Source organism: Gymnogyps californianus, chromosome 12 (genome assembly GCF_018139145.2).
Source record: "Gymnogyps californianus isolate 813 chromosome 12, ASM1813914v2, whole genome shotgun sequence".
NCBI classification, from domain to species: Eukaryota; Metazoa; Chordata; class Aves; order Accipitriformes; family Cathartidae; genus Gymnogyps; species Gymnogyps californianus.
The window spans coordinates 4,336,795-5,381,051 of record NC_059482.1 but is presented as its reverse complement, the minus strand read 5'-3'; the positions used below and the strand labels follow the sequence as shown (position 1 = coordinate 5,381,051).

General features: G+C 39.2%; 8 protein-coding genes and 2 long non-coding RNA genes across 15 annotated transcripts; 6 read left to right on the top strand and 4 right to left on the bottom strand.

Moving 5' to 3' along the window:
* The first annotated feature begins 37,852 nt into the window (after positions 1-37,852).
* PLCG2 (phospholipase C gamma 2) lies at positions 37,853-95,631 on the top strand. The gene is made up of 32 exons (XM_050903942.1): positions 37,853-38,081; positions 53,803-53,943; positions 56,607-56,700; positions 58,215-58,262; positions 62,547-62,631; positions 63,403-63,486; positions 64,954-64,997; positions 66,158-66,230; positions 67,263-67,364; positions 67,538-67,656; positions 67,749-67,834; positions 68,803-68,923; positions 70,429-70,597; positions 72,468-72,572; positions 72,783-72,872; positions 73,897-74,075; positions 74,920-75,120; positions 76,400-76,519; positions 77,833-78,013; positions 79,355-79,423; positions 80,675-80,784; positions 81,570-81,666; positions 82,575-82,641; positions 82,900-83,057; positions 85,699-85,801; positions 86,774-86,983; positions 87,585-87,730; positions 88,744-88,858; positions 90,145-90,312; positions 90,943-91,031; positions 94,476-94,660; positions 95,464-95,631. Exons 1-32 carry the CDS (start codon positions 37,886-37,888, stop codon positions 95,504-95,506), a joined length of 3,798 nt encoding a protein of 1,265 aa, XP_050759899.1. The 5' UTR covers positions 37,853-37,885; the 3' UTR covers positions 95,507-95,631.
* Positions 95,632-102,415: 6,784 nt separating this feature from the next.
* SDR42E1 (short chain dehydrogenase/reductase family 42E, member 1) lies at positions 102,416-105,983 on the bottom strand. Its single transcript, XM_050904066.1, has 3 exons — positions 105,961-105,983; positions 105,404-105,505; positions 102,416-104,030 (listed from the first exon to the last, which is right to left on the bottom strand). The coding sequence occupies exons 2-3, from the start codon at positions 105,469-105,471 to the stop codon at positions 102,908-102,910; spliced, it is 1,191 nt and encodes a 396-aa protein (XP_050760023.1). The 5' UTR covers positions 105,472-105,505; positions 105,961-105,983; the 3' UTR covers positions 102,416-102,907.
* A 21,194-nt stretch (positions 105,984-127,177) lies between these two features.
* Positions 127,178-138,722, top strand: HSD17B2 (hydroxysteroid 17-beta dehydrogenase 2). The gene is made up of 5 exons (XM_050904077.1): positions 127,178-127,454; positions 132,028-132,240; positions 132,561-132,746; positions 135,878-136,015; positions 137,592-138,722. Exons 1-5 carry the CDS (start codon positions 127,178-127,180, stop codon positions 137,948-137,950), a joined length of 1,173 nt encoding a protein of 390 aa, XP_050760034.1. The 3' UTR covers positions 137,951-138,722.
* Positions 138,723-175,833: 37,111 nt separating this feature from the next.
* LOC127021161 (arylamine N-acetyltransferase, pineal gland isozyme NAT-3) lies at positions 175,834-178,779 on the top strand. The gene is made up of 2 exons (XM_050904098.1): positions 175,834-175,867; positions 177,791-178,779. Exon 2 carries the CDS (start codon positions 177,798-177,800, stop codon positions 178,668-178,670), a length of 873 nt encoding a protein of 290 aa, XP_050760055.1. The 5' UTR covers positions 175,834-175,867; positions 177,791-177,797; the 3' UTR covers positions 178,671-178,779.
* Positions 178,780-181,413: 2,634 nt separating this feature from the next.
* Positions 181,414-185,438, top strand: LOC127021288 (arylamine N-acetyltransferase, liver isozyme-like). The gene is given in 2 exon segments (XM_050904264.1): positions 181,414-181,630; positions 184,546-185,438. Coding segments are annotated over 2 exon segments (1,110 nt in total).
* A 4,394-nt stretch (positions 185,439-189,832) lies between these two features.
* LOC127021236 (arylamine N-acetyltransferase, pineal gland isozyme NAT-10) lies at positions 189,833-190,705 on the top strand. Its single transcript, XM_050904212.1, has one exon. It carries the CDS (start codon positions 189,833-189,835, stop codon positions 190,703-190,705), a length of 873 nt encoding a protein of 290 aa, XP_050760169.1.
* A 5,472-nt stretch (positions 190,706-196,177) lies between these two features.
* MPHOSPH6 (M-phase phosphoprotein 6) lies at positions 196,178-204,587 on the bottom strand. The gene is made up of 5 exons (XM_050904266.1): positions 204,507-204,587; positions 200,382-200,494; positions 198,711-198,801; positions 197,581-197,678; positions 196,178-197,128 (listed from the first exon to the last, which is right to left on the bottom strand). The coding sequence occupies exons 1-5, from the start codon at positions 204,555-204,557 to the stop codon at positions 196,978-196,980; spliced, it is 504 nt and encodes a 167-aa protein (XP_050760223.1). The 5' UTR covers positions 204,558-204,587; the 3' UTR covers positions 196,178-196,977.
* A 5,752-nt stretch (positions 204,588-210,339) lies between these two features.
* LOC127021339 (uncharacterized) lies at positions 210,340-218,098 on the bottom strand. Of its 2 annotated transcripts, none has more exons than XR_007767193.1 (3): positions 218,036-218,098; positions 211,433-211,513; positions 210,340-210,566 (listed from the first exon to the last, which is right to left on the bottom strand). It is a non-coding gene; the product is annotated as an uncharacterized LOC127021339 (long non-coding RNA). The 2 variants fall into 2 exon arrangements; XR_007767194.1 differs by lacking the exon at positions 218,036-218,098 and adding an exon at positions 213,222-213,272.
* A 162,921-nt stretch (positions 218,099-381,019) lies between these two features.
* On the top strand, positions 381,020-902,372 carry CDH13 (cadherin 13). 5 transcript variants are annotated; one of them, XM_050904351.1, is made up of 14 exons: positions 381,020-381,097; positions 477,465-477,576; positions 556,635-556,843; positions 589,915-590,031; positions 626,601-626,753; positions 679,625-679,769; positions 741,804-741,982; positions 801,782-801,922; positions 835,157-835,339; positions 836,329-836,582; positions 864,188-864,330; positions 877,518-877,751; positions 879,069-879,284; positions 896,642-902,372. In XM_050904351.1, the coding sequence occupies exons 1-14, from the start codon at positions 381,053-381,055 to the stop codon at positions 896,647-896,649; spliced, it is 2,139 nt and encodes a 712-aa protein (XP_050760308.1). In that variant the 5' UTR covers positions 381,020-381,052; the 3' UTR covers positions 896,650-902,372. The 5 variants fall into 5 exon arrangements, with proteins under 5 accessions (XP_050760308.1, XP_050760309.1, XP_050760310.1 ...); XM_050904352.1 differs by lacking the exons at positions 835,157-835,339; positions 836,329-836,582; positions 864,188-864,330; ... (1 more) ...; positions 879,069-879,284; positions 896,642-902,372 and adding an exon at positions 806,260-806,893; XM_050904353.1 differs by lacking the exons at positions 801,782-801,922; positions 835,157-835,339; positions 836,329-836,582; ... (2 more) ...; positions 879,069-879,284; positions 896,642-902,372 and adding an exon at positions 786,934-786,995.
* Positions 902,373-919,807: 17,435 nt separating this feature from the next.
* On the bottom strand, positions 919,808-987,396 carry LOC127021203 (uncharacterized). The gene is made up of 4 exons (XR_007767174.1): positions 987,294-987,396; positions 929,496-929,568; positions 920,960-921,078; positions 919,808-919,900 (listed from the first exon to the last, which is right to left on the bottom strand). It is a non-coding gene; the product is annotated as an uncharacterized LOC127021203 (long non-coding RNA).
* Between the last annotated feature and the right edge of the window lie 56,861 nt (positions 987,397-1,044,257).

Here is a 1,044,257-nt window from a genome sequence, read left to right as displayed (position 1 = left end):
GTTTGCCACCGGTCACCAGGTTTTGAGGCACCGTCACCTAGAAGGGACGAGGAGGAGGAGGAGGAGGACAGCTGAGTCTCTGCGTGTCCAGTTCTTGCATCCCTCCCTGAGACCGTTTATCTCTGCACCGTTCCTAGTCCTTCACGTGCTCAAGGAGTTCTTGCACTGGCCATCAAAAGAGTTGCATTGGTGGGTTTTTTTTTTGCACTGGTTGCCTGAAGTAGGCAGTACTGGGAACGCTGGGGCATTTCCAGACTCGAGAGGGATTTCTGTATATTAAGGTGCGTTTCAGGGCAGCTTCCAAATGGAGGGATCTGCTGCATTTGCGTTCTGCTCACTGTCCTTGATAAAGCACGCCGGTGTGTGGGCTGGACGCCAGCAGAAAATCCAGCTGGAGCTTCACAACTGTGCTTCGATCGTCTAGACAATTACTAAACTTCTCTAGCTTTTAAACAAATGGGCCCCACTTGAAACCAATTCCCGCAGATGTTCTGAGAGCCACCTTCATCACCGTGTTGCCTGGCTCCTATACTCTCATTTTTATCTGTGTTTCTGTCCTATTCCACAGAACAGACTTTAGGACTTGGAGAAACACAAGCGTTTGTACTGTGTTTCCAGCCAAGGCAAGAAGTGCTCACAGGATGGCCCTTGATAAAGAGAATAAAACGTGCCTTTATTTTTTTCCCTGCTGAAACGAGACAGCTGTAGCTGAGGCTCTCAGGCTTTTTGAGTCTTTCCCCTTGAGCAGTCACTGCTGCGTATGGGCTGGCCTCCCCTGGCAACAGCGGGGACGTCACAAAGCCTTCCTGGACCCTGAATAGCCAGAAATATTCCTGTGATGTTGCACGAGGGACTGAGAAATTGCCCAAGGAAGGAGAGGTTTAGGCCTTGGTGAAATGCCGGCACACGTTGGACACAGCTTCTCTTCCTCCTGCGGGCAATGACCCCCTCCCCTGCTGCCCCCCAGGCTCTGCCTTCCGGGGAATCGGCGACAGCGGTTGGGTTCTGCAACCTCAGCTGGCTCAGCGGCAGTGGAAGAAGGCTGAACATCCACGGAGCGCTGGTTCCGCTGTAATGCCACGCGGGTGACTTGGAGCGAGCAGGGACAGGGTGTCCATGGGATCCCCCTTCCACACCTGCCCTGCTCCTGCCTTCCGCGACAACCTCCAACAAATCGCTCCTTTGTGCTTCGTTCCCTCTCCCGAACCAGCAAATATTCGTCCCTGCGATGGCAGCAGGCTAAACAAAATCAGAGTGAGCTCGAAGATGATCAATACATTGTTAAATAAAATGGTACTTGTGGTCTGTCTCACCTTGCGGGAGTCATCTGTGTGCCAGGGCAGGTGCCTTCGGCCTCCAGCCCGCGGCAGTTACAGAGCGGCATTGTTAGAAGCTTCTAAGGATTGCGTCAACCCGGGGATTCTCGTATCGGTTACAAAAGGGGAGGATTAGACATGGTGTAATAAGAGTTGCCGTATCTCAGCTTGTGCTCGGAAAGGTTTTTCCTGAGTTTTTTCTACTACGGCACTGGGGCTTGTAGAGGGCCCCGGTGGTTTCACCTGGATAATGATGCCTTTCTGCCTGCCTTTCAGCTGCTGCTTGCTGATAATACGAGCCATTAAAAAGCTGCCCAATTTCATTTGGGAGGTTACTGCAGCCCATCTTCCCAGGGACTGTGAATACCAGGGGTTTGTCTAACCTACAGCTTTTGGCTTTCAACCCGAACTAGTGCGATAGCTTTGATGCAAGTCCAAAGAGCACAAAGCCGCAGCGCTGCCTTGTTTCAGGAGCAATTTTCTCATGTCCTCGTTAAAAGCCTGCGGTTGTCCTACCTTCCTATTTCTTCTTCCACTGCTCACAGCTACATTTTGAGTTTCAGAAGACCAAAGGCAGAGATGAATCTCTCAAAGTACCAGTTGCCTCCAGTTTCCTAGCTGGGTGGGTACAGCTTGTTCGTTGCTCAGAGAGTAAAATATATGCCTAAAATCCTGACAATTCAGCGTGGATTTGCTTGGAGGGGAGTGCTGAAACAGCTGCTGATCTGAAGCGTTGTCTGGTCATATTTTTACCAGGTAAGAGCTTGGTATATCATGTTCTTATGGTCCTTTCACACAAGGTGGAGCCTGGGTTATCTACAAGTCCTCTCTGCGAGGACCTGAGGCTATCTGCCTAACGCTGGTTGTGGGACCTCGTGGGGAGATGTGGTAGATGGTGGCACCAGGGCGGGCGGGGAGCTTCTGGGCTGTCCTCAGGGCAGATCTGCGGGTTACTCAGTGCCCTCTCGAGGTCTGTGGGTATCCCGATCTCCTGAGAGCCGGCTGCATGTCCCCAGAGAGGGCAAGCCTTGTCAACGGGCTTTGAGCAGGCCGTGTCCCCATGTCAGGGCTGCCTCTGCCAAGCAGGGGAGAGGCTCCATCTCTGAGCCTCAGCACTGAGCACAAAAAGTGTCTCTGATATTCTTCACTCCTTACACTTCCCAGAGAGCATCAAGCCTCTCTTCAGGGAAAGTCCTCTTGGAAATACAGCGGGAAGGTCTTCGGAGTGAGCAGAAAGACCTTGTTGGTAGATCGGTGTAGGGCCTGGACTCCGGACTAGCAATCCCTAAATGCAGTAAAGGTATGAAATAGTAATGATGGGCTCAAAAGCCAAGCACGGATGCCAACTCTGCCCAAGACTGCTGTCTTCTGGACAACAGCGGGAGCTGGGGCCGTTCCCATCTTTGGGATTTCCACTCCCCTGATGGCTGGGAGCAGGAGTAACCTCCTGTCTCATAAGTACGAGGATTTCTAATCTGGAAAAGAGCTCCTTGAAACTTTCTGCACGTCTATAAGCAGTAAGATCGTAGTGCTACCATCATTCTCACGCTAAAGGCAACGCTGACCTCTCCCAGCCTCTGTAAAGCCAACCAGCTGTACCTATTAGAACACATCAGTCAACTATATTGCTGTGTTGTGAATTTTTAATGATTTTTTCCAACTAAATAGAGTACATGTATCAAAATATTTGTTTTAAGCGGATGTTACCATGCAGTTTTTTTCCATTTTCTTTTCTATTGACTGGGGAACATCTTAAGTAAATATTTGAGATAAGCCATTTTTACTAATAGCAGATCTTGGAATATCCTTTTTGCCAGTAATACTAAACATGCAGGTATTTTTCCTGGTACCTGCTTTTTTTTTTTTTTTTTTTTTTTTTTTTAGGCGATCTCACTTTCGTGGTTTTCACCAGCCAGCTAGAACAAGTATTGTAATATATTTGTAATTTTAAAATAGGCCCTATCAGATTTTAAATACATATGTACACAAACCTCACAGAGATCCACGGGCCATGAATGAACTTTGTTGATACAGCACTGCCGATGTAAATATGTGTCCTTTTCCTACCAATCTCTACAAAGATCAAAACAAAGGTCTGTATATCAGAATATAGCTCACAGCTCGTTCAGTTCATTACTAGCATTGAATTGGTCTCAACACCTGAATTAACCAGTTTGCTTCACAGATCTGGCAGTTGATATAGTAACTAGCTTCTTATTAATTTTTCTTCCAGCTGGGATATAATATCAAACATTAATCCTTTAATTTTAACGCAGCATACATTTGAAGTTGAATTGTTCACAGTAGCTAACTGAGATACTTTTAAATCTTAGCAGTCTCTCCCACCCAGAATCTCCCGTTTTTACATATGCTTTTACTATAAAATCAGTGCCTTTGTATTAATTACATGAAGTTCTTTTAAAAAGAAAAGTTTGCTTTGAATATGGGGCCAGAGACCTGCTGACTGTCTCACTTTTTAATAAAAGTGTTGCTAGTGTCTTTGGTATGCAGTATACCTCGTTACATTTAAAATACAGAAACCTTGGCTTAGGGATACTTTTCTCTCCATATTTTATCAATTATGATGACATTAAGGATAACTAATGTTACTGACTCATTTGCCAGGTGCTTTGAGATCTTGGAGCTAGGTTTTGTTATTTACTGCTGCACTGAGAGGCAGGGTTGTGAACCTTGAAGGTTGCAGAAACACATTTATCAGGAATGCTTTGAATTGCAGTTTAAGCACCATAATGTTAGAAAGATGCAAGTTTTAGTTGATTGTTGTTTCTAAAAGAGAAAAAGTATTGTAAAACTAGTCTATTGACTAGGATTTTATGTCATTCTCTGATCCTATTTTACCAGCCATCTCCCTTCCACGTGGTGCTTTCTCCAGCCCTGACAGATGGGATGAGCAGTGGCGGGGCCGGGTGAGCATCCCCATGCCTGCATGCCCGGAGCCGGGCAGATGAGGCCCATCAAGATCTCCGTCCTGGTAAGGAACAGAGCAGATCCTGATCTGCATGATGAGCTAGTGTAGAAGCAGGATTTGTGTAACAAAAAAAAAAGAATCAGACCTTTATAAAAATCCCAGCTACAGCTAAAACAAAAATTCCCCGTGACTCAAGGAGAAGGGCTGAGAGGGGTAGCCAGGAAAGCCAAGCTCAGCTGTAACGTTAGTCCTGCTCTGTCAACTGGGTGAAATGCTTGTTTCAACATCGCAGTGCACTGGGTAACATGTAGAATATTTTTGGCTGGAACAGCCTGACCCAGACTTCTGCAATGGTCCACTGTTAACAGCAGTAGCCCTGATATGTGGAAGTTAAAGGAGGCTCCAGGGGAATCGAAGATTTGTCTAATGGGATTATATCCATCCCTGGAACTGGGGCCGGCAGAGGTCTGAGTGTCCTTGCTCGAGCCTGGTGAAGCAGCCAGGTCCCACTCCCTCGTGAATCTTTTCTTCAAAAAACGTGCTGGGTGTCATTTGAAGAGGGATTTTTATTTTAGTGCAGGGGAGACACTGAGCTAGCACACGTGGGGAGCTCGCCCAAGTGCCAAGGGCAGAGCTTGGCCTCCGCGCAGCCGGAGCCATGAGCGGCCATCGGATGCTCACGTCAGGCATTACATCCCTCGCAGAGATGTGGGATTTCCACCTTGGTGGGTCCATCTGACTCCTCCTGATGGGAAAGCGAGTGCTGGCGGCTCTGCCGTAACGCAGTGTGATGGTGAGCTTGTTGTGTTCCTGCATGGTGAGAGCCGCAAGCGCCGTCTGGAGCAGGTCCACCAGCGTGAGGCATCTCCTTGGGTGTGAAGCCTCTCCCCAGGTCACCTCCTTCATGTTTCGGGAGCTTCCAAACCATCTTCCTTGGAAATACCGTTGGTTTCCAAGCACACGGGAAACGGGTCAGCGTGCGTGGGGCAGAGCGCGGTCCTGACGGCTCGGTTTCCGAAATACAGCCCCATCCCACCGCTACCAGTGACGGGGCTCCCTGCCACCCCCAAGTGATGTGAGGAGGGGTCTGGGTCTGGTGGACATCCATGGATGCTGCTGCAGGCCCCAGCAGCGGGATCACCTCCTGAGAGAAATGAACACATAAATAAACAAAAACCCCAAACGGGGAAGGGGGGGGGTGGGAAAGAAAAAAAAGTTGCACTTGAGGTTAACGCCGCTCTCCGCTGCAGAGCCGATGACATCAATGTTGCCATGGCAACAAAATCTTCACTTAGGTATGGTGAGCGCCCTGAGCTTGCGGCTGCCAAGGAAACTCGCCCGAGCTCCGGCACACAGCCACCATGCGGCCCTGGGGCCTTCCTCCTCCTCCTCCTCCTTCTCCTCCTTGCCCTGCCCCACCCCGCTGCTGAGGGGCTCTGGGCCGCACCCTGCTCCGTGTCCCTCATGGAATTTACTTGGTGAAATCTTCCCTTTTTTGTCCCTGCTGCTGTCCCAGCAGCTCCAGCACGTCCCGGGAATGACGAGGGAGAACTGCCATCAGCAGAGACACGGGGACACGGCGGCTCTGTGACTGGCCGTTGCCGGCACCACGAGTCGCCTCCTGTCCATTGATGGACTCCAATGTCTTCACGGAGGCCCAAACAAAGCTGTTGGCCTCCACCTGCTCATGAGTGAATTTACTCTAGTTTTTGGGGCCCAGTTTGGACCGACACCGGGCTCAGGGGCCACAGGGAGCCCGGCCTGGTGTGGGGCCCTTTCCTTTCCCGGAGGAGCACCAGCCACAAGGCGCAGTGTGGTGTGGCCCTGTCCCCGGGGCAGCGAGCGGCTGGAGGGGTGACCCATGGAGGAGCAGGCGGGTGGGACGTTTCACATTCCCCCATGGCTTGAAATGCAGCACAAAGCAAACCCATCTGCGGCCGTTTCTTTGCTGGGACGCCGTGCCAGCACAGCACGGGCTGGTTCTGTGTCATTTTTTTTCCTGTGATTCAGGTTAAAAGCCTGTGAGTGTCGTTAGCATCGGGGACCACCCCCCAAGGAGAATCAGGGGAATTCATGAGATGAAGCAACAGTGTTTATCCTCCCCCACCACCACGTTTTCCCCCCTTTTTATCAGTGCAAATGAGAAACTCCTCCTAAAGTTTGGTTATTCCCTTGAAATCCACTGATTTCAGACAAGAGCAGTCATTAGTCACCAGGGTGAACCCGTGGGCTAACGAGCAGTGAGTGAAGTGAGGAAAAATAGTTGGCGAGAAGTTTGGGTCTGAATAAAGCCCCGATTTCAGTGCTACGCTCAGCTGAAGCCATGCTGTAGCCTGGCCAAGCATGAGCATCCTGACCAGTGCTCCCACAGCAGCTTTGACAGCCCAAAAGGATCCCAAAGGCCTCTCCAGCATCGTGGAAGGTCATCTGGTGGCTGCTGGCCGAGGGGTCTGTCCTGCCATGAATTCACTTCCAATGAAAAAGTATAATGCAAATCCCAAGAAAGTTGATGGAAAAGGCTCTTTTTTAGCGTATTTTAAGGCAAGCCTGAGTGATTATTAAGCAGTCTGGGGATTTTTGTTTGGTTTTGTTTTTTTAAGTGGATATTGCGTACAGGCTTAAAGGCTCCAGTGATTTGTCGTGGCAAATGATGCCACTGCATCACTTCAAACGCGGCAGCAGCCGGCCCTGTGCGACCCCAGCGGAGACCCTCTGGTTGCCTGTCCGCACACTGAGGTACTGCTCTAGCTTTTATTTTAGAAGTTGCGGGTTTGGATCTTGGTCAAGCTGTTGTTATTTCAGAAAAAGAAAAAAGGGGGGGGGGGGGGAGAAGAACAAATCCATCTAGAAGAGAAACATCTGCTGGCACGCGAGACACTGCTGGCTTTCAGGCTTCGGGGTCTGCGATTAATCAGGCTCCGAGTCACGCTGCTGCCGACAGTGCGGCCGAGTTGAGCCAGTTGCTGGAAAGGAAAGGAAAAGCTCGGCAGTGGCACGGCATGGCAGAGCCATCAAATCCCGCACGGCACGCAGGAGCCGGCCTGCCGGCGGCCGGTAACCCCCACCAAGGGCGTGCTGCAGCGGCTGCAGAGTGGGTGCCTGAGGGTGAGCATTGCCTCACGCCATTTTTATTTTGGGGGGAAAAAGACACAGTTTACCAGGAGGCAGAACTACTGTTCAAGGAAAGCCCAACTCGCTGCTTGAACTCTAAAAGACACTTTAAAAAAAATCCAACAGTTTTGCAATAAAATTACTCAGTTTTATTACACAGCTGTGGCAGGAGCAAAGGCGATTAACTAATAGCAAATCTCTGGAGAAAATGAAGGATTTTTTTAGGCCTGAATTTTCAAGGCTAATTATCGAATTATTGATATCCTTTCAAAATAATTACGAATTTTACACAGTACCAGATCTCCACTACCCGATTTCTGGTCACAAGAGAGGAGGAGTGTAGTCAAGGGGAAGTGACTCACGGCTGTGAGTTGTGGTTGAAATGAATGATACTTATCTGGAAATATTCCTGTCAGTGGCTTTCCTTTGTAGTCCGAGTTGGAACAATATCATGGAAATCATTGCTGAGGACAGCGGTGCCCTTGCTGTGGTGGTTGCAGGGACTGGAGGATCAGCTCTGGTAGGTGTAGGATCGGATGAGTGATGGGTTTTAAGGCCAAAAAAGCCCATTCTGAATGTTCAGGCTGACTTGCTGCAGAACACAGCCCGGTTTGCTCCCTAATTCCCGCGATAACCTCACAAGCGGTATTTACTGGGGAAAGAAGGGAGAAAGGAGATAATGAGGAAATCAGAAATCAGCTGTGGGACCTTAGGATGGGACTTCTTTTTTTTTATTTTTTTTTTTGCACATGCCACAGAAAGCACTTTCACATCCTACATTATCTTCCCTGTAAGCAAGAGCTCTTACAGGAGAACCCGGCTTTAAATACATGTGGAAGAGAAATCCTTCCCCTGCCTGTGCCTGGAGTTACCCAGCCTGTCACCTTCCAGGAGAGAAACAGCAGTGACTGTGCAAGCAGAAAGCTGTGTTTTCTGGACTGCTTCAAAGCCCTGCCCTGCCAGGCAGATTATTGATCAAGAGGAAACGTCGGCATTTCAGAAGCTTCCCCAAAAAGGCAGGGAGCCTGCTTGGCTCCCGTGCGTCACTGGGGCTGTTTTTATCCACGGATTTTCCGGCGCGTTTAGCAGAGCCGGGTCACCCAGGAGAGACCCTGGCAGAATCTCCCCGCTGAGTGACTCGCGTTCGCACATCATGGGAATGCAGGCTGGCTTCAACGTACTGCACTTTTCAACTCTGATTCATGCCATCCCAGGAGAGTAAATAAGGCAACTCCACACGCATCTCGGCTGTGACGAGTTGCCTTCCCACTGAAAAGGTGTCGGGGCAAATGACAGTGCCAGTGAATAGTGTCACCTGTAACTTAGCCAGCAATTTCCTAAATAGGGCAAAATGTCTCTTTGCACGTATGCCATGAGTCTCGTTGCAGCCCAGGATACCTGCCGTCTTGCACGTTGCAGGAGGTCTTTACGAAACCAAAGACGCTGGGCTAATTTCAGTGAGCTTTGTAGCAGGTTTGCTAAAGCCTGGGGACATTTATTAGCAATCTGAGGTTGTCACTTTTCAGGCAGATCATTTCTGCGCAGATCACTTCAGAAGAGTGATTCAAAAAAGCAAAGAGCCTCATTTGTCTGGATGATTCCCAAAAGCAGGGTAAGCCAGGTCACTGCTGCAGAAGGCGTTACTTGATATTGATGTGTTTAGCACCATAGAGACAAAAATCAGGAGCAGATTTTTTTAATGGGATCTAAATGAATTACATATCTGAAATCAGTTGTTTGGGGAAAAACTCCAGCTGTCCTTACTGGTACCTGAATGGTGGTGAGTCACCAAATTACATCCTTGGGTCGGGAAAATGGGTAGCCGGATAACTAGATGTCTAGTTGCCTGTTAAGCCAGTGAAGCAATTCAGCTAAAAAGCCTCGTGTACAGGTCAGATGATTTCTTCGGTACAATTTCACTCCAATCCTGGCTTGCAGCTTTGGCCAAGAAAGCCCAAGGAAAGCACCCGGGTGCTCCTTCCATCTCCCGGCCAGCCTCCGCAGCTGGCGATGGCAGGCAGCAGCAGCGGGCAGCCCCTGCCCTGGGTTAGCTCTCGCAGCTCCCGCTAGCACATGACACTGCAAACCCAGTGACTCAGCAGGAATATCTCTGCAGAAATCATCAAAAGAAGGAAGCCTTAGACATTTCCTGATAGCAGATTGTGAATTTGTGCTTTTTATTTAGCCTGATCTGTCATTAAGAAGACCATGTAGGTATCGGTCTGTTCCTGGAGGAAGTTGGATTACAGGTGATTTTTCTGATTGCAGGTTGCTGATGTGAGAGCGCTGAATGTGTTCTTATGCAGGTTAGCTAAACGGAGGGGCAAAAGCGATTGAATAAGCATTAAATGAATTGGGTGCTTAATTCCCAATGAATGCCAGCTCCTCCTGTTCTTTGCTCCCTTGGGCTTCAATAAAAATCTCAGTCTTATCCTCAAACCTGCAAGAGAGAAATATCCACGGCAGCATAATTAGCGCATGCTATGCCACCTCTTATATTGCTGTAATACTGTCTTTCTTTCAAAAGAAAGAAAGAAAGAGTCCCCCCTCATTTGATTACGTGTTCTGTTCTTTCCTTCAGGCTTGTCAACATGAAGCACAGAGATTGCCTAATCTGTTCTTGTTATTTAATTACGTGCCTATGGTACGCTGCTCTGGCTTCTGTCCATAACCCATCACAAGTGGCACCGCATTCCTGCCCAGCCTCCAAGTACTTCAAACGCCGGTGGGTAAGGGAAGCGTGTCCTCACATCTCTGCCTGTCGGGTGCTGCGAGTGGTTAGCGAACACCGGAGTAAGGACACGACTTGCATCCAGCTGAGGGCTCGGTGAGCGAAGTGCTGGGTCCCCAGCATCCAGGCCTGCGGTCCCAGGGGGACTTCAGCCAAGCCCTTGAGGAGGAGGCAGGAGGAGGCGTTGGGTGTCCACACCCTCCTCAGCATGCGCGCTCCCTGGGTGCGCAAGCTGGGATTTGCACGCTGGCGTCCTCGTTGTGCTCCCGGTAATCCTCCCGGCCCCGGGGTGCGGGACGAGCCAGGCTACGCAGCGCACCGGGGCTGGGTCCCTCTGCGGGGTGCTGGCAGCTCCTGGTGGGAGCCGAGCTCCAGACCAGCTGACTTCTGGTGCCGTCAGGGCAGAGCTGCAGCCTGCGTGTGTTTGGGGGCGGCATCTTAATCCAGCCACTTAAAAAAAAATAAAGTCCTCCTTCTGCTAAAATGCTGTTCAAGGAAGGACAGAGAAGCCCAGCTGTATGGCTCAACGACATGAATGAGAGTTGAGCTTCAGTGATGTTATATCAGATGAATTTATCCTCTCAGCCTTAGTCAAACTGTCTGCATACCTGGTCCCTCAATCATTGTCTACATTGTCTTGCTATTTATTCTGTCTCCCTCACAGAGCTGTTAAAGCTCTGGGCCTAAGAACATAAAATGTCTCGCCAAGACAGAGTCCATGCCCTCTGCTGTTGACAGTTTCCCCACGTGTGGCCCTCAGCAGCGTAGCTGTGTATGCCAGAGAAGGAAACAAGGAGGAGAACTTGGTACCCACTGGCTTAAGCCTTGAGACACAAGGTGCTTGTCTTCCTCTGCCACTCGCAAGGAAATGGGTTGCCATCAAGACGGCAAGCAGCCTAAAAATAAGGTCTTCTGCATGAGGTTGTTGTAGGTCTTGGAAATGGTCCCTAGCAGTAGGCTGGAGGTGTGACGGGGCTTAGAAAGAGCCACCTGGCTCAATAGCTTTGCACAAGCACTTCGGTCCTTTACAATTTTCATTAGGCAAACACCAGCAGAGGCAGAGAGAGATGTATTTTTCTCTGAGGCAGTCCTATTTGCTTGTATCTAAGCAGCTTTGCCTTCAGGGTAACATGGACCTTGTGGGGCTCCTGCACTGAGGCTGACTTCTTCCAGCACCAGGACCGTAACAGGCACGTGGGAGAGCTTTGAAAAAGAAGGGATTTCAGCTGGAATTTGGTGCTTGTGTTTCTTAGGCTTTGGGCATCCCCACCTAAATTTGCGGGGTGGTGAAGGATGAAACGCCTGTTTTCCTCTGCTTTCATTTCATTTCGCTTGCTTCATTCGGGCCCCACCATAGCGGTTCTTGGGCCCAGGCCCAGCACTTAGCAGCAGTAGCACAGGAATTGATTTCAGCAGAAGCAGACAATTCCCTAAATTATTAATGTTAAAAGTGGACAAACCACAGGACACAAGCAAAAATATAAAGAAGAAAGAGCTGAAGAAAAGCAAGAGGATAGCAGCCAGAACCATCGGGGTGATGAGAGACAGAACTGGGATAGCGAGAGCTGTCCCAGGTGACTGGGACCAAGACAGAGCACAAGCAAAGAAGGTTCTGGGCAAATCCGAAAGCAAAGAAGTGCACCCCTTGGAGATGTTCCCAAATGCTATGGGTACATGCGCTGTTACCTATCAGGGTTTTATAACCAGCAGCAAGCAGCTCCCGTGCAGAAATTTCTACATGGTGAAAGACCTGTACCCCATGCCTCTATTAAAAACCTGCTGGGGGGGCAGGGGACATTACTGTGTTGTCCCCACCCCCTGCGTGGAGGTGGCCCTTGAGGTTGCCCGGTTCGTATGACACTGGGTGGCTTGTTGGCAGCCTGCCTGGCGCGTCCTAGTTGTGTTTCTCAGAACCCCTCTGTGTTTTCAGCTGATTTGCTTTGACATCAGCAGCTGGCAAGAAGTTCTCTGTGTCGGGGTGCGTGGGAGTGCTATGTGACACCTTAATCATGCTAAACAGGAACACACATTCAGATTTCCTCGGCGTTTCAAAGAAATGTGATTTCCTTTGTGCTGCAAAGAAAGAGTTGACTTGATTGCGACTCTCTGCGGAGATCAGCTCTGGTGCCTGTGAATTAGGGTGCCAGGATCTCATTCTGGGGAAAAAAGGGAGACAAAACATACTGGGCTTTTGAGCTGCAACCATCAGGGTTAAGTTTCTTGCTGGTAACTGGGGGTCGTTTTGAGGAGAGCTGTTTAATTTAATTGGCTAATGTATCAAGAAATCAGACTTTGTTCAAAAATAAAAATAAATATCTGTACAGAGTCAAAGTATCAGCAAATATCATACTAAATCCCAACTTCTGAAACAGTTGTTAGTCATTTAGCACAGGCATTAGAAACTAGTTCAAAGTCCAAAAGAGTGATTCACTTGTTAATTTATTTCTCCTCCTCGTATGGGTGACAAACATTTAAAATCTCAGTGAAAACTCAACTAGCGATGGTTCAGTATAGATTTAGCTGAGCATTCGCTGGCCCAGATGAGATGACATAATGGCAGGGAAGAGTCATGAGAGACCTGCTAGCACAGGGCCAGGCGAAGAGTGATACGTGACATAGGGTGGGATTTTATAGCTGGTGTGATTTTTGATATACGGCAAGGCCGTTGGAAAAGCTGGATTTGCCGGTGTGCTCATCTTGCTGACAGCCTCCCTTGCTCAGTCCCCAGAGGCACAGGACTGCTCGGATGCTCAGCATGAAAATACCTTTCATTCTTTTTATCATTTATGAGATAACATTAAAAACTCTACATTTGGTAAATCACCATGCATAGTAATAAGAAAAAATCCTGTTGGATCTGATAAACAAATTTGAATGATTATGCTCAATTTCGAAAATGGCTGTGTTCCTGCTAGATATGTACCCAAAACATAGGTCTGAAATGGGGTATTGTCCACTAACCACTGTCACGGGGCAGTAAGGTTTTCCATGGGGCTCACCAGACACGTGATAATTGTTGCTGCCCAACAGTTTCAGTTTTCAGCACCGAATTAACTATTGCCTAACCCTATTCACATAGCGTGCAAAAAAGTAGGTCACTCAAGACAGCAGGTATGGCTCGGCTTGGAAATCCACTTCTGCATGTTCACAGTTCAGCAGCTCCTCTGGAGGAAGGATTACATCCATTGCCACCAGGGTCCTACCCGAGCTGCCTCTTCAAAAGAGCAGAAACACGCCTTCTCCCCAGTGCAACGTGAGGGTGCTTTTCCTTTTCCAAGTGGACTGCTCCGAGACAGGGAATGTCCCCTTCCATCTTCAGTGCCAATGATCTTCCTGTTTTAATTGAGAGCTAACGACAAGCTCGCCTCGCTCTCTGAATTGGGATCTGGACTTCCAGTCTCAGAGTGGGAAATGACATCTCTGCTCCAAGGGGAAGCTGAACGAAGGGTGACTTTCTCCTCCCCTGCCTTGGTCCGCTGTTCCTCTGCGATGTTGCAAAGCCAGGTGCTGCCCAGGAGCGGGATGAACCCTGCTCCCTGCGGCTGCCGAGGGCCACCGGGGTGCACGGTGGTGTCCAGGGCCCAGGGACAACAGGATGGTCCCCACGGAGATGGCCCAGGAGCTGGCTGCCGGTAAAGCAGGACAGTATGGACCGGCACAAGCAGGGTGGGCTTGTCCTGTGAGCCTCTTCAGAGGAGTTCAGCATTAGATTGACAACGTTGGATGTTTATCCACGATGAGCTGCTCTTTCCCACGGTGCTCAGGCGTTCTCCTTTGCCTTGCTCAGGGGGATTAAGGCAGTTTGCATGATCAGTTCTTGGCACCCAACCTACCCAACGTTTTGTGCTCTGAATCCTGCCGGCTGGGCTGGGGTTAACGAGCCTGGTCATCTGCAGGAAAGCAGACCCAGGCAGGAGCTTTCCACAGCTCCCTTGTTGCTACCCAGTCCCACACCCAAACGGGCTTTCTGTCACCTCCTGCTCTTGCCTTATTTAAGCTCTCCAAGTTGCCTGCCCGGCTGCTGGCCTGTATGGCAGGAAGCAGACCTGTGATGGCACGTTTCAGCGCAATTGCAACCGGCAAAGGGTTTTTACTCCCTCAGCTAAAATACATCTACTTGCATCGTTATATGGATTGAAGAGCAGCACTGGCATCAGGCCAGCGTCCATCACTGCTCTTTCTGACTGGGTAGAGCAAGGGGCTCTCCCGCTATACATTTGTCAGAGCTTGGGGATCGATGTCATTTTAGAGCTGTGGTTAAGCAGTCACACAAAATTACCTGTGTAAAAATACAGTGCAGGGAATATTAGCTAAGCTTCACTTAGATCACTGCAGATGTGTTATTTTGGGAGAGCATTCATACTGTGCAGTCCTTATTCAGACAAAACTGCAATTGACGTAATTTTTTCCATAATGTTGCTTTTATTTGAAATCATATCTATACATCTTGTACAAATCAGACTAATAATAAGCATTTCCATGACAGACTCTACTTATGGATTAATTTTGGAATTTAGTTTATAGACATGATTTGACTTCAGTGGGATTTATGTCCCTAAAAGGACTGCAGCAACAGGGGACAAATGGTAGAAAGTGGCTTTTTGTTTATAATTCAACATATTTGTTTGTGGTACCCTGAACAATGTTCTAATCTTCCATCTGAAAACTGCCTTGTCACCTTTTGATTTACAGCGTTTTCCTTTGCCTTTCCTCTCTACGACTCAGTTGGTATTTCTTACAAGGCAGGTATTGTCAAATCTCTTTCTTCAAACATATAATAACCACCTTTTGTATTGAACAGGCGTATAAATTACTCAGCTTATATGACAGAACAGAAAATAAAGAGTTGAGTATCTGGCAGAAATGCCAAAGAGTGATGTTATTATAACCTTACTGTGAAAGATTTGCCAACAGAAAGTTACATATCAGTGAGGTAACCGATGACAATATTTCCTTTATTACACCAAATATTAGAAGACATCATTGTATGATGTATTTCCAGACAAATCGCACCTCCCTTATCAGGATGTTCAGTAGCCATCCTTGTGCATAACAGATGGGATTTATAGCTTAAGTAATAGACCCCAGGCATTGAAAGACATACAATCACAGGGTTTACGCCTGTCAGTATTACAGCCTTATTATTCAGACTTCCTTGGGAATTTTTCCAAGACATTTGTTTTTAAGTGGGAAATAGTATTCCTGCAAAATTAAAATCTTGCAGGTTTTCAATTTTCCTTCATGAAAATTATACCAGGAATAGAACAGCTATTTCAAGGTGGAGCGGTCCAAATGAAACCAAATCACAGTGCTTGGCTTGGAGCAGTTTCAAACATCCACCCATCCTTGCCCGTGCTGCCATCAGATGTATGGGGTTTATGTTCAGATGCTTTGTCCCACCAGTTTCTGCGAACAGGCTTGGCTTCCCAAGGCACCTGCAGTCATCTTCTGGGTGGAGCAATGCAATCCACCCTGGCAGCCAGCAAACACACTGTCCCTTGGGCACAGAGGGAAAAGGAAGCACACTGTAGCCTTGTAGGAAACGCTGAAGATTTCAGTTTATAAGGGACAAGAAGATTACAGGGTCGAGAGGCAGCTTAGAGAAAAGCACCTGTAGCTGCCTCTCCATGTTGGGGTTTATCCACTCAAACTTGTACGGCCCTCTTTAAGCCTCAGAATAAAGTGGCCTTTCCAAGGGTAATCAGGACAGCACAACACAGCCACTGAAACAGAAACCCAAAACATTATCTCATCAGTCCGTTCCGGCTGGCTGACTGCATCCCGAGGCAACCCCGTTACCTAGTGACTGGTGGGAACGGCTAACCCTCCCCTGAACATCACCTGTAGCACCCGATCAATAACGAGCAGCATTATCATCAGCGCTTTCTGCTTGATTTAGCGGGGCTTGTAAGCAATCAGGTGACTTTGGATGGAGGCTTAGGATCAACCTGGCTGAAGCCGAAAAAAAAAAGCTACAAGCTCTTGGTAGCCGTTTACTTGCGGTTGGGATTTGGTGCACGGCTCCACCTCATGGCAACTGCACAAATATGCAAGGAAAGAATTAGAGCTGCGGTTTGGCCTCTTGGGGTGATGAATGACACCGTTTCCTTCTTCATAAAATAATCACCGAGTGTCACCAAGTCAAACAGACTTAACCGAGACTCTGGAAATCAGGGTCAGGTGCAGCCGAAATCTCGGCGGTGAGCTTTTTCTACTCAAGGCACGAAAGCTGCACGCAGGCTTTGGCTGCTCCGTATTGTTTCCCCCCTCTGCGTTATAGATGGGGTGAATAGTGCTGCCCACCGTAAAGGCCGTCCAATACTTCCCATTACCCTACTCTGTTTTCATGTATTTATAAGGATTTGTTTGTTTACAAATTTTTGGGAGGCTGAAAATTTGCAAGCCTAGTGTCTGCTTTGGAGAAACTTGCTGCTAAAGTAAACTAGTTGTTCGTGGACGCAGGATGAGAGGGATGTGAACGTGCATCTGTTCTAAAACAGGCTTTCAAACTTTATTATTTTCCTTTTCAAATGCTTTTGTGCTAATGTTTCAGCTCGGGAACGTGACATTTGCCAGCTTGAGGCAGAGCCGCGCTTTGTGCATGCTTCTTGCTGTTCCCGTCAGAACTAAATCAAAAACATTAAAAGTTTAAAATGTTGTGGCCTCAGTAGAGACTTATTTATCGCCTGATTCCCTGGACGCCGGCTCTGGTTCCTCACGGCCTCCGCATCCCGTGAGATGTCCAGCACAGATTGCAGGAGTCCCTGCAGCTTGTCCCCAGCAGCCAGGAAGGCAGCCAAGGCAGGAGCCGGGGTGGCCGGGGACACCCTCCCGGGCAGTGCCACCCCTGTCCCCGCAGAGCCCCGGCACAGCAGCTCCCCGTTTCACAATCTCTGCTGCCCTCGCATGGCACGTCTAGGAAAGAAGATGAGCCTGGTTTGGGCAAATTCAAAGGCTTGGTTTGAATACGGTATCCTTCATTTGTGAACGCTAACGCAGGCTCGCAGGCAGTTTTGCAAGTGCTGATGTAACCCTTCCCGCAGTAATAATACTGAAAATTGATCATCCCTGGACTTCGGCATATTCAAAGCCATGTTCAGTGACAAATCTGAGCTTCTGTAAGAAAGGTCTTGAAATAATACTTAACAAACCAACCTATCAATCTGCACTTGTCCAGACGAGGGAGTCCTCGTCTGCTCTTTGCTAAGCATTTTTTTTCTTTATAATGTCATTTTGCTATTCACTAATGCTCCCCATCCAAGGTTATCAGGAAGCTAATCAGCTAGACCTCCCAAGAGCAAATCATTACCTAGGAAAATATTACTCATCCTGGAGACCAAACGCAGCCTCAAGCCCTGCTTTGAATAGCTATAAAAGAAGGATGTTCCAACCTGATGGTAACAGTAAAAATTTTGTTTGCATTAGGGTCTTCTTCCTGCTGTTACTAGTAAACATTGTATTTTATAAAAGTATCAAATTATAGATCTAACTATCAAGAAAGTTTGAATTCAGTTTGCTTCTCAGCTATGAGAAACTCTGGTACTCTGAATGTGGTCAGTACAGTATCCCGCATCCATTTCTAGTATAACTCAGTAGACCTTTGCTTTCATTTTATTTAAGCTGAATTTTAGTACAAGGTTGTTCTTACTGTTCACCTCCCTGTTGTTAAATCCCAAGATAACATTTGCAATATGATGCACAACTCTGTGTGTGCTCTTGTAGCAATTACTAAACCAAAGAAAGCTCGTTGTACAATGGCTAGTAGCGTATCGCATGCGAAGGACTAAAACCGCCGTATCATGGGATATGTGCCATATGCAAATATAGGTCACATGTGCAAGAGCAGATCTGAGAAGATAAGCTGCTAAACTGGCCTATCTCTGGGAGAAAGTCAAGCTGGCAGACTAAAAGAGCTGAGCTAATAGCTAAGTTGATCTTTAATCCATCTTTGTTGTAAACTATATAGAAAGAGATTGCTAGGCACTAAGTAGCCTGCGTGGATGAGTCAAATAATAAAACCTGAGAAAAATCACTGAGAAACTGAGAAAGTAAAGATTTTGAAGCCTAAAAACTACTGTAATGGCATAATTGTATAAAGCGCAAGGCAGAAGAAAGGCAGCCCTCTTTTCTTGGTGCCAGGCAAACAAAACACGGCTGGTGTTACTCTGGATTAGTTCCTTGATCTGGTTTACCATGTGTCTGTGCAAACGCAGCACCCTTGGGAAGAGCAGATGTAACTGGTGAAGGTGGGATCAAAGTGTTTGGTCATGTTGTGCAATTTCATTTCTATGGATGGATGAAGGGCTGTGGCACAGACAGAAAGAGAGCGTCTTTTCTGGTTGTTGTAAGGTTTTATTGCTGTCAGAGGGCTGGAGTAGGCCTTGCGCTGGTGCCTGTTGGGGGGTCTGGAGGTGACTTTGCTGATGCAGTTAGATTTAGCTGCTCAATTATGTTTCCCCTTTGAAAAAGACTAGTCAAAAAAATCCAGTGGGTGCTCAGCATGAAGAAAGGCACTTAGAAGCCAAGCCAGGAACTTGTACGCTTCTGCTGAGGTAGCAACATTTCTACTAAATGAATCCCGAGCAGGAAGTCTGCTAATACTGGATGTAGGCAGTGAGTGGCATCGTGGTATCACAGAAGAAGCAGCAGAGCAAAAAAATGAGATGATTAGACACAGCAGAGAGACAGATGAGAGGCTGAGGAGGGGTTATTCTCAGGATGGGGATCCTACCTGTATTTCAGTGTCCTGTTCGTATGCCTAAGCATGATAACCTGTATACACTGCAGCTTATGGAAATAAAGTCATTTGCCAGTAGAGCTTGTGTTGCTCCTTCCTCTCTGCCCTGCAGTCCCCAGTGATAAGAAAAGCAGTCATGTCTCTCCTCTCCTGTGGACCGATGTGCCTTCTTCATGGCTCATAGAAATGCACGGCATAAATAGCAGATCTTGATGATGGCAACACCTGGTACGTTTGGATTCATTGAGCCATTACTAGTTTATCATTAAAAGGGAGGATGGCATAGATGGTACAAGAAGAGAGAGCATGAATCCTGGTATGCGTAACAAAACAAGTGTCAGAGTGCTCACAAATAGCGTCGATGATATTTTCACCTCCTGGGAGAGGAGAACTTCAGGGATCTGAATAACGCCAAGATGCTCACTGGTGTTTCTGGGTCACTGGCTTGAAACCACGGCAGCCAGGAGCTCATGGAAGGCTTGCTGATTTATCATAACTGAGAGCTCGAAGCAGGAGGAGTGGAACTGGAGCTGCAGCAAGTTTGCTGACTGAGGCTTAGAGTTCACACACCATAGCCTTCCAGCTTCAGGAAACGCAACAGAAGGGACATATAAATGTAATGGGACATATATGAATAGAAATATTACTTTGGCAGTCTCCTCCGTGTTCTGTTCTCAGTGGCAGCACCTATAAATCATCTGCTCTGTTATGTTTTATTGTCTGTAAGTACATGATAGGGCCAGTATTGTTTTAAAATTCAATTTATCACGCTAATTTCAAACCTCAGTGCTGTAATATTGACTTTCTTTTTATTACATAATCTTTTGCCTTCAGGAAACCAGTATAGAAGATGTTAAAGTTGCCATAAACAACTGATGTTTTTAAATATATTTCTTTTTTTTGCCAACATAATTCTATCATATGGTGGCTGAGAAAACAGAAATAAGGTAAGTATAGTTGGCATATTGGCCTCAGAATTACGAATTGTTTTTTCAGAGCTACACTCACACAGATTTAGTTTCTAAATATAGCAACATAATTTTTGTTAGCATAGATTCCATTCCAGTAGTAAAATAACAGCAATGTTAATAGTAATGATAATGCTAGCAGTAGCGGTGTTGCCTTGCTGATTAAATACTGTATTCACAAATACTGTCTCCTGCACTCCTGAAGCAAGAAGATCTCAGCAGAGAGAAGTATCCTCTTCCCCATTTTACAGCTGAGGAAACTGAGGCAGAGAGTGCCTTGCCCAAAGTCACCGAGGAGCAGTTGTAGAGCTGGGGAGAGAAGAGTGCAGCTGCGGCTGCGATCCCAGGAGGAAGTCTGCCCCGACATGCAAAACCTGTGCTGTGCAGGCTGTCTGCACCCAGGCAGGGGCTCTGGCGAGGGGACTGGGAAGACCACGTTGCAATGAGATGTTTTAAGTCCCTTGAAAAAGGCTCACAGTCTTTTTGAGTGCTGCTGTTGTCTGAGGATGCCTATGCAGCGCTTTCTGCAGAAAGCTGTCCCTGTCCTCTTCGCTGTATTGACCTCCATCATATTTGCTGTCCAAACAATTTGAGGTCAAATAAGGAAAGAAAATGAACAGCCAGGTGCTTTCCTTAGAGTTCACTGGTTTCTCCTGGATGCTTTGCAAGTGTTTTGTTTAGCCCTACTCTGACTTCCGCCCGTAGCGATATGAACAAGCAAATGAGCCACCACCGTTCTCGTGCGAATATAAACGGCCTGACAGTGGTCACACAATGGCAGCACATCAGATGGTGGTGTCTGAAATGTGACCTGATGCTACAAAACCACAGCACAGCCTCAGTTATGTCCTTTGTTTTATTATTACGCTCTTTGTTCTCAAGGCCTGTAGCAAACCCTACAGAAATAAAGAGTGCCTGCGGTTGGGATTTTAGGGTATTTTTTTTAACAAGTTGTTGCAAATCAGCTGCTAAAAACGTGTCTGTAATTTCTTAAAAAAAACACTTCCTGTAAAATCAACTAGGATTGTCACTTTGCCTGGGCTTTCTTCTCCTTCTGCAGTAACCCGGCACTTCTGTACAAGAAATATGGCCGTTTTTTCCTTGTCTTTTGTCAACTAAAACACATCCAGAAAGACTGCTGGTCTTCTCCACTTTGAGGGAAGACTAATTGGAAAACATCTTCATTATGCTGGTAGAACCAGCCTATCCCCAAAACATTCATCTTTCCTTTGAACAGTAAAAATGAAAAGAAGGTAGGGTTAAACCAGCATGATGGAGGAGCTCCGCACACACTGAGCAGCAATTGCAGCTTGTTTTATCTTCAGCTGATCCAAATTTTTCTGCAGAGCCTGATTTTTGATAGAATGATTAAACACCATTTTTGAACAGGCCTGGGAAGGCAGCAAATTTGTTCTCAGCACACACATAAATAAAGCCATGATGTCTGAAGGTCTAAAAAAATTTGTAAAAGGTATGTCAGTAAGAAATAGCATTTTGAAGGCAGCTCTACTCTCAATTTTTCTGCTTGAATATTTCAACAGAAATTATTACTGTGGATTTTGTTTTAGTCATCATGGAGGTTTTCACAAAACTTGGTGATTCTTTTTCTGTTTGCAAAATGCTCTTGTTTTTTAGTGTATCATTGACAAATTGCTTACTCTATTTTCTTTTTTTTTTTGCAAATCAACTCTGATATGTCTTAATGTATTTTAATGTATTCATAGATGTCTTGGCACAATAGATTTTTCCTTTCTCTTTGTCATCACAAGAATCAGTCGTTTGCTGGCTGGGTGGATTTTTCATTAACAAATCTCAAAACACACAATGCTTTGCTTAATTACAGAGTCACTTTTTTCAGCTTCCTCGTCCGAAGGCAGATGTAACTAACCGTGTAACATGCAGATCGAATTCCAGGTATTTCAGCCAACTATGTTGTTCAAGGACTATTGTTGTGAGCTTCTGAGTAGTTTTGTTGCACTAATTTTTCATGAACATTGACAGCAGTAAAGATTATCGGCTAGTTTACTGCTAATAAGTAATGATCATGAAAGGCCAAATTAAAAGCTGTTTTGTAATTTAAAGAGACATACCTCCAGCTGATTCTCTCCTTTCCATTACTTGCCATATTCACAATGTCAGTTTTGGATTTGTGTTTTCAGATGCCTTAGCCCTCTTCTTTCTTATCTACATGGGCCAAGTCAGGGTAGAGACAGCAAGAGGCAGACAAGGACGGCAGGAGGAGGGACTGCCTTTTTTCATTATAAGTGCTGGATGAAGATGTACGTCAAACTTCAGCTTTAAACCAGTTATGCCTCAACTCTTAACCTGTGGGAACAGAGTTAATAATCTCTCATTGTTTTCCTGCCTTCTGCTATTATCTGTGCTGCGATCCAAAGGAGCACTGGTGTTAGCTATAATAACTGCATTTCTATAAGAATTGCAGCCGCAGATGCAACGTATTCCACTTGAAGTGGCATTCTTCAGTGTGAAACACGATGTCCATTGATAACTTAGCTAACTATAGGTGAACTTGAACTTTGCATTTTTCAGCTAACAAGTTTTCTTGTATGCTTTTGTTCTCTGAGAGAAACATGAAACAAAAATATCTGTCTTTTAAATACCCAGCCCCACACTTCCTGACTGACCCAGTATGAACCACTGCTGCTCTGCACACATTATTTCCTCTCTTTGAAAAAAAAAAATTAAAAAATTAGCCACAGTCTGGCAATACCTTGCTTTCCCATTGACCTTATCTCTCATCTTCTGGGGTTAGCAAGATGCTCTTCACAAGGTAAGCTAAAGACAGAGCAGAGCACATGCCTGATGCACAATGAGGGTTTGAGACATCCGCTTCTCCAGCCTTGGTCTTTTCCGATTCTGTTGACTTGCCCCCTCCCTGACATCAAAGCACCTCGCTGATGTACGCTGTAGGAGGAGGCTGAAAACCTTTTGGTTTTTCTTGTTCTGTATTAGCAAGGATTTTCTTTTGCTGCTTTTTTAGTTTGGCTATTTTCTTAGCAAAATATATCCTTTCTGCAACAATACTGCTATTGCAATGCCAAGTGCTAAAGCCTGGCTATTGCTAGACTACAGAAATCATCAAAAAGCAACTTTAGCTCTTGTCTTTGCTTTGTAACTGAGGCTTTCCTTCCACAGGAGTAGCCAAGGTCTCCTCTTCCCGCTGAAGACTTCTGTCATCAAGTCAGCAGCTCTGCATGTTACCTCCATCTGTGCTGCCAGACCAGTGGAAGCTGGTGCCTGTCACACACAGGGAGCAGGTTTTTCTTGCTTTTCTCTAGAGGTCCTATAAGGAACCACGTCTCCAGTTATATTTCTGCATGATTTTTTGGGTTTTTTTGAATTTTTTATGTTTTCTTTTTGGTCAAATGGTGTCATGTTTTGTTTTGTTTTCATAAAATACCTCAAAAAATGAACTCTGTTTTGCCATATTTGAACACTGTTTTGATATAAATATTTGGATTTTGTTTTAATCTGTTTAAAATGATATTTATTTATAAATAGATTTATCTATAGATCTATTTATGAATTATTATTATTATTTGAGTATAAATCAATAGAAAACTGGTATTATGCAGCTTCAAAATTTTCATTATTTTTAAAATAAAAATTAAAATTGGTGCAAATTAGCAGTTGTTGAGAAAGGGAACCTTCTTTTAATCTATTTCTCTCTGGGGTAATAAACCAGGAGTTGTCTTCTGGTCTAACTTTTAAATCCTTGCTTCCACGTGCAAGCCGTTTTTGTCCTGACAGCACGTGGCTGAACACAGGCTGCATATATACATTATAAATGCATATCTTGAAACAGAAATGAGTGTTTTCAATTCTCATGGTTTTTTTTTCCTAAGGATTAAAGATATTAGACATTTTCCTTACAGCCCAGCTGCTGGAATTGGCAGCGTCCGTGAGACTGTTAGTGTTTGTTAAAAAAGTAAATTATGAACTCCTTTGGTTACAGAGAAAACTTAAAAACAGGAAGAGAGGGCATCCCAAAGGTTTAGAAACCAGAAAGCAAAGAATTCAAAATTTGCCTAAGACAAACCAGAAACTGTAACAATTGTTGCGTTGATCTCAGGCGGGGGCATTATTAATGCATTACTGCATTATTAATGCATGATGCAAGTGACACAGCATGAAAAGACCTCAGCCCATGAAGATGGTAGAAGAGGAGACAGTCTTGCTGGTTGGAAGTGACATATTTCAGAATTAGTGTTCCACTTTCTTTCTTATGACTTCCTCCCCCCCCCCCGTTAGCAACAGCCATAACAAAATCTGTCCTTGTGAAGGAGAAGAGAGTGTCATCAAAGGTGACAGCTTTTTTTTAAATTTTAAATTAACTAAAAGGCCCAGGCTGCTGAAAACTTGACTAGAGATTTTGTATGCTTAAAGGGTCTTAACAGTGTGCTTTTACTCAGGTGGAATCAGAGTACAAAGAGGAAGAAACCTCCGTTTGACACTGTCTCGCTAATCTCAGCAGTATATCATTCATTATTCGGCACAGGATTAAAGGTAAACTCTGTATTGCTGCCTTTGAGACTCAGCAGGGCAGCTATCCTTTGCAGAAATGGGGTTAAATAATTCCTGATGTGTGGCAGAAAGGTTCTGGAGAGAAGACAACTGGGTTTAAATTACCTGGCAGAGCCTTCTGTGTTCTAGCTTTTGTCTTCTCTCCTGTAAAATAAAGTATCCTGTAGCTTAGCTCCAGAATAAAAGGACTTTCTTAATCATAACGGAAATCTAAAAAGCATTTTCTTTGAAAGAGGGGATGGTATCTTAAAATTACTAGTCCAGTCTAAGAAAAAAAAGTGGAGGAAACAATTTTTGTGTGTGTGTGTGAAATTTTTAATATCATTACAAACACACACAAATAAGTCCTGGATGCTCAGCTGAAGATAACCGAGCTATTTTTAATTCATTCCAACTTGGAGATCAGGCTAAATAAGCATGTGCAAATTCACATTGCTAGGTTCTTTATTCTAGACATTGTCTCCTGTTAAATGAGAGACATGTTAGAAAATTTCCATTGAAAGAAGGTTGGTTGTTTTTTCATGTTTTTCTCTCTGTTGGTAAAGTTCAGATTTAGTGTTTGTTTTTAAAACAGCTCATACAGTGTATACGTTCAGATTTTCAGTCAAATGTTACTGATTGAGAAGATGTTGGTAGCTGGTACTTACAAACATATTGCGAACTTTCTGAATTTTGTAGCACAAATAAAATCTGTTGGGAGACGCGAAAGGCTTCTTATATTTGGTTTTTAATATGATAAGAGAAACAATATGACTCTACCTATACGTGAACACCTATATTTGAGAAAGAGAGCATGTCACATGGTGGTTGATATCTGCCTGAATTTCTGAAAAATGGTCCTTTGCCAACAGAGGCTCTTCTGAAGCTGTAAAGTTAAATTTGTCCCACACGGTACTCAGAAGACCACGGGCCTCAGCAAATTTGCACAGGTTGCAGTATCATGTCTTCTTCACCCACCAGCCCCAAAGCAGAGTACCCAGCAGACTCTAACACAGCTACTCTGATTTGTTCTGCAAGCTAGAAGGCAGTTTGAGTGACTAGAAAACTTAAGCAGCCTATCCTGAATATCTAATTTATTCAGGATTTTAGTCATTAGTAGATATATTATCTAAATTTTCTCCCCCTTCATTTATTCGCTCTTTGAAATTGTTAACAAATACGTTAATAAGGTTGGGTCCCTATGCCAGGGTCTGTCGTCCCTCACCCAATACCAACTCCTACTTCGGTCTGTTGACGCACAGGATCTCTAACACTGTATGTTGAAAAGATGCATATCATAAAAAGTAGAACAGAAGGTTTTGACCCTTTAGTGATGTGAGTCATTCAGTTATGACTACAGTGCATAAAGATAACAGCAGTTGCAATAACAATTTGCATTCTGTACAAATATGCTGATCCTAGAGATACACCAGATGGACGCTCTTCCAAGGCAAGGCATCTGCAATGCGTATCCCAGAAGAGTATCTCTCATTCTATCCCTATTCAGAAATTACCACTCAAGTACATCATTAATTTTTCAATCATATTTTGATTTTAGTGAGATTTTGACATGTGTTTTTATGTGATTACATGCTTGTCTGTGTTAGGACCAGTGCGCTCTCTCCATCCCCAGATAATTTTAGTGCTTTGATTAGCTAGAGGGCTTTTCTAAACTTTTCTGATGTAGCATGGGTTGGATTAAAGCTGATCTTTGCATGAGTGAGCAAGGAACTTCTCCTCCCGTCCTATGCGCCCTGAGGGAAGGCCTTAGACGATAATAAATCCCTGCAATCAGCCATGTAAAGACCTGTGCTATGTCTGTTTAATGGTCCCAGAAGAGCTTCCACCAGCAGTAGCAAAGTCAACGTTAGGAAGACTTCAGCAGAATGGGAGGCAAATGGGAAATGACTGGCGAGAGAGCACATTGCGGCAGCGCTTGGTGCGTTCTTCCTGTCAGTGCAGCACACCGTAAGATCCCACTGTGATTTGTTCAGAGCAGTGGCTAAATGCTCTAGTTCAGCCTTGCTCATCGCTGTGCCCAGCCTGCCTTAAGTTACCCTTCTTTATGCCTCTCAGAGCTTACAGGGATAATGAGTGAGAGTGGGACGCTAAAGCAGATGATAACAGAGCACTTTTCTCTCCTAAACTACCCACGGTGCTACTCTGTAGTGGGAAAGAAATGAAAGGCTGAAAGGTAACTAGGGGGAAGATCTGGACTTTTTCTTGCTGAGTTGCAACTCACTTCATTCAAAACTATTGTCAAATGCTGGTTTTTTTCAGTGCTTCCCACTTGCAATCACATTGTTTTTATGAAAGATTTTCATTTTATTGGCTTAAAAAGCACAGGAGAAGAGTTTTCCTGGTTCCCTGCAGAGCCTCCTGCAGTTTTCCTGTTCTGCTGAGGCCTCGGTAACTTTGAATTTCTCACTGTTGATAGTACTGGTAACGAGCTGCTGGCATTTTATCACTGTGGATGCAGTGGCTGTAGTATGTTACATTTCATCTGAAGGTGTGATGGGCAGGCCCTTTAAATATAATGGTGTTCTGTGCAGCCAGCAAAACCAGCTCAAGACACTGAGTAAATAGCTAGTTAGTATGTGTTTAAAAAAACCCACATTGATACTTAGTTCAAATGTTCTGGCATGTATTTTTAGGTTTTTATTGGTCTTCCCAAATCACACAGCAGAGTTTCTGCTCAACTGAAACTTTAAAAAAAAATAATTCTGACAAATGAAAGGTTTTCTTCTGGCATAGCTAGCTTTGCTCTGAGGAAATACCATTCCTAAGTCAGGACACTAGTATAAAACCTGGAAGCCATGTTCTGCCCAAGGCGTGCTACTGCTGTGAGATCTCTGGCAAACCTCCTCACTCTCTGGGCCTGATGCCTTTGAAAATGTGAAATAATGATTTCCATTCTTTTTTAAAATTGTTTTGACATCTACAAATGAAAATTGTTACAGAAATTGTAAGGGATAGTACTGTATTTTGTGTATGAGGACAGAGGGCAGTAACTCCTCAGAAGTTTTTTTAAACACAATGCTTGCAAGTAACAAGGGACAGGGTGATTGAACTGAGGAGTAGCTGAACATTTTAGGACTCAGACAAACATTGCAGCAGGCAACAGGCCAGCCACTTAAAAGTACCGCCTCCCTTCCTTCATGTCAGCTTTTCCGCTAGCGACTTAAGTAGTTTACTTTAAATCAATATTTACTTTAAATATTGTAAGTAAGTGACAAGATTACCAAGATTAAAATGAAACTCTGATAAGAATGGAGCCAAGCATACACTAGAACTCTTTTTACAAGAAATACCTCTTGCAAGGAGCCTGAACTCCGTTATGCTGAGCAGATGTGCTGAGGGTGTTGGACCTGTCACACGGTATGGTCGTGTTTGAAGGTGGGTCCCCTGTAAAGTTACTTACTTGAGTTGTGCTGCTACAGCTGGACGATATTCTCAAAGGTCAGCTTCATGCTACGAAGGCCCTTTGAGACATTAAAGGTGATCATTAAAACCCGATCAAGGCTTCCCAGCGTAGCTAAAGCTATTGCCATGAGAAGCTGGGATGGTACAGGACTGCTCTGCCAGTGGCAGCAGTCACTGGAAGGGACGTCCTTCCCCTCCTCCCTCCAGTTGCTGCCATCTCAACTCTGGAACAGGGCAGCTGGGCAATGGCTGCTGGGCTACCGCAAGCAACCTCAAGTCTAGGACTAGTTTTGATTACTACGTCCTGTACATAAGCAATTTCATTTATTTTGGCAAAGGAAAAACTTCGACAAAATAAATGAGTTTTTGAATAAAAGCTACAAAAAAGCAACATGTCCTTTGCATTCACTGGCCCCTAGAATCCCAGCAGCCAAACAGTTCAGGTGGATGTGTGTGTGAGTGCCCTCTCATAAATCCATCCAAGAAGCAGTAAACAGTTCTGCAGAGGTAATACTGCTCCACTTACAGGAACTGCCTTCAGCTAGTCCTGAATGATCACAGACTTCTCCCTCACAAATTGGCACTTGCTTTCTGATAGGAAACTGGATTGACACCTAATCCTGAGATGCTGGTATGCAAGTTCTCTTGATAACGAGTGTAAAATCTGCTTCAGAGTCCTGCAGATGAAAAGTTCGTAAAAGAAAAGCTTGAAAATGAAGTTTTCTCTATGAAACTTCTGCTTATAGGTTTTGCAGCTCTAACCAGAAAAGCTAGTGTACATCCTGCTAACGAGTGTAAATACTATGATGCTGTGTAAATACTTAGGCTAGATAATCTGTCAGTGACAGTCTCTAAAATATTCGTTCCTCCTGCCTAATGACTCTAACATTCCTTACAATTGATGGGATAAAGCTATTCAACTTCTATCTTCTACACAAAAGCTGTATTTTCTTTGTAGCTCCTGTGAGGAAGTGGCACCGGTTTTGTGACCATTATTTATCATATCCATGAGGCCGCCTAGCCAGTACTGTGATTCTCTTTCATGCCTTGCTTTATTCTTCAGGGGAGGTAATCAACACTTCATTACCAAATACGACAATAAGACAGGGTTGAAGTTTCCAATGCTGTAATTAAGAAAGTGTCAGTGTCAACACTATAAATTCCCTTTTTGAGGGATTTATGACTGAAATGTAAAAATGTACTCCCAGCTGAAAAACTCTCTTTTCAGATCTTATAGCATGAATTGTGATTACATTTTTTAACAATTCAAGGCCCCTTTTAAAATTATAAGAAGAAAGTTAAACTGAAAAAAAAAGAAAAAAAAGAAAAAAGGAAGGAAGATTTTATTCTAGTGGCTAACCTTCTTCTCCTCTTTAAACACACAGGCTTTGCTGAGGCCAGATTCTTCAACTCAGAGGACTAATTCTCCCACACCTCTCCTCAGCGCACGTATACAGGCTTTTTTGCTACAAAAAAGAAGGACTGAACGTGTCACCTGATAATTATCTGTGACTCTTAGGTCCATACTCTTCACAGGGAATTCTGTTGTCTGCCTGGAAGGTCCCGCTTTCGATGTTTGAAAGTTGGATGGCAGGAGTTGCTGATTCTGACAGTAACTTTGAATCTTCTATTGTGATTGCGAGGGTGTCTGAGTACTCTTACTTCTGGTGCAGTGGATGTGCTGAGTAACAGCTGGTGTTTCTAGAAGTTACTATTTAATTGGTTTGTTTATAAGGACTGCTTACTCCATCTATATGGCTGAGATTTTGTTACATCCAGCAATTTACGGAATTCAATGTTATGATCCCCACTGGAGCTATGATTTTCTTCCACGTACATATTTTCTTTGACTATATAATGACTCTTCAGCTTTAAGAGAGTTTTATCAGGTAAGCCTAAGGTTGTGCAAGAAATGTTGGGAGTTGGTAGGTTTTAGTCTTCCTTCCAGGACACCACTGAGGCACAACCACACTGAAGTACGTCTAAACCCAAGTCAGGTATACTTTGCAGCAGTGCTTAACTTCTGCAGCAAAGTCTCTGAGTATCATAAAGATGGTCAACTCCGTGCCTGTGCGGCTTGCGGGTTGTTCAAGGGTGGTTCCTGTGCTGAAGCTATGCCGTATGACTGGTGAGGAGCCTCTTGGTACCTGGCCTAGTGAAGCAGAACCAGGAGGGGCTGCTGAGGCTGGTATTTGCTGGAAGTTAGATTTCACTGTCAACATACCCAGATGAATTCTGGATCTGGCAGCTGGGATTTAGAGAATACTGTTATCTCCTGCTTGGAAAATGCCTGGGATCACCTGCACCCTTCAGCTCTCTGTGGTGTATGGTGTGTGCCTTGTGGCTTCCACCATATGAATGTTTTGGTATTAGCTTTTGCAGCTGGGGAAGTTGGCCGCTTGGCGCTAGCATTCTGTCACCGTTCACACAATTTCAAAGGCAGCTTCAACATGAAACGTTGAAGGTTTTAATGATGAAGAGCTAAAAATAAAGTATGGGAGAGACACTTTGGTGTGATTGATACATATTCTGCTATTCTCGTTCTTTTGTTATCATGTCTCCTGTAAGATGTTGTTCTGTGAATTTGTAACTGTGTCACACAATACAAAGAGGGAAACTTTTCCCAGGTTTGGCATCTGGAAAAACATGAAGAGTCTTTAGCAAGACGGTTCATGAAATAGTGAACAATGACGAGATTGTAATTGTCATCTTTTTATTTTGCATTTAAAATGATCCACACCTTTCACAGGTATTGGGGTTTAGGCTCTTTTCCTTTTGTGGTGGTGTATTTTGAATGCACTCTTCAGTTCTGTTCCTGATAAGTCATACTCATTTGAAACCCTCTGATGCTTTTAACTATGATAAAGGGTTATTAGTTTGCTTTTGGGAAGAGTTTCCCAAATTGCTCCTACAACTTTTGCTGGATATGATGGACATTTTCTTCTCTTTCTGACCTAAGCATCTAGGTAGTATTGCTGTTGGTGTTTGTTGCAGAACTTGTCGCTACCCCATTCTAGATATCATTTTGTTTCAGTAGTTTCTGCATGTATAGGGTGCAAGTATTAATCAAAAATAATGTTTGACCACTGTTCAACCATTTATAAAGCTGACTGAAATTACAGAAAACTTTTTTTCCTCTCAATAGATTATAGTCTGTTAAAAGACACACCCTTTTCATTCCTTTGTGCCAGTTACCAGTGTGGAAAGGAGAGGAGATGAAGAGCTATCTCTGCCAGACTTAACCTCAGGGTTTGGGAACGAGCATTTAGAACATGGGTTCTGCTGTTGTAACGTGGAGTGGCCGCTGCAGAAATGGTCAAGAGCTTCCTCTGCATGGGGAAATCTGTTCCTTGCAAGCTTTGGTTTCTAGGCATTTGTTTTGTAGTCTTCTGAACTGGCATGACTTGTTCCCTGGGATGACTTTGATATTCTGCCTATGGATGTAGGAATTTTCCCCAGCTTCATCAAATAGGTCTGGGACAAGACCAGTATCTCAAATTTCATGGCAGTATCTGGGCTTGACCTGAAAACAGCATGTCATGTCCTATCACTACTCTTCTGAATCCCAAACTGGGAAATATTTTTAGTATTTCAGATCGTAAGCTGAGGTGGTTGTGATATAACGCACTTTGTAGTGGATCCCATAAAGTGACTCAATTTTAACTTGAAAACGTAGTCCAGTGACAGTAAAGTTTTAAAGCCTTTTCCTAAACTCACCCTCTCAAGGTACTGTTCAATCGTTTAGCGATTCTCAGCCGAGCTAGTGAAATTTCCTCTTCAGATGAGCAGAACATCCAAACCTCAAACGGCTGGACAGCAGCCGCACAGCCCGCCCTGGCAAGAGGGGGCACACCGCGCCTCTCCTTCCCGCCTCAGGGGGTGGCTCTGGGGGACGGGGGAACGTGGCCGCGCCCGGGGCCCTGAGGGGACAGTGGCAGCAGGGAGCTCGCCTCGACACCACTCCGGGGTGGGGAGTGGAGGGACGGGGGCGAGGAGTCCCGAGGAGTCCCGGCCCGGCTTCCCCGCTCAGGGAGGCAGGGAAGGGCAGGGCAGACCCCCGGGGCGGGCGACCGGCCGCGGGCTGACGGACGCCCGCGCCACCAACCTCCGCCCCGGCCCGTCCGGCCCCGCGCGCCAGTAGGTGGCCGCGGGGGGTCACGTGACCCCGCCCCTTCCCGGTTACGGCAGAAGCAGAAGTGGGAGCCCCGGAGAGGCGCGGCGGGGCGCGGCGCGGCGAGCTGAGGTACCGGCACCGCTACCGCTACCAGCAGTCGCAGCCGCCGGCACGGCGTCGCGGCGGGAGTGCAGCTCCCCGCCGCTGCGCAGGTGAGGGCGTCCCTGGGGGCGCGGGGTGGCCCGGCGGCGGGACGCCCCCCGCGGCGGTGAGGGGCGGCCGCGGCCCCGGCCCGCCGGCTCTGCTGGGGGCCCAGCGGGCAGCAGGTGCCGCGGGGCTGAGGCAGGGCAGCCGTGTCCCGCGGGGTTTTGACCTGGCGGGGCGTGAGGGAGGGTCTTGTGAGGGCTGTCGGCATGAGCGGGCTCGGTGAGAGGGCTGGGCAGCAGGCGGGGAGCTGCGGGGTGTGAGGGAGGGCCGTGCCAGGGGGTGGAGGGCACCTGGCCTGAAGGGGACAAGGGGGGCTGGGGGCTCTCTGAGGGGGCCCTGCCACCCCGCACCTTGTGGCTGGCCATTCTCCGCCGCAGGCCAGCCTGCCGAAGAAGAAGGAAGGAAACCTTCACAGTGTCAGCGTGTGCCTGACAGCAGCCCCGCGCCGTCCACGGCTCTGCCCAGGAGTGAGGGCCCCAGCCTGGGGCCAGGGCTTCAGTCCCTGCCAGGCCGTGGCAGGTGGGCAACCGTCTTGCTGCGGTTCCCCTCCCCTGCTTTTCGCCAGACCGCAGGGCTCCAAGGGCAGCAGCTGTGTAGCAAAGCTCTGCGCAAAGAACCATGCATTGATTGTTATTAATTATTAGCGCTGTGGTACTGAACTGGTGTTGCTGGTGGATAGCCATACTGGCGGTGCTGTGCTGAGGCAGTGCCTACTTGGGTGCGGTGATGTCCTAAATGCATCCAAAGGCAGAGCTAGGGGCAGAGGATGCAACAACCAGAGCACATGGAAAAACTTAGAAATTGACTGGAGTAAAACTTTGCATTGCACTTCTTGGTTGACCTTGTGTGCCTGGAAAGCACCTGCTATGTCATATGAGTGAAGTTATAACAGAGTATGGATTCATCAGTGCTTATCTGAGATGTTCTTTGCTAGCATGTACATTTGTAGTTTGCCTTTACTACAAGTTTTTCCTCTCTCTCTTTGTATTATCGCAAAGAGAGTTAAGAGTTGTAGACCAGTCTTCAGAGTTTCAGAAACAAACCCTTCTTATCTGAAGTACTGTAATGAAATAAAACTAAATATACAGGTTTTGGATAGATTAAGTAGGGGTTTTTTTCCGCATCCATGTTCACTTGGTTGCTTGCAGTGAGTCTTTCTGACTTTTTAGTCCGAATCAGTCAGGCTTTTCAATAAAAAACAGTATCAAAACTACTCTTACACGAACACTAACAAATGGTCCCAATTCTGCATGTGGTACAGGACACCATCAAAGTTTAGCTCCTGTAGTGCCTACAGTCGAAGGGAAAGAGTCACGTATTGGTGTCTGTGTCTACACTAGAGCTTGTGATGTGTTTCTGTGATTATTAGCTCACTTGTTGAATCGTGTAAGTGATGCTGGACCTTTCTACTTTAGGCTTCAATAACTCTTTGGTAAAGAGCAGTACTGTTTCTATTGCGCGTAAGGGTGTCTTGTAGCTCACACCCTGCTGGTTGAGAGGTATCCAGATAATGGGGTGATGAGGGTCATTATGGAGTTCTGCTGCGTGAATGGGTAGAAATACTGTTGATTCAAATAGTTGTGCAGTGATGGGTGTAAGAAGGCTGAGGGGCACCTGTGGGTGAGTGTAAGAAGACTCTTAATATTTAAAAGATTAGGTCTAATATCAAGGGCTTCCATTAGTTCTTTTGGGAGACCTAATGTGTTTTACTGTTAGGAAGCTCTCTGTGACATTATTCTTAAACTGGAGCAGGTAGCCAAAACAGTATAGAAGTGGTCAGTTAGATTGATCAAATAGTACGATATGCTTTCCACCTTTTCTGCTGAAGTAGAGATCCTCAGCTACAGTATTGTTTCACAGTAAGTTAAAAACTTGGCTTATGATTTAGGATTTAAGTTAGACTAAAAGCACCATTCGCTCTGTTTTTGGAAGAAAGAGCTACTTTAAAAGGGGAAGTCCAGTATATTATATTCAGCGGAAACTGTTTGAGAAGCCACCTCTGAGAGGCAGTTCCTTTGTACTAAGGGACTAATCTCTCAAAAAAAGTGCTGCATGGCCTTTTATTAAATAGCTATATTTAGAAATTCCTTTTCTTGTTCTAAGTTATGTTTCATTTTACAACTACACCTTGTACTGTAAAAGGCAGAGCAGATGTATATTTGTTAAGGTCTCCTGAAAAACTATACTCATTTAAAAGTTGAGGTTTTTATTATTGTAATGAAGTGTTACTAAAATAGTTAAACCTTGTTCTAAATCATGGCATATTTGTTTTATTACAGTTCTTAATGAAAAGAGCAAAGTGAGAAGACAGGGTTTCTTTTTTTTGTCAGAAAACCAGACACTGTACAGAGATTTTAATTTAATTTTTTATTTTCCCCTCCTTTCATTTCTGTTGTTACAAGTCATTGTAGCAAGACAAGATGACTATGGCTGTCTTGTTAGATGCAAGCCTGTGATAATTTAAATGATTATCTGATTAGTTCCAGGGAGTCAAAAAGGATCAGTTACATTCTGGCTAAAGTCTGCCATTGCTTACCACCCTTAAGAGTTGACTGCTCCCTCTCAGTAGTAGGATTGGGGTATATATTTTTTTTCCAGTATTATAAGGAAAGAGTCCTCCATTTTCTTATTACAATAACAAGCTTATAGATATTAAACACCAAATAAGCTGTATAACGTTTTGCAAAACATGGAGTGAGACATCGTTCCTGCTGTAGAGCACTTCAGGTTCACTGTGGGCAATGCAGTAGGGGCCACCCTGCAGGTAAGAAGGGACTGTTGTTGCTTCTCTGTGAGCTTACCAAAAAAAAAAAAAAAAAAAAAAAAAGCGTTTATTGAAGTAGTAGAATTTAAAAAGGGATTGGAAAGATTTCACCGGACAGCTTCAAAGTCAGACAGATTGCACTGAAAGCAGCTAGTGACATGATGTTGAAAGACAGTTTTGTGGTATTAATGAGAACGAGCAGAAAAGAGCGCTCTTTAGTGAAGAGCAGGTCAGGAGATAGTGACATGGGGTGAGGGGGAGGAGGGTTGGAAGAAGTTACGAAGGGGAAGCGAGAAGTGGCATGGTCGAATTAGCTATCAACACGGAAACTGAAACTGCTTGTGATGGAGAGTAGTGGACTGAGGAGAGAGGAAGAGAACCAGAGAAGATGCTGTGGCTGGTGGCTGCACGCGCACAGAGATTCTTTAAACCTGTCCTGCTCAGCGATGTAGTTAAGGGGGTCGGGAACTGTGTGGCAGCAGCTCCTGCTACTTGTGTGAAAATGGTACACTTCCTTCTTTGTGCATGGATGAAAGAGCAGGTTCCAGGGCATCCTGTTTGTAAGTAATCTTGCTGAGGAATAATCAGGCTTGTAATTAGCTGTTTGATGCAATGATGTGTGGGAGACCAAAGCACAGAAACTTGCTAATATTTATGAGAGCTGCTGTGTACGCATCTCTCTTTCGGCTATTTTGTGCCAAGATGTGTCCCATGTGTATGCACACAAATGCCTGCCACCTGACATGTGAGTAAGGAAAAGTAGACTGTGTAGGAGAAACACAGCCATGAAGTTTTAAAAGTGCATAAACTGAGACTTTTTAGACATAGCCAACATTTGTTTCAGTATTTGTATTTACTCATATTTTCCCCTCATTTTCTTTACAGCTCTCAGAAAGACAGTTAGCTGGTTTAAATTCTCATAAAGGTCTCATACAAGTTTAAATTCTCATATAATGCAAGAGTTTACGCAAGCTGATGTCATTATTTCTTGTGTTATCTTGTCATGAGAGTGCTAGGCTTCAATCATCAGCACTTCTTCGCTTCTCGTGATGTAATATCAAGAAGACAGCAACACTGGCTGCAGAGCCTGTGAGGCTTCTCAGATTTCAGAGGTCTCTTCAGGCAGCAAACTGATGCTTCTTTAGTAATACAGGGCAAGAAGCAGAACAAACCTCTAGTTCACCATGGGGACAGCATTTTGGTTATCTGAAGATAGCACTGGAAATATAAAAAAAAAAAAAAATCCTGGGAGAGTAGAAAGATTTTGAGTATGATTCAATTCTGTTGCAAATATCTCTTTTTTTGTGTTGATATCTAGATTGTCAATACTTTGGACAAAAGGGATTTCCAGATGTTTCTTACAGTAGTGGAAATGAAATTATCCTCAGTTTCAAGAATGAAGAGTTTAACTTCCAGCTCACATAGAACTCATGACGTTTTTATGGAACATAATTCTACAAATACCCTAAAACAGTAGAGAAATTCCGGTAGGAATGGTGATTTCTGATAAGAGCTACTTCTGTCTCTATGTCAGTTAGAGAAAATCTCCATGAGCAAAGGTATCTCACTCTGTATAAAATAAATAAAAACAGATCTGATGCTTGAAAGAAATTTGCTAGGGTCGAAGTGCACATTTTTTGATGTCTTAGAAGACTCTTGAAGTCATCAAATCAAGATAAATATAGTCAGGGTTGGAACTTTGTTTGAGGAAGTCTATCGTACTTTGGACCTACTAATAACAGTTGCCATTTTCTGGGGAAAAACCAGTATTGCTATTTGAAGGCTTCAGAGGTGCATTCTTACTTCTTAGTGCTATGAGGTGCTGTTTTGGTAAAAGGGCATTTGGACAGAATACGTGGTGTGTTCTGCTTACATTTTACATTTGAGGTGCATGTATAATTTGTAAGTGATATACTTACTATAGAAAACGTGCTAGATATTACAGAAGAGGATTCTATTCATAATTGTATTGGGTACCATTTTTGGCTATCTAATAAAGAGTTGCTTGTGTAACCGTCCCAGGAAGTAATCCTTCCTTGGCTGCCAGTTGTACTGGCAAAAAAGTTGGAGGCTTGGTAAGTGAAATGAACTGCCATGGTCAAAGCAATTTGTGCAGTATAATTGCATTTACACTATTTTTTGGTTAGGAGAGAGTGTAGAAAATGTGGCAGAAAATGCTACAGATACCAAATGTTGCTCCTTTAGAAGAGGTTTTTAACATAGTTCTGCTTTAGTTTGAACAATTTTTTTTTTTTTTTTTTTTTTTTTTGGTGTGTGTTTCTGATGTGTCCTTTAGTTTTGTTTAGGCTTAAATGCTTTCTTTGTTGTGACCTAGCTATTATTTTCTCTGGCATTCCAATGATTTGCATTCTTTGTGTTTTGCTCTTTTGTCCTTATTACTCAGATATACTTACATTTGGTATTTCTTCTAGGTTTTCTTTCCTGGGTTTTTTTTTTTTTCTGCTTTTTTTCTGTTATAATGCTGAGACTTATATGCTGAGAGATGTAAATCTGTATTTGTAGTGATGGGGGTGTACATGCAGTTGAAGACATGCATGCATAAAAGCGTACGGAGAGTTATGCCCTTTAATGTGATTTTTATGTATTTGGGCTAAACAGACCTTGGCTTACTTTATTTTGGTCTGGAACACTGTGTACTTCTGTGTTGGAAGACTGAGGAAGCAGTTAGTGGTATGGTGCAGCTAGAAGAGAGGCACTGGTCTTGCTGAGAAATTTAGATCACAATTCATTGGAGTAGCTGCTCCACCCAGCTCTTTGTTTTTAATAGATTTTGCAGCAGCGCGTCTACCAAAGTGTCACTGGTACCGCCGTCTGTGAAGACTGTTCGTACTTTCTTTCAGGATAAAACGGCATGGATGCTGTTAATGTTAGCTATATATCTGCTCTGTATTTGAATGGGCAGGAGTCTCTATTAGGTAGCTTTAACTTACACAAATGTAATTTTTAAAGAAATAAAAATGCTGTTTTAAATATTGAATTTTCTCTTTTTTCTTTTCAGGACACTGAAAACCATACAAGTTTGATTAAAAAAAAAAAAAAAATGCCCAGAAAGAGTGTAGACTATGGAGTGCTGCCGGAGTATGAGAAAAGCCAGATCAAAAGGACCTTGGAGTTGGGAACTGTTATGACAGTATTCAGTCTTAAGAAGAGTAGTCCAGAAAGGAGGACTATTCAAGTCATAATGGAAACCAGGCAGGTAGCATGGAGCAAGACAGCTGACAAGATTGAAGGTTTCTGTGAGTATTTGCAAAGTGTACCTGAACTTGGAGTTACTAATAAATTGATGTAATCATCAGATATTGGTTTAATGAGCCTTTGTTAACATAATGAAGTTTTTGGCTGAAAAGAGTTTGGTAATTTGCTGAGAATATTCTGAATTGTTGCAATGTAGGTGAAGAATCTTCCGCAGCTCATTATTCAGGTATCTAACACTACTTAAATATGATTAATGTGCTTTTACCCTAAGCCCTGTTCTCAAAGTTTTCATCTTTGAATATGATGGTGCTTGTGTTCTCTGAATTGAGTTACTGAGTGACAACTGTTTTCCATCATTAAGCATCAAGATATCTTGTAAATTCAAGCGAGTAGTACTTCTTTACCCCTTCTCTCTCCGAAAAGAAAAAACTCCATAGACAAGGAAACTGAATTCAAATTTCTCTTTTCTTAGGGAATTTGCTGTTTCAGGATAGACATCATTATTTAGGACCATTATTGGAAAGTACCAATAACTGAGGAGGATGAAGCTGTGAGATGTAAGAGATGGTTTCAAGGTCCTGAGTTGATATGGTCTCTTTAGTTGATATTTGAACTGACTAAACCCACTATTTATAACAAGGTCAGGAAATAGAAGGGGAATGTAAAGCTACATAGGACTGCAAAAGCTACGGTAGAAGAGTAAAGTGAGACTAATCTTCAGTTCTTACTGAACATGGCTGATGTCAGCCAAGCTCAGTCTGTGCTTTCTGGGATTTGTACAGCTCCTGTTAGTATACTGTAATTACAGTGCTTGCATATGACTATATGGTAACTTTTTTTATTATGGTCATGATTTTATTGTGCAACTGCTAAATGGTGTTTGTCTTCAATAAAGGAATTGAATTGTTTGCCTGAATTGCCAGAATCATTTATTGGTCAGCCTCAGCTAATATGAGAATCTTGGAGTTGAGGAACTGGAGCTATTTGGGAAAAGAAATTGTGTTAAGAAGTTGGAGTTTGGAGCTGGAGAGCTGGGAAGGCTGAGCAGGTGTATTGGAGTGAGAGAATAAATACAGCATGGAGAATCTACAGAGATGAGAATTGAACTTACTCAGCAGAGACAGGGATTTCAGTGAGAAACAAGTTAATCAAGGCCTGAGCGGAGAAAAAGTGTTTATGAATGCGAGAAAGAAACTGAGGCGTAATTAAGGAGGAAAAAAACCCAAACCCATAGATATGGAGAATAAAGCAGCTGTTTCTCCCTATAGCATCTTACTGTTTTGGGGACTTGACTACACATGTGTGAATTCCAGTGGGAAAAAATCTACATGGTACTGTTTCAGTGCTACCCCATACCCAGAGCGACTGTGACTGGCACCAGTTACTCCAGTAGTGCAACAGACAGGAGCCATGCTCCCTGGTTGTGAGTACACACTAATGTGAGAGAAACCGGGAAGGAGGAGAGTGGAGTTTGTCTGAGTTGTGGATTTTTAGAACTTCTTTTTGTAAATACACAGTAAGTTAAAAATGCATTGATCTGTAAGGTTGCAAAGACAGGCACTGAGAAGTTGCATGATTTTTGGATTGTCTGTGCAGCTTCCCTTCACGCTCCTTACTTGCAAGTATTAAATCTGTTTGCTACTGTTTCCATTGGTTCCTGTCTCATTCCTTGTGCAGACTGGACCTGCAACTGGAAATGTAATGTAGTGGAATGAAAGACTGGTTGTCTGGAGGATTGGTAATATGCGGTGTTCTGGGAAAAAGCAAACAGGTCTGGACACCCTAATGAACAGGTACTCTGGATCATAGTCTTGCAGTACCCCAGTTTCTCATGTGGAAAATGAGGGTAATTATCTCTTCCTATAATGATGCGTGTGAATGCAAGTACATTACTGGTTCTGATATGCCCAGATCCCGAAGTGAGGTATGCCAAAAAAAAAAAGTCCTGAAAGGAGATGAATAATTCAGTTATGAGAGCATGGCTTTAATATGCTTAGCAAATAAAGCCTGGGGTTACACACAGAGCAATAAGATTAAAACAAAATAGAAAATTACCACTTAGTGGGTGAACGAGGCATTAGAGTCCTCTGGCAAAAACAGTATGTGATCAAGTAGTTGAAGACTTATCATAGCCATTTGCACAGAGGGGCCGAATTTAAAGCTGTACAGGCTGTGCATTCCAGATTTTGGGGTCAACTTTTTCAGTGCTTGACTTGTAATCTTCTTTTATCAAAGCTTCCTGGGGGTGCTGTGTGTTTGTGGTAATACGCCCTGATAATTAAATAGTTTGCTCTATGCATAGTTTTTAACACTTTTAAAAGAAGGTGAATATGGTAATTTGACTCTTACACCTGGATAATCCAGCAGTGTAATGACTTCCTTCTAGTTACACAGGCAGTCATGACTAGAACAGGGAATATAGCTCCAGACCTGTGACTTACCCAAAGGCCATCTGCGTCTCTCCCTGAAAATTGTAGTACAGTAGCAGTTTTTTTAATTGAGCAACATTTAAGTGACCTTTATAACGATGGAAACTTTAGGTCGTACTCTAAAGCACAAATATGCAAAATATTATTTTGTTGTCTTAAAAAGCAATGAATCTGCCAAAAACCAAGATGTATTTTGCAGGCATTGTTTCAGAATATGATATGAACAGTTGTTACAATTTACCACGAACTGTATCTGATCTACTTGAAATGAAAGTCACTTTAAACCCAGCTTTAACTTGCTGACAGTGTTGTTGCTGAAGAGGAAGGAAATATTTAATTTATTTATTTAGTTATTTAAATGTTGCTATGGCTTCTTTTGACTGAGACTCGGGCTTTCTTTTTGCTTGAATAGTGGAAAAATTATGGATTTGAAGCTTTCATATTTGATAATTGAATGGATGGGCTTCTTGAATACCGATGACGGGGAATTAAAATTTTTTATTTCTCTGGAGCTGTACGGAGGAGGTGGTACCAACTTTGTGGTAGGAGAAAAGTTGTTTTGCCTTGTATATATGAATGACCCCAAGTATTCACTGGTGGATTGTGTTGACTTTGTGAAAAATAAAAACAACATTTTTGGTTGTGTGGTTTTTTTTTTTTTTTGTAGTGGCTGAGGGCATAGAATTATCATCTCAAGTGTTATATTGTTTAATATGCTTGTGCTGTACAAGAAATAATATTCGTATGTGACCTTAATGGTTGCTATTTGCATGTGCTACGGTCCAATAAGAATTAATATTCTGTATGGGTAGGAAAGTTAAGATGGCTTCCTGTTGTGTGTATGCCATTTTAACTCAAATTTGGCAACTACTCTTTACAGAAGGCAGAAAACTGAATGTTTGCATCTGCTATGAGGTTTGTGTTTCTAAATCAGATAGTGAGGAGAGTTCTTAAGCTTTGGGACACAAAAATAGGCTGCTAATAGATAGAGAAGATGGAGACCAACTTTTATACTTTATTTTAATACTGTTCCCTTGGAAATTAAGAAAAAAAGGTTTTTTTTCCTCTCTTTAACTGATCTGTATAGTGTTGGGAATTTTGGATGTCATAGTGCCGATTTTCTTGCTGGTGAACTGTAAATGTGTGAAGGACACTCAAATTCCCCTAAGCCAGAGTTGCTTATAATTATTACAAGGGCCTTTTTCAAATTTGGTTAATATTATTTTGGAAGTGGTTTAAGTTAAGTCTCAAAAGAACAAAAAGGCAGCTACTCTTATTCTGGCATAAATTGATCCATGCAAGGGAGATGTAGGATTAGCTATACTCATATAAATGTTTAGACAACCCCATGGCCCCGAATGTGGCAATACTGTGTATTTTAAATTGCATTACTCTTGAAAGGGTCCCTTTCATTGAAAACCTGTCAGCATTTCTGTTTAGAATAGAGTGAAAGAGTAGCTAAAATTATGGCTGTTTCCTGCTCAGTGCAGATGTGTTTCTCTGGATGAGTAAGTAAAATGGAGATACCTTTCTTTAGAAAACTCTTTCTAGACCCAGGCCTTTGGTGTGGTAAGAAATGAGGCTATACAAAGGCTAGGAAATCTGGTTTAAACAGCCTCTGTCTTCATTGTGCGGCTCAGACCACACAATGTCTAAGTGCTGGAGATTTTACACTGACCTTCTGAAAGACTGGAGTTGCCATATGCAAAAGGAATTTTCTAACAAAAATGAACTGGGTAGAAACCTCTGTATTTTCCTCTAAATGAAAGAATACAGGTTGGTTATGTCCTTTTGGGAAGGATATGCTATTTCAACAGTAGATCAAAAGGCCAAGTTTTATGCTGATACGTATCAAGTAAGTCCCCTCAGTTAATAGAACAACTGAGGTTTTTGGTCACTTTTTTTTAGCTTGGGAGTTACTGTGGTGCTGAGAATGGTGCTACACAATTTCTTAATTCTTCAAATACAGGGTTTTATTTTAGCTTCTGGTAAGTTCTAGCTTTACAATTCAAAGAGGGAGCATTATGTACCAGCTCTTCTACTAGTGCTAGTCCTCGCTGCCCACCTGCAAGAGAGGGGAAGGAGCAACCATCAGTGTCTGCCCACACCCTTCCTGAGTTGTCCTAACGGTGTTGGTAACCTGTGGGTGAACAGTCTTTCTTTCCTGTAGAGCTGTGCAGCCAGGAGTTGTTCAAGTCAAGTGAGTTCTTGGATGGTATTTCAATTTCCATGAGGTCAAGCTGGCTGTTGAGCTTGTCCAAGCTAATCAGACTTGATGAAGACAGTAGATTTTGCTGTTTGTAAGGAAACTCTGATCTTCTTGTACAATCTGCGTTTCTTGGGTTTACTGTGATTCTGCTGTTGTAAAATGTAATGCTTTGTAGGCCCAGACAAAGATTAAGTGACTGTGGGGTGTCTTTCTTTTTAGCCTGTAAAGTTAGGAGAGACTGGGAAATGAGCATCTCTCAAGAAAAGTTAAATAAAATTTGTCCATGTTTTCCATTTTGTGGGAGCTTCAAGTTTCCTTCTAGATGAAAGGGGAAAGATTAACAATGGAAAGAGAGGGGCTGCCCGTCCTGGAGTGTTTTTCAGGTTTAGTGGAGGCTGGGAAGGTTTTTAGTGCTGCTGCTCTTTTAGCCACCTGCTGAGACTACAGAGTACCTTATGTATGCCTTTCCTACGTCAGCTGGGTCCAACACAACCCATTGTCAAAACCAAAATGGATAGAAGGGAGCAGTGCACCTTTGAGAAATGTTTTTATCGCGGATGTTTGGCATGCAGGGTTTCACTAGTGTATTAAAATGAATGCCAGCAACATGTGCTTCCTTATGTGGGCCTGCAGAGAGCTATGCAAATAGCTGAAGGAAGCAGGTCTGAGCTAGATGTGACTGTGTTCACCCATGCTTGGGCTTCTTTTAGTCATCTTGCTATTGTTCTATACATAGAGACATTTTAGATGCCCTAATAGCTCTAAGATCATCTGAGGGAAATACTTGTAGACGCTGGCTACAAAATGTCGGAGCTTTTTCTTCTACCTCTTACTTATTAATGGCATTTCTTTGTATTCTGCATTGTTCGCATTTTAAACTGTTAAAGATAACCTAAAGTTTGCTAGGTGGGCTATGGGACGGCTCATGGGGCTCAGAATCTCAGTGCTGTTGATCCTAAGTTACCTAGGTCATCAGTGCCAAAAGATTGGTTTAACTTCTGATGACAGATATTTTTCCCTTGAGGAGCTGTGTGGTGTTCCTCCCCCCCGCCCCGTTGTGCTGTGTATGTTGCAGTGTGATATTAATACTTCATCAGATCACCCATGCTTTGAAGCCATTGTGGGATTTTTTCCCTCATTTATATTTCTTAGTATGCACACTAATGCTCTTTCAGTGGAGCCCCTGTCATTGATTTCAGTAGGAGAAAATTGCTTCGTTTCTTGGATGAGCAGTAAGTTTTGGTGAGTGTTGCAATAGTACTGCCCCATGGATAGACTGACCCGGCGAAAGGTTAGTGACCCTGATGCAGAATGCATCAGAGGTCTTGGGGAGTGAGGCTTATAAATAGGAATGGTATTTCTGACTGTGTGTGACATAACTTTGAGGTGATATTTTCACAGCCTAATATTAAGCAGATAACTTACAAGGCTAGTCTCACCTGTCTGCCCAGATAGTCAGTTGAGAGTATGAAAGGCTCCTCCAGAGCAAAGTTTAGTTCCTGCTCTGAATTACTGTCCGCTGGAGTCTTGCTCTGGCCATTGAATGTATAAAAAGCATAATAACACCAGCTTCCTAACTCTGAGGCAGCGTGGGGTTTTTGTGCTTTGTTTCTTTCATCTATACAGTGGGTTTAAGTATGGGAGTTCTGTTGCAAAGCATCGTAAATGTAAAAATGTAATTTGAACTTTGAGAGGAATTTTGAGTGTAAAAGACAGCACAGAAATAAAGGAGCAGTTTTTGCAGGACCATGGGTCTAAAACCCATGGCACTAGATTTGCAGCTGGTATCAGATACCATTGCCAGGAAAAATAAGCAAATCTCTTACAAGTCTAGGGTGGACCACAGTCTTCCCCCACCACTTTTCCTTGCTGTAGCACAGCCTGACTTAGAAGCTGCCTGGTGCTAGGGAAGGCATTTGGCAACCTTGATTATGTAGCAGGGGAAAGTGTGTGGTGGAAGAATGTGTTTTTCATCGAGTTATAGCTTGTGCAAGTGGGACCCAGTATGACTTGGCTATGGATCGTTTACCCATAGGTTTTATTGACCATTGTATGTTCATGGGTTTGCGATTTAAGAACTACAGATCTTGGTAACTATAGTAAAGCTAAACTAACTTTTGCTTTACCAACACATCAGAGAAGGAAGCTTCAGTTTCCTTGTACAGAGGGAATTGATTTGCTTGTTTAATTTGTAATGGGCCCTTTTCTTGCAGAAACTAATTTATGCATACTAGATACATGACTGTGAAGCTGTGACATACCAGCATGATTTATTGCAGTGTGTTGCTTAGCGTGTCACTTCCTTATGGTTCTGCTGTGTATTTTTATTGTTTATGTTTACCCTTTACAACTACGCATGGGTCCGCATGGTGGCCCTGGGGTCACACACACCCTGTGCTGTTTCTCTGCGCTTCACACTGTCACAGGCTGGCCACACAATGGATGTGTGTTGTACATCCCTTGGTATCTGGGGGTCACTTCTGCCTCCACGTCAGCTACTCTGCTGTGCTGTTTCTTTGCTAGGATACCAAATGGCCCACAAACAAGTGTACTGTCATAGCTGAGATAGCGGTGGAGGGAAATACTGGACTGCAGTGAATGGCAGAGGGGAAGGAAGGGGTGGCCAAGAGTGAGAAGTGCTCGTCAGTGCTCTGCTAAGAGACATGTCTGTGCGACTGGCACCGGGGGCTTGCTGACTGAGAGTACATTTCAGTACTACCAAAGAAGGCCTCCCAAATCTCCTCATATTGTGGTATACACATTTATATGCACGTGAATGAATTAGGGCTCAATGAGGTTACGGTATTTAAGCTTGTGGAGCAAGTAGGTGGCAAGGTGTAGATCTCCACGAAGCTGATCCATCATGGATATTTTATTCTTTATCGCATGCAAAGTGCTTTAAGGACAATTATAAAGGGAAAGTTTGTGGTGACTAGAGTTTGATTAGTCACTGGAAAATATGTGAGTTTCTGCATACTCTTCCATGAATCCTTGTGTTAAGTGATGATTCACAGCCAGGAGAATTTATGCTCTGAGAAATCTGTGGTGCCTTCCTCGAATGTGTAAGTGTGTGTTTCTCTGTAATACAAGCATGCACATTTCAAGGAAGATTCTGTTGAGGACATAAGATGATTTCTCTTTTTTTTGATCAGCTAGGTTTTTTTTTTTCATGTGAAGAGGTCACCTGCTTTTGTAAAATGATTAAAACGTGGTTTAAATCCCTTAGTCTTTGGAAAAGAAAGATGACCTATCTTTTTTGATGTTCTTGATTTATTGCAAAATACTCAAGAAAAACATCTAGTGACCATTTAGTTATGCAAGCGCACAACAAGAAGTAGGTTTAAAGCATTGGAGGGCCATGTTTAGGAAAAGGTCATATAATATATCAGCTGTTAAAATGCTCTTTCTGTATGTAGACCAAGGGGTTAGGGTATAGGTAATCTTGAAAGAGAAGAGGCAGTAAATGTGTTAGTATTAATTTATTCTGAAAAATTTCTGTTTCTCAGAGGATGAAATACCTGTGTTTGGGAACGGCAGAGATGCAGACCTCTTGGCAATGTAATTGCAAAATTATGAAGCAGAGGAATAAAGGCTACTTAAATTGAGGCTTTTAATGCTAATGATGTGCCTCAGTATAACACATAGTAACCATTTCTTTTTTCTTCGGTCCAGACCTTTATTAATGCAGTAGGGCTATCTTACACCTTTTTTCATTTTTAATAGAAAAGTATGACTGACAATGCATAACACTTTATTTTAGGATTAACATGGTCTGATAATTTCACATAGTCTCTCTTCTCCTATTTTTTCTGTAATATTTTTCCAGAGTTTGTAGAACAAAATGACTGTGGCCCACTTTTTGAATACATTTGCCATCTCAAATTAGTGTTACTGATCTTTCATCTAACCTATGAAAAAGAATTATCAAAGATTGTTAATTCACTTGAGATTTTCTTCCTGCTGAAAAGAGGATATTTTACAGAATTTGTCCTCTAGAATATGATTTAAAAAAACCCCCATGAAACCAAGTTGAATTTGCATGTTTCACGAGTATATTAAGAAAAGGGGTGAATGGAAACAAAGAACTAACTTAGTAAATTCACATTATGTGTAGAATTAGAACCTGTGGGAGCTGCTCTGTTTTTTCTCGATCTGCAAGATTGCAGTGTGTTTGTGTTTTCAGATTGTGTTACATTGCCAAGCAGAAATCACTAGTTTCTGCAAAATGTTGCACCTGGATATTTAATGATCAAAGCTCATTGGAGAAGCAGTGCATCTATAATATAGTCATGTAGATAACAGGACCAGATCAGGCCACATACAATTTACAGGGTGAGGTGAAATGCAGGGATGCATAATTTAATGTAATGTCAGTCTTATGTATGTTGCCACAGGTGGTGCTGTTCTAGGTAACAAGGATTGGGTTTTTTTTTAATCTTTATTGTTGTATTTTGTGAATTTTATCCTGTAGCATGTTTTCCCTGAAATTAAATTTTGCTAATTTTGCTTTTAAAATCTTTGCTAAAATGACCTGCCAAAGAGAGCAAATTTTGGTTCCGTGCATCCTTTTGGCAGTCAGATACATTGGGAGACTTAAAAAACTAACACCTAAGAGACTATTTATGCAAGTGGCTTACATTCTTAAACATAGATGGGGGATTTTTTTTTTCTTTCCCATAGGTTAAACAGCTAAGTCATTTAATTAGTAGAATTATTAATACCAATGTGAACTTCCTCTGTGGTGGAAAACTTTTTTTTTTTTTTCCTTTGGAGAAGATGGTATAAACATTTACAGCATCTGTACCTTTCTGGGAGAAGTGATGAGTATCTGCATATTCTGCTGAGGAGTGTGAAACAAGTGCTTTTGGCTTGAATGTTAGACTTGACCTTGCTAGTTTCTAGTAGTGACTTTTTTTTTTTTTACTGCTAGCAGAATTTGTTTCTGTCTGAATTTCCTTACTGTTTCAGACATAAAGTAATAAATAAACTTAACTCACACTGAAAACTCCAAGTCCATATTCTGTAACTTTCTTTCTGTATTCTGAATACTGTTAAAAACCAATGTCATTGCAAAAGTGAATCCACTTCTTGCTCTTTGTGGAGTATCTTTTCAAAGGAACATTAAAATTCACCTTTTTTCTGTGTTGAAATTGCTGTGTTTCAGTTGTTACCCAGGGGATCTTTGTGTAAGTCTTCAGCTGAGTATTTAGAGCTTGGTTTCTGTGGTCAAATGAAAAAATGAACGTGTGTAGCCTTTAGCTGTTTTCAAATCATTTCTTCCCTTTAGCAGCTCAGTTCTGCAATGTTTAATGCTAACTTACAACGACCAGACTTCCTGTCATGGCCAGCCAGCGAAACGGGGATGGAATGAACTTCATAGACCTGAGCACCCCTAATGTGATTGATCAAAGTGAGTGCGAGATGTAGGTACTCCAGTACACCTTCCCCAAAGTCAGAGTTTTACATGGCAACATTTTTGTTTTGTTTTGTTGCATGGAGTAGAATGTGAACTTTTATGGGCGCATATGTAAATTTTTACCCTATTCTTATCTCATTTTATGAAGGTGTCTTTTAATTTTTAATATGAAACCAATAGCCATTTGAGATGTATGGCCCCTTGAATTCAGAGGTCAAACTGGGAAGGGCTGTCATGTGTTGTTGCTCTACTGAGCAGTCCAGTGAGAAATTATTAATTTAATGGTAACTTGTTACTGTACGTGACAGCTCTGTGTGACCTGATTACTTAAAAACCTATGGCTTTAAAAGGTGCACTTCTTTAAAGCTTACGTCAGTCACACAGCTAAATCCCCAGAGGACCCCTTGGAAAGGTAGTCATGTGTGCTTTCTCAAGATGCACTGCACTGTTTCTCATGTTCCATCCTTGTAACTGTGTTTTCAGATAATTTTGTGGTTTACCTGTAACGCCTTCCTTGGGCCACTGAATGTCACACTAAATTCCACTGTTTGTATGAGCTGAATTAATTTCCATGCCACATCTGTACTGTCATGCTGCAGGAGATTTCTGCTTTCATGTGACTTTGTCCTTCTCTCAGAGAAGCCTCACCTTGTTCCCTTTAGAGTTGCACAAGATCCGTATTTCATTGCTGCTCTGAATAAAACAGGCTGTTAAGACACACCTTGTATAGTTAATCTTTAATTCTGCAGAAGTGAGAACAAAGCCATTGTCCTCGCTAACCACCGTGAAGTACATTTGCAAAAGGATACTAAAGGCTTTCTTCATTCACTGGGCACTCATTTGCACATAGCCGATGTTGCAGGGGGCAGTTTCTGCCTTTCCGAAATGAAAGCTTCTTTGGAATATTTTGTAATGCAAATTGTTGAAAAAAAAAATATGGATTCTGAAAACTGGTTCTTAAGTGCAGAATGTTGTGCTATATATATACACATGAAAATGCGAATATATTCATATAGAGAATGCCTACCCCATGTCTCGGTCCACAGCACTTAGGTGATTTGAGTCCCTTATTTTCCTCTCCGAAACATTGCCAGTAGTTTCCCTTTAGCCTTCTTGAGACTTACTGAAAATACCTGCTGAAGTAAATAGTGCTCATGGCCTGATTTTTGACTCTCTAAGCCTCCTTTGAATCTCTCTGTAGGCTTTTTCTTCTCCTTCATTAAGTACATAACTGAGCTCTGATCCAGGCATCATTTGTGGCCACAGACACTGAAAGACTCCTGGGGACTTCGAACTTCGAGTCAGGAGCCGTCTCTTACAAGACTCTGTAGTCCGTAATTCCAGTCTCAGTTGAACTTTTTCGCTATTTATCAAGACTTTTCTGTCAAGGATACCTCGCTAGATTGACAGCCTCTAAGGTTTTTTGACTTACCCCATTTATATACAATCTGCCTGACTTTCCAGCCTAAAATTACCTGACTTGACCGAAGCTGGTCTTTACAAACATGCCTTCCTACAGTGAACTTACATGGGCACCTCCAGCTAACAGAAGGTGTTCTGCTGTTGGCATTGGCTGGTTTTAAGCGGGGTCCATTCCCTAACTCAGTTGTCTGTTTGGGTGCTGAACAGTTGCACTCCCAACTAGAGCTGGGTGTTGTGTGAGTGCGGGGGTGGACAGAGGCAGAATTTCTCCCTTTGAATAGCAGTGCTGGTTTGTTCTCTTCTTCTGGAGTGAGAAGCACAGTGTTGTGTACAATGTAATGTTTTTTGCAGTTCTCCTGTTCACATCATTGTCTACCTGTGCTTACCTTATGTCTTGTCTTCTACTCAGCTTGCACAGCACCTGCTGTAGTGGAATCCAAGTTCTGTTTTACCGTCTGCCTTTAGGTGTAACTGAAGGAAAGGTAACAGCAATTCATACCTATAAGTGTGTGACTAAATGTGATCACTACTGCCAGGTTATTTGAATGGAGATCAGTGGAGATGTCGAGGATCAAGTTTATTGTTAAGTTTATGGCAGTAAAGAGCTCTAGCAGGTGCTCTGGAAGGCACTGAGCAATTAATCTGTGTAGTCTTTGGAAAGTAGTGATGTAGTAGTGTAATGATCCATTGAATTAACTGATTTGCCGAACAACACACAACAGCAGGAGCTGAAGTTTAGCAGCTTCAGGCTCTGAACTGCCACAAGTACTGCATGTCCAGATCAGAGCCTGAAACAGGATGGTAATTGAAGGTGCCTTGGAGTCCGGTCTCGTTAAAGAGCCACTTGAGGGAGTTGTCAGAATCAATAGGTGACTGATGAGGCTGCCAAGGAGATCCTTTTAACCTGTGGAAATAACCACATAAACGAATGGATGAAATGTAAACTAGTATTGTGGGGTTTTTAGAGTGGCACTAGACTTCTAAACTGTTTGGCTGGGGACTGAATGCATTGGGAGTGTCCTCCTTGTCTTGCTGGATGTGAGTCAACTTCTCTACAGGGCATACTTTGATTTATGTTTCCTTGGGAAATGCATTAATCTTCTTGCACTATTTTATGGAAATCGCACCTGCAAGTATATTGAATTTGATCTGACACTGCAAGATGCATATGTCCAGGTCTGTGCTTTTTTCAGGTGTATCAGGCCCCAGGAATACCTGTCTGTGAAGCCAGGTCAGGATAAGGCTCTGCAATTTGTGCGTGGGATTGAGAAAGAGGAAGGCTCCAGTACTTCAAGGCAGTAAGAAGATAAGAGTGTCCGAGGCGCTGTGCTTGTAGTTCTGGCACAGGCATGAAGTTACATTTTAATTGTTCAGTGACAAATTGTGCTGTAAAAAGTTCACAGTAACCGCGTAACAGCGAAGTTGGTACAGTTGACTTACTAATCTGAGTCTGAAACACGTTGCAGCTTTTCCTGGCCTGTTCCTTTCTCAGTTCAGTTGGAATCAGCCATTCTGGACTTAGTGGGCATCGTGTGGAGGGTGCCAGGCAGCTCCGGGCTACCTGGGGAGACAGCAGAGCTTAGCGCAAGACCAAAATTTATGCTTGCTGTGCATGTCTCTCTTTTTCCCCTCTGATTTTCTGCCTTGGCTTTTCTTTCAATAATATAGAATAATACATCCGAAATGACGCTATAAAATGTCATTAAAATATATGCAGGTAGTTTCTACTCATTTTCTGAAACTATAACATATAATATATCTTTCTTTCTGTGAAAATCTAAAGCATGTTTAATAAAACTTGTGTTTTGTACATCTGTTTCATGTATTATTTAAGTAAATGTAATGATATCTTGCCAGAATTTTGTAGGACGTATATAATATGTTGCCTGAAAAGTACAAGAATGTAAAATTCTGAATTTGAGGGGTTTTTATGCAAATATTTTCTCTCCCCCCCCCCCCTTTTGTTCTCTTGCTGAACCATTCCTCTGTTTACTGAATGTTTAGCAATTAGGGTAATCGCTTTTTCAAAGACCAGTCAGAGAAACAATAATATGGTTACCAGTGTGAAACCTGTGCATACAAAAATCCTCGTGCCTATATGCATATACACATACGTTCACGCAGGAGAATGGGATGGTAGGGTTGAAAGGTTGTAATGCAGGGAAAAGAACTGTAGTGAGTATATGTAACTGAGGGGAGACATTGAGTAAGTTTGTGTGTTTGTTTCAGAGGTCAGAATGAGGTAAGAGCCACTTGAAATGACAACAGCAATACAGGTTGTGAAATCTGTTTTATCGCTGCTTGTAGTTATTCTTTGTGGGGGTCTTTGTGGTATGATGTTCATATGTGTGGATTTATAGGAGTCTGAAATGGAAGGTGTGCTTCACTTTGAAGTTAAAACTGTGTTTTTCAGCAGGGGTTTGTTGGGTGAAGGGAAAGCAGAAGAGGTGACTGGGGTTGCTCTTGCCCATGATTAGAATGAGCCAGCATGGTGCGCAGTCCCATGCTGTTTATTGCAGCCATGCAACCTCCTTCCCTCTCCATTTGGGTACTTTCTATCTCTGCATCCTGATTCTTCTCTGCTGATATTAACATGAATTAGTGTGCTTAGATCATCTTTTTCAGATGGTCGCATTTTGGGATGGAAGTTTGGATACAGCGCTAGGGATCTAAGTGAGACTCTGGATGATAAGGGGATCAGAGTCATCAGTAGGAGCTTTTGGTTGCTGGTCATTTATGGTCATGTCATGAATTTATTTTAGAAGTTTGCGTCTAAATTTAGGGCCCCTAGCTAATCAGATATGCAGATCTTAGGAGATGTTTTCATGGTTTGAGAGGGTGGCTGAGACACGGAGGTTGAGACATTAAAAGCTCTATGTTGAAGATAATTACACTTGGAAAAATTAGTTTAAGAAAGATGCTTGTGTCCTATGATTAGTTCAGGTTAACCTTTGAGGTCCCATTTTCCCAAGGCAAGTTGTTTGATGACTGGGAGAAAGGAGTGTCTGATGGAAAGTTTGGCCTGGCATACTTTGCAGAGAATAAGAAATTCCAAGATGAATTAATGTTTCATTATCAGGATTTTATTGATGAACTTCCTTGCTTGTCTCTCCCTCCTTTCCCTGTTGGCATGATAGAAACCCAGTGTTACACAGGCCAAAGCTTTAACCAGTGTTCAGCTCCCCCTCCATTGGCAGCAGAGTTGCTTTTTCATTATGTTATTATCTGTTTTCTGTTACTGATGAGGTGCTCATTTAAAACAGGGGTTTTTATATTGTGACGTTCTTAAATGCATGGACAGAAACCCTCAGCTCTTTTCCTTGGATCTTGCTAGGTCTGATAAACACATTTCAAGAGCAGCCATGAAATGTTTTTCTTCAGTCTTCATCCTGTAGCTTGTAAGTCAAGACTGTCCAGAAGTGGGAAGAGCTGTTTATTTGTCTGGTCCACAGGCAGAACAAAACCACTTCCTCAGTTTTCTAATAAGTATCTTATCTTGAGAGTGCACATATTTCTATTTCAGTGCTGTCTCACTACTGTTATGCAGGCCACGTAACAAGGGTTTGATAAAAAGGGAGCTGACTTGCGAAAATGTGTGCTTGTGCAGTGTTCCTGTTCTGCTATACTCTAATACATACCTGTGTTCTGTAGAAAGCAGCAAGTTGAAGGTGATACAACAGGTTGTTAAATGACAGAGATCTCTCTGGAGTTGACCAGGAAAAAACTCACAAACGTTTTAATTATTAGGCTGGATTTTCTCTTTATATTCCTGCTTTAAATATTTTTCTTACATGTGCCAGTGACTATACTAGCTCACTAGCTGACAAGGGTAGCTGACTGACTAAGATCTGATGCATAATTTTTAGGTGGGTAAGTTAGAAGTTGTATCTTTTCTTTTTTGTTTCTGAACAGTTGTCATGGCAATTGGGAATTTCTTGCTTAGAGTAAATGCCATTTGTGAAATCATGTCTTCTGTAACCCAAAGGGGCTATGTGTATACACTTTGTCCGTGGATAATCAGTGATAGTGAAATGATAAAAATATGACAAGTTACTTTTCTTCTTCTTTTGGTCCTTTTCTACTGTTGTCTGTTAGTGAGTAATGTATTTAGTCGTGGATTCGTGGATTGCAAGCTGGTGCAACTTGCATTTCTTGCCCAATAAAGATCTGTAAGTTTATATAGATATTTTATATATGTATGCATGCTTTGAGTTGTTCATCTTATTGTTTCAGGCTGTGCTGGAACATAAGTGCAGTTGTACTGACTGAATGTTGTTTCCTTTCAGTGGATCTGATGGAAATAAAAGAAATTCGCCCAGGAAAGAATTCAAAGGACTTTGAGCGTTGCAAAGCAAAGCAAAGAGAAGAACACTGCTTTACTATTTTTTATGGTACCCAGTTTGTCCTCAACACCTTAAGCTTAGCAGGTACTTTTTTCTTCTTTGTTTCTCCTTTAAACCTACCAGTTGAACAAATCAAATACATTGATGGAACAGTAATGCAAAGAATACTGTGGTTTTGACTTCTGCAGTTCAGGAGTGCACCAGATGTTTAAAATCTGGAGATAGACCTTTTACTCGGCCCTTCATATCTATGAACTGCTGCATTTGTAATGTTTTGCTTTCAAATAGTGTATCGTGTGAGTGTAGTTTCTGATTTGCTCAATCATTTCTAGCAAGGTAGACTTTGGCTGGTTAAATATCTCTAGTAAGGTTTTCAACACTGAAGAGTGGAGGTGACATTGTCTTCTTCAAAGTCGGCAAAGGATTTGCTATTGTCTTCAGTGTGGCCAGAATATTGCCCTGGCATTTTTAGTCTGGCCAAAACGATTCTGGAAACAATAGCCATGAAGAGTTAGACTACAGCTGTATCACAGAAACTTTCCTATCACCTGTAAGCAATTGCAGACTAATTTGGAAGAATGAAGTTCTAGTTTGGGTTACATGTGTGCATGTCACCTGATAATACTGAACCTCTTCTAAAGAAGTACTAGGGGACCATAAATAAAATTGGAAGGCGATAAATTGAAAATGAAGAGATCCATGTGAAACAGAGGGAAGTTGTATCCTGTATCTGTGGAAAGAGTTGGGGCACTTCTTATTTCAGGTGAGATTATCCAGGGTCGCAAAACCAAAGATTTTGAAATGAAAAGGGATATAAATTCTTATAGTGCAGGCTGAATACAGTTTCTGACTAGTGGAGTTTACGAAGTGATTTCCGTTCTAAAAAGTTTGAGATGGATCCTTGGTTTAGAATCATACAGACGATTTATTTGGAGTGGTAGTGCGCTCTGTCCTGTGCAGGAACACGCTTGTCCATTTAAATCATTAAATTCATTGCAAAATCTTAATGGGAGAAGAGGGGAGCGCTTTGTAAGCATTTTAATGCGAACTAGCTTTTTTTAAAATGGAATTAATTGTTTATAGATTGCAGTACTAGAAGACAGTTTTGTGCAGTCTGATGCACTGGAAATTAAAGACTGCTTGTGACTAATCTATTGTAGGCTTTTAACTTTAAATAAGTTTTACCATTGTTGACTGAAGTCTATGAAAATTTTGAGTAAGTGGCTGTACTTAAGTGTGCTTAAGTGTGCCAGGTACTTCAGATTGATTTCCTTCAACAACCCCCCGGTCCCTGTTCCATGGTGGTTCTCAAAACCAGGCCTCTGCCAATACTTTGAAAAAACTTGGTACCATGAGATATGTTGCCATAATGCTGAACTGCAGAACAAGATGATACAACTTTCAATTAAGGGGGAAATCCTTTTCCTTGTTACAGTGCTTTGTCGTGGTTTCTTAAAACAATATAAAAAAATTGTTACTTAAAGGGAATGGTAGCTGTCATAAACGGCAGATTTGTCTTGGGAGAATTGGTTTGGCAGTAGTAGTGGGTGTTCTTTCCGAAATTGTAACTAATTGAAAAACATTTCCATGGGGAGCTGAGGCTGGACTCTAGCTTCATCCTTGGGGGATAAAGCATTGTTTGAAAGTATGTTTAAAAAAAATGTAATCTTCATCTTTTGAGAAACTGTTTTGCTTTGAAGGCAGTTAAAAGAATTTGCACACATTTACAGCTCCTGTGTGAAAATAATTTTTCAGAACTCATTTAATTGAAGAATGCCTTCATGAAATTTCAGAACCGGCATGCTAAAGCAAATGGACTTTGCCCAACTGAAGGCTGTAATGGTAGCATCTCATCCAAGGCCCAAAAAATTGGTTTCAGCTTAACTGGTATTCCCTAGGAAAGGCTATACCCAGCACGCAGTTCATCATCTTGCTTCAGCTGGGTTGAAGCATTACCAAATGCGATCACATTAAATGATGTGGAGGACTCTGCTGGTTTGGGAAATGGAAAGGCAAACTACATTTAAAACAAAACAAGACAGTGATAAGCCAATTTGTAAGGTTGGGAGTGAAGGTGTACCTGGCTTCTAGTGTTAAGCTGTGTAAGGAATTTTAGACCATTTTTTAACTAGTATTAAAATGTGTTCTGTATAAGCTACACCAGTTTTGTACATTGCTCCCTTCCTGTTCCTCTTGCCTAAGTCCAGTCTGGAACAATCTGTGTTTAGAGGCATGGTTAGGACAGACAGGAGGTGGTTATGTCCATCAAAAGCCAGTACTTTACAATTTTCTTGGAGGTTGCTTGGAATATAATGAACTAGCTTTATGCTATAACACACTGAGTTCTTTTGTCTATGCCCTTCAAGTTGGTCTAGATCTAGGTCCCTGGGCTTTTGCCACTTTGAAGGTAGAAGATAAAATGAATTTTGATTGTATTACTACAAGAGCTCAGCAGTAGTTCCATAGTCTTTCTGCTGAGATATTGAAACTTGCCTGCCCTGATAAGCAGACTTCTAAAAGGAGGTATTTTTTGACAGAGCTTCCAGAATTAACCCTCCCACCCTCAAATTTTCGCTGTTTTTTATTAGTTTTATTATTAGTAACATGAAGCTATGCAATGAGATTTATCAAAGAGAAGGGTTAATCAGCAGCTTTGTATACTAGGGTTTATCTAAACGTCACAAGTTATGTCTTGGTTTTGTGTTGATTTTGTTTTGATGTTTCTCATAGCGTATTATTTTTTTCAGCTGACTCTAAAGATGACGCTGATAAATGGTTGTGTGGCTTGAATATCTTGTATCAAGAGGTCATGAGTGCTCCCACACCTGCGATCACAGAGAGGTATGTGGACATATTTTCACTTTGTGAGACTTGACGTTTCTTTGGAATTGAAAGTGGAAAATCTGAAAGAAATTTTTAAGGTGCATCAAGTGGTGCCTGCGAGTTACCTTAAGAACAACTACTCTCCAGTTAGTGTATCATACAGAAAGCTCATATGGAAATTCTCCATGTCTGTTTTGCTGTATACATGTTCTGGAATCGTACTCTGCCGCATCCATTAATGTGAACTTGCAATTTACCTTGTTCTGTATACCCAAACCAAACCAAAAATCTCTTAATGAGATCACAAGAACATCTGGTATAAGTGTGCATTGACTTCTTGGAAAATTCGGATGTCTTATGCAATCACAGTAGGCTTGCTCTAGTAGATGTCCATGTGTCCTGTGTCCCAATAATTCGAAGGTGTGCTTTTGTGGTTTCTTCTTTTTATTGGACCGATGGCATTGTATGGCAATGTGATCAGCTGACTCAGAAAGCCAGGCTGAAAATGAACATTTTTAAGGATTACTTTTTAGCAGCCAGCCATATGATGGTGAAACTGCGCCCTTAATGCTTCTGAGGATGTTGCACGCGAAACTACCTGTGCTCAGAACGCCAGTTTTGTTGACAAGCTTTTAATGCTGTCTCCGTACCCGATTGCTTTTCGTCACTGCTGACATTTTTGTTTGTGGTCACTGCTGTTACCTGTTGTGAGGATATACCCTGTCCTCGCTTACTACCTGACCAAATTGTGGCTTTGACATTGATGTTGTCTTTACCTACTTGCCGTTCCAGTTGGGCAGAAAGTATTCTTATCTATTCTTATCTATTGTATGGTATTGCAGCGAGCTGCTGTACAAAGTGCTACTGGGTTCCAGGCTATGTTTATGCAGCAGAGTGATTCCCATAGAGACTGAGAATAAGCTTAATAATGACATGCTGTGTCCATCCTTTAGATCAAAATCGTGTGTGTGTGTGCGCGTGTGTGTGTATTTACTATTAATGCTGCTAATAGTATTTTGCTGGGCACCTAAAACTGACATGCAGTCTAATGAGGATTTTCTTTAAAATTCTCTAAACCTCTCTCCCTCCCCCCTAATTTTTAATTTTTATGCATCTAACAGATCTTTGAGCCAGCAGCCTCAGCTGGCATAAATCATTGACTTGATGGAGTTACTCTAGTTTAGATTAGCTGAAGTTTTGGCTCGCTTTATCCACTTATATTTTTACAGCTTCTGGTTGCTTATTCTTTTCTGTCCTGCCCACCCTTCCCCTTCCTGTGTTGTTTATGTGGCTTTAAAATGCAGTATTAAGCAGCAGAAAAGTATATATTTACACATACGGTTATAAAACTGGCTGAATCCTTAGATGCTGCACTGGAAATGTTTTTGCTTTATTAAAAGACATGTATCTTACGACTTTTAAATATTTCTATTGAATTTCATCTGTGGATTTTGATATTTCATTGGCTGTGTTTTCTTTATAATTCTTAGATTAAACCTTTTTTTTTTTTCTTTTTCCCTCTTTTCCACAAGCTGGCTGAGAAAGCAGATCTATTCTGTTGATCAAACTAGAAGAAATAGGTAAGAAGCTCTCTCTTTGTTCAGTTTGTTTTTAGTGAACTTTTATTGCAGATTCTAACATGGAATGAAAAGAAATAAATAATTCTTCGTCCAAGATGTGAAATGAGACCCCTGAAAATGGCATTTGCTCTTGCTTTAACAACTTGATTTTTGCCTTTTGCTAAACACAAAGTGTTCGTAGCACTCTCTCATGTTCATGTACGTGGTATAATGAGGAAGCAAATGATGAAAAATAAATAATTTTGCTTTTAGCCTAGAATTACCCTGCCAGAATGAGGAAAGGGGGTTGTCTTCCTCCAGTCTTACTGTAGAGATTCAGCTCAGCTGTGCAGGTATGTTAGGTTGCTTGCTTTATTAGAAGTCTTTGCCCTTTCAGAGCCAAGTTGGAGCCCAGCAGCTTGGACTGTATAACCTGCTGTGAGCTTTCCTGTGCAGCTATGCCACCAGTTCTTCCTTCATTGCTGAAGCGTGTTTGCATTGGAGTGACTACACTCTAATGTAGGCAGACCAGAACCAGCTTTTAAAAGCTTGTTTGGGCATTTGTAACAATGAAGCTGCATAAGTAGAGTTCAACGTGGGCTGCTAAAGATCCAGGGCAGATGTTTAAGTGATTAGCCTTCCCTTGTTTCAATCCTGATGGGGCCTGAACATGGCTAGCATGTGTGGTATCTACTTTGAAACTAGTCATAGCAGCAGTGTCAGATATATCCAGAGACAGGGTTGCCCAGCAATAACATGAATTCTTTCCAGCAGGAGTCAGAGCTGTGAGGAGAACAGAACAGAATATTAAGAGGAAGAGGAGATAACAGAGATACCTGAGGGTATTAGGGGAGAGGAGGAGGAGGACTACTGGTATGACAGGGTAGCGCTGTGTGAAAGAGTTACTTTAACAGTGGGAAACAGAAGATACTCTTAAGGATAGATGTAGAAGGAAGCCAAATTAATGGTTTGGAATAAGGGCAAAATCTTTTTTTTTTTTTTGTTTTTTTTTTTTTTTTTTGTGTTTAATTAGCAATTGGCCTGGCTACATGGGCTTGTCTCTTTGCCACATATTTGAATAGACCAAAGCCAAAGAATCACCTCTGACCTGGTGCTTCTCATGTGAAAGAAGTCCCATAGGTTGTAGCTCCCAGTGTGCTGTGTAGCTTTGTATGTTTGAGTTTCAGTAGTTCATTTCAGGTCCATGTGTGATGTGGCTTTGTAGCTGTTGCACAGCAAAGGAGACTGGTTTGTTTGTTTTTTTTTTTTAAATGAATTCAACTGCATACCTCTCCTTAGAGTTGCCAGAAATCATGCGACACTGAGGGCAATGTTAACCCCTCCTCCCCCATGTCTGTTACTTTACCATGATTTTGCTCTTTGTCTGGAACATGCATTTTATTCTAAGGTGTAGTTCAGTGTAGAAAAGTACATGCGTTTCCTCTCATTTAGGCCTTTTCCTAAAAGCAAAATAAAGTGTGGTGTTTCATTGTGTGAATGAGACTGTTATTGCAGGAAATAACACCATTCTGCAGACAGTCTGTGGCATTGTGCAGCTGGCTTCAGTGTGAGCCGAGACGCCATTTCAAAACGGTGTTTCCTAAGCTGGCCAGAGTGGTGAAGGGGAAAGTACCATCTTTTACTGGGTATTGGCTTGTACCTCCTGATGTATTTTGAAAAACTAGCCCTGCAATGGGGATATGTTGGCAGGAATCATGAAGCAAAAGCAAATGTTAGGATAGAGAAGCTGTGGCTGACAGTATGTCTGCTGAAGAGGTTTCATTTCTTGCTTTAGGATTGTTTCATCACTACAGGGCAGTCTGGTTAGGATTAAGGGGACTTGCACTGTGGAGAGGGCAGTTTTTCGTTCTCTTGATAGATGATTCATGCTTTTAGAAAAATTCAGGAAAGGAGTTTGTACTGAGTTTCATTGTGTTTAGTGTTGCAGTTTCTAGGGAGGTTAATTGTAAAGGTTAGGCTTCCAGGCAAGTCCTGTTTCACAGGTTGAGTTTTTTCCAGTGGTAATGAAGTCCCAGCTCTTTGTTTTGGCTTGCACTTGTCTGGCCAGAGGAAATTGCTTGTGCTTGGTGTTTAGGGTACAAATGGAGTGCTCATTCTTGCTCTTAAAAGTAGTGTTTTTTTCCAGAGGTCTGGCGACAAGGCGGAAAGCCAGGAATTTCCTGAGTTCTAATCTGGCTTTGGCATGGACTTTGGCTAAGTTCCTTCTTGCTTTGCCTCTTTCCCTCTCTACACGATGGAGATGAGAATATCTGACAGGGTACCTGCTTGTATGGACACTGTAGAAGTGTTACTTTCGTCTAGGTGCTAATTGTTTTTGTTGCTTTCAAGTGACTCTGTTCTGACCCTGTGTTTGCAGAGTTAATGGCTTATGAATTGCACTGTAGGTCAAGACAGAGTACCTTAGCCTTGTTTTCTCGGGTACTGTTGGTATTGCATTAATGTTTTGTGGGCATTGGCAGTAGGACCCATGGATCTTGTGCCTGTGTTCTCTTGACTCTTCCCCGCTTCCTTTTGCTGCCATGGATTCCCCTCATCTTCCACTCTAGGTCTTATCCCTGTGCCCTTCACGTGCCCCACTGTAAAGCTGGGTCTTTCTTGTTGAGACCTCATATCGGTGCCTACCCAGTATACCCAGAGTTTGAGACTCTGTCCTAGAACATGCGAGCTGATTTCCGTACTTTGCTATGCAAAGACAAGTTGAATAGCAGGTGACTGAAATGGGGCTACAGGAGACAGCTGAGTTGGTGTACCAGCTCGGTGCTGCTGTATGGATGAACTCTCACTCTTTCCTTTTCCTCTACCATCTCTACATGCTGCTAATCAGGTACTCCAGCCCCTTTTCTTATTCGTGAGGTGAGCTGGGTGACCTCATGAAGCCAGTGGAAAACTTGTTCTATCTCTCTCTCGGCCACATAGTTTTTTTGCTCGCCTAGCAAGTTGAATCAGATTAGCAGAAGGTTGAATGAGCATCACAGCTGGCCTATGGAAGCAGTGGGACCATAGCAACAAGAGAATGGAGTGGGGCACAAGGAGAGGAGTTGGGGTTGCTTCTTGTAACAACAGTGAGCTGTTAGATTGGCTCACCTGTACCTATGGCACATTTAAAGCATTTAGACACTCAGTTCCTTTAGAAATCAACCCTCTCTCTCTCTGTTCATACAGGAGTTATAGTAGCATTCCCCTACCTCCTGTTTCCATTTTGATGATAAGTATAGTAAATATTGTGAGCTGCTCTGAGCTTGTAGTGAAGGATGCTATGGCAGCGGCACCTAGGACACTGGAATAAAATCTGAGGTTGATGAGGAAACTGGAAGATGTGAAGGAAATTGAGGTTTTCGAAATAAGCTATTCACAGGTTTATTTCTAATACAAAGTCTTCCTTCAACAAAAGAAGTTTGATGTATACATCATACATGATTTGATATATGTCCAGAAAGTATGTGTGGCCAGAAAGTGTTGCAGCAATTAATAAATTTAGCTTTGTATGTAAGTATTGCTTAAATACTTGGTGTATGTAAGCACTGTGTTGCTTAAAATCTGAAATAAGTATGTCTTATTTGAAAGGTCTTGCTGTTATCTAGAAAACTTTGTTTTTTGAAGTGTTGCTGGTATATCACTGGACATTCTGAAACTCTGTAAAAAGGGTCAGCAGGTCTGTGTAAATAGACCTGGAAGGCAATTCTCTCTGGGAAGACTTGGTTGTGAGAGGAGGATGAGGTCATGTTCAGATGTTGCAGAAGGGGAGAGTCTTGGTGCTGCGAATCAATTTTACCATCCAAGTGAATAACAGCTGGAGAAAAAGGTTACAATGGTACTGAAAACTGGAGCTTTTTATTTTCTGGTTTTGGTCATCTGTTTGGTATATCCTTTGTATAATGTTTTCTGTGTCTGTATTCCAGTTTCAGTGGGACTACAACAATGGAAGAAAGGCTGCAGTTCATCTGACCATGTGTAAACATTTACATTTAAGCTGATCATCTAGATCTGATTAATTGTTGATGGAGAGAAATGGGTGTCTCTTCAGCATGGTTCTTTTCATCCTAATATGGATGCCCAAATTAATTGAAATGTCTGTTTCTCCCCACTAACTAGAAAACATGTCTAGCTTGCTCACATGTAGGTGTTATGTTTATAGAAGTTTACAGTTATGTGAGATGAGCCCTTCCCAAAACGTTTCAATAGTCACATTTTTGTTTTGATAGAAAATATATTAGTAGCTGACTAGATAACACCAGAACTGTGGAGTTTTTGCTATCTTTTTTTTTTTCTTCTTTTTTTTCCCAGTATCAGTCTTAGAGAGCTGAAAACTGTCCTTCCCCAAGTAAACTTCAAAGTGAGCAGCATGAAGTTCTTGAAGGATAAATTTGTGGTAATTACCTTACTTATATCTGTTCGGTATTATCTGATAGGTGTTGTTATTTCTTTTCAGAATACTGCCTATATTTTTGCTTCTTACCATGTACAGTTAAATAAATTATATCAGTTAATTTCTTGGCTTGGCTTTGCCTATATCTAAGGCTATAAGAAAACATAGACATAAATGTTCCTTCTTTTCATTGTATGATTGGTCAAAGCCAACATTGGGTTTTGAGCTCTGATGCTGATACTGTGCAAGTGCATAGGAAACTGTTTTATGTTTAAGATAAAATTCATATATAAGAAAAAAACTTTTTTTTGCAATATGATCAAGTAGTAACCTCTTCACTCCAACTTGTGCTAACATTTTTAACTTCTGAAGGTCGTTTCCATTCCTACAGGAATTTTAAATATCCCCACCTTTTCCTGCTTTCCAACCCTCCACCCTTAAAGCATACATTCTTGCTTCTGTTGCTCCAGCTAACAATAACTAAACGAGGCACTACTTCACTCTCAGTAACATAGTGGAAATGGAGTCAGGGTACAAAATGCAAGGCCAAAGATGTGGGCTAGGAGTACTGTGTCACAAACTAAGAATCTGTTTACTTGTTTGTATTCTTAAAAAAAAAATATATATTTTAAAAATCCCAAGAGGTTAAAACAAATGAAGTTGGAGTAGAACAGAATGTGTGAGAGGGTGGCAGCTGGAGTAAGAGTAACTTGTTTGCTGTGCAAATGCAGTTTGGGGAATTCTAAATTTACTGCATGCTACTTTCTATTGTAGGAAATAGGCGCTCACAAGGAAGAGCTTAGTTTTGAACAATTTCATTTGTTCTACAAGAAAATCATGTTTGAACAACAGAAATTGGTAAGCTTTTTCATAAGTAGTATTCATACTGTTAAACTGCTTGATCAGAATAGTGAATGCTGATTTTTTTGTTTGTTTGTTTGTTTCTGTTACTAATTTTCTTTTTTCCCCGTTCTTGTAACAGAACAAGGGTATAGTACTATACTTGATGTGTAGATAACAGTCACCATCAGCAATTGGCTTTAGAAGATGAAGTAGTCATTCATATTGCTTCTTGTGTATTGGTAGTAGAGATATGCACAGATATAATGGGGTTCCTAGGAAGGACTTTTCTAGTGAGTTTGTTCAGGATGTAGAATGTCTTTTCATTAGGCTTGGCTGATCTCTTTACTGATAGGGGCAAGGTTTTTCCATATTTGTATTAAGCTTTTATCGCTAAGAACATTCTGTAAATCACGGGGATGTATCCTGAACATCAAATAACAGCTATTGTTCTCATCGTCTCTCATGCTTGGAGATTACCAGTGGTGAGTCCGTTACAAGACATGCATCAGACAGTGCTTGGGAGGCATGAATGCAGTGGAATTACATTATAGCAAATTTATATGGGCAACTGCCTCACTACTTTCCAGGTGTTCATTGCAGACTCATGAAGCTGGTGGAAACTGCATCCATTTAATGACTCTGAAAGTTAGGAACACTTTAAAACTGTGTGAAAACACGTAATTTGAAATTGCTTGCATAAATGTCTTTGTTGATGACATGCTTATTGTTGATTCAACTTGCAGTTGCTAAAATAGAAGCTTCGACAGTCAAAGTCAGTGCTGTTTCTTTTGGCAATAGAGCTTTCTTGTGCTGTTTAAAAGTGATGCTGAGATTATTGTGAAGTAATAAAGAATCTCCATTTACTGACAGGGTTTTAGTTTTGCCCATGAAAGTCTAGTTAATTAGCTTGAGCAAAAAGTTGAAGAGTAAAACACAGAATGAGGAGGCTATCTGACTTCCTTAAACTCTTGTTATCACCCCTTGTGGATCATTTCAAAGAAACTCCTCAGTTTACTCAACAGCTGCTTTGGGTCAGTTGATAAGTTTCCTGCGATCTGTAACTATGCTGTGCCAAGCTGGAAGCAATTTAGGGTTTATATTCACATGAATAAATGTAATGGATGATATGTAATTCCAGTTTTTCTGGGATATCAAACAATAAAAGTTCCCCAGAAACTTGACTGATTGTGTGTATAAGGTGCCTTATCAATAGCAAGTTTTTGCCTGAGAATTGCATGTGTTCACACTGAAAGGCCTGAAGTGCAGTTGCCAGCCTTGGCAGTATGATTTTTCTTATGTGTTTAATTAAAAATGTGTATTGCCAACTTGTATGCAGCTTCTCTAGAGCAGACAGGCATATATTTCCCCTTCCCAACCAATGGACATTATTAGATGGAATTAGATAGAAAATTGCATATTCTTTTATTATTTATCTTTTCCCCCTTTTTTTGTTTTTGTTTGTTTGTTTTGTTTTGTTTTAAGATTCTTGATGAATTCAAAAAGGATTCCTCTGTGTTCATTCTTGGGTGAGACTCTTCATTTGTATTATTTTCACACATTTCCATATGGTTGTAGTGCTGCGGGGTTGTTTTTTAATTGCATCACTGTTTTTTTGTTCTGATGCTTTAAGTGAAAAGAAATGATACATCTTTTTGCATTCAGAAAGGTGAACTTATCATGGAAATAAGTCCTGAATATAATTTGATAAGTGTTTTTTACTTTCTGACTACAAAAATGGCACGGACTTGAACAAGCGAATTTGCCTGTCCTCTGATTTTACTAAGAGCTGAGCAGAACTATGGAAGAACAATTTGATGGAGAAATTTTAACTTCAGTCTGGATAGTGGTGTGGTGCACAGGTTTTGCCTAGACTTGAGCAGAATGCTGATCTTTCACTTGGTGGACTTGAAAATTTAAGTAAGAAGTGTACAGCATGAAAAAGGAGGTCACAGGCATCGCTAACGTTTTGACTGTGAATTAAACCAGTTTATCTTGGTTTTGAATATTACACTAACAGATTAAGGAAGTTACTTAAAAAGTTTGCTCTGAGTGTGCTGCGTATTTCCTTAGCCCTTGGTCATGTCATATGAATTAAACTGTGTGAAACTGCTTAAAAGCACAGATTTATCAAAGATAGGTAGGTTATAAATACCTTATTGGTACCAGATGATGCGGCTTGTGTCCTACAAAAGGGAAAGCAGTTGTGCCACTTTTTCTTGGTGCAGCTGCATCTCACCTCCTTTTTCAGGAGGTTTTGATCTATCACAGTAGATCATCTGAATAATACATGGAAGGAGTTATTTGTGGAAGTGTGGCTCTATGATAATTTAAAAGAACAGTGTCTCTGTATGCCTCAACTAACCAACACCCCTGTCAAGTGAATGCTGCTCATTTGCTACAAAGCCGTGAGCACAGATTTGGTACTTTTCCCAATGAATCACTATCAAAAGTACGTCAGGAATCCAGGAGGCTTTATTTAAAGGCTCAAAATACAGTAGTTAGATAATACAATATTACAAGCCTAATCTAAATTCCATTGAAGTTATAAAAAGTTTCTTGGTAGTGGCAGCACATTGATACTGTAAATCCAAGATAGAAATCCATGTCATTTTCTGCTATAACATCTGATGAGACTTCCTCTCTTATTTCTTTAGCTTCACTTTCCCTTTTTTTTTTTTTTTTAAAGAAATACTGACCGTCCAGATGCTTCAGCAGTTCATCTCCATGACTTTCAGAGATTCCTGCTACATGAGCAGCAGGTGGGAAGGTTGCAGAAATTCTGAGTTCTTTTTCTTGAGGTGGTCTTACAGAATTCTATGCTCATTAAAAAGAAATGTGATGTGTCATAAAATATGATTGGTGTCAGCTGTGATACTAGGCCTTGGAAAGATTTCTCCTTCGTTGTTGCCATTGAAGTTCACAAGAACTATTCTATATAAAGACTCTGAAGGTGCACCAGAGGATGAGAGGGAAGACAAAGTAAATAAGGTTTTAACAGGTCTCCATTTAGTCATGTAGATAAACAGACAAGGTTAGAAATAAACACTGGATGTATGTCAAAGATGATAGCCTGGCGTAGTTACGGCTGTCATCATAGGTACGTCTGGGGTAATGCCTTGGCCATGGCCCCATTTTAGCAGCTGTTACATAAAAAGCTGAGCTGACTGCCTGCATTCGAGTCAAAGGTAATTTTCTGTTGAATGGAGCCAGTTTGATGTCCCATACCAGCAAGCAGATAAGGATGGAGGCAGGGATTGGAACCGTGTCTTCATGGTCTTCTATAATGTTATTTAGCACAGACACCACGGGGAAAAAATTGTGTGATATTTCCTAGGCACTGCTATCTCCAGGTTTGCAAATATGATTGAAAAGTGGGACCTACACTTCCTGTATAAGCTTGCTACTTTCTTTTCCTCCTTATTTCACTCTGTTAAAAGGACGTTCAGATTGCACTTAGAAATGAGAGAGACTATAGTTAAGGCATATCCTTCAAGGAGGCCAGCTTTTTTCTGTGTGTGTGCATGCATATGCTTGTATATGTAGTATGTATCTTGTGGGCCTCCAATCTATATGAAGGTACTTAGATGGAGATCTTCTTTTTCCCCCTTAGACATCATAGAGGAAATTCTTAAGATGTGTGGGTACAATAAAATATATTGGGAGTAAACTAGCCAGGTGAGAGAGAAGTAAATCACATCTGTAGGTGTCTCTGTTCCTTATTTGTTTTTATATAGAATAACACCACTTCTAAAGTTTTTTTCCTACTGTATTATTATTATTATTATTTGAAGGAATCTTGGGCACAAGATCTCAGTAAAGTCCGAGAACGAATGACAAAGTTTATTGATGACACTATGAGAGAAACTGCTGAACCCTTCCTCTTTGTTGATGAGGTAAGATAATGATACTTTCTAATAGTTCCTTGTGGACTTTTTTCTTTCACTGCTAGTTCCTAGTTTGTTAATTGGATGGCAGATCCTCTAGGCTTCTCTTGCTACATTGCTGGGTTTCTTTTAGTCTTGTACGGTAAAAACATTTAAATTCAGTCTCTCTCTTTGTATTGTAGTTCCTCACTTACCTTTTTGCAAAAGAAAACAGTATTTGGGATGAGAAATATGATTCAATAGATGCACAGGACATGAATAATCCTTTGTCCCACTACTGGATTTCTTCCTCTCATAACACGTAAGTTACCAAAGTCCTATTGTCTATCCCTGTTCAAACAGACCTAGCACGTGTTAGGAGTATGTCTTCTACAATTTCCTTTTACTCCTTAGATATCTGACAGGAGACCAGCTTCGAAGTGAATCCTCCACAGAAGCTTACATCAGGTGCCTTAGAATGGGATGTCGATGTATTGAGTGTGAGTAAAGAGTTTGTGGAGTGGTTTGTAACATGCTGTCCATATAAGTAGAGTTTCCCCTGTTTACCAAGAAAGAAAAAAGAACTGAAATCAAGAACTAGTTTGTTTTCTGAAGTTGAAGTTAGTCATATAAAAAACACTGATTCCCTAAATTGTTTTTCTTATGCATCACTATTGCCCCATTCACTTGCTCTGATTCTTGTTCCCTTGGAGTTTTAAGAAAGTCTTTCTAAATCTCATCTCACTGTACACCAAAAATTCAATCTTGGATCTACTATATGTAAGCATAGGGTTTAAACTGGAATTACTTGTGTAGCATGGATAGATAGTATATTTGCCTTCACTGTAGTACAGACAAGCCTAAGGCACAGAGCTTTTTGTAATTTGGTGCCATTTGTCATCCTGCTTACCTTGCTTGTAAATCAGTTGATGTCTTTGTGGATTTGTTTTCCACTAACTGTGTATGCATTTTCATCCCAGTGCTTGTGTACCTTATTGAAAAGTTTGACTTTAATTTCATGTTATTTCACCAGTTGCTTTATAAAACTATTTGCTACTGCCTGTTCCATTTGGCTAATGCAAAATGTATCTCAAATTAGAGTTTCAGGGTTAAAATCAACAAAAGAGATAAGCTGTCAACTTGCCACTTGTTGGAGTGTGTTTATCCCTGGAAAATTGTTGTAAACTAGTAGACTGACAATATAGCTGCCTGAATTCCTTACTTCCAGATTCCCACATGACAATGCTTTGGGAAAATTTTATATTGTACTTTATTTGTATTGCTCTTACTTAAGTGAGCTTAATTTCCTCTTTGAGAGATATAAATTCATCTAATAGAATATTCTATTAGAACATTGAAGTCTATGACTCAGTATGTGGAACACTGAAGATTTGGATGTATTCCTTCTACTAGAGTTATTTAGGTAACTGCTTGGTCTCTTCCTTTTTCCACTGCTTGTCTTTCCTAGTGGATTGCTGGGATGGTCCTGATGGGAAACCCATCATTTACCACGGATGGACACGGACAACGAAGATCAAATTTGATGACGTAGTACAGGCAATCAAAGACCATGCCTTTGTTACATCTGAGTAAGCTTTGATTTATTTTCCTTAAGCCTGTTTTCATATGCTTAGACCTTCCTGAACTTATTTTCTCTGTAATCTAGAGCAAAAAGTAATAGGAGAATAATGACATTCCAGTAGTCTTCATTATTGCTAAATGTGGCTTTTTAATAGATTCAGTTTTGAGGAAAAGTCCCGTTACATAACTATTTGCTGCTAAGGCAGATAGCGAGTACCTTAAAGTGGTTCGCATCTCCTTGCTTGGGTCTTCTTTTATTAAATGGAAGTGTGAAACTTCAAATGCTGAATAGTATGTCTTAATTTAAAACAAACAAACAAAAAAACCCCTACAAGTGACAAGCAGTATGTCTATCAGATGATTTTCACGTTGTAGGGGAGGTCTTAGCTGAGAAGATGTAGAATTCATAGCATGCCTCCTGAACTGATAACATGGGTTTAAATCTGTGTCTCTGCTCTGCCCTTCTATAACTTGTGCTGAGATGTCCTTAACATGAAAAATACTGCGCAAAAATTGGGAAGGAGATAGGGCTGTCAGAGTCCTGTTTTTCCACTTTACCAGCTGGACATAGAGAAGCTTTATTTTCTCATGTGGGACAGTATCTGCACAGGCATATTTTGTTAATGACAACCGTAATACGTGATCATTATGGTTTCAGACCATCAGTACCGTGAATGCAGTGTGATGCTTTCCCTACTTGCATTAAAAGATAGGCTACCCAGAAGGAATATTGAAGTATTTCCTGGATATGCAGGGACAAAATTAGAAAACCCAAAGCTCGTCTGGAGAGAAATTGCTGAGGGATGTGAAGGACGGCAAGAAAGACTTCTACAGATACAATTGCAACAAAAGGAAGATTAAGAAAAATGTGAGCCTGCTGCTGAATTGGACAGGAAACTTAGTGACTGGAGAAGGCTGAAGTACTCAATGCTTTCTCTGCCTCAGTTCTCAATATTGGGGCTGGAGCACGTGATACCCAAGGAGAAGCTCGCAGAACTAAGTTTGTTTAGCTTCAGGAGGTTAATGAGGGAGTCTGGTTGCTGTCTTCCACAACCTAGTGGACAATTACAGAGAAGATGGAGCCAGACTCTTCTCAGAGTGCATGTGAAGGAAAACAGACACAATTTTGAGGAGAGGAGAAACAAATTTTCACATAACAGTGCTTTAGCACTGAAACTATGCCCAAAGAGCTTGGAAAGAATCTTTGTCCTTCCAGATATTCAAATCTTGGTTGGACAAAGCTCTGAGCAACCTGATCTAGCCTAGGAATTGGGCCTTCCCAAAGAAGAGGTTTGGACTAGATGGCCTCCAGAGGTCCCTTCTGACATTAATGATTCTATGATTGCACATCTGTTATTATCTATTGTGTGTCTATCTCTATTCCTTTTGTCTTCTTGTTTGCTTTAAATATTTTCTTTGATCTGGGGGTGTGAGGGAGGGTGCTGTTTTCCTTGCCTTGCCAGTTGTAGCAAATAGAAATTGTCTTCATTCACCTTTGTTTTCTCCACCGAAGATACCCAGTCATTCTGTCAATTGAAGAGCACTGTAGTGTGGAGCAGCAGCGACACATGGCCAAAGTGTTCAAGGAGGTATTTGGGGATCAGCTTTTAATGAAGCCTATTGAAGCCAGTGCAGATCAGCTGCCATCACCAACCCAGCTGAAAGAAAAAATCATCATCAAGGTAGGCTTGCTTTGTGTGCTGGTAGATAAAATAGGAAAACAAGAGCAGGAGCCAGAAATACTATTTCTGGCTTCACAGCTTAGCTGTTATTTTCTGTTGAGAGACAAGAAACCCCATGCTTGAAGTGCGTACTAGTAACATTTTGCTGTATCTTAATATGTAGTTTTGCAGAACTCTGTAAAGTGCTTGCTGTTGGTTTTATTTGCAATAAGTGTTGCTAGTTCAAGTGCCAGATTGAATGTCAGCTCTTTTCTAAAGGTCTTCCAGCTCCTGAAATGTCACTGCTACATTTCAGCAAGGGTTCACTGCTGCAGATGTTCATCATAGACTTCTTATACAATGTGGCCTGCTTAAAAATGATAAAAGTATGTTCTTGAACTGAAAGTTAGTGTTATTAACTTTTTTTCCAAAGAATGCCTCTCATTCAAGTGAAACCCAAAGCACTCGCAGGCTGCACACTTAAGTTGTCAGGATTGCTTGCAAACTTCAAAAATTGATGGGTGTTTACTAACTCAGTGTGATTTAAATATGCAATTTAGTGAGCCACTTGTGAAACACAGAGGTGCTCCTATTAGAAGGCAGTCACTGAGTGTCTTATGTTCTGGGCAATACAGATGCTTTACTCAGTACTGTTGTGCAACAACATGAGGCAGATAACCAAAAGAAGACTTCTCAGACTGGAACTGCAGTAGAACTTTTTGAAAGGCAAAATTAGGTGGGAGAATCTGAGGGCTGCTCATGATCTCTTTAGTGAAATAATGATTACTTTTATCCATGCTTCAGTTTTCCAGCTCTTGTAACAGTACTGCATCCTATATATTAAACTTCTGAATAGAAGAAATAAGGGTAGGTAGATATAAGTATACAGCTCTTGAATATAAGACTGGAAATAATAGCACCCCACTGTAAGGTGCAAAAGTTCTGTGCTTAAGTTTTTGGGGTTTTTTTTCCCTCCAAACTGTCTGTTGTTACCTTGCAGAGCATAGAGGGGAGTTGCATAGGCTCATGAATTATAACATGACAGACCTGATTTAAGGGGAATTACAAACTACTATGAGTCTGCACAAGAGAACATCCGTATCACTCTGTCTTGTCTAAGAGCACATTAAAGAGTCTTTAAATAGATCAGCACCTGCCAGTGAGCTAGTTGTGTTATTTGGCTTTTGTTTGGAAAATGTTGTCAGTAAACAGTCAGAGGCAACTCCTACTTTAGGGCCCTGTGGGATTTTTCAGATAAGCCTGTCAAACTGAAATCTGTCTACAGTAGGCTGTGCAGAACTGAATGTAGTTGAGAGCTACTATGAGACAATTAATCCCATCATTAACTGCAGTTAAGTATTTGATATTGCCCTTAGCCCCTTGAGCCACTGTTTTTTGTGAGCACTCTCAAGAAAGTAGAACTTATCCCCTCCTTTCTTGAAAGATTTCCCTTCTGCTCATTTTTCTTGTAAAGAGTAAATTCCCCATTCATTTTAATTCCTTATCTTTTTGTTTTGATTTGGTTTTTGTTCCTTATATCCTGCTCTCTGCAGAGAGATTCTTGTTTTATCCTTATTTCTTGGTATGTGTCACTTCATATTTTCTGGCCTCTAAAGAACGGTGAGCTGTTATCAAACTAGTTGTTTCTTCATTGCTTGAATGATACCTCTACTGAATTTTTAACCTTTATTATGAGATTTAAATTTTAAAGAAAGGAATTCCTGTTGCATAAAGCCTTGTGGAACAGCTGTTGTTATGGTAATGACAGAAGAAGGCTGTGCAATGGAGGGAAATATTTCCAGTAATACTGAGTATGCTGAAATATTATGACCAATTTTATATACGATTCTATGTGAGTGTATGAATGTGGTGGGGTTTTTTTGTTTTTAAGCACAAAAAGCTGGGGCCAAAGGGAGATATTGATGTGAACTTGGAAGACAAGAAGGAAGAAAAAAAGCAACAAGGAGAACTTTACATGTGGGACACAATAGAACAGGTATCATTTATGTGACATTTGCTACAGTTTGTTACTAGGTTGTGTAATTTACATGAATTTTCTCACTATTTGTTTAAGTAATATTGTCAGTTGAACAGATGTGAATGAGGGGAAGAGGGTATTTTGTTTATTGTTACACCTTGTTTTGAAATTGTGGTTAGTGAGTTTCCCTCTGTCTTGTTAATGGTTTTAATATCTCTCAACTTTTAGAAATGGACTCGGCACTACTGTGCTATTGCTGATGAAAAGCTTTCATTCAGTGATGATATAGAACAGAATGCTGATGAAGATTCATCAAAGGTGATGGCTGTGTTTTGTTGTTTAAGCATGTTCTTTTTATTTTCTCAGATTATTTCAGTGTCTACAGATGCGTATTTTTTATGCTGATGTTGAAATTGTAGAGGATCCATGTCAGATAACAAATGTATCTGGAGATAAAAAATTTTAATAAGGGTCTTTGCCAAGGTACTCCAGTTAACCCTATTTTTAATAAAATAACTTTTTCCCTTGGCTAATTGAGGACTTGCAAAGAGGAGTACAAAGACAATGAAATATATTTTTGGTACTTAAATGCTAATGCTGATGCGTGCACTGACAATCAAAGTCGTTATATGCCTTTGGCTAAGTATTATTGCTATTCTCAAACTAGACAGTGTGATGAACTAAGGTTTGTTGTGTTAGTAATACAGCACACTTCTTACACAGTGCATGTTCATTTTACATTTGCAAAGTGTTTGTTACAGGTGAGCATGTATTACTTGGCTGTTGTGCACGGTAAAGCAGAAATATGAGGCTCAGTAAGGGTTGCAATAGCAGTGACGTTCAGCATGGTTTCTTGTTCTGACCTTTCAGGTTTCCATGCACGGTCTTTCATTGCTAACATGTATGTGCATGGTTCAGAGATCTCTCTGCACATGCAGAACATTTTACCCATTCACCTAGATGTTAATGTCGGTAAAACAATTAATGTGTAAGGAAGAACACAGATGAATCCTGGAAAAAGCTGATTAGAAACAGTGAATTAGCAGTAGGGTGTTTTGCCTTGAAAATATAAATTGGTGTTTGCATTGCTGCATTCTTTCACTTTCTGTTGATTACATATTTGAATAAGGCTGAAGCTGATCATTGCTCCAAAGAAATGGCTTGACTGGGGAGGAGAGTCAAGGGTGACTATAAAGGTGATTGGCTTGTTTGTGGAAGGAGAGTTCAAGGCTAGGAAGAGCTGAAATCCTGAAATAGTAGATTGTTATATCAATAACAAGTACTTTGTTTCAAAATCATAAAATTAGAAATACACTATAAAAATTGTTATTTTCTGGTCTAGGAGGTGAAACGTACTGAACTGCACTTAAGAGAGAAATGGTTCCATGGGAAAATGAAAGAAGGGAGAACAACTGCTGAGAAACTGCTCCAGGAATATTGTGCTGAAATGGGTGGCAAGGATGGGACATTCCTAGTTAGGGAAAGTGAGGCTTTCCCTAATGATTGCACCTTGTCATTCTGGTATGGTGATTGTCATCAAAATTTTATGTGGGTTTTGTTTGGTTCATGGCATTGCACAAAAATGTGTGTATTTTTCAAGTATGCATTTATAGCTGAGAGGAAATAGGAGTAAGGAGTTGCTGTAATTACTAGAATGTTATTGATGGGATTGTGAAAGACTACTTTCTAAATTAAACTTTGGTGTAGCATAGTGCATTTTGGCAGAGTAGGCTTTATTTGAAGTGTTACAGTTGTCAAGAGAGGACTGACTGGTTTGATTGCCCCCCCCCCCCCCCCCCCCCCCCCCCCAACTTTTCTAGTGCTCTGGCAGGATATAGGATTTGTTATTTCCTCAATGAGTGGGCCAAAATGTGATCTTTTAATTTAGGGATAAATTACTGGTTTCTACACTGAAAAGGTAGTCTCATGAGTGTACCTTTATTAGCAGAGATTGATCTTTTCAATGTAAGGATCCTCTAGAGGGAAAATAGTAAAGAATTTGGGGGGGGTGGTGTTTTTTTGGTAGTCTGGGGTTTTTTTTCTTCTGAATGGGACATTATGAGGAATAGTGTATCAGATGGATTTCTGACCCAGAGAGCTGTCAGAGCGAGTTTTGCAGGGAGTAAGCGTATGCCAGATTTTAAACCATTGTGGGTTGAAAACTATTATTTTCAGTCCTGTAATCTTACTTGTCAGGATTTTGGTTGCTGTTCTTACTTTGGTTGTTTTATGAGATGATACAGATTTCTTGCCTCTTCGCAAGCTCACCAAGCAGTTGACCAGGAACGGGTGAGGAAACACTTCAAAAGAAGAAAACCTGTTATAAAAATCTTTCTTTTCCTTATGCCACTCTTCATTTCTTCAGGAGGTCAGGTAGAGTCCAGCACTGCCGGATCCGTTCTTCAAGTGATGGGGACGCTGTGAAATACTACCTGACAGACAACCTCACTTTTGATAGCATCTATGATCTCATTCAACACTACAAGGAGGCCCACTTGCGATGTGCTGAATTTGAGCTGCGTCTGACTGATGCTGTGCCTAATCCCAGCCCTCATGAAACTAAAGAGTACGTACAGCAGAAGGCAAGCGCTAGGGTTGTTATGTCAGTGTCCTTTGCATTGTTTTAGATGGTCCTGGATTTTTGCATAGAAAATTCCCTGGATTCAGGAGCACACCTGAGTGTTGCTTGTCCGCAGTTGTCAGAGGAATAGGCTTCACTGAAAGATGCTGAGTAAGATCACTGACTTTGAGAACCTGGTACAAGAGAGAGCAGTCACTAGGAGAGCAATTTACTAGCAGCAACTAGGAAAATCAGTGAGAACTGTAATGCTGTGGAAGTGTGCCAATTCCTTCCTTCTCTGCTCAGTGTTTTACAACACCCAGTGGGTTGGATTAGATATTTAGTAGTTGGCTGTGGTCTGGCAACTAAGTGGTCGTGGTCTGTGCCATCTGGAAACTCTATTACTGGGGCAGTGAGCCCAAACAGTTACATTTTCCTAATCCCGCCCTCCACCTCACCCCTGTCAGAGTTGGTTAGGCTGACTTCACCCCATGCTAATAGGAAGTAGTGTAGCTTGGTGTTTATTTCCAGCTGGTATTTGCCTGATGTAGATCCTGGGCAGAGCTTGCTGTTGTTTGCTGGCAGAACACTGTAATCACTACCCTTTGTTCTGTTTACTTTTTCTCACTACAAAGAAAATCTCCTTTGCATGTGAAATATTGATCTGTGACTTTAAACTTCTTTTTTCACCCCCTCCCTGGGATCTGGGAGTCACTGACCACCTGTAGATAACTGGAAGCCAGTGAAAGGTGAGAGCAGAGTTTAAGGGTTAGACTTTCCTGCCTTTCTGTATAAGGTGGAGATGTACTACCAGTATAAGTGGCCACAGCTTCACTGAAGGCACGTTAGATCCAAGATAGGTCCATCTCTACAGTGAAAGATGAAATCAAGCTCTGAAGAAAAGAATTCAAATGCCTGGTGTTCTTCTTTTTTCTGTGTTTGGGCTTTTCCTAAATCTGCTATGCTAAAACTGAATAAACTACTGAAAACTGAATGGCAGACTAAAAGCCTTTGTTTCAGGAAGAAATGCAGATTTATGTTTTATGATTTCAGACAGACAAGGTGTTCTGTTATATTTTTGATGCTTTCATCCAAAATAAGCTGCTGTGTTACAATGTTTTGTAATAAGCTGCTGTCATAGGTGGCAAGATGGGGAAAATCTAATGCATAATTTTTCTTGTAATGTTTGAAACTCTGTTGTTAATAACGCTGCCTGTTATTCTGACTGAATGACATTTGACAAGCTTTGTAATCCTTTGTCCACTTTGATTTTTAACTGTTGTAGTTGGTACTATAGCAACTTGAGTCGGGGAGAGGCAGAAGACATGCTGATGCGAATTCCTCGAGATGGAGCCTTTCTGATTAGAAAGAGAGATGAGCCTGATTCATTTGCCATGACTTTCAGGTAAGAAAAGACAGATCTGACTACCTAGTAGCCCAACAATGTTCTGTTTTTTCTTATTTAAAAAATACTGTGGTCTTTTTAAAGTCATAAAATTCTTGCTTTCAAACTTTGAGTAATTAGCATGGTTGATTTGTGCAGCAGGTCCATGTATGAGAATGTGTACAAGAGTTAATTTGTGACTGGAATAAACCTTTATGCTTTTATAAAGAATATTTGGGCACCGACTGTCCCTTTCTTCCCACACAGAACTGTGCATGGCCCTTCTTCACTTCCTTGACACTCTTTACTACAGGGTGTTATTTTGGAGTTTTCTTTGGTGCTGGTTCAGCAGTGATTCTAGGTCCTTATCCCCTGGAAATCCTGCCCTGTCATATAACTGACCAAAATGAAATGTCAAAATGAAATTGTCAGCTTTTCTGGCCAGGGAAAATATTTTTGAAACTGTGGTTCTTGCAATGACATTAATAAATGTACAGAATTGTGGTGTTCTCCATTGTGCCTTCAAATCAAATTGCATTTCTCTGAAAATGCATATTTCTGCAACATATAAAATTGCTTTGGAAAAACAAATGCTTGTTTTCCTCTTATTTACATGCCTTACTGTGTATTGAAGACGTCCAGAATTCCCCAGTCCCCTGTGTACTTTGGTTTCAAGCTTTCTGCTGTTACCAAGGTGGATATTGAAGTAACTTGAGCTGCAGCATCTCAATAAAACCATTTCACAGTGGGGAAAACAAGAAGTACCAAAAATTCAGCAGCTTGAAAAGGATGCAGGGGTCTTCTGTGGGTGGGATGGTTGTCAGTGGATGGTCTTACTGTTATCAATGCAAGCACAAACCTTGTGTTCAAGCACAAGAGATTTTTTTTTTTTTTTCCTTTCAAAATTGATTCCTGTAGCTATCAAAATGATTATCGGGAAGAGACAGCTAGTCATTTTGAGGGGAGTGTGTCTGTCGCTTAGGGACAGTGGCAGATCTGCAGCAGCGGATTCCAGGGGGACTCTCAGTCTGATCAGAGACATTTGTGTTAGTATGAAGGTGACAGAATACCTATCTGTAGGGGAAAAAAAATAGGGAAATTTAAGCAAAACCATGGATTTGTCCCAAGGCCCTGTACATTGTAGAAAAGTGAGAATGTCTTTTTTTGAATTTAATTAGGCAACTGGAATTCAATTTGAATAAAAGAGGCTTTGGAAGAGGGAGAAATTATTTCACATGATTAAGATGCACAAAGCAGTTTTGGTCCAGTTTACAGCACTGGTGCTCTCGCTGCAAGTACCAATACCTTTTACAGCACCTGCACTTGTTTCACAGAGCGGAGGGAAAGGTGAAGCACTTCCGAATTCAGCAAGAAGGTCGCCATTTTGTGCTTGGAACCTCGGCCTATTTTGAGAGTTTAGTGGAGCTGGTAACGTACTATGAGAAGCATCCGCTGTACAGGAAAATGAAATTGCGTTACCCGGTGACTGAGGAGCTGCTGGAGCGCTACAGCACGGTAAGTGATGGTTTTTGTATGAATGCCAGTTGCTGTAGTGGACGGAGTCCCAGATCTAGACCTGGGGGTGCTGGGTTTGATTCTGGCTGTGGTGAATGACCTTTTGGGGAAGGTTAAGCAGGTAGTTTTCTTATCTGTGAAACTGAGATGGTTATACTGACTTCTCGTACAAAGATTTTGAGATATGTGAAGGAAAGAGCTTCATCTTTGATTACAGGTCAACTCTTGCCTTCCTCATGATTTGATTAGAAAAACTGCTCTGTGAAGTGGGGAATCGTCGCTCTGCTAAGAGGAGTTTTTGATAATAGCCTCGCCTGCAGTTGGCCCTGTCTTCTATTGGTGGAGTGGGCAGAGATCTTAAAATGATCATGCAGATGCCAATTGCTAAGCATTTCAGAAAAAATGAAACATTCTGCTGTGCCTCTCACTCCGGACGGGCAGTGGCATTTGCTTCACCGCACTGGAGCCATCTCAGGGATGGTGTCCAACTTCCTTCTGTGGTAAAAAGAAGGTACCTCTGAAGGCTCACTCTTTGAGATAAGCATGAGGAAATCTCCCCAAGAGATACCTGTCTCTGTCCATTGACTAAACTAGGAGCCTGGATAATTAGCTTAGGATAGAGGCCTACTTTCTGGATGGATGTGTTTCATGACGAGAGAGCTTGCCGAGGTAACTGGCTTTTGAAAAGCCTGAGATGCTGTCTTCTGTTTTCAAATACATGTCTGTTAGAAGCTGCAGGAAAAACACGTTTGGCATGTCTGAGGAAATCAAAGTCTAGGTTTTTTGTTTCTTCTGAGGAGACTAAAAGGGACTGAAAAGATTTTAGACCTCAGGATTTATTATAATGTTGCTTATAGCTAAGGTTCTGTATCCTAGGACCGGGTCCAAATGGGAAAACAAGGAGAGAATAAAATGAAAAATATGACTGTGTATATTGTTTTAGAATTTTTATCTAATAGTGAAACCAATACTGGAACTAAAGTACTGTAACACAGAAATCCTAAGTGTAGGTATTGTCTTCCCTGGTTGCCCATAGAAGGGGACTCACAATCTCAAAGCTATTTGACTGATTAAGAGATGCCTTTGTGAGGTATTGCTGTTTCATTGTGTTTTACTGTTCGTTAAACTGAGGCATAGACAGGTTAAATAACAAACTCATGTTCAGCTATGTTCAACTATAGGAATGAGCATAACGTAGGTGTCTGGCTTCCCTCCTCTTCTGTTTGCCTATGTATTGTCAGAAAGGTGGTTTCAGCAATGAATGTTCTATAAACATTAAGTACTTTTATAATTTTTGATTCCTGTAACTTCATTATTTTTTTTCCTTCTTCCGGTTTTTAGGAAAAAGATATTAACTCCCTCTATGATGTCAAGATGTATGTGGAACCCAGTGAAATCACCCCTACAGTGGTACGGTTAAAGAGACATGTTCACACTTACTGTAGACTTCTGAAAATTATGAGACTTGTTTGTTGATTTCCTGTTAACAGTAATGAAAAGGATAATTGAAAGCGTTAGGCTGCTTGATTTATGGGGGACTGGACAGCAGAAATTTAAAGGATGTGACTTTTTTCTAGCATCTCTTTAAAATTTATACCCACACGTTTTCTTGTGTGCAAATCCTGTATTGACTCATCCATACTGGGAATTTGGGCACTTTTTGCTATTGAGTCTTTGGAGGCAATTTGATTTGGCATGCATGCTTATGCAGGTATGCCCCCAAATTAAATAACCTATGCGAAGGTTCAATTTGAGAAGGTCAAATCTTCATGGAAAGAAAGTACAACACGTGAACCCCAGGTGTGCGTGTCTGTGCATGTGTGTATGTCTGTGTGTTTATGAGCACTGTTATTTGTCTGTGCACCAAATTATCGCAGTTCCATTAGCAGACGTGGCCTGCATGCACAAATAGGTGCAGAGTTTGTTTATGTGCTTTCTATATAAAAACGCTGTCTTTGGTTTATTAATGAGTTATTAAAGTTTGTCTTCTTTTAAGATATATATATATAATGTTTTAGAAACAAGTGGCAGAGCAAACGTCTACTTATCTCTAATTCTTGTTAGGGCATGCCTACTTATAAATTGTTGTAAAAGTTCACCTGCTTGTAAATTTTGTGGCTGTAGTTTTTTTAGTCTTTTTGGCCAATGAATTTGCATTGCTGCTGAAGAATTTGGGTAGTAGTAAATTCAAGAAAAAGAAATTGCTTGTCCTGCTAAAACTGGATTTCTTCCTAAAGGAAATGTGACCGGGAGGATAGCTGATGTGGTTTTGAAGTGGAGTCTTTGTAGGTATCTATGCCTACAAACTCCAACCGCATATGAATACATGTAATGAAGACAGAGGATTGATATTTCACTGTGTGTTTTTCTCTCTCCCCCCACTCCCCCCCAGTAATTATGTTGCAGCACCCATAAAAGAAAGATTCTTTTTTTTCTTTTTCTTTTTTTCCAAGCTGATACTTGAAGAATAGCAGTTAAGTAGCATCACTTGCTTCCACCAATAGATGTCACTCTGGAACTTTAGTATTATGTTTTCTAAGCTTCATAACAAAAATAAAGGGATTCAATCCCCCCTCTTTTTTCCTTTTTTTTAAGATTGCATTATTGATTATTTTATGACCTGTCCCCCTAGATGACCTCTTTGCTCTGTTTCTCTTAAAGCCTCAGAGAACAGTGAAAGCCTTGTATGACTACAGAGCCAAAAGAAGTGATGAATTGAGCTTCTCTCGAGGAGCTTTAATTCATAATGTCACAAAGGAAACTGGAGGCTGGTAAGGACAAAGATTCCTCATAGGAGAACTTCTGGTGACTTACTAGATGGAGGAAAAAATTGAGCTTTGGGTAGCAGTTTTAAAAAACTTTGCTTGTTGTCTGATTGCTGCTTATTAACTGTGGCCTTATAAATCTTAATGCCAGTGTATTTAAAAAAAAGCCCCAAACCGCCTCATCTGCAAGTCTCCTTTCATGTCTTTTCCATTTTTCTATCCTAGAGCAATAACCTCAGCCTGCAGAACCTCCATAGCCCAGCATACCCAGTATTTTTTCTTTACTACATTCATCCTTCCCAAACACTTGTGTATTCTGGGAAGTCATGCATCTATTACCATTGTCATCATTTCTTTCCTTGCTCTGCTAAGTACTTCTCAGGAATCAAACCCACCTTTTTTAGTTATCTGTACAGTCTCCTTTTGTAAGAGGTTTTCTTTCTTAGCTGGCTTGTAAATTGCTTGGAAAGCTTGGGAATCTAATGTTTCCCTGTAGTTTCTGCAGGGTAATCAACCACATAATAGTATTTTTAGTACTGGAGGGGGAAAAAGCCTCTTAAGTCATTAATTGCAGTTTACAGTAACTGCAATCCCTCTGAAATCATCTGTTACTACAGTTAATGATCACTTTGTTAGAGCTTTTAGCTACTTCATCACTTATATTTTGGTGATAGCCAGCTAGACAAGCTAGTATGACCAATTTCTTGAGGATTATTGCTTCATTAATGGCCTACTGAAGGTCTTTAACTATTTTTTTTTTTTGCTATATATACTGTTCTTTTTAAATTCAGGTGGAAGGGGGATTATGGAGAAAAAGTCCAACACTATTTTCCATCTAATTATGTTGAAGACCTGTCATCTGATAACTCTGCTGAGCTTGAAAGCCAGGTGAGGGTTAAGGTTTGTCCGCTACATTTCCCTAGAAGATGCTACCTACTGGAAGTGGAAGTCTGGTTTATAGAATTATGACTCTGCATGCTATGTTTGAGAGAACACAGAATAGAGAAATGAATGCATTCTTCACTGTTCTCTGCTGCTGAATATTTTTGTCAGGACATCTCTCGTAGAAAACTACTTAAGGATATAGCTGATTTGGTGGGGTTTTAGGAGATTATAATGGTTTCCTTCTAATGAAAATCATACCAGTTTAGATTTTTCAGATAGTTTGGCTAAACCATAATGTGCCTGAAACTTTTAACTAGTTTGCCTGTATAATTACTGCCTTAATATTTGCAAGTAAGAAAACTATGTGTCCAAACACATCTTACTAACCATTTCACACTCCATTATTAAGTTTTTATGCATAACTAACCCTATACTGTTTGTCAAAAGTGTCTAAAAATCTAGTCCAGAGTCTTGGACAAAGGTCTCTTCAACAAAAGAAAACAAAACTCCATAGTAAGCAGTTTTGACATTTTGGAGTTTTAAAAATAAAATGTTGAATTCTTTTGTTGTTCTGAAGCACTTCCAATGATTTTCCAGGAGTCTTTGGAGGAAAACACATGTATTAGATTTCCCCCTCCCCAGTCATTGCAGCCTTAAGCAGACTTGAAAACTGAGCAGTTGTGTCAGGACAGAAGCTGCACTCTTCATTTTGACTGCTCTCACTATAGAGATTCTCATGTGTTTCTCAAAAGGAGAAATTCTTGACATGGAAACAGGCTCTTAAACATTATAGTGGGCATGCTTTCAGTGAAACTGTGGTTACGTTCAATGGTGCATGTTTATTATTTGTTAATGTCCTGTGGATATTCACTCGAGAAGATTTAGGGTCAGATTTAACTCATGTTTTTCAGATTATCGAGGACAATCCATTAGGCTCTCTGTGTCGTGGCATACTGGTACTCAATACGTACAACGTTGGTATGTATTTTCTGATGCTTACACGTGGACTCCTGAGCTTTCTGTGTTGAGTAGACTCTTTTATGTTTAGCAGGAACGATTTTTTTAAAAAAAACAAAACAAAAAAACCCCAAAACACCTGCTTGTATTAATATAGCTAATACAATTAATATAATGAAACTTTATGATACTAACTGTTGCAATAAATCAACAATGACAGCTTAGAAGAAGAACTGTTGGATTTGAGTATAAATTTCTTGCTACTGTGTTGCCTAACAGTGAAAATGCCACAAGGGAAACACACAAAGCCTTTTGTCTTCATTCTGGAACCTAAGAATCTAGAAGATCCATGTGTTGAGTTTGCAACTGATAAAGTAGAAGAACTCTTTGAATGGTACCAAAGTATCCGTGAAATCACTTGGAAAACTACAGAAGAGGTATTGATAAAAATCTGTCTGTTGTTGTTTTTTATAATGTACTGCTATAAATTTACAATAGGATTTGTCTTTAGCTGCCATACACTGCTAAACCTTGCTAACACGTGGTCCTTCACTCTCTTGCATATTGCTGTTTGTCTGTTCATTTTATTGATGCTGCGAATCTTGTTCCCTAAACTCTTTTGGGAATGGTATGTAAATTTATGTTAACAGGAGTTTTTCAGCAGAGTACTGTCTGTGTTGCACCCAGCACCTTAATGAAGTGTGCTTAGTAGTACAAAGTAAATACCGTTACGATTTTACATCTGGTTACACTGGTTCAATCCTAGTGTTAAGCAGAAGAAACTCAGATATCAGACTGTTCTGTTCAGAGTTATGAATCCACTGGTGAGTGTATGTGAAATTTGAGCTGCCTTTGCCTAAACTCTTCTTAATCCTGTTTATTAACTCTGCTTTCCAGTGAATGCAGTGGCACTGATAGGGAATTGTTTGGCTAATACTGAATTTATTTGTAACTAATAGGCACATTCTGGATTTACCAGATCTTCAATAGTAGTATTTCCAAATCCTTGCCTAAATATTAAAGGATTCTGCCTAAGTTTAGCTTCTATGTCCTTCTACGAGTACTGCTGCTTAAAGACATTCTTCAGGACTTGCTTTTCCTGTTCTGATGTATTAGTTTACCTCCCTGTCATCTTTTCTAGTATTTAAGAAGTCTTCGACATGACCAAAAAGCCCTTACAATGACTATGCTTAAGTATACTCTTACATTTGTTGCTTTTATTCACTTTTTATTGTTAAGTGGGTGATATGAGCGATGGAAAATGTGTTTCAGTATCATGTTGGCTCATGCTGTTTATCTGTCATCTGGAGTGGTAATGCTCTGAGGGTCATCATAATCCTATTTATAGCAGGCAAGTTGGTGTCTCAAGCTGCAGACTGCAAATTCAGCAAGGGAAGAAGCAACAGGAGCTGTTGACCTATTGTTGGGGGAGGAGAGATACGGTTCTTATGCCAGCCTTTCATTTAGAAATAAAAATGAGAAAAAGAGAAACATGACCTAGAAGAAGTGTCTCTAAATGGAATGTTTTCTATGGTACATCAGTGGCTTTTCAGGAGCTTGGCAGCTTTTTCTCCCTCTGTACAGTTAGAGAAGTATTAAACACTGTATGTTCAAAGATGCTTTAAAACTCATTTCTGTCAGTCAGGAGGCTTTTCTCACAGTGTGGCCTCTAGAAGGTTCACATGATAGACTGCTGCATTGCGAGGGGAAAAAGATGAGGAAAGGCCCTTTTTGCCAGTACAGTTAACAGGCTGAATTTTGGGGAAGGAAAAAGCATAGTGAGTCAACACTATGCTGCAATACGATACAGGTTTTTTATGAATTCATTTTTGGGCTGTGTCCATTATACGCAGAAAGTAAAACTAAGCTTCACATATCTTGTCATCTCTGTTTAATGCTGACACTTGCCGTGCTCCTAGGAATGGTTGTTCATTGCTAGCTCTCCTGCTTGGTTATCACTAGAGGGTTATGTCTCAAGATGAGCTTATGGCATCTAGAAGTGGTCCTTTGCTATTTGGAACTCTGATTACTGTTGAGCAATGTCTGGGAAACTGTGGTGGATCACTGAGTACAATGAGGTTTGTGCAGCTTTTTCCCAAGGTTATTTTCAAGTCTAAACACTGTATTCCTCTTTGCTTTTCTTAGACTTCAATATATAATCTCTGGTTCAGTGAAACATTCTGGAAACCATGGCTCCCTAGCTATGATTTTCATTCCTCTTCAGTTTGTCTTGTTGAGGGAATTCTTTTGGAAGACTTCCTAATTGCTGCTGCTTCATAACCTCTTGTACCAAAGCTAATCGCTGTTCAGTATGGGACTCTTCTAACATGTTTTATCCTGTAATTGCTTCTTATGTCTGAAAAGCCTCCAGCCCAAATGTCTCCACTCAGGACAAATCTTGCTGATTTCAGTAGTTCCCAATCTATGGTTGCAGGGACTGTTGCTCAGCTTCCACAGAGCAGGTGCTTGCAAACATGGAAGTAGATAGTGGGTTTATTACTGATGGTGACAACAAGATTGCACATGATTTTCCATACATAACATTATTGGTTTGGTGTGCAAATAGCAAACTACAGGAACGATGCTCATAGGGTTTGAATTTAGCTGTTTGGGAGTTATTAACAAGACTTAAGTCCTGTTCAGGATTGTAAATAAATAGAGAGACACTTCACTACCCTTGGCATTTTTTCTGCATACATTTGCATTTATATGAGGTATAGAATTGAGAATGTAACTAAAATTGAGTAGAGCCACATTAAAAGAAAAAAAAAAATATTGTTGCCAGGATTCTGAGTAGGACTGATCAGGGAAGCACTGAAACACTTGCTTAAAAAAAACCCAACACAACAAACCCCTCCCAAAATGCACCCACAACTAAAACCCAAACCCACTTGGTTAGCTTGTTCTCTGAATTGGGTCTTAAAGTACCTTACATCTGTGCAAATGTCTAAAGTATCAGATAGGAATCTGGGCAACAAAGAATGCATAAACTTTGTCATTTCATTAGAGTATACCCTGGAGTTACTGTACCATAATACTCAGTGTATCTGTAATCTAAAACTTTGTTGTGTTTTACAGGAGAACAGGAGGAAATACTGGGAAAAGAATCAATTGATTGCTATTGAATTATCTGATCTGGTAATCTACTGCAAGCCAACAAGCAAAACCAAGGACAATTTAGGTATTTCCTTTAATATTACATCTGAATTTTGCCCTTTATACTATCTGTACAGATGTTAGTTGAAATTTTAGAACTGAAGATAAAATCTATCCTTTCTCTACTGGAAAACAAAGTTCTGCCTCACCCATGCAGTTTTCAGTGGCACTTTGAAATTGTACGCTAGGGAACTTGATGCTATTCAACTGTCACAAAAAAACTGTCACACATTTCTAACTGATTAACTAGAGACACCCTCTCGTAGGTGTCTTTCATGGGGAAGCTCACTAGTTATGTGTCACTTGACTTTTTTGAGGTTAAAAACTCTGGCTGAACACTTGTGATTTGTTTGTAAAAACCTTCAAAATGGATTTGCTGTGCATTATATAATTTTGCTGTAAGAACCTGTTTGCCATTTATGTAAGCTATTGGAATGGTATATGGTTTCATAATATAAATGAGAACTGGGGTCTGTGTAAGTGCGAGTGTGGAATCTGACACTGAAATATGTACTTCTTACGCCAGTTTTTTGTCACTGCTGCTAGAGAAGCCCACAAATGTGCCCTTTTTCTTTAAGTTTCTTTGCAAACGTTTTTAATAAGCTGTCAGTATGGTTAAGACATTATAATTATAGTCATTGTTTGAGGCATTGGCTAACCCTGGCTCACCCTTTCTTCTCCCCATTTAAACACAGGAAAAGATGTCTCATTTAAATATGTGTTATAGTGGTCAGAAGTACATTATTAGCAATGATGAGATGAGAACATGACTATAGACTCTTATCTGCCCTGCTGCAAAGCATGTGGCAAGCAGGCAATTTTAACTTTCAGACTTGATGCTCAACCAATTTGCCATGTCTGCATGAAAACTGTGCCAATTATTGCATTAAAGGACAAAGCAAAACAAAGTAAAACAAAGCGTTAGTAGAAATGCAGCATAAATGTCAACTTCTTTCTTCCTTTAGTAACCACTCTTTTTCCTCCCTACCCTGTGTAGAAAATCCTGATTTCAAAGAAATCCGTTCTTTTGTGGAAACCAAGGCAGAGAGCATTGTTAAGCAAAAGCCAGTTGAGTTGTTGAAATACAACCTGAAGGGACTGACACGTGTCTATCCTAAAGGACAGAGGGTCGACTCATCCAACTACGACCCGTTTCGCCTCTGGCTTTGTGGCTCCCAGATGGTGGCTCTTAACTTCCAAACTCCAGGTAATACTCTGTTTAAAAAAGGATCTATTCCAGCTTCCATTTCGAGCCCCTTTCTGGCCCCTCTGTCATTCTGCTTACTGTGGCTGTCCTATTTATGTGTACTTCCCTGCAAGAAGGGATGTGCAAGAACTAAAGTTTGGTTTTGAGTGTGTGGATCACCTGATAGAGCTGGTCTCCAAAAATCAATCTCCAAAAGCCCTGTCTCTGAGCCTAACTAGCCCCAAACTCTAAAAGGTTTGTTTCACCTTGATCTCTTTGTGATAAGCAAGCAGAGATGTTTACAGTAAGTTTCAGGCAGATGAACAGTTGTTCAGCCTCAGGGAAGGCTGTACTCCACTTCCTGGTAAGGGCCAGCTAGCTTATGACACATTGATAGGAAACTAATTGTGAATGGAGATGGGTTTATTGGGATTAAAATTGGTGAGAAATGGCCTGTCAGGTTCAGTTACTGAAGGGAACTGAGTCTTCCAACTTCCCTTTCCAGCTCTTTCTGATAAAGTGGTGACCAGAAAGAATTACAGAGAGGAGCCATTAGTCTGATACTTCCTTAGCTTTATTCAAATGGGGATCTTCTGTTATGACTGTTTAACTCTCTCCCTAGATAAATACATGCAATTGAACCATGCCTTGTTTTCACTTAATGGACGCACTGGCTATGTTCTGCAGCCAGAAAGCATGCGAAATGAAGAATATGACCCAATGCCAAATGACTCGAAGAGGAAATTGCAGATGATTATGACAGTGAGGGTAAATCTCTTTTGTAAATTATGTTTTTTACAAGTCATAAATATCTATAAAACTAAAAATAAAGCTATTATGTTTCAGAGCAAGATCTGACAGATTGTCAAAATACTGTTTTTAAATGTCAGTGTGTTTGAGAATAAAACTAATTCCACTGGCTCCTGAAAAGAAATATATATCTTTATCATGCTAATGAAGCACATGTTATAGGACTGCAAACACAATCCTGGGATACTTTTATATAATTGGTAATAAAAATTCTAAATGAACCAACTTGCATTTTCAATCTAATGACTTCTCAATAGAAGGGTCCTATTGGAGATTGGTTAGCAGCAGACTAACTAGTTCAGAGATTTCCAGTGTGGAAGAAAGATATTTATAATGAAATATAGAAACTAGGCGGAAAAAATAATAAGCTGATCCCCCTCTTCACCATATTTAGTACACTGTGACTTAATCAGAATGTCATTCTCATTTTTCATGGAGAGATGGGTTTATCATTTGGAAATTATGCCATGTTATGTTCTGGTGCCAATCAGGAATTTAACTTGTTTCTGTTCTCAGTTGCTATATAGTAAGAGATGTCCTTTAAAAATATGTTTTCTGAGAAAGAAGAAACACATTAACTGCTTTTCACTACAGTTTAGAGAAGAGATAAACAGGGGCTGTGAATGTAAAGCAGGAATGTCTTAAAATAGATACGCAATACAGACTGAGGAAAGATAACAAAACTTATGTTACAGGCCTGGTCTGGAACTGCATACTGTGGGTAAGGAATGTCAGCTACAGTATCTTACAATGAAAATCGTTGGGTTACCCAAACAACGGAAGATATTATTATTGCTGGCACAGATAGTATGTTTAATACACACAAACATATTCAAGAGAGGGAGTGTGTGGTTTTGCATGTTCTTCTGGATTCCCCCCCCCCGCTCTAGTTCTGTAGGCTACCTTCTGTACAGAAATAATGGTGCCAAGTTTCCTTTGGAGGTGGTTATAATTTACAGTTGCTTTTGCAGGTTTTAGGTGCTCGTCATCTCCCTAAACCTGGTAGAAGCATCGCTTGTCCCTTTGTAGAGGTAGAAATTTGTGGGGCTGAATACGATAACAACAAATTCAAGACAACAGTTGTGAGTGAGTATCTGCGGTTTTCTGTGTTGCAGGGATATGGTTATACTTCCAGTGTGCTTAAATAAAGTGAGTAGAGGATGACCATGAATTTATGTTGTCTGTAATTGGCCAGCAACCTATATAGGGAGGAATAAGTTAACTGTTGCTCTAGAGCAACAATATTATTAATATTAATAATACAATATTATTCTCTTGCTTGCCTCAGGGCCGATTAATTTGAGAAACTTCAATGTATATCAAATTTAGGAAAAAAAGTACTGTTGCAGTTTGTTTAAAAAAAAAAAAAAGTCGCGATTCTGTTATGTTTTTGCCTATGCATAAGTTTGTGTATTTGCATATTTTAAAAAATTGCTGTCTTGAAAGTGCCTCCAACAGTGCTAGTCAGTTCCCAGAAGTCTGGCCCAAATGGGGAGTTACTACTGTGAGATCCAGACTGTTTATTTAAACTCGGGTTCTAAGACTGGCATCCCCTTGGAGACAGCTTGGATATATAGGGCTGTAAAGTAGTGTAACTTGCAATGCAATAGAAATTTGATCAAAGCTCACTCCTGGTGAGTTCTCGATAAGGGGTATGTGTTTGTGTTTGTGTGCGTGTGTGTTTGTGTGTACACGAGCTTCATTTAAGTGCACTGAAATGGGGCAACATCTCAGCCACTTAATATTTCACCATTTAATATTTCTGGATGCAGCAGTGTTCTTGTCTAGTAGACAAGAGGCTTTGGTTCTAATTATTCAAACCACTGATACCAGTGGAAAATAAACACAGAATCAGGAGCAGAATTTGCATTGTGGCTCTTCAATACTTCAGAGAAGAGGATTATGATTTTAACTTTTTTGGGGAAGTGACCAAGACTTGAGAGAGCAAACTTCCTGGCTGCGTCACACATACCAAATTACTTGGTGTTCTATAAATGACTATAAGAATTGGGCCATCGTACATTAGTCTTCCCAGTGCTTTTCATGCTTTTACTCTGATACGGAGCATGAGGCTCATGAATATTAGCAATTAATTAGTTTTTTTTTTTTTTACAAATACATGTCCAAGGAGGTTTTATATGTTTAAATACAAATAGCTTTTCTTCATGGATTTCCATACCTGCCAAGTTTCCTCCTATGTCCCCCCCAAATAAACAAATACAAACCTTCTGAAGCAAGGTTACAACAGGAGACAGATGGTAGATAGGATTTTTGGGCCTTTGTATCCCCAGAAAATGTCCTGGGATACATACCCATATGTGAATGAAGTGAAATTATTGCTTCATACTGCAAATGTTTCCTTTTCGTTACAGATGACAATGGCCTTAATCCAGTTTGGGCACCCTGTCCAGAGCAAGTGAAATTTGAAATTTATGATCCAAATCTAGCGTTTCTGCGCTTTGTTGTTTATGAGGAGGATATGTTCAGTGATCCCAATTTCTTAGCACACGCCACTTTTCCCATCAAAGGAATCAAATCAGGTAAGATCAGTGGGTATGATAAGGGGCTAAGTCAGAAAGATGCTGTTCAGCATTGTTATACTGTGACTTTGCTCTCAGTAGCAGCTACAATGTGCCAAAGGACAAGTGCTCTTTTGATCGGAGTTCCTTTAATCCGGTGTTTATTATGATACTGGGTGTGTAGCGTATAAGTATTTCGAATAATCCTCTCACCCTCTTGAAATTCCTTTTTTTTTAATTGAGATAGAAAAGCATTAGGTAGAATAATTTGCACTGTCTACCACATACTCCATTTCAGCAACAGAGTTATGTGCTCTGAGTAAAATCTGGGAAGATTCTTTTTCTGTTTTGGTGTCAGTGCATTTGTTTTCTTAATTGCCTTAGATGTGGACGTATGTAGAGTAAGTTTTCTGCTTTCCTCTGCTTCTGGCTTTAGTTTTCAAGAGCATGTGAAATCATGTGTTTCTCAATTTTGCCATTCTTGCCTTTTGCTTCCCTGTAACTGTCATAGCAAAGCCCACTCTCAGCAGCGGAGCATTTGAGCAATGAAGAATCTGTTAGCCCTCAGGACTGTATGCACCATTTTTGTGACTGCAGATAACCCTTTGCCTTGACTCTAATTGTTCTTTGTATATGTTCCCCCCACCCCAGGTTTTAGATCAGTTCCTCTCAAGAATGGCTATAGTGAAGATATAGAGCTGGCCTCACTTCTGGTTCACTGTGAAATGCAACAAGTTCTGGTGAGAACCACTGGGGTTTTTTTGTGCACTTAGAGTGTATGTTATCAGTTCTTTGTGGAAACCAGGCAATGAAGATTTAGTTTTCTGTTCTGTGTCTGATGTGCTATTGTCAGGCATTTCTTCTGCAGGTACTGGGGAAGACCAAATTGAGTTACTCTCCCTCTGGGTGGACAGATTACGTAGTTGTTAAAAGAAATAATGCACTAACAAAACCTCATTACCTCCACTAGTTTTTGCTGTAACAGCATGGTCATTGTCTTCCCCTGTTAACTAACTGATGCCATGCAAAGCTAGCTAAATTCAGCTTTGACTTCACAGAACAATCTTTTTTTAAAGGTCCGACATAAAAATAAATCACTTGAGGAAGAAAAGATAGTAATTTCTCCCAGTATTAAAATAAACAACTCATCAGGTGGAAGACATATTCTGGTTCCTACAGAAGTGCTAATCTGCTTCTTTTAAGCCTCTCTAAAACACCTAATTGAAGTACTAGTATTTTTACATATACAGGGGAAAAAATAATGATGCATCCTTGCTCATGAAGCCAGGCATTAAAGTTGCTGATCTGTGAACAGCGTTTGTTGGTGTTCCAAAGGTGCTGCTATATATGTTGATTTGAAGCAGGATTATTCTCAGACTCTCTCTATCTCAATAATATTTTATGTAATTTAAATACACTGGTGTAGAGGCCATGTGATGAAAGTTTAAAGATACTTCTACAAAGTGGGTATTTCAGGGTGCTTTGCAGTACCATTCAGATTCAGAGAAAAAAAAAGTCCAACTTCTTATTTGTAGTCTTTTACAACCATTTAGACTTATGCTGCAGTTCACACCGGCGTACATTATTTTTCTTGATTAAAACACCAACTTCTGCTAACTGTAAGTCATTATGTCTCTGGAGGGATTTGCGCCTGCAGTTGCATACACTCAAATGGAAATTACTTATTTCAGTCACATTCTTCTTCATAAAGGAGTGGCAGCCTTTTTCAAATATCCTTTGTCAAGGTTTTTACAAAGCCACCTTATAACACATGATGTAAAATGGCTGTGTGTAATGACAGTATTTGGCAGCCATGGTAGGTTCCTTCTGTTGGCTAGCAAAGAGTCATGAGAGCAGGAGAGGGCTAGAAGCTGAGACCAAGTGTGTGTGTGTCTGTGTGTGTGTGTAAACAAGAGAGACCTCTGTCCTTTGAAGATAATGTTTAAAATGTTCATATTTCATGGACACAAGTCTGATAGAGGAGGCCTGATAAACTGCTATTTTTTGGCTTGCTGCCTTTGAGAAAACTGGCAGCAGCTCACCATTGCCTAATATGTTGAGCATGGACATCACTTGTAGATATATTGCAAATTCCTCCTGCCGTAGTTTCTCTTCAGAAATTCAGATCATTATTTGCCTGGGGCAGGAGTAGCTCTTAAAGTGTTGTTCATAGCAGCAGTATGTCTCCCAATCTGTCAGCACTGAGTCCTTTGACAGTAGCACATTTCGCACTCTTGAAGCCCCTTCTGCTTGTTAAGCCAAATGAAGATGCAGCACAGCTCTGTATTTTCACAATGTCTGATGTCTCTGGGTGGTAATGCAGTGGCAGGAGAACTTTCAAAAATTTTCCCCTTCGTTTGGCAGCCTGCAACAAACCAAGACTTGCTGTAGTTAATCAACTTCTAGAACTTTTGCCAGATCATTCAAGAAGCATCAGAAAAGATCAAGGCTGTCTCCATCTGTTCTTCTGCCCTTTTTTTAAATGATGACCCTCCATAAAATTATATAATTTAATAACAGGCCTGTTTATATACAGAGCCCATCTGCATACTCTTGGAGATGAAATACAAAATTATAAAGGGGAATTACAGATGGCTGTGGAATTTCTCAGGAATAGAGAAGCAATAATATGGTAGACGTAAGCATGCACATTTGTGAATTATTACATGGGGCCTTGTGTAGTTTCTGTTGAAGTTAACCGGTTTTCTTGACACTATAGAAATTGTGCTATACTGAGGTTGTTGTTACATTTAGAAGCTTGTCTTATTTGCTTGAAAATTGATTTACTTGCTTCAGAAAGTGTGTGTATCTCTTCAGCATTTTCTGATTACAATCAGCTTTGATGGTGTGTATGTTTTCAACATAAAGATTGAAGTGAACATTCTTAAATGGGGTTTTAAAGTCTAGCTTTGTGGATACATTTATTTACAAGAACAAATAGTAGTACATATGCGTCTTGATGATTACACCTGCAAATTGGTAATCGGCAAACTGCTTTTCCCTTTGTGATTTGGGAATACAAAGTTTCTTCCCCTTTAAAAAAAAAAAAATTAAAAAAATTTACTTTTTAAATCTTGATCAGTAGCATAGCACTGAGGCTGTTTCAGTTGCTTCAATCCATAGCTGGGTAGGAATGTGTTTTGGAAGGAAAAAGAAGGTTTAGGAAAGGATCTTGTTGCCCTAACTGAAACCCCTTGGGTGTGTTGCTAACCTATCAATTTTCCTAGATCTGGACTGAGTGCAGAAAGAGGCATTCTTATTAGTATGCTGCCGCTGAAAATGTTTGGATTTATTACATTTATTGATTGCATGTCATTTCTTGTAGGATGAGTATCTTGTTTTGCTGCTGATGTGAAAATTAAGACTTCAGTCTTGCCAGTACTATTGCCCACTAGTAACTCTATAAAGGAGACAGCTTTTGCATCCAAAGTTCTGAAGTATTAAAATAATTTAAAGTCATAAAGGGAATCATGATGATTATTTTATGCTTGTGGAATATTTTGAGACCTTATACTGTGGGCCGCATACAACAACAGAAACTCAGACTGCTGCAAATTATTGTTCAAATACTTAGTTCCTCTGCAAGTATTGAATTGCCATAGCTACATAGAAGCACAGGATCTGTCCTTCTTTCTTAATCATCTGAGTACTTGCTGCTATTAGGGGTCCTATTTACTAGTCAGTATTTTGACCTTTAGTCTAGATTTCAACAGGAAAGCACCAGAATTGGTAGTATGTCGCATAATACACAAATATGATGGAAAAGTCAAAAATTAAACTTTTAAAAAAGTATTTTAAAAACTGTTATAATTTGATAACCCATCATGGTGCACCATTTGCTGTCCTTTCCTCAACAGACTGAAATGCTTTATTAGGGAAAAATATTCCAATAGAAGTGTTTAGATATACACATTTCATGACTTGTGCTGGAATGTCCCCAATACCCCCACTAGAGGGTATGGCTGGTCATACTGTGGGGCTGAGGGTTTTTTTTAGTGCTTTCTTAGTTAGTTTGTTTCTGTAAGCATTCCAGAAACATCTTACAAAACTAATTTTATAAAACATTCTATAAAGCTAGTGGAATGTGTTTAGGAAAACAAAATAATCCCCCAAACTATGTTGATTCTGTGTCATTCTGGGTTTGTGTCTTACAAGTTACATTGATTTCCGATATTCTTTTGAAGGAAAGTGAAGAAGAGCTTTATTCCTCATGTCGGCAACTTCGGAAGCGCCAGGAGGAGCTTAATAACCAGCTGTTCCTTTATGACACCCATATGAATTTAAGGAATCCTAACAGAGATGCTATATTAAAAGAATTCAGTGTGAATGAGCACAAACTACAGATATATCAAGAGACATGCAACCGCAGGTGGGTTAATAATCATTCTCCTTTCCAAGGCAGCTCTATCTAGACATGATTTATGGTAAGGAAATCTCAGATTTATCAAAACGAGCGTCTAAAGAGTAGTGAGGATAGAATGAGCATATCTGAAGCAAGGAAGGGCTGCAGTGAAGCAAGGCTGGGCTGCAAGCCGCTAGAGGCCAGCAGATGCTGTGAAACGTCTGCTCAGTGAAATCTCAGTTTCAGTGATCACAGTGAAATATGTAATCTTGTGAGTTTATATTCCTTTCTTCTCCTGCTTTCCAGGAGGAAAGCCTAGAAGTATATGCAGCCAAATAAATAAACCACCTCAATCCTTCTACACTATCAAAGTTATGTCCCTGGAAATGTCGTTAGCGTATTAGATATGTGGGAACAGAAGACGCTTCCAGATACACAAACCACAGAAGATAAAAACAGTATTGAGCTGTAACAGCATAGAATTGTCAGTTAAGTGTCAGTACATTATCCAAAGCTTAGGGGAGGGCTGCTACCTTTGGGCTGGGTGTGAGGGAGGCAGACAGAGGCTTCATGTACCAGGAGGAAGTCTTGAGTAGGTCTCAAGATGGGATGGGAGGAAGACTTTTCTTTAAATACTTTTACCCTTTTTTATGGGTGCTGAACAGCTGCATGAATCACTGGTTTACTCCCATTTACTGAGGAAAAAAATTGCAATGCTTGTTGCTCATACATTACTTGCTGTTCATATCTAAGTAAATTGAACTTGGTAGACTGTTTTCCTCTGAGAAATTCCTAGTAGACTTGACTTTTTCCTTTTCTTTTCCCTTAAGATTAAAGGAGAAGAAAGTCAGTAACAGCAAATTCTACTCTTAAAGCAATCATTCTTTGATGCGTGCTTTATGGTGTAATTCAGGAAGAGATATTAATTTATCTTGGCCATCCTACTCAATGACGGTCTCATCAGACTGAATGACTGGAAGAAGAGGAGGAGGAGGAAAGATGGGTTTCCTTAGTAATTTCTTGTTTTAAGAAAAACTGTTTTAATTCCTAGTAATTTATATTCTGTACAAAGCATACCCTCTGTGCGGGCCAGACCTTCTGTGTATTCAAGATTTTTAAAATTTGAGGGCATGTAGTTGGATAGACCTCACTTCTCATTATCAATACCTGAAGTAGAAGTATAAATCATCTCCTATATTTGTGTATGCAGGCTATAGATAAGACATTCACAACAATTTGCATGCATGGAATCACACCACTTTAACAACCTGGCTCCTTAAGATTAACTGGTAGTGAGTTTTTAATTTATTAAATGCTGTAAAAGCACTTCTACACCAGCATTGTCACATCATGTATGTTAGTGCCCAAGGCAGCAGATTGTACTTCTGATACTGTATAAAATATTTTGGGCAGCTGATAGCTCATACTGTATTATCTCTTGTTAAAAGTTTTCTGTTACATTTTTGAGAACTAGATAATATGTTACTTTTGTTGAAACCAAATATCCTCTGCGACTGTAGTTGTGTTTTTCCTGTCAAACTCTTTGTAAAGGTTTAAGAAAGGAACGATGTGTGAACCTGTATTCATAGCCCCTGTGAACCTCTGTTCACAACCTCAAGGCACTGGAAGGAAAAGTTTTAAGATATGTAGTAGGAAATGTCTGTTTGTTTGTGGAAAGGAAGGGTATTTCAAGTTCTGAAAAGCATTTACTTTTGGTATCATTTTGCAAATCGTTTCAGCTGCTAATGTGCTTAGAAATGAATTTTTTAATGAACTGTCCATTTTTAATCTTGCAATCCTACTTAGACGATAGCATCAAATGATAGTGTTCTGTAAATGTAGACCGTTTTCCCAAAATGTATCTAATCCAAGAATGATAGTGTGCACAAATATAGAGGTACATCGTTCTTACGGCTTTAATCAAATGAAGAAGATGGAGCTACAGATGAGAAAACTTGTTAGATTAGCAATTGTGTTTTCCTGCCAGAGCAGAACCAAAGTCCTTCGATGGCATATTAACACCAGTTGTCATAATTTGTGTATGTGGTGGTTCTTTGTGCTAGCACTATGTTATTACTATCAAATTCCTAGTTGCTTTATCTCTACATGGGTGGAGTTTTGCTATCTGTATGCTTGACTTTAACGTTCAAATATGTGCGGAGGAGTTAAGTTTTTCTGTCTAAGTGACTGCCTGAGGCATAAAATGCTGCATACATAGTGCTGTATTTCTGATCACAGAAAACTTGCATGGATTTGAGATTCATGGCCTGATGAAGCTGCCTCAGCAATTTTCAGTTTCTCTTGCTCCCCACGCTATGAATTCTGTTGTTTCAAGAGGCACTTAATTGATGCCATTGTGCATTCACGGATGATGGTTTGAGGAACCCCCTTGAGGTTTTAGTTATTCTGTAAAGACAGTCTTGTCTTGAAGATGAAAGTGCTATAATAGTGTGTCCCACAATGGGGTGGCTTCTGAAAATTTTTGATTATAAAGAAATTAATTACTAATGACGCAACTGGAAAAGAGAAGAGAGCAAAGTTAAAGGCAATTCTCTGCTTTTCTTTCTCCTGCCTGAAATCTCTTCAGTACCCAGTACCTGTTCAAGGATTAGATGGGTCCAAACCTCCCTCAAACAAAGAAAAAAATGACATCAACTGTGGGTTTGGGAGGTGGAGCTGTAACCTAGACTGCTGTATAAAGCTGGGCTTATCTGCAGTATCCAGGTGTAATGGGATGATCCAGTTGCTGTTCCTCTTCCTCGAGTGGGGGGACCTTTGGTGTGCATGCATTTTGTAGCATGTTCCAGGACGTGGTTAGTTTGTCATATGATCAGTCCCTGTGCTATATATTTCATTCATCAGCCTCCATGATTCCCATTTAATGTTGTGAGAATGCTGTATTGTCAGTGTTGATCAGACAAGGTGGCCCAAAGCCTTGTCTGGAAGGTCCTGAGGTTGTTGCTACAGGTGGGACAGGATTTATAGGCAGCTGAGTACCAGCTAGGTTTGGACTGATCACAAAAAATAGGAGACTACAAGATGCTAGGGCTTAGGGAGATCAAACCCTAGAGCTCGAGGCTGTTGCTGTGGTGGGTTTTTTGTTTCGTTTTTGGGGGGATTTTTTTTTTTTTAAGCTCAGTTCCAGAGCAGACATAACCAAATTGTCCATTTGTCCTGGCTTCTTTTGTTGGTATGTATATTCCTGACACAGGACAGCCATTGTGTGATGAACACAGGAGTTCCTTGTGCTGCTACTGTGCAAATATTTAAGAATTAGCACGTCTTATAGTCCTTTGAGAAGTCCTGTGCCCATTCTCCACACGTGATGTCAAAAGTTATGAGGCACTCCCTCAGTATTTATGAAAATGCATTTCATTTTACAGTAAGACTTTTCCCCAGAGTATAACGTTACGCTGTGTTAAGAAGGAAAATACTGCATTGACTGTTTTGTTGACTTGCAAGTGATGGGCAAGGCCATGTACTAACTCTTCTGTTGTTTCTTGCATTCTGTGTTTTAACTCCAAAACCTCACCTCTCAATTCTTTGTCAGGGCAGACTCTGTAGCAACTTTTTCATAGTTGCAACTCTTTAATAAGAAAGTAGGTTTGAATGTGCGTGCTAATTTTATGATCTAGGAGGAAAAACATTTATAAATTTTTTGAAGTTAACAATATCTGTTAAATTGTTATATTCTTATAGAAACTGTTTTAAATCCTTAAAATAACTTATTTTTAATAAATAATTTTTGATATCTCAGCAGTGATGTGAATGATGCCAGATGCTTCTTTGTTTAAGCATTGCTCATTGAATTTCATGAATTTTGCCAGTCATTTGAGGCAGTATGAGTGAATTCTTATTGAAAAGTGGTCTGCTAGTGTGTTATGGTGTGTTCTGCTAGAGGTTGGAAGAAGGGCATTTCTGTGTGTTTAAGACGAACTGACTTATTGTTTCCATAGACATGGTTATTGTTGCACTTCATCTGGCTGCAAACAAGCGGGGCAGAAGGAAGAGGTCAAAGATGGTGTTTAACTTGCAACTCCTAACCAACCTTTTTCAGCGATAGGTAGATATAAACTTCAGCCCTCTGGAGCATCAGATTTGGATCAACTCAAAGTCTGAACCAAGCAAAGATGAGTATATAGTAATTTGGAAGCACAGTAATCTTGACGTTCAGCATAAAATTGTATCAGCATTATTTCTGCCCATAAGGCCGCCTTAACTGCATGGGCAGAAGTGCTGCTGGGTGAATGCACGCTGTCTTTATGTTGTGACTTTTTTCATTGTTGGGAGTCTTGGGAACAAAATTTTTCTCAGTCTTTTGATAAAAATTATATACATATTGAGCAGGAATCAATATGAGGTATCTGCAGCCTAGGTCTTCTAGGAGGTCATTAGATGAGCCAAAATGGTCTTTATCACCTTTTGATTTGTGAATATTGCTATGCATGAGTTCTGAAGTCCAAAAATTTGCTTCATTCAGGTGTTTTGTTGCCTATGTTCTCACTTTTTTCCACCTCAATGCTCCTAGAAGTTTCTCTGTTGCAAACATGTTTTTAGTTTTGCAGTTCTCAAACTAACCTTCTAGATGGTGAGATGGCATTAGCTATGTACCAAAGATTAGCTTTGAATTCTCCAAACTAGTTGTAAAAATCTGAATGCGGCGTGGAAGCTGAAGTACAGTTGTTGAATTCTGCTATAGTCTTGTGTCAGCATTTCCAAGTGCAGTCCAACTAGTTGACTTTGTTCCAGACTGAAATTCCATTTGTATCTTTAGAAATAGAAGTTACATATAATGAAAATTAACCTTCGGAATCAGTTGGGAGCCAAATTTATTTTCTGATCCATAACAGTATTTATAAACATGCCCAGCTATTAGTTGTAAAAGAATTTAAAGTGCAGTTTCATTCATTGCTAGTCTACATTCTTAGGTGTTACTCCATCAAAACAGGGAATCGTGAGCTTGACTAAAATACAGCAGTAGTTCTCTTAACACTTGTGTACTCCTGAATTGCGATTTAATCCCCAGATCTTTTACAATATGTGTAAAAATATTAGTGTTCAGGACACTTTTCTGTGAAGATGACATCACAAATTATTAAATCTGCCACTATATTGTTGAAAATATGTGGAAATTAGTAATAAATAGTAATGAAAGAAAATTTTGGTTGGGTCACTTAGGAGAAGACTATAAAAATCTGGTCTACTTTAAGGGTGACTGATATTTAAACTTCTAAAATTAATATATTTATGTACGTATTAGAAGTATAAGTTGTTCGTGTATGTCTGGCAAAGTTTTACCTTGACATGCTATGTATGCGAGGTTAAGCAGCTGACCAAAGATTCTAAACTATTCACTTAAAACATCATTCTTTATAGTGAGGCACCTATCAATTGTTAAATAATTTTGAGGACTAGGAAAAACTGAACCTGTGCTGTATTTTCAGTTCTGCTTTTCCAGTTTTTAGATGCATTTCTGGTAATTCACTTTCAGGAAAACAGGTAATAGACTAAAATTTGGAAACAGATAGAACACTTGAATTAATTACCTTAATTTACTCAGCTATTCATGCAAGAGTAGTAATAACAAATAAAAAACAGGAAGAAGGAGAGAGAATTCTCATTGTAAAATACTTAAAATAGAGCAGCTGTGACTGGCTTTATACATCTGTAATTTTCAAGCAATTTTAAAGTATCTCCTTAAGCCGCAGATTTCCTGTTTTCATTTTGGAAAGAGGAAAAGTATCCTTCACCTCTTCTGTAGTCAGGACTTTGCTTTTTTTACTAGATGGAGCTGAATGACAGGGAATTAATGAATATACCGACACTGTTGATGTGGTCTGGGGTAGCCATTGCCAAGCCGCTGCCTATTTCTCCGAAGAAGTACCTGATTTAGTACCCTGTGCTCAAGCAGAAGTCCTGGGCCGTTAGGACAAAATAATGCCTCCTGTTCTGTTATCAGTGACAAGTTCTGTCCTTGACTCCAGACAAATGAAAAGGTTCATGTGTTGAGCTCAGCTTCTGCAGGAGTTTCGGTATTTGTGGGGTTTTTTATCTTCTCAGGAGCTTCCTTTTCTGTTGTACCTAAAAAACTATCCGGGGCTTTAACTTCAGCTGGTATTAACAGCGTGGGTTTAGCCTTCATGAGTTTAGGCCCCTTTCCTAGATTTTTCCACCAACCCCACCATTGAGATAATTATGAATGGCAGTAGCTGAGTTATGCTAATAAAAAGATCATGAATAGCAGAAGAATTCCTCTGGGGCACAGGAGTTACGTTCCATATCTTAAAAAGATCTTTTTACAAGACTTAGCATGAAATACCGATGCTATGGTTCTGTGCAACAGGCTTGTGCAATTTCTTGTACATTTTGGTTTTGTCTATTGCTTCTGCTGGCATTAAAGTTTCTTAATCTCAATCTATTTCTGATAACATTGTGTCAAAACCAGAGAACTTAAAGGGGAAAATAATCAAGTGGTTTTCACTTGAAAAAACAGGGCCTGTTGGAAAGAGAACAGCGGTCCAGTGCTTTCGTGAGGTCACAACTTTCTTTTTTCTGTTTTATTAAAAAGGAGCTTTCTTCTTTCTGCAGACTATGATGATGTATATTAATGACTTCTGGAAAGTGGCCCTTCTGCCATCAGCACTCTGTTGGAGGCACATAAGTTCTTATAAAGGAGTGCAACGCTCCTGCTACATAAACACTGCTGCCCCAGGCCCCCTCAATTTATTTGCTATTATAGGGGGAAAAAAAAAAAAGTTGCGTTCTCTCTTGAGCTGTCCCTTAAGCTAAGTATTAGTGTCTTTCATGGTGTACACACTGGTAGGGGAATGAAGGAGGAGGAAAGTCAGATTTCAAGCAAAACAAAACATAGTTATCAATAGTGATTTTTTTTTTTTTTTAAAGGTAAACTTGTCAGGAAAAGAACTCAACATTCAAAAAATAATGCTGTCTTCAGTCATCATTAACTACAAAAACCTCCATCTTCTAAACACAGGTGGCAGTGGACTTTTAGCTTGGTTTCTCTATTTAGGCATTTTTATTTTCTGAGAATCCTTTAACAATGCAGTAGAACTACTGTCTCTCTTCACTTCCCCATTTAACTCACAGTAGAATTTAACAGAACTGAAGTAACTGGAACTTACACAAAATTTATTTAAGATCAGTGTAGTTTCAGCTATTAAAATGGAAAGACTAAAGTTTAAAGAGAAGTGTGAACTTCTTGAAGGACTCTCTTTTTATCAAGAAGTACTGAAACTGTAACGCTCATGGGTTAAGGGAAAACAACTTTGTGATTTAACATTTTGATGTGAAGTTTCTCAGTATCTCTTCCTATATTAAACTGACAAAGATGAGGGAGTTGCTAGAGACAGTAGTGACCTGTACTTAACAAATTCTTACTTTCTGTTCTTAAAACTCCACAAAATTATGAGTTTATCATCCTACTACAAAGGTGAGGTTCTATTCAAATGGTGTCAGGTGTTAAAGAAATATTATTAAAGGCTAAAAATGTTTTATAAACAGTGGAACATGAATGTAATCACTTACTGAATGTCTTTGGATTATTTGTTTAACCATTCAATAATGCTGGGAAAAATCATAGGTCTGATTTATGAATGCACTTTAGCGAGCTTATTCATTTTAAACAGGCATATTTTACTGTTAGAAAAATCTACAAATCTGTGCTGCTTCAAGCACTTTGCTGTAACGCAGATTAACCATTGTGCATTTTCCAGAAATGTCATTAGATATCACAGAGTTAACTCAGAAAAGCATACCAGAATGTATTCATTTAAAAAAAAGCATTTATTTATTGTCTAGCAGTTTATCAGTTAATCTTGGTTAGGCATATATACATCCAAGCTGGAAAGCAGAATTTGGTTTTGGAATGTGATCAAAGAATAAGTTTATTCTCCTCTGGATCATGTAGCACAAACTTTTTAGGAATAAAGGGCAGGGATCAAGAGTATAATCCCATCAGGGAGGAAGAAGGGTCAGTCTAAGGACACTTGTTCCATTCCCTGTAGTGTGCTGTTGTACCTGAAAATAAAATGCTGTTTGCAGTAATACTGAGCTTCATCTTGTTAGTGATATGATCAATTTTACTTTGAAGAGGAACTATGTATAAAAATTACACCTTTTTACTCAGCAGTTCCGTTCCTTGGGGATAAAACTGTTAAAGATATTTACCTGAATGACACAAATGTGTATTTTCTTGGGTTTTTTTATTTTTTTTATTACCTGTCTGTCAAAACCAAGAGTACTCTGAGAACATAACTAAATTCTGTCCTCCATACTCAACGTTTCATCTTTCAGAGTGAAAACGTAACTGCAGATGGAAACCAGCAGCAAAAGCAGTCCCCCATCCCTAACAAGATGCATAATGTTATACTTTCTTGGCTTTGGTCCACATCCCTGAGATCTAAACCACTCAACCACTTCATTCAGGCTATATTGCTGAGGCTTATACCCCAGCTCTTTTCTGGCCTTCTCCATACTAAAATAATGTGTGACACCAGTTTTGTAAACCTCTGTGCGAGTGAGGAGAGGCTGAAAATTATAAACGTGACCTACAAGACAATGAACTAGTTCAGTAAGGAATGCAAAGAAATAGACAAGGGAGAGAGGAAGACGACAGGTTGGGAACTTGTAACCCAAACCTTCCACTAACGGTCGGAAAAATTCAAAGTTATTTACAGGCTTGCCATCTGAAATAAAATAGGCTTGGCCTGCAGCTATGTGCTTTCTGTTGGCTTTGAGGGCCTCAGAGGCAAGGATATGAGCCTGAACTAGATTGTCTACATGTACAAATTCTACTAAACTAAGAGGATCTCCATACACAAATTTAAACAGTCCCCTTTCAATGTAACTAACTATTCTTGGAAGATGTCTTTGTTCTCCAGGCCCATAGATGCCTGCTGGTCGGAGAGCACAAGTCCTTAATACACCTTTCCCATTTCCAAGCTCAGCACCATTTGCCTGGAGCACCTTCATTTCAGCTAAAGATTTGGTCCGGGAGTAGTGATCTGGATGAAGGTGAAGAGGTAGATAAGGCAGAGATTCGTCCCCGTTTTCTATAATCTGGCCTCCAAATACCACATTATATGTACTTGTATAAACCAGACTCGACACTCCTGTGCTCTTGCAGGCTTGGATGACATTTTCTGTTCCTTTCACATTAACATCTTCTATAAGTTTTCGGTTCAGCTGCTCCCTGCCAGACATTCCATAGGAAGCGATATGGAAAATGCAGATTACATCTCTAAGAGCCTCTTCCACTTCAGACAGGCAACAGACATCCCCTTGCATGAACTTTATTCCCTCTGGCACGGTTTGAAGTGGCTTCACAACATCAAAGAGAATCACATCAACTCCCTTTTGGTATATCGCACAACCTAAACTAAAAAATGATAGAACCCGTATGTTAGTATACATAGCATAATGATGCATGAAACATTTCACTTGGAGGTAAGAGAAGACTATTAACTATTTTAATACAGGTTTTTTTTCCTTTTTTTCCCGATGGGAGTCTTTTAAATATTCAGCCATCTACTATGGGGAAGATTCAACTGTGATACTTTAGGTACTGAACTAATTTCTTAGGCTCCATCAATACTTTGGAGAAAAAAAGTTGAAAAAAAAAAAAAAGGCAGAACTGCTGTAAAGGAAAATTCAGAACAGAAATAGCTGAAGTGCTTTCAGCAGCCTTTTGGAAGAAACCAGCTATTTCTCTGCTTCTGTCCCCTACAGATCAGCAATAGCAAACCTTTCAGATGTAAACCTGTAGCCAAATAAAAAAAAAAAAAAAAAATCTTGTTGGTTTTATCTTCTTGCTTTTGTGCCATTCCAGTTCTATCAGGACAATAGGTTGGTCTTTGCCATTGTGTTTGAAATTTATGGAGAAGAGGAATGAGTGAGACGCTTCTAAGCTGAATACTTTGCCACATGCTTACATTTTACTCCAAGTCACAGATAAAAACACAAGTATTAACACAAAGTATAAATCTGGTATTCCTCTCCCCCTTTCCTGTAACTGTTGTATTTCTATAGTGCTTAAAGGGGGAGACAGTGGAGGAAAAAAACAAACAGAAGTCAGATAAGTATCTTCTGAGATTTTTTTTCCCCATTTGAAATTTACTTTTTGGTCATGACTGTAATCTCTCTCACCTATGTAAGCAGTTATAACTCTGAAGGTACTCTAGGAGATAGTCTAGGGCTCAAAATAGGACTTTTTCTTTACATGGTTTAGCCTGCAGAGCCACCTACAGTAAGGGGAAATGGATTTCACTGAAATATGTACCTTATTAACAGCTCTAATCCTAAAACATCAATGTCCATAAAAATAAATATATTCTTGAGAGTAGAGAGCAGCTGGAGTATTTAATCTTTATAGCTAAGCACATGTGTAACTATTCGCAGTCCATGGCCTACTGTCAAAAAGAAAGATCTGCATACAAGTGTAGGCTTGCTCTTGGGAGTAGGCTGAAAGATGATGATCTAAATCCCTATTACAAAGGGGACCAGACAGGTAAATGTCTGCAAGCCAGCCGACGCCTGACATTTGGAAACACAATAACGTATTTGCTTAAAACATTTAGAAACAGAGTAACATGTTTGTTTAAAACTGAGACCCAAGATAAATCAGAAGATGGGGTGAACTGGATCAGGCGTCTCAGGCCCACAGTTTTCTCTTTTACAGACAGATTTTATTGCCTCACCAGCAGCAATCTATTACATTTATTCTCATATGTAATAACTATTTAATGCACTAACCGGAAGCCAAAATAACCACCTCCTCCAGTAATGAGGACTGTTTCCTTGGCAGTATTTTCTGGTTCCATCCTCTTTCCTTTGGCACTATTTAAGGAAATTGACCTATAAAACACATTGTAAAAATACACATTAAAACCAATCTGAGTTTTAATATTACCACACATTCAGTTATTCACAGATCTGTTCCATGTTTTAATTGAAGCCTTTCATTTCACCAGCTGCTAGGCGAGGCAGAACCACATTCTGCCCTGGTATTCCTCAAAAGAGAGGCTACAGTCAGAGAAAAGATGACTGCTATGAAAAAAGCAAATCTATAGCTGCCGTTATGAAAAGCTAGGGAAGTCTTCAGCTTCCCTCCCCGAGCCTTGTTCTGCGGCTGTTCTGTGTACACCGACTGCAGGTGGAGCAGTACGGGCGGGATCGGGCCCCCTCGGCACGGCCGGGGCCCCCTCAGAAATGACCTGCAGGGAGCTCAGGCCGCGCTGAGGAGCCCCCGCGGGCGGGAAGGGTGCTCGGCGGAACCCCCCGCCCGAGGCCCGGCGGGCTCCCGCCCGTACCTGCTCTGCCGGCCGCTGCCACCGCCTTCTCGGAGCGCCGCGCTGCCGCTGTGACGGCGCCCCTGGGCTTCACGGGAAATGGAGTTTCGCGGGGGCGGTGGGGCGGGTGCCGAGCGACAAGATGGCGGCGGGGCGGTTTGGGCGGGAAGCGCGGGGAGGGCGGTCTGGTGAGAAGTCACTCGGTAGATGTTGAATTTTGTCCTAGTGAACGTCGGTTAGTTGGAGCTTGCCGTGCTGTGTCAATGTGTGCCCGGGAGATGCTGCTTTTCCCCTTCCCCAGCAACACTCGACCAGAGCTTGGCTCACAGTGCGAGGCACTTTAAAATGGTGAATCTCCTGTTGTCTTTTGAGTCCTTTCCAGCTGTGTCACATCCTGATGTTTGTACTTTGCCCTCAGTGAGGGCCTGCAAGTATCAGCCCAGGGACATGAGGCTCCGCAGAGACCTGGGATGTTTGAGAGAGGGTCCTTGTGGCTGAAGAGCCCTTTAGTCTCGGGTGTTTTGGGTGGATGGGAGTTTCTGGCCTCACCGCTAAACACGCTGGTATGAAGACACCGCAGCCGCCTTCGAATAACCCCCCATGTGTGGGAGAGCTGTGTCCTCGCAGCATGTCGGGGCCATGAATGTGGCTGTCCCACATCCTGGTGCATCTGTCGCAAGCCTGTACCGCATAACACGCTAACAGAAGTCTGCTGCGCCTCGTGCAGAGGCTGAAATGTTTTTGGCAGTGGGAAAACAACGCACAGTGCTGACTGACTGCCGCAGAATTGCTCCCGATTTAAGTGTCAGCAATCCACTGCAAGCTGTCTGTGAGAGCCGTAACAGGAAACAACACAGAATTACACTATCAAAGTCTGTTTTGTGGTATTTTCCCCTTTTCTTTTGCAGAAGTGTGAGTCACTTGGGGAATGTTAGAAAGAACTCAAACAGTGGATTCAGTGTCAAAACTACTTAAAACACGCAAGTTTCTGTTGCGCAAAACCTTGACAGAAGTAGATGCAGTATGCTGTGTTTTTATTTTGATTGACGGCTGGCAAGAATTAAAACTAAGCAGATTCTAAAAAGAATTCTGTAAGCATTAAAGAATTTTTTTAGTAATTATTTCTTGCTGGTGAACTTCTGTGACTCTTAAATAGCAATCATCTCAAGCTTTGAGCTTGTGCTGTACAACCTGACTATGCAGAGCTGCTGCATCTATGTACCCATGCAGAGCGTCTGGTTTGGAGGGCATCCTTCAATCACAGCTGGTTTCCCTGTCTGTATGGGCAGAAGTGTGGGTTTGAGACAGCCTTGAAGCATCCTTTAAAATGCCCTACAGACATATAATCATCAGTGGTGTGTTCACAGAGGTGTGAGAATTCTAGCTCGGAAGCAGAAAAATCACTTACGTATCCCTAAATACTAAATATAAGAATTCTGTAGCTGTGCGTGTACTTTCTGGATTTATGTATAATACCTCAATCTACTTGATGAAGATTTCTAGAAAAATTTCCCAAGTGTTTAATCTCCTGGAAAGTACAAAAGAGTTCTGAATTTTCCCTGATATCTGCTAACACAAAGTGTTTTATCTTTTAGGAGTCTCACAGTAGATTATGACAGTTGATGTCTGTCTTCTGATCAAACGGATTGCGTTTGAATGGAATATCGCAGAATTGCAAAATAGTTGAGGTTGGAAGGAAATGCTAGATATTGCCCAGGTGAACCCCCTGCACAAAGCAGGTTCAGCCAGAGAGGTTACTTGGGACTGTGTTGGTATTGAGCGTCTCCAAGAATGGAAACTTCACATGTTCAGCCACTTTCTCCGGATAGCTTATAGAGCTTTGTCCTATCTGAACGGTATTTCTGACCTCGCACTCCATGTTGTGTAGGTAAATCCTTGTATTTGAATAGGCAGCTGCTAGCCTCATGATGATATTTTGTCCTCTGGGCTTTGTGATATGTCCATGCAGGACAGTTTGCAGGATTGAGACCTCTCTCTCTTCCTACGTTCTACTTTTTCTTGCTTTCTGCCGGTATGTTATCTACAGTGAGTGAAGTGTGTCAGATTATCTCATAATTAGAGTAAATATTATGAATATAATAAAGCTGTAGTTAAGATACTGTAAATCTTCTGCTCTTAAACCACTATCATCAGTTTTATTTCTCATTATAGTAAATAGTCCTTTTTGGCTTCAAAGAATAGTAAGGAACATTCATTCCTTCAAAATGGTGACATCTGTGAAAGCTGTGGGTAAATATTGTGCTCATTTTACATTGACAGATTTGATGTTAAGACTTGACACTATCAGATCTCATCGTTTTGCACAACCCATTTGTTCATGCTTTTTCATTTCCTATGAGACCCTGCTTTTCCTAAGAGTTCATGGACTTTCTGAATGTATCATAAATTCTGTATTGCTATCAAATAAATGGACTTGTAGTTTTACTTTATATATAATGGAATGTTTGTCCTGGGATTGTTTCTTTGTTTTTTAAAACATGTAAACCCGTTCTCCACTACCAATTTTCGCTTTAAAGAACCAGGCATTTCGGAGCATGCCTTGCATATATGCCAGCATGCAGAGAATCAGACTATGTTACAATCATTTGAAGAGTTCTTATGATACACGGAATTGCATGCTAGGGCAAGATGTGTCAGGATAGAAGCATTTGCAGTGTAAACGGGGGGTTATCTGCCACAACCTGAGTTGCAATGAGCCTGAAATAGGCTGCAAAGAAATCCTTAAATCAGCAACTGAACAGAGCTAAATAAGCAGCTGTAGTGAACAATGCAAGTTAGAAAGAATGAGCAATGAAATAATTAATTATTCTTTTATAGTATGTTAGTTCATCTGGTTCCCTTTGCAATTTAAAATACTTAGCTAGTAAAATTATTTTTGTCATCAAAATACAAAGCGTGCCAACAGCACTGTCTCAGGAAGCAGGGCAATATTTCATCTGGGGAAATAAACCTTAGTCTGCTGTTTTTGTATTATTTGATTGATTTCTTTTTGGTATTACTTAATTGTGCTTTTTTTCATTGAACAATGGGATGAGAGAAGAGAACAAAACTTAAAACTAGGTCAAAACCAACCACATCATTAATGGTCTCACTAAAACATATAAAACCAATTGGTCAGAATAGTACTGAAAAGGTGAAAACAGCATCTGTGTTGTGAATGGAAGTAGAGGGAGTTGTAATGTTCAAAATTAGAATCAAACATTCAATCTAGATTAGACTGGAATATTTTTAAAGGAGGACAGGGTTATGGATAAAAACACTAGTCAGTTTTATTCTTGGCTCTGACAGGGGTTTCCTGAGTGACCTTCAGAAAATCGATTTCTCTTCTGTAACAAAGGTGGCATTGCACTTCTTCACTGCCCGAGGTTGCGGCGGTGCTTGTTTCAGTTGTGTTTCTGAAGCTCCAATTGGAGGTGCTGTACAAATATTAATAAACCAGGAAATCAATTGTATGGGGCTTAAAGAGTTTAGGCAAGTATGCAAGTTAGACCCTCTGAAAATGTTAATATTGACTTCTTCTTAGGAGACCTGTTGGCTGTACAGTATTGCTTAAGGAAAGTGTCATACGTTTGGTGATGTGGAGATGACAAACCAAAGTACTTATAGTTTCTTTTTGCTGTGAGTTCCAGTAATGGAAAAACTTAGCCTCTCTCTCCCACATTGAGAAAGGAAAAGGATTTCAACATTAATTTTATTCACTGTTTAGTGAACACCATTCACTAAGGCTGATTAAAATTGTTCATCCGAACAGTTGCTTTATATCATTTTCCTAATCTAATTCTTCTGTGTTCTCTCATTTTAGGAGATATGACTTTATAAACATTTCTAGTCCTGACTAGAAGGAGGTGCGGGGAGTAGTGGATTCCTTATCAAAATAGGAATTCACAAAATGGAAGGTAGTTTCTACTCAGCAGAGCTCTTGCAAAGGTTCAGACTGTTTGCAGAGTATTTTGAGATCCTTGGGTGAAGGAAGAAGTCTGGTATATGTTGCACTGAAGATGTATGGACTTTGTTATATAATTCTTCCTATGCTGCCAAAAAAATAATCTCCATTTTATTTTAGTTTTGGGATCGTCTTGAATGTGGATGCAGATTTCGGGGTGAAGGTTAACCTGTAGCTAGCAAGTTCCTTTTCAAACACATCCAGAAGCAAGATCCAACAAAGGACCCACAGAGGGACGCAGACGTGGTGTTGGCAGCAGCAGCGCAGGGCCCTGCTCGCAGGTTTCTGTCCTGCCTTGTTCGGTCAAGGCACCTCTGCCCAAAGGTGCGCACAGTCAGGACCCTTTCATAGCCTCCTTTCACCAGGCGATGGCAGCAGCTCTGGCCTGTGATGTTGGGTGTAGGAGGGTGCAGTCAGCTCTTCAGAAGGTACAAGCTGCTCAAACTGTGGCTGTTTTCACCCCAAAAGATCAGGCTGGGTGGAAATATCGAGCAGTTGCCAGTTGAACCACCTTCTTAAAGTCTCTGGACGATCCCTTTTGCAGTTGCGTATTCCTCAGTGTGACCTGAGAGAGGGTGCTGTTGTACCATAGTGCTGATGTAGCACAGATCCCTGACATCATTAATATCAGCGTTATATTTGATGTCATGGTACCAGATCTTACGGCTTAGTTACCAACTAGGTATTTCATGCAACATGTGTGCACTGTGTCTTGTAAACAACAGGATGACACAAGTCAGCTTTCTTGCCAGATGGCTGTTCGCAGATTGGAACCGGCTGACTATCTTGAAGCTTGGTAGTCATTAATTTTATGGGTGGGTTTCACTGTGGTCATCTTTAGTGCATTAGTTATGAAAAAACATTACTATAAAAGACACTGAAAATGGTTTGAATTATTTTTGCAAGGATTCCTAAAGAACAAGCTTGATTCTGAGGTGTCTGTTCAGCAATACAAAGTGATGCATGCATTCTGTGAAGTCATCAGAAATGAACTTCTTTTCCATTCTGTAATGCTTCAAAAACGTGGATTATCATATTTTCAAAAGTAACATTTATTTATTTATCCTAAAAGGAAGGGAAGAAAGACAGTTTACATATTTTAGTGTAAGAAAGAGAAAGGTTAGAGCACAGGACTGAGAATAACCTGTGTTCTCCATTTTTACTTTGCTAACAAATAGCTGTTTATGGTCTGTGTGTCTCTTTGGGTACCTTGCACAGCTCATTGATAACCCAGTTTTCAGAATGAGTGGATGTTGATCTTCATAACTTCCATGGAGCTAAACAGAGTCTCAAGGGACTCTTAACAGCCACTCCTAAGCATTTCAGTCTAGGTGTCTGAAGTAAGTGGTTGCTCTAACGATATTGATCTTAAGCTCCCTTAAGCCTAGCAGGTTTTTTTAAGTTGTAATTTGACCTGATGTATTACGTGATGTTCTGAGGTGCTAATATCTGTTTGCAAAATATGTTGCAAACGTATTAGTACTTAACAGTATAAAAGGATGTTATCCTATATAATTACAGCAATTTAGAGGTAAAAAGCCAAATTTTAGCCCATCCTGTAACTTCATGAATAATTTCAATAATGCAGAGGAGGCACACAGGACTGCAAGGGCTAAAGGACTGAGCCTCTTTGTGCCTGAAAGGATTATATGCTTTAAAAGTTAGTACATTAAGAAACATCTTATGAAAAGACCTGCAAAATATTCTTGAAAAGACTTTCACAGATGTTTTTGCTCTCAAAGTGAGGGAGGACAGGTTTTGGAATGCAATGCTGAATATCTTTGATTCACTTACTCAAAGCGAGTCTTCTCGTAAGTTTGAATAGGCAACTATTTCAGAAGGTAATTATATACTTACGTTTCAGTAATTGTCTGATTCGGTTTCAAGTGTGATTGATGTGCATCCAGCTGCCCTTATTTACCACACTAATAACGAGGAATGGCTCCCCTGTTGTAGTAATTTATAATTTAATTCAGCTCTCCATTGGTTTACAGAAATCTTACCCTCTTAGCTAGCAAAAACAAGATGAGGTTGGTCTGCTATGAATCGTTGATGCTAATAACTGAACATCCAGTTGATGGTTGGAGACGTACTACTTTGATCTTTTGGAAGGATCTACAGGATCTTTCGGCTTCACAGGCAGCTATTCATGTGCTATACCATATGTAGAACAAACTCGAGGCAAAATGTGTTCTTTAATCTATATTTTGTACTGTGTTAATTTTCTGTCTGTGAATAAGAAGTCTGCAGGTACTGGTGGAGAGGATGAGAAGAGATGTGTCAGCAAGAACACCAAAGCCTGAATTTGTTGTAGCATTTCTGTGGGTTTCTCAGTGGAAGCTGTATTTGCTGAGGGCGAAAAGAAATATATTTACTGAGGAAATGTTATCCATCTTCACACTTACTTCTGGTGCTTTCATATTCATGATACTGTGTTCAAGGTCCAGAGAGTGGTCTCCCATTTTCAGGCACTTAGAACAGCAAGAATACAGAACAGACACTGGCTTAAAAATGGTACTACCCATTTTAGTTCTGTAATTACCTTGAAAACATTGCAAAAATTACATAATTTTGTAGAGGAAGGATTAAGTAAGAGTTCAAACACGTAAGTAGGGGAAAACAACCTCAAAAGGATGCAATCTCTTTCTTGCTTCAGCTGTGTTTAAATTAGATAACCTCTATAAGGCTTACTTAATGGCATCTGGGTATTTACAACAGCGCAGCATTCTTATGTATCTGTGATGCTATTTATTCTGTTCCACGAAACTAATGACTCTAGAATTCAGAATTCATAAGCATTTTATCATGGCCTGACGTGTGACTTAATTCTGAGCTATTTCAAATCAAGTGGTTCTGGCACAAACCTGAGTTTTCCTTTGAAATGGATTTGTTCAGAACCAAAAATTTTGAAGGCTGAAGGCACTTGGTCAAAACAAAATAAATCCCCTAACTCTACAATGGGGCAAAGTTACTAAAGCGACAAAGGTGAGATAGTAATATGTGCTGGTTTTGGCTGGGGTAGAGTTAATTTTCTTCACAGTAGGTAGTATGGGGCTATGTTTTGGATTTGTGCTGAAAACAGTGTTGATAACCCAGGGATGTTTTCGTTACTGCTCAGCAGTGCTTACACAGAGTCAAGGCCTCTTCTGCTTCTCACCCCACCCACCAGCAAATAGACTGGGGGTGCACAAGATGTTGGGAGGGGACACAGCCGGGACAGCTGAACCCAGCTGCCCAAAGGGATATTCCATACCATATGATGTTGTGCTCAGCATATAAAGCTGGGGGAAGAAGAAGGAGGTGGGGGGGACGTTCGGAGTGATGGCGTTTGTCTTCCCCAGTAACCATTACGCATGATGGAGCCCTGCTTTCCTGGAGATGGCTGAACACCTGCCTGCCCATGGGAAGTGGTGATTAGTTCTTTGTTTTGCTTTGCTTGTGTGCGTGGCTTTTGCTTTGCCTAGTAAACTGTCTTTATCTCAACCCATGAGTTTTCTCACTTTACCCTTCTGATTCTCTCCTGCATCCCAACTGGGGGGGGAGTGAGCGAGTGGCTGTGGGGTGCTTAGTTGCCGGCTGGGCTTAAACTACAACATTATAACATGCATTTATCTTCTGTTCAAAGGCCTTATTTGGACATGTTTTGTCCTGGAATGGTAACACGAAGAACATGTTCAAAGTGGGAGCTATTCAACCGGGAGTGTGAGTAACTTACTTACTTAAAGTAATTTGCTGCAAGGTGTTCTTGCTCTTAATTTTCATCCCACTTAACAGAAGTTGTGGGCGCAGCATCTGGTTATAACTAATTTTGAATTTTTGCTACTTTTGAGGGAGAAGCAAGATCTGAATAACTGGGGGATTCAAGTATATGATTTTTTGTTTGATTCTTGCAGTGAAAGAATTCTGACTGAGCTTTGCATTTAAAGTGCTGCTGCTTTATCTTTCAGAGAGTATCCAGCCCATTGAAACAGAATTTGTGCCAGTTGAAAATGCTGGATTAATTCCAGGACATACATCAGCTTAATTCTTTGTTCATCCTAGGAACATGGAAGAATCAAACATCAAATGCATTATGGACAAGCTGTATAAACTGAAACGTTCTTCTAAATGACTTAGAAGAACAACATGTTCTAGTAACTGGATTTCTTGTATAATGAATGTTTCTCAAGTCTAACATGTAATCTTCAAGTTACAAAAAGAAATAAATTATACCTACGGAGTTCTTTATACACTAGCTGAATAAAATGATACAGAGGACAATTACTTGCTTAATCAATTTAGATATTCAGCTTTAAGAATTTATAATAGTAGTGATTGTTATTATTATCACAAGAATGCCTGTTTTAGCAGTTGTCATTTTAACACTTTCCAAGAGAAAGCATTATCTAGTACAATTCCTTCCCCAAGTCTGTCACTGACATTGCCTGAGCTCCTTTGCCCTTTTAAAAGATACTCTGGGAAAGCCTGGGAAAGCAGTTTGAGTGGCCTGTGAGAATCCCTTGAGTGCCATATTGTTAATAGTAAAGCCAAACAGACTTCACCATTTGTGTTTCTCATGTAGTTTTGGTCCTGGCTCCTTTCCCTACCGTCATAAATAAAGGTAATGTCTGCTAGGAACAGGCATCAATTAAAGCAGGCAGTTAATCGCACTTAAGCAACATGCACATTATTAGCTTATCAGGCAGAATCATCCCACCTCCCATGATGTTTTATCTGTTTATGAAGAAAATGCCTTCCATAATTGTAATTGGCAAACCAAAATGACTCACAGTTTGTGTTAATGAGAATACATTATGCAGCCAAAGTCTCCTTGTGTCTCGTTTGCAAAGGGGTCACACTGCTTTTGCCTTTTCAGTAAGCTTTTTGTCAGTGATGGACTTCTCATCAAGTCCTGAAGTTTATTAACTTGAAGAGAATTTCAAAGTTGGAATGACCCTTGTGAGGATAGGCTACAAGTATTCCTCCCATTTAAGTAGGAAACCTATTCCCCTTATTATCTCTGGTAAGAAATGAAGCAGTCCAACCAGGACGGAGTAAGGAGGCAGGCCTTCAAGTCCTGTAGATTATCCTTTAAGAAGGGGTCTCAGTTAACATCTACTGCCACTGAATCCAGCTTTTATAGGTAATCTTGGTGCAATATTACATCATTAATGTGTTCCATTATTTAGAGTTCTTAGAATTATTAGGTTATTTGAGGTATTAAATTTCTTTAACAAGTTGACCACTGGGTGCTTCTGGCCATAATAGCTGAAGTTAATATCATGGCCTGATATCTTGGGATGAAGGTGCTGTGGGTTATGAACTTTTAATTTAATTTCTCCTTTTATGGAATAAAAAGAGGAATATTTAGTACAAAAATTAAGGCTAAACTAAACATATGTATGTAAATACTACAGAATATACTTCACGCAGAGTGGCTATAGCTTGTTTAGTGCATCATGCTGGCGGGCTGCACAACAGCACTCTAATAAAGGTTGTCAGAGTAATTTTTTTTTTCCTCTGGTGCATGTGTTCTGTGGCTGCATTTTCAGCCTTTGAGTTATGACTGTCGTATTTCAGTTGCACTTTCTGAAGTTTCTGGGTGATGGAGCTGTCCAATTTTGACTCTTAGTAGTTGAACTGTACTCTTGCAGGTGAGGTACCAAATGTAAACCTTTAATACCATTCAGCTAAGTCTTCATGTCCCTTTACTGTAAGTACTGATTTTATAAAGCCTTACATGTTCTCAGGCATTTTAGAGACTTTAGAGATTACAAAGAAACTTCTTTATAACAGCACAACATGCAAGTATGTAGTGGCATTCAAAAGAATGGATGAAAATGATTGTTGCCATTTCTCACCTTTTCATTAGAAGTCTTTGTGTTTTCCTCTTAATATTCTGGCTTGCTTTACTGTAAACTTGAACTTTCATTTTAATGGATAATTTGTTGAATGTATCCCCATTTGTGCAGGTGTGTTACCGTACAATGCTGGGCTATGGTTTAGCCTCATGAAGTTGCAGTAGCTGTTTAACATGCTGACAAAGTTTCACAGAGTCTAAAGTTCAGGTTTTAAAGATTCCAGTATTACTAATTTCTGTCATGTATCCTATGATCTTAAGGGTCTTTTCCAACCTAAATGATTCTATGATTCTTAGCCCTTAAAGATACTATCTGCCTGAGGTGAGGCTCAGCTTTGTACTTTTTCCGTTCTGTGAGATAGATACCTCCTCTCTGACCTCTGTTGGTTAAATCCAAAGAGTTTTGCATGGAGCATCCTTTCTCAAAAGGGACACAGTGGGTGGCAAGAGTCCCACTCAGCTTCTTCTAACTGGAATTAGATTCAAGGAAGATGTATGAAAGATGAATAGCAACAATAAGAGTGGGGTGCAAATAATTCCTGCCAGAATTATGAAACTGAGGCAGTGCTCAGGACTGAGCCTGTAGCAGTTCTGCAAACCAGCATCCTGTAAAGAACCTTACCTGGCTTAGCATCTCACTGGTACTTTTCCCACAAATTTTAGCTGAACGTGGCTCTGCTGCAATGTAGATACCGTTTGTGCCTGAGTGCAGATCTGGGATTTGAGACTTGTTCTGCTGGCAAGTTGGTTCAAGTCTGAACATGCTGTGCCTTCAAAACCAAAAGAGTAAGTAGTAGGAAGAGCCTCACATTTAGAATTTTTAGATTCCTGCCATTTTAAAAATTTAATTTACTTATTAAAGTAATACTTATTAAAGTATTTAATTTACTTATTTTTAGTAATTATGCTTGGATTTAGCAGTGTTGAAATTTAGTTTATGATAACAGACGTGAACCAAGTGGGGATGATAACATCAGAAAAAGTAAATAGGAGAAGAGGAATATCTTGTGTGTAGAAAACCCTTCTGTGAATCACACCAGTGAGGCCAGGTGTGTCATAGTTAGCAATTGCCCATGGGCAATATCTTTGTACAATAACATTTTTTATTCAGGCTTTTAGCATAATTCCCTTGGATTAGTAATATCTTTTTTCCTTGGCCTTCTTTGTAAAAGCAATTTTTTTTTCACTTCTGTCTGTCCATTTACATATGTATGTCTTTATCTTCTACACCTACCTCTGATTCAGCAGAGAGATGCTAACACCCTTTTCTGATAAGCCCACAATTCCAGTCTCCACTGCCCACTTCTTATTTTTTCAGCTAGGCATCTTCCTACTTTTTCTCATGTTTCTCTCATTCTCCAGAGGAATTCTGTATAAGCATCTACGGTGTGATTCTCTGCTGGCCTTTAAACTGTGTTACGATGTCTATAAAACATTATTTGATGGTCTTTAGCTTGCTTGTACTCAAAGAGCACTTCCTGTCAAGTTGATCGCTACCGACAGCGTATTCAAGCAGCAGGGTCCAGGACTGCGTGCCATGATACGGGAGTTTTCATCTATGATTTTTTGACTAATTAGAAGATGACCTCTCTTTGCTTCAGTTCATTCATGTGTACTGTGGGAACAGTAATTCTGTCTTGCCTCTTAGAGCATTTATGATAGCTAAGTGTTTAAATATTCCTGAGGGAAAGGAGCACCATTTAAAGAGAGATCATACCAGCATAGTTTTTCTTCAAAATACCTCTTTCCTCTCTATTTTCTGCTGTAAAGTCCAATATCTAGAGGTACTAAGGCTACTTAATTCTTGCCCACTTTTCCAAGTATAGTTGGGTGCCTCATTTCCATTTGCCATTTTGAATATATCTGTGGGGATAGAAGACTAATAGATGAACTGCTTATCAGCAATTGAACATATGGAGGCAAAATTATACTCCTACGTATAAAACAGATTCCATGTTTTAGACTCCTGTAATTTTTAAAATTTCATTTGAATTCGACTCGTGAAGTTTGGTTGGTATCTGCTGATTTCTATCGGTACTTCCTGTGGTCCAGTTTTCATGACTACTATGAAGGCCCACCGCCTGTCTCTTTTCTAGAGTCATTGAACAGCTTTCTCCGGGACAGTCTCTCATTTTCAAATGCAAAACTCATTGTTTAATCAAAAGTAATAGTAATCTACTCTTCTTTGTAACCAGTTATAAAGGTAAGAACTTTTAAACTTTTATATGACATTGAAATTCTAATTTTAACAGCACAAAGATATATTTGACATGAACTTTTACTTTATTTAAAAATAAAATAAAAACCCAGTTTAAAGGAAGCAAAAATTGCTCCTAGGCTGGTACTTTTAAATCCTAGTTTCAGTCCATAAATTTGATTGTAGAGTTAAATTGAAAAAACAGAATATTTAACAAGAAACATAAAATCCTGAAGAACTGGAGATGCTCTCTGCTTTAAAATGTTAGAACTCAGAAAAACGGAAATTGAAAACACATATGAGCTCATTATTAATAGTAATCGAGATCTAAAAGCCTCTTTGGATACTTGTGTATATCCTTTTAAAGTTAGTAGAAACCATATCATATATCTGATAACTTTCCTAAAAACACGTGTCTGGAATAGTAGTTAGGCATGAAATATCTAATTATATTCCAGCTTGTTAGAATGTAACTCCTATAACTTGGAACATCTTTAGATTGATTCAGAACACTGTCAATGAGTTTACAAAAATTTTTGCCCTTCAGTTACTAGTAAAAATGAGGTTCAGCAGTGAGTAAAAGTAGCTGCCTTCTGGTGCCCATTTGCATTCCGTGCTTCAGTTCAGTTCCCAGAGACATTTGTTCACTGTGGAGGTGATATCCTGACTTGAATCCCTAACAGAGAGAGAAAAAAAATACCGTATCATAGAGAATGGGTTCTCCTAACACTGCTGTCATTGTGATGGGTTAAGAGCGTGGGCTATAGATAGCTGTTAGTTTTAATAATTGTGTCCTGAATCTGCCCATATATATATGTATATATATAAAAATATAAATAAGTATAAAAATCCCAGAAATCCCAGGGACAAGACACAGAACCTGTATGCCATCTGACATTTTTGACAAGCTCTCCAGAATTAATCAGTCTAGGAGCTACTATGCTCAGCTTAATTATGGAAAGGCTGCATCTGTGTTCAAAGCTGTTGAGAGAGAAAGAAGAAAGTAAAAATGTCCACTAGGTTTGATTAACTGCTTTCAGCCTGATGAATAAAGACAGATGGTTACTAGTTATTTTTCCTTAATGGATTTTGGAGCTCCATTTGGTGGATGAATTAAAGTTATAGGTCCCAAATCTGCCTTTGAAGCTACGCCTGCATAGCCCTTAGTGATTCTAGCAAAGTTTGCGTGCATCCAAGAGAGAGGTTTGCCCTAAGGCTGTCATATATGTTGTTAAAAAGCAGTTTTGAAATGAAAACTAAAAGTCAAGTGATAGTTTACAGTATTAATAAAAAAAGTTACAAACTATGCACAGCTCAGGAAGGAATCCCTGCAAGGGAATATTAGTATGAAGCGCCTGTGCAGACTTATCCCCGTAGAATCTGTGCCTGCTCGGGTATGACCTCCACCTGGGGCTTGACAATATTTTAATACTGACTTTAAAACTTGGAGAAATTCATTAAAGTTGCACTTGATAGTTGTGTCACCTGGAAAGCGAAATAAAGAGTTTTATGGTGTAGGTTCATTTGCATGAATCTATGAGCATGTCTCAAATCCAGGTGGAGGAGATCTTTAAGACAGGGTCTAATTCTGCAGGTGTGCACTCGTTTAAATACATGGGTATGAATATTTCTGTCCTTTACTTGTGTATGAATATCTGTGTTTATTTTTAAGAATGTACGTAAGTGTCTGTGGGTTTGGGCTCTCAGGGAACATTTAGACCTAATGGGTATTGGGACCGTCATTCAGCAACCTGTTAAATCATCTGTCTAGTTTTATGTGTGGATAGTCATAGTGATTTTAATGGGATTAGATATGCTTACATCTAAACAATTTTTGAGTCAGAGGTTAATGTTTCTGCATGATATAAAAAGTCTAAGATGGACAATATAATAAAGGGAAACAAAACAACAAAAAATGACACTGAGTATACAGATTTTTCCATAGTTGGTGGATTGCCTAAAGAAAAAATACTATTTAACTAAAATGCTACCTGCCATAGAACCATCAAAACTCCCCACAGATCCTGAAAGGGACCTTGAGAGGCCATCTAGTTTGTCCCCCTGCTCCACGGCAGGATCATCTATCACTAAGTCATTCCTGACTCACTGACAACATTCGAACGCGATTGCAGCAGTTTACAAGGAGCACAAACATCACTGAACAGCAACGGGAATGCCCTTCAGAGCAGCAGCATTAAAGGAGAAATCGGTGACATTCGGTATGTAGCAAACACACATTCCATCAAAATAATAATGTAAGTCATTGATTACGCACAGAGTGAGGTCACGATTCCTCAACAGGAAAAATACATAGCTTCACCATTCGGAAGCGAGGGACTTGTCCTTCAAGTGACAGAAAACAGAATGCGTTTAGGGCAGGTGACACTTTGTCATGGTTGATCGTTTAATGCTTTTTGAATCATCACTCATTTTTCATCTCATTTTGCTCTGGCTTTCATTGCAAAGACTAGCTGATGTAACTGTGAGGAAAATCTAAAAATAAGTTAATTCCGTTTATAAGAGGCAGAGATGTTTGTAAGAGTTTGCAGATGGGAGGGAAGGCATGCCGCAGATGTGCATAGTTAATAACCCAAGTGACAACGACGAGATGCTACCACCCATTTTCTTTCATCCCCTTTGCAGAATCCATGCTCAAAGCTCAGAAACATGTTCTGGGGCTCCAAGTTGTATGTGATTTATTTTTAATGTTGTCACTATCTACCATGAATGACAAGTCATGTTGGTGATAAATCCCCCCACTTTGAAGGGACTCTTTTCTCGGAGCAAAAGGGAGAAGTGCAGACAGACTTGGAGTCGAGGATTTTTTTGTCAAAATCTTGCTTCGGACAATATTGGTCCATGTCTAGATTGCACTTAAAGGTCTGATTAAAGGTATGTGTTTATGCTAGCTGCAAGTTAGCGCTACTTGGTTAAACATTCATAAGGGTGCTATAGGGCCCAGATTTCAATGGGAACTGATAATCTACCACGTGTACCTGGAGTCCCTGGTGAGCTGGGAGTGCTGAAGCTGGCATCTCCATCACTACTGTTACCTGTCTTAGCTACTCAGTTTGTCTACTGATGCTTTAATTAGGCTTTTGATTACCATGTATGCCTAATTTCCTGTTTCCCTCCATATTCGCATTGCTATTTATGAATTTAACTACGATAAAAAGTATGTGACTTTTGCATAGATAATACCTAAATATTTGAAAACGTTTTGTGGTCTACTATTAACATGTGTGGAAAAGGTCGGATCTAAAACAGATGTTTCTCCAACCTCCCATTGTTTGGAGACATGCAGGAGGAAAAGTTACAGAAAGAAGATGCAGAAATGTTTCTTTTTTCTGATGTAGATACGGTCTATATGACTTGCGGTTAGGAGAAACCATCTAGAAGTAAGGCAGGCAAAATTGCAGTTGCATTTCAGGAAGCACCTGCAAAGAAACGAGCAGACTGTGGGCCAGGAAAATGTGGAACTCCTTTGTGTTCTGGGCACATAGATGCTACCATTAACTTCAGAGAGGCAAAGCTGTAGGAAAGGGAAGGGAATAGAGAGATATAATAAAAATCTAGTTGGAAAACCAAACTAATCTTCCAGTCCAGAGTATAGCTTACATCTTTATTTCTCATGTATTGAGGCACCACTATGCTGTGCTCTGTCCTAGGCAGGGCTGGAATTTTACTCTGAATGTACCAAAGGAAATTTTAGGGAAGAGTCTGTTGCTGTCAGAGAAGCGGACTAAGATAAACTGATATCTTTTCTTCTCTAGCACTGATGGTTCTGTGAAAGCCATTTCATGTTATCAGATGACAGAAGAAAGGCAGGCAAGTGTAATTTCTCATGAGGATAACCTAGAGATGATTCCTGGCTAACTTCCTAAAGAGTACCTAATTGCCTTTAGGTTTTCTGATTCTATCCTCTTTTTGGAAAATAATGACAACTGGGATGATAAAAAATGACTTATTTTGGAAAGAGTGCAATCCACTTTTAGCTGTTCCTGAAAGCCTAGAGATCCATAGATGTCTGGAGAGTTAGAGAAGAAAACCTCCCTTGCAAATACAAAGGAGTGCTCATAATCTTAATGATTTTTCTGATTTAAGATGTTTTGTCTATTGCAGAAAATTTACAAAGGGTGATTAGAGTTCATGTAAATACCAAGGCAGAACTTACAGCCCATGGCTTCATTTCATATGGCATGTTATTACAAGACCTACTGCTTCAAAGCAAAGCTAGAGCTGCTGCAGGCATTGGATTCACATGGGAAATGCAGGCTGCAATTATTTCTTTTGAAGATTGTATAATGCTAAGGTGTGTGTTGCATGGGTACCTGCCAAAAGGATTTACAGGTCCAGTTTGGCCATCAGTACAGAAGTTCGTCACTCTGAGGTTCTTACACTTGAGAAAGTAACAGGAGATTTAGCTGAAGAAGTAATTATTATTGTTATTATTATTAGCTTTTGTTAGAATTGAGTACTGAGAAATGGTGAGCTACAGCTGTTTCTTTACTGCCAAGTGATCTTCAGGAATTACTGTCTATCTCTGAATTTACAATCTTTCCAATTACTATATTTCTAAAAACAACATCTCCAGTAACTTAGAGCTGAAATATATTTCTTACTTTTCTTTAATGGATACACACTTTATTTGACAGAAATTATTTTCCCTAAGGGTCTATTAAAGAAATAGTTTGAAGACAAAGAAGGGGTTACACAGCCTTGTCTTCAGTTGCACGTAATCTTTTTTTGCCCTTATTCAGTACATGCCTGTGAGTTCAGAGATCTTAATTCACAAACGTACTTGGCTACATTCCTAGCTTTAGGCAGACTAATAGTTTTGTTGTCTTTACTGGGGCAATTCATGTGCTTCAAGTTGAGCGCAGGAATAGCTAACTGGCTGAAGGCAGCGGATTATCTCAACCTTTGTATAGGAGCGCAGTAGTATTTGTAAGGGCAAAGTCTCTTTGCCCAAATGAATTTTGTGTATGCAAGTTCAATAGCTTCTGCATCCAGGACTTACAGCCTGTCAAGTCCTTGTGTAGCCATTAAGTCCAACAAAATCCAAATGTATGAAGGTGTTTATGTACTCTCAGAAGCTGTAGTCAATCAAAGTAAATAATTTTATATTTTTTCTGCTCATATATGTATTTACTCATGAGAATCATTTTTCTATCATCTTGGTTACTGACTCCTTTGGTGAAACAGATTCCAACCTATTTTCTGCTGAAATTGTTTTCCAGGAAAAGTCTTGTAGCCAAGAACCTCCCTACAGAAGTTGAAATGCAGATCCCCTAGCCAAGCCACAAAAGCACACAAAGCACACGGAGCAGGGGCTCTCAGGAGCGACAGTCATTGTGTTGCGCAGCTGAAACAGCCTGAATCAGCAAACAAAATAGAGCAAAATGGAAAACTCAAGTGTTCTATAAGAAATTCTAGCCTGAACTGAAAAACAAATCTGTGACTTGCAGAGGCAGAGGAAGCTGAGATAGAGATTGGATATGTAGAAAAAATGGTTCATGCTTCTAGACAATGTAATTCATGTTGCAGCTGGGACCGAAGAATATCAACAGACAGCAATGTTGGATATGGCACGTGGTACGTCTGGACGAAGGGAAAGTGCTGAAAAGAAAAATATTGACTAGTAAATTACTGAAAAGTGCAAAGAAAGCACATGAGAAATGTGGCCAAAGAAGTTAAAAATGATGCAGGGAAAGGTAACAGAGACACGCTGAAGGCCTCGTGGTTGAACTGGAAGTTTCTACTATGCTGGAAAGTTACAGAGGCTTTAAAAAAATAAACAGCAGGAAAACTTCTGAACCAGAAAAGTAGCCACGAAAAGCAAAGACAGAAGAGTGCTTATTACCAAGGTAGAACAGAAAAAGAGCTCGGTGGTGCATTTCAACGAAGTCGTGAACAGGCTCAGCTTCACCACATTCCAAAGGAACAGGGGAACCTGAACATTTTGCCCTTTTTGTGTTACAAACAGAAATTGAAAGGACAGGCTGCGGCCATCATGAAAATATAGAGCCAGCAAACGATGCCAGGAGAAGAGCTTAAAGAAACAGGAAGGAAGTAAATTAGTATCTGGGAAGAAGTGATTGTGCCTAAAGAATGAGAACGTGGAGTCAGTGAGTAGATGCCTATGATGGAGATCCCACATGTTGGAGAGGTGTCCCTGCTTTGTCCTGGGGAAAGTCTTCTGCAGTGATACTACACAGGGTGAAAGATGCTGCAACTGTAGAATTCGGAGAAAAACAAGCTGGATTTGGACTCAAGAGATTCTGTAGACGCTGGCTGTTCATGTTGCAGATTACCATGGAAGGATTGTTCTCCACGAAAGGCATCTTCTTTTGCCATTGCTTTAATTGACCTTCAAAAGTTATCCCTTAGCATGAAGAGACTTACATGGTGGGGCACACTTGAGATCTGCAAAATCCCAGTTAGAGATCTCAGAAACATGCACAGAGGTCAAAGTGCTCAGTGAGGGTAAGTAGTTGCACAACAGAACGGTTCAGCCAGGAGGCTGGTCTGAATCGTTTCTCTCCTCCTGTTTGGCATTGGCGTGGGCTGGCTGTGGAAGCAGTGTTCAGGCTTCAGTATAGAATATGTAGATTGCCAGGGCATAAAGGGACAGGGCACTGAGTTATTGTGCGATGGCTCTGAAAAGCTGGGAAGAAAGACAAATGTCCTGGCAAAGGTAGGTCAAGCTTAGCTCAAAATCAATTAGCTCAAATCCATCCGCCTTGTAACACAGATGTCATGTTAATGCAACAACCTGATAATTTGGAGGAGCCACATCTTTTCCAGCAAAACTATCAAGAAGGAGGTGAGATAAGGATGTATATTCATAGCATGAGTAGGCATGGCATAGAGAAATAGGAAATAATGCAAACTCAATTGCAGTCTTGTGTTAATGTACAGCTGTGAGAACTGGAGACATACCAAAGTGGCAGAGAGGAAAGGGGATGCTTTCTTAAGATGGGCAGTGGGCATGAGATGATAAAACTTACCTTGTTGCAAAATTGTGCTGGAAAACCCTCAAGCAGCAATCTGTCTCTGCTGGTGTTGGAGAAAGTGCAGAGGGTTCATGAGGTGGGTACTCCAAGTTAACGTTTCTCAGCCAGTTTTAGGTCATACCTTCCTTTCTGATAGCAACCTGTCTCATGGTGTGTGTGATATATGCACTTACGTATAATTTTATTCACACACCAGGGTGAACACATGGTCAGCTTCTCATTAAAAGAAGCCTTCAGTGGTTATGTTTTATATTAAAAATATAAATTCAACATTAATTCAGACAGAGGTCAGTCCCCACCAGCCCTTCCCACAGTCGTTCTGCAGCGTCGCGGGTGCAGACGGGTGTTGTGTCAGCGCGCAGCAGCAGGCGTGTGTACAATGCATGCATAAGGCATCCCCAGCAGTCCATATATCCCCCCACCCTCCGATTCAGTGTGTGAGGGAGAGGACGTGCACGTGCACATATGCATTTCAGTGGGGGACGTGGCAGGGGAGCATGGAGCAGAGGGGAAGACTCAGATGGAGATTGCTCTGCAGGGACCACGCATGGTGGCCACCATGACTTGGCCCCTCGCCCACCTTTATCCCCTCCCCACAGGCTGAGGGGAGCCAGGGCGGACATCAGGCTGGAGGTGGTCACTTCTGCCCCTCATCCCACTATGCAAAAACTCCAGCTCGCTGTATCCTCAAGTGTGAGAGTGGATGCTTTAAATGCCAGCACATTTGTGATCATCTAAATCATGCGATAAAGACCAATTACGGAGAGAAAGCAAAATTCTCCAAGTAAATCTTTAAGAAGATGCCTTAATGGAGGGCAAAGTATAATTGACCTCGAGACCAGTGTGCTACTAAAAGCAGAAACAGCAAATGGCAAAGAGAAATGAAAATAGTTTACACTTTGTGCACTAGCGGGAGGATGGATGAATGAGTGTTCACAACAGTAATGAATGACAAGCAGACCTCGAGGGTAATGTTCCTTTAAGAAAGTGACCTCATCTCTAATGTAAACTACCTATAGAAGTATGTAAACATTTTCACTGGCTGTAAAAATTTGTATTCAACAGATTTGTCATCCCATAAAACCCCAAAGCAATAATGGAATGGAAATGTGCTTGTGTCTCATGTTAGGTTTGCAGCCTGCACTTCAATCTTCTGGTGTCTGTCTAAAATAAAATAGGTCAGCACTACATTTGCTTTTGGAAAACCAGTTACATCATGTTAGCTGGTTGTGTGATAACCCAGGCTTGTCTCTCAAACCAATTAGCAGAGATTTTTAAACAGGGTTAAATATGCCTAAGTTGTATTTCAATCCATTTAGCTGGATGGATTTTAAAATTTTCTTATTGTTTAAATAACTTTCAGAGTACACCACAGCAGGTGTTAAATCTCTCAAATATATTTGATTACATTTTTTTTCCCCCAACTTGCTGTGGGTATTGAACCAGTGATTCCTGTCAAAACTAAGGTGAATGTCATCACTGGAGGTCGACGGAAGACTCAATCTCAGGTGTGTTACATGGGTTCACTTAACACAGTGCCCTTAACGGCAAACCAGCAATCACCCCTTCCCAGCCTCCCAGACCCCCTTGAATGTCCATTAACCGTAGGTATTCGCTGAATGTGGAGTAGGTAAATAGCCAAAGGTGTGCACTAAAGTAGGGAAGGTCATTGTGGGCTTTTTGTTGAACGAGGAGGGTGGCCCATGTGTGATAAAGCCCAATGCTAACCACAGAGTTTGCACTACTGAGAGTAAATAACCCTGTCCTGACTCACTTTTGTCACTGCCCATCAAAAATCAGTTCCACTGAAACTACACTCTTAAGTTTTTAGGCAGGAAATTCCAACTATTTCCCATAAAGGAAACTGTTCTTTTTTCACTGTCTAGGAAAATGTACTTTAAACATATCAAACATATAGCAGTTAATTTTTTCCTGAAGCCAGTGCTTGCTACATCATGTCCATTCCCAGCGCTGTCAATCATGATCCAGCCAGCATATTGTTCAGAAGGTGGAGCTGTCAGGCAGAATGAATAAAAGGTAAGAAAAGGAAGGCTTCTGCTTCTTGCTGATGCCAAGGGTAAGTGAGATTATGTCAAACCTTTAAACGGAGTCCCCTTTCTCTGCCCCACCCCCTGCTCCTATATAACATGCGCTGCATTTAGCAATACCTGCTCTTACCCAGCCGGTGGTGGGGTGTGTGTGCCTGTCTCTCACCCCTGCCGATGGATGCTCTTGCCGGCAGCCCCCTTGGATGGCTCTGCGCGGGCGTCACCATGCTTTTTGGGGCGACCGTGCTGTGCACGGCCAAGAGGAGCCCAGCAGAGAAAGCAAACGTGCTGGTCTGGAGGCTCCTGCCTGCCTTGCTGGGGCTGCTGTGCGTGGCCACGCTGGGCGCGGGCGGGGGGCTGCTGGTGTTTTGCACCGCGTGCCTCGTCTCCTCCGTGTACCTGGGCAGCAGGGCGCTGCTGCCCGTGGGCGACAAAGCCGTGCTCATCACGGGTAAGGTGCTGCAGACGCGCTCTGGGAAGCAAAAACTGGCTTTTCTCACAAGTGGGCTGGAAAACTTTGTGTCCTTGGGTTAGATATCTATGAAATGCATGCTCGCAAGGTTTCCTTTTATTTTTTTTGCTCATTTTATTTGCTTTGCCAGAGATGTTTTTTTCCAGGTAAATAAGTGTTCTGAAATTAAGTAGAAAAGCATCTTAATAGACGCTATTATTTTTTACTGTGTCCTTTAATCTTTACAAGTAGCTTTTTAGACATACTTGTGAAATTAACTGGTGCAAAAAGCATAAGAATACTTACGATGGTCTAATTTTTTAGGAGAGACGTTAATTTCTGGAAGCCCTGAGAACACTACATTCATACATTACTTCTGTTTACTTGAATTTATTGCACTGGTTACGGATGTATGGTTATCTTTGGTGTGCGTGTTTACACAGTGCCCAGTGTGTATATCATGCATATATTTCAAGACACTGGTTTGGTGCCATCTCTTTGAAAAGATGTATGAAATCATTTGGGAGTGAGTAATTTCCTTCACTAGCAATGAAAGTTTAGAGCTAATGAATTCAGTCTCTATTAACACTGATCTACTCAAACCCTACTTTTAGTTTGCAGGGATGGCATTTTTGTAGTTTTATGGCTTTTCTTCTGTTTCTTCTAAAACTTTAAATGTTGTTTATTTGCATTAATCAAACCTTTAAACCGGAGTGCCTGCCAACTGCTTCTTGCACTGTTAACTTGCTCTTTTTTGTTTTATTTTCTAGTTTTCCCCTGTGGAAAGCTGAATTAAGTTGCTTTAGTTTATATAGCTATTTCTTGCAGAATTTCATTTTGTTTTATAGGGACACCTGGAAATAATTTAGATTTGCCTAGCAAGCATTAATATGGGGGTTAAATACAAAAGTTAAGGGAGGACAACATGAGCAGCAAGTTCTCCCCTCATGGTTTATCTGCCAGCTGGGTTTCTCCCTGCAGGTGTATCAGATGAAGATGGATATCAGGCACGGGGGAACAGGGAGCACTCCTTTCCCACCCCTGCAGACACAGGGGTTGCGCTTGCATTTGTGCATCTCCTTGCTTTTTGTAAGAGTGCCGTTCTTCAGGAAAAAGCACTCTCTCAGAGCTTACCTGCTCTAGAGAATTTGAATTAGGGCAATATAGGGGAGTGAAGAACGTTTGGGTATATTCCAGCAAGTGAATGTGCTCTCTTTGTACCTGTGCCGCAACTGTCCTGAAGGAGTGCAAGTTTGGACACCTCTGACAGCTGATGCATCTGAGGAGGCTCTTTTTGGTCTTTATTTGAATCCCAACTGGTATGCAATCAATCAAACCCTCCATCAACTGAAACAAAAGTTTTACTCAACACATTTCTTGGTTAAATTGCTCTGAGTGTAGTACTCTTCCCCATACCAGCTGTAGGATGTGTGTCTGTGTGCAGGTGCAAGGTGCCTTTAAATCAATTTTGGTGTCATTTTCTCCAATGTAGACAAGACCTGAGGCAGGCACTTCATGGGATAAGGTGATTTCCCGCTCCCCCTGCCCCCCCGCCTCTTTCAGCCCCGCAGGGTTGAGGAATGCTGCTGTGCTCTGGGCAGCTGCCACATATCACTGGTGAGACAGCTGCTTTTGGCCAAAGGATGGAGTAATCTCTGTGTCTCTTTCCCTGGGTTTTGTCAAATATTGTTCTGGTCCTCTTTGGATGTCCCTTGTATGGGTGCTGCTCTGCATTATTTATTTAAGCCGGCAGTTCACCGGAGTACCACGACAGGAGAAAACTGCCCCGTTGTCAAAATGCTTTTTCACATTAATAACTGTGGACATGTGAGCAGTCTTAAAGTCATTGGTGAAACGTTTCTGTTGAACCTCTTGCTGGGAGTGAGTGCTTCAGTGTCCTTAAACAGAAGCTTCTGGGCATGTGAACACTTTAGTGTAGTTTGGTAGATCCAATAGCCAGCTTCTCTAAAAATTAAATTACCATGAAGATCCAAAGTAGCAGGAATGGCAAAATTCTTGCCTCGGTTATTCCGTGTGCAGGGGTATGAATTTCTCCAGTTAACTTGGTCTTTTCATTCTTGATGTGTGACTGGGCGTTTCTGATACTCAGTGTGAGTCGATGACAAATTCTCAGTAACGATTCAGTTACAGTCAGTAGTGACTGCCTTTCTTATAATAGATCTTCTAATCATTCACAAATTGTTTGGGTTTTTTTTGGTTTTTTTTTTAATAGAAGCAAGGGGCAGGGCCCGGATTCTCTATTTCTTCCCTATAGAGACTTAACTACTGTTTGAATCTTATGAGTTGAAGGGCAAAGTTTCTCTGGACTTCAATAACATGTCTGAAACTCAAATCAGAATTGTTTTGATAAAAGCTGGGGACAAACCTAGTCGCAGGCATAGATAAACACTGCTTTTTATTTCCTTCTCAGGGTTGCTACGCCCATCCCTAGTTGTTGAGCAGTCTGCCCCTTCCCGAGTTAAAGCTGCATTGTAAAACTTAAGTAATATGTAGCTCTGTGGCTGTGTACTTGCTGGGAAGGATGAAAGGGGAAGGATTTGATCCAGAAATAGGGTTTTTCACTAAAAGACAAAGAAAGAAAGACACCCCACCCCCAAACCCAGAAATCTGTCATGTCTTTGGGATATTTGCAGGCCTCTTCATGTCTCTTTAGGGAATTCCAAGAATGCAGGTTTGTTCTTCTCTTTTGGGTCAGGGCTGTGAGAAGCTAAGTGTGATATATGTGGTGCTCTGGTGCATCTTCAACGAACTGCAGACTTCGAAAATGCCAAAAAGCCTTTTTTTTTTTTTTTTTTTTTTTAAAAGAATTAAGTAGAGCCTGAGTAATTCTTTTCAACATCTTGCACTGATTGATCCAGGCATTTAGTACGTGTTTCTTTCAAGTCACCTGGAGTTAGTTTTTTTCACCTTTCAGGACTAAAGCCCCAGTTAAAAGACAGAACCCAGAAATGAAGATCTAGCATGATTAGGATGAGTCTCTTTGGCAGTCAAATTCTATTGACTATGGATTTTGAGTGCAGGAGCAGGCCTGTGAATAACTATGATAACATCCGCCTCGGTGTGCTAAAATCACAGATTAACCCTTATAAGTTTCGGGTGGGTTTAAGTAGGGAGGATTGCAGCTCTTTCACAAATGAGGAAATAGTAAAAAACTGGCAGGAGTCCCAGCCATTTGTCCCGCATTTGGGTTTCCAGCCGTGCAGGTGGGTTTGGAAGCTGAGCATTTATGTATTAAATTGTTATTGCAGGAGATAGCCGAGCCCCGGGATAGCTCCACGGATCTCGGTGCCCATCGGCATCCAGGAGCTTTCTTTGCCGCAGTCACAGTGGAGGGTGCAGTGCAGTATCGTGGGACATGCTGATGTATCTCTGCTTTACAGTGTAAAAACTGCATTAATTTCTTAAACTCCTCATTTTCCTCCTGATATTGTCCTTTGCAGAACTCCTGCAGCACAGTCCCTATAAACTCCTTCTCTGTCTCTAGCAGAGCCCTGTGTCGCTTCATTGGGAGTCTTGGTGGGCAGACGGGTGAGATGTTTCCCCCACTGCTAAGAAGTTTCTCTGTAGATGGGAAAAAAGGAAACTGGAATTAAAAAAGACACCAGGAGCAAAAACACTTAACAGTATCTTAAGATAGCAGCAGCAGCAAAATACTGTGTCAAAGGGAGAGACTTGTGAATCGATCGAATTATTTGTTAAATATTCATCATTGTTACCTGGTGAGAGGAATTGCACAATCGTGATTGCAGAGATCGTTGTTGTGTGTTTGCTCTAATAGTGCTTCCTGCATTTGGTAGTTCATTGCTTTATATGGACAAAGTTTGGGAATAAGTTTGGAGGAGGACAGAGAGGATAAGAGAAATTCTGATGCAAGTTTGAATGAATTAAATAGCTGGTGCTATTTGGCGTAGCCTAAAAATGCCATTCTGGAGCTTCCTTAGGGTTTGAAAGCATTGAACTCCTTTGCAGGTAAAGAAACAGCTGCTTAGCTTTGGCTTGGTTGCAGCCTGTGACAAAAAAGTGTTTATCAGAAGGATCTGGATGGTAGATGTTTGAATAAAATAATGCTACTTCTTTGAATTAAGCAATAGAACCCAACAATTTGAATTCCAGTGCCCTATGATTGCTTTGTCCATCTGAGATTGAAAATTAAAATATTTGTGGTTTTTTTCTTGGTTGGTTTTTTTTTCCGAGATACTTTTATTATCAGGTTTCAGTCTGAATATTTGTATAAACCCAATCTAGGGTTTTATTTCCTCTGTATGTATGATGTAAGTCTCAGAATCTGTCAGTGGTAGAGCATGAGCTGATGCCATCAGCTCTGAGCCAAGAGGACGTGATCTGTTAATCTTTGTGGAACATGCAAAGGTCCAGCTCCTCAAACCTTCAGATCTGAACCTTTCTTCCTACTGTCATATGTATTTCAGTGACTCTATTTCATCATCTTTTTGGTTATGTTTGCATGTATTTCCAATGCGTGCCTTTTTTTTTTTTATTTAAAATGATAGTTCAGGACAGACCCACTTTTCAAGTGTCTTTTTGATGCTTTCAGGAAGCGACACTGGGATTGGACACGCACTGGCTAAATACCTGGATAACTTAGGTTTTGTTGTGTTTGCTGGGGTTTTGAATAAGGACGGACCTGGAGCTGAGGAACTGAGACGGACCTGTTCTCGGAGACTCTCTCTCCTGCAGCTGGATATAACCAATGCCACCCAAGTGAAGGAAGCCTATCTAAAAGTCTCAGAGAAGGTGCAAAATACAGGTACAGCTTTTTTTCCATTATAATGGGAGTACTAATGTAGCTGCTTACAAGGTGCATCTCTTAACTGTTGGCTGCATCACGGCTTCTGTCTGTAGGTCATTTCCACGCCACAGTCTGTGGGCAGTCAGGGTATTTATGTTGATGACTCCTGCTTTCTGGGACATGTGAAAAATGATGATGACTGTTCATGGAGTGGGTACTGTGTGTCTGTAGCTGCAGATTATCTCTGCTTTGATCTGGAGGCACCATCCAGCTTATCAGTTTAATCCTTATGGATGTGATTTCCTGCTGTATAGCAGCCCTGTGCTTTCTCTTCCCAGGACTCTGGGGAGTCGTGAATAACGCAGGCATCCTGGGCTTCTCCGCTGATGGTGAGCTGCTCCCCATGAGCACGTACAGGCAGTGCATGGAGGTGAATTTCTTTGGGGCTGTAGAGGTGTCCAAGACCTTCTTACCGTTACTTCGGAAATCCCAGGGGAGGCTGGTTAACATGTCCAGCATGGCAGGTGAGCTGAACTAAAGCACCAAATAAGTTTCTAGTGCAACAGAAAAAAACAACTAACTTCCTTGGCGAAAATGCTGAGGAAGGTGTCGGTTGGTCTTGCTCGTCAATACACCTAAGGAATTAATATCTAGGTAATAAGTGCAGGTTTTTCTTTTGTTTGGGAGACTATTTCCAGAAAACAACCCTTAAAGAAGAAGAGTTTAATATGGCTAAAAATACGCTGTTATATAAAAGACAATAAAATTCAGATCTTGTGTTATAGATGCTATGAGTGATAGCTTTGTGTGCTTCCAGAAAGATGGGTGGTAAATCGCAGATATTTCTATAACACGTTCCAACAGAAGTCTGTGACCGCTTCAGTTTGTGTGTCATTGAACCACACTGTGGAAATGCCCAAAAGCTCTCTGCCTTTTGCAGAGACAGGCTTTCTTCCATTTGGGCTGGTTACACCTAAAGTTTAAATCTTTTTTTTTAATACTTTGGGTTAAAATAGGAGCATAAATATCTCTTAGGTAAGTTCATGACATTTGCCATTTGTAACAGTCTATAATAAATGTTAGGTATTTCACTTGGGCAGCTCCACCTCTCCACCTTTGTAGGGCTCAAGTACTATAGTTAGAGTGAGAAAGCACAATGATAAAACACCTGCTGAAGAGAAACATTTAATTCTTCAAGAGCAGAAGCCAGTTTTATTTTTTGTTGCATCCTACTGTTCTTTCCAGAGTGCACAGTCCTAGAGCATGGTCTGCTAATAACCTGGGACCTGAAGAAAGTGTGTGTTTATATTTCTTTAAAAATATTTTTGATATCTTCTTAAAAATACTTTAGCTTAACTTATTAGCAAAATGGTATTTTTTAATGAATAAAATAACTTTTTAAAAATTATTAACAGCATGTAATATGCTTTCCAGTTTTGTCCCATAAATTGGATCCTGTGCTTACTATATATATCTATGCCTTTATAACATGACCTTCTAGTCTAGGAAGACAGCTGAGATGCTAAGATGTAGGAACTGAAGTAATACAGTATCTGGTAGCCAACAGCTGAGGAGCAAGAATGCTCCTTTGAAAATGAGACCTGCTAGAAGCAGGATGTCATGATGCCGGAAAGTATTTTGGGTTTAGGCCTCTTAAGGATTTACCATATCGTTTGCTTCCCAAATTTTCCTTTGCCCTGTCTGCTTGGACCCTTACTTCCGTGCAGTTGGTGTCTACCTGAATCCTGCTGTATTGTCGGGGTGGCTTGTGAAGGTGTGACCTTGTGCTCATGGCTTACGCTGAGGATGTGGCCTCAGCCTAGCTCTGACACTGTCGTCTTCTGTTTTCTTTTTGTAATCCCCAGTATGTTTTGTATCTGCACACCTGTGTTTGTGGTTCGTTGCTGACACTTGAAGAAATCAGGATTGAATTATCAGAAGGACCTCTCTGGTGCTGCTCTGCCCACCAGCCCTTGCAAGCACAGAGACAGAGGACAGACATCTGATTTCTCTGAGCACCCAAGTGAAGCTTGCGCTTTTGGTGTTTTGGGGCAGATATCTTAATTCTTAACACGAATCCCCGAGCTGCCTTGCAGGGGTAAATGGAGAGCTTCCCTGTGTTGAGTAATTTGCCCTTACAGGAGCTGATAATGACCCTGCTTAAACTATAGCTGTTTGCACAGATGTTCTTGCATGCAGGCCGGTTTGGGTAAATAGCTTCCTTTTAATGCAGGGTCTGAGGGTCCTTTGGTAAAACATTAGCAGAAAAGTTAGCGAGGTCTCATTGTGCTGAATCTATTCCTGTCTGTGTAGAGCTAATTTAACTGGACTTGAGGTTAGCCTGACCTCAGAGGGAAAAAGTATGTGATTCAATTGGCTCAATCCAATTGAAACGCAAACTTATTCAGATGCATACAGAAGAATAATTAACATATAATTGGCCTGACTTCTTCAAAGGAATGACTCTGTGTAAGAAGCTCCCATGATACCTTGGTCATTGCGGTACAAAACCCAGTAAATGGCACCAGTGGCTTACCTGAAAGTTTTCCTGTATCGAAGTATTTTCTTTTAAAAGATTCAAATAAGTTGAGATAAATGTGTAATGTTTGAAATGGAGGCTGTACCAGAGGATGTGCTCAACTACCCATGCAGGCAGGAGAAGGAGTGACGTGCCTCAAGGAGAAGGGTTGCCCATTCTGTTCCCTCCTCCCTGCTGTGCCAACACAGCCCATGGTGGCTGCGATGACCCCTAAATCTGACAGTGATTCTCTGTGTGGTGATAACGCCAACCTTGTGGAGAAAGTGGGGAGGCTGAAGAAGAAGGGGAAGATGCTCAAATCAAAGTGTCTTTGGCTTTTTCTAAAGCTGAAGAAATGACAGTCTGCCAGTTTTTGGAACAGAGGAAATCTCTGTATTTGGAAGGTATTATTTTCTGGAAGCTTTTCTTTTGTAAACATATAGATTTATTATAAATTAACCTAAAATACTAGCTGTTTTCTATCTTTTCCATCTGAACAAATGCTGCTGGGATTGGAGAAGATGGGATATAACTATAGGCAGGGGATCTGCTTCTGTGATGGGCCTCGGGGAGTACTGTCACCTGTGGGCTGTGATTCCAGCTTTGGTTTATCCACAGAGGCTTTCCCCACTCTTGCACAGTTGTCTCTGGTCTTTCTGAAACTAGCTGGAAAGAACTGGAAGATAAGTTGGCTTTATAAAGCTAAAATTGAGATTATGTACCTTGTTGTAACTGTGGTTTGTAGTAGGAGCTTGAAATTTGTGTTACAGTGACAAGAACAGCGGCATTAAACTAGTGCTTCACTATTTATGTGAACTAAAACATTATCTGTGTTTCTGAAACCAGCAATCATAATGTTCAGCAGTTTTTACCCTTAAATGCAATACAGTTTATTTTGTCTGCCATACAAGGTGTCTGATCAGGTGTTACTGAACATAACTGCTATAAGCAACTGCTAATTTACAACTTTCACTTTTTTTTAACCTCTAGAAAGAAATGATTCCCTCACTGACTTGTCTTTAACCTCAGTGAGAGCCGCATAATTTTGGTTGCGCTATAATCTTCCTGCTAAATCACGAAAATAAAGGCTGGAAGGAGCCACCATCGAGCTTTATCATGTTTATATTGCTCCTGCAGGAGGCATTCCACTACCGAGGTACGCTGCATACGGTGCATCAAAAGCAGCTCTGTCCATGTTTTCTGGAGTAATGAGGCAAGAGCTTTCCAAATGGGGAATTAAAGTTGCTGCAATTCATCCGTCAGGCTTCCGAACAGGTTGGTATTTGACATTTCGGGTTGTTCTTTCTGCCTCGCCTCTTTCCCTATAGTCCAGCATCCTCAAACAGAGCCCTGAGTGATTCTCAGCAGTCAGACTTTTTTCCCCGTTTTTCCCGTTGGTTATGGAAATTAAGATCTGCATTTTGTGTGAGAGATGTTCCCTCCAGTTCTGCACGCTGCCTGCCTCTGCCTTGCAAGCGTAGCCTTTCTCTTGGGCAGAGCTCTCTTTGCTTTGAGACAGGGCAGGGTTCAGGCAATTGGTGCCTTCCGTTTGCTCTAGCTTTGTTGAAGTTAACGAACCGAGCATCACGATGTGTTTGATTTGAGTGTTACAGCTTGCTTGTCTTGCATGAGAGCTTCAGGACTCACTGTCAGTCCTACCTTTCTCAATATCAGAGCTCTCTTTATTGAGCTGCTCAGTCTTGTATTGACGTATCTGCAACAATACCTGTCATCCTGCTTACTTGCTGTCAATATTCCTCTATATGGTCTCTGATCTTTCCTCTCCACTCCTTCCCTCCGCTGCACGCCTGCTGCTTTCTGTTCCAAATCCTCCTCCTCCTCCTTCCACTGCTCTGAGCACTTTCTGCAGAGCCCGTCCAGGTTACAGACTCACCTCCCGCTGCGCGCACCCTTGCTGCACCCCGCGCCCACCTGGGAGCAGGGTGGGTGGCACACAGGTCCCCGCTCTGTGGACATGCCTGGCAGCTACCTGAGGACAACATCAAATCCCACTGCTGCCTATTCAGCGAGTCCTGGTGACTTAATGGAGACAATTTTTATGCCGATGAAAAGCAAAATGGTCTTCTTCATAAAACTCCGCTCCCTTGAATGCCTTCCCTCCTGGGGAGGGGCCCTGCGGGGCGCTGGGCTCTGACAGCGCCTATGTGGTCAGCGGTACCTGCCTGAGGTTTTACCTTCAGGGCCTTGCTTAGCTGTTGTCAGACTTCTGGATGAAAACTTCATGCATCAAAACAAGCCCTGGCATTTGAGATTTAAATATTTAAAGATTTTTCTTTATTCGCAATGCTTAATTCATGATAGTTAGGCAATAAATGCGTTAGAAAAGCCACTGCTTTCATTCATGTTGGTATTTCAATAACTATGACATGTTATTGAAATTAATGTCACTCATGAAAGAGGAGCTTAGCACTTGGCCAACCCAAGTGAATCCTGTTCATCTTTGCCTGTCTTTCCTCAGTCACTCACATCTGTTAAATACTGATTAGAAACACCCACAAAATGAATAAGGACAGAATGGCAAGGGGGGAAAAAAAAAGGGGGGGGGGGGAAATGCTGACTTGACTGAGAGCACCTTTTTAGGTAGAGCTGGTAACCAAATGGTGCATGAACCCCATGCTTTTTGTGTAGTCTGTTCTTCATGCTTTCCCTTCTTTTCCAGGTAGAAGCACTCGCAGCTAACCAGCTGTTTTGTCCGTTCTTCACTGACCCAGTTTAGAACAACTGTGAATCAGGGTGGTGGTGGAGAACAACTTACTGACTTATTAATTATAGATGAATTTTTTAATTCAGCCCCAAACCCACTTGCTATCCTGTGATGTTGCTATTGCAGGTATACAAGGCACATCTGACCTGTGGGATAAGCAAGAAAAGGAGCTGATGGAGAACCTCCCAGCAGACACAAGGCAAGACTACGGCGAGGACTACCTCCTGGGGCTGAAGAGCTACCTGCTGCGCATGCCCGCGTACTGCGACGCCGACCTCTCCCCCGTGCTGAGCGCTATCCTGCACGCTTTGCTGGCCAAGAGACCACACGGCTTGTACACCCCTGGCAAAGGGGCTTACATGCCCCTCTGCATCTTCTGCTACTTTCCTCTCTGGTTCTACGACTTTTTCATTAGTAAGATGCTGAGTACTGAGTCTGTCCCAAGGGCACTGAGAACATCAGAAGCGGAAAGAAAGAATCTCTGAGGTATCCATCAGCATTTGTCTTACTTGATTAGATAACTGGGAAAAACTCTATCTTAAGACACTGCCATTTATTGTACTGTCTTTGTTAAATTGCATTTATACTGCCTTGCAAACAGAAGTAAATCTTTGTGTTAAGAGTAATGTTCAGGAAAAGCAGTGGATAAACAGAAATAGAAAGCTGTCCCCAGATGGGGCATTTAGGGAGGAATTTCAATGTTTTCCTGATGTCTTTGTATCCTGCTTTCTGTGTAAGGTATCTCATGAGGTTATATAGTTCCTGTCTGCTTCAAAAGGCACCACCAACACACAGACAGATGTATAACCTGTTTTTTAAAACAACAACAAAAATCCTTGAGAGTCAACAACCTTCTTAAACATTATAAGGAGTTGCATATATTCCTATCATTGGAGAGATTTAGAAATGTCTAATGCAAATCTTTCTCGCTGCAGCTTCAGCCTAATATGGGGTTTTTTTGGTTCTGTTGCTGTTGGACCTGAGAAATGATTGACCTTTTTTCCCCCAAGTTTTGTGAAGGATAGTTGTGATGTTTATAATGTGTCCTCTTTGCTAGACTAAGCAACATAAATTAGTTGGGGGAAAAATGAACAAAGATCAAGACCTTCACGAAGAAGCAAACAATCTCCTTCCTACAGTATTAGAAAATGTAATAGTAAGTATATCAGCTGCTAATTTGATATGACTGTCTTGGTCATTCTGTGCATTGCCTGTATATGCTTGTGCTTAATTATTAGTAAACTCTGATCTCACTTCTGCTTTTTGTACAATTCCTTACTTGGTTCTGGGTTTATGAAGAACTCATGTTTTTACCTATTTCTCCTGACACCTTCCTGTGTCTCCCTCTGCTTTGGGGAGAGTTTGTGGTCACTCCTCTAAGATCAGTCAGTCTTCAGGTTGTCTTTACTGGAGTCCAGTGTCCACCTTCTGATAGATTTTGGTCACTCCCCTTCCCTAAATTCATTCTAGGAGCATCAGGTGCCCTCCCTGCTGCTGGTTGTCCCTGCACCCTGTACCATAAAGTCCTCACCAATGCCAAGAGGTTGGGCAGCTCGACTATATTTTTCCTACCCCGCTCCCTTTTTGCATTGCCTGTCACATCCTTGGGCTTTGAAAGGCTGTGATATTTTGAAAGAAAGCCTCATCCCTCTCCCTGGTTTGGCCATCTGTCCTGTGCCTTGCTCTGACACGATGCATTTCTTTATGATGATGAAAAATTAAGTCATTGCATTCTGGGCTTTAAATGTAGACACACTTTTTTCCTTTCCTTTCTGAGGAACTTCTAGTCTTCTGTCATAATCCTACTCGTGTGATGTACTCTTGCAGTCAACTGAACAAAATCACAATTTAATTTGCATCTGTATTATTCCTTCAATCTCCTTCCTGCATCTTTTACATCAATGCAAGACTCCTGTAAAGACACACAGGATGCTCAGCAAACCTGGCCCACCATTTTAATTTGTGCCCCAGGGTGGAAATCCTCCTGTTGTGTGCATTTTGTCATGATTACTGCTTTTGCTACCGAGGCTTACCTCCTTGTGGGTTTATATCAGTCCCCTGATTACAGACTTTGGCTTTTCTTTGAGAAAGTGTGACCAAAACTGTTTTTCATTCAGAAAATCTGGGACTATTTCTATCTCTCTGCCCATTTCTTCCTTTACCTGTTTCCCAAATTTTTTATTTGTCAGCAGAAGTGCATAATAAAAAAATAATATTTAGTAACTGGATTGTTGTGACACTCTTTCTGTCTCACGTGACCCTTTGTGCTTTTGGGGACTAGTGCTACAGCTCCTCCCTTCCCGGGCTGCCCTTGTTCCCACAGTAGGAGAGCACCAAGGAGGAAGGTGGCGGGGGACCTTCTCCAGGGAAAAGGGACAAAATGGCAGTTGGTGCCTTGTTTTGGGCAGGACACAATCCCAAATGGCTCAAAGGCAGTTTATGAGCTGGAAGGAAAAGCGGGTGCAATGGGGTGCAGAGCTGGGGGCATGCTGGGCGGCAACCTCTGAATTTTCCCTCTCTTCACTGTGAGGGAAAGGAGATGGTTGTTTTTCACTTAACACTCAATTTAGGTGTAATTTAGGTGGGCTGGAATTTTGCCCTTAGGCATATTATACAACCAAAATTCCTCTTAGCAGCCAGTTAGCTGTTTTGCATAGCAAACTTCATAACAATCTTTAATTGTTGCTTTGTTATTGGGCTGTGGTTATCAACCGTAATTTTTTTTTTCTCCCCTTCACTTTCTTAATAGGAATATTATCTTGCACATTGCAGACATATTAAACTAGGCATCTACATGGAAGATTTGATTTCATTTTATTTTTTTCACTTTTATTTCACAGGAAATTTGTGTTCTAAATAGTAATTTTACATCTCTTCACCTAACTACAAAGATATTTTAGCAAGTCTCAAATAATTGTGGTATCAAAAATTGTCATTGTTTTGTTCCTACAGGGATCTTTGTGTTTTAAGGATAATTCTGTTGTAACACATTATTGAATTACGTGTCATTTAATGGGCTGTAGTATTAGAGGTAAATTTCTTTTCCTAATGGCTTGTGTTGCAAATAATCCAAACTGTGAGGCTGGGAGAACTGCAGAACAAATTGTGGATGTTTGTGGCCAACACGCCCATGTGGATGTTAATGCTGATACTAGCTCGTGCTCTCAAGGACCAGTCACTAGGCGTTATGCTCCTTTGGCTACTAAAAAGGCTGATCTAATACAAAGCTATTTTAGGGGTGGGGAGAGAGGATGTTTAGTTCTAGCAGTGGAAACTGATGTATTAAAAACCCAAACTAACCACCATGATTTGGGCCTATTTTCAAAGGCAACATTTCTAACAAAAAGCATATGGCATGAAGAAAAGCATCTGAAAAACTGAAGAAATTGGCTGTAGCCCTAGAAAAGGGCTGATAAATCATACACTAAAATGTCACTTAATGCCCCACACTAATCAAGTGTGTATATATTAAAAACACACGTGTATAGTTTAAAAGGGGTTATATGCTGCAGAAATCATGATTAAAGAGTAGGTTTTATACACATCCCTCTGATCCAGCCTCTGGAATGCAGGTTGTGACCAAGAAGTAAATGCTGTTGGATGCTTTTTACCAAGCAAATCCCTGGCTGGTGTCCTGGGGCTCCCACTCTCCTACTCTGTGTTTATTGCTCTGGCTGACATCTGTTCTTACTTCATGTGAACAATTGATTTTAAGATATGTAGCTTTGGTGAGACAAAAAGTGAGTTATAAAGTCATTTGTTTTTATAATTTTTTTTTAATTCTGGATCCATTTGCCCTCTTTGCAGGGCCCCTGATGACAACCGTATCTAATGCATGCTTCTAGCACTGCAAGCTGGGGAAGAGAGGTAAAATACCGGGCGTTTTTGTGATTATGTCGCTGGCTGTGGCAGAAAGCCATGGTGGGGAAGTTTGAGTGGCCACCTGCCCAAGGACCATCTCTGCTTTTCAAGAAGTGTTAGTGTGTGGGACTCTCCATGTGGCTGGAGATAAGGAAAAGGGCTGTGAAAGTTTAAAGTGTGTTCAAATGAGAGCTCTGACAGTGAGTTTTGGGTTGGATGAAATTGATGGTGTAGGAGAGTGGGGAGCTCTGGGTCACTGAGGGTTACGGACTCATGTGGGGACAGGGATTAATCCTAAAACTACTTTCAAGCTCTGTAGGAGGTTGAGCTGCCCCTCCTGCATCGGGCCATTTTATGCTGGCTGCCTCGGTAATGTTTATGCACAACTTTGTTGTTCAAGCCAAAGCCATCAATATAGCATCAAACACATACAGTAATCTTAAAGCCCATTTTTCACTAGTAGAGGCCAAAACCAGAGATGAGGAGAAAGGGAATAGTCACTTTTTCTAATTATTTAATGAGCGTGAACAGAAGCTTAGTTATTTCTAAACTAAAGTATTTAAAGTTTGACTATGTGACTGTTAAAAATGACTTCTTACTGTTAAGATATACATGAATATTAGAGAATCTCCAGATTTTGCCAGTTTGAGTCCCTGCTATCCTGAGAAGAGAGGGAATAACTTCCATCTTCCTACAAGTGCGTGCCCTGGCGTGTATGAGGGGATTTTTTTTGTTTATAGTCATATAAGAAAAGTCATCGTAATTTTTGTATGTATTCTTCGTATCAAGATAGTGCTTCCAGGGAACTTTCAGATCTCGGTGATGTCAAAACACACTGGTTTTGCTGTAAATTAACTAGTCTGGGTGCAGCATTGCACAGATACAACTAAAGTGGGTCACATTTCATTTGCTTGAATCAGAGATTCCACATCTGGCCATCAGCACCCATCTGTGCATCAATAATATTTACAGCAAGTTTGGGACAAATACATGAGTTTCGTCATTTTTCCTAAAGAGACTGGTTCTGGGATCCTTTCTGGGACAAAACATTGCCTGGTGTGCTGGTTTTGGCTGGGATAGAGATAATTTTCTTCATAGTAGCTAGTATGGGGCTATGTTTTGGATTTGTGCTGGAAACAGTATTGATAACACAGGGATGTTTTTGTTACTGCTCAGCAGTGCTTACACAGCGTCAAGGCCTTTTCTGCTCCTCACCCCACCCCAACAGCGAGTAGGCTGGGGGTGCACAAGTTGTTGGGAGGGGACACAGCCGGGACAGCTGACCCCAACTGCCCAAAGGGATATTCCATACCATAGGACATCATGCTCAGCATATAAAGCTGGGGGAAGGAGAAGGAGGTGGGGGGGACGTTCGGAGTTCCAGCATTTGTCTTCCCAAGTAACTGTTATGCGTGATGGAGCCCTGCTTTCCTGGAGATGGCTGAACACCTGCCTGCCCATGGGAAGGTGAATGAATTCCGTGTTTCGCTTTGCTTGTGTGTGCGGCTTTTGCTTTATTTATTAAACTGTCCTTATCTCAACCCACAAGTTTTCTCACTTTCACCCTTCCGATTCTCTCCTGCATCCCAACTGGGGGGGGAGTGAGCGAGTGGCTGTGGGGTGCTTAGTTGCTGGATAGGGTTAAAACACAACACCTGGTTTAACCTTTTTATGGCTGTGTTTTGGAAACCAGCTGGATTGCCAAAATGATGCAACACCCAAGCATATTGTGCGTGATGGCGTCATCATATTTCTAGGAATGCTCAAAGAAAATTCCTTTGAAATAACATTCATGCAGGCTTCAGAGGAAAAACATTCAAACAAAAGAACTTGGCTCTTGCAAGGAAATTAACAGGAGAGTGGTTTTTTTGTTTTGTTTTGTTTCTTAAATAGTTAGCCTACATAAATGGAAAGTATTGCCACTGCCAGGAAACACCCAGCACATTGGATCCTGAAACGCCTGAGGTGCAATTGTTCCTGCTGAAACTTGTCAGCTCATGTAGTGCTCCCTTGTATGCAGACACCATCGTAGGCAGTATTTCACTAGCCAATGCTTTTGTCATCCAAGCTGAACACTAGAGCTGTTGCTGTTCAATTATAGACGTATTGTGGCAACCTTGAGGCAGTGGGCTTTTACCATAGTAAGAGAGGTAATTGCTTTTATTTTTAAAGCATGACTAAATCATAAATCAAGAATTACTGACATCTCATGAAAGAAGATGAGTTTTAAATCTCTTTAATAAGATAAATGGGTTTTAAGCACATTGTATAGGTCATTGTAACCTAAGCTAATGAATCTGGCTTTAACAACATGTATGAAAGTAATTACAGTGATATAAACAGTCTCCACAGGTTTAATGCCTGGAATATATAGGTTAAACAATCCAGGTTTATATCCCTGTTCATCTTGTTGCCTTTAGCTTTGGAAAGAGCACTGAACAAGCAGGAAACTAACCCTATGAGCTAAGAATTTGGATCTTGCCAACTGCCATGAGTGAGAAAAGTAAGGACGGCTGAGTGGTCAAAGGCTGGCTCTCAAATCCTAGTGGAGCCAGCTCAGCCTTTGCTACTAATCTGATAAAGCAGGAGAGCTCTGGGAGGTGCAGAGTGTGTAGCTCTTTCTACAGAGCCTTTCAGAAGTGACCTCTTAATTAGACTATTTTTCTTCTGAGAGTTTCACATTCCGGCCGTGTTTCCACCCAGCCCAGCTGGATTTGGGACTTTCCCCTTGTGGTATAAGAGGACACGTTTCAAACTTCAAAATAAGAGCTGAAAGATGAAGCAAAGATCAAGGGGTGTGAGAATGAAAGATCTAAAGAAAACAAAACAACATTGGTATAAATGGCAGATGGCGAAGGAAGGAAGGAAGCACGGTGATGCTCAGGAAATGGGTTTGAGCAGGTTCAGCTCTGTTGGCATGTCGCGCTCTCGGTCATGTTAACCTACCCACTGTCTTCCACTCCTCCTCCACCGCCTCCTTCAACAGCTGACTTTAAAAAGTGCTATTTAAGAGACTCTGAACTGTGAGAAAATTACTTGCTTTGAAACCTTACTCACGTTACTTGTTTTTGTAGCATCCTGTCCCACAAAACACTGGGATGGGGGCGACCTGTTCTGACATGAGGTGTTGCAGTGAGGACAGGAGTGGATTCTCCAAGCTTGACCTGCTCTCAGTGGCTTTGGGTGGTAAAGGGAGAAGCAGGTCTTTTATTCCCACATCCCTGGGAAAGGCGAGAAGATGTTGGCAGTGGGACAATGCACATCAGCACTCCCACGCTAAGCCTGCACAAGTCTGGCAGTGCTGACTTCTTTGCTCTCTGTCTTTGGGGGAAAGAATATCACAGCGTACTTTGTTTCATAATGGAAAAAAAAAATAATTTTTGCCCTTTAGCCATAGTAATTTCCATAGCAGCAATCTGTAAGAGTAGGCAGCGTTGTCTGTCCCGGGTTTCCTGTGGGCATGCACTGTCAGCAACAAGCGCTGACACCAATCCACCAGCGTATGTGGAAATCTCTGATGCGTGTATGACACAGTGAACAAAGCAAACAAGATGAAGATGTGCATCTGAGAATGGCCCGAAGGTGATTTATTCCCCTGCTGTGTGGGTGAATCCTACCTTTTCAGAAAAAGAGTTAGAAATCACTGTTATGGCTTCTGCATATCTCAGAAAGCATCTTAATGCCTTTAATTTGTCAAACAAACTCAATTCACTGCCTGAAGGACAAAATCCTAAAGGGCTAATTTAATTAAAAAGATGAATGGGGGAAAACAGAGTAAACATGATATAATTATTGTGTTTTAATGTATATACAGCAATGTAATCATGTTGCATGCTTGGCATAGATGAATTAAGGGAATAAGAGGCTTAAAAACTTAGCATTTTTGAAACTGTTTTATCATGTAGAATTATGTTAAAAGTTCATGTTGGGAGCTGGCTGTTTCAGAGTCTCATTTGAATTACATGTTCATGGAATAATATAGTGTTGTTTATATCCCTTCACCCCAAATATTGCCATTATGATTGCAAATGTGTTGCCTTAGATATTAGAGTGGGAAGCACTGTTCTTAAAAGAAAAAAAAACACCACAAAGACATCTGCAAAAGGGCAACCATTCACCAGCAGTGACCCGAAAACATGACTTTGGGCCGTGCCATTGCTCCTCCGCATTTTTCAAGTGTTCTTAAGGATAGGAAAAGGCTAATAGTAATAATAAAAAAGGATAGATGTTAAAAACAAGAAGATAAATGATTCTGCTCAGCCTACTGGTTTAACATATGGTGTGGAGAAGCAAATGGGACATAGTGACAGACCCACGTGCACTGTAACGGATGGCTGTGTCCAAGGGGTAGTGGCACAGCAGCCCAACTCCAGTGGTGTCAGCTGAATTCGAGTGTCAGGCAGCAAAGGGTGCCTAAGCATGAACGAGGGCAACGTGATGGATGTGCCACGCATCAGGTAGAGCTTAAAGCTAAAATCTAGCAAACTGGCTTTGTGCAATGGAGATAAAAGGAGCTCCTGGTCTAGGAGAGGTTGTGTCGTTGCCGGCGCTGAGGTGCAGCAGTGGGGAGTGCTGCATCGAGGGGCTGTCTGAAGTGGATTTTTTTGTTTTGTTTGTTTGTTTGGTTAGTTGGTTTGAAGTCTCTTGAAAGCATTGCTAAGCATCAGAGATTTCCTCTGTGAGGAAGGGAGGAAATAAAGTTATCTGAGACTTTTGATCGTAATATGCGGTGTCTGCACCCCACTGTCTGTCTTTTAGGGGATTAATGACTTAAGAGGTGAGTCCTGTCTATGAGGAAAAGATTATGGGGATGTTCCCTGACTGTGTGAGCTGAGAGGCAGCTCTTGCGACCTTTCGTGCATCTTTAATGCAATAAAAATACCCAGTGCCTGCAGAAAATATTCAGTCCCAGCCATTTTGAGGGAATTGGCTTAGAAGTGCCAGATGCCTCTAGAAGAGTTAATCTTCCATGTAAACATTTGCACAACCTCCTGGTATCTGCTGAAAGTAGGCATTGCATTTGGTTTTCTCTTCTTACTCCAGAGTGCTTCTTCAGCTCAAGAGGACACTCTGTTCTGGCAGTGTGTGTATCTAGGTAAGGAGGGAAAACAGGTCTGAAGAAATAGGGTTTGCCTGTGGTTGCCCCTCTATTGAGGTCTGATGGTCTCATATTCCCAGGGTCACATATGCCACCATGGAAACTGGTTCCTCAGAGCCTCTGCTTGGTCTTGTTTTGGGCTGGTCTTGAAAAGTCCTTGCTTCTTTACTATTTGACGTGCAGCAATACATCTAGTGGAAGCAGTATTGCTATGGCTAACATGAAGGGACAGCCACTCTAAGACTGATCCTGGCTCTGCTACAGCTTCTGGCAGCTGTGAGGTACCTGGCAGAGTCCTACCTGAAGGTGTGATATACCTACACAGGCCTTTTTCTTTCTAGAGGGACATTACTACTGTTTGCTCAAGCAGGACATCACTTGCACATCAGAGCTATGTTACAGCTGCCTCCCTCTGACAGCCCCTGAGCGTATTTATCTCTAGGAGTGGAGTCACTGGGAGTGAAAATAAATGTTGGCTCTCCTACGAGGAATGGGCAGTTAGATTATGGCCGTCAGTATGTCACTGGCATGCATGCAGCTTGGCAGGAACGCTGCCAGAGCACCAGTAATGCCTGCGGGGTCCCTGGGCATCTGTACCAGGATGGCCGAGGGCAGCACCCAATGCATGCTGCTATTGCAGGAACCCTAGAGATAAAGCAATACTTCCATAGAGAAATGAAAGCTCTTCAGGCTTGGTTTCTTTAACCTTTTGAAGCCCTCTTGTAACCTGGGTTGTTCCTGGTTCTTAATGGATGTTTCTACATGTAGCAAATTCCTGGTGCAGTAATTAGGTTTTCAATACTGAAGCATTTAAGTCAAGTGTCTTAATTTTTACACTAATGAACTGAGATTCCCCATGGGTTGTCTCACAAGCTGTTTCAGCATCACAGAAATCTCTCTGTGCCAAATATCGCTGGTATCTTTTGGGAAGCAGTAGTGACAGCAGTTTGTTTCTCTTGTGACCCCTCCATGCCATCAAGCTGTTTGCTCTCCGCTTGTGTCAAGGGTGACTTCGACAATCCAATTCCCTTTAGGCAGCGGAGCTGCTTGCTGATTTTTCCCACGAGCGGCTTTCTACCCACTTCCAACCTAAACTAGCTGAAGCTCCTCTTTCACCCTGATCTGATTTATTCAGAGACTGCAGTATGACTTGGGACCAGCGGTAAAAGCGAAAAGGAGGTGTTGCTAGGGCAAAACCCGTCTCCTGTGTGGACTATATGGAGGAATGTTGCTGGCACCTCTGTGCTGCTGCTCACAGGGACCTGGGGGTAGGACCTTGCTGGCCAACACTCATTGGTAAAAATCTCCCTTCAGATAGCAAAACATGCTGCTGCCTGCTCGGCTGTGACCTCTCAGATAACTCTGTTTAGACAGCAATCAGAGCCAGCAGCTCTTTGCCAGCCTATTAACTAGACAATTTACTACACTTTGCTAAATATTTATAGCATATTTACATGTGAATTTTAGCAACAAATCCTCTCGCATACAGAGATGCTTTGGGCTGTGAGGAAAGATGCAAGATACTGAAAAAAAATAATCCCAAGCATCCCTAAAAGTCACGCTAGTTTTACCCAACATAAACATCTCCTCTGCAGCTGAGCTATGGTCTCTTTAACTCCAATAATCTAATTGTTGTAAGATTTAACAGGGAGACAAGCAGATGATTTAGCTGTTTTTCTGTTGTAGTGGTAGATGAAGAGGAAAATTAGGCTGGAGTGGAGTGGAGGTAACCACCTGGAGAACGTGAAGAAAAGCAGGGATTTCCATGGCTGAGCTGCATCTGGGGAGACTGGGGTTTTGAGGACGCGTCACCTCGATGTGCGCTGCCCAGAGGGACAGGTGAAAAGGTTCCCATGTCCGAATGACAGAGGTCAAAATGATGAGAAGCAAGGGAACGCGTCCTGGTGTGCTGCAAGGAGTCGGCAGGAGCGAGCTGATGAGGCATCCCAAAGACCAGGCGCAGTAAATTCAGAGTTAGCTGCAGGACGTCTCCCATCAAACCTAACGCTGCCTTTCCAAGGTGCCAGGGGATGGCCTTGGCCCTGTGAGCGTGACCCATCTGGGCAGGGGGTACCAAAGGCTTGACTTGGTAATACTGAACTGCACCCAGCCCCCAGACCAGACTAGTTCTTACTGGTGCAATAATCTTACAGCTCTAGAAAGCAGAGGAAGGTCTCTGACTTGGCAGCTCCGAGGTCATGCATTTTGTAGAAAGATTTTGCTATTTTTATAAAACCAGCATCATTGCCCTCATATGCATTTTTGGGACTGGACATGTTGCTGATATTACAGCGTTAGACCTGCAGCAGGTAATTCTCACTGTCTGCATGGGTCTATAGGAAGCTGTTTGCAATGAGCAAGTCTGGGCTTCTTTTTCTTTTCAAAAAAATTTATGTTTGTGCACTCTGTGAACGTAAACCTAGTGATAAAAACAGTGGGAGCCAATCTGAATGAATTAGGGAGGTGGTTTGCACTCAGGTGCCCGGTACACACTGTCCCAACTTAAAGCCTTAATTAGTTTGAACAGAAATTAACTCTGTAAATTTTCTATCTGGGCTAAGGAAAGAGAGAAGTGCCAACCATTCAACCTCTTTACAGTCACACAGCCTCCCCTCCTTTAGCTAAACTCACTGAGCTGAAGCAACTGATATTCTCATCCTGACTAAATGCTTACTGCCAGAAATACTTAGAATGGGATTCACAGGATGTTCTGATTAAAATCTGGATCCTTGCAAACAACAAAAGCCAAGGGAAAAAAAATACAGGGCTTGAATTTGCAAATGGAATCATATTTCATGCACAATTCAGAAGAAATTGTGAAATCTTCCCAGGCATGAGAACCACTGCAGTTTCATGCGCATGCAGCTGGCTGTCCAGAGTCTTGCCAGGGCTCCTCGTTTGTTTATTCTAAGCAAAAAACATTTTAAGGGGAGGAAGCCAAGCCCCAACACCAGCAGCCTCTTTTCTTGTGGTCATCTAATGTTCACCTGGGAAGCACAAAAGGTTCAAAGCCCATCAACACCTCGGCAGGACTTAACTCTTTGTTCATAATGTCTGAATAGATAACATAGGTAAGAATTAAACAAAACCAAAACAAAACATGAAGAAATTAGAAAAACTGTCTCAGCTTACTGACACTAAGGTTAAACTGGAGAGAGCTCTCTCCTCCTTCTCACCTAATCCTTTCCTGACAGTGGGCTCTTGGTTTCTTTCTTTGTGCCCATAATACCCCTCAGGCTGTATCTGGGTAGATGTCCCCATCAGGCAGCATTAATTAAAGTGCATCTCTCTCTCTGGAGCCCTTACACCCCTCTCTTAGGTCCATCTAGGCAGATTCGATTTTTCACCTTGAAACTTCTTTTGCTGCTTCTTTATCTACGTGACTGCCTGGCCGTGCTTCTTAATTAGATGACTGACTTTTATTCTTTCAAATCTTATCCAGAAATACAATTTTTATCAATTCTGCAGAGATTCAGAGAAACATGAATGACAGCCCCTTAATATTCCATGATTTTGCAGCAGCTGCCACTGAGGCCTTGTACGGTGATGGAGTTTATGCAGCCAGAAGGGCAAGTTGTTCTGCAGTTAAGTGGGAGATGCTATAGTTGTGTCACAATCTGCCATCTGTCATGAAAATACAGCTGAAAAGGCAGAAAGGGTGGAATTTACAGCGTGATTGCATCCTTGCAGTGCCTGGTGTCCTCTTCGTCCTGCAGAAATACCACTTGGCTTCAAGAAGGTAAAATTGTGGTTGGCCAAAAGTGATGGATGTCTGTGAAGATGGCCATATGGTGGTCAGCGATGGATCGTTGGCCATCTGCGTGCTAATGAACAACACGAGCTCTTCCTGCAGTTCCTCCCCTGATGGCAGCGGGAGAGGCTCAGCCTTTCTGTGTCTGGAGGTACATGATCCTGTCATGGATCAAATGGGCAGGGTGCGAAGGAAAGGGAGAACTGAAGATAGCACCAAGATAACCTTATCAGACATAGTAATTCCTACAAAGCCAGCCTAGCCACTAGTTTGAGGAAGTGTCTTGGACTTCAGAGCAAAGTAATCTTTGCTTTATCTCATACAGAGACCCTCAGCTGGATCAGGAGAGTGAATTAGGTGTAAATTTTGGGTGCCAACAGACACCGCGGAAACACCTGCTTAGAAAAACCAGAAATAGGAAAGCTCCTAGAAGTCCTGGCAGAGCTAAGCTATGTCCCCTATCCTGGCTGTGAGATTCAGAAAAGTGAATAGCAGCTCCAGTGTTTTCCCTGCAAGGTGCCAAGAGTGGGATTTATTTTCTTTCTGGGACTTCGAATCCCAGGCAGCTGAAGGGATGATCTGACCATGCCACAGACATCAAGGCTTCGTGGCGTGCACTGTTTGCACCGGAGCACACCGGGCTCTTTCTACCTGATCTTCTAACATGGTCTTCTAATTAAATTTAAGATCCAATTAATTTAAAGGTCTGTAGATGCCAAAATTTTGAAATACGTTAATGCGACTTGGGAGCCTGCAATTCAGCGCCTCAGAGCGGCAAAAGCCCGGTTCCTGCCCACGAGTCCCAAGGGTGCTGATCGGCATCATCAGCCACGTGACTGCTGCTAAAAGTTTGGCTGTACAAGATGTACCCGAGCTCACATAAGACGCCTGTCATGCGAGCTGGAACTGGGTGCACTTCTTCAAAGTCCCATGCTAATGCCTCTACCACCAGACTGTTTTCACCTCCGGCATAGCAATAACACTGTTCTTTTAGCAGTCAGGCTTGCCTGTATTTTCAAGCATGAAGCCAGAAGGAAGCTGGATAATGTAGTCAGTTTAAATGGACTGGTTCACTTAAAAAGCCCTCTGCTAATTCCTGCTGTTTTCCAAGATGCTAAAAAAATTAAGACGACAATAATTTATGCCATTGTAGACAAGTAAAATAGCATAATTAATTGCATTTTAATTTTTTAACATCTTTCATCTTGCAAAATTGCAAGAAGGTTTAAAACTAGATGGAAGGATGTGAAAGAGAATAATTAAGAATAATAAGAGGTAGGATTTGCCTCAGAACAGGTTTATTATTTTAGTGGCACGTATCAGACATCGCCATGTAGGAACATATATACCATTTTCTTTTTGCTTGTCTAGGATCTGTTGAAAGGGAAGGCCACTCAGCAAAGAGAGGGTAAGAAAACAAAGTTATTCTCAGCTGTACAATTTATTCTGCTCAGGGCTGTTACAGCTTTTGCCAGCTGGGAATTGAATTTACCATCCCAGAAAGGCATGAGAAGTTCCTCCTGCTCCTGCAAACCATGACGTGAGCTCCAGGAAATGAGACGGCACCTTCTCAAAGGAGCACACTTGCCATCTCCATCCCTTCAATAAGGTGTTCTTCAAATGAATAGTGTTGCCTGCTTTTGGCCGTGTGGGCTGCAGCTCCAGCAGAATGCAGCTGGAGAAGAGGGCTGCAACCTGTTTCTTGTGTTTGCACTCTTTCTTACCTCCAGCTGTACAGTTGTTTGTATAAAATGCAAACGATCCCAACTCAGAAGGACGGGGGTGCTTACAGAGAGTGAGCCAATCTCGCACAAATGCATTTTGCTGCTGGGCTTGGGATCCCTGCGAGGTAGGGGAGCTGCTGACGGTCTTTGGGACTGGATTTGTACAAGAGTGCATGCAGCCAAATGTCTCTCTGGTACAATCCGGTGCTGCATTTATACCAGACATGAACAAGTCACTTAAATTCTGTCACTTTTTGTAATTTTCTATAAATCCATAGATACTTAAGCTTGCTACAGATCACTAAATAGTGTAATGCGTCCTGCTGGCAGCAGCATTCATCGGTTGTTACTTTTTGTTGAGCCAAACGATTTGTGTGTGACTAAAACCTACTCACCACTCCTGATGTGATGTCCAGAGACAGAGCCTACTCTGCTGCAAGCTGCAGCCCGAGCTGTCCCCCAGCCTGCGTGTCCCCCCCCGTGCCTGAGCCTTTGCCTCCAGGTACAGCACTGGGGCAGTACCTGTGCTTTGTACAAGCCAGCTCCAGCCATGATGTACAGGGAAAAGGAAAATATTGTTTCACCTGGCCATGGCTGCCCCAGTAAATCTGTTTATGGGATGTAACTGGAAATCTGACGATGCACTTTAACTATTCAGCTAATTGGGAGATGAGCTAATTTTTGTGTCAAGCCGTGCAAACTAGTCAATGGGTTTAGAATCATCCAAGCCCAACACCAGTCTGTTTGACATGCTTCTGATATAGCCTTTTCCTTTTCATTTTTCCTCTACACTAACAGAGATGTTAACATTATTTGTTCTTTCCAGAAAGAAAAAACAATATCAAGTGTTCTAAAAGCTGTGACCTGAAGGCTTTCATTGTATTATGCAGTCAAGGACAAGGCTTGTATTCAGAATTGCGGAGAGGTAAACGACAACGTGGATCAACATAATAAAAATTATTCAGCTGAAAGAAAAAGAAAAAAAACTACACCAAAAACCTGGAGACCAAATATTTGCTGGTAAATGCAGTGAAACAGGTGTAAAGAGGTGGTTGTGTTCAGAGTTGTACAGACCAAATCACCTTCCCAGCAAAAGGGCCGCTAAGTGAGGTTTCCATCCCACCAGCAGCTGCTTCCTGCTGACGTCGGTGGCTTTTCTGTGAAATAATGGGGCAATTATGCCTTGTTGACCTCAGGAGTGTTTGTGGGGAACAAGAGGAGAAGCACGAGTCGGTCAGGGCACGCTGCCACGGCAGCAGAGCATCAGCCGCCGGCAGGACCTCCAGGGTGTCTCTAGGACAGGAAACCTGAATTTTATTTTTATTTTTTCCTTGCAAATGACGCCCCCGGCCGCTCTGACTCTGGCTGTCGAAACATGCTCAGTCCTACACAATGGCTTTGACCCATGCAAACACATGAGTAGGTCCTCAGGCTGAACTGGGGTGGATGGAGGCAGTTGTTGTCCTCTCCCTGTGCTGCGGGGCTGAGTGCTGCCAAATCTCCCTTTCCCGCTGCGAAGGGCAGCGTAATGCGGGAGGGCTGCGGCCGCGCAGATGGGCTGAGCTGCAGAAGGTAACAGAGCACTTCCCCAGATTTTCTCTCCAGTGCCTTAGCTTCTAAGGCTAATGAAGCTTTGAGGGATAATGTGAATTGCTGCATAAATTGATATCCTTTGCTAATTGCATCAGCATTTTGCTTTGATGAAAGCCTAGTATAAGGTGCCAAGAAACTAATAACACACAACATCAATAGCTACTTTACAAAAAACAAAAGCCGATGATTGATTGAACGTGTGATGATTCATGGAGCCATGAGTCAGCTCACCAGGAGATATTTTTTAAGGGTTCAGTGGAAGACTATTTCAACATGGTAAAGGATCATCCCTTAAAAAAAACCCCAAACGTTGTCAGAACATCATTCAGGCTACTAAGACGAAGGTCACCTTGTTCTGCTCGCTGAGACAAGACTCATCACCACCCATAAGTTGCTTCAATCCTCTCTAGCTTTTTCCCCTCCTTGACTGCCAGCCAGTCATCTTATCCCATTTGCAGAAAACCAGGTGGCCAGAAACACTATTGAAGGTCTTCAGAGCCAAATCGCTCACAGGCCAGGGCTGCTGTGAATGCCTCACAAGCATTTTTGTGGCCAAATTAGATTGAGGCAGATATTGTCTTTTTTTAGCTTGGGGTCTGACAGAAGGAAAAGCCCTGGTATTCTTGTACAGCACTGCCAAGCACCTCTGTGTCAGATGGTTGGTAGTAAACAAATTGTTATTACCTGGCAGTTGGTTGGAAATGGAAACTCATTCACTCAAGTTTTCTAAGGACGTAAAAAAGCCCTGTGAAGCGGTGCCATTCACAGAGAGCCAGGGGCCTCATCCTGCATGGCCATGACTGTTCCTGCTGGCTGCAGCAGCCTCCCTTGCTGCTTGCTGCCAGCTTGTTACACCTATTTTGGACACTTTTATCTTGACCTTGTGGCAACCTCCTGTTACTGCTGCGGTGTTGACTAATGCATTTCATATCTACAGCTTCTGTGCTCCAGCAAGACCCTTCTCCATCACTGCTATGTGAACCAGAGATGTTTGCACGGGCAGCAGGGTCACGCGGTGTTGCAATGGAGACATGAAAGCCAAGAGCTGATTTTGCTTCCCCACTGAGGGGAAGCCCAATAAGGATTCAACACATTCATTTTCTTAGGCATAATTTGTTATAAAAACTTTGTGGTGGCCATAAGGAAACAGTTGGTTGTCCGCCGGCACAGGAGGCAGCGTGGGTGCTCGCTCAGCCAGCAACTCCGGAACAAAAACAAACACCCTGACAGATGCTGCAAATGCGTAACTCCCTATTAACCGCAGCCAAAATCACTGCTGCCTCGTGTAAATATTTAGCGACACCAATGAAGCGTGAGAAGTTTGAACGAGCAGAGTAGAAAAGAGCCCAAAGGTGGAGCACCGCGGGATGGCGTTTCAGGGATGTGCATGCACCCACCTGCCTGTTGGAGCCAAAGGTTAAAACACATGTCAGTGCTCTAGAAAAATACACCCAAGGTGCGTAAAAGCATCGCTCATGTCTGAATGAAGCAAGAACTGCAGAATGCCATTGAAACCACATAGGGAACCACGGAGGGTTGTCCACTATGTTTTCCCCACCCTTCAGCTCCCGGCTCCACCGGTTCACCTGCATGACTTTTATTCCCGTGTATTCCTTCTTTCTCTCTCATCGGTACCAAGCATGTTACTGGAAAGCCTTATTGAACAATATATAAATGTCTACAGGAAAATACATTACTAAACAGATTTCTGAGAACAAATAATTTCAAGCCAATCTAATTTATTTCTAAGATGGAGCAGCAGTATGTGTTGATCTGTCTTTATCTTCATAGGGCTTTTAATGCTGTGCCTGTGACATTCCTTTAAACCAGTAGAGGAAATACAGGCTAAAAAAATTTGCAACAAGGTGGATGTATTTAAACTGAAAGACTGTTTACAAAGAGCAGCAAGTAATGGTCCAAGCACTGCAGTGATTTAGAGGCAAGGATGCGTCCAGTTTTGTTGCACATCACGAAGGAGGGGGTGCACTGAGGGGGAGAAAAGACCCCAGAGGAAAAACAACAAAAATAATTCGAGCTTTCTAAAAAAATCCCTTATCAGAAGCTGTGGCTAGAACAGGGTTTGTTTAGTCCACGAGGGAGACAGCTGAGGAGGGATAACAAACTTTTTTGTCTGAGGTGACTGGAGGCGAGCGGTGAGCCGACGGGGAGCAGGAGGGAGCTGGCGCGGTGGTGGCTGGGGCTGCCGGGGAGGGAGGTACGGGGTGAGGCGGCTCATCGGCCCCTCCTGCCAAACCTGGGATTTGGCGTTGCAGTGCGAAGGATTTCTTTAATTCTTCTCCCGCACGCTGCAGGGGTAGTCCACTTGAATCTGCCCTGGTGCAGGGGGTGGGACCCCAGCAGCTCTTGCTGTCCCTTCACATCCTGCATCCCTGGGACTCTCATAATCTCAGACCTGAATCTCTGAAAACCATCCGAGGCAAACTTCTGGATGTTTTGTCCAGGTGCTCAGACCATGATTGTACTGGAAGAAGTCAGTTCTTGCTTGCATAAAGTATAAGCTGATTAAACTAAGTCAATTTGAAGTTTCTGTGATCCTGGGCAGTAGTGTCTAAATCACACTGAGAATTGCCTTTAAGTCCTGTCAACATGAAGAATCTGCACTTGCTTAACCTGACTCCACTTTCCACATTAATTTAGTTAAATGAATGCAAGTTGCAGTGTATTGAAAGAGTGGCTTATTTTAATTAATCTTAAACCAGTTCCAGATCAAATGCAATAACTAGGAACAAGTCACCAAAGCTGATATAAGTATGTCTGTATAGGGGTTTCCCTGTTTAACTAAATGGGTTTTAAGTCATGCTTTTATTTAAAATGATGCAAATTTTATGTGAAAAGGCTTGGATCATTTAACCAATCTTAAAAATTTTACTCTAAAACCTTACGAATTAAAAAAATAATCATAGAAGCCAGCAGAAAAAGCATATGAGAGAGATCCAGGATGTTATTTTCATTATTCAGTTGGTTTAATCATCGGGTTTCTCTGTCCCTGTCAGCCCTGCAAGCTGGGGCACTGCAGAGTTGCGCAAGGGAGGTGCAAAGGAGCTGAAATCTGGTCTTCAGCTTCTCTTTTCCTCCATGTGTCTGAAACATAATGGGTTTCTTCTTGCTTTTTAAAACAGCGTGATGAAAGCAGTAGCATTGCATGCACTTGTGCGGTCTGAATTTGGTCCAACTGGGAGGATGATACTGAGGTAAGTACGTAACATTGATGTACCATTTGCTGATAAAGCGCGGGTGCTTAGTGCCACAACGGTGCAATTCCCAAAAGTGTGGATCCCAGCCCTTGTTCCCCCATGGCTAATTATACAGCTTTTATTGATTTTATGTGTTTTTTTAAAATCCGACCCAAAGGAGGTATGTATGTATGGATGATAACTGATAACAGCATCATTCATAACTCTTCTACGGCTTCCTTCATCTTCCAGTTTATGCCTCAACACTTGATGTTACCCATTATGCAGAGCAATGTGTCAAAATGAGGTAGATTTTTAATGAAGACAATTCTGCTTCTGAGTTTGAAAAAAAAAGTGAGATATTTTCCCTGAGTTAATCAAAGGACTTCAAAGGGAGTTTAAATCTTTCAATTTTCTTTGGCTCATGGAGAAGATGAAAAGTGTTTGACCTCCAGTAAACCAACTGAATTCATATGGTGGCTCTGTAGATAAATAAAATGTCCACCCAGATGCAATATTGATTACTTAGGTACTATTTGCTGAATCACAAATAGGACCATCAAAAGCAACAGCAAGAAAGTATCGTAAAATATATCAGGGCGTCCAAAGTGTTGGGCTTAATGCAAATAGACAAGTTAAATAAGTGGTATTAAACTAACAAGGCTGAGAAATAGTAAGATGCCCTTGCTCCATTGCATTATTCACGGCAGCAGTAGGTCCTCTACACCAGCTACCCCCCCAGCATCTGTCACTCACTTTGGCACTTGCTTTAGGGGGAACAAACTGTCAAAGGGACTGGGGCTGTCAGGGAAAGTTTGGCCCCCAATTGCTTTTATCATCGGCCTGGCACTAAGACACTAGGCTTTTGACTGGATGATTTACTAGAGAGGGAATTACCTATCTGTGGCCATTGCAGTTGTATTTTTTTGAAGTGTTGGTTGTGAATTAGAGTTCATAGCAGATTGCAGAGGTGACCATCTCCTGGGGCTTCTGGTGGTGCTGGCAGCGTCACTGCTTGAGGCAGAGGTTACCCTAATGGTGGCCACTCTCACCCGATGGTGTGATCAAAATATAGGGAGGATCCATCACCTCTTGTTGGTGATAAGGAAAAAAAATGGTAGTTTTTTCCACCTCTTAAGAAACCATAGCCCTGGAAAAATATATCTGCCTGGTCAAAAAAAAAAAAAAAAAAGGCAAATCTCAGTGCCCAAATCTGGGGATTTTGAGCAACGTCTGATTTCTGAGCAGAGACCTTGTGACTCTGTTTCTGCAAGAGGTTATCACAGGTGGGAGCTGTGTCTCTGGGTGGGCAGGCACAGGGTATGGGATCGCCTTCCCTGCCTGTCAGGTGAATCTTCTGTACGTTGAGCAGGGTGGCATGGGAAGCAAGAAAAGAGAAGAGAGGATTATGGGAAATGAGGCATGAAAGATAGATATGCACTTCTTTTTGTCTTTCATATGGAAGCGAGATCTGGCCAGTCCCACTGGGTATTATATATGTTTTACTATCAGAGCGAACTGAAAATATTTTTTCAAAAAAGGTAATTTGAAATTTAAATGAATTCTTAATCCTAAAAGGGTGATACTTACTTCCTAAGGAAAACTGTGAAATGGAAGATAACCTACATCAACTTCGTAACAAGTAGCAGGGTACAAAGTGACAAAGTTAAAGATATACTTGCATGAAAGAAATTAAAATAAGCAACCTTTACTCTTTTTATATTTGTGCAAGAAGTAGTGATAAAATGCATACTCTGTTTCACCTTCTTCCCTACAGAAAGTACACAAGCTGCAATTAATTCCAAGTGTAACAGCACTGCTGGAAGAAGTGATCCTAAACCAAACCTAAGATTAATAACCTGGGTAGTAATATTTCTAAGTTGAGATAATTTTGGACTTGTCATCTTTGGCTGAAGTTCTAAGCCAGGCATATTTTCTTTTGTATTAAATATATTATGTGTCATGAAGCAAAAATGAAAATAACCCCAGACTTAATTTAAAAAGCTGTCTTCAGACAGAGCTGTAAAGTCTGTTTTGTTTGACTTTTCTTGGAAGACAGCGGATTTCAGATTGAAAGAGTATGTGCCGTAGGAGACCCAGAATGATCCTTTAAGCAGACATAGGCATCTCCAGTAGTTATTGCTGTGGGGTACATACCTTTAGCTCTGAGCAGAGAAATGGGATGTAACTGGGGCTGGCGGGGGACGGACACTTTCATCCTGCTAAGGGTTGAATATGGAAATCTTGAAGGAAATGTATTCAGAAAGGGACCCCTATTTACAGTAATTTATGCCATTCAGGGCTTATCCAAAGCCAAACAGTCTCACAGGGATCTGCTGAATTACTGCATGATTTAGGAAATGAGGTATTGACCTTTTGAAGGACTTTTATGTTGCTGGGCTTTTGTGTAAGTGAAGGGGATGAACTTGCAGAAATGTCTTCTCGCACGAAAAGAAGCAGAACAACAGAACAAGGATGGTCTGATTCAAGAGATGAGCTGGATGGAGAATTTAACAGCAGAAGAGGAACAGGCAGGCATTAGGGCTTGTGCGAGTATTAGGCCAGTGGGGTAGGACTATGAAAATAGCTGTGTTAAAAAAACCCAACAGTTGGAGACCAGAAATTTTAAGAAAAAGTGAAGAATTCTGCTCAATGCAGTACCTAAATATCTTAAAAGCCAGACATTAAGCTCAATGTCTAATGGACAGACACATGAACTAGCACCAGTTCCTTAGTGTTAGAGAGAGAGAGAATCACCAAAAGCAAAGATCGATTTTTAGGCTTCGGCATGGCTACGGCATGGGCTGTGCCACCGCCACGGGAAGCTTCAGCACGTACCCGGTAGGATTTGCACATACAACTTGCTTTGTGCATCATGTATTTAAGCACATATCTGGGGAGGTTTCCTGCATTTTACGCTGGCACAGGTGTAGAAGTTGGGACACTGCGCTCGGGCTCCAGCGCCCACCGAGCCTGCGGTGGGTGGGCTGCCGAAATCCTACCTCTGCCTGGGGCTGCGTTTACATGACTTGGTGCCTGTGAGGTGAGAGATAAAGTGGAGCCTCATGGGATTATGAACACAATTTCTAATCTTTATCCTCCAGATTATGAATGGCATGGTTACAGGTTAATAATTAACCAGTGAAGGTTAACGAAAATGAAAGTGTCAGCTGCACTGATCACTGGAGCCCTTTGTTTTCAGCTTCCCGCATTTTGGAGGCAGAGGTATTCCCAGAAATGTCTTTGCTGATTTGTTTGCATGTGGAGCCATTTGGTTCATCTCATCCCCAAATCTTTCGTTGTCCGCTTCACTGCCCAGGTGATGCTGGTCTCCATTAGCTGCTTCTCTCCAGGGCAGGATTACCAAGTCAGGGGGGATAACTTTAAAGCTAGCAAGGTTGGAGAATTAAATAGGGGTCTGATAAATGCATTACCAAAAGTAAGTTTTAGCCTGGTGCCTAGCTGGAGAAACTCAATCATTATGATATCAAACTATCCTCCTGCCATCAAGAGACAAATTAAAAGTCGTATCCATGTGTACAGGTGCTCTGTCTAAATACTCTCAGAGATGGCACACACAAAAGCAGGAGTCTGGGTCACTTTTCCCCCTTCTTTGAGCTCTGTGTTCATTGTAATAGGTGAATAATTTTTCATTATTAATGATTAATTATTTTCCTGTGTTCTTATGGTCCCCGGTTTGGTACAGACTAGAAAGCAAGTAAAATCGTGGTGACATCTAGTGGCTGCTGGGAATTGGCAGTGATATTAGAGGTGAGAATACCGTCGCTCTGGGTGTTTAAGCATGCTGTGCACAAAACAGAGATGGAAATATTGAGCCTTTCAAGACCAACAGACTTACACAACCTGAATTTAGAGACCTCCTCATCTTGCTCAAGGACAATATTGCTGGAATTTCTTTGGATAGCGCAGCTGTCCAAGCAGTCCCGTCACGCTCCCCTGCCCTCCCCATGTTCCTGGTCATACACAGCACCTGGCATGCTTTGGAGAGATCAAAAATAGGTAACGTCACCAAAGCGGCCTTTTGTCCCCCAAATCCTGCTTTCCTTTAGGATAGCCTCCTGTGTCCCGCCGCCCCACTCCCCGTGGGCGATGCACTCACCAGCATCCACGGACTGGCTGTTTGCTGAAACGTAACACAGGAAGATTAGTTTGCAGCTGTCTAGTGAGAGAAATTTAGGCCAATTACAGAAATATTTTGAAAAGCCAACTGCAAGGAAAGTAATATAGCATTCTGTGTTAATTAGCAAATACAAAAAGAAATATTCTGTGAAGCTGGAAGGTTTGGTGTGGGGTGCTAGAAGATAGACTGATTTCGTGTCAAGTAGAACTGGTACTTAGACAAGAAACATCAATGATGTGATTTGACTTTAAGCACAGGTTATGCAGCCTGTAAGAACAGGCTACTGCCAATATATATCAGAGGTACATAGATAAGTATGGCCAAGGAAATGTCTGAAAAAAACAAATGGAGAAAGGAAGCAACATCTGTGTATTGGAGGGCTCTTTGCAGCTGTTTCCCCCGGGGCAGGCTCAGGGAAGAGTTACCCACACTGTAAGGCAGACCACAGATGCCAGGTTGGTCTTTCCGCATTGCTCTCCGCTCTGTGCCTTGAATGGGGAAACATACTTTGATTTTTGTAGTGATGAATGAGTGAAATTGTATTTGGGTTCTGCTCAAACAAATGAGCGATAATTTCAGAGTGACTAATCTGGGGAGAAGACTGGCACGTGTGGCAGCACTGTATTTCTGACGATGTGCTCTCCATACTTCAGCATGCAACCGTAGCCTTTCGTTAACTGGGCACTGCCTCACCCAGCCAGTATTTCTCAGATTAAAACATAGAATAAGCACACACACACAAAAGAGCTAGCATCAATTAAATGTGGTGAAATAAACAGATATCAGAGGTGTATTTACAGGCAGGTCATTCCTCCCCACGCACCATCTGCCTCTGCAGTCACACATCTCCACGTGCTCCCGTGGCCATCCAGCCAGCTTGGCTGCGGGTCGCTGGCAGCGGGTCAGCAGCTCGTGCGCATCCTGCGCTCACAATTTGCTGGGGCAATTTGAAAGTGAGAACATTTGGGAAATTGTAAGGGAAACTGAGGCTTGCGATGATGCGGTTGGCAGGTTTCAGCATGGCCAGTCAATGCAACATGTGGTCCAGCTGGTAAGGTGGGTGGCCCATTACATATAAATCATAAGGAAATGAGAGTTGCATTTATTATGTGTTTGCACAGCAATATGCCTGTAATTACTGGATATATTTACACCCATTACAGCTCAGTACAGAGAGAAGTGAACCCCTTCCCCCTTTCTGGCTGGGGCACAGTGCTCACAGCCGCTGCACACATCCTCCAGCAAGTCAGGACTCAGACCACCAGCACCTTTCTAGGAGGAAAAAGCAAGCTGCCTACTTTTTAACAAGAACCCAGGTTAAAAGTGATGATTAGGTACCATCCAGGTAGCAGCTAGGCTGCGTGGGAATACAAGAAGCCTACAAATCAAGAGGAGGAAAGAAAAATCCCTGAAAAGAGGCAGGCTGCAGCCATGGGAATGCAGCACATCCAAGGCACCAGCAGAAGATGCGGCTGGAGAAGGCTGTCGCCTGCCTTCCCCCGGCTCCGCACTGCGTGGCAGGGATGGCACCTCCCGACAGGAACTTCTCTCCTTCCTCTGCTGCAAAGCATGTGAAAATTGAAACTGCTGGAGGTGAGCGATATGCCCTCCCGTGCCCAGCATTAGCCTAGTCCGTGCAAAACACTTTGATAAGTGAGATGCTGTTTATGGGGAGTAGCATTTCATTCAGGGCCGCTTGCATAAAGTGCTAGTCAGAGTGAATTAAGGAGGCAAGATCTGACCATGAAAAAAGGTTTTAAGACTGGGGATTCACTTTCATTTATAAGTAGCTAATGTTATTTTTGCATTTAAGTCCAATTTTCAAAATAGAATTGAGAGAAAGGAAAGCAGCAGCTCCCTGAAAGCCCTAACCTCAGGGCTTGTCTGCATGAGGAACTTTACCAGCATTTCTCCTGTAGTCAAAGTATAAGTGAATTAAAATAAATCCAATTATGGCCACATTTTCTCTGACGGAGCGCATCGACACAGGCTCGCCATCTGCTTTAACTAATCTCTGCTATGAATTCATAGCCCTGTATTGTTCAAGTTAGTCTTCTGGGGTATTTCTGGGTAAACAAAGATTAAATCTGTTTAAAAATATGATTTACAGTAATGTTTATGTAAGGGTGTTCTGCATAACTTTAGTCTTGTTTTGAACTGTTTTCCATGTAATATTAATCTGTTTTTCAACCGATGAAATGAAATGTGTCCTAACTCTTAATATGCAATCCCTCACTTTGGATTGACAATGGTTTATGTTGGGTTTTGTTGAAAGGGTTCCTGATTGAGTTGAATTATGATGAAATAAGTCAAGGACCTGGAGAAGATTCTATGTATAGGGAGTTGCTCATTTTTAAATGGGGCTTAAAGTTGTCATACCTGTAATTGAACTGTTCCAACACTTTTCACGTATGCACAATCAGGCCTCTAGGTAATTTATAACCTTTCAAAACAAATAAGAAAATTCATGCAATTCCTTAAGAAAAGTCTGCTATATATACAAAAATAGATCCAGGATGTCATTTTCATTAGTTAGGCTCTTTAGTCCTTTGATTTCTCTGTCCCTCCTTACCTTTTTTACCTTTTATCTTGATGAAAGACCTTTCAGCGCTGTTCCTGGCAGAGGAACCCAGCGAGAGAGCTGGTGTGAATCCAAGTGTCCATCATGGACATTGGCCCTCGGGGCCCCGAGCTTGACAAGTGGGTGCATGCAAAGCTGGGGTGCTGCACCCAACACACCCCAGACCCACTCCTCCTGCCCCAGGCAAAGCACCGGTGACTCTGTCTTAGCTTTAACCCAGGACTAATGGGTCTCCAATTAACAAGGAGATGCTTCTGTCTACTGGCCACTAATCTAACATAGATGTGGTTGTACTAACAAGGTTGCCAGTCATTTTTTAGGATTAACAGCATAGCCCTAACATTTGTCTAAATTCAGTGGCAAAACTTTGAAAAGTCTCTTTATCCTCTGATTTGTGTGTTGCTCTTACTCATTAGGCAAAATGCGGTGTGTCCTGTTGGGCGAGATGTGGAGGAGAGTTTCTAAAGAGAGGACTGTGTCGCTTCAACTAATCAACAGAATTCAAAGGAAATTTAGGACTTTTTAGGCCGTGGCTGGCACAGAAGATGAAAGGCATTTGACCTCATGGGAACAAACAAAGCTCCCCTGGTGGCTCCACAGAAAAATAAAATGCTTGTCCAGAAGCATTATTGCTCATTTACACTCTTTTTAATGAATCCTGAATAGAAAGGCTCATCAAAAGCGAGATAGTGTCAATACCAGAATGTAATGTATTAGAGCAGCCAAGATGTTGGGATTAATGGAGGTAGACAGCCTATATAATTTGGGTGAAAGTAGCAAGCCAGAAGGTGCCTTTCATTTGTGGTGTTACCCCCTGCCCAGATAGCCCGCCTCTTGCTACCGCTTGCAGGAGCGGCGGCACCCATGAGCCTTTAAAAACCTGCTGCCGCCAGACTAGACCATTACAAAGTCAATGTGGACTAGTTCAAAGGGAGAAGTGTTGCTGCAGACACTGCAATTAGCTTCTACCCAGCGCATATCCCCCCAGCATCCCTTGTACCGTCGTGGCTCCGTGGAAGTGCTTCAGAGCAGATCTTATTTTCCCCGGCTGCGAAGCTCCCTTGGACGTGGCCAGGCTCTGCCATCCATCCCTTGCCACTGCGGGGAATGGAGACAGCCATGGCCCTTGGTCCTTTCTCCTTGCTCACCAAAAGATGCCAGCACAGAGCTTTGGTTCCTTGGGCTCAGCTGCCAGCGCTGCTTAGGAGCCTCTGCGCTGCACACCCGATAACTGATTTTTCTTGAAAGACCTGCTTTTGGCATATTCCCCAGTGGGACCCGGAGTACAGAGTGAAGGCATATTCTGCTGATCTGGATAATGTCATTGAATGGAGAAAAACGATTTTTAAACAGGTGTTTCCTCTAATTTCAGTGGTGAATTTTTTCCAATTAAAAAAAAAAAAAATCCCATGTGTGCCTATGCAGGAGTGTGGTCTGTAATATTTAAATTGTCATATCCCAAAGGCTGAGTACAATGGAGAAATCAACAATTCAGGAAATAGGGAGTGTGGATTTGAGTTGGCCTTGAAGAAATATATTCTGGAAAATCTTTTAAGGCAAGTGAAAGAGGCAAGCTACTTCTTTAGAGATTTCTGAGTCCTAAAACCTGTGTGAGTAACTGAAGTTACAGTAGGAATGGGATGACTGGATGAAAAGGAAGGAGATGGGAGTGCTCAGGTGACGGTGAAGGAATTTAGGCTGTGTGTTTGGGAGAGAAGTGGGGGCATTATTAAAGAACAACAACAAAAGTTTAAGGGCATTTGGTCATTAAAGCTACAGGGCAATCTGCAGTCAAACAGTGGCCTTATAGATGTGCCAGCCCCTGTGAACCGCACACAGCCCAGGGCGCTGCGTGTCTGCACACACATTTTGCTGCATGCACGCACCAGAGGGATTTAATAACGCAACATAAAATTAACAGGACTTTCATGTGTTGAGCAGAAACCTGTGTGTGCAGCCATGCATGATATGTATATACACACACATGTGTGAGCGCTTGGCTCCAAAGTTGCACGGTTTTGCATTATTCACGCTGCCACAGCCTAACAACTGCCCATAAAAACTCAGCCAAAGCCTGGAGTGAGGCTGGTTCTCCCTTCCCACCCCAGGAAACCCTCCATCAGGATAGCAGCTGGGTATTTTTCTGATCACTAATAAATTCTTCAAAAGGATTTTAAAGCAAGCTCACTGGAGCCCAGGAATCACGTTGGTTCAGTGGGGCTGGAGACAGAGTAAAATTACAGTGACATCTAGTGATCATAAATATTTCACAAAGGTGCTACCAGTGAAAAAAATAAAACATTTCTTGTTAGACAGTGCTTTAAACACATAACACACAAAATCAGATCATTAACCGAGGCCAGGGAATGACGTGGGTTACAAATGAGGGTAGATTATGTGAATTAAAGTGCTGAGGGGATGATGCAGAGAGAAATGCTGGTGCTGGGGAAGGGCTGCGGATGGGTTTCAGCAGGAATCTTTGCTAGGTCTGTATTTCTCACTGTTTCAGCGGAGTTTGCTGATGGTACTAAATTGCAGCACATTCATATAAAAGAAGCTCGGTGTTTTGGAGACTGGGAATAGAACTAATAAAATTATGTGCAGCTTCAAAAAGTACGTGCTAGTCCCCAGGGAGAGAAAAGCAAAATGAGCCCTATTCTGTGGTAGGAATATGTGGTGCTGCAGCAGCTCTGCCTGAGCGCTAGACCAACACTGAAGGAAAAAACGAATAAAGAGAGAATACCAATTGGGCATCAAAGCTACAATTCAGGTTTGCATCTTGAATCAAAGCAGGATTTGGGTTTGCATTTGGCAGCAGTAGGAACTCACTGGTTTTGTGATGTTTAGGTTGATTGAGTGTTTTCTACTCCAGGTTACTGATTGACCAATGACATCGTTTTAAAAAAAAAGTTTTTTTCTTCTGGCTTTGAATATCAGATGGGCAGTCTGACCACAGTCATGCCCACTTGGTCAGGCTGGACTTAAATTCTGCTGTCCTGCTGAAGTATCCTGCTGTAGCTGAAGCCTTAGGTATGAGCCAATGGTATGTTACTGAGCAAATGATTAAGAGAAACTCTTTCTCTGGCGAGGATGGGGCAGGGCATTGCCTATTCACGCCTTCATTGTGCAAAGCAATGAAAACCAAATCAGCTGGGTTAGCTGGAGTAAAAAGAGAGAGGTAACTGATGCAGTTGGTGAATCGATTTTGTGGTTTTAGACAGGGTATCTTTGTGGCCATATAAATATGCAGTCAAATTTTCTTATGATGAAACATTCAGGAGCTGCTTCCATAAAAGTTGAGAAGGAAGCTCCCAGCCAATTTCCAAGCCCTTCCCTTGAGTCCCTAGCAGCCAGCCAAGTTTAGTCTCTCAATTATTAGCTGAAAGCAGAATATACATTCCCACTGCCTGATTTCAGATGCCGCTGGAGAATATACCTCCGATACATGCATAAGGGAGAGACAGATTCAGGCACGTCAGATGCTATGGCTGCCTCTGACTGTTGTGAGCAATAACAACAGAACGGGAGTTTATTAAAAATGGTAGCCCAAATTAACTACTGGGTTTCTATGATTAGGTAAGTGATTTTCTAGAAGGAAGAAATGTGTAGTGGGACTTCAGGTGCTGCATTTCAGTAAAGCTTTCGATACAACACTATTTGGAAAATTATTAGCTATGCTGGCATAGGCAGGAATTAGAAGAATAATTGCAAAGTGGGTAAGGACCTGGCAAAAGGCAGTTGAGAGAGGACCGGCAATTGCTTTTGGTGGCGTTGCTTAGTGCTTTCATGGGTGATGAAGGGGACGGGGTTCGCTCGCTGAAGGTTTACAGACCTGCTCACCCCATCTTCCCTGCAGGGCTAAGGAGCACCTCGTGCCTCTCATGAGAGCTGGAAATTGGAGTAAAAAGGGCATTGCAGCCACTTTGCTTGCCCGGCTGGCCGCTGAGTCCTGCTGCATCTCAGAAATTTCCCAAAGGCTTTGCACAGCTCTGGTATTTTAGCAGAAAACTATCCTGAGTTGAAGGCACTTTCCTCCATCGCCTGCCAGGGTTCAGGGTCCCGGTCTCCAGCCCCAGTGACAACACTCTATTTGTCAACATTACATTTGTCTCCGTTTGCTCTGGCCTGGGGGGATCGTGAGCTGTGCTGGGTTGGAGCTGCGATGAAACACGAGGTGCAGTGCCCGGCGCTAGGCGGGCTCTGAGCACAACTGCTGAGAAAGCAATTAAAAATAACATTAGTGTGAATTGACAAATTTAGCATTGGGTTTGGTCTCAGTGGGACTTCACGGTGTGCGCCTGAACCGTAGGCTTTTCTCCATGACACGTCTATTTATTTTAAATAGGGAACAGCAGAGATGTGCCTCCAGCTGCTTAAAAAGCAGGTGGTTACTTTTCAAGGACTATTTCACCAGAATTTCATACCACAGCTCCTATTAAATAAAGATTTGGAAAGGCAGACGACAATCTTCCAGCATGACGGCATCCTCAGCATCTGCCTGAGAGTAAACACTGACCTGGATGTAGCATCAATTTGCAACACTGTGACGAGGAAAAGAAAGTACCATCCCCATTGCATGGAAATTAGTTGCCTTTTACCTTATGGGATAAAAATGCACAGGGTCGATGTCACTTTAACCAGGTTCATCATCCCACAGCAAAGGCCATTTACCAGTTCAGATGATCAAGGATCAAACTGGTCCTTGCTGGAAAAAAAATAATAATATTGTGGGTATCAGCCCTAGGGCAGCACAGGAGGCATGGAGCTGGTTTTTGGGAAAGGGCTGCTTCTTGGCATAGCTTGATTCCTGGAAGATGATTAGATTCAGCAACTTGAAATATTTTTTTATAAGATTCACTCAGTTCCCAGCTGAGCAATGCAGAAGTGGATGTGGTTTTAGATCCCACCAGCTATGACAATTTACCTTGTCAATAGTGAATATCTTTCCCCACTCTGCTCTCCAGAATACGACTGTGCATGCTGACCATATCTAAAATCTGCTTCCCAGCTTTCAGTCCCTCCCAAACCCCCGGAGGGCTACATTCCTTCTTCCATCCCTCCTGGGTACAGCAGCCTGCAGGGTGCCAGCTGGCAAAACCACGGCAATTTCTCCAGTTCCATTTGCTCTCCTCCTGCTCCAGGCGTGAATACTTTTTCTCTCTTCTTTTCCATACACCTATATGTGGTGCACATTACATTGTCCTGTATACACCAGCTGTGGGTGCATGGGGAGGCAGAAAAAACATGTGAAAAGGGTCTTTACGTGTCCACGAGTCCCTGCAGTGCCTTAGAAGTCACACCAGTGTCCCCCATGAGTGCACAGCAGGGAGGAAAGCCAAGAGCTCCAGAGTCCGGGTTGCCACAGTAACCCTCGCTCTACCACCTTTGGCTTTTACACCGGGAAAAACCTTTCAGTCTGTAAACACCCAGCTCCATGGACATGCCGGACACTGATAATATTTGTGGTGGGGCTATTTATTGCCAAGAATCAATGAAGAGCCCTGCACAACCATCTTCTTGCTTCTGAATCTTCCCACAACTTCCAGACTCTCCTCGACACAGCCAAAAAAAACCCCAATAAAGGTAAGTCTGGGGGAGCATTTTGAATTCAGAGCATCTTTCCTTTCTTTTCCCCAGTTGCACTCCTAATTCAGCAACGGGGTGGAGGGAATACGTTGTTATCACAAACATATATTATTTCTGTGATGAGTGTTAGTGCCTTGTAATAAATATGTGTTTTCCAAAGGCACAGTTGTTTTTTTTCCTTTGCTGTCACTGTAACTCTCTGTTTCCTACTCCTCACTGAAATAAAAGGTTTCCCTCCCACCTACCTCAAAAAAAAAAAAAAAAAAAAAAAAAATCTGAGTAATGGGAATGACAGAACCAGTGTAATTGTTCCCGCTTTGCATGTTTCCGGGCTGATTGCCTGAATTAGGGCTGATCCAAATTCCCACTGAAGCCCATGAGAGCCTTTTCACTGAAACAACAATTTGGTTTGGGAGGAGCTTTTTGGAGGAACAGGCTCAAAGCCAGATGAGTGCAAGTAGCATTGCTCCGTGGCTTTGGTGGAATAAGGACAATTTAACCCTGCTGAGGATGGGGCTTGGTAGTTTCACTGCTCATAAATGGTGACTGCTGCTGCATTTAGGCACATGTACAAAGTTGGGTTTTTTTCAGAGCTAATATATATGTGTATAAATAGAAATATATAAATTGTTCAGTGATATAAATTATATGACTATATGGAGAACATATGAATTATAAAGCCAAGATATTTTCCATTTAGGAAAATTAATGAATATTTCCCTTTGAGATGTTCTTTCTGTTGCTTCATATCCCAGTCGCAGAAATATTGCAAGTGTTTCGTCAGTACCTCTCTGCTATCCCAAATATGAGCTCACCAAAGGAATTTCAGAGGGCTGAGTGAACTCTCATTTCCCCCCCTCCCCGTATTCATACATACATATAACTCTCCTTTAGTCAGTGCACCTGTTGATTAGCCGGGAATATTTTCCTCTTAAAATATCTTGCAACAATATTTTTTTGCATATGGTACACAGGTTTGAATACTCAGCCATTTATGTGCCTGATGATAAAGACAGAGACTGTCGACTTGCGAATCTTCTTCGTGCAGGCAGGTCATACCTAAATGGGTGGAATTACGTGTGCCCAGATCACAGGCTATTTTATGTATTTGTTTAGCAACTGTACAGAATATTTGCAGATGATCAGCTAATTAATTTTAACGGGATGTCTTATGTTGACTTTTGGACTAGACCAACACAACATCTTTATCTTCAAATGAGGCCTTTCTGTCCCTGCACAGGAAAATGCATTGCCCTGCAACTACCGAGCAGCTACTGATAATGGTGAAAATGTGGTGAAATTAAAGAGAATTATAAACTGGTCTTTAGCAACTGAGTATTTCCCCATAGACCATCTGCTTTGTTTGCGGGCTCTGTCATGGATGCCCATTTTGCCCAGCTGCACCTCTGTAACAGCACTTGAGCCGCAAATTTTTCCAAATTTCCAAATCTTCCCATTTGGAAAATGTCCAAAGTAGGCTTTTGACAGCATGATGGACAGCCCTCGTTAGAAAGCGTGAAATGAAACTGTCTCAGGGTCCAGCCAGCAATGCTGATGCCCCATTACATATTACACTGTCATACTTCCCTTTGGCAATGACAGCTTAACATGATGGCAATTATTAACTGGTTAATCATGGGAGCATTTATCTGCACAAAAAGCCAGTAAAACAGAATATCCAATTTCTAGGTAGGACATTGAAATGAAGAGAGAAAGATTAATGTCCTGGGTTTCCAAAGGCGCTCTGGGTGCATATTACATATTGATTTGGGAATGTTTTTGCGGCAGTGTGTGCAATGGTCGGGTGCAGAGACAGGGAGGGAGGTCATGCACTTCTTGTAAAGTTAAGTTGCAGAAGTAAAATCTCAGGCACAAGCAAATGCTGGCTGTCCGAGCTCCCTGGGAGGCTGCTGAGAGGCAATCCCTACCTCCTCAATTACTTTGGGAGGGAGCCAAAGCCCTGTGCCCCGTGGCGGGACAGACCTGCTCTGCCAAGCGTTGCAGGAAGCAGTGGCGCTTCGTGATAACGTGGTGGTTTGAACTTTCAGGAAGGGCGAAAAAAACCCCGCCATTTACTGACATTCATGGTGGGGAGGAATCATGCAGCCACCTCCTGCTCGCCAGGAGAGTGCCCGGACCGGGGGCAGCCCCACGGCTGCTGGGGGGCAGCTGCAGCCAGAGGTACCTGGGGCCAGGGTGGGAGCCGCTGGCTCTGCCCCCGGGCCCTGGCAAGGAGAGTTGGTTTCTGATCCTGTTCCTGCCGAGCTGAATTTCTTGTTTGAAACCACTGACATGTGACCCTGCTGGTGCTGTCTTACCTCCGGTCCGGTAAGGAGCATTTTGGGCAGCACTTGTGGGAGCTGAGGAGGGGGAAAATCAGACGCGGAAGAAAGGAGCGCAAACTGCAGCTGCGTCTTCCAGATGTGCATTGCTCCAAACACTCAGCATGGAAAGGGCTGGGGTCTGCCGACCCTTTGCATGAGCTCCCTTCCCTGCCCAGGACGGGGGACCCCCCTCCTTGCCCGCCCATACAAACTGACCTCCCAGTGCTGCCTTATCGGCACGTCCGAGTGCTGCATGAGAAAAATGCGTCGGAGTGTGGCAGAGTGATTTTTGGTTTATTTTGCTTCCAGGATCAGTACCTGCACACGCCAGACCCCAGAGGAGAGCACTGCTAACTGCTGATCAGCTTGTCTTGAACCGGACCCTTCAGAAGGAAAAACCAGAGGAGTCTGTGGCCATGCGGATTGTGGATGTACCAGGTGGGCAACAGGAAACGTATGTGAGCCCAGGTAGGACAGCATTTCTCTCATGAAGGAGCTAGTGGGGATGGGGTGAAGCTGGCCAAAGAGCTGCTGCGAAAGCCTGAGTTACCCAAAATGTTTGGTAAAGAGTTCACTGGCCCCAGCAGCCCTGGTCAAGGCGGGCAATTGGATACAGAAAGCTCCCAGGCTGTTAACCAGGCTGCTGGCTTCTCCTCCAGCCGCTTCTCCAGCTACCAGGACAAGCAGCGTTCGTGCATACACACCATCTTGCTCTCCTTGTCTTCTTCATCCTCCTCTTAAGTGCTCTCCAGTACTCCCCATCTCCAGATGCCAGCAAAGCCACTGCTACCATGGCTCGGAGCCTCCCCAGCCACTCGCCAGCCCTCGCAGACCCAGCTACCAGCATGTTCAGAGAAACCAGCACGACTCTCTGCTTTCCAATCTGCAGGACTTTCTCCTCAACATTTTCATAGTTTGACAACACTGCTGGCATCTCCAGGAGAGGTGGCCCACGAGACGGAGACAGTAACAGCACATTGAGGGTGTGATTATTGCTTGTGAAATGGAAGACAACTTCTCCTTCCTAATATGCACCCCGGAGCCTTGCACTGAGGTGGCAGAAGCAGCTATAGGGTGTCCCCATGGCGCTGTGACCACACTTCAATGAGGATCGCACCCCAACATGTCCCACCGCAGCTGTCATGATTCGTGGGAAAACAACAGCCAGATGTATGGGCATGTTTTTCTTCAAAGCAGTTACTTAAAATGGTTTTTTTTGCTTCAAACTGTCTGTGAGATAAAGCCATTCATGTAGAAAAGCCAATTGTTCCCCTTGTAATGGAATTTAACTGAATTACGACCACTTACATGTAAGAGATTTATGCCGAAAACCTCAGGACTGGAAGGCCCTACAGACCAACGTGGTCTCCTCGGTCTGCATTAACAACCTTGGAGTTGGCTTGTGTGAAAAACCTCATATTGGCAGGGTAAAGATAAGCAGGGGAGATAATGTTTGACACTCACCAGCCCTCAGAAAGATGCCGCAGATAGTGGAAACACTAAAATTGAGATTTGGTCTCTTCCTCACTGATAAAAAGCCAAGCAATGATGTCCAGCACAGCTACTCCCTTCTGTAGTCCCACAGGCAAAAGTTGCTGCCGTAGTTGCAGGCTCATCCTTTGGCCGGTGGGATGGACACCACCAAAACTGCATGTGACGGATGCTGGAGATATAAATCCAGAAAGATATGTAGCCACAGCTATCTGATATCTATAATTACATAAGGAAGGCAATGAATATAAAGCATGAGGGAGTTCTGCCATTATGAATATGTTTATAGGCTGTGAATATTATTTACCAGTCTTGTATTAGGGCAGCCTACATCTATTGAATTCCCTTTGGAAATGAAAGGCTAGAGCCAGCCACTCAGCTCAGGGTGTGCAGCATTTCCTTTTCCAGTAACTCAGAGCTCAGCAGGATGGGAGAATCTGACCTTGTGAAAGAATTTATGATTTTATAGTAATTCCATTTAAAACACCTTGATTGTTTTATTACTTTAAAAGTGTTTCTTCTCTCCTCCCACCAAAACCAGATAGTTAAGTAGAATGCCACATAGTTTGTATATGAAGCATCCATATAATATAATATAATATAATATCATATCATATCATATCATATCATATCATATACCTTGCTTTGTTATACAGCCCATGACAGAGGTCATTATAGAGGGGAGCTGTTTAACAGTGAGCAGACACTGGACTATTACCCCAAACAGGGCACCCTATGCTTTTATTTCCCCAGGCAAATATTGCAGCATATAATACTCTGTTAAAGCAGGGAGGGAGAGATATTTGATGCAGCCTCTCAGGAGAGTTAGGATGAGAGAAGGATTTCAGTAATAAATTAAATGCTGTCGGCAGTTTAAATTTATAAATAAATAAAAGTGAGTGCAATTACATTGAGAGTCTTCTGGAAAAAGCTCAACCAGCTTCAGCTCCTGCCAAGGTTGGGAAACTGCGTTACAGCGTCCAGGTGGACAGCAATATCCTTTCCAAGGACATTCCCGTTTGCACCTTCACCATGGTCATGCTCCCCGCAACACAGTCGGCCCAAGCTGGGCTTTGCCCTTTGCTGCTTTCGGGGACGGGTGCAGCCAGGTCGTGGCTGCATTACCCAGCAGCTCTGATTGCAGTTTATTGCCCCGCCAAGCCTGAAATTAGTGCCAATGATCTGGCACAGAGATGAAATGCAAACAGACTCTGGCAAGGCTCCCGGGTCAAGATCAGCCTCTTCTTACCGTTAGTGCTCATTGAGTGAGCTTTGCCCTCTGATGGCCTTGGGCACGCCTGGGGAGAATGAGAGCTCATGGTCTTAATGGCTTGAGGAGCAAAATGTGCAGGATGGGAAGAAAAAGGAGAGTGATGCAGGAATGACGGCATAGGATAGTGAGTTAGGATGAGAATTTGAAAGACACAGGAAGAAAATCTTCAATATCAGAGCTATGTTATAGGGAGAGGAGTTGAGAAAAGCTGAGTATCAAAGTACCAGGGGAAATGGGTTTTGCTCCTACTTGGTTAGAAAACACTTGTGTCTTAAGGGGACCCCAAAGTTAGCTGGAACAGATCCCCAACCACTTCACACATTTGCCCGAGGGAGCACGGCAAGCGTCCACTTCTGGCACCGTCTGTGGTCCCAAATGACTCTGGGCAAGGAGCACGGCTGGGTCTGCCCGCACATTGCACAGTGATGAATCCACGGGCTTCTTTTCAGTACAGTTCCCACCAGGACTGCAGGTCTGCCTGCTCGGCTTTTGGTTTCTCTTTGTCAAGATGAGGGGCTCTTAGCCTGTGGGAAGAGAAGGGATTATTCCATGTACAGCAAGATCCACCCAGGAATATGAACTTTCTCTTTGTACCAAATTGGATCTGCCCAGAGGAGCCCGACAAGGGCAGGTAATCCTTTCCCTTCAGTGCCTCTCGGCTTGGGCATCGGTTCTCGCTTGTGGGGTCAAACACTAGCCACTGACGGGATGATAAAGAGCCAAATTTTGATATGGGAGTGGAGCTGTGTAATGGGTTACCACAGACATCTCTGTTTGGTCTGATTTATTATCTCTGCTAATTATTCCAATAAATCAGTGTTTGAATGAAACTTGCTGTTGATACTAAATGTGAAGGACTGGAACTACTCTTGGGGAACTAACAGGAAAGAATCCAGCTGTATATATAATAGAGAATTAATAAGACTTAGCTTGGCAAAATGCAGGCAAAATTTGTAGATGCAAAAGCAGTATGAAACACACCGATAGGATGGAGTTCCCCATGTGTTAGCACTCCATAGTCATCACTTTGCCAAGAGCATCTTCACCACCATCACATCCTCAGGTGCTACTTGTGGGCAAACCCCAAAGAAGACACACTGCGGTCCCAGTGCTTTCTTACATTCTCTGAAATTTACTGTAATAAAAAAACGCACGTAAATCATAGAAAGCAAATTAAGCAAAGGCAGCACTGAAGTTCTTGTGCGTACTGACTGGAGCAAGGGGGTTGCAGGTGCAAATTACTGTGCTGAAATCTTGCTGCTTTTCAGAAACAGTGCAAAAACCTTCTCAGATTGAATGCATGCAAGATTTCCTCCCCACGTTTCCAAACAAATAGTAATCTAATACCTGGGAAAAAATATATATATACTACCCGAGTGCATTCAGCTAGCTACTGAAACAAAAAAATACCCTTTTCGTCACAGCCCAAGCTAGCCCCTGCAGAAAGCATGAAACTAGTGACAATGCGAAGCAGCCTCTGCTCTAATAACAACCAGGTTTTGCGTGCGTGTTGAGTCAGTGCTGTTGGTTTTGCTTCCTCACTACAGCTCTTGCGCTCCACCCTTCTTTTTTTTTTCTTTTTTTTTTTTTTTCAGCTTTTGCAATCTGACGGAGGCGGGTGAAAGCAAGTTGAGGGAAAAGACATTCCCCTGAAGAGGAGCTGGAGAACAGTGCTCAAGCCCTGTCTGCGCTAGGTAAAGGACAGCCAGCCACGCCACTTGCTTTAGCCTAAAACCATCCCTGCCAAACCCCAGAGATACACTGGCAGTTGAACTGATTTTCCAGGTAAGCCTTTTTTTTAAACCCCGAATCTTGGTAGCTGAGCGCTCCCTAACCAGGAAGTTAAATCTGTTTGAAGACAAAACACAGCAGAAAATGGTGTAACAGCAGAGCGGGGAATGCTCAGTCGCTCGGTATAATACATACGCTGGTTTATTTACTCAATTATCAGCCTCAAGCAGACCAGGCATTCATGCCATCTGACTTATTTCAGATACCACAGTTGAATATATACCTGCAATAGATGGACAGACAGACAGAAAAACCCCACACCAACATTTTCCCTTTAAGTAAAAGTTACTATATGTGTTTTGCCTGCTGTGGCAAAGTGAAAGAAAGGGAGAAAGGAAGGGGAAACCAGCTCATTGCTGGTGATGCTGGTTTAAAGTTCACACGGCAAGAACTAAGTTTCTGCCACATTTTCAAAAATGAATAGAGTTGTAGGTCTGGGGCTTTGGGGAAAAGCTTGGGAACGAGCCAAAAGCTGAACAAAGAGAATCCCCCGAAAAATCATCTGATGCTCTTAACCCGATGGTGGATCATTCAGGCTTGTTTGTTGGATGTCGGAGACATGGCGGTGGCCATGATGCAATAGTTACAGATTCCTGTAATGCTTCTATCCTAAAGGTTAGGAAATGTGGGTAGCCAAACTGGGGCACCCTCTGCTTCTGCCAGGATATTATGCCAAATGGAAATTTTACATTTTCATTGCTTTGTTTATATACTGAAAGTATCTTTCCAAAATCCCCATACAATTTGGGGTGTGCCATTTTTCATCAGATATTGAGAATTTAATCTGGTTGGAACAGTTGGACTTTTTCTTACCATTTTACCTTAAGAATCGTATACAGGAACTTGAGAACATTTTGGGACCTCTCAGGTCAATAATCTGAATAACATCGCTCCGTACTCAGAGATGTCTGAAATTTAGCTGTTTTGGGGAGTACTTGGCTACATCAAAATCCCTTTCTTGTTTCCTTACCATCAAGGGCTGGGAGGGCTTGAGCTGCTTTCCAGCCCTATGCTCGTGAAACACAGCCTCCCGCTGAGCCCTTCTGCCGTGCTGGAGAGGGCGATGCCTGGTCCCTTACCCATGGGCAGCCACCCACCACTGGGGAGACTATGAGTTGAAGGAGCAAATGCATCCCAAAAAATGATGTCAGAAAATATGAGGCCCCTTGAAACTTGTAGTTTTGGCCCAAACCTTGGTTTCCTCCTGCTGCTGGCACAGGGCTGTGATTAGCAGAGCTGGGGAGCTAAGCCGTGCTGTGGGGAGGCAGCTCACAGCAGATGCAGCAAAAACCCTCCCACAGCCTTTTCTGCCCTAAAAAAAACCCTTCTGTGCTCCAGGTCATGTCTGCTACTGCCAGCATGGAAAGCAGGAGCAAGTGAGACCAGCTTGTGCCAGGCTGCCTAAATAATGAAGGAAATACCATGGCAGGGCAGATTTATTTCAGATTTGGTTGCAGAGGAGGCTCTGGATTGCTCTGCAAGAGTGGGAGGGTTTGTTCCCTGCTTCTGCTTTGCTGAGTCAAACCACGAGTAAAGCAGTTCAGATCTGGAGAGTCTCAGTTCCTATAATTTCTAGTGGGGAAACAATGCTGCTACTGTTTTTGTTCCTTCCTACAGAGATTTGTAGCTTTGCTGGGTAGGAACTCTCTACTGAAATGTGCTTAGCACAGCTGGAGCCTCTCATCACAGCTGTAAAAGAAACAATTAAAAATAACAGTTGTGCTCATCAGCAGTGTCCCATTGGCTTCCCTCGGTGCTAATACTCACACTCAGCTGCCTTTGATAGGGCCATTATTCAAATCCCGCTCCTCTTCCGAGCAGGCTGCCCATACTGATGAGCACCCCGTTATAAGGGATGTGGAAGATCCTTCCGTCACTTCTGACACAACCTATTATTTTTTTCCACCCTTCTCTCAGGGGCAGCATGGACATCAAGGAGTATTTCGCCAGAATCTCTTACCAGGGCTCCTACGATAAGCCGGACCTGGCTACCTTGACGGATATATTCCAGCACCACATCCGAGCGGTCCCTTTTGAAAACCTCAGCATCCACTGTGGGGAAAGCATTGAGCTGGACGTGGAAGCGACTTACAACAAGATAGTGAGGAAGAAACGTGGGGGCTGGTGCATGGAAAACAACCATCTTTTATCCTGGGTCCTGAAAACCCTCGGCTACGACGTCACCCTTCTGGGATCAAAAGTTTATGTCCCTGAGTATGATGCGTATGCAGATGAAATCGATCATCTGCTGCTAAAAGTGGAGCTTGACGACAAATCCTACATTGTGGACGCCGGGTTTGGGTTGGCCTACCAGATGTGGCAGCCAATGGAGCTGATTTCGGGGACAGACCAGCCACAGACTCCTGGGGTCTTTCGCTTCCTGGAGGAGAGTGGGGTCTGGTACCTCGAGAAGGTGAAAAGGAAGCAGTGGGTTCCCAACCAAAGCATCTCCGCTTCCCATAACGTGGAAGAAGAAGTTTGCCGTCGAGTTTATCTCTTTACCCTTCAGCCACGAGACATTGAAGAGTTCAGACCCCGCAATGCCCACCTGCAGACAGCGCCAGACTCACTGTTTGTGACAAAGTCTATCTGCAGCCTGCAGACCGCCGATGGCATCCGGGCTCTGGTGGGGTGGAAACTCACTGAGATAAAGTACAATTATAAGGATAATATGGATCTGGTGGAAATCAGAATCCTTGCAGACGAAGAAATGGAGAAAACACTGAAAGAGAAATTCAATATAACACTAGACAAGAAATTTGTACCCATCAATACAAGCAGGTTGTGTCTGTTTTAACTCACTGCCTGAATTATAATTCAATCCAGTGGCATTACATGCAATCCTTCCCCCTATTTCTGACAAGCATCTAAAGGTTAAGCTTTCTTTTTCCATCTACACCAGTATAAGGCAGAACATACTAGCGTGAATCTGGAAAAGAAATTGATTTTCACAACTGCTCCTGCATCTCTTTTTGGTTTGGGTACAAATAATTTCTTCCTGGCTCAATCAAATCACTCCCCTTCTGTTTGTGCTTAGCTGGAAGCAGACTCTGCCCATTCCCTACTCCTTTCATCTCTTAAAAGCTTTTCTAAATACACCCAGCGTAGCAGGGCAGAGAGATGGAGCTGTATGTCTCTTTCTTTATTACTTTGCGCTGCCACCTGGGGAAAATCATACCCACCTCTTAAATGAATACTATATTATTTTTGGAATTTAATAGCCAGAAAAACAAAGACATCCAGTGCTGAGTTTGCTACAGTTAAGCCATAAGCCTATCCTTTTTGCTCACGCATTCACAACACCCTCTCACGCGGCAGTCGGACAGTCCCACGCCTGTGCCGCACTGTGCGAATACTTACAGACAGGCTACTTATGGCCTAAAACTGATGATGAGAAATATTAGCGGACAATTCTGTCTTGTTTCAGACTGTACACGGCTCCTGTTCTCTCAGTGACATAACCAAAAAGCGGTATTTCTTTGAACTGAAAGCATCTCCCATGCATTTTGTTTGCTACCACCCCGCAGCAGACTGCTGGGAATACATGCTCCCCTTGTAAGACTCTACTCTGAGTGTTATTGCACATTAATTATCGTGGCTGAACTCAAACACATGCACAGAATTATTTTTCTGAACCATATCTGTTCTACTGAGGATGTGTTTGCAGTGATACTAATTATATTGATATAGGGAAAAACGATGAATCTTAATCACATACCTAAAGGCTAAGATTTTTAGTATGAGAAATTACTCAAATGTGATCACTTTGCCCTTTGAGAAGATGCTTGATGTTCCTTTATGTACAAATCTTGGAAGCATTACAACTATGCACTTATAATTAAGTAAATTATATAAGTGAATTACAATTAAATAAAAAAATTAAGAATTGTGAAGTAGAACTATTCAGCTGTTTTTTCCTCAAATTACAATGTGTATCCCCAAAGTAAAAAATTTCATAAATCACTGCAGCTGTCTTGATTATTTGTATGTCCTAATATTTTGCAGCTAAGGCTTTTAAAAATACAATAACTCACTGGCCCTTTTTTATTTGTTATGCAATATGTGCAGCTTTCTATAACTAGCAATTTATAGTTAATAAAAGCTATTCTGCATGTTCACAACATATTTCATAGAGACACAGTGAATTCCCCAAATCCCCGTCTTCCCTGAGTCAAACGCATCCGTATGTGCTTGGCTGCATGTGTGCAATAGTCCCTTACAGCCCATGAGGCTTCCCCATCCTATAGGGAAATGAAATGTTAATGACTGACCCTGTAGTGGACTGCAGAAGAAAAAGGGGCTTCTCATAGTGTGGACCAGCAGCTTGCAACATAGATGGTCAGAAGAAACTGTCCCAGGATCTGGCTTGTTTGCAAGCTCTATCCTTTGGTCCCCACGTTAGTGGAAGAGCTAAAGGAGCTAAACTTGGTGGGTTTATCCTTGCAGCAGCCTGGCAGCTGGGGCAGAGCATCGGGACGGAGATAAAAGCCCGACCAGGTCTTGCAGAGGTGTGGGGCAGGAGAAGATCCACGCAGAGCCAAGAAACTCCATCATTTGTGGGAACAGACATGGGAAACATCTAGAAAGGGCTGTGCCCGTTCCTCTCCCTGTGCCTGGGTGTTTCTTGTGCTTTGGGCTGTTTCGTAGGCTCGGGGGAAGGAGCAGGGCGTTATGTCCATTGCCCCAGAGATTCAGCATGTGAAGGGCAAACAATAATAGGAAAACCTGCTTTCCTTTCAGCTGACTCATCTCGAGTGTGTGCCCCGTCTGCTGCTCTGGCTGCTGCCTGCTTCGTGGCACAGCTCAGTGCTTCTGGACCTTCTGCTCAGCACGCTCACGGAAGCAGATTTTATTGCTGAGCAATTGAATGAAGGTCTCTGTTGGAAGGGAAAAAAAAAGAGGCTCTTCATGTCAGATTGCACTAGTTTGCTTTTTCCTTATCACTAACTTTGGAGGCAAATCCTTGAAGGCATAGCAGGCTCAGGGTGCACAGTGCTCTCCAGGAGCAGCATCCTCACTGCCGAAGGACAGGGCTTCTCTTTGAACCTAAGTGGATTTAGACACCTAAATGACTTGGCAAATCTGACCTTGTCGCTTTGGGGGTCTGGTATCAGGCACAAAGAATAGCTCAGTGTGGTGTGATTAATTCAACAGTTGCCATCCCCCAGCAATCAATCAGTGACTTTTTGGCTTGGATTACTATCTCTCTATCATAAGTTGTTTCCTACAGGGATCCAGGCCACATGAGTGTCAACAATGTAAAATCTGTATCAAAATTTGCACTATTGCTTTGCTTCTTCAGCATGGGTGCAACCATCAAGGTGCCTCAGGGACTGAAGGGCCTGGGTGACCTGTGGGGCTGAGGACGGGGTTATAACCACTTACAAAAGTTGCTTGCGATATCCATACTGTATTTCTCTTTTGCATTCCTGGAGGGCTTCATTTCTCAGTCAGTCATGTGGGAGGTTAAAATCTACTCAATATTGTAAGCAATTTGGGGACTGGATCATTTTCAGGCTTTCTGTACAGCACCTAACATAATGAATTGCATCACAGGGCTTTCTACGCATATGTCAATACAAATAAACCAATAAAACCATCAGAATATAAAATATTATAAAAGAAGAAACTCTCTCCCCTCTTTTCCTGTTCTGCTGGAGGACAACACTGTCCCTGCCAGACAGTAAAGGCAGCCTGGACCTTTAAGAGCAGCAGTTCCCAGTACGACTCTTCCTGGGAACTTTGGAGCAAACCAGGGTGGAAAGCCTGAGCTCGCTGGCTGAGAGGTAAGCGCTCGAGTGTTTGATCTTTAACTTCATCCTGCAGCTGCGGGTCAGCCTGTTTGGAAAAGCCCACCCCTGCGGGTCTGCGTACCATGTGCTTAGTACTGTAGGCATATTAGCAAAGTATAAATTACAGCAGCCCCAGGGCCGACAGCACGCATTGGCGTTGCAAAGGCATTGTCCGAGTACAAAGATCAAGTGCTGGAGACTTAAACTAACCCCTTTGTGCTGAGCCAGAGTGTATGAAAAACCCAGCTGCTGTCTCGCAGTGTAGGTTAAAATCAAACAAATGGTATAGGCATGTGCAAGAGGATCCAACCTTGGAAGCCTCTCATGAATTTTAGCAGAGAAGAACTGTTCCTAATATTCAGTCTAATTATGTAAGGACACAGTGATCCCCAGGGACGCTTGCAGACAGGCAGAACTAATGTCTGAATCTCGCTGCCCACCAAGCTGCACGAATGCTGAACAAAGCTCGGCTGCTGCAGGAGCAAAAGTAAACAAGACTGAGATCTGGACCGAGGCTTAAGCTATTTGGCAATGCAGTTTTAGAATGCAAACTGTCCCCTGGGTGAGGGCTTGCTCGCTGCTGCAGCCCTGTCACTAGCGCGGTGGGAACGGTTGTGCCAAGAAGAAAAGATGCTTCTGGGGAGGCAAGGCAGTAAACACTGGTTTACGTGAATGCTCCCTAATGCCAATGATTTTGTACTGCAGCTTTATTATACTTAAACCTCTTTAAGTATTCATTGAGACCAGAGCCCATTTTGTCAGCCACCATGAGGCTGTCTGTACTATACAGACTTTACATTGATGAGGCCAGAGAGGGGGCAGCTGGGGAAACTGAGGCACGGGCTGCAAGTTTCTCAAAATATGTTTTCCTGAAGCCTCATTGCCAGCACCCCGTGGAGGCTCTCGTTGGGGAGGTTGCTCATGGCTGGAAGAGGGGAGCTGGTTATATGCTGCACTCTCGCCATAGCGATGGGGACCCCCAGACCCAGGGGACAGGTTACAGGGAGGGCATCAGGTCTGCTGCTGCTGGCCCAGAGCAGGGACAGATCAGTTTTTGCTTGAAAGCAAATTTCAAGCTTTTCAGACCCACCAGGCTAACGGACTTGCTTGGGCCCCTCACAGAGATTCAGCTTGACACCGTCACAGGGAAACGATGTTTCTATCTGGCTACACAAAATGGCTAAAAGTGGGAATAGAAAGAAAAATGAGGCAGAGGACCACAAGATGAGCTTGCCAGCATACACATGCGCTGTGTCTTGGGGAGGGAATGGCTTTCTACAGCCAGCGTTTCCAAGGAGATCCTGCCAGAGATGAGTGCCCTTGTCCTAAAAAAGGGATGGAAAAAACCCATAAAATGCAGTATCAAAGACACATTACTGTTTTTTCGTGTAGCCTCTTTGGGTCTTTTTGAAGTGGAAATGTTTATTTCTTATTCCCTTATTGTGATAGTCCTCTATTTTATTACATTTTCCTGTGTTTTTGCATCAGGCAGTCTGAATCCTGGTACCAGTGCAGATCAGGAGCAATACAACTAAGTCAAGTGAGTTGTGCTGCTGGCATCAAAGTTGGGGTTAAAGTCTAGAGATTAGGTCATCTGATGTGCTCACCTGCTGGGGCAGGGGTATTTCCACCTATGTATTTGAGGTGGGATTTTCAAAAGCTCCCAGCACTCACTTGAGTGCTGGCATGGACATCGGGTCAAACTGCTGGTCGCTCCTAGGGGAGCAGTTGGACCAAAGCTGAGAATAGTTGCTGGAAGGTAATCTCTCCCATCTCATCTAGATCAAATGATTTTTGGAAAATCCTCCCAGGGACCGTGCGACCAATTTCAAGGAGCAAGAAATCCTCAGACATTTTGGAAATTAATACAGTGCTTAGCAGATCGTGAATTGTTCTGGAAACCAATATCCTTGCATGGAAAAAAGCCAAATTAATTCTAAATTAAAGGCGAAAGAAATCCTTGCAGATACCAGATGAGTCAGTGGATTAGAAGCGTTATGGGGAACCTTTTGTATCTTGGCCACACAGCCAGTACCAATGACAGTCTCTTTCTGCTAATGAAAGGAAAAGAGATCAGAGACATGAAGACACAAAATATATCCAATAATTTGAGCTGAAACTAAGGCCTTTGGTTTGTAAAAGATGGTAAAAGAAACCAAAAGCCACTGAATATGCCTTGAATGTATTCTTAGTAATTATCAATTCCTCTGACCCTTAGGTTAGAAAAATTAACAGTTCCTTCCTTTCAACAGCCAGGGTCAAACCTCTGTCTGAACTCCACAGGGAAACTGAAGAGATTAAGAAAACAACAATCTACTTCACATGGATGCTTGTCTAAAATGGTGACACACTGAGATGTTAATCCCAGTTAGCTAAAGCCATGAATGTAAAACCTTCCAGTTAAATTACGTGTGGGATAAATAAAGAATTGCTTACCTGTTATGGTAAAAGAAACAGTAAGAAATTGCTGTGCATTTTATGCCAGTATGGTGTAGCACCTTTTCTGCAAACCTGTTGTTTGTCAGTTTTATAAATTTTTTGTCAGGTGGGACCCTCAGCCAGGGCCAGAGACTCTGTTGTGCCACGTGCCGTGTCTTCCCATGGGAAAGACATCCACTTGGCTTGAAGGCAACATCTGAGAGAGAGAAAGCAAAAGCATTATTGTTGCCTGCTCCTAACCTCATGTCTTTTTTAAGAAATACAGATGACACAGGCAGGTCTAGCCTGCATTCATCTCCTATCAAGGGCACAGGTTTCTTTCAAATCCTCAATAAAATGGCCTAGGCTAGATTTGCAGGCTGGTTAACCTGTGCGACAGAAATAGGAGTAAACCCCTTGAGAGGTGCACAACAGTAACTGGCTATTTTTCTGCTCACACAGGCAAAATGAACATTCAAGAGTATTTCGCAAGAATTTCTTACAATGAGTCCCATAAGGATACAGACTTGCAAACCTTAACACTCATCTTCCAGCATCACATCCAGGCAATTCCTTTTGAAAACCTCAGCATGCATTGCGGGGAGACCATCGAACTGGATTTACAATCTACTTACAATAAGATTGTGAGAAAGAAACGTGGTGGATGGTGCCTGGAAAGCAACCACCTTTTATTTTGGGCCTTGCAAGAATTAGGGTATGACATCTGTATTCTTGGAGGAAATAGTTATGACCCTGCCAAGAAGGCATACGCTGCTGAGATAAATCACATCCTACTGAAGGTGGTGATCAAGGGAAAGTCCTACATAGTAGATGTCGGTTTTGGTGGTGCCTACCAGGCGTGGCAGCCACTGATGTTGATTTCTGGGAAGGATCAACCCCAGATCCCTGGCATCTTCCGCTTCATGGAAGACAATGGCACCTGGTACTTCGAGAAAGTGAAAAGGAAGCATTATATTCCTGAGCAAAGTGTCCCTTTCACTGATACTCCAGAACTGGGGAATATCAGAAAAATATATACATTCACTCTCAAGCCACGACATATAAATGACTTCCAGGAGCTGAACGCATACCTACAAGTGTCTCAAGATAACATACTTCACAAGAAGTCAATCTGCAGTCTCCAGACCACTGAAGGGCTTTATGCCTTAGTTGGATGGACCTTCACTGAGATAAAGTATAACTACATGGAGGACGTGGACCTAGTGCAGATCACAACTCTTACAGATGAAGAGGTTGAGAAGACACTGAAAGACAAATTCAATATAGTGCTGGAGAACAAACTCGTACCAATAAATGTTCGTGGCTTGCCACCTAATATAGTGGATACAATCTAATTCTAACGCTGTGCTAGATGGGTCTTTAAATATCCAATATAAAAAGTTCTAAAATTAACATTAATAACATTAATCTGATTCTAAAGTTGAGCTAGTCAGATGAACACAAAGCTTGGTAAATTTAAGTACATTGCTAATTAATTGCATATACTGATTGCCTATTTTTTCTTGAGCTTCTCCTCTAGAAACTGAGACATCTTACTACCTCTAATTTGCTCGTATGGAAATTGCTTTTTGACTCCATAACGTTATGTTCCACCTCTCTGGATCTCATTTTATTTCAGATATATTTTGTGGCAAAGGAGACCAAAACAATACAGAAGAAAGTGTGTTACCATTTTACATAAAAGACCTCTAACCGTTTTAGATATTATTTCCAATCTTCTTCTCAACAGAATTTTACAGATTATTCACTTCCTTTAACAGTCTGAAATAGAAAGTTGAGCTGAATTTGGCTTTCAAAGACCTCATAAAAAAAAGCAAGGTTAAGACTTTCTCAAAACAAGCCACTATTAGGTGCTGATTAGCTTACGATGAAATAAGTTGAAAGACTTGAGTCCTATTCCCTTACCACAAATTGACTTAAAGTGAGCTATTTATGCAAGGGCACTTAAAAGACCCCCAAAGCTCTCTAATTTTGAGTGACCAATTTTTCTGAGTCTGATTTTTCTGTGTCTCTGAAATCGAAACAAAATCAATAGAAGCTGAGACAATTCAACAGTTCTTAAATCAGGTTTAGGTATCAAAAATGGAAACAAAGTTAGATCAACCTTTGCAAAAACTTTTGGGGCGTAACCTTCCTGCGACGTCAAGAGGGCATGACAATATTATAGATAAAACTCTTTGTGTTTATTACAAACGGTATTCTGCACAAAAGCTACCTTAAATAAGTAATACCGCAGATGCGAAAGAAAACACGGGGAAGTCAGGACATGCCACCGGTGTGGTTTCACAGCATGTTATATGTAGCCTTTTCACTTTATGATACCTGTGACAGGTACTGTACAGGATGTGTCATGAAAGAGGGCGACAGAAGAGCATCTGTCCTCAGCCAAGGAAAAGACTTTGACACTTGTGTTGGTCAATCACAGACTCACGGGGCACCTGATGTGCCTAGAACTCATGTGCTTTCCCGATACAGTCTAATGGCTCTTTGCCTTCTCAAAAGGGACCTCCAACTTTCCACCTCTGTCAAATGAAGAGGAGACATGCTTGACAGGGAGAGAATTAAATAAACAGCCCTGCAACACTTTGAAGATGCAGAAGGGCAAGTTTTAGAGAGGAAATGCATTACTTTTTGTTCTCACACACAACAGTGTGCAAATAAGTATTTGTCATGCTATTCGTTAGGTGTGGGAGCTCCAAAATAACTACCTGCTGCAGGTGAAGATTTGAACAGAATGAAAAAGTTCCTTTGTGGGCAAAGAAGGGTCATTTTGTGCATCCGCGGAGTGTGGGAACACGCAGCCTGCAATACCTTGGCAATTCAGTGCACCCACAAGGAAGCAGATGACCATCCTCCACCACAAAGTGCTGGCTTGCAAAATAATGATAATTTAATTTTAAAAAGTTACGGAGCTGTTTGCAACTGTCTGCTGTAATTATTTTACATGGAAAACAAGTTCAGTCTGGTCTTAACCAGGGGAAAACATAAACATCTACTAATAGAGAAGAAACAAAGTTTAATTTGCTCATGGATCAGTGAAGTCCAAAAATGTGCATTCATTTTGGGTGGACTCTGCCCTCTCTTGGCATTTAAGATTCAGGAGTGACGGCCAGCAGAGCTTAGAGAGGAAGACAATCCTCACAATTTGTATCCACTCTGGCTTTACTGACTGCTGCCCCAGTAATAAATAACCCAGAAGCTGAACACATCGATAAATAAATAAGGCTATCTTAAGAGGTAAGTTTATTTTCTTAAAAAACCCTCCAAACAAAGAAACAAAAAACCTGGTTTCTTTATGATGGTAAAGGTCATGGGCAATAACATAAGCAATATTCTCTTTAGGAAAAATGTGATAAAAATTTGTGGATATAGAGCTAAAATATTGCCTGCTGAACGTGGGCTCTTAAAGAGGGCAAAACAATGATAATGCAATTTCAGTTCTTCTCTCTTGCTCTTCAGGAGGAGATTCACTTGACTATGAGAGAGATTCTTTTGTTTAGATACAATAGTAGATATAAATTTAGAACTCCAACCTCTTGTTGGAAGTTATTCCTTTAGATTTTTAACTTTATTTAAAAATATTACAAATGCAAAGGAAGCAGAAGAGCAATCTAATAATCAATAGATTCTGCTTTATGGGAATAAAATTACAGTCCTTTAGAAACAACTTAAAAAAAAAGAAATTACAAACTGTGGTTTGTGTACCCCAGAAAGTCCATGTGCTGATGTATTAGGATAAAGGTAGACAGATAACGAATTTTAGCAGTGGAATTGCTGATAGTGTGTATAGTCCTAGTAAGGAATATTTTTGTATGAACACCTTCATTTGCACATTCAGAAATAGTTCTTTAAAGTTCTTCTGCTGATGTTTTTCTCTGCATAAATCATAGCCACATTTTTGGGACTACCTTTTCAGTATCTAGCTTTTCATCTGATCTGCTCACAATTCAAAAGAATGGTAGCTTTCATCTCCTACGGTCAAGATCTAATGCTGATCAATCGTATTAAGGAGCTGCAGAGCGAAATTACAAATAATATAAACTCGAGAACCAGCTTTATGCTGGTGTGATCTATTTAGCATTCACAATTTGAGCGAGTAGGATCAGATAGACTTGGATTCTGCAAATCAAAAGAAAAAGGTGGCATAAGTCTTATGTTATCCTTAACAAATATTGCATTGAGAATATCCTCCAACAATACACTTAAATATCACTGGAAGCTAAATTCCTTTCTGTAGAAGATAACATGCAGTTTTTGATAGGGCTCGCCATTCACTTTGGACAGCTGCTTCTATACCATGCATATGCACATCATGTATCTATCAATCACTGAAAATCATCTTCAGAAATTCTAGTTTGCAGTAAACATTCAACAGTTCACCACTGAATTCATCTGAATACAATAGTCTTCCTGAGTCACTAATACTAAGTGTCTAAACCTCAGCTTACTGTATGCACAAAAGATTTCCAAGTAGCTTTGTGGGTTGTCAAGAAGCTAAATATTTGCAGTAACTCTAGACTGCTGAAACGCTTAGTGCTTTCCTTCCAAAGGTTCAAGCCTTCAAAACATTTTGTGCCCAGCTCCATACCTAAGCAAGCAATCTACAGTGTATTTTACAAACAGTGTCTATCAGACACCTACAGAGCATCCAGCTCATAACGATAGCCAGCAGACTGTGAGGGGCCGTTCCGAAAGCCAGATGACTGTGCATGACTTCCCACGGTATTAGAAGGCAGAAAATAAGTTGAGTAGTTCCTCATCCAGCAGTCTTGTTCATGAGGAGTCCTACCAAGGCAGGCCAGAAGGTGGGCACTGCTGGAGGCAGGACAGACCAGGAATGCACTGTGTGAGGCTTCGGTAATTCTGTTACGCCTCCTCTGGAAGGAATAAAGTGAGTTTTGAGAAAGGCCAGGACTAGAGAGATGTAAAGCAGCCCCTGTCCATTTTCAGGGCACCCTGCAAGACGCGGGGCCCAGCGGGGAATAGAGATGTGCTCTTTGTCTTTTAGGTCGCTTGCCTCCATTCAGATTCATTATTCCAACACCAAAATTAGTTTGTGCAACACTCAGAGCAGACAAGAGACTCAGTGGTCTGCGACTCTTGCAAAGGTCAGAGGTTTTTTTCAGTTATAATTATCTGAATAAAACTTGACACTTTACAAAATGTACAGGGAATATCATTTTCACCTTTTGTAAATGATGAAAGAGCGACGTGTACCGAACAAGCAATTCATTTACCGTCACATAGATCAGTGGCAGACTCATGAAAAGAACATGCGAATCCTGGCTCAAATTATCCTCCCTCCAGCTGGCAGACGACCCTGCTTCCCCCACTGACACTCCTTTCACTGAACAGTGGATTTAGACCGGTTTTCATGAACCCTCCTGAACACTCCCTAGCGTGATCTTACATTTCTTCTTAACCCCACTGTTACAATGCAAATACAGCAAATCCCCGTTTCGCAGCCAGCGCATATCAAGCTGAAATTGCATCAGCTGTTTGCCATAGGGATGACTCTAAGACAAAAAGCAAACCGTCACGTGCACTGCTCTTCTTTGCTCAGGGAACCATTTGATATGAATACTTGTTACCTTTAAAAACTGCTCTGATGAGGTTCAGTAGATTAAAGCATCTTTGCTGGCAGCAGCCTGGGCAGTTTTTCACAGCATCATAAATCATTGATGTAAAGAAACAAAACCAAAATGCAATTCCTTCCTTTACAGGTGACATGAACCTTGAAGAGTATTTTGCGAGAACTGGCTATAAAGGTTCCCTTGAAAAACAAGATTTGGAAACCTTAACCGATATATTCCAGCACCACATCCGTGCTGTTCCCTTCGAAAACCTCAGCATCCATTGCGGGGAGAAAATTACTTTGGAGTTGGAGCCCGTTTATAACAAAATCGTGCAGAGGAAGCGGGGTGGTTGGTGCATGGAAAACAACCAGCTGTTGGGCTGGGTCCTGAAACGCCTGGGGTACGACGCCAGCTTTCTGGGAGCATATGTGTTCAATCCACACCAAAACGCATATGCCACCATCATGACCCATCTCCTTGTAAAGGTAGTTATTGATGGCAAAGCCTATATTGTTGACGGAGGCTTTGGTGTGTCCTATCAGATGTGGCAACCGATGGAGCTTGTGTCGGGGAAAGACCAGCCCCAGGCTCCTGGTGTCTTTCGCTTCACGGAAAAAAATGCCATCTGGTACCTTGAGAAAATGAGACGAAAACAATACGTCCCCAATCAAAATTTCTCTAATTCTGATCTTCTGGAGAAAAAAGAGTGTCGGAAAGTTTATATGTTCAGCCTTGAGCCACGGACAGTGGAAGATTTCCGTTTCCAATGCACATACCTTCAGACGTCTCCAGATTCCCTCTTTACAAAGAAGTCCATCTGCACCCTCCAGACCACTGACGGCTTTCGAGCGCTAATTGGGTGGACACTCACTGAGACCACATACAACTACAAGGAAAATATGGATCTGGTGGAATTCATAACTCTTGAAGATGAAGAGGTGGAAAAAACACTCAAAGAGAAATTCAACATAACCCTAGATAGAAAACTTGTCCCAATTAACGTCAAAGGATTTTACACAATCTAGATGACCAGAAAAACCTACAATAATGCTACGTATGTACAGTACCTTCCACTCTCTGCGCAATCACTACTGTAAGATGATGGGATTCTTTTGCAGGCAATTGAAGGAAAAAGACATTAATACCAGATTAAAGTGAATTTCATTCTGGGAAAAATCAGGAATTTAAGACTCTTCTGTCAGGTAGAATTATTTGCTGTGAGATGACTGCAGTTCAATTTTTGGCACAAATGTAGGATCTGATTTGAATCTGGTTATAAACTTGGGTAATAAATATGTCTGGGGAATTTTGGAGTGCCTATAGCACATAAGTAGGAGTATGGATTATTAATTGTGATATGCTGCCAACACATTTTCTGTGGTTATTATAGGGAGAAGAGTCATCTGTGAGCATTTAGACAATGAAGTACACATTTAGAACTTCATTTTTCACAAGATCTAACCACTCGCAGCTCATCTCATTTCTCTACCTTTAATATAAGTAAAACAATGTCATCTTTGAAAGGAGCATTAGGAGGCATAATTCTTTCACCATCATCCTTAGACAAAACATAGTACAAAATGAAAATTATCATCATGTGCATCCCTTTTGTCATTGCTGCAGTAAACTGCCCAAAGTAATTTTTGGTATGTACATATTTTCTGGCGAGGCAAATTGTATATATTGCAGCATTACTGTGGCTGATGGCCTCTAAGGAGATACCTACAAGCTTTGCTTCTGATAAGTAATCATCCTAATAAAGGGTGAATGGTGCCTAAACATCACAACTGGCTTAGATTTACTTCTATCCCAAAAGGGGTGGAAATTTTGTATTTTTAGCATTGCAAGTTATTTGTATAACAAAGGTCGGACAATGAAGCTAACCCTACTATACCCTTAATTTTGCCCTCTGTGTGTATAGCAAATATGGGAGTCCATACGGCTATCCTGAATGAGTACTGCTTAGCACAGGAGCTTTAGTGTCACAAGGGAGTTCATTCATCTGTATCAAAGTGAAAAAATCCAGGAGCCAACCAAATCTAAAGGAATCCCTTTCCTTATAATTATTTCACAATCACATTTCCCCATTTTTTAATTTTTTTTTTCCCAAAAACCCCAAACAAGGAAACCACTGAGAAAGGGGAAACAATCTCAAATGCATCAAAAACATAGCAGTAACACTGAAAAACACCCTTTCTCCCCAATCTGTGATAATCCTGAGTATTGGTCAAATGTTGATTCCTCCCACTGATAGTGTGTCTTTTTGCTCAAAGACATCATCTGATCATAAATCTCACAAATGCTATAAGCATATACCTGAAAATAAATAAAGGAAAATAAAACTATAAAGAGTTGCTGTAAATACAGCCCCCCCACACAACTGCATGACTCCTGCACACACCGTTTGTGAAGTAAACGCGGTCTGTTCGATCATGCTATTGATCTGCTGGCCAGATCTCCCCACCACAAACTTTTTGAACCAAACAGGCCAATATTGAACAAATTTGACAGCAGTGTTGGAGATGGTAAGTTCCTACAGGTTCCTGGAAAAAGAGCTTGTAGGCTGAGGAAGATGACGATCACTGAAGAGGAGGCCCAGTAGTCACCTCCTCTGCTGGGCTCAGCAGCCAACAGCTCTGGGCTGGCCACGGTGCGTGCCAGCTCTTCCCTGCTGACCAGCCGTGGTGGCAGCTGATGGCCTGGGTGCACAGGTACCTGCATGGGGACGAGGAACCAAGGGCCAAGCAGGAGGTGATAGGGGACACTGAAGGATCTTACTGAGGTGGGAACACATTTTTTCTATAAATAATGGAACTAAGGACTTGGTTCCCTAATTTGTGTTCATATTATTCTCGCATACCAAGGTCCCATTAAGGGTTTTTAGCCCTTTTTAAATGATTGATCAAACCGAGGTGTTCCCTGAGACCCCAAGGAACCTTACAAGCTTCAAAACACTCACCACCTCCATTCTAGCTGACAGAAATTCCCATCTGCATTCACCCAGGTCACCAAACCATATTGCTCTCTGCAACGAACTACAGTTGTTTTCTGGTGCTGCTGCCTCTCGTCTTGAGGACAGCCATTATCAGACTGGTTATTTTGCCTCCATACTTCTCTAGAGATGCTCCTGCTGTTGCTCCCAGGTAATAGCTCAGGTTATGCTGTGCAAGGGTTTCTTGGGCAGAAGTCTACAGACTCATACTGCCATTTTTAACTGTGCCTGCAATGATGGGACTCAACCCAGACACCCCCTTTGACTATTCAGTTCTTACTAAAGATCTACGGGGCTGCCGGTGACTGAAGCTTCAACCTTCTCTCTGACTCCATCTGTTGATAACCACTCTCTGAGTGGGATTTTTCCTCTCGATGTCACAATTATAACCAGGTCCTCACTGTGCAACATCAGATCACACGAAGAAATGTCAACATGTACAGCTGAGGAACAGTTTCACAGTTTAACTAAAGCTCCCCAAAAGCTGACGAAAGCAGGTTATTGAGGTGTGAATGCCAGACCCAAAATGTCTCAAAGGTTTGAGATGAGAATGGTGTAAAAACAAACAAAACCAAACAAATCCAGAGGCCTCATGCTGGGGTTCCATTAGCAAGGCATTATTGTAAAGGCAGATGCTCTCCCAGACTCAAAAGAAACAACCAAGTCCTTAAAGCATCAGCTCTCAGAGAAACATGCATTCACATGCAGAAGGGAAACACGAGATGTTTGACATCCTTCACCACCACTATGCTTTATTAACACTCTCTGAGAAAGGTTTAATGAGAGCCTAAGCTATTGTGCAGTTTTAGTTGTTGACTGTTGTTGAAATGAAGCAGAACAAATGCTTATAACCCTCCACCCAGGACTCGTCTAATTCCAAATACAATTTAAAAGTATGGTATTCCAATTAACAGAAAGACGAGACAATTTCTTTTTAAGTCTGAATGCTGGATTAAGTCCCAGAATCCCAGCCCAGCTGCCCGTTACACACACATGCAATGCCCAATGGCAATGACAGCCATCCGTGATTGTAGAATTGTATAATGGAGTGTCTTATTAGAAAACAAGACACATAACAGAAGAAACACAGTTCAAACTCCATGGCACCACTGCACATCCTCCCCCCTCCCCAGAGAATCAAAGTTTAATCAGCTCATGCATTACTAAAGGGAGGATACAGGATGGTTCACTTCAGTTGGACTCTGGTCCTGGACTTTTTAAGATCCAATACTAAGCAGAATAAAAGTAACAAAATGAGAAACATCAGCAAGAAAGATGAAGTTGTTCAATACTTACATGTTTCCAACATCAGCAGTTATTACAGAAATAAACACTGTCAGCCTGTCAAAGGGGGAGACAAAACTTCACCTGACAAGAGACTTGCTTAAACTTAACACTGAGCTGTCAGTGAGCACAAACTACAACGCACACTTTGCTTTGTTCGCTTTAATAGGTACCTTAGTGTAACAGGCACAAACACTTCTGGTGTCTGATAACTCTTTACCAATTAAATTTTGCAAGTAGCCATTTTCTTTAACAAAAATGCTTACTGCCTATCCCAACTTGCTTTTGTTCTCAAAGAAGAAACGCTTTTCATTTAGAAACACGACTATGTGGGAAAGTACTACAGCTTAGGAAGTTGCACATGAAAGTGCAGCTGCTTTTGAGACTGTGTCGGAGCCAAGGAAGTTTGAATTAATGTAGGTTTGCATTATGAATATTTCACCGCTACACTTACATCTCTGTCAAGAGTAGTTCAAGCAGATTTTATACAGCAGAACATTTCTACCCTGGCTAGGAAGCTACATATATCTATATATATGTATCTATCAGGTTGGAAACATAGATGGGTATTTCAGAAGATCCCATCATAAAATGCCTGCTTGTAACTTTGGGCACTTAAAGTACATTTAAAAAGTCACATAGGGCTGATATTTAGTTTTGTCTTGCTCATAATAATGCACTATGAATGGTGCTTTTAAAGGTGAATTTTACAAACTCCCCATGAATAAGAGATTGTGCTAAAAATTAGTAGTTGGTCTTACTGTAGCATTTCAATAGCTCACCTAGCCACCAGCTAAACATGAATAGCAGAGCACCCAGATTTGAAGACAACAAACCAAAATCTATCATTTCCTCACAGTTGGTGTTGGGCATGTTTAGGAAACAGAACTACCACCCCTTCCCCCTCCCAAATTCCAAAATCATGGGATTTCTAGGAAGCTGTTTAGAGTTCACCCATGCTCTTACCCATGCACCATCCCACTCACGTTTCCAGCCGTGCCTCAGGAAATGACATGAAATTGAGGACCAACGTATGGCAGAATGCCCTTTAACTGCACAAAATTACCCCCCCTTGGACTGACCAATGCAAGAGAGCTCTGTGCATAGAGCCTTGACAAAGAAAGACTTCACACAGAGTTCATCTGAGCCACTAATTGTTATCAAAATTGCCCAAAAGCTCCTTTACATGACACCACCGGAACCTTCTCCAATCCACTGTCTCTCAGGGTGTGCAATTGCAGTGACATCTCCCGGTTGCTGGCAGTTCACTAGAACACACTTGCCCCCCGCAACTATCCAGCATAGCTATGCAGAAATTCTCTCTCCATGGAAGAAATGTGTTCAGACAGAGGGGAATCATTTTCCTACTAATAAGCAAGAAAGAATAATGGGATATATTCTGAGTTTTTCTTGTGATGACCAACAATGAATCATTTCTTAGCTCAGGTCACATCTTCCATGGGAAGAAAAATGTCTTGCCATCATTAACTTCTTTTCAGCTAGCAATAATATATGATCAGGTTTTAAGTAATTGAACCAGTAGCATTTAATTAGCTCTGAAAAACTATCTCAGATCATGAATCACAGACTTTCCACCTGTACGAGGTCCCCTTACTAGGTTAAAAGTGTATTTCTCTTTCCATGTGTAATCCATCTTGAATATCTAATGAGGTGCTCTTGATATATGGATTATAGTTCATATATCACAGCAAAATACAGCAGACACGCAGTCTCTTTATATATTGAGCTTCATGTCTTGCTTCACTGAGTTGTTAAAAAAAAAAAAAAAAAAAAAAAGAAAAAAAAGCCTCTTGTGTCCATGACAGAATGGCCACTACTTGCTTCAATTTAACAAATTCCTCTTTCTCCAGAGTCAGCATTAAGGATGAGTAACTTAGACATTTAGCTGGGGAAATGAAGTAATAGAAAGAAATATTTCTTGTTGAAAGGCAGGATAGAGAACTGCTATGATTTTAGACAAGACCACACTGACATTTTTCAATAGGCCCAGAGCACTGACTGACCAAAGAGCACGATGTTTCTGTCCTAACATTATTTCAGGCGGCTTCATTGCATGCTAAACAGAGAAAGTCAGTGCAGACAACTAATCCTTGGGGACATCTGTGGCCAGCACAAAACAGGATCACTTCTTATATCAGATTGTATTAAGCACCATTTTTTACATTAAATTAGCTAAACCACAATCATTAACCACACACAAAAAAAAAAAAATCAGTTTTTATTCAGCTTTCAAATATGTTTCTGAAGCCGTTATTATGCTTTTACGACAAGACCTAGATAATTATAAGATTGGATTTTTTTTTTGCTGAAAAAGAAGCAAGATTAGCAAACTTCTTTTGGAAGACAGAAATTAAGACTCACAATCTGCTCAAGTGTCAAACTGTAAACATTGCCCAATATTTGGCTTGTTCTATTAAAAAAAAAGTTTTACTACAAACCCCTCTATTTTTAAATAAGCTTTATAAAAAATAAAATTCAACAAAATGGATTTTATCTCTCTGTTCTTTTCCCATCTTATTTTTAGCACAGTAAAAAAACAGATACATGTTTCTGCTGACTTTTTTCAATTTGAAGACAGCAAAGGTTTTCACTTTCATAATAAAGCAGTGAAAGCTGAACTGCCTTACTGGATTGGACAAAGCTCATCTTTACTGTCTTTACTCCAAATTTCTTTCAGATGCTACCATAAATTGTAAATAACGTTGCTCTCAATTGCATGTGACACTCAATCTAGTTACGCACAACATTTAAAAAGACTGATGGGATTAGTGCCCCACACATTAAAAGCTGCTGAGAGAGGAAAGGATGTATGACATCCATTATATACACATCCACTTTGAAAAATGTTTGTCATGTGGATGGTAGAAATTTCTATGAGAACAGACTCAGATTTACAAATCTATCCTTTACATTAAATAGCAAAAACTCCAAACAATGTCTAGTTTGTGGTACTATATTTGGTAGATAACATTTCTATTAGCTCCAGTTGTGCAGTTGACATTAATCCTGAGGTTTTAAGAACTTTTTCTTAGCTTTTTTGCTAGGTCTTGTGTTACTATTCCCATCTTCATCTTCTTCTTCATCCTGGAGTACACGCTGGTCTCTTTTTCTCAAGAATTTCTTCCCTATTGTTCCTACTAATGTTTCATATCTGTAAAAATAATAATAAATTTACAGCTTTTACTAAAAATCAGAGAAAACTTCAACGGAGCAAATCATAAATCTAATCAACAATTTAAGCAGTGTAAAAAAGCTGGTCATCAGAAGCTTAAGAAGCACAAGCACTACATGATCACTTATTACATTATTATTCATTCTGATAGTTGGGGTTTGTTAGCAATATGGAACAAGGAGGGAATTAGCATGGAATACCTGGATATCAAAGGGCAGAAGACCCCTACAAGGTATTTTACCCCCAAAAGTGATGGAGATTCCAGTGAATACACACCAGAAGTCCTGGAAAATCAGTTCTGTAAAGTACCATATCTGTTGGTTGGGTTTTTTATTTTGTTTGTTTGCTTTTTGGGTTTATTTTCCCACACATAATGCAGTAACGTACCATATTGCTAGCTAATATTGATGATGTCATAAAATATAACTTACCTTCTGGCCATTTCTTCATCTGACACATCAGCCTCCATTTTATCATCCACTTCAATTTCTTCCTCCTTGCACCCAGAGTTCATTTGGATCATTAACTTCTGAAAACGAAGTAAGAAATAGCTTAAACATGTAACCCCAACACAATGGCAACCATGCTGAAATTCACTGGTAGGAGAAACACATAAAAGGTAAGAATCAAATTTAATAATTATTTGCTGTTCCTGGTCAGGCTAGAGCATACTGTTACGAAAACTCATGAAGAAAAGGCAACATGCCTGCCTGTTGCTAAGCTGAGCTTAGAGTTTGCCTTTGGGAAAAGAGGCAACACAGAGACAGGGTTTTCAGTGAATCGTACTATTCAAACACCCTCAAGGGCACGCCAGACATCTTCAGGAGACCAGAGAATTAGATCATAATTAATTTTTCATTGTGATGTTAGCACATAGTCCTTGAAATTGTTTTGTTAAGAAGGAAAAATATCTGCAAGGATTTACAATAAACTACTAGCAAAAACCATGAAGCAATAATATGCCAGTCACAATCAGAGCAAGTTCAAAATAACTAAAAAAATCTCCTAGTAAATCACCTTGCATAGCCTTTTGCATACCTCTTAGTCTTTACACCTTCATCCTCTTGCTTCAGTTCAGCTGTAACATTTTTATTACTATCTTAGTGTAGTTCTATCAGCATGAATCATGCCAGAAAGAAATTAAAGACTCTCTTGCCCAGAATTTTTAGTTTGGAACTTTAAGCCCTTACTTACACACGTAAGTGTTGAATAAATAGGACTGAATGTTTCTAAGACTGGACTCTAAATTAAATGGCAGGAGGAAATGTGAGCTATTGTTTTGGTGAGCAGCATGTGGGACTGCTTCCTCACGTCAGGGAGGGAAAATCTGCAGGACTCATGCAATTACTGACCATCAACACAAGGAGATAAAAAGCTTCTATTTACCAGATGCTGCATTGATCAACATTTTGGTTTGAATCATGGACTTGCTGTACATGGGAGGATTTATGGAAGATGCTGCAAAGGCAAAACAGCATGCAGTGTGAACATTCAAATCCCCATCCCCAAGGGCTTCAATCCTAATGCGAGACCACCTCAAAACAGAACATTTAAATGGTACCTCAATTTCTGGATTGAATCCTTTGAAGGACATTCTGCCATAAAGTAGATCCTCACACGGCATAAAGCTCCTCTCTTCTATTATAAAGCTCCTGCAGGAAACCCCAAACCCAGCATTTTGTCAAATGGTGCGCTTTAAAATAATCAAATTAAACAAATCCAAAAATCATTTGCTGTCTTCCCCCCGCACAAATAAACAAAACCACAGTGTATTTTAAACCATCAACTACTTTCTGAAGCTTAATTGCTCTGATAAATCTTTCAATACAAGGAGCTTGGAGTGCAAAGGAATACTTTTTGCCAGTAAAGCTGTGCCAGTTCCACAAGCAAAATTAACTCTCCTGACAAAAAGCACTCTTTGCTGATATGATTCCACCTACATTAATGCTTTTGCCAGAATAAAAATACCATATAAATATCACTCTCCAGGTGGCATTACTATACCAGCAAAAGCTTCTAATTAATTTTTCATTGTGATGTTAGACCTGGCATTAGTTGAGTCTGTCAGGATATAAAACACTGTGTAATTCTCTGTTCAGCAGAGAAAGATTTCCCCTTTCTCCCTCCTTTTTTCGTCTTTTAATGGGCATGGAGCAAGAAAAGAAACATGACCCTGAGGCGTTCATAATACATGTGTTAGATAAAAGTACTTCCGTGAATTGTTCCATCCTTCTTTTCCTTGCACACATATGCATCTCTTCCCTCATCCTCTTCATCTCCCATGTAAAACGAAGTTCTACGATCATAGGAAGCTGGCTGAAGACATCAAGCTCATTCTCCTACCTCAAGGTAGGATCAGTTAAACATGTACCACGAACAGCAGAGGTCCATCTAACCTGTCCTCAAAAGACTTCCAATGATGAAGAATCCCGTGACTCCTCAGGCAATCTATTCCAGTGCTTCAATAGCCTTATTGTTAGAAAAATTCTGTCAATGTCCAGCTTGAACCTTCCTTGCTGCAACTGAAGCTCAAGTACCTTTTTGTCATATCCACCAACACTAATGGAAAATAGTTTATCAATGACCTTATTCAACTACAGTTAATTCCGTGGATCCTAGCTTTTTAAAAATTATGTATGTTCTCCCTCAATGGAATTTTTGTCCTCTTTTGAAAGGACAAAAATCAAGCAATTTTAAAAGTAGTTCTCTTGCTATTTAAAGCACCTTTCTAAATTACAGGAATGGACATATTCTTTCTTATTAGCTAAGGCTTCTGTTATTTTTGCCATTATCTCTCCTATTTCAAAAACAGGATTTGAAGTGAGCTGGACTCAAGAAGACAGAACTGTCCTGAATGGACCTAACTGTGTGACTGGAGCTGAATTTACCAACACAACATTTCAAACTTGTTTTTTTCAAATGAAGGGAAAAAGCAGCAATGAATGAATTGGTCCCTGCCTGAAAGAAACTAATTACATGCATCTAGAAGAATGTGTGAGTGAAAGAAAACAACACACACAAGAAATGAAAGTAGGTCAAACTGCACTAGGCAACCTTGAGAACGTCCCTGAAAATAAGTAATAAAAAAAGCTGTAATGCCAGTCTGTCACTATTTTTGCTTCTGTTAATTGGCTATTAATAATCCTTCTTTTATAGGAAAAAATATGTATATTCTATTCCCATTCCACAACAATCCAATGATGATAAGAAGTACAAAAGGGTACAAGCTTACTCTTTTTCCTTTAGGTCTGGTAAATCAAGATACCAGTGTTCTTCACTAATTATCTTCTTTTCTTCCTCTTCTAGTTGTTTTTTAGTTTGTGAATCCAAACCTCTTTGCATGAACTAAAAAGAAAGACACATAAACACACAGCTTCAGTTTTTTGCATCATGAGTACGTTCTGAACATGCAATAATTACATGACGACAATTATCCATTACATAATATTTAGCAGTTGATAAGAAGTAAATGCTTTTTGTGATTTTTCTCTGGGTTTGGTCTAAGTTTCGGCAAACAGGCAACGGAAAAGTAAACAACTGCTGATCACAGCTAGCTACTGGAAGTCAATAGTCAGCCACACCTGTACTTACATACAAAGAAACAGACCTTTCCTGATTAGTTTTGATGGATCTGAGTTGTTACAACTCCATAACTTTGCTAAGATTTTTCTAACGTTTCAACAAAGGCCAGAGAGAACGTAGTGGTGTTAAAGTTATTGCTGCATATCAGAAACCAACACCACCCATACAAACAGCATTGGAGCTCAGAGCTAGAGGTAGGTCATGCCAGGTTGGCCATTTTTTGAAACCTCTATACTTTCAACCATTCTCTTCTTTTCTCAGATTTAATTTAATGAACTGGCTTGCGTTTGTAGCTCTGAAGGCTGGAACCCGCCTTTGGAAGCGGAAAAAAGTAACCCAGGCTACAAAAAGAATTCTTCTGTATCCAGCTGTGCTAAAGGAAGATGTTACCAGCTCTCAACTTCTCACTGATGACCCACCAAAGTACCAGTCAAGCAGTATGTGTAAGCAACTGTTAACTCACTGCAGGAACAGTCTGCCAAATTAGCTGAGACCAATAATTTAGTTAAGACTGCTATTTTTGCCTAATACAAGGACAGTCCTGTAAATTGCTTCCTCGGTGATAACCTTTGGCAGAGGACGGGAACAGGCAGATAGGACCAGTAACGTCTCTCACAGCTAGCAGCAAAAGAGGACATCTGTCACGGCCGATGAAAAATTACTGAGCGCGCAAAACTACAGACCTGATATATGTGAAACATCCCTTTTATCTCCATTTGTCTCAAGTCAGGTGCCTAAACTGAGTGACAATTTAAGTATCAACAATGTTAACCAAACATGCTGAAAAACCAGAACTCTTCACAATTTTATGGCAATAATCCTTATATTCTCACATTCCTAGGAGCTGGGACCTCCCTTAGGGTCTACAGAAAGTGTTTGAATAACTGTATCTGTCAGAGGTGTACATTTATACCAATGTAATTCCCAGCTAGAGGCAAGTCTACCAGTACAGTTTATATGCACTCCTGTACAAAAATTGCTTTGTGGCTATCAAAGCATACCTGTATGCGCAACACTGCAGAGGAATTTTATATCAACTAATTTTACCCCTCTCATTTAGAGCAGCATCATTTTTGTGTTTAGATAAGCTTGCAGGCTGACAGGTAATGTGCCAGTGGGGAACACTAGACTTGGACATAGTTTAGGTCCCACCTAAAATGGGCTTGGTTGGGGACAAAGCCAAAAAAGGCATCACAAAACACCTCCCTCCCAGAAAAAAACTGCATTACTGAGCTTATTTAAAATATATAGGTAATATAGATGTGTAATATATGTATTATATACACCCCACACACCTTTTCAGTCTTTACAAAATGCCCAAGCAAACAAAACCAAACTCCAAAGTAAAAGCCAATCTAGTGCTAGTGTCTCATTTTCCATTTATATTTCTATTTGCATCCATTGTACAAGATCTTTAATGAAAGAAAAATTGACTTTTGTTTTCTGAGTCGATCCAAAATACGTCAAAGCTTTCCAATTAAAATTACAGTATCTTCTTGAGGAAAATAAGTGAATCTATCATGTGGAAAACCATATTGCTCAAGGAAATTGGTTAGCCAGGCAGAAATCTCAACAGGAGAAATTCTGCTACAAGCACCCAATTAAATAATCATTTCACATTACATTTAAAGATTATGTTCCTAAAGATTACTACAGGAATAACTAGATAAAAAAATATGTGATCACATTTACCTAAAATGTAAACACACATGGATGAATTAAAAATACACCCATTGTCGTAGACACAGAGTATGTAAGTCAGTAACTGAGTGGTTATTTGGATTTGTTTCCCCAAGCAATGGTACCTGGGTCAAATGGTGCAAGATCTAAAAGCACGAGCCATCCTCCGACATCAAGCGGGGGGCACACGTGGCCCACTACCTAGCGCAAATGGTCTTCTCAACACTACTACTGATCACAGGTCACCTTTGGGTGCCACTTCACCCGCCTGCTGAATTGTGATAATACATCTTATCAGTACCTGTGGAGGCAGCTGCTAAAGGATTAATTAAAACATTTGTAAACAAGAGGATCTGCAGAAGGAAAGCGCTAACTACAAGGTCTGTGTATGACCTTTTCAAAACCTACTCATCTCTTCAAAGCTGGTTACTACTGCCTGGACTGTAAACCTGCAAATGTCATGGCAGCACATTCACAGGCTGGTTCTCCACAGCCTTCCAAGGAAGAAAATCTAAAAACTGGCTTTTGAAATCTCCAGGGGGTTAATAAACTGGCAAACAACAGGAGCAGAAATTTAAAAGAGAGTATTACATAAAAATAAGAAAAAATAACGATGCTGCAATCCAGGTTATGGGTGTCTTACTCCATCATACACTGCTGGCTAACTAAGCTCAACATCTACTCCCTTTTGAGAGCAAGGCAAGATGTATTCCGCTCCCTCTGTGCACGAGTTTTAGTCTTTCATTAGCAGCATCTGTTAATTGGGGTAAATATTCCACCATCTTACTGTAGCAGAGTACACTTTATGCGAAAGATTGAACTGAAGGCAGCTAAACTCCTTTCAGCCAGTGTCTGAAATATAAATATGTAGGGAAAAAAATGGTTAAATAAAACACCACAAGCAAGAAGCCACAAAGGCCCCGTCATATTCAGTTATAAAAATTTAATGGATATTAACATTTTAAAAAAAAATAATGGCAACTCAACTTCTACTGGTTGTTTTCCAGCAATAAAGAACCATCAATCACAGAAGAATGTACTCTACTGAATTAGGTGTTGTAGTACACGACGTGAAGCAGAATCCATTAGCCAGTAAGCGGAGACTAATTTCACATTGGTCTTGACATGAGATTCACAATTCCAAGGGTAAGAGGCACGTCACGATGTTACTAACAGCCCTTGCATTTATGAGTTGGGAAAGGCGGTTAACACTGCCATTCAGGTTGGGTATTTTATTAGCCATCAATGTAAACAGACAAAAAAATGGACACAACAAAAAAAAAAGGAAACTTTTTTTTCCCCCACGATTAAAAGCCCCCCCAAGTAAGGCAAGCAACATTTTAATTTCAACCTGTGTGTGTGGGGGGGGGAAGAAGTCTTACAATTTTTATTCACGATAAGTAACCTAACTGCAGAGAAACCATGAAAAGACTCCCAAGTGGTGCCCAAAAGTTGGCTCTTGCTAGGGTGAGACTTTTGCTGCCATCATGAAGTTGCTTTCCTGGATCAAACCCTCCAGCACCCTAGTTTATAACCCCCCTGCGACCTCTCGCCAGTGCTTAAAGCAGCCCGGCGTTCGGTGACAGCTCTCTGAAATCGCCTCTTGCCGGCGCAGTTGGAAGGGAGCAGCCCAGAAAGCTGCAGGCCTGAGTGAAAGAGCAAGCGAAGCTGAAGATAAATAGATACGTATTTTAAAACGTGCGTTACGGGAGGTAGGAGACAGTCATGCCTGCGTGTCAGACCACGACAAACGCTGCGTGGCCAGGTGTAGACACGGAAAATGCCCCAAACCAGGCAAGGGGCTCCCGAGACGGCCTGGTTTATCCGGGAGACATCCCCCCCCCCCGCCCTTCACAGCACGGCTCGGCCCCTCACGGCCTGCTGCACACACGTCGGGTGCCGGCGCGGCCCAGGCCCGCCTCACGGCTCCGGGCCTGCGGCGGGCAGCTCCCCGGCAGCAGCGGGGGGCCGCTCCCAGCGCCCCCACAGCCGGGCCCGGCCGCCCCCTCCTCACCCCACCGCGGACTGGGCCTCAGGCACCCCCCCCCCCCCCCCCGTCCCGCTCCCGGGGCCCCGCCGCCGCCCCCCGCCTCACCTTCATGCGCAGCAGGTTCTTGGACAGCTTTGTCTTCACCTCCCCGGCCATGGCGGCTGGCACTGCCCGCAGGCCGCACTGGATCCCCGCGCTCGCGTAGCAGCGAGGCCGCGCAAGCCGGAAGAAGAGCGGGAGCCGGCGGCGGCGCGGCTCCGCCCTCCGCGTCCGGGGCGCGGCTGCAGGGACAGGCCCCTGCCCACACCCCGGAGTAGCGGCGGGGCGGGCAGGGGCCGGGGGGAGTGCACGGTTGGTGCAAAAACAACATTAAAAAAGGCAACTTTCCTGTACAGAGCCGGTTATGTGGGGTGAGGGAGATCGGGTGTGTGAGCAGCAGATAAATCTGACTCGGTATGAAATGTTAAATTAGTAGGGGAACCTGAGATTTCTTATCAACGCTTGTGCATTCTGTAGGGCTGCCAGCTTACGGTTTCATCCATAATTTTCTGATATTTCAAAGAGAGCAGGAAAGAGAGTATAAAATCTATCATATTGGCATTTGGGGACTGCTTGACTTGTTGAGCTTTCATTTTTTAAAATCGGCATTGACTTCTGCTTGCAAAAGAAAAAATCACAAAATGGTCAAATGTGATTAAAACCGGAAAGCACATAAATTCAAAGATATTACAAAAAGCTTCAAAGCTTTGTTAGTCCTGAATCATGATCTTTGAATTCAATCTTGGCAGTGCTGTCTTTGGGCTGCCAGGCTGGGCCCTGGTAGCTGAGGAGGAAATCCTGATAGGAAATTGCCAGCTGACTCCCAGTCACAAGCAGGTACCACAATTTCTGTATATATCCTCATAAATCAGATTTCTGATGCCTGTTTTGACATTCGGCACATAAACCAGGCGATAAAGCAATAAGAGTGAGGGTTCAGTGTTCAAAACTTTAATGAACTGGTGTGCTCCAAAAGACAATCTAGGGAGAAAAGTTCCCGTATATGCAAGATGTAGGTCAAAGCTTGAAGAACTCTGTAAAGATTTATGCTCTAATAGAGGCCACAAAAACGTATAATGAAGGGCAAAACCAGATTGCAGTGGGAAAGGAGGAGGAAGAATTATCCACATCCAGGCATCCTTATTACACAGTTAAGCTCAGTGGTTTAAAATGGCCACAAACGTGAATGAAACACGGAGCCACAACCGCTTCAAGGCAAAGTCATAACACTGCATGGAAATATTTAATTTTCATACAGGCAAGGCACCTTCATTTCCAAGCTCCATAAATGAATTGAAGCTGCTCTGAAATTGAAGGCCCCAGCAAGAAAATCTCTTTGTGAGTGTGGGAGCTATTCCACTTCGTTTGGCCCCACTGTGTTTAGCTCCTTCTCTGTTCGCTTTCTCATTAACTGCTATCAACCCTTCCCAGCAAAAGAAGGCTGGGAAGAAATTTGCAGTTTTATGAATACAAATGTGCATCAAAGGATGAATATGTTTGAATCTTAGTGAACAATAGGGGAAAGCTGTTAATACAACACACCATAATCTCACCATTTTTAGTGTTATTTTCTATTTGCCGTGCATTCTAATAATGTATTTGCTTTTTGTTGATCATTGCAAATCAGAGCCCTGCATTTAATTGCACGGCCTTCAATGTCACTCAGGGCTTTTTCTGAGCAGTTTCAGTTAATTTACAGTCCAGGAACGTACTTTGAATGATTCCTTCTAAATACATTACTGCGCACCCATCAGCACTTCTCTAGCCGCTGAGCTATGGCAGTGCCTGTCTTTGCTTGGTGCCCTTTGTGAGAGCTGTTCCCATCTTCCCTGTCCTGCCCGTGGAGCAACCTGGCTCATCGATTCCTGCAGCCCCCTTCTTCAGCAGACTCTGCTTGCAGCCTTTTTTGGATGCAGCCACTGCACATATCAGCTGCCTGACACCTCTGATGTAAAGGTGCATGATGCCACCAACCCTTTAATCTTTGGGAGCTGAGTCTAGTAATTTACAACGCCATGCGGTGTCTAACTGGGAGGGGGACAGTGCAAGGGATTTTCGACTCATCTAACCACGAGGATTATTCCCAGTGCTCCCTGGTGAGCGAGAGCTCGGGATCCACAGCCTGAGCCCCATTGCACCCCGTGTCTTGGTGCTGCACCACGGGCTTGCACGGAGATGCTCCCACTGTTTGTCCTGTGTGTCGGCACATCAGCTAACAGGCCGCCTCGACACAGGCAGGGAGAAGTGTTTTGCAGTAAAGGCAGTACAGGCTGTGTGATGTTTATTTAGAAAAGTGGAGATTGTAAAAAGGCTGCCACAGAATTTGATCTATTTTGGCAGTAAAAAAGTCCGAAGGAAATTTTTGGATTACATCTGCCATCACTTGAATTGGATGGGGAGGTTATAGATAACAATCAGCTGTCTCGTGGACCAGATTATACTGTCTGGTAAATCTGAAGACACTCCATTGATTATAGGAGAAATTTTTATGATTTACTGGTGGTGGTGGAGGTAACTCAGAGAAGAATCCAGCCCTGTAAATACGCCTGCTTGTGAGGCGGAGCAAGGGTGAGGAGACGAGGTAGGAGAGAGATGCTCTGTTTAGAGAAGAATCGAGGGTCATTGTAAATGACAATTAGACACCTCTCCCACAGCTCTGACAGCTGCACAGCAGCTCTGCTTTCAGCCTGGAAATCCATTTCTTTTTCAAAACAAAAATGCTCAGGGAAATAACTCAGGGGAAAGGAGCTCCATCTCATCAAAGATTGTACATTAAACAAGCAGATAAAAGATTTTTCTTCCTAGGAAATGCGGTCCCTTCTCCCTCTAGTAATTACAGAAGTCAAATCAAAGTTGTCATTAACATTATTTAAGAAGTAATCTCTCTCGGAGCAACACAAGTGACAGCTGTGAAGTAATTTCATGCCAATGGGATCTAATTTGAGGGAACTCGTGGGTTACTTTTTCCGCAACCTTTTATTTATTCATATTCTTGCAGTATTGTGATTTTAGTGCAAAACAGGTATCTCAAACCTTACACCAACCTATCTGTTGACTTGATTTTTTATGAGCTGGCTTTAAATTCTGAAGCAGCTTTTTACATCTCTCAGAATACTTGAAGCCTTTTTTTTCCCCTGCAAATATCAAAATTCTTATAGTATGACAGGTGAGTCATTAATTTGTGTCAAACTCCTCCACTATGTTTTAAGTAAGGGTATTATGTGTTTTTGTCTATGAATGAGGAGAAGAAAAAGAGAAGTAGAGCTGCCAGAGGTCTGTTTGCAAACCTGAAAGGAAGGTGTGAAGTGCTGTGTACGACTGGGTGGGATCAGAAAGGCACTTTTGTACCTTATGCTCCATACAGAAATAGTGTGAAATTCTCCAAGTGGTAGAGAGGCGCAGTTTTGAAATGGAGGACTCGGTTTTTATCTCTCTTGCTCCCACCAAGCTCTGAGCCGCTAATGCATGCAGCGTATTGACAACTGCTAAGGTCCTAGGTGACTGGGGATTTGTTACAATATTCATTACCCTTTGATGCATGCATGTATAACCCGCTGGCCCGCGTGCGTTGCTCAGCCCGCTTTGTACCTAATCCACGGAGGCTATGGGTTAGCTACAGCTCTCGGCTTCAGCGTGCGGTGTGTCAGCTCACGCTGCACTGACTCATCCTCTTAGCTTTTGAAGCCCCCTTTTCTGCTGTTAGCACCGGTTTAGGTGACAGCTGACACACGCAGAGTGTTTTAAATCCCTGCCCTGTGTTCCTCGGTTGACCCCAAGGTTTCCTGTGGATGGGGAACGATATGGAAAGAATGAAGCAGAAGCCAAACTCCTATAATTTGGGTAACACAGATCCGTAAGCACAGTTCATGTTGCTGATGCTTTCCTTTTAATAGCTTTATGTGATTCACAATTTATGCAGCGTGAAAAGGTGCACCTTAAAAATGTGCTTGTAGCAAAATAGAGTTACAAAATCTCCAGAACAACCAAGATGTGTCTTTGGAGAAAGTGCCTGTTGTCAGTTTGGGAGAAGACAATTCATTCCGAGTGCTTTTGGCTCTCCTGGTGGCAGGGTGACCTTTATGTGAATAAATACAGTAATTCCTTTTTGATTACAGGAAGAAGCAGCTTCATAATGGTAGCTCCCTATCTTCTGCCATCACCTAAAGTGGCGAGGGGAACACACACCAGTCTGTCATTCTGCTGGCATGAGGACAAGCCTAAAAATTTGATCCTGTGTTGCAATGATCTGATATATCCCAGTGCTACGAGTCAGAGCAGAGAGAATGATTGAAGAACGGTGTGGAGCGTCCTTCTCTTTGCTTTCCTTTAAAATTTGAGAGGCTTTTAACTTTTTGGATTTGATGGAATCACAATTAAAAAAGAAAAGGAAAATATCACCTTCCGTTTGTTAACTATAAAAATGCAATCCAGCAGTGCTGCTGGTGCTTTGCTATTTCCCAGGTCAATAAATGGCTCCCCTGACTTTAATAAACATTGATGCTGCAGGCTTGTTCTACAGTGATTGAACCTTTTTATAGTTTCAACCACGCACATTGCATGAAAGCTTGAAGATTTTTTTTTTCCTTTTTTTTTTCTTTTTCGGGAGGGTTGGTTCTGATTGATTAAATTGTCATTTTCTGAGTTAGTTGCTGAATTATAACTTGGCATTCTTAACCGTGTGATTTGTTTAAAGAGACAGCTTTTTGATATAGCAAACCAACTGAGAATTTTTAAGCAGTAAAAGGAAATTTTACTCACTTTGTTCTCAGCCTTTCATCACTGCCTGACAAAAATGCTCCTGAAAACAATGTAGAGGCTACGATATGAGGAGAAGGTACTTAGATTCATGCTTACTTCTCCTTTATTCCATCATGGAGCTGATCTGTGCAGTATTATATTGCTTTCGATTAGTATCAGACACCTCGTTGTTGTTAACATGTTTATCTTTCCAAGGAGAAGGGAAGGGAGGGGGAATTAGAGACGTAAATGTGAGTACTACCCAAGGTGATATTAGAGTAAGTGGCAGAACTGTACTTTGGAGCGACAGATTTACCCCTTAATAGGCACAATGGATTTCTTTGCACCAAAATGAGGGGCTCTGAACCCACCTAAGTCAAATAACTGCAAGATTTTCACCTAAATCCAGACTGGGCCTGGTTCAAAGGGACAAAGACCTTGTAATTCTTTAGAAACTGAGAAAATCACATCCGTGTGATGATGCATTCATTTTTTTATTCAACCAGCTGCCACATTCCTTCTCTGTGGATGCCTGCTTGGTTTCAAGGTCTGGTTTTTTTTTCTTCGCTTCTCTTCCCCCAGTTTAAATCTGTATTCGAGACAGTAAAGCTGAAGTGAATGAGACTCACATAAAAAACATGTGTGTTCAGAATGTGTTTGGAAAGAAAGGCCAAGAAAACTGTCTTGTAGCACATAACAGGGTGTCTTTTGCTTTTGATTTACAGCGGCTGCAGGGGAAATGGAATAATCTAATGGTCTGAATATGGGAGATCTTACATTTGTTCACTGCAGTGTTACCCTGGTCAGACTCTGAAACAGTGCTTAGCAGTGGAAGTCTCAGGGTATCAATATGAAATACTGAAGTCCAATTATACTTCTGCTTGTACACTTTCCCCTCTCTGCTCATTTCAGCTTCTGCTCTGAAATAATAACTTAGGACAGTGCAAAGCTGAATTTCAGCAGTGAATTATATCCCTGGCCTCTAAATTTAATTGCATGATACTGCAACTAACCCACTATCCATCTTGGTCCCTTGAATTCTTTTTGCCTCTTTTCCTCTGTTTCTATACCATTCATTCAAGACCTTTAAAAAGTGCAAAATAGGTGCCCAGGAAGAAGGCGAATTGTGAAACAAACATTTAAACTTCTTACCCACCGCCAATTCCTGAAGGTCTTTCACTGAAAAGTCGGGGATAGAGGTGACCAGCGTTGGGGTCAGGATGAAGTGCTGCAGGCTCTGGCTGCTTTCTTGCAGTGCTGCTAGTGCTGGTTACCTGAAAGAGGGGTCAGGAGAACCCTTTGCAAGCACCAGTTTGGATACGATCCAGCCGGCCAGATGCTTTACAGGATGTCCGTTTTCCCCCCGTAGTGCCAAACGAAAGGTGACTGCTGGGAACAGAGCCAGGGTAGATGACAGATTAGTGCTCTGATTCAGCATGGCAAATCTGGTGTTCCTAACACCTCTGTTTTAATCAGCTGAAGATTTCACAGCAAGATGTTGATGCATGAGCAAACTTTTAATGACAAAAGCAAAAAGTAAGGTATTCTTCTGCAATTATCATAAATACAATATGGTAACATTTTTAGGAGAGTTGCTCATGTTCATTTCAAAATCATCTTGAGGCCATTTTATGGGGTGGGAAATAAGCTGTAACATGAAAAAGAGTAAAATATTCATTAAAGCTGTAATGATTTATATCATAACATTATGAGGTAGCACACTACCTCAGTACAGTTCCTCCACGAATGTTTTTCTAATTTCCATAAGTAATTGACCTCTCATTAGCAACTCATTAGAAAAATTGAGGTGATGTGACAAACGCAAACCCACTGCGACAGAGACTCCGCATGTGAATAAATTATTGAAAACACTAATGAATTCAAAATGAAGGACCACAAGAACCTTGCTTTCTCTGACTGGAAAAGTATTTCGTTTACATCTGTAAAGTGAAACACTTTTCTCTGAATATATATAGCTGCACACTCAACAGTCCTTAAATCCATACTTTGACTCATGGCTGATTTTCAAACACAGTGAACATTCACTTCTTCTTCTTGCAAGTAACTGCATAGGAATAAGAATTAGCCAAATAATTCAGACACATATGTAAGACCCTGGTGTGACTATAGACACCAAAGTTGGAAAAACTGAGTACAAATTTTGGCACGTGGACTAAGTACATGGCTTAATTTTTGAAGGAACTAAACATCAACTGATGCTTCTCAGTGACTCCAGCCTAGATGCGGATACTTACCAGAAAAGGCATAGTGCTGAATTCTTGTCCATAAGCAGTTGTTTCGGAAGGGAGGTGTCTGCCTTGTCCTTTTTATAGCCACTGTTAACCAACGCATGAATGTTAACAAGCTCAAATAATAGATTTTGCACATATTGAAGTGTTAACTTTAATAACCTTATATATCTGTCTTTTTGGGGGTCAATAAATCAATTTCGAGTTAGTTCTTCGTCACTGCAATATTGTGAAAAGTAAGGCTGATATTTAACGTAAAATTTTATGAGTCCTGGATGCTTCTGGACAAACCCAGAAAAAAAACCCATTTCTTTTTTTAGTATGTCCCTTAAAGTCCCGATGCCTATCTGAAACTTATTTGAAAGTAACTGGATTTATGGGTTCCAAGTTAGCGTTTCATTACAAAGCTACAGGAGGATGAGAAGGGAAAAAAATCCCTGTCTGAAAGTCTTGTACAACAGAGAAGAGATGAACTGATGAACCTCCCTGGCCTTTTGCAATACCAGCTAAGAAACTGCAGGATCTAAAAGGAGGATAAAAGCAATGGAGTTATAATGTAAAACAATTGGAAAAGCTACTGGCTTAGGGCTGCCCTGGGAAAAAGGCCAGTGAGAATCTCACTTTTCCTCATTTGGGAAGTGTATCTGTTATCTGGTTACCCTTCTCACAAGTTGTTTTTTTAATTTTCTTCCTGAATTCTCCTGCAATGGTCCATTGCATAGCACTGTTTTAATATAGGTGAATATCTGTTTTGTTTTGCCAGCTAAACTGTGGAAGAAAGGAAGCACAGAAGTGATCATGAGGATTTTCCTATTATGGAAGAAAAATGTATTTTTAAAAGCTTGCTCAGAAAGATCAAACTGCTTAGCTTTCCATGACATTTAAAAATAAAAGTTGAAAAGGTGATAGATAAACAGTGAAGTTTCATGGTATATCGATTGCATCATGCCAAGTGAATAGTTTTGTGACATCATTGCTCCTGTGTCTTTTTTTCTGCATGGTTGCAGAAACCATGGTTGCATGGTTAAGCCCTGATGTTTTCAGTTCAAATTTAGAGTAGAATCTGCTCTCTAATGGCTTTTAGCACCAGAGAGCACCTCTTCCTAGAGCCACGACTGAACTGAGTTGCAGGGCTAGTTAGGAAACCAAACACAGTATAAAACCAGAAAGCTGAGACTATATTATCCAAACATCCGTCTTACGTTCAACATCTCCTCTAGGATTTTCAGGACTGTGATAGAAACAAAGCTTTTAAAGTCCTGGACAACCATTAGATTGGTGTAAGCCATCATAACCAAGTTTATCACCAAGTCTCTTTGCATAGCGCTATGTGCTCTTCATTAGAGCCCACCCTTTCCCACGCAGTTTCGCACTCCTACACTGCCCTACCAGGATGACTCACGGGCAGAGTTTCTTTAGGATTTAGGAATACGTTTGGATTTCAGCCAGTTGTGGAAAATACACATACTTCCTCTTATACCCACGCACATACTCAATATATTTCTTTACATATGGGATCTGAATCAGTAATACTAAAAGCCTGAAGTTGAAGGAAGAACAAGATGCATTTATAACCATGTTGCTTGATAAGGTATTTTTAATCATTTATTTAATCATTTTGTGAGAGTGAAATACCTGATGCATTGCAAGGTGGAAATACACTCAAAAAGAAGCAATTCTCCTTATGTAGGTCGACTTTAAAAAAGTCATAGTGCTAGGTACAAAATTAATAATTTAACTGAAGTAATAAAAACCACTTCCCCTCCTTCCCTCGAAATGGAAGAAAGAAACTCACCTCTGGCAAATATGTGTTCTTGCAAGACTTTGAGGGTACACCTGGACTGCCCGTTAGTGGGCCCTAAGGTTACCCTAAGAGTAGTTACGTCTTGCTTCTTTATGCTGAAAGCAGCTAATGGGAAAATCAGAGTGTTACGATTATGAGTCCAAACACAATTTCCAAACCTGCAATATCATATCAGTATCCCATGGGGCTAGCAAAACTGTAGGTATTCAGGAACCCACCAAAATAGCTGGGAAGGGCATCCTTGATGACACCAACAAACGAAAACAGCTAGTTTTTTGTTGCAGCATGCTTTTGGTTGTTATATGCTAAATGGTTTAATACCACCTTAATCCCAGCTTGCCATGTGAAGAATGACCCTGTCAATTTGATACAGAAGTAGAATATTGAGAAGTAGAACATTTTGTCTAATAGAGAAGAGCTGACAAAGACAGACTGAATAATGCTTAATTGGATAAAACTGACTTGATTGTGAATTCCAAACAAAATAAAAATATTGCACTAAGTTTTACAGGGTTTGTTTTCTGACTTTTTTTCTGTCTATGTGTGTTGGGCTTTGCTTGTGTCATCAATATTTCAGTTTAGAAGCAGCATTATTTTCTTTATTGATAAAAGCCAAAGGCTAAATATTACGAGACGTTTGGCAATGCTGATATAAATGGGAACTCTCAGTTGTGTGCAGTCCAGTTATTGTTGTTTTTATTAGCAATCCTTATAAGGGCACATTCTGTCTTCCTTCTCACTGCCATAATGTGGAAATGGGGAAAATGGGAAAAGGCCTGTTGCATTTAGCTAACTGGAAGACAGTTTTAACTGAACGTATCTCTGTCCTGCAACTAGCCACAAGCATAACGTAAATATGTTTGAGCACAGTGGCAGGGTGTCTCAGCAATGTGGCTTTTTGCATCTTTGCCCATCGGTGGCTCTTCTCCTGGCTATGGGGATGGAGCAGACTAATCTTCATTGAAGCAGCCTCAATGAACAAAATTTGATGTAGGAACTACCATCCCTTATTTCTCCAGCTGCTTAAAATAGCTCTCCAGTTCAAGTATATGAACCACAACCCCGCTGAGTTCCTGCAATATGTATTGTCATATCTACTCAGGGCAAGGCTTGTGTGTGAGGACACTATAGGGAAATTCTTTGAGAAAATTATTTTCTTAGAATTTTCAGTAGCCACTGTAAAAAGTCTGAACTTTTATCTGTGTTATTTTTATTCCTGCTCTGCTTTATAAACAAACATGACACTTTATTCTACAAAGTGATTTCTTTCTGAGTTATAGAACCACAGAAAAAGCATATAAAACCCACAAACCTTATTATTTTTGGATTCTTGAAACTCAAAATTGATTTAAACCAAGTTCAGCCAGCAATATTTCCTCCCCGTCTGAGAACTATATCCTGAGTTTCAGAGTAAAGTAAATTTTTATAGGCATTTTGTAATTATAAACCCTTGAGAAACGGATTTTGTAACGGGGACACTGGCACAAAGCTTCACTGTAGTTACTCTGCCGAGCGCTGATGCGAAGAGTCTGAAAATCCATTCTCCCAAGAAGGAGCTTATTAAAAGACTGCAGTAGTTTTAATGACATTTCTTGTGACATCAAAATTATTTCAACTGGAATCACAGAGCATCTCTGCTTGTGCATTTTTGAAGGTCCAAGGAGAAAATACTGCTGCAGCCTCACAGCTATGAGCAGTGACTGAGGGAAGCAATCCAGAGAGAAAAATCTGCACTGGTACTTGTATCTTCTTATGATGGGAGATGTAAATTAATCTGTTTAATTAGAGCAGCATATAATAATCATCACCAGGAAGGCAGGAGAAGTGTTTGGAAATACCATACAGGTTTTGCAAATGATATGGGTTCAGCTTTTCCTCCTAAATTGATGAATAATAGCTGAAATGTCAGCGATAACTGAACTCAAGATGAGGAGGTTTGGCTCACGTCAGATGTATTTGGTGACTTATGTTCTTATTCAGTTCTCTAGAGATCCTGGATTGATTTTCTTGCAATATTTCAAGCCAAATGAGTATTTTCAAGCAATATCCATTTCTGATTGGACTGATCTTTGTACTATTTATCTCGTGTCATTTGTACACATGGATGCAAATTAATTGATGGCAAGGTGCTTGGCCCAGATATATCGCACCGTAAGAGATTAAGTCCTGCTCACTTGATCAGCCTTAAATTACACTTCTCAGCTATACAGGTATGCAGATACTTTACAAAGACGGATAAACAGCTTTATCGTCATTTTAGAGGTGTTCAAAGACAACAGTTACCCCCAAAGCACGCACCAGCTCAGAGGCAGTGGTCTGAACTGCAGCCTTCCTCCACCATAATGTATAGCCTCATCCTACATCCACTGAAGCCAACAGCAAAATTTTCACCTACGTCAAAGCAGAATATCCAGCCTCTGGCAGCAAGTTTGCTTGGCTTTCTTCTGATCTCCCTGGGTTTACTCACAGGAGGAAGGGGCTAAAATCTTACACGGTCTCAAATGAGATGTATAAGACAAGTGGTGGCAACAGCATACAGGGAAGGGAGGAGAGTTTGGTAAAGCAGACAGACTGTTGCAGGCTGTTGAATGTGAAATGGCACAGTTTGTATTACAGCCCTTGATTTTTTAGGGATTTTTGGCATTGGTTATTTAATCAGTCAGACAATGATGTGGGAAATGGAAAACCACAGAAAACTCAACCTCTCCCGCAGGGCGTGTGGATAGACAAAAATAGCTGCACGAATTGAATAGTGGGGCTGGGGAAGTTTTCCAAAGTTTTTCAGAATCTCTGAGGAATTTTTGGCCCATATTCTGAGAGAAAAATCATGTTAGTCTCCCTTTCTCTGTGCCAGTTCACTCATACATGCACAGCTAACACAGGCGCCTGGGACTGAACCCAGCTCCTGAAGTCAATGACGAAGCTCCTACTAGGTTCAGTGGAGGCAGGATTCATCCCTTTGTAAGACAATCATATTTATATTCAATACCCTGCAACTTAAAGTGAGGATTAGCAGAATTAAACTCTCCTAATTTGTATATCTCAGACTGCCAAACTGCAATTAACTTTTGTGCGTTTGAATTAACAGGGAAAATTATTAACCACCCTTCCCTCATGCAATTATCATTTTACACTTTTGGAAAATTTCTCCTAAATATGAAAAGTAGCCCGTACCCCTGTGAACCTATCCCTCTTAATATCCTTTAGTTATTAGAGCAGGAAACAATTTTTCACCCCATTGCTTCCGTATGCAAGTGATGCTTGCCCAACACCACTGCTGTGCTGTGCACTGCGCCGATTCGCTTTGCTTTGTATTGGCCTAAGGCTGGCCGCTTTGCACAGGGGGACGGGACTCAAAGCTTTAAATTCACCCAAGGATAACACCTATGTGTGTAGCGCTTGGGAAATATTACAACTAGCTGCTATTTTGTGCTCTTCTTAACCATGCAACGTGCAGGCTCAAAGTTCTCCCCTTTCCTTCTCCCGTGCCAATCTGAGGGGGACATTCCAGTTTTCCCTGAGCACAGAGCTACAGGTTGGTATGGCAGAATAAAGGCAGCATAAAGCAATCAGGGTTTCCGCTTTATTTTCTGCTCTTCTCTTGCATGTGCTGGCCAGACTCTGCCCTTGCATAGGGCTAGCGAGGGTCCAGTCGGTGCCGAAAGCTTGCAGAGCATCTGTTTTCCCATGGCAATGTGTTGTAACACACCCTCTCCACTGTATGAAGAGTGATGGTCATTTTTTCTTAAAACTTTAGTTTCCTGGGAAAAGTACAATCTTAAGCTTTTTTTTTTTTCATTGGGGGTGGGAGGAGATATGTAAGAACAGACAGCTTTTGATTTATGTATCACCCTTTTATAATAAATACGTTTGTAACAACATAATGAAATTGTTGAACAAAAGTTCTTTTCCAGAAGAATAATCTTTAACGGATGCAAAGTGCCTCACTGGGATTTTGTCAGGTCTTAATTTCAGTTTGAATAAATAGTGTGAGACACCAGGCTGGGGAAGATAAAGGTGAATTTCATCTGCTTCCAGCTTGTCATAATGGAAATAATAACTACTTTAGCCAAAAACAAGTTTCCAATTAGTTTCTCTAAAATAATATTATCCCCTTTTTTTTTATAGATAATGCAGCTCATTTGGAACCTAATTTTGATAATATATAAACATTTCTAAAACAGCTATTCCCACCAAAAGAATGACAAGTACAGACTTTGGCAGCACATGTTGGGAGCCTGTCTGTACTGAAAAGCAGTCTTTGCTTTTCTTGAACTGAATCTTGAACAATGAAAAATAGAAAAATAATTTAAAATCTTCGTTAGGATGAAGACATCTTTCCTGAAAGACTTTATTTTAAATGGCTAGATAATGATCATTAAACAAGACATTCTGAAATTATAAAATCCATTTCTTCTGGAAAACAGATAGCCTTTTTTTTTTTTTATTTTAAGAAAAATTAGTGTGCTTTATGGGGGGCTTCAAGACACAGGAAAAGTGAAATAGTGCTGGCTCTTAAATGCAGCTGAAATTGGCTGATTTATATATCACATTAAATTCAGAAACCAAGACTAATGTGGTTTAGAAATAAATAATCTCAAGACTAGGTTAATGTGTTTGAAGGGATCCTTTGAAAGGATGTAACAAGACTATATTCTGTTCAGTCCCACCCAGTGATCTCTTCTATGACAATTGTCATCTAATATGCCTGTACAGTGTAAAAGAATGGACTTTTGCTATTTAGGAAGATGCTTTTTTACACAAAAAGCCAAGCTCTAGTATCCTATACAATATACTATACTCACTGAAATAATGTTCATCCAATGGCACAATTTGTTTCAGGTCCGATCTGGCACTCTCTCCAAGCCCCCCTGGAGCCTCCAGCTGGTAAGTTAGCTGGTCAGACACGTCCCTGCAAAGGCCACGTTGGTGCTGAGCAAAGCTCCCGGGTTTGTCCTGGATCTTACCTGGCTGGACATTTTCCCCCAAACATCCTCTGCCTCTGACCTGCTGCCCCTGCACTGCGACTGCACTTCATTGGAGCAAAGCTCAACAGTAAGACAAGTTTTGAAAAACCCTGAAAAGAACAGCAGTTTGGTCAAAAGCACAGCAGCTGTGGGGCTCACCAAGGGCTTTCAGCTGCTTAAAGCCATGGGGCCTGAGGCACATGCCATGGCATTAGCTATTTAAATGAGCATAGCATTACTTTGTTAGCTGTTCTGACTAATGCAAAGTCAGTGTGGTCGTTTCTGCCCCCACAGTGGTTAATAATGGCAACAGCACTTACGGTATCACGAGCATGGCTTGAGCTCTGACCCTATGTCAAGGAAGCCAAGATGTGTGGCCCTGTTGCTTTATCCATCCCTGCCTAAGCAAAGAAAAAAGGGATAATATTACACAGGATGTCAAAGACTCAGTGCAGCAAGACAGCATGAAGTGAAACATGTTAAAACCCACACATTTAATTTAAAAACTATATTTCATACTGTAAAAACCTCTCATCATCACACGTACATGCGTGTGCAAAACTATGGGGGAACAAATCTTTCTGGGAGACACTGATAGTTCCAGTGATGTTTTTCTAAATTTTGACATTTTACAGTGTACTCTAGCTGTAATTATGGAGCTACATGTAGAGAATAATGGCAAATTATCTCATGATGAAAGACTGGACAAATAGCTGGTATCTATTTTTTATGAATGTGGATCATGTTGGCTGTCATACTGGCTTGGATGTGGGGTCCTTCTAATCCAGTATGTTGTCTCTGCCAGCAGCCAACATGAAATACTGCAGATGAAAGTGTAAAGATCATGCAGGAAGCAATTGTAAAATAATTCACCCTTCACACTAGGTCTCAGCCTTCCTTTTTTTTTGAAAATTCTTGTTACCCAAGTTTTAGACGAATAAATGATTACAGCAAGTAAACCCCAGGCTTCTGGTGTGACATGGTGTTAACAAGAGACTCTTTCAACTTTTGTGATGATAGAAAAAAAGTCTGTCATAAACTGCCACAAAAGAGCTGCTTGTCAACAACCAGGCTGGCGTTTGCCCGTAAAACCATTCAAACAAATCTGAAATAAAACATTTGCAAACATCATGTGCTGTTTGCAGATGTAGATCTCTGAAAAAAACCTCACCACCACACAAATTACAATAAATAATTAGACCAGCGCAGGTGGTTTTTCAGGAGAAGAGAATAAGAAAACAATAGCAGAGCAGGGCAGAAGTTGGAAGCAGCAGTTACTCTTTGTATAACGTGCAAAGTGTACCAGTTAACCTAGAGCAAAAGACACATTTGCATTTGCTTCATCCTCTGTTGTAAAAGGACAAGATATTATACGTGTGATTTACAGAAGTATGGTTTTACACAAATGAAAATACAGCACTAATTTGGCAAACCTAAGCATGATAAATTTTGCAATAAAGAAGAAAAGGTGGAGAAGACCATACTTACAGTGCATAAGATTTTGTGAAACCTCCTCTGCAATGCCCAATCATTCATAGTTAAGCCAGACGTTGACCTTATTGTAGCTGTTTGGATTTTTACTACCTGAGTAAATGGACATTATAAGGGAATTATATAATGCAGTTAGCAGAAGCTGATGTAAAGTGGTGTTGCAAGGGACATGCAGGAGGACTGTATGGAGGCTTTTGACACCTAATCAGCTCTTTAATCACAGACCTGAACTTCTTCCCTGGAAATACAATGGGACCAAACTCAGCAAGAGCAGCAGCATTCCTCAGATGGGATTAGCTCATAGGTGTGGTATGTTGAAATCTCACCTTGCCCAGCAGAAAAAGAAGGTATTTTTTTACAGACCTGTGTATTGCTTAGTGGAAGGTAAAAGGAATCCTTTACTCGAGAGCTGGAGTATGAAGTTTATATTCCATGAAAACTGTCTCATGAAACTGTGCATTAAATGGGTTCTTAGAAATGTGCAGCCCAATAAATAAAACTGGTAATTCTACCCATACAATAAGGAAACGAGTCAGTGACGGTGTGAAAAACTAAACGAATGACAGGGAAGCTTCATCACGGATATGCTGAGGGTCTTCCCCACTTTGAGCAGGAAGGGGACCTGTCATTTTGTCAAGCTTGCAAGTGGAAGTCGTTGGCTGGAGAAACAGTAAAACTTACGCTTGATGAAATGGAAACTTAAAACCAGCATAAACAGAGCCACTCAAAAATAATGAAATGAAGTTTTAAAAGGCTTTATTGCATTCCAGGTTCAGCACCAGCAGCTGAATTTACATACCGCAGAAAAGCAGCCACAGAGGTGGAAACTAAGAAAATGGTGTTAGAGATGGGAGTGCAGAGCCAAAGGGTTCCCAGGAGAGTGATAGCAAATTCAGAGTTGCTGAATGTTTCAGGATAATCCTTGAGGACTTCGAGTTTCTCTCAGTCCCTTCCATGCAGAAAGAAAAGAGTTAATAAATATTGTTAGTGCTTGGGGAATTGTTCGCAAGGGATCTTTTGGAAGAGTAATCTTCGTATTTAGAAATATTTTCTCATTATGGGTAATAGGATGATGAACTGAGAAATGATCTCAGCCACTTATGATTCTAAAAGCCCCTAGCCTGAATAATCTATGCTGATTTAGAGATAATAGCATCAACGACATAACTCCTTTAGCACAATGTCCATTTACTTGGTCTGAAGACTTTTACTATCCTGCACCTATTTTATAGACACTTATAAAAAGTTGATAATGATATAAAAAGAATAACATAATAAAAAAAAATGACAAGTGTGCAGTGAGAACTACTCTGTCCAGGACTGTACTACAGACATATCAAGCCTGCTCCTAATGAAGTGCAATACAAATGCTAAGAGAGAGAAAAAAACAGAGAGCACTCCCATTGTGGTGGGTTGACCCTGGCTGGGTGCCAGGCACCCACCAAAGCCGCTCTATCACTCCCCTCCTCAGCTGGACAGGGGAGAGAAAATATAACGAAAGGCTCGTGGGTGGAGATAAGGACAGGGAGATCACTCAGCAATTACTGTCACGGGCAAAACAGACTCCACTTGGGGAAATTAGCTTAATTTATGAACAATCAAATCAGAGTAGGATAATGAGAAATAAAAACTAAATCTTAAACCACCTTCCCCCCACCCCTCCCTTCTTCCTGGGCTTAACTTTACTCCCGAATTCTCCACCTCCTCCTCCCCAGTGGCGCAGGGGGACGGGGAATGGGAGTTGCGGTCAGTTCATCACACGTTGTTTCTGCCGCTCCTTCCTCCTCAGGGGGAGGACTCCTCACACTCTTCCCCTGCTCCAGCGTGGGGTCCCTCCCATGGGGGTCAGTCCTTCACGAACTTCTCCAACGTGAGTCCTTCCCATGGGCTACAGTTCTTCACAAACTGCTGCAGCGTGGGTCCCTTCCACGGGGTGCAGTCCTTCAGGAACAGACTGCTCCAGCGTGGGTCCCCTGCGGGGTCACAAGCCCTGCCAGCAAACCTGCTCCAGCGTGGGCCCCTGTCTCCATGGGTCCACAGGTCCTGCCAGGAGCCTGCTCCAGCACGGGCTTCCCACGGGATCACAGCCTCCTTCGGGCATCCCCCTGCTCCGGCGTGGGGTCCTCCATGGGCTGCAGGTGGAGATCTGCTCCACCGTGGACCTCCATGGGCTGCAGGGGGACAGCCTGCCTCACCATGGTCTTCCCCACGGGCTGCAGGGGAATCTCTGCTCCGGCACCTGGAGCACCTCCTGCCCCTCCTTCTTCACTGACCTTGGTGTCTGCAGAGTTGTTTCTCTCACATATTCTCACTCCTCTCTCTGGCTGCAATTGCTGCTGCCCAGTAACTTTTCTTTCCTTTTTTAAACATGTTACCACAGAGGCACTACCACCGTCGCTGATGGGCTCGGCCTTGGCCAGCGGCGGGTCCATCTTGGAGCTGGCTGGCATTGGCTCCATCGGACATAGGGGAAGCTTCTAGCAGCTTCTCACAGAAGCCACCCCTGTAGCCCCCCCGCTACCAAAACCTTGCCACACAAACCCAATACACCCATTCTGCACTCATTAAAGTAAAACAAACTGACAGAGAGGATGGTTTTGTGTGCAAAACGCTGCAGCAGCACTTAGAAGATGAGAGTTGCACACTCCCTGTGCCAACGAGAGTGCTTGCTGCTTCACTGCTGGGTTTCTCTTTAGCAAGGAAGCAATGCTAAGCCTTGATTTCACTGCTGCACCTGCTTAGACTCTACGCTTTTGGAGGCAGAAGTCATCTTTTATCACATCTCTGTGCAGGGTCCAGAAGAACTGCATCTCTGCTGTGGGCTCTACATTCTCCTACAACACACGTGCTAGCACACTAGCAGAGGCAGCTGTCCCTAATTGCTCAGGATCACAGCCAACAGTTTCCCCATTTTGCTTCCAAGTCCTCATGACTGGAACATCTTATTTTCAGCGAAAGTGTTTTCCCACGCATGGGACAACAAATGTCAGGCTGACCTGAGGAGCACTCTTTTCCTACATTTCCCTTGGGTTCTCTCCTCTTCAAAAGGTGATGATGAGCTCTTTCAAATGCCAATTAAATCATCATAAATCATCTTTCACTTTTTTTTCACATCATAGAGATTGTGCTTCCATGTGTCCCATTGATTTTAGGCTGTTTTTGTATCTCCTGAGATGATCACTGCAAGGGTTACTCATAAACTGTGTCATCCTGGGTGACTTGGGTTCAGGCATATGGACGATGGAGTCAACACTTGCGGCATTGCAGTAACAAAGGACAAGTGTTTGACAAGTGTTTGACTTAAGACAGGAGGATATTAAGAAAGGAGACTGTGATTTATGTCTCTCTGCATTTTTAGGACAGAGCTGATGATACAGCTGAGCCAATACAATGCTGGTTGCCTCTCAAAAGGGGCAGTCCTCATCCCTTCTCTTCTCTGCTCCCAAATGCACACTCCCAGTGGAAATACTGAATTTTGACATCATGCTTGAAAAAAGTCAGTCTCCCTTCTAACTGATTCTTTCAGTGTGGATTTTTGGCATATTTCTTTCCTCTAACCAACTCTTCTGTCTTATGAACACAGCCTTACCCTCACAGATCAGAGGTGAAGAGCAGGCTGGTGGTGCGATATGTGTACGAGCAACTGTCCATCTCCCCCTCACTTAATACCCGAGGTTTTGCATTCTTCCACTTCATTTTTTCCTGCGCTGTTTCCTCCTGTGCTGAGGCCTTCTGCAGTTAGATTCCTGTTTGGTTATGTAATAAACCCATGAATTATTAACAGTATGTAAAATATTGAAAAACTATTCTCTGAGATAGAACAGCTTTAAAGTATTGATTATAAATCCAGAGAATTATAATTAGTTTCTGCATAAGAGATAATTAAGTTATTATTGTTTCTCTTTCTTCTAATATGGTGATGGATAGAAGGTATTTATACCGAACTCTATGAAATCTTATTAAAATTAAGGCAATAGGTTTATGAGCACTCAAGATAATGGGAAAATAAGGCATGATGGGGAAATGTTTGCATTTTCAAAGAGCTCAGCTGGCAACATCCCCTTGTTGTGGAAAGAAATCATTTCAGGTTTGCTCTGAGGAAACTCCTGGGCACAGAGACGTGATCGACTTCAGCACAGTCAGAATCTCATTTCAGTTTGGTTTTACCAGAAATCAAACGAACAGCACTGTGCTTTGTGTACTTGTGCACATTTTGAACCTAGGGGCTGACCAGTCAAATTTGGCTGGGGGGGACATTCTTAGAGATATTTAGTTTTTACAGGTTTTATGCAAGCTTGCTGGCAAAACCATTGCAGTGTTAGTTTAGCTCTCATTAGGCATCAGAAAATTCACACCAAGGCTCAATTTCAAGACAGGATGACACTAGTAACCAGTTTTTATGGGTTCTGCTGCTCCAAAGTGATTTGTGCATCCTTAAAGTTAGATGTTTTTGCCATGAGGCTATGCTTTATAAAAACCTAATTTTATTCAGTGGAACTTACAGTATGGGCAGAGTGTTCCCAGGCAGAACTGGGCAGCAGGGGCTCATCCTGCCTGACTTAGTGTGTCTTCCAGTGCTCTGCCACGGAACCCTCGGCTATACTCCCTCCACAGTAAACAGGGAGAAGGGTTTTCTTCTAAGGTATAATTCATCTGAGCAAGTTTGGGAAGAGACAAATCACTGTAGTCATTTAAAGTTAGGCAAGGTGAATCCCATCCTTGGAGTGCAGTGTTGCAGTGGAGCTAAATAAATGTTGGGTATGAGAAGCAGCGGGCTCTGCCGGAGGAGTGTCTGCCTCTCAATCGATCCAGTTCTGCTCACCTGCCTGCTTCTACTCTCTCTGCCTTTCTCTCTGCTGTTTGTAAGGAAAGAACAAGCTCCAATAATGTGCAGTAGGGCAAGTACAAGAATTGGATGAGAAGAAATATAAACAGTTCCTGGGACATATTCTCTTTATTGAGGAACTCCTGGTGCTCTTTAAATACCTATTACCTATTCCTGGGAAGTCCCCTCTCAGGCTGGTTCATGGTTGGCCACAGAGAGAAAATAAGGTAGAAAGAGAATTCAAGATCCTGCACCAGGGCACGATCAGCGATGCCAAAAACCTTCCTCATTAGACTAGTTGTTCCTGAGCCACTCAGAGATGCAGGTTCCCCAGCCTCCCCTAAATCATGAATTTCATGAGTTATCCTTATGGTTACGTTTCCTAATGTATAACCTTTTACAGCCAGGAACCTGAAGCAAAGAGAAATTAAGGACAAGTTAAATTCACAGGGTGAATTAGTGCTACAATTTATCTTGTGAGGAAACACGGAGGATTGTATAACATACCGGGATACTTGCCGCTTCACTTGGGACAACATTTGGAAATTCTGGAACTTTTGTACATTTTCAGTTGCTTTTCATCATTTGAGGTTATGAGCTAGTTGGCATTTCTATATTTTGCATAACACAGTTGGACCATTCCCATCACCCAAGAAGGCCTAAAGGCAGAGCTGAAGTGACTTCCTTCAAGGCACACCGTTTTCTCCAGAAAAAAGAAAGAAATCTCAGACAACAGGCAGAGAGCGCTGTCCTGACCCTGGCACGGCGCTGGGTGCAGAGACTGGAACTGGGGCTTGCTTTCGCTGAACGGCCGCTTTCCAGTGTCTCTCACCCCACCAGCCCTTCCAGGTCCCTCCAGCAGCTGCCTGACCTTCTCCCCTGCTGGGTTGGAGCTCTGAACCATGCCCAAATAGCTGCTTTTAACAGTTCCTCATCTTCAAGCCTTTCCTCATGGCATCTGGTGGGGGTAAATTGCTTTATTAGACCTCTGTGATCCAGAAGGAGATGCACTGCCAAAGCGACGTGAGTGACAAAGCCCATAGTATATCCCAACAAACCGTTCAACCACAGTGTCCGTGGACATCTCGTGGTGGAAATTTAATCCAAAGAAATACTGTATTAAAGAAACTGTGAATGGAAGCGCATAAGGAATACATTTGCAGGTCTCAAGAGCTGTCTTCAACAACTCAGAAAATACATAAAGTCTATGAGGGAACATACTATTAGGAGTTCCACCAAGTTTGTAAGAACAGACTCTTAAATCCCACCCTCTAGGCCAAATCCACTCTAAATCTCTGAAAAATACCTGCTAATGGCGAACAGGCCTCAGATTCAGCTCTTGCTAATGTAAGAGGAGTCCAGGGGAATGGCTGAGCCATGCACGCGATGAACATCTCCCGTATTGTGAAATGAAGTTGAAAGTGCAGCTAGCTGTCAGTGAAGAGGATGCGATGGTGCTCCGTCAGCCGTTAATAGGCATATGTGGCTGCTTTCATTGTTTAACATTTGTTTGAAAGTACCTCTCTCTTTCTCTTTCGTGCGGAGATATGAGCATCCTTGCAGAAGGCACTGGTCCTGCGCAATCACTGTCTGCCTACACAACAGTTCACATTAAAATGTCTCCCCACCCCCGTGAACAAAATAGGACACCTAATTGAAAGCCACACTACGAGTGCTTCTCCATCCCCCTCCCTCCCCAGCACTACATCTTCATTGCATCTTTTGTTTCCTCTACATCAGATGCGCCTTTCTTTCTTGCTCTGAATAAAAACAATCCCTGCTTCCCCGCAGCGAGCATGAAAACCTCTTCACAGAGCATGAGCACTAAACGAGAGCCGTGCTCGCTCTGTGTACTTTGGAAGGCAGGAATATTTCGAGGGACTAAATTAATCCCTCACATTTTCAAAGTGCATGGTGCAGACTTGAACTTCAGCTCCCACAGCGGTTAAAGCAAGGGAGAGGAGATGGGGTCCCCTGGGTTTAATTCCCACCGAGCCCCGTTGCGATGCGCGGCACAGCTCGGCTCTGCTGTGTTCAGCGCCGCGGGCAGGGGGTGGCAGATGGCCATCCTGCGGGATCCATCCTCCTGCTATCGCTTTGGGGAAAGCTTTTTTCCAGTCTCCCAACTGCAAATGTCCAAGCTGTTGTGAAAAAGGATTACAGGGGGAAAAAAATCTGCACAGTGCGATGTTTTGGGAGTGCACACTGCCTCTCGCTCCTCCAAAATGTGTCGCGTGGGCAAAGAGTGCAGCTGTGCTGGGTTGAAATTTGCCTCTCGGTGCTCTTGCCTTTGAGCCAGCGGCGTTTATGGGCTCAAAGGACCGAAGAGGCAGGGTCTGCCATGGCTCTGCGAGAGTGGCAGCCAAGGCAGTGACTGCAAAAAGCAGCTGTGTCCCAGCTTTGCCAAGCGGTAGGTGCCCTTGCGTAGGACGGGAGCGAGCTGGAAAGCCACCGATTCAGCGGAGCAGGGCTTGCCAGGCTGCCTCTTACGCAGGCACCGTTTGCAGGTATGCCAGCCTGGCTCCCACCCTCCCGGCCACGAGCAGAGCCAGCAGCCCTCACCCACGGTTCGGTGCCATCTGGGTCTGCAGGGTGACCGATTGCAGTGCCCGGCTCGAACACGCAGCCCCAAGGAGAACCTGCGTTTAGAGTTTCTCCCTGGCTTTGCTTTCTCTGGCAACTTTTTCTTACATGATATTCCCTGCCCCTTCTTTCACAGCAGAGAAATGTCAAACCTCTGGCCACGTAATTAGACCGAGAAATTCCAGCTCCCCACTCCCAAACCGGTTGATGGTAATGAATCCATTGAAAATCAATGCTCCCTATCAGCAGCAAAATTGTTGTTGCAGGTAGACAGTCACTCACAGCTGCTGGGTTTGATGAGTCCCTCTTTCCTGGCCGTTCACCTGCGGGGCTCAGCTTCTCACTAGGGGGGAACGGTTTTATCCGACATGGAGGTGAGAGCACAAAGTGACGGTTCAGAGAAGGTTACCTTGAAAAAGAGAGGGAGAACCTTCTTCTCCAAAGACGAAGAGGGAGTTTTTGATCCGATGCAGACTTCTCCCTGGGCTGTCACAACAAGCTGCTTCTAATCGAGGTTGCCCTCGCAGAGCGCAATGTCTCTTGATAGCAAAAAGGCAGAGAGACGCGCTGCTTCAGAACAGCTGTTATTTGAAGGCAACAAGTAACTACATGTCTTGCTGCATTTTTCCCAGTTTGGATACAGGTACAGTATCTTCTGCATCTATAGGCAGAGGACACACTTGAACAGAAAACCTTGCATCCCACAGTGCTGCACGATACACTTTACATCATTATTAAGCCCCTCAGCTCTCATACTAATTGCAATTGTCTGTCTGAGTGTTAATGATGAAGATGGGATCAGGAAACATATACATCCATAGTATTTTCGGAAGGCTACAATGTGCAATTAGGGGGGTACACGTACTCACTTTAATTTCAGAATTGAAATTCCAGTGTGCCACTCGCCCCTTGGACCAGAAAAAATAGTGTCCCTGTTGTGGAGGGGGTGGACTTTGCTACATTGGTATAAACAAGGTTTTGGCCACACTTCTTTCAGACACATTATGGAAATTAATTTCTTCCTGTCTTCCCCTTCCATCTCAAAGATACACAGATGCATTTGTCTTGATGCTGTAACGCCAAAGCTCAGTTAATCATTGTGCCTAACTTATAATGCATTTTTGATGGGCTGATTTTTATTAGATTACTCATCTTGTAGAGCTTCACCATGTCTAAATTCTTAAAAAATCCCTCCTGTACTCTTCCTTAAAGCAGGATTCAACAGCAACAGTTGCCACCTGCTTTTTACCATGCGGTCTTTTTCCTCTCTTCTTTTCAATTGCTTGGCACAACTGGGCAGAGTCGACTTTCCATTTTCTCCATGTGTGACATTGCTCAGTGGCAGCTGCTAAAAGAAAAGCCCCATCATAATCAGTGTGTTTTGCCTGTAGCATAAGGCATTTCAGAAACATTGAAAAGCTGAAAGGAAATAGAAGATAAGTTGGAAATCATGAGCTGAAATGTGCACTTCCATTTTAGAGATTAAATTAGAAAAATATATTATTGTGAATTTAAAACAGTATCATCAGCCAGCTTGACAGCTCATCTGGGCTCATGCTGGGCTGTTATTGAGAGAAGTTGGGCTAGCGTCCAGCCTTAGGATCCTCATATCTCTGATGTTCAAAGGCTGGATCAAGCTTTGGGGCAGTGCTGCTGAGTAAGGAGCAGAAGAGGTTTCTGCTGGAGCAACCTGCTGACTGCAGCACTTTGTAAACTCGGTGACAGGCCAGCATTACCATGTTAAAGTGCTGCTGACCCATCAAGAGCAAGGAGGAAAAGGAACATAATGGTGAAAAATTTGCACAGCTGGAATAACTGGGATCAAATAAAACAGGCCCATGGAGAATGTAACAGGCAGGTAGGTGTAAATGAACAACCATTTCCTGGTCATCAGGAGCACTTCAGTCCCATTGCATAGGTGACACAGCTGCAGTTCCGTGGTTTTAGATGACATTCAGACAATCCCCAAGTGACAACATACAGGAAGAAAACTGGAGGGTATCTTAGATACCTCAGCCGCTGTATCCTCAGAATTAAACCAGGGATCAAACCCAAGACTCCCTGGGGAACACGTGCACTCCTGCTGTGGGTTTGGACCTCTCTGATCTGTGGCTCCTACCTTTGTTCCTTCGGTGGCCCCATGGAAGGCAGGGACTCTCAAAACACCTTGGCAGAAAAGGTAATAAAATTTGGGAAACTTTCTGTGTTCCGTCCTGCTAGTGGTAAAGATGAGGAGTGAATCAGTTTCTTTTTGTCACTGTAGGCTATTCCGCTGCCCGTGCTAGAGCAGGAATTCCTCCATGGATTATCTTTTCTACGTTTTCCCCCTTTTGACCATTTTCTCCATGTAGACAATGGAATAGGTGAATAGACTGCTGTATGATACTAAGCTCAACCGCTCTTTTTGGTGAAAGCAGGAGAAAACGGAAGCAGAACGTCTCTTTTATGAGCCAGGTTAGGGAGATGTCTTCATTTCATCATCTCTAAAATGTGGAAAAGAGCCTGACCTTGACTGATAGGGTGTCTCATCTATGCATAGCTGTTTCACCGGACCTTTCAAGATGCCGGGTGTTGATGTGGAGAGCTGAAAGTCATCAGGAAAAGTTCACTTATACATTGATGAAACAATCAAGCTGCAAGGCTGTGGAAAGAAGGAAGACTGCACCTTCAAAGGCAGTTGAAGCACTAGATTGAGAGGTTAGAAACACAATCAATTTACCATGGCTCAACAGGTTGCTACTGTGCACCAGCAGAAAGGGCTGGGCCAACCATACTCTTTGGCTACTATATGTGTAAGGTAAAATATGTAAGCTTAAACCTCTTCATTTCTCAGAGTCTTTTCCTGTGACTAGAGAATTAGCGCATGCAGGATACATAAATAACTTCTAGAAGTTGAGCCAGAGCAAAGAAGTGTTACCCAGGGAAGAGGCTGCTTCACAGCTTTCTTGGAATGAGACAGATGCTGTTCAAGATGGTCTAATGAAGAGAAAACAAGAGAGATGTCAGCAGGCTGTGCATATTGAATGGGGTTAGTTGTCTTGAGAAAAATTAAAAATAGGTAGCTTATTGTGCAAATTTTCCTGGCTTCTATCATAAGTGGTCTCAATATCTAGCTAGGAAACCACTGGGAAGATACCCAAACCAGAGGAGCAAAGCAGCACAAAATGTACAAACAGGATGACTGAGTGAAGGCCATACGGAAGGCCATACTGGAGATCTGACCTTCTGACTACTGGTAGGGACCAGAGCCTGGTCAGGGAACAGCCAGGGCTCAGACTTTATTTCTTTCTTCAAACATAGCTGAAGGAAAGAAATCCTTTCTCCTTTAGTAATATGACTTTCGGCACTGGGCTCCACGGTACAGAACCATGAGAGAGTTGTTCCTGTCTCAGCAGGACTGCAGGGGTGGTGGTGCCCTGGGCCAGCATTCTCGGGGACGGTGACATGTCACAGGGGGAGCTTGGCATCTGCAGCTTGCACAGTGCTGAAACAGGTACCAATGCTGAAGTGAGGTGGTCCGCGTGCAGGATGTGGGCTCAGATACCAGCTCCTGGATAATAAATTGAGGTTCAGCTCTCACAGAAGAAGCAAGTGAGAATGTGAGATTCATCTGTCGTGTGAAGAAAGAGATGCTTCTGCCTGAATGGCAATCTGCAGTGCTATAAGGGCATTGCCATAGCCAGGGAGGGAAATGCATTCGTACAGACTTACCCTTTGAGAATTCATTCTATTTTTATTTTTATTGAGCCCACCAAAAACAGTGTCAAGGTTTTCTATGATCACAGTTGCAAAAGAAGTTGTGATGCCATATTAGCACAAACAGCTGAATTTTGGCTTTTCACAACCAGTAAGAAACGTCACTGAAGATCTTTCCTCATCAAGAAAAAACATGGAAAGTCCAGAGAACATTCAATCAGTAGCAAGACGCACAGAAAGAAACCCCTAAGAGAAGACTCTGAGGTTGCCAGCCTTTCAGTCGAGAGTCTGTGTTGACTGGCTCCATCACTAAATGTGATGACAGACTGCTGGGCATCATGAGTTTACATCTGGAAAATATCACCAATTCTTGCCCATTTGCACTCTGTCTGGGACACATGCTTTTGGGCACAGTTAGAATCAAGATGAGGGGGGAAGTGGAGCTTAGATGAACTTTCCTCCTATGCCAGAATAAAGACACAGTTTGCATTAATATGTACTGATCTCTGCATGTCTCCATTATATGGTTGTATACATCTGTAATTATTTCCTATATAAATGAATGAAGGGACATTTATTTCAGAATTACATATTGCTTACCATCAAGATGAGTGTGGCTGGAACCACCCACAGAGCCCAGAAACAAAGCGTTTTCTCCTGTCAGCTGTCTCCTAAGTAAAACCAAAACAACGTCTTTGGATGTACTGATCCAAGTTGGGGGTCTGTCATTCAAAAGAGAAAAGATTAAAGCAGGGGATTGGCTATAGGCTGGATTTCACCAATTCTATTCCTCTAAAACAAGGAAGCTGGTCCCTGCGGTCCTCTCTGATGGGCTGCTGAGCAAGGCAGCACGAGGAGAGCAAGCAGAGCTGGCACCAGCTCAGTACTGTGTACACCAAGCGTACAGCACGGTCCTTCTTGCGAGGAGCTCATGTGGTCTAATTACAGCTTTCATCTGATTGATTTTTTCTTTGTCCATTTCATATTTTTCCAGTAGTGCTTTTAATATTATAAACCCCCCTGGCTCTTCAACTTTCCCATTTCAGATGCATCCTGGGCTCCATTCAAAATTGTGATACAATCCCCAAACTTTGAACGTAAGCCAGGCTCTCTCTTTCCCAAACTGGCAGGCTGCATGGGAAGCAATGAACATATTTTTCACAGTTATGCATCTTGCATCTGACTCAGGTTGTTGTTATTATGCAGTAAGTGTTTCAGTCTGAACATTAAAGAAAAGAAAAAATGTTCAAGTCCTAAGGGGGGAATAAAATCCACTAATCCAACATAGGCTTTATTTGCTTGTTGACTACCAACTGGTGTTGAGAATGGCGGGACTCCCAGAGCTTCAAACAAGATTAGAGAGTAGGAAACAGGACATTTATTTCAACTCAGATTCTTATTTAAGTCTTCATTCTAGCTACACAGCTAGGTATTTGGACATCTGCCGAAAACTCTTGGCCATACACAGGGTCTGAAAATGTTGTTAATCTTTAAAATCAATATTGCATTTAGGAAATTGCTCACCTACCTGGATGTTTGTGACTGCTAATTCATCTATATGCCATTTCATGAGTCATTAACTACATAGGAAAAGGCATTACTTTCTCTTTATCACTCTTGGACAACTTATACCACCCCTATATTCATTAATGTATAAAATACATTATTACTATTTACTCATATCAACTGGAAGATTGAAAAAAAGTTTTGTAAGTGGTTTCCGTAACTAGGAACCAAGTGCTGATTAAAAAGTACTTGAACACACCTAACTGATCATATGAGAGTATGCTGGGCATCGAGAAGTTGCAGTGTAGTCCCTCTGACTTCAAAAGACCAGTTGTCTCGCCCACGATCAATGCTCTGAATCTCATACTGTTAAAAGACTAAGCTGAATCTTGCTTTGCTTAAGAATCAGAAGGCTTGAAATAGAGACTGTGGAAGTCAAACAATGGGGCGGTTGCTGTAATTTACTGAAGCTGCTGTATTTCATTTGCCTTTAACTCAGTTAAGTATCTTGGCAAACCTTTAATTTGAAATCTGTAGAGGCTGAGCATCACACCCTGCTAGGCCTATCAACAGATGGAGGAATTACTAGAGGCAAAATGTATATCTTTATGCTACTTTTTTTTTTTTTTTTTAAATCATTATACTGATCATGCATTGAAATTATTAGTAACCTCGGAGACTGACAGATTTATTTGCAGCGGAGGGTGCCCCTGGAAAAGCGTGGGACTAACAGACACAGGTGGTAGGGGTTTTCCCAGCATGGGCTGACTTTTGGTGTGGGAAACTTAAAAGCTGATGGTAAACAAGGAAATCAGGTTTGCATCCCAGAGAGCAGAGAGTTTGGAAAATATGAAGGGTTTTGGATTGCGAATGTGCAGTTGTGCATGCAGTGCGAGGTGCGACCCGAGGTCTCCCCTGTCTCTTGAGTTCAGTCAAGAGCAGTCAGCCCCACGTGCTGGGTGTGAAAGATTAGGCATGGAAGTTGCAGGGATGTCATGCACAGTCCATGCCCTTTCTGGAGGAGATGAAGCCTGTCATTATCCTCGTGATGCTCTGACACTGAGCCCTCCAAGCCTGGACCACTGTGGCAGCCCTTCTCATTCACACTATTGCACTTAGTTCTTAAAGGAGAGCCTGAATACACCAGGTTCAATTCAAGGTCTGGCAAAGCCAAAGGAAAAAAAACCCTTAAATTCAGTCTGCTTGCCTCCAGTGTGCATATACTGCCCAAATGAACCAGAAGGAAATTAAATAAAGAAGTCCATGCATTTTCTCTTTACTTAGCTTGTTAACCTTTTCTTCATTAATCATTAATCTTGGAGCTAACCAAGTTAATGTGGGAGTGAGCTTGTATTGTTTTCTTCCCCCCAAATAATGCTGTTTTGTGCAGGTGCCCACACATTGCTGGAGTATCCAGTGATGGCACTAGCTGAGGTTCACTCCTGCACCCTCAGGTAAGCTGTCAGGATTGCAGACCGCTTACATCCCACAGCAAACTTCTCTGGCTTCCCTCCCGCATAGTGCGTTTCATCCATCCTCCCCAAAAAGACAATTCTCTTTACAAGCAAAGCCCTTTAACAGGAGGCACATCCCAAAGAACTATTTGCTCCAGTTACCCTCTGTGCTGATACTGTTTTATTTTAAAAAACCCAAAACTTTCCAAAATAGTCTGTGGACTAAAAAAAACCTAAATAAGTGCAGGTGAACCTTAATATACAATATAGATGTGAAATTAAATTCAATCATGCAGAAAGTGCCAATGACTTATTATAGATGAATGGGATAGGAAGTACATTTTGCCTAATCCCAAGACATTTTAAAATAACTATTCAGCATCTTCTCACCTGAAATGTATCATCTTATTGATTTTGAGCTGACTTTTGCAGATTGACTCCGTCTGCCTATTTGGCTTTCATGCTTTTGAGTCCTCAACTGCCCGGAAAATGGTGCCACTGCCATTCTCGAAGATGTTTTTAGTGTAACTAGTTTAAGGTGAACTAGAAAAATAACCCGGAATGAGAACAGCCGAATAATAATGCCAGCCAGATGGGAATAATGAGCGCACAGCTACAGCTGAGCTCTTCTGCTATGGGATGGAAGATCTGGGTCTTTTTAAGGATTAACCAGCTACACAACCAGGAGAAAATATTTTCAATTGGAACAGGATTTTGTCAATTTTCACTGTGCAACATGGTCAAACACGAAAGAAATGTCAGGTCACTTCTTATTACAACGATTTATCTGCCAGCTAAATTGTTCGTCCTCAGGCCTTCTGGCAATATTCAAGACTTCCTGAGATATCTTTCAGACTGCCCCCAGATTTTCTTTTATCAGGTATATAATTCTTTGCAATGAAGAACAAGCCCCATCAGGACAAAACACCAGGGCAGAAAAAGAGAAAAAAATAAAGAAGTAAAACTCTGCAGATATGGGAGTAAAATGAGAGCATATCTCACTTTCAGGACTGGAATTGCATTTCAGGATTGGTTCACTGAATCATGAACTTGGGCTGAAAGGGTTCCTTGTCTGTGCACTTAGCAAGTCCATTCGAGCGTGCATGGGGGAGGGAAGGCTGGCTGCATGATTTCCCTGTGTGAGTTTATGTTTAATATAATCTTCAGTCCTGACAAATTTATGCAGCGTGAGAACATTTCAAACATAGCAAACTCGAATGCTATCCAAATACCTCGCTGTTCGACAAACATCATGGACAGAGTTCAAATCTATCTTGGAGAAACATAGACGTTTGAGCATCACAGACACCTGAGCTTGTACCCCGGGTCCCTGGTGCATGCCTGCACCGGCGTGGGAAGCTTCTGCGACTGCCTGGAGCGTCCAAGTACAATGAAAACATGGTTGAAGAGCAGGATGCAGAAGCTCACGCTCCTTCCAGCAACCCCCTTTGCTGAGGCACTTACTGGGGTACCTGCGTGCCTGAGGGAAAGCACTCTCAGCAAAAGGCCAGATTTTACATTCAGTCTGAAAGGTGCAAATTGACCCGAAATGCTTGCTGATCTGGAAATATCCAGAGCAGGATTGAACTCTCATAAAGCTAGGTTAGAGGAAGGTCTCTACCAAATTCAGTGTATCTGGGATTAGAATTGATATTCCAGCCTTATTGGCCAATTGTGCATTAGATATGCAAGGGGTTCAGATTTGTGACCCCAATATGCTGCAAATGCTTGGGCATAAAGACACAAGAAATGGCAGTTCAGGTTTGTAAAAAAGTGCTGACCGGCCCCCTGGTTGTTTTGTAAGAATTATTTTTCTAATTAGGCAAAAAACCATCCAAAGATCTGTACAATTTTCCCTCCACTCAGTAAACGATTTCTGAATTTCCAGGGGGACATTACAAACTGCAGGTACGTGGGCTGGATGGAGGACACTTCTCAGCATAGCTGATTGCAGGAGTTTCAAAGCTGAATGAAGGACTCAACATCCAGCTGCTATGGTTTGGGGTGTTTTTAGTTATTTCTTCTACTCTTATTCTAGAAGTCATTATACCAGTGGAAATTCCTTGTGCTGCTGTGCTATTGCACTCATCTATTTCTGTGGCGTGTGCTCGTGACCCGCACAGAGGGTGCGAATGGAGCCCCTTGCTCCGGGCAAGACCTGTGTCAGCCCTCAGCCACTCATCTGCTCAACGGCTTGATGGGTAGAGGGAAAAAAGATGGGTTCAGCAGCCTGTTAGGACAGGTCGGGGCTCGGGGTGACCGTGTGGGTAAACTGATTTTGGCTGATCTGGCCGTTCCCTCTCATCTGTAAGCTCTCAGCAAATACCTTCACAATAGAGGATGAGGCAGAAATGATTCTAGTGCCTGGCAAAACGAAGCGGGTGACTGAGAGCTTCAGCGATGAAATCTCAAGCACAGATTCCCCAATTCTAGCTCGCCCAATACTTCCTTTCATCTCTGTTGGGAGAGGATCCAGCACTGCCCAGCAGCTCCTGTAGCTCAGCAAAACGAGCAGAACAGCATGCCAGTAATTCTGACATAACAAGAATGACACATTAATCTCACAGCTGGGCATAACTAGCAATGGCCAAAACTCTGCGCAGACAGAAATCAAAGGAGCATTGCACCGTTTATAGGTTGTGCCATTCACGGGAACCCAGGGTACCAGTCCCCCCCAAAGGGGACCGGTGGTTTTGAACACAACATGGTTCATGTGATGCAGAGATAAAAAATGGAGCATTTCTTTAGTCTAAACTGTAGCTTTGGTTTTTGAAAATTAATCACAGCAGGTTAGAGGGCCCAACACATTTCCGGAAAGATACAAAAGCATGGTAATCTTTCAAAAAAAAAAAAGAAAATAGCATGTGGTAACAGTAACACTGCCAGCATTACATCTAATGTGGAACAACAGGGGCTCTGCTAAGCAGGCATCACTTCACCTTAAGTATTAATCTAATTCCCCCGTACCATCAGGAGACAGCTTTCCTGTCAATCACTTCTGGGTGCATGACAGCTTATGGCTTAACTGCTCCTATCTTGTATCATTTAACCAGATAGTATCTGTTTTGACATTCATGACTGAGATACTTGGCTTGTAATTGGGAATGAGTACAACAGAGCAGAACAGAGTGATTTCCTTTCCCAAGGATGGTTGTTAGGGTGACGTGGCACTCCAGTGCTTAACTCACTGCTTGAGAGAAACCCTCCTAGTAATGCTGCAGAATAGGGCAAACGAAGACTCGTGTGTGATTGTAAACTCCTTGGAAAAAAGGGACATGCCCTGGAGGTACACAAGCAAGGTAACACTGCCCAGGTACCAGTGGCCTCATCCATACTCGTGCGTTGGGCTCTGCATCAGCAGGATCCAGAAATTTGCGTGGCCCTTGCACAAAGCCGGGGAACACATGGCTGCTGTGGGGCAGGCAGGGTGCCCTGCGGCAGAGATAAAGCCCTAAGCATCAGCACACTGTGGGCCTGAGCTGCATTCTCTGCTTGAACAGTGTGTTATTTGGTTTTGTTTTATAATATTTAGGAGAATTTCTGGCTTATGAAAGTATGTTATCTCCTGCCTTGACTGTTATTTGACCTCCTCCATTTACTTAATAGAGGGTAACGTGCGGACACCATGATGAAATCTGCTGCGGTGGTTTCTGCTTTCATCTGAAGGGGAAAAGTGGCTGGTGTCCGAACAAGGTGAGCCAACACTGCCTTATTTCACACCAACCAGACCTCTGGATTTTTCCATAATTCAAACAAGCCAACACAAAAACTAATGCTGAATATTTGATTATCACTTAGATCAGAACCAAGATGCAGAAAGAAAGGATTTTATACTTGCATGTCAGAACAACACTATTATTCTTCCTGAATATGTGTGATGTAAGAAAACTGATAAAGCTATTGACAGCACAAACCAGAAAGAATTATGAGACCAGAGGAGGAGATTGAGTTTCTTGAGCTGTTTGATGTAACCATTACTGTCAGGTGAGCATCCTAATTAATGCAGGTATCTCATTCTAATTGCATGGATCAGGCCGCTTTGTCTTTTCAATAATCTATAAAGCTGTACCTGGCATTAATCTTATTAATGGAACTATTACACTGCTTACAAATTAATTTCCAGCATGAGATTATCTACTGGATGTGCTTGTGTGCAGAGGGATTTCTTTCCTCTGAACTGTAAGAATGGGAATCCCCCCAAAGTCCTCCACATTTGAAGATTTATGCTTTCAAAGTTGACCCCTGATGTTGAGGCTTTGAATGTAGATTTTGAATGTCCAGATACAGGAATTGTAGTCTTTCGTTTCTGCTCTTTAAAACGGTGCTGCTGCTTGTATCACACAGCATGTTGTATTGGGAGCAATCCTCTTGATTACAGCATGATTATTTCAGATTAAATGAAATGGTGCTGCTTCGTGGAAAGGTTTTGTAACCAAGTGCCTCTGAGAAGGGGAAAACAGCCTGTGGGACCATTCATTGAAGCCCAAAACAAGTTTTGGTTTTTAGTCCAAGAAAAGGGAGTCCAAATGGGAGCAAAAAGTTAGGCTTCCACCCCCAATTTAGCCACCTCCATAAATGGGCTGCTTTGTAGGTCTCCATGAAATCCTTGGTTGTCAAAATTGTTGTCCTTGATGAAGTTTCCCCCCTTCTCAAAAGGAGACTCTTGCAGTGTGAGTTGTAAGTGACTCCACCAAGGTGCCAGGAAGCAGAAGGAGAAACTGCTCTGGAGCTGAATGTCACAGCCAGGAAGAAAAGGACACATGAAAATGAAATGAAGAGTATGAAGGAAAGCTCAGTAAATGACTGATGATGCCTCCTTAGCATGTTTGGATGCATGCACCCAGTTAATCTTCTTTTAAAAAACAAACAAAAAAAGAGTAAATTGAGTTCTACTATGCATTATTATTGAAAAAGAAAAAAAAACCCTGCAGCTGTCATGTACATTCCTGTATTTTTGCAAGTATGTGTTTAGATAGGCCATATCTTTTTTCAAGATTTATTAAAAATTTTCCATATGAATGTCATATGGAAGAAATTATTTTTCTGGAGGTGATTACACTTCAGATGCTGGTTTTCTCTGTAGATACATGTGTGTCTTGCACACTTGGTGGCACCCTGTTCCCGCAGAAGTGAAGCAGCCCAGGCAACCACAAGGTTGTCACCTCCATCTCCCCACTGCCTGGAAATAAAGACTGCAATGGGCTCTCTTCCATGTAACTTGGGGGGTTAAGTTTAAGAAGCGCCTTTTCTTATAGATTCTGTACTCACAAGCCTGCAAGACGAATAACAAAGCAGACATTAGGATGTAAACTCACTCAGAGGCATGCTTACAGCTTAGCCTTGCTGACAGCAGTGGTCTTGGCTGGGATGTGCAAGGGCACACAGCTACAGTGCTGCCACAAGCTGAGTATTCACCCCTAAACAAGATAATAATCCATCCTTCCCTTTCTGGAGATAATCTGCCCTTTGAATGGGAGGCCCCTCTCACCCAGGGAGAGAAAAATAAAGTCGTATAACCCAACAGTTGAAAGAAAATCCCCTGTCGAAAAACACCATTTCCAGAGTGCTAGACCTTAATATAGGCAGTTGTATTTTTTTCTGCCTCACATTGATGGAGCATAAAAGTTAAACACCTAATCATTTAGATTTCTATTAGAAACACAAGCAAAAATTGAAGTGACAGTGATATAATAGTCCTATGTTTCAGCCACCGTTGCCACCGATGTCTGAAGCTTGGAGCTGTCAGGAAGTCTAATAAAATGAAATTGAAGTGACAAAAAGAAACAATTGCTTGTTAAAGCTTTAATTTCTGTACACCTCCTTGGCTGTAGCTGCTGTGTGTCAAAATGAGTGGAGATGGGGAATAAATACACCGTCCCAGCTGTGCTGAGACCCTTGCGCTTGGGGCAACTCCTGCCTCTACTTGACCGAAAGATATTGAGCCTGGCTGCAGTACAACCCTCAGAGCAAACCCATATGTCTTTATGCCATGAAGCAGAGGTGGACACAACCTGAGTAAGTGAAGGCACTTAATTTCAGCCTGAAAGTCACTGTGCGTTTAAGACATGTATTGATTTCCGTACTGTGCTAGTACTTTATGAGTGATTTCTTATGTAAGTGTCAGGTAAGAGACATGAATGGAGACCTAATTAAAGTGTATACAAAGTACATGCAGTAAATCTCTTTGGCAATGTCAGCCTGCTTTAGAGCAGCCCAGGAGAGCAAACAAGATGGCATAAATGAAAGATAAAGAAATACTAATAGTCTGCGACGTTCCCAGAACAACAGCTTAGCTTGTGAGACACTAACGTGAAGCGGCTGGGGATACTGAAGGAGAAAAAGTGCTATTCCTGGGACACGTTCTACAGCCCTGAAACACAAAACAATGGGAATTTTGCTCTTAACTTAAATAACAGCCCTGTGTTTCTCCCCGTGTCATAGCCATTATTCCATCACTGTTTTAAATTAATGCTGTCTCTCCATCTGCAATCCATCCCAGTAGATTTTTATACCCGCAAGAACATCGCAGAGACAAAGAGAGTGCAGAAAATACTAGGGAAGCAAAAAAAAAAATATTATTTTAGTATTAGAGATCCATCAGTATTAGGACAATGAGCTATTGTTTGTTTTATGACAGTCCCCAGCAAAGCCAGTGCTACCGTCCTTTGAGGAGGAGCAGACCCTGCTCACAATGAGCTGGGTAAGACACCAGGATCCTCACATTTGGCTTTTGGATGGGTTGAAAGGCTCATGGCTACAATGAATTAACAGCTTTACGGCAACATTTTCAAAAGCAAAATGATTTTGGATGTGTCTATCAGGATGGATGAAAACAGATACAAGTTTTCTCTGCTTTCAGTCCCAGCTATTTGGAAATTGTGGTGTGGAAGTTTTACATAGCTGCTTTCTGATTTTGAGAAATACCACGGCCAAGGTAATAAATACTAGTGGAAATAAATACCACAGTATATTGGCTTGGGCATAGCACTGCACTAACTTATCTCTACAGCTTTTTGGACTGGAGCCGGCTTGTGCTTCTGCACAAAGGAGCTAAGGTCCATGTCAAGGTATTAAACACCTGACTCCCCCAAATGACTATCCAGAGCTGAATTACAGTGGGTTTTGGGTTGCTGTTTTCCTTAGCTTCTCCTGAAGAGGGGACACGGGAGCTTTTCAAAATGGTACCACTTCTCTCTTATAAAAGACTGTTCCAGGATCTGCACTATATTCCCTCTAAACTCCCGCAGTGCTCCTTGGACAAGGAGAAAGCTATTCCCAACCTTTTATCTTGGCTGTGTGGCCTGGGACCTATTTAAATTTTAAGCATCCATTATCTTCATTAAGTCTACATTGGGGTGAAAGTCTTCTCTTTTAACCTCTGGGTTTCCTTACATGGTGCCTGTGTCTCTCCTGGATAATGTGATGGAGCGGTGCACGCTAAGAAAATCTGCTCATTTGTAAAGCCAGTCATTAATAAGAAGCAAGATGGTTTTACCACAGGGATGCCAGCATTACTTGGCTGACAATGTCCCTTACGATCCTGGAGAGATTTTAATGGATTGAACAGGTTGACGTTGTCATTTTCAATTTGCCAAACCATCTGACAGTGTTCCCAACAATTAGCATGTACAAAATATGGAAATATGTTACCTTTTACATTAAAAAAAGAATATGGGAAGCTGCCTGGTCTCTGGAGTTGTATAACAACTTGTTATTCTGAAGTGCTTGCTTTGACTTTAAATAGATTTCAGTACAGCAGAGTCACCCTAACCTTGGGATAAATTTAGCTGTCGCCTGAGTCAGTAGAGGGGTTTGGGATCATTAAAAGCTGATCAGGAATTAGCACGTGCCTCCTGCAGTCAGGGCTGCGGGATGTGGCAGTTGCACTCGTGCAGCCCAGTGGTGGGCAGCGCTGGCAGACACGAGGGGACGGGGAGGCATGGGGGGATCGCTGCAGAGACCCCCGTGCACAGGGCCCATCACTTCACCTCCTCCACCTCTGCGACTCCCACCCCACTGTTACACAGCAAAGCACGGGAGGGAGCAAAGTGACTCACCCAAGGTCACACAGAGGGACGGACCCAAGCTCCGGTCACCTTGTCCCCCGGCTCCTGCAGTATAGCTGAGAGAGAAGAGGAAAACCAGGACAAATTAACACTCATGAATCAGGAGGTGCTGCAAGAGAGGTCATTCACCCTGGCTTGCTGGGATTAAAAGGTTGCTTTTGTTTCTGGAGTGGTCATGAGACCATGAAATGCAGCTGTCAGCGAAGGAGAGACTGAAAGGAACATCTAATGTCAAAAACCTGAAGGCAGCAGACATATATTTTTTAATGCAATGGCAGCTGCAGTCATTTTAGACCCTCCACATCTTATATTAAAAAGAAATACATCTTCTGGCTCCTGACAGTGGGGCGGTTGCTTGCACTGCCTGTGACATGGGATGACCTTCTCTGAGAGAGGGGCGGGTTGAGGAGGCATCCCAGCTCTCCGGCAAGCCAAGGGTTTCGCATTGAATTTCTAGTGCCAAGTGGTAGGAGGTTCCACTTACGAGAGGCAGGGTTCAGCCCCAGGTTTTTCCTTCCTGACCCTCCGTGAGCATCTTGTGCAGCCGTGCGTTGGGATGCGCCTGTGATTTCGGGCACATCCTCTCCTTCTACCCTGCTTTTTTCTTTGCCACACCAGCTGAGGAGGAGAAGGGATTTGGGGAGCGACAGGAGACTCATTCAGAGTGCATGTGGCTTTTGTGGGAACTGCAGACTGAAACCTTCCTTTAAATAAAGCAGCCAGGCCGGGCTCGGTGACGTGTCCCCACCTAGGATGAGGGCAGGAGTAAGACCTTCTCTCGCAAACCCCTGTCAGCAGGGAAGTGACCCCTATTTTTCACTGTATAGCAACAGATGATGAATATTGGCTCAGGTTTTGCTACCTGTGGTAAGGCAGGTCCTGTAACCTGGGAGGTCGAAGCTGTGCTTGGCAGGCTGCATCCATCTCGGCACTGAGAGCAGCACTCAGAAACCACCAGCCAAATACCTCTCCTCCTGGATATGCATAGCCAGCCTGGCTTGCAACCAGGAGAGGGGGACAGAAAGGGCAGAGAGGAGCCCCAAAACTGGTACCTGAGGTACACGGGCAGATTCAGCCATGCTCTGGTGGCTGCAGCTTTCCATGCTTCAAATTTCTGTATTTTTAACCTCTGGGGACTCCTGCAGGACTTTGGTGCAACCACCCATTGCTCATAGGAAGAGACAAGCATAGCCAGAAGGCTGCGTTGCGGCAGCCAAACATTTGAGCCTTTCAGCATCAGCCTCATGTGCGTGTAGGAAATAAAAGTCTCCTCTTCAAGCATCCAAACCCCGAGCCAGAAGTGTAGGAAGTTTTTGTTTCTTTGCAAGTTTTCATGCTGCTTTTCCTAGAGACAGTTTTGAGAAAGACTGTCAGAATATCTTCAACAAAATACTAAAGAAACACACTGGGAACTGTGAAAGCTCAGATTTGAATATAAATATGAACTGACAAGCTGCTTCATGTGGTATCATTAAACTTCACAGTTAGACTTTTTTTGAAAACCAAATTATCATGTAAAAATATGCCTGTAATGTTAAACTTGAGATGAAAACTGCTTATTTTTGTGTTTAGTGTAATAACTAGTAGAAGGAAAAGTTTCTGTGATCTAATGCTTAATAGGGTTTTGATTTATTTTTACATTTACAGCAGCTTAATTATGAATAATATTAATGATGCTGCAAACACATGGGGGTTATAAAACTGAGGAAAACCAGGATGATTTTAAGATTATTTTAAACTCTGAGGTTTGAAACAAAGGTTGAAGGCGCACTCTGACGTAGCTGCCAGTCAGGAGGCAGCTGAGCTTGCGTTAGGGCATCCCGAGCAAGAGGGAATGGCTTGCACCCAGGTCAGCTACTGCTGATGCACAAATATCCCTACATTTCAGTAAGAAAAGGGACTTTGCGAGTTTTCCCGGTCAGGCCGATGTCGGAGGGACCTCGGTGACCGCTGGATGTCACTGTTAAGTCACACAAACGCCCCGGGGAGCCCCGAGCAGTGCCCCTGTGCCTGGGCTCTCTGCTCCCCTCGCCCCCCAGGCTGCCGGGGGGCTCAGCCTGCGCGGGCTCAGCAGCAGCAGCAAGGACTGCCCCTGGTTTGGGGCCAAGAAAACGGCTCTTTTGTTGTTGTTGTTTTCTCATTATTTTTAAGACTTATGCAAAGATCAAAGTGCTGAGGCAAAGCTATTGAAAGGCGGGGTGAAATTTAGGACAGCAGGAAAACGAAGCGAGATTTGGCTTTATCCTTTCTTTCAAACAAATCTCCGTACCCAAATCACCGTAGCAGAGCAATGCCGAGGACGTGGGTTTGTTTGGATACACAAGGTGTGGGGATTTGTAGGCGGCTTGATTTTGCTGCTCTTAATGCCACAGGAGTGAAAAAGAAAAGCGCCGTAATTCATTGGCACAAACAAACGGGCTTAATACTAAATCAGAGCAATGAATCCTGCTGCGACCGGGGTGCAGTTCTCAGGACTTTTCTTCCCCAGTGCATGGATATGTGGATAAGTTCCTTCCATATCTTAAACACACACTCAATATTAAGCAGATGTTTAGGTAGTGTTCTCCTAAAGGAGGATAGAAATGCCTTTCTCCAGGTGTCTCCTATTTCTCTTCATTCACAGCTTTGACACCAAGTCTATTTTCTGCGCAAACTTTGGACAGTGTGCATTTCTCTGTATTTCTAATGCCAAAGCCATGGAAAATGGGCTCGTATTATCAAAGCCTCACTCAGGAGCAGGCCTGTTTGCTGGCCATTTTTACTAGAAAGTGGCCTGTTTTTTCTTAATATGCCATCACAGAAATCTCCTTTGAAAGAAGGCCTGTTCTTGAATTCACAATGGGCCGTGACAAACAGTGAATTTCAAACAGTTCCACATTTTGTTGCAAAAATTTCTTGCCTTTTTTCACATGAGCAAGTCAGCGTAGATGTTTGCTCCAGCCCCATTATAACTCCCCGTCGGCGCTGTGTGGCCGGTTGCTGTGCCGTTCCCACCGATGCCAACCCAGGGGAGCTCCCCTGATGGCAAGGGCTTCACCGCCATATAACCAAGTTCAGCCTCCAACCCATCACATCTTGCTTTAAAATTCTCCTGCTCGGTGACACCTTGATGGCTGAGGACTGGTGTGTCATGACCCTGTTCTGGCTATCCATCGAGGCCAATCACTGATGCCTTGTAATATTTCCCGCTTGCTTAATGCCCCACGAGGATATTCAGAGGTAATTCAGAGCGGTAGGGGCTGGGATCGGAGCTGCTGAAAGGACAGGGGTTTCTCTTATCTTTGGATACCATCTTTGTGACAGCTCTCTGTCATAGTATACAAGTTAGTACAGGGGGGTAATGACTCGCTGTGGACCATAGGTGCCACCTCAGAACAAACATACAATAATTTAATCCTTTTGGGACCAGACTCATAAGTGTTCAATCTTTTATGATGGACAAGGTCACGGTTTCTTTTTTTCCCCCCCCCCTTAACACCAGTTTCCCATGACCTTGGCTGTGTCATGAAATCCCAGGAATGGAGACGGTACCAAGCACTCACCCTGCCACAACAGCTTTGCAGAGGCTGCGGAATCCCTTGTAAAACAGCCCATTCCTCCCAAAGCACAAGGTGTTGATAAGATAAAACTTTTCCTGGGACTTACTTACCCCTTCCTTTGAACTGTGAGTCCAAATTCACTTCACTTATTCCCTTCGTTTCATGGATCCCAAATCAAAATTCTCACTTTTGTCTATTTGCCTTGATTGGTGTCAGCTGTAATAAAACATCGCTGTGCTTCAATCTAAGGAGAACTTAGCAAGGTGTTTGAGGCTAACCAAAGTGTTTCATTCTCCCCAACGGCTGTCAGCTAAAGTAATGACAAAATAGATCTCCAGAAAGGAGAAAACACTCTCAAGTCCTGAAATATGTTTTGAGTGTATGTATAAAAACACAAGGTATGAGGAGGGCTTAGATCGCAGCTCATCTTGCTGTCATCTCACCAATTTCTTTTATCGCCAAGGCTCCTTCCCACTGCCCCAGCTCTGCTCCCCTGGTCGTTTCAGCCTTCTCCTTCTCCCTCTGATCTCTGACATTGCCATGAATAATTCAGTCCATCATGCTGAGGAAAAAAATAAAATCATCTTGTGCTATTCAGGCATTGAAAGCAGCAGAGTTACTAACATACTGAGAAATGGCTCATTTTAAGTGTAGGGTACAAGTATCTGATCCAGTACGTTTTCCAGATTTGTGTGAGAAACTAGGGAGACATCAGCTGCAGTAATTGTTTCTTTCTTCATCTGAATTTCACTCCATTAAACCAAACTGATTGTGAGATGAACTAGGGAGTGAGCTGAGTTAATTGCACTGGCTGGGCTGCCTTGAAAACCAGGATGAGGTGGGAAAGCACGGCAGTTTGCTGGAAAGACACCAGGCAGGGAGCAGGCAAAGCCCCATACTCCATGGGGCCAGAGGAGCGGGCAGTCACACCAGGAGAGCCAAGTGGAAGGAGCAGTTTCCTGGTAAAAGAGTAGGCGTACATGGTAAGCAAGGGTGTCAGAGCTTCCCAACAGATGAAGAGGAGATGGAGAACAGAAATAGCACCGTGTTTGTAAATGACTGGAAGCTGCATCGTGATGAGAAAGGAGAAGACGTAAGTAGTGTGGTCACTAGCAGGAGACATTGAAGGGGAAGGCCAGGTGCCCCCATATAGACAAAGTAATGGAAGAATAGAAAAGCACCATCAATGGGAACCAGGCACAGAACAAAAGATAGTCAGAATAGCCCAGTGATGGTGAAACATAAGTGAATCAAACTGAGAAAGGGTAGAAACACAAAAGTGGGAGAGATCAGAGCAATCATCCAGTCCAGCTTGCCACCACTGCAGATGACTGTGAGCTCAATGTTCGATTCAGAGGAGTCCATGCGACATATACCCTGTACCTCCAGCTGTGAATTCCCCCTTACTACGTAACAAATGCAGACTTGCAGTGAAAGATGAAAAGACACAACTGTAAAGTACCACAGACAGGGCAGGAAAGGTCACTTGTCTGGATGCTACGACCATGCACCATCAGAAAGAGATTGCACAATTTTATTAAGGAGTAGGCAAGAAAATAAATCAGAACAAAATCCTGCCACCCTGGGGGGCAACTTTCCTCTTGGCTCCAAATCTAGCACTCAGCTTGCTCCTGAGTGCCCAAAGACACACCAGCCAGGGACCAGCTCGCCCATCACCAGTACTGAATGCAAACACTAAGAAAGATAAAGATATTCTTTAAGGGAGGATTTCATAGACTGGTACAATTCAAAGTAAAAGGGCTACAGAGCTGACTCTGGGCTGCCAAGATGAAAGTTGCTGAGAGTATTAGAAGCATTCAGCATGGGAATAATATCGTGAAAGACAATCTAATAGTCGTAATTTTTATGAATATCACAGATTAACAGTGGAGAGGAAGTCAGATGCGGGAGTCTGCTTAGATGGAGACTGTTCTGAGGTCATGCTGCTGCTGTAAAGGTTTGAGGAGGGACCTGCTGCAAGGTAGGTTTGTGCATATTACCCCTGGGGAGTGGGGAGAAAAGCTGTGGATCCTTTAAGCACTCAAATGCTTTCAGCCATATAATGTTTGGATTAGGATCCACTTGAAGGTGCAGAGTGCACACTTGCTGAGTTCAAAACCGGCAGAGATTTGCTGGTGCTTATTATAAGGTAAGAAGGAAAGAGGGAATGTCCTTATTGCTCAATCAGTTACGCACAGGTAGAAGAAAAGAGGTGATTCTGAATGGGGAAATGAAAATTATTATTATCTGGACAAAGCCATTCCTCCCAAAATGATACTAATGGGGATAAGATATGTAGGGCTGCCAGCAGGAGGAAAACAGACCTTGATTTTGCATTAGGAGGGGGCAGGGGGGCAGCAAATGGAGAACATGACACCCCGGGGTTGGGTGTTAAGGGTCCCTCCTGGCACGACGCTGTGCCACCCGCGAGGCTCCCGGCACTTGGTCCTGCTCGTTAGCGGCACGCAGACTGGAGGGAGCTCCCAGCAGAGCTGCTGCACTGCGCTGATTAGGGGGCAGGAGAGACTGATTTATGATGAATGAATAAATAGGTAAGATTAAAGCGTGGCTAAATGGCAAGGAAGGGGGAAGAGTCTATAAGTATTTGAAAGGTGTCAACAGAGAGAAGGGATAAATTAAGGCGGAACAAGGGGTTTTAGCTATGAGCAACAGGATGAAATTAAAAGGGAATACTGATTTTATATACGTGGGCTTACCTAAATAAGGGGGCAGCCCAGAATAGCTGCTCCTCACTCACTCCCCAGAGGATACCTTGTGCTGCACAAAGACTGCTTTAAGCACTCTGGATGTGACGCTAGCCATGTGAAATAAGAGGCATTTCTACAGAATTGACAGTGCCCTTCACACTCACTTCAGTTTATTCCTCACTAGCCTCCCCGTGTAGACAACAAGTATTTATCAGTGTAACTTTCTTTTTTCAGTAGTGAGATTTAAGCCTGCGAAATAATCCCCTCATTGGACATGCAGAAGGAGCCACAATACTTGGCAGATGTGAAAACAAGTTGGGTGACAGAGAAAGGGGTTTAAGCAAGAGATCCTAAGGAAGGTCGCTCCTGGGGTGGCAGCCCCAGATTTAGCACCCCGGAGCGGACCATCCCCCAAAGCAGCCTCGTGCCTGGACACGTGTGGGCACTGCCGACACAACTGCCCACCAGGCTGGGCAGCTGCCCCAGGAGAAGTTCGTGGCATTTCCCCCAGCATTTTTCCACCCTGGTGAGGTCTTCCCTTGAGAGGACAATACACTTTTACAGGAGTCGCAGAGAACGATCTTGTTATGAATACATGGACTTAACTCCAACTCATCCATCTTAATAGGACTTACATCATTTTCCTTGATGGTTCTGATTTTCTATCCCATTAATAATAAAAAAGCTTCTCTGCTTATATATAATGCAATTCAACAATAAGTCTCAAAGGAGGATCAAGATCACTTTGGCTCTTCATCAGTTTGATACTGATGCCTCTCCAGTTAAATAACTCGAGTGCGAGAACAGTGAATGGGACCAGAGATTCCTCCTGGTGCACGCAGCTTTGAACCTGAATTTCTCTGAAGACAACAGGAACCTTCCAACCGATGTTGGTAGACTTTGCATCACCTCCTGAAGGGCATATCAGGGAGATTAAAGCCTCCGTTTTCACCCGATGTAAATCAGGATGCCACACTGACTTTGGTGGAGCAAGGCTGACCTCGACTACCTGAGAATTGGGCCCAGAATATACCACGTGAAGGGTCTGCGATCATTTTTCTGACGCACGCGTTTCAAATTGGTGTCTGGAAAAGGGCTTGTTAGTCAGTGTTTGCCGAATGGAATACTTCATGACAGCGCTAATTAAAATAAATGAAACTTGACTTTTCAAGATGATGGTTTTTTATAGCAAAGTACAGTAGTTTGGAAACATCTTTAATTTAATTGCAAAATACTTTCTCTGGTTATTTACTTAAAATTGTCTCCCATTGCAGAGCCGCGCCCGTATTTCCGGATGCACACTCTTGATTTCGACATTTTACATTACATTATCAAGTTAATCTGCCCAAATCATTAACCCCCAGCAGGAAAGATTTTTAATTATGTAGATTCACCAAGTGTTTTTCAAGAACTGTTTTATTTCTATGAGTTCAACCATAACATACTGTGGGGAGAGGGAGGGCACCGTCCTACACTTGATTTCATGAACCAGCATCTTGAAAGAGGCCTCCGAACATGCAGCAAGTTTCAGCAAATATATCTTATCCACAACAGAAAACAGCTAATGCCCTGGAGTATCTCTGCCCTCCTGGAAAGGAGTACTGATGGGCACTTCAGCAAGCAGGAGGGCAATTTATACCAAACTGAGCCTGTTTTTTTTCCTCTAACATAAGCCATTTTTATTCCAGTGTATCTCAGTTCTGATTTACATCTCAGGATGTGTTATCTGAATCAGGCTGAAGCTAACAAAAAAGTGGTCATGAGCTTATAGTCATGGTTAGTCCTGCTCTTATGTAGGTTGGAAAACACATCAAAATTGAAAACAACATCAAATCCCATTTCTTAACATCATGGGGAAACCAAAGCTTTGGGAAGAGGGTAGAGCGAGGACACTGCATTAGCTTTTAATAATTAGCACTATTAATAAGTGTTGCTTTGAGCCCTTACCCCATGCCTTACCTCTCTTGTACGGCCCCCCATGGTGGGCACGGCAGGGTGGGGAGCCTTGCTCAGAGTGTCAGCAGGGACTCAGCTGCTCTTTCCAGGGTTGGAGTGATGCTGGGAAAGGCTTCTCGCTGGGGGACAAAAACATCGGTATCGTAAGTGCTGGAAAAATCACTGAGTCACAACGGGCAGAACTCCATAAAATTGTGCTGATTTACTCATCCGAATCACTATCAAAAGCTGAGCAGCAGTTGAGAGGAAACAATTGCACAAAAGTGTGGTGTTCTCTCTATTAATGTGTCGTGGTTTAACCCCAGCTGGCAACTAAGCACCACACAGCCACTCGCTCACTCCCCCCCGGTGGGATGGGGAAGAGAATCAGAAGGGTAAAAGTGAGAAAACTCGTGGGTTGAGATAAAGACAGTTTAATACGTAAAACAGAAGCTGTGCACGCAAGCAAAGTAAAACAAGGAATTCATTCACCACCTCCCATGGGCAGGCAGGTGTTCAGCCATCTCCAGGAAAGCAGGGCTCCATCATGTGTAATGGTTACTTGGGAAGACAAACGCTGTCACTCCGAATGTCCCCCGCTTCCTTCTTCTTCCCCCAGCTTTATATGCTGAGCATGACATCATATGGTATGGAATATCCCTTTGGGCAGTTGGGGTCAGCTGTCCCGGCTGTGTCCCCTCCCAGCTTTTTGTGCACCCCCAGTCTACTGGCTGGTGGGTGGGTGAGGAGCAGAAAAGGCCTTGACTCTGTGTAAGCACTGCTCAGCAATAAGGAAAACATCCCTGTATTATCAACACTGTTTTCAGCATAAATCCAAAATGTTGTCCCATACTAGCTACTATGAAGAAAATTAACTCTATCCCAGCCAAAACCAGCACGTAATGTCATTGGTGGGGTCAGAAGCAAGGATTCATACCATCAAATGTACTGCATATACAGGATGATAAATGATGACAATAATCCTACAGGAAGGGAAACATTTGAAGTGCCAGGGTTTGTCTTCCAAAAAAGATGATACCAAATTCTTCTGACTTGTGCAGCCAAGCCCCAAACACAAAAGAGCAATGAAGCGCTTTAGAAAGCTGAGTGCATTTTAACTGAATCTGGGAGACATGTCCTGTTCCTGGGGGCTCAGAACGATGAAGACATCAAAGCACAACTTGGAGGAGCAAAGCATTTTGTGGGCGACTGACTTTACAACTTTGAGAGTGCCAGAGTACTGAAGTGATTCCCTCTACAGGAGATCATGATGTGGAAGTCCCAAAAATGTATTGGCAGGCGTCTTAGTATTTTATACAGTGTAATATGTCATGGAAGCTTGTGCAAACACTCCTCTAGTTTTCTGGTACCTGCCTCACCATGTCTCTCCCCCTTCTGTCCTTGCAGAGAGGCACTCTTTGGGAAGGGAGATGAGGAAGGACTGAACAACTGATAGTTCAGAACTGAATAACAAGTCTGATAGTTCAGAACTGAATTAACAAGTCTGACTCTTTTTGCAGGTACGTATGGCCAGTATGGTACAATATAGATCACAAGCTGTGTCTCTGAATGCAATGAGTCAGTGCAAAACCAACAATTAGGCACTTTCCCTCTGAAAAAGCTTGCATGCTCTATATTCTGTAGTGTTCCAGATCCATAAAACCCCCAGTTTCTCAAAAGTTTATAGAAGAACTACAGCTCAGTTGCTACAGTTCATATTTCTACATTGAAGTACTGGGTGCAGTCACCAGTGGGAACCACATAGTGATTTTACAGGTGTTTGGAAGCCTCTTCCATGGCTACTTTTATCAAAGAAAGTTCATTTCAAGTTTTATTTTCTTTATTCTTGTACCTGAAGCCTATGAAATCTCTAATCTGTCAGCCTGTGTGATGTTTCACCCAGTGTTTCACATTGCTGTATCAAAGTTAGTAACAGCATCTCTATCTACTGCTACAGACATCATTATTTATTTGCCCTGTGCTGCACTCAGAAGTCCCAGGTGCAATCAGAGTTATCGCCGAGTCTGTACCTAATTTAAACGTCAGCCTAATATCAGACAAGCCACAGTACTGCCAGTATAAATATGTGCTCTCTGATCACGGGAATGGACTTGCAACCAGCAGCCCTTCAACACATTTCTTTCTTGGTTCACATCTTTCTTGCATTTCAAATTGGCCAGGATCTTACCAAAGACAAATCTGACACCACCAAGAAGAAACATGCGGTCTCTGTCCTCTTCACTTTCGTTACCTGCCTGTTGCTATCCCCAGAGCTGTGGATGCTGGCTACTACCAGCAGACGTATGACTATTGAACATAGGAATGAAAGAAGGGAGAGAGAAGAACAAAACACAACTACTTCATTGCAGGACCTGATAAGTGCAATGGCCGAGGACATGTTGTCTCTGTTGGGTTGTGGCACAGACGTGCTGAAGCATCCATAAGCTTTCCTCCTGGGAGATCTCCGGAGACAGCATAGTCTAGCCATGGCAATATGTCATCGTATGTCTGCATATGGGAAGACAACATCTAATTTAGAGAACACAAAAAAAAGCAATGTATGTAGTGGTACAAGGCAACTTTCCCTAATAGTTTGGCCTGATCCTCCTGAGGGCCTTTAGGGAAATCGGTGGATGTTTTCAGGAGCTGCTGGGTGTGTGAGCTTTATAACAGGGTCAGCAGGAATGGAGAAGGATCAAAACCTCAGGAAAAAAGCAGTTACTTGGATGTACTTTGACGTAAATGAGGTAAAGAGCGTGGATCTAATGGCAAAACAAAAAAAAAAAAGAAAAAAAGCTTGAACCCATTATCCTTTTGAACTGGCATAAATCAGGAATAGCTTGGAAATCAGCAGCCCAAATCTTCAGATATTATCAGTCTTCCTGGGGTTTAAATAAAGTGGAAAGAGCTCTGCCAGTTTACAGGAGCTGAGGATACGGCCTGATGGAATTACACAAGCATGAATATACTGTAAGCCAAAAGAGAATTAGACCTATTATTTTTTAAAAAGCAAAGCTTAATTAAGGATGTTCAGTATAGGTTTAGAAAAAAGAGCACTGTCACGCCTCACTAACTTCGCTGTTCTGTTGAAACATGACTACCCGGGAGATATTACAAGGCACTGGGATTTTCTAAAAAACCAATCAAGGAAGTACGGTTTCAGGGAGTGGGGGGAACAGCACTTTTGTCAGTGCTAATTGCAGGCGTTAATAGGAGTCCTAGCACAGCTAACTGTCTCGTACTCTGCGGAAGTTGGAAGCACAAGTGCACTTCACTTTATGGGTGCAGACATACAGAGATAATTTCACTTGCAGAGTGAAGAGGCAGGATCTGAGCTCGAGAGGAGACGTGCTGATCACTCCCGACATGATCAGTCAGAGGTTCAAGAGCTGCAATGAATTGAGGCGGGAGTTTAGAAGGCATTTCTTAAGATTTAAACATAATTAATGCAGATGCCTTCGAGGCTTGGTTCTAATGTTTGTGAAATACAGAGCAAGAGCTTTACTATTTTTAAATGTATTGGATAAAACACAAAGACTAAGTTCTCAGCAGAGGTGCATCAGCAGATATTTAACAGTAAAACCCGATGTTGGCATTGCAAATTGGGCATGCGTTGGGAAAAAGCTGGGTCTGGCCCCATAAAAAAACCACATTAAAAACTATGGCAGACGGCAGCCTGCTGAGACTTGGGTCTGAACCTCACAGCAGCCATCACTACCAGATACATGCAGGGACTCTTACAGGAGAGTCACTGGGATGGGCTGGATCAGATAAATTCAGTGAACGTTCACTGTCAGCACTTCTGTCACTATCAGAGAGGAGGTACCAAACATGTCCTACACCAGCCCGTTACTTCAAAAGTCTTTGAGTTATTTTCTTAGTCATATCCTGCATCAGAGAGCTTCACAGATCAACTTCACACCGTCCAAAGTACCGTTGTGTTATCAGGGATATTTAAGCAGTTGAAGTGGATTCCTTTTTTTGTTTCTTTGGGTTTTTTGGTCTTTTTGTTTGAGTGAAAGTTCCCACATAAAATATTGGACAAATAAGACCAGTGTAGAATTTGACCACTGACATTACCAGGATCTCTATTTCAATTCCCTTTTTTTAGAAGCATAGCGCAAACAGATCAAACAGTCTTTTAGATATGGTATTTTACGTTACTTACCACATCTCCTCTTATTCTTGTTTCTATCAAATCATCTTTAATATTGAAAGATTCTCCTACAATGGAAAAGTTTATTAGAGGCCAATGCCTCATTGCACCCTTGCATCCACCTTTCCCTCCGCTGACGCAGCTCCTCCGGGTACTACGTGCTCTGTCTCTCTTCATCATTTCTAGATATTGAAAACACAGTCAGAATATCACAGATCCCCGTCTCGGGGAAGTCAAGCACTGCAGCTGCCAGGGATTTCAGCTAACACCGCGGAGCTCCCGAAAAGTCAAGTGTCTTCAGGAGGGGCAGACATCTTCTGCCATCCCTACTGCAACGGCCCCATATTTTTTCCCTCTGTTCAGATTAACTGTCTCTGTCCCTCTGCACAACTTGTTTGCTAGAAAGAAAGCCAGGACTTAAAGGTGTTTATACTTTCCCATTCTTTCAAAAGGGGGAAAAAAAAAAAGGCTTAATATAGCCTGAGAAACAAAGACAACAGCATGGGTAAGTAAGAAAGCACAGGTGTAATTTCTGGGCACAGTAAGAAGTCTTTTAAAAGCTCTTAAATGAGTAGTGTGTACATGTTTACCGCTACTGCAGCTGACATATAACCACAGGAGCGCTGCACTACAGGGATAAAATGAGAACTTGTGGAGGGCTATTGAACACCGGGAATTTTCACAGTGAGGCAGAACAAAATTATTTAGCACTAGGGGGTTCTCTAATTTTGGTACACTGGGAAAATAAAGCATTGCCTTTGTCCAGGACTAATATTTACTCACCAATGGCCAAACCCATCCGCTGCCTTTCTCAGATGTGACCTGGGATATGAAGGATAGCATTTGTCATGTGGGCTGTTCAAGAAAATATGCAGAGATATCCACCCAAGGCTTACTAAAGGCCTTTTTTCATTCTATTTTTGTTGCTTTGCCTACCTGACTTCTCTTAATTGTCCCAGGGCTTACACTTTGGCATATATTTAAAAATGTAAACAGAATTTCAAGGCTAGCTTTGAGCCTCAGGGAGTCTCCAGTATTACAAACAACTGAGCTGGTGAAACACTTGAAATGTTTGCTGTGAGAGCAGATGAAAACCCTCCTGAGATGCGAGCAGCTTTGGCCATGATAGCAAGGCCATCATGCCTTGCAGCCGGGTTTCACTGTGCTTGCTTATAAAAGGTGATCATACAACGACTTTGCAGACAGGCACAGATTTCGTGGAGGACAAAGCCCCAGTCACTCATCCAAGTTGTCCATCTGGCTAAAAGTTACAGACCCACCACGTGCATTTTGCAGTGGGTTAGGACTTTTGCCCAACGCCTTGTAGGGCTTCACCCTGCTACCGCTGAGGCTGCTGCCAGCAGTACCATTGATTTGAAAGGCCGCAGCAAGATGCCTCACAAGATGATCCTATTTTTATGGCTGAAATTACACTATCTACAGCCATTAAGTACCTTTTTCTCCTCATTAAATTTTGATCGTTTTCTCTGATAAAATATGGCTTTGGAAGATTGCTGTTCCAGGTTCCAGCTTTTGCCTTGCTCCTGAGGCTACGGTTTTAAAGGTGTGATCCTGCAAATTACTCCCCGAGTAAGAATTTTTATGCAAATAGTCCTGTTAACTTTACACAAGAAAGAGTTTGCTGGATCACGCCATTATCCCTAGGCTTACAATGGAAACACAACTGACCTTTAGCTGTAATGAGCACCAGTAAAAAAATAAGCGTGACAAAATTGCCTGGATCTTTGCAAGCTGATACAAGCTGTGCGGTGTGCTGGTAGGGGATAGATCTCCAAACAGGCTGAAGGAGTTAAGTCATTTCATGGTGTTAGATAACAGCTAATTGACAGCAGATATAATGCATGTTGATAACCAAATGTAATTCGGCAGCTAAGAATGAAAGAGCCCAAATATCTGCTAAACCAAGCTGTATGGGAGTTATTATAGGAATGTTCCCAAAGCATTTGCAGCTGCAGCAAAAAAAAAAAAAAAAAGAAAGAATGCGACACTGCGATGTAATACAAAAGAAAGAGGAATCAAAACAGATGGTGCAGTTGGTATGTAAGGCGCCAGTGCGATTGCACCTAAAGTGTGGCATGTTGAGTGCTGTGATCGCTGCGCAATGTCAATATGCAGCAGGCTATGAGACATGCAGCTGAGCACAAGCGTTATGACAGTCTGCTTATGAGATTATCGGCAGGATGAACTACCTGGGTGAACTTGTGTATGAAAACAGGGCAGGAAGATCTCTGATATTATATCAAATTAAATTCAGCTATCCAGAGGTGAAGGGCAGTGAGCTAAATGTCCTCTGGCAGGTGGGCAGGTTACCAGTACCAAAGGAAAAAGTGCAGTCTATAGGTGGGTTGTCAGACCAATGGGTCTTAGCCCAGACCTTGGCATCGTTTACCTCTTAGTGCTTTCCCTCCCCTTTTAGTCCAAGGAGGCTGTGAAAAAGGCTCAGCATAGCTCAATCCATAGCACTGATCAAACGGCGTCCCTGACACCAGCTAGCCATGGCTCCCTCTCCCCTCGGGTAACCAAGCATTAGCATTATTAACGCAAACACTTGCCATCACTCTGCAGCTAAAAGAAAAACAGGTCAGCAGCGTCACCACCACTCCACAATTCCCTTTGCTTCATTTCCACTCCATTTCTCCTCCCTGCTTGTGCCTGCCCATGACTCTGCTCCATCATTCACTAAGTGCCTCTTCTTCATTTTTCTTGCACTGCTCTTGCTCTGCCTTCCCTTCATCTCCTCTTTGTCCTTTGCCACCCCATTATACAAGCGGCTTTTTTTCTTCATTTCCTTGCTTTTACTTTTTCTCCCTGTCTTCTTTCTTCCTTTCCACTCTCTGACGGTATTTTTGATGCCTTCCCCTTGCCTCTCTTTTTATTGCCCAGCTGCATTGTCTATTGTATTACTTGTCATTATCTCCAAATATATTTTGATATATTTTCCCCCTTTTTCCAGTCCAGTGTTTTGTTCCCTTTAAGGCACCAGAAAGTACTAAAGGTTAGAGGGAAACTGAAAAGCATTCCAGTAGTTTTCCATCAGCCTGTGTATAAAGCACTTCTTTTTCCACTTGATGAGAAAGCAGTAATCAGTTTCCCCCTGCATCAAGCTCTTTTACACAAAAAGATTGCTGCAAAAAGAAACCAAATAGATTTCTAACTGGCCTCCCCCTTATCTCTGCCTCGGAGCCCAGTGAACCCGCAGCCTTTTCGTTTGCTGTGGCTGCCGCCGCCACGTGAAGCAGACACAAGGTTAAGGGGGATGAGCAGCATCACGGCTCGTCAGTGCGGGTGCCCAGCTGAACTTGGCAGAGCTTGTGGATTGGGCACTGCAATTTATTTCCCACCTGGAAAACTTAAAGCCTTGGTGCAATAGCAGGGAAAGGAGATCTCTAACTTTGCAACACCTGAAATGGTGGCAAAATAGAAGGTAAGCGAGGAAATGCTTCAGTACTAAAATTAAGCTTTGATCTTCAGACTAAACATCACCCAGTCCCGTAGGTACCCACCCTCCTACCTGTAACCATGGGGGTCCAAAAATGGCAATATGTGTGCAGAGAATGGGTCCACTTTAAGGCAGTATGGACTGAAATGCAGTTTTCAATCTGTTAAATACAATGTGCTCCCCTCCTCAGCGTTGCCTCTACCAAAAGAAATCAGAGCACCACCTGGAGACCACTTGCTGCTCCTAACATGCGTGCTATCAGCTCCTTTACCCTTCTGCACCAGCAGCCACGGACCCAGCCGGGCCAAATTGCCCCCAGCAGAGCCCTTCCCTGCACTACAGAGCCCCTGATTTGGGGGCCTGGGTCTGTCAGAGCCCACCAGATTTGCCCCAGACCAGCATATCCCACAGGTGAGGGGCCAGGACCAGAGACAGCCCTGGTATGGATCTACCTACACCCTATAATAAACGGGTCAGAGCCCCAGGGCTGGCCAGTCCATCTTTCCCCTTCACCACAAGCCATCCCACGCGGTGAGGAGGGAGTGGGCTGCCGTGGTCCCCAGCGAGCCGGGCATGGCATCAGTGCCCTAAGCATTTCTGGAAGTTTAGGAAGAGATGAAACAAAATGCAATCCTGAAATTACGCCTAATAAGGCGAAGGGAAAATGAGAACATACAGCCAGAAGGTGAAAGCCCCATTATGAAAAATTTGGTCTCCTGTTTTTCTTTAAAATATAATTTCAGTCAAATGGATCTTATTTGCACAGTTGCATTTGTCATTCTGTCTCTTTTCTGCAACCACACAATACTTTTATCTCTGATGAGGAAATATTGTAACTGCCTTTGTCTCATTCTCTGCCTTTGCTACGGTTCTCTGCTTTCTTCCCCAGCACCAAAAAAAAAAAGAAATAAATATGAGTCCCTCATCTAAGGCACAGTACCAGAGGTTTAATGTTGACAGTGTGCTTTGTCACTTTGGCTCTGGAAAAGGCTTACAAAAGCTTTATTAACAGGCTCATTAGCACGGCCTGATTTACTTCTGCAGACTTTACTCTTTTACTAGTTTCCAGGAGCATCAGCATCAGTTGCAGGGCTAATGAATTCACTCAGATTTGCATGCTAATGAAGCTCCCATGACTCTCTGTGCTCTCTACTTCAAATCGATCTTTGCTGTTGCTTGAGGAATATTAATAGAAATAAAAGTAAAGGGGAGCACCAGGCATTTCAGTTGGACTTGCTGTAATCCAAGGCTGCTGTGCAATTCATATTTCATACATTACACTGTTTCAGATCTTATTTCTTTCATGCCTTATTGACTCTAACTGTACAGGAGACATCACCTTTAGGAAATTCGTAGTATAGCGGTTGACCAGAGACTCAAGGGACTACTTACCTAAAATCGTACTTGAGCTCTCAATAAATAGGTCAGTCACCTAAAAGTGCTTCCATGCACCAGTGCAGTTCCAGGTATTTTTCCCCAAACATATGAATTTCATTTCCCTTTGACAGAAGCAGAAAACCTTTTGACTTCGGTTGCCTACGCTGCCTGGCTGTGCAGTGCAGCACACAAAAACGAGGTGAGGAAGCTCCCCTTAACTAGACTTTAAACTCAGCCGGGGTGAGGGATCCAATCCAGGGGGGCTCTCTGGCTCCAGACAGGGGCTGCAGCCATGCAGGGAACAGAGACATCTCTGGGGAGCTAACGACAGGCTTCCCTGCTTGAAGCAATGAGGGTGCCAGTACCAAGCTTATTCCTCAGCTTCTGGAAACCATTGGGAACCATCTTCCCTGAGCTATCAATTCATTGCACTGCAGCTGCCAATACATAAATTAATATATTTATATCATCCTGGAGCATAACGATTGCCATTTCATAGGCTGAAAAGTCAGTTTATGCCTGAATGCCTTTTTAACAGGGACTGCTTTGTTTTGGGCTGTTGTAAGAAAAGCAAAAGGAATTTGGAAGTGCAAGGAAGGATTCAGAGCCCCAAATCCTCTGCTCTGGTAGGTCTGTAGGATGCCTACCCCATAGGATCAAACTAACAGACCCAACCAAAACAAACAGGTAAGTGATGCACCTCTGTTAATTGGAGATGTTACTCTTTCACCCCCGCTTTAATTTTAGCAACGATGAATGCTGGTAGATGACTGAAGCCCTACAAAGAAATCCCATTGTGCAATCGTGTTTTTACAAGAATATTTTTGGCTTCTGAAAGTGCACTTAACTCATCCAAATTAATGGAAAAGAGGATTCTTCACTGAGCAGCCTCCTGTGCCTGCTCTTCTTAATTTGATACAATAGCAGAGCATACATTGAGATTAAAATGCTCTTTTGGATGCTCAATTGCAAGAAATCATTCAGCAAAAAACAGGGCACCATTTTCATGATATCTCTTGCGAGTGAGGATAATCAAACAGCTCCATTTTGCTTGCTGCAAAAATCACACAATTCCCACATACTTTTTGTTTTTTCCTTTTTTTTTTTTCAAACAGAAGTAAAGAAAATTAAATAAAATGAAAAGCAAGCTGTGGACTAATTATCCTTTTCTAAATGACTTCATATTGTAAAATAGCCTATTGAATGCGTAATGAACATCATTACCACCAACTGCTTGCAAGTGGAGGAAAGCAGAGCGGTCATCCCATCATTATCGGCACTTGTTTTGCGAGTGACGCAGAGTGCCAAGGTGAAGCGGATGCTTCGTGCCCCGGCCGCCAAAAAGGCAAGCCAAGCTGACAGCCTCGAACTTCTGTTTACATTCAGTAGCACCTCACCCTGCCTCCAACTCCAATCCCTTGCTGTCCTCTAATGAGCTTTGAGGGCCTCAGATGCTGGTTGCAGTATGGACACGTGTTTTGGGGATTGGCAGCTCTTCCACCAGCTTCCCAGCTGGAAACGAAGGGCTGGGCTCTATCTTCTGCTGTGGGAGATTTGAAGGGGAAATGTGCATTAGGGCACTCACCAGGGTGGAGGTGAGGGTTCCCACCCATGACCCGGTGAGCATTTTTTAGTATTTATAGCGGCGTTCCTGCAAAGTGGAATGATTTCCCAGGAGAAGCTGGAGGAGCTGAGCCTAAAGTGCCTTTCTCCTCCCAAGCCCCAAACCAGTCAGGTCCCACAGGCTGCGAGTGACCGTCACCACTTTCAGTGAGAGCCCTCTCTGCCCGACACGCACGCGCTGCTGCCCTGACCTCGCTGCAGACCTGGAAGGTGCTGCAGACAAAATTCCCATTTCCCCTCCCTTCCCATCTTTCCAGTCAAATGGAAACGAATGTCAAGCACGAAGTGCGTGGATTACACTTTCACAGAGATGAAAATACTCAGGGAGATTAAAATACTCCTCCTAAGTTAGGAATGTTCCTAAATTGCATGCGCTGGATAGTTTCCCTACTTTCAAGCATTTGCAAGTCCCGGTTGCACTGCCCTCGCAGGTGCTGTGCAACAGAGGTGCATGGCCACGAGAGACAGCCGCTCCCGTTGTCTTCCTTCCAGTTTCACCCTCGATTTAGCAAATCTGTTTTATGCTCTAAGGCTAAGAGGTCATTTGTAACAGTTTGGCCTGGATCATCCTGAATGAAAACATCCAATCAAGCCCTAATTGTGACAAATTATATTAGTCTGTATTTGTGCAACTTGCATTGCAGCAACTTAATTCAGGCTGTGCTTCGGTCGTGCGAACCAGGTGAGGCTAAAGAGGTCCCTTCCACACAGAGGGAGGTGCGCATAGGAGACCTGAGCTTCCCTGCTGGCTCCATCCTGCTCCACCTTCCGGACTCGACCATGAGCATGCTCTCATCCCAAAGCGCTTAGGTACTGTCATCTAGACACTGCCTAAGGTTTTTGAAAAATTAAGCAGGTTAGTCCCACTCCATGTTCAATGCTGGCTGAAAGTCCTGAGAAGAAAGAACCCCTGGCCTGTGATACCGAAAATGTTAAAATGAGGTGCAAGAAAGAGGAACGTGATGGGATTGTGTATCATTGCCCCACTATTCCCTGTCCCTACGAGGAAGGTTCACTGGACGTTCAAATGCTTCTCTCTAGCCCAAGATGTGACAGTGAAGCTAAAAAAAAAAAAAAAAAAGGGAAGAAATCCTGAAATTAATTTTCCTACATGACATATTTTAAAGGGCACTGTCAATTGGCTTTATAATTACATTTCTAAATCACTGGAAGATTACACTGAAGGGTGAACTTTACAAAACCTGAATATTTTTATTTTTTTTAAATTGAAAACCTTTTTTGGGATTTAAATACAATCCTTCGGTACTGTAACCCCATGTAACAGCAACAGCAAGGAAACGGCTAGAATATGCTACCCTTGTTCCTGCTCATTCGTACCTCTGATTTCCCACTGAGGCCACTAAACCTCGTGGGATTCAGCAGCTCCTTCTCTAGGGATGAGCACAGCATGGTTAATCACAAGTGCTCAGGTCTCCCAAAAATTATGACACCCCCCTCATTCCTCAGGATCGTAAGAAAAGGCTTGAAGTGTTAATATTTGAGGCAAGAGGTTTATTTTGCTATCCAGCTTTTGAGCCTCCCAGATATCCCCACTTCGTGCCTTCAGGCTTTTCTCTGCAATGAGGAAAGCTCGAAGTATCTTAACTGAGAGCTGAGCTTCTCACCTTATCTAATTGCTCCAGGTCTGAGAGAGAAACCGGGTGTCAAGAGACTGAGCAGAGATATCTCCAGGTCTGCCTTTGGGGAAAAATTTGTTCTGGAAACATTGAAATGAGCCGAAGGGATGAGATCCTGCATGGGTGGGCACCTTCCTAGTGCCCCCAGACTAAATTCCACCTCGTTTCCCATGCCTTGTGAAAATAGAGCAAATCTTGGCTAAATTTGTGCCCTAGCTATTCAGGGGACACTCAGGAAAGGTATCTGGGTTAAGAAGAGATGTAATTTAAAAGCGCCCTGGCTAAACCACATTAAATTTTAACATCACTGCTCTACATTGAAATCAGGCTGCTTTCACTTGAGCTCCCTTCGCTGCGAGATGAAATCCAATTTAAATAGTTAACTTTTCCGTGTGAGCAAATGCACTGCCTAGTCTTAACAAGGCAGAAAAATAAAAGCACAAAGCAGCTTGACTTTGTAGTGGTCGGGCTTGCCAAATGCACGTAGGAAATGATGGAGCTCCCCGTGCTCACCCACTACAGGAATCTATATTAGGTTTTTCAAAGTCTTACAAGCACAATAAGCTAATGCAGTCTCTCAGCACAGGTAAGATTTATTTCTCTCCTTCTCTAATATATATGGATCCAGATTCTCTGCTTGTATAATCCGTTGGCTTACATGGATTTACACCAGATATTGGCATTTGATCTATGACTGGTCTTGGTCTTTTGGCTCTAGTGTGAGTGAAAGAATAAAGTTCAGAGGACAATTAATAGAGAAAAACTAGTTTTGCGTGTATTGAAGACAACAAAATTGCAGTCTGGTATCAAATAGTCATCTAAATAAATAACCTTGAGAAAACCAATTACTTACATACGAGGAAGCTATTGGCAGAGGTGTGAGTATGCTCCTGCCACATCAGACCAAAAAGCCAATATTTATGTATAAAATGGATATCTGGTTACTGAAACAGTATTGCAATTCACCGATTGTAATTAAAAAAATAACAATCAAAACTCAGGATAATCCTTCAGGTTATCAAAAGTTGCATCAGTAGCAAGTCCTAGTAACGAGCTGTGGTTTTGCTGGATGGCTACCAAAGGTAACACAAAGCTCTGAGCGCTGAAGATGGGAGGTGACAGTGTGATGACTGACAGGGTAGCTCCTTAGCCTAAAGGAGCATGAGGTAATAACCTGGAGAATTTGCAGAGAAAAAAAAGCAACCCTCCACCTACAACAGAGCACCTCACATAAACTGTGCAAATATATATGTGTATACAGCACATTTAAATGAACTTACAGGTTACATTGAAAATTTAGGTTTCATGGCTCTGAACAGGCAAAGAGCATCAAATGATTTTGCTTCTAATATGAGCACGTTGGTGATTTTAACAGCATTTGGTCTACTGAAACAAGATAGGGCCTGGAATAATAAGCAGCGGTTCAAAGATTTATCTAAATATGTTTGGCAGTTCCCCCACCCTTTGCCTCGCAATATGTACGTACCACAATTGAGACTATACCCTGTAAATTACCACCCTCCATGGGGTTCTCATGTTAAATTATTTCAAATAAGCAAGGCCAAATGCTCTCAACTTAGCCAGAAATAATCAACTAATGTAAAGCAATTTCCAACAGTTATATTTTTCTGCTTCAGGCTCTTAAAAAAAAAACCAAACACACACAGAAAATTGGGGTGGAAAGAAACAAGAAATGTCATCTAATGCTTCCCGTTGCTGGACCAGCTATCGTGTATTCCTAAATATTAAAGTTAGCAGTGCTGGATACCAAGCCCAAGCCATCCTCTGTAATTCAACAGCAGCAAGATGGGGCTCAAAGTCCACCTGTACTTGACACCACTATGGAAAAATGAAAATATGAACTTAGGTTTTCATTTCAAGTGAAATGAAATATGTGGATGAGATCTTTTTCGTTAGTCGGGCGATCCATCTCCTAGTATAAAGCTGCAGGAATGAGTTTCACTTCCAGGGCTTTTTAATTATACTTAAATATAGGTGCACCAGTCAGACAAAGAAGTTGTATTACCTCCGAAATTTCAGATCATGACACTCTCTCCTTAAGGCATTATGTTTGCTGTTTTCATTGACTTTCAATTTACAGTAGCCATTTCTTGTTGTAGCATAACACAACAAATTTCACTGTACATTCAGAAAGTCAATGCAATATGGGTGAAATTTCATAATTTACATAATCAAGTTCTGAGCTGAAAGTTCTGATTTTAGACATATCCCTAAAATAGAACAGGGCTTTCTTTTTGCTTGTGTTTTGTAATATATGACCCATCATTTTTTAAATAATTGTGTAATTCTGCCTTGCTGTTGCCAGTATGCCCCATTATCAGTCAAACTAATAGGCCTGGAGAATGAAACCCCCAAAAGAAATCCTCCAAATTAGTGAAATAAATACAGTTAATGATGATAATTAAGTCACTGGGGATAATTGAGAGATTATCCAATTACTATCTATAATTCTTTGGCTTGCAAATAAGATCAGAGTGTGCAGAGCTAATCCGTTCTAATAATAATAATAATAATAAAAAGAAAAACTAGGGGAAAAAAAGCACAAAAAGCCCCCAACCCAGGGATTATTAGATTTCTTCACAACTGGAGGTATTTTGCCAGTTTAATTGCCTAATTTGAGGTTTTTCTAGTCTGGAATAATTTTTTAGGCAGCTGTTGCAACACTGGGCTCTTGAGGAGGTAGACATATTCTAGGTCAGGACTGAATTCTCTGCTGCAGGTCCTGAGGAAACTCTGCTGTCCCCTGGACCCAGACTAAGATGGGTGCATGTACTCCTAGCAGAGGTGTTAGAGTAACTACAGGTGAACTACTCAAAAATAAGAAGAGATGGGTTCAATCTAGAGTTCCTGAATTCTGATAATAAATTTAGGGCAAGATTTTAACAGGCATACCAGACAGAAGCATTACGCCAGCAGGCTCTGCTGTATGAAAAGACCCCCAAATCCCTCCGAATCCCCTCGTGACACTTTTTTTGTGGTTGATTTTGCAGACATTCACTGCCATGTGGTCACGTTGTCACTGTGTTAAGGAGAGGTGGTTGACCTCCCGTGACCAGGCCAGGTGCTAAGGGAAGGTTTTGGTCCCAAATATTTCTCAGTCTGAGACAGCCTATGTCACAGTGGCTAGAGTTTTCTAATTTAGCAAGTGGATTAGCGACATGAGCCAAACCCCAGGAAGACACAACGATGCATTAAGTTTGTATGTTCAGGGATAGGCACCATTTTTGGGGAGGTCACTACATTTTTGTTCTCACTTTTGTTGTAAGTATCTGTAGGGCCCTGTTTGGCACAGGTGATTTAAGAAGATCTAAATATGATCCCCAGCAAGTCAATTAAGGATGTGTTTAATTTTAACATGTGCATAGTTCCTTTGGATCTCATCCATGGAAATCAATGGCAAGGCTGCTGATGGTTTGATTGGCTTCGGATCAGAGCCAGCAATTTTGATTGTAGAGATCGAATGCTTAAAATTAATTATATGACTAATGCTTCACTGGATTAGGGAACCAATTAATGGAAGTGGGGTGCTTGTTATAAGATTTTCATTAACTTTCATGCAGATTTTTTTCCTAAACACAAACTGCATATTCATCGCACTTGAATGCATCTAGGTAACTTGGAAAAAAAATAAGAGGGTTGATATAACCAGAATCTTCTAATGAAGCTATTGCAAGGAGTATGTGATTCTGTACAGGAAATTAAATCCTTGCATTGAAAGACCTCATGCCAAGACCTCATACCAAAAAGGTAAGTACCAGAAAGCTGTTCCAATCCTATTTATGCCAAAAGCTCTTCAGAGCAATCTGGGATTGACAGAGCTGGAAGGCGATCGCCTTCACAAGCAAATCAAAAGGATCAGAAATGATGTAGCAAAGTGCAACCCCTTCTCTGCACATCTTTTCTCATCCTTGAGTAGCTGCTGGAGAGGAAAGCATCCTTCAGCAGTTCAACTCCTCCTTAACACATGCCTCTACAAGAGCATCCCTGCTCCCACCCCCGTTCAGTCCCAGCAGCCCAGTAAAACTCCATTTCATGCTCAAGGCTCCCTATGCACTCAGAAAAAATCCCCGAAAGCAGGTGCTGGCAGGGGTAAACACCCTCTGCTGAAGCCCAGAAGCTGCTGTAGGAAGGGATGGCTCCTAGGGAAGGTCTCAGCCTACCCAGCTAGCACAGGCTTTGATGGGTTGCACTTTATAGCAGTATGTTTTTATTCCTTGGCCACAAAGGGAGCCCCGGGCAGCCAGCTCAGCTCTGGAGAAATTCCACTCCTAATGTTCCCCAGATACCAGCCTTGAGCTGTGGAAGGGGAGCTGCCTTTGGCCAACAGAGCTGGTGCGCGTGTCCGTACACGTGCAGACGGCTGTAATGTCACAGCAACATATTAAGCTACAAAATGTTTCTGTAAATATTGTTTCACACTTGGGTGAACAAAGCATGCTTTTATCTGAGAGACAGCACAGGGTGTAAATTACATTTTAATTGAGAAATTGCAAATGCCAGCTTTTGCTTTTTTTTGTTTTTATTTTGTTACTAGAAAGGCCTGATTGTTAGTGGGGATAGCTCTGAGTGAAGCTCCCTGCAATGAGCCCACTCTCATTTTTGCAGACACTCCCTCCTTCCTTCTGGTTTTGCTTGCCTGGATTCTCCTCCTCCTTCCTAATAAAGATGTCTCCAGGCTCGCGAGCATTCCCGAGCCTTGCTCGCTCACAGCTTGGCAATCTTCCCCTGCAACATTTCCCAGCTGAGAGCGGGTGGTCTGGCTCTCCCTTTGCCCTGCTGCCCCTTCCCTCCTTGCCATTAGGCAGGTACAAGTGAGGCTGACAGTCCGCTGAGACCCAGCCTTGTCACCTGGGGGTGGAAATCAGAAAAAAAGGCTCTGTTGAGAGCCTCAGCATGAAGTGTTTTTTGCTGTGCAATCTGTGAGCATGATTTCCCCCTCCCCAGAGCAGCTGGCAGCGTTGCATCCATCGAGGGGCTCACAGGAACACCTCTCAGGTTCGACACCCGACCGCTGCCATCCGTTTGGGCCATGGTGTGGTGCAGATGTTCTTTCTCCCCCACCCTAAAATACCACACCTGGAAAGCTGCAGTTGCAGCTGGGAGCACAAGGAACATCTTAAGACTTTGTGCATCTTCGGAGGTCTTTGCATTATCCTCATTTCTCACATGTCACCATTGTACCCCAAAGGACCACCATTCATCTAAGACTTGGCAGGAGTGTGAGATCCTGTAGGATCTCTCTTTTTACTGCTGATGGAAAAAGCCAATAGTTTGTAGCCCAAGCAGAAAGCATCCTGATTTCTGGAGTCTCAGACGTCCCTGCTTGCTGGGAAACTTTCCTTTAGGAAGGGGAGTGGAGGACAACCTCATTCCTTGGGGCAGTTGATGAGCCGTCAAGCGCAGGAGTTGGACGTGGCCGGACAGGAGGTGAGGGCAGGAAAGGGAGAGGAGGATGGAGCCAGCTGTGCTAAATCACTGCTTCTCGTGGGCAGCTTTTGCTGGCAGGGCTCCGAGAGAGCCCAGGCTGGAGGCGCAGAGCTGTGCCCCCCCACTGCAAGATGCAATGGGAGCATGAAGCACTTCCAGCTGGGAACTCAAAACTGCAATTGCAAATTGCACCCTCGGTGCTCAGGGGGGTGAGTCAAGCCCATTAGCCAACTAATCCTCACAACAGGCTTTTGTGAGGCTACTATTTTGTTCTGGGGAAATGTATGATCTACTGATTACACAGTATCCCAACATGCCAAATGTATGCTTGAAACCAGTAAACAATAAATATTTAATTAGCTGGTCATTTTGACAATAACAACAGGCAACAATTAAACTGGCTTTTCATTTCCTGTTCATTTAGTTGTCAGTCTTGTATAGTTACAGTTAAAAGCCAGCTCCTGCCTTGACTGCAACCTTTATTAAGATTGTGAAGAGAATATTTAGGTTTGATCTGAGCTTTTGATCTGTGTCTCTGATTTCTCCTGCCTTTGCACAGATTGTGGGCATGACTTAAATAACCATTAATATAATGTGGGTTGAATTTGAAACTTAGAAGCTTATTCTTTTTAGTCTAACAGTGCTAACGAAGATTTCAGAGAGCAGTCACGCTTGGCAATACAGTTATGATTCAACCTGAAACTGCTGATCTACTCCATTCCCATCAGGACTTTGCTCACCTCAGCTGTCCGTGTACGCTCTACTTTTCCACATTGACCCCTTCTTCCCTCCTCACCCCTCTGCGTATCCCTCTTTAGTCCTCCACTTCTGTTTGTCCACAGCCCTTCTGCTGAATCCCAAAGATGCTTGCCAATGGGGTGTCAAATTTCTAAATGGAAAAGGGAAGAAGAAAGCCATTTTGAAGCACCAAACTGAATTTCCATGCCACCTATGTTTGCATCTACAGCCTCTCTATCCCAATTCATCTCTCCATTCTTTGTCTTTGTGTGGATCACCAAACTTTGCAGGTGGACTGCCTTCTTGGCAGGTTTATTGGAGAAGCCTAGGGCTGTAAACCAAACTATTCTTACATATCAAACCTACCTCCTCCCATGTTAAACATCTAGCTCCAGAGCAGACGCTTAGCGGTGTGGGAGGCAGGATTAAGTGGGACCTTCTCCCACTGCAGATGAAGTCCCTCCTGCCACTGACAATGATGCATCTACTCTTACAAATTAAGCAGGGCTTCTCTTACACAGCTGTCAGCCAGGGCATGCAGGTATGATAAGGAAAAGAATGGGGATTTCAGCTGGTTGAATTCAGAGCACCAGACTGTAAATGAGGAGACGTGGTTGTAATCACAGTTCTCCTGCTGAATGGCTGTCTGACTGCAGACAAGTCGTTTCGCATCTGTTTGCCTTTCCATCCTTTTCTGTGTTGTTTATGAATGTGAGATCTTTACAGCACATTAATGTCTCCCTGATGTACCCAAATGGCATTTAGCACTGTGCAGCCATGACACTGTTTGAGACATATAAGCACTATTGTAATGGATGACATATATATTAGACATGCATTCACTTATAAATATTGCCCCTTTTTATATATTTCCCTTTCCCTATAAATATCTCCCTTTCACTACCACAATGCCACATCCTGCCCAAAGTCTTCATATAATGGCAAACTTTTAATTCAACAGTTTTACCAACTCTTGTTAGATTTCAGTGAATGTCAAAGTTGGTTCCAGTTTAATTTTGCCCTTGATGAGAAATGAAAATGGAGCCCTGAGTCCCCCCATACAATAGAGGTAACGTCCTGCAAAATAAATGGAATTAATTGTAAAAGTCAGCTTTGAATCAAGTCTGCTGTGTTTAGACCTACTAATCAGAAAGCATTCACAGAGTCACGAGGAGCTGATAAAACATGTACACAGTTTTAAATATCCCATTGTAATGCATTGTAAACCTTAATTTAAAACAAGACAGCTTAAAAGCTTTATGGATTTGATTGATGATATACCCTCTATATTGATGGCTGAACCTAGCATACTGTTATTTCTGCTTTGTCTTGCTAACAACAAAGTTCAGAATGATAATATATTTTATAAAAAGCTTTACTATTACGCTGTTGCAAAAGTGACATTAAATAATGATAATAGGCCTGAGCCACAACTTCACGTAGAAACGGTTCTGGAGACGACAAATTTACATACCGCAGGCACAGAAGCTGCTGGCAGCACAGGGATAATGCTCCAGCTCTCCAAAATATTAGCATGAGAACATCCCACAAAGCAAAGGATGAAAGAAGGGCAAATTTTGGAAGCTGAGCGGTTCAAACTCTCCTGCTCCAGCAGTGCTGGCGAGGAGCTCGGTGGTTCGTGGCTCTCCAGCCGCGCTGGCAGAGGTCACATCCCAAGAGACTGAACAGCCCGCGGGGGACCTCCAAAAACCCTGCTAGAAATGCTAAGCCTTCTCCCCATGAAGAAGTCCACTTCTACAGGGGGAAGAGCAAACCCAGCAGTTTGCTTTAATAACGCAACATTAGTACTTCATTTTCCTCCGCTGATCCCGGCTTTGTGCTGCGGATGTAACAGAGCCAACACCCGGCAGAGCAGAGCCGCAGCTTATCCACATGAGCTGCACGAGGTGCTACATTGCCCGGCCATGCGAAGGGAGCAGGGGCCTGATAAAGCACCTTTGGAGCCTTTGTTCCTTCTTCTCTCAGACTCATACTTGTGGCGTCAGACGAGTGTGATTTGGCTGAACTTGGAGCTGGCACTTAAGAAGTCTGAGTAGCACAACGGTAGTGCCGGCGTGGGGACGGGGAGCCGCACTTTGCCGCCATGGTGCATTAATTCCTGCATACTTGAGGGCACCTAAACTGCTTTGAGATCATCTGAAGAAAGGTTATCGAAACCAGGATATCATTAGTTTCTAGCAACAAACTCTGTCCAACTCCAACAAATACATGAAATATGCTCAAAGAAGAGCAGGGAACTCGCAGCTTCAAAAGGCGACAGCTTTCCCAGCTCATGGGTCTGACTCCAATGGTGGTGAAGACCACGTGATGTGCTTTAGTTAGTTAAGCAGAGGGACAGTCATCTTCACACATCTGAGCGGGATCGCAGTTGTGTTGCCACATGATTCAGGGGTACACAAATCCTCACGCCTCTGTTGCACTGATAAGTCAAATGCAGCCTCATCGTACAGATCACCAATGAAACATTTAAAATTTGTACTGATGGGCAGCTGCTCCTGTGCAAAACAGAGTGGCAGCTAATCACATTCAATTAGAAATAATTATGGCAGGAGAAAAAATTCACCCTGAGAAATAACCAGGTTAAACAAGAAGGTGCAATGGAGCATTGACAGCAAAAAGCATTTTTACATTTAAAAAACTGTATGATTTATTCAAGCAGAGCTGAATGGTGAATCGCAAATTTGGAAATGACACAGGTTTACAGTTTGTATAAATTAATATTATGATTCCACAAGGCAATATAGTTCAAAAGTCGACAACGATTCTTGAAATACTGTTCAAAGACTTAAACAAAAAAAAGCATCTACGGTCAAAAAGACTTGTTCTAAGCTTTATGTGAAATACTGTCCAACAATAAAATATCGTGTGCAGCCTCCCAAACAGCCAACAATTTCAAATTCTATCTTCAGTCTTACATTTACAGTGGATCAAATTTATGCCTATTATGTTATCACCAGAAAATACAGTATGTAGCAAAAAATACATTATGTCAACAGTAGCTCAAATGGTTAGGCAGCCTCAAAAGTGGGACTTTCCAAATCTACCCCTGGAGTTTGTAAGTTAAGAAATTAATTGGTTATCTTTAAAGACCATGTAATTAACATTTACATGTCTTTACATTTAAAATGTAAGCAAGCATTTATGTTCAAATTTACCTTACAAACCCCATAATTATAATACTTGCATGTGTGAAGGGAGTAGTTGGTAGTGTCTGGCACAATTTTAGAAGTCAGATTTTATGATCTCATGAACTTCCACATCGCAGCCCAGATTCGCTGCTTGAAATGAAGTCAAAACAATTCAGCACTGTAAAATTATGCAGTTTTACGTATGCTATTAGGGGTGTATTTTGTGGAACTAATAACAAGATTGAGGTTGAAAGGAATCTACATTTCCTATTTCATATACACACAGATACAAAGAAATGCAGATTTTTTTCAATAGATGCACACATATACATGCATGTATAAACATCTGGAAGACTACTAATACCAAAAATGTATTTGTGTGCAATGATGTAGAAGGCTTCCATTGCATGGAAACAGGGCTGACAGAGACCTCACTCTTCCCTGGAAAACAGAAGATTTGGGGTTCAGGCAGAGGGGAGCTAAAATCTTACCTCTTTCATACAGGAGGGGTGCTGTATTATAGAAAAGCATGTAGAAATGCGGTGAAGGGAAGCAATAAGAGATGCTGGGGTGTGTTTGGATCCAAAAGGGGAGGCTCTGAGGACATGTACTGGGTTGAGTCTCAGCAGAGAAATGTCAAGTTTCTGGCTCCTGATGTGGGTTTGGTGTTGGTTAAGTATTGAGTATTTCCAGCACCTTTAAGGTTAAACACTACCCCCAGGGCTTCTTGTAGCGTCTTCAAGATCTAAAGTGTGGATTGAAGCAGCTAAGACCTACTTTAGGCACCAAAGTAATTTTATGCCTGGAGAACATATTTCAGAAGTGTGACTATTATCATTACTGTGCTAAAAATGTGCTAGGCAGTTCATGGAACAGAAGACATGCCTCCTGTCCCAACAAGCTTGCAATCAAAGGTGCCAATCTTGCAATTTTGTGTACGCAGGCAGACCCCAATGGGAATACAGCAGTGCTATCGGAGGGTGCAGAGGGCTGTGAGACCCCAGAAAAATGTGAAATCCAAGTGTGGGGAGAAAACTGTAGGGATAGGAAAGGCAGAGCAGGTCCCTTGTATGGAAATAAGTTCCCTTCAGGTACTGCTCCAAGTCAGAAAAAATGATCATAATAGTCTCTTCTTGTATTAACATCTATGAATTTGGGAGAGAAGAAAGATGAGGGAGATGAGAAGTTACGATTCAGGCTTTTGATTTTACACATGCATGAAGACTCCAGGAAAGCTGTTCCTCTGCTTTTTAACTCTTCCTCAAATGGACACTAAATATTTCAGTCCCAGTAGTTTGTCATTATCTTCCACCTTAAGAGAAATGCTATTACCACCTTTTGCATAAATATTCCTTACTGAGCCATGCAATTTGGGGAAGATCTTCCTTTTTTTCTTCCTCCCCTCTGGTTCTTTCATTTATGAATCTTGACAGTTTTGGGTTTTGCTCCATTCCCCCAAGCGTCCCTTCAGTTCGTGTGCATCTGTTGTTCCAGGACACACCGCATTTAGAGAACTGATCATTAGCAAGTATTTTTTCTCCCCCTTTACTTGTGGAGAATAGAAAGTCATTTTTCAGGTAGCAGCTGACAGATCTGTAGGCACCTCTGGATCGCTCCATTTTGCTAGATTCAATGAACCACTTGACAAAAGTTAATTAGAGTATTGCTGTCTGGGATGGGAAGGCCCACTGAGAGATGGTGGAAGCATCCCGTTTCTCACAGTAGTTCAGCCAGAAAGCTAGCCACCATGACTTTTATTATTAATAAACACACCATACAATAACTATACCTTTTACAAGCAGCATGGATTTGAATCCCATGTTGTTAAGCCTCCTGCATTGCTCTGAAAACAAGTTGCACCGTGCCCCAAATGCTCAGCCAGGAGGTGTTGTATACATAAAATTACTACCGGTGTCAATAATAATGCCAGCAATAAATAGAGATGTGAGTCCACTGCAAAAACTCCCTCATGCTGGGACAACCTAGTGTGCTCCTACATGCACAGCTTCATAACACATCAGTTGCTTAATTTGGTAAGCAAAGAGGACTGTGAGAAGAACCAGCACTGGTTCCCTATCTCATACATTTTGTGGATTTTCTAATATTTACTCCTTTCCTACCCACTGTTCAAATTGGCCTTTGGGGCAATGGATCAGAAGAACAGGGAAATAAACTTCAGCCTAAAAACCTTAACAAAACCAGTATATGAACAACTCAGAACTGCTGAAATAAATAAAACCCTAACTGGCATATGTTGGGTGGTCATTTTCCCTGGGAGTTGCTTTCAGGTAATGGGAGACAGCTCCATCTCCCAGGCTGGCCCAGCGTGTCATTAAACAAAGCAAAAGCAATCCTGACACCAAGTTCCTGATAAACAACTTATATTTGTTGCTAAATAGATGCATCTTATTATGTATGCTTAGTAATTCATTTAGATGAGGAACCGCAGGTTGGATTACAGTATCTCCTGATGACAGGTTAGTTTTTATGAATATCACTGCTCTGACTTTACTAAAGCTCCAGAACCCCATTTGCAGCTCCCACATGCTACCAAAGGCTTGATCAGGATTTGCAGTCTCGGGGCTTTGCCATGCATGGGGGAAGGATGGGATAGAGCTGCACAGTTGCAATGTCCTTAGTACAAATGATCTTCACCCTTACTCTGCCCTGGCTCCAGCTGTCTGCTTCTTGACCATGCAAGAGGTCTCCATGCTCCCGCCTGTACTTTTAAATGATGCAGAGGAAGACTGTCTTATTATCATCTTGCACAGGTAAAATCTGGGCCCTTCACTGATCCCTTTCTTTCAGAGAAACAGTATTTAGCTCCGCAAGCCAGCAGGCTGCTTAGCTATAGAGTTCAACAGGAACAGAAATAGGGCCTCAGTCCAGAGAAGAATATTTTGCAGAGGCAGCTAAAATTAGGATCTGGCCCTGGGAGTGCGTTTGCAGACATCTGGATATGATGCACAGCAGCAATGCTTCTGTGGATCAGCAGCATAATTGCAATAAATAATTCAAGAAACAGCAAACGATGCTAAAAGTGAACCCTCCAGCTTTATGAAACAGCTGATCGTGCTCTCGCCTGCAAAGGGGATGCCTGCCAGGGTGGGTAGCAGGCGCTGGGGAGCACAGCGGGTCCCCACAGGACTGACAGTGATCGAATGGGGCTGCAGATGGACAGCCAGTCCCTCTGACAGCCTGGCTTTAGCCCGTAAATATGTGATTGTAGTCTTTGGGTCCCAGATGGGCTCTCCACCTCCCTTAAAACCCACAATTTTCCCCAAACTGAGGAACATCTAGAAATTCAGAGTTGCGCCTGCACCACCTCTGCCTCTAGCCCCTTCCTGATAAGTCCCCTGATACGTGGTCCCTAAAATACCACCGGTCATAACTCCTAGCAGTGCTCCAGGACAGTGAAGATGAGCCACGGGATCAGAAGATGTTAAACGTAACTTAGCAGGATGGAAGGGTGCTGGTCCCCTTTCATTTGCTTTTCTGGTTCCTCCCAACCATTTCTGGCTCTGCTCCACCAATGCTTCATGGCAAACACCGCCTTGCAGGTGCCTATAACCAGCTCTCGTCTACCTTCTCACATTTTACACAATTGGGCATTTGATATAATGCAATATTATGTGAAAATACAGAACCTTTACATAAACCAGCAGTGAGGGTGCTACACTGGCTATCAGCAGGTTTCAAGTTTTGCCACTATTGAGTTGTGCGACCTTGGCGAATCACCTCCCCTTTCCCTTTATGCAAGATCTGTCTCATTTACAGAAGTCTGCAGGGCATGAACGCCCATGACCGGTGTCTGCAGTATGGAGCCCCTGATCTCAGGAGGGGCTGTTATGTCTGATGGTGACACAAGTGACAGCAATGGTAATCACACTGGGGAGAGGGTCGGAAAGAGTAAGGTGGATTCACGGCTTCGCAGAATTGCACCATATGGGATTAAGAGGTGAATTTATGTAGCGAATTAAGCCCTATGTTCAGTTCTCTCATGCACAGTCTGGGTGGATGTTTTGAAATAGCCATCTTCCAGATTCCAGGGTGAAGCCAGATAGGAATTTTCCCTTATGTCCATTACTCTTTTCTTGGGCAATCAAGACCTTGGCCAGGAAAATATGCAATAACTCACAGGTACAAGGTATAAATACAGAGGGAGTGGAGAGGAAAATTTCTCTCTGTACAGGTGACACTCTGCTATACATCACAAACCCTGACACTTCAGTACCGGCAGCCTCTGGTCTAGTAGAGGAACTCAGCTTCGCTTCTGGTTATAAAATAAGTCTGAACACAGGGCTGTGAGGAAGAGACTCATTCCTCTGGGAATGCAAGACCTTCAGTCATGTAAGAGGAACAGCAACATCTCTTGCTTGCTTAGAATTCAAACAAGCAGAAAGTTCTTTATTTAATTTATTTACTCAACTAACAACAAAAAAAAAGAAGATATAAACAGGTCAGATGGCACTACCTCCAACCATAGCAGGTGGAGATGGCACTACCAGAATAAACATCCAACAAAGCTCTTCTGACCTCCCCCACCCAACACAGCCACCTTCCGTCTGAGAGGGCTTAGAAAAAATGGGATCTTGGAGACCCCTCTTTTCCATCTCCTTACCTGTTGGCAGAGCAGAGTACACCTTTGTAACAAAGTGCGAGCTGAATCTATCACCCCAAACTCTGGCCTTTTTAAACGATTAACAGATTAACATAAAGTCATTTGTCCCAGTGATGCATTACAATCTTAGTTTCATATAAGTCTGTAATTGTGGTTCGTTCCTTGAAGCACTCAAAATTCTGACTCATATTTGAATTACAGTTTTGCAAAGACTCCTGATACATATAATGGGAAAAACCAAATCTGTCTCCTTCCTCCCCCGCCTCACAACCTAGACGATTAAAAATCTATATAAAAAATGTGGCAGGTGAAGAACATTTGCAGTGAAGTGTAATTATATCCAGAATAATGAACATATGCAAAAGATTCCTTCTTGATCCAGTGCCTACCTTTTGTGAATCTCTGAGTCATGCTGGCCTCACTTTCTTCATAGCATTTTTTTTTTTTTAATTATTACTATCACTGTTAGGCAACATAACCGTGGAAAGAAAGTTAGGTTTTACTTTGCATCCCCTGTTATCACCAGCGACATCATCAGCTCATCTGCTCTTGGCAATGACCTACTTCAAGAAGCAGAATGAATGCTAGGTGTTCTCAGATCTCGAGTTGAATTTGTTACGATTTGCTCTTGGAAATATCATATTTGTCTTGTAAAAGGATATATAATTCCATCCACAAATCATTGACAGACACTAGAAATGGGAGCTCATAGAGTTTATAGAATTCCTTCTTCATTCCTTGAAGAGCAAGGCAGCAGAGACAGCTTGAAAGACCAGAAATTTGGATTAAATGCAATTTTTTCCCTACCTAGAAAAAATATGTAAATATCAGAGTACAAATACATAAAATATGTGATAAATTTACTGTTACTGGTCCTAACCTTTCTCCTCAGACTCTTTGCTCATTCCAACAACTGTGAACTTCTCCTGAAGTGCTACCCATGTTATGACACTTCCTCCACGAAAACACAGAGGGGATGTAGTGGCAATTTCAGCAAAGGAATCACAGAGAAACAGCAGACAGGAATATTACTCATCAATGGCAAAAAAGATTAAAGGTAGTAACATCCTTATGGCACTCTGCCGAGAAATGAGTGAAGAAGATCAAAGGGATTATCAAGCACAAAGAAAGAGCTTGTGGCTATTAAGCCGACCAAAAAAAAAAAAAAAATCCTATGCGAAATAGTAACAAAACTCTTAGCAAAAGGTAAGAATCAGATTCTCTTGTTTCACAAAAGTGGAGATGTTGGAGGGACAGGTATCAGGAACTATAGTCTTCTAACAGTGCTTTAAGGGCAGGGAGCTAGTCCTTAAAGAGCGAAGAGAAAGGGATGTAAATCACGGAGGAGACATCACCGGGAATGGACAGAACTTCTGCAGAGACTGGAACACAAAGGTCTCCACGAGGCGCACAGCTCGGGTCCAGCAAAGGAGGAAGAGAACAACCAAGATGCAGACAGGTTTTAATGCTGAAATTGTATTTTATGCATTTAGACCTGACCTGGCTAAGAATGGCCATAAGAGCATCTACCGAAGTTTAAGGTCTTTTTGCTGAAGAGGATTTAGTAGCCTTAAAGTTCAACATATTTTAAGTGTTTTTGTGGATAACTTGAAGCAGGAAGAAAGGGTGAGTTGGATTATGAATCTTCTTATACCCTTTTACAGCATTTATAATTAACTCTAAGTCTATTTTTTTTGCTACTGGGAAGCAGTCTTGCTATAATCTTCTAATTAATAAATGGCTCAATAAATCACGAGATCTTTTGTCCATGGAGAAACTTACACATACTGTCAGAAATATTACACTCTAAAATTGGTAGTAGACAACCAACCATTTTTTTTCCTCCTTCCTCACCTTTTTTTTTTTTAATTTATACTTAATTTGAAAATGTTAAATGACTAAATTAGTCAAAGAAATTATCCAGTGAGGGCTGGATATAGTGCCAGTTAAAATCTGTGTGAAAACTCTCATTGGCACCAAAGGGCTTTGGTGATCCAAAGACCTAAGAATGGTTCAGCAGCCGGGATGATGCAGTAGCACAGCAGTGTCAACGGCAGACCCCCTCCCTGGTGGCTGGTGGACCGGGAGGCTGCGGGAGGGCATTTCCACAGCACACGCCTGTGCAGGTGCTGCTTGGGCTGCATTCCCACCAGAAATCCAAGAAAAAATCCTTAGATAAAAATCCAAGCCTTGCAGTAGGGTTTTGCTACGCCCCGTTGCGTGTAGTTGTCCATTTTATGCATCATCCTCAATGCATCGACAAGGACCGTCCCACACCACGTGTCCCTGGCCATTGCTTCATTTGCACAATGTGTTTCTCGGGGAAGAGCCTGGTCCAGTGCACAGAGCAGTGGGGAAAAGTGCAGGAGATGTGGGCTTTGCCCCTTGCCTTGTGCTGCGGGCATGCTGGTCCCCCTGGGCCTGCCTCTGCCTTCTTTTCCTCCTTGGTGTTTTCATCTCTTGCTCAGTTAAACTGAAAGTTCTCTCAGACACAGGCCATCTCTTACTCTGTGCTTGTGACACTCAGATTACTGGAACATGAAATAAAAGAGCAATAAAACTTGCTGCAGAGCGACAGTGACTGACAGGGACCTGTACTTTGTCATTCATTAGCCAGACTTTCCTCTTGTCACCACCTCAAGTCCACTCTCTTCCTCCAGAGTAACATTAAAACAAACATTTGCCATTCTGTGTTTCCTGGTACTCAACACACATAAATAAACACCTTTCACTGTTCTCTCGGGAGGGAATCGAGGATCCTTATCTTCATTTTCTGAGTGTGGATGTGAAAGCAAAGACAGACAGGGCAAGACTTTTCTGCTAAAAACATGCATCCCATATTTATCTAGGAAATGGCTGTGATTTGACAGCCCAGGGGTGCATCAGTGCATGTAAAGTAGTCCAGCATTTAGTAGCTGGCATGGAGACTAACCTGCTCATGGCACAAGACATGGGGAACCACAGCATGATGCAAAGCTTGGTGGTTTGAACCAGCTGAAAAGGATCATAACTGTGGTAAGACCATAAGAGTGACAGGAAAGAGCAACTTCTTGGAGAAGATGTGCTACAGGAGCTCACATCTGGAGGGCTCTTAGCTGCATCTGGTGATGGCCACTGCCAGAGCAGATTTGATGGACCCCCAAGCTGTCCCCATGTGGTGTTTCCTTATGTTTTACCATCCACAAAAAGAGAAATCTTTATTATGAGCTGTGTAGATTGGGTACTCTCTCACAGCTGTGTCTGAGAGCTGCAGCCGGCTGTCACTCCTGGGGGAAGGTGGTTACAGTGCCTGTGGAGATGGCAGGGTGCACAAGGCAAAACAGAAAAAACGTTTTTGTTGTGTAAAATAAAAAGTCTCTCTGAAAAGTTGCTATATTGAGAAAATGATACCACTGCATTTAAGACAGGAGCATCAATCATTCTCTTTATTTACACTGGTAAAAGACATAGCCTCCTATATATGTGTTGGTAAAACAAAAAAAAAAGGGTGTGCGCAAGTATTTTTGTTTGAATTCTTAATTATTCCAGAAATCTTTCAAATACAGCTCATCTGCTGGATATAAACACTATCCTAGCTGCAAGCATAGGTGTGAAAAAGGAAGAATTCCCATTATCAAAGTAATCTGCAGCTCTGAGGACTACCGTTTCCTGCACCAGCAAATTTCTACCTGTTCCTTGTGACTGATGCTGGCAATGTTTTAGGAAAGTGAATGAGTTCCTTATGCAGGATGTAAGGTATTTGTTAAAGACCAAGTAGAAGAACATTAATTTACCTTTTAAAATATATCGGGAGACAAACAAGGCAATGAAATCATTAGTATGCATGCATCGCCTCTGCTGGATCGAGTCAGACAAGCTCAGCTGTGCCTCCTAATGCTTGCACTGCAAAATACTGCTTGATAGTCTTAACATTTTAATAACAATAATAATAGTAATAAAATTTACTGATAGGCAAAGGCAGGATGTGATTTACTGTAAGCAGAATTCTTGGGTTTTCTATCTAGCTTGTGCACAGGTTCACACTGCCTTTGTGAATAAAGCACTTAACTCCTTTTGCCTACTATAGCCAGCAGCAAAACAGGTAAGCCAACAGCAACCTGCCTAAAAACAGCCCAGGGAGTCTTAGCAAGTCAATATTGCAAATACCCTGCACGAACCAGGAAAGCAGCAGAATGGAGATGAATAAAAAAGAGGACAAACTCTTTTGTTTGGTATATACAAGAAATAAATAAACTCTATTCTGCCCCAAATAAAAATGAATACACTTGCTATCATTTATATTTTACTGCAATCCTCCTTCCTAAGCTTCAGCCCCTTCAGCTGAGATTCCTGTTGGGAGACCCTTCCCTTGGCCACACAGTCACCCATGGGCAGTGATAAATCACCGCTTCAAATGCTGAATTATACTCTGTTTTGGGGTCTCCGAACACAGGGTGAGATCTTCCTTCACGTGCTGGCCCGATGCAGCGTTAGTGCAAAAGATAAAACAATACTCGAGCGCTCTTTGATCTAGGTATTGTCATGTGGGAAGCTGTGTCCTATGTCAGAAAAGCTGCTGTGGGAAGGGCTGGGTAGTAATTACCTGAAGATACTTTAAAGTGGAGTTGCCTGCTGAGATTAAGCAAGGAAATGCAACAATATCTGCATATATTTATTCTGAAAAGAATAACCAGGAGATGCAAAGAGTTTAAGAAGTGTGATCCTAGTCCACTGAGCCTAAGCACGCAGAATATGAGTTTTCAAAGAAGCTGCTTCAAAGGTAAAATTCTGGGGAACAGAAGGTAGAGACATCGGTGTGAACCAGACAATATAGGGGAACCAGGCTTTAACAGCTAATTAATTAAGTGGATTTCTTCACAATACTTGCAATATAGCAGCTGACAACGACACAGGGCAGCCTGCTGCAAGACAGAGGATGGAGTCATCTCTGCGGCTGCCTGCTCTCAAGCCTCTCCCCAATCCAGCCAAGCTCCCCACAGGGAACACCACCAGTCTCATCAACATGGATAGCAGCCCTCTTGCTTTGCATCACTGAAGTCTTGAATATTCCCACATAGCCTCTATCTGAAACACCACAGCTTTTTAAGGCAGCTCTGGGATTTTCCTAACCAAAATAATACATCCAGAGAGGGTCAAAAAAAGGAGATTCCTGATGTTCAGGGCAGCCTGGAAGCCAGGTGAAAGCACAGTCTGGTCCATTCAGTGTTGGTTCATCAAGGATTTGTCATAAATGGTTGCAGGGTGCTCAGAGGGAGCCCTATAGATATGAGTTTTAATTGAAAAGGGATTGCAGGGGATATAAACCAACATAAATGTCAGGGCACTGTTGCTTCCCCTAAAGGTCAGAACAAGCATACTGAAACTGTGCCTGAAAATGATACCTCTGACAGTGCTGTTCCAGCCATCAGTGGTTACATAGCAATGCTCATCTATTCCAGCCTGGAAACTGGCAGGGAAGGATGGGAAAACAGCCTCACAGAGGGCTGGGGACTGGAGAGACCTTTTTGGATACAGCTGCAATAAAAGAGTATTTTGATGCCTTCCAAAGGCACAGCCCAAGTTATTACAACAGAATTAATTTGCCATTAAGGCTTGCCGGAATCAGAGAGGAAGATTTTGATTTTTAAAAACAGAGTCAAAGGAAGGCATAAGTAAAAAAAATATATTCAGTCCTTTTAAAGTCTGACCTAAGAAACCTTGCAGTGTAAAATATGCACTAAAATATTTGTCAGGTTTCTATGGTTGTATGTGTGTACGTACGTGATATAGAGCAAACTCAACCTTGCTCCTATTGGCCTTACACGCCATGAAACTCAAAGAGCTCTTCCCAGTGGAAGGGTAAAGCCTGACTGCGGCCAGCAGAGACGGCTGCGTTAGCTGTGCGGATGAGCCGAATGGGACAGTACAGCTACCAGATCATTGCCCCCTGCCTTGGCAAGATTTTGCTAGCATGGAGAAGAGAGCTCATAGCATCTCTTCTGCTCTCCAGCACACTCTGGGGATGTTGGGAAGCTCTACCACAGGCTGCCTGAGCATCTGAACTGCAGAGGCGTTGCACACCAGCACCTCTCGGGACGGGGTGTTTCAGTGCGTTCCCTTCCCCTATAACAGCCCACGTTTCTAGAGGCCCGTGCTAACCTCATGAACCTGGTGATATGGGCTTAACTCCAAACCAGCCGTACAGGTTACTGGTTCAGTGTTAAGTCATCTCCCCCAAGTCCTGATGAAAGCAGTCCCACGGACCTCCATGAGCAGCCCCTTACTCCTGCGTGCGAAGGGCCCTGCGCACAGCACGTCAAACCAGAACAGTGTCAGTGTGAAAAGGATGGATCTATTGGGTAAAACTTTAACAGAGGCAAGAAAGTTTCTTTGCTGTATACCAGGAGAAAATACCAGCCCCCCCCGATCCCAGAGAAAGGATTCAAGTCTCCAGAAAAACAACAAATACTTAGTTCCACATGGAAACAAAGGGCCAGATTTAGACCTCATCCGTGCAAAAAAAAAAAGCTGGAGTGAAGTTGATTCACATTTCAAGCAGCGTAATGGAGCTGAGCCTCTATATGAGTGTGCCTCTTGGTTTCTAAGGAGCCGGCTGTTATTTATGCAGTCTATTTACGTGTTCTTTTGGCTCTTTATGCAGAGGAAACATTTTATAGTGTAAGCTCCCTCTCTTCTTTTTCCCCTTACATATACACACATACACCCACTACAAACAGAGAAGGTAGGACAAAGATGTTTAAAAGATACACGTAGGTATGTTTTAAAGATATTTCAGGATGTCAGTATGAAATTGTCATAGAACGTAAATTATTATTGTCTGTGCATTTCTCCCTCCTAAGAGGATTGTGCTAATTAAACAAGAAGAGATTATCAAACTTGGTCTACAGCTGATAAAATCCAACTACAAATTAAAATGCATGTTAAAGCTAATCCATCACAAACTGAAAAATTAAGCTAGTGCATTTGTAATGTTTTTAGCATCCTTTGTCCTTCAGACAGTGCCCAAATACTAGAATTTGGTTAAGTTTAATGTTTTGCACTTTCGTAGAGATTTGGAATTGTACATTCCGTACAGTTTCTAAAAGCTCATCTTCTTTGCATGTTTAAGATTATGTCAGTAATTTGCATTCCCTTTTACAAATGGAATTGTAAAAGAGAGGGGAAAATGTAAGCAAGCTGGATTAAAATAAACATTTGCCTCCTTCCAGTGCCAATAAGTTTTGAAAAGTTTCCTCTTGTTGTTACATACCTCTTGATGATTCACAGCAGCAGAAATGCCAAAATGCCACCAAAGAAAGGCTTTTCCTTTTATATTATTGGAACAAGCAAGAACAAGAAGTTCTAGAAATCCAGAGGGAGACACATACTCCTTGGGTCCCAGCCCTGTTTGCACGTATGAGCCTGAGTCATTTTAGCTGTGATTAACCAATTCGAAATGATGAGGGAGTTGGTCCAAAGTGGCACACCCAAACCCAAGCACTGCTGAAGTAAGAATTTAAAGCTTGGGGGTGCTAAACCAAAGCACCCAGTCTTCAGATATCCATCTGACACTTGATATCTAAAGGGCACTTTCCTCCTGGCGCAAGTCCACTGCAGTGCAAAACGGTGCTGGGTTTGAGTGTGACAATAGCTAAAGGGTGAAGAAACAGATCTGAATACAAAAGATAACCAAGAGGCCATGTAATCTGGAAAAAAAAATCACAGCACCCAGCCACAGGACCAGAGGTCTGTTCCTTGGTCTGCTGCCTGCTCGCGGCGTAACCCTGGGACAAGTCACGTCACCTTTTTCTTTCTATTTCTTTTCTCGTTCTCATCACTTGACATTTCAGACCCCTTTTGAGCAGGGTCTTTGTTTCACTAGAGTTTGGTGATACTGAATATTAATCTTAGTAGTGACCTTTAAGACCTATGATGATTCAAATAATAACACTACAGTGAAGAAAAACTAAAATATACATGTTGTCTTTCAACATAACAATCTCGTACCTTTTAAAGTAACTGTTTAAATGGCTTACTCATTGCTAAAGTATTTATTATGTTAGCTTTTGTTCTGGCTTTGAAGGATATCACGACTCTGATGGAGTCAAAATTATGAAAAGCACAGGCTCCTCCTCCTAAACAGAGGACACACAAAGCAAACTCCTTGCAAAATCCAAGTTTGAGAGAAAAAGGAGAACATGGGTGAAATATTTTTGCCCACAAGTCACCCTCTTCATTTGCCAGATGACATTTGAGCGCTGCTTTTATATTTGCTCACCTCTCGTCTCCTTGACTGAACACGTATGCTGTGGTCACGTCCTCCCCAGCAGGTGAGAAACCAGCCTGAGAGGTCCCTTCATTCTGCAGCTCAGCTCCTGGAGTCCCCTAACCTCTACCTCCAAGACCTCGGACACTCCTGCAGCTTCCCAAAAGCACCAGCAAATCCCTGTATCTAACAAACCTGCCTACCCCCTGAGAGCTCAGGCTGGGTTTAAGCTACTCTTACATAGAAACCTTTACACACCACCACTGTTCATCCGATGTCATGGGGAATTATCCAGTTAGTTCTACAAAGGGAGCCAACCTCTGCACGCTGGTTGTGTGCTCACACGGACCCCATGGTGACCCAGCGTGGCCAAGATACGGGTTAGCACTAGATGCTAGATGTCTTCTCTCAAAAACTCACGTCTTCAGGTCAGTTGATTTGTTAAGACCTGCTCCAGCTTCTTGTGTCATGTCCCTCCAGGCAGAAATTAAGATCCTGCTCTATGTGAAAAAGAATAGTTGCAGGTCTCTGGCTTTTCTCTAGTTTAAAGTGGAGTTAATTCCTCATAGTTCTAGGAATCAGAATAACAAATTCCACGTGTCCCTGCAATCGCTTTGACCTTGCACTATGATTTGTGCCGCAGTAAGGTCCATTTAGACTACAAAACACAAGGGTAGTATTTATTTAACTGATTATGCTGCATTCTTGTCTTATGAATCACTCTCCACAGATGGTACTTATGCTATGTCCTACTTTCTTGTTTGACAAACGACTGCTCTAAGACTCTCTTCTATCGAATGTAACTGCATTGAATGCAACGGATTTATTTTTTATTTATATTGGTGTCAACGAAGTCGGACACAGAGCCTGTAAAAGTAAAAAAGTGCCCCAAATACCTGTAGAATTCAATACAGCACATTCATTATTTATAAAATGATTGTTTCTGTTGCAGAACATTATTGATATTGTTATTTTGTGAGCTTTCCACATGTACAACTGGTACATACAACTGTACATAGTCAATACTGCTTGAGATTAATAAGACTGGTAGAAGGTTTTTCAATCAATATATTCTCTCCAAAGAATATGCAACAGTGTGTATGGGGGAATTGATTCTGTTTTCACAGAGGTGTAAATAAAAAACAATTCTCAGAAGTGAAAGAAATTGTGAAAGCAGGAAACAAGAAGGCCATATGTGATGTAAAGATTAACATACATTTGAAATACAACTTTGTGGCACTTTGGAGACCATTTCGGGATTACAGTAATTTTATATTCAGTAAAAAGCAGCTTTCAAATACAGAGCCACAAATTACTTCTAGTGAGGGAAAAAAAAGAAAAAAAGCTTCCTCCCCCTGCCCCCCACGAAAGGGTTTGTCAACTTACTCTTGCAAATCCTTACTAAAGAGAGTCTGGTTGCATGAATAGTACCACCAGAAGTAGAAATCAGTGAGAATGAGCTGTCTAAAGACTATATGCATGAAAACCAGCCTACGAAGTTCAAGGAATAATTTCTTATTGCAGAAGCCCTTCCATTCTCTAAGGGAGAAGAGGAGGTGCAACCGCCCTGCAACCCAGGGAGAGATGAGAAGGGCTTTGGACCTACCGTAAGTTACCCCTGCAGGTTCTGTATGATGAAACGAATGCGCAATGGTTGGAAAAACCTGAAATTTACTACCTTCCTTCCCGCCCCCGGTGATTTCCTTCACTCATCCTGCTCTGATTACAGTTCATGGCTTCAGGACTGGTTCTTTGACTAAAGCAAGATCTCCTAACAACCCCCCAAATAGATGAGTTCCTCTGTCCCAGCATGGCTGGGGGGAAAGGAAAGCCTAGGCACCGCCCGCAAGGCACTTCTTAAAATTAATGCATGCACATCACTACCACTCACCTCTTTCGGTTAATCCATCCAAGGAGAATGTTTCCACCCCATGGAACAAGTGTGGCTTTAAACCCCATATGTGTTACACGAATTGAAGGATGTCATAGATCCCTGCAGCCACACTGTTTTGGGCAGCTTTTGCAAGCTAATGGGTTTGGGTTCAGACAGCTTCGGAAAAGGATGCTGTTAAACAAAACAAAGTATTGCATGAAACGGGCTGAGCAATTGCGTTGATTATACTTGTCCTTCGATGGAGAATTAGGCGTGCTGTGGGAGGTGCCATCTCTGGAGGAGCTGTTAGATACATGTCCTGGACACTGAAAGGAATCGACAACCTGGTGGCATTTTATACTAGATATTTTTCGTGTCCTGGCCAAACTACAATTTGAGTAATTACATCCTGCCCACCTCTGCTGCTGTTATACTTTCAATCAGATGTAATATTCTTCATATCCTGTCCAAAACAACTGTGTGCTGTAAAAATAGCTATTTCATTTTTTCACAGAAATGACTGGTTTTCAGCTGTGGCTTAGGGCTCCTTGCAGATGTAAAAAATAAATAAATAGGACTTCTGGATAGAAACATTCTGTGCAGGCTGTATTCTCTTTTCACATCAACTGCAATACCTGATCTTCATGCATTAACCCCAGACCTTATTAGTTATTTTCTACCAAGTGCCCAGAAACGCAGAATCACTCAGGACCTTTCCAGCCTGGCACCGTGTGAATCCACAGTGACAGTCCCAGCTGGGAAGAGTTTGCAGCCTGAATACCTAAAACAGTCGAGGTAAAACATAAGCCCAGCAAAAGCAAAGAGACTTGGCCAAGGTCATCCATGTCTCTTTGTCTCTATGGCAGCCTGGGGACCTCACCTGCTGTTCAGATTCCTGCAACTTTTGAACAAAGTATCTTCAGGGTGTCTGTTCAGTTACCTTTCCCCCTTGATTGGTTTATATCTTTATAAGTTGAATTTGTTTTTGCCTCTCGCCTTCCTCAAACAAAAGCATGACGTCACTGAACTCTATTTTTTACCTATTTGATGCATTTTTAAACTGTACATTACTTGATTTGATGCACAGAGCGGCTGCTTTAACAGCATTGCCGTTTAAAGTTGGATTGGTCTGAGTCTTCTCCCAGTGCCTGTCTGGAATGAGCCCCTTTACTAGGGGTTAAGGCTGCAGCTCATTTAGCAACAAACAAAAAGCCTTGGAAGTCCCTCTGGAGGCAGGATGCCATCTGGAATTTGTATTGCTCCTTGCTGCGAGCGTGCCCGGTGGGATGGACCAGGGAGGGAGACCGAGTCCCTGCCCAAAGCACCTTCAGCACAAGGAGACAAACATCACAAACCAGAGGCAAAATGCCCCAGGGCTCCTAAAGATAATGTGATATATAGCTCTGCCTTGTCTCCTTTCCTTTTTCTCTCTCTTTTTCCCCTCAATCTGAAGGGGCAGGTTAAAGCTGATGAGCTTCCTGGCAGCAGTGTGATCTGAGAAGGGATTGTGAAGGTGGGGTGGATGGTGAGCCTGCCAGGACAGTACGTCACAGCGGGCAGATGAGAGGGAGAGAAAAGGAAAATCCTTATGTGCAAGATCCTGAAGTTTTGACAAAGCTCCAGCAGAGCTCAGGGAGAGCTTTGCTTGACTCAAGACTAAACAATAAACTCAAGATCTGACTCATTAAGAGTGCTAAACAGTTAAGATTAAGCTTATGGCTCCATTAAAGCCTTTTGCTATATGCCTCAGACACCAGCATTGAGGCTGGGATCGGATATGGCAATAAAGAATAAGCTTCACTTTTTGGCCTGAAAATAGGTTTTTAAATTTTATTATTATTATTTTATTTCAGTGGAAATAGTCACATGGTTGAATTCAAATATATGCTAATATCTTGCTGAATCAGGACCTGTAAAAACAAAGGAGAGAAACCTGATGGACAGTCAGGATTAACAATTTAACACTGAACTGGTTCCAGTTAGCAAATAGGAGAGCACAGCTTGTGTAACCCACAGCTCCAGATGGGAACACTACTGGGTTGGAGAGAAGGTATTACAGGCTTGAGGACCTGTCCCATAAACGGTCCTGAGATCATTTTTTGATACAGATGCATTTCACAAACCTGCAGATAATCCCTAGGCAGGCAGAGAGGCAAAATTGCCACTCTAAAACGTGCTGGCTGCAGCACAGTCGTGGACCAGTCCTAACTCTGCTATAACCATGCTGCAATGACTGGTGTTCAAAATAAATTGTCATCTCCTTTCTCCAGCTGCTATTACCATTTCTGTGCATGAAAAGTAAATGGATGTTTCATTTCATCTGCTACTCGTGGAAGTGAAGTGCTCTTGTACGTGCCATGCTCCCAGACTGAGGAGTAATGGTAAAATACAACTTGTATTCTTAAGCTTCGTCTATATTTGAATTTTTGCTAGCCCAGCTCTGACACATAGGAGCACGAAGGAAAAAAAAACCTTAAAAAAAAAAATCACACCCTCTAACTGACGTAATAGCAATGTACAAAAATCCTCATATATCTTTTGCCAAAATCACTTGGAAATCTGGTTTAATTTACCAGTAAAAAAAAAAGGGTTTTTTTTTGTACAATCTATTTCTTGCTAGGGAAGATTGCTAGGTCGGTGCTGGCTCCGTCAATATGGCTGTGAAGACAAACTTAAATTCTGAAGTAGTCAGCAGCTCTTAGAGTTTTTGGACACAACATGTGCTAAATGCCAGACTGGTTTTCACCTGCATTCAGCCTGCAAAGGCCAACGTCACACAACAACGGCTGCCACCGAAGCAAGACGAGGACACAGCATTTCAGCACAGCTAACACCCATGTTCTCTTGCTAGAGAGACAAAGGTGGAAGCAGAGGTATCAGCTTCTGTTAGACCAGCTGCTACAGTGGGAAGAAATGGATCCTGTATGGGGACACACTCTTTGATGTCTCTTGTTTTTCTCCTGAGCTACTTATCAGTTTGCTGACTGCTGTGCTGATGGGCATTACAGAAACCCATGAACCATACTCCTAGCTTTGCTACCTCCTTCTTGCTATTGCTTTCCCAAAAATCCCAGCTTGCCTTCCCTATCTGCATCCCAGCTGCAGAACCCAAAATGATGTTTTATACCATTTATATATGGACTTCTGAATACAACCTGAGCTAAGCACACATGAAGTTGCTGTGGCCTGGGTTCCCTCTGCACTGCTGCTGTGGCTTATTGGGCTGTCCATGCCTTGGGAAAAATTCAAGTTGCTCCATCTGGGCTGTGCTGAGAGAAGCATCATGTCACCGCCTGTGTCACAGTCCCTGGGGGTAGCCCTGTGCCAGTGCCTGGCACTGCTGCTTGGGGAATGCTGGCGAGCATTGAATCAAAAAACAATGCAAATGGAAAAATTAGCATCATCACCAGACAAGATAACATCCCCATATGTTTTCTTCAGAAAGTCCACAGTTTCTTTAACACCATACATGATTTGTAAGCAGAACAGAGCTGCTCATTGCTGCCTGACTCCAGCTGCTGAGGCTTTGGCTGAGCACAGAGGTTCAGCAAGGACACATTCATCTGCACTTACGACGAAAAGGGCTTTCCAAAGTACACAGTCAATTCACTAGCGCACCACTGTACTGCTAAAGTTTGCACTTTCTGGGTAAAACTTCTAAAAATAACCTCCTTTTAATATTAAGCTCAGAGCATGGATATTGCTTTTGGCAATTTGTTCGCTGTGTTACAGCTGGAAGAATACTATGAAGAAAAAGTTTCCCACGGTCTGTTCTTCTGATTTGCTTTACACATAACACAACAGTAACAATATAACACTCTAAAACAAGTGACAGGAAAACATCTAAGTTCTGCAGCTCTTTTCTTAACTGATCCTATTGTGCTTAGATATTACAGTTCACGTGATCCCGCATGTGAGACAGACTCTTCTTAGAGAGGATCGTAACAGCCACAATAGCTGCCAGGAAGGAGAGGGGGAAGGTTGCAATAAAAGGTACTTCTAGCTGTATGTTACAGATAGAAGCTAAGCGTTGAAGCTAGAAGTAGGGTTTTTGCCTTGAGTTCTTGTCTCAGGCTGGACTATATCACATGTCAGAGAGTCTCAGGTGCAGAAATAGTGATTTTAAGTGGGACAACGTAGAAAAAACTAGAAGAATCTGCCCTTATTTTAAAAAACTGCAGCTCTCCAAGGCCACACAATTTGAATCTTGGATACAATCGGTCATACCCAGCAGAAGTCATCAATGATGGATGAATCTCTGTAGACAGAGGTGGATGGGCTACAGTTATCCTTCCTTATGAGAAGTGAAGGAAACACTTTTAGTCATTCATTTATTGTTGCTATGATCAAAAGAAACAGCGTGGACCATGGATCTGGTCTACCCTTGTAGTTTAACCATCCCCAGTGTCCATCCACTTCCACCTATTGCAGACACTCACTTCTTCCCAGAGGTGTACCCTGCAGTGCATCAGTTGGTTTGCACGAGGACGGGTGACACATGCAGAAGCAAGTCTGGAGGGAGCAAGAATTGATGCTCACCTCCAGCTCACACAGAAGAAGAAACAGAAAGAAGCCTGATCCTTTCCATAATTTCATTTAAGTTTAACTAAAGTTCAGTTGTCTAGAGGGGAAATCTCCTGCTCTTCCTTTCTCTGGACCAATCATCTTAATAAATAAATTCTCTGGCAGAAGTTCATAAAAATAGATAAAACAATTTGTTTGGTGAGTAGATAAAATCACAGTCAAAGTAAGGAAACAACAACAAGAGAGCCACACAAGACCAACACAAACATTATCAGGGAGAAAATGATCAAAGAAGATTCCCAAGGGATTTTAAATGCCATGCTCTGCTTTGAACGCACATGTTTCACCAATAAAATGTTAACACACTCCTTTTTCACAGCATAAAGAAGCCAAAGGTCTAGTTAAATCTCTACTCAAATAGAAATTTTAAAGATAAAGACCTACCCCTATTAAATACCCACATAAATACACACACATGCATGCGTGCACACACTGAATACTCTCCAGCCTACCTAGAGTTTTCCATTATTTTTAGGATAACAAAACACTAATTGAAGACTTGTAACTAGACTCTGATGAATTTTGGTCCCCTCACCACCAAAAATATGACTTCAAGGCAGACAAATCTGTCTCTGCAAATAGTTTCTAGCTTTTTATATGTAAAAAGAGTTGAGCTTCTTTGAACTGCTGTCTTTCATAATGCATTTTTTTTAAAGATGCTTTTAAGATCTTGAGAAATTTTCCTTGTGGATAGGGGAAGAACTATTTTGTGGGTTTTTCTGAGCTGAAATGAATTTTTTTTAAACTTTTCTGTTCACCAAACAAAAATTATAATTTTTGCTTAGCCTATTTAAGAATACACAACCACCAGAAAATTGATGAAGAAATGGGTTTTTATTTTATTAATGACATCTGTCATCTTTAATATAATTTTTGAGCAAGATACTAGGTATTTCTCCCTGCCAAGTTTCCTTTCTACCCTTTCCCTCCAGCATGTAAATAAAGAAACTAGCTTTTCCCACTGCTCTGATGAATTATTCCTCTGTCCTACCCAATGTGTGATCACATACAGGACGGTACCAGTACGGACATTAATTACAGGTGTCTGTTATTATTAGTGGTGTTTGCTGGTGGACTGCAATGCACAACATACAATTACTTTCAAGAGGAAGAACACAAAGGCAAAACTCGAACTCTGTAACATCCAGGTTTCAGTGTAGTCAACAGTAAAATTAAATTTTCCACTTTGGCAAACCATCCTAGTTCTGCCTTATTTACTGGAAATGTTCTGGGTGGTGATGTCACAAGCCTCAGAAATGTCACAGATATTGATGCCATCACCTCACCAAGGGAGGTATTTTGGGATATTGCCCATGAAGCAGGAAGGACAAGGGTTGGGAGAAGAGGGTAGAAAGACAGTATAAACTCCAGCTAGCTAGGATTTATTTTCTGTACTACTTTCAAACCCAAGGCACCATGCAGGGAATTTGCCCAGGACTGATTTTCCACACCTTGCCCAATACAGCACAGGGCAAAGCCACGACCTTCTCTGGAGCATCTTCTGCTACCCTGGCTTTGGCCAGCCACTAAAACCAGCAACATTGTTCCTTGTTACTTCCTTCTGCTCATTTTTACATCAGGCCATTCATTTGAGCCCCCAAAACATCAAGGTAATCGTAACATGCCTTGGGTCCAGATCTGCCAGGCTGTGGGAGCGAGCCAAGGAAGCTCACAAAGACTTTCTTGGTGAGAAAGACCTCCCCTCCAGGCTGCCTGGCATTTCCTTGTAGAAAGAACTGCAGAGCTGAAGGCAGAAGAAGCCTTTGCTAACAATTAATTAAGATTGAGAGATTCCCTTTTTTTGGTGCTGCCAAAAATGAAATGACCACTGGTCTATCCTGGTCTTGTAGACTGGCGTGCATCACACCAAGCAGTGAGGTAACCTCTGGCATCTGCACACTTGGCTCGGCACAGCTTGGTCATCATAAAACATTGCGAGGGCAAGGGATAATTTGCAGTAATGAGCTTTTGTAGCAGCTGGATAGAAAGAGAAATATTATAATCACTGAGAAACTGTCAGTCCTGATGAAGTTACAATATATGTGCAAGTTGGAGAAGGTCTATTTAACTTCATGCATGTGGGAAGGGACTGGACCTACAGTCCTGACATTGCCTGTTTATCCAGAACAGGTCCAGTGTGGGCGGTGGGGGTGCCCTGCTTTGAGTATTCAAACATTCAACAAGAATGGCTTTTTTGGTAAAAAAAAAAATATTTTTTTTCAACAGAAGAGTTTTGTACGAACATTGCTGGAGGTTCAAAGGCGTCAGCCCAAAGCTGAGCACACAGAGAAGGTGGGAAATTTGCTGCCTCCACTGCTGACAGCTGGCAGGTCCAGCCATGCCTGCAGGATGAGAAGGGGTGCCTCCAGTGGGGACCGGGCCAGGTTATCCCTGCCTAGAGGCTTCTATGGGAGCCACCACTCATCCTCACCTTCATCCACAAGCTACTTTTTTGGAGCAGCTGAAGTAGTGTGGAAAGAAGTGCAGAAAAAAAGCTAAATGCTAGTTCATGGTGCCACTGACTGCAGGGTAACACTCCATGCCTCACCAGCTGCTCAGCTTCGGATCCCAGGATACATTCGTGTGTCTGCTTTTTTGCTTATGTTAAGGGTATAACCAATACAGCACGCACCTATTCCAGATTCCTCCCAGTTTCCAATGCATTAAGCACTTGTGTTGTCTTTAAGTATACTTTAATACAATGTTCATTTCATGAACATTGATGGCAAACTGCTATGTGTGTTTTAAAGCTAGATTAAAAGTGCTTGGAACAATTTTTTCCCATGGTAAAATACTTGGTCAGTTGATAATCCATGAGTGTGCAAACATAGCAACTGCTTAAAAATAATAAAACCAAAACCCAACCCTATCTAAAAAAAAAATCTTTTAAAAAAATCGTTGTTTCTAATTATATCTGCCTTCATACTTTTTTGAAGCTCAAAAATAGCAAAAACAGCCAAAGCCTAAGCAAATAGAACAATTTTTGTTTTCAGATGAGTGAAAAATCATGTTCTCCAAAATTTTTTTTGATCAGTCTTTTTGGTGGAAAAATGTATATTCTTTGCCTGTGTAGCATGACACCCCCCCCTCCACAGTTTTAGTCTCCTTCCTATCTTCCAGGTGAACCTGCAAATCAAAATAAGAAAAAAAATCAATTATCCAATTTTTTGCACTTCTCTAACAAGGACCAGTCTTACCTGATGAAATACCTACAAAGCGTAACTGTAAATTTTATCATGTACCACACACACTTGGTCGATTGAGTAACAGCTACGAGGTCTTAAAAATCAATCTATATTTATCACGTAACCTAACCATTCTGAACAAAAAGCAGGACACATTTTCTAAACGTGTTACGATCTGGGATGTGTGTGTGTGTGTGCCGCAGAACATTTTGACCACAAACGGAGCTGATTATCGATATAATTATGCTGCAATCACACTAGATGAGAGTATCCAGTAAATCAAATCCAACTGTCCGCCCACTTGCAGTGAAGAGACTAAAACCTGTCAAATCAGGGAAGGAGGAACAGGTGGCCTCATCTGCAAAAAAAGGCTGCTCCTCGCACCACCGAGTGCCATACATCAATACTCACACGCACACACATTTATTAAATACAGAATATCACTGCTTTGTGTGCAGCACATTAAATATGCTTCTGGTGCACGCACCGATATAAATTCTGACACACAGGTCTCTTAATACACCAAGCAAATAACCTGGGACTTACTAAGCGCTGCCATAAGTTTTCACCTTTTTAATTTTTTTAATCACCGCTGACAGCAGTGGGCAGCCTTCTGTGGCAGCTCTGCCCAGTCTGCCTCTCCTCAACTGCAGCAGGTCCATCAGCAGCTTGGAGGAGGCTCCTGCTACGGTGACATGGGATATCCTCTCTTCCCACCATGGGGAATAACTCCCATTTTTGGAGACTGCTGTCTAGCCAGGGCTCTCACACGCTGCATCTCAAGAAATCCCTGGTGTCCCACCTGAGCGGCAACTGCTGCTTCTCCGGATTTTAGAAATTTTAAATACCAACAGCAGAAGTTTCCTTCATCCTCTCTGATCTTCTGACATGGTGGGCATCAGTGTCCAGGGCATGAGCCAGAAGAAGTACCAGACTTCTTTGAGCAGGGTGTTAAGGAGAAAAGTTAGAGGATGTATTTTTGTACAGTGCTGTGGCTCACTCTATGGACAGATCTGGAAGGGTACTGTGTGGTCTAACCATGGTCCACTATTTACTCATGGCCATAGTACAGCCAACATCTAAGGAAAAACCCAAAAGACCAGCCAGTGTCACAAAACAGATGGCACTAAGAAAACCCAAATCTCATGAAAGTTACCCTCAATTCAGTCCTTACATTGGAAGGAAAAGGCATATAGGGCACATGTCAATCAACCTATTTTGGCAGCCAGTGGCTAGTCAGTGGCAACAGGTACAGAGAAATACTGCCATGAATTGGGATGCAAGCAGCTGCTCACACAAGACTGATCTCTAAGCTGTGGATATTGTAATGACCAGACTATGAATCTTCAAACTCAAGGTTAATTCCCATTTTCAGTAATGGATGGGAAAAGCTGAAAATCCATCAAAACTACAAATAGGAGGAAAACGCCTCTGAAAGCAAATGTCTCGAGAAAGTACTAGGTATTAAATGAAATGCAGGTATGACAAATGCTGTGGGCTCTCAAGATGCGAGCACGGTCTCTTTCCAGAGTTACCCAAAGGAAAAGATGAAAATAGCTGAGATGTGTTAGAAGCGAGGTTATGGCAGCTGCCCTCTAACAGGAGGTTCTAAAAGGCACCAGTCTCAGGGATGCCTCTATCGCATAATATCTAAAGGGAGAAAACTTAGAGGATTTAAAAGTACAGAACAGACAAGACTGTCTGGGATAGACAGCAATTGCAGTTATGAGTGCAAGTACTAAATAATAAGACAGAATGGTGATCTGTGGAGTCATTAAGTCCTTATTTTCCTAGTTGCAGATGATCTTATCTTACAATTCCTTTCACAAGCATAAAACAGCTGTGTTCAAGTCTTGGTACTAAGGTTGTAACCCCAGAGATCTCTAGAAACATGATAAATCTGGTATGTATGTATCTCCCTTATGCCCAGGGCTAAAAAAATACTTTCCTTCTGAAGGTGGAAAACTCTAGGAGAAAAAGCTCTATAAAGAGGTTTAAAGACCCATCTGAAGGGGAAAGAAGGCATTTGCCTCAACAATGATTCGTTTTTAATTGTTTTGTGTGATTTCAATGGACACAAACTGATTTAGGAGAGAGACAATTTGCAAAGTACTCTTGGTTAGTAGCAGTGTATGCTTTACAATTTAATCTGTAAACTGCTTCTCATAATATCCTGTAATGGTTTTCTGCTCTCAGTAGCATAGCGGGCAGTTGCCCACATAAATCCCACATGAGATAGGTGACCCCTTTATGACCCAGCACATACAGTAGATGAGAGAGATCCTGCTTCCCTCATAAAACCAATCATTCTTCCCTAATAGTCTACAATTTGCAGCTATCATAAAAACACCCTAACCATATTTAGCAGGCAGGGGCGCAGTTCTGAGCTTGAAGGTTAAAGACCTGCACATGTCCATCCCCATGGCTGGACTGCTAACAGAAGTCAGTAATTCACAGCAAACTACTACCAAATGGCATTGAAAAATCAGAAGCCCTAATACAAGAGCAAAGGACCTCCTGGAAGTTGTGGAGCTATGTGCCACTGGCCTGTACAGCATTGGGGGATATTGGTAAACTTTGCAGCCAATACACCCAAGGAGTACCAGTGGGAACGTTTTCTTTCCACAATAGACACTGAAGTCTTTAACGCAGAATATAATGTTTTCAGCCAACTCACCTTCCTCTCCAAGGCAAGCCATACCAATGACATCTTCCTTATCATCAATAAAAATGATGTACAGCAGACTGCGGAGTTATTCAACAAACAGTTTCCAAAGATCACCTTTACTACAGCGTATAAAACAGATCTAGGACTCTCTTTCCAGGATGTCAGAATTTTATGAAGCATCAACTCTACACTTGCAGCTACCTGGTATGAAAAGAACAGCACTTTGAGTAGATATACAGTGTTTTGCTTGCCTCAGCACATTCCCATGACCGTGCAAAAAGGTTGCCTGTGGTGAGGCTGGTTTTTAAAAGCACCATGGAGGTGATGCAAGAGATGGAAAACCATTTGCACAAAGCACCTAAAAAGAGCTGAGCAGATGTTGCTGTCTACCTGCTTATCTTGCCTGAGCCTAAAGACCACCCTCTATGCGAATGGCCCCACCAAGCACCATGAACACAGATAAGCTCTGCTATTGATGCGCTTCTTCCTAATTAATGTTAGGACTGAAAAGATGGCCCTAGGAATTGATTATGTAAATCCCCGAGATAGGTAGAAGTTTTTTTCCAACAAAACTGAGCATCACAGAATGATTATTTGTGCCATCAGTCAAAACACTTAAGAAGGTGGCTTGCCATGATCCCAGCAGCAGTGAGGGCAAGCTTGGAGCTAAGCACATGCTTGGAGTGAAGCACAGATTATTAAAGGCATTTCTGAATCAAGGACTGAATCTCTTCTCGAGGATGCAGTGTTTATTTCTAATTGTAGAGATTAGTCATGAAGAGTCAAAAGACAGACCAGAAACACATTTGTTACTCTGCTGGTCTGAAGAAGAAATATTTTTCCCACCTTGGTATTTCACACCCATCTTTGCTTTTTCCTATCAGCACCTCCTCTCCTGTAGCTATGTTTTCAAATCCAGGGACATCACCATTTTTCAGGAATAGGCCCTGTAGCAAAGATGAAATGAAAGTAAAATTACCAGCACAGCACTGACCAAGCACGTTAAATCCTACTCTGCCTGGAACAAACAACCACCTTCGGGTGATTTCTGTATCCTGCGATTTGCATCTTATTTGGAAAGAGTAAATATAAGAAAGTTAGCACAAAAGAGTCAACATTGGATTAAAAAATAGGGTACCATAACAGTTATCTTCTGCATTTCAGAGTGCAGGTAGTAGAATATACTGCATGGAAGAAAAGGTAAATGGATTTGCATTTAAGTTTCATCACTTTTAAGGTCCCCAGTATCCAAGCCTCCCTTTAAAAGAGCCCTAGTGGACAATAAACTCTTTTAGAAAATATACAGCAAAGCAGCAGTGCCTGATAAACAGACATAAAATTAGACTGCTGTAATATTTCAGCTGTTCACTTCCTTTGATACAGGCAGCTGGCAGCAAGACATTTGAAAAGACAGAAGAACAAGTAACTTCTAATGGATAAATATATATTTTTTCCATACCATATGTATTTTAAACATACATAAATGCACACACTCACACACGTGTACTAATAGGATAAATTTACAGGGCAAAGAGAAGTGAACAGTCACCAATAGAGATACTGAGCTACCATTACGCACTTAAAATAATTACAGCTTTTAAACCATGGAAACAAGAATTTTAAAAGAATATTTTTGGTATATTTTCCTCTAGAGTGAAAATTTCTCAGCCATTTCCACATAAGTGAAATCAGAATTTGCCAGTGCCATTATTTCATAAAAGCAAAAGCTTTCTGCTGAAGATTTGAGACAAAGGTGTCCCCAAATTAACCCCCCAAGAAATGGCCCAAGAAAGTGATTTCTGCTAGTATCTCAGTACACAATTAGACTTTTTATTTTATTAATAAATGGATGCTTTTCCACATCCTGCTTTCATGTGAAGCCCTGGCAAGGCATTCTCCTTTACATACAGACAATATTGACTTGCAGGAAGGGGGAGATGGCAGCTGTCCCCTCTCTCTGCACACTCCATTTCTTATGCAGGTATGCGCTTCCAGGTCTAAGTCCCCATAAAACTTCACTCACTTCAAAGGGAAACAACTGGATGTACGGCTGTTCACAATGAATTTCTCAGTAAGATACTCGCACAGGAATCAAAGGATATTCATTCTCCAGGAAAGCCAATTTCCCATTGTAAGCATTTCATTCAGCAGACTAAACTGACCTGTCTTTATGCAATAGTGCTTAACTAGGGAATCTCTAAAGAATAAAAAAAAAATCCTACCAAAAAATAAATTGAAAAAGAAACCATTGACTTATTTGCATTAAAAAAACCCCAGTATTCACCATAAGCAGCCAAGAACCCGTTATGCTTTATGCAATAGGTCTTTGGCCTTGCTTTCCTCCTCCTCCTCCCTACAGCCCTGGTGCATCACTCAAGAGCCCTAGGACGTCCGTGCAGCCTGGACCACCCCAGCTTGCACCACCAACACGACCGGGCACTGGAGGATAGAAGAGTTTTTGGATGGTCCCGAGGAGCCCGTCTCCTGCAGGCCTTCCTGCGGAAGTGGAGGAAGGTTTTTTGTTTGCAGTTTGTTACTCAGCTCTGATGTGCTCTACTTTCCTTCTGGATTTTATGTATTTATTTTCGTAAGTGCTCGCGGCACCTCTCCGCTTTGCGGCAACCTGCATTGCGTGCCAGGCAGCAATATCAATATGTTATCAGGTACCACGTGTGTTAGTCCTTAACCTGTATCTGGGTGCAAGCCCATCCCAGATCAACCGAAATAATGTTTTCTAGAAGAAAAAAAAACCCATCACCTATATTTGGCTTGAAGGCACAGTCAAATGGTTTTGTGGTTCTTTTGGCACCTGGACATATACAATAGGAAAAACCTCTACTTTTTCATGGATATGGTTTCTTCCACCCTCTGAAACATTAAATATATTTTTATCGGATGTATGCCATGAAGGTACAAGTCCTTAAGGTCTTTCCTCATTTACAGCATGTATTCAGCTTCCATTTTTGTATTTGTGCAATGAAAATAAAAATAAACATAAAATACATTTTTGCACCTTTAATATGAATAGGTATATATTCAGAAGGATGGGAAGGCACTAATCAACTTGTGCTGCTGTCCCACTGCAGCTCTGTAGGGCAGGAGGAGTTTATTCTAGTACTTTGATTAGTGGGCCCTGCCCTGATACCTCCCATTTCATGGAGCTGCTGTGAGGCTGGAAAGGCCCTCAGAGGCTTTGAGCAATGGTGGTTATTGATCCTGATTAGCAGAGGTATAATACAATATTGAAATTCCATATTGAATTTCCTCATTCTAAGGTATTATGTGCCTCAGTAGCCTTTAGCGGTAGGACAAGCCTGAGGCATGAACTAAATACATACAAGCACACAAAATATTTGCAACTAATGTTATCAGGAAGAATCACAAGTACGAAAAAGCATATGATAAAAAAATTATAAAACCAACCAAATTAAACCAACAAACACTCCACATAGCTTCTTAACCTTTTCCCATTGATTTCTATTTGAAAAAATATTCCCCTTACAGTGTCCAATAACTTATGGCTTTGTATTAACACAAACTATGGTTCAGAAGAATGAAACGCTGAGGGGACCACGTTGCCCTGGAGGAGGTCAACACCTCTGTTCGTTCTGATGATGACGTGAGAGACCAGGCAGCAATTTGGGGGGTGGGAGAGGACTTCCCACGCGTGACCCACAGTACCGTGAAGAAACTTTAGGACATTTCAGGTAGACCTGGGAGTTAGCCAAGACACCAGATTCTCTTTCACACATTTTGAAAAGGTGCAGGGCAGCGTTGCTGCTTCCCACAAGGAATCTGCAATACTCTGTACGTTCCTCGGGTGCTGCTGCTGTAATTATTACTGCTCTCTTAATCACGTTATGCAAATAGGCTCAGAGGGAAGGAGGGAGAGGAGGCAGACAGAAAAACTGAGGAGTAAAAGGGTAATACTTCTGGATGGTTACAACTTTGCTCCCTGATTGAAATTCCTGGAATTCTCAATTGTTTCTTATCAAAAGGCTTAAAAAGGAAGATTTTTCTTTTAATAAAAATAAATGAAGAAAAATGGATCTCTCATTTCCAACGGATACAATGGAGATCACCTTGTAGTCTGGCAGCAGAATTGATATGATTTGCATTACCAAGGATGACTAAATGGAGTGTTAAATTATCTCAAAAAAAAAAAAAAAAAAAGATGTAAATTGATATTCATGACATCAACAAGGTTAGAAAGAAAAAAAAAAAAGATAGTGAGTCTTTACATGTATTCTTGTACTATACAAGCATTAATCTTATATTCCACAGGCACTACACTACTCCAAAAAGCATCCTCTGCTTTTGCATGACACCTCTAGGAAATGATTTGCAATTATATACACCAGTGCTGAAATGTGATGCTGCAGTAATCAGCGTCAGCTATAAAAACATTAATTATTTCTGATAAATTCATTTTCTGGGTGCATTCTGAACACACACAAAAAAAAGTTCAGCAAGCTGTAAATTTGATTTTGGAATAAATGCATGGCATTTTAAAGGTTTCTGGCGGGAAAGGGGTAGGGGAGGAGACGGGGAACTGCCTCTTGTACATCGGTGCTGGAATTGCTCAAAAATATTTTTGAGCAGTATTTAAACTGTTCCATTATTTTTAAAATGTTTCACTGACTGTTCATATAGATTCCATCAGCATTCATGTATTTATCTATACATATATGTACATACAGGGAATATTGCAGGAATATACGGTGGAGTTCTGCTTTGACCACACAGTACATAGGACATCTCCTATACAAGATATATGCAATTCCATGAGTATAAATCCATATTTGGCCCCCATACAGGTATTATTAGCTTGGGTTGGCCCTAGGCTAACGCTATCTCCTAGCTTGTAGTCATCCTGGAGCATGGAAAATGGAGCTTGTGTGCACCGAGGGATCTTGCCACTGCTCACAAATTTACTTGGGATCACACTTTAAAAAACTTAGGGCGAGTTTAATTGAGAAGATTATTACCTCTAATTATTGTTGCCCAACTTCTTCGTTCAGCTTTTTGGACTTTATTTTGAGCCTTGTGATTGTTGAAGCTTTTTTATGAAGTCTTTGCTCTTGGAGTCATGGGATTACAGCTTAATCTTGCCAGCGTATGATTTTACGACTGCACAGAAATGCATGATTTTTAGTAGTTCAGAGAAAACTGTTTAGAGTTATATTAACTTTAAAAGTTATAATTTTAAAATCTACTCTATATTAGGTTTAACTAGTTTCCAAATGCTTAGGACTTATAATAAAGCATAAACTTTTGCCTATACAAGTTAGTGCTAAACATTCGTCAAAGACTGCAAAGAAGGGAAAAATCTATTGTGGCATTTAGACACCAATTCTCACCAAAAGAAGTATGTATTGCTATAGAGCTGTGCTGAAATGCTTGTAAAATGATTGTGCGTTTGCCATTCACCTTCTAGACCAATGCGTGGTGGTGACACAGCGTTGGCACTGTAGCTCTAGTTCTCTGTGGCCCAGACGCAGTAGGGATTTCACCCAGAGCACATAAATCCCTCCCTTCCCAAAGAGCACAAACCAGTCCCTGTGCCAAGTATCTCCATGGCCTGTGGTCTGCCCCTGCTCTGTCTTTGATGGTTTGTGAACGATTTTTCCCTAGTTGCAGTTTTCACACATTCCTATCAGTCTTCCATTTCGTCAGCTTTCTGGCAACAGCCTACATCTGACAATATTTGAGCTTTTTTCCTCTCCACTGTCCCATACTGAGAAAAATTAAGAAAGAACATAAGAATTAGGAAAGGATATCAGCATTTGGTTAATATCACAGAAAGATGATAGGTGTTGAATGTAACCCTGAAGTGTCAAACCCCATTAGGTAAATAACATTGTCTACTTCTTTTTATTCTTTTTTAAAAGAGGTAAATTGCAAATTTTTTTTTTTTTTTGAGTGAAATCAAAATCTTTGAATGCTTGAGGATGGCAATACTGAATCAGTCAGATGCCTCCTTTCTCATACCCAAACTTGCTGCTTCTCCAATGAAATACATCAAGCCCATTAAATCTGTTGCTCACCTCACTGCCAAGACATTTATTTATAAGAGCTGATTGAAAAATATTTTTTTAATTCAGAATATCAGTGAAAAGATTTATTTCACCTCTTTATCCTCCAATATTTCTGTATAGCTGTTTATTATTATATTTTATGTAGATGCTACCTTTAGATTTGCAGATACAAATTTATGAATAAAATATTTTGCAGACAAGATCATAGATTAAGGCTAACAAATGCAGTAGCGATTTTTTCATTTGTAGTAACACAGTGACCTTTTTTGCATTGCAAATTTCACTATATTTGGGTTGAGGTGAGGATATGAAATATGTGACATCAAATAGGGATATATATAATAAACCAAAAGAAGATATCCGAGGAACAAGACGTCTGAAATTCCCCTTAACTCGGATGTAACAATTTTGAAGTTTCAGTATCATACCACCCTAGTTTGGTTCTCAATGAAATCCAGGAATTTACCCTCTCATGTCCTCAGATAACCTCTACGTGATGGGTTTGATGGAAACAATATCTGACACAGTTTTACACCATTCATTTCATGTCAGGAAGAGCATCGTTTTCTGCAGAGCCCTTTCATACCGGTGGGCACTAATGACAATCAGCCCTGAAAAGTCTTCAGCAGCGCAGTGCTGTTTGCAGTGAAATGCAAAATGCCATGTCTAACAATGCGTCCATTAGTGGACCCCAGATGAAAGCTAAATTAAACACCTGCATTCAGATTCTCCTAAACAGTGTTTCCAGCTGTACTGACAAATCATACCTAGTTATTTTCCATGAAGGATATTATCTCTTTAGAGGAAATCTGTCAGAGACATCAGTCGCAAATTCTCCACCCATGCACGGTAACGTGGAGCTACCAAGTGAGTGCTCTTCGCAGACTTGGGAGTGTCTTTGTACATTCCTGTCCCCAAATGTCACCACCTCATAAAAGAAACCGAAACTCTAATATCTGCTTAAGCCCCTGTCATGGCAGAATAACAGCAGTGATTTAGAGAAGTGTAAACTCTCAGAAAGATGCAAGAAAAAGTGAAATTATTCCTTTGCATCTGGGATGAGAAATATTTGTTGTCAGTCAAACAAAATACATTAACTCCTGTTCACAAATATATATCCAATCAATTTCTATGGAATAATTGACACCAGAGAAGAAAGAGTCCACTTAGACACTGCTATATTATAATCTCATGTACTGTGTTCGCTGTATTTTAAAACCTAGCACTTCTTTTTGAAGAATAGTCCTCAGCTGACCTTCATCCTGCGAAAGGACGTTGAATTCCAACCTTTATTTCACGTAGTGGTTTTTCACTCCAGATGTTCTCCCCTTAGACCTTCCTGATCTGTGTTTAGCACTGCAGTTTTTGGTGCTACTCACAGATAACTGATGCTTAGGCAGTTATCTAGCCAAACATCCGCGCAGCCAACATGCAGTCAATTATTTTAATATTGTCTTTTAAATGAATCACTCTAATCATTCTGGCTGCCTACCTCTGAGGCCAAATTAACTTGTCAGTGTCTTTTGTATTTTAAGGGTCAGTTTTAGAAAGGTCTCAGCAATGGCCCAAATCTACTCCCATTGAAATCAATGGCAAAACTCCCGGGATCCTCGCTGGAAACAGGTTTTGGCAAGTACAGAGCATTTATGAAAATTCCAGCCTTCAGGACAAAATGTCCTCAGTATTTTAATGGTGCCCTCCTCTGTGGCATTAAAGAGACATCCACCTGTGACACTTACACATAGAGCACTAAACCAGGGTGCCTTTTCTGTGCTCCTGCTCTGCATGGCAACATTATTCTCATTTTGCTTTCCACAATTGCCTGAAGTCATTACTGCTTCCTAAATCCCTTTTCCTCCCCCAACTGATTATCTACCTCTTAGATTATTTCTTTTGCAGTTGTTTTAACTGCATATTACAACCTTTTTTCTCCGATTATTCTTTTTTTCCCAAAGTGATGCAACCCTTCACAATTTAGAAAAGCCTTGCATTAACTTGCTGTTTACCCCCATCTCTCAGTTCATTAAATAAAACGAGGCTTAACACCAATCCCCAAAGTACCCCTAATGACTATTTCTCTCCAAATTGATACACCACTGTTTGTCCTTCAGCCAGTACGGACTCCACGTGATCATGCTCACGGCCAGCTTCCTTTGCACTTCTTTTCCAAGTAGGATTTTGTGAGGCTCTGGAGCCAGCCTGTTATAAAATGTAGACGGATTACAAGTACTGCCTTTCCTCTAATGACGAGTTTTGTAATTTTAATAGAGGCAATCAAGCTAACAATGGTTTGGCAAACCTCCTCTCTGAGGGATCCAAATTTCAACCTTGGATGCACAAGACTGGAAGAGCAGATCTACGCGCAGAAAGTAAAGTGTTCATTTCAGCCACCTATTACCTATTATGTATTTCGTAGCAGCAGTTAGGATCCCCAAACTGGAATATTGTGCTATGTGCCAGGACCAAGAAGGGAGACCTTGCCCAATGGTAATTTTAATAAATTACTTAAAAGTCTAAATTAAACACAGGGATACACAAACTAAAGGCAAGATCAGGGTTTATCTATAAAGGAAAAAGAACTTGGAATGCTTATCACACAATATTACTTAATATGGAAACTCTTACTAAGAAACAGTGCTTGTTTACATGGGACAGTAAATTCAGATTATGGACAGATGTGAATTCAAAGCAGAAAAGCTGTTCCTGAGCAAATCCTCAGCTGTGGATATTCCAAGTTTTGATTTTTTTTTTTTTTTCTGAATTAGCTTCTAACTTTCTTAGTTCACTCTGGAAACAGATCAATTTAAATGAAAACGTGCTCAGCGCAGAAGAACTGCCCACACAGAAAGTTAAGGGAGAACATTAGAAAGTCAGCTCATACCTCTGGAGTTCGTATCATGAGTTATTTTGCAGTCACCCCACCAGGTAGTCAAGTCAAAAGGTGGCAAAAATTAGAAATTCAGGCTCTGAATCTGAGACTGTAAAAGCTATCCTAAATACGAGAGTTTAGGTCTTCCACCCTTTATATGGGTTTCAAGGTACTTACAAATTTTATCATCTCAATATTTCTTAAGTTACTTCATCAGGGACTGAAGGTTCAGGATTACTGGTTACTGTTATCTACTTGTTCAAAACATTATTACCTCATTTGTTCTCATATTTCCCCATTCTTTGTGAACTAAAATAATAGCCGGGGTGGGCAAGTCAACCTTTAGGCAGCTTTTAGAGCAGCTGCCACCTCGAGCTGCACATGCTGCTTTGTGTGTATGGGATCAGCTGTGTCCAGCAGCATCCTCACTACCTCCCACCGTTTCTGATGGGGACATCCAAGGCAGCAAATGCTGCCCAAGGCAGCCCCATGCCCTGTGCCATGGTCATCTCTCTTACAGAGGGCAAAGGCAGCGGCTGACACTTCCCTGGCCTTGGCTCTGGAGCGAGGAGCTGCACCTTGTGGTTCTCCACCAGCTCTTTGCTGTGGTTAAAGCTCTGGAAGATCTGGATATGGATCTGGTTCTCACCCAATTAGCACCTTCAGGATGGCTTCTTGGTTTTCCTGATAAGAAACTACCATTCATAACCTGTGGGCAACTGCACTCATCTCCTGGCAGATATCTGAGCCGGGAAATCCCCCTCCTACCCTCCAGAGCACAGTGTCCCCTGGTTTCCAGTTTCTCCATAGTGGCTCCATGAATCTCTCACCCTTGCACTGCCATAAATACTAGGAAACCTGTGGGGCTGTGCTGCAAAATGCAGCTGACAACATTTAAATCAATGTGTCGAGCCAGCCAGAAGCAGTTTGCCTTCACCGAAGAGCTGGAACAGCCAGGAAGCAAAGAGTAGAAATGTCATATTGATTAAAAATAAATAGATAAAGTTTCCCATAATTTTTCATTTTCATTATATTTAATCCAGATACGGTAATCATCCATTTAATTTCTTTTTCTTTACAAAAAAGACCACCCCCTACCACCACACACAGAGAGAAGAGGCAGGCAATTTATTCTTTAACATATTTTTGCTGAACTGACCATGACCTCACTAGGTGTATATTTCTCTCCACTTGACATTATCACAGAGTGAAAGAGTAGTTTTACCTTGCACGTAAGACTTAAAAAGAGTAAGTCATTGATCTTGGTTTTCATTTCTGCCACAAAGGAATGCACAGGCGTTTTTTCTTCCACAAATGCGGATTTGGGTAAAAGCCAGCTTTACTTCCCTGGTAATATACACCACCAGTTTGTGTGTGACTGGCAACTGATGCTCTTGCCTATGAAACAGGAGAGCAGTGGCATTTGTCCTGGCATGCCTTTGACATTTTCCACAGCAAGGGACAGATAATATCAAACTCTTGCTCATCCATTCAACTTCCTGGGGAGAAACAGACTTCAAAAAATAAACCCAAGGAAAAATAGACTGCTAGACACTTGTCCTAAATGCTGCAAGAAAAGAAAAAAGTGTTTATAAATGTATCAAACTGCAGGAACAGAGTTTATCTTTGATTTGCCCTTGTCGGTTCTGGGCTGCACAATTACACACCACCCTCTGCTAGGCCAAGGCTTGGCCCCAGGGTCCTGGTGGAGCAACAGGAGATTTGGGTTTAGTCCTCCAACAGACACCCCCAACAAAATCTCCACACTGAGAATGAGATACAATATTTGAGAGCTTTAATTTGTCACCTATTGGCAATGAAAAGAAGCATCAGCAAAAGCAAGGCTGCGCATCCATGGGGTTCATCTATTACTAACTCCCCATGCACGAAATCCCCTGGACAACTGGAAGAGCCAGAGGCTTCACCATAACTTTTTTAAGCATCCCCAAATCCATGGCGCAGCCCAATGACTGCAAGCTGACCTACAGAGAGCCCCTGCTGGGGGAAGTATCCTGAAATAGTACTGAAGTTTAATTTCTAAAGATGCATCAATTCCCCACAAGACTGACCTTTCAGCCTATGTAATACCCTGTACTCAGGACGGTCAGGTGGACAAGCAGCATTTTGTGTGAAACATTTGCAACGTCAGCCTGCTTAACTAAGCAGGGGCTGGATTGCAAATTCATCCTAGAGCTGCAGCTCCTGCTGCCGAGGGAAGCAAGCCAAAGGCTGGGGATGCCAGTGGCAGCGCTTGGCCTGCCTTGGGTTGGGTCCACTGACACAGCAGGATCTGTCTGGTTCTCTCTTGATCATTCAAATAGTATTTCTTCCCTTTCCAAAAACATGACACTTTAAAGCAATTATATAGTACCAACGAGCAATAGAGAAGTCTTTTATAGCTAAGGCACCATTATTTTTATTAAATCTCCTACAGTTCATTTTCTAATAAAGTACATTTTACTCCGGGTTGTTTCAGTGAATTTGTATGCTTACTTGACAATTCACAACAGTTGCAACCTGAAGCCATAATTCAGCCATATAAACTCATATTAAAATGATAAATCCAGAGTCTCTTAATCTTTGCCCTAACCCTCTGTGAGTTCAGGATGTATTTTTTTATTCTCTCATTACGATCACCTCATTCTTTCATTTAGTGCATTTAGTCTCTAGGCTGCAGACCCATAAAGTTTATACCCATGCTAACCTTTACATGCTGGAAGTGGTTTCACTGAAGCCTACAGTGTGCAAAGCTAAACATGTGTGTAGCCTTAGTTTGTAAACTCTTTGCAACAAAAATTAATTTTCTCTGTATTTGGACACTGTGTTGTATTTGTGGCTGTTGACGTCTATGAGCATGTTGTATACGTGGCTGTTGACGTCTATGAGCATGTAAAATCGTTAAACTGTAAAAATATAACTATCAAATGGTAATAATCCCACATAATCTGCATGTGTGGTGCATGTTCAAATATAGAATATGCATGCATAATTTAGTTGCAGTTTCTAAAGTAGAGAATCCAAGATTTAAACAGGAATCTAACACAAAAGATAGCTGTCAAAAGGGAGAAGCAGCAAATGACCCAGAGCTGAACCTCAATGACCTCCCATCTATCAATATAAATATTAGAAAACCCAATGCCAGAATTTCTGCATAACAAGCACAACAAAATGCTACAATAACAGGAAAATAATAAAGTGCTAACCTATAGTAAATCAAATTAAGCCTTCACCACTTGGATGTTTTTGAATGAATGTGTGTTCTGCAGGTAGTTACTTAGCATTACAAATTTAAGTTAGAGTTTGTTGCATATAAGCACATCCATATTTCATGAACCTCTATGTAGTTTCATAGTATTATCATATAAGTGGTATAGATTCCTTTCCTGCCTGTAATGGCAGAGTGTTTTAATTTTAATGATCCTTAATACTCTGCAGACTACAGGAATTCACATCATCAGGACTTGTTCCTTAGAAATTTCCTCACTGTATTTTTTTTCCCCACTGGATGTTCTGTGTGGTTTTGCCTTGATTTTTCACATGGGGCCATATCCCCCAGCTAAACTCTAACTCTGATATGGGCCAACTCTGTAGCACCTTTGTACCACTGAAGGATCATGAATTGTAGGTAGGTGGGACGTCATGGGGCAGAGTGCTGGGTTTCAGCTAGTCTATAGCTGGTGGCCTTCAGATAGTCAGTATTGTGTGATTTACCCCTATCTGGCTTTCAGATGTCTGAGTTTTCTGAGAGAGAATAAGAGGAACCTTGATTGAATGTAAATGATGTTTTCATATGGTAATATATTACTTGGCTTGGACTGAGCATACAGTGGCACGAGGTGCATTTGAGACACAAAAGCAAACAAAAATCCTTGCACTGAAGAATTTATAGCCTAAAAGAATGAGCCCTGGATTCTCTCCAAGGAAAAAAACAACCTCTTGGGAATATATCTCAAGATATATTTGCGAGAAAGATTTTCAGGATATTACATCTCATAACACTAACATCTAGGAAACTCTCAAGCTCCCACCACTTCGTCTGGGTGCTCCCCTTGTGACAGCCCCACAGCGGAGACTGTGCAGGTCAGATCGTGTAGGGGGGAAATGTACAGCTTACTTTAAAACGCTGTTGAAACTTAGAAAGTGTTGTATGTGGAAGCCAGTGCTGAAGTTTTTGGGCTTTCTTCTCTATATCTTCCTAGTGGGAGATGGGTCAGAGATGGGGACCCTGGAACACACCACATATTGGGTCACACTCATTACTCAGTACGGATGCTTAAAATGGTCCTAAAAGGGGAAAAAAAACCCCAAAACTCACCAAAAAACCCACTCTCCTTTGTTTCCAGGTCCTCTAAATCAATGCAGCATTTGGCCTTTGTACTGCAGTCTCTTGGGTGCAAACCTGTCTGCATCCATGTTCCTGAAGTAATTTGCTTCATGCTGGGCATTTGTTTTGCTCAAATGTGAAAAGCAGTTTTGCTTGGAGCCTTTACCATGCTACTATTTTATGTGTGGCATTGCTGGGTCAAACTGCCTACAGCAGTGTGGCTGCTGCAGGGTTCACACATCTTCTGGGCATTGTCGTGTCTTCATGTCCCGCTTCCACATACAGGATCCAGCAGAGTCCATCTCTGTGTTAAAATGGTAGGACCAGGGAAGAATTTGGCCACGATATCTATAGCACTGTATATAACCTGCATGGAAAATGAACCCAGCTCAGTGGAGCATGCATTATTAGCTAATGGGATATTACATCCCATCTATTTGCTTTTACCATCTTTTAAAACAACACGATTAGGCCAAATGCATAGTTAGGGCGGGATTTACAGGAATGTTCAGCCTAGTGTCTCCCTGTGAGCAAAATCCCTACCTGTAAGATTTCAGTGGAAACAGCAATACACAAAAATAAGGATTGCTGAAGAGGACAAGCTGTTGAAAGGATGCCCTCTTTATTACCGGTATGTTGAGCGTGTGCTCTCAGTGTTTTATATGTGTCTATATTGGTTTAAACAAACAAGAGTCTGGTGTACAGCAAAAAAGCTGACAGAAAGAATGATTTAAGATGAACCATCCTTCAGCAACCACTTAAGGGCTGTTCGGAGACAAGGCCTGGGTAATTGGATCACAGACTCCACCTTGAGCCCCCGCCGAGCAGCAGAACTAGCTCTGGCCAAGCTCACAGCCAGGGAGCTCAAAGACAAGAAAATATCAGCAAGGCTTAACAGGAGGCAGGTGGCCCTGGTAGTAGATGAGCTGGATCTGAACGCAAGTGACTTATCTGAGACAGAGAGAAGGTTTTAGGTGAGACTGATGTGTATAGACTGTGGGTTGATTTAAAAGCGCTTTCTAAGCTTTGTTCCTGCTGCAAAATATAGAGGGTGCCTCTGCGTTAGTGTTTTACTGCCCATCAGCAGTGCAGTGTTGGACTACAGCTCTCGATCATCCCCACTGATTTGGTTTACATCACAGAGCAGTCCCCGAAGATGTAAATGTTAGGATGAAACGACCCTGGAAGATGTGCTCCAGAGGCACTCAGTGTACTCCCAGCACTAATAGACATGCAGTCAATAGGGCCAGATTAGAGCTATCCAGGAGCAAAATCCCTTCAAATAAATACTGTGTGGATGGTGGGTCCTCCATAGCAACTGCTTTACTCTGTAAGTCTGCTCTATTTGGGCTGCAATGTTTCCTGATGTAACCAAGCCATACAGATGTTACAAGAGTCCATCTGGTAGTCACAAATGTCCCCAAAATGGACTTCTGAAGGGAAGCAGCTCACTTGCCTGGTCACAGTTAGACACGACATAAAACTGGTGCATTCAGGGAATATAGCCCCCTCTCTAGTCTTAACCAGACGTGACTATCAGAGAGAGGATACAAGTGTCACCCCTCTAATCTTCTTAGGTATAGTCTACCCAACAACAGGATTACCCCTGCTTACCTTCTTTTGGAAGAAACTCATTCCCACAAAACCCAGCTCTATTCAACGCAAGAGCAACAGTGATGGAAACCATGGTGTGGGCTCAACCATAGCTTTCTAGAAGGGTTACTGAGAGGCTACAGAGCTCTTTGAAGCCCAGGATCTTTTCAGCACCCTGAAGTTATATGTCTCCACTGTAAGAGTTACTTGGATTTCACAGTAAGAGTACCCTCCTGATATAAACAAGCATATTGTTGGGTCAACAGCGGAATTGTTTGGTGGAAAGCAACCAACTCCAGTAAATGAATGCTGCCAACTCTGCGTGCCCTGTAGCACAGAAGCCAAAAAAGATTATCTAGTGCAAGGAAGGAACTCTAAAGATGAAAAGAATATAACTATAGCTCTTGTGAGCATAAAAATTATTAAAAAAGAAGTACTCATAAATAACTAAAAATTGTTCTTGTGCACTTTCTGGTAAGTCTGCACCAATCTCTCACTTATTAGATTTAATTAATAATAATGCTACATTAACTGATCATACTATCCAGCATGCAGACTCAGGGGTGTACCTCAAACAGAAGTAAAAATTCTGTTAAATACATTGCAGGACATTTCTTCTTGAATAAAGCTACCTTAATGAAGCAGCTGCCCTTTAATAGTAAACCAGAGCCAAACATGTAGCATTACAGATGTAAAAACCATTAAGTAGATCCAAAACTCCACTCTGGATGCAAGGAGACTCCCAGCAACACCAGTAATGTCCTGATTTAAACAAATTAAAAAAAAAAAAAAAAAAAGAAAGGAGACAACTTTCCAATGGCCAAGCCAGTAATTTGTCATCTCTATTCATTTTCATCTTCCCTTTATTCTCCTAAGAGCTGAGTCATATGGCACACGGCATTAAAACAGGAATCCCTGAGCTGCTGAAGCACCATGAGTTAACTCCATCCCTCCTTGGCCCAAGGGCAGGAACCCAGTGCCCACCTCCAGGGACACCTTTCACAGCCTGTTACAGCCACCTGAGCCCAAAGCAGCAATGAACATGCAGCCCAATCTGCTATAAAACTTCCCCAAAGCCACCAGACATCATAAAGAGGAACAAATATCAAATGATAAAACCTCTCATGACACACACACATACTACCAAGTTTAACCATGGCACCAGGAGGGTAATATTTGAAGTTTACAGAAAGCAAATTCAAGTAAGACCTAAGTCAATCAGAAGTGACTGAAAAGTGCTTTGGTCCAAATACGTGTTCAAAAAGGTCACCGCTGGTGTAATTATCCTTGCTAGACTTAGCATGCGTTCAGCTGTACGCGTAAGACTGCCAAGTGCTGAAGTACACTCAGAATGCCTAAGTAACTGCCACCTTATTAAAAAAAAAAAAATTAAAAAGAGAGGGTCATTAAAAAAAAAATTTAATGATACTTCAAGTTAGTGTACAGGAAATAATTTCTTTGGGAACGTAGCTGGAAGATTTTTCAAAATCAAACTCTCTTTTTCCCCCACAGAAGTTCCTGTCTGCAGAGACAAGCCCGATCAGAAATATAAACAATTCACATTGAAAGGCATCACATGTGAACAACAACACAATAGAAAGGGAATAAGAAAACAAAGCCTCCAAAATGTGAATTATATCTCAAAGGGAGAGTAAAATCAATAAATGCTATTTCTAAAAAAACATAGTATCCAGCAGCAAAGATATCTGATATAAAATAAATGAGGAAAAATACTGTGTCATAAGAATGGTAATTTCAGAGTAGATTTGCTACTGTTATGGGAATGGGTTCCTTTTATTTATTGTCATCACCACGGCAGTCTTTACCTATCTCTCTGCAAATAATACGCATTACGATAGTCTCCCCCAGTTACACCCCGTGCTAAGGACAGGCAGTCCCAGGAAACTGCAGTGACGTGACAATGCACGACTCTAAAGGCAAAATCATAAAGATTTTAATGGCGACCTCCAGTACTCCTAAAACAGGCGGTAATGAACTCAGAATCTATAAGGGTAGAGATTACTATGGACAGAGTAAAAGGCAAGGGGAGAGGTTAGTCTGAAATGTCAGAAATATTAGCTGCAGAGAAATATAGTAAGTGAATCAATGAGAACAGAGCTACTGGGTAAAAGGATTAAATGGCTAATAAAAGGGATACACTACTGACCTCCAACATAGGAAGGAGTTGATAATGAGATAAGTAAAGCTTATGAAGATAATAAGGGTGTAATTATGGTCAAGTTCAAACTACTAAGTGTATATTAGGAAACCCCTGAGATATATATATAGATATAAAATTCTGGATAGCCAGTAGTAAATGATTACCTTTTAGTCCAAAGTGCAAGAGGCTCAAATGATACAAAAAATATGGCTGGATTTGAGTTTAACCTATAACCCAACAGTGGGACTACATAAAACATTTTATACTTCTTTTTTTAAGAAACACACAAGAAGGCACAGAGATTACGCAGCAACTTATCCACTGCGATTTCTGTCGCCACCTGGCCACACCGAGATGGGGACCATAAACGTACAGAGACGTTGTGGGAGACAGCCTTTGCCTGAGGAATGTGTAATCGAGAGACCCAAGCATGCTAAGGAAAGGAAGGAGAATGGGACAGGGCGAGTTTCTTGCCCAGTTCTTGTCCCAGGACCTGTGAGCTAACTCTCATAGCTGATAGTTACTGTAGGGCAACAGCATATACAGGGCTGAATGCTATAAAATCACCCCTTAGCTTCCTGCTAGCAACTTCTCTGCATTCCCACAGCCTTACATTTTGTTTCCCCATTTTTTAATTTAATTTTTTTAAATATGAAGCAAGGGATACCATCCACTGCTGAAGATGCCAAAGCAGACAAATTAGCCAACAGTGCGTGACAAATCTCGTGTTTATTGGGAAAGCACAAGTAAGCTTCAAGGGTCACATTTTTAGCGGGACTTCATCTCAGGCTCCCACATCAATCCTGCAATCAACTGACACTGCGAATAGTAGCATTTGATTTCTTGTCGTCTAATTTGTGGGTGCAAACAGCCTTACACCAAGAAGCTCTGAGCACTTACAGTTCCCATCGACTTCATTTACACTTGCTATTTGTGCTTACAAATCAGGGAGATGCTTGATCTTTAAGTTCTATAATTTCCTCCTGCAATTGGTTGTACTCACAAAATTGCACCTGCACTTGATTGCTGGAGCAGATTTAAGGGCTCGTTCTGAAGATGCAGTCTATGATTTCAGAAAAGCTAACTTTCAGGGGATGTTGGAAGAAAGAAAAAACAGCCCACATAAAAATGGGAGTCATGTTTTAGCAAAAATGACAGGTACATGATTGAATAAAATGAAAGTGACAGACAACACAAAGTCTTAATAGATACAGTATACACTTCTATCCAGAAAATACAAACAAACATAGCCCAGAGAAACACTTTTCTGAATAGCTGTCGATCAGAAAGTGGCAATAAAAAAAAAAGTAAAAGAAATAAATGCAGATCTCAAATATTAACATCTAAACTCTATCTATCCTAGCCAGAGAATAAACAACTGTGTATAATATCTCACATGTGCCACTGTGCATGCAAGTGAGGAACTTATATGGACAAATGAGTACTAAATTGCATAAGCTGTAATTGTGTCATTAGTGTGCAGTCTCCAACATTGCACGATCAAATTAGGTGTATCACCAAGTGAATGATTTTGCATTTATACTGCTAAAAAATATCCTTCCTTCCATTATTTCGTGTGGCTATAACACTGGGACATGCGTAACACAAAGATTAAGCAAGATTTTTTCCAAAGGACTGCTTAGGTCACAAAAAATACCAAAAAAATAGAGAGAGTTGGTGGTAAAATGACTTAAATGTAACATCACTTATTAATACAGTACAAGTGCGTGATGTGAAAGGGACAGGTGGAAGCTTACTGGGAACATGGGGCAGTGAATTATTCAAGTGAAGTGTATTTTAGGACCATGAAAACCACAGCTGAAAAAAGCTATTAGGCCACTTTGTCCATACTCTGCCTCTAACCCAACAAAAACCCTTAGTGCTGAGCCAGATCATTCATTTTTAATGCTTTCTTCACTGTTCTTAAATGTTCCAAATGATGGAGCTTTTCCCACTTTGGGAGACAATTCTACTCTCCAGGAAAAAAAAAAAAAAAATATATAAGTTGCCCAAAGAAGGAACTTAAACGAACCAAATCTCTCTCCTGCCAGCATCCCGTGGCTGCTCTTCTGTTCCTTTTGAAATGTCACACTGCAGAGATGCCTTCAAAGGGGCACGGTGAGGAACTGCAACAAACTGTAAAAAAACCTTATACCTAAGAACAATCCTTCAGTTTATCTTCCACATAACTTATTTTTCCAGGTAGTGGCAAGACAAGAAATGAAAGCTTGAAGGGAAAAAAAACTTCAGGGAAGGTGAACTCCAACTTAGTACGAAACATGAAGATAGAAGTGACACACAGGAGACCAGTATTAATTCTCTCAAACCTCAATATCAGATGTGCCCTGTTTCCAACTCAAAAGCATCCTTGTGTGCCAGATCTGCAGATTCCACCTTGGATCTGAAGCTCACATTGCTTTCTTCTCCCATTTGCTCTCTTTCACACTTACTTACAAATAGTAAAGGAATTTTAAGTCAAATTGGGGTCCCAAATCACTAATTCATCATTTTTAGTGGACTCCTACAAATGTAACTCATTTGAGCTCGTGTGTACAAGAAAGAGCGAGCATGCGTGCTAAAGCTACGGTCCAACACTTACTCTGTACTCATGCCTGGTTTCCATCACTGATTAAGCAATAAGAAGGGAAAATATATTTTGTTGCTGTCATGGATGGACAGAACCCAGAGTGCAAAGAGAGGTTGACCTTTTGCCAAGAAGAGTTTGACTTTTCAGAGGAAGACTGTGCCTTAAATAAGAAAATCTATGAGAAAAAATTTTCACCATACAATGGCCTTTTGGGTCAGTAAACAAGAATGGGCTGAACTTCTAAAGGCTATGCCATACGGAAAGTCAGAGAAGATGATCCAGTGGTCCATTTGGGTTTAGAAATCTAATGAATTGCTTTGGCCCAGATTTTGTCCTTGTGCACAAGACACTGTCTTGTTTCCCCAGTGAGATCACCTCTCATAGGGAACTCATTGCCTCCTCGTTCAGACGTGTGTGGGACAAATTTTGCAAGCTGGGTCCCAACTAGATTTGATTAGGAAACTGAGTGTTCTTTTTGGGGAAAAAAAAAAAATTCCATGAAAAGAGACTAAACAAATATCAAAATTATCCCAGAACATTTTTATGTTTGTGATTTCAAGAAATGAATTATTAAAGTAGCTGGAAGAACTCAGATGAAAACTGTGTTTTTATTTTATTTTTTAAATCAGCTCCAGTGCTGAGGTAGCTCATCAAATAACACCAGGGAGAGGAGCACAGCCAAGGCTTTTCTGGGCCTTCATGCCATTTACACAGCTTAGCCTGCTTATTTCAAGAGGGAAGCGAGCCAGCAAGCAAAGCTCTTGACCCTGTAAGTGCCTAGCCCTGAGGTTGAGAGCAAGTTGGGTTCTTAATCACCTGGTTACAAGCAGCTGGGTTGAAAGTCTGAACTTAGTCAGGCTTAGAAGCTCTTTATTTTACTGTATCAATTAAAAAACCCCACACAACAAAACAGGGATGTGGATTATTCACGAGACTTAAACATGCTGTTCTTTGCATCTCTTTATGGGCACAAAAGGAGAAACAAGCTTCTTAGTCTTTACTTGTCTCCATATTTTGCCTTGCACTTTTGAACACTGCACAGTAAACCCCCAGGGCTGAATTTTCTTTGCTCTGCATGATGGATCATCAGACATACAATTCCCATTATTGTTAATGGCAGTTGTGTGTCAAATTACTACACGTGGCATTTAGATGCTAGTTCTCTGAGCTACCTACTTTCCTCTCACAGTACAGGCACATAGAAAAATACACCAGGATATTGTTACTTTTGAAGGTTGTTAGCGGTGAAAGTTTGTGAAATAAAAAATTTGCTGAAAGTTGTCATTACCTTAATACCAAAAAACTACACTCAATTTTCACTTTTTACTGCAGAGCCACCAGTACTTTATACTGTGAAGAAGTCCAGAAAATGCCAGGAAACAAAATTTAAAGTTGATCCATAGGCCACCATCAATGATAATTCTGGGGAACTCTGCTAGAGGTTAACACCAGTATACAAGACATAAAATGCTATTGAGAAAGACTTTGATTTTTTTTTTTTTTTTTATTCTAGTAATACCTTCCAAAGAAACAGCCTAGCCTTGAAACTGCTGAGTAAATGAAACAGCAAGTGTCACAGAAAGGGCAATCGCTGTTAGAGGCATACATGTTACCGTTGCCTTTGACGTGATGGAATCAAAGCTGCTTGTTTGTGTATCACAAACAGCACATGAGGACAGCTCTTCTCCTCCAGCATCACACAGCAGCGGTGCATCCTGCAGCAGGACGTCGCAGGACCAGTCCCACTGCCGCAGTGAGCACGCCCCAGGTGCCAGGCATAGGCAGCAGATGAGGTTTGCTACCAGTTTTTTGATTATGTGCTTTTCTCTCTATTGAGAGGAGTACGAGAAAATTGCTGTTAAACCCTCAAGGTCTCTTTTCCTCCCTTCTTCCTCTACACTGTACAATGTTTTCACACTCTGCCTGTGTAATTTCAGTCAACTTACTGATGTACAAAGGAAAATTTAAACAAATGTACATCTGCTTATAGCTACACTCTGCGTTTTGTTTAAAGCATAAGTAGGCATCTGTAAGGGGAATAGACAGGTTACTGCTCTAAGCTATGAAATATTCATAGAAATACCAGTGTGATGCTTCACCTTTGCTCCTTCAAATAGACAATGCTTTGACTGCCTCCCCAGAGCCAAGTTCCAGTGTCAGAGAGGATAGTAAGTAGCTTATTGTGTCGTTAATATATGATTATGTCATCTCTCTTAGCGCTCTCCCATTAAAGAGACTGAAGCCTACATGTCTGAAAATCCCTAACTTGAAACGAAGCTGGGGGATTTCTTTCCCTGTTTGTAAAGTAGCTCAACTTTAAGATGAACTGAATGGAGATTCACAGGGAAAAGGTTCTGTGACTCTTTTGCGGGAATCCTATTTAAAAAGCTTCAGAACAGGAATTCTTCAGCACATCATTTATCTTCATGCAGGAGGAGGGAAGAGACCCCACTGCCACTGGTGCTCTCCTCTTGATCTACAGAAAGACAGTGGTTTAGGCAATATTTGTTTCTAAACTTATTGCTTCCTTCACTGGAGCTTCACTGACAATTGTACCTGAATAAGCCTGGAAACCTACCCTGCTGCAGCCTCAAAACCACAAACCTTATGGCCTCTTCCCTCTTGAAATGGAAAAGAAACAGATCATTTTCTTCCATAACATGCTAATAAAACCTTTGCAGAATCTATCTGTCTGCTGGTCCCAAGTCAACTCCTGTTACTACCAAACCAAATTCCTGTTTGCAAGGATTACATCAGATGCAAATCCCCTCCCACCTGCTTGCACACCTAGAAATTACAGGTAGTAAGGATCCAGGCCAAACCCCAGTCAGCATTTGAGATCTGTATGTTGTCAAACACACAGATCTTGAAAGATCTCCCTGCAGCAATAAACAGTGAGATACAGAGCCTCTTGACGCTGTAGATCATGCCAGCTTCTCAAGAGGATGGTTGAACTCATTGTTCACTGTCCAAAAGTCCTTGGGAGTTTACGGTCTTATGTTAAAATCTAAATCTTTTCATTTGAAGAGATACTTCAAGATGGATAGTGTAAATTAGTCTAAAGTAACGTTTTGTCAGCCAGAATTCATGATATAGATAAATTTAAGCAATGCCTTTTTAAGTGCCTCTATGAATTAACATTTTCATAGTTCCCCCCTGGAACCTGGGGGAAATAAAGGTCTACTGGTGATTATTTTCCTACTTTTCATTGTCCCAAGTGGACTTTTTTATTATTATTGTTATTAAGATCCAGGGTAGGAGATATCTGATTTATCTAGCTGACATGTTAATGGCCACTAACCTGAGACCATTTTTCTTTCTTATTTTACAAAATAGATGTTCTGAAACCTGTCAACTCTTGTTTTAGGAAGAGACCAAAAAATCCTTCTAAAAGCTTTTTCAGATTTAAGAAACTGTGGATTTGAGGAAGAAAAGAGCAGAGAGACTTCGGTTTCAAAATTTTGGCCTAAAAATGGCTCTCACATGAAACCATCAAGTCTCTGGTTCTCAGGTGCTTCACACAGATTTTCTTGGGTCATATTTTTCATAAGAATATCCAACATCAAACATTAGCAAAGCAGTACTCAAATTACTGGCCACTGTTAATCTCCTCTATTTCAGATGAGTCACTTTTGACTTTTATTAGGAGGTGGGAAAATCTCTTTCATCTAATTCCCAGCATCTTCATTCATGCATGACAACTTGTCTCCATTCTCCGCCTCTGCAGTATGTGTGAAACAAGATGTCTCAAAGTCTAATTCTAGAATTCAAGTACCGAGCTGAAAAAAATTGCTGAAGTTTCTCGTATATTTTTGCAGCACAGGCTAGAATTATTAATAGTCATAAAACACAGGGCCCTTTGCCCACAGCTGCTCTGCAGGTGGAGAGACAGTGAACTTTACAAGAAATTGGCTTCCAACTATTCTATTTGAAGTGCTAGAGAAGAATAAGGGGTCTAATCTTTCAAGGACATACATAAGCCTTGTGCCTGCCAGCAGACTTCAATAGGACAAGTTAGGATGATAGATTTAATTGTATGTCTGGGATGATACAGAATCAAGGCCTAGACTCCAGTGGTTGATAGATGATCTAAATTGTGAGACTTCATGGAACTGGCTAAATAGCTCTTCCCAAATGCAGCTTGACTTCTGCCTTGTAAGATGATAATGGCAGTGTCAGTTAGCATTCACGTGTCTGCAAAAGAGAATTGGAAAGGAAAAGGAACACCGGGCTGAGCAGAAAAGAAAATCCACTGTATTGCAAAGAGGCTGAGGATATGTTTCCCTCCCAGGACTGGCTGCCTCGACATTTCTGACTGCCCAGGTCAACCTAAGACGTGTGCCTGGGCCAGTCCTTGCAGTCTCCAGGAAGAAAGGGCAGCGCTTAAGGACAGACCAGAGGTGCTCTGGAAGTTTAAGGATGTAGGTAGATCAGTTCCATTAAGCGCTCACTAAAGCTGGCTGAGGATTTTTGATGGAGCATCTTTCTGTTCAGAAAGATTAGTATGCCAGAAAAGAAAACACCTTTTACAGAAAATTCATCAAAATATTTGTTGTGGAAGGTTTTTGTCCTCCAAGATGAAGTATCTTGAGAGAAAGAGGTAAACAGACAATTGGATCGCTCACCTGAGAAGCGGGAAATACACGGTCCTATGATCTTGGAAACAGAAAGCTGTTGTCCCCCATCCCAGAGGCATCTCCCTGCCACTGCCCTGGAGCTGAACTTCTCCAGCCTCTCTGTTGGGACTGCTTCATGTGGAGAGGCAGCTGGATGAGCACACAGTAGCTCAGCCCAAGACTGGCTTCAACTCTGATCTCCCACATCCTGGATGAATGCCTACCATCACAGAAATACTCCTTTTACAGTCACATTCTTTCAGCTCTTATTTTGGGGAAAAACTCAGGAATATGCTACAGTAGTTCCACTAACAAATAAAATCCATAAACCCTCGATGGTCCAGAGAAATTATGTCTCACCACGTCCACTGCACATATAGCTATTACCTGAACACCTGCCCTTGAACTTACGTTCAACAACTCCTGCAGAGGCCATTTTTCCTCTGCAGAGGTCTGCCCTAGGTATTCAAATTATGATCTTCTCAAATGGGTTATGATCTTCTCTTACTGCCTGTACGGGGTGTCACCCAGCTCTGAATGCACTACAGCCTCACCAGTCACTGCTGGATCTACTGTGCAGTCCAACCTACACAAGTGCTCAAGTCATTTGTTTGGCAACTGATTATTTCAAAAGCTTCTCTTATTGCAGAGACGGTAAACTAGAACATGATAAGAAATATCCCATCCTCATTTTTGCTTTCAAATAGTTTGGTTTGGAGAAAGAGGGACATGCTAAAAGGCTGGCTTAGTTGTGCAGCTGAAAAATAAGCAAGCCAAAATTCCTTTTTGGTGTGTTTAATTGATTTCAGTGAAGCCACATATCAGAAATGAATCTGGCTTCACTTTCTCTCTCATACACATGTGGTCTTACTTAGAAAGTTTGCTTAAGTTCTGGAAAACCTCTGCAGTTTTGGTAAACCCCCAATTGTTCTCCTGAGGGAAGTTTCTGTTAAACGATGTATCTTTATTCACCTCAGTTAGAGTTTCTAAGAATAGCATTAATTAGTTTTAGACATCCCACTACCAAAAAGGTTAAGTTCTTCTTCATTAGGAACGACCTCATCTTGTCTCCAATCTCACACTGCTATCATCTGTAACGACACACCAGAGAGGCATCAGTCGTACCATGACTGAAAAGGCTGTTGGATGACTTGTTTATAACCAAAGCTTTAATTCATTAAATAATGGAGAAAACAACTTTTTAATGTGAGTTGTGCTACTGCTTTGCAGACCGAGTGCTTGTCTCATTGCTGTTATCACATTTGGGGCTAATTTAATGAATAATTAAATAATTTAGCTTTTAACTAAATTAATCATTTAGTTAATTCATTAATAATAATCCATTGCACTTCTATGGTGCCTTCCAGGCTAAGATATCAAAGTGTTTTGTGAGCATTATGGGGAAGTTCACCCTTCTTCCTCCCGCATATAGCCTGAGTAAATGGGTTTTATATGATAAACTACATCAGTCAGCTTCAAAGAGAGAAGGCATCCAGCTCTGATTACACGGGTAGGGGCAAGGAATGGCTCAAACAACCAGTCTGCCATTTTCAGCAAATGCCGACTTTCCTCTCCAAAACCCTTTTCCCTTGCTAAAACAGCACACATGATGGGAGGCAGGATGGCATAACACTGGGATATGTCGTGATGCAGGTTCGGTTCCTTGCTCTGCTGAAGACTTTTTGGGTGCTCCACAGTCCCCAAACGCCTTAGCTGTCCACCAACACAACAAGGTGGGTGCAAACAGCTCCTTATTTCAAGAAAAACACACTTAAGGCTGTGAGGTTTTTGAACACGATGGCAAAGCAACCAAGCTGCAAATTTGCAAACGCCAGCACAAATTGATTAAGCATCATCCCCATGAACCCAGGGTTCTGCATCTCATCTCCTTGCACTAGGGAAAAACGAGGCAAAGGTCTGCTGAACTCAGACAGCAGGCTGGCGGCAGAAGTTGGCACAAAACCAGCACTTCTAGTCCTTTGCATGCCCAGCTGATCCACACTCAAATCACATCTGAGCCAGGTATCGACACTTCCCTATTTCAAGCCAAGCTTTACCTGGGGACCGTTAAATTTTCAAGCCATTAGTAATAATTTCCTCATCAATACTCCATTGTTCCTCTTATTTTTCTCTCCTTGGTACCTAAATAGCCTGTGAAGGTGGTTTCCATACATTTAATATCATCTTTCCATTTATAATAATTTTACTGTCTCAATTTGGTTCAACGAGGTGCTATTTTTAAGACAGAATGGAAATAAATTTTTTCGTACATATTGAAAGAGGCTGATTACGTAGAACGTTGTGGCCTGTTGTGCGGGAGCACAATCATGAATCACTCTGCTCTCATTTTTATTTATTTTTTAGGCTTAAGCAATGCTGAAATTCTTAATGATGCTACATAGTGACTATCTATCTAAAGGAAAAAAAAAAAAAAAATCAGTATTCAGGGAGAGTAAACTGACAAGAAGCCAAATGGATTTAACTGTGTAATTCGGAAGGAGAAAGAAACAGAACAGCTTAAAAGAGCTATTATGTTCTTAAGTGAAGACGTGGTGATGCAGTGTTTAAGGAGAGAAGAGTGGAGGCTGAGCTGATATGAAAAGGGGGAGGTAACGCCATGCCCCAGAAAGCTTTGTGAGAGATGCACAGAATAAGCAGCCTGTTCCCACCTTCCCAAGCAATGTGATGGTCAAGTACACAATTCAAGATCTCTAAGGGGACGGTGCTGCAGAGCAAATGCAATGAAGCACTTTTGACACCTCCTTGGGAAGACAGCAAAGGGGGAGAGCACCTCTGAGAAGGGGGCAGTGGCAGTGCTTTTTAACAGCCGTAGCACTTATGAAGATAAGAGTAGCGCAAATACTTCTGACACTGCAAAAGCTAACTTTGAGAGCGTTCAAAACGCCCCAAGGATTTCAGTGACTGAAATTTTCTTATGCATACTAAAGATATTCATCTGGGGATGCTTGAGGGTGGATGGAAGTGTTGTACAATGAACTAAAGAAACAAGAAAAATACCCCCAAGTGTCCTGAGCATCAGCCTGATTAAGGAGGAAACAGCTCAGAGGTAGATTATGCTGATCCAGTGTGAACCATTACGTACTGCTTCAGGACTGGTGAAACTGCAAGTCCTAAACACGCACTGGAAACAGAAGCCTTTTGCCTCACATCTGCACAATCCTCATGTTCAACTCTAGGCCCACATGGGGAGCCACCTCTAGACTTTTTTTCAAGGAAATCTCATGGGAAGGACAGGAATGGTATAAATCTTTGAGGATCTTGCAAAAGGTTGAAACAGTACCGATCCTGCTTGCAAGAGAAGTGCAGGAGGAGTTGGGTGATCTACAACTAGTAGCTAAGGAAATATCGACAAAGAATATTGGCTTGTCTCTTTAAAGGCAAGCACCTACTTAATGCAAGGCTGCTGTTACCCTGAAATTTAAGCATTTGCTTAAGTGCTTTGCTGGACAGGAATGTCATTATCCTCAGGCTTAAAGCTGAGCATATGTTGAAGTGCTTTTGCTGAACAGAAGCAGGGCTTACAGAAAACTTCCACCTTAGCAAGCATCCAGTCTACTTACACAGGAGCCACAACATATCAGCCCAGGTGTTTCCTTAAGCTAAAACTGTCAGTCACAAGAGCTCTATATAAATAGTTAGATTTTACAAAGTTATGATGATGCAGGAGCACTCACTGCATGCTCAGTCCACGTAATCAGTGGGCAAATCCATTGCTGGTACAAGTTTCCATAGGCCAAGAAGGCCAGTGGTCCTGTGACAACTTGTAGCAGATGAGGATCTCTTTCCTAGACATTCATTTAGGGTTCTCACCATACTGGGGTATTTTTGCTGGCTGTTGCAAATACAGATAATATTTACTAATTTGACAGCTAATGCTATTCACCTAGCTGCAGTCTGTGGATTGCTCTTTCCCTGATAATAATTATAGGAGAATCAGAAACACAGTGAAGAGAAAAGGAAGTGAAAAGAACCTTTTTGAAGACATGCCACTGTACTGTCCTGCCCAAAAGATGAGTTTGCCCTTAATTAGGCTAGGGGAAAGAAAAGGTGTCTATGGCATATTAGCATGCTTTTATCACTGCACTCAGAGTAACAAATAATTAACAAAGTGAACCTCATGGAAGTCTGGCTGGTCCTGTGCAACATCCCTTGTTAGTTGTCTCCAACAACTGCCACGAGGGCCTGTCAAATTTTTGCTAATGTGCATATTAATGGCTTTTTAGCAGCATCATTTGCTATTTCAAAGATCATGTATGTTATGTATTTAACCTTGAAAAGCCCACTGGCTAAAAGTATATAGGAATATGAGGTGCTTTTCTGCCTAATTTGTTCTGTAAGTATCAAATGGAAGATGTCATTTGGAAATGCAACTTAGCATGGCAGCTAGTGTGACAGTCCAGCACAGGACTTTTCTAACAATTGTTTACTTATCAGCCATCTTATTTATTGACCGTCCAATCCAGAAATTAAAAAGAAAGTAAATGCAATTCTTTATTTTTAAATACTTTAAGGTTTTATATTACTGCAATAACTTTTGAAACTCCAAGTTTAAAAGGTAAGTGAATGCACGAGTTCGTTTAGCTGCTCAATTAATTTTACACCAACATTACTTGGAAAAAAAATCCTTAGTCATGGAAGCCAAATCAAAATATAAAGTGAGGCTTGTATTTGCATTATTTACTCTTTAATATACATCACTTATTAAACTATTAATCAACTAATGTTTGTTAACCTCTTTGAAGATTAAAAGCACTTAGAGTGTTAAACACTATTCTTCTCACCATCATGTATTCTAATTTTCAATGTTTTAGCATACAAAATACATTTTGCTCAGATCTAGAGGATGCTTAAAATTAGCTTGTTTATACATTTTGAGGATGCAGTTAATTTATGTAGGTTAATGATTCCTGTGGCATATTGAGGATGCTGCACAGCGAATAAATAAGAGTTTGCAAGCTGATTCACATCAAGTAAATTGAGACTTCAGGATTCTGTCAATTCTCAGTGACAGTAAAAATCTCAGATGAAATCCTACTCCTGGGAAGAACCTAGGGCAAACCTCCCTTGGTTGCACGAGCACCAGAATCCCACCCTTTTTCAGGTTGGACATCTGTGCGTTTCTCAAAGGAACCAGTGTTGCCAAAGCAAAGGTCTCTGACATGGAAGCCCTCTCCCAGCGAGGGGGAGCAACAAGACCTCCCGACCTCCACATCTCCTGTCCCACTCCGACAGGATTAATCGCACCTGATGCTCGTGTCCCGAAGGTGGTCCGGACAACACTTCCACCCACCCCAACCTCAGAGGATCACTTGGATGAGATTATATGAAGAGGGGAGACACACAGGACCCTATTCCCCTGGAGGAGGGGAAAAAACAAATCATGATTAAAGAAAGAGATTACCCTCCTCCCCAAAGGTTAAGAACAAGTGGAAAACTCCTTGAAAAAGTGGTAAAAAGATACTTGTAAGGACAACGAATTGCTTCAATTCCCTTTGATGGAGAAGAATCAATGCTTAAGTAGATTTACCAAGATCAACACAGACATTTCTATTTGTTCATGCACAAAGGTGAAATAACATGCTCAAGTTTAGAGCATGTAAATAAACATCCTTAAATTAGAGCTCGGTAAAAATGTGACCTTTTTGGGTCAGGAAGGACAAGCAGCCACTCAGCTGCTGAAAGCAGGGTAGCACCTGCCCTTTGCCCAGGCTAGCTCATAGCCTGCGGTACTGGGAGCTTTCTTTGGAGACGTGGACTGGAACTTCTCCAAGGCTAGAGGAAGATACAAAAGTGGGTGTTTCATTTCCTTCCCAGTACTCAAATATTTAGGTTACTACTAGCTGGGGTAAATCCATTATGTTGGTTAAATTTGTAAGTTTGTTAGTATATTTGCAACTATGCCTGTGCTAAATAAATAATACATTTTCTGCATCGAGAAAGCTTTCGTTTTACTACAGCAGGCCTCCCCTTCCCCCCCAGTTCAGATGCCAGTGGATATTAGTGAGGAAAGGTCGGTGGGGAGATCTCTCTTTCATTAGACCATTATTTTGATAACTCAGATTTGCTGCAGAGTGGTTGATCTTTCACATGTACCGTGTTTCTCCTCGAGAATGTCCCAGATAAAATACCACCTTCTCTAGCCCTACATTTCCACACTTCCATAATATTTCCTTAAGCTTCAGCCATGCATAACATGCTGACAAACTTAATTAAAAATACAATTCATTTCCAGTATTCACGCTACACAGCTTAAAATTAAATCTCGTTTCTCCTTCACTTTTTTGTAGCAACTGAAACCTCTGATTTTCTCACTTTTTTCTACCTTGGCTAGCTGAAAGATAAACTTTTGTTAACATAAGTGCATGCGCATCTGTGTTTCCATATCTTTAAAAGACATGTTCCTGGTAGCAGGGAAAACATTACCAGGTTGTATGAAGGATGTATATAGCATTTAGAAAAGTTTTAACCGGCTTACCAAAAAAAAAAAAAAAAAGAATGGAGAAATAATCCTTTTAAAGCCATGTTTGGAAAAGACTGTGAATACAATTAACCTCTGAAATTCTATGCTTGTTGGCTTGCCTAGTTCAGCACTTCCCAGGGACCATTTATCTCAACAGGAGAGCATAAATACTGTGTAGCACTGACTTTATCAGTGAACTTTAACTGAACAGTGTCCCTGGAGTCACTTAAGGGTTAATCCTTTGCATCTCACGAAAGGTAATGGATTTTGATTAAAGAGAGCACATTAGCAGCTTGCAATCCTAAAGCAGATGCACACATCCCAGCTCTATAGTTAATTTAAAACCAGCACCCTCAAAAAGGAACATAAGCCATTTATACCACCAGTAACTAATCCTAAGAATGTAACGCAACTGACCTCAGTGAAATGGAAATTACGACCATGGCTTAGCTGTAATAATTATTTGCATAAGGTTTTAGTGGCAAGTGCATTTAGAGAATAGTGCATGGATTCTTAATGAAAACGAGCCCAACTTTTGGGAGAAGAACTCAAGTGTGCTTTTTCCAGGTGTGTTTTGAGATGACAGACTCTCCCCAACAGCCAGAAATTTGCCTGCATGCCTGGACCGAGCAGGCAGACAGCCAACCCAGCTTTCCATGGGCAAAGCAGGTAGGGGAGCTACAACCATTTTGCTATCAACTTTGTCTACTGCCTTGCACTGGCCTTGGATCTAAGGCCAGTTCAAACTGTAACTAGATTAGTCTTTACTCACTAGCTGGTCAGTGGCAATGGGATTCTTCACCTTCAGCTTCTCTGTGTGGTGACTGTCCACATCACAGGAAAGAAATTCAGGTTATTCCCATGCGATAGCTGACTCCCAGCTTGTGCAAAACCACTCAATAGCTCAATTAGCGGACTGATGTGCACAACACAGAGACCTCCTGCACAACTGATGGCCACTCATAGCTACAGGAGATCAACAAAAGAGGGATGAGATAAATGTGTCGGGACCACCTTGCTGGAACGTGTCTTGTTTTAGACAGAGCAACAAGCACGTTCACACGGCTTTTCACACCAGGGTACTCCTGCGGGAATTCCTGCGTATAAAAAGCTCACTTACATGCGATATCAACTTGTATTGCACTGGCCTGAAAAACAAGAGTGGATTGTCTCCATGTAGACAGAGAGGATTTTCATCCACAGCTCATCTGGCCTGTTCATTGAAGTTCTTCCAAAGTTCAGACAAATTATTGAAGGTCGTCCATTGATAATAGCTTGGGGAGGAAAAAAAAACCCTCAAAACCCAACCCCAGACTATGTCCAGAACAAAAGCCAACCACAAGAGAAGAAAGTAAAGCAGATGTGAAATATGTGGTCGGCAAGCAAAAGGCCACCCTTGTTTTAGATTTTAATTATGAAAATTTTTCTCTTCTGACAAGTGAAATGAATTTAGTCACTCATGCATGGTGTGAAAGTTGAATTGTCTGAAAATTAAATCAAAATAAAAAATGAAAACTACAAATGGGGCTTTCACTGCTACCAACAAGGGAGCCATCCTTCAGAGGTGACATTTCACGGCAGTCCCTGAGAAATGTGATTGTTCCTAGTATTAAGTAAATTATGGTCCCTGAACAGTGTGGAAATAATTGAAAATGTTTGCTGTTTTTAAGTAAATGCTATAAATCCCTGAAGGCTGTTTCAGTCTTGAAGTAGAAGATAATAAAATGTTTCAAGCAGGAAAGCATATGGGTAAAACGCCTGATGGTTTGGCTGGCAATCGTAAAACTTCACCCTAAATAGCAGAAAAGGGAAAATACTACCAGCTGATAACAGGCTCACTTTTAGAAAGTTTTCCTTTTCTCCCTCCTCTCCAGCCAATCCTCACATGTGAAATGGCAATACTTAACTAGACGTGCCTTTTGCCGAAACAAAAATGTCAGTGCATAAGCCCAAATGTAACACAAATAAAGGCCATGCACCATGTAATGCCACTTGTGTCACAGAGGTAGAAAATACGAATCCCTGATCGCTGCCTTGTGGCCTCCAGTGCCTCTCCCTGTCACTCCAGGAGCAGGGGCTGCGTTAGGTTTCCTGATGCTTTGTTTGTAAAGAGCTTACACCTTTGGCAACGGGATTCTGCTGCAATCCTGAGGCAGCTTTTTCTGTTTGTACATAACCTGCCACATTTCATGGCTAATCACTATCTTCTGATATTCCTCTTGAAATGCTTTTTCACCCTCATTATACTATATCTGCCATTTCTTCCTCTAACTCCCTGATTATTGTGAATAAAAAAAAAAGCTTTTACATTTTTGTTGAAAATATGCAAGATTGTTGCTTAGAGTACACTTGTCATTTTGTCTTATCACAACAGTGTAAGACTCCAGCCCCAACACAGATATATTTAATACATCCAGACTGTGACACATTCTTTCAGAAAGAAGTCTCTAACACATCCACCCAGCACTTTTCCTGACACAGCCCTGCATTAACCAAGCTGGCTAGTACACATCTACCACGCTCTACAATCGCGTATTTAATGAACCATTCTTAGAAACCCAGGCTACTATTCCCTGGTGCCAAACACAGGTGTGCTCCAGCAAACGTGCTTGTTCCCTCCGTACGTGCAATGCACTTTTGGACTTTTTCCAAGCAACAGCAACAGAAGAAGGAGAATTAGCTCACTTGGCTCAACACCAGCCATGACCCCACCTGCAAGACGCGGCATTAGCTCCTGACAAGTGGATTACTCACAGCAAGAAGACAATTCTATTACTCAGAGGAAGGAACAAAATATGTCACCGAAAGGTTTAAGGACCATGGAGCAAACATATAAACATTGTTTAGGCACCTATTTATGCATATATGAGCCTAGTGGGATTCACAAAAGCACCTGCATAAGTTAGTCACCTAATTTGTACCAGTCGTAAAGGTATTCAGAGCCTAATTGCTTAAGTGTTTTTGAAACTCCCAGTAGACATCAAAGACCTTTGTAAATCTGCTCCCCTGTGCAACCAGATTTTTATGGGCACAGACTATAAACACCAATGTACAAATGCCTATTCATGCAGTCACACAATTTTGATCAGTTTTTTAAGGACTATTTGCATTGTTAGAGGTTTATGTGGTCCTTGCCACATGTGGGTTCAGACAAGTCCAGTCACAAATTTGTTACTGATCTGCATATAAGACGTGGCTGTGTGTTGTATCATTGCATGCACGGTTATGGTTTAAACAGAACTTTGCCAGAATAGAAATATTACTCCATCCTTCAACTACAAATGTGGAGGCTTCCACTGAGACAGTGTGACTGCTCCTGTGTACTTACATTTGAGTTTTGATTTAAAAAGCAGGCTTTCCTCTTCACTGGTTACAGCTTTTTATCCCTTACGTGAACTAAATTCCTTTACAAACAACATACATCTTGTACGCAACTCACTGAAAAAAAGAATCTCTCCTTTTTCTTTGCAAAGATTTGTGTGGATAGCCTGACTCCATTAATTTCAACTGGATTGACTCTGCACCATCTGTTTTCTGTGCAGCTGCTTTATTGTGGGCAGAGAGGAAGACAAAAAAGCACCCTTCTATAAGCTCTACCGATGACATCCAGAAATAAGAGTATAATTGGTGGAAAACCTTCTGAAGTCTGCTGTAATCATAACAGTCAAATGGATTAGAGTGTGATCTAAAAGAAGAGATGCAGATTAGGTTTTTTTCAAAAGGGTTTGAAGCCTGCCTACCAGACCCTTTCCAGACCTTCATCCCTTAGAAATAAAATAAAATAAGCCCACCAGCGTGAGAAGCAATTAAACTCGACTTTATACAAACTTGTGTTTCTCACTGTTTTGCAGCATACAGTAGACAGGTAATAATCCATCAGACAGTGATTACAGTACATGTAACAGGAAGGCGATATACTAACATATGCCCACTGCATACAGTCATTAGAAGGGCAGTACATTAATTTTAGAAGAACACAATCCTGCTTTTGAGTAATCTTAATCTTCACTCTTATACCAGTGATCTTAATGATATGCCTGCACAGAAGCAAAACACTTAGTTCAGTGCAACCATCTACAGAAGGGAATACAAACTCCCAATTTCAAGAGGATGAATCATTTCCAAAACAGCAGCTGGGAAAACAATCCCCCAAAGCAGGCAAGTGGTTGCACAACTGCGGTGCAAAAGATGTCTTCAACTCATTACATGTAATACCTTATTACCAAGCAACATACACTTCATTCCAGTTTCTATTCGTGCCATTGTGTTAAATCTGTGGCACACTGCTTCTGTTAAGCACGCTTAGCACTAATAATAATAGTGCCTATTTCAGGACTATCCTCAGTATCACTCATTTCATGACCTAAACCCCACTGCATCTTCATCTTAATACTGCCAGTAGCTTCAGTCACATTTGTAAATGTGTTCTTGGTCCCAGAAACAATTTATTTGTGCTCGAACTTTTTGTGATAAGAGCACTGCCTTTGCAGGATTAACCGATGTTACCCATGTATTTATGACTTGAGTAACTTGGTTTTCCCAGCTTTAATAAATAATGAAGCCCGGATGGTTTTGCAATTGGGTTCTCACCCTCCTAGAGCCGCGATGTGAGTCGGAACAGAGCACTGATGCCAGTTGGAGGCAGAAGCTCGTTCCTCCGCCAAAGTAATCCTCAGCAGAATGCAACAACCACACAATACAGACTGCTGCTATAAATACAGTGGCAGCCTGGTAAGAAGCGGTATGGGAAATGTGGGCTGTGGTTCAGCATCTCCCACCATACTGAGTGCCTCTTTGGAGGCTGCCGTCTCCTCCGAGATGCTGAGCACTCTCTGTTCCTGCCTACGTCAAATTCTGCCTAAAAGGCAAACGTGGGCCCTTAAGTGAAACAAAGCTTGAAGTATAGAAAATACCTTAATAAACCAGACAGCAACAATTAACTAAGGACACACCCTTCCCATACAAGACTTTCAGATTTGCTGCATGCAGCAAATTTGAGGATGGATTTTGCTGTTGTAGGGAGCAATGATTACAATCTTTATCAAATACACGTTCTGAGGGAAGCAATCCTTTTCTTCTGAGCAGGACGGTCATTGTGACTTACATCAACAGATCGATAGAGAGGTGGGAAACATCCTCCAAGAACCTACGTGTTCACAAAGACATTTTCCAAAGGTTTTTCAGTTTCACACTTACATTTTCTGTGCTTATTGTCTACGCAACTTTGTGGTCAATAAGCTTACACTGGTGACAGTCTAACAACCATCCTGCTCCCCCAAGACGGTTGTCTGTATCGCACTGTTGGAGCTCTTTAGACAATTTTGTTTGAATTTCAGGTGCAGAGACTGTTGATAAAAAACTGAAACTCTTTTCTGAAACTTTGTCCCCGAGGTGCATGAAGTCCTGCGTGACCCTGTCACACTCATTCAGCATAAAGCCTCCCTCCTCTCTGCAGACTGCAGCAGCAAACGATTAGCAGAACAGAATACACCTTTGCCGACACAGCCCTGCTACCTCCTATTTCAGATTTTCACAGTTTTCAGTGCATTTATCTCAACTTTCATCAGGAACAGTGAAGTCCTTTCAGCTGAACGGAGGCACACAGAGAATTAAAGCAGATTGTAGCAGAGCGAAGAATTCAGTCCGAGTCTCCTGAGCCTCTTGCTCACACCATACCCAGCAAATACCCACCGCAGCTAAGCGGCACGGCACCTGAACACAGCCCACCTGGGTTCTGGACAGACTTAAGCTGCTGCCATGGGAGAAGGGAATTTTTACTTCCCTGTGTTCATTTACACAGCAATTTTACATTTAATCCTAATCTACCTGTATTGAAAACAGCACATGTTTGGGGGAATGGGACTTCAGCTCCGAGTACTTTAAAATGCTTATACTGTAGGTATTTACATGTTGTACATGGCAGAGTAATACTATATTTACCTCAAACAATAAAACCCCAAAGTGTTTCAGATACTTAAATACGTGCCTTAAAGCAAACACTGTAAACACTTTGTAAAAGCAAAATTCCCAAGTGTTGGCAAATAAACAAGCTGCAGGGAGAAAACAATGAAACCACAAAAAAAGAATCATTGCAAGATAACAGCAAATGAATAAAACACAGCTGAAATTGCACAGTAGAAATTCAGGGGCCTCTTCTAATGGGTCATGTCTTCCTAGCTTGCTTACCACAGCGGACAACATACCATTCTTAATTACACCAGTATAAATCCAGAGAAACTCTATCGAAAGCCTGAGCTCACAAAACCACGTCTGAGAGCCAGCATAACTGCTCTTCCCATCTATCTCCTCCTTTTTCTGGTTACATATAGCACGGATATTGATAGTTCAGGCTCAAGCTTTCAAAACCTTTGGGACTGCATTACTCCAGAAGGAATATAAAATTAAAGCAGCAGCATGAGGAATGCACAGGCTATGTATTTATTGCAGAAAATGGACCAAAGCACAGTCATTGCCATCAAGAAAGGAGAAAAGCCAGACCCTTGTACCACCTCCCATCCCAGCACCCCTGCGTGGCCGTCATTACCTCTGAACCGCTTCATCAGCACCAGACTGGGCATTGCAAATTTTGCTCCGATAGAAGGATGTGACTAATTGGAGAGACGAAGGCTGCATGTCCTGCCTTGGTCGGAGAGAGGAAAACTGCTTCCCTGTGACAGCAACAATATGTGCTGGGGCAGGGAAGCTGCGGGTATGGGAGGTGGTCAGAGCCAACGAGGGGCTGAGGCACAGCTGGGGACGAAGCTGGGGATGCCACTGAGAGCAGCCACACAGGCTGCAGCAGCCACACACCTCCAGAGCCTTTTCCTAAGTGTAAGATCCGATCCAGCCACCAAAACTGGCTGCAGTGAGAGAAACCTGGAGGATAGGTCCCACTTTTGGAGGATGCAGTGGGCAGAGAGGAGGTGGGTTTACAAACCTCTCTCATTTCCATGCTGGATCCTTCTGAATTTTCTGCTCCAACAGTTGAGGATCTTTTGGTGACTGCAGCATGCTCATGAACAGGCAGATACCCTCAAACTTGTGACCAGCTTAGGGAGCTCCTCACAGCTTATAAATCTGAATTATTGGCATTGAATACTAACCAAAGTTTGGGTATGTGTGTGTATATATGTATTTATATATATAAACATACACATAAATCCATCACATGCCTCTGTAGGCTAATAATTTCTTGTATTTGCCCTAAGGTCTTGATACAACAGAGCAGCCAAGCAGAGGGAAAAAATCACGTAGCCCTGTGCTGTGTATATACACATCCCGACAGTTTGCAAACCACCATTTTAAGTTAGAGAAAAATACTTGTTGCAACATGGATAGGAACAACACCACAGAAGCGTTTTCCCAGAGTTAAAAGGCTCCTCTGTGTTATGCAATATGGCAGCATTTACGTCTGATTTCCTAACTCCTGGGAGCTCCTGCAGGAGAGAGGTTTCCATTTGGAATCGTCAGTGTCTATTTTAAGCCAAACTGACTTGATCCAAAACGTTTGCTTAATACGTACAGCTTTGGCGGTCCTACTGTGCCTATTAAAAAGCTAGCTTTATTATTACAGTGGCAATAAAAGCAACGAAGAGACTTTACAAGCAAGAAGAAATGCATAAAGACTGGGTGCATCTGGACTTTGAATAATGTATGAAATCCAAATTTTAAGGCTGGCTTGTAAGATAAATGCAGTCACCAAAAGCAACAGGAATTGTCTGATTGCTCTGTCTCATTGATCTTCAAGGGGTTTAGTGCAAGATACTGCCCTTCTCCATCAAACCTCCTCTGAAAGGGTCAAGATGAATTTCAAGCTACAGCGAGAATATCACAGGCTACTCAGGCAGCTCTAAATTCTTCTACACAGCTTGCAGGGAGTGAAACATAAGCAAAAGTGAGAAGCCACTTTTTGGTCATGCAGCTAAGGACCAAACCTATGATGCTCTCCCCCTCCTCCAGGCTGCCAGACTCCTGTTCCTGCCTCAGAGGTAGCTCCTTATTTCAGCTGATTCCACATGAAATGCAGAAATATTCTTGGATTGGGACATCTCACCCTCTTACTCACCTTGAATCCTGAATGCCAGTGGGGGAGGAAGACGGATCCCTGGTTTCCAGCAGGGTGCTCCAGCTCAAGGCTATTGCACAGAAAGGGGTGATGCTGCCTTTCACCCCCTGGTTACTTTTCTGGGGGCAGCAGGGGTCCCTTCTTTTACCATTTGGCTGTGGGTAGCTCTGGCAATCCTGGAGCAGACCAAGGCAGAGCTGCAGCTTGGAGTCGGGGCTCCACAAATAACAGTAGCTTTCCCCTCCTTACCAGCTACGCTGTTGTGACCTTTATGTTGGGGTTTAAAATCAAATTCTCTCCCACAGTTGATAAAAGGATGCACCTCTACCTCCGTGGTGAAAGGCTAGAAGAAAACGTGGGTATAGCAAGAGGCAAACAGCTGAAATTCAGTGCTTGGGGTCTTCCCTGCAGCTCCCATTACACTTTACATGAGGGGTATGATCTGTGCTGTGAGTTTACCCTTTTCACAGGGCATTGGCAAACCTTTCAAATCCTGAGCCTTTCCGTACTGCTGAAGCCTTTGTGTCAGCTTTTTGGATCTGTGACTCTACAATTTGCTCACCACCATGCCTGGAGGGTACAACAGCAGCGTTTTTCTGGCATAGGTATTAAGAGGCTGCCTAACTTGCATTTGCTGATACAACTCCTATGCTGCGAATTGCATGTTTACTAGGATTAGTCATCCATTCATATTCATTCCTTGGGCTTTCATAAGCGATATTCTCAATGTTTAGATCCACATCTAAAAATGAAAAATAGTAATTAATGGAAAAAATCTGTAGAACTTTTATCTGCAGTGGCAAAAGAATGAAGATTATAAATTTACTTTAGAATCAAGCATTTAATGTGGAGAAGCTTCACAACTAGTAAATGCCAAAAGGAATCTCTTCATCCTCTAACCTGTGCTGCTTGCTGAATACAAAGAACTAAGTGATTGCCTCAGTAATGGGCAATCAAGCCGTGGTCAGGCACTAAAAACAAAACAGCAATGGACTTTAAACAGTTGGTCATAAGTATAAAAATCAGAGCCCCATGGATCACCAGGGATGTAAACAGCGTTGACATACTGGAGGGTTTTAAGTCCTAGAAGATTTTGCTTCTAATAAGGGAGTAAAGGGAGTGTGGTAAAGCAGGGCACGTGATGGACAATACTGCTTCACTCACTTTTTCCAGATCACCTGGATGAAAACAGTCATCAGTTATCTTGCCCTCCCTGTTACCAGCCTGTTACCAGCTGGGAGATGCACATCTGAGACGGCATCTGGTGCCTTTCTGGCAGATACATGCGTTAATCTGTGTGCTCCGTGGACCTGATATCGAGCTCCTCCCAGACATCAGGAGAAGCATCTGTGAAAAGGTTGGTTTGCAGTTCCAGCTCCTGAGCAAAGGGCTGTCATCCTGCTCCAGCTGGTGGTGGGAGGTGACTTAAGGGTAGCGGGAAGGCAGCCCAAGGCCAGCGCGCTGCTGTAGAGCTGGTGGGATAAAGAAAGGAGAGACATTAGTGGGGTGTGCAGAGGACCCACTCAGCGGGGTCTAATTTCTGGGGGCTTCCTGGATGCTCTATGTGCTCACATGGTACCCTCACAGTATTTCTTATCATCCACATGGTGCTCAGAGCGGGCACGGGACAGCCTGAGAGGCCCTGAGGACTGCACCAAGGTGCTGCTCACTGTGATGCCAACATCTGGGCTCTTGGGGAGAAAGGGGTGGAGAGGTACAGAAGTGGTGAGATTGCTTTATAAATTATTGCCTGTGTTCAGCTGACACATTTCGAGCTTCAAAAGAGGCATAAACACTACTCATGGTTTTAAACTGTAAATCCTTAAAAAAAAATCCTTGAAAAACAAAGACAACACCAAAACCAAAACTTCCCTCATTTCATTTATATTTTGCAATAGTTCAGCTTGTCAGTAGGATGTAATTTGTGATCCTTGCTCAGAAGATGCTCGGAACTGCCACAAAACTGCCAAAAGACACCAACTTTTGTTTTATTTTGTCCTTGCTGCTCTATACCTTTAGAATGGGCCAACAATAAACTATATATAATGTAAAGTATTAAAAGTAAAGTTCTCTTCAGGCTGAAACCCAGTGCATGGACTTTCAGGTCTTCATGACCGTGTTATAAATCAACTGTGAATTAAAACTCTGTCAAAACATAGGATAAAATGGCTGTTCTGGTTGCTGCTATTGTTATATATTGTATAATATACCTTGAGTAGTTTCAGAATTGAGTTTCCTGCATTGCTAAGTGTGTTTCCCATTTGAGAATGATGCCCATTAACAGAGATACTTTTATATAACCACTCACGCAAACAGCTGCCCAGTGCTGAGTTTTCTGTTGTTCGCAGTTTAATAGATTTACAGATTTTACGTTCATTAGATCATCGTAGCTGATTTCCTCTGTACTCCACATTTTAGAGTCACTTTACAGAATAGCTTCTTTGTAGTTATGCAGTTGTGAATGCTCTCTAAATTTTATGTCCATTACATTTACAAAAAAAAAAAAAAGCAATAAAAAATATAATTGGCTAGGGGTTCAAAAGACAATGTCAGGGGAACATCACAGTTCATCTGTTGCCGAGTGTTAAGACCCCAGTACTGTGGGAACACTAAACGTGTGATAAGTTGCCATGTGTCTGCACGTACACATTTAAGAGATGTGTTTCCTTCTAGCCACTGGTTGCTTATGCTTTTGCTGAAAATATTTGGGGCTAAATTTCCTTTAAAAATTTTCAAAAATCCAAGAGAAAACTTTGAAGAAAACTGCATTTTGATATGGAAGTAATGTTTAATAACTACTGCTATCTCTTCTACACATCAAAGGTTACCTTTTGCAAGATGGATGCTTAACTTCTACCTGAAAAATATGCATATGCAGATAAGTACAAATAGATTTAATTACCCAGCTGCAAATATTCTCTATTCACAAGCCAAAATGCTGAGCAAAATGCAGGTGGCCAGATTTGGCTCAGGTACTGCATATGAAAACAGCAGTCCAGCATATCGCTGTCTACCTGGGTTCTGTACTTCTCCCTTTGCTATTTCTTGACATGCTGTGATGTGCTTCAGAAGGCAGGACATCCAGGACATCAAAATTAAACCCTAGGGAAGGAAAACAGCTTTTTGATACGTTTGCTTTCTATGAGGCTGAGTGCATAACCTCAGCTCACATTGGTGAGTACTCAGCCAGTGAGTACTTCCACCAGTATCAACAGAGAAATCATCAAAGCTGCCCATAGCATGGAGATGATAAACTGAATTACAGCTGTAATTTGTTAGTATTTTGGAGAATTTTACTCAGATTTCTTGCATGTGAATAGTTACTACTTGCATATGGATATCAAAGACCATGCACAGACATTTGCTCATGCAGATTGAGAGGCAAATTAAGCTCCCATCTTTGACAACTGCCCCTTTAGTATAATAAAATTCTTCCAGATCACAGGCACATACAGCTTACTAAAGTTAGGTAGGGAGGACTGAGATGTCTGAGTCCTGGGTTTGCAATAAACTAATTCTCTACTACTTGGTGTTTTGAGCTCAAAAATTCATCAAATTTAGCTCATTATCTTTTCATGGCATAAGAAAACGCAGTTCAACAATTGTCATGGTCTGGAGACACCGAGGAGCAGCATCCCATATCACCACATCCTTTCTCACATTCCTGTTTTCTGCTGCAGCAGTGCATTGGTCAGAATAAAATAAAATAGGACAAGTGAAGATTTTGGTTGGAAATTAATCGGACCATTTTTTTTCTTAATCAGAAAATGTCCATTTACCAAAATGAACCAGGTTTCATACAAATGCATGGGGGTTTGGTTCCTTTCTGCCAGATTTTGGCTGACTGCTGAGGTGCCGATGTGCCGAGTTTGGCAACGTGGGAGCAGCTCCCTATCTGCAGAAAGTCCTGTCCAGGTATCCCGGCTCACTCAGCAGCCTGGAGGCCTCATCTCCAGAAGGATACCTGTAACACAGGCCCTGAAGGAGCCTGAAATTTCGAGCCTCCAAATCCTGGGTGCCTTGACTCAGGCCAGGGTTGTGGGGTTCATCCCTCCCCTGCCAGCCCAGACTGCTTCCTACAGCCTGGCAGCTGCCTGCTCCCCATTGTGCTGGGTCATCAAGCTAACACAGTTTGATTTATCCAAATTAATTTCTCCAGGATTTTCCTTCTGATAGGAATTCTCATATGCTCATTGGTTTTGTTCTGATTTTGAACAAAACTTTTTTGAACTACCAGAATGTCCAGAGGAAGGGCTTTTCCAAGCTTACACCATCTCTGCCTTTGATTTTTAAAAGAACTTGTTCATGACTCTTCACATTTAGCCTGGTCAGTCTTTTGTTTTGCTATATTCTCATTGTCTGCTTTTCCCCATTGCATCCTGCTTCAGATTATCATTTAAATTAAGCTGAAAACTCTATCCCAAACACAAAGACTTTTCTTGCCCTTGTGGTGGGTTGACCCTGGCTGGATGCCAGGCACCCACCAAAGCCGCTCTATCACTCCCCTCCTCAGCTGGACAGGGGAGAGAAAATACAACGAAAGACTCGTGGGTCGAGATAAGGACAGGGAGAGATCACTCAGCAATTACCGTCACGGGCAAAACAGACTCCACTTGGGGAAAAATTAGTTTAATTTATTACTAGTCAAATCAGAGCAGGATAATGAGAAATAAAACCAAATCTTAAAACACCTTCCCCCCACCCCTCCCTTCTTCCTGGGCCTAACTTCACTCCTGATTTTCTCTACCTCCTCCCCTCTCCCGAGCGGCGCAGGGGGACGGGGAAGGGGGGTTTGGGTCAGTTCATCACACGTTGTTTCTGCCACTCCTTCCTCCTCAGGGGGAGGACTCCTCACACTCTTCCCCTGCTCCAGCGTGGGGTCCCTCCCATGGGAGACAGTCCTCCATGAACTTCTCCAACATGAGTCCTTCCCATGGGCTACAGTTCTTCATGAACTGCTCCAGCGTGGGTCCCTTCCACGGGGTGCAGTCCTTCAGGAACAGACTGCTCCAGCGTGGGTCCCCCACGGGGTCACAAGTCCTGCCAGCAAACCTGCTCCAGCCTGGGCTCCTCTCTCCATGGGGCCACAGGTCCTGCCAGGATCCTGCTCCAGCGCGGGCTTCCCACAGGGTCACAGCCTCCTTGGGGCATCCCCCTGCTCCGGCGTGGGGTCCTCCACGGGCTGCAGGTGGATATCTGCTCCACCGTGGACCTCCATGGGCTGCAGGGGGACAGCCTGCCTCACCATGGTCTTCCCCACGGGCTGCAGGGGAATCTCTGCTCCGGCGCCTGGAGCACCTCCTCCCCCTCCTTCTTCACTGACCTTGGTGTCTGCAGAGTTGTTTCTCTCACGTATTCCCACTCCTCTCTCTGGCTGCAATTGCTGCCCCCTGTAACTTCTTTTCCCCTTCTTAAATCTGTTATCCCAGAGGCACTACCACCGTTGCTGATGGGCTCGGCCTTGGCCAGTGGCGGGTCTGACTTGGAACCCGCTGGCATTAACTTTATCGGACGTAGGGGAAGCTTCTAGCAGCTTCTCACAGAAGCCACCCCTGTAGCCCCCCCGCTACCAAAACCTTGCCACGCAAACCCAATACAGCCCTCTACACTGCTCTCATTTCCCTCCATCCCTTTCCCTTCTCTCCACCCCTAGCTTTTCTTTTGTTTCTTTAGCTGCAAAATAGGAGCCTCAGAAATCAGTCTGCAGCTGAAATTCAGTTCTTTTGGATGTGTCTCCTCTTCTGATCTGGGGACTCTTGGATCCCCTACTTCCCTCTTGCTCCTAGTGTCAAATCTCCAAACTTTCTTGTAAGCGTTTATTTCTTATGGTGGGAAAGAAAAGAAAGTCAAGCCAAGGAACATGCTCTCAAATAGGTCATTCTGTTAGCAGAAACTGATGGCAAGAATAAGAATAAATCACATAGCTCTGACACTTACTCATTTTAAAAGGACTGATGGGAGACAAGCATAAAAAACAAAAGCCCAAAAGCAGATTTGAACAAGAGGGCGAGCAGCATAGATCTAAAAACCTAATAAAGCCTCAGCCAAAACAATTTTAGAGAGGAGAGAGTTCCAGCAGAAGGGAGCATATGCTTGACTCAGCCTGATTAGAAGAAATAAACAGAGGCGCAGCCATCCTGTGAAAGGAAAACTTCCCGAGTTAGCGCACGCAGACCAACCCAGGGGCGAGACTATGAAAGAGAAGTACAAGACTCTCAGTGACCTTATATATGCCGTGTGCTTAATTTGGGCATTCTTGTTTCAAAAAAAGAAACCACAAAAATAGAAAGAATCCAGGGAAATGCCAAAAAAAAGGAAGAAGATGAAAATAGGTGGAGCTTCAGTAAAAGGAGGCATTCAAGATTTATTCATTTTTATAACAGGAAAAGAAAAACAGGAGGAGGTTATCTTATCGAATAAAAGATGTTACAATGTAGGCCAGTCAGGTGATCCTATTCACCATTTCCCATAACAAGATGATACTGAAAATAATGAAAAATAATAGAATCCTTTGTATAATGTGTAATTAATCTATGTAAAGTATTCTAACTGCACTTAAAGGGAAATGCACGTTGGTATGAACCAGCACCGTTACCGGGACTTACATGCACACATTGATTTCAGTCTTACAAAATAAGCATTCTTGTAAGTTTTCAGGCTTTTTTTTTTTCTTGTTTGCAAACAAGACCTGGATGAGCGTTAAGATGTTAATGAATTGCAAAGTAAAACAATGAATTAGTCCAGAGGGAAGGTTACTAAAATACAACCCCTTCCAGTGCACGCTCAATACACTATCGAAACCAGAGTTTAAAATAGGCACATCTCCAAGAACCGAAACGACGTTCATTGAGGCTGGAAGAAAGATTTCTATTGACTTAATGGATATTGGATCAGGCCTTCAGGAGGAAACATAATGATCGCATTTAATGCCAAGCACCAACCATCAAGCAAGTACCAAGTGCAGGAGAGCACTCCATTCAGGTAAGCCTGCCAAGTTCAATGTTCCTCAGCGCGCCCACTTCTCTGGGATCCCAAAGTGCTTGCAAGAGCTGTACTTTTTCGCTGCATTTAAGTCCATCAGAAGCCGTCAAGCCCTAGGACAAGCTGATATTATTTCACTGTAAAAAGAAATAAAAGATGAATGAGTGGTTTTGCAGGGGGCTTTTTTTGTGCACACGAACAATGGCTTGAGGACATTCAGTAATGGCTCTATACAGAGTAAAACTACTTTTTTGACCCTGTGAATGTTTTGGGCTTCCCAGCCGTATACTCAAAGCATCCTTAATTTCTGACTTAAATCCATGTAAAACAGAATTGATTGATGTGAGCATCAAATTACACTGATGTAAAATTGATACAAGCAGCAGGGCAGATTATTCCTAACAAATTGGATGGGAGAAGCAGAGAATGATGAGTTCAACACCAGTTCTGTCTCAAGTCTTATAGAGTTGACGTGCATGGTTCAGATGTGCCTCCAGAAATTATGAATCATATAGATGAATAACTATAAATCATACATCTCTCTCTGTTTTTCTAGAGTATTGTGTTGGGAATTTTTCTGGATTTTTGCCACGGTTTAGTTAAAAATGAATTTTTGGTGGCATGTAACTTTTTACATGTATATATGTGTGTATATATATATGTGATATTTAAACAAAGAATGAAAAGTCATTCAAAATAAAAATCACCCAAAAAGAAATCTATAAAGAGTATATCCCAAGTATAAAAACTGTAGGAGACTCATCTGCAGCTAAAGCAGCACCTAAAGATATAATTCTCTATTCTTTTTAAAGTCAGTTTCAGCTAGCCCTTAAAGTTTCTATAAAGCACAATTCACAATTCAGGGTTTTGCTGAGATGTTAAATTATACTTTCAAAATATTTAAGATTCATTTCCTACTAAGTGCCAAACTACATTTCAGGAAAAAAGATGTAAATTCATAGTGAGAATTTAAGTAATGTATTCTGTGAGAGAACAGCAGAGTGCCACATTTCTTTTATAGTGACACATTAACCTCCTCATATCAGTATGTTGAAAGGAAAAAAATCCCTTCACTCAAGAAGACCAAAAAGCTTTATTTTTCCCCATTACTGTTTGTTTGCATTTTTAAGATTCCTTTAAAGAAAAAAGCTTAATGCATCCACGGGAGGGGGACTAGATAATTTCCCTCCCAGACTTCTGAGGGAACCGGCAAAACAAACTGCAGGTTCAGCAATAAACTGCTCAAACCGGTACGAGACCCGTGTGACTGGAGAATAGCAAATAAAATGTCACGGAGGCAACAGTAGGCATTTTTATTTAACCCAGGATGGCAAACCATTGGTCGTTCAGTCCAGTTTGGCATGCAGAGTGATTTGGGATGCCACAAGGGAGAAAGAATTACTATGCTTAAAAAATATATGTATTTGTCACAGCATACCAAAAAGGTTCCCCATTACTGGTACAGCCTCTGCATGAGGTTCAGAGCTAATCATGGTGGAAAAAAACATTTTGGTGAGTGGAAAACAGAAAATGCAACTAAGATATACTAAAAATAGCTCATGCCAAACTATCCTGATATTTTGTTTGAAAACAAAGCCCCAAAAGAAATAGATTAAGTAAGGAGAGGAAATGCAGCTGATCTTATTTATCTCAGTGTTTATAAAGCAGCTGGTATAAGGTGTTCTGGATGCTGGAGAAAGTGGGGAGCTTTGAAGTGGCACTGATTTGTCTCACTAAAGGCAGTCATGAGAGGAGGTGGGAGACTAAAAATCATGCCTGCCATGGGTCCTGCTGAATTTTCCCATTAATGATACAGACACAAGGAGGAAAAGAGTGTGGATTATATTCCCTAAAGACACATGTTGGGAAGCGCTGCCAACACAGAATATAGGGAGAGGGCTGAAGGACACTGGGGCTGAAGGAGATAGAAAGAAATTCAACCTTCTGCAAGGGCACATACATGGAAATTAATAAAATCTTCAGCTAATAGCTAGAGGCTGCTGTTTTAAGTGTTTCATCTAAAGGCTTTCCTAGTGCAAGATGAGAGCTTGGTAACGAGAGCACATTCACGGTGCCTGCAGCTGCCATGTCTGGCTCCTCTCCGCTACCTTCTCCCTCTCGCCCCATAGCCTCTCTCCTCTCATGTGGCCTGAAATAAATTTTCTTCATGATCAAAGCACAGTTTCCTCTTACCATTAGACCTGCTGTATCCCTCCTTACATGACAGAGGTGAGTGAAGCATAAAACTACATGTCCTTACAAGCAGCTAAGGCTCCTCACTTTGCAGGTCACTGGAGAAGGGATTGTGATGCTCATTTCTATTTGCCACCCCTCACCTTGTTTCCCCTCTCCATCTCTGGCCCCACGAATCTTTGCTGTACTGTTACTCCAAAAGGAGAAAGGGAAAGTGGCCCCTGAGATGAATGTGTACCCTCCTGGAAAGGGAAAGATGTTGTTTTGCCACTTCAAACCTGAGGAGGAACTCAGACACAGGCTTCCAGCTTCCCAGGCATGTGTTTTAGCTACTAAGCGACTATAAAAGGTGGCTGCGGTTACTGCCTCCACTTCCCGCTCCATCTGGCTTCTGACCTTGGCATCAACAGCAAACAGAAGTCTTTTACTCAAAGTTGACAAATTAATTCTGGAAAGGGGTTATGGGCTCTGAATCCCATTTTCACAGCACCTCCTATCTCATGGCTGTGGGTCAATGCTAAACCCAGGATATACGGAGGATTTCGAATACACCCCTCTCTTTAGTATTTCCTAAGGCAGGCTTAAGTGTTCCCTGCTTTACTCGCTGCCTGCTTTGAATCTCATTCTGAGGCACTTAATCCTCTCCATTCACCCCAAAGGGAATTCAGGCATCTCGCTCAGCTCTGCGAACTCTGCTCCTGGAACAAGGCCTGCAACCGCCAGGCATCACTCCCCTCCGAAATGCCTATTTCTATTTATGAGGCCGAGTTTTGGGTTCTAACGGCAGTAATCATGTGAGAGGGCATGTACCAACCACTTGCCTGACAGAGCTCAACTGTTGCCTTGGAACCTCGTATTCAGCTCTTGATGCAAAACTGTGGGATATGTACTTTTCTCCATCAGAAGCTGCTCATCAAACCATTTAACCCAAGAGAGGTTCCTAAAAGGAGCAACATCCTTAGAGGCAGAGGAGGAACAGGAGAGTTTATCTGCACTAGAAACAGGTTTTGCAGCCCTGAAATGATGTGGGGGTTTTTTCCCCCTGAGGAGAATTTCAAGTCTAAATACTGTGTAAACAAGACATCCCTTGTAAATAAATGTAAGGAGAGGGTAGTGATTCTGCAGATGTCTGAGAGAGAATTGTCCCTAAGCAGGAAAAGGAGGTTATTCCCCTTCAGATCATTTGGATCCTGGCATGGTTTCTGAATTCAGGCAGTCAAGCCACAGCAACATGAAATGCAGTCGGACAAGACAGCAGTCTTAGCAATACTTAAACCAGTTCCTTCCCCACAGGAAGGCAAGCATGTACTTTTCAAAGAGCATAAAATTTAAAGTGGAAACCCATCATCAGCCTTGGAGAGGAGTCTCAGATGAGCCCACAGCATCACCCTATCCAACTGAAATACTGTTCAACATATATGGATCACTACAGGCTGAAGTCCATGTTTTCCATGTCTGAGACCTGGTAGCAAGGCTACCAAGTGCCCTTGCCTGCTCCTCCATCTTCCTCACGGTAGGTCTCAGGACAAAGTAGGGAACTCTGAATGGCAGTCAAATCAAGCAGATGATAGGAAATATTGCAAAAGTATAAATAGTCATATAAATAATCATCAGTAACACTACCGTGCTTTTAAAGTCAGCATAAAGTGCCTAGTCACAATAAATAGCTATTGCCTTTGCCCTTTCTCTGCTTCAGTTATTCCCACACTTTCACTTGTTGCATCTCACGGGCATCTGCCATCCGCCTCTACCCAGGGAACGATGCGTAAACTGAGCAGCTTCAGACTCAGGAGTGTTTCCCACTTTCAGAAGAAAGACAAAAAACCTCATCAAGCTCTAAAATGTTTTAGCTGTTCATCATAATAAAGACTACAAACAGACTAACTTAGACCTGCTTAGCATCATGCATAGGACCGTACAAAGTCAAATCTGGGTGGCTGGGTGTTCTTGGGTTCTCAATATTTTCACTCCTGGTAAGGAAGCCTTCCTCTTCACATCCCTTTTACTGGGATTTTTCAAAGATTTTTTTTTTCATTACTATTTTCTCTTCTGGTATCTTCCACCTGTCATGAAGGTTTAACTGCTTAAACTTTTCCAGAGCTGCTACTGAACAAGTACCTGGATTCATGCGGAACCAGTGCTCTGCCAAGTGAGAAGTGGGAGCATCACCCTTCCCTGGCGCTCCCTTCCCATTGCACTGGTTTTGGGTCACAGATGCACACCAGTGGTTTTCTGGCAGTGCAATTGATTGTATCTGTCATCTCATGAGCCCTAGGAATCATCCCATTCTCATGGCTTCTGAATGCTTTTATAATTAGTTCTCCACCTTCCATAACATCTCCTTGTCCCTTAGTTAAATGGGCTAAGTGTAAGTGCCAAGAACCCGGCTGGGTGAATAGAGCAGGACTGAGACTGAATGGAGAAAATCCTGGGAGCTATTGATCCAGTTGATTTCCCAACATATTTCACCATGCAGCCCAGCCTTTTAACACCACCCAGGAACATGAGGCCGGACTCTGATCGCCACTGAAATTCAGCACTGAAGTTTCAAAAGGGTTTATTTAAATGAATTTTCCTTGGCATTTTCTTTACAAGCTATAAAAAGCCTCTCTCTTGCTTCAGTAGTTATAATGCATATATTCTCTCGGACCTACAAACTCATTTTCTCTTGTTTGGATGCCAAACAAATTTATCTCCAGCTTTCATCTACTTCAAAAAGGATTTTTTGTTTGCTACTGTTATGTCGGCTGTACATATCAACACTGTAAAGGCTTATCAAGTGTTAACAGTGTTTATCTCTAAATTTTGCAATTGTTTTCAGATACATTGTAATGTGTTTTTCTCATGTTCAGCTATATTTCATTAAGAGAGTGTTATGGCTTTTATAATCTTTGAGTGCTAGTTTTAAGATAGATGTATGCGAATATCTGTCACATTTAATTATCTCCTCCATCAAATTCAGTAAGTGGCCTATTAAGAGCGAAATGACTGGTTCATATACTCATTAGAAAAGGGAGATTTCATGGTACAACAAAGAGGAAACAAAATTTTTGTTTCTGATTCTACAAGAAAGAAAGAAGAAATCACAATGCTTAAAGAGGAATGTTTGATCTCTTGTATGAGCTAAAACAATCCAGAATATTTGCTTTATGCCATTGGTATGAGTTACAGAACCTTTGATCACTGGTTCAAATCCAGCTCTGTACGTGGAGAGTGAAAGCTATTATAATTAAGTAGCTAATTGGTGGCCTATATAAACGTGTTGTTTTCAGTTTAGTTTTCAATGGATAGGCCCCAAAAATCCACTTGGGCTCACTCCTCACTACACAAACCAGGCATGATTTTACACTATGATTACTTATTGGAAATGGCTGAACTCTGTGACAAGGCACCAAAGTAATTTTTCCTTTGCGGAATAGTCAAGGACAGCATTATATTCCCTATCTGGACTTGACCTTGAGCAGCTGAGAAAGCTAGCTGGCTTTCTCTCCACTGAAAAGTTATTCTATGATGGATATCTTTGCATCAGAAACATAGCTCACTCTTGCCACAGAGGCACAGCGTCACTGGTCATGTTGCCGTTGATCCTGACATCTCTTCAGTTTACAGATGCTGAACTTTCCTGTCCATGCTGAGATGCCCGGTGGTGGCTGTCCCTGAAGCTCACATCAGTGGCTGCACGGCACCTCCGCCGCCTCTCCTTGCAAAGCCATTCCTCTGCCACATTGCCTGCCTCCTCTGTAATTTAAGGTCTGTACCGTATTATAGCTCAGTGGCTGAGTCTTTTTTCCTTCTTGCATTTGCTCTGCCTCACCTCAGAATCTGTCCGTGCGATATGAAAAAAGAGGAGATAATGTCCTGGTTCATTTTATAGAAGCCATAACTGAAGTTATTAGTATTTGCCACTCCAGGTAATCTCATCTTCAGCCCACAGCTTCTCATGACTGACCCCAAAGAAGAACAGATGGTTTATCACTTTATTATTTTTATAATCTGATACTTTTCCAGGATGCTAAGTTGTTCTATTGTTTTCCTACACTACATTTCCTCTTCTGCTTTCATTCCCTCTAGTATACCTCTGGGAATACCCTGGGTTCCTCCGAACTCCTCTCTTGCCCCTGCCAACTGGGATTCAGTTGAAGGACAGATCAGGGACCAGTGGGCCGTGGAGATTGCTTGAGAAGAGAGGCATGGTGAGATATGCAGTTCTGGGGTTTGTGGGGGGAAATTAGCCATCTTTAGATTTATTTATTGCAATGATGCCCCTCCCTCCTACCTTTTTCTTTACTTTTAAGACCTCTGAAAGTTTAGATGTAAAACTTCCATTATGGTCTGTCTGGTACCCAAAACCCCCAAATATTCCTTTCTTGTGGCAATGGTTTTGTGCACTACATGGTGATACCTTCCCATCATTTATCCCCATGCCATGAGCCATCACAAAAATGCAGCTAAAGATGGCCATTTGCACCCATATCCTTCTTTTATACTCCAGTTTTCTTCTCTTCCTCCTGATCTCCATGGCCCAGTAATCCCCATCTGTCCTTCTGTTCAGTCCCTTGGCATCATACTGCAAGTATTTCTGCAGGCAAATAAACTCACTTTACAATTTAGGCATCTAGGTAAAGTGGATCAAGCAGCAGTTCTGCTGCTGAAACCAGTGAATACTATTTTTCATCATCATCAACATAAAGTGTGTTTTCAAGTACTAGATTTACTGCTGTGCTTTGGAGTATTGGATTTATAACCTTAGAAAATCAGGATCTGAGGATGTACATATATTATCTACAAAGAGCATAGCTATCTGTAGTAATAGGGAGATTTTTCTACAGATAGCTCGTAGTGTGAGACTAATAAAGGTTTCATATAACAAAGCTATGCAAGGCTTTAGAGCCAGATTTCAATACAAGTCCTAATTTATATTTCACATTTAAATAAATGGCCAGATTTTCAGAAGTGTTAACGAAAAAGTTTGCCTCTTTGGGGCTCATGAGCCAGGTTCAGAAGTGAGAATACGAAAGAGATGCATGTTGCCTCGGACGGACAGCTTGCTTGTGGGAGCAGCCCCTGCAACAGGCAAGATTCCCCCAGCTCCTCCCCATTTCCCTTTGGTGCTCCTGTGTATACAAAAAACCCGATGCTTGGTTGGTGCACAGAAAAAAGAAAGTGGAAAGGTTTTAAGAAATCTGTTCCACTGTCACCCTTATCATTTTTATGAAAAAAAATTGCAAGCTGTCTGATGTCTTTATTTTTTTCTAAATACAATTCTAACTGTTTAAAAGAAATTAGACGTAATGGTTTATATAGAAAATCTACCTGCTGCTTACCCTGATAAAACAATACCTATGTGCTTGCAGGTGTTCCACAATCTGCTTGGAAAATCTGTAAAACAAGCATCACATGCTATATTTAGCTAATAAGAGAGGGAAAAACTGCTACATTCTTTCATTTCTTTATTGTTTGATCATTCGATTGTTTTTGCAAGCCTTACACCATATGTTGCTAATTGACATACAAAGGATGTGTGCTCTGTTGTCCTCATTAATTTGTAGAAACTAAATATTTTGTCTTCCACTTAAACTTGCTAAGATCCGGTCTGAAAAAATCTATAATTAGGCTCGTACTGTTTGTGAAGTCCAGCGAGGGTGTCCTGGCTCTGTCAGCTGGGGAGGAGGAGGAGAAGAAAGAAGAAAGAAGAATGAAACTGTGTGAATGAAATCTGCAGGCAAAAGAGATATTGGCATGAGCAATTACATTTTGCAGTGTCCCTCAGCTAACAGTGTGTTGGAAAAGGGAAAATCAAATAAACTGTTAATATACCTTCCTGTAATGAAGATGTTGCTGAAAACTGATCAGCCCAGCTCACAGCAATGCAAAGGACTGGAGCTCTCAGGACTGCTGGGACATGCAGCCTGTGATGATTCCTTGCCTTTTGGCGTTCCTTTTGTACTAGAAGGACCTCACACAGCCTCACCCCAAACAGCCCAGCACTTGTTTCTTGTATGTCTTAATTCTGGTAACTGTCACGGATGGTGCTGACCATTCCTGATGTACTACGGAGCACAGACCCTAAAACAGGTACGGCCCTAACTTCTGAGCCCCTTCAGAAGATTAATTAGAGCAAGGTTAAACAGACGTGGTCCCTTCCCCACTTTGGCTAATTTTGCATAATCCTCACTGCAGAGGGGAGGCTGGCATGCACAGCAATGCGATAGAGCCTCAGGAAGCTGCTCTTTTTCTTGCCTTAAATCAAGAGATTTAATGGCTAGTTTAAAAGACCACAACTCTGGACTGCCAAACTGTTACCCAAGCTCCACTTTTGCCCTCAGCACTATGACTTTATGCCACACATCTCTGGAAAGCCTGAATTCATCCTCCATAAGGAATTCAATATCACTATTATGTTTCAAGGCCTCATTAACATGAGTAAAATCCTCTCGTGAAAGGCACCATAGAGTAACAGAATTTTATCTTTTCCTTTTCTTGCAGTGATTACTTTTCCATTCCTGTCATTCAGTGGAATGAACTCCATATTTATTTAGAACCTGAAAATTCAGATTTACTCTGCAGAAAACTCTGCATTCGGCAGCCTGCTTTTGTTCTAGGGCTCAAATGGATGCATGGAGGCACTCCACCATCTTCTCCAGTACACATTCTGCGTAGTGTCCAATGTCCTTATAAATTATCGTCGACTTTTTATGCCTTAAGAGCAGGAAATAATCAGTGGTCTAAAAAAAAGGGAAAAATTGACCGCCTAGCTCACTGACTATATATATCCAGAAAAAGAACTGAACACAGCAAAGCAATAGCTGAAGTTGATCAATCTTATATGCTGTGGCACTCACAGATGTATCCTCCCAGAGATGAATTTTCTGTCACAAGTCCAAACCACTAAAGCACGAGGAATAGCAGTAGTTAATACCACTGATTATAAGAAGCAGGAGTCTCCGACAGTTATCTAAATATCTCATCAAAAATTATTATTTTCTGTCTCTAGGCTTGCCTTCCAGGTAGAAATGGAATATTGCCTCTAAACTTCATTAAGGAACAGATGGGTGTCTACTCCAGATCAGCTTTCCTTCCAATAGCAGCAATGCTCTTCATCATTGAAACACTGAACATTTGCCTGAAGCTCATGAATTACTAACCAGTGCTCTGCTCAGGAAAGGGCTTTGTCAGTAGATCTCCAAGAAATAAAACAAAACCCCAAATAATGGCCCTGAAAAGCAACCCAGTCAAATTTTTTGATAGTAGCATGAAAATACAGTTAGAGAGCTTACTTATTTCTCTAAAGGAGAGCCAAATCAGCTCAGCTTTGTGACAGCTAAAGGACACTGACTTAGTCAGCAGCAACAACATACAAAAAAGAGCAACAACAACTGTTGTAGTTGGCACTTGTGCAGAAGTTTCAGCTGCGGCTCCGCGGCACGACTGGCACATCTCTCAGATATGCTTGCCCTGGCAGAGAAGGCAAAGGCTGATTTTCCTTTGCATTGCCTACAGCTGGTTACACGTAGCACGCTGAAGGAGGAAAGCATGTAGCCAGGTATCCTAGACCATGGTGGTTGTGCTGATGCAGCATAACTTAAAGCAGTGCTGAGGCTACCGTAAGCTGCGTTGCATCGTAATTAACCAATACTAAAACCAGAGAAAAGATGCAGGTTCTCTGAGTTCTCCTAGATGTTGGTTATCCAAAAAAATCTTTTGGCTTCAAAAATGACTAAAGTCTATGCAATGAAATATGGCAAATGATACCCTTTGAGATAGATGGCTTTATACCGGCTTCAGAGAGGACTATGCAGAAGCACACTTAGCTCCTGTTCCAAAGCTTGTGAAGATTAATGAAACTCCAACTGGAATAAGTAGGTGTCACTTAGCGAGCAACACCTTCTCCTCATTTTATGATCTTTCATTAGCCCATTCTAAATCTGTAAATTGCTGAATCAGGTTTTTATCAATTCACATAATGACTGTAGCTCCTCTGTCATTAGATATATCAGGTCAGTTCTCAGACACTTCTCTCAGATGATGAAGAAAACAGAATTTGGTCTATTGCAACAATGTGCTGCATCTTTGGATAATGTCCCCACCTGTATTTTAACATTGGTGTTTTGTTTCATGACAGTTTCTCTGACTTTCTTTCCCATTCTCTGTATAAGCACCAGTTTACTTTCCTTGGAGCAGTGTACAGCAGAACATATAAAATTTACTGGTTTCTGGACAGGAAAGAAACTTGCTTTTCAGTACTAGCAGTGCACCCCTGTTTTGTTCAGAAGGAAACTCTACTAGATGTGTCATTGGGTGGTCAGTTTTTGGTCTCTCAAAATGGCTATTAATTTATAAGTTATTCATTTAAAAAAAATGTTCATATAATTCCCTTCCCCGCCTTTATAAATATCCCTGAAGTCAAAAGGTTACATTATGTCCCATGCTTTGAAATTTGATTTTGAAATGAATGGGACAATTGATTTAAAGTTTAAATTGAAAGCAAAGTCTTGAAACTACTCAAAAGCCTGGCAATATTTCAGCCCAAGGCATGATGTTTTAAGGGCCTCATTCATCCCATGGACATTTTGTGCTGGTCAATCCATTAAGATTTTTGCTGTTCTATTCTTCTCATAAAAACATCAGGGCTCCCTCCTTCTGTCTATCTTAAAAAAAAAGAAAAAAAATCCAATTCCTCCAGTTAAGTCATTCTTTGGCACTGGGAAGACAGGAAGTAATTTCTCACTGCCAGCTGGGAAACCATAAAGTTTGACTAGGTCAAGCCCTTAATCCCTCTTCAGCATCACTGATCACATTACCACCATTATAGCAGTACTATATATAGGAAGAGGACAGGAAAGATGGTGCTAACATAGTCTTTCTCTCCTGACAAGTGGCCTTAGACAACTTTGCTTTCAGCTTTTAGAGCTGAAGGCAAGAATACACCTTTTTGTCCCTACACAGTTAAGAAATACCTGGTAAGAAGAGCTTGGGAGAAAAAATACAATTTTGAAGTCCTAAGACCAAATGTTGTTCACTGAAGTACAGTGTCAGGTAAATAAATGAGCTGTACAGTCTGCAGCATAGACAAATAATGTTGAAAAGTTGCAAAAAAATAAACATTTTGACTTGTAAGGTCCATTTCAGATCCAGTAACTTCTGTAGTTCCTTCTCCAGCAACTCAGATCCCACCAGCTGAGACTGACAGTCAGTGTTTTACACACCACAGATTTTAAATATCAAAATGACAGTTTCTCACATGTTGTTGTCCATCAGTAGGAGCCATGATTGCTGTTTGGAGAAGATGTGATTGCCAACCTGTGGCTGACGTGATTGCTCTTTGCAATCTGCTGTTCCTGAATGCTTTTTTTTGGAGAGTGTGGGGGAGGTAAGTGGCTGGGCTGGAGTGCACTTCCCATATTAATGTTTCTGTCCTGGTTTCTCACTGTAATGCTTATGCAATTACGCGCTGTGTGCATTTTGATCTATTGGTCTCTTTTAACTATTTTTATATCCATTTTATACCCAATGGCTAATCTGATAGGTGTTAAGGTCCTGTAAGTTTTCTGCAGGTAAACAGGGAGAATAGAGAGACTCTATTAATATTCTTGTTGAGATAAGGGTTACCATGTGTGACCAGTGCCCAAGAGTATTTTTCCTGGGATGTTTAGCTTTTCAGAGAAACAGAAGGAAAAAATCCTTTTGTACTTGATGAGAAATGTGGTATTAAAAGAGAATTCACACAGCAGCTCTGATTTAAGACAGTTGCATGAAGCTTCATTGGTTCCACTGTGCACAGAGATATTTGTTTCCAGACATTGTCTTGTATATTGAGTATATATGCAAACTTTGTTCCACCCTCCAACATAACTATATATCTACAGTGAAAAGCACGGCTGTAATTGCTGGAAGAACACAGGAGTTATTGGCTTTTTAGTCTGCCTAGTCCAGAGGAAAATGATCCTAGGGAAAATTCTTCTAAACCTTATTAGTGGCAGTTGACTTATGACCTATATCACAGTAATTTTTACTTGATATGAATAAAATCAATTGTATTTCTCTGTAGTGTAACTATCTGCTTTCACATTATTTGCATATCTAATCTGGTTTTGGATTGAATTTAGTTTTTGTCCTCAATGATATTTCATTTTGGTTAGTGCCGCTATGGATCATGCTGTGTTTTCTTTTTTTATCAGCTTTTAATTTGTTGCCTTTCAGATCAATTGATTGTGACTTCATTAAGTGAGAGGGTAAATACTAGTAACAGATGTGTTTTTTCCTATCCCACTGAATTTACTTGTCTCCCTCTGTCCCTTCCATGGGGTTTCTCTTGCCTCCAGATTAAACGGTCTATTCTTTTTCTGTCTCCCTTTAAATGGAAGCCTCTCCAGACTGCTAATCACTTTTATTGCCTATATCTGCACATTGTGTCTTCTCTGAGATAGGGTGGTCGAGTTCATAAAATTTTGCAGAGGAGAGCAGGAAAGGATGTTGTTGAACTGACATTAATGAAGAATCTCATAGGCCAGTGGTTCCAATTCAAGCTACAATGTCACAGCTGAAACAATGTCAGGACCCATTTCACAACCTATTACAAAAGAAAAACCACACAACAACAGAAGCTCATAACCCTTTGGATGTTGCCCTGAGACCCATTCACACAGACAGGTTCTGCAGGATATTGGATGTTCTCATCTCACTGAGCAGAAATCATTTGGTGTTTTGCAGGGAGGGTTGGGCTTCTTGGAAGTCTGAGCCCCTTTCTGCTGCTGTAAAAACAATTTGAAGAGAAGGTCCAGAGTCTTGGGTAAATGCCACGTAAATAGAATGGAAAAAGCAGAAGGAAATATAAAACTTACTGCATTCAACAAGTGGATTTGAGCCCACGCCAGGAAAAGAATGTCAATACACATGCATGGAAAGGAATGTATGCTATGCTTTAGAGCAATTTAGAGTAATCATTTATCAGATGTTTTGTTTTACCACTCAAAAATAACAGATATGCGAATAGCAAAGACCTTCCTCTTTCAAGAGAGTGAAAAAGATTTTTAATTGCGTTGAACTTATGACGCTTTTTGTCCATTTGGTGGCAGATCACTTGTCCAAGAAGCTAACAGGCAGGGCTGTAGTGCCACCAGTTGCTTTTCTGTGCACATTCACGTATTGATTAATGTCCACCTTGATTTATTTTCAGAAGGCATAGGCAATGTCCTGTAACACACACTTGTACTAAGTAACTGTTGATTCATTTTGGACATATGATCAAAACCATTCGGAAGCTTCAAAGCACTTTCTCTTACATTTCTCTGCTTTTTTCCCCCTCATTTCATCCTTGGGCGGAAAAAAAAGGCAACCAAGGCATGCAAATGCAATCACGCTAGCCTCAGATGATGGATATTAAAACTTTGATAGGTTGCAGCTTTTTTCTGCTTTATGTTGATGTGTCTTTGTTGCCATGGGTATGTGTGGGCAATGTGTAGGTGGCTTTTTTAATGCTTTGCAGCTCATCAAAAACTTTATCTGTTTGAAGCCAACAATGATTATTGCACTTGTCCATGTGGTATTTACTCTTATGTCTTACATTGTACACTAATTAAACTGATGTAAAGAGTGAATAGGTCGACACTGTAAAAGTTAATGGCCCACTACTTCAGAACTCCAGACGTTTTTAGGGTTATATTTATAGTATTAATTTTGAATGTCAGGCTGTTTGAACTCTGCTGAGTGCACTATTCAGGGATATGTCAAAGTAGCATCTTAACTGTGAATTTAGTACTAGAGTATTTCCCTCTTGTCTACAGAGAAAATCCACCACATAAAGCAGGGTAAGTTAGGACAGAGTTAATTCTTGAGATGCTCCCTATGAATCTGGCGTTCTGAATTGAAATCAGTATCTGTACAACGTTAATGCTGTAATTAAATTTCATTAGATTTAAAGCTCAACCTTTTCATGGTGAGTTAAAGAACACTCCTATATTGTTTTACTGATCATCACAGTAAATTGCTTGAGAAACTAAGGCTTGAAGGCCAAAATCCTCAAAAGGATATTGAGACCTAAAAGGGACTCTGGCAGAATTCAGGTGTTTGGGTTCAAGACTGCAGCTCCCCATCCTCCTACCTCTCTCCTTAGGTGCACTAGTACAGATGCATAGGAGGAGAGGACAGAGCAAGCTGTATCTCCCCCTCAACATTACCCCATGAGTGTGACCTGGAGTTACTCTGACTCTGCAATCCCCCTCCTCAAAAAAAGTCTTGTGTGGTTGGGCTTACGGCATGGTCTCTTCAGGGCTTGGAGTGCAGTTCAGGACCCCCCCCCACCTCTAGGATGATAGGAAATATTGTCACATTCATACTGAGCTGCACACAGGCTAACCTGCTCTTATTACTGGCAGCCTCTGACCTAACACAAGGCTGTGTGGATTCCTGAGGGACCCCAAAAGCCAGGTTTTGTGCTAGCGTTGCAATGCCTATATCCTTTTGTCTCTCTTGTGCTTAGTTAACTGCTATTTAGACCCTCACTGAAGAAGCTCTCTGTTGACGTTGATTGTCTCACCGGCTGTTAGCCTGTCTCTAACCTTTGTGTTTATTGGAAAAATTATTGAGACAAAGGTAGCAAGGCAATTTGGGCATCATCTGACAGGTTCTGATTTCCATCAGCTCTTCTGGGCAGAGCTGGTGTAACTCAAGCGGTGAGCAGAGGTGAGGAGTCCATGCTGATTCAATTATTATGACTATCTGTACTGCCCTCAAAGGTTTGAGGTAACTTGCAGATCAGAAAGAAAGATGAGCTCGTAACCAGCCAAGTCCAAAGGCTTCTGAAGTCAAGAGAAATCTTTTCAATGAATTCAGTGAGTTGTGGATCAGGGCCATTAAGAGAGCTTTGACAAGTGGGCTTACAGAAACATTAGAGATTAACCCCCCACCCCCCATGTGTTAAATAGAGATGGAAGGGGAGAACTGAATATAGAATGATCTCACCAGTATAGCACATGCTGTATTTCTACCTAAAGAAAAGAAGTATATATTCTGTATATATTCTGTTGGCCTCATAAACTAAATCCCGCAGCTCTTTCCCTTGCACTCTCTAATAGCATACTGTACTTTGTAGGTGAATTCTCAGAAAGAAAATATTGTAATTGCAATTAATCAATCGCACTGTGTTATAATTAAATTACTATATCAAAGAGGAAGAAATTAAAACTGGATCCCTCAAAACAACTATTCAGTGATATAATTACAGCATACCCTATGAGCAGATTAGCTTCTGCCTATGTGAGATCTGACAAACTAATAAACACCTTGCTGTGTAAATTGAGACTAGGTATATTTTCAGACTCTTAATCACTGAAGCTTACAAAAGAGTGAAATGGCAAATCATTATTTTTTTTTTCTCCTTTGTGAGTGAAACACTCATTCAGTGTCAGTTTTACTTCTTCACGTATCTTTGGCTAGCTTTGTCCATATGTCTTCCTAATATTATCCGTTCTTTCTTTTTGTCATCAGGATATTTGCCCCCAGAAGGAAATGTCTAGTTCACTTATTCACTGCTTCTTGGCGAGCAGAATTCATCAATATAAAAAATAGCATTTGGCAATGGTAGGGGTTATGAACTTCTTGGCCTGTATAATCCCCTTATCAGTGCTGTTTAGAAAAGAAACACATTCAAATTTCTGTGAATGCATCAGAAATCTTGTTAATGATTAACAATACACACAAAGCAAAAAATGTTCAACAGGTAACCTTACATTTTTTTCTTAATATAATTTCAAAGATCTTAATATATGTGAATCATCCTACTACAGAAAAAAAGTCAATAAAATGTTGGAAAGTAATTATGTTAGGAAGTGAATGCAAAAAGAAAATCAGAGTTCAATGGATCATTTTAATTTACTGTCACAAGAGACATAAAGCTAACAAATGAGAAGATACCATATTCGTGTTGAAATGTGCAGTAAATATGACAGTGCATCATAAGAAATGTTCTGATATAATTCACTCAAAGCTTGTTCAAATTAATATACTACTTGTTGAAAATGTGTAGGAGCTGTTAAGTTTATTTTAAGGAAATATATTGGCTTTAAGGAAGGAATAGTCACTGTGACAGACATTAAAACACTTGAGTGAATTAAGGAACATCATACTGAATGTATAGCAAATGAAGGCATGATATCTCTGGAACGGTTTTACAGTTTGAGAAATCTTTAATGAGGCATTTGAACTGCATGGGAGAACAGCTCTCATAGCCTTTGGAACATGACTACAAAGAAGATATTGATCTGTAGATGTTATCCGATCGTATTCCAGATTAAAAGATGACAAAATCTTCAGGAGGTAACTGAGAAGATTAACCTGTCAAGGAGATACCCCATAATGAGATTATCCCAAAGTGAGACTTTTCACAAAGGAGAGAGATTATTAAGAGGGAGAAACAGTGTTAAAAAGGATTTTTAGTGCGAGCTGTCTTTTGTGTATGTGTGTGTGCACATGGGTGCACGTGTTCGTGCTTCAGTTTGACAGCTAGGGTTGAAATGCATAGAGGGAAAACACTGATCTGTGTGTCAGGACGTTCAAAGATGAAGCCTTGAGAACGCTTCTCTGTTTAAGGTTCATTACAAAGCCCACTATTCACTCTCCCCATGACCCCAAGCTCCATCATCGCTGTATTAAGCAAAATATATTTTACAACCCCAGAGAGCATCCTGAGAAATAATCAGCTCCGTGCTTTTGTGACTAGTGGCAGGGGCTATAGCTCAGTAGACTACAATTACTCCTCATACTTGACTACTCTTCCAGATTTATAGGAACTAAATCATACATTTAATGCACTCTTTATATATATCTATATAGCCATATAGCTGTATCTATACACATATCAGTTCTTATATAGGGGTGATTGGTGAGCCTGTCCACTTGTCTACTAATCTATCAGAATATTTATGTCATTTGTGATTTGTATTTACTGCACATGCAGATTTTGCTCTGATTTTGCGAACTTCTGTGCAGGTGTTTACCTTGTATTAGCTTTTAGAGATTTTCACACTGCTATCAGATAGAACAGAGTAACTCCTATCCTGCCTCCCCTGTTGTTCCGGGCAGGAACAACGACAACTAGCTACTTGCATTTTAATGGTTGCCATTAAAAAGTTATCAATCACTAAATTCAGACCAAATGTTCCCTTCTGTGTTATAGTCTAGCACCATATCAGTTTATTAATAAAGGGCGACAAACTGATTAGGTAAGTGCATTTTCCTAGTGTGTCAGGACATTTTGTCATCTTGACTCATCACTTTCTAAGGATGAGCTTATAATATAGATTGCTCGGCTTTCCTGATGTCTGTGTGCTGTGGTAGCTGTTCAAATGTTTATTGTTGAAACAGCATGAAGGTGCTAGAGAAAGACATTATGTTTTAACAACCAGGGCATGTCAAGGAAGTTACATCAAGTATTAATCAGATCTCTTTGCTGATTTGCTGCACTGTAATGAAGCAATATAGTACTGAGTTAACTTTGAAGTTGGAATGATTATCACTCTGTATCTGCCCTCTTGTTCCTGACCATCATTTATACTCTCAAGGGTGAAGTCTATAATTCACATGCTGAACGATCTTGTGCTGTCTGGGGAGTCCTGACTGCTCGTAGATGGCAGTGCTTCCAAAGACACTACCACAAAGCTAGACCTGGAGCAAATCCAGGAGAGTTTATTAATTGATTCTCTCTTTTCAAAAGATTACCACCTATCTTTGTTCCAGTTTCCCCCTGTGAAAACTCTGTATTTCTGCTGGAAGAAGCTCAGAAGGCCAGACCTGATGCACCAAAGAATAAAGATGCTCCAGCTTAATTATATGGATGCAAAAAAGGCCTGTCAATCTCAAGAGCTACCTGAGATATCTGATAAGCTTATGAGATATCAGGCCCTTCTGGTCAGATCTCTTAGGCAGCATGGGAAGGTCAACCTGCTGTGGCATCTTGACAAATGTGCAGCTTGTGCAACGATGAAATTCCTCTCAAATTATCTTTAAAATACTCCATTTGAAAGTCTGCTTAGCTTTGGAGTACGGTTTGTGCCATCTCTTACTTTCTTTCATTTAATCCATCACAGCACTGTCAATCCTCCCTTTTCCTCTCCCTCTGAAAACAAAGGAAAGCAAACCCTTCCCTAAATATTTGGTATCCCTATTCTGGATTTTTTTTGCTTTCTCTAGTAATGAGGTGCAGTGATGTTCTTACCATTTGCTAGCTCCAGGTGGAATTAAGGGCTGCCCCACAGGACAATCATGGGGATGTGCAGCTGAACTCAGTGCGCACGGTAGTTCTCCCCCCGTGCTCCCGTGAGGGATGTGTGTGACATTGCTGAGTACGTTAGCGAATTAGCAGAGGTGAAGTAGATGATATAAATTATGCAAATTTAAAAGCCATACCGCACAAAAGGTTAATCTACAAAGTCAGTGTACCTCGTAAGTGGGCAAAACTCTATTCATTTGGCTCTAAAAAAGGCTGCTGAGTGACAAGAAATAAGTCACAAGCAATGTTTCAAAAGGGTAAGTGAGGCAATAGGACTGGTCCCATCAAGGATGATTTAGGGACTACTTTTTGTATTACATATGTAAACTTGGCAGCAGGTGTATTTTGAAAAGAGAATAAATTTATTGGTATCAGGGAAGAAGGGCAACAAATGTAATGGAAGAAAGCCAACAAATTAAAAATAATTTGACGAAATTAATTAGGCTTATGTGCAAGCAAATGTGTGATACACTTTCCAGTAGGGAAGTATAAGGTAATGCAGCAGGGGAGAGAAAATAATTATAAGGCTATACTCTTAGCAGACATTGATCGTGGTGGGGACTTAAAGATGATTATAGATGATATAGTAAAATACTGTGTTATTTATAAGAGTAGAGAAAGTCCAGCAAAAATTTCAAGAGCATATTGACTGAAACATGCGAAATGTAAAAGGTGAAAAGGAAAGTAGGTTGATGCTCGTTTATTAATATTGATTTGCATTATAGTAGCAACTTCATATACCAGCCAAGTTCAGGATGCCATTCTGCTAGGCACTGTACCAACAGACAGTAAGAGACATTTTATAATCTAAATAGACAGGAGAAACAAAAAGATAGAAAAGATTTATAATCCCAAATGACAGACAGAGAACTGAGGCATAGAGAGGGTAAAGCTTGAGCTGTTTGTAAAATGTGACCTTTTAATTAAAAATAGAGCTGAAAATGAAAAATATTTAAATTTTCTCACAATTCTTATGGGAAATTTTGAGTTGCAGCAAAAACCCAGTGTTTCGGGTTAGAACAAAAAACAATGAAAATATTCTTGCATGTCTTTTCCTTTACTGCCCTCCCAAGAAAAGCCTTTTCAAAGGAAGCACAAGCATGAATTCATTAACATGCACATTAGTTCTCTGCAAACCAAGCTTCCAATTTAAAGAAACACTAATTTGAAAGAAAATTTTCAACCAGCTTATATTATATTATTTGGTGTCTACCCAACAGGAGGTGCATGGAGTACTTGGACACAACTCTCTTCCATGCTACTATGACCACAAGAAAATCCTTCTTAGAGACAGGGAAGAAGTTGCTTAAGAATATAGGACTTCTCTACTACAGGAGGTAGAGAGCTGTTATGGATTTTCTCTGCCCTAGTTACTACTTTCTAAAGCCCTGTACTCATTTAAGTTCATGGTGGCTTACTCCACATTTAATAGTGGAAGAAGTCATCCGCTACTCAGTGTGCCCTTAAAATGTCTATGTGAGAAGTGAGGAGCTATTAATTCAAATCTTGCTTTACTGTGCACTAGTTTCTTGGGGTAGACAAGCCCACAGAACATTACAGTTATTTCAGCATTATGGGGAAATAAGATAGACACCATTAACATTTTAAGAGCAATTTTGGTCCTTGAAATATAAGACACTCAGCAGAGACTGGATTGGTAGTGCTGTAGCAATAACAAAAAAATAAGGGTTCAAAGGTTCGTTGAACGTGAGTCAAAAGGAAAGATGAGCTAGTCATGGGGGATTATCGTAGAAAAGAGGTAGATAAACTCTTGACAAAGGTGACAGATTCATGCCAATAAGTTATCTGCACTACTAAATAATTCAAGAGAAAGAGGGCAGGGATTGAAGCTAGGGGAAATGCTCAGGCAAAAGTAGTTTTAGAACAGTCTCATACAAAACTTTACCTGCCCAAAGTCATCAGCAGAACTGAGAGTTAGAAAATGATGCTACACAAAGGAAGAAGAGAGACCAAATTTTTTACTTAATAGCTTTTCATGAGTAAGAAACAATTTTAAAATGGCTAGGGATTTTCTCAAGAATCAACTCACAAATTTTCCTGTTTATATAAGGAACGTAACCCATGTCACAGCACTGGGTATTTCAGGCAGAACCCATCCATTATTTCTGCCCAATTGTGTCTTAGGTATTAATTATTTCATTGCATCCCAGTGCAGTGACTTTTTCCTTCTTGCAAGCTCTTTATCAATGCAAAAGTACTGCACAAAATATTTTGCTTCTCTTTTTCAGATACAGCAGTCTATTCTGGAAAAAATCCATCAAAGGGATATTATTTTTATGAGGGGATATATCAGAAAGCAAAATCAGTGGAACTGTTGGCTGAATTATTCCTTTGCCTTTCAAAGATGTTTTAGTAACATCTATCAGTGTCTGTCAAATGCTAATAATACTTTAGAGGAAACAACTTTAAATTGCAGCTACCCTTCAATAAACTTTTGACTTTCAGTGAATGGCTTGTAAGCCTGAGAAACTCAGTGCGTGATATGTTTCTATCTCTGGCCACACTGAAACCCTCATTTTTAAGGGTTTAGGACATGACAAGAAAACTATACCAAGAATAAATTGATCTCTGCTTCTTTACTTTTTTTCCCAACATTTAAAATTCTGTTCTTTAAAAAACACCACGCAAAAATGATTTACAATTTGAAGACTGCAAAACTAAAATCAGCCAGAACATATATTAATTGAGGGCCCTATTTTTTAATTGTAACAGGCTAAATTCCTAAACAGTTCTCTCCCCATGCAAACAGCAACTTCCTTAACTCCCAACCTAGTTACTAGGTGCAGAAAGTGGGATATAAAGAAAGCACATCTGAAAAGCAGGTCTGAATTGATGAGAAGAATTATACTAAAACATTAGGAACTGCTCCGGAGTTAAGTGATTATAGAAATATAAGGGGTTACATTAGCACTCACTGCAAGACGCAGTAGATGTTAACACCTTCCGTGAATCATTGGAACAAGGCATTGACATGCCTGTGCACATTCGAGGGTACTGTGCAGCCCGTGCAGCACAGCGGCTACGTGTCGATGCAGGAGCTTATTAGAGTTCTCCATGTGAGCACCTTACCAGGCACAGCTTTCTGTCCTGATGTTCAAAGCAGTAATACCTGTGAGGTTGCTTCTCCTTCCAGTCATAAGCATGGTTAGGATTTCCAAGGACATCAATATGCTACTTAAAAATGACAGAAAATACAATGAGGTTCACAAGTGGAGGGAACAAAACTCTCTTGGGAATGATATCCTGTGTCTGTTTAAATATTTAAGTATCTAAAGATGCAAGCTGATTCAGGAGGGGATTTTCAAAAGACTTCTAACAGTAAAAAATAAAAAACGGCAGCAGAAATAACCACTGCAGCACTGCCAGGCCCGTCTTGTACTCTGTATGTGAAGAGCAGTAATTTGCTGGCTGTGAATCTCTATTCCAACATCCCAATGCTCTGGGTGCTAACATGACACTGTGAATGTGTCTTGGGGGAGGTAGGCAATATGAGGGGCTGGTGCTTTGTATTCACAAGTACTTGCTGTACTTTCTCCTAAAATCTTACCATTTGTTAAAGAGAACTAAATAATGCTTATTCTCTCATTGCATGCATTCCCTATAGTAAGATGTGGGAAATGCTGCAAATCATCTATGTGTCAGACCTCACTCTCAGCTTAACAAATAAATAATACATATTTACACCTACATACTTATTCCCCTGTGTATTTAGCAAAGGAACATAAGGGATAGGAGCACACATGGGACCAGAAAAAAGTGGTAACCAGAATATATTCCTCTGCTTGTGCCAATTGTTTTGATACAATAAATCATCCTGAAATGGCTCTCTATATTCCAAATGGTGTTTCATGGATCCCAGACAAGAAGTCAAGAGCTCACCAGAGGATGACATTATGGAACAAAAACAAAGTTCTGTCTCCTTGAAGAAATCTTCTCCATCTGCGCAAGCTTTTTCTGTCTGCCTTTCTCTGCAAAAGAGGGAACTGGCACAGCCCAGAAGATTTAGATGGCTCAAACCCTCAGAGGATGTAATAATGTGCAAAGCTTCTTTTACACACATACACATCTATCAGTCGTACAGAGCACACTAAGCCACAGTCAGTCTCTGGAATTCGTATTTCAGATGGCAAACAACATGGAAGAAGCTCTGTTGCCCAAGAAATGGAAAAATCAGCAGGAAAGGCCAATCACAAGTGGAGCATTATAAGTTCCATAGTGTGCTACAGCCAGTTTGTGAAACAGTTTGTTTATTTTTCATCATCATATCATTAACTTGGCTACAGCTGACAAGCACAACAAGGATTATTAGTTCTTATCTGTTTTGATTTGGAAAGATGTTTGGCATTCAGTCAATAGTTTCCTATCCCATGCTCTGGACATTTCCAATTTATATCCTCATTAAAAAAAAATACATATACATATAGTAGGAGAGCAGATTGTTCACTCTTCATGAATAAATAAAAGTGGTACATGTTATGTTATAGTAAAAGTCTCAGCTCCTGCAGGCTGTAGGTCATTGCAATACTAGGTACATATAAAATAAATAAAAAGGACAATAATTTATTCTTAACCACAGAAGACAGCTCAAAATGGTTTCTTTACAGTTTTGAGACATACCTAAATGGAAAATCTTCTGCAACAAGACTGTCCCTTCATATGCAACCTTCAACAAGACTGAATACAGAAAAGAGCACCTGAAGAGACTATTTCTAGACAATGTAAAATCATGCAGTGCTGTCAGTGAAGAATTCATGGCACAGCACCAAACTCATGCCCAAGCTGACTTGAATGGAGAAATGGAAATCTTTTGGGATCCATGTGCAGCAGAAAAATGCATTAAGGGTATCATTCGGACCCATGAGACTTACAATGACCCTGTAATTACTGGCTTCACTCTCCAGTGACTTCTCATCAGCTCCAGGACTGCTACTTAAATTCCCAAGCCTTCTCCTTTGGCTTTAGCTCTGCAGAAATTTTTATTGTGCTCAACTATTCCAGAATTTTGTTAGAAAAAGATAAACACAGCTGCAGTCACAGCAAGATGAACCTTTTTCTTCAATATTTCTCCTGCAACTCTTTTTAAAATGATAACCAACCACATAACTATGCAAAGAAGCTCCTTGGCTTTTTTGTGCTTCTCCTGTGCTCTACAGAAAACCTTTCAGTCTTTCCTGTTTCAGAAGATAGACTGTTACCCAAGCATCAGCTTATTGCCTAGATGTTGTCTCTAATCACATGCACCCTCCATTCACAGCAGAAAACGGGGGTTTGGGTGTTTACAAAATTCAGCTCATAGACTGGGTGAGGCCAGCAAGGAAATAAATGAAACTAAAGAATTTGGAAAATCTATTAAACCCATTAAGGATATCTTTCCTGGCAATGCTCAGAAGGAAACAGTTCTGTAATTATTTCACTAGTATTTATGATTGCATCATTGTCTCCCAGAGACCTCACAAAACAGCTTTCCTAGATATGCCCCTTCCACCCAGAGGCTGCAGATTCATCTACAGGAAACAATCTTCAGCCCAAATAAGTTACAATGAAAGCACAAACATGATCCAATTAATTTGAATTGCATAGGTGCAGAATACCAAGTTAATAAATACTAGCCAAGTATGTTTTTCTTGGGGCTTGGGTCGATTTTTGAATATTTTGTTAAATGTTGGAATCTGCTAGAATAGGGATGGAAAATCACACAGTATTTAACTAAAAATAGACTCCCCAAATCCTTTACAAACCATCTCCTTTGCTGTTACCACTTCATGCAATATGAAAATTGCACACATATGGAGGTGACTGGCTCTTTAATGTAAAATAATTTCTTACTGAATCCTGCTCCTTTTTACGAATATGTATATTCTTATTTTTCTTTCTTTTTGTAATGGATCCTGTCTTTGGGAATTGGGGGCAACAGAAGATTATTGGGAGTCACCAGATGGTGCTATTGTACATTGTCTGTCTGGTTCTGTTCATCTGGATATCAAGGGAATCTCCTCTCATGAAATGCAAAGCGTCAGCTGTGGTGCAGTTCCTACCAAAATCACGAGTAAAGCTTGTCTCTTGCCTGAACTTCCCTGATGAAGAATTATGTTCATAGGTATGAAATCCATGAGCCCTTTCAGTTTCTGTGTAAAAGGAAACAAAATGTTCTGTGAAACCAGGTCATCGGCATTACTCACACGAGTAATGGTCAATGCTACGAATTGACCATTTATGCCGAAGTTATGAATTGCCTAAAGCAAATTCAGAAAGTAAGAAAGAACTCGTGTAGAAGACGTAACTGTAGACAAATAGCACCTGCTCGAGTTCTCTGGTGGGGAATAAAAATATTTTTGCCTGCTAGTCCAGGATGGAGATAAAGATGCGATGTTTAGATGCTTTATAATACTTGGATAGTTCTGTCAACTGAAGCAGCTGCGTACATATTGTAAAAGGCCTGAAAAATGTAGCAGCCTAAATGTGTTTTTGTACTGCTTGTTTTGTAGCAAAGAGTAAGGAACGAGGCAACCTGTCGTCTCTGACAGCATCTTACTTGCTGACTAAGGTTAATGTATTTCTTGGCGTGGAAGAAATGGTTTGGGATAAATTCCCTGGAAAAGCAAGGAGCTGAGCTTGACTGAACTCACTGCTGCTAAAATCCATGAAACCACATGAACTCAGGCAAAATCCTGTTCAGCAGTGGGTGTTTGAAGCAGCAATGTCTCACCAGGCTTTTGTGTAACCACAGAACCATAAAATAAGAAGTAAGCCAAGAAACAAAATCTGGCATAAATATGTGACAGCATTGATTTCTTTAATCAATGCCCTCAGGATGTATTAGCGCTCTGCCTCCTTACTCCTCTGTGGTTAATCAATAGAAACGCAGTTTCCAGTTAGGGCAAGTGTCACCAGCAGGCACAGTTAGACCTCCAGGGCTTTTTCCTCAGCGTACAAGTCAGTTTTGTCTATTCTTGTTATAAGGTTTACGGTTTGCAAGTGTTTTGCATAAAAGCAGCAGCAGGCAGTCCAAAGCCAGTTTGCTTTCTGCTGCAGGTTTGGATTATGCTGGGGAGGGATGGCTGAAGGAGGTGATGGTTCTGGACACCATCACATCAGCTCACACAGAGTTGGCAGCTTACTCCAATACTCCAGTGGAAAACTGACTCCCCAAACACCAGTATTTTAAATCTGTCCAATACGCCAGCAATATTAGGTGAGAATTGAAGGCTTTGGTTGAAAGAGAACAATATTACGTATTTTCCTGTTTCTATTTTTGCATCATCATCCAAGCAATGACACTGTGCGAAAGAGTTCACAGTGAGGCAGAGTTTGTAGGGAGAAATTATACTTTTTTTTTTTTAACCAGTTGGAAAAACAGGCTCTAAGGAGCCTGGGTTCAGTTCTACTTTCACTACTGACTTGGTCAGTGCATAGCTTTCTCTCTTCCACTACAGCTCAAAGCTACAAAAAACCTGGATCAACTCTCATGTTAGCTGGCTGCATACCTGCTCAAAGACAACACCTATCTAAAGTTGCTTGAAAGTCACTGATCCACAAATGCCCCTTTATTCACTCCTGTTTATTGAGCATAAAATATTACTAGTATTTTCTTTGTCTGTATTAGTGATCCAATATCCTGTCATGGTAGAATAGGGTTCCTAATTTATGTGCTGACATCTTTTGAATAAAGTATAAAGCTGAAATGTTGTCTGCAGCTATTCTTTGCAACTGTTTTTAAATGTTGAAACAGCATTCTGTCTACATTTGAATTCTGTTTTGTTATTTTCTTCCTTCTTAACTTGATCTGTGATTAAACCTATCTCTTCTCAGCTTTCCAAGCTTAAAAGCTGTTTTTCAGGAAGTTCTTCAACAACTATTGTTTTCTAGTTTAAGGCTGACGGCACCCTGGCAATATAACTGTATGCTTTGAAATGGTGTTATATAGATACATAATGACATTTCCCAAAGAGCCTACAATCTCATTGCTTACTTCAGAGACCAGCTTTTATGACTTTTTAGTCAACTTATTTAGTAAACTCCATTAGATCTTGACATAAGTAGATATCCTGAAGATTTTTTCTGCTGAGTTTACTAGCTCCTTTTGCATCTGTTTTGACTGTTTTGACTTGGATCTAATCATAAGTAAGTTTTATTTCTCATTATTGGAGCTTGATTGTATGTGATTATCTGTTAAGACACTTGGCATGTTTAATAACATTTGATTGCTATTACTTTATATCTCTGGCTTTCAGGGTTCAATAGACTGAAAGAGTTAATTACCTTAATTGCTTCCATTGAACCACTTTTCTTATCCCAGGTGAACCTCCTACCCACTGGCTAGCAAACTCATCTGTGCCCCTTCGTTTCAGTGTATCTCACTTAACTACTTAAATTCTGGTTTCAAAGTGAGGGAAATCAGGGAAGCGCTGATTCTAATAGCTGAGTCAGCATTCCCACAATTTCTCTTCCAAAAATAAAACAGTATTTTAGTTTGTACATTCTGGTCTGGAGTTTTATTTTAATCCCTCTTTACTTAAAGGGAAGAAATACAAATAAGATATAAAAAGATGCAAAAAGCTTGAAAAAACAATTTCTCCTTTGCCATGGCACAAAATCTTAGCCTCTCTCTTGAGTAGGCTGGGTTTCAGGCACAGAGCCAATACCTTAAGCTATATGTTTTATTATGATATGTCCTTCTTGCAGCACCCTGCATGTGCTGGGCTCCCAGGAAGGGTGGGACAGACTTGACAAACAGCTCACTCCCTTTCCTCCCAGAGTAGTTTAGACCTCAGGAAGAGACCCAGGGACTGTCCCCATGCTGTGCCACCCACCCAGGCCATTCCAGGAGTGTACTTGAGACACTTTCACCTGAGCTTTCTAATAAGAGCTCTTGTTGCCTTGATGCTATTGAATCTTTTTGAGACCTGCTGAAAAGTGAAAAAACTGGCACCTCTCAGCATCTTAATATCTTTGCTGCATCCCCAGACTGTGATGCATAGAAGCTGCTTTCCCTAGGGCTGAAGCTGGACAGTCTTGCTATGCAAGATGCGGTACATGGGTTTTAGGAGCTCATGTTGGCCATTTTTTGGAACCAGACATTGATCACTGTGAAGGAATCTCTCAGAAAACAGTTTTGGTTTCACCAGATTTAAACTGCTGTCAGAAAAAATGTTTCTTTTATTCTCTAAATGAGGAAAAAAATTGCTTCTTGGAAAATACCTCTATTTCTATAGAATAATTCTAGTACTGCAGAATAATTCTTATTTCTTGGCATTTTTTTTCCTTACTAAGATCGGTTCAGTACCTAACACAAGGACAGCTGTACTGGCTGCATCCATCTCACCTGCATTACTTGGGCTAATGGCATCCTAACAGGAACATGGCTTTCCATTAGGAAGGCACAGTCCCTGCCCTGCAGCTGCCCAGACCCTTTCATTTCCCCCCCGGGCAGCAAGCTGCCTGTGTTAGCTGCGCTGATGGGAGGGGACAAAAGAATCCTTTCCCCTGATTAAAAAAAAAGGAAAAGAGCAAAATGATGACCACCAGCAGAGTGAGAAGGGTCAGCCTACTCACCTCCTGCTCTTCCATGGGGAGGGACTGCTACCTGCAAGAGCTGATCCTGCCTTCTCCTCTGAGATGACAACCTCTGCTACCATCGTCACTGCTATACAGGTACCACTACACCAACAGCCCTACCACCTCACTTCTTTTGCTCTGCCCCCTCACCTTCTTCGGCATTCTTTTACAGTTTTTTAGGAAAGCATTTACACTTGCGTCTCAGAGGAGACCAACAGCAACAGTGGCCATAAACAGATGCCTAAGAATGAGCAGGAAGAAGCCACTCTCATATGATCTTTCCCCTGACTGCTTTTCCAGCTTCCAACTATTTGCAGCTCAGGGGATTTCCCGATCTGATGTTGTTAACTGCTGTGTAAGAAAAAAGGTATTGTGGAGCTGACTGTGGCTTCTTTGATCTACTGGCTTGTCTGTGCTGGGTTCAGTTTAAAGTAGAACATGCCCAAAGCTGCTTTAATATATGCCAGTTGATTGCAGCTCCCAGGAGACCAATGACCTGCTGATACTGGCTGTATGGCATGCACAAGAATATCCAGCGCTAGTTTTTATCAAGCATGGCCAGTAGGATTTCTTAGATTTACCGAAGTCCTATTTTGATTTAAAACATAGGAAAAAATAGGGAATTAAATACCCGGATGTGGGTCATTCTCACAGCATTCCATTCCTCCAAGTTAAGTGCTTTCTTCCTGCATCAACGAAAGCAAATTTCTAAGCCACGCTCTGTCACACGAGCAGCTGACAAGAGACCTCAGTACAAGAGCTATGTGATGCCTCAGAGCCCCAGAATGACCCACTGCAATCTGTTTTTACCTCCTCTGAGAGGCCCACTCAGCAAAAAGCAGATAATTTTATGGTCACAACCTGACCAAGGCAAGATAATATGAGAATATTTTGTTTTAGTGCTAGAGGATCCAATTCCATTAATTCAAAAGAAATTATTTGTTTCACTTCGAGGCTGAGCCTATGCATTGGGTTTGCGTGGCAAGGTTTTGGTAGCGGGGGGGCTACAGGGGTGGCTTCTGTGAGAAGCTGCTAGAAGCTTCCCCCATGTCTGATAGAGCCAATGCCAGCCGGCTCCAAGTTGGACCCGCCGCTGGCCAAGGCCGAGCCCATCAGCAATGGTGGTAGTGCCTCTGGGATAACAGATTTAAGAAGGGGAAAAAGTTACTGCGTAACAGCAACTGCAGCCGAAGAGAGGAGTGAGAATATGTGAGAGAAACAACTCTGCAGACACCAAGGTCAGTGAAGAAGGAGGGGGAGGAGGTGCTCCAGGTGCCGGAGCAGAGATTCCCCTGCAGCCCATGGTGAAGACCATGGTGAGGCAGGCTGTCCCCCTGCAGCCCATGGAGGTCCACGGTGGAGCAGATATCCACCTGCAGCCCGTGGAGGACCCCACGCCGGAGCAGGGGGATGCCCCAAGGAGGCTGTGACCCCGTGGGAAGCCCGTGCTGGAGCAGGCTCCTGGCAGGACCTGTGGCCCCGTGGAGAGAGGAGCCCAGGCTGGAGCAGGTTTGCTGGCAGGGCTTGTGACCCCGTGGGGGACCCACGCTGGAGCAGTCTGTTCCTGAAGGACTGCACCCCGTGGAAGGGACCCACGCTGGAGCAGTTTGTGAAGACCCGTAGCCCATGGGAAGGACTCACGTTGGAGAAGTTCGTGGAGGACTGTCTCCCGTGGGAGGGACCCCACGCTGGAGCAGGGGAAGAGTGTGAGGAGTCCTCCCCCTGAGGAGGAAGGAGCGGCAGAAACGACATGTGATGAACTGACCACAACCCCCGTTCCCCGTCCCCCTGCACTGCTGCGGGGAGGAGGTAGAGAACTCGGGAGTAAAGTTAAGCCTGGGAAGAAGTGAGGCGTGGGGGGAAGGTGTTTTTAAGATTTGGTTTTATTTCTCATTATGCTACTCTGATTTGACTAGTAATAAATTAAATTAATTTTTTTCCCCAAATCGAGTCTGTTTTGCCCATGATGGTAATTGCTGAGCGATCTCCCTGTCCTTATCTCGACCCATGAGCCTTTCGTTATATTTTCTCTCCAGCTGAGGAGGAGGAGTGATAGAGCAGCTTTGGTGGGCGCCTGGCATCCAGCCAGGGTCAACCCACCACAGCCTAGTAAAACACCCTAGACTGCCTCTTTCTTGGAGTACTGCATGCATTAAAAACCAAGCCCAAGAGAGATATTAGAGCTGAGCATGATGCAAGGTAACCTTCTAGAATCCCAAGAGAGAAAGCAAAAGGAACAGGTTTTTTCCTCATATTGACAAAGGCTTAATGAATTTTACATAAGAAAGATACAAAATTGAAGACAAACAATGAAATACAAAGAGATCTCAAGATACATGATGAACCAAGAATTCATGCATAATATACAATATTTCAAAGGCATGTGAAGAAGCAGTGTAAGAATCACATGTTTTTGGTGAATACAGAGTAGTTTGTTTGAGAGGTATTCCTCCTTAAGGAACCGAAACTTGAAGATGCATCAGGCATAACACACGTTCTGGATGTAGGAGGGCAGAAAGGATCCCGTGGTTTAGTCTGAGTTCTGTATGGACGTACATTTTTGAAGATCACTTCAATATGCTCACTAATAATTGTCTCTAGAAATACTTGCATACATTGTTACAATGGAATACTCAGCTAATTTAAAGGTAATTAATGACCTATTAAAACTGAACCTAGATGGTTTTAGCTGCTCTTTGAGATGCCACTAGCTTAGGTCTAAAGTAATTCATAGTAGTATAGTGCTACTTTTTACCCAACCTAATCATCAGGCCTATTTAGGTTGATTAAAGTACCACGTTATTTTCAGACTTAAAAACCCAAACAGAGCAGCTTTCTGGTTATTTAAAGAACATTCAATTTTCAAATGTTAATTTTTTGCCCCTGCTTCTTTTTTTCTTAAGTTATGTCTAGATCTGCAGAGACAAATCTCCTCTACAGCTACATAATATCAGAGAGCTTTGTCACAAATGGTTCGATAGGTATAGAAAATTCCATGAGAAAGGGAAATCCAGAAAATTTCCCAATGTAATTCCTACTTTTCAAGACTGAGTAAACTTATCTTTGAAGAGGATATCATTATTTTGAGTTGGCAAATCTGCCAATGATAAGGAGATGTATCCTAAAATCAATTTTTGAAGCCAAACATGTAAGACTAATCACTTTATTTCCATGCTTAACAGGTGCTGATACCAGAGGGAAAACACTAAATAGCATATGACACCCTTGAGAAGCACGCAAGATATTTATCTGCCTAAAAGCCATGACAGTTGCATAGAGAAAAGGTTGTGAATATAAATGGAGAAGAAAGAGTTTAAGGATGGAGGGTGAAATGATGGAGGATGCTGCTGAAATCTATGGCATCTTGAGTTCAGCAGGACAAGGATATCCCTCAGCTCTCCCTAAGCTTGCCCCCGTTACAGAGCTCAGGCTGCCCAGCCTGTTTTTCCAGGTCAGGTCGTAAATGTGCCTTTTCATTTTACAAGGGAGGTTTTGCTCAGGTCTTTTTTCCTACAACCGTGTCTTCCTGCTGGAGCAGCTGTTAGGACACAACCCCCTAGTATGTGACCCCATTTTTAACCCAAGACAGTTTGGTTGCTGCCATGCCCAGGGCAGATACAGTTGTGATTCTGATGGAGGGGCTTTGCAACCGTGTCTTTATGATAACGGTATGTGAAATACAGAGCTGCACTGGTCAGGGCAAACACAGTAGCTGAAATTAACACGAAACAGAGCAGTGCACCACTCTCTTAACACATACAGTGCAAGCAGCTATGCCCAAAGTCAGGAGGTTTAACAGTTCTGGGCCTATGTGTCAGCTGAAGTCCTCTGCACAGAGATGTTCAAAGACTGACACATTCTCTCTCTCTCTCAACTATTTTATTCCTTCTAAAATATACTTATGCATCTGCTGTTCCTCTGTGAAAAGATGAAAGATTAAGCTGGCTTCTGGCTGGGTAAGAATGGTGAAATGTGCTACCCATAAGTAAGCTGTATATTCATGGTAGAATATTTTAAATGACCCTTATATCATAAGAAGGGATTTAAAAAAAAATCCATAACTGTGGGAATTAAGAGCATATCTCTCACATTTGAATTTCCTAGCTGATATTTGGTTGGGCTTTAGAAACTGTCACACAATAAAGCCATTAAAATTCTGTGGTTAATTTATTCCTGCAGTATTAACTTTCCCATAACTCATGATGAATATCTTGATTTTGGATACGTCTTAGAAGAACCTCTGACAGTGATAACTTGCTTTTTCTCCCATTTCCTGTGGAACTGTTATTTTTTTAATGTATAAAAAAGTAACTTTTTAATAAACTTGCACAGTGAATTTTTAAATAACGACTTTGACTTTGTATAGTTGCTACCAAAATAGAGAAGGATAAGCTCTTTCGTGCGTTTATTTGTTAATTATTCTGATTAGTATTTCTGGGCAGAATTCAGTATAACAGAGCCTTGGAAAATACAGATCCCATTGCCAAAACAAATTTTCTCACTGCTAGATCCATTCATTTCCTAGACAATAGGTGAGGTCAGAAGGGAAACAAGGAGTCATTCCCTTAATACGGGCAAACCACTAATGAGCTACCATGCATCATATTCTGCTCCAACAGAGCTGTAATTGCTTCCAGAACACCTGTATTTAGGCCAGATACAATCATATGTATGAGGGGAGGGCAAAGGAGTAGTGGTGCTAAAACAAGGAGGGAGAGGCATATGTGGGGAATGGAAACAGATAGCCCAGCCAATGAAGACCTTTTAAATTAAACTGCATTTCAGCTTTGGTTTTGCACAATAACAGAGGAAGCTCCCAGGTCCCCCAGGAAGGCTGACGGGGTCTTTCAATAGACGGAAGGGCCAGTGCCTAAGCCATTCAGCAAACAGTCCAATTTTTAGCTCTATGTTTGACCACCTTTACAATCTTAATCAGGTCCCTTTGTGTCTTGTGCCTCAGTTTTCCTTCTTCTGTAACATTGCAGGAATATTTTGCTACATCCCTATGCTTTGGGGAGGACAAATACGCTAATACATGTGAAGTAACTTTGTATTACTGAAAAGTGGGCACACAGAGGGCCAGAATTCAACTGCCTGCCCATGGGTATGGGTGTAGGATTGCAAGTGACTGAATTACTGCAGACTACCGCTAAACCAAAGTGCCTGGGAGCTTCACATTCAGGGCAAGCTCACAGTGCAAGTTCAATTGCTATGATACAGCTGAAAGGCACAAGTCCATAACAGATATGGGAAAATACCTGCCACCACTCCAGAAAAGAGAGTTAGATGCTGGAGGTCAGCTGAGGAGCAGGAGCTCCTTCCACACAGGGGCCCACTGGGAGAAGGGGATAGAAACAACTCGTTTCCATGAAGCAGATGCTGTGGAGCACCCCGCCCACTACATACCTAAGGCTCTTCTCACTCCTTCCCCAGCTTAGTTCAGATGAAGGCTGAATTAAGGAACAACTTGCTTCTGGTCCAAGAAAGGATTAGAAGATTAGATGTACAGCATTGCAAATTGTCACTCTAGAATGCTTTACAATAGCTCAATTTTAGAAGTTGGACATACATTTTGTTTACGCTTAAAGGGCTCACGGATGAAAAACCAAAAAGTAATAGGGTTTTTTGTTTCAAGAATTGAAGAAATGGCTCCCGTGGTCATGATAAACAGGTTTTTTTATTATTTGGAGAGAAAAGGGTGTGATGGTCTCTTAAGGGTTTTTCTAAAATGTAAGATTCCTGTTTGACTCACCAACTGTTTTTAGCCCTCTGCTGCAATGAAACACACCCTATTTCTTTTCACTGAAGTATCAGTTTGTTCTAGTTGCCTGTGACTTGCCTGTTAGCAAGTAAGAAAACAAAACCCATTTACTATCCTACAGCTTGGGCTGGGATGTAGGGAAACAGTAGACAAAGCATTCAGCAGTCCCACAGGTTTTAGAACACTAATGCCAAAGCTGCACTAATGCCAAACTTTCTGTTGCCAATAAGCCCCTAGTGTAAGAAAGACTAGTAGGAGTTTGAGGTATTATGGAGGTACTGGGTTGGGTACATAATGAAAAGCTGTGGGCTCACTTTCAAACTGCAAAACTCTTCTTTTGGTGTTTTTGTGAATCTTTCTTAAAGAAACTTCAGCTGCACTAAGACTGAGAATCCCTACCCAAACCTATTTTGGCAGAACTGCCAAGTAGAAAACCACAGTGCCTGGAAACACATTCCTTAACTCTTCACTAAATCAACTCTATTTCAGTGTTCCGAATCTCTGTCCTCCAGAATAAAACATTATTGCAGCCAGTTGCTCCTGCTGGAGAACCTCAGGCAGGAAGAGAGAATTTCACTCCTGCTACGGATTCCAGCTCTAGCCAGGTATGTTTACTACAACTTCTTATCCTCAGGAAGTGGTGGTGGCTCTGCAGGCATAGCAGGAGGGTGACGTGCCAAACCTGACGGACACAGCAGGTCAGGCTCGCTTTCTTCTGTTCTCTGGCTGTTCTTGGAGGGAACCCAATAGGATTTCAGAAAGCCCTAACCAGCATGTTTTTTCCTAATAACAAGGGCAATGTCAAATATGCTGCAGCTAAACTTACTCTTTGAATTAGTTTGCTTGACTGAATTTCTGTTCCACTACGTACTTAGCCCATCTGCCCTAAAAGAAATTTAACTATACCTGTCCTTCGGGGCAGATGCTGATCTGATGAGGATTGAGTTGTCTTGGACTGTATTATGCTCCCATATTGGGGGTATGCCCTTTTTGTCCCTTCTGTCCTAGAGACATGCCACTCAAGCTTACACACCCCCAGTTGCTGCCCAGGGCTAAAACCTTTTTCCAGGCTTGAAGGAGTCAGAAACTGCAGTGTGGTGTAGCAGCCAGGAGTATATAGATTGCCAGTACTATGGCAGGGAAAATTAGTCCCTCTCTTTCGCATCCAGGTTTCTTATGTGACTCACTTTAATGTGAAATTAAACTTCCCTTGTTCTGATAGATCCATAGCAGCTAATCCTCAGCTTTTACAAAATAGTCAGGGCAAATCTTCCAAAGGTCAAAAGGCATTTCTGGCAGCATACAGTCACTCCCTTGTCCGCTAATGGGTCTATCGCTGACACCACCTTATGTATTGCAGGCAATTAATACTGTTCATATTAGCCTCAGCTCAGCATTGGCCTCTATTGCCAGAGTATGTCATGGAGAGAGTGATCTGAGGTGTCAAGTTGCTCAATATTTTATAAGGGAAAATGATGGCATCTTGCATCTAAAGACTGCAGAACATGTTATATCTATCAGTTAACGTAGGATTGGATCTAGAAAAGCTCTCAGCAGGAGCTTTCTTTGCTCACAAACCAAGACCCCTCTCCGTCATTGCCTAAACTTACTACGCATTTTACATCAGCAGGCAGTGGGTAAGAGAAGCACCACTTGCCCTAAGAGGAAAGGCCTGAACCCTGGAGCCTCTCCTCTGACCACACCCTAAACCTGAGGCTGTTACTTCTGTTGCTGTTGCTCCATAGCCCCACAGGTTCGTTTCATTTGTGCAGCAAAATTGCTTCAAGGGGAGGATTAGAGAGCAACCATCCTCCATCACCTGGAGCCTTGCCTCCCGGCCTGCTCCTCAGAAATGTTTTACAGAGTTTGAACCTCGTCCTGCCACCTAAGGCTGAGAAACCAACTCTTAATTTCTAATTAATAACGTACCAGCTTTTCAGTAATAATCTAATTAGCAGAGAAGACTCTGCTCCTGACCCAGAAGATACAGCCCCAATGGGAGCCCACCTGCAAGGGGCCAAACCCTTGTCCTGGGCCTCAGGGACTGATTTGCAGCAGCTGCCCACCTCCCGTTGCTGGCGGTCCCAGTTAACCCTACCTCAGCATCCAGGGCTGCTGTGCGCTGGATTTCACCTCACGTGAGCAATGCCAAAAAGGCCGTTTCCCAAAGGCAGCCAGACCCTGCGTGGGTGAGCGCTGGGGAAGGACACAGCTGCCCTCATACCAGTGCGCCATGCTGGCCCTGGGCTTGGCAGCAGCCTGTGAAGGGTTAACCCCTGGGAGCTGTTAATTACCACCCCAGGAGTGGTTAATTACCCCTTCAGGGGTCAAATAGGAGCAGCTGTTAGCAAAGGGCCAAGGCAAGAGGAACAGGCTGCAGCAGGAGGGACAGGCTGTGTGGGACTGGAGGTAAAAGGTTAGTGAATTAGGTTTTTTTTTTTAAACAATGCTCTTTTTCATTGTTATTAGAGGGTAGTTGCTGTTTCTGGAGGCAAAGGGCTTGTGCTATGTGGCAGTCTTTGGCTGTGAAGGGCTGGAAGCGTGGGCAGGGTCCCTCGGGGAGGCAGGCTCTGCCCTGGGCCTTGCTGTGATGTTTGGCTGCTCTGTGGTGAGGAGGGAGCCCATGGCAGCAGGCCCAGCCCTGCCCTGTGTGGCTGTGGGAGCGTAGGGGAGACCTCAAACTCCTTGTTCCCCTCTCTGCCTGCTTTGTGGGGTGGCCCTGTAGCCATGCTGTGTCTTGTGCAGAAATTAACTGCTCGTATTGGCTCAAATCTTGTGTTACTGCAAGCATTATCTTGGAGTGAATCATCTACTTTGGTTTGTTTTTTTATTTTTATTTTTTAAATGAGTCCCTTTCCTGTGAAACAGGATGCAGATATGCCTTTGTTTCTTTCAGCCACCACCTACTTCTGGTTTGTCTGGTAACTCACTCAGCTGTTTGGCCCCTGTTTGTGGGGTTTAAGAGACTGTCCAAATCCCAGTGTTCCCATACAAAGGCTGTGCGTACTGTGGTACAGCTGGTGCTGTTTTTCTGCAGGCTATCCCCTATGAAAATCCTATAGCCTTGTTTATAAACTTCTGAGGTGCTTCTCTTGAGGCTGGGACTTACACTTGGTGGAAAGCTGAGGCCCTGAAGGAGCAATGGGAGAGGGTCACTCACTTATTTTTGATCATAAAGAGCTCTAAGATGTTTTTTATTTTTTACCCTGCTAAGCTGGCTTTCTGCCTGAAAAAAAAGGATGAAAAAGAAAGCAACCTACCTGCTTTTTTGTGTAAAAGTGGTGAACCTTTTGCAGTTACATAGAGCATTATAATTGCTACTGGTAGTTCCTGCTGGGTTTGGTTTGAATTCTGATCCATTTAAAGTATTAATTTATACTCACATGTGGTGAAGGTACTGGAGCAGAGTTGTTGCTGCATGTGAGGGCTTAGACTTGGAAAGACAGTGTTTTCCCTCAGTTTTGGTCCCATGTGTAAGTAAAGGAAGATGTGAGCTGTGAGCAGTAGACTAGCAGTGTTTGGGGAAGCTATCAAACTATTATTCACAGTAGGAAGCTCCTGCTGATGCCGAAAAACTCGAAGTGGTTGGCAGCTCCTTTGAACGTGTATCCCTTCGCATCTGCCTACCTGCCTTCCCCTCCCCGTATGATGCCTACCTGCCTTCCCCTCCCTGTATTTCTGCTCATCTCTACTGGTGCAGCAGCCACCTGTGGTAGAGCAGAAAGTGGTGGCAGCTGGCTCTGCTGGATGAGCAAGCAAGGGAAAAACATCAGTCATGAGGGCTGAGAAGACTTTTGACCCTACTGAAAATGGGGGAAGGGTACTGCTAATTAACCCTGGTGACTGCAAGAAGATGAGTCAAAAAAGGACTGGTCTGTTGTGATAATGGGGACTGGCAAGAGAGGTGAAGCTGGAAATACAGATGGGGAATTCATTTATAATCTTTGGTCCATGTGCCTGGTGTTACTTGCTGGGTTGCAACGTAACCAATCCAGAGAAAGCAGGTTCTTGAAACATCAGGTCCCCTCTTCCAAACAGGAAAAGTTTTTGTAATTGAAGGGCATGCACCTTTGAAGCTTTGTCCTAGATTAAAATTCGTCGAATCAAAAGCCAGTTCTGCCATTACCTGAGCAGTTAATAAAATCTATTGCCTTATGATGGATTTTTTTCTGCAGGCTAGAATTGATCTGTCTTCGTTGTGATTTGTGAGATTGAGGGGAAAACGCAAAATATAATCTGTATTTCTGCTGCACGGAAAAATTTCACTGTGTTGTTCTTCTTAGGCTTGGAAGTAACTAAAACTGCAGTGGTCATTTTTTTGATTTATTGAAAATAAAGCATACCTTATTAACATTTTAATAAAGAGAATGTCTTTGCAGCGGTGCTCAGAGTTGCTCTTATTTCTCTCTGTGCAATTCCATTCTCTAAAAGGGAAAATACTATTGAGATCTGTAAGGCATGATTTGTTAGACTGAAACTAAACACACAAATGCACCAAAGTAAAATGCTTTCTAAAGGTGCTGTGTTTGTGAGAGGTGCTTGCCCAATATGTGTGATGCAAAATGGGGATGCTTTGTGAAGAAATCATCCTTGTAAAGCCATTGGTTCTGGTCATCAGACTCTATCCAATGCTTTAGTGATGATGCTGCTGATCTATTTGGGAAGTTGGCTGGCTCTCAAGGCAGAGTCTCTTCTCAAAGGCTGTTTCACAGTGAAAATATGCTCAGTGCAGCCGAGTGCATGAATGAAAAAGCCTCTGGTACCTTCTAGTCTGGCAAAATGCAGCACAAAACTCAACTTACTCTGTCCTTTCTGCTGTCCCAGGTAAGAAATGTGTGTTTTTTCCTTGCTTTCTTTCATCTTCCTTCTCTTGTGCATTTAGATTTGAAAGTATTTGTAATTCAGGTCTGATTTCTGAGTAATTATACATTGCTTGAATTACTGTTGAAAGATGCAAGATCTCTGCTATAAGCCAGTTGCTAGGAATGTAGAATCTTATAGTTCCTTGATTTAGAGTTACAACAAATTTGTTGTGTGATATATAGCATTTTTTTGTTTCCCTTCAGGAAGGGTGGTGGGGGGAATCTTTCAAGTGTCTCGGTTGCAGCTGCAGCAGCAGTATTTTCTGTCATATCAAATGCTGCAACTTTGATTTGCTTCTTTCCTCTGTGGCTTTTGCCGGGTAGTAGGCTTACAGGCTGTTATAGGCAGCTCCCATTATTTATTGCTTTAAAAAAAAAAAAAAAAGAGGGGGAATATGGAGGAAAAATAAAATCAAACCTTGCAAAAGGTTCCCTTCCCCGTACTCTCTTGATAAATGTGTAATACTGTTAGTGACTTGCTATGTAGCCTTTCTCTTATTAAATGTAATAGATCCCCCTCTGTCAGAAAGCAGAGGAAAAAACACCCAGCCTTGAAAACACGGACTTGCTAAAGCCCTGCTGCTGCTGTCTGTCAAAGCAAAGGGACTCGCTGGGCTTTGACTTCTCCATACCTTCTGGTTGCTCTCTTTTCGTCTTGCTGCTGTTACAGGGCTCACTTTTTGGAAGGTCTGGGGAGGTTTGAAAATCCTTTGTTGTTGTCCAGCTTAAATGCATCCTTCCTTCTTTTGTCTTAGGAGCTCTGTAAACTCTTGCATTTAGTGACAGTGGCACTGGCATCCTGTGCACTGAGTAGAGATAAAAGTTAATTCCTTTTTGACTTGCGATTGAGTGGTTTTGTTAACCCTTAGGGGGTTGTTAGGTTTTAGAGCGTCAAACTAGTGCTCGGAACGCTGAGTCTGTACACTTGTGTCTGTGTAACTGCAATCTCCAGCAGGCATTTAGTCTACTTTTTCAAAATAGGATGATAGGGAGAAAAATGGTGAGGCATCACTGTTGGGAGAGCTTTATTGCTGAGAGGAGATACACCAAGAGTGTGTAAGTAGGAAGCAGTAGGGTGAACTGAATGCATATATGCTTGTGGATCAAGGCTAGGATATTTGGGTCCTGGTTTAACCTGATAACTCCTTATCAGGTTATTACCCAGCGTGAATGTGGGTGACTGAAGTTATGGGACAGTGGGAGACTTGGTGACTAGGTACTCATGTGAGCAAGCACATAGGCATTTGGGTGGGTTCAGGATAACAATCCTGCTTCAGGGGGTGTAACAAATGAAAGCAGCTGCTTCGAGCCATAGGTATGGTGCCTGAATGCACTGGTGAAGGATGAGTTTGAGGAGCCAGCGCAGCATGTGCTGGTGATATATGCAGTTTCTTGCAGGGCCTCCCTAACAGCTTGGGCTGGGGCTCTGTGGACTGTGTAGGAGGGCGGGCCAGTGGGCAGCCCGCCAGCTCTGCTGAGACTGGCTGAAGTGAGTGGGCAAGCTGCTGCTCCTGGGGAGGGCTGACTGGCCCTGGTGGGCTGGGGATACCCAAAGGGCTCCTGGGGAGGAGAAGTTGTCAAAGCGGGCTGAGGTCCAGCCTGGGCAGGCAGCTGGGCTGGCAAAGCTGCTAGTGGGAGAAAACGCTCAGGGAGCAGAGGGGCTGGGGTGAGAGGGCACAGACAGTGTAAAGGTAACCTGTGGATATACTGAGCTGGTGCTCCCTCACCTTGGGTTTGAGACCTGCCATTTGGGACTGCAGTTTGCTTGGCTTTCTCTGTGTTTTCAGTCCTTTTTTTTGTCCATCTTCTCTAGTACAGTACTGAATTAATCAGCTTGAATTTGGATTTTCTTTAGTGGTCCCTTGTAGGAAAAGTGGTATGTATATGATAGAGGAGGACAGACTTCTAAGGCCTATTAAACCACATAGCTGGCATTTTTTTAACATCAGTATCTACTTAAAATCTTAAAAGGTGCAGAACACCTGATTCTGAAAACAACTGTGCACTTTAGTGATAACTTTCAGCAATACTTCAGAGTTTCTTCTCTTGCTGGGCTGAGATGAGTTCTAGTATACTGCAGGGCTGAGCTTGTGGCGCTTTAGCTTTGCTTTGTATTTAAGTGGTTAAACTGCACCCCACCTTCCTTATTAACATATGTAGCTTTATCTGGCAATGTCTCTACCTGGTGATTTAACACATCTCCAAGTTTACTTTATAGATCATGTCTAAGAGTTAATGAATTAGGAATGAATTAGACTATAATAAGGAAGTGTACATAATTCTGTCTTCAGGTATAAGGCTGTTGAGTATTGGCAGGTTAAAGTATGAACTGAAGGTGATAGCATGCTAGGGAAAGAAAAGGGGATTACTGAAATGCTGTTTGGCTTTTCTCTTTGACACCACATGCACAACTTTCATGTGACAGGAAAAGTAAACAGAATAATGTGAGAAACAACATATTAAACAAATGTAGCCATCTGGCTGTGTAGCGGTTGTAACACATTTTGGGATTTTTTTCATAAGTTTTCTTTTTTTCTCCCTTAGCAGTAGCAATGATGCCTCATATAATACAATGCTAGTGGAAACAGCAAAGCTCAATTTTGATAAAATGATTTCTAAGCAGTAGCAATCTAGTAATGCAATACTTTCTGTGGAAGTAGAAGACAGGAATAACTTCATTTCAAAGTAATGATAGCAAAGTTTACAGCGCAGAAAAAGTGAGGAAATTCTTATGTTCATAAGAACATGAACTGAAAAAGGTTTATTTTTTATTAAAAGATCCCTTCTAAAATTAGTAACTTTGGCTTTGTGTTTTCTTGGTCTGCATCTAATTCAACTGCATTTGTTAAATATAAAAAAAAATTGCCTTGAGGTATTAAAAGAATGAGAATGGGGAATCACTTTTTCATCTCGACAAAGCAGCCTATTAATTATGTTCGTAAAAATTGTGGCAAACAGGTGGGCAATAAATGAATTTTTTTTTTCTTTTGCAAAGATTTAGTCTACACTACTACCAACTGTTTGTCCTGCTTTCACCAAGAGGAAAACTGAAAATTAGCTGGAGTAGCTGAGGAAGATGTTTCAAGTAATCCTTTAATTCAGGATCACTTTTAAAACTACAAAGCATATCTATACTATACAGCTTTATTGATCTGAAGCTGACAATAAAAACTAAGTGTACTCTGGTAGCTTGTGCAGTTTACTATACAGTGTACAATAAGCAGTAAATACATACAGATTTTTAAATGTATCAGATCAGTGTTTTTTACATTTTTTCCCAAAGGATATTTTCTAAGGCCTATATACAAAATATTTGTTTTAAAACAAAAGTTGTTCACAGGCTCGCTTTTGTATGTTACACATTTCATGCAGACAGATGAATCAACATAAAATTTATAAGTAAAGCTTGCAAGATGAGGGGAAAAAAAATCATTTTTTGATAGCTTTAACAATAACTGTCATGTTCCACTGGGTTGCAACTAAGTCAATTGGAAAAATGTATAGATTTTACAAGCTTGTCATTATAGTGAATAGGGAAAATTAGTCCTAAAACTCTTTCCCCAAATGCATAGCCCACACTGCTGCATTCTAAGCTTTTATTTTTTTCAAATTTCTCCAGAAGAGGGCTCCATGCACAGCTTGAAAGTCAGCGCCTATGTATTAAAAGCAAAAGAAATTTATGAGCTTCAGGAAAAAAGAAAAATCTTGCTCACACCAAGTCTGTTGATATAACATTAAAGATGATGCTCAAATTCTGACCAAGCATTTCCCTGTTGTATCATGTTGCTGTAGGTCTTATTTTAAGACTGCTTATTATTTGAGAGTTCTAGAGAGAAAGTCCTATAGCTCTTGTGCTATATCTGAGTTGTAAAAATGCTTTAAAAATGTTAGAGAAACTTAATTGCCAATTATTATGTATAATTATTTGTACTGATGAGCATTTTGTGAGTAGCCTGATACTTAATCCTGACAGTTTCAGGCCATCATTTTTGGTTATGTAGTCAAAAAGATCTTCCACTTGCATGTCTCATTCAAAAGATGGTGTCTCCCAAAACACAGAGCCATTCCAGCAGTCATGCTGTGCTGTTTGTCAAGTATTGCCTTGGAGGGAAGGTTGGCCCCTGGTGAATTATTATGACTTTAGGCAACAGCTCTAACCTTTTAAAGATATTCTTACACAGGACCTGACCAGACTCCTTACTGCGAAGCAAGGGGGATTTGTTACAATAGATGAGTGGAAACTGGTCATGAAAATGCTCCTAGAGTTATGGCATTACAATTAAACCCACTTTGTTGTGTACTATTTGAGACCCTGTCTTTCAGTTTAAGATGTAGCTCAGGCAATACGTTGGGACCTGGTTTCTGTTTCTGATGATCAAAAATTGAAAAAGGTTATTCTAGCACATGTAATAGCTTTGTGCCGTGATCCATTGGGGGTTATTGACTTGATTTTTAGTGACTTGTCAGCTAGGAAACAAGTATTTCTAAAAGTTATCTCAATAGACCGGTGCAACAGGAACTATTAGAACTATGTCGATAGCAACAGTGGTGCCTGTTCAAGAAGAAATGAAGTTCTGCCTCTCATTTTCTTCCAGTTTGTTGTTAGATAAGTAGGCTCTTCCCATTCTATTAATATGTAAGGCAAGCTAGATAACAGAGCTGTTACTGTTATACTCTTTCTGCATCACTGCTGGAGTCACATCTCCTATCTTCAGCTGCTGGGTTCTACCAGTGTGCTGTGTGTCAGGATTTTGGCCTCAGGTTTCAGAGTTCCTAAGGCCAGCATAAGCCTTTTGGGAGGAGGGGGGCTTCATTTGGGACTTGAGGCAGAAATGTGAGGTTAGTGGGTTTTTTAATTGTTTCACGGAAATAATTTCTTCATTCTGTCTTTGACAGGTACAAGCACCAAATTCACTTCTTTGTATCACTAGTATTCTAACCAGCAAAGCTTCATCTGTGCAGGCAAAAAGACAAATCTACCATCTTCACTGGGGAGGAGAGACAGAGTGAGAGGGATTGATCATCCTTAGGAGACTAAGTGGGCTATAGCTCTTCTCAGTTAATGCTGGATGATATTAGTGGGTTCTTGATCATGGCCATATGGTTGCATTGTGCCCTGCCCTAATCACCAGATGGATGGGACCAGCCCAGATGGGAGACTGTTTTTCTGTCACTTCATGTGTCCTGCAGCTAGCACAATATTAGTATACACAAATCGGTAGGATATTAAATGCCAAAGAGGGGTGAAAAATAAGACTTGCTTTATTAGCCACTGTTTCATTATTCAAAGGTCTTGGAAATTTGCCCACTGCTGGTTTTTTTTTTTTAGTGTTGTGATGTGGACTGTATTCTCTGTGAAATGGAAGAATCTAGTTCTTTGAAAGCCTTACTGTTTTGTATGAAGGGAACTCATTCCACTACTAACTTATCCAATATTCTACTGTTTTGCACCATTAATTTCCTTGGCTAAAGAAAAAAGGAGGAATTTAAGATTTGGTTTGATGGAGTTGATTAAAACAGTTCTAAGAACAGACTAAAATAAATATGAGCTATTAAGAGTGGGGTGGGGTGAATCTTTTCAGCACATAGCAGTTATCTGTATCTCTAACCACTTGGAAAAGCTGATTAAGGTGTTTAAATAACTTCTGATATCTATGAATACCCATGTATGGATGTCTAATTTGGTATCTTTAGGGGCCTTGTTTTTAGGGAGCTGAACATCCACCTTCAAGCTTTTGAAGTGTCTCGAAATCAGGCACTGGTATGCAGCTTTCTGAAATGAGTAAGTTTTTATTGCCTAAGGTTCCCCAGACTCAATTTGATAAAGGTTCTACTCCCCAAACTATAATTTAAAAAAAAAAAAACAAACACAAATCCAAACCTAATAATGGCTATCTATTTCAGTCTAAACTCTTTTGTTCTTTTTCTGTGAACAACTAATTTTTAATTCCTTATTGGTAATGGCAATGTATGTATTTCTAAAAGCTAATATTTAATTCCCAAGGACTTCGCAGTCTGGTATATAATGAAGAGCAAATAATTCTTGTGGGTATGAAGGCTGTGTTAATAGCAGTACAGACAGAAAGTGGGTTTCTAAAAGTTTGAGGACATTTTTGGCAAATGAGTAATCATGGCAGATGGACCTTTTGGTACTTGTGTGTAACAAGGACTCCGAATGCTGAAAACCACAGGTTCTAGGCCATTAAGCTGTCACAGTGCTGTTAATATGGCTGTATGTAAAGAAATATATACATACAACTTGAATTTAGGATAAGAGATGCTCACTTGCAAGTATCCATACCTATAAGCTTTTCTCAGCTATTACTACTTGTGTGCTGAAGACTACTGTTCAAGGTTACCCCCTTTTCCTCCCCTGAGCTATCTTAAGTGTGAGTGCTCCTTATCTGCTCCAGGGCAAAGTTGGCAAGCTTGGCTGGAAACACAGCTGGGGGAGTACTGATTCTATACATTAATGGCTGTCTGCCACATGGACAGTAACACATCTGTGGCAGAGGTAGAAAGAGGATAACTTCTCATATTGCTTCAAATCAATCCATAAAACTGTTAGCACATTGAGTTTTGTTTGAATTGCTATGGAGCAAAAAAGCATGTTACAACATACTTATCATGCTGATAATCGGCTCATCTACTTTATAGACACTTAATCTATTTCTTTTCATTGTCTTGGTGTAACTTGGAATTTCAAGAAGGGTTGCTCTGCAAACTGCCTTTAAAGAAGAGTCTCCGAGTCAAACATAGGGGATTTTGAACCCATGAGAGTAAAATAAAAGCTGGCAACTGTCCATGGAGTCACTGTATAAAGGCAGAAATTCTAAGCTGCTGTAAATTCATCTGGATCCACTAGGGAGCTATCCCAGCATGCATGAATTGGGAGTATGATCCATAGCTTGTATAGACAGCATACAAGGATGGAGGCAGGGGGAAAATCATGTCAAGTTGCCCCTTCCCCAGCTATTATAGTTTTCCTGATGTAAGATGGTCTTTGAAGTGTCTATTACATTTTAACTTTGAGCCAACTGTTGGCAACTGCTTGGGAACAGAGAAAACCCTGGCAACAGTGTTCCCAAGATCTTGCATTTTCCCATAGACAAACTCGCTGGCTTTGAGTTCCCCTACTGCCAAATAAGGTGTATTTATACACTTCTCTAGAGACAGCCCTGTGTTTTCCCTGAGGAACCGGGAAAACCTGTTGTTTTATCAGACAACAAACAGCTATATCAAAATGTGAGAGCTGAACATAGCACTGCTCTATAGCTGACAAAGCAGGAAATCCAGAGCATCTGGTACTTTGCTCTCTAAGTGAAAGGAGATGGAATTAGCCATTAGAATCGGATGGGCATTTCCTTCCCCGTTAAACCCATTGTTTCAGACCTCTGTCAGAGGAAGCTGAGCACCTCCAACTGTGCTATGCAGCAGGAATGGGTATCTCAGCTGCAGCTTTGAGCTGTTCGGTACAGTTAGATAACTGGCCAAATTAAAAGGTGTTCAGTTTGACCTTCTGCCAAGATAAGATAACTGGTCTTGCAAGTGCCAGGAAGTCATGGATATTATCTACCATCCTTATTCAGGTGAAATGCAAAATGAAAAACCTATGGCTAAAGATAAATGAGAATAAAATTAAAATAGAACAATACATAAAAATCAGTTTTGATTTCTGGGCATTTGTATTAGCCTGCTACCTGAAGGTTGTATTGTGTGTCAGGCTAAGTGGTTTTATTCTTTTCCAAAATGTCTTTTGTTTTCATAATTCATGATCTGATTGAACTAACTGGACTCTGAACTCTATAAATCTTGATTTATGAATATCGATAATCCTATCAATTTACTGATATACAGCTCTGACCTGAGCACTAAAGTAGTTAGGCCCATATTTGATCACTTTTCCTTAATATGTGGCTATATCATTGCAGGAGACATTATTCAGTGGGACAAAGATGTAAGGATGGTCATTAAAGCCTAACAGTAATGGGAAGTACACCTTTTTGCGCTCACTCCTGTTCAGAAATAGATAAGGATCTGACATTTGGTTCTATTTTTGGAATCATTATTTTCTTCTAATGCTTTTAATTAAAAGATGTCACTTAAAAATGATAAAGAAGAATACAATCTCCAGTTTTAAATGTCATCAGCAGTTTTCCCTAATTGTTGTATTTATGCAGTTTAGTTATCAATGCAGAAGTGCAGCGTTCTGTGCAGTGAGGATATTGATTATTGCAATCTGACAAAACAGCAGCTCTTTAGATGATAATTTTGGATACAACGTGTTACCAGGAAATAAGGTAAGGATGCTGGGAATAAATCATGAAACTTTTGTATCTAGTGGCAATGACTTCTGATCTTGCACATCTCTCAACTTTAGTTTTCTGAGTTTGCAATAGCAGAACACTGTTGCTCACAGTGATACGGGAGCACGTCTCCAGCAGATGTGGATTGATTGCATTGCCCCGCTTCGCGTTATCTAGGTGAGGGATGGTTAGTATCAATGCCATGTGCATTTCTACTGTGTACGTACTGGGAGGCTTACATGGCTTCTATTACTACTATAACTGAGCACCCTGCAAATGGTAATGAATTTATCCTTGCTTCTCTAAAATAAATGCTGAGTTATGACATGAACATTATTCTGAAATGGGAGACAGCCTCCAACATCTGCCTGTTTCAATGACTTTAGTTCTATTATCTTAGTTGAATAATGATGTAGGCTGCTGTCACTTTTGCTGCTGGTGTTGATTCAGTAGTGACAGTTCATTGTACTATAGAAAGATTAATTCTGATTGGAGGGAGCCCAGAATAAATTCAGTCTTTAGGCCAATCAGAAGCTGGTGTAAGTAGTACTATTTTAATAATGCCGCTCAACTTTCAAGAATATAGTTAGTTATGATTTGCCAAAGAACTGCCTATCTCTGTACAGCTAGTATTTTGCATGTAGAAGAAGAGAAAACGTTTAGGTAATCATAACTGCACAGAGTTCTTCTAGGCATAAGGAAATGGAGTGTATTTGCTTGTAACTGGTGTTTATGTGACGGCTGCTGGCAAAATGATCAGTTGGAGCAGAGGAGGAGGATGAAGCTGGCAGTGCTATATATACTGACAGTATTTGAGACAAAAACAGTTTGGGGTAGAAGACAGGGGCAGATAATATACAACCAACTATGCTTCCTGTGCTTGGGTAGGGGAGAGGTGCTGGATATTTCCACTGCAATGTGAGATGTAGTCTCAAAGGCAGAATATTTCCCCCACCATCTGTTCACTGATAAAGGTTCCCATCTTCCTTCCTTTCCTCACATTGGAGGAGGCAGAGCTACCAAAAGCTTGGGCTCCTCTGATAGGAGGTGAGCTGCCTGGTCATGGCTGTTCCACTCCTATGTCTAGCTTCTGGAAGTGTGATGCTGCTGTCCTAAAGCGTCATTGTTAGTGAGATGCACCTAGATGTTTGAATTCCAGGGCGGGGGGCGGTCAATGACACATGGATGGGCCATTTGTTACAAGCCTGAAACATGAGAATCTGTAGACTTGTATGGACTATTGAAAGCTAATCTCTGACTTTGTGGAACAGCTGCCTCTTCCTGTATGGTTATGTCCCTCTGAAATGAGGATTCAATCTTCTTACACTTGCTTCCCAAGAATACAACTTTCAAACCTTTTGTTCCTTCATAAGTCAAAGGTACACAAGCACAGAACCTGTTTTTTGCTGTGCATGGGAGCTAAACATTGATTATGGGTGGCTGAAGGAGTTTGGCTAAAATAGAAGCAGACTTGGTTGTCTGCTATAACTCATGTTGAATGCAAATAAAATTGTTTTTCCAGCTTGTTCTTGACTTCTGATTTCTGCATGCTCTGTGTTTGTGGAGTCTAGCTGGGATATGAAGGAAGAAAAAGCAATCATGCACAGCACGAGTGGTTCTCCCTGCCTTACCTCCAGGCTGACTGGAAGCATCAGCATTCCTGTAATTTCCTTGTTCAAATTACTTTTTCTCTGTTCCACTTCATCTGTTCAAAAAAATTCAGATAGTCTGAGTGCTTTTAGTTTTTCTACTCAAACTTTCTTCCAGAACTTCTAGTGTTGGGGGAAAGGATGAAAACTTTTTACTGCTGTGGTTTAACTTCTCTTAGGTGGGCTTCAACAGGCCCTTTTGGAAACTCCATCCTGTTCTTGGTGCTTATAGATGTTTTTCTTTTGGTGATAAATGAGAAGATGATGGAGATTTTCCTGCAGCATGAGGAAAAACAGACACACCTAAGGAGTCACTTTCCTTTAGCATTTTACATAGGTCCTGGTCATTTTCACTGGGTAATCTACAGATTGCCTAGAGTTAATGCAGTGTTAAATTGTGACCTTTAGCTAATGTGGTAGGCAACTATAAGTGTTGTACTGTTAGTATTTGTGTATCTGGCCCAAATCTTGTGCATTTCTTGATATGTTCATATTACCTTACTCCTTTCTCCCTCAGTCCCCTAAGGCAGTCTAGTTCTATCTGCACATGTGGAAAACAGAATTTAATTTAGCTGTCCCATTAATGGTTTTAAGTTGGTGATCTCTTAGAGCCAGAAGTGCTGGGATAGTTATTTAGTAATAAACATGCTGACATAGCTGCTGCATTTCTTGTCCCTTTCCTTAGCTGACTGAGGAATACAAGAAAGAAGATTAAACCTTAACACAAAAATGGAAGGGAAAACAAAAACCAAGGGGAAAAAGTAAAACAAAACGGTATTCAATGTCCTGTAGCTTTTTTCAGCTGTTAGGATTTGGAAAGCAGCCTTTTGTATTTGCGGTACAGTTAACAGATGTATACAGGAATGGAGCGCAGCATCTAGTCTGATTCTGCTTGATTTCCACATCTTCATTTACACACAATCTTACCTGATAGTTTAGGCTGACGCCCATATCCAGAGCTCTTGCTTATATCTGGATCTGAAGTTGTTGGCATCAGGAAACAGCAGTACTGTTTTATGCACACTTGTGTATGTATCAGCATGCTGATTTATGAGAGACAGGAAATTTAATTCTTTGTAAAACTCTGTATCTGTTTCCAGCATTCATTAGCTGCCCAGCCACAGAACTATCCTCTCTTCTATATTTTACGTTTTGGTGGGACTTTTTTATTATCATTTGCCGTATATCTTAATGGACAATATTTATCTCTGTCTGCTGCTTTGACGTTGTTGTGTTCATGATCATTAAATCCATTCTACTGATGCTTTGGGGAACTTGTTACCACACAGATGAAATAAAAATTAGGAGATATGTTCCTCTAATTGACTAGTTGGCTGGGGAGGGAATGGGAAAGGAGAGAACAGAGGACGCACTGGGTATAAGGTGTGAGGCCAAACCAGCCTTTGTTGCAGGAGAGCACATTGCAGTTTCTTTTGAAACTGTTTGCATGTCACTTCTTTAACTGTCTGAAACTATTTTATGTATATCAGAAAGGTTGTTTTGCACATGTCCTCTGTGTAACACGAGAATACTTTTTAACTGCATACTGGTGGAAGTGAGTGTGTCCTAGAGAAAATGGAAAGGTAGGAAAGGGACAGAGAACCTGGGAGGGGAAGGACAACTCCGTTATGGCTTTCTAGCAATAAATAGGAAGCAAGCCAGATACCAGGAAAAGCTGGGCAATGTCTTGCTGAAATGAGTATTGTGGGGCAGCTGTTATGAGAGATAATATCTGATAGAACTTTGGACCATTTGTGTGATTTCCCTTGCCCTACCACTTTTGCTAATATATAATTTCATAGACTTATCCCCTTTCTCTTATTTTCTGGTGTCTCTTAGAGGCCAGCTGAAGAGCAAAGATTAAAGGGAAGAGAACCTGACTTCAGGCACACTGACTAGCTGTTAGTTTTCTGCAGGTTCTTCAGTACTTAAAACAGAAACAACCCTCCCCTGACAACTGAGCAAACAATTCATGTGCAATGGATCTACTTCTGACACTGTATTTCTGGGGTGTTTGTATGACTCATGATTCATCTGGCAAGGCTTGAGTTTAAGCACTGATAAAGAGAACACACTGGAGTGCAAATACATTTGACCTTTCAAAACATTGAAAAGAAAACAAAAATAGAGAAAGAGTTACTTTGCAGTTTTTCCTTGTACATGTGTAATGACTGCAAGCACACTAGCATTCTTATTTCTGCCTTGGGAGCCTGGATAGCACAGAGGCTTCTAGGCCTGAGATCTACTGTTTTGTACCTGCTGTTCCCTGGACAGTGTGCGTGAGTTGGCCTGACACTGGAGTAGAGGTACAAGTCAACTTTGATTTCTCCAGTTCAGGCATTGGCCTGTAGTTCAGGTCTGCTACATCCCAAAATCTTTACTGTTTGATAAGCTATGCTTGTATAATTGGCATGCTGGTCCTGGTTCACTTGCATGATGGGCAGGAGTCTGTATTTCAAGTGTAAAGTATCACTGCAACTGTCACTTTAAATCAGTAGTACCAATACAGAAGTAAGGCTCAGTGGAGTGTAAGTTTCTGCTGAAATCCTCAGCTAGCTACAGCCTTAGATAGCTTGGATGCAGCCACCTCTTAATACTGCTATGAACAACTTTAAAAAGCGATTAATTCCATGGATGCTCTATGGTGTAAATACCCCTGTTCAGTTAGTGCCGCAGTGAGCTTGCTGCAGGGTTCAGTCTTGCCCTGAGTTAACCCCTCCTAGAAGAGCTGGGGTTTTTAAATACCAGTGTGGCTGAGTCAGGGGCATGCCAGGCCTGTTACGCTGCCACTCCCCATGTCATGACTGCTCCTGGGGAATATGTGTAGTTCTGAATATGGCTCCAAATACGATGGGAACTGAAGATCCTCCCTCCTTTTCCTCATAAAACTGTTGTTGATTTGTGAGCACATTCCTTTGCTTTAAAAGCAGAGGAAGTACATGCAGTACATCTCTCCCAGCCTACAAGCTAGAGATGTACACAGTGTGCAGAATTTTGTGCCAAGGTCTGGGGGTAGGGGTAGGTTTTGAATGAAGTGATCAGGGTAAACTTTTCTCTTAAGTCTCTTTGGGGAAGGGAGAGAAGGCTATACAGCACCTGGGGTACGGCTCCGATCTGGTATCGCTACAACTATTTTTGGTATTTCTAAAACTGCTTTGCAGTTGGTGCACTGGAATTCGGATGTTTTTTGGGTGTGAAGCTGCTTAACTGTAAACAATAGCCCCTCCTTGATTTATTTGTACTACCCTGCTGCCTGTCATATGCTGGTCAAGTCCAGTGCAGCAGGGAGAAACATTTTTTTCCTTCTCATCCCACTTTCTTATTTCCTGATTCACTGTGTAGTCACCTCTTGTGGCTGTGGTTACATGAATTTCATTAATAGCAAATCTTGAGCAATCCACTTAAATAATAATCAGCCTGTCTTTTATTTTGCCCTTCTTCTGTATATTTGTTGTGAGTCAGTGAACTATCTGATCAGCTAGCTACCTTAGCACCTGTAAACAAATCTCTCTGTTTTTGCTCAGTGCTATTGGCAAGGCTTCTTGCTGAAGCAGGGTTGCTGGACTGGAAGGTGTGTAGTACTTGTGGAGCCTAAAAAGAGAGGGAGGCAAGAAAGTGTGACTGCAGTTTAATGGGTAATTAAACGGCATCCTTCAAGGAAGGGGTTCCTTAGTATTCTGTCTTATTTAGTAACTCTTTGCTGTAAAACAGGTAATTAGTCCCTGGATAAGCAGCACTAGTACATGAAACTTGCCATCTTTCCCAGACAAGGTTTTAACTGTTCCCTTCAAAGTTATGCTCCTTTTTGCTTAGTCTCCTTCTGGCTCAAGGCATCTTAGTTGTGTAACAGCCTAGCTTTGGCTGGACAGAAGTAGGGCAGGGAGCTTTCTTGAGCAATAGCTGTGGCTTTGAGTGTACTTAGGTTGAGAAGGGTTTTGAGCTTTGGCCTTCCCATTGCCCAGCAAACTCTTTGTGGACTTTAATATTTTTTTTTTTAGCTTCTCTCCTCAGACTGTGCTGTTTCATTAAGAATCTGAACTGTAAAGCAGTGCCTTTTCCCACCAGCTACGTGCATAAGGCTGACCTTTGGCTTGAATACAAAGTTTGATGTCAACGTTGTCCCATTACCAAATATAGCATAAATCTTACTGACAAGGTTTCCAGGCAGCTGTGGCTGGGGGGATGTAGGCAGTGAATGTGTCTGAATGACAGAAGTAATTTTTGATCTCTGTACTTAGCACTGAAGCACATGCACCAACAGGCCCAGGAGAAGAGGGTTGTTTCTTGCTCTGTCCCTTGCTCTGTTTCCATATGGACACCCTCCCTTGAGCTGTGGCTTGCCTTGCTGTGCTTGGCTAGCATTCGTGGGGGTCGGAGCCCACCGCTGGCACCAGGGAATGGCTGCTGGCCCTGGTAGGGATAACTGCACTCACAGCACTTGGAGCTTCGCTTCTCTCTTAACAGCCTCATCCTTCTTGAGCATCTTGATTTCGAGTGTCTGTTGAAGCACTGTAAACAGATTTCCTTCGGTTCTGCAGCACTACATGCTGTGTTGCAATACATTTTGTCTACTTTAAAGCTGTTAGCGATTCATTAGTTTACAGTTCCAGAAACCCATTCCAAAGAGATCACTCATCTCCCTAGAGCAGTGAAGATATTTTCAAGCTGGCTACACAGTGCTATGGCAGTGTTTTTGAGACTTGCCTGGTTCAAATCATGTGGCAGCGATACTGCCAAAGGCTGCCAATTCAATGGGGGATTGCACACAGATTCCATGGGTGGGAACTTGCAATATTATTAGACACAGCTAATAATAGTTCCTCTTGACTTCTGAAATGTCAGAGTGGTCTTGTGAGTAACTGCACTTTGGAAAGCATTAACCTTTTGTTTGCCACCAAGAGTAGTCCCTGACATGTTCAATGCTGCATTATGCTTGTAATACATAAAGGAAGTATATTGGAAACCAGGAGTCTTAATATATGTCTGTGAATTGACTAGTGTCAAGATCTCAGAGTTGCAGCATCAGTCTGGGGACCCATGATTGTGTCCTCTGTGTGTGTACAATCACTAGAAATACAAGCTTCTGCTCTCCAGAGATTCCTAAGATCTAGTGGGCCTGCCTCTGCCTCATTTTCCCCATCTGCAAAAGGCTTTGAAACATAATAGTGAGAAATCTCTAGTGTACTGCTAAAAAAAAAAAAAAAGTATGCTAACATAAAGAAGCAACTCTGTTTTCTTTGAGAGGGGTCAGTTACTGTCTGACAGACTGTCCCAGAGTCAGGTCTCCAGGGCTTCTGGAGTTTCTGAGTGTATCTCCCTGACCAATTGCTCTAGAGCTGGGTCTTCTGGCAGGGAACAATAACTTTGCTTTGCAGAGAACTTCAAAAGTTTTCAATTGCTTTATGAACCAGGTGAAACCGAAAGTAAAAAAATCTCCAAATGCTCTGTGGAACTAAGTTAATACTCTTTCTTACACTAGCCATTTATTTCTTTTTGCTGTCTAGTGCATCCAGCCAAGGTACCAGCAGTATGTCTCCAGCTGCAGGATTTACTGTAAGATTTTCATGGACTGCTGGAGGCCAATCAGTAAGGGATTTTGATATGTTGGCTCCAGAGTGGCAGAAACTGATAAATGAAAAAAAACCTACAAAACCAAGTTCTTAGTCAAAAGATGCTAGCATTTAGAAGAGTGACAAATTAAACCATGAGCTTTTGTGTCCTTTTGAGGATATAACTAAAAGCATACATCTGTGGCAGATGAGCTGAGTGTCAAGAGATACTGGACACTTGTCTCTTCTTGTGATTTGACTAAAGTTGGGGCACTTCCCTCTTACAAATCCAGAGCTGCATGAGAATTGCATGAAGCCAAGCCCTTAGTTGGAGAGCAGTGCAAATACAGGGGAAAGACAGATGATCTATATTCAGAGTTCCTCTTCTCAATTGCCTTTTACAGCTATTTATTATAGTTAACACCTGGTGGATGTATCTTTCAAGGCAGAATTGCATCACTGGGGGCTATGAATAACGTTACGTAATGAAGGCACCTCACTTTCTGTATGCTACTATATCTCTAACTTTTATTTTCCTGACTTCTGTGAGAAGTTAGATGATAATATCACTTAAGAGCAGGGAAAACTAAAGTACAAAGCAAGAAAGTAGCTTGTGCAAAGTCCTATAGGAAGTCTTTAACAAGTAGGATGCAGTCACAGCTCAGGAGCCCCAAGTCACCCATCAGTACACATTGTCCCCAGTATTGAGAACCCAGAGCAACATGCCTTGTTGGGGGGAAATCTTGGAAAAAGTCTTGCAGTCTTTCTATTTATTAGAACTAAAACTTTAATTACAGTAACTAGTTTGTATCTTAATGAAGAAGCCATCCCTCTATTTCTGCAGTGCATCTAACTGCCAGGACTTAATCCTTGTTTTAAAGATACGTTGCAGTCGTCTTGTGACAATGAAGATGTATTTTTAGTGTGGTTGGGGAATTGTGGTTAACAGAATGGCTTCACTTGAAGGGGAAGCTTGACTGTTGTCATTTTGTTCTTGTTCAATAATCCAAAATACATTGTTGACATCAATGCTTTACTAAAATAAGATTAGGATCAATGGGTTTTTAAGAATGTTTTCCTTTTTCCCATCCGAGTTTCTTTTTTTCTTCAGGAGTACTCTGTCATTTTCTTTTCATGGCAACTTAAATTAAATCTTGGTTGTGAGCATTTAAAACAAGTTGTATGCTTATAAATCTGAGAATAAAAGCAGAAAAGATTTCTCTTCTAATAAGTTCTCTTATTCCTCCTATATGTACTATACTTCATCCCCTCTGCCCTCTAAATCATGATAATCAGACACTGAAAAAGTGTATTTTATATGAGGATCCATGCAAGTCCTGGCAGATGGACAACGGAGTCCTCTCAGCTGCTTTTCACCATTGCTGGATAAACCCCGTCTTGCGCACTCGCAAAAGTCGTCAGGCTGTCCTTCATTTCATGTTCATCCTCCTTTGTCATCCTGATAGGTGTTAACGTGCAAAGGCATTTGGGGAATTATGAAACAAAATTGTAGGTATTCTTAAAGATGCAATGTCAAACAGCTCAGTAGCACATGTGACAATTGCTGGATCCATGTTTCTGTCATGCTTTAAACTTGTTGAAAGAATTAGGTTCCTATTCTCTCCGTGTGCTGTCTGCAGTTAGCTGTGATCAAAGAAAAGAGTGGAGGTGGTCTACTAGGAATGCTTCCCTCCTTCTGCATGAAAGAACAAATTACTGCAGTTTTCTCCTTCATTGGAATAATGTGTTCATCTACCTGCCTCTGAGCGCAGTCAACAACTCTTTTAGCAAAGTATTGGTGCGGACACTAAATTCTTCTCAGATGGCTCAAACTGCCACATAAGTCACTCTTGCCCATTGTTTGCAGTCTTACTCTGAGATGGTCTGAGGGAGGAAGCAGAAGTGTTATCTGCCCAAACTTCCCCACATTACCAAGTTGGTGGTCTGCTTTCTATGTGTAGTATCCTGTGCGCCCCAGAAATACCATATAACAATCTTTAGTGTCCTCGGTGAAATATTACCTAGAAGTATTACATCAAATAATTTGCAGCTGACTACTGCAAATGCGTTTTGCTTCTTTATAGCCCGATTCAAACTAGAGGTTAAACCTAATAGCTAAGAATTAGTTTTTCGAATAATGTTTCATCAGACTCCTGTATGTGAAACACTTGGTAAGAAACAAAGTAATATTGGCCAAATGAGTGATACAATTTAAGTATGAATTTGCATTTATGGCAGCCATATGCGTATATTAGTTCAATACTAGCACTTTTTTCTTAGACTTCTATGTTTTAGGTGGCATGCAGCATTTGAATTACAAGACCTTGAAAAGAAATGCTTGATTTTTAAACTCTGTCATCATTTTGGCATTATACTTGAGAGCAACGATTGTCACGTAATTTCTAAAAATCCAAGATGTAGATCTGTCAGGTATCAGTAACAGTCAAGCATTTTGTTTATTTTCTGCTTTTAATATTTATGGTATTAACGGAAGATAAAAATCAGATTTTTCTTTCTCTGATGAGTCCTTACAATTCAATTAAGCTAGGATTTTGTAAACAAAACTATGATTTGAAAGAGGGTAAACCTCCCTGAGCTTTTAGGGAACATGCGTATGTCTGAATGTTCTTGCTATTCTCATAACTCTAATCTTTGTAAGCTGTAAGCCCATTCAAAATATTATCTAAGCACTGACAACATCCTCGGTGTTAGTACAGTGCATTTAAAAAAAAATTCTTTTGTGCAATCTCTGCTCTCAAGGACAAGCCACATAATTAGCTGACCTGCCCGAAACACACGCTGTTGTGTTTCTGTTTATTAAGACACAACAAATTACCGAATTCAAATTTGTTTTTTTTGAAATCTGAACAATCTGGAGAGAAGCATTTCATGGTAGAGAGGGGAGATGAAATGTGAAGGCATTGGGTATCACAATCAAGAGAATGCTGTGTGTATGCATATATACATTGTGTGTATATATATACACGTGTGAAGGTATGCACGAATATATGTAGGATTGTATACACAACACAGGTCAGGCAAAAGCAAGGGTAAGCTTTTCAGGTTTTGTCGTGCTACAATGCCTCGTTTACTCCCAAAGGTAATACTTGGTTTGTAACGCATTATTTTCTTAAGATTTAAGCTTCTGAACCTTTTTTAAAAAAAAAACAAAAAAAAAACCAACAAAACAAAAAACCCCAAAACCAACAACAAAACCAAACCAAAACCAACCAAAAAAACCCCCAAACAACTGGGTTCAATTTGGGCTTCACTTCAAGTTCCTCTAAATTGAGCCTGAGATATTCATATAAAATCCAATCAGAACACAGTCGTGACTCTTGCTCTTATGTTTTGAACCTGTGTGTATTTTTGAACATGCTCAAACTTGCATTACTGGTATGAAAGCAAGTGCTCAAATAAGCTGTTTTGAAGAGCAAGAATTGAGTGTCCTTATCTTCAAAGTAACCTAGTCCAGCTGTATAGTAGACTTTGTGGGTTTATGCTTACTAAATTCTTACAATGAAAGCAGTGATAAAGAAACAGCAACTGTGGACCAGAAATGTGCATAGAGTAATTTGAAGGACTGGTCTATTAGAAGTACAAATAAAGACTTGCCAGGTTTGATAACATTTCAAATGTCTGGCTGTTATCCTAAAGAGCATCGTTTGGGACCATGTGGATTTTTTCCTTCCTGTACAGTTTTAGCAGGCTGGATCTGATCATCTTTAATCACAAGTGCTCCCTGCCTAAACATGCAGCCTCATAGAGGGCTTTCTTATTTGGACAAGTGTAACTCATGTGAATTACAGCCAAAAGGATTTGGGCCTGTGTAAGCCATAGGAGTTGTCACTTTAAGATTCTGGGAATAGTTGTTCGCAAGAGAACACTGATGTGATGTTTAAAAAGAGCCTGAAAGCAAAGTGTCAAAATATGTGCAGACCTTAGAGATGCATCAGGTATAACTATATGCAGAGCAACTTAGAGCAGACTACAAAACAGTGTTTTTATTTTCCCCTGTGGTGTGATGTTATAGCAGAGAATTGTGTATAAAGGAGGAAATGGAATGTGTTTCCTTTTTTCTCCTGCTTTTAAATACAGTGACATGTCCTAATTTAGACCTAATTTTCATTCCTGTAACATTACTTGTAATAATGTCTAAAGTCCTCAGAATTAATTTAACTGGAAAAATTCCAGAAGGACTTTCAATTTTTCTCATTAAAAACATTATAGATGTCTTAATTAGGCACTGTTATTAATGGTAATATTACTCAATTTAGAACTACACACTTAAGATGTGGTTACCTCTAGTGTGATTAGTCAGAAGCTCTGCTATGCAAGGATGCACACTAGAATTTTGAACACTTAAATATTTAGAGCCAGATGCTCAGCTGTGTAAATTGTGTGGCTACTGCGACCTCAGTGGAGCTAGGCTAGTATACATTAACTGAGGGTTTGATATCTGAAGTTATAAACAATTGTTTCTGGCTGATCTCCCTCACTATTTCTCCTTTTCTTTTCCTTTCTGGTGTTTGCTCATTTTTTTTCTTTAAATGATGTACTTATGGTAGAATAAGTTTATGAAGTAATACATATATATTCTTTTCTCCAGTATAAGCTGTTTAACTGCTGAAATTAAGCTGGAGTCACTCTGCGCTTGAATTTCTTTTTCCCCATGTTATCCCAGGGGGATTTCACTGACTTAAGTGAACTTGCTCCTTATTTAGAGCACAGTTCGAGGACCTTTTCACAGTGCCTTCGACTCTAATGGGCTCTGTTACAAGCTTTAAGTTGTTGTAATTTGCTTTACTTGGTGAGGACCTTCTGCTGCTACATGTGAGGGTAGAATTAGGTGGAATTTTTTATTTGCTTGCCTAGACGCAGATTTAGAGAAACTTTTGAAGTACTCTGTGGACCAGTTAATGTGTGTATTTTCCTATTAGAAGATTGAAAGGAGCTATTTAGATTTACCATATTTGTGCCTGGCTTCGTTAGTACATAAGAATCCACGACAGTCTTCAGTTCTATAATTACTGGCTGTCACTCCTGTTTGATGTTATATTTTTTTGTGGATGGGAAAGGCTGTTAGCTACATTGGCTATTGCATGCTGCTCTGTGACTTTAATTGGAGAACTTTTACAAAATAAAGCCTGCACTTTGATTATCATCAGGGTATAAGACTTCATTTAACACCCTCCCTGACCCCCCCCCAAACTCCCAAGGCAAATGTTCCAGCTTTTTTAAATTATTTGGAAAGTGAGGTGTCTAAATGAAATTGAATGTAACAGCAAATTTTTGTATGTTCTGTTACTCAATAATCCCAGTGTTTAGATTCCAAGTGTTTTCAATGCATAAAATGTTGCCTTAGCTGCGTACAAGCTCATTTGCGTGGCAGAAAAAAGATCATCCTTACATGAACTGTGTGAAACCCAGACTTGTGTCATCTTGCAAGTAGTTTAACCATGAAATGAACAGTCATCATGCGTTCAGGTTAAGGTGGACAGATGTGCATGAGGCTGTTAAAGCAAAAGGCATCTGGATATATAATTGGTATATGGGATAGTACTGAAATCTCAAAATGGTACAGACATTTGCATCTGTTCACTGATGTATATAATGACAAGTTATTTGGGGTAGTAGGGTGTGAAGCTTAAAAGCAACTTAATGGCTTTTCCTTTAATAAATCATTTAACTATAGCAGTGTCATCTTTTATTAGCTTGTAATTTTGTAAAAGTTAAAATTGAGCATAATGTTGCATATAATTCTAGAACATCTGGTAGCAATATCTAGTAGCAGCTGTTTAGTACCTGAAATATAAACAAAACATGATTTTATCCACAGTTGTCACAGTTAATTTTCTTGGAAGTACTAGTTTTGGAGTAGGTGCACTAGGAAATAGGTCTGGTCAGAAGAAATAATGGGTGGAAAACAAGATATTGTTCAAAACTTGAGCAAATAGAACAGAGGATTGCATAAAATCTGGACAAGGAATAGTGGTGTGTTTTTATAAAGATTTTTTTTTTTCTACTGAAATAAAAAACTTTAGAAGAAATCCCAAAATGAATTATAGTCCTTAAATACACTGTGCTTTGGTACTGAAGTGTATCCTATTAACACAATCTTAACATATCACGAACTTTTCATAGTTTTTTTCAATTCTTACTCCTATAGGGGAAATTATTCAGTGCTCTGACTGTGTTGATATATATATAATTGGATTACTGTCCCTTGAGCTCTGGGGGCGGGGGGGGAACCCACCCCACAAACAAAACTGAAAACAAAGTAAAAATGAGGTGACACTTTTTTCTCTTCTGCAGTTCATTTGCTGCTTTTACTGTCTTGTTCTAACTTGGGATTCAAAGGAAATGTGTAGGCTGCATTGTCACGTGGAGTGGAGAGCAGACAGAGAAATGTGCCTTTGGGCTGCTGCTGTTTGTATTGCAACCTGTAATACCACCCAGATGCCCGTTCTGAAGTTTCATGTTTTGGGCTTTTTCTTTCTGTCCTAGGGCATCAGATATATTTGTTCACTGAGGGTGAAGATGATGTAGCATCAGTTGCACCTGCTGAGGCTCCCCTTGACATGGGGAATTTAACTTTTTTTTTTTTTTAATATGGGCATTGCTTGTCCAGTGTATTTCGGACACCCCTAGCAATAGGAATGTGGTGTATGGTAGAACTGAATGTGCACAATCAAGTAGCTGTTCATGTGGCAGGTTTCTATAAACTGTTCCTTTTAAATCTTGCAACTGTAAGAAGCAGAGATGTTAGCCAAATAATCCGACTTTAGCGTTACTTGTAGCAGATTCTGGTCATTCCAGAGTCAATAGTGAGATTTATACAGAAGCAGATTAAGATCTTGGAATATTGCAGAGCACCAAAAAAAGTACATGTGGCACTAGCATCTTTTTCTTCTCTTTTGATGCCCCTTTCCTGATCCCTCTGGGGTGTGAATTCTATTTAGGGCACCAATATTCTAGCAATCCATTTATCCAGTCATGTTTAAACTGCCTGTACAGAATAATATCACTTCAAGGACAGAATAATGTTGATATTTGACACATGAATAGATTTTCTCACTCTGTCTTTATGATAAGGATCCCTGATGAGGGCAAACGGTTAACTGTGATACTGGCTGGCTGTTTTTCGTTTTCACTTCCTATTAAGGACACAAGAGGACTCTAACGACATGAGCACAAAGAAGTTTATTTCTGTCTGGGGCATTGGTTTTCTTTTGATGTTTGTTTATTTCCAGCAGTGATTAAAAGTCACCCATCCAGCATCTCGATCTGTGCCTACCATGAGTCTGAATATATGTTGCAGAACAAGTAGGTCTGTGGCTGCGTAGGCACAATTTTTGATTCATTCTAGGCACATTTAACTAGGAAAATTCTTTATTTTCTATTACAGTGAAGTGACACTTTTAATGGATGATTCAGGTGCTTTACCTATAAGTTGATTTTAAAAAACATTATGCAGTATGGATGTTCAAGTGTAAATAACTTATAATCATAGCCTCATGCTGGAGGATGCTAAATATCAGTAATTTTGTATTATAATTCATTATGGATGACATTCTGGCTCCCAGTGGACTGATTGTAAAACTCCCTTGGCCTCGGTAATGTCAAGATTTCGCCGTAAGTGTTACCTAAAAAATAAAATGGTGACGTTTCAATTCTTACTTATGCAATTAAATTAAGATTAATTAGATTAATAATTTTGTATGTCATCTTACTGTAAAGGCTTGGAAGTGCACCACACTGTGACCTAAATCCTGCAGTTTTTAACTCATCTATGAAATATAAGTTCTTGTATGTGCATACATAGGGTACTTGCATTCATTTCTAAGTGCTTACAGGATCTTGGCTCGATTGTGTGTACAGTGTATTCCCTTGCAACTAAACCTTAGCTGTTGCTGTCTGGGATATGATGGTCTTTCAAACAGCAAATGCAACAAATCACCACCAGGTTACAGCTACTGCAGCTTGAACAGGAGAGTTTTCAGTCTGTATTAACAAATTAAATGCCTCTCCTGGGAAAGAGGAAAGTGTGCATTTGAGTTCTCTTTGGATGGAGGATGAAATGGAGTGTGAGTGAATGCTCTTGGCATTAGACAAGAAAATAAAGAGGATACAACACCATTACCTTGTCATCTTCTTCTGTCACTTGAAAAGACTGATCCCCTGAATGAGGAGTAGGTCACAATGAAAGGACAAAATTAAGTCTTTAGTATCTCAGATAAAAGGAGCTTCATCCTACAGCTCTTGAGGTGACATTAGTTGTTCATACATGCTTAGGACTGATCTAGCACTAGCCAACTATCTTGCTGTTGTTTGTGTCTGTACTATTAAATTGTCTTCCTCTGCATGCAGAATGCCTGTTAGAAATGCTTTCTGCCCTGTGTTAATTCCCAAATGTGCCAGGGTACTGTTAATGGGAGCTAGCGGGGATAGCCCAAGAGCTTTTGCATAGCACCAGCTGCCTCTAAACATTTGCATGCTGTGCAGACTTTTAATTTCTTCTTCTTTGTGCTGGGTCTTCTGGACTGCAGTTGTGCCTAATGCTCCCTGTGTAGGGAATAGAGACCATAGACATCTCTGGGGCTCCTGGGTTCTAGGGTTGTGAATCTGAAAGTTAATGGGACTCTGACCTTTTCAGTTCCTTGTAGCCAGTAAGCCCATAAAAGGCAACAGTTGCTTCACTTTAGGTTATTTAATCTCAAGCCTGCAAGAGGAACTGGTTAAGATGGCAAAGACTTATTTTGTGTAGAGCATGCATGCCAGGTATCATCATGTCAAGAACTCTTTTATGGCTGCTTTTCTAATCTATTTTAGCCAAAGCAAGCAAAACTCTCCTTACAAGATTTTAATTCACTTCATTCGGGAGAACTTTGGTGAAGGTATTACAGTACTTCTCTGTTGGGGCTGGGGGGGTGGGGAGATTTTTGGAGACTTCAAGACTCAACTGGAGGAGGCCCTGAGCAATGTGGTCTGACTTTTGAAGCTTTCAGCTGGAGGCTGGACTAGCTGACCTCCAGAGAGCTCTTCTAGCCTCGAGTACTCTGTGACTCTGTGGTGATCTTGTTATTTGTAATACTATTCTTGCAAAATGCTCTCCTTTCTCCTTACAGACATATTAATTTTAAACTGAAATTGGCTTGTGGTCTTACTGTATCTTTTAAAAATGGGGAGAATAAAACCTATATATTGCAAGGGAAATGACTCCATGGTATGACCACAAACTGGAAGTAGGTTTTTGGTATCTGATAAACAGGAGGAAAAACTTCTAATACTGTCAGCATTTCTGCTTGTGTCTTTCACTACCTATAATTCATTCTGGCTTTTTGATGACAAAATGTATCAACTGCAACTTCAATAATTTCCCAAGTGCTGTTGGTAGCTTGTATCATGATGTAATAGCAATTTACAGTTGATAGGCTTTGAATTTGACTCTCTATTCCTAGCAAGCTAATACAGGCTTTCTATTTTGCTGCATCTGTGCTCCAATAAGTGGGTTGGTATTGTGGAGGATGTTCTACTGTGCTGATATTTGTAATGATATTTATTTTCTGAAAGAAAAGAGTAAGTTCTTTCAGTGTTTAAGTGTAATGGGGAAGGGGACCTGTTTGATCTCATCATTAAACAAATTCTAAACTTCTTGAAGTTGGCTGTAGCAAGTGAGTTGGGCTTGGATTGTGCCTGTCTGTGTTCTCAAGAGGTTCAATGGCTTTGTTAAATGAAAGTTTTCATATCATGAAGTCAGGTGTGGAGATTTTTATAATTCCAGCATTTGGTTATCTTTTTTTCTTGCATTGCAGCAGAATCTAGAGATTCTGTATGAGAGACCCAGTATATTGCTTATCTTTTTAAAACAGTTCTTGTATTTCTCATTGAGAGTAAAAGGCAAGATACTGATGGGGAGAGCACAATGCAAGTACTGTTAAGAGTGTAACACAGCCTTTTCAGCTTCTTAGCAGCCCTTGATAGTTGCCTGTTGCTGCAAGCATAAGTGAATTTTGAAGGGATTTTGAGTGAGTAACATAGTGACTTTGTACACTTTTATTTTCAGATTTTTTTTAGGAGAGGCAGCATCAATCTTCATTGAATATGAGCACTTTTATGGCCCTTTACAATCTCTGCTACTATTTATTGAAATGTCAGCTGTCTCTTCTACCAGTGATGCAAATACTTCCTCCCATGCTGCCACTCTGACGTGGGAGGAGCTATCTGCAAACATTTGCAAGACCATTTAATTGTCCTCATTCAACTGTTCTTTAAAATTCTCCTCTGTTGTAATTAATCAGTAACTGCTCTGTGGAGTCATTGGCAAGTAACACTAATCAGTACTATCTTACACTCTTCTCTGAATTATTTGTTGTATCCTAGACTGGATGCCTGGGGCATGTGATTTTTTGCTTCTGAATTTGTGTGTGGACAGGCCCTGACCCAGGGAACCCTACCACTATATGTATAAATAACAAACATTAATGCAAATCCAAGAGAGCTTGTTGAGGCATTAGATCAATCTGAGCAAGCTTAGTATGAAACATTCATGATATTGACTTTGCATCTGAATCTCTTGAACATACTCATGACTCTTCTTGTATTAATTCACAGGCAGATTTACTAATGGTGTTTCCTGTTTTGCTCCCTTCTGGCACTTAACAATTAGTGAATAAAAGGCAGCTTTGAGAGGAAGATAGGAGAAGGACATGTATTCATACCATCCAGATTTTAAGAGCCTAAGCTAGATACCTAGGCTTTTTGATGGTAATTGAGCCTTTAGTAGGCAAATGAAAGCATCTAAATTAGGAGCCTGCTTCTTTCTTCTGACAGTGTCATGAAGCTGTGTGCCTGATTTTGACAAGTTCTGTAGTGTGAATAATCTAAGCTACAGTCTCATTTATTTTTGAAGGTCCTATGAGCAAGAAAAGGGGAGACTGAGCTGTGGAGACAGACCTCTGAACTCCTTCATGGGGGCTTTAGAGTACTCCTCTCTGCATGCAAGTTGTGAAAGAGAGGGGAGTGCACTCTAGTGCAAGAGCCAAGAGACTGGTTATGCTGAATAAGAATGTTGCTAGAAGCTCTCTACACTCTTTGCTTCCATTTTTGTGAGAACTAGGCAAATACCTAACTGGAATGATACAGTTAATGAATGGAAAAGAAGTAAGAGTCTAGCTAATTGGTTTACAGTGATTTATAGGCATCTGAACTGTCTGAGGAGAGACCAAGTGAGTATAATTAAACTTTCTTCTCCTTGTTGTAATCACTACAAAAATGTCCTATGCATTTTCATGATTTCATTACATATACTTTTCCAACGTTTTCTTGTCAGGCCTTGTGCCATCTCTCATGGCTCAGATAAACAGGCTTTTGATATAATGTTTTAAATCTGGTGTAAAAATGTGGTGTGTGAGGGTTTTTTTTGCCATTTGCATGTTATACTGTGGCACTTAAAGGGCATGACCCTTTATTCTGTTGTATGACATGGAATGCATCTCTGGCCAATATACCCGAGGTCAGACTGCTTTAGTGCTGTCAGCCTCCATTAGCTTGTAACTTAAATGAATACAGGCCAAGTGGAGACATCGTATAGATAACTCAAGTGGCAAAATGACATGGAACTCCACAGGTTGTCTGCTACAAGCTGGAGTTATTTATTAACAGTTAGATCCAGATTTGTTATTCAGAAGCAACAATATGTTTTGTGAACAAGGAAAGTGGAGATAACTACTGTTTATTCTTTGCTGGAGAGCTTTTCCTACAGAACAAAAGTTTGTGTCTTTGTAAGGATAACTTCTATGGGAACTCCCATGAAATCTTTTAGAGTGTTAAGATGGTTCTTACCAGGAGAGAACTGCTGAAATAAGCAAATGAAATGCAAGCTATGGGTGAGCTTGTAGAGGTCTGAATTTGTGGCAGCAGCCTTATTGCAATGTTTGGCTTGGGTCATCAGCTTAAATGTCTGTAACCAGCACCATGATCTGGCAGCTTCTAGTGCTTAGGTGAGTTGCTATATTTATGCAGAAAGCTGTTAAGCAAAATGTGATCACCACCATCCTTAGTGCACTTATGCATCCAACATCCTTTCCTCAGTGAAAGAACGGGGCAACAATATGCTTTAGAACCTAGCTTATGAAAGGGTCTTGTTTTCTCAGAATAAGCTTAATTTAGACTAAATTTTGATGTTTAAATGTCTTTGTCACCCTACAAAATGCAAGATTTTACTATTGATTCATAAAGCCTCTTCCATCTTAAGTCTTTATTGGTCTGTATTCCTCTAGTGAGATGTCTGTTACACCAGCAGGAAGAAAACTAATGCTAGCACCTGGAAAATAATGGGCTGGGTCAAAGTCACAGGACCCTTGGGATGGTGAGTGTTGGCAGATGCTGTAGGGAGCTTTGATATAGGATGCAAACCTATATCAGAGGGTGTGTGCAAAAGGAGGGAAAACAAAGCATTTAGGGAATAGTATAATGTATCATAATACCCAGTTGGTCATGACAGTTGCTGTATTGCGCTCATGAGAGCACTAAGAGGGTCCTAAGTTGATTCAATATACATGAATAAATGTGACCACTTAACATGATTTGGCATGTGATCTATCCTTGTTTTCCATCTGTTAAATGAATTTTTTTTTTTTTCCAAAAGACAAAGGTTTACTATGTGACTGCTTTGGTACAGTGGGAATGCAACAGCTTTTGCCCACTTAATGCAGTAGTTAATGCAAGCATTGTAGGCTGCAATGCAGTTTGTTCTTATAGAGGATGATAACAATGTATTCAGGCATGCACACAATAGTGGTGAGACATAGCCAGAAACAGCGCCTGTAGCTAAGCAAACACTAAAATCACCAAGTAAAAAGGTGGTTCCAGTCATCCCATGCTTGTTCCGGTCACTTCATGCTTGTGAAAACAACTAAATATACCATGCGTACGTGATCTGCACAAACAAATTGGACTGGACTTCAGACTTTAGCAGTAGCGATGGTGGTGTCTCCTCTACTGCACAGCCAGATGCTAGATGAAGAAAATCAGTGATTATACAAGCTATAGACTGATTTATTTTATTGAGCCTTTAGAGCATTCTGCAGTGCTGGGAGACTTATCTTATCTGTCATAGCCCTATTACCCACAGGCTTTAGCTCAGCTGACTCTTCAAGTACTCGGGGTCTTGCAATCTTTGGACCATCTTGTCTTGATTACTTGGTTAGAAGAGGTTCTTGAGGAAAGGTGCTTCTCAAAACTTGTCCCACTATAAAATGCATCCTCTTTCCCTTGTAATTCCTAGTGTCAAGCTAGAGGTACATTTGGACAAAAGTTGTCTGAATGCTCAGGAACTGGTGTGAAAGAGATGAGAACATAGGAAAGAGGAGCAGAGAGGAGAGGATGTATGCAATAAAAATATCACTGATATTTGTGGAAAAAAACATATATGGTAAAAAGGGGCTAATGCTAGAGTGAATACAGATTCAGTCAAGGGTTTCTTTCAATGCTTCCATACAATACAGAGATTAATACTATGCAGCTGACCTCTTCCATATCTACTTGGTTTGCTAGCTGGCACACTGTGGATAGAGGAAAGAGCCCTCTCTGCTTTTATATCACCCACTTACTCCAGCAGAAGTGGTGGCTGCTGTCCCCCAGGACAAGCTCTGGGCATCTGAGGTACAGGTGAATTCTTGTACTGAGTGCAGGGTGTAACCTCACCACAGCATAGTTGCAAGTGTGTGCCTCTGCGTGTGGTTTGCCTAGCTCTAGTGGCAACAGTATGGCATCTATTAACAAATGTTGACAAACCACATGCTTTGCAAATCCTTTTACAGGCTTGCTTCTGATGCTCGCACTAGGAATACTCAGCTCTGCTGTGCTCTTGCCAGCAAGAACTTTAATAGGCTTTTTTCCCCCCTGTCTGACTGCTCATTTGACAGTTTATCTCAATGGTTTCTTGGCATCTTTGCTCAATATTTGTTCACGTGCCAAATCAACTAATACCTGCTCAAACTTGGCTTTTGACCTTGCTGCCTCAAATTCAGCATCTATGAATGACTAATTGAATGCTGGGTACCAGGTGTGAATGTCAGTGTATGCTACAGTGAGTCTGTGGCAGTCAAGCTGGTATAATTTTGCTTGTCATGGATGGAAAAGTAAGGGGGCATGGCAGCTAGGGAGGATAGGTTGCTGTTTTCTGTTTTGCTTGCTTGGCTGAGATGGAGCAAGCTGTTGCTAATATAAGCATCAGCTGGTTTAAAAACTGAAGTCTGAATAAAAAAAAAATACAGGCAGTGTTCCCTGTTAGAGTTTTGAGATGTTTTCTTTAAAAGCTTTAAAGGGAAATGGCATTCTTGTACTTGCTTTTAATTAGCAGTTTCATTAAACTGTCTTTAGAAGTTGGTATAATGTGGTATAGGGTTTGCCCTAGGAGTTAGGGGTGACTGCCTCTGGTGTTTGCTTGCAGGCTCTGTTACCTCCTATTCCACATCTCAAGATGTGGAAAATGGTACTGAGATCTCTTGTAAATCACATTAAGCTCTAGCAATGCACTATTGAAACTCTATATAACAGCTAGCTATTACTGTTTTATAACCTTAACTGTAAAACCAAAACATCTGGGATGTTGCTGTTACTAGGCTGGGTGACAGGGTAATAGTTGCTCTCAAATTAGCTAGCTATTTACAGTGTTTTATAGTAAAAAGTTTCTACGAATGGAGCTACCTGGAATCATCCAGCTATGACAATTCTAAATAAGAAAACTACAAATCTATTAGCTTCAGGGCTTGGAAATTGTTCCAGCCTTCCACATGATTCCAAAATGCTTCCATGTTAGGCTGTGTACATCCACAGGAGACTTATTTCTGAAGGAATTTGAATATCTGTTCTTTTTTCCTGGGTTTTACATGCAGTGTTACCCATGAATGATTAATTTGGATATGGGTTCTAACAGATGCGACCAGCTGGAATCAGCATAGTGCAAGATTAGTCCTTGGTTTTGTCACTAATTTTGTAAAATCTGTTATTGTAACAAGCTTACTTTCTGTTTCTTCATTGTCTCTGTGCATGACATTGATCACTTGCTGCATGTTCTCTGCAGTTTTGTTCTCTGAAAAATGTTTCTTTATGTCTAAGATTTCTTTTAATGAGAGAAAGGGAGTCTGAAGGATAGAGGAAGATCAGTAGTCATTCTCAGACTAACATGACTGAAAGTGTTGACAGAAGCATTCTTTGATCTAGTTATCTGAGAAGTTTTCTTCTTCAGTTAGTCTGAGCATGTTAGTCTGACTTGTCTGTTCCCGATTCAAGCAGTTTGTAGTCCATCCCATTATATAATATTACTCCTTTAATAACTTCACGCTTTATAGAAACTATAATTCATTTCTTCTTAAAAGTTTATATACATATTGCCAAACTTTTCTACAGCTTGGAAAGATGTCTGTCAAGTTTTGTTAACTTTCAGTCTTAAATCTGTGCAATTCATTTGAAGACACTGTTAGATTTCTTCCTGCTGTAATCATCTATAGTTTTAAGTTGTAAACCTTTCTCCAGGAATCCATAAATAAGAGTGTGCCATGTTAAATCTGGAAATGTAAAATTTGAAGCCTGTAGGAAGAAGGGAACAGCAAGAGATGTTGAGCTCCTCTATCTTTGCAGTGAGCTCTAGGAGCCAACTCCTAGTGGTAACATAGGGAATGGGGTGTGGGAGGAGCTGAGACGTTCTCTTTTCATGTAGCTGCCTACTCTGGGAAGGTCAGGGCTTTCCTATTTGTTGACTTCCTATATCCTCATAATGAAACATTGGGCAAATTGACTCTGTCATGGTCATACTTGTGTTGGTAAGGGAAAGCTGGGAGTAAGAATGGGAGACTGTTGTCTTCCTTGCTGCTTGTAGTAGCTGTCCTGCTAGTCCCAGCAGTTTATGGTAGTTAATATAAACTGACCAGGGAAGTTCTGACTGTCAGTTTTCATAATATGGAGTACAAATTGAGATGAGAAGATGAAGAAATTTATCTGGATCTGATGTTTCATGTAGGAAGAGTGTGTAAAGCCAGAGATGACTTTCCCTAAATCCTGATCCTCTTGTGGGCAGCTTCAGGTGATGATGTTCAAGAATCAGTGAAAAAAGGGAAACATGTATGTGCAGTATCATTCCTCTGGTCTTCATGATGCTACAGCTACTGTAAAACAAACAAAAACCATACCAAAAAAACCCCCCGAAACCCCCACCACAAACAAACAAAAAACCCCCAACAAACTGATGCAGAGTTATCCAGGAGGTGTTTGAATTTTGCATGCCTGACAGATGCCCTGTTTTAATCTTTCTTTTTTTTGAAGCAGCTGGTAGGAAGCTCTCTATTTGCAAGAGGTTTATCCTATCTGAGAATCCAGTATGATATATTTCACAAATGTTTTACTAGCAGTAGGTGAGTATTTTGCTCCGCATACTGAAAGGAGATGGTCCAGAATGTGCTTGGATAAACTAAGCAAGTAATGAAAATGTGTGGAACACGCTAAAGAATTGTTTGACGAATAATTAAGAAGCTAAGCATGAACCAAGTAAAGAAACTCTCTCTAACAAAGAGAATTCCTTACCAAACAGTCCATAAGAGATCTTACAAACAGAAAAATCAAATTCCCTTGCTCTGTGCAAGCAGATGGGAGAGGCAGCTGGGGAGCTCTGAAATAGCAATTCAGGGAGAAGAATTCTAGGATTTTAGATCTGTCCTAATTAGATAAGTGAAGTGTTTAGGGAATATTGGACCACGTTCTTTCTTTGTGTAAGTCGCTAGCTCCACTGATGCTGGTGGGACTTGCTGATTTTTACGTGAGATGAGGTGAAATGGATAGTTTATGGTGTTTGGAAACCTTTTGATTAAGGCTGCCCAGTTTTAGCTGCTCTAAGAATTTAGTAGGACTTGTAGAGTAAGCTCAAAGCAGTTGAGCCTGATCTTAAAAAAAAAAAAAAAAAAAAAAAAAAAAAAAAAAAATTGGGGGAAGAATTGGGAAACCTTATAATATGCTCTTGTTGAAAGCCGTCTGCTGCTTTCTCTTCTATTCTAATTGTCTGTTCTCAGAGAGGGTAAGTCTGTTTTTGCCCTTTTCTTTCCTTGCTTACTCTCTTGACACCATTATTTCCATGCTACTCTGCTATATGCGGGTCACCTGGTTGTATACTGAAAAAAAGGCTTCCCCTTCTTTGGCATGAAAATGAAATTTCAACTTCTGCTACTATAAAATGCAAGTATCATTCCTACATCTACATTCAATACCAACATAACTGAAGTGAAAAAGCACCATTGGTATGAAATGATAGGAAGTTCTTCAGTTGCAATTTACTCAGACTATTGAATGGAATTAATTAAAGTAATAGTTTCCTCCTTACTCCCCAAAAGAAATTTTTATCAGCTATGCAGTGCTTTTGTATTTCTTACAGAATTGAGGCATGATGAGATAGTCATGTAGCAATTTAAAAAGAAGATACTTTAACATCTTTAAAGAGTTTAGCAATACTATGAAATGAAGTTTTTCAGAATCAGCAGGGAAACTTTCAGCTTCTTTCCACAGCAGGGACTGACAGACCATGTCAAACCTTGCTCTGTGGCAGTTTCTGACTCGAAGCAATGGAGTCACTCAGGATACACACAGTGTGAGTCAATTTCTTACAGAGTTTATAAAAAGACTAACTGAATCACTTATACTCTTTCTGTTGTCTTAGTATGGTGTGCATAATATTCTGTGCATACTGGTTATATTTGCACTAGGTAGTTATGAAGGAGTTAAGGTTATGCCAGACCAAACCAGCTGTGAAATTTTTATTTCAGCTGCAATCCCATAAATCATCAACCATGGTAAACTAACATCTATTTTTGTTACTTTTAAAAAAGTTTCAAAAGGGAAACTTGTCATATAACAAATTTGAAATAATTGAAAGTACTAGAGATGATTTGGAAAGGTTTTTCTGTTCATTTAATTAAAGCCCACCTTCCTCATAGAAGAAGACTTTATTTAAAGCAAGCTTGATTCAGCCAAGTATAAGTTCTGGGTAGTACCACTTACAACTTTTGGAGTGGCATAAGTTCTATCTTATAATAGGTTGGGTAATATATTTGTATGTATATACACAAAGACTAGCAGGATTAGTCTTTTTTATACTTCCTTACAACTGAAGTAGTTGACTGGTTCCTTGACTGCTGTATCGGATGATTGCAATTGAAGTGTTTTGTCTAACTGCTTGTAAAATGTGACAGATTTCACATCTCACAAGTTAGGAGCAGCAGTGTTTCAGCTATGGGTAAGTCTTACGGATGCCGTTCTGAAGCTCCAGGAAAATGAAGTAGAGCTGGAATAAATGAATGCTGAGAGGGCTACAAGCTGAGTAAAAGTACAGGATTGTTGGGGCACTAGAGTACAAATCATACAGCCATACATCATGCTTTATTGTAGTCTATGCAAAGAAAAGTTTACTGAGAGATTTATTATGCAAATAAAATGTCATAAGTGTTGGCACTTCAAAGGCCTGCGCACGCATTTGCCATATAATTGCCTGAAGATGTAGGCTGTTTTGGATGTTGAGCCTTTATTTGCATTTGGACGATTAGCAGACTGTTTATTTTACTACCCTTAGCCTTTAAGTGCACTTAAGCTGTTTTTCCAACAGAGCTGAATTTATTCAGTGCAACTTCTTGATTGACATAGCAAGAAGAGCCTATCAACAAAATGTACAGGACCTTGCAGCAAACAGCCTGTTTCATTTGCAACCTTGTAATGTGTAATGGGAACCAGTGGATTTGAATTAAAAAAAAAAAAAAAAAGTAACTACCGTTAGAGATTTCCCAAGAAAAAATGTACATAGATGAGGATAAAGATTAGAGCTGACATAATAACATTTTTTTCCTGTTAATTTTATCATATCTTAAAAATATTCAGTGCACATAATTTATTTTCATTTTCATTATCCTTTTGGCTTAGGTGGCAGGCCCAGTTTCCAGAGAAGTTAATGGAAATCTCTGTATTGACTTTAGAGGACTTTAGATCAGGCTCTAAATGGCAAAAAATGAGCCCCAAATATTTATACATATTTATGAACTGAATGAAAACTTGTTAATGAAATGTTCATACAGGATTCATTCCAGGCTGGCTGTTCATTCATCTAAAAAAGCCCATAAGTGCCTTTCTTCAAGTGTTCTGTTAAATGCTGACCAAAAAGTCAATGGGATTTTGCTGGAATGAGGCATCTGGGATGCGGTCAGTATTCATGTACATAAATCTTTAATATTTATTGCTAAGGATTGATGCTTACATGGTGAACAGGCACTTTATGCGTGGAAGAAAGATATGTAACTTATGGCTTGATCAAAGCCGTGCTCTCTGTTTCCAGTGCCATAAACCCTGACCAGCCCTGACTTTGGCCCTCAACAGGAACTCAAGGATGTCCTTATTGCTTCCAACCTGCCAATATTTCCTATGAAACTTAAGTAAAAAGGAGGTACTTGACTCTGTCAGTTTAACAATAGATTGGCTTGCTTACACTAATTCAGAGCTCTAGCATATGAGAATGAAGCATGTGGCAGCTGGTAGGAAAGTTAAATCCTTGCACTCTAGGAGGCCAGATCTTCCAGGTTGAGCAGCTGCTGTCAGGATATATCAATCATTGTGCCAAAATACCTTGACAGTGCCCTCTTGACTGTCTTTTTCAGAAGCAAAAATTGGATTAGATATGATACATGGGTCTTTTCTGTGGAAAGACTAGTGTGCTTTAGCCCATGCAAGTACAGTTCCTTTGTTGGTATAATACTTAATCTGATGACAACGGATTATGAATTTTTTCCCCTTCATCCAATGTGGAAACAAAAGAGCTTTTTTCCTTTCTTGTCCTTCTAGAGTTACTCACTGAACGCTTAATCAAACTACTTATATTTGCATCGTTCCACTTTTCTGACTTTGAGGCTCCCCTCTGATTTTATAATGAACGCTGCAAAAATGAACGTGTCCTTATTTCAGCAGATGAGAAGGCATCTCCACACAATACCTAACTGGGGCTGAGTGGGATGGAGGAGGTCACTTCTCAGCCTTGCTATTGCCTGAGGTGGATTACATCCAAATTATCAGTACTTAGCTGTGGAATTCACTACAGTATTAGCAAACTACTTTTAAAAATAGAGATAAGCAGTTGCTCTTGGACACTAGCTTAGTTCCCTCTGTGCATGTATTTCATCATACTTGGACCACATACTGATGCTATGCTAATTTGGGCCCTGTTTAAAAGCCAGGAAACATGATCTGTGCAATTTTGCTGAGGATTAGACTGCTGTGGTAAGGTTAAGAGTTAGAGCCATTTTGGTTTCATAGCAGGCCACTCACCTGAGAGATGGTGACTATTAATTTTTCTCTCTTCAATATGAATTTTTATTATATTAACTCAGTTAATTGATTGTGCATGATTCTTTATCCTAGAGACTTCTCTCTGCCAATCTTCAGTTATAAATGCATTCTTGCTAAAATTTACGATGTTCCTTACTATAGACCTGAAGGAAAAGCCCCTTGGATTCAGCTTGTGAGACAGAACAGTTCTGTTTGAACAGCCATTACTGAAATATGGCCAAAATTGTTCCATTCATAACCTCTTCTGGTGTTTCTTGTGTGTGAACATTGGTGGTACTATTAGCTTGTACTTATAGTTTTGTGCTTTCAGCATAAGGATTGGCAGGGCAGATGACTTCTCTGATAGCTATAATTTAATGGGTTCCAGATTGATGAAGCAGCTGCTTGTTTATGCATCAAATCTGTATTTTTACCAGTTATTAAGTGTGCAATTAAGAACATGCTTTTGGAAAGGCTGGTGATGTATAGTTGCTTGTGCCTTTGGTGTAGACCCTGAACACCTCACAGCAGATGTCTATTGCCTAACAGGAGTGGATGCTCTGTTTAAAAACAAACTGAAGGTGTTGCAAGTGGAACAGACTTGACAAATGAAAAAAGTATCCCTAGCTCTCAAACAAGCCTTTTATTAACCTCTGGTCAAGGAGGAAAGAGCTTGTGAGAAGGATGGCAGGTTTTATAACCTGATATCTTCCCATGTGTGGTTGCACTGGGCAGATTCTGCCAACGCAGAAAGTAAGTTGTTTCTTTGGGCCTAGGCAGCTACGTGCCTGTAGGAATTGTGTTTTATGCATGCAGAATACTGGCCCTTTTCCCATTAGCAGGTACAGTCTTCTGGAAATCCCACTGAGATCCTGCATGAAAATGTCATGCAAAGCCAGAGGGAATGTGGCAAAAGGGGTAAACCTAAAGCTATTTCTGTTATGGTTGGAGTATAGCCAGCGCATGTGAAGTTTTTCTTTCTAGCATTGGGAAATGAACCTTGAGTAGGTTTCTCTTCAAAGCATTATTAAAGTGTATATTCAGCAGTTACCATACCATGACCAACAGTACATAAAGCGAAATGTTTGTCACTTTGGCAGTCTACTGAATCTCTTGCAAACAGAGGCATAGTCATCCTCAGAAGGCTATCCCTGCCATTACAACAGGCAAAGTGGGACACTAGGGCATGTTTTGTGAAATGATTAATAGATATGTGAATAGCACCGTATGATTTATTATGACATCTACATTATCTTGCTTGAAAATTGCCTTTTGCTGATACAGAAGGGCAATGTTTTCCTCATGTAGTTTATAGCTATTATAAACAACTTCTACCAGCATCTTTGCTATTGCGTCCTGTCTCTCACCTTCTTTTCATCCCTGTTTGTAATGGGTAGTGTGGAACTGTTTCTGTAAAGCCTCAGTATGGACTAACTTGCAAAATCCCAGGGCTCTGCAGTGAAAGCATAGATCTGCTGAGTCATCAGTAATGACAGATACTAGAGTTTTACAGACACACAGAGTCACTTTTGCTGACTTACTCTAATTTTAATTTAGCTGAGTTTTATTTGTTCTGGTCACTGTTATTCAAGGTGCTAATATTTCTTGGATGTGAAGGGAAATAAGAGCAAGAGCAGTTCTCCAGGCTTAGCCTTATTAAAAATAACAAAGGTGAACTTCAGAGAAATGTATAGCTTTGACCTGCCTGTGCCTGTACTCAGTTTAGAGCAATCAGGAATTTTACATGCTTCTGGTACTCAGTAATTTAAAATGTAATGCCGTTTGTGCACATATCACTGTGGTGATTTTGAAAATCAAAACATACATCTACAGTCCTTTCTTTCTGGAGTATGAATAGATTGGAAGTGTTCAGATGCCTCTTGAAAAAGATAACATAGTGGTGTTTTTTCTCTTTGGCTACACTTTCATTGATTCTCATGTTTGTAGTTACTCAGCCTATTTCAAAGCTTGTCAAACAGTTGAGTAGGAAAAAGTAGTTGAGATGTTATGTGCTGACATGAAATTTCTGTTTGCACCCCCTTTTGTTCTCATTATCTGCTTTTGTTCAGCAGGTGCATTTGGAGTTGAGACAGGCTTTGAGTTTTTTCACTGTTGTCTCTGCCTCAAGTTTTATTTCTGCTCTCCACTTTATAGGGTCTACTTGCCTTCCAGGGTCAGAGGATGACTTGTACTAATGCTAATGGGAGTTGGAATGTGTAAATTCGATTAGTGCTAATGGGAGTTAGTTCTATGAATTTCCTGTGCATCAGTACACTTTTTAGAACCCTATGCATTGTGGCTTCCCTTTAGCTAGATTTCCTAATTTGTCTGATCACTTGAAGCTAGCAATATGTGCCTTTTTGTCATATACCATGTGTGATCAAGTGCTCTAAGCTTTTGGGTGAAGGACAAGAATACAGTAGGTTAGTTTTATATTACAGTAAGTTTACCTAGGATTGCAACTGACTAAAAACTGTAACTACCTGGAATGTGTTCTTCCCCTATAATTCCAGAAAACTTTGCATCAGTTTCATTGTTTTCAGTCAGAAATGGTCAAACTGAATTTTATTTTAAAAGAATTTTTGTGTCATGTTCTTTGTCATGTATTCTTAGCATAGATGCTCTTCTATCTTCTCATTTTGGCAACACTTTCTATGGTATGTCTGAATGCCAATTCAAGGCTCATTTTTTGAGTTGCATTTTACAATACAGGTAACCATGTTCATTCTGAAAAGCTTTTTATACGCTATTGTACAAATCAATCTGTCGGGGATAGACAAATCTTGTTTTGTAGAGCTGCAAAAATTGATGACCATTGCTGCTCTAATTTAAAAGACGCATCAGTGAGTACAAAATAATTCTGAAGTGACAAACACCTTTAATCAAAAGGATGAACAAATGTATCTTTTCCAAACACTTTGTCTCTGGTTTGGCTAGTTTATTTGCAGTCCTTCCTGCATAAGGTGTGACCCCCCCTGCCCTTAGGACCAGAATTGGAGCTACCCTTGAGAATAAGTAGGCAATTGCCTCTAATGTTAGAGGACTGATAGTGACAAAAAGACTATGCAAAGGGACGACTGACTTTGCTCCTGCTTTGTCTGAGCTAGGGCAGATGAGAACAGGGTTCCTGAGCTCTCTAAGGAGCCCAGTCCGCTTTCTGTGGAGCTGCTGGTGGCTCTCTCAGCTGCTGCCCTGAGAGGCAGGCAGGGACATGGGCAGTGTCACCTCATTTTGTAGGGACTGATTTCTTCTTCCTCCTTCTGCCCCTCTGTTCCCCTGCCTGGAGCAGGGTTTGCAACTGCAGCCCTACACTGCTCAGAAGCTTTGAAGCAGCTCTGTGTGAAATAGAGGAAAAAATGATGAAGACTTCATTTCGTTCCCAGTTTGCCCCTGCTCATATGGAGATGGTGTTTGCTTTGCTTTGTAGGCTAGCTGAGTTGCCTTAGGTTTGGGTGGTGAGAATGGGAGGGGGGAAAAAACCTTAGTGAAATTGACTGACTTGGACTCATGTTAAAAGCTGTCTGCTATTTTTAGTGATGAACAGTCAAAATGTAATTAGGCCTTTCTAGATAGGAAACTGAGGCTTCCTTCCTTAAATTAGAAGAATCCGAAATGCCTAGAAGGTGTTAGAAGTGTGGAGACTGTGGACAACAAACCTCTCTTCTTTCTGTGAGAAGACACAGTAGCACCGTTGCGTAATTGCATGGCATTGTCCTAACCTGGTATTCTACTGGGGTTTACTCCATGTCTTTCTCCCCAGAACATACTGTATCTTTGCAGAGTACTAAAATAAAAGGACAATGCAAACCACACTAAAAAGCAAATCACTCTCACCAAATGGAAGAGTAAAGGTGGTTTGCATCATAGAAGATAAACAAAGAACTGTTACACTCTTTTCCAGTTTCGGGTACATACTGGTATAAGTAAATAAGCCCCTCTGACTCTTGTGGCAATGAAAACCAGTCTAGCAACTTTTGTTTTCTTCTTGAAACTCTTCCATAACCTCCTGGATGCACATTCTTCTCTGCTCCAGTGTTATCTTCATCCATTTTTCCTGTTTTACCAAAAGAGACTATGGATGTAAGACAATGCAAAGTGACATTAAAGCTTGAGAACAGTAGAACATAGGTGAATGACAATTCACTAGGGCATGCTTTCAACAGAAAGTGTTCCTCAGATCATTCAGATTGGCCATCTGGAGTAAAGGGTTCTCTTGCAATCTCTCTATTGTAACAAAATAGAAGTAGTAATTCTAATGGACAATTAGAGCAAAGCTTGTTCTTCACTGACCACCAGCATTTCGAAGTAAGATTCCAGCTTTGGGAAGATCATACGTCCTTTGCTAACTGAAATATTTATCTGGGGAAGGGGGAAATGAGTTGTCTAAATGGCATTCTGAATGCAACTTGACTTCTGTTGTATTGCCTGAATTTGTCGTCTTTAATTTCTGTAGGTGTTCATCCTATACAATCTTAATGCGTCATCCATGCTTGATATAGCAATAAACAGCTGACAGTACAACATATTTAGTAAAACCATAAATATTTTTATCTGCATGGGAATGAGAACATAGCTATAACTAAGACAGCAATGAATATTTTATTTACTAAACAGAAGTAATGGCAGGTTTAAATGGAGTCCTAATCTTCAATTTCTGTGTTCGTGATGCATGTTTAACCTTAAGGTTTAAATAAAACAAGTTTATTTTAAGATCTTCTCATAATGGCTAGCAGTGGGAAGTGTAACTTCTCACAAGATTCAGCAAAGAGCTCTTGATCATAAATTGTAAAGCTCAGGTCAAAGTACTTTTAACATGGGTTTTCATGGGAAATAATTTTCTCATGAAAATGTTTGCCATTTTAATGGTTTTCTGTTGGCATACTGTTATGACCCCAAGTTCTTCTAAAGCTTTTTGGATTTGTTTCTTAAACAATCAATATAGGCACTCTTGAATAGCCAGTAGGAAAAGAAAACTAGCAGAGCTTTAACTGATCTGCTCTAACCATTGATTTGTTGGCTGCCTGGGAGAGCGTCTATCTGTACCTACCTAAGATGTACAGCTAAGGAATGGTTATTCTGACAAAACCTTAATCAAATTGGCATATTCCCACAGAAAGGTTGGGTTTTAACAGCTGTAAATCATTCAAAAGGAAATGTAAACCTTCTAGCAATTCTAATTGATAGATGTGAGTGGTTGCTCAGATGAGTATAACATAGATGGTGCATCCCCATGACCTTCCCTGTGGGTTCACTCAGAACGTGTACTCCAAAACATTTCTTCCCTGAATTTAGATACCATGGAAAAATGCTAATATTGCTTGGCTCACTGAGGAATCGGAGCCAACTTGAGCCAAACTTAGTCCATCATTTTTCATGTTGTGAGCCAATCATTATGCATCAGTAGAAACACTAATGTACGTCTATTCCAGAAACCTAGCTAATTATCTCCTGTAGAAAGATTTAAATGCAAGAAATAGAAGTTTAATACTTGTACCCCAATTAAGTATTTTAACCCTTAGACTGTTGGGTGTTCTCTATAGATTTCAGTGTTCTGCTGTGTTTTACTGAATGTGAATACATGCAAATATTATGCCAGCAAATGACAGAATGAAGCATTAAAATGACTTTTGGGAATGGATTAAAACCTAACATAAAATGTATTCCTATACTCAGTGTCCAGTTAATATCAGTATGATGGCATTAGCACATAATACCTGCTATTAATTCAATTTCAGTGTTATCCTACTGCTCTTCCTTGAAGACAGGAACAGAGTGACTGCCTGTAGTGAAAATCAAGTAGAGAATCTGTTTGAATAGTTCAACTTCTGTCTTTTGTTAACATCAGCTTCAAATGGAGACAATAGCTCCAGGATTCATTCAACCATTACAAAATCTAGGTCCCGATTCAAAGGACATTTAAATTAGTATTGTGTTAAAACTGGTTTTGCTGAAGCTTTCATGTTAGTCAATAGGAAACTGTTCAAGTAGAATTTGAATCCAGGTGACGTATGATATCTCATTGTCACAAAGCCTCAGGTCAAGGCTGAGACTGCGTGACAGGAATTCTGGTATTTCTAGACAAGGACTTTTTTTTTTTTTTTGGTCATATGGCTGCTTAATCTGGTTCTCTGCCATGGCTGTTATGTGGAAGAGAAATTTGTCTCATTCCCTTTGTCCTGTGAACCTGACTGCAGTAGAGTGTCCAGAAGAGCGAGGGGAAGTTCCTTAAAATTTCAAGACTCCCTTTTCATGCATATTGTTTTGAAGTTACAGATTGTATTTTTGGCATAGATTGCATCTAACTTAAAAGAACATGAACAAAAATAAATACATAATGTAGCATCAGTGGTGGACAATCTTAAACAAGAAAATAAAGTATCTTTCTGTGTTTCCTGATTTATACTTTACGAGACTTTGATTATACTATGTCTTTGTAATGTCTAAGCAAATTCTCTGTATTTTACAGAAGGGCGAGAGTGGCTGTGGAAACCTAAGCAATTACTTTTCTTCTACAGGAGTTACTCTAGTTGCCCTTCAAACCTGGTATATCAAAAGGCACAATACCCCTCACAAATCTTAAAAGAATCTCCTTGCTTTGCAGTGAGGAAATCCTGACAGTGAATTGTGTATGTGATTTGAATGAATTAGGGTGAGAGCGTCCTGTACATGTCTCATGAAAGAGTGACCTTCATTTGCTCCTTTCTATGGATCCATGGAGGGATCATAATCTTAACGCTTCCTTTGATCTCCTGAATGTATGCTTGTGGGAATAGAACAGCTGATCGCTGCCCTGTGATATAATCTGTGCTATGTGCCAGCACTTTCAAAGGCTTTTTTATCATATCTCTTGTAATAAGATGGTTATGAACATTTCAGAACATGCATGAGAGGTAGTAAAAGGGGAGAAAAAGGAATATTAGACTCTATATAGCTTATAATTAAAATCCTAGATAGCAATAGCTGTGAAGTGAGTAAAGAAACATACAATAAAAGCAAGCAAAGAAAAAAAATCTCTGCTTGATCCTAGAAAACAAAGACAGGTGTTTTCATTTGCAAGGCTTTCTATTTCAAGTCACCTTATTGCTGAGACAGCTTTCAGTTTAAGATGATAAACAAAAATCCCAAAGGAATTCTTTCCCCATTCTGAGGGAGAGACAAACCTTCTGTGCAGATGCCTGGCACGTTTGAGCTCTGTCCCACACTGAGCAGTTCTACAGTTTTATACCTTGCTGCTATTTTATGATACTTCCAAGGGATTAACTTGACAGGGTGAAAAACAGCAAGATGTATATTTGAGTAGAGATTAAAAATACAACACAGAGCATTCTATTCTCCTGTCAATAATTTCAAGGTGAAAAGCCCAACAAGATATCAAGTAATAAAAAACACTTTGCAGAGGTTAGTGTAATGTAACCAAAAAAAAGGAAAGAATGAGGAAAAGAGTGAAACATCTTTGGTATGCTTCGAGCATTAGAGCACTTAGCTGTGGTCTGAAGATCAATAAGGCAGAACATTCTTTTCATTATAAATTAATACTGGGTGAGCAGAAAACATAGTAACTACTAGATCATATGACTCCCATATATTTTTCCACTTTGTCAAGATGAGTACAGTTAAAATTTCACTTCAGTTTGCATATAGTTAAAACTTTCAGGTCAATGATGAGACTTATAAACCTTTTTTCATAGCAGCCTAGAAAAGAATAAAGTAGAGGCTTGTTGCATCTTTCTGTTGTCCAAGCAACAAGCTGAAACACTTTCTAATATACACTCATGGGAGTCTGATGGTGAGGTGTTAAAGATGTGTATGTACAGGAGTTTCTGAGAACAATTGCATGGAGACAAGCTTCTGAAGTTAAATGACCCTGAGAGTTCTGTATTTTCATCTTGGTGTCAAGTTGCTGTCTTGTCTAGATTTTTTTTTTTTTTTTTTTAATAAAGACATTGAGCCTTCATTTAAAGACCTCAGGGGATGAGGTAGAATCTGTCACATCTGCCCATACTCACCAGCTGACTGAGGATGCTTGAAAACTCATTGGGATCCATTTTCCTTTAGAATTATCTTATGCTGCAAACTTAAAGTAGACTAAAGCATGCTATTAAACTTGTATGCTTCTATCCTTTTCAGAAGTGCCTTTTCTGCTTGTTATAGAAAGTGAAACTTTACGCCTCCTATTATCAACAACAAAAATAATTAAGATATGTATTTTCAGTAGAAATGAGAAACATGACCTCTTTAAAAAAGGTATAAATTCATACTTTAGTGCCAATATTTGAAAGTAGTTTAATAATAAGAATACACCAATAAGAATATTATCTGTGGGGTTATTGAAAGCTAATATTGCAAAGATTTTTTTTTTAATTCTCTTAATAGCAGTTAACATTGCTATGCTGGCTAAGTGGATCACATCTGTAACTTAAATTGTGCAGTTGCATATCACTAATTGTGGTTGTTTGAATTACATTTCAAGACCTTGTCTACAACTGTCTGCAGCAATGTGTCTATTACAAAAACTCTTAAAAGGAAAGCTAAATCATTATCAATTAAATGCCTGACATACTTTTTTGCAAATGTATACTAAGATGATTTTGTGTATGAAAAGTTCATGGGCTTGACAGGTGCATTAAAGCTAAAACTTGTTTACTAAGGTTACACAGAAAAAAATACCATTATTGCTACTCACATTAGAGCTATGAAACTAAGAATTCATCACATAGTTAAGTAGATCACTTGCTCTGCTGAAATTAGTTTAAAGGTATACTGTTGTATGGGTATTTTGAAAAGATAATAAAAGTAGTGACCAGAGAATGAGAATTTCCATACAGCATTTTATGATAAACTTGAGCAAAAGACTGAGGGTGACATTGCAGAAAGCATGCATTACTGGTCTTCCTGTGCAAATGTGTAAGCCTATAATAAAGCTCCTAAATGTTTCTGTTGTAGCAGAATTAGGCTGATAAATACAAGATGTAGGCTAATGCAGAATGACCTCTTAAATGACATCCTTAAATATGTTGTTCCTTAATTTCTTGTAGACTATCACAAAGCTCTTTTATTCAAACATGAGATAATATAGTGTTACATTAGCTACTTATGACTTCTACAGCACAAGCAGTCATAACTCATTTCCACTAAGACAGTCGAAGCCATATTTTTGTGCTCTGAGTGATTTAAGAACTGATTAATTCATGTTTGCAATGCACTTCAAGATTATCAAAGGGAAAATGCCACAGAAGAAACAATTTTTATTTTTATTCTAGACTGTTGGCATAGGTTCTAAGATATCACCGTGATGGAGCTTTGGAGCTGTTTGTTTTAAGCATAACACTTCAGATGTCATCCTGCATGCATGCTACTAGTACCTGCCCACTGGTTTCATGCAGTTCTTCCCCTTGCAAATGACAGATTCATCTGTGCTCCCTTATAGGAACGGTGACAACACCAAACACCTAATGTCAATGCTGACTTGATTTTTTTTTTTTTTTCCTGCTGCAAACAGCTAAGAAGTTCAATCAACATTTTTATTTTAGTCGTGGCCTCAACGGGTTTTCAGAGTAGAATGAACTGTTGCAGCTGGGGACCTCCGTGGTGTGTCTATAGACCTGAATGGCAATTTCTGTCTCAAATATCTTGTGACTGAAAGACAGCTTATCTTTAAATCAATATTCAGTGTCTTTAGAAAGACTGCACTGATGGTCTAGCCACTATATATCTTGGAAAGCTGGGGAGCAACTCACTTAAACTGTGATCCCATTTCCAGTCAGGCATTTCTAGCTTGAAATTCTAGCCTGTAGATCTTGTTAAGATTACAGATTAAGGACTTGCACCTAAGCATAGTGGAGTTCTGGGGAGTATTTCTATTGAGTTTGACAGGCATAAAATCAGACCTGTTCAGAACATGACAAATCACACTTGTAAATCTTTGTAGATTAGTATCAATCATTCCTTATCTCCTGTGAATGTCTCCTCATTATTTCCACTGTCAAAACTTGAAGTTTTCATTCAACCCTCTTCTCTTGGGTTGTGTCTTGATAAAACATATGTAAATTCATTAAATCCATGTCGTCTTCCTATTTCAGATAGTGAAAATAAAGACAGAGGGAACTGAATATTGTGCTACACAGTATGTAGCGTCAGGATGAAAGATCCCTGTAAACTCTTGTTTTTTGAACGTTGTACTTTTGTTTGCAAGTATAGTAAATTCTCAGTATGATATATGTCAACACTTTATACTTGTGGGATAAAAGATGCATGTATTCTGAAGAATGATTTATCTTAAAGACCAAAAGCTGTAGGTGATCTGTAAGTGCCACAAATGCATTTGAAAGCCACTATTGTACTGATTATATCTGAAGTAAATTTTTGTTACTCTCCAGTGACGTCTGTTACCTGTTTGAAGCTGTCATGTGAAAGTATACCAGGCAGACTTATGGCAGGTTCTGCTTTTTAGGTGGAGGTGTATGCAAGGAACTTCTAAATGTTAATGCATCGGCTAAGAAGTAAACTGCCATTGTGATGGCCTAAGCGCATGCATATCTCAAACTTCTTGGAATGCACAGTCCTAAGAGTTGTTCTCACATATTTGCGATTACTCTTTGAGTGTGTTAAGCCAAAATTCTTGTCTAGAATTAGCAGGTACTCCTCAATTTTATGGACTAATATCCTCCTTTGTCACCCCTCTTCACCTCTTTCAAATTCAGACCTGCTGTTTCACTACTAAATCATTTTCTATTCCTGCCCTGTCTCTTGAAAGATCAACAGATCTAGCCTAGCAGCAAAACATGAGCAGAAATCTGGCTTCTGGGAGGGCTCCTCCTGGTTCTGTCCCTCCTCACTTTCTCTGGATTTCTGGATGCTTCCTATCCAACTTGGGCTATTTTTGTAGTCTCTGAAGTTCCCTGTTTTAACAGATCATGAAATAGAAACAGTGGATAAATTCGATTAAATACATGCTAATACCACTGGTGGTTATGTGGCAAACTATGTTGTTGTTTTAGTCCTTGATAATTGCATTCCACTCATGGTACTGTCCAGTCAACCTGTATGAGCAAGGGCAATGTTAAAGTCCTCTGAGTCAAAAATCACAAATGGATGTCTGTCATCTGGCAGCCTGATAGAGCTCATCTGATGTACAAGTTTAACTTTTCAATACTGTTGCTGACCTTAACATTTGGATTTAGTCCCATAGAAATAACAAGCGTGTTATTCACTGTGAATGCCCCGAAGTCCTGCAGAGACAACTCGTGCTGAAGCAAAATGATTGCTTTGCTAGAGTGGCACTTGGGCATCTTAGTAGGACAGCGTCGGCAACCTTCACGCTGGCTGGGAGTATTTGAACAAGAATACGGAGTTATACATTCATTCCACAATGTTATTCAGTTATGTAAACTCTTCTGAGAAGAGAAGAAAACCAGTCAGTCTCACTTCCAAAATAATAAGGATGGAGCTGGTTAAAATCTTGGTTTCTCTGTTGTGTGAAGTATTTTAGATGACTTTCAGCCTGGCTTGGAATGAAAATAAATCCCTCTTAAGTGTCTTAAACTACTTATATGAAATTTGGAGGTGCTGTGAATTGTTTCTACTGGCGTTATAGCTAACTTTTTAGGTTTTTTTTTTTCCATTCATTGTTGAAAATTAATGCATTGAGATACTGAAATGACTGAGACATTCATGAATTGATGCACAAAGGAATAAAAAAAAGTGAAAAGGAGTATTCCCTCCCAACTCCTTTTTGGCAAAGTTCTTTAACAACTTTTTCTGTAAATTTTCTTAGTGATACTTTCTTAAAACACTGACAAAATATGTGAGTTTTCTTCTTACAATCAGGAAGCCCTCAACAATATTGATGAAATTGGTAAGAGTTCAATCACTGTTTGGCTTACAATGGAAAATTCCTGAGATCTTGAGCTCACATATTTTAACCTTTCATAGCTACCACATTTCTAAGCTTCTGGCTAAATGAAGGGAAAGAGTTGACTTATTCTAACAAAATGTCTTTCAAAAGATGAAACACTAACAGGCTCTAACCGTAGCTAAGTGGCTGCTTGTAGCTTGTGATGTATTAGAGGGATAAGCAGCTGTTGTATGGAATGTCTGCAGCCTGGCAGACTCCAGTGTGACTTCCAATCCTTAGGCATATTTGTACTGAGCAACATTGCCAGGGATTTGACTGGGGCTCTCCTGACCAACCAGGGTGCCAAAGAGACTGATTTATACAAACAGCACTGCTTAGGCTCTGTAAGTGTTGCTACAAGGGGGAGTTGCTCTGTGGTAGTGCTGTTGCTGGGTGATGATATCACTGGATCAAGCTCTGTTTTAGTTTCTGATGTTGCCATGGACTGAGCACTTTAGTTGATATCAAGAGTGAGAATTTAGGATGTACAGAAACTCCTAAGACCTGTACTGCTGTGGCTTGTTTCATAGTTTACTACACTAACTAATTTCTACTGATGTATTGTAGTGAGCTGAGCCAAATAGATTATTTTAAATTTTAACTCCTGTCTTTATGCTTTAAATTGTATTTTTTAACAAGGCAAGTGTAGAATTAATCGTGCTTTCCTTAGCTGCTTGTTAAAAACCCTAGATACCTCTGTGTCTTAAGCTTAATTCTCTCATTTCAAATATGCAAGCCTACTTAACCTCAAGCTCTTTTCACAGTATATATGTCAGGTTCACAGCTGGTGTAAATTGATATAGCTGTCCTACTGATACTGTAGCCATGTTTGTTTACAACAGCTTTTCATTCTGTCTCACAATTTCTAATATTGCAGAATAGCGTTGAAATAGGAAAAAAAAAAATGCAACTTTAACAGGCATCCTCCTAGGTAACTATAATTTTTAAGTAAATTTTTAAGAACTTAAAACATCTGAGGGCAAGGTGTGGAAGGCTCTTGGTTTTAAGAATATATACTGGAGGATGGAGTGGGGTTTTAGGGGGAAGGAAGGTAGCTACTTGAACTTTCATTGTTCAACACATAAAAATATGTCTAGTACCTAGCCTCTACCTCTTCAGAAATTCAGAATTAATTACATCTTAATTTGCATATCAAAGCAAATTACAACCTAATGAAACATTTGCCTGCCAAACACTTCTTTATCTTAATCAACAGAATAAGAATACCTATTATATCCTGATTAAAATGTCTTTGTACTTGTCCAACAGGTTACGCTCTGTATATATAAAAATATTGTTTCATTCTCTTACCCGCAATGGGAACAAAACAGATTCTAATTTACAGCACAACTTTTTATTGTTTGTATCCATAGATATAATAACTGATGGGGAGGGGAATGCTTTGGATTTACACTGGAAGCAGAACAGAGAAACAGTTTAATTCTGAACAGATATTAATTACACTATTTGGAGTCCTATATAATAGTGCCTAGAATCTGAGAAACTTCGTGCTCTTAATTCATATATTACTACATGCATATACCGTAATGGTGTTTTTCCCAACAAAATTCAGCTTGTGAAGTTCTCCTCAGTGAGACTTGAGAGAATTTAGATATAAAGCAAACTAACACTAAAAGCTAAGCCTTTAGGGACAAATTTCTTTAACCTATGTTACAATTAATTTAGGTAATACACGAAGGTTACTATAACTTTGCCTATAAATACAGTGCCATAAATCTGTTTTACTGTGAGTACATGTATTAGGGGAAATATGTTTTATTTACTTAATTAAAAAGTCTACATACTGTAGCTGTTTTGGGTTATTCTCACTACTCTTTAGTAATTAACCAAAAGCTAAAATAAATTTGCTGAACAGGACTGTTCTTAATACAAATGTTAAATCATTTTCCCCCAATGTAATTGTACCTGAATGGATACAACTGTAACATGAGCCATAAAAGGAGATAAAGCAGCAACATAATGTACAATTTCCTACTGCATAATGGTAACTCTGAATAACACATGCTCCAGGAAGAAAAGTAATTTAAACTATATTACAACAAATGTCATATTTTAAAATGGAAACTATCCATCATATGTTGAAAGAAAGTGTTGGTGAACTACAATAAGTCTAAGGAATGTACTTAAAAATTCCTTTAGGAGTCCGTTAAAAATGAATTGATCGACTTAATTGCAGGACATTGTAATAAATTGTGACAGTTACACGTGTGTCCCCTACCCACCATGTGTAAAGCTAATAATTGCAAACTTAGTGGACAGCAATTGTACAGAATAATCAAAAGTGGCTCCTATTCTATACAGGATAAAGCCTTCCTTTTAGGAAATGATTAGTGCATTTATAAATCATGTTGGTAAAAATGCCTAATATTTAATTTAGATTTTTATTCCTGTGGGTGTCAGATTTATAGCAGGACAGTAAGTTTTAACAGTGAAAGCCAAGGTGTGGAAAGTGGTAGTAGGAAACTTATATGTACCTAGGCTTCGTAGTGGTTTTCTAAAATAGAAATCAGGAAATACACTTATTAATCCTCTTTCAGTCATAGATGGTTCAAAAATATACATGTATATTTTATGGCTTTAAACGAAGACCTCCTGAAGAGTAGAAAAACTCTTTTTTTTGTAGTGCTTTTTTTAATATAAAATTGTGAGATATCACAGAGGAAGGGTGGTTGGCATCCTGCTGACATTAACTTGGACTGATGCACATCACCAGAGGAGGTGAGTGTTTTGGAGATCTGCAGTGTGCACTGGGAGGATATCTCACTGCAGAAGCATTGAAACTCAAGGAAATAAAGGGTCTGTCCCCACCTAAATGTTGTTTTTTTTTCTACTGAAGGGCCCTTTTGTTTCCTGCTGCAATTCCTTGGAATAGTTGAAAATTTGTAGGGGTTTCTGCACCTTATGGGAGGGAGTATTGGGGTGATGGGTAGTGGCATGCTGGAGTTTACAGGAGCTTTGCTTCTGTGACTGATATAATTGAGATACTTTGGGTTTTGGTTAGATGGTTATTTTTCTCACCCACTTGCCATTCACCATGATGGATGAAGAATTCCATTTGGTACTACTGGATTCTTCTTGCTCATAAATGGTAGTTTGTTGTCCTCCATTTATCTATAGATGTGCTTGAATATAAAAATGTGGGTAACTTTGGGGGTGAGGCACCCAATACACACAGTAGTAGGCTCCAATGTGGCAAGTGGTGTTTTCAGCAAGCTCACTTTGACTGTTTTATCAAGAACCCTTACTCCTTGTCTGCATGGATATCTAGATTGTAGCCTATAAAGTTTGAACTAAGATTTGTGTATTTAGAAAGAAACAATCTTGAGCCAAACTCTCAGTTGGTTCCCATCAACATAGTGCTCCTAATTTCAGTGACTGAGTTCTGCTGTTTTCCTTGAAGCCATTTCCTATCTTGTTACACTGCTTGAGATATTTTTAATTAGGGCCGCCTTCTTAATACTGCTTAAGAAATGTACTTTTGATACAGCCTACTTCTACATGGGTCTGTTCAAACACTTGGAAGAAAGGGGGCAAAAGGTTATGAAAACTGTGCTAGTAGTGAAGCACTCTTTCCCCCCCCCCCCCCCCCCGTATTCCCTTCTACTTTTTTTAGCTTCTAGAGCTTGCTAAGTGAGTAAATGGTTAAATATTTTGTGGTTTGGGGTTTTTTTTGGGGGGGTGGTGGTGATCAGCTTCTGCCTTTGCTAAGCTAGGATGTTGTCTTGTCGGCACAAAACTGTCAAATAGGCAGTGGCAAGGTTGGTTGAGGGCATAACACTAGAAGGCCTATGATTATGACTGCTTCTATGTGATATATAAACAAGGGATGTTTGGAGTAATTGACATTCATGAAACTAAGAAATGGGATTATGGGGAAGATGGGGGGGAAGTAAAAACAGTGTGGTGATTCCTGCTCTTGTACTCTCATTAACAAATGGCATTTATAAAAACAGTGTGAAGGGCTGCAGAACTGTATGCTTTGGTTCAGAGAAGAATGTAAGGAGAAATTATTTCACCTTAAAATGTCAGCAGTATTTTGGCTGAAAGAATGCAGGCTGTAATATTTCAGTGGGGTGTGAAATATTTCTTTAATCTCCAGTCTCTAAAAAGAGGAAGATTGAAACCTACTGTCCCCCAAAGTTTGTGGTTTAAAAACAAAACTCCAGGGGCATGCCTTATGCAAATGCGGAGTTTTTGTACTTGAAAGTTGGAAGGCGATGAAAGAGGGTTTTGTCTATGGGTTTTTACCTATGCCACAAGGAGTTTACTAAGCTTCCTGTAACTGCAGCTGACTTAAGTATTTTTATTTAAAAAGCTGGAGAATGTAGCTATAACCTTCAGAGAGATGCACCGAACCCTATCATGGACTGAAACTTGCTGTATCCTTACTGGGCCTTAGCTTTACCAAACAGTAAAGAAGGTTGTTTGTTCAGATGGTTATTAGTAACACTAATGAAATGCATCAATGTACCATGACTCAGTAGGAAAAAACTTGCATTTAAAACAAAGCTAAACAAAACCTGAGAAATGAAGAGACAAGAAAAACCACAGTTTGGATAAGATGACTTCAAGTGTATGGAATCTTTGTTGAATTTTTTTTCCTGTTGGAAATTTTGAGTAAGAAACACTTTTTGTGTAGAATTGAATATTGTGTCTTTGGCTGAGTATCCCATAGGTTTTGGGAGATGACTGCCAGAGCCTGAAACTTTGTTCTTCAGCTACCTGTGTCATACATAAGGAATAAAGATAGAATTATATCTCACATAAGAATTAGACTATATGGCTCTATAAAATGATTATTTTAAAATCCATATACTGTGTAACATCTTTATGCTTGCTTAAATCTGTCAGTGTCTATTAATTGCTTATAGAATATAGAAAAGAAGTGGAGAGTATGTTTTATGTCCAGTGGTATTGAGGAAATCAAAGTTTCATCCTTCTTTAATGTGTTGACAATTTGCATTACTAGGTGTGAATTAGCAATTACAGCCTTCATATATCTGACCTCACTAGCTTATCAATTAGCATGTATTATCTGCCTCTCATGTTCTCCTGGAAAGTGTATGCAGAAGGGAGTGCTGGTTTGCTATTATGGTGGTAAGTGGCATTAATATAATGTGAGTGATTTAGGAGAGATGTAACCAAGTGAGAGGTAAGACTAGTTCTGTGAAAATAGTCTTTGTATCATTTGCCACAGACTGAAGAGCTGTTTTAGGGAATAGTCTACTTTGAGGTTATTGGGTTGACAACCCGAGTTTATTTGGACTGTTACTTGTGACAGAAATGTATCACATCTGATACAGACTTCCTCTGTCAGTCTGAACAGGCCATGAAGATGTATGTTCCTTTTTTCCTTCTCTTTTAAACAAAATGTCAAAATAACTTACCAGTGGCACTGAAGTGTTATGAGAATAAATTCATAAATGGAGGAGACTTGCAGATTCTGCAGTGATTTAGCCTATGTGGAAAAAGAAAGATCTGAATGAAAAACCAGATGATGTTCATAATTTCAGACATTATTAACAGTGTGTTATGGAGACAGATGCTCTGGCTGGAACTAACTTCAGAATATGACTCTTGTTTCCAGCATTGTTTCTTGCCCTACCTGTACTGATAATTGAAATGCATTTTTCTAAATAAATTCAATCCTGTTTATTGGAAAGTAATTTATTTTTGCAGATGAGTAAAAAAAAAAAAAAAATCTGATCCCAAACATAGGAACATAAGCTAAAAATGCATAGAAACAATTCAGAGCTTGAATTTTGGGAGAAGATGATAAATTTTCACCTTTGCAAAGTAATCGGGGATGAGAATATCTACATGGAGAACCACATAGTCTGGGAAATTCAGTACTCACGCTTCCATTATGGTGGAAGTCAGCATTTAATGCTGCATCAGGCCATATTTAAGTGATGTGACAAAAATAGAACCCTTTGTACGCAGGGCTCTGTGAATCTGATAAAAAGCAGAGATGCAGTGGCATGGAGATGGACAAGAGTATCTACTCCCTACTTCTGACATGAAGCTACCTCTGCAAAAAATGGCTCTGCTGCTGTAAGCTTTCTGCTGTGACAAGGTGGGGAACTATCTTCACTCTGTGCTCCCAAGGCTGAGCATCTTCTTATGCTGATAGCTTTTCTCTATATTTGTCTTTCAATAAATCGTAAGCAGGAAGGCTTACTTCTTTCTAAGCAGGGAAGATGACAGTTTCATGAAAAAGAAAGTGTGACTTTATTGAAGATAGGATGGTGTAATCTCTGGGGTGCTTCTGTCCAGTCACACTTTCGTATTTGAGGAAACAGACCTCATCCCATAGTATAGACGAATGCAAGATGGACTGTGGAGAATGAGAATTTGGGACAGGTTTATAAAGCTGTTGAGATGCCTGTGACAGATAGTGCTTTTAAACAAGCCCTATAAAATAAACTAATGTATCTCTCTTATATGAAAGTCTTTCAAATACTCAAAATGACTACTTGCGTGTTTGTACAATTCATATTGGGTACATTAATGGAATACATGAATATTTTATAGTACATAAGGGAAGAAGACTGAAGACTACTATGACATGTGGATAGTACCTCAAATCTGTGTTTAGATAACTATAAGTGTTTTTTTTTCCTAACAAATTTGATGACTAATTCTTATGTGCAACATGTCAAAAGCCATATTTGTATATTCTGTTCTCAGGTATATATATGACTTAGTCATGGATGACTCGATAGTAAATAACAAACCTTCTGGTTATTATCTGCAGTTCCTGGGGGGAGAAAACTTCCAAACCCAGCTCTCTTAATCTTGCATGATGACTGCAAGTTGGTCCCTGATTATTGCTTTTAGAGTTGCTTTCCAGCTATTGACATAAGAAATAATCACTGGAGTATATTTGTTAATCTAGTTTGGAATACTGATCAATAGTTGTTCACTTACTCTTTCCTTTCCTATTCCTTCACAACTGATAATTGAATAGTTAGCAACCATAGTGATTTCTTGACTTCTGAGTTGTTTAGCCAATGAAATAGTTTATTTCCATTGTAAAGACCAGGTCATATGCCTGAGGTTTTTTTTCTTTTCTTTTTTTTTAATCCCTTCTGGCCATTTCTGTTCATCTGTGCAGGAAACCTTTTTGAATTCCTATTCCAGGTGCAGTATATCTTTCAGCTAATTTTGCTAGATGAAGTGAATCCTCATATTATGCCTTTTAACAGGTGGTCTGAAGGGTGCTTTAGCTCATCGAGTCTGCGTGTTACTGGCACAGCCTCAAAGTGCTAAGGTTAAGACTCTTCATATCTTTCTCTTGAGTTGCAAACCTCTTTGCTGAAGTGGGAGATCCAGCTCTGCTTGTTTAGTCTTCAGCACAATTGAGATCCTCCAAAGCAGATAATTTTACCAAACTAGAGTAACTTCACTTCTGTGGTATTCCTGGGTGCATCTTTGTTGCTTTGACCTCTAGTATTTGTTTTACTTGGAGGCCAGTGGATGAAATTTCATAGAACTACAAAGGAATAAACATACTTATTTTTTACATCGATGAATATTCAGCATCTGGGGTGGCTGCAAGTGATATGGTAGAGGTCTATACCTACTGTGACAAGTGACTTGCTTTGAAGTTCTAGCCATGTTGCATTACTCTGTTTTCCAATACTTAACCATGCATACATAAGGTTGGGAGAAGCTTCTTCAGTAGAAGTACCCTGTACCAAATTCAGGATACATCTACTGTTTCAAGTGTCAGCAGAAACGGCCTCAAGTACTCTGATTAGGAAGGACTGAAAACCAGTGCAAAGTGCTTTGTTTATCAAATGAGTCTTTTTGTGCTCATATTTGCATGCACATAACTGTAAAATGTCATAATTCAAGTGGCAATTAAGGCAACATGTGCAAATGGAGTGATTCTGCATGCAGCTGGCCAGTTGTGCATGCACAATTACCCAAATTACTAATTCAATCACAGTTATTCCATGCACAAATAAGGCGTATAAATGCACCCCAGCAGAGTAAAATTTGTCTCTTTTGCATCACAGGATGATTTCTGGATAAAGCTGTAATAAACCTGAGGTTGTGAATCTTTTGTCATGGTCAGGAAGTTACTTGGTAGTGAGGATGTCATTTAAAATTGTGAGCTACTGGTTTGTCCTGTTGGTTTTTGAACAGGCTGAGATATGGCTATAGATCAGAACTTTCCTTTTACAGGGCAGTGTATTTTAGCTGTTATCTTCACATACAGTAATACATTTTATTTAGATATTGATGGTGAAGGTGGGATATATACTAAATGAGTTATTTACTGAATTAATCTTTAACCTGTTCTGTACTGATTCTGAATAGTTATGCATGTAATTTTCTTTGCCTTCTGTTAGTAATCTGAGAAAGGCCATACTCTAAGTGTGAGCATCTTGTGTCTCTTGTTGAATTGCTACCTCAAAGTATCTGAGTAGTTGCATTAAGCTTGAGATGAGGACTGAAGTTGAACAAGGCTCTGGAACAGGGCTTTTACAACAGCCACAATATTAAAAAAATATATCTCTAATGCTTTTTTTATATTTTGGAGACAGGACAGTGGTAATCGTTTTGACTACCACTTCATAAGTTAACATAGCATTTCTATTTTTCCATACCAGTTTTAGAAATAAAAAAAAAAAAATGTATCCCCAAATGTTACAAATTGGTAATAAAATAATAAGAAGGCTGGGGAATGGCTTTGGGAGGTGAGATACTTTCTATAGCAGCATGCAAAGAAATGGGGAAAGCTGGAGATTCTCTAAGGCAGAAAGGTGACCAGAGGGAGCCTTATAGAACTAGTGTTTGTAGTAAGAAGTGTAACTTACAGCTAAACAACACTGTCAGAAAGTACTTGCTATAGAAGCCGTTGCTTATCTTGCTCTTCCAACAAAGAATAATTGGGCTGAGCTTTGTAGCATTGGAAGGTACGTTTTCTTCTGGTAGTGAACTGGCTGCAATTCAGCAATTTTCAGTTATGTAGATACGAAACTTATATTCAACTTTAAGGTTACAAATTACTTATTTCTATCCCTAGTTCCTTTACAGGAACAATGGGAAAATATATACAACGGTAACATATACAACTGTGCATGAATAAGAACCATCTTTCTCTTCCATCAAAACTCAGTTTGCTGATTGAAATGTTTCACATGGATAAGTAAAACACAAAATAATGAATGAAGTTTTAAATTATGCCATCTAAGCAGGCTGATCTTGAGCTGAAAAAAAAATCCTTGTTGATGCAGAATGGCTGCAGGCATGCTGTTAGTAGGTTTGGTAAGGAGATGGGAGTAGCTGCATTGCAAGGGACTAACCATGAGATGATAACTTAACTGTGGGTCTAGGGATGGGTGACATGATACTTTAATGCCCTAAAACTCTTATCAGCACTAGTGGGGTGTGGGGGGGAACAAACTAATGGAGATCTACTCTTTGGGGCAAGACTTCTCAGAATAAATGAATCTCTGCTGGGGAAGCACTCAGATGCACAACTTTAGAAATTGTCAGCTTGAGCATCTCAGCTAAAATTAATTAGCGGAAATGATTGTTGCTATGTGCACTAACATAGTCCCCTCTGACTATCTGGAGAGGATCACATTGTTAATGAAGAGAGAATAACTTGCAGTTTGTAGTCAGTAGTGCATGCCTTTGAGCTATTCTGGAGTGCTAAATGTAATCTCAAAGATCTGGGACAGAGGCAAAATGTCCCTCAAGGATATAGTACCCTCTTCGCTGGACACATTTATATATAGGTCATCCTAACATTCAGGAAAAGGAAATCAAGCCGACTAAAGACTTATTTCTTCTCACAGTTGTTATAATTGATTCGCATTTAGAGAAACTTTCCTTCAGCTCTACCTCAGATGTCAGTCTTAATTCTTCTCCTGTGCCTGGACACAGTCTAACACAGAGTTGCTACTTCAAAGTATTTACAATCCAAATAGTCCTGACTGACTTGAATAGTAGATTTATGTTTAAAATAAATGAATAAAAAAAATTTTCTATGTGGGAGACTGAGGGATGGGAAGATGGGATATCTTGGCCTTGGGCTATGTAAGTAACTATAGAGATTTTGGCCATCAACTCTCCCTCCTTTCAAATTTCTCTTTCTTTAGCACTCCAGTTGCACACATCATCCTTCTTTTCCAAGCATTCAACTCTCGGTTACCCAAAGACTCCTTTATATATTATTCTGACATTTTAAAGTACTTTGGACAAAGCCAGGGTCATTAGCGTAAACAAAGTCAGGACAACAAATAGCTTTTGGGGAAAAAGTCCTCATGAGAAAGTCGGGAAGATGAACTCTGATCACCTTTAAGTCCAAACAGTGGAAAAAAGTGGAATGAACATCAATTAAAAAAATCTGATATCTGAAGAGATTAGCTTGTTCATCAGAAGGCTGATTTGAACCCATCAGCCTGATGTACAGAAGGACACTTCCTATCCTGACCATGGTTACTCAAGCAAGATTTTGAGGGCTCAGTAGAGTTAAATTGATTGCCTCTAAATGTTATCTACTGTTCATAAAAGGGAAATTGCTCTTTCTCCTTCTTTTTTGGCACCAGATTTAAACTTGTTTCGCCTAATATGTGATTCCTTAATGCATGCCATTTTTAAGTAGTTGGGCTAACTATGAAGGCTAAAAATGTATATCAGTGGTAAATGTGATTATAAAAGGTTCTTTAATAGACTCCAAATGATACTCTGTAGTGGCCCCAAACTGATTCTAGCTCAGGAGTTTGGGCCTGGGACTGTGCAGCTCTTACTACTGACTCTCCTGCAGTGATACCGTACCCTGATTTGTAAGCCCTGCCACTAACTCTGCTGTCTCTGAAGGTTATAGAACCTGTCCATGCTTATTTCATCCAGCCAGTCAATCTCTTCCAGGCTTATTGAAATGATGGTAGTGCAGGCAGTGGCCTGAATCTGAGTCAAAACAGTTCACCTGGCTCTACCCCTTCCACAATTGGAAATAGCTGATATAAGAGAGGGATGTAGTGTTGCTGATAAAGCAATCAGTCTGACTCATACATATCGGTATGTCCACTATAGACCTTCTCAATTAATTTGTCAGGTTAAACAGCAAGCAGAGATGTGCTCTCTTCTTAATGGTTTATCACTGTAATGCAGGTGGTGTTTCAACTGACAGCAGGTTCCTCTACGACCAGCATACTGTTCTTTCGTCCTTAGTAGGTTATTCACTTTACAGCAATTTAAACATGATCTAAAAAGTAATATGACTTTATTTCTTAAACTAGAACTTTTTGGCAATTTCACTGAGCTAAGCAATTCTCCCAGTAGAATAGTCATTTTAAAAAAGCCACTTGTAGCACAATGGCTTGCAAAATTATCACATCTCTGGTAATAGATTTGCCATTGGCTAATACTAGCACTGCTCCATGCACACCATTTTGTCATCCTTCCATATTAAATGTTAATGGTTCCTGCGTAGCTGTGAACTTGTCCATGCTCTGCCATACCTCCACTTCTATGCAGTGGCTGATACTTCTGTGAGTTGCCTGGGTGCATGTCCCTGAACTTGTTGTTATAATGGCAAAATGTTAGCTGTTTTCCTCTTACTCATCTCTGGTTAATATTTTTACGTTAAAAATTATGATGGATGATCATCAAAACCCTGAAACCCTCCCCAAAATGAGTATAGTTGTAGGTAATATGAAAGGAATATTTTGGGCACGTGAGTTGGATGGGAGCTGTTGTGCACTCCAGGAGACCTGATAAAAGGACACTGAGGAGACCAGGACTGTGGGACATACCACAGTGCATTCCTACTGTGTATTGTAGGTATATATGGCCCAGGCAATAAATTGGCCTCATATTTGTTGCTAAATCAACATAACTATCATGGGAAAAGGAATAGTATAGGTTTATGAGGAGTTGCTTTCTAGTGTATGAAGCAGCATGTTTAACAAGCATGGGTGAGAACCTGATGCTCTGAATTAATCAGAGGCTAACATCAATCTTCTTGTGCGAGTGGAGAAAATAAAGGTTACCTCTACATGTCAAAAAATAAATGATGTTAGTGAAACTATTATGTTTCTGTGGTGTTAAGTAACGGTTACAAACACAATTTCAAAGATAATTTCAGATGAGTTATTGGATTTGCTTCTGAAGCAAGGTGTGTCACTGCAAAACCAAAACAAAAATCCCAACAACACTATAGCTGCCTTAATTGCCTCTTAATGTGTGGTGTTACCAAAAGTAGAAACATGATGAGAATGAAACAGGTTCTTTTTAAATAGTATCTTTTTTCATTAGTGTTATAATGTTCCCTTGAATGATTTGACTCTTGTATTCAGACAAAAATGTAACTGCCTGTTGATATGATTTTTTTTTTTAGGATTCAAGTGACCTGTCATTTCACAACAAACATGTTTGTTTGTTTTTCCCCGATTTAGTTGGCTTCTGAAGTGACCTCAGATTCACTTATGTTTGAAATTATCTTGCAGTCTACAAATTAGAGTGGTGTTATCTAGAAGAATCGGAAATACTTTGGTATAAATGCCTATATAATATTAATTGTATTAATGGCATGCAAATGAGATTATGCAAAAAAGACAGATGGTTTCTCTTTACCTGTGCCATTGAGTCAGGAAATGTGATGTGAAAGAATGATTTAAAATGCTCTTTAGACTGCATCAGCTCTGAAAATAACTTAGGCAATGTCTGAGCTGTCACAGGTGTTTGAACACTGACAGAGTTAGTGACCAACATGGATCCATGAAGAAGTTGCAGGTGCAATATAGCTGTGTCCTCGTTTTATTATGAGCTTATTTTAAATTGCAGTTCTTTGTTTACTTTTTTTCCTTAATACAAAATTACTTAAGCCTTCTGAACTTGTATAGACTTGCAAAGATGATGTGTGGAGGGGGAACAGCTCTTAGTTTTGTGATCCTGTCATTCTTCTGTCCCTTGCCCTCAGGAGTTTAAAGTCCTGAGAGACAAGGAGCATGTCTCCTTGGATGTTTGTTCTGCTTAAAACAAAGAAGCACGATGTCTATTGGTGGCATGGTGGTGTTACTGCCGAGCTGGTAATTGAGCAAATGACTGCACTGCAAGAACAAATTCTGCATCTAGTTTCATTTTTGCACCCACACTTCAGTTGCTTGGGAAAAGTTTGGGGGCAGAATTTAACCCTTCATGATGATCTGTATAAAGAGAAGTACAGGCTATGTTTTTGCTTGATTTAGGGTGGCCTTAAAGGAAGGTTTTTTTCTTGACTAACTACAAGTATTAATTTTTTTGGTGTTTAATTAACCAGAGTGATACCAAAGGGCTTATGCTATTTCTTATTCCTGATATAGCTTCAAAGGTATTCCAGTAACCTTTTTTAATATCTCATAACTTGATTAAGAATGTAATTAGACTTTTATATAGCTGAATCTCATTTGTACTACTGACAATTATTGAAATGCAATATGTGTATATTTCATACTAACTATCAGGATCCTCTTGTATTTATGTATGTTTGTATTGCTTTGATTTCTTTCATCACTTTTGCAGTACAGCTGCTAATATGTAATTTTTCATCAAAGTTAATCTCTAGAGGACATACACACTTACACACATAGTATGCACCCACCCTGCTGGTTAGGAGTTTACTTTTTCCTTACAGAAACTGATTAAGTTTCCTTATCAGTAAATCTGTGCCTTCACTCTTACCAAATCAATACTCACAACTGTACAGTCATCTATTTAGTGTTAATTCAGAATCTAAGGAAGGGCTTTCATTTTATTTTTCCCAGCAACAGGAGAATGCTAGTTTCCAAAAGAAGTCTCTAAAATGGGAGACAAAAAGAAACCTTATCGCTTGCAGTTTTTTTCATGAACCAGCCAGGTAAGTAGGAAAAAGGCCAGATTTTGTCCTGCAAATCATATGTGTACTGTGTAAGAACGGTCTTCCTGGTCAAAGTGTGACTGCAAGACTGCATATGTAGGTTCAGTTACTCAGGTTATGTGCCTTTGTAGCTTGAAAATGTGTGATATTGTTTTATTTGGGGGAGAGTCATCTAGATCTTGCCTTTCAAACCAGAAAGGTGTGGTGCATGCCTTGGTTTGAAAACTGTATTGTCTTTCATTTGCAAACCCACCTTTTCCTTTTCCTTCTCTCAACCACATAGTGTTCCTGCTTGTAACTAGGTAATCAATTGAATGGGTAGGTAGCAACAGGAAAAAAATTTAATGGATTTTTAGCTTTTTGTTAAAGAGCTTAGCAGCAAGATCTTGGGAAAGCAATGTAGCAACATGGGACCAGCCAATAAATAAGCTTCCATCAAGTCCCAGCTTTATGCATGTGGCTTATAAGCAGCTATTCAGCTTGCCATGCTGCCCACCCAGTGGGAATTTACTCAGTGAAGACACTTTTATGTTTCTCAATTCTACCTGTTGATCTACAAGAAAATTTGATTTTCATCTGTTTTCTCATTAGCTCTGTGCTATGTGACATCTTTAACAGTCTTTTGCTTCCCTTTTTCTGCTGGGGATTTGTTTTGGTAGAAGATGGTCTTCTGAAGTAAGAGGAATGAAGGCTCTTGAGCTTTTAAAATAATTATTTAATTACACTGTGGTTGTGTCTTAATCTTTCCCTGAGACCCCATCATGCTAAATGTGATGCTGAGCAATGAGAACACCTCCTTAGAGAGTTTTCCAAGTTAATTGCTCATAGCCAGCTGTACTGGGAGTTTTCTCATGGGGCCTTGCAGTGACTGATGTTAAGAATCGCCACTGATTTTGTTGCTGTGGTATGGATATAGGTATTTTGGAGCTGGGGTCCACTTGATGTGTTGTAAGGCCCTCTTAGAATTTCTCTGAAAGGAACCACCGCATGATCCTCAATATGTTTGTTTTTTTTTTTTTTCTCTCTAATAAAGACAACCTCTCCTCCAACTAAAACTTTCTTCTATTCCCCAGAAAATAGAGCTATGCTACAAGCTGCCTGTGGCAGAGACCCTCTCACATACCTTTATTTTAGATCTGAGTTAGAGTGAATGCAAAAGTACAAATAACTGGAAGATGGAGCAGTTAGACAAAGTAATGAGAAATCAGCCTGCAGTAATGAGGAATGGATTCCACTATTAATGTTGTGTTGGCTTCATTGTCTCCTATTGCAACTTCAGCATTATTTAAATTCAGTGGAGAAAGGTTTTCATTTACTGTTTGAGTGCCAAGACACAAATCAAGTGGTTAGACAAGTCTGGAGAAAAGCGCATCTAATTCTAGAGACAAATAGGGACGCTGCAGATGCTGAGCAGTGCTGTGTAGGCACTTTGTTATGATGTCTTCTGACATCACTTCTGTGTTGCCACTTACATGCCAGGCTGTACATTAAGGCAGATAAAACAATTTGTTCATATGAAAGTAGTTTGGCTCAGCCCTTCAATGATGCTAACAGTGAAATGTTCATTTTTCAATTAGGTGGAATTATGCTCAGTCACAGAATTACTTGAAACTGGTTTGGGTTTTTTGTTTGTTTTTTTTTTTTAATGAACTGTTTAGCAATCAGCAGTGCGAGAGAAATGTTCCCTGTTCCTTATGCTATGGAGAAGTGGAAAGATTAGATGGGCAGAGCCTCTTCTTCCCAAACACAGATTAATTCTGTTTCTTCTAACATCTTTCCTTCTTCTGTTATCTATTTACATTTCCTCTTTTAGGCAGGATGCTTGTGACAGGAAAAAGGTTATAGCTAATGGGCAGCTGTATATAAATATTGCCCTGTTACCACTGGGACTGAACTTCTTGCAGTCCTTTGGACTTCTGTTTTTGCCTTCTACCTCTTCAACACCCTATCGTACTTTGGCCCCTTCTCAACTCAGTGGGAACAAACTGCACGGGAGATTAGCCTCTGCTGCTGGCGGCTCTGCTGCCTGCTGGTGTGACAGTAATGAGATAAAAGCACAAAGATGCTCACAGGGACTAAGAGCATGCCATTTGCCATTGTGTTAGTGCTGGTGCCCTGCTGCGTGTGCTGAGCTGTTGCCTATGCCTGCCCTGAATCTACCTGTATCTGGAGCAGGCACCCTTACAGCAAAAAAATACTCTAGTTCTCCCTATCTGCTCTGCTGCTTGCTTCCCCTTCTCCTTCTAGTTCAGATGTTCACTTTGGATTTGTCAAGGCTATCTTTTCCCATGTTAAATGGGACATCTTCAAACTGAAACCTCCCAATGAGGTCTGAACCTGAACAGCAACAGTTTGTTTGTATACATTGTGAAGGAATAAACAAAAATCTGTCTTGAATCAACATCTTGCCAATTCTGATCAATTCTTATTTCAAATGACGCTCACCAAGTGCAATTCTGATTGTTTTACATGCATGACAGTTATTGCTATAGTTCCTGTTATTGTGTGCAATGAAGTTGTTTCTCTTATCTCGAACTTCAACATATGGAAATTTGATCTGATAATTGGAGCAACAAAACTCTGTATACTTGCAGCACATGATTCAGGAGCAATGACATTTAAAGTCACAGGTCACAGTGTAACTGCGTACAGATGCCTATCATGAGTGTTTTGAGAGGAATGGTGGCTTTTAGCCTTTGAATATACTGGAAGTATGCACTATTTATTTTAGGCAAGACTCCATCCTTTTGCGATGAGTCACTGGCCCAGCCCTAGCATACTGGCAGAATTAGTTGCATTGTCTTGAATGGTAGGGGAAACACTTTCAGATGTTAAAGGATAAATGGTTATGTGAAGCAGTAATCAGTTGTTGCAAACATTATTCTAAATCAGACCGAGTAATGATTACATTATGATGAGTTCGATTTGGACACAAATCTTGATGTTACGGTTTTGGCAGCTGAGCAAAGACCGTGTGTTTTGACTGCTTGGTTTGGTTCAGAAATCAGTGTTCTCTTTTGATCAGTTCCTGTAAAGATCTGATTTTGCTTTCTAACTGCCTGAACCTGGAGCAAAAGATGTAAAGCAACCTTATTACTTTATATGGTCCAGATATGAAAATTGACCAAATCAGAGATTTTTATATATAGGAGAGTAGGTCTGTTTAGACATACTGACAGTTTTGCAGGGGGTTGTTAACCTTAGAGATGTTTATGCTGTTTTGCCTGAATATTATTCTCTTGAATGGGCTTATCCAGACACCAGTCAAAAACAGTTGGAAGAATATGCATTTATGTGCAGCATGGACATTGTAGGGTGGCTAACTCATTTTCTGTACTTATGCAAATTCAGGTTGAGTCCCCTGAGGGTTAGAAAGTTGATGAAGCAAAAATGAAATGTAAAACAACACTCTCAACAGCTTTACTACTAAGCAAGAAAGCTTTCTGTTCTTTTTGGTTATGAGTCAGAATGATGCATGTTTGTAAATCCAGCAGAAATGAAGTGTAGGTGTTCTGGGTCTCATGGGTTGTTTTTTTTTTTTTTTAATTTTTTTTTTTTTTTTACCTTTTGGTGTTTCTGTGCTCCAGAGCTGGTGTCATAGAAAAAGGCTAGTTTTTATTTTCTTTTATTATTTTTATTAATCTTTATTTAATTTAATCTTTTCAGTTGTATCTTCTGCATTGCAGCTTAGTACCTTTTTAACTGCCAGATGTTTTGTCAAAATTTCATGTTACCCTTTCTTATCTTTTCCCCTTTTATTGACCGGATGAGTGACAACAGATGAGCATCCAAACATAAGAAACTACAGCTTATTGTTGGCATAGAAGAGAGATATAAAGTCAGATTAAGTGATGGTTTGAAGCCATAAAATCGATGACTTCTGCAGAGCCTTTCCAGCTGGGAAACTACACTTCTGTGTGTTAGAAATGCTAGCGCTTGTGTTACTCAAGCTTAGCACCCACCAGTATTGTCCAGAGGCATAGTGGTCCTCGCTGTGAACCACTGTAGTACCTCCTAGTCAGGCAAGCCTAAGCTTAGACAGCTGGGTAGTATATGCAAGAAATACAATTTCTGAGCATTCAAATTTGGTGGGGTTCACCCCCCCAATCTAGTTGTGTGATTTCATGTGATCTCAGGAGATTCTGGAAAAGTAGATATATGTAATTCATCAAGATTCATTTGTGCAAATACATAACCACTGCATATTCCACACCTGTGTGGAATGAGCCTTCTCTGTCATTGGGTGAAGCAAAGTGCTGCATGGAGAATAAAGAAAACCTTCTCCCTACCTCTTTTCATTGACACTTGGGATTCCTTATTTTTTTTTTTTTAAAGCTTCTAGGGGCATTAGGCAAGAGCCACTGGCACACGGCTAAGAGAACAGCAGAACGCAGGTCGCTCTGTGGATCCTGCCAGCTCTGCATGCGTGTCAGCAGCGAGTGTTCTCATTGAAACAGAATTTTTTCCTGGGTTTCTGATGCAAGGAAGAACTTTCAGGTACAGAAGATGCTGCACATATGAACCTTTTAATGTTGTTTACTGCTGCTTAATAACCAGCAATTTAGCAAATTCTAAGATTTCCACAAATGATGGACACGTTTTCAGTTTAATTAAAAACAGTGCAGGAAAAAAATACAAGCAGGCTCTTGCAGTAAATGGCTTTCTGTTTTAGTTACAAAATGAGCTGCTTTTGTAACTCTTATAAGGAAACAACACAGCAATAAGATAGTCAAGATTCTGGAAGTTTTGTTGTTTTATTTGGGGTAGATAGGTAGCCAGTCCCTCTTGGTCCCACTTGGGCTGAAGCTGTTGGCCAAAGTATTCAAGTGTATTCTTGCATCAAACCTTAATCAGCAAAATGCATTGAGGAAGTGCTTGTATATTTTGCCAAACCTGTATGTGTGAATGTTGCAGGTTGAAAAAAAAAAAAAATCTGAAAATAACATGTGAAAACAAAAGCGCAGAACTCTGTAGCTAGGTGACTGTGTTTATCCTCTGGTTCTTTACTTTTCTGTGGTGTATAGTAACAGTCTTGAGTTTGGGTATATCTGTAGATATTGGTTTCTTTGGCTGGAAATCTTAGGAACTATGAAATTCTGGAGAATTTTAGTAAATCTTGAAAACAGTGTTTACTGCACAGCTCTAGAATCAGACTAATATATAAAGCAGAGTAATACACCTGATGTCCACAGCAGGCATTTGCAACACCAGTGGAGATGGTGGTAGGATCACTCAGAGTGCCTAATTAATTGTACTTCAAATTCCAGTAACAGAGACTGTCTTTGTGGTGAATAACATATCCTTAATTTCACATTCATTTCTAGACTTTGGGTAATAAGCAAACCTCCCATTGCCTGTGGATTGACTTAAAAAAGTTTTAATCTTATTAGAGAACATTTGTTTATAGACTGATTTGCTATGCATCTCTCACAGAATTTGGATCAATTCTGAGGAATGTGGGCAACTGTATATGACCTGTTTCTTCACCAAAATACAGACTTGCATCTCCTATGCACTTATGCACTGGTGATTAATGAACGCTTTCATTCCATCAGCTTTCCAGCAGTGACTTTATCTTGACTATGTTGTTGTTAGAAATAAAGCATTTAAGAAACCAGTTGAGTTTCATTATGACTGTTTTCAGTAAATAAGGAAGGATAAAAATATATACCTTTTAAAAGCATTTGAAGATAGTTTTGTGCCTGTAATAAGAACTAAGGAATCAGATTTCCCTACAATAAAAGAAGGTGGCTTTTTATCAACTACAGGAGCAGCTGGATCAGACTAAGTGTATTTGTGTATGCAAAAAGAAGGATAACCAGATTCTCATAAATGACCCGTCTTTGGGTACTCCATTACATACATCTCTTCTTATTTTAGACTTTGACTATTTATGTCTGTATCTGACCCAGTTCTCCTGGCTATTTTAATAGTCAATGAAGAAGACTAGGTATTTTTTTGTAGTGTTGTTAATCTTCACCTGAGGTACAGTTCTAAAATAGGTCTGAATAGTCATATTAAAGAAACATCTCTCTCTTTCCATGGATCAGAAGACAAACAGTGGGTGAACCCATATTCTTGGATGTGAATTTGTGGACAACTGATGCATAATGGAATATCAAACTGATGCTTGACATTAGCTCAATACTGAGATTCAGCACATACAAAGATTAAGTACTGCAAAACAGTGGTACTTTACAGGAAGTATCCACACCATTTCATGCTGGATCTCTTCAGAGTTTTACCACAATGGTTTATCTGTACAGTTGCATCACTTTACCACTGTGCGAGACTGATCTCTATTTCAGGAACACAGCTTGAATATCAAAGTTACACCAAACCAAAGACCTTTCTGAAGAAGTTCAGGCTGTGTTTCCATGAAAGTATTTGTTTTTGAAGATAGCAGATTATTATTTCTGGGGAGGATTAGCTCTTGGATGCTACCACTTAAGTCTTTACTCATTAGGAATAGGGTGCTTATAAATCAGAGATGAGGAATTTTCACTAGCAGTTTTTTTCTATATTGATTCAAGAAACAAACTCTCCCTTCAGCCCCTCCTTGAAGAAAAAAAAAAATCTTTAAGTAAAAGTCTGCTTCATTTGTTTTAACAGGTGACTGCTAACTAGGTTTATCTCATTACAATTCTTTCTCAAATATATTTTATTCTTCTTTAGACATTGTAGTTAGGTTAAATTCTGATGAACTATTCAGCTGTGCATGAGAGCACAGCTGTTAATCCAGAAATTTTCAGTAATTAGGATTATTTCTGTTACATAAATGTGGCTGTAAGGTGTATCCAGCTCAATGAATCAAAGTGACCCGTACAAACATACTCTTCAGCATTTGGAAGTATGGGCAAATACTTAAATGTAACTTCCACTCATCTTGTACACATGGGTACTTTCACCTTCAACAGCAATCTCTAAATGGGCTTTTTAAACATTTCTCTGAGAAAATTAGATGGTATGTGTTTGAAACAATCTAGCCCTCAACGTAAGTTATGTCTACCTGCATTAGCAAATGTATTTTTTTCCCTCCTCTCTCTATTTTTTTTTTAAACATATACCATTATCTACTACACCAGGGAGTAAAAAATAAGTTAAGTAAAAGGAAATCATTGTTAAAATCAGAACTTAACAATTAGCTTTCACTTTGGGGGGGAAATTATTGAGCACAATGCAGAATACACTTTAGTGAACAAAATAATAAGAGACTTATGAAAAATACAATCATTTTAGAAAGCCTTATATACAGTGAGTAATAATCAGTTCTCCATAATATTAACCAGAAGGAGCACTTAAATTTTTTGACATCCGTAATCATGGAGCCTGGGGAGCGCTACAGAACACTTGCGTTAAATTACTCCTCATTTTCCCAGCCATGTCTGCCCCTTCCCTAGGTTTTGCTGCCAGTGTTTGTGAATTTGGCAGAAGCCTACAGATTTCATAGCTAATACTGTTGTCTCCTGCCAGGAATATCAGAGTAAGGTGCATTATATGCTGCATGACGATTAAGGGTTGAGGGAAATCATGCCGATTTTCGGATGTGGCACCCAGGTGTCATCATTTGTATCAAATTAGTGGAATGGTGTCAAAGATACTCACATGCATTGCTTCTAATGTCCTGTGTATTTCTATTAAGAGTTCAGGTGAACTCTTGTGGGAAGGAGATGAGCCTACAATTTCCACAACTGCAGTGGCAGGAGGGATGGAGTAGTTCTCCTGCCTTTGTCAGATGTGTGTGATTGCATGTGCATTGTGCTGCTTTTCATTTGATTATACGCTTCCCAGTGTACCGCAATGAAAGCTGGGTGATGTGTGCTGCACTTTCTATTGTTGCCTTGTATTAACTTTCTGAGTGCTATTCTTTGGGCTCCCACCTTAAGAGTGATAAGTGGACTTTTTCAGAAGTGTTTATTCTTGGCCTAATTCTGCTTTCATTTAATGCTTTGCCGATACAACAAAAGTTGTGCCAGTTTAGCTATATCAGCAGAACATCTCTCTCCTGGGGCAGATACAGCCCTGTAGGATTAAACTATACCTGTGCATGCTTGCATTGCCTATTAAAAGCAGGCTGATCTGTATCTAACTTTTTTACCCATGTAACCCCATTGAGTAGAAACCAATGTAGTCAGTGTTGAAAACCCTAGTTAATTTTGAGGAATTAAGCTATAGTCGTATAAATGTGTTTAAGTGATGGGAGGATTTATCAGCATGCCTCATTTACAGATGATTATAAAAGTCCTAGTGTCTTTAGAGGAATGGGGTGGCTGCTTTTGAAAATCAGAAGTAAATATGCCTGAGAACTGTCGCGAACATGAAAAGCAATTCGGGTACAGGTATGTACATTTAGAAAGTATCTGTGAGGCTTATAATCAAGGTTTGTTTTGCTGGCCACGATGCTACAAGCTAAGGAATCTTCCCCTGCTTACTGAATTAACAGAAGTAATGCATGTTTCTTCTCAGGGTTACAATTAGAGATGACACCCCTAGGAGACAGTCAAGTTTAGAGCATCTGGGTTGGGATTTCTGAGATTGAGTGAAACAAAATTTCAGTTAAGTGGATTGGATTAGCACTGGCTGGGAAGCGGAACTGATGTTCTGAGGGAAAGGAAAACACTTCAAGAAAACTGTGTTCTGAATTTTTCCCAGTAAAAATTACTATGGAAATTAAATGCCAAAACAAACAAACAAAAATCCTCTGGAATTGTCTAAATGCTGTATTTTCTCATTACTGAAACACTGATTTTGATTTTAAATATTGAATACTTTGGCATTATTATGCAGGTCAAAACATCATTAATTTCTTTTGGCATCACTGAAATCAGGTTTAAATGAAATACATGCCCTTGAAATGTTTTATTCTTGGTAAAACTGCCTTTTCTGATAAAAAGCTACTATGTTGAAAACTGGTCAGCTCTGTATTTCAGCAAGGATTATCCCATTTGTGTATTACTGGCTCTCTTCCAAGCAGATTCTTCTACCAGACCCTCAATTTCTATTTTCTGGTCTGCAGAGTGGGTAGAAGTTAGTTCTTGGCGTGCATATGTTCATGCATGCTGTGTAAGAAGAAATAATAATAAATACCATCCACTATGGGCTCTGTTATTTCCTCTTCTGGTATAGTTATATCAGCAACTTAATGTAGTATAGGTTTATTGTTAAAATGTGCTACATGATGAAATTATCATATGGACTAGTTTTGAGTTATTGTGGGCCATTACCTGAAGCCCCACACCATGGAAAGCCCCTGTGGGCTGAGGTAGGTAAGTCTCATTTTCCAGTGAGTGGGAAGAAGTTGTTAATATTTTAGCAGTTGCTGGGAGTTTCACTACTCTGTGACACTGGCCCTGCTCCGTATTTAGGGTTTCCATCACATGAGGACTCTGATCTAATACTTTTGCATCCCTTGCTGAAATGAAGTCCCTAAGTAGGCTATTTCAATGAGAAAAAACACGTTCTCATCCTTGGCACACAGCTAAAGTCATTGAACTAGAAGGAGGAATTACTGAGGAAAAATATTTGGTGTTTGTTATGTAGTAGTTTGGACCTGGAAGATCATAGTGTTTCTTTTTGACTTTAAAATCGCTGTCATCTTAAGAACTATAGAATTCTAAGATGATTTATAATTGCTTCTTTGGAAATATTCCCAGTGATAGTATCACTATAATATTAAAAGGGATCCAAAGTAGTCTCGGGAGCCACGAGCCTTATATGTCACATAGGACTTCAGTCTGTTGAAGAGCCCCCTATGTAGCAATTTTGGGGGAGGGAAATTAAAAATGCAATCTGAAACTTGGGTTTTCAGCTGTAATACTCCAGTGATTTGCCACAAAGTTTGCAAAAGCAATAGGACTTCTAAGTATACCTTCTTTTGCTATATCTTTCTCATTTATCACAGCCCTTCAAAGAGTTCCTCTTTAGTGCTAACCAATTCCCACCTAGCTATTATGTCTCCTTATTGTGATCATGAATCCAAAGTACAGAAGAAGTGCTGTGGGATGGGATTCTCTTTTGAAAGGCTGGGGAAGCTGCCTCAGGAGTGAAGTTACCACTCTGATAAATTTTTTCATCCACGTTTCCTAGCTTCTTTTACTAAAGACACAGGTAGCGCAATGGGATCACTGCAGTGCCCAATATGTGGGACTGAAAGCTCTGCTAGCAAAGTCAGCTCTTCCCTTTAACAGATGGCTTTTGTTTGCCATGTAGGTAGACTTTATATTGAAATGGGCTTGTGAAAGTGAGCTAGGAAAAGGAAGATCCCTTGCTGTATAGCAGGTGGGCAACAGGAGGAGAAGTCGTGGATTAGTGAATAAGCCTGGCCGAAGTATCTTGATAGCAAGTCTAGTAGCATAAAAAGGGATGGATCTATTTGATGGTTGCTATTTAATGTGCGGGCTCACTCTGTTTCAGCTCAGCAGATTGTCATCTCTGGTAGTGGATACATGGGTAGGTATGCTCTTAAGTGAAAAAGAAAGCTTTGGGCAACTGGATGTCTTCCTCATGTGATTACTGTGTCTATCCAGGGAACATTTTTAAGGCAGTGAGGAAATGAAGGAAGTTATCATCAAATTACGTTGATATAGAATATTTTCATAACAAGGAGTGTTGAAAGGAGTTAGCAGAAAGGTGGGATGGGTGAGAAGAAAATGTTTAGAGCCTAAGCGTCCTGGTTTCAGTTGGACTAGAGTTAATTTTCTTGGTAGCTGGTACAGTGCTGTGTCTTGGATTTAGGAGGAAAATAATGTTGATAAGGCACTGATGTTTTAGTTGTTGCTAAGTAGTGTTCATAGTAAGTCAAGGATTTTTCAGCTTCTCGTGCCCAGCCAGCAAGAAGGTTGGAGGGGCACAAGAAGCTGGGAAGGGACACAGCCAGGACAGCTGACCCAAACTGGCCAAAGGCATATTCCATACCATATGACGTCATGCCCAATATATAAACTGGGGGGACTTGGCCGGGAGGGGCGGATCGCCGCTCAGGAACTGACTGGGCATTGGTCGGTGAGTGGTAAGCAATTGCATTGTGCATCACTTGTTTTGTATATTCTAATTCTTTTAGTATTATTATTGTCGTTTTATTACTATTGTTATTATCATTATTATTTTTTTCTTCCTTTTCTGTCCTATTAAACTGTCTTTATCTCAACTCATGAGTTTTACTTTTTTTTTTTTGATTCTCTCCCTCATCCCACTGGGGGCGGGGAATGAGTGAGCGGCTGCATGGTGCTTAGTTGTTAGCTGGGGTTAAACCATGATGCTAAGTAAAGAAGGCATCTATTGCCTTTTTTTTTTTTTTTTAAAAAAAAAAGCCCTCTAAATGAAAAAGTCCTGTAACTTTGTTCTTTATAGAAGCAAAAAATATTTCCTGTGGAGCTGCTGGTATTTCATTATTCAATTGAGTACAGTACCTTGTTTCAAAGACTGTTCTTGCAAATGATTATTCTCTACTTCTGTCAGCCTGTCCCCACACTTGGGGGACCCTTACTGAGCCATATCATTTAAAAGTCAAACCCAATAAGTGTGTTGGTTTTTTTAAATGCTGCATATAGTAGCAAACGCATCTCTGGCATCATTGCTTTATTCCTTAAATGCTATGGTTTCTTTTTGTGTAGATTACTATCATGCTGCTAGTGCATAGAAATAAGTGGAGACATTCTGTCAAATCCGTTTTTAAGACTATGAAAAGAAACTGAGAGGACTGGGACAGAAGAGAGCTTAAGGGACTCTTAAGAAGGAACTTGTTGGATGTGAATGTGCTGGCAATGGGAAGAATACCCAGGGTTCTTATCTCTGCCCTGGAAACTAGTGATCTGATCCAAGGAGAGGCTTCCATTAATGTTACTAGACTTTGGATCAAGTCAGATATGGTTAATGTTGCTTTGGCATAAGTGCTCTGAAAGAGAAGCTAATTCCAAGGACTAATATGGCCTGGATCATCAGTGTGCCTAAGCATCACCAGTGTGCAAATATATTCTAGATATAAAAAGGTCAATTAGGTCATCTAGTTCTCATACTTTGCACTATTCCTGTCTCTTGTAAAATTGTACCAACAATATTATAACCTGTTCTGTGATGAAGTAGGCATTTTGAAACATCTACTGTTGATTTAGGGAGTAGGTAAGTAAAACAGAACAGCAAAGAGGAAAAGAAAGGATACAAACCAATGTCACTTATTCAATGAAATTTTCGAAGTCTCAGAGAAAGAACATGGTGATACAATTTTTTTTTTTTTTGCTGTAGGCCCTGACTTGCTGGGATGAAGCATAAGATAGCAAGAAATATTTTCTATAGGAAATGAATGTTCATATGAGGATAAAAAAATTAATGACTATATTAAGTAGTCTTTTCAGCATATCATCTATGACTCATTTTAAGATACTCTGCCTTTGTTTCTGTTTATATTACTTTTCTATTGTCAGATCCTACAATATTTTATCCTTTTCTATCCATTTATTCTTTTTTCTCTATGTAGAAGGCATCATGAAAACCCTCACTTCAATTGTGTGTTGGTGTAAAATTGAATAGCCTATGTTATGTATGTACTGTTATCCTCTGGCAAACACTATGACAGATGTTAGGATACTTATTACTCTCACTTCATGATCTTATAAATGTGATCTTTTATTATGAGGAAATATTTCATTGTTTGTCTGATCCAAAACCCATTATAGTTTCTGGACAGATTCTCATTGATGTCCATAAGTTTTGGAACAGTTCTTAGGATCTTTCAGTTCTAAAGCAACTTGTGTTACTGTAGAAAAAGGAAGATCATAGGGACCTTGGTGGCTTTCTCCCCATATTCCCTTGGAGTGCCTCTCCCTTTCCAGAGTCAAGTCACAGCCGCATTTGCTGCTTCTGCCATCCAGAAGTGTTTTCCTATAGCTCTCTGCCTCATTGATTCTCCATCTGTTTTAATCTGAACATCTTTCTGGTGACCTATGTTCACATCTGGTGTAAATATGCTACTACTCAAAGTGTTTTTACTCTGTCAGTAACCATTTCAGGGAATGATTTATTGTAACAGGAGGTGTGTGCTCTGTGCTGTAGAAAAGGGAGAAAATCTAGACATGGCCTCAAGGATTTCTTATGTCTTGCTTGACTGAGTTTGGGAAGCATGAGGCTATGTGCTGCCAAGAGACATAACTGATAATCTGTCCCCCCAAATTACTGGGTAAATAAAGGAGATGGGGATCAGGCAGGCAGAGAAGGCAGCTGTTATCCACATTTCCTTGAAGTTGTGGAGGATGTGAGCCAAACCTCACGGATGTCAGTCAGAAGTCTGCCAGCTACTCTGAAAGACATCTGATAACAAATACTGGAGACTTGACCCACTTTTCTAAGTTAGAGTACAGTGCCTTAATTACAAGCCAGTTCTCCTAGCCTTCTGCAGTTAGAAAAACAATGTACTTCATATAGATGGTGCACCACATTACTATCTAACAATGATTTATATTCTAAGGTTGTACAGATTTTTTTGTCTTATTTCAACACTAGATTAACAGGGGAAGGAATTGTGAGAGAATTGATGTTTGAAAAGGAATTTGAATATAGACCAGGTGGTTAATTTGCTCACATTAGTATGTTTAACAAGGGAGGGTGCAGTCTGCAGTCAAGTCTCTGGAAGAACATCTCTACTACTATTTAGCATCACTGCACAGCTTTGCATTTTTGCCTGCTTTCCTTTGTGCTATAGCCTTTTTTTTCCAAAACACTGGGTAAAGAAAATAGCATATGGATGAGAAGTGGCATATCTGAACTGCTATGTATGTCTATTACATGAATTGGTACAGAAGAAAAGGATGCATCATCATGCTTTGATAACAAGCAAATCAGAAGCAATTACTTTTTTCTTTTGGAGAAAAGGGGATCACTTACAGTACTTCAAAATAAGATTTTTTTTTTTTTCAGTGGCCTAGAGAATAATAATCATTCTCTATGTAAGTTGAGACACTACCATTTCTTTCCATCTCACTGAGTGTGAGCCATTCGTGGTGTATGAATGCATCTCTGCGCTTAGGAAATAGATTGCTGCTGTTGAATTGGATAAGCTGTGGTGATGCCGCTTCTTAAATATCGACTCCTGATCCAGTTGGATCAGATTTTGATCTTTATCTTTATAACACATCCTCTATTCTGAAGGAGAAAATGAGTAGAACAGATTGTTTTCCACAAGGTTTTGGCAACTAGAAAACATATTTGTGAGGTTGTTACTTAGTGATTGCTCATGTCTGAGTAATTGTATGTAGAATGAAATTCTAGATGTCACACTCAGTAACTGCATTACCTATGTAGCAAGTGTCTTTACTCAGAGTTGCTCTGGGCAAAGCACAATGTGCTTGGCATGAGTGGTAGCCTTGTTCTGGGGCAATGCTTGTTCTCCAACCTATGTGTGAATGTATGTGAGTCTTAGCCATGGAAAATAACTGGGCATCTACAGCCTCTGTTGACTTTAGAGAGCTGCAAATGCTCAGCAGTCCTGTGGAGCAGCTTATTAGTTAGTTACGTTACATACTATAAGGAAGGGTCTTTATTTCATAGCAGAAGCTCATGGTTAAAAACCCCTAATATCTAAATAAATACTGCCTATACATTGCAAATCACAGGTGGGGGAAGAAAACATGTTGCTATTGGACAGTAAACAGCATGTCAAATAATGTAAATTGATATCAAGCAAAGACAAATGTAAATCTCAATCTGTTAAAAGCATTTCTACATGTAGACTTAAACACTCTTGTTCTTTTACTATTCTTCCTGCATGGCTTTATTTGCATTTGTTTGCTACTTTCCAATGGGATTTAAAAAACCTTCAACAGTTTCATGACAAGGCTTATCTCTTTAATACTTCTAGAGGCCAGATGAAAAAAGAATGTTATGCTGATTATAAACACTAATACATTATTAATGAAATAAAACCAGCTTATTGGTTAGCCAATATTAATACATGCAACAGGAAAAGCTAATGCCTGGTTTGTCAGTAGGGTTTTTGTGTGTATTTTCTTTCACTTAGCCTTACTGCAACCTGGCAGGCAACAGATATGTCTGTATACCTTCTTAGGCTGCTGCCAAAAGTTAGTAGAGCCCGTTTCCAGGTCTTCTCCTCCATTGGCTGTAATATTCATGCTGGCTTGGCTACTTTAGCTCCTTGTCTTTCTCAGTGCCCTGGTGTCCCTTGCAGAGGTGTTCCTGCAGGTTTGCTCTTATCTCCGCTCAGTGTAAGTATAGCTAATCTGTGACACTGCAATTTGAGGTTTGTGTCCTGAAAGTACAAACAGTCTACAACTTTCTTCAAGCCTTGATTCATTGAATCAATTTTTTTTGATCTTTTTAAACAGTCTCTTAATAGCTCAAGAGTAACTTATCACCTTGTTCAGTACAATTGCCCTCTTTCTGTTGCTATTATGACAGACCTATAGAAGGATAGCATTACACTGGCTTCTACTATGCCTATCAGAATTACAGGAATCAACAAGGAAGCTGTAAACCCTGTGCTAAGAGGAAGCTAACAATGGAAAAAAATACTCATAATACCTGTCTTTTGGTGTCAGTCCTATAGCAGTTGTTGTCTGCAAGGCACAATGGAACATCTGGAAGCAAGAGCCCTTCTATTGATGTAGCTGAAATTGCATTAGCTGCTCTTGCATAAAGAACAGGATTAGAATGACAGACCTCCCCACTGAAATATTTGCTTTTGAATAAACTTGTCAAACGCTACAAGGAGTGTCATGGCAAAACTTCCCTGCTTCCGCTGTGAGGAGAGCTTCTGTTTATATTGTGACAAGAGGGCTGTGTTTAATTGAGTTGCGTTTTGGTGCTGTCTGCTGTAGGTAGATACAATGAAAGGGGACAAAGGGCAAGTTCAATTCATTGCTATCAAGCTTCCTTTCTTCTAGTAGCAGGTAACAGCAAAATAATTACTGCATGTTTAAAACAGGTGTGTTGTAGAAAATTCATAGAGGAAGCAAGAAACTGCTGCAATAGTGTCACATTAATTTATGCTCAAGATAGATTCACTGTTTTTTATGGCACAACTGGGGACCCTAAATATAATGGGGAATACAAACTAAGGAGGATAATAGAGAAGGAAGGCATCCTGCAATACCTTTAGAGTTCTTGCATTGTTCCTACTTGCAAGAATCTGCTTTGGTGAGCATTCACTTAAGCATAATGAAAGCGTAGCTTACAATATAGCTTTGTAGAAACTAGGTCAGGTAAATTGGAGATGCTATTGTAGCTTTACTCACTTTTCATCTGTAGATCTAAAGTTCAAATTGAAAGTCTTTAAAAGGGTAGTTTTCATTAGTAGCCATTGCAAAACTATCATGTGATTCAGTACATTGAAACTAGGCAAAAGTGACACGTCTGGTTTTCAATACTTTAGGAAGTTATATGTAGGCAGCTTGGTTTGATACTTGAACTACTTCAAAACGTGGTTCTGATTTGGAAGTGCCTGTCTTCACTTCTTAATGTTACCATTTCTTCTCCCAACATTTATTTATTTCTTTGTTTTCAGATTATGCTGCAAGAAAAAATATTACCAGTTTCACAACCTTGACTGGGGATTGGAAAAGCGTCTCCACAGCTAGGCAGTGCTTGACTTTGTCTGCGTTAGTCAGAAAGGTGTAGTTTGGTCACTAGAAACAAATCTGTTACATTCGTGCAATTTTCCTTGTGGGCTAAAGTTTCATCGTCCTTCCTAAGAGAGTTCAGCCTGTGTTGGGATGCCTCACTAATGTCTTGTCTTGTTGCTTGTGCCAGCTTGGTATGTCTATAGAAAGCTATGCTGAACTAATGAAGGTGTTAATTGTCACTATAATAGCATACTGAAATGATTTTAAACAATGACAAAAATAACCAAGAACTAGTGGTTCAGTGAGCCAGTGAAGTTGAGCCATACAGGCAACTCAAAATACTTTATCTGTAACTTCTTTCTGATATCTTCTAAAGAATTTTATGTTTTCTCCTCCATATGGAAATGAGAAATAGGAATATATTTTAGATTGTGTCATCTCTAGTTGATACACTTCAGTTTTGGAAAATTGGTAAACAGGAACTCTTTCTTTTGTGCCAATTTAATAGTGATTTGTGTTTCCTTGGTGAGGTATGTGGCCACTAAGGCTACAGCTCAGGTGCCTAATGTGTGGACCCAATTCTCCTGTATGGATGAATGGCAGAAACATGTCCAGAGTTGTCATTCAGATGGAGAACTTATCACACAAGACGAGAGACAAAATTAGTGGCTTCCAGACCATACAGCAGCAGTTCAAGTGTAATGTTGAGCTAACGTGAATGAAATCATACAATTTGGCTCTTAAACCAAAAAAGAAACACTCTGATTGGGAGTCTTTTAACTGCTCATTTTGTTCAAAAATGGTAAAACAAAATGATTCAATGCTTCCAGAACGTGTTTTCCCCCCCCCTTCCCCGCACTTCTAAATTTAAAAAAATGTTTGTTGGGTTTTTTACTGTTCCAGTGTACCCCCCCCCCCCCCCCAAACAGTAATATTGCCCAGGGGAGGGGGGGGAGGAAATCACATTTCAATTATTTTTGTAGAATATTTTATGTAAGTTATGCATAACAGATGACAGCAAATGTCATTAATATTAACAGAATTGGATAGTTTAATTTCTGCTTTGTGAAGTCTTATTCATCTCCGTGCTTGGCTCTGGGGGGAAAAAAACAGTTTAATATAATGTCTGGTCCTAATTTAATCTTTGCTAGTCTCAGATGGTCTTCTGCTCTCCCATTGCAGTGTTTTAATAGTGACCTACCTTAAAGATATTGACTTCATTGTTTGTTCCCTAGGCTTTTCACAGGCAGAAAGATGGATATCAATTATTCAGTAGAAAATTTCTCCTTGACAAAATTTTCCCTTGATATCTTAACTGAAGATGGACCTTTTAACATACTGATTTCTTGCTTCATTTATCCTTCAACTTAGTTAGAAATGGGTGTCTACTAATGAGTTAACTAAGCTAATAATTTCCAGCTCTTCAAGTCTTAATGTGTTACTGCACTAAGCTTTAGAGTGAGTTAATATTATTGTGGAGGTAAAGGTTATAAAGTATATTAGTCTTGTTGCAGTAGTCTGTCAGCTGTAGTGCAATTTCCAGTAGAAACTTGATTTAAATATGGTTATGTATGTATTTGTATGAAATCCTCTCTGAAGCTACTTGCTATAAGCACACAGACCACCTGAGTTTTTATAGCTGGCAACTGAACACTACTTAGAGTGAAATGGATGCTCTTGTCTTTGTCATAGCAGTGAAGGGAATTCATGCACATGTACCCCTTTCAACTGTCCAATAATCCTGGCAGCCTCTGGGATATAGGATAAGGGAGCAGAAATGAAAGCCAAAAAAGAGAGAAACTAAATCTAAGACATAGAAGCTAGCCAATGACAAGAAGTAAATTGCTAAGTGATAAGGCATGGAGTTTAAATAAAAATAAGTGGGATGGGATTCTGGCTCTGTCACAGATAAGACTTTCATGAGGGGTTAGGATTTTGCCCTTGTAGGTTGGCAGAATTCTTCATCCTCTAAGCTGACTAGAGCAAGCTATGAGAAAAGAGCAATTATTCCTTCTTCCTTACCTTCTTTAAACAGTTTTTGATGAGCGTGGAAACAATACAAACTGTTAGTGAAACAAATTACATGCCAGATAAAAATATCTGTTTCATTGGATACGAAAGCATGTGGTCTAAGACGTTGTCTATGAGCTATTTGGGGGTGCTGAATATAGACCTGTTGTGTAACATCACCTGTGAGCTTTCAGAGCAAGCATGAGATTTTTGTTCTTCCCCTCAACTCTTGTTTCTCCTTCAAGTCCTCTCCATTGTGGTGTGCTTCCCCCTTGGGCTAATCAGTTTTCATTGAGTTCTTCTAGTTCTTTACCAATGGATTTAAAAACAAACAAACAAACAAAAAACCCAAAACCCAAACCCCCCAAAACCCAACACCACCAAGACAAAAGCCCTGCAAAGTGCCTTCTTGTCCCATTACATGGGAATAAATTTTAGCAGCAACCTCTTGCTTTTCAGGAACTTTCCTACTAGTAGCTACCTATTACCAAATCTACTGTGTCTATTTTTCTGGATTTCAGTTATATATATTTTTTTTAAATAAAAGTAATAAAATGAGTGGTTGCCCTGACATCTGATCAAACACTTTCTCATTCTCCATCTGCTCCGTATAATGTTTGTTCCTGTTGCTACTTGGCTTTTATTTCTGTGGCCAATGGATACAATAAGGGATTGTAATTTTGTTGTTGGCAGAAGTGAACATAACTGTCTCATTTGCATTATGACTTTGTTTTTCAAAATTTCTTTTGTCTCTTACAATGTAGATCACTAATTTAAATTAGAATTTTTAAATTATGTCCTGTGTGGATTTGAAACCTAGTATCACATTGAGCATAAACCTCTTGCAAGAGTTTTATTCTTCAATTTTGTATATTAATATTGATTTTATGTTAGTTACTAATGAAGCCTTTGCTGTTGTCAAGGCACTAACGAGTGCAAAAGGGAAAAAGTAACATTGTAGTATACATGAACTTACTGGAATGACTCTTGTAATTGATAAGTTGCATTTCATCATGTATAAAAGGCAATTCTTCTGGAAACTGTGGATGGTGTGCTTGGTTTGCTTGTTGCTTCTTCAGTAATAAAAAAATAACCTTCTATCAGTGCTGGAAATTACAGAACTAAAAATTGGGCTTGGTTTTAATTTTCACCAGTGTTGAAAAGATCATAATGCCTGGATGTTTGCCTTGAATATCTCTATATAAATACACCTATTTAGCCTAATTAGAAACCAAAATACAATTTGAAGTTTCAAATTTTTAAATCTTGTGTTTTGTAGCTATTTCTTCCTTCTGTCCTCTGAAGAAAGCATCTCTCTTTAGGGGTGATGAATACATGTAAGAGCAATATATAAGGAAGTTACTGGTGTATTATAGATATAGCAAATAGATTTTTAAATTGAGAATTCATCTAAGCTATATCTGTTTTGTAACAGCTCAGGTAACAATCTGTGATTTAACATGCTGATTAAGAAAAATAATTCTTCTGGACAGCAGTGGAAAACTCGACTACTAGCACAGTTTATTGTTCATCAGAATCTATGTAAAATAAGTCAGAAGTGGAAAGAACAGATATTTGATTGATACTTGTTTTCGTATAAGTCATTGCATTAGAGATTCCTCCACCAATAAATTTGTGGTCTTGCACTGTATTGCTGTGTATCTGTATTTAATAGGGTAACTTAGAACTAATTTTTTACTGAAAAATAGCAGTATCTTACATTAAACCCCTGACACTTCTTCCTGTTAGATTCTAGTCTGTTGAATCTCTCAGTATTTTCCCACTACAGAGAAATAGACTTAAAGGAAGAAAGCTCTAAAATTGATCTCAGTAAAGGAGACTTGTTATGAGACTGCTATCATTAGTTTTTAACTGATATGCGGGGAGAGGATGTAACAAGAAAATAAGAAGCTAAAACAGGCCTAGCAGTTTAGAAACTTTGCTTTTGACATGATCCTATTTCTTGTACACTCAAAATGGTTACTGATGGTGCCTCAAGCGATGTTTGTCAGCATTTATACCATGCTTCTTACTGAAGATTTCAAATCTCTTAAAAACACTTAAGTAAATCACAGAGCCTCCCTGCTATGTATGTTAATTGTATTGGTTTCATTTACAGATGGGGGAACATAGGGAGGTTAAGTGGTTTGCCCATGGTGTGTGGTCTGATTTTTGTCTCTTGGCTTGGATTAAAATCGAGGAAGGGAAATCCTTATCACAGTAACTGGGAATATTTGGACTAACCAACAGATCTGGGATTGCAGCCTGGAGCCTGCTTATACCTTCTCTGCTAAAATGGCAATACAAAATAAGGAAAATAATACAGGTGAAAGCATTCATAAATTAAAATGAGGCACCAAATGACCCAATTTGCTGTGCCTTCTGGTTTGCTTTTGGCTCAGTTCCTAATCTTGTTTCTCGCAAGAGAAACTCCTACTGTGAATAGCTGCTTCTTAATAATAGAATATTACTTTACTGATTAATATTTGTTGGACGCTTAGTCTAATTATGGTTTCTCACAGCTTCTTTAATTACTATAATATCAGGTTTAACTTAAGCAAAATATTTCAGATGAGTTTAGTGATGCTTTGCAACTTAATTCTGTACATGGAGCACAGCAGCTGGCTATTGGGAGAGAGGAAAACGCAGTCCTTCCTGAACCCAGGACACATGTTTTTGAATGATAAGCTATGTTAGTATTTTTGTTTCTGAATCAAAAGATGTAATACTGAGGATTTACAGAAGCTAGGAACTCTGAAACCTCAGCCTAGGGAATAGCTGCAGTGAACATGATTAACTGGATAAAGGGGAGCTCTATGTAGTGCAATTGAGGATGTCAGTGTTTACTTACTAATTGAAATTGGAGAGACAGAATTAAATGCCTGTGATTAGTAAGGCATGCCAATATCTTTAAGGACTAGCTACTATCTTTTCAAATGAATGTGCAGAGGGAACACTGGGTTGTTTTTCTTGGTGAGAAATTATCCTATTTCACCTTTTGCTTTTTAACACAAATGATGTAGGTGAAATATGAAGACAAGCCTTTGAAGAAATTAGTCACTAATTTTTTATTTTCAGGATGTCGCATTTTAAAACAGAGGTTAGATTGCATTTGTATTTGCTGAATATCTTGGTGGAAAGTATAGAAATATTTGCGTTGGATTTTTGTTTGGTAGTAAATGTAAGCATATTGGCAGAGTATTAATGAAGGATACCAGGTAAGAATAAAGTGGAGGATTCACTAATAGTGTGACTCATCAGCTGTATTTTTCAGTTCTCCGTTTGTACATCTCCAGTGCTATTTTCAAATGTCACACCTCAATTTCCTCTCCTTTCCTAGGGAAATGCTTAAGAGCAGAGCATGTTCTTGACTATTAAAAATGATAACTCCATTAATCAAATTAGAAAAAAAAAAAACCAAACAACAACAAAAACCCAACAGGTTTCTGTGTATCAGTCCTGTTAAATTAGGATTGATGTCCCTGAAGTCCAACCTGAATTTCCTACTTGATATAGTTAATATTTACAATAAACTTGAACCAGAAGCTGTTGAGCACAATCTCTCCATGCTACAGAGGACTTGAATGCTTGCTTGACATGAAGTTTGACAAGTCAAATTCTGTGGGAATAAATCCTTTTCATTTTTCATGGACTCAGAAAACTTCTTTCAGACTTTGTTCTCCTTTTTTGAAATTATTTATTTCAGTTTAGCGAAGTAGAAGTATGTAGCTTCTGAAATGCTCATGCTTCATAGTATGTAGGAAGACATGGGGAATTTGATTATGGAAAAAGGGTCTCAATATTTAAAAAAAAAATTAGGTTTCTGATTTTGCATAATGCTGATTTATTTTGAAGTGTAATGGTTTATGCTTTCACCCTTGCAAAATGATTCTTATTTAGGAGATGAAAGATTGTGTAAAATATAAAATTCTTGTATAATTTAAACTGCCTGATAATGTACTACAGCCTCCCAGAATTCAGTCCCAAATATGAAGCATTGATTAAAAAAAGGCATTTAAATAATTGTTCAATGCTGAGCACGATCAGAACCCCAATCATTTTCAAATAAAAGTACCTATAAAAAATTGAAGCAGTTGAATAATTTTAAATTGCTTTATACTGTGCAAGCACAGAACCCCAATCACTTCCAGGCTGAAGCACTTACAAAAAAAAAAAAAAAAAAATTGAAGTGCTCCAGTAAATTTAAATTGCTATGTTCAAGGAAAAGGCCTTTAAATTATTGGATACTTGAATTTTTTTCTTTAAGATTTCTTATTGTTATGTACAACTCATACAGCTTTACTTTGTCAAAATGAACCAAAAAATCTGATTGTATAAACTTGTGTTGTTTACTTTTTGTTGTAAACTTGCAAAAAATTAAATTAACCCCTGTTACAAATTGTAATGGTAGGACATTCCATGATCAAATGCATATATCCAGGCATAGGAATTCTCAGTACTTTCATTATTATATGTAGCTCAGACAAAATAAAAATAAAATATAAACCTATAAAGAAAATAGCTTAAACACTAGAATTCTTCTTTAGCCTGTCTCTCTGATTAAAAAAAAAATAGACCTCTTCAGATCCCCCAAATCTGAATTATGTTAGACCTTTTTACCTGGTCAGTCTAGACAGAGGCAAAAGCATGTCCTTACATGCTTTCTGTCCAGGAATTTTAAAGATGTGACTCTGACCTCTCTCAACTATTTTAGTGATTATATTAGTGTTTAGATGTAGATGTAGGTTGCAAAAGTAAGATCCAAGGCAGAGATTCACATTTTTCACAACCTTTCATGTGTTTTATGTTTATTGCTTGTGTCTGTCGCCTGTTTAATCTCATGTGGAAGAGATGATAGACTTGGTCAATATAGATGATTATAGAACTAATAAAGGTACTGAAAGTGCTGTCTACAATGTTGAGTGGGGAGGCTACAATAACATCTTGAGTTTCCTAACCCCTGCAGAAACCTAACTTCATTTAAACTATGGATTTCAAAAGCAAATGTTAGTTTATTGTAGAGGTTTCATGATGGAGTTTGTGGGATACAACTATATGTGTGTCCTTATGCCTCAGGACTGACAACTGTCCCTTCATGTAAGGAAAAAAAAAATCATTATGTTCTCATGGGTACAAATAACTTTCTGTGATGATTATTTCTATAACCACCCAAAAAAAGCCCTGAAATGCTTAACAATTAACTTGCAATATTTCTCAGCAGCATCATTCCTTGATGGTTTAAAGAAAGTTCTATTGTAAAGAAATGAGTATTCAATAAGGTGTTACTAAGGCATTCTCCAGTACTCCTGAGATCTCATTCTCAATGTGTCAGGATTTTCTTTGACTTCCTAATACATGTGGGGTCAATAGCTGTATCTTTTGCATAAAAGATTTCATTCAGCTCTTAAATGGCAAGCAATTATAAGAGAGGGGGTTATAGACCAAGGTCTTCGTTTCATATTATTTATGTTCTAATTAATTTACCAGACTGATTTTTTTTTTCTTCCTTTTTCCCCCTGCTTTGGCTACTAAATGTTGATCTTTAATAGTTATCATGTTCTTAGCATTAATGGGTTTTATTTCTTTGGAAAGGTCATTCTTGATGTAATGTCACTGTTAACACAAGGGAGCCTGTAAGCTTTAGAGATTTTGCTTTATTGTGATGTGCTCAAAAATGTTCAACTACTTGCTGTCTTTCCCCTGGGGCATGCTTTCTCTAAACTCAGAAGAGTTAGTACAAGTTCTTTTAAATTTTTGACTGTGTTCTCGCAATTCATTAAAAAATACTTCTCAAGTAACAGCTGGCACTGCCAAAAAGACCTGGGTGGTTTTGTTTTCTGTTTTTTTTTTATCCTTTTCTGTTTGTTTCTGGATGACTCTAGGAGCTTGAAAATTATTGCCTATTGTAAATTAATGCACAAGCCCTTGACTGGTAAAATGAAGAGTGATACAACAACTTGGGTCATATCAGTTAAATGAATTAAATATGTATGGTAACTAGCTTACTAATAATAAGCTACAGTTAATGCTGTTTAGTAAAAGAAAGTAAAATCACTTGAAAACCAGCATTTAATAAGAAAATACAAAAGTGTGTAAATAATTTTAATAATCAGTTTTGGAATTGAATTCTAGGCTGAAATAATGTTAAATCATATTATAAATCCTCTGCATCTATGAAACAGTCCATGTAAAAACAATTTAAAGATATACATATATTTAAATATATACGTGCAATATAGGAATACTTACATATTGCATACGTTTCTCTCCATTTCATTCAAGTATTTTTCTTCCCCTGTTGTAGTTATTTCAAAGTTGATCAGTTACTATCTTTCTATTAAAACTCTGATAACTTCTTGCAGTAGTTGATCAGCCATTGAGGTTAACTGGGGACAGTGGTGCTTTATTTTGACAGGCATACGTGGGGGTGGGGTGGGGGGGAGCACAAAAGGACTTCAATGAATTTACTGCGGTGTTGTTATATAGCTCAGCTTAACAGGTTGATCTTCTGTGAGCTATAGAAGCGTGTCCTTTAAGAAGGCTGACCAGGCAGGTAACAGCTAATCTGCTTTCATTTTCCTTCCTGGAATTTCTGTTCTATGGGTTGTGAGATAAAGGTAAAATAGGTAATATGTCTAAGTGTGGTGTACTGTGTAGGATAACTGACTGCAATTCCAATGACCTTAGTCTGTACATCTAATAAAGGCTTAAATTACCTCTTTTTTTTGTCGACTATCTATTCACTACACTATGTCTTAAGGCTTTCCTCTATCCTGTGGGAAAAAGTTAGCATATAGGCGAGCAGTTTCTGGTTTGTATCTTGTTTCATGCTTTGCTGGTTTCTAAGTTCAGTTCCCTCTCCTATAGGCATATATTATGTGCATGATTTAACAATATTTTGTCCTCTTATTTAGCTGAAAAGAGATTTCTTAGGCTTCTTTATGTCCCTAAACTTTATGAACTGGAATAAAAACTAGCATACACCTCTATTTCCTGGAACTAGTAAATAGGACAGGCAGAAGTAGTACTGTATGCCACCATGTATCACTTACATGGTTTTTGGTCTGATTTTCTGAGATTGTATAAGCCTTATTCTCTTACTGCTTAACCGCGGTTTTCATGATTCCCTCTTATAACACTTGAAACCACTGGGCAGTTTCAGTTATAGTTGGTAGGCTGAGCTGTACGTGTCGAGTTCATAGGAGTTTCATGAAAATGAGAAGCTGATGAGAAGAGAGAGGATGTGTTGACATACCCACTGAAAGAAAGACTGAGGTGATTAACGGGCCCTGTCCTTACTAAAAGAGAATCCACCTGTGAGCGCTTTTTTTAACAGAAATCAATAGGAAGCTAGTCTTCAGAACTGTTTATTTTAACGCTATCATACTACTATTGCTCAGTATGATTTGTAATAAAGAAAAAATAGCCATGTGATGTGCAGACAACTGCGCAAAAAAACTGTCTATAGCTTGTTTTACAGAATATATTGTCTTCTTCCTGTTTAAGTCAAATAAAAGCATGTCAAAATTGGTAGGCAGGTTTGCATTGGGCTTCTTGCCTTGTAGCAATTTCTCAATTTTTATTGCAAGTCTTTGGATGTTAGGCTTGTTTCTTTCCCAATACCCTTGCTGGAATCGAGGGATTTACTTGAAAGTATTAATTTTTTAAAAATCTTGCGTTCGTGACTGTTTAGGAGAAGGTCAGAAAATGTTCAACAAATGTTTTCTTGAAGTTGAAAACCAGACGTTTTCACTTGTCCTTATACTTTTATGAGTTCTGGGGGTTGGTTCCTGTTTTTGTAATGTTTCCAGGTGATAGCACTGTGTATGTGTTTAATACTGACAACCATGCTATTCTTTGAAAGATTGTTTTCAGCAAGCTCGTTTTCAGTTTTAGCTTACCAGTGCGAAAGACAGATGTTCAGTGTTACACTAAGTTCAGTTTTGTGGTGCAGTAATAATTGCTTTATAGTATAACTTTGTGGAATATAAAGAAAATAGGTGGAAGGTTGCAGGGTTTTTTGATAATGATCACACTGTTGGGAAATTAAACATGTATCATATTCCTTATAGTTTCCAGCCATCCTATCCAAAAACCACTATCTGCTGTAAGAAATATGATTTCAATTTTTTCTCTAATGGCTTTTGCTATATCAGTGTTTTCCTGTGTGGAATAATGACTTTGCCCCACGCAACTGCGTGTAAAGGGTTATAAATATGTTTAAACAATTCTTAATTTCTTTCCTTTTTTTTAAACCAGAGATCCATATTTTCATTCATCTAAGTGTTTCATGAAGTCATTACTGCTGGAAAATAGGATCAACCTGTTTATTTCATTAGGTGATAAATAACTAAAATGTTTGGTATAAGCAGATCTTTGAACAGGTTATTGTTGTAATGCAGTTTAGGTTTCAGTAATTCCATACCTTGCAGCATAACCAGATCAGGGCTCTGACTTTCAATGTTTCTTCTTTATGCCTCTTTCACTGGTACTGGAGTGCTATTGAATGGCTCATTTGCATTATTCTGTGCCCTGTAAAATGAATTTATTATGCAGCTTCTCTAAATAGGCTAACCAGTTGTAATCTCATTCCAGTGGTGTATGGGTTTCAGCAAAATATGATTACTTTTTTCATAATGCCTAAAAATAAACAAAAAAATAACCTTGGAGCCCAACCTGTCCTTTTGTCTGAGGAGTCTTATTTGTTAAATGGTGTTATTAATCATGATGGGTAGGTATTTACTTGTTAAATAGTTGAGTAATTTAAAATATTACTTACTTTGAGCACAAGTAACACCCTTTGGCCTCTGTTATTAATCACTAAAATACTTAATGAACCAGGATGATAGTTATTGCCTAGATTACAAACGTCTGAACAATGTTCAGATAAGTCTATGTAGATAGTAGGCAGTATCAACAGTAAGTTGATCCTGCACTGAGCCATATGGGTGCAAGCTATCTTGGGCCTGGAAGCCGTCATCTATCAGCAAATCCTGAGTCTCAGCTAATAAGCTCTATTGAGAGGGAAGGTTAAGCTTAGGCTCTGCACTGTAAGATGTCTGCCACTTGTGAGCAGAGTTGGTTCCCATCTAGTCAGAAAGAGCATAGAGTTAGCAATGCATGAGGGCTTGCATCTGTGTTTGTATTTCATAAAGACTAATCCTGACTCTGTTTGCAAAAGCTGCTTAACGTTGTTGTAGCTAAATGGAGGCAGTATCTCCGTCGATGTCAAATTTTTCAGCTCTTTGTGTGTTAATTTTAGAATGATTGTGATCCATCAGTATGACAAGACTTTAAAAAGGAAAAGTGGAATTTTAGGAAGCATTAGGCAACGTATTTCAGGCTTAAGGAAATATTAATGTCACTTACCAGACTCTGGAGAATGCTTATCTGGAATTCTTTGTGTATTTTGCACATGTGCAAACTTAAGCAGGTACAATGAAAGGTTACTGAGATGATCAAAATAATGTATCCTTATCGGAGGAGATTGAAAGAGCTTGGTTTGTCTAACAGAACCAATTGAGGAGTTAGAGAGGAGAAAGGTTAATTAAGTTATGAGACAAGACTTGTATGAGAATAAATGGCTGTAAATTGACTATGAATGAATTTATTCTGGGAGCTATGAAATGACCATCAGAATAAAGGTCCAGAATTGTGGAATGGAGGAAGAATTATTTGTGATTTGGATCAAGTGATCCATCCAGGAGACTGTATGTTGTGCCTGCTTGTGACACCAAAAGTGGTTCCTTCCAGGACTGAATAAGGCTTTTCTGGATTCCCGAGTCAAGGGAGCTCTAAGCTAGCTCAAGTTCTGATGCATGGAAGATGTGTTAGAGTTTATTAAAAAACTTAATTTTAGGATGCAGTTTCATGACAGCTTAACTGTGATGGTCTTGCACCTGACCGTGTTTTTCCAGCTATGCTATTCTGTGGGCACTGGCTTTTACAGAGCTACCTGGTGACTTGATTCAGGGAGCAGATGTGACTGGAAGAAGAGCAGAAAAAGTGAATGGCGTCCAGGCAGGTCAGTGCCTGGGGAGAGAAGAATCGTCACAATTCTGGGTTCAAACGGGGGTGCCATGGAAGTGGTCCCGTACTTTCTAGTACGCTTTTCATATTATCCTTCTTCACCCTAAGCAGTGTGGACTCCAGAGTCGCTTTGGGCTCTGAACGGACCCTGGGGTCATATCTTAACAAACTTGATAGTGCCTCTTCCAGAGATCTTGAATTTCAGAAGGAAAGTAGCTGTCTGTTCAGACACTAGTGCTGGCAAATTGCTTCTTGAATAACTTAACAAGATTTCCAGTGTCATGGAAGATGCACGCTTTTTACTGAATATGTGATAAAATTCTTACAATAAACATATTCACAAGGAAAGTGCTCATAAAAAGAAAGCTCCTGTGCTAGATAGTCTCACAAAAGAGTTTGTCATATTTTGTTTCCAGTTAATGGATGCCTACCGCAGTCACACCGCTTAGTGACAGGAGAACTGAATTCATTTGAGCCAATAAAGTAATTCTAATTTGCATTTTCATAGCCCACCCTTCACTACTCCAAGTGTGACTTTCACTTTTAGGACAGAGCTATGTGGTAAATGGATACGTAGGCCCTTTAAAAGAATATTTATCATCCTTGAAGAATCTTAGTGCCAAATCTTAATAGCATTTCTTACAAAAATGACTGGAATTCACTATCAGATTTAGAGGTAGAGCTGTAGAGATTGTGAATACTCTTTTTCTGAACCTCTTTCCTGATAAAAAGAAGAGAGGTTAAAGCCGAAAACAGTGAAAACTTTCCCTCCAAAATGAAAATACAAAATAAAAAATTCCCCAAATAACAGTGCTTTAGAAATCAATTTAATGCAAAAGAACTGTGTATTTTATTTAATTTAGTCACTTTCAGAGGTAAATAATTCAACACACCTCTATGCAATGTTAAAATACCTTTGTTGATTATGCCAGAGGATAAGTTATTCAGGCTTTTGAGTTTTTTTTTTTTCCTGTTCCAATTGATGTTAAAAAATACAGAAGACAAGGAGAACTTCATGTCCAGTCTGTATGTGATTTGATGAAACAATTGCCTTAGGACCTGCTGACGCTCTAATTGGAGTCTGCATAATGCAGAATCAGAACCTTACTTAAAGCAGTGCTCTCTATTCTGTTTAAGTATCCCTCTGTTAATTTCATTTAAATAACTCCCTCATTTAAATCTTGAGTAAAACCTAAAATCAATGAATAGTAGTTCTTACTGACTTCAGTGAAGGCAGGATTTCATCATCTCTCTGCAAATCGTTGTGACTGTGTGCTGCTTATTACTTGTTTTTCTTCTCTGATGGCTTCCTCCCCATTCATTTTTGTGGGTCTAGTGTTGCAGCACCTGAAGACAGAAAGGGTTTTAAGATTCAAAGATCTTGATCTGCATGATAAAGATATTTTGTCATGTGCAATTTAATTCAATGTTCGCAGTTCTCATTATTCTGATTACTTTTTTCCTCTCAGTTCTCAGCCTTTAGGATCACCCTATTTTATACGAAAATCTGAAGTTTTCATATGCAAAAAGCAAATTTCTAGTTCTCATGTTTCCAGAGAAAAGCTTGGAGGCATAAATTTTCAATACTCGCTTCCAAGTAAATGAGTCGAATAAAAAAGAAACTCCAAACCCATACTTCCAAAAAAAACCCCCCAAAAAATCAAAAAAAAAAAACCCCACCAAAAACTCCAAACAAAAAACCCCCAACCAAACCCCTATTTTCTCAGGAATTGACTCATAATTTTTGAACTTTTGAGATTATTACTATTATTAAAAATTAGTATGATTTCTATTTTAGCTCTTCTTTTGTGGGGTTTTATGTTGGTTTGTTTGCATTTCAAATTACTCTCCTGAAGTCAAAGGTAGAATGTGGTCCTACAGAATATTGCTCTATGAAATGTTTGCATTTACTGTGTGTAAAATGAGTGTCTGGGCAGATGGTTTTCATAGGTGTCTGCACCATTTACATCTCTAATTAAATAAAGGCTTGCACAAGGATGTATTTCACACTATGAGAATGTGTGCGAAATGCAATTAATATTCTGAAGCTTGCATTTTTGTGATAGTTGATCTCATACAGGTAGGGCTAATGAAGATATGACAGTGTTCACAGTAAAAGGTGACAAAATTCATTTCCAGAGTGAGGATGTGGCCAGTCAAGCCTGAATGGAGTTGCTTCATGTGCTGAAACTGGGCGAGTCAAGGAGGACATAAATATTTTGAAATTCTTTGAAAGGTCATTTTGGAGACTAACTTTCAGTCACCAGCAGAGGACATAGAAGAACCCTGGTTTTTGTGATGTGGTAATACCCAAAGGTACTTTAACATCAGGGGCTTTATTAATTTCCTCTGCAGTATGGTATAAAATTGCCATCCTCTTTTGCTTTCCAATCCATGTTCTATGTGAGCAGCTTTCAGTGCAAATGTTGAGGTCAGTCAAGGTCACCAGCATGTGTGTGCTGTTTTATTAACTAAAAAAAAAAAGGTGTTTTATAGGCTTGATACCTCATCAGAAGTATAGTTCTAGCTCAGTGACCAAACTTGCACAGGAGCTATCTTGAATTAGTGACATTTCCTTATAGTGACTGGTAATAAATTCGGAAAGGTAAATTCTCAGAATATTAAAAATGAGTCTTTACTCTGTACATTTCTGAAAAGCAGTAGGTTATGAAAAACTCTGATTCTGCTTGTCAGTGAATATAGGATCTGAGTAGTCACAGCTTCTTGGTTTGCTTTTCAGACTTCTACCCCTTTAGATTTCCATGAGCAAATGATGTTTGCTGCATAAATGTCATATTCTTTCAAGAACATGGCTTTTTCTTAGTAGTGGGTGAAGGATCCTTGTGTACTAATTGCCCAGTACTTGACTAGATGTGTGAACAATATTTATATATTCTGAATTCTACATATATGACATTTAAACATTATTTTCAGTGTATTTAGCTGAAGTCTTTCTTTAGACAGCTATCAGCCCATAAACCCTGTTATTGTATCCAAAAATATGAAAGCTACATGGTACTTAAATTCAGAATGTATTCTGCTTTGAACAATATTCTCTTTGCCTTTAACATATATCTGCTTGGCTTATTTTTTCAAGGTATTTTTAAAGACTTTTTTCCCCAAAGTGAAGAACCTCAACAGAAATTATTTTAATGAGATAGACATTTAGTTCAACAGAAGTAGTTTCTTCATGAGAAAAATAAATTAAAAGAATAATTGTGCTTTTAAAAGATAATTAATTAAAAACTCTCAGTGTGGTGACAAGTTTAACATCTTGTCTGACATGTTGAGAAGAAGAAAGTGCCTGGAATTGCACAAGTAGAATAAAATGTTCTATTTCACAGCAAGGCCAAGCCTGAGTCTTGTAATTATTTCAAAGGGAGTAAAGGTCATTTTCTATTTGCTACATCTGTATTATGTGAGGCTTCTGTACCAGGCTTACAGAAGTTAACTCATGACCTATTTAGATTGCCCAGATTTCAAAGTCAACTTATACTGTCACAAATCTGATAAAGTAGACATATTCCCTTCTCTAAGTACTGACATAGATGATGTCCAAAGCAGGCTTTTTATTTATAGCTCCATAAGATATCAGAACATGATTTGCCTCTTACTTGCTGTGTTAATCCTTCCTTAGGGGAAGAGTTGTTTGTAGTTAAATTTCAGCATATATTGCTTGGGCTATTTTTCTGGTGTCGACTTGTTATATAACCTTGCTTCAGTTGTTGCTTGCATCTTGAGATTGGAAGAATTTTCCTTCTGCTGTGATTGCATTTTTATGCACGTTCATCCAGTAACACCATGAGTCAGACAGGTACTTGAAAAATGCACCTGTGCACACAGAAAACGTGTGCAGAAAATGCATGTGTGTCTGTCTGTGCATGTGACCATTTAAATGCATATAAGGCTTTTTTTTTATAATCAGTAATCAAGTTTTATGCACAATTTTGAGGGTAGGCTCTGAATATGTCAGTTCACGTTTGCAGATGTCTCATACTGGAAGACCGAAGGGGACACGTCCAATTTTCAGCCCCTATAGAGTCCAGAATCTCCAACAAAATCAGTGTATCAATGTCAATAATTGAATGAGATATTAGGCACTGTGGTTTTAAGCCTTTGTAAGAAAGGCAGCAGTTATGTGGATATAGAGAAGTGAGTAGTAGTCAAGTGTGTTGCACCTTACTTCATGTATTACTTTAAGTCTTTCTCTTCTTTCTTGCTTAATCCTTCAAGGGGACAAACACAGAGCAGGTCAGGATGGAAGGCAAAGGCATCCATCTGCCGTATTTGACTACCACCAGCTTAATTGTCATGAAATATTCTAGCTGTTTCTCACAGTCTGCTAGCACTTCTAGCCAAGCTTTTATAGCAAATGCCAGTGATGTGAAACAAATGATCCAGCAGTTGGTTTCAATAAGAAGAACTAATGCAGACCAGGTGGAGTATTGCTGCCTTTGGTTTTTATAAATGGGATCACATAAAACTTAGAGTTAGTGTGAAGTGCATGAAGGGAGAGAGCAGGTAATGTATTGCTCTGATTTAGCGAATGGACTATGAGTGGTGGTTGAGAGGGAAACATGCAGATGTTAAAATTTTGCAGAATGTCTCTCTAGGATCAGGATCAGCATACCTAGATGATAATGTGGTGGAGGTAGAACTGAGAAATGTGTGAGATGTTGCTATTGGGTTGGGAGAAGTGAGCGCAGTTCATCACCTAAACTGGTGAAGGAGAAAGGAGCCTTCAGCATTCATGTGTGTGGTATAGGGGAGGAGAGAAATTGCCCTCACTTTGCAGCTGAAGAGCTTTATTTGCAAAATTGTAATCACATGTTGAGGATGTCTTGAGTAAATAGACCCATTCCTGCAGGGCCACTTGAATTTTAGAGCAAATTTCATTCAGAACCACTGTGACCATTTTCTTATTGGTCATGACATGTGCCCTGTACTTGATTTTTTTCTTTGGCTGTCCAACAAGCAGCGGATTGGCCATAATAATTCTGAGATTGGAGTACTCTGTACACCAGCTGAAAGTCAGGTTTTGAAAAACACCTTTGGAGGTTCTGAAGCAGAAAGTACTTTTTAAAATGCAGTTACACATATATAGATTGAAAAATACAGATTTGGCTTTTCCTACTCTTGAACTTGCCTCCTTTTGCCTCTCTCTTTAACCTTTTAAACTTTTTAGTAATTTTTTTTTCTTGTTGCTTCTTTCTTGAACATTCTTACCCCCATGCTCTCATTTAAAAGCTGCAAAGAAAAATAGCTTTTCAGGTTGTTGTCTCTATTCAGGGGTAGAACACAAACCTTCAGAGACTGAGATTAGCATTGTACCTATTTCCAACCAATTTTATTTTGCTTTTAAGCTTCCTCCTTTGCTGAGATGTTCCTGTGGTGACAGGGAACCTTGGTGACCATGTACTAACAGTGACACAAACTGTATTCAACTTTAACCTTCAGATCCACCTCCACTATGATGCACACATTTCATTTTCAGTCTTTCCTTGGTGCAAACAAGCTTTTGATTACATGGAAAATAGACAAACTGTGGCTTGGGGGTGCGGGGGGGAAGGCAACAGTTTACATTTGTTAGCAAAGAAATTCTTTTATAAAGGAAACTTCTGTGATGTGAAACTTCACCCTTGAATAAAGAATTCCGTCTGTAACTTGATGATCAACTTTATGAAACTAGATTTGCAGTCCCTAATTTATCAATTATTTAAATCAACTTAAGTGCTTAATATAAGCATATATTTAAGTCTAGCTGTATTCACCTGTGATTTAGGAGCAACATTACATCCTATGTTTTCACAAAGACCAGTGATATCCTTTATTGATAATCTGAACTGAACCTTGAAAGCTACTATTTTGTAATTTCCGTACCAGCCCACATATATAAAAGCAAAAACCTTACATAAAAAATTGTTTAGCAAGACCTGAAGGGGAAGCGTGATGTGATGGATATTTTGTTTTATGAGCGTGGAGCCCAATGTTTTGTTTTATGAGCGCTGAGCCTAAACCCAGTATCATTCCCAGAAGCCAACACGGGTGAATTAGTGGATGTTAAAAGTCCATTTCCTTTTTTTTTTTTCCTCAGGTTCTGCTGCTTGCATGTGCAGAAGACTTAGAATGTGTCCCTGGATTCCAGCAAAAGGTTTTTTATATTGAACAGCCATTTGAATTCACAGAGGACCAGCCAGTTCTGAACTGTATGTTATTTTCATGTATTACTATTGTGCAAAAATCAGAATTGCTTATGTATTCATATCACTCCTGCCATTTATCAGAAAGCTTTTTTTTTTTTTGTACATAGGTTTTTGAATATTGCCATGATTCTGTCTGGGTTCCCCTGCATTAATCCTATATCTCTACAGACTTTACTCTGTTCCATATATTAGAGATGGCAAAATACTATATATATAATCACTTAGGACAATATGAATATTGTGAAAACTTAGAATCATCCACTTTTTAAAAAGTAAATTTACTCTGAATTTTAAGTCTTTCCTATAATGTTGGAAATCAGGGCTTGCCTATCAACATTTCACTATTAATTCATCTCTGCAATTCAGATTTAGAAGCTTGTATCTTAGAAGTATCATTCAAAGCTGGTGCAAGTCCAAGTCTTTACATGAAATTCAGAGGAGGCTGGATGAAGCTTGTGATCATCAGTGACAGCAAATTGTTACTGCATGTGTCGTACAACTGGGATATTCAGTAATGTTTCCAATGACCAGGTGTCACATTATAAAATCCAATCTGGCACTGTATACTCAAAGCATTAAACTGAAGGAGATTTAACTGTCTTTTAGTCCTGGTGTTAGTTCATTCAAATACTTCAGTGAGCAAGTGTTACAACTTGTTCATTCAGTTCTATGGCTTGGGGACTTCAAGACTGTCAAACTAAGGTAGTACCTTATCCAATGGTCAATGATTTTGAAGACTTAAAGATACTAAGGGCTGCCATTTTCATAACTTCGAAACATGCCAGCATTTTTACATGTGACACATTACTAATAGTTTCTTTGTTGTGCTTGGTTGCTTGCTGTTGAACCAGGAATTCTTCTAGGTATGCAGCATGAGCCAGTAGTACTTCGCATCTACATACAATATCTAGATCCTATAGTGTAATACATAGTGATAGTTTGGTGAAACCAAGAAATGCAAAGCAATATTACTCATTAAATGCACACATTTCCGATCTCTGTTCCCTCCAGGCATTATGACTACATATTGATATATTTTCACTGTTATGCATGTTTGGATGAAAGTGTAATCTGTGCACACTCATTTTAAAATAGCACTAACTTTTCAAAATGAAATGTCAGAATTAGTAGCCACAGTCTATTGAAATGACTCTCTTAAACTTAAGTCATTCAGCCTTTAACAGGTGCTAAAATAAACCTTTAGGATAACACTTCTAGTCTAAGCATTTTGATAAGTTACTTAGTCTGAGTTGCATTTTCAGAGGAAATTTAGATCATAAGTAATAATGCTATTCACAGAGATGTGAGATTGTTATTCAGTTTGAAATCTTTCTTCTAAACTTCTAATTTCTTTAAGCACTTTTGTTTTCTTTGAAATTCTTATTTCAAAGAGTTGACGAACACATCATTCCTACATGGTTAAAAGTAGAAATTCTTAGAATATAGGAAATATAATAGATTTAATAAGTATGCAAAGTTGAAGACCTATGTAAAGAAAAGCAATATTAACAAGTTAGTGTTAAGTTGAATAAAAATAACCTTTGTTGTATTCTTTGGCTGCTTCGGAACTTTGAGGCTGTAGTGTTTCTGGCCAGATCTCCTGCTGATTTGTGCTTGTCCTCCCAAACACCTGAAGGATGAGTTGGTTAAGCCAAAGTTGACTGGGCTGCTCTGTGGTGACCCAGCAAATTGCACTGGTGTGAAACTAGCACAATAATTAAGACACCATCATTAATGTGAGGAGGAGGGAAGAGCAGGAGGAGATTTAGAAATGCCTGGAAACAATCTTCAGAATTAAATTATTTTAATAAGCAGACACTAAATTGGACTAATATGTAATGTTCGACAAAGGCAGACTGTCAATGCATGATTCTAGTTAATTCAATCACTCGTAAACAGTATGTCCTTCATGCAGCAGCATTAAACCTCTGCACAGTTTCTTCATTTTAGCTGTCAACAGAATTGATATTTTTAATTGTCTGTTTGAATGTACTTTGCATGCTCTTGCATCTTTTTTATACCCATTACCCAAGAGCAGTGTAATTTAGCAGTTGCATTGCAATGTGAGGCTTAGTAGGGCTATGTAAATTAATAGAGCGAGTATGCAAAGCAGGCCTATAGCAGTGATTGTTTTTGTAGTCCTCGATAAGCCAAGGAGCTCCTTAATTCTCTTCTGAAGTGCAATAAAACAGTTGTTGTCTTTTTTTATTTTTCAATTTAAACAAGGACCTACTGTACGTTTCATTGCTAGTATCTCCCTTGTAATTAAATATAGGTTATGGCTGGTTCTTATGTATTTACTACTTCTACATATGGCAATGTTAATGATATTTTACATTTACTGATGGGAAGAAGGAAGAGAAGGCCAAACGGAGGGTACAGAATTTTATCTTATTTCTTATTCTGATTTGTACTAATTCTTATCAAAACCTACTTATAAGTTGGCCATAACAATTACATCAGTCCAGTTGTGTATGCATACCCTCCTTCCTGTTAGTTTCACTGGAATTCTGTTGCTATTTCTTAGCTTTTATCTCATTGTGCTCAGGCTGAATTGCTTTTTTTGATTTACCGTTGCATCTCACTGACCAGCAACCTCCAGACTTGGACCATCTTATTTTCCTAATTTTGTTTATTTTTCCTAATTTTGACTTTTTTTTTCTCATCAGACCCCTTTATCTCCGTATTACTTGTGTTCTCTATGACCACAAACAAAATCAGGCATTGTTCTCCTACTTTTGGTCTGCCCAGTTCTTTTCCCTGAGTGCAGTTTTCTTAAACCAGATGTTCCCTTGATGTAGTGGGAGAGGATTCAGAGTCGCCTTCTGGAAATACTAGAGGATCTGTCCACATAACTATTGTTGTAACAAGCAATTGTATTACTGGAATTTTTTTCCTTATAGCTTTTTTTAGTTTAGACCTAAGAGCATCTTCTGCAATCAAATAGAGAAGATCATCAAGATTGCTACATTCTTGATAAAGTGATAATTGACAGCATTTAATTACAGGTTTTACACCTTTCCGAAACATTTGTGGCCATGAAATGCTTCCCCATCAGAAAGCTTGTCTTTGGCAAGGCTGACAGGTCACTGGTAGTGACAATGCTCTGTCATGCCAGGCTGATAGAAAGTTCATAGTCAGACTTATCAAATGTGGAAATGTAATCGTGTTACATTAATCATGTTTATACTTAATATACATGAGTCTGGCTTTTGGGGGTATTTTTAATTGACAATGAATAAAATAGTGCACTTGAAAAATTGAGGCAATTAACATAAAGTCGTTGGGTAACATTTTGTGCATACTAAACTGGGGAATACATTGCCAGTGATTTAAATGTCAAAACAAAGGAAGTTTTGACCCTTACTTGAAAAGCTTTAATTTGGATGTTAATTAATGGCTGACCTCTTCTGTCTCTTACGTGATAGATTGCATGTTTCGGAGCTTGGGCTGCCTCAAGCCCAGGGCTTTGTCTGTCTGCATTTGGGTACATTGTTATTCTATGGATTTTAACAAAGACTTTTCTATTCAACCATATTGAAAATCTTTGTTTACTCATATAATGGGAAATATATTGGTCTGCTTATCATTAATGCTTAAAGGCAGTTCTTCTGTTGTCTAGCAAAGCTGTAGCCTCCAACAAGATTTCCTTTGTTCAAACTGAATAATGCCTGTGGAAAGATCAGAGAAGACTATTCCTACTATTACAATATCATGTGTGTACGTGGATCACAGTGCCAATCACGCTCACAGCAAAACATTTCCTATTGGTTCTCAGATGATACCATGTGAGATTTGCGATTTATCACATCCACTCTTCCCGCTGATTACCATGCCATTTGACTGTGCAGATGGCCTCTTTCTGTGACTATTTCATGCTATCAATATTACTGCTGTTACTCTCTTGTTTTTTCTGATCCATACAGTGTGTGTGATCACACACACTTGATTCATCTCCCCCTGCTTCACTTTTTCTGCAGCTTGCATAGGGCCAATGTGGCAGCCTAATTCAACATACTGTAATAGGCTAAACCCTCTACAGAGTTTTAACATGAGGTTTATATGCTAGTGTTAACTCTTTATGCTGAATATTGCAGGTTTTAGGTAATTGGAACTACGGATAGTAGTTGTAGCTTGCAAAAGAACATGTTCAAGTGAGGTAAGATTTTTGGCTTAGTAATTTCTTGCAGGGAAAACTGTCTAGACTTTTGGATAATAGCTAGATAACTGGATTTTTCGCCTGTTCAAGTGTACATATCTATAGTGCATCCTTGTTGAAACATAGTTGTGGCTTTTCAAAATAAAGAAGTCTTTAAGGCATTTTGAATTCTACAAACATCTTAAAATTACTTTCACTTCATATAAATCACTCGCTATGTTAAGAAATGTACTTCTTTAGAAAACGTTGAAAAATGACTTGGTTCCTATGTTTGGCATGTGGTAGCAGGTTCTACAGAAATGCGTCTCAACTTTTCTACCCAGATAGTGGAATGCTTTTTATACTGTAAAATATATCTTAATGTGCACGTACCCATGTGTAGAACTTCCATACTAGAGCTTCAGTTCTGACACTTGGATACATGATTAAGACCAGGCATCTGGGACTCTTATGCCATGTGAACAGAAATATTGGTCAGGATTTGAAGCCAGACATTAGGGATATCTCTTAATCACACTATTCCCATTTAAATGGCTGTAGGAAGCCAAACTCATGTTACTAAAATTCCAGGAAATAGCTGGGGGTGTGCAAAATGGTTGCAAAATTGTGGAAGTATTTTTTAAAGTGGGAGATTGGGAACTTTACAATATGTTCATGGAGGCAGAGTGAGGAGGATCTTCAAAGGGAAGATCCTTTTGCACTTAAATACCTAAGGCATTGCTTTTTAATTGAAGTTTGATGCCTAACTTTTACACAGAGGGAGAAAGCTGTCTGCATATGTATTGCAAATATGTATTGTGACTAAGCAATACAGAACATCTCAGATGTGTCTCTGAATAGATGTATGCAGATTGATGTTGCAGCATAACAGGATATCATATCATCTGTTAAACTGCTTTCACGCATGATTAAAGCAAAACAAAACAGGAAAAAATGGTTGTTGAGTGCCAGGTGGTCAGACAGTTGCCTTCCAAACAGTGCATGTCAGCTTATTAACAGGACCTGAGGGGAAATGAGTTTAAAATACACTGTTTGATTTTTTTTTTTTTTAATGTATATACATTTCATTAAACTAGTTTTTGAAAAGTTAGGACATTAGACTGGACAATGTAAAAGAACTATTTAGTCTCTGAAAAACATCTTCAGGGCTAAGTCAAAATCTCTCAGGGATGTAGTCAGCTTTTGTGGAGTAATGAAGGGAAAGCCATATGTGTTGGTGAAACCTCCTCTTGACATTATAATTCCAAGGTGGAGGAAATGAAGATCTAAACTCAGAAAGTGTCTTGTCTGTTTTGTTGAGAAAAGCCGTGCAACCCTGGTTGTTTTTGTTTGTTTGTTTGTTTTTTAAAAAGTGGGTGAGGATCTTTGCAGTGACAGTGAATGCTCTGTTAACAGGTTGGTCTGGATTTAGGAAGATAAAAGTAGCAGATTACTTGGTTTGAGATTTGATTTGTTTCTGGAGACTTTCCAAGAGCTGTAATGTTTCGCAGATAATACTTTTTCGAAATACATGTAGGCTTTGGTTGGCTGAAGCATGCCAGCTGTTCTTCTAATAGTTTAAATCAATGACCAACTGCTCAGTATTAGCAGGATGGGTCTCTTGCTCAATGCAGTGCAAACCTTGTATTAATAATGTCCCCAGGTGCTTCAATGGAAGACTTCTCTGTTTGTTTCCAGTTGGCAACTCCAAAACAAAAAAATCAGATTAACTAAACTATTACTCCCTAACTGATTAACAATGCAGGCCAAGAGGCAGCCTCATTCTCTGCAGATGTATAAACACGTTGGAAGGCCAAAATCTGTCTTTTAGGAAAATGTAGGTAGCTTAGCTTTGGACAAACTCAGCAAGCAAATAGTCTGACACTAATTGCTTATGGTTGACAAAATTTAACAGGGTCATCTTCCTGAGGACGTGAAGGGTAGATGCATATGACTTCTGGTTATAGTTTAGAGCTGGGGTCATGCTGAAGAGGCTACAGCATCAGCCCAGCTTTGTCAGGAGGAAGCTGTTGTTCATATCTGACAAACATACAACGCAAATTACTACATGCTGAGACGTTAATGCATTTCTGTAGTACATAGCTTTGTATTTTCACAGACTGCATTTCTGACAGAACTTTTAATTTGAGGATCTTAGGAAAGCACCATTCAAAAGAATCAGGGCTAGCTAACCTTTTCCATTACATTTCAAAGTGCAGTGTGGACATTTAGCAAGAATTAATGGGAGTATGTGAGGTTAAATCTTCCTTTAAACATAGAATCTCATTTAAATTAATGACATCTTAAAGCATGCAAGTATTCTTGAAAATAATTGTAGATGTAGTTCACAATTAATTCTTAGCTTTTAGGATTTCTCTCTGCTAATCCAAATCAAATTATAACTTTTGTAGTGTAATTATGCTCATGCTTCAACTTGCAGTTTTTCTTTCCCTCTGTTTAGTTAAAGCAGTCTTTCCTGGACAGAGCAATCTGTCTGTGTGCATCAGCTATTGTCCGCTTTAACGGACACATCTCCTTTTTACATAGCTTTCTTGTGGCATGTGATCTCTCAGTCTCTCTTTGAGAATAAGTAATTAAGTAAACTCATGAAGTCTTTAAGAAATTTATTAGATTGTGTGCTGCTTTTCCTAGCTGGAGGGTAGTGTTCCTGACTTTTTTCTTATGTCTCTGTTCAGCTTATCCACCTGAACTCTTTCCTCTAGAGAAGGGGAAGAAAAAGTAACTTTTTATGGATTGATTCTGAAGACCCTGGTCATTTTGGAATGACTTTGTGCATATTTGTATGCCTTGTACCTACTGCTTCTTGGACAGACAAGTGAAGCTGTAGATAGTGGAGTAAGTGCATGTTGTGTTCTGTGATGTGAATATTAACTAAAATGTTAGTGTTGGGTTTTTTTAATCCCTGAAAAAACATCAACCCTGGTGAGTGGTAGGGTCTACTGAGATAAGAAATTGGCTAAAGAAAACCTGCCTGAAAGGGATTATTTTTAACAAAAATCTGAAATTCCTTTACCAAAGAATTCTTTTTAAACAAGGTGAAAGTAAAATTGGGAGCCCTGGGAAGGCCTAAAAGATGGTTCCTATAGTGATCTGGGATGTTGCGTTTTAGGCAGGAGCTCCACTTTCAATACTAGCTTTGATTTGTTTCCTTTCTTTAAAAAAAAAAAAAAAAAATTAAAAAAAAAATCAGTGCAACCTTCTTTGTGTCTCAGCTGTGGAGAGAACTGAAGCAGAACTGAGAGGCCTTTAAAGAAGGCAGCAAAACAGAGGCAATACTGGAGCAGCTTACAGGTAGCCGATAGCAAAAGAGAAGTTCAACACTGAAGTTGTAGCCAGCATTGGTATATCTTTGACACTTTTGAAACACTTGCTAGCAAGTACGAGAACTTAAATGCAAGTTAGACTGAAGTAAATGATAATTGAATTGATGCATGTGACCATTCTGCAGCCAGAGATTCGGATTTATTTTACTGAAGGGTAAATTGCAAATCTCGTATATCCCTTATGTGCAGTGGTGTGAACGCTTTGGCTAGACCTAGGTTTGTGTATAAACTGAGTTGTCCTGTCTTGCAATTTTTGCCAAAATACTGAAAAGCAGGTTGAAGAAAATGGGTGCATTTTTAATTTTAATTTTATTTTTATTTGTTATATTCTATAACTAGAATATAAATATATTCTCTAACGACCATACTGATAAGAAACATTGTTTGTGTAAATGCATTCAAGCACGTGGGTTTTGTTTACCTTCTTTTGTGTGGCAGTGAACTAGGGGCAATAGAAAATGTGCTCTGGTTTGCTAGAAAACCAAATTGCCTGGTTACAAGTAGGACTCCTGCAGACTTTATTTAGCTGGAATTTTAATTACAGTGCCAGCTCTCAACTCCTACAATAAAACAGTAGGGAGACCACTATAATTTGACCTTTGTAAAACATTAACGCCAACCTATACAAAAATATAACTTTGACTTCAAAGAATAAATACAGTGGAAGGCAGAATTCAAGGAATTATGAAAATAAAGTGTGCATATAATATTTTTACTTTTGGAAAAAACATAAAAATACGCTAGTGTGGACACCACAGTGACCACGTGTTTGGTTCCCTGTATCCATCTTCTGGTCCTCATACAAAAATGCTGCACAGTTGGCAGAAGAATCTTTTCATGGTTTTATCATGCCTCAGGGAAAGCAGTCCTACTGCAAGGCTTAGAATAAAGGATACTATACAAACCATATGGGAAATGTTGATGCATAAAAAAACAGAGCCTGTTTCTTTCCCCAGAAGAGTGAATTCAGGAAGCTTCAGGTGCCCAGTCATTCCCTCTGAATCTTTTCTTGTTACTCTTCTGTCTCCTCTCCCTTGCTGTATTCCCTGGAGGGGGAAAGTATTCATGACAGCTGTTGTGAATTGCACCCTGGGCCAAGTGCTCTTTTCTCCTGCTGACAGTCACAAAAGAACAAGGTGGGGCTGAAGAGGAGGAACGGAGTAGGACAGTCTATGCCCGAGTCGCATGGGAATGTCAATTTGGTACATGAAATGGGTAACAGTACTGGCTCCCAGCTGTATACAGCACCATAAACAGTCACAAATACGAACGCATTTTGGGTTAATTCTGGCTAAAATAGTCCCTGAGCTGTGGTGTGGCAGCTGTAACAGTATTTTGTAGCTCTGTCATCATGGAAAGGTGATTGAGAGTATGCTCCAGGTATTCCATTGTTTTTAATATCAAAGCATAGTTTAATCAATTTTACCCTTTTTTGTGAAACTGAATTGAAGCTGTAAACATAAGGATACTTTAAATGAATTTTTTTTGTGTACCATAATAAAAATCAAATTTGAAGATGTTTGAGTGCCAAGGTTATAAGTTGCTTTTATGTGACCTAAACCATTTTTGTTTTCATTGCCTTTATTTTGCTGTTTGTTTGACAGGTGAAACATTAACTGCCCAAATCTATCATTCTTTAATTGTACTCCTGATGTTATGTTTCACAACACATTATATTATGGATAGCTGCTGTTAGTAAGATGCACCTGTTTCTGTGATGCATAATGCTATATGCCAGATATACTGGGGAAGAGAAAGAAAGAGTAAGAGTGTATATCAGTTTCTGGGAATGGAATGTTTCAGGACTCAAACTTTCACCAACTTAATGGTTCACAGGCCCATTTAAGGTTAAAAGTCGTCTTGAGGAGCTATCACGTATGGAGTGGTATGTCTGTATTGCTGTGGGGAACAGCGCAATTCCAATAATTGCTCTGTTTTTGCATTCAAGGAGAGGCTTCCTCTGCTGTCTTGGTGCTTGAGGAAGGAGGGGATGAAATATTTGTAGTAGAATGGCTCCTCTCTTTTGATGTGCAATGCTCAGCCACATCCCTGTTGACCAAAGAGTTTCCTTAGACCTGAATGCCATGCAGGCCTGACAGAAGCATAAGGGAGTTTTTAATTCTTCTGTACGAGTTTGTGTTCAACTGTGATGCTGGATGCAAACAAATAATATGGAGGGTAGGAAGGCAGCTATTAAGTATTGTGGTCAGGAAGCTTCCCAGGGATTTATTGTAGCTGAAAGAAAGGCCATGAACTCAGTTGCCTAAGAATCTGTGTTTGGTTGTCTGGTTACTATTGCTTTGGGGTTTTTTTTGGTGGTTTTCTGTGTTTTTAATATTGGCTCTTCTAGGCAAAAGTGGTATTCAGCCTGCTTGTATTTATGGAGAAACAACTCAAGTATGACATAGAAGAAAATAGGAAAGAGTGATTTTTACAATATTTTTCTAGGGAAGTGGAAGCAGTACTGTGGGAGTTATACAGTGTAATTTGCAACCAAAAGAGCTCATTTCATTTAAATTTTTAAAAGTTAGGTTTGTGACACAGGAAATAGTCTAAAATTATCTTTAAGAGCTGATCAATTCACTCTTCTGATTAATAAGAAAATGCAATGCTCCAAATGTTCTGTAAGATTTGGTGTTTCTTCTGAGAACTGTCAGATCTTATGCAGGTAGGCAGAAGCTTTTTGGCATAATAGAATAGCAGCTTCTGTCGACTATATATCAAAATAAGAAACTTTATTAAAAATTATATTATTACTTCTAGCACTTTTATTCTTTGAGACACTGTCTTTAATAGCTTCTCCAATAAAGTTAGAAGAAACTGAAATATAGCAGCTTTAACACGTAATAAATCTGTTAATCTTAATGCTTCTGGAAATATTAGGCATTGACTACTTGCTACTGTTTTTATAAGTCAGCATCATTTCCCAGAATTGTATGATACTAACTACAGTTAGCACTGATAATTAACTGAAATGAAATTACTTGTACGATGAATGAGTGCTGGACTTCACTTAACTCTTTCTGGCACCATAGCTATGCTTTAGATCCTGATTTAGCAAGGTATGTAAGCACCACCTTAATTTAAGTTCCCTCCACACTCTATACAGAAAATTTGACTTTACTTTGGTGTACCATAGGCCTAAATTCCTTTAGTTTCGGCACAAGTTTTTGCTTATGCACAATGTTTGCCCTTTGGGAGAGGCTTGGCAATGGCAGAACTATAAGGTGACTGTTAGCTATGCAGCCAAGCAAAAGAAAAGGCATACAAGTTTCCTAGCACATCTGTTTTCTGTGCTGAAACAGGTGATTTGGAGTGATTATGCTCAGAACCATAAATACAGCAAGAAGTTCAATTTCCACGGATGAGTGCTGCTTCTGCTGAAGTTTGGTTTTCCTGCATAAGTCTGTGCCAAAACTCTTATTCTTCCTAGCTGCAAGTGCTACTGGATTTTAGGTAACTGAGCAAACAAATCTAGACTGGTGTTTTTTTTATGTTCTCTTAGTGACCTCTTAAATATAATGAAGCTCTGGATAGGAATGAGCACTGAAAATAGGTGGAGAAGGCTGGGGCTGCACCCGCGCTGCCTGCGGTATGTAGGCGAGAGCCTCAGGAAGTCGGACTGCTGGCAGGGCTCCTGCCAAGGAAGGCTGGAGGAGAGCAACCCTTGCTAGAACAGCTGGCACTGCCCCCATGAGAACTGACAGATTTAAAAAGTTTAATAATGATATAAATATTTGTTAAGTAAGATTAAAGGCCAGGCTTAATGTGACCAGATTGGAAATGGTAGGTTACAGGTAAAGGTCAAAGTTGTTCTCTTACTAGCTTTACTATTTATACTGGTCTCTAATGCTAGATCTATAATACAGTCTTCCTGCTAGAGCTGGGGGTTTAGAAGACCCAGAAGCAGCCCCTGCTTTCGGTTTGTCCTTTGTGAAACTATCTGCATGAGTTTAACAGAGTATTGCTGGCTTAGTAATGGTGGGAGAGAGCCAGTTTCACTCCAGATGAGATCTGGAGTGCTTATTTCCATCAAGACAACAGAAATAGATAGAGCCCACAAAGATCAATTAAAGACCCTATTTAGACCAAAAGAATGTTAGAAGGTACCCAGGCATTGCATGCTCTGCATGGCCTGCACACAGCAGCCTGCTGGAGTTGGGTAGATGTGAGATGCAGTGAGTGTGATGGCACACGCTGAGCCAGCTGCAGATGAGACCCAACTGGGTAGTTGGGTAGTGCTATGCAGAAGCGAGAATGGCACATCCTGCCTTTCTGGGTTGTTTAAAAAAAAAACAAACAAACAAAAAAAACCAAAAAACCAAACCAACAAAAACACAAAAAAACCCAACCCCCAAAAATCAACCAAAACCTCACCAAAACAAACAAAAAAACCCCAACAAAAACTGAATAGAGCCCTCAAAGCAAGATTCAGGCAAATACAACATACGAGACAGGAAACCTCTGCTTCTCTTCTTCCTGTCCTCTCATCTCTGTGACAGTCTTCGAGAGTCTTTGTGGCAGTCTTTGAGATTTTGTGTGCCACGTAGTGTTTTCTTGTCTAGGCTTTCCTGAGGAGCAGAGCTTTTACTTGGATCTACATATGCAATATACCCAGGAGAGTGAAATCTTTTAACTAGGCACATATGCCCCCGCTTTACCCTTCTGTTGCCTCTTCCTTCTGTTGAAACTGTTATACTTTAAAGGGATTAATTATGCGTGGATTAAATGAGTGACTCCATAGCCTGGTAGTTTGCCCATTTCCACATGAGTGAAGGTTGTTGTTTAGGTCCCTGCTCACCTGAGTGCTTATATTTTTTTTTTAAAGAAAAGCATTAAAAAAAAAATTAATGAGAAGCATTAGTGATTTTAAAATAAGTATTTTTATAGGTATTTTAATAAGTATTCAGGGAGCTGGAACTGGAACCTGCTTGTCATGTGTGCAGGAGAATATTTGGATATAATGATTTCAAAGTATGTAGAAACATTTAAATATCAGTTTCGGCAGGAAGCAGAGGAAAAAGTGCCTTGTTCTCTGGATTTTCAAGCCACATGCTTAGAATATCATTCCTGTGATTTGCTTTTTTCTTTTTTCCTGCAATGATTAATTGTATACAACTGAAATGGCTCCAACAAAAGGGGCTGACACAGCTTGCTGGTTAGGAGACTTTTCTAAAAAGTAGAGGGGATAGTACAGGCTCCAGTAGCTTTGAGCAAGCAGAGCAGCTGAACTGGAGCCTTCCAGATCCTGGTGGAATACTAGAGCTACTGGGTACATGAAGAACATCACCACTCTTCCTCCTCCACCTTATAGCTTTCTAATTCTGGAACCTTCCTTATTTTTTCCTACATTTGTTAGAAATCCAACCTTTGTCAAGAGGAATGCTTTCTGTTGCATAGAACAACGTCCCCCCCCCCCCCCCCCCCCCCCCCCCCCGAAAATGATTTTTCTTTTGAATTTGATTCTGGTGGAACCCTTTCCCTCAACACCTGCTTGGCAGCTGAACCAAAAATAAATTATTTGCATGGCTCTAATGGTGTCAGTAAATTGATTTCCGTAGAACACAAGACTGCATTTCCTCTCTGGAATGCCCTAAAGTGATCATTATTAATGATAAATGACAATAGAAATTTTGCAGAGAAATTAATAACTTAGGTGTTGCTATGAAATGAGAAAAGCAACATGGATGCCCTTGAAGGATCCTGAACATCTCTTCCTTTGCACATCATCTGCAGCTCCTTCATGAATAGATTATAGGAAAGCCATACCCTGATTTATTTGCTATCTGGCTTACTCTATTAAGAGCAGTGTTATCAAAAGCAAAGGAGATTATGTAGCTGTGTTACCTGGGCTAGCTGTCCTGCATGCCAGCAGGAGACATGAATGGTTGGTATTTCACTTGTTTTTTCCCAACAAAGCTTAAGACCTCACCTTGAAGCGATAATGGTTGACTTCCATGAGATCAGTGGATTTAGCAAGCACATACTTCCTCAGCTGTGTTTATTTCGGAGACTTCAGATGGGAAAACAATGGAGAAATCATCCCTTGAAAGAAGGGAATGAAACAAGGATGAACAAATTATCTTTAAGGAAGAATTTTTGAATAGCAATATCTTACTTGCTTCTAATAAATTAACCTGATCTTAAAGCTCCTTTTCTGCCATGCTGAAACTAGCAATGGAATTTGCCAGTTCTTCTACTGTCAAAACTGAACTCTGCAAAGTCTGATGTTCAGTTATGAATGCAAGTACCGTTCTGTGTACTTCCCTCCCAATTTTGTGCTAAAAAAAAAAATCTAATTAGAAGGATTACAGGAACTGAAACAAAATGGGGGAAAAATATATATTAATCCCCCCCCCCCCCCCAAGAAAGATAGAAATACAATTGACTATTTTGATCTGAAGCTTCCAAGGGTTTGGTAGAAAGCTCCTGTGGTATACTCATGAAATCTTACAGGAATTATAAAAAGTGCTGAACACTGATCTGTGAATGCCATTCGTAGCTGACTTCATGCAGTTCTGTTTTACCTTTGGAAAGTAAAATCGATTTCAGATTAACTTTGACAGGAGGTGTTGAGGTGTGTGAGTCAGCACTTACTCAGATATTTCTGCCAGCCTGTTGGGAAGACAAAGAATTGTGATGGATACTATCAATAACAGTGCTAGCCTGAAAGTAAAATTGACAAACTAAGTTAAGAAACACTTTCTTGCCTTGTCCTGGCACACTTCATGAAAAACTAAATTTTAAGTTAATATCAGTGTACAAAACCAAAATTTATCTTGAGATTTAGGAGCTTTTTCCCCCCCACCCCCCTTTTGCAAAATAATGCTGTTATTGCTTTTACTGTGTTAGAGGTTCCATTCTGAAGTCTGGAACAGGTTTTTTTTTTTTTTTTGTAGCTTGAAACTGTGTGTTTGGTATAAGTCAGTACAGCATGATTGAAACAAAGAGGGTTTTCATTCTTTTTATCCACAATCTTTGAGCTATATTTAATAACCCTTTATAATAATCTTTCCACTATACTGAATTATGTATTGATTCTTTTTTACAGTAGTTTCATTGCAGAATTCCAGAAGGAAAATAGGCTTTTTAGATGTCAACCTGAAACTCTTTACAGTTTTGAATATACTATTACATATAATTCTGTGAGAACCTAATCATACATAGTTTAACTTCAATGAAACAACTTTCATTGACTTTACTGAGAGCTGGCTGAGACTTGGATTGAACTATCGCCATGTTACTGAAAGTATAATACGCGTTTTGATTCAATTTTCAATCTGTTTCATGGTCTTATATTTTAGCTCTGCTGTGCATGCAGTCCTGCTACATCTAGCAACGTGTAGGGTACTGCAATCCCTGACTGTAGCTTTCAGGGAGACACTTGCAGAGTTGACTTTAAAAGTAAAAATTAGTTACATTTTTTAAATTGTAAATTTTGTTGATGGAGCTATTGTAGATGCTGTGTGTTACTGAGGAGGAATCTGGAAGATGGGTTTGTGGCTCTAGTTGCACGGGCTCCTTTGGCTGAAGTTCCAGAGGTTAACAGCTCTGTTGCCTGTGGAGGTCTCTGATCATTGATTTTTAGTGGCTGCTGTTACAGAAAGTAAGAGTGGCATTTAAGAGAGACAAAGTACCTTATTAAAGTTAATGCCTTTGATTTGCTTCAAATCAGCTGTAATCCATGTGGACCTGTCATAATTTATACCTTGCTTGGTCACAGAAATAAGTCTAAAACTGTCATGTAATCTGTATCAACGCTTGTGCACAAGAGAAATTACAGGTACTGCTTACTAAAATTGGTGTCATGGTATTTATCTCTCGTTGCTTAGAAGGTTACCCTCAGCTTAATTGGGGTGTCTCATTATTTATATTTGAAAAAAAAAAAAAAAGGATTAAATACTAGGAGAGAAAGATAACAGAGGTTTTGCTTCATAAGAGAAATAAAAATCAATTTCTGTTTGTTTTTAACATGATAAATGTGGCTACGTTTTTCACTCTTCCCTGCTGCCCCCAAAGTCTTGAGCCTCCTGAGTATAATCTTAATAGGATAAAGTGGCTTTTGAAAGGCAATTAGCAAGATTCCTATGAACTGGTCCATGTATGTGCCATGCTCAAAAACCCTCCTGATTAATGCTCATCTTAATTCTATTTCTTGGGATTTATTTACTCATTTCATGTATAATGTATTTAGTTCCTTTAATCCCGCTCTGTGATTTGAAAACATATTGCTGCATTTCAACTTCATGTATAGCTGCACTTCTACCTGTTGTTTTCATGAGCAGATAACAGCCTGGATGTGGGCTGGTCACTCGTGCACCTCTGCTGGCCTGGAGCGGGAGTTTTGAGTCCCAACAGCCCAGGACTACTTTTCACTAACGTGGACTAACTAATGAGTTTGATTGCTTCAGTTTTGGGATAGTTTGGGGTAGGTTTCTTAGGTAGACACAAAATTTTTTTCAGCGTGGGGGAGAGAGTTATATAGCACTCTGAATACTATGTGTATCTGAAGATACTTTGAACTGGGATCCCTAGTAATCAAAATACCAAGATCACTAGTTGGTATTAGATTTTCATAAGAACATGATGCAGCAGCCACATACGAGCTATACAGCAATGAAAAGTGAGCTTAGATCACAATCAACACAATGTCTGATCAATACCAATAATTAATATTGTAATGACGCTTATGAAAAACGGGATCAGCGAGGAAGACACGGGGCTTTTTAGGATGAAATTCAGCACCTCGTCAGCTGTCTTGATTTTGTTCTAGAGGAATCATGTTTTCTGGGAGGCGTACAACTCCCACTGTAACAAAGCTCAGTGGAAAGCTCTTCTTTCTTTAACATATGCCTTATGTGCTATATCTCTGAAAACGATTTTTTTTTTTCTTTTAAAATCTTTCCTATGAAAGAAATTCTAGCCTTTGTCACTCCTTACCCAGTCTCCATCCATGGCTACATTTTGAGAATTCTAGGAAAAGCCAGGTTCCTGTTCAGTGTCTTCCAGCAGATACTATTAAGATATAGTTAATTAACATTGCTCCTTTAGTATTGTAGCTTCTTTGTTCAGGAAGACTCTACCTCCAGGAGGCTTTTGAACTCGTTTCATGTGCTTGAACACCTTGCGTGAGCTGCACTTTTTTCTTTTATGTTTATTTCAGTCTTCGGAAATTAGTACAGCGGGGAAAGCGAGGTCCCTGCCACCCACCTGCTTCCTTGAGCTCAAACGCTCCAAGCACCAGCCCACCTACAGACCAGAAATAAGCAGACAAACAGATCTGACCAGAAGGTTTCAGCAAACAGCATGTTCCTCAGGTTCTGCATCTCATTAATTTTAGAACAAATCTTAAAACAGCCTGTTTAGGGGGAATAGAGAGGGGAGGTCCATTATTGAAACTACATCCTGTTTACACCACATACAGAAGCATCCTGTAGCTGGTAAATAATTCTAACTGCTAGAAGTAATATGACCTCTGAGGCAGGGAATATCTTCCTACATCTGTTTTCAGTTAGTGAGAATCTTAGTAGATCACTGCTGGAAATAAATAGAGATTAGTACATTTTCCTGGCTTTACAGTACTTCATAAAATGTTGAAAATATTAAAATAATTCAATATGTTCTTGAAAGATAAACATGAATAGAACACTCAAGGCTTGGGAGTTTTGAGTTGGGATGTTTCTCAGGGTTGTTTGGGGGCACTTTGTCCTGTGCACAGGCTGTTGCTGCAAAGCTAGGAGCCCAATGCTGAAGGGACATTTCCACCCAGATGGTCACTTTGAGCCCATCATACTAAAATTGGCCTGAATAGTTATGGGTCAGATCTGAACTGGATGAAGTCACTGTCAGCACCTGTTGTCTTACTTCTTTATGGGCTCTCTCAAGATCTTTGCAGTGTTTTTTACCTGGACTTGCTTTTATTTAGCTGGTTTCTCTTTGTATTGATCTTCAGCTGTCAGCTAATTTACAGGCAGCATTCATGCAGCCCAGTGTGTGCATTGTGAGGATAGGAGACGGGAATTCACAAAATGTTGTCTGCGTTGCTCATTAATGCACTACAGCTATATCTATAGTAGTAAACTGAACATGCCTGGGACTGCTCAACGGCACTAGGGCCAGTTGGCACTGAACTGCCTGTATCCATACCATTAAATTCTCTTACTCTCAAAACCAGGGTGGCTGCATGCAAACTGTCTACTGTGCATGATCCTTGACCTATGTATGCTCTCAAACTATGCAATTAGGCTGCAACAAGGAAGCACAAACTGAAACTAGAAGGAGCTGTACTAAATAACATTAAGAGCTACACCCAAACTCATGATGTCATTTGCCAGATGTAGTGGTTTTCTATTGAGGATTCAATATGGAGGGAAAATTTAAGAGCAGTAAGAGCTGGAAAAAAACGATATAGGACTGTTGGAAATGCATATGATTATGAAGTTAAGATCCTAGAAAAACCACTGCTTTTCCTTGGCCCTGCTTATTGCACAACGTACATAAGTACTTCCAGTTAAGTCACTGAGATTGCTGGCAAACTTAAGCAAGTGCTTATGAGGAAAACATATGCTTATGTAGAATGCTGATTTGGAGGTTTAGCTAATGATCTATTCAGCTCTGGGTGCCATACACAGATCATGAAACATTTACTTCCAATAATTAACTGTTTTGTAGTGTTGGGGTTTTTTTATTTTTTGTTTCTTTTTGTTCTTTTTAATCCTACTCAGGCATATTGACAAACATGGCTTTCTGCTCTACTCTTGGAGAAAGTTGCAGCTGCAAAGGTTCCTTGAGTTATGCCAATCATTTGCAGATGTTCTTCTGAAAGCAAAAATTAGACTTTCTTGATGCCAATAAATTATAGAAAAACGTTAGATACACTCTTATCTCTAAAAAATGTGTGCTGTGGTCGCAATGCATCAAATACTGCTAATATAATGATGACCTTTTAAAAGAAAACACATTATGCTGTAGCTGTCTTCATATTATTACTGTGGAATGCTGGTATACAAAAGTCAAGCTATTAAACAGCGGGAGAAATGGAGTGAAAATAACGTGTTTTGCTTTTGTCTGATATTGCTGGTCTGATATTGCTGTTCTGATAGGTATATTCTTCTTTTTTTTCAATATTGAGTCATGCTCTTCTTGAAATCATAAAACAGAGATAGATCAAGTGCAAGGTAACATTTTGGAAAGTCAAATCCTACTGAGTTTTCATAAGTTGGATCAAAATCCCAATGACCAAAAGCTATTGTTCAATAGAAAAAATGAGCAGAACTGCAGAGGAAGATAAGCAGGGTCCTTGTCCAAACTCCTCATAGTCAGAGCATTAGGAAATGAACAAATATCAGTCTAGAGACCAGGCACTTGCTCAGAACTAAGGAGACTTCTGTTTATTCCCCAGCAGCCACAGATTTCATGTGGGTAGGTCATTTAAGCCAAGATCCTCAAAAGGTGTTAAAATACTTTTGATGATCTGTGCCTAGGTATTCATCTCTTTGTCCATCACATAAATGTGGAATCAGAACTCTTTCTTTCTTTCTTTCTTTCTTTGTGTGTTATGTGATTGATGAAACTCATATTTGCAAGTTACTTGGGTGCTATGATGGGCAGGCTAAAGAAGAATATTAAATACCTGCAGGTGCTGAGTAGATTCCAGTCATGTTCCAGATATTTGGTGGAGAAGTAGGACTTAATTCCTAGGGCCATCGTTCTGATGCCTTTTCTACCAGTTTATTTACTTAGAAAATATTTTTTTCTTTTTTCATTTTTCTCATCTCTGCAGAACAAAAGAAGAAACTTCCTTCTATTTGGCTGTCTCCTATTAGGGTGGGCACAGAGAAACAGACCTAGTCTAAAACATTTGTGAGCTTTAAGAAGCTATATTTAAGAGAAGAAGGCTATGCCACTTAGCATGGCGATGACATAACTGTGAACTATTTTAATGTACTTTGATAGGGGGTGGGGAGGAAAGACTTTAGATGTTTGATATGACTGCTTCTCCAAATGTTAATTTTGAGGTTTGATCCCAGTGAATATCAGTGCCAGGTTAGACTCTGTGGTGATTACAATAAGGAGCAGATGCATATGATTTTGCACTTGTGGAGGCTGACAGTAATTTCCCATGCCTTGGCGTGTGTCTGGTGGAATGTTCTGTGCAGAGCCAGCAAGAAGGCGGCCTTGCTAACTGTGAGCAGCATGTCTTTCATTGCCACGCCATTTGCAAAGTGGCTCTGAGGCAGCGTAGGTAATGTGAGATTGTGTTGTGTTTGCATAGGGAGTTAAATAAACATCTCATGCTGTTATAATTTTCCTGGTTTTCCCACTGTATAAACAGCTTGCTGGTAGCTTGTCAATCAGCTTCTACTTTGGTGCTACTAATTACATAGAGAGTCATTAAAAACTGACTAAAAGAAGTTTCAAGGCTGATATAAGTCAAAAGGTTCTAAAACATTGTGTTTATCTCCTCGCAAGATAAAGGTTTTTCAGAAGGCCTTTCAACCTGGAGGATCAAAGGGAGCATTTTGTTTGTAACGTGTACCCATCACTGCATACTTTGTTTCACTTTAATTGCCATTCTTGTTGGCTGTCTATTAACAAAACCCACCAGACTCTGCAGAGGATAACATTAATTTATGAGTAATGGACAATGTTGTGTGAAATATGTTGCTGAATATAACTCATTCAGCGTTTGAAGACTTAGACCAAAGTCATGCTTAGAATATTATTTGTTCCTCCCTCCCAACACATGCTAATTAACAGCAGTGCTTTGCCACTGTAGTCAGTAGGAGATGTTGAATTGGCTCCTTTGAGAATGGAGTGCCTTTCTTGGGCTGCTCCCTTACAAAGGCTCCCAATCTCTCTTCCAGCTCAGTCTGCCTGGAGGAGACCTAATTTGAAGTGACTCTGTTCTCCAGAGCCCTTTTCAAATTAACAGCTCTCAGACCTCCCAAGACTCCTGAGTAAACTCTTAATTTTAAAATACAAATGAAGCATCCCAGCGTCGTTTAAATCTCATTGGCCTGGTAGTTCTATGGACTCCATGGCAGCTGGTAGTGAGACCAAATTTGCCAGTTTTATTAGCGACACCTTATGTCAAAACTATTGTTTGCATGCCTGGCGGTTGATTTGAGCACGTATGGCAATGCCAGCACATGCCAGGCATGTCTGGCAGCTTTCTAATGTGAGGATCAACAGTATTCATGCTCTCAACAGTCAGAGGTACTGCAGATGTGCAAGGCAGTTGATCTCTGCCTGGCAAGAATATTTTACATCTGAGTAGCCCTACTGAAGAACTGGTTAACTTAACTTGCCTGGGCTACAGTGCGTGCACAGCAGGTCCTTACCTGTGTAATGAGTAAGTTTAAATGCTTGTAGCAAACTTTTTTTTTTAAACTGATCTGTATTTGTAAAGTTAAGGCTACTCAATTTGAATTAGCTACAGTATAGAACCAATATAATGAACACAGTTGAACACTGTAATTCTTGGTCTGTCAATAAGCTGAATATGCTGACAAAACCTACTTGTTTAATAATTACAAATGGACAAAGTTTAAGTGTCCTTTCCCCTTTCATGGGTCTGTTCTGCAGTTCTCAAAAGACAATCTTTTCCTGGAGAAATCTCTATCACTACATTGCATAAATTTGGCAGTATCAGTCTCTAAACTAGTGTTTAACTTGTAATCCTTGTAAATGAAAGTCATCTTCTGTGGATGACTGCTTTATTTGTATCTGTGTGTTCTTTGTTAATTCAGGGTGTACAACTGTCTTCTGATAACTTTTAGAAATCTTAATACAAGATAAACTGCTATTGCTGTTTTGACTTTTTTTATTAAAAAGCCTATTTGGTACACGTTTGCAAATTGACTAGTGAAATGTTCAGTATTTTTTTTTTTTAGTCTCCATTTGAAGCTTAGAAGAACTAAAGTTTCAAAATGTCCATTTGTTTTATGACTTCTGCTAGATGTTTGCCATCTGTGGTAATGCTGGGCATCTGCGAATGTGAAGATACAGACTCAAGGTCAGCAAAATTGAAGACGAAGATTTTGTAAGACTTTTCTGTCTAAATTGGCACTTTATTTCAAAACGCATAGGGAAGAACTGCTGACATTGTTGGAAGTCATGGAATACGTTATAAAATTTCAAAGTCTCTAAGAATGTTTTTATCCGTCTTTCTCTTCTTTTGAAGAAAGAGGAGTTGTTATCTCTCAGGCTAAAGCTGAGTTCTGTTCTAAAGCCTAATGCTGAGAGTGCTGGCCATTTTGAGGGAGAAAAATTAGACTAAGCAGAAGCTCATAGATGTGTTTTTAGTCCAGGGATTTTTTCTATCAATAATGTCTCTCTTGTGCACCTACTTAATTATTTAATCATTTATCCTCATTCAAAATACTCTGTTACAAAAGTTATTACTGTATATTAGGAAATTTTATTTTTTATGTATACTGTAAACCTTTCAAGAATCACTTTCCTCTCTAGAAGAGTAAATGGCTTTCCTCTGTTTTCCTCATGTACTGGGATGTTGATCGCACTGATGGGAATCCTGAATTGTACATCTCTCAATTTCAGATCATGATACCTGCCGCCGCGCCGCCCCCCCCCCCCCCGCGTTTGTGAACAGTATTGGTTTAAAAAAAAACCAACCTAACACGCTAACAATCCCCTCCCCCAAAAAACCCAAACCAAACATCAACATTTAAAATTTTGTTGGCAAACAATTCTGTAAAGTATTCCTAAATTATTTATGATTATAGCCTGTAATTATTAAAGCTAATGTACCTTAATGGACTTAGTATAGGTGGAAAAATAAGTGTAGGTACAGTTAAGGTTGCCTAAGCATTTGTGTTCAACATATTAGTTTTCTTAACTTCTCATATCTGAGACGTTTTTCCTCAGTTGTCTGTATTTTTATTGAGTTTGCATTTTATTTTATCTTAAAGAAAAAAAAAATCACAAACAAAACTCAAACGAAAAAGAGCAAAACACTCTTCAACTCAAAAAGGAAAACAGGTATTTTTATATGCAGCAGAAATAAAAATGCCCCTTTTCTTTCTGTAAAAACAAATCTTCCACAGCGTACAGTTCAACTAGTGTAGGAGGACAGCTGAAATTCACTAATGCAGTATTACTCATTGTGAAGAAACGTTTTTATTTGGGTGAAAGCTGGTTTTGATTTGGCAGGAGTAGAGGACTTTGTTTAAATAAATAGTATATTGTGTGCATTTGTGGCTTGCTTTATTGGGCAGTGTGGATATAGCCTTCTAGAAGCTTTGGTACTTTAAGATCCAGGCTCAGGTAAAACAGCTTATTTTCTTTGTATGTGTCACGTCTGCCCCAAAAGTGTGGGTTGTTAAATTCTTCTCTTTCAACAAAGTGTGATTCTAAAATGCTAGAAAATTTTGTATATTCAATGAAGAGTAAAATCTTCCAATAAAGGCAGAAAATGCCAAAGTTAAGTTTACATGAAAACTTAGCTTTTTTTTTTCCCCCTGTAAAAATGTTCTGTGACTGCATAGTTGCATCCTGTAAGAAAGTGGAACTTCTTAGTTATGTTTTCTCTTGAGCTCAGTGAAATTAGTGTCCATGAGATTAATTTATATCTTAGATGCATTTTAGAAGGTTGTAGAAAAAATGTTGCCTTCATATTGCTGTGAAATCATTCTAAATAATTGTGCTAAACTGTATTAAAAAGCTCCAGGATAGAGAAGACTAAGGATAAGGATAAAGGTCACATAACTTCTCTTCTGCAATTCAAGTGAGGCAATCTGACATTGCACAGTCAACTGAAAGGCGTCTTTTGCAATGGAATAGTTGGAGAGTGAATAACATCACTTTGCTTATTCCAAGTCATACTTTGAATGGTAGTTTGTCTAGAGAGACTATCTGTCCCTCCTGCTACTGATTTACCTGGGGAGTGGAGCAGAAGATAATAGAAGGAAACACTACAATATGTACTAATTGAGAGACAGTATATCTATGAAATTGCTTTTGAAACAGATGCTGAATGATTTGCTCCTGACTGGACCAGTAAGACATCTACTGCTCTCATGCAGTTAGCTTTCTTCACACATCATTTGTCTATTTGTAGTTTTTTCCAGCACATGTTGAAATTTGTTGTGATGAGTCCTTTAGACTTTCACCTGGATTACTGAGAAAGAAGGCGTATACATACCTACCGGTGGAGCAACCTGCATGGGACTCCAGAAGGAGAACAGACAATGCAAGACTATGGAAGCATTGAGAAATCAGGCTGAAATGTGGTACCTCTTTGACTAATTTTCTTGATAAATCATTCTGTCTTAGAAACATGGAGCCTTCTGCCCGTGCAGCCTGTCAAGCATAGTGGCAGAAATCAGTCCAGCACAATCTGCTGCCAAGAAGGGATGGGTTGAACATGCAAATAAAACAACATATAGAAGCAAATCAAACAAGCTGTGCACTGACATGGATCTTTGAGGTTATTGGATTGCAAGACAACTGACAAACTGCAAAAGCAGTGGAACTACTGCTAGATCATGCACTCTTCTAGACCTGGAAGGGAAGGTGATGCAAGTAGCATGCTCTTTCCCTTTGTCTCTGAAGGGAAAGGAGGAGTCGGAGAAACAATATTGCCTGGAATACCTCAAATCATTAGAATAGCTAGCAGATTCTGGGGTACTGTCTCAGCAATTTGGGGAACAGATAAAAACAATGATGGATAATTATTATAGAGGAAGTCTATGGGACCAAGCCTAAAGAGAGACAAACGTGACAGACGTGGGAATCCAGCCGTCATGGCACAGTAGAAATTGAAATGCTCAGTTCTGGGTGAACTTGTCGGGGTCAGAATCCTATTTTGCCATAGAAGGAAGAAAAGCAGCTGTAACGTGCAGTAATTGAAAGAGGTTTCTGGTGGAGGAGGAGAAATGTTTTGTCATATCCCAAACATTCAAATGACCATGTATCACAAAAGGATGCCAAACTTCCAGCTGTCCTATCTGCAACCAGGCCACTGGTTCAAATACCGGTCTGCTGCCAGCTGGCCTCTGGGCTGCAATTGCAGAGAGAGAGCCCAGCAGCACTTGTATGCAGAATTATTAGGCTTGAGAAACACAATCTCTTAGGAATGCATGGCAAAATCATTCCAAGGCCAGTGCATAGATAAAGCATAGTTATTAAAAAAGCCCGAGTGATTCTCCAGGGTAAGCAAAGTTGGAAAACTTCTGAGGCTTAAATGGGTAATGTCCTGTATTTCAGAGTAAGAGAGGAGTAGTCAGCTTTCTGGAGGAAAGAGTTTAGCCCACAATGATACATAAAGAATGTGAAGGTTCATTAAACAGTATGTGATGCATACAGACCTTTGCAAGATAGGTACTTATAAAATATTTAAGGGGGGGGCCCAGCAGAACTAATTTGGAGAAATTGTAAAACTGAGAACCAAGCTCATAAGCTTCAGATTGGTGTATCTTTGTTTTAACAGTGATTCCTACCTTGGTTTTTTTATCCTTAATTGTTGTTTCCAGTGTATATTTAAGGCAATTATATTCACAGATTTATTTTTTTATTTGCAAAAAGAGTTTGAATATACACTGTGCATATTAAACAGTCACCACAGCGCATTTTTGTCAAAACAGATGATTATGAACATAGTACAACATGTTTTTCAGCTCACTTATGTTGGATTAGGAGCTTAATATCTTTTCGCTTTATGTTTATTTTAAGATTCATTCTTTAATCTCATTTTCATGGAGTTAAAGACTTTCTTTCTTGCAGCTTTTTCTGGTTTCTCTGCCTGTCACCTTTACTGGATATCTGAACTGCACTTTTAATATTTCTGCTTAGACTGACTCTTATTAGTTCAAAGCAGAGCTACAAATTTTAAATTGATCAAGGTTTCTGAAGCAATTATAACAACTGCTTTTGGAAGACACAGTTGCAGTTTTCATTTTGATACTATATGAAAGCATAAGTTTCTTCAAAGCTGCAAATGTAAGCCAGTAAAAGGCAGCTGGTAATTATTCTCTAATAAACATAGTAGGAAGTACATGAAAAACCTTAGGGGACATACATATTGCCTGCAGAGCGATTAATAAAAATCTCAGGACAGTTAAAAGAAAATTCAGCCTGAAAATAAATGTGTATTTATCTATGTATTTGAGTCCACTCCAAATTAACAGGTCTGTTGTGATCAAATTTGCTATTTGTTTACTAACTCTTCTTTGCTTGTTATCTTTCAACAGACTAGTGCACTTTATGGGAAGATTGTTATTCTTTATCAACTCATTTCATTTATATTCATTTATAAAATAAGTTTCAAATATCTGCTTTTTCTCAATCCCAAATAATTAAAGTTTTGATATCTTAATTCTCTATTTTAATTTGTTTTGCTTGTAAACATTTGAGCATGGGTAAAACTTAATCTCCATGCAATAACCAAACGGCTCACAAACTGGCCAAAATTCTGTCCTCATGAATGATTTGTACAGCATTATGCCTCTTAGTTTTTCTGGTTTATTATTAACCAGAATGCATTTTGCTAAATCAAAGGTGTTTATTGAAAGATGCAAGCAGAAGAGACAAAAGCATGACAGTTGGAATCCTTGAGAAAAGAGTAGAGAAACTATTTATTGTGGAAGAGCCATATTCATGGTTGCACTCAGGCTACAAGTGGTTTGCTTTTTGCAAGGCTAAGGCCTGGTTCAAAAGAGAACATTGAACCAAAACTGGAGCCTGAGGGGGAGAAAGGGAGAGGGAGTTTACATGAGCTAAGTAGTTTTGTTCAAGGATGGTAAAAAACCTGACAAGCATGCAAGGTTACAATGTCAAAGAAGCATGTATACTGTGGTTAGCAGTCTTGTAAGCTGGAGATAGAGGTAATTGGATTAGGAGAAATGCATTCCAAATACAGGAAAAGACTGAGTGAAAGGAGAAAAAATATAAACTCAAACTTCTGTAAATTTTAGCTTTCTCTTTGGATGGAAGAGTAACAAGTTTGCTTTGAAGAATTTATTTCTGTGACATCCACGAACATAGGCTGTCATGACTTTCTGAATGGAGAGTTGTTATGAATCCTCAAATCAGTTCGTTGTCTTATTACTGTCCAAGTACCGAACTCTGGAGTACTCGCTTAAAAGGAGCGAAAGATGTTAAAAATGCAATTTACATTCAGCCTCTGATGAAACGGACAGTTGTAGTTTTGTCATTAAAAATGTGTCATTGTGTTTTTGTCATTTAAATCGAAGTCCTTCATGTTGCAGCTTGCCGTAGTTTCATCTTAATGCTCTTTTATGATCAGCCCCATTGTTTGTGGTAGGCTGCCTTGCCAGAGACTGTCTATGTTGTATCCTTTTGTAAGATATTACATCACAGTCACTAAAATCGTGATAAATCATGAGAGGTCATATTTTTTTGGAAGGCTGCTAAATGTCTCCTAGTTGAGACTTAAGCTTCACAGGTGCTGCTAGTTCTATCTCTGCTTAATTTCTGCACCTGAAAGCATGGCTAGACTTTAGCCATTGGTACTGGGGAAATAAAGAGCGAATACAATAAGTGTACAGATGCATAGATTAATCCCGCCTTTCTCTAGCACTTATTTGAGAAACCAAAGTGAGATGTACCAGGACTCTAGTAAGTGATTGTGTTATCAGTGGAGAGAAAGTGGGTACCATCAGAGAGTCATTTTAACCTTCCTAAGATCCACACAGTCATCATCTCTGGAGGTGACCCATCCATCCACTGACTGTGGAGTGACCTTAAGCTGACTCAGCCCCTGTTGGAGGTGTTTTATAAGGCTGAATTAAGTGGAAAAAGTCTATGCTTCTCTGCATTTTCTTTGGTTGTTTATTCGAGTCTTGTTAGGATAGTGGATTCTCCTAGTGTTTCAAGCTGGATTGCATCAGTTTCTCATAGGTACGAACACAGTAATCCCCTGCTGACTGCACCACTGGCTTGTGGGTGCTTTCTTCCTGGCAAAAGGCACAGTTAAGGTTATTAAACACAGCTGGTAGAGCTAGTATAAAATGGTGTCTGCTAGTGTACCATAAATCATGCTGCCCCGGAGACAGTAAAAATTGCATGCCATGGCCTACACCCAGCAAGCCTCTGTTGTTTTCCCTTTTTAATGCAAACCATCCCATTATGAAATACATTGTAGTTTTTCATGTACTGATGCTCTTGCATCATGCCAAGTATGCTGGCATGAAAATCAATGCAACATGCACACCAAAACCTTTAATACTCTGGTTTCTGTAGTTACTCTGTGAGCTAGATAACCAATTGAAAATTGTTGCGCGCTCTACTTAGTTTTTGTGATTTTATTTCATTTTTACAAATAACTAGCATTTTAAAATAAACTGATAAAAAGCCTGCTCCCTGCTGATACGGTAGTCACATTTGTTATTGCATTGTGTGTTAGGTAGGGGAGAACATTCTGTTACTAATGGTTCAAGTCATGACTAATGCTATGTGCCAACAACAGAGATACAGATTCAAATCTAAATAAACTACCCAGGCAGTGTTTTACAGGATATGTTTCTTGTTGGCAATTTGTTGTTCCTGACAACCTAGGATCCTCAGGCCGTTGTTACGCCAGCCACTGGGATTAGAACACACACAGGCTGAGCTTATAAATGTTTCAAAACCGCTACGATGGAACAGCAGAAGTTTAAAATGTGGGATTTTTTTAAATGTAATCAGATACTCTTTTGCAAGTGGTTAATGTGAAAGAAGCCAGATTTGGTGGGGTTTGATTTTTATTTTGATGCAGCATCAGTGTTAATACTTCAGTATCCAGAATTCTAATAATAGATGGTGGGACAAATGGTGTAATGAGGCACAACATTATGCTACCAAGCCAGGTTTCTGTGTTAAATTTGAAACATTTTATTAATCCATGTAAACAAACCTGGTTCGTGCAACTGTCTGCATTAGCAGGGAGTATTCTCAAAGCACTGAGCACTTTTGACTGCTTTCTAGTCGCACAAGCTGTGACTCTGTTGTCAGTTCAAAATCATTCTGAAAGGTATGTGGATACTTAAGCCAGATCTTACAGAAATAGTTGCTTTTACATACAAATGTTCCAATTTAATCAGACTCCTGCTTCAATTAAGTCATATTGTCTACATATCTTTTAGAAGTTTTATGACAAATATTATTTTATAGCCATGGTGCTCTTGGAATATTAGTAGGATGAAATTTTCAGGTGGAAGCATGTTATAATAATTGATGTAATTAGAAGAAACAGATAAGCTTCTGGCTTCACAAGCTAGTCTTCAGCTCTGAAGCAGAGGAAGCAAGATTCCTGCTTAAGTAGGTCTAGGAACAGTTGTTTTCAGTTCAGTTTAGCTTCATTACCTTTGCAAAGAGCTGACTAATCACAAAAGTTTATCCATCTCTTGTACCATCTGTATTTATTACACCCTAGTGACCTAGATTATGATTTGGTGTGGTATATGGTAATACACAGAAATAGGCTAAAGCTTCTGTGTGCTGGATGCAATGTGAAGAGAAATATAAAGGCAGCTCCTGATTCAACTGTTCACAGCCACCAGATAATGTGTTTGTTTTTCTTATGCTGCTCCCTACAATCTGTCAACTTCTCTTGTCCGCTAGAAACGAGAAAGGTAAGGCAAACCTGGAAAGCTACAGGAAGAAAAACTTTTGATGCTAGAAGACTCTACTTCAGGTCCATAAAGCAATAGATTTTGTGGGATTGATCTCTGATATAGACATGCTTACAATGCTTCTTCAGAGAATTGTTTAATTATTGAGGGCTGGCTTCTTGAATACACTACAGAAGTATTTCTCACTGGACTTTAATGACAAGGAAGCATGTTTTGAACTTTAGAATGCTGGGTTTTGTCAGTCTGGCTCTTTTATTTATTTATTTATTTATTAATTAGAGCAATTCTTTATAACAAGATTAGCATATGGAACGTGGCTGTTTGAGATGTACTCCACTAGGGCCTTCACCTTTGTCACACCAGTGCTTCAGAAGTTCCCCTGACAGCTTCTCACGAACTCTTTTGTAAAGTATACCCTATTTCCTTATCTTTCACTGGTAGCACTTTGCAAGTGTCTGTCCACAGACATTCAATTCCAGATCTCCAAATTAAAAACCGTTCTAAAGAAATACATGACAGACTGGTGCTTTTTTGTCTCCTGGATCAGTTTGTGAAGGGAGATAAGGTAAAAGGTGTTTTTATACAAAATGGGGTCTCCATTTTTTATCTCTGCATTTATCTAAAATGTCAAAGTTAAATTTATCAGACATGAATGCTTTGTGGTAGTGTAACAAAAAATTTATCAATCTGGTTATGATTTCATTAAATCCTTTGATACTCCTGATGCTGTTGCTTACTTTAATACCTAATATCATTGATACAAAGGTTTTTCATTTAGGAGTCAAACATATGTTAGACTTGGTGTTTCAGAATAATGACATGGCATATATTTGTTTTATGATTATAACTTTTGTTTACCCATGTGTGTTAAACCATATAATTATAGAATTAAGTCCAACGTGTCATGGAACTAATACACTGTTAATGTGACTATTGCAAAATACCACAAACTTGTGATATTTACCACCCTATTCCAGTCCTTTTTTATAGAGAAGCTGTACACTCCAGTTGGTAGAAAAAAAAACCAACCAAACCACTGATCTTGTTCAGATGGTATAAGTGAAACATATTGCTCTGGGATGCAAACTCTACCAGTATTTATGAAGTTACACTTTTATGTTAATTTGCCCTAGCAAATTATTCGGAATAATGATTTTTTTTTTTTATAACTATTGAAAATGTTTTTTGTCACTGCTGCAGAAATACTGTTTTGAGGCTGTCTCAAAAGAATTAGGATTAGAATGTTTTCTTAAAATACTTTTTCCTTTTTATTCAGTATTTTTATTTCTGCCCATACAAAGGTTCTGGACAGAACTAGTCACTGCCTTAATTACTGTTTCCTTTTTATAGTGATGAACTCATTTCACTCCCTCACCCCATTCTGAACCCCTACCAAAATATGTGTTTTGTAAGGCATATCCCTAGCTGTTACAAAGTGGTGACATTGCACTGACTTGTAACAACTGCTTGTCCCCTCATTTTAGAGGTCTTGGATAATTCTTACACAGGCTTTCGTTAGTAATTGTGTTTCTAAGACTCTAATCCTGTTCCCCTGGAAAAAATGGCAGAAGTCCAGGTAAATTCTGTAAAGTCAAGAATAAGGTGACAGCTCAGAACTGGGTAACAAGGATCTGCTGGTTCTTTGTGTCACGATTCCCTTGATGTGACATCTTGCACACAGTCATCTCTGAAAAGATGCACTAAAAAAGTGCAAGTTATTGTTTTCATAGTTATTTCAAATTTGGTCTGTCCCGAAACTTGTTTGGAAGATCACTGAATGAAAAGGGGTTTCCTGTGTCTGTCAGTGTTAGACTTTGGTAGAAGTTTCTTACTGTAATTGGGCAGCAAGTCTAACCTTGCTGACCATGGGCCACAGCCCGCATGGCTCAGTGGTTGAGCAGCCCCCCTGAAGCCAGAGGGAATGGCTGGCCTTTTGGAGAGAGCATTTCAATACGTGCTGAGTTCAGAATTAACTTCCAATAAACCCAGCTTGTGAGGGATCTATTCTTAGCTTTGGTTGAGTGTGAAAGGTTTAGCTTTTCCTAAGCCAGAAATAGCCACTAAAATCTCTATTATGGGATGGAGTAGGTGTTTTTAAATGAAGGCATGAACAAAAAGCAAATTCCGAACCATGAAACAAGTACCCCAGCTATGTGCAATTCTGCAGCCTTCAGTCTTCTGACCCCTGGAAACTTGGATGTAAATATCTGTGGCGCTAGAATTGTTGTGATCAAGTATGATTTTTCCCTTAGACCTAAAGGACGCAATTCATTATCTTATCATGATTTAATTCATTACTATCATTAGAGCAAAGGATAATATGCTTATTAGATCTCACAGAAGCAATGACAATCCTCACTTCTTTTCCCAATACAGAGTGGTGAGCCTGTTAAAGTATTACTCTTTATCTTAGTGTACAGTATCTAACTCCGGCTGCTGCATGAGATATCTTTCTGTGTAGCTTTCGGTGACGAAATGGAGGATTGCTGTACGACAAGCAGACAAGTGCTCTTTCACACACTGTTTTGAAAGCCTCATGCTCTCATGAGTTTTGTTTTCTCTGGAAACAAGTGTTGCTCATTCAATTATATGGCCTAACAATAATAATGTAAGATAAAGCCAAAGTTAGCTTAGCTTCCGCATGGAGCTACCTGAAATTCTCTGCATGTCAGTGCAGAGTTATGTTTTTGTGCATGCTGAGCCGTAGCTGGAATATTAACATTAATTAATTGCTCATAACAGAGAAGTATATTAGTCAATAAACATCTTTTGTGGGTAATTAAACTGAAAAATGAAGTTGAGGGACTTAATAATCCCTAGATACAGGAATATTTGTGAATATATTGCAAATCCTTGTGTTTCTTTCCTACTGGATGACAAAAAAAGGGGACAGTGTGTACCACAAGGTAAAAATAATGGGGAAAAAGTTCACTTTCTGTTGCTCTGGAGCACTTGCTTCTTGCTCAGTTTTTCCACTGGTTGGTGTCCAAAGGTCTTTAGACTTTATAAAATCCTCCCCACCCCCCACCCTGGTCAAAAAAAATGCTCTCACATCTAGAGATCTAGAAAGGGATGTTTTCTTAATGCTCTGGTGTTATTCCTGGCAGATACAGCTTAACCCTCAAAACTGTACAACAGAAGTAACATTATCTATTTGTAGACTTCAGAGTTAACCAGATATGAACTTACTTTGAGATATTTAAACAAATCCAACAGACAGGAGGCTGAGACAAATCTCTTTCACCAAAGCTGTTTTCAGACTGCTTGTGTTAAAAGCTCTGCTATAATACCTACATTTAATGCAATATTCAGGAAGAAGGCATAATCTGTAACAGATTGCAAAAAAAAAACAAAACCCAAACCCAACATAACAGCTTTATGTTGATTTATTTTCCTGCAGGTAGTACCTTACTGTTTAGATGTGATTCTGAGAAAACTTACGAATTCGTATAAAGAAAAAAAAAGTTGTATTTTCCCCCATCATTAGGCTCTCCTCTAAGAATGCCTTATTATAACTTTGGCAGCACAGCAGGATTTATAATGTTGAATACATTGTGTCAGCTCTCTTGTTTGCGGGAGGATAAAGTTCCATTATTCAGAGCTTTGCTTCAAATCCTTCCATTGTCATACAATTAAACACAGTCCTTTTTTAGTACTAAACCTCATACTTCAAGAAAATAAGCTTTCAAGATAAAGTATGTAGAGTTTATGTATTACAGGTAATATATTCAGCTCGTAATACGAAACACACCAAGCCTATGAAACTAGCATGTGGCTGAGGAGTCAAGGTTGGACACAATTTCTGTTCATTTGGGCCCTTTATTCTTTGCCTTGGCTGAAGACCATGTTCAGGTTGCAGAAAGCACGTTGACTGTCTGGATAGGAAGGATTTTTTTTTTTTCCTCCTCTTTCTGTATTTAATCATCACACTAAAAACATAACATGAGCTAGATTTTATGATGTAAATAAGTGTTAGTGAGGTGAATTATGCCAGTGTACCCAAGCTATTTACTTGGGCCTTGTGGAAGTATAGGGCTAATTTTGAGGGGATACAGAGGACTTATAGGTCTTAGTATTTTCTGTTTTTCTCTCTTCCTTATTGAGGGCACAAATAAACATGGTATATGCCTGTAGGGCTTTTGAGTACAGTCATGTGTCCCAGGAGGCTTGCAAGGATTTGGGTAGTGTATGAAGGAGATATGGGATTATTATTTGTATTGTCTTAAATCAGGATTAGTCACCTCAAAGGCAAAATCTGTATATTCACTGAAGTTTCTGCTTTGGTCTGATTTTTTTTTTTCATCATCAGATTAAGCAAGAGGATGAGTCTCAAACAGGAATGGTCCATGTCTCACCTGGAGCTGGAATGTTTGGTTTTCCTTGTTCTCAGTCACTCAAACTCAACTCAAACTTGAAAACTCAGTTCCATTTTTGATCTATTTGAAAATTTTTCTCTTTGGACAATGGGCAGCCTAGATGGATGATGTTTTCTTGTCCATGTGGAATTTGCAATCTTAATAGGTTTTTTTTTTTTAAGTAGACCTATGACTTGTTTTGTGACATCCAGAGCACCAAATTTCTGTAAAATTCAAGGAATTTGAATTTTTGTAAATACGTTTTTAAAATACTTTTTTTTTTCCCCAGAGCTCCAGGAGCTCTTTGATCATACTTTATTTCTTATCATTTGAAAATAAACAAGTTCTGGAATATTTCAGAAACTAGAAAAAGTATAAATGTTCCATCTGACAAGTTCTTTCCCTAATGTGAGTCCCAGAACTCAGACCTAAAGCCCATCTGTCACCATACATAGCTAAAAACAAGCTTGGAAATAAGTGGATATTCATAGCACCATAATGAAGTTTTGGAGTGCAATGGGAAAACAGCAGTTTTCTGTGTTGTAGTTCTAGTGGTATTTATTGTATTAGCATTGCTCATATTCAGTTCATATTAAACTTTTTCTTTTGTAGTAACTTAAAATATATACCTTAGATGAATACTGGAAAATTTACTTCATACTATTTAATATTGCCATGATTTCATAACTTAAATTCCACTCCTAGTTTAGAAATATGAAGAAACATGTTGGTTTTCTTGAAGAAGGCTATTTGGCGAACCCTTTTTGTTATTGCTTTTCTTCCACTAATGTTCTTGCTGCAAGGGAATTTGCACAATTGGAGGGTTTAGAGATTGCTAGTACAGTAATAAAACAGATGTTCATATAGATTTCAAAAAGTCTCCAAATTAGACTTTCTCCATACTAGATCCCTAATGTTACAGCTCTGCTGTGTTGGAGTTTGCACTTGTATACAGCCGAAACTCCGCTGCAGTTACACGCTGCCAGCCTGAAGCTTTCTAGCAAGTTAAGTTTGTTGTTAACTAACTTAGTGCATTATTTATAACTAGAACATCAATTAAGATAAAGACTCCACTATGCTGTGCCCTACCTCGAAGAGTTTTCAGCCTAATTACGAAGTCAAGTGTGTTTTGCAAACAAGGAAAAAGCCATAGAGCAGCTCTGTGCACGGCCCAGTCGGTTCGGAGTCAGTTATTTGTTAGCTACCACCGAGTTTTCCCCTGCATTCTCCATGCACAAACTTCTGCTAATCAAAGAGGAGTAGATTTGGTTTTGAAAGGCATGAGATGAGGGTGCCACCCCCTCTTTTTTCCCATTACTGCTGCTGATTCTTCTGTGAAAGACCCTAAATAATTCTTTTCTCTTCCTGAAAGCTGCCCTTTTCATGTGTTTGTACAGTGTTATCAGATCCTGCCTCTTGTTTTCTTTTAGCCATACTTGATATGTTTGGCGCTCTCAATCATTACCTCTGATCAATATTTCTAGCCCCTTGATTATTTGTATTTCACTTCAGTGACTTGTCAATATTTTTGTGCAGGGGAGTGCACTATTGCAGATGCCATAGCATCAGAGCTATAAAAAGCATGATTGCCATCTTCCTGCGTCAAGAGTGCAATACTGCTGTAACTATTGCCTAAACACACATAATCTCTCCCTTTGCCATGTCAGGATGTGTGTTCTGCCTCTGTGTTGGTTGAAATCAGGACACTATTCCCTGTGCCCGTCATGGTTTAACCCCAGCTAGCAACTAAGGACCATGCAGCTGCTTGCTCACTCTCCCCACCCAGTGGGATGGGGGGGGAAAGTGGGGGGAAACCAACCCCCAAAAACTCGTGAGTTGAGATAAAGACAGTTTAATAGGACAGAAAAGGAAGAAAATAATAATAATAAAATGACAATAATAATACTAAAAGAATTAGAATATACAAAACAAGTGATGCACAATGCAATTGCTTACCACTCACTGACCAATGCCCAGTCAGTTCCTGAGCAGCGATCCGCCCCTCCCGGCCAACTCCCTCCAGTTTATATACTGGGCATGACATCATATGGTATGGAATATCCCTTTGGCCAGTTTGGGTCAGCTGTCCTGGCAGTGTCCCCTCCCAGCTTCTTGTGCCCCTCCAGCCTTCTTGCTGGCTGGGTATGAGAAGCTGAAAAATCCTTGATTTAGTATGAACACTACTTAGCAACAACTAAAACCATCAGTGTGTTATCAACATTGTTCTCATACTAAATCCAAAACACTGCACTGTACCAGGTACTAGGAAGAAAATTAACTCTATCCCAGCTGAAACCAGGACAGCCCCCAAACACACTGAGCAGCTGTATTATGAGACTATTTTATTTGTATTTATTGTTCATCATCACAAGCGATGTCTAAACAGGATTCTTCGGGAAAACAAAGCAAAGACCTAGCTCAAATTCTACTTGGAATAATGGAAGAAATTCCCTTTGACTTCAGAGGTTTTTCAGTCAGGCCCTTACTGTAACATTTCAGATACTATTGTAAATTGTTGTCTTTCTCTTGGTAGCAATTGCTCTTTCATCTTGGATTAAGATGCATATTTTGGGTCTTACATGTTAAACTTCCAAAAACAACATGTGCAGAAGTTACATCTATTTTTTACTTTTATTTGTGTTATTGAATATATTATAGTCAGAAAAATAAATTTACGCTTTATCCTTGGGGAAGAAGTATTTCTAGACAAATCATTATTTCAGGGCTCTTCAAAGATCAAAGGCATGGAAAACTTTGAGGAAGAATGAAGGCAATATTTTTTTATCAAAACGTAGATTTTTATTTTGAAAGACCGGAGAGAGAGAAAAAGAATTTCTAAAAGGTGGTCTTAGGATATATCATTAAGAGAAAGTTCATTGGTGACCTCCACACATAAAGTTGGTATTATTTTGAATTGTCAAATTTCATTTGATATAGCATCCACCCTTTTTTTGCTAAAGTCTGTCTTGAAATAATTTGGTAACCAACTGCAGTGATCCTAAAGAATATAGGATTTTAATTAAAGCAGTATATAATGATGACCTAGTTAATACTGTTTATTAGTGTGAATAGATGATGAAATCCAATAGAAAATTGCAAAGTAAGTAGGGTTTGTAATTGAATAAGTAAAACTGAGTAATATCTCCGATGTGGAATCATCAGGTGCGGGAAGTACTGCTTTTTAAATAAAAGAAAACATAATATTGTTTGAAAAGTCAACTAATGATGATACTATGCACAACAAGCCAAACTAAGCATAATTTTACCTCTTTTCATAAATTAGTGTCTGTAAAAGATTGGGACAATAAAATTGGAAGGCTGGATACTTGGCTTGGAATGAGTGCTTAATCCATCATTCAATTTACCCAAATAAACGAGCTAATGAGTAGTCCTTTTTAGATTCTGAGAGGACCCATGCATTTAATGTTAAATATGTGCTTGAGTGCCTAACTTGATGTTAAATATTCAATGCATGGATAGATCCTTTGACTTCAGAAGGATTATTAGTGTACTTATATGTGGATCTGAGCATTCTATTAAATTCAACAAATAATGCTTGATAGCCTCTTAGAGGGACAGGTTCAAATCTAGCACTTAACTTGCTAAATGTCATTTTTGCAAGTAGCACATGATGCTTCAGTGAGTCTAAGACATATCCCTCATTTCTGGACGGGTTTATATTCTGGCAACTCTTTAGTTGCAGCAATAGAGCTAGTTCACTCTATTGTGGAGGACAGTTTGGTTAAAATGCTTTATAATTTTTCCCAGCTCCGTTTATGAGGAATTTTCTAATGAAAAGGAGAGCTTTTTGTTTTCTAATTTACTTAAATGAATATTTGATGATTGCACTTGTTACATATGCAGAAATAAGGTGCAATACTTTAGTATTTACTTGCAGGATTCTCAGACAGTAAAAAAGTACTGAACAAATTGGCTATTATGAGGTGACCATGCCCTGACAGAGGGAATCAGCTTTTTACATTAGGGTTTTGTTATACATAGCGCAGAAGGAATGAGAGGGGACATCTAGCTACTGGCGTCACTTGTACATCACCCTAGTGGAAAGAACACTTGGATATAATTTGGTTTAGTGCTGTAATTGTTGTTCTCAATAAATAAAATAATTTTAGGGTGATTAAGGAGGCGTGTTGTGCATCGGATACACCATGAATGTGCAGGAGATAATTAGCTCATCTTAAATTGTGTTATCCTTTATCTATTTAGCTAGATGAATAGCAAGGGATCGTGGTTTTAGTGGATTGGTTCAAGAACAACATTATCATTTTCACTTAACTGTGTATGTGTTTGTGTTTCTGGGGCCTCTATTCAGACAATCAATACTTATTATTTACATGACAATAATGTAGAGATACCAAAGCAAAGACCACACTTTGTGTTCCAAATAAAAGTAGAAGCAGATTTGATCCCTTCCCAGATTAATTTGAAGTCCAAGTCCCCACTCACCAATTGCTGGGACTTTTTGTCAATATGTTTTAAATTATGCATGTGGGTAAATATCCTGTTAAAGTAGTCTAGATGCTGGATACAGCAGTGTCATGGTAATAGACTGACAAAATCAAATAAAATAGCAAAACCGTGAATCTTGTTAATTGCTTTTTTCCTTTTGATTTTTATCTCTCTCTCTGATTCAGAAGCTCAGAAAAATCTGTTATCTCAACAGACATCTGAATCATCTCTTTGAATCAGAATATAAAAGAAGCAGGGATATGCTGCTGTTGAATACTTTTAATATAACATTATATTGATGAGTTATTTTTAATTAAAATCTATTTTTGTATCTGAGATGAAATTATGTAGTGCTGATAACCTTGTTCAAGGGTGAAATTTAACATTAAAATAAGTAACAGAGATGTGAAATCTCCCAATGGTGAATCAATAATCAATCAGTAACACTCCCTAATTAAGTGCCAATCGGTTCTAATCATTGTATAATGTACTGTAAAACCATTTAGCCTAGAAAAGACTCCACTATCTCTTTCAAACTGTGACTTGTAATATCACAGAATGCATTTAAAAAATGTCTTAAAACGCTCCTGGGACAGTTGTGAGGTTTTCCTGGAGAAAGTAGAAAATTATAATATTTTCTAATATCGTTAATTTTCCTAAATAATTCTAATATTAATTCTAAATTCAATTTTCCTTTCACATATATTGACCATCTTTAAAAAACAAAAGAAAAAACCCTGCCCATTTACTTTAATAACTTGGATTTCCATTTGTACCCAAGTTCTGTTCTCACGTGGCTATGAAGTCATCTGCTGGAATTGAGTTGATTGTGATATTAGAAACTGATATGGCTTAGGCACTTATTTTGGTTCTGTATCATTTTCTGTAAGATATCAACCTCTTCAATCTGGAAATTTTCTTGAAGACCAATCAGTTTCTGGCAGAATTGTTATTGTCCTTATCTAATTCAACAGTATATGAGAAGGTGTCTTACATATTTCTGGACAGCATGGATTGTGTTAACTAAATATGTACCCCTATTTTATTTATTGAGACAGATAATGCTAAGTTAAAGTGTAGCATAACTTAATACATGTGGAAAATGCACTTCTAGAAGATGACTGTAAGTATATAAAGTATGTTAAAATTGCTATAGATCATAAACACCTGTTTCTTTTATTTTCTCTGTATCTTAGCTTTAATATACAGAATCTTCTGACTTAAAGTGAGTTGTGATACGAGCTTTTACTAAGAGTGTTGGTATGATTTTGAAAATACCATCACATTCTTTTACGCTGATAGAAATTAGTTGTTTCTGCCACTGCCTTCACTCTGAAGCAAAGCTTGGCAAGAAGCTTACCCTGTACCCTCTCTTACAATTGGCCTGAAAATTCCATTAAACTATGAAATCGGAACACTCATTAGGTAGTTTAGTAGCAGGTATTTAATTCCAGTGAGATTCACATCTTCACTGTAGCAGTAAACTTACAACTGGTCTTGTGCTTCACCTTCTGTCTTTTGAGATGCCCTGAACTTCTGTGAGTTGCTGAAGATGAGTGTCTATTGTACTCCCCGTGCAATGTAAAAAAAAAAAAAAAAGAGAGCTATCGCTGAAGGTCATAAAAATGGCGAGCTTGACTACTAGAATCGTGCAAGGAATTAGATTCTTGATTAAAGATTAAAGGTTTTGTCTTGATCAGTCTATCAAAGTCTTTTTCACTTCAAAGCAGAAATTACTCGTTTTCCAAGACCATGGTACTCATCTGTTCAGTTTATCAAACCCTGCTAAGAAATAATGTTCGTTCTTGTTGCAGTGAAGTGGTAGGGATTTATGGAGAGTTTGAATGGTGATCAGAGAATAAGTATCTGGCTATTATATTTGATATTTCAGTGAAATATTGTTGGGGAGAGGGGGGAGGATTGCAATGAACTGTGGAACATGATGCTAGGAAATTTTTGTGAAAGTTCATTTTGAAGTGTTTTTTCACATGAGAGAGTTCTTAGTAAACTTCTATCAAATGGACCAACATTACTGTTGCAGTTCTTGATGAACCATTTAATTCCTATTTTACATTTTGCCTGAGGAGGGCACATCCTCGTTACATTGACATACTCCTTGGAAAATAAGATAAAGTTATGTTAAAGTGGAAATTTCAGGTTTGGGTTAATCTTAAACTTCATGTTTTGTTCTCAATTATGTTTTAAAATAGGATGTATATTGATAATAACACTTTTGCCTTTGTTTAAATAAGTGTGAAGTTGGAGGAAATAGATTTGTTTCTGGAATTCTGCTTACCTCTCATGTTTTAATGAGATTTGTATTTCTAATTTATAATTAGAAATTAATGTCTTTCATTACATTGTGAGGTCAGCAAACATGTTTCTGTTTTCGCTAATTAACATCTTACTCTGGAGGAAACTAAAAAATTATATATCCATAGAGAACCCCTAAGATCACTTAATTTTACCCCCAGTATTCACAGATCAGATGATTTCCCTGAACTGGCCCTTGTTTGACCCTAAGCGTTTCTGTTAGGAGAAAAAAATAATAATAAAAAAATTACTGGTATTGGAGACCTGAGAAACAATTCAATTTCAGCCTTTGTACATAGTATCTTACTCTATTTTGTCTTCTAAAACAAAGTGAAGTGTCCATTGTACTCCCTGTATTGCTTGCTTACAGCTTGCGATCAAGTTAACCTGTAAACATTTCTTTGGCAAACCCTATAAGCTAAACTGATTGCTCTTCTTGAGTCTGTCACTACAAGGCATGCCTTGCAATCCTTTAGTCGTTCTTTTGCTCCTCACTGACTACTTCATTTTATCAATATCTTCCTGGAAGTTAAAACAGTCGTACAAGCATAAAGCTGAAGTGGAGTCTGTGTGGGACAGAACCTCTTCAGAATGAACTGAACGTAATGGGAAAATATCCATTGCAGGATTTCACTATGATGTGTGACACATACAGTATACAGTCACATCCTTGATTGTAATTTCCATTATTTCCCTTCAGTACACATATTCTTTTGCATTGAGACCAAACAAAGCCCTTAAGTAACATGCATATATTCTGATAATAAATATTTCTCTTACTAAAGGAGATATAAATTAAGCCTACTTTATTCTGCTTCAGTTAAATTCTGTTAAAGATACTTGTCATATATTTTCATCACTGTATTAGCACCAGATAAAGTTGAAACTGAATGTATGTTCCTCTGTGTTCTGATCACAAACAGACTTGTAAAATCATGTCAGATAAAATCAACATGTAAGCAAGCAACCACAGTGGCAGCTTTATGTAAAGTTTTTTGAAAAGGCAACTTTCATTTGTTGTTAATTTAGCTTAGAAGCAAATTGTCTTCTACAGCAATGGCTTACCTGCTGACATTTGAATAATGCAATCTCAGAATTTGTTTCTGTTCTACATCATACTTCTGTAGCACATACAAATGATTTCCACCAGCTTTTAAAAGCCAAATTTTCGTCTGAAGTAGATCAGGATATGTCTATTATAATCAGTGTTGTTCTGATTTACATCAGCTGGCCCTAAATATAGCAGGCATGCTGTAGCCTTTTATTTTCAAGCAGAACTCCCCTGTTGAATTAAATGGAGACTTCTGCTAAAAAAAAATCAATGGCACAGCAGACCTCTCTGACATTATTTTAAAACAGAAATGATTTGTAGTTCTAAGTCTATACACTAAAATAGATTTCCTTTGCATTTTTTCCCACTTACTCATAGCATTAGTGATGCTGTATTTACATAAATGTGGTGGCATGCATCTCCAGCTCCATTTGCAAGAGTTAAGCTTGAAGTTTTGTAGCATATTTTTGTTGCTTCCTGGTTGCTTAATAGAAGGACATGGTAAAAGCACAGTTATGATAGAATCATTAAAGGTTTTTCAGATGTGCTGCAATATATCACATATATTCAAATACAAGTTTAGGCCAGGTTCTTTTCAGTTATACTTAGCAAAGAGTAGAATAGTTATGTCTCTACAGACACTGCACTTACTTTGAAAATTCAAAATTCATGTAGGTGTGATGTAGTCTGTATAGGACTGAAGATGACTTATCCTTTGCAAAATTCTTTTATTTAAAATAAAAATGTATACGAAGAAACAAATTGTTTTCTGTTAATTGGCCTTAAATATGGTATTCAATGGACCACTGATAAAATCCTAGACTTTTAGAGGTGATCACTGTGTCCCTTTTAAGAAAAACATTTTAGAAAATGTCCATTGACATAGTTCTCTGCAAGTGGAACTGCTTTGAGTCCATTGAATTTACAGCTGAGAACCTGCTCCAGGTATTGAATTCATGACCAAGATGAAATAAGGCAGCTAGTGATGGTTTTCTTTCACATGGATTGGTTTGATTAGGTTAATCTAAAATAAACAGGATCAACTAATATTATATGCCATTTATTAGGAAAAAACCAGGTAGGATTTCATCTTTTGAGAACAGTTCTGAAATCCTGTGTAAACTTCCTCATATGCCAATAAGGTGAATTAAGTTAGATTTACACTGATTTATTCGAGCTGTATATTCTAAAGGATCTTCCAGACTTCTCATTGGGAGTTTCTTGTACTTAATACCATGCAGAAACACACAGATTTCAAGGATTTAATAGAAAGACCTTGATCCTCAGTGTTGGATGTTTAGCTGAGGTCCAGTGAGACTGAGTTTCTTCCTGGTCAAATACAGTTTCCACTTGAATGTACTTGAGGCTTGCATCAAAATTCTGAGGACTTCTGAAGAAATACTCAGGTATGTGGGAACAACATAAACATGAACAATTTAATTTCTTCTTGAAAACGTGTATTTCTCTAGAAAGATAGATCATCTGTTTGTTTCATCTGCTGCAAATCTTAGGTGATTTTGACTTTGATTCTTTGAGCTTCTCCTGCTGTGCACGTTTTGACAAATAAAAACTTCCATGCCCAAAGACTGCAGAGCAGAGTTGCACACACAACCTGCCAATTTCATTTTCATTTTGAGTCAGGTTACACTTATGTGAAAGTTAATATATTACATGTTGATGTCATCAATTCTCTTGCATTCTGATAATTAATTTCTTTTGAATTGAGAAGAAATTATATTTAAAGAGCAGAAAAAGAGCCAGGGCTTTTTGTAAATTGTAGGCCAATTAAGAAAGTTTTAAACAGATAATTCAGTCTACGAACCTGTCTTTTCCCCATTTAAAAATGAGCCCTACAATAGTTTAAAGAACAAACCAGGCATTTTTAAAAAAAAAAAAAAATTATTTTTGCTAGGATTATGCAATCAAAGCCAGTGAGAGAAAAACACTTAAAATAGGCACAACTTGTAATGACATTAAGGCTAACTTAACTTCCACTCCCTGTGAAATGGTGTATTTCCAGTATCATAACAAAATCAGGAAAAAATGTTATGTTTTGCAAACTTATTCTAGTTTCTAAAATACCTAAAATGACTTTTATACAGTGATAATATTTCATTGGCTTATGTATGTTAAAAAATTCATGTACTTATCTTTTTGCTAGTATTGTATTAGTTGAAGAAGACAATACTGCAATATCCATTAACTATATCTCACGTATACATATTTCAATGCAAACACAAAATTCCAAACTATATATTTGCCATTTGCTGTTCCCAGTTCCAGTTACCTAATGCAATGTCTGTATCCCAGAACACATTCTGGAATTCAGTGGTACAAGGGAAAAGCAGCACAATAGAAATTACAGGTTATTGTAATTTAAAGATATTCAGTGGTGAATGAATTTTAAGTCTGTCATTTGGCTAGTAACAGCAGGAGAGAAAACTTTAAAAGGAGCTGAGAAAAGGAAATTTTTAAAAAAGATTTGGGGTGGGGGGAAAGAGTGGTTAATGCAGGAGAGAGGAAAAGTGGTACAGGATGAGAGTAGCTCCAACTGTGGGGAAATGAGGCTTTGGAACAAACATTTTTGGAAGAGGTCAGAGATACAACAGGAGACTGTCAGGAGAAAGCTAGAAAAGAACAAAGGCTATGTCCATGGGATGAGATTTATATCCATTACAATATGTGGAGGCACAAGAGAAATCTGCATGAATCCTGAATTTGAGGCAAGAGTATCATCGCATTATATCCAAAGGTATTTATGGAGCTTAAAGACTACTGTAGTTTTTCACCTCCTTCTGGCTATTCTGTCATCTGGACGGTCTTTGCTAGAGCACAAGAACCAATTAGGAAAACGGGATCAACCAGAAGAAGCGATAGACCATGATGTGATTTCTTTTTTTTTTTTTTTTTTCCTCCCCACTGCTGCAAAATAAACCAGAACAATACATTGTGCTAAATAATACCAAGGTAATATTATCTCCCTCTGTACAGAACATTCTCCTATTATGCTTATGTTAATAGTTATGGGAGATACAGAAAAATAAAACTAGTAACACAAAATTGGAGCTACACAAGCTAACAGTTTTGTGAGGTTTTCAGTATTTGAGATGCATTTTAACATCTGTCATAGGAGACAGTGATTGAAAGCACCTTGTGAGTTGATGTTTACTTTGCTACTTATTCTCAGAATCATAAATTAACAGTTTCTAGATGAGGGAGCTCTCTTGGGAAATTCAGCTGGGACAACTGGATGAAAAAGGAACAAGTGCTGGTTGAAGGTCCATTTACTAGAGGTGAACACCAGAAGATACCGCTTTACTTTCAGAAAATAGTATTTACTACAGTCTCAGAACAAGGCTGTTCTTGGGTGTATTGGCAGGAAATCAGTTTGAATATGGCCTCACTGATAACAAATATAAAGTCTATTCGGTTTCCTTTAAGCTGCATATGAAATACTTTGGGGGCTTCAAAGCCTTATGTTTGTATCGCATAACTGCCCAGTGTTAAAAAGCAGCTCAGTAACTGGCTGTTATGGCTGCTACAAAATATAGCCTTAACAGTGCTGACACCTACATTGTATTCAGTATCCTCTTGTGTGTCTTTGGCTGTATATGTATTTTCCTTCTGCTTTAATCATGGAGCCTTAGAGAGGAATTGTTAGTCTAATCAGCTCTCTGTACTTGTATAGCCTGATTAATGCCTACCGGGGCAAGTTGTTTGTGTTATAGTAAAGATCTTCATGCTCTGGTCTCAGCTGTGGTGTTTTTAGTGTTCCCTGGCTAGCGATAAAAGGGCCAACTGCTGAACAGCTGCATTAACCATTGTTCCTCATTAATGCTGCTTCGGCTTGCTGTGATGGAGTTGTAGCAAGCTGCTGTTGTGTCTGGGTTTTCCTTCAGGGTTGCAGGAAGGTCTGGAAGTTGTGACGGGTTCTCAGCTATGGAGAGGCTATGTTAGACATAGGTTAGGGATGCTGAAGATACAACATTACCATAGGCAACAATTGTCCTAATATGTTCTTGATTTGATTGCAGTAATGTGTTTCTCTTGTATCTTCTGATGCTGTAACCACTTCCATGTGTAATTTGTAAAACCAGGTGTTCGTTTTCTTCTGCATTTATGCAGATTGGGGAAAGTCCTGTTTGGTTGCACAAAGCATTAAGGAAATCGAAGTTCTTGATGAAATCTGTAACTCAACAAACAGGTCAGTAGTGGTGAAATCTAGCACTGTTTCATGCTGGCTGTCAGAAGGGGTTTGTCTGGTGCAAGCCGTAGTCATTCCACTTGTCCCACCAGTGGGTGTCCTCTTGCCCCAGCTCCCATTACCCCTGTGGAGCTCCAAAGAATGCGGCCCTGTAGTACTCCGCACCCAGCCTGCGGGTCGTCCTGTACCCTGCTACCTTTGCCAAGGAACTTTCTGCCTTTGGATAACACAAGTCCCCAAAGAACGTCAGTGAGAGTAAAATAAGAGCTGCTCCTTGGTGAATGCTCCTCAATGAAAAGTTAGCAAGGATATTCCACGGTTACCTTGGAAGCTATACCTGATGTATAGCTCTCCTTGCAGGAAGGTACAGGTAAAGGCTGTGGTAACATCAAAGGCTTTTGAAAGTATGACCAGAAAATGAGCAAAGCCTCTGAAGCTTTTGTATTGCTTTTGCTTTCGTTGTTTCAAACCTGTATGGCTAAATGGTACAGCTGCTATGTAAAATTTGTGGGAAAAGTATAATGTCAGGCATCACTGAATCCATGCTAATAGACTGCTTTTTAAGGAAATCACTGTCAACTGCAACACTTGCATCACTGTGTAGATCAGGTGTCAGTCAGGCTTGAAGCAAGGGGTAAGAATGTTTCCTCATGTGTAACGTATCTTTTATCATTTGATTCTTAACCTAACTGTGGATATAAAATCATTTCTTCACTGAAAAAGCTATTAATCTAGGCTGTTTTATACTATGTCCATTATTTAGGACCTTATAGGGTGAGCAGGGCAGAGAACATGCTTAATGGACCTTTGTGAATCATTTTGTCGTCATCTTGGAAGGTGGGTCTGTACAGAATTTCTTGTACCTATATTTTGCCTTCAGTTTTAAAAGGTCCTCAAGTATCTGGCAAATGTATAAGCAATTATCAGGATTTCAGAGATTAACTGCCTTGATACTCTGTCTTGTAGAAGAAATACTTTGCCTTAGCAAGTGTTGTAGTTCAGGCATATCCTGGTTTAAATTTAAATATCTCTAAAACATTGAGCTAGCCGTATTTTGTCTAATACAAATGTGGGAGGCTTTAAAGACTGGCCACTGGAGCAATCTCATTTTAATAGAATACTTTCAATTCTCTTTCTGCTTAGCACTGTCTGTTTTAGGATTGCAGCCCTGGGAACTGTACTTTGCAAAATACTGAATGGGGTAATGGCTGCATTCAAGTACTACCATACCAATTCCAGCATTTTTTTTTTTGAGCTACAGGGTGGGATTTGTTTGGGGTTCTCAAGCATTTCAAGTCATTTATGTGTTAGCTTTTGGAGATTTCTTCCTGATTTGTGGACTATGTTGTAGAGCTGATGTGGTACCTCAGTGTAGCTGTGCTACGTGTGTGACTATTTTTGTGGAATCTAGTCCTGTACTTTTAAATCCTGGTTATTGGAGATCTTTCTTCAGAAGACTACAGATACTACAGTTATGCCTAACTTCAGCTGAAGCTGTTGGACTTTTTTATGAAAGAGGGAGAGTTAAATCAGTCTTTTTCTTTTAAATTACTTGCATTGTTTTCTTTTAATTTGGTTCTACTCTAGAGATTTTATAGACCTGAATGGCATGTGCTTACACTTTCTGTGCCAGAATCTAAGAGGTTTTAATGAGTTTGTTTGGAATAGTTGTTCTGGAATCCAAAATGAAAGATGGTTCAAGTCTGAGAAGTACCTCAAAACTTTATCCTTGGCACTATCCAGTAGCCAAGAGTAGAAGACCATCACAGTACTACATGGAACTCCTTGAAACACTAATTATTCTGCTACTTAACACCAAGATTTACTGTAAATGGTGCTTTTTTCCCTTCTGGATGCTCATATGTTTATAAATCTGCTTTCTAATTTATTTATATTAAAGTTGTTCTTGAAAAGAAAAAAAAAAGGGGGGGGAAAAAACCCAAAACCCCAAAGTATTTTGAAAGGAAATCTACCTTGGAATTGAATTGAATTGTTTGCATTAACTTAAGGTTTCTTAAAGAAGAAGTAAAAGTTGAGAAGATAGCCTTCATGAACAGATATACCCTTGTTCAGTTCTTTAGACTGAGCTGGAGAAACAAGATAAGATTTTATGTTACTGTAAGCCTTGGGGTTGATCATACAAGCAGACCAGCCTTTTTATTGTTACCAAGTTTCTTGCACTGAGAAAATGATCTAGTCTTTTTATATTGAAATGTAAAATAATTTCAAGGCTTAAAAAAAGGAAAAGTCTGGGCAGATAGGGTCAATTTTGCTCGATAAAACGAAGCATTCATTTCTCTCATGGAGAGAAACGTTGATGGAAACCATAGGGGTTTTTTGTTGCTTTTTGTGTATGAGGGTTCTTTGTTTTGTTTTTAATCTCACATAGGTATAAAGACCTTAATTTAATGGCAAATGCTAGGTAGGAAGCTGGGGGGGAGTACAGCTCCTCCAGCTGTTCTCTTGCTGTTGCACCTCTGTCTCCAGGCTGAAACAACGCTCACTGTATCCTTGCTTTCAGTCCTTTTGTTAAGATGGTTCAACTGTGGTGTCCCATAGACTTAAACAACCAAACCCCGACTCTCTTGTCTTTCAAGTCACTTTATATATTTCCTGTGAATGAAGAGGCAGAAGGCAGTAGAATTACAAGCTAATATAAGTGATGGGGGAGTGGGAGAAAGCTTTTAGAAGTGTGCTTTTCTGCCTGTGTCACAAAAGTAGTATGTCTTAAATTGTGTGTGATAGTGACTAACTTGGCCAAAGCTGAAAAATAAATTTTCAGAGAGAAAACCATGACTTGTGCTTTTAACCTCATGTTACAGTACCTTCAGCTTGCACAGTTAGAGGCTCTCTCACCTTTTCTGGTTCAGGTCAAGGGAAATACTGACTCTTGCCAAACTTTTAGAGAACTTGCCTAAATACAAGATATCTGTTGATACATTAGTGTAAGGCTGGTTAAAAAGCTACTGAGCAAAAATTCATTTGGTCAGGTGTATCTAGCAGATGAAAGCACTGGACGGTGAAAAGTCTTTGATCTGCAGGTGCAGGTACAACTGGGTAGTTGTGTGCAGAAGTGAATATACAAGGAACTGGCAAATGAAATCAGTTAAATTGTGTAATGCTACAGTTGATTAAAATTTTGATCTCTTCCTGCATGTACATGCTGATTACCGTACTAAAGCGATATGTTTTTGTTAGTGAATCCAATATGGAGCCCAATAACAAAGCCAATGGGAAGAGTCCAATTGATGAAATGGCACAGAAACAGGCTGTTATACGTCTATAGTTCTCTTTCAAAGGTGACTTAGTCACCAAGGCAGCTGTTTTCTAAAACTGATAAGCAGATTTTCCCTACTAAAAAATGCACGAAACAGTACATTTATGATCTTCCTCACTACCTCCTCCCTTCATTGGGCCGCATCTTCTAGTCAGTACACTTTAAACTTAAATATCTACAGCAAAAATAATTGTGCTAATAAAGGGACCTGTTAGCAATTACGTGCTTATTTATAGACAGTTTGTACTACTTTTTGCAGAAGAACATTGACATTTAATGCTTTTCTGTAGGAATATATTATATGGAATATTTGCTTGGGACAGAATGAAATTAACTGTTCAAATATTTGATTTTGTTTTCTTGCTCTACTTTATAATGCACGGCCTTGTATTCTCTCCCATCATGAATTCCGAAGAGACAGAATTGTTCTTCCTCCAAGATTATGAAAGTCAGACGGCGGGGTTTATTTTCCTAGTTGTTTCGTTTTGTAGGCTAGAGGAAGAAAGGGGCTGAGAATCCTAACCTTCATGTCCTTGATGTTAAGAGAAGGATTTGCCTTACAAAGGACAGGAGGATTTGACCCTAAGGTTATTTCTCAAGGGGTAAAATTTTATTTTATTTCTTATACTTTCTCCTAATAGCTGCTGTTACTTCAAAACTATCCTGCTATTTTGTAGTCTATAAAAAAGGCCAAAAAGGCCCCTTTTCTGCAAATTGTGTAAATTGAGGCTAGCAGGGAAATAGAACTTCTCAAAACCCTCTGTTCCCATAGTATGGTAGTGATTCACCCAAATACATGCAAATAAGAGCCAGAGGCAACCCCTTGATATGTGGGGAGAACCTTGAAACCATTGCCAGACTTTGTAAAGCAGGGGTTTAAATTTTTTTTCACTACGTTTGCAAAGTGGCTGAGTTAATAAAACAATGGGATGATATAGGATGTTGTGACAGCTAGAGGTCCCCTCCTGTTTTCACCTCTGGCCGGCTCCTCTCTTTGTGGCTGTGGTGCAGTGCTATGCGTGTATTTTCAGAGATTTCTGTCCCTTGCTGGAGCTGTCCAAGCCTGAGGGAGAAGTTAACAGTCCCACTAGGTGAACTGTTTGCAGTTAAAGTTGAAAGTGGAGAAACAGGAGTGTGAAGTTTGAATATGCATTGAGGCTTAAGGGAATTAAACCTTGAGAGACCATGCCAAAAACTGTTTAGGGCCCATAGCTGGCTCTTGGTACTGAGGAGGGTTTGTGAGTGCTCCAGCCTGATATTATGACTCATTATGAGCTTCTGATCTTATTCCTTTGACTTAGTTTCTGTTTTCATAATCCTTAAGTGTCTCTCTTATCCCTCTGTTTTGCCTAAATTGACTCCCAAAGTTCTGTTCTGTTCTCCTGTGTCTTTGAACCATTATTCACAATGTATAAGGAACAGAAGGAAAGTTATAATGTCTTTTTAGACATTTTTGAAAACTGCATTGAATAATTTATTATTCAGTTGTGATAATACTTCAAGGGAAAAGTGGCCTTGGTGTTACTCAGGAATTTCACATACGTGTGACCTTGATAGTAGCAGAATCAGTGAAATGATGCTATAACATATATAGCATGTTCTTAAGACGTGAAATGTCTTGTTTCTGAACTTGTACTTTTTTTTTCTTGGTTTGTGATGAACTCAGGATATAGTATGCAGTGCTGTATAAAATTGTGTGCCCTGTGCCGCACTGGAAAAGAATTATACATCAAAAGTCTCCTTTGTTTTCCATTCATTGGTATTTGCCAAGACATCCCTCCCCTTTACACAAATTTTCCACCAGAATAAAAACAAGCATGGCAGATAGCAGTTACCAAGGCAGCCTTCAGTAGCCCTCCTTTCATGTCTCAGAGGCCTGGAGGAGTGGAAGAGCCTGTGAATTCACTGTCAACCATTCCTTGAAGGATGGTCAGTGGAAAAGCTTGCTGAGCAGGCTGATCCATTTTTGTATGTATTGAAGCACTGCTGTCTCAGTCCCGCTGGAGGTATTTTGATGAGAGCTTTCCTTTTCTCTCCTTCTTTGCAAGGATTGCCTCTTTCTGGAAGAATGATGCTGTGGATGGGTGACTTGCTAACTATATGGAGCATTAGGAGTGTTTTGTTGAAGGCTCCGTGACAAATAAATCTCTTACACTTTTCAGCAGTTATTGAGATACTTAGCTCTATTCCATGTGAGGCAAGCTGTTTTTGAATTCTGCTGTAATAATGCATGCTGATGCTGCTGCTGAGACCAAAGTCACGTTGCTTTTGGTGAGTATTTTCTACAGCCACCAACCGTGATTCTTTGGTCAACTTACTAGGTATCAGGAACACTTAAAAATAAAGTATTAGCTGATAAAGCCTAAACTATCAGTGAAGAACAGTCAGCAAGGAAAGAAGGGTGCTAAACAAAGATGGACTATAATGTGCTGTTCACAATAACAGAGAAAGGAGACTTTATTAAATGCAAGTTCAAGTTAACAACACTGTGTTGAAAGCAGCTGTCAAGTTTATAGAAAATATAGTCATGAAGCTATCATTTACACTTTCTTAATGCATAACTTACAGAAAAGCTCACAATGGAAGAGCACAATAACTAATTGACAGCTCAGAGGTTGGGATTTTTTGTTTTGCTTCAGTTTTGCAGAATCTGTGATAAAAGTCCATAAGTATTTGCTTTTTCTTTTGTGATCTGAGATAGAAATTAACACAAGTTATTTGTTTCTTTAGTTATTGATTAGGTGGATTTGTATGAATCTTTTTACCTGGTCCTTAACATCCAAATTGGGTCTGTTTCCTATGTTTTAATGCTGCCTGATCAATTGCTGAAAGTGTTACATAAATGTAGTGAGCTGGTGTGTTTAACTCCCCAAATTAACACTCACAGCAGCGTTCTTGGAAGATAAATATCTTTCAGCCTTATCTGAAGTCCTCGTTGCTTGCATGCAACACTACCATTAAACTAGGGAAGAGAAAAGAAGGTCCCTTTTTGTTAAAAACAAAAAGGCCCAGGTTTTCAGAACTTCACACGCTCCTAAGTGCATGCAATTCTCAAAAGTACACAAGTAATTATGGTAAGTAAATACACAGATGATCTATTAGGTACGCAAATATACACCTGTACCTGTGACTGAGGGGAATGCATGCGTAACTGCTTCGGTATTACTTAAATATATTAGGACTTTATACAAGATTTTATCAGTTGGCTCAAGCTTTTCCAGTGAGTGCCAGAGGAACCGTGGAGGGCATGTGTATTTTGTAAAAGTGTTCAGACTGGGGAAAGATAGCTATCGCTTTTTGCAATTGGTGATCGGAGCGCATAACATGACTCATTTATGCATTCAGACAGTGGTGACTGGGTTAAAGTCATGGAGAAACTAGACAAGAAAGATGACTGCCAGTCTTTCTGACCACAGATTAATGGGAACATCACAAACTCTTTACTCAAAATTCATTAAATATTTAATAGGCGTGGGGAAAAATTTCAAGTGGAGCCTACATTGTTAGTATTTTATTATAAAGGAGATATTTGCAGAAACACTCCACATTTGGCATCATCTCTATTGAATAATTTTTTCTGCAAAATTATATGAGATCACATAACTATTTAGTGGCAGAACGTAGAATAACTAGTGTAAGCTAGCTTTAAAAATTGTACATCTGAATGCTTATGCAGAAGAGATTTCAAAGCGATCCAAACACAGGAAGATGGAAAATGTTTCAGAAACTTCTTGTGATTATTGATATTCATAATTGGTTAAGTGGCTTACATATTATTTTAGAAGTGTGCTTAATGCTCCACCACTGGGAGTTCCACCTACAATTTCCAACAAACTTTTACAAAAGCGTAGTTCAAAATCATACTCTTTTAATATTGACAAGGTCTTTTCAAAAAGTCTACTTGGCTAAATAAAGTGAGCAGAATCTGACTTGAAAAGCACATGTTAATAGCATATTCCTTAAGTGTTCTCCATAGATGCAGATCCTGATGTTATGCAAAGCCTTGCTGCAATCAAATGCGCAATGTAGGTGGGATGTACTGTCAAGTTGGGGTGGCTGCTGGCCACTCTGTACCAATTTTTCATCTTTAAATCACAAAGCATTTTTAAGCAAATGCCAAATGAAATGCAGTTCCTTCATGTGAAGGAAGTATTTATGTGTAATTGTAATTACCTGTTAATGGGAAAAATATGCCTACTAGAGGTAGGACTGCAACTGCTTTGATAGCAGCCACTTGTTTTGAATGAGCAAGGTGTGATAATGAGGGAGAAATCCCAGTTTCCCTAATTCACTGGGTTAATCTGAGAGAATTTCACTTCTGATGCTGTAATCTGGGTCCCCAGAACTAGTGAGTGGTATTGAAAATCTGAAATGATAGCTTCGCTGTAGTCTCTGCATGAAAGGTTAGATGTTAAACCTGGATCTAACATCTTTGCAGACGTTCTTGTGAACCTGGGTACAGTTCCTGGGATCTTACTTTTACCAGTTCAAGTAATGCTCCATGTAACATTGCAGAAAGTGTAATGCATAATTTAGAAACAGTAGATCAGGTCCCATTAAGCCAAACATGTGAAACTGCAAAACCAAATATGATGAACTCTGATTTCGAGTTCCCTCAGTTTTATTGCTAATGCCTTCAGTATCACATCAAATACTTAAATGGACACAGCTGCAGTGCCCCTCATTTTTTTTTAGGGAATCCAGTAGTTGTACTATTTAGTGAATAAATTTGTTAATGGCCAGAAGAATGTATGTCTATACATCAGCATTAGCAAAATAACCATTTGTTTTCTTTACTTAAGATGTGAACCTAAGTTGTATTATGAAGTTAGCTTTTATAACGTTGTCGGTGCTATTATAGATGTCAGATTTAAAGGCTAAGAAACTGCTTTGTTGTGTAACATTCATTTTTGTCACTCTTTCTACACGAGTGCTTATTCTTCATATGTCACCCTGTTCTAGCCTTGCAGTGCTCTAACAAGCCATAATACAAACCTGAATCTGGTCTTGAAAAAATCTTTGTCCAATAGAAATTTGCACGTTTTGTAAAAACAAAAAAAATGCCTCAAAACAACAACAAATAATTTCTTTTAGATCCGGACAAAAGTTCAAAGCTGTGAAATAATAATGGAATAAATGTTGAAGTAGAAACATTACTGTAAACACAGCAAAACATGTAATAGTTCTAATGACAAAACATTTTGTTTGCATATTTACCAGATTCTGAATAACATCAGTATTGGATAAGTTTATGAAAACTATATCTAGGACCCCAAAGAGCTTGTTGAAATGAAGAGGAGATTGAAATGAAGCTGTGCAATCAAAAAAGAGGAAAACAAAAGAGTCTTTTATTCCGAATTTTCAAAATAAACATAACATGCTTCTGTGAAATATTTGTAGTTTGATATTAAAAGAAAATAAAATTCTTGGATTTTATTTTAGGTTTTTTCAATTGTATTATGGAGCTTTAGGTAAGGAAGCATTGCCTTATTAGTTTTTATAGAAACATGAATATTTCCTTTACCCTGTTGAGTCCAAATGTAAGATCTAAACATGTTGATGCAGGAAAATCAATTCATTTAGTGAAAAAAAGTATTATTTTCTATTACCTTGCTAGATTCTTTATTTCTGATGGAAATAATTTGTTTTCCCCAATAAGTGTCAGGAGTCATCAGTGTGTTTGGAATGAAGTTTATTCTAGGACTAAAATGAACGGCACTCTCAAATGAGAGAGAGTTGAGAGGTGTGAGAAAAACAAATCATTTTAATGCCATTCAGAACAGGGCCTGACTAATCAATGTGGTGTTTGTGGCTCCTTGCTGTTTGGAGGACAGAATAGTATAATTTAGTGAAATATTTGCACTACAATGCTTGCAAATTTGGGGAAATGGAATTTGGATTAAGCCAGGATTATTTTTGATCTTATCCCTCTCTGCTTTTTTTTTTTTTTTTGGTGAATGTGAGCAGTGCTGATGTACGTGCATAAAGAAAATGGCTTATTTTCTTTGAAGTGTCAATAACGTTGTCAGGCATTTATCTAAGTAAACACACAGCAGAATGATTAAGTCGGGGTGAAGCTGAATGCATGAGATACAAATTAATTTTAGCATTGTTTATAATCTGTACACTACACAAAATACGGAATGCTTAGCACAGGGGAAAAGTACTGAGCTATGTAAAAAATGTCAAAATGAGATATGAGAAATTAGTTATGTAATGAGTTTTGGAAAGAAGCCCTGGTTTGAATCAGTAAAATCATTAGGAAAGACATTTCCTTACACCAGGATGATGTCGTCTAAGTTTGAAGAATGGCATTTCCAGCGCTTCACAAAGCACTGGAGAATCTATACGGCTCTGTGGCCAAGGGGGAAGCGTCATCTACTATGTGTGTGTCTTGCACCTGGCACTGAAACGCTCTCCGTTTTCTCCAGCACCTCTGGGCACTACCAATATATAATTGTGAAAATGAAGAAAGGTGAGAAGGAAAAATATTTTTGTGAAGACTGGTATGTTGGTACAGTTACACATCAATTCAACAGAACACTTTCTAATTACAACCTAATCAAAACCTTCTGAGACCAGTGCAAAAACCCCTTTAACATTAGGGATCTGAGCTCAAGTCTATTAATCAGTTCTGTCAGTGAGTACGAAAGAACTTACAGCAGGCAAGAATTAGTATCCTCTTCATGTGAGGAAGTAAAAGCAGAAATATTCAGGTTAACAGATAAAGCCAGACAAAGAACCATATGTCCTGAATCTCCCCTCCGAAGCAAACAAGTAAACAAAAAAGCCAGGCTGCTTATGACAGCAAAGAGGTTTCCTAGAAAGGACATGGAGAAAATGGTAAACTTCATTTTCTGTTGTATTGAATAACTAGTTAATGTTGTATTAAACTTCAGCACATGTTGTGTGGTTAATATCCGAGTCGTGTTTGTACATAGGATGGTTACAGCTATTTTGATACTGCTCATTATTAAAAGGAAATCTATATAAAATGTAATGCAGGGTCAATTTTTAGTTTTATGTTTACACTTTTTATTTAAAAACACACAGCAAAAAGAATTTATAAAAATAGAGGAGAAAAGTTAAATTACTTCTTCAAGGAGGCATCATCCTATATTTATAGTTTGGTAAACATAACATTAATCAGCTGGAAAACGTTTAGCAAAGTATAAAACCGTTATGGGCTCTAGTTCAGAGAAATATACGTAGCAAAATATATCTATCTTCTGTACTTCAAAAGGCAGTGCAAAGCTGCAGAACCTGTGGGAAAATCAATTTTCTGCAGCGTCAGTGGCTTGCACAAAATTTTTGCAGTGCACCATCTAGATTTGCTTTTTTTAATTTAACTGATTTACTTCTGCTCCTCTATCTATTATGCGGGCTGCAAAAGCATGGAGGTCGATCCTTCAAGTACTGTTGAAATACTCATTTGAAAATAAATAAATAAAAAAAAGCTTGGTCCTGCTGAAAGAAATTGAATGAAACGCACATTTCTTCCTCCGTTTTGCCTTCATACGTTACGGCTCAAGCCTGCTTTCCACTAAAAATCAGGACGCAGTGATTTGAGAATCTCCACCTACTCCAAATGGTTCCAGTAAGATGGCTGACTGGGTAATTCTGTGAGCGAAATACCATGTTCCTGTGTGTGTGTTTTTGAAGAGAGATGACTAATTCCCCAGCTCAGTAGCATGTGTGCTGTTCTTTGTACCAAAAGGTAATTATCAGACAGCTGCGATCTGATCAAATCTTCATTGAAGGCAATAGACAGAACCTGCCTATGTGCATTTGTTCTGCTGAGAGAAGTGACAAAATGTGTCCCCAATACAGTTTTTAGTGGTCCCTGCTCTGTGGCAGGATGATTTTTTTTTAAGAATCATCCCTAGAGAATAAGCATGCTATATTCCATTCTTTGATGTGCTGCCCAGGGACTTCAAAGAAAAACTTATACGAAATACATCCTCTTAAAAAATGCTTTGTTTATAAATCCCAGTTACAATTACTAATGTAATTTTAGGTTGACTTTTTAGATTACATTAGTTTTAATTTTAGTTTATATTACTATTTCTTTAACTGTTTTTTGTCTGTACCATTATAAAGGTGCATTTCTTATGTAAACTTCACTCCTGAAATAAGCAGTCTGAATATAGTATGTAATCTATCCTTATTTCACATGATGATACTTTCTTATTTGGATCTTTTCAATTGAGTGCCTTCTCTATCACTGCTGGAGCTTACTGTTTTGAGGAAAGAGGAATGTATTACAGTAAGCGGTGTGGCTTTACTGGCTTGCAAACATTGTTCAATCTTGTGAAGCAAGATCAGGCTCTCTAATGTAAAATGCATTACTGCTAACGCCGGGAGATTCAATTATAATCTTTCTCTTCCAAGACATATCTTCTGAAAAAGTGATGGGAAAAAGTAAACTGTTGAAAGTTTGAAAGAATGGTGAATGACCATTTTGCAAGTTGAAATATTTTCTGTAGCTCTGTGTTTTCTGCTTGTCCCTCCTTCTGATCTGTGTTTAACCACAGGGGTAGTCAGGTCATTTGACTGTCGACATATGCATGAGACACACTGGGTATAAAACAATGTTTCAATAATAAAGGTACAAACGTAGATTCACAGGTAGCTTTAGAGATTTTGAGATGAAAATGTGATGATCTTCAGTAATGCTAATATTGAGGTGAAAAACTTTTTACATTCACCCTTCCACTTGAATTTGAAGCAGGTGGAGTGAAACACTCGGGAGAAAACCCAGATACAAAGCACAATAAGGGAGCTGAAGAACAAGAACCCCTAGGACTCGCCTTACATTAGGGGAACTCTGTTTTTGGTTTGGTAGTGAACTGTCTCTGTTGTCCTTAAGTTTCGCCACCTCTTTTTTGGCAGCGAAGATTGGTAGGGGCAGTAGTGAGGGCTTCCTGCTGTGCACACGCATGAGGTGCAGGAGCTGGAGAAGAATAGGGACTTCTGGCTGGGGGTGGCCTGATGCGATGCCAGGATGCTTTATCTGAGATGATTAACAGCTCCGTATGGCAGAGTACTCCCTCCTGGGTGGAGGGAATCAACTGATGAGCCAAGGTGTGAACCTAGTGTTTAGAAGGACTGTTACTTGCCATCCCCTTACCTCTGTTTTGGACTCTTGGGATGTGATCTGTTGTGTTACCCCCTTAAGTGCTGGGTATACAGTTTAAGGACAGATTGAGCAGCAACCAGCTGGGATTGTTAGCAAGAGCCCTACTGACTCCGGCACAGGCAGCACCTTTATAAATAGTAGAAAACACAGAGGCAGTTAGTGTCAAAGAACTCTTCTGTCTGTCTTATGTATTTTGGTAATGGCTTTGGCACTGAAAATAACTGAAATAATGCCACTGAAACGTCCATTGAAGCAAGATATAGCTGTGTCTACACTAGAGCCTTTGTCAGTATGGAAATGTCAGAAAACATTATATTCAGAGCACAAATTGAAAGTATAGAACTGACAAAGTAAATTTTGAACTGTGTACTCAAGTGTAATGCTTGAAACATATTCCAAATTGGCAAGTTGCAACCAATCGTGGAACAGAACCAGTGCTCCAAAAAACTGACAGAGCAAACGTTGAAATCTGAATATTTGCAACTACATTTTCATAGTAATTTAAATGGAAGAACCATTGGCAGAAATTCATGAATTATTTACATAGAAGAATTTAGCAATCGGTGGTGAATAGAAAAATAAATGGCAAATCCAATAAATAAATGATTATTCTAAATTACTTGCTCTGCTCTGATGTTTGCTAAGAAGTGTCTTTTTTTGGGCTTTCTTAAAATGCTGGATTTGAACTCCTGCTTCTCAGGTAAATGCTGTCTTAAAGGAATAGCAGAAATGTACATATCTGCCAGGGAAAAAAAAAAAACCACAAACAAAACAATACGAATCTGTAACACAGGTTGTTTTATGAGGGGTACATGTAAAAAGACCTTATTTGCCATGCAGCAGCTGCAATTGCAAAATCTGTAGCCTTAATGAGAAATGTTAGCTGGTATATATAATGATGAGTTATACACTGCATCAGTTTTTAATTAATTATGTATAAAGTTTTAAGATTTATGGAGGAGGTAACATCTGAAAAGAGAAATCCCTAATTCCCTTCTGTGCCTTTGGGAATGTGATATTGTTTTTATAAGTGAGAAATTAATTTATACAACACCAGTGTTTGTTTCCACATAGAATGGATATTGGGTCTGTGTAAAAAAAGTAATAGAAAAATTTTTTATCTGGTTTGCCTGACACAGTAGTTCAAACAAGATAAAGAACACTAAATAGGTTGGAAAGTGGTGGTTTTTTAATGAGGCACTGATGTTTTTGTATTTTTTGTAAATCTATTTAATCTCATTGTTTATTTAAAAATACTGAAATTCTGTTTCTGATGTAACTCTTAAGTAGTATTACACATTAGTTTATTGGGATGACACCTCATAACGCACCTTACAGACCTGTGAGAACAATTGCTTTTTGGCCCAGAAATTCTTTTGGATTTGAAAATATGGGTTTTCTCTTTTTGTGTGTGTGTGTGTGTGTTTGGTTGTTTGCTTTTCACTTGCTTAAATTAAAAATCTTCTTAATATTAAAAGATTATTTTGTTTGACCTAGAGTGAAAAATTGTGTTTGGAATAACTGGTGGAGGCAGAATTATTAAAAAAAAAAAAAAAAAGGGGGGGGGGTTACTTTTACCAAAAGTACAGTGTTAGTGTTATCTTTCCCCAGGAGCTCAGCAATAGGAACACTCATTTCACATGCAGTTTTTCTGTCACATAGAATCAAATACTCTCACCATTAATGAAATTTCCATCTGTCCTATGGCTTAGGAATTAAACAATTCACTCAAAAGACCAGTAACACTTTCCTTTTGAATATGTGAATTCCTTTTCCATTTGTCTCTTGACCATAATGTTGTATCATTTTATGGAATCTAATCAGTGGTTCTTGATTTTTCCTACTGATGTTATTCCATGTTGTATCATTTGTACTAACCAGAGAAGAACTGGTGTCTGCCTATTAAGAGGCTGGTCCGTGTTGTATAAATAATGCCTCACTGGGAATGGGAATAAAGCTTCTTTGGTGCATTTTATTCCATTCCTAATAACAAATGCACTAGGTTGAGTTTCCAAATATTAGTGTCTAGTTATTGTCCATATTCAACATTTGGATGCTCATGTTAGTACTACTGAATTTTAAATATCCTTATTTAATCCTAAATATCAATTTGAGCATCCCTGTCTAACATTTTCAACACTTATATATGCGCTTGCCCTTGAGATGAACTTTCTCAGGTAGTTTCTGTGGCTATGCCCGATTTCTGTAGGTCATAGTATGCATTTTGAACAAATGAATTTTCAATACTAGTAGCCAAAACCCATTTCTGTACAAGGAGACAACAAAATAGATTGAACATGCCTCTACCTACGAAAAGCTTTGCTGTTTCTGAGAGTGACAGTCTTTGTAACACTGGCTACTGTCAAATGGTGCTTTCAGGTGGTAGTTAACTTTCTGAGCCTATTTTACAAGTGCCGATCAACTATCCTTGCAGTTCCGGATTTCTTCCCCAGCAAGCGTTGATGCTTGTGTCAAAATGCCTGCTGTTCTGGGCTGTGTGCAACTTCACGTAGTGTGCTGATTCAGACCATTATATATGAGTAGAACCCTACAAATCTCTGGCCAGTTGGCAGGTCCTTGCAGTGGAGAGAGCCAGCCTGAGTTCTTGCGCTGGCTCTGGAACTGACTGGTTGTGTGATGCAGAGTCCTATACCAAATCCACGGCAGCCACTCGCGCCCTTATACACTTGCTTTTTTCAGAGATGGGAGAAAAAGTATTGCTTGATATATCTCTCTTGCTCTAGCAGTACATTGAGACAAGAAGTCAAAGTGCAGGAGCTTTTCATTAAACAAGCTATCAATACAAAGTGCTTTTTACGCATTACCCACAGATACTGTGCAGAGGCAATATTGCCTCCATCTTCTCAATCTTGGGTCTTGGTTTGACCTTCTGTGTGAAATTACAACTAACCTGTAATTCAACAGTGAGTTGCATAGACTGCTTCCTTACCTCAACATTCTCATAAGAAGCAAAACTATTGGTCAGTACATGCTAGGAAATGTTAAAAACCCCCAAATACAGGGACATCTACCTACAGCTGCCCTTCTTCTGGAATCATAATCATTATAAAAATCTTTCCTGATGTACAGTAATGTTTTCTTAAAAGGCATCCCCAGTAATAAAGCTTTCAGCTTGTGCCATGTGCAACTAATTTCCAAATAGCGCTCAGTGGTAGGAGTTTGTTTCAGAAATAGAGAATGACGCATCATTTACAATACACAAAAGGAAATGAGAGTGAGTAATAAATCCACTGTGTAATATTTTCCTTTCAAAATGGATACTGTAGGTTGCTGGCCTATTTTCCCAGCTGCTGAATGAGTAATGCCATGCCTGAAAATCTGCTCAAACCATTTATTCAGTGGATTGTTCAACTTTCCCAGTGAAAAACTGAAACAAAGTTCCTCCTGTTTCCAGGGGAAATCTTTTGCCTTCTCATCTTTTCCATCGATGAACCTGACAGAGAAATAACAATTTCTCTTAGTGCTTTTTACCAAGTTCTCTCAAGTGAGTTCCCTCAACCTTTTTTTTAAGTCACCAGTAGAAATTTGATTTTTCCAGACATATTTGATAAATGCAGAAACAACAGACCTACACTCCTTTTCAGTCCTCAGTCTAAGGATTGGGTTATTAAAATATAGCCCTTGGACACAGTTCATGAACAGCTTTTCAGAATGCCTTCAAAAATCTAAACTGCATTTAAATTTGCAAAATTAGTTGGTAGTTAAGCTTTTGTTTTACTGAAGTATCAAGCCAATTCCAACACACAGATCATTCTATAAACCATGGAAAATCAACCACTTAATTGCAGTCTGCTGAAGTACAAAACTTGAGATTAACGAGGAAAGCCACCTCTCAAAACTCTGCTGGATTTTAAACTTGCTCAACTTCTCATCATCTCTTTCAAACAATATCAACACTTGACTTAAGTTACAGAACCAAATAACCTTGGTTTGAATTTTGACTCTCACACTAAGATCAGACAAGTAGCACTGCTGAGAACAATGTAATTAAAATTGCACCATGTAATCTTGCTCTGCACAGTCATTCCCAGAACAGTTTCTATTCACATCAAACACAGGCTTTTATACTTTAAAGAAAGACAGGCTTTGGCATCTTCCACAAAAGAACTGACCTGAGGGAAAGTATATTCTGTCAGTCAGGATCATTTATAAGCAATCTGAAATTTGTTTACATAGATAAACCAAGGAAAGAACATCAGGCTACTGAAGTTTCTGCCTCTTTTTAATAACTAAGAAACAATGAAAAAAAAAAAGCCAACCCCCCCAAAAAACAGGTAACATGTACAGCCCAATAGTGATTATTTGACAAGCCAGGTGACACTGCTATTCACGTTTGCTACTTAAACGGGTGGTATTGCTACACATGCTCCCTTTTAAACGGGTAGCATTGCATATGAAGCAAATGACAACAAAAAGTTGTGTCAGTTACTTAACACAATCTACATTTCAAATATACATCTATGGTTGGTAGTGTCATTTGACTGCTTGCTAGTTTCCAAAGGTGGATATCCACTTTCATTTAGCATTGTGTACATAACGCTACCAGCCCATAGTTTGCATCAATGCAACCACAAGCTAAGGTTGAGATCAACGCAGTGTTTGATTCCAAGCCTTTTTGTCAGCTTCAGGAATATGGATCAGGCTGATAACTGACAGTTTCTGCAGAAAGCTGTGACGAATGAATAGAATTTTTCCTTATATTAAACTCCATAGTCAACAAAAGGGGGCAATGAAAAGCTATCTGGGCCAACATCCCAGATATGAACACCCACAACAGGGACTGTTTGTAGAAAAAAGCATTGCACGAAAAATGAAAACAGAACGTCTCTACTGTGGAGACTAAGGACACCAGAATACCCCTAGTGAATAATATTTCTTTAAAGTAATATAGTTTTACATTATTTCTCATATTTCTTATTAGTGTCATATTTATTTTCATATAGCGACCACACTGGAGACAGATCAGACAAGATGCTGGCCTACCACACAGGAATTACAATACTGACTTGGTATCAATATATAACTAAAATTTTATTACTAAGTACTCTCTTAGATTTAACAAATTACAGTTATCTCTAAAACTACGTGAATTCCACATACCATTATAGTTGCCAACACAACAAAATTTGCCGGTCATTCAGTGGCAGATCTACATCCACTCAATTTATTTTTTAAAATCTAATATTTACTTTCATTTTTCCAAGTCAAATAGGTGAAAAAAGCATGATTTCTCATCTTCCACTTATCTTTCCTTAGACTTAGTATAGGTACCATTAATTGCAAATGCTCTGATGACTGTACTGAGGACTAGTGATATGGATTTCCTACACTATCACCTGACTTTGCAGTATTAGAATGCAGAAACCTTAGCATATCTGTTTGAATAATGGTCTCTCTTCTTTCACATTAGAGTAATGGTAATGATTACAATGCTTATGAAGTTTAAAGAGGTAAGATAATAATCAGTCAATCTTTACTTTGCTTCTGCTTATAAATCCATTAAAAAAAAAAACCACTAAATCTGTGCATTTTTCCTCACGTCCCCTTCCAAAGCATTAGTCTTTTGTGACAAATAAAGCACCATCCTTCTGTACACTGATATACCTCATTTATATTGCACTTTGCTAATGGCTACAGTCATGACAAACTGAGAATTAATTTGGTAAATGTGATTTGCCAAAAGTTTTCAAGTGACACAATGTTATCTATTTATACACATGGCTGCTTAGCAACTTTGTAGTAGTTCTATCCAGGAATTGAGGCATAAATAAAGAATTATGCTATATCAGAGAGTGCATACGAGACATTTATAGATTTGGGAACAGAAAGGTTATCAGAATCCATCACCTAGCAACAAATAGAATATGATCAGCTCCCCTGTCTAGCAAGCATCTAGCAAGAAATACATTATAAACTCCACTGACTAGCGAGTTAACTTGGTAGTTTGAAGTTTGAATGAACTCTACAGCTAATTAAACTTAGCTCAGTGCTTCTGTAGGCTGTATGTTTGCATTTTAGCACATGCTTTATTCTGGAATAAACAGTTGCCATTCACTCATCAACAGATACATCACATTCAGAAGCTGACAGATTCTGAGGAAATGAGAATACAGAAGTGCCATGCACTTTCTTACGGTTCCCAAGAAAATGAGAATGGTTACATAATGCATGTAAATACAATGCACAGAAGCAATTCTGAGAACAAGCTAAGAGCCCTGCAGACTCCAAGAATATGATCAAACTGTAGTATCAACATGGTTTCCACAATGCAACTTTGGTGATGATTCCAGTACAAAAGATTGGTTTTACAACTCCACACTTGTCTTAAACATTTCAAAGTGATGGATGTAATTATTCACTAGAATCATTTAACAATAGACTAGAACTTGCATCAATGAATATTAACTAAAAATACAATTAGATTTCAAGTACCAAAGGCTTTGTGTATTCAGCTTGCTAGACAACTTTCATTCCCTCCCTCCCCTTCTCTCTCCCCTCACTGTTTTGCATAAATACTCTATTATTATAAACTCTTGCTGTCTTGAAACTGATGATACATATTATAGTATAGGCAATGCCTGCTATTGTATTTCAGTGTAGAGTGATACAGGTGCACTGTTACCATCATATTTTAAAGTTGCTCATCTCATATTATTTTAGGGAAGTAAAATCTTAATCATCACCTCCGAGACCTTTGTTTTGCAAACCTCTTTATTAAAATTTCCTTGCAAAGCTGAAGGCTAAGCAAAACCAGATTTCATTACAACCCTGATAGATGTCCATTAATGTTTTGAAGTTCTGCCAGAGACAAGTCTAGAATGAGTACATTCTTCACCATGGAAGCTTCCACAGAAGACTAAATTACAGACAGAGAGCTGGATCCTGAACTGGCATAAACAACACAGCCCTCTTATCCATTTCCTACACATAGAACAGTTATCTTAGATGTAGCCCAATGCCAACATATAAGAACATTTCCTTGCAGAAGGAATTGGAGCCCAGCAGCCCTGGCTTAGTGAAATTTTGTTACCTGGCCAATCATGACAAGCAATCAAGAAATAAAATCTAGACTCTTTACATTCACCCATATCTTTGCAAACCAAACCTTTATACTGTTTGTATACTCAGTCTCTAGGCTACTCTGTATGGCTCACATCTTCAGAGCACGTAACTGAACAGGCACCAAGGATCAATGTGCTCAGTTCTTCAAGGAAGTGTTTCTCTTACAGTGATTTACAATTTACATGCCTGTCTTCCATCAGCTCTTCTGCTGACACTATCCTTCCACAGAAGGCTCCTATACAGTAACTGACAATAAATTATACTGCTCAACTTAGTTACCTTTCCAGAGTTGTTTCCCAATTCTGCATTCCTCCTCCAGCTTTCCAAATCACCAGAGCAATAAACACTATTTTGCTATTGCATTCACTTGCTGTTCCAGGAGGAGGCTCTGCATTTGTATAGGACAAAAGATATTTTTTAGAATAGTAATTTTTTCTTCCATCCTCGAATCACTGAGTTATTTGTACTTCCCACTGAAGGGGGGACGAAGCATCCATTTCTCCAGTGAGGCCTGATATTTAATTTCTGTCGCTTAGTAAGCTTTCTTACTAATGGCCCAAACTTTAGGCAAACATAAATGTGTGCATAATTTATTGAATCTTCTGTTCATCTAATAGTATATCATAATTTCAATTAAATTAAGACTCATAGAAAAGTGGTCTTAGTTGAGTGTTGACAGAAGCTTGTGCCATTAAAAAAAAAGAAAAAAATTTAAAAAGAGAAGGAGACAAGAAGTTATGACAGATCACATTAAGAAATGACAGATCACTGTAATTATAACAAACTGACCTTGAAGACAAATAGTTTTAATTGTGAACTTGAAGGGAAAAAAATCACCATGACCTATGGCTAATTGTCTAGTTAACTGAAAACCCTTACTAAACAGATTTGTGGCTTTGGAGACATTTTAAACACACACTGGCATAAATAAGGTACTTTCTGTGCTGGTTGCACTGTAGTTATTTCCTGTGAGTGATTGCTTGTTGTTACTTTTTGACATCTGCTGGCAGCAATTTATTTACATACTTAAATCTCCTGGGACACTGTTTCTTCTCCTGAATAGAACCTCAACTGATTAGTTTTCAATAAATTACATATATCAAGAAATTTGGTTTCGGTAGCACTTAGGGTGACTGCTCAAAGATCAGATGTGTGCTTGTGCAGAAGCCAAGAAAATTCATGGTCAGTAGTACTGCTTCTTCATGCTTTATTCAGCCAGCATTCAAAGGAGATTATCCATTATATCCCACCGGGAATTCTTGTACAAACTCAGACTTCTGTCCCATCTTCCTCCACTATAGGATACAATTAATTTCATATCGACAAACTTCTCACAGCAATTTGTAGAGCCACAACGTATTGAATACATTTGAATGTCTTTGATTCTGTCATCTTGTGTCTGAGACACAGCCAGTGAAGATTTTGTAAGAATCTAAAGTTAATTTCGTCTTATGTTCTCCTGGGGTTCTTAGCAAAATGTTATGTAAATCTGCTAAAAAGGAATAATATTGATCGTTTGCATTGCAATGGGAAACCCTTTCATTGAAACTAACAAAGTTAAAGAGAGTCTTTTCTACATATTGCTTCTGGGTTTGGGGTCATTTGAACTGTTCAGAATCAACACAGTGTTAATGTGACAGTTCCTCTGAGACTGTAGCTCCATAAACGTGGTATCAGTTTAAGTGTCCTCTGTATTTACAAAGAGACAACAGCTCCATTTAAACTGAACTATGTGTTGTGCTCGGAAGATCAATGCCTATGATATAACATCTAAAGTTTTGATTTTTATATTTTTCTTCAGACACACTCACTGATATCGTATTTTTGTTGAAATAGTAATTTTTCTCTAGGGCTTAGAGCAGAAGCTATAGTATTACCATGCCTTATAATGCAGCCACTGACCCAGGAGATCAGTCAATAATGTGTCTACATTGTAATGAATAAGTCAAGATAACTTCTAGCTGAGAACAACTCATTACAACTCCTTCCACTTGATTAGATTTTTGCCCGAAATGAGACAACGGGCAGCAAAATGATGTGTGAAGGTATCATGTAACGTGAGCTGGTGAAGTCTGCTGGGGGGAGGAGGGAATGCCTTCAGTTTTGATGGTAGTGTTTGTATTTTCCCATAATTTCAAGCAGCTAGAGACTGCTGTTGGAGCCCTGTTGGTAGAATAAATTTGCTGAGGAACACGAGATGCCATTGCGGGATCTTCCTTTCTAGGAGAAAGGAAAGAGGGAGCATGGTGGAAAAAGGCAAGAAGAAGCAGTGACATATCTGTGCTGAAAAAGGCAGGAGTCCTTGAGTTTGGTGCTGATGGAGCTATTTTGCTCACATAGTACTCTGTGCTCTGTGAAAATACTCGCTGGAATCCCAAACAGTAACCCTAGTGCTGCAGGGCTAATACGTTTTGCTTCAGCGCTAGGCTGATACAAGTTGTGATGCTTCTGGTTTTAGGGTAGGGTTGTTCAGCTCTAGCTCAGGGTACCTGATGCAATACTCATATCTATCCAAGTGGTGGTGTGATGTGCTAGGAGAAGAGAGGCAGAGCTTGGTGAGATGTGAAAAGATGCGAGAGTACAGTGTTGGGTATAGCAGGAGGAGAGAGAGAGAGCACAGCATCGCTAATGTGGGTCTTCAGTGGGAAGGGACTCACTCATTCTGGAATCACACATCATACCCACTACAGAAAGGCAGAGAGAGCCTTCAGTCTGGTATCACTTATGGCTCAGGTGAACTGCACTACAGAATTTCAAACTGTTAGCAATTTTTCCAGCTCTGCTAGGACTATTGGTGGTAGCTGGGTAATGCAGGAGAGGGACCAATGTGATTCTTCCAGTGAAAATGTCGCACCTTTTTATTGTCTGCAGCTGGTTTCTGGGTGAAATCCCTCATCTTTCTTGATCTATGGGAAGCTTATCTCCTACCTATGATATATTCTTGCTATGCATTTTGACAGCACAGAAGAAAAACTGTGACTATTAATAGGTACCATTTATACTGTGGAAAGGGTGTTCTCTGAAGGGCAGATATGTACACCCGAGTGCCCGCTGGATGAACTGTTGGCCTAATTTTTACATTTTAACAGGGCTATGCACAAAGCTGGTCATCACACACAAATTGCATGGGGATGTTTGCTGGTTTAGGTAATCAGTTTGTTTTCATAGACAGTATAAGTATGCACAAGGATAAAGTCTGTTGTTTAGTACTTGTTCTTCTAAAGAAGTCAAATATAGATGTGTATTTGTTTGTATTAAACAGTTCTTGTTATATTTTGATGAACATTGTTGCTCATGTTTCCTCAGTTTTTGACTATCTGGATGCTAAATAAGTCATCATTATAATTTACTTCAGGGGCACATAAAGAAATTATATAGATACAAGAGAATCATAAATATGCAGTGGGAGATAATAACCTACTATTGCTTGTTGGATTTTAAAAAAAATCATTCTGTAGCAATTCTGCTGCAGAGCTAGCATTTAGCATTAAACTGTTTAAAAAAAACTTCAAAAAGGATTTTCATAAAATTCGTTTTGTTCATTTTCTTAAATGTTCAATAAGATTTTTTTTGTATAAAGAAATATTTTAGTCACGCTTGTAGTTTTTCGAAGCCACAATTCCATTATTTCTAGAGCACTTTTGGATATGAAATAATAATAACCTGATATCTTAAGGCACAGCCTGTCTGACTTAACTGTCAACAGCGTCTTGTCTGGACTTTAGTCTGCCCCAGAAGTGTCATGGGGCAGCATTGTTCTCTTTCTATTCTTTTTCCTTCTGCTGTTCGGGTATTCTTGCAGAAAAACAGCAGAAATAAACATGCTGTGGGCTCCCTGCCAGAACCCATGTTCCAGAGATGATTTTGAAGACATCTCAAAGGACAGGAGAGAAGCTGTTTCTCCTAACTGACAATATTGTTGGCTTGAAAAGCAGGATTTCTTTTGTTTCTCAGCTGCCTTTGTCATTAGCTGTTGTAACAGTTTCCTCTTTTGTTCTTGGATGGATTTAGGTTGTCCAGATGTGTTGGTTCCAGGTAGATTTCATCCTCTCCACATTGATAGGGTAATTCATCTCTTGAAGACTTATAACACTTTGCATTTCTATTAGTTTGTGTTGGGCTGCTCTGTGACACCCTGTACCAGAGTCAGGCATTCAACAGTGCGACGAACGCTGTCGCATGGTGGCCTGTTACCATCTCCTTAGTTACTTGCCTGCTGTTTTCAGTCAGCGTCAATGTTTATTGCTAACAAGAGCTTTGCTAGGTCATGGTACTTTATGAATTTTTATATACAACAACAGCACTTGGAAGCATTTCTGTTTGCTTCAACCATCACTTTTCTCTCTTTGTAGTTAATGAAGCTCAGCTTTGCCAGTTTCTGTCTAACTTCTCTATTTTGCTGATATCGTTGAGCAGGGAGGACTTTTTAGCAGAGCTGAGGGATCCCTGCTGGGCTGGAAAGTTAAGTTGCCTTTGTGCAGCTGTAATGTACTTTTCTTGCATCTCTAGACCTCTCACAGGTACAGCTTCTGACTTGTGGTTTCAATATGATCTGAAGTTATTTGTTAAAAAGGGTAAGAAAAAATACACAGGATAATATTCACTTGATGCTATAATTCCCACTGATTTGAACAAGGCTAGGTTGTAGTGTGTATGTTTGGTGTGTATTTTCGATGTGATATTTCCTCGCTGAGGAGCAATTTTGTTGCTAGCTATCATTAGCTAACATAAAAATATGAATACCTGTACATAGAGACATACAGAGTAAGTTTTTGTGTGCTTATAGATGAATATGTATATTTAATTATTCAGAATACCTCTGTAGAGATTTCATCAGAGAGAAAATTATGGATTCTGTATTTCTGTTCAAAACAAACTTCTGAGAATTAAACTCAGAAAAAAATTACTTTGGAAGAGGAATATATCAGCCTAATATATGCTTTTGAACATAAGAAATCTATTTCAGCTTGTTTTCTTTTCATATAGTTTACAAGAAATCCAACTGCTAACCTTTCAATGTTTTAAAATGGTATTCTTTAAAACATCTGTGGTTCATTATCATAAAATCACAGTTGTGTAGAAACCTCACATATGTGATATATCATAACAGTGAGAATGGGATGCACTGAAATGATGAATCCCAGGAAGCTGAGATTTCTTGCTGAGATCTGTAAAGGGTAATATTTCCAATCGCAGCTTCAGTTTCCCATTGTTGCAGTAATGGACTTGGGATCTTGCACAAGAATCCTTTTTCCCACAGGTCCTTTGATGATAATAAGCTCAAAGTCAGCAATTAAAGCCTTGGGATGCATGCAGGTATTACTAATAATGAATACTGCTTGGTGGACAAAAATATTCTGTACGATTCACATGTGAATGAGCTTTCTTACAGAAAGGAGTAAAAGTCTAATATAGGAGGCTGGGAAATGAACAGAGGGCGATGAGTGTAATGCATGTTGTTTTTCATTTGCTTGGCAGTATTTTCATTTTGCTTGCATGGAGTTTTGGAGCTTGTCTCATACCATGTGGCATATTAAGCACAATAAAGATGTTCATTTGGCAGCTGGAGCATGACTAGGAACATCGAGAGAGTCATATATGCATCAATAAATTAAGAACTCCACCTTCATGTAAATAAATATTAGATCATCGTTTTAATTGCCCATTGAGTTCTTGACAGTGAGACACAATCACTAGTCATGTCTGGTGTAGCATTACCAAAATTTTACTTTAGGGCTATAGCTGAACAGTTACTATTATTAATTTTTTGCACTTCTGTATCACCTTGAGCACCAAACATGAATCATTTTGTTGCAAGTGCTGTACAGACACAGAGTGAACAAGTGGTCTTTGCTCTGAGGAGCTTACAATCTAGTTAAACTCCTTAAGCTCTAACACAAAGTGAGTGTGCAGGAGGACATGGGAGGTTGTAGTGTGTGTGGCCACTCTCATCAAGCTGCCATTCATCCAATCTGTTATAATGCAGTATGAATAATGTCAGGTATCCATCTCATGGCTTTCCTCACACCTCATCTCTGCGACAAATGCATGAACATCATAAACATCATCATAAGGATCGTATGTCATCATGGTTGCCAAGCAGCGAAGTGTTATATATTGGGAGACCACCTTTTCATTTTAGGCAGACTGCCAGACAGTTTGGTCTCTTCTCTCCATGAACCTTGGCAGACTCCTTAAAGCATGCGCTGTCCATCCAACTGACATAGATTTTTGGTAACTATGCTTATTTTTTTGGTATCTGGGGATTGTTTAAATACTAATCTGAGAAGATCTTATTGGAAGAACTCTTTGTAATGGGATGTTTTATTTCTGAAAAGAGACATCCATGCCTCCTTCTTGAAGCCTGGCACTTTTGATCATTTAGTTAGCTTCTCAGTGGAACAGTCTGAGATGTTTTATCTTTTCTTGCCTGTGCTTGTTCATCTTATACTCAGTTCTCAGTCCCATGCTCAGATTTCCTTCAGTCTTGGGAGAGAGTTCAGTGTCCAGGACTCAGCTAGATGAATAAGCTGTGTAGTAAGACACAGTGGTTAGTTCACTGCATTTTTGTAGTGTTTCTTTTCTTGAATGAACCCTACATATATAGGCCTAATGTAGACCTGAAAGGAAAGGGAAATTAATTGAATCTAGAACTTTTATGTGTGGAAAAGACTTTAAGGTGCCACCTAGTCCATCCTCTTGGTTTGAAGCAGGATCAGGTACTGAGATTGGTCTTGAGTGATTTTGCATTAAGCTGGTATTTGATGAACCTCGTGTTAAAACCCTGCAATGGTAGGTATTCAGCATGTCCTCAGCACCCTCTTTTAATGGTTAGCTGGAAAGCTTTCTTCAATATCTATCTGAACCTTCCCACAACTGATATCCACAAAACCCTGTCTAGTTTCTTGTTATACTCGTTAGTACTTGGAGGACATGAGGAGTAATTAATTAATCACTGTTTATAGTTTTTTTACAGAAAGATTTGCACACAGTCTTTGTGTACAAAGCAAGTTTTTTTCACCAGAGAATAAGAACTAAAAATCCTGTATTTGCCCTGTATTTAACAGGCTATGCTTTTTTAGAGCATCAGCAATGTGTAGGTTTGTTTGAGATAGATGTAGTGCCACAGATGGGAAATCTGAGTAAGCTGATGAAGCTGAAACTCTTCAGATCTCTACTGAGTGCCTGACAGGGCAGAGAAGTGTGGTCAGTGCCAGGGCCAACTCCTTAGGCTATGTAGCTGCTACTGGAGCGTGGTACAGGCAGCTCAAGTACTGTAAATTTTGGGTATCTGCATTGGCTTTTCCCTAAAAGCCATGTGAGTTTAAGGAAGCAAACGTTCCCAGTGTGGGGCATTGTGAGAATGACTGGGAATGCAATGCAATCTTGTGCGACATTCCCTGGTCATCCCAGTCCATCATTGTTCTGATAAAGGTCACATTTGCCCCTAACTTCAGACTAGGGATTTTATCTAAGGCTACAGTTCTCTTCAACTCTCTTGACAATTGGCTTCAGTTTCATCTCTGTTGGCCCTTGGTCTGAATAATCTTCAATGTTCTCTATTCTTATGATCACTTCATCTCCTTCCACCCACTTCTAATTTCTCTGCTACATATCAGTACTTCTCAGAGCCTTTTCATTTTCTTTCCCTCTCCTTGCTATTAACCTCGTCAAATACTCTTGTTTCTGTGGTAGAATTGAGAATTGAAAGCATCAGTGCTTTTGGATGAGATATGGCAAGAAAACAGTTTCCCACTTTCAAACAACTCTGTTTCTGCCCTTGTTGGAAAAAGTTGCAGGGTTTCATAAAGCAAGGACAATAGATGAGCAAAATATAAAAGGTCTAAAAGTGTCAAATTCATAACTCCAAGGGAATACAGAATATAGATCCAAGTACTTCTCCTGATTCTGTGTGTCGAATCTGCATGTGGTCTTTGAATTTCTGCAATGCATGCAGATGGCAGCAATGCAGGAATCTCAAGGTTTGTGAACGTGGAGCAGCAAGGTGAGAGAAGTATACTCCCAGTCAGCTTCTCCCCTCTTTTTGAAGCACAACACAGTGCCTCTTTTTGGATGAGACCTGTAGTGTTTGGCTTGGTGACGCTATAGCTCTGAACTATGACATTTGTTTTTAAGTGATTACTTTATCATAGTTTTGTTAGGCTTTTCTTTTAATTTTTTTTTTTCTTTTTACTCCTGACACAATTAATTTCTCACAGTGATGCCAAATTTTTCCAGTTGTAAGCTATTAATAGACAGTAGATCACCAGCAGTTTTTGAGAAGCACATATTTATTCATTATAACAAGGTACCTTCCTAAGACCCTGTTTCATTGTTTTGTTTGGTGTTTTTTGTTTTTTTTGTGGGTTTTTTGTTTGTTTTTTTTTTTTAAAGAGAAGAAAAGAATAAGTTAAAAGAGAATCTACTCATAATTCATCAAGGCCGCGATCTATACAGTGATTAGTATAGAGAATTTCAACTTCCCACATTTGTGGTGACAGGAAAATTTTGTCTTTTTTGTGGGTTGATAGCTTTAGGAGATTGCAGTGAATCTGTTAAAACGCCTGTCATATCACCAACATAAATTGCAACGGGTGGTTTTACACCAGGGAGGCCTTGCTAACAGAGAGCCTTCCATCAAAATCCTACTGTGAGCGCAAGACCCTTTCTGCGAGTGGTTCCTGGCCTCGGAGAGCAGCATGGACACCAGCACAGTCTGAGCACTGTGAAATTGTTTTAAACTGCTACTGCTCCCAAATTCTGTGTTTTTTCCCCCCTGCTTCTACTGCGACGTAAGACTTTGCAAGCAGGGGTCTGCAACATGACAGACTGAGACAGGTTTGTCTGGAGGGATTGCAGTATCTGAGGGGAAAGAGCTTTTTGTTTCTTTTTCATTTATAATCCCTCTTGCTTTCAGCAAAATTCAATGAAATGGCAAATGAGCTGATGAAATTCTGGTTTGTTATCCCACTGTGAATCCAAGGATAGTTCTCTTGCCCTCAAGTAAAGCAGAGGAAATCGGAGCAGCTTTTAGTTAAAAATATGTCAGCAAGCCTAAAACTTGTGCAGAAGCAGATCCTTCAGGTGTTGGGATAGTTTTCATGCAAGAAACTGTGGTGACTATAGAGTTTGGACTCTCCTCAGTAAGAGGATAGTCAGGCACAAATTCACAGGATCACAACTTTGTTCTTTTAAAATCCCACCTCAGGCTCCTAATGCCTTTGTCGATGTATGGGGTGTGCGGGTGCTGGCAGCGGGGTCTGCAGGCACTCTGTGAGGAGAGGCGGGGCTGCCCTGTGCTGCACAGAGCCGGTTCCCGGTGGTTCTAGCCGGTTCCAGGCGGTTCCGCAGCTGCCCCACCGCAGGGCACAGCTGAGCCCGTCAGTGATGCTGGCGGTCCTCTGTGGAAGCGTGTTTAAGAAAAGGGCAAAATGCTGCCTGGGAGTGAAGGGTGAGGGCAAAAAAGTGTGAGAGAGCAGTGTGAACCCCAGGGGCGGAGGAGGAGGAAGAGGAAGGGCTCCAGGCGCTGGAGCAGGGATTCCCTGGAGGACCCCACACAGGAGCAGGTGGGTATGTCCTGACGGAAGCTGCAGCCTATGGAGGGGACTCACACTGGAGCAGGGGAAAAGCGTGAGGAGGAAGGAGCCACAGAGAGGAGCCGTTAGGTAGTGACCATAACCCCCTGTTCCCCATCCCCCCGTGCCGCTCGGGGTGAGGAGGCAGAGGAGTCGGGAATGAAGGAGTGAAGCTGAGCCTGGGGAAAAGGGGGTGGGGGGGTGAGGAGGGACAGTGAGGTTTTAATTTTGTCTTTTTCTCACCATCCAAATCTATTTTAATTGGCAATAAATTAATTTTCCCCAAGTCAAATCTGCTTTGCCTGTGACGGTAATTGGTAAGTGATCTCCCTGTCTTTACCTTGACCCATGAGCTTTTTCATCTTTTCTCCCCGAGTCCTGTTGAGGCGAGGGAGTGAGAAGATTGGCTGGGTGGGCATCTGGATGCAGCCCAAAGTCAACCCACCGCTGTTTGATTTGGCAAATAGTGTCCCATGTCTCATATTCTGTGCCTTATTCTGAAGTTTGGGCATTTGAGATTTTTGCTTTTGGTTAACTTTTAATTTAACCTTTCTCATTAATATTCATCATAAAATGAAGTTGTTTTCAAATTCTGGAACCAGCAACAGTTCTTTTTCCCTGTGGTGGTTCTACTTTGGGATTCTATCCCAGTGAATGTCCAGAGAAGGAGGATCTCCATGAAGTCCTCTGTCAGCCCTGTCTTCAAGTTGGTATGTCTGGAAATGGATGCAAAATTTGATGAAGAGGATTTCTGTGTAACTTCCCAGGAGTTTTGTGTGGCCATCCACTATGAGATTCTGTCTGTGCTTTAAGACGAGTTATAGAGATTACATAGTCAGGAAAAGCTTAGGTATTGGCCAGGCTGTGAGAGAATCTGGGATTTTTTTTTTTTCTTCCTTTAAAAACGATGACCCAATACAAGAAGTCTATACAGTGAATTTAAACCATTATGCAAAGTGCTTTATTTTCAGTAAAACTCCATTCTCTTTGATCTTCTGTAGTCTGCATCCCTGTCTGTATTCATTTCTGAAAGTGTAATGCAGTTTTTAAAGATCCAATAGGAATGAAATGTACAATCAAAATAGCAAGAGCATACAGATAAGTGAAAAGTCTACAGCAGCAGTAACTCAAGGAGCCAGGTAGGGAATACAGAACAGATTGTCTGCAAAAAACCCTTCACATGCAAATATATTGTTCAGAGATGTCAAAACCTGAGAAGTTTACTTAGCAATTACAAGTTTGTGGTGAAGGCCTCTTAATCATATAGCTGGTGGTTACATCACTAATCTTTTTTCTGGTATTTTGTGCAAAGTGAATCTACCGGACTCAGAGAAGGAACTTGAGGCAAAGTCTTAAACCTCTGTACTTTAGAGACATTTTTCTCTTTATGCCAGCCTTCCTAAATATTTTAAATCTTCCATGTAAAGTGAAACAGAATTATTAACAGCTACTGCTTAATTAAAAGTTTTCATAATCATAGAATCATAGAATGGTTTGGGTTGGAAGGGACCTTAAAGATCATCTAGTTCCAACCCCTGTGCCATGGGCAGGGACACCTTCCACTAGACCAGGCTGATCAAAGCCCCATCCAACCTGGCCTTGGACACTTCCAGGGAGGGGGCATCCACAACCTCTCTGGGCAACCTGTTCCAGTGCCTCACCACCCTCACAGTAAAGAACTTCTTCCTTACATCTAATCTAAATCTACCCTCTTTCAGTTTAAAGCCATTACCCCTTGTCCTATCACTACACGCCCTTGTAACAAGTCCCTCTCCAGCTTTCTTGTAGGCCCCCTTTAGGTACTGGGAGGCTGCTACAAGGTCTCCCCGGAGCCTTCTCTTCTCCAGGCTGAACAACCCCAACTGTCTCACCCTGTCTTCACAGGAGAGGTTCTCCAGCCCTCTGATCATCTTCTGGCCCTCCTCTGGACTCGCTCCAACAGGTCCATGTCCTTCTTATGTTGGGGGCCCCAGAGCTGAACACAGTACTCCAGGTGGGGTCTCACGAGAGCAGAGTAGAGGGGGAGAATCACCTCCCTTGACCTGCTGGTCACACTTCTTTTGATGCAGCCCAGGATACGGTTGGCTTTCTGGGCTGCAAGTGCACATTGCCAGGTCATGTTGAGCTTCTCATCAGCCAACACCCCCAAGTCCTTCTCAGGGCTGCTCTCAATCCGCTCATTGCCCAGCCTGCATTTGTGCTTGGGATTGCAGGACCTTGCACTTGGCCTTGTTGAACTTCATGAGGTTTGCACGGGCCCACCTCTTGAGCCTGTCAAGGTCCCTCTGGATGGCATCCCTTCCCTCCAGCGTGTTGACCACACCACACAGCTTGGTGTCCTCGGCAAACTTGCTGAGGGTGCACTCAGTCCCACTGTCCATGTTGCCAGCAAAGATGTTAAACAGTGCGGGTCCCAATACTGAGCCCTGAGGAACGCCGCTTGTTGCTGCTCTCCACTTGGATATCGAGCCGTTGATCGCAACTCTTTGAGTGCAACCATCCAGCCAATTCCTTATCCACAGAGTGGTCCATCCGTCAAATCTATGTCTCTCCAATTTAGAGGCAAAGATGTCATGTGGGACAGTGTCAAATGCTTTGCACAAGTCCAGGTAGATGATGTCAGTTGCTCTTCCTTATCCACCAACGCTGTAACCCCATCATAAAAGGCCACCAAATTTGTCAGCCATGATTTGCCCCTAGTGAAGCCATATTGGCTGTCACCAACCACCTCCTTGTTTTCCGTGTGCCTTAGCATAGTTTCTAGGAGGATCCACTCCATGATCTTGCCAGGCACAGAGGTGAGACTGACTGGCCTGTAGTTCCCTGGGTCTTCCTTTTTTCCCTTTTTAAAAATGGGGGTTATGTTTCCCCTTTTCCAGTCAGTGGGAACTTCCCTGGACTGCCACGACTTCTCCAATAGGATGGATAGTGGCTTAGCCACTTCATCCGCCAGTTCCCTCAGGACCCGCGGATGCATCTCATCAGGTCCCATGGACTTGTGCACCTCCAGGTTCCTTAGATGGTCTCGAACCTGATCTTCTCCTACAGTGGGTGGTTCTTCATTCTCCCAGTCCCTGCTTTGCCTTCTGTGTCTTGGGCGGTGTGGCTGGAGCACTTGCCGGTGAAGACTGAGGCAAAAAAGTTGTTGAGTACCTCAGCCTTCTCCATGTCCCAGGTAACCAGGTCTCCCGTTTCCTTCCGGAGAGGGCCTACATGTTCTTTAGTCTTCCTTTTATCACCGACATACCTATAGAAGCTTTTCTTGTTGCCCTTGATGTCCCTGGCCAGATTTAATTCTATCAGGGCTTTAGCTTTCCTAACCTGATCCTTGGCTGCTCGGACAATTTCTCTGTATTCCTCCCAGGCTACCTGTCCTTGTTTCCACCCTCTGTAAGCTTCCTTTTTGTGTTTGAGTTTGTCCAGGAGCTCCTCGTTCATCCGTGCAGGCCTTCTGGCATTTTTGCCTGACTTCCTCTTTGTCGGGACGCGTCGCTCCTGAGCTTGGAGGAGGTGACCCTTGAATATTAACCAGCTTTCTTGGGCCCCTCTTCCCTCCAGGGCTGTATCGCATGGTACTCTACCAAGCAGATCCATGTAGAGGCCAAAGTCTGCTCTCCTGAACTCCAGGGTAGCGAGCTTGCTCTGCGCGCTTCTCACTGCCCTAAGGATCTTGAACTCCACCATTTCATGGTCACTGCAGCCAAGGCTGCCCTTGAGCTTCATATTCCCCACCAGCCCCTCCTTGTTGGTGAGAACAAGGTCCGGCATAGCACCTCTCCTCGTTGGCTCCTCTATCACTTGGAGAAAGAAGTTGTCATCAACGCATTCCAGGAACCTCTTGGATTGCTTATGCCCTGCTGTGTTGTCCCTCCAACAGCTATCGGGGTGGCTGAAGTCCCTCATGAGGATGAGGGCTTGTGAACGTGAGGCTGCTCCTATCTGTCTATAATCCTTAGCTATACTGATAGTGCAGCTCATGCACTGTATTACAATCCTGGTAGTTAGTAAGAAATATTATAGTTTGGTTTTCCTGTTATATAATACTTTTGCAGTAGACTATAAGGTTGAATAGTCTGTAAACAACCAATTCCAAGCATAAACATTTACTGGATATCTGAAATCACTTTGCCAGCAGAAGAGCCTTTAGAGATCCCGGGTTACAATGAGGAGGATAACAAGGTCTCTACTGTTACTGCCCAATTTGTAGAACTAGCTGTGCATTTTGTGCATTTGATTTGAGTGATTACAAAATGTTCATGTCCAAAGTGTTTTGTTTATCTCCCACCTCCCCAGTTAGCATGGTTAAAATCTCTTCATCCTTCTGAAAGTGCATATTCGTAAGTTTTGTCTATGAATTATAGTCACACAAATATAAAGCTTCTTTGAAAGCTTTTCCCCTTAGATTGGGAGACATTTCTTTCTGAGATCTGTAGACAAGCCAATAACATAAAGATGTTTGAAGTCTATGTTCCAAAGTGGATACTTATAATTGTGTTTTCTTTTTTCTTTTTTTTTCCCCCAGTGGAATTTGATGACTGCAAGGGGAATAACAAATTGAACTTCGAAGTTTCTAACCCAGACTTTAAGGTGGAACGCAACGGGTCTTTAGTTGCGCTAAAGAATATATCAGAAGCTGGCAGAGCCTTGTTTGTCCACGCGCGGTCTGAGCATGCTGAGGATATGGCAGAAATTTTGATTGTTGGAGCAAATGAAAAACGTGGTGCATTAAAGGTAAGATAAATACAAAAGACTAGAAGAAAGTGCCAAGGAGATGCTGCTAGATATTTACATGTGCCATCTAGGACTGTAAGCAGTTTTAATCTGTTAGCAGAGATCAAAATCAGTCTTCAATCCAGATATTGCTGTAATGTTTTAGCACTTAGTTTAACTTATAATATAAATTTCCCAGGTTTTGAAAGCTGTATCACATCTTCAGGTGTAAACGCTAAATATTCATAAAGAATTGATTCAAATGAAAGAGCCCAAGTATCAAAATTGGCTGGTTCTTCTGGTGTATATTATGCCAGATAACCACAGTTTGGCCAGAACTGAAAATGGAAAATCATAGTCTAAATGTGTAATTTAGAATTTACAGAACCTTCACATTCGCTCCAAGTCTAAGTACGTGGGAATGAATTCTATGGTGTAGAATTTAAATTTTCATATAGATCTGCTTATCTGATATTGTTACGTGTTAAACTATATAAACATCTACACACAAGTAACAACACATATTTACGCTCTGTCTCTATGCACTAGTGATTTTTGTTCCACTCTGTCCACTGAATGACGTGTCTTTTTTTTCCTCTTCTGAATTTCAGTGTAATGCTAACCTCATACTATGGGGAAAAAATGCTTCACAAATTGATTGAATTGTTTACTTCACACCCGTGAAAGTAGCAAAAGGAAATGTGAGATAGCCTTCACTTCTGTGTCATGGCATTTAGGAGAGAGGCAGGCAAGACAGTGGCTTACTAGACAATTAAGCCTGGTACCTTTACAGACTTATAATTTCAAGGAAGTATAAAGAAGCCATGATAAAAATGACTGATCTGTTGTCTTATTTTGGCATTTAGACTTTCAGCTGCCAGCGTTCTCATTATATTTCCAACAATAGCTTAGTATAACTTAAGTCTTCCATTAAAAAAAAAAAAATTAGCTTTAGGGGAAAGGTTGAACAAACTTCTGAAAGTCTGTGGCTGAGGAAGGGTTTTGATCTGCACTTTAAGTAGCACACAATGTGAATATAGATTGCCAGCGGGAGAGAAAGTACCAGAATGTGTAACTGCAGAGAGCCGATCAGAACACTTAAATGGAATTTAATTTTATTTAAACATGCTGTTTCTTCTCAAAGTTATATTTTAACAAGGGCATACTTGAGAGAGTCTCTTTACATGGTGGAGCTGTGGATTTAGGACCACGCACTGCCAAATTCAGAGTAGGAAAGCTACACTTGCAGGAGCTGGGCACTTGGCTGTCCTGCGTCTCAAACTAGCAAGGCATGCTCCTTCTGGTGCATTCACAAGAATGTTCAAATGATTTTGTTTTCACTCCAGGTTTTGAAATCTTAGGAGCAGTTTCAAAATGGGGATTCTTATTCTCCAGTTAGAAGTTAGTGAAACCACAGAGGAGTTTGAAACATCTCTGACAGGAGGTCTGGAGTTAAACTTTAGGGGCTTGGTTTATGTGTGAAGATCTGACTCTCTGATAAGAATCATGTTCTGAAGTTTTATTCTGGTTTTCTTAGAGAAGCAGCCCTTCAATGTCTTTGAGGGGAGATATTCTATTGAAGTCACAATCTACTAGGGGAAATCTTGTCTTATGAGTAGGAATTAACAGATGTGTATTTGCACAGACTATAACATATCTTTGTCAGTGACCTTTTTTCCTTATGTCCTATTCGGGTTCTGGGTAGTGTCCCCTCAAAATGTACCAGCAATATTAATTAATGCCTAGTGTTGAAATCTATCACCAGACTACATTCAAAAGCCAAGTCTGATTTGGCCCCACTCCTGGATTCTGTTCCAACCACTTTGTGTTGATTCAGAGAGAGAAAACCAGTCTAAATCTGGCATATTCTGCCACTTACCAGTCTTCCCTCATAGGTGACTCCTCAAAGCAATATCTCAGCATCATCTCTACCTGCATTCATCACTTCTTTATGGATTTTGATATCAGCTCATAACTAGATGATTACCCTTTTAGTATGGTAATCCTTGGCGTCTGCAGTGCCATTGGGAGTTACATGATGCATTAATGTGTCCTGGGAAATTCATCTAGTGGGAAACATCCTCTTCTTCAAGGGAATATAAAGATCTTCGGGGCTGGCTGTCCTACTCTGGCCTCAGCCAGCACTCTGTAGCTCTTAAATCAATATTTTTTGCCAACAGTTTCAGCTATTGTTTGCCTATTTTAAACACAGCGCAGACAGTCTTGTCTTTCTGTTTGTCATACTTGAGAAGGATATAAAGATTACAGCATCCTATCTAAAGTGATTTTATGATAAATTTGAACTTAATCCTGTACTTTTGCAGTCTAAATGTGTCAGCATGGAAACAGCAGAACTGCTCCATCTGTTTATGCAAGGAGTCTTGGCTAAGAAATGCTCAGATGGAGCCTTAGTAATTCAGCATAATTCTGTAGGGTTAAGATGAGCACATGCTAGAGCACTGCTTAGCATTCAGTACTTAGAGTACAGTACCTTGTTTAATTAGGGGATAAGTAGTTCTTAAGTATTTCCCCACTGCTAGCAACTGCCGTTTCTTTTCTGAAAGCATGTAACCTACATCTGTGAAATCCCATTGTTAATGTTTCTAATTGCAGATTCCCAATATGTTTGGAAATGACTCACAACAATGATCTCTCGTGCTGACTGGCAGTCTGAGCCTAGGAAGAGGTAGCATAATTCCTAAAACTTTCTGATTGCTACCAACCATGCTTTAGATGAATATTGAAAATATTTAGAGGTGCGATCTGGAGTATGCAGAAAAGCTTCTGGTATTCTAGTGGTGGAGGGGTGTGGTTCTTTCCTGTTGAAGATGTGGGAAGATTCCAGCAGGCCTCACTGATGAGTCCTACGTGATTAACTTAAACTAACTTCATGGCCATAGTATAGTCAGTGGCTGTTAGAATACCACTGACTATTTAACTCTGCTTTTTGAGTCTGAAGGGCATGTTCTCTTACTCTTCTGACAGAAGCATATTAGATCCGCAGAGCATGCAGCTTTCTATCAAAGGGTGGCTGTGACTACAGTATGAGAAGGTAGATGGTTCCTCAACATCATCAGCCAGCTTGGCTGTTGCTCTCTGATCACAGAATCTTTTGCAGGATCTAGTGACAGAAGAGCAGATACAGCATTGCTACGTTTCCAGGTATCTGGATGTTTCTGCAAAATACCCTAAAACCCATGCATGTCTGTATCTACAGATATGCATACATCCTATTGAAAGCAAAAATCTGTACATCAGATTACAGTTAGGTTGCTTTCTACAACCTGCTGTTGGTGCCCCTTTCCTCGTATGATTTTGGCTAGATATATTGGTTTCTGTCTGTCTTGACAGAGGGGAGTATTCACAAAAAAGCTACTGTCGTTTTTGAGAGCATGTAGAATATGAGTGCACGGAAGAGTTGCTGTGGGCTATGGAAGGTGTAACATTACAGTGTGTCATCTTTTTAATAGCTATGTGTGCGTACATACTTGTACCCTCAGGCAATCAGAGCGCTCAATGAAAGAAATGAAGTTCACTTGCATTCACTATGGAGCAGTGCTGGTGAGGCATGCACATCTGTGCTTGTGCTCTGCTTTGCCCAATGTTTGCTTAATATCCTTTACACACAGTCAGGACTTGAGTGCATGGTGATATTAAAAAAAAAGACATGGAAATGTTTTGATTCACCCAGGATTCCCAAAATGAACTTTGGGTTCATTCTGAATAATTCATAGACTTGCTAATGTTCAGATCCCTAATGAAAAAATAAATCACTCACAAACCCTAGTTGGGAATAAACTGACCGAGCCGATGAGTGGCAATAATTATTTTTTTAACTTATGTCTTATCCAATGCTTGGTCCCTGCTTTGCTTTATGGAAATTGTAGGACAACCGAAACTTGCAAATTTCATCACATCTGAGCATTTGACCAGACATTACTGGATTTATTTATTTATTTAAAGAGTCTGGTTTTGTGGAAGACAGAAAGTATAGCCAATCTTTTGTAGAGTCTCATAACAGGTTGTGAGTTGCAAAAGGCATCAAGCTGGGAATTGAACCGTGTCCTCCAAGGCTAAATAAAATGGTTGTCTGCTAGTCCTTCTCCCCCTCTGTAATCTAATGCTGGTTTTAATGAATATACCCTTAGTACACTGGGAGCTAAAAGAAAACCTTGGGAAACAATCTTTCTCTGCCTTTTTGTGTTGGCAAAATGCAGCCTTCCCCCCCTACCCCCCCCCCCCAGCAAAGGGAGTTATTTAAAACTTTTATTTATTACAGCATCACAGACACAGGGTGAGGGGTGGGGGGGAGTGAGATATCAAGAGTCTGGCACCAAAGCAGATGAGAGGACAGGCAGATATTCAGAAATTCCAGGCTGATAGTAACTTCACTGTATGGTGCTCAGCAGTCTTCCATACAGAAGGATGAACTGACTAAATAGAAACTGTCAAACCTTCAGGACACTTTTCAGGCACTAGACAGAAAAGGAATAGGAGAAAGAAAAGAAGAGATAAGAGGGAGGAGCACACCCTGAGACAGCATGTTGTAGACAAAGTTTAAAATCATCTCCAGCAGTAGCTCAGATTGAAGGAAATGAAGTTGCTATAGTCCCTCTACTCTGTCCAGTCCACTTTGTAACAACTAGGGGCTAGTCAGATATGCTGCTTCTACTTTTCCCTTTCCAAACCATTGCTTCTCCCAACATCAGGACCCCGCTATGTTTATTATAGCGGGGACAGGAGAGGCAGCCTGGCCAAAAACTTCCCAAGCCGCCTTGCAGACCTGAATTCTGTTTCCTACTAAGTCACTGCCTGAATGTATATGTTTGTGCAAGTTGCTTTATGCCTGTGTCTCTGCTTTCTAAAGTATCAAACAGAAATAATGAAACGAAGCTCCTTGGATTTAAACGTTAGCATTTCTTGTTTGTGTCTTACTCTCTGCTTTATCCCCCCAAGATAGAGATTGCAAATTTTATTGATATGAGATAAAAAGTGTCTAGAGCCTTAAATCCTACATGTATGGCTTTCTGCCTTAGAACAGATGATAAAGGATCAATAATCTTATTATGAATCAGGATTCTCTCCCAGAAAAAATATTCATGAGAGGAAGTGAATAGTTGAATTTAGTCATCTGGCAGTTCAATAATTTATTTGAAAATAAGATCAAGAATCAGCCTTTCTGACATAGCAAGCAGTTGTTCCCATTAATGTATATTAGCATTTTTTTCAGTTTAGAATAGAGTTCCAAATAGGCTGAAAATGACTGTGCAAAAGTATGAAGATGGACTCTCTTATGAGATATTGACAAGCAGGCTAGAAGAGTTTCATATTATTAGATTTTGCATATAGCAGTTGCTGCAAAAAGTAATGCACTGCATAAATAAAATACTATGTTTTGCATTTAATTTTGAAGCACAAAATAGAGTAAGTCACAGGGGTACATCAATATCTACAATACACTTATGAGTTACTATACTGATCAAAACAGTATATAGAACACTGTTTTCAGAAAAGCTGTGGAGATATTTTGCCTTTGGATATGATGGTGTCCTTCAGGCATATAAATAAGGGTTTTCTTAAAGAGCAAACAAAAAATTCATCTTCTCACTTTGCGTTCAGTTTGGCAGAAAGCTTAACATAGCAATGTTCTCCTACTAGCTGTTAAATGATTAACTTGTTATTACTTCTTTTACTTTTGTTCATTATCACACTGCAAACACCTATTGACTTGGAATACATGCATAAAAAGCTGAGGTATAAGTGATTTTAGAATTTAATACCTGTGTGTTGATGGTATTTTGGTAAATTACTTTTCCCTGCTTTAATCACCAGTGAAAGGACGCAAATTTTCTTTCTTTTTTTTTTTTTTTAAAGTCTGCAATGCTACATTGCAGTTTCACAGAATACATCTTAATGTCAATGAAAGCAAGAGCTTGTTCTCGTCAATGGGTCATTCTGTAGTATGATTTAGCTGCCTTTTTGGCTATATTTTTATAAAAATCCTCTGTGCAGACCACTTGCTGTTGGGGAAACAACAAAGCTCCTTTTATCTAAGAAATCTCCTTAACCACTGAAATAACTATTTTCCATAGAAATTCCAGTCACCTGCTTTCCCTTTTTATCCTTCAGCCTGATCCAGAACCTGCTGAAATAATCAGTTTCCAGCAGACTTTAGATCACATCCTCGAAGCAGGAGTTTTGTCTGACAGTGCTGTACAGACGTGACTCCCGTACCTCTTTGCTGGACTCTTTCTGAGTGACCCTGCAAGTCCCATGGCAGTACACAGTAGTTATGATTTTTCACATATAGCCACGCTCCCCCTTTTACTCAGCTCTGCAGCAGAACCTCACCTCTATTGATAGGCTTGTGCTTTCCCTCAGGCCTGGACTGAATTTGTACTTCCAACTTAACTCTGCAGATTCCCACCACCAAAGAAATGCAGGTTTCATATACACTGGCTTTGGAGTTTGCTCTGACAAAGATCCATTTATCTGAGAATTATTATGGTGCCAAGAGATGTGGCAGTTGCCATAGCAACAATTACATATTGTGTTGAATACCAGAGTAAATACTATAAAGAACATGAGCCGATGGTGGTTTTCATTAATTCAATGTTCCTTTTTTGAGCAAAGTGTGTCTTGTAAGTTTATTCACTGTACGTATAAATGCTTAGATCAAACGTGTGGGCTAGCTTTCCTTCTATTTCCCTCAGTGCGCAACTTCAGCATGTAAATGAGAAGTACTTGGTTATTTAAGGAGAGAAAAATGGTCTTATAGACTGGAAACATGAATAATTGACTGTGAAACAAGAAGGTGTTAGCTTCTGTGAATGTTCAGTGCTTTTCTCTATGAGTAATCTACATTCAGATTTTATGTGAACTAGGGATGTATTTATCCAGGAAAAGGGACTTTGTGCTTTTCAGTAGGAAGCAGAGCTAAGACAAGTATAGAGTATGTTTAAGTGATTCAAAGGTGAAATGAGATGATTTTTGAAACAAATGCAAACCTTGTTAATTATTCCAAATTATTAACAGACTAATGAAAAACAACAGGCAAAAAAATTCTACATGACCGCATTTTATTAAAAACATCTAAAATCGTAATTCTTTTCAGCCCTGAACTGCATTGAGACTTCTCAGTTAGTTCTCCCTGCAATAACAGGCATCACCCACAGGACATTTTCACTATTGCTTGGTCTGCTTCTGGTGTAAACGTAAGGTTTTTGTGGAAGCTCAGAACCAAATGCAGTTCTGGAATGCAACCAATTTTATTCTATTTTCTTTTAAAACACACTTAGGTCTTATCCTTCATCCATAAGACTTAATGGCAAAGCTTCCATAAATCTCAGTGAGAGAGATCAGTCAAAGATTGCTGAAGTCTTTTATCTGAACTAAAATTCACCCTGGCACAGACTGCCAAGAAAATACCTATTTACCTCTTGCCCCTAAAACATTTTTATGAGAGTTTGAATGGTAGATGAGTTGTGTGAAGACATTTTGAATTGAATTAGCTTCTTTTTATGATCTAGGATGCTAACTGTCCTTTATCCATTAAAAAAAAAAAATCCACTAAATTTTGTGGACGCGTGATAAACCATAATGCATTGACATATAATTTTTTTTCAAGTAGTTGTTGTTCCAAGTCCAGCCTGAAAGTATTCTGATACAGAGAAAACTATGCCGATCCTATGTGTTAGTCTCCAGAGACTGATGGAGTTGTGTGGAAATTTGTGCCAGAGGTGTGGGGAACATTTAAAGGAACCATTTGGAAAAGGTTTAAATTTGAAATTCATTGTAGTAAATGAGGATATAAGTGGGAAAGCAACAGGCTAAGCATGATTTAGTAGAACATTAAGCAAGATCGTAAAGGATAAGTAGATGTCTCTTAGGATATGTAATGTCTTTCATTTATAAAGCAGCTTTCATCCTGTAAGATCCTTAAAGTGTAACTATTAAGTACACAGAGAAAGAATATGTGTGTGTGCATGTCTATATACATACATCTGTAAAAAGAGGCTATTTGCATAGATATCTTTATTGTTGATACTTGTCTCATAATACTTTTTCACATCAGGATAGGAACAGAATCATTTTTAAATAAGAGGTTTTGGAAAAGGACATGGTGATTTCTATATGATATTAAAATTGCCATGACGTCCTTAATGTCCTCAAATCCATAATGAACAAGAGATGTTACAGAAACCAGAAGGACCTGTGAGACTTCTGGTACAGAAGAAAAAGCGTCCATTTCTTCCACGGTTGTTCTCGCATCTGGCATGCAGGCATGATGCAGTCAGTGTATGACAACTACACCAGTTTCACCAGTGATACCTCAGATTTATTAGGGAACAGAGACAATTCCAAGAGGAGATCAAACCAAGTTGTGTTCAAAACTAAACTCAAGGTTCTTTTTTGTGTCAGAGACACAACATATTGCTGATGTTTTCCCACTATAAGCTTTTCCATAAGCTTCCAGAACAGGGTGGATTTGAGAGAGCGCCATAATAGTAGAAATTATTCACCTGAAAAGATGATTTCCTGAGTCAGAGTTTAGTAATTTCTCTCCTGAGACATCAATAATCATCCCTAATGATTGCCCCAATACTTCCATGCTGGTTTTCACAAACCTGAAGGAACATTTATTGTGGTTATTATAGTAACACCTATCTTAGCACACATCTAAGCATTTAATGGAGCATTATAGAATAAAAATCTACATTTGTCCTCCCCCAAGAATTGATTCTGCCACGGCAAGGACAGATAGCTCTTTCTGGACCTAGAATTCCTTATTTGTTGATCATTGCAATTCTGTTGCTTTTAAGAGTATTCCTTTGCATCTTACCTTACAGTTAGTTTTCTTAAGTACCTAGAATAACTTGGCAAGTTGAAGAAATATTCAGCATAAGAATGACAGAGTTAAAGCTTAATACAATTTGGTATCTTCATAATAAACAACTCTGCTAACGTTTACAGTCATCTTGGAGTTATTAATCATGCAGCTCCTCACTTCTTATTTTACCACCAAATCAAACTGAATAAGCTTTGCTTTAAGCAGTTGATCCATCTTAGAAAAAATAGTTTTATTAGTTGTTTATATATCTCCCCCTCTTACTGAGAGGGCACCTAGGGATAGTGATTACACAGGAAGAGAGTGGAGGGGCAGCAGGTCTATTTGAACTGGCCACTAGTCCTGCTATGTACAGCAATTGGCTGCTGCTAATACTTTTGGTACCTCTAAAATTCCTCAGTGTCCTTCATTACTATAGAAAAGATAGATTCTTGTTTAAGGTAACTGGCAAACAGATGTACTAGTAGGAAAGGGGAGACTGAATTTGGCCTCTAGTTTCTTAACAACCTCACTATGACTGTAGTTTGGTGCATAGCAGTAAACAAGAAGTTTCCTGTTGAGTAAGAACAGATTTGTTAAAATATTTACAGTAATTGTTCTGGTAACTGGTTTGATTCAAGTTCTAGCAACACAAAGTCATTTAGTCAGCAATTGTTCAAACTACTGTGAACAGATACACTTCAATTTACCTGCAAGTCAGCAAACACCCTTGTGGTTGACGGTGTTCAATACTTGTTGAACCATTTGGCATATGTTTGAACTCAGCAGGAAATTATCTTCAAATCATTTTGTCTTTCGTTTCTTTTCTATCTCTAGAATTACCTTGTGGTTTTGAGATAAATGAATCATGGATCTAGTATATGCAGCTTTTTAAGATAAGGAATAGACTATAATCCTTTTAAAATGAGAGCTGGATCTAGCTCTTGGTGTACTGGCCTTCTTGTGGACTAAATTGTATGATCTTAGTACAATACTGTAGCTTCTGCTGCTTAAGAAGGTCCTTTTTTGCATCATCAATCAGTAATGGGTTAAATGCTTAACTTTAAATAAAGTACATTTGTCTCTATAATAGTACTAATCACGCTGGAGAACTACTGAATATTTTATGCGGCCAAGTACCCTGTTCTACAGTTAATGTCAAGGCAGTATGGATGAACTGTGGTGCTTTTGTTGTTGGTTTTTTTTATTTTATTTTTAAATGGTCTCTGTCAAACATGTTGTGACATGACCTGTGTATTCAGAAATGGAAATCTGGAGTCTTTTTGTGTGTGTGTGTGAAGTTGTCTTCATTACTCATATCTCGTATGAGTATAAATGACAAGATTTTCTGGAGCTTTAAGGACTTTGCTAATAAGAAACAACACAAGAGTTAAGCATTTTCATATCCTCCTGATGCCCAACATCTTTTCAGAGTTACTAGAACAAGCATGTAAAATGTATAAATCATCATCTGATGGATATACTTTGCAGACTTAAAGACGATAATCTACAAGCTATTAAAAAACAAAAAAAATCCAATTTTTTTTTTAGTTCTTCTAGATCCCATTTGATGCTATATGTTAACGTGTTGAATGTTTGTGGGTTTTTTTTTCTCTTTGGACTTTTTTACAGTATTGAACACTATTGTGCTGTATAAAGATTTATCTCTAATCACCTGGAAGAAAGGAGACAGTACAAGTTTTTTAAAATCTGGAAGACTGTACCAAATTTCCATTCTCAGATGTCAACAAGAAATTTTTTGTGTAGGGATTTCAAGGCTATAATCCTGTGAAGTACTTGGACTATCCTAGGAGATGCTGAAGACTTTATATATGCACTGACATTAGTACACATTAGTATCACCTGACTTTTTTGACCTCCCCAAAAAAGAAATGCTAGTAAGAAATCTGTTTGTGTTTGCGCTACTAATAGTTTAAAAGGCTATATCAAAATGCAGAGGGTTTCCTTCAAGCACAGCAGTGTGGTGATAAAATAGCATGTCAGCCCCTATGAAATAGGGCACTTGAGTGCTCTCATGAGACATATCATTTTGATTTGGATATTGTTGTACTCAAATTCCAGTAAATTCAAAATTCCTGAATGGCTGACAAATACTACACTTTGCAGTTTCTTCTCTGCACAGGAAGAATATTCTCATACCCGTGACTTTTTTCTCTTTTCCCTGAAGAGGAAAGAAAAAGTCAGCCACTTCTGTTTGATAGGAGATTGATGACTGCTGAAAGACTATGTTGGTAAACAAAACCCCTGGTGGGACTAGGTGTACTCAGTCATTGTGCTCCAGTGCGGCACCATCTGGCAACAAGAATATTCAGGCTAGATCTGTTCTTATTGCTGTTCTTGCTTGTCATGGTTTAACCCCAGCTGGCAACTAAGCACCCCACAGCTGCTCACTCACTCCCCCCAGCTGGGATAGGGGAGAGAATCAGAAGGGTAAAAGTGAGAAAACTCTTGGGTTGAGATAAAGACAGTTTACTAGGTAAAGCAAAAGCTGTGCACGCAAGCAAAGCAAAACAAGGAATTCATTCACCACTTCCCATGGGCAGGCAGGTGTTCAGCCATCTCCAGGAAAGCAGGGCTCCATCATGTGTAATGGTGACTTGGGAAAACAAATGCCATCGCTCCAAACGTCCCCCCTTCCTTCTTCCCCCAGCTTTACATGCTGAGCATGATGTCATATGGTATGGAATATCCCTTGGTCAGCTGGGGTCAGCTGTCCCGGCTGTGTCCTCTCCCAACTTCTTGTGCACCCCCAGCCTTCTTGCTGGTGGGGTGGGGTGAGAGGCAGAAGAGGCCTTGACGCTGTGTAAGCACTGCCCAGCAATAACAAAAACATCCCTGTGTTATCAATACTGTTTTCAGCATAAATCCAAAACGTTGTCCCATACTAGCTACTATGAAGAAAATTAACTCTATCCCAGCCAAAACCAGCGCATTCTTCACCCCTTATTCCGTACTATTTACATCATGCTCAGGTCCCACACTATCCAATATGTCCTCATTAACCACTCCCCCCCTTCCCATCCTTTGATATAATACACGGATATCATTCCCCTGGTCTATGGACCAACCCTATAAAATGTCTTTAAAATGTCCATTGAGTTCATTTAGTCCATGACTTTGGGCTCCATCTGTTATGGTGGTCACTCAGGACAGGAGTGGTGGTGTGTTGCGTGGAGTTACTAGGCACTACAGCCAGCTCAGGTCACTGCTGCACTTGCACTGCTTCTTGTAAGGCTTGTCCTCCACTGGTTCAGGTGGTTCCTGCTCCAAGTGGAGCCTTATCTATGAGCCACAGTCTCTTCAGGGGTATACCTGCTGCAGTACAGACTTATCCACAGCTGCAGTTGCTTTGAGGTGCACCTGTTCCAGTGTGGCCTTCTCCATGGGCCATAACGCTTTCAGAGATATACCTGCTCTAGTGTGGCCTTACTCACAGCCACAGTCCCTTCAGAAGTAAATCTGCTCCAATATGGCCTTACCCATGGCTGCAGTCCCTCCAGGGGTATACTTGCTCTGTCGTGGGTTTATCCATGGCCACATGCTTTGAGGTGCTCCAGCATGACCTCATGCACAGCCACTGATGCTTCAAGGCGTACCTGCTGCAGCATGGACTTATCCACAGCCACAGATGCTTCGAGGTGTACCTTCACCAGCGTGGACTTAGCCATGGCCACAGAGACTTGGTTAATCCTACCAGCCCTTTGCAGCAGAATTGCCTGCTTGAAATAAAAATACTTAGACTGAACTCCTGATTTAGGAAATGGGGTTTCATTATTTGTTTTGGTACTGGCTCAGTCAATAGTCATCGATTATAGACTCATTCATTTACTGTCATTAATTGTATCAAAAACTGAACCTCCATACTGAGTGGTTCATTGGAACTGTTCACATATATTTGATTTCCAGCTATGTCCATAGAAACGTTACTAATATATTAGTGTGGGATATCTTGCAAGAGAGACTTTAAAACATGTTCTTTTCAATATATACATTGTAGTTTTGTATTGAGAAACATAATATAGGAATATGTATAGATTGGGTTTTTTTAATAAAAAAGAGGAACAATATGTGACAATTCTTCAACAAAGTCATGTTCCTGCTACTTAATTAAAATCATAATCTTAAAATTGGTACAGTTGGTTGTTCTATCCACTCTGTTTCAATGATGCCTGCAATTTGATACTGAGCAATTTTTATTTGTCCCTCTCTTGGTTTTCAACAGAGGTGAATTGTTTCAGTAGCAGGTCAAGGGAAAAATTGTCAGCTCTTGTGTGTGATCAACTTAATGTGATGCAAAGTTCTACCCATTTCGTGTCTTTTTTGATTATACTATTGCCGTGCATATTAGTGAAGGGGGAAGATTTCTCCCGTCTGTGTCAAAAGAACTATGGATAGTTCAGACTATGTGTCCTTATCGCTTATGTAGCTGTGCAGGGCAGGTTAAGTAACTTTCTGACTTTATCTGCAGACAACTTTATTTTCTCTGTGCCGCTGTATTGTGTTGTCCTTATGTGGTTCGCTCTCTTCCCCCACACTCCCAACCACCATCCTTTTGAAGCTGATATGGTCATTGAAGTCAGACAAGTCTGTCATGCTTCGTATTGACCTCAAATCAGGAATTAAGGTGGAGGTCAGGGGAGGGGATGTTAAAACTTCAGTTTGAAGATTAAAAGTCAAAGTTGGGGAAGATATGGCTCTGGATTTGGCTCACATCTATAACACTCAGACTCATTGCTGACAAAGTTACATGTATATGTGAGGTAAGGCTTGAAGCTTTAAGTTACAGGGTTGATTTTAGGCATGATTATTGACAAAACCGTGTAATTAATCTGTCATAGGAAAATATAGAAAGCAGTACACCAAATGCAATCTCCATTAAGTCAACAGGAGTCATTCCACCGACTTTAATGAGCTTTGAATCTACTCATAAATCTGCTATGAGGAGTGTCCAAATCAAAATTTATTTGAGGGTGACCTTGATGTTAATTGTTAGTGCTTCCATGTTGTTTAATTGCCAGGAAAACTGAATGTATTAGTGGGACTATCATATGGTATAGTCCTTTCTACTGGATACTATTAGCATCAAGTTGATAAGTATAACATTAATTGTGCATAATATTAGCGGAAGTCACAGTATGCCAGATATATTTTGTGTCTATGAAACAGGAAAAATAAAATTTCTTTTTCTTTTTTTTTAATGTTGTTTGTGACTTCAGCTGAATCCCTGCAAAATTAATGCTTTTTTGATCAAGTAGCTCTTTAGAGGATCTCAGAAGTTTCACACTTATTCAGTGGCTTTTAATCCCAGATTTTGTGTATTGACTATAATTACTTTAAAATTACATTTCAAATTACATTTCAAATTTGTAAATACCATAAGGCAGATTCTGTTCAGTCCTATGATGTTTAATAAATTTAACATCTGCCAGAAAATTTCAATCATCTGTATCCCAAATGGAAACATTTCCTACTTTAACATGTCATATTTAATTCAATTAGAGGAAAAACGTGGGAAATATATTAGAAGTATAAAAGGGAAAGAGTTCCTTTAATATTTGCCTACTAAACAGAAAAGTAGCTGGTTTACTTGAGGGACATAATTACTGTATCTTCTAGTGGTATGAAAATATGGGATAGTTAGAGGGTTGTGGGGGGGGAGAAATTATTTTGGTTTTGTTCAATGGCTTTCCCCATTCCTTGTCACTGCTGGTAATTATTGTCTCTCTTTTTAGTTGGCGCTCAGTGCATTAGGCTGTATTTAGGATAATTTTATTAATTGAAAATATGCTTCAGAACAATTGTGAATTAGATAAGTGACTTGATTAAGACTCAGTCTTTAAAAATATAGAATGAGAAAATAAGGTGAGGGAAATTAATCTTGACTTTAGACAATAGGAAGATAAGACTCTGGTTTCCAGTGTAAGGGTATGTGTTTAGGAGAATCAAGGGAGAGAGCAAAAACATTCTGCATTTGCATTATTTCTCCTTCATTTTACTGTAGTAGTATGGAAGCACTGACAAAGATTGTGGCTTTTGAGACCTTGTTCAAACATGTAGTAAAAGATAGCATCCGCCCAAAGAGCTTCCAGACAAAACAGAGGTTGGACGAAAGGAAAAAGTGTTATAATACTGACAGTCTTCGCTTTTATACCTCTCTGCCTCAGATTTCTGTGTATAAAATGGAGGTACTCAATAAGTATATTAAAGGTAAAGTATTCAGATACAGGGTAATAGGGACCTTTTACCTTTTGTTGGCAGAGACCTGGCAATTTTGAAATTAAGGCTATTACACTTGGTTGTTTGATTTAACTCTATTCTAAGCCATCTGCTTCGTGGGTTACATCTGAGCTCAACTTCAGGGGGCACATGCAGTGGTGTCTTGGAGGTCTTGATGTGGCCTGCAGTTTATCAGGTAGAGCTTGCTGACTTTGACTGTTTCTCTCTAGAAAGGTAATAAGCAATTCAGTATATATCAGGATATACAAACAGATCTTTGCCTTTACCTTATGCTCATCTTCAACAAATTTCCTCTGGCCTTTGACACCCCATTATTATAATTTCCCATGTTGATGAAGACTAATTTGTAGTCCATTCTGATAACTGTGATTTACATGTGTGAAATGTATTTTCGAAAAATATGTCTGTGGATTTATGCTGTCATGCTGAGTTATGTGGAAGTCCTTTTAGCAGATGTCTGTCTCTCTAGGTATATACAGATGTCCTACACAGCTTTTGTGCCAACTAGTGAGCACAAATTATATATTCTTAAATGCTTCTCCCATTTACTAAGCTTAATGTCATTTTTAAAAATACCTGAAAATAAAAATAGGGTTTAGAAGATTTTCTTTAACTTTTAATATGCTGTAACTTTTATCATGGGACGACAACTAGCTTAATTCACTGTAGTAATTCTCTTATTAAAAAAAAGGCATACTAAGCATGTTTTTCCACCAGAAAGTTTCTTTTTAATTCTCAATATTTCATATCTGACACTGTGCTAAATGAGAACATGACTTAACAGTTGATATTGATTTGCATGTCATTTTTTCATTTCACTTTCCTATTCAAAAGGAATCAGTGCTGACAAGTTAATGAACTCCAGCTACAAATACATAGATAAGCCAAAGGATAGGTTTAGTACCTGCCTTGTTCTAATTATGAAAGGTTTTCCTTAGGTCACTGTTTCATGTTCACTACAGGGTAACTGGAATGCTCTGTTCTTATAGTAACTGTCAACAAAGCACACTATCTGGAGAAGTGACATAATAGGGGGCTATTTATAGAAACCTTTTAGCAAGTCTAAATTCATTTATCCCAGTATATTTAAGTCTTTAATATTTACCTGTGGAATACAATTACTTAAAATGAAAGTACACTGAGCCCTAGGGCTCCACATTTACTAAGCGTTCATAAAACTATGCTGCATTATATTTTCTATTTTTAAATTAACTTCTTGTATAAATTAATAGCTTTGGACAGTAGTAGTGTAGATCAGGACTGTAGATCTACTCTCAGCAGATTTTTTTACTAGACTTGTTTGTAAGTCTTTTACCCCTGATATACTTTTAATGAATACATCTGGTATCCAAGAAGTTTTCCTTTTGTGTTTTGGATGGTTTTTTTATATATATTATTCCAATTTCTGTTTTGCTGTTGTTTAACACAGATAAATCGGTGAATCTGATGCAATTGATCTTTTGGCTGGTATCTTCTGTTGCTGGGAGTTATGATCTGGTCAAATCTGGTTCAGCGTCAGAAAAAGCTGAAAATCCTAGGGTCTATTTCTTAGTCTTATGGGTAGGGTTTTTGTCCATACAACTTGAAGCTGCTTCCAGAAAGGAAGAACCGTAAACCAGGGTAGAACGGAGCTCTACATTAACTGATGCCAATCCATAGTGTGTGCAACCCTGAAGTACTTGTTGTGCTTGTAGAGGATGAACACATCATGGTACTCTTCTGTGGTGTAGGTTTACTAGAAGGTAAGTCTCCATCACCTAGGAATTTTCTGCCAGGCACTTTCTGCATTACCAGCAGTGATACAGGTAGTTAATCTGATCAGGGAATTTGGCCACCAATGTCACTTGTGGACCTTTGGAATGAAAGACTTGCTTTCCAAATGTTTGCACAGGTTACAAGACCATGCAGAAATTGAGAGATGGAAGAAAGAGAAGCTGTATCTATTAGCTAGCTTGTGAAGTAAATTTCTGTGGTGCCCTTAAAAGGCAGGGAACAGTATGTTTCATACTTTCCATCATAATTTCTCTTTTGAGAAGAACAGGGTGGAGATGGTTGTGGCGTGCTGCCCTGAATTCCATCAGTACGCCTTGCCAGGCGTTGCTCTGGCAATGGGAATAAACTCTTGCCTCTGAGGAATACAGTAATGGTATTTGGCCAACCAGACAAGTGGATAAACAAAAGTTTAAAACTATATTTGCGAAGTTATGCCTGCACAGTATTAGAAGCCTGTTCTGCTTCCCTGTCGTGCTGATGATACTGACAGGCAAAGTCAAGGTGCACTGGTTTATTGACTTTAGAGGGAGCTCTGATTTTTCAGGATGAGGGAGCTAGATGTGCAGCAGAAGAAAATACCTTTTTCTGCCTCCTACCCCCAAACAAACAGAACTCAAAACACAACTAAGGACCACCAGCAGCAATAATATTATTTATCAAGGATGCCAGGATGAGAGGTTGAAAAGGGTGTGTTTTTAAATTTTTTCCCCAAATTATTATCCCAGTTTTGCAACTGGATATAATTTGGGGATAAGTCTGATGCAGGATTCAGTTCTGTGTCATTTTAGTACTATTCATATTTTCCTAACATGAGGAAAAGGTGAAATAACAAAAAGATTGATCTTTATTTCAAGATTAAAGTTTCAAAAGCTTAAGATTTGAACTTTACTTAAATCTTTTGAAGAGGTTTGAAAAGCTATTATGTAATCATATCTTTCATTTCAGCTGTAGTTGGAAATGATACTATCAACATAGCATAAAAATATTGTTTTTATCATGTTTGTATTGCAAGAGTAAATATCTCTCAGGACTTCTAACCTAAATTTGTAGGCTCAAGAAGTTTGTGATTATTCAAGATAAGCTTCAGAGAAGCCTATAAAACCCCTGCTATTTGTTTTGCGCAAATGCAGACCTCCTCATGTTTTTGAAGTGTAGCTATATCTGACATGAGCAGTGGGGTCACTTAAAGTCTTTGTTGTTTTTAAAGGTAGTGCTAGTTTCAGTGTATTTCTTGTATTTTTTTGGAAAGTTTAGATGTATTTGTGGTGTAAGTACACAGATTTAGTAACACAGAACTAATCTATATCCCTTCATTATTTAATACAGAGAAAAAGAAGGGGGGGGGGGGAGACCTGTCTGAGAGTGATTGGTTGTAATCCCTATATCTATGTAGTAAACAAAATAGTCTCAAACTGCAGACTGAGGTCTCATGTGGACCCAGTGCCTGAAGAGGGACATAGCTCCCTCAGACGTCGGTGAGACATCACTGAGATGCCTGCCTGCTGGTTCTGCTTCGTTACCCAGATGTTCAGATCAGCAGCTTTAATCTGAGCTCTTCCCTGTACTTAACTGCTGTGAAGATTCTTAATAACATTGATAAACTGTGTTTTCATGCTGTACTCTGGACATCTTGCTTTAGAAGTACATGCCAAAGTCTTGAGGTGCACCTTAGTGGCTCTTCACACTGGTTTTGCAGAGCCAGCTACAGCGGGGTGGCTTTGAATAATTTCCCTGCCATGGAAAGCCTATCACCTCAAGGAGGTGGAAATAAATGGAAACAATGTTACCAGAATTAAAAAAGAATAACAGGAAGGAATCCTGTTTGTACAAATTTTCTAGGAGAGAAACTGGGAAGGCAGGTAAGGGACAGAGAAGAGGAGAGGTGCAGAATAATAATGAGGTAAAAGTGGTGGCAGACAGAAGGGGTCATGAAGAGCACTGAAATAAAAAAAGAGGGAAAAGTAGATGGGAAATCGGAGCTCAGGAAAAATGAAGGAAAAGAATGAAAAAAAAAAAAAAAGCTGTATTCTTACAGGTTTCCTTAAATTGTTCATGCCCCCTCCCTCTGTTTTAGTTTCTCTTTGCAGCCTGTAGTATGAGTCTTATAAAACTTCGCTAAGATTATAATGCAATACCTTGGCACCAATCTCTCTTGTTTATGTGTCCATTAGTTCAAAGCCACAGACAGGCAATTTATTGGGTATGAAAAATGTCACCTATGGCACCCTCATTTGCATCTGAAAATTGATTTTTGTCACACTGGGATTTTAGAACAACCTTTTTTGGCAGTCAACATTGCCACAAAGCATAATAAAAATAATTATGTGACCACAAAAGCAGGTAAGGTTCACTGTAAATTTTAAGTCTTTACAGAATTGTAGTTGGCAAGGCATTATTGATGAGATTGTGAGAGTTACCTGCGGTAATCCTTCTTGATGATTTAATATTGACACCTAAACTTAAAACATAACTTGTGATTGCTAGCTAAGTGTATAACAACGTAATGGTACTTGATTATGTTTAGTCAAACATTCCAGCATGATAGCAGAATATTAGAAATGTCAGTTGAACAATTGATGAACTATTAATTAAGATTTTTAAAGTGATAATTACTGAGCTATGGAATGTTTTTTAAGAAAGTGCTATAAAACACCTTTTGATGATCAGCTAAAACATGTCACCTACTTAGCATTTTTGCAAGTGCTAAGTTAATTCATTTTCCGCTTTCTGATGTATTTGGCTCTTGGAGTCTACAAGTTTTTGTCTCTTCACTGGTGAGATGGTTCATGTACATGGGAAGATGTCATTGTCCATTGTGATACTGAAAAATCCTATTAATTATCAGTGTTAAGTCACTCAAACACTTTCATTAGTTATTTTGGCAAAACAATTCCCTAGGGCAAGCTATATTTATATAACAAATTCCTCTAGAGCTGAATCAACCATAAATGGATTATGCAAACTTGTTTCCTTTCTTGTAGATAAATTGTTTTGCAGCAGTGTTCATTATGAGAAAGTTCTTTGCCCACTGTAGTACTGTATCAGTATAGAATAATCTACAGCTTCAGTTTCAATGGTAAAAAGACACCATTCTTTAATATGAATGCAGCTTTTAATCTTAGCTCAGGATGATGGTTCTTTTTTTTTTTTTCCCTGCCTTATTTAAAAGACGGGCAAAGGATGGCTATTTATAAGCTCTTATTCCGTAAACCAAATTTCTGTATACAGCTATGAAGGGAGCAACGTACTATTGAAAATGGATGAGCATGATCTGACTGAGATGCATGTTAGAGAAAGCAGGGAGGAAAAAAAGTGATTCTTTGGTATTTAAGGAATGTGTAAGTTTTTATCCAAACATTGAAAGTATGCAGTGGAGAAATTTGAGGTTTTTGTTAAAATCAAAATGTATACCTTTGTTTTCTAATCAAGCTTCATATTCAGTGTTTTAATACTTCATTAATAACACTTTGGCATTTGACTGAATATTGAGAGAAGTGCTCAGAGTGTGACACTACTTCTGGCTGGTTTTGTGAAATGCCTTTACCAAGATTTATGAGATAGACTGTTAAACAGTAAGCAAAGACTGTGCATATGTATTTCACATTCACTCAATGCTGTTTCTGCTAGCAGAAGGGTTTGATCTTAATCGTGGGTTACTCATAGTCCACCCAAAACTAAGCCTGTTTTAAATCATGGGTGGCACAAATATTTTGTACTGATGTCAGGCTTCAGCTGCTAGGCACACTTGCTGTCATTTGGAACCCACTGGCATTAGTTTCTAGCAGAGCTGCTGGCTTGAAAGGAAGTACCAGGAAAGTTAGTCAGAGAGTTTGCCTAATTAGTAGTGCGATGAGATGCATCTCTGTTGGCTATCACAAGCGTCACTAAAAATCGGACCCAATACCTGTATATTCCAATATGGCATTACAATTCAGCAAAAACTCAGATATATTTTCTTCTTTGCAAATGGTTTTATTGTCCATCAGTCCTTGCAGCCTGTGTTTAAATATTTACTGGAAAAAAAAAAATTAGTGTTGTTTTCTAAGTTTTTCTGCATTGCTTTAGCAGTATTTCCTCCTTCAGGGTTTGTTTGGTTTGGTCTTCATGGCTTTGGCTATCTTTTGAATGTAGGCTTTATAGTTTGTAGAAGTAGCCTGGATCACAGTCTGAGAGTGTGCTCAGTAACATAGTTTTACCATATTTGGTTCTCTTCAACTGAAAGAAGCAGCTTCTGCTAGTAAAATTCTATATTTAGTTTTGAACCAGTGATTTTTGCTGTTATAAATCATTGCATCCCATAAAGAAGAATCATTACTATCACTGGAGAAACACTTAGGCAAATACAAGTGGTTCTTTTACAAAGTTAAAAGAAGCAAAAAGGTGTGAGTTTCAATGTTTCTCATACTGATAGCATCAGCAGAAAAAAAGATTCTACTGTATTTCTATATAATCTACAATGAAATACTAGTGAGTACTTTTTCAACCTTATTGAATGAGACCTGGCTGTTACTATCAATATGGACAAGACTGCTTGCTTCTCTTTCTTTGCTTGCTCAAAAATCTGAAAAGCAAATAATAATTTACTTGAATCTCCATGATTTTTTTTCTGGCCTAACTACCTATGCTTTAATCTAGGAAAGTACTAATCCCTGGAAAGTACTAATCAATAGAAGAGAAACCCATAATTTCTGTGTAGATAACTAGTAAAATGAATTATTGCACAGATTCCATTTCATTCCATAGCAAGACTATTCCAAACTTCCATCTTTATTGTCTTCATGTTTCTGTGAATGATCTTTTCAGCCAAATAAGCTCTCTAGGCCACGCTCTCCACCAATTCCAGGCAATTCCTTTTTTTTTTTTTTCTTTTCATGGTTTTTGTTTGTTTTTGCAATTTATGCCACTAGTTCTCAAAGTGGCACAAGCATTACTTCCCCTGCCAGGTCATTCAGATCACAGATAACCTTTTTGTTTTCATCTTGTGCTGTAAATGTAATAAATCAAATCCTTGCCAAAAGCAACTTTTGAATTTTATATCATGAAATTTGCATTTCATGCTCTGTTGCTTACTCACAGAAGCCATCCAATCTGAAAAGAAAAATAATACCACATGACTTTTGTAACTAAAACAGACAAATGTTTCTAAGCAACTGCCTGAGCAATCTGAAGATCAAAAATTACTCATCTGAGAAACTTGTGTATAATGGTAGATAATGTATTTCTTCACAGATTTCAAGGTCTCTTAATGGACAGTTTGTAAACTGAAGCAGGGCCAAAAATGTATCAAATTATGAATGCTGGAATTTATTAACCTGTCTCTATGAGATAAGTTCAGCAAAATAAAGCTATTTAAACTAAGAAACTGATACTGTGCTTCATTCTGAAATGGTCGGGCAATAGCAACTGGAACCTTAAGCACTAAGCCGATAGTTTGATTTTGTTGCAGTGCTACATTCAGATACCAAAGAGAATGGTGCAAAGAAATTTGAATAACACAGAGTAGAATTAATTTTCTTACATTCCTTGGAAATTCTGCACTTCATAGAAGCAACATGCTGTGCATAGTCTGATATACACAATGGGTCTTTGGTCACATTTTGAAGCAGAACATTTGTACTCGGCATGTGCGACGAGAACGGAAGAATTCATCTTACGAATTCATAATGCCATTTAAATACAGTCCAGTCGAGATTCTTCTGGGGCTAGCTGCATGATGGATAATTATGAGGAGTAGAGAGATTTTGCTGATTTAGCTCAAGCTGTGAGAACTCAGGTTTTTAATTCTAGAATTCTCCTGTTTAAATTCCAAGGTGTCAGTAAAGGCAGCAGACATCACAGGTCTGACTTTAATGACTTCAGTGACTTTGGGAGCAAGACAATGCCTATAGATAAAAATAAAACTTATCTGACAGAACTGAACAAATATGAAATATGAACAAAAAAGTAAAGTGGCGGATAATATTCTGTTTTGGTTGGAGCTCAGGTTTTTGAATGCATTTGAATGCATCACTTCCTTTTTCAGAAAGACACTGGATTAGAAGTCAAGAGACCTGAGTAGAGTTTTTAGATCTGTGGGGTGTAAGTGCTAAAATAACGTGGTTCACTGGAAAGTCTCTGGAAGCAATTATTAGAACAATACTGAATCTGTATCTTCTCCATCCCCTGTGACTGCTTTGACCACTGGTTATCTGTCCCTATTCAGTCACTCCATTGTAGTCAGTAAGGAGCTATGGAGTGCTCTAACCCTGCTCTGACAGTTTTGAGAGTATTATTTCTTTTTAATAATCTTGGATGCTGCTTCCCACTGACCGGAAGCCCAGAGTAGGTAGCCCATGGCCAATGCTACAAAAACAAGGCAGTAGCAGTAGCAGTGCAGTAGCTGAACAGATGGCATGCAGGCTGGGAGGAAGGTTGGATCTGTCTCCTCTTGGCCAGGAAACTTGAATAAAACCTGTTTACTTGGTGTTTGTGTAGGTGGTGACTGTTCTCATCCCATGCAGACACTCAGTTAAAAGTCAACAGGTGTGAAGCAGGGAATATAAATATTTCTATGCTACTATGGCTGCAGGTTGTTAGGGCAAAATCCTCAGATCCAAACATATGAATTTTAATGATATACAGTGTTGAACTATCAATGTCACATTTCATGTATTGTAAGCTCTACTCGACTTTAGTTTCAGCAGTTATAATCCAGAAAAAAAACCTTCAAACCATTGTAAACGATAACTCCTGCCATTTTAGGCTCTTTTTCCTGAAGTATGTGGCAATTAATATTGTTAGCAGCTTGATGTTACAGCTCATGAATCATTGATCTGTTCCAATATAGCAATTAATTTGCTCCTGATTCCTGACAGGTACACTCTTTGAATTTCCTGAATTAGACTTAATTGCCAGCATGTGATTAAGGAGAAATGTGTGAATCCACTGAGATCTCCAAGCCTATGTCTGGGTCTCCATCTTGCATGTTTCACTTTTCTTTTGGAAATGTTCTGCAAAAAAGCTGAGCTTTGGTTTCCCACCCCAAAATAGATATGGCAAAACCAAAACAATGTTGCTATTTCTAACTAGCGTTTTTTACAAGTTCTATAAAAGTTGGATCTAGAAGTAAAATTTGAGTGAATGACTTTTTTTTTTTTTTGAAGTGTCTTGGTAGTCATACTTTTTAAAAAGTTGTTTTATTGCATGTGAATTTTTAGATACCTCTCATCTAAGTCAGAGGTTACACAGAACTTCACCTGCGTACTCTCTTCTTCAGTAATACTATGTGGGTCTTTGAGACTGTCCAGACTAATGAAAAGTTTAGAATTAAGGGGCATTGTCCTGTGAATTTAATTGGGTCAGTGTGGTGGGAACAAATAACACAGGGCATGTTCAGGTCTTGTATTTTCATCTTTGACAAATGAAGTCAAAGTCCAGTACCAACTCCAGTACCACTCAGGTAGTAATAAGAAGCTGTCCATGAGACACTACAATACTGTCTCTTTATTTGTATCACAGAATATAATTAAGCTTCTGCTATCAGAGAGTTACTGTCTGTTAATTTGTTTGTATTGAAGAGTAAAAATACAGCCTAAGTTGTGATGTGAATTAATACACTACGATTTCAGCTCTTTGGACTCAGTTAATGCCTGTTAATTAATTTGTTCTGAGTAGCTGGACCAAGCGGTGAAGTGGATTAATGCACTAACATTTCAGCTCTTTCGACCAAATTTCAAATCTAGTTTGGTGAATGAGGAGTTTTGCCGTAGCCTAGATCTAAGTGGGCATTTTGTCTTCATCATGGACTACCACTCCATTTGTCAGTCTGGCAGCTCCTGTATAGGAAAGCACAGGAATGCCAGCTCTGTAGAGCACCACGCATGCATAGTCGAGTCTAATAGACTATATCCAGACCTTTTTGTTGTGCAGATGTATGATCTAAACATAATGCATTCGTGCTTTGCAGTCTTCTGTAACATATTATTTTTGCTAGGAGTCAGTACAGCTCTGATCTAATGGAAAGGAGGAAGGAACTGGTGCAGGCACATGACTGCAACATTACATTACATGCAAGTGTGTACCAGTACTAATGGAAAGAAAAGAGTTGAAACTCCTTCCCAGTTAAACTGTCCTTGATTGCTGCAACAAGAAACAGACTTCTCACACTCTTAATAAAAGGGGTCTTGTTTTTCAGCATGAGGTAACTGGCAATTTTTTTTTTTTTTCAATACCCATAGCCAGGTCTCTACATGTAATCTGTGCTGTGCAAAGAGTATGGTTCATCTGGGTGTGCCCAACTGACTGCACATGCACAGGTCAGGTTGCCAAAACGTACAGGTTAGGATTGTAGGACATACAGTCAATGTCTGCATTGTGATTTTTTTTCTGGGTTTTGTGAAATCTCAGGCGAAAGGCTGAATTCCTCATTCCCCCCCCTGAGAATTTTATGGCATGGGAAAATAAGACGTTTTTCTGGACGGTCAGGATTAGTGATATATTGTGAGAGAAGAAAGAGGTAATGTTTAATGTGTGTATCTGTCCAACATGACATGAATTAATTCTCATTTTAAATAAAGACTTGTTTTTATTTAAAGTGAGAAACAATGACCTGGAAGCTTTGGAACCCATGGGTCTGCTGGTAGCTTAACAAGGGGCTTTTCTTTCTGCTGTCCTGCTTCTTGAATTGCTGCTTACACCATGCACACTGAGTTTAAAATGCCACAGTTGTGATTTGAAAGAATTTATACATTCCTTGAATTGGCTTGGGTGGCTGTGCATTGGGAAAATGGCAGGGGAGGGGAGAACAGGGTCCTGGATGTGTTATGGTGGGATTTCACCAGTTCTAGACTGATCTATGGCATATACAAATCTATTTGCTGCAGTACTTCATGCATGTCATGTCAGCTTCCAATGAGAAAGTCGGGGTTAAAATATGGCATTATGAGGAATTGCTGTTACTTTTCCTGTCTTGAGTAAGTTGAAGGCATATTAAGGAATTAATCTTTTCTGAAGAAAAACAAGACTTGCAGGATTGCACTGAGACCTGGAGCAAGAGAAAGTGAGGTGTTATTTGGGAATGCAGGAGGTGCACAGGAAGAACAGAAGGATCATGCAGAGTTTAGAAAAGAATAGCAAGGTAAATAATCAATGTTTGGAATTAGATGAGGGGTTGTTTTGTTGAGGGAATGGAGATGATGAAGAAATTGAGGGATAACAAGGAATATGTGGCAATAGAGCTTTAAAAAAATTGTTCGGGAGCAGAACTGAGAAGGTTTTAATTGTATTCACAGCTTGGAGCCTTGTAGGGGGTAGGAGGAAGTGTGGTTTATGCAGTCATTCAGACATGGGACTGCAGCCACTAGATCTATTAAACAGTATACATGACTTTAACATACAGTATTATTGCTTTAGGGTATCATGAAACTACTTTTGTGCAGCACTGTTATAATGCAATGAATTCCATAGCACTTGAGCAATCCAGAATATGGGTATAAAATTTGTTAGTTTTCTTCCGTATACTTATCGTTGGCTGCCCTGCAGCAAGACATAGAAAGCTGTTTTTCCAAGGTAGGACAAATTCTGCTATGAATAGGATTTATTTTACATAAGAAATACATTTTCTTTATTAGAAATTGTCCTTATATCCCAGAAGCGAAACATGATACAACTTGTGTTATTCCACATTTGGAGTTGTCAGTTGTCTGCTACTGATCCACAGATTTTGTGGCTTTATGGAGGTTACTGCCCCACCAAAAGGGTTTATCTTTGATTCATTTATCATGCCCTAGAATTGAGATATGTGTTCTATGTGTTCTTTCTCCTTCTCACTCTGGAAATCAGGGTGTTTTCAACATGTGTGAAGCTTGCTGGGGGTTAAAGGGAAGCTCTCACATTTTGAGTTCCTCCAATATAAGTGAAGAAAGGAGTCCACTCAGTGGACTCAGTAGGAATATTAAGAGTAAGAAGTTAAGGCTTTGTGTCCATGCTGTGCAATGAATTTTCCATGTGGCTTTGGTTGAGTCTCAAAAGGATCAGATTTCTGAAAGATTTTAATTACTTCAGAACTCCGCTATGTGTCTAGTACTATTTTCAATAGCAGTTTGGGATCTAACCCAATGGGAGATGCTTTCATAAAAAGCAAAACAAAGCCGAAACCCCCTGTTTTCAAGGTAAATTTTTATTACAGGATACTTTTCTTAAGGCTTGTATGCCTTGGCAATTGCATCAGCAAGTGCTTTCCTTGCTACGCTACATTTACTTAAGGTGCTGAAGGTTTTGGGACATCTTTAACAATTTTGAATTTTTCTTGTATGCTGTAAAAGCAGTCTGGTTTTGTTTGCTTTGCAACCAGTGTAAGCGCAGTAGAGATGGGGAGAAGGGTATTTTTAATGGTGATAAGTGATGTGTTGTTAGTGTATCCTGGTGAAGACAGAGGCATAAGGTCAGCCATTGTCTTTTTCCTTAAGCCTGTATTTGCAATGCTGTTTGACAGATGCAGTCAGAGCATATTTGGTTGGTTGTGTATAAGGGATACCTCATTATATTTAATGATCAGTGTCGAACCAATACAAGATTTCCTGAAAGAGGGGGTGTTTCACATATGGTTCAAAATGAAAATAACGCTCACTAAATGATGACAAGAAAAGTCTGCAATGTTAATTTAAAAAAAGAAAAGGCACTTGGTTGTAATTTCTGTATTATTCTCAGAACTGGTAACTCTCATGGTTAATGTGTACAAAAGGAAAATTAATGACATTTAGTCCATTATAATCTTAGAAAAACTTTTCCCTGACACAGAATAAGGCAGGTGTGAAGATAAATGAAACTTATACTTTAATAGAAATGGGACTTTTCCATCACAAAAGATACTGGAGAGGTTCAGGGCAATAATGGAATGTATCATTTCACAAAGCAAAAGTTCTGATTTGTCTCCACAGTAGTTGACATTTTGTCACATATGCATACAAAAATAGGTTAGAATAAATTAGCATTAAAATAGTTCCGATTTAAGATAAAAGGAACCTCCATCCTGTAAAAATACATATAGCACAGCTAGATGAATAGCACAGTAGGAAAGCTGTAGTCTGAGATTGCCAAGCGTCTATGAAGTTAATGGGTATATCGGTTAGGCAATGTAAGGATCTGCCTCTCTATTTATGTAACAATTATAATAGTAGAAACAGCCAGCGTAATTAAATGCAGTTCTACTAGCAATTTCCATTACCCAGATGTTATATCTGACCATGCTTCACAAGCCTGGAAGCTTATGTGCTCTGAAATACCTGATTCCCCTTAGCATGCTAGATTTCAGCTGGATTTGTTCGTCTAAAGTATACAATGAGATTTTTAGGGTGACATTTACAGGCATTGAGGACAGACTACTTTTGAGCAGATGTTTGTGTGTATGCCATTGACCTTTACAATTCTTAACTTTATTCATTGAGTTAATTATTTATTTAAACAGTTGTTCTTTAACTTACAAGTAAAGTTCCAGTACATTTCTTAGATTTTCGTATTATTAACAACATGAGAAAATATTTTTCTGTTTTGACACATGTTTTAGCAATTATTAACTATTAATACTGCTGGTAATAACAATATTCTGATGATAGAAATAACATACATAAAGCAACTAAGTATTACAGCACAATTGTAAAATTTCAGCTGAGAATTATATAAAAATTATTTCTTCTTAAGTTGATCTGCATGCAGTTTTAGTTTTTCAGTCTTATGTAGTGATATTATTTTGTAGGAAGACTGATATACCGCTGAATACCACATCCCATTTGCTATTTCAGAGGAATTTTCCTTGCAACAAACATCCAATTAATTTTGTTTATTTTTTGTATTTGGAACTGACCCCATTTTATACCATCAAGCTTAGTATATAAAAACAACTAAATGGCAAGAAACTCAACCACTTTTCTGATCACCATAGTGGATTACAGATTGCCACTCCAGTGATGTTTCCAACCCTTATTGTGACAAATGGCTATCAGTATTCAGCCACCTTATTCCCATGACAAGTTCTAATGAAATTTTCTTTGCCAAGAGTAATAGTGCCTGCTACTGGATAGTGACTAGGCCATTCATTCAAATATTCAAGTACTGCAATGCTCCCAAGAACCCCTGGTGAAAAGAAAGAAAAACAAAACAGGATGGAGAGTTCTCAAGGGATCTAGGGAAATTGCAACTTGTGTAGTTTGGACAGACTGGCATCTTTCAATAAAAGCCTAACCTAAACGCTGGAAAAATGAGGAGGCTGTGTTTGTTGCTTGCTTAATGTGAACAGGGAATCAAGCTTTGTTGCCACTGAATCAGCATATTGGGTGCTGAACTATTGCTGTACTGATTCCACATCTAGAAAGAGCATTTAATGAAGTCAAAAATAGGGTGTAAAAGCTTGTTATGAAATGGTGGACAGTGAAATGATAGTTGGATTCTGATCAGATAATCCACTGTCCATGAAAATAGCAACTGAAAGATAGTGATCACAGATGTGATATTGCAGGTAAATAGTAAAAATGAAGAACCTGGTAAGATTTCTCTCCTACTATTTTGGTTTCAAAAAAAAAAAAGGAAATTCAATCAGAAAACCAGAATTTTTATTTTTGGTGCACTTTTCTTAGGAAGGCATATATTTATTATAATATATATATATTTTAAATTTTGCTTGTGAATGGATGTTTCTGGACACACACCTTAGGTTTCTGTTTGTTGTACAAAGCAGCAGGTGTGGGAGAAGCAGATCATAGCCATTGGCTCTCTGAGCGCTGGTTGAACACCACCCATCTGGGACATGCCATTCTAAGCTCTCCAGACTGCCAGCTCCAGACTCCTGGCACATAAATACTTGTCTGGAGTCATGGCTGCTACAAAGATGTGGTAGCTACTATAGTCTTTGATCAGCTGGTTCCAGCAAAGATGACGGAAAACTCCTTTGTGGGTTTCACTTGTGTCAAGGGGCAAAAGAGTACTGTTATAATGCTAGCCTGATAGTGTAAGAAAATTTGAAGCAAAATTACCAACTCTATCTGGAGTAATTTCATATCCCTTGCGAGTTGCTTCTTCAACAAATTAAATAGGTGAATTCAGTAAAAATTATTATATATGCAATATATCCATCCATGAGTGAGAATCTTATCAGTGCTTTAACTGTTGCATCAGGTGCTAAGTGCATATATAATTTCAGATTCCTTGGCTTCTGTCTTATATACTGGTTGAGGATCAAGCCATCAGTTGCAGCTGCTTGGCATTAAGCAAAATGTTCTTTCTTTTTCCCTGTTCTTTACAAATGGGGAAATCATTATGATAACCACGAACAGCAGTGAATTATTAAACATGTTGGTGAAGTACTCTTGACCTTTTCTTCCTTTCTGTTTACCTGCGTTCCATAGTGATGCTTTTGGCTACTCATTTAATCAGTCATGTTTCTGTTAGACACCAGGGGATGGTGAGAAAGAGAGAAATCATCATGAAGAAATCACTAGTTAAAAACCAGCAGTGAGATTTGAAGAATAAACAGTGTGAAACATACTCAGAGAAGTGCTTACGTTTCTGTGCCCAATCTGCAGAAGCTTTCTTCATGCAACAGACTAATTGTGCTTAGAAACAAAAACAAACAAATAATACTATTTTTTCTTTTTTTTTGTTCCAAAGTCCTGCTCAGAAATCTGCATTCAAAGGCCTTAAGTCTTACCACCCTGCTGCTTTCCTTTAGAACTTCACTTCTTTGTATTAATGACTGCAGTGTTGACTCATTGAATATAATTTGGCTTTTTCCTCCATTTGTGGACCTTCTGGGAAAGTGTAAGGATAACCTGTCATGAGAAAGTGATGAATTAATTGCTTATGGGTCTATGACTACCAAAATTGAGAGATCTAGATATTGAACAATCTGAAAATTCCTTTTGCTCCTCAAACTAGCATAGAAAGAAACATGAAACATTCAAGGTCAGGTTGGATGGGGCTCTGAGCAACCTGATCTAGTTGAAGTTGTCCCTGCTTATTGCAGGAGAGTTGGACTAGATGACCTCTAAAGGTCCCTTCCAACCCAAACCATTCTATGATACAAAGAGATGTAAATCTGAATAAATGTCGTGCTCATTTCCAAAGAGCATGCATCTGGGAGTTCTTCCTTACATTTTCATGAGCCGAAGGGCAACCATGAAGGTAGTAGTTAGCACGAGTGAAAATTGTGATCAGTTGAGCACTGCTGCTGCTGAGCTGAAGAACTGATATTTCCTTTTGGACATACTGGTAGTCACTTTCACTCTCTTTAGAAATGTCACAGACACATGCCAGCCAAACTGTCTGCTGTGTTTACAGTGTAAGTGATTTTGAAAGCTTACTGCTCTGTGCATTTGCTTTTGGACAGAATTCAGCTCCTTCCTTTTTATTTGACACTTCAAGTGTTTTTATCTTGAAGTTTTTAATGAATTTTTATTAAGGAAAATTCTTTTGGGAGAGGAATTGAAAGACAAAAATAGGGACCCAAGTGGCCTGCAGACTGAAAGGTTAGAGAGAAGTGGCAAAGCCTTTGGGAGAGATGGGAACCCTCTATTCAGGGTGAGCCCCAAAAAGTTATGAAAATTGGCAAAATTGTGAGAAGGCATTCTCTGCATGGTTCCCACTGCTCTTTGACTTTATCATGACTAAAGCTAACTGTTCAAGACCTGAGTTTCCCTTGCTGTTTGTTGTCAAATTTGAAGTGATGCTAAAGCTAGTAGAAGTAGAGCAGTGTTTTGGTGATGATAGACTCATTAGATGGGAGGCACCTATACAGAGGGCAGCAGGAGCAGCCTGTGGAGTTCTTGACTGATGGATATCCAGATCGTGCCACCAAGAAAACTCATTCAGCTTTGCAGTTTTATAAAAATACACTCTAGGGATGGAGCTCTCCTTATGTAATAAAGTAGCAGCTATTAAAACAACAACATGGATTCCAGAACTGACTAAGAAACTTAGATTTTTGGAGTTTCTGCATTAAAAGAGCAGAGAGAAGTGTTACCTGTAGGATGTAACTACCTCATTGGAATTAGACATTTAATTCAACCTATGATTTCTTTTGTAAAACAGTCACCACAACCTGAATGAATAGTAGTGATCTAAATCTTTTTCGGTTTCACAATTCCCAACACAGCACAAATTTGTGTGTTGTTTTGGGGGGGGGGGGGGGGGGGTGTTGTGGGGTTTTTTAGTTTTTTTTTTTGTTTTGGTGGTGGTGTTGTTCCCCCCCCCAAAAAAAAAAAAAGGAGCCTGGATCAAGGGGAGAGCTTTGGGAGATGGGGAGAGGCTATTTTTGACCTTGGTAGTAACTGTGCTTGGAGAAGAGAGTTGCAGGGACAGTAGGAAGAAGCAAAAGGAAGAGAGTGGTCTCTGGGAAACTGCAGCTCATGCAGAGAGCACTGAGAGGATCAGAGAGCAGAAGGGGAGGGAAGGCAAAGGTGTGACGGACGGAGTTTTCTAGGAGCCGGAGGCCACCGTGAAGAGTTTGCTGTAGCTCATAAAGTGCTGAATTGCCTGAAGCTCAGCTAGAACTAAATACCCCAGAAAATGCAGCAGGACAAGCAAGGCTTGTGTATAAACCACTTCTACTTTTGTTCTTTCTGATATAGTGGCATGAAGTTTTCTCTGGGGAAAAAAAGAAAACCAAACAAACAAAAAACCAACCCAAAACACCCAACACAAAAAAAACCCCTACTAGCTGATATTCTAAGTTACACCGAGGTTTTGGTGTCTATTTTTAACTGTAAGTTACGAGCCTTTGGTCTTTATTCAGAGTTCATTAGCTGGGGACAGTCTCAGCAAATTCACCTGTAACTTGTTTGATTAAAAGCCTGGACTGAGAAGTGACTGAGTATAGATGCAACTTGAGGTGTGAAAATTATGTAAGACATTTAAAGTGTGGCTTTTTACAGGTCTCATACAAGTATTTGAGGTAAACCGTATCTTGTTTAAGATTTGTGATTTAAACAGTCGTCAGGTTAGGATGGTAGACACACTTGCTTAGGTTTAAAACTAGTCTACAGGAAAACAAAATGAATACAGCCTGTCTACTGTCACTGTAATAAGTGCAGTAACCTGACAGATTTAAATGAATAGTTTGATATGTTATCACTAATTGCTGGAAAACATATAATACAAAACTTAGAATCTGGTAGTTCATGTTAATTTTGCCTAAAGATGCAGGGAATGGAAATAACAACTGAATATTATTTTGAAAGTCTTTGTAATTGGTCTTTTTCTTTTTTAGGAAATCTTTAAGATAGAAGGCAACCTTGGAATTCCAAGACAAAAAAGGGCTATTTTGGCAACTCCGATATTAATTCCTGAAAATCAAAGACCACCATTCCCCAGATCTGTTGGCAAGGTAAGTCAACAAAGAACTGGATCGAATTTTGATATTACGTAATTGATCTATTTCTCTTAAAATTTTGTAGTGCCTGTCATGTTGGTAGTAATATACCAGAAAAAATTAAGAAACATAAAACTGAACAGAGAAGATTGTTTTTCTGTCTATATTGTAGCAGACAGATGAAAATGGCTTTGTATTCATGGCAGGCTTTAACAACATATATTCTGGTAAAAACCATTAATAAGAGACGTATGTTTTCATGCAGCTGCTATCTTCAGTAGAGGTTGCTGCCTACCTGTGTATCTGTGCGTTAGACTGGGGCCGAAATCTAGGCCAGGAATGTTATGAAGAATACCCTACTGCATAGTGTGGATTATCTTGTTTCTATTCTCAAGACTTAGAAATGTCTTTTGTTCATTCCTTACTTAATTTCTAGTGCCCAAAGACAAAATAAGTCTTTGCAGGTGTTTTCAGGTTTATTTTTTTGTTGTTTGCAAAGGTCTGACAAAGAAGTGTAAAGCGTTTCTTGTGTCTGCAGACAAGAGTTCTAACAGCCAGTTTTCCAGAACTTCAGATATACAGCTTGTATATACAAAATCATTAAAACTAAAATACCAATAATTGTTCAAATGACCATTTAGGCATCAGAAGTTGTAACTACATGAATATATTTTGCATGTTGGCAGTTTTGAAACGGGGACTCCTATGCATTGCTCTGACTTTAGTAGGTGTGTTAATGACATGACGGCCTATACAGCTGTGGAGTCTATTCCTAATTCCCACCAATATGATCACTGGAGCTAAATGCACAGCTTGAGGGCAGAAATTTACTCTACGATCGATGTGTAATTTAGCCAGCAGGCACCTAATCAGTTACTTCAATAATTAGGAAAGTTTGTTTTCCTGTCAGTAAAAAGAAAGAATAATCTATGAAGATTTCATTTTCTCCCCTTTCCCCATCAATAATTTATACTGATCTCATAAATTTCCATAAGTTTTTCTATCTTTCTGAAGTATTTTTTAATGTGTCCTAAACTTTCTAAAGCTATTTCTGAACTTTTCCTTTCACATTTCAGTGTTTGAGAATTAATGATCAATAACTAAAGTAAATATTGTTGGTTAATATGTTAGCAATAAATAGTTAATTTTTAAGACTTCTGTTGTGCAATTTTAAAGCAGTGAGAGAATTAAAAAGGTTACTTATACACAGATCTGTAGTCTTTATTTTTTTTGTTACTGATTTATTTCTCCCTGCCTCCTTCCACCCCTACTGCTTGTGAACACTGAATTTTTGGATCTGAGGTGGTCTGAGTTGCTCTCTAGAAGTGCCTTCATTAAGTATTTTTATTGGGAGTTTAGGATGCTAGTCCTGGTAACTGAGGCTCCTTAAGCAGAATGAGATGAATTGGATCCTATTTGTACCTAAATGTTTTCCTAGCATCTTGTCAACTTCACTTGTTATCGTTCCTGAAATGCTAGTCAGGGATCACAAGTGCAGTAGATGATGTACAAACACAGAAGTGTAAAAGCATCTGGCAGTCTATTTTTCAAAGGCCCTAAGATACCTGTCCTCAACTAATGTTTAAATTACAGGAACTGCAAATGATCAGCACCTTGAAATACTTTGAGCTGTCATCAGTTTTAAAAGTCTTTAAATATAATTTTTTTCAGTATATTTCTAATTTAGGTATCTAGATATGACTATTTTGGCTATAGTCTATTGCAAGTACTAACATAGAGTGTATATGTGTCAAGTGAGACAAAAATTTTAGAGATATTTAAAATAATGGAATGAAATATTCTAGGTCAACTGCAGTAATTTGCAACTGAATGCTTAACAAAGCATAAATAAAAAGGTTTAGAGCCTCAAACATACTGATGGTAGGGAAGAAAGTCTATTGTTCCCTAACTAAAAAATTCAGTAGGAGTCAATGCTGAAAATAAAAGCAATTCTTTTAGGCCTTTTTGACATGTCACAGATCTTCATAAGATAGGCCTTGAAGTCTTCAGAAATAGAATAATCTGTACTAATCTGGAGAGCCTCAGACACCCAATTCATGTAGTTGTTTCAGATCCTGCACAAACTGTAGAAAAAGTTGATCATCTGTCTCATTTAACTTCACATGTTTATTGTGAACTGTACATAGCTTCATGAATTTGCAAAAATTCATTTAGTTGCCCACTGCTATAAGGCATGAGAAAACACATTTATTTCCTCTTCCACAATATTTTGGGGCTTATCTTCAGACACCTCAACAGGGCACTACCTGAACTGATGAATTACAGCTTCTGATGTGTATGAATTTTTCTTGGACTTAAACTTTGTCATCTCTGGTCTGTTGTAAGCACTGTGAAAGGGACACTGCAGATGTATTTGGTAGCTGTGGTTTCTAAAGCGTTTTGGGGAAGAGAGAAAACATACAGAGAATGGATAATTTGCATGTTATAATAGAATTTTAAAAATTAGAAGGAAGAAGAAAGGAAAGCAGATTCTGGATCAAACTTTTGTCATGTAATTGCCAGCAGACAGGGCTGAGGACTCGTGTAGGTTTGCTGTGACGGGAACGGCACAGTTTGTCTCATGCTGCAGGGGCTTGCAAGGACTCACCCTGTCTGCCCAACACTGTGAGCAGTGTCCTTCTGAGCTCTTCTGTAATGGGCTTTCCTGGTCAAATCTCTGTGAGACTGAACTGTGGGGTAGTTTATATTTTATTCAGACATAGCAATAAACATAGCAATAAAATCATTTAGGAACAAGGAATTCCAATACAATAATGTGTGTGTGTGGTGGGGGGGAATAACCACAATTTTTCCTGTGTGAAAAATAATTCCAACTTTTGTTTTGCTTTCATCTTCGTTACTGCATTGTTACACTTTCTGCTCATCAGGAATGTGAAGCTTTCCTGACTGAGTGAAATATAGGATAGTGATAATTTCAGGTATGACTAGTTCTGTTTGATACCACCATGTGGTCTGGTTTGGATGTCCACATAAAAGTTAGGTTTCCAGTTGCACCCTGAGTGTGTTAAATTTCCCTTTCTTTCACCTGCTTTAGCAAATTACCAGTATAGTTTATTCATCTGTCCTGACTGCCTCTTGCTTTCCAACCCATGCTATGTTGCCTGGAAATGCACAAGGTTGTTTGGAAGTGATTACAGCAGCCACCAACAGTTGAACTGCTTATTAGCACTTAGTTGGGAGCAGGGCAAACAGGAGAGCAGGGGGAGAACAATTAATTACATTTTATTTCACAATTAGGAAACAATAGCACAAACAAAAAAACCATGGGGATTTTAGAGGACTTCATTCATTGAGGTTTGGTAATAGAAATCAGGAAGGAGATATTGCACTGGACAAGTGAAAAGATTGGTTTGTTTTAATTAATTACAAAAATTCAAATTAGTATTTAGCTTATATATGTGTAGAGGCTGTTCTCTGTGCTGTTACTGGCTTTCCAGCATACCCACTTAGGAATTAGCTTATTGCTCTGCCATTTGCACACCCTTCATTAGGGTATCTCTTAATTAAATAACTACCATAGACGTGCTGTGCTTGTAGGTAGAGGAATCTCACCTTTTAGCAGAATTTAAGCTTTTGCATGTTATCCTTCATTCCTGAGGGAAAACAGGGAGATTAAAATATTTTAATACAATCTTGGTAATATGGGCCTTTGTGACCAGATGGCCCAGGCTACAACTGTTGACTGTTATCGATGTGTTTTGTTTAGCTCTTGCTGATATAGCACAGGGATATGATATTCAATTTTTAGTCTCTCTCCATATGTTACTTTTCTGATTTATTCGTCCACATCAAGTCAAATGAAGTACAAAACAATAGGATGCGGGATTATCTTGTAATTATGGTGATAGGTTATTTGCCACTACACTATGGAAATATTTTCTAAGACTAACTTAAGAGTGGTGGTTCTATGCATCTATTTGATCACAATCTCCAGGTGCACTTTAACTGTGGTGATGAACTGCATGATGGTACTTTTTGAAGTTTAATCCTTACGCTAATGCAGAGCTCAAAATGCAGGAAGGTAATTGTGGAGATGACCACCAAGTTCCAGCTCTTCTTCCAGGCATTAGGACAGAAGGACATCTGCAAAGCGAAAGTGTTTTAATACAGGCTGAAAGGATTTGCTATGGATTTTATTGATGGACATATGATGAATCCATGATTCTATTCTTTAATTTAAAGGAATTGTCCTTCGTAAGAATGAGTATTTTAATTGTTAACACATAAGATCTGGAAGCTGTGAGTGGCCTGGTAAAAATTGGCAGGACTTTTTATGCTCAGTGAAGGCCAGAAGACAGAGAGAGGTACACAGGAGACTTTGTAGGAAACTGCTGAATGAAGAAAAAGCAAAATCTTTTTTTTTGCCAGTAACAGAATTTTTTTCTTTGTTACTTGGCTGTTTTGTCCTTTTGGAAGGAGAGGGTGTTCGTTCAGATATTTTGTATCAGATACTGTATAGATGCTCCCTGCCTCTGATCTGGGCTGATGGACAGTTAGCTGCCAAATGACAATTAGATGGCAGGGCTGACCTAAACAAAAGCTCAAGAGTAGAAGTGGTGCAGGCTAGCAAACAGGATAGAAATCTTTAAGATCTATGAGGAAGTGGTTTTTTTCCCTCCTCTGAGCTGTGAATTTAAGGCAAAGAGAAAACATAGCTTGTCTGTTAATGCAGGAATAGAAAAAACCTGAAGAGGGGAGGAGAGATAACTGGATGGAAAAGTTGCTGGAAGCTTATTATTTTTGAGTGGCTATATGATCGAGGCTATTTATATATGATAAATTATATGCTTCACAAAAGAGAAGTGTTAAGTACTAAAGATGCAGCTGGAAAAAATGCCAAACTTCAGGCAAAAGTTTGAAAAGAAGGTGATAGAAGTGTAAAGAGAGATGATCGTGATCCACCAACCTGTGAAAAGAACCTAGAGAGAAGGATTGTAGATTAGAGGAGGACATGTGAAAGACAACAGAGGAACAAGAACAACAGTGAAATAAAAGCTGAATTAAGAAGTGCATTTTTTGTACTGGAAAATTAGGCAGAAATTGAGAGGGTGGGGAGAGAGAGTCTAAAGAGAAATGGAGGAGGGAAAAGACCTAGCCAGGATGGGTGTCCAAGTCTGGAAGATAATGGTGTGTGTTAACAGAGAACAGAATGATGTGCAGAACAGACAAGCTATACCTAAAAGCCTTTCCAACACCAAGAGAGACATCTGTGTGACTCCTTATCAACTTCTCAGTTGGTAAAGGTCTGAATCTTCATGTCAGTTACTAAAAATGATGCAGAAGCAAGAGAATGTATTTCTTACTATTGAACTAGAAGTGGGTCTGAGGTCTACAGGAAAAATCCACTGGATTTTTTAAAATTAATTTTTAATATCCATTTGGTTGTTTTTAAATCATCACCACATCAAGTGTAATGATCTGGCTGATCCAAAGCATATGCTCAGAAAAGGTGGTCATCAGCAAGAATTCTGACTTGTCCAGAAGGCAAGAATATTTCAGTGATAGCTGAAAAAGTGGTGCCATCAGGGAGATATTGGAATGATTGGCTCCTGGGAAGCATTGCGGGGTAAGGACCTTTTTCAGAGAATAGATGGAATTACTCAGGTACAAGGAATTCTGGTTTCTTGCATCAAAGTCTGATGGCATATAAGGAGAACACTCTGTTAATGTCTATCATTCTTTGCAGGAAAAGACACACCCACAGATGAGGATATATAAACAAGCAGTGAATAAAGAGTGGTAGAAAGATGTACAGAAAAGGGGGGGGGAGAAAGGATGTTATTGATGAATAGCACTTAGGCATTAAAGACAGTCTTAATAAATAAAGCTCTTTCTAATCCAGCAAGAAAAAAGATTGAGATTAGAGAAAAATCAAGTTATGGCACTAGTACAGTAAGATTGGGCAGAAATATATATGAGCTCAATTTGTTCAGCCTCGCACAGTTAAGTGTTTTCTGTAAATCCAGAGTGAGTGTAATGATTTAAGCGAAAGGAATACACTGGTGTAATAACTAATGGATATAAATTTTGGCGTAAGATTAGAAGAAAAGTTTCTAGTCCCCAGAGAAGAGGAATTAATTTCCAACAGAAGTACTGAGGAGGGAATACAAAGTTTGATAAATATACGATCACAGTTGCATAATACAGCTGCTTCTGATCCTGAAAGAACAGACACCTAGAGGTTTCCTGCTATTCTAGTGTTCTTGAAAATGTGTAATACCCTGCTGAGTTGGACCTGAATGGACCGTTGGAGGTGTCAGAGTTTAGCATCTGATCAAATTCATGGCTTGCATGAAGGAATGGCACACTTCTGACCTTCATGGAAAAATACCAACCTACCTCAGCAATGAATGTAATGAAATGAACAGCACTCCATTAAAATAAAGGGCTTTCGATGCAAGTACATGAATTATTAAACTACAGCATATTAATTTTCATTAAAGGCTATGTATTTGATGTCCTAATAAACCATTAAGTGAAAACAACACTTCAAATTTATCTCTTTTTCTGAAAGGTCTCTCTTCAAACTTCCCTTTTTTAAAAAATATTGGTAGTCACATAAACAATTCCAACAGAATACATTTGTTCTCTTTAAGCTAACAGTTTTAATGGAAAGCCTTGTTAAAATACTCCTGTTTACTTAAGATCTTTCAGAAGAATCACACTTGAGCAGCAGATGCCTTGGAAAACTGGAAAATAATAAGAATTTACCATTATTTTTCAGTGTTTGGTGTCATTAATAAGAATAAAAGAATTTTTAAACATTTGAGGAATACTTTCTAATCTAGTTACTATGGTTACAAGTTTGCTGGAGATAAAGCAGTTCTATGGCAACGATGGAATTAAATTTTCTGCCCAATGTTGAAATATCCAGTACCTAATTTCCTGCTTCATAATAAATCATACTAATGACCTTAAGGAGAACACCAAACAGAAGAGATTTTATGCTCTGAAGCTATTCAGCAAAGTATACTACAGTTTAACTGTCACATTGTTTGTGTTAACTTTGATCTCAGAAGTTGATATCTTAAACTGTGTTGCAGATGAAGGTAGAGGGGAAAAAAGTCTGTCCCTGCCAGTAAATTACCTATGTAAAGTAACTAGGATGAAATAAAACCCTGGTAACTAATTTTTCATGGACACACTAATTGAATTTTACACCCAAGTTTAAGGAAAATGTTTGGATTATTTTTAGATGCAACAGCTATTTCATCTAATGATGCCTGATGTTAGACACCTTTCCATAATGTGTTTTTTTTTTTCTTAAATGGTTGATTATAGTCATCTTTGCAAAAACAAACCCAAAGAATCTCCCCAAAACTCCAGACCTGTTCCAGCTTCCTCGACCCAAATAAACCCCCAGGCTCATGTTTTAAGAATCCTAGGGTGTGATTCTGTTACCTGGTCTTACTGAGCATACTATGAATGGAGAGTGCCATTGACAGCAGCAGCCAGAAAGCCCCTTCTAGGGATGCACAATAATAGTTATTAAATTGTCATTCCCTAACTCAATTCTCTGTGGTTTTCATGCAACTATAGTGATTTTTTGTTAACTTTCATCTTTGCAATCTTCCAAGATGATTCTATATCCTGAGTTGACTAATGGAAAGTTTTTTGTTATCCACCTTGACTTTTCTCTGTCTTTGTTTAATTCAGTTGTTTGATATAGCCACTCAATCTGTCCGGCTTGAAAAAGCTATTTTCTTATTGAATATTGTATTGGGTTTGCGTGGCAAGGTTTTGGTAGCGGGGGGGCTGCATGGGTTGCTTCTGTGAGAAGCTGCTAGAAGCTTCCCCTATGTCTGATAGAGCCAATGCCAGCCGGCTCCAAGTCAGACCCGCCGCTGGCCAAGGCCGAGCCCATCAGCAATGGTGGTAGTGCCTCTGGGATAACAGATTTGAAGAAAGGGAAGAAAAGTCACTGGGCAGCAGCAATTGCAGCCAGAGAGAGGAGTGAGAATATGTGAGAGAAACAACTGTGCAGACACCAAGGTCAGCGAAAAAGGAGGGGGAGGAGGTGCTCCAGGCGCCGGAGCAGAGATTCCCCTGCAGCCCATGGGGAAGACCATGGTGAGGCAGGCTGTCCCCCTGCAGCCCATGGAGGTCCACGGTGGAGCAGATATCCACCTGCAGCCCATGCAGGACCCCACGCCGGAGCAGGGGGATGCCCGAAGGAGGCTGTGACCCCGTGGGAAGCCCGCGCTGGAGCAGGCTCCTGGCAGGACCTGTGGCCCCGTGGAGAGAGGAGCCCAGGCTGGAGCAGGTTTGCTGGCAGGGCTTGTGACCCCGCGGGGGACCCACGCTGGAGCAGTCTGTTCCTGAAGGACTGCACCCCGTGGAAGGGACCCACGCTGGAGCAGTTTGTGAAGACCTGTAGCCCGTGGGAAGGACTCACATTGGAGAAGTTCATGGAGGACTGTCTCCCATGGGAGGGACCCCACGCTGGAGCAGGGGAAGAGTGTGAGGAGTCCTCCCCCTGAGGAGGAAGGAGCGGCAGAAACGACGTGTGATGAACTGACTGCAACCCCCATTCATCATCCCCCTGCGCCACTCAGGGGGAGGAGGTAGAGCAAATGAGGAGTAAAGTTGAGCCGGGAAGAAGGGAGGGGTGAGGGGAAGATGTTTTTAAGATTTGTTTTTATTTCTCATTATCCTACTCTGATTTGACTAGTAATAAATTAAATTCTTTTTTTTCCCCAAGTGGAGTCTGTTTTGCCCATGATGGTAATTGCTGAGTGATCTCCCTCTCCTTATCTCAACCCACGAGTCTTTCATTGTATTTTCTCTCCCCTGTCCAGCTGAGGAGGGGAGTGATAGAGCAGCTTTGGTGGGCACCTGGCATCCAGCCAGGGTCAACCCACCACAAATACATACTTTTGTGCAAAACCTTGATCTTTGCATTCTTAGTAGGGCCAAATTTTAACCTTAACAAGATGCAGGGCCTAAATCTGTAATCTCAGATTGGTAAAACCAGGATATTTGGATCCAGGATTTCTGTTTGCTTGGTACCTTTAATTCATAAAATTTCTTCCTACAAATCTACTTACAGTAACACTTTCTTTTAAGTAAGATGACAAATGCAACAGACTTATCCAGCATTACTTAGCAGTGTGCTGTGTCAATATATTACTAGCAAGAAGATGAGATCTGCAGAATATAGAAGTCAGTGGAGAGAACATGACCATAGAGCTTCCTTTATAATCAGTTAAGGTATTTATTTGATAGCTGTGAATTGATTCATACTGCTTCGGATGTGATCTGTTTGTTATCTGAATACTATACCTTCTCCATCCAATCATTTTCCTGTTTCATTCCAAATTATTCCTTTGGTTTCCTATTATGCAAAGTCAGTTGTTAGCAAGTGTATAGTGTAATATAAAGCAACACCCAAATGAATGGCATTTTATGAAGAAAAATAACTTATCCCTGCCAATTTACAAACTAAATACTGTCATACTGTCAATCTTGGTACTTCCATTTATGGAAGACTTTCATAAAGGCATTTTGTGGACTGGACTGGCAACAAATTTGATATTACTAGCTGTGGCTTGTTAAAGTGGTATTAAGAAAAGACGACTGGCAGAGTATTTCCAGAAGGAAAAATTGTATGTATTATGTATGGCTTATCTGTAAGGTGGAGTAAATAGCTGTCACTCAGGGAACAATAGTCATTTTCTTCCTTCTGACTAACTGCTGGATCTCTTCAATGATTACTAACTAAATTTAACCTTTTTGTGTTTTGCTCTTGGTTTTATCATACGTCGATGATTCTTCTTTTGAATTTTTTTCTCTTGCATTTTAGAGTGATGTATAGTAACAGATCAATAGGGTAGGTGAAGGAGTATGATGCTAATATCTATAATGGCAGCTGTGTTTTAATTTAATAAACATTTTTCCTTCTCTTTTCCAAAACATCTGTTGCTCTTTTCCGGCTGCCATCTAAAGGCAACTTTATTTTTTTAACCTTTCTGGTTAATCACCTTTACCACTTAGTTTGCAACCCTGTTTCTGAAATTCAGAAGTGGACTAAGTCATTTGTAGTCTATAGGGCAGACTCACAGAATGGTTGAGGTTGGAAGGGATTTCTGGAGGTCATGTTGTCCAACCCCACTTTTCAAGCAGAGCCACCTAGACCCAGTTGCCCAGGACTGTGTCCAGATGGCTTTGCAGTATCTCCAAGGTGGGAGACTCCACAACCTCCCTGGACAACCTGTTCCAGTGCACAGTCACCCTCACACTAAAAAAGGGTTTCCTGATGTTCAGATGAAAGCTTCTGTGTTTCGGTTTGTGTCCATTGCCTCTTGTCCCATCACTGGGCACCACTGGAAGCAGCCTGATTCGGTGGTCTTTGCTCCCTCCCTATGGGTATTTATATACATTCATGAGATCCACCGTGAGCCTTCTCTAGGCTAAACAATCCCAGCTCTCTCAGCCTTTCCTCATAGAAGAGGTGCTCCAGTCCCTTAATCATCTTATGCCCCTTCATTGGACTCCAGAATGTGCATGCAACTCCAAGCGTGGCCTCACCAGAGCTGAGTAGAGGAGAAGGAACACCTCCCTCGACCTGCTGGCAATACTTTGCCTAGTGCAGCCCAGGATACCGTTAGCCTTCTTTGCAGCAAGGGCACATTGCTGGCTCATGTTCAACTTGGTGTCCAACAGGACCCCCAGGTCCTTTTCTGCAAAGCTACTTTCCAGCTGGGTGGCCCCAGCGTATATTGGTGCATGGGGTTGTTCCTCCCCAGGTGCAGGACTTCGTAGTTCCCCTTGTTGAACTTCATGAAGTTCCATGGAGCCCATTTCTCCAGCCTGTCAAGGTCCCTCTGGCAGTATGACCCTCTGGTGTATCAGCCACTCCTCCCAGTTTTGTGTCATCAGTAAACTTGCTGAGGGTATCCTCTGCCTCATCATCCAGATCATTAATGATGATGTTAAACAGGAGTGGACCCAGTATTGACCCCCAGGGTATACTGCCAGTTACTGGCCTCCTACTAGATTTTGTGCCACTGATCACCAACCTCTGGGTCCAACTGTTCAGCCAGTTTTCAATCTACTTCACTGTCTGCTCATCCAGTCCGTACATCAACAGCTTCTCTATGAGGATCTTATGGGACACAGTGTCAAAGGCCTTACTGAAGTCCAGGCAGACAATAACCACAGCTCTTCCCTCGTCTACCAGGCCAGTCACTTCATTGTGGAAGTTTATCAAGTTGGTCATGCATGACTTCCCCTTGGTGAATCCCTGCTGACTACTCCTGATGATTTTCTTGTCATTAATGTGCCTGGAATTGGTTTCCAAGATTAGCTGCTCCATAACCTTCCCAGGGATCAAGGTAAGGCTGACTGGCCTGTAGTTCCCTGGGTCCTGTTCCTTGCCCTTCTTGAAAATAGGAGTGACATTTGCTTTCCTCTAGTCTTTGGACACTTCTTCCATTTGCCATGATCCATCAAAGATTATTGAATGTGGCCTTGCAATGACATCTGCCAGCTCCCTCAGCACTTGTGGGTGCATCCTATCAGGGTCCATGGACTTATGTATGTCCAGTTGACTTAAGTATTCCCCGACCTGATCCTCTTCCACTAAGGGTACATCTTCCTCGCTTGAGATTTTTGCCTCTGGTCTCTGGGATTCCTGAAAGCCAGTCTTGCTAGTAAAGACTGAGGCAAAGAAGGCATTCAGTGCCTCAGCCTTTTCCATGTCCTGTGTAACCTGGTCCCCCAACTCATTCGGCAATGGATCCACATTTTCCCTAATCTTCTTTTTGTCACCGATGTACTTATGGAAACCCTTCTTCTTGTATTTGAGATCCCTAGCCAGATTCAGTTCTATTTGGGCTTTAGGTTTCCTTCCTTCATCCCTGTATGCTCGGACAATGTCTCTGTAGTCCTCCCAGGTTACCTGTCCTTATTTACACCCTCTGTATGCTTCCTTTGTGTGTTTGGGTTTGGCCAAGAGCTCCTTGTTCATCCACGCAGGCCTGCTGGCATTTTTGTTTGACTTTCTATTCGTTGGGATGGAGTGCTCTTGAGCAAGCTGATCATTGAATATTAACCAGCTTTCTTGCGCCCCTCTTCCCATGGGACTCAAGGATATCTTTAAAGTGGCAAAAGTCTGCTCTCCTTAAGTCTAGGGTGTAGTGAGCTTGCTTTTTACTTTCCTCCCTCCCCTCAGGATCCTGAACTCCACCATCTCATGGTCACTGCAGCCAAGGCTGCCTTTGACCTTCACATTCCCAAGTCCCTCATTGTAGGCAAGTTTGATGTCCACCAGAGCACCTCTTCCTCGCTGGCTCCTCTATCACTTGGAGGAGGAAGATAGCATCCATACACTCCAGGAACCTCCTGGATTGCTTATGTCCTGCTGTTTTGTCCTTTGAGCAGGTATTGGGGTGGTTGAAGTCTCCTGTGAGGACCGGAGCCTGTGAACCTGAAGCTGCTCCTATCTGTCTGTAGAGGGCCTCATCTGCTTGACGAAATGACTTGGGTATCTTCGCACCTTTAAGTGTATAATGAGGACATCTTCTTTTTGCCTTACCTTATATAAAGATGAACTGATGTCTTTTATCATAGTTAATAATATGTCATTTTGAAGTAAATGTTGCTCTACTCTATTGACCTATTTTACTTTCAAGGTCAAATATATAAAAATATGAATTATTTCATTGTAATCAACGATCCATTGTTGAACTAAAATTTTCAATTACAGAAATCTCCAATTTCCTTTTGCTTATCTTTTGAAAAGAACATTGTAGTTTGACAACTCTACTTTCTTTAAAATCACTCAAAAAGAGAAAAATCACTTTCTGCCATTGAAACATTGCTTAAGCAAAGGCAAATGAAAGTTCAGACAACTGTACTTTTGGATTAACCTGCTTTCCAATGTTCTGTAATTAAATTAGCAAGAGTGTTGATTTTTGGTTTGGCATCATATTCTTTAAATTTTCTGAGGCTGTTTATGAAGTCATGCTAATTATTGGAATTTATATATTTGGAATTTAAATACAGGAATCATGCCCACCATACTGTATTTATATACACATACATACTCAGAGATGCATAACAATAAATGAGTACAGGCTCGTACACACATATCCAGACTTTCACGTACTCTCTTCTTGGTCGATGCTATTGACTTTGTATGTACTTTTTCTCCCATTTTAATCTATAAGATGCTGCTGTGAGTACATATTGCTTCTATTGGAAAGTCTCCCAGTTTCATCTGCTCTTATGTCAACAAGTATCAGTTGTGTTGTTGTTCTTCCACATCTTATTTTCCTGCCATGTTACTGTCTCATATTTCTGAAGAACAGGTGGATAACATGGAATAAATATTTCTACAAATTCTATCTAAGAATTGAAATGACTATTAAAATATTTGCACAATTTTGCCAGTACATTATTTTAGCAATTTTATTTAGCTTGAGTTGCAGTTTAAGGTGAGATGTAACAGTCTTTATAAGCTTGTCCTCATCACTCAGCACTTCCATGGAGTGGCAGTCTGTCTGTTAAGCACATACTAAAGCATTTTACTGTATCATTGTACAATGATGTCTGACCTTAAGCACATGAAAGCACTTGAAGCTAACAGAAATTCTCCTATCAAAGTGGGAAAGGACTTTGGATCAGGCCAACCATCTGGGGAGATTGTAGGAGGAAAAAAGGACACTTGAAGGAAGCATGAACTAAGCTGATCATGTACATATCAGGTTATACTTTATTTCACTATGTTTACAGGGAAAATTATTAAAGTACATTTGGAGAATAGGATTTTCATCAAGGTTCAGATTTGTTTCTTTTTTCGATATCATAAGTATTTTTGCACTGCTTCAGAAGTTTTTCTTTTCATTTCTACAACACATGGACAAAACTATTAGGCTTACATTCTCAATTGAGCTTGCTGGAGATGAGAATGGATTTTGATAATAGAAGTCTGTACAACAATGAAGTCCAGAAATTGAAAGTAGTAGTGATCCCTATAATCCAATAACACGTGTCTTAATATATTTTTTACTTATTAGAATTGCAAAAAAAATGAGGAAGTGTGGATGTAGCTGAGTGTGGCTACGACTTGAATTCAGGGGCTATACTAATTTAACAGAAATTCATGTTCAAACCTGATATACGATATCTTACAAGTATTTTCATGAGCAATTGAAGTGATGAAGGCTGGTTTCCTACAAATATGAGTTCCCTACAACAAACCCAGGTCCTCTTATCTGTGATAGGACCTCAAGCACAGTGACCCTAAGTCATCCCACAGTGCCCTCAGCATCGCTGGTGTTATTTTCTACTTTCTGGTATTTCAAACTGGGATAAGAGAGAGCACATCCTGGAGCTACAGCTAGCCTGACTGGGCAATGAATATACATGTGCAAAATGGAAACTCTTCCTGCCTTTCTCTCTCTGTAGGTGTTAGTAGGTCTTTTTGCTTTACATTGCTATAATTTTCATGGAACTTCTAGGAACTTTGTATCTTGGATTTTTTTGGTCAAATTTGGTCGAAACGAGCCAATAGGCTTAAAATGGATCAGACAGCATGATCACTTAAATGCTATTTTTTTAGGAGACCGGACTACAGGAGTAGGTGTTCAGCATAACAGCCGTTCCTCAGCAGATTCTTTTCAACCTGCCAAACAAGCCCTTAAATGTTACTGAAGAAACTATTGTTCCTTGTAGGGTTGGAGTAATGGTTAAATCAGGCATATTCAGAGAGCAGTGTCTACAATGGAGAACTCACTAATTATAGCGAGGGAATATAAGGGAAAAACTATAAGGATCTATATTAATTTTATCACCAATAAAAATTAATGAACAATACAGAGCATGCTGAAATTGTGTAAATAGGAAAACATAATAAATCAACTTCATCCATTATTACTGTGCTGTTGGGCTTTCTAATCTGAATTTACTAAGGGTCACTGGAACATGAAAATTAATTTGAATTAATAGAATCTATTATACATGGATTAATTTTTTTTTTAAAAGTCAGATAATACCATTGCTGAATTTTATTAATTTATTTTCTTGTGAGAATCTTAGAGTATTATTATTTAACAAATGATCTCCTTTTTTTTAAAAAAAAAAAGAACACAATCATGGTACAGTCAATAATGCTTCAGAAAAAAAAGTGTAATTATCTGTTAATGAGAAATCTTAAAAAACAGGCATATTGTTTCCTGTAGGGGATGACTGATGAAGGACACTCTCTGTAAGTAGTAGAAAATTGATTGTATTTTTTTTCCCCAAGATTCCACAAAGATTGGTGATTTCAAACTCTTCAGATAAAAAGATACAGATGTAGTTCAGTCACCTGCTATGGGCTCTGAACATGCTAGCTGCTGAAGGTATCCTCCAGTTCTTTTTCTTGTTTACAAGAAAATAAGCTTTGACCATATTTTATTATGTTGAAAACTTTCCCATCCTGAACAGCCTTTTAATTCTGGGAACAAACTAAGCACATGTTCACTGATCATAATTTATGTGTACACATATATGTGTATAATTTATAGCAGATGAAGACAGGTATAATGCATTCTAGTGCAATATTTACTTACAGCAGAGGTAGAAGCAAAAAATAATTTTTTCTTCACGTGCTTTTCAAAAGAACAATTTTCTAAAATTCTTATTAGACTGTCAGAGTTAATTATATTTTTAGAATTAGACTAAAATTTTCCCATCAGCTTTTTAAATCAAGGACTAGAGGCAAAATACAGCTATGTTGCCATTTTTTGTCCTTCGTTCTCTCAAGGAGGGACTCCCTGCTGCTTGTGTAATGAACCATGTGGACCGTTATGCAGTAGCTTTCAAAGTAAGAAATTATTGCGTTGAAGAGCTACAGAAATTATCTCATTGCAAATAATTTAGTAGCAGGATCTGCCATTGGTTTCAGTCATGAATTTACTGTCAGGAGATTTTGGTTTTCGTAAATCTGTGTGACAGCAATTAGCTGACAAACAGTTAACATTAACAGTTTTACTTCCGTTGGAGGTTCAGAAAGACTGTAAGAGGGTTCTTCAAAATCCCCAACCTCCCTTAAAAAGTGAAAGTCCTGTCAAAATGGAAGAGTAAACTATAAACTACCAGTAAAAGTTTTTCAAGTATTTTGGAAACTAGCATGTTCCCTGCAAGGGAGGCTGTGTCACACTGCAGATGTTCTCAATGAAGGAAGGAGATAGGAGTCTGAAGGAGCATTTCAAACTGAAGTGTCAAAAGAAATGGGTGCAGAGCAAACCAGAAAAATGAATATTATAAAATAGCAAAGACCAAATTTGAAGAGAGCTCAAACAGGCATTGCTGAACTCCTAACTGTGGCATGTAACCACTCACAAGCATTAGCTTCACTTGCACTGGAATGTGGGTGTCATATACTGCCCATCCTTTTTAAAAAGGACCCTAGGAAGCCTTGAAATGCATTAGGAGCTACAGCCCACTGAATCCTACTCCCACACTAGGTGAATCAGTCAAAGCCAAGCTGTAACAGTCAGTAGAATAGATAAACTTTTGGATGATCATGAAGTGAATAGTCAACATGGCTCCTTTGAAGGCAAGTCATATCTCATAAATGTATTAAGATCTATGGAGGAGTCAAAGGTGTAGATAAATCTGATCAATAAACCATACTTGGATTTCTCTACTAAGAGGGGATGCCTTCTTTTGGCTAAAAAAGACTGAAACATCAGTGTGGAAATAGATTTTCATAGGGAAGGTTTTACCAATGGATATTTTCAAGGATCTCTACAGTGATTTGTGATGTTTAACACAATAAAAAATTATCTGAAAAAGGAGACAGTGAGGTGACGAGTTGCAGATTATCCAAGACGATTCAAGAGAGTGACAAGTAATGAAAACATTATAGTGTTGCAGAAAGATTTAATGGTACTGAATGATTGAGTTTGTTGATAACTGCAGATTAATCACATATAAAATTCAGGAGCAGTTCTGGAACCATTGTGGGTTGGTCTCTGAAAAAGTCAGCTCAATCCTTAACAATTACCAGATGTCAAATAGGAAGTTGAATTTTGTGTTCTTGTCATGCCATCTTAAAAAGGTTGCAGTAGACTTAGGGAAGCTTCAGAGAAGGGCAATGTAGATAATCAGAGGTAAGAAATGGAGAGTTTAAACAGAACAGGGCTCGTCATGTTGGAAAAGAAACAACTAAGGATGGATATGATAGTGCTCTAGAAAGTTGTTGATCACATGGAGAAACACAGGGAACAATTATCCACTCTTTTTCCTACTGAAGAACTAAGGAACTTCCATTGGCTACCAGGTGGTGGATTGAAAGAAAAAAAAATACTGTTTTTGTCAAGCATTGTGATACTCTACATATTGTCACAGGATGTAGAGGCCAAAAGTAAAGGGTATACTTCTTGCTGTTACGCCTGATGGTTTGGGCTCTGATGCTAGTACAGGACGGTATCGGTCATCATTACAGGTGGAATACAGGGGCAGACGTGTCCTGGGACTGACCCACAACCACCCGTGTGTGATTTGCTGTGCATGGTTCATCTGTGAATTGCGTGTTATTTTTATTGCTCTTTGCAAAGACAACAAACTACAAAAAGATCTCAGGGTGGCTGCACAAATACTTCCTTTGCAGTTCTGTATTCCCACAAACCATCTCAAGTTTAAGCTTTTGTTCTTCTAAATAGAATTTATATCATGCAAATGTACCTGGAAAGTAGAGAGAAAGGGTGAGGAATGTCTGACTCATTATTTGTATTCAAATATTGCTTTATTATTTATAGAGTCATTCCACATTTCAAAAGCATGTAGGCAATGTTAGAAATAAAAAGCTATTCCTGAAAGCAGTGAGATTTAAGTTACTAAGGCCCACATTTTCAGGGGAATTTAGGTACCTATTTCCTTCAGTTTGACGGTGTGTAATACACAGTTAGAAAGTGGAGTTAAACAGTTATTTCTTCTGACGTTTATGAGCATTTCGGCACATCCAGCTCTCCTGTAATGTAACAGGAAATATTATAATGTCTGATTATTGAAATAGGTAGAAAAACACAGGGGTCAATAGGAGCTGCTCTGTCTTGCACTGAGTTCAACTCCATGAGTAGGCCCCCAAAAGCCTCTGGAGAAGTTCTGGATGCTCCTGAATTTTGTGTAGTTCCTAGAGGTGCTCAGAAAGAAGTCCCTTGTCTTTAGCGTGACTTCTTTTGGAGAAAAGTGCTGGCTTGTTTTTTAAAGGGCAACTGTAATTTAATTTGGTTCCTTACACCTGTGATGCTGGGCTGACATATATGCTGTTTTCAGGTTAAATTGTCCCAATGTGTTAACCATGCAGAAGTTGTCCCTGGAGGTTAGGGTCATTTGAAGTTGGGCTTTTTAATTGGGTGATTTAAGGCTTCAGCTCTACTTCTTCGTCTACAAGACATTGGAGAAGGGCTAAATTTAGCAACTAAATTTTCTAATTTTTTTTTCTAGATATATGTATTTCCGATTACTCAAGGAAGTGAGAGGCAAGGAGATGCTGTGTGTTATAAGTGAGAAAACTGTAATATCTAGATTTCAGTTAAATATAGTGCTGTGATAGGTAACAGAATTTAAACGTACAGAATATGTCTGACCGACTAAATACCATTGTACGCTAGCAACGTTTTTGTTAGTGTATGGTAGACAGACATGTTGTGCTATGAGATGCTTATGGTTCCTTTTGTTTTGGAGTGAAATATCAAAACTGTAAAAAGACAATAGTGCAATCAAACGACAGATCACTCCTCAGACCTGTGGTTGTAATGGGAATATATCCCCAGTCTTAACTGTATAAATTGAGGGGTTTGTAGGTTTAAATTTTTGAGCATAGTGTCATGTTTAAATTGTTGTACTGCTCTGTAAATTTAGTTTAAGGCTGATATACTGTGTTGTCAATTGAAAATGTCTAAGATATGCCGAAGTGATAGATCTAGAGAAGGAGTCCTAATTGACAAGAGATCTGTTTTCTTGCCTATTGATTTCTTTGGCTGAAATTGAAATGAATGATTTGTAATTGAAAAGACTTGACTGTTCTTTCTAAATATCAATTTCAAAATCTTCTCTGCTCTTCATATTAGCTGGTAATCCTGGGACTGTTTTAAGATCTTTCTGTATTCTAGACACAACAACTGTAGCCATAGAAACATACATATTGAGGTGATTTTCATTATTAATAAAATTAGTAGACCTTGTTAAATTATTTTTGTAACTCCATGATGTGTTGTTGACTAATTTTGAAAAAATAGTTACTAATACCATTAAATAATTTCTTATTTTTATTTGAGAATTGTGATCATATGCCTGCAGCCTTAATTTTCAGTAAAAATTAAACAATAAAGTCTGATCCTGGGGAAACGAACTTGCTTCATTAATCTAAAGGATTGTTTTACCTCATTAATTATCCCTACAGTTTCAGACCTGCATTTCCCTTAAATTACAAGAGAAAAACACATATATTTTAAGTATATTGCTAAGTTCTTTGTGAAGATGGATACGCTTTTGTGCCTTCATCATTATATGCGTCAGCATATTATTCAGAGGATCTCCAAATATTTAAATTCTATTTTCATGAGACTCACTAATATTCTAGATAAGTCCAGTCCTTTTTGCCTGAAAGTGCAATATGAAAGTTACTATATCACTATAAAGATTAAAACAGGTGCACTATTATAGGTAACATGCTTTATATTTGTTACCATTAGATGTTTTAGTCATTCTATAACTGCAGTTAAATAGAGGGAGACAGCAATTAATTACATAAGAAATAGTGGTTAACTCTTTCATTAGTTCTAAATCATGTAACTAGATTAATAATCTGAAAATATAAGGTGATGAAGTATGGATTGTGCTATTTGTTAACACTGAGTTGAAGAAATGTCTATGAAAACTAGATATATTTTGGATTTATACCTACGTAATTGAAGTTAAATATGGCCATAGGTGATTATAGATTATCACTTAATGTCAGTTAGTATCAGTAAGAAGTGGTTAGTATGAAGTGGAAACAGCCGTGAAATTAAATTATGTTTTCCTTTTTAGGTGTGTGTTCTCTTTTCTCTGTATTGGCAGTGAGCCAGTGCCTTGTTATGGCTGTAAATCCAAGGCTTCAGTATTGGTTATGTTTTGAACAAGGTATAAAACCAAGGCCCAGAATAGTTGTGGCTACTTACAGTAATTGCACAATATAGCTGAATCCTCTCTCTGCACAGTGCGGGTGGAGCAGGAACTGGTTGGATATTTATATTTTGCCAGTTTAAAATGGCACTGGAGACCTATGTTTCTATTTGATTTCTATTTTAATTCCGTCTTTATAGGATGGATTACATGTTTGTTAGGCATAATAGGATAAAACCCTGATATCAATGAATCAGGGACCCACCAAAAACCCAGTTTACTCAGAGCAGACCATCTTCCAGACTCTAACATCAGCTTCACGTTTCTGACCAGTGGGAAGCAGAAAGCCACGTGTGCAGGTCGGAGCCACTCAGAGGCTTCTCTGGCATCCATATAACTCCTGGTTGCGAGTTAGTCTCTGAGGCCCCATTGTGCCAGATGTTACCAGAGCACAGCTCAGTGTAGCTTTTTCTGTTGGATCCTGATGTGTCTCGTAGAGTAGCAGGGCCAGGCTATACCAGGTTCATCCCTGCTAAACAGGTTTGAACGGTTTTTCTTAAGACAGGTTTAGAATTGCTTTAGCTTGTTCTGGTGGATGCAACAGAATCTCCTTGACTCCTAAGCTCATCTAGAAGCAAGACCTTGTTACTACGAGAGTGTGAATTTCTTTCTAACATTTAGAATACTTTATACAAATATCCCACTTCCCGCCCTCCCCACCCCTCCACCCCCCACGGTTTGTTCAACGTGAAGACTTTTGCTTCTTGAATGTCTTTATTCTTTTTTTCTTCCATCTCAACTAAAGTGTTAAACTGATTTTTTTCCACACTAATAGCTGCATTTACATTCTGCAAGATACAGAATGTATAGCCATTATGCACCAAACTTATGTATGTAACAGTTTAATAATTTAACAGCTTAAACTTTCACAAAATCTTACCATTAGCTTTGAATTGTATTTTTTGACATTGAACGATGTTATGGTAAGCAATTGTATGTGACTGGAAATCATCTAATTTTTCAGAGTTAGAAAAGATAATGCTGCTACAGGCAGGGAAAAAATCTTGTATGTAGTCACAAGTGGATTAGAAAGCCTGGAAATGTTTTATTTGTTTGTTTCTTTTGGAAAAAAGTGATGTTTTAATTGTATAATAACTGTAATTAAGATTTATGTATTGATAATTGAGAAATTCAGAGGCTGATACTAACTAGCAAGTTTATAAAATATACTGTTGCCTTTAAAAAAAAAAAAAAGAAAAGATTCAATCTATTTCTATTGCCTACAATTTTTTTCTTGGCTTCAGGCAACCGTTGGGCAAAATCAAACCTTTTATTATAGGACCTTGTGTGTATTTACCCTCCAGTTCATTCCTCTAAAAAGTAAATTTCATTCAACTCCAGGAACAGAATTTCTGTTCTTTGTATTATATGGGTTCTTGAATGTTAAAATTTTAATTGTTAATAGCTGGTGATGAGAGCCTGAAAATATAATTGTTATATTACTAGATTATTATATGGAATTTTTTTTTTTCCTGCAGGCTTAGGTGTCATGAAATACTGATTTTTTTTTTGAAGGTATATTTGTTATGAAAAGACATAAGCTGTGTATTGATGGACTAGGTTTCACAGAAAATTGAAAAGCTCAGTTGTATATGGGATAAAAACAGATAAGTGGCCAAGAAAAATGTTTTTGAAGCTGAATCTTTCTTTTTTTTTTTTTTTTTTTTTTTTTGATGGTGATATACATGATAACAGTAATGCCTGTTAGGTAGCTTAGATATTTTTTAAAAAGAATACAATACAGATAGTATATTACTGGGTTCAATCTAGAGCTTCCTATAAAGGTCATCTTAAACTTTGGGAATGTTTCATATCTAGACAGAGCATTTACAGTTTAAACCCATCTCTAATAATTATTGGTTAAAACATCCAAAGGTAACCATGTGTAATCTTTAAGGAAAGGAAGCTATTACTCAAGCTGTTACTAAATCATGAGTTTGTAGATTTAATTTTTTTTGTTGCTGGAGTCTTTTGCAAAAGTAGGCAGTGCTGATTGTGAGAATTATAGCTTCATATTATTATATCGTAGTTTTATTTGTTACATAGTGGAAGTTGAGGGAAAGATCTTTATCAATGCACTTTGAAAATTGGGAAAATATTTTGAAGAATCCGTGTCATCTGACTTAAAGGCATTTTTTGTTTGTGACGGTCAACAAGATACTGATTTGGCTGAATTCTTGCATAAGGCTTCTTAATCAAAGAGATTACATAAAACTTTAAATACGATGTAATTAATCACTCAACAATATTAACGTTCTGTGTTTGCTTCTGTGGATTATTTGTTATTTATTCTCAAAGAGATATCAATAAATCTTCTTTATAATCTTACAACCATCTGTTAGAGCTAAAAGCAAGCAATTGTGCAGTTCTTTCCGGTATACTTGAAATCACCTTAATCTTTTAGATTATTTCTGTAGGAGATTTTTGGAAATGTATGGAGTTCTTTTTCTGAATGAGTCATCAGATTAAATCACGTTAATGTTTGCTTGCCAGTAGAGAAAATCAGTGGCAATTGGGATGCTTAAGATAATACTTGATATGTACTGTCATTGTAATAGATCTCACTATGTTAAAAGGATGGTTAATAGCACCTGTATTTTCTGTTACAAATTTGGCCTTTTTCCACAGCACAAAAGCTCTGGTAAACTGAGGTGTACATTATTACTGCTTTGTGCTTTACGTCCTTAGTAAAGCATTTGTTCCAGTGGTACTGCAAGTTTTGATATGCAGTTCGGTTTAGCGCAGTGAAGTAGGGATTCGTTTCAGTAACTGCGAATGATGAGCATGTATTTGACTTGTTACCTGCAAGCCTTTAGGTGTCTGTTACTTCTCTTGCTGACTAGCGTAGACTGAAGTGAAACTTCTGAAAGCACATTAATGTTTGCATGCACATACATTAAACTGTATCTTAATATATAGATGCCAGTTTTTGTACACACATGCATATGTTTATGTATACGTATTTATATAAATATCTGTGTCAATAGGAGAAAACACTAAAACAAAGACACCCTCGCTTGGAACAAAGACAACTTTTGGCTTGCTGAGTCAGAAAATGTAGATGTTATGCATAGTTAAATTTTATGGCTCAGCTTCTAGTTTTTCGAGGAAGGAAATTATAAAGTTTGAATGAATTATCACACTAACCTAGAGTGACTATTTTCTGTGTAGATTAAGTTTGGGTAATTGGTGGTTGCAAAATTGAATTAAATATTTTTGCAAGTTCAGACTTAGGTATACTGAGGCATCTTGATGCAAATAAACATGAATAATATTTTATTATCTATGATTTTGTTGGAGAGAGCCCTTACAAAAGCTACAAACAGGTGAAGACCTTTTTACAGTGTATACATGGAGATAAAGTAAGTTCTTGGTGGGCACCAGTAAAAAGAACCATATTGATTTCATGATAGCTACCAGCAATTTGCAATTACACTTGATCCATTTGTGGGTTTTTAGAAATTTAGCAGTAGAGTTTAAAAGTACACTCTAAAGACCTTCTGTATTTTTGTCAAGTACCTTGGAAAGAACAGATATTCCATTTTCGGGGGCTCTACAAACACCTGAAATTACTGTATGTTTAGCATGTTGTATCTTGAGATACCGCATAGTTGTATTGAAAACTGTTAGGTAGAAATAAAACTGCCATGCAATACTGGCAAAACCTCCAGTGAAAATGTTAGGACCAGAGATTCACCCTTCAATTTTTCTACCTACTCGAGTAATGATTCTACTTTATGAACTGATTACTGGCTTTACACAAACCAAGCAAAAGTCAGTCTGGTAGATACTTCGTTTGCGGTTTTTAAATACATCCAGCTCTTTTCAATGTTAGTAGGAATAGTTTTTGTACTAATATAATAGCTTAATGTAATATTTTTAAAACTATTTATTTCTAGATTTTTAAAAGGTCATTAATCCTATCATTTAGGACTGTTAGACGGCTTTTGTTTCAAATTAGAAGCAGTCAAAATTATCAAGGTGTAGTTATAACTTTCTTTTGATTATATAACATTATCATTAGCTACTGCCACGTTGTCTTTGTGTTAGATCTCCAAACACAGCCTAAGCAATGAGGGCCTGAATAAACAGAAGTTAGGGGAGATTTTCTATTGACTCTAATAGACTTGGAGTTGAGAATGGTCACAGTGTGTCCTGTAATGTCGAATTGAAACTGTTTGCTGAAACTAACTTCAAAATGTACTGCAGTAGTATAAAGTAGATAAAGGAAAAGAGAGAGGTGGGAAAATAACCTTAAAGAGTGTTCATGGGTATTTGTTTTTTGAATTTCGATACTCCTTTCACAGGTTTAAGACTTACTGTTTTCTTGTATGTCTGTAAATGCGGCAAAAATAGCTCCTGTTACATCTGATTGTTAAAACATATATTTTCCAACCATTGACAAAATTGCTTAAGAGGTATTTGATAAAACTGAGTGGTGTGTACTAATGGTTTCGTGTCCCACGATAGCTGAAAATTCTCAGCTAGGCAGTAGAAAGTTCAGCACTGAAGAATTTGAATGGGATGTTGGACTCAGCTATACAAGAGTGCAGGCTTATAAACAATGCTTATTTTTCACTATTATTTCATAATTGTATTTTTTTCAGTCTATCTCATTCAATCTTATTAGCATTTTTGTTTCAATCTTAAAAGATTTGGGAAAGTCATTTGTGCGACCTATGGTGGAAGGACAGGTTACTTAGATACAGTAGGTTTTTCTGGGTATCTGATTCCCAAGCTAGAGTTGCCTTTCTGGCTTCCTGTGAGGCAGCTTTTCACAATGTATAGCTGTCTCCCCCCCCCTTTTTTTTTAAGTTATTGCAGAGCCTTATACTTCCACTTTTATTAAGTTTAAGAGTTCCTCTTAGTCCAGGTTTGTCAAATACAGGTCTTGTCTTGGAAGACTGTTTCAGATATTGCTATTAACTGAAAATGTAAGTGTACAGCTTTGTAGCACAGTGAATGAATATTAAATTTAAATAACATTTAATTCTGACTTCTTGAAGACAGTAATAATATACCTGGAAGACAATAACTGACATGCTGGACAACAGTGTACCATAAGTATTATTGAAGCTTAATTGTTCCATTACTCCAGAGATCTTCCAGCTTTTAGAAGTTTAAATCCAAGTTTTAAGTTCTGCATTTTGACAATGACTGCTTTGGAAATTGTGTGTTCTTTTCAGCTAATTTCATCTTGATTGATTCCATAATTCCCCAGCATGATTCCATGAAATGATATACATATAAGACTGTATTGCAATTATATAGTAATCTGAAAGCTTCTTAAGAGACTAATGTAACTCTGTCACTAATTATGACTCTATCAAGATGTTTGCGCACTGGAACCTGTACTTTTATACGTTACATTTCTAATTCTAGCAAGAGTCAAGCATTCAGTAAGGTTAAAAACTGACCTCTTTAAAGTGGGAAAGTGAACCCAAGTTAGTGGTAGCTTTTTAACTGTAAGGTGATAATATTTGTGAAATGTACTGTGGGTTTTGAACTGTGGATTTATCTTTAGGGAAAATGGGGGAAAAGAAGGAAGAAGAAAAAAAGAGCAAACTATTTGTTGAAAAGATAGTAATAGAAGACTGAAGGCATGTTTCACCATGCTTTGTTGGTGACGCTATCACTGACAAAACCAAATTATTTCAGAACCCCAAGTCTGGATAAACTTGGAATCTGAAGCTTTGTTAAGGGAGGTAAAGTCACTTATGGAATTGCTAACAAAACCACTTTCAATTAATGCTTTTACTATTAAAAATAGTCTAATCAAGGAAAGGTGGTGTTAAAATGCTTATCAGCCCCATCTGGAAATTAACAACTAAAGGAAGCTAGTATGTCCGTTGGAAATAGAAGAGAGCATGAAGGGGTGAAGTTCCCAGAAAAAGCGGGGCAAATGTTGCCTGGGGCTGCCTGAGCCTTGGTGAGTGAGGTAACTGCTACGCTGTTGTGAAAACTTGCACTTTCTGGTTTTTGAGTGAACATGATATGTGTGGAGATCCCAGATTCCTATAAATGTTCCTTGGCTGGTTAATCATGTCCGTGGTGCTCTGTGCAATAAACTGAGTAACACCTCACTCAGCAAAGAAATACCAATTTGAGACTAGGAGTCATTAAGAGATTTGAAATGCTCTCTAGTGGCAGCAATTTTACCAACCATGTGGATTTTTTTTTCACCTGTAGCTAATGAGAATTCAATCCATTAGAGCTACAGAAACAAAGGCAATGTAGCACAAATGGTAGTATCTGCGAAAGATGGAAGAAGGAAGAAAGATGGAGGGAATTTAAAAAAAAAAAGCACATGGGAAAAGAATGTAAATTTAACAGAGCAAAGTAGGGAGCCAAAAACATTTCTGAGAATCAAGTATTTTTGCGTCCATTTATGTACCCATCCAGTGATCAAGGGAGGAAAGCAGTCCAGGTTTGTGATATTAGTTGTGGGCTTGGATCTGGATGGTTGCCTTTCCATGGAGACAAGTGGAACAAGACTTGGGGTCAAGACTTGGGGTAGGGCTTGGGGGTCAGTCGTCATGAGTCACTGCACGTTCCTTGAGATGTGCTGACAATGTAGGCTTCCTTCACGCTTCCCACAGATTAAAGACACTCTAACTTAGCTTAAATCCTTTATTTGATCTTAAGTCAGGCTGAATATTATACTAAGTGTGAGTAAGATTGTTGCCTAATTGCATACCTTTTAAGCTGTCATTGTAGATGGGTCAGGATAGAGCTGAATAGTGTTCTTGTGTTACAAATGAGGAGCACAAATCTGACAAAGCTTCCCTCTGCCACCCTTGAATTCATTCTAATTCACCCCTGTTTAAGTTAGGTATTCACATGTATCTGAGTTTCCAGTGAATTATATTTTGTCTATTTTTTCAGCAATGAATTAGAATGAAATCAGAAGTAGAGTAACAGTAATTATATCTTTTTTTTCTAAGGCTATGGCAGTTACATGGATGTAGGTAAAATTGTTGATCTGGTTTGTAACGACATTGTTAACTTCAAGGGCCAATATCAGAAAACACAAATTATATTTATCCTTCATGACTTCAAGTTAAATTTCTGCCTATTGTTTCTAATAAGTTGTAGCTACTTACAGCTGTTTTGAATTAACCTCTGATGGTTAATCATTTAAGATGAAAAGTGAGGTGGACCCATTGTTAAAAACCGAAATGAGTTTAGAGAACAAAAATTAAAATCCTTTGTTTACAGCATAAAGCATCATAGAGCATTGTTACTAACAGAAGTATTAAGTGCTTCATCAGATTAAAATGTTTGAAGTTTTAAATATCTGAGATAGCCGTTAAATATAGCTGCCATCTGTCCTTGACAGAAGCGCCAACATCTGCTGAGATGCAGACCTGTGACCTCTAGATAAGTTTCTATACACAGAAAAATATTTATCTTCCTACTATGACCTTCCATGCACAAGACGTGAGCCATGGATTTGTTTCCTAGGGAACTAGTGACTGAGGAAAATCTATAATTAGATCTGTGGGTTGTTTGCTACAAATGGGAATTGGGTGCTAAGCAGGTTCTTAAAGTATCCAGAAGTATTACATTGACTTCATGTAATGGAACCAAATTTTAAAAAATGCCATTCATCATGATATTTCTTTTTTAATATCTTCAATTAAAAGTTTAAAATACTTTTGATAGAGTACTTATTCCTCTAGGTTCATTTTAACTGCAAAATATTTTCAAAAGTCAAGACTCGGCAGGTTGCTAGTTAAAAATAAAATTAGACACAATCTTCCAATAAATTTCTTCTAATTAAACTGCATCTTAATTTTCAAGAGTGGTTTTAGGTGAATCATTCTCACCAGCTCCATTTTTCTCACTTTACTACTCCTATTCACTTCCTCAGGTTGGCTCCGCAACTTCAATGTCTTATTCTGCAATTCCAATTACTCTACCCGGCTGGAAGTTCACACTTAATCCAGATCCTGATTTCTTTCTTTGTTGCATGCATGGATCTAAAGATAACATTTGTAGCGAAGTCCCATGGGCAGTAATTGTAGCTGCAGGGAGAGGAAACAACTAGGTTTTTTATATTCCCCAGACAGCCCGGGGCAGACTTCTCTAGACCTTATCAGCAGACTATTTTAGCCTGGGCACAGTGCAGCTGAGATGCTGCTGTGTTGCTTCCAGTCTGGTGCTAGATCAGAGTGCCTTATGCTTTCTTGGATGCTGCAAAAGTGGCCTTGAGTAATAAATTCAGACTTATTTGGAATAGAGAGTACTGTGAAATACCTGGAAAAAGGTACTGTAAATTTGCTCTGTTCTCCTCTTTTCTCCCACTTCTTGTAGACTTAGCTACATGTGTGGTGATTACACATTATGTATTCTGTCCTATGGCCTGAATTTCTGCAATTAGAAACCATTAAATGTCTCAGCATTTCTGCATTTTTAGATCAGTGATAAGTTTGCAATAAAGCACCTCTATAAATCTGAATAATCCTCTTTTTTTTTTTTTTAAGGGCATCTTTTGAGGAGTTCTTCATTTAACAGTGTCAATCACAGTCAGATTTTTCCTAACAACTAACCATAGCTTTTGAGCTATGCTGTCACTCAAAAGATAGTGGTCCTCAAATTCCTTTAACTAACGGGGTTTGTTGCAAGTTAGTAACTTACGCAGCAGTTAAAATATGGTGATTAAATGGCTACTGAAAGGCCAAATCAGCCAGTGAAATATCCAGACCTTCTGTAACAAGTAATACTTCTAAGTCATTTTCCTTTGAGATTACGAAAAAATGTGTTTATAAATTCTGTGCTCTTGCTAGGAGGGAATTGCTGTGTACTGAATCCAGAGTTTGCAGATATATATCTGAAATCGACTATTACTTAGGAAAAGGGGAAGTGAAAATTATTTGTAATGAATCTTCTTGCTCTTTATAAATTAAGAGTAAAAGGAAGCTGAAGGATTACCTGCTACAAAAGTTAATGCACATCTTGATGTGTTCATTGAATTACTTTACCTTGATCTATGAGCAAATGCTCACTGTTAGCTATTTATATTGGTTAAATCCTCAAATTTGGTGCAATTGTAGATGAAGCCTGCAGGCCTCAGTGCCGCAACTGATTCTTCAAGGGGAATTGTTGCATCTGTGTACAGCTACGATAACGAACCTCGGACTGAAGGGATCCACCGGTACACAGGGCTTCCACATGCATAAATTCATTTTGTTTCATTTGGACACCTGGTACATCCTACTACAAAATTGATCTGAATTTTGTAAATGTTTATGCATAATTATGATAAAAAGCCATTATGTAGAGAAGATTTTTTTTGTTGTTGTTGAATATCAAATATCCTATTTGTGTTGATTATTCTAAAAAGACCTCAAAAAATGAGCACTGGTAGTGACACAACTTTACTGGTTTTTAATATGTTGTGTCATTTTCATAGATTAAGATATTTTGTTGAAATATTTGTCTATGGAATTTATTAACCTTGGCAAATTTCAGATTTAGAGTTGTTTTTATTATAGTTACTAAAACATTGTATTTGCACTGGTGTAACGAAATAATAGCTGATATAGTAGCTTCTACAGAAAGTAGAGCCTCAGTCCAACAAAATACTTTATACCACCTGCATTTCAAGCAATATGAGTTCTGTTTCCTTCATGTATGTAAAGTTCTGAATATGATACCTGATAAGAGTATTCATGCAGTTTTGTCTGGATTGCTTCAGGCAAGGAACGTTTGTACCATTTGCAGCCCCCAATCAGTCTTGCAAACATGCATCAAAAATATGCTAAAACTATGTGCTTTAATTCTCACAATGTTGTTCCTAAATTTGGCACTTCCTGAAATGTTTTCCATGACAAAGCTTGCTGTTAAGATGCTAAAAAATACCCTCTTGAGAATATTGGTGTATGATTTTTCATTTTCATAATTCATTTAATTTAAACTCCTGATTTTTTTTTTTATTCCCATGTTACATCTCTGACAGTTGGTATAAATTTTTCCACATTCAAAGTACTGGTACACCTGGTACTCAATACTTCAAAAATTTTATACAGCTATCAAAAAGGCTTCAGTTTACAGATGCACTATTGTAATAATACATGTGTTCCTGTTTGAGCAACCTTTTTCTGTAATTCATAAGGGTCTTAAGAGAACCAATGCAAATGAATGCAAATAAGAAGTAATGGCTAATCTTGTAATAGTAGTTTTGCCCAGTGACCACTGAGTTTTTAATGTGTACGTTAAAGTGCAAAATTTAGACACTTTTCAGTCATGTGTTTTGCCCAGTTAAAACTGAGTCTTGGGGATCTGACATAGAAAATAGATTTTTAAAGTTTAAAATAACTGAATTTGGCTTTTTTTGCTGAGTTAAATCAGGTCTCTTGTCTACATACATTTTTCTTTCTCTGAGAAATGTATATATGTATTCTTATTAGGACTGTCAACAGCATCAAGCAAAATATTTGTAGTTGATGACACAGAAGCAATGCCTGCTCTACTACATGTGGTATCCCCAGCTTTGGTTCCCCTAGAAACCAAACACTTCACCTTGACTTTGACTGTGTTCCTTTACCTCGGCTGTCATAGGAGGTTGGGTCAGTGTTGTATATTCCTATTGCTGGTCACATTTCCCTTTTCATTCTGTGCTTGTGGTTTCTGGAGCGCTGTTCCAGTGCAAGCACAAATATTAGAATTTGAGTGACTGATTGACTGGCTGGCTTAAGCTTTGTACTGAAAGCACATGGTCTAGGAGATTTATATAGCTTTGAAAATCTTGCCTTATACAGAGACTGGAGATTGAAAACTGATCTGGAAATGTTTTGAAATTTAGGACCGTGAATATTGCCTGCATTATCGTATTGCATAAGCATATTTAATTGCTGAAGTTTTGTTCTGTTGTTTACTTGAATTTTGCGAATATTTTTCATACTTGTCTACATTAATTTAGCTTGTGTTTTAGATAACATACTGAATGGGCATTTGTCTGGATATGTTTTGATTGATAATATAATGATGCTAATAGCAAGGCTTATGTCCTAGTTTCGGCTGGGACAGAGTTAACTCTCTTCTTAGTAGCTGGTACAGTGCTGTGTTTTGGATTTAGTGTGAGAATAATGTTGATAACACACTGATGTTTCAGTTGTTGCTAAGTAGCTCTTATCTTACGCCAAGGACTTTTCAGTTCCCCATGCTCTGCCAGCAAGCAGGTGTGCAAGAAGCTGGGAGGGAGCACAGCCAGGGCAGCTGACCCGAACTAGCCAAAGGGGTATTCCATACCATGGAATGTCATGCCCAGTATATAAACTGGGGGGAGAGTTGGCTGTGAGGGGCAGATCGCTGCTTGAGCATTGGTCAGTGGGTGCTGAGCAATTGCATTGTGCATCACTTCTCTTTTCTTGGGTTTTATGTCTCTCTTTTTTTTGTTATATTCCTTTTCAATACTATTATTATTATTACATTTTTATTATTAGTTAGTATTATATTTTATTTTACTTTAGTTATTAAACTGTTCTTATTCCAACCCACAAGTTTTACCTTTTTTTTTTCCCCGCTCCTCCTCCCCATCCCACTGAGAGGGGGTAGGGGTGAGCGGCTGCGTGGTGCTTTAGTTGCTGGCTGGGGTCAAACCATGACAGCTTACTATATTTTTGAACAAGAAAAAAATGTTACCTAAAATATATACTGTCATATATAGTGTGTTGGTTTTATCCCTAATTATCATGAACAAAGGACATAGTCAGAGAAGCTTTATAATTTCTGTTACCATTACTTATGTGAATAAATCACCTGGATGTTCTTGGCTATCACCCGTATATTGAATGAATTCTGAAGAAAGTCCTAGTCAGAGAGAAAGCAAAGGTCAGATTTGGCCAACGTGTCTCCCTTTGACAAAGAGCAGAATTTGGTTCCCATGCTTAACTAGTGTATCTAATATTTAATTAATGAAGATAGAGTGTTGAGAACCAATAGATTTAATAAATTATTAAACTCAGCAAATTATATAAATTGCTTTCTAACTACAGTTTTTGTATGTTTAGCTTATAGTAATGAAGCAGTTTCTGTTGGTTAGTGCTTTTGAATAATGATGGGAATATTTTGCATTTGTTTTGGTTGAAAGCTTGTTTGAGTCAGTACAGAGCATATGGAGCCTCTGACTGTAGAGTGATATGGCAGGACAGGAAATGTCTGTTTAAATATTTATACGATATCTAAACAATGGGCCTAAACCATTGTTTTGCTCTTGTGGAGCATAGTGATTGAAGGAAAAAATAGTTCACCTCTAAATATTCCATGGATAAATTTGCTTCCTAGGAGGCTAGAGGAGGGGAGAAATGCCAAAAAACCCCAACACCACCCCCCCCCCCCCAAAATAAAAAACACACGAGAGAGACAGTGTAACACTCTGAAATGAAAAGTACTGGGGTATGAACCAAATATTCTTGTCTGAGGGTGGGATTTATTTTCTAATTAAAAAGTGAAACTAATATGATGCATCTCTAATTCAGATGGTATCAAGAACTAAGAAATTATGGAAGTGGTTGAGGCAAACACTTCTTAAAGAATGAAACTGGTAAACTAGGATGGTGCTGTTAAGGACAGATTTGCTGGGGTTGCAGAACTGTAAAGTCTCTCTCTGGGGGTAGTGTGGTTTTTTGTACTTCTATTTCTCTTCTTTAGAACACTCTGATTTACTTTTGCGATAAACCCGTAACAACAGGGGGATCACATTGCTGAAATGAGTTTAGCTGGAAGGGATACATAATGTCAGCTGAAAAATAGCACTTGGTAAATATGTTTTGGCCAAAAAGCAGATCCTGTCAGCTAAGTAACATTTTGTTTTCTTGAAAGTGTCTTTTAGTTGAGCAGAATCGTACAGTCTCTGCCTTTTGGGGGGGTGGGGGTGGGGAAATACTGGTTTGTCTTGGGTGCTAGATATGTGGTCCTGACAAGGCTAGCATGGATCACTTCAGTTTTCAATACATTTATTCTCTGATGTACCCTTGACATGGGAAAGTGTTATCAGGTATGAGGAAGTGAGTAATGTCTAAGTCTACATCTAATACTGTCCTTTGGGTCCTGGGTGAGGAAATAGCCTTCAAGAGTCTCTATTATTGTGGGATGCTCAGCTGACATCTATTCTGTCTATGCCATCTGCCCGTGCAATGTCAAGGCCCTTCTGAATTGTGAGATCAGAACAAGGGAAAATGAAATAGGTAGAAACTGGGAGGCCAGATAAAGTATTCCTGCCTTATTCATATTCTCAGTAAGAGGGTGCTTGGGTCTGTGCTGTCTTAACTGGACCATTTCCTAAGAATGAAGAATCTTTATGCAACACGTAGTCACTGTCATATGGTGCAGACATTTTCAATGTTAGAACCTGCACTGAAATTCCTGAAGTGAACAAATTATGGAAATAAGTGTTTCTGTCTGGACTTCAGGTAGTAGTAACTGTGGGAAAGTCATTTACATATTTTAGAAACATAAAAATGACATACCAAAGTAAACATTCCAGCAGAAATAATCTGGCCTTGTTTTTTCTCAGCCAGTAAATTGGGAAAGCATCGTTGTGTAAATACATTGTAAGCTAGGAAATTTTCATGTGAATAGTGCTGTGTTTATGACAGTATTCAGAATAGCAGTCTTGCCAGAGGAGATGTCAGACAATCCTCCTGTTCTTTCTTCCTTGCTCTTGTTGAAGCACCAAACCATATGGCAAATTAAGCCTGATTTTTATTAAACTTTTCATTGTACTGAGCTTAGTGTGAACTGGGAAATGCACTTTCTTTGAACTATGCAGCCATTATATAAGCATCTTAATTAGGAGACATTGATGTTCTTCCTTACATTCCTGGGAGTATGTAGCTCCCTCTTGTGGCTAATTAAACGTTGTAAAGAATCATACTTCCAAAAATTACTTTTTGTGCGACCACCATTGCTCTTGAACAAATGATGCAGTGGTACATGGAGCATCTCTAACCTGGGCTTCTTATTGTTATATCAAGCATAAGTCGCTGTGCAATAACTAGATGCATAGATAGGAGAGAAGGGTCTGCACATCCTTGCACTGTGAATGTGACTGCTTCCTGAAGCTTTAAAAAAGCTGAATGGACACATCCCGTCATTTAGAAAAAACTCTGCTGTCTGGCAACTCTGTTGGTCCTATACATTACATGCTGAAGAATAGTTTACAGCTAAAGTGGGGATGAGATATGGGATGTGTCGTAGCTCCAAGGAGTACAGATCTTTCAGATACCACATTGGGATGTCTTGCCATCAAACTCAAGGTTAAGATCTTTGCCAGTTTTGGAGTTGAGGGGAAATTTTCCCTCCAGTCAGGTTTGCAGGGACCCTTATTACTATTATTATTACTACACTCCTGCCTTTCTATCTAGGGTGGAGAAAGATCTGTGTATGATTATCTGGAATTTTTCTGATAAATTCCCTTGCACAGCCCATGATTTGTTTTGCTTTCTTTCTGTGGCTTGTTACAGCTGGGCCATTGCACCTATACTACATTGTAAATTTGTCATAAACAGTTAGGTGATGTTTGATGGCTAAGGTGGAAATAGCTGTTGTGTAGACATCTTTGAATTAGATTTTTGTGCTGGCCTGTGGCTGACTTCAGGCCTTTCAAACCACTGTTCTTATATTGAATGGGAAGGTGCACTTGTCTTGTAGTAGGTCTTAGAAATCAGGGCAGAAGATGATCAGTTCATCTTTTCCCTACAAAAGGGAGCAATGGTCATGACATTGCAAAATCGTAAGCATAGCTTTATGTTAAGAAAACATGGATTTTTAGGCTTGATGTAAAAAATACCAGAGATTGGTCAAAAAATGAATTGAACAACAGGTAACTTTTCAGTAGGAACCATTAAGTTTCAGTTTCATCACAAAACTTGAAGTTACAAAGTTACTTTGCCCTTTTGTCACCTGCAGTTGTTGTCTGCCTCTGTGTTTTGGCATGACATACTCAAAAATAAAAGAGAAGAAAACTTCATCCATTAGTGTTTCTGACTTGGAAGGAGGAAGAAAAAAAAAGGTGAAACAGGTTTTTACTTTGAAATTTCTCCCTTCCCCAAAGGGTTTGAGAATTGAAACTTTATCTCTGAAAAGGCTGATTTCCTATTTCATAACTTGTGGCAATTTTTTCTCAATTAAAATAAAGGAATAATGGTTACAGAGTTTAGTCAAAATCTCACTGCCCAGTAATCTGCAAACCAGCGTTGCTTAACCCACAGCGATAGGGCAACAAACATGTATTTCCTCAGGGACATTGTTAAACACCCTGCATATTTATTATCTCAAAATGGGAGCAGGTCCAGATTTCTAAGGCCACCTTTTCCCTTCCTCTTCCTGAGCTGTAATTCAGACCAGCATATAAATATTTGACTTAATGTTTCTGTGGAAATATTAACGATATAAAATTGCTAGAAACAAAAGAACATGAAACAGCAGAGGGAAGGAATGGCTTGGCAAGATTGTCAGCCTTAAAGGGCAAGACTAATTTATAATCCTTTTAGATTCTGGTGTACAAATACAAATTTGCAAACCATGTAGCTTATAAGAAACTTTGTGTGGCTCTGCAAGTTTACATATGCTACTGTCATTAATGTGAGACAGCCTTGAAATGGGATTTTTAGGGATTTTTTTCTTATGGGGAAATAAGGTAGTGATAGTAACAAGGAGTTTCCATACACATGTGTGTGTATATATAAATATACATATAAATTTGGAAAGTGGAGGAATTCCAACTGTGTGACTAAGCAGATTTCTGGGCAGGATACCCAGATATTTTCATGAGGAGTTTTTTCCCTTGATTTAAAATCCTGGGAAAGGAGGAGTGTAGAGGGAAATGGGGGGAAAAAAAACAACTTGAAAGTAGTCTGTTGTGTAATGGCTTTACGATGGCTAATAAAAAGGACTGACTAATCAGAAAATAATGTGTAATGGCTATCTGGTATTGTAAGGGTTGTTGTGAAATAAGTACGCTTTGTGCTACTCATTGGAATATGTCTTTTTTCTTTCTTTTTTTTTTGTAAATTTATAGCCATTTTATCAATTTAACTGAAAAAAAAGAATTAAATAAAATGTCAAATTCTAGACATGGAGTGAATACAGTAGCAATGGAATAATAGAAACTTTAAGTAGTGAAATAGAAGACGGTAAAGATAAGGTAGGAACTGGCTAAGGACATGAGTAGCTTTTCTGGGGTTTAACACAAGAATTGCATAGTGTTTTCTGAATCATTGAAACCATATTTTATAGTTACATATTATTTATTATCATGAACCATATTTTATAGTTATATATTATTGCTAGGGAATCTACCTCGACATTAGGTAAATGATCGAAATGGCTTATGTGGTTTTAGAATGATTTTAAAAGTTTTTATAATATTGCCTGTAACTTCTTGTTTTCTGCCATGCCAGGTCATCAGCAGTGAAGGGACAGAGGGAGCAAAGTTTCGACTCTCTGGTAAGGGAGTAGATCAAGACCCAAAAGGAATTTTTAGAATCAATGAGGTCAGTGGAGATGTCTCTGTGACCCGAGCCCTTGATAGAGAAGCAATTGCCAATTATGAGGTGAGTACTCACAGCAATAGGATCTCTGCCTGTATGTTGATAATATGTATTTTTTGGATGTGTATTTGCTTTTGAAAGGGCTGCAGTTATTCAAGACTAAATTGCGGCTACTGTCCTATAAAATTTCCAGAAGAAACGTTTGTCCTTTGGAAATGGTAAATGTGTTTATTTTTACATGCAATCGAAACTCTACTCTGCTTTCTGCATGTAATTTCTGTCATTTATCTTTAGTAGAAATACTGTCTGAACATCGTGTGTGCATTTGATTTGTGAATACAAAATTATGTTTGGACAAAAGGAGATCTTTTCAGGAAGTTGCCGCTAAGGTACTACATGGTTATACTTTTTCTTTTTTATTGTCAAGCTGTCAATGGAATATACTATTCAACTCCATTTTTAGTAACAGATATCTTTTAATAGTGATAAAGAAGATTCTGTTAATATGAAAATGTTAGCAGATACATCTGTCAGATATATGTCTCCTACAAAGATTTTACTAAAGATTCCTTTCCTTGTCAATAAATGCTATGTTTCTCCCCATTGAAATTATAACAAATGATCTCTGAAATCTGCAAAGTAACTGCACCACAATGTCCTGAAATGCATAGTATAAATAGAGGATCTGTCAATTCATGTTTTCTATCTAGCTCTTGAAATGTGGAGTCATAAATTGTGTTTGGCCACTTTGATACAGATGAGCAGCAGAATTGAAAATGCTAAATGGTTAGTAGATTTGCATGTTGCCACTTCTGCCACAGCATGGGGGACCGACCTCCGTATCCTCATGCAGCAGGGAGCGCGTGGTACTCCAGCCCCTGTGGGGCACAGGCTCTGGTGACAGTTCTGACTGCCATCCCTGACCTCCTTGTTTTGTCTTCTGCTGTGTAGTAATCAATACTTGTACTTTCAGTGCTGTTTCTCTCCTCCTCTGGAAGAGTTTGCCAGTTAGATGACTAGTCATACTTGCTCAAACAGCACTGCTAAAATTTACCATATGTTGGTTTTCAACATTTAAACATCTATTTCTCATCTGGGTCTACAGTGAAATGTATGTTAACCACTCACATAGGATTTATGGTAGTTACTGATGTCCTCCTTAAATGAAAAACATTGCAGTTTCTCTTTTTAACACTGTTCCTTGTCTTCATTTACCAGCTGTTTCTTATTTTATCAGTGGCTTTCCACCTTAATGTGTTCAGTATAAACCTTGAATATTTTTTTACTTGGAAAATCATAGTAGTGTTTTCAACCTAATGCATCAAACCACAAATGGCCCTCCTATCTGATCTGGCAAAGTATACACTTAAATTAAGACAAAAGCATTTCCCTAGAGGAGCCTTTTTGAAGCAATGCTAGTTATATACAGATAGTACAGTGTAGTAGATTATCCAGAGCACTTTGAATGTATATCCTAATAGGCTGTAGTGCTTTCTAACCTGTTATATAGCACTCTGCTCAGCATGCTCACTGGCATCCTGTTGTGCAAAATGTAGTTGAAAAGTTCTGTAGGAGAACCCTCAACTTGGTTAGTCTGTCTTTGAATCCAGCCCATTGTTTTCCAATAAAGATGTATCATGGTGTCAGGAAGGTGGCAGGATTTTCTCCCTGATCTCCTTGGTACACCAAAAGATGAATTACCTGCAAGACCCTTAAATTTCTCTCAAAAGTGTTTTTGTTTTCTGTTTTTGTTTGAGCTCCCCCCTGCCCAGTATTGATGTCCTGAAAGAAAAAGTTCAAAGCAAAGGGCAAACAAGGAAAGAATAGATCTCCATGAAAAAATAAAAGTTCTTCGCAAGCCATTGTACTATCAAGTATATAATCAGTCGTAGGGCAAGGATAAAAAGATGAAATCTGTTTGAATCCTCCCACCTACACAGAGGGCTGCTGTGCATGAGCACTGATTTATTTCCTACGCTTAGTGCTTATGTACTCAAGGGATGAGAATTAAAAAAATGTTAATAGGGCACAAAATAGAGCTTTGGTGATCACAGTATTTCATAGAACTTTGCAGATTGTACCTTCCATGTACCTCAAAATGTTTTAAATTAGCTAAGAATATTTAATCTATTATAAAAATTTGTTACTGTTTCTTTCACTGAATGTTTGAAATTCTGCTTTTTGCTGCCCTCTTTCTCCTGGAGGAATATTGAAAAACCTGTAGGAGTTTTTCTGTATATTCATTACAAGAGAAACATGATGAAATTAGGGGACTACTGAATTCTACTCAGACAACTGTTGATTGTCTGAGTTAATCTCCTCTTTCTACTGTTTATTTTTAAATATTTTATTTTTAGTAAAAGATAGAAAATATTTTAAAACAGAGTGAAAAAAATCTGTCTGAGATTCAGGGCCTGCCAGTCTATTTGGTGCAGCCCATTTGCATGGAGTTGTGTTTTCAGTAGAGTTTAGATTTCGTTCATTAGCAAAAGAAACTCAAGCTGACAAGAGGACTGTAAGGCAGCTACATTAATGACACCCCCCCCAGTCCCCGCTGAAACAGACTTATTTATCTGAGTGATTTATGAGTTTATTTTTTATGAAATCAATCAAATTGTTCAAAAATGGAAAAGTATGTGAAATTCCACCAAAATATGAATGTTGGGGTGATTAGTTGCCATAGTAATTCTGACCTAATCACCTGCACATTTGAAAATATGATGGTTTCTATTGAGAAAATGAAACTGTGCTAGAGGAGGCTGGGTGAGACAGCAAAAGTCGCAAAAGCCACTACATTGAAATTAGCCATTAGTAATTATTTTTTTTCTCATGTGTATGGAACTATGCTAATGAAATCATGTTTGCCAATGGAAAAAGGTAGATGCTACAGGTGTCCCTGTAACTTTGTAGGGTGCCTCCTTAAAGGTCAGAGAATGTCAGTCAGCTTCAGTTTTAAGTGAAAGCTGTTTATGAAGAAGAGCAAGAGGATGTAAGGATGTTGTTATGCCCAGCAAAGACAGACTGTTTTAGAAAAGTGTGTAGTAATTCCTTTTTTCTTCTAAAGAGGTTTGATGAAGAGCATCCTGATAGGAATTCTTTGGGTCAGAGTAAACCAGTGGGTTTACATTGAATGATTTTGAGGCTTGCTAGAGCCTGTTGATGAAACTACTAAATGATGCTCTGAAGAAGGGGCTTAAGCAGAATATGGGCATATTATTGAATTGCTTCTGGGTTGATGAGATAAGCAGGTAGCCTAGAGCCCCTATTTAGTGGGAGCAAAAGGTGTTCAGTTGTACAAATATGCTCTCAAAAATAATGTCTTTGGTTTTCTTTCAAGATTTGAATAAATAAGACTAGTTGGAAATTTCAGACAATGGCAAATCATTTATTTATTTAGTATTGAAAAGTGCAGATGTGTAAAAACAGATGAAGGAACTTGGTGGGGAGACTTAAGATAGATTTTCTAGTCCAAGTCAGTGAGGTACACACCATCCAAAAATTGCCAATAATCTATGCAATTCTGAGTTCTCTTCAGATCCGTAGTCTTCTCTGATTCCAGCAGAGCGGAAATATTAGTGACTTTTCAGTTGCATCTTTTAGCAAAAAAATCAAGTGCTTCTAAAAAGAGCTGCAATAACAGAACTAAAGGATTCCGATGAAGTTGGAAGTCTAGTTGTGCTAAGTGTTGATAAAAGACCAGTGAATTGGGAAACAAAGGTTCAAATAGAAGGCCAATGAAGACTGGCTGAAAAACAGTGGTTGTGGGGTAATCCGTTAATTAAAAACACAGCTCATTTTCAAAACCTCACATTTACATAGATAATGTATTCATAGGCAGAATGCTTTCATGCAAGTAAAAGCAGGAAGAGTTGCATATATTGATTACCATGACCAAGATGACAAAAATTGCTAAGTTAAAGAACTATGTTTTATTCTTTACTCAAAGTTAGGTAGGCTCAGAAGAAATGGGAACAATATTCCATTAACTTTTTACAATTAATGCATGAAATTCTGGTTAGGCATTCTTTGGGTACAGGACAAAGCCTGAAGTTGTATAAATTTGTTTCCCATCACGTATCACCACATGTAATCCCTGCAGCAGTAAAATCCGGTTCTGTAACCTCTTAAGCATCAGTGGCAAAGTGCCAACCAGTCAATGGGGGGCTTTCAATTGGGTCTCAAGATTTTAAAGGATGTTGCCATCGTTCACAGGCTTTTTCATAACTGCTTGCGAAGTGTAAATATGTGTGGAAGAGAAATAATCAGAAAGTGATCCTTTGCAAGCGTGAAATGAAGAAGCTTGATAAAACTATTCAGCGACAGTGTGCAAATTAGAGCTGTGACCAAATTTACCTAGGCAATTTGAACTGTTAATGAAGAGTTAGTTTTAATTATTTTTTAAGTATAGAGCTTTATTTGCTTTAGAAAATACTTAACAAGCAGAAGTGTGAAATCAGCTTTCAGCTTTTTTAATAATGACAGATCACACTTCTGTGAAAGCATGCCTTGCAACTGGTAGTGACAGACTGAGATATTTAGAAAACTTATGTTAACAGGACTGAAAGCAAATTAGGAGTATTTGCTCTATGTAGTATTGTTTCTATATGTTGGATAACAAGTAGACTGAGAACAGGCTAAAGAATTCAAACCAATCAACAGCAACCAAATCTCTAGTGTGAACTGCTTCAGTTTAGGTTACATGAGACTGTTGTTTCTGTGACTGAGCCAAACATTTAGGGTGATGCTGCAGTCCTAATGGACTCTATTTCTGTGTTTAATATGGAACAAATAATGGAAATGCTTCACAATCATGAGGAAAACTAGCTTGGTCAGGTGCCAAGGAGTATTTTGTGAGAAAGAATTTTAAGTACTTGAATGCATTTTTGCATATACTGAAAGTATTACTGTAGCAAAAAACTAGAAGTGAACAGCTGTCATTTATCCTGTACAGAAGAACGAATTTGTCTTCTGTGTAAGTCCATTTTAGTGCAGCCACATCCTTTTCAGAATGATTTATCATACCCTGATACTGAATCTTTGCAATATGCAGTGTGGAGATGTATAGACAGCACACAGAAGCATGCTTCTCTTTGAGAAGGAAAACCACAAACTTGCTTCTAACTTAACAAGACTGGTCTAAACTGTATTTTAATCTTGGTTATCTGCACTGGCAGAATTGTTTGAAGTGTAAGTGATTTGCTCTGTCTTGAGCTGAAACCAGTTGATGGGGAACGTCAGACCTCAGTCCTCTCCCACTAATATCCTGAAAAAAAGAAGGCACTCAGCCTTCCATGGGAGGAGGGGTTTGGTCTAGTAGAGATGTAAATTTCAGCAAAATGTGCTTGATTTAATTAAAGAATCAGTTATACACAGAGAAAACCTATTAAAATATTGGTGCTCCCAAACTGCATCTGTTACAGCAAAAAAGCTTGGAATAATGGCATAGTACAAACTTTCAAGGAGGAATCCTGATTATTTAGCAAGGAGAAAAGAAAGAAAATTTCACTAAAAAAAAAAAGAGAGTTCTTGTGCAGCTATTGGATATGATTATTAATAAGCTAGAAACTTATTTATATAAATGAGCTGTAGTTAGATCAACTGACATACAGTGGAAAATTCTGGCAGTGAAAAAGGTCTCTAGCTTACATTACACATGTATATGTAGAGAGTGCCTCAGATATCTTGTACTTTTTTTTCTTTATGTTGATATGTTTATGTATATATTCATTAATGTGTTCAGATGTTGGGGCACCAGGTAAATTCAGAGAGGACTGTTTAGAATTAATTTCATATTGTGACTACAGAGAGAGAAATGAACACTGGCTGAGAAAGTGCCATTAGGTTATTGCCTGGCAGCATTACTTGAAATTTAGCTATCCCTACATGGACTTTTCAGTAAGCAAGCTGATGATAATGCCTATGCAAAAGAGGAAAATTCATCACTGTGAATGCTAAAAATAATGAATTGCTATAGGTAGGATCTCAAAAAAACATGGGCAGCCTCTTGAAAAAACATTGAATTCCCCCTGTCATGGCTGCACATGAAGGAACTGCAGGCTGCTCTGTATCCCGAGATAGGCATAGTAATCTTAACCTAGCACAGAGACTTATGTCTCAGCAGTTGCACACCTGTTCATATAATAGTCATAGACTATAATTTCTATAAACTTATGTTAGCACAGCATCAGGCTTAGCATCAGAAATTGGTCAATTCACAGTTGAAACTCAGTTATACTGGTATTATTCCAATATAGGCATTTTTATATAGGAAGAGGAAATCAACTCTATTTTTATATCAGAATCCCTTCTACTTCAACAAGTCTTGAAGATGCAAAATGCAGAAAGTTCAGATGGTCTGCTCTGGGGGTAGCGTTACTCTGTCATTATACTCCTTTCTGAGACTTTCACTGCGGCTAAAAGTTTTGGAGCAGTGAAGTTTCACTACTATTGAAGGTGTGTTAGGTTGATGTAGTGTGCACGTGACCACGCAAGTTCTGTTACTGATAGAGAGCTCCATCGGTTACACAAATCTCATCCCTCGGCAACACCTTTATTCCAGCACAGCTTCTCAGCGTAGCCTGGCTGAGATGCCTTGAATAAATTTAAGGTGCTTGATATGAGGCTCTGTATATCTGTCTCTCATTAACAAGCGACTGTTGGTGTCTGTAATCTCCAAAAAACCATTCTGTCCATAAAAAAGCATTATGCTACAGAGGACTCTATGAATCTTATGGAAACTTCTTTGTTCTGACAATACCGGCTTGGTACTGAACTTTGTTTCTGACATGATTGTTCATGACTTAGCACTGCTTTTACTTTTATGGGGAAAGGGTGAAGTAAATTAATCTGTCAACCTAAAAAACCCCATTTTTCATCTAAAAACTAAGAGCGATGGATTAGTAAAAAAGTTGTTGCTTCCTGTTCTTCTGTAACAAATGGATTTAGACATAGAAGGCATTTTTTTAGGACGTCATAAATTGGAGAAAAACAGGTATTGTTTGTTAAAAGATAATCAGTATTTCTTTCATCTTTTTTTTTCTCCATTGAGATTACGAAATGGCAAGATTAAGTATTAACAGATATTTCATCAAACCTGGAAGCAGAAATGCAACAACAGGAACAAAGCCAGCAGAAGCAAAGGTCTAGATCCTTTGATGAGATCTGTATTGGCAGGCTCCTGAATTCATGGGGAACTTTTTGGCATTGATTGTTTACCAAGGTCAAAACCAAGGAGGTCACCATAACTGTGTGCATAAATCAAATATTTGAGCATATAAATTTTACATAGAGTCACATTTCTTAAAAGTATGATTTAAATAATTGCTTGCACAGCTGGGATATAAATGGGTTTTCCAGCTACTGGAAATATCTCTCTTTCTCCCAAGGTTGGTTTATGGGATAAAAAGAAAAACTGACAGGAAATGAAGTTAGAATTCATGTTATTTTTATGTATATTCTCCCATTTTGTCTTGGGGGAACAAGATATCTATTTTATATAAACTCTCTAATTTACCATATCTTGTTCATTTTTACTGTAAATAGTCTATGCAATACATACTGTAGATCTTAATGTTATGAGATATCAGCAGGGTACTGTGATTCATTTCAGAAGCCACTAGCATCCTCATATCATTTATGTGGAAAGCATACAAAAGTCAACAGTTAGTTTTGTTGGAGGGCATATACTTTATTCTTAGATCTAACTGCTTGTATGGCTTTGACATTCCTGCTGTTCAACAGCACTGTCATGTCATTTGTAGGAGGAACAGAGTGAAGTTTCATTAAAGGGAAAAATCAGCAAAGGTTTGTTTATAACCTGTAACTGTCAAGACAAGGTAGTGAGCTTGGATTTCCATGCTAAAAATAATGCAAACTCCAAACACCAGGCAAAATTAGTGTTTTCTCATTGAAGAGTGGGAGGTGGAAACGCACAGCAGTAAGAAATAAAGAAAAATTGGAGTTTACTGAGACAGTAACATATGACACAGAATTTGATTTCATGGTTGTTTTGTTTGTTTGTTTTTTATTATTATTATTTTCTAATAGAACACTACTCCTGGAAAGAATAATGATGTGTTCAGTAAAACAAGAGGAGACTAATAACATTTTTGTCATATTATGTTAATAGTCTGTGAAACTACTTTTGCTATTACACATTAATTGCATTTTGAGGCATTTAAATGTCATCATGATACTTCTTCACTCTTTAGCATGATCAGTTTGTTTGTTTCTTTTCCTCGTCTATTTGTATTATAGCAACCCTCAAAATATCTTGCTGAACGCTCACTGTTCTAGGTGCAGCCTAAATACCTAGGAAGACACTTTGCCCTTTCCCCAGACCTTATGTTTTCCTACAGTGAAAAGAAGGAGTCTTGCCTTGCAAACATTCATAATTGTTCCCAGCCTTATGCAGTGATGGACATGACAGCAGTTTCACAGTGACTGCTGATGTGTTATGCCTCTCTAGGAAGGGCATGTCAGGTCTGAACGGAGGGGAGGGAAAGACTAGATGAGCTTCTGCAGCTTAGGTTTGTACTAACCATTACTTTGTGTATCCCAGTTCTGTACAATTTGTCACACTTTTTTGTCTGCTGTGTACTCAGATGTGCCTGATTATGCTCATGTATGCAAAGGTGCAGCTTAGAAATTTAGAGGAAAGATGGGAAAGTCTTTTTTTTTCGGTTGGTGCGAGTCAAACAACTTGGTTAGGAAATCTTTTTCTGCTCAAAAACTTTTCTTGAACCCATTTTGATACATTGGCATTCTGCCAACTAACTGTAGAATAAGTAGAAACTATTAATCTTGTCTTTATGAATGGCGAGGAGGGTCCTATTTCATCTCTTATTAGGTATATATTTTTTGTTTGGTTTGTTTTTTTCTAGAAAAAGTACACAAGTTCTCAGCTTCTTGGTCCCTTGCTAAGCATGCAAAAATGTTGCAGTGTATATTTTGAAATAGAGTACCTTTCCTGTGGCTCAAGTCAAAGTCTTGAAGGTCTGGCCTCACTTGTTATTTTGCAACACTACTTTGAGCTTTTCCTAGTCCATTAGTAATATTCAGAATATAATACAGAAATTTTTGAAGTTTGGTTGCTCAAATCTCTATACCTCTTATTCCTCCCAATAAAGAAAGAAGTCTCTCTTATTTAGATATTTGGTCAAAATTCAGAATCTTAATGTTCTAATTGCTGGAAAGACCTTGATTTCTATGGCTATTTCTTCATCTTGGAAATGTGGGTCCATAACAATCTATAGCTTCTTTTTTTTTAATGAAAACTGAGATACGGTCTGTAATAACTATTTCTTATTCCTTTTTTTTTTTTTTTGAGAACTAAGGCAATGAATTCATTATATTTTTTTGTCAATAATTTCCTGTGTGCAGCTAGAGGACCTGCTGTCTCCTTTCTGACCTCTTGTTCTTTATGTACCTGAAGAAAATCATATTACCTGTCTTATCCTCTCCTGCAATCTTCTTTTCATTTTCCACCTTCTTGAGTCTTTTTTCCCTTGCACTTTTAACTTCATTCCATAACCTTTCTCCTCCCCCTGTCTTTCTTGATGTTTTATGTCATTCACTTACACTTTTCCTACACTCTCTGCATTTCCTTATTCAGTCACACTGACCTGTTTTATGCTCTTTATAAATAGTGTTGCTAGGGGTATGCATAACCATCATCTAAGCATAAATTTGTTATTGTATAGAACCTTTCCACTGTCTTCACAAAAGCTGTACTGCTTTATCCATTCTAATCTGCTGTGTTAATAAGTAAATCCCTTTAGAAACGTGTGTTCTGGAAACTCTTGACTTTGGATTACTTACTACATGACCCTACCTTTTCTTCAATTTTTGTGAAATAGCCTAGGTAGTTAATATGTGATGCTAAGAAATTTTGGTGGAAAATTGAGTTTTGTTTCCATTTTAATGCTCTTTAGACTGTATATCTCTTCTGTCAAATTATGGATATTAGTTTAAGAAGTATATGATTGGCTGGCAATTCCTAGCATTTAGTTTATTAAAAACAATTCCAATACTTAATTCTGTCAACACTGGAGTTGTGATCTGTTTAAAAGTGGTCAGCCTCAAAAAGGGAGCGGTATCATAGAACGCCCGATATAATAATTAGTTCTGTGACTTCAGAACTGTGGTTTTAATACTTGATCTCTGTAAAATTATTGTAGGATAATGGGCCGTAATTTTAAAGCTGTATATGCATGTGTTTCTGGCAAAAACACTAAACAGGTTTGTAATTTTTATGCAGAGGTAAGTTTTAATTAATGTGGAGTGGCATGATATTTTTGCAAAATATATGAAAAGAATTTGTATAAAATTAAGAAACAAGCATGCTTCAATGATTCAGTTTGTGGATTCTGTGTTCCATTGTGCATGTTTCTCTAACATCATTAGAGGGAATTAGGCTACAACAAATCTCATCATTTAAATGTCATGGTGCAGTTGAATGTGCAGTTAAGTTATCTTCAAAATCCAATCTTTCTGCATCTGCTCTTTCTTGCACCAAGGTTTAGGAGCCCTAATATGATGCAATTGTTTCATAGGGCCCCTACTATGGCATGTTCATTCTTATGTATTTTTTCCATGTCTGTAAGAGACTTTGAGGAAAAATGGCAGTATGGACCATGAAGTCTCCATTATTGAAATGATACAAAAATTATTGTGTACTGTAAAAAGAAATTTAAAAAAAAAAAAAAAAGATGGAGTCTAGGATCCACTTGCTCGAGTCATCTTCAAAGCTTTTTGACTGCTATATTTTAAGTCCACTGCAGATTCAACTGTTTCCCAGGCCCACAGATGAGGCAGATGACCATTTGTGGGTGGGTGATAGTAAAATTTTATATTTTTTTGATCTGTGGAAATGAAATTAGAACCCTTTGTGGGTTGTCTCCCGCCCCACCCTGAAATACATCAACTGTCTCTCTGTTACCACATTGATGGCAATTAACTATTCTTGAGTAGTGTGCCATGGGTATAGCTAACAGCATAATTTGGCCCTGCAGCTAGACCTAAGTAAACATATTGACTGATGCTGTATGAGCATAAATAGAATTCATTTTCCTCTTGCATCACAGGTGAACTCTGTACCGTTTACAAGAAATAAAATGTAAGAAAATGCATGTTTTGTGTATATAGTTCTGACTGATAACATTTTACCAATCAAACAATAAGAGACTAATTTATACACCAATCCACTTCAAAAAAATACAGCTGCACTTCAGTCTGTTGTATACATGTGTGCATGCAGGTTGCTTTTCTGCTATACTTTGATTAAATACCCACAGATACGTCCAGAAGTATGTGTCAGTGCATAAACACAAATGTATGATGTCATAAACCTTAGCATATCCTAAAAGATTTATATACAACTGCTTCATCTATTCCACTCAAATCTCGCTTCTGTTGCAGTCAAATGGAAATCTTGTTTCCATGCTTAACAGCATGAAATCGCTAGTGCAATATCATTATTTCTTAATTACAGTATTTCTAAGTTATTTGCGAAGACTTCAGTCACGCTGAACCTTAGGGATCCTACTCTCACCATCTGAAATGTTACCTGTCCCAAGAATTTAAAATATGTCAGAGCCCCAAAACTTGCATGAGAGTTCGGGTGATGCATTGAATTCCTTTTAATCTGGCTTCTGGGCTTGTTTTGATCCACATCGTCTGAACTTTTGAGTTCTTTTTGGCAGTTATATATTTATCGCTTTAAAATGAAAATATGACAGGACTTGATAGGTGGAACTTCAAGAAAACCACTAGCTGTAATGAAACTCATAAAAATGTAAGAGTTGGCAGCGCTACACATCGCAAGCAGAGCTGTGAGAATATCTGTTTTTCCCTTTATTAGGCTGTTGTGGTGAAGACGTTCATGGAAACACGTGATTCTTCTGCATTCACATTTTTCCTTCTTTAGATCTTTTTCAGTGCATAATAGCAAATGAGTGAGAGAGGTGTAGGGGACTACAGTTACAAATATTTAGAGCATTGCGTGAAGAGACTTCTAATATGGAAATTTTACTTGGCATCATTTTGTTAACATGTAAATGATAAAAGTCTTGCTGTATTTGTCCTGGTTGCTCCAGTCATTACTAATTATTTCTTAATTAGACATATTCCTTAAAATGAAGCTATATTTATGTGAATGTCTTGATCTATTTTTTATTTTCTAGTAGCTCATTAACAAGAGATGTGACTTTAAGATATTTTCAACAGATAATTTGTTTATATTAGTTCATGTAAAACACTATATGTTTAGACTCACATGATGGATCTTTTTGTTTTGAGGTGCTTTGTAATTTTTCTTTAGAGGATAGAACAGGACTCAGTAGCTACTAGCAAAACTCATTGTGCAGGTGTGTGACTAAAATTTTGTGAGGACAGATACATTAACTGTAATCCTGATCCTTTTGAAGTTACCCCATAAGGACATTTTTTTCTCTGAGAGCATTTCTATTTGAAACATTTTGTCTAAACTTGTTGGGCTGCTGGCAGCAGGAGCAGGGGCTGGTAAATATTCTGCTTCAATCTCTCCTGAAGTCCAACACTAAAATATAGAGGATCATAAAACAGTCCAGTTGGGACTGAAGGCTTCTGAGTGGGAAAGCACATGGGTAAAATATTGGAGAAGGTGGTATGGAGCCAGAAAACCTCTATCTGAAATGGTTATATGCATGAGAGGCTTGGAGAAATATTAATTTATAATTTCTTCTAGTTTTTGTCATTAGCACATGTGTTATATAGTGTACGCTGCTATGCAGTTGTATTTGCAGTTTAAATTTGCAAAATACATGGTTCGTCTTTGCAGAATTCTTCCCAACCTCTGCTCTGACATTATTCTTAATATTTATTTTACATAATGGTAATTCAAATATCTGACTGCAATGCATTGAAAATACCTATTATCTATTTAAGGCTCTGTTATTGTATGTATACATAATACACAGGTGATATGAATACAGATTACAGATTTTATTTGTGGATGGGAACAAATAAAGCAATGTACTGCTGTTATATTTCCGTTAGTTTTAGAAGATTTAATAGAGTTAAATAACAGGATTATGATTTACTACTTAGAAATTACTAAGAGGGAGGAAAATCATGACAGTTTTAAACGACCGATTTTTCTTGTTATCTAAAACAATTTGTAAAAAACTTCCATTTTTTTCCTTGCTGCTAGGGAAACCTAGTGGAAAGGACAAAAAAGGAGTAAAGAAATTGTTCTAAAACCAACATATATTCCCTAAATGCTATGCAACTTCACAGTATTTTACGTTTTCCCCTCTAAAGAGGAAAGAAAACATTTGGTATGGAAGAATACCCTACTGGCTAGCCATTTTATATAAGCTTCTAGTTTCCCCATAATCAGTGCGACAATTATCCCCCACTGTATACAGAGAGACTGAGTTTCATTCAACAGTCTTGGGATTCTCAGGTCTGAAGGCCTTATTCCCAGCAACTGGAGTTTTTCCTCAGAGAGGGCTGCAATCTTTCTCTCAGTCAGACATCTAGAGCTTCCAGTAAAGACTTGGAGAAAAACCAGCAATTTTGGTGCTTGTCAGGCCTAAAGTGTTTCTAAGTTCAAATCTTGGGATGTGAAAATTTGTGCTGTGTATTCGCTATGCTCTGCAGGGTATATCTAATGACACTGACCTTATTGAATCGTGGATCTGCTGTACATGAAACCAGCAAATTAAAGCACAATCTGCTATGTTTATGGGCTTTAAGAGCCAGCAAACTGATTCTCCAAACATGTAATTTGCTTGTCATTCAGCTTTGCAGAACACAGACGTGGCAGTACAGAAGTAGGAGACTGTAACTGCATTTGTAACCTTTAATATATTAACAATACATCAATTTGAAAAACACACTGCATTTTGTCAGGTTTCAAATTGCTAAATTAACATTCACTATTAATTTTAAGGTACTAAGTCATCTAATGATACCGATATTCAGTTCCTGTTAAACCTATTTGCAATTGATATTTGCAATGTATTTATTGAAGAAAATGCTTTAAAGGAATTGAGGTGTTTGAGGATATGCTTTTAATTTCACTCCATTTCTTTATTGGTAGCTTTGATCAATGCTGTGCTTACTACCTCTACCACATGCTTTGAACTTGTAGATGCAAGCGTATAAATAATTTCCCATGTCTATTCTTGGCTGATCTATCCAGGCTGAAATACAAAAAGCAAATTGTCTCCTAAATTCTAGTGAGTGGGATTAGTGAATTGATTAATTGAATTCTGAATTAAAATTGCAATTAAAGGCAAAATTGTATGTCTTAGAAAGGCTTCAAGTAATTTCCCCAAAGTATAGCAGTCAGATTACAGGCTTTTGACAAAGGTTTATATTGCAAATAAAAACTGTTTTCAATAACCTTTTTTTTTTCTGTTTGTAAATCAAACTTTTAGAATAGTAGCAATTAGTAAGCAGAAAAGATGTGATATATTTTTTGCGGTTTTTCAGCTTACAGAGGAAATTCCATTGGTTTTTGAAAATACTGAAGATGTGATTCAGTGAAAATAGTTACAAATAAATGCCATCAGTAGCATATAATGTTTTTTTTCCAATAGATTCTGCTCAAAGTATTTAAAATGACAGTGTGGGCATTGTATGTTCAATTGCAATTAATATTTACAGTGTATTGATATACTTTGCTGTGGCAGTCTCAGGGCATACTTCAGGCATACGTATTTGCGTTTGAGACTTAACCAGAACCTTCCCCGATGACAGATAAAATGCCAAGAATTTTATGAGCGTGTTTATTCCTAATACTGGTGGTATTTTGCTACCCTGTTAAGAGGTTTCCCCGTTTCTTCCTTCTTTATGTTTTGTTCTGGGCTTTGTTAGATATTCATTAATGTCCTTCTGAACACATTTTCATCATGTATTCTATCTCCATCATTTATCCTTTTCAGTCCATATATGTGGTTGTCCAATGTTATTGGAAATGACCACAGAACCTGACCTTTTGATCTCAGCAATTCTTGCAAAATATGCATGTTTTAATCACCTTAACCTGCAGACATCAAAAGCACATTCTAATCCCCAAAGAAGTAGTTTTAGTGATTTAGTAGATGCTAGTCCTCATATAGCATCAGTAGTGACTCAAAGCAGCACCTATGTTGAGGGATCCTTTGCTCCTGCTGATGTTGTCATTCGGATTATATGAGAAGCTAATGTGCTGATATTAGCTACTCAATTTTAATTTTTGCTATTCAGCAGCATAAATTATGGTATTTTATGACAAATGTAAAAGGTATGATTTGAACCAATTATGCATTCTGCTCTGAATCCCAAAACTTTTGAGAAGCATATAATTATGGTAAGTCATACCCACCAGGTCAATTTTCTTTTATCTTTTCACAAAGAACACTAGCTTATAAGCATCATTTTAACCTAGACGTTAAAGCTGCTTATTAATGAGAATGTTTTCCTTTTCATAACACAAAACTTGTCCTATGTGAGTAGCACGGAGAATTTACCAGCTTCTGCACAGGCTATTTTATTTATCCTAAACAGGAATGAAATGGAGGAATTAGGATGGTAGGAAAGGAAGCCGGAGGTTCTTTACAAATTGGCGCTGAAATGTGTCATTTTCAAAATACAAAAACCCCAAAGCACGTAGTATTTAAGTAACTCCACTGCCCATTGATTTGACTTGTGTTAGATTTTTAGATACTAAGAATCTCTTAAAACAAGATTTAGTTCTTTAAAAGATGTGGTAGATTATCTTCCAATTTTCTGTATTTTATAAGACTTTGTGTAATTTTTTTCCTACAGCTTTTTTAGGGTTAAATATGCAGGGAATTAAATGCTCGTTTTTTGCCTTGTGAAGCCTGTATTTCAGTTTCACTTATCTGTTGTGTTAGATTTGGTTGTAACTTTTTTCTAACAGTTGTTAGGGAATTCAGAGGATTTAAATAACCATTTTCTTGAAGGTGTTAGGATCAGTTTTCTTTCTTTACTTATGCTGTCACCTTAATCTCACAGATTTGCTCCTTAAAGTTGGATACTAGTGCACTTACTAGTAGTAAATGCTGACTTATTCTATGACTATGCCAAGTGGTTTAAGTCATGCACACATTGCTCAACAGTTGTGAGCTTGGCAATGAAGTGATAGATGTTGTAGTCTTAATATCTATCTTTGGGGTAGCATAATTGCATCAACAGTCTGATACTGAACTAAGACTAATCGTTGTCTAACTGCTTCCCATTGAGACTGTAATATATTAAGCCAAAACCCACTAATTTCAGTAGGACTGTTCATGAGATAGGATTGAACTTCTAATATGAAAAAGGACAGAAGAAATAGATCATTCAAAATAAACTCTGCTAACAAGCAATGATTTATTGCGTTAAATGTGGTGCTTACTAATAGACGTGATTTCTTTTTCTACATATGTTATGGTATTTTTTGCTGTATAATAATTTTCATTGTTGACGAGCAAGTGAGTAGAAAAGTGAATGTAAAATTTGGGGTGTAAAAAATGGGATGTTCAAATTTTTAAGAGCTTTTCTATATGGGAATGATTACAGAATGTACAGTGCAATAAAGAATTTGGCTAGTTGCATTTGAAATCTGTGTAGCTCTGACAAGCACAGTTGTTCAGGAAACTAAGTTCTGGTGTTATGTCTCAGATACATACAACACATGAGGTGCCAGGTCCAATTAACAGTCTGATGGTGGTAAATCCATTATCCTTGGAAAGAGAGTCCACCATCGGGAGACATTAATTCAATGTGACACCAACTGGGGTGTTTATATACAGCTAATTGCAATGTCAGACATTCTACTTTAATTGAGTTTAATTGTGGCAAAATTGGAGTTAATTAAAAGTTAATGGTATAGAGCACATCATGTTGTTATAAACTACGGGTACATGTTTCATATCCATATTATTGTTATTTAAATGGCGCTTTCAATTACTGTGCCTCATATTGGCACTTTGGAAATGCACTGTAATTGTTTTCACATCACTGAAAGTTTTTGTTCTGAGTAGGCATGTAGAATGGTGTTTACTTTTAAAAAGCTTGACAAAGTTTAGGTTGGTTCATTATATCACAATGTAAATGTCACGTGATGTTTCCAACCACCTTGCTAAGGAAAGGGTTGACTTTATGAGAGTGCTAGTAAAATAGAAGAAAATTCTAGTTCACCTTAAGAGAAGGATGCTATTTTTGACATTGTCCATCATACTTTGATAAAGAAATCTCAGTTTCCTCATCGTTCATGAATCCATCTTTTTCTAATTGTCTTATCTCTGGCTGTTCTTTCAACATCTCTTCTGATGAATCTCCTTTCTGTGGGATTTTCCATGGGCTGCCTTCACCTTCTGTCTCTGCACCCCTTGTCTCCTCCTATAGCTTCCAATTATATATACGCTGACAGCTCCATCTCTATCCTGACCTCTCTCTTGATGAAGTTTTATATCAAAACCATTGTTTGACATGTCCTCCTGGACGTCTCACTGCCAATTCAGAAATAATCATTTCATCTTCCCCCTTTTCTGTCAATATAGGCAACCCAACCATCCTCCTGCCAATCAACCCAATACTGTCATCTTTTCTGCTTGCTCCACATACACTTGCCATGTCCAAGGCTTTCAGATCTTCCTCCATTATAACTACAGACTGATTTGCTCCTTGCATACTATATCCCTCATCCAAGTCCTAGTCTTCTCAATCGTAACATCTCTTTCAGCTTCTCTGCAGCACAAATACCTTGTACCTCCTGTTCCTTGCAAATGAAGCTGCTATTATCTGTACTACCAGGTACTTGTACCATGCTACCACAGTGTTCTACCCACTGTATTTCTTCCCATTGGATTAAATTCAAGCTATTCCTATATTGAAACTTTGGACAAGTTGGTGTTTCCCAGCTATTGCTCTCCCCTTGGTCAACATTTATTTATCTTCAGCTCTTATGAGTTCTTTAGCCATCACTCACCTTTGCTTCTCACTTGAGCACTTCTTTTGGGAACACACCAGACCTGCTCCTTATGTTATGGCTTACGCTAGCATTGTGCTCTGTGTGAGTGGTGCGAGGTGCAAAACACAGTTGCTGCTTCTTTAATACATGCAGAAGATAAAAATATATATTGGAGTCCACTGGCCTAAGTCCTACCTTCTAATACATTTTTCAATATTTATTAAGATGAACTCTCAAATGAAATGTATAGTTTTTAGTTCAGAGGAAAACTTACATAGAATGACTTGATACACATTTGTGTCATATTGCTTTTAAAATCTTTTTGTAAGATGTTAGAAATTACCAAGGTGTTTCTTGAGGAAGCCCAGCAAAGTGTTTGTTTTTCAGAGAATTTCAGATGTAAATTTTGTTATTTGGAGGAAAGATAGATAATACAAATTTTGAACTTTCTTAGCTTATATATTGGATCAATACAAGCATTTTATCCTATTGAATAACAAAGATTATTTCAGGATTGTTTCAAGGACAAGCACCGTGACTTTATTATTATAGCACTGTCAATGGGACATTACAGGACGCTTCAACTAAGTCAGAGGATAGCCGCTTGCTCATGAGTTATCCTTACTGCAGAAAGGATGCGGTCAGTCTGGTATCGGATGGTCACCAAAAAATCAGTTGTTTGGGCTCTCCACTGCTCCCACTGCTGAACTTCTGTTTTCAAATTCCAGTTTTGTTCTTTATTGCTTAGTGCATTTTTATGAAACATGAAACACTCGGGAATATCTAATGTTGTACAGTCAGCTTCTAATTCAATCTTCCTGTGTTTTTCTATCTCTTGCACTCAGTTTTTCATCGATACTGTATTCTAATACAAGACCTTTAAAACTGATCGACTACAGGGGATACCATGGCGTGATACGTGAACTCGGGTCCCTCTTAAATCTAGTTTTGCGGTTACTTACTAGCAGCCATCAAACTATTTTCTTCTCCCTGATCATGCCAAACTCTCTGACATTAACAGGAATGATGTGTATCTAGGGAAAGATGAATAGTGTTGACCTCAGGCTGAGCAGCTGATGTTAGTTAACACATCAGGAGGCATATATATATGTGATCTAGTACTTTTAAAAATGAAATATTTCTCTTTATTATGTTTGGAAATTAGTCTAAACTTCCCCTTATCCATACAGTCTGTTACAGGGTTTCCAAAATTTTGGCATTTGACTGACGTGAAATGTAACAACTCCCTTATTTTGCCCTTTGATCCAGACTGCTTTTAAATCTGATCAAGGACTAGTTTGAAATTTAGCATCCACGCTTTGATAAATATATGGAGCCATGAACATGTATTTGTGGTTAAAGCATAGGACCTTTGCATTCAATGGGAAAGCAATGAGTTACTTTGTCAAGCAATAAAGTGGCAAGTTGTGTAGCTTACTTTGTGATTAAAAGAGTTTATAGCTTTAGATAGAAGAAAAGTCTGTCTTATATTACTGAAATACTAAAAATATATTCTTCCACCTTAAAAAGTGTAAGGAAGCTTGCATTAAAGATAATAAAAATTGTCCTGTTGTTCCATGTCCCAGAAGTTTTCCAGATGTTTCTTTTCTACAACATAGTGAAGTGGTTGCATAGATATGGGAGTATAAATGGACTGGTTAGGATTTTCTTTGTTTCCTCATGTATTTTTTCCTTCACATGGTTTGTTTAGAACTGCCCAAATAAAATGAATGCAATGATATGAAATGCTTGTTTTCAAGAACTATAGTTCCATGTACAAATCAGACATTTTGATATGACCAGGTTAATGCAAGACAGGTAAACTGTCATCATTTTTAAGTAGACTAACACTTTCTTCCATTATCTTTATCTATTGTGGGCCAGCAGTTTCCTCAATCCTTTATTCTGTAAGGCTAAATAGCCTGAAAAAGGCAGAAGGTTTCAGTAACAGATAGCATAATCACTTAAAACCATTCGAATGAGATGAAATTTGGCATTGCAGCTACCTAACAGAATTTTGTCTTCTGCAATGTTTTTCATTAATATTTTTGCTAAAGTAAACTATTTTCCATGTGGAAATTTATTAGCATGGTATCAGGAATTTTAATTTTCAGAAAACACCAGGGAGATATGCTGCTGTTTCTTTAGACACTATCACACAGCAGGGCAATAATCTAAGCAACAGAAAAAAAACCCTGATAACAAAGTCCTTTCATTGTATGATTTTGCTTAACACTAAAAACTGACCCAAAGAAGTGAGTAAAGACCAAGGTGAAAAAGCTGTCATAGTTCAAGAAGTGCAATGAGGTTCTCCTTCTCCAAGTACGAAAACTGGACGTGGTGGGTGGGAATTAGATTTGTGTTCAAATCTTTTTGTTTAATTTATCACAACCAGCAGATCTAGTTTTTGTATTGTTTTGTTTTGTTTTTTTCTTTATTTAAAGAGAGATGTTTTACTGGGTCATAGGTGCATCTAATAAAAGATAGCTTTTGTCCTTGTCAGGCTCCAAGTATTTTCTGTATGCTCAATTCAAAGAAAAAGTGGGGCAGTTTTACTTCAAATCTCTGGATTATGCTGGATCCAACATGTGGGGTAATGAAACAACTGACCTTCTCTGTAGAGTAAGTTGATGTCTATATGGTAATAGATACATTTTTAAAAGCTGCATTTGAAGGTGAGAGGCTCAGTTTAATTCCATCTGCATTAGGCTATGATTAAAGCCCATTCTAATTTATACTCTGTGACTCTCCATGTATTTAAAGTTGTGTTTTGGGTGTGTGTAGAACTTCCATAGGCCCCACCATGTAAACCATCTCTTGGGAATAATACAGGCTTTCTTCTGGATTGTAATCTCATCTGAGGGGACAGCCAGTGAAAACTGTGTCTATTTTAATATGCTTCTTGTGAATAAATAAAGCATATATGGGTTGATTAGGACCAGTATATACGGGCAGCCAAGCTGAAGCAGAAACAAATCAGCTACTATGGAAGAGGAGAGATGGAGCTTTCCACTAAGTATTTGTAAGCATCTCTAATATTGGCAAAAAATCTCAATTATAAAAACTCCACTTCTGATTTCTTAGAATATATGGGTAAGATGTGTAAGATAACTTTTAGTTAAAGCCCAACAAACAATTGAAGCTGAAATATTTTATGATCGTTGGGGGTTTGAGGGATTGTATTTTGGGAACTTAAGTAAGGAGATCAGTAGTTAGAATCTATAGAAAAAAACACCTAAGAAAACAAAAGTTTCTATCGTGGCAGTAAAATTAATGCTGCAAATAACTTGTGTTAGGAGCAGCAGTGGTGGAACCCCATAGAGACCGCTGAAATGAAAATTTTGTGATCACATTACGAAGCTTGTGGGAGACCTAAGGAAAATGATACTGATAATAGAAGAATTCTGGTGATGCCTTAAAGTCTGCAGATTTGAAATTATACTGACATTGATTATACTGTGCAACTTAACATCCAGTCTTGCAGAGAGAAATTAATTATTAACGTTTTTGTTTATATACATGTGAGGGGGAAAAAATACCTAAGATATTAAAGGCACAAAAGGCTGATCCAATTTTATGCCGAAGTAGGATAATTACAGTATAGTGTACGTTTTAGAATTTCTTTCTCTACTCTAAAATTTAGTTCAGCTTTGACTTAAATAATGAATCATTATAGAAAATGGATGTCTTTAACAAGCCATTTCCAGAAAAATATCAAGGAATCTGACTAGGAAGAAAGGCATGTCCAGAGGTTCTGAGTGCTGTTGAAAATAGAAGATCTCTTATTAGATGAAAGAAAGGGTTTGCTACTTTTTCATTTATTACAACATTGTAGAATATTGTGACTTTGTACCACACTATAAATGGAAGTAGCTGTCAAAAAGATGGCAGAGCGGACCACCAAAAAAATATAACATGTAATGAAATATACCATTCTGCTTTTATTAATGAAAAAGTGGAAATACTTCATAATGCTTGAAGTGGAATTCTGCTATTCTAAACTAGCTGTATTAACAGGTATTTGTTTTTCCTCTTTCTTCCCTCACCCTCAGAACTACTTGATCAAGTATTTTTCATTTTTTATGGTTATAAAACAATTCTATAATATTTTTGTAGAAAATTTTTTACAGGTGTAATTCTCTTGGGCTTTTGCAGTGAAATAGATATGACCATGCTCCTCATTTCTGTATTTTCCAGAATATTCATTTATTGCATTTCCCAGCTTCAACTTCTGCCCAAGTGTGATTGTTACCAGAATAGTTTCTTGTGAGGAGGAAACAAGAATGAAAGCAGATGGGATGTGAAATACACTTAGCTGCTATGGGCTCAGAAAAACTTTAAAAAGTTTCATAAATTAAATCCCCAGCTCTTTGATGTTAAGATTAAACCAGGTGGTTTACAACAAGCTTGAAGTAAGATCCAAGCTGCCAATAAATCCCGTATGGGAAGATCTTCAGTGAACTTCAAGAGAATGAGCCAATTTCTTGGCTCATATCTGATGGTGATGTGAGTATAAATGGTATAAGAAGCGGTTGCTGAGAAGTTCCCATGTTTTGCCATCTGCTTCCGCCAAGCAGTAAAAGTTTCCCTTTCACCACACTTTGGGACTCCATGAAGTCCTGATGCTTTTCAGCTCCCCTAGCTCTACCTTCCTTTCTCAGAAACTTTAACAGAAAAAGTTTGACATGTTTAATTTGGACTTTGGTTTGGTTTTGTTTCTCTGTTATAGTAACTTGGTTTTTTAATTGGGTAGAAAGGCAATGAATTCTCTTATGGATCATTTATGTCTGAGATTGTGAGAGAGACTAATAGTCTCAGTAACGCGGAGTGGCTCCTGCTGTGACAGCCAACCATCAGGATCCTGTGGCTTGGGAAATAGTCTTTTTGCTCTTATTTGTCTGCTTTTTGCATTCTCATTTAGATGTAGTCTCAGCCACAGCAAACCTCTCCTTGCAATCTTGTGTAGTATTCACTCAGAAGAAATATACAGCAGCATGAAAACAAAATTGTTTTTTTGAAATTGATTTGGATTTTTCTTTTTTTGTCCAACCCATTCCAAGTCCTTTATAAGACATTTGGTAATACAAATATTAATACTTGAGCTGAACTTAGCTGCTTTATTTGTCCATGGTCTCAAAGGAGAAACAATAAAGGAGAGATGAAGGAATTTTTTAGAGTGTATGTTATGTTGGTTTTGCATAGTCATGTCAAACCTGGCAATGGTTACCATTGGTTTTCTTCTGAATTCCAATGGAACGGTGTAATTTATGGATTTGGTGAGGTGCACTTAAAAATAAAGCTTCCCCTTAGAAGTTCTTTTTAGTATAGAAAGAGTTGTATAAAGAGTGTGTTTGCATTGTTTTGCATCTAGCTGGAGAACAGTCTTTCTCCTTGTTTCTATAATTGCCAGAAGAAAATGATAATCCTTGGTTCTTAGACACTTCTACCACTTTAGATTCTTCTGCCACTAGCAAAAAGTCTTTGCAGCAGTCTCTCACCATGCAAATCGATGGAGTAAAGCAGGTGATGGCAACATTATTTCCCAGTGCTGACAAGTTTAAAATATTGCTGTCTTCTGCTTCTATTCTATGTATCGGAATTTATTCAAAAAATGAGGTATTTTCTGGGATCAGAGCGCCTTAGTTTTGGTCCAAACAGGCTAAGAAAAAATGGTCCTCAGGGAGTCTTGAAGTGGGAATAGGCGGTAACTTACCTGAACAGCCTTTCCTCTTGGTTAAATATTTACTAAAACAAAAAACCCCAACCCCCTGCCCTGCCCAATACCACCCCCACCCCCCCAAAAAAAAACCAAAACCAAAAACCTACAGCTTTTCTTAGGGCCCAGTTTTTCACCCTTGGGGAACTAAATTTTAATGTCATTGATAGATGGCATTACCTCTTGAAAGTAGGAGGTCGTTCCTGTAGTTCTTTTCTGAGTGTCCTGACCAACAACTATACCACTGATTTAATACCATAGCATTAATAGAAGGCATCAAGAGAAACTGAACTGGGACGTTTGTCCCACACACACTGCAAATTAATCTATTGCTGACAATTGATGTCACTTTAGCAGTATTGTCTGCAGAACATCAAATATTCTTTGGTCGGAGAAGATGTATTGGTGCCTTCTTAAGGGCAAGTTTAAATGAAAACCCAAACTTTTAAAATTCTCTATGGATCACTGAAAAGTGTTCTTGTTCAGAAAATTCACATAGATTGTTGATTTCAGAATTAAGTTCATCCTGACTGGAGCCAAGGGTCAAAAGGCTCCGAAGATCCAGTTCAGCTCCTTCTTCCAAACTTCAAAAAAATCCTTTTTTTTGTGTCTTAAAACAAACTAAATAATTTCCTTAATAATTTCTTGTAATTATCTTTCATAGAATTGAAATCGGTTTTGGTTTTCATTTCCAGTCAAAAAACAAATTTCAAAATTCTCAAATCTTCCATGGAAGAGAGCTACTATCTCTGCACTGTTTTGTTTTTATCACCTACATCTATTGCAACTGCATATTTATGTTTTATCTTTATAGCAAAATATTACGATGGCAAGTCCCATACTAAGGCATCACATGTTTGTTTTGCCTGCAGCCTGTAAGGCAGTTGGGGACGGAAGTCCCAATGTTTCAACCACTATCGAAATCCCAGGTTATAACATTGTGGCTTGTAAGAACATAGACTTTGACAGTAATCGGTTTATTCTTTCAGCTTGGAAATTTTTTTTTTTGTTGTGTTCTTGTTTTGGAAGCCCTGGTAAGCTCTCTTTCTGTCTTAATTTATAAATTTTTTTTCATCTTGAAAACAAACCATACTGTGATATGAAATCACTTATTTAGTATGTGTGCTGAGATAAATCTCAGCTAGTCTTATCCTTTGTACCAAAGCTAACAGTTTTAAGCTCATTAAGTAACCTCATTAACATGCTGAGCCTTTGTTGAAGCTGTATGCTGGATATCTTTCATTGGAAGGGAATTTGGTTCAAATGTAAATAAAGGGTGACTAAAGAAACTTTGACATATTTTAGGAAGGGTGGTTGTACCTTAGGAAAAGGAAATCAAAGTTTAAAGTGTGGATTAAGTCATTGGCATAAGAAAACTGTGTATCCTTATAAAATGGATAGAGATAAGAAGTTGAGACAAGTAATTTATAGTATTCTTCTGAGATTGTAAGCTTCTTAATGACCACAGTTTAAAATGTGTATTTCGCAATTCATGTATTTTTATGTATGATGGGCTGTAGAGGGATGAAAATTTATTTTGTGGTTGTGATAAGTTATAAGGCTATATGGTTTATGTTCTTAGTTTTGTTTCTACTTTTTTATTAGATTTTTGGCAAGCAACCTCATCTTTTTGTCTTTGGTATCACACCTCTATGTTGGGAATGATCTTGAGGGTAGAACAGTTTGAATGAGCTGTTAGCACTGTAGGAAGTCAATTCCAGTGGTGTTAGAAACCATGTAGATAGGTACATGGACAGCAGAGTCATTAAAAAATATGAAGAACAGAATTATTCCTGTTAAGTGCAAAATTGTGCCAAGAAGTACTATATATTTCCTTACTTTTTTTTCTTTATCCCTTAAGTCATTGTGTCCAGACTTCTTTAGGGAAGGCCATGGGATACATTTGGTATCACTCTCTTTTCTTTATATTCATGCCCTGCTTAAAATCCTTCCCGTTACACCGCTGTTGCCTCAGTGCCACGTCGTCGTTTTCCCTGAGGTTTGCACCTGTTCTGTGAAATCAGAGGAGGCTTTGTCATTGAAAGGGAGAATCAGGTCCCCAGGGAGCGGCTTGGAGTAAGCAATGATGTGAACTAAAACCTTAATTCTAATATGCCCAAAGGTTGATGAAATTTCAACTTTGTAATCTGTCCTATCCAATGAAAGAAACATATGCCACCTTTTAAGACCATTTCACTTTTATTTACTTACTTATTTATTTAAAGTCATTTTACACTCACTGAAAAGAATCTACAGGTTTAAAACTGTAAAATTTTCATCCCTTCTCAGTAAATATCATCTGTACCAAAAAAACCACCAGTGAGCCAATGTTTTTTTGTTGTCGTTGTTATTACCCATAGGGGTTAGGTTTTGTTTTGAGGTTTCCTAACATCTTACAGAGTGATTTAGTAAACTTCACTTATTTCTTTACATTATTTTTTACTATATTGAGGAGTAAATGGCTAGAATTATATACACACTTTGTATATCAATAGAAATTGATAGTTCTAGTCACATGATGTATTATTAATGGGTGAAGCAGGAGAATTTGATGAAGAAATATATAGTAGTGTATGTACGTGAAGAGAAGAGAGGGACATTAAAGGAGAGTTAGCCCAACAGACAGGAAAAGATTATTCTCTTTCCAACTCAACATAACTATTTCTGCAGTCAATGTTTGATTAACTAAAATATTTAAAATAAGGGTTTAACTTTGAATCAGATACTCCTTGTCTAACAGCACCAAATGATTTGTAATCTAGTTCAGTGATTTTTATTGGTTGAATTATTTTCATGGTTCTAGATGGAATCATTTGAAGTTGATGATTCTTTCATGATGTGAGTCACCCCACCCTGGTTGAGTTATCAGCAACTACCTGAGAGCACATTTATGTCATATTCAAGATTGTTGACAATATTAATAACATTTGCTTATCAATGACTTCCCCAGGAATGCCTATTTATGTCTCATATAGTGGTTGAAGGAAAGCTCAGACAAGATCAGGGGTTAATATTTGGATATTTTAAGAGACTGGTATCCAAAATATACATTTTGTATGGAAAATGGTATTTTTACTTTTTTTCAGGAGTGTGATTTTGAAATTAAAATACTTTATTTCAAAGTAGACATTTCATGTGAAGTATTTCTTTGAAATTTATTTTTAAAGCTTAAAATTATATTTTATTTTTAGAGGAATAGTTTCATTTCAACTTTTGTCTAGCTGAAAAATATAAAAACTATTTACAGGATCTAGACTCAATTCTGCTATTAGGACTCTATTCATGTCCTAATATTTTTGGGAAGTTTTGAGCAGAAAACAACCTGGGAATTTTCTGTGGGCTCTGCTTTTTCACTTTGTGTAATTTTATTTGACTAAATAAAAATCTATACAGCAATGATCAAATTTTGAAATAACAAATCATTCAGATTTTAGTCAGTGGCATCAACTAATTTGAAAGTGTTTGAATTCTTTGCCTTTTCATTTGAGTGTTTTTTACTTCATTTTCTTTTAAACAGTTATTTTGTTGATGATTGATTTCCATCCTTGCATTAAAAAAATTAAATATACATACATACGTGTATATTTGTATGAACACATTCATATCTTAGAATGGAAGTAAGTGAGGTTTTTATTCAATAAGAATTTGCAGAATATTTTTTTGTGGCCTTGTATCATATCAGCAAGGAATTGGATAAACACCATAACTTAAAACGAAACCCCTTCACATGACAGGGTAATGTTAAGTATTCCTAAATTAAGTCTAAATTATTTTCATGACCACTTCTATTTTGCATCTTATCTCAAATTGTAAAACTGCTCTAAAGGGTCATTGATGCAAGACAGAATCAGAACCAGAGTTTCATGAGAAAAGAGTAAGGAAGTTAGAATGACTCTTTGCATCAATCGAAAATTTGTTTATTTCTGTTAAAATTTGCTTACGTCAGCAAATCCTCACTCAATTTTCTGCTACCATTATTGTTCTTCAGAACATTAATTTGTTCAAACTCCCATTATTTGAAGCAAGAAAATCACAGAAGATGTTATATTATACGGTGCCAATGAATGTTCCTGATTTAAACAACTAAATATATGCAGCTTTTTGACAGACCTTATAACACTGTTACTATATAATATGAAGCAGTCTTCCTATGAACTGAAAATTGAATTGAGTGTGTTGGGTGTACAACTACTGCAGTAACACTAAGCATAATAAGATCTTGCAGTGATCATATCTTCTGAATTACCAAAGTCATCACTAGCTCATGAGGGTGGCAATTCAGCCCTAATTAATTAGAGGTAACATGCTGAACAACTTTCCATTGGAAAAGACTTCTTATAAATGCCAATACCGTAGAAGCAACTGTGATATCGTAAATTATGATTGTTGAACTCCTAACTTTTGTTATAACTAAGGGACAAGAGATTTGATAATCTGTAAGAAGATGAATACTCTTGCAAAAAAAATTAGAGGGATTCAATGGAACTGAAAAGGTGGTAGTCTTATTTTTCAATTGTATTTCAGTGAGTGGTAATTTAATGCATTGTTAAAAAGAGATTCATCTTATGTGTTAGAGATGTGTTAAGATTAATTAACCCTTCCTAATGTGTGTGTTTTATGACTACTATTAATGTGCTGGCAAAAAAATAATCTTATTAAAGCAGGAAATGCAAAATAGTCTTATAATCTAAGGGTCAAGAGAAGCACTTTAAGATATTATGAATTTATGTATTCATTTATTTGCTTATTTATATCTAGGAGAAAATAATGTCTTTCAACAAACCATGCTTTTACTTTTTCTCTAATAGTTATCTGGAGTTATGCATACTTTATTTACTGGCAAGGGTTAAAGGGGTCTGCTTGAGTGGAGAGGAAGGTCTGAATGTAGCATTTAAATTCTTCGTCTTTAGGAGCAACAGCATGGTCCAGTTGAAACAATTTTCTTCAGTGAGGACAGCATCATGGGTATAAGTCTGCTCCAGAACAGCAGTAGCACATCTTATTGCTATCACATATACATATGTGTGTATATACACACATATAGACACAGAGATAAGGTATACATACATGTGTATATCATATGCGTGTATCAATTCCATGTTTTCTCAGATAATGAGGATTCTGAGTTTCACTTTCTAGCTTAATGTGAATAAACATCTTTTATAATAAAGGCTGAATCTAATTGGCACAATATACTTTTTCTTAGCATACTGGCAACAGCTAAACAGGCATTTCACATTTTTAAATGCTTTAATCAGGTAGCATGGTTGGTTATATTGTGAAACACTGAAAGAAACGATACATACCGCTCAGCCTGTTTCCACGGCTGTCAATCTGGCAACATATTTATTTCACAAAGAAAAGCAACACCTTTTCATAATGTATATTTCAAATATAACTGAGTACTGTTTCTTAGCAACGAGAGCTCAGTAGCTGGTGATCCTGAGATGAGCCATTTAATAGGGGTGAAACATGCACATGTGCTTGTGAACCATAGTGCTTCAATTAGCAGGTAGCTCACAGAGGAAACAAAGGTATTCTGATACTAAATTTCTCTCAGTAATTTTTGTTACTTTTATCAGGAGAGTAAAGGAGCACTCATCTGACCTCAGCAAAATACTGGTCTTCACTAGGAAAAAAATACTCTTTTCCCTCTTAGTGAATAGAATAAATCAACTTGAATTGCACACAAAAACATATGTGGAATAAATGTGACCTGACTATAAACCAGATGTTTTTTATGAATAGAACCTCAAGAAGTAATTACTCACAGCTTGTTTTAGGGAGACCTACTTTCTTTCACTTTGAAAAGAAAATGTGTGCATGTGTCATATTGTAACAATAGCTTTGAGTGGTACTGATACTGAAGAACTTTGAAGATAGTTGAGCACTTTCTTAACAAGTGACATTTTCACGGACTCCTATTTTTACTCTGTGGCTAGTAAAGGAAAGGCAATGTGGGGAAAAAAACATTGAAAAAGATAAATTAGCCCAGTCTTACAGCTCTCCTAGTGTAGAAATTTCCATCCTGGATCCAGATTTTACTACTTTTTCTCTTTCGAAGTGTTCCTTACTGCTTGAATATACACTTTTGAAATCAGTGACATCCATCACAGATCAGAATATACGAAGCCTATGTAAAGAGCTTTAGGAAATTAAGCATAAGTCATATGAAGTATTCTTCTATATGGATTTTCTATAGAACAGAAGGATATATGAAATGATGTGAAATGGCTGTTTAGGTTAATTGACTTTTGCAGGTCCAAATGGCAATGGTAGAGGTGATAAAAATCTCCAATTCTTACCTTGAGAACCCTGTCTGGTTCCTGTGGCAAGACTATAAACCAATTCAGCATATTACTAGGCATATTCCCGTGTTTTCAATGGGATTTAGATTAGCAAATAGTGTAGCAAAATAATACAAAAGGAATAAGGGAGACTTCTCTTGGCTTTTATGGTCTTTGGATTATATTCTAAACATGTAATTCCTGACTGAGTGAGATGAACCCATAGATAGCTAATGTTAAGAGACATGAATGTGGTTCTTCATCTTGAGTTTCATTTCCTCAATTCGTGTCAAAATCTTAAAAATACAAAAAAACAGCTTTTGATTGGAAAATTGTTTTATTAAGTCAGCTGAAAGGGAGAAGTTATCAAAGTGATTTACTATTTTACTGTCCAATTACTTGTAACTATTTGGATAGACCTTTAGTTTTGCTTGAGCTTAGTTTGCTGAACATACATATATGCCTTAAATATTTATCTTGTTCATTGTAAATACTAGCTAATAAATTCTTGTAAATAAATGCTCTTAACTAATCGGATAATAGTACTTGATGTGGTGGTTAATACTAGATAACAGAATCCATTTGTAATTAAATAACCCTAGTGAAGTGAGAGCACTAGACAATCAAAAATGGTCAACTACCAAGTGTTGTTAAGTAGTGCATTAAGCTTTACAGTTATTACAGTAGTAATTAACATTCAGTGATACATTTATAATGTTAAAAGCATATTCACCAAAGGCATTCTTTATTGAAAAGTCACAGAATTTATGCAGGCAGTAAATGTCTGTTGTATATTCTTTAAAAAAAAAAGAAAAATTCCTTGTTTTCTGCTCTTTTGTTCCATCTACTAAACTTGTGTTAAATGTTATTGCTGATTTATGTTATTGCAAGATGCAAAGTGCTGTGTAATGTGTGTTTTGTTTATTTCTGCAAAACCTATAATTATGAGGGGCAGTGCCATGAAATATTAAGAGACTTGCCATCTGTTTGTGCAAAGATGTTAGGTGTGGCTGTAGTCAAGGCTGATTGCTCTAGAGTGGGAGTGACTTCACTTTTATATTTACATTCCATATGGTACAAGCAAAATATGGCAAACTGAATATTTTCAGATTGCATACACAAGGTGAAATCCTGGCTTTACTGCAGTCCGAGCCAGATTCGTTGCTGCTTTCAGTGAGTACAATTGTTGGTTTGTTGTCTTAGCTATTCATTTTCCTTAATTTTGAGAAGACTTGTGATATTTGCATTTTTGCTATCATTATCATTTTTAACAAGTTCTCTGCATTTGCAAAATCTAGCAGTTCACAGCAATAGGGCAGAAATTCACAAAGATTGACAGTGGAAAAAAGAGCAGAGATGTCTAGAGCAAAGACTGCAGAAAGACTCATAGTCATTGGCCACATTGGACAGAATGTGTTGAAAAATAGCCTGGGTTTTTTTCTTCAAATGAAACATGAATAAAAACATTACATTTTTATTAATGAAAAGGAAGGCGATCTCACTTTGCGTTTCCCTGTGTTTTAACACCTCTCTGCCAAAGGGAAGGGAAAGTACAGAAGGAGTGAGAACACCACCAGAACGATCATGAGTCTTGGAAAAGGAACTGAAAGGGGTCTCGTACATGATGATCTATGTCATTACAGTTCATTGCATAAACTGATCCAGCTCCATCTTTAATCTGATTTTTGTACGCTCAAATTCCCATTGAAAAGCTGATCCAGACTCTCATTGCTCTGACTGGAAATTTCCCTGTATATCCATCCTAAATGTACTTGTGTTTAATTATTTGTTCTTGTGCTGCTATCATCCTATGCCATTAATGATTGTTTTGCTTTCCTGATGTTTGGCCACTGGTTGATTTACAGCTAATCTCACAGAAATTTTTCTAGGTGAAGTAATCATTAGATTTTGAGTGTAGTGCTAGCTTTGACCTTCTGAAGCTGTGGTAGAGTGATGCTACTTCCAAGTTCTCATCAGCTCTTTCAATAACTGATTACCTATAAGACTGTCTCTCTTATTATGTGGATGGTTCACTCTTGGCTAACTTGCCTTTAGTACTTCCTGCATGGATGATGAAATACCTAAGTAAGGATCTATCAAGATCTAGGAAAACCTATCCATGAGTTTTACAAAGGACTTAGTTGATAGTATTAAGACTTTAACATTCATTCTTCCCAGCTTAGATCATGGCACAGTGTCCAGGCAGTGCAGCATAGGTTGTTTCTGAGACATTACTACAAAATTAGGCACAGAGATTGTATTTTAATTTGAAATAATAGCACTGTGATGTCTTCCTTGCAGTCACAAGGGTATCTTTAAATTTAGATTTCGAGCTTATTGGAGCAGGGCCTGTCTCTAACCATGTAGTGTAGTTTATATGCTGCTCATCCCAGTAAGGATCCTGATTTATTCCTGCTATTACCATAATAGAAATAATAAGCAGCAATAAGGTGAAATAATGTGAAAAAAGAGAGCATAGATTTTAGTCAGCAGTCTTTAGAAATGTTGCCTTTCACATTTTTAAATCCTGTGCTGACAGTTTACTGAAGGAATGAGGGCAATTTACATTTTAAAGCTTAGTTTACAAAATTGGCTTGGCTCATTAGAAAGTCATGGTTGGGTTTTTACAAATCTGTCCCTTCTCCCTGCTTATCCCATCCTCTGCCCTATTCGTGTTTAATCTCTGCATATACGCATAGAGTTCCCATCTTCCAATAAAAGAGAAAACTGCTCTTAAACTCTTCATTACATAGGTACCTTGAAACAGCCTTATCCTGCAACCTGTGGAAGAGGTTTCACTGATTTTTAGACTTATTTGTCAATGTTCATTACCAAGCAACCTACAGGATTGCAACTGCAGACATACCAAATTTATACCCACTTCATTTTCAAACAGCTTAATTGAAAATTCCATTTAATCTAGGTATATTCCATGCTGACTTTTACATCTTCCTGAAGCTTCCATTCTCATCAAAGATTTACATGGTTGCGTTACCTGCTTTTCCTCTCTTTTTTTTTTGTCAGCTAATGGCTATTCAGAATGCACATTTTATATGAAAAAGTGTTCAATTATTATTTTTTTTCTCCTAGACAATTTGAAAAACAGGAAAGCAAAATGAACATTAAAAGCTTGAATTCTGACTTGCACACAGATAAAGCTCAATATTCAGGTTCTTCTGTGGGCTGCTTTCATTCCAGCTCATATAGGGAGGCATAAATTAAGCCCTCTCTACATAATGGCCTATTTTCGATTGGAGTTTCATCTCCATGAAGGACAAACAACTTTATGCATGAGATTTCCTGCATACCTTCTGTTCAGACAGGATGCAAACATTTCATACCACAAGCTTGTCTTTTAATATGAGTAAGCAAAATCAGCAATAGGCATCATCTAGAACTGAATTGATTTTGAAGGTACATCTGGTGACAAGTTGGATGAGACTTTGAAGCGCACAGGTTGCACAGTGGCTAAGTAGGTGAGGCTGTGAAGTTGATCTGAGGGTGCCTCTTCATTAGCTTTTAGTTTAGATTGGGAGGGAGCTTTTGAAATGAATCCTCCACTTGTCCCCTCTTACTGTGTTTTGCTTCGGATTGTGCAGTAGGCTTGGAGATCATGCCCTGGACTCCTTTTGAATGAAAGCAAACTGAAAGTTATTCTCGGGAGCACACTTTTCATACTCGAGCTCATCATCAGAGGGGAGCTAGTGCAAGAGGTGCAGAGTGCGGTGTCAGGTCCTCATCACTGACTTTTGGCTCCGTGAATCTCCTGTTGGCCCATCCTGGTCTCTGTGCTCCTGTTGCTTGGATACTAACACCGTGTATCATACCACTGTGAATAATTATTCATTCTCTTATTAGAGATACATACTAGTTTGCAAACATGTGCAAAACTGTGTGTGAAGTTTTTCTACAGTTATGCATAGAACTGCTAAGATGATGACCACCCATGCACTAATTCAGCTTTTTTAAAAGTATTAAGTAGGGCATTCATCTCTTCTGAGTTTCAGAAGCAGCCTATTTTCAAAAGAGAGATTTTGCTTCTGGTATTAAAAGGTTCAAACTTCATCCAAACCAGAAATTAAACACTTAATGTATTGCTGTTTACGTTCTTTTTATGTGTGGGTGTGAATATTTTTGTTGCTCTCCATAATAGGAAGTGAAGAAAGTTGTTTGGTCCTATGGGTTTCCTGTCAAATATACAAGACAAGTGATCATCAGAAAATAGGCCACAACAGAGTATAAAAATGAACAAACAGCAAAATATGTTTTTTTGTTACTCAGAAACCTTGCAATGTATGAAGGTAATTTCACTGAAAGTCCAAGAGTCCTCCTTTCCTTCCACTTGTCAATTTTTCATTTCTTTGTTACAGACATTGATCTAGAGTAACTTTAGGTGAAGATACTAGGTGGAAGTTAGGGACTGAGAAGTTGTAAAGTAAAGCTTTAAGAATGTATTTGGTTTGACAATTTAGTTAGTTTCTCCACTTGCTGTTGGAAACAGTGAGTAACAGTCGGGATTCTCCAGCTGTCAATAACTCTTTCAGGAGGTGTTGCTGGTTACAATGTAGTTTGCCAATCTCGTAATAACAGTGGCAAAGTGTAATACATGGTCCAGGTCATCTCTGGTCTTTGCTGCTGTATTATAAACTGGTAGGAACACACACTGTGACAGAGTAGAAAGCTTGTTCTCTCTGTACAGAGTTCTTCGCTAGCAAGTCTTCAGGATCATTTTAGATTCAGATCCTCAAATGAAATGCAAATGTTCAGCTGGCAAAAATTAATGCATTATGTCATTGAATTCTAGGAATCACAAGCAGTAAGATAAGATAATTTTATTACCAATTTTACAGTTTCATGTGGTTTCCCTGACTTCTAACATCTGCATACAGGGTCTATATCCTTTATTGAAGGATCATTCCTTGTGTACACTAACGTCTGTGACCTTCATCAAAAATCATAGCTTTTCAAAAGTCAGAAGGTTAAAAATTAAGAAACTGACTTTTATTAATTGTGAGTGAAGAAGTAGGCATTGTTTTTTATAGTAAATTCTTACTGTATGGTTAAAAATAAAGATGGTATTGTAGTAGCTGAGTTGCTAATACTGGGTATGCTCATGGGCTGTATTAAGCTTGAAGTGGTTCCATATGATGATCAATTGTTTAAGTAGCGTGCATTTCAACAGCACTTAAAACTTGTACTCACATGATTGACACTAATGATTCCGTAGGAGACACTATAGTCTGTCAAGTGGGTAATTTGTTTTTTTTAAAAATTGCTTGCATACCTATTTACGCGGTAGACTATAACAGCGGGGGAGACATTGTGACGATATAGCCAATAAATAAGATGGTTACCATTTTTTAAAGTATCTGAAATGCATGCCAACAAAATCCAGCATGATGGCTGTGAGGAAATGGATATGCATATACCTGTAAAATTCTGTAAAGACAAAGCCATGTTTTTGTTCTAGCTGCCTCTAATTTTTAATCATCAAAATTATTAGTAGCTTGAATATTCCAGTGGGATAAGCTTCAGTAAACAGGGGATCATAGTATTACTGCTTATATCTTCTATAATGCATTTATATAAGATATTTGTTTCGTTTCATGAACAGTTACTTCTTAACAAATTGTTGGCCTGATCTGAATGCATGTGGAACTTGTGGGAGTTTGAGCAAGGTAACATTTGTCAATATGGTTGGTAACGTTTTCGTCTTACATCTGTTACTCCATTTCGGAGCTGGATTAATCTCAATAACAGATAGTCGTCATTAGTGGGGAATAAATCACATGTGGAGTGATATGAGGAATTAGTATAGTGTCCTCTACATTTACTTCCCATTCCTAATCCACAGTAGCTTTCCATGGTAGAAAACACAAGCACTGTGAGATGGACTCCCATCGCATTTGGTCCCCCACCCCCATCCAGAGGGTTGAATGCAAGCACCCAGGGCAGTTACCCACCCTCCGCAGTCTCCAGACTTTCCTTTTTCCTGAAGGCCCTCTGTGAGTGTGTTGTGGACCCACTGGTTGTAATCATTGTATGGCAGTCTGTTCTGCATGGTTAATTTTGCAGGGTGTCTACATAGTAAAATCTCTGATGCTAGTAAGGGCTTTATACCCTGTAGAGCTGGTAGGATTTTGCATTGCTGCTATATGTTAACAGTAGAAGTCTGCTGCCAGCATGAAGTAAAAGATAGTTGAGTCTGTAAGAGGTTGTAGGGTAAGGCAGAAATATTTGCCTGATATGCTTTCTTAGTATAGCCTCCTTGGGTTTACAGCATAAGGATCTACTCTTTGTAAAGTTACCTTTCAGAAGGTCTCTTCATTCTTTGGACACAAAAGGAAAAGTAGAAGAAGGGGGGTGGAGGAGGACCTCAGCTTTTACCTCGTACTTTCTTGACTTCTCTGTTTTAAATAGAGACCATAGGATTTCTGTTCCACCTCAAACGTGTGCTAACCTTAATGGGGACCGTGCACATTCATCAGTAAATGCTTATGCCCTTTTGGAGTGTTTATGCGGGGAGCTGTGTTTCACCCATGTGTTGTGAAATGCAGATAATCACACACTAAAGGCACAACTGATTCTTTACACAGTTCTTCTCTCTCTTCCCCTTGCTGTTAACTGGTCCCATTATTTAGTTAATGAATAAGATAAAGGAGGAGAATTTACACATTGCCCTTACTAGTACTTTGGATTAAGAATTTTGTATACCTCTTCCTTAGACAAAAACTGCAGGCTCTGCTCAACCTATGATGCATTAGAAAACCAGATTTAAAAAGATTACAACTCCAAGCATCTGATACTGGTTGAAGTTTTTCAATTTCTGAATAGTAATCTTTTGTTTAATATTCTTAGTGAATTAAATCTCCTTGAATTCCAGAAACTGTTAATCTGGAAATGTAATAAGACGACACTGCTGTTGAAGTGCTGAATGCTTTGTTCACACATTTTTAAGTTTCAGGGATCTGTGTTGAGAATACCGCAATGTCCTTTGTAGAAGATTATTTAGATCATAGGCTTTATTGACTGGTGAAATAGTGTTTATCTTCATAATAAGAAAATGCAGGAGCTGTAAAGGAGAATAAAGAAAACCACTGAAAAGAGGTCTCCTTCCACTCCAGTCTCATTTGTTGAAAGAAAATGCATATTAATTAAAAATTTAGACACTTCATTTCTGTTGCAAGGCTCCTTGCAAAAGACAAATTATTTTATACATCTAGTATCTGTTAGAACTGACAGATGAGATTAATATGCTTCTTAAATTACCATTACCAAGGGTCAATTAATAAGTGAACTAACCTTGTGAAAGTCATTCTGAAAGACTAGTTACAGATCTGTAATGGTCCCTGTCAAATTACATAGAATTGAGAAAATGAGAAAGCTGTCAAATAAATACGATACCTACTAATTACATTCTGCATAAGGTAAATGAGCTTTTGTGGTTGTTGGTAGAAGGAACAAAAAATAAGTCTAAGAAATGTTACCGATAATTATACACAGATTTGGAGTAAAGTTTACTTGAGGGAACATGTATGTACAGAAACCTGTCTTGGTAAGAGAAAAGTGAAATTTCTTGGAAGTCACAGAATAGGTGATGTGAAGATTGAATGACGATTAGAGAAATATTTCTTAGGCTATTGTATCGATGATCACCTCAGTAAATACAGAATTCCCCTATTTTTTTCATCCTTTGATTATGATACACTTTTTAGTTGGCCTCTTGATCTTTAGATGTTAACTTTACAAATAAAGGTTGCATTATGACAAGAAAGAAAACAGCCAAGTATGCTGTGTGACTTGACAACAATGAACACTGATACTAGGTTTCTCTCTGTGGGAAGGACTTTAAAAAAATACTTGGCTCCATACCTGTAGGCTGACCAAGTGTCATGTTATTCACTAACCTTATTTCTTGTGATCAGGTTACAAAACTACAGCAGATATAAAAGCAAGATCACAGAAAAATAGTTTGCATTCTTCCAGAAAATACTGAAGATTAAAGATACTTCCAGCAACAAAATCACCAATAAAACCATTTTCGGGTAAAAATTGGGCCTTCACGGCTGTTGGCAACTGCAAATAAGTTTTTGCACTATAGCTTTCAATGTGAGCCCATTTCTACGTTACTGGATTGTGTCTGTTAAATTAACTACATCTATTACTTACAAAATATTATTATACAAATACTAAATACTGTAGAAAAGCCCAAACTAGCTGTATGACGTGAATCTTGAAATACAGCAAGTCAAACACTTATTTGTACAGCAAACACCAGGTTTGCTGTGATGGCAGTAGTGGCTGTTCATGCATCTGTTTTCTAATAATGTGAGTTTAAGAAATTTCATTTTGATATGAATATTTATAGATTACAATAGTAGTCATGCTATTGGATAGGATAATCATACTACCATATGCTGCCATGAAGCTTTGAGCTGGAAGATACTTATTCCAGCCCTATAAATGTTTATAAGGGAGGTAGAGTCAGAGTGTACCAGCAATGCCATGTGAGTGAAGTGATCAGTCAGCATGGCTATTCAACACTGTATTCAAAATCTAAAGGCTGAAATATGTTCAGTTACAGCGTTTGATGGATAATTTTAAAAGATAAATGTGGTTCTGAAAATGAACATGTTCAGAAAAAAGGTTAAAAAAAAAGTTTCCATACATTTATGCAGTTCTGCTTTCTATGATCTTCTGCTAGGTACAGCAGAATATAAAGCAGAAAAATAAACTTAATTTCACTTTTCTTGTCGTTTCATTAGTAATAGAACATTTTTCTAGCATTGAAAATCCTATCTAGATCAAGATATTTTTGGTGAGCAACTTCATTTTAGTTAAACTCTTACACGATATAATTTACCTGCTGTCGAACCCAGTTGAAGTGACATAGTTTGTTACTAGCATATTCCAGAACATGTCAGGATTGATGAGCTATGAATATTGTGGTTAGTAGTATGCATTTTTATAAGATTTTTCCCAACATTCTACTAAACAGACAGTGCACCCTTCTCTGAATGTCCTTTTTTTCTGCAGGAAAATGTTGCTGTTGTACAATTTTCGTTCCTTGCTGAAGAGGCAATCCACAGATACGCTTATTTTTTTAACCTTTTAGTGAGAAAGATGAAGGTCTGATTACTTAAAATATGTTTCTGTCAGGCATGTTTTCTGTGGTTAAAACTTCCACTTTCTTTGAATTGCTTAGTACGAAGCTCATTTATCTGCTGATAAAGAGTAATTCTTTTTAAGTGGTCTGTAGTAAAATTAGGGCAGGTGACTAAACTCAGTCCACTCATATCTCTCTCTCAGCTGTCTCCCTTTAATGGTGTGTATAAGCTATTTGTAGAAGAACATAGAGTGCCATCTATTGAACAGTTATGTGATCCTGCAGCCCTGGTAATGAAAGAAGGTGAGACACAACCGTATTTGTAAAACATTTAACATACAGAAAAATTAACAGCCTACTAGAGATTTTAGTATGTTTCCTTTCGTTTTCATTTCCTTCTGTGACATAAAATGAAACACAGAGCCTCTAAAATAATTATTCTTGGCCTACTTTATGTTTGAGAAAATATTTGGAGATCTTTCTGCTTTCATAAGTAGACCTAATAATTTTGGTTTTTTTGCAGCTGATTCTGCATTCCTTATGAAGGGGTTTCTCCCAGATGATAAACTTAGCTCTATGATATCAGTTCATGCAACTTTTTTTTTCATTTGTGTCTTCAGTATCTGTGTTCACTGAGCAATTTTTATATGGCAAGTAATCATATTAGGGTGATCTATTGTTTCTTACTTCCATATTTCTTAAGATACTATACTACTTACAAGTATGATTGCTATACAGTTTTAGGTGCTTTTTGTTATTCAGATGCCATAGAATTTACTTGGTGTCATAGTAACAAACCTTTAGTTCTGCAAGACACCTCAGTTACAAACAGAATAGTTTTACTCTTTTTGATAGGCTCACTATGGTTGATGGATTGCTACTGATTTGAGCTCAAAAATCAAACTCTTGGTATCGATTGGACTGAGTTTCTCTATGTGTTTTGCATCGAGCTAGCAAGTTACTTAATAGTGATGGATTTATAAATAGGTTACTCCAAATAAAAGAACTTATCTTGTATTTGAACCAGCAATATATTGATGAAAAGTGACCTTGCCAAGTTGAAGGAGAACAACGCTTTTTGGTGTTGTAGCAGAACTGAGTGAAGAAGAACTTCTATGCAATTTGCAACTAATTGTTATTTTATTGAACAGTAAACTCAGGTCATTATGTGCGCTGCGTATATCAACTTAAAAACTAGAAGGATACAGGAACAATGATATGGAGACAGGACTAGACCTAGTCATGGACGACACCAGAATTTGGTGAAGAATAAATACTAGGTGCAGTCTTGGTTTTCTCTTTTTAGACAGGGACTTGTGCAATAAGATACCATTTGTACTCACTGGGGCTACTAGGAATTACCTTGGCAACAATGGTGACGCTTCAAGCTATAATTAAATAAATTTCATGAAAATCATACTGTATTGTTAAAATACCTCCCTATTTTTTTAAAAAAGTTCAGATTTTAATATACACAGGCCTATTATTTTTAGAAAAGATCTGTACTGTGATGTTAAGTCCCTTAATTGACATAGCTAGGCTCAAGGGGAGTATAATGGAGTAAAATACCACAGGATGAATTTCCATTATTTTGTGAGTGCAGCGACACTTTGGGACTAAATACATGAAGGTTCAATAGTCTATGCAAGAAGTCACTGTGAAACTTCAGAGGCTCTGTTCAAGGACTTCCTGTTCTAGGTCATTTAAGGTTTGGAAAAAAAAAAAATGCTATGCCTCAGTAGATTTTAACAGGTCAAAATGATGCAAGATTTCTCCTGCTTTGCATATTTTTTTCTACTGTATGTTTAATTTTCCAGTCTTATCATGGTAAACCTGTTTGTTTGAAATTACAGTTGCCTTTATTTAATTGCTATTAGTTTGTAATAGGGCATACTTTTATTTCTGTTAGGACTTTAATTCACTCCTGGTGTTCTGTTAGTGATTATCTCTGTGGTTACAAAGATACTTGTTTTTTCAGTTACAGCTTTGCAATAGGAGAAGCAAATTTTACTGCAACAGCTTGCTGTGATAAGTTCTGGAAGTTATTCCTTTTGTGGTCATTTATTTTGCAGGTATATGAAGAAGAGTCTTGCTGATTGTTGTAATTCAAAAAGGCCTTTTTTGTTTGCAATTTTTGGTGCAAATGGCATTTTAATGAATTTTGTGACTGACTAAATCCAAACTTTATTTTTGCTGCAATAACTTTGACTTTCCAATTCTCCTTTGTTGCCAAATAACTAAAGTTTTCTTTTTCTATGCATTTTTTGCCAGTTGATGCAACTGATGCAACTTGACGTAAGCAGTGAAAAAGTAGAGATTTGCAACATAATAATTTTCCTTGCAAAAAATGTTTTAGTTGTATTTTTAGACTCAAAATCATTTCTGTTAAGATTTGTAAATCATCAAAGGGTTTGAAAAGGGTAAAAAAAGACAAAATTGACAGTTACATTGTGAGTCTTGGAATTCAGGAAATTGCTCACGTAGGGTTGTCATAATTTGCAGTTTAGGAGAAGCATGAGGGAGAGAAAAAGAGAGGTCTACTTTATCTCCAGAAACAAAACAGGTGTAGAAATGTAGCATGGATGAAGTCCTGAAAGATAGTGAAAAATCAGTAAGTCAGAAGTCTGTAGATTTGGTTTGAGATCTAACTTTATGAAAACGCAGCACAGGAATTGCGGCTGTTATATGTTGTAAAATACCAAGTGAGAGTTTAGAATTAAGGGAAAGTGATGATGGAGCATATAGTATACTGAGGAGATGCCTTTACTAACATGCTCAATGTGGTAATTTAGAGTTGACTGAGATCTCAAAGAAAAAAATCCAGTGAGAGACACTAGAACCACTAATTATACCTTAAGATTAATAGTTTTAACAAGTAATGCTGTCGTCAGAGCTGAAGACCAGTGAAGCATTTCAGAAAGTTCCTGGGCTAAATGTAAGCAATAAAAATAAAAGAACATGAAATAAATGCTGTCTTTTGATGTGTCACTACATAGCAGACCCTTGTTGATCCTTTGGGAGCTACATTAGAACTGTTTGACTACTCGGAAGAGACTATTATTGTGTTAATTTAGCTAATTTGAGGCTCATTGACTAAATCTTTCTTTAGTGACAATTAATGTAGAGAGATGGTCCAACATGTTAAGAGTTACAAAGATTAGTTTTAGAGAGAGAAAACAGGTAATTAGAAACAACATTTTATTTCAGCTCAGGCTGCCCTTGGCATATCTTTCCATTATATACACAGTCTGCAAACAGTATTTCCACTAAAATAACATGGAAACCATTCAGATATTTCCTTTTTTCTATATATGAAATACATACCTTGCCATTGTTGGCAAAGTAGAAAAAACAACTACACTGTTACACTGAAACAGAGAAGCTGCTAAATGTTTGTGATCCGGGATGTGCTAATCGGTTTAGATGTTGTTACCGGGAAGATCAGCTGTCTGAATTATAAAAGTATCTGTCATAGACATCCTCTTGGAAGAAACAACCGGGCATAATGTGAAATTCAATAAAGCTGACTGTAGACAAAATCAGCAAAAACTCATTTAGTTCAGAATAACAGGGAAAGATAAACAGTGCTTTGTTACCTTCAGTGCTCGTATATCATTGTAACTGCTAAGGCTGGGCAAAGAATACAGGAAGGAAATGAAAGCAAAGTGCTAACTGTGAATACTTCTGTGATATATTTAGCCAATCAGATGTCAAAATTCAACCTTCATAATCTAATGGTTTACAACCTCTTATGATGATTTTGAGGAAGATTGATAAACTCACTTTTACTGTCATATATAACCAAACATACAGGAGGTAGCGAATCATGCAGATGGCATTTCCAGCACCCAAACCTTTTATCATCAGCATTGAAGTATGTTATATTTGGCTTTGCAAACAGAGTCAACAAAGGGTAAAATCTTTACTAGAGCAGAATATGTTGAGGAAGGAGAGGTGTGCTCCATGAAAAGTAGTTCAGCTCTGTGGTCAAACAGGCAGGTTCCGGTTGGTAATGCAAGTGCATTGAGTGTATGAGAGGCTGCCAGGGATTGAGAAAGAAGTTAGAATTAGATTTAGCAGCAGAATAAAAATAAATAAATAAATCTGAAAGTGACTGTATAGGTACAGAAACAGGACACTTAACAGTTTATCATCATGGCATGCTATGTGCTGGAAAAAGGGAATGACAAATGTTTTGTACCATAACACAACGCTTCACAGCAAAGACTCTCGGCGATGGGGGTTTTGCAGCTCTGCAGTTTGAATGGGTTTCATAATACACAGCCCTTGTGATTTGCTGTACAGTCATCTAAATTCTGTAAAGCAGATACAAATAAATCTCATCTAGTTCTCTTTATCTGATTTCTAGAGACTAACCTTTGAAAAGGTGAAATTTAAAAAATGTAAAATATATAAAATATGCTGATATTGTTTCCAATTTTGAAGAGGAGAGCAATTTATTTACAGAATAAACAAATTTCTCAGAATGAAAAAGTCCACTAGGAAAACCTTGCTTCTCAAATTTTTCTCTTCATCGACACTTAGATCCTAAGCACTCTAACTCCCTTCTTGGATCGAGCTTTGAAGGACTCCTGGCTGCAGCTCATCACTCGAAAACTGACAGTGTAAAGAGGATGAGATGTCATCCCAGGAATGCTGACAGAGCGAGAAACTTGGGCAACAAGGCAGCAGTATGCTGCATGCCCTCCAGTCCAGCTTGTGAAGTCCTCTATACAAGTGCTCTTGTAATTGCTTGTTTTGTTGCTTTAAAATAAAGAAACCTGGTTGGTTACATCTGTATGAGACTGGTATAAGCTTGAGTGATCCTTGACTTCTAAGACCTTTTCCCACTCATTTGTAGGAACAGATATGTTAAGCAATATTAAAGAAAAATGTATGTGTGTATGATATATACCTGACATTTACACTGACCTTTATTTTTTATGCCTAAACAAGTCAGTTTTCTTGTCACCAATGCATTTTAGATCTTGGATTTTTGTTGTTGGTCTGATTAGTTATGGGCTTTCTCTGACCTTGTTGCTTCTTGAATCCTTCTGTGAGATGAAATTTGTTAAACTCTTGCCGCTTCCTACATGCCATTTGGAGTTATTTTCAAGCAGTAAGAATGGTGAGCAGTATTTGAATACTGCTAGGAGCTATTTAAAAGTGCAAAGCCATTTTTCATTTTTTCTTTTGTAAGTGTCTTTGTTGTTTTTGTGATGCGGCATAGAGCCTAAAAATTCTGGCACAGCTTAAGTCTTAATCCTTTATTTCAGTCCTACTTCCACTCTTTTTGAATTTCTTTAATATTTTTGTGGTGATTAGAGTTGATTGCTTTGGTGAATCCTGATATCTTCTCTCTCTTCGCCACTCCCCCTCTCTTTTTGAGGGGCACAACATGTGTTCTCTTGTGATATGGGAAGATTTTAATTAGTGTTTATATGATCATCCGTAATACTTTTGGTCTGTGAAGTACACATGGCTTCATTTGAGGAGCTGTATTGCTCCACAGATTTGAGGGATGTCCTTTACTTCTCATTTGTTCACTGAGGTTATTTTTGGAGTGGGCATTCTAATTTCAGAACTCACAGATAATATTTAACAGGAAGTATGCTTCAGAAGTAATTTTAATTCTATTTTTGTATCTGTAAGAGAGACCCTTAGAAATATGCAGCTTTCTATTGTGAGGATGCAGAAAATTACTTTCAGTTGTGGTTTTGTGTCTATACAGCTGTAGAGTAGTGCTTAATGGGGGGAAAAATGAGACACTGAGAGGACAATCAGGTTTTCAAAGCTCTTTCAAAGGTGTTTTGATTTTAGTAGGATATATTATCCAGTCTTGTAAGGCACTTCGAAAAATCACACTGTGCGCATGTTTGTAGCTTAATAATCTTTGTAAACCTAATTTTACATCACTTGCTCAGCAAGACATAGAATTTAGCTATCAGTCTTGTATTTGGAGATCAAAAAATTTAGATTCAAGCTTGATTTAAATTTTGTCTGGTGTACGGCTTTGGTGAAGTCATTTCATCTCTGTTTCTTCTCCCATCTTTTGCCTATCTTATGTAATTGATTTTCTTTTGAAACATTCTGTTACGTTGCGTTAGTTGGTTGCATCAGTTCTATCATAATTAATCAGGATGGTTACGATCAGTTTAAGTACCTCATACCTCCTTTATGTCCACCTCTAAAATGGGGATGGTGATTTTGAGCCTTTTTGAAACTTCTTGTATTGCTTGCATTTCAGCAGTCCCCAGGTGCAGCAGAGTTTGCACATGCACCCAGAGCCCACGGGGAAGCTCTGCCAGGATGGCAGGACCGTGGAGCAGCTACCGGCTACCCACCCTGACATGCCCTGCTGCGTGCAGTGTGGTTCAGGTTTCCCGCACAACAGAAGAGAGAGTTTTGTGATAACGCCAGTGGCTTCCTCTCTCTGCTCCCAATTCCTTTGTTCACAGTGACTTTTGCATAACTAACCAGTTAAACCCAGTTTTCTCTGGGCAACCTGACTGTTCAGTGTAGTGTCCCTAGACAGTGACATTTATCAGAGGGACTGGATTTTATGAGGGGTGGATCTAGGGCATAAGATGGACTGAAGCTTTGGAAAATTGCTAGTTACCAACATTTGATCTTATATATAAAACTAAATATTCTGTGAGTATCAGAAGGAATCTGGCATGTGCAAAGAATTACTTTTTACAAATATTTAAATGTTAAAAATATAAAATCTTAAAATAATAGTCACAAGAACTCACAAGAGTAAATCTTGTCTGCTCCAAACTGACACAAATAACTGAAAATACCATTTACTGCTTGATGACCAGCTTTGCTTTTAATGTTTAAAAACTATCCTCAGGAATAAGTGGTAAAAAATATGAGATTAAGTTATCCATTTTGTGGGTTTATTTTTTCTGTTGGCAGACAAGAAAGCTTCTACAAAATCCCAAATTATTTATTTCCTTTTTTAATGAGCTGAAAACCTCAAAATAATTTTTGGAATCGGGTTTAGTGTTGTCCTGCAGGAAAGGCAGAGTTTATTATGGTATAAGCTTTTATGAGTATGTATTTAATGTATTCTTTTCTCTGAGGCTTATGCCATCATTCTGTATAATTTTTTCTGTTTTCCTGCTCTGTGATCTTGTTCACAGGAAAGGGATCATTTTATACTGACAGCAGAGAAAAATTTTCAGGACTTAAGTTCTACAAGAAAACAGCGCCTTTTTAGCAATATTGTGATTCAGAGACACACAGCTGTGGAAGAAAATACATTTACTGTGACACTAATAGCATTACAGTATATACATTCAATTAGATAGTGAATTCATAATTTCTTAGTTTAGTGCTATGGAGGAATTTAATATATTAAAATAAAAAAAATTAAATGTATAGTATTTTAGCTTCATTTTGCAGCAATGAATGTATTTCACTGATGGCATCTTCCAGGCGTATTCTGTAAAGTGAACTGCAAATCAAGAGGATTTCTGATGCTAGAAGACAGATTGTAGTACTGCCAGTACAGGATAAAGAACCTGGAAAACTCCAAGTACTGTTATCACTAGTTTAATCATTCAAGATTTGTTTTCATACTCACACTGAGGGAGATCCTTCCCCCAAGATGTAATGGCTTTTCTGGATTGCCAGGGCCAGGTTTTTCAGAGAGATGGACAGTTTCTGATGTTATCTCAAGCCAACAGGAGGTGCAGGTGCAATGTGCTTTTGGAGGTTGGCCTTTACTGAATGTAAACTGGCAAAGACTTCTTGCTATGTTCACTATGTTGTGCTTTTCTATGAATTACATCACTTTTCAAATGATTTCTTTCTGAAGAAAGGCATGAGACAACTAGCATTTGAAGGTTGATTAAAAAATAAGATTATATTTTGCCAATATCCGAGAAAAGAAATAGGATAGAGTTTAGGAACACTTGCAGTGAGGACTTCCTTGTGATAAACTGATGATCTAGTAGGAATTCAAAACAATCTTTGCATGTCTAAATCTAACGGCTTTTCAGGTATTGCATAGATCCTTGTTAGGAGAAGAATGAATCAGAAGACCTATAGCAGTTGTATAGTATGTAAAATGTTTTACAGCTTAGGGTAAAAGAAAGTCTGCATTCATGAAACTCTCTAATGCTCTACATTTTCTTCCAATAGTGTTTTTCCAACAAAACATGTTAGAGATAAAACATGTCTAATAAAGGCAGACACCTATCATAAAATAAAAGCCAAGACACTGCTGCTTCACCTCTAGTCTTCATGAGTATGAAACGTACAGAAGAATACAATGATACCTATAATCACCAAGGTAGTGCTTTAGGCTTTCAAAAGTCCACGTACTGAACATTAACTGAAAGGAGATGTTCAGTGTCTTCATACTGCAACGATCCTTTCAGACTGGAACTGCTTATATTTCACTTGTGAAGGTATTGTGAAATGGCATGTTAATAAAAGGTTACGTGACTATTGCTAGATAAGAAACCAATAAAATTAGAGTAATAAATTGTACATTTTTAAGGAATCAGAATCTAATTTTTTAAGTGGATGCATTAGCAAGATAAAGCCTCTGTAAGATGCCCATAGGAGTACTTAGAATGGCTAATTAATCCCTTCCCACCTAAGCTCTAACTCTGAACGTGAGGCTGAATTCTCCCATTGCAGGTAATGGTGCCATTTTTTGCCATCATCTGTACAACCTTGCTGAGGTAATCGATACTCTGTCATCAAGTAGTTTGAGATAGAATTATGCATACCTATTAGAAACAGTGTATTTTGGTTTTTATATCCTCTCCTTCCATCTCTTCTTGTGCCATAGAAAAATTAGCTAATGTTTTATTCATATTCCTAAAACAGGAAAATTTAATTGTAATTAATTTCTGTGTGTCTGAATTATTGTCTTCTCTGAGTTGTTTTAGGTAATTGCATCAAGTTTTTACTAAAACCTTTCAATATAAAGAGAATTTCTTTACTACTTTCTATGACCCAGAGACGGCCAAATGTTTTTTTCTTACCAGGAAATTGCCTACATGAAAGATCTGTTCTTTACTGTCAATCCACACTTAAAAATTGGTGATAAATAAACCTAATAAGTATTCTCAATAATAATTCTAATCAAGCTAGGAATAAATAAAGCCAGCAGTGGTCTGTACCTATAGGTACCTCAGAATAACTAAGACTGGGGCAGGTAGTGGGATAGCAGTCTTTTGTAATGGTACAGTGCTCCTTTCAGATGTTTGAGCCCCCCCCAATTCCAGGATGACGCACCTTTCCTCTGTCTTGGTCGTATTTTATTCATCTGCTTTTCCTGTCGTGGTGGTTTGACCTCGGGGGGGTTGGAGCGATGGGACGACAAGCTCATGGGTCGAGGTGAAGACAAAACGCCTGTGCTGCGTTTTGCCCTTTCTTACACACGGTTTCCCAGAGGCGCCACCAGCCTCGCTGATGGGCTCAGCTGTGCCCTGAGGTGGGGCCGCAGCGGAACCGGCTGGAACCGGCACGGGGCAGCCCTGACCTCGCCTCACAGAGGCCCCTGCGGCCGCCGCTGCCGACACCCAGGTACGGACACCCGATGCAGCTGTGTGCTCCTGCCCACTGGGACCTTGTGCTGCTGGTTCACACACAGAAATGACTGATTTTATTTTAATTTTTTTTCTGAGTGAAGCTGCGTGTGAGGAATATGTGGAAAAACCATCTGTTGAAACAACTGGAAGAATTCTGTGAGAAACATTCTTATCAGCAACAAATCGGAAATTGAAATTAGAAGGCAGCTAATGACTAAAGAACCTGTATTAGACTTTGAAGATAATTAAGTACCAAAAGATACTCCAGATTTACTTATGAAAAACTTTAAATTTATGATGTAATTTTGTGTGGGCAATTGGCTGGCTGGCTGCAAAGTAAAAGCAGACATTTATATGCAGAGAAGGAAGGTGGCTATCCAGAATCGTTTCACCAAAAGCAATAAATGAATGAAAACAACCGTTCTGTGAAGAGAAACCTTTGAAATTACTTTAAGTAATGGTAAGAATGAGACTGGTTATCTTTTCCTGTAAATGTTGTTGCTGACTGCAGAGTGGAAGGGAATCAAGACTATATAAAGCAGAGTGCTTAAAACAGGTTTGCACAGCTTTGAATAAGCTTACTCCTGGTAATATCATTATATTTGGGGTGACGAAAAAGATCCTTACTTCAGATATGGCGAGGGAAATTGGATGGGAAGTCAAGAAGTCCCTTTTGAGAAGGGAGAATATTGAATAAGAGTTTGTCTAGACAAACAGGCTAAAATCTCTTACTGCCTGCAGTTTTCAGTTTTATATTGCTTTTCCCTATTTTATTGGTGTGCTTAATTTTATCAGTGTTTCTCAGCTGTATTGGAAGCAATAGCTGAAGTCTGCTTTGTATCCTGTCATGGAGACTTGTGTTGTGGGGTGTAACAGTTCTCATAAACCCTTGATTATCCTTTGTAGTTTGCATGTACACTTTTGTCAAAAATTAAATTGGGATTTAGCCTCAAGTGTTCCTGAAAATATGATTGGTTAGATTATGATGAACATAACTTTATCATTATGAACATAATTCCATAACTTTTAAGTTGGAACATTGAAAGCATAGTCAATCTTATCAGATTTTCACATAATAAATAGCTACAGAGCTCTGCAGGTTTGGGGTTTTTTTGTCAGTTTGTCCAAATTTGTCTTTATGCTTACTACTTTTCCTTAGAGTTATGTTGTTATAATCAGGTAGGAATTTAGATACTTTCTGAATGTTCAATTACAATCTCTTGCTATCAAAAGAATGAATGCAGTATCTTTCATACATCAGTCAAGTTTTACATTAAAACTAGACAGGCTTTCCTGCCTTTCTTCTTTATTGAAAGACTGAAATCTCACTTTTCTGATAGTTAGGCACAGTCTAATTTTCCACCTGGTTTTATTTACAGCCTAATTTGTTTTTTGTGTCAATATTGTCTTTTACTTGAATGCTTCTTTCTCTTGCACATGTTGTGGTTTTTTAAGTAACAATATACTTTTGTTGCTTCTTTGCTTTGTTGTTGGTTTTTTTTTGTGGGCAGTGGGGCTTTATGGATTTTTTGGTGAGGTTTTTTTGGATGGGCAAGATAAGATATAAGGCAGCTTCTTTCACAAACTAGTTATGTAAAGATAGATGGTCCTAATTTCAGTGCTGCAGGCTTTTATTTTGAAAACGTCGTAGAAGAGTGGGTTTAAAGGGAGCTGGTGAGTTAGCCCGTAATGCTTAGGACAAGCCTGGAAATTATTGTACAAAGACTAATAAAGGCCTCTGTCGTCTTAATAAAATGAAACAGAGACCGTGTAACCGTTGCTACGGACCTGTCATGCCAACTTTTTTGGTGTGAGTCAGTCTCAGGCATGGTGGACTTGGCAGTGATAAAGTAAATCTGTTTCAGTCATTAATAAGAATTTCCTATTCTCTTCCTTAATCTGTTCGAGTCTGGGAAAAAAACCCCTAGTGTTAGATCAGCCTTTGCTTTAGATGACTTACAATTTTGATAAAGCAGCTGAAGTAGTTTTTTAAATTTAGCAAAACCTTTGTTCTTTCCAGTGAGCAGTATAGTCACTTAATATTGAGAGATAGATTAAGAGCAAATTATCTTGAATTTGAAAATTAATTTGCTGGAATTTCACAGAGAAATATTGCTATTCTTCCATTTCCCAAAGCAATTAACATAGTTTTGATGAGTCAACGTTTACTAAGATAAAGCATCTGGCTCTGGAGCCCTCAGCACAGGAAAGACACGGACCTGTTGGAGCAGGTCCAGAGGAGGGCCACAAAAATGATCAGAGGGATGGAACACCTATGAAGAAAGGCTGAGAGAGCTGGGGTTGTTCAGCCTGGAGAAGAGAAGGCTCCAGGGAGACCTTATTGCAGCCTTTCAGTACTTAAAGGGAGCTTATAAGAAAGATGGGGAGAAACTTTTTAGCAGGGCCTGTTGCGATAGGACAAGGAGTAATGTGTTTAAACTGAAAGAGAGTAGATTCAGACTAGATACAAGGAAGAAATTTTTTACGATGAGTGGTGAAACACTGGCACAGGTTGCCCAGAGAGGTGGTAGACGCCCCATCCCTGGAAATGTTCAGGGTTGGGTTGGATGGGGCTCTGAGCAGCCTGATCTAGTTGAAGATGTCCCTGCTCATTGCAGAGCGGTTGGACTAGATGACCTTTAAAGGTCCCTTCCAACCCAAACCATTCTATGATTCTTTTTGTCAGCAGTTTCCAACTGTATCTAAAACTGTATCTAGCTTTAATGTAGTTCAGTAATAAGACTCCATTTTCCTTCCTAGTCCCCATCGCATCATATGCAATCCTGAGATTACTACATTGACTTTAGAGTACAGAGTTAAACAAGCCCTGGAAATTGAAGGGGCATGTGCCCCCATAAAGCTTCAACTGTGCCAGTGCCACATGAATCAGTTGTCTTCACATCAGAGTATTTGTTTGCTTTTAAGATGTTAAGCTATATATCTAGTAAAAAATAAGGCTTGGGAAAGGCTTGCAAGAACAATTACTAGAGAAGTGAGGATAAGCAGTGAGTAGATGTTAAAATGGACTGTGACACTATTTACAAATAGTGTATGTGAGTAGATAGTTTACTCATAACAAATACTCCTACTCACACCCAGCACATTGAATTATAAAAGTGGAATGTATTTATAAGCATAACAAAGTACAGAGAGATGTGGTGATAAGCCATCCATTTTAATAAGGAAATAGAATTCTGACCTAATTCTTTCCCAGTAGGATTTATCACTAACTTATAAATAACTTATAGGTATAAGACAAGGCAATGAAAAATAAATTAACAGAATAAACAACGTGTTCAGAGACTTCCAGCCCCTGCTACTACCACTTTCTGGAAAGACTGGAAAAGAGTAATATTAACGTCTGTGCTCAGGTTAATTTTCTGGCTAGCTTAACTCCATTAAAGAGTTGAGTCCGGGTAGGTGAAAATGATAGCTGTGTCTCTGATGTGTTTATTGCTGTATTTTACTGATGTCTTGGTGAGAGGAGAGAACTGCAGGTATAGCATGCAGTTGCAATCTAAATAGATCTTTTCTGTTATCTAAGAAGTTTTGGCATGGTTTGCCCTAATGACTGATTAAGTTTTGGTAACTCATTGTGACTTTCCATTGCAAGTGGATTGGAGGGTTGAGATACACAGTATGACCTTTCTTTCCAGTTTTTGGAAGTAAAGGAAGTCCAAACAAATCTTCAGCTGCATATGTCGGCTTTATGTTCAACAGGTGCTTTCATACACTGGGATGTGAGTGTGCGTATGTATATATACCTGTTTACATAAGACTGCATATGTTGTTCTGTCCTTCCATACCTTATTAGAAAAGCTGGAGAACTGTCAAAATTACCTAACATAATGCTTCATGCCATCATCGAGAAAATGTATTTAATATGTCTAATGTGCTCTTGCCTTTTTTTTTTTTAAAGACTTTTAACTGAGCGCTAGGAGATATGTCAATTATACTGTGATAGTTCTATATATGTCCACTCTAAATGTGTTTGAAAAAAGTAAAGAAACAAATTCTAACCAAATCTTCACATGATTAGTATCAAATTTACAGGGGGTCTTTTTTTCTTATACTCTAGTCATTTCATTCTTCAGGAAACATGGCATTTTCAAGCTGCCAAGGGGTATCTTGATTTGAATGTACATCTGTCTTTCTCTTTTGCTTAGATTGAAAATCTGCTCTGAGCCTAGTCCAAAAGAATGGGCTGCAAGTGGTATCCTTGGCAGGGTCTGGTTACAGCAGCACTGATCTGAGCTATGTTTTTCTTAGTCTTTGCTCGCTGTGATAGTGAACTAATGAATTTACTCCTCTCTTTTTGTTCGTACAGCTTGAAGTTGAGGTCACAGATATAAGTGGGAAAACCATTGATGGTCCAGTCCGCCTAGATATTTCTGTTATTGATCAAAATGATAACAGGCCAATGTTCAAAGAAGGACCCTATGTTGGTCATGTCATGGAGGGATCCCCTACAGGTAAGTCCATGCTAATCATATCTCTATAAATAATGCCTTAACAAATTCTGTGTTGATAAATGCATTATTATCATATTGTACAACTTTTCTTGCTGCTTTTGTGGCTCACTGAATCCTTCTCCCGCATAAAGAGGTGGTAGCGGCCGTTTAGGACAGCAGATAATGATTTTTTAAAAACAGTCAAGTCTCTGCAGTAAAAAAGAAAAAAAAGTAACATAGTTTGGAATGAAAGCTTTGATTTAGGTTTACACTTTTTTATTCACATCTGGAATCAGTGAAGACAACCCCTAGGATATGATTAAGATTCAGACCAAATAACATGTACAATTTCTGTTCATAGTGGGAATTCCACCTTTTTCTCTGTAAGGTTAGCTGGTGGAAGAGTCATTTTTATTTGTTTAGGTAGCATGAGGCTAGATAAATAATAGGAATAAATGGAAAGTGCATTATGAATATGGTAATATTGTAGGGCAGATTGAAATACTGAACAATGTTACTTGTGTAAATGCAGATACAACAGTTACAACAAAATAAAGACACACTTTGAGGATTAAAGTTAGTAATGAAAATGTTCTGATTAAATTCACTGTTGATTTTGTTTGATGATGAAATTCTATAAGAACAAGATATTGTTCCAAATTTCAATTTGGGTACAACCATCCTAGCTAAACTCTTCCTGTAGATGAAAGCTGAATTAGTTTTCTTCAACTGTTGTCCTCAGCTGTTGTGCAATTTTGTTGTGAGTTATTAAACAGCTGTTGCATTTCACTCGAGAGGTATCTCCACTGCATTCATAAGTGGTAATTGTATGATCAGATTATGTTATGGAGTTAACCTGGATCTTGGTGAAAGAAATCTAAAACAGTAGAAGCTCCTGTTAATATCAGTTGAGTGACAGTGATTTAATTGAGATCAGAGTTGTGGGTTATATATTTGTATGACTTTCTGTACATCATTGAACACAAGGCCTTATCCTCCTTATACAGTTGAAGCTGTGGGTATAGACATAAGGTTTTGGCTGTGTAGGCATACTGAAATATTTTGAAATGAAAGCTGGAATCAAGTATATTATATTTTTATGAATATTTAATATTCATTGAAGCTTAATGGGGTGACATGTGCTTTGTTTACTCTGAACAAGGATAGACATTACCTTTCACTTCCTTCTATTACATATTGATAGGACTAGAAGTTATTCTTTGTCCTTATTTTATTATTTATGTAGTTTCTAGAAATCATGTAACCTTTTTAGTGAGTTTTGCATTTTCACGTATAGTTGCCATTGTTTGAAAAGCTGTAGGTATGAAATGCATTATGATCTGCTCCTTCATCAGATTAAAAAGAGTTTTCAGGTAAATGTTTGTTTACCTTACTTGTGACAAGCATGTAATGAACCAATTGACGATCTTTTCAAACAAGAAAAGTGTTTCATATTTGTGAGTATGGCTGCAAGTGGAACACTCTTTTCTGTTGTAGGTCTCTAGTACATTCTTAATTTATTTCGTATCTTGATCACTTATTCAGAATTCAAAAGAAACTGCCTTAGACTGTCCCACTTCCCATTCCCCCAGTGTTATAATGAGAGTTCCATAATTAACTGAGAATATATTGCTAACAAATGTCAGAGATTCCTTTGCACAATCAGTCAATAGTATGTAGCAGAGTGTGACTTACCTAATCGGATCAAGGGATCAACTTTATTACGTTTTCATTTAAACTACAGCATCTTCTTGTCATGCCCATTTAGATACACATTCCTAGACCACTGAATAGGATGGTGTAGTTTTAGTAGATTCACAGCTCCTAAATCCAGTATTTCAGTAAAAGAAAGTGGTGCCAAACAGCTCAAACTCTGCAGTGTTTAAGCTTTAATCTTGCTGGTAGTATATGAGGTCTGGATATGAGCTTTGAGTTCCTGCAAGTCTTTCAGTAGTCTCATCTCTCTCCATCAAAGCAGAAGTTTACACCTCTTATGTACCACATGCCCTTCCCACACAATATTTAGTCTAATGTTTAGCTGTGAGTGTTGATTCCAGGCTATGGGACAATATGTAACTGTTATCTGCTGTATGTTCTTTCTTTACTCAAACTCTATACCAAGTTTCTTTTCTCTGACAAGTATTTTTAATTTTTTTTAGCTGGCATTTCCCTATTTTTGCCTATCTGTAAACTATCCTTGCCTTTCCTTTTTTTCACTCATTATATTGAAGTTTATGCTTCTGATTCAGTAGACATGTTTCTCAGTCCAATTTCCAGTGAATTCTTCTGTAATTGTGTTCATTTTCTCTTGCTGCACTTTGGTATTTATCCACGTAGCATTTGGCATTTTGATTGTCTTACCTGTTAGTCAAAGTCTGAATAATTTTTCTCAACTTTATCTTTTTCTTATCCTCTCCCTCTTTCCCCCAGGTATTCATCCCACTAGACTTCATAACCTCATTTTCCTGGTGTCAAGAACACCAATACTTGCAAAATTATTTTGTGCAAGAGTGAACCTGTAGAATCAGTGTTAGCTAGAATCTGTCATAGTTCTCAATGCAGATGGCATCCAGTCAACCAAGATTGCATGTTGTTTACATCTCTTTTCCACAGTTCTTCAAATTTTATGGCATATATCTTAAAATTATTCATCAGGTTCTGCTGTCTTGCTGCTCCTAATCAATAGTTGCACTGCAGAGCTTGATAGAAATCTTTATGTGCGTGTGTTTGCATGTATGACTCCTGATTCCTTCTTTTTGTATTAAAATTGTATTGTTGTATTTCTTTTTTGAAGTTCCAAAAGAAAGGCTTTGCATTATATGCATAACCTTATTTCCTGTCACAGCCAACTTCATCTTCATTCAAGCTCTGAATCAAACCCATTCACTGAGATAGTCTTCTGCTGAAAAACAAAGAATGCTCATATAGGTATCTTGGATCTGTCTTCATGATCACTGGTTCAAAGTGTAAATGTCCATGGATTCCAATAATTCAGTGACAAGAGATGTATAATTATGTAGAGAAAGATATAGATATACTGGACTGTGAAACTTGCCTGAAGGATTTTGAGGCCTTGTTAAGGAATTCAGATGATATTATTACCTTGCTTTAAATTATTCATTGCTGGGTTCCTGTATGTTTTCCTGTGGGGCCATAATTTTAGTAGTCACAAACCCAATGGAATTTTCTAGTGGCTTTCCACTTATTTATTGACTCTAAAATTGCACTTACACATTGTCTATGATTAATCAGAAATATCATAGATTTACTAATAAATAAATCTTGGAAAGAGTTAGCATCACAAATTTAAATATATACATCTCAATTTTAATAGTCAAGTGAATATTTACATTGGACTTCCTTGATGATGCTGTAAGACACACGTTCCAGCTTTTTATTGTTTTCCAAAATGTCTTTTTTCCTCAATGATTTGAGAGTTTAGTTCCTTAATTAGGGAAAGACACAGAAGTTATAGTGAAATGTTGTGCCAAGCCCCTTTTAAGGACCCTACTTTCTCTGTCATTGGGAGATAGGTACAAGTAGAAGAAAACAAAAGAAAACATGGAGATAGTGTGTAATTTTTGTATTTATTTAATCTGTCTGTGAATAATTGAAGAATCTTTTGTGCATAGTCCCAGTGAGAATGTGTTTTGGTAGTGTTTTAATACATTTTTTGTGTTACTAAGTCCATTCATCTTTTTTTGTGTGTGATTTTTGAACTCACAGCAAACACCACTGGTTATTTGGACATCTACAATTTGTGTGTCATCACTTCACTAGAGAGGCAAATACCTGGGTGTAATTACTGAGAATATAAACTTGTATATGCATTACATGAATATTCATTTAAATTTCAAATTAGGGCTTCCCACAGCTTATATTTAATGATAAAAATATGTGAATAGTAGGTGATATAGTAACGTATTTCTTTCCTGATATATCTTTCCTGGGGAAAATTCATGATATAGTTAGTTACAGTGAGTTAGCTGTTTTCATGGAAAATTGTCGTATTCCTGGAAATAGCCTAGAGTCAAATTCTAACAAAAGTACACTCAAATGTATGCTTAAAGTGACCATAGATGTTTTCAGATTTCTATTAGGAGGTCTTTTCCTGGACAAACTGCAAACTTGGAGGCTATTTATTTATTTAAAAAAAAAAAAAAAAAAAAAAGACCAGTAGAGAAGTAGTTTGCATTTTTTTTATTTATAAAGTCTCTAGTTTCCGTATGAGACTGAAGTCAGCATATATATACACCAGGAAAATAATAGTTGAGCCTGATTCAGTGACACCTATGGCAATTTTTCTACTGACTGTAATGGGTTTTGTGTTAACTGTACTGCTGATTTCTCACGTTTTTGTTTTCTAAGTTATGACCCAGTTTATTTCCTATAGATCTCTGATCTATCCAGCTGCCAACTCTAGGGTTTAAGATCTGTATCCTGCTGCAGACTTACCTCAGTACATTAATGAGAGTGACTGTAATCCTATGGATTCCATAGGCAGGCAGAAACATTTGGATGTTTCACTCTTTGAAGGTTGGAAAGTGAAGGCTGGTTAAATGAACTTGGCAGCCATCTCATTTCACTTGCTGGAGGCATTTAACAGAAATTATTTTAAACACATTTGACATTATGTGACTTGTAACAATATGCTGCAAGCCCAGTGGGGTAAAATCTTAACTGCAGTGGTTGGGAAAATTGCTTGAGAATTGCATTTAAAAAAAGTAACTTGTTTTCCATGATGCGTAATAGCCTGAATACATTGCATTCCAGCCAAGGAGCCCCAAACCAGGACTGATAGATGTCTATAAATAATTGCTAGAAATAAAGGGACATTTGAAGACATTTAGAGAGGAAACAGAAGGAATTAAGAAGAGTAGCCTAGAGGGTTGTTCAGTATCATAAAATAATAATTTGTAAAATGGATAAAGCATGAGGAAGGGTCTGAAGCATTAAGTGTTATTGATAGCTATGCATTGTATAATAGTGAATGCCTATGATTTAGATAAATGAAAACTGGTTCTAAAGATGGCAGCTTCTTATCAAGAACAACCTGCCAGGATGGGGTTTTTTTTTATACTTAACCTAACAACAACAACAAGATTAGTACATGAATTAATATAATGAGATTGGATATGATAGGTGAGAATCAAAAGATACCAGGAAAGGTAAACTATGGGCGGGCTGGCCTAGCAAAGTGGCAAGGATATATAAGGCATCTTTGTCTGATATGCACCTGTTGTCATCTTTGATACATTTCAAATATTATGGTGGTATTTTCTGGACTGTGTTTTCTTTGTTCCTTGTAATCCCTGCTGGTTTATAGAATAAGAAGGTTACCAAAGCTGTAAAATTGCAATGAATTTGGTGAACTCTCCAGGCCTATTTCTTCCTTTTGACCTATAAATCCAATAGCATGGAGGAAAATACAAGGGTGCTTTTAAGAGTTTTCTTTTAACCAAAAGATTAAAATTAAAAATAAAATTTAAAAAAAGAATTTTCACAAAAAGCCATCGGAAAAGAATAGTAAAGGATATAGTTTCTTTTTGTCTAGGTAAAAGTAGCATCTGAAATTTCCCAGTGGCTTCTGATTCTGCCTGCTTCAGTGTTAAGATGATAATTCAATCTTTTTTGTCACAAAAGTTACTGCATTCTGCATATACATACATTTGTTCATGGGTTTTTTTAATACATTGCACATATTTTAAAAATAAGAATACACTTCCTGGAAGATTAAATTGGAGGGATAGTTCAGGATATCAAATCCTAAATAGCATGAAAACCAAAATGGTGTCAACATCAACACCCCTTTAGAGCAAGCACTAAGCACCAGTTGATGATCTAGGTCTGAAGTAGGATGTGGGTTGCGTATATTTATTGTGCTGATGATTCTTACTGTGCTGAATTTTACTCAAAGTATGATGAGGAGATTTACAAAGCTTTTGAGAGTTCCACACAGAAAATCTGCAGTTGGTTTGGTGGAATGCAACCATTGTGTAAAACTATTTCACCAAGCAAAATGCTTCCTAAGCAAAGTAGTCTGGGGCAAATACTTGAAAAACAGTTTGAGTGTAGATAGAGTTCATGACCATAATGAGAATAAAATATGGAATGTTTGAATAAGAATTGTAGAAAAATGTAATCAAAGCAAAGAGGTACATTTTGATGGGTCTCAAAGTGTACTTTTAAGTAAAGGCACATACTTGAAATACTGCTGATACTAATGATGGCCTTAAAACAATGAAAAAAATGAGTTCAAGACAGTAGCAGAAATGGTTTTCTGCTTACAATGTATAAGGAGAACAAAATACTTATGAATGCTTTTTGATATTTCTTGTAATAAGAGAATTATGATTAACTCTTTGAGGTATTCAGCTTTAAAAAAAATAATATTACCACTGGGTTTACCAAGGAAAATAAGAAAGGTTTAATTTTCATATGATGGAAGCTTGCATATATGCATTGTTGAAATGCTTTGTATGATATGGGAATACTGATGCATTTTAATACTAGAAAGTAAAATATTGCACTTTGTTGTGAATTTTAATTATAGGAGTCTCACTACATCGTAAATTAAATCCTTAATAGCCTGCCTGCTAGACCCTGTCTTGGTCGCAATTGGATGGGCATGATCTGCTAACCCTGAGGAATGTATTTCTCCCATCTTGTATTTATAATACTGGTATGATCCAAATTATGGGTTTTTTCTCTCAAGCTAGGCAAAAGAAGATTTCATCCTGATTTTTTAAATTTGTTCTTTTTGTTTAAAACCAAACAAAACAACAACTTGTAAAGATATGGTTTAGCTTTATATCATGTGTGTAAACCAGAGCTCTGACTAAAACAGTTGTTGAAAATTTAAGTGCTCATTACAACCTCTCTTATGGATGCTGCTTTAGCAGTTTTTGAAGACCTATCAATTACTTTTCAGTTTCTACCTGTTGGCTGCTAAAGGTAAGTAATGAGTTATTTCATATTAAAATATTCATTTTTTTTTTAAATCAGCAGTAGAAAACTTAGAAGTATATATAGATCTGAACTGCAAAGCTGAAATGTCTCAGTAAATCAACCTCAAAACTATCTCAAAATTAAATGTTTGAACCTGAGCTTTTTTGATTCAGAGCAAAGTCTCTTGCAGCAATACTTTGATTTTAGAGGAGGTTTAAAATGTCAAATGTTACACATTTAATTATGAAACTTACTGCTATGAGCTGTTGTGGAAAACAAAAGTATAAATTGGTTCAAAGGATTTAATAAATCCAGGGAGAAAAATTCATAAGCAACTTGGTTATTCAGCATAATAGTACTTCATGAGACTGTGGCCTGGGAAGCCTCTGAGTTAAAGGAAGCAAAAGAATACAGAGAAGTCTACCTTTGCAAAAACAAGCCTTTTTCACATACCTTTTCCCTAGTGCTCCACTGCTGGAGATGGGATGCTAGGCTTTGGGTATAACTCAGCATAGCAGTTTTTATGTTATTCTGTGTATGAATGTGTGTAGTTTTGTGCATACTTTAAAAATTGTTGATGGCAAACTTTCAGCAATCTTTTCTTAGGATTAATCATCTGCATTTCAGCAAAAATGTAGTCACTGCCTTGAATTTTTTTGTAATCTAGCCTGTAAATGTAATGGATGTGAACTAGGTAGAAACATCTGTAATGTCAATATTTTAATTTTCAAACAGAAGCCAGTTGGCTAATTATGCACAGCTGCTTTGTATATCCCAGTAGGAATTTGTTCTCAAATCTGTGTGGGATAAAATATAGCTGTGTACGAATATGGGTATTGTGTTTATGTATATATGTATATTTTTATACATATATATTACATATATATGATATGTATTACAGAGAGATGAACATATACAGACACACAAATACTTATCTGATCCTTTAGTGGGGCCTAGGGATCCTGGTATGTTCTAGTTACTGTGTATGTACATGATGAAAAGAAAAGATAAGTACTTATTAATAATGTATTGTATTATGTCAGACAAAGATGTACATCCAGTCTAATCTGCCTGTGTTTTTTGGACGAAGTTGAGAGGAATAACCCATTAAAGTATTATCCAGTAATGAACAGGTGCCTAGCCATGCAAGTGTGGTTAACCAGTACATTGTGAGCAAATTAAAATAATCTCATGTGTAGCAATTAGCAGTTCATTCAAACTGAGTATGTGATATGAGTGTCTGGAAGCAGGAGTCTGCAGTTCACTCCAGGGTTCAATTATTCTTGATTTTCAGCAGAAATAGGTTAGTCTCAGAAAAGGCTCCAGATCAGCTTAGGTGCATAGGTCAGAATTACTGGCCTATTTGTGAGGACTAGAAATGATGAGCCACCCTCTTCTTCAGCCCCAGACAGAAAATTTCCTTTGACTTTCTTCTTTTTACTGCACAACTGATTTGTTTGCTCACTGTCCCTCCTGCTAAAATGAGCTTTCATCTGCTTTTCTGTAGTTACACACAATGATATACCAAAAATTAGTCTTATGGCCAGATCGGCATTAATGCCTAATGTTAAAGGTTATAAAAGTATTATAGTCTCTCTACCTTGGACATTTCATGTAATAAAGTATTCATACTTCCACTCACAGAACAGTGAAAGCAATGATGGTTAGCTCTTTTGGCTCTTTTTACATTATAGCCCAGGTTCATTAAATAAAAATAAGCATGTTTCTTAATTAAAGAACAAATGAATTTTTTTAAAAAAATGCTGGAGTCCATGCTGGGTACTGAAAAACAAGATCTCAAGTGAGTTTGTGTAATTCAGTATGTAATGCTTTGCAAAGGGAAATTTATGCATTAACACATTTACCAGTGGCTTTTGCACCTGTTTTATGCATCTACTTCTGTCCTCTCAGAAAAGAGAAGGATGAGCTTTAAAGGTTCAAGCAGTTTGGACATGTGAGACAACCTCATCCATATAATCAATTAATTGAAATATACTGTAGTGCCAGGAAAATGTTATCTGAAAAAATGCATTGCTGTGTGGCATACTGCAGAGGAGGAGGATGCCGCAGCCCTCTTGATAGGCTTTATTAGTGGTATAAAACCTCAGTTTGTATTGATACGCTTCTAAATGACCGTTTCTGGATATTGCCTTCCCATTACCAATTTGCAGGCCAGCAGCCCTGCAGGCTGTATGGCGAGTTGTGCTTTAAGTCAGTGGACTGTCAGCATCCACACCGCTATATTTCATTCAAGCCCTTTAAAGTGCATGAGAAGGGTGATAAATCCTCACAACTTGCAATCATGTGCCATAAATTTAATATGTGATTTGGAGACTGATGGCAGTAGATACAGTAGTTGAAGCCCTACACCCCCTTCCTTGTCCTCTCACTCAACTGGATGTAAATCCTGGAGTTGTGTTACCAGGTATTATGGCAATGGGACATCATTTCCTTTGACAGTAATGCTATGGTGTGGCCACTACTCCAAGTGCTAAACAGAAAAAAGCCTATAAATTGTCAGTGCAGGCAGGATTTTTTTGCCTTAGTATGCAATGCCAGGATCAGTCAATAGACAGATCCATGCTACCTTTATTGTGAAAGAGATACGTAGCTAAATAAAAAACTCATCGTTGCAGAATGGCAGGATTATTTATTCCATTGCAGGTTAACCTGATTATTTTTCCCAATATTTTTTGAAAGATATTATCAGATAGATAGTGTCTTTAAAAAAAAAGAGAGAGAAAATATATGTTATTTTTAAACTGTGGGTTCATGTTTTTCTTTGCTTTTTTCTCCCATTTCTCCCTTTATTTTCATGCCCTCGCAGTCTTTCTTTTCCCACCATTAAATATAGTGCTTGGGGTTTAAATTGCAGTCTCTAGTCCCATGAAGTCAAAGGATAGTTGTACATTTGGAAGATTGAAAGCAATTGCGATAGGAAAGGAAACCTCAGTGAGAATGACCGAACAGTAAAAAGTAAACAGAAGAAATAATGATAGGTAACCTATTTTTTATAGTATTATAAGGTTTTTTCTTTATAGAAACATTCAAAATAGTTCACTTGACTTACATATGTTGAGCAAAACTTCTAGCAAATGTAACTCCTTGCTTTCTTTATTCAGATTGTGTCTTTTAAGTACAGAAAATGTCTACCTTTGCATGCAGCTATTCATTTGCACGCATAGTTGCACTAAGTGCAAGCATATTTCTGTGTAGCAGCTTTCCATGGCTGCCACCAAAAAAAAAAATGGAAAATTACATTTATTTTTAGAAATCAAGTCCTGTTGTTGAGCACCACTAACATACTTGAAAGTAAGTAAGAAAATTTTTTAAAAATGACACGTTGGTACCCCAAGAATATTCTAGTAAAGTTGAAAAGCTTATTAATTGACTTTCTTGCGGGCGGGGAAGTTGCTGTCAGCTGGTATATAAGATATGCAAAGAACACATGACTGAGTTAGAATCACACATAAGAAATGTGATAGGTTGAAGGTGAAATCTCACAGTGGTGCAGATTTCTTACTTTCCATCCGTATTCTGCTGGTATATGTTGGAAACTCCCAGTAGAAATGTCTTTTAAATATGGATCTGAGAAAATATTAACAGATACATATTCAAGACAGTGATTTTTTGAATACAAATGTAGCTCATCAGTATTATGATTTAAGCATACAGCAGTAAAACGTGGTTATCATTATTGCACTTGTTATCAAAAGGGTATCCTACAATTTTTACGTGGTTCTAAGACTATTTTATAAAACTCTAAACCTAGAAGGGGAAAACAAACAAACAAAAACAATAGCAACAAAAAAACCCTTTAAGGATCACTTAGCAGTCAAGAACTTGAGTTTTAATTCCCTCTGCTGTTTTAAGAAGCACTGTAATTTCTCTAAGGTTTAATATACGATGACCACTGTGTTGACGAAAACACAGAGGATATACTCTGAAGGTGTCTCATGGCTAAAAAACATAATTATATTCACTTGAAGTAGCTGAGAACCAGTTGGATAGGAGGGCCACATTCTAATTCTGAATACATTCACCAGTGGTTTACAAATGTTTTTCAGGAATACTTATTCTTAAAAAAAATGGAAAAATGTGCAAAAGAGAGTGTGGTAGAATTTAGAAACCATTCACTTGTAGCAACTACTGCTGCAAAGGGGATTCTATTGAACATCAAATGTATATCTTAAACAGATGCCAGAAATAAAAACATATTAAACAGATGCCAGAAATAAAACATTTGAAGCCACTGCATATATATATTTGTGTCTGTTTTCTAGTTATCAATAACTGGGATAACAGACAATGAAGGTCTATTTGAAAAATATTTTGAGCGTTTGAAATTCAACTGTTTTTCAATTACAGTAAAAGCAAAACTGTCCTTGAAGAAAATTGCATCAATGAATCTAAATTAATTCAACTTTAAAGTAATTTCAAAGCAATTGATAAGAAAAAGTCAAAGTGGAACAGTTTTTTGTGATTGACTTTTAGCACTGTGAATTGTTTTTCTGATTTTCTCTATGTAAAAATTCTGGAGAAATTAACCTAATCTTTCAAAATGTTTCAGTAGTAATAGAAATGCAACAGAACTACGTATTTTGGCACCATAATAGCTCTAATAAGTTTTCTTCACATTTTTCTGCTAAGAGTATTTGTTTTGATTCTTATTAGCTTTATGTCTCTAAAACACTGTAGGTCAAGTGACAGTGTAAGAAAAGTAAGAGTTAGGGAATGGTTAATGTAGTCTTCATATGTATTAACTTACCTGACAACGCTGTGATAAAACTGTTCCTTCTTAAGTATTCCAACTCTTGTTTTGGGTCACCTGCTGCCACAATCTGTCTGAATCTGATTGCAGTATTGCTGATTCCTTCCCTAATATTGACCAAAAGTATAAGTGCCTTTATTACCTGGAATCGTGTATCCCATCATAATAAATAAGTCAAAAGACATTGGATGATATACACTGATGCCTAATTGTCACTACAATATTCTCTCACTTCTCAATTTTTCAACTAACTGGCCATGTCAGTACATCAAGGTTTAGCATCTACTTTCCAAATAGCTTTCAGAAATAGGTATCAGCTCCCTTTTAGTTCATAACACTAAGTCAACGTCCAAATTCTTTTCAGCAGTGGTTGTTTGTAGCAAATAAGTGTAAAAAAATTCATGACTGATAATCTCACTTTTCTCATGTAGCTAATGAAATATTTGAAATATAGGTGTTTCCCTATCACTAACTTTCATGGCTGTTTATCAAATAAAGCCTTTTTATCATCATCGTCTTAATGTAGTATCAGTACAAATGAATGGCCTGCCTTCTTTTATAGGCAAATAGTTGAGAACAAAAAATGGGGAGCCAGGATCTTATGTTTTCTGACAGGAACAAGAATATTCTTTTCATTTACTTGCAGTGCATACATTCTCCCTGTAGAAAATGGGAATGCTGCCATTCAGGGACAACACGATTTCTTGCTGTTTGTGGCCTGGGAGATTCTAAGCATCTCAGTTCTCACAGCATTAGTATATGCACCTCTGACTTTCATCAAACTGCAACATTGGGGTCTTGGGACTATATTTTGTGTAGTTCAAGTTTGAAAAAAATTCCTTTGACTGTATTGTGTTAGAAGTAGCTGTACTGCCCCTTTGTCTCCCAGCAACGTAGATAAAAATAAATGGAAAAGATTTTCTTGATGGTTTTCCAGTAAAAAGGAAAACCAAAAATGAAGGGATATTGCAGTTTTCAGATGGAAACTATATGACTTCACTTTCAGGTTTTCAGTTTTGTACAGTGAATCAACACTATGAAGGCAAAATAAATTTTGATTCAAAACTAAAAGTAGAAAATAATTTGGTTAAAACATTTTAACTCATTTTTCCGCAATCCTTACTTATTATACTTACAAACTACTTGTACTTTAAAAATGGATAGTACTATGTTTGTGCTAAGAATTATGTTGGTGAAGATAATGTATGTTTTCTTGGACAGTTCTGTCCCAGCTCCAAATCTGCTCTTTAACAGTATGCTTATACAGAATGTTCTATTCTAAAATTTAGAGTTTGTAAAATATGATCTTAAGAGTAGTAGAAGTATTTAATAATTGTTTTAAGAAATAAGGATGTTATAAAAAATGCAGTTTTGAATAAAATAAGCTTCTGTAGCAATATTGCCATGCAAACCTTATGACAGTGCATGTAGTACCACAGAGAAATGAGATGGACATTACTGAGTGAAATTTATCAGTTTCCTCTGTAGAATCTCTAGGAGAAAAGCAGAATATGATGTTTACTTTAAAAATAAAGAGCACATTCTACTTTTAATATCTTTTCATTTTAATCATCAAAAGCATTGTTAGGAGCCTTGGCAGGGAAATTTGTTTTTAACATGATTTTGAAATTGAGAGATACTCCTTAAGAGAAAGCTACTTTAATTAATGAAATAATTTGTTGTACACTTCAGAGTTTGTCCATGGGGTCATATGATTACTCCTTCAATGAATATACATTATGTATTTTCTTCCAGCCTACTCCAGGGTGTAATTTTATTAAGTACACAGGCAAAAAGTATTTTTTGGCCTCGCTGCTTTAGGCTTTAAAAGGGCAGATTATACTTGATCTCGCAGAGGGAGGTAAGATATATGTTTTTCCCAGATTGGGCGGGGGCAAAAAAACCAAACCAACCAAACAAAAAAAACCCCGAACCCAAAAAACCCCAACTCTGCAATATCAGTTGGTCAAACTGTTTTTACTTTTCTCAAATGAAGATAAGTGGATTTGTTGCTCCAAGCTGTAGTCTCTCATCTATAGTGACATACAGCTCCTTTGGGCTTTGAAAACATTGCCAGTGTCTCAGTATGTTTTTACAATCTGAATTCCATGATGCTTGATTAAAAAAATTCTGTTGAACAATCATTCTCTTTTACCATTGGCAATTATAAATACGGTATCTTTCTTTAAAGCAGTTTGTAATTTTTAAAGAGGTAGTTATTTAAAAGTTTTTCATCTGTCATTTCTTGCCATCAACCCTGTGCTCCTGTGGTGTATCTGAGAAGTTTGGGAGGCATCTGAAACACTTAAGTTAAAGGGAGTGTTAATGAAAGATCTCTTTGTGTTTTCCTGTTAAATGACAATTCTTTATGTCAACTGACGTTGGCATATTGTGAAATCCATGGGTGTAGGAATGTCAATGAAATTCATGCAGGCTTGTTATTGTTAAAAACCCATGCAAGTCTTTGGAGGCGGAATTTGCAACCATTACTATTTATCATAGCAAAAATCATCCTTGCTACATCACCACACCTTTGATTCAGAATATGGAGATAATGTAGGTCTGGATCTGTTGATAGAATATACACAAATTTCAGAAGGGCATCAGCATCTCAGCTGGATTCTGTCCAGGATTTTTCTTTCAAAATTTAATTCACTACCTTAATTTTCTTTTATATTATGTTGCATGAACCATTAATTAATGTCATTGATGTTGTAGTTTGAATTCTTTAGCACCTGCAGCACCTTTGCCGGCAAGCTTTGTAGCTAAGTACTGCTACCCAAAGTGCTCTCAGTAAATTCTCTGATTCAGCACCTAGGTAGCATTTTTTACTCTTCAAAAAGTTCTCCTCTGGGGTAGAGCACCAATTATAAAAATGCAATCACAGCAGTTGCATGATATTAAAATAAAACTTATGTAGTAGCATATAATAGCAAATCAAACTATTAAACAATATAGAGTTCCTTTCTATATGCAAGAATAGGTTCTTACTCCCACAGGCTATGTAAGCACTACAGTCAGAAGAATTGTAAACGTTTGCAGGATTGGGCTGGTTTTGAGCAAGCCCTGGAATGAAGCCAGGGTGAATGTAAGATGAGGAAGCATCCCGCTGATCTGTTTCAATTGAACTGGCTTTGGATTCTTCCACTAAGAGACATCAGTTTGTTGTTTTAAGCCAGAAAAATGGTATGTAGGTTCTTGGTATCTAGGATCTACATTACACTCATATAACAACACTAGTACCAGCAGCAACTAAGTAAAAGTGGTTTAAGGTTTTCATCTGACAAATTCTGCAATAGTTATATGAATAAGTTTGAGGACTACGCAGACAAATCCTATTGGAGAGAAAGCTCATACCCTAAAACCAATGTGAGAATTTCTGGTAATTAAAGAGTGGCCAGACATTGAATGAGTAGTTGTATAAACCAAAAAATGTAAATAACACTAGAAGAATGTGATTACGTTAAAGGAGGTATACTGAGATACTGAAATGTCTATGGTGTGGCTATGAATAAATGGATTTTGCACTGCCTATCACTGGTGTGTAGGAGCAACCTATACAATGTTAGTAAAACAAATGTTAGTTTAGCAAGCAAAGTTTATGATAGATTTAACAAAGATATGATAGACAGTACTGTTCTTGTTACGTCAATTTTTTGTGCAGATGGGATAAGTGGTCCTCAAATCTGGTCGGCCAGAGCTTGGCACAGGAGCTCAGTTCCCGACTGTAGCAGGGAAGGGCCACAGCTATGGAAAAGAAAAGCAATAGAGGCACATCAGCATTTTTTAACAGATAGTGTAATGGATCATGAAATTGCATACATTACTGTTTGGACACACTTGCGAGCATTGTTTTGCAAACTTCTTGTTTTTTAATTTAAACAGTTTTGCCTTCTTGATTTTAAGCTGAACTCTATCATAGTTTCTGTTAACAAAAACCTACAGTACTCAAAATAATTATAAGACAAAAAGATAGACATGCCTCTTGGGCTTATTGTAATCTTGCTTATTTGGCAGTTTAATTTTGGGAGGTTACACTTTCAGCAGGCTTGGTATATGCTGCAGGCTTACTAAATAAGAACTAAAGAATTGAAAATTTGATCGTATTTTCTTAGCGAAAAAAGTTAATAGTATAGCTTTTCCTTTCCAATTTCATATTTTGAAGGTTTGCCTTTGCTAGTTAAGATAATATAGTTTATCCATCCTTTGGGCTCTTATTTTCTCATTGCTACAGCTGTATCCAAGAAGGCTGAAATTATCAGCTTCAGGCTTCATTGCTATTGAATAAAGTTTTAACTCATTTCTCTTTTTTATCTTTTTTACTTTTTTTCTTCAAACTGAAGAATCCTCTTGGAAGCAAGCAATCAAATCTTTTAGTTTTCCCCTCTTCGTGGTTTCTAGATTACAATTTGTCTGTCAGTTCCTTTACAAGTAGTTACTCATAACTGGAAAGTGTAGGGGAAGGACATCAAAATTCAGAATGTTTTCCTCAATCACTATATAGATTAAAACAGCAGTTAACAGTACTATTAGCATACACTTCAAACCAGTGTGAACAGGTAAGTCCATGCTATGTTCAGAGAAGCCCCTGCACAGAGGCATTCAGAGCTGCTGCTTCTACCACCTCCTGCAATGCACTACAATTTGGGAACCATTTGTCTAGGAACCTTTGCTCTGTATGGTTTGCTGCTGAGTGTAGATATCTCTTTCCTAACTGAAACTAAATCAAATGTCCTGATAAAGGCAAGGATTGTTTTCTTAGACCTCATCCAGGGAGAGATGCTGTACTGCACAGGTTGTAACAGGGAGTTTGTTCATTCCCACCATGGCTCTATATTAAACAGACTGTTGCATAACAAGTGTTGTTATATTTTCTCATGACTGGTACATCCTTGTATTACTTTGGCCTATCCTGAGGATTTTAAACAATGTGTGCTAGAGGAAAAATATCTTCCTTATGTATTTTAGCATTTTCATAAGCATGTCTGTGAGGATGGGTAGTGGTGAGGCTGCTTAGATACTACTAAATTTGCCTGGACTGCAGCAGCCAAAGAAGTGGAAAACATAAAAAAGCATTAATTAAGAGAAATCAAATGAGCTAAAGGTTTCTTTGTTATTGTAGCTGATTTCAATGCTTAAATTATGTTTTCTCTTGCAAATCTGGTATACCTTACCTGTAGGCTAGTCCCTGGCATGGTCCAGGAGTTACAACCTGTTGAATGCTAAGTAGATGGTGTGGACCAATATTAATAAGGGTCTGTAGAGCAGTCTCCTTATTACCGCTAGCCAAAGGGAAAAAAGAAGGGTATTTCATGGTTTGCTACTCTGCCTAGGGACACCAAATTTACATATGGCCTAAAACTGCTGATCAGAGCTAATCTCCATGATCACTATAGCTTGAAGAAAGGTTTAATATTCAGGATTTTCTGAAGTTTTTTCTAAACAAAAATAGGCTGCATGAAAGTGGGCCATTGGCAAGCCAGGAGTGTGTGCTGCTGCCAAGAATTTTAATGGCTTGATGCTAAGAAGCAAGGACTTGTGCTCCAGTAAAACTTTTTGCAGTTTTGTTCACAGATATTTGCTCGGTTTATTTAAGTCTGCACTAAAGCACACCTTTTTCCCCAGACCTATCTGACAGGTCTTCAGAGTACAAGAGATAGTGGAACATGGCTGCTTGATAGAGTCTTGGCAGCAGACATAGTTGTTGTGATTGCCATTAGATGTCCTTAAAGTCTCCTCTCCTTGACAGTTTTCCTGGTGGAATATGTCAGTTTGCAGTTGAGAGTGTCATCTTCATTTTTATTAGTGCATGGAAGGAAGGGGTACGAAGCTTTTCAGGGGTGGGGAATCCTTGTTTCTCCTTGCTTTTGTTTTAAAGATGTGCAAATTAATTACCAGCTTTTGTGTTTCATTCTTTATGATCCTGGGCCAAAGCCAACTGTAAGCTGAAGGTAATGTGCCAGCTGAGAATTGTGCTTGCTTTCCAACTCTGCATGCTGTATCCCCAAAATTCTAATTCATGTCAAATTTCTGAGAAAACTAGAACCAGTTGGTTTACTTCTAAATGACTTCAGGGCAAATGGCAGGATTTACTCTGTGGATCCATTTAGGATTCATCCATAGATGCATTTACAGATCCCCTGCAGACTTGGTGCAACTTCTGCCATTTAGTTGGCATTTGCTCTTATCCAGTAGCTAAAAAATTAACATCTTTCTCAAGGATGTGATTGCTTTATAGTGCAAAAGTAGAGATATTTTTAAGAAATTGGAGTCCTGGTCAAAAATTGCAACTCAAAAGTTTTGCCAGTTGAAAATAGCTGCTTAAGGAAAGAAGACTGGAAAAAAATGTCATGTTATTTTTGCTGATTTTTTTTTTTTCCCCTGGGGGCAATAAAAAGCAAAAACTGAAGAAATAATCACTCCCCTCTACTGTCCACTCACCACAGCTGTGGAGAGACTATTACTTAAATACTTGTAATGACTGATAGCTGTGAGGAGGAGTTGATGGAGCCTCTTATGGTTGCTATGTTTGTACTGTTCCAAGCAGATTTCGTTTAGTGGCTTCTTTCTGATGTCTGTGTAGTATCTTTTCTTCTCTTGGATGTAGCAAATCTGGGATGCCTTATACCTACCAGAGCAGCATGTTTCCTTGTCTCTCTGACCCTGCATTGCTGCTGTCATGGTCCTTGTTGAGGAATAGCCACAAAGTGCTTCTGAGCTATAAGGACACAGGCTTAAATGTGTGTAAGTCAGGAATTGAAACAATTTTGCCTTACAGCGCTGTTGATCTCTTTTGCATCGCGTATGCTGTGTATTTTCTCATGTGTTAAACTGCAAAACCCAGAAGATGTGTTTTTTAACCTTATTTTTGTTTAATTTATTTATTAAAGGGTACAAATTTGGACTGTTTTTTAAATATGTGTAACAAATTTTGTCAAGTGAGCATCTTGGCTATATTAAGTGGCTTTGAAAGTCTCAGCTTTGATGTGAATCGTAACCTTTTCAGTAATATCTGTGACATGGTAAGAATTTTATTGCCCGTAAGCTGCCAAGCAATGCATATTTCTTTGTGTTGCTAGATGGCACTTTTTGAAATGCATTCTTACTCATGTACACACATATGCGGTTTCTTTTGTTGCAAATCACCATTGGGAATGGGTCCCATGAAATCTGGTCTGAGATACTGGTTCCTAATTTTTCTGAAGTATGCTGAGCATTTATAGCTTTATATTTTTACTTTTAAGCATATCACGTGAGCTTTTCAGACCAGTCTGGGAGACCACTGACATAGGATACAGAAGTCGTTGCTCCTACTTTTGACTTTTCGAGTTAATTTTCAAGAACATAATTTCTTGCTTGCTAATTAATTTTTTTGCATGGTTGGAAATGACTGCCACAGTTGGCAACTGCAAGTTGCTATGGAGATATTTTCTGTAGGCTTTAAAAGGTGAATGATGATGTTTAGATGTACTCATTATGTACCTGGAGTGTGTATATATATTTACATCTTAATTCATAAATTCCCACTGTGTGGTTGAGATTTAATATTTATTATAGTTAAATAAAATGGCTTATATTCCAAATTTTGAAGATTCCTTTCAGAGTTGGATAAACAACTCTGCATTATTTGTGTCAGTTTTTAAATTACTATGAAACTTGAAAGTTACCTCTCTATAGGTCCCACAAATTTATTTACTATTTGGGATGTTAACAGAGATGGTTGACAAAAAGAGCATCAGCTGTGTGTAGGTTCAGTAGAAAGCAGGTAGGGAAATTTGGCCCCACTAGAGTTTGGAGTATATTTTCTGTTAATGAGAAAATATTTACTAGTTTATATGTACCTTATATAGAGAATTACTATATATTTGAGAACAAGCACTTGCTAGTGTAGATTGGAAAAGCACTTAGGGAGGAGTTTGTAAGTGTGGTCAAGATGTGATGTGTCATTTGGAATGAATAACTGTAAAGGATGGTTTAGCCCATATAGAGTCACAGAACAATGAAGGACGAAGGACCTCTGGAGGTTGTCTGGTCCGGCCCCTCTCTCAAAGCAGGGCCAACTCTATAGTTAGATCATTGTAAAGAGTGTCATGGAAAACGCCTTCAGGACATAGAAACAGTTTAAACCAGATTCCCTGAATAGTTTCTAAAAGGCAAACTTGTTTTTAGATAGAATATAGCTTATTTAGATGGAATAAAGGCCACACAAATGCCAGAAGGATCTTTACTATTATTATTCAAATTCTGAATGAATGTTTGATTTGACCATATCCATGGGCTTCTTTGCTCATAAAAGTTAATGTTAACGGTTTGCTCCAGTCAATAGAGTTGGGAGGCAGATGCTTTTCGTTGCTGAAATCTGTCCTTCTGCCACAGGTCAGCAAAGAGCCTATGCACTATTTAAACTCCTAGAGCAGTTTCCTTTTAAAAGATTAAATGAGCTCTGGAGTTTCTACTTTGCGGTGAGATGAAGCAACCATAACCTCCTCCCTTATGTTTTAAGATGACTGTTATTCAGATGTTATTCATGACTTCCTATTTAGTCATCTTGGAAATTCAGTGCACTGTCGGGAAACACAAATATTGCCAAAATTTATGATATAATAGAGAGCTACAAGTTAATCCATATTTTTCTTATAAGTTTAGTTCTATAAGCAAGAGAATACATCAGAATAAAAACTTTCCACACTTCTAGGTTGCAGGAAAAAGCTTAAAAATACAACCCTAATTTGCCCAAGAGACTAAAGAATTAAATTGATTTTAATACTCCTGTTTGTTAATTCATTTTAATCTTCTGGTTTTGAGTTCAAGCTCTGGATATACAAAGCTAAGTGTGATAAGTAACACTGCCTGATGATTTCACATACTAGGCAAATCATAAAGTTAAGAGTGTGTAAGGCTCAGTCATGAAATTTCTTGGGTATATTCTTTATGTTAATTAGGGAAATGCAAGCAAACCAGTGTGAAATCTTTTAGATGCTGAAGTTTCCCTTGATGCCTAAGAGTTCACACATCATGTGCAACTGTTTGGCAGGATGGTCAGCTGTGTTTGAAGCAAGGGTTCACATAGGGACAGAAAAGCTGCCTCAGGGCCATGCTAGGAATGGAAAATGCCAGTAAGATGATGGAAGCTAATGAGATTGACACTAAAACCTCATTTTCTTTTTTGACCTCCATGCACATATACTGATTTTTTTGGAAAATTGTGTATTTCAAAGCTGAAAGAAGTCAGTGTGTTATATTGGCATACAGTTTTCTGTTATGAATAATTTTATGAACCCAACAGTGAAAAAGAAATATTTAACACTGCAGTCTTCAAGAGCATACTTCCATATTAAACTCATGCTTTACCATTCCTATTTGTGTCTAAAAAAGCAGTGCTCAGTATAGGGGGAAAAAAAAAAGTTTCATTGTTTCTCTGCTATCAATCATGTTACCCTATGGACGGAAGTCATAAACCCTCGAGATTTATAAACCAAAACGCATTTGGGAGAGCTCCAGTGAAGAATAATCCCAAATCTTTTAACAATGAAAATAAAGGTCTACAGAAAAGGGATCATTCAGGGATACTTAAGTAGTTCTAGAAGAATGTTCTGAGTTTTAAAAAGTTCATGTTATATTTTATTTTATTAAGTAATATCAACCCCTCCAAGAATCTCCCTAGTATCATGCAATAAGTAACTAGCTGCGATATTAGAAGTAATGGAATGCAAAGTGTTCAGAATTCCTTAGTCCTAAAATGCTAAAGGCTACCTGAATATTGACAGTATGAAAATTGTTTGTTAAATGCTGAATAATGTTGAACCTAGTATTATCTTTATAACTTTTAATATATAGAGCATGCAGAATTTTGCAAAAAGATACAGGGAATTCATAATTCCCTTTAATAATTGGAGAAAGATGTAATACTTTATATGTGATATTATATGAGTTACTAGTGCTTTTTACTTTTTTAAAATAGTTGCCAAAACCCAAATGATCGTGTTGGCACACATTATTGTTATAATAGAAGCAATATTGAGAGATAAAGGCTGCTCAGAGAAGTTTGGGGTTTATTTTTCTTTAAAAATTTCTTTCACTCTAAGGTGAAATACTGCTTCTGGTGAATACATTGGGAGCTTTGCCATCGAACTCAATACTCTAAATTTCAATCTTAAAAATGTTTTAAAAATTGCGTCAAACTTCCAAGTACAGTCAATAGCCTCCCCCCACCCCCCCAAAAAAGCGCAAGAATTTAAAATGTGAAAGATCCTGGGTCATGCATCAACATACCTCTGCAACCATCTTCCAAATAAGACAGAAAAACAGATACAGCTATAAAGTTGGGAGGATTTGTCTAATGAATGAGATGTGTATTATAGCTTGGTCCTCTACTTCCCTCTAGAGTCAGTGGGAAGAAATAGGTGTCTCTAAAGGGTGATTAATCCTCTAGTGAGCTAGTGTGATCCGTGAAAACTATGTTAAATGTCTAGTCATCAATAAACTAAATGTCACCCTAGATAACTAAATGTCTTTAAGCTGGATGTCATCGGGCTAAAAGCAGGCAACTCCTTCAGTCAAATCAACGTTTGTCATGAAATTGGTTTTCACTGTATAGATGTCTGTCATATCTATGTTTAGTAAGGGTAAACATTCGGTTGGTTATGCAGACTTAAATAATGTGCTACTATATCATAAATACCTAATTCTAGAATTGATTGTGTTGTGCTACAGAAAAGTGAAACAAAGAAATGGAAAGTAAAAGTTAAAATTCTCTCTATTTGCTCTTGATCCATCTTTGGTTTGCTCATTTGTTTGCTTGTTTCACTGTTATTACTGGAAGCTGTGATCAATCATGATGCACTACCTGTGTACACAGCAGGCAGGGTCTCAAATCTGCAGTTTTGGCACACTGAAACTTTGCACATTTTTTTTATTGAATTTGAGGACTAATTTTAACTTTAAAAGGGGAAAAAAGAGAAATATTTTCCTTGTATTTTGAATGACAGGTTTGGGTTTTGAACATTAAATTTATAAAATATTTTTTTAAATATAAAAGGGAAAAAAGTCAGTGTTGGCTCAACTATGAGAAACATTTCTATTCACCTATAAATTTCTTTTAATTCTTTCATTTCATTAAGATAATTGATCTTATAATTTTGAATACTACTTTTCTGTTTCACCAATGAAAAAACGTTCTGTAGTTGCATGCACTTAACAGTCTAAGTCTTACTTTAAGCAGATTAGATTTGGGTTTGATTTGATCTTTTTTCACTTACTGTAAGCTTGTGTATGCTTTCAGTTTAAGTTTGTTTTTAACAGATATTCTTCTTTTACTTTAAATACAAAACTATGGTAAAAGGCATGAATGTTCATACCATAAAAAAATCACCCAATACTGCAATGAAAAGCTAAAAGTCAAAATGAAGTTTTTCTTTCTATAAAAAACCTTTTGTATAAGTATCCCAATATGTCAAATGCAGTACAACTAAATTGGTGAGTTTACTCCATTTTTTGATAAAGTTTTTGACATTATACCCACCTGTTGCACAGGCCAAAGGAAAGTGAAAGAAAATTAAAGGAAATGGTAAATAGTAAGAAAATAAGCAGAATATGTAACATAGCATAGAGATGCAGTTTCCAGATGAGCATGTAGCTTCTGTTTTTCTGATCTTGGTGTTGTAACCTTCAATATGTATGTCTCTAGTAGAAATATTGCAGAATTACTAACATTTTTCGAGAATGAGTCTTGAGTTTCTTCCTGTAAGATAATCAACTGTATTACTTCTGTTTTATACACCGTGAAATTAGAAAGGTTAGAGTCTGTTCAGTTTCCTTCGCATATATTAATTAATCTCACAAAGTCTTTCTGCATTAGGTATGGAAGGTTTTTATTATCACAATTCAAAAGAAAAGCTAGGAAATGCCACAATGAAGGTTGGTTGTTCAGCGTTGGCTGTCTTCATTCCACGTACACATTACTTCATTTACTATTTACATGGTTGCAAATTGTGTCCTGTAGGACGCATCTCATTTATTGCAAAAAGCAGGTGATATGAAGGGGAAGAGGATAAACAGTGAATAAACCAGGGACTGAGAGTAGATTTAAAAAAAAAAAAAAAAGAGACCTTTTACTGCTTAACATTAGTTAAGTTTACTGCCTAGCATTAACGGCTACAGCCCTACTAAAGCCAGTGACACACATTATTCATTTGCTTTAAGTTAAGCACGTAGTTCTTGCTTTTTGCAAACTTTTTTCTATGTTATTTGCCACAGATAAGTTAATAGCAGACTGGAAATGTAACTTAACAACTAACTCAAGTTGTCTTCTCTATCTACAATACCTTTTTATAAATAACAATTCTCTAGAGGTGGCACAATAAAAACAGTCAATAAGAACCAAGTTGATAATGTAATTAATTTATATTGAGTAACAGGCTTCTCCTCGTATACTTGGTTATTTGGGAGTTCTATGGACAACAAGGCAAACTATTCTATAAAATTAGCTGTCCCCATTTCTTCCAAAAAGAAAGCTCAAGTAACTGTTAACATGATACCTATTCATTCGTTCATTTTCACCCAGAACTGTAACCCAGTAGAATATTGAAAGCAATGCAGTATAATAGTTTCTTAACTCACAGTGTAATTTGTAGGTCAAAGACTCTCTGAGCAGTTTCCATTTTGTATAACTCTAAAGAGAAAAGCAAAGATCTAAAGCTGGGGGGAGCGGAGGGGGCTGAAGAAGGAGCCAGAGTATGGATTTGATGGATACTAGATACTTGGGAAAGATTCAGACATGCGATAGAATGGTACCTGGTAGAATGGTACCACACATGATAGAAACTGGACAGAGATAAAGTAGCATGGGTTTGCATATGCTGCATGCTGGTGTACTATCTTAGAATAAACATAATTTTGTTTTGGATGGTGGTGGCTAGCTAGCTTAAATTCAGAAGTTCTTTGATAAATTTGCACTATCATTGCCAGTGTGACAAAATTTTATGATGATAATTGGTAATCTGAGGGCAGTTTGGCACTGTTTCTGGATCTACCTCTTCTTAAAAAATTATGTTGCTAATGTTGTCCTTTACATTCATATAAAATTCAAACCAAGATTCTTAAAGTTCTCTAACTTAACAGTTGTGACTTAATCCGCTTTGCATGTTTGCTTTCCAAAGACTCTTCTTTTTCAGATGCTGCAGAAGTCTAGGTCTGGAATAGAGGAGGGTAGCTGTGGTTGGATAGGCTATTAAATAAAAAAAACAGCGAAGTTGTAGGGCATGGAAGAAATATCTGATCTTGTGGACAGGAGACATGAGATTGCCCTGACAAAACTGTTCCTTCTCTGTGCAGCACTGCTGCAGCAGAGTCCTCTGGTGACACTTGGCCAGGAAAGTTCATTTTCAGGAAGATAAGATGAAAGGGCTCTCCAGAAGGGCATTCTCATCTGGATTCTCCACATAGAAGGACTATCAGGTCCAAGAGACTTAAAAAGAAACAGATTTTCTTTCTTATTACTTTGCAGCTCTACCAGTTTTGGAGGCAGTCTTGATAGTCTTAAATGTTAATCCAGCACTGAATAATGGGAAATGAAATGGAAGGAAACTTAAAGGACATTTCTTCCCTGAAGAGCCCTCACTATGAGTTTTTCTGTGAGGTTACAATTTGTGTCCCAAAATAGAATTTTAAACATAGCTTTGCAATGCTTGTAGGATTTGATACTCTAATTCTGATTTGTTATTCTAGGTGCATTTATTATGGTGCTAGCAAAAGTTGGTAGATGAAAACTACATAGTCTAACTAGCATAGATTTTTTTTTTTTTTCCCCCTCCTAACTATTCAAGAGAAAATGCACTTGTAGGAGGTGTCCTTGTTGTGTTCTGTGTTGTCCCAGGTGTTGTCACAACTGTTGTTCGGTCCTACCCAGGAAGCAGCTGGGTAGTCTTCTCAACTTTGTTGCACACTGGGCTGTGACAGCTTATACCAGTTGGGAAGGTGGAACTTTATGCAGTCTTCTTTGATGAGATTGGTCAACTTTGAGTTAGTGAATGTAACAGCAGACAATAACAAATCTTCCTACAAGTCCATTATATGATGATATTATTTTTTTGTTGATACTGCTGTGATTTTTTTATCTATCAGTCACAGTCAAGAGCCATGGAGTAAAAGTAAATCTAAACACACAAATTTCTTTCATTAACCTGTACGTCAGACTCAAAGCAATGATGATTGCTAAATAGCCATCAACCATCAAACTCATGTTCCTTCTCATGAGAGGAAAAACATTATGGTTTGTCGGTTGTTTTTTTGTTTCAAGAGAGTGTGAGTAAGGATGCAGTCATTTACCAGTCCTGCTAATCTCAGTTCATTCAGATGACATGATTAGTGACAATTTTTACCATGGACTAATTTGAGTGTCAACTAAAAAGAAAAATGCAGCTATATGCCTCCGTACAGTAGCATACAATAATATCTTATGAGTACTTAGCTTTCTCAGAAATAATTGCAAATATGTTTACATTTTGCATAAAAAGAAATGGCCAATCTAATCTTAAAATCCACAAGTCCCAGAATGAATCTGTTTCACAGCCTGTCTCCCTTGTTAATCTCCCCTGCAGAGAGTTAGCTTGGCAAAACAAGTCAGCAAGTGTATCTCTGTAGTTGATTCAACCTAAAGTTAAAATGCATAATAGAATGAATATTTTAATTTAATTATACTTTATACCATGGAAATTATATTGCAGGCATCTATTAAAAAAGAAACCTGGTCCTTCATTTAGCCCATAAACTCTGTCTGTTATGAATACTGGAACATAAGCATAAGCTAATATATTTCCTCAGCTGCCTCCCTAAACATTAAAGTGACATAAAATGCCCAATGATCTGGAACTCCTTTTCCTTGAGATCTCTGTTAACAAGGCTTTCAGCTATGGCATTGGATAAGAGGAGTTATTGGGAGCTCTATTTTATGGAGTGGAATTATCAAATGATTGATTATAATTTACTATTTCTTGTTTCTTGGTTTTGATATGTTTACTCCTCCTGGAATTCTTTTTAAAATCAAAATATCGCGGGTTCAAGTTCTTTCACTGTGGCATGGACAAAGCTCTTGTTAAAGATTGAATTCAAACCTGATGCCACTAAATATCAGCGGGGATTGATTTGGCCCATTAAGGTAAGGTACTGAGAAAATCAAATTCAGGCTTCCTCTTAGGACTTCCTAAGTGAGAATTTTTGGGTATTTTTTTTTGTAGCTTAACCATTGACTTGAACAGAAGCTGGATTAAGCTAACAAGCCAGTTTGATGTTGGTTTTGAATAAGTATGTACTTTGAAAAACTACATTGCAGCAGCCAATCTGTAAAACATTGAGAGTTTTGAAGAACTCTTTCATTTAATTGAATTTTTAGGAGCTAGGAAAAAAATTACTTTATCACTCTCTCGGTGTCCTCTTTTTACAACACTTTTACAGAAATGGTACCTTTTATAATCACACAGGCTCAATACATGAACTTGAGGACTTCTACAAAGGGAATTTTTTCTCTTTGGTTTCTCATTGCTTTGATGTGCTAATTTCTGTTAAGAATAGTTTAGGAATAATTAAAGCATCTTGTGAAATAGACCTCTAGAGAGGGTGGGAGACACCTACTAATGATATTCAAGAACTACTGAAGGTGACATCATTCCAGTATATTAAATATACTGAAAAGCCCTAGTGTTAAAACTTTATATGTTTTTTAATGCCTCACTTAAACTATAAGTCAGAAATTAAAAAGAATAGCTAAAAGAGGGATGTCTATACATTTATGGTTATGGGATTCCCCTATACAAGCATACCCTTTTCTTAATTCTTGTGTCTCATTAACTCTTTTTTCTTGATGGTAGCTAATGAATTGCAGGCAACTAAAGATTTCGATAAGCTTTTCAGCTGTTCTCTTTTTTTTTTTTTTTTTACATATATATTTAAATCTGGTACATTCTCTGTTTTTATTTTCAGCAGAGGATCTTGGATGCCAAATGCATGAATCTAATATGGACTTTGAGTTGTTAAGATGTCTCATAAAGTAGAAGAAATGCTTTACCTTCTGGACTGCTGACATAGCACTATACATTGCCAGTGGAGTTCAGTAGAGTGCTCCTATGATGGTACATGATTTCCATGCCCATAGGAATTGACCCAGACTTGCTAGTTTGTTTTGGTTTTGGTCGTGTCCCTGTCGTGTCCGTCCCCGTCCCCCCCCCCCCGGAAAGTATGTGTTCAAAAGGAAATGCTAGTCTTTTTCCAGTATTCTTGCAACATTTTCATCTTAGTTAACAAGCTTAAAAGGTTCATTATTTTTCTTGTTTTTCCTTAATTTCTTAACTTTTTAGGGTTACGCTCCAGCTGTATAAATGACAAAGGAAATCTCTTGCTAAATGTATACAACAGATCCACTACTTCAATTGCAAATGACCATCCTTTTAAAAGAAAAAAAAAGTTGCACAGCTCGTAGCTAACAGAAGCCCAAAAAGATAATAAGTTGTCTATTGCAGAACAGATGTATACTGCTTCTTTTATCATAAGGAATAGACTTACAAGAGAAAAAAATTGCAGTCACCCTTGAAAATTCACAGCTTTTCTGTCATTCATTGCTGTCTGCTATTACATGAAAAAGGGCACTGTGGTAACTGAGAGTCAAAAACAATTAAATACAAGTTAAAAAGATACATACCAAGTTAAATGTATAACAAAGACAACTATATGTTGGAAAGTATGAAAAAAAATGCAAAAGGACTAAGAGGAGAAACTATTAAATGACAGAAAATATTGGCTGGTAGTTCCCTGCAAACACATTAATTGGGGAGTAATTCAAACAATTAAGCAATTGCCAAATGCTACGGTAGAGAACTTACAGAAAATTTATGAACATAACAAGCTTTTTTCCCAAAGCAGTATCACTCACTGTATGGCTACAATGTCACAAGTGCCTGGAAGCCACAGGATCACATTACCTTCATTAGAGCTAGTAGAGTGCTCCAAGTCCATGCTTTGAGTTCACCTTGTCTCCAACAGCAGGCTGGATCCATTATTTGCCATTTTCGATAGAAACAAGAGATAGAACTATGGTCCATCCCATGTTTGGAATATTCTCTCAGTTCAGCTGAGAGCAGCAGGTATTACAAGCCCTGTTTCCCCCAACACCATCAGCAGACCAACCATGAAGTGCCTTCCACTTCTATTCCTCCAGCACAGGAACAGTCTGTATTTTTTTCTGCAAACTACAGTTGTAATACCCTGATTGCCGAGTTACAATATGAGTTACTATTTCTGACAGGGAGAGTGCATAGATGTTGTTTGAAGGAAACATAGCTCCTAAAATATTTTGCCCTTATTTCTGATCCTATAGAAATGTTCTTTGTTCAGTGTTAGTAGCAGGTAAAAACAGTGAATCATCATACAGCTTTCTGTCACAGCATCATACTGTACTTTCCTTCCAAGACTTTGTAAATCAAGGTACGACCACAGCCACTAGGTCCAGTGCTCTAATGTGCCATTTTGGTGCTAAATTAGCAGTTATCTGAAGGACAAATTCAGAAGCAGTGGGGTGTAATCATTTCTTAATTACCTAATATTTTGGCATGAAATTGTAGGTTGAACTTGGAACTACAGTAGGAAAATAAAGATAAATCACAAAATCATCTAGACTCATGAGAAACACCTTTAATAATAAGTAATGTCAGAGCTTTTTACAGCTTTTTGGATTTAAGGATATTATTTCAGGATGTATGTTTATTTTGAAAGCTGCATTTCATATATAGTGCTCAAATCATTTTGGAGCATGTTTTATTTTTAATAGTACAATGATAATTTTCCACGGTCTGCTTAGGATGCATGATTTGAGATGCTGAAATTACTGCTAAACTATTTCAGTTTTACTGTAACAGCATTCTTCCCAAGTCATGCATTTAACGTACCTTAAATTAGTGTGGTCAAATAATAAAAATTATTTTAATAGATTTCTCTCTGTTTGCATTCTGTGTTAGTTTAGCGAGAGAAAAAACACATCCACTGTAACACTGATGTTTCAGCTCTCATTTGAAGTCAGCTGGTTAAATCCTGTACCTATGGATTTTGGTGGTCCTTTGTGTGGTCTAAGCTATGTTTTGCCCCAGATTTCATTAGCCTGTTGATCACAGATATCTGTGATTGACTTAGTAAACTTTTTGGAAAATATTAGTGTCTTGAAGCAGCAACCTTGTCTAAACAACTTATGTTTTCTTTGGGGAATTGGTTACACAGTATAATCATTGGAAAGACATCTCAAAGAGATGACAAACTTGGCCTTTGCTTGTATTTTAATCAAGCTCACAACAGCTTGCTGCGTGCAAACTAGTTAAAACTTTGCTGAAATGTTTGTAGCAGCTATGGTGTTGAAACTTGCTAGGCTTCATTATACATGCTTATGGACTCTGGCTTTCTGATTACAAATTGCTTTCAGATTTCTTCTTCAGGGAGAGCTGTCACTCTCTGAACCATTTTTAATTATAATATTCAGAACTTGATGCTAATGATGTCCTAACAAACAAGTAAAGCAATATGAATTGAGTATAGTAATAAAATGTGGACAATATACAAATGTCTGTACTGTTTTCTGGAATGCATCCCTTATTGATTTTAGGGAATCTTATGCCTTTATCTTGTTTGGGTAGGATTACTAGGCAGGGATAAGATCCTCTCACATACAATAGGAGCTATTTTACTATGTGAGCTTAGTGCAAGCCCTTCATGCAGTGTGCGTCCAGCAGAGGTACAACTCACCTTCTGAATTAGAACTTTCAAGACCAAATCCACATTTAACTCATGTTACAAGAAGTAGTTGCAGACATCAGTTAGTGACAGTCCCCTTCTCCAGTTATTAAGAATGGGAATGAAAAACTTTCAGCAATCACAGTGGATGATTGTGGAAAGATCAAGTCCTGTTAGAGTTGAAGGTGCATATGTAGCTTTATATAATATATAATGTATGCAAAGGTAAATTTTAAGTGCAGAATGACTTTATATAAAAATGAGTCATTGCTCTTTTGTCTCCCTTATATTAAGATTGTTAGCTTCTGGTGCTTTTTTTCACGCAGAATACCATTTGCCAAACAGTTTGAATCTCACCTTCATTATTCGAATAGAGACCAAGTGTAGTTTCATTTCTTTACTTCAGTATTCCTGCAGAACCCAGTGCCGACTGGTTTTTGTAAAGGTTTTGCAACCTGTCTCATGCTGTGCTTGCTTTCTACATGTACTGGAGGTTTGTGTGGCTTTTGGCATATCGCTTTCATGACTTTCTGTGCAGATGTTGCTTTGTTTTTGGCACAGCCACTGCTACCTTTCTAATTGTGTCTTATCAAAACAATAAGACAGACACAGCTGAAGGACACTGCAGGGGCACGAAGAGATCTTTTTATTCCATTTAGAAGATCTAGCTATGGGCCACACCTTCATTAAGACACAAGTTCCTTAATAAATCACTCCTTTGGTGCTGTATATGCAGATCTCATTAAGGAGCAGTCTGATTTCTGGGTTTAAATTTTGCTCACAGGTTCAGGGGTTTTGTCCTTAGGGTTTGGGGGCAGGAGGGAGGGATGTCCTTTTCTTTTTTTCTTTTTTTTTCTTTTTCCATCTCCCCCCCCATTTGTTTTGGTTTGGGTTTTTTCTCAATTGAAACTAAACCTCAAGCTGCCAGATCGCTAATGGAATTTAGTGTCTATTTCTGTCAGGATTTGTAAACAGACAAAGTTCACCGATATCTAAATTATCAGCAAAGTCTAATGCCTTGTCCTGCTGTTGAGTGACATCTTTTCATTGCTTTTGCCACTGAGGAGGCTTTATGGTCTCAAATCCCAACAATTTATTTTCCTGCAATTTTTTCCGGAAGGCTCAGATTCTTCAAGATGCTGAAGTGCATCCATTTTACTCTGTGGAAGGAAAGGAGCTCAGCTTTTTGCTGAGGTTGCCTTGCACCTCACAAGATTGATTTCATTGTTAAGTGAGAGAGAAATAGAGGTCACCTAGCAAGCAATTAGAGGGAATTGGGATGCTTGGTCTTGGCATGGGGATCAAATTAAGTGAGGGCAGGTGGTGTGAAGGTCAGGCTTGCCTGGCATTGTGGATGGTGGAAACCTGACTCAGAGTAGAATTATTACAACACTAAGGTCCCTGAATTCCAGCTGAATAAAAAATTACTTACTATCTGCTCTTGAGGACCACTCATTTCATCCTCAAAGAGGTTTTAGGGCAGCAGATGAACTACATGACAAAAAGGACTCTTGCTCTCCTTGACTTTAACAGAAGTATGGGTTATTGTGTTGGATTGTATGCTTAACTTTTCCATGGCTACAATTTGATTAGATTAATTTGGTCGTTACTAAGCTGGGATGTAGCCACCGTGCAAATCTAGAGACATGGATCTCAAACAAAGGGTTCATATCCAGATCTTCCTCTGGCATTTCAAGATGACTGTTAGGATTATGCTGAGTTTAGGTTAGACGCTTTGCCAAGAGACATTCCTTCTTGATGTTTTCCTGTGATCCTTAATCATTTTTACAGTATTTATCAAAGGAGTTAAGAGCTCTGCTTCTGTAGCACTCCAACAGCAGAACTTTGTGGATGTGTGTTGGGGGACTGATAGTATATTCTTTAGGTCCCTCTCTGATTCAGCAGCTGTTACCGAGTGCAATACAGAATCAGCACTGATGTATGGAGTTCATTGGATAAAATCATTGTCTTGACACTGATGTTTCACTTCATGCTTTCCTAGGGCTTTCTTAGTGTCACTTCAACAACAATTTTAAAACTGGATAAACTGTTTAAGGCTAAATGTGGTTGCTGCCTCTAGTCCTTAGGAAAAAAAGTAATTCTCTCTTATTGGATAAATTCTTTTAACAATATAATTTTAGGTTGATATTTTGACAGCTGAGTTGCAGAAAGAATGAATAAATTACGGCCATTCACACCTGCCATTTAGTAAATTTCTTTTTTAATGACATATAGCCAGTTGATATGCCAATAACGTAAGTGATTGATTACATGCATGCAATGCATTCAAGAATAAATTCTCCATCACATTTACCCAGCTGACAATCACATGGATTGTATAGAGAGTAATAGGGAACCGTCATTTTGAGAATAATGCACTAATTGGTGATGGCAAGAGGCCATGGATGATGGCAGCAAATTGGAAATTTTGACTATGTGTTGACCAATTGATAACTGTTTTAAAGAGGACACAGGAGAACCTGTTACAGTAGACTGAAAGTCTGCAAAAAGGCCATGAGAACTGTTAGTGATTTGAGCTACCTAACTATTCGCATCTTAATTAGCAGCCTTGAACTCTCAGATAGGTTTCACAACAAATACTTGCAGCCTTTGAGAGGAAAATACAGATAGTACAGAACTGGAAGAAAAAGACTTTTTGTCCATTTCTCAGTATACTAGGATAAATGAAACATTGCTTCCTGATGATGTGATCTTCTGCAACAACCAATAAATCAAAAGAATTAAGAAAGTTTCATTCCCAAATGTAGATTATGTCTAGCAATGTAAATTCTGCAATCAATTCAAAATTCAGCAATACCCCAAATAAACTTGCAGTCATATGAAATACTGAAAAATCTGCCACAAAATGTTTACTCCCATAAAAAAAAACCAAACATGATACTATATGTTCAAATGTTAGTCAGTATGTGCAACTGTGCAAACTGTTAAGAACAAAGCATGAAGTCAACACTTTCCCATTACTAGCTTTTCTGTACAAATTTCTAACTGGAATCTCCTAGCAGTAATGAGATTTTCTACACCTCTTACAAGGTTAGCTTTCAGTGCATTTGCATGAAGTTTTGGCAGTTAGGAAGTTTTAATAGGTGAATTTTTTGTTATGCAGTTATAACTTGTTTGTCAAGGATTTTATTATGAGAAAATTATTTTTCTCATTACTTTATATTTTAAAAAGCTTTTTCAGCATCTCTATAGTTCTTTGGTAAATATGTAAGGCAGGAAGATACTCACCTCAATTCTAAATAATTGGGATTTTATATTGTAATTCCATTTGTTTCTGCAAATATTTTAAAATTATGATTCACTGGGGATGAATTTCTACTAACCTGTTTTTTATTATCTCATTTTATACTACACCTTTTTTAATATAACACCTGCTGTGCTATTAGTCATTCCAATAACTCTTTCTCATTTTTCCCCATTGGCTTCTCAAGCTGCTTTAATACAAAACGATTTTCCTTTCTGTGGGTTCCTTTTCTGATAGTTGGGGATAATCTTGGGGGATTTGTGCCCAGGAGGAGAGCACCAGAAGCAAAGCATTCACCATGGAGGTCTAAAGATAACAGATCAACCTGAGTGACAGTTTTCCAGTAGTGGACCCTAATTAAAGCTGAGAAAGGATATGGACTTTTATCAGTGTTGTGTTCACTTAGCTGTTCTTTGATCAGGTGAGAGAGACAAAGCACAAGAGGTGAACAGGCACAAACTAAGTGTGTTGAAGAGAGATCTAGAGACTTTTGTTATGTGTTTTATTACACTTGATTGATATGGTAATTGTTCATGACTTTTCTGATTAGAGATAGGTATTCTATAGAAAACTGGCTAAAATCTCTTATGAAAGAGTGGCTGATAACCCTGCAACATTTTAATTTTACCTTTGATTTTGGAAGCTTTGGTGAGCATAGCCCCAAACTTCCACCACATTGTCTGACTACTCTGTCAGTCAAACTAAACGTGCCAAAAGAGATGTTTTCCCACATTTGGAGACTTCTAATTTTGAAAAAGTGATGTGCCATGAGCACTTTAATGGTGACTGCATGATTAAATGCTCCTTTTTATGTACTTATTCTTAGCGCTATTTCAAACCACCAGTTACTGACATCTAAGGTATAGTCCTGAGCATCTCAATATTTCATTAAGAATGCAGCATCTAGCAGGATTACATAACTGGACATACCTTTTGTGGTTTTTCTTTGTTAAGAAAAAGTATTCTTAAGAAAAATGTGTTTTTATTGAAGTGCAAATGAGAAAATGAAGCTCAAATCCAACTATGTTGTTTTCACTTAAAATTTGTTGTTACCTTAATCTCTCAAGTCTCCAGCTGATCAGTAAATCTTTTTGAAATCTTTGTGGTTTCTTTCAGCTTGATGATAAGTTATGATACCCTTAATGTGTACTTGTTCATTGCTGTTATTTCTCCTGCTTTAGCTGAAGAAGAGGAAATAAGAGATACGCTCCAGACTGTGATCTTTAAAATGCGTGTACATTTATTTTATTTTGGTCTTGGGTTTTTTTGGTAAAGTAAGTGTTAGAGTTATCTCATACTTATGTATAAGCTATTTATGCTTTCAATATGTTTATTACAAAGAGCATTTAGGTCTACTATAGCTGTATTTCTGAACCAGGTCTTGGTTTCTGACAGTTAATACAGGATGTCCCTCATGTTAGGTCATCTTCATCTACCTCTATATCTTCATAGTATAGGCAGGTTTTATTTTTGGTATACAATAAATGTAAATATATTGATAGAATTTCTAAGTGGTATTTTAAAAGTTTTAAGGAAAAACTTGTAGAATTCATGTGGTTATTGAAGTACACCACCTTAGAAAAATCAGAACCTCCTCAAAATAAAATGTGACATTAAAGGAAAACATACTCCTGACTGCTTTCATCTTTAATAGGTTTTGTAACCAAAGCCTCATTCATATTAACACACCATCCTGGGAACCTCATTTGATATCAGTGAAAATTCTTCCTGTAAAGTCTTACTGTAAAGAACTAGTCCCACTGACCACCTTTAGAACTGGACATGTTTTCAAAAGCAGCAAAGTTGGGAGACCCAATACAAGGTGCTTCAGAGAGTTTGCCTTTCTAAGGGAAGGTTTCAGTATGGTGTGAAAATCCTGCTCTTTGAAGTTATTTCAGATGGGCCAATTTGCAAGTCAAGGTATTGTTGCTTCCTCCTTCAGATTCCTTACTATTTTGTTAGAAAAATCTTTGAAATAAATGATTCAACCAATTATACTGGATGCTATGCAACTATGTAAATTTTTTTGCCATATTATTCAAAGTGCAGATCTGTAGTTATTTTTAGTTTATTTACCTTTTGAGTTGACTATTGAAAGTATTTTTAAAAATTTCTTAATTGGGTCTACACATTGGTTTACAGCTCACCATCTGTATTGTCCTCATATGTGTTGACCATATTTTACAAATGGGGAACCATAACAATAATGAAAAAGATTATATGGGTTTTTTAAGGTCACACTGGATGTTTAGCAGAGTTGCCAAGATCCCTTTGTTCCCATTTCAATGCTATATTTAGCTCAAGACTGTCCTTTTTACTTTTGTTCTGTCTTTGTCAGATAAAAGCTGCTCTGATTATACTCACTATGAAGAGAACTTCATAGAAGTGTACCTTTATGGAGAAAAAATATTTGGTCAAATACATTTAAATCTTGTGTTATCTGTTCTTAAGATTGAAATCCTTATTTTCTTTAGCTTCTTCCCTTAGGCAGTCAACACATTGGTGTGATGAATATTGTGTAGCTTTTAATGCTAATCATTGTTGATTCATGGTAGATACGAGCAAGTTGTAAAAGGATATCCCTGATGATAATAAACAAAAAGTATTAAAAAGCATCATAAACAAATAAATACTTAAGCAGCTGCTTTTCAATGCTATTATAAATTAAGAATGTGCTTGTATGTTTTGCCAAGTTTACACTGTATTCAAAGAAGTACAATTTTTTGTACTTTTGTGAATCCTCATGAGTAATATAGAGAGATAATCTTACATGGATGAACCCAGTAAGTCCATCCCTCATTCTGTATCTGTCTGATTTCTGTGATAAATCAAAAGCAGAATTTTGGATAGTTCAGTAAATTGATAACTTATTTGGCATTTCACTTTTGTGATGAAATTTCTTTTGTTTTTATTGTGTGTTTTAGCTAGCACCTTTGAAAGTTACATGTCTTTCATTAGGGTCCTGTTGCCAGTGTAGTAAATGCAGGAATGCCCTACTCTGACTGTAATATTGATGCTGTTGTAAGCTGTTGATTGTATCACCTGAATATTTGGCTCTTATTTTGTACTGATCAAAAGTTATACAGAAAACATAGACTGCTCTAAGAGACTATAAGCTTACCACAAGAAAAATTTACTCTCTACTTTTTTGTGTCTGTTTTTCACCTTTCTAATGGAATACTTTAAGGAAAAAGAATAGGGGCCATCCATGTGCTCTAGATATCAAATGGCTAACAAAGAGGAATGTTTCCCATGCAGAATTATAGATGGAGCGCTTCCGATTATCACTTCTTAAATCTCTACATGTAGTGCTCTGGAGCTTGATTCTTACAGTCTTTCTTCACTTTTTGTAATTCCTTTGAAAAGAGTGGAGCTGTGTAGTCCAAGGCTTTGAGCATATGTGACTACATTTTGCCTGCTGATGTTGGTATTCAGTGTTCTCTAGGTTCCCTCTTTTCTGAATTTAGAGGAATTTAAAAGATACCATTGTAACATTTTTAATCACAGACAGTCCTCTTGATGGAACACTTTTTTTGCTATGCTTATTACAGTCTGTTTTCAAAGAAATGCTGTTGATTGACAATCTGTATTCTTTTTGACAGAATGATTTCACTTTCTTTCAAGCACAGTTTATTATATGGCATTGAAATTATAGCACTTATTTTTTAGAAACTAACTTCTTGCTGTATGCTTTCAAGTTTGTATATTTTCTTTATCCCATAAGATACTGAGGGCAAAATATTAGCTTTTTATACTAGAGGTAAACTGAAATGCCCTCTGGCTGTGCTAGCAAGTCCTAGAGAGAACCCAGGACAACGTACGTGACATTTAAATTGAGACAAAACTCTTGTTTACAATCTACCTCCCACTGAGTCACCTTTGAGTGAGTGCTGGACTACCTGCATCAGGGACATGTATCATAGGTGAATATACCTCCCGTACCAGGAATTTGTGAACATTAATTACAAATGCATGACACGGGACGCAATACTCTGGTATCACTGCTTCCTATGGACCCAACTAGATCTCATTGATCTCAGTGGAAATATTTCCATGGGTTTTGGTTGGGGTTGGATAAAGCATGAAGGAAATGACCTCCCTGCTGGGGAGAACTGAAGTCTTTGCAGTACAGGGACTGGGTGTCTTTTCTAGAATGTATGTGTTTATATCAGTGTTGTATCATGTAAAGGATTATTCTTATAAGAGGTAGGCACATTTTCTAATCTATTTTAGTGTATTTCCCCATAGTAAGCTACTGAGAGCAGCTGAATGTGTACCAATGGAAATGTGTTTGGCCCTAAGAGAGAAACCAGTATCTGGCACTTCAATGCAAAAATAACAAGCTGCATGATTATTAAAAATGCACTTTTTGCTGGTTTAGAGGGGAGCCAAGAGTGAGATGGTCTACTCATGAGAATAGTTCTTGTTTGCAAGGGGATGTATGCAGTGCCTCTTAAAAGTAATACCTTCCTATTTCTCTCTGTTTCCTCTCTCGCTTTGCTTTTTCTTCCTTACTTTATTGATCTGATGTGCTTTTGTCCAAATTGATCCCTGAGGTTATAGATCAGCCCTTTAAAAAATCTCCTTGATAAATGTGGAAACTGGGAATACCCTTTACAGCAAGTATTTTGTGAATTTGTCTACTTACAATGTGTGCAAATGTTGTAGAGGTAGAATTTGAATGTGATCTTCGAAATACCTCATTACACCATGGGAGTGAACTGCTTTAAAGAAGCCAATACAAGACCTGCTCACCTGATGCTGGGCAACTCGGCAAGGCAGAACAGTTGCCTTTATACCTGGAATTTAACATTGCAAAGTTTCATGTACTAAATATTGATTATAGAGCAGTGTATTAATTAGAGAAACCTCTGATGTTTTCTCAGTACTAGAAAATTCTTAAAATCTTTTTTTTTCAGACAATTAAATTAGACATTTCTAAAAAATGATTTAGCAAGAAAGATAATTTAAAAAACTGAAAAATCTTTAGTGCTGCTCAAGTGCTATTAGCACATTAGTATGTAATTTCTCTGCTGTTTTCCCTTAAATTATGGCTATTTTATGCATGTTTTAGATGAAGCCATTGCACCTGTCAGAGATCCATTCTTATTATCAAGCTGACTGGACAGTTAGCTTTACAATGACTGAAATATCTTTTTGTCTTCAACCAGCCTTTTCATAAATTTATTGATTCATTCACAAGTAAGGATTTGTGTGATTCATCAGCTTATCTCACTAATGAATATTTATTGCATTTAACCTCTTGGTGCCACAGAGGGTGCCTAGGTTGTGAGTGGTTTGTGCCCCAGACTTTCATATTGTTGCTCCATCCTTGCCAGAGAAGAGTATTTTGCCAGTGAGCTGTGCTTAGTTTTTTGCCACAGGCAATTTCTTCCTTCAAAGTAGTACATAAATAAAATATTTGTTCACGCTTCTCTCTGAGCAAAGCATACAGAGGAAAATCTTTACTCACTTATGCAGAAAGTGATATCTGTTGCAAAGAGTAAATCCTCATTTTCATATTTAATGAAGCCATAATCAATGGTAATGGATGAAGATTGCATTAAAGAAATCTTAATGTTCCTCTCAAGGGAAAGTAATTTTACTGGAAACAAGCTAGTTAATCAGCCTCAGAAAAACTATATATGTTTTATTATACAGGCAGGTTTTCCAAGGACAAAGTAGGAAATGTAACAAAAACATTAGTCAATTTTCATCTTCAGAAATTTATCACATATGGCATTATGTAGATTTCCTCTCTGAAACACACAGTACTAGTCTTCTTGTTTAAGTTTACAAACAAAAAAGGCTGACATTAGTAAAATATTTGTTTCTGCCCTATGCTCTGTGTGATTTTCATACAGATGCAGTTAAATTTCCCCATTAAAAGAGTCTTGATAAAGAGCTAAACAGGAAGAGTACAAAGAGCAGTAGCCAGTCAAATATTTCCCTCAGCTTGTGTTATATATTTACATCAAAATTTAACTTCAGTGATTTTATCCACAGAAAATCCACAGAGGTCTATACAGTGTGATGCTCATGTGCATACCAAAATCTTCACTGTATAGGGGAAACAAAGATCAACAATTTGGCGTGATCTAGTGGTTGGCAGAGCATTAGCTGCTCCCTTTGTGTCACTGCATGACTGGAGGACTCATGCTGAGATAGAACTGCCTGGATCACAAGCCGGGTAGGAAGAGTCTTGCAGGCAAACACTCTTTCTTCTGTCTAGATTTGGGCTGCACAAAATCCCTGCGGCACAAGCATGCAATTATTTAACGTGAACCAGAAACATTCAGAAATTATTTTACTAGTGGGATTCCACTGTAGGACTGAATGACCACAGATGATATATTGTGCCTGGCTTACAGTTGAAGGACAGGACATGTTTAGATAAAGATTTCAGTATAAACCTCTTTTGTACAGCAGTAGTTTGTGTTTGCGATGGTCTAAGAGCGTGAGTAGCATATGTTTGTAAGGGAAAATGATATTTTTTATTCGTCCAACAGAATTGGAAACAGAGAAGACTACCTTTGGCGCACCAAGCCCTTTTGAAAGGTACCCTTGAAGTAAGAGATATGTACCCAAAAGCTTTTCTGTTTTCTTCGAGTTATATTGTTTAGTCAGTTAAAAACAATACTGTTTTTCTGCAAAGACAGTTGGTTTGTTTGCTTTGGAATTCAATGGGAATTTCAGTTTCTACACATACTATAGCGGACCTCTTAAGGTAGAAGAGTTACCTGGTCTTGGGTTCAGAGTTGTTCAGTGAATTTAACAGCCAAAGAGTCCTCTCTGGAATAGCTATCACTATTATTATCAGTACAAGGAGTGTTTTAATGGTATAAGCAGGCAACACAGAGGTTGTGGAATGCCACAAGAGCAACTGATGGGGCACCTGGCTGCACGAAGGTTGCTTTCGATAAGCTTTGCTTGTTCCTTTGACTAGGAAATGCAAAGACACATTACATCTTCATCTCCTCCCTCGTTCCTGAAACACCTTTAGTATTAGTTTGATATAGCTGAGAATCAAGTCCATTTCTTCTGCATTTGGAAGAAAAGCTGAATCAGCCTTTTTAGTTGATATGTTCAGAATGAGCCTCATTTCTTATACATGTGTCTTGGAGCAGTTTGCATTATGTATACATAAGGAGAATAGATTGTTTTATGGTTTTGTAATTAAAATGCAGCTGAAAATCATTGATCTGAAAAAGAACAGTACAGAGAAAAAGAAACATTGCTCACGGTTTCAAGTAGAAGCTGAGAATAAAGCACAATTTATACTGTGCTGTGGGGCTGCCACCTTTCTAGTGAGTCTCAGACTATTTATAAAGGCACTACCTATTGGTCACTGCTGCATGCTGTAGAGGGGCAAGGAAGGAAAGGAAAATCTGGACTTAATGTCAGAAAAAAAAGTTTATTGGAAATGCCTATAAAAGGAAATGTTAATGTTCCCACATACGTAACCTGGAGAGAACAAGAAAGTAACAGCATAATGACTTAGACTTGAATTTGATTATCTAATTGGTTTTCTGATGCTCTCATTTCTATGATTCATTTTAAGAAGCCTTTTCAAGCTTGTGTAGTTGTGAAATAAATAGAACAAATTAGAAATGTGGAAACTAAATAAATAATGATCTGCTCATCATGTTAACATTACTGCTGTCAGCAGTAATAACATTTATTTAACAATTCTTCTGCATTAATATGAATGTATGTACAATAAAATATAGTCCATCTTTCAAAGTACTTGATCCTATGTCAGTACCTCTCCTAAGTCATCCTCCATTCAGAGAAAGACATACATAGCAGAACTGTCACTATCCTGGAAATATTTATGTGGACAGTACTTGGGAACCAGCTTGCTTACTAATGTGGATTTAAATTTAGGACCTTAAAATTCTATAGTTACTTAATATTTGAAGAAGGTTGAAACCTGCCAAAGCAATACACCTTCAGTATATCCAAGGGCAGGAAGGATAACGACAGTTTTATTTTATGTTGGTCTTGTGCTGATATATTTCAAGAGGTCTGTATTTAGTTCTAAAATCTCTGGTCTACCCTCTCTGCATAGGTTGTACATAGCAAAATAAACATTTTTCATTTTATGTAACTCTCCAGCAGTACAATAAGAGACAACTAACCAGTTGCGCAGTGCATTGAAGTGCAGTGATTCATAAAGCAGTATGACTCTGCACGCCCCTTGAATTGATCACCATCAACAGCTTTTCATTCACTCCTTTTCTATGTGATGAAACAGCCTCTGAAAATTATGCAAGGATAAAGAATTTTGGCTTTCAGAATCAACAGTAATAGATTTCCTAGATTGTCTTTTTACGTTTCCCTTCTCATATTTCCATTTAGTTTCATCTGTCTTGAGCACATTTCTGTAGTACCCTCTGACTCTAACATAGGAGGGCTTGGGCATAAGTATGAGAACTCTTTGTGCTGCTAGCCTAGCACTAACTGTACTTGCTTTACCCATAGTCTTTCTTTAAGGGCAGTGCTGTAGCTGTTAGGGTACTGAATCTGAATGACACCTCTGTGTCAGCATCTTTTCCTGTGATATTGCCATCACAAGGATTCTTGATGGACTCAGAGGTCACTCACTTCTACCATAACTCTAGGGCCCTTCAAATAGCCCTTTTCCGCATGATGCCCTCCATTGTCAGCAAGTAACTAATATCTAATCTGGATGAGGGAAGGATAATGGGCAAATCTTAAGTTGTCTTCTAGCAGCAGGTGTGATGCCGTGCCCCCTTATGAATCACCCAAGCCTGAACATCGCAACACTGTGCAAGAGTCTACCACTGGAGCCAGATGGGTAACAGTTTTTCTGAGCAGCGCAAGTTAGTGAAGTAGTCGCTAGGGTCGTGCTTCACGTACACTGCTGCTTAGGATGAAACTAATTGGCTGCCTTGGTCTTTTCTTTGATTTCTGTTCAAAGTCCTTTTGTCTGTTCTGTTAAGGACAGGAAGCATAGAGATTGCAAACGAGTGACTTTCACAGTTTCAGCCAATCTAAACGTTTTAAGGTGGTTAGTTGTAAGCACAAGTATCCTCCTCTCATGAAAACTCTCACTTGCTCTATTACAAAAGCATAAATCTGTTACTGATTATATGGATTCTGTTTAAAGGAAGGAATTAAATAGTTTTATCTTACGGCAGGATGCCAGGGATATTTGTACTGCAAGTCCTCATTTTGTGGTTTACAAAAGTGTTTCATTACTGAGTGTAGAACTTTTTATATTGCTGTAGGGAATTCACTGATCAGGAAAACATTCCAAAATATCATAAAGGAAAATTAGACTTATAGGAGATTATGCAAATGAAGCTGTTTTCTTACAGAGGGAGACGGATCTTTAAATCTTCTTTTGTTTAGGTTTTGTATGTTTGCCTACATGAAACAAATTGGGGAAATCAGAATTTTTTTATCTCTCTTTAAATTCTAGTGCTGGTTAGTATTCTGTAATTACTTCTCTGTTACTGTGTTTGGGAAATGAAACATTAAATGGAAATTTTCATTATGGTACTTTCTAAGGTGCCTCTGAACATAAAAGCCAATATCTTACATTTTGTAATTTTTTATGACTGTTTACCTTACACATTTGTATATTTTTCAAATATTCTAATTGAATAAACCTTGTAAAGAATCAATATAACCAGTTTCATACAGTAGAGTTGCAAAAATATGGCCTTTTTGAATAACAGATGTATTTATTGTAATGTCACATTTCAGTTTCCAGGGATTTTAATGAAAGTATTTTCAGAGCAGGAGCAGAAATTATGTTTTCTTCCTCCTGTGTAATAATTGTGGTGTATTTCTCAAGATATATAATTTTTCATTAATACTAATTGCTTTTGATGCATGCAGCAAAACATGAACAATATGAATGCTATATCTCCACTGATTACTTTTAAAAAGCATATGTATTTTTAATTACCACAGTTGGCTGATCAGGTAAGAGTTCGGGTCTTGACCAGTGCCTTCAGGTGAAGACGATATTTCTACTTCAGAAAACGAAATCACAAGGACCTGAAATTCTCAGAAATTTGATGGACTCTCTAATCTTCCATCTTTAAGCTCACTGGTGCAAAACCGTATCAATAAGTCAATGTGTCAATAGTGAAAAGTTTTGATGCCTTACTGGTAACCTATGTGAAATTAATTTGAGGTTCCGGTCTTGTTCCCAAAGTCTGCATCAGAAGGAATTAAAAAAAAAAAAAAAAAGTAATTTGGAATTGACATTCAGCATAGTTGAGGATTGTGTATGCCATGGGTGATACTGTTACTCCAACCTGTCCAGAGCACTATTGGCGTGCATTAGAAGAGCATGAAAGGAGAGCTTGCAGTTACGTTCAAATTCTGTAACTGCTTTTTTTTTAACTGAACAGTTAAATTTTCTGTTATTGATGATAGAACACTAAATAAATAAGTGCCTGAAATATGAAAAACAGAAAAGGAAGCATATTGCACTTTGTAGGAAGAATGAACACTGGGGTAGGTACATTCTTCTGTAGGGCTGTATGACTTTATGGGATCAGTTAGCTGTTGAGCATCTTAGAGATGCATAGGAAGCAGGGCATATGGGAAGGACATTGGCTACAGCAGCTAAGAGATGATGATAAGCTTCTTATTTCATGAGGTGTTCCTTTGGTATTATTTGAGTCAAGCCAAATCAGTGTGGATAATTCAGCAGATGAAAATGTCAATGAAAAGAGCCTGAGTTTGAAACTCATTTGCACTGATATAAACTAAAAATAACTTCACTACAATTTATTTATTTATTACTTTTTCCTATACCTATACATCTATTGTGTATGTTATACGAAGTATGTGTTGTGTATATAATATATAAAATTAGTTACATTACATATTTAAGTAGTACTATTCAAAATAAAATTGTCAAAGAAAAACACACAGGCAGTTATAATTGTACATACATTAAAAAATCTCTCTTTACTTCAGAGCAGTACATTTAAATAGATTGCAGTCTTAAGAATGTGTATGTACTGTCAGTTCTTAAAGCATTCATTTGCTTTTATGAGCCTGTAATGCTCCTGTACTATTGTAGTGTCATTCCAATATTGCGAAGTCAAAACTTGCAAGAAATTACCACATATCCAGTATCGCAGTGTCTCCACATGCAGTAACTAGTACAGAAGATAAAATGAAACTACTTTATAAAGTTTGCCTGGAAAATTGAAAGTCATCATTTATACTCTGTTTCTATATAAATGCCTTATAAATGGTTAACCAGTTTTGAATAAATCTTTCATAAATGTTTAATTGAGGGTCACTGGGTTGATTTTAATTATGGCTTATAAACTTTTGTAGCATGCTTAATTTATAATCTAATTTGTAGATATGTACATAGATCTCACTGCTTTAGAAACATGCACACAACTAGAGAATGAAAAATTTTCTTAACTACTTTTTAATAATTGCTTTCCAACTACTGTACACTGGTGCCACTTTGTAGCATTTCCTTTCAAATTGTGATGAAGTGATGCCTTCATGATGTCCTACGTAGAACAGCTCAGAGGTGTTTTTAGCCAGTTTACCTTGGCATATTGGTAAACAAAGCATTAGTTTAAAAAGAAGATTTTTTTTAAACGAACTATAAGAGTACATTTAATTACATTGAATTATTCATGATATAACTCTTCCTGTACACAGGAATGTTATTGTTTTGAAGCAGCAGGAAGTGTCTATATGTGGAGCTCAAGTAGTATACGCAGTAGATTCCATAACTGATAGGCCAACAGAACATTTATCAATTTATTTTCTACATGTAAATGTGATAAAACCCCTCTGAAATTAGTGTAACTGGGTCGTTTTGCAAGTGAAATGCAGCTGAATGATATTATGAACTACTGCTAAGAGTGCTAAATTGGAATAAAAACTTCAGTGGTGCTTTTCTGCAGCTTCTACTACCTACTAATTTTGCAAAAGAAAGAACTGATCTATGGACGAAGTCTAAGCAGAAAATGGCAGCACTTTTTGTTTTATTTAGTACAGAACCCAGGTGTGAATGTTGCTTCTAGCAAAACTATCTTATTTCCTGCCCTAGCACCACCAGCAGATTCCGAGCCAAGTGGCGGGGGGAGAATTTTGGCTCGGACTGTATTTCAGGCACCAGGGTGAACCTATTCCAGTCGGATATAGGCAGCTTAGTTATTCAGCTAGCAATTGCTTTATGGTATCTTTGTATGCAAAATGTCAGCGTAAATGATAGAAATGCTCTAGCATTATCGCTTGCCGTCAAAATAACCATTTTGTAATTGTCATTTTTCAGGAACTGAAAGTCTTAAGGACACTTAACAATTCTTGAGAAAGTTGGAACTAAGTGGAAGGAAGTCAGCCTACAGTGCAGTTTGCGTAGGACCTGTTTCTGGGAGCCTCCACTTTCACTGAAGGAAGTTTGTAAACTTCCATTTTATTTTTTGCTGTTGTGTTTGATTCCAGCAAATAAAATACTGGCTAGTAGACAACAATATTTCATGGTACATGAAACTGAGAGAATGACATGCTATGAAGGCAGTAAAGTAATGCACAAGGTCTTAATATGTATTATTAAATATATTCTCTTTGGGGCAAGTATTTATGTATATTTTAATATAGATGGAGTTTTATTGACCAGGGAAAGTCTGAAGAATTCAGAAAATATATACAGAAGAAATCACATGCCTGATATCTTTAGAGCTTAATTTCTTTGAGAACATTACACTCTTAGCACCGTGGAAAAAGCTGGGGTATTAGCACCTGCTTTTCTGTGCTTTTGACAACATAACCAATTTGTCACCAGTTGTGTAGTTTTAAAAGTCAACGCTTGCATGAGTATACATGACTGTTTTCTTTATTTTTTAAACTTTATTGGTATTCTGTGTCATTACAGTGTAACTGGAAAACTTGTAAAATATGCTGCCTTTTATTTGCTTTAGCAAATTATCCATTTGGTTTAATTCTTAGTTGCACTGTGTCAACAGATATATTCAGTGCAAAGAAGATCATTATCAGATCTGGTTGTTATAGACATAGAAAGTACAATATGCTTAACAGAATGCTGCTGGGATTAGTATCAATGGGTTATTTCATAAGTGGCATGCAAGTGAATGAAATTACAAACTGTTCTCTCTTTAAAGTAGTACATTTGAATAAAAAGCTAAGTGAACTCCCTGAACAAAAGAGTTTGCAGCTATCTAATGCATGTTTCTGGTAATGTAATAAAAATACAGAATAAATTCATCTGACATTGGTACATTTCATTGGAATATCTATCTCCTCTTAGACTTTCAAGATCTGTCATGAATGTACAATTTAAGCTACAATTTTTCAAATTTGACATGTAATCCATAGATACAAATCATTGTGGCTCACTTATAACTGTCATAGGTATTTTGCTGTAGATAAACAGACATAAAATAATTATAATTTAAAGATATCAGAGTTGATAAGTTTTGGGGGGTTTTGGTTTTTTTGGGGTTGTTTTTTTTTTTTCTTTAGCAGGTGTTAAGTTTGGGGACTTTTTGGAAGTTAGTGGTCTTCCCAAAAGTCAAGGAATTTACAATATAGCTGTAGTAGGGATTCTGTGGTCCTCTTCGCTTGAGTTTGTATAAATAACGTGTAATAATATACTGATGATCTGTTGTGTTTTAACCCCAGCTGTGCAACTGAGCACCACACAGCTGCTCACTCACTCCCCCCGGTGGGATGAGGGAGAGAATCAGAAGGATAAAAGTGAGAAAACTCGTGGGTTGAGATAAAGACAGTTTAATAGGTAAAGCAAAAGCCATGCACACAATCAAAGCAAAACAAGGAATTCATTCAGCACTTCCCATGGGCAGGCAGGTGTTCAGCCATCTCCAGGAAAGCAGGGCTCCATCACACATAACGGTTACTTGGGAAGACAAATGCTATCACTCTGAATGTCCCCTCCTTCCTCCTTCTTCCCCCAGCTTTATATGCTGAGCATGACGTCATATGGCAGGGAATATCCCTTTGGGCAGTTGGGGTCAGCTGTCCCGGCTGTGCCTCTCCCAACTTCTTGTGCACCCCCAGCCTTCTTGCTGGTGGGGTGGGGTGAGGAGCAGAAAAGGCCTTGACTCTGTAAGCACTGCTCAGCAATAATGAAAACATCCCTGTGTTATCAATACTGTTTTCAGCACAAATTCAAAACATAGTCCTATGCTAGCTACTTTCTTCTGTGAAGAAAATTAACTCTACCCCAGCCAAAACCAGCACATGATCTCATCCAATGGTGAAGTGTATAGTAGTGTCAGGGAAAGATATTAGCAGACATCTCAGAGGCAAAAACTATGACTCAGTACTGACCTTGACTTTGTTGACTAGCAGGGAGATTTACAGCTCACATCCATAGAAAGTAGGATTTCATATAAGTTAATGGAAAAACAAATTAATAAATCACAGAAGCACAAGGGGCATAAAGTAAAATATTTCGTACTTGATTTTTCTAACTAAATTTTTGCACAGAAGAAATCCACTCAAACTCTTAGAGATTGTATCCTGAAGGTAGATATCTTTTGAAATTGTCATTCTTCCATATACCTTGCACCAGTGCTCCACTCAAAATTATGAAAGAGCTGAGGTGGGGGGAAGCTTTATGCATGTATCTGACAAACTGTGTTTGAAAATTGCCTTTAAACTTGGTAGTATATTGCTATTGACATTTTCAGCACTGGAAATTGTGAGAGCAAAAGTCAACAGGGAACCCAAGACAGGGCCACTTCTGTCTGCTCCCAAGTCCTATTTGCTTTTCCATTTACTTCTAATACGGAAAGAAGATGGGTGGAATGGACATTCACCTGTTATGGCTCCATTCAGTGCATCCTTTACACAGGCCAGACCCACCTTCTCCCCAAGAGACAGTATTTCATTGAAGTCCTGAATTTAAAAAGTAAAAAGTTGTTATTCTTTGTATGCCTGATATACGCCATTGAATACAATAGGACTGAACTACTAGTATGTATTTGATATCCTTTCCTACAAAAATTGTCCTAACTGAAGTTGAATGTTTGTTTTGGGACAGAAAATGATCTATTTTGTGCAAGAATAGGTACAGAGGTGACTGAACTAGTTGGCTGTATAACACTATGCCCATTTCTGGTGGCCTTCAGCCCAGAAAGCAGTCTATAAGTCCGCCTTCCTGCAGTTTAGGACTCAGCCAGGTATGTATAGCATGACAATATGGGAAAATAGGAAAAAAAGTAGTCGAAATGGATACCTAAAGACAGATACAGCTCCATCCATTCATCCACTCCAAGCTGCCCCACAGTAGCCATCTCCACACCAAAGACCATGTTGCCAGGTTCATATGAAGTTCTCTGTAAGGTGAGAAGCTCAGCTTCAAAACCAGGGAGCAATGAAAGTCATGGCAGAAGGAGAGCTTATCGGCACTCTTCAGATATGGTTTATAGCTTCTGGACTTCATTTAGATCCCTGCCAGCCAGCTTGGAGAGTGAAGGAGCAAACCCACTTTTGTCCTTAGCTAGCCACAACATGGTGGAGAGACATTAAGGAAAAAGAGCTCAGTGAATTAGGAGGTTTTAGTAGTTGTAATCAGTTCACTGCAAGCCATGTGACCCACTTGAATTTTAAGTGTGTTCAAGTTGAGGGCTGTGTAAAAGTACTTGGTGGAAAGGTAGAAGTGTGTCGCCATTTAAAATCTGTTTCTGGGTCCTCCTTCTTGACACAATATAGTACTGACTGATACTTGTTTTCTTTGGGCCTTAGAAAGAATATGTGCGTATGTATAAACATACTTGAACAAGCCTGTGACTTAATGACGCTATATTTGCACACAGCTCCGCAAATGTTTATAATCTCTAAGTATCCAATTGCTGACAGTGACATATCGTGAGCTGTTCTGTGCTTAATTATTAATTTTACATTAAGGAGTTCCACAGTCAATATTTAGATGTTTTATGACATACAGAGCCTTTTCCGTACCCATATTTTCTCTGCAGGGACATAATGTAGCCCTTTCAATACTAAATCAATTACACACAAAGTTAAAATAACCTGATTTGTTGCTTAAGGTCCTTTCCTAACATGATGCATCAATTCTAAGGGAGTAAGAACAGTGATATCATGGCCTGCTGTTAATCCTTGCAGACCTCCACTTTTCAAGGGTCAAGTGTCAGTGCAGACTGTAAAGCTGTCCAGCACAGAGCTGGGGCAGACTTCTAATGCACTTGCTACAAGCATGCTTTCCCTTCAGCCGTAAGTAGTCATGAAGTGGGAAAGAGAAAGCCTTTCGGAGTGTGTGATACTAGAACAAAAGTACAGGAGAATCATTTTATTCTAACCCTGTTTTCCACATCTGTAGTGATGGGCAGAATTAATAGGAGTGGTATAACCTATTTTAAGCACCTGGGAGTTTGATATCTTTTTTGAGTTAGATTTCCTCCAGAATTAATCACTTCTAAAGTTGCTTCGTCTCACCTTTCTTAAATATTTAGTTTAGAATGGGATGAACTGCATCCAAAATTGCCAGTCCCTCTCCAGTGACTATTAAGAAACTTAAAAGACTAGATATCTGAGCCTAAAATGGTTGTTACTGAGTGAAATTAATCACACTGTCTAACCCCAAACTTGCTGAACTTAGTGACTTAATTCAGGGAAGAATATCAAGGCCCCTGCTGAAAACGTATACCAGACACTCCAAACTGTATTCTTGTTACATGTATGGATAGATTTTTTTGAAACCTGTGATTTATAAGATAGTTTCAAAGACCTGCTTTAAAACCATAGAGCATACTCTTTCAGAACCTGAATCATTTATTAAATTCAGCTATCGGTGGCTTTAAAATATAATTTGACCAAAAAGAGGATTTTGAGTAGGGCTGCAAAGATTTCTATATGCAGATATTTCAATCTCAAGATGGGGAAATGGCTGAAAAACATTCCATCTTCTATTATTCTAGAATGCTATTAGGGAATGAGTTGTTGCTATGGACTTGATTTAAAGGCTGACCAATTCAAAGTGTAGATTTCCAGAATAACTGATTGTCTTTATCTGTCCTCACTGTGGACTCCTTTACTGTGGGAAGCTATTGAACTTGGTTCAGAAGAATGTATGGGAGAGGAATGAATCCTTTTTAAGGGAAAGGATATCTTTACAAGACATGCTTTATGATCCTCTGTAAGGATTTGTTCAATACTAAGTTTGAGACCTTACAATCAAATATTCCACTTCTGTTTGTAGTTTTAACAGGAATTACTGCATCTTTCATATGATTTATCTAGAAAAGTGCAATGGACTTAATGCAATTCTCTGGATGAAGAACAGGGAGTAGTTGCCTAATTCATTTATTGGGTCTAGCAGTGAAGAAGTTCATTATGATATTGTCTGGGCAGGATGAATTTTAATAACTTCAACAGAGCAGACACTGGCAGACCAACCAAATAATTTATCGAGTAGTTCATCTGCGGGGGGCGGACACCAAAACTCACCTAAAAAGATCCTGTATTAAGATGGAAACACTTATCCCTAAGATAAAAACTTTCAGATGTTTAATAGATCAAATGGCTAGGACTTGACTAAGAAATCAATACAAAGATGAAATGATACATTAGAATAAGTGTGTGCTCTGGTTCCTACAGATGAAGCTAGAAACTATGTAAGAAGATTTACCTCCTCGTTATGAGATCTGATTCTTCTTTCATTAGCACTGCTTTTATAATATTGAAGCACCCTTGGCTTATACGGATTAATTTTGCATTGATGTAGATGATGAGAATCACAGTGACAGAATCATGGATAACAAGGATGGGTGTTTCAATTATATCCCCACTTTGTAACATGAAATTAATGCACAACCAGTTCATATTAGTTAAAGAGGCAAGGAATAAAGATGAGGACTTCTAAGGTGCAGTTACTGATGAATTGTATGTTGATGTATTGTCATTATCCTATATCCATGTGAAAAAATTGATACTTGTATAAGTTGCTGGTAGCAAGAAGGAAAAGGGTCTAATATAGAAGAGGCACAAAAAAGGCACAGATCATCCGTTTGCTTTTCTCGTTCATTTCACATATACTGAAGTGAAGTGAAAAATTAGGAAGGCGAAAAGGGAATAAAGGCAATGTAGTACTGTGTATACCTAATATAGACCTTCAAGATCATTCCTGTATTCCATAGCCTCACCTAATAAAAATCTTTGCTTTAGCAGTGCTGGGCTGATTTAGATCAACAGAAATTCTGGCCCACTGTCTCAAAAAGCATTTCCAATCAGAGAAGATTGACCTTGCACTGAGATCTTATTAAAATGTAATGTTATTACCTTTTAATCAGGAAGGATGCCAGTGTACCTTACTTGAACATAGAATAGTCTAAAGTGATTTCTGTAAAGTAATGACGTGTTTTTGATTAAAGCCCACTGCGACAGGAGAGTATAATTGCTGCCTTTCTTATAATATATTTTTAAGAAGCCAGTCAATTCCTTTACAAAAGTAGGTAATTTAAAGAATAAGATCTTCCATCTATGAAGCGTGGCCCTGATCAAAAGACTATTGAAATCTGTGAAAACATTACCTTCTTAGAAAAATCTCTCCATTTTGTTGTTGTTCTTGAACAAGTCCTAATGCAGACTATGCACACAGAGTATGTAGCTTGGGTTTCTTATTACCCATTCCACACAGACTGTATTTTTACAGTGTTTTAAAAAAATAGACACTTACTGTCAATACACTACATTGCTCTTTTTTTTCATTTTGAAATAATTTGTTGTTAGAATGAAAGGAAAAATATTCTTCTCATTTCCTTTTCATTCTCAAAGTGTTATTAGATTTTAATATACTACTGATTTAAAACCTACATTTGGCACTGATCTCTTTCATTTCCATGAATTTTATTTAACTAGTTTCACTCTTGCCTTACAGATAGTCCTAGCTTAAAAAGAAAATATGACTGACAAACATCTCTATGTTGGCATGGGATTTCTCCATTTAAAAAAACAAAACAAAACAAAAAACAAACAGTCCGGAGTGTTACCTTGATTCTTTCTCAGCTAAGGTATGCCCTTACAGTCCAGGGTCTCCAGTAGTCCATATTGGTGGACCTATTAAAACACACTGCTGCTTCCTCTCTACCAGTGCACCTAAGTTTCCTTTCCAAAGGACACTGGTGCTGTGAAAGGGTTGTGGGCTAGAATATGGCTCGGATATTTACCTGGCTCCAAGAGCTGGTAAGTGCTACTAGGTCTCCAAATTCAGAGGCTTTCATGGCTTGATGGATAGCTGAATGCGAACTAGGTTCCCAGTGATTAGCTATGTTTTGTTTAATAAGGGCTAAGAGAAGAATCTATACTTGTTGCTGTTGCCGTTCCTGTAAACATTCAGAATACTAACTCTTCTTGACAGGGCTGGATGGAGACAAGGTGAAAGTGGCTTTGAAGTGAAAGACGGCCAGTTCTCTCCCAGAAGTTCAGAATGCAAATAATTGACAATCCTTTTTTACAAACCTAAGTGAAGTCTGTGAAACATCTATTTTCTTTTCTTCATTTATCTTGATTAAGAATGCCTCCCTGCTTAGACGCTAGGAGAAACTGGATATTAACTTCTTTTTTGGGAGAAAGTTAAATGATTAATCTAATTTTTTCTGGGGGTTTTTTCTGTCTTGAGGTTTAGGGGAAGCTTTCTACCACATTCAAAAGGTAATTTCTCATGGGTATTTCTGGATATGAAATTTACGTCAGGCTTTATATATTTGTATTACTTTAAAAATTGCTGTCTATTAGCAATTTGCATTGCTATGGCCAGAACTATACCACCCAGATACACAGGGAAGAGTAGAAGAATGGGAAACTATTAACAAAAAGGTGGAGAAAAGCTGAAAGAAAACATTTGGATTATAAAACAGAGATAAGTGCAAAATATATATTTTTAGTAAGCTCTCTGCTTGGCTGTTCTTGACTATAAAGTTTGCATCTGCATTTAAACAGCTTGTATACGTCTGAAATCAAATTTGAATGATTGCAGGCAATTCCAATTTTACATGGGAACTGGGAAAACAGCATGGTGAATCATGTGAGTTGTAAGCATCTCTGACAAAATGTTTCAGCTGTCAAACAGTTCAGATCAAAGGGCTGAGTGAATGAGCAAGTCACTCTAGGCAAGAGATGTTGAGGCTCAGACTCTTTACCTCCGATAGTTTTATAAAAGTTGAGGAAAGAGCTTAGCATCCTCCATCTCCACTGGTGCAGTGATGGTCTAGAGTTTAGCTGGCTATTTTAGGCATTGACCTATCTCCTCTTAGGATTTGAGCTAGCTTTCCGGCAGGTGTTTGCCAAATGCACTTGTCATGGTGATAAGTTACATAGGGATTGTGGAAATTTCTTCATTTGAGGTTTTCAGAAAAGAAGCCAGTGTTGTTCTGTATCTTTTCAAGAATGGTCCTGCATTGTTTTTAGGGGGGTGAATTTAATGATGTTTTAATGTCTCATCTAGTCTTTATTTCCTGTGATTTTTCTCATTGACTTCTAGTGCTAGCCAAACTCCAGAGAGAATGTGGGTCCTCTGTGTTTTCTGAGTGTGCCTAGGGCTGAATCTTACTCTTTGTATGTTGAATAGCTATTCTTTCACACATAAATCACTTCTGTCATATTTGCCTGCTGTGAGATGTTCAATGCATATCATCATTTACATTAAACCATTTACTTCAAGAGAATGTGTTATATTGCTTTATGAATTATGTTATCTGACATATAAGATTATGTTATGAATTGGCAGTTAGAATATTAGAACAGTGGGACTTTTTATAGCTTATGGTCATGATCCAAGAAGTAATTCATGCCTTTTCTTAATAGACTTCACTGGTCAAAAGGGAAGCAGACATGAGAGTGTGACATTTTTACTACAGATGCAGAACCTAAGCAGAATTCTAGTTAAGAAAAAATCTTTGGTCGTTTGCTTAAATCTGCAGCCTGTTCATGTCTGGAGGAAGGACATCATTTTTTCATCTACAGCTGTATTGTTCTAAGTCCTTTTTCACTAGATTTGTAATTCCCAGTCCATCTGAAGAGGCTGTAAGTGAACAAGTGTGATGACTTCCCCATGTCTGAGCAAGGAAGGCTTGTTTCCTGAAGGGGTAACAATGATGTTGAGTAGAACTGGGGGAACTGTTTAGGGGAAGACGAAGTTGTAGTAGGTATAATTTGGTGAGGAGCTTCTAACAGCAGCAGAGCAGTCACTATTCTTCTCCTCTCCTATCTCCCTTGTTATCTGGAGGCTTAGATATCATTTAAGAAAGGATAAACTTGGTTCAGGAACACATCACAGCACTTTCCTTTCTTTCTCAGAACCCTTGTGTTAAAATGTTAAACCCTTTTCTTTTTTAAATGTGAAAAGTTAATATTTTTAAAAAGTTGAGGAGTTTGACATGTACTCTGAAATAGAAGAGAACAATTCCACCAACCAGCCCTGTTCCTCTTACATAAAAGCTTTTAATAGCTATGTCACCACATATCAAGGTTTCTGTTGTTACTTCTATACCTGTATATGTTCAGATGAGGGGGAAGCTTAATAAGTAGTACACTTGGCATAGAGAAAAAACAGCCTATTGCTTTCCCTTGATGGACTGACTGCTTGGGAGTAGTTTTTATTTTTGAGTTTGAATATACATACATGATGACAAGAAACTGGCACATAAAAATAAGAAACTATCTGAATAAGTTAGCTTTAATGTGTGTTTCTACCCGTCTGGCAGTCAGTCCCTCAAAACTTTTGAACTCATCACTCAGTTTCCGCTAATTTTCTCATAGGGATAAAGTTGTCTGAAAGAGTACCTTAAATTCATATAAATCTCATGAAAAAAAAAGAGGAGGAAAAGATCCTATTAATGGTCTTGCTAAGGGAATGACTGACTTTAGCCCCTCTAAGACATCATCTTATCCATCCAGGAGATGAGCCTTTGGATAATACCAGATAAGAAATGAGACTTCATTGATTTTACTCCTCATAGAACTGCCTATTTCATGCTATCTGTAGTCTATTTCGTGCTATCTGTAGTCTATCAGACAAATGCAAAGACTACATGCAATTTTTTTTGTGAAGGAACACTGCACAGTGTCTAAAATGTAAGTTATCCCAATCGAGGACCATGAGTTTCGTATTTTGTACAACACAAGATCTGTGATGGGGTTCTTAGTATTATGAAAGGATAAATAACGCTCTTTTTACTTGCTTCATAATTTCTTGTATCTGCACAAAGTAGAGCATAAGTTTCAGCATACATATGCTACCACAAAATCTCATAACCTGGTATGTACTAATAATATATGCATGATTTGGGAATCCTTGGTGGGGCTAACAATTTTCAGTGTTTTCACCTAACAATTTTACCCTAAAGAAAGAAACGTTCATAGCACTAGAGACAAAGCACAATATACCAAAGTAGCATCCATGTCACATAACTTCAACTAATGCAAATTCATTTACTGACATTTCATGTATCAATGTCTTGCCTGGAGCAGCAGATACCTGAAAGCTCTTAACATTGTTTTCAGTCATGTGACACTCTGCCCTACAGTATGGCTAGGGACAGTACTGCATATAACTCATTCTCAAAAAATCCCGTGAGTGAATATTTTATTCTACCAAAACAGCTGTGTTACTCATGAGAAAAAAGATTAAATACTAGTATTGCTAAAGGTTGACCTGCCCATACATCTTTACTGTTTTGTCATAAAGTTCAACTAGGAATGTCCCATTATTTCTTACTCAATTTATATGCTTTCTTGACTGCATTAACTCTCTAGAGATAGTAGCAATTCTTAACAGTTCTTCATCTCTACTTAACATTACTGAAGTTTCTTTTGTGTATCAACAGAAGTTCGTTTATTATTTATTCCACAATTGATAGTTCACCAGGGCATCTCTCCACTCCTGCTAACTGCAATATTTTGGCATGCCCAGTGTACTGATCAGTGATGCCATCTAAGCTCTGGTTTAAAAACTATACACATATCCTGAATTTGCCAGACATCTAAATAGACAATGTGAAAAAGTCCTGCAGGGTAGAAAATTATTGCCCTATACAAATGTGAGATATGCTAAAAGCCTGAGCTCATTAATTCTTACTAAGTGTCTTCTCTATTGAGCAAGGCCTTCAAGTTTTTAATAACACATATAAGTTAATAACTGTAGTTGCAATTCAAATGCACTTGATTGGAACCATAATAGACCTTTCTTCTTATATTTGTTTTGCATCCCTGGGGCTTGTTGTCTTTAAAGTACAAAATGACAGTCAAACATGTAATTAGTCATGATGAGTATAGTAGTCAGGAGGCTATCATCCTTTGCTCCATTTTCTGAAAGCTGGTGTCTTTCTGTAGCAATAAATGTAACGTGTTCTAGAGATATAGGTAACCCTCTTGATTTTTTTGTTTTTCATCCCATTTTTCATTCGTTGTTCTCCTTCTTGGGTTAAAATAGCTTTGCTTTTTGAAAGTATACCATTGTGCAACTGATTATTATCAGTGTACGGAGGTACATCTGAGCTTGTGAAGAAGGTGGAAATAACACTCAGCAATCCAGTCACGTTAGTCGGGTAAGTAGACCCTTCCCTTTCTGTAGCACATGCAGAAAACATTTAATGTACTGAACACACAGCGGAGACTCACAAAAAGAGTGCAAATAACATGAGAAAACTCCAGTGTGAAGTTTTGAGCACTGTAGTTCTCATAAGGTTAAAACTGTTTAGTCCCTAAACTGGATAATATTTTAATGTTAGAATTCAAATTCAGGGTCTTCTTTTAAGGCTGTAGGCTTAAGACACTTGTTCACATTTCATCAAGCTAGAAATAGGTCTCGCTTCCACTACATTCCAGTCCTTTTTGTAAACCCAGCAGCTGAATATAATAAATAAATAAATAAAAGGGGTAGGGCGTTAGTAGTAATCCATCAGCTGAACTGTTCCCGATGTTCTCTTGGCATCTTGACAGAAAATAAAGCACCAAAAAAAAAAAAAAAAGGAAAGAAAGAAGGAAATAGAAAGGTTATTAAGAGGTAAATAACAAAATGCCAAAGAGCTTTTTCCCAAGAAACCATCTGCTCCAATCACCACAAAATTGTGCAAGCATTGTGTTTTACTTCTTAACGCCTAAGGGGAGTTTTTTGCCAATATTTCCAAGCCGACTTACAGGCCAAATGAGCAATCAACAGATTGATAGCTGCAGCCTCTGGAGCAATGACTTGGCTAGTGGGATATATGTCTGATCAATGAGGAACTCTGGGAGGTGCAGGTAGAGGTTTTGAGTGATTATGGTAATAGTGAAACTGCCCAGAAGGTGTGACAAATAAACCATGAATATTGAAATACACCAAGGCGTAACTATACCTTTACTGAGAGAGACTGCCTCAATGAGTATCTGCACATCATCGGCAGAACTATAAAGCTGCTGATTTTGCAGGCATTTCTTCCTCAGCTTGATAAGTTAATATATATTGTTTAACATGATAATGTAGCAAGCTGTTGTTTTGTGGCTTGAAAGCCAGCTGCATTTGATTGATGCCAGGAATGGAAGTATTTATAAAATGACACTGAATTAGAAGTAGTCAGTTTATGGGTCTGGGGAAATGAAGCTTTTATGAAGAATAAAACTTTATGATGAAGGAGTAATACTGAGGAAGCGTGCATCTTGAATTAAACTCTTTTGGACCGGATGTATGCTGTAGAGCCTTTTAAAAGAAAAATTTGTGTTGCTATATTTTTAGGAAAGAGATCTCTATAAACATCGTCTTTTGTGGTGGTCCAGTCCCAAATGTATGGTCATGTGTGTTCTCTCTGTGAACACCTCAACTAGGATCGGAAAGTTCTTCCCTGGAAATATAGCTATCGGACTTCTCCAAAAGGTCCCTGGAATATATTTTAGCCACTGGTTTAAAGCTGTTGTGATTTTTGAGGCATCAAACACAAATACTAGCCCATTCTACCTTTTTGTATATGTGGGGTTTTTTGTTTGTTTTGTTTTAATGGAACAGAACATAGAGTAGGTACCACTGTGCTTTGAAAGGAATGGACGGCATTGAACTCTGGTTAGTTTGCAAACCTGCGTGTGAGCACAAGAGCGTAAAGGATATGTTTCTGAGGACAAGCCATTCTCAGCATGGCTGCAGAAGCCTAGCACCAACTTTCAAATCAGTGCAAGGGCTTCCCTTCAGCTGCAGTATTCAGCAGCTCCTCTGGTTGTTGTAGTGATGCGAGCATATAGGTGATGTTTAAAGAGGTGTCGTTTTCTGTATTGATGTTTATGAACAGAAAACAGGTGCAACCTTATACAGACTATACTAATGCATAATGACATCTAAAGACAACTCCAAATTTTATGTGCATTTTTACATCTGTTATATGAACTTGTGAGAATAGAATAACTTTTACTTAAATGTAAATGCCACTTTGATGGTAGCTAGAAACCAATATCTCAAAACTTTTGACAGAAGCAACATAGAAAAAAAATGGATCTAATTCTCTACAGCTTTCCTCCTGGAGCTAGCATCTCTATGCAAAATGAATGTAAAATTCTGCTCTTCTGAGCGGCTGGAATTTCTTATGTGTATGCACCAAAGGAATGATTGCACAGAACAAGATAACGTCCAGTGAGTTGAAAGGTTAAAGAACTGCAGCTGGCAAATCAGATTCAGTCATTGTATTAAGCCAGTTTTATGTAAGAGTAACTAGAGATTTGGGGATTTACATCAGATCTTAAAATCTATATATGCCTTCCACAGTCTTATCATCAGAAATATTTCAGTAGAACTGTCTAGGACAATTGTATAAATATGATTTCTACCTGAGTATATATTTTAATCAGTTTCTAAATCTTTGCTGAGCATCAACTCGTCTAATAGATTAGTAATGGTAGCAACTGTATAGTCATTCAAAATATAGTCTAAAGTACTTGAGTATAGCATCTTATTAAATCGCATTTTTCAGGAAAGAGTTGTGTACCAAAACCCACTCAATTTCGCTTGTGCTTGTGCACTCTTTAAGATCCCTTGAAGATATGCCTTAATTCTTATTTATTTCACTGAAGTCTTGTGACTTAGGAGATCTTTGTGAAACACATTCTCTGATGTGAATATAAATAATCTTCTCGAAATGTGATAAATTTCTAAAAAATATCACAGTGTGTTGTACTTGTGAAAAGAGGGTGAATCTTCATTCTTCAAAACAGGAAGCTGCTCTTTTTTCTTTTTTCTTCTGAAGAAGTCTCAAACAAAGTAGGTGAAAATATCAGGGCTAGGATCATCTTGTAATATTGGAAAACATGGCATGGTATCCAGTGGTAAGCTTCTTTTTGAGCTGTCTGACCTTTAATCACCAGTGAATAAAACCAACATGCTGTCAGATCTCTGTTATTTTTCTCAAGGGGGTAACTCTGCCTGAAGTAGCAATGAAGCAAAACCTTTGAGAGCTTATATTCAAGGTCACTACAAGAGGCAATACTTTGTACTCTGGGAAGTACAGCAAAAGAAAAAAAGAAGAAACATATCTAAACAAGCCAGTTGTGTTTGTTTAACAGTGAACCAGGCAGTTGTTATGTCAGCCTATAAATGAAGCTGGGTTTGTTTTTACTTTTGCCACAGTATTTCATTTTTATTTGATTTTTAACTGATCTGTGCTTCAAGACCTTCACAAAGAATATAAACTCACTGTTTATCATTGCACATGAATGATACATATTTCTGTTCTGCAGGCACTTCTAATGTAATGTCTTAGGCCTTGTCTGAACCAGAAGGTTTTAATCACTTGCAGTTATTTTGCCACAAAAGGCTATGTGGATACTGAGAACAGATCATAGGGTCTTACAGACCTGTTAAGAAATGAAAATGTTGTATTTGAAATGTTTTTCATCATGATATTTTAAAATAACACTTGCCCACTGAAAGTCTATGGGAGAAAAGAAAGGGTTAGCTGCCACATAAGAGTTAATCTCTAACAAAGAATTATAACTAACTTTCACATTGTGGTTCACACATTAGATAATATGGTTTCAGTGCTAAGCTACTTAAATGTAAATTGTATAGTTGATGGAATTTGATACATTGTTTTAGTTGGGATTTTTGGGCAAAAGAATGGATACCTTCCTAGATTCCTTATTTGTATAAAGTTTGCTAATACCTTTTGCATTAATTTGTTACTTAACTTTGATTCACCATTGAAACTAGTTTGTTGATTTGATCATGACTTTTCTGTTATTTGGTAGGATTTTATTCTTTCTTCAGGTCAATATTACCAGAAATACTTTTGTTTTGTTGTGATGATATATTATGTTTAGTTAGATTTTTTTTTTTTAAATACTGCTTACATTTATACCTATAAATGAACTGATTAAGAAATCGTAATGGTCTAGGATGAATATCTCGCGGTTCAGCCCAGGTGTCTAATTACTTCGTTTCTTCGGTTCTCAATGTACTGTACAAAGCAAATAAAAGAATGCTACAACAGAATTTTGTAGGCTATGTCAGCCTCTGGTGTGCCTGTCTAAGGGAGAGGAAAAGACTTGATCCTGTGATGCAGGAGTATGTGTTCCACTAGCTAAGTAGAGAATTGGCAGCATCTCAGTCCTCCCTGTATTAACTGTGATATAGAAGAAGAGTGAGGTTTTTCCTCTGTACGTCATTTAGGAATCTGTGCAGTCAACAGCGTTTACCTTATTGCACTCTATAGCAGAGCTGTATGCTATAGGATTTTTATGTTAAAAAAAAACCTTCATCACTTGAAGGATAGCCTGGCAATAGAGGTGGGTTTTTTTAATTGAAGCTGATACAATAAGCCCATAAATTTGTATAACCTGAAATTAGAGTAATGTAGGCTTTAATCATTACAAAATTTCTTATTGACAAAAACTATAATGTCCAACTAATTCTGAAACTGTGCGAGACTTGAAACTGAAAATAAAGACCTTTCTCTTATTTCAGCATTGTCATCTTCATCATAAATGTCCTGTAGACTTTCTACCTGTAGAATTTAAAGTGAAAAAGATACATCTGTAGTTCATTTAGTGAAACACAATTAATATGGATGGCAACAAAGCATACAAATATGGGGAACTTATGTTAGAGTCATATGCTGCTGCAAACCAGAAACACTAGTCTTTTGTTGTTGGCTCAGTAGCAAGTAAAAACAATACAAATACAAGTACAAACTAAATATCAGGTGAAACTGCTTAGTGGTCTTGATGAGATAATTATGTATTGTACCCACCTGGTTCGCACACGTGAAGGCAGCATAATTTTAAATGTTCTTGCTAACTGCATTCTGTTGTCTGTCCACTTTTTCCTTAGGAACGACTGTGATGCGTATGACAGCTTTTGATGCTGATGACTCTAGCACAGACAATGCTCTTCTGCGGTATAACATCCTCAAACAGACACCTACCAAACCATCTCCAAATATGTTCTATATTGACCCAGAAAAGGGAGATATTGTTACAGTGGTGTCACCTGTACTGTTGGATCGGGAGGTAAGTGAACATTTTCCTATCGCCAGTCTGACATTTTAATGTTTGTGCCTATAATCATCTTCTGTGATGTGAAAAGAGGTTCAGAGTATTGCAGGGGTGAGGATTCAGGTGTTCAACTTTGCGGAGTCTTTTAAGAGTTTTCTTTATTTCTTATTTGGGCATAAGAAGTTATGTGCTCTGATCAATATTTATAAATCTAGTAGTTCATAATTTCTGAGCAAGACATTTAGTGTTGGATGGCGAGAGCAAAGAACTCAGGAATAAGGGGAATTCAACTTGGAGTTACCAGTTGACTGTTTGGAAGTAAAAAACCCCCAAACCTAGTTGTGCATATAGCTTGCTATGAGATTGTTAGTTTGATGCTTTAAATCCTTTTCTAGAATTTTCTTTTTATTGAGTGGACTTAATGGACTAATTAACTTGGTACCCCATAGGCAAAAAATGAAAATACAAAACAGGAATAGTAAAGGGACAGGTAGTCTGCATGTGGTTTTAAGGTGAATTACTGTAGTGCCAAAATCTGTGTTTATTATAGATCATTAATGTTATGAGAGCATAAATTGATCACAAAGGAAGCTTAGGTATCGTCATTTCATGTTCAGAAGATGATGAAGTAGAGCCAATCTGTTAAGACAAAGGTTGAGTTGTCAGAATATATGAGATCTAGGCACAAATACAGTGATGACCCTAAACAGTTACTCTGCAATCACCATTTCCTTCGATTACGTAGCCCTGTGTGCTCTTTGGTCCCTGGAGACAACCAACTTCTTTTCTTGCAGGCTGTTTCAGGTATGTGCTGATTTACCGAACTTGTCTCCTAAGGTGGTTAGATTCAGGACTGTCCAATGTTCTTAATATTCAGCACATTATTTCTCATTTTAACCAGATGAAAATGATGCCCATACCACTTCCTATTTTAGGTGAGTAGTTTTTCTGCAGGCTTTTCCAACAGCAGACATTTAATGGGTAAACCAAACACATATTGCAGACATATAGTGCAGTAAAACTAAGGTCTGGGCCTGTAGATCTGTCTTTTAAGTTTCGAGAGATTCCAATTCTTTCATACTTGTATGGCTGGCCACAGAATCATGCTCAAGTTAAGATTTATATAGTCAGTACCTTTTTGCCTCAAGTTTCCCTTCTAAATTCATTGTTTCAGTTCAAAAGCTTTATACGGTTTTCTGAAGTCAGTTTAGGTATTTTTATTTCTAATAGATAACCATTCCCCAGATTAAACCAATATACTCAAAATTAGAAAATCAATGGAAGGGAATGAACATGCCTGCTTTTCCTAGTGTCTTCCAGAAGTCACTGGTGATTCATGAAATAATGATGCTGTCTGCATACAAGAAGTCTGCCCTCAATCGAACGGGTGCTACGGCTAGGTAGTATATCCTGAAAGCAAGCCTGAATTCCTCATGATTTTTAATAATAGTCGATTCAATACCTTTACTTTGAAGGTGACATGGCAAGCTGCAGTCTTGTTGAAACTGCAAAGTAATTTTTGTTGCTGCTGCAAATGCTGTATGTTTTATGAGCCAAAATGTAGGGCTGTGTAAAATTTTAACGCTAAAACCAAGCATTATCTGCAGTTAAAGTCTGGTCTAATATTTTCTTGTCAGGTGAAAGGCTTGGGAAAAAGTATGTTTTCCATTTCTTCACAAGATGCTCTGTGTTGTGCTCTCTGTCATCTTTGTGGGTTCAGCCTCTTCTCCCCATTCCTGCATATATAAGTCTTGTGTAGAAACTGGTAGTCATGCCTGCTTTTTTAGATCTGTGGAGTTAGCCATTCATGGTCAAAGTTGTATAACGTCTATTCTTAACCGTCATAGCAGCTTTAGGGACAAGCGGCCTAATGATCCTATTCTGAACAATTCTGGGTACCAACATAATCTTGATAATATATAAATAACTCTTATGTATTTCTGTGTAGCTCACAAAATTGAATTATTGTAAAAGAATTGTCTGCCTTAGGTGGAGAGAGACAGGAGTAACATCTGGAGGAGGAAATGTCTGTCTAGCTACTTCTTAGGGAATAAGGTATCTGCATATCACCAGGCTTGAATAAGCGACTTTCAGGATGCTGGAGAGGTGGTGGGCAGGAGGGAGTACTATTTGCCACTCCTCTGTAGGATATCAGCTGATATTAGTCCTCATTGTTATTATATTTTCTCTGGTGAACCTTGGTAGATCTTAAATGTTTTGGCTATTTATCACAGTCTTCTACGGAAGTGCATTGTAGAAACATGGGACAAAGAAACAATCTTTCCCCTGAAAGCCTTGCTAGTAGGTGTGTAGCATCAGAGGACGAAAAATGTAGAGGCATTGAGTTGGTGGTTGGACAAAGACCGCATGAAACAGTATTTGTGAACAGGAGAGAGGAAGGCTTTTACCTCCTCAGTTCTTACACTTCTTTTGTTGGCATCTCAGTGGAGAATGTGTTATAGTAGACACGCATAGGGAACAGCAAGTTTTTTTGTAATGTTTTCCGTTGCTTGGAAAAGAGAATGGATGTTGAACAACTCAACTGATGCTTTTTGATGACTGGGATTTGAGTCAGCAGTATTTGCAGGTAACTGGGTGTAGCTCATGAAGGTACACACGGTACTTACATGGGGGGGGCGAGGGGGAAGGTGCATTTCTGCTGGGGAATTCCACAGCTCCAGAGACTGCAAAAATTGGTCCTGGTGAATCTAATTATTCATGACTGCCAATTCAAACCAGCAGCTTCTCCTAGATTTTACTTAAACTTTAAATTGGGTCAATTGCCTGTGATTTTTCTGTCTTTTGCTAGTTCTATTTTCTGTTTGAATCTTAAAAGTGAGTACCAGTCAAAAGTGGATTATCCTTAGTTGTTCCTTGTAGGTGTACTGTTTAAAACTGTATTAGCCCTAGACACCAATTAAGAAGCTGAATTAAAGTAAAAATTTCTCTAGGATGGACATGGTGAAGGGAGAAAACTATTTCTCATTAATCATATGTATATGCACCAGAGGTTGATATGAACTCTTTTAAAGCATGTTAAAACACTGATTAAAATTACTCATATTTTCCATCTCTTTTAGTAAGTTTTACCACTGCTTGGATCTTGATGCTTTTGGGAAACTTTCTGTTTCATTTAAGACAAATTAGCAGAACACAAATTGTTTGGGGTTTTGTTTTGGTTTTGATCTTTTTTTTAATTTTAAGTATCATTTATTTCATGTTTGTGTATCAGAGGGAACAAGAAACTGGGGGTATTGCCCAGTGGGAGATATGGAGATGTGGAGATACAAAGCATCTGGGAGGTTTTGTACGTACTGTATAGTCCATATTATTTTTCCATGCTTCAACATTTTCAGAAAAGTTGCTATGGCATAGCCTCAGAAATTCTTGTTTCAGTGCAAAGAATCAAAATACAGGTATTTACTCTAAAGTAAAATAAAGTTTGGCTATCTAGAGAGCTCAGTTTTTATATCCAATTGAATGTATGTGGAAGAATCTTAGCATGCATATGTAAACATTTAGGTTAACAACCTTAAGGAGATGAAAATCAAATCAAACATTCTTTTCTGGTAGTACTTTAGAATTAAAAGTAAATTGTAAGTAGACACTTTAAAATTTAAAAGAAAGGAAAAAGGAAAGAATTAACTTGTTTCTGGTGAACCTCAACTGTGCATCTGCTTGTTCTTTTAGCTACACAGGATCAGCTCAAAATGAAGACAATTTTGTTAAATTCCTACAAGCCTTCAAAATTTGTTTTTCTGTGACTGGCATTTATTAGGTCTCTTGCTAAATTGAAAGCATGGAGATGGGAATGCTCCCTGCTGTGTTAAGTGACCTCTCCTTCGAAGGCTATTCCAAAGCTCTTCTGTGCATAATGTAGCAGAAGAAATATGTAATGTGAAAGGCATCACCCTCTCTTTAGGGTTGTTTTCTTTCTTGCACTATCTAGAAACAGAAAGGTCATCTTAGGTCTTTTCTTTGAGTTGCCTGTCCGCTTTCAGATCCCCAACCTAGCTATTTTATTTTTTCAACTTTGGCAGTAATTGAATGGGTGTTTGATTTAGCATGGATGGGTGACTGTGTGTGCTTTGGAGCTACTTCCATAGTATAGTATCACCTACAAAAGCATTAAGCAAAAAAGTCATTCTCTCCAGTAAGCAGAAAAAGTGTATGTAGGAATCCCACAGATTACATCCAGCAAGCTGCTGAGTGCTTTTGATTTCTGTTGACATCTGCTGAGGGAAACTGAGTGCGTCATGCCTCCAAGGAAATACTTAGCACCATGCAGGATTTGTATTTATATACCAGTGTATTTTTATTTATAAATTTTTCATATTCAAATTTATTTCCAAAAGCGCATGTTCCTTGGAGTTTAAAGTGAAACTCAGATAATTTCTCAAAGAACATCCATTTTCATTTTCAGAAGGCAGGTAAGGACTTATTTTTGAAGATTAATGTGGGTTTTTTTCTTGTGGGAGTTAGGCATCCTTGAATGTGTCAGCAGTAAAGATTGGAGAGTGTTAGGGGGCAAATTATACCCCCAGATATCCATTGGAGAATACATTTTGATTCATAAATTCAGAGGGGAAGGATGCCCTGCATCAAAGTGTGTGGTCTAAATGACCCGAAGTAGAGCACAACAGGAAAAAAAAAAAAAAAAAAAAGAGAGAAGGAAAAAAGGGGGGGGGGGAGAAAAGAGGAAAGAAACCTTGAGGAAATGTCCTGAATTTTGTATTTCAGGGATGGAGAGTCCACTTCAAAGTGACACTTCCCTGCAGTGAAAGAAAAATAATGCTCCTCGTGCACAGGAGGAGAAAATGCTTGTAGTCTTGTAGAATCAACTCTTAAATTTCCTTTATGGTTCAGTAATCAGTTTTTCTGCTTACCCACAATGCTGTTTTGCTAGTGTTACACACCCCTCTGCTCTGCAGGAAAATAGCTGTATGATTTGTATAAATTTTATATGACTAAAGTACTATAAGAAAGCTGCCACCATGGTTGCTTATGTGAAATATTTACTTCTCACAGTTTGAGGAGTAATATGCTTTTGCTTTTGATAGGAACTGCTGTGCTTAATTTGAATTAAAGCTAACAAATAGTTTGAGATAGCTGCTACATGCTGGACTATATGCTGTCACATATGTTTTTAAACACCTCAAGAAAAACAATTGAAGTATTCTGTGATTCTGAGAAACCCTGGGCTAGATTCAGTTAAATGAAATGTGAGACTGACACTCGGTGTGCCTGCGCAAGCCACACCACCATTTCAGTAAGCAAGTGCTATATTCTGTAACCATTTGAACCAATCTTGGTGTATCAATCTACCATTATTTGAATCATATATACCTTTCCCTCTCTTTATCACTTGGAAACATGGAGCTGAAAGCCTTATGCCATAAGTGATGAAAAACCTGGAGTTACATTAGCCCATCCTGCTCATGTTTATGTGGACTGTTTGTAATAACGTAATAGCTGGCTGAGCCTCCTGCTTAACCAGATAGCTCTAAACTTTAAAGAACAACTGCAACAAAAAACAGTGTATAACAACTAGCAAATACCCATTCCTGTCCTTACGTTGTTGAATGACTGTACAGTGGCTAGCAATTTTTCAAGTCAACAGCAGCCCGCTGATACATATTCACCAATACGCTGCTCGCATGAAGGAATGAATGCTTGCGTAAATGTTCTTTACAGTATGCAATCAGTTCTGCTGTGATAAGTAAATCATAGTGTTCTTGTTGATAGGGCTTAAGTTCTCTGAAGGGGTAGCAGTAGGAAATAGAAAAAGCTTGTCCACTTCTGCATATGGACACTACCCTTTTTATCCATATTTTCCATTTTGGAGATATGTGTCTTAAGCAGTCAATATACTTATTACTGACTCGATCTAAATGCAAATGCTGAACCAACAGTGCACTCTCATTTTTAATGAAAAGATATTAATCTTTTCAGCAAATGCATTCCACATTTGATCTTCATATTAACCTCTAAAATATTCATATTTACAGTGATCGTGGGAAAACATATACCTTGGAGCATATCAGCTCTGAGTTGGAATAACTGTATCATTTTGTCTTGTCTTCTCTGACAGAATTCCCACTTGCACACCTTTAACTTGTTTTGCAATAAAGTAAATTCCATAGCTGGACCCTAGTTTCTGTGGTTTGGGTTTTTTTAGTGACAGATATGGCAATATCTCATATTTCTTTTCTGCTTAAAATACAAGATAAACAAAGCATTCATCCTTTTCCCTTGATTAATGCATTTCTTATACTATGGTTTCTGATGCCTGTAAATGTGAGGAGCAGTGAGTCTTCAGTCAGAGAAAAAATGGTGGGTCTTCGGTCTCTTTTCAGAGATTATTCCATAGTCCATTGTATCTCAAATACTAGAAAAGTAGAAAAATGGGGAGAAGAAAGCTTCCAGTTATAATGCTAGCTTATGAACAAATGGACAGAGAGATGGAAAGTGCTTGTTAGTGAGATGTAAACTCATATTTAAAGTTAAGTTTAAGATGAACTTTCCAGCATTTGGGCTTAAATGTCTGCAGTGAGAAAGAATCTTATTTTACTAGATGTATCAGTAATTCTTAGTTTGATTCCTATTACGTTTTTGATGAGAAAGCTCATTAACCCATTCTTAAATCTTGAAAGAGTCTGTGCAAAAGAGGTAAATAAAAGTAAAAATGATATGTCAGAATATGAGTAGTGTCATTCAGGTTAAGAATAGTAAAGATTCCCATTGCCAGAACATTAGAAAAACTGTTTGTTTTTAAAAAAAAGTCTGATCTGCATAAAGCTGTAGTGGCAGAATTTCTGCAAATCTTTCATTACATTGTTATTATCTGTTTCTACTTTCATTTAATTTAACACATAGTTTGATAGTCAGATTTAAAAAAAAATGTATCTGACAATAATAGGGACTGGATTTTCTTTTCTATGAAAATCTGTGAAGGGTGAACATATCACATCAGGAACCTCACAGGCAGCCATTTCAACACAATGTTACTGACTCTTTCTGGGCAGTGAATATAATATCAAGATCACAAGGCAGATAAATCACTGAATAGCTTTTCTTCAAAACGCTAAGCACAACATGTAAGAATTCTACCTCTGGAAAAAATAAAACCATTGTGTGAACAAACACATTTGCTTTCTTTGTAAATGAAAAGCTCACTGAATAAGCTACTGCTTGTACTCTATGTCTTGCATTTACCTTTCCCACTCTGAACTGAGCATGACTAGCTGCAAATCCCTAGTGACTGCTGGAGCTCCCTTCCAATTCTTGCAGTGGCTCCTCTGTGTGGATGGTTGAGGCCATGCAGGTTTTCTTTTGCAGTCCTAAACTCTGGTTTGTTGACAACAACTTTGTAGGTAGAAACCCCTAGCCATTACAGACTCCAGATTATCATCCTGCCAGATCTGCTGGCCGACATCCATGTGTAGGTGCTCCTTTACAATTTCATCCAATATAAACTGGGATAATCGCTATATATGCCTCTTAAACTGTAGAGGGAAGGTGGGATAAATAGTAGCCACTTAACAGGCAGAGTTTCTGCAAAGACATGTTTCCCTCCTATGTGTAGATGAACCACATGAAATCCCAAGCTCTCTCTCAAAGGAATCTTTTTCTTGCTTTCTCTGTGTTTCCTTCTGATAGTGAGGGAAGAAGAAAGAGCATTCCCAGCTCTTCATGAGGATCTTGGATTTATTTCTTAGATAGGCTACGGCTCTTCATTCCTCTAGTATGTTATCCACCATAGTATGAAAAACAGGTGATTCTCAACTAGTGATGACTCCAAGCATCATTTTAAAATATATACTCCTATAATAGGTTACTTTCTGGAAAAGCTCCATATCTTCCACAAGAAGATGTGAAAGTGATTTTTCAAACTTGCAGTTCTCTCTAGCTGCACTGAGAAATATTTATATTCTCCCTCTCATGTTTTGGGTTAGGAGTTTTGGTATCACTAGCTCCTGTGGCAGATAGTTTGCTGATCCTCTAGACATGTCACTCATCTAAACATCACGAGTTTCTCTGACACTGATGTATTGCAGAGAGATTTAAAAAATATCATCTTCAAGACACTTACTAAAAGTGACACAAAGCATGATATCAGCTGCCCATATACTTTGAATAGAGGCTGATAACTGAAATGTTATCTTTTTTGGCTAGAATTTCTTTATTTAAAAAATTGAAAGGAATTAGCTCTATGGATGTTTAGGTGTTAAAATCCTAATGTGACAAATGACTATCTAAGAGGGGAAAAGAAGTGTACTTATAACAAAAAAACTTCAAGTGGCAGAATTTGCAAAAAGAGCTGGTTAATTACTAAATGCTGGCACATATTCTGCTAGTACGAAGGGCCCAATGGTCACTAAGTTCAGCTGCAATGAAAGATAGTAAAACTTAGAAATTCAAGATTGAAGACATACCATGCATTTTGTAGATGTATGGGGCAATAATTTCAATTCAGGAGAGAGAGGATTGGACGGCCCAAAAGGTGAGAAAAATCTGAAAGATTCTCACTGCCCATGTTTTTCAGTCCTTTCTTAGGGCCAAGGAATATGACTACAAAAGGCAGAAGTCAGTCTCTGTTGATTAATCCCAATACATCCTCTTTTTCTTGCAAATATCCCTAGTTTCCGAACGGGTTTTGCTGTCTGGATAAAATTAACTCCTTGTTATAGAAGTAGTAAGGATGTATCACAGTTAATGCTTGAAAAAAACTGAGTTTTCTATCTTAAAAGTTTGATTTTTGCATCAAGTATCAATACTTTCAGAATGCTCAGTGCTTAAGAGAGCAAAAAGGAAAACGTCTGGAAGTAGTTTACAACCAGCATGACTCAAGTAGAGTTAGTACTGAAAAGTAAATGGAATTACTTCAAAGTCGCTATAGGAATAATTGCTCAGTTATATTGGAGTTGCAGCTCAGAGTACTTGGGACTCTACAAGAGTTACCCCAGAGATGCTTCAGGAGAGAAAGTTTTGTGTGCTTTAATATGAAAATCAATCACTATTCTTTTTTTTCTCAAAATACAATAAAGCTTTGGAAACGGAGCGATTAACAACTCTACCTTTAGTCAAGAGCAGTATCAAATATATACTTACATACTTGTGAGTGTAATGAACACCTAACCCTAATATTGTTGGAAATTCACCAAACATATATGCATCTGTATGCTGTGTTGACACCTTGGCAAGGGAGAGAATTTCCCAGTGCCAGAAATTAGGATTACACACCGGTCATCTTCCCATGAGAAAACAAAGAAAAGAAAACCCTTATATTAATGTTTAATACCAAAAAGTAAAAAAGAATCTAGCTATAAAACTGTGGTTTCAGTCCAGATTCCTAAACGTATTTTTTTAACATAAAAAAGATATTGTCAGATACATATGTGGTTATTTTTAGTGTTCCGCTAGCATAATTCAGATTTCCCAGTGCCGTTATTGTGGGATAGTTCCTCTAGCATCAATGGGACATTACTTTTGATTCCCCAAATGCCAATCAGATAACAGGTTCATCTTTCTCATTTTATTTTCGCTTTCTTTTATCTTTCCTGTTTTCTTATCACTTCCTGTTTTTAAGGTGTATGTAGCAAAAATTATTTAAAATACACTGTTTTGTAGGAGATTTTATCTTAATACCATCAGCAAGAAAATTCTTTCTCTCCAAATTCTGCCTAATTGTACCTATCCTTTGTGCTGGAGTATCTAATTACAATGACATGAATTAAAATGGGGGGGGGAAGGGGGGGGATTCAGCTTTTACTCTCAGTGTAATTGTATTCTTTTGGCTTCTGTGAAGCATTAGGTAGCATTTCTCTATTTAGTTGTGTCAACATCCCATAGTCTTCAGTCTGTACTATTGAGTTATATAAAACTCTATTCAAGGTTAAAAAACAAAACCCTCTTAGACTACATGAATAACATTAGGTTTTATTTTTCTGTTTATATACTTAGTAAATCAATTAAAAGGTAATCTGAGAAGGCAGAATGTGAATAAAGTTGGTATATTTGACTGAATTGTACATTTTAGTTCTTGGAACAGATAAACCCAGGTAAATACACAGAAATATCCTGAAGAAACATCGCTTTGAAGAGACCTGGAGATGGATAAATTGTTGAATTAAGCACATATAAATATATAGGGTCATGTTAATCAAATTCTCCTCTGCTTCTCTTTTGGACTGGAGAATCCACTAGTATTTCACTTGCAATACATTCATGTAACTTTTTGCCTACTTGTTTTTCATTTTTATATATTAAGCAAAGTGCAAAAATTGAAATCTTAATTAAAATATAGCTAGAACGTGCCAGAGAGACTAATGACAGCCTTTGAATATGTTTTTAGTTGTAAATGTTGGACATTACATCCGTATTAAGTATATATAAACATTTCAGAAGCTGAAAATCTAGAGCATAAATGAAGTCATTCAATCATGTGGTTGATTGCTGTAGAATTAAAGAAGTTCCATTTACCAGAGGAGGGCTAGCCTTTTCTTTATGTACGTTATATACTTTTTTGATATGGCTATGAAAGTTCCCTAAATGATTGATTTTTTCCTTGCTGGAAGATCACTGAATTCTCTGTCAGTGATCAAAATGCTTCTGTTTATGCATATAATTCAGTTTTGCTGATTACTTTTTACAGTTTGCTTTTGACATCTTTAATTTGATCTGTCTTGTGTCATGGATTTTATTTTTTTTTTAAGGCAAACCCATTTTCCTTCAGAGGAAATCCATAAAGCATCATACTCTCTGCAGTACAAGTATAAGCTGACTCCTTCAAGACCATATATAAATCACTCTTAAGGGAAGATATTGCTCACTCAGAAAAGTGATTTGTAAACACTTTAAGTTTGTGCCATATTATACTACCATCTTCAAATAGGTACCTCCATCTAAAATATGAATTCTGCCTTGTAGGTTGATGGTACCGTGGAGCAGTATTTATGAATGTTGACTTTTCCTTTTTGACATACAACATATGATGACTTCAGACCATGTTGCCTGACACTGCTCATTTAATGATTTTTAGAATACTGGACCACAACCTGCCCTAGATGAGATGTTATTTTCAACAGAAGAATTGAATATCCTTACCACCTTAATTTTTCTTTATGGTATTTATACTAGGACATTGCCTTGCATAAAGTTTGAAAGTACACTTAGATGGGCCAGGCAACATACACACTACAGATGAAATGCATGGTAGTGCTGATAGGGGAGGAGAGTTACAATCTTTGAAATGGGGGTAATTCCACTGACAATTATGAAAATATTTCAGCTTTAAGGGACTGCAGCAGAAAAGAGGCCCTAGAATCTGGCCTTTGCTTCTGCAGTGAAGAGGAGGGGAAGTAAATTTTATTCCAAATGTATTTCAATTTAATAAACATCTGTCATGTATATTTAAAACTGCCATTTCAGGATTGTAATTATATCATCTGAAAATAAGTCCTCCTCAAAAGAGAATTGAAGTTGACAGGCTGAAGAAAATGAAACATGACGTTGCTCGTTCTCCTTTCGTCCTAGAGCTAAAATTTAAATTAATTTTCCTCTTCTTGTCAGAAAGTATTTTAATTGGAAATTATTTTTGATTGCAGTTTTCAGAGAGCAATAGGATTCTTCCCATTGTGTGTGTACAGAAGTTGTTCAGTGTCTCCATAGTATTTTACTAAATTAATCATTTGCGGATATTTTAAATAGTTGACAGCTGTACTGGTAATTCTAAAGAAGGTTAAAAAATTAAAAAACCTGAGATAAATGTAAAGATTTTTTTTGTTCCTCAGCACCTTTGCATACAGCCGTGTTGTGTTTGTTGCTATAGTTACCTGCTTGTTGGGAGAAATGAATATTTGATATTAGCGGTAACTAGACTGTAAAAATTAGATATCCTGCTTCAGTTCAATTTAGGTTTATCACAATTTTTTTACAGCTGAATTTCCTTTAAAAATGTTGAAGTAAAGTTACAGAGCTATATTCTTATGGGAGGTACAAGTCTCTATAGCCCTGTAAGTTCATTCACACTCATTCCACAGTCCTCTGATGAGCTAAAAGATCCTAATTAAATTTTCTTCCAATATACTTTCATTTTCAGCTTTCAGACCTCCTATAATAGCAGTTTCTCCTATTAATATCTTAATCTAAATATCACAGAGGACAATGGTAGTCATGCCACGGCCGTCACAGATGGTGGCTTTCTGTGCAGAAACAGGGTGACCCAGCCTACAAGGGATCGAATATAGGTGTTTGGCCTAATATCTCACTTCTGAATTATTTCTGGTTTGGCATAATGCTTTTTTGACACCTGATTCAGCTGTCACCAGACAGTGAAGCACCAGAAGGTACAGGAATGCAGCTCTAAATAGCTATCCAGGTAACAATTCAGTGGAAGTTGCACATTGGGGAGGAAAAAGGTCTGCATAGTAATAAAAAGAATATCTGGGTTTATTAGAAAAATTACAAGATTGAAGCAGTTGCTACTTTGACGTTTACCTTAGCGTTGGCACTTTACTGCGTGCATGAAAATCTTTGGCAGAAAGAGTGACTTGAGGAAAAATGTTGCTCTGAGATGTTTTTATGCAATGCTATCTTACCCATGAGAAGTGACAGAAATCCTGCTGGCTGCATTATCTTTCATTACCGTAATTTCTGTTGTCTTAGAAATTTCTGAATCATCTCTGTGTACTTTCATTAATGTATCCTTGATAAAATACAAAACTTACAGAAGAGACAAACTGAAGAGAGATCACAGTTTCCCTAGAGGATTTTTGCCTTTTAAATGAACAATGAGTTCATATGGTAAGTGCTGAAATGAGAGAGAGAGTTTTTCAGCGGAATTTGTCAAAAGTGTACCTCTAATATCTGGAAGTCCAGAGATTTCCACTAATGTGATTAAATGTTTGAGAATACAAAAGAAAGACAGTAAAATCTGTGCTGATGGTAATAAAGGTCTGATTTAGGCTTTCCTTTTTCTTGGAAAGTTGTCTCCATTGATTTTTGCGGCAGACTGCAGCAGGTCCAAGGCAGCTGTGCAGCTGAACAGGGGAATTAGAGATAGCAGGGCTTTTTGCTGGACTCTTGACTTCTCGCCATAGCCTAATTATAACATTAAGGCATCATGTTCCTGCTTTAAAGGAAAAATAATCACCAGGTTCTGTACACTGTCGTCACTCCACTTTTAAAGGTGGCACTTTCAGATAACAATAGGTAAAATCATTGCTTTTAGCAGTGTGGCTAAAGAGATGGTTGTAAGAGGTTCAGAGAAGCAGCTAGAAAATTCTAGCACTTCAAAATAGATTGTTTTTTCAAGCCTGTTTTTGCTATGAGAACTGAAAAGGTCTAAGTCCAATCAGAAAGTTTTAGAAACTGTTATGAGTTCATTTGGTTTTGGCTGTGCTTGCAGCAAGAGCTAGTGGTGAGGCAGGGTGTGCTGATCTGTCAGGTCCCTATTACGAAAGGGTAATGTGACTTCCCCCCCAGCCACTTGTCTGATGCATTCTTATGCTTCAAGAGGAATGCTTTCCTACCCCCATCTTTCATGCTAGATCTCTCCATACATCCATCTAGTTTACTGACCTAGCAAGAGGCTAACCCAGCAAGAGAAGCTTGCTGGGTTGCTCAGTTGAATCGACTCAGAAATGCCTGGTGCCTCCCAAAACTGTCATTGGGATGGCACCATGTGGCTGAGCAGAGGGACAGGAAGTCAAGCCTTTCTTTTTCAGCAGTGGTGAGCCATTCCTTAGCTCAGCTGCTTTGGGTAATCCCCTCCCCTGGGTCCATGACTTACTGTCACTTATGTACATAGTTTTATTGATATAAATTGTTCCTTCTTTCAAGGATGTGTAATGCCTGGACGCTTGTTTAGAAACCCAATATAGAGATAGCATTTAACAATGCTGCACCAAAATTTTCAACACCTCCCCCCCCCCAAAACAAACAAACAAAAAAGCCTGAACAAAGCTTCAAGAGTTACACTCCATTTCATCCAGCAGCAGAACAGTGGATAAGGCTGGCAAAACACTTTTACCTTACTGGGTAGCAGTTATGATGTATCTCAGATTGTACCGCCACTCTGAATTCACTGTACACGGCTCTGGCTCTGTAAAGTGCATTGATTTCCTCCCGAGTAGAGAATGACACAGTTGAAGGCACTTTCCACCTTGTAAAAAATGCCCTCAGCACTATGTCATCACCGACAATATGGCCCTTTTTCCTCAGAGAATAAGAAAAGGAATTTGTTTCTTACGTAGTAGAAAATTCCACTAGCAATAGCCTCAAGCCTGCTGTGGATTTTCCATCTTACCTAATTTGTTAAGGGATGGGTGAGTTTTTCCTAAGAACTGTCTTCAGGTAACAGGAATTCTTTAAAATCCAGTTCTTTGGGTACACTGGAAGTAGGGAGGACTTGAAATGTATTGGCTAACAGGGATCCTTCAACTAGTAATTGTGAACTGCTCAAGTACATATAGAGTTATATATATGTAAATCTATGTATGTACATATATGTATATATACATTTTTCTTTTTTTGCATTGAGAGTCCTTTGAAAGACATTTTATAACTGGCTTGCTTTTAATTGGAAAATGGGACATGGAATTTCATATGATTGTGTTGTGGCTGTCATATCTTAGCATGAAAGGCCAATCACATCACAAGGAAAGGTGTAGATACAGTTAATCAAGCTTTTACTAAAGCAGCTATGAAAATGGAGGCTCACAACTTGATTTGAGGGAGGAAGTAATCTTTAAAAAACAAAACTAAGATTCAAGGCTGTGTAAATGAGCAGAATTTCTTCTCAGCTGTAAAGCAGGTCTTGTCTCCTTCCAGGTGGAAGCAGTAGAATAATGAATACCTGGTTCAAAAAGTTTTAATAGAAACTCCTGTCTTGTTAGGCACTTTCCACTAGCATCAATGTATCAGCTTGTTATTTTTTCCCTGTAGTTCATATACCACATTTAGTTTATCAGCCTCTATATGAGGCAAAGAGGATTTGATTACATGATCTGACATATCAGTGTTATTTTTGGGAGGCAAAGGGGTTTGATGATTTGATCTTAGTGACTTGGTAAGTTACTCCTGCTTGAAGAGATGGGATTTAAATTAAACTGAGGATATTTGTTTCCAACAGATAAAGCAAGATATGTTTTTCTTTTTTCATCCCTGAAATGGTAGAAAGAAGTATCTAATTTTTGTTTCATGAAGATAGAAGACAGAAAACTGACACAGATTTTGGAATATAAATTAAGAATTTAGATGACATTTTGAGGAAATGGATAAGCAGAAGATGCCTTGTGCTTTAGTTGGAGCAAAGGCTGTCTTTTCCAATCCTATCCAGGGAAGATAAATTATATAGTATAATTCAGACTATTACTGATAAGTGTAATGGATCAAACAGAATATTCTAAGTTTCAATAAATAGTAGTGAGAAAGGTAACTTTCTAAACATTTTCCTATTTTCTGTACAGCCCATCTCAGAAAATAATAGACAGTATCTTTAAAACAAATCATACAATGCACTGTGGAAAAGATACTAGAAAATTTTATATCATTTTAAACATACTTTTCACTCAGTTATAAATGTTGGAGAAAACTGGAAAAGCATGTTACAGCATTTTGCATATAAATATATTTCCTATTCATATATGGGCATAATGGTAATCACTCGAAGATATGATAGCTGATTTAAGACTTGTAGGCAAAAAGAAATCTGTTGCAAATAGAAGGTAAAGGCTAAGAAATGAATAGTTGCTCTTGTAAGAATTCTAGGAGAAAGTAATGAGTGGAGAAGAAAATGAGTAGCAAATACAAGTTGTTCAAGAATTTGTGAAGGGATTCACAGTACCTAATTTAGGCTTTTGAGCAAGATGTGCTCCTGTATACTCAATGAGGAATGGGCAGTTTGGATCTTAGGCATGTTGCATAGTCCATTACAAATGCTTGTTTCTCTCCACTGATATGACGAGCCAGACTATGCTTAAAAACATTAGATGGTACGAGCCCTCTCCTCACAGACATGAGGGATAAGTGACTACTCTCATCAACTACTGCAAAGAAGCAGCATGGGAAAAGTTGGGGAAATGAAGACCCCAGGACAAATTCTGTTTTGCATGATCATTTCCTCTCTCTGGAATACTGCTGTGTGGCTTTTTTACTATTGTGCAAACATCTGGAGAGGTACAATTATGTGTATTCAAAATCTCAGTCACGTGAATTCAGTTGAAAATAATTTTAGGATTTTCTTCTTCCTTTTGGCTTTTAGCTCAGTGTACATCTGAAACTCTGAAGAGTGCAAAGATTTTATTTCTGTGGTACATGGATTATATTATCTAATAGCAATCTCCATCATAGCAGAAAAGAGTAGCAACATCTTTACCAGATAAAAGATAGTTCTTCATCTCCAAAGAGCCTCAACCAGTCGCATAATTCATGGCTTTGTTTTTTATCTACTTGTAAAAGCTTCATGAACATTTCTCCTGCTACTATCTGCATCCATCTGGTTCTTAAGTAACAAGAATTAAGAAGAGCACGTCTAGTTGCTGTTCCTATTCCATTTTGTTGTTGTTGTTGTTGAATACTCAGGTTGCTAGGCTGGGACCTAGCTAATGCAGAACCATCCATTTCTGCTTTTCCAAAAGCAGTAAGTTACATGCTGAAGTTGGTAGAGACTGACCAAGAAAAGCACAACTAAGATTGATCTCTTTGTTCAGTCCTTTCCCACAGTAGGGAAAACCTCAAATGGCCTGTCTACACATCTACCTTTTCCTGGGTAATCCATCTCTGGAAACAATCTTTCATATGTATAATTGTCTCCTTGGGAGGACCAGAGACTCCTGTGCTGGTGGCACACTGATTTATTCCTCTGCTAATCCTTGTGTGTTTGGCAACAGAATATTGTTGTAGCTGATACATTAGAAATTTATGTCTTGAAATAATAACTGGATGGATGATGACAGAATAAAAAAGATTGGCTTTGAACTATTTATCTTAAAGCTATTTTCTCATCTGCTTCTATTTATTTTCCTTTTTCTTCTAAAGTTCTAGTCTGATAAATAATATCTTCTCAGTGGCTCTCACCTGATTAATTTCTCTTTTTCCATGAACAACATATATTTAAGAAAATAATATATTTTTTAAAGTTTTCAACATCAGTGAGGTTAAAGAAAAGATATAAAGGAACCAAGAGGAGTTAGAAAATTTTTACTGCAATAATAGAACATAGATCAGCTTACCACTGTGGAATACATCAGAGCAAAACTATGGGAAAAAGTCAGAGAAGAGAAATAGGGATAGGGAAATTTGTAGAAGACAATGAAGCACAAAAAATAATCTGTTGAGTTAGAATTTTGGCTAGTTCACTTGTGCATATTGTATTTATGACTAACAGAATGAAACTGGATAAAGAAAAATATCCAGGAACATTTTCCATCAAAGATTAAACTATGAAATTACCTTCTAAATGAATGTTCACAGTTATACTTTGAAGTAGAACAGAAAAAGAACCAACAACTTCCATGTGTGTACTTTAACAAAAAAAAGCCATTCATAAACAATGTACCAGCCATAAATAATTTTCAGGGTTCAAGATCTTTCATTTCCTACATTTAGAGGTGTTTCTTAAAGATATATTTTGAAGTAAATGGACAATTTTTACAGCGTGGAATTAAAAATACTTAGTTTTGAATCTTCATGCATAACTTTGTGTTTAAGGTTTCAAAAACATAGAATGAGTAATCAAAAAGGAATATATATTTTAAAAGACCTATTAAAGTAAGTCCTTTAAGGAATGTACAGTATAAATCAATTGGTAGATAGTAGTGTTCCTCAGATGTGTGGGGAATATCAGTGGATGTAATGGAAAAGTAAACAGGTGAAAAGCATTCGTGCTATTTCTGAAGAACCCTGATGACTTTTGTGAAGTCATTTCTGAATATCCGGATGTTCATATAATAAGGTGCTATTTAAAGTTAGCACAAACTTCCCTCTATCTCTCGAGATAGCATCAGACTTTTGAAGTCTTTTAAAAGATATAAATGGAGTGCTTCAGAAAAAAATGCAAATCAACATATATAAGCGTGGAAGAAGAATAGAAACAAGAAAGGCTTTAAAATGTTATTTTATCCACATTGTTTTAGATTTTGTGAGTCATCCAAGCTTCTTCTCTACTGTAGAAAATTGCTTCAGAAATTGCTCCAGGCGGTTAGCTCAAAAATCATGTTTCCGGATTTGTTCATAGGCTTACTACACTTGTTCACGTCTGCTCACTCTAAATGGACACTAACAAATACTTTGGTTTTAGTCCCAGACCTTGAACTTAATCAAGGGGCAAGGTTTTCTGAAATCTAAGCATAATTTTTTAATACAAGCCTCACAAATATTTATATTAAGGATTCTTTCTGTACCTCCTTTTGTTACCAGCAAACCAGCTCCCAGTATGGTGAAAAAAAGTGATGGTGATATTACTGGAAAGTAAAAATCTGATAAGGCTGGTGCCTGGAATCAGTATTTGCCTGAGTCGCATAAACAAAACCAGCAGATAAATAATATTTCAAGCTTCTAAAAATGTATGGGACATAATGAGGGATTCAGTGGAAACAGAAACCTTTTGGCAAGTGCTTTGCTGCATGCTGACCCTATTAATTGATGGAGAGAATATTGCTGAATGTTGAGGGTAATTTCTTTATCGTCAAAGAGGCTCTAGTTTCAAGGCACCCTGCAAAGATTTGCATTGACATTCACAGTTTAAGCTTCAAGAGAAGATAGCCCTGGTGGGAAGTCTCTGATGTTTTTATTGGAAAAAAAATTAAATTCTTCATTTTTTGTGTTTAAATGTACTTTATTTAATAGCATTGAATATTCCTTTGGTTATTGTTGTTGTAAGAGTGGGCTGGTAGTTTGATCACCACAACGGGCATGTCCAAACCTGACAGTAAGCCAAAGACACATTCCTCCAGAAGCTACACAAAATCTCTGGTCCATGTAAAGCCCTTGCTTAGTGGTCGTTTTTCCCACCCTAGCAAAGATGAAGTTAACACCATCAAAGTGAAACTTGATGGATATAGTGAATATATACCTCACCTGGGTGAGACCATGTGGCAATAGGATGCTGAACATTAGAGACTGGAGGCAAAATTTCCAATCCAGATGGGTAAAATTAGATATTTTCCTCCATATTTAATCTTTTAAATAAATGGGGTCAGAGATTCAAAAGTACTGAGTTTTCCAAGAGGTGGGACTGCTCAACACCTTTGAAATTAGACTGTTTTCCACATAGTTGGTGAAAGAAAGATGTAAGAACCTCATTTTAGACAACCGGAATGTCAGATTCAATTGTATTGGGTTAATCTTGGCTATCTCATGAAAAGGAAATGGCAATAGAGAGATCATATCAATATTCCAGGTAGCAGCAGAGGGGAAGTAATATTTTAAAAATATAATTTACATGAAAATGTTCCTCAAAGACATGCATTACAAATACAAAGGATATGAAGGATATAAAATGAGCTAATAGAAGGAGGAAGACAGCAATACATTTTATTACATCCCCTTTAATCACAGGAAAATCCATTTTCAGCTAATCAGCTATTGATATGCAGAATGATAGGTTCTCGCAAGTTCAAACAGATGTTTCATCTGAAGATGCCCCACTCTGTAGCCTGTAGTTCACTTGATCTGTTCCTTTTCCACACATGTAAGCAGGTAAGGAAATAATAGAAAAGATTTGAAAAATGTTTACCTAGAAAAAACATACTGCACACTTAGATCACAGGCTTGAAGACAACTTTCATGAGTAAAGTGTGTTTATTTTACTACCAGGTGAAGTCTTTCAAATCTTTGGTTCATCAATAAAATGGAAATTTGTTAAACAGCACATAGTTTTAAATCAAATGGATCCAGGCCCCGGCAGATCAGAACCTTCTTTTTTGTTACTATTTCTTTGTATACAATTTCTTTGTAAACAACATATATGGAGGCCATGACTATATTATGTTACAGCCTTGAAATACACAGATAAGAGGACTCTCAACCTGTGTCCCCTTATAGAGATCCCTCCTCTGTAGGAGCAGTCTGCAAGTCCCTTATTATACATTAATGAGCAATTCTGTATCCTCAGTTATTGTGAAGAGCTATTTGAGTGCATGAAGAGTTGTTCTTATATGGAAGATAGTAATGTCGTTTTCTATGGAACATATGCAAAAGGGCTGTTCTGCACAGGGAAAGTCTTATTTTGGCCTGAGGTCTTGGACTGTGAATCTTAGATTGAGACGTAATTTGGCTGTCAAAATAGGTTTATTTTCTTCCTAGACTCAGGGTTTATATTATTCCTAGACTTGAGCCATTGTGGCTGTATGATCTTAAATTAAAACACAGTATGCACAATGATAGTGATCCCTATTATTTGACAATATGCACAGATTTTAGATCATATTTTATATAATTATACATTTTTATTATGTTTATTTATGCTGTATATATTCTGCTCATCATACTTGCTGCTCAAGATCAAAAAGCCCCATTATTTACAAAACGAATAGTTTTGATTGTTGCAAATGTGTTTTTGAATGTTGCAAATACTGGAAATCAGGTGTGCTCATGCAGTAGTTACATAAGAGTATTCCTTCAAATTTACTAAATCAGTAGGATTAAACTAATATGTAAAACTCATCAGAGTGGTTTAAGGTAAAACAAGAAAATGTATTCAAGACAACTAACCCTTAAGCCAATTATAGTGAAATCCCAAATCCAAGATGTATTTGTCTGGCTGCATAGGGCTGTATAACCCTGACTCAAGAATGATGGTAGTTATGCATATAAATGCATAGTGTAAGATTAGTGGTATTACAGTATAAAATACACATATGTGTACCTCAAATTTAAGTCATATTCCAGATCTGTGAAACAAGACTGAAACAAAGGAGTGAAATGTGTAAATACCGGACAATGTAGTCTTAGTAATTCTTACACTGAACGAAGAACTCGTTATATAAAGAATACACATAGTTTTCCAGGACATTAGTGGAGGAAAAGCTGGTATGTTGTCATCCCCATGTAGGTAATGCAAGAGAAGGATTTAGTAAGAAGAAAACAGCTTTAAGTTTTGCAGAAGTCCAAGTTTTGAGCATAGCTAGTTAAAGATGGTGGCAGAGCCTGTTCTTACACTCCTGACCTAGGTGAAAAATGCTTATCATGAGTAAAATTTTGCCCTGTTTATACTAAATAATTAAAACAAGTCAAAACCCCCATTTTTCTCTCGCTAGTGAAGACAAGGCTTAGGTTACAGCTTTCCAGAGGAATAAGGATGTTGGCATTCAGCACAGATTATTTGCATTAAATTTATGGTAGACTTCTGATCAGCTGGTCCATTTGCTGACTCAGAGCCTTAGGTGCATGCAGTGTGATGCTGCTTGAGTGCAGTTGATAGGATTTCCATGCATGTGGTCGCTGAAGTTAATGGATCTCGGGCAGAGGAAAGCAGAAGTAGATTTTAGGTGTTAGTCCGTGGCTCTTACTATTCACAACCAGGGCAAGTGTAGGCGGATTCTTATATATATAATGGTTTTCTCATATCCAATGTTCTGCTGATTCATATTTGCTACTGTACTTCTTTACAGGTTACTGTATATCTTTCATTTTGGAAATAAATATTCCGCCCCATGGAAACTGCTGCTTTTCTTATTTCATTCTGTTAATTAGGGTGTCAGAAATGCTCATTCTCTGAACTGAAATGTTGGAAAACAGTACCTATTTCATGAAAATACTCAGCTACTATTTTTAATCCCTTCCTTTTGCTATCTGAGACTGTATGCTGTATTTATAGTATTTTTGGAAAAAAACAGAGGCAAGTTGAGAAGAAATGCTTTACAAGCTTGTACATTCTCATGAGGCTTTTCATATAAACCTTCTCCTTCTTAGAGAATGTTAGATGGGTATGCTTATGAAGGGGTTTTATTTAACTGCATTAAAAGAGAGAAGTCTTGATCTGTCCCAGATACTTCTTACCTTCCAAAAACTTTTCTGCATGGCCTGATTTTAACTGGGCCATTTGATTTCTTGTTAATTTTGCTCTGTACAACAAACAAAACACAGGAGACAAAATAATTTTTAGAAGTCATTTTAAGCATGGGAGGTTTAGTTAAAGAGTGAAGCATCACTAATTTTATCAGGCCATATAAACAGAAGGAAAAATAAGTCTAAATAATAGAAAGGTCAAAATCATGGGTATCTATAGTTATTAGCAGAGCTTTATGGGGCATTAAGAAATGGTATTCCCTGGTAACTTCTAAACCTATTTTGATAATTGACAAATAAATCTAATTGCTTGCCTTACAGCCATGATTTTTTTTTGTTTGTTTCCCTAGAGCTAAGCGCTATAGATGTTGAAAATTACATTCTGTCCTCAGAACTTTGAAATGTTATAACTGAATGTGACACCTGGGCCTCCATTTGAACCTTCATTCATCTTGGACCTTTGATGTAGTAAAAGAGCATTTGGGAAAGCTAACATCACACTCTCTTGTAGCTGCATTAGGCTCTACAGTGCTAAGAGGAAAAAAAACCGTATTGGTGTGGAGCTTATTTTAGGCAAAGATTGTAGACCTGTTGGGTAAGAAGAATCTGTATCCCATCATCTGTATCAGCACAGAAACGTACTGAGGATTTTTCTAGATGACCAACACTGAATATGATCAGTCATGTGCTTAAGGACTGCAGAATGATTGTCCTTCATTAAAAGTTGGTTATGACGTAATTGTTTGTGAAGCCAAGTGTGGCAGCAGTTGAATGCCCATGCCTGCATATGCATGGCCCTTGCTAACTTGCTCCATCTAGGGGATACTTTACATAATTCATGTTTTCACATACACTTTAAGCCTTTTAAGTCTTTTAACACCATTTAAATTGGATTTACACTAGTGTAATGGAATCAAAATCTAGCCTGTGAACAGCAAAAATCTACTTCATTCATACAACAATATGATCATAGCACTTGTTTTACTTACTGGTACTTGTTTTACTTACCGGTATTTAGTAAATGTATAAAACCAGTTTATTGTTTGAGGGTCTGACTTCCAATGTTACTTCAACATAACCTCAATTTAAGCTGCTCAGTAAAATATTTAGAAAATGTGTGTTTGGCCCATGTAGAGGCTTCTATGGACCACATCTTTCATCTGTTGTTAAATTAATCCAGTTTTGTAAAATTTTTAATACAAGAATGAAATTTGAAATGTTTCACAGTGCATGAAGATAAGTTAAAGATAGATTTTATGCTGAACAGAGTTTTCACAAAGGTGTTTTGACTCTCTCATACAGTAGTCTAGAAATAGTTTTAATGTCTTTGAAACAATTTGCATGACCTAGAACCACAAATGCTAGTAATAAGATGCTGCTCGCCTTTCTTGCATGACCATTCTCTGTGCTGGCTCTGCATTCTAGAAGTATTTCAAGTGAAAGACAGAGTCAGTCATTAGCTGCAAGAAGCACATGTTTCATCACATTAGACACTGCTAATTTGCTTTAAACTGATGCCTGGGCCTGAATCAGAACATTCGACTTTCATCTAGGCACGTTATTTCTTACTCATTGATACTGATTTTTAATGTATTAACAGTGTAAAAATACTTTAATTGAGCTAAAGTCGTGCATACTCTTTTCATCAGTAATACTTGTGTCATTAGCTGTATATTTTAAAGGTATTTAGTTGCAACAGGCAAAATTTTATGCAAAATTAGAGTAACTGTTACATCATTAGTTACAACCTACACCAAAACATTTGGTTTGTGAAGTAGCTCATTCCTAGATGTGAGCTCAACAAAAAGCATAGCTTCATTCTGCTACTGTTTTTAAAAACCCAAGGGTAGAGGTTAATGATCAGGAGAGTAGAGTGAGTAACACCAGAAATAAGTTTAGGCTACTGTTGTTGAGCTGAAATATGAGAAATAACACACTTGCAGGTATTTGGCCACTAATCAGGGTGGGGAGGAAAAAAACCCTTTAAACAGGGACCCCACAGCAGTATAAACTCTGGATGGTTGAGGATGATAATGCTAAAAAATACTGCATTCAGATACACTTTCTGGTATGAGGTCTCAGTTACGTTCCCAGTCCAGTTGATTCTTTCCCCTGAAAGCCATACGGTGCTTCCATTGGTGTCATCTGTAACCATGTTGGTATTCAAAGGAGTGCGTATCCCGTGCTGTCCTGGTGGGTTTTGTGCTTTCTGAGTGTCACTGGGTCACCCAAGGATGCCAGCCAGTAAGTTTGTCTTTCAGTGGTAACTGAAGTGACAGGGATGTGGCAGCTGAAATACAACCTAAATTTACACAGGTTAAAAATGCGTGTTGAAACCAGATTCGGATCTGATTGAGAAAGGAAATCTGACTTTTTGATTACTGTGAGGGAGGCAGGACAGTGACACTTCTATCAACTTCCAGTGCTCTGCAATAGCACTTAATTCAAAATAGTCCTTGTTGTTTAGACCCTCTCTGGGGACTTACCCAACCTTGTTAGCCTTGTACGTACAGTCATTCTCCCCTCTGCTCCAACCAAGACCTCTTAGTGCCCTCGCCCTGCAATTGCATAGCCTGGAGTCAGCTTTCCCCGGTCCTCACCCTCACAAGGTTTTGAACTTTGCTGCCTGTCTCTTTTTGAATGAGTGAGCTACTTGCAGGCTTGGCATTTTCATTTAACCTTCCCTTGGATTCGCTTATGGCCAGATCTCTGTGTGTGCTCTCGCTGCAATGCTCTCTGTTAGACACTGAAAATATAACTTGTATTGTCTTGCAATGAGAACAGCAAATTACTCTTATTACTCATTTCCAGTCCTTTGCTGCAGCAATCCGTTATGAAAGAAATAACCACTAAAACTAACAGAAAAGGACAAAAAGAGCAGCTAAGCTGAAATTGCAACTACCTTTCAACATTGATGACTGTCTGCTTCCAAATTATTCTGCTCTTTGTGGCCCCTCTCATTCAAGATCTCCCAGGTGCTTGCCCCATAGTGAGAATACCTTTCAGTGCCTCTGAGAGCAAAAGTAATTATTATTACACCAGTTTCATAGGTGGGGAAGATGAAGGATGAAGCATGGAAATATTGAACGTCTAGGCCAAAATCAGGTAGGAAATTTGAATTCATAAAATTTACTTAAATCACTACTAAAATAAAAGAAAAATATACAAGTAAAGCTGAACATAACTATACTTACACATTTTTCTAAATCAGACCCTGTGAGTGTTCATTTTCTCTTTTTAAATGCCTTACAGATGTTTAATGTTGTGATTAATATGGAAAGAAATTAGTGACTTCTTGCATTATTTTATACTTTTACAGTTCAGCATTGTACTTAGGCAGTGCAATAAGTCAACTGCAGTGAAGAGCTCAATGCTTCGGAGTATATTTTCCATCTGTCTGACAGTAAAAACTGCACCTGCACAAGTTAGGCCACTGTTTTGAAAATGAGTTTCCATACCTAGAAAATTGGTCTTGCAAACTCAGAAGAGAAAGCTTTTTGTGAGATATAAGATAGCTCCTGCTTTAGCTGGATTAGAAATCCTACACAAATAGTTCCCAGTGCAGTAGGCATCAACAGTTGTGGTTGCTTTAGATGTGGGTTAGGAGGGGTAATAAATATTAAACTTAGTCTTCTGTATCACTGATACAGACACAGATTAAGTTGTCTGCTTAAGCAGATGATGGTATTGCTGTAAAAGGCAGGTAATAAGTTTCAGTGTGTGTGGTACGAGGCATTTGGTTCTAGGCGTAGCTACATATTTTATAGACTTTATTTAGAAATCAAAAGTGAAAAGTCTGAGTACATGTCTGTATGTCTCAAATATTTATTTGTCATCCCAACTACTGCTTAGTTGAAACATTTGGAGCTTCTCTATCTGATCCCATGAGATGTCCCATAAAAGAGTTTTGCCTGTGGGTATCTATATCTATATGCAACACAGCTGTTAGACTCAGCAGCGTGATAGATTCAGCTTTTATGAACATAATGAAATGGAATTTTTAAATGCAGTAAAAACAGACATAAGACAGCACATCAAACGGAATAGAGTCCGTCTGTGTTCTCCCTTTCAGGAGCGCTGCACACTTCTGTCGCTTTCAAAAATAAGAACTACTCAGGAGATTCTGCATCCTACTTCCAGCATGCTGAAACAAGGGCTGCTCTACTATGCACAAATCAAATCATGCTGAATTGCATATTAATCAGAGCCCCTTTAGCAATGCTTGCCACTCAGTGAGACTGTAACACTTTCATCCTTGCACAGAATGTGCTGTCATAATTGGTTTGTGTTAGGTGTTAGAAACATCTTGTGACTGAATGACCTGTAACTAATAAGAAGCAATGCTCAAATGAAATGAAGGTCCTTGTCTTCCAAGCACTATACAAATGGGTTCCATCTGGCAGTATAGTGACTTAATGTGTGATTTATGTTGGACTCTTATGTGTTACAGGGTGTGAGATTTAAAGAACCTCATCAGAATGCAGGGGTTCCTATGACAGCTTTTAAACTTTTGAACCTTACTAGAAGCTTTAAAGACAGAAGTTTAATTAGGAAAAAAAGAAGAAATTTTAGATTAGAAATTTTAAGAAAAGTTTAATTAGACTAGGACAGAGCACACCTTTCCTATCCTGTTTAGTTTTCAATGATTATCTGAATCAGCATAAAGATGAAGTAGAGACTGTTAAAAAATGAAAGCCAACAGTGACACGGTTAAAATATTCACCTGGAAAGCCCTCTCTGCCTTCCATATAAGGACTTGTACCTCAGTCTGTTTTTAATGAGACCATATTGGTGTTGAGTATTTTTCTTGATACATATTTCATTGAAACTGGTGCTTTCCCATTAAAAATTATGGTCTTGAAAGATCAGTTTTTTCTAATTAAAAGTCTGTTTAATAATAAACCTACAAACAGGTTATAACGAGAACAAGGATTGTGTCTTATACGTTGGAGGTCCTGGTAGTTTCCTACAGTAAAAATGGAAAAACGTTTCTTGAAATGAATGGAATACTTATTTCTTGCCATCACGTGTTCAAAGTAAACATGATCAGCACATTAAGTTGTACTTGAAAAGAATTCAGAAATATCACTGGTGGTTTCACGACGGCTGATCAGCTTTAACACATTGCTTTTCACCTCAACACTGACTTTTTTTCTCTTTTCTCTCGTTCTTAGTTCCTTGTTCCAGCATTCTTAAGGTTCTTCATAGTAACTCCTTGGGACAGGAGGTATTTCTGCTGTATTTGCTTATTCTTGGGTGGCAACAGTCTGATTTGTTGATGCAGTAGGTTGGCAGCTGAAAGGGATGCTGTCTGATTGCCTTGTCTTGTTTCCTGCACATTGTGATCCAGGGAATGTGGGGTGGAGAAATGTGGCTGCGGGAGGAGAGCAGTGACAGGAGGTTTTTTCTTTCTCTGGGGAGAGCAACCGAGTATGTTCATTTGGGAACAGAGGTATCAGGAGTGCAGGCATAAGAGGAAGACGACAAGCTGAGAGCCTCTCACGCAGGAAACAACAGGAGACACCCAAAAAGAGCAGGGAGCAGATCTCCAGCCAAGCCTCAGTGATTATGGAGAAAAAGAGAATTCCTAGGAGGTCTGTGTGAGTTTGTTACAGACTGAGAAGGCAATGAAAGTTGCTGGAGGGAGAGCAAAATTGATCCCCACCAAGAGTGCACAGTGCTCAGGGGGAGAACTTTTTCTTTTTTCAAGCTTTTTTTTTTAAATCTGTTTCACCCACCAAAGCTGAATTTTCTCTTTTAAAAACGAAAAGCCTCTAACTACCCACCCACCACACATCCCAAACCTTACTCTAGCTACTACAGTTAGTATTCTAATATGATACAGTTCAGAGATTGATGATTTTGTCTCTACCTCGATACCTGGCTGACTTGGGAGCCTGTCACATCCTTGGGTAAAGGCTGTGCAAAGAGCATCTGCTTTTCTGAACCATGTCCATCCCCTATCCAAATTAATTTTGATGGATTTGCTTTCCAGATTAGATTCCTGGATTTTGTTTGGTGATTTTCCACTTTAGGGTCCAGTAGCAACTCTCTCTGAAATGGCATACTTTACCTCTTTTGCCTTTTTTTCTGCTTCCCACCCAGAAGGTCTTGGTATTTTAATTCTATCCTTAAAAGAGGGTGGAGGAACTGGGACTAGGATTTTCGAAGAAATATTGAAATAACCTTATTTTCTTATCCTGTCTCCATCCCTGACCTATAAAAAGTAGAATGCCATATTTGTTAATTTTTTGCTGCTCGCCATCTGCCTCCCTTTTCTCTTTAGTATAAAACTTGTAGATTAAAAGACTGGTTTTGTAGCTGTCTGTTGAAGATATAGGATACTATTGACCTGTAATATTGCTGTTATCATGTCTACAGCTGAGACAGTTCTTTATATGTCCCCCTGTGTCTTTACTGAGAAATGGGTTACTTGCCCTGTTTGGTGTATGTGGGGGAATAGCTTTGATTACATAAAAGATCCATGCAGCTTTTCTTGTATTGCATTATTATAGCATTTCAGGCAAAAAAACATTCTAGCACTTTTGTGACGAGGCTTTATATAAAAATTAATAAATTAAATGAGAGCAACGTAAGATTTAATTCATCTCAGTTCTGTGCACTATTCACCATTATTAAACTAAGAAACCTTTCCAGACATACTACTGCAGGGAGCTTAGTGGCTCCATCCTAGCCAGCTGTGCTGTATTCAAATGCGTGTTCCTAAAGGGCTCAAAAACAGCAGCAGAGCTTCATTAGTCAAGCTAATATATCCAGCTGAGCAATAGCAGACACCTTCAGAAGGCACTCTCTTTTAACTGGTGACTAGCAAAGGCAAATCATGTTGTCCAGTCTAAATCTCCATCATGGCTGAGAGGCATATCTAAATGGTGCTTTTATTGCAGTTCTTGTTGCCATGTCTTACCTGGACCTTGTCATGGGTCATTCTTCCACGTTTGGGACTGTTTTGTTGTTGTTACTACTAGGGTATAGGAATCTCGGTCTTGGACCAGGACCCCAACATATCACATAACTGTATGAATACAATATAAAAACTCCTTAACCCTTCCTTTAAGAAATTATGATAAGCATATAGGAAAAGCAAAGCCAATGGGAAATACAGATACAGGTGAAACCCTGGACTTTCTCAGCATGGTGGACAATAGTTGTAGCATCCTGGAAGACCAGATTTTAGGGGAGGCTGAAGAGGGTGTTGAAAGAGGATACTGAAACACCTTCCCAGATACACTGAGTATTGCCTCATGTGGCCAGGGGCAGCACAGGAGAAAGCATAAGAGCCTGCTCTCGATACTGAATGGGAGTTAATAAGTTGGATTATAATAGACAGTGGTAGGCCCTGATACAGAAGAAGCTTCTGCTTGTTTCTTAACTAGAGTTATCTTGTATTTCCTAATTTCCTAGCTTAACTTTATCAAATATGTTCAGTCTTGTGCCAAACAGTGAATTTTGGTCTGTCCATTAGATACTGAGATCCTCATTTCAGACTCAGAAGGTGCTATGTGAGCTGTTGTACTCTCAACATTTTTTCAGGATTACTTTATAGATATACAACTGTGTTGTCCTGGAGGCATTTTGTCATGTATGTCACCCTGTAGTAATTGGTGCTCTTCCACTTTTTTGCTACTTTGAAACACATACTTTCTTCTTTCTGTGGTATAACAACCACCTCTTGCTGGTAGGTGGTTAGTCATGTCATAGGGATGCCCCTAAAGCTTTTACGTTATTCTAGAAGAGGGGCTGTAACGAACAGCACTACTTTTTGAAAACCAAGAAAAATAGCATAGTATAATTTGCACTCCCTGGAGGCCTGTTTTTATAATAGATTTCCACTCACCCACCTGCCTTCTGTGCATAGCAGGGCATATACTTTGTATAATTTTGAAGTGATAATTAGAAATGATGATTGGTGGCCACAGGAGGGACTGCAGATCCAAAGCAATAAATGTGTCTCAACAGAGTGACACATCCTCTTCTCATAAGACGGTTTAATACTACAATTCTTTGGAATTAAATCTGTGAGTTCCTAATCAAAGAGCTTAGAAGTAAAATAGTAGAGTATTTATAATTTACTGCTAGGAAATGGTAGCATTATAAGTCCACACAGAAACATTCCAAAACAGCATTAATACTACTGTAGGAATATCAATTATTTTTAGAGGACGCTTTTTTTTTTAGTTTATGCCATAAAATGTATTTTAGGAAGAGGTCATTATTATTGTGATATATATTTGTAGGGATCCAATTTAAGTAGAGGATCTAGTTTTGGGAATGTGTGGCTTTTTATTTGGTGACACAGCTATTCCTTGATATCCCATGGAGAAAACTCCTTTTACCGTGTAATGGGCAAAGCCTACTGAGATGTAACGCAGGCAGTCTAAAGCATGCATCCAGGCTTTTGCAGCAGTAGACTTGTGCAGAGCTTGCTTAAATCTATTTGGACGAACCTGTGATACCTTTCTGCCTTTAATATCGGAGAATGTTATTCCAAGGTGTAATAAATGTAATTCGGATGGCACCTGTTTGAATACTGCCTTGACTGAAATTTAATTTTACTTTCCTAAATTAGCATGTTTCATTACTGTCCTTTTCCCAGTGATAAACAAGATAATTCATTTTGGGTATTTCTGCACCACAGAAACATAAAAATTTGTCAACTGTAAATTGCTGTAGGTGTCATTAAAATTCTCCCTAAACAACCTAATACATTCCACGTATTTTTTTTCGGAGACACTTGCAGCTATTTTTAAACCACCTGCTGTGTCTATACATATTCAGACCATAATGGGGAGGCACTGCTGAGCAATTCAATAGAAAATCATTTAAATAGAGAGGGACATAAGAGTAAGTGATAGAAAGTTCAGTAAGTTAATGCACTAGTTTTAAGTCTCTGTCCCCCCTGTGGTCTCCCACACACACTCTTTCTGCATGTCAAGCTTCAGATTTGGCTTGTGTTCCACTAAAATAATTTATGTGTAATTGCCTTCCAGTCTTACAGAGTTTTCTGTTAGGAAGCCAGTACCTTGTAGCACCAAGGGAAAGCTTATAGTTTGTCTTTAGAGAGATGTTAGCGATGATGTGCAGAATGGCTGCTTGTAAGCACAGAATTATAGCAGCTAAACTGCATGGAAGATTGCACAGTGTTTGTCTTGTGCTTTTGGTAATAGTGAGAACTCTTTTGTATATTTGCACAAGTGCTCGAACCCCTCTGTAATGTCTGCTTTATGATATTTTTTTTTCTTTATTACCCAGTTTTAAGAGTGTCCTGTGGCTCTTTGCACTTAGTCTTAAGTCTTGTTCTTAAAAGAAAACTCTTAGAAAACAAAGGACTAGCTTTTTTCTTACCAACATCTTCCAACTAATAGGAGGAGAAACCAGAAAGGAAGAAAAGGTACTTGTTGCTTTGACCACTCTTCTCTTCCTGGAGGTGTTATAATTTCTCACAAGTTCTGGATGCCCTGTGTATATATGGGCATTCACATCAGTCAGTCGTCGTCTTCTTGTAGCAGCCAGTTTTTCCATCCATACTTTATATTAAAGGGATTTCCGCACCCACCCACCCACCCCCCTTTTTAAGTAGCAAAGTGATAATAAATAGCAGTCAAGAACGGAAGCTAATCTGACCATAGTAGATTGTATCTGCTGGTAGGGTGGAAAAATATCAACTTACTCCCTGTTTTTCCACCTCTTTTTCCTGTTTCTTAGTTCAAGCATATTTTCATTTGTTTGAAGTATATTGCAGCAGATGACTTTTATCAACAAGAAATTCTGAATCCATGAAGCAATAAGGTAGTGACTGACAGTCCCTGGTATTAGATACTGCCCAGTGTAGCTGCAGCTAATTTGAAGCGCCACTAAAACACCAGTAACGGTAAGTTGCACTTCCTAATTGAGTCACAGATATACAGCAGCAGCAGTGGCAGAGTGGGAATTGTGTTGGATAAATGATCTAAAGTAGTAACCTGAAGTTGCCTTCTTCTGGGAAGTTTAGTAAGCCAGGACAGCCTGAGATAAGATTGCATTATACAGTAGCCTCAGGACTCGTAGCCTGTGGTTGTATGTGGGTTTTGAGAAGCTGTTAGTGGTTATTTTTCTTGAGTACATTTTTGTCCACTTAAAATCAACATCTTCAGTCACCTTTTGTAAAGCCTCGCTAGGCCAAAATATTTAGAAGGGCAAGAGAGAGAAAAGAAAAAAAAGAGTTTCATTTCCGTGAGTTGACAATTACATTCTAGTTGAATAGCCAACTTAGGAGGAACGCAGAGTAGTGGAGATTCAGCTGAAGCATCATGCAGCTTTGAGCTAGCAACGAGCAAGTTAGTGGAGTGAAAACAGCGTAGCTACATCAACACATTGGTGAACCACCACTAATGAGCTCTGCTGCCAGGCAGGGCTGATTAGGTCCAATGGAGGGCTATATTAACAGCCCTAATCCTTATAGGACACCAACCAGCATCCCTTCCTCTGCTGCCGTTTACCACGAAATAGCACACTCTGGGATCACTTTTTGTGCTGGGCTCCGTTGTTGTTAGATGTGCCTCACAGTGTTTTGGTGAATCAAACTCATTGGTAGGTCTTAGAGCAGAAAAGCAGTTCTTTCCAAAAATAGCAACAGTGCCAGCAGAGACAGGAACAATGTTCAGGCCAGGATCAATAATCAGTGTCAGGTTCTGCCTTGAAGGCTGGGTGAGCCTATGCAGTTTAGTGGTAGTTTGATGTTCAGTTCTTCTGCAAAGTGTTTATAACTGAGGTGATATATAAAAAAAAAAATCATCATTTTGTAGTGGTGCAAAAGGTGCTGCTGTGGAAGCCATTGGCTGTGGTGTACTGTCGACCAAGATGTTTTGCCTGTATGCGGACATTACTGAAACGGAACCTGTCCCTCTTCCCCTTAGTTAATGATAAATATGGACTAATCTGATGAGTGCAGGCTTAAGACTTGTGTTTGCAGAGTGAGGAGTGCATGGTTATGTATAACATTAAGGAATTCCTGACAGCATAGATCATGAAATGTTTAATTTATTTCTCATATAACTTAAACTAAATGATAGACCAAATGACCTAAATGAGGCAGGCTTTATATTTATTTAATTTTAACTTCAACTCCTAACAAGAGGTTTATCATATTCAAACAGTCTTTCATCATTAGGTCAGTGACAGACTGCAGTTTGTGCTGCTGGTGTCTGAATTTTCATTATCCTCGGTTTTGGTCTTTAGATGGCCATTATTGTTTATTGTGTCCTTTTTAAAAGTGAATAAATGAAGAGAAAGTAAATCAGAGGAATTTGTTATCAGAGGAGACAGTGACAGATATTATTGAGTTCAGGTAGAAGGCGAGAAAATAGGGGAAGGAGATTGATGGAATGAGGTGGCAGTGTTTTGAAATTCAGATGCACAAATATGAAAGAGAATACTATTTTTAAAGCATAAGGGACTTAAGTTTGATATTTGCAGTTACAGTTCAGTCTATTTTGTGAATCTCTAATTCTTAATGCTTGACTTTTATACAAATGTGGGATTTTTTTCCTCCCAAGAAGAAAACAAAGTGCCTGTTACTCATTATGTGATGATGGTTGACAGAATCAAAGTCTAAGAACTTTAAAACCAAATACAATCCAAAGCACTCAGCTTTGCATAAACTGGGGAACATCATCTGGCCTGTCATAGAAGTCAGGGTAGACAGACTTTTCAGTCAGTTCCAGTCTCAAGAATTGCTAATATATCTGGAACTGCCCGTTCACTTATTGCCAGTGCCAAAGTATGAGATCACTTGTCAAAAAGACTGTTATTAGTCTAAGCCAAATAGCCCCTCATTACACAAGTGTTCCTGAAGGAGAAATAAAAAGGAAATTTAAAAAAAAAGTGTCTACTATACTTCGATGGCAATGGACAGGTCTGCCAAGATATGTGCAGGTTAGCTGCATGAGCATTCCATGAGAGGGGCAATCCTGTTTGATTTGTTTACTTTCCTGTGTTAAATTTGTGAAGTTACAGACGTGTATCAAGAGATTTTCAACCTTGACATCTGTGTATCATGCCAGTCTTCCCTGCTGAATCCTACCTGTGTTACCTATATTGTAATTCTGCGTTTCCCGTTGAAAAGGTGCCCATTGCTGAAAGAGAAATTTCCTTCTTCTTTTTGTTTGTGGTTTCAAGTTAGTATCTGAGCTGTGTTCGCTAGAGTAAATATATGACAATACCTTAAAAACCTCTTTTCCTCCTCATCCTCCTATTCCCAACTATAAACCTAGGCTGCTGATATCCATGCCTCATTTTAATCTCTGTATAGGGTAGGGTAAAGGACTGAATGTCTTTGCTAAATAACAAGCTGTTTTGTATTAGGAATCAGAAGCTATTCCAAGATGCATAGATTTGCAATTATAGCTTTGTCCTGGGAGTGAGGATACTAGAATCATCTGCTGACACAAATTTGCTCTGTGACCTGGGGAAACATTTAAATTCTTCGTGCTTCATTTTTCTCCTGCTGCTACATAAATTTTTCAGTGTTGCATCTTACACCAATTGATTTGTGTTTTCTATTTAATCTGGCAACATAGAATTCTAGCCTTTTAGCTACATAATGTGACTGAATGACTTTGCAATTGATACATCAGATACTGGCCTGATATTTTTGGAATTTTTTAATTAATTTCTATCTTGTCATGACATGCCTGTTGCTTTAGAATAAATTGAAACAGTTGGAAAATATTGTTCCACTACTAATTTATATTCCGAGTGTTACTTAATGTCGGAATTAGTGGCATACAGTTGTCTTGATGCAGGTGAATCAAAGTTTGCAGTGTCAAGTCCAATTCTACTTCTATTTAAGATGATAATAAATCACCCACTGAGCTCTGCTGTGCACGTTGTGGCCTATACTTTGTGTTGTTACAGCTTGTTTAAATTTCTAATGAAGACACAGAATAATGTATGCTTATATTATGGTTTCATTATACAATGTAAAATGTCTGTAGGAAAACACATCCCTAGTCAATCATCAGTTTGAAAAGTTTTCTCTTTTACTGACTAATACTCCATCACTTTGATACCTTACAGTCAGGTTTTACATTCACCTCATGTCCTCGGTGTCTACAAAACAGCACAGAAAAATAAGCCGGTGCCCAATACCATTATAGCGTATGCTGTTAGAGCCCATATGGTGTTAGTTTCTCAAAAATAAATCACACTGAGAACTGCTGGATACATACAGGGGCCTTTTCCAGTCCCTCTTGGAGGAAATGTTGCACAAAAATATTTTAGAAGAGCACGACTGCATGCTTTATAAGAATTATATAAAACAAATGAACCTGGGATGGATTAATATTCACAGCATTAATAAAAATTAATTTTTAATTACTGTTTAGTAAACCACATATTATAATTTAATAGCTAATTTAAAATCAAAATTACAGTACTTAGAGCAAGTTTCTAGACCAAGAAATTGTATGTTCTGCATAGTCAGCACATTCGTGCTAATGCTTTAATCTATGTATTAGAGAAACCTGACCGTCACCTCTATTGCACTTTTGTATGCACTATATAGACAAATTTCTTATAAACAAATTTTTCGTCTTTTGGGAAGCGGAATCCTTACCTACAGCTCTGGAAAAACAAGTGGAAGTTAAATACCTCAACAGGGTTGTGTTATCTTTCATCAATTCTTAAAGCTTCCCCTGGGCACACAAGGGTTATCCAGACAGTTGGAAGGCAAAAGTGCTTTTAAAACTGCATGCTCTTTCACAAAATGAAAACAACAGATCCTTTTCAGTGGCAAATAAAATAATATTCTCTTCAAAATATCAAAGCTATTATCTAGGCAGTATGTTCAAGCTTCTCTGGGCTGATGCACATAAGAACACTTGTTATCTTTGAGGTGATATGCACCTACAACTCATGGATACCCTGTCTTGAATTATATGATAGGTTCATCTACTGGAATCTGTATTTACAGATTGTGCCAGATTCAGCTGATTTTATTTTTACTTAAATCTCAGTGTTTGGTGTTTCCTTTTGGCATAGCAAAACCTTCAGAAACAACTACCAAATAGGAAAAAGTGAAAGGACTTCAGTGAAACAAGCAGCTTGTTTTCATACATCACCTTTGAACTTTAAGTGCTAAGAATTTTCACTATTATAAATTTCACCAGGATTTTGCAAAAGGATCCTGAATTGTTAAACCTCTTGCTAGAATAGATTAAAAAGGAACTGCTGGAAAGGAAGAAAGTAAGAACAAATAGCAGCTTCCTTAAGATGAGAAGGCGATGTTCCTGTCCAGCTGGGATAGCTTTGTTTTCTGATCTTGTGTTTTTACAGGGTCATTTGAAAAGTCAGTGGTTTGTTGTATGGCACTAGAACAAAAGAAGACTAAACTAAAACAGGGGAAATATTCTATATGATACAAAATCTATCTGCATTTCAGGAGCTGTCAAAGTGAGAAATGAAACCACAAGTTTGGCCTTTAAAAATATTAATTTATTTTAAAGATGAAATGTAAAAGTGCTGGGAAAGAAGTAACTTTATCTTCAGGAAGAAGCAAGCAAGACTAAATCCCTATCGCTCTTCCTAGATCTCTGATGGCACTTTCTTGCCACCCTTAAATCTAAAAAAGGATGTAATCATCAGTTCTTGCCACCATAAATCCCTGAAGCATTTTTGCTGTATTATTAATGAGGCAGTCATCAAATGTACTAACCAGGGCTTGAGGTATTGTATTTTCAATGGACTTATTTATCAGTTTTACTGAGTGATGCGGATTCAGTTCAGTGTTGACCTACGGCAGTATTTCCGAATTACAGCCATGTCTTACTGACAGGAGAAAGCATTAACCATTAGGATGTAAGAAAAGTAATTGATGAATATTCAACTAATAAACTGTCAATATCTAGCTACATCTAATGTACAGTTTTCACATGCATTCATTAAAAGCCTATATTTAACTATTTAGTTAAGCATAATTTAAGATTTTTAGGGATCATTCTGCCTGTTTGAGACTATTGATTGCAAATTATAGCAAACTATAATCAACCGATAAATCTACGATCTTTATTCACAATAAAATAATACCTGTCTGTACTGTTTTAAATGATATCTTGATATTGTTTTTGTCAAAATATATTGCAGATGTTTCTCAAAAATTATGTATCTTAATTTCCTATGTTTGGGGTTTAGGTTTGGCTTTATTACCTAATCTACATAGTACAAGAGAAAAAAGAAAACCTGCACTAACATAGAAAGACTGAAAGAGGTAATAAAACAGATGTGCAAGTTTGCTGCTACAGTGGACTAGTTTTTAAAGAGTTCATTTACCACAGTTGTCATAAATAAACCCCAGTGCTTGAAATGGTTATAAACAAATCGCTGCCAAGTGCCTGCTCTTGTCCTCACAGAGAGTAGTCTGATTATTGGATCTGTTGGTGTTATCAGAGCTGCTGTTCCTGCTTCCTGAAGGAACGAACAGCAGCTCCTGAAGATGGGGACAAGAGGGCTGGATCCTCCCCAGGTGTAGTGCAATTTCATTGCTTCCCATTAGGCTGTGCAAGATTGTACCAGCTAAGATTCTGAAACTAAATTCTTGCTGGTTAATGCCTGTTGCATAATCTGTCCTTGCAGAGCAAGGATGTTCAAAAAGCAGTAATGAGCCAACTATTTCAGGATATGGACTTCTCACATGGTTTTTCTCATTGTCAGTCCGGGATCAGGGCTAATTACTGCCCAGAATCTGCTCTAGTTTCATTTTGCTTAGTGGCAGTTGGTTGATTCTTTCTGTATGAAAGCCTGCCTCATTTTCAAGTCTACAAGTGGCTGATTAGTTCTGAATAAAGGTCTTGCAGGCCATGAGAAAGGCATGTGCGTTGCTCTTGAGAGATCCTTCTTTTCCCTTTTTGAGAGCTTCAAACACTGCTGACTTTGTTTAACACACTTCTTTTTGACTTGTAGGGGAGTTTATTCTTTCACCTTCTTCATTTTGAACGGGAAGCCATAGTATCTAAGACTGTGACTGTTTGTAATCCTTTTATAGGTGGATGAGATGCAGCTTTACACTGATTTTTATTGGAACAAGACAAAGGTAGTGCCTAGACAAATTGCAGATATGAGTAAAAATTATTGTGTGTATCACTTTGAGGCCTGAGTAGGTGGTAGAAGCGTTTTGGTAACATAACAGTGCAGGTGACAAGTTTCCCGAGTGAAGTATACCATACTTTTGTCTTTAAAATTTGCCTCCTATTTCGAAGGATTAAAGCCTCAATTTTATTGATCTCAGGGGATAAGACAAAACCAGCACTGTCCTGGCTTTTGCCTGTGTTTTTAAGAAAGCAAAACTCATCAAGCCTATAAGATGGCTCTAACTGGTTAATGAAATTACCTCATTTCAAATACGTGACTGTATTGAACTGAAGAATGTATGTAGAGATAAAGAAGCCTTTTGCACTGATTTTGTAATGATACCATTTAGAAACTTACTGCAAAATGGTGTTGGTACCCACTGGGCTGTTTTTGACTTGGAGTTGCAAATGTGAGCATAGCAGTAAGGATTCTCCTATGTTTTGGTTTTTTTCACCGGATCTTAGTCCACACATCTAACGCACACAACATAACATTTTATCCCCTTGTTGGGGCAGATGTACGTGGCAGAGAGGTGACTGCCTTGCTTAGCAGCTTATCATTGGTTGACAGTCAGAGTGCAGAACTTGGCACAACTTGCTACTGTGGTAAACCAGTAGCAAAAAGTGGGAAATTGTTACACTTCCACCAGCCTTAGCCAAAAGGAAAGAGTAATTATGTCTCTCTGGCTGTGGTTGGCATATATAGCTGTATGAAATGTAAAAGGCTAGGTGCTCCCCCTACACCCAAACAATCTAGTCTGTCTGCTTTTTGAAGATCCTGTGAATATCATAGGAAGAAATCCATCAGAGACATTGTTTCAAGTGTCTCCAAATCAAGGCTTACCATTTAATTTTGCCCTTATGTTCTCTTTCACAATATATGCTAACTCCCAAAGAGATTAAAGCTAAATTTTCAATAGAATAGGCCTAAGACACAGCTTTTGTTCCATTAATATTTTTTCTGAGATTACTCTTTGGTCAGTGTGTTTTGAATTTTCTAATTACTCATGCCTTCAAATTTGCCAACACAAACTGCTGAACGGAAGTTAACCTAATCATAAACCAGTAATTTTAGCAGTAAAACATATATTGTAATTCTGCAATTACACGTGAAAAAATATAATATGCAACTCAGTATCATTCTTCTTGAAATACTGACTATGATAATGAGTCTCTTTTATTTTTTCCAGTCATTTGGTGGGTTTTTTCTTTTTTTAATCTCACTTCCCACATGCCCCCCATTTCTGTTATTAGGCTGCCATGTAGTAGTGGAAATGAATGAAGAACTGTTGGGTAGATAGAGGAGTAAGCCGATAGTGAAGAGCACTTACAGTATAACCACTGCAAACCAAGAGAAATAGACCCTTTAGTTTGTCTTTTGCATTCATAAATACACCTGCCATTTCTTTTTGAGGTTTAATTTTCCTTGCAGCTTGTTTTAATACTTCAACCAAGTGGAAGTTCGATACGGGAGAGCATTATAATGAATATTTCCCATTGTTTTATTTCCTAGCACCATAACCAATGAGGCAAATAATCCATGGCCATTAAGCTTTCTGTATGAAGAATTGGAAGGTATGCAGAGCTTACAATAACATGAATAACAGAGATCTTTCCTTAGGTCTTCAAAGGTTGACAGACAAGCAATATTTTTCAAGTGTTTGTGATGATCTCTTTAATATTAGAATATTTTTATTACTTCAGAAAACAGTCGTGTGTCACTTGGCCATTGAGAAATTTAGGGGAAGTGGCTTAAGAATTTAAATTTTCTTTTTTTTTTTTTTTTTTTTTTCCAAGTACAGTGAAGCTCAGGCGTTATCCTCCAGGTAAAAACAACAGATCAAAAAAAATGTTCCATCCATCTGAACACTTACATGTCAAACTTTATGTGATCATCAGAGAGCCCTGTCACATCAAATGAAAGATAGCAATTAAATGGTAGAAACAAACTACTTCCTAGAGGCTTAGAGGTTTTAAAGTGAGTCTCAGGAAAATAAGCATATGAATGTTGATTCCTTAAAAGATCTAATAAGCAAGGATATACCTAAACCAAACTAGCTATGCAAATATCCCCAAAGCTTATTGGCTTTAAAATTCTGAGGCAAATACTCTTAATTAGAGTCACTCAGCAACTGACCTGATCTGAAACCCTGCCATTCCTGCTGCCTCCTAAAGCAATTAAACTTAGACTTTGCCAAAACACTCAGTAAAGATTATAATATTCAAAAAAGAAAACCATTGAATCACAGAAACCATGACCAGCAGAAACTAGGAGGACACATGCTGTTTTCTTTTACCATAATGTTATATTTGTGGGGAGCACAAACTTCCAGACTGCAGATTTTCAGCCAGACATGCAATCTGGTCAATAAGTAAGGCAAGGGAGTAACATGAGGGATGTGTACATCAGCCATCTGAAGCAAGGAAATTGTGCAAGTCATTATAAAAATAGGAAAGGAGTCTTAATCTTTTTCATTTATAACTAAGAGAAAGGAAGTGGTTAGAGTTACGGACAAGGAACTGGAACTCTCTCAATCTGTTCCTAAGTCTACAAGTGATTCTCAGCATGACCTGTCATGTCATTTATCATTGTTTCAATTAACCTGTCTGTGGGGTGTTGCTGTATCCAGTTAATGGATGTTTGTGGTGGACATCAGGATCGTCATGTAAAGACACATTTCATTACTTCTGGTTATTATGCTGCATGCTAAATAGGTGGCTATGCACAGTAAGAGTAGTATATTGCTCTGTCATAGATTTAAATAGTATGTTGTTTAACAGCTGAATCCTTACTTTAGTGCAAGGCTTGGATAAAGAACTCCTGTTGAAAAAGGCATTTGTAAGGATGAAACCCTTGCTCTTTTTAAAGTTGCGTAACCAATAGTGCTTATTTCCTAAATATGTTCATTGACGTGAACCCATACAACTGCCTACATGAGAGTTATTGAAGTATGGTTCACTATAAGTGTGGATTTCTTTATAGGCTTTCTCCTGTTCCTTTTTAGCCTGTAATCAAGAGATCTTATTTTATAATCATGAGCAAATTGCATTTCCTGGTAACTTGTCTAAGTGGGAAAATGAGTGACTGGAACAGCAGCATGTGAATTTACAAGACGCTGGATACCTTACGCTAGCTGCCCATGTACAGTTCCTACCAACAGTGCGTACGTGAGAAGGTAGAAGTAGGCGCCTGCTGGATTTAGCTTCTCAAGTGGAACTGAAGCCATCCTGGCTGAGTCCTCACTGTATGTGGCAATAGTTTCCCTTGAAGAGAGCATTATATTCAGAGGTGCCTTTATTAGTAGCCAGTTGTTTCTTGGATTGCTGGCAAAAATGCTACTAGTTACATTAAAGTTAAAGATACAGTAGTATTTCTTTTGAGCCCTGCAGATGGAGAGATACATTTTTCTTCACAAAAACGTCCGGTGCTACTCTGCACACTGTCAGCACCAAACGTTAACCTCTGGTAAACGGGGCATCTGTAAATAAACTTTAAGGGCAGAATTTGACACTCTTTTAATGTAGGGCTGGTTCTGGAGAAGTTATATTCCATCTAACAGATATGATCAATTTGTCTAGTTTGAATATTGATGGAGGAATGTCTCAGCTGTATAAAATTCTGGTTAAAATGCTTAGATTCTGTGGAACTATATCTCAAAAATATTGATTAAACTCAACATAACCCTTCGTTCTGCCAGGACTGATCAAAAAATACTTTGTAATTTGCTACTATTTGGAAAGCAACTTAAAAACTCTGTATTTTCCTTTCTTTGTGCTGCAGTGTTTTCCTTTAAAGTGCTCCTCTCCTAAGTATTGTAAGGGAAAATTTCCATCGTGAATTATGCACTATGGACCAAATAACGAGGTGTTAGTTATCTCTGTGTGGGTATGGTTCAATGGTCTACTCAGGATGATGAATGATCTGAATGCCCACTAAAATGGGTGCTATTTGGTGCTGTTCTTCACCACCTGGAATCAGAATACACCGAAAAAGAGAATGTGTCTGATAAACTCTGTGGATATTATAAATCCATTTTACCTACCCTGTCCTACAAACAGAGCAAAACCTTAAGTCCAGGGAAATCGGTGGAGTCCAAACTCGTTATCCTCTGACACCATCCTGTAGGGCCTCCTTCACAAAAATGTTTCTAAGCAAATAACGTAACTTGTCCCAGGCAAAGCTCCACTTGCACTATATACATTTTAGTATGCCTCCAGACTAGACTCAGCTGGAGCAATCTTCAGGCAGCAGTGTGAGTGAGTTCCTATGGCACTGTTCTCATGGTCCCCATCCTGAGGCACTGGGATTGTGCAAACTGCCAACTTAACTGTTTATTAACAGAAGATTTTCTTTTTCTTGATCTTAATAGCTAAGTTCATTGCATTTCTAAGTCCCAGGAAAGTGTAACACATCCATCCTGGGACATGCTATGCTCCAGGGCACATTCAGAGCTTACAGACGGTTTTTAACATGTTGCATATATGATTATTAGTTGAGAATCATGCATTTCATTCAGCATTTCCTCGTCAAGCCTGGAGAACTGCAGATGGTTTCACTCCCGTGGAGAAATAACCTTGCTTGATTTTTGTCTCCAATTGTGATATCCCTCCTGACAGGAAGCACGGCTGAATGTGCGAGTTTCTCATTCAGTGCCTTTGAAATATTTTTGAAACAGGGATAGATGCAGAGAAGGCAAAGCTCAAGGAGAGGGAAAATACTGGAAAATAACTGAATTCTTCCTTGATAATCTATTGCAAGCCTTTGAATTCCCAGAGAGACAAACATAGATGCTGATTTCTTTATTCTGCCTTACTTTCACTTGTGTACCATAGTTCTGCTTTAATAAGTTAACACATAACTAATATAAATTTTATTTTACATTTGCACCAATAATTGCATTCCTGCTTTGATAAACATGATCTTATCAGGCTTAAAATACTGAACATTTGACAAAGGCAGTAATTTTAAAAGTGTCTTCTCCATCTGTTTATTAAGCTAATTGTTTTACTTGTAGCCTCCCTTCCAATCAGTTCTGTTTATTGTAATGTTAACTCAGCATTTTCTACCTCTAGAAATCTGTTTAACTTAAAGTGACCTAGATAGGCTTTCAAGGCAGCAGAAAATTCAATTCTATTTTGCAGTTTTCTTGTGAATTTGAAATTTCTCTGTTCCTTTTCTTCCTCTCTCAATAAGGTTTATGCAAATAATATTAAAATTTATAATGAGACTAATATTTGTTAATCTCAGTTCAAATAGTGGATTTGTATTAAATCATAGTTTCAAACACTTCCATTGAGAGAGAGAGAGAAAGGGTATTGCTTTTAATACTTTCATTACTGTGCTACTCTTGTTAAGCTTGAATTGTCATTATGATTATACACTCTAATTTTTAGTATTCAATATTAATTATATTTAAATCCCATTAGATTTACAGTTACCATGGCCACTTTGATTTCCTTTTTACAAAAATGTTTTGAAGTAGTTCCAGGACATGAACCTGATCCTGCAACTCTGACTCATTTGTTGGTTTCAGTACGAGATTTGTGCATATAAATTATGTGAATAAGAGTTTCTTAGATTCATAAAGGTTGCAGAGCATTCCAAAATGGCATATAGTCTCTGACCTGCAGAAATATCAGGAATTAGATCTTGATCAGATTGAGGTCAGTATCAAATGTACAGTTGGTCCAATAGCTGTTGAAGGACATCCTTAAATATGAATTGCAGGTTTCATACATTCCCCTGGTATACATTCTACAGAATGTACAGAAAATGCTAATCTGTAGAGAATTGACAAGGTGCCTCAGTCATTTATTTGGCATAATCACAAATCTTTATGAGATGTCAGGCAGTAATACAAAATTACGTTTATCTACATGTGTCTAAGCTGCACTGCAGTGAAAGGATTTTGACCCAGTTTGTTTCACGCTATTAAAAGCTCTTGCCTTGCTTGTGGGCAAACTTGCTTATCAAAACATTTGTGCTATGGCCATAATTTATCTGTACTGTAGTTCCGTATCTGTCTTCTGCCATATGAGCTACACTAAAATGCCATGCTGGGGAATACAAGGATGTATGGATCCCTTCAGACATTCATTGGATCAGGCCTCCAGGCATACAGGAGTAAGCAGGCATGGCACACATACCTCTCCAGAACAGATGGATGGGGATTTGGCAGAGGTGAGATAACCAATATGAACAGTTTAAGAGCATGCCATAGACACATGGAGCACAATATGCTGCTGGACAAGTAGCAAACTACTAATCCTTCACCTTCATAGCAAGAAACGAGGGGAGCAGGACAGGATTGTGATTTTGAAAACTGTCCCTGTGGCACAGTGCTTCCCATGGCTAATCTAAGTGTGGTAGTGCTTCTCAGATCCACAAGTACAGCTCCAACTTAGCACTTTCTAGCTTTGAAAAGTTCTTTTAATAATGTTATGGATGTCTCTTCCCAGTTCTTCAAGGGAGTCAAGTATTCTTTCCTCCGGCTTCTTGTCCTGCGAGCAGTGCCTCCCATACCATTCTCTCCTTTGTTGATTTTATTGCTTTTAGTCTACCAGAACTGCCTGGAAATGGGACTTCAAGTTTGCAAAACTCTTTATGGACTTGCTCCATCATAGTTCCCTGACCTCTGCTCACCCCCACATCCACTCATATCCTACCTCATATATTCACCTCCCCTCTTTCTCTCCATGATGGTAGATGTTATTCACTTAATTGCAGTTTGTCCTTCCTTAATACAAAAAAGTGGATTTATCTCAGTCATTAACTCTTATCTTTATTTCTTTCTTAATTCTGCAAATTAGCAATGATTTTTTTTTTCTTTACAGTGTGTTTTGGGAATTCTCCTGAAGGAAAGTTGTACATAAAACCACTTTGTAGAGCAACAGGCCTCCAGAAATTTCTGACGTTGAGTAGCATGAATGAAGGATATTTTGGTACAATACTTAGACAAAATATGCTGTGCAGTCTTAGCTCACTATAGCTTTATTTGTGCCAGTTCTATACATTTTACTAAGTTACTTTGTATGTGATATAAAACAGTTACAAGGCAATATTATAAAAGCTTAACTAACGTCTTATTATTAAAGCAGAGCACGTAAGATTTCTTAGGACCTTTGCTAGTGCAATGTCCTGATTAAAATGATCAAATGATTAAAATGAAGACCGCATCACTGAGTGTTTCTACCTGAGGAGACAGTTGTACAGTCTGCTTCCATAAGAATGTGTCACCCAAACCTGTTGAAGCTGAAGGGAACTTTCCCATTAACTTTGCTGATCTCTTCGTGAGGATGATCATAAGCCTCCCTGATCTGTCACATCTCAGACCTCCTGGCAGAATATTTCCTTGAACAGGAAGACCAGGATAACAGGTCTTTAGGACGCTAATGGTGATACTTTGTGGGGGAAAGCAGACAAAATTAGCCAAATATTTGCTTTTTGAGAATGCTATTACTTCAGGGAATTTTTTTAACAAATACCATGGCATTGCAATGATTAAAAATATAATGTACTTCCTATAAAGCAAAATTTATTTCACTGACATAAAGTCTTGAGCAAGATTTTGGGCCAGAAAACTGTGCTGCTAAACATTTAAAAGAACATATAGCTGCTCAATTGTACAGAAGGGAAGTCAAGTTTATATCTCAGTATTATTTATTATTTGAGCAATGTATCCTATATATTTATGTCAAGTATCTGCCAGGGTTCTGATGGTTATGCCTTTTTGTGAGATTTTCTATTTATCCAAAGAGCTATGCATTTACTGAATCTTCCAAAATCCTTGAAAGGAAAATTCTTCTGCATTCATGACCTTCCCACACTTACTTTTTTATGTTTATTTTCTATTGGTTTTCCTCTAGGTCACCACACTAAATTCATACTATAAGTAGATTGTATCTTAGTATTGCTAGTAAAAAAAAAAGAATTAGAAAACTATTCTTTCTTTTATAGTGAATGTGAAAAGCTTTTGAAGATTGATTTACAGAAAGAAGCTGTGTACAGTTTAGTGCACCGACATAAACTTATAAAAGGAGCAACCTGTAGCAGCTTAACATCCCTTATTGTTCACCAAAAGCAACTGTAATATAGTGCAAAATCTGCACAAGGCAGTGACAGACTAAGTCTGAAAGTGAGAATAACCTAGAAATCTTGGTTTGGTTGCAAGAAAACAAAGCCTGACTTTAGGGGGGTGGGGGAGGAGCTGTTTTGTTAGCGAATGCTGTTAGAAGGTATAAGTAGGATTATGAAAGTTTAGCAAAAATGAAACTTACTAATCAAAGCAGAAAGTATAGGAATTCCAAATAAGGCATTTAATTATTTTTTGTCATGAAAGGAAGCAGATAAAAAGATAGGTAGGATTAAGTAAGAAAACAATGAAATTGACTGGAGAAATTTTAAATGGCAAATTCCATTGTTACGTCTTTCATAGGAAAGTAAATCCTATGGAGGGGTTGATTTTTCACCCCATAGTGTGATAAGCTTTTTGGTAAAACAGCAATAGTGTAATTGAAATCCATTTTACATCATTTTCCCTTGGATGATTTAGAATTAGATCAATTTATATTCTGCTAGTATAAGCCAATGAGAGTATAAAAGCAGCCACTAGAATTGTTTTTGTCCATGAGCAAAGCTAGTATCATTTACTGATTCATTACACTCTCAGCAGGGTCCTTTATTTCAAAAGCTACCTGGAATTATTACTGGCAATAGAACACTAAACGCTAAAATGAGATTTGCATAAAAAATTGAAGTTAAAGAAAAAATGATAATAGTGATTAAAAGTAACATTTGATGACTATTTTGACTAGAATTCCACGTTTAAATGGTAAGAGGTTCAAATGGACATGGAGGGTTTTTTTCCCTCCACTCCAACTTAGAATGCACCTATTTAACTAGAATATTATGTTCCTGATAATATGCCTGAAATAATAGACAGTGTTTCCATTAATATTTAACAATATAAACATCAGGTGAAGGTTGTACATCTGGAATCATAGAATATGCTTTTTGCATTAGGGTACTAATTTTAGAAATAACCTCTGTCTGCCTAGGCCTGCTGATGTATGGTTGTCATAGTAAGTCAGTAATTGAGTTTTCTGGGCATTTTGACCACTGGTACAAATTTGCAAAGCAGATTACACAGCAGAAACACAATTTCCATCCTGACCTTTATAACATTGCTTTCTGTTGTGGGAATTGGAATGTTTATGGAGGGAAATATAATCTAAGTGCACCTAATTTGTGAGAATGTGATTTCTGACGTTAACCCGGTAAGCTTCATTTTGATTCATTCGATAACAGATTATGTAAAGACTTGGCATTAGGGAGGTATCATAAAACTTATTATCTTTTATTACCTAGGCAGAAAATATTGGTTTAGATGATTATAAATTGAAACTCAAGGAAAACTTTCATTTTCAGCTGCTGTGCAAAGATCCTCAAGAAACCTGTTTCCCAGTGATCAGTCACAGACCTTAGTGAACAAACGGCCTTGTTCACATTCTTCAGTATAAACTGAGCACAGGAATAATGCTAAGCTTTTGTAGATCTAGAGATGCTGTTTGGGGGTAAGGATGAAGCACCTACTCAAAATACCTTTGCATCAGGTACTGTCAGATGGTTTATCAGATAGTTCATCCTTGTCTCGCAACTGCCACGCTCTTGTGGTGTCACAGCCTTTGGCACTTCGGGGGTTCTGTCGGTTCTTGTCCCTGTTGTTGTCTCCTTGCCTGGTCTGGGGTAAGAGATTGCTGTCACTAGTTAGATACTGTAAACTCCATAGGTGACTAGTTTATTGTGGATTGTAAGGCTATTTCTGCATTAGCAGATAGAGTAGACCAGTAGAAGCAGATCTGTAGAGCAAAACAGTTCATGCTGAGGCCCTGACATCCATACTGTGCACTGCAATTTTTCACTTCAGACAGCTCTAGTCTGGTGCCCCACACTGAATCACACTGATGGCTGGAAAGAATTAGGTGACGCCCAGGGCACATTCTCCAGTTGAATTTCAGCTGAAAGAAATCCAGTTGCTACACTTTCAGTGATGCAAACTGGAGCGTAGTAAGTGTAAACAATGGGAAAGTTCACGTCAAAAGGTCTTTCCTGATCAGCGCTGAAGCAACAGTATACACAAACCCTGCATGGGTGTGTGGTCAAGCGGCTTTCTCTGGGATTGCTAGTGTCAACTGGATGCGTTTAAATGAATTTGACTTGCCTGAACTTCCGTGTAGGATTTGATGTTTGATAAAAAGCTGAAGAAAGGTACTGTATGGGTCTGTGATGTCTTGGAATGATGAGGTGGATTAGTACAAGTGTTGCATTGGCATCCAGGCAGATCTCAGTGGTATAAACTTGATTAATCTAATTTCAGCTCTGGTGAGATGATAGATTGCTTGATGGTGGCAGATAATAAAATAAGTAGCATTACGTTTCACTTAGTTTCCTGCAATACATTCCTTCAAAAATGTGTGCTAATAAGTGCAGTCCGGGAGTACAGAGGCCTATAGTGTCCAGGATTGAAGCTATGTTATTGGGTTGTTGCTTGGTTCAGAGCTGATTTTGTGAGGAAAGAGAGGTGTTGCGAATAAACTTAGGTTGAATTCCTTCAAGTTTTACCTCTGCCTTGTTCAGACGCACTTCTTGGCACCTTAAGAAGATAAAACTCCAGCTATTTTTTTTTTTTCCTTGCTTTGGAGATGCCTTTTCTGGGACACACTTCTATGAAAGGCAGTATTTACCTTTCGGAACTGTTTAGTATCCTCCTCCAAAGCCTGCAGAAAACACTTCAGGGCTTCTTGAGCCTGATTCAGACTCAGGGAGGAGCAAATTCAAGCACTGATAAGCATGCTTGACAGAGCCTTTTGTTTCTTTACTCAGTGAAGGATTCCTGTGTTTCAGGGCTGCAGGTATAATGTGTGTTTATCAATGAGATCACTGATAACTGACAGTGGCTGCTGTCCACACAATTTAGGAAAGCAATTTGTTTCCAGTAAACAGAGGGGAGTGCTGACCAGCTGCATGTTATTGCTTTTGTATGAAATATTTATACCATGGATTGATCCCCCTCCCCAATGGGTTAAATGCCTAGAACTTCTCATTAGTTTCCAGAGTCTGTGTTGCACAAACACAGGCACAGACACCCTCTTGCGATTACTGATGAACAAGATTTCCCTAATTCTAATGTGATTCTACTTCCAACAAGGCAGGAAATATTACCTTCATTGTCCTGTTTTGAAGAATTTGGGGACTTTTTTTCAAAGTGTGTCGTTTTGGGACCTTTGGCTCTCATGCTCTTGATGCCATGATGATTTGGAAGGCAGCCTCTTGCACTTAGTTCTGCTTTGTTTTAAATGCAAATGTATGTGAACCTGCCAGTTTTACAAGAGACACAAGCATCTTATATTGTGGCATGAAAGCATATATGCATGTTCATTCATAAACATGGTAAGTTATAGCTTAATAAATGTGTAAATAAACTTGGGTAGCCCATTTAAAGTGAGTGGATCTGTGCTGATTTATGCTAGGCGGAGGATCTTTTCAGGCTTGAATACTTTGGGGGTTGCTCATGATTTTTTCTGTCTTAAAGTCACAGCAGAACACCTTCACTCATCTCTGTACTGATCCTTATGTGACCTTTACAACCTTCATATACTTTGGGAATTCTCTTGGCAGAGGTATTTTAATATAGAGATATTTGAAAAGCTGTCTCTACTGATAACTGTGTTGGTTACTGTGTTGGAGAAACTTGTCTCTCCTTTTATGATTTTGGATTTAAATAGACTCATTTCTACCTACAGCAGGGACTAAGAATGATTCAGTAATTTGCAACTAATAATTTATTAGAACAACTTTGCCCTTCTTTCTCTTCACAAATTGTCTGCAAACAGATTGTACAACTCTAATGTGTTAATGGCTGAAAATTATTTGAATGTTTTTTCAGCAAATATCTTTTGGTCTGCAGATTGTTTGAATTGCAAATTGTGACTGTTAAAATGAAATATATCATTAACACTGCAAATAGAGCTGATTGGGTATTACAGGAGAACAGTTTTTATGGAAATATATTGATTTGTCAAAATGAACATTTGTTACAGAAACGTAGTGATTTGAAAAAAAAGCTTTGTTGAAATAAATATCTGTAATCCAGAAGGGAGTTCTTATCTTGAGTGCTCCTGACAGCTAGCTTGAGGTTTAGTACTTTCTGAAGCAGTCGAGACAACCAGGTTGAATGTCCTCTTCAGACAGGAGAACTGAATCTTACCTTCCCTCATGCAGCGGGGTGTGCTGATGCAGACATTTATTTATTCTGAGACAAAGCTCTTTTGATATGCTCTGTTCAAACTGTTACCTTTGTAAAAATAATTAAGTATAAATTGGCAGAATGTATAGTAGTTTCAATATTCCCTTACAAGCGTATTAATCAGGACTGGGGAGAATGGTGGCTCCTACACCCGTCAGTCAGACTGTTTACATTTCTGATCATATGTTCTGATTTTAATGAAAAAGTCCTTGGAAGGTTTTGCTTGTTAGCATTGTTACAGTGTTCAATATGTTAAGACTTGGAAAGTGTTAAGCATCAGGGAAACTATTTGCCACCCACTCCATCAATGGTTTTTATCTGGGTGCAATTAATTAATGTGAATAACATACAGTGTTTTCTATCCAGCATCAAAAATCGGAATATAAAAACTGGTAGGTGTACAGTCAATAAGGAATAGATGTAACCCCATGGTTTCAGCAATGTTTTGGTACTATGTTAAAGGACCAGGCTAGCAGAACACTAGGCACTTCATGTACAAGCAGGATTGAGGGTTCTTTTTGGTGCAAGCACTGTGAAAGGGGAAATGCTAACATTAGGAATATGCAGCACATGGGAAGGTGTGTTAGGGCAGCATGTCACTTTGTGAAAAGTCAGAGCTGTGGAGAATTATGGATAATGGAAAGGATGCTCCAGCCTTGGCAGGCTTCATGGCCAAATTATGTTTGTGTGTAGCAACTGCAAAAGAAGCTTACAGCTGCCTTAGCCTCCAGGCTCGCCTCCCTCTGAATTACAAGCTTCATCTCCTAGAGGGTATGTCTGTGACTGCAGGAAGGGTGTGCAAACTCCAGTGAGCTTTGAGGTAACAAGTTGGGCTACCATGTAACACAGAGCTGGAGGAGCTCGGATCTAGCAGGCATGATTATATGCGTTCTTTAAACTCAGGACAGTCTTTGGAAGGGCATAGCAGTAATGACAGTCTTAGTGACATGTAAACACAAAGGGAATGTTTGCATATATCAGGGCCTGTAGTTGCATATAGACTATAATGTAGTTCTCTTTTCTTTATTCAGACCTAGTACTGGGGAGTAGACACTGTAGCTATTGTCTGCTGTTGACAGAAGGTTTAGGTGAGATGAGTGTGGTAGTTGTATTCCTGACACCTCCCAATATGTAATAATAATAGAGTGATTAAATGGTCTAAAATCAGCAAGAGAAGTTACATAATAATTGATGCTTTCACACTAGAATGAAAGGTTTCTGCAGTACTGTTTAATTATGAGGAACAACTGAATTTTTTTTCCTGAAAAAAAATGAAATTACATACATTGGTCCAGAAGGAAAGCTGAAACATAGCTTGTGTTTTAAAAAAAAAGTATAATTTAATGACATTTGACAGCAAGTATTTTCCTTGGGACATTGTGATTCTTATTCTCCATTGCTATTCAAATCTATTATAGTACTTTATACTTCTAGCACAGCGGACATGGAAAATGTTTCTTCTCCCAAACCATGAGCATCTAGTGAGTAGCTGTTGCAGATCAACATGCTACTCTGTTCCAAACAAATTATACTCAGGGAAATATCTTTGGCTGGTAAAAATCAGTGTAGGAGTACTAACTTCAATGGTGTTATATCATTTATGATAATTAAGGATTTTGTTTAGAATACTGAATATTTGCTCTCTTCCCAGGGCTTATTTTTGGTAATAGCCTAACTAACAATAATAATTTAAATGGAAATATCTCAGACTAAACAGAGCTTCAGTCACTGTTCTGTCCTAGAAATTGGTGATCTCTACCCAAGGAGAAATTCCTTATTAATAACATTCTCAATGTAAGGGTGCTCCCTTAGGTGAAGTTAATGTCTGCACAAACACTGTGCTGCTTGTATATAAGAACTGAGATGCACATGTTTGTACAGTGAGTGAGCAGTAAACAAATAGTTTTTCTCTGCAGATTTCTAATACTTCTCAAAGGAAAGCTTGTCACCCCATCGTGGTTGGCAGCCTTCTCCAAAATGATACGAATTCAATGGCAACTCTAAATCCTAATTTGCATATCAGTCAAAACTGATAATTTTACACAAAATATTGGAAACACGCACATACAGTTCCTGTATTTCCATGTAAAATATAACAAACATATCCAGGTATATCAGCCCTATAGTTATGTCAGCATTATGAGGAATTGAAGTCTTGATCCTATACTTCCTATATATTAAAGAGTTACAGATTTCCTCTTGATGGGAAACAAATATCTCTGGCCGGGAAAGCTATTTGTATCAAGCACTTTGGAGTAATTTCCTTCCTTTTTTAATAGCAACTGCTGAAGGAGAAAATTTAGTCTTCCTTTTGCTCCCAGATATACCTATGAACTATATGTCTCCTGTGGGTAGTAAATAGATATTGATTTTCTTCATAATAGAAGTACATTATTACAGTGATTAAACTGTAGAACTTCCTTTATGATATAAAAAATCGGAAATTGGTGAGCTCAAGAGGGTTTACGTTACAAAATTGTTTGGGTTTCTGTATTCATCAAACTGTAATTCAAGCTCTGAATGCAAAGCCTCTGTGTGTATTGCCCTTTTTACGCAGCAGCAACTGGCATTTAAAATCAATGCTGATGATATAATTACAAAAGCATTATGTCTGTTAGAGCTGTTAATAGTCACATTGCTTCATTTTTTTATTCTACATTTGTCAAAATCCTGACAGCATACTCTGGAACAATGTTAGATTCAATGTTGATATTGTTACTCAACAAGAACATTGATTATGTCTTAATAGGACATATTCAGTACATACTTTATGCAATTATCATCTTAAATGAACACAAGCATTTATTTAGCATGAACTGAAATTATTTAAATCCTAAGAATTTGTCTTTCTGGTTAGCATTATATTATAAAGGCATTAGTAACAACTATGATATGGTAGCACACTACTGATATAGTATTATGCATGAATACATAGTTTATAAACAGAATTATAAATAAAAGTGTTGAGGCATTTTTGCATTGTTACAGAAAATACTAATATCCACAAAATAGTAAAAACCCTCTCTATTGGTAATAGGTATTAAGATAGCCTGAAAGGATACTTAAAACCCTTACAAGAGTTTTGAACATTCTGTGTGGCATTTGCTTCCCAAACAGTGTTTGTTTTGATCTTAGAACTGAGTACTTTATGTGAATTTGGGAGATTCTATTCTCCCCATTTTTTTTTCTTTAGATGAAGCACTGAAGCACCAAATGAAGGCTTGGGTGTTGTGATACTAGGTGTGCCCTTTTCTGGACATGCAATTCATAGGTGTCTTACAATGACTGGAGAGCACTGGATGAAGACCTAGATAAAGGCACTTCATGGGGAACACCCAGCCAGGAGAAAACACTGAAGAGATGGTTTCTGGAGTCCTGTTGTTTTCCAGACTTTGGTGCCTATCTGCAGCTTTTAGCTGGGTGCTCATGTGAGGCAGGGATTCACAGCCCGAAATCCTTAGCAGGATCCTAAAATACACTAAAAGAGAAACTAAAAAATATACTGAGTTGGGTAGCAGGCTGATGATGTGAATAAATACAAAAGGGAAAAATGACATTTGGCAAAATGATTCTTTTTCAAGTCCCCTACATATAGTTTAAACACTGGTAGTAAAAACAATGTTGTGAAGATCTACAAGAAAATATGTTGAACTCCTGTTTAAACATCTTTGAATTGCAGATTAAATAAAAGACTAAAGTAGCCTAAAGTTCTCAACCCAGTCCATCTTCATATGTTACAAAGAAGATTAAGCCTTGATCCAAATTCTTCTTAGTTTAGCTTCAGCGTCGCAAATGGATTTCCAAATACCTCACAGTGTGTCCTTCCAGAAAATACATTATCTCCTGAAAATAACTAGATAGTTATATTGGAAAAAGAGAAAGCATTATTTTAGTAAGTAGGCTTCCCAATGTACATTGTATCTGACAGAGTCTAAGTGTGACCAGGATTTCAATTTTCAGGCAGAATAAAGTTCTTTTCATACATGTGCAATCTATATGCCAACTTTATAGATTAGATTTAGTAATAACTGCTTCAGGTGTCAATGGCAAAAAGAGGTCTTTGTTACAAGTTTTCTTATACTCTTCTTTCTTGTGACTCTGCTTTACTTATTCTGCTTTTCTTTATATTCAAATAAAAAGTCTGACCGAAATTTTTGAACTTTGGAAGTTAAGCAAAACTAGATTTTTTTCCTAACTCCTCCCACAATCAAAGGTAAAGTTACTAGGGCCATTGAATCTAGATAAACAATTAATCATTCACTGCTTGGATATGCTTCTTTATACAGTGCCAGAATGTGATTCTGTTCCTTGCTTTGGTGCTACCTTTTGTGATCTTTATCAAGCCATTAAGATCTTCAACCAGCTTTAGTCATGCACCAAGGTACATGCACTAGGGAGCACTGATCTCCTGAAATCATCAGTACAGACAAACACAGAAATGGCTTCTGTCCTTTGACTCTATGGCAGTGACGCTCCAAAAAGCAGACAATTAATTTGAATGTCTAAAGATAGATGAAAAAAGCCAGGCCTCAGTGAAAACATCAACTTCCTCAGTGATTGCACTACCTTACCAGATAAATAAACAAGAGGAGATACATTGGTCACACTTCTAAAAGCTTTGGACATCTGAAGTTGCAGAGAGGGGATTTGTTGTTGTTCTAGCAATACCAAGGCTCTGAGAGTCCATGTACATAACTGGAAATTCAGGACTTGGACAAGTTTGAAAATACCAGTGGTCACCTAAGGGTCCTAAACCTGTCTTGTAATCATGCAAGTAGTTCCACTTGTTTCCATCTTACATTTTGAGTCCTACTGTACTGAGGATGCTGTCAATTCCAGCGGAATTTAAATGGCACATGAATGCCTTACAGCCTGCAAGTGATAGCCCTTACCAAGACTTGGACTGTTACCGCTGGTGGGGTGAAATACTAGCCATGGCTTGCTTCTCTTAAGCCACTGATAGTTTTTTATTGTATCTGTAGGAAATATTAAAAGATTAAAACTCAGCAGAAAACCATCATTATCTGGTTTCATTCAGCACTACCTAAAAGTAATCACTTGGTTTCTTCCACCTGTGTGTATCTGCACTGAACTGTTTCTTTCCCTCTGTTGTGATTAGATCCTGCTGGCTTTGTCAGGAATCTGAAACTGAAAAAGTGCCTTTCTGGCCTCTCGTTGCTTACTAGTGCTGAACCAGTGATGTCAAGGCGGCAGGGGAGTGAAATGTGATAGCAATGTTAACACTGGTGAGAATGGCAGTGGGTGGACCTTCAAAGAAAAACACTCAAGACACAGCTCACCTCCTTGGCAAACCAAACAATTTGCCAGTGTCACCCCTGCCGTGGCTAAATGACTAGAGTGAAAATTTATGGGGAAAGGAATGGTTCTCCTGCTGTAATTATACAAACCCTCTCAACAGTGTTACACTCCACAAAGTCACAGTTGATAAATAGTAAGCCGCACAAACAGCAACTTAATGTTCATTTATTAAAATCTTCTATTATCCTTTTTAGATGTAGATCTACTTTGTTGAGAGTTGTTGCTTATTTATATTGCTAACATCTCACTATCCAAATGGTATTAATTGGATTGTTTTTGCAAGACTGTGCTTCAGGGGCTAGGTCGCTGCTTTGAGAAGCAGGGGGCCTGGGTTTAGTGACAGGCAATGTCATGGTGGGACAACAGTCTGAGTGACTGTGGGGTCCCAAAATGCTACCAATAGTGGGTGCTGCATTTATCCCTAACCTGCACAGCGTAGCAGGGATGGAGAAGGTGAAGGAAGGCTGCTTTTCTCCTTCACTGCCCCCTCCAGGAGCACTCATTTCTCACAAGATGGGAGCGAGTGCAGGGAGAGATTGCACTGGGGCAAAAGGCCTGAGCCCTGTGAAGAGGGAAAAGACGAGGAGTTGCCATGACAGCTTGCACTGCAGCCCCTACCCTGGGGGATGCCCCCAGCACAGACCCTGGCCCTCCGCAGTGTCATCAGCTGAGGAACGGGGTTAGTAAGCACACAGGGACCCGTGCTCTGTCCACAGATCCCCACTCCCATGTCCCAGGGTTTACCAGTAGTGTGATAAATCACACAGATCCAAATAATTGCTACTAGTGCCTGAATTAACTGGGCTAGAAGTATGAGAAATGCTAAAAAGTCCTTTACATGCAATCTCCTAGTGTAAAGAGAGCATCTGATGAGAACACGTCTCTGCTCTCGGGTTTGGATCTGTTAGGAGTTGCTTTCTCTAACAAAGCAAATATTTGGTGACAGAAGTAGATGCAGAAAGTGCTGCATAGCAGGAAAGTGTGAAGTATTCATAATGATATGAAATACTACTCAGAATTTGATGTTTTTAGCATTCCGTTGCGAGCTTAAACATTGGACTCCTGTCACAGAAATTTCTGCTGCAGGAGACACAATTTCTAGCATAAATGGGCTTGCTTTCAGTAGAAAATGGGACAGTTTTCAAAGGAAAAAAGGCCAATCTGTGAGTAAAAATGGGCCTCTTTCTGAGCAAAGAGGCTTATAAACATGAAGTGATAAATGGCTTTGCAAGTTTTCCATACAATAATAACAACTTCCTAATCAAAATAATGAAAAAGTTGCATCTAGAGGAGGGGAGAGAAGCTCCATTCAGGTTTTAATACTTTGAATACATTTTAGAAAATAAATATATGAAAACTGTAAATTTTATTCCACTCTGTAATCTGAATTTGTGTTGGAGACATGTCAGTAATATTTCTTTGCATATATTTATATGATGTTATAAATCAAAATCCTGTTCTTGCTTTGCTGCCTTCTGAGATGAATTTCATGGAATAATGTTGTAAGACTTAAGGAAATACATTTCTTAGGAACCCCTATGTGGCAGTGGCATCTGATTTTCTAGTAGTCCATATGTTTTTAGAACTAAATATATCTTCTGGCTTGACTCATTGATTTTACATGCAAATATATTGCTTCATAATAGCTGATCTTATGAGCAACTGATATCATTGCTTCTCTCATGGTCTAAAAATGTTTCAAGATCTAAGCACTAAGGAATTGGGATCTCTTTCTTACATGTGCTCCAAGAAAGGTGTTGTGATATACCCAGGAAAATGCATAATGCAACATGCACTATTTAGTAAATGCTTTCAAATCACTTAGCTACAGAGAAGATTGTGTGACCCGAGAGGTTGCTTTGCTAAGCTAGAGATGACAAATAAGTCTTTTAAAATTTTGAATGGCGAGATACAGGCTGGGGGATGAATGGATTGGGAGCAGCCCTGCGGAGAAGGACTTGGGGGTACTGGTGGATGAAAAACTGGATGTGAGCCAGAAACGTGCGCTCACAGCCCAGAAGGCCAACCATATTCTGGGCTGCATACAAAGAAGCATGGCCAGCAGGTCGAGGGAGGTGATTCTGCCCCTCTACTCCACTTCGGTGAGACCCCACCTCTGGAGTACGGCATCCAGTTCTGGGGTCCCCAGTACAGGAAAGACACAGACCTGTTGGAGCAGGTCCAGAGGAGGGCCACAAAAATGATCAGAGGGATGGAACACCTCTCCTATGAGGAAAGGCTGGGAGAGCTGGGGTTGTTCAGCCTGGAGAAGAGAAGGCTCCGGGGAGACCTTATTGTGGCCTTTCAATACTTAAAGGGGGCTTAAGATGGGGACAGACTTTTTGATAGAGCCTGTTGCAATAGGACAAGGGGTAATGGTTTTAAAGTAAAAGAGGGTAGATTCAGACTAGATATATGGAAGAAATTTTTTACACTGAGAGTAGTGAAACACTGGAACAGGTTGCCCAGATGGGTGGTAGATGCCCCATCCCTGGAAACATTCAAGGTCAAGTTGGACGGGGCTCTGAGCAATGTGATCTAGTTGAAGATGTCCCTGCTCACTGCAGGGGGGTTGGACTAGATGATCTTTAAAGGTCCCTTCCGACCCAACCCATTCTATGATTCTGTATTCTCTGCTATGGGATAAGCCCTACGTCAGCTTCCTTGATTTTGCTTTATAAGGCAGCGTATGGGTGGTAGACAGAGATCGCTGTGTTGCTATATGGAGTTTCAAATCAGTTGTCTCCCTGCATGTTAATTCTCTGGAAAAGTGTTAGATAAAGGACATAGGATGAGTGATGTCAAAGATGTCTAGCCTTGGTTCTTGTAAACACAGTTGGCTGATAGAGCTGGTCTGAGGTTACAAAAGCCCTCTAGCAGTGGTGCCCTAGCCACCCTTTCAGGCATCATTATGTCACTTTGCCCCTGAGGTCCGGACTTATTTTTCAAGGAAGGTTTGAAAAAACATTCCTGAGCACATGTGATATTCTTGCCATATAGTTTTAAAGGTGACTGCAGCACTTTCCCATCTGTGTCCTCCACTGATGATGCAGCACATATGGTCTTTGGGCAGATGGTTCCATATAAGGCACCCATACAAATGGAGAAAATATTCATTTTAATTAGATACCCAGTCTTGTCTCCAGTGAAATCCATGTCAAAATTTTCTACGAGTTCCATGGGAGCAGGTTCTAATGCTGATAATAGCTCCCTTTGATGGGATGTATTACTACCCCGTTGTCCAGCTTGCAAACAGATGTGCTTTCATGCCTGATGCAAGAAAGGTGAATTAGAAATGCTGTTACATTGCCATTGCAGAACAGTGGCCACAATTTTTTTTTCCAAGTTATGGCTGGCTTTGGGGGAGGGAAATTAAGGATGGCTTTTGCTATGGACCTATGCTGTCCGGTTCTACAATAGCTAGGCAGTCAGATAAGTAACCATGACGTAGGAATTGGATATTATGGATGTAAATTGTTAATGTTACTATACACATTTGCTTTGTGCAATAACTGGCAGTCGTTGCTCATTTTAGAAACTGCTTTCTTGTTTCTTACAGTGAAGCAAACTTAGATTACTATTCTAAATGCTAATACACAGAATGAATGTGATTTAATAAAATAAAGTGAATTTATATGTAGATTGTGACATTGGTATTTAATTATGTATCCATCATAACTCTGATGAAGCAAGCTGCTAAATATTGGTGCACTGAGTGATAGCTTACTCTTTAAGAGCAGGTATATTTTAATTTCTTTCCTCTTTCCTAATCTCCTTAAATAACAAGATAGATTATGCACTGTTTACCAATATTCACCTGTATTCCTTCATACTGTATTCCAAATAAGGTTTCCATTGTAGCAGCTGAAGCTCATAGAAAGCTCTGCTTCTGTTTTGGTAAAACACTGTGATAACAGATCTGTTTCTATGCTACGTTTTATCAGGCCAAGTTACGTTTTAGATTTTTTTATTTATTATTTTAATGTGAATTAAAAGTAGTATGTAATCTGTTGTGGTTTTTTTTTTTTTTAACCTTTCCTTTTCTGTTATTTTTTCAGACTATGGAAACCCCAAAATATGAGCTAGTTATAGAAGCTAAGGATATGGGTGGTCTTGATGTGGGACTAACTGGCACAGCAACTGCCACTATTCTTATTGATGACAAAAATGACCATCCACCAGAATTTACCAAGAAGGAGGTAAGAGTTTGCCATCTGTGTTCTATAAAAGGGTGCATGTAATTGTAATTAGCTTGTTTCTAGATATAAAAATGTTCCTTAATGGAAGAAAATACTTAAAGACATCTTTTTAGTTCAATGTGACGGACTTTCCTGGAGCTGCTCTTTTCTTCTTTTATATTCATAAGTTTGTATGCACCATTTCCGAAACAAAATGCAAACACAAGGTAAAAATTTATGTCAAGAGATATCATTGAGAGGTTGGCTAGCAGGATGAAAACCTGTAAAATAAGTTTGCTAGTAGTAACTTTCTCCTTTTGCTCCTATGGGGAAAATAGAGAATTCCTTCTTGCCTACATTCTAGCTTAGGGCTTTTGATGGTCAGGAACATGGATGAAAGCAACATGTTTTGTCCTGGCTTCAGTACTTCATCTGTGAGACAGCTAGTGTTGAGAGTTCTGTAATGAAAGCTCTAGTCCTAAAAGCTTTAAATTTAAACCTACAAGTGGAATTTTCAAGGAAAGTTTTTTTTTCCCTGCAAGTTGATTTCCACTGAAGAATGCTGAAAAATCTGACAAAAACCCAAACCAAAACAAGAGATATTCACTGCCTGCAGGAGAGTGTAATAGTGCTACAGCAAAGTTTCTGGTTTCAGGCAAAGCATCTACCAAATTTCCTGCCCTTCTCACTCTGCTCCCTTCCCTCCCCTACAGTTATTGTTAGTCTGATTTTTTTTTTTTTTTTTTTTTTTTTTTTTTTTTGCCTCTGGTATCTGGAGAGAATTAGAGAGTGTCAAAAGTTTTACCTAATAACAGCTGGTTTGGATTTTGCTGTAAAAGTTTCCTGAGGCTCTGCAGATTTTAACCAATATTCCCAAAAGTTGAGAAGTAAGCACGAGGGATGCTGATTTTAAGGTAATTTTAGAAGAAGAAAAGGAAAGCCTATTGCTATAGAAGTTTTGATTTTCTCCTTAAGGAATGTTTTTACCTTTTTTAATTTTTTTTTTCTGGCCTAATTTTAGCAATTTCACAACAGATTATTTTGAAACAAATTACTGCAATTTTACTTGAATAATTATTTCTTTTATAAATGCAAACTGGATAACCAGATTAAAAAAAGATGGAGAAGGTTTTTAAAAAAAAGGGAAGAAGAAATAAGAAACAATGACAATTTTGCCAACAGGAATGTTATTTTTCATTAACCAGTGGCAATAGCTAGAATTACTTAAGTAAAATGCTTTGGCAAGAGCATTTCAGTCACCTAAAAAGTACTATGGAGAGCCTGCTCCAAACCTTTCAAGTTACACAGGTAACAAGTGGCTTTGATCAAACTGTTAATTCCCTTAGAACTGCCCTTTAGATCAGGCTTTTAATGCTCTGAAAGCTGCTTCCTGACAGTCAATAGTTAAAATATATTTAAAACATTGTAATTTTTTAGCCCTCTGGAACATAACAATGTAAAAGGACAACTCAGTGTATTTAGAAATAGGAAGTAATTGTATTAATCAATATTGATAGCAATTCATGTCATTCAGCGTCCTACCTACTTGAATTTACAAAGTTTGAGACTTCTTCTTTTGAAGAAATCTTTCTATAATTATATGTCCTCTTTGACTTCATAGTTTCATAATTTGGGCAAGCATGTTAAAAAACTTGGGTGCCTGCTTAGCCCCAAATGTACTGTTAGACAGTGTCTTTTTCTGTGGAAATTTAGAAATGTTTATAAATTCAGTTCAGTCAATGATAGTAAAAGGTACTCTGTACCCTTGAAAGTCTGGTGGTTTCAGTACAGAAATAAAATAGCAGGTGTGAAGAGACAGCAGTGTGTAGCTTTCTTTGAAAAGTCCAGTCTTATACATTTTTCTTGCACTTCGTATGACACAAATTTTCCCATAGAGACATCTCTCTCTTTTTAATACATTGTGACATGGTTTTGAACCTTTCACTATTTAGAGATGTTAATGACCTCAGAAATCTTCCCTCTGCCTTGCTAAGTGATATTCTTATTCCATGAATAAGGCAGGAGAAATCAGTCGTTAGACGTATGGTGTCAGGGCCCTTTAGAAATATATGCTCTGTTTAAAATAAGTAGTGTAAGAGGAGGGAGAGTGTCTACTAATAGAGCTAATGCCACGTTATTTGGCTTACTGCTTAAAGTACTTAGTTATTGTATTGAAACACCAGTCGCATACCACATGCTGCAATAGTATTGATTTGAAGAAGACTTGAAAGAAAAAGACATGTTCTATAAGATAACTTTTGAAGTAGAAAGCTCAAATTCAGTAGATCTGAAGGTTTGATTTCAGAGTGCATCTCCTTTTATTTACTTTGAGATTGGCTGCTTTAGGATTGGGTTCTTATAGTATTGACATGTTTTCCCAGCTGTCTTCCTTCTCTTTAAAGATACTTTTTCTCAATGTTTTTCCCTTTTATAAAACAAATGCTTATTTACTGGCCTATGTTTTCTTCTGACAGTATAACTTCTGCCTAAAATAGCTCTACCTGTATTTGTCATATGCTGTTGATGTAGCTCAATTAAACCAAGTTTTCAATGCGGTCTCTTAATCTGTAAGCACAGGGGCTAAATTCATTCCTGATCTGACACAGTGAAAGCCAATGAAGTTATGAGAGCTGGATTCGTTCAGAAGTCTGGACACTGTATAAGTACAACACTGGGTACCCCAGACTGCGCACTAAATGGCGTTTTGTAGAACGTAGAATGCATTGTTATATATATCTTAATAAAGTTATATATGATTTCAATAATATTAATGCCAAGACAGAAGTTTAATGATGTTTTCATAGCTTTCTCCAAGTTGAAATTTTCTATATTTCTATATATTTCTATTTCCAAGAAGTCTTATATGTGTTAACAGATATTTCTTTGATTCCTCAGTGCAAGGCAATCTCAGCCATGCGTAAGCAAGTCTCTGTCCATTGAAGATGAGTTTTATCTTTTGACACTTGACCAGTCTCTTCCTCTTTTCTTCTCCAGAAACAAGTTTATGGATCTACCCCTAAGCAATGATACACTTCTGTGTACTCCTGTTTACTATATTTATTCCTTGGAGGTCAGGTCCTTACACACCTATTCAAATGCTCATTAACGGGCTTTATTTGATGTTTTCAGAAAGGTCTAAATGCTCCTTTGTTGCTGTATGCAGTTTTACAGTAGCCTCTACTGGGCTTATGTAGATCTTGCTGGAAGAGGGGGTACTTGTCTAGTGAATCTGTTCTTCCATCTGCTATTTTTTTCCCCTGCATACCACACCCGTGCCATTCTGATGCAGTTGTGGCCTTTGTGCTTAGGGAAAAATTCCTTGATGGTGTGTCAGGGCATAATCACAGAAGAAGCTGAACAGCCTGGCTGTGATCCAACACAGCACTTCCATTAACTTCAGAGGAATAGTTTAAGCCCTTGAGGTTATAAGTATGTGTCAGGTACTTTGATGGGTTAATGTATGAGACACTGCTTTGTGGGATTCAGCCCAGTTAATTATTTTGTTACTGCCCCATCACTCTACACACCTCCAAAATATCTGCCTTGTTCTATTTCACATATATACTTACCCTTACTGTTCATACTAGGCTCTGAGCAGTGCAAAAATCCATTCAGATGTGCAAGCAGTACCCTGTTCCCTCCAGGGGTTTAAATAATTTCATCTTTAATGCCTAAAAGAGCAATGTTTTAAGAGCTCCTCCAAAAATCCCTGGTGAGGTAACAAGGTCTACCTTTTAAAAGGTCACAATGGCTGGGATATTGTGCCAGATTTAAATTGTAGAGAATGAAAATAGAGATACTTGTAAAGTTAGTGGCCTCTTTTTTAGGAAGTTTTTAAAATTTACAACCCCATTTCTATGATATGAAAGAGTTTTTAAATTAATTTTGTGAATTATTACTGAATACAGCATGTATTTTGTATCACAAAGAGCAATTTGGCATTTCCTTTCCAGCAAGTTAAGGCCTTAGGCTCAACTTTTGTTCAGCAGCAAGGGATTACTTATGTGAAAGTAAGAAATGAAGCAAAGTGAGGAGCAGGAATTGATCATTCTGGAAAATCTGATACCTGGTTTGTGTACTGCAGGATATTCAAACTGTGTGGGAATGCGTTAGACTGAGTGAATGCTAATGGTGCTGAGTACTGTTTTTATACCTAGCACGTTAAGAAAAATGGGAATTATTTTCTTGTGTCACTTTAACAATTGGTCACAGACCACTGCAGTGTTGTATGCCTGCAAAACAGTGATTTTAGTCTATGGTTAATGTCACTGTGTTTGAAGTGTGATGAAAAATTAGCAATGTAGCATCTGCTGGAAGCCATAAGCTGGCAAATACTTCTCTTGTATCTGTTCCTGTAGGCATGGTTCTGCCCAGATGTTCCCTAAGACCCAGTGGAGGAAAAAACATTGTTTCAACATGACAACGATATGGATTTGACCCCTTCCTGTCTATTCTTCCTCCTCCAAAAAAATAGTCCAACGAATCCTACTTCTGGTCTTATACCATTCCTGAATACAGAGTACACTCAAAAATGGGATTCCACTGAGTATATTTGCCTCCCTCTTCTGGCTTCTGTCCTGATTTTTTAATGTATCTGTTCCCAAGGAAGAAGCTTCCATTGCTGCTCTTTAGTAATACATTATTTTTCCTTAATATCAGATATATTGTCTTTCCTTAGTAAATGCTATCAGGTACTTCAGAGAAGAATGCAGTGATGTGGCTTAAGGGGATGATTTTTCTACGGTCCACCTAGTTCTCACATCTGTCCTTCACCACAGATTTGGGACAGCAGCACATCCCTAGTCATACATTGAAAAGTAGTGGGATTTGTCGGAGTGGTCTCACTTGTGCATAAGAAAAAGAAGCTTCATTTGGCCAGGGAACAGTCTCATTCTTGAGACAATTCCTCTTTCTGCCACTTCCATCCTCACCTTCAATTTCATCCATTTCTGGGACAAAGCAAAGTAAAATAGAAAGAATTCTGTCACATCAGGGAGAGCAAGATTTGGGAAAATATTTTTCCTAGTTTAGATTTTTTGAATATATATTCTTAGAAATGAGTTTTCCAGTTAAATAAAGAAGCTTGCCTCCTGTGAACAGAATAGAATTTGTGTAATTTGACAAAACATCACCACAGTGAAATTTGAGATGTACTAGTGCTGTGAGTCTTAAGTGAAAAATATGATTTGCTCACATTTTGAATACCTACTGATAAACAGTTTATAAAAGAGTAATAAATGACTAATATGTGCTTTAATAAATGATTCATCAATTCCTATAGAGACCTGTAAGTGAATAGGTTGCTTGTCACCATGATTTATGATGACTTCCAGCACTGTCTTCTGATTCAGTTGTGCTACCCACTGGGGTAAAACAGCCCCTGGAGTACAATACGTATCTCCGTCTGCTCATGGTTCAAAGAGGATATGAGACTTTCAGAGCACCATCTGGAGAGATTTATTTTTCAGCTCAGGCTGTTGAGAAACATGCTTGTAGCTTTGAGAGTCCCTGTCTTGATTCTTGGTATGGGCTAAATCATACTGAGGACCAAATAGTGAGCTAAAAGCACTTTCAAGGTTCCTTCTGGCTCTCTTTTCCATACTTCTTTTACAAAAATTTCTTTCTTAGACATGATATTGTTATTTTACATGCTAGACATACCTTACCGGCGCAGATCAGATCTGTCCGTTCAGTTTGCACATTTAAAAACAACAACAAATCTCACCTCTCCTTCTTCTGTGATTTGAAAGTCAACCCTGGTCCTTCTTATCTTGTCTTACAGGGAAAATGTTGCCCTTTGGGACTCCTAATTAATCTTATTCCTTTCTCTGTGGGTCTTGCCAGTGAGCTGGACCCTACCTTTGGACACTAACAATTCTGTTAATGGTAGATGATTCCCCTGCAACTCCCTCCTCTAGATCCTTACATCTAGTTTGGAGAAGTCACTAGTGAGGACCATAGTTGTGTGCAAAACTGAGCAAAAGAGTGCTGTCCTTTGACTAACACACAGTTCAGGAGCATGGCCAGTGTACCAGCCCTCTTTCACTTTCCTCTTGGGAGGGAAGTCAGTGTGTAAACCAGACTGAACAGAGGCAAAAGACTAGCAGGAGCTGCCAACGTGGCTCAGCAAGGTGGTGAGAACAAGCTGAGTTGGCTTTTTCCCATTTCATGTACCATTCTCTCATGCTGGATGCTGGAAGGCCAGACGACTGAGCTGAGGTACTTGAGCAGCAATAAGCAGATCTGAACAGATGAGAAGAAGCCGTTGCCAGGCTAATAGTTAAGAAATAGAGCTGTACTATGGCCTAAATGTTATGGGAACCAGTCTTAAATTCTAGCAGCCTGTTCAAATTGGAGCAAACTGTCTCCAGTACTGCTTTGTCACGATAAATAGTTTTGTGGAGTGGATAGAACCATTTTAGCAAAATCACATGAACAAAATGCATATTGGAATTTCCATTTGGCTCCCATTTTTGGACTGTGAGACAATTTACATGCAGAGAAAGCAGAATTCATACAGAAACTCAACAGAGCAGGACAAAGCCTCTACAGCTGTTAGTAAACTGGCATAAAGAACAGTTTGTGATGGCTAGGAAGCATCAGAGATGAGCTCTTTGGCCATCCTTGTTTTTTCTAGAGCTGTAAATACAGCTAGCAAGGCTCCTAAAGCATATCTTACCCTTCAGAAACCCCTACACTAGATAAATATTTGCACTGACCTTTTCACTCAGCTTTACTTCCACTTCATACTCTTGTAGCCGTTCACTAACACACTTGACATATCTGAAGCTCCAAGTGCCCAAAAGCCTCCGTGAAAACAAATGAAAGACGTTACCTGGTATATTTTTCACAAGTGAAAGGTAGAATTCAAAGATAATTTCTCTGGTCATGGAAAATAGAGGAAACAGGATCAAGGCAGGATTGCTATTCCTGTCATCCTTGTAAGATATCTGTCTCACCTGTTTTTAAAACATCCAGAGGTTGAAAATCAAAAGGCTCCTCAGTCTGTTCCTGCACAAATCTTAACAATGAAAATTTCTGCATAGCCTGATCTGAATTTCCTTTGCTAGAACTTAAAATCATTACATCTTCTGTTACCCTCATAGATATGGAGGACAGATTACGACCTTAATATCTTTTTTATTCTTGTATAATCAGGACCATGCATGAAGAAGACAACTTTGCAACTCAGGATATGTTGTCTATTTCTTAAAATAAATAAATAACTCTTGTGTTAAACCTGTGATACCGATGTTTTTTTCCCACAAATATTAACCTAGCGGTTTTGGTGAAAACAGAAGAGATCAAGTTGTCCCATAACTGACTCGTGTTCTTTCATGTTTAAGCTGAGGCAAAGATGTAGATGTATATGTGTTTCTTCTAAAGTCCATTTGCAAAGTATCTATTAATTTAGTTTAGACAGTATTAGTCAAATGAAAAGCTATTTATTAGATCCATGTGAAAGGAAACAGGCATCTAAATAGTGATATTTTATTTTCTAAATGAAGACTGTGGGCATTCTGTTCTCACTGCAAAAATAACACAATATTTGAAAATTTCAGTAAAGTTCTATTAACTGTACTATTTATTCACGGTTAATAATTGGTCACTACTCTGTTGTGTTAAAATCCAAGGCATGCAGAGTTTTCTTAGTTGTCATGAGCTGCAGAACAGATTTTTGAAATCACGTAAGCAGTTTAGATATCTAAGTATCTAAATAACAGGCATTTAGACATCTTTTTTTTTTCCCAAAAATAATTTTAGATGTCAAAGATGAAAAAAGAAGAGCTTATTGGACTTAAAAAATAGGTGTAAAGACATCTAATTCCCACTGGAGTTTAAAAAGCTGGTTTTAGGAGCATAGATTGCTTTGACTCTCAGTGCAATTAGGATCCCAAATGTCTGTCTGTCTTCTAAACCTAACCACTTTCAACTAACTTGGAAAAATGCCTGTGATCAAGAAGAATGTTTGTTAATATTTCTGAGTTGTGTTGTGGTGGTATCAAACTAAGGACATCTGGAAGACTTATTTAAACAATCTGGCTATCTGGATAATGAAATTGCCTTTTTGGGTTTTTTTTCTTCTTCAATATTGTGTGTCAGTTCTTATCAGAATTAGCTGGTTTGAGGTTTCTCATGTGATAAGAAATGCTCAGCACCACTCAGGATTGAATTACCAATGACCTTAAAAACAAATGCTCTGCTGTAGCATTACAAGTAAGAATAGAATAATTTTAGGGAGAGAAAGAAAAACAAATATGCTTATTCTGTGCATTGACTGAAATAGAGGACTGTTCAGCAAAAAACAGGGTTTGGAAGACCAATATTTCCTGTACTCATCCAGATTCATACTGTGTGTGTAATAATTTGTATTCATGTGGCTTTCAGCAAGCTATCTGCATAACCAGTGTAAGCACTTTGTTCAAGAACTTTTGCAAAATATGTTTAACACTGAGTCCATCCAGTTATCACATAATTAGAGCTGGATACACTGCATAGCAGTAGGCAGCAGACTTCTACATTTATCTTTGCTTGTGAGGGGTGAGTTCATTGCTTTGTTTCTCTCCACCAAGGTCATGAAATACATGAAGTTGTCTATTTAATCTCCAGATAAACACATTTCAGTGGTACATAAAACAACAGAGTCCCTGCTTTATAATCTGAAAGCAGCTGAGAAACACTTGTATAAGTACAGGAGAGGTTCTATGAATAGAAATGATCATTCAAACAGTGTGAAATTGGGGAGGAACACAAAGGCACTTCACTGCTGCTCCAGATCTGATTTTTTCCCAGCATTCTTGCTCTCCAAGTCAGCTCACATAGTAAACTTGTATTTTTGCTAGTCCTTTTCTCTTTTCTCATTTCTGTGTTCCTTTCCTGCCCTTTGTTTAGTTTCCTTGATTTGTTATGATCAGCTGATCTGAGCAGTCCTGATGCAAACTTCTGTGTGAGTCCTTGCCTTTTGTAACCCTTTGGTTATGCTTGGAAGGTCAGCAGCAACTCAGCGGTAATAACAGCAATTCTCACTACAGCTGGTAAATTCTCACCACAAAACCATTCCAATGCTGACTATCCTCTGAAGACTTCTTCCATCTGCTTCTGCTAACAGCAAATATCCAAACACTGCAAGCAACAAAAAAGCCATAAACCCACAATTTATTGCTCTCTTCTACAAGAAGTGAAGGTTAATATGCTTCCTCAATGTGGTCTGTGAAGTGTGAACTTTACCGTAGATATTAAGGTCTGAATTACAAAGCAAACAGTGGCAGTAAGAGTTTTGACTACATCTAGCACAAATACGTTTGGGTAAGTAACTGGATAGTAGAAATTAAAGAGGAAGGAAGGCTCAAAGGCTCTTGAGAGAAGCACAAGCTAAACAAAGATCATGTAATGTCTCCAGACCTAGTCTTGGACCACTTATTCAGGGAAGCTGTATAAACATAATTATTAGCAGTCATTGCTAGGAATGACTAAGTGATTTTCCAATTAAACTTTTTCTCTCCATCTGGAATTTTGCAGTTGCCTTCAAATCAAATTAGGACTGCTTTCTAGAGATTTCAATTTTAACATAAATTTTAAAATTGGAGTCTGTTGCCTGAGAAATTAATTTTTTTTACCTCTGAATGTGCTGCTGGAGCACTCCACGGAAATTTCCTTTAACTCTTCTCCAAGAGTGTTTTATAGCATATTGTACCACATTAACTGTCCAAGGAGTTCCACCTTCAACACTGAGTGCAGGCAGGTGACACCCAAACTTCAAAGAAACTTCACACAATTCTTTTCAGATCAGGATATGAAAGAATGCATCAATCTCTCTTCTCAAGTTAACTTTTGTGTTCTGTATTGGGAGACCTCATTTGACTATGTAACGTCCAGTTGACTGAAATCCTCAGTTCTGTGTGGAAATACTGTGGTTTCCATACATGGTATTCATTGCAGAGTGGCTCCTAAATCATCATTATCTCATTCAGTCTAGACAGCATGTAAATTGGTGGGCAGGTAGTGGGGAATAGATGACCAGGTATTACCTTTGTGGTGCAGCCAGCAAAAATTTTCGGTGGCTTGAAGGGACTTTTATTTTATGTACCTAAAGGGTTACAGTTCCTCACTTGCAGAATGTGGAATCTTAACAGAAATACCAAGAACTCTAAATCTCCTTGTCTGACACAGCACAGCTGATTTGAGGAGTAATAAATAGAGGAATTGTTAGATGTGTAGCAAAATAGCACTCTAATCCCATGAGTTAAGAAACCCACACTGTTAATATGCCTCTAGCATCTGTAGGAGTTCTATTTTAAAAGTAGGATTAAACAAGATAACACACTATAGATCTCAACATATTCAATTTGCACCAGACAAAACCCTATTTAATAGCAATTACACAATATGTGTGAGCTGGTATCATAGTTGCAGTTTATATGAGCAGAAGGGATTTATAAAGCTGAAGTATATTCATACAAAAATAATAGTTATATGACTGCTTAGGTCATTCCACTAGAGCGGAATGAGTTTTGTGATCAGTTTATCAATTTCTTCACTGACAAGTGAGATTTTAAGATTTTTGTCAGCAACACTAAAACTGATTTGGCTACTACAAAATTTGCTAACCATCTGTGCATACGAATCAAAATGTCAGGATTATTTAGACAAAATATCTTTTTTCCTTCTGCTCTGAAACATTAAAATAGTGAACCGATAAAAATCAACATGCTAAAAGGAGCTGTACATTTATTCAAGTAAAGTGTTAGTAAGTGCCTATGAAAGAGACTCATTTGGAGAGCAATAAAATTCTATAGGGCTGATCGTCTCTTGAACTTTACTGGAATGAAAATGGTGTTGATACATTTAAGAAAAAAAAACAGATTAGGGGATTCATACAGAACTCTTTGCAGTTATAGTCTCTGTTGAGGAAAATGGTTCAGGAGTGTAATTTATTCATATCCTTGTACTTTCTACTTTGGCTTATTTCCAGGACTTGTTTGCCTTAGAGTCCCAGATGCTTATTTGCTTAAAGGGTAGCCCTTTCTCTAGCCAGCTGTCTAACAGTCACTTAATATTTATTTGTTTTTACAAATGTTTTCCCCTGTGTTCTCACTCCACATGTCACAAGAAAAAGTATAATCCCAACACTACACAGAGTACTGACATTATCCTCACTTTCCCATTCTAGACTTTAACCCTATTATGAAAAATCCCTGAATCCCAGTTGGTTACCTGACCCTGTTTCCCTCCAACACTATTGCTCTATGTCTAGTCCTTTTGAGTTTGTGTTCTAACTCCTGTTCTCCTCTTCCACTTAGCTTGATGCAGCTTTTATAGAGATTTTTTTGTTCACTTCTCTGCATATTGTGGAAGATTTCTTCCAGCTCCTTACTTGTCTAGTCTTTTTGATATTCAATTTGCCCCGTGCTGAAATTTATCGTTGTCTTTTGGCATCATCCTTTAAAATCCCTTCTGCCTGTATCATCATTCTCTTTTTTTAAAAACAAAACAAAAGCCCCCAAACCAACCAAACAAACAGAAAACTCTTATCTTTTGGTTTTTCTCCCTTTCAAGCCTACTATTTAGTCAGCAGCCTGTAAGGAGCCTTCTCTGAATTTTAATAATTGACTTTAATTTTTTCTTCCGCTCCAAACTCGAGTCTGTCATTTGACTCTCAGAGCCTGAACATCTAGCGTCCCTTAAATGCCTCTCTGCTCCTGTTTCCAGTTCCTGCTTCAGATCTACCAAGACTAATTTCAGTGATGTATTCATTGACTCCTTTTTGCTGAGCGTGACGTCCCCTTTCTCTCTGTTCTTATTTTTGTCACTTTCCCCGTTGTCTTTTTATACGGAAATCTCTTCTTCTAATATTTCATAAAAAGCTATGTTTCTGACCTTTGTCATCTCATGATCCTCTTTCTGTCCCCATGATTTTGCTCCTTTAGTATTATTTCTGGAAGATCTTCCTTTTTCCATTCCTTGATGCTGTCCCCCAGTGAATTCTTCATCCCCTCACTGCCTGCTTCCCTTGAGAACCACCTTTCTGTTTTCATGACTTAAACTGACTGTTTGCTTATGACTCACAAAAGTCCATGTACACTCTTTGCCTGCCTTCTATAAATCGAGTACCATCACTGTCTGCTTCTACACATCATCTCATTTTTTTCTTTTATGCTTTATTTCCTCCTCCTCAGCTCATTTGTTTTGACCGCCTTCAGTCACTGAGGCCAGCAATGCCCATACGTTATGTAGTACTGTCAGTTGTTCTTAGATCAATGATTTTTCTTCATTTAGAAGACTGATGGTAAGGAGAGTGCTGCTGTCCTCAACAAGTTTAAAGGGTTGAAAGCAATCTTTTACTTCAAAAAAAGTTTGACAAATCTAAGGAGTTATGTGAGAAACTTTCAAAAGATACATAAGAGAAATCAATCCTGCTAAATAAGCTTGAATCTAAACCAACAGTTGTCTTTTGCTGACATAATATCAAGGAAAAAGATTTATCTGTAGTATTGATATTCTTAGCTGCCTGTATCCAAGCTATGGCTCCCATCCAAACAGAGTGCTCCATGGAGATGTGAATGCAGGATTAGACTATAATGTAAGTCCGGATTTTATACATATGCATATCTATATACATGGAAACACAGGCCCACAGATGTTTACCTACCTCAACTGAGGACCAGATGATTTATTGTCCTAAAATTGCATTTTCTAGTATGGATTAAAACAAAAATGAAATTTGGTTTGGTTTTACTTGTCTACTTGAAAATAACACAACTAGCATTTGAAAACAGAGAACACTGTAGCTGATTAATTGATTCAGTGTTGAACTAAGCTAAGAAAAAAGTGTATGTTTGAAGACAAATGAAGGGCATGCTTTCTAAGTTAGCAGCTCTGACCTTTTCAAGTTTTCCATCTTAAATAATAATTGAAGCCATGAGTAAATAAATTCAACTTTGCCTGCAGATGTTGAACTCTTTAATGTCCTTTTACTCTAACATAGCCACTGCCTGATATTAATGGCAGAAACAGTTTTATCATGCCCCATGCTGGGGCTTACTGGCAGTCTCTAGGAACTGTTTTCTTTCCTCTAGCCATATGATTAAAATGCAGTTCCAATCAATAAATCTGTACAGCTTCTGTCAATGGTAAGTGTTCGCCTAGGGGTCTTCTGTGTCCCAGAGGTATTTCTTTTCTTCAGTCCTTCTGTATTCACGAGAGAACCAAATTACAATAAGTCTTGTTTACCTAGACTGCCTGTTGAGATTGTTTTTGGACTGCCTGCTGGAACTGGAGTAAGCAATACAGAGCACAAGAACACACTCACATGCTGGTAGATACAGATATAGATGTTAGCAGTAAGGTACCTCTTTTAGCAATATTGGGTTCCAGCATAGCCTCTGTGAAGTCTTTGCTTTAGAAAGATTAAATATTTAAGCATGGACTCTTGACTCATTTGGCATGTTAGTGGGAAACAGTATAGGGTGGATTACGAAAAGAGGTGTCAGATTCTGACATCTGATTTCAACTGAACTTCACCATTTTCAAGGATATCAGGCTTACCTGTTTTCCCTTTTCTTGAATGAGGATTATCTCAGTTGATCAATGAGGCAATATGTGAGCAACTAATCAGTTTTAGATTCTCTTTACTCTAGTAGCAATTGCTTTAATGCAATCGATTAAAAGGGAATTTTAATGATCTTACTAATTGTGCTTTTAAAGGAAACATGACAGCTATTATTGAACTCTTAATTTATTATTTCCCATGGTGATCAGTTTGGAAAATCAAAACATAAGCTTTTAAAATGTGACATCCCCTGCAGTCTCACTTGTTTATTTCTTAAATTTTATGTCATCTTTGTAAATAATGGTAAAATAGAAACAATGAAGCACTTGTATTCAGCTCATAACTTTTTCCATTTCTCATTTTTGTGTTATGAGACATGCAAGAGAAAGGTAATATTCCTGCCTGAATTCAGCAGAAGGTAGTACCTGTTTCCATGCATACATACAGCCAAGAAAAGCATCTAGTTTGTTTCTTTAAAAGACTACTTTCAAAGGGAAGTACTGGACTGTAGCTGCCTATAAATGCAAACACTAGGTACTAGTCAGCAGAAATAAATGCATTCAGCTACATGTTGCACATCTGAATTATTTATTCAGAAATAATAAGCATGGTTTGTCAACATTTACGCAGAAGGTTATCTGTGTTACATAGTAAAGCTATTGTAATGTCTTTCCTGGACTAATTTGTAAGTGTTCAGGAAGCACCTTATTCACTTTTAAATGCCCTGAGTCCAGACTATATGTTGAAGCTCACTTATTCCATAAATTTATTTTTCTTAAATTCATAAAGTATGGGCAGCATTACAAATGTTAATGCTACTATTATAGGATCATAATTTAAAAATACCAGCGTTCTCAAAGGGCTACAGCAGTGTGTCATTTCCCTGCTTTATTAAAATGAATGAACAGATGTACAATTTATTTCTGCTGAACTATCATCTAAATTCATAAGCTATTTCTCATGTGTCTGAAATCCGTGTTGGTTTCCCATTTTCTTTGCCTTAGAAAAAAAAAAATTACACTCTCACATTTATCACTCTGGGGATATAAACGAGAAGTATACTCCCCACTTCATTCACTTTAGACTAATATCCTCAGTACAATTTAAATCCCATCTCTTCAAGGCTATTCAGCAAAACCTAGGCACTGGAACACCCAGGATCCGATTGGAAAACTCCTTTGCCATCTACGTTGAAGATCGGCAGGTGGACTCTGAGGACACTATCTGTTCTCTCTGACAGAATGAGGTGGCACACAGCTGCATTTAATCTTTTTGGTTGGCATTTACGATGCTAGTGGAGGCTATGCAATTTCTTAGCAACAAGTTGGGAAAAACCAAGGAAGGGACAAATAATGGCTGGTAAGTGGGAGAGGTGAGAAGCTTGGGTGTAATTGTAGTGAAATCTGCAGCTAAGGAACACGTGTCAGCTGGCCCCAACCACTGATGAAGAGGTGTTTTATTTGTCTTGCGGCAGCCTAGGAGCATGGCAGGTGCTCCCTGGAAGTGATAAACAAACAAAACAAGACAATGCAGAGATTAGATGGAACAAAATTACGGAGGCTTAAAAGCACATGAAATAGATACGTTGCCATGGAAAAAAATGAGTATAAAAATCCCAGACAGTGTGTGCTCAGCCTGTTGCCATTCTTATTTGTTGGCAAGGTTTGTGGGCAATGTAAGGGTGATATTTTGCACTAATTTCATGTGAGGAACAAGTGGATAATATGCCCTAGGGATTCTGGCAGCATTTCTTCTGTAAACCCTATTTCTAAGGGTTTATATTGTAAGCAAGCCATAAAAATTTTTGATGGTTTGAAGTTGACAACAGAATTCTCAGGCTCAGATTGTGTTTTTTTAGGTTTTTTTTTTCCTCTGATAAAAATCACTTTGGCAAAGAGAGTAGTAGAACAGAATGTGAATCAATCTGCTTTCTTCATTTCATAGCTGCTCTGGAATTTAAATGCAGGCCTTTAAATACCTCTTTGTCAGACAATTCAGGAAAATGATGAAGTAATGGTTGAGATTTGTAAAAAAAGCATGATTTTCTTCAGAAACCTTCTCTGCAGTGGCAGGAGCAGTTTGTCCCTGTGGGACTGCTAGAAAAGAGTTGTTAATTCCCCAGTAAGAGTGGAGGAGCTGTAACTGGAGCAGGTATTTTTTTATAGTGGCCACATTGCAGACAGTCTCAAAACAATTAAATTTGGGTATCTAGTTCTGCCATTCTTGTTCCCTTTTAATCCTTCCCCAAGCTGAGATAATAATTATTTTCCTCTCCCCTTTCCTTACATTTTGTTGCCAAAAGAGAATATGACCAGCTAGGAAAGCAAATGCCGGAGGCATCATTTTCATCTTTTATCTGCAGTAGGGAGGGCAAATGTGATTTTGCAGTTACACCCTGTATCTCTAGCTGTCAGCACGAAGTCCAGCGTAATGAAGAGTCTTGTATGATGGGGAGTTTGAGACTGGCATCTCAGTTAGGGAACTCCTTCCTGTCACTTGTTTTTGGGCACAGAAAAAAAATTTTTTTGGCAATCCTGTGAGCTTCATGGAAGTTAATGAGCACCATAGACCTTAAAAATGTTAGAATACTATGCAAAAGTGTTCAGTTCCCCTTTCTGTTCTGTATAGATTCTTGGATTTGGGCTTATCATGAAATCTGCAGGGAAAGGGTTCACAAGATACCCTCAAGTCCCTCCCTCCTAATTGTATAATTTCCAGTATTTGCATATTTTTCCTTCAAGAGCTTTGAAGATACAGTCTCTGTGATCTCCTAGCAATCTACTACAGCACTTCAGCTACCCTGCTAGTAGCAAGTTTTGCCTCATCTCTGATGAGAATTTTCCTTGCCTCCACTGAAGCCCATTGCTTCTTGGCCTTGTCCACTATGAAGGTGACACATAGACAATCCTTTTATCTACAACAGCCCTGTGTGCATTTGCTATGCAGATTTGTTCAAGACCATGAGCTTTAGACATCTGCCTCTCCAATTGCTCTTTGCCTTCCACGCTGTGGGCAGGATCGGGTGCTATAACACAGCGGGGGATCCCCGGTGCTGAGCAGATGGAAGAATTCCTGCTTCTGTCTTGCACACGGTACTACTTCTTACACATCTCAACACAGTTTTGCTGTTTTCACAACATTAAATTGCCTTTATTGTCCACGATTCTTTCCAGTAGCAGAGTAAGTGACAAAACTAACATCTGCTATATGTGGTTTCTTCTTCTTTCATCCTCACCACAGGAGAAGAGTGTGTATATTTTGAGTATTTTGATGTGATGAGGTTTTGCTGCTGTTTGTTTTCTTCTGTACATGTGGTTTTGTGTTTAATATGGAGAATTTGATTATGTCACTTGGGTGTTTTCTTTTTATTTGTTTTGGGCTTTGTTATAGAACAGGCTGAGGATATTTCATACACAATGAGAGTCTATAAGCACTGGATAGGGAGCTTTATGTCCCATTTAGGCACACTGTGATCTTCTCCAGATCTCTCTGCTAATACACCTAACTTCTGACCTGCAATTATCCTGCAGTTCCTATTTTGGGTTTCTCTTAAGGTAAGGGAGTCTGACAGCTGTGTCAGACTTTGTGCCGTGGGCAAATGTACACAGGGGCTTAGGAGGAGATTCATCAGTTCTGGAGTTAGTTCAGAGCGAGTTTCATTAAGAGAATGTTTTATAACCATACAGCATTCTTCATTCCAAAGAACCCCAAAGGAACATACAGAAAATGGATCCTCTCCATGGGCAAGCAGAAGATTAAATTGCAACTTTCTGCTGCTTGCAGGGAAAATGGAGGTGTAGGACTTCGTTTCCTTTATTAAAGAATCCTACTCAGGAAAGTTGCTTTAATTTCTAAAGAAGTATTGCAAATAATGGCTAACCCTGGTGTTGTATTGTTACACTCAAAATCTTGTTGATGGGCAAAGGGGAAGCCCACCTTATATGTAAAGCCAAGAATTTATTGTTAGTAAAATTGAAAACTAATCCAAGTCCATCCTAATCCAAGAATCATTATTAATCTGGATTTAATTACTGCAGAAAAAAAATAATTCTTCTATTCAGAAAAATTTTCAATAATGTAATATAACAGTTATAAAATTGTTGTACACATTCTTCTTAGCTTCTACCCCTTTTTCTGCTGTTGTTCTCACTGTTTCCTGGTTCCTCTGGGTCATACAGTTGGTGGTTTCATTCCAGTGTTTGTGGTAGGGTGTTATGGCAAGTTATCAGCACCTGGAGTCCTTTGCAGGACAACCATGATGCTCAGATTGATCATTTCTTCTTCCTCCCTTTGGGATCATTTGGGGTCATTTTTATGTATTTGATAACATGCTTTTACATGTTGTTCTTTCTTCATTGGTCTGAAGCTCCATGTTACATCCAAATTTACTATATATGATGTCTTTTACATTTGTTAGATACTTTTCTTTGTTGCCCCTAAAATCAGTTTCATCCAGCTCCAGGTCTGCATTTCTTTAACTAAACATTGGTGAGTTGTTGTCCCATCCCTCTCGGCGGGTTTAGGGAAAGGTAGTTTGATATACTCTGGGCAGTGCACGGGAGAAACAACAAAGTTCTCAGGAGGTTTAATCAAACCAACTTTACTTCCAAACTTTAAAACTTTCAGACTGAATAAGGCACTTGGCAAAACTCTGACTGGATTTCTTGGTTAGGCTTACAATATATTTCGAGAAGAGGAAGGAGAGAGAGAGAAAGAGAAGGGGGGTGGGAGGGCAGAGATCACCGGTCTGGGTTCCAGCGTTGGTCCAGCCAACAGGGGGGGGTGTCTCTGGTCTGTGTGTGTCTTCTTTTCCTCTTAGTTCCCCCTTTTTTGGCACTTGCCTTCTCCTTATATTCTTATCCTTCAATGTGGACTGCCTCTTAATTAGCCTTGCTTGCTATGTAAATTAGCACGCATGCTTCTTGCAGGCATGGGGGGGCAAGTCTTTTTGGTCTTGAATTGAGTCGGTGGTCACGATCTCCCCCTGCCACATTTACCTTTCCCCTAGTTACTGCTGGCTTCGCCGCTTCTTGGGCAATTACTGCTGGCCTCACAGCTTCTTGGGCAATTCATCCAGCCTTTGACAGGCTACTCCCTCTTATCAGTCTTTAGCTACTCTTCAAGGATCGTAAATTGCGAGTGTTTGAGACATTCTTCAGACAGGCTCAGGAGATCTAACATCCTCTCCTGCACCCTTATCAAGTTTTGTCTCCTGCCGTTATCCTTTGGCACAACCAGCTCTTTGTTCCAGGGGGCTACAAGTTGTTTTTCCAGTTGGTCTCCTACAGTTGTCTATAAGCCGTGCCGTCTCCAGTGTCAAGTCTGTGCTTCATGTCTTGTTATCCCATGACTGTACTTCTCCGTACTGCATCCTGTGTCACCACTTCTCAAGGCCTCTTTAATCATACAAGGCCTCTATTTCTCTGTACTACATCATTGTGTGAGAGTTATGAAACTTTGGTGCTACCTTACAAAGAGAAAAGAGTAAAATTAAATTAGCCAAATACTGTTACAGCAAAACCAAGTAAAACAAAGCTGCAACGAAAGTCAGGCAGAGCAAGCCTGATGAACCTCCATCCTGAGGTTTGAGGCCTTGCAAACTCAAAACATGGCCTGTTACTAGCAGTGGCAATACCATATTAGAGAGCTGCGCAGTTACTGTATCGGTCTGTGTTTTCTAGGCTGCAGTTAGCACTTAATGATTGGGACAGCACTTGGGTCCCATATGTAGCAGAAAGAAGTTTAAGTATCGTGGCTGGTGCAGACTTTGTGCAATTGTGGCCCAGTGTCTTGATTGATGTGGAAGTGAGTGATGTGCACTGACTCATTTTGAAGTGTAAGGCAAGCTCTCCATCATCGTTAGTCCACTGAAACTGTGATAACCAACCCATCTCTGGGTCAGAAGGCAGAGTGAGTGGCTGTTCAGTAGCCTCAGGACTCACAACAAAGAATATCTGTGTATCAGCAGACTCAGGATTGTTATATAGGATGCAAAACTAACTAGCAAGAGTCAAACTGAGCTGCTGGGCATTTGTATTCATGTGAGAAGTGCCTTGAGGCTTTAAGGGAGTAGTAAGAGGTCCTTTTTTATATTTCATCCCAGACATAGTACTTGCTGCTTCAGGTGACTGAAGTACAGTGCCAGTATCTTTAATGAGCTCCCCCAAACTCCATCTGAGCACACACAGGGGTGCTGGTCTGTCTGAATGTAGGACTGTGGCGTATCACAAGTGATCAAAATCTCTTTGCTTATAAGACAAATGAAGTGGTACTCAGCTAAACAATATTAAAAATCTACCAAAAGTAAAAGAAGAGCTAAAATCTGGCAGTGGCAAAAGGGACAAATGGAGAGAACCAAGAGGGCTTTTCTGAGCCACCACTAGAGTGTGTAACCAGGAAAACCACAACTGAGCTATGAAAGTGTGGGGGTGTCTGTGAGAAAAGGTTATTATACAGGTTAATACAGGCAGCTCTTCTTCCTCTGGTTTTCCTTTCCCCCTCCAAGCTCAATGCCCCTGACTTTATGAGTGAAAATATCACAAGTAATTGAAGTTGCAAACCCCAGCAGTATATTAAATTAGAAATTAAGCAAAAATGCTCAGCAGTTGGGGCACAGAAATCCTGGGCAAATTTTCTAAGGCAGTGTTACAGCAATTGGAATAATTTTTTTTCCCAACTGCTTCACTAACTGAATTGATTGAATTAAATGTGTTCTGTGGTGCTAGCTAACCTCTGGCCCCAGTTACTCAGGATAATCAGGGGGGTAATCAGCCTGCTGTGATCTGAGCTCCAAAGGAACAAGAATATTGTAAGGTTCAGGGAGCCTATGCTGGCATTAATCAGGTGTCATCAGGGTTTGATTGTAAATCCTAAAGACCACCAAATTGATACAACATGGTTTAATTCACTAAAAATTAGCTATCTACATATTAATCACCAAGCTGAGTGTCTGAAAGTGATTGCCTTTCTAGTAAGTGAAGTAAGGTGTCAACGCTTTGGAATGTCCCACAGTTTAGTGATAAATATAATGATCAGCATCAGCACAAAAATAGCATTAGCCAGATTAAAAAAGATTTTGTTCTATCCTCAAATAGATTTTTTCGTCCTGTTGGAGTTTACAGCTCCATTGAAATCGTTCCTCATGTTTCTACTCTAATTATGAGCTTACCCAGAAGCAAGAAATAGTATATGTTTCAAGCTACCTGCAAGCGCAGCATTTTTCTCCCTTCCAAGGGGAGAAAGGGTGGCTGCTTACAGTATATCATACTGCTGTGTATAGAAATAAAGTGGTATTTATTGTCCCCTAAAATGATTTCCCCTAGAACTGGCAAGCTTATTTGAAAAATCTGTATCTAGAAATGTGTGTTAGGATCCAATTAATTGCTAGTGTACTTGCTTGCTCTCCTTGGGAAGAGTTCAGTATGGCAATTTTGATGCAGATATATTAGCATATTATGTAGAGATTTGCTACAGAAGAAGGAGAAGCAGTCTTAAGAGAGAGGAATAGCACAGTTGCTTAATAAACTAATTTTCTTCATACATGTCCTGATTTAATAAGCGTTCAACCCTGTGGAAAAGCTTTTTTGATATAAACCAATGATAATACCAAATGCTTATTTATCTTATTGGTGTCACCTGTATTTCCTGGGAATTGCCTTTATTTGCATTAGAAATTTGGTCTGCTTGGAATTGGAGGACTTAAGCTGCTGCTCAAGGATTTCCAAGCATACCACAGCATTAGCTGTGACCAGGATGAAGGAATTGTATGAATTCTGGACATCTCAGCAAGAGTTAGCTCTAGTGATTACTTGCTGCATAGGTAAATTGGACTTTCTGCTCCTACTCAGACTGACCATGGAGTACATTTGTGCTAGGCATTGATGCTTCTCACCTTCCATCACCATATTACAGTGATGGTCTTCAACAGGCACAGTAACCATGATGTGCCACTGGGACAGGCCACATTTGCTGTTCATGTTCAGGTAATCTCTGCAGCCCATACAAGGTAGGTCCGACAGGCTTGATTCACTGTATATAGACTTCATGGTGTGCATGCGCATCTTTCTGTCCAAAGCCCAAGTGTAGTGTCTTGGCCTGTCTTGACCTCCCTCAGACACATAAACTGAGGAGCACTGCCATCAAACTTGTAGTCATTCACATTCTCCAAATACCTTAGAGAGAATTCAGTATCAGGATATATAAAAATCCTTAGTTCATTCTTTATCCTCCTTATTAATAAAAAGGACAAGGACCAAATGGATACTTATCTATTTACAGCAAAACATATCCAGCTGAGGCTGCAACGATGTTTGTGTTCAAGAAGGCTGTGTGTACAGTGAATGTATGGTTAGGAAAACATAAATTACAGGTGAGAAAATGAAAGGGCCCCGAATGTTCCCTCTGTGACATTCTAGACAAGAAATAAGCACACAATGGGCACTTAGAACAGGAATGTTTCATTTTCCTTTATTACAAATATTTTTCTTTCAAGAAAAGATGAAATGAGCATTGGCAAAAGGAGCTGGGCAGTGGGAGATGGAGACCATGGGTATCCTTAAAGCAGAAAGCAATAACTCCATTTAGCATACCTTTGCTTTTTTCCTGACCTTTCCCACATCTGTGCAATGCCAAACCATACATCTGTTGCTCCATGCTTCAGCCACTGTTCAGTACTGTATGTCTCAATATACGCTTAAATCTCATGTGCTTTCAAAGCAGACCACCCCAGCTGCAAGTGAACTCCTCTCAAACTGTGTTTTGAAATCTATCCGGTGCTATATGGGGAGGCTCAGATCACTCCATAGTCATTAGTCAAATACGTTGCCTTTATTTCTATTATTCTTTCTTCTCGACCTTGGGAAAAGAATTTTTATGTGCTAATAGGGTTGGGGACCCCAGGACCTCGTTGTTCCCTATCAGAGTAATGAGATCTCTGTGCTTACCTGGATGTTCAAGATATGATAAAGATTTTTCTGCTATGGGAGGAGAACAGAAAAGGAAAGAGACCATTAATCATGGAAGTTCACCTATGTCTATGATCTCTAAATGATTCTTCTTGTGTCATAGCTTTTTGATATAGCAGTAATATTTATGCTCAATGAATGTTGTGCAAACAGAATGTAGGCTAGATAATTTGAGAAAAAAATCATATCTATCCAGTAGAAGAAACTACGTGCAGTAGACTTCATTCATAACTTTGTTGGCAGACTTGGAAGACTTATGGTGTTCAGATGGAATGAAATATGGAGCGTTCAGCCCAAATTCTCCTTTCCCCACCCAGTTTTCCACAGAAAACAAAATGCTGGCTAGAGATTTCATTTTTGAAATTCAGACAAATTCTGTATCACTGCAGATAATACTGCCTGTAAACTTCCATCTGTACCCCCTGCCTCCACTGGAACAGTGTGAAACCTTGCAGAGTTCTTATCTGCTTCCAAAAAGAGTTTTCAAACTGGGCTAACTTCAGACAGCTCTCAGCTGGGGGGGCCTGTAAATCTAGGGCATCTCATCCCCATCAGTTGGCACAACCTAAAATGCCAGAAGTTTGGGGAATTGATGAAATTCATTGCTAAAATATTCTAGAGATACAAGTTGCTTTGAATGCTTCGAATGGTGCTGCTAGGCACTGCTCACCAAAGACCGTGTGAAGTTTAACCACTGTCAAAACATCTGTTGTTGGCAGCATGGGTCATGATCAGCTGTAAACTGGCACAGTGAATAACTATCTTCTTTGGAAACAGTGTCCTCTCCGGGCAGAAAAGCAGGATTTCTCATTTGGATGCATATGCTTCTTTTTATCAGAGCCCAAAGATTCTGCCATGGAGAAAGTCTCATTTACATTGTAATTTCCACTTCTCTGCAAAGACATATTGGCTTCTTAATCTGGTAAAAACATGGTTCAGTCTTGCAATATTAAGGTACCAAAATAGAGTATTTTCATGATGTTCTGAAAAGTCTGTAAAGAATTTGAAAAGCATCATGTTAATCTGTGATTTCCTTAGACAGTGCTATCTTATTTGGAAATACTTCTAAATTGTGACTCAGTTCCATCTACCATTTAATAATCAAACTGTATTTAACCTACATTTTAAACCTGATCTTGAACTAACTGGGTTCCAAAACATTGTGACAATCACTATGAAGTTGGTGTCTATATAGAAGAGCTTCGTAGACTAATTTATTATTTCCTTATTTATACACAATTGAGAGGTAATCATCATCATCATAATTTTAAACAGAGAAAAAATAACCATCGGAGCTGATTGCCAAAGAATTTAATGAAATTCTTATCACTTAGGTTCTGTAAATCTAGAATTGGTGCTTTTCAGAAAATTATGCTCAACTTCAAGTTGTCAACATTGATGCTGGGTCACTGGAGATGATTATTCAAAATGTGTGTGACCAAATATTTAAAACAGCCAACAGCATTACAGAATTCACTTAAATTAGACTATGTGCATTCAAAAAACTGAACGCATTTTCTATTTGGTGTTCATGTAAGGCAGGAGAAACACACAGAAAAATCACTCCCAGAACAGGTTACATCTTTTTAGGTAATGATTTCCTGAGTAATAAGAGCATAATCTTAAAGGGTTTTTCTTTTTTCTTTTTGCCCATCAAGACATGTATAAACCCTTGCTTGTCAGAATGGATTTCTTGGCATTTTATTTTTTCATCAAATCTGTTCACAGTCGTAGCTCATGTCAGTTCTGAGGGCATGTTTGGTATTCAGGAATATCTTATTCATTGCTAAGTCCTCATATAATAGAATAGGGGAGTGAACAGATTTGTGTTAATAAAAATGTAATAAATCATAAAATTAGGATTTCACAAAACATTCATTCATAACTGTAGTAGTAGTTGTATAGATGAACAAGATCCCTCTAGAATTTTATCTAGGAAATTTTTGTTCTTTGACCTGTTTAGAATGAAGCATTCCTTTTTTTTTTTTAACTTCTTCCATTAGTTTGCTTTTGTATAGCACTAAAATACAGTTTTCATACATGTATGAAAAGAAATCCTGGAAGTTACCTTGCTAAAGAGAAGTTGCGAAATCCCTTCTCTACTTCCTAAATGTGAACATGACAATAATTTAAAAATCATCAGTAGCTTTCATCTACTGAAGCTCTTGTCACTGCCCAGCTCCTTCCCCATCAGTACAGAGGCCACATTGCATTTATTTATACCTGGGAGGAGACTAAAGCCACTAGAGTAGTTTCTCCTTCATTCCTCTAAATCTCCCAGACTTTCTAGCAAATTAACTGATCTCTTCATATGCATGTTACAGTTAATGCTATCAAAACAATCTTTCTGTTGTGATAAAATCCCCCTTTTATCTACCACTTCAACCTTCAGAGAGGAGTGAATTCATCTGTCCTGCTGTTAAGAAGCCTAAATGGTACAGGTAGCAACTTCAATGATGAAAGAGGATATCTTTTCTGAACCCATTCCATGTCCAGACAAACCCCAAAAACGTGACGGTCTGGGAACCAGTAGGAGGAATTTGTTGCTTACGGTTCTGACCCATGGAGCAAATGCATCCCACCTGTAACTGGGACTGGCACGTGAAGCAGTCTCAGTGGCATAGGACAGTTTGCGTAAATTCCTTGTGATATGAGTAGGTGGCTTCCACACTTTTTTCTATTAGTAAGGCAGTGTCAGTAAGCTCAACCATATATGTTCAGATGTTAATTTTCAGCATCAGAAAAGTTGGTTTGGGTATGAAAAAGTCTCTGCTGAAAATGAAAGAGGAGCATTTAACAAGGCCTCCTTCCCTCGTGACTGTCATTAGCATAAGTGAGAACTGTGTGGATGGATGGGGGAAAAAGCCTGTAAAACCTTTCTGCTCCTAAAATGCAATGGATGAAAAAGAAAGAAAAATCCAGCTAGGTCTATTCTATTTAAAGTTCATTCTATTTAAAGAAGATATCCAGCATCTCAGAAAGAAGATAGGCTTAACACTGCTCTTGATGGGAAGTGCACTGAGGAAGATATAATATGTAGCTGGGGTGGCTGAATACAGCGCAAGTGGTCTCATAAATGTGAAAAGCAGATATCTCCCTGGTCCCTAGGCAACACTGATGCTGTAACAGGTGAATAGGTGTAGTTTGCTCTTTCAGCCTTGGTGAGATCATCATTTTCTGTGATGCTGTTGTTTTAAACATAAGGTTTGTTCTACCTGGGGGGGGGGAATTTTTGATAGATAAGAAAATAACATCATTATTTTTTTGAGTTTTCCTCAAAAGTACCTTAAGTGTAGTAAATATTATAGTGACCATTTGCTGTCCTCTGTTCACCTGGAGAAAGAGTGTTTTTCTATGATACGACCATCATTCTAGAAGTGTCCATTGTATTTGTGGGTACTTGATTTATTCTAGAAATAATTGAATGCACCTTGCATTTATAGATGGAAAAGTGAAAAAGAGAATGAATCCTTTCTACATTATTTATATATTCTGGAAAAAAAGAGAGTATGTTTGTCTTCATTCTGAATTTTCAGACAACTGTACTACATTTGATGTATACCCTGGAGGTAACAGGCTTTGAAGCAGACATTCAACATATGATTAATACATGTTAGAATTATCTTTTTGCCTTCACTCACTGAGGCCAAGAGCTGGGCTGAGAGTCAAAGTCTAGTGTAAACAAAAGTCTTCGAAATGATTCAGAAAAAGTGGCTATTTTCAAGTATCCTTCACCATCACTTATTTACAGTCCCTGAATGGCTTTTTAGTCTTCTGCAAGCACATAAATGAGAGGATAGGAATACAATATCAGCTCTGACTGGGATTTCAGCACTGCTGTGGGAAAGAAGCAGAAAGGAAAGTTCTTTAAATTCATTTGTGAATCTTACGAGGATCTTACTCTGTAGATCTTCCAAAGTTTTCTAAGATTTATGATGTCTGGAAGAGGGATAGAGAAGGACTCTTTGCATTGCCACTCAGGCAACGTTACAGGCAACTCTTGCGGCACCCAGCAGGTTACCCATCCATCCATTTTACCCCGTTATTTTTGCAACCTATCTCTGCCCTACTCAGTCGTGAATCCTAATACTTAAAGAGTTCTTGAAGTGGTCCCACTGAATCCCAGAGATAGCTTGGCTTCATCACGATGGAAGACTGCTCACGGAGGGACTTGTGCCTGGAGCATGGGGAAAAAGCCGGATTAATACTTTCTTGTTTCTTTGTGGCATTGCTAGTACTCCTTAGCAGTACTTTTCCAAGCAGACTGATGAGCAGCAAAACAAGATAAAGTCATGTTGAAACTTGCCTTTTTTTGATCATTCGTGATTAATATCAGTGATATTAAGCATCTTTGTGTTTTTCAATAAAAAGGCACAAATTTATAGAGCCTGCAGAAATTGTAGCCATGTTACAGAGAGCAGAATTTAATCTTTGGCCTTCCATTTAGCTAATTAATCTTTTGGATTGGTTGCTGCTGTTGCAGGCTGCAGCATATAGTGGACAAAAATATTCATTCAGTCTTTCATTATTGAGCAGTACTTTTATTTCGTAAAGTAACTGGTGTGTGCCTTGAAATATCACAAGGCATTTACAACACATAGCCTGTGAAAATCATTCAAAAGTAAAAAGTGAAAATGCATCCAAAATGATTATGGTCAATTTCATGTATTCGGAAAGATTTTTTTCTAAGCTACAATTGAATTCTTTCTGTAATTTCACTAGGGAGACGGAAGAATATTATGTACTTAGAAAAAAATATAGAATAAGCTGAAAGAAACACTTTAAGAAATAATATAGTGCCTACGAGCCAGCATTATGGCAGTGAGACAATGACAATTACTAAAGACTCTTTAGGTGACTCATAGCTTTAATTTGTGTTTTGCATCTAGTTTACACCGTCAAACCCTTGTCATACTACGATAATGCTTTATGTTTTCATAGTGTCTTTCATCTAAATGGCTTCCAAAGTGCTTCATGTGTTGCTTTGTGTACAGCTTACATCAACTTAATCCATTACGTTAATACAGCTATCTCTGTAGTGAAATACAGTAGCTATTTGTGTCTGTATAGTAAAGGCTATGTGCAGTTTTAAGAGGGAAAATACCGTCAAAATCTGTAGAAGAAATTAGGGAGAATGTAATACCAAGTTACAATTTGCCCTGACCACAAAATTGGCAATTAAGTTGCTCGTGTGGAGAGTTCAGTATAAACTGCAGTTGGTCAAGTCCTGTTTTTCAGCCTGCCAGGGGCCCCCGATAGCAGGCCAGCACATTTGGTCATTGTGCTGAGATGAAAGGTGAGTGAAGAATCATCAGTATCGCTTTGTTCAATGCACAAATGTTGTGCTAAATATTTCCACCTGGTACTTTACCTGCTTAGTTTGTGAAGTCTGATGAGCTCCAAGCGCAGATTACTTGGTTTTTAGCTGGCAAGCTGGGCTTTGTGTCCCAGTGAATTCCACTCACAATTTCCCAAGAAATGTCTATTACTGACATTTATGAGATTCTCATTCCTGATTGCTTGAGAATGCAAACTCTTGTGATCACTCTGAAAATTTGTTTATCCTTGGAGATATTCCAGGTACAGAGCTATGGAAAATACATTGTTTCCTTAACAAATAAATATTGGCCACTCAGGTGCATACATACTGATTGACAGTGTGCAAAGTAAAAGACACAGACAAAGAGCAGGCAGATTGCAAGAGATTGTATAAGCTTGTCTTCATATTTTCAAGAAAGTAGATGGACAAAATATGGTTGCAAAAGCAGTGGACTTCAGTGGAGGAGGACAAACACAATAATACAATTTCCCTGAGGAATTTCTAATAGAGACGAGTGAATTAATATATCCCATTATTTTTCATCTTTTATGATATATAGAAGAAGAAACAAACACATGATAGTAGCACAGAATACCTTCAAGTGGAATATTGCCCTGATAAATGCAAACTGACATGCAGTTTTAATTTGTTTGTTCTTGACTGGGAATCACAGCATGCAGAATCTTAATGAGCCATGGGGTAGTGATCACCAACCCCAGACATGTTTCTCTTGCATTGTGTTTGCTGCTTGTGGCAGCTCTTTAATTTGGGTACATCAATACCCCACTCTGAGACAGTTTTTCGGTGGCTTCATAAAGGTGTTAAGGTTATTACTGCATGCTCGTGCTGTTGCTGGACAGTAGACATTCAGGTGATTCTGATGCAGTTAAGTTCATTTGTTCCTCTGTGCTCTGAGAAGCCAGTAAATGAAATCTCACTTACTACAGAAGCTTTAAATAAGGCTGTCAGATAAGAATCCAATTTTCATACATGTTAGGTATCGTTTCCAGTTTTGTTTGAGGCTGAGATGGGGTTAGTGCCTGGATTCTCAGGTGATAACATTTTACAAAGTGATCTTTTCATGTATCTGCCCCATGGTGGAAATCTGACAAGCTTGTTTTTTCTTGAGACCATACAGAGCCATCTTGGTGTTCAGAGAGAGCTGTCACTGTAGTGTCCCACCAGTTCACCATAGAGCTCAGTGTGGATGAGGATTTGGCTCAGTGTTATATTAAATCCTGGCTCCGCCAGGAAACAGCTACTAAAATTAAGCTGTGGTTCAATTTGTTTGTTTCCCCACTTGACTTCCTCCTTTAGCTAGCCTTTGATGCAGGCCTGCTTGTTCTCAGTAGATACCTGCCATGTTGAATTTCCTATACTCAGTAAGATAAAATTCCTGCCAGCTTGGAACCATGATTTTTCATTTTGTCTTCTGAAGCTTTGCACATAGTTTGGAGTAGGCTTGCAAGACCTAGGGAAGGGAGGAGTAGAGTTTGACTGCTGAACTGAGATTCTCTCTTCTGCTCAGAGGTATCCCGAGTGCTGTTACACAGGCTGTATTCTAACATAGTTGTTTTGAATGTCACTCGTTTCCTTGCCATCCCTTTACTGACTCCTTTCTTGTAAGAAATATAAGCTGCTTGTTTTCACTCTCAGGGACCTCCATGCCTAGTAGAACTGTCTTTGTGATCTCTTCCAAGAATGTCCAGTGGACAATATCTACTTCCTATCAGTCCATCATGACAGCAAACATTGCTCACTCATTACATTTTCAAGTCTATTTGTGCTTCCTCACAAGCTACCCTCACACTCTTGGAGGAACTCTTCATCTACATCCATCACTATATTTCCTTGATGTCTTTCAGTTCCCTGTTAAAAGTCTCATTTGTCCACAAAAACCTGATGATTAAGCATAGACTGCTGGCTGCTGTTCACTCGTTGTTTCCTTCTAAGTTGCTATCAGTCTGTTGTCTGTCTTTCTGTATTTTTTCATAAGCCTTTGGGTGCAGAAAAAGGGGAATTGGGTCTTTTTTCCCCTATGTTTATAAAACTCTAAATATGACAGAATTACTAAAATTTCTAGGCTTTACGCATGATAAGCACAATAAATGACAATATGGCATACCACTCCACAGAGCAAGTTAACCTTACATGTTCAAATGCTCAGCAGTAGTAAATGAACATAGCTCCTTCCAGCCAAATGCAACTCTAGCCCAGGGTCTTTGCCTTCTAAGTTCTTATTTTTAATATGGGTCCAGATGATAGCAGTTTAAATAAAGTACTGAACTCATCTATTTTATTCTTAATTGATAGTGGTGCTTAGGGGATGTGCATATATTTGAAAAGAGTAAAATCAATTAACTTGTGATCCAATTATTTGTGTTAGCCACTATGGGGTTTTATTTTAGAACACTGGATTAGACTCTCCCAGTTAAGCACCGTGCTTTGAGAATGTAAACCTTTAATTTTGAAATATGATGAACCTGTGGTTATCTTTTCTCTATTTCCAAATCTAATTCCTATTTTTGTCCTTTCATAGTTTTTAAATACCCTTCTTCACTTTTGTTTTTGAAAGGGACCCAGTATAAATATAACAGATTTTTCTAAATACTAGGAAGTCTATTCTTTATATAAAGGTGACTGAACAGGCAAAAGAGTTCACCTTCTAGATAATATACACTATATTTTTCTGGGCCTCTCTACTTCACAGTGGATATTTGTCTTTTGCAATCACAAATGTGTGATTTATTACACTTTTCACGTTATAAATTTAGAGTAGACCCATGTGACAACTTCTGTCATTTGATCATTCTGCTTTTTCATCCATCTTGAACAGATTTTAGTCTAGTTTTCCAGACAGCTTCAAATGCCCTGTGTTTATATGGTCATTTCTAAAATGCAAAGAATGCTAGGGGTGAGTGTACCACGATGGTTGGAATTATTTGGCTTGGCACAGCCTTTGCCTGTAGACGTTGTCATTCCCTTGATCTGCAGGTGTCAGAAGCTCTGCAGTTTTATGCCCCCAGCAAGTCTATGTGCCCTTTCTGCACTACTGACTCACTGCAATTGAAGCTACTGAGAGCCCTCCCTAAATAAGGAGAAAACAGGAATGCAGAAGAACCCCCACTGAGATATCCTTGAATTAGATATCCTTAAACTGACATTCAATATTTTTTGAACTAGCTGGCACATCATGGCAACACTTTCCATCATAGTCTGGCACTGGTGGCGTAAGCATAATAAATTTATCTCACTGGCTTCACAATTTTGTATCTGAATAAAAAAGCCAGATCTTCAAATATTTTACCCTAGCAGGTCTTACTGTTCCCAAGGTGATCCAGGGAGTATTGAACACTTAATTGAATCAGACTAGTGGATTAAGGAAAAGATTTTTCAGAAGGATCAATATGAATTAGGAGCAGATGCCCAGTCAAATCTATGGGTTAGATTCTTTAGGATTAGGTTCCTTGAAGTTTAGTCACCTTTTTACATAGATAAATAGGAATTGTTTGGTACTGAACACTTGTTGGGAAATATTCTCGCCCTTACGATTCTGATGTCTCATTTTATACTTGCTCAAGCTGAGACAATATGAAATAATACAAAAAATATCAATCAGGCTAATCGCTTATTTTCAATTAGAGTAAGAGGTGTCCAAGTGTGCTTTCCAGTAACAGCATTTTGCTGAGCAGGAAGGAATACAATCTTGGTAATCATTCCTCTGTTATTTCCAAGACTCTTAATAGAGCTTTTCTTTTGATTTGTTTCAAAGCAAGTGAAAATATTGTTATATTATCATTTAGAGTTAATTAAACTGCAAATGAGCTTAATGATCTGTCTGAAACAAAGCTCAATCACAACCTGTTACATATTAACTGTCAAAATCAAAAGAATCTTTAAAGTCTTTGTTAAATATACCAAAGAGGATAGAAATAGCCAATCATTAATGTCATCCTTTTATAAAATCAGATTTGAGGCTGAAAAGCTTGAACTGAATGCATACACTCAAATTATACAGCTAAATTGAAAAAGAGTTTGGAAACATAAGTCAAATCTATTGGAAGAAACGAAAAAAAAGATAACTGAACACAAGAAAAGACGTAGTTGTCTCCTCTGTATTTTACTATGAGGAAATCCATTTTACCTACTATTTGTCCAGATTGTGAAATCTATATATTAATAAAATGCCATTTTCTGGATTCAGTATTCTCACAAAATGTTCTGTAGTGTTATGACTTCATGTGGTCTATAAGACAGAGCAAAAGACATTTGGTCTATTCAGGTCCTGAAGCCACTTGGGTGATTTTTGCCCTTGAGTGATATATTGTCACTGACGATGTAGCTTTTAAGCAGTGCATGTACGGCAAAGCCTATTTGTGTTATTGAAGTTTGTAATTTTGGACTTTTGAAGGCTTAATCCCTAGAAATGCTAAGATTTCCTAATGATCTATAATGGTACTGCTGATGTTCAGCACTTCTCAGGATTACGTATGTTATCATTCTGGTTTATCCACCTATAAAGCATGTATTATCTTATCACTCTTATATACAGTGCTTTTAGCACGTCAGCCTCAAGTACTTGAAAGGTGAGGAGTATTATTAAGTCTGACCCTTACAAGCTTTTCCAATGGTTTGCTTAATGTTTCTCCTACATAAATAAGAATGATGTTATACACTGTTTGTCTGGATAGTAAATTAGAATTTTCTCATAGGGCTTGGCTAGCTGAATAGTGCAGCAGTGCAATAAACTTCACAAGGTCATAAAAAATTCTTCCACTGAAAAAAGAAAGTAACACTGACTTTTAGTTATGCAGACAAAGTGGTAGCATGAGGTCCAATTATTTTTGATTCTCTTAGAGCAAGCCCTCCAAAAAACGGTATGGGAGCACTTTTTGTGAAAAATATTTTATGTATTGATAAGTGTAGTGAAAAATTAATATGGATGGGGTAATTTATGAAAATAATAGTCTGAAATGCAAAACTGGATTATTTGTAAATAATAGTACATTCGAGGGCAAGAATGGGCTATATTAGTCAGCTTCCTCTTCTGCTTAGCTATGAGTATAGTTCCCTTTCTGATAGCATATGCACCTATGCACCTATGCAACACTGTATATATTCTCAGGATTCACTTTTCCAGTAATATGAGATGAACTGTCTTCTTGAGATCAGAATCTTCCAGAGCTTGATTCCTATCACATTGCTGCTTATCTGCCATCTATTAAATGGAGAGCAGCTGTAATGTGCTACCTTATATTTCATGAGTGAGAATGTATTATTTAGAGCCTATAACATTCAGTTTCAGTCAAGGATTACATCTTTCTCCTGTTGTGGTAAATAATTAATGCTGGCTTGGATATTTCATGTGTGTGTGTGGTCGTTAATTGAAAATAGTAACAATTTCTTCTATGCTTTTTTTCTAGTTTCAAGCCACAGTAAAGGAGGGAGTCACAGGTGTAATAGTAAACTTAACTGTTGGTGACCGAGATGACCCAGCAACTGGAGCATGGAGAGCTGTCTACACCATTATTAATGGAAATCCAGGGCAGAGTTTTGAAATCCATACCAATCCCCAGACTAATGAGGGAATGCTCTCTGTTGTCAAAGTAAGAACAATTTGCTGTTGTACTGTATTATTACTGTAAGGTCCACCCACTGGATTTACTGCATAAGAGAAGGCACAGCAAGGATAAGTTACTCAAAAATATATAGTTGGCTACCAGCCCTTGTCCAAACAATATGTATAACCCCTTCTTCTGTCACAGTAACCTTACTACTTTAGTCATAAGGACCTGCCTGTTGCTAACTATATTGCCATTGTGCTTAAGCAACAGCTAGTTTTGCAGTAAGCGTCACAATCAATAGTGAGACTTTACAACAAAGTTTTGTCTGTGACTGAGGGTACAATTAGAATTCAAGGGCCACATTTTGTTATCAGTTAGAGAACACAGATGCAAATACCAGGGAAGTAAGGGACGTGGCTTCAGACTGAACTGGAGAGCCATCTTTGGTCCCACATTTCTAAAGTCTCATGAAAAAATTTGTTGCCCGTCTTTGTATGAAGATAATCCTATATCTCACACTTTAAAAAAAAAATAGCCCAGGTTGCTGTCTGTACCAGAATTCTCTCTGTTTGACTTCAGAAAAGGCATTTTCAATTCTTAAGATAAATGGCATGTATTTCCATGGCGGTGCTTTTGATTTCAAGGTAGGAGTTGAAAAAATACCCTTATGTTACTTATCATAAGTAGCTACTAAGTATGACTGATTTGTTTGCTAAATGCATATTACATCATAAATAAGCATGTATATATGAGAGTTAAATTATAGGTATGAGGTATGGCAAAAAAGTACATGCTCTTGGATAGAGGGATATCTCCATCTTTCATTAAGTCCATTACATTCATTATCTTCAATGCATTTTATAACTACCATTGTGTCTAATGCTAAATTCTGGCCCAGTATCAGATGCAAAGCATGCTGTTGTCCCTTTCTGGCTAATTCTATCTTCTGCAAGCTTGCAATGGGGTACAAGGAAAAAGTGTTAAGTACTGTCTTTGCACGTTGCACTCTGATTTTACGATATGTTTTACAGCCTTTAGACTATGAGATTTCGGCGTTTCACACACTGCTGATCAAAGTAGAAAATGAAGACCCATTGATTCCAGACATAGCCTATGGCCCCAGTTCCACAGCAACAGTTCAGATCACTGTTGAGGATGTGAATGAAGGCCCAGTTTTCCACCCAAACCCAATGACAGTGACAAAACAAGAAAACATCCCTATTGGCAGTGTTGTGTTGACGGTAAATGCAACTGATCCAGATACTTTGCAACATCAGACTATCAGGTGAGTGCAGTACCCTCTAATTTTCATCCATCAGAAAGTGAGTATGTCTTTTGTGCCCAAGAATTTGCCTGCCAGTACAGAATTAAATTAAAGTTGTTTGGGCTCTACATAATAAGTAGTGGCATTTTTTTTTCCTGCGATGAAGAGATTCAGTATGATGAAAACAAAGAACTGCGTTAGACAGGGGGCAGTAGTTTTCCAGGCTGTGAGATTACTGCATCATCGAACAGTTGAGTGCCATGAGCAATAGACGTAGCTTTGCATAGTGTTTCAAAATTACTTTTAACCTGCTTGTTTATTCCTCGTCCTTCGTGAGAGCCAGAGAAAATGTGTAAAAATTGAAAACATGTAGAAATAATTTATCTGGTTTACATACGGTTTAAGTCAGTTTATGATCATTTATAATATCTCTCATTGACTGTCCATCCACGTTCAAGGGCTGAGAAAATATTTCCCAGTGAAACACTGAAGCTACAGTAAGCTAAGACTTGGCCTTGCCCAGGTAGACAAAAGTAAATTATTATTTCTGTGCTATGATAATATAATCCCACACATGTGCCATGTCGCAAGGAGCAAACCTAGATATTAAGTGGTGCCATCATCTTATATTTTGACCCACCTGGTCTGGTCTTTTGTTTTTGGATTCATTGAAAAATGAAAGATCAGCCGCTTTCTTCTCTAATACTAAATTGACTTTCCAGACAGCTTTTCTCAGCATTTGAGAACTGCAGGATAGGCACTACAACTAAAATCTACATCTGTGTTTAATTTTTCATTCTTACTTGTGGGTCTAATTTCCCCTAGATATCAATGTATATAAAAGGGCATAAACATCTTTGTGAGAATGACTTCAAAGCTTTACCTGAACAATGTGCACTGTCAATCTATACCATAGATGTAGATTTCTCTACTATCACAGGGTTATTTAGCAGTGATTGTGCACTTCTTAAAGAATGTTTGACATACGTACTGTTCTACAAAAAAAGAAAGCTGCTGATCTTGAAGATGTTCTCCGTCCAGTAACAAATGTTGGTAAGCATGCTGTTGCAAAAGACCACACTGACAGCCTTGGGTTCGAATGATGAGGAGGTGAATTTAAGCAGGTGAGTGTGCTCATCTCCAAGGAAGGAGGAAAAAGGCAAGGCAGAGAATTAAAAGTTTCAATTCTCGGCATCATTTCAAAAATATCTGGTTAAAGGAGTATAACTATTCTGGTCTTTCTCTATCAAAAACGCCTTTGAGTTTTGCCATTGAAATATCAGTTTATCTGAAGGATGATTCTTAGCATATGTCATTCCCCTTGTTTTCTAAATGTATTTATTTACAGAATGCATTTTTATTCTTAATTTTAGTTTTTGCTCTAAAGATTCCTTATTTCATTCACTGTGGTCACACAAATTTGTGTCTATGGATGGAAAACCTATGGAATTTCTATTGCTTGTCAGATACAGCAATATGACCCTCAGCAGCATTACTTAGAACCTGGCTTGCGTAGGGAAAAGATATTTATTCCCTTTGGGATTGGGACGGAGTTTAAGAAACACAATTATTGAAGTTCTCCGTAACTTTATGCATTTTCATGGGAGATAAGAAAAGTCATATTAACTAATGTAACAGTTGATTTTGTGATGCTAAAAGAGAAAAGCCAAGAAAATATAAGGATTTGGTTATCAAAACCAACAATCCAGAAGCTATTATCTGAATTTTTCCCGTTGACCTACTGATTTTGCTGAATTTCTCCTAACTACACTGACACTGAAATTATAGGACATACCAATGTGTCACTGAAAACTCTAAGTTAGCGTTAAGTATTGTGTGTAACTAGTTAACTAACATAAACACTTTTTGCAGTCCACCACATCTCACAACTGGCTGCAAAGGAACTCTCAAATCTTAGCTATAACTAGCTCATAATCTAAATAGAATTTTCCCAGAAGTTTTACCATATCTGCATGGCCAAAACCTGGAAGGTTTTTAGCCGAAAGCAAGGTTTTTCTTTTCTTACGCTGCGTGTGCAGAAAAGAAGAGCAGAAATAAACTAGATTGGGTTGGGAATGAAGCATGATCATACATGGAAACTATGTAAAAGGAAGTGGCTGTATAAATTAGAAGAAAATAATGCAAATGTAATGGAAATCTGGGAAATGGTGGAAGCATTCAGGAAAGGCTAATTTGACTACCTGTACATCCTTTTGCTAAAATAACAGGAAAGCATAAAATAGCATTTCAAAAAGATGGTTTTAACGCTGACAGGTATTATTGAAACACATAGCTACTAGCAGTGAAAAAGGAAGACTAGTGTATGAGAACAGCATCTGCAGTTAAGGATAGTGTAAAATTGCATACATAAAGGCCGAAGCTACTCACTAGTTTGGGTCTGGCCAAAGTATTTTCTCGTACATTCCTACAGGCAGGTGTGTGTTTAGAGTTTGGGCCTAGGTCCAGGACTTTATAGAGAATGCATACCAAACTGCATGGTTTTCAGACTATGCTGCTATAAATTATATTATCAGAGTCCTTACTATGATTATACTGGTAAAGTAAAGGCCAAGCAGGCACAATACAGACTTTTAAACAAGATATTACACTAAATATTGATGACCACGAGCAGGAATGTTTTGTGTCTGCAAGAAGCAATGAATACCAGATTTGTATTGTGTGTGCTGTGTGAACAATGTACATCACCCCCAACAAAGTATATATCTGTTCAAAATGTGCAGACGGATACAAACAAAAGAACAACAGAGAATTAGTAATGTTACTTTTCTTTATTTTCAACCTATTACAACTGAGATATGTCTAACTGCAGGGATATTTTTAGTTAGTTTTCTATATAAAACTTGTAGGAGGGGCTGACGATTATTTGTAATCAGGAAATTTAGTTACTCTACTAGATATAACATCATAAATGCATTTCAAGAACCATGAATAGTGTATAGAAACCATTTGTGCCATTGTCCACATCTAGATTGAATTTATTCTTTGAACATTGCATATCTGAATCAGATTCAAATTACTTATCTTTTTGAAAAACGTGGCTTACTTTGTAAAAATTCCTAAAGACAGCTGTACTTCTGAAGCAATTTTCTTTCTTATTCTTCGGCTTGAAGTGTTTTTGCAGACTGAGAAAGAATTTAATTTAAAAGCTCAAACAAGCTGGCAAAAATGTATTACACTGAAAAAAATATGACTCCAACTATTTTTAAGACTCAAAAGTACGTACCTTGAGCTCTGGCTATTTGTCTGCACACGATTAGCAGTGAACTTTCATGGTGTCAGCTCTTCTCTGATCTACTGACGCTAACATTTCAAAGAAACTCAAGGTAGAGGTAGAAACATCATCCTGGAAACAAGAACTGCACGCTCATATTGACCAGCTAAAATAATATAGGCATCAAGTTTAATCTTACTCTAAATTATACCTGTTTAAAACTAGGTGAACGCTGACTTTCACAACTATACCCAGATCTATGATTTCCTATGAAAAGTCTGCAATGAGTACAGTGAGCGTTGGACTATGGGCGTTGTAGAAAGGAAGGAGCAGACCGAACCAGTGGTTTTTCCTGAACACATACCTGTGGGTGGAAAATAGTGTTCGTTCCACTGTGATCACTCCCAGAAAGAAAAGGAAGCTGTTCAAGTTGGATCACATTTCTTAGATTCATTAACCTATTTTTTTTTTTAAGTATTTAATTCCCTCTACAGTTTCCAACTTTTTTAGAATTAAAAAATGAAAGAAATCCAGCAGGCCCCATTTTAATTATAATCCAACGATTTATTAATAGAACAGTAATGAAGTTTCTGAAATTTGATTTCTTAATCAGGGATCATTGTTATTTTTGTGCCAGATTTAAGAGTTTAATTTTGGGTGCTTCTTCCCAACCTCTGAAATTTTAATCAGAAGTTTCAAGTGTACATGTCAATGAGAAGTTAAAGGCCAAATTTAATAACATTTTCTACCTTGGGAAATTAAAAGAAGAACCTCACTCTCTGAAATCCATTATTAACAGTAGATCTTAATTAAACACAGTTACGGTCCTCAATATTTGTCTGTGTGAAGAGATTGGTTTCAGTATTTTTCCCTTTTTTTGGTTCAGCAAGTCCAGGATATTCAATAGTTAGACTTTTAACTACGTGTAAATAAGTTGTTTACTGCAGTGTATTTGTACTTTTTAATTAAAGCAACGTTGTTGTCTGGTTTCATGGTTTATCATGGCAATATATTTTTATTACCTACTGTGCTCTTGGATTTTAAATTATTTATGTAAATATATTATTGCGGTATTTATTCTCAGTAAGCAATGTGACTCAATGCTTCAGAAATATCTTCACAAGTAAAGTTTATTATAGCTCTAAAGCATATCTAATTCATTAAGTAGAATTAAAATGCAGTATTTGAAGCTGGACCACTTAGAAATGGAACCCAAACTGCAGTGAGTTTCATGGGAATATGAAAGACTGCCAAAAATATCTGAAGCAATATATGTAAATAAGATATATATTTGTGTGTGTGTGTCTGTGTGTGTGTGTGTCTGTGTGTGTGTAATTTTTTAATCTGTACCTGAATCCAGCTGACCCCACATAATATAACTGGCTTCTGGAAGCATAGGTACATTGTCTTAGTGGTGAAGTCTCAACTGTAGAAATTTGAAAGCCAATTTTTTGCTTGGAAGTTGGCATCCTTTTATTTGATTCTGGTCTCCTTATATCACCATATCATTAATTTAGTGGAATTACACAAATATGAAACCAGTAAATCTCCATTTGTTTGAGATTAATCATTTCCGAATAGAATAGCCTGTGATGGATCCAGCTACCCAGCTGCCTGTGAACCCACAGCCTGGACATTCGACTGCTGTAGCACTGCCATTGTACTGACTGTGTGTTTGATAGCTCTGCTAGTCTGGAAATGGGAGAAAAGTCATATTTATTATTTTCATCATTTCCAAATAACAGCTACTGGTCTGTCTGAAAGGTGGATAGACTCTGTTTCTCTTTACATAAAGTGCATTTTTCTATACTGCAAAATAAGTGTATATATTAATGACGCTTCGTCCTTGAACATCAGACCATGGGGATGATAAGGCTGAATCTAACAGACACTGAATTAAAAGTGATCATGTTTGTTTATTTGTCATTTTACCAAGAGCCACTGGACAATGGACTGGCCGTTGACTTTGGGAATGGGAACTTTTACTACTGGGGCACATTTTGCTTTAGATTACATCATCATAACTTTGGGGTCAGTGCCTATGGAGTTGGTGGAAGTCAGTAGAAACAGTCCAAACTCTTATTGGTGGTAAGCATGATCTGCATACTTTGTCAAAAAAAAGACTGCCTAAAATTCTGTAAAATAGTGCTGAAACTACACTGAAGTGGGATTTATAGTTCAGTGAGTTTCTTCCAAATCTCAAATACTTGAGAAAACTAAGGAGAATTCACTGGAAAAAACAAGTTTACTTCTGTCACTTCTCTTTGCTGCCAATCACCACCCTTACATGTAGTGAATATGTAAGCCATGAATTGCAAAGACAATTCAAAAAGCCTTTTTCATGTTTCTTGCCAGGATTTTTTCAGAGATCCTGAACCCCCTCTGAAAAAGGATGAGGCTTCAAATCACATTCCTCACAAACACTTAAGGGATTAATTTTGCATACTTTGTTGCACATCAGGCCTTTTTAAAGCACTTTTGTTGCAGGTGGAGGTCAATAAACTTGCTTTTTGGGATACACTACAATCACTTACAGAAGTACTATATAATGAGAGGGATAGAAAGTCTTAAAGAGTGAATGCTTATGAAGTAACGCACTTAGTCATTGTTAAATATGTCTCCTAGAGTCTGAAGGAATTGTCTTTGATTCCTAAGAACAGGACATTTGTTTTCCTCGTGCAGACAGAAGAATAGTTCTATTGTTATAAATGAATGGCTGAGCTATGCTCTCAGCATGCAGCGCCAGAGTTTTTCACTGTAAGTTACACCCAAGAGCATCTCAAGTTGGCTCTGCAGTTTTATTTATGGCCTGCCTGAACTCAGCCATTGGGAATTTGTAGTGCATCTCTAGATCTGAAGTTGCTGTATATTGGACAGTGCACATTGTTTTTCTTTTCCTTTCTCTATTTCAAGTTAGAAGGAAAGCCAGGTAGAGAGGGAATCTGCTTGAAGCAAAAAGTTTTTCATCTTCTGTCTTTCCTGCTGCCTGGTTTCAGCTGGGATAGAGTTAATTTTCTTCTTAGTAGCTGGTACAGTGCTGTGTTTTGGATTTAGTGTGAGAATAATGTTGATAACACGCTGATGTTTCAGTTGTTGCTAAGTAGCGCTTATCTTAAGTTAAGGATTTTCAGTTTCCCATGCTCTGCCAGCAAGCAGGTGTGCAAGAAGCTGGGAGGGAGCACAGCCGGGCAGCTGACCCGAACTAGCCAAAGGGATATTCCACACCATAGAACGTCATGCCCAGTATATAAACAGGGGGGAGAAGGCCAGGAGGGGCGGATCGCTGCTCGAGCATCAGTCAGGGGTGGGGAGCAATTGCATTGTGCATCACTGGGTTTTTTCCTTTTTTTTTCTTTTCCTCCCTCTTCTCTTTTTCTTATATTCCTTTTCATTACTATTATTATTATATTATTATTATTATATTTCATTATTATTATTGTTAGTATTATATTTTACTTTAGTTATTAAACCGTTCTTATCTCAACCCATGAGTTTTACCTTCTTTCCCAATTCTCTTCCCCATCCCACTGGGAGCGGGGGGGGAGTGAGGGAGCAGCTGTGTGGTGCTTAGCTGCTGGCTGGGGTTAAACCATGACAGTCCATTTTTCATGTTACTATCATAATATTAATATCTGAAGGGAAAAATTAATGAAAAAATGCATTGTCTTTTTTTTTTTGGTTGTTGTTTGACCAAACTGACTTCCACTTTTTGTTTACTGAACAAAATAAACAAACCCCTCTTTCCCCATACAGCAAACTCTTTAGGCCTACAGCAAGATGGGACAGAGGCAAAATTGTTTCTGGAGCGGTACTCTACCTCCTTTATTCTCCTCTCATACCCCTGACCACACTGATGTAACTCTGGAAGGGTGATAATGGCTTAAGAGTAAAATCAGGCCCCATTTTTCCTGTTCAGAAGATGATTTGTAGCTGGCCAGCACTGTGTGGATATATCACTGGGTCTGAATTAACGTGGAGGAAGCAGCTGGTAAAAAAGTCCAGTTCTCTGGGGGGAACTACTGAGATGAAACTGAAGAGAATAAATGGCTGGAGTAAAATCCCAGCGCTGAGAGAATTAAAACATCTGCCAGATCTGGAAGCCAGGTCCTATAAAAGCTGTGGACAACATCTAATGCTGACCATTGAGGAAAGCCACTTTCAACTCTGTCAGCTTCAATATCAGACATATACTATTACAGGACCTTCTTTTCCTCAGAGTACTGAACAGATGTTGATAGTCTGCTTCCCAAAGTCTGTTATTCAGTCCTTTTATTACTCATAGGTCTTCCCTGGCTTGCTTAATTTACAACCAACCTGTCAACACCTCCCTTTTAGCACCCTGGAGAGTCCCCAGGGGTCCTTGGTTTCTCAGTTGCTTCTAGTGTTTCTCCTAGTGGTGAACACCTCTAAGTCTCTCCCGTTGTTTCTTTTTGCCGTCTTCTCACTGATGTTCTCTGTCTCTGTGTTGGGGCAGATGTTAGGCCTCTTCTCTCCTTGTCTGCTTCTGTATATCTTAATTTTTAGTGCTTAAGGACAATCCCATCTAACCAGTTGGTGCTAAGCTTTGGTATGCCGGTTTTTGCCTTGCAGGGAGGTGGGGGAACTCCCATACTTACTTTGTCTTATCTATGCTAACCTCTTGTCTTACTGCTTGGTTCTTCCTAGCAGTTGCCAAGGTTTGGGGGAAAGATTAATGTACATAAACAGGTTGCTATAGCACCTATTTTTTCCTTACCCTCTCTAGTAGAAAAGGAGGCAGAGAGCAAATTTTCACCCAGACTGAATGAGGCAGTTCTCCTGAAGAACGGTGTCCCTTTCCTGAGAAAAAAAAGATTAATCCCTCTCTCTTTGATTAGTCCCTGAAATAGCAGAAGTGTCTGAATTAAATTATTAAAGGCTACCTAAAGCAGGGTTTCAGGAATTCTCAATCCAGTGATTCATAGTTTTGCAGGGAACCCAGCTACCTGAAGCCAGACTTTATCACTCCTGACAATACTTGTCAGAAGAACATATTCCTAAAATTTTCCATCTGTTCTACTCTGTTGGCATAAATCATACTTAATATGTTGATAGTAAAGCTATCGATGATAGAATTGAGAATCTGTGTTTCCATATAATCAAATAAGCCATAGAAACCAATTTTAACTTCCCTTGATATTATTTTAAGAATCCCAAATTCTTGATTAATAAGAATGAATGTAACAGTTAAGTGGAGTTTAATTAGACCCTCTGTCTTTATCCTGCATAACAATATTATGCCACATTATGATTTCAACCATGTCAGCACTCAGAATGAATGGCTGTGAACTGTGAAATTATAGGGCACATTTTTCATGTCACTGACTAAACAATATTGCAGATCTTCTTGAGAAATACAACAATAGGATATATCAGTCACAAGTTATGCTTGCAGTGGAAGTCAGATCTTGACAATAACTCACTTTGTCATTACTGTTCTCTTCTAGTTTCAGAAAAGGCAGGATTTTGCCTCTGGAAGAAGTAAAGAGTATCTTGATTATAATAAGTTAGCTATCAAGTTTGAGAACAGTGTGTGAGGAGGCAAGTTGACAGGGAAGGGGGTGGTATGAATTTATGTTAATATTTTAAAGCCATTGAATTCCTGAGTCCCACTCAGTCAAGTTAGGTCGCGTGTGCACGTCTGTATGTAGTTACAACTTTCATTCATGCTTTGACAGAAATTTATTTGGACTGGTAATATGTAAGATTGTAGCTCCAGTGACCAGTGTTATTTGATACGAAGGCAAAAGCTGGAAAACCAAGCACTGAAATAAAAGTTTTCCAGGAAGACTGGTAATGCATCTAGGCCAGAATCCTGTCATCAAGTGGAAGTATATAATTAAGCCATTCTTGTTCTTCTTGTGGAGTTCAGCACTTCTGTCTTTCAAGCAGGTATAGACCTCAGATGACACCAGAGCAGGTGTTGTCTGGCATTCATGTCCTGATTGGAAAAGGGAAATGCTGTAATTCTTTCATAGCTTTTTGCCCTGCTATCAAGATACAAGGTGCTAATGTTATGGCTATATTTCATTAATTTGCCATCTCCAGAATAAGGACAGAATGAACCATGGACACACTCAGTTCAGTGGCAAAATTCCCACTGAATGTGGGTGTAGGATTTCATCTCAGAGCAGAAGCTTTCCCAAATACACAGAACTTCTGTTGTATGTTTACAGCCACTGCTCAACCGCAAGACATCCCTAGTCTGTGCATTTCAAGGCATAAAGAACCCCATCTTTCAGACTCACGGACAATTATTCTTGGAGTGGAATTTAAGTTCAGTGAAGAAATTGTCAGAAGGCTTAAGCACTCATTTTTACTAAATGGAGCTCTGCAATGTTACTGTAATAGGAAAAAAGTCTTGCAGAGTTCAATTGGAATTTTTCTATTAACTCAGTAATAAGGATGCCAATTTCTGTAAAATAGTTTCTGAGTAAGAGTGAAATTATGCACTTTGTTAAGCAGCAGTAAGCCTGCAGATTCATTCTTGGTTCAAATGTGAATTGCTAGGGACTGACTTTTCCTAATTTTATGACCATTATGCTCTAGGTAAATATGCCTACAGAGACATGCATGCCTACTCTACATACAGCTAGATAATTATTATCCATGTGATCCCTTAGGGCAGCTCCATTGGGCAGTACTTAGCATAGCATTGCCTTGGAGATACTAACCTGTCTCACCCAGATTTCATTGAATAGTCCAAACCCTGGAGAATTTTTACACTTTTACCTATTTTAATGGGCCTGTCAGAATAATGTTTCCTCTTTTTCCTTTCAAATGGGAAATTTCCAATAGAATTCTACCTGCCTAAGGCCCAACCTCTCTGGAGATTCAGCCCTGGGTCATTGGTAGCATTTTCTACATAAAAACCAAATGCAGCCACAGAGTTTATCTCATAATGCTTCAGGGCTAAAACAAGAAAATTTTGTATTAGTAGGGCACAAGGTTTGCAGCTTCAAAATGGAGCACTCAAAAGTTGCTTCTGGCCCTGGAAGCTTCTAAGTTATTAACTAGTGTTTAAAACACATTTTAGTAGAGAAAGAAAACAACACTGTCTCAGTTTTGCATATCTCCATGTCAATTGTGTTAAGTTAGTTTGACTCATGGAAACTGTTACAGAGTTTAGGTTTTTAAGTACAAGGGAAAAAGGAAGAAAAAGCCTATAATAGCTTTAATCATTGTATAACTGTAACCCTTTGAACGAGTCCTTTGTGCAGTTAGGTGAGTTTTTTCATTTCAGCTTCTGTCATTTCGGGAAAAAATAGCACATACTTTTAGTTTTAAAGGTCTTGAGGCTTCCATTTTTTGTCTGTCAAATTGAAACATTAGAATTCATCCCACAGAGATACTATGGACATGCATTGAAGGCGGCTGGCAAAACATTCGGATCCCTAATGACAAAGGAAAGGTGCATGAGAAGTTTAACTCTTGGGCATCCAATCCAGGGTTAAATAGCATAGAGTAAGACATAATAAGAAGCTTAGGAGAGGATTAAATACCTTCAATTTACAGAGCACTATATATTGTGTGCACTGAATGCAATTGATATCAAGCAGAAAATAAAACTATATATGACCAAATAGTGGAAGATTGTTGGTAAAGTATTTGCCTCATTGGTACCACACTGCAGTCAAGCAAGGCCTAGCTATAAAGTTTATCAGCAACTGTCAGTGTGGCAAATTAAGGTTAAACAAACAACTGCAATTCTTCCGTTTCCTGTCTTTTCAGTGCTTAATCCCATAACATCTAATGAAAGCTCTTTTTGTGTCATAAACGAATACTTATGTGTAGCTTTTTCCTCTAACTTCTTCAGATTTTCCATCATTGGCCAGCAGATTTCTTAAATGACGCACGTTTGTCATGTTGCTTAATGTACATCTGAAAGGGGCTTGGCTATTATGATGATGAACATGATAGAAAAATTGTGCTGCATAGAGTAGATTTGTCGTAGGCAGTATATCAGAGCAAGCATTCAGATGCACGCAGGATACTTACCCTAACAAAAAAGATGCTTTCTAACCTCCAAAGGAATATTACTGAGAAGTGTTCAGCACAAACTCACCTTTTAGCAAATAAAGGATAATTTTCCCTGTAAAGAATATCCTTTAATTTTCTATTTCCTTGAAAAGCACAGGGTTTTTTCATAGGTCATATATTATATGTTGAAATATACACAAAAGGGCCATTTTCTCAATCCCGCTATACCTTGTGACATGCTTTTCAGAATATCTAGCAGAATTTAATTTCTGTTAGTATTCTTTATTAATATTTACATGTACAGGACCAAATTTGTTTTGCAGTAACATCAGTTAGACAAGGGACGTTACAACGAATATCCCCTGAGTGAATATAACTGAGTGTGGAATCTGACTTTTAACGTTTTTGTTCAACAAGTGAAAAGTAGTATTTCATTTTTCTAACATCCCTTGAAGGCACAGGCAGAAAGAGGGGGAGGGGGGGAAATTCGGCGCAGCAACCCATAACAAATGTAACAACCTAGACTTGATGACATTATAAATAAAACAACTAAGACATGGTTGTACACAATCTTGAAAAGTGATAAGGGCCAGACAGGTAAGAAGTTTTAAAGTGCATTTGGACAGCTTGAATGCCTGAGAATCTGATTCATAGAGATTGGAAAAGGTAAATCACACTTCCCTTTTCATTTGTCATGGTCATTACAGATAGTGAGTTAGGCAAACAAAGGAAGCTGGCCTAAAATAAAGGAAAAGATGTGACATGATATCACACATTGCTCCAACATTTAGGACAGAAAGTGGCTGCATGTTTTTTGTATAGTTCGGTGTACTCAGTCAAATAAAACTCAGATAGGAGATGATTGCCTGTTATTACAAAACGACAGAGAATTAATTAAGTTTCTTCTGTAAGAACTGCACTCATGAAGTGCATAGTGTATTCAAAATCAGCTGGAAAAAATGAAAACTTAATTTGTGTTATTATTAGCCAGGAATAAATGTGCCTTTTTCTTCATATTGTCGGATTGGATGGTAGTGTGAATTTTTCTTGAATATTACACAGTCACATTATCACACATCCTACTGAATTTCTCACCTACCCTTTCCTTCTTTGTTATTGAATGCTACAAGGTTGGAAAGTATTTTTACTCAGTGGGTATTAATTCCTCTGGGCTACATAACTATACAAAAGCATCAAGACAGTCTATTTTCCTACTACGAATACAATTATTTTTAAACAAAGCTAAACTAAAGAACTAAAAGGAAAAACATCTTAATTGCTGCAATAATAATACCAGAGTGACATATTTCATGGAATTAGTTGAGTTCTATTTCTATGGAAACAAAGTTATTAATTTGTTGGCTCTTCACTGATTTATACAACCCTATGAGAATTTCCAGTTCTTCTGGATAAAGTCAGACCATTAATCAAACATTACACAGCCTTGCATATATTTTTCACATAGACATTGACATGAAATTAACATTATCATGTTTATGTGTTGTAATATACAACTGAAAACATAATCTGATGCTGAGCAATGGTAAGGATATGGTTTTTACTAGGACATCAATTTAGTGCAAGTTTTTACAGAAGTGCCTCTATAATTTTCCAAAAGTGACACCTACACAGAGTACTTCTCTCATTTCTGTGTAAATAACTCATAGAATTTCCTTGAGAAATCCTTCTTGGACAAATTTATTTGCATGCACTTGTGTGTGTATAAAATATTTTTCATGAAGAAACACTAGGAATTTAGAGGAAATATAGGAAAATGTAGGCTACTAAAAAAAAAGGTTAATAAAAGTCTAACTCTTTTCTTTAAAAAACCCACAACCTTATTTCCTGCTTGTGCACTGACCTTTAGAGAATTCGACCTTCATAATGGATGCTTAGTAGATTAAATAGGGAACAAGGAGTTAACTAACTCCTAACTAATCGTTTGGCACCCAACTGTGACCCAAATCATTCTGATTTGATTCTGTTTCATTCTAAAATATTTTGACTAGGTTTGGAACTCCACATATCTCCCCCTAGAGGTGGCATTTAGGAAGGCCACATGAAGGGCTTGAGCCAGGATAAGCCTTTCATTCCCTATCTCCTCCTCCCAGTGCCATGTACCAGCAGGAGCTTGAAGTTCCAGCACACTGCTCTCGCTTCTGTCAAGCTGCCTGCTTCAGGGATCTGGTGGCGGGCAGGGGAGAGACGTAGTGGCATTTTGTTGGTTTAGAGCTGGCATCGATGTCGTGGTGGGTACAGGAGATGGGTTAGTGAAACGGTCTGGCCTTGCTGACAAAGCTTTACCCGCAGGCACCCATCCCAGAGGTACAGAAACACAAACGCCATGGGAAATGTGTAAATGCGTGTGCTCGGCCTGTGCCATGGGGCGCGCCCGGGGATGAGCGGGCGGCAGGGGTGGATGGGAGCCTGCGGGCTGTGGCAGCAATAGCGGCACGTGGCTCTGCAGGGTGACAGGAGAGGCTGAGGGGTGATGCTGCAGACTGCTGCGGGTTTGCACAGCTCTCCCTGTTGAACAAATCCTCTCTAAGAGATGTCAGTTATTAATTCAGTTGTTATTGTGAACTGGTAACATGAAATATACTTCTGGGGATCAGCTCCACATTCAGCAAAGACTACAAATAATGGCTCAGGCAGTGCTCTAATGTGAGAAAAAACAAGATTCAAGCCAGGTTTTTTGTCTGGATCAGGTTCAGCTCAACTCCCAGGATCAGTGTTTTCCTTTTACTTCGGTGAAGTCTGGATTCCAACGTGGATCTTTGCCACTCAAGATTATGCCTGTCAAATACGTGAAAACACACTCTTATAATCGTAGGATTAGCAACCAATATCTCACCAAAATGAGTTTCTGGAGAGGAAACCTGCACCAGCTGCATATTTCATACAAGCTGTCACATACATGCAGTTTAAACAGAGCTGGGGGGACAGTGTTGTGCACTTGATGGGGAAGGAGAGGGAACGAGCAGGAATGGGGCTGTTTTTCCTGCCAGGCCCCAAACTGCAACCTGCCAAGAAACTCAGAGGCTTTTCTAAGTCAGCAGAACATTATTGCTCTCCTATCATCTCTTGTGTTACAGCACTTGCCTTGGAAATAGCTGAATCTTAGAAATAAGTCCTGTGCAGGTTCAGCCAACTCAGGAATGCCCCAGCTCTGTCAGCACAGGAAACTACTTCGATTACTTTTCTGGCAGTATCAGCTTCTTCACAGATTTTCTTTCTGAATTGGTACTTATTGCACGGTCAATTTATTGTGTGTTAAATTTTGTCCTTTCTTATGCTAGTCCCTTTTGTCTTTGTCTTTTTTTGCTAAGCTAAGAAAAAGCTAGTGAAAATATTTATGCTGGTTCATCACAGTAAATATACTTTTATGTAAATTTTTTGGCTGAAATACCTGATATAGCCAGGGGAGCCCTAATTTTTTTTTTTTCTTGAAGAAAAATCTCATGGAATTAGGACCCAGGTCTCAAATAAATTTGTTTGAAGTATTTGGCGTTTATAATAAAATTTTTGTTTCACAGAGTTACTTAGGAATAAGAAAATTGCCACATGATTGATGTGATATCTTTTCTGTGAATCACTGGGTCTGTCCTTTGCTATAGTTACATGTTATTCATAGCAGATACTTCACATTCCTGTTTAAGGGATGAGTATTCCCCACTTTATCCAAGGCAGAGACTCAGCCTCTTGTTCTTCATTGCTTAGAACCTTCCACTTAATCTTTTCTGACCTTGACTTGACAGACTGAGCAGACATTTCCTTCGTAGCATCTCTTTTACAACTTTAACTAATGTTGTCCGGTGATTTCAAGGTTGAGGTTTGTGAGTCTGGAACTTATTTTCTAACAAAATGTCTGTCTTGTTAGTATTTTTGCTTTTTGTGGCTATGATCCAGATTTCTGTGGTAGAATAGATTTCACTGAGCTACTACATTTTCAAGGTCTCATTAACTTTTAAGTGACTGTCCATTCAGCAATGTTTACAGTCTCTTTCAGCTCTGTTAACAATTCATAAGATTCCTTTATTTGGAATTGCACTGTTTTGGCTAATACCTACTTCCTGACTTCTGTTGTAGTTCATCTTTTCCCCCCTGCCTTGCACAGGGGATGCCGGCTGCACTAACCTCTGCTTTGAAAGACATCAATATTGCAAAGGCCTTAGATTGGCACAGGACATAAACTGTGCTAAAGTGATTATTCAGCATATTCACCAATTCGTTACACTTTCCTTTTGGAAATTAATTTGCAGAAACATTAATTCCCTTCCTTCCGTATGAGATGAGTCCCAAAGTTAATAGATGTTAATACGGGCCAGGACTGGATCTTGTGACTATGTTTGTATCACACAGGCTCAGGTTGCAAACCTGCGCTGGAGCTGAGACTGGCGGCTCCCCTGCCCTGCCTTTTTGGGGGAGCGCTTCCAGGCGAGGGTGTTTTCTTTGTGACTTTAGTATTAGCCAGGGCAAAACTGAGGTTTTATGGCAGCCGGCAGAAGTAATCCCTTGCTGGGACCAGCCAGTTCCTGGCAGTAGGATCCGCAGTCCAACAGGAGTTGTATTGATCTGGATAGACTAATGCTTCACAGTAGTGAGCCACTTCTCACCTCTTTTCTGCCCATCCCTTAGAAAAAAATAACTCACACTGAATCTGTAGAAATGTGCTATTTCATGGCTGTGTTCAATAGTGACATTTTAGTAGTGAATCTGCTGGGCTCTTATAAAAAATTTGCTATCTTTTCAAGAGCTACCAGGACCCCTGCTTGAAAGAGAAAGCAGCAAATGGATTTGCAGTGGGAGAAGCTGCTTTTGCTGGAAGCACAGTTGCAAAGAACTGACATGTGCAGAAACTTGATAGAGTTTTACTGCCAAAACCTTCTCTAGGTAGTTTATAAAAGAACCTCCAGCTCATCTCACGTTGATTAGCTTTTGAGGCACAATTGCTACAATGAAAAAACTTTTACTGATTTGCATGTGTCGACAATTATTCTACCAGTAACAACCTGATTATACTAGTGTGTTAGTCCCAGATACGGTGTGTTTCCCTAGCTTTAGGAATAATTCAGATAGTTATAGCCTCTGGGTTCATTTAACCATAGCCCTAATCACTTCTGATTAAAAAATACATAAATGAGTTTGTGGAATTTTTTTTGTTACACCTCAGCTTCTAGGATTTTTTTGCCCTGAAGGAAAAAAACCTGAAAATTAGATCTTGGTATAGAGAAGTGTTTGAAAGACTGTACAATAATAACAAAAAATGTTTTCCTTTTCATAACATTTTATTTAACTGTCTCATTATTACAGTTTTGGTATTTTCATTTGATTAATTGCTGTAGGTTTTGTGTTTGGGTTTTTTTATTATTCTAGTTGCAATGACTCTCCTGTTACTTTCTTCGTATTTACCAAGGGGTTTACTCCTATTGTTTTTCCACACAAATAACTAATTAGTCAACCATTTTCTCATCTGATATTTCTCAGTGGCAGGGGACTAGAAACTGAGTTTCATCTAATTTTTCATTCTGATTTGATTATATCATTGTAGATAGAGAATTGGGATGAAAGCCAACCTGCTAAATCACTGATGTGACAAGCAAAAAAAAGCTGAAACGATGAATCTTTTTGCTCAGATGGTGAGGTGGGGTGCATCATTTTAAAAGTGCCCTGCAGATGGAAACAGAAGCAAATACTGTCTGTAGTGTGGCCACAGCCCTGCAAACTGTTCCCTCGGGGCACAGAACCACTTCCAGTGCTAAAATCTATGAGATTAGAGCCCCAGCCTGAAAAATGCTTGGTCACTAGTGTCTGAGCAAAGGAGCTCATTGCCTTCTAAGTCTGATGCAGAATAGCACCAACATTTCTTTTTATAACACCGACTCTAATTTCGACTGTGCTCCGATTCAGTGAGCAGCAGGAGACAATATTGGGTACATATCGATCTGTCATTAGCAGTAAGGATGAGCGGCTGAAGCTCTCTCGTTTGACCTTTTATGCTGTCCCATATGCTCCAATTTGCCTGTATTGGCAATACTTCATTTTTACTTGAATGAGACAAAAACATTTCTGTGAGAGGTATGCTACTGAATTCTGTCTGCTGGGTCTGCACTTGGCTCTGAGTGAAACCAAGAGAAAATTCCACAAATAGAGATATCTCAGCATCATAATCTCCTCCCACCCGCATAAAACAATATTTATATTGCAACCCAGTTAACTGCAAAAAAGATTGCAGTAAGCAAGTTTTTTGTTCTTTTTGCTTGTTTGTTTTGTTTTTAAGCAAAATCATTCCTGCCAAGATTTGTTGTTGTAGAAAATATACTTTGGGGGGAGAGGGATTTAATTTTTATTATTTCTAGATGATTTTTTTAATTATAATTTTAAATTGGAAATCTACTTTTGTAAACTGGAAATAGAATGTTACAGTGTTTCTAAGTATAATGGCATATTGGTATAGACCAAATAGTGTCTAGAGTTTCCATCTTATTTTGTCTGCCTTTTTAAAAATGTTGTATGAAAAAAGGTACACTTTCAATCATAAGAATAAAAAAAAATAGCTGAAATATTTCTGAAAAATCTGTTTTACATTTTCAGCAGACTTTCCTGTGACTTATTGACATAAAACAGATACCAGCCAGGAAAGGCTGTAGCAGAGACAAGTTGTCTTCCAAAGCATTGGGCAGACTTCTTTTCTTGCTGTAAATATCTATATATTACTCATAAACTGAAAGGGTGACTGAAAGAAGAAGGCTCAAATGGAAGCTTGTTCTAGAGAATATTCTGTGTCTATACAGCACAGAGGAGTTCTAGTAAATATTGCTGAGCTTCTTCAGTCGTATGCTCAGCCCTGTTGTACCACAGCATTCCTGCTCTGGTTCTCTGTAAAATACACATTTCTTTAGAACAAGCTGAAATGAGTTTTTCTTGAGACTGAATCAATGGAAAACTGATATTAACAACAAATGTCTGACCAAAATATGAGTGTGTATAAACCTTAAGCCTTAAAAAGCAACATATATCAGTCTTGTGCAGCACCACTGAATTTAGTAGTGTATATATCCTCTCCACTGCACATCCTAACAGATATGCATGCTCTTGGGAGGGGATTATTACATTATTTCATGTGCCAGATTGGCATTGAAGCCAGAGAAGTATGATGCCCATTCAGATAGGGTTAGAATAAAGTATGTACATGCTTATGTTTGTACATAAACTCCTAGAAGCTTGAGAGACACCTCAGGATCGCCCAGGAAAAAACTGCTGCAGTGAGTTACTACAAAGATTGTCATGCCTGACCTGCAGAGCTAAGCTATGCACTAGTGCGTAGCTAATGAATTCACCCTGGAATATGTCCAGTTTATCAAAGAGAAACATGAATTTTCAGTGACCAAAAATGCACAGAGTGACTTGTGGCAGGACATTGATGGGGATTTTAATTTATTTTTTTAAATTGTACTCTAAGTTGACATTTCCAGCCTGTGAAAATACAGACAGTCTGCAAACCCATATATTTGTTCCATGAAGCTGAGAAATGGCTATTGCCTAAATCCTCTATCTTCAGTAAGTTTAAAAATGCATCTGACCTAATACCTTTCTCAACAATGTCACCAGAAAATGTGATTTATTTCACGTTTTAGATTTTGCTAATGATATGTTTATTCTGATTAATAATAGTATATTTCAGTTAAATTTGCTTTGTATATTTTAAAAGTTTTTATTTTAAAGAATCTAGCCAAAGTAATTTGAGCATGTCCAAACCTCTGCAAGAGAGCACTGCAGGAGATATTTTACAGCCTACTGCACATTTAGCATATAGCCACACTTTTAGTAACAGCATTTCAATCCAAATGCAAAACCATGCATTTTGTATGATCATGTATTAATGGGAAAAGATGGCTAACTATGCTTAGTTTGCCAACTGTAGTGTGTAAGTCAAATATGGGGAATGGAAAGTACAAACAGATGACAGTTTACATTTCCTTTCTGACTTTTTAAAAGCATCTTTTGAAGATTGTTGGGGGCTGCTTAACTCTGTGTTAACAGAGCATGTTTACAAGGGATATGTGTATGTCAAGGTTTTGGCCAGATGCAGTTAGGTTTAAGGTTCAAAACAGGTCTTTAAAACTGTCAGTGATCATTTTGTGGAATCACAAAGTTAGACATACAGAAGACAGTTTCTGGAAGCCTTGAGGATCAGTTATCAACATGTACACTTACACAAGTGATCGGAAAAGATCTGAAAAAGCCCTTTAATGGGCTATCGGTACTGTTGCCTTTATCATTTCTCTTATAACCTGTAGCTTTTTTGATGAATAAATGCTTACATTTTGTCTCAGTAACGTTCTGTGATGAAGTACGCTTCTGTTTTCCCTGTGATATGAAATCCTCTGGTTGCTTTTTAGTCCTTACCTGCAATGGAAATGCTTTTTTAGGTTGTGTCCGCAGCACGGTGGATAGATATCTGGGCTAGCTATAAATTAGCTAGTACTAGTAACAGGCTGTTACTGGTAGCACTGAGCTTAATGCAGGATTTTTTTTCTGTTGATTCATATTAAAGAGGTGAAAAGAAGAATGCTACAACTAAAGAACCAATTCAGCTGGCTGACTGAATACTTAATGAATACTTAATGTTCCCAGTTCCCCCAAACTGCCAAACTGTTATTCTGGATCCTCAAATGTCACATGTGTACCTGAATTGCCTAGTAGCCAAGTCTCCTGTGTGCAGACCATAGACCTATTGCACACTGAGCAGTCAATATGTCAATATGTCTATAAATGCCTGATGCATTCCCTCAGGAAGCACAAGGCCCACACGCTCAGGTACAGACCAGTGTGTTGAAAGCAATGTGGAATAGGGGATTTAGCAAGTGCCAGGGTAGCGTTGCATATCCGCTTGCCAACAGCAATGTAGCTTGTGTATGTATGAAAAACAGTACCGATCAGTTTTTGCCCCTCTCTCCTAACACACAGCCATTTACCTGCTGACATGCTTCTGTTATTTCAGGCAGTGTTATTTGAATTGCTAATAAGTTATGAAAAAAAGGCTTAGCTTTGAATTATTACTCAGTTATGACTGCATAACAGAACACTCTAAGCAACAACAGAGTTGTGTTGAAATTGTCATGATCTTGTGCCCATAATAGTCATTTTAGAGTTCTGACAACACTGCCACGCTAACTGCGTGCACTCATTTAAAAGGAGTTGCAAAAGAAGGCACAAAACTGTTAGGGCAGACCGATGCCAACTGTACCGGAGATGAGTGGTTGGCACTGGCACTTTGTTGGACTGCAGACCATCGTTGAGTGTTGAAAGAGACGTGAAACAGCGTAATGCTCACATGCAGGCTCAGATCCAGGCATTTCCAAATTGAACGGCAAGCTACCAGCCTCTGAGTTTACCTCATACAGAAGGATGGGAAGACATCCTGTCATATGGATCTCAGTAGAAATTGTAGAGCTCTTCAAGGGTCATAAAGAAAGAAAAACGTATTTGGGTATCCACATGGGAAAGCACGTGAGGAAGTAGTATTGAAAGGAGGTATGAAAAGCCCTTTTGAATAACTGATTTTCCACACAACTGCTTACTGGTAGTATACTTTAAGCTAATGTGATAAGGTAAATAGGAGTCTTACTGGCAATCTCTCTATTTCATTGCCAGAATTTTTTGTTAATATGGTGAATTCAGTTATCCCTAATAATGCCTCCTTTCTATTGTTAGGACATGCTTTGTCACACTAAACTCAAGGACTGTGGATCTTGTGTTACTGACCCGTACAACATAGTGTTTAGGGGCTACAGCAGAAGCTTTTAGGCAGTACCTTTATATCTGGGTATAAAATGGAAAGCAAACCTATATATTCACTTGCACCTTGAAATTAATACATTTTATTCATCAACATTGTCTGAAAAAAGTGAAAACCCACAACTGCTCCAAAGACATTCTTCCAATGCCTTTACTGACACAAACATTTTAAAATAAAAGCCAAGCCTGGAATTGCATAAAAAATATCTTTACAAAATCAAGTATTAATATAGTTAGAGATCATTAGATGTAATATATGTTAGAGAATTACTATTATTGTTTTCATTCAGCATGGGTTAGCAATCAGAGACCCTGCTGTGCAAGGCTGTGAATATACATATATGAAATGTAAGTTGCTCTCCCAAAGCTTATAACCTAAACCAGTATGGGAGCAGGAATACCTTTGTTATCACACAGTCAAATAGCAGAAAAATTGCAGTGTGTCATCGTTAATGAGTCTGGAGTATGTTTCAGCTGGAGAATTGCTGCGTTGCAATAAGGTTTCCTTTCTACTCTTTCTGGTGCCATATGCTGCCATAATTAGTGCAGGCAAAAGGTAATGATAGCACAGTGGAAAAGATGGAGCATGATGGGAAGCAGGTTGATCTCTAAAGCTCTACATTATGTCATCCGTACATAGAGCATATGAAGAACAATGCAGTTTTAATCTAGATTTTTAATGTTACACTTATATTTTGGGAAGTGTTTTTGTCTTTCTCTTAGAACCACCATTGTGTACATAGGCGCGTGTATTTATGCTGTAATTGCTACACTGGTCTCTCCCAATCATCCCTGTGAATCTTTTTCCAGAGGTAGTCGCTCTTGATTTTTCAGGTGGACTTGATATAATGAGATGAAATTCATATTGGCTTGATTTAAAGATTACATAATGTCTGTATTTAGAGATTTTTTCATTCAGAGGCAAAAGGGAGTTCTCATGCTGAGCTCTTAGGCACAGACAATATTAAGTTACCTTCCCCACTATTCATTTTACTTGAATAGTTCATGAAGAGCTCATAGAAAAATTCAGAGACTGCCATTATATGGTATAGTCCCAGCAGGAGCAAGACAGATATGGTAACTTCAATATGTTACCTAATTGTAGGTGAACTGCTATGGATTCAGTAATGTGGATAATGTGAATGCTTTTCATTCAAAATACAAATGTGTAGCTATACTTCTTAGGTGAAATATTGGGTCGATTCAACTGGTATTTTTTCACTTACGTCAGTGGGACCAGGATCCATAAAAGCAGCAAATATGATTTGGAAATCTAATGTATGAATAAGCTTTGTTATATTTCTGATACTGACTCCTGCCAGTCAGATTGAAACAGTATGAAAATGGTTACTGTCGATATTTTGACACTTCAGTTTCACCCAAGACCAGTAAGTATACACACACATAGATATATGCATGTATCACAGAGAACATGAATTTTTACTCATCTGAGTCTAAATCTATTTTAAACAGTTTAAAAAAAATTAAGGAGATGAGCAACTATAAAATTTGAAAATGCCCGTAAATATCTTTCTGCATCTTTAGAAAGCTATTCAAATTACTCTTTTCTATTCTGTCTTAGTACTTTTGATGTCCCTCATTGCTGTATGTTCTCAGTCCTTTTGCAATGATTTACAGATTTTATCCTTTTAACACCTTTTCAAGGCAGAAATACTTCGTCACCATTTTAAAGCTGAGTTGAGGGCACAGCATGAATTAAAGGGTTCCCTAATTCCATTGTGACAGAGCTGGGACTCAAAGTCCCATTCTCCAAGTCCTAACGCAGCCAGACCAGCCTTGCTCACTAGTCCACCACAGTGTCAACTTGCTGCCTACAGTCTCTCGCCCTGTTACGCATTATCATAGCAAAGCCTAACTGCAGAATCAGACAGATATTTCATGGGGCCAATGCCACCGTACCACTTCTTTTCTGTTCCATCTTTCTGGTTATACAGTCTCTGTACAACATGACTTGAGCAGTCTCTGGATGTGCAAGGCTGAAAACCGCCACCCTGACAAGCCTATCTAAATTGCTCACCTTAACTCCTGTCAATGCCGCACATCAGACTGGCACAGATGTGTCATTCAGCACAGATTTGGCACTGCTTCATTTTGCCTTCCTTCTCTTTCTGTTAAAGCGTAAGAGCCAAGACCCCTTGACTCCACATGGGAAAAGTCTGGCAGCTACCAAGCTCTGGAAGTCCTTGCCAAGAGCAGCATCTGACTCTGTGCCTAGATGCCTGGCTGCTCTCCTATGACACCCTGGGCTATTGCGCTGTCGGCTGCGGAATTCTTTTGTGGCTAGTGCAAGGTTGTGGCTCTGATCAGATTTCCATGTCCATATTATCACCACTGTTCTGTGTAACGATCTTATGTGCTAATCAAGGTGCCAGCCACGGGCACCATGCACATCTGCTAGCAACCCCAGGAGGTGTTCTCTGAATTATTTTCCTGTGTTACAGGAAGGGGAAGATACCATTTATAAATTTTGAATTATTTCCATATATTTGCTACTTTATTTTGGTTCTGCACCAAATAGGCCAAGTGCATATTTTGATTTGTGTTCTCCTTTTCTGCATCTATAGGCTCTCTGCATCTATTTGTAGGTCTATATTTAAGGTGTATACTTAAACTTTGCAGCAGACGATTTCCAGTGTAAGGGAATTGTTTTTTCTGCTTCCTTTGCGATACCTGGCTTATAGATAGTGCAAGGACATGAACCTAGTGCAAGGAGGTCACAATCAAAATAGGTTATACCCACTTGCCCATGCCTTGTTGTCACATAAACCCTTAGGAACTGTAAGCTGTTGGCATGGTTTAAAATTTAAAAAAAAAAAAAGAAATAAAGAAACTCCACAAAGCAGCACTAAATTTCACTACTGCAATGTAGAATAAGTCCAAAATAAACAGTAATTGGCACACCAGAGAACATAGTTCTGTATACATCCATACAGATGTATCAATCTACTTAAGATTTTCAAAACTGAGTAGGTACATGCAGGCACATAAGTTCATGTTCAACCACCTAAAAGAATGGTCTGATCTTCAAAACTGCTGTGCAATCAGCAGATCCCACTAGAGTCAAAAGTAGGGAGTGAAACTTTGTATTCTATACTTCTTTTTTTTATAGTGCTTTTCTTAATGAGTCTATTCTAAACCTTTTGCTAGCAGAGCCCTCAAAAAAATGAACAAAGAACAATCATGTTAACTGTACTGCAATATACTCTTACAATAAGTAAAAAATGTGGTGGGAAAGACAAAGTACTACTTTTACAATATCCTGTGCCAAATCACAGGTTATACAATTCAGTTTTTTATTTGCACAGCCAACAGTGCTTTGTAGAGCAATCAGGGAAGATAATACAATCCATTTTAAATTCTCATTACTTTAGAAGTGTTGAATCTTCTTAAATTGTTTTGGGGTTAATTGAGAATTTGCAGTTTTACAATAGACTAGGAATTGTTTAGGCTGCCCTTGTTTCATATTTTTGTGCATACCTTTGCTGCAAAGTTATAAAAGCAACAATAAAAAAAGAAACAAAGAAGTGAAATGAAATAATGATCTGCATTGTTGCTATTCTAGTAACTCATTTTTACGGGAGATAAAGCTCAGGTATTGATTAATGTTTAAATGGTTATTAAGTGGAAGGACATGTTGGGTTGATGGAATGTCTCACTATGCACTAGTGTTTGCCTTTTTGATTCTTTTCCACATATTCCCTAAGGGATAATTTCTGCTCCTGGGGAAGCCAGTGGTGAAACTCTGAGTGACTTTTGTGGGAGCATGAATAAGCCAAGTGTTTTCAGTATTTGTCTCTTTTTTAAAAAAATTCCAAAAGGTTCTGGCTTCCAAATTTGTCCTTTAATTTATTTTAAAATAACAATAGTTCATAAAAATGTGGACTTTTTCATGGCTGTATATATTGAAGTTTTGATCCTGAAACAGGCTCCCTGAACACCTGTGTGTTCCTGAGTACCATGGAAAAGTCAATCTGGTCCAGCAGCCCTGGGCAGGTTGCATTTTTCAAGCCTGATGCAAAGTCTTGGTAAAGAACAGCAGTCATGTGGACAGTGTTGTCTGTTAGCACCTCTGAAATGAGCCATGTTCGTCTTCTGTAGTATAATATCACTTCCCCTGGAGGTACACCAAAGACATTTTGAGGCAACTGATGATTTTTTTGGTGAGAGGTATTTCTCTGATGAATTAACAGAAGGCTTTCTGCTAAAAGCAATTTTGTTTTTCAAAGACAAAGCTCAGTATTTTTTCTTTGGACTATCATTCTTAAGAAATAAGAGTACTTCATCGATCTTTGAAGTATAATGTCAATCTATAGAATAGTTTATTTAAATGGACCTGTGGGCCACATGGCAAATTCACAGGGATCCTGGAGCCCTGTTCTTTCTAAGGCATAAATTCAAGTCTTGCTCTGCCTCCAGCTGACCCAGTTATAATGGATACCTGATCTGTGGGCTGGGAAAAGATGTCTATGTTTCTGGCCTGAGTTCCTGTACGTGCACTGCCTCATTTTTGCATGAGGAAACCAGTTTGCCCAGAACTTTTCCCTTTTTAACAATCAAGTTTTCTTCCTGCTGAATAGTATGGTGTCCGTGCCCAAAATTTATTATTCAAAGGCTATAAGTCAAATCCATTCTAATCTTTCCTAACTTACAGGGAAAAAAAAAACAAACATCTTTGCTTAAGGACACCTTCCCATGGCATTATTTCAAATGTTGGAGGGGAAGTTCCTGGGATGAGGGACAGAAGAGATCCATTCTTCAGTTCATTCAGTAGTCTTTTACAGTGCCATCTTAATGACAGAATTTAAGCTTGAGCCATGCACTAAGTCATTTGCTTTTGTTTTTCTTTTACCTTCGGCCAATGATCAGATTGCTGCATGAATAATGAAGGATGCTACTGGCCATCTCGGACATCTGACAGCTCAGAGCTGTGGCTCTGCCTAGCTTTTCTGAGATCCCAGCAAAAATCCAAAGTTCTCAAACTCTGTCTGATCAAAATAACTGGACAGTGGAAAAGCACAAGTTATACGGGACTGAGAGGTCTGAAACGAGGACTGGGGGGTCAGAGGCAGCTGGATAGGACAGCCGCACATTGCCCCCTCATTGTTAGCTGTGATAATGGACATCCCTTAACAGTCTGCTAGAGGGATCTAGCAACTAATCACAGCTTATTTTTCCACTTTCCAGAGAGCACAAGAGACCAAAGTAAGCCTCTGAAATAAGTATTCAAAGAGACCATGTCTTTCTTTGTTGGCCTGCAATTTATTCTTTCCTCTTCCAGCAACTGCCATTTTATTTCATTTTACTTACTTTTTTTTACCCCCTAACAATCTGTTATTTTTGATTATTCCCTCAGGAAATAGTTGCACTGATAAATTATTTTTGGCAGCATTATCACACAGGACACCTTTCAGATGAGTGCCACTATGAGGCACTGGCTAGGCACATACTCATTAAACAATAACAGGTTTCATGTCAATTGCTTGTAATTTAAAATGTCTATAGAGGATTGTATGGCTGTTTATGACCTATAACAATTCGCTACAAAAAAGATAAACAGGTTATTATACTAAGTATTGATTATATCATTGGAGTTTTGGTTTAAAATATTAATACATTTCATTGGAGAGGGAATTGGTACCAGTTAATTCAGCTCTGTGTTGTTATATTCCTTAATATATTTAACGGAGTATAGAATTAGGCCCTAATCATGAACATTCTTATTTTTATTACTTCGGTCAAGTAGGGCAGTTCTTAGTGCATAAACTCCACAATCTCTCTAAATATTTCCAGTATCAGGGTCTAAATATTTGTGCCAATTAATGCAAAGAAAGCACAACAGTGAATTTTGTATTGAGGGATCTTGACAGACAGCATTTTCAAATCCTTATTTAGACAACATATATGTGGTTGAATTGTTCCAAGATTCTGAGCATCTATTTGAAATCATCATCAGGAGGAAACTACAGATCACAGACTGCAGAACAAATGTATGCAAACCGGGTCTGCATATGACCAACTCCCTTAGACCTAATGAATCCATAGTCTAACTCTCTTTTTGCTACCATACCCCACAATTTCTTCCATTTCCAGCCTCACCCAAAATAAGTAATTGTAAGAAAAAATGAAGAACACTCAAAAAGTAAATTAAAAATATACCTCCTAGTCCAGCCAGAATTTTGAGTCTGGAAAAAGGAGGACTGTGAGAAGATTCATGAAGTCTGTAAATACCAGTGTTGATGCAGAGGTCCATTGAAAGTGTTCAGGTACTCTGGCTGTATAACACAGCAGTAGGGAACAAGTCCTACATAATGCTTTAAATATTGATTTCTGCACTAAGCTTTTGGACATATGTATCCAAAGAAATTGCCTCAAACCTCTCTCTACATCTCCATCTGTCAGATAAGACTAACAATAAAGAACTATCTCAAAGGGATGGCACAAAGTTTAAATTTTTAAGTATTAAGAGATCCACTCCATGAAAGCTAGTGAGTGCGAAGACATATTCTTTTGTAGTAATGTAATTGGTTTATGTTTAGATATATAATTTGTTAACAACTTCTATATTTGTATTTAGGTATTCAGTTTACAAGGATCCAGCAGGCTGGCTAGAAATTAACCCTACCAATGGTACCATTGGCACCACTGCTATCCTGGATCGGGAATCTCCTTATGTTCAGAATAACATATACACTGCTCTCTTTCTGGCAATAGACAGTGGTAAGTAACTATCATGGATCATATTCATTCAAGTATATGACTTTTTTCCCTGCTTGAAATTTTCTGCTCAGAAGGGTGCACGTGTAAAGTTACGCGTATGCTTCAGCACTTCGCTAGGTGGCCACCTAAAGGTATTCGAGATCATTGTGACAAACAGAAAATAGAGGAATTAACTTAAAACGTCAAACTTAGAACAGCTTTGATTTAAGGTTACCTGTCATACATACATTTATTCCTACACTGAGATCTTAACTCTAGATTCAAATAGTCTATGAACATTCTTGGAAAGTAATAAATCATCTTTATCAGAGTTAATTTCTTCATAATATTTGAGCAGTTAGTAAGCCTAAGGCACCTAAATACCAATAACAACTCCTCCCTGATATGGTGAATTCTATTCTATTCAATACAATGACAGTGACAATAAAAACATAAGTAAAAACCCTTGTTAAAATGCAATATTTTTTACATATTGTGTGGATTAAAGTTCCTTCTGTCAAACATAATCAAAATTAAACTATCTAGTGAAAATTCAGTGAGTGACTTTGGAGCAGAGAAAGAAAGGGAAAATTCCAAATCTCCAGAGCTAAAGGCACAAAATAAATAAAAGATTTGTCTGTAATATAACAGCTAATATGCTAATGCTTTTTCACAGCTGCAGCTGGTTTAGTCCTGGTGATGAATTGTAAAATGTTCTCTTTAGGAGAGTAATTCTACATTTTTGTAACCACATGACTCAGGGAACATTTGCAGGGCCTGACAGGAAAAAGAAAATATCTCCTTAAGTATAAAAGAAAAAAAATTCTGCTGAGATGATGATTTACTTATATATTCATATACATACTTCTCTTAGGAAATTTCCATGGAAAAATGTAGCGCTAAACTTATTTCTGTCTTTTACTTGCTATTGGATAAAGATTTTTTTTTTTTTTTAATGCATCTTAAAATCTGGTACACTGGGAAATGTCATCTTACAACGAAAGCAAAAATTCAGGATAATATTATTGAGGGATTATCGAAAGGACAAAGTTGCATATGTTTTAAAAGTGGAGTCAAATATCCTCAAAGAGAATGGATGGAACAAGAGGCTGAATATTTCCAACTGTGGAAACCAGTCTGAAAGAAAGTGGAGTTTTGGGTATACGTTTATGTTGCGCTTAGGGCAGTAACAGGCATTGCTCATCTGTTCTAAGCCAAGAACCTCACTGCTAGGTGACCCCTCCTAATTTCCATTCTGGAAAAACAAGAGAACGGAAAGGTGTCTGTGTGCTGGACAGCAAAGCAAGAGAAGGTATTTAACATGGGTTAGAGAAAAGGAATCCTGTTCATTGAGGTACTGAGTCAGCATCTAATTCAAGCAGCTGTTACTGTGTTTATTTGTAATTCTGCAGTAGTGTTAGCACGGGAGCTAATCTACTCCAACATTATTGACTTCTTTGAATGCAGTAATTAGAAACCACATGCGTGCATTTAGTACTGTCATGCTAAGGTGTTAATAACGATCATTCAAGAGTATTGTACTACTTCACTGTATGTAGCTCAGCCACATGTGGAAGTGGCAATAAATAGCAGAACTTAAATAGCTGATATTAACCTTGTGGTCTGTATCACCCCTGGATTAATTACCAAACAGCTTGTGAAACACATTAAACTTAGAGGCAGGTTGGTAACTGGAAAAATTATCTGCTGGTCTGTGTAAATATGTAAGAGTGGAATTTGTGGGAGTTGAGAGGAGCAGGAGCCCCAACCTCAACCTCAGTCATACACAGATACTTGCCCCTGGTCATAGCCGGCCAGGAGAGCGGTGCTGGGGCCTGCTGGGGAGCACCGCTTCACTTGGGGCAGGCCTGCGATAAGACAGGCAAGCTTCAGTTCACACACTGTCCACTTGCGGTTTGATCGCTGCCATTCGCAAAGGGAACAATGCTGTCTTTGCGCGTAGGTGCTGCCAGTCTGAAGTCTCACTCCAGTCTGTGGCTAAAGCAGCCAAGGAAGTTTTATAATTGATTTCAACGGGTAGGTTTGGGGATCTGCCTTGTCCCCTGCAGTTATGACTGGGACTGATAATATCCCTGGAAGGTGTTCCCCAACTTATTTCCAGTCCACTGATAACGCTAACTAGCAAAGCTGTGAAACCTACTTCATTCTTCTAGCTGTCACAGCTAATGTCCATCTTGAAAAGGGATGTTACATTAGATGACAAGGCAAATTATGGTAGAATAATATGAAATGAATACAGAATCCTTTCAGGACTTTAAAAGAAGGTTACGTTAACTTAAAAAGGAAAAAAATCAGATTGAACATAACTGTATGCATTGCCTTTAAAACAGCATTGTCCACAAACTGCAAATCTCTTTCTTCAGGTTAGTAAGTTTAGCCTATCTAATACCAGCGAACACGGTTAGGACTTTTATGTGAGAGGGCAGCCAAAGGCAGGATTACGAATTGCCAAATGAGATAGGGTGGTAAATTGAAAATTCAGAGGCATTTCCAATAGAGCAAGTCATTTGCTTGGGCTAACAGACTTGGGGCGAAAAGGGAGGAGAGGGAAAAAAAACCCCATACTTAATCAGAGATACTTTTTTCAAAAGCATTCAACAGAGGTTATTATTTCCTTTGGCCTATCATCTTATCTGTAAGTCAAATCTGAGATGAGTTGGCACATGCACTGAGGACGTGTGAGCTGCCGTAGACTTTCCTTTTCTTAACTGGGGAATATAGAAGAGCTCAGGTAATGTCCACTGCGCAGTACAGCAGTATGAACTGGTACCCAGCGCAGCTCCAAGCATAACACGGAGCACCTCAGTCCAGGCCCAGCACCACACTGGTGTTTGCAAGGCTTCCTAGACAAGCCAGCTCAGTGAGAGGTCTGCATGTTCGTGTGGCCACATCAACACCACCTAATCCATCTTCCCCCAAGTTCACTTTCTGACAGCAGTAGCAGGAGTTTCAGCAGTGTTAACATTGTTAAGTGTCAGTATAAGGGATTGCAAACATGATGCTTACTGCGGAAGGGTGTCTGTGAGTTGTGTGCTAATTTTTAACAGTATTTATAATAAGGTAAAGTTCTAAAATCAAATAAAACCTTGGACCTTAGACATACACTAAAACAGTAAATAAACATATTATTTTCTATTAGTTTTCATAGCATATAGAGTTTATATAATTACAGAAAAGATACTGTTGTCCCATCACCTCTTTATAAAATGACCTTACATTCGTGTGCTATCTTGGGTGAAGAGTGGAGACAGCTGAAAACAAAACTTACAGTGATACTTTTTTTCATACACTTTCACTGATGTCAGTAGAGAATCTGCCATTGGATTCAGCAGGCACTGGCTCCTTGTTATTATGCTTCAGTGCAGGGGACAAGTGCCAGGGCATTTTTCTTATTTGTAAAATGTTGAGGATTTCTGTCAGAAGTAAAACCAGGAGCTTCATGCTTGGTAGTTCTTTATATAAATCCATCACATCTTTATCTTTTTTCAGTAAATCTCAAAACTACTCTTTACCAGTAGGACCATGAATGGACCACAGAAAATGGAGTCATTCCACTGCAGGAAATAGTTTCATTGTTTATTATATTCTTTTTGAACTTTATGATATTATTTTTCAGCATTATCAAATTAACTTCAGAGAAAGGTAGTTAAGTATGAATTATGTTATTTCTGATCTAAACAGTTCCTGTACCTTCCCAAATATAATTGAAACAATGTGTAAGAGCAAATTTGATGGACACTGTATTAATTTTATAAATACAAAGTTTGACATTTTATTGGAGGAAATTTCACTTTAAAAAGGACTTTTTGGAATGAATATCCTAATTTTCTCTGTGCTTTTGATTTCAGTAAAGGTCAAGGTAGTGTCTTTAGAATTTGAAAACTTTTTATTAAAGACTTGTGTGGACATAGAGTCTCTGGTCTATTAAAGAAGAAATTAAACACTGGTAGGAAATATCATGAAGCAGAGTTAACACATTAAAATGTCGTGAACTGTGTTTAATCTGAGAATGAGCTCATAATGGAACAAAGTCAGGTTTATGCAAAGTTGGAAAACATCAGAGGTTTCGTTCAATTAACAAAAGTGCCAATAATAGTGATCATTTTATTTCCTGAATTTAGCATTCTAATCATTAAAAACAATGCAATATCACAAGCATATGGCGCAATTATTGGGAGTATAGCTGTAAAACACACGTATGTTAAATACAGACAAGAAATCATTTGAGTTTGAGAAATCTGCTTGGAACAGACCTTCCAAATTTGCTGTGTGACCATGTTGCAGTGTCATCCTACCGATTCTATTACACAATGGAGTATTTGGGATGATTATCGTAAAGCAGAATACCTGTATGTTTTTCTCATAAGGTCAGTCATGCTAAAAACCCCCCAGGAATGATCTTTTCTCCCCTGTATTCTGAGAGTTTGAGTCACAATTTAGAAAAAGTAAGGGAGGAGAAAAACATGAAAATTTTGGAGGTGAAGCTAAAAAATATCTGGAAAATGTGTGAAAACATTTGAAAAAAGCTAAAATTGGTTTCTCCCTTTCCTTTAAGAGGGATGAATAATAAAATATATCTAGATTTACCTTAGTTATGCAATAATCACTGATGTTATTGCGGAGGGGCATGATACCCTAGTTAACGTCCCCATTGTGTAACTTTTTCTGTCTCTTTAGAAGAAAAACTTTGGTTACCTTTGTTTGCCTGACACAGGGAAAAACCACCTATGCTGTTCAAGTATGTCAGCTGCTGGTGACAAGTGATGAAACACTGATACTCAGTCTTGCTGATTTGGTTAAATGCAGTTATCATCAACTTCACTCTTCTCATGCCACCCTGGTGGAGTACCACCCACGCAAAGCCAGGTAGCAATGTTCTCCCACTGAGACAGATACGCTCATCTAGTGTAAGTGTGCCACCTTCCTCTCCTGCTATTCTCATCACCAGGGAACTACTGAGTCAAAAATTGGGACTATAAGTACTTCTACTACAATAAACATGGGGGAGGATACATGTCATGTGTGGCATCTCTTCCAGGTGTTAAAGATACTCAGAGATGGAGTTAAGGGTTCAAAATTTTAACTGATGTACCTTTAAATGCATTAAATCACAGTAAGCGCTGTTTCTTACAGCAATACTGCATGAGTGAAAACAACTGTTTCCTTTTCTGAAAGTGGTTTGCTCCCTACATGACATCACCATCCCCAGTGTTTGACATTATAAGCATTTGCGTGGCAGCCATCCACAGTCACAGGCAGGATGTCCAGCCGGAGGGCTGAGCTGCAGGAAATGAGCTTCAGGAGCAGCAACCTCTATTTAAGGGAGTATACGTATTTGAGCAAGGTAAAGGTTAAGAGATACGGAGGACTATAAAAAGGTGTGATTCTAGATCGGTGTGATTTCGGTGTTTGCCTTGAGCTACGCTGGCCAGTTTAAAAAAAAAAAAAAACAACTTGGCTATTGCTTCTCTGACTGCGGCCAGGTGCATATGTATAAATGAGCTAGCTGAGTGGCACCATTTCCATTTCCCTGGTGCACGTGCAAAGCAAAATGAGGAAGTGAGTCAGGGTCTAGTTTTCGCTTTTTTCCTTGTTTCCAAGGACCAGCTGAACTATACCCAAGCAATTCTGAATCTCATTTATTGTGCAAGTCTCGATACTCCTAACCATTAAAAAGAAAAATTATCATTCTGTACTATGTGTAATGAACAGTAACAGACATCTAGAAAAAAGTGGAGCAACAGAGATGTGTAACAATTTGCAATTAGAACTTTTCCTTACATGTATCTAACCTGTCTTCTTGCTTCATGATGTACATAATTAAATTACCACAGATTGATTCTACCTAAAACATGCTATTTCTGAAGAAATCCGGCAATTAGTTGCCATGGCAACCCAATTAAGCCAGTTTTATACCCCTTATCTTAATTGCTGTATTAATTGAGAAGAGAAAATAAATTGAATACTCATCCTTTTCTTGCCATTTTAGATTTCAGTAAAATATGAATTGCACACAAAATATTGTTTTAATTTGTCATCACGGACTCATGATTAGAAAAAGAAATTAGAATGCTGAAAACAGTATTTAAGACGGATGGCATATGTCAGTAGCAATTTGATATGCTGAAAGAGCTGTGCTCTTTTGAAATGTAATTACTCAAAAATAGGATCTGCATATATTATTTGAGTGAATGAATGGAGGCTTGTAACTTTTAAAGACTATTTATTTTATAAATTTTGAAAAAATCTGTATGCCAATACATAGGGAAAATGCATAGGAAATTTCAACTCATGGGAAATTTGGGACCTCTTTTATACAAAATGTCAGCATATGGCCTTTATGAGACCAGTTTTCAAATATGTCAGATTCTGATCAGCACACCCAAATCTTGATATCTTCCCAGTCTACTGGTTCCATTTACTTTGGTTGAACCATTAATAGAGTTCAGCTTGAACACAAAATGTAATGGAATATGCCTGTCTGAATGGGATTTATGCCTGCAGTGAGGGTACCTGCTGCCAAATCACCTACTATGCACACATTTTCTGATTAGAAAAACAGCATATGGAGGGAAAAAAAAGAACCATGAGGGAGGAGAGAGAAATTTGTGTTTAGATTTTCATAGCAGTATCATTAGAAAGCATGAAGCATTGTTTCTCACAGTCCATATTTGAAGTATAGTAATTTAAAGCGAGAACACGTTACTTAGCCTAACCATGTACTGCACAGTCTGGCTGCATAGCTCCCTCCAAACAATTTGGGAACTTCTACAACACTCTTTTCATTCTTATTCTCCTCCTTTCTTGCTGTATTCTCCTTCAGGCAAATATAAAGCTGAAAGTAGAGAAATTGGTGAAAAATCCATATCCAAGGAGAGATCCTAGGCAGTCCTACATTTTACAGTTAGTTACATTGGAGTAAAATGAAGGAAATTCTGTAGGCATCATTGCAGTTCCAAATTGACTTCAATATGCCTATGATTCAGATGTAGTTTATAGAAGTTTTAAGAGATAAGGCTTTATTCATGATGGTTCAGAGGAAAGGTAATTGTGCCAGAAATTAGCAAACCCACATTCTCAAAGGCTTTTTTTCCTGCTCAAATGTGAAGAAAAATTGTTCTTACTATAATTGCTTACTCATTTTGTATCTGTGTAACTTTGTTAGCCAGCAAAAAAGTAGAAGTGGGGAAAAAAAAGTTGGAATTGAGCTTTCTGGATTACATAAGTGATAGTGCAAGTGGATTAAAAACTGCTGCTAAATCGTAAACCATAAATATTCTAGTAAAATTTAGAATAAATTAATTTCCACTCTGTCAGCTTGAGAGGGAATCTATATGGCAATGGATACTCTATTGCTTGCTCTAGGAATTAAATGGCCTTGTAATTTCTGCATCATGGCATAGAAGGGCATAGTTAATATGTATTAATTTGATGGTGCTGGAAGCTTAATTTAATAAGAAGAAATGAGTACAGAAGTCTTTTTACCATTCATAATGAGCATGTGAAAAGCCACAGTTCGTGCTCCATTCTTCCTAAAAACTGTTCTGGCTTCCAGAAACACTGTGGCTCAGATCTGTGTGGCAGCTGGATTCTCTAGAATGGTTGACTTTTCTTCTTTGGAAATTTGATAAGTATTGCCAGAATCCAAGGTCGCTGATGTTCTTAAAAAAAAAAAAAAAGTATAATAGTTCAAATTAAATTCCTTTATTTTCCTTATTTGTTTCTAATTAGATTTTGTTAGGTAAAGGCATTTACATAAATATTCCTTTGCTGTAATGACCAAGATACAAACCATTAGAGTTCTAAATAGAGAAGATTTTCTATGTTTAGCCTTTGATACCATTAGGTGAACTTTCTAAATATAAGTGAAAACGCGCAGTCTCATTGCCTCCCAGTCTTAACAATTTTTGATTTGTCTGGCATTTTTCTTGTTAGTTGATTATCAATGCTTTGTTCCTTAGCCATGCCACTAAACAAATTATATTATTTACAAGTAAACTGACTTTCATCTGCTTTATTTAAAGCCCATTTTTACATAGCATGTGGAAATGTACTTTTTTGTGTTTGATAATCCTTGTTCTCCCTTGTGCAACTTGTTCTACTTTAGATCAAGTCAAGTTTGGTGTAAAACTAAAAAAAAGAATCAAACTAGAAGGGAAAATATTTCCTGAGGATTTTCCTGTTGGTTTTCACAAATTAAATGAAATTTTATTTACCTGAATGAATATTCTTATTCTATGCAATTTGTTTAGTTTATAATATCCTTTAAATCTTAAAATAAAAATATTTTAAATACCCAATTCTAAAAGAAAAAAAAAATACAAAAAATACACCTCAGTTATTCCAAAGAGGAATTTAAAAATTTCAGAACTCAGAAAGCTCAAGGTAGGATGGACAACATCAGTTTAATTCTTTGATTTTGAGTGGTCTGTTGACCAAAGAATATGATTTTATGTTTTAAGCAGCTATGTTCAAGCAATTGTTTTACTTGGATATGTTCTTAAGAACCTTTCCACTGCCTTAAGGAATATGCATCTTCATTTTCAAGGGCAATCTAAACTCACTGTAATCTCAAATGTCTAAATCTGTTCGTTTTCTAAGTTCTGAATATGTTTGTGAATGCTTGGAAGATGTAATCGGGGTCATTTAGGCTAATCTTGAGATTTGCTGGAAATTAGAAAGGGAAAGCTGGAAGAAAAGGATTAAATCTTCATGCCTTTTTTTCTCTTTGAGATGCATTTAAACAACTCTTCTATCTTGAAAATGTTCTACCAGTTTAGAACAATATTTCTAACCAGCTTCTGTAAGTACACACTGGCAATTTAGTGTAGCTGGATGGCTACTTTTAACTACGCTCGTGCTCAGCTGTACTCCTGGAAGAGAACAGAGTGTCTAAACATGATAACTGTGTGATTCCAACAATGAAGTGCCTAAATTGTTTCTCCCACTGTTGCTGTTGCTGATTGAGCTGTTAGTGGAGAAAAACACTATTGAATGTGAAAATAGCAGGTTGACATGGCCCAGATACCAGCGTAGCCAGCATTGTATTCCCCAAGGCTTCCTTAGCATTCAGTGAAAAAAATGTATGAACTCAAAATGCTCCATGAAAGTCATACTTTGAGTTAAAACATATAAAAACAACTTTCATATTAATAATTTGAGGCTACATAGTTATTACCATCTGCATTGACTATTTTAAAGCTTCTGTAGATATGCCTGCACAAGATATGGTGAGACATTAAGACATGACTGTGGACTTACTCATGCAATATGGATCCTTCTATCTTGTCTTTTATGATGCTAACAGTAGGAAGACAAGATAGAAGTGCAGATGTGTTTACATCATGCAAAGAAATAGGATGCTGTGTAGGCAACCCTCAGTCACATGAGTTTTTCTTTGGATATCCCTAAAAATTAAGTTCTCAACTTTCACTGGCTTTTATGGGGTGTTTGGCTTCTTACTGTGTGAGACGTATCAGAAAATCTCACCTGCTGTGTGGCGATTCTTAACTCTGTATTTTTGCTGTCATTTCAAATAAATGAAAGCTGTTGGTATTTCAATATGAACTGATTAGGAACGTCTTAATTCTGTTTCAGGGAAGTCCAGATACTGTCTTTAATTTCATGGAGCACAGCTCAGCCATATTAGAAATCTGTACACAACAGCATCACATTTCTGTAGAAAAACTAGGAAGTGGAACATGAAATGGCTCTTCATGTCCATAAAAATGTTATGCTCAGATTAAGTGCATCATCAGCCATTCAACTATACGATTGCTTGTTAGACATGCCATTTTATGCAAGTCTTGATACTTAAGAGAAAGGTCATCTTAGTCCATGGCCATCATTGTGCGTAATTGGTATCTTTTAAGAAACTAACTACCTGATTGGCAGTCTCATTTGAGTAGTTAGATGTCTAAATGCTATCATTGTTCCTACAGGAACTTTTTGGACCAAAACTGAACGCCAGTTTTCAAATTTCTTGGCCATGTGTTTCTACGGAGGGCTTATAATTTAAGACTTTACACTAATAAGTCTAACATGATTCTGCATGGCTTTTCATTAAAATGCAAGTATACAGAAGTATGCAAAGTATCTGTTTCTATAATTTTTTTTTTGAAACTTTTTTTTTAACTAAAAGTAGCAACATGGTCATTTATGCTGATAGCACTAAAATCCAATTTAACATCTACATCTTCCAGTAACAGTCCCTTGCATTACAGATTCTAGTTCCCAGACAATAGACTCCATCATATTCTATGGCACTCTCTAACTCATAAAATAGAACTACTTTTGTTAGTCTGTTTTTCACTTGTTGCATCTTACAACAGCAGTAGCTATTGCCTAACTGAAGACTGCTATTAGAAGCTTTGTGTGCAGTTTAATGCCAGAATACAAAGACATTACCAGTCCTGATCCGATTCAAATAAGCGTATCGTACATTTCCAATTGCAGCATGTTCTGAGATGAGTCTGTACTTTTTTAGTGTTGCTAATCAAAGTTCCAGTCCCACAGACTGCATTTTGGTCTCATTGAAGATTACTTGCTAAGGTTCTCAGTCTTGCCCTAGATTATTAAAATTAGGATGCAAAACCAGGCTTTCACTTTCTTTCAGTATGAAATTAGCCATCCTGTTTTAGTGGCTTTTACACACGTGAGTAATGCTGTTTCATTCATATGTTTGTCATAGTACATTCACAGCTATGCCACTTGTGGGAGCCTTAGCAGGAATTTGAAATTATCTCTATCCCAAATGGCTCTAAAGGCACCTAAAGGTTTAAAGCGTTCAGCCTCAGGAGGAATGGCCAATTCAGTTCAGTGACAAAAATGGGAGCAGAGCTCTTTTGAAAAGCTGCTCCCAAGGGTTGTTGGACAGAGCCCTTTATGTCTTGGTTTACGCATTAATTTTGCTTTCAGCTGCAAGGTTTTACAATACAGATTAAGAGAAGTTTTATTTCAGAATTAAAATATGCTACAGAAATCTTTCATTTCAAAACCAAAGCTGTCTGGAGATCATGGGATTTTTGAATTATTTCAAAGGCATAATAGTGTCAAATTTATGGAAGTCATATATTCCCGATGGGTATATTGTGACCATTTTTCCTTGATTCATTTTTTGTTGTATTTTTTCATGACATGCGTGTTAACAAGCTTCAGTTTATGACCTTGACATTTGCTTATTTTTCTTTTGGAGGTCTTCATAAATCACCAAAAGATTTTGTTTAAATCATTATAAATAAACCAACCAGAGAATAAGTCATTGAAATGGACAGAAGCAATTTCCTTTCTCTCTATTTGTGCGTAATAGTTGACTGGCCCATAAGCCATACAAAGAGAATGAAACATTTGCATGGCATAGAAAATGCAGCCATATCTGCATTTGACAAAATAACAGTACATTCACAATGCTGTTGGCTTCTTAATTTCAAAAGGCAGATTTTAATATTACTGACTTCAGAGAAAGATAAGAAGGGCAGTGCATAAGACATTATCAGTCCAGTGTGGAAATAATGCATTCAAAATTAAAGACAGCAGTTTAATTAAGTGCATGAAAGGCTGGCTTTTATGATCATATTTCAAATACTCGAATGTCTTTTCATCCATTCTGCTGTATGACTTTACTTAATAATATATCAAGAACAAAAAATGTATTGGAGTCTTTCTGCAAATTCAATTAGTCCAATAAAAAGTGAAAAATAATTTCTTTTCCATTAAAAAGAACTCAACCCTAACCCTTCTGATGACAAAGTGCGAGATGAGGAGGGGGGAAAGCTAAAGAACTATGAAAATTCTGCCTTTGTTATGCATTTATGTGTGCATGAAACAGATGAAGTGTCTCCATTAGTAACATTTGTTATTGAAAGGACTAATTGCATTCTGCTACAGTTAGTAGTTTATCAGATCCAGACCACAGAGTATTTACTTCTCCCTTAGGATGCACTCACAGTGCAGCAATAATTCCATAGTTTATTGGGCTGCTATAGGCAAGGTAATTATGCTAAAGTGTACCTCTTTCAGTGCTAAACTTAAAACGCCCATGACACATTGCACTAGTGCTTTACAGGTTAAGCGCAACCTCTTGAATCCTTTCTACCTGCTAAGGGTTTATAGCTAAGGGAAGTGCAGAGATCATAGATCTTGTGTACTAAGCCAGAAAAACAAGTAACACAAACAACCCAGAAGTGCAGCATTTCAAATGAGTAATTATTAAGTACGGTATACAATGAAGGAAGTAATGTGCATTTAGAAACCTTTGAGATCAGTTAAAATGGGATGGCAGAGGGATCTGCAGTAAGATACTGAGCTTTAGACTGAAAGCGGTAGGTTACTGGCTCAACCATGGCACACATCTGTAGTGACTCAAAGCTATTACCACTTGTCAGCTCCACTCTGACCTCTGTGAAATGAGGTGCTAGTCTCAGTCCGGCTCCCAGTGGGCAGACGTCTCCGTTACAAACACTTCCAGCGCCATGGCTGGTTTGTCAGTCACAGCCTTGGCGCAAAGGCTTGTAGTGGTACCATGGTGAATAAACAACATCCTCACCTCTGAAGCTGGTTCCTTCAGGTCAGGGCTCAGGCAGGCGGGCAAATAATTTGAGAAAGCTTGAAACTCCACTGCTAGCACAGGGTGGCTCTGGATATATAACAGATCTCATTTTCCAGAGTTGCACGTTGACAGGTTTCACTTCTGCTGACATAACTAAATGCGGCCCTAAGGGTTGTTGGGGAATGAGCTGGTCCTGTTCTGTTTATGGGCACCCACCATGCAAATTGATTCCTCTCTGCTGTCATTTTTCGTCTTACTTGTCTTGTTCTTGATTCTTTTAATACCATGCTGTCTATCTAGGGGATGTTTCCTACTATGTTTCTCTCAGTATGTGTTTATGAACAGATTCTTTTCCAGATATCTATTCATGTCCTAATTTCATTTTAACTTCAAAATATTCCTCTCCCAGAGGTTTCCTTAGAATAATTATCCATACTGTAGAGAATCAGACAGGCTGCATTCTGAAAATACAGCAATGAATTTACAATAGTGACTCATCAGTTTTTTAAAGCAATAATTTTCATATAACAGAGGTAAGAACTATAAAAATTATTTCCCTTTGCAAGCATGCAGATACAGGTAAGAGCAAGTGTTTATGGAAGTATGATTTAATAAAAATATGTTTGTTTTTTTCATATAGGTAACCCTCCCGCTACAGGTACAGGAACTTTACACATCACCTTGGAGGATGTCAATGACAACGTCCCATCCCTTTATCCAACATTGGCAAAAGTTTGTGACGATGCAAAAGATCTCAGGGTAGTGGTACTAGGAGCATCAGACAAAGACCTTCATCCCAACACAGATCCGTTCAAATTTGAACTGAGTAAGCAATCTGGCCCAGAAAAATTGTGGAGAATCAACAAGCTTAACAGTAAGTCTATTACCTTTTTTTTCTTATGCATTTAGTTCTCCCACATCTACATCCCAGTATACTCACCCTGAGGCTGCCCATTATGTGAATTCAGGAGCAGTTGTGCATGGAAGTCTTGCAGGATGGACCCATTGCTGCTGCTTTACACTGTGCTGGTTTTGCTCGGACCAGCTGCCTGGTGGGACGTACTAATTGTCAGCATTTTCTCTGAAATCTGAACTTTTTTCCTCTTCTTATTACATTGACCAAACTTTTCGCTTTTAGCTTTGCATTAAGGAAAGGCTACTAATGACTTATAGTTTTGTAAAGATTACCATATTTCATGGCATGGAATTTGTTTGCATGAGATGCACAAGGCTTTGCTATAGGACAGCATGAAACTTTTGCATGGGCTTTAGCAATGTACTTGAAAAACTTCCTGATTTTAAGTATTTGAACTCTTCATAAATAAAATACCCAAATGCACTGGGACCATACACTATTGGTAAGAGGATCAAAGCTCATGCTATGCAATCGCAGAAGGTTCGTATGGCAAATTGCGGGCACAAAGTACCACATTTCTTTTTCATGTAGATTATTTCTATTTGCTTTCTAGCATGTATTATTTATCTCTGTCACTGTCGAATCTTTTAGCTGTTCATTTCATATTCTTCTTAGAAAAAACTAAAGATGGATGTGATGTCTGTACCTGCCTGCAGGGCAAAGTGGAGGAGTCATTTTCTTTGCTGTTCTCCAAACATCAAACCACCGCTCTGTTAACCCCCTAAAAGAGCTAGCACACTCACCTGGGTACCAATAGCTGTTATGACCCACTGTTGCTCAGGTGGAGCAGATCTGTGGATTTGAAGGGGCATTGCTTCCCTTCACTGCCTTCTCAGTCAAACTGGGGAAGCAGTTAAGCAGCTTTGCCTGTATTTCCTTGCAAGAAGGGTTTTTTCCTGTGGCAAATAGGTATATTCTTCCCTCTTGTGTTGCTTTGTGGATGGCGCGCCTTAGTATTTCATTAGTATATTAGTTTCCACGGGCAAATTCTGCCAATAATTTGCAGACCAAGTAATGTATTTAAACAAAAGGGGCTCTTAAAAGTCTTTCTTTTGGCGGGGTTTGGAATAAGTTTGCAGTTTGCTGTCAGCCCATGAAAGAATTTCTATACTGCCTGTTCTTACCTCCAATTCAATTCTTTAATGTCTTCCTTAGAGTGGTCTCATTTTCTTCTTCATTTCCATGAGTAACTGTGGCATGTCTGATACTGTTTGCAGATTCCTCTTCCCTTCCAAACAGCCACTATTTGGCTAATTCTCACCTTATCCTTTGCAGATACTCATGCCCAGGTCATCCTGCTTCAAAATCTGAAAAAGGCCAATTACAACATCCCAATCTCAGTGACAGATTCTGGAAAACCGCCTCTGACTAACAACACAGAACTGAAATTACAAGTGTGTTCCTGCAAGAAATCCAAAATGGACTGCAGTGCAACTGATGCCCTTCATATCAGCATGACCCTTATCCTTCTTTCACTCTTCAGTTTATTTTGTAAGTCTCTTCCTGAACCGTAAGTAATGAAGCATTATTTAGCTGCTCATTTGTACACTGCATAGGAAAACCGACCAAGGGAGGAGTTAAATTCATACATTGATACCATAATGCAGTATGTTTGGGGTTTTTTTCCTGAGGAAGTAGCTATAAGAAAGAGGGAGGGGAGGGTTTTTTCGTAGTCAAAAAATAGCAACGAATGCCTGGTTGTCAAATTAAGAAATAGAAGCAATAATTTTAAGAAGAATCAAAGAGAATTAGAGCTAGCATATGATAAACTAAGAAGTACCAGCTGTAGTAGCAGATTTGTGAGACACTTTCTTTCATCTCTCCCCACTTCAATTCAAGTCAAAAACAGAAACAGGAGATTAAAGGTGTTCTTGTAACAATAGCTGTTCTGGGTCACCATGAAAATGAGTACTGTCTGCTTCAATCTATTCCTCTGTATAAAGTGCGCAAGCAACTGGAACATGAGGAATTTATTCAAGATTCTGGGCTTAGAGCCACCCAGAATTGATAATCAAATTGCAAGTCTGGGTCGGAGGGCAGAGAGAACTGATACGTAAAGGAAGCTTCTGCTGCTTCTGAGAAAGCTTTCTACAAGAGACTTACAAAATTCCTAATTTAAATTGGAAGGAGTAAAAATAATCCCAGAATGACTGAAGAGTAGGAATTCAAAGTCATGGAATCCCACTATCGAACCTAGATGTGTCCCTGGCTTGTCCTGTGACACCTTACAGCAAATTTTTTGCTGCAGTATTATTTTGAGTTCCTTATCTGTTAAAAAGGAATAGCTATATCCTATAAGTATGAAAGTAAATCTGTTATTCAAGGATTATTACCGTCATCTTGTGTTAGTAAAATACATTGTATGGTGAATTAATACCTGAGCCATGGTGAAAGGCCTTATATTCTTGATGAGATAAAATCTACCATGAGGCAGAGATAGAGGTCAAAGCAGAGATAGTTTACACATCTGAGGCTTGGTGTATGCTTGATTACACATCTTGTCAGGTTTTTTCTTATAGTATATTACTTTTATCCCAAAAGGTTAGCATGAAGGTCATTGTGAGAGAATTAGAACTAGCTAATGTTTGTGATGCTCTTTGAAGATGAAAAGGACTATATAAATGCTAAGTGCAAATTCATGTTCTTTGTTCCAATCAGTGACATCTGAAGTACGTCCATTGGCTTTGGTTCAGTTATTCTGGGTTTAGTCTGCTGGAACCAAACGCAGACTTCATCTGTTAGAAGTAATATGTTAAAAATATTTGACAGTACGTGACACTATCGCATCAGTGATATAAATATGCAGCCCATTGATTCAAATATATTCTTGTTACCACTTCATAAATGTTGCTGGTGCTATACTAAGCATGACTTTCAACACTGGAATTACTTTCTTATCTGACATGATTTTCACTTGAACTTTATTTATTATTATTAATGCATCTGCTCCGAATACAGTGAGGTAGAGAAAAGCTTTTTGCTTTTGAAGGTAATCACGTTGCTGTTTTCTAGCCCCCAAAGAAGTCTGATCATTTTCCTTACATTGAATTATAAAAAGCAGCTCTAGGTATTGGAAAGCTCTTCTTGAATTGCTGCTCTTGACTCTAGATCTTCTCCAGCTCAACTGTGGGCAGAATATAGGCCCCGGCATCTGAATGGTGCGTGGTGCTCTGAATGACAGAGGGATTCCCTCTCCTACTGTAAAAGAATAAAGAGCACTGAATAGTCATTACACTGTGAAACAACACAGACATGCCTAAAGCCTTTCTGCAGCCTTACGTTCTTTCAGAGTACTGTAATAAGTATGGAGAGAGTTGTAATTTTAAACAGAGAGTGGAGTAAGATTATGCACATAATCTGCCAGCAGTATGATGTTCCGGTCTGTTGTCTGAGCAATAAAACCAAACCAAAGGGAAAAAGTGGGTGAGTTGAAAAGAAGGGTAGGACAGAGGCTGTTTTATACATAGTTGTTGCGAGTGAGAGCATGAATTCCACAAATAGACTTCAGCATGGAGAGACCTAATCCTCAACACGGGACCACCCTTTTTTGCTAAAATTTGCTGCTATTCAGTTGTGTGGTTTGGGTTCACCCAGTCACACAGAGCGAGGCTGGTATTCCACGTCTGGTACAGTTACCTAATCATTCTTATGCAAAGCCAGCAAGCATAACAACTTTCATAACCATTTTCCTCAGGTGTAAATGACTACATGGAGACATAAAAGAATGAGGCCGGGAGCCAGTTAAAATAATGTGGTTCTGTATTTGAACTTCTCTAAACTGTGCTAGTATCATTGCATTCCCAATTCATTTTCACACAGTTTTTTTATAACTGCGATTAGTTCCATTGCAATGTTTTGTATAGTCCAAATATTTATCAGAGTAATCAAAGATTACGATGCCATAAAAACAGAGAGAACTTTAGTGCTTATTGAACAGATGAAATATCCCATTTCTAGTGGCAAGTTATGGGTTTAATTTTTGCAAAAGCCCTTACGTGGCTCACTTTGCTCCCAATGTTTATGTTTTATGAGGCTCTTGTTCCTAGGAGGTAAATCCTTCAGTCAAATGAACTTTGTTATTCATGCCAAAGTATTTCTTTTTGTATTTGACAGCTGGTGTGAGGATAGATAGCCCTATGAAAGAGCTGTTCATGGTAAAAGTGCCCTGCATGAATCTCCTCCCCATACAAAACATCTTGGTATTATCATTTAAATGGTGCAATTATTATCTATACTTAGAATATGTGCCTCCTTTGTAAATCATGGAAGAAGTCATATGTGGTAGATTTCTGAAGTATCTGAGCATAGAACTGAAGAGCCTGATTAAAACTGTAATGCATGGAAAAAGCAGCAGTTTCGCCTGTTCTGTGGCTGCCCTACTGTGTTCAGTATATTGAGGGATAATGGGATACAGACTGCAGAGTTGCCCAGAAGCCCTTGGAAAGGTAGATATACTTGGAACAAGAAAAAAATTAGGAGTTCTTGTCAGCCAGAAATAGAAAATATAAGATGCTAACGTATATGGGCAGGTTGCTGGTTTTCCACAACAAAACAGTAAGGTGTTCGGTGGAATTAAAAGATGGTGAATACAGAGTTGATTGAAAAAGGGAGTATCTTTGCCTATTTTGTACTTAACCTAACTTATTACCACTGGGAATCACTGAAGTCAAGCTGGAAAGATGTATAGTGGACAGGTAGAAGACTTTCCAAAGTCATAATAGTTAATGCTCACAAATATTGGAAAGAACATTAAGTCTTATCTGTCATAAATGCAGACAACACGTTTAAGATGAGACCTAGTGCAGTGGCATCTTGTCCTCTGTCAGATTTTCCTAGCTACTACTGGAGACAATATAGGACCAAAATGTTCAGATATAGTTTAAAATTTAGTAATTCAGATTGAGGAAAAAGAACAGATAAAAAAGTAGATCTGGGTTCCTAGTCAGGGAGGAGGGCTACAGAAATCAGTTACTTGAGGAAGAGAAAAAAAGTGGGAGAAAGAGAAAGCGTGTTATGCAGCATGTCTGGTGCTGGGTCAGAGATTGCCCGTGTTGTCCCTTACTGCTGTATTGTCTCAGTCATCTCATGTTTTCCACTGACACAGCTAAAATAGCTCTGTTCAGAATGAATGTAACCAAAGTGATGCACTCAACAACACTAGAATTATAAACAAGTTCCCTCTGGAAGGCTCCTGAACATTTTTAGTAAGAGAGTATCTACAACATTCCATAAGGATGAGGGATGGAGAGAGAGGGAAAAAATGTGCCCCTTATTGCAACCTACAAATTGGTAGCTGATCTTTCCTTTAGGTATTGGTTGAACAATACCTAAAAGGGAGAACCAATACCGAAAAGGGACAATAGCTGTCCTTGAAAATTTTGCTTAAATATAATCAATTTCACAACAAATCATTGTAAATATATGTTTAACAAACATTTAACAGCAATCTCTTCTCAAGATATATTGAGGTTGGTAAAGCGGTTCTTTTTGTCCACTAGTAATGACATGGCAGAGTAAGTTTCCATAAGAAACTTGGTCAGAACAAGCCAAATCAAAGGCATACATCAAAGAACTTTTAGGAATTAAGTTACATACAGGTGACCGAGACAATAAAACAAGCTAAAAAAGTAAAAGATCAAGACAAAAACAAATTTGTGTATATTGTCATAATGAAGTTGGCAACAAAAACTGCCCCTGGCTCTATGAGAGACTGAGAAAGAACTACTCTAGCTGGCAGAACTAGGCTTTATATCAGTTAAAAATTATTTATATTATTATTATTTAAAGGAGTATTTGATTTCTGGACTTTTTATTTGACAATAATTCTTTCCCTTAATTGCATAATCATAGAATGATAATTGCATTTCATATTTCCCTCAATATTCTACCAACATAAATGTCATGGTTTAACCCCAGCCAGCAACTAAGCACCACGCAGCCGCTCCCCCCTCGCCCCTCTCAGTGGGATGGGGAGGAGGATCAGGAAAAAAAAAAAGTGAAACTCATGGGTTGAGATAAGAGCAGTTTAGTAACTAAAGTAAAATAAAATATAATACTAATAACCATAAAAATATAATAATAATAATAGTAATGAAAAGGAATATAACAAAAAAAAGAGAAATAAAACCCAAGAAAAAGCGGTGCACAATGTAATTGCTCAGCACCCACTGACCGATGCCCGAGCAGCGATCGGCCCCTCCCGGCCAACTCCCCCCAGTTTATATACTGGGCATGACGTTCTATGGTATGGAATATCCCTTTGGCGAGTTGGGGTCAGCTGCCCTGGCTGTGCTCCCTCCCAGCTTCTTGCACACCTGCTTGCTGGCAGAGCATGGGAAACTGAAAAGTCCTTGGCTTAAGATAAGCGCTACTTACCAACAACTAAAACATCAGCGTGTTATCAACATTGTTCTCACACTAAATCCAAAACACAGCACTGTACCAGCTACTAAGAAGAAAATTAACTCTATCCCAGCTGAAACCAGGACAATAAAAGACCAAGTTAGATTCAAATGTGTTGAATCGGGGGACTAAAAGAAGAACCAAAGCCACAATAGTCATGTCCCGAACAAGCAGAATACAGAGCAATTCCATTAGCAGCTCAGTCACACTAGCAATAATATTTTACCTAAATTTTCTTGTTAGAAAAATGCTGGACTTCAAACACTTCATGTTGAAAAAAAAAAATCGGTATCTAACTTGACTGTCAAGCATTGATAAGAAACTTTCTTTTTGTTAACCTGGCAAGGGGACTGCAAACTTATAAGTTGACTTGAGCTTAAATAAGTAAAGTATTCCATTATTATGAACAGAAAGTAAGGTGAGAGATGGGGGGGCAAATACTGCTATGAAGAAATTAAATAAGCTGGAGGTCTCTACATTAAAATTAATTTGTTAAACTGAGGGTGAAAGGCCTCAGGTGTGTTGAAAAACAGAGACTCGTACAGATGTCTGTACTGCGATTGCAAAGAAGCCTTAGAGATACCCTTGAATTTAACTACCTATTAATTTCCACTAACTTTTCCTGTTTTAATGCCTGCTGTCCCCCGCCATAATGTTTTTCTGATTTGAAGAATGCAGCTCCAGGGTCAATAGACAAAATGTATTTTTTTTTTCCTTGAAAATTATGTATTTGGTATTAAGCCATTACAAAAAATCAAATTATATTAAACTGGTGGGTTTGAATTTACCTGAACATAGACAGCCAGAGTTAAAACTGCAGTGTTATCTTTCACCTAGTTCATTTTTCAAGGCAACAGAAGCATTTGTATCTCTTGTATATCCTATGTTATTTGTGCAGGAACATCAAATGTCTCAAGACTGAAGCAATGCATTCTTGAATGGCATAAGACTAAGACAGATCATAGCAGGTTTCAAATGGAAAAGACCTTTAAGGTCATTGCTCTTTCCATTACAAGTGCAGATTTGTTACCTGCAGATTCACAGTTTTCAGCCTTTATTGTGTGTTACTTGGCTTAGGTTTAGACAATCAGGTAGTATATTTTTTTCAGGGCTCAACTGCTTTTTAGTTTTTACAGTAGGATTTTTGTTTTTTTCCCAAGAAAAAAAAAAAGTTCACCCCTGTTCCATATAGTTCCAAAGAGGAAGCTTCAGAGGAACCATTCCCAATAGGTGAATTTGCTAAAAGCAATACTTTTTTTTTTACACCTCTTAGGTTGTCTTAGCATATTTTAATCCTCTATAGAAATTTTCTACTTTTCAGAGCAGTGGCATTTAATTAAAAAAAAAAACAGTTTAATTAGCAAGACTAGAAAGTTTTGCAAGATAAATTTTCCCCTGTCTGAGAAGTAAAATATCCCTATATTGGCCAGAATTTCAAAACCTACCAAGATGGGGAGAGTTTTGCTGTGAAAGGTGGTTTGTTGGGTTTGGGGTTTTTTTGTTTGGTTTTTTTTTGTACTATTCTAATTTAAGTTACGCTCTTGCATTAGAGCACATACCATGTGGGTACTTAAAGTAACAGCTAAATGATGCTACCCAAGTAATTGGAAATTACTGATATTTAATGAGTTCCAGTGATATAAATCTCACTTCCTAAAACCAATAATAACAGCAGCAATATCCACTATTACTCTAATACTTATTATCTTTGTTACAGATGCTTTTGTCCATATTAACATTATTATTATTACTGCTAAATTATCAATGAACACAGATGCTTTCTCAAATGCGTGTATGAGAAAAATGCAATTGTTATTTGTCTCCTGAAAGATTTTAGTTGATTAGACTCTAGTAAGGAAAGGATGGTTTGGGGGTTAAGGGATTGCATTCAAATTGAGACAGTCTTGATTTGAATCTCACTTTTAACACAGACCTGTGTCCAGTCTTCTCATTTCTCTGCAGGTGTACTCAGTCCTGCAACTTGTTGTGCAGTTGGCTTTGGGAGCCCACCTAAACTTAATGGGGCTTGAAATGGCACGGAAGTCCATATGTATGTACATAATTGGAGACAGGATGTTTATATACCTAGTCACATAGACATGATAAATAGAAATACCCTCAAATTGTACATCAGCATATTTAAAATGTACTTAATGACATTACATTTTATTGAGTCAATTAGGTGGGAAATGGCATTTTACGCACATTTTAAACCATCCAAACATGTTCCAGAAGAGTAGACATGAAAAAATACGACAGTTTAGAAGATGCGTTTGGAATGCAAAAGAGAAAAATGTTACTAGCAAATACAGCTCCTTCCCTAAAAGCTGTAATATTATTCCTGATGGTCATTCTGTAGACATGAAATGAACATTTAAAGAGATTGGTTTGATAGACCATTCAGTGTTGTGAATTCAAGTGAACATTTTATGTTTTCATTTTCTCAACAGTTCTCAACAGTAACTGTTGATATATAATATTTTGTATTTCTTCTCAGAACAACCTCTTAAAGTCACATAAATATATAACTTCAGATAGTTATCATCTGAATTGTTCTGGAGTGGACTATGACTAAAAACTAGAACTGAATAAATGACCAGTTCAAATATTTTTTCTGTCATTAACGGCCACTATACACCATGGGTTTTTTGTTTCTTTTTTAACTGTCTCTGTCTGTGGCTATTTCCCCACTCTATAACATCCAAACACCTCAAAACGTGCTCTCCGTGCTGACAGCTTGCTATTCGGCTTTAGATGTGATATGTGATATTAACGATGAATGGGGGAGATTTGTTGTGCCTAAAGGTTAGATGATGTTGCTTTTGCTTCTCTGCTAGACAGCTGATACTTACGAAGTCCTTCAAAATGCCATTAATGTTTGGAGTATTTCAGACTACATCTTAAAGCCTTACTTTGCCCATACACTTAATTTGTATATGTCATTGGTTAGTACTTATGTAAGCTGTCATGCTTACGAGTTCTTCTTGAAAAATTTTGAAATAGTCAGGTTGATATCAACATAGCCAAACCTGGCAATTTTCTAATTTGATTTTTCCTTTTCCATGGCTTCTAAGCATAATACATTCCTCTCATTTTTATTCTTACTTAATAAGAGTTTTTTCAGATGATTCTTTTAGTATTTCAAGCTGCGATTAGCGTATACCTACAGATCTGAATGTGTCTGGACTATTTATGTTCATGTTCTACTTATTAAAAACTGATGGTAAACTAAGCTGTACTGCTGTGGAAGATGAGATCTGACTGCTTAAGCAGTTATACATTGCTTTAAAAGGTTGGCTAGCTGTTACATTTGATGCATTTCATTCAGCATAAATATGAAAAATTAGGCGACTTGTCCAATGCTACTATTTCAAAACAGTATGTATTCATTTCACTTGCTGAATATTTTCAACTGTTCAGCTAAATTTATCAGATTAGAGCATGAGAAAGTATACTTCCAGACTGCAGGCAGTCACCTCCGCAATTGCTTTGTTTTGAAAGAACTGGAAAAGGAAGCATTTATCTCCTGTTGGTAAAATGAAGGTGACATTGCTTTGGGAAAGTATCCAGCTAAAATTCATATCAGTTTTTAAAAAATAGTAATCTAGGACATCTTAGCTGCTTTACCCTAGAAACTACCACCACCATCCTCCCCCAGTAAGATACTTCATATCCCTAGCGAACAGGAATTTTATTAGAAGATGCTTTATTTGATAAACGTAGCAGTGCACTGGACTGGGTAGTACACGTTTCTGAATTTCTAAGCAAACATAGCTAGTCTTTTAGTTGATCTGAGGAACTTTTCTCTCAGATGGTGCTTCTTATACACATGAACGTTTTGCACTTCATAAGAACAGCCCATTACATAGTGAGTATATGTGGGTACATGACAAGGAAGAGGTGAAGCAGAAACAAGGATTCAACAGTGAGCAAGGCCCTTGCCAGAAGTCAGAAGAGTAAGAGCACTTTGACATAAATCAGCACTGTTTCAGATCTGCCAGTATGGTCTTATAATAAATAAGTTAGCAGTGTGAGAGACGCTCTTGGAAATATCATCTGCTGGTGTCAAACAGATACCCTTTGAAAATTACTTCAGCCTGAGCAACTTATTCCCCTGTGCAAGCTGATTAGTTTGGATTGGCATCTTTCTGCACTGTCTTGCCAATTTTGGCCAATTGCATAGCCCATGCTGGCGTTTTAGCTCCTGAAGTTAAATATTGACATTGGTATATGAGAGCCTACTGGAGCTTTGAGTAGAATTAGGAGACACTCATTTCACAAACACAGTACTAATGCATACTGTGTTTTTCCTATCATTAAGAACTTTGAAATCATTCCCTCACATAAATGGGAAACAAATTATATATGTTGTTATAAGCTGCAAATTTTCAGGATAAACTCGCTTCTCTCTTCCTTATAAACTTTTCCACAATATACTAATGTTCAGTGAGATCACTAATTTGCTGTAGTCACAAGCATACCTACTGCTATTCCTGATACTAAAACTGAATTTCTTAATTGCAGGAATAAGGACACATAGTATCTGTCTGGAGACAGCTGTTTCAGTCTTTCAAAATCAGTGAGATTTGGGGTGAAAAGATTCCCTTCTTTTTTTGAGAAGACAATACCAGGGTAGTCAAAAACCAGTGACCACTAGATTTTGGCACTTGCAGCAAAGCCTAGACAGTGCTTTGGACCAGTAAGGAGGTCACAGAAGAGCATAGCTATTAAATGATTATTTTACACAAAAGTGAAAATATTATAATTTATAGGCATATGGTACAAACACTGTGACACTTTTCGTGTTGAAAACTACCCATGACAAATCAACCAGTGATGTACATGAAAACCATTTATGTTTTTCTAAGTCAGTCCTACGTGAAGGTTAAACTAATAACTGTGTATCTAATTAATGTCCTTTTATAGATGGTAAATCCAGGAAAGAAGTACCTGGATGTTGATTAGCTGCCTAATCAGAAACATGGTTCTGATCTCTTCTACCATTTTTGCATTACCTCTTTAACATTACTGAGGTTTTGATAAAGTCCATGATGTAATGTAGACTTTTAATTATGCAAAGATTAATGTAATATTTCTGATGAGAGGGTAATTGAAAGAAATCTGAAAGAAATGGAGCGTGCACAAGTTAAACTCCTAACTCCAGCTGTGTTAACTCTCTTCTCTATGTTAAATGGGAATTAGAGGATGAATGTGTCTTGGGTAAAGTTCATTCCTGTACAGAGGGTCAGCATGAAACTTAAACGCCTTTAATTTTTATGAGGTTTTCACTGCAATATGGAAGCATAGTCTGTGTAATGGGGGGTGAGTTTGGTCTCATAAGGAACACGTCTTTCAAGGTTTTGAATTACTCAATTTAGACCTGTTTCTTTAAAATAAGCAGGGAATTGAGTCACTAATATGTAAATATGTTCAGAGAAAGCTAAGGCTGCAACAGGGAAAGCTAGAGTGCCTGGGAAATGCCAAAGCATTTTCTGAGATCAGAAGTCATTTTGCAAACAGGATTGTTTATTGGCTGATTAGAAGGATTCTGCTGGAATATGAGCTCTTGGCAACCTGAACCATAGTCAATGAGGTTACATGCTACCAGTTGTCTTTTTCCTAGGATGGAGCATTATGAAATCTTTGTCTTAAGGAATTTTGTGCATTTTTTCTCCATTTTCTTCTATCACATGTGAATCAGCATAAGGAATAAACCTTAAATTAGCCCACTGTGAAATAGACAGGTAGCTACAGTCATTGAATAAGTCAATATTATAGGCACTTAGTCTGTGTTAGGTGGCTTGCTCCTTCTCCAGACCGATTCAGTGTCCAAAACCCCATGACTAGATGACAATTCAGCTCTGTCCTGTGGAGTTTGCCACCAACACCAACAACTCTTTTGACCTTCCAAATACAGTCAAGATCAATAGACTTTAGTGGGAGTAGAAAGGGGGGTTTGTTCCATTTAAGTTTCTACATTATGCATCTCCCTACCCTAAACTCCATACTTAGACCTATATTCCTATAGCATTATTACACTCCATACTATTAGTACATTAGATCCAGATAAACATGTACAATGTTTGTCAGTTTTATTGACCAGCAAAAGCAAACATCATCTTCCAACGCCAAAGTACTAATGCCAACAGACACCATCTGTTTATGATAACGAGCTGTGCTTTCTTATCTGAGACCCATTAACCATAATAGTAATAATTCAGACAGCAAGCACATAAAAATAATCCTGCCTATTTCACTCTTATCTCACTATTTGACTGTTATCTTAAAAGGAATGTGGCTGAATGTATCTCTCGAGTGTTGAAGAGGTAGAGCAGAGGAGAACTGTGAGATAAAAATGGTGAAGATCACATTAGAGACTTCAGTGAGAGTGATTTCTGGAGAAGAAGTTATATATAGCTATGCTAGCTTTATGCTGCTTGTGCATTCCCCAGATACCTGAAGGGAAAGTGGGGGGTGACCACGTAAGAGCAACGATGCACACACTGCCTTTGTGGCTTTCATGCCTGCAGCCGTATGCAGCAAATTACTTGCTGTCGGTAGACAGCAATCATGTTTAAAACAACACATGGTGTGTAATAATTCTTGAGTGCTGAGACCAGCTATAGAGATAGTGTTGTTCGTAACAGTCAATACAAAGAAAATAAAATAATTACTAGGCATAATGATCATTAGTGTACAGATCTAAACCTGCCAGGCACAGGCTTACCAGGGCATTGAGTTCCTAAAAGAGACAGCTAGCATGGATCAGCAAATGTGCTCCCTGCACACATTATTTGCACATTTTGTGCTCACAGTATTCCTTAAATAGTAATATATTTTATGGGCTGTTGCCAGCTGCAAACTTCAAGTCAGTCATGCGTGATATAAAATACATAAGAATGGGTCAAAAAAAAATCAACACAAGCCCATTGAAGTCAGTGGATAACCACTAGAAGTCAGTAGTCTTTAGGTTAGCTGTTTGTTTAGAGATGGGACTCAAATAAGAAGTAGACCCTAATAATTTGGCAGGGTGTGTGTATTTCTGGAGCTTTCATTTGGTCCTTCTTTATGGCGAGAATAAAGAAAAAAAAAAAGCAACAAGAAATCTACAATTCCTGTACAGAAAACAATAATGAACATTGGAAAGCCAGCTGGGAGAACAGAGAGATTTTAAATATGGACCAGATGCTTATCAGATCCCCAAAGAATTTATAATAGAGCAGTCCTGTTGATTGCAGTAGATCTGCTTATATTCATCACTGAGTTTTCTGCATAATGCTTTGGTTGTTCTTGATTTCTGTACATTTTGTATTAAGGGAGTTACTAACCAGGATGCTTGTCCAATAACACCTTATATGACTATATCAGAATATTTTTAGAAAGTAAATGTGTAACTGATAAACTTTGATATTAACCACAGAAACTAAAAGTTAGACTAACTTCTCTATTGGACATAAGCAATTTTGTATCAACTTTGTGTGCAATAGAAAGAACAAGGACAGATTTGATCTCAAATATTCTTACTGGAACTACCAAGGATGATTATCTACTGAAGTTTTATAGCATGTAATTTTGAATGTTGAATCTGATTTTAAAAGCCAAAAACTACTCCTTTAGCAATCCACCTTTACAAAAGGGTCAAGTCATCATTAATGAGCAGAGGGTTATATACTGTCTTTCCAAATGTCGTGGTTTAACCCCAGCCGGCAACTAAGCACCACGCAGCCGCTCGCTCACTCCCCCCCCACCCAGTGGGATGGGGGAGAGAATCGGAATAAAAAACCTCGTGGGCTGAGATAAAGACAGTTTAATAGGGCAGAAAGGAATGAAAAATAATGATATTGATAATAATAATCATATGACAATAGTAATACTAAAAGAATTAGACTATACAAAGCAAGTGATGCACAATGCAATTGCTCACCACTCGCTGGCCAAAGCCCAGTTTGGAATAAGATAATTCTTTTAACACAACTTCAGTTAAGGCTGGTGAAAGGGCTCAGCTGAATTCATAGTAGTCTTGGCACCCTTTGCTAATGCCAAGATTTTCGTAGATGTGTCAGCAAAAGCAGATGTTAAGGAGACAGCGTTTTATGGATGCTTGCAGGGAGCTCCTCCTATTACATGGGAAAGCCTGGGAAAAAGCCCAAACAGGTTTCTTTGAAAACATGTCAATGAAAGCTGCCATCATGGGCGATGAATGAGAGGAAAAACAGGTTATGTAGGGATAATTCAGGAAAATACGTGCAGTAGGGAAACGGCCATGAAGGAGTCGGAGTAACAGATTTTGTCAAAGTGGCAGACTAGGAAAATGCTCTGTACAGCGAAAGACTGGCAGGGTATGAGCACAGTAGCTTGAATTTGTCAAGGGCTATGAAAAGATGTTGGAAAACTGCTAACTGAGGAGAGCCTGGGTAGGAGATTTAGCTGTCTGAATGGCTAGCAAAAGCCCTTTGGGATGATATGTGAAAAAGAATCTTCTAGATTAAGACATAACCTAAATATACAGGCCTAGAAAGGAGATTCCATGACAAAAACCTTCTCCAGTTTGCTTCTGTTTTTAGGCTTGAATAAGAGGCAGGATGATAGCGCTGTCCTGAGCAATCATAGGAAGAACTAGAAGGGAGTGCTTAGGGGAAAGATTTAAGAGCTCAGTTTTAGCTGTGCAGAGCTGTCAGCTAAACATTGAAAAGGCATCAGAGCTAGAGGTCGACATTTCAGTCTAAATGGAAAAGCAGGTAAAGAGAGTAAGTTCTCTGAACTGTCAGCACTGAAGTGATTGCTGAACATGTATGAATGGTGTCACAGAGAAGGGGCAGAAATTAAAGTGGGGGGAAAAAAGGTTTCCCCAGAAACCTGGGATGGAGGGAATGAGACAGAAGGACATGCTGGAAAAGCGATTGGAGAAATCATAGTAAAATGACAGGAGTCGTCACAGGAGCCAAGGGAAGCACCAGATTTCCAGGCATGTGATTAAATGGGTCGAAGGCAGCTGATAGGTCAGAAAGGATGAAGTTGAGAAGCAATTTCAGTAGAAAGTCTAGGCAGGGACTGGAGAGCTTTGAGATGAAAGGGAGAAGGAATGGGGTGGTGCTTGAAGAGGCAGGTGGGGTAACAGGGAGAATCAAAAGCATGCTTATATTGTGAGAGAAGCTAGCCTTCAACAGATAAAAACTAGCATAGGATAAAGCATATCCATAATTAAAGCTGAACCTAACTAGTTTCAATATATAGTTTACTTAGAAAAGGCAAGGTGTATGATAAGGTAGTAACATTCATTATATCTGTCAATATGATGTAAAATATACAAGCTTTTCTTCAGGTCTGCACATAAATCAACATATATTGCCCTTTATTTACAAGCTGTTGGTGAAGCAGTCACTAGCTGCTTGAATTTGTGCGATATTTATAAATTTTGTGCTGACAGATTCCTCTGGTGAAGTTTCAGCCTACGAATTGTACAGAAAGTCAGTGCTACAGCTGCTGTTCATTCATCATATACAAGTGCCTGTCCTTAGCAGGAAGACCTCCAAGGATCTCCTAAAGATTCAGAGTAGCTTTGCCAATTCAAAAGCTAGTGTTATTTCCTTTGAGTCAGGATTGAACAAATGCCCTTTAATGATACTAAACTTCATTGCAATCTGGAAATGCTATTTTTCAGATGGTCTGTGAGATCAGAGTCCTGAACTCTTGCTTTTTACTGCCGCAGGAGATCAAGTTGCTTATGAGAATTTAGTCCTAGCTGGAATCCCTAATCCAAATATATCCAGACTTTGGCAGTCATGATCACAAATTTCCTATACGTAAGTCTGGATCCTAATTTTGTGGCCAGACCTTTTCTTTAAACAGCATGCTAAAAATCCACATGCCAAGCAATTCCAGATTTTATCTTATTTGGAAATCCCAGTGATACTTCTCACTTCAGTGAGCCCCATCCATCAGTCCCTCTATGGATTCTTACACTTGCTTAATTTGCTTTATTTACCTTTGTTTAACAGAACTGAGGTCATGCTGCAGGGGAAAGGACAGGCTGTTGCGTGCTATCCAGGTGCCTGCCTTGCTGCATAGCCCATCTGGACAGGCCTCTAGCTGGAAGAATTTAATATTGAAGTCAATTCAAATGAAACAGATAAAGTAAAATAGCCTTATCAATTATTATATTAAACTTGATTTGCCCAAAAAGAGCAGCAGGTAATTAAAAATGAGTAAAGAGCACAGGCCAGCATCTAATAATGACCATTATGTTACTGTTTATGCTGCACGTGTCTGTGGTTGTGGCAAAACTATCGATATTGCATCATTTAAGTGTACAAATGCAATATATATTAGACAAACATTTCCTGAGTGTTTCCGAGTTGTGATGTGTATGTTTGACTTGCATTTTTGTATTTTGATACAGCAGTTGTCTCCTCCCAGGGTAGAGAGCATGAATCCTTCAATACATTGTTGTGGCTTAACCCCGGTAGGCAGCTGAGCACCACACAGCTGCTCACTTCCCCAGCGGGATGGGAAAGAGAATCAGAAGGGTAAAAGTGAGAAAACTCGTGGGTTGAGATAAAGACAGTTTGCTAGGCAAAGCAAAAGCTGCACGCACAAGCAAAGCGAAATAAAGAATTCATTCACCACTTCCCATCGGCAAGCAGGTGCTCAGCCATCTCCAGGAAAGCAGGGCTCCATCACATGTAACGGTTGCTTGGGAAGACAAATGCTGTCACTCCAACTGTTCTCCCGCTTCCTCCTTCTTTCCCCCAGCTTTTATTACTGAGCATGACATCATATGGTGTGGAACAGCCCTTTGGGCAGCTGTCCCGGCTGTGTGCCCTGCCAGCTTCCTGTGCAGCCCCAGCCTCCTCGCTGGTGGGGCAGCAGGAGAAACAGAAAAGGCCTTGGCTCTGTGTCAGCACTGCTCAGCAATAACTAAAACACTGGTGTGTTATCAACACTGTTTCGGTCACAAATCCAAAACATAGCACCATATGAGCTACTATGACGAAAATTAACTCCATCCCAGCCAAAACCAGTACAACCAGTAAACCAACACTGTAAGATCAGAAGTTGTATTTGTTTGAGAGGAGCCAGATCACATTTAGCTATGTGTTTTGCTAATATTATTCTTACTATTCTTATGAGTTTTTACTGTGAAGCCAAATTTTTGCAATTTACTAGCGTCCAAGCAGAATTGGAGGAAAGTGACCCATTAGCTACAACTAATGTTACATTTGCACCTAATCTCTGTTTTTCTGATTTTCTTTACCTATTTTAGATGGGCACTCTGATAATAAAAGGTAGTAAATCATTCAAGTTGTGCCACCTTTATTTAAAAAAAAAAAAAAGTTAGTCCACATAAGATTTATATTTCTGTAGCACCATTAATACGATCTGCCAGCCTTTTATTCCCTGGTATATTCACAAACTATAAGGTACTATGAACGTGTTATTTTTAAAAAGATATTGTTTGTTTGCTCTTTGCTTGTCAGTGTGTGCGTATGCAAGGGAGTGACTGTCGCTGTTTAACCCCAGTCAGCAGCCAAGCACCACGCAGCCGCTCCCTCGCTGCCCCCCCTCCCTGCTCCCAGTGGGATGGGGAGGAGAATTAGGAAAGAAGGTAGAACTCTTGGGTTGAGAAAAGAACAGTTTAATAACTAAAGTAAAATATAATACTAACAATAATAATGAAATATATTCCTTTTCATTACTACTATTATTATTATTATAACAAAAAAAAGAAGAGGGGAGAAAAAAAGGAAAAACACCCCAGTGATGCACAATGCAATTGCTCCCCACCCGCTGACCAATGCCCCAGCAGCGATCCGCCCCTCACAGCCAACTCCCCCCAGTTTATATACTGGGCATGACGTTCCATGGTATGGAATACGCCTTTGGCTAGTTCGGGTCAGCTGCCCGGCTGTGCTCCCTCCCAGCTCCTTGCACACCTGCTTGCTGGCAGAGCATGGGAAACAGAAAAATCCTTGGCTTAAGATAAGAGCTACTTAGCAACAACTAAAACATCAGTGTGTTATCAACATTATTCTCACACTAAATCCAAAACACAGCACTGTACCAGCTACTAAGAAGAGAGTTAACTCTGTCCCAGCCGAAACCAGGGCAGTGACTCACTGGCATTTTACTTGCACTCTTGCACTAATATAAATGATCAAGGTGTCAAATGGGGAGAATCAGGTCCTGGCTCGAGATTTATGCTCAGACCTCCCCGCTACATCTTCCTGAATTGCACTACAAAGGTCTCCAAATGCCCCAGGTGACATTTTGGGGTTTCCTCTCAGAGATTTCTGTCTTCATAAATAATTGCTTCTGAACCTGGATAATTTATATTTAATTCCTGACAAATGTGCATGCACTCAGTAATTTGATTGGGGAAAAAACCAAAAAGTTAAAAGATACTGTGATCTGCGTAGTAATAATGACACACATTTCCCATCATTTAGGTCTGTAAGAACTCCTGACATTTGAAGCTGTCCTACCGAGTTGCCATGGCAACAAGAAAAAAGAAAACGTCAGATCTGAAGATTGCAGTTTACAGTTACTGTTCTTCACTACTAGGCCTCAGTTGCTCCAGATTCCATTTAATTTGCAACCTCACTTAATCTGTCCAACTATACATTGGTGTTTGACAGCCTCTACCCTAACTTCCATTTATTAATGGATTCCTCTTGCAAGACGCAAGGTTTATGCGAATTTTCTCTGAATGTTAAAAGACCATGATATCTAAACTGGACCTTGGGGGAGCAGAAAACAGATTGACTCCATTTTTTTCTATCTGTTGACTTGTTGCTATTCAACTGTTCAGAAAATATTTTGTCTGTGGGTTAGTATTTGTATATGTATGAGTGTATGTATATATATATTTATATAGAGAGAAAAGTTATACGACAGGTTTAGCTTTTATAAAATGTTCATCTGGAACGTGCAAGGGACAAAGCAGAATGATACAGCCACAGATGAATTGCAACTATTCTACCATGGCTAAACCTACTGTATTTGCTGTTTATAGTGTGGCCAGAAGGAGAGAGCCTATTGCAATCATACCGCTACAGCAGCCACTTTGTTGACAGAAATAAAGCAGGCCCAGGGCTCTGCAGTGTCGCTTCTTGTACCTCAGGTTCAGCAGACAAGAAATGCAAGTCCCCCTGGCTTGCTTCTGATCTGAACTGCTTTCCTTATGCCCCAAGGGGAAATTACAATCCAGCAGGAGCACAGCGCTTCGCTCCCCATTTCAGCGGGAGCAGCGCCGGGAGGTTCCGCGAAGCTCCGATTGGTGAGAAAGCGGGAAGCAGCCAGCTGCGACCGGCACTGTACGGGTCACGATTTACAGCAATGGGAGTGCTGGGCCTGATTTTAAAGGGGCTAAAGTCAGCTTCCTTTATGTTCCTGCAGATAATTGTTTGCCGGGGCAGTTTACAACATTTAAGTCTTTCGTCAGCTCTGCAGACACAGTTAAGTAGGTGGATGTCTGCATATGAGAAGCTGATTAGAACAGCAAAAGCAAAGTATTTCTCAGAAGCACTGGTCTCTCTCTCAGCCTCTATGCAGCTGTCATTACATACGTAAGCGCAAGGAGGAAAACAGATGCCCTATTCTATAAATATATTCACACGCACATATATATAGTTTTGAATATATATATACATACACACACATGTACACACAGTTTCCAGTTAAGAGTAACAAGAGCATTTCTTTGTGTGTGTAAACTTACCACACTTGTTTGCAGACATGGAAAAAAAGGGTGTTCGTTATGTATGAATATGAATCCTTTTTTATTCTGTGAGCATGTAAGGTTAAAAAAAACCCTTCTAACTGTATCAAGATGATCATCTTGTTAATAAATTGTAAATGATCCATCAAAGCTCACACCAAATTTTTATAAAATTAACAGAAAAAGTATACTAGTGACAGACTGTGGCTTTTATTAGAGCTTGCCAGTAACTAGGGTAAGGTAAGTGTCTTAGAATATTTTAATAAACTTGCTTATTTAAAGTTTAAACAAGAAAGCTTCCTTATGCAATAGAACTTTGCAGCTGCATTCTTTAGTTAGCATTTTTACAGTACTTATGAGTCATACAGTATGTTGTCTTTACTACAGTGAGATTATGAGCATATCTTCCACACCACGTATATGTTTCAATAGTAAAGCTTTTTGGAAGCATTAAAAAGTCCAAACATACATTTAGTTTTCCATAATGCTACACTAGATATTAAATGTGTGTTGGTGGTTAAAAATTGCTGTACAATAGCTTTTCTCTGACTTCCTGTATTGTACCAAATATGAAACAGGTCTTTTCTTTTTTTAATCAAAAGGAGTAATAACAACAGTGACAGAGGAAAAATTAGTTTGTGTTGTGAACTTTCCTAACGTTGTAGATGTCTTGACGAGATACAAGCTGCCTTCAGACAGGAACCTAGTTTTCTCTTCAGCTTAACTCCTGCAGTCCTGACCAAGTAAAATCTCCCACTGATCTTGTTTCTCTCGCAGCACGCTCTAGGTGTTTCAATTACCAAAGTGGTGCTTTGAGGTAAGTGGGAGTTTCTGTTGAGCAAGGGCTTCAGGAGCAGGCTGTTAGGCAGCTGCAGGCATTTCAGCAGGAAAGTGCCTGATGTCAAACATTAACACGGGCATGCTTCTAGTTCTCTTTCTCTGCCCATGCCTTGTAATAACCATATGCTGCTGCTTTATCATCAACAATCATGTCTTTTAAAAAAAATATAATTTTCAGGCAAATTTTTCAGAAGCAAAAAATCAACAAATGCGTAACACCACTGGATTTTCAACATGTATATTTAATGAATGCATCCAAATGCACCCAAAGATAAACTGCACCCTATGCTTTGATCTACAAAACCTCTATCTTGAATAAAAGAAATTATAATATCCTCCCCCACAAATACTCTTTTTCTACTTGCTTTCTTCCTCTCTCTATCCAGCAAAACCCACCTCTGGAAAGACACTCATTGACATTAGTGTCATTTCTATCAGGTACCAGATAAAGCTACCCTTTTCTCATTTAAACCAAGGCTCACATAGCATTTGGTGGATCATTCCAAGGGCATCCAAAATAAGGAACAAAGAAAAATCTCTTCTGCCTGGAACTACACTAACAATGGGAAGACCCTTTCTACCACTTTGTGCCCGAGGACAACAGATCTCTCTTCTTGGATAATACTGCAAGATTTTGACATGTAGAGAGGTCAGTATCATGGCTGAAACTCTGAATCAAGATGCATCAAAGCCTTCATTCACCATTATCACTCTATTTCTGCACCTAGATTAAAGCCTCCCAGCCTTTACTGTGTGTCTCTAGGCTTCAGATGGAGCTAATCACTGGACTACCTAAGCATGCAAAGAGAAGATGAAGCTGCCATGTTAATGTTTCTCCCTCTCTGTACCTGAGAACAAACCTCATTTAACAAGAGATTGTGGCACTTTCTGCAGCATTATACAAGTGAGGAACCATATTAGAATCTGAGTTTTCCTACCTGAATAAGATTGTCGGCTCTGGCTCCAAAAATGATGCCCGTTTCCTGAAACAAATGAGCAACAATAATTTATTAGTTTTTCTACAATATCATGAAAAAACAGAAAAGTTACAAAAGTGGTTGTCATTTTTTTAATAGTTAATTATGTTTATCATTTGTTCAGCCAAGCTTGCTGTTTTTATAACATAGCACTTATTTCTGCCTAGCCCTTTTGGTCTCTACAATGTTTATGTCAGTCTATGTTTATAGACATATAATGCTGTCTAGAGTCAGAAAGGCAGTGAACTTGTTGATTTTCATTTTGTAAAATGCACAAAACTTCTTGTGCAAAAATCATTTCACTTGAAAAGAGTATCTGCTGTTAAAACACAAATTAGGTATAACAATCAGTGAGAGGAGTTTATTAGCGAGACAAAGGTCTCATTTGTGGTGTACTTGCTAATTGAATCCTTGTCTGTACACCTCATGTATGCTTTTACAATATGCCTATGTGCATTTATTAATGTACATTTTGTTCAGTAACTGTAGGTCTGAAGATTACAACAAAGGGAAACGAGCTGAATTTCCTACTGGGTATCGTGGAAAATTAGGTAAGAGTGGAACACTGGCTAATACACTTTCTGAGCCCTGTTCTCATCATGTTTACACTGGTGTAAATCAAAGAGCAACTCCATTACTACAATTGTTTGAGATTCAGTTAATCATATTTAGATGAAATTTTTCATCTAAACCTCCCCACATATTGCTTTTACTGGTCTACTGTGAACAGTAAAGCAGGAATATTTGTCACAGGATTGTTGAGTGCTTATATATTATCGAAAGTCTGTCTTTTGTGACATACGGAGAAACCTACAGCTTAGATGCCTCCCACAGATGACTCACTTCCCTCACTGACCACTTTAACGTGTCTCTAAGGCACCCAGTATAATTTGGTTTAGCCTTTATTTGAAATGGCTGTGGCCTGTAGTCAAATAATTCGTCCTGGTCTCTTGCGTAGTCATTTAAGTTACGGATCACTATAATACAAACCTCATTTATTAAATTATGGACTTACAATCAGTTTGTAGGGCCCTAGCTTAAATGTTTTACCACTACAAAAAGAAAGATATATGTTATATTAACAACTTTTACATCATTGGTCTTTCCTTTGCAAAAAACTCCTGTCTGAAATGCTGAGAAAGCTGCCAATTTTCTTCTCAACTGCTACTAATACCCTCAGCCACTTGAAACATAGCAGAATTTTGTACACAAATAATTTTACATCACTGGTTGTCTAAAGGCTAAGTTTCTTTCTGAATGGATTTAATAATGTCTTCATTAAAAAAAAAAAAGAAGATAAATTATATTAAAGTCACATCAGCTTGAGCACACCAAGTCTAAGGCAAAACTCTGATCCTATCTTCCCTTTATTGCATCCCTAGAAACTCTGTTGTCTGAGATACACACTGTCCAATACTAACAAAAAGATAAATAACTAAAATAGCAATTATTTTCTTTCAATTAACTCTGTGATCTGTAATCTTTAGAATTAACATGCAAAGTACATTAATAATTATCATTATAACTATTTAAAGCAGATATAGCTGACTATTTTACTATGTAAAACACATAGCCCATTGACTACACTGTTCTCTTGCCTCAGATATGCTAGTTGATTTATACTTGTCCAAATGAAATGGATACACTCATACGCTCGCAGTGGAAAGTTACTGGTTGCACAATTGCTATGTGTGTGTATATATGTAGATATATAGAGATATACACATACACATATAAATATATATGTATATAATATATGCAGGTGGAGGGAGACTAATACAACATGGGGACTTGGAATAAGCAGTTTAATTCCATGAATTATGGATGAATACACGAGTTAAGGGACAGCATGGGTTATGTATGCCAAACCAGTCTGACTTAAAGAAAAGAAAAAAGGCAAAAACCCCCACACTAAAACCCAGGCTTATCCCAACTCTCATGTTGTATTTATGCTACCTTTAGCTGTCCCCTCTTAACACAATTATATCATTTGAAGATATGCATAATTGTCTACTGACTCATTTTTAGTTGTCTATGTATCAGCAGGTGACCAGTAGTGGAAAGGGAAGGGTTTATAGCCAGAATTCTGCATTACTGTGCTTTTAGTGGGACAGCTATATGGGAAAGTCTCATCCACCCTTTGAACGTTACATTCCTCCTCTGCATCAGCAAATGACTGTATTCGATGACTTGGGGTTAAAATGAACGTAGTCTAAAGACAGACTATGTGCATGTACATGCATACACACCCTGCCTGGGACTGTAGAGTAAGAGCGTGGCTGGTGGACTGTGATGGTGAGTTCAGTACAAACAAGCTGTGTTGTTACTGCCATTTCAGACAGAACCCTCCTGTAAAATCATGTTTGCCCCATAACAAACTCTGTCTCTTTAAGTTACCACCAAGATTTTTTTTTTATTATTTTCTTTCTTTTTTTTAAAGTTCAAGCAAGGAGGAAAATATTTTGTTTGATTTTAAAGATACTTAATTCAGCTACTTTTCCACTTAATCGTTCCTTTGGGCCCTAGTTGCTGAATTGCTTGCTGTTTCTGAGGTGTAAATAAACGTTTTGATTTATGACGTGGTTGCAAAGAAACTTGTAATTTATTTGTGAAATGCTCAAATAAAGGATGTATGGGCTTTTACCTTTTGTCTGGGTGTAGACCTTCCTGATGCAATACAGCAGGAATGGAGGACTACAAAATGACCTTGAGACTGCCAAAGGGCTGGAATAGCCTGAGGTAAATACAAGAAACTCCCACATTGCTCTAACTAAAGAGAGGTAAATTGCAGCCTTCATCATCACCATGCCATGGCTATAGAATGAGAATCTGGAGGTTAGAGAGGTAAATAAGGTTTGACCACCCAAGAAAGCAGTAGCAGATTATTCAGCATCCATTCAGGTAACAGCGATTTGCCTTCTAACGCCCCACTTTCATTACAAAGAGTTGCACTGAGCCAAGTCTGGGTCAGATGTCCCTCGGCTGGCCTGTGTGCAGGAGCTTTAATGGATTTTTGTTGCACTGCCTTTCTGCTTCACCTGGCCGCCTTCCCCACCTACCACCGTCAGTTCAGCTTATCTAGAACAGCCAGCCACAAAAGGTGAACATTGTAAACAACGCAGAAACAGGCTGAACAAACGTCAGTCAGCGAGGACCACGGTGGGATGCTGTAGGGCTGGATTTCTGTCACTGCTGTCATGGCCAATTACAAGATGGCTTTTAACAGCTAATACTGCCATAGTTTGTAGTCATGTCTGACGTGCTCCCTCCTGGTGCTTAACTTCTCCTTAAGATGTATATGCAGATGTGGTCTACTTACTTGTTACCCTGATTCAGAAAATCTTACTCCAAAATTTAGAGCCCTTATTGCCTTCAAGCTCAAACTGCTCTGGGCCAGGTTGCCCCCAAAAGCTTGCACTGCTTTAATGCCCTTCTGTACCAGGAACTGCAGACTTCATTGACAAGGCTTATCGCTTTAGCATGCTGAACTTAAGGTTTGTAAGATACTATTTTCTTTCTTCGCTGAGCTCTCATACTCTGTGATTACGAGGGGAAAGGAAGCGGGGTGTGCTTTCCGGTGCTGCTAGCTGCTCCCAGACATTGCAGAAGGGCCCAGCAGGTTAAATAAATAAATAATAATTCTGGCCCAGAATCCAGGGTGGAAAAAAGAAGGCTAGGTAGAATGAAAATTTTGCAGGAATTTGCACCATAGCACTATGGCATTATTGCCTCTTTACCAGGGAATTCTTTTTCCAGCACAAAGCTAGAGCCTGTTGGCTTTCTGAAATTCCTGTGAGTTGTTTTTTAGATCTTCTAGGAAGTTATCTAAAGTGACAGAGACACATAAAGATAGAATATCCCTGAAAATAGCCTTTTACTACATCTGAGAATAGAGGAAGCTGGGGGAGGGAGGGCAGCACTTGAAGGAAACATTTGAGTACAAGCCACAGCAGCTTGCTTTCACCGAGACCCACCTCCAGCTTTTGCCGATGCTTTATCAGACTTTGAATCTAAAGGGGGCTTTTTAATGTGGTCCATAATAAGTAGAGGATGAAAGAGCATACATGACACTTGTAGCATAATTGAGCAAAAGGTCATTACCTGAAAGCCACAGCAAAAAAAGCGTCACCTCCTTTGGTCTCAGTTGAGATCATTGTCGTAAACTAATGCTGTGCCTTGTACCTTAAAAGAGGTGTTTGAAACAGCACAAAGTTAAATCATAAGCAAGGAAATGTTAACAGAGATAGAAAATGCTGAATGGTTTTTAGCTGGGTAGAAGTTTTCCGTTGCCCTTTCAACTTTCTTCTGTCTCATCTAACACCACACGTTCTGGATTGCAGTCTACTGTTACTCAGTAGCTTTGCACAGTTCAATCCACTTACATTTTTTCTCCAGCAATAGTAAATCAGAACAGTCCCTTCTGGCTTCAGTACAACCTCCTTACCTGCAGAAACAAAGCAAGGGTCATTGCTCCTGCTGTAAAACTATTGGGATGCTCTTCCTCAACTGCTACGCCTCTGGCCGGACTCTCCGCATCCACCTCCCAGGGCTGGATGACCTTCGCTGCTCCTGTGGTTACAGCAGCAAGTAAGTTACTCTAGTCCAGTACACTTCAACATTATATGACAGTGTATTTTATTACTTATGACTCATTTTGCAACTTACTGTTTCCACATGCAATTGTGGGATACTCGCCATCATTGCTGTGGCTGGATGTACTTTTTATGACTAACTGTCCAAAACAAGAAAAGCAAAAGTGTTTACACTACTTGTTTACTGCAAGGCGTACTGAAAAATCAGAATGTAAAATATAGCTGGACACATAATTAATGAATCGCTTGCAAACAGTGTTCTGCAATACAGTTACCATACTGGAGGAATTGATTTGGGAAGGGGGATGTTCATAAACAGCTTTTAGTGGTACATTTAAAGAAAAACAGAAAACAAAACAAAACTCTCACAGTGTTGTCTTTCTTTTCAAACGGACCCCACATATTTTTAACAGAAGGATAACAAAACCTAAGTAGACAGTGCTTATGGACTGGATTAAATCTTCATGTCACTAATAGGTTTTTAAAATTGTAGCTTTTATATATGTGTCCATTGTTGTTTACACCTGTTATCTTGCTTCATGCCAGCAGCTGCTTGGGAACAAATTTTATACTGGGCTAATTTTGCCATTCCAGTTATCTTGCCAACTTCACCCTTGCTATAACTGATCTGCTGGGGACAGTGGTAAAATAACGAGTCTAGCCTGCACTTGGAAATGACAGCAAATCAAATAGTGCCTCTTTGTACACAAATAAATAAATAAAGAGTCACATCAGCTGTGTCTCATTCTTTGTGCTATTTGATCAGCTGCAGTAAAGCAACAGTGCTGTAAGACACCTTCCAAGTAGTCATAAAACAGGGATTATAACCTGCCTTGGGGTTACAGCATGTATTATTGATTTGGCTAGTAACAAGGGAGTTAGCCTTTGGTGGGATTTGAACACCTAATTCCCACTGGCATCACTAAAAAGCCAGAAGCCTAAGAGCTGAAACTTTCCCCCCCCCTCAACTGATAAAATAATTATGTAACTATAAACTATTTTTTTTAAAGTCATGATGAGCTAATATACACTGAAATGTTTCCTGTATCTCCAAGGTAACTTAATTGTCATCATCTTTCATGTTGAGCAAAACCAGCAAAACCTCTAGAGAACAGGTGCCCCAATTAACAGATACTCAGCCTTTCATATACTGGGTTGCTGAAAAGAAAAAGAACAAGATCGGGGATATTTAATTCATGTGGGGATCGTAGGGAACGTGACAGAGTCCACAGATCAAGCAAAGTAGAAACGATATATTGTAGTAATTAGAATAACCCTCGTTACGAGACAGTAAGTCTAAAGGAAAGATTTAGACTTTTTGGTGCAATAAAATTCACATGTGCAAGCTGTGACTATTCGCTACATCATGTAAGAACTAGACCAGTGCTGGAAAGCCCAGCCACGGTGCCTGGCAAGTTTTGCCATTGTTACTAATGGCAAAAACTGCATTAATCTGTATGAAAATGGCTTGCTCTTGGATCCTGCACAGAGAAGTCGAAACAATAATGGCTCTAGAGAGAAATCCTTCGAGCTGGGCAAAAAACCCTACATCGCCAGCCCAGTGCAGCTGCCCACCATCACACTGGCAGAGCTGACTGCAGGATTTTGACCTATGTGTACTCGTCAAGCTGTGTTCTCTTGTGGTTTTAGTCCCATTAGACCACAAAGCGCCCTCTTTTCACTCTGTTTCAGTGATAGGGACAGAACTGCAATATAAAGATAGAAATACAGAAACAGTCAGAGGGCACAGTTCAAAACCATGCTGGCAGTAGAGCCAGCTGGAGACTTACCCTCCTGGCAAGCGCAGCCACCTCAGCATGATGACCAAAGAGCCAGGGTGCAGAGGCACCTCATGCCAGTGCCTCAGGCAGGCACCGGCCCGAGAGCTGAAGCCTTCTCGGAGGAGGGACTACCCCCTCGGCCACCCAGACCCAGGGCCGGGGAGGTTAGGTAGCCCTGTGGGCATGTGTCAGGGTCTGCCCCAGACTCTGGTCAGACATTATACCTTTTATCAGTCCTGATGTGCATGTCAGGCCCCACATACTGCTGGGCTGCCAGTCAGCATTTGTACAAGAGGAGTAGACTTCCCCCTGCCCAGCAAATGAAACAACAGTGTTACGGGAAGGGTTTTTTGTTTCGTTGGGTTTTTTCCACCCTCTTCCTCACTCAGTTAAGTTAACAGTTATCATCTGGTTTCTGTGCCATTGACAGCCAGTCATCATTCTTGCACTGATGCTCTAGCTTGGCACCTTATTAAAGGGCCATCAGGACTTACTCTTTTATCAGTTCCATGATAAACCTACTTTTAATTGTAGTTGTCTGTCATCATTTACACAACTTGTGGGCTGCAGTACCTTCTCACACTCTTAATTTCTGTTCCTTGGCACTGTGTACTTTGTTCTTTAGCAAATGAGCACTGAATACCTGAAGCTAATGAAAATGTGTGCTGTACACAACTCTGTCTTCTGGGGTTGAGTGGATGCAAGCCAAGGCTTCTTTTCTTCAGTTCTTTCTTCAGTTTTAAACAAAAGTCCTCTTGCTACTAAGCTCTTCTTCATCTCTTGTCTTGCTTAGGCTAAATAAGAGAGGGAGGTGGTATGTGCCTTTAAATGCCATTATTTAGTGAAGGTATAACTCATAACAAAGATGATAGATACATGGATGTAATAGATTTATTGTTCAACTCAAAGTATTAAAACGAGTATATATAAATATAAGCAGCTAAGGTGAGGAGTTTCATTATCCCACACACAAAATAATAGGCTATTTTTTTAATTGGTTATTAAACAGTGAATACTCATTAAGAGCTCAGTTCATTGGGAAAAAAATAGTACAATGCAATTAAACTGTACTACAGCCTAATTAATATGGGAATTGGGGCAATTCAAGTACCTTTAAAGAGATGGAAGTAGGGACAGTAGGCAGCACGGACTTGTACCAGTCATCGTCATTAGCCTAGCAGATGGGTTTTCTGCTACTTTAGGGTTTTGGTGAGGGTTCTATTTTTGGTTTTAGTTTCAAAGGAAATCTGGGGGGGAAAATGTTTTCTAATGTGGGTCTTCACAAAGTCTGGAAAAACACTCTTTAAAAAAAGAATAGATTCATATATTGCTTACCCGCATCAACACAGTCAGCTCTCACCTTGTTTCTGTAGAGACCCGCTGTTGGCACTCTGCATCTTTCCTTTACACAAATAAATTAGAAATACCCTGACTTAATAATATAAAATTCTCAGCCTGCTTAGCTCCTCAGTCATGTAGCATCTTTTCCCTATGGGAGATCCCTGTTAGTTTGTTCTTACCAAAGGCTGCTGTGTCAAGAACCATTCTTACAAGCTGTCCAATTTCTTGTGAGTCAGAAGGCATTTACCAGTTATAAACCAGACTTTCGTGAAAAGTATTTTGCTGTCTTTCTCATAATTGAGACGAAAGAAGGATGCCAAATCTCTAAGGAAACACCATTGAAGGAGCCTGCTAGCCTCTTTTTTTTAAGCACTCAATCCAAAAGTTAACCTGTTTAGAAGTAGGATGTCACAGGAGTCAAGACTGTGAAAACTTGCCACTCGCTTTTGATAGTACGAGCATCATACAAACAGTTAAGTAGCAGAGGTCCCTGTTGCAGAGATTTGCTAAAAATAGTTGTTTACACCCAAACCCAGGATGGGCTTCAGACTAAAAGCCAAACTAAAGTTTGATGCTGCTGCTGGTGCTTATGAGCTGTTTCCCTAGAAGCCTGGATCTTGTTATGTATCTTGGTGGCAACTTAACAAGCCAGTCTACGCTGATTTCTGTCCTTTGGAGGTCAGTCTTTCATTACATAACACAACTTTACTGTTTACTAATCCAACCAGAAGTAAAGCATAGGTCTAAGAAGTTCTTAGCATCTGATCTTTGACTGACCTAAGATTTTGGAAGTCCAATTGGCTGACTCTCTATTGCTTTACATCTTGTATGCATTTATACAATTGGTGCATTTACACCAAAGCACAAAACTATAAATCAGATCAGCTTTGATTCACTAGTATCTTCCTCCCGGTTTGTAGATTTGTAAATTACTCTGCAGGATAACAAACACCAATCTGACTGTTAGATCGTTGTGTTATATAGCTGTGTTATGAAGCAAAACCCATTCACAGATATTCATTCGAGAGAGATGTCACTGGCCTAACACAATGGGCTTCTTTCAAGCCCTCCCTTGTATTTCATTCTGTTATTTCTCTGTTAATAAAAAAATATATAAAATCCCCATTGGTTTATGGCTGTAAGAGATGAAAGAACTCTTTTTTTCATGTCAACATTGTGTAGTGCTGACGGAGTCTGGCAACAGTTGAATCCTGGCCCAGACCTCTGTTCTGTTTCCCTTATTAGCGTTTTGCTTGGCTGTCTCTGCCAAAGCCTCCTGGACGTTTCTGAACTCCGAGAATTGTTGCAAATATTGCAACGTCCAAGTGTGAAATGAACTGCATGGAAACTCCTGGGAACCTGTTAACAGTGTATTAACAATAACCTCAAGTTCACAGGAAACAACAGGCACCTGTTCAATGGGGAACATGTTCTTAAATTGACAATTATCGCTGCATATTTTAGCATCATTTTTGCACCTTATCTAAGACCTACCATGAGCCTTGAAAGCCTGTTTAATAATTTAGAATGAGTCTTCACAAACCGAGACAAAAATGAGAATATGAAGAACTGGAGTATACAAATAACTTAGCATTTTAAAAGAATTCTAGAAAAACCTCTGTTATTTGTTGCAATTCTTGTTTACTTGAATGTGAATTGAGATGACAATTTATATAAGCCAGGTGCTTAATCTTAATAATTACCTCTAAGGTATTATAATCATGTAAGAAAAATTTTGCCTTTTTTTTTTTTTTTTTTTTTTAGAAAAAACCCCAAGAAATTAAGCTGAACAAAGAAAATGGTAAATAGTACTCCAGAAAACCTTTCTTGTAAGAGTAGAATACCTTAAATATTTAATAATTATAGTCAACATTTTTAGACTGGGAAGCTAAAACAATGTCTAAAAGTATTTTAAAAGTGTTACATGTTTTAAACCATTACCTGCATTATAAATGAATCTGCATTATCAATAGCCTACTATAAAATTAAAAGATATCTATATTCATTTAGTGGCCCAGGAATGATGTGCAGCCCTAAAAAAAAATCCAGCTCTTACTCATATATACAATATGGGAGCTCTGAAGGAACACATTTTCTGGATTGCATTAATGCAGAACAACTCTCTTTCCCACTCTGGAGAAGCTTCATGCGCTCGTCAGGAGCTGATGCAAGGTCTGTGATTTGACCGCTTTTATGTATACCTTCACATCTGTGCAGCCCCTGCAATCATCCGGTAAGGCAGTGTATTCTCCCTGTAAGAAGCCATTCAAGAAGGCGTTCTTGAACAGAAGAAGGAATTATGCTGAAATACAGCGGCCTCTCCAGCCTGCTGCCATAAGGACAGACCAAAGTCTGTCAATGAATGACTCCCAGGAGACCAGTGGGGTACTGCGACTGTGGACAAGTCTAGATAGCAAAACATCCGAGTAAATCAATCAGCCAGAGAGCTGTTCATTCATTAGAGTCCACGGGCCTGTCACTTGTGCAAGTCTTAGCTAGCTACAGATTAGTTTTTTCTTCCTGTCCACTTGATAGCTCTGTCACCCAAACTCAGCTGGCTTTTTCAGAGCTCATTTACACTTTTTGTAATTCCTCCAGCCTGATCCAAACTGTCTCTGAATAACGGTTAATGATTAGGTCTTACTCCTGAATATTTAACTACTTTGACAGTAGGATGGTGTATTTCCATTTTATGATAATACTAGACAAATTTAACTTCTGAACTGAATCTAGAAGCTTCAAGATTGACATGTCTTTCTAGTCACAAACAGCTGTACTTAATCTTAAATCCTATCCTCCACATCCTTCAGGACTGGGACACAAAATTATTTCAAGTAATGAGCTTTCCTAAGGATGGGGAGGTGAGAGAGATAATTTGGCACCACATGACTGAGTGAATAATATCGAATACTTGATAGCTGAATTATTGTCTCTTGTATGCTACACAGAATAACCTGTGTCTGAAAATGTTTTCCACTTATAGACATTGCTCAAATAACAATTGAGAGGTATGCACACGCACCCCATATATAAATGTATATACACCATATACGTATGGTTTATTTCAAATTAAGCTTCTAACAAACAAGCAGAAAAGCCAGATAATGGAGCCAGGTAATTTGCCTCATAAACAGGCAGGTTAAATTATAAATATATGTTATTCTTTATCATGCCTAAAAATATTATTGAAAATAACATCTGAATTATTACTCAGGATGTTTTCTCCTATTCCAGCAAAAAACTATACCATTGTATTAACAATGCAAGAAATGCTGAAACTGCACTTAAGTGAAGTCTTTCTTCCATCACAGCTAGGAACAGTTTTTAGCAGGGAGCTGTTATGGCTATCAAACATTAGGATAATCTAGAAGAGTTCTGTTCTGCTGATGTTAGGCCTTAGGTACGGCAGTTGCATGTACAGACATATATGTTCATATGTGAGAGAAGAAATCTTTTTTCCTGTGCTTCTGAGAGGGAGATTTTTTAATAAAATACTGCTTCATCTCTGTCAGCTTACACTTACCCACATGTAACAGTGAATGTTTGCAGGTACCACATTCTGTATAACATGATAAGAAATTCTGGCTGACACATATAATAAACCAAGAATAGTTTTAAGGACATGATTTTCATCTTGTAAGAGATGTAAGGGACTGTATTTGGGAGTGCAACTAGTCCCACAACAAAGATATCTTTCCTTCAATAATGACTATCAATGTGTAATTTGGAACCTACAGGCTAAAAATATATAGCTTGATCTCTAGAGTTATGTTCGTAAGGGACTTTCATTCTGCTGGGCACAGGAAAGATGCATTCCTCTTTGATTTTTCTTCCCCTAATCTTCTTGGACTTCCCTCCCTCCCCCAACAAGTGATGCTCTGATAATTCTTTCCTGCTTTCTTGTTTGCATTTCGGATCCATGTTCTCTCCTGAACCTGCATTCAGGCAAGTCACACTGACACCAACACCAGATTTATGAGGGGAAAATGTGCTCGCTTTACTGCTAATTACCATTAGTTGCCATTGTTTCCCGTGTTAAATAATTTGTATTATCATCCCTGCCTTGCTGCATGCTTGATCTCTCTTACCTCTATTACTCATCCTCTGTTAACTTCTATCTCCACCTCATTTCTGGGTTATGTCTTTGATGGACCAAGTGATTATTTTTCAGCCAATGATCCAATTTACACATAAAATAAAATATCCCCCAAATCATTCACGATTGCCTTCATTTCAAATAGCTTAATCTTGCACTTCCTGATGGTGTTTTCTAATGGAGCATCTCATTTTCTCCTTTCTTCTCACTTCTTTGGAGTCACACCAGTTGTAATCTAACAATGAATGAGATTCATGCGTAACTCAACCATTTAATCAAACAGTCCCAACTGGAAAAACATTTAATGGTGGTTAAATATTATACTGTTGTATATACTACCTGAAAAATGAGCATGACTAACACAGCAATCAGAGCCCTTTGAAAATGCCCTTCTGGGCAGAATTGTGCAGGTTTACTGACATATATTTTGTCATGCCAGCTCTAATTAAGCCTGTCTAATTACTTCTCTTACAAGGGTTTCAGGTTGAGCATATAAATTCTTGAGGACATTGTCTGCTGTAGGTGTATAAATGTCTCGTAGAACAGTAGGGAGGAAAGGTCTGTAAGGAAAGTTAATACTTTTTATTAGACCATATGACATAATTGGGAAAATGGACAAACTTTTGGACACATAGCACCTCTGCTAAATATCAGTGAAGAATGATTTTACTGTACGTCCAAAACAATGTCCATTTTTTTCTTACTCACCTGGCTCAGCTGGTCAGATAAAAGTGTTATAAACCTTTCCTGTCTCGTATCCTTCTATCTTTGAAACCATTGCTACATCTAAAGCATATCCAATGAAGAAAAGTAGCTATGAACAGACTTCTCTTTGGTTGGGTCTGTGGCAAACTGAAAAGGAACTAAAGGAAATTAAACAGCTTCTACTCACATATCATCTTGCCGTGGGAAATCTTTAATTCTTTTCTGCAGAATGGAACAGCTCCAGCAAGCAATGTCTCCCTCAAAATTGCCATAAGTTGGTGACGAGGGCACGCTGCTGTGAAATGCTAGACATTAGATGCTGGATGCTTATATAGTCCCAGGGAAAGAAAGAAATGCAGTGTTTATTTTCTCACTTTGAAGACCCTCTCCTAATCCACTGGGTATCTTTTATACTGTTTGATCTATAGGTAGGCTATGAGGACACCTGCAACTCAGCTCTTGCTTAGCCTTGCCAAGAATGAAGGCCTTCCAGGCATGTCTTAAAAAAACAAAAACAAAACCAAAAAAAACCAACAACAAACCAAAAAACTGTCAGTGCTTGAGGAATTTTAGCCTAGAAAGAGGTGGCAGCTATAGACTGGAGCCGTGGAGAAGTATCTGTCTTTACTGCAAGTTTGGACTCAGGTATATAATTGCTATGAAAATATGACATCACTTTCTATGGATCTGCACAAGATTACGGAGAATTATCCTCTATGGAACTCTACTTTTAAATGCAAGTGGTATTGAGTTTGAGGTACAAATTATCAAGAATAAGCTCGTTATCTTTTACTTGCTCTTGTTCACAGTAATGCTGCCACCATGCTTTTATTTGATCAGTTGAAGTGGTCAAACCAGGGTTAAAAGTACAGTAATTAATGTAAGAAATATGGGGAGGAGGAACCAGGGTCTAAAATAAATTCCACTTTGCAAATTCACGTGCTAATTTAAATTGGGGAAAAAGGCCATAGCCCTGTTCTCAAGGGTTCAATTGGGAACAAGATTGGGCTGCAGGTAGAATTTAATTACCACATGGCTTTAAACGGTTATTGCTTGAAGGGCTGGTGCCAGAATCACAGTTAGGTTCCTACTTTATACTAAAAAATACCCAACTCCCCCCCCCCCCCCCAAAACGACAACACAAAAACACCCCACCAAAACCCACACGCAAAGGACTACAGTTATATCTGTAAAGTGCATACATTTAGTAGCAAAAAGGTTTTTGTTCTACATAGTTACTATAATTTAGTCTGTGTCATTACTTGAATGTAGCCATTGTAGACGTTTTGCTGTGGCCTTGGCTTTTCTAATTTAAATACCTTTGTTGGAACTTTAATTTGTTGGGGAAAAATAGAATATTTGCAAAATATAGAGTATTCTGATTAAACTGATAACAAAGCCAAAGCTTTCCAAGTTCTAATCATATTCAGCCTTTGTGTTCTTTTGTTTTAAGTGTAGAAACATAATGAAATAATTCCATAACATAAAGCTTGATGAAAGTGGCAATTAAAAAGGAATCGATCTGATTCCTGTTCTTCACATTACCATGCTCTGTAAAATGTAAATCTCTATTTCCATCACTAAAGCTTTCGTTTCCCATCTTGATTAGGCAAATATTGAAAACAATAATCATTTTTCACTAAAGTGAGCCTTTAATATGAAGTAGAAAGAGTGCACTATGGATATTACATTTTCCACAGAAGACTGGCTTTCACATTAGTGTTTGCTATTAGCATATTTCATGTCACTCCATCATACTGTCTTTCATTCAAATCCTACATTTGTTGGAGCAGATGGAAAGTTAGTTTAAATTAATTGAAAGCATGCTGTGCACAGCTTGTGGTACCAAGAACACGCAAAGAAGAAAGGAAGATACATCAATTTCCTTTGTAACATACCTATAACTGTGAGAAGAGATCTCTTAAGAAATCATCAAGATATTATGCTTCTTTTTTTCTTTTTTTTTTTTGAAAGCTATATTGCTTTGATTTTAACAAGAGGAGGAGGACATAGTGAAATTGCCTGCATATATACCATTTGAAAAATAAATTCTGCCTGAGATGGATCATAATAAAATGACACAGAGAAAGCTAGTACTTATTGTTTTGTTTCTGCAGTCTTAGATACGTTCTTAGAAATATTGACAAGTTTGAAGGCTAATTACCTCCTCACCTGTTTTAGTTAATACTACTTCCTATAACTGGATCCTCAGCTTTTCTTCTGTCATGACTGAAAATCCAGTTGTCTTCTCTGTTCTCTGAGCCAACAGCCAAATATGTTATTAATGCCTGCATCATTTGTTTACCTGAAACTGAAATGGGCAAACTCATCTGCTTCTTTAGAGTGATCAGTACGTGGCCATTCTTCAGTACCTTTACAGTTAAAATCAGCTTCAAAACTACCACAGTATAAATCATTTAATGAACAGTGGCTTTTTAACCAAGCAATAATGGAAAATTTTATTATTTTGGTCCCTTGGGGCTTTTTTTAGCCAAATATTCCAAGTACCTGTTTCGTAGTGGTGTAAAAAGTGAGGGCGGGAGGGAGCAGGTATTAGGAGAGGAAATGTTTCTAAGATGAATGGCATCTGTTTGGTTTGTATGCTATGTTCTGCTAAAAAGGCTGCAGTGGGGCAGATGGGAGGAAGCCTTTGTATTTACATCTATGTGGCCCAGGCCAAGGTGGAACCTTCTGGCATGAACAGGAGTTGTTACGACTTGTAAAGCAACTGAAAGGGCAGAAATCAATGAGGAAAAGCAGATTCTGGAGTACAAGGTGGGAAAACCAGGCAGAAAACAAGAAACCTGCAACACAAGTCTGTTGGTCTTGGCAGGGAACAGATGCAGAGTCAAGCTTTAGAAGTGATGGAAAGAAGAAATTGCCATGTCCCAGAGGGACTTAAAGTAGAACTTGCTGCAAACAAGAAATGCACTGAAAGCTGTTGGGCTGAGAAAGACCTGAAGTGTCCTGCATGAAAATGGTGAAAGATCTGTCATTTTAATCTGTCTTGCTGAGTTTTCTCTGTTTCAAATGTTGCTCTGTTCTGGTTTGCATTCAGATGAAAGCTGGCTTTTGAATTTTAGATCCCTTTTGCTAACCTGGTGTCTCTTACACATCTCATCTCTTTGGTGTCTCAACACTGGCCACAGTTTCCTTTTCTTCTCCAAAAATGTCAAAAGGGAAGAAGAGAGTGGAAAACATTTTTTACATTTGCTCTTTCAGTCTTGAAGAACTCCAAGGTTGAAGTGGAACAAAATTTTAAAACTACATTTTGGTTTTAGAAAAGTAAAAAATTTCTCTGGAAAAGTTCAAAGAAATGAAATACATGACACATTTTTGCCCAAATTAGTAAGGTTATTTTACATTTACCTTGGGGGGAAAGGTTATTTTATATTGAGGCATTTCTCCTCTCTGCATTCTGACTGTAAATATTGAACCTGTGTTGTTGGAGGCCTTATTTCTGCTAGTCACAACACATTTGACCATCTCTACTCCTTGCAGATCAAATACAACTCTAGCAACTGCAAATGAAAAAGATAAAATAATGCAAACCTTTCCCAATCCTACCTATCTGGCTTCATCTTCCTTCTTTCCACAGAGCCTTCAGACATTGCAGCTGAACCTATCTTCCTTTTTTTTGTTATCTGATGACATCACTTATCCTCCACAAATGTTTACTTCTTGTATTAGATATCCCTGAAATTCAATTGTACTCTTGTAAGACTTTACAAATTTTTTCCTCATTTACTTTATTTCTTCCACAACTATCTCCTATACCTCCTTGCTCTTCCCAAGACTTTTATTTAAATTCTTTCCTTACTATTTTTATCCACTTTCAGTTTTGTCCTTTAAACCATGGTGCCTGCAGAATTTTCTTTTCACTTTTTTCTACACTGTACAGATTCTTTATCACCACCTGAGCCAGCATTTCTTCCTCTGTTCTTAAAAGGCCTTATCCCAACCTGTATCACAAGTCTTTCCTTGTCCTATTTAATTCGCAGCAAAATTATGCTTCTTCCTGCATGCCAGACTGCTTGATTCGTAAGCAAGTTGCACAAGCATAATGCAAGGGAAAATTTGGCTCTGAGATCATAACTTCTCTTGAGCACATGACAGGTGTCTTAGTTCATATTAACAAAGCTCTTTGGAAATTCAGAGGATTGTACAGGTAATCATTGTTTGATTAATAATTTACTATACCAACAGGACAGAAATGAAAACTGGAGAATAACAATCTCAAAGCAGCTGTATGCCTATCAAATATGTAAATTTTTTACCCATCTTCCTCTGTTCGGGCACTGCTTAACCCCATGCTGAGTTGCCTTTCTAGAACATAACCCCTACAACATTCATGAATAATTAGATAGTCATAAAGAAACAAGGAATGAGTGAGAATTAACTTCCCACCTCCTAGTGTCACTTGAAGATTAATTTGCCTAAAAACTAATTAGCTGACATACCACAAGCACAGAACCCCAAATGAAATGGAAAAAAAAAAAAAAAAAGAAAAAGAAAAAAAAGGAAAAAAAAACCCCAAACCCTAAAACAGAATTTTCCATCTCTGAATCTATATAAAAGCAAGCTTAGTGCTTCTGGAAAAAGCTACTAGAATAAATCTCCAAAGTGTAATTTTTCTGAAGAGTAAATTAAACCATGATGTAGCTGGGATGAAATCCTTCAGCCCTTTCACTGACATCTGCAAGAAAAGTAAACGTCATTACCTGAAACTTCTTTCTGAAGATAAAAGTATAATCTAGTTTTAAGATTACAGGGGTTTAGATAGCTGCGGGCATGTGGAGCCATTTCACTGAGTTTGCCACTTAATGTCAGCCAGAGCTTAATAGCAGCCAAGTCATTAGTTAGTGCTAGTTATTAAGAAGAGTAAGCGAAGTCAGCAGCTGTATCACAGACCCAATGACGTAATTAACACCTTAGTTTGGAGGTGATTCTTTCCTCATCAGAGAGAGAAAATTAGGCAATAGGGAAGTTCCCTGCATAGATGGATTTATTCCTAAGGCTATGAACCAGTGCTGGGCACAAATGCCAAATTTGCTGAAAGTTGAAAGGAAAAGAGGATGAGTAGAATCCAAAACACTAATTAGGAGAATAAGCGTTTTATGGCTGGCTGAGTTTTTAATAGTTGTTGGAGGGTAAGCCAAGACTAACAATCTGAGATAGACTCTAGTTAAGTGGTGGTGAATGATTCTGACATTTCTCAACATCTCACCCAGGATACTCAGAGGTTAGCTGAAGTTTAAGAAACCACTTCCCAATACAGGAGTCACTTCAAGGAAGCAAAGAGAACACAGGCTCTTTTCAAGCTCAGGGATATGCAAAAATTGTCAACATTTCAATTTTTTTCAGTGAACTCTTCCATATCAGCCTCACAAATTATACAAAACACTCTAAAGTAGGCCAACCAACTGTATAAAAATATTATATTGATGTAGAGTATTAACTGGGAATAATTTTTTATTTTTTTTTAAACAGAGAAAGATTGAAGTACATTTTCATACTAAGGTTTTGAATATAAATTCATCTTGTCAGATCTTTTTACAAGAAAACACCTGTAATATCACTCCTGTATTGACTCAAATAACTAATGTCAACCATCCACAAAAAAGGAAACTCAGTCTTTCCTTGAACAGTTCAAAAAGACAGGGAATCTAGAGCTTCCCTATGTACAGTGTTTGTCTTATGGTTTAAAATTTTTATTTTACTCCTTATTTCTCTGTGTTTAACTAGCAGTTTGTTCCTTTTATCTCTCTTCTTAGCAAAAGCACCTTTTTGTACCTGCTGTGCTTTTCCCCCACAAAATTATTTCGACATGGTAACTGAATTTGTTGTCAGTCATCTTTACATGCTACTTATCACCTTTATTTCTCTCCAGTCCTCAAAAATCGTTTTAGGGCCTCTTTTTTCTACTGTCTCTAAACTTGCCATAAACCTAAAGAAACAATAAAGGCACCAGAACTAAACAGAGTTCTTTGGTATTAATCTCAGTAGTACTGAATTCCAGAGAGAATCCAGCTCCACCCAAGGCAGAATTCCCCACGTTCCATTTTACAACAAAAATATGCAGCTATGCAAAGATGACTTTATTGTGGTTGAGTGCAGCCAAGCCTCCAAATTCAACAAAATTGCAAGTATGTGACCACAACAAAAGAGAGGATGGGGAAGAGAGAACAAGCTTGGTATTAGCAGTTTAGATGTTTGCCATTGATTTTTTTTTTCTCTGGAGCTATTAGGAGAACATATAATGTGTTTAGCTGCCTTTTAGTGAAATATCAGCAGCTGGAAACACAGGGAGTGAACCGCCATCTTGCAGCCAGTTGGCACTTGACAGTTCACCAGTGGTCCGTGGAGTGAAATTTTGGAACCCCTGCTGTGTACAATGGCTGTTATACATGACCTCTACAATCATATGAGGTCTTTTCAGCAGAGAAGAGGCTATCTGATGCAATTCAACATCACAACTATAGTAAGGTGAATGAGGAAAGTTTATAAATGCTGCTGCCTTATCCAAAGAGATCAGAGGTTTCAAGTCCTGTCAAATTTTGCAGTTGCCAGGGTAACAGGTTTGCATTTCTAATTGCCCCGAGAGCCTGGGAGATTGTACAATACGCAATCATCTTCCGCTATCTCCCTAAACCACCTAGTTCTGGATACACGCAACTGGTTTCATCTGTGAAGTCAGTGGCACTTCCTGCCAAATATGGTAAGAATTTTCATGTCAAATGTCCCTGAGTAAAGTTAAGAACAAATGTTCAATTAAATTCTGCATTAAGTCGTTCTCTTTTGATATCAGCCCTGCACAAATGAATTTGCCTTTCTGTTTATTAAAAAAATGCCAGAAGTTTTAGCATGCATCCCCGGGGGGGGCCTCAAACATTATGGGCTTTGTCTACATATTATGTTAATTGAATCTATCTCATCTTTATTAAATATACCACATACATCCAAGGATAGGTACAGTTAGCAATTTTAAATTTACTTTTTTAAAAAAGAAAAAAAGAGAACAACATAAAGGAGGAAAGACTGCTGTGAAACTGCCACTAATGAAACGAAGGTGAAACTACTAGAATGGGAAGATATCATGAAAATATATCTACCTACTTCTTTGAAGGCAGTTACCTTCCTCTTTTTCCTCAAGAAAATTAGAGCAACTTGCTATCAATGAGGTTGTTACATCTGAACAAGCTTGACAAAATCATGAGCAGAGATAAGCTTCTCCCTTTTCACATATGAAGTTCTTTTCTCTCTCTCTCTTCTTTATTTTTTTATTATTTTTTCCTCAAAAAGAAATTCAGAAAATCTAAAACATTTCCAGAGAACTGAACTCTGGAAAGGGAATGTGTTGCCTTGTAGGTTCAATGCCACCCAGATCAGCCTGTACCTAAGCATGAAAGAGATCTGGCTGAACAGTCAGTCGACAGCTGTCACTCGCCAGGACACCAAAGCCTTAGGTGACCACATCATCATCGATGGTAAAATAGCATAATGAAAAGATAAAGAAAAGACTTACCATAAAAACAGGAATGTTACAGACTACTCCTACATATCACTGAATTTCTGCAAACGTAGCGCATTCTTGAGGTCTTTAACAGATATTCTCCATAGATATTTTCTCTCTTTGAACCTCTTATATTTATCTGCCTGTAAACAGGTAGCTGAGTGTTACAAAGATCATCATAAACGAAGGGTCATATTCTGAAAAAAATTCACCTCTTGACCGTTTTGTGTTTTGTTTCTGTTAGCCATTCCCTTTTTATTATTTGTACTTTTTAAAGCTAACAGAGCAATGGGCACTTCAGCTTGTTGGTATAAACTAAATTTCATCTTCAAGCTGAAAAGTAAGGGGTACAAAACATGAATCACCTTTAGCCATTTTGGGAGGAAAAGTAACAACAGGTGATTGATCATCCAGTCAAAATAGCTTGAAACTGGAGTGCCAGATGCCTATAACAGCTCACTCATAGACTTCCTGCAAATCAAAACTTACCAGCAAAGAATAATAGCTAATAGTTTGAGTATTTAAAGTATCTGACCAGACTAAAGTCTGCCTCCGGATCTGCCACCTGTAATTAACTTATGTATTCAATATTATTCTAGTTTCATTATTAAATAGTTCCTTTTTTCTTAAAAATATCTCAAACAATTCATGCATGGAGGGAGGGGAAGTAAAATTGTTTAATACATTATTCATTAGAAATTACTCTAACAGATTTATATTCAGCCTAGTAGTATCTTTGCTTCAGGCAGGGATAACCTTCACCAAGTCTTTCCAAATTAGGTGTGATATAATACCTTCTCTGATATTGTCGATACAGTCCTGTACAGTACATGCAAATGAAAATGGTGCAGTGCTACACAAGGTACTGTATAAAAATCCAACATAAGGAAACAAGGCTAGAGCACTTATCTTCCAGGAACAGAGACTAATCTTTGGGGGAATTAGCTCAGGCCATTGCTGTCAGGGTGCTTTGCTGCTGAGTTACATCAGTAACAATAATTCATTTTTTAATGGCTGGAGAGCTACACTGTAATTCCGCACTAAAGTCTGTCCTAAAATTTATTAAGGAAGTTTCAGTGTGCTGGAGCTATATATCTAGATAAGATCTAATCTTCATTAACTCCCAGGAGGTATAGCTGCAGGAGAGCATCAATGCCAAACCCTCAAAACACTGGGTAGACTCACTACACGTGTTCACTTACCTTGCCCAGGGTCCTGACCCTGCCACATATGTTGGTGTCTAACTTCAGACAATTGAGGAGAGACCTCAGATGGTCAGCGGACATACTCAGGCCTTTCAGGGACAAGCTCTATCCCACTCCTGTCAGAAGACAGCTCATGGTTACAAATGAGCATTAAAAAACAAACAAACAAACCCTCTCTTTATTGAGGTGCTCAGAAAAGCCTCATAAACCCTAACTACTTCTAGGTGAGGTTGTGCAAGCTTATTAAAAAAAGATGGTACATGTTTGCAGTAGCAGGAGACATTAAAGGAGGACTCAGGAAGGCCCTTCTAGTTGTTATAGTCAAAAACTTGCTATGGGCAAAAAGGAAAACCACCTCATACAGGGATGCAAGAATTTATTGCTACTCCAACTAAAATCAAGCAAAAGACATTACTAGCCCAGTTAAAATGTCGCCTGCATGACAACACGTGTTGTTCCATTAAAGGAGAAAGGAGAAAGAATTAATAATGCAATTTAAACTATTATATATAGAGCATGCTACCTAATATCTGTCCCTGTCATTTGAGGTTTCTCCCCCCTCAGGGGTCACCACCCATGGTTTCCTGGTGTTGCTAGCCATCCATGCCTCAGGGAAGAATTTGGGGTTGAGGTGTGGTGTTAGCACCTCACACTCTTGCCAGGAGATCAGTGCTGATGGTACTGCTTTGGGGTTGGTTTATGGTAATTTTGATTTTGTTGCCTGTCAACATTTTTCTCTCCTGATGATCAGCAATCTCATGTTATACTACAATTTTTTGCTCACTGGAGGCTCTTTGCTGGGCTTTTACCATGTGCGTATCACTCAACATTACCAGATATGAAGTAGGTAGGCATTAGGTCACAAAATTCAATGAAACGAGTCCAAATAACTGCAAGGATGAAGGTTAGTGAATAAGACCCATCATTAAGCAATAACCATGTAACCTTTTGTTTTTGCTACTAGACTTTAGCTACCCAACTGCTCTGCAGCTAAGGCAAGCAAGAGGAGTCAAGAAAATTCCTTGGGCTAAAATGAAGCAATGTGGTATATGATCTGTCACTACCAATGGTAACACTGTATATAATAGGCTACAGGCATATACAGCACGGTGCTACCAGCCTCTTTGGTTCATTTTGTCTGTCTAGATCTCAGACTACAAGGCCTAGCATCACCCTCCCTGGCAGTCCTGTACGTGGATTTGGCCTCAGCAACAGGTCTGCAAAAGACTGAAAGTCAGGGGCGTCTATCACTACAGTCTCTGACTAACAAAACCAAACTGCAGATTGCAAACAGCCTAACCTACCTAATTTTACGTACAGTCTCTTATTGTAGGCATGCTAATGACAAAACAGTCTTTCCAATTTTAATAACGCCGTTTTGACATTCTTACCTGACTCAGATAGAGGAAGCCTGAGGATAACTTTATCACGAAGTAGCAGATGGCACTTAATGATGGGGATCAGTCTCTGGGTTCAGGGTGAATAAAATGTGGTATTTCCTAGCAGTGATTAATGAGGTAAAATGCATCTAATTTGGAGATGTTGCAAAAAAGAGTGGCTAAAATTCTAGCCTGACAGAGGGTAAGCGCCACTGCAAGCAGTCTGGTCTCTGCCTCCAAAATTCTGTAAGGCCTTAAAAAAGGACCAACCATTGCATCTGGAGGGACCAAGACAACTATTTACTTATTTTTATATTTGGCCACATAACTTGCTATGTATGCTATCATCCCCTGCAGTTACATATTTTACACGTTGATGCATGCAGTAGTCTGTTTTGACTTATTGAAGGACGTGCAATTACAGGCGGAAATGGTATTTTCAGTATTTACCTACCAGCACTTAAACACTTAAGCCACAGAATCTCACACCTTGCTCAACATGTTACCACTGTTTTCCAGTGAGTGTGGATAATCAACGGAGAGCTGTTATTAGAAGCTTTTCTATGCCTCTGTTCCCTTTCAGAAAAGTATCTGAGAGGCATTCAGCCCAGCTTAACTTCAGACAACTAAAAAGTAAGAACTGAATCTAAGCTAATTATCTAGCCTTCCTTTGCAGTCAGTGTGAGTCACTTCATCTAATTTATTTTAGGATAGGACAAACTGCCCTTTGGAGTGGCCAATTTCTTACTGTTGACTATATTAGACTAACTGCCCAGCTTATTGATGGCTATAGCAAAAATATTTCCAGAAGAAATACATCCTACCACTGCAAAACATTAGATCATTACTCTCTGCATCCATTACCACCTGCTGTAACATGGGAAATCTCTTTAGCGTTGTCTAGCTACTTTGTGGAGAGACTTCAATGTACCATCTAACCTCTTGTGTTAATGTTGGCAACCAAATGCTATACCCTTAATGATACTGGTTGGAATATTATCTACATAGCTGGGTGTCGTGGTTTAACCCCAGCCAGCAACTAAGCACCACGCAGCTGCTCACCCCTGCCCCCTCCGAGTGGGATGGGGAGGAGGACTGGAAAAAAAAAAGTAAGACTCGTGGGTTGAGATAAGAACAGTTTAATAAGTAAAATAAAATATAATACTAACTAATAACCATAAAAATATAATAATAATTGTAACGAAAAGGAATATAACAAAAAAAAGAGAGAAATAAAATCCAAGAAAAGACAAGTGATGCACAATGCAATTGCTCACCACCTGCTTGCTGGCAGAGCATGGGAAACTGAAAAATCCTTAACTTAAGATAAGCGCTACTTAGCAACAACTAAAACATCAGTGTGTTATCAACATTATTCTCACACTAAATCCAAAACACAGCACTGTACCAGCTACTAAGAAGAAAATTAACTCTATCCCAGCCGAAACCAAGACACTGGGAATCACAAGCGAACCAGACCCCAGTTCTGCTGCTGTAAATAACGGCTGCCCTGCCACTCAGCCAGTGGGAAGACAGAAGGTCAGGAAAACCTAAGCGTTATCACAGCCTAAGTAGACACAATTACATACCAAGTACCAAAATAATCATAGCTAAGCTACAATTCAAGGGATGAACCAAACCAACATCAATGCTGTAAAATTAGATTGAAAAACATATGAAATATTTGTAGCTCTTGAACTCCTTGAATATCTTGAGAGGCCTCATGCCAGTTACCTCACCTAATCTCATCTGTCCAATAATATGCTTGTCATCATACCTCCTCACCTCCTTGTCATCATACCTCCTCAAGTTTGTCTCCTTCATTTAAAAAAAAAAAAAAACCAACCAAAAAAATCACTAAATTTTACTGCCGTTTTGTCAAAGAGTAGCCCAATGTCTTGTGTTTGGGCAAGATTATCAGACAGATAATGCTTTTCAAAAGACTGATTTTTCAGGATAGTGCTCTGGGGTAAAGGAAGGCTCCTCTGGTGTCTCCCAAACGCAGCAAAGAGTTACCTCATGCTTCTGCAGGGCTGAGCCCAGAGTTCATCACAGCCCACTGAATAACCTTGTTGTGCCCTGCACTAACAGCAATTTAGATAATCCACACCAGTAGCTCACACATGGAAAACTGTGCCACCCTGCATATTTCTTTTTATTATATCACTGTGCACAATTTTGATGGGAAAACATTCTCTTTCCATTATTAAGCATTTATGCATATTTACAGATGTATGTTTTTTAAAAGATAACAGCTATGGTATGTGTTTACTTTCTAGAAAACTTCAAGACAAAATTCTCTGTTCCTGTCTCTCTGGCTTTGAAACTGGAGATGCCCAGCCAAAAAACCATCTGCTTCAAAGCCTTGCTTGGTGTCTCAGTACCAGTGCCTGCAGCTGGTGACGGTATGTAGCTAACATGCCCCAATTGCTTCAGAACTTGCAATTATTTTGCTGTCTGAGGGTTCCAAAGCTGGAGAACTGATGTCTTCATTTTATTCATCTGTTGTTGTGAGAAGGATACTGCTTTTGCTCCTCTTAATGTAAGATGATGCAACTGTTAAGTACATTCTAAAACCTAGCAATATTTCTTTGAATCCTCTTGCAGAAGCAGTATTTTCAGTATGTTTATTCCAATTTCTTTATAGGGTACTTGTTATGCATGACTGATTAATAGGCCCCAAGCTATACTCAACCTGCTACCCACAGTAAATTGTTCTTTCTGTTGTCTGTGTCATTTTCTTTAAAAATATCAAGCTGTTTTATAATTAAAGAGTCCCTTGAAGGTCTTGTTTCAATAAACAAGCATTTCTTCCACTGTGTGAAGTTCTTGTGCTAATAAACAATTTAACAGCATATATTATTTTTCTTGTCCCCAGAACTAACCTTTTACGGAAGGCCCACTAAGGCAAAACTTGAAATGTGATGCTGACTATATGTACAGATTCAAAACTTCAGCATGTGTTGTGTAGCTCAGTACTAGATCTGTTCTTAATCTGCATATTGTGTGAGTTATAGAAGATTAATTGCTCACAGTAGTGTTTAGACGCTTTCATGTGTCACCCAGAAGATGGCTGAAGAGTTACTTATCTCCAGCAGCTTTATCCTTAATTACCTTTCTCTCTGATAATTCCAAATTTGGAATTCAATGCACAGTGAAAATCTCCTGTATTAATTAGAGATTGCAACTTTGTTATACAATGTGTTTTCTATGATAAACGGCTTTTCCTTGAATACTGAATGTTTTGTGAAAATGGCAACATCTTTGATAGTTTTGCAATGCTGCCAGAAACTTTTTCCAGATTTTTAACATTGCAGAATATAGTACAGTGACACTGGGGCATATGCACGAGTATATGTGTATTTTTTCAGTCACCGATGACATTGATTATGATTTCATTTTTCTGGGAAAAAATGGGTAATTAAGGTGGTTTCTTTCATTTTTAATGCAATTTAATAGAAGTGCTTAAAGTGATAAGAGATAACAAAAATTTGTGAAAAATTAGGAAATCAGATCAATTTCAGATCCTACAACAGCGTCTTGAAACAGTTTTTTAATCACTTTTAATGAACTACACTTTGGCAGCAAGTTTAAATTTTTAAATATTTGATCATAACAGTTGTTTGATTTGGGTGTGTTTGAATACCAGGATATCTTTTTTTTTTTTCAGATGCTACTTTCAGTACAATTTTAGACAGATTCTTTAGCTGATATAGGATGTCACAGTTATTCTGAAACGTTGGAGGTATAGCAATTTGTTAGATATGAATTTGCCCCAAAGACATCAGTTTTTTCACATTTAAGAGCTTTCTCTAAGAAAAATATATCAGATATTACAATCCTTACATCAGTATTTTTTCAAATTATTTTGGATACTTACCTGTCTTCACCTATAAATGCCACACACTTCCTATTTTCTACTAGGAACTATACTCTTTGTTGATGCAATTGTCTGTTATAAAATTCTGCACTTAATATAATAGAAGAAAGTGAAAATGTAGCAAGTAACGTACAAATCTGTGGCCTACTTCAATAAAAATATACATATGACAAATTGTCGAGTTCCATGTGTATGCTTTCCAGATGCATCAAAGAGATAACATAGAACTATGTTTATATTTCTCAGTGTTAAAAAATATCCTTCAAAGACCACTCATGAACTCTCCATCACCAGCAAAATTATTTTGTTCATTTCATCCTCCTCTGCCTTCAGAACTCTGATTTTTACAGTGACATGTTGCCTTTTCATTTGTCCAGCATCCTTCAGTTTGGTATAGTTAGATAGATGGGTGGTTTTTTTAACCTGTTGATTCCACTTTAGAGTTGCCTTTTGGCAATCCCTGTGGAGCATCCTCATTCTTCATATCGAGATTCACTACTTTAGAAAATCCTGCCATCCCTGGCTTAAGTTCCTAATAAAGTAAAAATGTTCTCACAAACAGCCTGAAGGCTTTCTGCAATGTCTTTGAGATGAGAATTAAGAGGGTGATGAGAATTAACTTGCCCAAAGCCCCATGATAATGTTGCCTAGTGACACAGGTACCGTGCAGAGTGTAACCATGTAAAAGGGCAGACCGTGTCTTGATGCTGGTAAATCCTCCCCCTGCTCCAGATTTTGGTTACCTTATTTTATTCTCCCCTCATTCCAAAGACATTACACAGATATGCCGATAAATTTGCACCTAATTTCCTTAAAAGCTTATCCACTCAGTTCTCTGGCCTTTTTTATTATAGCTTCTTTTTGTTGATAATAGAGCAGCCTTTTCATAAATTCCCTGGTCTATAACGAGCATCTGAAAGCATATGCAATATTATAATATGGTCATCTCTGATCATCTGGTATATGTTTTAGCAGCTGTTGAACACATCCAATAGGATAACGGGTTTTTGTTTTTTCCCTCCCAGGCGTTACATAATTCCCTCCTCTCTGTACCTTCAATGACACCCAGTTTTCACTGTATTTCTGTGTAATGTGCAACTTTCATCTTTTTTTTTTTTGTAAACCAGATCACATTAGAATTTGTATCCATTTTCTGTCTCCACCCAGAAGACACTATAGCACTTCCCCCCAAGGGTACGGGTTGCTCCAGCTATACGAAAATCTTTGGCACTACCCCATTATTCAATAACCAGACCTCATTCCTTCAGGTATTTTTGTCTCTACGGCCCTAATCTCATAATTCATATCTGTGCCCATAGTGTGACATTCTGTCATCAATCCTTTATCTTCTCCTTTTTGATTTGCAGGTTGGTTCCCTGCCTTGTTTTTCACCAGGGGGATTTAGCAGAATTAGACATGTGCAAAGAAGGGCACCTAGTACAGAGGCATGGATCTGCTTCTGTACTGACAACGGTTAAGTAAGGTAAGGCTCTTCAGTTTAGTAATAAAGGATTCGTGACAGGAGTACGCAGAAATGCAGATGGTTCAGGAAAGTTGAATGGAAAACAATTGCTCTTTCTGGGACACCAAGAAGCAGAAGGAACCCAAGCAAACACGCTGCTCCGGCCACAAACTTTGCCCTTCCCTGGACAAGGGGCCCCCACCACTGGGGAAAGGCCACTCACTGCATGGCTGTGCCGGCAGAGCACAGGTTGGACTAGACATCGTTCTCCTCTGATTCAGCCCAGCAGCACTTCCAGCTTCTGCCTTTTGTCTGGCCGGGTGACACGCTTCCACCTTTGCGTTTTTGACTTTACAGCCCTGCTCTACCTAGAAAGGAACAGCCCTTCTTGCAACCTCTAGCACAAATCCCAGTGGGAGGCTGCTGTTTGAGGCTTCATTTCTGTGACTTGTGACCTGCATTCAACTCTGCCTGGTGCCCTACTCCATCCATCAGATAACTTATTCCTAAACACATAGACTTTTGGCATGACATCTTTCCTTCCTGTGCTCATCTCAGATTAGCAACCTTTCCTAAAAGCTCACCATAACCACTCCTGATCTTTCAGTGGGGTTCATCCCTGCCAACTACAAAAGGGCATGTTATTAGTATAATAAAAATATCTCTGCAAATAAGCCAGAAGCATCATGCAAATGCAAGAGCAGAGTTCAGGCAATGTGGGTCTCCAAAGCTTTTTGAATATCTCTTGTTAGAAGATGTATGATGCATATTTCAAAAGTAAATCTGGGAGGATGCTCTTAGATGGTCCTCTACACTGCTTACAGTAAAACCATATGTGATGTCATTAAGTAGAAGAACAGAAACACTTGGCATAACTAAATTAACCCCTTCTGCATTCAAACAAAAATCAATAGGAGACCACAGATGAGAGAATAAGTGGATAATTTATATACATTACTCTCCTCTTCCAAATCCTTTTGAAGGTTACCTCTTTTTTTTTTTAATAGGGATTTTTGAAGATATACAGCATATTCCCTCTAAACCATAGCAAACAAGTGGCCTTCAACTCATAAATGCAGTGTACTGTAAGTGGAAAAAAAGGAGAATATCAAAGGTCTTAGAATTCTTAACAACTATTAAAAAAAAAAAAAGCTGCGTTTTAGAAGAATGAGTCTGTCTACTGCACCTACATGAAACAGGCTGGAAAACAGAAAGCAGCTATTTACTTCACTTGTCTAGAAAATGGGTCATTAAACAAAAAAAGAAAAATCAAAACAAAATCCATCCAAATCAGCAGTTTAGTGTTCTTAGTGTAAGAACAAAGCAGAATTTCAGTGGTGAATTCACTAGAATGTATTTGGGTTACAAATATACCAGTTGCAGAATAATTTTCTTCTTCTGAAGCAGAGAGCCAAATCACTTATCACAGAGTGTTATATTACATAAGAGATGAGGACTTAAAAACCTGGCTTTTTCTGGTCTCTGGTCTGATGCCGAGTACATCGGCAGCCATCTTCCAACCAGAATATTAGAGGAGATTTGTAACAACATACTGCCAAAGAAGGGTTGTACCAGCTGTCCAGTGCTAATCCATAATGAATTTTTCTTTCAGCAACTAAACTACAATTCAGGAACACTGGGATCTCATGTGCAGTCACTGCCATGAGCTACAGCCAGCATCCCAAGTAAAATCTATTTCTGCATAGGTTGGAGGCTTAGCACTATCATAAGCAACTATCAATTTTGGTGAGTGTGTGTATATATACATATTTATTTATAAATTACACATATACACGGGCATATGCAACATACCTTGATGTCCTGGCAGAAGGAAATCCCAATGTTAGTATTTTTTAGCAGCTTCATGCAATAAAACTTCCTTTTTCTGTTTAAGACAAAAAAAGGGGAGAGACAGTAAGACTGTAAGCTAAAAATGACCTAAAAACATATCAGTGATTTAAATCAAGTGATCCAATTCTTATTACTTTCTGACACTTCAGGTCTTTTTTCTTTCTCACCCCTCCCTTTTATTTTTCACCTTTGTTCTCAGTTTCTTTGTTCTCTTTTAATTATAATCCTGCTAAGCCTGGACATCTCTGTCTATTCCGCTCCAGTCATTCCTTGAATACTAACTAGGAAAAGAGAGCAAGCAGTTTCTTCTGTATGCTCCCAAATGCTAATATAAGAGAAGTGCTGAATCAAATGCCAGTCATGCCACAGCAGTAACTCTAAGCCAAAATGGGATGATTAACTCAGTTCCCATAAGCAGGCTTGTTTTCAAAGAAGAGGGGAGGCCCCAGAAGAATAAGAAGGGCAAATATCATACCTGACTTCACAAAGAGGTGAAAAAGAAGATACAGACAACTAGACATGAGCTAGTTTAACTTCAGTGCCCAGAAAAATACTAGAACAAGTTATTAGAGAATTAAATTGTCAGTGCCTGGGGAATAAATAAGTGAAAAGAAATGGCTGACATTTTTCAAGAATCTATCATGTCAAACTTCTCTGGTTTCCATCTCTGGCAAGGTAACTTGCCTAATGGATAGAGCAGTCGTAAGGCTTCTGATCAATAATTCCTACACAGCAGCATAGATTATTGAAGCTGTTGTTGAAGGGTTTATGCTGCAGATACAGCTTGATGTACACCTGGACATGCCACTGTCTGGCATCCAGGCGCTGCCTTCACCAGGCTAATCTTCACCAGGTGCCCGCAAGCAGAGCTCCTCAGGGAAGAGTGTTTTAGGGGAACCCACAGAGCACCGAACCTTCTGGTGAGCCGTGGACAGCCCATGTGCATTTTCCCATCCAGCATTCAGGTACTGTAAGGAGGGAGGCCATTAGCTGAATAAACCTGCTCCAAGAGCAGTCATATGTTAAGTGGGCCATAGAGGGATTGCTCGGAATAAACTGTAAAAACGATGCAAAGTTAGACAGGTAACTAATAAGCACTTTGGAAAAAAGGGTTATCAGTGAGCTAATAAAATAGAGAAATACTCCAAAGTTTATCAAATTTGTTAAAAAGACAAATGCAAATTGCTTCATTTTGGAAGGAAAATTCAAACACACAAATACAACATGAGGAGAAGTTGAGTAGGCAGGAGAAATTCAGAAAGGATGACAGAGGGGGCCACAAACAGAACAAATTCCTACTGTGCTGTAATTTTCACTTCTCAGGTCAATGCTCTGACAGGATCTGGAACTATGCTCTTTTCCTACATACCCCTAGTCCTCCAGCCCAGGATCACAACTTTTACTTATGGATCATTTACTGATGAAAACTTAATTGCTGGCTGCCAGGATGCAATCATAGATGAACAGTAATTTTGAGAATCTGGAGTTTTGGACTTTCTTTCCTGCAGAAACAATAATGGGGAATTTGGCATCTCAGCCCTCAGTTGCTCCTATTTAATGAAACACTTCTCCTGTAATCCCAGGAAAAAGGGTTTTCCCTTCTGCGATAATTGGAACATCTATTACAGAGGCTTTGGGGGAATTGATTCAAAATTAATAAACAGATTGATTAGTTTGCTTAGTAAGGTTATACCATGTTGAATGTTATGCCATAAGTACCACCTCAGTACTCTATCATAAGGTTTCCTACTGTTATTTTATAGTAGATTACAAACTGCTTGAGGCAGGGCCCAACTCATGATCTTATGTTGCTATGTCTGTCACTGTGGAACACTGTCCATGACTAACACATTAAGTTGCTACTACAATACAAACAATAAAATAACTATAATAATTTGTCTACCAAAATGCTCTCAGCCGTTAGAGAGAAGAGCTGATACAACACTGATGAAACTAAGAGAGTCATTTTTGTAAACACCTTGCTTCTATAACTCTTACAGATTAAGCTCTAGTACTGCCGTATTTAATTCCCAACACTGAAAGGAAAAACTAAAATCCCAAATATTGCTGTCATTGTAACAAAACTAATCACTCAATCTTATTAAAGTTCTTCAAACTATTCCCAAAGTTAAACTGAGTAGGGCTGTTGTGCTGAGAGAGGAATTTGACCCACAGCACAGTATGATGCCAGCATATTTATACATTCATTTCCAGAGTGTAGCAGGTTTTGTGATTTGTAAGCTTTTTATTCCCCATGAAGATGCAACTTAATGTGCCTCTGTAATGCTTTTCACTTAACTTATACTGAGATAGCTCAGAGTGTATCTAAAATGTTACATAATCATTTCTAAGTTCTTATTCTTTTCCCTCCTCTTGGCATTTAGCAAATGGTATTTTTGTTCATGTAAGTCACATTCTTCCCAACTACGGAGTCTTTTCACAAAAATCAAATTAATCCTATACAAAAATCAGATTCTTAGTATGAATATGTCTGATTTCATTGAATTTTTTTATCGCTTTATACTCATAGGGCAAGCCAGTGAAATATAACTGAAATGTCAAATGAAATGTATGGCAAAACGATTAGGAAGAAACTTTTAGCATTTGTTACAGATTAATATGTTAATTACAGCACGTATTGTGGAAAAAGATTAAGTATCACCAAAGTAAATTTATTTTTAACCAGCTTTATTCCTCACACTTCATAAATTAACCAGTGGAATACGTAATGGAGAAGAATTCAGACACTGAGATTGCTAGAAATTATGCAAAACTCCAAAGCAAACAAGGTTGCAATACAGATAATGTCTTTGCTTTAAAATAAGCACTTCATCAAAGAGAATTATGCTTCCTCTGAAATACCTATTTTCATAGACTACTTGCAGGTATCTCTAAAATACTTTGCCACAATGACAGTGCCAAAACTGGTCGATATTTTAAACTCTATTTTTGTCATGTAACAGATTAAGAAAGACTCAATGTTGATTCTAAGCATAACAATGCAAACGCCCATCTGACATTAAAAAATTGCTGAGAGAAATAGCTGCACTCGTAAAAATAACAAAAGACTACAATGCAATGCAACACTGAATCTTTAAACAGAACAGCGCATGCCATGAGATGTTGATGGCTACAAGGACTTCTCATTCATTCTTGAATTTGTATCTATATGCAAGCTGAAAAAACCTTCAAAAACAGAGTCTAAAACAATACCATAAGGAAGACTTCGGGAGTTTTGCCATGGGTTTCAGAAAAAGCAGGGGTTTGAGCTATTTTCAGAATGTTACATAGATTTAATGGCCACTAAAGTCAGCAGAAGTTTTTCCTTTAATTTCAGTGGATTTGGAGATAGGCCCATGAAGAACATGGGATAGGAACCATTTGCAGCCCAAAGTCTGATCCTATTCAAAAGCACAGCTTTTGCATCTCTCTGTAGAGCTTGTCTACTGCATCATCAAAACACAATCCTCATGCTGACATGCTCCTTGGGATAAACCAGTAGAGGTATGGGAAATACAACCACTGTGTAATTTATAGAGCAACTAATGTAATTTACTTTAAAAATAATGTTGTATGGTGTTTGGTTAATTCATGTTCTGGGCAACTTTCCAAATATTTTGACATACTGAGTGTGACAAATAATTTCCTCCTGGTATAAAGTATTATTTTTATAACAAGAAAAAGAAAGTGATATGCTAAATTACAGGTCCACCTGTCAAGAATAATCCTATGTCGATTGACGTGTATAAGCATTCAGGTTAACAAAATAACAGCAAATTCCAAACTCATTAATCCCATGATCGGTAATTACTCTAGTAGAGAATGATGCCCCTATCATTTTGAGGGTTTAGAAGACTATTTGTAACCTTTTTGTGGAAAGCTCCTCATTAGATTCCCTGTAAAAGATTAATTCTACTTTATCTTGGAGACAAATCTGTAATCAAAACTTACAGGTTTGATATCTGGAGGCATACCAAGATGATGAGACCAGACAGGAATATCATTTTACTACTATTTGGGGATCTGTTCCCTAGCAAAACACCAGAGCAATCAAAATCAGTAATCTGAGTTCTAAAATGCTACTAGGCCATCCCTCTCTCTCAGTAAGGCCTTCCATATGTGAAGGGGATATTATTGACGCTAATTTTGTTAATTCTGTTTACTGTTTGTTAGATCTCTGGGCTGAATCAGGATCCCTTTGCTCTCTGTGCTGTTTTAGCACATACAACAACACATCACAAATTTTAACAAAACAGAAGAATTTTTTCCTATTTTACAGAACAAGGAGAACAGAAAGCCCAAGAGAAATTCTGCCTCACCTTGGCTGCTCCTGTGAAAGATGCAGAAAGAGATAGACATTGGTGATAAGTTAATGTTATTGTAATCGCAATTCAAGAGGTGCAATTACAATTCATTAAAGCATTGTTAGACCATCATGAAGGAGAGATGACATCTGGTGTACTATTCATTAAATTAACAGGAAAGAGTCTCAAAAACTTCAAAAAACTTTGTTTCAGGCTCACAGAAGTCCTGCCGATGGCACTGTATTTGGTACATCTTCTCCCTATTGCTTTGCTTCTCTTCAAATAGCCCGTTTGTAACACGCTACTCTCACAAATGATCTATATCCTCATTGGACCTCTGCAAGGCTGACAATCAAATCTGTTCTTGGCTGCTTCAGCTGGAGCCTCTGGAGTTTCAAATTGCTGAATAACTCTCAACATATCTGGAAAACCATTAAAGATCAATCCCCTTAGCTTATTGCAAGCATATCAGGAGTTATTCATTCTTAAAGTCTATAAACCTAATGGTTTTTTCAGACACACAACTAGTCTCTACTGTGCCTGTAGGAATTGAGACGTATGTTGGTCATTCTCTACAGTTGGCCCTTTCATAAAGTGTTATGAGAAAATCCAAGTCGCTCTATGTGGAACGTAAGTGAGGCCAGGCAGGTTGTTAAGAAGTAGGACTGCCAAATGCAGTTGGAACAGAAACTGTTATATCTTCATTAAAACATATTTGCAGCTTTCATTTCCAACTCAGTCGTGTTTAAGGAGCCTTTGACCGATTCTCTCTTCCATTGAAAGCAGGCAAAACTAACAAATAACTTTAAGTTGCTTATATCCTCATAGATTTTTAATTGAAATGCAACTCCCACAGCACCTCATTAGTTCATTGAATGTTGTATTAGTTTAATTTACTGAAGGTTTTTTTTTTGCACCTGCCTCACACATTTGCCCCGTTAAGCATGTACAGATTATCAGATAACTGCTCAATTAAACTATTGTTCAAATTGAATATTTCATTATATTAACAAGGTAAAAAACTACTTGGCATGTATTAGCAAACATGGCTTGCTTCACTGAAACATATTTTCAGATTAAACTGTGACACTCAGACACTTCAGCCTGCTAAAGTCAATAGAAAAAACTCCAATCAACTCCAATGGCCTTTGGATAAACTTTTAAATTAGGTGATGTTTCTTTAAGATTACTTCTCGGAGGAAAGCTTATTAAAGAATGGATTCATATTAATCTGGTAACCTTTGTCTTTGCCTGGCTTCCTATACCGAAAGCTCTATAGATGCACCCAAAATTCAAAGTAGAACTCATCAAAACTGAAGAGCTTTGCCCTATTTCATTCCTTGGGTTTTGTTTGAAACTCAGCGCCGCTTTGTAGACTTTAATGAACCTTTTGGTTCAAAGGCAAACTCAGGCTGACTCATACATTACGTGCTTTAGCTGGAATATCTCAGAGCGCGCTATTCTTGGCAACAAGGGAAGCTCATTTTCCTGTAGAAAAGTGAGAAAGTGGTAGGGAGTACAATTTAAATTGTGGTAGATTTTTTTATTCTCTGATGGTTAAATTCTGTCATCCTCATTCACACTGAACAGTGGCTTAATTTGAACTTAGCCAAGTGATTCAATGGGGAAGCATTTGCAAGTAAAATATTATTCTATACAATTGCTGTATTGCAGCAAGATCAGGAAGCCTCATCATAAACAGCTCACCAGTACACTAATTCCAGTCCTAGAGAGTTTTAAAAAAGACAACAGCTGAACAAAGAGATTAGAGGTATGCATATAGTCATTGCACAACATGCAACCTCACTCTGCTCCTCTTCCATGCCAAACTAAGCTTGCCCACCCAGGCAACAATTCAATCAGACATCATGTAGTTATCTTACGGCTGAGTCAGAGCAAAAGCAGACAGTGCTGTTCAGCACGATGGGTAGCCATCTCAGTACACTGGATGCCGACCTTCTGTAGAGACTGGGAGGAAATCTGTCCTTGTGAGCATTATTGCCTCAGTGCTGCCTCACTCCTGGTTGGGCTGCAAGGCTAGATTATATTTAATCACCATCTAATAGTACATCCTAAACCTTGGACCCTCATTATGCACTCTCACTTAAGCTGACATGGTTTAATCAGCTGTCTTGTTTTAAAAGGTGCTTCACTAAATCAGTGCAAAAATCCTGTGTAGCCTATTACAGTTTCATGAAGTGCCATACAGCAATTATGAAACAGGAACATCTTCTTCACTGATTATCCCATACAACTTAGCACTTGCAGGGGACATAAGATACAAGGAAATACAGTAACCCACCTCACTGTAGCTTCATTTAATTTCTCAACAAAGCAAACCTGCACCCCAGCCTTTTACTTTCCAGATACTTATTTGACCCAGGACAAACGGTAGTAGTGCAGAAGCAGAGACACACTGGCTAATGAGTCCACTCTAAAGAAAAGAAAAGGAAAAAAAAAAAAAATCTCTTTGTTTTGATAAAGCAAACAAAAAAATCAGTATCTCAATTAAATATTTTCCCAAATCTGAAAAGACATAAAACATACAAAAACCTTTCATCCAACATCATGCACCAAATCTGACTTGTTCTTAGGAAAAACAAAAAGAGAATTCACTAGTCTGTAGAAAGGACCCTTCTTCAGCTACCACTACCACTGGTGCAGTGCTTTCTCTCACACTATTTGTTCTTGTTGCCAGGTGACTAGCATTACCAGCTAGCTTGCAGCAATAGATTTAAGACCCTCTTGACTCAACAGTTTTGCTGGATTGCTGAAAATTAATTACTAGAATTACCATGTAAATTAAATATATCAAAACAGAAGTTTGCTAGTAAAATTAAGAGAAACTCTAATTTACTGTACTACTGTAGTTAACCAAATGGAATAAGGTCTGAATAGCTGTTGCTATCTTTCTCTTGGTGAAACAAAAAGCTTCCAGATTATTACCAACAGAAATTGTTCCGTTAAAGATAAGAAGGCTATCAGCATGGACAAAATTAGCAGGATTTGTCTCCCAAATGACAGGCTGACTAAATAACTTTCCTTTGAGGGACAGCAGTGTAGAATTTTATTTACCTATCAGCAGACCTATGAATGGAGATAACTAGTTAGTGGGTTGATATAATTGAACATGGTGATGTGCTAGTTACGAAAAAGCCTCTCTCCTGCGCTAACAGAACAAAACCTACAAAGCACTTCTTCATTCAAGCATCATGACTAGAGTCTCCCCTTGACTAAATTCTTATGCAGGCACATATCTGTTCTTGTCCATAGATCTGCAACAATTCAAGTGCCTTTAAGGTTACAGACATATGTGGCACCTTGGGGAGCTGTCCCCAAGGTAACTGCCTCAGTAAACCTCTGTGGCTGAATACATTTGCTTAATGTACTGCCAGTTCAAAATTATTACACAATCATTGCAGATTTTCCTTAGCCTCCGATGATCCATGAGCATACCTGAAGGCAGGTAATTAAGAATCTAAATTAGAATTTTTATTTCTGGCAGTTAATTTCAGTCCGAGTTGATAGAGGATGTGTTGCAGAGCTAAAAATAAAAAATAAAATAAACAGTCCTTGTGAGTGAGCTAGCAGAAAATCCCTAACTGAATTTCTGAGGGTGGCATCATTGTAACTTCTGCAGAAAACCCTGTTACAACTGCTAAAAAACAAAGGAAAAAAAAGTCAGATTCAGCATTAGCAATGCTAAAAATGCAATTACTACTCATAAATATGTGTCCGTTCATGTTACCATTCTTCACCTTAGGCTTCCTCTTTATTAATCTGCCTCTTCTTATCACTTTTACACTGCAAAGTCTCCAAGTCACTTATCATGTGTTTGTCCAGAATATAACAGAGTGAAGTCCAGATCTGCTTGTCATCTTCCAGTAATGCAATGCAGACAATAGAAGTAATAAGGAATAAAATTCCATCAGGACTGACTGCGGTACACAATTAGAGATATAGCAACATATCCCTTTACACAAAAGTTACTTTAAGTAACACAGATAACATGGAAACTGCTAGTGAATGTTATTGCTGAAGATATTTTTTTTATATAAAGAGGATAACCCTGAGGTTTTCCCTTGCCATTCAAATAGAGGTGATGCTTTAACCCTGATAATATTAAGAATTAATTCAGCCACAGCTCTGAAGCAAGAATATAACTAAAAAAAAAAAAAAAGCTTCTTTTTAAAAATGCAGTATATTATTGCAAATCACCAAAGAGAATAATATATTGAAATTCATGTACCCAAAATACATTCAAATAGTGATGGAAAAGCATTAACGTGGAATCCTCCTACTTGAGTCATTATTTTTTACCTAAAAACAGCATTTTGTCTTTGAACCCTGACTATTCCTACTGACTTAATCAGTGGGTCTTGTGGGAAACAAAGGATGAAGCTGTGGCCAAGGGACCTTCAGATTTAGAAAGAATAAAAACAGAGGAAATAGAATTTATCATTTTAAAGCTAAAGATGCTTGACAGTCTTACAGTCTTTTCTTTGCAAAAAGAAACTGAAAATTGTAAACAGATGACAACCAAGGAGAGCTTGCAAACTTACACCCCTTGCTGCAGTTCAGCTGGCATCAGAAGAACAACAGGATATAGGGAATCGGATCCCAGCTTCTACAGCTCAAAGGAAGAACCACCTTGACTTCACTGCAGTCAAACCTAGACGTGAATGTGCAAGCAGTTTCTTTCTAGAGTAAGGATCAATACAATGGAAATATGAAAGTAACCATAATACGTGGCTTTTGACGAAAACTAGGAGTTTATCCATTGAGTGCTTCCTTCAGAATTCACTCACGTAGCTTCTGTACTGTTTTTATGGTCTGACATCCACTATGTTTTAGGGATTTGGATCTCAAAATGCATTTTTCAGCCTACAGTGCGAAGGCTGCCTCTAGAATCAGGTCCCCGACAAGCAAGGCCAGAGAAACTCCCAAATGCAAAACCATCTGTTTCATACTTGCATATAATTAACTTCTTTCTCAGATCTAGGCTTGTTTGGAGTTTTACCACACATAACATAATCTGTTAAATGCTGATTAACTTATTTAATTTCTTTTTAAAACAAAATGTTTGAGATTTAGCATAGTTTTTAATGTTAATGGATCCTGGTAAATTTTTTTCAAACCATTTAAGAAAAAAAGCTGTTCTAAAGGTTTTTGGGGTGTAAGCATCCCAAACTCCCCATTTACATGCATTTGTTTTAAAAGAACACTCTCACCACCTGTGGATCTGCAACTCAGATCTTGTGGATCTTTCAGAAATGGAGAACAAAGGTCTGTTACTATTCAGAATGAGCCAAATCTAGGTAAATCTTTCAGTTTTACACTGTAACACCAAAATTCCCAGGGGAGCTTGGTTATCAACTTCAGAGAGAGGAGCATGAGGCATTTGGTTAGGTCTCACACCAAGCTGTACAGCAGAAGGCCAGGACTTACCATGGCAGCCTTACAGCTATAAAATACATTAACACACATGTGACGTGCTACATACAAGATAAACGTAATCCAGTCATCACAATTGTTTCATAAAGCACAGAGATGCAGTGTGAAAGACAGTAGGCACAACTCACTGTTTTCCTTTTTTCTTAAGTATCTAAGTTCACTAAGCTGGGAAGCCTAATAACAAACTTAACTAACGAAAGAGCTATTTTGGAATTCAGTGAACAGAAAAGCCTTGAAGATAAATGCTACTTTTAAATGTTTACAATTTCTTTGGAGAATACTTTCTCCCTCCCACTGTCTCAAGAATATGTGTATGTCCAACTCCCACAGACAAATACTGCATGACGTTCAGAATCTTCATGATGAGATAAGGATATTTTGTGTGCTTTCTTAAAAGGATGTTCCTTTCTAACACTTAGACTTCTACTACTTTGTCAATTCCTCTATATGCTACCAGGGAAAAGGGTGGTGGCAAATAGCAAAAAGGCAGGATCAACACAAAAAAAAGTCAGCTGCTTAGGACTAGGGAATCTCATGAAGATGACCAGAGTCAAGGGAAGAAACAGAGAACGATTAAATTAACACCACATATTTATATTACAGTATTTTGTAAGAATGCTAGCCAGGATCTGTGTTTTGTTCCACCTAAAATTATAGAGATGGCAGGAGGAGATCACACTCTCTGCTCTGGTCTGCATGAGATATAAAACTGGCCCAAAAAGATGAAAAGTCTTGCAACCAGAAGGAAGAGTGGACATTTTATTGCTGTTACTGAGATCTAAAAGGCAATGGCTGTTCCTCCTTTCTACATACTTTTCTATCATCTCTTCCCAGCTGGAATCAGAAAATGAAGGGCCACATTCCTTGGAGACCAAATGCTTCTGTCCATTTTAGTTCTTTCCAGTGTGCCTCTCATCTTTACTACTGAGGCCTTTCCAGAGGCACATCTGGCCCAAAGCAGGTAGTAGCAAAAATCTCATAAGAAAGCTGGGAGCTTCTTACAAGTTTTCCAGCCCAGTCTGGCAGATGCAAGAGTTTCTGATAATCATCAAAACAGTTGGATGCTTTCTGAAGCTTATCTGAGCCTAACAGAACCTCAGGCCCTTCTGAGGTTTGTCCTGCACTGGTTTGAATAGGCTTCAGACAGTCATTGTATTGTATTTTGAAAGTGATTTTCTTTGTTGTGCTCAGAGCAGTAGCCAACAGAGTAAGACGACTGCACTTCTGTGCCATATCACCCATGCTCATATGTTTGCTTTTTCAGCCTCTGCTGTTTGATCCTCCACAATGGATTCTATACAGATACAAAAATTAGATGTGACACTGGGGAATATATTCAAATGAAACAGAGGCTACTAGAAAAATTATTAAAAGAGTACCAGGAACGGGATTTCTCTACTAAAGGCTAAATAATGTTAATTTCCTAGAAACTGATCCAACCTTTATACTCAGTGGCTCAGCACTGCAGGCAGCACATCTGTTTGCTGCGTGAAGGTCCTGGGTTTGGGAAGGACTTGGCATTCTTCCTTGTGTGGTCAGCAGGGTGTCTAGAAACTGATGCTTCGCTTGATGTGGCAAACTACAGGGTTCCAAGAATAATGATGTCTGAAACATTATCCAGAGAATAAACAAATAAATTTATTCCTTCTTTCCCCTTGTGACAAAGCCTAACTTGCAAAATTTAGGGTGGCTTTTTTATGATTTATAGATTTTAGCCTGGTATCTTATAAAGGAATAAGATATATGAATGTGTGTACAACTTTGTCTTTCTTCCATCAAAGAGCTTTTAAGCCTGTCCATCAAGTTTCAATAAAATTTGATGGGGGAAAGGTCTCAAAGATACAAAATTCCTGCAAGCTTTATGAAAAGAGGAAGCACATAGAGAAGAGAGAGGTTATATAGGTTATCCACTGAGAAAAAGGCTGCACTGTGAGCCAGACCTTTATTGGACACTAGGTCATCCACTCTTAAGGCTTCTCTCACCTCCAATGAGAGGGAAACCTTGACAGTACCATTTAAAGCACCCCAAGAATTTGTTCCAAGTGACGTCTGATGTCTGATCAGGAGTGTGGCCACAATGCAACCTTTAAAGAAGAAAAAAAAAAAAAAAAGGATCTTCTAGATCAATGAACCATAGACCCAAATACATGGAAAAGCAGGCTTCATTAAGTCCTCTACCCATAGGGTTACCTGTTAAAGTTATTTGGACCAAACTTTTGCAAACGGCAATTTAAGCAATAAAGTGTGGAATGTTGGCTCTCGGCCTCTGCCAGAACATCACTTCGCAGAGTTTCTCTTTCTCTCTTCTTGTCTATTTACTGAAAGTAGCATTGAAGTGATTGCTCCACTGGACTTAGAAGTGGATGAATTCCCATTTCTCAAATGGATGGTATCTTGGACAAAGTGCTGATTTTATGCAACCTCACTAGACACGTGAAAGCCACCAATCCCTCATAAGCTCTCTTAGACACTTAGATGCTGCCCGGTGAAGTTCCGGTTGATCTTTCATTATGTCAGTTCTGTCCTGCAGCTATGCTCTTGCTCCATCTTAAGGTATAAATATGGAAAAAAATATACAAAAGCATCAGTTCAACAAAAAAAAAAAAAAGGATGAGTTGCACTGGGAAAGCTAGTAGTATGCAGCTGGCAGCAGCCAACAGTAACCAGCAGCATGTAGCATAACCAGTTGTTGTTCATAGCCCTGGATCTTGGGCATTCTGGCTATATGTTGTAGCTTACACCATAGGGATATGCTGAATCCTATCAGCCTTACCTAACTGGTAACCTTGCCCTCTTTTCTCTCTCCTGTATTCCTGCCTGAACCCAGTCCTCTTTATTCCTTGCCTTGTACAAAACAGCCTGTTAGCCACACTAAGGAAATATTTGGTATTTCTCGGAGCAAGCTACTCTGTGCCACATAGTCAGAAAGCAGCAGAGCAGCATCAGACCTGCTGATTTTAGCTAGCAAGATAAAAAAATCCCTTTTTGCCTTTTGCCAAAAAGGCCTTTTTGGCATGCCTATCCTCATTCTTAAATCAGCCCTTCTGAAGGAGTAATTGGAATACGGCCTTGGAGTCTGAGAAGCAGAGCATGGACCCATGCAAAGGCTGGCAGGCTATTTTGAAATCCCTCTGAGCAGGGCAGACCAGCTGCCTTTAGCACAGAAACCTCAATCAACTAGGTTTCTCTTGAAACTGAGCCAAATAATAATACAGTGATACAGCAGCCTCTCCTCAGTTTTTATCAATGCCAAAATAAATGAGAGGGAGAGAGAAGTTACATAATGGTGAATAAAAATGGATGTGTTTTTTTTTATCCATGTTCTCCATCAATGTGGGAGGCTGAAGCCAAAGTTCAGAAGGCAAAGCTACAATTCCTTGTGCCTCTAGCGAATGCAGTTGGAAGAATAAATATAGCAGGGAAAATGTATTCCCATCTGGAGCATGGGTAGATTCCGCTTTCTTTGCTCAGCAGGACGGCTGCTAACACTTGGATAGAAGCCCTGATCGGCTAAAGGAAGCCAACTGTCGCAATCACTGACCCTCACTCACTTAAGAAGATGGCACAAAATCCAGCCCTCACTCCATTCAAGGTCTGTTCTCCTCCAGTTGAAAGATGGGTTGTCCGTGTAAAAGGGAGGGTGCATGCATCTTGAAAGAAAGCAAATTTCTGTTATTGCAAGAGCTCAGAAGGCTGAGAAGGCTAGATGAAGCTCAGACAGCACCCAACCAGCATCCCTATTGCTATCCACCACCCCATTCCAGAGTTACATTGAATCACATGGAAGAACTGGAGATTGAAAGCTTGAGATGGGATGTAATGGGAGAGGGACTGAGTGGCAGTTTCCTTGAGAAGTCTGACTGTATAAGTATATATAGCATACTACATATACTGGCATCCCTGGCATCTCCTATTGACAAGTGGTTACAAGGACAGTGATGATCGTATCTGTAAAAGGCACAGGACTTGTCAACTGCCAGTGTAGTAAGTGCTATTATTCCGTCTTGTACCAGGTATCAAGCAGCCAGCAGGCAACTATTTGATTGTGGTCACTATTTACATGAGAAGTGTATGAAATGGAGGCCAGGATGTAACAGGCTTTTCGGTTCCCTATCCATTCCCAAGCCCAGCCAATGAAAAACAATTTTATTTTTACACTACCCTGACATCCAGTTCCCTAGCATGGCACATGCATTACTCTAGCAAGAAGCTGATAGGAAATTTGTACACCGATGCATGAAATGAAAATGAAACAAGGCTGAAATTCATCCAGCAAAACAGGAGTGAACTCAAGGGCTCATTGGATACATGTGAAGATGGATTTGGTGCCTTGACTCACAGAGAAACACAGATCACATGTAATTAAAATCTGCATAAGTGAGTTTATTCCTGTCAACCCCTAAGTATCACCATCACTAGGTTCTCCACCTCTTTGAAGAGAACAAAAGGTTCACTTTGTCTACGACCTACCTGGAGCAGTGGCTGTTGCGTTGAAAGCTTTTGTAACACTAGCTGCTATGAAGCACATCATTGGTTTTAAAGTTTGGGTATATTTATAAGACAGTCAAAGCACAGCCATACTCAGAGTCTTTTTGGTGATAATTGCTACAGTCACTGAGAGCACTAGGATTAGAGCTCATGAATAGATGAAAGGAAATTGTAAAGTCTTGGCGGAAGCTCTTGAAACCCTGCAAGGACTTGCTAGGTAACTGCTGTTGGCTGTACAGGGGACAAAAATTGCTCTTCAGAACTGAAATGGGCCCTTCAGCAGAGAGACACTGGAGAAGAGCCCAAGTAGTACTCCTAGCAGCAATTAAAATCAGGTGCTATATACAGATGGAGCTTGCAGAAGAGTTTGTTGGCATGACAGAAAAGTTCATTTCAGACTGATAATCAATCATTTATTTGTTGTGCTTTTTAAATTCCATCACTTTGATTTTCATGATGTGTTAAGTATGCTTTGACTTTTCACTTCTACTTAATTTGTTCTGTTTGTGGGCATCTGAACAGTCAGGGTTATCAAAAGTGGTTTTAGAAAGGGTCATGTTCAGAAACAAAATTACAAAAAGTTTTGGAGAATGATAAGCTTTACCACCCCTGTGCCATCATCCCACAGCAATTTATCCATCTTCCTGTCTTATCCCTGCTCCTGAAATACATGAAGCACAGCCCAGAATTGCATTTTAGCAGCAGGTTGGAGTAATAGATGCTACAAGGAATAGCGACATTCCTGATGCGTGATGTGCTGTGCACCACAGGGATTTGAAATCTCACTTTGTATGCCTTATGGCAAGCCATAAATTCCTGATTTTATGTGCTGATGTAAAAACCTGTTTAACAAATCCATTGGAGCAGACTGCTTGGATCAATATTATGACAGGCACATAGAATCCCAATAGCATTCCTATGAGAAAATATCTGAACATCTTGATTCAGAGGTATATATTCATTTAATATGCTCATGAGAGCACATGTTAGAATGAAGGAGTTTCTGTTTCCATCTGCAGTGACTCGGTATCGTTGTAGCCATACAGAACTGGAACTTCAGCTCTAAAAGGGCATATACTGTTTCCATCACAGCTGCCCTGAACATAGTTTGTGAGAAGCTAGTAACATGTAACAGCACTCTCCTCAAACTCATAATGTTCTACATAGTTAATGTTATTTTTTGTGTTTGTGTCGCCAGATGACAGCATATTTTTAAGAGTGGAATTCATCACTGTTCCTGCATGCTTAGAGAGACAAGGAGGAAATATAGATGAAATATATTGATGGTTTTGAAAGACAACTAAGTTATGATTCAGGATGATTCCTGCTAAGTAGTGCACTAGAATTTTACCATCAAATGTACAAAGAAATACTAGGAAAATCATTTCACTATGGTGAATTTAAATGTACACATCACTGCATGCACCAAAGAGGGTCTTTGATGTAAAGGCCCTTAGAAAGATAAAGAAAACATGAGGAATGGACACGCAGTGACAGCTACACATACTGAATATGTATATTATTGTGTCACTTGGTGGAGGATATTATTAAAATGTAGTTAGCTACAGCCCAAGTATTCAGGCCTCATTCCATAAATTTTACAATTTTTTTGTGCGCACAAGATTTAACTGACAGTTGATAATCTAAGGCACTCAAGGATATTGCAAAAATCATCAGCTTTGAGATATTCAGAAGAAATCTACACAGTATTAATTATTAATCACTTAACAACCAGCCCACAGAAACACGTAGCTTACGTAAGAAGAACAAAAACTACTCAAAATTAGCTCACTATTACAGTGGTTGTAGAAAAGTGACGGGAGTGGCAGGACAGTCCCAAATGCATGCAGAGCATCTGTGAATTAAATACATATGCCTTTTTGCAGTTGCTGCAATGAAAAAAGTGTGATCTTTATCTGAGTGCTCAACATTTCTCAGCTTAGAAAAATCTTGAAAGCTCTGGTTTTATGGTGGATTTAGCTCTCAGGAAAGAGGCTTGGAGAGAACTTTCATCTTTGTTGCAAATCCTACAAAGATGTGACCTTGCCATTTATAAAGCCACAGAGCACATTAGAAGGAGAACTACCATTCCCGTAGAAGAGGCTATGAACGTGTAACGGAACAAGCTTTGCAAAGGTTAGAGTGCATGAGGTAAGAGTATTTCCTCAGAATAAATCATCTTGACCAAAAGCAATGCAAAGTTAAAAAGCATGACTTTTCTCAACCATATGAAAGTCAGGTAGGTTTTTCTGCCTGAAAGAGCATGCACATTATTCAAACAACCTTCAGATGTATTGCATTTACTACCAGGAGATTATCCATCTAAGCAAGCGGTTCCTTGTTTCAGATGTCATTTGGTTCAGCACATAAAACATTAAGTGAGGCTAAGAGTCAACATAGAAATTAACGTACAATCCAGGGATAATTGTGTGCTGATGGCTTGCAATGAAATCTGTTGCTAATAGAGAATATTGGTATTGTCAATGAAACAAAATGCTCTCCCCAACACCATTTAAACATTCTCCCCAACGCCAGCCGAGCTTGTCCTTTGCCTGACAAGAATTAGAGTCTTAAATTAATTGTCACAACACTAATCCAACTCTTTGCCCAATTACACTGTTGCTTGAATCATTAGGGTTCTGATGAACTGGAAAACTGCACTGTGGAAGCCCAAAATTTCCCCACTGCAGGTTCTCCAACACTCCAACAGGAGGGGGGGGGGGGGGAAGGACAGACATAAAACAATTATGTATTGCAGTAATACAGTGCATTGCAGTCAGGAAGCTTTTAGCCAGCAGATCCTTTTCAGAAACAAGGATAGATATTTGCGATACACCAATTTCTCTCCTGCTTTGCTGTCTTCAGGCACAGGAGATGAATCCACGTATGCCACTTGCTTAACCATACCTGCCAATCTACCAAACAGAACAGCCAACTTCCGTTGCTTTTATTTTGTGCTAATGTATTCCCATTTCCTTTGCAAAGCAATTTATTCAGCATGAACAATTTGTAATAATATACAGTACGTGTTCTGTGCTACATAAGCCTTTCCATATGTAATTAATATTTTATTAAATTTTTAACATTAAATTACTTTTCTTACGAAATAAAAGATTATATTTTCCAGTTCACAGATGCAAATCTAAATATAAATAATGTAAGCAATGTTAAAATATCAACAGATATCAGTTTACTACAAAATAAATTACTTACTTCCCTAGAGAATGTTTAATCTCAATTACTGCTCATGGAAAGCACACACCACTAACAAGCAAGCCAAGAACAATCTCCTTTCCAAACAGCCAAACTACTGCAAATATATTCTGATAACTAAACTGCACTATATACTCAATAACTTCACCCCAGTCCTGCTCCTAGGAATAAGGAATTCTCAAAGCTGTTCAGCTCCTTCATTTAAACTATTTGTATGTTGCCCAAGAGGAAGACAGGTACCTTAGTAAGCATCCGAGTGAATACTGCAAATCTTGTATTTATAGTCATTGTCAGAGCTAACAAACATCACAGTTTGTTTGGCACTTGACTTCTCAACTGCAAGATTTCATAGGCTCCTGTAACATGACTGGAGGTGCTTCAAAACTCAAATAGGGGCAGGATAAGGTCATGCTGAGCTGGCAGCTATTGCATTCACTTCTCCACATAGCGTGGTAGAAGCAGCAGATAATTTTTGGACAACTACCTTACAGGTAAATCACTCGTCAACTCTCAAAAAAGGTAAATAGGGTTCTAGGCCTTCCTTACCCAAAATGGGATTGACTCCACCAGACCTACAGCCCAGAAGAGTTCTGTAACCATTTGACTAATGGGTTGTTTTCATCTTTTTTTGATGTGCTAGAAATGGAGGAAGTCATGCAAAATCTGATCGGTATGTTAGCTTTGAGTGTGTGAGACACTCCACTAAGAAAATGCTCTAACACTGTAGAGTTATGTCCAGCTGGCCAACTAAGTTTGAAGGCAACACCAGCCAAAGCACAGCCTAGGTCTCCTGGTAGAATAGGTGCTGTCATCAGCTTTGCCAGTGCTCCACAGCTTATCACAGAAGTGATAAGATGACTTAACACTTCAGGGTTGCAGTGGAATGAATATAGCCTGACGGTATCTGATAGCATTGGTTGCTTTATTCTACATGTTCAACGGGATAGAAAAAGAGAGCATTGCCTGTCACCAAAAGAGAAAATCAGTACTGACTCGGAACAAGTGCCAGGTCTATAATGACTGTACACAGATGTTACTAGAGTAAACTTGAGGAAAATATGATAAAGACTGAACAATCAGCCATCCCCCATTGGGTGAAAATGTTCAGAGTAGCTGGTTGAGTGGGAACATGTGCAAAATGAATGAATCGTGCATGGACCCCAGATGCACGAGAACATCTGTGATGATGATGCTGGCATTGAGAACTACTTGCATATTCATGCCATCATTATCACTCCTGCTTCTGTGTAGCTCCTTATTGCACAGAAGAGCTACAACTCTCATATCTACAGTCAACAGCTCTGAGATCACTGGGATATCCAGTTAACAGCAGCATCCTCAGTTTTGGTCAGAGTAAAACAAATTACAACACAAGTAGGCAACACACTTCGCAGTTCCAGCACCACATCTACACAAACCTCTTGGTGGCCATCTTGGCTGCCATTTGTAACCATCTTTCACTCATGCTACAGTAGAAAACATTGGCCTTCAGAAGCTTCACAAGCTGTCACTAGCTACATTTCTCCAAGGGTAAAAGAGTTTGCATATTGGTGTAGTGTGTTCTACAAGGTCATTTATACTCATGTTCAAAGCTCCTCTATGCTTCCAGAGTAGCGTTCAAGGTGTCTATGCATAAACAAATCAAACTCGTCATCTTTGCAGTTGCAGCAAGTGAACTGAATTGGACTGAGTGTAAGTATCTATACAAGACTGAACATGTTCAGTGCTACACAAGGTCAGGCCCCTTGACTATGAGCTCCAGGGAACGGGCATCTTGTCCTAATGGCCATTTAAGTCTGCACCACAAATAAGTGCAATCAATTAGAAAAATAATAATAAACCACCATGTGGTATGGAGATAGCAGATCATGAAAACAGTTGTAGAGCTTGCCTGGAAATAAACTCATCATCTCTCATATTCTTATTACAGACGTAACTATTGCTTCCCCAATGTTTCTTGCCTTCCACTGCTTATTAATACTTGTGCAAGCTGTTTAGACCTGTGTTATTTGTATGAGATAATAATAGAATGAACTCCATTGCCACTGTTTGTGTCTCTGCTATCATTTGCACTTTCTAATGTAAGCTGACATATGGTAATGAAGGTGGGGAGGGTTTCCGCCTCCATCAGATCAAAAAAAATACCATGCCACCAGCTTTTGTATGATACATATGTCCCACAGGTATCCCCCAGCCATTCCTATCCTGTGTTGTCTCTGACCAGCATCATCGTTAACTACTTCATCTTTCACACACTCCTATGCTCTGAAAATTATATTAGGAACTTTTGACCAGCAAGCTCAGTGCTGCAACAGTTACTGCACCTCCTAAATTAACTTTTATTTGCCCTGGCCATAACATTTTGACATGTGTAACAGAAAGAGGCAGCCAAGGGGACACGCTAATAAACTGGAAAGGAAATTAAGAACTAAACATAACCTTTTAGTAAGTAAATAATCTATATAAAAGCAGAGGTATGATCCTCCCTGTCTGATATAGAAGAGTGAGTTGCTAAACAAAGTCTGTGATGGAGGACAGAACACAGATTGACTAATTTTTATTAAATCACCTTCTTTCCCCCAAAACTCAAGAGACGAAAACATGTATTATGCAATTGTTTCCCTTTACTTAAAACTAATCTGTGAGAATATATAGTCAGTGCATATATGAATATGTGCATATAAATTTCAATTTGTTACACTGGGGTATAAACTGGAGTATAAGCAGAAACATATCAGGTAGTTAATACAGGCATTAATGCAACTTTAAGCTGATTTACGTGGTTCAGATTTTTCTGAATTTGACATCACTTCTGAAAGCTAGACCAACCCTGGTCAAAACAAGAGTGTAGCATTACCACCCCCTTTCTCTGCAGTTTCCTTTCTGTAATGCCTTGGACAGTTTGAGAGTAGCTGAGCAGCCACATACTGACACCACTGTCCATCATCAGGCTAACCAACGCTGCTGCCTTGTTTCCTTTTCCCCACCATTTGCCTATACTGATGCGTTGTTTCTTCTCCTATATGCAGGCTACAAGCTTTTGAGGCCAAAGATCTTTGCACACACACCCCACCCACTCCAGCCTCTGCATGAGTGAGGTTCCTAGAACACTCACAAAACAAATAAATATACTGTGGTGCTAGTAGCTTGAAGTGTACTAATTTTAAAAAGCTTCATTTAAACATGGGACTCCTTTACAGTAATTCCTGCAATATAACCTAGACCTCGTTAAATTACACCTTAAAATATCTCCCTGAATATTTTAGATCCATTACTAACATTGTAAATTGCTGAATACTGATGCTTTTGCTGCCTACAAAAGCAATACTGTAATATTTGTTCACTTTGGGGTTTCTGCAGGAAGTTTTTCCTCTTCTTACATAAAGGTTGTTCTTTTATTATTTGCCACCAGGAAGTCAGTTAACGAAAATGTTATGTACCTAAACACAGAAGGCATCCAACCTCAAAATGGTAAAACTGCAGTGCACAAGGAGCAGCACTGAGGAACCCCATCCTACACTGACTGTCAGCTTTATCAGTACCCGTGTTGCATAGCTGAATTTTGCCAGGCGCTATATCATAATTCACAGAATCTATTGCTATCCAGGAAAAAATTCACATTGTCAGCTGCAGGCAGACTTGACGAATTGGAGGCTCCAAAGCTTTTTCCCCCACACTTTTTCATCCCCTTGCTTCTGCAGCTTGATGTAGAGAGCGCTCCAAGCTGCCCTCATTGGCATGAGCAAACAACATTGCCCAGGGGCCATGCCACTAGCTAGCACGGTCTGCACTGATCCTTGGGCCAGGCACCATTCTCTTAAGGTACTTTTTTATGTCAGTGGGTTATATATGGGGAAACAGCATAGCTTAGTAAACATTACGACATGTTGGGATTCAAGGTAAACAGACTCTACATGGAACACTGCCACCTCTCTCCAAGTGGCTCTGGGCAAGTCACTTGGCTTCTTAGCATTTCCTCTTGAGTAATGAGGCGGGGGGGCAGATCTACTTCACCGAGATCTACTGATGGAAAAATGCTAAGAATTAGTTGGTTTAGTACCAAATTCTAATGTCTGTATTCTGTTGGACTGCTCTCACCTGTGCATAGACTGCACAGAAAGGAGAAAGGAAAAAAGCAGCAAGGTGACAACATTCAATGCCCGATCAAACTAAGCTGCTCCTAATTTGTTTCAATACATCTCTCAAGCTGCAGCTTGTCAGAGTCACTTGAATAATCCTGGTATAATTCTGATCCATATTTCTACCTAAAAAATTGAAAATCTTTAGCATGCAATTAATATAGCTGGCAATGACACAGCACATCCATCTGCCCTCTTGCACCAGATGAGGTTTAATAACCAATATGCCCAATGGGCTCAAATAATATAGAGCCCATATTTGTTCTCAGGAGTGGCTCTTGCTGGCTAAAGGTTTCACCACTTCCTCGTAAATTTAAGGACTGAATGTGTAGAGAGGGGAAGGGGTGCACAGAGGAAGAGATTTGTGGGAGAACTTCTGTGTACGTGGGTGGCAGTTTATAAAGACAGCTTCTCATAAGGAGAAGTTGCTTTTGTGCAGTCATTTTGAAGTATTAAATTTTGATAACTCTTTAATCACTGCAATTTAATGAGGTAGAGGTAGCAGGTGAAGGGGGAATCCATCATGTCAGTTCAAGTACCTGGCTCTCTTCCTGCTGTGAACATTTAACATGACACAGTAGTCTGAAGCTCTCCTTTTGCAGCTGCAGTTCAGAGAAGGGATTTTGTAGTCTTCCAAGAATGTTTGATTTCCCTGAAGAAACCTCTTTAAGTGATCAAAAGTCATCCTTCACTTCCCAAGCAAAAAAGACTGTTGTTCAAAAAAGTGCAAAGTGCCTGGATTTAAACGTAAGCTTTTTTAATTTTAAAATTGGCCAAGACAGATTATTTTATCCTGTAGAAGCGTCTGTTGCAAGTGTCACTGCAGACCTTTGTTTGATGCAGTGCTTACTTTTTAATTCACACTTAATAAACATTAGCTAATAAAATCAAAGTCCCCAGTGATACTTGTGGCCTCTCAAGTATTATTATTTTTATTATGAAGTTCTTGTATTTTATCCCACAGAATCTCCAAACATATAAACAAACAAGTTGCTTCCTGCAGATGAAAGAGAGGTGGATGAGCAGCCAGCATTCATAGATCCCATGATCCAATCTTAAACCATATGCACACTGTTACTCATGTAGTCAAAGCACATTGCTCAAAAGTTTGAGGCCCACAGTGAGGAAGGGAATAACAAGACACCTTATTTTACAATAGCTAGTAGAAATTACTTGGGCTGTTTCAGCAGATATACTCGCATAAGCCAAAAGCACACTTCTGGTGTAACCACAGCGAAAGCTGCTGCTTTCCTTTACAGAAGGATATTGCTTAGTTGTTTCTGTTCACATTGAAGTTCAGCAAGCTTATTCCACGTGGAAAGCTTCCTATGAAGACAATATTGGAACAGCTATAGCTTGTACCTTTCTCCAATACCGATTTGCTTCTTGGGCAGCGTGGATCTGGACACGGTCTTTGGTGTTGGGAAAGTGTGTTCTTTGAGATCATGTCCACACAGCCAAAAATCTTCAGGCAGTTCTCACCACCCATCCCTTCTGTCAATGCCTAAATTCTTCATTTATTAATTCGATATTAGATTGTCCCAAGAATCATTTGCTATGATCCAAGATACAGAAAAGGTATCATAAAATTTTTGAAATTGAGTAATTGCCTTCCCCTTTGTCCTGTCAGACAGGATGTCAGCAGTTTGTCAAACATAAATCACAACATGACCAGATCTTCTCACCACTTAGGGAAATATAATTAAATTTAAGGTTTCACAGTTTTCACCATTTAATAACTGTTAACCTGTTCTGTTACTAATAACCTTCGAAAAACTGGTATATATTTACAAGAACAGGGAGACAAATATTATGACAGCTGAACAACAATTTTAGGACTACTGCTATTGAAGTGGTCCTATTATGAAGCCAGATTACTTTCTAAATGACTGTTCTGATATGCCAATCAAAAAATCACTCTGACGGAACTAAACGGTGATTGTCTTGTTATACCTCCTCTCAAACTGCTTACATCTGCTACCACAGCAGGGATGGTCGGTACCAGTTCAAACATGCATACTCCAGAGTGAATTCAACCAATTATTCTTTCGCCTTCATCCAATTCCTGCAGGAATTGGTGCAAAGCGCTTTACATCTCTTGGTGTTTGACAGGGAAGAGGGAAAGCAGTCACAAGGAGACCCCGGCAGCACACCAATAGGCTCAAGTACAAAAGAGCTGGATGGGAGACTTTCCCCTTAAAATCTACCAGCTGTAGAGCTGGTAGATAGAGCCTACATTTTAACAAACATGGTTTTCAAGACCAAAGTGTAAGCCAATTGTTACCATAAGCAACATTATTAGCATAAACATTCCTCCTTCTGACCCAGCAGACTCGTTTGTTGCCATCTACTACATCTTCTGCACTAGGCTACTGTTGCTTCCTTCCTCCTTAAGCCTTGTAACAAAATTTAAATGTTTCCAAAAAATAAATCCCTTTCAGAATAAGGTTCTGCAAAACAAAAATTGGAGAAATTGTACACCAATTTCTTTTTACATTTCAAAATATAAGATTCTGACTGCATGTTTTTCCTTTCTTCTTCCCCAGCTCTCTCTTTCTCCTTCCAACTGCCTATAAACCCCCAGTATCATGCATGACTGCCACTGGTTGAGTGGATACAACTCAGCTTAAGAAGTCATTAGAAGTGTAATTCTAACCATCTGACCATCAGCCTTTCCTCACTTGGAACATTTTGATTTCTCAGAGGCAAAACCTTTTTATTGTTTTATCTCAATCATTCAAAAGAAAACATTCCGTCATTTAAAGGCAAATTTCCAAAGCCACTCTAAGTGCAGAAATGATGACCCTTTTCTTGTCTTTTATCTGTATCGTTTCTCATTTTTTCTCTTTTGACACAAGCAGAAAAATCCAGCTTCCTTCCCTTTATATGCAAAACTTTGCAAACAATATCTCTAAAACCAATTAGAAGTCAGGCTTGTCATTTTCAACCCACCAACAGAAAAAGAAAGAAAGAAAGCAACACTACAGAGTAATGATGCCTATTTTAACACTGATGACTTTTTTTGGAGAGAGGTTGAAGTGCCATTTAGAATACATATGCTCGCTTGCCTTTATTTTGCACAGAATTGGTTTTAAAATGGATAAAGCCTCTTGGGTTCTCAGAAAAGAATGATTCTTTTTCTTCCCCCCTTCTCACAAATAGCAGTCAGTTCAGTATTGTTTTTCTGTGAAGTAAGTTCTGCTTAACAACAAAAATCCTTTCTATCTTGCCTGCTCTTAAGGCCACCCTTCTCCTCCTTTTATGTATTTCTCAAAATTATTGGTCCCTCACACAGTCTTTCACCTTTATACCCCTTCACAAATTGATTCCAGGCTTTCTAAAAACATCTCCAGCTCCCACTTCAAAGATTCAGATCAATAGAAAGGTACTGAGACAGGATATACCTTTATTCAACTTTCCACCATTGTGAATTATGGCAGAAATAGAAGCACCTCTAATTCCCTTCTCCTCTACATAAACTCCAGTCTTCATCAGTGCCTGAATTCATACCTGTATTTTGGTCATTCCTCTCCATCTTACTCCAAAGACTTTCAAGAGAACCTGTAAGGCAGTGCTATTTTCAAAACAAACCATAACCATCCCTATGAGCTGGCTGTCTCCCAGGGATGATTACAGTCAAAAACAATCCCCAGCGAGAAATAAGAATGTTGCCGTAGGTCAGAGCCTTCATTCTCTAATGGTTATATGGAAGATGACTCTATCCTAGATAACATTAAGTACTAAACTTCTCCAAAGGCCACGGTCTTTTGATGTCAGTGCTGCATGGACACCAATACAGCACTTACCAGGAGCAATGAGTAGGCCGTGAAGACTAGAGGGTCTTAATTTGTTTAACACACCTGTACAAACAAGGTGATGACATTTCCTTCCAATTTCTACTTTCCCTCATTTTGTCTGCTTGGAGATATCAGGATTTAAAGTTCTTGGCTTCTGGTTCTTATCAGAAGTATACATTTGCCGTTGATAGCTTTTAGCAAAAGTTATTATTAGGCTACTTTTCACTTTTATCTCTTATCACCTTCCACTCCAGAAAACCTTATCATGCCTTTCACTAAGTGTATGATAATTGGAGCTTTGCAATTACAGGTACAACACACACAGATTTAATGGACCAATTTGACAAGCTAAAAGAATTCTAGTTCCCTTATCTATTTAGTGTTTTAATAGTGCTTCTTCCTAATTAGTCTGTAGTTATAGTTACCAAAGTAATTGTCAATGACTATAACCATAAATAAAGCAGATCTGTCAGAGCTAGCCTGATCTTACAGTGGATCAGGCCCTTTTCTGAGGAATGAGTAAATACACTACAAGGTTTCAGTCAGAGCCAAATGTCTCCTGAGGTTTGAGAATAAGAGTTGGATTAATAAACAACCCTCAAGAAAGACCAGTGAGAAAAATCAGACACCTATTTCCAATGTCTTTCAAGTAGCAGTTAGAACAGAAAGGTACTGCAGAGACTGAGTTATAGTGATGCACTAAACCAAGGCCACTTCTGTGAGCATCCCCCTGCTAGGCTGCGCTTCCTAGCTTAGTTACCGTACGTGCAGGCTGTACTACAGTGCGTGTAGGATGCATGTTGCTCTCCTTTGGGCTTGAGGGAATACACCAACCTGAACACCACAGGGCCTCACTGCTTATCTCCTCCCAGTTCCTCCCTCAGCTGCTGCTCCCTTTCCACTCCAACACCAGTGGTGACTGAATGTCCTTTTTCCTATTGCACAGGCACATACACCTTACAGTGACTGAATACAGGGGAATCTTGCAAGAAATTTATACCCTGTTACGTCTTTTGCTGCCCAACCTGGAGACATAGGATCTTTTGAGAATGTATAACAGACTCTGACTTATTCCAAATGAAAATGCATAAAGTATTAAAATCCAGGTTAAGTAGCTGTGACTTTCTATGTGCTGCACCAAACAGTTCTGTCCTAAACAACACTGAAGATATTTGAAAGAAGTCAGTTTTTTCGATGTACCATTTTGCCTGCCCATTTGTGCCTGAAGCCCCATGCGGTGGTTTAAATCTCTACATACAAGCTCTCATGAGAGCCTAGGAAATGTCATTTTCTTTTGTGATAGAGGTAGCTGCTGGCCCCACAAAAGGCTTACCAAAGATTAGAAAGGTAACGTAAGAAACAATGGGAAAAGAAACCACAAGGAAACATCAAGTTTTTATCCTCCCCTTTGAAGTCTGACCTAATGGTAAAAAAATAAAAGTATTTCCTTCTTGGTATATAAGAAACATTTGTTCTGTTGTCCTTAAAGATCTAAACCTACAATCAATTAAAAACAAACACAGGACATTTTTTTCCCTTCACAGGATCCTTTTGTTCTCAGAGGGGATGAATCAGCAGAATTAGGCTGTAAAATATTAGTAAAAACTGCAAACTCAGGACAGGTGAACAAAAGAGCAGTTCTCTCTCTCTCTCTCTAGTTGGTGTATTTAATTTTTTTAATTTCTACATTTTTTTTATGCCTGTGAAAACATCTATTCAAGAAAGGAAAAACAATGCAATGAACAGAAGTTAACAACCAAGGGAAAAAAAGAATATAGGAGATAGCAAACTTAACAGTAGAGGTACACGTGTATGTCTCCTAATCAAACAGTCTCTGGAAGCTTGATTTAATAAACCAGGGACTGACAGGCAGTGTTTCTGCTTCCGAGGGGCGGAATAGCAATTAGCTGTAATTGGTTCAAGTCCTAATCCCAGGAGAAAACCACCAGTTGCTGATTCAATACTAAGTGAACTAACAGGTTTCCTTGGAGCAGACAATATCTCAGGTAAGGCAAGTGATGGGGCACTTCACAAACCTGCGGGAATAAAAGTGTTCTTCACAAGCTCCAAGTGCTGGCACAAAAGCAGAACCATATTTTGCTAGCAGTGCAGAATCCAGATGCCAGAGCCATAGATTTATTTGACCAACACTTGTTACTCAAGGGCAGCCAGACATGTGTACTTTGCCTGACCAGATACTTTTCTTCCCTTGCCCCATCCTTAGGTTCATTTCTCTGAAGTGAATGCTGCAAGAGGATCACGCGTCTCAGATAAACCTTTATCCTTCTTCCTGTTCTTCGTCCTTTGAGAATTACCCAATTCTAATCACGACCTTACTGAATACACTCAATTATACACAATTATTTGTATATTACTTATGTGAATAATTTTGAAATTATTTCAATTGCAAATGCTACAGGATGTGTAACTCGTTCCATAGCACAGGCCGTGAATTTTAACCAGACCACCACAAACTTCAACATCATTTGTTACTGGTTCTGCTGTACTGTCAAATACAATATCCAAATCAGAAACCAGAAACAGAATCATCTCATTCAAACCCAATACTCCATCTTGAGTCCTGAATGCACACCCTGCCATCCTATAGCCAAGTCACTGAGAGAGAAGATTTGAAAATTCAGTCTAGAAATATCATCTCTCTCATACAAGCTAAACTTTCCTATTTGTATACAGATTATCAAAAATATCCCCCTCCATCACTATGGAAAGTGGAGACTGATTTTTTTATCATTTTTTCCTCAGCATTTTCAGAAAATAAGGCCACCTCTATATTGTGGGGAGGGGGAAATGAAGCTATGCTAAAATACAGAAAATTCAGGTTTTTTAGTATTCTAGCTTTGAAAAGATATTTTCCAAATACTTTTTCCCAGCTTTATATAAGAATGCAAAGGAAAGCTTGTCAACTAGCTTCATGCAGATATTCGTGGCAGGAAACTTGTGCACTTGGCTTGCAGTCCCCGTGAGGCTAAATATTTAGCAAGATTTGCCACTACTTTACACCTCCTGTATGAAGACCGGCAAGAACTTTCCAACCACATACAACATACTGCTCCAGCTCTGCAATCTGATTTAGCTTCCTATTAAGATTTTGTTGCCTTTATACCTACGCAGAATCTTGCCCACTATTTTTCTGTGTCTGCTTTACTGCCTCCTTCTATCAGAGGAATTTTCTGGCAAAACTAGGAAGTCATATGCTTTCGAGCATTTTTTTTCTGAAGACATGAAGTCTAATGATCAGCAGCAATAGCCAGGTATTAATTCTTTCTACCTCACTGCTCTGAAGAGCACAGTTTTGTCCTTATTTACCTCATAGAAGTTGGGCAGATCTGGGTGTTTGAAACACAGAGCTTAAAAAAGTTACATATTGGATATACATCTAAACCACACAAAACTAAACAAGCAAATCAATGCATGCCAACAGACTAAATTTGTAATTCTCAAGCAATAAAAATCTCTCTTCAACTTTAATGAAAATTTTCTTGTATAAGGCTTGCGGGATCATGCATGGAAGAGTATAATTAAGGCCTACTGAGAATCTATACAGTGATTGAATTCCTAACTAAATATTCAATCACCCATTTGTCCCTCTGCTGCAGAAATGCTTCTCCTCAATGAAATTCTTTTCCATCTAGGATTGCAGGACTTGGAAAAGTCCTTGATCTTGTATATGGAAATCAAACTTTTTTCTCTTTTTTTTTTTTAAACTCATTAAAGCTTTAGACTTCAGTAAAGACACAGAAATTTTCTGTGAAGCTGCATATTATTTTAAGTATGTGTATGTCTTCAGAGTAGAAAAGAGGGAGTGAAGTCTTATACAAGCTCAGAAGATGAAGGAAGACCAGAACAATCATCTATACTAACTTCCGATGAGGCTCAGAGGTCTCAAAAATACATCCCATCTTTCCTCAGAGGACAAATGTGGCTATGAAGCCTGAAAGAAAAAAGCAGAAGGGGAAACTGATAGTGATCTTTAAAGACATGAAAGCTGGAGAGGGAAGTGTTCTATTCATGTCTATGACAAACAAAGTGATAGGTTTAAACTGAAAAAAGGAAAAGGCACATTAGGTAATAAGCACCTTCCCAGACCAAGCAATGTACTGAAACAGTCTGCCTCTGGAAGCTGCAGTCTGACAGATCTTGAAAGCATGCTTGATCCTGATAGGGAAAGAGTGTGGACAGGATGACGTTTTGAGATCTAGTCTAGGTCTACAGTTACATAGGGCCATCCTCATTCCCCCCCCCCCCCCCCCCCCCCCCTTATTTTTTTTGCAGTAGCCTGAGGTCTGATAGGCACTGGTATTGTATCAGATTTGCACAATTCCCCAGAAGTGTTCCACTATGATCAGAGGCAAGGTTCTTCTTACATCTCTTAATGAAGACCAAACAACTTTTCTTATACTTCCATTAGCCTCCAAACTCACAGCATTTGGTTCCAAACTCACACCATTCAGTTTGAAATATAAATTGATGTAGTTTTCCAGTTGTTACACTTGCATTTAAAAAAAAAAAAAAAAAAAAGTATTGCAGGAGCCATCATACAAAAGAGTAAAAATTTTAAAGAGCGTCAAAATAAACCTTTTCCCAACTTTTCAGAATTGTTCTCAACCCTTTTCCTACCAAGACTGAGACGCTTTTACAGACTCAATTTATGACTTGTTTTGGATGACCTACATATGCAACCAAAACAAAAATAAAAAAAAAAAACAACCAAAAAACACAACACATTTTCTCCCATAAAAAAGGCTGCAATAACCTCTATTCAAACATTCTTTCTTTTCACCTTCTCAAGCTCCCACAAGTGTTGTTGCTAATCTGTTAAAATGGTTTCCCATTTGAGATTAACCCAGTCCTGCTTGTATAACCTTTTTGGTTTTGGTATCAAAACTCATACTGTGCTGAACATGTTCTTAGGCCATGACCATACAGATGTATGAACTCTGGAAATATAGTTCTTTCTCAAGTAACCTTGCTCTGTCAAAGAGACTGAAGTGACAATCAAATGCTAAGATAGACATTTCCAGCTAGTTTTCATTGTGGGAGCACTGCAATGGTGGATATAACATCCAGTTCATAACTCCACTATTTTTGTTCTTTGTACCTCTGCTGTTTCCATTTTCTCTAATTTTTAGCATTCTGGTTTGCAGCTGCAATCCACAACAGCCGTAATCCAAGGGCTGGCTGGTGCTGAGAGATAGCTAGCCCCTGCCTTCTGGCTGGTGCTCTGCTTCCACCCCGTCCCTATGCCTGCACCAGAGTCACACGACCTCCTGGCGAGTAACAGCAGAGAGCTTACATGGCTGTTGCTCATTTTAGTTGCTATTTTTTGTTGTTGTTTTTGGGTCAGTGTTCAGCTAGATAATTTCCATTATTTGTGTGCAATCACATGGCCAGTGATGGCACAAGGAAGGAGGTAGCTTTTCCTCACTCTTGTACTTGTCTAACAGTTTCTGTCTGCCTCTACGCACCCTGAAGATAAAGCAAAACCAAGAAAAGCTGCTCAAATTTAACTTCCCAACGCAGTGTGGATGAATTGTTTTATACTGATGTTTTTAAACGGAGCTAAAAGCACTTAAGTACTTGAAACAGTGAAATTCAGCATTTCTCTATAAGAAACATGAGAAATTTCATGCTGCAAAGAACATCCTTACCTTCTAATGTTACAGATATTTAAGGAACATGAGTTTAAGGATAGCATGAAGAGGATAAACTCTTCTGTTTGTATTACATGCATACATTATTTGCATTTCTGTGTAGATTAGGGCCAGTTAAAGTCTATACAGACACAAAAGAAAAAGATGGCCCATGCCAAGAATCAAACGCATGAGAAAAGAGATGAATTTAGACAGATAAAGGAACAGAAATAAACAGCAAGCCAGTACTTAATCCACATCATATGCCAATGGTCTGTCTTAGCAGCAGCAGCTAACCACTCAGGAGTTTTGAAGGCATTATAACAAAATAGATTTTTTGAAGAGAAATTTGTTTTAAAAGAGGAATTTGAAAGAGAACCAAGATGTGGCTTTGCTGTGAGCATGGGAATCTTTTCCCAAGGATGAGGGAGATGAGGGAGAAGCACAAAGTTGTTTGCTTGTGATATTTAACAGCTGGGATATAGGGGCTGGCATCTGAGGCTAATCAGATAAGGGAGCTGGCTTTTGATACCAGCCTTGAGATAAGGGTTAAGGCAAAGAGAGGCTGCAAAGAGCTTTAAAAGTGAACCTGAGAGATTTGATTTGATGTGATAAAGAAAGAGGCAAAGAAGGAATGTAAAGAGAGCGGTGACATGGTCCAAGGGGCAGATATGGAAAAAGATCTTTGCAAAAGAATGGATTGAAGCATGAGCACCAAGGGAAAAGAAAGGGACAGTGCTGCATCTTACGTAAGAACTTTCTTGAGAATGTTAGCTGCAAGGATAGTTAGGAAAGGCTGTATATTCCAAAGACGTTATAGAGAAAGAATCTGAGCGCTCAAGCTAAGTATGAATATAAGAATTTAGGAAAAATATGGGGAAAAAAAGCTATAAAACATTCATTTGTGCAAGCAGCACTATACGTTTATCTTACAACCTACAGCCTCTTTCTCTCCCTTTTCTATTAAGTCATAGTTAAATCTGAATCTGTAACTGTTGCCTTGGGACAGAGTATTGTGTTCATATGAAAATTTCTTAAATAAAGTTGGGTTTTCATTTCAGTTTGAAGAATAATTATGCATACAACACAAGTGAGGCACAACAAACTTGAGGGAAAGGAGAACACCAGCAAATAAAAATAGCTTTTGCTATCTGATTGTAGTGGGTTGACCCTGGCCAGATGCCAGGTGCCCACCAAAGCCGCTCTATCACTCCCCCTCCTCAACTGGACAGGGGGAGAAAATAAAACGAAAGGCTCGTAGGTCGAGATAAGGGCAGTTTAATAAAGCAGAAGCAAAGGTCGCGCGCGAAAGCAAAGGAAAACAAAAGATTTTATTCTCTACTTCCCATCAGCAGGCGATGTTTGGCCACTTCCTGGGAAGCAGGGCTTCAGTACGCGTAGTGGTTGCTCCGGAAGACAAACGTAAACGAACGAATGCCCACCACTTCCTCCTCCTCCCCCTAGCTTTTATACTGAGCAGACGTCATATGGTATGGAATATCCCTTTGGTCAGTTTGGGTCAGCTGTCCTGGCTATGTCCCCTCCCAAGATCTTGCCCACCCCAGCCTACTGGTGGGGGGGGCAATGTTGGAGAGACAGCCTTGATGCTGTGGGAGCACTGCTCAGCAGTAGCCAAAACACTGGTGTGTTATCAACACTGTTCTAGCTACCGATACAGAGCACAGCACTATGAGGGCTGCTGTGGGGAAAATTAACTCCATCTCAGCTAGACCCAATACACTGATGAATATTTCTTTATTGTATCATCAAGGAAGAGAGAAGCTGGTAGCTATGTTTTCATTCATCTCCAAAGGAAATTCCTGTTTGAAAATGAGAAATTCCTTATTAGATGTTAAAGAGGCAGTAAGCAATGTTCACACACACACAACAGTAGCACATGTGCACCAGAGAGAAGAGAGAAGATTTTATTAACACAATTCAGACAACCCAGCCAAGTCACCTGCTGGGCACCCGGCCACTGACAGCACAGCAAGGACAACACTGTGCGCTCCCTGGGCTTTAGCTTTCCAGCCACCCCACGCTCCCTCTCACAGCTGCAAAAGAAACAGCAGCGGCAGCAAGGCATGTCAAGGATTATTCTGACATTGAAGTGCTGCATCACCCTTTGGCAGAATAAAGTGAGGACAAGAAAGCAGCAACTTACAGACATTGCTGTATGTAGTACTTCAGGTACTACCATGTCCCCCTGCAGTCACTAATTATTTCCCTGGTGAGAATGCAAAGACAGTTTTTCAGGGGAAGTGTTAAAGTCAGTAGTGTGGTTTATCCACATGAAGCCATGTATAGCAAACACGTATGTTCAGAATAAAGAAAGACTTTCTTCCAATGACCACCTCTCCTGGGACAGAATTTCCATAGCATTAACCCAAATCAACTTTGTCACACAAGAGGCAGTTTTTGTAAAACAAGCACCAACAAAACACAAAGCGCTCCAGGGCCTCTGCTGCAGTTGGCATCTCAATGAACCCAAAACCAAAGCATAAACCCATGCATAAAAAAAAATAAATAAAAAGCTAGAATTCTGCTCAAAAAAAGGATAGAAACATTTTTATATTTCAAGTCCCCAGAAAAACCATATTCTCCATATCTGCTAAAACACTGGTTATACAAATTCATACTTAAACGAACACTAAGTAATTTTTCACAGTTGTTTTCAGACATGGTAGAGTTAAAAGGAATTTTAAAAGCCTGTTAAGGACTCAAAAATTAATTTTTGCTCCATGGTAGAATTTCCTTTTGAAAATGGATTTGCACTTTTTCTCCCCATGATCTAAAAATCAAGAATTTTAAGTTCTATCTAAAAAATTGTTTAAACGTCAAGGATGGTTTCTTGAAAAGTAAAAATTAAATAAGTACAGTAAATTGGAATTGAAAAATTATTTTAAAAGCAAAAACATTGCATTATGAAAATCCTGCAAAAGAACACAGTTCATTGAAATTCCTAATTTATATTTCTAAACAAGATGTTTAAAATGAGTGTATACTTACAGGAATCTCTATTGTAAAAACCAGCTATTGACTGCATTAGACTGAAGTTAATAGAGCTTAATTTTTATGGTGTTCAAACACGGACTTTAACATTGTCAGCACTGTTGCCGAGACAAGATTTTCTAAAAAGCTGAGCTACAATTTATGCATCCAAAAAATGAACAAAATTTGAGAAACTCCAGATGTTTTCACAGATACTCCATGTCCAAAGTGTCCTTGCTGTGTTGATACATTCTGAAAATTGGGCAACTTCTGTTCTCAAATAGGAGATGAGATCTTTTGACAACACAGCCTGAAGGAGATTTCTGCTGTAACATCTCTGAGGTGGAAAGACACATGAAGGAGGAATTTGACTCTGCTACGTATAAGAAATATTGCCATCAGCTTTATTGCAAACAAACAAAACCATCACAGAAGTGATGCTTTTCACTGCGTTTCCTTAAGGAAACAATTCATGTCTTCAGTTTGAAAGCCATGGCCAATCAAAATACAAAAGTTCACAAGAGTTCTTCAGGAAGACATACATTAGCTTTATGTACCACCAATCTGTCAGAATGACATATAGCACAATAATAAACTGTGTTTAAAAATAAAATGTGAAAGGTGTCGGACAGCAGGTCTTCAGGCCAAAGCCTCAGCCTTGCTTGCTCTATTTCAGTAGGAAAAGTAGAACTAAACCCATCTGAAAGTCTAATCATCACAGTAGCAAGATACAGATATTGTGGTCTATACTTCGTAATGCCAGTACTGAATTGTATTAATCTCCAGAAAAAACAGATATTAAAGAGAAGAGCAACTACTTATGAAAACCAGCAAATCTGCTGCTGAAGACAAAATATGACAGATGTCTCCGAAGTAGAGAGATTCTGTGGCAGCTCACGTGCACCAGAAGAAAACAGGGGAAAGCAAGGTCAGAACAAAGGCTATTTCTGCTTTCTTCCTCTTCAGTTCTACACAAAGGAAACAAAAGGATGTAACTCGCAGGATTTTAATATCAGACCAGAGCAAAGGCTGGTATGGTCCTTGCTGCAATCTATCAAGCAGGTCCATGTGTGAGCACCATTGACATCCATGAAGCCAACTGACGCTCTACTAAGGAGTAGACATTCAGTATTGAATGTCTACTCAATGTCAAAACTACAACTTGCTTTATTTTTTCCCCACTGACCTTTTTAAATCATTAGGACGTTGAAAAAAAAAATGGTTAGACGTGCAAAAAACATCACTGTAAAAAGCAACTGTCTGTAACTAAAGTGATTTAATTGCATATTGCTTAAACAGGCAACAGGAGGCAAAACAATTTGGGGAGACATCTCTTGCCTTTTACTGCACTATTTTAATTCCAGGGCTGCACAACTCCCAAATAGCTTCATCAGAATGATTTGGCATAAACATGACATTATGACTGAGTGCAGCAAAGCATAGTCTAGATACCAGGCCAGAACAGTATCTGCAGGCTGTACTAAAAGCAGCGTATGCTCAGCATCTGGTGACCAGGCTGCAATGTGTTCTTGATGCTCAGTATGAGTTATTTTCTCCACTCTTCTGGTCTGTCCCTGGTAACATCACCCGTCCTTCCAGTGGCCCTTTTGTGTTCCTTTGTGTTGACAAGGATGATGGTAGCGTTAACCTTTTGCAAGAGGTAAAGAAATTGTCTCACTAAGAAATGCTTAGCTGTTTTTGTCTCTGTCTGCCCTTTCTTCATGATTTATGATTTAAGACATGGTTCATGCTGTGAGGGTTGAAGAGCCCATGCACACACTATTCTTTTCAGCTGCACCATTCTACTTGCTCAAATCTTCCTTTAACATGAAGTGAAATTTGAAGATTATATTTAAGTAAACTTGTAGCGTGCCTGACAAGGCCTGACAGAACTTTGAAAAGGCTTGCAAAACACTATAGTTTTTTCCAGAAGGGACTCATTTTTTCGTTGTATTCATCTGTTATTACTATTTTCAGAAAGCCAAGGGCTCACAGGAAGCCTATACACATTTTCAGCACTATCAAAATTCAAAGAAGAGAAAAAAAAACCCAAACGCTTGTTACCTTGAAATAAAGCAGGAAATGTAATTAAAGACTTCAATTACAATTGGCATTTCTGATTCTGTTGCTGTAGGAGGCCATCTTGCCAAAATTGGCAAAGCAAGACTCCCTAGGGAGAGGCTCTGAACTACATTTCAGACCACTTTATTAATTATTTCGTCATCATCATCAAAAGAGCTCTATTTAAACTCAGTATTTAGTGATTAAATGTTACACATTAAGGGCTGAATATTCAAAGAGATCTGGTTCAGACTATTTGTGCATGTGCAACTTTCTACATGCACATTTGACTTCCAGTTTTGTTGCACTGCGTGCATGGAATGGCTTGTATGCATTCACATTTGAATATTAAGGCTGAGATGAATCACTGCAGAAGACAAGATTTCAGTCCTCTTTCTGCACATTGGAAAGCCCATTGATGCTTTACTTGCAAAATTACAAATCAGTTCATGTAATGTGGAACCTGACATTTATATGCACAAAAATCACACACATCTACAGAGAATCCATTTTCAAACTTCATTTCAGGCTCTTACTAGCCAACTTTTATGTTATTACTGAAAAGACTGAAACATGATTTACATTTTCTTCCTTTGGGGGTATGACACTGACAGAGAATAAGTGACTTCTTTTTCAGAGAGTACTGGAGTCAGAATGGATAAAAGACTGAGGAAACTACTGTGCTGTACAACCCGGCTTTGTAAAGAATGAAGCTTAGATGTTACTGATACCAAGAATAAGTATGTATGTCATGAGGTCTTGTGCCTATGTGTATCTATCTATCACTCTCAGGTACTTATACACTATCACAACAGAAGCTGTGTAAGTACTTCACAACCTTTACGGTAGTTAACTTCACATCTCTGTCAACTCTTTATTATCCAGGCCAGTGAGGGAGGGAAGGGTTAGGACAAAGGGTTAGACAAAGGGAAAACACAGACAATGCAAAATTTTTTTTGTAGAAAGACATGCAGGCAGGACATAGGGAGGAAAAGGGAGAAGATAAAGATCGGCATCATTGCCGAGTCTGGCAAAGTGTGATTCCCACTACTGACTTGAGCATCTAAGTTTATATGGCAAATAACACACTGCACATAGGAGGCTGTGTTACTTCCCAAGAAAAACTGGCTTCTAAGGAGTCAGCCCTGGCGTTTCTGTATCCAACCTCTGCAGTTAATCCACAGCCTGATGTCCAAGAGATGATGCTATGCTCAGTTTACAGAGAAAAGTCTGGAGTGCAGCACAATGGAGAATCTGCCGAACATCACCAGAAGGTCTGCAGCAAAATAGGAACTGAATCCAGGAGCCCAGAGCCTTCGGCTTTTCCACTGCAGAACCACAGCCATTGCTTCTTAAAACACTGAATTGATTTACTCCAAGCTTTCTTCACTGATCTTAAGATTGTAGGAGGAACACTTTCAGCCCTCTACCTAGACACGGCTCAAGAACCTTCAGACAACTTCTGCATCATGCGCTTCACTTCTGCTGGAGCTTTAATACACCCTTTAGAAAGCCATCCATTCTGAAATGTGTCTGATTTTATCTACTTCCAGCCCCCATCACTGGATCTCATCATACCTTTTCCAGCAAAGATTAACAAATTGTCTACTGTCAGATGTCTCTTCATAAATGGAAGACTGAACATTAGGACTAGAATCCAGAGTTCGAATCATTCACAGAGCTCTTTTCTGAACCTTTAATTTTTCCATGCAGTTAATTCTTGAAAAGCAGTACCTCTTTCTATAAGCTACATCTACTCTTCGACTATTTAACAATATCCTAGTTATTGATGGGAGCAAGACATATTGTTTTGCAAAGCTTTGCATTGCAGCAAAATTGGGTGCAGACTTCTCACATGGCCAGAACATGTTTATATGCTGGTGCCAATTAGTATTTAATGAATGTCACCCGCACAATGCAATAGGATGTTTTCAGTGGTGACTACTTCTACAAGGCGACAGGTTGTGATTAGTAGATCAGGACAGTTTTTACTAAAAATATATTGCTAATGGGCGCAAGAAACACTCCTACTGGAGCCCAATAAAATGCATGTGGACAGTACCAGTTCACAAAGCACACATTATGTCATGACTCAAATATCAAAAAGCCACAAAACAGGCATCTTTGCATAGCAAGTTCTTATTTGTACTGCTTTTTGGCTTTCAGCAGTTCAACATCTACTATGAAAAACTGCCTGTAATTTTTTTTCTTGGTGGAAATGTAGTAATGTGAGTTGCTTTCACTTTGGCTTAGCATTGAATTTTGAGAGTTTAAAACAAAATAACAAAAAAATCCAACCAAAAAACAACATAAAAAAACCAAAACAAAAACCACAAGCTTATTTGATTTTCTTTTCTGCCTATCGTTCTCCTGAATAAGCATCTACTGCTGCTAACAAATGAATCAGATGAGAAATGCAAAGCACTTGGAGTTCTCTCCCCCCAGAGAACTTGTGACAAGTAAACAACATATCACAAAAGGCTGTTGACAGCAAATGAAACAGTACCATGATTTGACATAGTAGAATTAATTACAGGGGATGGTGTACAAAATTTTACAAAGAGGGAGATAGATCCTTTAAGGCTGAAAACCCCAATTCTTAAGTCAATAGGAGCTGTTAGCAGTCATTTTTATGCAGGTACTCCATGTGATAACAAAAGAAAGTTTATGATCATGTTAAAAGAACCAGTGAGCGATCAGTAAAAAGCCATCAGTCCTCAATTCATCTCAGTTCCTTTCCAGCTGTTTCCTCCCCTTTTCTGTGTCTTATGCCAACCACTCCATAACTGGCATGAACATTTCTATCCTAAAGAAATACGCTTTGTTGCACTTTAGCTCATCACACTGGTTTCCTGTGTAACCAATATTTCATTAACCCTGGAATATGGAATTTGAACACAAAGAGCCTGAACATTATTATCTGAACACAGATTTCCAGGAACTTTGAGCAGATAGTGAGTTCATGTCTATTAAACTCCTAGACTATACGTGAAACTCATCATGGTCAGAGCCTATCTAACTTCCCTAGATAAAACTTTGGTGGGTTCTGAGGTGCACATTAAGAACAATAGCTCTGCATTCATCTTTTCCCCAAACTAGCACAAAAAAATGGCAAAAGATCAAGCAAATCCTCAATTGTGTGAGAACACAGACACAGTGGCAAAATCAGCTAACTGAATAGTCAGTGATCATGTGAAAAAGTGTGTTATCCTATAATTCATCTAAAAAATATTCTAATGTTCAGGTAAAAAATAATTCTGAAAAGTCCATTAGCATTTGTTTGGAACTCATATAGACTAAATTTTCTCAATAGTACCTTTGGGTTTAGCAGTCTAGGAAAACAGTAGCTCCTTAGGTCTTAACTGACATCTGGTGGCAAACTTGACGTTTTCTGATAAATAAGGCTTTGCAAATTTGGCAAGGTTCAAAAATGAGATGAAGGATTTATTATGAGCTTTCCATGTTTTTTTGGTATTAGAAGAGGAAGTATATACATTTCATCCATTTTCTGGTAATTTCACGTCTAGACCTGCTCATCAGGCACAATTCCAGTTATGAAAGCTTACTAATAGTGCTAAGTGAGCATAAGCTATCATATATCAAAATAAATGAACAATTTAATTTATAATAGTAAAATTTTTAATACAACTAACCAGTTGAGCTTTCCCAATCCATTTATTCCCCAAAATCAGTAATTCATGTGTTTTATGACAGAAAATGATAACTACATATCCATAGCTGATAGATTGGCCACATTTTTTTTTTTTTATGACTGTAACAATATTACAGGCATGCAAATAATTTGAACTGACTTTTTCAAGGCTAGCACAGTGTTTAAATATGCTTCAGTGTGTCAACCACCTGCCAAAGCTTTAGCTGAATCAAGCAGTTCCAGATCATTGGAACTCTAATTATTATAAGCACAAGTGGCTCTTGGAACAGCAGTGAGCTCTACATGACAGTGTTGGCAAGCACTCTACAGGCAAATGAATTAAGCTCCACTTGCTGATTCTGATTACTAGATCATTCACTATTTTCTGATCATTTGGTTTCACAGGAAATTAGTGTTAGTGCTGAATGTTTCCAACATGATAGAAAGTGTGTTTAAAAAAGAAAGCCAACATATTCAAAGCATGTAAAGGCATGAGGCTTTTCTCCATTTATGCCCATGTAATAATGAGAAACTTAGTTGAAACACTTAAGCTATATTTAGTCATGATGCAATAAGCAATTTTTATTGCATATTCCTTGCCCATTACAAATGCAAAGTAGGACACATTAGCTGAAAACACCTTTGGTAGTTATGGTCCCCTCTCTATTAACACCATTCACGCTGTGTGACAGGAAAGCAACTGTAACATAAACAGTTCATTTTTCGCCTCCCCACTGTGATTAAATCTTTATTCTAACGTCAGGTGTTTTCAGGCCATGATGGTATGTTGGGTCATGACTTATCTTGCCTGCTAAACAAGAGGTAATTCCTGACACATCAGCAAGATGGAAGACAATTTTCAAAGGATCCCAAGATGAAGATGATTTAGAATTATTATTCCTGAGATATTTTCAACGATTATTTGCAATTTCATTTGAGATGGCATTAGAAATGATATATACATATTATCCAATATATCCAAAGATTTTTCAACTTGAGATGCTATTACAGTAAGAGATTTGTGTTCAGATTTTTAGTTCTGTTTCAGAGGCCATAACTTCATTCAACAAGAATCACCACAAAATGATACAAGTCTGTGTATAATGAAAAATAAATAGCAGATCAAGTTCAGGATAAAGTCCACAAAACTAGACTGTCTTCTTCCATTGCAATTAACCAGTCAACACCATAGAATATCTCAGGTTGGAAGGGACCCATAAGGATCATCGAGTCCAACTCCCTGCTCCTCGCAGGACCAATTAATGTGGAAATTTTATTCTTGTCTTTCTTTTAGCAGGTAAAGAACACTGCTCTTACACAGTACTATTAGTGCTCTGCATTGACAGTGGTCACACAGCTACAATGGAAATTGTAAATCTTACTGGAGTTTTGTTTCACTGCTAAATTAAAACACTGCATACCAAGTATTGTGTTGCTCTGCGTTTATTCTTCAGAAAACTAGTAAACAATTTTTCCTCTCCCCTGGAATTCTGCTGCTATCACAAACCTCTCAGTAACTTTCAGTTCTCAGACTGTTATATATAGTGAAGTTCACTAAGCAGATGAAATCAAGTCTTTTCTTAAAATAGTTCTGTACTGCAAATTAAGTGTTAAAAATAACACCTTTTGTTGCTCAAGCAGCGTTCCAGCACAATATGAGAACTGCAAAGCAAGGTTTTAAGTAGCTTTTCATTTTGGGCACCCAAATTTAAAGCATGAAGATGTTATAGGGCAGACAGTAAAATTACAAAATATTTTCCTTTATATCACAGTATGATTAAACAATCAGACTAAGGGCTCAGCATTCCCTGGGAGATTTAAACCCTATGTGCTATGTAGTAACAAGTGATGCAATTCTACATTCAGGCTTACAGAAAAAGCAATGCAGTATTTTATAATCCATATGCAGAACAGACTCAAATAAAAAGCAAATGAACAGGAGAATTAGGAAGCTATCAAAAACTTCTTCCTGCTGATGCAAGGAACTGGCATTCAGACCAACTAGCAGAGCATATTTGCGGGTTACAGAGTATACGTCAATTCTTGAATTTCTCTGTTAAATTTTCATCTTCTTTTCCTTTCTCTTTTGTATGTTTTATTTGTTTCTTAGTATATTATCTAACACAATTCAAATTCCATGCTGAGGATCCAACTATAGGCAAACTACAATTACTGAAAATGCACAAACACCCTCTAATTTACAGCATCAGATGTCAACGGGCTTTTCTTCTTATAGGAAACTTCCAGTTTCTTGGTATGCATTTTAAAAGAATTATTTTTATTTGTAAACCACAAAGATCAATACACATTAAAGGGGACCACTGAAAAGTGGGACAGTCAGTGGAAAAACGCCAAGCTATGTCTACAGAGCAGAAGTAAGAGACACACCCAGGATACTATTTTGGGTACAGATGATGAAAAGTCATTTTTCCCAAGTGACTCAAGTACACTGGTCTATAGCTCACTGTATCAACAAATCCCCAAGGATGTCAGCAGGAACTGGCCAGAGCAGTGAATGTTTCCCAAGCTATCTTTAAATTTGCTTGCTCAGTGGAAAGCAACACAGGCACAATGACCCAGACTTCTGATTGAGGTTGTTTTTTTGGGCTACCTATCCAAAAGCCACACTGCTATGAAATATTGCTTTTGTTGTTCAGCAGGCTAGATGACAGATAGTTGTGCCTCCTATACAATCACTCCTCTGACTGCAATATAGACACTGCTTTAGTCATTCCCAAGCGTTCCTCAGTTCTGAAGTAGTACAGCAGTGAGAAAAATCTCTATCCATTTTTGAAGCAGAGAAGATGGCACAAACCACATTTCATCTGCACAAACATGCTTTATTCATGCATCTTTCATTCTGTGCTCTGTGTCTTCTGCAACAAAATAGTCTGACATCCATCTGGTGAGAGATAGCTGGGTACAGTTTCACTACACTATAATAAAGTTCCACTGCGCTAATCCCCCAGGAATGCGGCAATTATCTCCTACCAGACAGGTGTTAAACGCTGCCTTCCAAGAGATTATCCCATCCTCTCTCATTCCCTTCTGCCCTAGCTGTACAAGGGACAACAGCAAATAGAATATGCCACTATCTCAATAGGTAAAGAAGAGTCATTAGCTCCTGATCCCATGACAGGGATTCTGAGTAAAGCAAGGATGAGCCAACTTCATACCCACTCAGTCCCTTATTTACAGCAAGATGAAAAAGAAATAGTTTTCCATGGAAAGCTTTTAAAGCCTTTCATTTTTCAAGATTTATGTTATTTTCCTTGCCCTTTATTTCTCCTCCCATGCATCAAAATGGAAAAGGGGAAAAGAGGATGGAATGAGCCTACACACACACCTAAAAGAAGGAAAAAGTTGCAGAAAAATAATTTGTTTCCAATTTTATGAGATGGGTCTTCTCCTGTATAGCTGTTTAGAAGATTCATATAACCCAGGAACTTCTTCTGGTAGATGCTTTGGAAAAGTGGATAAGAAAATAAGTTGAATCATTGTTCCTCCTGTAGCATCCAAACTTTTACCAATGAGTGTTTTAAGTGTCAGTTAGCTGGAGCCTGTATTTCTTGCCAAAGCCAGGACCACTTCAAATTAATATTTTAAATATAATTTAACTGAAGTGCTAGATTTTTTCTTTTTTTCAAAAAAAAAAAAAAATCTGAAGAACACAAATTCTTTCTCTTTGTCTGCCCTCATCTTTTGTGCATTACCACTGTGTTCAGTCTCATACAAGTACTCCTCAGTTATCCATCAAACTAGGAGAATGAAAAGCCTTTCTATGTGTAATCTCCCATTCAGAAATCTATCAAAATTATCAAATTCACAATCAGTATTCTTATCAATGCTCCCTGCAATGGGAGAGAGATTTGAAATATTGTTCCCTGTCCTCCCCTTCCCATAGTTAATCTTAAGCAAACACCTCTACAGCAGTTTGTAGAGTCCTGAAAACAAGCAACCAACCAAACCCCCACCTTTAATAGTACTTGCTCTATATCCTATTGCAGACCTGGGCCCTAGGGCCTGACCAGTTAGTATGGCAATTCTGAATTTTAAAATAATTCCCTTACATGCTGTTTGACCTCATCATTTTTCAGGACCAGAATATACCTGTATTAGCCTGCAGTACTGATTGCAGAGGAATCCACACAAAAATTCAACTACTGTTTAATGCAAGAGCAACACCATGTCAGTTATGTATAAAGATCAATAGTAAAATCAAATGAGAAAACAGCCTTGATAAAACAGTTTTAACTTCAGGTAATAAGACAGCCAAAATGTCTGGTTAGCCATCAGCTTATTTTTGAAGAAAAGCAGTCCACACATGTGGAAATCTGTGTGGAAATACTGGTCTTTTTCCACAAATTTATTTTGAGGATTTTTAAGACCATATTGTCAGGCACCAGAAGTTCTGTTTTTCTAGAGTGGACAGCTGTAATGTGATATTACAATACTAACAACACAGAAACATTCGTATTAAAAGACCATGTTCTAAGTCACTATTCAACAAAATACCTGGGTCTTCCTTTATCACTCAGCTTCTTAAGGCAGATATGAAAGAATTGTTTATTCAGCTGTCATTATAAATTTTCAAAATACAAATCCTTTCCTTAAAGGCTCTTAGCTCTCTTCTTTTCACATCAGCAGTGAATTCAGTCTAATTCAGATGCTTTTGCTCATTTCCCTGGCTCTTTTTCCAGAGCCCAAACTTTCCGTCAAGCAAGAACTTAAAGGAACTTTAGGAAGAATTTATCTTGAAATGCCTTTGCTCCGTTGTAGTTACCAACATTAAAAAAGGAACAAGTGACGGTGAAAAATCAAAATTAATCTCAATTAATAGACAGCCCCTGCTTTAGCTTGTGTTTGCCACACAGTGCCAAAAAGACTATCAGAGATATTCAGCCTCCAGAGCGCAGTAGAACTTCCTACCAGTATGACTCTCTTAATCCCAGTCCCTTGTGGCCACGTCTCTTAACAGAGTGCCTGTTAGTCAATCCCTAGCACTTGAGAACGATAAAGGAAAGGATTAAGGTAGTAATGTGGAATCTGAGCATGTGTCAGAAAAAGAATCCTTGATATCTTCATGAGAAAGAAGATATCAAAATGAATATTTGAGTGCTGCCATGCAGCCACCTGTCATTAGAGTGAGAAAAATGTTAGTATCAGGGCAACGGTACAGTTCCAACAAATGTGCATTTGTAATATTTTTATGACATTAATGTTGACTTCACCTACTCTATACAGCAGCCTAAGCTAGGGAGTAAGAACGTTGATGCTGCCAGTTTGCTGCTCTCTAACTGAGGCACATCATCATATCACTACGAAATTGTTGCTTTAATGCTCAGGAAACCTGCAGCAATCCAGCAGAAAAAATAAACATATGGGGAGAGGAGAAACAGTACATATAGACCTAATCAGTTACAAACAACATTAACAGCTCCTTTGGTGGATTGCTGGTAAACCCACCTTTCAATTAATTAGCATCCCTCCAAGAAGTCCCTCAGGGTAAGGAAGTCCTCCCCCTAGAAAACCTGCAAGAGCCAACATCACTTTTCTGCTGTACCGCCCTGAGACTGTTCATCTGTCACACAGCCTCGTGCACAGCTACAAGGGTCTCAAGATGCTCTTTTGTCTTCACCCTGCCCTCTCCTTCCACAAAGCAAGGCAGTTCTCCACCCTCTCCACTCTTGCTACTTCACTTTTACTGTCCAGAAAGTCTCTGACATGAAGGAACCAATTCAGAGAGTTCCTTACCAACCCTAGCTACTCCATCCCCTGGACTGAAAACAGGGAACAAAGAGAACAGTTATCTACCCATGTCCTTCATGGTCACCACATGCAGCCTCCAAGCCCCCCCACTGCTGAGGGGTTGAACCAGCTGCGATCTTGACAGAGCAGGAAACTCAACAATGGGCAGACGATACAGAGGTAGCTTCAGAGCATCTTTCCTGTCAACCCCAGAGGGCTATTACAGTGGACTTTAAAGCTCCTCTGGCCCCATCAAGATGAAGTTGTCTTACTCACCATCTGGACCTGTCAAAAACAGCACAGGTTATGCGGTAGCAGTTGTTCCAAACATTAAAAGTTACCACCTGTGGGAAGTTAAGAGAACAGAAGACAGACAGGAGTACTGGTGGACCTACTCTCTCTTTCACCTGTGCATACTAAACTGAAGTCACTGGGATTTATAGGGATGCAACAGCAAGTTTTGGTTCAGGCCTCACCAAAGCTTAAAGAAAAAAAGCAAAGGAAAGGTAGTTTGGGTTTATCACTCTCTATTCTTTCCCTCTAAGGAAGCAGCTGTTTATGGGCCAGGTGCATAATCACAAGCTATGTCTCCTGCAATTCTTACTCCCTTTGCACAGCCCTGACCTGCAAACTGTAACAGGATTTTTTTGTGTAAGCGAGATGCAACATAAGACTGTCAAATACCCAGCAGTTATCCCACTGCGTGTCATTTCCCCATGTGATGTCTACGAAATAAGTAAAATAAGAGCATCAGCATCATATTTGGACCCAGTTATATTTAGTAATATCTTCTTTTCTACTAGCTCAGCAGCACGATTTCCTTACATGCCTTACATCCTCTTCTGGTATTTATCTGCAATTCATATGCTTTCCCAACCACATCTTCCCTGGGGACGTGCGTTCAATCATAAGTACGTGTTTACTCTTTTTTGACCAGAACCTACTTTTGAATTTGTTGTGGCTATTTTTCCTGGCACTACTTGCTACTGCTGGAAGGATTCCCCATGGAAATGTCCTACTCATCTCTACTTTGCCTCCTGGTGATAGGCAGAGTAATTTTATGTCCCTTACCTACTCAAACTTTTTCCTCCTTTTTGTGAGGCCAGTTCTTGTAAAATTACAATGTCTTTCCTACAATGAAAAGAGAGGATTGAACTATCACCAATTTCACCCCGCCACCCCTGCTGCCTGGACCTTCTGTCACCATGAGCACAATATTAAGAAGGATACTGAAGTATTCCTTTTTTACCTGTAGCTTTCATCTTTTAGTGATCTGGAATAAATAAATAACAGTTTTCATGAGAAAAATATGAGCATGTAGTCAGAGCTTGGACTGGGAGAAAGGACTGAAGCAAGAGTGTACAGCTGACCTTTAAGATGAGATGTGTGGCTGTGCAAGGCATCAACAGGAAAGCCTAATCACATTAAATTCTCAGATGTTCAACAAAAGATAGTGTATGATGCATAAGACCCCATGAACACCTGAACTTTTTTGTCAGGAGAGTGAGACTGGACAATGCCATGAGACTTGGAAAATCTCTTTCTTTGGAGAAACAACAGACTAAAGAAAGGACAAACATATACCAAAATGAGGTTGTAGTCCCAGTAAAACTATAAAGTTCTGCGATTCCTCATGTTTCCAGAGGAAAGTTGACTATTACCTGATATTTGCACCAAAACACATGAAGCATTCATACTTGTTAGACTTTCAGAACACCTCAGTTTTGATCATAGTTTTCCAAAATTTTCCTTACAACATAACAGCAAGGGATTTACTTCTATTTTTAACAGCAAACCAAAACTCTAAGAATAACTCTCAAGAGACATCAATGTGTTTTTTTCCAAGTGAAACTGAATCAGCGGCCAAATACTGGTTTAGACCAAATTCCTTTTAAACAAAGATTCTTTCTCTCCTTCCTTCACTCACAACTCTCATGCCTCATTTTAGGATATACTATAAAGCCACAGCTTTGGGTTTCCCCCTTTACCAGCCTGGTGTGACACTTGCAGAATCTGTCATTGCCACCACTATGACTAAGCCTTTGACAGGAAACTTTGAACTTTTGACATTTATCTTCAGCTGCTCTAGGACACATCATTAAATACATAGATTGGGTTTTTTACTTCATTACTAAATGCTTGAGAGCATCGTGATCTCCAGCAAGTAAGACATTTCTGTGGGTAGCTGGAGAATCAATACAAACTGCTAAAAGGTGGTCAAAGAAAAAAACCACTATGCAGTATTACAAAGCCTATGGGCATCCTGTCATGTCCAGCCATAACCTTTTTCTTCAGATCCTCTGCTGCTTGTGAATTTGATGCATGCTGCTTCTCCCCTGCTCCCCTCCTGCATAGCTTCAATTGCATCAACTCTTCTGTCACCTCCACAAATTACCTATTGCCTCTCAATTGCCCAGGAACAAGTGTCTTCTTTTTTTCAATACAATGACAAACAAAAATAGTTGAGAGGCTTTATTTTTATGCAAGTAACACAATAACAACTTTTCAGAATGCTTAGTACTGTATGGATTTTTCTCTCCAAGCCAGCAACTACCTCTACAGCAAGGCAATATACTCCTTTCCTTGTCAGAGGCTTCTGTGACCTGAGCTAGCATTTTGCACGTGTTTTATTAATGCTCATACTGAGATTCACTATCCAACCCACTAGCATCCAGATTTTGCTGTTCCTATTCCCACTGAAGTAAGAAAACCAAGTGGTTAGGTACGAACAATTTTGGTTGGACTGCTTGTGGGGAAACATGCACTGACTGTAACATAGTGACAGAAACGGACAACAATGTGGACAGAGAAGTGACCACAAATGATCCAGAAAAAGCCTCTGGCTATTTAGGAAGAGGAAATGGCATTTGAACAATGGGACAGCATATACTCTTCTCTTTCATCTCATGGATTACTCACATTTGTTAGAGTGTTTAATCCCCCCCCTGCTCTAAAGGGCTGCTTCGCTAATGAAAGACAGCGCAGCACAAGATGCCACTGCTGCTCAGCAAGAGGAAATCAGGTGCACAGCACCTTTCATCCTGTCAGAGGCTCCTCGCTTTTCCTTCACCACAGAAAGCAGGGGCAGAGGTGTATTTACCCATCAACAATACATGCATACAGTTACATGCCACCATGCACATTAGTTGGCGTCAGCACACATTTGTTTTATTACATTTGGATTTAGTGGATCGTTTTTCTTGAGCTTGCACTACAGTTTAAACAAGCATACTGTTCAAGGTTAACTGCTGATCACTTCCCAAGAGGTACACCTTTGGTAAATATATTGGAGCATAGGAAATACTATTCACAGCTAGCGTTTCAGCAACAGAACTTAATTTTTAAGTGGCACCATTAAAATAACATCACACAAAACAATAGCAACTTCTCCTTTTGACAGAAGTGCATGTAATTTTATTATCAAATGTAGCCTACAGTCTGCTTAGGAGAGAAAAGCTCACAGGCCTTTGATCATAGCTTTGCTCAATTTTTCCATAATTGCAGCATGATTATAGTAGGAATGGCTGGTATTAAACTATTTTGAGGAAAACCAGTTGGGGGGGGGGGGGGGGGTTGAAGAAGAGGGCTAAGGGGGAGGAGAACAATTAAACCTCAAGAATGCTGTCAGTGATAAAATGTCTTGTGGCATATCCCTGACTCAGTATTATGTCAACCTCTGCTTCTTCTCTCTTAGGAGGACTGAATCCCAGGAAAGTCAACTTCTTCAGTTCAACACAACCAGAAAAGGCACTCAGCAGAGACTAAATGTATAAAGGTCTACTTACAACTTATTGTCAAATATCATATTGGAAATTTAATAACAGTGTCCTTAGATTAGCAATTTCAGTCCACAAATATTGGATGGCATATTGTGTTATAAAATATTTGGCTAGAATTGATTTTTAGAAACTATCATTCCCTCTGTCCTGCCCATGACAAAGGTATATGACATGTACTCTGAATGTTTTTCAAATCATTACTGGAAACAGAAGGAGAACTGGATAAAGTTTGTGTTCTGACTTATATAGTATTTAATGACTCACTAATCAAACATTAAACCTAATGAGGTAACCAGTTCAGAATAGAGCTTGATGAAGTGCATGCTGCAGCATCAAAGCACTCAGGAAATGCAGGCAGAAGGACAAAGCAGCCACTTCAGACTAAGCAGGAATATTCAACTATATTAACTTTCATAACAGACTCCTGCTTTCAGCTTCCTCATTTCTAGGCTTTGAAACAAGGTTGATCATGGAAGCTCAGCTGCATTTCCACCCCAGACCACAGAAAGGAGTCGCAGTCATCTTATGCAAGAAACTGTGCTTGCTGGTCCAGGATTGCTGGTCAAGCAGGGGAAATTTGGAGAAACATCTCCCAGATAATCCAGTAGTCCCAGACCACATTTCTCAGTGTCAGACACTAGTCCTAAAACTAAGGTGAGGAGCTTTACAGATTTCTAAATGAATAAATGCAGTTTCCCACTCTCAAGGATTTGCCTTCTAGAAGTAGCTAATATAGATCCTTTCAGAAACTCTGGCATGTATTCTGCAAGTACAGGCTCCTAAGCAGGATCAAGGAGAAACTGTAGAAATAAGGCATTAAGTTTAAGCAATGACTTATTCAAGGATGGGCAGAAGGACCATGATGCTCTGTGTGTGCCATATGCACAGCATATTAAGAGGGATTTTCAACATTGGTATTCCTATTAAGGACTTCAAACTTCTATGACAAGAACTTTTCAAAAATCCCATGCTGTGGATGAAATCCTGGCCTCAGCAAAAGGAAAGCTTTGCATTTGTCCTCAACTGATCAAGGATTGCATACGGTCTGCTTATAATAGAGAAATCCTTCTTTATAAGTCACTTTGAATTTCTTTGTCAGACCTTTAGAGCTTTTAACAACCTGTATTAGAATACCTTTGAAGTGCAGTTGAAGAATTAATTTTACTGCAACTGACTTCACTGGATGAGTTGAATCAAGATCATCCCTACAGTTTTGTGATCTTTGGAGCAGCAACAAGTATCAACCATTTAATTCAATGGGATTTGGAAACAAACAGCTATTCCGAATGACCATAGGCCAACTATGGTCTCTCGGTGTTTGACAGATGCAAGTGAAAATATACAGCGAGGTCCATTATTTGAACTACAGAGAAATTACTGTATCATTCAATAGACAGTAATGTACACTAAATACATGTACTAAGATCTGCCAAGAACAAATACATATATATGTGTGTATACACACACACACGTATGTAGGTGCTGTCCTCTCTCGAGTAATTCTTTAATACTAATACCTTTAACAGGAAATACCAGTAGTAAAGAAGTCTGAAACAGGATAAGAAAACACCTTCATATATTCCCAGATGTCATTTTAACAACAGCTGATATATTACAATTGTATGCACTTTTTAACTGCAAGTAAAATAGCCATTACGCTTGTAACATTTTATGTGCAATGTTATTGGAGAGAAAATGGTTTTGACAATATATAGTTGAAAAATTGTTGCTCTTATTCACAATTCATGAATGCAGCCTTCCTGCAATATATCAAATCTATAGCCAGGCTTCCATCACGTTACCCTTTAGGCCACAGCTAAGCTGATAGTCTGTGGTTTATAGAACAGAAAACCAAAAAATACCGGGGGGGGGGGGGCAGACTGTTTTGTCTGGTGGTAAAAAGAGGGATTTAATTAAAATTTTCTAGCTGTTTTTCTTGAAGCCCTGAGATCTAGGGATATTGCGACTAGCCTGAACACAGTCATTGTCACAAGTGCGAAATCCAGATAATGTGAACGCATTAACTGCAAAGGATAAAAAAAAATGTAACTGCCTGATTTCCATTTTGTTCAGTTATTACTCTTTGCCTGGTCCAAAAAAAAAAAAAAAAAAATCACAGGTATTTAGTAGAGAACAATAACCAGGGAATACAAACCCCCCCACAGATGCACTATGGTAAAGCAACTAACTTAAAATGCAAGAAATCCTTCTGCAAAAGGGTTAATTAGATAATTGCTAATTGCATATTTTTTTTCTAAAGGCAAAATTAAGGTTGAGAAGTAGAAAAGTGGAAAACAGAGTTAAATAATTTTAGGTCCTTCAAATCATTATCACATGAAGAGTAAAGGGGACTAATAATGGACTGGTTTACAGGTTCATTTCTGTCTTACTGCTTGAAATCTAGCCCACATTGATTCGTTTTGGTGTCTGTTCAGTAGTAATGAAATGAGTTTGGTAGTTGGGACTCCTGCTCCTGAGCAAATAAGCTCCTCTGATTTACTGGAAGACTACAGTCAAGCCTTATCTGTCCTGAAAAGTTGCTACAGCAAATAATAGAGTTATCTAATCTTTCTGTATACAGTACGTACTTTAATTTTCATCTTACCTTGGCAAACCATCGGAGAAGGCAGCTGAGCAGACAGACAGAATGATAGGGTTTACTGCTTGGTGTGTGACAGCTATTAAAGACGGACTCCAAAGTACCCTCTACCCACAAAAAGGGAAGAAGAGTTCCCATAAAGACAAACTAGTAGATGATTCCAGCTTGATCCCTACTCACATACTTCAGCATCAGTGAAGCTATTGAGAAGCACAGCTAGGTAATATAAGTGAGACAAAATTTAAAGTATTTTCCCTCTTTTATTCAAAGTATCATTCTGCTATTTGACTGTACAGTTTACATCATTTGGCTTCTATATTAAAATTCCCTGGTTTTCCCATTGGCTATACATAGTTAACCAGGGATTTTTATGCTAGACATTAAAGAAAAGAATGCATTAACTCATCCACTTGCACATTAGAGAACTACATTATCTTTTTACTGTGATATTGCTTCTCACAACTCAAAAAGAGCACTGTGAACCTGGATACCTCCAGTGTCTACCCAAAGCATATCTCTGTTTGTACATATACATATATACACACACACACAAAGGATGTGGAAGTAGTGCTTCCTATTTTAGGGATCATTTAATGTGTACTTCCTCAGTAAATATAACATCAAGCATAACCTGTAAGTATCAGCACATCACAGAAGGAGCTGGAGCATTTGAATAGAGATGCTGACCTCAGCTCCAGAGGAGAGGGATATTCAGATCTGTGACCTTGGTTTAAATGTACCTGTATACCAGTTACCCATAGAAAGCTCACTGGAATTTTTCAGATATATTCAAAGCATAATTCTCACACGTACCAAAGACTTTATTCCATTCTGCTGGCCATGATATATGTTCATGACAATAGCACTGCCAAGGGAGGTTGAAGGAGAAATTAAGTTAAATGAAATTCAATTTGACAGATTATCGTGTACTGTTACCTCTAACTACACACAAGGAAAAGGTGCACATATACCCAAACACACATCCCATTATCACTAGCAGTTGTTGTCCCACTTTCAAAAGAAAGCAAAATAAATTCTGGCTAGCCTAAATCAAAACAGGTAGTGGCAGTAACTCTTTAAAAACAACAGGGAAAAAAGTTTCAAAATATGTGCTCCATAAAAAAAAAATACAAGTGGAAGCTGCAAGTGCAGTATTGATCCCAGTTGTAAGTTGAGATGTAGAGAACTGCAGAGTTGGCACTCACAGTCTTCTGAATTGACAATAAATCCCTGGTTTGCCAGTATCCAAATTACTATTCTGCACCTCCCCAGTTGGAGGGAAGTCATTAATTAGGTTGGCTTCCTTACTCGGGAGGTAAAGGTAGAATTATTCCACAATGCCTTATGGCCTGCTCTTTATTTACAACTTGTGTAGGACCTTCTGCAAACTGATGGGTAAAAATCATCTCTCAGTAAATGCAATGCGGTAATGTAAAACAGAGCCAAAGAAAGAGAAAGGTAAAATGGTCCGATAAGTTTGTGGCACAACTGATTACTGATACCGAAAAAATGAATGCTGCAAAGCTATGTGGTGAGTGCTTTTGAAGTGTACAATCAATTTGAAATTGTTTTCCACTGTAATCAAGAAGAGTTATTCAAATGTTGCACCAAGGGAACAGAGTTACAGGTATTTTCCTGTGTATTTTCTAGTATGCTTTCCTATAAGGGGAGTGTGAGGAAGTCAGTCTGCCTTATGAATTCAGCTGGGAGAGGGGCAAATCTAACATTAGATCCTTTAGATATTCTTGAAAACAGTGGCTTGGCTGATGCATGTGTGGTGTAGTGACAGAGTGCCAACTTTTTTTTCAGGAAAGCATTTTTCTTAATTTCTATGTTGAATACATATTTATTTCTACTCTGTTACTGTATCACAGTCAAAGAACCACCTTAGGTAGCTCTATCATGCATTTATATTGTGCCTTCTCTCTTTGACATCATTCTTAGATACAGGAGGTGCTGACTTGTAGGACGTATTTTGCAGTTTTATCATTTCGAAAGTAAAGAAATCAACATTCAGAAGACAACTTCATAATCTGACTCAGTATAAAACAAAGTTTTGTAACTTTTCATGGCAGAATTTGTTTGTTTTGATGCAACTTCATTTTTGACATGTTCCTGATGCCCCAGCAACACACCTACAGATAAGTAGGCAGATGAAGGAACAAAAACTGGGAAAAAACTAGACATGCAGAACAGTTCGCTAGTTAGACCGCTAGATTTGCATTGTAAATTCTGGCATAGCTGACACCTCCCACAGTAATGTTTATTTCATGTCAATGTCAAAATTTCCACTGAGTCCCACTAAAACATCACCTGCCCCTCATGGTGGAGAGGTAGCTCTTAAAGGTAGTCACCGCCAAACCAAATTAGCTATCCCTCTAATCAGATATTAGACACAACTATAGTACAAGTCAAGGTCACATCAAAATGCAAGCTGTAGTATTTTCTGATATGATATAATGCTGCAGGGAAGGAAGTATTCACTTTCTTGGAGGTAAATTAGCTACAGATTGGATCCAAACATTACCACAAATATGACAGACACCAGAAAATACATCAGCTTGCCTTGATCCAACTCAGATATTCTTGTATAGAAAGCAAATTCAGACCTTTTTTAGCCCAAGCCCTAGTGAAAGAATGAATTATCCAGACTGATTCTTGATGTTCTATGGGATTACAGAGGTAGTTTTATAGCACAGAAATTTTGTAAGGACTGCAGTCAATATTAACAGCTCACTGATGGGTAGCTTTTGCACACAAAGTCTACATTCAAGATCAAAAGGTGTTTTGGGGTTGTGGGTTGGGGTTTTTTTGTTGTTGGGTTTGGTTTTGGTTTTTTTGGTGGGGTTTTGTTTTTTGGTGGTGGGTTGTTTTTTTTTTTTTGTTTTGTTTTTTGACTGCTGCATTATTACAATTACTTGTTAACTGGCCCAAGCTGGCTACTCTGAGCTAAAGGTCAAAGCATCTTCGATTACACTTTTTTTTAAAAAGTTTAATATTAAACATCTCTGATTTTATTCTCATACAAGCTTCAACTTTAAAGGTCTCATAGAAGGTCAGAGTCAGAATCATGGTGAATCTTTTCTCAAAACAATGATGCTGACCATTCCTTCAGAAGGGTCACCAAAGGTTAAGGACTTAAATATGAATGAGCATGTTCTTCTCTGTGTCCGTTATATTTGTCTCTTTTCCATCCCTCTCTACCACTTCTTGCTCCTCTTCATTAGAGCCAAAATCATACTTTAAATGCATTTCTCCAAGGCTTCAGACCATTTTTGGAGGGAGATGTGAGCAGAAGCAGGGAAGTGAAGGCAGGGGAAAGAGCAACTCGTGGCCAAGTGCCAAGATGGGGAGCAGAAGGACTAGCAGTAGACAAAAATCTGTAGAACTCGCTTTACAGAAGCTGGAAAGAAAGCCAAAAAAATACTATACTACTTTCATAAATTTAATAGGGGTTAGATGGGTTGGGCTGCATATATTCTATGAACAGTTTTTACAAACATGATGGAACAGAAGGCCTTAAAAAAAATGTCTTTAACCAATTCTGTTCAACACAAAGTAGAAATACCACAAATCACCTGGGCCAAAGTAAATGACTATCTAGTTAGCTCGTAGGAAGTGCAGTGTGTAACATATGGAGGGGAAAGAAGGTCAATCTGAGAAATATTTTAAAGGAATTGAAAAAAAAGCTGAAAGATTAAAAAAAGTACTGTGTTCTACCGATTTCCTGTAACAGTACCACCGAATCCTTACCTGTCATGAACCTATTTTTATAAAAGCCTAAAAATAAGTCATATGTGAACAATTTACTGAAGAAGCCCTCACCTGAAAGTCTGTGTTCTTGCTCAAAGTCAATAGTTTAATTCACCTGCAGGACATACAGCTCATCTTGACCACATATATTAGTTTTCTTTCAAAGACCTAGCCCATAGGATCCAGTATAACCAGGGACATCACCAGGTTTGGGCTTTTGCAAATCAAGATGAAAGCCTACTTAACAGCTGAAGCTTCTTAATGTAGAACACATCTTTCCTCTGCTTCAGGCAAAACCAGTAGTGAACCAATGCAAATCTCTCTACCTATTGCAATGCTTGCAAAACAACACAAGAAGAGAGAAATTTCTAGTAGCGCAGTCCCAACCCATACAGGACTTTATATTTCAAAAGCAGCAATTTTGATTTAATCCGACAAACAATCTGTAATTAGTAAAGAAGAAGAAGGTACTACTGAAACGCACTGCTTGGGACTAGCCACCACATTCAACACTGGCTTCAGTTCCTGCCTCAAGCAGAGGATTTCCTCATGAACCAAAATGTAGTACCCTCCTCCAAACACAGAAACAGCCAAGAGAATAAAACCTTTTCTCTGGACTAAATCTCCACTTGCTTAAGAGAAGTTTAAGTCATTGCACAGATTTTAATTTGTATTACACAAAAAGATTTATCATTATGGAGAGGAAAAACAACAAAGACAGCAAATAACAGTGATAAAAGCATGAAAGAAACAGGAATGCAGAGGAACCATTTATCAAATGTCATATCCCATTATTATTTTAAAGTCTTGGAAAAGCCACCAGCCCCTTATTTTCTAAAGTGACAAGTTACTTTGCTTTAGTGACAACAGGCAGATCAGGTCACTGCCTGGCTCAGATTTGCTTGCATGACAATCTTTGAGCATCAATTAGTATTGTCAAGCTGAAATGGTCGCACATGAGATGTTCAACACCTCCATCTCCTTGTGCCAGATATGTTAGCACAACTGTTTCTGAATAGATATTCTTTCACAACTTAGAAAATATTTTCAAGTGGATAACACTGACTTCAATCCACACACCTATTCCAGAAGCTTTTTGATCTGGTCAAATCTTGCACCAAGTCAGGAAAGCACTCGTTCAGGAGATCACAAGGGAAAACACTACACTGTTGCTAATCTAGGGTTCCAGAACCTTCTTCAGCAATAAATGCAAAAAAAAACCCAAACCTGAAAAATGCTCCACTTTTTACTGCCTAAGTCAAACTTAGCAACTTCATTCCACCTTTTCCTAACAGAGATATTCTACAAACGTAACTAATAAAGATAACCTACTTCAGCAGATTCTAAGGACTTGCAGGATATTTACAGCTTCACTGAAGCTGTGGAGCCAGATTCTTAACCAGTATGAACAAGCAGAGCTCTAGTGATCAGTGGAGGTGTATCCATTTACATCACTTTAAAAACTGTCCTGGAGATTGCTGTTAGATACCAGGGCAGCTCTTATTCCCACTAACTTCTCAATCACTCAGTGATTGGAAAATTAAAAGAATAAAGCTTACAGAAATAGAAAGCAAATAAGAATTAGAACTTAACATTTAAATATGCATATGAGAAAATGTCTGTAAGAAGCTTCTGTTCTCCCATGTTTCCAAGGAAAGATGAAGCTTAACTTTCTAATACTTGTTCAGGCATACCAAGATGCACAAGCAGTAATGGAAAATAAATACAGATAATCCTGCTGCAGACCATTAATGCAATAATGAGATGTCATTAACATGTAAAAAAAATTTAAGATGCTAACATAGTTTGAGAATGATTGACATGTGGAAGAAAAATACCCATATATTATTTGCTCATTTCATTAAATTGTTTAGAAAAATCTTAAACCCTTAATCCAAATATTCAGTCTCTAGTTCATGAATTATCCATAAGTAACATTATCTTCTGTACTCCCAAGAAAAAAAAAATGTTTTTTCAGAAAAAGCTGAGGGAAATGAGAAAAAAAAAAATGTAGAAAATTAAAGGGCTAATCTGTATTTTGCCCCTCACTCCCAACTTCAGCTTTCTGATTTTGGTGATCAGCTACAGACCTGGCAATATGTAAAGGTTATGAGTTAGCATCTCACTCACCTCTAATGGAGAGCTAGGTAAGAAATCCATAGCCCAAACACCTGATTTTTCATCCAAGATCTCCAGTAGCAGGAAACAGAAGTGTTAAGTCCAAGAAGAGCACAGGCACTTCTTAGAGAAAGTGTGTCTTTATGAGAATTGTTGCTAGCTAAGCATTTCACTCTAGGTTTGTAACACTTCCATCCTGCTACAACACCCGTAACCTCATACAATATGTGCAGCCTATTAACTACATCAGAAGCATTACCCTCCAGAAAATATTAATAGATTCCAGGTGACTGACCCATGTGTTTTCTCTTTTCCATTAGGGGAAAACACTTCTTAAGAGGCCTTGATTAAGGTCTGGAAAGCACTTACACATATGGGCTGTGCTGAAAACCCTTATGAAAGTATTGAAACCATGAATCAGCTGAGCTATTGCATGTGGGTAGTAATCCATGCGGAAAAAAGAGTATTTTAGACAAAATAATGCTCTTATTTTCCTCAGGGGAGGCCTACATCTGTTTTCTATATACATATAAAATAGGTAAACACAAAACATTTATGAATAAAACCATCCTGATGGACTTACAGTAAGAATGAGTTTAAGAAGGCAGAGTATAACTAATATCAATAGAAAAAAAAACATGGAGGAAACTAGTTATACGAGACACATGCACTCATTAAATTAGCATTCCCTTTTTCATAAATGCAGAACTTAGGAGATTTGCATCATTAAGTTATGCTTTCTTGAACATACCCATGAGCTCTGATGTGTTGACTCAACACACCAGAGACCTTGCCTGAAGATCTTGCTGTGCTTTAGGGACTGCAGCTGAGATGCAATATAGAATAGCTCCCTGCACTTACAGCGAGAAATGATCCTAGCCTGAGTTTCTAGGCTGTCTCCAGGAAAGTGATTTTTTTCTATCCCAGATACTGCTTAAATTAAAGAAACCATTTCTACGCACCTCACTAGATTCTCAGCTGGTGCAAGTCAGCACAGCTGCCTTCATTTCAGTGTAATGACTACAGCTTACCTCCACCTGAGCTCCTGCTTAGGGTCTGCAGTTGATGGACCCATTTAATCTGGTTGGGGGATGATGTTATTTCAGGGAATAAAGGCCCTGAAAAGAATTGTATAAGCCTACGTATCTGCAAAAATTCTTTTAAGAGACTTGTTCTATTATTAAAACTATTGGGACCTGAAATGAATGAACTGAAAAGGAGACTTTCACAAAAGTTAGCTACAGTAAATATTTATTCCTAGAAACTTCCCCTGCCTTTACTACAGATCTTGCTCGTTAATATAAAAATACCCACAAAATTTGTTTATTGTTAGCTCAAAGCCCTTTGGGTTCTGTGCAGTGTAACTGAATGGCACAACTTAGAATTCACAGTCTAAGCAACAGGGAGAAAATACCTTCTCTAAGGCAATTCTACCAGAGCAGTCAGTGGGTGCACTTGCACAAAGTAAACTAACCTCCTTCTGTGCAACCCCCAACAAAAGTGTTCCTTTCTCTGCTGTTGGCTGTGTGTTTTTGTTTTCTCCCTTTTGCTGGCACTAGCACTCATAAAACCACCACAACAGATCAGGGTTGGTTTTCAACTAGATGACATCAGCACATAAATGCACAATATCTAACAGGCAGAAGAGGTGCACCAGGAACTCTTAATGGGACTACGTCCTTTAGCGGCTGCTGAGTTTTAGACTGGCTTCAGCCCACAGCATTGACTATACTCTCTGCTTGCCTGTCCCAAAGTCCGCGCTACTGCAGCCCAGCAGGCAGAACACCCTCTTTTCTGTGGTTTCCCCATCAATGTAGCAACCAGATGTTTTTTCTCCCTCAGGAATCACCTTTGCACTTCAGTGAAGCGGATTCTCGGGAGGAGCTCACTGTGTTTTCAAGACAGATTTCCTTTCCATTTTCATTATTCTTCCATCTCTCTGGGAGGATGGTGTAGAAAGCATTTAAGCAAATAACTAAACCATGATGGGGGTGGAACGAGTGACATTTCTGGCTTCCCTTTGCAGTCATCTGTCAAGACTTAGTTTGCAGAGAATTAGAAAACTTGAAGTAATAGTAGTTCAGTGTCCCTGTAAGACAACTTCTCACTGTGAATGGCTCACTGTCAATTTATAACCTGGAGCATGAAGTCTTTTAAATCCTCTGTAATTTTTCAACTGCAAGGGATTTGGGGATCTTATCGGTGAAGAAGTAATGTTGTTAAGGTTTCTTTCTTGCAAGTGTTTCAGGCTTCATATTAAATCTGTGAGCTCCTTGTGTTAGTTGGATTTGTCTAATATTTTAACATTTCAAAAGTTGCAGAATAGAAGTTGTAAAGTTTCCGTGCTGCCAGCACTAGGCATCTCCAAGTCACCTGGGTTACAGCTGGATGTACAGACCGTTATGCGTAAACATTCCTACTATGTGACATTAATCAGCATGCTTTATTAAAGGATAACAACACCGCTTAGCTAGAATATCTAATAAAGGAAACTGTCTATTGTGCGATAGTATATTCCAGGTGATGGCCTTGCCGCCCTGTCGTTCTGATAAGAGCCTGTCACATCTAATATTTCAGCTCCAAAAATGGCCTCTGATTCATGACGCAGAGGTGGAAAGTCTCTCCACCTTGGCCCTGCGTTGAGACAATACTTGCTCACCTCTGTTATCCACTGTACTTGCAGGTTCCCTGCTTCAACTATGCTACATGAAATGTTATCATTTCTGCTGTAAAGACATTCTCATATAATAACCTAATCTTCTGTTTAAATCCATCCGATGACAGGTGATTTCCTGTGCCAGCAAGTTCCCTCAGCTAGCTACATACTGTCTATAAAGTACATATAGACCACAAGCTTTCCTCCCTTGGTTGCCTTAGTATAAAGTCATAATATGACTAAGCATTTCAGCTAGAAAGCAAGCTAAGATGAGCTGTAGTGCTGATACAAGTCATGTAAGTTAGATCAGTTGCTGTGAAATGCTACATATTATTTTTGCAGGGAGTCTTTAATGTCTCCAAGCTAACTGCATTGACAAAAAGGATGACTGCACAGTAACTTATAGTCACGTTTACCACGTCAGCACCTGACCACGTGAACAATAACCTATGTTGCTGCTATAACCATTCCAGTACAGCTGCAAATACATTTTCCTACAGCTCATCAACTAAAATAATGTCCATATCTGTGTGGCTTGAGAAATGCAGCATTCAAAACCTAACCTCAGAAATCAAATCAGTAGCCCCCAAACAGGTGAGAATAAAATGCTAAGCACATCATCTCAGCCAGGAAAAAGGTTATTATTAAATGTTTTCACATATATATATTTAATCTAGGAATGAGTTCAAAGTATTAATCAAAGCTATATTCTGGCTAGTCTCCCAGCATTGCTCGCTGCAGTAATTTTATTCTGTATACATGTGCAGAGAAAACACAAAAGGTCTTGGCATTTGAAAGACTGATAAAATTTAATTTGTAAGTTTGTCTGGTAAACACTTCAAACATATCAAAATGTAGGAAAAAATATTAAGCTTGACAAACAATATGGTTAAGGCATAGTAAATGAAACTCTCCCATGCAAATCTAGCCTGCCTGCTCACCAGAGGTGGCATATTCCAGAAAATTCAGGTCTGACCCAGCGTGCACAATGGCATTGGGAAGACTCCAATTCCTTTTAATAGGCTGGGGAGCCAATTTTCAGGCAGCAGACTAAGAAGCTGTTCAAATTATCCTCCTGTACTAGAATCCTTGTTTCTTTTATGGTTACTGCTTTATTCAAAGGAGGAGGCGGGGGAGAGATGTAACTGTCTTTTAAAAAGCAGTTTCAAACAAGTGAGTAGCGGGTGTTGCTGCTGTGTTGGTGTTAAATGCTGTAATAAATTGGGGGTGATTTCATTTGATTTGACTTTCATGATATCTAAGGGAAATGAAAATAAAGTCTGCAGGAAATGTGTCAATTCCTCATACAAATCAAAATAGAGTGATTGTTTCTGTAACAATAATATAGTTTGCCATAAACATTTCTATTGGGAAAGCATTATTGTACTATGATCACTACAGCAAATAGCATTAGAAAATACACATATAGCAGTAGAAATTAATTTTATGAACTATGCAGTTAAGGATATAGAAATGGTACCTGGGAGGAGGGGTGGGATTTGTCTGTGTGTGAACACAGTACATGAAACTGTGTACAGACATATATTCCAGGTTAAAAAACAAAAAAACTAAAACAAAACAAACAAACAAAAAAAAATCAATGCAGAGATTTCTCTGTGGAATTAGAAGGGAAACAGAGGAACAGTAAGAAAAATAAGATATTAACAAAATGCAATCTTTAAGGTGTTCCTTCTTCACCTGTTTTTTTTACAGAATAAATTTCTGTAATAATAATAATTTCTCTTCATAAAAATAATTTCTCTTCATTGGTGATTTAGGCTTCCAGCCATTTTCCCTGGTTTGTTCTGCATGTCTGTATAATGTGAAACACAATGAAATATATTAAAAAGAGAAAAAACAAACAAAACGGTTCAGGCCCTATAGTTATGGCGTAATTCTGTCAGTCTTCAGAGTTTGCAGCAGCAAAAGTTGGCAAATGCTTTTATGTTGCACATTACATGCTGATTAGTAAAGCCGCCTGGTCTGCAAAGTATTTTTTGCTTGTTTTAGAAATATGCAGGTATTTTATGCAGAAAACCAATTATTTCCCACTGAATTATGAAAAAAAGGGACATTGCACATACAAGACACCAGTTTTCTGAATGGAAAAATGGATCAGCTGTGTGTCACCTGATGCTCGCAATGCTCAGAAATCTGACGAGTCATTTCTATAGTCTGGAATACCCATGAAGCAGAGGACGGGATGGACAGGATACTGTATGAACAGCTAAAGTCTGCCCCCAAAAAGATCATTAGGGCTTTCTGCATGACCCATCTCTAATACAATAATGATCTCTGAAAAGAAGTATTTTCAAGAGAAGAACAAGGAAATTCAGACACACTCAGGCACAGAGGCAGTAGTTAGAAGGATGTTGTCTTCTGGAGATCTCCTGGTGTTTGGGAAAAAGCCATAACCAATACAGCTGAGAAAGCAAAAATGCATCTTAAATTGAAGATAGACATGACTGTTATTTACTTTTCTATTTTGGCATCAATGCACCAGCCAACAAACCAGCTGTCCTAATATGTACTAAGTCCTTCCAAAGGAAAAACAGAAAACCATCAGTATTCCAATCCAAAACAAAAATCCTTTTTAACTCAAACATTTCAGCTGGGCCTTCTAAACAAAACACACCTGAATGCAATAAAACTAAGTGGACTGCAAAATATTCCCATTTGTGGGACATATGCAGCACATCACAGCTTAGAACAACCTATAAATCAATAGGTCTTAAGAAACCAGGAGTTCCTCAGTAGCACAGTGGCACAAAGCTCAGTGCACTGGGTGGCTCAGCTCTCTCTAAATCACTCCTCCGTTTTCTTAAGTTAGAAGTTGATCTCTGTGTTTGGATGTGTCAGTAGCGGTGACACAGATCGACATCATGGTATTAATGGTCAAAGTTTATACATGGCAAACAGTTTTCATATGGATTTCAAAAAAGGCAGATAACTGGCTCACAGGAAAAATCTTCCAAGAGTAAAAAAATTCAGGTAACACTTTTTGCAAAAAAAAGGATTCTTTTTGGGAAATTTCTGAACAACCGTGTCTCCAGTATATCTTATTTCATATTTTACCCCCCTTTTTGGTTTTCTAAGTTAATTTTTTGCATATGTCATGTTTTTTTCTCTTTCCCATGACACATAACTGTCATTCACTTCAGTCTGCAGATTTTGTAGTTAGCTCCATAGTACATGCATTGCCTAATGTAGAATATAACCAGCAGCTCTGGAGAACTGAGATATTTGGGTCTGACATGCTTGGGAGATGTTCACTGATGTTTAAATTGAAGGCGAGAGGCTTGCTGCATCTCTAGGCAAGATATTCAGTTCAGGATACCTTAGATAAAATTCCCATCCCTTTTCAGTGAGCGTAACTCCCAAAGGCTTCCCTTAAACTAGGATTTCATAATAGGACAGTAAGGAAAAACAGGATGATTATATGATATACTCTAATTACTGAAACCAATTAAAAATAATACATACCACTTTATCACACACAACCTCCCCCCCCAAAGAAAACCCAAACAGTGGGTTATGCATCAAGAAAAATACAAAAATAATAAACAGCAGTCTGTTGGATGTCCTTTTGTTCCTCTGATGTGACATAAGGTACAGGAAATGTCTTCATGAAAGTCAGGAATAACTTTCCCGATCAAATACAAATCTATCTGTCAATATGTGATCCAGACACACAGTCAAAAGTGCTAATACAATTCTAACTGAATGGACATAAAATATGCCTTTAATGTACTAGAAGTATTTTAGAATGACAGCTGTTCATTATTCAGCCTGGACTGCAAGCATTACAAAACACAAATTTAATGTTCTGTCTTTCTTCTTAACAAATATTTAGGTACATTCAGCCTTCCATGTACCAGTCAGGTAAATTTCACGGTGTTGACACATGTGGTTTATTGTCCAATTGCTGTATTTTTCCTATGACTGAAATAGATGATACTTATCAGATTAGATCCTTTACTTTCACAATGTGGCCATGACAGGTTCTTTTGCTAAGGGAAACATCAAGCAATTTTTAAGTGCAACTTATTTTTCATCTAATTATCATCACATTGTTGGCCAGTTTAGTCATGGAGACAAGCATTATTCCAAATTGAAAGTTGCCTTTGATATTTTTGCTACTTCAAGAATTTTGTTCATGCTCAAGTGAGTAAAAAATCATCAATCCTGTTTTACTGGTCATCTCAACAGGATTCAACCATGCTGAGACACACAATTATCATTATCCTTACCCTTCCCTTCATAAACCTCTCAGTATATGTTGGTGAGAACTGACCAGCTCATAACATGTTTACTCTGCTCCTGAAATTCCTCTGCTTGCCCACAAATATGTAGCTGGTGCAAACGGCTGTAGCTTCACAGAAGCCACTGAATCCATGACAACTTCAGCCAGCTGAGAAGTTTCATTTCTGTGTTTTAGTGGTGCTTAGCTGGTAACTTTTACAGCTGTAGGATTCACTAAAGCATTACAAAAGTTGCATTTAAAGAAGAGAAGACAAAAAGACATAAGTCTGTAATACCACAGAGCACCAGATGTGGCTGTAACTGCTAACAGTAACCCACCTCACACACTCCAGCCCTACTGATCAGGACCAGGGTTTAGAGATTCGTGTAACTTCCCTTGCATAATGAAAGTACAAAAACAACCCAGCATTGTACACCTGAGGCTGCTCTACTAAAGTTTAAATGAGTAAACTTTGTATTTCCTCTCTAAAGGGAGAGCAAGGGAATCAGAGGTTTCTAAAGATGCTGAAACAGTCGTCTAAAACATAGTCCTAAGGCTTCCTGGGTTTCAGAGCCTTGCCCTGCCAAATTGCTGACTGTGTAACTATGTTTAAATACAGATATCTCTCCTGTTTCCAAATTTACTTTTTAATAATATCACATAATAATTCCATCCATCTCTTCCCCAAAAAAATTTTACTTCCACAGATATTAATTTTATTTTTAAAGCAATCTACATTACAGCATTTCAGGCTGAAAAAAATCACTTTTTCTTTTCTGAAGAAAAGAAAAAGCCATTATTAGGCTGAGACACAAAATTCATCCAAAAGAAGAAACAAACAAAAATGTGCCTGTTGCCTCATTTTAACTGCAATACAATCAATTCCGTTGTATCAGTATTTCTTTAAATATAAAAAGCTTTCCCAAATTATGACCTTCTGCTGCCTCACTCTTAGCTATTTCATGGCTGATTTACAGCCTTGAGAAAAAAAAAAAAAAAAGCAGCTCATTACAGAAAAAATCGGTATAGCCTCACTTCCAGCAGCACAATCGGTTACTCCAGCAATTATTGTGACTAATAATCACGTTACTACGAATGAATAGGGGCAAAAGACGGGTGGTGAGAAATGCAAAGAAAACTGTGCACATAAATATCCATTACTATCAGTGGATGACAAAAATAAAATAAAAAAAGGTATCTAATGGGAGACAGATTTCTATTTTAAAGGCCACTATTAATTCCTTTCTAGTTCAGATGGACAAATATTGATTAATACTTATGGCTAACACAGTTACATAGGTAACTTCAACAGCAGTTGCTCTCATGAAACCCAGGGGAGAGGAAACCATTAGTGCCATCTTGGCTTGGTCATTTGAAAATTTCCTTTCCTTCTTTTCCTTTGAAATGCAACAGAAAATAGTGTACAGCTGGGAAGGATTCTCAGTGACAAATGTTACATTTAGAGCTGTCATAAGCATATACTTTCCAATATCACTCTCCAGTGTGTGCGAAATCTCCTGAAGGCCTCCTTGGTATGCATTAGATACTGGAGAAAGTTGACCTAGGATGAAAATATTCTGCCTTGAATCTTTTCACACTTCCAGACATCAAGATATACAGCCAGATTGGGTCAAAGAGTTGAGGCTATAAAGAAAAATCCTGATCTTTTTATCATCTTATAGTGCCTAGAAAATGAATGTATCCGCAAATAGTGGAATGTTCAAAAGCTGCCTAGTAACTTGCTATAAAATTTAAAATTCTGTCTACTGGATGCCATGCATACATGTTCACTACTTTCAAACAACTCCTATATTCACAATACATATATACGCCAAGAGGTCATATATTTTAACACGTTGTGTTTCCATTCCTATGACATCACAGACAAGCAGTAAACTCTGTCAACTCCCCTTCCAGAAAACAAACCATATATCAACAACAGGAGATTAGATAGTCCTCCTCCTTATAGCAGTTTTTCCAGGATGCTGACTTTCAGTTACCTAATCACCAGTAGCTTCAGCTGAGTTCTGAAAACTCAACTCTTCTGAAAATCAGACAAACTAAAGTGCATCCCCTTGATTTCAAAAGGCTTGTTATAACCACAGAAGACGTATGGGTTCTACTTAAGGTCTTTGTGAGGACATCGAGATACGGTGTTGCTGTTTGTTGTAAAGGCACTCTGCCTACTTGATAAAGACCTTAAAAAAGCGAGGAGGTTAAGTTCAACATTTCACAGAATTCTTGGTGAAATCAGATTGCCTGAATCATTCCACAGCGGCACTTCATTTTGGAGTCTCTGGGCTTTTCCCTATTTTAATTTTAAAAACAGATCACATTTCATATCCTTTTACTATTAAGAGAAATTCTGCAATTGGGTACAAACTGGCAAAAAGACATCCAACAACCATTTCTTTTTGCTAATTTTTCTTGAATAAACCTCAACCAATTCCACTCTGAATGCTAAAAAATATACAAGTTTAGTGGCTACATTTCCCAGAAAACATGTTTTATTTTTCATTCAAATGATTTTTCAATTAGAAATGTTGATTAGTTAAGATTTTTACAATTACTTAAAGGTAACCTAATTGTAGCAGATAAACTACAACGACTTCAAATGACACTTTTTCAGTTTACCAAGGAAACATCAGATTTCCTTCGACAACAGGGCCCTTTTAGAAGGCAGCCAAATTCATTTGTTTTTCTACTTTTACAATATCAACTGTACATTTAGAAATTCTTTCTTTAAAAAAAAAAAAAATTAGCAGAAAGCCTGAGAAGAAATATAGCTTTCTTCAGATTTAAAGAATTTTGGCACATGAGAACTATATTTGAAAAAGAAAGGCTTATGAGTTTTATACGTACTGGAGTTCAGACCTGATCCAAAACCTGTTTAAGTAAATGGCTAATTTTAATGGATAAAAGGGGCTATGAAACTTATCCTTTATTACAGCTTTGCTCTCTAATTGCCTTGTGTCTCACACTGGTAAAAATAGACTTTCAATGGCTTCTTATTTCCTTGCAAATGCTGGCAATTCCTACAACACTGGTTCAGGATTATCAGTGCATGAGGTGCAGAAGCTCTAGTACTTCATAACTTGGTAAAAACAAAAACTAAATTGTATGGATACATTTATATCCTGTCCCTGTTCCCTTGCCCTCACTGTCCTCTCCATGGGATATTGCTGTGATTTCATTCCATTTTTGAAAACTGAAAAACCCAGACTAAATAAAAGGGAAAAGCATGAACCCTGAAGAGAAAACACCTGTGGTCTTTATTTGTAAGCCGTAACCATCAGCAGAGAGGTGGGGAAGCATTTCTCTGCAATACAGTCCCAAACAACACAGCTTTCCTCAGTTTTCAGATAACATATGTTATCACAGGATAATCTCATCTCATGCTCTCCATTTCTTCCATGCTTTTTCTTTTCTCTTATAGGTCTCTGCTTCACTAGCATTTAATAGCATCAGGTTCAGAAACATTACTCATACGGAGAGAAATCCTGGCTTTTGCTTAGCCTTCTCTGAGTAAAAAAAAAAAAAAAAAAAAAAAAAGGATAGTGACCCTCTGTTTCCAACCTGCTGTTAACAGTGTTGGAAGTAAAACATAGCTAGAGCTCTGGAGGACTGCTGGCCTTTAGCACATTGCATGCTCCAGTCAAGCCACAGCCAGGTCTGTACTATGTCTATGTTCTCACCATAGAGATTTTTCAGCAAACAATCCAGTTGAGTTAAAAGCAGACTAAATCCTGCCTCTTTTTTCCTACGGGAATACCACTCACATCACTGCTTTTCCAAAATAATTGTCAGCATCAGTCACTACATACAGTTAGGATGAAAAGCATACTGCAGAATCAATAATAACAGGATTCATATTGAGTCACAAATTAAAAGCCTCTTACCGCAGAAAAATCAAGGACCTACTCTCTCACGCTCCTTCTTTCAACTCAGCCAAAGGGAATAATTCAAGGCCCAGGTGTGCAATGTTAGGGAAGGGAAAGGAAATGTGCTTGTTATATGAAGCAGGTGTTGAATATTGTCATAACTGAGGCCAAGTTAATAACATTCTAATGAGGAGTAATAAAGAGTCAAAAGCAATAAAAAAGGAGAAAATAATCTCCAGAGTAATCATGCTGTACTTAACGTACCCGGAGAGCAAAGGGCATTATTGAAGGGGGGAGAAGGAGGGGTGCGGCAGAGGGAAAGGTGTGAGCAGAGTATTGGATCTCAGTACAAGTTTTCACTGGAAAACAGGGAAAACTGACACTCTCAAGAAGACTGTAAATTCAAAATTTTGATCAAGTAGTGAATTTCCTAATACCAGCATACATCATACTTGTGATCCCGAAAGCCTCTGGTGTTAGCTGTCATAAACAAAAATAATTCAATATCCACTGTTTGTCTCCTTTGATGTTTGTTCACAACCAACTTACAGAACCTGAGCCCAAACAAGTGTAAATGCACAGCTTCACAACTGTGTGTCTGAAATATCTCCTGATAATAAACAGTGAAGATGAACAAGGTATGTATGCAGAGGCTTCGTATTGTTACTATCTGTGTACAATCTGACGTAGGGATTATTTGGGTAAAACATCTTTTACATTAATTAATTTTTATTCACAGTAAAAGCAAGTCACTTCTGTCTGTATGCAGCTTTTAAGAGGGAAAATAAATAAAATAGGAAGGGAAGGCATTATTTGCCTAAGTTGTCCAAGTGCTATTCTGAAGCATACACACAACTCAAAACTACACACTTTCTCACAAAGGATTATGGTGTTTCAGGACTTAGAAATATACAGAATCTCAATGTATCTCAGAATTAAACTTTTTTGTAAATCTGAAGACTTTCAAAGGCCTCTCCACTTGAGAAATGTTTGTGTTTCTTGGTGAAAATGTGCACAGAGGGTTCTGAATGGAATTTTCCAACGCTAGCCTTTGCCTAGTGATGATACACAGGCTGGGCCAGCTATGCATCCTTTGTGTTTCCGTGCCTCACACACTTGCCCTGTCTCACTGTTCTGTCACAGGCACATTATGGTCCACATGCCTGTAATTTTGGATGGAAACCCAGACTGGTGCACAATATATTCATCTAGAAGACAAACACCAGAACCCATGTTTATCCAAAAAACCTCCAATTTATAAATGCAGCGTGCTTAGAAACTAGGTTGTAAAGAATGGTCTCTGGACTTTGGTAACAGGTTTTAATCCAACATTGCTATAGTCCATAAGGTAAATTCTGTGGCTTGTCTCCCTTTTATGCACTTCATGAACAAAAGTTCAATTTGTCATTAAAGCAAATGCAAACATAACCTGTCCATACAGGTCCCCTGTGGGGTCAGAGAATTATCCGCTCTTGTGGAGTAAGCAGCCATTTGCAAAGAGAGCCTCATCCAAAGGCTATGGAAATCACTGGTGGTATTTCATGGATTTGAGCTGGTTTTGGATCATGACCTATGAGAAAATATGTCTGTTCTAAAAGTGGAAGGGAGGGAGGAGCAGAGAGGCAGTTGTCTCCCTTCGCTCATTTTGTAACTCTCATATTTTTACTGCCGTGAACAAATATTCTGACATCTCAAGCTGGCAGTGAAAAAGAACCATTTTCCCCTGTAAATAAAAATTGGTCGTCCTTTCTTGCTGCAGGAAATTAATTTGATTTGTGTGTTGTCTGCACAATTTGAACAGTGTTAAAAAAACCACAGCAGACTGCTTCACTGAACCTGGCATCCAGGTACCACCTGTTATAAAAGTTACATACTTTTGCAGTAATTAATGTACTTAATATTTAGCATGTCTATGTTTCAAACCTTCCTTTCAGCTCTGATTTCTCCAGAAATTCCTTAGTGTATTGCTGGTAATAACAACAAAGAAACTACTGCACTGATTTAATGCTCTGACTCCTGGCTACCATATAATATAATAAGACAGCTTTCTTTCTATGCTATTTTAGAGTTTTTCATATCAACTCCCTGCAAAAATCTCTAAGCTTTCTCCAATCAGAGTTTTGAGGTCTTGAATATATGTCTCCCTCAGAAACTTCAGGGAGAAGTCAAGGTGCCCAAAACTTCTGGAAATCAAGATATTGTATTTATCTTTGACTTTTCAGTCTAATTCATTAGGTAAGCAACTGGAACCAGACTCCGCACCTAACTGCATCCCTATCCCTGCACAAAGCTAGCAGTGCAATAAAAGCCTGATGTGCCACTCCTTGACCTGTCAGTACACCAACACTAAAGCCCTGGTTACATGTTTAATGTTTATTTCCCCGTGGAAATGCCCAAATCCCATATGCTATGAGTTAGAGGGGCGGTTTCAAGTCCTTGTTCCAACTTCTATTGCCTTACTACTTGATTTTAGCTGGAAGGATCTGAAAAGAAACCTAAATAAGGATTCTGAGTTCAGCCAACAACTGTTTGGACAGAGAAGGCATGAAATTGCATGCACAATTTTCTTAATGCTTAGGTCTTTGCCTCTACTCTGCTCAGTGAACTTCACTCTTACAATTCAAAGTGTCATTATATTGCCATTATCACTAAAGCAGAATACTTTTTCATAACTGAAGAATGATTTAGGAACTAAATAGCTTGACATGGTGTCATATTTTATCCTAACACCTTCTAAAGATGCAAATGTACTCCATATACTCATTTTCCAAGAAACTAGACAAAAAGTGACAGCAAAAATATTTAAAGAGAAATGAACCCACTGGAAAAAGCATTAAAATACAGTGAAGGTAAATGTAATTGGTTTTAAACCCAATGTTTTTATAAGATAAATTCAACATTGGACAGGCTCTTTAAAAATCAATTTGCACTTGCTTCCTCTATAAAGATTTATCCCAGAGAAAAAAAAATCCATTAGTATTAAAGTGCTTAAAAACTTGGCAGACTATCTCCAAAGGCATCAATTTCTAGTGCTAATTACCACTAATTATTCACTCAGCAGTTGTAAGTTGCATTCAGTCCCTGAGGGTGGAAGAGAGATTTGTCTCTCTCCACCGTATCATGTTTCGTATATTTGTTTCAAGAGATTTTTACATTCAGACATCAAAATAGCGTGGACTTAGAGGTTTGCAGAACTTTCCTGTCTGTTACCAGGAGTGGATCAAGATTTCCTTGTGTACTGTAACGAGTCTATACTGTCCCTCGACATCCTGCCCCTGGCATGATGGGTTTTATCTATCCTGTTTCTCTGCTGTGCGGTAGAGATTGGACCCCACACATTTTTTCAGTGTCTAAGTGGATTTAATTTAGCAGTTTTCTGATTGCTCAGGCTTGAAGGTCTAGTGTCCAACTTGGCTGTTAAACAACAATGCATAACTGACTCAGAGCTTATTGTTCACGACCACAGTTACCAGAGAGGCCATCACATCCTAGATCTTCCGTGCGTAGATTTGGACTCATACCAGACCTCCCACATCCCTTCAAACTCACTCCTTCAAGCACCATGAGCAGCTAATAGACTTGGACACTGGTACTGCTCTGCAACACCTAGAGATGATTCAACTCTTTTTCCCCAAGGTGAGTCAAGATGAAAACTGGAAAAGAAAAACTTTTCAGGGAATTAAATGTTTCTATGAATGTTTATTTAGAAACAGCAAATTATTTCATTCTCATAATTTCAACCTAGACCAATTAAATTAATGTTCCCTAATCTAAAGGTTTGTCTTTCTGATGCAAAATTAAACTGAAATGGACCTTTTATTTTTCCCCCCTAAAAAAAATAGTGATAGTAAATGAATACCTGTGTTCTGGGAAAAAATGGGGCGTTTAAATGTCAGAATTTCCCGTTTGCCTTTTTAAATACCTTTCATAACCCTGTATTTTGTTACATAGCCAAGTGAGCACTAGCGGGGGTGGGGGGTGGGGGAAGAGAGAGATTCAAGTTTCCTGATGCAAGAAGGAAAGAAAATGGGGCTGACTAGAAAAGCTGCTGAGAAGAATATTAATGCAGCATGACACCCCCTCTGCCCAAGAAAAAAAGATAGATGTATGTGAGAGAGAGAAGCAATAAAGGGTCAGTAATAAAAGAAATATATCACTTGTAGAATTGACTAGGCTTTGCTTGAGATTTATAATCCATTCTAACTGTAGCAATTTGTGACTCCTGGAGACAGACTGCCTATTAGACATGATATTTTTGTAGGGCACCACCCAGGAATAAAATACATGAAATGCACGAGCTAACGTGCTCTTCCCTTGTGTTATTTTAAATAATACTCTTTGTACCAGAATTTTTTATTTAATGCCATTAACTACCAGTCAACGGATGACAAAAGCAGACAGAAGGGGTTAAGTGACTTGCCCCAAAATTACACAGTGAGTCAGCAAGAGAATTTGCCTGATTCCTTAAGTCTCCTAATTTCTACACTCAGCCCAGCACATCATAGCTTCTAGGTGTATCTGTAACTTTCTTAGATCTACAGATCTGTGCAGTCCTACCTTGTATATCACAGAACACTCTACTCTTAGTCTCTGAGGCACTCTGGAGAGCTAGGTGCTATTCAAAATCTTGGTATTAGGTTTCAATAATTGATCCAGCACAGCCCGTCATAGCTAGTATGGCAAGATCACAGCACAGGGTGATACTGCACTATAAACTCCGAAGAGGCTAATGGTAGCATGGCATGAGTTTCATTATCCATGGGATGGACAGGACTATGCTTGGAGATCTGCAGGCTTCAAGCAGCAAAGGGTACTTTGCAAGAACTCTTATGCAGCCCTCTGTTGTCAAGGTTGTGATTTCCTGATATAATGAATCAAAGCCTCAGGTGATATAAATTGCCACAGGTCCAGTGACTGTCCTGAAGCTGTGCTGATTTACAACTGCAGAAATTAGATCCACTAGCTATAGTGAAAGTATTTGCAGAGTAACGAACCCTTTGACATGACTAAAGGCACATTTAATACCTGAGCACGTGGCAAGTTTATTAGCTTGGACTCAGTGCTATGTTAATACAGTAACAACTTCTGGTAATCTCAGATTGAGGTAGAACAAGCTTATGTCTTCTTAGAACATCTAGAGGTGAAACTTTTGGCTCTACAATATGGCAGGTAAATGTTCTCCAAGTTGGTCAGAACATAATTTTAAAGCTCAAATTCACTCCTTCTTATTTATAGGTTTAAGTAGTCATATAGCCTGACTTTAATAAGAAAATTAACAAATAAAATGGAGGTGAAAGAGCAGGGAAATTTCACAATTTCCAGTAAATGCTAAAATGTAATTCCTCAATATAATTCATATCATCCTGCAGAAATACAAGTGGTTGCACGAAACCATTGCCTTCATGTGGGATTTGCGAAGGAAGAGTTTAAAGGATCTGATACCTGTGTTTAATGCAATTTGGTTGTTGTGTTTGGTCTTTTTAAATCTTCCTCTCTTTACCTCTCAGTTGTTTGACTAAATTTTTTAGAATAATCCTTGTTTTGTTCTTCCCTTTGGCTCAGAGAGAAGTATGTTTTGCCTTGTTAAAGAGTAATTAGGATGTTCTATTAATCATTTCATTAATAGGAAAGGACCATAAGTGACTCTTGAGGGTTTTGAAAGTCCTTATTGAAAGAAGGAAAGGTGGAATAATAATCCCCTATGGATATCACTTTTTTCCTGCATTCTGTAGGACTATTATTTAATTAAAGAACCCTGTACTTCTGTTTCTGGTCAATGTGAATTAATTAAGGTGATTAAATTCAAAGTATTGCACTAGTTGAACCAACAGTTCCACTTTTGCAAACTGAAAGTAGAAATCTGTAAAAATAGAAATCAGTCATAGGAAGTTGTTCTTCTATTGTGTTTGCAGCTTCCCTTAGCAATATTTTATTTTTATATAAGACCTTAATTGGTTTTCTTTGAAAGCTAGACTTCTGCACATTTTGCCTGCCCAACAAATACAGCTTGCAGGGTGTTAATTATTCTAAAAGAACAATTTTTTTTTAAATAGCTGTTTCTTACACAATCTTGTCTCCCACTCTGTTGAGCAATCTAAAGAATTTCATAAAGGACCAAACTTATAAAAGTAGTGAAATTGCATACAACCTCTAAGGACCTGGATGACAAAGATACAGTTTAACTTGGTGTTTAGGGCTATGGGGAATTTATCCAAAAAGAGCAGAACTGTAGAACATAATTTGAAAGCACCATAACAAATGCAATTTAGCTGATACTGACATGATGTGCAATTATATAAAGCTTCTCAAGGACCCAATTAAAATCTACCTTAATTTCTCACAGGAGTTGTGGGAGATCATATATTTGGGAGCTACAGATTCCTGGCTATTTCTATACTAGAGGATTAGGAATGGGCTCATGCAAAAGGCTTAAGCACAGGAAACCATGGCCTGCAGCAATTCGGCTTTGTGGCAGCCTATTAGTCTGGCTGCAGCTTGGTCATAAAGTGCATGCACTGTGCGAGTCCATGTGTTGCATGCAAACAATATGGATGTCAGATGAGTCTGGACTTGAAAATAGATTCAGAATTGGCCTATTTGAAACAAATAATGTTGATACACACACAGATGGATGTAATGATGATTTTTATGGCAGCTGAGAAAACAACCATGTGTATTCTATTTGTATGTTAATTTTTGCCAGAAAAACTACCATTGTAAATGCCTAAATTCCCCCAAAGTAAGCATTTTGGTGATTCTCATGAAACTTTCTCTAGATTGTCAAGTATTTAATGAAGCATGCAAGGGTGCTTAAAAAAAAGGTGAGAAATTCAAGGCACTAAATTCATGCTTTTGTATGAAATCCAGAATAAGTTTACAGAAAGAATTTTATTAATCTGGATCTGTGTAAAAAAGATCAATTTATCCAAATGGAAACAGGTCCCATTCTCAGAGCCTGCTGAAATAGATTGAAAGACATCAATTGACTTTACCAGGCTTTGACGTTTGTCCCTAAATCTACAAATAATCCACAGTTACAAAACAGTTAGGTGGCAAAATCAAGAATAGAACCCTCAAAACCTGTTTCATGCTCCACTGTGCTAATCAGTAGATAGCCTTGCTTCATGTCAACAACAGTTGACTTTCGGGAACATTTCTATTGAAGTTTGCATAAAGAGATAGGTTTACGTTTTCAGTGAACACAATTCAGACTCTATACCCGGATAGTCATCAGAATCACCAGAAATATCTTCTTAAGGTATAACTAGAAGGACTAATGTGCACCTTAAAATACAAGGGAGATCTGCTTATGGTCCATGCAGTCCTTTTCTCTTGGAAACTCATAATGACCAGTGATGGTTGATTAAAGATTTTTAATTTCCACTGCATTTATGGATGAAAATGAAACTGTGCAATTCCTTCAGAACACCTGTGTTTATACTGAATCTTCAAAGAGCTGTCAAAACAACTACTATCATGTCATTATATGGAATTAAACTCCTCTGTGAGACATAACATTTTAGCAGTGGCCTGAGTTTGGGAAAAAAAAAGAAAAAAAATCAAAACCAGAACAGGATTCATCAGGTCAGAGACAGCAAGGAAATACTAAACCACGAAAGAGGTATGCATTTCAGGAGACAGCCCAAATGCCAATATGAGCAGCATTTCATCTGGGATCAATGATGAACTCTAATGAGTGAGAAAAGGCGTTAGTAAGGGCCAGCAAAAGGTAAAAACTGATCTTTAAAATATCTTTTAGTAAAGCTGACTCCAAACCATTCTCCTCCCCTTTCCTTCTTCATTTTTTATTGCATTTTATGAACAAATAACAACAAATGTCTTATTTTAGCTCTGTGGCAAGTGAAAGAAATAAATTAACCATTTTTTTCCTTGGCTGTAAAATATTTCAGGGGTGTATATATGGACAGAAAAACAGTATATCCCCAGGGAGAAAAGTATTTTCATAAAGATTACAGTAAAGAAGACATCAAACATGAATCCAAGGTAAACATGTCTTTATCCGTTATAGGGTCTTGCTCATGCCATCAGCCTGAAAGAGGACACAATTTGCCATTGCCAATCTCCTGCTCATTAGAGATCAAGCAGCTGCTGGTGCTGGCAGCAAACATATGAGAATGAGAACTGGCTATTTGGCTTATCTGAGCTCATCCATATTAATAGCTTGTTTCCACAGAGCAAAATTTAGGTGCTTCTTGAAAATGCCCTTGGTGTCATCACCTCCTAAACCTTGCCAGGTAGTTCGCTCCAAACATTTATTACTTTCAGACAGAAAAGATGCTCCCCTGTGTCTTTATTTCAATTTAAATTCCATTTGCGCTCTTTTGTCAAATTTTCTGCATTGAGTTACGAATAATGCTGACATTAGCTCTACCATTATAGTTTGAGCTCTTTAATTAGATTCCCTTATTCAACTTTTTTTCCGAGGTTAAGGTTTTAAACTAGTCCTCATAACTCATTCTTTAAAAGCTGAAGGCAACAATGTCAATGCTTTATTCTCATGTTCCTCTTTTTTCAAGTGCCATAATATGCTTTCCAATGCATTGACTGGAATTGACTGCTTTGATTGAAGGCTGCCCACCCATTGTGCAATGACAGTCACGCACACTACAGAATTTCCCCCATGATTCAGCCAAGTATTTGATTTGCTCTTTTATTTGTCTCACTTTGGATATGCATACTACAATATATCCTCATTTCTGCATGCCTAAAAGCCAGCTCTGATATCAGGACATCCTTTTCTATTGCTCTCCCAATCCACAATGATTTTACATCGTGCAGAATTTGAACTCTTGGATTTGTTTTGTTCCTTTTGCTTTCCCCATCATTTCTGTCTCTCCTATACATAAACAGCCACCTTAAAAATCCTCACCTATGTTGCAAGGAAAGAGAAGTGCCAGGAACTATCACAGTGGTTTTGGGTCTTTTAAATTAGTTAGAACCAGCTGCAGTTTGAGAAGTACCAATAAAGATGCTCCTCATGTACGTATCATCAAGTACTCTTAAGGAGTGTTGGGAACGACCCAATTACAAGTTCACCTTTAAAATATGCAAGTAGTGTTGCTGCCATCTGGCAGAGAAACTGAGGCTAGACATTGAAGTACTAAGGGCTGAGAAAGAAAGTAATATCTGAAAGGGGAACTCCCCATTTCCGAGTTCTCAGCTTTACCTACTTGAAAATAGTGCACCTGCGAAAATAAAAGTCTCTTTTGCTGTACCTGCTGTCTCAATACCAAATAGGTATTCGTTGTTGCCATTGCTTCTGTCTTTTTTCCTGGATGTGAATTTTTGAAGTTCATAGAACAAATCATTCCTGTCATAGGAACCTTTCTCAAGGACACCTTAAGATGTAGACAGTAAGACACATTCATGTCTCAGTGTGCTGGGAGTAATGCATGAAAATCTCTTTTTATGGAGAATATAACTGAGTCATTTAACTAGTCTGTCCATAAGCTCTGGTAGGCCAGACATTCCTCTACACTATTAACCCCCTAGTGGTTTATATCTTGGTAAGTGATGCTAAGACAAGATAATGTCCAGCCTGTAAAAGATTTGATGATAATGATTCTAAATGGTGGGGATGAAGAACGAACTCCCTAGGCTATTTTCTATGTTTTAAAAAGATTTGGGAGGGGGAGAGGGGGATGGATAAACTATACTATCCATTGTTTTTTATAATATCGAAATCACTGAAGAGATGATACAGATTCAGAATGTAAGAAAGATGCTATACCAAAAAATAAATTGCAGTATATTGTCTATTTCAAAGCAACTTCTGAAGCAGAAATTAATTTTCCATTTCTATTAAGAGGATCCCTGACAATTTGAGAGAAGGGAAAAAACACAGTGTAAAATGATATGCTAAATCCCCCCAAACAGGCATTAACAATAATGATAAAGGACAAACCACAGTTCTCTGGCAGAACCAAGGCAGCTGAAAGTGTGGCATCACCCCTTCAATGACTGCTGCCTCCAGGATGGATGTTCAAAGTGGTGACACAAACCAGGACCGGCATGTGCAGTCCCTTTGGCAGCTTGAAAAGCAGAGTCTATCTGTGTCCAGCAGCCTCAATATGTAAATCCATTTGTATTCATTATAACCTAATCCTGCTTCTTACCTGCCAGGACACATGGCAGGAAAGGAAATAAATCCATCAAGGAGGAACAAAAGCCAGGATGTGATTTCTCCCTAAGGAAAGAGATGATGGGCTAAATTCCCTTTTTGTGATGGTGAATGGAACTGTAGCAACATCTCCAGAATTGTACCCACTTGCAAAACAGCTGAATTTGGCCCTTCACAAATAGAGAGCCAAATAATCAGGTGTTACCTGTCTTCAATGCAAGCCACAGGAGATATATATTTGGAGGAACATTCTGAGGAACAATTAAGAAAAGACTAAACGGAGACAGCCTGAGCTGTAACAGTGGTGTTAAATAGGTAAATTACTGTGGAGGAGCTGGGTGTTTAGTTCCCCTCAGCATCCAAGAAACTCTGTCCCTATGTGTTGATTAGTTTGGACAGAAGCACATGTGTCTGCTCCTTGCAATGCATCCTGGAACACATGTAAAGAAGAGGAACACACTTTTAATGTGAGAGTGCGTATTCCAGTTTCACATTCTCACCAAGCTTGAGAGGGATGTATCCTGTGATATTTAGCCAGGATTTATACACCTTTTTAAGAACAAAATATGAAGTAGGCCTGGCATCGAAATTGCACCCATGAGAAAAGAAATTTATGCAGTAATTGCATGATGGGGAAAAGGAAAGCAAGTGCAGCTCCCCATTAGTGAAGGGAAGGAGAGAGAAGGCCTCAGAATAGGTGGAAGAGTAGACAGAAACCATCCCCACACAGTACATTTTTCCAGCTACTCCTAAGCAAGGCTACTTTTTAAGCTGTACTTTACTGTGTCACCTTTTCTGGAGCTTTACTAGAAAAACAGCTTCTTCCTTCCTTCCTTCCTTCTCTTCCTCCCTCCTCCCTCCCTCCCTCTTCCTTCTCTTCCTTCTCTTCCTGGTAAACTGCATCTCAAAATATTGGTGACCACTCAGCCGAATTTCAGTTGCTGTGCTGGAAGTCCTCTAAACCCCATCATTTCCTTTTGATTGTGTAACGTGCACTGTTGATTTGACATTGAACATTGCTTGCAGTAGACTGTGTAATGATTTAATGCATCTGCTCATAGCAACTGCTTATATCGTGTGCAATTTTCTTTTAAAGGGTTTGTGGCTGGACCACAGAAAAGAAGGCCTTCTTTTTTACTTTGTGATGGCTACTGCACACAGCATGGGGAGACCACTGCCTTCTTTGAGAGGAAACCATAATGCCCAGGGAAATAATATACAGCAGTGCAGGATGATGTGGGCAGCAAAAAAGAGATACAGCCAGCAGGGACCCTGCAATGTATGCAGAAGGAGATGTCTGAGAAAAGGAGAGAGGAGACCCCAAACAAGCTTTAGATGCAGTGGAAAGGAAAAGAATTCTCAAGGTATGAAAGAAAAGTGTATTGAGATTGTGGCAGCCCAGGAAGCTACTTGAGATTGCTGGGCTGAGAGCAAACCTGAAAACAAGGGCAGCTGCTGCAAAGCCACAAGGTATGTATGTAGGGGGATGAGTTGTTTACATTGCTACTCTGTCTCGCTTAGAAATTTTCTCTGTTTTTAAAAGCTCATGATTCTAGGCTCTCTTCTAATCAGACCTAGCACTAGAATTTGTAAAGCCCTTTTGGTGGTCTTGGTACTCTTGCTTGAAGGACAAGAGTCAAAGAGATCCAAGGCAGAGCCCATCCCCTCGTGACAAGTCATGAAATAAAATTTAAAAAAATTGTACAACTGGTTTACTACCAGCAAGAACTTCCTTCCTGTCACAAGCTCCTTCGTATAAGCTAATAAAAATATATGCAAATCTGTCAGAGCTGACTTGCCCCAGAAGGCACATAGCTCTACCCTCAGTCGTGGGCATGTGCCATGCAAACCCCAGCCTGGGGCCATTCTGGAGCCTTCTGTCTGTCTCAAATTAGCACGGCACAGGTAGCTCATTCACAGCTTCTCTAATCAATCAGTTATGCACATAGTCCTTGCGTATCCAGGCACATCATATTTGAAAGTATAATTGCCACAGCAAGACAACACAAACTAGAAACATTAACAAATCTTATTTTTTCACATCCCCCTTCCAATTGAGAATCTGAATAATTTAGTATGGGTTGGCAGGTCTTGATTACATTTTTGCCCCTTTTTAAATTGTCTAAATGAAATTTTAAGTAATTTAAGCAGCAAGTGAAAATGACACATCTTTGTGTTTTGCTTGCGTAGGAAAGAATACTGAAAGTGTCATTTTTTAGCAGCCACAAGCCAGATTCTCCAGCATTTTTCTGCTAGGACTGTGAAATGCCTGACACTGCTCCTGGGTACAAGGAGGAAGACTGCTGATGTGACTAAGGATTGTAGGGCTCAGTCAACACAAAAAGAGAGTAAGAATAATTTAAAAATCATGACACATTGGCTGTGTGTCAGTTTACTTGGTTGCTGGGTATAACAACAGCACACAGCCTAACGAAGGATGAATTTCATGGAAAGACAGGATTCAGTTTGCAGGAGCATCTATATATTATGGGTTATTCAGACCTGCATCTATCCAGGGGTTTGAGGAAAGTGTAATTCCTGCAACTGGCATAGCCTTAAAAAGGTGCATGCAAAATGTCATGCAATGGGAGAAACTGCTGCTACCTCTCATCAACAAGCTGCATCCAACCTTGTTAGCTGCTCCTTTGGGCACTAAGTTTATTAGCAAGGGGGCCTTGTCTTCTATCTCTGCAAAGTGATATGGGAGTATATGGTATTATATAAACGAAATCTTTATAGTTACTGTTTATAAAAGTTTAGACTGTGTATAAACTAGGCAGACATCTTGGCGATACTCAGTTTGGCTGGAAAGCTCATAAAAAGATTTTTAAATTGTAGCTTTCTACCTTAATACCAAGACGCAGATTTCCTTGTGGTATTTCTAATACACATTACTGAAAAATTAATCTGACACTTTTTTTTTTACTTTTTTTTCCCCTATATAGGAAACCCATTAAATAGGATGAAAAAAGTGCTCGCTTTCAGTGTATAGGTGAATTTCACCTTTCAGCTTCAAATCCAAGGGAATACAGAGAAGGTTGCAAGTGCTAAGCAGCTCCCAAAAATAGGTCCATTGCCCTTCACAGAAGGAGGAAATAGAGGATTGTAAGGGAGTGAATACTTGCAAGATCTCTCAGCAGTTTTAAACCTGTTCTTCCAGATTCATCTCACATTCCAGGAAGAGTCTGGTTCATATTTTATCTTCTTCACCAGGTCACACATCCATAATACACAGTCTTGGGGACTTCTGTAATCTAAATTGTCCTTCTACTTAAAAGGGAAATGCATAATGTGATCGATATTTTTTACCCTGTTGGAAATGGAACTGTCCAACTACAAATAAATCATTTGTATGTGACAGGCCCAGAGCAAATGAGAAAAATATTCTCTTCTACCCATTATGTCTAAAATTTACAGTTTTTAAATGAATTAATGAAAATGGAGGGCAGAATCACTTAAGACTACTAAAGGAACTTGAGGAATACCTAGCATGCTTTGTCCTTGCTATTACCTATTGATTAACTATGGGAGAACTTTGAGTACAGGCTGAAAAAAAAAAAAACAACCTCTTATGTAAATCACATAGAATCAATGCCTCCTACAACTGCAACATGAAACTAAATTGTGGATAGAAGAAAGCCTCGATAATTTCTGATAGCAAAAGAATGATACTGGCAATACACTTCAAGACATGCATAAGATGCTCTTGAAAAATAAATGCTAGAATCTGGACATAACTAAAAAAGTACAAAGAAACTTATAAGGACTGGCTTTCATCTTGTTTTACTGAGGTCCCAACTCTTCACACAGTGGATTAATACTTGGTGTCAATATGGCCTTGCAAATTGCAGCTTCTTTATAATTTGCTCTCTTAGAGCACCTTTCATTGAATAGTTTCAAGGATCATTATTGAAATGAGACTGTATAGCTATGCCTATGCTGTAAGGCAGTTAAGAATTTCTTTTTAAAAAATGACTTTTTCTTTTTTCTCATTATTCTACCTAGGTTTTGGGCTCCTTTTAAAAAGGGGGAATGTGTTTTATTAGCAGGAAAGTGAAAGTATTCAGCAAAAATTAGTATATTTTACTAACATGCTTTTTAAAAAAAAAAAAAGTAATTGCCAAAGAAATCCTAACAACCACCAAAGGAAACAATCATAAAAAGTTATATGAGAGAACCTTTTCGAACAGCCCGAACAGTTATTCCCATTTAGCACTATGTGAGGTCCTTCAAAATATAAATTACACACAAGATGTTAACCCTGGAAATCTAATTTAGTTATTACCTTTTTCTTATACAAAACAAATGAAAAGAAACACAGAGAAGCACAGAAGAAATGAATCCATCAGAAACTGAAGCATGTCAGCATGAAGCACTGACATTTCAACTCAATTTTGCAAATAAAAAGTATGTTTAGAGAAGGAAAGAATTTAGGAGTGAGCGATGAAGGAAAAGAGGCATTCATTACAAATGCCATCATGCAATGCCAGATCTGGTTAAGCACAGTATGCCGCTCTCTCTATAGTTAGGTGTTATTCAGTTTAAATTTAGCTGAGTTATGACAGCCATGAGTGGAATTTTTTATATAGTGCCACAGAAATATAATCAGCCTCCAGAAAACTCTCACTCATCTACCTACAAAGCAGCACAGCAGACTAATACATGCGGAGGCTGGGCAAGGCCATGATGATCTAAAGAACCACACTTCACAGTTCCTGGAGTACACCTAACACATCTTGTTGAACCGTACCAGAATTTGGTGGACAAAGTTGTTCACTGACTCTGAATGTCAAAATGAACATTTGGGTTTTTTCCTCAAAGCACAATCATTCCAGCCTAATGAACTATCTTCAGAGTTCCTGGACCAATGTAAGTGGAAGATGTGATGCAAGTACCTTGGCACCATGAGGGACCCACACCCTGAGATCTTGTCTTGCTCCTGTTCCTGCTGTGCACATGGTGATTCTGTCTACCACAGGCTCTGGCTTTTAAAACCAAACCTTGCAGCTTGACTCATAAAGCACTGACATGTCAGAAAAATAGGACAGAGATCACATCAGGCTGATGAACTTGTAATTGCAATGGCTGTGTCCCTCTCCTCCAAAATACGTAAATTGTAGAGAGTCGCTGTATGCAGAACATGATTACAAACTAGAGAGGAACTTTGAGCCTGCACGTGTGATGCTCACTCACTACAAGAAAAAAAAGCAATGGCTGGTAAAAGTGATGGTCCTGTGTGTTTTGTTTGCTTGGCTTTGGCAGAGTGTTCCTCTATGCACTGCCTTTTGCCTGCAGTCCGTTTTCTGAGACGTATTGCAGAATGACATCGTTATGAATATAGGTATTATTGCTGCTGAATTTCAGGTGATTCATTCCCACAAAATAGTGAGCATCATTAAACTAACTTTCAAAGTATTTCACAACTCCTCAAAGAGACCAGCACATCATATAGACCTTCTTCAAAGGACTCCCCTAGGCGCTACTCAGGAGTCTCCCCCGTGACAGATATTGCTGCAAACAGCAGCTGCTTTGCCTCTCCCTGTATTATTTTGGAGTGAGAAAAGTGAAAGCTATGAATCAGCCTGCTATCATGAATCCAGGGATAATGAAACAAGGAATAATTAAGGTGCCAGAAGTACCATTTGGCACATATAAATTATAAGTAATTTTTGAACACTGGTTTTCCCAGCTCCATAAAACATCTATTCTTCCCCAGTGAAATTAGGCCAGTATCGCAGCACAGAAACTGTGGAACAAGTTCTCAAAACAATTATATTCTACCCATGTTTCTGTTTTGACTTGGGAACAGCAAGGTTTCTGATGGAAGAATGAAGTTGCTTATATGTGTTTACAGACGGCTGTCTATTTGAGTGACAGACATATGTGCTGGAGCAGTGTTAAGTGCTGTCACTTTGGTTTATGGAGCAGTCGCTTTGGAAAGATTTCATTTTAATGCTAAATAAATGAGATCAAACTAAAAATAAGTAGGGCAATTAGAAAGTAAACATTGTTTTCCTTTCAATTCTAGACCAATATTAAAGTTCAAAAAAATTGTCATGTAGACCAAGGTGTAAAGAAGACTTTAATAACAAGATCATATTCAAGTGTAGGAAGAAACGCACCCTGTTATCAGGAGAACTGTGAGTATTTTCTTATCAATTTGCTCAAAAGAGATGACTATTGCACCTGGCAAGTTGGTCTTCTGCCACATCTTGTCACCTGAAGGGTGACCATCCAATATGGGGCATTTTTTGACCCAGTGGTGCAAGTCCTACAGGTGATGAAGGTAACGTGATGTATGAAATGAGTGTATGTCCAGAAATATGAAAAAATACTGTGCCAGGAAATACAGAAAATATATGAATATTTTTGTTTGCATAGGGGGGGCTGTAATCCCTTGTCTTTTTGCCAGTGAAAAGTGATTCACAACTGTCCTCAAATCCAGAAAAAGACCTGCAACTTTTAACATTTTGCAGAGGGAATATACAGGAACAAAAGCAATTAGGTGTCCCTGCAAGAGTCGTTTTCCTCTTATTAAATGTATCCAGGGAAAAACAGGAAAAGAACTCTCTGCTTTTCAAAGGAGATTTTTTTTCTCCTTCCCAAACTATTTTGTTCCTGTGGCTTCTCTTTTAAATTCCCAGTGCCCAGCTGGCTTCAGTTCAAACACTACATATATACTGAATTTACTGAAATTAGCATACCCCAAAAGTCTTTCTAAACCAAGTATTGTGGAATTTTACAAGCAAGAAGCAAGCCTGAGAGACAGAAGAGTTCTTTCAGCAAAACAAATTCTTATATTTACATTTTAGTTGGTCAGGAAAAAGAAAGAAAACAGAACCCACAAGCGCAAGGAGGGTTCAACAGCAACTGACTGGCTTTCTACCTAAATTCTATTTTTATAAGTTTTTTATGCTGTAGTGAAAGAAACATGGAAGTGCTTTCTAGTCATAAGCATTATTAAATACTTTCCAAGAGCACATTCAGTAAAGTCTATCACAAAATCAAAGATCAGAAAGAATGGATATCTTTCAAGAGTTCGATGAGTACAGGCTTAGGAGATACCTAGACTACTCAAGTAAACCACTGAAAAGTTTTGGAAATGTGTAAGAGTGCAAATGTTGAGCCAGTATTCAGGAAAACCAAGTGAAATGGCTCAGCGAAGGCTTGTTAGCTTATAATCAAAAATCTGAAAAGGAGCTCATCTGATAAAGAATTAAAAGGGACTGTGAGTCACCATGGTTCTGTGAAAGAAAGTTTTACCAGACTAACCTAATTTCATATCCTGGTAAAATTATAAGTGCAGTTTATGGACGTAACACACTTAAATTCCTATAAATGTAATGTTAGAATATTGTAATGCACAATATTCTGTTTAAATTTAGTATTGTACCTTCTTTAGAGAAATATTAAGTGGATTAATAACCAGCCATATGGCAGATTTTACAAACCTATTTTCAAGGAAAGTTGTCATGGAAAAATGGAATTTCAGTGCATCACTGCCTACTAGAATTCAATCTTTTCATCAGCGATCCAGAATTAAATATAAAATCACTGTTGAGAAAATTGGTGGCTGCTGTAGCTATTGCTTGAGAGAAAAATTGGTAAGAAACCTGAACAGAACTGCTTGGTAAATTGAGGGAATTCAAGCAAAGGACACTTATACACAGCCAAATGCAACTGGACATAGCTAAACACAAGGAATGCTGACCATGCCTATCACACAAAGGATTTATAGCCTGGAAAGAAATTACTCCAAAAAGATTTGCTGCTCAGAGTGGATATGGAGCTGAATGGATGAGTTTCCAGGATGATGCTGTACCAAAAAGAACTAATGAAATCTTTATATAAACAGAGGCAATATGAGTAGAAACAGAAATGTGATTTTTATCTCCTCACCAAACACTCAAGAGTCTGATAGAGAAATTCTTGCATTCAAATAGATGCTTTACAACAAGGTGCTTAAAAGCTCACTCCATTTAGCTTATCATAAAAAAGAAAAAATGTGTCTTGAGGACGAAACAGAAGATAAAAATGCCATGTCCTGTAGTTTTTTAATCTGGTGGAGTAAAAGACAGGAAGATAAGAGAATGGAACAGAGGCCCAAAAAATTAAAATAATTTTTTTCAGATTCAGATTTCAGATTTTTCAGATTCTGGATGTGTCTTTACAGAGGGTGTTTTAGTAAAACACTCCTCAGCAAAAGCAGTGTGGGAGAAATCCATGATCTTTCATACTGGGGATGGAAAATTTAGATCAGTATAGGCCAGGTGCAGTCATAGGTCAGATCTAACCTACAAGGTACTTCCATCCAGCCTACCACCTTTTTTCCAAAGGCTGTAAACATAGGTTTGTTTAGGTGGCGGACACTGCTCTAGTGGCCAAAAACTCTTGGGTTATACCTGAGTATTTTGGATGTCTCTTCTCTTTCCATAGATCAGTTAAGAAGAGGAACAAAGGCAGTCAGCCTACACTGGGATTGGCACCTATGTTCTCGATATTACACTGCATGCTCTGCAAATGCTCTGCAAATGAGTCAAAACCAGGCAACTTTTCTTTTCCTCATGACTTCTTGTGGTATGCCAGTGTCCAAGGTTACGTTAACTTCCATGTACTTTTAAAATATCTGCAATATCTGTACTTGAAAGTGGAGTATGTAACAAGTGTGATGGTTTAGTTCCATCTTGCCATACTGTTGCAAGAATAAACTTTTCAATAAAAGAAAACACCTGTTTTGACATAAACATCAAATGCTGTATCTTTTTATTCACCTTTAGACCCTATACAAGGTCTTCCGCAGCTGCAGCCTTCTCCTCTCAGAAAAGTTTTGTTTTCCTATTAAAGATTTTCTTGTCTGCTATAATAAGCTAGCTTCCACTCCTTCTGCTGTGTTAAATGTTAACTGCTCTCAGATGCTTTCTTTTTGGCTGAGTGGCAGGGCTACAGTTTGGGAAGACAAGAACCCTTCTCCTTGCAAAGGCTATTCAAATCTTGCTCTTAGACACTTCAGTCCAAGAGGAGACTATCATAAGTCCCATTCATTTCTTTCTTTCAGCTTGTTTCCTTCAAAAGTGAGAAAACACAATAGCTTTTCTCCACTCACAGTTGATCTGCTTTTCTATTTGTGCTAACAAATAGGGGAAGTAGAACATCCAAAAATGAGATCAGGGCTGAATGACACCTATCTTTACCCTTTGGGGAAAAAGCAGAGTATTTAAAAACTGATTTATGCATGCTTTTTATAGAAATTTAAGAAAATATGTAGGTTTGCTTGTACCTTGGTGTGACTAATCCACTCATCTGCGATTGACCTTACCCTGCAGCTTAGAATAAAGCCACTAGATTCCATGTTGCATTTGACACCAGTTTACTTTATGGTCCTTATTGACACTGTTATTCTTTTAAAAGACTTGAGTATTTAAGGGGAATACTATCTACTGACAAGGATGTGGGCCTTTTTAAATTAGGGCCGTTGGATGAACAGATGCGAACAGACTGATCGTAGCTACTGCTGCACAAAAAAAGAAAGAAAAGATGTTCAACAATTCTACTGGAAAGGAATGCTCACTGTAAGAAGTGCAGTCTATTTCTATAAGGCTAAAAATTTAATTCTGGAGTGCTGCCATCCAGATAATGAGGTCAGGGAAAAGAATGTAGGTGCATGAGGACTGCAGTGTATAGGACTGCATTGTACTGCATCCAATACAATGGAATATCTTGGAAGACTGTTTTCTTATTGAATGGCATTACAGGAAGGAAATGCATTTTCTATCTACAGCATTTTAACCCATCCTAGAAATGCATTTTTTCCGATTTACGTAACTATTGTATGAGCTTATTCCCAAACACAAATGTGGCAGTGCATTTGGATTAGATCCACAGTGCTGTGCCACAGAGCTGATGAATAGGAGATGAGTGCTGTTAGGTCTTGTGTGGGTGCTGCCAACCAAGAATGAATGCACGAGGAGGGCCTTTATTTCAAGGACTGCTTTCGGAACTGAGGGCAATCAATTTAGATCAAAATGTCTGTTATTGAAAGTAACTTATGAAGAAATGTGATCCTCAACTGCTGCTGAGAAAAACACACTGCAGCACAGGAGGTGGTGAGTAAAGGTGGCTTTAAGTTGTGTTTGAAATTCCCTGAACTTTGGTTGGTTTTAAGTCTACCAGCACCATGCTGGCTGCACACTACCTACCTAGAGCCTATTTGGGCAACTGGCCTGAAGGAGAGGTTTGACCACACCCTATTCCTCTAAACCACAGTCCTATTTCTCTAAGCCCCAGTTGGTGTTGAAAATGAAGTGGCAAACATTCACTGAAGTATTTCCCTGGAGGAAGCCCTTTCTGAGTTGGACTTCCCCTCCCATCATAATCTAACTCATCGAGAGAGAGAGAGGGTGAAAATGAGCTATTTTACACCAGACACACAACGCAAATTGGTTGCAACACTAAGGAATCAGATCTAAGGAGTCAGCTTGGTTTCTTATTAGTAATGTCACAGGGTATTATCACACATATTCAGCACCCTGGCATTGAGAAAATCTCTCCAGAAAGGATTCATCTTTTTGCTACTAATGGAGAGAGAGAGAGAGAGAACAAGATAGAGGGAAAGAGAGGGAGCAAGAGAGGAAGTCTTGGTACAGAAAATTCAAGCTACAGTTGTAAGTTATTTCACCTCTTTCTTTCTGCTGAATTGTACATGAACAGCTCATAAGTTTCTAACATTATTTCAGTGCCAATAAATTTACTTGAATAGTTATTGGCTGAGTGCTCACTTACAAATATTCAGTATTAAGAATATAAATTCTTTCAGCTGCATACATAGAATTTGTTGTATATTTGTGTTTCCCAAAATTTAACATTTAGATCAAGGTTTCTGGAATGAACACTGACAGTTACAAATGTGCCTTCTGTTAAAATTACTCTTAGGTTGGCTATTTTGATTAAAATTGCTTGGTGGAAGATTCACAAGAAATGAAGTCTGAAAAAGGACTGAACTCAATTTTGATGAAAGTTCCTTTCAGAACTTAAATAAGTATTCAAGAGGAATGGTGGGAGTGGGAAATGAAAAGTATTCTACCAGCCTTCAGTCCAGTACGCAGAATAGTCAGGCATCAAAATCATGCCATTTTCCTCAATGTTCTTGATCCAAGCCCCAGAACGCGCACTGAGAGGATATATATTTTGCAATGTAGCTGTACTTCACTAATGAATCCTAGTTAACATCTTGAAATGCATTTACTGGGAAGACACAGTCATTCTGTGGTTGTCACATTTCATAGGTGGCCACAATTACTGGTATGAGAGTATCGCTCTGGGAGGAAATGCTGACCTGGAATGTATGGGTATCTACCACTTTTTTTTTAACCTAAGCATTGGAAAAACAAGATTCTCACTTGCGCTTACAGGGAGAACTACTACAGGCTGCTTATCACAACTCCAAGCTCTTTCTGCTATTCATCTTTTTGCAGCAAGTCCTTCTAGAAGGTTATGTTCAGAAAAGGGTACTTAATTACCCAGTCATTTAACAGATGATTCACTTTAGCATCTTTAATTCCTGATCGTCCTTACTCCAGTGGCTGCTACTGAAAAGTCAGCGATACCATGGTTACTACAAAGGCTTACCTACAACTAAGGCTGGTGCCTGACTTACAACCTATGAGGACTTTTATTAGAATAACATGGGCCACTTGTGTGCTGAAAATTGTGTGAATATTTCATTCCCTCCCTGAATCAAAGCTTAAGAATGCCACAGTTCTTCCCCCTGCATTAAATAGTAAACCATTGTATTTTATAATCCATCATAAATGTAAGCTATCAACCAAAATCATTTCTCATTCCAATCACTGTCTCTCTCCTACAAGCTAACACTAAATCTGTGTATCCATTGATGCAGTAATGAGTTCATTCTGTTTGATTTCTCTTCCCAAGTAGAAAAACTATGAAAATATATTTTCCAATTTTAATCTCCATTCTAGCCCAATAAATAAAAATAAGTAACATTTCAGAAAAGTGAGAATATCCTAAGCAGCACTGCAAGCCATTTAATACATATTTCTGGTATCTCTGTTCATACATGATAGGTGATGAAGAAAAAGGAGAATTAATAGAACATGTATAATTAATTTGTATGTGGGTAATGTATGCATGATCTCACATTAAGACTCTCATCTAAGAAGCCATAATGTAAAGTCCATATAAAATATATATAAAAGTGAACATATGTCTTTAGTGAAAGTACAGTGAAATATTGTATGGATTATAAATGGACTAGAACTAGAAAATAAGCTCCTGCTGAGGCTGATTGCTCAAGTCATTCCTATTATGCAGGGAGCTTGTCATCTCTCCAAAGAATCAAAGTAAAATATTTCTGGCTTTTAATAACCTGCTCATTATGGTCTCACAGGTGAACGTTCTTTCACAAAAAGTGAATGAAGCATCACTGAGAACCATAACAGAGGTAATCTGGAGGGTACTCCTGAAAAGTGGGTAATACGTTTTAGTTTTACCTTTTGGGGCACAACTGTCCAGAATATACCAATTATTATTCCAAATAACCAGAAAGTACCAATTAAAATGAAGGTGGATGTTCCCACAATGCATCTGCCATTGATGGGGTTGCAAATTTAGATGGCATTGGATTGCATCCATGACAAGGTCTGACTAGCGGGAGAAGGAGATCCAAGATTCAGGCTGATAGCAAAATAAGTTTCAAATTTCATATTTTCATTATTTTTTTGCCCTTCAGTGAATAAAGGTAATAGGAAAAGCCCCAGAGACACAGCTGGGTTCCAAGTAACTGTGTTCCTTAGCAATTCACAAAGAGGTGAATTGCTGGCTTCTCTGAATGGTGGACAAGTGATTATTTTATGGTTCCTGTTGATACAGTTATTTGTTAAAGGGTACACAACACAAAAAGCATACAGACAAATTGTTTAAAGAGACATCACCATATTTCTGGAATGTTCTTGAGATGCCTATAAAAGTCAAAGAAAAAAAGGAGGAAACAAAAGAGATTACTTAATAAAGCCAAACTCTTACAAAGCTAGTCTAAAAGCCCTTGAATGGGACATCTAAGAGACCTGAACATCTCAGGCCTAGAGAAAAGGGAAGACACAATCATATGCACCATATAAAGAGGCATTATAAAAAGACCTTGAATACTGTGCGTGGGGCTGGTTCTCTCATCTCAAAAGGAATATATTATAAGTGGAAAAATTTCAGAAAGTGGAAACTAGGCTGTGCAATAACTCTCCGTAAAAGCAATAATAGGGTAAACTGGGACTACTCAACCTAGGAAAAGAATTGTTTGGTGAGATATGATAGAAGTGTACAAAATTCTGAAAGGATGGAGAGGGAGTAACTTTTTACTAACTGTTCACTATCTCATTCATGCAAAAGCGGGGGCATCAAGTGAAGGGGAGGGGGGGGGCATGCTCAAAACTACTGAAAGGAGGTAATTCCTACCACTACACATAGTAGATCTGGGAAACTCTTTGCAAAAGGATGCTACAGATGCCAGCAATTTCCATGGACTCAAGGAGAAACTGGACATATACTTGGAAGAGAAATTAATTGCATATGAAGGATTAACAACCAAATTCAGCTCTCACTATGTATGGCCATACTGTCAACACTGAGACTAAGTAAATAATGGACTTATTTCTTTACTCTGCGCAATGCAGCATAACGTACAGCTCCAGGCAGTGGAGACAGAGTAAGTTCTGACACTAGGAAACTTCTAGCAAGGTATTTCACTCAAGCAGGGTGAATAGGCAGGATTAGGTATTAACACAGGGATTGTACCACAAGGATGTGTCCACAGTGCTTTTTCAAGACCTAATCTACCATATCCACTTAGTTCTATGGTTTACTGAGCAAACGTACCACTCGGGGTACCACTCCTTGTGCTGTACTAGCAGTATAAAAATAAGATAATTACTAATACTAATTTTATTCTTGAGCTAATAACAGAGTGTCCATGATTGTGACTTGTGGGCAGATGTTTGACTTCACCTACATAAGCTTGCAAAATCATGTGCATGTGGTTAGTTTTGTCAGTTAATTTACAGCCAGATTGAGACCCCAGTGGTGATCCTGATGTCTCATAACCATCCCAAGGATCTTGGGCAGCTTAACCTGATCACACTTCAGGCTAAACTTGTAAGAGCAGTGCAAGATTTGTTATTAAATCTGTTAGGCAAAAGCACATGAACTTAGTACTTTAAAACACTGCTTCATGCAAATGGGCATGCCGCTCAGAGCCACAAGCAATTCTGGGAGCTCCAAAGAGCCTATTGCTTGAAATGTTGACCTAATATAACCATTTTGTATATGAACTTAATTAGAAGTCTACTAATTATACAGCTTCTTTGTAAAGTAAACATGCATGGATTATCATATGAGGTTTAGAGAAAAATTAGTCAAGTTTATTTTTTAAAAGGAATGCAAAAAAACAGTAATGGAGATGGCAACTTGACATGTAGATGATGTGTCAATATTTGCTCTGCAGAATTGTTTCTCTGAAGATTAGGAGGGCTGAATCTATGGACATGGTAGATAATTTGAGTTGAATCACACTCCAGAACATATTTTTTGTTATGAGGAGCTGCAGTAATAGATTTTGATTAGCCATTCAATTAGTAGCCAGTACATGAACTCCAATTACTCATCCAGTATTCAGGGAGTAGATTTTCAATGAAAACTTTTAGATCAAGAGTGAGTAAAGCCTTCCAATAGTTTAAGCTTCCCTGAATCACTTCAATTAATTTGGAGGTCTGTAAAACTGGTGTGAGTCTGCAAAGCAGATTTCCACCCACACCCCTCAATTTAATTCCTTTTCTTTCCCCAGAGGCAGCTCTATTTCCCCCCTCCTTCTGCACCCTTATCGACTTCTCACAGAAAGATCTTCTAGCAAAGGGAAGATTCTACTATTGAATTTCCCTTTAGCCTGGAAAAAAATTAAGCTGTTACTAGAGGTGCTTCATGTACAATGCAATAATATTTGCACATGTTCATAAATACTTATTTTCATACTAAACGTTTTCTCTATATATAGTGTTCCCCTGCTATCCCTCAAGTCTCTCTTTAGTTGCTTATTTCATCCTAACTATTTTCGTTCCACCTGGTGCATACAACATTAAAACTCCTTTTTAAGGGATGGGTTTAAAGTACCATTGGACTCTAATGAGGCAGAAGCACATGCTTAACTGCTTTGCTGAATTGGGGCCAAGAAAATGAAGTAACTTGCTCGCATGTCTCCATAAGCCAGTTGAGTTTGGGTCTTTTATCATCGTAGGTGAACTCTGGGTTGAGAGTAACTCAAGGCATCCTCAGTGGGAAGGCTCTGCTTACGGAACTGCTGTCTTGAAGGAAGTGAACAGTCACTCTGAAAATCCGTTTCTGAGTCATTTTCTTGATGACTATTCAACTCCCCCTGCTCCCAAGGTCTGATATTTAGATCTGCAGCTAAGCCTTAAGAACCACATTTTCTGTTATTAATTGTTGGATATTACTTTAACTGGGCGCTTCATAAATTGGCTGAACAAGGAAAAGGTATTTCCAGCAACAGCCATCGGCAGCTATAATGCCTTACCTGCTAGATTTTGTATCAATATACTGAGAAGTTGTACTAGCAAAACAATCTTGGGTGTGTCTGTGTTACAGCCTGCAGAACAGTGTACAGACAGAGAAGCTAGCTGTAAACAAGCTACAAGATACTGGAAGGAGAATAGCAATGGCAATAGAGTGCTCACAGCAGGTTAGTTTACTCTATTCCTCAGATGCACAAAGAGAATTCAAGATAAAAGCGGTGATATTTGTGTAGTAAATTCAAGTGGTAGTACCTATAACCACAATAAAAATACTATTAATTGTTAAGTCTGCTCAACTGGTATGCAGATCAGTGCTGCAACCCATGGAAATTTTATGTAATATAAAACCAATCCATTTGGTTTAATGTAATTTTGAGTGGCAGGAATAGGAAGGGAGGAGAGAAACAAGCAAAATATGTGTTTGGTGAACACTATTGCAGTAACATACCGAGATCAACTCAAGATAAATTCCAGGGAGCCATAGACACTGAAAAAAATATTCTTACATTCTTCATTAAGTAATTACTATGCTTTACCACTTAGAAAATTCCAGTGAAATACAGACAAGAGTGTTTTTATGACCAAACTGCATCCAAATTGCTTCATGCAAATAAGCCCAGTAAAAGTAGATTCATTCAGTGCATGCAAATCCAAACTGCTAGATCCAGAACTAGGCTTATCTTGTATAAAATTAGGTCATTCTCTCCAATAGATGAAGGAATCTACAATGGCCGACACTTTTCAGAACAAATGACATCCTTTTCAAATTGGCTTCATTAGCCTTTCCTGCATACAAGTAAAATGCAATTTAGTTTCTTAAAGAGACTTCTCTCAACTGTAAAATTCATAGGACTGGGCTTACGGAACAATATTTTCTTCTGAGTTCTGATTAAAAAGTATAAACTTAATAATCCATAAGGCTATGAACAACCTTTGTATTCAGTACAGAAAGCTTTTCCGTTAGCTGGAGCAAGCATTTGGGTTTAGACACTTCCAGTCCATTAAACTAATTGAATAAGCAAGAACTCATTCTTCCAGAATAACCAGTTGCTCCAGGAAGTGATGCTGACAATTAAGTAAGTAAGTGACACTCTTCCTTCTGAAGCATAAACAGCAAGTGTCCCAGCAAGGAGCTCTGTTGAACTACACATATCTTCTTAGAACAAATCATTAGATGGAGGCTCAGGCAACTTCACAGAAATACGGTGTTTGCCCCAGTTCTTTAATCACTTCCCAAATGCATGTGCCCTATGAACTTCTCTCTGACCAAAGGATGTAAGTCTGCATATTTCAACATTATTGGGCAAGGATGACAGATGGGCTGCCATCCATCTCCCCACATAGCAATGGCTGATGCTGTTTATCTGCGAGTGTTTCTCATTTCAAGAAAGGCAGCTGAGGATATTTAAACTAGGGATATGAGAAAGCTAAAGTGATTTAGCTGGATGAGCTTGAATTTAACAGGATTACTTCTTATTTTTATTAGAAAGCTATAATGTGATTCTGCTCTCTTTTTTCCCCAGAAAGGTCATCATGGTAACAGCAGAATTATCTGCATTCTATAGAATTCCTGCAGCAATATTATTGCACAGACTCACAGCGGTGTGGCATATTTAACTGGTTTCACCATCCATCATATATAACTGTCTACTACACACTCCAGCCTCTGGAATATTTCAAAAAACTGAACTATATTTTTCAGCTCCTTGCAAATTAAGAGCACACAAAGTTCAAGCAAATCCTAAAACCAGCTACCACACACAAAAGAAGTTTAGATGAAGAAGAAATATCTGAGACAAGAGTGATTAAAAATATAATAGAAATAAAACTGCTGCAATTTCCACTTTTCCCCCCACAGAGAAGGAGGCTGGGTTTCAAAGCACAGTATTACAATTACCATTAGTAGAGCTGAATTGCTGTAGCATTGCTTCCTAATGAGAGATTACCAGTCAAGGATGTCTACCTACATAAAAAAAATGGACTTGGTAACACAAATCCTAGATGACAGACAAATGGGCAGTCACAAATCATGATATACTCACGGACCCCCAGGTGACAGTGGAGAAGAAAGACCATGCAGTACATGGGTAACTGGCAGAACCCGAGAGAGGGAGTCAGTGACTTTTACCAAAAATAGCCACTACCTTTCTGAGTAATCAAAGAAAAAATGTTTTTGTTCTATGCAGGAGACAGAAAGATAATAAGACGCTTTTTATTGAACAGAAGCATACGTTTCTGAATATCAGAGTACCTTTCTACACAGCATATGTGAGACGGAGTGATTAGTTTGCTCTTACTCTATGGGTAACAGCCACAAGTTTCATTCTGCAGGCTGTTCATGGATCACTAATGGTGAAGGCTGTGCACCAACAGGGGTTGGTAACACCACCTGGTTAATGCCATTCAGCCTCTTTAAATGCCTCTTTTGCATCCTGCCCTTTGAACCAGGTTTTCTGAGTATTGCTCCACTTTTTTAAGTACAACTTTTTGTAACTGTTTGTCCTGGTTTCAGCTGGGATAGAGTTAATTTTCTTCTTAGTAGCTGGTACAGTGCTGTGTTTTGGATTTAGTGTGAGAATGATGTTGATAACACTCTGATGTTTTAGTTGTTGCTAAGTAGCGCTTATTCTAAGTTAAGGATTTTTCAGTTTCCCATGCTCTGCCAGCAAGCAGGTGTGCAAGAAGCTGGGAGGGAGCAGAGCCAGGGCAGCTGACCTGAACTAGCCAAAGGGGTATTCCATACCATGGAATGTCATGCCCAGTATATAAACTGGGGGGAGGTGGCAGGGAGGCATGGATTGCTGCTGGGGCATCGGTCAGCAGGCGGTGAGCAATTGCATTGTGCATCACTTGTCTTTTCTTGGGTTTTATTTCTCTTTTTTTTTTTTGTTATAGTCCTTTTCATTACAATTATTATTATTACTATTTATTATTATTATTATTGTGAGTATTATATTTTACTTTAGTTATTAAACTGTTCCTATCTCAACCCACGAATTTTACCTGTTTTCCCAATTCTCTTCCCCATCCCACTGGGAGGGGGGAGGAGTGAGGGAGTGGCTGCGTGGTGCTTAGCTGCTGGCTGGAGTTAAACCACAACACTGTTGTTCTCAGTAAGACGACTGTGGTTATAGAACTAGACAGAAAAAAGACAAAAATCCTGGCCTTCTGATTACTCAGTGACTTAGTTTTTAGGGGAGTTATGCTGAGCTCAAACTTTGGAATACTTTAGGAACCTGTTGGACGGGCCATGCTGAATAGATATCACTGTTTGTTAGACTAGAGTCCTTCAAATACCACAATAAATCCAATTCAAAGCTAGCAGTACAGCTTTCCTTTCTGGTTCTTGGCAACCAAACAAGATGTTTGGGCACGAGTTTTGAAAGGCATGAGTTTCCCAAAAGAAAGCTCAGACCCTTGTCAGCTCCTACAAGCCATGTGAAAAGCAGCTACGCTAGCTCTTTTACAGCCTGATTGGTGCAGTAGTAACTTAATTTGGCTGATTCTATAATTAAGAAGATACTTAGACTTGTCAGCAACAACACAGACAGTTTGTTCTAAGTTTAAGCTCCATGACAAGGAAGATAGCAATCTTCAGGGTTCTGAGCATAATACATTAATATAATTGTTAATACCCTGGTGTAATTTTTTTTCCCAATTTTCTTTTCTTTTCCTCTCCTCCTTTCTTCTCTTCCATTTTTTTTCACTATCAAGACACAACTGCATTAGAAATAGCTCTTATCATTTTAATAGTCTTTAAATTAGTCTGGCACAGCCTTAAATAAAGAGATACTTTGTGGGAGAAAAAAAAGAAAATAGAGAAACTGTTTGTAAAACATAACTCTTGTGCCCAAAGGGACATATCATTTTCATATTTTAAATCTGAATGCATTTTAGTTATTTTGTGTTTTTGCAGCAATCAGTTCACATTATGAGAATAGGGTAGTATAATTATGGAAATTAAGTACAGATTTCAGTTGAATGAACTCATCAGATGGAATTACAGCCTTTCTAGATTGGTCGTCTGGCTTTATGTCAGATGATTTGCATAAAACATTTAGCTTAATGAGAAGTAAACAACAAGACTGCGGAATGTATTAACCCAAGGGGGTCTGAGCTGACATGTAAGAAATATTAAGGTTGCAGCTTTTTTTTATTTTAAAGACAAAAAGGAAGCCTTGAGAGCAGATTAGGGACATAAAGGTAATTCTGGCTTGGATCATAATTCTTCATGAGTGGTATTTTTCACCACCTACAGTCATACACTGTAAAGTAATTTTTCAGGTTTATTTACTTTCAGTTGCCTGTAAGCAAAATCTGACATAATCTAGTTACCCTGTCAGATAGCGTTCATGGCTGCAAATATGTCTTTGTGTTCAGTAGTTGAATTTTCTTCTGGTCAGTGGTCTGGAACTTGCTCAAATTACGTTCTGGGATATCTAGTCATTTATCCATAATCTCTGGAGGGTCTAATTTTCATTGGGAAGTACAAAACCAAACCATACTTTTGCATCTTTAATCATTAAACTCAGAAATGCTACAATCCTAAAAGCATATTGATAGCAAGTCTACTTAAAGCACAGAATATTAAAGCGCTCTTTTTGTTCCCATGGCAGCATCTACTTCTGGGAGGGGATTCTCCAGGAGGCCTAAGCCAAGGATATGAGAGGTGCTTTGAAATCACTGTTCTTCCTGTTAAGATTTTCAGGCTCTGCCTGTGGGCTGCCTCCTGGCCTGGTACAGCTTGGCATTTCCACAATGCTATTAATTCTGTGCTTCATCCCATTGTAGATCACCTCTGGACGTGTCTCCCTCTTATGCTAGAATTTGCATGTGGCCATTTACCATGGCCATTTACCATAACCCGTTGTTGTACTTGCACTAAGGGCGCCTTGTTCTCTGTCTACAGCACTGTAGGCTGTGAAGTAGAAAGACTGTAGAATGAAGCAGAATTCCTTCCCTAATATTTAAGAGACTTAGGACTTAATTAAGCCTTCAACACCGTACCTCCAACAAGAGTAAGAATGTGGACAGATGATCGCAAGAGACCAAGTTAGCGCATCTTAAGACATAACCACTCATTAGCTGAAAATTACCACCCTCAGCAGATGGGCAGCATTGCTTGTGAATGCGATTGCTTCTGATCATCTGGCCATACCTGTAGAGCCTCTTCAAGCTCCAGTCCCTCTGATTGCGAATAAGGCACTTGATTACTTGCAAGAAATGTCCCCAATTAAGAATGTAGCATTCACTGTCCTCACACAGGGAAAAATAAAAGTCTGCAAAGACAAATTAAGCCCTGTTGCTCTATCTTTCATTTAACCCACACATGTGAACATTTCAGGGAGCAACCCAGATTAGCCAGTAAAGTGGTAGTTAGAAATTCTGTGGCAAGTATTTTGCTTAATGCAGTTCTGAGTTAGAGGCATGAAATAAACTGCAGTGTTTAGGTAGGATCCTGATGATGCAAATTTTAACTTTGTTTGTATTCTCAAAGAAAATCACCATATGAGACTGGGTAGAAGGGTATGAATAATCTTTCATCTAGAAGGCAAGGCTTCTATTACCCTTGCTTAGGAAGGAAGAGTACTGGGAGAGATTGCCTTTCCCCAGTTCATGATTGCTAGTGACAACATACAGAGAAGCAAGTTACCAATTCATCGAGTTGAAGAACAGCATGCCACATGTTGTGCTTAGATTTCAAAACAAAAAATCGTATGGCAGTAGGAAATGGAAAAAGCCACTCTGCTTTTGCTGTCACATGTGTTCTTTCTACTGCTGAGCTCTCCTTAATGAAAAATCGGTCCAGGCTCAAAGAAGCAGAGCAAGAGATGAGAAAGAAATGGTGGTGCAGAAAACTACTGACCCTTGCGTCTAGTTGAATACAGAAGCAGCATAGGTAGGGAGTTCCTTAAAAGAGTATGTCTGAATCTATAAGCTTGTGACTGGCTGCATTTAGGGAAACAAAGTGAAATGAGAAAACTTCAGTGTGCTGGATGAATGTGCAGATCTGATGAGAAAAGATGAGCTATACCAAATTAAAGGCTGGCGGTTCAGTGGCCACACAGCCAGCATGAGGAGAACAGGATTGCTGCTCATTTCAGAAACATGTTATATAAAAGGCCTTTGGGACCTGTCCTGTAGCAATTCAAATCAGTGGGAATTTTGCTTGCTATATAGCTGATTTGGTGCTCCATTTTGAAGTCAGACCATGTGCCATCACCATGAACACCCTGGAGACACTCTCATCCTTCTAGCTGGTCTGGTGAATATCATCCAGAAAGAAATCAGTATCAAACCTGCAATGGTCTCTTTAGAGAAGACTGAAGAACTCTCTAACTGCTCCTTTTTTAAAATGGACCCAGTTTTGCCCTTGGGTAACTCTGAGATTCAGGGCCATCCCACCTGCCTCAGACACTCCAGAATGGTCCTGCTCACAATGAGCAATTACCACCTTCTGTCCTATGGGGAATTTCCTCTCAGGAAAATGATTCCCCTACACCACCTCAATATGGAAAACACTTTGGGATGGTTGTGGTGAAGAAGGCTACAGGAGACTCTGGGTCTGGTGTATTTTAAAGATGTGAAGAAAGCAAGTGTCCTTCCTCTGTTACCACAGATAATGAAAATTACATGCATTTCATACAGCTAGAGTAAATCAGCAGCAAAGCCATGCATCTTTTTATTTGTAATTCAACTGAATGACTGTTTCTTTCTCTTTGCCTTGGTTTACGCTCTTCTATAAACCTGTACGAGGCCCTCAGCTCAATCATCAACTAAATAAAGTGATACTTCATGCTTAATAAACACATTCTACCCATTGATCACAAAATCCTTTCCAAAGGTAAATGAGCATTCAAGACATGGAGAAAAACTATATCCAATTATTGAAGATTACAAAATGAGGCTGAATCAGAATATAGGTACCTAAGTACAAAGTATACTCATGCTCCCTCTTCCTGTCCTTTAGGACCATCCTTCCCAGAGGTGATACAGCTTTTACTCAAAATTTCCTTGAGTACCTAAAAATTATATTTCATAGCATATGGTGCAGAATCATCTTTTTTTAAGAGGAATGGATTTCTTGCTCCTAGTTCAGGCTGAACAACTTACACATATGATTACAAACACACCATTCAGGAAAATTTTTAACTCGGTGAAACCTGGCAACAAGATAGCCTCTGCCTTGCAGAGAGGGTGTTAATACTGCTCATCACTTGATTGGTAGTAGCTTATCCCTTTGAGATACATTATATCCCAGCTCCCTATAAGTTTCTAACACCATCCTTACGTTTAATTTGGGAAAAATAAAAAAATACAGTCTTGCATGTTACCGTGAAAGATTTCCAGCCTCTGCCCTAGGAACAGCTCCCACTTGCAACTGAGCATGATCAGATGCAGAAATTAGATGTCCACCAATGATCCCTTTGATTGTATTGGTGTGGTCTCCCCTAGCCGTTTCTCTCAGAGATTTAGTCCAATGAGTTTTCCCAGAACAGCTATATCTTAGGGACTGGGAAAGGGTCTGAAAGAGGAGATTTCAGAGGAGGAAAGACTGTCACAAAATGAATACTACCCTCCAACTGTCCTCTTAAAGCTGGCCCCTGTGCAGAGAGGAATTCAAGATTCATTAAGCCAGAAATGGGAGCACTAGAAAACATAGCCTGATGATTACAGTATTCAGCTGGAATAGTTTGGGGATGTAATTTAAAGATTGTGAACAATGTTCAAGTTGTTTACTGCATGTGGCCCCAAGTCACTTGTCCCATAATCAGTGTTAGAGCTCCTGATGCCTCTACTAGTGCCTTATCCATCTACGTTCCATAGATCCCTCCTTTATTAGCTACAACTTTTTATCAATTCTGCAGCAAACGAAGTTGTAGAGGGGAGGACAAATCCCTGCTCTTTTTGGAACCAAGAAAGCAATAAGGAAGTTATTCCCTTCAGAACTATGGGAAGGAAAACTGTAACAAAACCTGAATCCCTCCAGATCATTCCCTCCCGGTCTGCTCAGGGTCACCAGGACTTCTTACATCTTTCACCTTCTCCTCATAATGAGGGATCTGAGACTTCTCACTCTCCATGAGAGATCTGCTCACAGTGCTGATAGACAATGCTATGACATCCTATTCTTAAGGCAGGAGAACAGAATGGCATTACAGGGTACATGATTGCTTTATATTTGGAACATTAAGTGATAACTATGTTGATATTGTGATGGGCATTTTCATACCATGTCCTCTGTTTGAAGTATATACAGTCAATGAACGTAACACTTCAAGCTTATTCACAGAAATATTTGCTGTTCATTCCAGAACTTCCCCCATGTTTTAGATTATGCCTCTGGTGACATAAACTCCTACATCACTCAGAAAAACAAACAACATGTCTCGTAATCACAATTTCTTGTTTGATGCTGTCCGAGGGTCCAGAAGGAAAACTGCAGGTGGAATTGCAAGTGTTAGTGGTGTTTCAACACCTGTTAAAATGTATGAAAATAATATTTAGGTTTGAATAGGCATTGCCACTCCCACACATCAAGCAAATGTGGCATTTCTGAATGACATCTTTACACCCAAGAGGAAGAAGAAAACTTCCTTTTGCATGTAGCTTCTTCCTCAACACTTTCTTCCCCTGGGTGTTTTGACTACAGAGCAGCTCAGCCACAGGGGCTGCTCCTGACACGCCACCTTTGCATCACAGAGTAACTACATCCTCCCTAAAGGCAACCACTGTGCTGCAGTTTACACATCACAATGGGAAGCCACGGGGACTGAGAATCTAGGCCCAGTCTATTTTAAATGTTGACATTTGGGGCACTTTCCTATAATTGAAATCATGCTGAATTTTTAATTCTCTCCTTATATAAATCCTTCCTGCCCACACATTTCTGTTTCTCTATTTATTTACTTACTTATGTATTTACTTGGGAGTGGGGGGTGAGGTGTGCTAAAAGCACACACATTTGAGCAGAGAGTGTGTGGTGTGGGCGTACTTTTGAATTAACTCCTGTTTGAGGTTTCTTAACAGTTCGATGAAATTTGTAAAAATGTTGAAAAAGACCTGTTGATTGCATCTGTTTGTAATTACTAGTTGTGGAATGTGAATATGCAGTATGTATTTATTGAATTACACTCTGAATGTGAATAGTATACTGCTGCTTCTTAATTGCCTACTCCGGTAGGTGTCTGACAATGGGACTTTTCATCTCATCCCACTTCTTGAGGAAAAAATAAACACATTTTCTTTTTTTTTTTTTTTTTTTTTGTTTAACAGTGTGCTGACATTTTGTCAGCTAGAGCACATATTTTAGGAAATATTACTTCAATACCAGTGTTGCTTAGTGAAGTTTAAGGTGGGTGGGGAAAGAACCAGCAATAACAGAGACAAAATTACTGAAAAGCAGATATTAGGAATAATTTCAGTGCTTCACAAAGTGCCCATGGAGGTCACTGAGACTTTCTGAAAACTTAAAGGAATTTTGCATCAGGTTCTTACACGTTTTGCTTTCTTTTGTTGTCTCCAAAACAAGGTCAAATTTTCTGCCAATGTTAAGTGATGAAGCTTCACTGAAATCTCTGGAAACGCACCAGCTGATGCCAGAAGCATATGTCATCTATAATATTTCTACAGAAAGACCAAACTCAAGCAAAATGCATCTATATGAAGGTTCCTCATCCATGTCACAAAAGAAATTTTATAGCGATCGTACTCATTTATCCATCTATGCACACAAACACTGCTCACAAGTCTTAAAGTGGCAAAATTCTTCTTTGTCTTATGGCATACCCTTGGTTCCATTCAATGATAAATATCTTAAATATAGATAAAGATGTATTTATTATACCTGCAGTCATTCACACTAGTTTAAAAGGAACTTCAACAAAGGGCACCTTAGGAAACGGTTTAGAGATATTGACAAATCTGCTGATTTAATGCATTACCACATCCCACATGTGACTGTAGCAGTTTTATATCTTTGACAATAAAGGAGACATGCAGCCTAATTGAGTTCAATTTAGAAGGGCTGTAGAACAAGCCAGATACAGTGGAAATTCTGTATTTTATAGTAGCATTGTAGCAATTTTTTAACAGTAGCTGAAACTAATTTCCACACTTCTGACTTAACAAAAGAAAACAGAGCCAGGGCTCCCAAGTATAATTAAATTGGTATTCATCATTCAGCAATAAAGAGTACCATAGCACTGTGAAACAAAATCTCTTGCGGTGGGTCTTAGCCCTTCTGTTTCAATTTCCTGAAGGCCAAGACAGTTGAATGAAGATAAGCAAACATCCCTCCAGAAATGGGACATAAGAATGTATTTCTGTGAAAGGCTGGACAAGCAGTAGCATAGCAATGAAAATATTGAAGTGTTTACAAATACTTCAGAGGGATGCTGTGAATTTTGGGAGATGGGGACTCTGCACACAGATGGATAAACTCCTCTTTTGAGGAGCTAATCCAAAGCCTGCTGAAATATGTGCACAGAACTGTAGTTCTGGGTACATGGATTTGATAATGTCCGATGTGATCTATTCCCACCTGTGTCACCCAAACTATGGGACCACGAGGCCACAATAATCATTACAATATTTCCATATCATATAAGGGAAAGTTTAAGTTACAGACATCTCTGTGGGCCAGGAGCACAACAGTCCTTTCCTGTACACATTTAAATCACTGAAATAACCACAGAATTGTTCTTCCAAACGAATTGTTGCAAGTAACTAAACCCTAGCAGTTTTAGAGCCCAGAAACAGATACAGCTGACAAGGGGGTTGACTTGTTTTCACAATCACTGTCATCCCTAAAAGGAAAAAAAAACCACTGCATTTCTTTGAGTAGAACTCCCTCATTGCAGGCAAGAGTTCTTACTTAATGGCTCTGTATTGCTGCAGTTTCTTGAGCCCTCTCTTTGAACTGTAGTAATGCCGAAGACAGTGCTAATAAATGCCTTGTGTGCAGCATTGTGATCTGCACTGCACCAAGTTTGCATGCATTAGCAAAGCAGAAGTTTTAATCATTTATGTAAATGTATGATGTAGCACTTTATGGCATATTAGTGAAGTATTGATTGCTGTTTGAGAGTTGTGTTTATGTATTCTGTGCTAATGAAATTTGTTCAAAGACCAAATTGGACAGTGATGTCAATATACATACATATAAACAAGGGTTATTTTGCAATGGTTCAGTCTCCACAATTATTTTAAGTAGTTTTATGGGAATAAAAGCAGTAGCAGTAAGCTAGTTAAACTATCCTCTAATGACCAATGAAAACAATCCAGATTTTCTGTTTTAAATGCTCGCTTCACAACATAAGCATCAGCCAAGCAGCCTTTCCCAAATCTTTTGCATTGTCAAAGAGTTTTGGCTCAAAATGAATGCACAAAGAGTGGCTCCTGAGACACAGGCAAAGGCATCTGTTATGCAGCATGTTGCATCCAAAAGCCACCTGTGTGTTCACAGATAATGCAAAGCATTCACATGTCAGAATGGATCCTTTGTGGGATTTTCTGAAGTTATATCTAAATAAATTTCTTCTGCCAAGTACATTTGATGGCGTTTCCAGCCAAATGATAACATGATTTTTCTGAGTCCCTATTAACTCAACTGCCTCAATGTGTGTTTTTCACCTGCCTATCTGTTTTGATTTGCATCGCTGTTATTTTTTCCCTCTTGCTTCAGCCAGGCTTTCTTATTTTGCTGACTCCCTTGCTGTTGCACAGCCTTTACTCTCCAGTTCTCTCACGCTCACCTCTGAACTGGACCAGAATTCAGGTCGAGGGGATTCTCAGCTGATGCTGCTTTCACAGTCTGTATTGGCTCTTCAGTGTTGCTCAGAAGCCAGTAATAAGACTAAAATAGCCAATACTTTGACACGGCAACTGAAATTATGGTCACCTTTCACCAGATTTAACAACAGTATTAGAAGAGTTACAAGAATAAGACTTCTAAAAATCTGGCTTTCAGAGATGAATTCACTAACTACCCTTAGGTTTCCAAAAAAATAATAACAGTAGTAAAAACATCCAAGACTTTTGGGGTGGGGCAGGGGGCAGGAATTATAAAGTAGTGCTGAGGGGAACAGTTTCATTGCCCTTTGAAAATGTTTCAAATTTTGAAAATGTTTAGATTCTTGGATACAACAAAAGGGAGACAAGGCAGGTTGTTTTGGTATGTGAATATGCTTATGAATTAAGCACATATGAATAAAGCTTTCTGTTCTGTCAACATGGTAACCTCCTGCCCTCACAATCAGAGGAATGCTGACTGATGGATGAAGCAGGCAAAGGAGTGCCCTGATGGCTGCCTTGTTTCCTTTTGTGACTAGCCTAATACACTAATGAAATTCTACCTTAGATTTGAGACATCCTTCCCGTCAAAACTAGCAAATATATTCCCGTGAAAAGTTTTTGTTTCAACAGCACTACATTTTTGCCACAGCAAAATTCCAACAGGTTCTGCTGACTAGATATAAGGAAGAAATTTTTTATGATGAGAGTGGTGAAACACTGGAACAGGTTGCCCAGAGAGGTGGTAGACGCCCCATCCCTGGAAACATTCAAGGTCAGGTTGGACGGGGCTCTGAGCAACCCGATCTAGTTGGAAGATGTCCCTGCTGTTTGCAGGGGGTTGGACTAGATGACCTTTAAAGGTCCCCTCCAACCCAAATTATTCTATGATTCTAAGAAAATGTGGGTAACAATGCTATCAATCAGAGACAAGAAGATGGGTGAGGACAGCAGAAGTCTGGTCTACCTTGCAATTTAAGCTCTGTATCCTTTCTAGAAAGGACTTCAAGACCTTGTTTAAAGGTCTTTGCATTCAATAAACAGACCACAGTGATTTAATGAACTTTGAATCATAGTCTGGGTGCCAATGTTGGACTACAAACATTAAAGACTGAAATGCTGTTTCCTTGCTAACGAGGTACAGCCTTGTGACAAAGCTCATCCATACTGCCAGCCAGCATGCCCCAGTTCAGTGTAAAGGGCAATTTCCAAACAGAGCCATTTGGTTTCTGTGCTGACACTATTAACAATGATGCCAATGGCAATAACACTTTTCATACAGTGGACACCTGTATGCTTGGAATAGGATAGAGAACATCAGCTCATTTCATTTTGGCTTGCAAACGGCTGCAGGTGCAAAGCTATTTGCTTGCTTACAGCACAGAATGGACTTCAAGTACGAAGGAAAAGGCTCTGTTATTTCACAGCCCCCTCCTGTCCCTTCCATATATGCTCATTTAGGGTTCAGTAAGACCCACATGTAAAATGAAATATGTTCCTTAGGAAAAAAAAAAATAGGAAATGACTTCATACAATTCTGTAAATATTCTCAGGCCACAGAAATCAGAGCGCACTGCATTGTGTGGCATGACTACAATTTGTCACAGCACAGTTATCAAAGGCACTGCACTAAATTTAATAGAGCCATCTTTATAGAAGCAGGAATGCTCCATAGTGAAATCAAATGCTAAAAGCACAGACAGGATCTGAGTTCTAGTTCAGACTTGTATGTGAGTCCACAAAGATCAGTTAAACCACTTTCTGTGATGGATTTGGTTATCAGGTTGTGTTGTATTTCTTTTAAAAACAACTCAGGTGAAGTATGGGGGGTGGGAGGGAATGGACACAGCTGGATTCTGATGGGCAGCTGAGAATGCTTTGGGGGTTTCAAGGATGGTAGGCAGGAGATTTGCAGCACAGCCGAGAACCTGTGGCTCATGATAAGAATGGGAAGAGCAGATAATCAGGCCACAGAGAAAAAGGAAAAACATTTCTGGAGCCATAGGGAACTGGGTTTCCTGCAACTCAGAAACTCATTGAATGACACAAAACCAAGCTTGGAGGCAAGAACCCATCTGGCTTGGACGCAGTGGACAAAGGAGGCATCCTATTTTCCCTCCTTTTTTAAAAAGGAAACAAACTACGTTTAACTACATATGAGTTTGAGAAAACAGTAATTTGTGAAGCACTTTTAGATCTTCAGAAAAGAAAAGCTATGTCCTAGGGAGGAAGAAAGAACAGCAAGTGAAATTGAGTGGTAGGAATAAAAAAATGACACAACATCCCTATATAGTTATTTTCTATGAATGGTCTCAGGCAATATTCAAAACATGGTTAGTGAAAATCAAAATGCTTTGCTCAGCCCAGGTCATTTCCCTGTGCTTCATCTCAACCAACATTTTTGCAGCCACAACCAAATAGGCCTTTTTGTTTATGACGCACAGAGCAGAACAAGACAAGCAGACTAAATGTAACAGAAACTCGTTTTTGTCAATAAAGGAAGCAACTATGAACGGCAAGACTTCCACTAGGACAGACACAGCTCTACCTATCAACAATTACCTAACCTTGCCTTTGAAGCCCCCATGGCCAAAGAACGTTTACTCCCCGCTGTACTGTGCAGGCAGCCGCAAATGGAAGAAAAAGGTTTTGGAGACGTCTCTGCAGTAAGACCCAGGAAAGCGAAAGCAAGCAAAAAGAAGAGACAGAGAAAACTCAGTATGTTCCATTTTAGCTCTGGTGGGCATAGTGGCAGCTATAAAGAAAGACTCAAGGATGCAAAGGGACAGTGGTAGACACAGAAATCAAGCATATGCTGAGGGAATCATCACAATACTGTCACTCAGCAAAGACATAGATGTCTGCCTCTACAAGAGCACTGAAGCAGGATGCAAAGACCCTGCCAGCCCTAAACCAGCAACTTAACACAGTGCCCTTGCAAAGCCCAGGACAAAATCTCACCTCTGAAGTGGGATTCTGAAGTGCAGATGCCACTCTGCAGACAAGTAATGCACATGCACTGAACTGCAGCCAATTTCTCACAATAAGAGTTCTTCCTCCTTGATTTGCACATGCCAAATAATATGCTCTTTTTTTGGTGTAAAGCTGCATGCCTTTAAAATATCCTAATTTTTAAATAGGAAGCATGATTTTTCTTTTCATTTCTGTCACATAATGAAGCCAAATTTTCCTAGAAATGTGCCCTTAATCAATAGAAAAATAAATCATTTTCTACAGAAGCTGCTATGAAATATGAAAAAATCATTATTTTTATCCCTATTATTATGTGATCTTAATTAATTATATTTTTTAAATTACTTTTCTCCCGCCTCATAAAATGCAGAACTCTACTGTTTATCTTGTTATATCTAAATTAGCAGCATTCCCAAGCAGGTGTTACATTTAGAAGACAACATATCGTAAGCAATTTGAGAATTGTATGTAAATACATAATTTGTCTGAGGAAAAGAAAGCTCTTCGGTGTGATTAAGTATCATTTAAAAATTTTGTGTTAAAAAAGGTAAACAACTTCCAAACTGGATGATGCAGGATTGGAAAACGTGCTTCCCTGAAGGATCAGCCCAAGGAGCACATTGTGTGTCTCTCTGTGATCAGCTGGTGAAAGTTCAGGTCTGAGTATGCTGTCTCATTTTGCAATCTTCGTTCCCAAGAGACTGTGCTCGTTGAGGAAGTGATGAACTAGAACATGATTACTTCTCCACTAGTTGCTCCTTAATAAGAGCATGTATTTGTGGCACACACACACACACACATACTCTTGGGATACTCTCACTGGCTTGGGATGAAGAAGGCTGTGATAGGAAGCGTGAGCAGACAGGGAATGCACAAGCAAAGGCGGACAGACATGTTCTGATTTTTGGCTGAAAATCTACAGATGTTAAAACTGAGCCCATGTAGAGATATTTTTTCCAGTAGATTTTATCTAGAGTTTTGTCCTTTCATAGGATTAGAAACACCCTTAACTTCATAATACCCAGAAGGGGAAGAGAGCCGTAGCCTTTCAGACAGTTGTAAACACATAATACCCACCCGTGGATTTATATCTTCGCTTATAGACCCAGTGTAAAACTGCAGGAAATTTGTGAAGGACCTTGTAAAACTCCTGCACTCCTTAGCACTCCTGTGAGAGTGAAAGTGGAATTATCCTTATTTTACTACTGGATAAACCATTGTGAAAGAGAAAAAAGGAGCAAGCATTCTCTCTGCCTAATTTTGGGTGTCCACTGCTTTCCAAATGAAGGAAAACACCCACCCTGATGGATATCTCCTGTCAAATGAACACATTTTAACATGAAGCACAATGAAAAAGGAGTGATTTTTATTCCTATTTTTGCCACTAAGTATTGTAACTTCACAGGCTCTGTGGACACTTGCCACTTAAATTAGACCCTTGAGGCCTCAACTGGCTGAAGTCACTTATCAAGAATCCTACACCAAATAAGTAGTAAAAGCAGAATATTTTTTTTTTCCACCCCAGTGTTTATTGTCTATTAGGCACACTGGTGTACTTGTAGCAATCTTAATAGCAGAACTAAAGACTTCCATCAGGGCTGAAGTTTCCCTCTCTCTCAAGTCAGAAATCTGTTAACCTAGTGATTGCCACAGTTAGCAATACTGACCACAGCATAACCATAGTAAAGCGTAACTACAGCATGACCAAAACCATAGCAGCAGAATGTAGCTTTGCATTAAAAGACTGCCTACCCAACCAACACAGCCTGCTCAACCTAGGAGAAAATTCTCCAAATCAATTTTATTTATTTTCAGGGCATATGAAATACATCAATTTTCCCCTCTGTTTACCTGTCTTAGATACAGATTGCCTCTCTCATAGGACAAGGAAGAGCTGAAGTCCAAGAAGTGAAGTTTTCCTAGTGGAAACGCATGAGATATAATGTTAGATCTATTTTAAATACAACATTTCAGGATTCAAAGTTAAATACTTGCGTTTTTTCCTTACAGTCTATGAGACAGAGTAAATTAGTTGGGGTGGTTGTACACTACTGCAGCTGAAGTGCCTTTAGTATCTGACCTCATTCATTTGAACTTAGCTTGGGTGTCTTTACTATACCGCACTTTGCAATGCAAATATACCCTGATTTGATTACACAGAAGTTGGTCTGCAAAGATATGCACTGACCCCACTAACGACAGGAACTGCGGTTCTTTACTAAGGGCGAAAACAAACCCACGAGTATTTCTTTGGCCACCTCACAAGGAAATAAAAGTAATGCTGCAGTAATTTAGGAGCAAATTGGTAAACTAGTAAAGGTCTCAGATATTCACACCTTCTCCCTACCAACGATCACATCAAGCTGGTTTCCGCAACTAAGCTACAGCAGTGCTTTGAAGAGTATGTAGCGATGTCATCTCAGTATTTGTACTTGCCATGAAAACAGGCACTGGAAACTATGTCATATGCGTGTCTGTCAAGAAGTGGGGGAGATGCAAGTCTGAAGAACTGGCAACTCTGAACCTTGGCTGAAAAAGCTACTCTCTCCTTTTATTTTGGAGCCTTGATTTTGCCTTGCCTTCACAGATTACAGTGTTGCACATGATGAATAGCATATAGCAAATTAATATTTAAGAATTCAGCACCGAGAGGTAATTACTCAGCTAGCACAGGCTCACATTATTGATGCTTGGCTCCGTAAGAGGTTTTTTTTGGAGTGCCTATAAACTAAATTAAGACATTTAAAACATTATAGTATTACACATCATTAGTTTTCCTGATCTGCATATTTTAGCAATTGTTTATGTTATGTAGCATGAAGAGCTGTTTCTTGCAAGTTATTTCTGAGAAAACCTTGGACTCGATTATCCGTTTGTAATGTCTGATAAGAGAGAAAGTATCCTCCATGTTGCTGCAACGGGTTGCAGGTAAATATAAAAAGTACCTCCTTCGTGTCCTCTAAAGATGTATACCAAAGCATAAATCTCCAAAGGTCTAGTTTTCCTATGACCACAGTGCCCAACTCCACCTCTCTCCAATTATTTAGAAAACATCAGAGAAACTCTGTGGGATCTGTTACATACACCAAAGTACAGGACACGTTCCTGAATCAGAGGCCTGTCAGCTGTAGCTTTAGTCAAAGACTGATTTGTCAAATTGCACCATCTGAGGGGGTCCAGAGTTAATCTTGCTAGGACAGGAACGGAAGGAACCCGTTACCGTACTTCAGTTGATACAGAAATCTGTACCCCTCAGCTCAGTAGTACAGTCTAGCATAAAACATCAGACCTGTTTCCCACTTGATTTTTAGAGACATAAAAGTATGGATAAGGGTTTGAGGATTCCAGGAAGCAAGAATGGAGTCTTATTAGACTGGAAGTATCTACAACACATTCAATAGCCTGTGTCCAACATGAGGACATGAGAATGAGCGCCACAGTTAAAACATCATTTCTTCTCTGGCATAAAGAAAATTTTTATAATGATAACACACATCTTTGTAGAAAAATGAACTGTCCTAGGAGCCAAATCTAGATTTTGTCTCCCTTCCTCCTCCCTCCCAAAGATCTAAATAGCATCACAAATTCCAAGTCCTTCTAATCTGAGGAGTTTTGTCCTGGCTTTCTTCACACAAAACTTCTAGAAAAATACATTAGGTACCCCTTCCTGATGAGGTGAAATGAAAAAAAAACAACCCAGGAGAGATGTTGGTCATAGAATTGTGGAGAAATTTTCTGGAAGGGACCTGAGGAGGTCATCTAATCTAAGCTCCTGCTCCAAGCAGGGTTGGGTCTGGAGTTGTACAAGGTTGCCAAGGGCCTTGTCAAGTCAAATTCTGAAAATGTCCAAAATGGAAATGTTAGTCCCTCTCTTTTTTACTCTTTTGGCCCCTATCCCAGTGCTTAAAAATCCTCACTGTGAAGAGTTTCTTCCTCATATCTAGTTGGAAATTTTCATGTTAAAATTTATAATTGTTGTGTCGTGCCGTTCTGTTGCGCACTGCTGAGAAGAATCAACTCTGTCTTGTTTATAATCCTCTTTTATGTATTAGAAGGCTAGAATTCCCTCAGCCTTCTCCTCTCCAGGCTAAACAGACCCAGTTCTCCTACCCTCTGCTTATACGTCACATGCTCCATTTCCCTTCTGAATTACGTGCTACTCAAAATGGATTTGGTGCCCCAGTTAATAAAGGTGTTCTGGGAACCTACTTTATTTGCATGCATGGCTGCTTGTGTGTAATGCAATGGATGTATCAGGAGTTTAAAATCAGAATGGCTCCAAAAATATCAGGGGCCGAAGTGGAGAAATAGTATCACATAAAGACATTCAGGAACATAGAACTTAAAAGTATATCAAATACATAGGAGAAATCTATGAAGAACTTGCATTGTACAAGAGATTTGTACCAATTTTTGCAGAAGGCCACTGACAACTAAAAAAATGTTTGGATTTCCCTGCACGTACCATTGTATGTTGAACCAAAAACACACAGGCGCTGGTCATAGTTGAATGAGAGAATTAGCATCCTGAGGGCCTTATGTGGAGTGGTCTTGGGCTAGAGCCAGGTACAGTTGGAATCACATTTGGATCAATGCCACAGGGCAAGAGGACTGCACAAAAATAATTATACCAACAATATTTTGCACTGTTAAGCAACAAAGGCATGATTTTGAGTGTATAATGTCTATTCACTTGTAATTGATCCAAATGGGATCTCATTCTTCATGAAAAGGGCTTGGAGAAGGGCCTGACAAATTGTCAGCTTTGTGCTGTACCTACATATGTTCCACAGCATACAGGGGTATAATCTTAAATTAATGCATTTTATAACTCGAGCAAAACTCATCTAGTTCTGTGGTGTAGAACTGAATGGCTGCACTTGGCAGGCATCTGTAAGCATTTAAGACCTCTCTTTATAGGCAAAATAACAAGACTCATCAATCCCATATTGTGCTCTTAGCAAAAAGCGAAACAACAAAAATTCTGAAATTGGAAATACTGTTTGTGAAGTAACCTTGCGTTAAACAAAAGGCTTTAATTGGCCTTGTTAAATTTTATCTGAATAGATGTGCAACCAATAATTCAGTAGAACTCTCTACATCAGCTATTAGTCCTCACTCAGCCTATCAGCTTACCAAGTGCTGGTTTATTCTGTGTCCTAGGGTTTAACTGTGAAAGTTTCATTGTCATAGTAGTTTCATAATTACACGTTATGATCAGGGGGGAAACTGGTAATAATAAAAGACACCTACACTTGACACTGGTGCCCAAACGAAAAGGCAAAGATCTGTGCATCTGTTTTGTGTTAAAAGGTTTGCTTGAGACAACACGCCGGTTCACTGGGGAGAGGTGCAGGAGCTGCAGGACAGTCTGGTGTATAATAGAGCCATCTACCGGAAAGCCGCTGCTGTGTGCTCCTCTTCTCGCCTCACTCACCTGCTTTCAGCCTCCTCAAAATTAATCCCTCAACATTTACATCCATCTCTTATTTGCTGTCCTTCCTTATGCTGCAAGGTACAGGTGAATACTAAATCTCTGCTGTTAGTTGCCACCTATCTAGTACGGGAAAAAGTAAGAAATCTCTGTGTTCAAGCTGGGTTTACAGCAGAACAAGGTCGCCTGTCTTTTGTGAACAGGTAGTTTACTTAGGTATATGTCCTGCCGCTGGCCACACTCCAGTTCAATTCAAGAAAAG

What these genes read in the sequence shown, in the direction of transcription:
- MPHOSPH6 (XM_050904266.1), bottom strand. Translation starts at nt 204,557, where the DNA reads ATGGCCGGGGAGGTGAAGACAAAGCTGTCCAAGAACCTGCTGCGCATG. An exon ending in CCAGACCTAAAGGAAAAAGA is followed by an intron (nt 198,802 to 200,381) that starts GTAAGCTTGTAC and finishes GGTTTCCTGCAG; the next exon opens with GAGCTTTATAATAGAAGAGA. An exon ending in GATGAAGAAATGGCCAGAAG is followed by an intron (nt 197,129 to 197,580) that starts GTAAGTTATATT and finishes TTATTTTTACAG; the next exon opens with ATATGAAACATTAGTAGGAA.
- PLCG2 (XM_050903942.1), top strand. Translation starts at nt 37,886, where the DNA reads ATGCCCAGAAAGAGTGTAGACTATGGAGTGCTGCCGGAGTATGAGAAA. An exon ending in TGACAAGATTGAAGGTTTCT is followed by an intron (nt 38,082 to 53,802) that starts GTGAGTATTTGC and finishes GTTTCCTTTCAG; the next exon opens with TGGATCTGATGGAAATAAAA. An exon ending in TCCTGCTACATGAGCAGCAG is followed by an intron (nt 66,231 to 67,262) that starts GTGGGAAGGTTG and finishes TATTATTTGAAG; the next exon opens with GAATCTTGGGCACAAGATCT.
- LOC127021236 (XM_050904212.1), top strand. Translation starts at nt 189,833, where the DNA reads ATGAACCTTGAAGAGTATTTTGCGAGAACTGGCTATAAAGGTTCCCTT.
- HSD17B2 (XM_050904077.1), top strand. Translation starts at nt 127,178, where the DNA reads ATGGATGCTCTTGCCGGCAGCCCCCTTGGATGGCTCTGCGCGGGCGTC. An exon ending in CAAAGCCGTGCTCATCACGG is followed by an intron (nt 127,455 to 132,027) that starts GTAAGGTGCTGC and finishes TGATGCTTTCAG; the next exon opens with GAAGCGACACTGGGATTGGA. An exon ending in TCCGTCAGGCTTCCGAACAG is followed by an intron (nt 136,016 to 137,591) that starts GTTGGTATTTGA and finishes TTGCTATTGCAG; the next exon opens with GTATACAAGGCACATCTGAC.
- SDR42E1 (XM_050904066.1), bottom strand. Translation starts at nt 105,471, where the DNA reads ATGGAACCAGAAAATACTGCCAAGGAAACAGTCCTCATTACTGGAGGA. An exon ending in GGTGGTTATTTTGGCTTCCG is followed by an intron (nt 104,031 to 105,403) that starts GTTAGTGCATTA and finishes ATCATTTTTTAG; the next exon opens with TTTAGGTTGTGCGATATACC.
- CDH13 (XM_050904351.1), top strand. Translation starts at nt 381,053, where the DNA reads ATGCAGCACAAAACTCAACTTACTCTGTCCTTTCTGCTGTCCCAG. An exon ending in TGTCCTTTCTGCTGTCCCAG is followed by an intron (nt 381,098 to 477,464) that starts GTAAGAAATGTG and finishes TTTTTTCCTCAG; the next exon opens with GTTCTGCTGCTTGCATGTGC. An exon ending in AAGCAATTGCCAATTATGAG is followed by an intron (nt 626,754 to 679,624) that starts GTGAGTACTCAC and finishes TTGTTCGTACAG; the next exon opens with CTTGAAGTTGAGGTCACAGA.
- LOC127021161 (XM_050904098.1), top strand. Translation starts at nt 177,798, where the DNA reads ATGGACATCAAGGAGTATTTCGCCAGAATCTCTTACCAGGGCTCCTAC.